At 38.8% G+C, this 982,277-nt stretch overlaps 1 protein-coding gene across 2 annotated transcripts; it reads left to right on the plus strand.

Annotated features, from left to right (window-relative positions):
- The first annotated feature begins 380,211 nt into the window (after nucleotides 1-380,211).
- On the plus strand, nucleotides 380,212-929,690 carry NLGN1 (neuroligin 1). 2 transcript variants are annotated; one of them, XM_087933470.1, is made up of 7 exons: nucleotides 380,212-380,882; nucleotides 423,428-424,232; nucleotides 597,296-597,355; nucleotides 619,337-619,489; nucleotides 916,790-917,002; nucleotides 925,403-926,192; nucleotides 928,523-929,690. In XM_087933470.1, the coding sequence occupies exons 2-7, from the start codon at nucleotides 423,719-423,721 to the stop codon at nucleotides 929,337-929,339; spliced, it is 2,547 nt and encodes an 848-aa protein (XP_087789596.1). In that variant the 5' UTR covers nucleotides 380,212-380,882; nucleotides 423,428-423,718; the 3' UTR covers nucleotides 929,340-929,690. The 2 variants fall into 2 exon arrangements, with proteins under 2 accessions (XP_087789596.1, XP_087789597.1); XM_087933471.1 differs by lacking the exon at nucleotides 597,296-597,355 and having other exon boundaries at nucleotides 380,213-380,882.
- The last annotated feature ends 52,587 nt before the right edge of the window (nucleotides 929,691-982,277 follow it).

Below are 982,277 nucleotides of genomic sequence, written 5' to 3' on the forward strand. Positions count from 1 at the left end.
GAACAAAAAATTGCTTTCCCATATTTTAATGACAGGTTTTTTTTTGTGCCTGGACTTCTTTATCTATATCTATATTTATTTATTTAGCGTATGTGTCAGAGTGTTTACAGTGTGACTACTATTGTGAGACAACCCAGGAGCAAAATAGAGGACACAGAAGCTTTGTCTTTTAACAGTGGTTTGTATACAAGACTACTATATAGATACATACACGTGTTAGGCAAATACCAGGCAATCAATCAATCTTCAACTCTACACAGAGAACTACAATGGAGATAGAACATGAGGAGAAGAGAGAGAGGTGACATGGCCTCCCTTATACAGACAGCTTAAAGTGACAGTACCCTACTGACTTATCCTCAGTCCATCATCCTGGCTTACAGCCTTACAGCAGCTGGTCAGCTATTAAATCTTCATTACCTTAACAGTATGGCATACATTCGCCAGGGATCACCGAGGTGGCTGACTGCCTCTGAAAGGATTTTTTTTTTAGGCAGTGTTATCTTTACTGTGGGACACCTGAAGGCCAGTAGCCTTTCTTGTCCCTGCACAGTTTATTCACACACGGGAATCGAACTGCCGAGCTGCTAGCCTCAACAATGCACAGGCCCAGCATCTTATCACATGAGCCACCACAGCCTCTCTCATAACTATAATTGGGTAGACACATGGATGATATATTGCAGGCAATTCAAAACAATTGTGATAAAACTACATTGCCACTTTTCATTATTAGCTATCAGAATTAAATCTATTATCGTTTTTCTTAGGGGGAAAAAATTCACGCTGAATTCAAGAGGAATCTATCATAGCAGCAATGGGCAAGTAATTGAGAAAGCTTATTAAGATTAATTGACCTAAATAGGGCAACCATCACTGCATACATCTTAATATTTATTTTGGGAAGATACATTGGAATAAAAGTATATTGAGGAAACTGTATATCCGAGAAAACAGCAATCAAAATATGCAGTAGAAATAGTTGATAAACCAAAATTCGTTTATCCAGACAGCTTTATAAAGGGTCAACAGGGAAAGATGTCTGTAAAGGTATTAGTAACAGGGAGTTTGATTTTTAGAAAATTGGCAGAAAATGTAATAGAATGCACTAATAGTTCAATAATACCACATAGATAGAAGCCAGAGCTAAAGTGATTACTTAAAGTGAGAGTCAGACCTATCAAACATTCATTGTCTGTTTCTTTGTTGAATGCCAAGATTTGAGCAGCTGTTGCTATGCCTTGAAAAAAATCTCTCTACTGTATTGCCAGAATTGCTTTATTTCATTTATTCTGAATTTCATAATTGATTTTTTATTTTATTTCTTTCACTGAGGAAGAAGTCTTAGAATAGAACAGCTGCCTGTATATTTTACCCTAATATATGTTTGAATGCATATGGAATGTCAAAACAACACTGCAAAATTCAAAGAACCAAAAAAAACACCAAACAAACCAGAAAGATAACAGCCAATGAATTCACTCTACTTATACATATTTATCTAACAAGTAGCAAACTAAATAAAATTCTTTGGTTTGAATGAACAGAGCAAATCAAACCCTTTTAATTTGTACTTCTTGACTTGGAAATCAGCCTTGAGACCTCTATGTTCAAAATGTAATAATCCTACTTCATTAGGCCAGAGATTTTTTAATTCCAACTCTTTGTGGCTCACAGTGGTCAACAAATATTTATTGACTGTGAAAATTGATATAAACTGGGAGTAATGACTACAAAAGGATAGCACAAAAGATTTGTAACCAACTGACACACTGTATGTATATGAAATGGAAGATGGTTTTATGTTTTTTTGTTTTGTTTGTATATGTTTGTCTTAAAAAATAAAAACTTTTTATAAAAAAAAGCAAATATTTCTGGACCGATTGCCTACGAAGAAGGGAGGCATAATTACTGTATCTCCTGCTGTTGATCCTCTGAAATTGGTATTTTGAGGCATGCTGCTCCCAATCTGAAATTACTCTGGAGTTTTCAAGACCAGTAGCTCTTGATAGACGTATTCTAAACAACAGATTAACACAGGGGTCTGCGACTTAAACACTCAAAGTGCCTTTTGGACCTATTTCCCACAGAAAAGAAAAAACCCGGGAGCCAATAATTTAACAACCGGTGTAACTGAGTGGGTGTGGCCAACTCCATGTCACTCACTCCCACCCAGTCACCTCCTGCTCTGGAATATGGACTGAGTCTCCATCCCCCACCATCACTCTTACCTTCTCAGGCCAGGCAAGGAGTGGTGGGGAGGGGAAGGGCCAGCCAGTGGTGGGATCAGCTGCAGCAAAGGACCAAAAGAGCTGCATGTGGCTCTAGAGCCACAGGTTGCAGACCCCTAGACTAACAGAATAACAGAGTTGGGAGGTACCTTGGAGGTCTTCTAGTCTAACCCCCTGCTCAACCTGGAAACCCTATACCATTTCAGACAAATGGTTGTCCAATCTCTTCTTAAAAACTCCAGTGATGGAGCACCCACAACTTCTGAAAACAAGCCATCCCACTGTTCTCACAGTCAGGAAATTTCTCCTTAGCTCCAGATTGCTTCTCTCCTTGATTAATTTCCAACCATTGCTTCTTGTCCTGCTTTCAGGTACAGGTCATCAAAAAGTAGGACATTTTCTAGTTCTATGCCATTGAGCCAGGTCCGAGTGACATATTTTTGCAATTCTACATTTAGATTCTCAAAGCAGGTGACATTGGACCCAATGGTTTGTTGCAGGGGAGTTTCTCAAAACATCCTAGAATTTCTTCTTTACTTATCTCAATTTGCTTTACTTGTTTCTTTCCTGGGAAGCCAATATAGACTCGGGATCTAGTCCATTTGGGTAAGCGCAGATGCAAAGAGTTCATTCAATGTTATTCTCCATACAGTTTCCAAAACAAGTACCTTTAACAATGCAAATTTCTAAAGATTTCTATTCTTTAGAACACAATTGATTTGTAGGCATATCCTTTCTTCTTCTACAAAGGCAAGCCTATGACTTCCAGCAGGGTAAATTACTCAGTAAAACAACTGCCTTCCATTTGAAGTTAAGTAGAAAGGGTAGAATCCTAGCAGTCTCTGGCCATAAGGAAGAAAAGGAAAGAAATTTTGCTTACTCAGGTTTGTAGAGTGATATATTTTGGGGCCAACACTTGGATCTGGCTCAATGGCATTGATGAATGACCCAACCTTGACTTCCTGGATGGTTTTCTGCTTTAAATATATTGAAAGATCTTCCAGTTTATGTATTTCTCTTTTGCATTCCTCATATTCTTCTTTTTTGTATTATTTATGATCATTTACAGATTTTTCTGCTAGTTTATTTTTTATTCTCCTCATTAGAATAGGCTTCCTAATTCCTGAAAGGGACCATTTTATTTTTTTTATACATTTCTAGATACTATAAAAAAATGGTGAGAGCAGCACCCTTTATTTGCTTGACCTTAAATCACAGAATACATCTTAACTGGGCATCCATTGCTGTGGTTTTAGATAACCTCCAGACCTTGTGAAGATAAGCCTTGGTGTTTGTTTTCAGTTTTCCCTTTTTCAAATGGCATCATACTGGATCTTTTCAGCAGTTTTTGTATTTGTATGTACAGCAAATGCACTAGCATTTGCGTGAAAGGATTTTACTAACAGGCTAGTTTTAGACTCTTTCTTAAAATTGAGGGGATATTCTATATATACACTGAAAGAGGTGGAAAGCATCAACAGATTGTTGCTCGGTTTCTCTGGAATGAAACATATAATTTCAGAAGAAATCAAAACCCCAATTCTTGTGAGGTCCAACACTTGCAGAGAAAAAATTACCCTGCAACAGACAGGCTGTGCATCACCCTCCCCAATATTTCTACACTCAGATGACAGAATTAAGCCACTGTCTGTCAGGTTAACTGTACAGAATGCCAGGGTGTTATTCCCAATGCTATTTGTCTGGAAGCTTCTGCTCAGTTGATCCATAAAGGTAGCATTGGAATTATTCTGCTCCACTGCCTAATAGGAATTTGAGTGATAACCAGTAGGAGGGCAATGAAGCATTCATACATTGAACATCATTTGATGCACACCCAAATCCTGGAATTTCCCAGTGGCATGAAAAAGTATAACTCCTCCCATTAACTTTCAAAACTCATCATCTTCAAGTTATCACCTTCAATCTACTTGGGAGCAAGCAACTATGCAAGCTGTATAGTAGGTCTGTGGGGTTATCTCTTTTATTTTCTAACATTCTGTTGTACTTTGGTATGACTAGTCAAGATAACTAATATACTGTAGTTTGAAAAACATTAGATAGATGTACATGTAGATGTAGACTTGAAATTTGAACTTTCACTCAGAAGGAAGTTTGTCAGGACAAAACATATGTGCATGTATTATGTGTCCATGTGAAATAATTCCTGTATATAACCATGAGATTTGAGCCTATGAAAATTAGCTAGGCAATGGCAAATCACTTCTGAAATCTTGAAAATCTATATATATATAAAAGAGAAATACCACTCATGCATCATCACAAATCTCCAGAACTGTAAAGCCTACAAACTTGAAATTTGGCACGTATGTTCCTCTTGGCTTCTAGGTGCTCACTAAGAAAGGATTTTTTGAAATGACCATCAGAGCATTAGCATTTCTATATATTATTATTAACCTGCTCTGATGCTAAAGAGCTCTACTCCTCCTCTCCACCTGAAAAGAAATATGTTCCAAATGCAAAACACAAGCAGAGGAGTTTCAGTTTTAGTTTCACAGCAGCAACCAGCTATAGTATAGAACAGTTGAGCTAAGCCATGCCCAGGCTCCTTGCTGTCTCCTTCTTGCTAGCTAGATGAATACCGATGGATGCTGGTAGGCAGAGGCAGAATTTCCCCCCCTTATTTTCCTCCCCCTAAACTAAGCCGACTACATAATTTTGTAGCAAAGCATGGGTAATGAGCTAATATATATGTATAATAAATTAATATGTATTATATATATGTATTAATAAATATATAGGGTATTTCTGCCAGCAGTTCGGCAGTTTGATTCTCAACGGCTCAAGGTTGACTCAGCCTTCCATCCTTCTGAGGTGGGTAAAATGAGGACCCAGATTGTTGGGGGCAATACGCTGACTCTGTAACACACTTAGAGAGGGCTGTAAAACAATGTGAAGCAGCATATAAATCTAAATGCTATTGCTATTGTTTGGGCAGTTGCCAGAAGTCAGCACTGACTTGAAGGCACAAAAACAAAGTTTTATCAACCACTAATACTAGCTGCATGTAAACAGAAGACAAAACTAGGAAGAAGGTTTCCAATATTGTTTTTTTAAAAAAGCAACCAGACAGGTACCGGTTACTACTGGTTCTTTTTTTTTTTTAAAGGATTTTTTGGTCAATTTTAGTAGTGCTAATTTTATAAGTGTGGTCAACAGCACCTCTATCAACTCTCCTTCAATTATTTGGAAAATAATTTGTCTCCAGACACAGATGGTCGCTTAAGTATTCTTTCTCCTTAGACCTTCCCCTTCTTTCATGTCCTACAGACAGCTGGAAGGATGCCAGCGGTGTCCCAGACTGATGTTTCTGCATTATCCCATGATTTTGCATCCTTTAAGTTAGCATGCAAGAATGCTTCATTTTATGACCTTCCTTCAAAAAAATTAACAAAGCTCAAAGGGCAGAGAATGTCGTCATTCGAATTTCTCACTGCAAGGTGACCGAAACTTCTGTCTCTGCAGCTTCTATGTGATACCTGCCTTTTTTTATTAGTTTATATTACAACGTACAAAAATACAAAAGAAAATAGGCAAATAGGGGAGGGAGAAAGGAAGGGAAGGGAAAAGTGTAGACAAAAGAGGAAAAAGAAAGAAAAGGCACTGGTTTCCGACTCCTTTTGGTGCAGTAGAATAAGATAGTAACATCAAACCTCAACTTTTTTACTCTTACATAATTGTATAAACTAGTCACTTCTATAACAACAAACCTATCTAATTGGAAAACCCAAAATCAAAGTTTCATTTTTTCCCACCTCAAGCACAAAGTCCAGAAGGGATTTCCAAGGAGAAACAAAAGTAATTGTGTTTTTTTTCTTTAATCAAAGCAGACAATTTAGCCATCTCTGCTAACTCCTTTAATATCTCAACTACCCTTCTGAAGGACTATGGAATCAATGTTCTCCTTGCCAAAGATCTCCAAGAAGTTCTCTTTAAGCCTGTTGCTTTATCCTATACCTTAGTAGAATCTCTGCTGCATCCATTTGAGCTTTGCTCTGAAAGATGAATTACAATGGACCACACAATGGGAATGTGGTAGAAGTACCAACGGGATGAGTACAACATTTGTGTTTTAATTATGAGGAAAACCAACAACACTGCATATTAGTAACAAGAGTAATTGACTTATGTTGAGCTGTAACATTCTGGAAAAGATCTCTTCTGGATCTTTCTGCCTTCAAAAACTATGCATGTCTTTTAACATCTGTTATTATCAATAAAATATCTTTTGGTTGATTATTTTTTGCTTTCTAAATAATTAATGGGCAATTGATGCATTACTTTGGGATTGCTCTATCATAGGAAGTCCCCCCTCCACCTCAAAAATTTAATGTTCTTATGGTTTAGGCAAGTAGGACAGTGAAGAAACAACACTTCTGGATTTTATGCTGTTTTTGATTTTCTTTCTTTTTTTAGAAGATAAGTGTGTGTCTCATTCATTGCAAGGTATCTTTTTTTTTTTTCATAGTCTGACTGAACGTGTTGTCCGAGAACTGGGATGACTTAACAATCCAAAGATTCATATCATCTCCCTGCATTTCTGATTGATTTTACATTATCTTTTATGATCCCCTTGTTTAGTGTATTCTTTGTTTCCACTTTAGAAGAAAAGCTAGACTTGGATACTGGTAAACATAATAAAAGCAGCATCTGATGTTAAATTCCCCACTCAAGAGTTCATCTCCAATCTGTCTCTTTGGAAAAGGAAAACCAACATTTCTTATGGCTTTGAGGAAGCTTATTCCAGGCACTATGAGATCATGGCCATCATAGACTCCACTGATTAAATTCAGTTGATTTGCGTGAGCCCCAAAGCCATCTACTGTAAATCTGGCTAGCATGCTGCTTCTCATTAACAGGTGTTCTGTTGATTTAAACATTAAACATTTTAAACCAGCATGGTCTGATCAGCCTATGATTTCATAGAGATAAACTCTGAAATAAAACAATTCTTCTGATAAATTTCCAGTATCATGATCAAAGAAGCCATTACCTTTACAGTACAGCATTAAAAAACCCCAAAGTTTTAATAGTCCATACTAAAATGCATGAGGGTTTAATTAGGAAAATAACATAATTCATTCCTTAATTCACAAAAAAGCTCTTTTTCTAATTCAAGACCAGACCCTGAGAAAAGATTTTATAATACAATATTGGACCAATATGATAGGGGATTTTCCCTCCTTCTAAACTAGATGACGATGAGTGGCAATGTTTTAAAATTGGTTGCTGTGTTAGAGTTAAATTTAATCAGAGGGGGGGAAAGTTACCTTCCTTCTCTCTGGCTATTATTTCTCTATAACTGTGGCTCAGTTAATTAGATATGTTACATATTATTAATTACCTGGGAGAAAATAATGAATTATAAAGTTGAAAATCAAAGTTCTGAGCATGGGGGAGAATAGAGAAATTTATTTCCATAGGAATTGGTCTGCAATTATTTTTATTTCTTGTCCATTTCTGGGATTGACTTGGACCCTATTCAGTGATGGGATTCAGTATTTTTTTACTACCAGTTCTGTGGGCATGGCTTGGTGGGCGTGGCAGGGGAAGAATACTATAAAATCTGGAGAATCAGAGGTGGTATTTGCTGGTTCTCCAAACTACTCAAAATTTCCGCTACCAGTTCTCCAGAACTGGTCAGAACCTGCTGAATACCATCTCTGATCCTATTGATAATTGATAAATAGTCAACCCAATGGGTGATATGTCTGCATCATTGAGCATGTCTTACTGAATACTTAGTTCCATCTTTGCATGCATGCAAACAGTGTACATCTGAACCACGTGGGATTCATTTAGCTAGCTCTCCTAATTGCCTCCGGATTATTGAAACAAAATTTAGACAAATGCCTAATTTTTAATTGCTTAGCAATTAAAAGAGAAACATTAGCATGTAGTAAACAAGGAAGTGACATGCATGTGCCACCTTGAGTAATAAGTAAATAATAAAAGTGTGATATCAATGAAAATTAATTAATTAATAAATAGACTCCATTGGATCATGGTCATTTGACCCACCAAGCAAAATGGATATATTTAATAAATTACCCACTTCGTTGGTTCATGTTTGGGATTTTGCTGTAGCATTGTCAGTCCCTGAATTGCCTTCAACATGCAGCAGGTGTTAGGTGTTGCAAGGTAATGAGTCACAAATTATCACAATGTAGATAATGAGCCAGTTCTATAAAAGTGGTTGGTTGGAAGCAGACAATCTCAGTCATAACTGGGGATATGTTGCAGGATGTCTGCACACACACACACACACACACACACACACACACACACACACACACACAGAAAGAGAGAGAGGTGGGGGGAGAAAATGGGGCAAATGTCAAACACAACAGAGTCATTTTACCAATAAGTCTCTTCCTAGAGTTTAAAGGAATTCTACATTTATGTGCCTGTTTAATGTGTCATGATATTTTAATCCTACCTTTTTTCAATGGATCTCAGAGCAGGGTTCAATATATTCTCTTTCTCATTCTAGTTACATTATAACTTCTGGCTAGATTATGAAAAATATGAGTGACTAAAATTTCCAAACATGTTTGGTGAATGAACAGGAGGGCCAAATTTGAAATTTTCTGTACAATTCACACTTTAAAGCCAGATCAACATTTTATATATGGATAGATGTAATAAGATAGGTAAGTAGTTAAATAAGCATTTTTTGGCTTAAAATATTACTTCTGTAACTGTGTTTGTTTATTCTCTGATAGTGTGCTCTGTAGAATCCAAAGTCCCAGAAAAAAAACATTTTATATTGGATATTTTTATATGAAAATTATCAGCTGTTTGGGGGACTTCTGGCCAAAAAACTAGGCTGCATTTCAGTTCAATAAAAGCCGTCATCCTTGCCAAGGTAAACTGTCAACTTTTACTCACCAGACAGGATTGACAGTCCCAGGGTAGAGTCCACAGCTCCTGGGTATCCCGTTCTTCCTCTGTCTTTTGAAATACAACTGGAACCGACTTTTTGTGCAGGGTAGAATGTTTGCAATGGTTTTGAAATGAAATGAAACATTCTACCAGCAACTGCCTACAATTCCTGGAGCACAAAAGGAAAAAGGAGATTTGGACACCCAGGTGGTTCATGCCATGAATAATAAGAAGTCCCATTTTTACATGGTTGCCGGAAGGTGCAAGGCATTCAGCATATGATGTGAAAGATACTTGGAATACTCAAAATTAGCCACTCCCAACCTGATCCTGTGTAGACGGGAACTGTGATTAAGTTCTAAGAAAACCCAATTGGCATAGCAGTAATGGCATATGAGAATGAGGCGCAAAGGGAAGAAAGGCTACCTAGGAAACAAAGAAATAAGAGAGGGAGGAGATACTAATGGCTTAATAGTTAAAGGAAGAAGGTTAGGAAGGACCCCTCCCAATTGTTTAGGCAATTAAAAATGTCAGTGGGAAGCTTGTACCTTCAGACCTGCAAGATTCTGTTAATGTAGCCTAACAATAAAGTAGAATTAGCTTATCTAGTTTTGTTTCCTGTCTGCATTACGTAGGAGGCCTAACATGAACCTAAAAAAACAACATTTTAGAATAGAATAGAATAGAATAACAGAGTTGGAAGAGACCTTGGAGGTCTTCTAGTCCAACCCTCAGCTAAGACAGGAAACCCTATACCATTTCAGACAAATCTTTTCTTAAAAACTTCCATTGTTGAAGCATTCACAAGTTCTGGAGGCAAGTCGTACCACTGATTAATTGTTCTAATTGTCAGGAAATTTCTCCTTAGTTGTAGGTTGCTTCTCTCCTTGATCACTTTCCACCCATTGCTTCTTGTCCTACCCTCAGGTGCTTTGGAGAATTTTTTAATACAAGGTTTATATAAAAATCACCGTAACAAGTAATCATACAAAGAAAAGATAGAAACTTTAGGTGAATTTGTAGGTGTCGAAGAGCTTGGCATAGTGGTTAAGGCACCATACTTAAAACTGGAAGACTAGTGAGTTCTAGTCCCACATTAGGGACCAGCTGGATGATTTTAGCTAGTCATTTTCTGTCAGCCCTGGGAAAGAGGTAATGACAAGCCACTATCCAAAAAAACTTGCCAAGAAAATTGGAGAGATTAGTCCAGGCAGTCAAGCAGGGAAGAAAAAATTGATTCAAAGGCACATTACACAGAATATACCTTTACATTTTTAGCTATCATATTGATCTTCTATTCTCATGTTCTTTTGTCATTTTTTTATTCTAGAATTTTACTTCTGCTTACACTCCTTTTAGTTTTCTTTATTTTTATTATTATAAGCTGCCTACTGTAGCCCCACAGTAAGCTTGTGGTGAATAGAAATTTAACAAATAAATAAAATAAATTATATGCTGTTGGCACTTTGTAATTTTTTTATATAAATGTTTCTAGTACAAACTGGAACTCTATTGAACTTCTGCACCGAAGAAAAATTCCTTGTGTGTCCAATTATATTTGGCCAATAAAGAATTCTTTGGAACTGTGGTTTCCAAAGATGTTTCACAGGTTGAGAAGACAATTGTTTTGCTACTGGGAACTTAATGCCTAGAAATAGGAAATTAAAGGGATACTTTGAAATAGGGGCTTCTGTACGCTATATAGATGCCATCCAACTCCTAGAGATTATGACAAAGAAAAAGAAGTTTGAAAGAGTGGAATTAGTCATTTCTAAAGTAGCTGAAGGCCTGTAGACAATCTCTCTCTCTCTCTCTCTCTCTCTCTCTCTCTCTCTCTCTCACACACACACACACACACACACACACACACACACACCTCAGGTATTCACCCCTTTCCTCAGAGCTGTATTCACAGGTATTCCAGCTGAACTCCAGCACACTTTGTCATTTTCAAGGATATGTCAACATCCAGAGGCAACCTCAGAGCACCCAGGCCCTTAGTTTACAAAATAAAATGCTAAATCAGAGGTGGGTGTGTAGGAGAAATAAAGAAAGCAACTAGCTTTTAAGTGAGTAAGTGGGAGGCAACCTCTGAAGATTAACAGTTATTAAAGGCAGGTCAGATGATTATCAGACAACTGCCAGGACTACAAGGTACAGCGAGCAGTATGTTCTGGTGGGAGTCCCGCCTGGAGCTTGGCCTGAAGCTCAGCTGGAGAGCTCAAAAAACAATCTTGCTGAAGAGCAGAGCTTGGACCTGGACCTTGGCAGCACCTAAAAGAGGAGCAACCACACTGAAACAGCACTTCCTCTCAACTAGTAGAAGACTTCTTGCTAAACCATACAATAAACAGTTGTGGGAACTACTGTAGATACACCTAGTCCAATGAAGGGAAGATCTAGGGATGAAATGATAATAGTGTTCCAATATTTCAAGGGCTGTCACAAAGAAGAGTGGGGTGGGGGGAAAAGGGTCAGCCTATTCTCCAGACCACTTGACGGCAGGACAAGTAGTTATGGATGGAAACTTTATGAAGGAGAGATTCAATCTAGAACTAAGGAGAAATTTCCTGGCACTGAGAACAACCAATCTGTGGAATGGCTTGCCTCCAGAAGTCTTCAAGAACATCACTGGAGGTTTTCTGGACAGCCACTTACCTGGAATAATATAGGGTATCCTGCTTGAGCAGGGGATTGGTTTAGAAGACTTCCAAGGTTCCTTCCAGCTCTGCTATTCTATATTCCAGAAAAAGGCAACAGTTGTATGCTACTTTATCGGCTTTGAGATTTTTGTGCAAGCTGAGTTTTAACAGACTGATGGTAAAAGACTGCCATATTTATATGGCAACATCACCTTGCAAAGTGTTTGAAGGGGAGAGGCGACCCAAAGTGTTGTTTTGTGGTTGGGAAAGGTGTGTGCTGAAATAAAGTATTGTGCACTGATTTGTTATGCTGTGATGTGTCTGGTCCTTGGGGAGAAAAGAGACTTCTCAGGGCAAAATGGTGCTTCACTCATGCTTGCCGAAGGCCTGGGCGAAGAGCCAATGTTTCCATGGTCTAGAAGCAACAGCAAGATAGGAGCCATTCAGATCTCAGAGGATGCACATTGCAGAGGTCAGGACCTGCTACGGAGAAGGTGTGCTTCTGCGTTCCTGATAGGTGGTATTGTTTAAATTGAAAGAACCTGGCCACAACCCTGCCAGATCAGATCGTCTGGGCAGATACAGGAGAGGCAGACATAAATATGCACCCCTTAACTAGAATATAGCAGCATATTGAAATCTGCACCTTCTCTGATAAAAAAAGAGTCCTTGTATAAATGCTTTTGTTATGGAAAAATACAATGGTATATGGCATGTAAATGCACATTACAGGGAAGGCAACATATAATCAATAGGGAGAATACACAATGGCATGCATATTTTAAAGAAAATCTGAAGAAATAATTTATGTAATTTTTTTTCTCCAGCAAGTTTCTAAATTGAGGTGGCAGCAGGATGAAATTAACCTACAAAAGAAAGAAAGAAAAAAAGAAAGAAAGAAAGAAAGAAAACAAACTGAACAAAACCAAGACTTACTATTCCCACGTGCTAAGATAGATATAACTTATCTATTGTACATATAAAGCTCCCTGAAATGATAATACTTGTCTTGTTGAAACTGTGTCAACCTGGCATTATTATTTTTTTATGAATTGGGATTTATGTAGTCATTGTAACTTATTCATTTCTTTTCCCTTCTGTACTATATCACTTTTGGTGGAATACTTGGTTTCTCACTCGCCAAGTTTCCTTGTTTTACACACACGCACACACACACACACACACACACACACACACAGAGAGAGAGAGAGAGAGAGAGAGAGAGAGATTACAACAATTTTTACAACCATCATTAAGCAAATCACATCATTAAATAATCACAGGGTGGTTAAGCTTCCCCAATGGCTATTTTGCTGGAAATCAAATTGTGATAAGCTGACCACAAGACATTGAAACTAGTTATAAATGTAAGCCAGTTGCTAAATGCTGGAACTGTGATTATGTACCACAAGAATGGTACAACGGTTGTAAGCAGTGGAGGGATTCAGCCGGTTTTCACCGGTTCAGGTGAACTGGTTGTTAAATTACCCACCTCCCTGCTATCAAAGTGGATCATGGGCACGGCGCAGCGCTGCAATGGAGAAATGGGCAATGGAGCGATGGAAGGAGAAGGCTGCTTTCCCTCTTTCTTCTCCTTCCCTCATGCCTGCCGCTCCATTGCCCATTTCTCCATTGCAACACAGGATCTACTTTGATAGTGGTGTGTGTGTGTGTGTAAATTAACAACCAGTCCACCCAGGGTCAGGGTGGCCACTGCAGGAGGCTCATCCCATATGTGCAGTGGAGCTGGAGGATGGGAATGGGCCATTCCTTCCATGATGGCCAACCTAATCCTGGGTGAACGATTATTAAATTATTTGAATCCCACCACTGGTTTTAAGTATGAGTACAGGACATAAGTCACTTTTTCTGAGGCTGTCATAACTTTTAACCAATGTTAAATGAATGATAATAAGTTGAGGGTTAACTTTATACCTTGCGGATGACCAATTTATTTTGACCAGAAAACTTGTCAGTAAATGATTTATTGAATGTTTGTGAATGAAACACCCACTTTATCTAATACCTGTGCTCTGACTGAAACTGCAACTTGAGCAATATCTTCTAATATGGAACAGTCACAAAAAGAGATCTGGATGATTGTAACTTATCTTCTGAGATTCCTGCTCCACCAAAAGAAATCTGTCTTTGATACAGATTTATTGCAGCATTTTATCCAGACTGCCCACCCTATTTTTTACTCTGCTAGAGCCTGATATTTAGATTTGTAGTCTGACCCAGCAGGGCTTAACTAATGTCCTCATGATGATGTTCTTACATCAAGACTGCTCTGGCATAGTCTTAAGTTACATTTTGACATGGTATGTTTATCAATTTTTCACCATATTTGCTGTATGGTCAGCTCAGTATTATTGCCAAATAAATGTGGCAGTAGCAAACTCTCTGCAATCATTTATAGGCCAATGTATACAGAGTGGGAAATTGATAGTGGTGTTATGGAACTGGGGAAGAGAAAGCAAGAACTGTGTTTTGGAGCCATCCCTATCTTGGTCTATTCTATTGTTCAATTTTTATTCTTTCAAACAGAATGTTGGAAAGAAGTTAGATAAAGAGACTTGGGACTTTCAGCCTAGCCACTTGTCTATCAAATAATCCATTGGCATTCATCAGCAGGGTAACTTCTGAAAACTGAGCAGCACAGGCCAGCATTCACTATGGGGACAGAATCCAACAAAGAAATGGCTGGCAAAACTCATGGAACAAGCAGAGAAGGCTAAAACTGAAAAGAAAAGAATACATCCTATTTTGTTTCTACCTGCAGACTGCTACTGGGTTTTGTGCTTGAGATGGAAAGAAAATGAAACTTTGACTTTGGGTTTTACTGATTAGATAAGTTTGTTGTTATATAATTGGCTAGTACAGTGTGTTAAGTTAACTATGTAAAAGTAAGTAAAAGTTGAGGCTATAATATTGCAATCTGAGTCTACTGCACTTAAGGGGCCACAAATCATTGCTTTTCTTTCTCTTTTGTCCTTTCCCCCATATTTCTTTCTCTTCCCTTTTTGTTCCCCCATTTTCCCCACTGTTTTATTTCTCTTTTGTATTTTTTATCTTGAGGAACTTAATGAAATTATTACCTAAAAAAAAAGAATCCAATGAAAAAAAGATCAAGTTTGAAAATGAGTCAGGTTTGGCCAAGGACTATGGAGGAAAAAATAACACAGGAAAAAGTCTCCCATTGTATCCCAACGGAGAAGGTAATTAGGTAGCATCTCTGGCTGTTGGCAACATCTTCATTCTAAGCTCTTTTCTTCCCTTTTCCTTCCATGAGGGATACATGATTCTTAGTACATGCAACTAACCTCTTGCTTCCCAGTGCATACATGGATACCTACTCAGAACAGAGCACAGCAAAGCAGAGCATTGGATATTTGTTTGTCTGGGATGGAATACAAACTCCTCTCCTAGGCAGGCAGTTGGAACAGAAGGCCTACAAGCTCCCTTCTAGCCCTATGAGTCTATGACTGTATGATTCCATGAGAAGAGCAGAAACACACACACATACATAAGGTGTTATTTTATTATTGACAAGAAAATAGAGGTACTTCTTCTGGCCATTGTTGATAAAGGAGTTGAAAGAAAGCTCTGCTTGCTTTCTCGGCCTGTTTCCATTGTATTTGATCAATTCCTGTTTGAAAAGGGAAAAAATCGGAGAGACAGTGCAGTATCCCACAACCAAACATGAAGGGGATTGATATTCAAAGTAAGCTTCAGAGTCCAGAATGATCAGTGAGCTCAAAGAAAATTCAACAGACAGTTGAATGTTTTCCATTCCAAACAGTAAAACTGATCAATTAACATATAATCTCAAGTAAAATTTCAGAATTTGTGGTTTTCTGGGGTGGCTGGAGGAACAATAAAAAAACAGCAACACAAGATGAAGAACAAGATGAAGTCTTAAAGAATAATGTATTCCTGGTCTATCAATCTGTTTGCATCATGAACCATTTACATTCATGCCATTTTTGGCAGGGCTAGTGTATATTTCAGGATGCACAGCAAAGTCACAGAGAAAAGGATGCTTGGCTATTTGTTTTGCACCTACATTTTGATAAAGGCACATGAAAAATGTGTTACTGTGAAACGGGTAAAGATTTGCCACTAGAGGGAGATATTGGAACAATAAAGATACATCCCATTCTTCGAACACCAATGGGATTGTGTTCACTCTTTTGACCAGGTTTATTTGTTTCCTGGTTAGTTGACTATTTGGAGCTTGATAACTCAGAGCTGGCCCAGTCAGATGCAGTTCCTACCATCCAGTGAAAACCAGTTATCCAGAACCAGACCAAAGTTGGTAGAAAACAGATGACATCAGTTGCATAGTGAACCCTGATTTTTGCAGAGAGCTTTAGTCTGCCCTGACTCAACCCACCTTCTTTTATGTTGTAGAACCTGATAGTCTTCAAATGGTGACTGGACACCATCAAAGATGAGACAAGCTAGAGCATAGAACAACTCAAAGAAGTGCAAAACCAGAAGATGTGGAGAGACCTAGCCCATAGACTTGCCAATTGTTGGATACAACTGAATAGATGATATCATCATCATCATCATCATCATCATCATCATCATCATCATCATCATTTGAGGAACTTCCAATCATCCCAAAACACACAGATACATTGAATAACACACTTATAAATTCTGCTATGACTGTTGCATGAAACAGATAGACACCACTAAGAGGGGAGACAGAGAGTTTTGAAGAGAGAGAGAGAGTGTGTGTTTCACATCTCTTTAATATTTAACCTCTCACATTTGCAGTAAATGTCTCCATAAGGCTAAAGTTGTGAGGTTATTTTATTCTGAGACAGCACAGTCTCCACCCTGGGTAGGAAGGCAAAAGAAAAAAAAATCTAAAAATCAGAATGCCTCATCTCTATTTCCAATGTATAGCAGGTCTCCTGGTTTCAGTAAAGCCTGAAGGCAGCTCATCCAAACAAGATTAAAATAACAAATGATAGTATCGCCATTTCATAAAGTTAGCAAAGCATATATCAAAATCATCAGAAACAAACTCAATAGCAATAAAATTCCTCCAGCATTTGCCTCCAGCCTTGCTTAGAAATGGAATCAAGGTTGCTGCCACCTAAAGATAGGCAGATTGGAGCTTTCTAAGGCGTTCTGAAAGAGAAGCACAAGAATTGTTTGTTTTTTATGGTGAGCCTTGCACAGCACACCGGCTGTAATAGAATGTGTGAATAACCTTGGAGAAAGAGTGGAAGAGAGGCTGCCCAGGAATCAATCATACAAAAGAAGAAGGTACCCCCAGTGGCTTAAAAAAATTAGAGGAAGAAACTTAGGAAAGGTCTGCCCTAATGAAAGAAGCAGTTAAAAGCAGAGGTGGAAAGGTTGCGCTTTACAACAAAGTTTGTAGCCTTAAATAAAAGTAGAATTCACCTTATCCTAACCTAATTCATCAAACCCTATCTGGTTCACTGAAGAGGGTTGATACAGGCCACCCAAAGATGTATATACCTATTTGGGTGCTTTCTTTTGGTTTCTTTTTTTCCCCCTAGTGTTGGAAGAAATATCCATTTGGGTTCAGTTCCAAGTGCGAAGAAAAACACTGGAAACACGGAGTGCTTCGAAAGATGGTTTAATGGTAGACAGGACCACATTGAGGTCCTGGGGGAAAAAAAAGAGCACATGGGTGAGAGAGGGAGAGAGATTTATACCATCTGTTGGCTTTGAACTTGCTTCCCGTTCCTGTGGCAAGAAATGTATCCTGACTGGTGGTCAGACTCCCATGTGACCATGCAGAGGTAACTTTGCAGGTTGTGTTGAGTCCCAAGCTTGGTTGAAACTTGCTGGGTGATGCAATCTTCCCAGGTGCCATGTGGTGAAGTGGGTAGAGGGCTAATCCTATCATGTCCTGAGGCCCATGTCTAAATTCCATCACCCTGGAGCTGAAGGGAGGGCAGGGAGCCGCAGGGAGCTGCTTTGTCTTTAAAAACATCTTCTTTTTTCATCCAGGGAAATATAATATTCTGCCTTTTTAATATTTCCTAGAATATTTCACTCTTCTGGGAGAGGGGTGGGTGCTAACTTTCTACACTAGATATACCTTCTCTTCTTTTAATGTTCTTTTTGTAAGTTGCACAGAGTTGTCATAGAATAGAGTCAGGCAACCATGAAATGAGAGGGAGAGGAGAGGGAGCAGGGGAGAGGCAAGAGGAGGGAGAATGGGAGAGAGGAAGGGTTAGGAAAGGAATGTAGGGTTAGGAAAGGAATGTAGGGTTAGGGAAGGAAGAAAGGGTTAGGGAAGGAAGGAAGGAAGGAAGGAGGGAGGGAGGGAGGGAGGGAGGGAAGGAAGTAGTGATGGGATTCAACATTTTTACTACCAGTTCTGTGGGCATGGCTTTGTGGGAATGGCGTGACTTTGTGGACATAGCTTGGTGAGCGTGGCAGGGGAAAGATACTGTAAAATCTTCATTCCCTCCCCACCCCTCTAACCTGCTTTCCAGCTCCATTGTTCCTGTGCAAGACAACAAAAAAAGACCCAGCCGATCAGCTGGGACTCAGGAGGCAGAGAATAGATGGGGGCTAGGCTAGTCAGAGGTGGTATTGACTGGTTCTCCAAACTACTCAAAATTTCCATTACCGGTTCTCCAGAACCAGTCCGAACCTGCTAAATACCACCTCTGGAAGGAAGTATGGCAGGAAGGAAGGAATCTTAGGAAAGAAACTAGTCATTTAAGTGTCTGTGGAGAAGACCCAAGATGTAATAGTTCCCCTTTGCTGGAAATATTTAAGATGGAATTAGAAAATTATAACAAAGATATTTAGCAATATCTTCAACTTAATATCCAGCACTGAACAGGGATTAAATTAGTTGATTTTGAAGCTTCTCCTAACTCCATGATACTATTCTATTTTATTATGAATTTGTGCTTAAAATTGACCAGCCGTATCAAATTTCCCCTTAAGATTGACAGAGATTCTTCTCTGCTGCTTCCAAAATGGTGCAATACATTCTCTAGTAAGTATCCCGATTTTCTTACTATCCTTGACTTTCTTTCATTGAAGAGGGATAGTATTAAAGATTTCTTCCAAATAATATTGAATTCTTATTTAAAATTACTTTGATCTTACTTTTCCGTTCTGTAAGTGACAGGTTGAACACTAAGAGGTTGAACACTATTTTTTAAACAGGGCTTGACAACTTATTCTAAATCAGCTGAGCTCTCACACTTGCAGAATCTGATTCAGCAAGAGTTTATAATTCTTATACAAAAAGTCCTTGATTTACAGTAGTTCATTTACTGACCTTTCAAAGTTACAATGTCACTGAAAAAAGTGACTTTTGAGCAGGGGTGGCCTTCAAAAATCTCAGCAATGAGTTCTCTGCCTAGTTGTTGGGTGAGCGTGGCCATGGTGGGCGTGGCCTACTTGGCCTCCTGCACCACGGTGAGGTGGGGTCAGTTTTGCCCTCCCCAGGTTTGGAAAGCCCTCCGGAGGCTGGAAACAGGCCCATATCTGGACTTCTGGAACTTCCGGGAGGCCCGTTTTCCAGGGGTGGGATTCAAATTTCTTAACTACCAGTTCTGGGGGCATGGCCTAATTTGTGGATGTGGGTCATGTGACTGGGTGGGCTTGGCTTGCTGACTGGGCATGGCTTTGTGGTCATGTGACTGGGTGGGCACGGCTTGTATGTAAATATTATAAATATTTATGTAAATATTGAATTTTTTAATAAAAAAAGCAACTTTTACCCAAAATCAGGCAAAGCAGGCAGGCAGATTGAGTTGCTCACAGAATCATAGATTCACTTAGAGATCTACCATTCTGCACTCTGCTACTAGAGTTTGCACTGAAAAATAGAAGCTTCAGTCCTAAGGAAGGTTCAGCTCTGCTTTTAGATTAGCTAGAAAGCAAGAAATCCAATGAGTTCTTGCTTTCTAGCTAATCTAAATCTCCCAGCACAGCAGAACAGCTGATGGTCAGGGGTGGAGGAAAAAGGGAAAATAACAATTTACAAAATGCAGGCAAGTTAGATGGCATACATGCCAGGTAAGGAGTGAATGGATGGGGTGGAGCCAGCCAGTGGCGCGATTTCCCGGTTCTCCGAACTGTGCCGAATCATAACAACCGGTTCTACAGAACTGATATGACCATGTAGAATCCTACCCCTGCCATTTCCCCCCCTCCCTGAGACTCCACACAGACCCTGCACTTACCTCACATACGAAACGGGCCACGTGGAGGCTCCTGGGAGTGATGGGTGGGGTAGGAGGGTCAGAGTAAGGTGAGGTGGATGCGGCCAACCAGTGGTGGGATTTAGCGGTTCTCCAAACCAGCCAAAACATTAGCAACAGGTCCTCCCAAACCCAGGCAGACCTGTAGCAGCCCACCCCTGTAGCAGACCATTTTCACACTTATGACTGCGGCAGAATCCTCACATCACATGATCAAAATCCAGATGCTTGGCAAATGGTTCATATTAATGATGATTACAGCTTCCTGGATTCTTGTGATCCTCTTTTGTGACCTTTTGACCAGCAAAGTCAATGGGGTATTTATGAAACTGTAGGGAAACCAATCTATTTTGTAACAATATAATGATATTTTAAATCTTTATAAATCAGTCCTAATTATGCCCGATTTGCATGATCTCTCATCCTGAGATGGGATGATTAAGAACTAAGTACCTAGTCAGGTATTGGTGACACAGACTAAGTGTGTGTGTCATGATAAACCAGTTTGTTTTACCATCGTTTATGGAATAAGCACATAAGGCCATAAATCACAGTTTACAAATAATCATTTATTGATAGCCATCTTTATCATGTTTATTCTTCTTCCTTCCAATGCTAAAAACAGAAAAATCACACATTGTTCTGTTTTTGTATTTGGTTTTTTAAAAATGTATTGTACATTGTTTTTCAATGTTTTAACAATTGCAAGCTGCCCAGAATTGCTGGGAGTCATATAAATTATGACAGTGATAGGATCAGATTGTCTTAAAGGGTGTGCAAATTTTGCCTATTTTAAAGATGTTGAAACAATGACTTTCCAGATGTTATTAGAATAGAACTTCCATGCTGACTGAGATTGTAGTTTTCAATTCTACTCTCTTTGTTTCAGACTTAGTTTAGGGATTAACTCTTGGTATTACAGAATTGCAACTTCCTGCCTGTTTATGGAGTCTCAGTCATCTGGTCATGGCTGTCCCAAAGCAGAGGTGGTATTCATCAGGTAGTAGAAATTTTGAGTAGTTCAGAGAACCAACAAACACCACCTCTGACTGGAAATTTTACACTATCCTTCCCCTGCCGTGCCCACCACGCCATGCCCACAGAACTGGTACTAAAAAAAAATTGAATCCCAAGACTGTCCCAAAGGTGCATTTTTTTCAAAGGCCACTGAACTTTCTTTGTTTTTCCATGAAGATGTTTTGCTTTTCATCAGAACTGACTAAGCTTCTTAGGTGAGAAACAAACATCTTCAAGGAAAAATAAGAAAGTCCACCTGCCTTTTGAAAAAAGCACCTTTGAGACATCTTTCCACATCTTACTCTACTAGCCATATTTAGTGGTCCCATTAAAAGAATGACCTTACTACAGTAGTCTTGGATAAATACAAAACCTTGGACATTAGTGTAGTGTGTTTATTAGAATGCTTCTTCCCAAATTTGCTGCCACCTCGAGTAAGTAGCCATTTTTAACCTAAGCTGCCAACTGCTTAATCTTCCATCTTTCTATTGTTAAGTTTATTCTTCCTTTCATTTTTTCAGACCCGCACTTCCAATATTTATTTATTCAATTTCTAGAGTCACCCATCTCAACTAAGTTTCCCATTATGACAAATCTTCAGCATTTTGTATTTCCAGATCTTTGTAGTAGAAGTTTTCTTATCTCTTTAATTACTTACAACAATGTTGTATGTTGTAACTTACAACTACACACACTTGGTGAGGCCACATTTGGATTACAGTGTCCAATTCCGGTCAGCATGAAACAAAAAAAGATGTTATTGTGAAAGTGTGCAGAGAAGAACAACAAAGATGATAAAGAATCTGGAGGCTAAACCATATGGTGAAGTCTAAGGCAACTAGTAGCTTTAGCCTAACAAAGAGAAGGCTTATGAGTGACATGATAGCCATCTTCCAATACTTGAAAGACTCCCACAGGGAGAAAGGGTTGATTTATTCTCCAAAGCACCTGAGGACAGGACAAATAACAATGGATGGAAACTCATCTGAGGGAGATACCACTTGGAATTAAACAGAAATTTCCTGACAGTGAGAGCAATCAATTAATGGAACAACTTGCCTTCTGGATTAGCGGGTGCCCTGTCACTGGAAGTTTTCTGAACAATGGTGGTCCAGAATGGAATAAGGACTCCTACCCCGGGCAGGGAGTTGGACTAGAAGACCTCCAAGATCCCTTCCAACCCTATGATTCTGTATAGATTTTGCTTCTGCATAATAGATTTATGACAGCTTCAGTAATATCACTTTCTATTTTATCATTCAGGTTATTCAGAAGACACATTTCAGGGTCGCTAGATTTCTCATGCACTCTGATGTATTTAATTAATCACCTAATTATCTGTGTCCAATTAATCCTGGAACAAACCTACCAAAACTGAATGAAATCCAGTTAATTTTACATTACATCTCCAATATACTGAACTGCATGGTCTAACTCAGTGTAAATCCACTATGCATAGATTTATAGATGTTGCTGATTTTCAAGACCTTAGCTGGCATAGCCAAGTGTTAAAATGAATTAACATTTGGAAGGCTGCATGTTACTTGCTACTGGTGTAACCTACCAGCTTGGAGTGGGGTGGGAAACCTAGAAGCCAGTGAATATAATTTTTCATCCTATGCCTCTAGTCTCACGTGTAAACAGGTGTTGGAATTCATTGTTGGAATGTATTTTTATGCAACAGCTACAGTAGTATTTAACCAGTAGATGGCAGTATTTATAAATTTGGATCTATGCTATATACCCTATGCTCTTTTGTTCTAAGTAGAGTTTCCTGTTTCCTGTTACAAAGGTATAGCTGAGCAGTAACACACATGGTGACTGTGCTCTTTGTTTGCTCTCTAACAACAGGTAGTCTTCAACTTATAGCTGGTCATTTTGCTATGAAGTACCGACAACCTCATTGGAGGTATTTAAAATTCAGCTTCAAAGTTCCAATGGCTACCTCCTCCCCCCCCATAATCACGTGATCATATTTTGGGTGCTTGGCAACCGCCCTTCATTTACTGCCATTTGTGATTGTGTTCTGTGATGGTTTTTTGGGGAGGTCTGGAAACTGGTATTTACTTCCAATTTCCAGGAAAAAATGTTCATTGGGTATAGTGAGTTCATTTAACAACAGCTGAATTCACTTAACAACAGCTTCAAAAATTGTCATAAAATTGGGCATGCCACTAAACAACCACCAAGACTAATGACTGTAATTCTGGGTTCAATTATTGTTATAAGTTGAGGACTATATGTACAGAAAGGAATAATGGATGGAAACTGAACAAGGAGAGATATAACCTGGGAATAAGGAAAAACTTTCTGACAATGAGAACAATCAACCTTGCCCTTGGAAGTTGTGGGAGTGCCATCACTTGAGACTTTCAAGAAGAAATTGGACTGCCATTTGTCAGGGTGTTTGGACTAGATGACCTACAAGGTCCCTTCCAACTCTGATTATCTGTTATCTGTATGGCCAACTCTGTCTGGTGAGTAGACTGATTCCTTGGAACCTCTCTATATAAGGAGTAGATAGGAGATTATCCACATGTACTCCAGGTAGCTTTTTTTTGCAATTAGACCACAACACAGTTTTCTGCAGGGTTTGAGCACCCGGGGATGATGGGATTAATCATATTTTTTGCAGCTTCAGTGCAGGCTTATTAAGGACACTTAAGTTCACTAACCTCACTTTCTAATCACTTTTGGAAATTGCCCATTAACTATTCTAAAACTATTAGAGAGCTTCGGAACAATAGATTGAAAAGTGAGTGAGTCTTCAACTTGAACCAAAAAAAAAAAAATAGTTGTAAGCTTAAGAATTTGATATATGTAAAAAAGAACCTGTTCCTCTTTTTCTTAAAGATAAAATATATATGTTTCCTTTGTCAGGAGAAATTTGTTTTATAAAGTAGATGAAGGAAAGGCTACAGCACTGGATTGTGATTATCCACATAATCACAGATCACCTTATTTTCTGTATTTTTCTACTGGTTGTCTGGAGTTTTGCAGACAAGACCATCTTAAAAGAGAAACAGCTATTTGATAAAAAAAAAGGAATCAGATCTTTCTGAGGTGAAATAGTATTTAAATATGCATATATTTAAGGACAGAACATTTGCAATTAAATGTTGAATGTCTCGGCTACAACACAGGGGTCTGATTACATAAAGGATGAATATTGCTATGACTCAATTTAAGTCTCACAGCACAATCCCTTCCTGGTCTGTTAAATTAGGGGGCAAAATCTGTGAACACAACAAAACAAGTATAGATTCACAGTTTCTTAAATTCATCTGTTTGGTTGCTTTAGAAAACATGTTTGTTGCCCTCTAACTAAAATTCCCAGGGCAACGTGTGTATTGAAAATCACAGTCAGTAATACCCATTAGAAGAACTTAATTTTAAAACTATAAAATTAAGGCGGGGGGGTTGGACTAGATGACCTACAAGGTCCCTTCCAACTCTGATTATCTGCTATCTGAAGATTCTTATCTATGCATACCTGTGTTTTCCCTGTGTCTTATATTTTAAAGGTTTAACTCATTCTTTTGTGTATTCCATGGCACTTTTTCCTATTAGGATTTCTGCATTATTAATTTGAAAAAAGTGTTCATTATGTTGCCCTTATTCCTCCTTCCCCCACAAAAAAAATGCAAAATCATCTTTTCTGGTTCACATTAAAAGTCCGGCATGCTATATTTGACACGATTTTTTCTCAGAAACACAGGAGGAAAAAAAGGAAGGCTTCATATAAATAATCCAATGTTGCTGAAGCAGGTTTTTAAAAATTCAAATAGAAAACATGTTCAGCCAAACATGTTCATTGTTTTAAAAAATAAAATAAGAAATAAAAATAAAAAATTATCCTCCAGTCCCACTGAGGATTTGGTGGAAGAGACTTGGGAAAGGATGCTAGCCTGACAGTTGGCTAGTAGAGTTAGTTCTTGCTTTATAACTGTTTGTTTAATGACCAGAGTGGTCAATGTTTGGAATACTCTGCCTGACTCTGTAATTTCTTCTCGAAACCCCCAAAACTTTAACCTTAGACTGTCTACTAATGACCTCACCCCTTTCCTAAGAGGTCTGTAGGGGGCATGTATAAGCGCACCAATGTGCCTACCGTCCCTGTCCTATTGTTTATTTTTTTTATATGTATCCATTTCATGTATTCATAACTATGTTGATATTTATACCTGTTATCTAGTATGCAATTGACAAATCAAATCAAATCAAATAAATAAATAAATAAATGTTGTTTAGTGAAGCAAGTTCTGGTATAAATTATGATCATAAGTTGAGAACTGCCTGTAAGTTTTCCAGAATGAGTTCTTCTGTTGAGAAACCACTTCTTCCCTTCCTGAAAAATAAATTCTGTATGCAATTATTTTATATCCCTAAATGCAACAGAGAAAATTTGCTTTTCAAAGGAGAAACAGATGGGGCATCAGGCTGGGTATGTGCCTTTCTCTCTGTCTATGTGTGTTTGTGTGTTTCACAATCACTTGGAAGCTCACAGCCTGCGCTGACTGCCTTCTCAATATTTTTTTGTCACGAGTGCAGAAGAGATAGAGGAACCTTTGCCCGTGCGGGAACGAATGCAGCCAAGCTGAGCGGAGAAATTCTGGATTTTATTTATCTTTGCCACCAGACTTTCTTTTAGTTTGATGACAGAGAATTTGTGTTTTTTTAAAAATTCTTTCAAAGGAGAAGAGAATTGGGGTGGAATATTTTTGTGGCTGGCAACAGACAATGTTTAAATCTAAAGCAATTTTCAAAGATGATGAAGAATAAAAACAAGAGCATGCAAATGTGCCATTCAGTGCAAATAAGGAGAAGGGTAACAGTTCTTGCTCTCTAAAAGCCCCCCAGAATAGCTCAGTTTTCAACCGTTTCTGAAATGCCAGCTCTGAGGGTGCCAGACTAGCTTCCCAGAAGAAGCCATTTTATAAGCTGGAGCTGTAGTTGAAAAGCATCCTTGGTGGGAACCACACTCTTCCCCTCATACCTGTGTGTTCCCGAAAATATGATCTACCCTGAAAGTAAGTCCTAGTTTGATTTTTACACATGCCCTACCTCCAAATTAAGCCCTAATTAAGACCTTGCCCACTTCAGGGTGCCCTGGTAAAAATTAAGTGAGGGTGGGGATGGGGCAGTGGAGCTGCCCTACTACTTACCTTCGGACAGTTGTAGCCAGGTCTGAGACACCCCAACACCTTGACACCTGTCTTGCCGGCCCATTTCTTCTGTGGCATGACCTGTATGAAGCCGATTCTGAGACACATAATTCATGTAGTTATAATCTTTGCAAGATAAGAATGGAATGCACATTCAGTTCCAAACTGCTGCACTGCTCTTTCAAATTTCTCCCCACCCCCTTCTTTTCATGGCAACTCTAAAACAGGCATAGAAAAGTTTTATGAGTTGACATTCAGCTCCCCTCACTTCTTGAAGGTGATCTGTACATCACAAAAAGAAAAACAAATTGAGTGCAGTTATAGAACTTAGGGTTGCGAACCCCTCGCCCAAGTCTTGGTTGGATTTTTTGCATGGAACCTTGCTATAAGGCAATCAGCTTGGATGTTCTTACTCTTTACCCAAGATGCCTCTATTACAGGGGCAAGTTCCATCTTATTCAGAAAGATCACCAGAGCAGAGATCCATTTTGCATAAACCACAACTGTCTTCTGATGTTCAGTTTTGTTCTCAGTAATCTCCAGATATCAGATTAAGACTTCTACACCAGAGGCAAGAGTATCATCAACCTACTGATACTTTTTCATCCAAAACTGACAGATGACCTGTTTTAACACTTGGAAGTTAAACAGCAGGGCAAAAATAATTGAGCCAGGAAAATTCCATGATTGATGGTCTCAAAAGTCATCAAGAGATCCAAGAAGACCCAGAGCGGTGCCCGTCCTTCAGCAAAGTCCCAATGAAAGTCAATAACCAGAATTATTAATATTGTAATATTCAATATAATGTATTATTATTACATAGTATTATTCAATATAAAATTATTTTTTATTCCATTCAATCATGTTCTATTCTTGGAGATTGCATGGACAAGTCTTTTCAGTTTTCTTGGCAAAGCTTTTCAGGAGTGGTTTGTCATTGCCTCCTTCTTAGGGCTGAGAGAGAGTGACTGGTTCAAGGTCACACAGCTGGCTTTGTGCCCAGTTCAGGAGCATAACTTATATTCTCTGATTTCCAGCCTGATGCCTTAACCATAACACCAAAGTGACCCTCTATTTTATTTATTTAATGTATTACAATATTACCTATTAATATATTATTATTATAATGGAGGTAGTTATATATCCTTATGAACAATATATACAGATGAATAAACTCATGAAGGATAAATCTATTAAGGGCCAATACACTTAAAAGCAGCAATAGCATTCAAGTTTAGATACTGCTCGTCTACCACTTTAAAGCACTCTCCAGATGATTTACAATGTAGAAGCATTATTTGCAAATTGCCCCCAACAATCTGGGCCCTCATTTTACCGACCTCAGAAGAATGGAAGTCTCAGTCAACCTTAAGTCTATCAGGATTGAATTCCAGGCTGTGGGCAGAGTTTGTCCGCAATTCTGCATTGTAACCACTACACCAGCACGGCTCCTTCAAACATAATGTTATCTCTGTATTGGGGAAACCATACAAACACTACTTACACAGAGCCATGATAGGAGCAATGAATGTTTCCATCTTCTACTTAGTTGTTTTGGATTAAATTTTAATTGAGTACAATAATTCTAAAATTTAATGTGCTCCTTCCATCTTCCTTAAAGTTGCTCCAGTTTCAAACTTTAGTATCTTTCAGAAAAACTGGAAAATTACAAGCAACACAGTTATAGTTATAAGTGGGAAGAGATAGGCACTAAGAAGAATGAGAGGAATAATAGTAATGCAGTCTTAGTAAATAAGTTGACACTGTTGTAGGAATTAATTGTTTAGCAGAGTGATGGCCTTCAGGGGAAAAACTGTCCTTGTGTCTAGTTGTTCTGGTGTGCAGCGCCTTATAGCATCGTTTTGAGGAAAGAAGTTGAAACAATTTATGTCCAGGATGTGACGGGTCTGTAGATATTTTCACAGCCTTCTTTGGTGCAAGTGTCTGTCCAGGACGTTCAGTTAGCTAATGCAATCATGCTCCAAATGAACTTATCTTGATGTTCAGCATGACTCCGTTCAACCTGCATTGTTCTTTTAAGTGTCAGTGCACTGCAGAGAATCTCACAGGCTTTTCTGAGTTAGAAACCCAGCACAAAATTGTGCTGAGAAAGGTAGTTCTTAAGGAAAAGCATTTCAGCTGCATTAATTATCCCAGAATCAGTCCATTGGGAAACACTAGGCAATTAGCTCAGCTGGCATTATCTTCAATCACACTTGAGATTAAGAATATTATTCTAGGCATAGCAATACAACCATTACTTCTGTCCCAAAAAGACATGTCACGAGTTACATATTTGACTAACTTGGAATCAAACTTTTGCTTTGGGTCTTTGCAAAGATATTGAAGAAAACTTACCAAGAAAACTGTAGGAACTTTCCCAGCTTGTCTCCAAGCAAAGCACCCCAGAGAGGTCAAAGGCCCTGGCATTTTAGATTCGGGATGAGAAATCTCTTGTTGATTCATTAAATGTCTGAGCCTGTAGTGCTGTTTGATAAGAAACCTCTTTTGAAAATTAATTCACCTTTGTGTATTCCAGCAAAAATGATTAGAAACACGCCAGTTGCCAGGAGCTGGGATGGGAGGGTAGGGGGATCTTAAAACAGTTATGCAAAATGCATAATAAAACAAGATATATATATATTGCTCTGAAGAATTGTAATAATTGTCTTGTATTAAGAACAACACATCTACAAGCGAGCCCTTTTTTAAAAAAATTCTGCCACCATCAAGGTGCTACTGAAGTTTGGCAAGAACTGGTAGGCAGTAAGAATTTATTCAGCTCATTGTATTGAAATGTCCTTCAAGGCATGCAACCTTATTTCTTTCAACATGATCTTCTGTTCACCAAAACTAGAATAAACCAGAGGCAACTCTGTTATAAGGAAAGGTTCATTCATCTTTGCTGAAACCTCCATACCTCCAAAAAGAGAGTAAAAAGGAAAGCTTGCTATGGACCGTGTCAGTTAAGGAATTCTGGCAAGTGAGGTCCAGGAGAAGTGTTCTTTCTGCTGTGCTCCCACCCTCTGGAACATTGAGGACCATCAAAATGAGATCTGTCCACATCAGGGGTGGGCTTCAAAAATTTTAGCAACAGGTTCTCTGCCCGGTTGCTGGGTCGGTGTGGCCATGGTGGGTGTGGCCTAGTCATCCTCCTGCTCCCCAGGCTCCAGAGCCTATGGGAGGGCAAAACAGGATTCTAGAACTTCCAGGAGACCCATTTTTCACCCTCCCTGAGCCTCCACATGGGCTCTTCACTTACCTCAGATCCAAAATGGGCTGCATGGAAACTCCTGGGTGGGGAAGGGTGGAAGGGCAGGACGGGCTGGGAGTGGCCAGCCCGGGGTGGGATATGGTGGTTCTACAAACCAGCCATAACATTAGCTATGGGTTTTTCCGAACCCAGCCAAACTTGTAGCAGCCCACTCTGGTCTATGCTCTCTTGGCCTTTCAGAAGGACCTTAAAATTTGACTCCACACAGGATCTTGATGGAGGCTTTCCATGCTGGAGGTGGGGTATGGTTTAAATGAAGGCCCCACTCCCACCCTGTTGTATCTGATTCCTATCTTAATTCATTTTTGTTAATTGTATTACTTATCATTTTAATTTTTATATTGTTTTTATGATGCTGTAAGCCGCCAAGAGTTGCTTATAGCCAGATAAAATTAATACTATAAATTTAATAAATAAAAATAAGGCAGCGGAAGTGTTTCGAATTATGCATAGGACAGAGAATTAGTCAAAGCCAGGAGCATTGTTCACTGAATGACATGAAGTTGCATAGGATTCTGGATAAAAGAAGACAAGATTATTTTTTTTGACATGGTGTGTAGCTAAATTAGGATTCACTGCCACTAAGTATATTGATGTCCATCAAGTTGAATAGCCTTAAAAAGGGATTAGACAAATGTGTGGAAGGATTAATGGCTTTTGGTCAATGTGGCTGTGTATCACTCCACTTATGCTTCCAAATTCCACTTGCTATAAAACATAATTTTCCCATAGTGAATTGATAGGCAACAGATGGGAACTGATGGATTGGCTTTTGGCCTTATTTAATATGAGCTTTCCTTCCTTCCTTCCTTAATTCCTTCCTCCCTCCCTCCTGCTCCCTCTGACTAGTTCATATCTATATTCCACAAATAAAAGCTTGGAAAAGCATTTGATATTCTGATATTCTAGGAATTCTTTTGGTTGGTTTTTTTTGCCCTTTTACTAGTAATTCCTTCAGGTTTTGAGAAGCCAAGTGAAGCCAAAATATTACACATAGTTTGTGGGTAGATAGCAAAATTCCAAAAGTTGGGAAAACCTTACCCTTGTGAACAACGAATCTCTCATTTCTAAAAATCAACTCATGTGTTATGATTAATTTGAGGACTTTTTAAAAAAAGAAAAGTAAAGTAGTTTGCAAGGGTGTTACATAAATACACAAAATAAGCGATTACGGTCTCTAAGTGGCGCCATGGTGGCTCTGTAAAGAAGTGAATCTATTTAGAATGATTATGCTCTTGGAAAAAAGATTAATTTGGAACACGTGGCCAAATTATTATTGTTTCAATAATTAGAATCTCAAATTAAGTTGTAGACTTTTGCTTTAATCAATGACTAAAGGACCTAAATCTTTAATAGATTTCCAAATGAGAACTAGCAAATTATCAATGACCAGAACCCTACACCATCAGGCTGAAAGTTTGTTTACCAGCAAAGATGGAAAAGAAAAAGAATTAAACATGTCAAGGAAGCCCTCAGAACTTGTGGCTATCCCAACTGGGTCTCCACCAAATCCTGCCCCCCCCCCACACACAAAAAAAGACCCAGCAGGTACTCCTCCATAAGAGACAAAGAAGAGAACAACAAACAAAGTAACATTGTCATTCCATATGTTGCAGGGATATCTGAAAAGCCTAGGAGGATTTTCAACCAACACAATATACACACACACTTTAAACCCAAAAATAGACTAAGGCAGAAGCTTGTCTCCCCTCCCCCCCAGGATAAAACACCTAGACACAAACTGAACCAATGCAGTGAGACATGTACAGATCTGTACGTTGGAGAAACAAAACAACCACTTCACAAACGCATAGCACAGCACAGGATAACAAACCCTTCAGGACAAGATTCAATAATCCATCTGCATTTCAAAGACAAAGGTCACTTTTTTGGAAGACAGCAAAATGCACATTTTGGACACTTGGACAAGAGCACATTCTGGACAAGACTGCTGTGTTGAAAAGGGTCAAAGAGACTATCTACATTAAGATGGAACAGCTCTATCTCAAGGGGGGGATACAATACCAGCTATCTCCTGTATACAACACAGTTGTCATGCCCCTGTTGAAATCTGATTCAGAGGGGGAGGCCGAGCAGCTGACAGGGAGTGGGAGTATGGCTCTGTTGGTTGTGAAAGAAACTGGGGAAGGGCAAAGGCCGGCTGGGAAGAGCAGGGGAGAGATAGAGCAAGGGGCAGGGAATTCAGAGGAAGACCTAGGCCCAACCCCTCTTCATCCTAGGGCACGCATGGAGGAATGCAGAAGAGAGCAATGTGGGTTGTGTGGCTTATGTGGGAGGAAAGGGCACTAATTCCCTTCATTAGCTGCAGCTGGGAACACAGTGTTTAAAAAGGGAAGCTGCGCACAGCAAAGTTGTTGGGAGAAAATTGTGAATTCTCTGGTATCTTCAAGTCTTATCTGGGTTTCTGGCATCTTCCTAACTATGTGTGTTTTGCTGGGCTTTCAAGTCTGCAATTCCTTCTCCTGCCCTGTCAAGTTAATTACCGCAGTGTGGTTTGTATGGATTTTTATTTACAGTTTGTATGTACTGTTGAGGTAATTCCCCGTTAGGAGAATGAGCGCATACAGGGAGACGTATTTGAGAGTAGTGTTTGAATAATACACACACAGCACACAGACACACTGTACAGTAAATGTAGGTTTTTTTTACTTTCAATAAAGGTTTAAGCAAAGTTCAAAATAGGCAGTCCAAAGTCATTCACATGTAAGATCAGTCAGTTTTCATCCAGGATAATCCAATAACAAATTCCAGTGTCAAAAACAGTTCAGTATCAGACTTACATCAAATCCAAGAATATCAGTCAATTAGGAGGAACGGCAATATTCTCCAACAGAAGAAAACAGAGACTGACTCACACTCTCTTCTGAGACTAAGACTAAAACAACCCAGGTTTCTGGCTCCATCTTATTGCCGTTTGAGAAACTACACCCAATTACATTTTTGTATTTTCTTAAAGATACAGTATTAAAATGTTTATCCTGGTTTATAAATTTTCAACCCAAATACCTGTTAGGTTACTTACATTCCTAACATGTACTTTGTTTTCGGACTGAATTTCCAAAAGACTGTTCTTGGGAGAGTTTTTTTCTCCAGCCAAAGGTAACCTGGACATTGGGAGCAAAAGCTGGAGGTACTAAAGGGACACTTCTTGCTTATTTGACTGTGTTGCCTTTGTGCCACACCCCGGGTCATCACAACAGTCTTTTCAACAGTTCCAAGAAGGCTCCATATCCATTTGAACTATTCAGGTGACCCTGAACGCACAGATAAATCTCCAAGTAGTTCCAAGGTCTCTTAGAAAGAGTGCTATCGACCAGATGGCTGCAAGGAATATAAATCCTTCTATTCTTCATCACTCAGAACTGAAGAAGTTTCTTGGATGAGAAGTGAAACGTTTTCAGGCAAAAACAAAGAAAAGTCCAGTTGCCCTTTGAAAAAGCACCTTTGGGGCTTTTTCCTTGACTTGGATGATTGAGAATCTCTGTGGAGAAATAATAAAGAATCTCTATAGGCAGGGAGGAGGTTGGACTAAAAGACCTTCAACGTTCCTTCCAACCCTATTATTCTATGTTCTATGCAAGAGAAAGAAATGTTTTTGAGTAAGTCTCAATTATTATTTTTTGCAACATTTCTTCTGCTTACACATTTCAAAGAAAGCCATGGTTGTGGTATCATCAAAGGAGGGATTTCCAATGTTTTGTTGAGGGGGAAGATCTAAGATTTTTTTAAAAGCAAAATATTCGTGTTAAGTGTAGAAGAATAGAAATGTACTCTTTTAATCATTGTATAAAAAAACATGAAAAACCATGCAACTGAAAACCAGCTTTATAATTTTGCTGGCGCAATTTTTAGAGTTTTATGTAGGATTCTCCCCAAAAATATGGCAATGGCTTACCAAAACCTGAAAGGAATTGCTATACTACATGCAAAGCACCTAGCTTTTACTGTATCATATAAAAATCAATGTTAGCCATTTAGTATTGATTCTAATTCTATCTGCAAAGCTGCAGTCTTCTTTAAAATTGAACTTTGAGTTTTGTGTCTTGCTTACATTATAGTATGAAAAAAGCCTCAGCAATCTGACTTTATATAAATAGACCAGATCAATATTTCTGATGCTGGTATCTTCTGTATGGATGGTTTGAAGCTCCTATCATGCCTGATTCTAGAAGGTATCAGCTTGGAGAAGACTAGTTATGACACAATTCAGTGTGCAGCAGCAGCCAAAAAAGCTAATACAATCCTGGGTTGTATAAACAGAGGCATAGCATCAAGATCACATGAAATATTAGTACTGCTTTATAAAAGTTTGGTTAAGACCACACCTGAAATACTGCAACCAATTTTGGTCACTACACTACAAAAAAGATGTTGAGACTTGGGGAAAAAGTTCAAAGAAGAGTATCTAAGATGGGTTTCGCTAGTCTAAAGAAAAGAAGAGTTAGGGGTGACATTATAGTAGTATTCCAGCATTTGAGGGTCTGCCACAAAGAAGAGGGGGTTAAATTATTCTCCAAAGCACCAGAGGGCAGGACAAGAAACAATGGATGGAAACTAATCAAAGTGAAAAGCAATCTGGAATTAAGGAGAGGCTTCCTAACAGTGAGGACCAGAGGTGGAATTCAGCAGGTTCTGACCAGTGCTGAAGAACCAGTAGCGGAAATTTTGAGTAGTTCGGAGAATTGGCAAATACACCCACCCACCCCACAACTGGAGATTTTACAGCATCCTTCCCCACCACGCCCACCAAGCCAAGCCCACAGAACCAGTAGTAAAAAAAAATTGAATCCCACCACTAGTGAGGACAATTACCCAGTGGAACAGCTTGCCTTCAGAATTCATGGGTGCTCCATCACTGGAGGTTTTTAAGAAGAGACTAGATATTCACTTGTCTGAAATGGTATAGGTTCTCCTGCTTGAGAGGGGGCTGGACTAGAAGACCTCCAAGGCCCTTTCCAGCTCTATTCCATTCCATTCTATTCTATTCATAACCAAAATGACTTCCTACAACTTTGGATTTTAATGATGAGCTTAACATTTTCAAATTTTAGAAACTGATACGTTTTTTTTCCTTTTTTTTTTAAAGGTAAGTCTTAATCTTGTTCCAGTAGATGAGGCAATCTGGTCAAATCAAATTGAGATTATTCCCAATCAGTTTGAAATGTATTATCCAGTATCAGAAGACATATTTTATACAAAATAGAAATTGTTTGATTTGATTTGGTTTTAATGATTTTTCAGATCATATAAGAGCTAGGAGAGATGATAGAGGAAACTATTTGTAGCTCAGGGTTGAAATGAGAGATCACGGGTGCTTCTGAGCTTGGTAGTTTTCTTGCAGATGTTTCATTACCAAACTAGGTAACATCATTGATGTTACCTGGATTGGTTATGAAATGTCTGCAAAAAGACCATCAAGTCTCCAAGAGCATCAAGGACCTCTTCGATAGAAATCAGACAATTTGGTATAACAGTTAAGGCATCAGATTAGAACCTGGGAGACGGTGAATTATAGTCTTGCCTTAAATCCAACCGATTGACCTTGAGCCAGTCATTCCACTCACTAGGAAGGAAGCAATGGCAAACCACCTCCAGAAATCCCAAAAGTGCTTTTTCAAAAGACAACTGGACTTTGTTTTTTTTCCTTGAAGATGGTTCACTTCTTGTCCAAGAAGCTTCTTCAAGGAAAAAATAAAACCCAGTTGCCTTTTGAAAAAGCACTTTTGGCACAACCGTGACCGGGATGAGTGAGACTCTTGATAGACACTTCCAACAATCTTGCCAAGAAAACTGTGTTGACAATACCAGGCAGTTGTCAGGAGTCAACACAGACTTGAGGACACCAGAAAGAAAAACAAAAATAGATAATGAGTCAGCATAATATCACTACAACATTATAATACTGGTAAATAGCTTTGAATTCAATTTCTACTTAACTTTCTGGTTGGTTTCACACATAATGCTTAATCATAAATGCATGCTAACACTATCCAGCATTTCCAGTCTAACCATATTGTGGATTAACATAATGGCCTTTTTCACAGAATAAAAGTTTAAGGTAATGACTGTTTTCACTCAATACACTAAACTGCAGATTATTTATCTTTATTTTAGCCTAGTTCAGCATGTTCTGAACTCACGTTTAAATTACTTTTGACTGGTAATTGCATTTTGCCTAATTATAAGCATGTGAGAAAGTAAAAGAAACATCAGTGTAGAATTTGTTGCAGGAAGAACAAATTAACAACCCAATAAGGAAAATAAGCATGCTATTTTATTTTATTGTTTTTATTTATTAAATATGCTATAAATACGCGATGTGGACTATCTGCCTTAAAACAGAGTGGGCAGGGACATCAGCTCTGAACCATTAACATACCATTACAGTCACCACGTTTGGAAACAATGAAAATGCATGTTATTGCAACAGATTACTGTTCTAGTATAGCTTAGCAGAGAACAAATAATTTGGTATCTCATGCCGAAAAATAAATGCAACCAAAACAAAATAATGTAACACAGTCTGAACTTAGAACTGTATTTATTCTCCCAAATAATAATGTCCAACCTTATTACTCAGAATTGCTGAAATTTCTCCCTCAGGAATCAACACTTCCACAGATCTTACTACGGTTTCATTTGATCCAATGTGTGAGTAGCCCTTGACTTATGACTGGTTGCTTAGAGACCATTTGGGCTTACATTACACCTTCCCCGAAGCTACTCACAATTCAGGTTTGGACATCAAATGGCTGCCACCCCCTTAGTTACATGATCCCAATTTTGGTCTCTTATCAGTCAGCCTGAACTTACCATACTTTTCAATGTCCCATAGTAACATAGCAGTGATTTATAGTAATAGCACTTAGACTTATATACCTCTTCATAGTGATTCATTGCCCTTTTTAAGCCATTTACAGGGTCAGCCTATTGCTCCCAACAATCTGGGGCCTCATTTTACTGACTTTGTAAGGATGGAAGGCTGAGTCAACCCTGTGCCAGTCAGAATCAAACTGCTGGCAGTTGGCAGAATTAGCCTGCAATACTGCATTCTAACCACTATACCACCATGGCTCTTTATGATGTTTTTTTTCTTTCTGGAAACCAACATTTGCTTCTAGCTTCCAGAAAAAATGCCCATGGTGGACAATGGATTCCCTTAATGACCACTGCAAAAACGGTAATAAAATTGGGTGCAGTCCAGTGGGATTCAGCCAGTTCGCCCCACTTTGGGAGAACCAGTTGTTGACTTTCTGAGCAGTTTGGTGAACTGGTTGTTGGAAGAAATCATTAGGGCAGAGAACCGGTTGTTAAATTATTTGAATCCCACCACTGGTACAGTCACATGGTGGAACTGCTTAACAACTGATATGACTTATGGCCATAATTCCCGGGTCAGTGACAGTCATAAATCCATGCTGATTTTTCTTGGGACAAAGATATTATTTAGTTCTATGGTGTTAGGAGCATATTTACATATTGCAATAGTTTAGCTCAAGGTGAAGGCGGGCAGATGTAGGAGGAAAATCACATTTGTCCAAATGATGGATCTAATTCTGCAGTCTCTATAGAAAGTTTTCCAGGACTTCAGTGAAGGCAATCTCCTTGTGCGAACCAGTCTTGCTTAGCAACTATTGAACTGGAGTTACTAATTCATCAAGTGCCTGGAGAATGGGATGACTGAACCCATCACTTAAAATGAAACATAGCTCCTTCTTTGTTTGTGAATGCATATATATTATGACCAGTGGAGAGTAGTGGTGGGGGAAAGAGGATAATATAGTAGACCACAATCTCTTCCAGGCTGAGGTCTCCACTTGGACAATGAGTTCTTTACTGTGGACTCACTTTCAAAAAATAGAGGGGGAGGGGAACCCAGCATGGATGGAATGGGTTTTCCTACTTGAGCAGGGGGATGGGCTAGAAGACCTTCAAAGCAGTGGTGGGATCAAAAAAAAAAATACTACCAGTTCCGTGGGCGTGGCTTGGTGGGCATGGCAGGGGAAGGATACTGTAAAATCTCCATTCCCTCCCCATCCCACTAACCTATCACTTTGAAACCTCCTTGAGTGGAACAGTGATTAGAATGCAGTACTGCAGACTAGCAGCAATTCAGCAGTTCAATTTTCACCAACTCAAGGTTGACTGATCCTTCCCAGGTTGGTAAAATGAGGACCCAGATTGTTGGGGGCAATATGCTGACTCTGTAAACCACTTAGAGAGGGCTGTAAAGTACTGTGAAGCAGCATATAAGTCTAAGTGCTATTGCTATTCCCTACATTTCCAATTAAAAAAAGGCCCCACAGAAGGAGTTTCTTCATTCGTTTCTTTTGGAAGGGACAAGGATAGCTGTGGAAATCACTATCAATACCCTTAATAGCAATAGCATTATTGCTAGGAGCTATGATGGTGCAATGGTTAGAGTGCAGTACTGCAGGCTACCATTGCTGTCTGCCGGCTGCCTGCAATTTGGCAGATCGAATCTCACCAGGCTCAAGGTTGACTCAACCTTCCATGGTCGGTAAAATGAGGACCCAGATAGTTGGGGGCAATATGCTCAAATTTGTAAACCGCTTAGAGCAGGCTGTAAAGTACTATGAGTCAGTATGTAAGGCTATTGCAAATAACCTTAATTTTGATTAATTATGTCAGTTATTAATAATGATCAATAACAATCAATTCATACAATCAATAAACATTTTAATTAATAATGAAGAATGAACTACGTGAAAGTGAAAATTCAGCATGTAACTAACAACAGCAAATGTTGCCTTTGTTGTGAAAAGTTTGAAAAAAATCAATCAGTTTTGGCTAGACCAAAATTACAAAAAACTGGCTCCTAGCAGAGTCACGCCCATGTTGCCAAAATTATTCACTGGAAATATTACCAGAGGTTTGGATTTGAATGTGTCAAGTATCATTGGGATTGTGATATTGAAAAAGTTTTGAAGGCGTGGGATTTTATATCTTATGGGAATTTAAGATATAAACAGATAGGCATCATTGTCTAACATGCCTGACAGAACAGTTACTGAAAAGAAGGAAGTCTGGTTCATTAATGTTGCTATTCTGAATGATTGAGGAAAACAATTGGAAAAAATGATGAAATGCTAGAAGTTGTAGATGGAAATGATATGCTTATGGAAAAAGACAATGAATAGAACCCTTGGAGCAGGGGGTCTTCAAACTTGACAGTTTTAAGACTTGTGGACTTCAACTCCCAGAATTCCTCTTCCAGTCATGTTAGCTCAGGAATTTTGGGAGTTGAAATCCATAAATCTGAAACTTGCCAAGTTTGAAGACCCTTGCCTTGGAGTAATAACTAAGCCATGGAGGTGCAGTGGTTAGAGTGCAGTATTGCAGGCTACCTCTGCTGCCTTCTGGCTGCCTGCAGTTTGGCAGTTCGAATCTCACCAGGCTCAAGGTTGACTCAGCCTTCCATCTGTCTGAGGTGAGTAAAATGAGGACCGAGATTGTTGACTCATTAAATCACTTATAAATGGCTCTAAAGCACTGTGAAGTGGTATATAAGTGCTATTGCTATCCAAAGGAGCCCTTCAATATTTGGAAATTTTGAATTTATGAGACCTGAATACCCTAATTTTACAGAAAAAACACCCCGCTAGGAACTGACTATATTATCAAACTCTCTTAAGTCTTAAGTTCTTGGTTAGGACTTGAATGATTAGCTTTCTACTATTCTTACACTGTGAATTAACTATAGATTAATATTTATTAATAATAATGCCACAATGAAACAGACTTTTCTCAAACATTCTTTGGCAACCTTGTCACTTAATAAGTGCAAGGACACTACATTTTCTCATAAAAACATCTCTTCTCTTTGAAAAAACTTTTCAAAAGCAAATTCTCTTTCATCAAACAGCAGATAGGAAGAAAATATAAGAGAATTTTCCAGCACTGCATTACTTTGAACATGATTTTCCCTTGGGTGTAAGTCCATATTCCTAAAGTGACTGTTTATCCTCATGAAATTGTTAATTTTCCTGCTTTTTTCCTTTCTTTTGGAAAGATTTCTTTCTGTCCAAATCAGAAATCAAAGCAGATAGCAACCACCACAGAAGTCTGTGTTGCTGGAGCTTTCTTTCTTGTTTGACAAGGTCATAATCATCAGTTTATTATTTACTTACTTAGGTTTAAAGGCTGTTTTAATCATCTTAAGATGCTCATATCACTAATTTCCTTCAAAACAATATATGGGATATCAAGAAGATACTCACTTCATGCTATATCAAGAAACCAAGAACACAATATAACTATAGAAGGGATTTAGTCCCATCTGTTCCCAAAGGATTTCTGGAAAAGCAGGTGCCCAGGTGCCCTTTAAGGAGAACTATCTTTGGAGATATCATGGAGAAAACCATCTATGTGGTTGCTAGGAGTTGAAAATGACATATAATCAATCAAATGATCCTTAGAGACTGTGAAGAAGAAAATGAAGACCTTCATAGAAGGTTCAAGTCACATCCACTAATCATCAATTGGCCTAACCTTCTACTTGAACGTATTGTTTCAGATCACACTAATTGTCTTTTTCTTTGCAGTTACTTAGGTTGCATGACAAGAGACGTTTGCTCACAGAAAGCAAAGTAGACTTATCAGTGATTCCCTATTTCTGTGAAGTACATGGAGTGAAGTCTCCTTAGTCCTACACTTCATCCTATACCATGGAATAACCTCTCACTGTGGAATTGTCAACCTTTCTAGGTGACCCAGGCAAGAAACACCACCAGATGAGCTATTTCTACTTTAGTGTAAGGCTATAGTAATAGTATCTTGGAAGTCTGAAAAAGCAAATCTCCTGTTCTTCCCTCAAGCTTGAAAAATAGAGAGGCTCCCTTCTGAGTCTCTTTTTCCACCCATTACTGTGAGCTGTATGCCTCTCTTATCTGACTGTTCTGTGGGCAGTATTTCTTCTCACTGTCTCTCAAGCCCTTTCTCATACTGTAGTGTATACTATTACAGAAATCACAATCATGTTTCCTTTACGGTCTTGAATTTATTCTGGAGGGCCTTCACAAATGACAGGATAGTCAGGCTCAACAGATTCTATAGTAGTTGTTTTTTTTAAATTCCTGAGATTAGCATTTGACTTTTTGTTTTATTTTAGCTTTTACCCTATGAAGTTTAAATACTATTTGTTGTTGTGCAAATGATTGAGGGTCTATTTTGATTTTTTGCAGCAGCTATAAACTAGATGGATGATAAATAGACAAACAGATAGATAGACAGACAGACCGATAGAGACAGACAGATGATAGACAGACAGACAGACAGACAGATAGATAGACAGACAGACAGACAGACATAGACAGATGATAGATAAGTAGATATAGAAAGAAAGAAAGAAAGAAAGAAAGAAAGAAAGAAAGAAAGAAAGAAAGAAAGAAAGAAAGAAAGAAAGAAAGAAAGAAAGAAAGAAAGATGGATGGATGGATAGCTAGGTAGACAAACAGACAGACAGGTACCATGTTAGTGAATAAATACATATGTATTTAAATTTTATCTTCTTGTTCTTGCCTTTTCTCCTCCATTTATTTAATTTTAAAATCTTTATCTATTAACTGTGAATTGTGTCGGGCATGTTTTCCATACAGAAATTGGCATATATATGCAGATAGATCATATTACTACTACTTTTGCTACTGCTACCATTAGTATTAACAGTAGTATTACTAATAATATAGAGAGGGATTCTCTTTCTTGCCTCCTTATTTGCAAAGAGCATCTCATTTTGCCCCTTTCATTGCTTGTAAAAATCAAGCCCATGTAAATGTCCCCTGCTCCAGCAAGGTGTGACCTAACCCGTCCCATCCTTTAAATTACTGGCATAAATGATTATTCCAATTGAGCCACAACAAATGTTCTTGATGCTTTGCAGCTGGAACTGCAATGGGTTATGGCAAGCCACTTTTCTCTTTTCAAAGAAATCTAAAAAGGCTGAGATGAAAATCAGACAATAAGGACTTCAGTTATAACAGAATAACAGTGTTGGAAGGGACTTAATAGAATAGAATAGAATAGAATAGAATAGAATAGAATAGAATAGAATAGAATAGAATAGAATAGAATAGAATACTTTATTGGCAAAGTTTGATTGGACACACAAGGAATTTGCCTTGGTGTAAATACTCACAGTATACATAAAAGAAAAGATACATTCATCAGGAGTCAAGAATCACAAGGTACGACACTTAATGATAGTCATAGGGTACAATAAGCAATCAGCCATACTAGGAAACAATCAATTTTGGACTTTGGCAGTCTTCTAGTCCAACCCGCTGGTCAAGCAGAAAACCCTATATCATTTCAGAAAAAAATGGTTGTCCAATCTCCTCCCTTCCCTTCCCTTCCCTTCCCTTCCCTCCCCTTCTCTTCTCTCCCCTCCCCTTTCCTCCTCTCCTCTCCATTCCTCTCCTCTCATCTCCTCTCCTCTCTTTTCTTCTTCTCTTTCAGGACCCACAACCAAAGGAGGCAAGTCATTCCACCGATAAATTGTTCTGTCAGGAAATAAGTTCTAGGTTGCTTATCTCCTTGATTAGTTTCCAACTGTTGCTTTGGAGAATATCCTGACTGCCTCTTCTTTGTGGCAGCCCCTGAGATATTGAAACATTGCTATCGTGTCACCCTTAGTCCTTCTTTTCCTTAAACTAGACATACCCAATTCCTGCAACTGTTCTTCATATATTTTATCCTTCAAAATCAGATAATGCCAGAGCTGGTATTCAGCAGGTTCTGACCAGTTCTGGAGAACCGGTAGCAGAAATTTTGAGTAGTTCGGAGAACCGGCTAATACCACCTCTGATTGGCCCCGCCTCCATCTATTCGCTGCCTCCCGAGTCCCAGTTGAATGGCTGGGTTACTTCTTTTGTTGCTCTGCACAGGAGAACAGAGCTGGAAAGCTGGTTAGTGGGGTGGGGAGGGAATGGGATTTTGCAGTATCCTTCCCCTGCCATGCTTACCAAGCGATGCCCACCAAGCCATGCCACCCCTACCAAGCCATTCCCACAGAACCGGTAGTAAAAAATTTTTGAATCCCAGCACTGGATAATGCCTTTTCTGTGCAATTCTTCTCATGTCTTTCTTGTTGCCCTTGTCTGAAGATACGTCCGAATTGGTTCAAAAGTAGAAAATCCTGGGTTTGGTGCAGCCCGTATTTGTGCTCAGGAGAGCAAGATGGGTGACATATAAATTTAATAAAATAAATATGTTTCCTCTTCCAGTTCGGTTCTGTGGGTTTTACTTTCCAGCAACTGTAGGGAAAACTGAAATATTTGGCAGTACCAGACTATGAAGATCTCTAGTCCAGCTTAGATATGTATTCAGTTCGGGCATTTTATTAGACAAGAAACATTTGTGAGCTTGAATTGTATATAAAACCTCTTGAGTAGAATACAGCATTCAGTGAAAGTTGAGAAATGATATAAATATATTTTTCCTCTGCTTGACCTGAGCAGAGGAGGAAAACAAAGGCACCATTCTTCTTTTAATATTACTGGCATTACATAAATGTGACTATACTTATATTTGATTTATATGCATCTCAGATGAGAAACCTAGCCTAAACTCATTCTTAGCCATGCAATTTCAAAAGACAAGTGAAATTTTGTTTACGGCTTCTTGTCAGATGCAATAAGAATTTAATAGAAAACTGGAAGTTAAAATACTTTGTAAATTTAATAGTCGAACCAGCCCAAATGGACTTCCTGTTTATTCATTGCTATATAGAAACTCTGGAATATGAACCCAACAATATTAACCCAAGCTATGGTATGCATGTATCTGGCTTACCTCCTGATTGGGGTTTTTTCTCAGCCATGCCAGGGGCTGGTCACAATTGGTATCATTTCCATGCAGTGTCAGGTTCTGCTACCACAAACAGAGAATAAACCCAATTAGGTTTAGTGCAGGGGTCTTTAAACTTGACATCTTTAAGACTTGTGGACTTCAACTCCCAGAATTCCTCCTCCAGTCATGTTAGCTTGGGAATTCTGGGAGTTGATGTCCACAAGTCTTACATTTGTCAAGTTTGAAAACCCTTGATCTAGTGGTTAAGGTACCAGACTAGAAGCCAACAGACTGTAGTTTTAGTCTTGCCTTAGTCTTGAAAGCCAGCTGGGGCTTTGGACTATTCCTCTCTTTCAGCCTAACCTTGACCATAGGATTGTTATGGGTAAAAATAGGAGGAAGATGGTGTGTTGGATATGTTCGCCACCTTGAGTTATTTGTGAAAATAAAAGCAAGATATAAATAAACAAAGAAATAAAGTAGGGTTCCCCCCAATGAGATAGCCATTGCACCTAAGGGCTTCTGGTATACATTTCACCTTCCCTTGTTACAGTATACAGAATCACTCCATATATGCATGGTACATGGTACTGTCTATTCATTAAAATGAACTGGGAATACACAATGGGTAGAAAATGTTATACTTGCACTTCAACTATATTCTATTTAATTAGTTAACTTCATTGAGTTCTTCACAGAAATACTTTCTCAGAACTTTCAGTTCCTGGGAAAAGAAAGTTTACAATAAATGTAATATTTGGCTATAATTGGAAGGATCCAATCAAGACAATGATTGCACATGCAATCAAGAAATAAACATAATTAATCAACCTTCTACTTAGCAACAGAGGAGGCAATGTCCTATGTGAGAATTATGGTACATTTAGGGATTATCTTTTTTATATTGTCTATTTGGGCCTATGTAAACTCAAAACAATTTGTGTTTTTCTTTTCCTTCCTTCCTTCCCCCCACCCTCCTCCTCCTATCTAGCTTTCAAGCATAGAGAATAAAAGTGGAGAAATAAGCACAGATTTTTTTGATAGCCTCATGCCGATTACTACAAAGATATATGTATTAATTATTATAATCAGGTGTTAAACTATGAAGAAGCTTGCTAAAATGGTGGCATGGAAAACCTCACCTTGTTCTAATCTAGGGCATATGCTTAGGACTTAGTAGGGTTGCTTAATTCACTTGAAAGAAGTGCTTCATAAGATTAGGAGTGCAGCTGAAGAGACGTTTAGAAGTAGTTCTTCAAAAAGAAAAATGCTTTTATGATTCAAAGGGGAGTATTGTTTGTCAAGCATCCCTTTCAAAGGTTTGGTACGGCCCTAGTTTCCAGCACTTTTAAGCAAGCTAAGAGTGTTCTTTTATGGCCTTAAAGATGTCTTCTTCCCTCAGAATATGCTCTATCTCTTTACAGACAAGAACACCTTATCTGGTTCTCTGAACAGAACAATTCAGCCAGCTATTTAGAAGAGGCAGAAAACATTAGGAGAAGATGAGGGGGCATCAGAAAGAAAATGGATCTTCTCAAGCACTTTGGACCTTGTCCCCACCTACTGCTTCTTTCACTCTCATTGTATATTTCCCTTAGCAAATTACCCTAAGGGACAGTTAATTCATGAGATAGGAAATCCATTTTTCCTCCTTCTTTGAAAAAGGCAAAAGGAAATAATGCATGTTTGGAAGGGAGTAAATTATTTCTTAAAAGCAAAGGGCAGGATTCCACATGGCACCAGTTTTATCTATTTCATTTTTTTTTTTTTTTTTGGTCAGGCTGTGGTTACAGAAATATTGTTCTCAGTCTTGTTACTCGGAGAACATTTTATTTGCTTTCAGCCAGCCTGCAAGGGGCTCAGAACAAAGGCTCCAACCAAGGGCTCAAGACTCTATGGTGCCTGTAGGCCTCATTGACTGATATTGCCACCTCCACCAATGCAAAGATTTGCATTTTTAGAATGATTCAGAAACAGGGGAAGTTGGCACTCCCCAATTTTTCATGCTCTAGGCCAGGCCTGTCAAACTGGTGGCCCACAGGCCGGATGCGTCATGCCCAGGCCACACCCACCCTGGCTCTGCAAAGACAAAACCCATCACAATACTTCATGATATGTCACCCGATGTGATCAAGTTTGATAGCCGTGCTCTAGGCCTTAGCTTTGAGACAGCTCTGGCTTCAATTATCCTTATGCTACTGATATTATCAATCACAGAGATCTCCTTCGTGTCTTCAAAATCTCATACATTCAATAAGATTTAACAGAATGACAGAATAGTGTTGGAAGGGACCTTGGAGATCTTCTAGTCCAAACCCCTGCTCAAGCAGGAGGCTCTATACCAGTTTTAGACAACTGGTTGTCCAGTGCCTTCTGAAAAACTCCAGTGTTGGGCCATTCATGGCTTCTGAATGTAAGTTGTTCCACTAGTTGATTGTTTTTACTATCAGGAAATTTCTCCTTAGTTCTAGGTTGCTTCTCTCCTTCATTAGTTTCCATCCATTGTTTCTTGTCTTGTCCCATCTTCTTTTTTAGATATTTTCTCTCCCCTCTCTCCCCTCATTTGGTGACAAACACACCTTTCTTTCAATGCCATTTGAAATAATCCATTTGGAAAGTGGAAAAAGAATGTGGCTGGAATCCAGTTCTTGTATGCTGCCTCTCTGTCTTGCAGAACCATTTTCAGAAAGGCAAGGTAGAAAGTGTGTGTGTGAGAGAGAGAGACAGACAGATAGACAGAGACAGAGAAAGACAAAGACAAACACAAAGAAACAGAAAGAGACAAAGAGAAGGACAGAGAGACAGAGAGAAGGTTGGTCTTGTTAGTTAATAAGATATACAATTGGGAAACAAATTTGTTAATCTTTTGTCCCTTCTGTTTCACCTCCAGACTCAATGAATGAATTAAAAAAGGAAATGGAAAAATTTGGCACAGTATGGGATAAAACTATTCCAGCCACTTTATATCAAGGGCCAGAGCTTCATTTCTACCCGGGGACAGCAAAGAAGCTTCATGAACATGCAATTGTATCCGCTCCTGCCTTAAAAAACAATCAAACATGATTGAGCAAAGGCATTTTCTACAATAAATGAAGGGGAGCTTAAATCCTTTTTTCATTAGGTGGCTGGCAGGAGTTCCAGAGTGTTGCATGCCTTCCCAGATCTGGCTAAAGCTCCCACCCTCAATAAAACAGGCAGATGGGAACAGTCTTTTTTTAAAAATCCCATCCCATTTTTACGGAGGCTTGGCAGCCAGAATAGTTTTGTGAGGTCCAGTGGAATTCGCAGTGACAGGGAAAGTTTGTTTTCTTCCTGGGACATAAATCCCATTAATTTACAATTGACACATTTCCACAGAGATAAATTCTTCTGCATTACCAAATTCTGTGAAAGGAGGAAAATATTTGTACATTCTGCTAATCTAAAGTTATAATATACACACACGCTCTTCCAATTTTTGTACACATCCCACACCGATTCATTCATTCATTCATTCATTCATTCATTCATTCATTCATTCATTCATTCATTCATTCCAAAGGTGCTTTTTTTTTCCAAAAGGCACCACTTAGGTGACTTTGAGGACACAGATAAAACACCAGGTGACCTCAATGACTCTCTAAAAGAATGAAAATGACCAGCTGTCTGCAAGGAGTATAAACCCTTCCATTCCCTACCATCCAGTCAGAACTGAAGAAACTTCTTGGATGAGCAGCAAAATGTCTTCAAAGAAAAACCAGAAAGTCCAATTGCCTCTTGAAAAAAGCACCTTTAGGACAACCTTGACTTGGATGACTGAAAATCTCCATAGACATTCATTCATTCATTCATTCATTCATTCATTCATTCATCCATTCAGACAAAGGGTTATATCCAGTGGCACACCAGTAAATGTTATGTTTCCAGTGGAAAAAGAGTTAAGAGTGGATGAAGTTTTTAAATTCCCTAAAAAGTGCCCTCTAAAACTATAGCGGCATATATAAAGAAGGAGAAAAATGGAAACCAGCAGAAGACACGAAACCTAATGAAGTTGTCAAAACTCAAACAACAATAGAAGGTCACACATATTACTGATAGAAAGAAAAGCAAGTGCATATGGAAAAGTTCATGGCAATACCTTGTAACTGTACAGAGGACATCAGAAAGTTAAAGCTCAGAATGAATTTAGGTTGGGAAAGGAGTTTCAGACCATAAGGAGAGCTTCTTTAAATAGGTTACTATATAACAGAAAACACAAAGAATATGTTTTTCAGCTGGTGGAAAGAAGCTGGAACAGGCGAACTGGTAATAAAATAAGAGCGAAGCAACTCAGCTTCTATTAGGTTCAATGATTTTTCAGGAAGAATATAGGTGTTCCATCAGGAAATTGTGAAAAGCAGGATGAAAATGGTAGGTTTTCTTGACATTAATAAAATATTGGCAAGTTTAAATCTCTGCATTGGCTTCTTTGCCCACAGAAGAAACCAAAGGATGGTCTGGTTGAATTCATATTCATTGTTTTTGAGGAATCTTGAAGAAGCCCAATATGACGAAAAGCAAATATTTTCCCTATGCTCAAAAACAGGAAAACCACACTTGGAATACTGCACCCAGTTTTGGTCACCACAATATAAAAAGATGTTGAGAATTTAGAAAGAGTGCAGAGAAGAGCAACAAAGCTACAAAGATGATTGGGGGATTGGAGGGTAAACCATGCAAAATGGTTGCAGGAATTGCGTATGTCTAATCTAATGAAAAGAAGGACTAGCGGTGACATGATAGCAGTGTTCCAATATTTGAGGGGCTGCCACAAAGAATAGGGGGGCTCAATCTATTCTCCAAAGCACCTGAAGGCAGGGCAAGAAGCAATGGATGAAAACTAATCAAGGAGAAAACCAAACTTGAACTAAGGAGAAATTTCCTAACAGTTAGAACAATTAGTCAGTGGAACTACTTGCCTCCAAAAGTTCAACACTGGAGGCTTTTAAGAAGAGATTGAACAACCATTTGTCTGAAATGGTATAAGATTTCCTGCTTGAGCATAGGATTGGACTACTAGAAGACCTCCAAAATCCTGTCCATCTGTGCTATTCTGAAAAGGGATTTTATGGAAAACTGCTCCTATATAGATATATAGTTATAGAAATGTGTAAATAAAATGTATATGGAAATAAAGCAAAGCACAAAACAAATAATGTATAATTATTTTGCAAATGCATTTTCAATTATTTTGAAAACAATGTAAATATCACTTTGGATTTGTCAGCAACAGGTATTGGCAAGCTGACCTTATTCCATTTTTTTAATTTCAACAAAACAGTTGACAAAAGTACCTAAGAACATCTTAATTAGCAAGCTAATTGAGTGCAGGCTGGGTGACATAACAATTAAGCAGATACATAGCTAGTTCAAAAAGTGGTATCGAAAGAGTTCTCATTAATAGCACCTCATTAAAAGTTCATTCTTTGGTACTATATCCTTCAACATTTTCATTAACAACTTGAATAACAAGTTGGAAGATATGTTGATGTCACATCATTGAGTGGCATTGCTAGTAGGTCAAGAATCAGGAGGGAAAAAAATCAGATCAAGTTACTGATTTTTTTTTTCAGGAAAGCAGTCTCATTTCATCTGATAGTTCAGACTATTTTAAAATCTAATTCTTGAATCCAATTGCTTCAACTGATATATCTTGATTTCGGGGGTGGGGGGGAGGAGCTCTTCATACATATAAACAGAAATATCTGAAGATTTTCAAAGGATTCAAAGATATCCAATTGAACTTGATTATTTGAATGAATGTTTTTATGCAATTAAGAAAATCAATTTGATTTCACGCTCAAACTGACCCCCTTTCAAACTCAGATCTACGTATTTGCATAGACCTAATAGCTTATACTATGGAAGACAGAAATAATGATTTGTCTGAGAGGTAGAAGGAACACTTATCAATTTTGCAGGTAACACCAAATTGGAGAAGATAGAAAAAGCCTTAGAGCACAGGAATGAAATTCAAAATTATCTTGATAGGATGGAGAAATAGACTGAAAATAAAAGTGTGACATCTCACAGAAACAATGCCGAGAATTTCATCAAGGAATCAGAGATCAAATTGCAGAAATGTTCATTGTGTGAGGGAAGGGGTGTGTGTGTAACTGGTAGGAATAACATATCTGAAAAAGAAATTGGACTATTATTTCAAAGTAAATATGAGTCATATATGTGGTATATTGCTGCATAAATGTCAAGTGCAACCATAGTTTGCATCATTCTCATCCCAACTCACCTTACAGGGTTGTTATTGTAGAGAAAATATGAGGAGGAAGGAGTATGGTGTGACTTCCCTGCCTTGAATTACTTATCAGTAAAAAATCTAATAAATAAAATAAATAAAAGGTGCTGAGATTTACCTTCTGAGCAAATTCATTCCAAAGTGTATTCTCATGCACGTGCACAAAATAGATCCATGGAAGTGGTCCTGAGGAAAAGGTATGAAGTGCGCTCATTGTCAAGGGCTGCTCAAGAATACAATACCAAGATATCTTCAAAATGCAGCAACAGGAGGCCTCTGTTCTATTATCATACATATATGTGGGAAAAAAAGAATTGGTTAGTAGTATGTCATCCTCACACAAGGATATGTCAGGATGCTTCTAAGAAATACAATCAAGCTAGCGAAAATGGAGATGGAGAATGACAGTTTGGCAAATAAGAAGTGGATAGGCATTAGCAAATGGGTAGGACAGAGAATGGAAGCTTTTGTGCGGTGGGGAAGTTTTACATTTTAGGACAAGGATAGTGAAATGGGTATATTTAATTATCACAAATGAAGGCAAATATACATATCCCAGGATAATGGACGAGATGATGAGATAAGATAAGATAAGATAAGATAAGATAAGATAAGATAAGATAAGATGGGATGGGAAGAATAGGATAGGACATGATAGTTTAGGATAGGATAGGATAGGATAGGACAGAACAGCATAACTTTTGTTGTCATTTTTTTTTTACTGTGAGCACAACTGGCCCACATTAAAAATGAAATTCCATTGCCTGCTCTTGAATAGAAAGTGTATATGTACCGTAACACATACATAACATACATATACCCATGCTATAAACATACATAAATATATATCTGCACACACACACCCACTCACACATTTTATGAGCTTTCAGTCTCATCCCTCCTCTTGTCCTGCTGATTGACCCAGATTACATCTTGCAATATTTAATTGTTTTTGAGAAAGGGAAGTTCAATTTAGTTTTCAAGTATCCACACTTGCTTGGGCATTTGCATAAGGGAGCACAAGACTTAGCTTGTCTCCACACTTTTTTAAAAAAAAATAAATGGCATTGTGCTGTGTAGTCCTTGCTTAAAAGAAGTGAAAATCACAGAGTCTTCTATTACATAGAGCTGAAAATTAACACATATATCAGGTACATCCAAACCAGAGGTGGTATTCAGCAGGTTCTGACCTGTTCTTGAGAACCAGTAGCAGAAATTTTGAGTAGTTCAGAGAACTAGCAGATACAACCTCTGATTGGATATTTTACAGTATCCTTCCCCTGCCACACCCACCAAGCCACGTCCACAGAACCAGTAGTAAAAAAATTTGAATGCCACCACTGATCCAAACTGTTGGATTATTAAATGCAGTGGACCTCCTTTGACCCCTTGTGGTGAATTCTCTTTCAAAATGGCTGCCCAAATGGGAGGAGACAAAGTTTGTTAGAAAGGTATCACTTGTTTACTTACAGCCCCAAGTAAGACATTTTCTATTATCTCTGGGCAGATGGAGAGAGAAAAAAAGTGGTTCATTCATTTTTACTTGAACTGTCAAGACCAGGTGTGTCAAACTCGATTTCATTGAGGGCCACATCAGGGTTGTGTATGACCTCAGGGAAGGTGGAGTGGGTGTGGCAGGGTGGGCGTGGCCACCTTGATATCACTCGTGTTGGGTGTGTCTGTGGTGGCTGAGCGCTCTGCCAGAGAAAACAGGCTCCCAAGCTCTGTTTTCAGCTGTGATGGCCTCCTGCAATCCTCTGCCAGCAAAAACGAAGCTCAGGAGGACCATATGCAGCCCTCCCCAGCTCAATTTTTGCTGGCAGAGGCATCATGGGTCAGTCCTTCACTGTTTTGAGGGTGGGCCCACGGGCCAGATCTAAGCACGCCATGGGCCAGATCTGACCCCCAGGCCTTGAGTTGACACCCTTGGTCAAGACTATTGATGTGTTCCCATTCCCACAAGGATGACTTCAACACGGCACATTTAGTGTGATTGACACCCTTGGTTTAATGTAGGAGTCAGGACTCCCAACTTTCCATAGAGGACTGAAAATTCCATTTCTCCAGGTTTGTATTTTCACTTACTAGATAAAAGGGTTTCCGTGGACACCTGCTATTTGACTGCGGTCTATGTTTGCCCGCTCCCACACCCTCCAGAAATTGACACATCCATTTAGAATGATTTAATTGGGATTCCTGCACCGAACAGGAGATTAGATTCAATAGCTAAATGTCTCTTTCACCTGAATGACTCTACAAGCCCGTGATTTAAGATTTGAAATTACTAATTCAATTTCAAGGATAGAAGAATTTGAGAAAATGATATCAGATCTGGTTCTTAAGAAACTAAAGATGAAATGGAACCCAAGGAGCAGAAAGAATAAAAGAGTGAAATATCCTGTATTGGCAGAATAATGGGAGGACCTGGTTTAGAAATTTAAGAAAAGAATATAATTGTTGGCTGGTCATTAGGGCAAAATTATAATACAATGCATGAATAATATTATTCTTCCTTGGCTAAAGGTGCTGAGACCATTCAAACTTGAGATGCTGCATCAAGAATAGCAAACTGCTTTAACTCTCTCTCTCTCTCTCTCTCTCTCTCCGCCCTCTCTCTTTCTCTTCCTGCCTCCTTCCCTCCCTCCCTCTCCCCCCCACTCACCTCTGTTTCACCCAAAATCTTAGTCACATATTCTCTCAAATGCTGAAGACTGCTAATCCAGCAGCCTTTGTCCAATGATAAAACAACCTCCAGGTCAGCTCAATTTAGTACAGGAAAAGGCCATGGATTCTCTCAGATGTTTTAGTCCTCTATATATTTCTTCTCCTCTTTTGTGTTTTTAAAAGTCTCTTTATTTCTGTGATATTGTCAGATCGTGTAACACCTGGTTTCACCTTTATCTTTAACTGATCCATCCGTGACATCGCAATGCAGTTTATGCGAATTTGGCATTTTCTCATCTGTTTTTATTGAGACTTATTATCTTGAGGATGTCAAAGGATTTTCAGAAGCATTTTTTCCCCAACAGTCCAAGGATTGTTGTGGTGACTATTTTTGTTGGTGTTGTTATGTTTACTTTATGTTCTGTTGAATAGGTGAATTCCTAGTGGGAATGGGAGGGTGCAGTCCAGATCTCTTCCCCTAACTGTTGCCATCATATGGGATCTTGGAAGTGCATCTCTTGGGTGGCTGCCCTAGACCTTTAGAACAGCCTCTCACCTGAGATCAGAGATATTTTCTACCTGAAGGTACTTTTCCCTACTTTCCAGAGGACTATAGCCTTCCAGAGGGCTATTGCCCAAACACTGAGTTAGGATGGGGGTTGACTTGTGAGGAAGTTGGGTCTGAAACCTGGGAGGGATGGTACCTTTCTTTTTAGCTATGTTTTATGGATAATTGTGAGCCATCTAGAGTCATTGTATGAGATAGGCAGCCATATAAGCTGTATAAATAAAAAAAAATCCACCTAAACCATTTTCTAGAGGATTCAAAACCATGATCACTTGTGCAGTAGCCAAATTCGATGAAAAGCTAACGTAGTGGAATTTCCGCATCTTCAATATGCCTTAATTTTTCATTAAATGATTTTTAACCTCCATTCTAATCTGTCGAGTTCATGACCACTTGCTTTGGATACAACTCTGAAATTTTACTAGCATCATATTGTGTAATTTGTATTGTCCAATTTCTTTGCAATTGAGGATCACAGCAGATCTTAGAGTGACATGCCAAAAAATCAAAAAATGGGTATGGCTTGGGGAAAAAAGTCAGCGAGACAGGAATAAACATTTGAATCGGATTGCAACTTAATTAAATTGTACCAGGAAAAGACCGTTAACATGATTATACCTTTATTCAGGTAATAATCCTCTCCTATGCCAATTTTTAAAAAAATGCAATTCAGCAGCAAAGTTTGAGAGCAAAAGGTTATATTTTGGCTTCATGGCAAATCTGCTACCAGCCATGCCATGTTAGCAGGATAGCTTCATAAGAGCATAAAGGATTCACTAAAGCAGCGGTCACCAACTGGTGGGCTGCGAGAAAATTTTGGTGGGCCACAGAAAAATCTCACCCACAGAGCACCCCCCAAGCAATTAATCCAGGCTGTGCAGAAACACAAAGCTGCGCCGCCCACCTGGCCCATGGGAATCCTCCCCGCCCACTCACTCCTTACCCGGTAAACTTGTCTGTTAAATTTATATTTTTCCTTTTTCCGACCATCATCTGTTCTGCTATGCCAGGAGATTTAAGATTAGCTAGGAAGCAGAAAATGGTTGGATTTCTTTCTTTCTTTCTTTCTAAAGCTAGTCTTTAGATCTTCAGCTCTGCTTTTAAGTACAGCCAAACCTTCCTTAGGACTGAAGGTTTGCTTACAAGCAAATTCAGTGCAGACTCACGGCAAGCAAATTTGAGAGACTGAGCTAGCTGATGGCAGATAGATAGATCACTGAAAGATTCTGTGAGCAACTCAATCTGCCTGCTTTGCCTGATTTTGGGTAAAAGTTGCTCTTTTTTATATATATAAAAAAATCAATATTTACATACATGGTGTGTTGTGAGTTAATTTTGTGAGTTTGCTTGTTAGCAAATTTTATGAGTTTGCTTGCAAGCAAATTTTATGTGACAGTCTGAGCTAGCTGATGGCAAATAGATAGATCACTGAATGAATCTGTGATTCTGTGAGCAACTCAATCTGCCTGCCTGCTTTGCCTGATTTTGGGTAAAAGTTGCTCTTTTTTATATAAAAAATCAATATTTATATACATATTTATAATATTTACATACAAGCCATGCCCAGCCAGTCACATGACCACCAAGCCACACCCACAAATTTGGCCACACCCACAGAACCAGTTAGTAGTCCCTGGGATCTAAAATTATGAGTTTGGTGGTCCCTGAGATCCAAAAGATTGGCGACCCCTGCACAATAAAAGTCCTCTAGAATCCAACTAAGGGCTTCTTAGCTCAATGTTCAGGATCTCACAAAGCCAACCACATAGGCTTTGTTCACTGTAGTTCATAAACTTTGACAGAAAGTAATAAAGTTCTACCACTGTTGTTCCTTAGCAATGGGCAACAGGCATTTAAGTTGGGTTGCCTCTAACTCAGGACTGTCAAACTTGTGGCCTGTGGGCCGGATGCATCACACATTGGCCATACCCATGCCCAGTTTCTCGAAGGGAAAAAAGGTCATGCTACATCATATGATGATGCCATGACGATGCAAGTTCAACACCCCTGCTCTAACTGAAGCCTAATATAGGTAGTCCTCAACTTATAATCATATCCGAGCCCAACATTTTGTTGCTAAGGGAGACAGCTGTTAAGTGGGTTCTGCCCCATTTAAGACCTTTCTTGTAGCCTCACCTTTTGGGCTTTTCTATCTCGGAGACAGTCTTCACTTCTGATGGCACTGAATTCAAGTTTCGTTAGGTATACTCTGTAAACTCCTCCACTTGAACCAGGCAACGACTGGGATCTGCTGAATGCAACCTACTCATAGCAGATGAAATAAAGTTCGGTATGATTAATATATTACATGCAAGAAAAAAAAAGAGTAAATCTCTAGGAGAAAATGGCAGGATGTGGGTGGTGTGCTACTGCCAGTTGCCTAGCAATAGTGTGTGTGCACAGGATGAGACTGACAGATATCACCCACTCAAGATTGCTGGATGCCGACCTTCATCACAGTCTTGTCACAGGCAAGGAACCAAAGAAAAAGAAAAGAATAAAATTTTAGAGAAGTAAAATCATGGGATCTCCCACACTTCAGCCTCCCAACAGCAGCCGTGAAGGCCATCTTTAGAACAAGCTGCAAAATAATTCCTTGTCCCTCTTTCCATTTTCCTCAATGTATGTAAATAGAAACATGTATTTTTTTTAAAAAAATATGACTCCTAGTCATATCTCTATGGACTTTTGCAAGTTGAGATAATAATATCCAAGAATTAAAACAGCAAATTAGTTTCATAATTTTAATGACTCATATTGCATTAATTCTAGGTACGATGAATAGAAAATTCTCAGGCATTATAACTAATTATGAGGAGATTATAGTATTATTGATCACATAAGCTAATATTAAGATGTATCCCAGTCATTTTACCTTTTTTTTAAAAAAAACCCACACCTGTCTCACTATTTCCATATATTCAACTTCTTGTCCTTGATCAGAATATACCTAGGCAGAATAGCAAAAAGCAAAAAGTGTTCTTAACTTTGGTAACCGTTCAGCAGTTCACATATGGTCCACAGGAAGAAACAAATGGGTCAATAGAAGCAGCAGTGGCAGAGGAGGCAGCCAATTCAGAAAGGGAATCTCATGGAGAGCATCTGGCCAGAGATCCTCTGAAGTCTATATTTCATTGATTTATCAAGCAGGCTTGATCAAAACATTTTCCTAAAAATCAGGAAATTCATATGCTGCTGGGCCAAAGTGTAGGACAAGAAAAGGCAGAACCTGGGGGCAGAGTCAAGAGAGAACTTAGCCTAGAAGTGTTACATGTTCACAAATGTTCCAAACCCAGGCCCCTTTGAATTCGATCAACTCTTTATCTAGTGACAATTTAGGGCTGACCATTAGTTGACTATTAGTGTAAGCAGGAATGGGATTCAATTTTTTTTACTACCGCTTGTGTGGGGCGTGGCAGGAGAAGGATACTGTAAATTCTCCAGCCAGAGGTGGGATTTGCCGGTTCTCTGAACTACTCAAAATTTCTACTACCTGTTTTCCAGAAGTGGTCAGAACCTGCTGAATACCACCTCTGGTGTATAAGTCTCAGCAAGTTGTTTATGCTGAAATCTTATCAATGGTCCTGATTCTTTGTGTCTAATACAGAGGTTTTCATTACTGCTGACTTAGTTATCCCTAAAATCCTGTCTGTGCCTGAATAAAATGGTAGGACATCGATAAACTCCTGGAAGACTGTTTCCACTGAGACTTCCATAAAATGCCTGAGAAGTGGTTTGGATTTCTAACTGGGCTGAGGTTTTTTAAATAGCTTTTGTATGTGTTCTGCTTGCTGCCTAGAGTTTAAGATGAGCAGCTGTCCAGGTAGTCCTCAACTTACACCATAATGTAAAGTTATAATGACACTGAAAAGCTAGTGATTTGCAATCAGTCCTTGCTCTAAAATTGTTGCAGGTCATGTGATCAGAATTTGGGTAATTGGAAACCAGCATGTACTTACTATAGCTGTACCATCTCAGGATCATGTGACTTTCTTAGTTGGCTTCCAACTCAGTCAATGAAGGAAACACTTAACAATCATGTGATTCACTTAAGAGCTGCAGTGATCACTTAACAACTGTGGCAAAAAGGTCATGAAATCAGGCACGACTCCCTTAACAACTGGTTTGCTTAGCAATGAAAATTCTGGTCCAATTGTGGACGTAAGTCAAGGACTACCTGTACAAATGTGTCCAAACAAACAAGCGCACAGTGGGCTTATTTCCCCAATCAAAGTAGGTGAAGTTATCCACCTGCAGGGGTGGGATTCAACCGGTGTAACAACCAGTTCAGTGAGCGTGTGCTTTGTGCATGCACAGAGCATTTGAAAACTCAGCATTTAAGCTCTAATACTTACATTCTACTGCAACCCCAGTGAGTAAAACAGCTGAGGCGCGGCAATCCATTGTGCTGTGTGAATCAGCTGAGCTGTAAAACATGGAAATAAAGGAGAGATGAGGGCAGGGACCCACGGGTGGGGCCAAATGATTGCCGGAACTACCAATTCACTCGAACCGGTATGAACTGGTAGAATCCCATCTCTGTCTACCTGCCTGTTTAAAAAGGTACAGGTAAAGTTTAAAAACATATCTTTTTAAAAGGTGCCACAGTGCTAAAATACTGTTTAGTATTTTGGCATACAGTTGTTATAAGCCAGGACAAAAACCTGCCTTTTCTGTATGTAGAGTTACATACATTTTTATGACATATATTGGATTATTTTTGGTGGTTTTTTTTTAAACTAGACTACTGGTTATTTAGGGTGCTGTAAAGAATACAGTGGCTGAGAACTTTAGCATAAGTGAGAGAATTCAATAGCATCAGAAAGACAATTTTTTATAAGCAGCAATATTTCTTTAATTAAAAACAGCACAGAAACATTAGCAATCCCAATAAAAAGGAACAACCAAAGAAATAAAGGAGACCAGTTAGGCATCAGGCTAGATTCTAGGAGACTGGGAATTCTAGTCCCATTTTAGGCAGAAAGCCAGCTGGATGACCTTGGATCCATCACTTTTTTGCAGGCCCTAGGAAGGAGGCAATAGCAATCTACTTCTGAAAAACCAAAAGGCTGTACGGACAAGTCCAGGAAGTTGGCAGGCCTGCCTTGAAGACACACATAATCAAAGTCAAGTTTTTGTTCACCTGTTTTCAGTTCACCTGTCCAAAAATGTCTCAGTTGTTAAACGGATGAGTGTTGAATAAATCTTTTCTAACTCAGTGCCACCACTATCCTGCATCCAAAACATGGCAATATCTTCCAGTATATGATATGGAAGCTTAGTTTGGTCTAGTGATTAAGACACCAGGCTGGAAAGGAGGAGACTGTGAGTTCTAGATCTGCCCTAGCCATAAAAGCCAGCTGGATGACTTTGGACCAGTCAGTCTCTCTCAGCCCAATCCATCTCACAGGATTGCTATAGTGGGGGAAATAGGACAATGAAGTTGTGTTGGATACATTTACCATCTTGAGTTATTTGTAAAAATAACAAAGGTGGGATACAAGTAAAATAAAAATAAAGATGAGATAAGAGAAGCTAGATGAGATATGATAAGATAAATATGGGCACCACAGATAGAATTACTGCACAGAAATTTCATCAGCTGACTGATGGGTTTCAGCTGGATTTCACCCAGTATTGATGGGTAATAGTGACCAAACTTTGAAATTTCAATTGGAATTTGGAAGATAGATAATTGGAACAAATGTCCTTATTCATTTCTCTATCAGTTCTGATTCCCGTTCTTTTGCTCCATCCATGCAAAGATACGGACAGCCAATAGCTTAGATAATGGGACATTAGACAATCATCTCAGTAGCCAAGTTTGGTAGCAAAGTTTTAGGGCAGTGATTCTGAAGTCAAAAGGCAGAAAAATTAACTTCCCTGCTCTTTAATTCCACATTAAGCAAACCTTAGTTACTGTAGCTGCAGCTCAGCAAATATACATTTACATATCCTTCAGCCAAGGCAGACAATTAAAGCTGTGAATTAATGGAAATGTGTGGAGTAAATGAGGTTGGGAAGCTTATTGATACTTTAGTTAGGACACAAATGATGGTAATGCCACTACCATTAATCAGGAATGTGATGAACTGATTTCTTCTTCCATGCCAGAAAGTTACAAAGACATGCACAACTAAGAATCACTGACAGTAGGGCCATAAATTACCAACTACTAGTAGTGTATTCTTCTTGAATCCAATACATTTCCCAACACCTGTGTGCCTCTTAGAAATCACACCTGCCTGGCTCTAAATTATTTCTTTCTTCCTTTTTTATTTTCCATTTTTGGCAGGAATGTATTTTAAGATATTCATTTCTGAGATTTCATTTTAGTTTAGTTTTTATATTTTATTTTAAGTTGAGTGGAAGAAAAAGAACAAATGAGTGGCTACATGGGCACTTTTTAAAAGGTAATTGTTAATTCTATTCACACACTATTGAGCCATGAAATGGGAATATGCAGAAATGTTAATTTGGTTTAGCAAAAGCAAATGACAGCACATCATCATATACAACCCTAAAAATGTGGATCTCATTCAAGATCATAATGTTTCCTAATTTTCTGTTCTAATTCAGACCCAGCAACCTTTCTTCATTGATATGGCTGGGGATGATGGATAGTGTAATCTGGATGGCAACAGATTAGGATGGACTGTGTGAAAGTATAAAACAATATGACTTTTTTCCCAGCACTAAAGGAATCCTTGTTTAATACAAAGGTAAAAGATAAAGTCCACTCATTTCTGGCTTTAGGGGGTAGTGCTTATCTCCATTTCTTAGCTGAAGGGTCCAGCATTGTCCAAAGGCATTTCTGTGGTCATGTAGCCAGCATGACTAAACACAGAAGGTGCACAGAATGCTGTTACCTTCCCACTGAAGTGGTACCTATTTATCTACTTGCATTTGCATGCTTTCAATCTGTAAAATGGGCAGGAGCTGAGGCAAGTAATGGGAGCTCATCCTATTGTGCAGTGCTCGGGCCTCAAACCCAGGATGTTAGCTCTCCAGCTGACAAACTCAGTATCTTTAGCCACTGACCCATCCAAAATCAGATATGCACATTTCAAAATTAATAAAATTTTTAAAACATTTCCTTGCCAAAATAAATTATGAGCAAATATACTGTCTGATGTATACGGTTGTATAACTATCCAGGTAGCAATGACACAACTATTTTTTTTACAATGTGTATATATTTATTTTCTATTTGTACCAAAGCAATCCCAAGATGGAAAAATAAATGTGAATAAAGAAAATAGAGGACAAATAATATGTTTAAAAAGATTGTGTCAGAGTGAGTACAGCTTTACTACGTGAGACATCCCAGGAGCAATAACAGCAAACACAAGTTTGTAATAAATAGCGATTTTATCTACAAAACAATATATACTATACATACAGTACTATAGGCAGAAGTCAGACAATCAGCAAATTACATCAGGGAAGAGCATATGGAGAGAGGGGGAGATACCCTAATAGGGCCTCAGGCTCTTAAAGGGATAGCAGCCAAAAATCTCTCTGTCTCATTCCCATCATTACATCAGTGTATCCTTGCATCATCGTAGTAGCTGGTCAGCTCTGAAATCAATATCCTGACAGATTATTTGTTTACTTTTTATATTTTGTATACATATATGTTTAATTTTGTATACCTTCTGTGACATTGTTTTTTGTCCTGAAGAAGGAAAGGAGGCCCAAATCTCTATTATGTCTCTAATGTTGGAAACCTGGAGAGATTGGCATTATTGACTTTTGTCAAATATTTTCCTTTTAAACTTTTAATTAGTAGATGGGCAGCGGAGCTGTGGGAGATGTTTCTGTGGGGATGATGAGCAGTAGCAGAAAGAACAACCAAGCCACTACCCAATGTAAAGATAAAAAAATATCTAGAAACTTCTGGACTATGCCGTTTGGAAACCTCAGTCTTCCAGTTTGCAGATTTAGAAATCTACTTCATTTGCATTCAACCTGTTTTGTGGGTTTTAAGGTAAAAGGACAAGGAAAATTGCTGAATCTATGAGGAATTAAACATGACAAATAATCGTATCGGTTTGTAGCCATAAGTTTGAAGCATTTTGTCAGTAGATTCCTATCTCAGTATTTAGGTCAGCATCCCAAAGTGGGAATTTGATGCCACTGATTATCTGCAGTATTTTTTTTTTAACTTTCTACCTGCCATTTGTAGTAGCTACAAGAAAGGAACAGAACAAACATTTGGAGACAAGAAAGAACCTATGAATAATAGTGAAGTGAAATCCCGAGAAAGGATGGAAGATTCCCCCCTTCCCTTTCCTGAGTATAATCAAATTGAATGGTCTCTATGATTTCTTTGCCTGTAAAAACGTTATATAATGTTGGGAGCACAGCAATACCCTGAATAGATTTTCATTCAATTCAGGTTTGTTTATGGCTGATCAGTTCTTAGGGGGCCAGTGTGAGTCATATGGAATTAAGGGAAGTCCCTGAGGGAGGGAAAATAATAGTGATGGTAGTGTAAAAGATCCTGCAGGGACATTTAGGGCTGTAGTGGTTATTAGTAATCCTAGTTATACAGCAGCAACCAGCCTTCCCCCAAGTCTCATTGAAAGGCAGCGAAGGGTTATAATGAGAAAATATTCGTCCAAGAATAAGACAAAGGAGCCCATGTCTAATAGTTTTGCCATTTGCTTTTTAACTCACTCCCAAATGTCAGACAGAGTCTTTTGATCTGGGCCAGAATGGAAGAAGTCCACGTGTATCTTTCATGGTACATAAGCCTGAAATGGACTTTTTCCATTGATGTAGAGTAGAGAGATGAAAAGGAAAATGGTGGTGCTCCAGGGGTGAGCTGCTATGGGTTCAGGCCAAAATTCTATGCGGTTTGGCAAACCAGTAAATCCCACCCTTGGCTGGCCCTGCCCACGCTGCCCTTCCCAGGAGTATCCACACAGCCTGCTTTGGATGCCACATGGAGGCTCGGAGAGGGTGAAAAACGGGCCCTCCGAAGGACCTCTAGAGCCAAGGGGAGGCCATTTTCGCCCTCCCGGAGGCTCGAAGAAAGCCCCCAGAGCCCAGAGAGGGCAAAAACATCCCCCAGCAACCATGGTGCAGGAGGCCAACTAGACCATACCCATCATGGCCACGCCCACCCAACCACCGGGCAGAGAACCAGTTCCTGAAATTTTTGAAGCCCACCCCTGTGGTGCTCTATGTAACAGGAACAGATTGGATTGGGACTGTTGGCGAACTCTCAGCCAGCCAGCCAGGCATGTAGGCAGGGTCAAGTAAGGAACTAGTCTTGAGTTCTTGTGCAGCTTCAAAAACATAAGCATGACTCTCCCTAAGTTCCATGAGACCTTGTCTGTTTGTTTCCAAGGGAAGGCAAGCAGTCTGGGGAGCCTGTAATACAGGTAGGACACAATAAAGTTGCTGACTTGGACTTTTCATGAATGGATCCAACTGCTTGCACCTGAGAGGAACAATTTGAAGCAATCTCTCAGGGATCTCTTATACCAGTTTCTTTTGGAAGTCATCAGAATATGAGATTTGAGTGATCTCACCTCTGAGAGTTTGCATGAAGTGATATGAGGCATTCTGAGGAATCTCACTATACATTTGCATTTACTCACTTTGTAGAACCTGGGAATGCTATCTAATAATATAGAAGATTTTGAAATAATAGAAAATATTTGTAGCTCAGGCTTTATATTTTGTAAGTGGTTTGCTCTCCAAGCTTGTTTCAATTTATTTTCTGAACATTTTGTTACTAGACTAGGGTTAACATCAACAGCAGGATTGTCATCTTGTCCTATTCTCCATTGCTTATAAATGTCTTGTGTGCCAATGTGGTCAGTTGGTCATTTGGTTGTTTGGTTGTTTGGAGCTATATCTAAAGTCTGAGCAGCTGATCGGTTCTTTTGTTGATTGTATTTTTTTACATCAACAAAATCAGTTACTCAGAATTTAAATATAGTTCCAAATGAACAACCAACCATACAACCAACTGACCACACTGGCACACAAGCCATTTATAAGCTATGGAGAATAGTACAAGATGACAATATATAGAAAATTCTTTGACATCTGCAGATGTCATGCTACTGAATACCAAGCAGAATTTTGTAGGTGAAAAACAGGCTCTCTGTAGGAAGATTAATAATACACACACACACACACACACACACACACACACACACACACACATACAGTGAAATACCACTCACACATCATCACAACATCTTTGGAACTGTAAAGCCTACAAACTTGAAATTTGGCATGTATGTTCCTCTTGGCTTTTAGGTGCTCACTAAGAAAGGATTTTTTGAAATAACCATCAGAGCATTAGTATTTTGTATATTATTATTAACATGCTCTGATGCTAAGGAGTTCTACTCCCCCTCCGCACTGAAAAGAAATCTGTTCCAAATGCAAAATACAAACAGTAGAGAAGAGTTTCAGTTTCACAGCACCAAGCAGCTTTAGTTTTATCATCAGTTGAGCTAAGCCATACCCAGGCTCCTTGCTGTCTCCTTCTTGCTCACACAGCAAATACTGTTTCAGTTTCCATGTTTCAGTTTCCAAACAGCCCTCAACTCTCTCATACACTGACAGGATGCTAGCCAGATGAATACCGATGGATGTTGGTAGGCAGAGACACAATTTTCCCCACCCCCCCTTATTTTCCTCCCCCAAAACTAAACCTGATCACATAGTTTCGTAGTGAAGCATGGGTATAGAGATAATAATAACAATAACAATAAACAATCACAATAAAACATCAAATGATCATATCTTAGAAATGGCTACAAAGATGGATGATTAAAAGGAAGATCCTGATGAACAATGGACAATCATGTAATAAAAGTTTCAAGTAACCAAGGTTTTCAGAGCACGACATCTGAGAATTGGGTTTGTAAGATGGAAATTTCCCCATGTTTTCCTGTGGTTAGCCAATACCTACATTTAAAAAGAAACCCTCCCAGAGGTTCACTTTTTTTCACACCAGCATGACCCAAATAAATCTCTTGGGCACCATTTATTTAGTTGATACACTCTCAAGAAAACAGTGTTAGAACCTTTCCTGACCTTGCGGTTTATAATCAAAGTCCAGAATATTGGCCAAGCTAAGAAGAAACAATTTAATACTACTGACTTGCTAAATTCCTTAGTTTAAGGCCTGTCTTCTGCTTATAAAATCTGGAAATCCCATTGTAGCCAAGTCTGAAATTTTTGGGGTTACCAAATAGGTTGAGGCTAAAGGAAGCAATTGGTACAAACTCATTTTCTCTGTGGCAGCCTTTTTGTCTTTTTATAATTTTCCCCACTCTTTCTCCCAAACAACCGTCTGCGGGGAAGAAATGGGCTGCTCTTATGAGGAATCTGATGAATAGACCTGAATAGAATTGTAGTATTAAATTATTTTGATTGATTGGAAATGTGGCTAGTTAATTGAATCACAGTTTTAAAAAGAAAAAAAAAGAAAAAGAAGAGGAATTTCTTGCCTCAGAGACTGCCACTTTGGGAAATCTTTAAAATCTTAAACTGATTTAATTTGAACATTTATAGCCGAGGGAAATTGGAATCCAGAAAGAAGTAGATCAGTGTTTTTCAATTGATATGTGTTACACAATTAGAGAATTGTGTGGATTTCAATTCCCACAATTCCCAAACCAGCAGTCTGGGAGATTGAAGTCCACACATCTTAAAGTTCGCAAGGTTGAGATATCTGATCTCGAGGATTACGGCTTCCTTTCTTCTAGATCAATATTGCTAGGAAATTCTGGGAATTGAAATCCACATATGTTGAAAACTGCCACACAGGAACTGTGAATGAGGGAAAGGAAAATGCTAGACTTGTAGAAATCACTGTTTCTTTGATGTGAGTTGGACAGTCAAAATTTGATGGGATTCCAGTTTGCAGTTTCAGAATTCAAGCTTATTTGACTCAAGCTGCTTTGAGATTTAATTTGAAAAATAGATTTGTCCATAAATTATAAGGAAGAATTCAATGAAAGGAAGGATCAAAACACCTATCGGTCCTTTATTTATTTATTTAGCAGATGATGGTGGAAATAGTAGAGGTGGTAGATTCTTTAGATGATATTTATGTAAACAAATGTCAATTGGGTAAACTTCTGGAATACATTTTCCCCCACTATAAATAATTTTGGAAATATTCCTCCAGTTTTTCCATAAGTCAGAAACAGTAAGGCTGAGGAAAGACAATGGAGCAGTCTTCTGATTCTCTTAAGTCTCTAAGTCCACTAAGAAGTTCTGTGGAAGCATTACAGAAAGTTCTTACTCAATTTTAAGTTTAAAATTTTTGAAGTTATATTTTTTAGATAAGCCCTAACTTTTCTGTTTGCTTATTTAGGCTATCAGACTTGATATGGCCCTGCAGGTTGACAGAGTTGATTGATCGTCTCTAATTTTCAGTATGGTGACAAACTGGTGAAGATTGGTCTTTGGAGAAGACTTTGAAGAATGAGCATTGATTTGCTTTGGAAGGTAGTAAAATTTGCTGATTTAGTCCCTTGCTTTTTGGAGTCCTGGGAAATTTAGTCTACTTGCTGGGCAAGTTTGGCCCTTTCTAAGGAGGACTCCTCATTGCTGGCTTTGATAGTGATGCCATGGCAGGTAGAACATGCTGGCAAATCTTGGCTTCTCCTGAAGAACCTTTGGAAGACTAACCATGACTTGCCTATTTGAATTGGGATTTGTATATGGGCCAACATCTATGGATATTAGGTTGGCTCCTTTACTTCTTACTGAGGAATTTACCCTGTCCCAATCACGCATATGTTAATTATAAAATGTAACACAAGAGTGGATATTGCATGTGTCAACTCTGAACTGATGTTCATAGTGATGAAAACTAAATTGGTGCTTTTCATTACTAGAAGAAATAGCAGGACCGAAGTTTGAGGTTGGCTACAAGCTTGAGTTGAGAAAGTCAAACCAATGTTAACATTGCTGCCCCCCAAAAGTTCCAAGTAGGTGAGATGATAAAATTTCTTGGCTGGCCCACCTTGTCAATGTCAGAGAGCCCATCACACTGCTCAATACACACTTCTCTATATATGAAAATGAACTTGCTTCATTGTATAGCATCCATACTGACGCTACTGAAGCAGGAGAAAAGCCATTAAATGTGCCAAGCTCTTTGCCAGGCTACCAAACCCTTTGTAGTCACCTGAAGTGATTTGCTGTGTTGAAGCCACCTCTGCCTTGATTCACAAATCAGCTTGGATGGGTTGATCTGGTTGAAGGTTCATTAATTCCAAACACTCCTTTGAAGCTTTGCACAGCCTAGATAAATGCTGTTTCTGCATTTTTCCTTTCTGCTACCCCTTCATTGCTTTAAGAGCTGTTTTTTTTCCTGATATTTCCATATGCAGATTTAAAACAGATGCCAATCAATAATGTCTCAATCAGTGTAATGTTTTATGCCTCTAATTCAGAAGGAAACTCAGCTGCCAGTTCTATGGAGTTCGTTCCCGATTGCAGTCTAAAATTCTTGCAATTGATTGGCTATTTACTTCTTTCTTTGGGTGATAACCTTTGGGTGATAGACTTTAACAAAGCAGTTTAAATCTGACAGTGCAGAATACTGAACAACTCTAAAGAGAAAAGAATGCAGAGTCAGGATGATACCTTATTCCTGTTGGAGGTGTAAATCTAAGGCACTCCGGCACTACACCTAAGAGATCTTTAGGGCCTAGAAAAAGACTTGAAGTCTTTCTCAACCTTTGCAACGTTACGACGCATACATTTCAACTCTCAGATTTCCCTAGTTAGAATTGGATGAGGAATTCTAAGAATTGAAGTCCATCCATCATAAAATTGTCAAGATTGAAAAACACTGAGATAGAGGGATGAGGATTTATTTTTTGCCCTTTCTTTGTCACTCTGCCCATTCTTTGTCTAAGAAATTGTTGATTTGAGTTCCAAGTCTTCTACTTTCCAGGCACACGTGCACAAAGTATATCTGTTTGACTCTTTTTCTGCTGGGTTAGTGAACTAGATGCCAGTACAGTAATGACAAATCTCTGACATGTGTGTCAAAGGTGACATGCCACAATGTTTTGAGGCACGTCACATATCAGCATTCATGACATTGGACTACTATTCTTGAAAGCACACCCTATTCTCATATATTTTTTGGAGGCTGCAGAACAGAGGTGGTATTCAGAAGGTTCTGACCAGTCTGGAGAACTGGTAGTGGGAATTTTGAGTAGTTCGGAGAACTGGCAAATGCCACCTCTGATTGGCCCTGCCCCATCTATTCATTGCCTCCCAAGTCCCAGTTGATCATTCTTTTGTTGCCCTTCACAGGAGAATGGAGCTAGAAAGCAGGTTAGTGGGGTGGGGAGGGAATGGGATTTTGCAGTAACCTTCCCCCAGGAGTGGGGAGGGAATGGGGATTTTGCAATAACCTTCCTCTGGAGTATGGTAGAAATGCAGTATTCTTTCCCTGCCACGCCACCAAACCACACCCACCAAGCCACACCCACAGAACTGGTAGTAAAAATGCTGTGTGAGAATGGTGTCTGCTCTTGCGTGGCCTCCAGACTCCGGAATTTGTCAGACAGGATTGTGCTCTCGGTCCATCTCTAGAAATTCGTAAAATCGTGTGGGAATGTAGCTTGCTTTATTGTGGTTTTTTGAGGCTGCAGAGGCAGAGGAAGAACATTGTCCAAAGCTGCTTCAGTTCTGGGGTAACTTGGAGCTGCCTCAGGTAGGCCTCAGGAGCCTGTCAAGAGAAGGAGAACAGTGGTAAGTGGAGCATGGCAGATACTGATGATCATACACATGATTAGGCTGTATTCTTTTTTTAAATAAATGAATATATAAATCATACTGGGGTGTGTGTGGCATGCCAGCAGAGTCCAGTTAGGCATTTTCCAAATTTTTAACGTGCTGAGCCCAAAAGGCTTTGCCTATCACTAAAATGATGGAGGGGAAGGAGTGGCAGAAAGAGAGATCAGCCTAGAATCCCTATGTAGCCACAAGTGGACTAAGTCCAACAACAACAACACACACACACGAATTCCAATGACCCTTATCTAACCCTTAGCAAGTACTAACCATTAGGTGAGAAGATTCCTGTACATAAGCTGTTTAACAATAAATTAATTTAACTGGTCCTTCATGTATGAACTTGATCTTTTATGCCTGACATATATGTATGTGTGCGTGTGTGTGTCTATGTGTGTGTGTGTGTGTGTGTGTGTGTTTTCTTATGTTTTCACGGGTATTTATATGTATGGTATTCAGCTTTGTTCAGGTATTTTCCCACATCTTTATAGCCGAAACGTTGCTACAACTCTAAAAGCACAACTATACAGATGTGGGAAAACACCCGAACAAAGTTGAATACCATATGGTGTGTGTGTGCGTGTGTGTGTGCGTGTGTGTGTATGTGTGTGTGTGTATACAATGATGTGGGAAAATACCCGAACAAAGCTGAATGCCATACATGTAAGTACCCGCGAAAACTTAAGAAAACACACACTGCTCAAAAAAATAAGGGGAATACAAAAATAAGACATCAAAGATCTGAATGAATGAAATATTCTTATTAAATACTTCATTCATTACATAGTTGAATGTGCTGACAACAAAATCACACAAAAATTATTAATGGAAATCAAATTTAGCAACCCATGGAGGTCTGGATTTGGAGTTACACTCAAAATTAAAGTGGAGAAAAAAACTACAGGCTGATCCAACTTTGATGTAATGTCTTTAAAACAAGTCAAAATGAGGCTCCATTTAGCCTCCATGTGCCTGTATGACCTCCCTATGATGCCTAGGCATGCTCCTGATCAGGTGGCAGAGGTCTCCTGAGGGATCTCCTCCCACACCTGGACTAAAGCATCCCCCAACTCCTGGACAGTCGGTGATGCAACGTGGTATTGGTGGATGGAGCGAGACATGAAGTCCCAGTTTGCTCAATTGGATTCAGGAATGGACGGGCCAGTCCATAGCACCAATGCCTTCATCTTGCAGGAACTGTTGACACACTCCAGCCACATGAGGTCTGGCATTGTCGTGCATTAGGAGGAACCCAGGGCCAAACGCACCAGCATATAGTTTAACAAGGGGTCTGAGGATCTCAACTCGGTACCTAATGGCAGTCAGGCTACCTCTGGCGAGCACATGGAGGGCTCTTACGGCCTCCTCCACATCTCCTGCTGTACTGGCCTGTCTCCTGGTAGTGCCTCCATGCTCTGGACACCATGCTGACAGACACAGCAAACCTTCTTGCCACAGCTCGCATTGATGTGCCATCCTGGATGAACTGCACTACCTGAGCCACTTGTGTGGGTTGTAGACTCCCTCTCACGCTACCACTAGAGTGAAAGCACCGCCAGCATTAAAAAGTGATCAAACCATCATCCAGAAAGCATAGGGACTGAGAAGTGGTCTGTGGTCACCACCTGCAGAACCACTCCTTTATTGGGGATGTCTTGCTAACTGCCTATGCTTTCTACCTGTTGTCTATTCCATTTGCACAACAGCATGTGAAATTGATTGTCAATCCGTGTTGCTACCTAAGTGGACAGTTTGATTTCACAGAAGTGTGATTGACTTGGAGTTACATTGTGTTGTTTAAGTGTTCCTTTTATTTTTTTGAGCAGTGTATATATACATATATATGTATATATATATATCTCCAGTATATGAGTATCTTTTCTGTTACAGTTATCAAACCTGCTTCATCAATTGTTGCTTAGTTTAGAACCTGCTCTCCAGAATGCTCACAACACTTCAACTTCCATCCATTTCCACATTAAATAATTTGTAACTGGCTTTGGTTGCGGAACAGGTGGTATTTCTGATGCAGAAAAAAAATCATTTTGATTGCATTTATATCATCTATCTGTGCCATCTTTGAAAGAGAGGCTAGCAGATGCCATACCTGTCAATTTTTTAAAAAAGGATTTCAGCATTATACGTTAAAAGAGAAAAAAAGTTGTACATCCAAATGAAAAAGCCCAATTGTTGAACACAAATATTGCTGTACAAGATTATGATTGTGGGCATACTCTGTGTGTGTGTGTGTGTGTGTGTGTGTGTGTGTGTGTGTGTGTACACACACTTGCATCATTCTCTCTCGCACAAATTGTTTTCTTTAACAGAGGTTAAGTATAAATATGTACTTGTACATTTATATAGCATCATCATCATGTTAGCCATTGTCTATCCACTGCAGGATGAAGGCCTCTTCCTCATGTTTCCAACCAATACAGTTCTGAGCTTTGTTTTGCCAATGAGACCTACAATATTTGCTGATTTCATTGTTCCATCTTGTTTTTAGGTCTCTTTTTGCATGCTTTTTATCAAGTGGTATCCATTCTCTGACTGCCTTGGTCACCCTGCCATCATTCTTCTTCCTATGTAATCAACCTATTTCCATTTCCAGTTTTTTACACTCTGTTTCGGTCTCTGTCTGTCTCTGTCTCTCTTTCTCTTTCTCTCTCTTTCTCTCTCTCTCTCTCTCTCTCTCTCTCTGTGTGTGTGTGTATACAGTTATGACCTTTGCAGCATCCCCATGATCCTGTGATCAAAATTCAGATGCTTGGCAACTGTGTCCCAAAGTCTTGTGATCAGCTTTTTGCAACCTTCTGACAAGCAAAGACAATGGGTAAGCCAGATTCACTTAACAACCAGGTTACTAACTGCAGTGATTCACTTAACAGCTGTGGCAAGAAAGTTCATAAAATGGAGCAAACTCATTTAAAAAGGTCTCACTTAGCAATAAACATTTTGGGCACAATTGGGGTTGAAAGTAGAGGACTACCTACAGTGTGTGTGTGTGTATCTGTATTATTATCTCTGTCTGTATATCTATCTATCTATCTATCTATCTATCTATCTATCTATCTATCTATCTATCTATCTATCTATCTATCTATCTATCATCTCACAGTCAGAATCATGACTGTATATGTATATATACCACAATCAGAAATGACAAGCAGAACAGATTTTTAACGGAGATGTTCTTTTCTATCTGGAATTGTGTTTCCTTTTGCTCACCAGCAGTGCCAGCAAAGGGGGGGGCGGAATTCTGTAGATCACATCAAACAAGTCCACGTACAAACTTAAATCAGACTTAGAAGATAAAGTTATGGTACATCAGTATATTGTTGTGATTGATTAAAAAAAAAGTCGGTGAAGTGAAGTCACCCAGGTTGGCATAAATATTCCTGAAATTTATAAAGAAGGGGATATGGAATGAGTTTTTGGAAGAAAACAGAAAACAACTTTCTCAAAAAAGTTGATATACTACAGCAAAGCAGGATTAAAGTTTTTATGGTGAAGGAACATACTTAAAAAGCGATTGCAAGGATTGATGATGCAATATCATTGGAGTGCTTCAGAAGACAAAGCAAGAAGCAATGAGTGGAAACTAAATAAGGAGAGAAGCAACCTAAAACTAAGGAAGAATTTCCTAATGATGAGAACAAATAACAAGTAGAGAGGAAGGGGTCAATCTATTTTCCAGAGCACCTGAAGGCCAGACAAGGAATAATGGATGGAAGCTGATCAAGGTAGAAAAAAGTGGGATAGATAGCATCACCATCAAATGAATTTGTAACTGGCTGACAAATTGAACTCAACAAGTAGTCCTTAATGGTACTATATCTACATGGAGGGAAGTAAGCAATGGGGTACCACAAAGTTCTTCATCTTCATAAATGACTTAAGTGAGGGAATAGAAGGGAAACTTATCAAATTTACGGATGATACTAAACTGGCAGGAATAGCCAACATCATAGATGATAGGCTCAAAATCCAGATGGAACTTGACAGACTTGAACACTGGGCCCTATGAAAATGAAATTTAATGTAGAGAAAAGTAAAGTCTTACACTTAGGCAAGAAAAGCAAAAAGTACACATATAGACAGGATGCAACCAAGCTTAATAGCAGTAATTGTGAGAGGGATCTCGGAGTCTTAGTGGACAACCAATTAAATATGAGCCAATGGTTGCAGCCAAAAAAGCCAATGTATTCCTAAATTGCGTTAAAAGAGGGATACAATCAAAATCAAAGGAGATACTAATACCACTCTATAAAGCTTTAGTAAGACCACACCTAGAATACTGCATCCAGTTTTGGTCACCACGCTATAAAAAAGATGCTGAGACTCTAGAAAGAGTGCAGAGAAGTGCAATCAAGATGATTAGGGGACTGGAGGCTAAAAGACATGATGAACAGTTGCAAGAACTAGGCATGGCTAGTCTACTGAAGAGAAGGACCAGGGCAGGCATGATAGCAGTGTTCCAATATTTGAGGGGCTGACACAGAAAGGAAGAGGATGAAGAAAACTAGCATGCTGTTCCTGTCTTGGTATTCCCAATGATGGACAGAGCCCCATCCCATTTGTTACTTTCATTGATGTAATATACTTCAAGGAAAATGCTACATATTGGAAAAAAACACACTTTACAAACCTCATTTGTGGAAAAAGTATAACAGGGAACATGGAGCTCCATCAAAGGTTTGAGAACCCTTCTAAAAAGGATTCTCAAAGAAAAACAAGAAAGTCCAATTGCCTCTTGAAAAAGCATCTTTGGGACAACCATGACTTGGATGATTGAGAATCTCCGTAGACATCAACCCTTTTAAAAGCTGCTGTCAGTTTCTAATTTTAATGTATCATCACCATCAGCATCACCATCTATAAAAGCATCAGTTGATAAATATAAAGTATACAATTAGATAAAATTGATATAAAAATTAGGATTAGCCAGGTTGATAAATGGGTGGATAAACAGCCCCATTTAGGAACATTTTAGTCCTTAAGCATCTTTTTTCCAGGACTGTGCATCAAGTGTGGGAAGCCTCTATGAGAGTTCAGAAAAGGCTATAGCTGCTTTAAGATCTTTCCAATAGAGCTTACCTGCATGCTTACAGGTGTTTGCTCTTCGAATCCAAATTGCCAGGAGAAAAAATAATTGCCGAACATTCCCATAAAAAAAGCGTGATGGATCTTCAAGAAACATCTAAAATACATGACAATAGAGTCGGTGCCTCAATAACACACCTGCCTGTAATTTCAGAGCCAGAATACATACATAACAGTGAAAGTTGTCTATTAGGCACTCTGGGTCCAAGTTGTTTGGGAAATTTAACATCCTACATAAAATCCAGTTCCTACTTTAGTAACTAATTAGTCACCAGCTAATAAATCAATTAATAGTTAAATACATAGGTGGGGAGCAAGCTTATTAACTGAAATCAAATTGAACTTTGTCCTGAGCTCTTGATTAATCCCTTATGTTTTTAGAGTGTTTCTCCTATTTTCATTCAAGGAAGGCATCCCAAATCCTGCAGCCTTTGACTCCAAATTGAGTCACAGTGAGGAGGTATAAAATCAAAAAGGGGAATGTATACATTTGTGTGTCTGTACACATACAGCATATTAGTGCTTTCAACCTCTTGTTTTTGGAAGGTTTTTTTTTCCTACTGAAACAGTTAGTCTAAATGTTGAGGCAGGGGGAGCAAAATAGTAACAACACAACAAGGAATGAGATTGGTAATGAAAGATAAACATGAATCAAGAAGTGGATGTTTGGATCATGAAAGGCAATCTTTCCAAGCATTGTCTCAGCTTTCTGCTCTATCTCATAGGTGACAAAGAAAAATTTAAAAACAAGATTCAAAATAATTTTCTCATTTACATATTTAATACTTAAATTTTAAAAATTCTAAATGGCATGTATGAGCTTCGATGTAAGCTGTAAGGAAAACCGCGGCGGTGTAGCTGTGGTTGTCAGTCCAAGCTGGCAAAGCTCCGTCGCAGAAGTTAAGCGCCTCACAGAACGACTGATGATAATCGTCAGTAGCGACCAGAGGCAGCGCCTACACATCTTGTCTGCCTACGCCCCTCAGACCGGATGTCACGAGGAGGAGAAGGATACCTTCTGGGAACTGCTCGACATCCAACTCAGGCAGATCCCACACGAAGACGACATCATCATCTCGGGCGACCTGAATGGTCATGTAGGGCGGGACAAAAACGGACACCAGTGCCACGGTGGGCACGGCACAGGCGATACGAATGAGAATGGCCAGAGGATCCTGGACTTTGCCGACTCCCATGATATGACCATCACGAATACCTGCTTCATTAGGCGAGAATCTCAACTCCTCACCTACCATAGCAGAAACGGGAGCCACCACACACAGATCGACTACATCATCGTACGACGAAGAGCCGCTAAAAACGTGCTCAACGCCAAGGTGTACCCGTGCAAATCGAGCAGTCAGCACAGGCCGCTGATGGCGAAGATCAGGATCAGCAAGCCCAAGACCAGGATTGACAAAAGGAATGCAGACCAGCCACGAATCAAGTGGTGGAACCAGAAGAAGATGGCGGGACCCCTCATCAAACCGGAGCAGTTCCGCAGATGGTCGACGGGCCACAGGAAGCGTGGTCCATGCTGAAGAGCACTGTTCACACTGCCGGCTGCCAACAGCTTGGTTGCACCAAGCCAGGACGGAGACGATCGAATGAGATACATGGCTCTGGACACCGGAAGTACAAGATGCCGTACACCTGAAGAAACGGCTCTACAAGGCCTTTCTTCAGGACAAGACCAGCGAGAAGCTCTGCGAATACAAGGCGGCCAAAAAGGCAGCCAAGAAAGCAGTAGCGACAGCCAGAAGCTCCCACTACGATGACATCTACGAGAAGCTGAACACGCGAGAAGGCGAGAATGAGATCTACCGCCTAGCCAAACACAGACACAGGAAGACCCTGGACATTGACCAGTTCCATGGGATCAACGACGAAAGGGGAAATTTGATCGTCAACCCCAGAGACGCTGCGGAGAGGTGGCGGCAATACTTCGAGAAGATCTCCACCGAGGAGTTCCCACACCCACGAACCCCGCGAGGTGACCCAGTTGAAGGCCCAGTCTCAGGCATTTATGCCAGCGAGGTCGCCGACGCCATCAAGGCCATGAAAAGCGGTAAGGCAACAGGACCAGACGACATCCCTGCCGACTTCTGGAAAAAGGCACTACCGGGCTCGGCATTGTGGCTGTGCGAGCTGTTCAACAACATCGTCTCCACGGGAAAAGTGCCACACGACTGGTACCGCAGCACCACTGTTCCGATCTGGAAGGGAAAGGGCAGCCCAGCGGACTGCTCCAACTACAGACCGGTCAGGTTACTGTCACACACTATGAAGATCTTTGAACGCGTCCTTGATAAGCGCATTCGGGACATCGCCGACATCAGCGTCAACCAGGCTGGATTCATCAAGAACTGCGGCACCACCGACGCCATCTTCGGTGTGCGGATGCTGATGGAGGCTCACAGAGAGAAGAAAATCCCGCTCCACACCGCCTTCCTAGACTTGGAAAAGGCCTTCGACCGAGTCCCGCACGATCTCATCTGGTACGCACTGCGAGATCACGGCGTGCCTGAGCTGCTCGTACAATGGGTCCAACTCCTATACAGATGTCACAAAAGCCGTGTAAAAGCGGCAGCTGGGATATCAGAGGAGTTTAATATTACCGTCGGCGTACACCAGGGCTCTGCTCTCTCACCACTGCTGTTCATTCTGGTGATGGACACAATTACACACGACCTGTACACGCCCGCCCCATGGACGCTGCTCTACGCCGATGATGTGTTCCTGGCCAACCTGTGCAAGGCTGAACTCGAGCACCGAGTCCAACAGTGGCACGACCGCCTCGAGCAGTTCGGGCTCCGGCTGAACCTAAAGAAGTCCGAATACCTGACCACTGATAATGAAATGACAGGCTCCATCCACGTGAACGGGCAGGAGCTACCGCGCGCCTCCACCTTCAAGTACCTGGGAACTACTCTTGGGGAAGAAGGCCTACTACAAACTGAGGTGGCAGTCAGGATCAATGCAGCGTGGGGCAAATGGAAGTCCGTCACGGGCGTCCTCTGTGACAAGAAGATGCCAATGCGCCTGAAGGCGAAAGTCTATAACTCTGTGGTGCGCCCCGTGGCCATATACGGCGCAGAGTGCTGGCCGACGACCAAAGAAGCCGAAAGCAGACTCCAGATAATGGAGATGCGAATGCTCCGATGGTCGGTAGGCCTCACCCTACTCGATCGCGTCAGGAACGAAGAAGTGCGCAGACGGTTCAACGTCGTGCCCATCCCCACGGTCATGAGGCAGTCCCGGCCACGATGGTTCGGCCACGTGAGCCGCGCCAAGGAAGAATCCATCATCAAATCTGTAATGAAGGTGACTGTCGGAGGAGCGAGACCGCGTGGTAGACCTAAACAACGCTGGATGGACACGATCAAGGCCGATCTAGAGATCGCGAAGGCAGACCCGACACACGTGGCAGACAGAGAGGTGTGGAAGCAGTACTCAAGGACATTAGCGGACCTCGCCCGAGCGCGAGACAAACGCTGAAGAAAAAGAAGAAGAAGAATGTATGAGCTTCGATGAGGATACAGGAAGCTTGCAGATTTGATTATTTTGCAAGTTTGGGCTTTTTTGGCATGTCTGTCTATCTAACTATCTGTCTGACTGACTGTCTGACTTTCTATCATTATCTATCTATCTATCTATCTATCTATCTATCTATCTATCTATCTATCTATCATCTATCTATAATCTGCCCTGGTGGGGGCAGTGGTTAGAATGCAGTATTACAGGCTAATTCTGCTGATTGCCAGTAGTTTAATCCAGATAGTTCAAGGTTGACTCAGCCCCGCATCCTTCTGATGTCAGGACCCAGATTGTTGGGGACAATATGCTGACTCTGTAAACCACTTTGAGAGGGCTGTAAAAAACTATGAAGCAGTATATAAATCTAAGTGCTATCTATCTATCTATCTATCTATCTATCTATCTATCTATCTATCTATCTATCTATCTATCATCTATCTATCTATCATCTATCTTCTATTTGATCTTTTGTTACAACCCCCAGTTTAAATACATATAAAACTGAGCTGAGCATCTCACTCTGATAAAGTGGGCAAATCTGGCATGATGAATATCTGCTATTATTTGTGACATGCCCCTCAAAGTCAAATCTGGTCTTAGAACAGGGAACAGAAAGCTTCAGTGAAGCATCGCACACCTGCAAAATCAGCAATCCACTTCTAAGGACGAGAAAGACAAGGCAATTTGATGCTCATTTCAAAGAAGAAAGATGCACATTTTAAAGCTATGCTTCCACTCAATTGAGGCATTAAACCTCAAAAATAGACTTTGCCAAATTACCCAAAACTATGCGAGATGCTGCAGCGATATGGTCAATCAACAGCACACACCAGCATAAAAATCAATCTTTGTGTACAAACCACAAACCTAAAGGAAATCAGAAAGAAGACCAACCAAGAAAGTGCAAGAAAAAAGCACTGGATAATTTTGAATGCCTGGATAGGGAAAATGCTTGCATGATAATAATGATGCCCAGGACTGATATCTAATGTTATCAACTGATAGTAACACAGCAGCTACCATTTGGTTTTCTAAACTCTCAAGAAGAAGTAGGTGCTGAGCATAATCATTTGACATCAGACAAGCTTGTAACTGATCAAATCATTCTGAGATTCTTTTTCAGTTCTTCAGCTTTTCAAAATGTGTGGCCACTCAGAGAATTAATTCTAAACCACTTTACATCTGAAATGTCTCCAGTTTCACATTAGAATGACATTTTACTCTATATCTGAAATTTGTATGTTCATACTACAACCCCAATGAATAAACAATGAAGGAAAATATTTTGGGACCAGCAAAGCTAACTTTTCATATTCCTGGATGTGTACCTGTTCACACTTCATACCAGAACTGCTTCTAAAACCTATTTTAATATTTTAAAACCTATTTTAATATTTTAAAAACTAATAAGGTGACACGATGGTGGAAGATTCAGATCAGATAAAAATAAACTGTTCTACTTCTTCATATAGTATTTGGTTGAATTAGCTACATGCTATGATGCTGGTCACTAACCAGAACATGTTTAAAGAGGAGTGAGATCTAAACCTTCATTGTACCTGAGTTCTTAGGCTACTAGATTTTGTCTTTGCAACATATTCGTGAATTTGGGGAGGGAGAAGATTATTATCACTGCTATATCCCCATATAAGAACATAAACGTGAAGATCTTCACAATGATAGCCAGTTTGGTCTAGTGGTTAAGGCACCAGGCTACAAAGCAAGAGACTGTAAAGTTCTGAAGTCTGCCTTAGCCATGAAAGACTGCTGGCTGACTTTTGGCAAGTCCCTCTATCAGCCCAACCCACTTCACAGGATTGTTGTTGAGGGGAAAATAAGATGAAGAAGATATATTAGATATGTTCTCCACCTTGCATCATTTGTAAGAATAATAGACAGAAGGTTGGATGGACGGATGGATGGAAGAATAGATAAATTCTGTGACCATCAAGAAAGAAGCAGCTGTTCTAAAAGTTTTTCCACGTGGGATTCGGCCTCTTATTCCATGTGTTTGTAGTGTCATAGATCATGAACACTACCTATGTGTAGACAAAGTTGAACAAGATTTTTATATCCTTGGTGAGCATAGATGACGGAAGTGAAACATACATGTTTCAGGATCCATGAATTCCCAGTTACCCTGTTTTAATTACAATGTTTATTCTGAAGACTCTTGGAGTATGAACTGGTCTAGGTATGGAGGATCTGGCCTTTTCTTTCACTTACTGTAACTGGAAAGGTTTACCATTCTATCTTAGGTCCCATTTACACATGCATCACGTAATTGCATGGCACCTGATCCACCTGAATTGCGTAATTGGTCATGCCCATGAAGGGATTATGATAATAATGAACATCTGCTAAAATGCTCATTGTAAACCTAAACATTTTCTATAATTATCTTTTAAAAAAACATGTTAACATCTCTCCTTCTGTTTCATAAAACAATTTAATCAAGTTTTCCTGTCTTTCTTACTTGATACATTAGCATATTAATGTCCTACTACACACACATAGACACTTATGAGAAAGAGAGAGAGAATGATTAGGTAAAGCTGAACCAGAATGGCAATTGACCGGGCTCAAATCCTAGCTTCACCTTCTCATTTGGCATAAATTACTTAGCAGATGGGAAGATAATCCAGGTTCATCACACATTCTGTTTTGGGGGATGATCCCTTGTTGCTTGAAACATTATCTTTGCAACAGAATGAATTGTAGTCTATTCCATTGGTAAAAAGAGATAAAGCCAGGAAGCTAAATGTTATGATGACGGTTATTGCAAGAATTGATCTCATGCCCATATCAAACACTGATCAGTGCCAGTGAATGGCACAGAATGATGAGGGAAGCATAGAAGTGATTCATTTGGAGAACTTCATTGCCAGGCAGTGATTGACAACAATGCTTTTTATTTTTTCCTACTTATTTGGGCTTACTACCAGATTTGGCCAGGGCTGTTTTCAGGAGTTTTAGACTCTTTAGCAAAATACTCCTAAATCTCCATTGATGTATCACTACCTCTTCCAAATACTACATCGTCTAAAAAGAAGACAAACATGTATCTTCAGTAGGTCTGGATTCAGAGCTAGCAAATACTGGATTTAATGATAATTATTTTAGTCAAGAGGTACTGACATTGCTCTAAATATGAGTAGTCTGGATCCAATCTTAATTTAAATAGAAAGATACGAGGTTTATCCATAATAAGAAGATGATAAGTAGACATTTAGCATGAATACTAAATTTGTTGCAGCCAGTCTGAGCACTGGTGGGATTCAAAAATTTTTTTTACTACTGGTTATGTGGGCAGGGCTTGGTGGGCATGTCAGGGGAAGGATACTGTAAAATCTCTATTCCCTCCCCACTCCTGGGGGAAGGTTACTGAAAAATCCCATTCCCTCCCCACTTCAGTAACCTGCTTTCCAGCTCCTTTCTCCTATGCAGGGCAACAAAAGAAGACCCAGCCAATCAGCTGGGACTCGGGAGGCAGAGAATAGATGGGGGCGGGGCCAGTCAGAGGTGGCATTTGCTGGTTCTCCAAAGTACTCAAAATTTCCTCTACTGGTTCTTTAGAACTTTTCAGAACATGCTAAATACCACCTCTAAGTCTGAGCCTAAGAATTAATGTTCTGTCTTTATTTATTGTTTTATGAAAGATTTGGTTGGATAGATCTTCAGATAGAAAAACCTTCAGACAGTGGTCCATTTGAAAGCCTCTGAAAGAGAAAATAGTCTATGTCAGTGTTTCTCAACTTTGGCAGATTGAAGATGTGTGGACTTCAATTCCCAAGGAGATGTTTGGACTTCAATTCTGGAAGTGAAGTTCACATATCATCAAGTTGCCAAGGTTGAGAAACACTGATCTATGGTAAAGACAGGCCCAAGGACTTATTAATAATAATTCTCATCTGGGGAGAAGACATGGAACAGGGACACCAATTATGTGATTTATCATGGCAATAACAATCAGTTAAAAATGACCTGTTGACATGTAAAAAGCAAACATCTGCAAATACTCCTTTAAATTTATTGTACCAGCAGCATAAAAAAGACAAGTTAACCATTTATGAATACTTGTTGAAATCCACTGGTATTGTTTCTGAACCAACCAGATCTTTATCATATAATTTTAAAATGTAGCATTGCTCAGAACTTGCAATAATTGTTTTTATATTGCTATATAATGTAATGTATTTTTTATTTCAGTCTTGTTGGATATTAATGTCCTTTTGTATTTTTTAAAAAAATTGGATAGCATTTAGCCTCTATAAGTTCCTTCTTCAGTACATTCAAAGCTTTTGCTAAGGCATCAGGACTAAACAAGAAATATAACAAATTCTTTAATGATATATATATCGCCTTGAGTTTTTCCAGTAATTGTGCAGGAAATCCGGATAATGTTTGAACTGAACTGTGATTGTCATAATATTGATCCAACCATGTACCTTCCAGCACTTATGGATTTCCTAGGGTAAGGCAGTTTTAAATTTGTTAATACAACTCATGACTAAATATTGCCTATGATCAAATATATACCACAACTTTCTAAAGCCCTCCAGGTGGGCTCCAATTGCTACATTTCAAATCTTTTGCTGCCTGAAAATGCTATAAAATTGAAATCCAGCACACCTAGAGGATTCAGGACGGATGAGAGCAGATTTACAGTAATTTTTATTCTTTTTAATAACATGCCTAGATTCTGGAAAACAACATTTTTATTATTTTTTATTTTTACATGTTTATCATAATTCGTAGAAGTAACTGAATTTTGTTTTGGTATTGAGTTTTCATTGTACACGTAATCCTTGTTTTACATCCGTTCTTTTAGTGATTATTTAAATTTACAACAGCATTGAAAAAAGTGACTTAAAATTGTCTATGGAGATTCTCTGTCATCCAGGTCATGGCTGTCCGAAAGGTGCTTTTTCGAAAGGGAAATGGACTTTCTTTGTTTTTCCTTGAAGATGTTTTCCATGAACTGAAGAACCTTCTTGGATGAGAAGCAGAAAATCTTCAAGGAAAAACAAGGAAAGTCCAGTTGTCTTTTGAAAAAAGCACCCGTGGGGTGACTTAAAATTGATTCTCACACTTACGACTGTCACAACATCCCCATAGTCACATAATCAAAATTTAGGTGCTTAGCAATGGTTGCAGTATACCTGGGTTATGTGATCTCCATGTGCAACCTTTTCACCTGGTTTCAATCAAGCAAAGTCAATGAGAGAAGTCTATTGAGTTTCTTTTTTTTTTAATAAATTTTTATTGGTTTTTTTAAATAAACATAAACAAACAAAACATAAAAACATCAAATCATCTTCCATATATGTACATACAGTGTGCCGGTTGGTTTACAAATTGTTTTGTGCTTCCATTTCATAGTCTTCAATTATAATTACATTGTATATAATCTTGTATTTTCAGTCCATATATTAAATACATTAATATCATTATTAATCAATCATTTGACTATACTTTTATTCATTCATGTTTTCCAAAATGATCATATTTTACTTAATTTGTTTTATGACAATTCATATTAATATCCCAGATCTATCCTAGAATCATTTTGTAGATATAATAAGAAAAGAATACATCTTTATATATTTATTATTTTCTAAAAGTCTACATATTTCATTACTATATTTTATCGTCTAACCATTGATAGAATAGATTCCAAATTTTATAAAATTGTTTATCATCTTGTTCTCTAATTTCAAATGTCAATCTACTCATTTCAGCACATTCCAATATTTTCTTAATGATTTCCTCCTGTGATGGTATTTTCTCATTTTTCCAGTTTTTAGCAAATACAATCCTAGCCGCTGTTAATACATTTACAATCAGGTATTTCAAGTCTTTACTATATATTTCAGGTAAAATTCCCAATAAAAATATTTCTGGTTTCAAATCTATATGTTTTTTTGTCATTTTTTCCAACCACGTGTGGATTTTAGTCCAGTATTTTTTAGCATCCGCACAAGTCCACCACATATGGTAATATGAGCCAGGTATCTGATGACATTTCCAACGTATTTCGGATTTATTCTTGAACATTCTTGCTATTCTTGTCAGGGGAAAGTGCCACCTGTAAAACATCTTATACAAATTTTCTTTATATGCTGTTGACATTGTCATTTTATAATTTTGAGACCACAATTTTTGCCATTTCTCTAGATCAATCCCATATCCAAAATTCTTCCCCCAAGCAATCCTAGTTTCTTTAACTTGTTCTTCTAGTTTAATTTCTAATAAATATCCATACAATTTTTAATCACTTTTTCATCAGTAACTGTCAAAATCTTACCTAAATCGTTCAGTTTATCATAGAAACCTTCTGTTTTAGAATCTTTATCATACCTTGAATGTATTTGCGCATATGAAAACCAATTCATCATTATACCTTGTTCGTCTAGTTTTTGTATAGATTTAAGTTCACCCTTTTCATTCAATATTTCACCATATCTAACTGTTTGTTCCTTTTTGTATATTATAGGATAAGAAAATGCTTCAATAGTCGATAGCCAGACTGGAATTTTCAAATAACGTTGTCTTTTAATTTTCTCCCAGTTTAACCACAGAGTCTCCCGTATATAATGTCTTCTAAAGTACCCCTGTGTTTTAGTTCCTTTATACCATAAGAAAGCATGCCACCCCAACAACAGATCATGTCCTTCTAATGTCAACCATCTAGTATTTCTTAATGTTATCCATTCCTTGACCCACATCAAATTTGTAGCTTGGTAATACAACTCCCAATTAGGCAAACCAAATCCTCCTCTTATTCTAGCATCTTGCAAAAGTTTTAACTTTATTCTTGCTTTCTTACATTGCCATATATATTTCAACACAATTTTATTTAAATCTTCAAAATAGTCTTTTCCAAGACTAACGGGAATTGTTTGAAACAAATATAAAATTCTGGGTAATATATTCATCTTGATTGTTGATATTCTCCCTATTAATGACGGTTGTAAATTTTCCCATTTTGCCAAATCTAGTGCTATCTGCTATTTAAGTTTGATATAATTATTCTCTTTTAGGGTACTTCATCTTGCTGTCAAGTATATCCCCAAGTACTTGATCTTATTCATGACCTGAATTTTCAATAGGTCTGCCAATTCTTCCTTTTGTCTGATAGCACATTCTTTGTCAAGATCTTTGTCTTATCTTTATTTATTTTAGAAGATATTTAAAAAATAACTAAAAGGGAGTCTGTGGCTTAAAATATTATAAAATCAAAAAGGAGAGAAGAATATATAAAAAGAAGAAAAAAAACAGTCCAGTTTCAAAATATAAGATCATGTGTAAAAAATCCAGCAATGAGGAAAAAAAATATTACTTTGACATTCCTGTTTAAAATCGTTGCTTAATCACTTCTGTCAAAACTTTTACAGATTCTTTCTTTCCCTCAGGGTGTCCTTTCAAGTCTTAAAATAAAGAAAAAGTTCTCACCAAACTGGCACACTCTCTCTTTCCGTTCTCTTTCGTTTTGGAGCTCTCCCAACTTCAGCAGCTTTAATGGCTGCCTCTTTGCCACTGGCAAAAAGAGCTTCTCCTGGATCTTCCAGGGACTTTGCGATACCCCTGGGATCGACAGGATGCACTCTTCACTTTCACAGTCTCTTCAGGATGGTTTAGATCCACTTGGACCGTCCAGGAGCAAAGATATCGGCTGCGATCTCAGATCTCCAAGATCGCATGCTGTATCATTGTGACGCCAACTCCGCCTCCTCAAGAGAAGTCTTATGAGTTTCTTAATGACTAAATAATTCACTTAACTACTGTGACAAAAAAAGGTTATAAAGGCATGACTCACCTAACAACCCAACTGAGATCATAATTCAAGGATTGCCCATATTTTTAAAAATTGTTTGATGTACTTTATTACAAATGTGTAGCTTAAAACTTTGAGTTAGGTTCAGCTGATAAGAGAATCATGTTCAGTTGTGTGGCTTAGCTTTGAGACCAATATTTCAGGACCAAGGACAGCAGCTTGTAATGTTCAGGAAACAGGTCTGTAAAGTGAAAAAATAATAATTGATATTGGTTACAAGGCTTTTGCTAATAAGATTTCCAGTTCAAATGCATACACATTAACCTTTCACTAATGAACACAGCACATGAGGATCCATCCATAGGAACATCTGATCATTACAGTTATGAAGACATTGTATGTTTGAGCATGAATTCCCCATATCAAAGCAAATGGCTTGAAATGTAAAAAATGTATCTTGAAACCACTTATTTCATATCACTTTAGGAAGTATATTTGTTCATCCATAAATGGTTCTTCGGAAATATGGTATTATTACATCCAATCCGATTGCAAACCCAGTACTAATTGGTTGACTCAAAAGATTTGAAAAATATTCAAATCGAAGTGTGGATCTTCTGAAACAGGCAAAATCCAAACTTCCACCAAATGCAGAAAGATCCAGTGTAATTACAAAATTGATACCTTTCTCCCCCAAACTGCCCCGTGAAAGAAAACAGAGAGGCCATACTTTAGTAATTGACCAATCTGACCATTACTCTCAAGAAATGATTTTAGCATTTATTTTTTCAAATTGCAACTTGTTCAAGAGGACATATTTTTAAAGGTGTTCATTGGTTAGTTGCTTCAAAAATGCTGGAAGTGCCAGCTATTCATTATCTACAATTTTGCATTCATCAGTCATTTCTGTGCGATTTCATTTTAAATAACCTGAGAACTAAAACCAGAAAAAATAACAAACTTTCATTATTTTCATTTGGCTCCCATGAGTGCCTTCTCTAAGTTTTGCATCTGTCCTTTTGAGGCTATATATTTTTATATCACCTGAACAATTAAAAAAAATCACAGGTGTAAAATCAAGGAGGTAAAAGATGACGCAATCACACACACCATTTAAAGACTTTCCTCACACAGCACTCATTGGTTCTGAGTTTCTGAAATTATGGCAATGGGTCCAGGGTATCTGAAGTGACCTGCTCCATTCACTCCAGAAGAAGGGGCTTACTACTGACTCTGTTTGCCAGAATTTTAGCTGGCATGGTTCAGGAGAAGATCCTTTTCTGCAGTGGCTCTTGCCCCGTGGAACATTTTGCTGCCAAAGATGAGAATTACCCCTCATCCTTTTGGCCTTTTGGAAGGGCCTTAAAAACTGGTTGTTTCAGTTGGCTTAGGGCATTGATGGGGGCACTCTTTGAGGGAGGTGGGTAAGGGGGTAAGAGGGAAGATCCCCGCTCTCATGCCATCCCTCCCCTCAATTTTTAGCCTTTATTTAAGTTTTATTGATTTTAACATTTTTATATTTATCTTTTTGTCATTTTCTAAGCCATCCAGAATCACTCTAATAGTGAGATGCAGCATATTAATTTAATGATAAATAAATAAGAAAGAGTAAAACCTTATATTTAGTGTACCAAAGGTGCTTTTTCAAAAGGCAACTGGATTTTCTTTGTTTTTCATTGAAGATGTTCCGCTTCTCATTCAAGAAGCTTCTTCAGTTTTGACAGAATGGGAAGGATTTCAATTCCTTGAAGTCATCTGGTTGTTAGTACTCTTTCTGAGAGTCATTCGTGCCACTTGGAGGTTTATCTGTGCCCTCAGAATCATCTGAATAATGCCAATGGGTGTGGAACCTTGGAACTTTTCATTCAACTGGCTTTAATGACTCTCAGAAAAAGTGCTAATAATCAGATGACTGCAAGTAATATAAATCCTTTCTATTCTCCACCATTCAGTCAAACTTCTTGAATAAGAAGTGAAATATCTCCAAGGAAAAACAAAGTCCAGCTGCCCACAGGGGAAAAAAATCACAATAAAGGTTATCTTAAGATCTAATAGGTTTTGTATAGTTTTGCCTTTTTAACATTATAAGCTGCCCAGAGTTAGCCCATGTATCAGCTTTGGAAGCCATATTTTACTCAGAGGTTTTCAAGCTGCCACATCTTAGTGCCTGGGAATTTGGGAGGGGGGATTTCATGAAGAGGTGGAAGATTAGACATAGCAACATTCTTCTCATAAAGTCAAGGACAAGACACTCTGCACCTGCAAAGGAAAGATTGGAGGAATGTTTCCAGTTGGGATGATGGTTGATTGGGCCATGTGATGGTTTGGTGGGTGCAGGGGAGGGATTTTGAACTTTCAATTGGGAAGGGAAAATCCAGAATTTTCAGATTCGGGTTTTCCCAGATGTGCCAGTATGACTTCCTTATTAAATTCTTATTTGGATGAACTTTGTTTCTGAGTGTTGAATAAAATGGGGAGTTTCATTGGAACACTGACACAATGGTAAGACAGGCAACCAATAACTTTAATTAAAAAAATAAAAATAAATAACTAAATTTTTTTCTGTCATGGAACTGATATATTCTTTTCACATCTTTCCTCCTCTGCTGTTGATGGAGAGCAGGTTCTGTATTTCTATCAATCTCACATTTTGATAAGGAGTGGTCTAAAATAGCTTGAGTTTGATGCCACCCAAAATAAATTTTTGTGCAAGGTGCATCTTATCTGCAAATAATTTTATTTGGCTACACAGTATTATATTTAATGCTCTTTGCAGATAAACACTGGAATCTTGATACACTCCTAGATGCCATCTTTCACTTGAACTGTGAATAATTGACTAAAGGCCAGAACCACTTTTGTTATGCTCTGTGTCTGTGTGATGCTGAGTTCATCTGACAAGTATACAGAAGTAGTGTAAATATTTTCAATATTATAAAGACAATAAAGCTATGATCTTTGGGACTTGAGGAGGTTAATTCCACCACCTGTCTTCTCACACCTTTCTTTTCCCTGCAGTTAATCTGTTCTGAATAAGTAGACTGTATGCACAGCTCTGCTGATTCAACATTATTCCAAAGGCCAAAAGGATCAACTTATTATCTTGAAAGGACAGCACATCTGGATGGGACACTGTTAAGGAGCAAAAATAATCAAGACAAACTGGCATGAAACAAAGATCAATTCAATACAGAAAGGGACTAGTAGAACAAAAAGTTATATGTAGCGCACTAACACAAAGCACTTAAACAAAATGGTTTTTGTTGATTTCTCACATCCTCAAGAAACTACTTACACTACTTCAGAGGTGGGCTGGTTGTGAGCATGCGCATGCTTTGGGGCTGAAACGCAGCTTCAAAAAGGCAGCTAATTGACTCAGACAGCTCCGGTGAGTATAGCAGGGTGGCATGGAACTCATCTGGGCAGCATGGGTGGGGGAAAAGTTAGTTATTTAGGGAAAGCATAGCACAAGGGCTACCGACCACCCAGCAGCTCACCACTGCACTACTTGTGCAATTGTCTAGAAAGGATGGGGCTAGTGACAAGTCAGTGACTTGCATTACTGCAAGCAGAAGTATTTTGGATTACGGTTATTTTATATTAAAGTCATTTATTTTCCTTAGCATCATTCCCTAAGAACCCAATACTCTTTGCAAGAGGTAGTTTCTATGGTCAAGGCCCAATTTCTGAATTTAGCTATGCAATGTATTTATTTATTTTATTTAGGAAATTTATGTTGCTGCCTATTCGCACATGACTACTCAAGACTTTGGGATGTACGTCTTGTTCAATAAGCTTTATCTATCTAGGATCTAAGGTTTCTCTCTTTTACAGCAGCTCCAATGAGAACATGTGCATCCTATGTAAGAGTTCAGTAGATAAGTTGGATCACGACAGATTCTTCTATGCTTTATAGGATTAAAAAACTCTTTACTCTGACCGAACATCAGCAGAGTGCTTATTATGTCTAAAACCAAAAAAGACCGTTCGCATTGAACTTAGGAATCTCAACGTTCAAGGAATAATTACCAAACCTTTTCTCTAATTTAACCTACCTATGTGAGGTTGAAGTATTATAAAACGTATTATTAATGTATTTATTTTGATTGGGCTTGATATAGAGCAGGATTTTTCAAATGCCATGGAACTCTGTGAGAAATTGGTGGCATTCTATAAGAGACTAAAGGCATAATCAGCAACAAAGGCTCATTCTTCAAGTACGGACAATTTTCTATTATTAGAAAATGCCTCTTGACCAGGGTCTGTTTTTTATTTTATTTTAATTAACACCATGAAAAAAAACCCATTAAACTCTGAATATAGAAGGCTGACTGATTACAGCCGATTCAAGGTAGCATAAAACAAGTTGACAAACACATAATCATCACCATTGTCATCATCAACAACAATAATAATAACATCTGAAAGAACTATAAGAAATACCATTTGCCTGCAATCAAGAATTGGTAGAACCATAAAATAGACAAAATAATAGAAAATGAAGAAGCTAAAGTGCTATGGGACTTTAGAATCCAAACAGATAAGCACTTGTCAATAAGAAAGACAAAAACTCTGGATAGTAAGTGGCAATACCTGAGACAGAAGAAGAGAGGAGAAAGAACTGGAGAAAATAACAAAATACAAAGATCTGCAAGTAGAAATAGAACAACCATAGAAAAAGAAAACATAGCACCAATAGTAATAGGCACCTTGGGTGCAAATCCTAAACATCTGGAATATTGTTGACATTGGCAAAAATTACCATCAGTCAATTGCAAAAGGCAGCTATACACCATCAAGTAGCAACATTTATAGAATAACAGATTATTGGAAAGGACCTTGGAGGTCTTCTAATCTAAACTCCTGCTCAAGTAGAAGACCTTATACCATTCTAGGCAACTATCTGTACCTATCCTAGATCCTTGGGAAGGACTTGAAAGGTCCATCAAAATACTAAATAGAACCTAAACATCTGACTATGTCACAAACCATACTATCACACTGGGAAATGCAGAATATTGAACAATTGCCATTTATTTATATATTATTTATAACCAACTTCAATCCAGAGAATTCTAGATAGCGTACAAAGGCAGCAACCAGCAAAATATAACAAAATTAAAGTGCAATATAATCAGAGCATAACCTTGGTAACATGCAGTCAACCATATATCGTGAAAGTTACTAACAGTTTGTACAACTTATTTTGGTTTGGTTGAATTTATTAGCCACATCATGCTTGAATTTTCTAATGGGTATGTTGGAGTTACTATGTTAAAAACAAAATTCTACCCTGTTTTTTATCTTCTTTGACCTTATCACTGGAAATCCCACTGTGAGTTACAACTGTCACTCCCTATTAGGGGCAAAAGTGTTTAAAATATTGAAGATACATTTCTGATGTAAGTACTGTCCTGGAATTGATTGTCCATTGCAACCTCAATGAAAAGGACACTGAAAGAAGAGACTTTGAATTTACCTAGAGAATCTTATAACTAAAGATGCGGGAAAGTATTTTTAGATGAGTGATTTAAACAGGCTCAACTCCTTTTCAAAGCTATTCCCAGTGGTGGTAAAAACCAAAAACCAAAACAAAACTAACAACCAAACAAACAAAAATAAGGCCTTTCAGGTCACCATTCTAAAGTTCCATTTGCTGGTAAACCTATCCCATTGTTATATGTTAAATAGAGAGCAGTGTTAGGGTTTGGGTATTTGGGAAAAAGGAAACTGTCCTGTGGGTTGAAGATACATGGACTAAAAGGGGCACATGAAGGAAAGAGGATCCTCACAGTCACAAGAGTAGCAATTGGGGTGTCTAAAGTATTGTGAAAAATATGAAAGAAAGGGCAGGAGCCACTCTAAGAGACTTTTCAGGGGCTGCTTGTTGTTTTGAGTTTTGAAACTGTGCATCCATTATTTAAGATATCCAATGCATCTACCAATAATATCCCTTATTATTTAATCTAGAAGAGGTCCGATCATACATTCCAGACCAGAAGTGGGTAATGATGGGCCCTTTATAACCTGTGGACTTCAACTCACAGAATTCCAAGCCCAGTTACAACAGCATGGCTGGCTCAGGAATTCTGGGATTTGAAGCCCACAGATTGTAAAGGGGCCTACCTGTTCCAGATTGTCAATGGTGATTAACATGTTGTGTGCTATTTGTGCCTTTTTCGGGATCGGGAATCCTTGTGCTCAGTCACTTACCCTAGCCATCTCTCAATTCACCTGGGGTGAATAGAGCAAGTCCAGAATCACCTTGACTAACTGCCACCTAGAATTCATTATACAGGAGAACAACACACATGGACTCAACAATTGCTGATGCCTTGAAAGTAATAAGAGATGATATACTGTAAGCATAAAGGATGATGCAATTTGGGCAATAAAGAGACCCTGACTGCTGTCAATGAGTGAATGAACCTGCAGAAGATGCTATCAGGGAGTACACCAGATACATCAGCAGGAAACTAAGAACAGAATCCCAATGGGACCCAGGAGAATTAACTTGGCACTTTGCTTGCTGCCTCCATGAGGCAAAGCTCTGCTTTGCTCAAATATGCCATTGCTCAACTAGGAGGAACTTAGCAAACTGTTTTAAATATGAGCCAACAAGTTGTTATGAAACAGCAAACCAACCATGTTCCTCTTTTATTTATTTTTTTGAGGGAGAGAGAAAGAGAAAGTGCACACGAGGTCAGTACATGAAGCAATTAATATAAATTACATGAGAGGTTCAAACTATGCCATTATCCAGTCCTTTAAATATAGGCAGACTTAGTACATACAAGCAGGTTCAGGAAGAGTTCAGCTTGCAATTTGGCACTACCTTGAACTTCAAAACCTCCCAGGCTGTTGGAAATAAATGTAATAGCAATCTCTCTCCATAGACCATAATATCTACTTCTTAATTGCAATCCACCCACCTCCAACTCTTTCACCTTCATTCTGTGCAATCCTAACATTTCTTCTATCGAGACAAGCTAACCGTCAGCAGAAAAAAACAGAGGCAACGCCCCTAATTGCAAAGGAATGAAACAGCTTGAGCTTATGTCCGGTACAGGATGTTCTTCATACCTGTCAGACTAATTGATGAAGTTTTTCTTTTGTTTCCCCCTCCCCCCCCACCCCCCAGGATCAAAGTTCTCTGTTTAATTACATTAAAATGTGCACTTTTTCCTTTTACGGATGTTGATTTGGCTGACATTTATCGCTTATTGCAAGTGAGATCATTTTCCATTAAGGACAGCTGTGTTAGGTTTGAACAGCTTACTCAGTATTTTTTTTTTTTTTTTTTTGCACACAAAAATAGTACTTCAGGAGGAGAAATTGGGGCCCACAGCAATGTGAAGCAACTATGGTGTGAACAGCCTATCATAGAAGATGAATGACAGCTGGATCTGCTGATGTCCCTTCAAGGGATGGTCTGACTCTGCACAAAGGCTGGTGGACAGATAGAACTTGAGCTCCTATTGCTCCATGGAATTCCCATTCACATCCAACCTTCCTTCCTTCCCTCCTCCCTCCCTCCCTCTCTTCCATTTGGTTTGGCCTCTGCATTTTCTTACTTATATCAGAACCCAGAAGTCCTCTGAGCTATCAATAGGCCAGGTTATAACTGCAGCTCCATTCCACAAGGCACCCACACTTTCTAAGGAAGGCAACAAGTTTGCCAAGAAGGAAAACAACTCTCTTTGTTGATGGCTAAGGAAAAGAAAAGTAAATGAACAGGAAAAGGAGGAGGAGAAAAGAGCAAAAGAATAGGGAAAAGCCAAGGGGTACTATAGCCAAGGGGCTATAGTATTGACTCTCAACTAAGGGGCACACTGGGAAGATCCGTGTTCAAAACAAAACGAACCAAATTTCAGTGGAGCAAGTTTTTGCCTCAGAAATGCTAAACCGAAATGAAAATAGATGCTAAAAACCTTTGACTTCTTTATTTTATTTTTTATTCATTTATTTTTATTTATCATTCTCAACTTCTTCCATTCCCTCAAAAATGGACTGAAAGATTTTGGCCAGCTCCTCTTATCATGTTGTGATACCATCAGGAAGGTTTGCAGGCAAAGGATTTTTAAAAAGAACACGGGAAGAAGGTGGTAGCCCCATCTCAAGGAGAATCTGATCCAAGGCCAACATCACCCATAAGGAGCAACTAAGATCTGACTTGAATCAAGCATTCACTGGTGAGAATCAACTTCATTCTGAAGCCCGCTGAGTCCAAACCAAACCTAGCATGTTCATAGTGGAGTAGACGATATTCGATTAGGCTAGATATAGCCAGTCTACTTTTATCCTTAAACCAGTGGCATAATTTCCTCTCACATTATGTCAATACCCAGATTAAGAAAATAGAGGCAAGCAAGTTTCAGTCTACCATATCTGCTCTTATTTTGCTCATTTGGCATCATTGCCATCCTAAATCATAAATCTCCAATTTCTCACCTTTTTCAATTCCTCATCTTTTCCAATTTCTCACTTTTTCTTCATTAAATGAAGGCCACTAATCTTTAATTCAGAGAACTAAAGAGAGCAGTTTGGTGGAGTGGGTGAAGCATCAGGTTAGATCACCAGGGGACTGTTATTTCTAGACTCACAATTGGGTGATCTTCAGCCAATCTCTCTGTCTCAGACCTAGGAAGTAGGCAATGATAAACTGTTTCTGAAATCTTGGCAAGAAAACTGCTGGGATTAGTTCAGGCGATTGCCAGAAGTCAAAAACGGATTCAACGGCACACACAAATACATACTAACTCTTAAAGATTGAACATTCCTGAGCCCAGTACAGCACAGTATGAGTCAATATAAGACATTAATAGAAGCTGAAGGATTTGTTTCAAATGCATTTTAGCAAGGATCTAAATTTCACTGAAAGAAGTGAATGGATCAGCATAAATGTTCCATAGTCCCTTCTGGTGCCTTCTCACTCATTTCTAAATGGAAAAAAAAAAAGAATGAGGAACCAGACCAGGCCATTACACAAAAATGCATATCTACTTGCAATGCTTTGTTTTATGGTTTTAAAGGCCTTATTTTGTTTGAAAGCAGAAATAATTGCTTTAAAAAAAACCCAACCTTTTCAGGATTTCATCAACTGCTAATTAATTGTTTGCCAAACCCTCAGATTTCTTCACCAATGTTAGATTTTTGCTCAGCATGGAAAGCATGGCTGAGAAGGTGCAGAAGCTCGCCAGCTTCAAGGAGACAATGTTCACTCCTTGAATCTGAATGATTCTGCAGATTTGCTTAAGAAGTGAAGCACAATATAGAGACACTGAGAGTTATCTCTGAACTTTTTATTTTTTTAAAAAAAGCACCAAAGGATCACAGTTGTTAGAGCCCAGTCATCTGTTCAAGAAATAATGATGGTGAAATTGCCATGCCAATATAATAATGACCAGGAGAAATCAAAGCTCCTAAATAAGTAATGGAATCTTCACGTCACCAGGTAAGACAGTTAGGGGTATACATATTGAATAGCAATCTGAGATTATAAATGAGTAGGATCAATGAGATAATCGTGATTTAGATATGTGCTAAAATCTATCTTCTGCTGTCTTCCTCCTTTCTGACAAAGGCACCTGCTTTTCCATCTCATTTTCAAGATACAGATAGTCCTCAATTTACAACAACTCATTTAGTGACTGTTCAAAGTTACAACCTGAAAAAAAAGCGACATGATAGTTTTTCACAGTTACAACCTTTGCCGCATTCCCATGATCATGTGATCAAAATTGTAACATGCAAACCTCTCTTGTCACATGGCTGCGACAATGCGAAGACAACCCAAGACAAACAACTTTTTCCAGATAACAGACACTGCAAGTAAGACTAGCCCCTTATTGGAATGTAGACATACACATAGATGAAGACGTAGATATAGAGATATACATACACATTCATATACATGCTTGTGTGTAATCATATATATAACAAAGGCTTCTTTTCTCAGCATTGATTTTTTTTTATTTACTCTACAGTCCTATATTTTTGGTTTACAAAGTGTTTTGTGCTTCCATTTCGTAGTCTTCAATTACAATTACATTGTATATGATCTGTATTTTCAATCTAATATTAAATACATTGGTATCATTATTAATCAATCATTTGACTATACTTTTATTCATTCATGCTTTAGGAAATAATCATATTTTACTTAATTTGTTTTGTGACAATTCATATTATCATCCCAAATCTATCCTAAAATCATTTTGTAGATATAATAAGGAAAGAATACATCTTTATATATTTAGTATTTTCTAAAAGTCTACACATTTCGTTACTATACTTTATTGTCTAACCATTGATAGAATAGATCCCAAACTTTGTAAAATTGTTTATCATCCTGTTCTCTAATTTCAAATGCCAATCTGCTCATTTCAGCACATTCCAATATTTTCTTAATGATTTCCTCCTGTGATGGTATTTTCTCATTTTTCCAGTTTTTAGCAAATACAATCCTAGCCGCTGTTAATATATTTACAATCAGGTATTTCAAGTCTTTACTATATATTTCAGGTAAAATTCCCAATAAAAATATCTCTGGTTTCAAATCTATATGTTTTTTTGTCATTTTTTCCAACCACGTGTGGATTTTAGTCCAGTATTTTTTAGCATCCGCACAAGTCTACCACATATGGTAAAATGTCTGATGACATTTCCAACATTTTTCAGATTTGTTCTTGAACATTCTTGCTATTCTTGTTGGGGGAAAATGCCACCTGTAAAACATCTTATACAAATTTTCTTTATATGCTGTTGACATTGTCATTTTATAATTTTGAGACCACAATTTTTTCCATTTCTCTAGATCAATCCCATATCCAAAATTCTTCCCCCAAGCAATCATTGTTTTTTTAACTTGTTCTTCTTCTAGTTTAATTTCTAATAAATATCCATACAATTTTTTAATCATCTTTTCATCAGTATCTGTTAAAATCTTATCTAAATCAGTCAGTTTATCATAGAAACCTTCTGTTTTAGAGTCTTTATCATACCTTGAATGTATTTGCGCATATGAAAACCAATTCATCTTTATACCTTGTTCCTCTAGTTTTTGTATAGATTTAAGTTCACCCATTTCATTCAATATTTCACCATATCTAACTGTTTGTTCCTTTTTGTCTATTATAGGATAAGAAAATGCTTCAATAGTCAATAGCCAGACTAGAATTTTCAAATAACGTTGTCTTTTAATCTTCTCCCAGTTTAACCACAGAGTCTCCCATGTATAATGTCTTCTAAAGTACCCCTGTGTTTTAGTTCCTTTATACCATAAAAAAGCATGCCACCCCAACAACAGATCATGTCCTTCTAATGTCAACCATCTAGTATTTCTTAATGTTATCCATTCCTTGACCCACATCAAATTTGTAGCTTGGTAATACAACTCCCAATTAGGCAAACCAAATCCTCCTCTAATTCTAGCATCTTGCAAAAGTTTTAACTTTTTATTCTTGCTTTCTTACCTTGCCATATATATTTCAACACAATTTTATTTAAATCTTCAAAATAGTCCTTTCCAAGCCTAACTGGAATTGTTTGAAACAAATATAAAATTCTGGGTAATATATTCATCTTGATTGTTGATATTCTCCCTATTAATGACAGTTGTAAATTTTCCCATTTCACCAAATCTAGTGCTATCTGCTGTTTAAGTTTGATATAATTATTCTCTTTTAGTGTACTGCATCTTGCTGTCAAGTATATCCCCAAGTACTTAATCTTATTTGTGACCTGAATTTTCAAATGGTCTTCCAGGTCTTCCTTTTGTCTCAATAGCATATTCTTTGTCAAGATCTTTGTCTTATCTTTGTTTATTTTCAAACCAGCCACCTTTCCATATGTCTCTATCTTTTCTATCAATTTTGATGCTGTTTCTAGTGGGTCTTCTAAAATAAAAACCAGATCATCTGCAAATGCTTGCAACTTAAATTCTTCCTTTTTAATTTTCATCCTTTTTATATTCTTTTCATCTCTAATATTTCTATTTAGCACTTCCAAAGTTAACACAAACAACAGAGGTGATAGTGGGCACCCTTGTCTTGTTCCTTTTCTTATATCAGTAGAGTCTGTCAGTTCTCCCTATGTCATTACCTTTGCCGTTTGCTTATGATATATAGCTTCTATTGCTTGAACAAATTTTTTAGCAAAGCCCATCTGTTCCACCAGTAACAACATGAATCGCCAATTCACATTATCAAATGCCTTCTGTGCATCTACAAATATCAAAGCCATTTGTTTTTCAGGATGTGCTTTGTAGTATTCCAAAGTGTCCAAGATTACTCTCATATTGTCTTTAATTTGTCTCTTTGGCAGAAATCCATTTTGATCAGGATGGATAAAATTATTTAAGTATTTTTTAAGTCTTTCTGCCAATATTGAAGCAAAAATTTTATAATCTGCGTTTAGTGGGGAAATGGGTCCATAGTTCTTGATTTGTAATGGATCGGCCTCCTCTTTTGGAACAAGTGTAATATAAGCTTCTGACCATGATTTAGGTATCCTCTTCTTTAACATAACTTCATTCATAACTTCTAGCAATAGAAGATTCAACGATTCTTGTAATGTTTTGTAACATTCTGCTGGAAGTCCATCTGGGCCTGGTGCCTTTCCATTATTTTGCTTCTTGAGTGCTTCAGTTAACTCCATCATCGTTATATTGCTTTCTAACATTGTTTCAATCTCTTTAGGTATCTGGGGAACTTAGCATTCTGTAGGTACTGTTTGACTCTTTCCTCATCAATTTCTCTTGTGTGTAGTTTCCCATAATAGTCTCGAACAATTTCCTTCTTCTCTTTACTACTATAGCAAACTTGGCCTTGATCATCTATTAACTGCAATATTTCCCTTGATTCTTTCTCCTTTCTCAATTTATATGCTAACCATCTACCTGGTTTATTTACATCTTCAAAGTAATTCTGTTTAGCACCTCTAATTTTCTGTGCTAATTCTTCTTTTTCTATTAGACCCATTTTATGTTTGGTTATATCCATTTTTAACTTAATGTCCTTTCTCTGTGGCATTTTCTGTAGCCCCTTTTCAAGTCCTTTATACTCATCCTCTAATGCCTTAGAGGCTAATCTTTTCATGGTATTTGTTTTCCTTGTATAATCTATTATCTCTTTCATATAAATTTTATTGAATTTACAATTAAAAAAATAACATAACAACATTACATAAGAAACAGGGAGAAAAAGAAGAAAGGAAGAAGAGAAAGAGAGAGGAAAAAAAAAAAAAACGCTCGGTCTTGCGACCAAAAAAGGAGAAGAAGAAGTATAAAAGAGGGAAAAAACAAAAAAACAAAGAGACGGAAGAAAAAAGAAAATACGTTAAAACCAGACAAATATTCTTTTTGACAATCTACAAGATCCAATTCTCCTACCTTACTTTAAATATACACATCTTATCGCTATTTATGGATATTTATGCTTATTTATGCTCATTGAACAGTTTATCTCTGATATAACCAATTATACCATGCATTCCAATTATTATCAAATGCTGAAGACTCTTTATTTTTAAGAGCTATGGTTAAATTGTCCATTTCTGCGCAGTCACATATTTTCTGAATGACCAATTGATCTGTAGGTAAACGGGATGATTTCCAGCACTGGGCAAATGCTAGTATAATCTATTATCAAGCCTCTGGCATATGCCTTCATTGTATCCTATACATTCTGGATTGATGTATCTTTTTTTTTATTTTCTCTAAAGAAAAAAGGCAGTTCTTTCTCCATCCACTGTATGAAGTCTTTTTCCTTTAAAATAGTATTATTTAGCATCCATCTAGATCTTCTTCTTTGTCCTTTCCATTTAATTGTCATTGGATTGTAATCTGCCCAAGTATTTGTTTCAATATTTATTTCTTGAATATTAATTAACAATTCTGTTGACATCCATATCATATCTATTCTGGACCATGATAAGTGTCTGTTTGAGTAGAAGCTGTATTGTTTAGTTTTAGCATTTCTTTCTCTCCATGTATCTTTTAAGTTTATTTCATCTACCATTTTAAAAAAAGATTTAGGGAGAGTCTTTCTGTTTTGCTTTATTGTTTTCTGTGCTGTATAGTCCAGCTTGTTGTCTACAATTCCATTAAAATCTCTGTATCTCTGTTCTTGCCATGTGAACATTAAGCCTTCTGGAATCAGCCATCTATAATTCACCTCTTTTTTAAGTAGCAATTTGGTCAAGTATCGGTATTCTCTTCTCATCTCTCTCACTCTTCTGGGTACTTGTTTCAAAACCACAATCTCCTTATCTTTATATTTCAATGTTTTCTCTCTTGCCACTTGCAATATTTGTGTTTTAATGGCTTTCTTTGTAAATCTGATGTGAACTTCTCTTGGTAGGCTATTTCTCATTGCGTATCTTGTGAAGACTTGATAAACCTCATCTATTCTATCCATCATCTTCTCTTCAGTTATTTCCAAAGCTTCAGCCAATATTTCTATCATTATCTCAGCTAGATTTTGTCCTTTTTCTTCCTCTATGTTTTGGAATCTAAGATAAAATTCTGATCTGTCCATCTCCCATCTTAGCATACCACTTTTATCTTGTTCAACCACAGTTAATCTGTTATCAATGTCTCCATTCTTCTTATCTCTTTGTTTATCTTCTTCAATTTTTAGTAGCCTCTCATCATACTTCATCATCATTTGTTGGATGTTCTCGACTTTTTCATCGGTTTTCCCTGTTCTTTGTTCAATGTTCCCTGTTCTTTGTTCAGTGTTCTCTATTCTCTTTTCAATATTCTCTGGTCTTGTTTGAATGTTTTGAATTCCTTGCATAATCATCTGCAGGGTCACTTTTTCTTTCTTTTTTTCTTGTTCGTTCTCTTGCCTTAACATTGTCTGTATTGAATGTTGTCCTCCAGATGGTGGAGAGGAGGAAGTAGAAGTTGAAGAACCAGGAGATGTTAATTTCCTACTCATTTCAAACAGTTCAAAATCTTCAGGTTCTTCTAGGACTTAATCCAATTGTGAAGGAACCAATTGTGATTCCAAATAAAAATAGTAGGGAAAAAAGAAGCCAAATAGTAATAATAATAAAAAAGAAAAAAGAATTTTTTCAGGTTCTTGAATGCCTTAATCCACATCGATTAGTTAGATAACAATGAAAATTTAAAAAATGAAGGAAAAAACCATAAACATATACAAAAGAGAAAAAGTTGTAAAATCCTAAAAAAGATGGAAAAGTGAGGAATAAAAAGCTAAAGAAAACAGAAAAACTCTTCAGGTTCTTCAACACCTTAATCCAATTAAAAAGTCTCAAATATAAAAGACTGCATAAGAGAAAAAGAAAAAAAAGCCAGGAAGATAAAAAGAAAGAAAAAACCAGTACTGGAGGTAGATAGAAAGGCAAAAAGAGAAAAAGGAAAAAAGGCTACTCCCTTAAAAAGAAAAGAAAAGGAATCATTAATACTAAAACTTTTCTTTTGGAATAAAAAGCAAACGTAAAAAATTAACTTCCAAAGACAAGCATAAAAAAAAAAGCAAAGACAAGTTCCAAAGAACTAAAAATCCAAATTGCTATTTCAAAAAGTAAACTGTTGAGGAGAGGTAGCACAGCTTAGGAAAAATCAAGAAAATATACTGCACCTTGTTTAGTTATCCAAGGCTCTTGTTATAACACTCTTCTCCAGAAACTTATCACCTTTTCTTTTCCTATAAACTTCAACACCAGACTCCAGCTGTTGATAGAAACCCAGAAGAGCACCTGCAATAATACTCTCCCATGCTCTTTCCTCTATCTTATCAAATAGCAATGTCCTTGAAAAAAAAAAAGTCTCAGTTCTTTCTTTCTCAGCTTTGTCTGGTCACAAGAGAAATAGAATATTTCTGAGCCTCTAGTTGGCAGTGTTACAAAGTTTCTTTGCTTTCACTTTCCCCCTCCTTCTCCAAGCAAAATGTAATAAGAATTAATTAAAAAGAAGAAGAAAAAGAAAAACATATTTTAAAAAAAGAAATAACTAAAAGGGAGTCTCTAGCCTAAAATGTTACAAAATCAAAAAGGAGAAAAAAATAGATGGAAAAAAAAACAGTCCAGTTTCAAAATATAAGATCATGTATAGAAAATCCAGTAATGAGAAAAAAACATTACTTTGACATTCCTGTTTAAAATCGCCGCTTAGTCACTTCTGTCAAAACGTTTACAGATTCTTTCTTTTCCTTAGGGTGTCCTTTCAGATCTTAGAATAAAGTTCTCACCAAACCGGCACACTCTCTCTTTCTGTTCTCTTTCGTTTTGGAGCTGTCCCAACTTTAGCAGCTTTAAGGGCTGCCTCTTTGCTGCTGGCAAGAAGAGCTTCTCCTGGATCTACCAGGGACTTTGCAGTGTCCCTGGGATCGACAGGATGTGCTCTTCACTTTCACCATCTCTTTGGGATGGTTTAGATCAGATAGGACTGTTCAGGAGCAAAGATATCGGCAGCCATCTCAGACCTCTAAGACTGCATGCATCGCGACGCCAGCTCCTCCCTCCTAGTCCTATATTTTTGAATGCTCCCCCTCCACAATGGAATGTTGCTTTTTAAAACCTATATAACAAGAATCATTTCTCACTTCGGTATCAGCCGATAGATGCTCAGAATTTCCTGAAATATGAGCAACAAAGGTCTCATTGATAGAATGGAATGATACACTTTTATCCAATAATTCCATTGGTAACCACACCAAATGAGCCAGCAGGGGTAAAACTGGAATGCCCCACCAAAGACCTTTTAAAATATCAGTTTCAGAATGGGCATGAATTTTCTTTTCAACTGAGATGTGTACATCCTGACAGTTTTATTGTCACATAATATTTCATTGCTAAAGTAGTAGATTTTTTTGGCTAGCAAAATGCTGAGTGGCCGATCACAGGGTGTAAACATAATATAAAGTTTGATCTAATGGATTTGCAGTTCGATGGTAAGGTAAAGGTAAAGGTTCCCCTCGCACATATGTGCTAGTCATTCCCAACTCTAGGGGCCAGTGCTCATCTCTGTTTCAAAGCCAGCACTGTCCAAAGATGTCTCCATGGTCATATGGCCTGCATGACTAAATGCCAAAGGCACATGGAACACTGTTACCTTCCCACCAAAGGTGGTCCCTATTTTTCTACTTGCATTTTTATTTGCTTTTGAACTTCTAGGTTGGCAGAAGCTGGGATAAGTAACAGGAGCTCATTCTGTTATGTGGTGCTAGAGATTCGAACCGCTGAACTGCCAGCCTTTTCATTGACAAGCTCAGCATCTTAGCCACTGAGCCACTGCATCATTGAATGGTACGTCCCAGTATTTAGTACAGTGATGAAACAGTGAACCTGGCCGGAAAGAGAACATATGTTGATCTGCTGTTTTATTATAGCTTAGTTGTGAAGTGCTGTATAAAAATGCTTGCAAATAACTAAGAAACTATATAGTTGTGTGTGTTTCTGCAGAAACCAGTGCTATCTGGAGATACTTCACGACAGCATTGTCAAACAGCTAATGTTACTCCTCCAAAAATATTGAACTCTAAAATGCCATGTAAAATTTAAAAGGTACCTTTTCTTTATGTATACTGAGAGTATGTACACCAAGACAAATTCCTTGTGTGTCCAATCGCACCTGGCCAATAAAGTATTCTATTCTATTCTATTCTATTCTATTCTATTCTATTCTATTCTATTCTATTCTATTCTATTCTATTCTATTCTAATGCCACATTTAGCCAAACACCAATATGTCTTTAAGAAGGTATGGGGAAACTGTGACCATCTAATCTAGATTCTCCTGAACTGGACCTCCAGTTCCAGCAAGTTGATAAAGAAAGATCCAGGAGATCTAATATAACACCACCAAGAGGGTTACAGGTTCTATTCCTCTGCTAGCTATTTTGATAAACTGTGAAACAGCATTATTATTTTTTTCATGACTACCAAGCATGCGACTTGACCTTTGAATTCCTCCAGTTCCTCATCACTCAAGGATTTCTAACAATCGTTTATCACCAACTGCACCAGTTAGCTTGCTGTTACCTACCATGAATAGTGCTGTAGAGAGTATTGTTTTGAGAGTGGTGTTCCTCTGTTCACAAGGTCTTGAGACCTCTTCTTGCCTGCCTGTGACTCCCCCCAACCCCCCATGGATACAGCATTTGGAGTCAGAGAGAGGAAGGCCTTTCTCATCAGGATTTTTAACCGTTCAAACAGTTTTAAATTGTTTCCTGTTTTCCTGCCCTTGGAGGAATGATCAAGAGGGAAATCTTAAAATCCCGGATGATGGAAAGGAAGTTGGTGCTTCAAATCTCATATTTTGATAGACATGATATGTAAAGCCCTATTTAGATTTTTGTTGGTGCTAGGAATGCATATTTATGTTGTTGCAATAATAATCCAGATGTTTAGAATTATAAAGATGTTTGTTTCCTAAATCTGTTCCCCAATAACTATACACACAAGAAAATATTAATAATATCTTACATATATTTCATTGAGAGAGATATGAACTTTGATTTTACTGTTGCTGTTTCTCTCTCTCTCTCTCTCTCTCTCTCTCTCTCTCTCTAACTTGCAGCCAGTTCAAAGGGCCTATGCACATTTTGTATATGTGGAAAACAAAGCCATGGTATTTCGCTCATAGAAGTCTCTTCTAAATTAAAGTTTAGAAGGTAGGGAACTTTATTTCTAGGTGAGACAGGGGACTTGTCAATCAGGGAAGAGTTCCAGAAGAAAGAAATGTTGCTGCCCAACAAGAAGCTTGGGAGTTGTGAAAGGAATTACAGCAATTGGAAGAATTGTTGCATCAGCACATCAACCACAAAACAACTGCAGTTCCATCGCTTCGTGGAACTCTTGCAGATTTTGATCAAATTCACTTGTCACTGTATGCTGAATTGGGACTTGCTTCATCCAACAATAGAAAACTAAATAAAACCATACTGCCTCAGGAAACACACCCCACTAGAAATGTAAGAGCTCTAGTTTATTGATCTATGTTACATTGACAGAATTATGCAATATTTTTCCTTCCCTCCCTGTTACAACCCAGACAATCAAAGTATGATAATCTTGAATTTATTTCTCATGCTTTCCTGTTTTCCAGGGCTAAACATATGTTTCACTAATGGCCACTACATATTTTCTCTGAGATCATTTCTATAATCCAGTGTACCAAGATCTCTCTCTCTCTCTCTCTCTCTCTCTGTGTGTGTGTAGTGGGATTGAAAAATGTTTACTACTGGTTCTGTGGGTGTGGCTTGGTGGGTGTGGCTTGGTATGTGTGGCAGGGGGCAGGATACTGCAAAATCTCCATTTTCACCCCACTCCAGAGGAAGCATACTGTAAAATCCCCATTCCTGAGGGAAGGTTACTGCAAAATTCCATTCTCTCCCCACCCCACTAACCTGCTTTCCAGCTCCGTTCTCCTGTGCAGGACAACCAAAAAAGACACAGCTGATCAGCTGGGACTTGGGAGGCAAAAAATATATATTTCCTTCAGAACCCCTTACTCTTATGTTTCCCCAAACAACAATTCCATTAGGCAATTGTCAACTTCGAATCAAACCTGACAGCAGCCATTTTTCTGTTCCTAATATATAAATATGACTGGCCCAAAGCCACTTGAAGAATTTGAACCTAAGTCTCCTTATTTCTTACCTAACACCTTAAGTCTTATACTATATTTACTAAAAGGGATCTTGCTAACAGTAAAATTCCTCCATTTGCTTATTATGGTGATTTCAGCTTAGCCTCTTTGATTCTTATTTCATTGCCCAGAGCAGTGCTCCAAATTTATGTTTTTAGATTACTGGTGATCCACAAGGATACTTTAGATGAATTGGAGGTGGGGGAGAAATGGAACAACAGTAACACAAGGCAAATATAATCCCAACTGCCTCTTTCATACAAAAAACAGTGATAAATTATTAATGTAATTTCTTTCAGAAACAGCATTTTGCAGTGTAATATTCTTTATATTAAAACAGGGGGCCCTTTGTGAAACATCAAGAAGAAACCAATGTATTTAATGCAGTTGGCAATGAAAATGAGGGAATTCAAAACTGGTGTTGGAAGAAGTGTTCATCTGGGTTCAGTTCCAAGTGGGGAGAAAGACATTGGGTACATAGAGGCTGCTTGGAAGGATGGTTTAATGGTGAACAGGATCACATAGGTTTGAAGTCCTGGGTAGCTGCTCACATGGAATGGAGAGTGAGTGTTATTTATACCCTCTCTTGGGCTTTGAACTTGCGCTTCCTGTTCCTGTGGCAAGGGCATGTATTCTATTGGTTACTGTAGGGATCATGTGCAAATCCTAGGAGTTTGTCTGAGATAAGTTTGGTTGAACTGTGCTGAGTGATGTAATGTAAGGGCTTGGTTGTGCCGTGTGGTGAGCACTGCTGATAGATAATCCTATTATGTTCTGGAGGGACATGACTTAATCCCATCACCCTGGAGCTGGAGGCCTTTTGTTTTGTAGTTAGGCTGGCCCAGTCTTTTGTCCTGTAGATAGGCTGGCACCAAATATCTGCTGGGAGCAAGGAGCTGGGGTTGAGCTTCTGTCTCCAAGAGCGTGCTTTTCAATTTCTCATCCAGGGAAATATAATATTCTGCCTTTATAATATTTCCTAAAATATTTCATTCTTCTAAGAGGGGTGGGTACTAACTTTCTTCACTGGATAAGTGAATTTCAACAGACACGTTGAAGTGAGAATGTGTCAAAGCAGTATATTCATGGTCTACATACCATAAGTTTCTGAAGATGAGGTCATGGACCTGCAAAAATGGGGAGGTTGGGAACCATTGACCTGGCGTTACTACCTCAGCAAAATTCTTGGGAAATGTAACATGTAAAAATAAGTTTCATATATGCTGATTCTTTTTGATATGGTGATTTGTATAATAACAAAACAGTTATTTTTTCCTTGTCTGATGGATGGATCATTTTAAAGCTCTATGTCAGGGTTCCAATGGGTGCCCTAATTAAACCATGAGCCTCGAGCCAAGTTTCAAAAGAAATCCAGTTATTTATTAGGAGCATCATGTCGGCACGTATTCAAATAAAGTCAGCTCTGCCTGACATAATTTACGGCCCACCTATGATCCTATTTCCCCTCTCCCCCTAGGGTGTGTCATAAATCACATTTTCCAATGGAGCACTTTTGCAGGTTGTGCAGATCACGCCTCTCCAGTTGGTCCCAGTAGCCTGGGATGCAGCCTTGAAGAAGGTATATCTGAAATATGCTTCTGGTTGTGGCTGCCATTCTGCTCCATCAGTTTTCCCCCACTCCCGCCTATGGCAACTTGAGAGCAGGCTAGGAATGCTTTATGAGTTGACACTCTGTTGAACTCATGAAAAAGGAAAAAAAATATATATTAAGATAGATATGTGGGCACAAAACAGGAATGAACACACACCATGCATTTATGGTTAACCAAATGACTTCATGATCATTCATTACTACAAATTGGAACATTTTTCACTAAGCATCTTATTTCCTAGATCTGGTTAATCAGGATATTTCCAATTTGCATGGATGAAAGAAAGACAAATATAGATTAATGTTTCCTTATTAAATATCTCTGTCTGGTATTTGGTGTTTGTAATTCATAAACAGTGTTAAATTTAATAAAGCAAAGAAATATAATTTGCCCCAGTATTTGTAATTTTTGTTCTGATTTCTTTATAAATTTGAGATGTGAAAGAACTTAGCAGAAGACAGAGTTTTAGGGAGGAAAGGAGTGTCGGTTTCTTCAAACTAAATCCAGACATCTGATCACGGGATGAGTTGAGAACAATGTTCATATCGAAGAGAACATCTGTAGCTCAGGGCTAACTGTGGAGTCTTTGATGCTTTCTGAGCTTGTTGTTTTCTTGCAGAGGTTTTATTATCCAGCTAGGTAGCGCTGTCACTGTGGGTAGTACTAGCACTGAAGATGTTATTTGGTTGGGTAATGAAATGTCTGCAACAACCAAGCTCAGAGAGCACTAAGGACAGGGGTTGGTTTCTACCAGGTCGGCTGAACTGGTTCGCTCCAACAATCAGCTCTTGGGCCCACCCACCCACCCCAGCTCTAGTCTGTACTTTATTTCTGGGTTTTCCAGCTCAGCTGATTTGCACAGCACAGAGGATTGCCGTACGTCAGCTATTTTACACACAGTGCTTGCAGCAGAAGGTGAGTTGCAAACACACCGAACCAGTTGTTACACGGGTTGAATCCCACCCCAACTATGTTCCTGTTAGCTAGATGTCTTTCACAACCTTGCTCATAGTCCTTATCTTCCCAGACGGAAGGAAGCAGAATAAACAGTGGTCTTCTCTTTCAGAATTTGTATGAGATTCAACTCTGTGAAAAGTACTGAGAGCTAAGAGTCTTGTTCCCTTTTATTTCCTCTCATGTCTTTATCTGGACAGGCTCAAGTTGACTGGCAATTATTGACTACCTTAAAAAGGACATTTTATAATCTCAGCTAGCCTTTATGACCACCAAGGATGGAACTGCCCTGTCCCAAGTAGCAATAAAAACAGAGTTAGACTTATATACCACTTTACAGTGCTTTACAGCCCTCTCTAAGAGGTTTATAGAATCAGCATATTGCCCCCAACAATCTCATTTTACCCACCTTGGAAGGATGGAAGGCTGAGTCAACCTTGAGCCTGGTGAGATTCGAACTGCCAAATTGAAGGCAGTTGGCAGAAGTAGCCTGCAGTACTGCATTCTAACAACAGCACAAGTAACTAAGGGACTGGGCACCAGCTTCTGATTTTGAAGTTTATTGAGAAGTCTTGTTAACAATTCTTTAGTTTTTAAGAAAGGATTCATTTTTTTCTGGACCATATTACTGTGAAGGTTAATTGTAATGAAACATTAGATAAATGTTTCTGTTGAGAACCTTAGTTGCTTGCAAAAGCTGACTTTGCAGCAGTGAAACACATAAGAAAGTACATGTCTATTTCTCTGCTTTTTTTGTAATGGTGAAAATGCATTTTAAGGGAAAACCCTTTTAGCCCCAAATGAATGCTTTAATTTTTTCCCCATTGATCTCAGGATTAAGAGCCATGACTTTTCCAAGATTGTAATATTACTTCTGCTAGTAGAGTTGTACTGTGCCATTTTCTTTAAAGAACAATTGTCTGAAAGGACGCTAAATGCGAGCTTTGAAAGGCTTAGATGAACTACCTTGTTGTTCTTCCTGCCACTGTATGACCAAATTGCTGAAGGGCTGCGCCAAAATAATTTCCACCCAACATAATGAAAGCTATTGATCCTTAGATCTTCACAAGAAAAATCTGAGGTAGACTGTACTTTGGACAGATAATGCACATTGGTTTTTGCTATGAGAAAATTCAAAGGTTTAAGGCTTATCAACAGCAATCCACCTGAAATTTGTACAAATAGAATATAAGCCACACATCATTCTGAGTCATGGCTTTCTTAAACATGGTTTATTAATAAAACTATATTGGGCATTAGGCTATGCTAAATATTGCTTAGCCACTATTCACTGCATAAAAACAATGGGCTGAGTCCACACAGTGTACAAAGCTTTGAACCAAGGTTTACTAATGGTTAATTTTACAGAATGTATCAAGCCCTTATAAATCCCAATATAGCATTACAACGTTGTATGAATTGATTGATTTTTGTTGTTATTGTTAATAGTGGAAGCAGAACATTAGCATGGTGTTAAAAGGTATCCAAATTTTATCAATTAATCTAAAAAAAACTACCATAATGATATTAAATTTACTGAATAATTTTTTGGCTATTTTCTGATTTTTAATTGAACTGCAGGATGTAATGTTAGCCCCTTCTCTGCTTGCCTCAGATATAATAGATTACAATTCACATTATCAACATTTGGTCTGTGACAGGAATGATGGAAGTCGTTTAATATCTGAAAAACAATGCTAGGTTAAAGAGGCCTATATTAAATATTTTCTACAGAAAATATAGTTCTGCTGATATATTCCACATTTTTCTTCAATTATTATCTCAGTCTGGGAAAACTTGAATTTGATATTTCTTACTTTGAAAACTCTCACACTATTTCAATGCAGACCTGAGTTTCGTTAAGTCTGAGATTGGCTCAGAATAAGTTTTGGTCTTAGCTTAACATCCTTATTGTCTGTTTAGACCATACCATTACCTGTGACTCCCCATCTTCATCAAGTCAGGCAGAACACATCTTTAGAGAAATGTTTCCCACACTGGAATCTTTTTTTAAAAAAGTTATTTATTATAAACCATCATCAGATGGAATACACACAAATATACATTATTGGTAAGGAAAATGGAAGGGCTCTGTTATAGCAATAAAGATATAACCATGAGCTGATTACATCAGATACTATGTCCTTGCTTAATTAGGGTCAAAATAATATGTTGAGCTTATAAATCTTAACACTTATATTTTCCATGGAGAAGATTCCCAACTTTTTGGAAAAAAAGAAGAACATTTCTGTTGTCAGGCCTAAGCCTAAAGATGACACAGTGTGATTCAATCATATCCAGTTCTTTATTAGCTTACACCTATTAGACAAAATCTTGCCAGGCTAAAGCTTTAACTTATAATATTCTAGAGTATGGCTTCCTTGAAGCTCTTTCTCCCTTCTCCATCCAATTTGGGACTGAGCAGTCTCTTATTGTATACTTCTCTTTAGAACGTGCTGCCTTTTCCATCGGAATCCACAGTGCTTTTGCTGAGACACCAAGATTCCCCTTTCCCAACACATTCCTTCTCTAGATGCACATTCTTGCTATATACATCTGTCTATTTTGCATAAGTGAGTGTGCGTTAAATAGAATGTTCTCAATATTTCCAGGAATATTTATTTGTTTAAAACATTTATATTATGTATTAAGGAATGAGAGACCAAACCAGAGCATTCTCAAGTAAAGGCTTTATTCAACAGAATAAAGGGCTGTCGCGTCTGCATACTAACAAGCAGACATGCTCCAGCGAACAGCAACTGGCTCGACCTAGCAGCCGGCTTTTATAGCCAACTGTCGAAGGGAGCCAGCCAATGGGAGCTGTAAACATCCCCGCAATATAGATGGACTTGATTGGGAACTTTGGTCAGTTCCAAGGACATAACACCCCTTCCCCCCAGATGCGAACATGAATAGTCCTTTAAATATGCTGGGGGTCTGTGTGAGCGCCCGGACCGGCGCAGTTCGGGTGAGTCACTGAGTGGATCAGAGTTCCGGGAATCAGGACTGGAGGGTGCTGGAGAGCGGGGTTGCTCTGGAACCTGATCAGGCGTCTGTGAATAGTCTCTGCCTCCGGGTTGGGTTGTAGTATAGTCATTGTCCTTCAACCCGGTGGCATCGCTGGCCAGCAAAGCTGGCGTCTCCGACGGACGGTCCCGGTCTACCGTCCGTTCCCCTCGTTCGGTCTGTGGCGACAGACCACTCGGATGGTCCCCGATCGGATTCTGGTGTGGTGACTGGGGCTCTACAGTAGTCCATGGTTCAGCATTGGCATGCCCACTCTGGCGCTTCCTGATCTGGTCCAGATGTCTGCGCCAGACTCGCCCGTCCTCCAGTTGAACTTGGTACGACCTCGGACCGGTGATGGCCACGACTCTCCCAGGTACCCATAGCGGATCGCCGGCGTAGTTCCTGACAAACACTGGGTCCTGCAACACAAAATCTCTGACCCTGCTGTCAGACCCAATAGGAGTGTCAGGGCAATAATGGGGATGCAGCCTGTCTAACACTGTTCTCAGGCGTCTGCCCATTAGGAGCTCGGCAGGCGACTTGTTTGTAACTGGACAGGGGGTCGTGTGTTGGCTCAAGAGAAAGCGGGAGAGCCTAGAGTGCCAGTCCTCTTGATTGAATCTGGCCAACGCCTCCTTTGTTGACCTAACGGCTCTCTCTGCCAACCCGTTGCTGGCAGGATGAAAGGGGGCCGTTAAGATGTGCCGGATGCCCAGGTTGGTGACATACCAGCTGAACTCTGTAGACGTAAATTGGGGGCCATTGTCCGAGACTAAAGTGTCAGGCAGCCCGTGTGTTACAAATAAACGGGTCAGGGCTTGGGCAACTGCCCGGGTGGTGGTCGTGGGTAGAAGGGCCACATCGATCCACTTGGAAAACAAATCCACGACCACCAAGAAGGTCTTGCCGTGCATTGGCCCGGCCAAGTCAATGTGCAGCCGTGACCATGGTGCGTTGGCACTCTCCCACTTGGTTGGGGTGGTAACTGGTGGTGCTGGCCTGGATTCCTGACAGGGTCGGCAAGAGCTTACCCATTTGGCGATCTCGTCGTCCATGCCCGGCCACCAGACGTAACTTCGAGCCAACGCCTTCATCCGGACGATGCCTGGGTGACCCTCATGCAGCGCCTTCAGGACAGGTGTGCGCAGGGAGCTTGGGATGACGACTCTGGTTCCCCACAACAGGCAGCCCTGTAAACTGGAAAACTCTAGCTGGCGGGTTTTAAATGGTGTGAATTCGGTTGTGAAATTAGTGACCGGCCACCCCCTCCGTACCCAGTCCAGAACCTGGGCGATTGTTTTGTCTTTTTTGGAGTGGAAGGCAATGTCGCCTGAGGTGACAGGTAGGTTGAGCTCGCTGACATCGAAGATGGCGTGAACTGGAGCCGGGTCCCCTACCGGGGTTGGCAGCGGGCAGCGGCTGAGGGCGTCGGCGTGGCTGAGGTTTTTACCCGGCCGGTGAACGAGTGTGTACGAGTAGGCTGCCAGGAATAAGGTCCACCTTGTCATCCTGGGTGACAAGACTTGGGGTGTTTGTTTGTCCCCCGATAGTAGCCCCAGAAGTGGCTTGTGGTCAGTGACGAGTTCGAATTTATGACCAAAAAGAAATTCATGGAATTTTTTAACCGCAGCAACTGCGGCTAGAGCCTCTTTATCAATTTGGCTGTAGTTACGCTCGGTTCTGGAAAAGAAGGTGATTGGTGCCTCGGAGCCATTGGGTAGTCTGTGGCTTAAGACAGCCCCGATCCCGAAGGGGGATGCATCTGCTGCTAAGACTAAAGGGAGGCGCTGGTCGAATTGGATTAGGACAGCATCTGAGGTGAGCAGCGATTTGACCGCTTTAAAGGCATAGTCCTCTTTGGGTCCCCAATGCCATGGTGCGTTTTTGTCTAGAAGTCTGTGTAACGGTTCGGCTACTGACGCTTTGTGGGGTAAGAACGAAGCGTAGAAATTTAATAAGCCTAGGAAGGCCTGTAATTCAGCCTTTGTGGAAGGCGTGGGCGCCTCGTGAATTGCTTTGACTTTAGATTCTACCGGGTGGATGCCAGAGGCATCTATTCTATACCCAAGAAAGTCCACCTGTTTAGTGGCGATGGCACACTTCTCTCTTTTTAGTTTGAGGCCATGCTGTCTGAACTTGTCTAAAACTGCTCTGACTCTTTGGAAAAGTTGGGGCCTGTCCCTGGCTGAGACCAATATGTCATCAAAATAAGGAACCACGCCAGGGAGGCCTTGGAGTATACGTTCCATTAATGATTGAAAAATGCCTGGGGCAACACTAACGCCAAACTGGAGATGCCTGCACCTGAATGCCCCTCTGTGAGTGAGAATAGTTTGTAAATCGGCCGTTTGACTGTCAACAGGAAACTGCTGATAAGCCTGAGACATATCCAATTTGGTGAAAATGGTGCCAGGCTCAAATGTGTGGAGTAAGTGCTGGATTACGGGGACTGGGTAAGCGCTAACCTGTAGGTAGCGGTTAATTGTGGTCTTATAATCAGAACAAATTCTTAAACTGCCATCCTTCTTAAGGGGTGTGACAATTGGGGTTTCCCATTTAGCAAAATCCGTGGGCTCAATCACCCCCTGTTTAAGTAATTTGTCCAGTTCCGCGTCCAGTTTAGGGCGTAGCGCAAATGGTACTCTACGCGGTTTTAAACGGACGGGAACTGCTTGGGGATCCACTGAAAAAGAAATGGGTGTGCCATTGTAACACCCTAATTCGTTGCTGAACACATCAGCGTAGTCTGCAAATAGGGAGTCGATGTCTGAAGTTGAGACAGCATGGACTCCCGTTAAGCTAAGACCGAGATAGGGGAACCAATCCAACCCCAACAGACTAGGGAGGGCACCGTCAACAACCACTAAAGGCAGATGGCCTTTAAAGGATTTGAATTTAACGAGGAACTTGCCTTTTCCGAGTACTGGAATATTCTTCCCCTGATAGTCCCTCAAGGTGAGGCGGCTCTTCTGGAGCTGGTTCCTAGATAGGCTGGGCCGGATTTTCTTAAGAGTGTTCCACGAGATGATCGAGAGCGCTGACCTGGTATCGACCTCCATGAGACAAGGTTTACCTTCTAAATGAATAGAAAGTGTGATTTTATTAGGTGTCAGGAAAGTGTGATTAGCTTGATAGCAAGTATAACAGTTTTCTACTTGCCTTGGTGGCTCCGGAGGAGAGTAAGAGGACGCAGACCTTTATGATGCCACGTGTGCCGCCTGGCAGGCTCTGGCGAGTTGTTGCAGGTAGCGTTTCTGAATCTGCACGCCGTCCGGGCATGGGGACCCCCGCAGGACAGGCATAACAGGATGTGCTTTGGTGCGATGCTGTTCCCGTGCTTTGCCCCTACCTGTGATTTCCTCAAGGGTTTGAGACGATGAACTTCCGAATGTTCAATGGGGTCTTCTTCACTCACCGCTTCTTCGGAGTGAACAGTGGCAGAGCTGGGTTTGGGAGTAGTCCCTTGGATTTCAGCGGCTGACTGGGTTGCTAGTTCCGCTGCTAAGGCTTCTTCAACCGCTTGGGAGAGGTTGAGATCTTTTCTGGCTAGTAAACGCCTCTGTAGTTTTAAGTCTTTGACCCCACATACAAGTTGATCGAGTAACATGTCGTCCAGGTAATTTTTGAACTCTCAGTGGAGAGCTGCTGTCCTCAGGGCGGCTAAGTATTGATTTATGGATTCCCCATCAGCTTGCTTCCTCATCCGGAAGGCAAAACGCCTCGCGATCTGCGAAGGTTTTGGGGAGTAATGATTTGAGAGCGTTTCCAGCAGCTCTGGCCATGGAACGGTCTTGATTTCTCGGAGGGCTGTTGCGGTATCGAAAACTGCTGCTCCGCAGTAGCTGAGGAAATATGACTTAATTCGGTGTTCCGCTGCATCAGCCAGACCGATGGCATCTATATAGTGATTGAACCGGCTTCTGTAAGAGTCCCACTTCTCTTCATCCGGTTTAAAAGGCGGAAATACTGGGTTAGCGTTCATATTGGCGCCTCAGACAAGGGAAGACTGCCCTCTCTCTCTGGGTATACGAGGCCCAATACGTGCTCACGTGAGTGCAGGCGGCTGTGGCTGCAGCGGTTCACCTGGCTCAATGATTTCAGCTCTTTGTTAGTGAGCGTTAGAGGCTCTGGCTGTAACGCTGTGACTATCAGCAATCTTTTTTGAATCTCGCGCTCCCGGAAACGTTGGCGGATGCACTGACAGAGATTCAAATTTCGCGCTCTCAGGGCGTGTGGGCGGCTGCGGACACAGCGCTGGGCTTCGCTTTGGTTTCGAATTCAAATGACAGCAGTTTGAATTCCGCGCTCTTTTCCGAGCAGGGCGGCTGTAGCTTCAGCGCCTGACTTCACTCTCTCTCTCTCTGTAGCTTTCAGTGCGAGCGGCTACAGACGCTTCACTTTCACTCAGCTAACTAGCGAACTGTCCGAGCTCTCTGCTTCGCGGCTGCGGTTCAGTTGCTATCGTGATTTCAGCACAACGGAATGCTTCTGGTTAGTCGGATCCCATCCTCGTCGCCACTATTATGTATTAAGGAACCAGAGCATTCTCAAGTAAAGGCTTTATTCAACAGAATAAAGGGCTGTCGCGTCTGCATACTAACAAGCAGACATGCTCCAGCGAACAGCGACTGGCTCGACCTAGCAGCCGGCTTTTATAGCCGACTGTCGAAGGGAGCCAGCCAATGGGAGCTGTAAACGCCCCCACAATATAGATGGACTTGATTGGGAACTTTGGTCAGTTCCAAGGACATAACAATTTATATAGCCATCTATCTTATATAGAATTCTGGTTGGCTCCCAATAAACAATCAAAGAAACATCAATAAAAACAGCATAATACATACTATGAGACCATATCATATTTCCTGCACAGTTATTGCCTTCTGTAGACGATCAAGAAAAGCAATACATGCCATTGATTTGCTACTTGGAGAAGTGTTAATGGCTACCTTTACGTAGTGCTTCATATTATAGTTGGGGGCAAACACTGATAGAAGGGAATATGTGTAGCTCAGGGTCAAACTGTAGGACTTCTGATGCTCTCTGAGTTTGGTAGTTTTCTTGCAGACAAGTCATTACCAAACTAGGTAATATTATCAGGGTTGGGGCATTCATACAATGTGGTGATGCTAATTAATTGCTGAGATTCTATGGAATGCTTTAGAAATGTGCAAATCTCCTTTCTTGTTTCCAGGACTGAAAACCACATATTAAACCCTTGAAGGGTTTACTCATCCCAATGTTAAATGTTAAGCAGATAAACCCTACTTTTTAAGAGGTACCATCTGCAGCAAACCAGGGAGTTGTTTCAAAGCCTTGCTTTTTTTTTTTTTTTTAACTGTACACATGTAAATAGTTCAAGAGGTCGAAGTAGGCAATCAGGCCAAAGGCATGTAAAATATTCCCCCATCACAATTATTAATCTAGTATCTCAGCAACAACTTGACAACAGAAGTAAAATGCTCCCTAAGAGACTGGGGGGATATGAGAGGGGAAGGGGAAAAAAGATTATTCCCCACCCTTATTCCTTTATCTCCAGTAAAGATGTTTAACATTCAAATCCATTCCTTGCCAAAATTAATTGGCAGTTAGATAAGCAGGGCTTGTGCATGTATATTTTGCGTTTGTATCAATGGGCTTCAAGAGTGTTAACTATTCAGGAGAACAACTCAGGTTAATAGGGTATGTGCTCTAGGATCAGCAATGGCTTTTCTCATTTATGTTGTGTACTGAATCTCCCAAGATAAATTGAGCCTGTAAATGGATGTCTAATAATGTGTTCTGATGCATTAATTCACTCAAAATCATAATCCATACTTGACATTCAAGCATGTGGCAAGGTCTCAAAAGATATTGTCTACTTCCTAGCTCCATTGTAGTGCTTGCATTTAGTTAAGTCTGAATCTTTGGGAAATAGGGACAAGTTGTATTTCATTTGGATGTCAAGAAACCTTGTAATGGTTTATGAGAAAGACCTTGGGAGACAGGAGGAAAAACAATGTCAGCCTAAACAGTGCCTGGTCCATCCTGTACAACAGGTATAAAAGGATATTATTCAGGGATGGGCTGATGCAGGGTCGCACAGGTTCAGGCGATCCTCTAGCTATGGTGTTGCACAGTTTGACAAACCCGCAAATCCCACCCCTGGCTGGCCCCGGCCACCCCGCCCTTCTCAGGAGTCTCCACATAGCCTGTTTTGGATGCCAGGTAAGTACAGGCCCCCAGGCAGAGGCTTGGGGATGGCAAAAAACAGGCCTCCCGGAAGTTCTGGAAGGTCGGGAAACGGGTCTGTTTCCGGCCTCCAGAAGGCCTCCAGAACGCCACCAGAGCCCAGGGGAAGCCATTTTCACCTTCCTGGAGGCTCAAAGAAAGCCACGCCCACCCAGAAACTGGACAGAGAACCTGTTGCTAAAATTTTCAAAGCGCACCCCTGATGCCATTATGTGGCTCAGGAGAGGTAGAGACTGTGGGTCACATGCTCCTTAGATGTTCCTTTTACATAGTCTGCCAATAAATGATATCCTGCCCACCCCAATGCTTCCTATCTTCGGTGGCTGCTTAAGGATGAACAGTCCTTAACTACAGCGCAGATGGCCAGATTCTATGCAGCAGCACTGGGGATTCATCACAAACACTTGTCTTCTCCACCATAGTTATGTTATATAACAAATGCAGCAAACCCTTTGCACTTTTCCCTTTTAGTGTTGAACCTACAAATGGCCACATAGTTTATGGATTGTAATTTTAATATAGCTAAAGGTAAAAGTAAAGTTTCCTCTCGCACATACATGCTAGTCATTTCTGGCCTAGGGGCCGATGCTCATCTCCATTACAAAGCCAAAGAGTCAGTGCTGTCCAAAGACATCTCCATGGTCATGTGTCCAGCATGACTAAATGCCGAAGATGCCCAGAATGCTGTTACCTTCCCATCAAAGTGGTCCCTATTTTTCTACTTGCATTTTTACAAACTTTCGAACTGCTAGATTGGCAGAACCTGGGACAAGTAATGGGAGCTCACTCCGTTATATGATGCTAGGGATTCAAACTGCCAAACTGCCAACCTTTCTGATCAACAAACTCTGTGTCTTAGCCACTGAGCCATCATGTCCCTTTTAGTATTGTTAGTATAATTATTTAGTATAGGCAGTATAGTTAGTATAGTTAGACCATGTATAATTGTCAGACTGGATTTTATTATAGATTTTAGTTGTTATTTATTATTTTATAGTAGAATTTTTAATTGTATATTTACTGAGCATTTTTATTTGTTCTGGTTTCTGGTCTGAGACTATAATAAACTGATTGATTGATTACAATGTCTGGTAAATGAAATCTGATTTCCAAAGGAGGGGTGGAAAAAGCAACTCACAAAGAACCTTCCCTAATTTTGGGGATAGTCAAAATAAAAGAGGGAAAAGATACCTTAGACTTGAAAATTTCTGTTATTTCAATCTTACAATAAAAGTAGTGTTATTACCTACAGTTGGTGTTTCTTGTCTGGAATACTTGAAAGGCTGACAAATCTGTAGGAGAAATTCTGCTCAAGATCAATTATCCTTTCATATACACATCATATTTATTTTTAATTTTATTCTTTATTAAATTTATTTGCTGCATGCTGTCCTGAAGCTTTGGGCAGCTTACAATAAAACAATATTATAAGAGATTAAAACAGTAGGATACAGTTAAAAAATTCAGTTAAGAAATTGCAAGAATAGTGGAGAGAAGAGATATACAGTAGAGTGGAGATGGGAATCTATTAATCATGTAACCACCTTCAGATGGTTCATATCATATTGAATCAATCTTTTGGGTCAATTTTTGCAAAGAAATTGGAGTGTACTGAGGGAATAGTCATAAAAATCTAGAGAGCAGTCACAACCATGTGATACAAGCTACCTTCTTTTTCTCTGTGTACCTCATGGGTGTGCCCACCATTTTTTGTCTACTCTGTAAAGACCCAAAACTGGTTAAGGAGAAAGGGTGAAAATATAATCTCCTCAAATTGTAACTTTCTCATCCTTGCCCACTTATCTTTTGTGCTAACAGTGTGGAATGCATCTGGAAATACTGTGGCATTTTTCTTTTCTGTAGTGGAAATAATGTCTCTTTTCACATACTGGTAGAGAAGAAGGAAATACCTCTTTTCCCGTTTGCAGTTTTGGAGTGTAAATAATGGACCATCCAAGAATGTCAGGCACAAAGGATTAAAACCATTAGTTAAGTTAGTTAACTAAATCATTAGTTAAGATTTATTGCTCTAGTCAACTAAAGTTATGTACTAATTTGGCACGAGATAAGGGTCAATGGAATTCAAGAGAAGTTGGTCTTGGACCATTTGTGGGAACATAATGACTCTAAGCTTATGACGCATTTAACTCTGCTCACAATTATCCCTGTTCTTCTCCTACGGAGTGTTTAAATGTTAGAAGCAATTTTTTCATATATCTTAGCTCTCGCTGCCTTGTGATTTTTCCACCACTAAACATTTAGCTTGTGGCAAATTCACTGTTTCTAATTTCCATAAAAACATAATTAGCACTCATAACAACTGTTTGATTTTTTCTTAGTCTCTTATTATTCAAAAAAATTCAATGATATTAATTGAAAATGAAATATGTAGATGATATGTAATTAAGAAAAAATAAGTTAGAATTTATTTTAAAAGTTGTAAAATTAACAAAATCAAATCTGAACATGGCATTGCAACTAAAGTGCAACATTTTAACAATGTCTGTAGAGATCCAGGTTCACATTCATTCAGGTCATGGTTGTCCCCAAAGCGTTTTTTCAGGAGGCAATTGGACTTTTTTGTTTTTTTCTTTTGAAGATATTTCGCTTCTCATCCAAGAAGCTTCTTCAACTGTGACAGGATAATGGGGAACGGAAGGATTTATATTGCTTGCAGACAGCTGGTCATTTGCATCATTGTAGAGGGTCATTGAAGCCCTTGGAGAGGTTTATCTGTGTCCTCAGGGTCACCTGAGTAGTGCTCCTGATTCCTGTAGTCTACATTTTTTCTCTGGAAATCCATTCCTACTCCCACACCATTCAAAGGTGTTCAATTTTTAACAATATGAAAAGACTGCTAATAACAAAATAGTTATAACCATTTGCTGAAAGTGTGACAGTGAGTTAATTGTCTTTCTCTTGGGAGTGAATTTGGCAGACTCTTGCAAGACAAATAGAAGACAACAATGTGCTTCTTACAGTACATGATGAGGGATTCAATGTTGTAGGTTGTTGCCATCATTATTGGCTTTTATGGCTCTAAATGTAGAATAAATTCAACCCACAGAAGAAATTCATAAATAGACAGCTTGCTTATCAGCTGACTGAAAGAATATTCATGCCTTATCTGCTTCCTGTCTTCTGGGGGGTTAATTTATATATTCCCCCCCCTGGATTTGTATTTAAAATTGTAGGGGGGAAACAGTTGATTGTTTAAGATATGAGAGGATGGGCTTGCCTTTTAAAATGTGCAATGTGCATCTTCATTTGATGTTGTTAAACTGTAAGAAAAAACTCCTATAAACTCTAAATTGCACCATAGTTTTTTTTAAATCACTCCAATCTTTTGTGGTTTCTGCTAGACTAGAACTTTAGATGGCGATATCTATCTTTAGATTAGTGTAGCATAGTTAAATTATGTTTTTCAACAAATATAAACTATATTTGTTCTTTAAATTTTATTAACTGACTTGAGTGCATCAGAATACACCTTGAGTGTACCAATTTGCTCCCTTCAGAGCCAATAAGAAGATAGAGAGATCAAAGAAATATGTTTATTGGCATTCATTCCAATATGTATCTGCCAGGGATAAAATACCCAATTGTTTTCATACAAACATAGCCCTCTGCATTAAGACATCTTCTGTTTTAATAATTTCTTTATTTAACTTTTGTAGCCGGCCATCTCATGAGAAATGCACAGATCTAGGTTAAAAACAAAGAACTTCTAAGAAGGGAAAAGTGCAGTCTTAAGTTCCCTATAGGTACATTTTACTTTACTTCAAATTATAGAGTTTTTGTCTTTCCCAAATGAGCATTTAACACCTATAAATAAGCCCATTATATGGATATTTCTGTTCTTGTTTGCTTATTCCTTGGTGATACATAAGTGGTCCACTTTAAATAATAGTTGTTTCCCAGATACAGTTTCTTTCTTTCTTTCTGTCTTTTTTTTTTTTTGACATATTGCTTCACAAGTAGGGAGAGAGGAGATGAGAAAGTGAGAATGAAAGAGAATTATAAGCTGGCTTTATAAACCCAGGAAAATCAGCACGCAAGTGGGAAGTGTATCTGGGCTGATTTCAAAAAACATTTAAAACAAGATGCTTCTGTAATACCAGGGCTTTCTCACCTATATACTCAATTTATCACCCATTTCTTGGAGCTATTCCATCTGAAAGGAACAAAGTGAAGTTATATCCTTGCAGAAGGGAAGAAGAAATGAGCCCATTCAGCTTATTTGCACTGAACTGTCTCTCTTCATCTACTCTCCTTAACATCATTGCAACTGCCTTAACGTTTCCAGTTATGGCACAGATTGGCCAGTGCTTAGCTTGACATTTCGTTCCTTCAATTTCATCAAACCATTTCCCATCCACCTGAGCTGAAGGGGTGGTCTGAGATGTTTATGCTGATGCAAAGAAAGAGTCACCCTCCAGCTCTCTTCCCATGTATATTTTGCTCGTAATTGAAGCATTGTCTCTGGCTTTCTTCAACTATATGTTATTTTCCAATGCCTTTCAATATCCTTTGCTTAACACTGAAGGCTTTATATTGCCCTTTAGGATGGATGATAAAACAGAACAAAATTATTAAAATGTACTGATGCGGATGAAGTAACATAATGGTTGGTGTAGTGACGAAGATAGTGTAGATAGTGTTGTAGTTAGGATATAGTATAGCCATTGGTGTAGTGATGCTGTAATATAGCAGTTGATAAAGTAGTTAAGAGGCAATGGCAAGCCATTTCTGAAACCTTGCCAGGAAACTCCATGGACTTGTCATTAGGACTCAACATTTTAACTTAATACCATTTTATAATGCCTTGGTAAGGCCACACTTGGAATACTGCATTCAGTTTTGGTTGCCATGATGTAAAAAAGATGTTGAGACTCTAGAAAGAGTGGAGAGAAGAGCAACAAAGATGATTAGGGGACTGGAGGCTAAAACATATAAAGAACAGTTGCTGGAACGGGGTACATTTAGTCTGATGAAAAGAAGGACTAGGGGAGACGTGATAGCAGTCTTCCAATATCTAAGGGGCTGCCACAAAGAAGGGGGAGTCAAGCTATTCTCCAAAGCACCTGAGGGCAGGACAATGGGTGGAAACTAATCAGGGAGAAAAGCAACTTAGATCTAAGGAGAAATTTCCTGACAGTTAGAACAATCAATCAGTGGAACAACTTGCCTCCAGAAGTTGTGAATTCTCCAACACTTGAAGTTTAAAAAAAGATGTTAGATAACCATTTGTCTGAAGTGGTGTAGGGTTTCCTGCCTAGGCAGGGGGTTGGACTAGAAGACCTCCAAATTCCCTTCCAACTCTGTTATTCTATTCTATTCTAAAACTGACTTGAAGATGCAGACACACGTCCAATAGTGACAATGATAATGATGGGCTACCAGGTTACAAACCTTCTATAAAATAATATAAAATATTGAAGTTTTGTGGAAAATAAGACATCATTGGATGTCCAAAAGATGATAAGCTATCAAACAAATATCTAGGGTGTGATGGGCTCCTTGGATGATGGCTCAGCTGAGGAATTAATCCCAGAGACATCCAGAGGTGTATATGGGGAGCAACTCAAGGGAGCCCAGGCCTGGAATGCTGGGGGTGGCCGAGCAGAGCAAAATGACACAGGAGGCCAGAGGTGGTATTCAGCAGGTTCTGATTAGTCCTGTACAACCAATAGCAGAAATTTTAAGTAGTTCGGAGAACCAGCAAATACTGACTAGAGATTTTATAGTATCCTTCCCCTGCCATGCCCACCAAGCCACGCCCACAGAACCGGTAGTAAAAAAATTTGAATCCCACCACTGCAGGAGGCCCTGGAGATGTGTGGGCCAATGCCACTGGATGAACAGCAGCACAAACAGACTGGACAGGAGATGCAGCTACAGCACTGACAAGGAGGATTTGCTGCCCCCACCTGATCTAAGGGCTGAGTGGAAGGAGACACTGAGGTTATTCGTGAGGTTATTCGTGAGGAGACAACCTTGTGCTTCATAATGAGGCACGCCAGGCAGCGCCTATTTAAGCGGGCTTGAGGGATTAGCCAGTGTTGGAAACAACCATCTGAAATCTGATTGGTCAATTCTGCTCCTAGGGCCTTCATTGTTTCTCACATGCCTTTAATCCAGTGGTGCTCTGGTTGCCTTCGTCAGGCCTGTATCTTCCATGCCTGACTATGGGTTCTCATTGTTGTTGTGCTGCTTCTTGTCTTGTCCCACTCCTCCTCAATTTGTCCAGCTGTCTTGCTCTTCCCAATGTAAAAAGGACCGCAACTTGCCTTGATTCGATTCTGGTCATCTGGACTTGCTACCACTAGCTTGAGGCCTTGGTAGAAAATCTTGCTAAGTTGCCAAAAAATTGGGACTTACCGCAAGCACATGCTGTGAGATCCTGAGGAATCACCATCATCATCATCTTTTAATGACCCCATAATCCCTTGTGGGGTGGAGTCTGGGCAACTGGATGGAACTGAGTGTTTACTGGCCGGATGCCCTTCCTGTTACCAATGCAGAGTTTTGTTCAGCAGATACATTCTCATTGTGCCCAGAGAGAAATATCTACCTCTACCTAGGATCAAACTCACAGCCTCCTGATTGTGAGGTGACAGTGGAGCCACTGCACCTCTCCTGCAAGATCCTGAGGAATTCTGGGGATTAATTGTGCCAAATAAAACAGTTAATATCCTATGTGCTATGCCTGTGGCCTGGAACAGGACATAAGGTATACACAAACTTTGCATTTAATGTTAGAACTTGACTTTCTTGTTTGCAGATGTAAGACTTGGACAGGTTGGAGAAATCATAGTATAATTATACTAGAATAAGAAAAGTTTATCATAAAACTCTCAACTTGTAGGAATTTTCAGAGGAGTTCTTTCAGGTTGAGACTGATTGTAATATATTTACTAGTGAGTATCTACAACTCATGTTAACAGTTGAAACTGTGGATCTAACAGTTTTTACATATCTATGCCAATTCTTCCCCAAAATGGAGAATGGGAATTAGATTCTGTCATACTTGCTTCACATATTTTAAAATGTGCATCAACAAAAATCAAAAGCTGATTCATGGAAATTAGTGGGATTACACTAACATAGGATATATGTGCCTCAAAAATCAAGCTTTTTAGTTTTTTTACTTTGAAATGGCAAAATAAATCAGAGCTATTTTAACAGGACAGATGTTAGTTTTTCTTCTACATTTACTGTTGGAAGTCATCCCATTTTAGGAGTGACTTCAAAAAAAATATGTAGAAACTACATTGACATATTCACATGGTTTTGTTGGCAATAATTACCACTCTATTTTTCTAATAATTTACCACTCTATTTTTCCATTATTATTTTTCAACTTCCCAGTCCAATCGACATCTTCCTGATGTTCTACCCATGAAGGACTAATCAGGTTTTAATGGTACTTAAGTATGTATCTCTCTCTGTCTTTCAAGATAAGCCAAATTCAGAAGTCTATTTCATAGTATCTTTATATAAGATACTGGATAGTTAAATAGGTTAAATAGAGACTAATATAACATTAAAGCCTAAAGAAGACTAAGATTTGACTTCATTAAAAAAATATATCAACAGATATCATTATTGAATAATGACTGTTAAGTTATATATAGTGAAAATCAATGCAATTTTTTACCCTCAAAAGAGTTAATTATTAGAAATGTATTGGGCGTTTGGAATACATAATGAAAAAGAAGGTGCATTGATGAAGCAGTGATGAAACAACTGATGAAGCTGCTTGGATGAGAAGTGAAAATGTCTTCTTCTTCCTCAAAGAACAATTCAGTTGCCTTTTTTTGGGGGGGGGGGGGAGAGCACCTTTGAGACAACTATGACCTGGATGACTGAGAATCTCCACAGAAGTTGCATTGATCTTTCTAGATGCAGAAAAAGCATCTGACAATTTGAATTAAATTTTCTTGTTTTAAAACGTAGAAGCTATGGACTTCGGTATTTTATTAAATAGGTAAAATGTATACTTCAAAATAGGCACTGATAATCATACAAAACATTTTTGTATACAAAACATAAGCCTGGTGAGATACAGAAGAGCTTAACAAGGATGCTCCTTGTTCCATTGATATTCCTCTTAGCTTTGGAAGTATTGAATAGAGACAATACTTAATGGGAAAAACTAAAGGATTGATTTCCATGTGTTAACTGGATTTAAAATAAAAAAAATCAGTAAACAAAGTTGTTAACAAAAATCACGAGGGTGGAAGAACAACATAATTATTGGGGGAAAACTGGTCTTAAGATTAAGAAAAAAGGTGAAATGCTTGGGTGTCAATATGACTAAAATGAATTGTATGTCATTTCAGAACAATTATGTTAAGTCATGGAATGAAATTAAGAAGGACAATGCTAAGATGGGAAAAATTACAACTGTCAGTGTTGAAAAAAAATTGTGATAAAATGAATGCATTAGCAAAAACTATGAAATTTTTGTTTTAAACAATTTCTATTTTGACAAATGATGTTCCATTTAAGCAATGGCAGAATGATATATCTAGGTTTGTATAGCAAGAGAAACATCCAATGGTTAAAAATCATTCAAAATGCAAAGTTATGAAGAAGATTGGGATTGCCTGATTTAAAAAATGTATTTTGCAACCTGCTATTTAGCCTGGATGAAAGATCTGGGAAATAAAAGGATCCTAGAAATAGAAGCTTATAATTCAACTTCAGGTTTGGATGACATAGCCTTTTATGGTACGATAAAGTAAAGAGCTGGATTAGTGCAGTGTATATGGTCCTGGTCCAGAAATCAGGAGACTGTGAATTCTAGTCCCACCTTAGGCACAAAGCCAGCTTGATGACCTTGGGCCAGTGACTTTCAGCCTGTTGTGGAGTCAGATGAGTCAGAGGAGATGGAGTGGGTGCCTGGGTTACCATCAGAGCCTGTGGAAGGCTCTCAGGACAGGAGGTCTCAGAGCCAGATGCAGAACAGGGGGCCATATACTCACACTTAGCCAGAGAGTCAGCTGTTTTGGGGTCCTGAGTTGATCGAGGGGGATGAACAGCTAGGGCCTGTTCCAGATGTGTGTATGCATAGAGAAGTGCAGAGAGGAGAGCAATGCAGGACTGAGGGCCAGTTATCCGGGAAAAGAAGGAGACGTTAACAAGCCCTTCCTCAGCTGGGATATAAAAAAGAGGGGTGTGGGAGGCAGTTGTCAGAGACAAGCATTCATGCTCTAGAAGAGTTCCCAGGTTTTCTAGATTGTTCAGGATTCTTTGTGTTGGGATTAAAGTGCTAATTGAGGCTCCCTGTAGGGAACTCAGACACTGCCATGGCTTGCAAATCACCTAAGGATGTGTGACCTGGAGCTTTGTCAGTGAATGCATGTATTCCTGCCTTTCTAAATAAAAAAGGGTTTCTCCTCATGAGTAGGCTGTTCAGTGGGGCTTGTGAAGGCTGGATCAGAACACAGCCCTAGGAAGGAGGCAATGGAAAACCATTTCTAAAAAACATTGCCAATAAAACTGCAGGAACTTGTCCAAGCAGTGTATAAGAATTGGACCAGGTTAAGCAGAAGAGAAGAAAAGTTAAGGTTGATGTAGCTTTTAAAAATCAGTATATTAGAAGTGCCATATTGAGAATATGGAGCAGATATAAACCCAGACTGTGCCTGAAAATGCCTTTATGAGTTTCAGCACAAGAAGCATTTTATAGAAAAGAAGCAGCAGGCAAAGTGAGATGGTTAACATATTGAGAGCTGTTGGAACAAGACCACAGAGAATATAAGATGAAACCAAGAGAGCGATTGACTGAAGAGTGGAGTTAGTTTTCAGTGATTTTCATATGCACAATTAAGAGAAAGATTCAAGGTAGGTAGCAGGACATTTGAAATTGAACAGCATAAGACCGAATTAGAAACTGGATTATGTAATTGCTAAATGCATAAACTTTTGTTGGAATTTGAAACGGAAGAATAGCAAGTCAGACCGTACGCATGATAAAATCAGCCAAGAAGTATGAATATAATAGGAACAATGGGAAAATAAGTGGTTAGACGGAACAAATTTTAATTATGTTATTACTTAAAAGGACTTTTATAAAATGATGTACCATTGGTATACTGTATGACTCCAGAAAAATTATCAAGAATATATAAAAGTACCTCAAAACTATGCTGACATGTGGACTGCGTGAAGAGTCATTTTATCATGCCTGGTGGGTTTGTCAAGAAGCCAGGAAATTTTGGGTTCAGAATCAGATACAGTAACACAAAGAATTTCAAAGATAAACATTCAACCGAAGCCAGTGCTTTCCTTGCTGGGACTGATCAATAGTCAATTAGAAAACTGCTATGGAACACTGCTTTTGTATGTGATAACTGCTGTGAGACTATTGTATGAACAAAAATGGAAAGATTCTAAAACACCCACAATAGAGAAACATTAGAGAGGATGATAGAATTAGCAGAGATGGCAAAATGGACTTGTCCGTTTAGAGAAAGGACAATAACCTCATTTATCAGTGACTGAAAAGCACTAATGGGATTTTTGCTGAAGAAACAAAAAATATGAATTTGTTATTTATGGATTTGATAGTTAGAAAGGATAGATTATGGAAAGAAGAAAATTATAATGTAATCTTAGAAGAAGAAGGTAAAATATAAATCCATTTTAAAGCATTGTTAAGAAAATTGGAAGTTCCTTTCTCTCCTCCCCTCCCCTCCCTTCTTCTTCTCTCCTCTCCTCTTCCTCTTTTCAATTTCATATTTCCATTGTTATATATTTCCTTTTTTTCTTTTGTTCTTTGCTAAAAAGTATTTTTACTTTGTTAAAAATTTCACACACACATAAGATGACAACTAATGGTCAAAGCATCCTACATCCTAAAAGCAAGAAGCTTATGTAAGATAGGACCATTCTTCCGTATTTCAGGAAGGGGGGCACAAATAAAAGCTCTTTCTCAAGATTTTGGCAGAATCAAAGAGGCATTTTAGGAGAACAAAGGCAGGAGGATCGAAAGTCAATCCTAAATTAAATTACTGCTGTGTACATTTACAGAATTTTCAGAAGAATTTTTATCTTATTTGTTCTTGTAATGGGCTGTGAGAATAACCTTGGGAGACAGGAGGAAGAGCCACAGCCAGGGCAATAGTCGGAGAAGAGACATCTCAGCCTCAGAAGGAATAGAAGTAAAGAAAACATCCCAGAAAGGTGTCTCCCAAGTTCTCTGAAAAGTAAAAACATGGCAAGGCAAGACAAAGGAGAATGGCTTTCAGACTTGTAAGCAGTTCTGTTACTGTAACTTTACAATAAAGGCAGTGCCGGTTTTCATGGTTCTGGTTTCCTGTCAGGACTATTAGAAGAGTTGTCAGCTGCTCTGATTTGAATTCAATTAATTATCAGATCTATTTCTGGGTACCAAATGTAAAAAGGATATTGATTATATTGTATAAAAAAGACAGCACTCCTAAGAAAAACCAAAAAGCTGATAGGCCTAAAGTGTTCACATGAATCTTAGAGTAGGAGAAGACCTTTTCTATTAAGAGATAAGGTAGGACACACTTGAGACTTTTCCAGTAACCTCAGTGAATTATTATTAAAAGGCATAGAATGTTACTTTTGGCATCCTGGTTTCAGATATCATATAAATGTAATTGTACCCTAAAATGAATTGGTAACCTTTAGAACTGTCACAACCATTCCAAACTATTCTGCTAAATTATAGTTCTTTACTTTTGTGTTTTGTTTAAAATTCAATTGCCTATTCAAATAAGTACCTGCATACTGTTCATTCTTTGAGACACTTCCTTTCTTTCTAAACAATTCAGATGAAACTAGTTTCATAACTCCTCATTATAGCTGCAGAAAAACTTCGTTTTGGCCATGCTTTTTCTTCTTGACAAAGTGAAGGACTGTTGGCCTTCATGTGAGTAAAAGCTGTATTTTATTGAGTGTTTGATTCAGTTTCACATACCTCCAACTCTGTAGTCTCTTAGCTGACATTAAAAGAATATGAAAATAAAAAGAATACACACACACACATATATATACATATAGTTTTATATATATAAAACTAACTAACAATTAAAAGGAGAATGAAGTAGAACAAATGAAAGTAATAGTTTCAGGTGACAATCACCACCCAAAAGCTTTTACACTCTTTAACAAGTGAATGAAGATTCAACGTTCTCTCATCAAAACTGTACACATTGCATTGCAAAAAATTGTGGTGGCAAAGAATACCTAATGCTGCCAGATGGCCTCATAGCAACAGTAGATGATACTCAATAGACAATCTGAGTAAGTTCAAACATTCTCCCAGAGGACATAGCTATCCTTAAGCTATGTAGAATTTCAAAGGATAAAGACCAACATTTTACATTTTGACTGGAAATGATTTACCAGCAGTATATTGTTTCAAGCATGGATGTGACTTGCTTGTATCTGAATTGAAACATCAAATGTCAATGTTTGAAAAATGTCACTTTTTATGCAACATTTATGCCAGTTTCAAACATCTCTACTGCCTAACTTTCATTTAATTGTCATTTCTGCAAACTGAATTTGAAAAATGTATCTCTGCAAGGAAAGAAATCTACTTTAAAATAAACCTATAGTGGATTAAATATTTCAAGTGGCAGATGGTTGAAAGAATAATTCTTACAGAATGTGATTTTCTTGGTGTCATAATAGAACATACATTGCTGTACTTCCTGGAAACAATCATGGGAATGGGTTCTTGGAATGCCATGGGAATATCTGAAGTTGTAGTAGTTAAGTTTAAATGTCACTTCATCAATGACAGTCCTGTCGCTGAACATAGAACATAGAATAATACAGTTGGAAAGGACCTTGGAAGTCTTCTAGTTCAATCCTCTACTTGAGCAGGAGACACTATACAATTTTCAGATAAACGATAGTCCAGTCTCTTTTTGGAAAGAGTTTTTGAAAACCCACAACTTTTGAAGGCAAGTTGTTCCATTGGTTGATTGTTCTCACTGTTAGGAAATTTCTCCTTAGTTCTAGATTGCTTCTCTCCTTGGTTAGTTTCCATCTATTGCTTCTCATCTTGCCTTTTGGTGCTTTGGAAAATAATTTGACCCCCTCATCTTTGTAAGAGCACCCCAAATATTGAGAATCCAATGTTATGAAATTATAGTCTTCCTTTCTTCCTTCCTTCCTTCCTTCCTTCCTTCCTTCCTTCCTTCCTTCCTTCCTTCCTTCCTTCCTTCCTTCCTTCCTTCCTTCCTTCTTTTTCTCCTTCATTCCACATTGCGCAACTCATTCCACAATCACTGGAAAGGATGAAAACCCATGTTTTGACATTACTGAAGGTTAACATAGATTTCAAACACCTGATTGCAGATTTCATACACCTCAATACATGATGTTAAAAGAACATAACTTGCAAGAGTTGATTCTCAAATCAATAAAAATGGCAGCCACTATTACATAAACAACCAACTGCAGACAACCCCATAATCACTGAAAAGAATTTCCTCCTTTCTGGTGTATTGTAAGGCTTTGAGAAAGAGATTCAGAAAGAGACTCTGCCCTTATGTATGGAAATATACTTATTCCAAATTTTTAAAAAATCAGTTCACTTGCTGAAATTCTTGTGTTATGTTTTCATTTTTAATAAATCTTGCTTTTAAAAAAATACTTCTGTGAACTCATGCCTAGGGAAAATCACTTTCAGTTCACTCACTCCAATATTTTGTTAGAAAAAGAATACCTAGAGAATGTTTGTAGTAGGGCCGAGTCACACCCAACATTTGGACAGTGACTGTTCAACCATGTGGATATAAGAATATCAGTATCACATCAAAATTCATAGGATTGTATAGAAGAAAGGCAATTTTCTTTCCCACATAAAAAAACCTGCAAATCTGTTGTCCATTGTGGGTTATGATTAATGTAGTCCTCGACATACAACAGTTCATTTAGTGAAACTTCAAAATTACTATATCACTGAAAAAAGTGATTTATGACCTTATGACCATTACAGCATCCCCATGGTCATGTGATCAAAATTCAAATGCTTGCAATTCACTCATATTTATGACAGCTGCAGTGTCCCAGGGTCATATGACCACCATTTGCAATCTTTTCACAAGCAAACTCAAAGAGGAATTCAGATTCATTTAACAATGGTGCTACTAAATTTTAACGAGTGCAGTGATCCACTTAAACAACTGTAACAAGGCAGGTTGTAAAATTGGGAAAAATTCACTTAGCAAATGTCTCACTTAGCAACAAAAAATTTGGTCGTTAGTTGAAAGCTACCCATATACATTTGTTTGGAGATAACAGTGGATTAAACATTCATCTTCCCTTGCTTTCTGTAGGAGGCATAAGGAACAGTGTCAGCATTCCAGAAAACCTCCACTCCAACAAATAACTCCAAGACAGACATCCTCTCAAGAGTTCTTTTTTTATTTTATTTTTGTTCTTTTTTTATTTGGGTAGTAAACTGGCACATCTGGAAAACCTGAATCTGAAAGTTCCAGGTTTCCTCAAGTAAAAAAATTACAAATCCACCCCCTGCACTCATCATTGCATCACATGCCCCAATCACCATCCCTTCCAGCTTAAGACATCCTCTCAACCAGGTGCAGAAATAATATGACTTTGACTTAGAAGAAGAATTATGTCTAAACTCATACACTCCAAGAAATTCCCCCCTCCCATTTTCCCAGTCACATGAATGTGGCAGTGTAGAAGCGTCTGGTGCTAATATGGCTTCCAAAGCTGACAAACGGCCTCAAGGGACAAGGGGGCAGCCACAATTAAAGCAACAGCCAGGTAAATATGACTTGAACCCAGGACAAGAAAATAATGTGAGACAATTTTTCAGACAAACCCCTCCTCCCTCCTTCACATGAAAATCAAGGAAGAGGAAAACAGTCAGATATACAAGATCCTGTTACTATAACTGTTGCAATAAAAATACAGTGAAACCTCAGGTCGCGACCGTAATCCATTCCAGGACTACTGACGCAACCCAATTTGGTTGTAACTGGAAGCACAACTGTCTGCGCATGCACAGACCACAAAACAAAAAACAAAACAAAAATGGCACTGAAGGAAAAATCACCACAGTGATTTTTGGGTTTACTTGGTCGACACCCGAAGATCTGTTCATGACCAGAAACAAAACAGAAGCAAAAATTCTGGTCATCACCTGATTTGGTCGCGAACAGAAGCATTCGTGACATGAGGTTCCACTGTAGTCCAGGCTGACAGGGTGTTTTTCAGTCTCTTTTGCTGGGGCTGACACTTTAAGAATGGTTGAGTCCTTAATGCTCTCTGAGCTTGGTAGTTTGCCAACTTTCAGAGTTAAAGAATGAAGTCCTCAAGGACTCTGAAATCAGAAACTACTTTTGTAATGGAAGCATGCGCATGTTGAATGATCCTTCATAGAAGATAGTGGTTCCCAAACTTTTTCAGTCCACCACCCCCTTGGTGCTACAAACCCATCCCAGGGGTGGGATTCAAATTTCTGTGGGCGTGGCCTAATTTGAAGGTATGGCTTGCTGGTCACATGACTGGGTGGGCATGGCTTTCTGGCTGGGCGTGGTCACATGACTGTTTGGGGGGGTTGGTGGTCATGTGACTGGGTGGGCATGGCCAGGTGACTGGAAAACCAAATACAAGCGGTCCTCACTTAATGGCCGGTTGCTTAGCAAGAGTTCTAATTTATAACTGTCCTCCCCAGACCTACTTGACCTGTTTTTGGAGTTTTGACAGCCATGCACACACACACACACACACACACACACACACACACACACTCCCTTCTAACCCTGTTGGAGCAGGTCATTGGACTAGAATTGGCAAAGAATCTCTGATTAGATTCTTGTAGTGAACAGAATCTAATCAGAGATGCTTTGCCGATTCTTTTTGATTTGTTTTATTTGTATTTCTTTATTTCATGTTGCTGAATTGCATTGACATGTGTATCCCTTCTTGTGCACAGCCCAGAAGCTTTTGTGATTCTTTGCAGCAAAAATTACTAACCTCTGGCTTTGCTCTACTTTTCAAAGGTGCCGCTACTGCCATGTTCTAGGTGCCAGCCCTGCAGGTCTACCCCATTGAGCCTGCTGCACCAGAGGGACTAGCCCAAGTAAATCTGAGCAGATTGGCAGGGAAAGGGTGCAAGCCATTTCCCCCTCCACCCATGCCACCTAACCCCAATTCCACCTTCATGCATGCTACAGAAGGCTGCCAGAGCTGCACAACCTCTACTGCTTCCTGGATGAGGACTGGCTGAAAGCCAAACACCTGGCCCACTGTTGGCAGCTCTTTGAGCATCACATGATGCAAGTCCTGTGTGACAAGGTGGCTGGCTGCCTGCACAAGCTGCACAGCTTGGAAGGGCTGCTCACCCGATTGAACTCCTTGCATTGCTCCAGTGCAACAGTCAATGGGGTGAGCCTGAGAGAGGGAAAGAGAGAGAGAGAACTGGTAGAATCCCACGCCTGAATTGCACCCTGCCCTCACCTCCAGTGCCCTCCTGCCACCTCTTAGCACCCCTTGCCCCTTAGCACCCCTAAGGCATTACACCCACCCCCCAGCGGGCAGTACCGCCCACTTTGGGAACTACTGATCTAAGGCCACTTTCTCAAAGGAATAAACTGCTATCAACCAAACTCCAAAGGAGAGAAAAAAAAATGTCAGACTTGCCAATTCCCAGGTATTCCATACAGGAAATTCCTCATGGTCTTGGAGCTTACTTTTTAATACTTATTTTATTTATACATACATATATGTACATATGTATCATACATACATATATACATACATACATATATGTTCTTTGTATATTCCTTAATAAAGCAAATAATTTTCTTTGTCAGATTCTGTTTTACTTTGTCCATGTCTTGTGGAGGACGTCTTATACCAAATTACAAATTACATCTAGTGCAGTGGTGGGATTCAAAATTTTTTACTACGGGCTTGATGGGCATGGCTTGGCTTGGTGGGCATGGCTTGGTGGGCGTGGCAGGGGAAGGATACTGTAAAATCTCCATTCCCTCCTCACACCTGGCAGAAGGTTACTGCAAAATCCCATTCCCTCCCCACTTCAGTAACCTGCTTTCCAGCTCCGTTCTCCTGTGCAGGGCAACAAAAGAAGACCCAGCCAATCAACTGGGACTCGGGAGGCAGAGAATAGATGGGGGCAGGGCCAGTCAGAGGGGATATTTACCACAGTAGTTCTCCGAATTACCTTCTTGCCACAGTTGCTAAGTGAATCAATGCAATTGTTGAGTTAGTAACAAGGTTGCTATGTGAACCTTGCTTCCCCGTTTTTGCTTTTCAGAAGGTTCCCAAAAGGTGATCCCATGACCCCAAGACACTGCAACCATCCTAAATATGAGTCAGCTCCTATTTTCACCCATCTGAATATTGATCATGTGATCATGGGGATGCTGAAATGGTCATAAGTGTGAAAAAACAGTCATAAATAATTTTTTCAGTGCCATTGTAACTGGTCATTAAATGAACATTTAATGTTCATTAAATGAACTGTTGTAAGTTGTAAATATCTTTATTGGTCTTCCAGTATTGGTCCCTGCTAGAGGATATTCTGTGATATTCTGGCTGATTCCAAAAGCAGTATAAAGCCACAGAGACTGTAAAATTACATTGACTGATACAATTCTTGGTCTACTTGAATTTATATCTGGGATTTTCTAAAAAAATAGTAATCCCATTTCTGATTAAGATCACTTTTCTGGGAAATAGGTTTATCTCTCTATTTCCTGCCTGCTGAAAACTGAACAATCTGACACTATTGTAACCACCTTCTATTTTCCCAAACAAAACTGTGGCACTGGTTTTTTTTTTTCATCCAGCCCATTTTCTACTTTTTCATAATGACATTCATATTTTTCAAGGCAAATACAGTATGATGCCAACAGATATACCCAGCAATTCTCTTATTCTGTGTAATACACTAGACATTTTGTTAAGCCAAAAAGTACCTTGTTGTCTTTGTGAGGGCATTCTCCTGACTATAACTCCTGACAGTTGTGGTATCTTTTCTTGGGGTTATGTGGTTTTCCTGAAGCTACACTGTAATCCCTGGAATAGATGCATTTACACTAGCCATGGTCATCCCAATCTTCAAACAGGGAGACCCCAGCCTATTTGAAAATTACAGACCAGTATCTTTATGTTGCATCACTTGTAAAGTCATGGGATCAATTATTAACCAATTCATTATCCTCCACTAAGAGACAAACAACCTACTCACTAACAAACAATTTGGTTTCAGAAAATTTTTTTCCTCTAATCTGCAACTCCTACACTGCAAAAACATATGGACTACACAACTTGATCAGGGCAAAGCAATTGACACTATTTACATAGACTTCTGTAATGCCTTTGATTCAGTGGCACACAACAAACCACTCCTAAAATTAAAGTCTTATGGCATCCCCGGACACCTGCATAACTGGATAGATGTATCCCTGTCAAACAGGCAACAAATGGTCAAAATAGGGAACACCCTATCAAATCCCGTACCTATCAACAGTGGTATCCCCCAAGGCAGCATTCTAGGACCAGCTCTCTTTATACTTTACATAAATGACTTCTGTGATCATATTAAGAGCAACCACATTTTTTTCACTGATGATGTAAAGCTATTCAACACCACTGACAATATTGCTACCCTTCAAAATAACCTCAACTATGTATCAGAATGGTCAAACAAATGGCATCTTCAAATCTCAACAAATAAATGCTCTGTCTTACATATCGGCAAAAAAATCAGAAAATAAAATACAAGCTGAATAATCAAGACATTGTTGATGACTCCAACTATGACAAGGACCTTGGAGTACTTATCTCTAATGATCTAAGTGCTGGTGCCCACTGTAACTACATAGCTAAAAAGGCGTTAAGAGTTGTTAACCTAATCCTGTGTAGTTTTTTTTTTCTCCAGTAATATCACACTACTAACTAGAGCATACAAAACATTTGCTAGACCAATACTTGAATAAAAATTCATCAGTCTGGAATCTGCATTACATATCGGATATTAATAGAGTTGAGAAAGTCCAGAAATATTTCACAAGAAGAGTTCTCCACTCCTCTACTCATAGCAGAATACATGTCAGACTTGAAATTTTAGACCTAGACAGTCTAGAACCGTACCACCTTCAGTCCAATCTAAGTATAGTACATAAAATTATCTGCTGCAATGTCCTACCTGTCAATGAATACTTCAGCTTCAACCAGAACAATACAAGAGCACACAATAGACACAAACTCAAGGTAAACTGCACCAAACTTGATTGCAGGAAATACGACTTTAGCAACAGAGTGGTCAATGTCTGGAATACTCTACCTGACTCTGTGGTTTCTTCCCCAAACCCCAAAAACTTTAACCTTAGACTGTCTACTGCTGACCTCACCCCTTTCCTAAGAGATCTGTGGGGAGCATGCATAAGTGCACCAATGTGCCTACCGTCCCTGTCCTGTTGTTTCTTTTTTATTCATATCAATTTCATGTATTCATAACCATGCTTATACTTATACCTGTTATCTAATACTTGCTTGACAAATAAATAAATAAATAAATATGCATAGGTGCCCTTTGCCTATTATTCCAAAACACTTCTCCTCTTTAAATCCTAAGCGCTGCACAGCCCTAATTGATACACATTTTATATCAAGATAGAAGTACTTTGCCTCTTAAAATGATCTTAAACTCCTCGCTATCTACTTTATCCCTTTTGTTCACTGCTGTAAATTCTGGACACGTTAGTTTATGCATGATCTGTTTTCTGGAGCTTTATCAAGGATTTCCTGAAATGTGCAGATAAATTACATTGCATCTTCTGTCCATATTAATTAATCTGCTGTCGGATAATTAATTATCTTAGTCCAGAGCTAAAACCCATTTTTGGCTGTATGCTTACCTGTGCATACAAAAATGAAATTGCAAAAAGAGCTTGTGCAACTGGGATTAGTAACTCTAGTCACTTGCACTCCCTATGGAGCAGGTAAGTAAAGGTCTTTCTGTTTCTGAGGTTCTTCTTTTTGTGACATAAAATAGGTTGCAGATATACCTAGAAATGCATGTCCCAATTATGGATGTCATGCATTAGTGTAGCTGCCAGTATATTTTTGGTACTTTCACGCACTTCCTTGGTACCCACCCTAATTTTCTTATAAGTTATTTTATGATTTGAAAAAGAAAAAAAAAGTGTGTGTGTGTGTGTGTGTGTGTATTGTACAGGCTCATCTTCTTTTTCTAATAAAACCTATATCTATATCATCATCTATATCTATATCATCATCTATAATCATCTATATCTATATCTGCTGTATATCTATATCTACAGCATATATTATTTATTGATATAAAAGCATATATATATATATATATATATATATATATATATATATATATATATATATATATATTTTCTTAAGTTTTCTCGGTACTTACATGTATGGTATTCAGCTTTGTTCGAGTATTTTCCCACGTCATTATAGTTGTGCTTTTAAAGTTGTAGCAACGTTTCGGCAGAATCTCATCTGCCATCAACAGGCTTCTGTATTGTGTTCATCAGGGATGCGGTGGCTCAGTGGCTTGTCAATCAGAAAGGTCAGCAGTTCAGTGGTTCGAATCCCTAGCACCGCATAACAGAGTGAGCTCCTGTTACTTGCCCCAGGTTCTGACAACCTAGTTGTTCGAAAGCATGTAAAAGTGCAAGTAGAAAAATAGGGACCACTTTGGTGGGAAGGTAACACCGTTCCATGCACCTTCGGCATTTAGTCATGCCAGCCATATGGAGATGCCTTTGTTCAGCGCTGGCTCTTCGGCTTTGTAACAGCACTGATGAGCACTGCCCTCGAGAGCTGGAAATGACTAGCATATATGTGTGAGGGGAACCATTACCTTTTATACACACACATACACACACCACAGATGTGTGTTTGTATGTGTGGTGCGTGTATGCCCTTCTCTCTTTCTCTAGATAAGAGAGTAAGAGAGCAGGGGGTGGGGGAGAGCAAGTACAATTCAGGAGTTCATTTGCAGGTATGAATACCTACCAACTTCAAGGTAAATTGAAATTGCCAAGAAAATTCTCAGCTAAGTATAAGCGATGGAAAAGATTTAGGGAGCCACTTCATCAATCAGTCTTCTGGTAAACATGTTCTATAACAGGCCTGGCCCATCAAAACAACTTTTGACATGCTTTTAAAATTACAAATTTGTCTCCAAAACTCCACCCACCCAAGTCATATCTTCTGATGCCCTAGCAACACCTGTTATAAATCATATGCCATTAATACACTTCGGCTGTTAGATGAAATTTATAGCAATAGTAATAGCACTTAGACTTACATAACACTTTATAGTGCTTTGCAGCCCTCTCTAAGTGGTTTACAAGTCAGCCTATTGCCCCCAATAATCTGAGTCCTCATTTTACCCACCTCAGAAGGATGGAAGGCCTTGAGCCTGGTGAGATTTGATCTGCCAAATTGCAGGCAATCAGCAGTCAGCAGAAATAGCTTGCAGTACTGCACTCTAACCACTGCACCACCAAGGCTCTCTTATACACTATTACCTGTCTTTTTCTCATGAAACACTGCTTACTCAGAATTTTGAAAAGGTGATCATACTTTGCTAAGCTGAGAATTTAAGGTCAGTTCTTAGGATGCCAGTATGAGAGCACCGATACCACAAAATAGATACGATAAACACCTTGCTGGAATCCTCATGAATATTATTTGCTCCTGTTATGGAGAAAATGTGTTTCACAAAGCTATGATGTAGATTCTGACACTAAGAATCACAACATGATCAAGGCCTATAAGGAGAAATATATAGGCTATCAGTAGGAGTAGTTGAAAACTTAAAAGCAGAAGAATAAGTCTATACCCCAAATATGGAACATCTGAAATGACAGATGTGCCTCATGTATGCTTTGGAAGTCAGTCTCATGATTAAAGAATATTATGTATAATTATGCATATGTCTCACACACACAAAATGTTGTTGCTTCCAAATTCTACATAATTTGCAATCTACTTCCAATTTGTGGCTAGTGTATTTGTGCTCTGCAGCAAGTATGACAAATTGCCATCATAGGAGAAGGGTAGACATTTTGAGCCCACACACTTTAATGTGTGTGTGGTTATGAGAGAGAGAGAGAGAGAGACAGAGAGACAGAAAGACAGACAGACAGAGATCATCCAAAACTATCAAAAAAATTTCACTGTCATAAATTAATCTTTTGCCACTGAAATTCAATATTGAGCAAATCCTCAACTGAAAATCAGGGGTATCTACAGGGAGGTGGTCCAAAAAGCCAAGATGGTAGTACAACATGCAATAAAAGCCCAACTCTTTTAGGTCTAAAATGATCTCCATAAAAAAGAACGGGATTTCAATTCTATGGTTGCGCATGCCATCTTAACTTGTTTGAACCCTTCCCTGTAGACACCATTTATAAAATCAATATAAGATTTATGTGAGGCCCAGAGGCTGTCCATAGCAACTGTGCTGTCGTTAGCATATAATCTGTGATTCAGAGATGGTATTCATTAGGTTCTGACCAGTTCTAGAGAACCAGTAGCAGAAATTTTGAGTAGTTCAGAGAACTGGCATATACCTTTGACTGGAGATTTTACAGTATCCTTCCCCTGCCATGGCAACCAAGCCACACCCTTAGAACCAGTAGTAAAAAAAAATTTGAATTCCACCACTGCTGCGATTGTACCACCTAGAACACATCGTGTAAAGCTGGCAAGTAGTGAATTATAAGCAATAGTTTATTAAAACATTGCAGAATTCCAGACAATATATGTCACTTTGTCACAGAAAATTGGAATCTAATGTCCTTAAAACATCCAAGTGCCCACTGAAAAATATCAGCCGATTCTTAGCTTTTATAAAGCACACAGCAGTCTCTTTCATGAGTCATTATAGAATATCTTGAAATGTCATGGTGTGCCAACAAAAATAATTAACATCATTAAAGCATTTTAAATAAATGCAGTTTACCAACCAAAAATGAAAGAAGGAAATGACTCTGGGCTGCCACTGTTGGCATCAATCATGGAGGACTCTTTCATGAACTTTGCCATCAACAGTTGCATGGAAAGAAAATCAATATAAGCAGGGGTGGAATTCAAATTTTTTAACAGCCAGATCTGTAGGCGTGGCTTAGTTGGTAGGCATGGTTTGGTGGTCATGTGACTGGGTTGACATGGCCAATTTGACATCACTCACATCGAGTGATGGTGTCTCGTGACTGTGGGGATGCTGCAATTGCCGTAAGCATGAAAAACGGTAATAAGTAACTTTTTTCAGTGCCATTGTAACTTTGGTCACTAAATGAACTATTGTAAGTCAAGGATTACCTGTACAAAAATACAAAAGGCTTCTTTGCTTGCAAAAAGCTGTCCTAAATATCAATTATTAGATTAAAAACACCTGCAAGGTGGAGTTACCTTAAGGAATGAAAATAGTTAAAATGCAGTAATTATCAGCAGCCAACTCTTGCTCATAAAGTGAAACCCTTTAGCAGAGAGGTTATTTCAGCTCTCCAGAAAGAGCACACCCAGGAGAAGCAATCCTTAGATCCATTTGCACCATTTAAAGATAACAGCTGGTCTCACCTCACAAGATATCCTAAGGAAATCATCCAGATTTAAGGAAAGGTCATATGCCCCCAGAAAGATAGTAAAAAAATCAGTGCCAATCTTGCATCCTGCCTCTTGGAAGTACACCCCAAAAGGACAGTGCCAGATACCACTAAAGCAGTGAAGAAAGACCCGCTCCCAAGATAGAAAAAGAAACCATGAGGCAGGAAAAAATTCAAACACAATAGAAATAATTAAATCACAATAGTAGCTGTTGTTTGTTAAACCGATTATCAGAACAAATAGACACAGGAACTAGCCAACCCAGTTTCTTTTCAGGAACAGAGATTAACCTTTCTCCTTCCAAACAAAGCTGAATAGAGAAAATTATCCCATCAATAAACACAGGATTAAACGTCACCAAGCACAGAATTAAACTTCACCAAAAACCAGTTTTAGACCAAAACTCAGAAAGGGTATGTAAACTCATGTTTGAATGTCAATCTTTCTAGCTAGCCAAGAAGCCTTGCTGAATGTCACTCATCTTGGTTCCTTGTCATTAAAAGCTTCTTTCTGGCAGCTCTGCTTCATTATTCAATTTCTTCAAAGTGCTAACTCCAACAGGGGAGTATTTCCACCCAACAGCAGTGTAAAAAGCTGAAAACAATCCTTCCCCTTTAAGAAAATCAAGGTTTCAGATTTCCAAATGAAATGGCTACACATATGTCAATTTCAGGCTTTACACAAGCAAAGGAAAAAAAAAATCCAGAGAAGCTCCGGAAACAGGAAGTCTAGTCCTGCCAAGAATATAATACGGGTTAATGGAGGGGCACTTTTTGTAAGCAACAACACCAGGGTTTGTAAAGTGGAAAAAGAAAAAGGAGATTTCTTCTAACAACTGGTTCTCCAAACTGCTTAAAAAGTTAACAACCGGTTCTAGCAAATAGGTGTGAACTGGTAAAATTCCACCCCTGAATATAAGGATTTCTCAGGTGGCTTCCTGAGAAATCTAGGAGAGAATCATGAAAAATCACAAGGCTTGCATCCAAACTTTCTCACTGTCCAGAAAATATAATGCATTCTGATTCATGTTGAATCCTGAAGAGCCCTGGTGGTGCAGTGGTTAAATTACATTATTGCAGGCAAACCAACCACAGTCTGGAGTTTGATCCTGAGGTGACTCATGGTTGACTCAGCCTTCCATCCTTCTGAAGTTAGTGAAATAAGAAGCCAAATTGCTGAGGGCAAATGTGCAAATAATGCCACCCCATCCCACAGAACATTATAAACCATAAAGAGTTCTGTGAGATGGCGTGTAAGCCTAAATGCTACTGCTATTGCAATTCAGGATGAGAGTCAAAATAGAAAATGTACTAAGCTCTGTTAGGTTGTCCAGAAAATTTGAACCAGTGCCTGAGTGTGATCTTGAGCCAATAAATTGTGATTCACTTTAGTGAACCAGTTGGCTCCAGTGAATGGCATATAGACTCTTCTGAAATGAGTTGCAGTCTTCCGAAAGGTGAAGATTAATAGTCTGCCTGGGGGACTTTGAAGTCAAGATTGCTAATACCGTTTGGAACAATACAAACGATCTCAGAACAATTTTAAATCCATCAGGTCAGCTCACCAATCATAGGTTACAGTCTCATATGTGACCTGTAAGCTTAGAAATCTGCTGTTTGAGACCCACTTGGATTTGCAAAGACGTGAAATTGTCAGGGTTTCTGGAGGTTTCAGTACACAACATGAAGATCACAATTCAGTTTGTGGATATTAACTGCAGATTTGTCATGGTAATATATTATATGGTTATATCAAATGAAAACACATTTAATAGAGGAGAATATTTGTAAGCTCAGGGATGAAATGAAGGATCCTTGATGCTTCTGAGCTTGGTTGTTTTCTTGCAGACATTTCATTACCCAAACAGGGTAACATTATAGATGCTAGGAGGGAGCGGGATTTCCTTTCCTTGCATATTCTAGTGCAGTGATGGCAAACCTTTTCAGCACCAAGGGCCTAAACTGGAATACATGCATGCATGCACATGTACATGTGCACTGGAGTGCCAGAAACTGAAGACCAGATCACCAGTGCACATGTGCATGCTGGCCAGCTGGTCTTCATGCATTCCTAAGTGCTGGAAACCTGAAGACTGTCAGAATATTCATGAACTGGCAATGGCATGGTAACAAGGTTAGCCAATGAATAGGCATAGCAACTAAGTCAGCCAGTGAGGACTGTTTGGATAATGAAACCGGAAGGAGCCTGGGTGTGGCTCTGCATTAAGCTTTGAGCTTTGAAGCTGCAAACTTGTCTGCAACTCAGAATCAAAACTGAAACTGTTCTCTGCTGTTCTTTCCTCTGCTTGTGTTTTTGCCTGTAACTGCTAGCATGTTGGAAGAATCTGCTGTTGGTATTGTAAATTTACTTCATGTGTTATTATGTATATAAAGAAGTTAATGAATCCTGCTGAATCAGTTATCTGTGTGTGCTTTCTGGATGTGATTTCTGGAACATACTCTGACAAAGATCAGATGGCCGGTGCGCCTGCACTTGCCAGGCAGCTAGTCTTCCCGCATGCTGGAAACTGAAGATCAACTGGCTGGTGTGTTTGCGCACACTGGAAACCAGAAGAGCAGCTGGTGATGGCCTGCATACCCACAGAGAGTGCTCTGTGTGCCACCTCTGGTACTCGTGGCATAGGTTCACCATCACAGTTCTAGTGGCTTCCTGTCATTTTTGGTGGGAGTGATCTTGGTGGTTCTTTGGGTGAGCTGTTTAGCTGTTAACTTGTTAAGCAATTCTTTGATTTACTTTTTATTTGTTGGGCTGATGTTAACTTTGGTGTAAATCTCTGCTCATCTCAATGTTGATTATTGATGGGAAGGTGATTTTCCATGTTGATTGTCTCCTTTGAATGTTATGTAAATGTTGTTTATGTCTATGTGCTTGTTGATGGCTGATTTGTCAGAGTTCCAAGCTTCCAGGAATTCTCTAGCATTTTTAGCCTGGCTTAGTCTAGGATGGTCACAGTTTCCACAGTTTCCCAGACTACAGTTTAGTCTGCTCATGTGTTGTGAAATTAAGGAGTTTTCATCATGTCTTCTGACTGCAAGTTGGTGTTCATGGATGTGCTCTATGAGTCTCTTGCCTGTTTGTCTTATATAGTGCCTTTTGCAGTCCTTACACTGTGTGTTGTCAATGACTCCTGTTTTTTCTTCTGGGGTTGCTGGGTCTTCTGGTTTACTTAAAATGTTTTGGAGGGCTTTAATTAGTATGTGTGCTACACTGATGCCATATGGTTGCAATAGTCTGTCGGTGATTTCTGAGGTGTTCTTGATGAATGGAAGTGCTATCCTTTTCATAGCTTTTAGTTGAGTGGCCAGACACTTTTTGATGAAGTTGTGCAAATATCCATTTTGTTGGATAATGTTGTGTGCAGATGAGGTATTTCCTATCTCCGATGTTCAGGTTTGCTGCAGTGTGTTTGTGCTTGTACAAACAACTTCTCTCATAGGAGGTTGGGTTGATACAGTGAGTTTCAGCACTGATTATGAAGAATCTGGTTCTCCCACCTTATTAATATTATACTGCTGTTCACTTTTACCCCATGCTGAGGTGGAGGTAGGCAGTTATCATTACTGAAAAGACTATGATCATTGAAAATCATTACAACTGCCTGGCTAACCTTCAGGTTCAGGTACGCTTAAAACTGACCTGTAGGAATAATGGATAATTAGCATCCCACCCCATCCCACCAGCAGTTCTTATACATATTCAACAAAATATGACTAATTGAAGGCTCAGAGAAAAGTCTAAGTGACAGGTGTAGGTGGGGATTCCAATCACACAGAGAAATGTCTGACAGCTTGTGTGATTTCAAAGCGGTTCAGTTTCTCATAAGGAAGAGCAAATAATTCAGCATTTAACTTCATACACTGTGAGTTACAAGGATTGAGGCAGTGAGGAAAGTGTTTATCTTAATTCATTGGCTCCCTACCCCCACCCCATCTTTTAGTTTAATAGCTTGGTATTCTACTTTGTCAGGGAGTCTGCTGTCCAAGCAAGGGGAAAAAATGATGTAGGAAGAGTTGATAGAAGGAAGCTTAGGATGTGAAAGTCTAAGATCCTAAGTATGTGGCTCAGGTTTGGTTTCTTGGAAGTTCAGGACCATGAAAAATAGCCCTTGCTGTAACTTGTGGCTCTTTCAAAGTAGGGAGTGAATGTTTATGGAATGGGGAAGTGAAATCCATTTCACAGAGCAACTCAAAAAGAGGGCTGTGAAAATATTTACAGACCCCTCACATCCTGGACATAAACTGTTTCAACTCCTATTCTCAAAATGACACTACAGAGCACTGCACACCAGAACAACTAGACACAAGGACAGGTTTTTCCCGAATGCCATTACTCTGCTAAACAAATAATTCCCTCAACGCTCTAACTATTTACAAAGTCTGCATTACTATTACTATTAATCTTCTCATCACTCCTTATCACCCATCCCCTTTTCTGATCCAAGCCTCGTTCATATCAAATAAACACAAAGTATATATAAAATGTATCTCTGTGAATTTTTTTTCATTCATAACAAAGAGTCATTAAAACTAATTGTTCCAGATAAGAGCAAGGCTCCCAAGAAGACAAGATTAATTGCAGGGTAATATCCAAAACCAAAAGTCTCCAAAAACAAACTAGAATAGACACGATTTCCACAAGAACTTGGAGTTGAAAGAACTTCTTTGCTTCCTGCAAAGAATCCAACCCTTGAGGGATAGCTTTTATCCCTTATGGAAGGGGCCATTACCTTGCAGCCTTACTTCCAAGTCGCCCATGCTACTGCATCTGCTCTTTCCTTCGAGCAGCCCTGCATGCATGTGCACTGGGCACAGGCTCCTCAGGGTCCTCTGCATCATTGCTACCAGACTCCACAAACTCCCAAGGCAGCACCCCACTCTCCAATAGTTCTGGCCCCATCCCTGCATCACACATAGGCTCCTCACTCTCAGAGACACAGCCGTCTGCACCTGCTGCCGGCTAACCACAACATCCCCTCCCACTTGTGACTGTATGACAGTAACTTTGTCGCTTGCATCCTTATGATTTATATTGACTGTTTCCTAGTATGATTTGATTGCTTATTGTACCCTATGACTAATATTAAGTGTTGTACCTTATGATTCTTGACTCTTGACAAATGTACTTTTTCTTTTATGTACACTGAGAGCATTTGCACCAAGACAAATTCCTTGTGTATCCAATCACGCTTGGCCAATAAAGAATTCTATTCTATTCTATTCCAATAAGATAGAATTCTCTTCCTCCCGGAGGTGAGGAAAGCCCCCATTCTCCTGGTATTCCAAAAAGGAATCAAACATGGCTATGCTCCCCTTGGGGAGCACAGAGGAGCACACAGTCATGGGGTTGGCTGGTACCCTGACGCCTTCCCTTCTCCTTTTAATTTTAACAATGTTTAATTATCCTTGCCTTCCTCTAAAATTTTATTTTTTATAGCTTCTTCTTCTTCTTGCTGTGCCTTATCCATCATTGGACATTGGAGTTCATATTGGTGATCCCATTTCTTTTATTTTTAAAAATAATTTTTATTAAACATTTTTCTTATATACATCATTTCCATTCCTTGCAACACTTTCATGATGGTATAGATAAATAAATCTTTTAGATAAATCTTAACTATCTATACTGTGTACATACATTTACATAAATCTTAACTATCTATATACTTGTCTATGTTGCTTAATCTATCTTTGTCCACTATATCTTTTACCTTATTATCTTATTGTCTTCTTCTCTATTCAACTCTATATCTATTATTTAGCCAATCACACAGTACATTCCATGTCAAATAATAATCTGTTTCTTCTCTTTCCTTTATCTCCATGGTCAACTTATCCATCTTGGTACACTCTAGTATTTTTCTTATCACATTTTCCTCTGGTGGCATACTATCATTTTTCCATTTCTTCTGTACATACGTTATAAGTTATTTTTGCTGCCATTAATAAAGGTAGCATTAAATACTCTGTTTTCTTATCATATTTTCCCATTATTATGCCTAATAGAAAAGTTTTCAGTCTTAATTCAATTACCTGTTTAATTATTTCTTCTATCCATTTTTTTTGTCCTTATCCAATATCTTTTCACTACAGGGCATGTCCACCACTCATGGTAATATGTTCCTTGCTTTTGTTTGCAGTTCCAACATTTGGATGATCTGTTTGGGAACATTTTTGCTAATCTAGCAGGTGGTAAGTACCAATCCTATTTCTATTAACAGCCGCACAAAAATGTGCTGTTGTGTTTTGTCCAAACTAGTCCCTTAGATTTTGAAGCCATGGTGTTCTTCTTCTGCCTGGACCTCGTTTGCCTTCAGTCTTTCCCTGGAGGATTAAGTGAAGTAGGCTGTATTTTTTTCAGGTGTTGCATCACATGTCCAAAATATTCAAACGTTTGCTTTTTAATGGTTTTGATGATTTCCCTTGGCTTTCCCAGGCAGCTTATCACCTCCTCATTTCTGATTTTGACAACTCAACATAACAGCCACCTGTAAATCCACATTTCAAATGCTTCTAGTCTCTTCAAGTGGCTTTCTATCAGAGACTAACACTCCACTCCATAGACCAGGCTAGAAAAGATGTAGCATCTGACAAGCCTGATTTTTAATCTTAGGCTTATGTTGTGTCTGCAGAAGACATTTTAAAGACCTTTTGAAGATATTTTGATCATTTTGACAAATTTTATATACTGTTTTTATGTTAATGCTTTTTGTACATTGCCCATCTTGGAGTGAGATGGCTGGTTTAAAAATGTGTAAACTAAACTAAACTAAACTAAACTAAACTAAACTAAACTAAACTAAACTAAACTAAACTAAACTAAACTAAACTAAAGCTTCTCTAAGCTGCGTGGACATCAATTCCCAGAACCCAGAACCATGCTGGCTGTGGAATTCTGGGATTTGAAGTCCACACCGCTTAAAGTTGCTGAGGTTGAAAAACACTGCAATAGAGCAGCACCATCTCTTTAGAATATGTGGAATAAGCTGAAGGGTCCTAAGTAAAAAATCCCTACTTCAGAATGAACAGGGATGAATTCTACTTTCTCCTGAAAGCTGTTTCCAGGAATTCTTGATTCAATCAATCAATCAATCAATCAATCAGAATAGAGTTGGAAGGGATCTTGAAAGTCTACTAATATAACCCCTTATTCAAGCAGGAGACCCTATACCATTTCAGTTTTTCCATCTTTCCTAACACAGACAAACACTGTATTTGTACATTTCTGGCTATAAAGTTTTTATTTCAGGTTCTTAGGTTCTGAGGATCAGGTTCTTAACATCTTTTGGTGGAAACCAAGGAAGAATTTTATTCAAGGTCTTGTATGACTATTGTTTATCAGAAGCCAACAATACTGAATAAATCATCCTGGACAGTCTCTCTGCTTACCAAGTAAAGAAATTCCACAAGGTGAATATTTGAAAATGTAAATTCTTTGTTATTTTGCAATCTAAGAATGATGAAAATACCAGGAGTCCTAAGACATTGTATATAGTTTTCATGAAAAGAGATAAAGCAGACCTTCATTAAATTGGGAATTCTTTCTCACTTCAGCACAAGTCACATGTTCAGTTAAGACTGTATGGTTTTCTGTACAGTGGGAAAGGAGATTTTCAAGTTTCCATTCCTATGTTGCAGCTTATTTTGCTTCATCTAGAATTCTTCTTTTTAGTTTTGATTTTTCAACACAGAGAGATATTTACTGCTAGGTTCTTATGTCTTAATTTGAGCAGTATATGGAGTAAGGGGAATTACTGCTATTGCTAAACAGTATGGAGCCAGATATAATTGATTATGACTGAAAATCATTAAGAAATCTATTTTCTGCCATCCAGTCATACCATTCAGAAAGAATTATTTAGCCTTAGCCTGGGGAAGGATTCACACAACCCTCCACATATATTGGAAGAATGATGAGGTTGCAGGGTTTGGCTGCACAACCACATAGGTTGTCTAATAACCTATCACCAGCAGCTTGAGGCTGTGTAGCATAATTCTAGCACACTTCACACTTTGCTAACTCATAACAAAGTTCAAATTGAACTTGCTGCCTCCAGAATGCTCTTTTCTGATCGGCCTGTCCCTTCTCTGGAGTAGGTGGACACAGTTCCAAACACAGCACTGGTTGAAACTATCCATCACTGTGACTTTCTTTTTTTTAAAAAAATCTATGAAATCCACCCAACATCAAAAGGCACTTTTGAAAAGAGAGTATGTGGGAGGCTAGAATGTTTCTTTGGCACAATCGTGTCATATTTTTTAAATTAAAAAATGGGTTAATGTAAAAAAAAAATAGAAGCCTTAGGAAGCCAGAAGGGGACCTAAAGAGCTGTTTGTAGGCACATCAATGTTTCTGGTTCTTGAAACCAACAGTGAAAAAGTTTACTGGGGAACTACACCAAGATTGTAGGCAAGCTTAGCGAACTCTGTGCAGTGTTTGCAGCAGTGGTGGGATTCAATTTTTTTTTTTTTTACTATTGGTTCTGTGGGTGTGGCTTGGTGGGCCTGGCAGGGGAAAGATACTGTAAAATCTCCATTCCCACCCCACTCCAGGGGAAGGTTACTGCAAAATCCCATTCCCCTCTACCCCACTAACCTGCTTTGCAGCTCAGTTCTCCTGTGCAGGGCAACAATAGAAGACCCAGTCGATCAACTGGGACTCAGGAGGCAGAGACTAGATGAGAGCAGGCCAGTCAGAGGTGCTATTTGCTGGTTCTCGAAACTACTCAAAATTTCCACTACCGGTTCTCCAGAACTGGTCAGAACCTACTGAATACCACCTCTGGTTTGCAGCCTTGAGGTTTTTGCTGGATTCATAGTGTTACTTTTTGAATTTGTTATTTTCATTCTTTCTGGAGGTTAGAGTATGGACTCAGGCATCAAGCAAAAAATCCTTAGAGAAGGAATTCAGAACTACCTAAGAATTCTCAGAAAAGGATCCAATCTGTCTTGGTTTCAGCATATTTTAGGATCGACAGGAGACCTCTTTTATCTTCTGCAGTTGTCCCACCTAATCTACATTAAAAAATATCTGACACTATATGGCATTTTCAAGACTAGGATGCCAAGAACCATATCCTGTAATGCATGTAAATGGCCAATGTGATGACACTCAGTACTTTTAACTAGGTCAGTTACAAACTTAGCAGCAATATTCAAACAATCTGCCTCCTAAATTAGATTTAATATTAATTCTTTATTCAAATTAGATGGCTACTTGGTTAATTTATCATTCGATGTACTACACTGAGAACATTCAGAAACCAGGATAAGTATGCTGATTAATTTATTTGTTTTTGTTTTTTTATGGGGGGGGAGAGTTCTCTGAAAATTTCAATTGAAAAGAGACAGTATCCTTCTTTAACAGGTTAAATCAATATATGACAACAAGAAGAATAATGGCAATTTTTCACATATAGCACAGGTAGCTGTGCTTCCAAAGATCCACATGTAACTCATCAGTTTGAAACATAACTTGCTCATTCCCTCAAGACAAAAGATAGATTTAAAAAGTACAGCTACTTATCTTTGCTATCTCTGGGATTATTTTTGTTTTGAAAAGTATACAATTCACAGAGCATTTAAAGGGGTAGAAGCACAATGGCCAGGCTTGAAATTCTAGCATTACAAGATTATCTGGAAGGTTCTGACCAAAAGAGCTTTTCTTATCTAGAAATATATCCGATTGAACTTAAAATTCTTTCTAACTTAATTAATGGCGCTAAGAGCAACTCTTTATTTTTTCCCTACCAGTTCTCATGCAATTTAATGCAAGAGAAAATATGGGAACAGTTTTAGACTTAGAAAGATGCATAACATAAAGCAATTTATATATTTATTTCCCACTTTTATTATTGTTAAGTAGGTGTGCTGAAGGAAGAGGCAGGACCATAGGATTGCAGGAAAACAGTTTATTTTAGGTTTGGAACAGAAAAGTGGCTAGCTGCAACAGACACCAGCTTTTATAGCTGGTGCTATCCAACATTTCAACCACCTACTGAGCTTTATTATTCCTGCCAGTGGCTAGGCCAATGACATCAGACTCCAATCTACATATTATGCACATGAATATTAATGAGGCATCATTGAATATTTAACAATTATTTTTACAAATAACTCAAGGCAGCAAACCTACTGTATCCAACATACTTTTTTCCTCCTATTTTCCTCACAACACCAATTCTGTCAGGTGGCTTGGACTGAAAGACAATGAAAGTCCAGCTGCTTTTCATGGCTAAAGCAGGATTTGAACTCGTGGTCTTCCAATTTCTAGCCTGGTGCCTTAACCACAAAATTAAACTGACTCATTGTCTATTCTACAAATCAGAGACATTGATATGCCTACAAATAGCTCCCTTGGTACACTCCTGGCTTTCCAAGGCTTCTAACTTTTTACATTAAATACATTAAATATGTTTTTACATTAAATATATTTTGATTTTAAAAATATGAGAAGACCATATGTACCCTCCCCTACTTCCCACAATAACATAAATTTTAAAAAGACAGCAGCAAGAGAAATTAAAAAGAAATTCTCAAGCAACCTGATAATAAGGCAACAAAAGAGAAATTGCATGCAAACACCAGAAAAATGTCAAGGGACATTTCGTTACAACATCAAGAGTCACTATGGAATCACAGTATTGGAAGCAGGCTTTTCAATAAAGGAGAATATTTGTAGCTCAGGGTTAACATGAGGGGTCGTTGATGCTCTCTGAGCTTGGTTGTTTTCTTGCAGACATTTCATCACCCCAAACTAGCAGGAAAATGGAAATTGCATGCAAACACCAGTAAAATTTCAAGGCACATTTTGGTGCAACATTCTCTGAGCTTGCTTGTTTTCTCACAGACATTTCACTAACCCCAAACTAACCAACGTCATCAATTCTAGTCATCAAGTAACATCACCAGATAACTAAGTAACATCATCAGACTAGCACTGATAATATTACCTAGTTTGGGAAGTGAAACATCTGCAAGAAAGCAACCAAGCTCAGAGAGCACCAAGGATCCCTCATTTCAACCCTGGGCTACAAATATTTTCCTTTTCAGTCATCACATTTAACTCTCTGCTGAATGCAGGGATCTACATTACTAATCCTTGACAGGTGTCTATCTAAGACATTGCTTGAATATAACCAAGAAAGGGTGCCCTTCCCACTGGAACGCCCCCCCCCTTTTTTTTTTTTTACTAATCAAAGGCTTTTCCTCCCATTTAACTGGAATCTGTGTTCCTGTAACTTAAAAGCATAATTTCATACCCTGCATACCGAGATAATGGTGAAAAGGTTGTAGCACTGAATTACCCTGAAGATCTGATGGGGTAGGATTGCAGGAAAACAGTTTATTTTAGGTTTGGAACAGAAAAGTGGCTAGCTGCAACAGACACCAACTTTTATAGCTGGTGCTGTCCAACATTTCAACCACTGACTGATCTTTATTATGATGGCGGGGGGAGCAAGGATTGGAAGGCATTAAAGCAAAGAACAAACTGATGCCTCATTTCAGCTCAGTTACCACTTGGTGACACAATGACTATTAGCTGAGTTCAGGTTTTGACTTGAACTTCTCAGTTTAATATAGCCTAAAATCTGTTACAAGTATTAAGCTGCCTGTTCAGATTTCATAGAAGATCCATCATGCGCTTGGAATCCTGGAAGAAGAGAAGTGGAGTTGTTTCATTTCTTGACTTCTTGTTCCCTGGCACCTTTTCTCATCAATTTAAGTCTGCTTGAGCTGGAAGGCCAGAGTGGAAGGATGTCACTTGGTTTTACTGGGAGAATGTTTTCCACATTTTCTTTCCATTTATTAGCATTCCAGCAAATGGAAGACTTAATGAATGAATTCTGGTTGGATTGCAAGCACTCCAATATTGCTGGGTGAATGTTTCCAATAATAGATTGTGAAATGACATAATCACTTCTTGTGATGACCCAAAGGGGTGTGGCACAAAGGCAACACAGTCAAATAAGCAAGAAGTGTCCCTTTAGTATCTTCAACTTTGCTCCCAATATCCAGGTTACCTTCGGCTGGAGAAAAAAACTCTCCCCAAAACAGTCTTTAAGTGGAGGAAATTCAGTCCGAAAACAAAGTACATACAAATTGTAAAGAAAAATCCACACAAACCACATTGCAGTAATTAACTTGACAGGGCAGGAGAAGGAATTGCACACTTGAAACCCCAGCAAAACACACACAATTGGGAAAGACGCCAGGAACCCAGATAAGCCTCGATGATACCAGATAATTCATGAGTTGCTCCCAACAAATTTGCTATGCACAGCTTCCCTTTTTAAACACGGTGTTCCCAGCTGTAGCTAATGAAGGGAATTGGGGCCCTTTCCTTCCCTGCAAGCCACGCAACTCACGTTGCTCCCTTCTCCATTCCTCCCTGCATGCCCTAGGATGAAGAGGGTGTGGGCCTGGGTCTTCCTCAGAATTCCATCTCCCTTGCGGTACCTCTCCCCTGCTCTGCCCAGCCGACCTTTGCCCTTCAGTTTCTTCCACAGCCAACGGAGCTACACTCCTAATCCCTGTCAGCTGCTCGGCCTTCCCCTCCGAATCAGATTCCGGCAGGGGCATGACACTTCTGCATAGTAGGTTTGAATGAGGTTTGATATTAGATAGATGTCATCCAAGAGAAATGATAATTTAAGATAACCTCCTCCAGTGCTCGACGTACAACTACAATTGAGCCCAAAAATTCTGTGGCCAAGTGAAACATTTGTTAAGTGAATATTGCCTCATTTTATCACCTTTCTTGCCACTGTTTTAAATGAATCACTGTAACACGGTTGTTAAGTGAATCTGGCTGCTCCCTTGACTTTGCTTGTTAAGATCATATAAGGTTAGGGTTACTGCAGCCGTCATAAATCTGAGTCAGTTGCCAAGTGTCTGAATTTGATCCCATAATCAGGAGGCTACTGCAATGGTCATAAGTGTGAAAACCATTCACAAGTCCCTTTTTTCCCAGTGGTGTTGTAACTTTGAAGAGTCATTAAATGAACTGTTTGTAAGTCAAGGACTACCTGTATAACAGATCTGAAGTGCAGTGGTGGGATTCAAATTTTTTTACTACTGTTTTGGTGGGCGTGGCTTGGTGGGCGTGGAAGGGGAAGGGGAAGGATAACTGTAAAATCTCCAGTCACAGGTGGTATTTGCCAGTTCTTTGAACTACTAAAAATTTCCACTACTAGTTCTGCAGAACTGGTTGGAACCTGCGAATACCACCTCTGCTAAAGTGGTATTTTATATTTTGTATTTTTATAGTTCTTGTAGTATTTCATTTACATATATTTACTTTTTAACATTCTAAGCTGCCCAGAATTACCCCAGAGTACATTGGGCAGCCAATAAATTTGATAAATAAAACTAAATAAGTTTATAATGGCCTTTCCTTCATTATGATGCAGCTGTTTATTCAGCAGCTTTGTTTTCTAGGCCCGTTCTATAAAATATGCATGGAAAAAGTCTATCTGGCCACTAACATTTGACACTGATCTGATGGTAATAATTAATCTTTAAAACATGTATGCACACAGAGGTTTATGAAATAGGGTTGGTTAACTTGGCAAAAATTGTCAAGAGTGAAGGGCCCGCTTATTTAAGAATTATTGCATCGGGCCAAGTTACATTTAATACAGTGCCGCTGCAATCTTCCTTTCTCAGCAGATAATGAGAAAACTTAGAAGGAAACTTAGAAGCAAACCATGCTGCAAACGCTATTTCTATTTTGAAGTTCAGGGTCTGTTAATCACTTTCAGCTCCAGTGACAGATCAACCTTTGGGTATATTTCTTTCTTTTCAATGTCTTCTCTGGCAGCATGAGCAGGTAAGGAGTTACTTACCATTACATATCATTTGTAAACTGTATTTATATTTGCAAAAATGGGATCTAAAGTCTTTCTCATTTCAAAAGCACAGATACACACACTGTACATGCAGCAAACTAGTGAAGGTATGAATCACATATTAATTTTGCATCTGGATTTCTGAAATTTATCATCAGCAAGTATGCCAAGCTGCACTTGTTTCTTCTCCTCGCTTACTGTGGTTAACATAAATTCTTGCAATCCAAATTACTGGATTCATCTCACCTTACTTTACCTTAACCTTACCTTTAAAAAAAGAAAAGCTGGGAATGTTGGGAGCTGAAGTCCACACAAGTTGCCAGGTTTCAAAAACACTGCTTTAAAATATTGGGTGTCTGTAAAAGGATTATGTGTCAATCTCTCTACTATATATTTTTTGTGGGGCTGAATTGCCTTGCCAGCTAATTCTAGACTAAACACAGAGCAGTATAATAAATGCAAGTTCTTTTCCATACTAACTGATAAGTCGTGGGAATGAGACTCAGGACAACAGCATGATTCCAATCTGTTTTACTTCCATATAGGACTGAGCACCAAAAAAACTGCGGCAGCCCTTGTTATAGTCGGGCTGCTCGCGGCTGTGGCCAGTGACAGCTCTTCAAAATTCCCACCACCACGGACTGACCAATTGGAGGTAAGTATGCTAATACGTAACACCCCTCCCCAACTGGTCCAGTCCAACCAATCTGAGCCTTGCCTACCATACGTAATCACTAGGTAGGTGGGGCTTTTATGGATACGACTGGACCTGTGCAACTCTGGATTGTTCAGACGGATGTGTTGTTCCTTCCCTCCATCTTCTTGGAAGCTCCTGGTAGGTTCAGTTGGCCATGACGCTCCCACCAAGAATTTCCTGGCTGGTTGAGTTGGTTCAGCCGCTCCCGCCAGGGACTGCTTCCCAGCTGTCTTTCTGGACTTGTTCCTGTCTCCCCGGCCTGCCTTCTTCCCTGGCCTCAGGAATGTGTTTGCATTTCCCAACCAGGGCTAGTGTTAGTAGTGGTTGAGTAGTTGTCAGGGCTTGTTCTGTTATTTCTCTTGTTTGTGGAGGGTCTCCCCTCCCTTTTTATTTGTGTTTTGTCTGTTTGAGGGGTCTCCCCCCTCTTCTCTGGTTGTGTTTTGTTTGCTTGAGGGGTCTCCCCCCTCTTCCCTGTGTTTGTTTTGTTTGCTTGAGGGGTCTCCCCCCTCTTCCGTGGGTCTGTTTAGGTTTCCTTTTGTGGCTCTAGCTCTGAGCTGGTCTATGTGTCTCCTCCAGCTTCTCCCATCCTTGGTGTCTACCCTGTATGAACGGGGTCTGGTTATCTAGGTCACTTTTGCTGGTATCCACCGTGGTTCCCCCGTGAGGTTTTTTGCATATACTGGGTCCCCTGTTTGAAATGTGCGGCAATTATTGGAGGAGTCTGCTGGTTTTTCTGGGCTATATGTGGGGTGTTGTCTGTCTAGGGGATGGGTGTTGTCCTCATTAGTAACTCTGCTGGACCTTTATTTGTTGTGGCACTGGGTGTCATGTGCTAGATGCTTACTAGCTTATTTGTCTTTTCTTGTGTGTCCCCAGGCCCCAGCTTTTGTAATGTTTCCTTCGTGTAACATATCATGCATTCTGCCTGTCTGTTCGCGGTTGGGTGTCCACGTGCTGTCAGTGCGTGCCTTATCCCATGTTGTGCTAAAAACTCCTCAAATGTTGTTGCCGTGAATTGTGGCCCATTGTCAGATACAATTAGATCTGGCAATCTATGTGTTGCAAAAAGTTTCCTGAGGTGTCTAATGACGGCTTCTGTTGTGGTGGAGTGCATGATGCTTATCTCTAGCCATTTGGAGTAAGCGTCTACAACTATTAAAAATGTATGTCCTTTGGTTGGGCTTGCAAAATCAATGTGTAGCCTTGACCATGGTCCCCTTGGTGTTTCCCATTCGTGTGTTGGTGCTGTGGGGGGTGTTGGCCTTGATTCGTGGCGGTGTTTACACATTGCCACCCAGTCCCCTATTTCCTTATCCTTCCTTGGCCACCATGCATAACTTCTTGCCAGGGATTTCATTTTTACAATACCCGGGTGTCCCTCATGTAACAATTCAAGTATGCGTTTCCTTAAAACATCCAGTATGACCACCCAATCCTCCCATAGTATGCACCCCTTTAGCATTGAGAGTTTTGTTTGTCTATTCTAGAATGGTTTGGCGGTCTTGTTGCTCTCAGTTTCTGGCCATCCTTTTCCTACCCAATTTAAAATCCACGCCATGGTTTTGTCCCTAGCTGTTTCTCTAGCAATGTCTGCTGCCGTCACAGGTAGGTTTTCTAATGTCTCTATTTGTAGTGTCAATGTGGTTGGTTCTGGATCATCTTCTATGTCAGGTAGAGGGCAATGGCTAAGGCGGTCATCATGATTTATGTCTTTTCCATGTCGGTAGGTCAGTTTGTAGTTATAGGCAGCCAGGAATTCCAACCACCTTGTCATTCATGGTGATAATATATTGGGTGTAGCTTTGTTTCCTGTGATTATGCCCAGGAGTGGCTTGTGGTATGTGATTAGTGTGAAGGTTGTCCCATAGATATATTCATGAAAACATTTTATTTTGGTGACAGTGGCCAATGCCTCTTTGTCTGGTTGACTGAAGTTCTGCTCTGGCTTTGACAGAGTCTTTGAATAGAAGTCTATGGGTGCTTCTTTCCCATCAGGCAGTACATGGCTGAGTACAGCGCTGATGACAAGAGGTGATGCATTGCAGGTTAGTATTATTGGAAGTGTTTCGCTGTATTGTATTAGTACGTGGTCTGATGTGATCAAGTTTTTTATATCCTGGAATGCCGTTTCTTCTCATTGCCCCAAGGATCAGGTTGCTTTCTTGTCAAGCACCCTGTGTAGTGGTTCCACAATGGTTGCTTTCTGCAGTAGGAATATATTATAAAAGTTAATGAGTCCTAAGAAAGCTTGTAGATAGGTTTTATTTGTGGGTCTGGGGGCTTCCTTGATTGCTCTGACTTTATTTTCAGTGGGGTGGATTTCTTCACTGTCTATAAGGTATCCTAGGAATTCAACTTTGCTGGCAGTTAATTGGCACTTCTTTTTTAACTTTTAGTCCTGCCTCCTTGAATTTGCCTAGGACTTCCCTTAGGTGGTCACGTAGTTGTTCTTTGTTCCTGGTGGATACCAGGACATCATCAAAGTATGGTACCACCCATTTTATCCCTTGCAATAGGTGCTCCATTAAGCTTTGGAACAACCCTGGGGCGACACTGACACCAAATTGTAGTCTGTTGCATTTGAATACCCCCCTGTGTATCACAATGGTCTGGGCTTCTGCTGTTTTGGAGTCAATGGGAAACTGTTGATATGCCTGTGCGAGGTCTAGTTTCACGAAGATCCCCCCCTGTTAGGAATATAAGTTACCTAACAGGTATTTGGGTTAGAAATATATAAACCAGGATAAACATTTTAAAACTGTATCTTTAAGAAAATGGAAAACTTTAATTAGGTCCGGTTTCTCAAATGGCCATAAGATGGAGCCAGAAACCTGGGTTGTTTAGCCTTAGTTTCAGAAGAGAGTGTGAGTGTATCTCTGTTTCCTTTTGTTGGAAAATATTGCCGTTCCTCCATTTTTCCTAATTGACTGCTATTTCTGGATTTAATGTAAGTTTAATACTGTTTTTGACACTGGACTTTCTAATTGGATTATCCCTGGATTGAAAAGCTGACTGATTTAACCTGTGAATAACTTTGGACTGCCTATTTTGAACTTTGCTTAAACTTTCTGGAAGTAAAAACCTACATTTACTATACAGTGTATCTGTGTACTGTATGTGCATTATTCAAACACTTCTCTCAAAATACTGTATGCTCTCATTCTCCTAATGGGGAATTACCTCAACACCTCCCCCCAGGGAATGTAATAGATGCTGTACCACTGGAACTGGTTATGCCTTTGTTGGAGTGCGTGGTTAAGGATTGCTTTGTAGTCCCTGCAGATGCACACCGATTTATCCAGTTTAACTGGTGTAACAATTAGGGTTTCCCATTTAGCGTGGTCAATTGGTTCTAAAACCCCTTGGGCAATGAGTTTATCCAATTGCTCATTGATTTTTGGTTTTAATGCAAAAGGAACCCACCTCGCTTTTAGTCTTATGTGGGCTATATTTGGGTTTAGACTAAAGGAAATTGGGGACCCTTGGTACTTGCCCAGTTCTCTGTCAAATACGTCCCGGAATTCTTCCATCAGGTCATCTTCCCACTCTGTTTCGGTTACGCTGTTTATCCCCGTGACCTTGATTCCTAATGGTGCAAACCATTTGAGTCCCAATAGGCTGGGTTGATTCTGGTCGACTATGGTTAATGGAAGAATTTTGGTGTATTTTTTTTTATGTTACCTTGAATTTTCTGGTACCTACTATGGGGATTTTGTTCCCCTGGTAGTCTTTCAGTGTTAGTGTTTGTTTTTCTAGTTCTTCCCGGCTCATGTCTGGTATCAGTCTTTTTATAGTGTCCCACAATACCATTGACAATTATGAGCCTGAATCCACTTTCATCTGGCATGGTTGGTCTTCTATGGTGACCTGGACATATACTTTCTTGGCATTTGTCGTGTTGGAGTGTCCAGTGGTCACCATCTGCTGTGTTTCTTCCTTTCTGTTGTTTGTTTCTTTCCCTCGCCTGCTTCTGTTGTCTTGGTTCCAACGGCTCCCTGTTTGTCTTTCTCTCTCTCTGGGGGTTGTTCCATCTTTGTCTAGGGATGAAGTTCTTTCTTGCTTGGCATGTTCTAGCAATATGTCCCCCCCTTTCACAGTGTTTCAAGATGGCATCTAGGAAATGGCACTCAGAATGTGGATGGTTCCCCTCACAACTGGCACAATGAAATTCTCTCCTTTTTCCATTCTGATCCTTTCTGCCCTATTCTGCCCAGAGTTGATTTACCCCTTCTTCTTTCTCATTGTCTTCCAATGGGGACAATGTCCTTGTGGTGGGTTGTGGTGGCATTTGGGGGGGTCTCTGGTGTCACTTTGTTCATCTTCTGCATGGCAGCTGCTGATTTCTGCATTCCTTCTGCTACGGTAGCTTCCTCTATTGCTTCTTTTAGCATTATTTTGGGTTTTGCTAATAATCAGCCCTGGAGTGTAAGGACTCTCAGTCCCAGGAACACTTGGTCCCTCATGGCTTCATCCAAGTTTAGGAATTCACCTGCTCTGGTGATGTCCCACAGCATTGCAATGAAATCACCAATGCTCTCACCTTCTTTTTGGTCATGTCAATAAAATTCATGTCTTTTGATTAGGCAGGAAATGGTTGGTGTGTAGTGAGCCCTCTAATTTTTCCAGGTCCGGCCAGGCCATCATTTTCAAGTCGGTGGGTGCCGTTAATGCTTTGGCCATCTTAAATACTGCTGGACTGCCATGGATTAGGAATATGGGTCTCATCCTGTTTTTGGATACATTATGGAGGTCGCTTCCTTCGAGGAACATGAGGAATTGGTCAATGTACAATTCCCAGTCTTCGGTTGCTGGGTTGAATGGTGTGGGTGGCGTGTTGTTTCCGGCCATGTCACCCCGATGCGTTGCCGGTGTTCATCAATCGCCACGTGCTCGCTGGTTCCCTTTGTCTCAGTATCACATCCTCGTCGCAAGTGTTATGTCACAGGAATGAGACTCAGGACACCAGCATGATTCCAATCTGTTTTACTTCCATATAGGACTGAGCACTGAAGAAACTGCGGCAGCCCTTGTTATAGTCGGGCTGCTCGCGGCTGTGGCCAGTGACGGCTCTTCAAAATTCCTGCCGCCATAGACCAACCAATTGCAGGTAAGTATGCTAATACATAACACTAACACTATCAATAACTACTGTAGTATGCTTATGGAGAAGATAGGGAATATTGTTTAGCGTTTTTTAAAATAAGTTGCCAAAAAATTGCACACTATTACATACTTGTGAGACAATGAAATAAATTTGAAATTATAACCATGGAAGCAAGAGAACATGAAATGAGTTTGTCCACCCTATATTCAAATATATGAACCAGAGTTTACAAAAATCAGAGCACCTATTTATTATTTAAAATGTTCTTTTTCTTCACTGCTTTTCCTTTGCAAATAATTTCCAGGGTTTTTTTTTCCTCGCAAAATTGCAAACATGATGTGTGGAAAAGTATCTTAGTTGTTCCTAACACCTCGCTCTTCTGGGATATGTAGGAGCCATTTTCCCAGCCTAGAAATCACAGACCGTGGGGCTCCTACTTTACTTTCCATATCAAGGGTGTCAAACTCAAGGCCTGGCGGCTGAATTCAGCCCATGGGGTGCTTAGATCTGACTTGCGGGGCCACCCTGGAAAAGGCTCATGGTCCCTTTGCCAGCAAAACTGTGGCTCGGGAGGGCTGTACCTGGCCTTCTCAAGGAGTTTGTTGTAGCCGAAAACAGACCTCAGGAGCCCGGTTTCTCTGGCAGAGCACCCAGGCCATCACAGGCACCCCTGATATGAGTGATGTTGAGCTGGCCATGCCCATCTTGGCTACACCCCCTCTGTCCCCCCGAGTGGCCCTCAATTAAATCAAGTTTAACACCCCTGTTCCATATGCTATCTAGTTCCTCCTTCAGGTCCTGGTACTTCTCCAGTTTCTCATGCACCTGTTTCCTGAAGTTGCTGTCACTTAACCGAACTATATCTATCACCATCGCTGTCTTCTTGTCCCTGTCTACTATCGGAATGTCTGATTGATTAACTAGTATCTGCCTGTCCATCTGGATCTAGAAGTCCCACAAGTTCCTAGCTCTGTTATGCTCCACCACATTCAATAAAATTTCCCATCAGGACTTCAGAAGGTCTAGCCCATGCACTGTCCAGATGTTGCTGTGCACAATGCCAGCTACTTGGTTGTGTTGTTCATTGTATGCTACTCCTGTATACATCTTAATATCCTTCCACAATGTATAGGGTGGTCTTAGGGGCCTCTCTGCATAGTCTGCATCTTGGATCCTGTATGCCACATTGTGGCATGATGTAAGGTGTAGACAGTGCATGGGCTGGACCTTCTGAAGTTCCTATGGAAGATTTTATAGAACATGTGAATGTTCTATAACAGGCTATGCAATTTGAGGAACATCAGAAAATAACAGAAGCTGTACCTAGATGAAATTCAAAGCAAATTGATATGAAAAAGTCTGAGGTTTAAATTATGCTTGTTATTATCAGTGTGAGCCATGGCAAGTTGCAGCTATATATTTAGAAAATGGTTAGACAGTGTAGTCCAGGAGTGTCACACTCAAGGCCTGTGGGCCAGATGTGGCCCACGGGGTACTTACATCTGGCCTGTGGGTCACCCTGGAAACAGCAAAAGACCAGCCAACAGTGCCTCTCCCAGTAAAAAAGGAGCTTGGGGGCCTCCCGAGCTCCATTTTTGTTGGCAGAGGGTTGCAGGAGGCTGTTGTAACCAAAAACAGAGCTTGGGAGCCCATTTTCATTGGCAGAGCAATCGGGCCACCACCTGTGCCCATACCCACCCTGGCCATGCCCCCGGCCATGCCCATCATGGACTCCCAAGGTCAAATGCAACCCTAACGCAGCCCTCAATGAAATTGAGTTTGACACCCCTGGTGTAGTGGTTCAACCACCACCTTTGACATCGGAGACTAGAGCTTGAATCCTGACTGGTACCTAAACCTTACTAGCATGGTCCTCAGGCAAACAGCCTCTAACACTTCACCTGCCTATCTCAAATGTGAGAATGGCATGAAATGGAAGAGTTATGCTGCCTGACATCACCCAGATTAACCAAGTCAATATGGAGTATTGGGGAACCAGGACAATGTGAAATACATGAAACATATGTGTGATGGACCCCTACTTCTATGAATCTGGTGCTTAGTGTGTATTCTTGTGCTTCCTTAGTGCTGTATTTTAGTCCAGTTCTTTTCAGCCAGTGGTAGGATTTTCCAATGTTGGCCACCTCAGCTGTTGATGGTACATCCCAAGCAGGATCTTCTTGTCACGGTATGCCTTCATGTGTTTCACGTATTTCCTCTCATTAAGTCAACTGTTGCAGTAGCTTTCCATTAATTTGAGGTTCTTCTGTCTTATCCATACGTGGTTTGTTCCAGTAGCCCACTTATTTCAGATTGTCCTGGTTCCCCAATATTTCACATGGACTTTGTTAATCTGGGTGATGTTGGGCAGCATAATTCTTCTACTTCATGTCATTTCAAATTTGAGATAGGCAGGTGAAGTATTAGAGGCTCTTTGCCTGTGGATTCTAGTGATGAGGTAGATACCAGTCAGGATTCAAGCTCTAGTCTCCTGTGTCAAAGGTGGTGTTTGAATCACTACACTGTCCATTGCCCAACCACTTTCTAAGTATATAGCTGAGACTTGCTGTGGCTCACAATGATTATAACAAGCATAATTTAAACCTCAGACTTTTTCCTATTAATTTGCTTCGATTTCATCTAGGTAATGTTATTTTATCTGTTATTTTTTGATGTTCCTCAAATTGCATAGCTTGTTTTAAATAATCTATTATTTTGTGGGTGCAACTGTATTTGCTGCTTTGTCTTCTCTGTTCATTATTGGACTTGATGTAAAGAAATAAACAATTTATTTTTTAAGAAACTGGGAATCTTAATTAAATATCACTGGCACATGTGCTATCTGTTGCCAAGGCAGTATTGTTTTGAAATCTATAGAGTTGCAATTGCATTCATTTTCTCTTGAGCACTCCACTTTGTCTCCTGAATCTGCACCTGCTTAGCAACAACAGCAATAACACCCCTTCCTCCCAAAAAAATGTTATCTGGGCTCAGACAAGTCTATGTGTTAAGTTTGAGCAATGAGAGGCTGAACCAGAGCATGAGTGCAACAATACTTTATTAAATAATAAAGGGCTGACCGTGCTTGCCAAGCCTGGAACTGGCTCGCAGCAATCAGCGACTGGTTGGACCCCGCAGCCTGCTTTTATAGCTGGCTGCTGGGGAGAACCAACCAATGAGGAAAGGGGGAAGAACGCCCACTCAAAGTGAGTGGACCTGAGTGAGAACTCCTGGAGTTCTCAGGACATAACACCCCTACCCCCCAGCTGTGAACATGCATAGTCTTTGAGGTAGGCAGGAGGTTTATGTTGGCGCCCGGAACGGCGTAGTTCTGGAACATTGTCTGTCCGTCCGGGGTCTGCCTGGGCAGGCAGAGGCGGCAAAGTGTCACCAGTGTGCCCCTCGGGTTGGGCCTGCCCTGAGCTCGTAGGGTTGCTCACTGGGGATGTGCTCTCGAAGGCTGGATCGGGCTGGTCAACTGTCTGGGCGCTGCTGTCCGTGCTCGGGCTTTCGGAACCGGTTGTAGGTGTAAACTGATCGCCGGGCGTGATGTGGATGTGAGGCTGAGGATGAAGCCTCCCCTCGTCTAGGGTCTCTGGGTCCCTGCTGGCGATGGTGCTGAGGCGTCTGCGCAGTTGGTCTATGTGCCTTCTCCAGACGCGGCCATCCTCCAGTCTGACCCGATATGACCGCGGCCCGGTGATGGCTATGATCTCGCCCGGGATCCACAGGGGGTCTCCAGCGAAGTTCCTCGCAAAAACTGGCTCCTGTAAGATAAAATGTCTGACCCCCGATGAGGAAGCGAGGGGAGAGTCAGGGCAGTATTGTGGGTGTAGTCTGTCCAATACAGTCCTCAGGCGCCTGCCCATCAGGAGCTCAGCTGGGGACTTATTGGTGACTGAACAAGGAGTTGAGTGCTGGCTCATCAGGAACCGCGAGAGTTTGTGGTGCCAGTCATCTTTGTTGAACCTTGCCAGGGCTTCTTTAGTGGTCCTGACGGCCCTTTCAGCCAGCCCGTTACTGGCAGGGTGAAATGGGGCTGTGAAAATGTGGCGGATACCCAGGTTGGCAGCGAAGCGGCTGAACTCAGTCGATGCGAACTGTGGGCCATTATCGGAGACGATGGAGTCGGGTAGCCCGTGCGTAACGAACAGGCGTGTCAATACGTTGGTGATTGCTAGTGTGGTGGTCGTGGATAGCTGTGCTACGTCAATCCACTTGGAATAAGCGTCCACGACCACCAGGAACATCTTCCCATGCAGAGGGCCCGCTAGGTCGATGTGGATTCTAGACCAAGGAGCGCTGGCATTTTCCCATCTAGCAGGGGTGGCAATGGGGGGAGCAGGACGTGATTCCTGGCAAATGTTGCAGGAACTTACCCAATTGACAATGTCCTCGTCTAGACCCGGCCACCACACGTAGCTGCGTGCTAACGCTTTCATTCTCACGATGCCAGGATGTCCCTCGTGCAACGCTTCCAGAATTCGGGTACGCAGTGAGGCCGGGATGACCACTCGAGTGCCCCATAGTAGACAGCCCTGCAGACTTGACAATTCCTGCATGCGAGTCTTAAATGGTGTGAATTTGTTATCAACATTGCCACCCAGCCACCCCCTCCTCACCCAGTCGAGCACCTGGGCGAGTGTTCGGTCTGTGTTGGTTTTAGCAGCAATGTCCATGGCCGTGATGGGTAGGTCCAACTGGGTGATTTCGAAAATAGCGTGGACAGGAGCAGGGTCTTCAGCCGGGGCCGGCAAGGGGCAGCGACTGAGGGCGTCAGCGTGGGACAGTGTTTTGCCCGGGCGGTGTACCAGTCTGTAGGAGTAGGCTGCTAGGAAGAGAGTCCACCTTGTCATCCTAGGGGAGAGGACTTGAGGGGTCTGCTTGTCCCCGGCTAGGAGACCCAGGAGGGGTTTGTGGTCAGTGACCAGCTCAAAAAAATGGCCGAAAAGGAATTCGTGAAATTTTTTCACGGCTGCAACAGCTGCTAGGGCTTCCTTATCAATCTGGCTATAATTGCGCTCCGTGGTAGAGAGCGTCCTTGAGAAAAAGGCGATAGGAGCTTCGGCGCCATTGGGAAGCCTGTGACTTAGTACCGCCCCGATTCCAAAAGGGGAGGCGTCAGCTGCCAGTACTAAAGGGAGGCTAGGGTCGAATTGAATAAGTACCGCCTCTGACGTGATTAGTGATTTGACGGCGTTAAAGGCATGGTCTTCCTTGTCCCCCCAGTGCCATGGTGACTTTTTATCCAGTAATCTGTGTAGGGGTTCAGCTACTGATGCTTTATGGGGCAAAAAGGATGCGTAAAAGTTCAATAGCCCCAAGAACGCCTGCAGTTCTGTTATGGAGGTTGGAGTGGGTGCCTCGTGGATTGCCTTAACCTTGGACTCCAGGGGATGAATGCCAGAGGCGTCAATTTTATAACCCAGAAAGTCCACCTGTCTAGTGGCAATGGTACATTTTTCTTTTTTCAACTTGAGGCCACGCTGTCTGAACCTCTCTAACACAGCTCGAACTCTTTGGAAGAGTTGGGGTCTGTCCGTGGCCGAGACTAAGATGTCGTCGAAGTAGGGTACTACACCAGGGAGGCCCTGCAAAATCCGCTCCATGAGGGATTGAAAAATACCCGGGGCCACACTTACGCCAAATTGGAGACGCTTGCATCGGAAGGCACCCCTGTGAGTGACAATTGTCTGGAGTTCTGCTGTTTGGTTATCTACAGGGAACTGCTGATATGCTTGAGACATGTCCAATTTAGCAAAAATGGTGCCTGGTTCGAATGTGTGTAATAAGTGTTGGATGACGGGCACAGGATAAGCGCTAACTTGCAGAAATTTATTGATTGTCGTCTTGTAGTCCGAGCAAATTCTCAGGCTACCGTCTTTTTGAGGGTGTGACAATGGGCGTCTCCCACTTGGCGAAATCTGTTGGCTCAATGACCCCTTGTTTTAATAGTTTATCCAATTCTGCATCTAGTTTTGGCCGAATAGCGAATGGGACCCTCACGCGGTTTTAGTCTGATTGGGACTGCTTGGGGTCAACCGAGAATGAGATGGGGGTACCATTATAACACCCCAGCTCTTCGCTGAATACGTCTGAGTAATCAGCGAATAAAGGAGTCAGTGTCTGAGGTTGAGACAGCATGGGACTCCTGTTAGCCCTAGGCCGAGATGGGGAAACCAATCGAGCCCCAATAAGGTGGGTAGATTGCCGTTAACTACCACTAGAGGTAGGTGGCCTTTAAAAGCTTTAAAACTAACAAGGAACTTGCCTCTGCCGATTACAGGAATGGTCTTCCCTGGTAGTCCTTCAGGCCAAACTGGCATCTCTGGAGCCGGCTAGTGGATAGGCTTGGTTGGAGCCTCTTAAGGGTGTTCCACGAGATAATTGAGAGCACTGACCCTGTGTCAACCTCCATGAGGCACGGTTTACCTTCTAGGGAAACGGAGAGAGAAATTTTACTAACAGTGTGGCACGTGTGTTTGGCAAGGTGGTGCGTGCGACAGTTCAGTACTTGCCTCTGTGGTCCCAAGTGCGAGGGAGGGTGCCTTTGTGCTGCGCTTTGGGGGGCTTGGCAGACTCTCGCGATGTGTCCCCTTTTATGGCAGTTATTGCAGGTGGCTCCTTTAAACTTGCAGGTGGCCCTCTGATGAGATCCCCCACAGGCTAGGCACAGGGTGATGTGCTTGGGAGGACCACTGTTTTCTTGTCTGGCTCCTACCTGCGGCCGTCTGTCATTGGATAGGCGGTGGACTTTGTTTTCATCACTTATGGGTTCCTCTGCTACCACCTCCTCGGAGTGGACTGGGAGTGATGTCAGCTTGGCGCTAGGGCCCTGGATTTCGGTGGTTGATGTTGTTGCCAACTCGGCTGCCAAGGCTTCCTCGACTGCTTGTGCGAGGTTGAGGTCTTTCTTTGCGAGAAGTCGCCTTTGCAGGTGGAGGTCCTTGACCCCGCAGACTAATTGATCGAGGAGCATGTCCTCCAGGTAGGTTCCAAACCCACAATGCAGTGCTGCTGTTCTGAGAGCGGCCATATATTGATTTATGGTCTCCTTGCTCGATTGCTTCCTCATACGGAAGGTGAATCTTCTGGCAATCTGTGAGGGCCTGGGGGAATAGTGGTTAGTGAGAATTTCAAGTAACTCTGACCACGGAACGTTTTTCAACTCACGAGGGGCCACGAGCGCTGCGGCCATATCGTAGACGGTGGCCCCGCAGTAGATTAGGAAATACGATTTTTTCCGATGCTCCCCCGCATCCGCCAGGCCAACTGCATGGATATAATGATTGAAGCGGTTCTTATACGATTCCCACTTCTCCTCATCTGGTTTAAATGCCGGGAAGACTGGATTGGAACTCATGGTGCTGAGACCGGTTGAACAACCTGAGGAAAAAATCTCTCTGGGGCAGCAGACAATGTTTTAGGGCCTGTGGTGGGCAAGTGATTTCAGCTCGGGAGAGGCTGTTTTAAATCCTCTCTTTCTCTCTGGGTTAACCACGTTAGACTGTTAGCCGTTGATGGCGTTTGGGTTCGCGCCTGAGTGGGCGTCAGTGACTGGCTACAGTGCTGTGCTGTACCTTTTATGGTTTGAAATTCAAATGACAACCGTTTGAATTTCGCGCCTGATACAGAGCGGCTGCGGCTCGCAGCGCTTCACTTTCCCTGTAGCTGGGCTAACAAACGGCTACAGACGCTTCTAACTTTCGATTCTGACCGCTCTCTCTGGCTGCGGATCAGCGTTTGCTCTTTTTGTTTGCTCTTTTTGTTGGCTGACCGCTCTCTCTGGCTGCGGATCAGCGTTCCCTTATCGCCGGCCGATCGCTCTCTCTGGGCTGCGGATCGGCGGCTAGTGACTCAGCGGTTGCATGGTGCTACTGGTAGCCATCCCATCCTCGTCGCCAGTGTTAAGAGAGGCTGAACCAGAGCATGAGTGCAACAATACTTTATTAAATAATAAAGGGCTGACCGTGCTTGCCAAGCCTGGAACTGGCTCGCAGCAATCAGCGACTGGTTGGACCCCGCAGCCTGCTTTTATAGCTGGCTGCTGGGGAGAACCAACCAATGAGGAAAGGGGGAAGAACGCCCACTCAAAGTGAGTGGACCTGAGTGAGAACTCCTGGAGTTCTCAGGACATAACACTATGCTCAAATAAAAAAATGACCTGTGATGCAATTGAAGCTATTTCAAAAAGAGTTGACAAGATATTTGGTAGGTTGATGCAAATTTTCCCTATGCAGTGAAATTTTGGGAGAATTATAGCATGGAAAACACAACATTACTAACCTGAGCACTTAAAATAATCTAAAGCTTTTATTATTACATTTGAAGTTTTTATTTATTATTATTATGAGCCATGGTGGCACAGTGGTTAGAGTACAGTACTACAGGCTACTTCTGCTGACTGACTGCAATAAGGCAGTTCGAATCTCAGCAGGCTCAAGTTTGACTCAGGCTTCCATCCTTCCGACGTGGGTAAAATGAGGACCCAAATTTGTTGGTGGCAATATGCTGACTTTGTAAACTGCTTAGAGAAGGCTGTAAAGCACTGTAAAAGAGTATATAAGTCTAGGTATAAGAATTGCTATTATTAAAGAAAAAATATAGGAATCTCTTTTATGTTGAATTGGTTCATTAGTAATCCAGCTTGGTATTAGCTACACTAGTCTCCAAAACTTCGGGCTGGTATTCTTCCAGAATTAAGTAGAAAATTTGATACCTGAGGATTCAAACCACTGGGCTCCACTTCCCTTTTTTGAATGGAGTTCATGTTTCTTTTACAAAAAGTAAATTTCATAGCCAAAGCTTTGTTGATTAATTGTAATAATGTTATACCCGATACCATTTCAGACAAATGGTTGCCCAATCTCTTCTTAAAAGCGTTCAGTATTGGAGCATTGATAATGTCTGGAGGCAAGTTGTTCCACTAATTAATTGTTCTAACTGTCAGGAAATTTTTCTTTAGTTCTAGATTCCATTTCTCCTTGATTAGGTCCATCCATTGGTTTTTGTCCTGCCCTCATGTATTTTGGAGAATGGCTTGACTCCCTCTTCTTTGTGGCAACACCTGAGATATTGGAATGCTGCTATCATGTCACCCCTAGTCCTCCTTTTCATTAAACTAGATGTACCCAATTCCAGCAACTGTTCTTTATACATTTTAGCCTCCAGTCCCCTAATCATCATTGTTGCTTTTCTCTGCATTCTTTCTAGAGTCTCAACATCTTTTTTACATTGTGGGCACCAATATTGGATGCAGTATTCCAAGTGTGGTCTTACCAAGGCATTATAAAGTGGCATTAACACTTCACATGATCTTGATTCTATCCCTCTGTTAATGAGGCCTAGGTCTGCTTTGGCTTTTATGACAACTGCAGCACACTGCTTGCTCATATTTAAGTGATGGTCCACTAGGACTCGAAGATCCATCTCACAGTTACTACCGTCGAGTGATATACCACCTAAACTGTACCTGTGCATTTGGTTTTTCTTGCCTAAATGTAGAACCTTACTTTTTTCACCATTGAATTTCATCTTATTAGATTGTACCCAAAGTTCAAGTCTGTCAAGATCCTTCTGTATCATAAGTCTATCTTCTGCTGGTATTCCAGCTCCCAGAATTCTGGGAGAATGCTAGCTGAAGAATTTGGGGAATTGAAGTCCACCCTTCGTAAAGTTGCCAAGTTTGAGAAACACTGATTTAAGGAGATCAGCATGGTTATTATGGGCATTGCAGAGAACTACATTACTCCCTGTACATAAATAAAGTGTGTTTTATTCTCAGCTAACATACATGATGAGGTTGGTAGAAATATATCCATTGTTAGCTGCATCACCTCAGGTGCTTATTATGTACTTGAAAGTTACAGAATGATGGATATTTTTTTTTTGGTACTCAAAACCAAATGGTAGCCAAATGAGATTCCATATCAAATTGAAATATAAATTGAATTAACAGGTAAAAGTGAGGACAACTGTCTTTTTGTCCCATTTGTGGATTATTGGGCAGCCTACAACATAGCAAAGAAGTAGATGGATAGTTGTAGCATTGTTTGCTCAACAATAACACACAAAGAGGAAAAACGTTAGATGAACCATCTGAACAAAAATACTCTCAGAACAAATATGTTGTTTAGTACAGGGAAATTCTTTTTCTTTTGTTGGTGAACGGCTCCCATCTGCTTCTCCTTAATGTCAGCTGCCAAGCATCAAAATGCATGGACAGAAGCACAAAGAATATACTTCTCTTCTACCTTTCTTTCCACTGCTGAGTTCACTTCCCTGTATTGGGAGTCTGGAGTTTTCTTTTTAAATTATTATTATTTCCTTGAATTCTGCTCAGATGGGAAAGGTAAGTTTTAAATTCACAGTGACAACATTTTGAAAATTGTAATTCAATAGTTATATATATTTTTTTAAAGCCTGGACAAATCCTTCCTACTTGTGAAAGAGTTGGTTCCACCCCTCACCCCCCCTTTCTCTCTTTCACTATGAGTGGAAAAAATACTTTAAAATTGTAAATGGGAAGAGTGGCCCGATTACTTTACTTTGCTAGCTCTGCTGAAAGGAGAATGCATTTATTCTTTGTTTTTCTTCTACTTCTCCTTTCCCTTTTGTTAACATTAAAAAATAGACCTCTGTGCATACTTGCACCGTTGCATCTTAAAGGAGCAAGTTTGGGAATGAATCAGATGATTATGGAACATAGCCCAGTCATCTGATTTCTTGAAGGTAAAAAAGTGAAAACTGCAAGCAAATGATTTCTTGAGAAATGTAAAGACAGGAAAAGGCAGTTTGATCACGTAAGACGACCTCTTCCCATCTTCTACACACACTATTTTGGAAAGGAATTCCCATATCTCCCTCCTAAGGAGAATAAATATTTAACATACTATTAATTATTTAACAGAATAACAGAGTTGGAAGGGCCTTGGAGGTTTTCTAATTCAACCCCCTGCTCAAGCAGAAGATCCTATACCATACCATTCCAGACAAATGCCTGTCCAATCTCCTCTTGAAAACCTCCAGTGATGGAGTACCCACAATTTCTGAAGCTAAAGTGATAAGTGGTTAGTTGTTCTCACTGTCAAGAAATTTCTTCTTAGTTCTAGTTGGTTCTCTCCTTGATTAGTTTCCATCCATTACTTTTTATTTACATGTACTTATCCAGTCGTGGGATTCAAAATTTTTTATTACCAGTTCTATGGGCATGGCTTGGTGGGTGTGGTGTAGCTTGGAGGGTGTGGCTTGGTCAGTGTGGCTTGGTGGGCGTGGCAGGGGAAGGATACAAAATCTCCATCCCCACCCCACTCCGGGAGGAAGGTTACTGCAAAATCCCATTCCCTCCCCACCCCACTAACCTGCTTTTCAGCTCCATTCTCCTGTGCAGGGCAACAAAGAAGACCCAGCCAATCAGCTGGGACTTGGGAGGCATAGACTAGTTGGGGGCAGGGCCAGTCAGAGGTGGTATCCAAACTACTCAAAATTTCCACTACTGGTTCTCCAGAACTGGTCAGAACCTGCTGAATACCACCTCTGCTTATGCCCTTTAGAATACACTGTTCAATGGGCAAGTGCAAACAGAATGGATAGTACTTACTGTATGAATGCTTCCCAGAATCACCTTATAGGAAAGATGGCAGGCATAAACACTTAAATACATGATGTAGAACCATTGGAAATGTTGATGATACCTTCCACCCCAGCTTGTGCCCTGATAGCCAGTATAGTACAAAGGAACCTACTGTTATGGACTTATGTGAGGAAGACTACTGAAAACAGGAAGAAGGTTCAGGCATACTAAAAAAAATTATGCCATGTGGCTTTTCTGGAATTTGACTTCTCTTCACAGCCCATAGACCAGGCCTGTCAAACTGGAAGCCAACAGTCCAGATGCATCATGTGTAGTCTATGCCCACCCCGGCTTCGCAAAGGCAAAAAACATCATGACACCTCACAATATGTCACATGACACGATCAAGTTTGACACGTTTGCCATTGACTAAAACCATGGAATGCTGGATTTAATTTGGTGATTCATAAATTCTGCCCCTAGGCTAGGCTGACCTGCATTCTGTAATATACTCCAATTATAAGTCATGTTAAGCAAAAGAGGTTGGGATAACTGAATTGTTGTATCACCCAATGATACTGGGTAAATTTTGGAAACCTTTTAGCTGAAAACACAAAATCCATGCATCTGTTAGAGCTGTTATCCTGTCACAACTCATAAAGGGAACAGAAGTTAACTCATGGTGAAGCTTGCTGGGTCTTTGCGTACAACACTGAGATCTCAAAAAGAATTTCTACTCCCATTATTCCAATTAGAACAACCAGTGGGCAGAATTTTCTGTCTTTCTTTAACACATACAGGAAAAGCCAAGGAAATACAATAAGATATATTCAGGTCTTGCAGAATCACTGGATGCTCCTGTGTTGAGTAGGGAGACCAAAACTCTAGTCTTCCATTTAAAAAAAAACACACACACAATTATTACTCACATACTTTCAGACATTCTCTAAATAGTGCTTCTTAACACTAAGATGTATGGACTTCAGCTCCTAGAATTCCCCAGCCAGCATGCTGGGAGTTCAAGCCCACACATCTTAAAGCTGCTAATGTTGAGGAGCACTGTTCTATATGTTCAAAGCTTTTCCCTGAATCATTTCTCCTGAAAGAGATGAAAACAGTACAAATTCACTGAAGATGAGTACAAAACATGAATAATAATGTCAGGCAGAGTCTAAGGACAGCCAGAAAGCTCCCCTTTGCATTTTGTCAGTCTCGAATTTTCAGATATGGAAATAAGAAATGTGATAATGTGAAAATATTTCAGAGGAAGTGTCAGAATTTTCTCTGTCAGGAATGTACCTCTATTTAAGACCTCTATTTAATCTGGGTTTGAATCCTTTTTTTACTAATTGTATAGATCAGAATCTCCTTTTAAAAGGTGGTTACGTATGTGAATTGCTGTGTCGGTGCAACAATTGTCAGACTGCTTTGATATCCTAAGAGTGCAAAAGTGTGGGGGTTTTTGTGAATAATTTAAATTATTATAATAGGGGCGGGAACATTATCTTTTCTGACAGGCTTTTTATGATTGATTAAAACCGAATAAGGATGAGGGAGTGAAAATTGTGAGTTTCTTTTTTTAAAAAAACCTTCTCCATCACTTCCATAACTGAAGAAATGTTCTCCGATGCCTTTCCTAAACATTTGGCTTCCAGATTTGATGAGTTACAGCTCATCCAATCCTCAAGCAGCATGGTCATGATTATACTTGCTGAATATTAGGGAAGCATAAATCTTAATTATTTGGAAGGCTCCGAGTCAGACAGGGCTGTTCTATTTGCAGTATTGTCACAATTATACTATACATAATCATTGTAAGTATGATAATGATCTATGACATATTATTTGCTGTTTATGTACATTGTGAGCTTATGCACTGGAGACAAATTCTTTGTGTGTCCAATCACACTTGGCCAATAAAGAATTCTATCTATCTGTCTGTCTGTCCGTCCGTCCGTCCATCCATCCACTACCTATCCATCATCTATCTATCCATCTATCATCTATCCATCCATCTATCCCTCCCTCCCTCCCACTCTCTTTCTCATAGGTTCTTGTCACCATTATTCCTTGAATACTTTATATTCTATTGTTTCTGAGTCTTCATGAACTTTGGACATCATGTTACCAGGGCTGTCTGTCAGTAACTGCACCTTTAGGTTTTGGAAGCTGATAGATTGCATCGGTAGTCCTGAACTTACAACTCTTCATTTACTGACCATTTGAAGTTGCAACAGCACTGCAAAAAGTGACTTATTACCATTTTTCACACTTGTGTCCATTGCAGCATCCACATGGTTACCTGATCAAAATCCAGATAATTGGCAGCTGGTTCATATTTATGATGGTTGCTCATGCAATCCCCTTTTTGTGACTTGCTGACAAGCAAAGTCAATGAGGAAGCCAGATTCATTTAACAACCATGTTACTAACCAGGGCAAGAAAGTTCATAAAATGGTTGTAAATGTCACTTAACAGCTGTCTCACTTAGCAGCAGAAAATGTGGGCTGAATTGAGGACCACCTGAATGCAGTCATCTTGTTTTTGGTTGGTCTCTTTCCCAGTTGCCTTCCATTTTTCCCACCAGCAAGGTCTTCTACTCTGACTTGTGCCTTTACTTTGCGTGTCTAAAATACTGCGCTAAGTTTTAGCTTCCATATAAGAACTTCCATATAAGTGAACTTTCTGGGTTTACTTCATCTAGCTGTTAACAAATTGTGCTTCTTGTAATCCAAGCTATTTTCAACTTCCTCCAGTGCTGCATTTTATATGCATCAATTTTCCTTTGTTCAGCCTTTCTTTGGTTCACCCTTCACAACCATATGCTCCTACTAGGGAGAAAAAAATAGCATGGCTTTGACAATACTGTTAGTGTCTCTGCATATTAACTTTTATCCATAGTCTTTCTCCTAAGCAGCAGCCAACTCTTGATTTCCTTGCCACTCACACTAACCTTGTGAAGTTTTGAACTAAGCTAAGTTGGTCTGTATTTCCTGTTCATCCCGATGCAGGATGGGCCATGTCAGGAGAGCAAAATGCATAACGATGATGGATGATGTTATCCTCAGCTTGCTTCTTGCCTGTCTTCTGCAAAGGTTTTCTCTGTCCAAAATGGTGTTTTTCTTTCTCTCCTGACACACTCAGGGCAACATATATTTGTATCTGTATACACATGCACGTACTTATATAAAATTTGGAAATAGAGCAAGAAAGAAATAAAAAATAAAGAAGGCATTGAAAACAATCTATACCAAAGATAAAGAAAGAAAACTTCCTATCTACTTTACAGTAATTATAAATATATTTAAAACTGTTTTCCCTCTTCTAAATTACTTAACATGGCTCCCTTCTCCTCATATTCAACCCTATTAGTTGGTAAATCCAGAAAAAATCTAGTTCATTTTTATCCATTTTCAGGAAAAAGTCATAAAAGGCTTCTAATCTTTTATAAAAATAGGCTTATTTCCTCCTTAATTAAAAATTGTAGTTTATCTATTTCTGCAAATTCTGCCATCTTCCCAAATCTCTGCCTATTTTATATCACACTCTGGGCAGGTTCCAATCAAAATAACATCTTTATAAATATCCTTTATTTTGGGATATCTTAAAAAATCATCTATATATTTAGTCCATCTTTTTTCTACAATATCTTTGCTTTCTTTGCTTTTTTCTTGCTTATCTCTTAATAAAAAAGTCTTTTGTCCTTCCTGTAATAAATTTGAAATTATCCTCAATTTATTTCAATTACTTGCTTAGATATGGCTCCATGTCTTTTGTTCGTCTCTGGAATTCACTGTTTAATTAGCTGTACATTTCCCTTTTTCTCTGTTATCTTTTCCTTTCTCATTTCTTCATAATTTTCAGTGTGTCAGAAAAACAGCCATTTTGATTTCTGTTGCTTTTTGCATTTTGAGGTATTTGTGTTTGCGTCATCTTTAATAATGTCATGAGTTTCAGTCCAGAGTTCTTCAAGCACTCTATCGATCAAATCAGTCACTCTATTTATCAAATCAATTCTAGACTGTACACATAGAACATATTAAATGCTAAACTGTGATGAACCAAAAATCATTGTCTTCATTTCATGTGTTATTATGCCCCAAATGAATCCTACAATATTACAGCTAACTGCAAAAGTCCAGTTCATACATGACAGTAAAATAATATGTAAGTTATTATCGTGGGATAAAATCCAAACAATTCAATAACCTTTTACTCTGGGCTACCACGTTATGTAAATCCAACCTCACATCTGCTTTGCATTAGAGTCATTCTCCAAAACTTTGTAAATCAATGGATCCAGTTGTTAAAACAGCAGGATGCCTACAACCAAAGTTCAAGGTTCCAGTTTAAGCTTACTTGTCAAGAAAGGAGATGCAAAAACGAGTAGAGGTGAATCTTTTACTCTCTACATTAAAGTAAATTTCATTCCTGGCCTTCCAAAATGGCCTGAAGATCTCACTCTGCTAGCTGGTCTAGGGCCCAATGGGGATGCATCACTCTGGAGGTGGGCTAATGGACTAAGACAGGGGTGTCAAACTCAGGGCTCACAGGGTGCTTAGATCTGGCTCATGGGGCTATCCTGGACACACCAAAGGACTGGTCTGCAGTGCCTCTGCCATTGAAAACAGAGCTTGGGGGGCCACGCGCAGCCCCCATGAGTTCCATTTTTAGCCATGATGGCCTCCTGCAGCCCTCTGCAGCCCAATGCCCCTGAGGTCAAACAGAACCCTGATGCAGCCCTCAATGAAATCAAGTTTGACACCTGGACTAATATAAGACTCCCACCTCCTCCCCATGTTCATCTTGCTCCCTTCTTTCCCAACTTTGTCAATTTTAAATTAATGTTAGTGTTGTTATTTATTGTTTCAATGCTTTAATGTTTCATATTATTCTCTTTATTTATTGTAAGCCACGTAAGAGTGCTGATGGAGTAGTGATTAGAATGCATTATTGCAGGCTAGCTCTGCCTAGAGTCTGGAGTTTGATCCCGAAGGGTTCAAGGTTGACTTAGCCTTCTATCCTTCTGAGGTTGGTAAAATGAGGACCCAGACTGTTGGGGGAAATATGCTGACATTGTAAAGTGTATGGGGTAGTATATGGGGAAGTGCTATTGCTATTGCTAGATTTGCCCCTAGGCAAATGGGCAGCATATAATTTTAATAAATATTTAAAAAAACAGAAAGGCACATGTAAAACCAATTTACAACATTTACTATGGTATGGTATGGTATGGTATGGTATGGCATGCAATGGCATGCAATGTCATATAGTATGGAATTATTTTACTTCTCCATAATTTTCTATTTTTGTAAAATTATTCTTGTTTCCATATCCCACCAGAAATATTTTTTGCTTTTTAAAACCTCTCACTTCTCTCTTTCTGAAGATTTTATCACCATCTTCTGTTGTGGCTCCAATTCCTGAGCCTGTGCTGTCAGAGGAAGAGGACCTGGAAGGACCGACACAAGGTGGAGGTCCGGACGGACCATCGGAATTGTCAACGGCAAGAAAGTTGAACCAGCAGCAGATCCGGTGGTCGTTGTTTTTTGCCCGGTTCAACTTTTCTGTGACCTATATCCCCAGTGGTCACAATCGGAGGGTGGATGCCTTGTCCTGCAAACCCAAGTACCTTTACCCTGAGGACCCCCTTCCTCCATGGACGGTGCTGCCAGCAGAATCCTTGGCCGCAGTCCAGGAACCAGTGGACTTGAGGACTCAGGTGCGGGAGGCGCAGCGCCTAGACACTTGGTCGCAGCAGAGGATGGGGGAGATTGGACCCAAATCCCCATGGACTTTGGAGGAGGGTTTACTCAAGCATCAGGGCCGGTTGTATGTACCCATGGGGCCACTTCGAGCTCTTATTATGACTCAGTGTCACGACAACCCTGCAGCCAGCCATTTTGGGTTTTTTAAGACCCTCCATCTTGTAACACAGACTTTTTGGTGGCCTCGAGTACGTCATGATGTCCACGCCTATGCCACATCCTGTGTACTGTGCAGGCAAGCAAAAACTGCGACGGGTGCACCTCCTGGTCTCCTCCAACCTCTGCTGACTCCAGACAGACCATTGGGGAGTGATTTCCATGGAGTTCTTGACTCATTTACCGCTGTCCTCTGGATTTACAACTGTGCTGGTGGTGGTCGACATGTTGACAAAAATGGCCCACTTCATTCCGTGTCGTAAATTGCCAACAGCCCATACAACTGCCCGTTTGTTTTTGCAGCATGTTTTTCATCTCCATGGTCTGCCAGACAGGGTAGTTTCTGACCGTGGTGTACAATTTACAGCCCAATTTTGGAAAAGCCTGATGACCGCGTTACAAGTGCAGGTGTGCTTGTCATCGGCGCACCATCCAGAGACTGATGGGGGGACAGAGAAGATCATTGGCATTCTCAAGCAATACTTGCGTTGTTTTGTAAACCAACAGCAGAACAACTGGGCTGATTATCTCCCTCTGGTGGAGTTTGCATTCAACAACTCCCAGCACACCTCCACCCAAATGACACCATTTTATGCAAATGTGGGGTACCATCCACGGTTCTCCCCTTTGACACTATTAGATTCCCCTGTTACCGAGACCCAGGAATTCCTTTCAGAACTTCACTCAGTTCAGCAGTTAGATCGGCAGCAACTGATACAGGCCAAAGAAGATTACAAGCAGTTCGCAGATCGCTCTTGACAGGCAACGCCTCCGCTGGCTGTAGGAAACTGTGTGTGGCTATCCACAAAACATCTTCAGGTTGACCGCCCGATAAAGAAGCTGGACCATTGGCTCATTGGCCCATTTCCCATCGAGGCGGTCATTAACTCCATAGCCTATCGACTGACTCTACTGCGCTCTATGTGAATTCAGCCAGTCTTCCACCATTCCCTTTTGGTCCCTGACACCCCTTCGTGTTATCTCCAATGTCCTGCAGCTGTTGATCCACCACCTGTGCCTGCTGAAGATAGCACAGTAGAAGGCAAGGTGGCCAGCATTAGGGATTCCCGCTGGCTGAAGGGGCAGTTCCAGTATTTGATCGAGAGGCAGGGGGATGGGCTGGAGGCCCTCTCCTGGGTGGATGCTTCCACGATCCACGCCCCAGACCTTATATGGATGTTCCATGACCATTTCCCCTTGCGACCACATCCTGACCATCAGACTCGGGGGAAGGGCCCTGCGGTGGGGGATAGTGTTGTGGTCCTGATTCCTGAGCCTATGCTGTCAGAGGAAGAGGACCTGCAAGATGAGGAGGAGGAACTGGGAATGCCTTCCTCCCCAGGACCTTCCTCCCTAAGGAAGTTTCCATTGGACAACCAGGAGGAACAGCCTGAGATTAGTCAGGAGGAAGGCATATTGGAGCAGCCCCTGACAGGGAGTAAAGAGGAAGAGTGTTGGCTCGATCCTAAGCAGCGTCGTAGGGAGAAACATGAGCAGCAACGTAGGAGGCGTGGGAGGGTCAGAGAGTGAGCTGAATCATTGAGCCACACCCCACAGGGGATAAAAGTGGTTGTGTTTTCTCCTGAAACTTTGTACGGGAAAAAGTTTAACATTACTTCAGATTTTCTTCATGAATGACTATTTTTGTGGACTGCCTTGTGATTTTCTGTGAGTAAAACTTTATCAGTTTGGACTTGGCAGGCAGGACATGTGGGAATGCCAAGAATATTATCAGTTCCAAAGAATTAACTCTGTGAAGTCTGAGCCAGCTTGCCTGCCTGTGTTGGTGTGAGTTTGTACTCTTTCATATTTTGGGAAAGAGGAAAGGCGAGACAGAACAATCTTCCATCCATGACTTTCTCAAGTTTGCTCTTCCTTTCAATCTATTTTCTCAGTATGCTGCTGCACACACCTCACTCAGGCTCATTTTCATGGTGTCACTATCAGGGTATGCACATCTGTCCCTTTTCATTTTGTTCAGTTTCTTTCTTGTTTTTAGCTGCTAATTTTTTCCCAATATAATCCATTTTTGTGCAACTTTGTGTGCATGAAAAATTTTCGAATTATGAACCATGAAACTATATTCTGTAAATGTCAGACTTTAGAATATCTTGTCCTTTTTGGTTCTTCTAAAGTAGAAATTTGGGCCAAATGAATTTGTCATTTCTCCCTAATTAGAAGCATTTTATTTGTGTGCAGTTAATAGCATACCAGAGTCATATGATTTATTTTAGAACACTGCTTTTTTCACTATCAAACTGCCTTCCAAATTTTAATTACCATTGGAACCCATCTGGACTATCATTTTTTCTAGCTCTGTTCTCAAAAGGAAAGAAAAATATTGATATTTCTTAAATACAATATCACTAGAAAAGTACTTCCTTTCATACATGCACATTATCTCATATCATGAGTTCATTTAGTCATTTAATGTATTGTTTCTTCCTATTTCACGAGCTAAAACATGCACATAGTGCTTTTAATTACGAAATAGCGTCTGCATGATAAATTGTTATCTATCTATCTGACAAAAACTATGACAAAAAGTTACATGTAGAATGGAATGGAATGGAATGGAATGGAATGGAATGGAATAGAATAGAATAGAATAGAATAGAATAGAATAGAATAGAATAGTTGGAAGGGACCTTGGAGGTCTTCTAGTCCAACCCCCTGCTTAGGCAAGAAACCCTACACCATTTCAGACAAATGGTTATCCAATCTCTTCTTAAAAACTTCCAGTGTTGGAGCATTAATAGCTTCAGGAGGTAAGTTGTTCCACTGATTAATTGTTCTAACTGTCAGGAAATGTATCCTTTATTCTAGGTTGCTTCTCTCCTTGATTAGTTTCCACTCATTCCTTCTTCTCCTGCCCTCCGGTGCTTTGGAAAATAGCTTGACTTCCTCCTCTCTGTGGCAATCCCTGAGACATTGTAACACTGCTATCATGTCACCCCTAGTCCTTCTTTTCATCCAACTAGACATACCCAATTCTTTATATGTTTTAGCCTCCGGTCCCCTAATAATCTATGTTGCTCTTCTCTGCACTCTTTCTGTAGTCTCAACATCTTTTTACATCGTGGCGACCAAAACTGAATGCAGTTGTAAGTTCCAAGCTTACAAAAGGTTATAAAATAAAGCATGATTCACTTAATTGCTTTGCTTAGCAATGGAAATTCTGATCCTAATTGTGGTTGTAAGTTGAGGACTACCCGTACTGCATCTCTCTCCAAGAAGGTTGACTTGAAAACTTCTTTAACTGAGTGTATTGCTAGATGGCAGCACCTATTTGATCTGGGGTGACCTACAAAACCTGAATACCATTGAACCAAATTAATATCTGCATAGGAGGCTTAAGAGAATTGTATATGGTTGGCTGTAGATTGAACTGAAGTCGAGACAACAATCTCCTAGAAGAAGCAATGGCTTGAAAGCATATGCAAATTTCAGTGTAACATGGCATCACAGTTTTTAGAAAACAAAACCAAGGTTCAAACATCATAACATTCCAGGCATAAGATGTTAATATGTTTAAGAACATAGGAGCATATGCAGAAAGAAGGAAGATCGTGGGAAGCGACAAATATTGGCAAGCATTGGGGAGGAAAGAGAAATCTTTATGAGGGAGAAATAATAAATTGGCAGTTAAAGGCACAAGATCAAAGACAGCAGGAAGGAAATATTAAGCATTTATGTCTATAGTATGAGAGGCCTGCCTTAATTAGATATGATGAGAAGTCTATTCAATATTTCTCAATTTTTTTCTTTTAAGAACCCTGTAATCCCTTGCGTCAGGGTGGAGTTGGGGTGATTGAATGGAGCTCAAGTGTTTACTGGCCGGAAGCCGTTCCTGATGCCTATGCAGAGTATGCAGTAGACAATTACTCATTGCACCCAGAGAGAGAAATAGCTGCTGCTACCTAGGATTGAACTCACAGCCTCCTGATTTTGGGGTGAGAGCTCCATCTCTAGGCTACTGCACCACTCATTTCTCCATTAGTTTTCTAAAAATTTTATCGTGTATACATTTGACACACATTAAACAGGAGATAATTGCTACTTGCATTCTCAATTCTGTACTTGTGACATTTGGAGGCTAACCATTAACCAGATACCAATGATCAAAGCCTTATCTCTTGAGAAAATATAGATCTGATTTTAATTTTGGAAGCTAGAATCTTAAAAAAAAAAAAAAAATTCCGGGCAGTCCCCATCCTCTCTACCCCATTATTCTGCAGAGTCCCAATTACTGTTAAATTGAGAAGACCCACAGGAAGGGCCATTTCAAGTAGGCATGAAATGTATGTAAAACATCAATGCACAAATCATGAGTCACTTTTGAAGTTAGTTTGCCATGAGCAGAAATGGTAGCTGTGACAGCTTGTGTGCAGCCAAGGCTTCCTGCTTGTTGTTCATGTATTTACAGAGAAACCCAAACAAATGCTGTGTGCTAGTTTTTGCTGATAAAGTAGCACAGGAATCTACAATCCTAGGAAGCTTCTGCATTTATTTATTTATTTATTTATTTATTTATTTATTTATTTATTTATTTATTTATATATTTATATATTTGTCAGTTGCATAACACACACACACACACAGAGGGAGGGAGGCAGGGAGGGGGAGGGAGGGGAAGAGAGAAAGAGAGAGAGGGAGGGAGGCACAGAGAAAGAGAGAGAAAGAGAAGCTATTTACAGATGCTAGCCAGCATAGACTCAGAGGTAAAATTTTACCCTCTCAAAAGAACACTAGGAAGAAGGACTGACAATTATAATGGACCTAGACAGTTCTGACCATTGAAGATTTATGGTTTAATAAAGAAACATTAGCAAACCTGAGTTGGATTGAGTAATGCTGAAGGCTTGTTATTTGTTGACTATAATGGAGCAGCTTGCCTTCGGAAGTTGTGGGAGCTTCATCACTGGAGGCTTTCAAGAAGAGATTGGGCTGCCATTTGTCAGAAATGGTGTAGGGTCTTCTGCTTGGGCAGGGGGTTGGACTAGATGACCAAAAATGTCCCTTCCAATTCTGTTGATCTGATGTTACATCTGTTGTTGACCTGAACTCCATAATATACAACAGAAAACAGTGCTCTAGAAGAAGATGAGATGTGTGTGTTGTCCACTCAACACAAAAGATGAGATTGAAATGCAATAATTTTATCAAACAGAACCCCCCCTTCATTTGCTAAGTTCACTCACATAGGGGGAATTGTTTAAATAGGGGTCTTCAAACTTGACAGCCTTAAGACTTGTGGACAACTCCCAGAATTCCTCTTCCAGTCATGTTAGCTCAGCAATTCTGGGAGTTGAAGTCCACAACTCTTAAACTTGCCAAGTTTGAAGACCCTTGGTCTAAATTCAGAAATAGGCAAGGTGTAGAAATAAATAAACCTATCCAGGTAGCTCTTGGTAAACAGCCACTCATTTACTGATCGTTCAAAGTTACAAAAGAGCCCAATGAACTTATAACCAGTCCTTGAAGTCCTCAGTATTCCCACAATCATGTGATGTCATCTAGTTGTTTCTGGAACTGGCTTGCACTTATAAGGGTTGCAGTGTCCCAGTCATATCATCACCATTTGCAACCTGCCCTCCCAACTTCCCACGAGCAAAGTCAATGGGGAAGTCAACCGCGAAGGTCACAATTCACTCTGGTCTGTTACTTGCACCCTTTTGGTCTGGCAGCAGCCACCTGTGGCCTGGCTACATTAATACTGAGCTGTGGTGGCCATCTATGCATAGTCTTCTAGCAAGCTGCTGACCTGGAACTTGTGATTTCCTACTGGTTTTTACTTGTGGGAAACTGGCAGGAACTTGTGAGATCCTTATTCAATGACCCATGATTCTTGCTTAACAATGACAATGGGGTCTCCTGAAATTGCCATTGCCATTGCTAACACAATGGTCACATGACATTGCACTTTACTTACTTAGCAACAGAAATTCCAGGTCCCAATTATGCAATATTATCTCATGTTACAGAGGACACATATGTAGTCTAACAGAAAATACTTCTGCTAGTTCATTTTCAAGTTCAGTCACTCTACAGTTTAGAACAGGGCTGTCAAACTCATGGCTGGATGTGTCAGGTGCTGGCCATGCCCCCGCCCGGTTTAGCAAAGCAGAAAAAAGTCCCGATACGTCATGTGAGGCTGTGAGTTTGACACTCTTGGTTTAGAATCACAAGAACGCCATGTCCTGAAATGGAGAAAAGAGATAACTTGGCTTCTTTAGCCATAAATAATCTTGCTGGTTCTGCTAAGGACTATGACTGGAAAATCAAAACCAGATACTATTTAAAAAAAAAAATCTGAAGTGATATTTTGTACTGTAAGTCTATCAAAACCTGTGAACCACAGAAAGCTCTGATCACAGTCACCCTGTTCTACAGCTGAAAACATTTTGAATTATGCAAATGTTAACAGATATTTTGAACTGCCACATTTTTCAATTTTCATTAACTGAGCTCATCACTTAAACTGATATATGACTGTACTGTGGGACAGAAGGAAAAGGAGATGAAATTAATGCAGGAAGAAGAGAAAAAACATGTTTAAGAACATGTGTGCTGTCACTTAGCAACAAACAGGAATTCTGATTTTCTTTAGAGTTCGGGGACTTAATTCATGGGTGGGGAAAATGTATAGAAAGTAACTGTTTGTTTAGAAGGAAGTCTCATTATGTATGATTGACCTTACTGAACCTCAAAGGTCTAGTTTATTGCTTATATTATCCTACCCTCTCCGTATTTAAAAAAGCAATTGCTTTCTAGAAGTTTAAATACACAAATAAGCCAAAGCCAAAGCTCATCTAAATATAACTGCCCACTTTAAGTTTTCTAAATTTTCAGAAGGTACATATCTCTCTATAATAGTCTGAGTTGCAAAGAACATCCAACTTCTTTTTGATCAATCACAATAAAAAGGCAATGTCATTAGAATACTTAATATTCCATTACTCCACAAATTGATGGCATTGTGTGTGAAAGAGAGAAAGAGATTGAAAGAACATATTTTTTTTCAGTTGATCTAGATTTCTCCATTTTTTGACTTATGAGAATTGAGATAATGATTGTAATGAACTTTCTTTCTCTGCATTCCTCAGATATGAAAATGGGCAATTATTTTTCATTATTCTTCCTGAATTTAAGTGAGATTTTTTTTTCCCCTGATTCAGAATTAAGTGACTTGGAAAGATTCATAGATCAAAGCAAAGAATGGTGATTCCTGGCAAAAGTCCTGACTTGTATCTGTGGTTTAAATAATTTCTCGTTGCCCTTTGTAAATAATTTCTGAGATTGCATTTTTATTTAAGAGGGGAGAGTGCCTTATGAGTCCAGTGCTATCTCTTCTGTGAGAAAAAAAAAAAGGTTCTCATAGGTTTCAAACAACAGAAGTCAAAGCTTTTAACACAAAAAGTCTTACCTTAATTGACACCCTTAGAGCTAGGAGATACTTTGTATCTATACAATCCACTGTTCAGAAGTGCCCTATCATTTATTTACATATTTAAAATATTTATAGAGCTACCTACCTATGACCAACTCTGGCTGGCTCTCCTAACATGTTAAATTTTCTACTATTCTTCTTCCAGAATGCTTGACAGATATTCCAGTTCTCCGTGTGAAATTTATCATGGTGTAAGCATGCTTTTCATCAGCAAATGAACTAAAAAGTCATCAACATTTGGTCCCCAGAGTTGCCCAAGAATTCCATCATTTCTTCTCCCTGTAGGACAGTTGAACCAGTTATGTACTCTCTGTGTTTATAACTTCATATGAACCTAGTAAGGAAGGTTAGATTGAGAAGGTTATTGACTTGGAGCTTGAGTAGTCTGAATCTATATTTTCTTTGGTTAATGCCTTTGGTTTATCTGTAGATCCTACAACATCATTTTAGGATCAAATCAATCCCCTTACTCAAGAAAATGGAATGTCTGATTCTGTTTTCAAAGAAATTACAAACTGGCACTTAAAGAAGAAAAATCCTATCCAAACTCCTCATCTTTCTCTGATGTTAAATGAAAAAGTTATCTGGCAGTCTTATAATCACCATAATTTTGATTTGCTCAGCCAGTTCTTTTTTTTTTTTTTTTGGTTAAGAAAAGCTGATGTCACCTGTACTGTGGACTTAATAAAAACTGCATTAAAGAGAAAACCCCGGTTTGCAAGGCTTCGGCAGCGGCAGGGATTCGCAATACGGCGCGATCCCTGCTGTGCTCGCTGCCAAGGTGCCCCCGATCCGTTTGGATTTGGGGGATATAGCTGCCCCATAGAGGCAGCTTAAGACAGGGGGGATCTGGATAGGGGTTTGGGGGTGTCTCAGACCCCCTCCCCAACCGGCAAAACCCCCTTTTCCCAAGATGGAGGAACAGCAGTCAGTAATCACCACCACAAAGAAACCTGCAGCTGGACAAGATTGTGCAGGAGAAAGAAAGTCGGAAGAGTCATGAAAGTGGTTTCTGACCAGGATAAAGCAAGAGAAAGTACCCTGGAATTGGAAAGTTGCCAAAGATAAATTGTTTCCAGAAAGAGTTACAAGCGGCGAATGGAATTCTAAAAGGGAAAGTTTTTTTTCTTTCTTTTCACTCTCCTTCCTAACGTGACAGCGGATGGAACTGTAAGAGAAATCAGAAAGCCTGCATTGGAGGTAATTAAATGCTGAAGGGATAAGGATTTCTGAACATTTAAAAAAAAACCTTTTTTGCTGTGAGTGGGAAAGGAGAGGAAAAAAAATTGGAGCAGAATTTGAAAATAAGGAGAAGATTGCCTAGAATTTCAGAGTTATTAAACATTAATAAGACTTCTAAAAATATATATTTTAAATGGAACTTTGTGACTAAATACTAACCCCAGAAAGAGAAAGTGAAGAAGGAGAAAGTACTTAAAAGAAACAGCTTATTTGGATTGCTTGGTGATTTTGGAACTTCTGAGAACTATCTTTGATTAAAAGTACTTGGGTGGTTGTTTGGAAAAACTTTTTCTCTATATAATGGCATCACTTGTGGATGAATTGAAACTTGAATACCAAAAATATAAAAAAGAAGAAGGGAAGGATTCTCTTGGCACTCTTTTTCAATTTTTAGAAATGGCGGTTTGTACTTATGAAAAGCTGACTGCGCAACAGGATGACTGGGACAAAGAAAAAGCCATTTTTGATGAACAAGTGACTTTAGTTGGGGAAGGAAAGGAGAAAGAGGAAGAGGAAAAGGGAACTTTAAGATCTGGAAAAACAACCAAAAAAGAGAAGAATAAGGTGAAAAGTGGATACTATGTTAGAAAACAACAGAAAGGAGGAAAGCAGAAGAACAAAAGGGAGGTGGAGAGACAAGGGGGTAAAGAGGGCAAGGAGAAGAATAAGCAAGGGAGAAAGGAAGGGATGAGAAGCCTCAATGGTGGGGAGCAAGATGCAAAGAAACAAAAGTCTTTTAGAGATAATGGGTAAACTTTATTGAAAAAGAGATTCTGGAAAGTTACATAAGATTGTATTTTTATGTTTGTATTTAGAAATAATCTTAGAAAATTGGAAACAATATGTAATTTAAAATGTGATAAAATATTTAGTGTAACTTAGTGAAATTTTTGTCAAGAAAGAGAAAGCAATGAAATAAATGGGAGAATTGGAGTAGGAGAAGGGGGAACATTTCAACGAAACAATGATTTAAAATATGTGATGTGGGTGGGGGGGGAAATAACTATGGAAAGCATAGTGTTCCCATAAAGGCATGATATTTAATTGAAATGGGTAAAGTGTTTAAGATATAAATGAATATTAATATTAATGATTAGATTGTGTTATCCCAGTGAATTTTTTTGTGAAGAAAAAGAAGGCAATGAACTAAATGAGAGATTTGAAGTAGGAGAAGGGGGAACATTCTAATGAAATGATGATTTAAAATATGTGATGTGGGGGGGAAATAACTATGGAAAATAGGTGTTCCCATAAAAGTATGATATTTAACTGAAAAGTAATGTGTTAAGTGTTTAAGATATGAATATTAATATTAACGAATAGATTTGTATTGGCATTGATAATATTGTATAATTTTAGAATGTACCAAACAGAATCCCAATGTAAGCTATGTATTTTATATTAAGTATTATAAATGTAGGGGAAAGAGATAAAGGCGTCATACTCCAATTAGTGTACAGGAGAAGTTTTGTTTAAAGAAGATAGATAAATGGATAGCTGGAAACAGAACAGACAAAGAATAATAAATATTATGATTTGAATTGAGATGAGATAAATAAAATAAAACTAAGAAAATTTAAAAGAGATGAGAAGCTATATAGAAAATTGAAAATGGTAATAAGATATGGAATGGTATACAAAATGAATATGAATTTGAATTTGTGTCTGTACGAAGAGTTGTAACCCGGGACTAAGCAACTTTCAGAAAAGATGTTTTTTATGTTTCTATGTTTTGTGTTTTGTGTGTTTATGTTTGATTGAGTTAATAAAACCTTGGAGGAATGTTAGAAGAGGATAATTGAGAATAAAAGATAGAAGAGAATAAAGCAAGTCAGAAGAAAAAATAAGTATAGTGAATAAAAACATATAAAACAGATAAATATAGAAAAGAAATACAATTGAATAAAAATAAAGGGAGAAATAATGATAAACTTGAAAGGATATGTATGTGTTTATAAGGAGATGTGTCAATGGTGTATAAAATGTTTTATTCGTTTTGTTAAAATTTACAATTAACTTTCAGGAAAGAGGTTTTATGTTCTTATGTTTTATGTTTTGTATGTCTTTAAAAATTAATAAAATATGTTTAAAAAAGAAACTGCATTAAAGTGTGATCACTTTTAAAGTTGCCATACAATTGCTAGGTTGAGCTATATAATACATATTTCAAAGAATATAATGTTCCATTCCAGCTATTCATTTTCTTACAACAGTTTGGACTAATTTGTCTTGATATCTTTGTGTTAGGAGTGAAAAGTAATTTTGGATGGTGCTTACATTTACACACAAAGTGGATGGACTTAGTTACAGTGGTGATAGGTGCACCCGGAAGACCTGAAAGACCAGAATGGTACATATTGTTAGGAATAACAAGGTTACCTAATGTAGTTTGGGTAAAATAATATATATAAACTATGATTGTGAGTTTAAGTGTGTGTCACTTTAAAACTGCAAAGCATGTAATTTTGGGTGTGGTGTGAAACCACCATAAGAGGGAGCAAGAGGACCTGATTGATTGCTGGCAATTACTGACAATTACTGGATTGCATGGTTTGTTAGCTGCGTGTTTTCCCTCTACTGCTGAGTTGCTGAAAGAAGAGAGGAGTTTTTTGAGCTCTTCATATCTCTACTGCGAGGAGATTATATCAATGGACTGACATTTGTAAGTTTACTGACCTCTCTTTTTCGACACTGGAATTTGCAACGGAATAATCCCTGGATGGACTGAACTAGTGAATGATATATGGACTGTTTTTGACTATGATATAAATCTTACTGGAATAAACTATTTAATTAGCACTGTGTATCTGTTTTACTGAGTGTAAACTACAAAAACGTTTATCTCACATATTTTGCCTGCCTGCCTGACTGCCCTGCAGATCCTGCTAGGGTGTATCCCTAACACATATCATCATAGAGAACTAAGAGTTAACATGGCAATCAGTCAATCAATCAATCAACTAACCAACCAACCAATCAATCAATCATATTTATACATTGGGATTATTTCACTAATTTACATAGTTTTGTATGCTGCCTACTATAACAATTCCAGTAGCATAGTTTATACTAAATACTATCCTAACACTAACACTAAACTATACTATACAATACTATACTACAATTTGTTGTCCAAATTGTTTATTAAGATCCAACTTGTAGGCTACAAAAGTCTTGAAGATTGTTTTTGTTGTTCAAATACAACAGACTCAAGGATTCCCATTCCATTAACCATCAGGTTTCATTGGGCAATTACACAAAGATCATTATACAGAGCCAGAAATTAATGACATTTTAGCCAGTTTTTTTTATGCAAACACAATCCATATAATCAATTTAGAATTTTAATTTGCTTGCAGATTTTCCTCATACATTAACTATGATGGCTGTGAATGAAGTGTTAATCTGAAGGACACACATCTGGACAAGACTACTGAAACAGGAGTTCAGTAAATAAACATTGTTGCTGCAAAACTGAATCTTGAAAACAGGGATAAAAACCTGATATACTTCAGATATTTCAGTAAAACCCCATATTTCTTACCACCGGTTGTGAAGGCTAAGAGTGATTTGAGTACTACCTCAATACTTATCAGTAATTCATTCCAGAAGATGTGACCAATACCAAGAAAACCACGTGACTTACCATATGACCCACTATTTCAGTTGGAAGAAATAGCAAGTCACAGGCAGCTGAAGAAAATTAGTTCTTCTTTGCACATTAACTATCAGAGACAGATGAGTGCTGGGACATGATTTCTGCTTCAAAACATGTTGAATACCAAATTCGACAAATTTTGAAGCAGTCAAGTGCCAAGGTATAGTTAAAGAAAATGCAAGTGTAGCAGTGATTAAGGTGTTGAAGTAGGACTGGCAACACATAGATTTGGAAGTTAACTGACTTTAGGCCAGTCATGATCTCATAGTTCATGTTATCTATCATGAGTCTTGGTGGTACAGTGGTTAAAGTGAAGCATTGCAGATTCTGCCCACAGCCTGGAGTTCAATCTTCACGGGACTCAAGGTTGACTTAGCCTTCCATCTTTCTGAAGTTGGTGAAATGAGGATCAGATTGTTGGGGGCCATGTGTAAATAATGCTTCTACATTGTCAACAACCCAGAGAGTGCTGTAATTAGGTCTAATTGCTATAGCTACTGATTATATGAAGAAAAATTAGAGGACATGCTAGCTTGTGAGCTTGCAGAATAAAAGTGAAGTATACAGAACTTTCTAATAAATAAGTTAAATAAGATGATGTGAGATGATCTAGGAAGGCCCAGAGAGTAGGAAAGGTTCTATATAGAAACATTCCAAATATCAGCAGAAGGATGCTTCATGCCTAGATGGAGAGACATGAAGAGAATGGCCCTAAGAAGAAGCAAATAATCCTTGCATTTTATCATTCTTGGCTAGAAAGTGGTATTTAAGGTGCTTCCTACATTCATTAGTGCTCCAGGACAGTTGGTAACTTTAATCTAAACCTTAGGAGGTTCATTCTGGAACCAACAAGCACATTAGAAGAAAAAACAACATTTTCCCAGGAGGTCTTCTTTGAAGTATCAAACCAGAAAATTAAAAACCCATCTTCATGCTGTAATCCATTTTAGGGGGCCTAAAATGGATTACAGATGGATTAAAAAAATGGATTTTTTTATTACTCTATACTGGAATGTTTAACTTTTTATTATACTGATTTTCTTACCTGCAGCTATAACTAATCAATTCTCAAAAACTATGAATGCTTCAAAACTTAATAAAACTGGAACTGATGTACACACAAGCAAGCACATCCATACACACTCCATAATCTACCCTTTTCTTTTGTTTATTAAATATAACTTTAAAAAGAACCTTTGTAAATCATATATGTATGCTCTTTTAGCTCACAATGGAACTCTGAGAAATGCCAATCTAAGGAAATAGTTTTCCAATTGTGTTCTCATACCCCAATTCTCTGAGCAATTAGATCTGAAGAAAGATGAAGATGCCCTGAAGTCATGCTTGACTTCTAGTGACTATATCTGTACAGTTTCCTTGGTAGTGTTATAGAAGTGATTTGAAGTACTGTCTTTTTCCAGAATGATTTTAAAACTCCCCAGTCTAGCTAATAGTTCTGGAATTCCTGGTAGTCTCCCATACAGGTACCAACCACAGAAGAATCTGCTTGTCTTCCAAGATCATATCACTTGTTTATAGTATGTGTTGCCACCTGCTCAGGTAAGTGAAAGCTAAAGAAGAGTAATACATGGAATAAACTCACTAATATTATCTAATAGTGTTAGAGCATAGAATAATAGAGTTGGAAGGGACCTTAGAGGTCTTCTCATCCAACCCCCTTTCAAGTAGGAGACTCAACCATTTCAGTCAAATGGTTGTCCAGTCTCTTTTTGAAAGCCTCAAGTGATGGAGCACACACAGCTTCTAAAGGCAAGCTATTCCATGGGTTGATGGCTCTCCCCTGTAGGAATGTTCTCCTTAGTTCTAGATTGCTTCTATCCTTGGTTAGTTACCATCCATTGTTTCTTTTTGGTGCTTTGGAATCCCCTTGCCTCTATTATTTATTTATTTATTAAATGTATATGCCAGCCATCTCACCATCAAGAGACTCTGGGCAGTTTACAACAATATAAAATGATAAGAATATTGTAAATGTTCAGGATTAAGAATTTAAACATTAAAATTAAACAACAACAAGGTAAAATGCACCATTATGAAAATGGGTAGAGTTGGGACCTTCTCCTGATATATTTACCACCTCCAAAGTGGGACATTCCCATTGGCACCCCAAACCAGTTGGCAGAGCCAGATTTTTAGACCCTTTAGGAAGGCCAAGAGCGTGGAGGCAGATCTCATCTTGAGAAGCATAATGTTCCAAAGTGAGAGAGCAATGGCAGAAAAGATTCTTCTTCTGGTTCTACCAGGCAAAATTATTTGACCAATAGGTCTGCAGTATATATATCCTCTGCTAAAATGAGTTGAGTCAGCCCATCTCATTGGGATTAGATGGCTATTATGCATACATTTGCAATCTTAACATTTTTATTGTTATTTATTAGACACAGGTTTATTTATTATTTGAATTTAATAGCAGCCCAACTCCAATAGATGGGGTTATCATAGATGGCAACTCACACCTTTAAATGGATAGTAGTTTCCCACTAACTTTCAGAAGGGCAGATTTCGTGCTCTAAAACTGTTTTCAAAACACAATTTGACTCACTTAATTTTTCAGGGTGGTCATTCGAAAACTCTGCCACAATGGCAACTCACTTAGTTTGATAATCTGTTTTATTTCTATCACATTGGTAGAATATGGATATGGGAAAGAAATCCAGCTGAGTCACTTTACTGGCTTTGGCTCACTCACAATGGTAGAATTGATATTCTTAAATTCAGTAAGTAGCTATGCCTATGCAAAAGAGGGTGGATTTTTATTGACTGATTTATGCATTGAGATTGCATTCATGAGATCCACAATACCACAAACTAATCACCCATATATTAACATCATAAGCTGTGTAAACCTTGCTCAATTGTCATTTCAGTTCACGTTTCAATGCATTGTGATCAGTCAGATCATGATCAGTGCATTGAATCTAGACATTAATTATGATCTAAAGTCCGATGGCTACCACTGGCCAATAAAGTCTAGCTGGGTGATGTATTATGTTGAAATGTAATTTTAGTCACATATGGGTTAATGTATTATATTCTGGTTGGCATAGGAGTGCATAGTCATTTTGGCAGAGATGTCCAGAATGCATAAGAATGCAAATGCAGAAACTTATTAAAGTACCTACATTGTTTTTCCCTGTATGTAGCAATTTATGAACTTAAAAAAGACATGGGTGCTTTAATAAGTCACAGGTACACAGCCATTTCTATAACAATGAATCTATCCAATCAGTAAAACCCTGTTGGAAGAACTGGAGAACTGGTAGCAGAAATTTTGAATAGTTTGGAGAACTGGCAAATACCACCTCTGACTGGGTCTGCCCCCATCTATTCTCTGCCTCCCAAGTCCCAGCTGATTGGCTGAGTCTTCTTTTGTTGCTCTGCACAGGAGAATGAATCTGGAAAGCAGGTTAGTGGGGTGGGGAGGGAATGTGGATTTTACAGAATTCTTTCCCTGCCATGCCCACCAAGCCACACCCACAAGCCAAGCCAAGCCAAGCCCACCAAGCCATCCCAAAGAACCAGTAGTAAAACTGGCTAACTCCATCAACTTTCGAAGCCATTCGTCCATTGTAAGGATCAAAATGTCTATCCATTTTTGAATTTTACTTTGAGTGGCATATTAAGGTCTGCATCCCCAAAAGTAGGCAAGTTCAGAAGAAGTAGATGGTGCCAGGGCAAAAACTGGATTTAATTAATTTTTTTCTTAAAGACTATTCACTTCTTTTTTTAATAAAGGGTTTAATTTTAAGTGTTGACATTAATTTAAACAGAATATCAGCTATGGTGTTGCTGAGGAATGTGGGAACTACATAAAAAGAATTAGGGGAAGACCAAGTTGTATATTCAAGTTCTATAAATTATTTCCCCATTTTCAGCTCCAAATATCATTTGTATGGAACAAAAGCAAATAAAATCAAACATGTCTGACTTATTTCTGTCCAGAACTTCTTAAAGAACATTAGGAAGCAATCTTTTTCTGTTTCATTCTGTTGATCTACAATATAATTTATGATTTCAATAACTTGATGACTTAAATCAGTTCTTGTACTGGGTTCACTCATTGTTGAATTATAACTCAACCATAGGCATACATTTACTAATCAAGATTAAAATAAGCCTAGCATGCTGTGGGAATATAAATGCTAGGTTTTAATTAACTTAGTTTACTGTGAACTAAATAAATGTTAAGTATTACTAGCAAAAATTATGGCCTTCCACAGCTTGGTTGCCTCTGATCCTGTTGTAGATTTTAACTTAGCACAGGGGAGAAGTGAAATGCAATTGATAGAAAGTTTGGGGGAAATATGATCTACAGCTATACATATCACACGATTTCCCTTTTGGGATCAGTAACATAGAGAATAAGGAGTATGATATAGTAGGACAAAGAAATTGTAGATCTGAAGTAAAAGGAAAGGAAAAGGAAAGCTATAAAAGACAAATCTGGTTGACACCAGCACCATTCACTAATCTTGGCTAAACATTTCTATTTTTGCAAACCCTTTTTGCTTCCAACACATCCATCTATCATTGCATGTTTTTTGCTCTTTCAATTGTCCCTCCCCTCCTCATTCTCTCTCTTGATTTTACTCCATCTACTCCATCTAGCCTTGGCCTCCCTCCCTTCCTTGTGATTTAGTTCTCATCCATTCTTTCTAGATGCTTGAACTGCCACAACTTATAGGTCACTCAGGTTTCTGTTCAATCCAAATTTGTTCAGCTTCCATTCTTCTTTCTCTTTTATTTTTTACTTATTTCTTAAGTTCTCCATTACCACTGTATTTAATTTACTTTTATGTTCTTTTGACCTATCTACCTCCCACTTCCCAAGAATGGGCAAACGTACCCTCTTAATCGAAGTATTTTCACTTATTTCAGCAAACTTATTTCACTCATCTTTCTACCAATGATTGCAGATCTTAATTTTCTTTCATAATTTTCCTCTATATTTAATAAACATTGTACCAAGGTGTACACATACATCTATTTGATTTAATTTCTGCCATGTATGCATAACATTCAATTGTTCAATCCATTTTCTTTGTCAAACTCCACTGTTTTGGTTTTAGGTATATTATTCTTACATCCTTGTTCCTTCTTACATCATATTTAATGTTTGCTACAAATCATTTAGATATTTAGCCTCCTCCTTCATGGAGCCTCAGTGGTGCAGTGGTTAGAGTGCAGTACTGCAAGCTACTCCCACTGCAATTTGACAGATCGAATCTCATCAGGTTCAAGGTTGACTCAGCCTTCCATCCTTCCGAGGTGGGTAAAATAAGAACGCAGATTGTTGGGAGCAATATGCTGACTCTGTAAACAGCTTTGAGAAGGCTGCAATGCACTGTAAAGTGATATATAAGTCTAAGTGTTGTTGCTATATACCATTTATTCTCACACATAATTCATGTTCATCATATACTGCTCTTAGCAACCAATTTTCTGCTGTATATTTTCTCAATCCCTTTCATAATTCAAGCTCTTTCATTTTATCACATGATTTCCCCAAATAAAGAGATGCAGGACCTGAAACAGAAGCACGCAATGATACTTTGAGTCAGGTGAGGATATTCTCATATTATTTGTCAAACACAGCTTGGCTTCCACTGTAGCTGCCTAGCAGGCATTGAAAGGTTCCCATAATGGCCTGTTTAACAAATGTTCTTAATTGTAATCCTCTGCTGGTGGACCTGATTTTAGCCCTTTCTCCCAGTCCCAAGCAATTTGTTAATACTTTTAGAAATAATATTTTTCCTAATTCTCTCAACTTTGTTGCTTCCTTTAATACAGGCTTGTCCAACCCACGGCCCGCGGGCCGCATGTGGCCCAGGTCGCCTCGTAATGCGGCCCAGTGCCCACCCCAACCTTCATGCCAGAGCCAGCGAGGAGGAGGAGAGGCAGGCGCGAGGCGGGGCGAGGCGAGCGCCAGGCCAAGCAGCAATAGAAAAGGTGGGCGCCGTCAGATCGCCACCTCCTGCTGTTGCCGCCACCGCCGCCGCTTCTGCCCCCGCTGCCGCTTCTGCCTCCGCCCCCGCTGCTGCTTCTGCCGCCGCTGCCCCCACCGCCGCTTCTGCCCCCGCTGCTGCCGCTGCTGCTCCTTCCCCCACCACCGCTGCTGCTTCTGTCCCCGCCGCCGCCCCCGCCGCCACTGCTGCTTCTGCCTTCCAGTCCTGCCTCATCCAGCCGGGCCATTTGCAGGAGGAAAGGTAGGTGCAAGGTGGGCGAGCTTTCTCCCCCCCCCTGCAAAATTTGGCCAGAAAATAAACCGTGATAAAAAAACCATGATTAAAACACCGTGATAAAAAATAAATAATTTTTAATAAATAATTTTTAATAAATAATTAATAATAAATAAAAACATCTCACTAACTTCATTTCCAAATAAATTTAATATGTTAACTATGTTTTCTATGGTTTTTTTGGATGATCAAGTATCGTTAGTGTTATTTTATTTTATGTGCGGCCCAAACCAAATTTTCATCTTCTAATGTGGCCCAGGGAAGGTGAAAGGTTGGACACCCCTGCTTTAATACATTACTTGCAGTTAACCTTTTGCTCCGTAGAATTTTACACCATCTCTTTTTTATGATATTTTTTTTTGCAGCATTGGTTCTTTTGTATGTTTTTTTTCCTGCATCCACAGTCTCTTTTACTTCATCATTCTACCAAGCATCTTCTTTATGGCTACCATTACTGTATCTCTCTAAATGATCCTAATTTACTCTGTAACATAGTGTTAAATTTTTATTTACTGAAAGATTAGTATAGATCTAGACTAGCATAGCTCTATTTCAAGCTATTTAGCTCTTGTCAGTTAGTCATACCCTTCTGGGATTCAAACCCTGGCTATTTACATGTTAGGTGGATGTATTAACCTCTAAACCACAGGCTCTCCTTGCTTGGTCAAATATACCAGGGAAGAGATTGTTTTTTTTATCAGGGCAACCTAGTTCTACCCAAATATGGGATGGAGCATTTTGTAACACAGTGTTTCCACTCTGTTCCTTTCTGTTTCTAAATCTTCTTCCTCACTTTCATTTTGTATTTATTTTCTTGATCTGCTTTCTAATAGTTTTTCACACAGGACTTGTATTTTATTTTTCTTCAGTTATTTGGCTCTCATTCTAGGGTCTATAGCACTTCTCTCGTTCTTCTATGTTTTTAATTTCCTAAGATTCACTTTTGCAATGTGCCATCATACATGCTGGAGTCACGTGCCAAGGGGCTGGACACTACTTTAGCATTGTGTACTGTGTGAACCCAGCTAAAACGCTCAATTAATGCTTCAGCATGTATCATGTGAACCTAGAACATTGGACATGGGCCAGTTATCCACCTGGGGGGGGGTCAGTCGAGTATAAGCACTTTGTGCAAATCCATCTTTCAGACACAAATTAAAGCAAGTCAAAATTTGGTTACACATCGATAACTAACCACCGAACAATGAAAAATTCCTCAATTATAGGCAGTCCTCAACTTATGACAATTGAGCCCAAAATTTATGTCTCTATGTGAGAAATTTGCTAAGTGAGTTTTGCCCCATTTGACAACTTTTCTCCTCACATTTTCTCCTTAAGTGAATCCCTGCAGTTCTTCATTTAGTAACACCATTGTTAAGAGAATCTGGTTTCCCCATTGACTTTGCTTGTCAGAAAGTCGCAAAAGGAGACCGCGTGATTCTGGGACCCTGCAACCGTCATAAATGTGAGTCAGTTGTCAAGCACCCAAATTCTGATCACGTGACCATGTGGATGCTGTAATGGTCGCAAGTGTGAAAAGTGGTCATAAATCACTCTTTTTTCAGTGCCGCTGTAACTTCGACTGGGCATTAAATGAACTGAGGTACACCGAGGACTACTTGTAGTTTGGATTCCCCCTCCCCCCATTTTTATGCCCGTTTTTTAACCCTTCTCTCTTTAGAAAGAGACGTTTCCCCAGACTAAATTCATGCTGCATTTAAGCCATGGGTTACCCCAAAGCTGGTATCCCCTACATAGGGGAAGACTTTGCGGAGTAGTTTTTGGAGAAGAGAGGAATGGTGTGTGTGTGTGTGTGTGTGTGTGGGGTGAACAGAGGAAGTCTCCGGAGGAAACTTCCAGTTTCCCCTTCCCCACTTCTCTGCCACCGTTCCCTCTCCACATCTGGGCAGATTTTGACACTCCGTCTAACGTCACAGGTGACGTTGGGGCTTTTCCCACCCGCGCTTCCCCCCCCCCCCCACAACTCTGTGTGTGTGTGAGTGTGTGTATATGTGTGTGTGTGTGTGAAAGAGAAAGAGAAAGGCGGGAGCGTCGGCGGCAGGATGGACGGACGGGTGCGCGTGCACAGCCGCTGTCACCCCCCCACACACACACATCCCCCCGCCCCATCCCCGAGACAGATTCTCACTTCTCAGCCGGACTGAAAGGAGCGCCCTGCCTTTCTGACCCTAAAACGGGAGGCTAGAGAAAAGCTCGAGGAGGAGGAGGAAGAGACTGTTCTGGTGTCCGCTCTGCCTGCCGCTGTGTGTGTGTGTGTGGGGGGAGAAGTAAAAGGGGGAGCGCGCGCTTCGTCCAGCTGCGAGGTTGGTCGGTCGCCGTGCGGGTAGCCGGGGCGCGCGCGCCCGCGCCTCACTCCGCGCCCGCGCCTCGCTCTTATGTCTACAGGTAGCAGAAGCAGCAGAAGCAGCAGCCGAGGCGGGGTTAGGGGTGGCTGGAGGAGGCAGTCCGGTCGCAGAAGGCTTTTTAAAATATATATATATATATATATATTTGCTCGGCGTCCCGTTTATCCGTCCGGATGTACATCTGGGGAAGCCGTTCTCCTCTGACCAGAATCGCGGCTGCCTTTTTCACCCCTGGGATCTTTTCTCCCCCGCCTCCTTCCCTTCCACTAGCTTCTGGTGTCCCTTTCCCTCCTTCCTTAAGCCTCCTCTGCCGTTCCCTCCGTGGACCCAAGTGTGTTTGTGCTGGGTGCCTGTGTGTTTTACACGCGGCCACGCACAGGTGCACCGGCCGTCGCCAACAGTTGCCTGCTCCCTCGCGAAGCCACTTTTAATTTTTCTTCCGCCCGACTTGGAAATCCCTGGATTCGTTCGGCTTGCCAAGTTTTTGCAGCGAGACGCGCCTTCTGAAATTTCTATCTCCCGCTCCCCCCCTCCCCCCCCCTTTAAGGGTGTGCATGTGTGTGCATGGCGGGGTGGGTGGAAGAGGTGTGCTGTATTGATCCCAGCAGCTGTTTTTGTAGGCAGAGGCACAGGTTTCGATTTTTTTTCCTCCTCCTCCTCCCCCTGCTCTCAAATTCCCCCTCCCTCCTTCCCTTTCAAGACACTAGAAATCCTGCAGGGACCTACTGGATTCTAAGAGATCAATCTTCCACGGTCTTCTGGCGAAGATACATAACGCGTTTGCTTTAAAAAAAAAAAAACCAAAAGAAAAAAAAAGCCCTCCCAAATAGTTGAAAGATCTCTGGCTTCCTCGTTTCCAAATATTGCAGATCAGATTCTAAGGAAGAGTAATTGGTTAAGGTAAGGATCTCTGTTTCTTATCCTTTCCGATTTCGGCTTACAATGCATCTCAGATTTCCCATAAACTTCTGTTTTTCTCCAGCTGAATTCTTACTACCCCAAATAAATGTTTTTCTAGTCCTCCTCTTGGGTCAGTTGATCCCTGAATTGTGTCCCTCCCCCTCCAATCTTAAACCATCCGCTTCTTTATTTCCCTCCCTGATTTAGAAGTCGTATCTCTTTGATGTTTATTCAGTCTTGAGTAGAAATCCACCAATATTACCCTATTCAAATACAAAACATCTCCAGGATTATCCTGTTAAATAAAACAGCCTTTCCTTTTCCCTCTTTTCTGAGGTGCACTTCCTGGTCCCAAACAGTTTAGAAAAAAATATTGCAATCCTGAGGTCCGTGCAAAATCATAGGCAGTGATGATAAAGAGGATGATTAGCTCTTGTCCCAGGGAATTCGAGTTTTTGCAGTTCTGCAGTTATTGTAAGTAAATTTCAGCACTGTGAGAAGAGAAAAGCAGGTTGTGTGTACTATATCTGTAGACAGAGAATAAGTCTCTTGTGCTTCTTTTTTTAAAATGCTAGAGGCCACTGTCTGGTTTCCAACAACGCACTTTGTCCCTTTTATTATGCCTCTTTGGTTTTAAAATGCATGATTTCTCCTTTCCTAAGGTTTATTCTTTCTGTAATATACTTTGCAACCTTTAGATTTCTTAGTGGATCAGCTTCAAAATAAAGTGCAGTAAACATGTGCAGTGAGGATTGTGTTGGTAGAGGAACAAGTGTTTCTGGGAGCAAGAAGGCGTATCTCTGAGAAGGGCAGAGGAAAAAAAATATCAGGAGATTGTGGCCACGTCCACACAACATGCTTAACCAGGTCAAAGAAAGAGTCAAAACTTATATGTGCAAAACATCCTCATGCTTGGTTACCGCTCACCTTTATAGAGGGTTTTTTTTTTTGGGGGGGGGGTGGCTTCATTTTTTAACATATTGTATGAATGCAGAACTACATTAATTCTCAATGACCAGGTTAAAACCATCAATGCTTATGAGACCTAATATTACCCACTGGAAGATGTCTAAGAGTAACAGGGGGAAAAAAAGAGAGAAATGAAAGAAAATGAAAATGAAAATAAGAGGAATTGGGTAAATAAATTGAGGCAAAGGTTCAGTAAAGATGCTGTTGCCTTAGGTAAAAAATAATCTGCAGGGTTTACAACTTTGAAGGTTCTTTATTAGGCATAACTGTTGGGATTTTTGTTTTGTTTAATCCTATGAGTCTGCTCAAAACAGTTGAACAGTAGCATAGTGTGTGCTTGCATAAATGTGCACTAGTTCAAAAGCAAGCTTTGGAGAGACACTATCAGATTAACATACTCATAGGAAGAAACTGGAGTCATTCAATTAATTTTGGACCAGGCACCAGTCCAGTGCAGGCTCTTCTTCAAAAGAACATTAATTCCTCTCATCAGGTTTCTCTGAAGGATTTCAACCCAGTTTAGTTTATGTACTATTACAGAACTGGGGAATGTTCTATAGAGGTTCTTTGTCTTGCAAGGGGAAGAAGTGGGAGAGAGAAATATTGTTGACATTGCAAGAAATCTTTGAATTGGAATGAACTTTCCCTCAGCTGGAATGACAGGAAAGTATAAGAGAGGAAGGAGGGAGGGAGAGGAAGGAAGGAAGGAAGGAAGGAAGGAAGGAAGGAAGGAAGGAAGGAAGGAAGATAGATAGATAGATAGATAGATAGATAGATAGATAGATAGATAGATAGATAGATAGATAGATAGATAGATTTAGGTTTGGTCTTTCAACTATATAGATGCTAGGTTCCCTAAACAATATGCTGTCTTTTATATCCCAGAAACTGATACTGGAAATAGCAAAGCTATTTGCAAGCAGCTCATGGCAAGACATTTTAAGGAATTTAATTGCCATTTTAAAAAAATCTCTGAGCTAATAAAGCTCTATCTTTCAAAACTGATTTGTGCTACTCCAAAGGTAAATGTTAACCTTTTTAAATCTCAGTAATAAAGGGTTTCTCAAGAAAAGGTAAATGGCATTTGACCATACATCTTTAGCTGTGATTTACACACAAACACACATGCCACCTGGTTCTGTATCATTAGACAACCTCAGGGAACTGAGAACACTTTAGATGTAAAGATACGATGCTTAATAGAAGGAGGACTGTCAGCTTATGCATCAACAGACAGTACAATGTCCTTGGCTTGGACAGGAGAGTTAAATCACCTGAAAAACTGCACAAAACAAGTGGGAAGCACTGTTTAAACTGTCTGATTTTACATTTTGATTAAAAGAGGAACTGTAAGAGGCTGTTGAATGCCTGATACAAACTGGATTATTTGCAGTCCTCTTAAATAAAAACAGGCTGTAGCATTCAGTTTTTCATTATAATATATTGAAAGCTCCTGCAATACTAAAAAAAAAAAGAAGTATAGGTGGTAGCCTGTATTCCTTCATTATGTTCCATTCTAGCTACCTTTGTTGGATTCTTCATTACTGAGGTTTGTTGATTTTTTCTCTTCCTTCCCTCTTACTTGTATTTACAATGAACAACCCAAAGATGATTCTTAGAAACATCCGAATGACCTTCCTCTGATAAATCAGGAAAGCAACAGTTCCTCCTGAGATATTTTCTAATTTTTGTTCCAAAGAGCCCATCAAAAGATTCTATATTTACCTAAGTTTTTCCTTCCTCTTGCTTCTTTAAAGCATTCTGTAGCCAATGCGTGAGATGTTTATGTATCTGATTACATATGGTCATTTGTTTTAAATACATCATGTCATTTTTTCAGTTGGAGTTCCATTTAACACTATCGACAAATCATTCATTGTAGGAAAACACCATTAGCAATGTATACTTCATACATTACATGAGTCTCTAGGCCTCCTGAGTATTGAATATGATTAATCAATGGAACTAATTTCTTAACTAGAAATTTTTCTTGTAGATTTTCTTGAAATATTTATGTATAATAGCCCAGAAAGATGATTATGAGATGCTTCATCATCTCTATGAAATTGTACATATAGAAACCTACAGGAATTAGTTTGCAGATATTGAAATTCTGTCATTATCATTCTAAGGCATGCCTCAGTCTATGGACCCAGAAGTTCTAATTTCAGATCTTATTTTTATCTTGCTTGCTTCTTAGCAAGCTATTATTTCTGTCATGCTTAACCAGCAATGTTTGTCATTCCAATCCAATATTTTACAATATTCTGGCTCTAGAAGTTCATACTGGGGAGAATACATGTTCTTGCTCCCTCATTATCACCCCTTAACTTGCTTTTTTGCTACATCTGTTTTAATTTTTGCGTAATCTTGGATGGTTGTTTGCTATTTGGTAATTCTACTCTTATTGTATTGTTGTTAAATTGTTATTAAATTGTCTTGCATGCAGCTTTGAGTTCTTTGACAACTGGGTGGCCTTACATATCCAATCAGTCAGTTAATCTATATTCTCACCAGATGGGAAAGGATTTTTCATATTTGTTATGGCTGAAGTAGGGAAGGGTTTTGACTTAATTAAAGCCAAATGTGTATTATGAGATATTGGATAAAGGCCTGTCCAACACACAACACCTCTTACTTCAGTCCACTAGGCTTTTTATGAATTTCTTTTCAAATTACACAGAAAAAAACCTGCTGGGGAAGTGAAAAATAACTTAAACTAGATTTTCCATGCTTGGTTCATTATGGGAAGGAGACATTTCATACCAACCGATGACAGTCAATGGTCATTACTTACTTTAGCTTATTTTTGGTGCTGCTTCCTTCTCTTCAAGTTTCAGTATTTAATTTTGTATGTTTATGTTACCTATTCCACGTCATGCATGGTTAAGCCTTGTCAGACCATATGATAGATCAGTCACTTTTGAGTCAGTGTTGACTTCTGGTGATTGCCTAGAGAAGTCCCTGCAGTTTTCTTGGCAATATTTTCAGAAGTATTTACCATTGCATCCTTCCTAGGGCTGATAGAGAGTGACTACCCCAAGGTCATCTAGCTGGTTCCATGCCTAAGATGGAACTAGAAATCATGCATTTCTGGTTTCTAGGCCTTAACCACTACACCAAACTTGTTATCTTTCATGAGAGACAGCTATTAGGAGTTGTACCCTGTATCCCTTCTGTATAAATTGTTTTGGACTACATATTTGAATACTGAATGTGTAAGCATCCAGGATCCCCACTTCTCATTCCTTCTTTAACTTCCAGTTATTCACCAGATTGGACTATCATAATACTACAACAGCTACATTTTGAGCAGGGAGACTACGATTTCACACTTTAGGGATCAAACTGAAAAGGTATCATTAATTTTCATTTATTTCATTCATTCCTTGTTTCAACATTTCAAAACCAGTGGATTTTTCAGATTAGCAAGATTTAGGACCAGGTTAAGAATATAAAATGATTCTTAGTGGAACAGGTAAGATTAATATTGCAGCTCTATTCCCTTTTCCAACCAGTCATCTATGGCAGATTTGGAAAACTTGGAAGAATAATATTTATCAGCTGTTCTTCATAAATCTCATTGTATGAGAGGATGCATGGAGGATTCTTTCAATAATCTAGATTTTATCAGTCTGATGCCCTCCAGATATATGGAGGAAGAAATTTTTCAGATTTCAGTTTCAGTTCCAACATATTTGGGTGGTGCCAAGTTGCAAAAAGTTGAATGAATTGAATAGATAGATGTAGCAGTAATATGTGGTGTGGTTCAAATATATGTGATTGGCATGGAATTACACAGTCCTGAAATAAAATTAATTAGCCTAACTGCCATCTGGTTAAGGTCTGAGGTCTACATTCACAAGAAATGTCAGTCCTTACACTGGTGGAAATATGATTTAATATTTTGAAGTATTTGATATCAAATCTGAGTAGAAGCCCAGATTCCAACTACAGCTATGCTATAAAGCAAGAGATAACCTGCAGAGCAGGACTCTCAAACAAAGTAAAGTAATTTGAGGTTTTGTTTTGTTCTTGACTTATATGAATGCACATAAAGTGACAGAAACATCTAATTTAAATTCAGGAAAATTGGGGCTGATTAGTCTGAAGGACCAAAGATGAAATCATATTACAACTCAAAACATGTGGAAAAAGTTAATTCAAGCAATCCATTAAGCAAGACTTTCTCTTTAGCTTTCTCGAACACGACAAAATGTCCTTAGGTTGAGATTGTCTTCCTTTAATATCTTATTTATAACTGGGATAGCTGTAGTTCCTTTCCCTTTATTCCCTACCCCAGCATGAATGTGTGAATTATGCATGGTGTGATGTATGATTCTAGCTATTTTGCTTTATAAATAATGATGGTATTGTATTGTATTTGAATCATACATTGTACAGCATATCTTGGTCAAAATAAAACCAGTGAACCCAATGGCTGAGTTATCCCATTATACTAAGGGATAATGTGATTTATTTTTGGCTCAGAATAGGATGTGAACCCATCTTTTATGACTCACAAGTTAAAATAGGACTTGGCCTGATATATAAACTCACACAGTGGCAGACAGTTAATTCCGTGTCTGTGGTTTAAACATTTTCAGGCAGGCAGTGGCCATTCTGGGAGAGCTTTCTTGGAAGTAAATATTACGTGATTTTGTAAGGATATTTTCCCAATGCTCAACCACTGAGCATTGTGGTATAGTACCAAATAGTGATGGCTGGACCATTTGCAAGAAGATCTGAACTTGAGAGAAACATCCAAGAATATCTGTAGTAGACCAGCTCTAGTAGACCAGCCAACAAATACAGTTCTTCAGTCTTCCTGCTTCTCATACAACTCCTACAGCTTAATTTGGTTAATGGAATATGCTGTGTTACTCAACTGTGACCTAGTATGAAGATATTGGGATATTGTAATGGCATTGGGGAGTTCTTGGTTCTTTTCTACCCTTAGCCAGAGAAATTTACTGGGTGACTTGGGGCCCTCTCTCTGAACCAAATCTACTTCACGGGATTGTTACCATGATGAAGAATACAAGGAAGAAGTTTTTGAGCTCGTGAAGAAAAAAAGTCAGAATGTAACTCTTAACAAAGTCAAAAGAAACAAGAAAAACAATAAAACCAACCAAATGTGGCAGGTATAAATGCAGCTGCTTGCTCTTTTTCTGAGCTGGTTAATCATAGTATGCAAATTCAGCTTAAGTTGCTAAATTGGCAGGTAGTGGAACAGAGCCTTTTTTTCCTTACTGGTGACCTATGCGATTGTCCTTTCCAAGGAAAAATGCAACATTCTCCCATTTTGTTCAGGTTTAGGAGAGATTTCAAAACAGTTTTATTTCCATGTCAGTATTTGTAAACATTAAAATGTTTAATGAAACATATTTTCAAAATATGCATTTATTATGAAATATTATACAATGGTTTAGAGAGAGTAGTACTCCCTAAAGGTGGTTTAAATATATGTCAAGACACAAAAAAGATACTCTTCAGTTGCTAAACTATTTCCTCATGGTATTTCTGCTGCATGGCCCTGAGTTTACAGTTTGTTCCAGCCTTTGCCAGTCTGGTGCTTTCCAGATTTTCTGAGGCTAGAATCTCATGGAATTCCCAACACATCTGAAGGGGACCAGATTGACAAAGGCTGGTCCCTCAGTAATAATCCCTCAATGGTAACTTATCTGATCTTTCTATAAGGAGAAAAATACATCAAGAGAGAAGAGAAAGACAGCTAGTCTAGTAGGAGACTAAAACAACCATTCTGAATTTACCCATGAAATAGCATCACTGATACTGTACCAAGAACAATACAACAGGGGTTTGCATTGTTCTTCTGAACACAGTCAGGTTCACTGTGTTTAACAGAAATGGTTTTATCCTTAGGTTATTAGGAGACCTTCTAGTGCACCCAGAGGGCAGTAATAAGAAATCCCTCAGTGCAGGGGTGTCAATCTAGGGGGGGAGGAGATGAGATGGACAGCTTCCTGTAGCACCCGTGGCCCCCTGCATTCTGTTTTCAGCCTGGGTGGCCTCCTGCAGCACCCAGCCAAATCAGGGTGCAGGGGGGGGCACAGGCACCCCATTTTGGCCTGCGAGGTGGTGCAGGAGGACATCCAGACTGATTATGGGGTACAGGGAGACGGCCCATGGCCCTCCTATGCACCGTTTTCGCTAGCAGAGGTACTGTGGGCTGGACCTTTGCTATTTCCAGGCTGGCCCTACAGGCCAGATCTAAGCACCCTGCAGGCCAGATCCAGCCCATGGGCCCTGCCTTAGTGTAATAACTTCAAGAAAAATGGTAAAGTTCTCAATAATTCACTATTGATTCTGAACATTAAGGATCTAGCTGCATGTTAATGTAAACCTTGTATGGATAATTTTTGCTACCAATAAAGGAGAATAATGGTAGCTCTAGGTTGAAATGAGGAGGTCCTACCATAAGTGCTCCCTGAGTTTGGTTGTTTTCTTGCAGATGTTGTCAACTCATAAAACATTTTGTATACATGTTTTATAGTTGTCAACAGAAAGAAGGGGGTGGTTTCAAAGATCAAGCAGCTGTGTGGAATCGAAAGTACATTCCATTCATATTTTCTTCCGAGACTGATTAGATGATTGAAGCTTCTGCTGTGCAAAAATCTAATTGGAGAGCATGATTGATGACTCTTGGCTATGGTCGTGTTTCATTGGATGATACACCCAGAGGGGTGGGTGGAAAAGCAGGGTCAAGGGTGACAGTGAATTACATATCTCTGAATTGGCTATGTCCAGGCAAATGCCGGCATGTTAACTTCTAATAAATTATTTGAAGTTTTGGGAGTGTGGCTCGAGGCTCATGATTTAATTGGAGTAACTGCCGGAATCCTGACAGATGTTTCATTACTCAAATTAGGTAATATCATCAGTGGTGATGGACCTCAGTGCAACTTCCTCCCGATCACATGCTGAAATTCAGGGATAAAACAAAAACCAAGTAACACATTTTTTGTTCTTTCCTGCCTCCAAGAAATATAGGTTTATTAACCTAGCAGTGGGCTTAACACAATTACTTTTCTTTTTTTTTAAAAAAAAAACCCTGTCCTAAACTGAAAATGAGTGGGATGTGGTGGCTCAGTGGCTAAGATGCTGAGCTTGTCAATCAGAAGGTCAGCAGTTCAAATTCCTAGCGCCGCGTAACAGAGGGAGCTCCTGTTACTTGTCCCAGCTTCGGCAAACCTAGGAGTTCGAAAGCATGTAAAAATGCAAGTAGAAAAATAGGGACCACTTTGGTGGGAAGGTAACAGCATTCTGTGTGCCTTTGGCTTTAGTCATGCCAGCCACATGACCATGGACATGTCTTTGGACAGCGCTGGTTCTTTGGCTTTGTAATGGAGATGAGCACCGTCCCCTAGAGCCGGAAACAACTAGCACATATGTGCAAGGGAACCTTTACCTTTACCTTAAACTGAAAATACAGGGGGGAAAAACAAATTGAAAAATTTGGCCCTTTCTATTCTGTTTCATCATTGCTCATGTGCCCCTGCAGCCTCAGTCTAACTTTTGATTAAAAGTGTAGCTCCCGGGCACAAGATAGATGCTTTTTCCTGTAATCTCAGCACAGCGGGTATTTCCAATTCTAGGGGAATATCATTTCTCACACTTTAACAAATGTGCTCTGTATTAGCCATTATTTTAATAAGATTTTTGTTTAGGTGTGTATGTTTCCATTGATTAATCATTTGTGATTAATCAATGAAAAGTTATTTCATAAACAAAAATGCAGCCTGATTAATCAGTTCAACACCTTTAAAAAAATCACGCAGTACAAGAGTGGCATATTTCTTGTAAAATTATGAATCCAGCAACCATAAAAAACTTATTTTTCCCATTTAAAGCCATTTTAATTGCAAACCAAATTATGCTCATGTTATCAATTGAAACACTTCTTGATTTCTCCATTTGGTTATTTTTATAGCAAGGCAGGAAAAAAGATAGAGAGTACAAAAATGAAATATTGAAAGAAAATGAAGTAATAAAGACAATAAATGACTGAAAGAAAGAAAACATGCAGGTGTCCATCAGAATTTTGGAACTGGGTTATCCTTGGGGAGGAGTGTTGGTCGCAGCTCTGACCAGTCGCTAAAGGACTATCTGTACTCTATATGTAGAGAACAACTACTCCTGTGTGTTGGTCTAACAGTACCACATGTTCTAATAACACTTTCATTTGTGAGCGTGGCAATCTTGACCAGACATTAAGGACTTGCAGCTGAATGCATCTGATGGCCACCTAGTTAAAGGAACCCAGGCCTTACATATTAGCTAAGATTAATTTCAAATCAAAGTTAAAGTAACTCTACCCTGAAAATAAACTCTATACTTTTTGATTATAAGACAATCTTCCTATAGATTAGGCCTTTGTCACTGAAAAAATATTATGTTTTAAATTGCTTTCCTAAAAATCAGTTTTGTTTTATAGTATGTTCCTGCATGATGTTTGCAATAATCGTGCAGGGTGGCAGCTCTTAAGCTATAAAGTACTACAAGTTTCTCTTCCTCTTAAGATTTAGGATTTGACGTGCCATGTTCTTCACAGTGTCCATTTTGGCTTCAGCTGATAATGAAATATATTGGTGGTACTTATTTTCCCTTCACACAGGTGCTGGAGTTACCTGTCTTCTTAATGACTTACCTTGATGTTTTTGTCACTAAGTGCTTTATGAGGCCTTCAGGTTAAACACCTAATTAACTCACACCCATTAAAACTCCTGGTGGTATAACAACTGTGCTCCTTAGTTGGATTCGGCTCAAATTCTCTTATTTGTGGTAAATGTAAACCAGCTTTTTTTTTGCTGACCCTGGGATGGATCTTTTATTCTTTATTTTAGATGCCAATCCAGAAATCATGGCAGCAGCTACATAGATTCCAAGTAGTCTAGTGGATTAATAAAGTAGATATATGATTATTATTAATAGTATATAATGTTATTGTCATTGTGGCCATATTCCTGTTGGTGAATGCATATTCTTGCCTATACTATTGATCACTTCCTTAGACTGAATAACAGAGTTGGAAGGGACCTTGGAAGGATTTCTAGTCCAATCCTCTCCTCAAGCAGGAGACCTTTACTATTTCAGAGAAATGGCTGTCCATTCTCTTCTTGGAAACCTTGAGTGATGGAGTATTCATAACTTCCAAAGGCAACTCGTTCCATTGATTAAATTGTTCTAACCGTCAGAAAATTTCTCCTTAGTTCTAGGTTAGTTCTCTCCTTGATTAGTTTGGAATAATTAATTAATCAATGGATGAGCTGATTAAACTGGATCAATTCTACATTGAAAAAAGTTTGTGTTTCTTCATATTTAAGTAGCTTCCCATAGCTATGATTAAGAGACTTGAAGAAGGGGAAAATAACATTTTGGAATTATCAGCCTTGATGGCGCAGTGGTTAGAATGCAATACTGCAGGCCGCTGGCTGCCTACAATTTGACAGTCCGAATCTCACCAGGCTCAAGGTTGACTCAGCTTTCCATCCTTCCAAGGTGAGTAAAATGAGGATCAAGATTGTTGGGGGCAACATGCCAAGTCTGTAGACCACTTAGAGCTGTAAAGCACTGTAAAGCAGTATGTAAGTCTAAGTGCTATTGCTATTACTGGCAATATCTTGTTTACTCCTTGGCCAGGTTTAGATGGCATGGCTTTCTTTATTCCTAATGCTTGAAATAATAGGCAAAACATCTTCAGTCATAACTGAGAAGAACTAGAATCAGGATTGAAGAGCATCACTAATCAATAGATCAACTTTGGTTACCAAAATGTCTAACATTTCAAAATCTACCGTGTTTCTTCAACAATACGACCTCCCCCAATAGGAAGACCCAGCATGTTTTCTAGGCATAAAATCAAATTAAGCCCCTCCCCCCAAATTTAGGCCTATTTTAAAACATGCAAAATGGGGGGAAGGGCGGGGGGACTTGCCATTAGGAGCGCCCCACGGGCAGCTATTCCTTTCCACCAGCTGCTCCTAATGGGCTATCATGGTAAAGTGCAGAGAGGTCCCTACTCCTGCCAAGCACCTTTGCGGCAGACCCAAGACCTTCAGTGCCCCCCACTGTTGATTTCCCTTCTGCCCATGCCACTGCGGCGTTTGGAGCTGCCACTTCCACGTTTGGAGCACCACTGCTGTTTGGAGCTTCGCTGCTGTTTGGAGCTGCCGCTTCTGCATTTGGAGCTGCCACTGTGTTTGGAGCTGCCGCTTCTGCAGTTGGAGCTGGCGCTGCGTTTGGAGCTACTGCTTCCACGTTTGGAGTGCTGCCACTGTTTGGAGCACTTCTGCTGTTTGGAGCTGCCGCTTCCACATTTGGAGCTGCCGCCACATTTGGAGCTGCCACTTCCGCATTTGGAACCCCACCGCTGTTTGGAGCACTGCCACTGTTTGGAGTTGCCATGTCCGCATTTGGAGCTGCCGCTGCCACTGTTTGGAGCTGCTGCTTCTGCGTTTGGAGCACTGCCACTGTTTGGAGCACCACCGCCATTTGGAGTGTCGCCACCACTCCAAACACAGCGGCAGCTCCAAACGCGGAAGTGGCAGCTCCAAACATGATGGCAGTGCTCCAAATGGCGGTGGCACTCCAAATGGCAGCGGCACTCCAAACACGGAAGTGGCAGTTCCAAACGTGGTGGTGGAATGGGCAGAAGGGAAAGCAACAGCGGCGGGTGCCAAAGGTCTTGGGTCTGCAGCAAAGGTGTTTGGTGGGAGTAGGGAGCTCTCTGCACTTCACCATGATCACCCGTTAGGAGCAGCTGGTGGCGAGGCTGCCCGTGGGGTGCTCTAGATTAGGATGCAAGGGGGGGAATTAAGTCACCCCTGAAAAGACAGCCTAGCCATTTTTTCGAGGCTCAAAAAAAATTAAGGCCCGGCCTTATTATGTGAGAAACACGGTATAATTTACTGTAAATTATACAGCTTTCCTGCTTAATTCTTCAGCTGCCAGATAATACTAGGACTGTGCTTGCTGGCTAGGCCCCAGAAACTCTCCCCTCCCCCAACATCCACCCCTGACTGTGTCTTGGCTAGCCAAGTATTTAGCAATAATGTGAAAGGGCCCTATTTATGATGCATGTGTACTCCTAGGTTGTTCTCTTGGAAACCCTGATTAAGCTACAGAAGACATCAAAATACTGAAGTCATCTGTGTGTGTGTGTTCAGTCGTAGAAATGTGGGACGTTCAGCAATGCTTTTATAAGATGCCTCATGAGATGCTATATTCAGGAGATATTAATCACTTATAAAGTTATGGAAGATTCTGAGTTTCTGTGTTAATTCTGAAATCCCATGTTAATTATTGCATTTTTCTCATTACAATTATTCTGTTGTGCTGAAATTTGGCATGTTTGTGGGACTTTGATTTCTGGCATTATTTTCTCCCTTTCAAGAAAAAAATGCTTTCCATTATACTCTTATGCAGTATTTGGCTTCAACCTATGCTAGAGATCAGAGACATGCTTCTTTAAATTTAAATTCAAATTTCCCTTAACGCTGTCAAACGATTTACTAAGTCTGCATTACTATTACTATTACTATTCATCTTCTCATCCTTTCTTTCACCCATCTCTTCCCATTTATGACTGCATGAATGTAACTTTGTTGTTTGTGTACTTATGATTTCTTTACTGACTGTTTACTAGTATGGTTTGATTTAATCAATTATTATTATGATTCCTAATATGATTTGTCTGCTTATTTGTATCCTTTGACTACTATTAAGTGTTATACTTATGATTCATGATGACTGTACTTTTTTTCTTTTTATGAACACTGAGAGCATATGCACCAAAACAAATTCCTTGTGTATTCAATCATACTTGGCTATAAAAAATTCTATTCTAAAAATTCTATTCTATTCTGTTCTGTTCTGTTCTAAATTGTACCCAAACACATAAGAGAAATATCCACAATCTCATAAACTCCCTAAACAGATATTTTTCTTCAATTCTTTTTCAAGTCTGTATGCCAAGTTTGAATACATTAATCAAAAAAAATTATACAATATCATCTAAATTAATGTAGAAGTTTTGGCTGTCTTATTAAGATTCCATTGTGTTAACTTCTATCACTCAGTAGATTTAAAAATTCAGATAAAAATATAATGCAATTATACTCTTTAAGGACCCTTCAGTAGTTGGTGGCATTTGAAGTCTGACTACTTGTTTCATATTTTCTCTTTGTGCCCGGCGTTTTCTTCTGCAAAATTAATTTACCTTTCTGTTTTTAATTTAGTGTCACCTCCAGCTGAGAAACATTTGACTTAAAAAAAAAAAGACTTTGGGGGAGAGCCCTCTGTGTTACTAATAAAGCATATTTAATAGAAAATGGAAGTTAAAAGAGGCTTCAGTGGATGAAAGTAAATTGAATTCCATAGCTGACTGACAATTTATATTGTTAAATGGGCGGGATATTGAAATGAAAATTCACTGTTAGGAAATAAGAGGTTTTAGATCTGTTCAGCAGAGCTGATTGTTGGTTATTTTTTCATGTTCCAGGGGCCCTTAGAAGCCTCTCTAAAACTCTTCAACTCACTGGACTAAGCTGTGTTACAAATATGTAATGCAAGCTTCTTTCCTGAAGAGGTGCCTCACAAACTAAAGTGTACAAAGGAAGTCTATGATGAATTTTTGCTCAAATTCAGAGTAATGTAGGAGTAAGGCTGTGCCAAATAGAAGTCTATTTCAGTTTAGGGATATGTAAAAATTATCCCTTCAAAACAGGTAATCTTAAAAACCTTGGTTTTCGGTTTGTATGGGTAGTCTTTGACTTAACGATTGGTCACTTAGTGAATGTTTAAAGTTATAACAGACCTGTTGATGATCAACTTTTTGTGCAGCAGCAACCACAGTCTCCCAGAAACTGACTGTTCAGAGATGTGTACTGTTTTCCTTCACCATAAATCTCCCATTTAAGAAGGGTCCACAAGTTCTCAATAGGGTTTACATCAGATGAGAAAGGGGGCATGTCATTACTCTTTCATCTTTAAGGCCTTTACTGGCTAACCATGCAGTAGAGTACTTTGATGCATGCAATGGAGCATTGTCCTGCACAAAAACCATGGTCTTCTTGAAAGATGCAGACTTTTTCATGTACCACTGCTTGAAGAAAGGAATTGATTTTGAGTCCATCTTCAACCCCAAAAGGTCCAACTAGCTCATCTTTCATAATACCAGGCCATACCACTATCCCACTTCCACCTTGCTGGGGTCTGAGTCAAAGTGGAGCTCTGTGCCTGTTACTGATCCAGCCATGGGCCCATCCATTTGGTCCATCAAGAGTCACTCTCATCTCATCAGTCCATAAAACCTTTGAAAAATCTGTCTTCAGATATTTCTTGAACCAGTCTTGCCATTTCAACTTATGTGTCTTGTTCAGTGGTGGTGTCAGGATTCCAACAATTGCTCTAATTTAATCACGATTCTCAAGCCAATCTTCAAAAGACTTCAAAGGATTTATTGGAGACGACATACTGGCACTGCCCTTTATGAAGCCAACTCTGGCATACGTAATTTACAATCACCTGTGACCCTGTTTTCCCCCTCCCCCCTGGGTGTCTCATAAACCAGATTCTCCAATTGAGCATGTTCACGGGCTGGGTGTCATCAGTCATATTCTCCAATTAAATATAATCAGGGGCAAAAGCTGTGGTACTTCTATTACAATCTTTTAAAGATAAGAGTTGGAATGTACTTTCGCTTTCAAACTGCTGCACTGCTCTTCTGGATATCCTTCCCCCACCCTTTTTTATGGCAACTACTAAAACAGGCGTAGGAATGTTTCATGAGTTGACAGGTGGTTAGATTTCAGCCTTCCTTACTTTGGCCATCAGTCTTTGAACACTGAACACCATGTACTTCTGGGCACTCCAGGTATGTTGCAGTTCTGAAATTTGACAGCACTGGAGGATAATGGGTTCCTGGTAGCTTCATGTTTGATTCTTCTCAAATCTTTGGCAGTTAAGGTGCATCTTTTTTTTTAACACGTAATGACCCTGTTAAATATTTGCAACAAAATGCATGTGATATTTGTGATCACACCCCAATATCTTACCAATTTCAAGAGTGCTACATCCTTCTGAAAGACTTTTTACAATCTTTAAGTTAAATCAGTTAAATCTCTTTCTTTAGCCCATTTTGCCTAAGGAAAAGAAGCTGCCTAATAATTATGCACACCTTGATACAGGGTGTTGATCTCCTTAGAGCACACCTTCCCACATTACACAAATACACATCACCTGATCAGCTTATATCCATTAAGCATTTCAGTTTATACAGCTTGGAGGTGGAAAATATGCATACAAAGGATAATATGGTCAAAATACTCACTTGCCTAATAATTGTACACATGGTGTGGGTGATGCTTGTAAAAAGCTACAATGTTCCATGCCAACATTGTGCAAGGGACAATGTCATAATTGCATCATGGCATCTGCATTTGTGTGATGATGGCGATAATGTCATGGTGCAGAGGTGATCGTTTATTCCACACTTCACTTCTCTTATAGACCCTATGAATATAGCTTTGGCCTTTATAACCAGCCATCATTTCTGACAGTGCTAGTGGAGTTCTGCTTTCTGATAATTTTTAGTAAGGGTTTTTTTTCCCCTTTCTTTTTTCTCTTAAAAAAATAACAATATTCTGGAGCTGTTGGCACTGAATTGAAAGATTTATACTTTGTTTCATATAAAAATAACTCAATGTATTTTATTGTCTATGGTTTGCCTTTTAACAATGAGCATAAATTGTATAAATTCAGTAAATTTTGTTGTCTATTTATTGATGTTATCTTTTCTGAAAATATACTTTTGTTTTAAATTAATAAACATTTAAGAAGGGAAAATAAAAATCCATTTAAAACCAAATATAAACTCTAAACTAGATTAATTTTTTTCAATGGATTGTAAAATATGGAAAATTCAACTATATTATTCTTTCATGCCACCAGTTGTAAAGTTGTGGGTTTATCCTGCTTTTCTTTAGTGAAAGAAAAAGAAGAAAAAAAGAGTAGATTAGTGATTTCCTTGTCTTTTCTTCAAAAGAATCAGCTGGTCTCTACTTCAGCAGTTCAAATCCCAGCACTGTGTGACGGAGTGAGCTCCCCTCACTTGCCTTAGTTTCTGCCTACCTAGCAGTTTGAAAGCATGCTATATGTAAGTAGATAAATAGGGACCACTTCTGTGCTGACCCTGCCCAAATTCAATGCTGCGAGGTGATATCGGTGGTGAGAGAAGGCCACGGATGATGCTACAGGATGCTGCTTGTCTTTCTAGTACAGAGCTAGTTCGCCTCCTCTGCTGCACCATGGATAATCATGTCAGCATGAACTACATGGACTAGCACTCTTCGGCAACGAAATAACTACTATATACTAACATTGTTCTCTTCTCACAAGACCCAGAAGAACTACAAAGACACAAAGAGCTGCACAATTTGACTTAAAAATAAACCTGAAAATGAGCCAGGTTATGTTTAACAAATTCACCAAAGGAAGAAATATATATATATATATAGAAGAACTGGACATAGCTGACCACTACATATACCTTGGCCAACAGAAGGTGATACAATAAAGGAAATTGAATGGTGTGTTAAATGTGGTTGGCAGACATTCAGCAAGCTTAGTATAATTTTCAAGAACAACTTCCTCCTATGCCAGAAGAGAAAACTTTTCAATCAGTGTGTACTACCTGCGCTAACATATGCCAGTGAAACGTGGACAATAACCTCACAGTCAGTGGCACGAAGATCCAAGGAAAGATACATGCTCGGCATCATAAGACAAGATAGAAAGACTTGCAAATGGATTAGAGAACAAATGGAAGTATACAATATCATCAAGAGAGTAAAAGAATTGAAATGGAAATGGGCTGATCACATAGCAAGAAGAACTGATGGCAGATGGACAAAGGCAGTTATAGAATGGATCCCATTTGATAAAAAGAATCCATGAAAGAGACCTAAAGCAAGATGGATCAATGGCATCAGCAAATATGCTCAGGACCGTATTGGTTGGAAACATGCAGAAGAGGCCTTCATCTTAATGGCTAAAATGATGATGATGATGATGATGATGATGATGATGATGATGATGATGATGACAACGACAACAACTAACATGGTAGTTTCCTGGATAATTGTAACATCGCAATTCACTAAATAAATAAACCTTACAGGCTTGCTGTTGTAGAGAGAAAATGAAAATGAACCCTTCTTGTAAACTTGTAAAGAGTCTTGAACTCTTAGAGCAATAATGGGATATCAGTCTAATTCTTTTTCTGGAATCCCCAGATGGTGCCTAATTTTGAACTTACTTTTTCAATATCATATTTAATTCTATCAGAACTTCAGATATCTCAATACCATCTCTTTCTCTCTCCCTGATTTACATAGCCATTATAGAGCCATTGATTGAGATGGGCAGCTATAGAAATTGAATGGATGAAGGACTGAATGAACAAATAAATAAATGACAGATACTGGGAAGGCATGAGGTGCTATTGCAAATAGAAAGAAAAACAGAAAGAAAAATAAAACCATTTCAAAATTTCCTGGCATCTTCCAAAATTATCCCTGCCTCCATTAACAAACAAGTGTATTGGATTCCAGCCTCCAACTCAATCTTTCATGTCCCTTATTATTTATTTTAGCTTTCTTATTATTTAAGCATCTACTCATTTCTTATTCAGAACACCAGAAGCGCAGCCTCAGTATTTACAAATTTTTAGTCCACTGCTGTCCATTTGACCTGTCCAGATGAAATATGGAGATATGAATAAAGTTAGGTGAATTTTTTTCCCCTTTTTCCTGAGAACATTCATTTAACACCTCTCCTACTTTCTGGAATTTCTTGTCTAGCACCGTTGGGCCACATAGGGAATTTCCTTGACACTCCCTATTTTTTAAAGATTATTTTAATTTGAAATCCATTCAAAAGGAAGACGACATGTTGCAAAGTCAAATGAACTAGAATAATATTGTTTTCATTAATAGTTTCGATTCTCCATTTTCCATACAATCACTGTTAGACAATAAATAGTATAATAAATAATATTGTGTTGTGTAATAGATGTGGATATATGCATATTCATTGATTCATTCATTCTGTCATAGTTATGTAGTGTATATTGGAAGTGGTAACCCTTTGAGAACTGTATGCAATAAAATTTGATTTTAATGTATGCTAAATAGTATACATTTAAAATGACAATAAAGTTACTCTAAGTCTAAGTTTAAGTTCTAAGTATCTTAACCCAGTTCTGAGTACAGAGAAAACTCAGATAGAAATATCAATTTGGTTTCAAGTAGATGGATATTCTGTGAATATCCATGATCACTGAGTGCCAGTATGATATAGTGATTAAGGAAGGGGTGGGATTCTACAGGTTCGCACCTATTCGCTGGAACCGGTTGTTAACATTCTAAGCAGTTTGGAGAACCAGTTGTTAGAAGAAATTATTGGCCTAATCCTGTAAGAAAGGCAGGAAGGAAACTGGTGTTGCTTACAGAAACTGCCTCTCCATTAACCCTTATTACATTCTTGGCAGGACTAGACTTTCTGTCTCTGGAATGTCTCTGGAGTTTTTTTCCCCTCCTTTGCTGGTACTTTGCTTGTGTGGAGTGACCGTTCAAAGTTACAATGGCACTGAAAAAGTGACTTATGACCATTTTGAACACTTACAACTGTTGCAGCATCCCCACAGTCATGAGAGGCCAGGAGATGAGATATTGAGTTGGCCACATCCAATCAATAACATGACCACCAAGCCATGACCACCCAGTCACATGAACACCAAGCCACACCCACCACCTAAGCCATGCCCACAGAACCGGTTGTTAAAAAATTTGAATCCCACCCCTGGGTTAAGGCAACAGTCTAGAAACTGGGTTCCAGTCCTGTGTTAGCCATAATGTCAGCTGGACTTTTTATGTGACAGTGACAAAAAACACATCTAAAATACTTTTTAAAGAAAACTGCAAAGACATATCCATGTTCACTAGGTTAACCATTTTACATTTTTTTTTAATGGAAACCATGTTTTTTGAGTACCAAAATATGCTTTCAAAATACCTTTAGAATTTCAAAAGATTTAGGATGTTCTGTTCTTCAAAATGCTCAGGTTATGGTGCCAGCAACATAGATCCTCGCCAATAGGATGTGTCCTAGGTTCTTTCTATTCATCGGTACCGATAAATAAATGGCAAGTTAAATAAAGTCAGAACTTTAGGCAACACAGAGCCACAGTTGAGGTAATGCTGACACTTGTACACTAAGCCTTTCCCTTTGCAAGTATGTTAACTTCAAGCATGTCATAAAAGCACATTCATATTCATACACATAATGTCACTTCCACAACATTCTGCAAGTGATAGCTTAGATTAGAACATTTTGGATTTCACTTGAAAGATAACAAACCAAGTTGTTCTAAGTTTCTTGCTATCTTGATCCCAATCATTTGGGAACATGGTGGACTCAGTGTCATGAGAGCATATATTTGAGATCATAATATCAACCGATGAAAATGAATATTCGTAATTCATCAGGATGCAGTTGCTTTCATACATACAGTGCTTCTTTTCCATTCACAGAAATGGAGAAGCAAAAGGAAGCTGCTAGTATTGTTAAGGATGTCACCCAATTTGAAGTTGTTTTACCAGCAATAAGTCCTGTATTTTTTACATGGTTGTATTTACAGTGTAAATCAAAACATAGTGAGAAGTTTAAATGATAGCACATTAAGAAAAACAACCGGAACTGATTATTTTCCAGTTAAGTCCAGTGTTAAATACCCATATAATATTTATTTTGCATGATTACAAATGATATACTCGTTTGTTTTGTTTAATCAAGGCAGGTTTACAAGTTCACTGTTGCCTTTCCTAGATTAATCTGTGGAATGATGCAGTTGTACCATAAGCATGTTTAAGAAAGATAGTTGGAAGAATAAAAAATCTGTGAAGTTGATAGAGATTTCAGCACCAGAGGGAGCCACTTGCATACATCTTGTTAGAATTTATTTATTTATTTTGAGTAAATAACTTGTAAACAATAAACAACAAACTATTACATAGGACTTTCTTTATGCTTTGTTTCTAAGTCTAAATTTGGTGGCAAAGAAGCTGAATACTTAATATTTCAGTAGGCAAATAATGGTAATTAAATAGAAGAGGACTTAGACTCCTGAACCTAGTTACTGCAGTTATTGTTTTATATCAGGCACAAGCAAGGCAGCATTTTAATTTGTTTAAAAAAAACAGTGCGGGAAGAACCCCTTTGTGTTTTAAGATGACCTAACCTCTATTAGAAGAGATGTGCTATCTACTAAAATCAAAATCAATAAAGGTCCTAAATATATGTGGCACAAATATGATAAAAAAGCATTGTAACATATATAGCTGACTGGCTTTAAGAGTGATAAAGAGTCAAATGCATCTTTAGGAAATGTTATGTAGCAAAAAAAAAACAAGTAATGAAATTTGTCTAGGATCGTGTTCTCTAATCTGCAGATAGAAGATTGGATGTTGGAGTTGCTGTATCTTACAGTATCTTACCTGTTTAAAAAAAAAAAACACCTTTCACGTAGCAAAACAGATACAGGATTCTTTGTTTATGGAATACTATTTTCCTGTCCATAAGCAAATTTTTTCTGTGCACACAACTACAGTCCAAGCCAGGTTTTTACTTTTGCTTGTTAAAATTGTCCTTTATAGATTTGGAATAGGGAGAGAAAAAACGTGGTGGAACATCAAGTTTTGGTCTGAGTGATAGTACTGAGAAAAAAAAAAAAACAGAAGCAAGCAACTCCACACCAGTCTTCTATGTGTTACAACAGGGGTATCAAACTTGATTTCATTGTGTGTGTTGTTCCCCCGGTTCTGTTTTTGCTCTCTGGGGGGATGCAGGAGGCCATCAAGGCCAAAAACGGGGCTCCATTTTTGCTGGCAGGCTGGTTCTTCATTATTTTCAGGGCAACCACATGGGCCAGATTTAAGCACCAAAATAAAATGGGCATGGAGGAATTTGTAGCATGGAGAAAAATCCTAGGGAGTGTGGTGGGTGGATATGTCTACTGTAGCAGCCTAGAGTAGTGAGTAGAGATTGGGAAGTCATCAAGTCCATGATATTTATTTATTTATTTATTTATTTATTTATTTATTTGTCAATTGCTTACAAGATAATAGGTATAAGTAAAAACATGAACACATGGATACATATAAGAAAAATAATATATATATATAAAAGAAACAATAGGACAGGGATGGTAGGCACATTGGTGTGCTTATGCACACCCCCTACAGACCTCTTAGGAAAGGGGTGAGGTCAATAGTAGACAGTCTAAGGTTAAAGTTTTTGGGGTTTGGGGAAAAAACCACAGAGTCAGGTAGAGTATTCCAGACATTGACCACTCTGTTGCTGAAGTCGTATTTCCTGCAATCAAGTTTGGTGCAATTAACCTTGAGTTTGTATCTATTGTTGGTCTTGTGCTGTTATGGTATTCATTCACTGGTAGGACATTGCAATGTATGATTTTATATACTATACTTAGATCGTTCTAGGTTTTCTAGGTCTAGAATTTCAAATCTGGTGGCATAAGGTATTCTGCAACGAGTAGAGAAGTGGAGAACTCTTCTTGTGAAATATTTTTGGACTTTCTCAACTGTGTTAATATCAGATACGTAATGTGGGTTCCAGACTGATGAGCTGTATTCGAGTATTGGTCTAGCAAATGTTTTATATGCTCTAGTTATTAGTGTAATATTACTAGAGAAAAAGCTACATAAGAATAGGTTAACAACTCTTAACGCCTTTTTGGCTATGTAGTTACAGCGGACTCTAGCACTTAGGTCATTTGAGATGAGTACTTCAAGATCCTTGACAGAGTTTGGATCATCAACAAGGTCTTGACTATTCAGCCTGTATTTTATTTTCTGATTTTTTTTTTGCCAATATGTAGGACAGAGCATTTATTTGTTGAGATTTGAAGTTGCCATTTGTTTGACCATTCTGATACATAGTCAAGGTCTTTTGGGAGGGTAGTAGTATTGTCTGTGGTGTTGAATAGCTTTTCATCATCAGCGAAGAGAACACAGTTGCTCTTGATATGATCACAGAGGTCATTTATGTAGAGTATGAAAAGAGTTGGTCCTAGAACACTGTCTTGGGGGAGACCACTGTTGACAGGTACAGAATTTGATAGGACGCTCCCAATTTTGACCATTTGTTGTCTGTTTGACAGGAATGCTTCTATCCAGTTATGTAGGTGTCCAGAGATACTGCAAGATTTTAGTTTTAGTAGTAGTTTGTCGTGTACCACTGAATCAAAGGCTTTACAGAAGTCTATCTAGATTGCATCTATTGCTTTGCCCTGATCAAGTTGTGTAGTCCATATGTTTTTGCAGTGTAAGAGTTGCAGATTACATGAGAGTTTTTTCCTAAAACCAAATTGTTTATTAGAGAGTAGTTTGTTTGTTCCTAAGTGGAGGATGATGGATTCGTTAATAATTGACTCCATGACATTACAGGTGACACAGCATAAACAGATTGGTCTGTACTTTTCAACTAGGCTGGGGTCTCCCTTTTTGAAGATGGGGATGACTGTGGCTTGTGACCATAGTTTTGGCAAGGATCTGGTCCTGAAAGATTTTTCAAAGATTATGCTTAGAGGTTCGGCTATGGCAGTGGGTAGCTTTTTTAAGAAGTAGGCACATATTCCATCTGGTCCAATAGATAGAGATGGTTTTAGATTGCGTAGTGTTTTTTCAACATTGTCCTCTGTAAAATCGATATGTATTAGATCCTCGTAGTTGTCTGTGGTTCGACTAGGAAATACTGGGGTTGATCCATTGCTGTTTACAAATACTGAGCCAAAGAATGTGTTAAAGAGGTTGGCTTTAATAATGTCATCATTGCAGTCTTTATCATTAGGTCCTTTTAGGGGTGGGATGGACCTTGAGTCTTTTAGTTTGTTGTTTACAAAATTGTAGAAAGCGCGGGTGGAATTGGTGTGTAGAAGGTTTTCTTTTTGTTTAATATGATAATTGGTGCATTCAGTTTTTATCTGGTGGCATAAATGTTTGTATCGGCTTTTAAAATTGGCAACGTGACCAGATTTGTTTTCCCGCTAAAGTGATTTCTTTTTGGATTGCAGCTTCCTTATTGTTTTGGGTAATTTGTTTTTTCTGGTTTTGGGAGTTGTTAATGGTACATATAGTTTGATGACTGTTTTGACTTCAAGTAAAAATATGATATAAGCATGTGGGCAGGATGCTGCCCATGTTAGTAGTATATTTAGCTTGTTTGCATTTCAATGTCATAATCAGGGGCTTTGTAACATAGTAAGAACCGAAATGTGATATTTAAGGACAGTTCACAGATGATGTTCAAGATACAAGATTCTTGAGTTGTTTTCCCCTTTAGGATTTTCATCCATGGAATCTTTCCCAAGATCTGTCTGAGTTTATTGAAATCAGCTCTTTTAAAATTCAAGACTCTGGTGTCATTATGTTCTGCTGCTTGTGTTTGTGTTATGTTGAATTCTAGTATGACATGGTCACTCTCACCCAAGGTTCCTGCAGTTTCAACTCCCTCTATCACTTCTCTGTTTTGTAAGAATTAAGTCCAGTATGGCTGTCCCTCTAGTTTCACCCTCTACCTTTTGGACAACAAAATTGTCAGCTAGGTTGGTTAGGAACTTATTTGATTTCTCACTAGGTGCAGAATTAGTTTTCCAATTGATATCAAGATAATTGAAGTCTCCCATTACTATTGTTGTATATTTCCTGCATATGTTTGTTAGTTGGTTGGCAAAAAGGACATCTATATTTTCTGCTTGATTGGGTGGCCTATAATATACATAATTTCTTTTATATTGACCCATATGCATTCTAGGAGATTTTCATCTTTGGTTTCATGCATTTCTGTAGCAATATAGTGGTCCTTTACATACAGTGCAACTCCACCTCCTCTTTTATGGGATCTGGTTTTTTTGAATAGTTTGTACCCTTCTACCAGTATGTTCCAATCATGGGTTTCATTCCACCAAGTTTATGTTATTCCAACTATATCATATTTACCTTCATGTATTCGTAGTTCGAGTTCACCTTGTTTGTTCCCCAGACTTTGTGCATTTGTATATAGGCACTTGAGATCTTTATGTCTGACACTGTGTTTACTTTCTACATAACCTGTGTTGTGCCTGCCTGCCCCTACTTTCTTGCCACCTGTTTGATTAGTGCACATGGTATGGCACTCACTATTAAATGCTTGGTTTTTGTTGGCATCAAGGTTGATAATCATACCTGCACAAACATCTATTTTTCATGCACTGGTATCCTTATTAGTTTTAGGTTGCTGGAGACAGAAATGTTCTGAATCTATTAATTCTCTGTCCCTGCAGTTCAGTTTAAATGTTTATCCAGGAAATTTGTGAGTTTAATGCCAAGTAACTCAGTCCCCGAAAAATAAAAAACTTATTAAAAACATTGTCACTGAGATGTTGTAGAATCACTCCTTCAGCAAAACTTGTGTTGGGATTAGCAGCTGAGTAGCTGAGGATGTCTTTGCAGTGGGTTGAGGATGAGATGAAGGTAAGGTCATGACAATATGTCCTTTAAAACAGGGGTCACCAACCTTTTGTACCTCAGGGACCACCAGACTCATAATTTTAAATCCTGTGGACCAGGGACCCTGGTAAAATCCCCCCAAAAGTCTGCAGGAAAACACCCCACCCCATTTTCCTACAGATCGGTCATTCTTTATTTGGGATCACAGGATACCGCCTCCAGCTCTGTTCTCTGTGGGGTGGGGAATTGAGAGAGAGAGAGAGAGAGACTTTTGGCTTCATGCAAGGAAAACAGCAGAAGCAGCAGAAATCTTTTTTTTCTCTCCCCCAAACTCCACCAGAATTGAGTCTTTGCCAGTGTAGCCTCTTGGAGCAGGATGCCTTGCAGGGTCCCAAAGACTCATTTCTGGTGGAGTTTGGGGGAAAGAAAGAAAGACTTTAGCTGCTTTCCTTGTGTGTGGCCAAAAGGAGAAGAAGGAAAAAGCAGAAAGAAGCAGCCCAGTGGCCAGGCCAGGTGCATGGGGCGAGTGGGACAAGTTCCTCCCCTCCACCCTTTCCCTCCTCCCCTTACTACCTCATGTTGTTCGCAATGCAAGCAACACAAGCCTTGTGTTGCCACAGGCCATATGGGTGGCGCAGCCTTGTGTTCCTGTGCAGCCTGGGTTAAATGCTTTGGAGGATGCTTTGGGAGTAACATTTGTCTGCGGACTACCAAAATTTTCTCATGGACTGCCAGTGGTCCCTAGCCCACTGGTTGGCGACCACTGCTTAAAAATGCTTAGTAGGGGGATCTTCATGATGCAGTTAGCAGGATGTGAGGATGGGCCCTTAAAAGGGGACTGGCCACATTCACAGAAGATCAGGCCAGTCTTGATGCTTGTTTGTTGCAAGCAGCCAACCTTAAATACCAATTAATACATAATAATAGTAGAGTACAATATCAGTTCTCATCTATGGTTGAGGGTTAGCTAAATCTGTGAGATTGGCCATTGTGTCACTTAGAATAAGGGTTTAAGTGGGTTTTATTTTAATTCAGCTCTTTGATTTGATTGAGTTCTTAAGTCAATAGAGTTTTAGAATAGGAAGGAGACTTAAATTAACTGAGGTTTAGCATTACATTTATTGTGATTTAAATGTAGCTTCCTTCTAAAAACATGGCTACAATTAACTGAGTTTTCCAGCATTGGGCATTGACTAATCTGAAAATGATATAAAAGTTTCCAACTCCTTCCTAGCCCACTGGAGATGGGCTAGGAAGGGGAAATATGGTAAAACATGGTTTAGTGATACCTTTAGATAACCTTATTTCTAGAAACATTTCCCTTTAAGTTTCTCTGCTGGAGATGCTAATCAATTCACACTATTCAGGAAGACTTCTGTAGCATTTACTGGTTTAATTGCTTTTCAGTGTTTCCAAACCAATGTCAACATAAGGAGAGGGGTCAGCTGCAAATTGAGTTGAAGGAATTTTAGCAGAAGTAAGCTATTTGTACTTTGCCTTAAATCAGAAAGACTGCATTACACCCACTGTATTCTAGGAAGATACAAAATGGACTTTCCAGTTACTAGGTTGGAACAGTGATGGCAAACCTATGAAGCACATGTCAAAAGTTACACCCCATTATGCATTGGGTGACATATGAGTTTTTACCTATACCTAACAAAAACTATTCTTGAAAGCATGCCCTATTCTCACACAATTTTTGGAGGCTGTGGAGGCCACATGAGAATAGAGTATGTTCTTGTGCAGCCTTTGGACTCTCCAAAAATGAGTTTGTTTTACTTGTATTTTGTTTTTGTAATTATTTGGCATTTCTTTATATAAAATACAAAGCACTATGCATGATTAAACTGCTTTTTTAAAAAAAAATGAATTTGCAAAGAATTGTTTCTCTTTTGTTCTGGAGCAGTCATGATAAAACACAGAATGACAGAGTTGGAAGGGACCTTGGAGGTCTTCTAGTCCAACCCCCTGCTAAAGCAGAAGACCCTATACCATTCCAGAGAAGAGGCTGTCCAGTCTCTTCTTAAAAACTTCCAGTGATGGGGTACCCACAACTAATGAAGGCAAGGCACTTTACTGGTTGATTGTTCTCACTGTTAGGAAATTTCTCCTTAGGTCTAGGTTGCTTCTGTCCTTGATTGGTTTCCATCCATTGTTTTTTGTCTTGCCTTCCGGTGCTTTGTAAAATAGATTTGACCCCCTCTTCTTTGTGGTAGCCCCTCAAACATTGGAACACTGTTATCATGTCTCCCCTAGTCCTTCTGGTGACACTCCAGCTGAGTAAAGTTAGGCCTTTTGCAAATTTTTGACACAATGAGCCCAAATTTATTTTTATTACTTTATTTGTTTATTTTGTCAAAAACTTACAATACAAGAGAAATAAGAATAAACATAAATTTAAATATAAGAAATAGGAACTAAAATTGGGGACAATAGGACAGGGACACTAGGCATGCTTGTGCACTTACGCACGCCCCTTACAGACCTCTTAGGAATGGGGTGAGGTCAATAGAGGTTAGTTTGAGGGTAAAGGAGTGGGGGTTTGAGCAGGTGACAACAGAATTAGGTAGTGAGTTCCAGACATTGACCACTCTGTTGCCAAAATCGTACTTCCTGCAATCAAGTTTGGAGTGGTTTACATTAAGTTTATATCTGTTGTGTGCTCTTGTGTTGTTGTGGTTAAAGCTGAAATATTCATTAACTGGTAAGATGTTGCAACATATGATTTTATGTACTATGCTTAAGTCCAATCTTAGCCGGCATAGTTCAAAGTTGTCTAAGCCTAGAATCTCAAGTCTGGTGGTGTAGGGTATTCTGTTGTGAACAGAGGAATGTAGTACTCTTCTGGTAAAATACTTCTAGACTCACTCAATTGTATTTATGTCTGTGGATTCCAGACAGCAGTGCTGAATTCAAGTATTGGTCTAGCAAAGTTTTTGAATGCCCTAGTTTGCAAATTAGTATTACCAGAGGAAAAGCTTCGTAAAATTAAATTTACAACTCTTAAAGCCTTTTTGGCAATCCTGTTTCAGTGAGCTTTGGCGCTTAGGTCATTTGATATGAGAACTCCAAGGTCCTTGACAGAGTGAGGGTCATCAACAAGGGTATATCCACCTAGCTTGTATTTGGTATATAGATTTCACCATTGCTGAATTAGTCTTTCACAACTGAAGATTTCTGCATGTAAATAAACTACAGTTGCAATAGTCAACTTTCCTATAATGGCAGTTAATAATCCTTGATGGGAATTGCTCCTTCGAGGCTTGGTTCTATCATTTGATGCTCTTCCTTCTAGCACTCATTCACCTGAAAATTCCTTTTCAAAGCAAATAGATGAGGCATTTTATTTGAGGATTGGGGTGTTTGATCTTCCTCACCTGAATTATGCAGTTTTAGATGCAGTTATGTTGCGACCTAATATAGCTGTGCTGTCAATGTTCACTCTATTTATAGAGGACATGGACAGAATTTCTATGTATGGTCTTCTCTTTGCTTTTCTCTCTTCTAACCCTTTACTATTCGTCCGTTCAATAGCATAACTGATGCCTAGCTTAAATAATCCAGCATTCTTCAAGCATCCTGGTTATGCTATTTTTGGTAAGAGAAATCACAATAGCATAATTTATTTTCTGCAGCAAGGTTGGAAATGGGCAGACATGCTTGCCAGTTCCATATATTTGGGATAAATCAAGTATGAAATGTATTGCTTCCCCAAGTTATCCAAGTAGCGCTGCCAGATGTCAGTAAATGGGGTTGCAATCCTGTATCTGCTTACCAAGGATGGGACTATTTAACTAGCTCCATAATTATTTCTATTCTATTTCTTATAAAATAGAATAACAGAGTTGGAAGGGAGCATTGAGGTCTTCTAGCCCAACTCTCTGCTTAGGCAGGAAACCCTATGCCATTTCAGACAAATGGTTATCCAATCTCTTCTTAAAAACTTCCAGTACTGCAGCATTTACAACTTCTGCAGGCAAGTTGTTCCACTGATGAATTGTTCTAACTGTCAGGAAATTTCTCCTTAGTTCTAAGTTGCTTCTCTCCTTGATTGGTTTCCACCATGCTTCTTGTCCCCTGCTCAGGTGCTTTGGAGAATAATCTGACTCCCTCTTCTTTGTGGCAGCCCTTGAGATATTGGAACACTGCTATCATGTCTCCCCTAGTCCTTCTTTTCATTAGACTAGACATACTCAATTCCAGCAACTATTTTTTATGTTTTAGCCTGCAGCCCCCTAATCATCTTTGTTGCTCTTCTCTGCACTCTTTCTAGAGTCTCAACATCTTTTTATGTCATGGCAACCCAAACTGGATTATTATTTTTTATTTGACTTGTTTTTAATATTTAAAATGGCAAACTCTTGAACTGCCAAAAAAAAAAAAAGGTAATGTAACATCTCTAATTTGACCTATATCAGTACCCACTCTGTAATTTATTCCATTTGTATATTAATCTACTCAAATCAAAGAAACTTCACGAGTTGAGTGCAGCAGATGAAAAAAATAGTGTTTAAAAATATATACAGTATATTTAATAGAATAACAGAATAGCAGGAAGCAAGGGGGGGATTCTATCTGGTTGGACCAGTTCTATAGAACTGGTTGTTACAATTCTGCACAGTTCGGAGAACCAGCAAATCGTGCCATTGGCTGGCCCCTCCCCTCCCCACCCACTCAATCATTACTTGGCATGCACACCATCAAACTTGCCTACGTTTAGTAAGTTTCTATTTTTCCTTTTTTCCCCCCCGACCATCAGCTGTTCTGCTGTGCCGGGAAATTTAGATTAGCTAGAAAGCAGGAAATCATTGGGTTTCTTGCTTTCTAGCTAACTTAAAAGCAGAGCTGAACCTTCCTTAGGACTGAAGCTTCTATTTTTCAGTGCAGACTCTGGTAGCAGATTGCAGAAAGATCTCTGAGTGAATCTGTGATTTTGTGAGCAACTCAATCTGCCTGCCTGCTTTGCCTGATTTGGGGTAAAAGTTGCTCTTTTTTAATAAAAAAAATCAATATTTACATACATGATGTGTTGTAAGTTAATTTTGTGAGTTTGCTTGCTAGCAAATTTTATGTGACAGACTCAGGTAGCAGATTGCAGAAAGATAGATCTCTGAGTGAACCTATGATTCTGCAAGCAACTCAATCTGCCTGCCTACTTTGCCTGATTTGGGGTAAAAGTTCCTTTTTTAAATAAAAAATTCAATATTTACATAAATATTTATAATATTTACATACAAGCCATGCCTACCCAGTCACATGACCACCAAGCTTTGCCCACAAATTTGGCCATGCCCACAAAACTGGTTGTTAAAAAATTTGGATCCTACCCCTGGCAGGAAGGGACTTTGGAGGTCTTCTAGTCTAACTCCTTGCTCATGCAGGAGACCCTATTCCATTTCAGACAAATGATTGTCCAATCTCTCCTTCAAAACCTCCAATGTTAGAGCACCCACAACTTCTGGAGGCAAGTTGTTCCACTGATTATTTGTTTTAACTGTCAGGAAATTTCTCTTTAGTTATAGGTTGGTTCTTTCTTTTCAATAACCTTTCAATAATATGCACCATATTTCTTCTCTCCTTGATTAGTTTCCATCCATTGTTTGTTGTCCTGCCCTCTGCTGCTTTGGAGAATAGCTTGGCCCATTCTTCTTTGTGGCAACCCCTGAGATATTGGAACACTGCTATCATGTCATCCCAGTCATTTTTTGTATTAAACTAGACATACCAGTTCCAGCAACGATTCTTTATATGTTTATACACATGTTCTTATTTATGTATATACACACAAACACACATGCACACATATGCTAAAATCTATAAATAAAAACCAATTGTATTTAATACTCCACATTGCTATTTTCCGGTCACCATTAAAACTTGGGATACTTTTTGAGATAAAGCTGATTACTTTATTTAAAGTTTAAACTTTAAATTTTATTGCTTTTTAAAGAGAAAGCAAGCTAAACATAAACATTATAATTGTGGAGACGCATACATTATTAAAGAGAAGAGGAAAATCAGAACACATTAAAAAGTGCGAATCATACTATGCCTTTCTTGTCATACTTTTTCACTTTTTTTTGTTAAAGCAATTTTTATGGCTCAATTGAAACTTAAAAAGATAAATAGAATTTATCACCTGTGCTTTCAATGCATTACTCATACTGCTTTAATTTAAAATCAAGGTTATCCATTCTTATACGACCACTGCAGCTGGGAACATGGTTTAAGAATCAGTGCTGAAATTGTTCCATTCCATTCTGCAGAATATGCTAGCAAGTCTTTACTCTTTTGGCAGTGTCCATACTACCAAATCAACTATTTTGTGTGCAGGTAGTCTTTGATGTATGATTACAATTGGGACCAGGATTTCCATTGCTAATCAAGACAGTTGTTAAGTGAGGCATGCCCAATTTTATGACATTTTTTGCCCCAGTTCAGAGGTGATATTCAACAGGTTCTGACCAGTTGTGGAGAACTGGTAGTGGAAATGTTTAGTAGTTTGGAGAACTGGCAAATACCACCTCTGACTGGAGATTTTACAGTATCCTTCCCTGTCACGCCCACCAAGCCATACCCACAGAACTGGTAGTAAAAAAAAAAATTGAATCCCACCACTGTGCCCGTTGTTAAGTGAACCAGGCAGTGGTTAAGCAAATCTGGCCTCCTCCATTGACTTTGCTTGTTGGAAGCCATCTGGCAAGGTCACAAATAGTGATCACATAACTCTGGGAGGCTGCAACTGTTTTGTCTGAGAGTGTATGTGTGTATGTACATATACATGAAAAAGAAAGCTCAGGACCCTATAGGTTGGAAATATGAGGAATTCATCCTGCAGTGGATAGAAAATGGCTAAAATGATGATTTTATATGTATGTATGTATGTAGATGTATGTATGTATGTGCATGTATGCAGATGTGTATGTATATATAAGTGTGTGTGTGTGTGTTTGTTTGTGTATGTATACACACACACACACACACACACACACACACACACACACACATAAATACTGTATATGCACACACATACATACCCCAACTGTATATACAGCTCCTGAATTTTAATCACATGACTGTGGGAATGCTTCAACACATGTAAGTCTGAGGACAAGTTGTAAATGACTTTTTCAGTGCCATTGTAAATTCAAATGGTCACTAAAATGAATGGTTATAAATTGAGGATTGCTCATATTACTCCCCATATACACTTTCTCTGTATTCCCCACTCCTTGCCTAGTCAGAACCCAAATACTGGACGGATCACTCGGAGGCTGATTTTTTTTTTTTTAGTAATACATTTGACTTCAGAATCTACACCTTGCTTAGGTTTATTTTCAGAACTATTATTTATTTATTTAGCATATGGCAATATTACATTAGTCCAGAGACCACAGTGTTAGTACAAAGTAGTTTTTAGCTGCTGCTGATTGCTAGTTCATTCAGATCACACCCATGTGCTATCCATCATGCAAAGTGTTAAGTTTGGGAAAAGAGAGGCTGAACCAGAGCATGAGTGCAACAATACTTTATTATAACAATAAAGGGCTGACCGTGCTTGCCAAGCCGGGAACTGGCTCGCAGCGATCAGCAACTGGTTGGACCCCGCAGCCTGCTTTTATAGCTGGCTGCTGGGGAGAACCAACCAATGAGTGAAGGGGAAGAACGCCCCCGCAAAGTGAATGGACCTGAGTGAGAACTCCTAGGGTTCTCAGAACATAACACCCCTTCCCCCAGATGCGAACACGCATAGTCTTTGAGGTAGGCAGGAGGTTTATGCTGGCGCCCGGAACGGCACAGTTCTGGAACGCTGTCTGTCCGTTCAGGGTCTGCCTGGGAAGGCAGAGCTGGTAAAGTGTCACCAACATGCCCCTCGGTTCGGGCAGGTCCGGGACTCGTAGGGTTGGTCACTGGGGACGTGCTCCCATAGACTGGATCGGACTGGTCAGCCGTCTGGGCGCCGCTGTCCGTGTTCGGGCTTTCTGGAATGGCTGCCGGTGTAAACTGGTCGCCGGGAAGGATGTGGATGTGGGGTTGATGTTGAGGCCTCCCTTCGTTTTGTAATTCTGGGTCTCTGCTAGCGAGGGTGCTGAGACGCCTACGCAGCTGGTCCAGGTGCCTTCTCCAGACACGACCGTCCTCCAGCCTGACTCGATACGACCTGGGTCCGGTGATGGCCACGATCTCGCCCGGGATCCACAGGGGGTCTCCAGCGAAGTTCCTCGCGAATACTGGCTCCTGTAAGATAAAATGTCTAACCCCCGATGTGGAAGCGAGGGGAGAGTCAGGGCAGTATTGTGGGTGCAGTCTGTCCAATACAGTCCTCAGGCGCCTGCCCATCAGGAGCTCAGCTGGGGACTTATTGGTGACTGAACATGGAGTTGAGTGCTGGCTCATCAGGAAGCGCGCGAGTTTGTGGTGCCAATCATCCCTGCTGAACCTCGCCAGGGCTTCTTTAGTGGTCCTGACGGCCCTTTCAGCCAATGCGTTACTGGCAGGATGAAATGGGGCTGTGAAAATGTGGCGGATACCCAGGTTGGCAGCAAAACGGCTGAACTCGGTTGATGCGAACTGTGGGCCATTATCGGAGACAATGGAGTCGGGTAGCCCGTGCGTTACAAACAGGCGAGTTAATACTTTGGTAATTGCTTGTGTGGTGGTCGTGGATAGCTGTGCTACGTCAATCCATTTAGAATAGGAGTCCACGACCACTAGGAACATTTTCCCATGCAAAGGGCCAGCCAGGTCGATGTGAATTCTGGACCACGGAGCGCTGGCGCTCTCCCATTTAGTAGGGGTGGCAATAGGAGGAGCTGGACGGGATTCCTGGCAGGGGTTGCAGGAGCTTACCCATCTTGCGATGTCCTCGTCGAGGCCCTGCCACCATACGTAGCTGCGTGCTAATGCCTTCATTCTAACGATGCCAGGGTGTCCCTCGTGCAATGCCTCCAGAACTCGGGTACGCAGGGAGGTCGGGATGACCACTCGAGTGCCCCACAGTAGACAGCCCTGCAAACTGGACAATTCCTGCATGCGGGTCTTGAAAGGTGTGAATTTGTTGTCAACATTACAACCCGGCCACCCCCTCCTCACCCAGTCGAGCACCTGGGCGAGCGTTTTGTCTGCCTTGGTTTTAGCAGCAATGTCAAGGGCAGTGATGGGGAGGTCCAGTTGGGTGACCTCAAAAATAGCGTGGACAGGAGCAGGGTCTTCAGCTGGAGCCGGCAAGGGACAGCGGCTGAGAGCGTCAGCGTGGGACAATGTTTTACCTGGGCGGTGTATGAGTCTGTAGGAGTAGGCTGCAAGGAAGAGGGTCCATCTCGTCATTCTAGGAGAAAGGACCTGAGGGGTCTGTTTGTCCCCAGCTAGTAGGCCCAGGAGGGGCTTGTGGTCCGTGACCAGCTCGAAAAAATGGCCAAAGAGAAACTCGTGAAATTTTTTCACTGCTGCAACAGCTGCTAGAGCTTCCTTATCGATCTGGCTGTAATTGCGCTCTGTTGTAGAGAGCGTCCTGGAGAAAAAAGCAATGGGAGCCTCGGCGCCATTGGGAGGCCTGTGACTTAATACTGCCCCGATTCCAAAGGGAGATGCGTCTGCTGCCAGCACTAATGGAAGGTTGGGGTCGAATTGAATAAGTACCGCCTCCGACGTGAGTATTGATTTGACAGCGTGAAAAGCAGCGTCTTCTTTGTGCCCCCAGTGCCAAGGTGATTTTTTATCCAGTAATCTGTGTAGGGGTTCAGCTACTGATGCTTTATGGGGCAAGAAGGAGGCGTAAAAGTTCAATAGCCCCAAGAAGGCCTGTAGTTCAGTTTTGGAGGTTGGAGTGGGTGCCTCGTGAATTGCCTTAACCTTGGACTCCAGGGGGTGAATGCCTGAGGCGTCAATTTTATAACCCAGAAAGTCCACCTGTCTAGTGGCAATGGCGCATTTTTCTTTTTTCAATTTGAGGCCATGCTGTCTGAACCTCTCTAACACTGCTCTGACTCTCTGGAAGAGTTGGGGTCTGTCCCTGGCCAAGACTAAGATGTCGTCGAAGTAGGGTACTACACCAGGGAGGCCCTGCAAAATCCGCTCCATGAGGGATTGAAAAATACCTGGGGCAACACTTACGCCAAATTGGAGACGCTTGCATCGGAAAGCACCCCTGTGAGTGACGATGGTCTGGAGTTCCGCTGTTTGGTTATCAACAGGGAACTGTTGATACGCTTGAGACATGTCCAATTTGGCAAAAATGCTGCCGGGTTCAAAAGTGTGTAATAAATGCTGAATGACGGGCACTGGGTAAGCACTGACTTGTAGAAACTTATTGATTGTGGTCTTGTAGTCCGAGCAAATTCTCAGGCTACCGTCTTTTTTGAGGGGTGTGACAATGGGCGTCTCCCATTTGGCGAAATCTGTTGGCTCAATGACCCCTTGTTTTAACAGTTTATCCAATTCCGCATCTAGTTTTGGCCGAATAGCGAATGGGACCCTCCGCGGTTTTAGTCTGATTGGGACTGCCTGGGGGTCGACTGAGAATGAGATAGGGGTACCGTTATAACACCCCAGCTCATCGCTGAATACATCTGAGTAATCAGCGAATAAGGAGTCAGTTTCAGAGGTTGAGACAGCATGGACTCCTGTTAGCCCTAGGCCGAGATGGGGAAACCAATCGAGCCCCAATAAAGTAGGGAGATTGCCGTTAACTACCACTAGAGGTAGGTGACCTTTAAAAGCTCTAAAATTGACAAGGAACTTGCCTCTGCCGATTACAGGAATGGTCCTCCCTGGTAGTCCTTCAGGCTAAACTGGCACTTCTGGAGCCGGCTAGTTGATAGGCTGGGCTGGAGCCTCTTGAGGGTGTTCCACGAGATAATTGAGAGCGCTGACCCTGTGTCAACCTCCATGCGGCACGGTTTACCTTCTAAGTAAACGGAGAGAGAGATTTTACTAACAGTGTGGCAAGTGTGCTTGGCATGGTGGTGAGTGCGACAGTTCAATACTTGCCTCTGCGGTCCAGAGTGTGAGAAGGGGGGGTGCCTTTGTGCTGAGTTTTGCGGGGCTTGGCAGACTCTCGCGATGTGCCCCCTTTTATGGCAGTTATTGCAGGTGGCTCCTTTGAACTTGCAGGTGGCCCTCAGATGAGATCCACCACAGGCTAGGCACAGGGTGATGTGCTTGGGCGGACCGATGTTTTCTTGTTTGGCTCCTACCTGCGACCGTCTGGCGTTGGAGAGGCGGTGGACGTCGTTTTCATCACTTGGGGCTTCCTCTGCTACCACCTCCTCGGAGTGGACTGGAACTGTCGTTAGCTTTGCAGTCGGGCCATGGATTTCGGTGGCTGAGTGCGCTGCCAGTTCTGCTGCCAAGGCCTCCTCGACGGCTTGTGCTAGGTTGAGGTCCTTTTAGCGAGAAGGCGCTCTGAAGGTGGAGGTCCTTGACCCCGCAGACTAGTTGATCGAGGAGCATGTCCTCCAGGTAGGTTCCAAACCCACAATGCAGTGCTGCTGTTCTGAGGGCGGCCATGTACTGATTGATGGTCTCCTTGTCCGATTGCTTCCTCATACGGAAGGTGAATCTCCTGGCAATCTGTGAGGGCCTGGGAGAATAGTGGTTAGTGAGGATTTCAAGTAGTTCAGACCAAGGAACGTTTTTCAACTCACGTGGAGCCACGAGGGCTGTGGCAGTATCGAAAACGATGGCTCCACAGTAGATCAGGAAATACGATTTTTTCCGATGCTCCCCAGCATCAGCCAGCCCGATTGCATCGATATAATGGTTGAAGCGGTTCTTGTATGATTCCCACTTCTCCTCATCCGGTTTGAATGCTGGGAAGACTGGATTGGAATTCATGGTGATGGGACCGGTGGAACAACCTGTGGACAAAATCTCTCTGGGGCAGCGGCAAAAGGTTCTAGTGCCTGTGGTAGGCAAGTGATTTCAGCTCTGGAGAGGCTTTTCGCAATCCTCTCTCTCTCTCTGGGCTAGCACACGGTTTGGCTATCAGCCGTTGGCAGCGTTTGAATTCGCGCCTGTGTGGGCGTCAGTGACTTGACTACAGCACCGCGCTGTACCTTTTAGGTTTGAAATTCAAATGACAGCCGTTTGAATTTCGCGCCTAAACAAACGAGCGGCTGCGGCTCGCAGCGCTTCACTTTCCCTGTAGCTGGGCTAACAAGCGGCTACAGACGCTTCTAACTTTCGATTCTGACCGCTCTCTCTGGCTGCGGATCAGCGTTCGCTTCTTAGTGCTTGCTGACCGCTTTCTCTGTCTGCGGATCAGCGTTCGCTCTTTTTGCTTGCTGACCGCTCTATCTGGCTGCGGATCAGCGTTTGCTCTTATCGCCGGCCGATCGCTCTCTCTCTGGCTGCGGATCGGCGGCTAGTGACTCAGCGGTTGCATGGTGCTTCTGGTAGCCATCCCATCCTCGTCGCCAGTGTTATGTTTGGGAAAAGAGAGGCTGAACCAGAGCATGAGTGCAACAATACTTTATTATAACAATAAAGGGCTGACCGTGCTTGCCAAGCCGGGAACTGGCTCGCAGCGATCAGCAGCTGGTTGGACCCCGCAGCCTGCTTTTATAGCTGGCTGCTGGGGAGAACCAACCAATGAGTGAAGGGGAAGAACGCCCCCGCAAAGTGAATGGACCTGAGTGAGAACTCCTAGGGTTCTCAGAACATAACACAAAGGGTGCACACTCATGTACTATCCATCGTGCTAGTCCACAAAGGGTCGACTAGCTGCACACTCACAAAGGTTCAAGGGCAATCTGCAGTGTCATCTGGGCTTCTCCCTCTACTGAGGTCACCTTGCACTCAGGCTTCACTTTGAGGAAGATCTGACATTGGCTGGAGTTACACTTTCACACAAAGCACCGATCTTCCCAACAAAATGGTAGCTATTTATCAACTTTTGCATGTAGCATGCTTTTGAACTGCTAGGTTGGCAGAAGCTGAGGCAAGTGATGGGAGCTCACTCTGCCAAGTGATGCTAGGACTCCAACCGCCCGAGTATGGACCTTTTCCAGCATCATTAAGTTACTGAGCCACTGTATCTCTATAGAACTATTATTCCATATTATAAAGAAATAGGGGGTGATCTGAGAGAAGGTCTTAAAAAGCCATTGGAGGGAGGGAGGGAGGGAGGGAGGGAAGGAAGGAAGGAAGGAAGGAAGGAAGGAAGGAAGGAAGGAAGGAAGGAAGGAAGGAAGGAAGGAAGGAAGGAAGGAGCCATTAAAGAGAACAGAAGGAAATTGCATAGTCATTAGAGGGCATCGTGAGAATTTAACTCAAAAATCCTGTCTTGGTTTTGTTCAACAGTATATGGGATAGAGAACAAATTGTCAGGCTTTCAAGATTCTGGTTTTTTTTACTTCAGTACAATAAACAGCATTCTGGAAATCTGTATGCCTGTGTCTTGACCTGGTCACTTTGGAGAGCTGATACAGTGCATCAGCATGGACAGAGATACATAGACACTTAATAATTAAATGTCTTAAAATGCTACTAGTCTTAAGTGAATGGTTGCATGGAGGAAAAAAAGCAGCTTTAATTACAAGAAATGTACAAACACTTCTGGAAAGCATGCATTATAAAACTTCCAGTGGGTGGATTTTAGGTAAAACAATTTGAATTCAAATTTTAAAAGAGTTTCAATGACATGAGCAAAATATATCATCATTTCCCTAGTGTCAACAGTACAGATCTGCAGAAATTTCAAATTCAAGATGTTCTGAGTTTGAAAGAACTGTTCGAATTTAGCCAGTGTCTGAATTCTGACCTTAACTTGCAACATTGTGCAGTGGTCAAAGTAGCATTGTAACCTTTTCAAAAAAGCTCAGTATTTTTCATACCACTGGGAAGCAGCATTAAGTATTTCTAAGATATTATTGCAGGTTTCCTCTTGTAAATGTGATTAGATGGTTCCGATAAAACTTTTGAATCTATTTTTCTTTTATGGGAACCTTGGAGAGCCTCCCTCCCTTCGTTCCTTCCTCTCCATCCATCCATCCATCCATCCATCCATCCATCCATCCCAGATTAATCAGAAAGAACACAGACAGATACACAAAACCCATCACTCAGGCAAATAGGAATCAGCATCAGATAAAAATAATAAGAGAAGAAACAATACATCACCCTAAAACAAGCAAGAAACCACACCCCAATCAAAGCTGGTAGGACAAATTGCCATATCTAAACAGTTAGGAAACTCTTCTTCCACATGCACTAACCCGGAAGAGAAACAATGTGGAGAACACCAAGAAACAAGGTCCTTTTGAATGCAGAAAAGCAGTTCTGAATATTTGGACTATGGTTAGTTCCATTTGGATTGCTTGGGATAATGTAGGTTGCTTCATCTACAATATGTATCATTTTTATATTATGTAAATAAATTATTGAATGAGGTCCCAAGTTCCAAAATAGATGTAGGAAGAATTGCTTTATTATAGTAGTTTCTTTTGACTTCAAAAGACAATATTTAACAAACTTCTCCAGATTTGTTTTTTTACAGTACTTATTCTTGATACCCTAGTATCAAACTTCTTGATACCCTAGTATCAAACTTCTGTTCACCAAATCAGGATAGTTGCAATACTTGTGCATGAAAGGAAGATCACAGAAGACATGCTTCTAAAACCACAAGCATGGAATCATTACAAACAGGACCTTCTTCTAAAACATCTCCCTATTGCTGATATTGGCAGGATATAGCAGAAATTTGGAAAATGTTGGATAACTGACATGTTCATCAGCAGCTGACCTATGCTCAGTCACTCTATGACTTCATCTGGCTCAGGGTCATCTTCTCTGGAGCCAGGACAGTAATAGTCTAGGTAGTACTATTTGAGAACCTTTATGTTAGGAGGCATTGACTTTTTGTAGACAAAGGTCTGCCCTTGATTTTTGTGTGTCATTCAAAGGTGCGTTAGTTCCCAATAAGCAGTGAGTTGGGTCTGGAGGACAGCTGAATTCTCATTTCCTTTGACATGAACTGTATTTCATTTTAATGCCATAAGGTCCTTTTGAATGCAGAAAAGCAGTTCTTGTGATCATCTCCAATTATGTGCTTTTAATTGTTTCTCTTTCTTCCAAAATTACAATATAATGAGCATGGAGGTTTCAGAGAATCATACCCCAAGCTGGGAGCCCCCATGTGTCACATATAGGTGCAGGTGGCAACTTCTGATCTATTACCTAATCCATTTAATTGGTCATAGGGGATTTTTTGAAATTGAAAAATTAAATTAAATTCAATGATATGCATGTACTCCATTGTTGGAATATCGCACTTCTCCCTAACGGGGTATTAGTTCTCCTACAGGAGCTAGTTGGTGGCTGATGTTCTTAAAATCAGTAATGTATCTAAATTAGCCCTGAGACAAAATGCTAGCAGTGCAGTCCTTGCAGAGATACAATAATTCTGAAAACTCAAGAAAGGAAGGTGTTAATAAGCACTTCTTAATAGGCTGCTGCCTTAGTGAGAAAAACGGTGGGGCTCTGAATCATTTCTTCTTTCTGCTCCAGACAACTGAAATTGTAATGGCTATGGGAATGTAACACTCAAGAGGAATAAAAAAGCGAGTGAATAGTTCTTTAAAATATATTGATTTCACAGATCTGCTTCTCTGATGACAAGTTCATGGATTTTAAACAAATTGTATTCAATCAGCTCACCACTGAAATTTGGTTATGAGCTGTTCAAGTGCTTGCTACAAGCCATTGTGTTCCGAGTGAAACCCTATATGTTATAGTTATGAGTGTTTGAGGGATGTTTAATAGGGAAAGATAAAAGGCTAGAGAGAAAGAGACAGCAAATCCCCAAGGTAAGAAAAACTATGCAGGAAAGAGCTGAATTCACCTTGTACAAATGTAGGGGTCTTCAAACTTGACAGCTTTAAGACTTGTGGACTTCAACTCTCGCAATTCCTCCTCAGTCATGTTAGCTCAGGGATTCTGGGAGTAGAAGTCCACAAGTCTTAAACTTTCCAAGTTTAAGTTTGAAGACCTTTGCACAAATGGGTGCATGGTTGAAGGCCCTGGCATTCACTGATGGTCTCTGTTCCAAGTACCAAGGAGACCTGAATCCAGTTATCTTCTTAATACAGACAAGATCAGCTATATTATGGCATCCTCTGATTAAAAAATTAGACTGTTTTAATTAAATGGAATTAAATGGAAAGTTGACATTCCATAAAAGCAAGGTAGGGTGAGCTGCAAAAAATCAGGGAACCAGTAGATGTCATCAGTGACAGAAAATAGAATCAAATCCTTCTCTGCTATCTAGCGCTCATCCAGACTTTTGCAGTACATGTACAGTAGTCCCCATCCTCCAGCACTATCGTTTCTAATAATACATCTAGATTGTACAATGATCCTTAGAGATTCTTGGAAAATCAAAAAAATGAGTAGTTGCAATCTAGTGCTTTGGTACTATGGCTGACCAAACTAACAATCTCAAGGGATAGGTTTGAGTAATGGGAATTTGCTTAGAAAATTGCTAGTTATGGGCCTGGCCATGCCTAACAGGGTGGCATTCTATGAATGGTTAAGGCACTAGGCTAGAAAGCAGGAGACCACAACTTTTATTTCTACCTTAACCATTAAAGCTGGCTGGGTGTTTTGGGGCCAATCACCAGGAGATTGTGAGTTCTAGTCCCACCTTAGGCATGGAAGCCAATTGAGTGACTTTGGGCCAATCTTTCTCAGCCCAACTCAGCTCATAAGTTTGTAGGTAAAATAGGAGGAGGATGGTGGTTGGATATGTTCACTGCCTTGAGTTATTTGTAAAAATAATAAAGGCAGGACACAAATAAATAAAAATAAATGTTAGAAAATGGGCAAGGGTCATGATGGAAGCTATCTGATGATAGCTGGGCCCAGAGCATGTTCTAACATTCAGAATATGTCTATTTATACATAAAATATTGAAGATTCTGCTTAGTGTTATAATAATTTGTTCTGGTTATTTTAGACATGAAGTTATATAACATAATATTTCCCTTTCTAGTTCTATGAAATGAGCCATGGTGGGGCAGTGGTTAGAGTGCAGTATTGCAGGCTACTTCTGCTGACTTCCGGCTGCCTGCAATTTGGCAGTTCAAATCTCACCAGGCTCAAGGTTGACTTAACCTTCCATCCTTCCGAGGTCAGTAAAATGAGGACTCAGATTGTTGCGGGCAATAGGCTGACTCTGTAAACCGCTTAAAGAGGGCTGTAAAGCGCTGTAAAGTGGTTTATAAGTCTAAGTGCTATTGCTATTTGAAATTCTAATCTTTTAAAAAAATAAATAAATTCTGTCCTTTCCCCTGAAACCAATTCAAAAGCTACGTTCCCTCTACCAGATTACTTACTTATTTTTCTATCTCATCAACTTTGGAACAAAAACTGGAAGAAAAATAATTAAAAATTGGACGATGTTATAAATAGCACAAAAGTGTTTACATGCTTCCTGTGCAAAAAAATTAAACTATTAATACACGGTAATAGCTTTTTGATTAACTCCTTGGCATCAGGAGTAAGATTTTACATGGTTGCAAAATTCTCTTTCCAGAAATAAAAATACCCCAAACCACATGTCTGAGTGTAATTAAATTTAGTTATCTTCACTGAACATGTTTTTGTTGTGATATGTCCTGATTGGATTGATCCCTAAAATGGGCAGAAGAAAGAAAGGTTAAAAGCAATTTCTCTGGTTGTCTTGTAAAAAAAATCCATCATAAATCCAAAATCTGGAGGTTGATAAACTTCAGAGTATTGTGTAGTATGAATAACATGAGATTCCCAACTTGTACACTAACTCTTTCTCACCATGGTCCACCAAGTTATCTTTATGAACTTTACGCACATTGCTTAAAAATATAAATTGTAGCTCTCCTGCAGTTCTTAGCTGAAGGATTAAGGTTATGAAATATTACCAAATGAATTTTAGCAATAGATAGATAAGAAATTGTTCAGTTTGGGATTTAGGAAATGGGAAAATCGATTTAGGAAATGGGAGAATTGATTTTCAAACATGAGAAGATACAAGATCATGTTACAGCAGCAGCAGCATGTCTGTCTGTCTGTCTGTCTATCATCTATCTATCTATCACCCTATGTATATCTATCATTTCTCTTGCATCTCTCTCTCTCTCTCTCTCACTCTCTCTCTCTCTCTCTCTCGTTTCTTGTCTGCCTGCTTGCCTGCCTGCCTGCCTGCCTGCCTGCCTATCTATCTATCTATCCATCCATCCATCCATCCATCCATCCATCCATCCATCTATCTATCTATCTAATTTGTATGCCTCGAGATGTCCAACAAATCTGGACTTGCATGGTATGTTAAAGCAATACAAGAAAGTTATAAGTTTATGTTTCAGGAAATTTGCAATCTAAATTTACAGTCACAGATAATAAATCAGTAGAGAGAACAGAGGAAATAATGAAACAATAAATGTTGAAAAGTGTATGGATTTTGTATAAGTTAAGCTATAATGAAAGATAGATTCAAAGCCTGTTTGAAACACCAGCTTGAAAGAAAGTGATATGAAGGCAAGTAGCTCACAGGATGGGCTCTTGGCCAGGAGTTTGGCATGAGTTCAGGAGTTGTTTTGAAATGGGGGCTTATTTATTATCCATTTTCTAAAGATGTTTACATCATTCAGATCCACCTAAAGAGCAAAACAGAAATATTGTAATGCAAAAAAGCACAACAAAGAATGTTCTTTCTGCGCCAACTCAGGAAGCTCAGACTGCCCGAGGAGCTGCTGATACAGTTCTACAGAGGAATTACTGAGTCTATCATCTGCATCTCTATAACTGTCTGGTTTGGTTCTGCAACCCAACAGGACAGAAACAGACTTCAGAGGATAATTTGGACTACAGAAAAAACAATTACTACCCACCTGCCTTCAATCGAGGGCTTGTATATTGCACGAGTTAAAAAGAGGGCTGTGAAAATATTAACAGACTCCTCTCATCCCAGACATAAACTGTTTCAATTCCTTCCCTCAAAACGACGCTATAGAGCACTGCACATCAGAACAAATAGACACAAGAACAGTTTTTCCCCGAAAGCCATCACTCTGCTAAACAAATAATTCCCTCAACACTGTTTTAGTGTTGCACTATTGCAAATAGTGTCTGCACTATTACTGTTAATCTTCTCATCACTCCTTTTCACCCATCCCCTCCCACTTGTGATTGTAGGACTGAACCTTATGATTTATATTGACTGTTTCCTAGTATGATTTGATTGCTGATTGTACCCTATGACTATCATTAAGTGCTGTATGTTATGATTCTTGATTCTTTTCTTTATGTATACTGAGGATATTTATACCAAGACAAATTCCTTGTGTGTCAAATCACTCTTGGCCAATAAAGAATTCTATTCTATTCTATTCTATTCTATTCTATTCTATTCTATTCTATTCTATTCTATTCTATTCTATTCTATTATTTGTCAAATTTTGTTCAATCCCCCTGTAAGACAAGTAGACCTGATTCCCAGACTAACCTATGGATTTGAGGCAGTAGAATTGTTTTCTAAATTTTGGTACAAGTAATTCTCAATGTGTGACCATTCATTTAGTGACAATTTGAAGTTACAATAGTGCTGAAAAAAGTGACTTACAACCAGACCTCACCCTTACCACCATTGCAGCATTCCCATGACACAATCAAAATTCAGCAACTAATTTTCTTGGCATATATATGATAGCTGCGACCACCATTCATGACTTTCCAGCTGGCTTCTGATAAGCAAAGTCAATGGGGAAAACTGCATTTGCTTAACAGCCATGTGTTTCACTGAATGATTTCATCAAGAGCTTGTAAAATCAGGCATGATTCACTTAGTAACCTCACTTAAAACACTTCTGGTCTCAGTGGTGTTTGTAAGTCGGAGACAACTTCTACTCAGCTTTTGGCTCAAAAAAAAAAAAAAGTAGAAGCAAATCTACTGCATTCCAACCATTGTGCCATGATGATGCAGTGGTTAGAATGTGGTACTGCAGACTAACTCACTGCTCACTCTAGGAGTTTGATTTTGACCAGCTCAAGGTTGACAGCCTTCCATCCTTCTGAGGTCAGTAAAAGAAACCAGATTGTTGGGGGCAATATGCTGACTCTGTAAACAACTTAGGACTGTAAAACACTGTGGAGCAGTATACAAGTCTAAGCTCTATTGCTATTTCAAAATAAAGAACTTTACAGATAGGGTACTTTCTAAAAAAAAAAAGCTCATGTAGATTATAAAAAAAAAATCACACACACACACACACACACACACAGAGGCACCCTCTATTGTTTACAGCAATAGTTGTAGCACTTAGATTTATATATTGCTTCATAGTACTTTATAGTCCTCTCCAAGCAGTTTACAACACATTGTCTCCAACAATCTGGGTCTTCATTTTATTGACCTTGGAAGGATGGAAGGCCGAGTCTACCTTGAGCTGATCAGGATCAAACTCCTGGCAGTGAACAGAGTCAGCCTGCAATACTGCATTCTAACCACTATGCCACCAAAGCTCCATGGTTAGTATTCTAGATTAGATTTTCCTCTTTTCCTCGCTACTGGGATCCTGGTTTGTTGGATTTGCCAGGGCTTTTCTTCCTGAGGAACATGAATTGATACTTCAGCATTTTCACTTTAACAAAAAGCTACAGGTAGTGGTTCGAAGGCAACAAGTATAGTGTAATATATAGTGTAATATATTGCAATCATTCATTTAGCAAACGTTCAAAGTTACAACAGCATTGAAAAAAGTGACTTATGATCCTCACACTTATGATCGTCACGGCATCCACACAGTCATGTGATAAAAATTTGGGTCAACCGACATGTGTTTACAGTGGTTGCAGCATCCCAGTGATGGCCATTTGCAACCTTTTTAGCCAGCAAAAGTTTTAAAATTGGGCACAACTCGCTTAATTACCGCCTTGCTTTGCAACTAAAATCCTGATCCCAACTGTGGTCACAAGTCAGGGACTGCCTTTATTGTTCACTCCCCAAGATAGATTCCACAAGGTGGAATTACTTCATCTTCAACCATAACAACACAAGAGCACACAATAGATACAAACTCATGGTTAACTGCACCAAACTTGTTTGCCTGAAATACAACTTCAGCAACAGAGTGGTCAATGTCTGGAATACTCTACCTGACCCTGTGGTTTCTTCCCCAAACTCCAAAAACTTTAACCTTAGACTGTCTACTATTGACCTCACCCCTTTCCTAAGAGGTCTGTGGGGGGCGTGCATAAGCGCACCAATGCGGTAGGTCCCTGTCCTATTGTTTCTTTTATTTTTCTTATATGTATCCATGTATTCATAACTATGTTTATGCTTATACCTATTATCTTGTAAGCAATTGACAAACCAAATAAAATAAATAATTTTTTAAAAAAAGGAATTAAGTTTCTCCCTGATGGTAATCAGGATTTGCAGTCAGTGGGCCTACTGCCTTCATGGCAGCAAAGACTTGGCCTGAGATCCTTGCAGGAATGATCTCTTGGTTTTGCATAATCTGTCCCAGCGGCAGACATGCCGGGACATCCATCTTTTAGGGAAGAAAACTAGCAAGCGTCAAGACTAGAGTCTGGCAGCCCTTAGGCCAGTTGCATTGGTGGCAGAGTGATAAAAGATTTTGGCTGCAGTTCATTTGCTTGTGATGGACACTGCCTAAAGACCTCTCCACCCCCACCCACAAACTTGCATCCTATTTTTATGTGTACCCGTCCAAAATCAATCATGTTGTTGGTCTGTAAAGTTGTCAGCAGAGATGAGGTTTTGTGTCCCCGGTTAGTGATCTGCCTGATTGATTGCTTTATGGAAATGTGGAGTTCCAATCTCAATGCCACAAAGAATCTAACCATCAGCCATGACGATCGGTTCTTCATAACTCGGCAAGGTCTGAAACACCTGATAAAAGCTTACACCAGCCAGTTTTGAGATAACCAATCTGTGCCATTTAATCTTCAACTAGCATTTCTAAACCTTTGGAATCCATCATTTACTTAATTGATATTTTTTAACTAATTAGCAGCACAACTCTACCATTGTTGCTGTAATTATTAACGACCAATTAAAGCAATGTAGGATTCTTTCAGTAGGAACACAAAGAAAATTAAACTCTCTCTAGCATGAAGATATAATGAATTTTGAGAACTCTTGGTTGCCATGGCTACTTGATTTGCTCATTCCCAAACCTTTGGTTGTCCTTAAAATAAACAAACAAATCCAAAACTGGGGAGGTGCTAGACATCCCCATTACATATGAGCTGTGAATTTCAGAAGATGACTTAAGTTTTAATCCTATCGATATATGGGTTTCTCTCCCTCTCCAGCTCTCCCTCTCTCCCTCCCTCCCACCCTCCCTCCCTTTCTCTTTCTCTTTCTGGTCCATTCTTTCTGATCCTGTTAAGACAATTGTACCATGATGGATGATACATCATGACTAATTAAATAATGTGGGTTGTAGGCACTAATAGACACAATGCATCTTTAAGATTAGTGGCTTTTCTAAAAGGGACAGTATGCACACCGATGCAACAAAGCAATTCATTTCACATTCATTCGATTTGCAAGTCATCATTCAAGTGAAATTGAAGGAAGGTGTATGACATGCCAATTAACATTAAGAACGCTAAAGCTTCATTTCTTATTTACCCATGCCACCACTACTGCATAATGATAATACAGCAGTTTTGAATCCAAGTGGTGGGGGAGGGCAATAGGTAATTGTATTGTTAGAAGTGGAAGATGCAACCTTCTCTATTTGTACTGCTGTAATACTATGTGAAGGGGCACGGTGGCTCAGTGGCTAAGACACTGAGCTTGTCAATTAGAAAGGTTGGCAGTTTGAATCCCTAGCACCGTATAATGGAGTGAGCTCCCATTACTTGTCCCAGCTTCTGTCAACCTAGCAATTCAAAAGCACATAAAATGCATGTAGAAAAATAGGGACCACTTTGGTGAGAAGGTAATAGCGTTCCATGCGCCTTCGGCAGTTAGTCGTACTGGCCACATGACCATGAAGTCGTCTTTGGACAGCGCTGGCTCTTTGTCTTTGTAACGGAGATGAACATCACCCACTAGAGCCAGAAATGACTAGCACATATGTGTGAGGGGAACCTTTACCTTTACCTTAATACTATGTGGCAAGATTGGGTGAATGGTCAGATAAGAAAGGGCATAGCCCACAGGTGAATTCTGAGCAGGACAAGAGCCTCAGAAGGGATTCTCCCCAAGTTCTTAGGCCGTAAAGAAGACAGTGGGAGTCCCAAAGATGCTTTTTTCAAAAGGCAACTGGACTTTCTGGTTTTTCTTTGAAGACATTTCACTTCTCATCCAAGAAGGTTCTTCATCCAAGAGAGCTGAAGAAGCTTCTTGGATGAGAAGTGAAACATCTTTAAAGAAAAACTGGAAAGTCCAGTTGCCTCTTGAAAAAAGCATTTTTGGGACAACCAAGACCTGGATGAGAATCTCCATAGACAAGACAGTGGGAAAATTGCACTTTCAGACTCACAACCTAATTAGGTAGACTACTCAGGAAATGCAACCAGATGAGCTCATTCTACTTCTATTGTAAAGCTACAACAACAAAATTCTGTAAGTCTGAAAGTATAATTCTCCTGCTGTCTCCTTTGCCGCCTGAGAAACTTGGAAGGGTCTCTTCTCCACTATCCAACTGCAGGGTCTTATCTGACCATTCCCCAGGCAATGTCTCTTTACCTTTGCCTCTCAAGGTCCTTCCCATATATTATTACAATTGTCAAACTCCAACAATTAATTATCCAAACCTAAATATAGACAGCTCAGCTGGTTAATTGCAAAAAAAAAAAAAGGATGAAGACAACCAAATTCATTCAGGGACAAAATCAGAACTCTTCCAGTGGGTTGAAAGGAACTGTGAAAAAATATATTAATTCTCTCTGGCATTGATTCTGTGATTACAACCCTAGGGAATAGAAGAAGGGGATTAGTTCCCTGCTGCTGACTGGAAGATAAGTATTGGGATTTTGAAAAAATAGCAAAGGAAAAGAATGATTAAACTAAAACCTTTGATATTGTTCAACGTTTGTGATCTTTGTAGGATTGGAGGGGGCTTAGAATTGAGCATAACAGTATTAACAAGTAGCCTGAAGTTGAACTGTAGATTAAAAAAAAAACACCGTAATTTAATTTTTAATTAAATTAAAAATGGTGGTAAAACTGATGTCTTGCAGCATCGGCTAAATCTGTACTGTGTGGTGCTGCTGTACAGGACAATACCTTCCCCATCAGGTTCTTGTCTTGGGAATGTCACAAATCTTTCTTTTTCCTTCTGTCATGAAATCAGGTTCTGACAGCCTCTTTTTCAGGATTTCTCAGCTGGTCTCAGAGAAATGCATGCGGCATTTTCCACAGCTGATACGGGGGTAAGAGACTAATAACACACTGTTCCCTCTATTGAGGTGGCAGCCTTCCTATTTTCAGACAATTAGGAATTTCAGTTTGTAGTAATCACTGCCCCAGCAAAGCTGCTCCCCTATCTCTGTCTCCCACTAGCTCCTAGATTAAAACTACTGCCTTAGTTCCTAGGTCAAACTTAAATTCTAGTCCCAGATACCATGATCAAAATAACTGAAAGAGGCTGCTTATACTTACTATAAAGCAAATAATATTCAACTGCTTTAAGCCACTTCCAGAAAGACAGAAAGCTGAATTATCTTTTAAAAGGTCTGTTGGTGCTAACTTTCGATCTAATTCTGCAGTATTTAAAAAACAATCCTGGGATTTCCTTTCAAGTGAGGGAAGACCCCACCTCTCCTAGAAGAATGAAATTGTTTGAGAAATATTACCGTGTTTCTCACAAAATAAGGCCAGGCCTTATTTTTTTTTTTGAGCCCCCCAAAAATGGCTAGGCCATCTTTTGTGGGATGATTTAATTCCCCCCCCCTTGCATCCTTGGGCGGGCAGGTGGCAAAGGCTTGGATGTTGACCTCGGTGTTCATGGGGCACTTCGTATCAGGAAACCTTCCGCCACGGTTGCTTTCTCTTCTCCCCATGCTGCTGCAGCATTCAGAGTAAAGTCACGGCATTTGGCACAGCCATGCATGGCCAGCCAGGGCTCCTCCCTGCAACCAGAGCCCAGTGGAGACACTTGGCTTCAGGTGTTCCTGTTGCCGCCTTCCTTTTGCCTTCAAAGGCAAAGCCAATTCTTTTAAAAACGACTCCCTACTACCAGTACGACAAAGCCTCCTCTGCCCAAGAGGGCAGCCCAACCCATTGTGGGGAGGTGAATCTCCCAGGGCCGCAGCACAGGATTGGCCCACCCCAGGAGAAGCACCCAGCTGCCAACCCTGCCTGGCGCCGGGCAGAGCATGAAGAGCTTTGCCTGGGGTGCCCAGCGCAGCTGACAGGCAGGCCCTCCTGCCCGGTGGCAGAGCTCTTACCAAGGCAGTGAGCACCTCTCCTCCAGGCCCTCCTCATCACACCATGGCTGCGCTAGAACCGTGCGGGCTGGGCAGAGCCAGGAAAGTGAGCCATGGATGCGCGGCAGCCTGCCAAGCAAAAGAGCTGGGCCAACCTGAGCTTGGCTTCCTTCCCAAGTCCCTCCAGCCTGAACTCGAAGGGGAGAGGCTGCCTGAGGCAGTGATAGTGCCCACCCATCTGTGGACAGGGAGGCAAGGCGACAGCCTGCGCCACGTCCTTCTCCGAGCTGAGCCCCGTTGAGTGAGCGCCTCTGCCCAATGCCCATGCCACTGCAGCATTTGGAGCTGCTAGCACGTTTGGAGTTGCAAGGGGATGGGAACGGGCTGGACCCACCGGCCAGGGAAGCAGCACTGCTGTCGCCTTGCCTCCATGTCTGTGGATGGGTGGGCACTATCACTGCCTTGGGCAGCCTGTCCCGGTGGCCCCCTCACCAAACAACTCCAGCCCTATACAGAATCCATCACCTCACATGTACAAAACTCCTTCCACTTCATAGAAACAATAAAGAAACAAAACCTACAACCCAGCGACCTACTCGTGAGCTTCGATGTCATATTCCTCTTCACCCAAGTACCCATTAAAGAAGCCTTGACAGCCATCCAAAATAAATACAACCCCCCCAAGCACATCCTAGATCTGACCAACCACTGCCTAACCAACACATACTTCATCCACAATGGACAAAGATACAAATAGATAGAAGGAGCACCCATGGGATCACCCCTCTCACCTGTCATCACTAACCTATACATGGAACACTTTGAAACCAACTCTCTGGACAAATCCAAACACAAACCGAAACTCTGGCTCAGATATGTAAATGACACTTTCACAATTTGGTCACACGGGAAAGAAAAACTGGACAACTTCCTCACACATCTTAACAACCTATACCCCAAAATACAATTCACCATGAAAACAGAAACCAACAACCAACTTCCCTTCCTGGACATCCTAATTTACAAAAAGCCCAATGGCTCCCTGGGACACACCATCTACTGGAAAAGAACAAACACCAACCGCTACCTAAATGCACAATCCCATCACCACCCTGCACAGATCAACTCCGTAGCCAAGACCCTCATCTCCAGAACCAAACACCTAGCTGACAAAGACCACCTGAGAACAGAACTACATATCCTCACGCACGTATTAATTTCCAACGGATTCCAAAATAACACTATCACCAACCTAATCCAAAAAGAGATACCCCCCAAAAAACCAAGACACAGAATAAGACAACGGTATCACACTCTTCCCCTACATCAAAGGCATCACAGAAAAAATCAGCAAAATTCTCCACAAACACAATATCAGGACAGCCTTCAGCACTGACCAAAAAATAGCCAACATCCTAAGAAACCACAAAGACAAGATCCAGCTAGAAAACCAAGGAGTTTATGAAATACCATGCAACAATTGCCCAGCCACATACATTGGACAAACCAACAGGAGAATAAATGCAGGCATTGCAGAACACAAAAATGCAGTTAGAAGAGAAGAAAATACTTCCTCCCTCTTCCAGCACCTTAAAGCCACAGGACATGAAATTAATTAAGAAGGAACCAAATTAATATCCAACACTGAACACTCCAGCAAGAGAATAATCAGGGAAGCCATTGAGATAGAGAAACACCCCCATAACATGAATAAACGGGATGATACCTCCCACCTACCAGACATCTGGAAGCTAGCCCTCACCAACAAATGAGTCCCAGCCACGAAAACCAACACCAGACCCAAAACAACCCAGGACACCACCACCAAGCCCCCTCATCAGTCCCAGGCCCAAGCCCATCCTATAAACAAAGGACAACCACCATCCAGAAAACAGACCACGGCTGCTTCACCAGCTGTCGCACCCCCCAACCCCAAAACCAAACAAGCTGACACACGCCAAGAACACAGACCCAGACCCCAAACTCGAAGCCAGACCAAAACCCCGAATGCTACATCACAGCCACCCTCTCAGGATATCACATCAGAAAACTTAGGAAATTACACCACAAGAACTCAAGAAGTTGCAACACAGCAAAAGATCCAGGATATCACAGCACAAGACCAAGGATACCACAGCAATAAATCTCACAAGGTCATCACACAACTCATTACCCAAGCCATTACTACACAGGAGGCTAGTGGAAAAGAGATCAAAAGACAAATGACCTAGGAGATTACAACGAAGGACCCAGGATACCACAACAAAAGAACTCGCAAGCCCATCATACAACCCATTACCCAAGCCATTAAAACACGAGAGGCTAATGGAAAAAAGATCACTATAAAACAAATGACCCAGGAGATTACAGCACAAGATCCAGGATATCTCCACAACAAAATTCACAAGGCCATCACACAGCCCATTATAACAACAACAACTCCATCAACCAATCAAGAGGCAGCAGTGCAGCCAACCAGCACAGCACACCAGCCCCCCACCCCCTGTATTTATAGAGAGATGGCAGCTCCAATCACACACTGCTTGCACTGGCACGAAGCCGAAAGCACCAGCCTGAGGATGACGAGTGGGACCTCGCCGAAACATTGCCAAGATACTCTTAATCTTACATGGGAAAAGATCCGGACACACCTAGACCTATATATAGCCCCAAACTATACGGCCTCCCAAAAATACACAAAGAATGCATACCTCTCAGACCCATAGTCAGCTCCAGAGGAGCACCACTACAAAACCTAGCCAAATACCTAGCAAAGCAGCTACAGCCCCATGCTGAAGCAGCAGCTTCACATGTACAAAACTCATACCACCACTTGGAAATGATCAAAGATCTACACATGGAACAAAAAGATCTGCTTGTAAGTTTCGATGTGGTTTCACTATTCACTCAAGTCCTGATAAAAGAAATTCTCAAAATCATCAAAAATAAATACCAACCACCCAAACACCTCATGGAACTTACAGAACACTGCTTAACCAACAAATATTTCATATACAAAGGACAAAGATACAAGCAAATTGAAGGAGCCCCGATGGGATCACCACTGTCACCCATCATGGTAAACCTGTTCATGGAAGAATTCAAATCCAGAGCCTTAGCCAATGCCACACACAAACCCAAACTATGGTGAAGATACATTGATGACACATTTGTTATTTGGCCCCATGGAAAAGAAAACCTAAAACAATTTCCTAACACACCTAAACAGCACATACCCCAAAATCAAATTCACTATGGAAACGGAAACAAACAACTACCATTCCTAGATGTACTAATCTACAAAAAAAGAGATAGCACACTAGGACACACCATATACCAGAAGAAAACACACACCAACCGCTACCTCAATGCCCAATCCCACCACCACCCAGCACAGATAAACTCTGTGGCCAAAACACTAATTGCCAGAACCAAACGCCTGGCAGACAAGACACACATAAAGACTGAACTATGCACCCTGACTAAAGTACTGACAGCCAATGGCTTCCACAAAAGCAAAATCACCGGCTTGATCCACAAAAACACACTGAGACATAATTGAGACCTAGAAGATGAACAGACCTTGGAACAGCTGTCCTGCCCTACATAAGAGGTACTACAGACAAAATCAGTAAGATACTACACAGGCATCACATCAAGACTGCCTTCAAAACAGACAGAAAAACAGTAGCCATCCTAAGAAACCCCAAAGATAAAATTGACCTGGAAAACCAAGGCATATATGAAGTCCCCTGTGCATCATGCCCTGCCACATACATTGGACAGACCAATAGAAGAATGAGTACCCGCCTAGATGAACACAAAAATGCAGTAAAAAAGCTGGAACACACTTCCTCGCTAGTCCAACACATGAAAGCCACAGGTCATAGCATCAACTTCAATGGCACCAAAACCCTAGCCACTATAGAAAACCCCAGCTACAGAATTATCAGAGAAGCCATAGAGATTGAAAAAAGACCTGAAAGCATGAATAGAAGAGATGACTCCACCAGACTGTCAATTATCTGAAAGCCTGCACCCTCAAACAAAAAGTTCTCCACACCACAAGCCAGGCAAACACCTGGGCACAAACAGACTCCCCCTGATACCTCCAGCTCAAAAACCCCAACCAGGCACCCAGATAAAACCTAGCTTCCTAATAAATGATGGCTGTCCATTTACTTGGAGCCAAGCCACACTAAAGGCCTCCAATAAAGTAACACAATGTTGCCAGCCAATCAAGATACAAAAAGAGCCAAAAAACAGACAGAAGATATTAGAAACACCAATCAAGCAGAACACAGCAAACTCCAAGACCAATAAACACAGACCAAGACTCCCAACCAATCAGGATGAAGAAAAAACCATTCTGGCACAGCATAGGCTAGTAACAAATTTAAAACAGAAATGGCTGTGAAAGTGACTTACAGACGAACACTATACAGAAGCCTGATGATGGCAGATGAGATTCTGCTGAAACGTTGCTACAACTTTAAAAGCACAACTATAGTGACGTGGGAAAATACCAGAACAAAGCTGGATACCATAGATAGATAGATAGATAGATAGATAGATAGATAGATAGATAGATAGACAGACAGACAGACAGACAGACAGACAGACAGACAGACACAATCCCCAAAAGTTCCCATAATGGCTTATAAAGATAAAAAATGTGAAAAGAAATGAGACATAAGATAAAATGAAAAGGAAAGAGGAGAGAGGAGGAAAACACACAAACACCCCCACACACCCCCACACACAAAATCCACATGAAAGCAGTGTCGAAAAGCTTCAGGGGAATACATAAAACACCACCTTGGATCTTTATTTAGATCAATAGATTTATTCATTACACTAACCTTTCACTTTATTGAAAGTAGAGCTTGATGAGTGATTACAGTGAAAAATAAAGATGCCTTGTATAAAAACATTTAATGCAATGCTCCTGGTTGGCTTAGCTCTCCTAGATCTTAATTGTACTAGAGCATGTCTTTTAAAGTAAATATGCACTTCTCAACCATGTGCAAAGAATATGTTGTAATAGTTAGCAGACACAAGAGTCCTTGGTGCTGTCTGAGTTTGCTTATTTTCTTGCAGACGTTTCACTACCCAAACTAGGTAACATCATCAGTGACAATCACTGGGTAATGAAACATCTGTAAGAATAGAATAGAATAGAATAGAATAGAATAGAATAGAATAGAATAGAATAGAATAGAATAGAATAACAAGAGTTGGAAGGGACCTTGGAGGTCTTCTAGTACAGTGGTCGCAGTTTTGGTGGTCCGCAGAGAAATGTCACCCCCAAAGCACCCCCCAAAGCAATTAATGCAGGCTGCACGGGAACACAAAGCTTGCATCATTTGCATTGCGAACAACACAAAGTAGTGAGGGGAGGGGGGAAAGGGCGGAGAGAGGAGAACTTGCCCCACTCGCCCTGCCTGACCACTGGGCTGCTTCTTTCTTCTTCTGCTTTTGGCTACATGCAAGGAAAGCAGCAAAAGTCTTTCTCTCTCTCTCCCAAACTCCGCCAGGAATGAGTCTTTGGGATCCTGCATGGCATCCTGCTCCAAGAGACTGCGCTGGTGCGACAAGTCTCATAAAGGCTCATTTCTGGCGGAGTTTGGGGGAGAGAAAGGAAGATTTCTGCTGCTTCTGCTGCTTTCCTTGCATGAAGCCAAAAGTCTCTCTTTCTCTCTCTGCCCCTAAGAACAAAGCTGGAGACGGTATCCTGCAATCCCAAATAAAGAATGATCAATTGCTAGGAAAATGGGGTGGTGACTTTTCCTGCAGACCTTTTGGGGGATTTTCCCAGGGTCTCTGGTCTGCAGGATTTAAAAGTATGGGTTTGGTGGTCCCTGAGGTCCAAAAGGTTGGTGACCCCTGTTCTAGTCCAACCCCCTGCCTAGGCAGGAAACCCTACACTACTTCAGACCAATGGTTATCCGGAGCACCAAAGACCCCTCATGTTAACCCTAAGCTACAGATATTTTCCTTTATTAGCACTTAGCAGAATACTTAGATTTTAAGATGGGAAAAATGCATAGTAAAAAATGGTTCGTTTTATTCCATGAAGACAAAAGGGTGTATTGTTCAAACTATTGTTTGAACTATTGTTCAGATTTGGTGAGTCAGCTTTTATTGGTTCCTTTGAAGAAATTCAGTACTGGATTCCCAAAGGAATAAGACTTCCCCAGCAAAAAAAGGAGAATGTGCTACTTTCTTTACTTATATGGAGAAATTTTGGTACACAGCTGGCTATGTGTGCAAAAGATGGTGAGTTCAGTTGCAAGTATTTTTGAGTAATACAAGTAGTCCTCACCTTACAACCACAACTGGGACCCGAATTTCTGTGGCTAAGCAAAGCGGCTGTTAAAGTGAGTCATGCCTGATTTTATGACTTGTGCCATGATTGTTAAGCAAATTGTGGCAGTTGTTAAATGAATCCTGCAGTCGATAAGCAAAAACTGGCAAAAAAAACCCATTGACTTTGCTTGTCAGAAGCCAGTTGGGAAGGTCCCAAATAGTGACCACATAGCCTTGGACACTTCAACAACCATTGTAAATACACGCCAGATGCCAAGCACCATATTTTGATCAGGTGGCCATGGGGATGCTTACGACTGTCATAAACGTGAGGGTTGGCTGCAAGTTACTGCTTTCAGCACCATTGTAACTTCAAACAGTCCCTAAATAAATGGTTGCAAATCAAGGAGTGTCTGCAACTACAAAAGCTGTGGTTCTAATACATTGAAAAGCAGTTTCCATGTACACGAGGCAATATTGAACATATTGGGAATAATCTAATCCCATGATTTGATGTGGTGTAAGGCAGGAGTGTCAAACTCAAGGCCCGCAGGCCAGATCTGACCCGTGGGGTGCTTACATCTGGCCCATGGGACCAACCTGGAAACAGCATGATGCCCATTGTGCCTCTGCCCCCCCGGGCTCCATTTTCAGTCGCAACAGTCTCTTGCAGCCCTCTGCCACCGAAAACCTGAGCTCTGTTTTTACTGGCAGAGGGCTAGCGAAACAAAGTAAAGCAAAACAAAACAAAAGGAGAAATGTTTCTCCTTTTGCATTTTAGCTTCCAAGAAGGGACAGGAAAGGAGAAAGAGACAGAGGAAAGACAAAAATGAAGGAAAGATGGGAAGAGAGAAGAAAGGAAAAATAAGGAAAGAGGGGAAAGAAGAAGAAACAAGCATGAAGAGGGAGGGAGGGAAGGAAGGAAGGAAGGAGGGAGGGAGGGAGGGAGGGAAGGAAGGAAGGAAGGAAGGAAGGAAGGAAGGAAGGAAGGAAGGAAGGAAGGAAGGAAGATTATAATGAGATGGAGGGAGAGTCTGAGGGAAGTCCCGCCATAGCACTTGGCCACCACAGGTGCCCTGAACATGAATGATGTTGAGCTGGCCACACACATCCTGCCCCCCTAAGTCAAATACGACCCTGATGCAGCCCTCGGTGAAATTGAGTTTGACACCCCTGGTCTAAGGCATTTGAGTATGTTTTTCCATTCTCTTGCAGTGAGTCCACATTTCACCTTGAATTGTAATATACTACATGCATAGGCCATACAGGAAAGATAGATGTGGAATTAATAGCACTTGCGCTCAGTACTCTTGTGTTCCATCATGAAATGTTCTGTTGTTCTGAAGGATAATTCATTTTTGTCTTGAAATGCACCAGGGATGGTGGTTCATGGTGTTTCAATTGAGGATTCGTTTCTAGAAAACTTCAGACATCCTTTCAATAGTTGTCATGGTGGAGCCCAGAAAAGAGGAACATCTGAATGTTTTGTGACAGGAGCACAGAATTTTGCAGACTTCTATTACAGAAGCAGTTCAGAAATTCAGTATTAATAAGCCATAATGAGGGCATTGCCTAATTGATCTAATAGCATTACTGGCCATTGCAGTACAAAAATAAATTCTGATACACAGATGAATTGAAATGGCTTGATTATTTGCTGCTTCAGAGTCCCTCTGACCAAAAAAAGAGTAACTTTGTTTTCTTCAAAGGAATGTTAATTTATTTATTTTTCTTACGATTTAAAAATGGAGTATATGTTTTGTTTCTTTTTTCTCTTGCAGTAATTTATGAGGGCTTCTACCTGAGACTTTGGCCTTGGGATAGAGGAGAAAATGCAATCTGGTTAGAAATGTAAAATGATTTTCTATAATGTAGATTTCTTAAACAAATGCATGAAGTGAATCAGATATTCAGGATTGTTTTTTTTTTTAGTTTCTCTGACACAGTTCCCTGATAAAAGTGATTGCAATAGAAGTATGAATAGAAATGTGCATGGAAAATATGTACTCTGTGTGTGTGTGTGTATTTATTTATTTCTTAAGTTTTCGTGGGTACTTACATGTATGGCATTCAGCTTTGTTCGGGTATTTTCCCACGTCATTGTAGTTGTGCTTTTAAAGTTGTAGCAACGTTTCGGCAGAATCTCATCTGATGAACACTATACAGAAGCCTGATGATGGCAGATGAGATTCTGCTGAAATGTTGCTACAACTTTAAAAGCACAACTACAATGACGTGGGAAAATACCTGAACAAAGCTGAATGCCATACATGTAAGTACCTGTGAAAACTTAAGAAGAATATATATATAGTTATTCAGGTTTTCTCCTGCATAAAATTGGAAGTATCTTGGCGATGTTTTGACGAAGTCTCATTCGTCATCTTCAGGCTTGTGTCTTCAGCTATTGAGCTAGTAGATTAATAATCTAGCTGTCCACTATGTTTTGCAAAGCAAAACACAGCAGATGCTATCCAGAGTTGAAAAGAAGCCATTGGTACTGCAGAGAAGAAATTGAGCCAAAGCTGGTTTAAATTTTCCAAGCAAAATTATCTTGTATAAACCTCTTCTCAAATTTAATCAATCCTCACTTCCAGCATAGAATACAGCTTCAAGTTGTATGCAGGAAGTTTACATGACATTATGTTGCATACAATTCCATCACAACTTCAAGACAATTAAAAATATGTGATTAAAGAGATCATGACCACCACCACCCTCCTTTGTTGCTACCTTCTTTGAAGGAAAGAACTTGCTGATAAACTTCTGACTGAGGGAAGAAGAGCACTTTATAGCAAGATTGCCACAAAAAAGAAGGGCCTTTTTTGCGTATTGCACAGCATGCTTCTTAAAAATATGTAATCTTAAATTTGAGTCTCCTCTCTTTAATTAACCTGAAGAAAATCACTTCATCAAATATTGGAATCCTAAGGCATTCATTACCTTAAAAGTCTTCAATGAATGTTTTCGGTACCACATAGTGCACCCAGTTGCAAACTTCCTGAAGATCTCATTCAGGCTGCTTCATGTAGATCTAACAATGAAGATTCCAGAATGGGCCCCTGCAAAATACACATAGTCCTTGAATTATGATATAATGGAGCATGCCAATTATGATCATAACTTGTAACAGCTGTAAACAGCTTGTAAAATATGACTGCCTGATTTTATAATGATCTGAGCTGTAAGTCCCACTTTTCAGATAGGTTATAACTTTAAATGTTTGATAAATGACCATTTGTAAGTAAAAGATTACTTGCACTACATCCCGTAAGGCTATAGGGCCAAGCAAAATAATCCATATCCATTCTCTTAGCCAATCCTGAAGATAGCAAGTAATACTAGTGAAGAATGCTTCCTACAGCCATTCCAAATAACCAGGATGATACCATGACCAGGAATACAAAAAGATACTGAGAGTCATATACCTTTAGCAGGATAATTCAGAAGCTATTGCTGTCACTCTATTGTGCAGAACATCTTTTATCCTTTCAGGGAAGATTTGCCGTCACAAATCTAAAGATCATGCAACCAATTTTTTCTCCAATACCAAGACCTCTATGTTATTTTAAATAAACACTCCATAATGTAATCTGCCAAATCTGTCAGATTGATAATACAGTAATAATCATGAAATCTTGAGCTATCCCAATCGGGGCCCAGAATGAATACTGAAGTCCCTTAGGAGCACCAATCTGACTTTCCCAACATCTCTGAGATTATAACCACCTTGTCACCAGGAAGTTACTAGAAGCACTAGTACTAACTGGTGATAGATCAGAAGCATATTCCCAAGGATGCTAGAACCAATAAGGATGATGGTCTTAGCAGCTCCAATGATGTCATGAAACTGGCCAGGCTCATGTATTCTTTGAAGTTCAACAGCCACCACAAAAACCTGACCTTGCAAGGAAGAAGTGTTGGCTACAAGGAGCATTTGGCTACAAAGTTTTCATCCATCTTTACTACATGATGTATAAGATATCCAATGATAAATATATCAACAGTAATATATCCTACTTACTTTTGCAGTTCTATGTTGGCACATGATCAAGATGACATTGTGTTAAAACTTTTAGATTTAGAACTTTAATTATTTCTTGGAATAGTGAGGAATTTACCAAGGCAAATGAAAAAAAAACAATTAAGAGCTGTATTTAGTGCTTTTCCATTTCTTCTTTCATAAGCGTTAAACTTCAAGGCAATTTCCTTTTTTATTTGAGAGAGCATATTGTACTTCCGAAACAAAAGGAAATAAAAGGAATGTGGTGTTATTCATCATCAAATCTTTCAGCCTATTTGTAATCTCAACAAAATAATGTTTTTAATTTGCTTCCTTTACAATTTTCTTTCAAGTTGTGGGAAGAAGTTTGTGCCTCTTGAACTTCATCATTAAATGCTTTGTTTTGTCAAAGAGGCTGCATTGATTTCTGATACTGTTCTTATAAGTGATGCAATTAATTAAACTAGGTTGCATTAAATGACAGTTATTACATTTATATTTTGGTATTAGCTATTAGAGAGCCAGTTTGGTATATTGGTTAAGCCATTATTTTAGAAACTTTGAGACCATTTCTAGACTTGCCTTATGGCAAGCTATGTGAACTTGGCCAGTCATTTTCTCTCAGCTCTAGGAAGGAAGCAATGGCAAACTACTTCCCAAAAACCCTTGCCCAAAAAACTGCAGGAACTTATCTCTGAGAATCTGACTGAATGGGAAAAATGTTATTATCCATACAGCCACACATCTCATGCTATTGCAGCCCTTCCCAGATAGTGCTTATAGTAAGTATCCCTATAAATAGTTAATTGCAGCATAATAAAACTTCAGTTGGCTAGGGTTAGCTGTTATAGCCTTGCACAAACTAGTTATTTGAGAGTAGGAGGTGTTTTTCCCCCTCTTTTTTTTACTGTAGAATAAAATACAGTTCCCTGTTATATATGTAGAATGAACTTGGGAAGCCATGGATCAAAGCAAGTTTTATCCTGGATTGTAAATTAACTACGGTTAGAATAGATAGCAATTTATTACATAGGAGTTAGGATTTCTTTGAATTTAAATTGGATTTTTTTTGGGGGCTCTTATGCAGGAGATGAAAACTTAACAGGACTTCCCTGTTATTATTTTATGCCCATTTTTTGCAGTAATTCAGTTCTTCAAGATCATTAACTTAGAACCCTGAAATTACTTTGGACCCAAGCAGCCTTTCATCTGAACTAGCAGTAGGCAACCTTTTAATGGTAAGGGACCACAGCGGGAAGGATAATCATTTAGGTAAGAATTGGGAAGAATTTTACCTTTATAAGGCTTATTATAGAACTTGTGCTATAGTTGATGTGTTCCCTGCCTCAAAACGGGGAGAAATTGGGCCAGACGTTTTCAGAAACATAATGATCAAAATAGTTTCTGGAAGATGGGAATAAGGGGCTCTGGAGCTGTAATTCGTTTAAAAGGTACAGTATAAATTGTCCACAAGTGAAGAATTAATCACCCTCCCTGGCATTTCACATCACACATATTTAACCAGGTATCATAGCCTGCATAAACCGTGAGGAGCTTTTTCTGCTCATAGCCAAACCTGATCTTCACACACATCCATCCAGCACAGGGGTGTCAAACTTGCAGCCTGCGGGTTGGATGCGTCTTGCACTGGCCACTCCCACCCCCATTTTAGCAAAGGGGAAAAAGTTGTGATACGACACGTGATGACAACATGATGATACGACTTTGACACTCCTGATTTAGCATTACCATGAACTTCGTCACCATTTGAACTAGTGGTGGGATTCAACTGGTTCACACCACAAACCGTTTGTTAAATTGCTAGCAGGCCCCTCCCCTCCCTGCCCCTCCCAAGAGTCTACATGTGGTGCGGCCCTCATTGCGGCCCATTTTTGCTCCCAGGGGGCTTCGGGGAGGCCTACTAGGCCCCAAATGGGGCACAGGTGGTGTGGTGTGGCCCACCCACGGACTGTTTTTTTCTCCCAGGAGGCTTCAAAGCGGCCTACGAGGACCAAAATGAGGCGCAGGGGAGTAGTGCCCTCCTGGCAGCATGTTTTTGCTCCCAGGGGGGTGCAGAAAGGCCTGTAACACCCCCTGGCCATGCCCATCCAGCTGGTCATTAGGGCAGGAAACGGGTTGTTAAATTATTTGAATTTCACCACTGATTTGAACTGTTAGGTAGTCCTGTAGTAAATAAAGCCACCAGCCAATAGAACAACTTGTCTTCAGAAGTTGTGTGTGCTCCATCATTGGGGGCTTTCCAAAAGATTTTCTTCCTGCTAACCATTGCTAGGACAAAGATTCTTCTCCTGGGTTGAAAGTCCCATCTTATAGTACACAAAGGTTGAGGATTCTTTCCCCCAGAAAATACTTCCGTTTGGATCTAAGTTAGTAAAAACAGAGGATTTTTTTTTTTCACCCAATCACCAAACAACCAGCACCTGCCTCTTCTGTAATATTTTTTGTAGTTGTTCTTTTTCCATTTTTTCCTTGCACTCAACAGATGCAATTATTATTATTTTAAAAAATAGTTGTCTAGATTTAGCATTAGAATAAATTTCAAGTCCATTTTGTTGTTTAGGTTTTAGATCTTTCTCTTAGCAATCAGGCAACCCGCAGAGGTAAATATCTCTTTTTCCCCTTGGGAAAAAAAAAACACACCTCCACCCTAAGTGCTATTTGGCTTTAGCAATTACATACTTGACTGCCCAACCATGGAAATCTTTTTTATACTTTTATATCCTACTGTACAGCAAGTAAGTGTATCAAACAGGGAAGGAACACTGTCATGCTTTTGAACAAATTTTATTGTATGCTTCTTTCTGTCTTTTTCTGTATATAATGCAGTCTTTGAAGTGGAAAAATTTTTTTAGTGACTCCTCCATTCTTTTTTCTTTTAATTTGACAGTTATTATTTAACTTTTCAACAGAGCTCAAAAAACGATCATCAGCTTTTGTCGACACATTTAACTTTGTTTGGATACAAAGAATTACAATTATTGCTTCTCCCCCTTGCCCAGTGGATGATCCTCCTCTTCCCCCTCCTCCTTTTCCATCCTCCTTCTTCTCCTCCTCTGCCATTCTCTGCTGCTGGACACCTTCATGGGGCTATCTGCCACTGTTCCCTTTTTGGTAGGTTGCTCTGGAAGGAGTCTATTTGGGAGGTCATATGGTCTACTATACAGATCTACTTTTTGGTGGCCTTACTGCATTACTTATAACTACAGGTCCTCGAGCTAGAGTTAGGATTGCTTTTGGTCTATCCAATCCTTTGGTTGTTGAGCTTCTTCGAAAGCATAGTATTGCTGAAATATGACCGGGTTTTCACAAGGTCTTCCTGTCCTGACAGGAATGACAAGCTCAGCTAGGAAAGCAAAGTTTTCTCCACTGTTAATATGCACCAGTCAACCCATAACTTGTTAAGTCATCTGTTGGCAGAGATTGCATGAGGGAGGGAGACTTACCCGAGCAACTTTTGACCTTCCCTGCAAGGTTCCCCATTGGTTTTTCCTTGCAAGCTTTACAGGAAGAAAATTGCAAGTCCAAACTTTCCGGCACCTCCAGCTGTCAGCCAGTCATTTTTACATTTTTTACATTTTATTTGGTTTGTCAATCGCTTAGAAGTTTTGAATACATGAGATAGATACTTATAAGAAAAATAAAAAAAAAACAATAGGACAGGGATGGTAGGCACGATTGGTGCGCTTATGCACGCCCCCTACAGGCCTCTTAGGAAGGGGCTGAGGTCTATAGTAGACAGTCTAAGGTTAAAGTTTTTGGGGTTTGGGGAAGAAACCACAGAGTCAGGTAGAGTATTCCAAACATTGACCACTCTGTTGCTGAAGTTTTATTTTCTGCAGTCAAGTTTGGTCTGGTTAACCTTGAGTTTGTATCTATTGTGTGCTCTTGTGTTGTTATGGTTGAAGCTGAAGTATTCATTTGCAGGTAGGACATTGCAATGTATGATTTTATATACTATATTTAGATCGGACCGGAAGCAGCGTAGTTCTAGGTTTTCTAGGTCTAGAGTTTCAAGTCTGGTGGCATAAGGTATTCTGCAATGAGTAGAGGAGTGGAGAACTCTTCTTGTGAAATATTTCTGGACTTTCTCTACTGTGTTAATATCAGATATGTAATGTGGGTTCCAGACTGATGAGCTGTATTCAAGTATAGGTCTAGCAAATGTTTTGTATGCTCTAGTTAGTAGTGTGATTGTGATGACCCATAGTCTCTCAAAATAAACCCAAACCCAAAATATATATCAAAGTCTGGTAAGGCCTTCAACTTAACTTCACTGTTTTATTAGGCACAGTTTAAAGTTACAAAAGTAGATAATGAGGCTAACAGAAAACCAAAACAAACCACATTGATGAGAGTTCTGAAGCAAGCCGAGATAACTAATCATAAACTCCAGGCAAATAACTGAGAAAAGTCCATGGGAAGAACACCAACCTAAAGATAAACATCTTTCAAGGTAAACACTAATTGACTCCAGCAATTCTAACTACGTAGCTGAAAAACTTATATACATAGCTCCCACCTGCAAGCCACAAGGAGGCTCATGGTAATCTTCTCTTGAGTAGACCTTGCTTTTCCCTGATCCTCTCCTCCCTGCATGACCTAGGATGTATAGGGGATGGGCCTGGATCCTCCTCTGACTGCTCAGCTGGACTCTGCCCTTCCCCAGCCTCCTCCACCACCTCTGGAGCCACACTCCCACTCCCTGTTGGCTGTTCCTCCTCTTCCTCAGAGTCAGACTCCACCAGGGGCATGACAGTGATATTACCAGAGAAGAAGCTATGTAGGATTAGATTAACAACTCTTAATGCCTTTTTGGCTATGTAGTTACAGTGGGCTCTAGCACTTAGTTCATTTGAGATGACAAAGTTGGATCCTTGACAAAGTTTGGATCCTCAGCAAGGTCTTGACTATTTAGCTTGTATTTCATTTTCTGATTCTTTTTCTGACAATATGTAAGACACCATTTATTTGTTGAGATTTGAAGTTGCCATTTGTTTGACCATTCTGATACATAGTCAAGGTTTTTTTGGAGGGTAGTAGTATTGTCTGTGGTGTTGAATAGCTTTACATCATCAGCAAAGAGAATGCAGTTGCTCTTAATATGATCACAGAGGTCATTTATGAAGAGTAGGATGAGAGTTGGTCCTAATACACTGCCTTGGGGACACCACTGTTGACAGGTACAGAATTTGATAGGATGCTCCCAATGTTGACCATTTGTTGTCTGTTTGACAGGAATGCTTCTATCCAGTTATGTAGGTGTCCAGAGATACCGCAAGATTTTAGTTTTAGGAGTAGTTTGTCATGTACTACTGAATCAAAGGCTTTACAGAAGTCTATCTCGATTGCATCTATTGCTTTGCCATGATCGAATTGTGTAGTCCATGTGTTTTTGCAGTGTAAGAGTTGCAGATTACAGGATAGGTTTTTCCTAAAACCAAATTTTTTTATTAGAGTGTAGGTTGTTTGTCTCTAAGTGGAGGATAATGGATTGGTTAATAATTGATTCCATGACTTTACAGGTGACGCAGCATAAGGAGATTGGTCTGTAATTTTCTACTAGACTGGGGTCTCCCTTTTTGAAGATGGGGATGACCCTGGCTTGTGACCATAGTTTTGGCAAGGAACTGGTCCTGAAAGATTTTTCAAAGATTATGCTTAAAGGTTCGGCTATGGCGGTGGATAGCTTTTTTAAGAAGTAGGCACATATTCCGTCCGGTCCAATAGATAGGGATGATTTTAGATTGTGCAGTGCTTTTTCAACAATGTCTTCTGTAAAATCGATATGTATTAGGTCATTGTAGTTGTCTGTAGTTCCACTAGGAAATACTGGGCATGATCCATTGCTGTATACAAATACTGAGCCAAAGAATGTATTAAAGAGGTTTGCTTTGATGGTGTTGTCGTTGCAATCTTTGCCATTAGGTCCTTTCAGGGGTGGGATGGACCTTGAGTCTTTTAGTTTGTTGTTTACAAATTTGTAGAAAGTATGGGTGGAATTTGTGTGTAGAAGGTTTTCCTCTTGTTTAATGTGATAAGTAGTGCATTCAGTTTTTATCTGGTGGCATAGATTTTTGTATCTGCTTTTGAAATTGGCAACGTGACCAGATTCATTTTTCCACCAAAGTGGAAATTGAAGCTTTTTGGATTGAAGCTTCTTATTGTTATGGGTAATCTGTTTTTCCTGGTATTGGGAGTTGTTATTGGTACATATAGTTTGATGGCTGTTTTGATTTCTAGTAAGACTATGTTGTAATGGTCTTCAACAGTATTGCATCCAGTGAATAGAAATTGCCAATCGAGGGAAGAGAGGTAGTTGATTATAAGATCATAGTTGCCTTTTTTGAAGTTATTATTGGGGATTTTGTCATTATGATGATTATTGTGTGGATGTATGTTGAGACAAAAGTCAATCATGTTGTGGTCACTGTTGGAAAAGAGTTCTTTAATTTGTATTCTGTAAATTGAATTCAAACTATTGCAAAAGATGAGATTGAAGCAGTTGTTAAGCCTAGTATTGTTGGTTACTAGTTGTTCCAGTCCCAGGTTTGTTACAGTATTGTAGAAGGTTGCATGTATGGTTCAGTTGTACATTCATTTCGGGTCCAGTTAATATGAGGTAGATTGAAGTCACCAAGAAAGATAAAAGTGTGTGGGCAGGATGTTGCCCATGTTAGTAATGTATTTAGTTTGTTTGCATGTTCGATGTCATAATCAGGGGCTCTGTAATATAGTAAGAACTGAAATGTGATATTTAAGGTCAGTTCACAGATAATGGTCTCAGGAAGAGCAAGCTCTTGGATAACTTGGATGTTTTTTAGATATAAGGACTTTTTATAGAAGATAGCAACACCACCTCCTCTACAGATTTCACAATTGGATCGGTCTCTTACTAAGGTAATGGAGACAGGGAGAGATGCATTGAGCCATGTTTCACAGACAAATATGATGTTGAATTTAGCCGTACTTAGTAAGAGGAGAAATTCAGGTATTTTATTTACAAGGCTTCTTGCACTGAGTAGCTTGCATTTAAGGCCAGTTGTAGTTTGAATTGAGGTAGTTGGGGGTGTGCGTGCCTAGTCTTGGGTGATGGTGGATTGGTTGAAGAAGGTTTGGATGCTGAGTTGTGGGTTGTGTGACTTTCTTTTGATACAGTCTGCACGGTAATCAATGTACATGTCCTTCTCTCCATTGTCTAGATGATTTTTGAGTTCTGTGTGTAGTATACGGGAGCAGGCACGTTGCTGTAAGGTTATGTCAGGATGAGTCACATGACCCCCACTGACTTTCTACTGTAAGTTTCTCAAGTTTCCCCATTGACTTGTGGGAAGGTGTCAGGGACATTGGGTCCTAGCATTCTGTAAGTTAATCTATTTGAGGTAACCTCAGTGGTGGGGTGGTTACTGCAAAATACCCATTCGCTCCCCACCCCACTAACCTGCTTTCCAGCTCTGCTTTCCAATGAAGGGCAACAAAGAAGTCCCAGCTGATCAACTAGGATTTAGGAGGCAGAGGATAGATGGGTGTGGGGCCAGTCAGGGGTGGTATTTGCTGGTTCTCCTAACTACTCAAAATTTCTGCTACAGGTTCTCCAGAACTGGTCAGAACCTGCTGAATCCCACCTCTGGTAACCTGGTTGAAAAGGTTTTGCCCTGTGATGCCCTGTTTCACCCAGCTAAAGAAAAGTAAAAGAAGTGTATTTTATGAAGTTACAATTGCAGTGAAGATATAATATGTGAAAATTTCAAGAATCACAGTAACATTAACCATGAGGGTTAAAATACTGTTTCTTGTAGAAATATGTTTTAAGTTCCATTCTTTATTGTTGCTAGGAAGATAACATATGCTTGATTAGTATACATTTGTGCAAAGTAAAAAAATGTCAAGTTATAAACTGCTGTCATCCAAGGATTAAGATCTGTTTTACTAGAAGTATATTTATTCTTCAAGTTATCTTGATTAAAAGCTTTTCGATTGTATTTTTCTTTTTTCATTGCTAACTTTTGATTTACCATGGGTGAAAGTTATGTACTTTTACCTTATTATTCGTTGATTTTATTGTTTCTGTTGGTATCTTTTCTAAAGAAAAGGAATTTAAATATAATATTTGTTCCATTTTAATTTTTCATTTAGTCAAAAGATAAGTAAAAATGTCTACCTAGGCATAGAAATTGTAATTGAACCTTTTGTATGCAACATGAAAACTAACAATAAGGATGTACAAAATCTAGTGAGGGGACAATTATTATCTTCTGTTCTGAAAAGATAACAATCAGATGGTTTAATCTTGTAAATAGAAGTTTCTTCTTCAAGATACAGGAATTCTCTAGAAACCTTAACTATGTTTTGACTATTTACTGGCTACTACTTCAATTGCATTTTATTATTAATCTCCTTCTTGTTCATCACAAATGTGCACCAACAGGTAGGTAGATAACACAAAATATACCAGAAGGCAATAATTTGGCAATAACCATGCCTGTGTAGTCTTTAAAAAATGGCATATATGTACTTCTAGAGGGAAAGAAAACTAAAACAGGAAATCATAATTGCTTGAAGTTCAGGCTGTGACCTCCAGTTATTTTATTTTATTTTTTAATTTTAATTAGGATCTGGAGCGAGGATGGGAGTTCACCCTCATTATATGACACTTGGGTCTCGAACCTGGGCTGCTGGCTTTCTAGCTGAGAAGCCCAGCATCTTACACACTTTTGCTATTGTGCCACCCATTTAACAAAAGGAAAATTCCTATTTTCAAGGACTATTGTTGAAGAAGCAGCTAAGTTTTACTCTCTCAATTATTGGTCAACAGCCAACTAAGAAGCTATAAAACTATAGTTATGGAGAGGTTGAAGAATAATGGAGCAGGGAGATTTCCTTGTTTTATTTCTTGAGTTATAGAAATTGAATCAGATAATTGGCCATGGGAATCATATCAAACTTTTATGCCAGTGTTACTATAGAGTGTATATATCAGTGGTAAGAATTCTTGATTTCTAGTAGTGGCCATCAATTTCCCTCTGAACACTGAATCAAAGACTGATTTCACATCTATAAAGGTTCTATGAAATAGAATTTTAAAGCCATAGTTTATATTTCTCTACTGAGTGATACAAAATTATTGCTTGAGCCACTGAAGTTCTACCTAGCCTAAATCTTGCTTGCTGCACTGCTAAAATATTACCCTTTATTCAGTCTTACAGTTTCTCATGTAAATGCTTGGCATTCATTAGGAGCCTCTTTTTAAAAAATATTTGAATAAATTGGGACAAAGATAGCCATATTTTTTTCTGAATGTAAACAATATTTTCAATATAAGTAAACAGAGCTGCCAGTACAGGTGCCCACAAATTACCATTATTTTTGAAGATATTGGCAGTACAATATCTTTACTAGGGGCTTTATGGATTTTCATTTGGTTTATTAGTTGCCTTATGTGTCTAATAACTACTGTTGGCCAACTTGTTCACATTTTTGTGTTTAGATCTGGTAGAACATAGGCATAATCAGTCTGTGATTATAATGGTTAGAAATAAGCTACTTAGGCCACTACAGAATACACGGTGGTCTAAATTTCTTGACAGGTTTTTCATTATCTTCTGCCAAATGGTATGAGAGTCATTAGATTTTATATTCATAATTAATTGTTTTAGTTTGGTTAACTTTTTCTCCTTAGAATTGGTTCTTTATATTGACACCTTTCTGACAATAAATTTTGAGAATTTCTATTACATGGGTTGTACTAGGCATAGCTACTCATAAAGACTTGCTTGTATATATTCATGGTTGAATCATGGTTTAGATCTTTGGAAATTGGACCCTTATTATTCCCATTGCTTGCTAAAAATCAAATGAATTTGTTGGAGTGCAACAATTTATCCACATTTCCTCCAAAACAGTTCTTTCACATTTAGTTAAATAATCTACAAGTGTAACATTGTATATTTCTTATTATTCTGATCAAAGATGTTCCAAGATACAAGTTATAAAGAACTCTATGAGACCAAATCTCATTCTGACTGGTCTTCTATTCTCTTTCTGTATCTTTAAGATCTTGTTAGGATTGATTGACCTGGGATGCTTTATCTACTCGATAACTGAGTTAATTTGGGAGTTTAGCATAAGGATAGCCTTTTGGAATTGGGTTAATTGCAATGCCAGAATTTCACAAGAACCATGTGGCTTTTCCTTTCCCTAGTACAAAGATGAAGGGAAAATACCTCCAATCTGATCCACAGGCTCTCTGTAGATATAAGCTAGTTTTGCCAGATTGCCAGACTATTTGCAAGTAAAGTTAATTTAGAAAATTAATCGAAGTGGGGATCATTGACAAGCAGCAACACAAGGCTTGATTCCATTTGATTCAAATAATTGTTGGAATTGAGGGTTTGGAGTGGCTTATAGGATAAATAAACCAGTTTTTAAAAACTTCATTTCAACTCTACATTCCTATTCAAATATAGATGGATCAAAGCTTTAGTCTCTGATAATTTAATGGATGGTGGCAGAGTTTATTGATATAATCAGCTGCAAAGTTTGAGGAATCTAGATCTATCAGAGGTTCTGCTACAGTATGTCTATTTAAACTCATCAGGCCATCTCAAAATCTCAGAGAAAACCTTAAAAGAATGGCTAGAAATTATCAGTAAATCTGTATGGAGTAAGAAAAGACCTGTAGTTAAATTAAGAAGTCAACAGGCTTCAAAAGACAGAGATGAACTTGCTCTTCCAAAATTTAAATTGCATCCTCAAAACAAATGGTGCACAGAGTGGATAAAATTCCAAATCGTAAAATGACAATAATGGCAGAAACTGGTCTAGATGTCAATAGATTCCATGGATATGGTATAATAAATATACAAGAGAACAAAAATTTTAAAGGATATATTATTAGATCAAGTTTGATAGAAGTATGAAATTCCATAAGCCCAACAAATTTCACTGTTAACATCTCCTCTAAGTGCTTCCCATTTTAGAGATAATTACATTAAGAAAAATTGAGTTTTTATATGCAGATATGGTTCATCCAAGCTCTATGAATACATTATAGACATAAGAATTATTCAGTGAAGGTCAGAATACAGTATGGTTGATGTACTCAACAATTGTTGGAAGGATAAGAATGAGGGAGAAACAATAACAAAAATGACAATTTAAAATCTATACAAAATCAATGCTATCTGTTAGGATGCATATATAAGTTCCCATTCAGATATGATACAAGGGCAGATCAAATTAAAACTACATAATAAAATGGATGCAAAACAGTCACCACACCACAATGGGAAGAATGATGGACCAAATCTAAAAAAAAAAATGTACTCAAAAGTTGTAATTGAAAACTGGTATAAAATGTTTAACAGATGGTACACAAGTCAATAATTTAGAAGACAGACAAATCATACAGTAACAAATGATGAAAATGCCATGAAACAGAAGGAACATTTTATCACGCGTAGTGGGTATGGTAAAAAAAAAATCCCTCAAAAAATTTAAAAAGACATGTAGCATTATCCAGAAAACTTAAATTTGAAGTTAAATCACATTTTTACTCGATACAAACCCAGAATACATTAACAGAAACACTATAATTTACTGAGACACACGCTCATGACTGTGAGAATTAACTTTGTCTAACAGAAAGTTGAAAAAACCAATATTTGCTTGCAATTTAATTTGGAGAATCTACAGCAATGGTAAAACAAACAGCACATATACACAATATAAGTTTTCATCACCTGGCAAGGCAAATGCAAATACCTACTGTGTGTTCTTTAAGGTTAGTAAAAGTAATCTGAAAAGTAGTCAGATTATAAAGAAAGCTGCTTTTCCGAAGCAGCTCTTTTTTTCCATTTTCTCTCTCTCTTAAAATTTATAAATGATACAGTAGAGGTTTGAATATTAAGTTTTAACCTCAAAGATCGAAACATTTGTCAAGAAATAATGCAGAGCTTTTTATACCCATTTATAACCATTTGTCATCCTTAGCAATAATTGTACATTTTAAGCAACTTTATGTTCATTACATTTTAACATTGGTACCAACTTTTTTTCCTCATCTTTAAACGTTTATCTAAATTATCACAGTGTTAACAATTTCCAGTTCCTATTTTATAAATGCCACTGTACTCAGTTGCTATCTGTATTCCATAATGCCTTATTTGCATTTTATGAGCCAATAAAATAATTAATTTGAGGGGAAAAATGGTCTTTCACAAATCTCTTCTAGTTTTACAGTCTAGCAAAACTTGGAAGGAGTTAAAAAGTCCAGCTTCCTATCCCTCATTTGTATTCATTGCTTTACCAAGGCCGTCAGCAACATCAGACTGCAGGTGTCATGTTGCTTTTAATTCTAAAAGAGCCCAGCTCAACTTGTGCTGGGACATTAAAAAGACAGCTTACTTTTTCATTATGAAAAACCTTCTTTGGACAAATTTGAAATGTGTGTAGAAAAAGCTTCATGTTCAGCAACATGTGCTTAACAAGCAGTAAAATTCTCCTGCTCCCTTTTGGACTTGGCAGTCATTCAGTTATGTATGTGTCAGTCAAGAAGGGATGGCATTGAAGGAATGGTCTCAGGGAAAAGCATATGGTTTCTTGGAGTTTGGTGGCTGATATTCTCCATGCAACGTCATTGTTTCAGAGTATATGGTTGTGCTTGGCTGGTCCCTGTTCTTTCATGGTGCAAATTATTGAAAGGAAAGAAACAAACTAGAACTAAGGAGAACATTTCTTGACAGTTAGAGCAATTAATCAGTGGAACGATTTGCATCTAGAAGTTGTGGTTGCTCCAACACTGGAGGTTTTAAAGAAGAGATTGGATAAGTATATGATGTAATGGTATAAGGTTTCCTGCTTGAGCAGGGGTTTGGTCTAGAAGACCTCTAAAGTCCCTTCTAATTCTGTTATTCTGTTATTTTGGTAACTTTGGTAAATGTACACTAATACAGAGTTCAAGACTAAACAACCATTTGACCAGGATGGTCTTGGGTTCTAGGCAGGGGTGGAATACGAGAAGGTTAACTACTGGTTCAGGATTTACGAGCTTCCCTGCAAGCACGCCTCTAAGCACGCCTCTAAATCGTCATCAGCATACTGTGTGCAGAGACGCAGCCTTTGAAACAGCCCTCTTTTCCTGCTTTTTTAACTGCAGCTGTGCCTCGTTCGGCAGCTGAAGTTGAAAAATCAGGAAATAATGATCAGGTAAGAGCCCAGGTGGATGGGTGGGCAAAAACATCCGCAGACATAGAACCGGTTCTATGTCTGCTGCTCTTCAGAGCTACCGGTTCTACAAAGGTGGACAGAACCGGTAGAAACCCACCCCTGATTCTAGGTTATTGTATATATATGAATGTCTTTCTTAGTGGGATACTATTTATTATTTATTTATACATTTATTTTCCACATACCTGGATTCGAGGTCACTCTGAGCGGCTTACAGTATTAAAAGCTATGAAACCATAAAACATAAATATTTCAACAGACACTAGAACCCAATTACAACCAAGAGTAAAATTATAGTTGAAAGACAGTGATGGAGGGAATATGTTGTTGTAGAGGAGGGAGGGGAGATTTTCTCTTAAAATCTGTCAACCACCTCCAGTGTGACATTGTCCCATTGAGGCACCAGGCCAACTGTAGAGCTGGGTCTTTAGGCTCTTATGGAAGGTCAGAAGAATGTGAACAGATCTCATATCAAGGAGGGGTTTGATAGTCTAAAGGATAGGAACCATGGCAGAAAAAAGGGACCCCACCAGCTATAATTCCTTGACTGGCAGGTCTTGCAAGATGCCTCTTCCTCTGGCATGGGTAGGGCAGGTCAGCCCCATTGGGATGAGATAGTTCCTCAAGAAACCTGTATCCATGCCATGCAGAGCTTTAAAGGTCCATGTGCAGGGGTGGGCTTCAAATTTTTTTTAGCAAGGGGTTCTCTGCCTGGTTGCTGGGTGGGTGTGGCCATGGTGGGTGTGTCCTAGTCAGCCTCCTGCACCATGGCAGGGGGAGGGGCATTTTTGCAATCCCTGGACTCTGGAGGCTTTCCTCAAGACTCCAGGAGGGCAAAAATAGCTTCCCAGGGCTCCAGAGGCTCTCTGGAAGCTGGAAATGGGCCTGTTTCCAGCCTTCCCAAACTTCTAGGAGGCCCTTTTTTCATCCTCCCTGAGCTTCCACGTGCACCCTGCACTTACCTGCATCTAAAACGGGCCCCATGGGGACTCCTGGGGAAGGGGACGGGCAGGATGGGTGGGGCCATCCAGGAGTGGGATTTAGGGATTCTCCGAATTGTGCAGAATCTTAACTAGGGAGTTCCCCCAAACCCCTGCGAACCCCCAGCAGACCACCTCTGTCCATGTGCATTGTTAACAGCATTGAGGCAACTGTTTTTGGATGAAACTATCAAAGGTGGTTTTTTAGGGAACAGAAAGAGAAATCTTGGCCAGTCAATGGCACATATTCAGCAGCAACTGAAAGACGGGGAAAAGGGATCATAACCATCAGAAATCAGTAGATGAAGTAATATTTATTCTGGTCTATGATAATATATGTTAATGTCACAATGAAACCAGAATTATTCATCTTGGGTTTTATGGAACTAGAAAAGAAATATGGGAAATTTCTGTTATATATGGTAATTGCAGCAAGAATGTTATGTACACAAAGTTAGAAAAGCAGTGAAATACCTATAGTGGAAAACTGGATTAGAAAAGCAATTGAACTTGCCAAAATGATGAATCTGGCTAGTCTACCCAGAAGGTGGGGGCAGGGGGAAATGACCCATTTTTTTCTGAAAGACTGGAAACTTTAATGGGCTTTTTATGATGATGTATTTATTTGGAGATTATAACCAAAGAGGATTGGGAAAATAATAAAATGATAATTACTTAATAAAAGAGGGGCAGAAGTTATTTTTTTCTTTTCATTTTTCTCTTTTTTACTATCTTTGTGTTTTCTTAACTGTGCTGGATTGATAAATATACCGTATATAAACTTGTAAGGTGCAATCATATGTTGGGCTAAATACTACTAATCAAGGGTTGGCTTGTAACTCATAATAAGATAAATCAATACCGGTGTCTAATATACCTACTGGAAATCTCCGAAATAATTGCACTCAACGCCCCTTTTCTGTTTAATCACAGAGTTCCTTATCTGATGCTTTGAGCTCTTTAGACAAGTCTTGACTGTTTAGCAATGTAGCTTTGGATAATGAACAATCACACTGCCAGATTCTGTGCTGCTTCATTAATGTTCCGTTTAGGAGAAAGGCTAAACAAAATCAATTCGGTATTAAATACTGGAAGTCCTCAACTTAAAGCCATTATTGAGATCAGAATTTTGTTTGTTGGGAAAAACGGCCATTAAATGAGATGCCCAAATGACTGCTCTGCTCAGTGATCACAATCCCAACTCTTCCAGTTGTGGTCATTCAAGAAATGGAGTGAAAGATCTGCCTACTGAAGGGGCACAGGGAACTCAATGTGCAGAAGGGAGGTCCTGGGCTGGAGAAAGAAATAGAGGTGGTATTCAGCCAGTTCTGGCAGGTTCTGGAGAACCAATAGCGGACATTTTGAGTAGTTCAGAGAACCAGTAGATACCACCTCTGATTGGCCACACCCGCATCTATTCTCTGCCTCCCAAGTCCCAGCTGATTGGCTGGGTGTTCTTTTGTGGCCCTGCACAGGAGAACGGAGCTGGAAAGCAGGTTAGCGGGGTGGGGAGGGAATGGAGATTTTGCAGTATCCTTCCCTTGCCATGCCCACCAATCCACTAAGCCACACCACGTCCACCAAACCACACCATGCCCACCAAACCACACCATGCCCACCAAGCCACACCATGTCCACCAAGCCACACCATGCCCACCAAGGCACGCCCACGGAACTGGTAGTAAAAAAATTTATACCAACCCTGGAAAGGAAGCTTGGATCATGAAGATCCGAGTTTCTTTTTCCAGCCTGCTGCAGAAGTCCTACCTCACTGTGCATGGAGTGATGGGGAAATCCTTGGGCAAGATTTAAGAACAGAAAACTTGATTTAATGGAAAGGATGGGTATCCATTAAATCCAAATGGCATTTTATATTCTTATTTTATGCATGTGTAAATTGGCAATTGCACAAAAATGTCCATACATAGAAACTTACAGAGTACAGACCCATTTTCTCCACTACACTGAGGTCCACTAAATTAGAATTTACAGGAAAATAATAAGTGTATCATTTAAAGGATAATCAACCTGCCTGGTAGTCTGGATGTGTAAACTTTGATCAGTTAACCATATATATATAGTCTTTCACTATCATATTTTGCCTGGGTTCAAAATATTTCCACCTTATAAGAAGTCATCTGAGTGTGTGTAATTGGAGGTTCACCATCGTATTAATTTTGGCTCTACATACTGTCATGTAAATGTGCAATAATTTTCCATTTTAATTCAGTTTTTATGATCTTCTTAAAGATAGTACGTTGTCAAATTTCCTCATTTATGATTTGAATTCAGAGCAAGATCTTTAGCATTTGGCTGACAGTTCTTTTGTTTTTTCATTTGATTTCAATAGATTGCACACTCCACAAAACTATGCCGTTGCTTTGGGCTCTGTTGAATAATTGCTTTTATCCAATTTAAAGCTGAGCTATACTGCTGTCTTGCAAAATATATTGGTCAATTCATGTATGCTTTGGCCAAGATAGATATAAGAATAGAAGACTTGCATTAAGAAAATGTAAATACGGTATATGCAGTTGTACAGGTAAAATGCTAATGGTTGGTTCCAGTTCTCTGCGCAGCTGAGTTTTTCAGAGATTGATTGATAGGGTTGATTTTAGCATACTATCTTTATGGGATGTTGAGGCATTAGGGCATTTGTCATTAACAGTTACACAGACTGAGTAGAGAGGCTCACTTCAACAGATAGATTTCTAGCTTATATTATGAAATTTCATTTGGTTCAAAGTCTGTAAAATGCCTAGCCAGCTTCAGAGCAACCCAAAATTGTAGAAAGCTGGATACAATGAAATCTTAGCATCAAGAATCCTTGAGCAGGAAGGAATCCTTAGCACTCATCTTGTTTCATTTCCATTCCCCTTATAATAAATTTTATTATTTCTACATACCAAACTTAAAATCCATACCAAACACAGCTCTTCATGAATGGAGGCTGCCTACCTAAGAGTGCAAATATATGATAGGACCTGAGATATCATACTGCTCGTTGACTATACTGCTTGTTGGACATGCTGTTTTCCTAATTTTGGGCCCCAAAGTATAATATAGGCCCCGTCCCAAATTGGGACAAGTAAATATAGCTCCAATTCTTTTTGTATGTGTGTAATATATATGCATATGTACATGCACATGTATGTCTCTTTCTGTGTGTATACACATACATGCATATGTGAGTGTGTATACATACCATATGTATATGCATATATATGCATGAGTGTGTTTGTGTATGTGTGTGTGTGTAATGTTTTGAGTGGCATGGTAGCCTAGTGGTGAAGATGCTGGCCTCCCACTCGGAAGGTTGAGAGTTTGATCGTAATTAGCAGATATTTCTCTCTTAAGGCTAAAAAAAGAAATCTGCTGAGAACTCCACATGGTGTCAGGAAGGGCATCCGGCCAGTAAATGCTCAGTTCCATTCAGTTACCCCGACTCTTGTTTTGCCTTGGGGTTTTAGTAAAATAAATGTTTTAAGTCTCAGTACACCTGTTTTATTGCATTTTTAAAGGGAAAAATGGTACTTTCCATTGTTAATGGTTTACTGCTAATGTTATTGGAGCATGATCTGGAAGATGGAATCTGTGCTCTTGTGTAAAGTACTGTTCAAATTACTCATCATCCATTTGTTCCAAACAAATACTGGAAAGTCAATTATCTTTTTTTAAGATGATATTTTCAATCATTCATTGGCTTTTGTTTATTAGTTTTATTAAATTTATATCCTGGCTTTCATTTATTTATTTCATTTATTAATTTATTTATCCCCACCTATATGGATACCACTTTTCTACAGCAACTCTGAGCAACCCACAAAGTTTAAACAGAAATCACAGTATCAAACCTTAAAACCTGCAAGGTTAGATGTCGAATCAAAACAAAACTTTCCGCCAAGAGTGAAAAGCTATGTCATAAAATAGTACCCATCCAGGCATTATTTTAAGAGTTCTAAATAGCATACATGGCTCTTCTCCTAAGTTTTATCTACAAAAACAATAACTCATTGAGGTAAAGTTGAAAGATAGTGAGACACTCAGGAACATCCAGTGCATTCCATAACAGGGGGGAAAACCCTCACAATTCTGGGTCTCTCTACTCTAGGCCTCCATTTTGGTTGCTATACCATGTTACTTTGTAGCAGGGGTGGAATTTATTTATTTATTTATTTGTTTGTTTACTATAACTGAAGGTGGCTGCTATGTCTTTTCCTTCTCCTATTGTCCCCACAATGACCCCTTGAGTTGAGTTGGGCTGAGAAAAACTGACTGGACCAAAGTCACCTTGCCAGATTTCCTGGCTGAGGTGGGACTAGAACTCACAGTCTCCTTTTGACTGAACCAGCTGGCGTTCAAGCTTGAAGCTGGGCTAGAAGTTATTGTCTTTTGGTGATTGGAGCAAAGTCACCTATTTGCAAAGGAAAAGAACAGTCCAAACTGGAAGGCAGAATTACACATTTAATCAGTTTGGAGTCATTTCATTGCCACAAAAGACCCAAGTCAAGCCCCCTGCATGAATTCCATTGACCCTTATCTAGCACCAATTTAGTTTTGACCATCAGTTGATTAGATTCTGGTGCATAAGTAGAAATAATACATTCTTATGTGCTTTGAAATAAATGAATGCTCTTGGTTATTTGCACCTGCCACTCAGCTGGTTTTCATGCCTAAGGCAGGACTAGAACTCATAGTCTCCTGCTGGTTGGCTCAAAGTCATCCAGCCAGCTTTCATGTTGGAGGTAGAACTTGAACTCACAGTCTCCTGATTTGTAGCCTGTAGTTTAACCGCTAGATCAAACTGGCCAGTTCGGGTAGCCTTTGTTTAGTCATCTTTTATTACACCTGAAACCTGGACAAATCAAAACAATCCAAATTTGGGTTTGGTTGAACGGTGATAATTCAGTCTGCTCTGCCAAAACTTTTAAAAATGGGGTGGTTTGAAACCAAACATTTCTTTCCATTTCATGCATATTCTTCTTTAATATCTTTGAATAGCTCTGGAAGCTACAGCCTTCTTCTTCATTCATGCCCAGCTGCACAATCCATCTTTTTCTACCTGTCTTACTTGACACCGTGTTTCTTTTGAAATTAATCTTAACTCTGACTCTTTAAGGGACAGGAGCTGTACCCACTGACCTTTTCTAACATACCAGGTTTATGTGAATTTGACTTGTAGCAGGGAAGACATTTGAGGGGGGAATGGAAAAGGTTGGTGATCACAGGGCTTCTTCCATCCTAACTCCCTTGTATGTCAAAACATTGAAGGCAGGTAGCATAATGGAGTTAGCAGCACTCTCAGATACATTTTGATTTGTCTGCTCTGCCTTCAGGAGGGAAAGCATGGCTTGGAGGGATCTACAGGCTTGTTCATACCATCTACCCAATCACAAGTTGCTCTGTTACTTCAGAATGAGAGAATCCCAGGGAGACTCAGGAGAGGCCAAAGGGAAAACTAACACGTTGTGTCTTAATTCTGGACTGCCACTTTCAGGAAAAAAAAATGGAGTCTTCTATCTTAAACCAGCCATTTTTAAGCAGTGGCTTAGGATACAGGTCTTTGTGCCAGTAAGTTGAAGAACAGCCAAGGGTCAATCAGCTGGACTGGGGCCAAGGTTATTCATGATACGCTCCTGTCACTCGAAAGATCAAAGGTGCTCTTTTTCTGTCTGTAAAGATGTCAGAAAAGAAGAAAAGAAAAGTGGTGCGCCAGGCATTTTGGTTGTGTAAATCAGCAAAGCAGATGAAGGAATGTTATAGCAACATTGCATCTGTGTACCTTTGGGAGACTGACAGATACAAGACTGTTTTTGTGGGCAACCTGCCAACTGTCTTTATCTCAGGGTGTGAAATATTCATATTTTTCCACAGTATGCAAAACGGACCGACGGCGGCCTGGGTGAAATCTTTCTACGTTTATTTCTACTTTCCTCGGTGCTTATAGTGTCATGTTTGGGACACCCACCATGATGAAATTAATTTGTGATTTTGGCAATGAATCATACCTGATTTGAACAGGCAACCTGTTGAGGTAATTCCCCATTAGGAGAATGAGCGCATATAGGGAGATGTAGTGAGAGTAGTGAAGAATAATACACAAATAGCACACAGATATACTGTACAGTAAATGCAGGGTTTTTTTTTTACTTCCAATAAACGTTTAAGCACAGTCCAAGATAAGCAGTCCAAGTCATTCACAGGTAAAGCAGTCAATTTTCAGTTAAGAGATAATCCAAATATCAAAGTCCAGTATCAAAAAACAGTTCAATAACAGACTTACATCAACAATCAGTAACAGTCATTAGTAGGAACGGCAAAACTCTCCAACAGAAAAGCAGAGACTCACTGAGACTGAACAACCCAGGTATCTGGCTCCATCTTATGACCGTTTGAGAAAGCACACCCAATTACAGTTTTAGCATTTTCTTAAAGACATAGTATTAAAATGTCTATCCTAGTTTATATATTTCCAACCCAAATAACTGTTAGGTGACTTACATTCCTAACATTCTCCCCTTTGGGTAGGACAATATATACAACCTTACATTCGAAGTCTAGTCACGGCTAGCCTTATGCTTTATAGAGCCTTGGGCCTTTGTAAAATGATCTGCTATATTGTTTTCTGACATACGGTATTCTAGCTTAATCATTTTACTTTGCACACATTGTCTCACATTTAAATATCTTAAATCTGTGTGTTTCATTCTTGTTTTAACAGCAATATTTGAAGCTATCTGTATTGCTGATTGGTTATTTTCATGGAATCTGTTACATCAATTCCCATACCAATCAATAGTTGCTTATACAAAACTAAATCTGTACATAATAAAGACAAACATGAGAAGTCAGCCTCCATTCCTGACAAACTTAGATGTTTCTGTCTAATAGACCTCCATCCAATCAACACTTTCCCCAATAATATTACAGTACCTGATGTAGATGTACGTGTATTTATGTCTGTAGCAAAACTTGCATCAGCATATGCAGTTAAACTCAGTTCATCCTTAGGCTCCAAATACAATGCATAATGCATTGTTTGTTTCAGATATCTTAACACACGTTTAGCAGCTTGCCAATGCCTTTCAGTTGGCTCAGTATTAAATCTCGCTAATCAATTACCATAGTATGCTATATCTGGCCTTGACCAATTATTGATATAAGATAAACTACCAATCAAGGACTGATAAATGTTCTTATCCAAAATAGGACTTTGAACATCACTATGACTAAACTCCTGGCTCATCAGTGTTTTAGCTGGTTTCTCTGCAAACCTTAGCCAATTAAAGAAATGTTGGAATGTTTCTATTTTGTTTTTCATGAGATAGCAGAAACTGTATCATGAGTAATGGTCCATAATACTCAAAATATAGCAGGCACCTCCTAAACTAGGTTTCTTAGGACCAATTATGTCAGCAAAAACAACCTCTAAAGGTTCTTTGGTCTTAAACCCATTTTGTCTGTTTGCAGGAGTAACTTTACTTTTCTCTTGGCTACAAGCATTACAGTTTAAATACTTGCTACAGGGTTTTAATTTTACTCCCTCTGATAATTTGACAGTTTGTTTCAACATTTTGAAATGAATGTGCCCCAGACATCTATGTAGTAAATGTATACATTCATCATGTGGCTTAACATTGTTATAAACCAAGTTAGCCATCTTCAACTGGGCATCATGTGTCACATATACATCATTCTCTAAAGTAGCAGTAACACTTTTACCCTCTTTCTCTATTATACAATTATCTCCCCTAAAGGTTACTACATAACCAATATTAACTAAAGCCCTTACTGATAACAAATTAAATTTTAGTTTAGGTACATAAAGCATAGTTAAATGTTCATTTACACAAGAACAATATGCAGTACCAGGAGCAGAAGCCTTCATCTTCCATCTATTTGCCAGTGATACATGTTGTTTACTTGTAGACATCGTTACAAACCTCTCTCTATTTCTAGTAATGCACTGCAATGCTCCACTATCAACAACTCACAAATCATGGTTTACAGTTGAATTGCTAAACATAGCTAAACTAACAAACTTCTTGGCCTTCTGGTGATTACCAGTATTCTGTTGTTTTCCCTTCTTACAGAATCTAGTCACCTAACACAACCATCATGTTCACAACACCAAAATCTTCAGAGTTCTGACTCAGAAGCATGACTCCCCCGCCCCCCGCTTAAAGATCTTACTGTTTTCATGCCTTCTGTGTTGATTTTGCTTCATGACACCTAATAATTATTAATACTAAGCATCTGTAATTGCAGCAGCTTTGAGCAACTGATTCAATAGCAGGCCTTATTATGTGGACTACCTGTAACCTTTCTTTTCATGAATTCAATAAGATTGCTTGTTTATTATTTAAATTTTTATATCTACTTATAGAACTTAAATCTTTACTTATTCCTCTTTTCCACCACTTGTTTGTGCAGTGAATGTGACATTTTTATTCTAGCAACAACAACCAAAAAAAGACAGATTGTTTAGGTGGCCAATTAATAATGAAGTGTCACTTTTCAGACATCCAATCAATTTTGATCTGAAATGAATGGTGCAGTTACCAATACTCCTCAATTTATAACTGCAATTGGGTCTGGAATTTCCATTCCGGTTGTTAAAGGAGTCTCATCTAATTTTATGAAGTTTTTTTTTAAAACACAGTTGTTAAGCAAATTGTTTCAGTGTTAAGTGAATTGGGCAGCCGTTCAGCAAATCCAGCTTCCCCCATTGACTTTGCTTGTCAGATGTCAGCTGGAAAAGTCACAAACGGCAATCACATGACCCAGGGATGTGGCAACATTGTAAGTACATGCAAGTTGCCAAGAACCTAATTTTGGTCACATGACTGTAGAGAGCGCTGCAACAGTTGTAAGTGCGAGGAATTGTTGTAAGTCACTTTTTTGCGACTCCTTCATACCTTTGGATGGTCACTAAACCAAGGTCAGAGACTACCTGAACTACCAATTCATTACACTGTTAGTTCCCAGAAACGGGAGAATAAAAGTTGTTAAATTTTGCAGTCTTTGCAACAGCAAATGTTTCTGATACCATTGTGTAATGGTCACACAAATTACTCACACACCACACTCCAAAACATGTGGGAATTATCGGAGTATTGTCAGCCTCTGAAGTTACTTTCGCATGAGTCTAACCCTTAGGGATTTTATTTTATTTTTTATTTATTTATATTTTATTTATATTTTATTTTATTATTTTGTTTTATTGTATTTCCTGCTATTATTATTTTTAGAAATAACTCAAGGCAGCAACACATATTCTATACATCTTTCTCCTCCTACTTTGCCCATAGCAACCACTTTGTCAGCTGGGTTGGGCTGAAAGACAGTAACTGCCTCAAAGTCACACAGCTGGCTTTCATGGCTAAGGCGGGAACTCATGGTCTCCTGACATCTTAACCACTATACCAAACTGACTCAAATGATTTTCACATTCATAGACACATAAACATTAACAATGTCTATAGACTATGCAAAACCAGCCTAAAAGAAAAAAAGACTCCAGCAGTTCTCCACCAGTAATCAGTACTCAGATCAGCATAGATTAACTCTATAGGACTGGAGACTAAAACATATGAAGAACGGTTGCAGGAACTGGGAATGGCTAGTCTAATGAAGAGAAGGGCCAGGGGAGACAGGATAGCAGTCTTCCAATATTTGAGGGGCTGCCAGAGAGAGGAAGGGGTCAAGCTATTTTCTAAAGCACCCAAAAGCCAGACAAGGAATAATGGATGGAAACTGAACAAGGAGAGATTTAACCTGGAAATAAGGAGAAACTTTCTGACAGTGAGAACAATCAACCAATAGAACAGCTTGCCCTTGGAAGTTATGGGAGTGCCATCAGTTGAGACTTTCAAGAAGAGATTGGACTGTCATTTGTCAGAAATGGTGTAGAGTCTCCTGCTTGGGCGGGGGGTTGGACTTGATGACCTACAAGGTCCCTTCCAACTCTGATTATCTGTTATCTGTTAACTCCAAGGTCAACTTCAGACCAACAATCAAGTAAGCAAAACCCCGATCAAGAAATTGCCAAAGAAGCCATCAGTAAAACAGCCCAACCAAAGAATCTTTAAGACCATCCCCACCCCACAGACAAGCAAATCTCCGGAACTGACAGCAAACAGAACTCCTTACTAGCACTGATGATGTTACTTTGTTAGGGTAATGAAACATCTGCAAGAAAACAAGCAAGCTCAGAGAGCAGCTATTCATACTATTCATAGGCAGAAGCTAAAGCAGTGCAGAATTTGACATTTTTTTTCCCTTTGGGGGCTTGGCTGTAATACTCTGGGAATTGTACTTGATGTGAAAATGCCGTATTAATAAATGATTGACATTTATTAAAATTGCTGCCTGGTGTTTCCTGTCATAAAACTAAGGGTCTTTAGATATATCAGTATGCCACTGAAAAAAACATGAATAGCCTTTTCCTCAGAATGCACTGAAACATCCAGTAACTCAAATGGGAGGTCATATGCTTGCCATATAATCCTGCATCAGACCTGACCCATTAGTCAAAGGCCAGGTAATGCACACCACTCTTCCAAAGTGATGTTATAGAACGTCAATTGCTATGAGAGCAGCTAAAAGCTGCAAATTGTGGTTGAAAAGCAAAGCTGGAAATAAAACAGCTTCTGCTGTGTTTGCTGTCAGTATTTTCAATAATAATAAAAAAGACCAAAAAAAACAACCCCAGCAATGTTGTTTTGTCCCATCGTGTTCAATAAAATCCTTCACATCCTCAGAAATACCCTGTGACACTAGTCATAAGTTGTCAGGACTATTTAATGTTATTTCATTGTCATATAACTCACTGGGCATAGAAATCAGGTTTTGTTTTGTTTTTTAACACCGCAGGTCAGTTGCATTGATTACTCAAGTCTTTTCTAAGCTCAGCGTAAGTACCCTAAATGTGTAAAATCAGGAATGGTTTGGAACAGCTTATTTGAAGGGCTGTTTCATAAATCTGTCCAGGCTTAAGCTCGGCTTCAGAGGTTTTATTTCTGGCCCATCACTAAAGTAGTTGATATTAGGAATGCAGCCTTTCCAATGGGCGATCCCAACCCTCGTGAAATATCTTGTGCCAAAAACTCAAGCAGCTTTGTGCAACGGTGATATATTCTCAACCTTCCAGAGATACCAGTTGTTGGAGATGTTTGCCATACACCCAAACCACAGCAGTGCTAAATCACATTCACAGAAATCCTCCAGGAGATGATTTTGTTAGAATGCAACATGTGTGCTTTTATCTTTTGGCTTTCGCTTTAGCCATTCTGTATGTTTAATCCCAGTTCAATGTCATGGTGGAATTTTTCCTTATATTAAATGAGCATTAAATGAGCTAAGAGAGGCATATGTGAATTCTTCCCCCACTTTGAATTCCTCTAGATTAATGTCTGTGGACCTATTTCATGGCCATCAATTCCAAAACACCAGCACTTACTTGCCTCAATAATAACTTCTATTAAAATGACTATGAGAGCAATACAGATAAAGCTTTCATAACCTTTCTACCCAAGCTGGAAAACTGAAAATGGGATATTACTTTAACCCCTGAAGCAATGTATGTTTATATATACTTTTTGAATTTTCATTTGGAAAGTTGGCATTTTGTGGGTCAGTCAGAAACTTTAGTGGTGACTGGTATAAAAATAAAAATCAATTAGAAAATGATTGCATTTCATATTAAGGTCTTGCGGGTTTTCAGAAATCAGAAGTTGGCCTTGTGCTATGAAAAATACACTGTGTTGTATGAAATGTAGGTCAGATGATCAGCAGAACCTGGGGATAGAGTCAAGAGAGGAACCAACTTGGAATCCTTATATTTCCACTAGTGGTTAAAGTCTAACCCCTCTTGAATTCTGTTAACTCTTATCTATGACTGTTAGTTGACTAGATTCTTGTGTATAGGCATAAGCAGTAGGGTGGATAAAAATCAATGATTAGATTTTTTTATATTTAAATTGGGATTTTTTTAAAATTGGATTTTTTATCTTTATCAAATTTATTTTAATAAACTGCTTTTGGAGTAAAAATCTATTTAAAGATAGTTTCCTAATTAAGATACATTAATAATTTAGTTTATTCGGCATGAAATGGAGCTTAGTTATGTAGCATGAGGCGCTATATTCTGCAATATTGGGACCATCAGTGAGTCAACAGCAGGTCAGAGGAGGAGCTGCTGCGGGACAGAGATGACAGTTGCTCTTTAAAAATTACGATTTAACTTGAGTTGATTTAAATCAAGCCTTTTTACTGGTGATTTAAATCAACTTGATTTAAATCAAATCCACCCTGATGAGCAATAAATCTGATTACCTGGAACTTAACATATATTCCCGATTCTTCATACCTGACAGGAAATCTTTGACTTATGACCACAGTTGAGCCCAGAATTATGGCTATAAATCAATCCCATCTTCAAGTGAGACATCCAGATGATCACCTCACTTAACAACCCTAAATTCTGTCTCTCCCCGTTGTGGTCTTTAAGTGGAGCACAGGATGGCTCAGGAAGTGTGCCTATACTGCAGAACCTGCCCAGCTCAGATGAGGCCTATGCCAAACCTCCCAGGGCCTCCTCCACTCCCCTTACATAGCTTCTAGCCCCACTGGGTCTCATAGTCTTGGGTCTGTCCCCCAGTCCACCTTGCTCTAATTGTCTCTTCTGAATGATAATTTTCCCCCCCAAAAGAGCACCCAGCTGATGTGATCCCATGGCCTTCCTGCAGAAGCCACCTCATGTCATTTTGGAGACATGTACCATTTCTACCATCTCTCAGAAGGCCACCCAATTTGAAAAATCACATCCCTCTGAGAGATTGGGAAAATAGTGGGCTGCTTCCAGAGATGGCTTCTGTAAAAGACCATGTGTGGCATGGCCTGGGCACTCTTTCTGAAAGGCAATCTTTAAAAGAATAAATAGAGGCATGATGGGTCAGGGAGGAGGCCCAAGGCTGTGAAATTAAGTTGGGTGAGAAGTGGGTCAAAGGCCTGTGAGATTCACCTGGGCAAGAAGTAGGACCAAGGGAGGCAGCAGAGAAAGATGGGCAGGCAGGCAGTGGTGGGATTCAATTTTTTTTTACTACTGGCTCTGTGGATGTGGCTTGGTGGACGTGTCTTGGTGGGCATGGCAGGGGAAGGATAGTGTAGAATCTCCATTCCCACCCCACTCCCGGGGGAAGGCTACTGCAAAATCCCATTCCCTCCCCACACTACTAACCTGCTTTCCAGCTCCGTTCTCCTGTGCAGGGCAACAAAAGAAGACCCAGACGATCAGCTGTGACTCAGGAGACAGAGAACAGATGGGGATGGGGCCAGTCAGAGGTGGTATTTGCAGGTTCTCTGAACTACTCAGAATTTCCACTACCAGTTCTCCAGAACTGGTCAGAACTTGCTGAATACCACCTCTGCAGGAAGGGCAGTAGAAGCATCCTTGCGATTGCAAAGTGTCTAAATTGTGATCACATGACTGTAGGGGTGCTAAAGTAACTAACTTAGAGTACAGTTGGAAGTCAGCACCATTGTAATTTTGAACATCCACTAATGAATTATTGCAAGTTGAGGACTGCCAGTAAACTTATTCTCCCCTTCATTAAAAAAAAGTCATTTGTTTCAGCTGATTTTGTTTGGTTATAGAAAGTTTACAAATTGAAGCATTCCTGACTATAACAAATCTCTGAGCGAAATCAAAATTGCTTTTCATTATTACCAGCATCTTTGTACTGTACTTGATTGTTATTCCATTTTCATGAAGATCTCTTGAGTTTTCAGGAATAAGGAGAGCGAAATAAACATGCTGCAATATTTAGAGGTATAGATCTCACTTCATTGTTTTAAATTAAGTAATGCATAAAAATTAAGTGCTGATTTGCTTTTGATAAAGTTAACCTACTATCTTGTGTGATGTGCCTGTCGCTTCATTAGATTCCTGAAAATGACATACGCTAAGCAAACCACCTTGGACAAGATTGATCTTCTGTGATATATTTAGCTAATTGTTTCATTTCTCCCCACTTTAAAATATAATTAAGAGAGCAAATGTTGATAAATACAATAACCAATGAGCACAAGGAGACTATACTACAAGAAATTGAAGTGAGCCAGGGATGACAATCAACAGTCTATTTTCTATTTTACAGCTCTAGGCTCCATAACATCACACAACCAAAATTTTCAGGAAATCAATGTCTGCTGGTAACACAAATTTTCATTCTTAAACAGACTGGAGGCTAAAACTTATGAAAAACAGTTGCAGGAATTGGATTCATCTAGTTTAATGAAAAAGGGACTGGGGTGGCATGATATCAGTGTTCCAATATTTCAGGGGCTGCCACAAAGAAGAGGGAGTCAAGCTATTCTCCAAAGCATGTGAGGGCAGGACAAGAAGCAATGGATGGAAACTAATCAAGGAGAGAACCAACCTAGAACTAAGGAGAAATTTTCTGACAGAGCAATTAATCAGTGGAATGACTTGCCTTCAGAAGTTATGGTGCTCCATTATTGGAGTTTTTAAAGAAGAGATTGGTTAACCATTTGTTTGAAATGGTATAGGGTCACCTGCTTAAGCAGGGGATTGGGCTAAAAGACCTCCAATGTCCCTTCAAACTCTGTTATTCTGTTTTTATCTAGACATTACAACTTGTTAGTTAACCTCATCATTCCGTGTTAATAAAAGCAACAAATGAAAACATTAGCCTTTTCTTTCTCTTGTAATATTGCTTCATTGTAATTCCACTCTGGTAGTCTTTAAATGCCAAATATGAACAGAGAAGCTCAAGATATTTCAAGGGAAATTTTCACCATTTGGAGATGGTGAAAATAATGGTTAAATGCTCCTTATTATTTGGTGAGGAATAGCTCTGAAAAGAGAAAGAAACAGACATTGTAATTGGACTTTGTAATAAGTTTAGTTACGACCCAGAACCTCCGTCAACATCAGATTCTCCACCCACATCATAAAAAGAAGATGCAAGAGGGAGTAAATCTTTTTTCTTGTCAACTGCAAAAGAAATTTTTTTTGCCACCTCTTGGAAAGCTAATAGGGCTATGTTAATCAGGATATTTTTATTGAAAAAATCCTCAGCAATCTTAGTGATCAATAAGAGATACTCACCTGCCTATTCCATACAATTGGCATTGTCATGCTAATTATGTTTGTGTGCTTGTATGTGTTTTTTATGGAGTAATAAATGGAGGAGCTACTGTTCTTGACCTCGTTACTATCTCTGGCAAGACAGATGATTTTAGCCATGTCAGAAAGTTTAAAGTTCATTTCTAGAATTCAAAAATATAGTCCTTGGGCTTCAAAGAACACTTCACTGCTTATAAGAAAGGAAGATGAGATATTCATTTCCAAGGAAGGAGAATGGAAATTAAATTTGGACTCACTTGGCGAATTTTCTCCTCTGCCATTTGAAAGCTAATGATAATAAGATTTCGTGCACAGCATCTCATGCATGTCCTTGGAATTGTAGGTACCCAGTAGAGCTTTAAATATAGATCTCTTTCTCTCTCTCCCTCCCTCCCTCCCTCCCTCTGGTTTGTTTTTAAAATAGATATACCTCCCAGAAGAAAGACAAGGAAAAAAAGAATATCTTTTAAAACAATGTAATTAACACTACAGAGAGAGGGCACTTAGGCAGGAAAGAGAATATATACAGAATAATTCAATAATATCACCATCAACCACAAAATATTTGTCAGGAAGAAGGCAGCAAAATGTACCCCGCTTGGATGAAAATCCCAAGGAAGGACTGTCTCCTATATCTACATTGTACAATTGAAAGTCTAAGTTACAATTTGTATTCAATTGGTGTATAATTTAAATAATCTAAGACTTCATTCAACAAGTCATCATTAAAACAATCCATGGCTGAATACAGTATATGGATCCAGTTAAAATGTTAGCGATTTTCTACTGGGGACAAACTGCAGCTTCAATCTTTAATTGGCTATCTCACAGATAATATACGTCAGTGATCCTTCCAGAGGTTATCAGTATAGATAATTGTAGTCAGCTATAGGTGGTGCCCCGGTCTTAAAAGTGAATGGTGTTATCTGTCATGGCAAGTTGGAATTATGGAAGCACTACAGACCCCAATATAGTATGCTTTTATTGGATTTGACCCCAAAAAGGGGGCATTTTACATTTTGCTGTGAATTAAAATTTGAGGTCAATAAGAATTTTCTATCTTTCCTTCTACTCTCACCCCAATCTGCAAATCATCCATGGTCAGCGGAAAAATATACTATCCCAATAAATGGAAGGCATTTAATTCTATAGAAGAAAATGAAAGGAAGGATTGAATTTTTCCTGTTTATTAAATATAAGTACATCCCAAATAACAATGCTACTCAATGTTTCTGACTCAACCAGTACTACTACTACTACTACTACTACTACTCCTTCTTCCTCCTCTTCCTCTTCTTCTTCCTCCTCTTCCTCCTCCCCCTCCTCCTCCTCTTCCGTCATGAAATGTAGAGAATTATCTTTCATACTTACAGCTGTAGGACAGAATATCCCTATGGTATTGGTGACAGTTTGTCAGCTATACAAATCAAGACTCTAAAATAAAAGAAAAAGAAACATCAGTGCTTGTCAAAAATTTAATCTTAGAAGTGGAAACTGTCTCTTGAAATGTATGATAGGATTGTAGCATTATGTTCTTCCACCCCTTATCCCTTAAGAGTTAAGCATGATATCTTCATTGTTCGTCTCCCTGTGTATCTTTTCTCAGTCAGGTTTCAGGACTGATTTATTTTCTTAAAAAAATACTGTGTAACTATAGTTCAAGATACTGTCCAAATATTAATCATAACTTGAAAAACTCCTGAATAACTTAATGCCAGAGCTGTGCATAGGAAGCAGACTCCATGCATCCTGAGAGTTGTGACTTCAAAGTCAACAACTAACTTTGGGGAAATCAGGAAAATTAAAACCACAATCATCATAATGAAGACATAGCTTTTAATAAAGAGATTTAATCACAAGGGGATCCCGATTTTCAACCTCAATCATTAACTGGAATGGAAGTAATACTGGACACAGATTGTTCTGGATCCTTCTCTAATAGCTAAGATCTTCCCATCTGCAGAAGTCCTTTGTACAATATTAATAGCAATTGGGTTTCTTTTCTTCATTGAAAATGGTTAGGCATACTTGGAACTTTTGAGGTGAAAGGTTTACACTTAGTTTTTTCTTTTCTTCTTTCTTTCCATGAGAAATTGACATTTTGGAGTGATTCTAACTTAAAAATGTCTGTTAGTTGTTTTACAATTTCTCACTGTTTTTCTTTCTGTGAAAGAAGCTGTTTTCCACTTTATTCTCTAGCCACTTATTGAAAAAGTTTGCATCCAGAAATATCCTAGTTATTTAATCAGAAATCATAGACGCAAATCATTGAAAACAAATGCAAAAAAGCTGTCATCTTTGCCCAACACTGAGAAGAATAGGAACTGTGACATAAATGATTAAAATTAAACATATTAAATTCTATTTTCAGTCATGGATGGTCAGAGGTATTTTTCATAGAAAAACTTTATAGTACTTTTTGCTTCTGGGAAAAAAGTTTATTTTAACAACTTAATATTTTTTTAAAAAGACAACAGATTATACACTATTCTCTAAAACTGTGATGATGAACCTATGGCACCTGTGCCACAGGTGGCATGCAGAGCCATTTGTGCGGGCATGCAAGCCCCAGTCAAATTTACCTGCACTGCACGTGAGTGCACCTCCCAGCTGATTTTTGGCCCATTTGAGGCTGCTTTTGCCCTTCCGGAGGCTCGAGGGAATCCTCTGCAGCCCCAGGAGGCCGAAAAATGGGCCTTCCAGAAATACCAGAAGTTCCCATTTCCAGCCTCCGGAGGGCCTCTGGAGCCTGGGGGATGCCGTTTTTGCCTTCCTGGAGGCTCGAGGAAAACCACTGCAGCCTTTGGTGGCTGAAAAATGGGCCCGTTTTGCCACTTCTGGTATTTCCACACACACGCTTTCGGCACACCCCAACAAAAAGGTTTGCCATCACTACTCTATTATTATGCTACAAATGTCTGCATAATTTGAATAAAAATATGTGATAAAATAAACCAGAAAATAAGCCTAACCCTACCAAAAAAAAGAAAACAAGTACAGATAGTTCTCAACTTACAGCCACATCAGAGCCCAAAATTTCTGTTACTAAGTGAGAGTTTTGCCCAATTTTACCACCTTTCTGGCCACAATTGTTAAGTGAATCACTGCAGTTGTTAAGTTAAGTAACATGTTTTTAAGTGAATCTGGCTTCCCCATTGACTTTGCATGTCAGAAGGTTTCATAGGTGATGACATGACCCCAGGATTCTGCACCTATGTCACAAATATGAACTAGTTGCCAAGCTCCTGAATTTTGATCACATGACCATGGGGATGCTAGGCAATGGTCATAAGTGAGAAAAGTGAGTCACTTTTTTTAATACCGTTTCAATACCATTCTAATATTGAACAGTCACTAAACAAACTGTTGTTAGTTAAGGACTACCTGCATGAACAATATGCCCAGAACAATTATAGAAAGAGAGGAAGGTTTACTGACTCCAAAAACTGGGGTCTGAAGACAGGTATGAGGGAAATAAAAATGAGGGCATCTAAACATGGACAACCACATTTTTGTTGTTGAGTGCTAAGTCATGTCTGATGCTTCGTGACCCCATGGACCATAGAACACCAAATACCCGAGGCCTCAACTGTCTCTCAGAGTTTGCTCAAAGGACAAATATTTCTCCATAATTTACCTTCCAGTATACAGTATTTAAATCACTTCTTTTTCCTTTGGTTTATATTAAATATGAAAGAATAAACAATAAGTTTTAAAGTCTTTTTAGTTCCCAGAGCAGATGGTCCTCTGTCTTTAGACCTGTGCTAGATCCTTTCCATAAACAACAACAACAACAACATGTTACTACCTCGAATTTATGGTTTCAATTGAACTAGTCTTCATACCTAATGTACTCTAAGTTACTATTTGTCTTGAAGGTTTTGTGTTGGATATCAAGCATGAAATCTTACCCATAGTTGGTTTAGAATGATAATTCCACCAACAATCTTAATAGACTTGGGAATTTCTCATTTTTAGTTAAAGATATTGATTATTTTACCAAATAAGAAGTCTTTGGTGAGTTTTAAAACTGGGACATAGGTACCCCTTTGGGTTCCGCTTCTACCCACATAGCTGTAAATGTCCAATCCACTAATGAATGATGCCCCAAGTATTCTCATTAGTGCTTATGTACCAGATGGTGCTATATACATTATTGGTCAACAGAGCAGGATTACAATGAAGACAAATTGAGCTAATAAAGTAGAACACACTAGTGAATTCCAAATAAGACTGCACATTCAGTTGGAGCCCCAATACAAACCTATATTGTTACACAGAGAGTGGAGAAAGAACCTCATAAAATCCTGACAGGAGAGCAATCGGCTATGTTAATCAATGTAAGCAAAGCCTTGGAGTTCATAACCAGCAAAAGATAACTCAGATTAGATTATTTGAAAACAAACAACTGAAACAGTAACCGTGTTCAGAATGCTAATAGTGACTCAATTGCCTGTTTTCTCCAGCTGTGAATCTGGAATATGGCAGGAAATTTAGAGCCGGCTGGTATAATGGAGCATTTGAGTTGCAATTAATTTTAATTTGACAATTACAAAAGTAATTGATTTAGGAACATAAGAGCGACCCCAGAGACTCTAGATGATGCCGAACTACTTCTCTAGTTCTTAAAGATGGTTTGTAATATGGGAAATATTTGAATCAGCAAATTGATTGAAGAGGATTGTTCATTTCCCGTGAAGTTTGGAGGAAGGGAAAATCTGAGTAAGGACAGGGTTTGACCAGTTTTGTCTGCCTTTGCTAGCCAATGAACTTGCTTCCTGCTTTCCAGAAGCAAAGGAATTGTCAGGAAACTCTAAGGGATTCCTGTGCAAAAATCAAAACATAGCTATTCTCTATGTATAAGTCTTCACTGTTTGAATAGTTCCAATATCTCTTCAGAAAGAGGTTCCTTTGTATCTGATGCTCAGCTACTTTAGAGAGAAGTTTGCAATTCTCTCCCATTAGCTCGATGGTGTCTATCTTGTGAAGCACGTTCTCTAATTCCCTATGTGGTTAACTATTTCTTCTTCTATAACTGTTAATTTTGTTCCTTCACCATAATCAGTAATACTTCGTCTACTGAAAAACAGCCTATTTTTTACTTTGTCCTACTATTTGCCAGAATTAAAACTGTACCAACTGAGCCTGGTCTCGGAATTACTTAGTTCCAAGTTATTGCCCTTTCTCAATGCCAATACTGCACTGCGGTAACCCTAAGTAGTAGATTGAACTTGGGACATTAATGGTACAATAGCAATAGCACTTATATACCGCTTCACAGTGCTTTACAGCCCTCTCTAAGTGGTTTATAGAGTCAGCATATTGCCCCCGGCAATCTGGGCCCTCATTTTACTGACCTTGAAAGATGGAAGGCTGAGTCAACCTTGAGCCTGGTAAGATTCAAACTGCCAAATTGCTGACAGACAGCAGTTAGCAGAAATAGCCTGCCGTACTGCACTGTAACCACTGCACCACCATGGCTCTTAAGCCAACTAAATCATCTTCTAAAGCTTGAAGCCTAAGCCTTTAAGGCAGATGCTTAAATTTGTCTTGTATTTGGAGGCTAAGACTAGACTTTCAGAGTATCCTAGCCTTAATTTGTTAGGAAGATGCTAATAAGAACAAAATATTTTTTTAAAAATAGCATTTATAAAAAAAACAGTTGTGACTGATCATTTGATCAAAGATTAAAGAGATTTGAATTCGCCCATGCACAAAAGTACCAATAGAGATGCTACATGTAGTTGAACTGTGGAGTCCTTAGTGCTCTCTGAACTTGGTTGTTTTTTTGCAGATGTTTCATTCAGTGCTACAAGGGAGCAGGCTTTGCCTCTATTTATATATGTAGACTGTTCTGTCAATGTTGGTGAGGGTATTGTTTTCTCTTTGGTAGTTCCTTGATTTGGCGGTTGTTTGTCTAAGTTGCTCTTAATGTTAAATTTTGCTTTTTTGGGTGTTCGTTACTGATGAGGAGGTGTTCTGGTCCTTTTGTTTTCTTGTTAGCTTTCTTATTGTCTCTCTATATAAATGCTGTTTATCTCTGTGTGTCTGTTGATGGCTGATTTGTCTGAATGCCAGGTTTTCAGCAATTCCCTAACATTTTTGGAATTAGCTTGATCTAGGATACTCACAGTTTCCCAGTTGAAAGTATAGCTAGTCTGTCCATTTGTTATTAAGGAATTGTCATCATATCTTCTGACTACTAGTTGTTTGATGGGTACATTCTCTTCACCTTCTCCTTTTGCTTTATGTAGTGTCTGTTGCAGTCCTTACACTATATGACACCTGTTTTTCTTCTTCTGGGGCTGCTTGGTCTTTTGGTTTACTTATGATTTATTTATTTTTATTTTATTTATTTGATTTGTCAGTTGCTTACAAGATAACAGGTAAAAGTATAAACATGAGTAAGAATGCATGAAATAGGTACGAATAATGGGGACAATAGGATAGGGATGATGGCACGATGGTGCACTTATGCACGCCCCTTACAGACCTCTTAGGAATGGGGTGAAGTCAATAGTGGATAGTTTGAGATTAAAGGAGTGGAGGTTAGAGGATATAACAACAGAGTCAGGTAGTGCATTCCAGGCATTGACCACTCTGTTGCTGAAGTTGTACTTTCTGCAATCGAGTTTGAAGCAGTTTACATTGAGTTTGTATCTGTTGTGTGCTCTTGTATTGGTCTGGTTGAAGCTGAAGTAGTCATTGACTGGTAGGACATTGTAGCAGATAATTTTGTGTGCTACACTTAAGTCTAACCGTAGGTGGCATAGTTCAAGGTTGTCCAAGCCCCAAATCCCAAGCCTGGGGATATAGGGTATTCTGTTGCGAGCAGGGGTTTTGGAGGATTTTGATACCATGTAATTGTAATAGTTTGTTGGTAGTTTCTGAGGTATTTTTGATGTATGGCATTGCTCTCCTTTTCATAGTTTGTGTTGGTTGTGCTATACTGGATTAAGTGGTCAGGCACTTTTTGATTAAGTTGTGTGGGTAACAATTTCATTGGAAGATGTCTGACAGATGACAGTCTGTTCCTTTTTCTGGTGTTCTGGACCACTGCAGCGTGGTTGGGCTTGACTAAATAGTATTCTTACACAGCTTCTCTTGTGGGAAGTTAGATTATAACTTTGACAGTGGAGTACTTGTTTAGCGTGGGTGGTTTTTCAATAGATTTTGCTGCCATTTCCTCTACTGATGTGAATATCAAGTGTAAAGTTGTATGTCGTTATTTTCTTCTTCCCTTGTGAAAATGCTAGGGAATTCCTGGAAGCTTGGCATTCAGACAAATCAGCTATCAACAGGCACTTAGAGATAAACAACATTTACACATCATTCAAAAGAGACAAGCTTTAAAAAGACCAGAACACCTCTTCACAATTAATCAGTGCATGTAGGGATTAACATCAGGAGCAACAACCACACAAACAATCAAGCAGTAATCAACAACCCAAACAAGGAACAAACAAAGAGAAAACAACAACCTCTACCAACACTGACAGGGCAAGCAATTTGTATGTATACAGAGAGCAAACCAGTGGTGGGATTCAGCCGGTTTGCACCAGTTGGGGAGAACAAGTTGTTAACTTTCTGAGCTGTTCCAACTGGTTGTTGGAAGAAATCATTAGGGCAGAGAATGGGTTATTAAATTATTTCAATCCCACCACTGGAGCAAACCCCACTACCTTTAGCACTGACAATGTTAACTAGAAGGGTAATAAAATGTCTGCAAGAAAATAACCAAGCTCAGAGAGCAAGGACTGCACCACAAAAGTGCTTCCAGATAAAGAGGTATCAACATTTCCAAATAAATAGATTTCATTTATAGATTTTATTTGGTGAATCTTTGCAAGCCAAGATGGATGAGTCAGACTTGTAGGAAAAAAAACAGGGCTTGATAAACTCTAATGAGTTCTCCATCTGCAGATATAAGTGACAGATGGCACTTTTACAAACTTTAGCTGTTTCAAATGTTGTGAATGGACCTATCGTCTGGCAGCTGATTGGTACTGTGGGACTTGACAAAAGAGTTTAATGCTCCTTAATGGATGGAACCTCCTCTCCATCCTTTGAGAATGTATTAGCTTTCAGCCAGAAGTAAATAAATAAATAAATAAGTGGGGCAGAAATTGTGATGGTGTGTATGTGGAAGAAGTCCAAGAGAAGAGTAATAAATTAAACCAGCCATGGTAAACATATTTCCTGAATAAAGAAGGTAATGTATTGAGAACAGTTGACAAAGATAGTATCAATGTAATTGAAGGAAACTTCCAAGAAACCTCTCCAGTTAATCCAGCAGAGAGTTTGGAAAGGTCAGGGGCGATAGTGTACCAGATGTTAACAATGCCAAAAACGTATTCATGGAATCAGATGGATCAATTTGAACATCGGTATTTATGATATAGCAAAAAAAAAAAGAAAGAGTCAGCACTCTTTTAACTAACATTTCCAAACCTAGTGTTTTCCAGTTATGCTGGGTTTAAAATGCTCCCTAGATATTCACTTGCTTTGAATGAATTTGGAGTTGTCCCAACATGTAAGGAGAAATGTGGTTGGAAAATATCGCTCTAGACTTTCCTTCTGTGCTGAATTTAACAACAGCATTTAAGAACAATGGAAATAAAATATTTTAGGTTGCTGTGATATTAAAGAACTGTCAATCCTGAAGCGAACCTGGCTGAGGCCATCTTGGAGGCTTCAGGATTGTCACAAGGAAGAAGAAGGGGGAGGAATAGATAGCTGGGGTTTTTTGAGTGCATTACTTGGATTGCTGACAAGAACAGAATCAGGCATGCTGTCTACAGGCTGTAAGTTTGGAGTCTCAGTCCTTTGGTGGTGGTGGTGTTATTGGAGCTACTGCCTCACCTCATGGAGATATTCTCCACTATCTCATCAGTCTCAGACAGTTAAGCACAGCTTTTTCCATCTATCCAAGAAGATGGATTCTGCATCATTAGATGGCTCCTCCACACTATAAGGGTTGAAGTCTAGTCCCTGTAATTTCAAGGAGATGGATGTAGATCATGTAGGTGAATTAGGACAGCTGCCAATAAGAAGCAATGCAGGGGCGAAGAAATGATTTATAGCTTGGTACTTGGATTTCTAAGGATGCTATAATATTCTAATTATGGAGCTGGGGCTGTGCATTATAACCTCAAATATTCTACTCCGTGGTTGTTGGACTAGGCCTGAAGAAAGGCTATAATCACTTTTGGCTGAATATTTTTATGCACATTTGTGCAATAAGATAGCAGTCTACACCTTTCTGACTTTGAGGACCAGCGGGGGGGGGGGGGGGGGGATATGCACGCTGCTCCACCACTTTTGCGGCCTGCTTCTGAGTGGCCCATGGCCCACGGTTTGGGGACCCCTGAAATAAAGTACCTAGCACAGTGTTTCCTGTTTACATGAAGCATTGTAACTATGTTCAGCAGAATTTTTATTTATTTATTATTTGTACCTCACCTTTTGTGATTTTTTTACAAATAACTCCAGGTGGTGAATGTGTCCAGCAAACTTTCCTCCTTCTGTTTCCCTACAACAACAACCCTCTGAGGTGGGTTGGGCCCAGAGACAGGGACTGGCCCAAGGTCACCCAGCTGGCTTTCATGGCTAAGGCAGAACCTGAAGTGTACTTATCACCTTTATTTATGCTTAATACAATTTTCCCTTTTTGTCATGGTTAGAATTTTATAATAGAATAAAATAATTTCAACTCTTACCCTCAAAACAACGCTATAGAGCACACTGCACACCAGAACAACTAGACACAAGAACAGCTTTTTCGCAAATGCCATCACTCTGCTGAACAAATAATTCCCTCAACACTGTCAAACTATTTACTAAGTCTGCATTACTATTACTATTAATCTTCCCATCCTTCCTTTCACCGATCTCCTCCCACTTATGACTGTATGGCTGTAACCTTGTCACTTGTATTCTAACAATTTTTATTGACTGTTTCCTAGTATAATTTGATTGCTTATTGTACCCTATGACTATTATTAAGTGTTGTACCTTATGACTCTTGACTCTTGACAAATGTATCTTTTCTTTTATGTAAACTGAGAGCATATGCACCAAGACAAGTTCCTTGTGTGTCCAATCACACTTGGTCAATAAAGAATTCTATTCTATTCTATTCTATTCTATTCTATTCTATTCTATTCTATTCTATTCTATTCTATAATTTTATAATGATTAAGGGGGAATAGAAAGCATGTATAATTTGAAAGCTTGGAGATAACCTATAGATGAAATGTGAAGGTTTTCCGGCACAGCCTGAAAGTCCTAGTAATTAAAATCAAAACTTGTCCAACATTTTTCTCACATCAGCTGTAATGGTTTCTTGGGCTATGTTATTTTTTCTTTCTTTCTAATTTGTATGGTAGATTCTTTTTATAACTGTTGTTTTTTCTTGTTTTGGATTAGGCTAATTTTAAGGTTCAATGTAACATTTATTGATTTGATTTTCAATTTATGTTTCAATGCGTGAAATACATAAGTGAATGTAACTTCCACTTCTTAGAACTAAATTTTGGGTCCGTGAAATGTCCCCAATACAGAATCTTTTACTTTGTGACTTGGGTCAGTCTTGTAAAACTGCACAATAAGAAGTGATTTAATAGAGTGAGTGCCTGCAAACGGTTGAAAAGAAACTCATGTAGAGAAAGGATGGATCTTGCCTTGAGGGTGGGTATTCCAAAGGGTGGGTACTTCAGCAGAAAATGCTCCTAGATCCTTTTGGATGAGGTTTCTTTGTCGATGAGACTCAGAACTTTCCTTTTCTGCCAGATCTGATCTCTTGGGCTGATGTGATAGGGCTGTGGTGATCCCCTGGTTCCATTTGCCCTGGTTCCATTTGTCATTAAATGGCCATGATTGGTTCATTTTACCCAGGTGGCTAGGCGATACCAAGCTTAAGGATTCTGTAAACATGATTTTAGCCATCCAAATTTGGGGCAGGTACTCCTTCCAAGCACTGAGAATATTCAAAGGCCAGAAATCCACGCTTCTACTAATTGAAGTGTGTTTATACTGTTGGAAGGAAAATCCATCTGGTTCAGTTCCAAGCTGGGAGAAAGATGCTGTAAACAACATGGAGGCTGGTTGGAAAGAAAGTTTATTGAACAGAATTGCAAAGACAGTGATTCTGGGTCAGCTGAACAAATGGTTGAATGAGTGGATGGGTCTTTATAGCTTTCTGTGACTTTAAAGTTAGAACTGTTCTGGGGGTTGTGCAGTGAAGGAGCTTGTGTTCTGACAAGGTGTCGGGCAATTCTTATTGTGGCTAATGGGTTTTGTTCTGTGTTGGATCTTGGGTGAGGAGCCACATGTTCTAATCCTACCCTTCTATCTTGGTTAACTGTCAAACTTTGCTGTAAGGAGTTCCAAAATATCTTGTCCTGAACGGATTTCTGCCTGCAGTATTAGCTTTGCTTATGAATACAGCTATCTAAATAGTTGTCTTCCTCTTTCAATAAGCTCATTATCTCTTAAATGCGGGCATTTTAGGGGGCTTCTTTTTGCCTCTAGATTTGGGGGCTGCTATTTGCCTCTAAAAACATGTTTCTCCATTTTTCCTTTAGGGAAATATAATATTCTGCCTTTTTTCATTCTTCTGAGGTAGATGGCTTCCAACAATACCATTGCTAAAGTAGAGATAGATTTCATTACTTTTAAATCTCTTGCTCAGAAAACTGTAGAAGAGGAGGAGGAAGAGCAAGGGGGAATTAAACATGACAGCATTTTCTGAAGAATTTTATCAGAGTGCACAAAAGAGACTGAATTTAGGTGAAAGAATTCATATTCCTTGCTCAGTATTGCTCATTTTCAGAATCAGTTTGCAGGCTGTGCTTTTCCAGTTGTCTTTGATGCAATTTACACTGAATTTGTAGCAAACAAAGAGTCTAGGGATAGGGTGGCAATATTTACAATCTTTTACAAGGAATCATAATATCCCAAGCAGGTATTGGTTTCTTTGTAATTCACATTCTGCAAAGTGAAGTCATTCTACACAGTAACAGTCTCCTTGCTGTAACATCATGGATGCTACAGTGTGTTTGAATATAAATTGAGTTGCACTCCGGCCAGCTAAGATGGTATATCACAAATGGTTTAGTTTATCTAAAAAAAATGTTGGTGTCAGCGCTGTATCCTGGCAAGCAACTTTCTTTAATGATTTCCATGTATGCAGCTGCAAAGCATTTATTCATTTTCACTAAATAAGAACAATGAATGTTTTCTTCTGGCCAGCATTTGTTCAGTACAGCGAGTTAATAATAATAATAATGGCATTTTCCAAAGCCAATCCTTTTAAAACGTAGTGTTCCTCTCTTCTTTTAACTAAGGCAGATAGCAAAGCCAAAACTATATTTCAGTTCTTAATTACCTAGGTTTGCCTTCCATTCTAGATAAGACCGCTGCCATCATGTCTAGCCTATTTAATATAGTGTAATATTTCTTTCTTTTTTTTTTCTGGCCTCAAAATGGGGAAAAATATTGGATTACTTTAAAAACTCAAGTTTGAAGCTTGCCTTTCCATAAAAACAGAAGACCTTTCAGTTGATAGTTGCCATAGATACATCTCCCATACTTCAGCTGACTTCAGATGAATTATAGGACACTGTAAACCGACATACTAACAGAGGTAATATTATCACCTTGTTCAGAATTGAGTATCTTTTATCAAAACGACACATGATATGTGAAACTTTCAGATACAAGAAGCTTCTTGGATGAGAAGCTTAATGTCTTCAAGGAAAAAAACAAATTCCAGTTGCTGATTGGAAAAAAGCACTTTTGGGACAACGATGAATTAGATGACTGAGAATCTCCATAGACACTTCTAGGTCAATGTTTCTCAGGTGTGACATCTTTTACTTCAACTCCCAGAATTCCCCAGCCAGCTGTTGGCTTGGGAATTCGGGAGATGAAGTCCATACATCTTAAAAGTTGCTGAGATTGGGAAAGACTAGAAACCAACAGACACCGAGTTCTTGTCTTGCCTTAGATACAAAGGAAACTGAGTGAGTCTCTTGGACTTAGGAAAAAGGCAACACAAACCATTTCTGGAACAAAAAACCCCCAAAACTTGTCAAGAGTCTTGTCTAGTAGAGGAAAATATTAGGAATCAGGTACAAAAAACACCTAAAGGACGTAAGTCCTTTGGAATGCTAATACTAATGTTGTGCACCATTCATACTCACCAGGGGTGGGATTCAAATTTTGTAACAACCGGTTCTGTGGGCGTGGTTTAATTTGTGGGTATGGCTTGGTGGTTATGTGACTGGGTGGTCATGGCTTAGTAGTCATGTGACTGGGTAGATGTTGTTTGGTGATCACATGATCGGATGGGTGTGGCTTGGTGGCCATGTCTGTGTGTGGCCAGGTGGCCATGTGACTGGCAATGGATGGCCCTGGCAGCTAAGTAAGCCAGACAGGGATAGGGGGCAGCTAGCTAGGCCACAAATGCTGAGGGCAGTAGTAGCATGGTGGTGGCAGCCTAGGCCAGACCAGGAGTTGGGACCCAACCAGGGCTTGTGGTGGCAGTGGTGAAAAGGGCGGTGGCAGTAGCGGTAGCACAGTGGTGGCAGCCTCGGCTGGCCCAGGAGTCAGGACTCAACTGGGGCTGGCAGCAGCAGCAGCATGTAGGCGACCAAGGCTTACAGAGCCTCACTCACCTAGGGAGATCATGGTATAAGGCAGATAGGGATGGCTGACCGGCAGGCGAAGGCAGATGGCAGGCATCGATGGTGCATGGCCGAGATAAGGAGGGGCGGGGCGGGCAGGGTTAGAATGCAGTCAGCTTGTTGCGTGTGCACACAATGTTGTGCATGTGTGATAAGGATTGACTGTGAGGGAGCAGAGAAATGGGCGGAGAGGGGTGGGGCCATCCATGGACCTGTTTTACTGGTTCTCCGAACTATCGGTAACAACCAGTTCTATAGAACTGTGCCAAACTGATAGAATCCCACTCCTGATACTCACTAATAACACAACCAAATCTCTCCCTTTCCTTCTAATTTTCCTGCTTCTCTCTTCTCTCCATCTACGTCCTATATTTCTCTACATGTGTTGTCCTTTTCCTCCTTTTAGGCTTCCCATTCTTGTGAAACAGTGGAAGTGGTTATAGTCTTCAGAAGATTAATTGCTGCGCAGGCAACAGCTTGAAGTTAGCTGGTGTTTTCCTACAGTGACATCTGAGTATTCCACTTTATAATAATACTCTATTAGTACAAATGAAGGCTTTGTAACAACGCGGAGGGGGATGCTGCACAATGTTAATCTTCTACTGATTTGTTTACAGTTGCTATTTTCCATCCTCTCAAGTTTCCGAGCAGTCAGTTGGATGTCTTTATGTCAGCTTGAACACTCCTGCTGAATCTACCATCTTAGAGCTTTGTGGAGCTGCAGGTTTAGAGAGAAGAATGGAGACATTCAGCAGGGCTTCTTTTCTTGGTTGTTGATCAGCTCAAAGCTTCTTGGTTTCCAGTGGAAATAGGGCTGTATGTGTAATCCCATTCTTCTTCAGGATACCTTATCTCTCTAGACACCGATGCTACTGGTTGGCCAAAGTTTCAGTGGAAGCTATAAATACATGCCTTCTGAATTGACCCTTGGAAAATCCATCTGGATTTTAACATACTTACCTGAAAGATGTCATTTTCATTTGCAGACCAGAAGAAAGCTTTCAGAAAGGAGTAGCTTTAGCTTTGGCTTTTTTGAGAATCTGTGAAAATATGTGCTTTCCATGGAAGGAAGGCTCTAAAGGACACATCCATACATCGTATTTTCCACAGGGTGAAGACATTCACCTATCATTTCTTGATGACCTATCCAGTGACAGAGGCTCCATTTCATTATCAGGCTGATGCTAATCTAAGCTGTAGTGTTTTCTCGGGCATTGCAGTAGATCTCACAATTGGACAATGCATGACACATAGAAGAGGATCTTTCAGAAATTAATGATCTGCTGAGTTCCAATCTGTTGATTACTCCTCCCATCTGGCCACAGGGCTATGTGTCTGCTTGGCTACATGCTGTGCTGTGCCTCAACAATTCTTCTGAATAGCTGCTTTCTTCTTTTTGTGTACATGATTTGGCCAAGGGAATATCAACCTCAAACACCAAATGCAAGTCTCCCACAAGGGATATTCCCATAGGTAAGTTGAAAGCAAAAACTCATCCAGCAACATTTTTCCCCTAGGAAAAAAAAGTGGTTTCAGAGCATGTCTTCTTTTTGAATGCTTATCTTCCACCTAGGGCAGAAAAAAACTAAAATCACTGGACAGAAGATGTCTTCACTGCAAATTTAGATAGCTCACAATCTTTTTAATAAATACCACAAGTGAACATCAATTTTCTCTTGAGCTTTCAGTGTAGAAGAGAAGAAATTCAACTCCCGATTTAAGTTTTCCAGGGACAAACAGAAGTGTTCTTCCTAAATGCACCATTTCTCCAATGATTAGTAATTATTAACCAAGCTAGTGGATCACAGCAATCTTTAACAAGTCTGCCAGATCCTTTCCTGTCCAATTCTCAATCTTGGCCCTCACAAGGTGTAACCAATTGAAACTGCCACCTGTTTTAATTGTGTGAGAGCATTAACATTGCCAGCCTCATTGTTGAGGCATAATGAAATGTAGCCTGTGAAGGGACCATTTTTTATATCAACATGCTTTCTTCCTGACTTAATCATGAGAACAAAGTATATTAAGGCCGCTGCATGGTTGAACCCCTGAAGTCTTCAGTCTTAGTGAGACTGGAGATATGACAGTGACTTTTTCACCTCTGCTATTCCATTGCAAATTCTCTTTTCTTTCTTTCACTCGTTTGTGTAGTTAGCTTTTCTCACCTGTCTTGTATTCCTCTTCTTCACTTATTTATTTCAGTTGGAAGAAGGGAGGGAGGGAGACATCTGAGAGTTTGTGTATTCTTATATTCTTATACATAATGTGTATGTGTGTAAAAGGGTAGGTTCAATTTGGTGTGAGTTTGTATATATTGATGGAGAGCCATTAACTTCACAAATAAATGCCTTATTTGAGCTGCAGTGGCACAGTGGTTAGAATGCAGTACTGCAGGCTACTTCTGCTGACTGCTGGTTGCCAGAAGTTTGGCAATTCGAATCTCACCAGGTTCAAGGTTGATTCAGCCTTCTATCTTTCTGAGGTCTGTAAAATGAGTATCCAGATTGTTGGGGGCAATATGCTGACTCTGTAAATCACTTAGAAAGGGCTAAGCACTGAGAAGCAATGTATAAGTCTAAGTGCGATTGCTATTGCTTATTTTACAGCTAATTTGTTTTAACCAGTGTTCATTCAACCAATGATTAATTTATTACACCTTTTTTGGTTTTGTACGTATGGTTTCTGACTGATCTATACAAACATGCGCATAGGCACATACATTTTTCTTTATTCTTTATTGGCCAAGTGTGATTGGACACACAGGGAATTTATCTTTGGTGCATAAGCTCTCATTATGCATACAAGCAACAAAGTGATAAATCATAAATCATAAAGTATAGTCATAAGATATCAATGGGAGTAGGCAATAAGAAAGATGAAAAGGATAATAGTAATACAGCCCTATTACGTGATTAGATATCCTTAGGTATAAAACAGTGCTGTGGGGAAGATATATACATATGTGCAAAGCTATCTGAGTCACAAAAATATAGATAAGCATGTGGTGGCATCAAAAGAGATATAAACATCCTATTTTTTTTCTTGCCATATTTTGGTCATGGATACCAAATTTGTGTGGCTTGGGAGACAAGCAATGTTTTAATTTATCCACTGCATTTGTTTTGGATTTTGAATCTTCTTCCTTCATTGAACCCAGATGTCAATAACTATGAATCGTGTGTATGTGTGTGTGTGTGTGTGTGTAAAATTTAATAGCATGACCTTAATAGCATTTGTCTTCTTCAGCCTGTTGCTCTTCAGATAGGTTGAGATCACATATGTCAAAATTATTGCATACACTGACTCTGGCATCTGGAACTTTGATATTGGCAATCATGTCTCTGAAAGCTTATCCTGCTTCAGGTTTCCGAGAATAGACTGCCTTTTCTGTAATTTGTTGAGTGATGGTCTGTATTTTTTTCTGATTATTATTTATCAGAGAAGTGGTAATAAAAACTGAATTAATAATAATACTAGGTGTGATGAGGGTGCAAACAGAAATATAAAGCAACTGAAACAAAGTCATAGCATGCAATGGGCAAATTTGTAGGTCATGTTACCGTTGCCATCACAAAGACATTTGAGAATGAAATAAATAATTGATGATGAATGGTCACTTTGTCCCAAACATGCAACGGACAATGAAACTTGAAATTAACCAAGGGTACTGCTGTGTATTTTTTTAAAAAAAAAAATTGTAGAAAAAGCTCTGGCTTCAGTTAGCAGTAATCTCTCTCTCCCCCCCCCATTTTCTTTGCCTTAGCCTTTGAGAGGTTATAGAATGTTGCCATGGTCACAATTATTGAAAAGTGAATTCACTAACCTTTATATCTTTGGGATCAATCAAAATAAATAAAATCAGGATGTGAGCGGAAAGTTCATGTGCAGCATAGATCCACAGTAACCATGCTTTGGATTTACAAAACTTTCTGAAAGTATCTAGTTCTGGGATCAACAACTTTCTTTGAAATGGGGGCACTTTTCAGATTTTGAAACCACGTTGTCATAATTTGTCAAATTTCTGAGGTATTTCCACACAAGAAGCCCAACAAGGGATATTACAACATCTTTATTATCTACATTAATTGATCCTTGCAAATATGAAAGTGCACCTATCAAAGTCAAGTTTGGAAGAGGGAATATGGAAAATATTAAGGCATGTGCTAATCACTCTGGGTAACCCTTATTTAAGCAAAGACAGGCCTTAAATTGGTTTTTTTAATATTAATTAGTTACTGGAATGACATTTCCAACTTTGCAGTCCAACCATTTCAGTCATTTTACAGACCTGGCATGAATGTAAGCATCAGAATAACAGAATGATAGAGTTGGAAGGGGCCTTGGGGGTCTTCTAATCCAACTCCCTGCTCAGGCAGAAAACCCTATACCATTTCAGACAAATGGTTGTCCAATCTCTTCTTAAAAACTTCCAGTGTTGGAGCATTCACAACTTCTGAAGGCAAGTTGTTCCACTGATTAATTGTTCTAACTGTCAGGAAATTTCTCCTTAGACAATTAGACCCTCTAGTGATGATAATGAGGAGGAGGATGCATCCAGTGGTTTATTGTGATTCTTCTTCAATGAATGCTGAGTGGCCCCAAGGAGTTGGGAAACTAGTTTTAATTTCCCAGAAAAATCCAGATAAAGCACCACCATTCCTCCCTCCATAGACAAGAATAGATACATAGCAGGCTTATGAAGTTAGGTTGCTTTTTAAAGTATTGTTTCTGTTTTTTGTTAAAGAACAGAGGTGAGTCAAGTGACTAATTTTGATATTTATGTTAACTTGTAGCTTTGTGACTGCCAAGCAAGCAAAGAAATACGACAGCCAAGTTGCTTTTTCTCATCAATGGCAAGAGTTGGCTTTGGCCACTGGAATGAGACTTCCTCCCAACTCATGCCTGAGCTTGGTACTTGGAGAATTACAAGTTATATAGTTATCAAGATTGGTAGAAAGTAAATCAGAAAGAGGCTGGTAGCATTCCAGTTGTTTTTTTTTACCAGTATCATCTAACATGGCTCTTATCCTACACTGTAAAGATAGGGACACTGAATAAGTATTGCTAATACCATTGCTTATTTTCAGAATAAATGTATTGTAATGTGAAGATGCTCAATTTGTGAAGGCAGCATTTTTTTTCTTTAGGATGCTATAAATCACTTCTCCATTTCCCCCAGCTGTCACTGTGACTTGCTATACAAATTCAAACTCTCAGTTCTTTTTTGGTCTTCTCCATCATTTTGGTTGCTACTATAGAAAATAACATGGTTCATTGCATAGTTACCACATTGAAAAGATTTTAATGCCTGAAAAGTATATAATTTATAGAATTTAAGTGTAGGTGTTAGTCTAGATTTTAAGAGGGCAGCAGTTGTGGGAAATTTAAATTTGTCTCTTAACAAACAGAGGAGAAAATAACCTTTGTGAAGAATAATAATAAGTTAAACATAGACAAGTGGTTGAGTAACAGTTGACAAGGGTTTATGGGTACTGCTAATTAATGTTTCAATCCATTTCTTTCAATTTCTCTTGTTTTATTATCGTGCACTATTGTTCCTTTTCAAGATGCATTTAAAATTTGTTATTTGTTTTTATGGAGTAATGCTATGAAATTCAAGACTGTGATCATGAGTTAACTTAAGATATTAATTCTAAAGGAACTTATTCAATCTGAATAGATCATGATCTAGTCTCAGGGATTTTAAAAATAATGTGTTTAGAAAAGCAGTATATTAGCTCCATTATATATTAATGAAATAAATATAGTATATTTTAGCAAGTATATTTTAGCAAGTTGCTATCAACACCTAATGCATGCAATACTTCATTTCATCAATTTATTTAATAAAAACTATATATTTGTTACTCTGAAGCATTTTAGATGTTAAAGTTTATTTTCCCATATCCTTGAGCTTTCAGAAACTGGTGGCCAACTATAGGAATCTCCAAGCCAAGAACTCATAGTAAAAATCAAATCAAGGAAGTAAATAAGTTTGGCAGTAGCAGTTTGAGGCTTGTTCTGGTACTTACCTCAATAGTCTAAATAAGCTTTTCAAGCTTTAGCTGTGACTATTCCTTGTGTAGTCTCTGTTTACTTCCTTCTCTCTAAGGTTTTCTATCTTAAGGAACTAGTTCTATTATCTCTGTCATCCTGGGCAATGAGCAAGGACCAAGCCATGTGTAGGGATGAGGGAGTTAGTTAGTACAGGGCTAATAAGGCCAATTCCAGCAGGCTTCTCTTTGTTGTCTTCTGGCATATACTATCACTTTCATTCTACTTCTCCAACATCCATATCTGCGGTTTCTTCAGAACAGCCTTTATGTTTAGTAAGTACTGAGACTGTATGGTGTTTTTCCAAAAGACAACTGGACTTTCAGTGAAAATGTTTCACTTCTCATCCAATAAGCTTTTTCAGTTCTGAAGAACTTGCATGAGAAGCTAAACATTTTAAGGAAAAAGCAAAGTTGCCTTTTGGAAAAGCAACTTTGAGATAACCATGACCATGATGACTGATCATCTCCATAGAGATTGAGTTTGTAGGCACATATAGTCTGGAGCTATGGTTTACTAATAGTTAGTCTCATGTTTTTCCTTCACTACAATTGCCAAGGAAATAAATGGACTACAGAACAAACTAATGTCTTCACTCAAGATACAAATGAATATTCCCAAATTATAATATTTGGCTCATATTACATGAAGACAGCTTCCTTAAGTCCAGAGTGCTAGGAAAGGTAGAAGGGAAGAGACATGAAAAAACAGCACAAGATGGATGGAATTGATTGGCATAGCAATGAGTGCAGCAATGGAAGATCTAAAGGGTCAAATTGAGGTCCGATAATTCTGGAGAAGATCTATCACTGCAGTCACAAATAGTCAACACTGACATGATGGCACGTAGTCATCAATAATTTATACCTTGTCTTTCTTCTGTATGCTGTATTCTTCTCCATGCATACATGGAGGTCTCCAGAGGTGGTATTCAGCAGGTTCTGACCAGTTCTGGAGAACTGGTAGTGGAAATTTTGAGTAGTTCGGAGAACTGGCAAATACAACCTCTGACTGGAGATTTTACAGTATTCTTCCCTTGCCATGCCTACCAAGCCACATCCACAGAAATGGTAGTAAAAACATTTGAATCCCACCATTGGAGGTCTCCCCAAATTTTATGTCTTTATTACAAGATATGTTAGGATGAGACAATATAAATGATGTAGCTTCAAATCGTGAACTGAGTTCTATGGCTAAGGTGGATTTTGAGTCTAGTCATCCCACTTCAGTGTTTCTCTTTCATGGGATCCTCCAATTAAAGATTTTCTAAACATACTTTGAGTTTCTGAAAATTCTCAGGTCTGTCTGCACTCGGTTATTTTTGGGGCCACATAAACAATAGCAACAACCTAAACAAAGGAGATAAAAACAACATTTAAGATCTACAGCAAAATTTTATGGAGTAGAGTGCTGGTTGTCCAATTATTTGGCCACTTTGTGATTAAGGGTAGGGAAAATAAATTCATTTGATCAACATTTTAATAATATTAATGCAGGTGTAGAGATGCGCGTACCTGTGCTTTGCACAAAATTGTATCTAAGTCACAGAGCGCACTCTACAAACTGTAGCATTCAGGCCCTCAAAAAAATGCTAATATCATGTAGTGAATATTTTGAAATGTACCTCCTATATATTTAGTTATGCTGGTTGAATTGATTAAAATTGTCATCCAGACAATTTAAAGGGCTCCAGGTTAGGGAAGGTCTAATTTAGTTAAGATACAGCAGCTGAGAGTGCTTATTGATTTCACTCAGACTATTTTCTTAGGGAAAAAAGAAAAACTATCATGCATCTTTTTACTATTTTTTTTCCCTTACCTCTTTTGCGCAAACCCACCTGGTTAGCTGTTGTCCTTTTGCAAAAAGAATCAATTAGACCTGAGTGTTCGTATCAGTTCTCTTATCCATGGGGCAAGCTTGGTACCCATTTTGACAAAGGAGTTCTTTGTGAACTACTGCAGAGAGCATAAGGAGACACTTTTAAATTTCAGGAGCTAATCCCTTTGAAGTGCAGGTAAGCAACCTGATAATTTGTATGCTGCTAGATGATTTAGCCCAGTGACACAACAGAAAGTACAAAGGATCCCTGATGGGAAAAAGATAAGCAATATGTCTTAAGTACCATCTTCTCACAAGGCCTTTAGTTTTAATAGGATATTTTGTAAGAATCTCATTAGACTGTAACTAAAATTAACATATTGAACCAGAATGGAGCTTGGTCTTCCTTGAAGGAAGAAAGAGATAGGCTCAGTTGACTCCTTGCACATATAAAATACTCCGTGCAAGTTATTTTTATTTTTGCAGATTAGCTGTGGTAACCCTTCTCTCCACAGCTTCTCTCATATCCCATTGATTCTCAGGGCTGACTGGAATATTCTATCTGTGCATGGAGAATATATCTCTGTTCTGGGATTGATATTTCTGCCTGAAATGTGAAGCCTATTCTTAAGAAATCATTGTAGTGGAATAAAAAAAAGTTGAGGATAGTTTGGTCTGGAGTGGATAAGGCACCAGGCTAGAAACCAAGAGACTGTGAGTTCTAATTCCATTTTAGGAATAAAAGCCAGGTGAATTACTTTGGGCCAATCACCAGGTGACTGTGAGTTCTAGTCCCACCTTATGAAAGTGGATTGGATGACTTTGGACCAGTTGCCAGGGAATTGTGAGTCTAGTACGCCTTAGACATGAAAGCCGCCATCTCTCAACCCAACTCACCTCAAAGGATTATTTTTGTGAGGAAAAGAGAATGACCCTTTTGAGTTATTTATAAATACAATAAAGATAGAACAAAGCATATTTTTTATAAGGTTGTATTTTTAATTATGAGAAAAAGAAAAAAATATGTCTGCATGTGGCCAATTTTGCCTTGAACATTCTGATTTTTGTTTTAATTTTGACAATAATGTAGTTGCTAAGTCTTGTCACAGGAAGACTATGGTTGATTCTATAATTCTTTATCCATTTGATTTATATTACAACCTGTCTAAAATTCATGGGGGTGGGGGGCTAAGAATAATTAAAATAATTAAATAATTAAAAGCAGGATTAAAAGGGAAAAAATGGGAACATGGACATAAGCTAGAGCTGAGGTGAAAACAACACAAATCAACACACTCGTTCCTTGTTCAAATATGCCCCTACATCTCCAAGCCAAATAACAGAACTATTAGCTCCCAGATTATTGGAAGTACAAATCTTAGATTTCCCCTTAGAATTTTATTATTTTATTTTATTATTTATTTCCACCTTTGAAATTTTTTTTCTAGAAGAAGATAGTACATGTAATGCTTCCTCTTTGTTTCCCACTCCGAAAACCAGGCGGTGGGTTTTACTGAGAGAGAATGAGTGGTCCAAAGTCATCCACCTGGACCCTATACCTAAAGGAGGACTAGAACTCACCTCTTCCAAATTCTAATCCAGCACCTTAATCATTACACCAATTTGGCTCTTTAGGGCAGCAAAAAGGGAAACCACTGAGATACTACTATGGCACATTCTAAACATACTGATCATGTTCATCCTTACTTGAACAATTCAACACCATTTTTATGCAACTCTATCGCTGTGTATCGAAGCAACAGACCTTCATACATTGTGCAAACTGTGTTTTGAAATATGCAGGTTTTATTTAAGAAAAACCCAGTACAAATGGGATAGAATTGATATGCATGCCTACATGGAACTGGCATGTAAAACTTTACAAAAGGTGTAAGGCAAATAAACCACAGTTCTTTTCTACTTAAAATATCAATTAAGCCAAGATTGCTGTAAAGCTTTTTTGAACAGTCTGAAGAAATTTTAATAGTTGGTAAGATTCTTCAAAGAGAATACTCATAATTTGTGCCTAGAAATGCCAAGCTGACAAATGACAGTAAGTATGCTTCCTATTGCAATCATATTAAGAAAAATCACTATTACTTTTTGGATGTCTCTGGATTATAATTTCCATGTTGATGGAGCATTCTGGCAATTTTAATTTCAGTTTTTCCTGAGAGCAATAGGGGAGGAGGAAGCTTTTTGACACTGCTGAGCTGAGGGACTTCTTGCCTATTTCTTTTGGCAGGAAGCAATATGTGTGCAAGACATTTGCTATCCCTGTTGTCCTTCCTTGCTTGTGTTCCCCATCATTGCCAGGCAGGTGACAAATCTTACAGATTTTGTTCACCTTGAAACTTGGAGAGTGTTGGGATAAGGGGAAAATGTTATTTTAACACTAAGACAGTTGAAGATGGCTTAAAGATGTCTCACTCATGGGCTGGGGACAAGATAAGTGCAGTTTGATGGAGACAAAGGAGAAAATAAGTACGTATTGCCTGGATATTACTGTGGTGTAGTTACAAGCAAATGGGGAAACTTCTGTGCACTATGCCTGCTGTCCTGTAAGTGGTTTGCTGTCCCATTGGTCTTCTAAGTAAGCCCTTCAGTGTCAAACTTTTACTTCTGTCTGCAAATGTCCACACCAAGAACATAAGATTGTCTGTTTTGTTGGTCTGCTTTCAAAGCATTGGATATTTATATTGTGCAATGTTTTCTGAACTTCAATTTTAATGCTGCTCTCACATTTCACAGTAGGATTGTTTTGCTCCTGTCTTGATTTGACTACAAGGAGGACCACTGTGTGTTCTATTGGTCAACCGTTCTCAATTTATGTTCAGAGTCTGTGTTTTATAACATTAATAAAATAAACAGATAATGGGGTGGTTGTGGAAGCTGGATGCAGTCCTCTGACAATGTCTGGGAGAAAGCATCACTGAACAAAATTGAATTTACATCAATGTAAAAATCATAATTGTCTCAAAGGTTCTTTTTCAAGAGGCAACTGGCCTTTCTATGTTTTTCCTTGAAGATATTTCACTTCTCATCCAAGAAGATTCTTCAGCTTGAAAAAGTACCTTTGGGACAACCACGACCTGGATGACTGAGAATCTCCACAGACCTAAAAATCCTAGGATAACACTGTCAAGTGGCAATAATCAATATATGCAACATATTCAGAAAAAAAAAAAAATCCTACTGGACATTGTTAAATTTTCTTCTGGGTAAATACTAGTGCTTTGGAGAACTTTTAAGAAATGTCTTATAGATATTTGATTGATTATGTTCTGCTAAGTCAAGACTTTATGGAAGGACCTTTTCCAGGGTCATTTGTCCATAACCTGGCCCTTCAGTTCTTCTAGTGGTGCACCCATTGCTACTATAATAGAATCCATCCATCTTGCTAATGGTTGTCCTTTTCATCTCCTTCTATCTTTCCCAGCATAATGGACTTCTCAAAGGTGTTGGATCTTTGAGTAGTGTGCTCCAAAGTAATAATTTGAACCTGAGCATTTGTGCTTCAAGTAAGAACTCAAGATTGATTTTTGCTAATTTTGCAGGAGAATTTTAATAGCTGTGCTTTGACATGCAATCGTTTTGACTTCCATATTTTTTTTTAATAGCCTTCTATTGAAAAGATACCTACATAAATTTTACAAATTAAATGGTGCCATTAAAAAATATTCTTTCTTTACTGTGAAAAAATGTGGAAGCATAAGATGAAAATTCAGGTAAAAAAAACCTGAGTTACAAGAGGAGATTTTGCATATAAGAAATATACTTCTTGCTTAATACATGCCTGTTTAGCAAATGGGGAATTGATTTCATAACTACATCTCCAACGGTGCTCAGGGTTCCTGAACCATCAAACTTATTGAACATCAGACTTTTGTTTCCTTGTAGGTTTACAAATCAATTGTGCTGAAAGAACAAAGCATTTGTTCCTTTTATTTTCCTGTCTGCTATAGAAGTTATGCTCATTAAATCCTGGGTTAAGATGGAAAAATGATTGAATTTCAATATGCATTCCTTTGGTTTTCAAACACTGGGATAAAGTAGCTATCTAAAATGATAAATGAATCTGTGTGAACATTCCTGCCCTTTCATAACAGTAATGATTTCATTGGGGCCAGTACTAGGCAAGAAATGAATACGCAACTTACCAAAAGATTTGTACCTTTCACAATATATTCTTAATTTCATCTTTTATCAGCACTGCCAGAAGATTGATTGTGTCTAGTTTTTCTGTTGCCACCCAATAATCCCCTTTTTATATTGGAAGATTAGAAGTTTGAAATAATGGATACAAATACTATACTTCAAACATACTATTTTACAGTGCCTCCTGACTAACATATAGTAGTACATGCCAGGCTAAAAGTCATCAGCCAGAAGGAAATTAATTCACCATTCACAATAATACTGTACTGACATTGGTGGTTGGTTTTGACAGGTGACTGGACCAATTTACCCATCTCTCAAATGTTACTCTGGCCTTTGATTCTTGCTTTGTCAATGCTGATGTTTTTCAAACTTAGCAAGTTTGATCTATGCGGACTTCCAATTCCCAGAATTCCCCAGCCAGCATTTTGGAAGCTGAAGCCCATACATCTTAAAGTTGTCACATTTCTTTTTTTATCTATTTGTTAAATGTTTATGCTGTCCATCTTCCCTGTAAAGCAACCCTGGCAGTTTGCAGATTATAAAACAAATAGAAAAAGAATCAAAATATATTAAACTATTAAAACTATGCAAAAAACAGAACTAATAAATGGATGACATGCTGTCCATCTCTTAGTTCTGTTTTTGTTTTTTGTTTTTTTTTAAAAAAACACACTTGTGGGAAGAAATATCCACCTGGTTCATTTCCAAGCTGGGAGAAAGACATGGGGGCTGACTGTAAATATGATTTAATGATGAACAGAACCACAAGCATTTGTGGTTCTGGTGCAGCTGACCCAATGAAGTTGAGAGGGGGGCTTATACTTCTTTTGGGCTTTGCACTTGAGTTTCCTGTTCCTGTGCAAGAACACGTCCTTTAATATTTTATTAGCTGTTGCCAGATTCCTATGGGGTCATGGCTGGCTCTATAAGCAAAAGGAGAAATGCAAATCCTAGGTACTTATCTCAGCTAATTTTGTCAACTTTTTGTTTTTACTTATCTGAGTTTCTGTCTTGACCCAGTCTTTCTGAATGGATTACCAAATCTGCATTTCTAAAAGGTGACCTTCTCAGTTTCTGCTTGGGGCTATTGAGAACTGGGGCTGGTTTTCTGAAAAAGCTGGACCAATCTTTTTTAATGGGCACAAAATATCTGCTGGGGGGTATTGAAAAAGATGGAGTGGGCTTTCTATTTTGAAGAGCACCTTTCTCCATTTCTCCTTTAGGGAAATATAATATTCTGCCTTTTTAATATTTCCCAAAATACTTAATTCTTCTGAGGGCTAGGTACTGACTTTCTACACACTATTTGAAAAACACTGGTCTGTGCAGACCTTCGATGGCCTTATCCACACAAATGCAAACACGTTTTGACAGGATTCTTACTCTGCTGAGTAATCATACATTGCAATGTCCTACCTGTCAATAAATACTTCAGCTTCAACACTAACAATACAAGAGCAAACAATAGATACAAACTAAAGGTTAATCATAACAAACTTGATTGCAGGAAATATGACTTCAGCAACAGAGTGGTCAATGTCTGGAATACTCTACCTGACTCTGTGGTTTCTTCCCCAAACCCCAAAAACTTTAACCTTAGAGTTTCTACTATTGACCTTACCCCTTTCCTAAGAGGTCTGTAGGGGGCATGCATAAGTGCACCAAAGTGCCTACCATCCCTGTCCTATTGTTTCTTTTATTTTTCTTATATGTATCCATGTATTCATAACTATGTTTTTACTTATACCTATTATCTTGTAAGCAGTTGACAAACCAAATAAATAGGTAGGTAGGTAGGTATGTAGATAGGTAGGTAGGTAGATAGATAGATAGATAGATAGATAGATAGATAGATAGATAGATAGATAGATAGATAGATAGATCTTGATCTGCTTTACAAAAAAAAGTGATCCCTCTCTAAGTTGCTTGTGTCAGCCTCGGGAGACATATTTTACTTGGAAGTTTTGAGGCTGCCACATTTAGTGCCTGGGAATTTGGGAGTGGAGAGTTCTTAGTGAGTAGAAGAGTAGATTCAGCAACATTCTTTCTTAAAAGTCAAGGAGAAGTTACCCTGTACCTGGAGAGGAGTGTCTGGAGGAATGGCTCCAGTTGGGATACGTTTGATTGGGCCATGTAATGGATTGATGGGTGCAGGGGATGGATCTTTGAATTTCTCTTGGGGAAGGGAAAACCCAGAACTCTCACATTTGGGTTTTCCCAGATGTGCTAATATGACAACTCTAATAGATTCTTACTTGGATGGACTTTGTTTCTGAGTGCTGAATGATTGTGGGAGAGTTTTGCTGGAATGCTGAAAGCTTGTAAACCCTGACTCCTATATAAAATTGTTATGGGCTTTGTTTTGTTTTTTTCTACATTCAGTATTTCTCTTTCTTTAAATCCTTCCAAGGTTAGGCTGTTTTGAAAATTTAAACTTTTACAATAGTGCAACCCATTCCCCACAAAATATACTGCATCTGATAAATGTCCTTTGCAAATTTAACCAACGTTGAGTGAATCTTATAGCCAAAATATTTACGCATAGTATTTCAGTCTTAAACATGTGTTTTAGACAAAATTTCAGTACTCACCAATTTGGAATTAAATGCCATCACTTACTCCCTTATTCATTAGCATGGATTCCTGTGAACACCACTAGTTTTATTGCATTTTATTCCTTTGCATGACTGGTAGAATTAGAAAAATGAGATCTCTCTCTCCCATCCACACACACACAAACACTTTAAAATGAAAAAGTAAAATAAAAAGTAGTTTTGCTCAGGTAAATGATGAAAGAAGGTCTCACCAATAGAAAGTGATTTGGGAAGGAATACTATCCCATTGTCCAACATTACAAGAAGTTGCATACATTATATTCAGATTCTCGGTGGACTCTTGTCATTTCTACATTAGCAACTTGTAGCATCTTCATAACATCACCCCACCATTGTTGAAAGGATATAAAGCCCGTGTTTATGATTCTTAAATTGGAATAACAATCTGTGGATGACTTTAGAAGACACTTGTAACTCAGAAAAGCAGAAATGACCTAAGATAGATATGATAAATCAATGGATCTGTATATAAACTGCTTAAATGGATAAAAGGAGTCCCTGCAGGTTTTACTCTGTTAATCATACTAGAGTTTAGGGGTGGTGCTCATCTCTGTTTCTTTAAGCTATTGAACCAGTGCTGTCCAAAGATGTTCCCACGGTCATGTGCCCAGCATGACATCCCACTGCAGTGCAAAACATACAGCAAAACATACAGCAAAACATGGAACACTGTTACCTTCCCACCAAGATGATACCTATTTATCTATTTGCAGATACATGCTTTCAAACTGTGAGGGTGGGGTGTCAGGAGCTGAGGCGAGTGATGGGACTCCACTGTGCTGTGGTAAGAACTCGAACTGATCTACTGACCTTCTCCACTATTTTTTAAGCCACTGAGCCACTGCACCTCTTAAATGGATAGGAGTGTCAAAAACTCCCATTTGTGATGACCCGTGAGGGTGAATCTTGCCAGTTGGGGTACATTCTGGGTGCAGTAGGCCAGTGTTAGCCTATTCATATTCACAATATTTTTAATAAAGATACTCATAAAGGAAAATATCACTTCAGAGACATGTAAATCCTTTTAAATTAATTGAATAAGGATTTATGGGAACATGTTCCACATTTCATAGGATTAAATATCTATATTACAGTGGGTACTCTAAAGTGTTTGTAACAGAAAGATCTTCATTTGCTTCCAGGCATGTGAGCTACAGGAAGAGAGAGAACAGGTGGTGGAATTCTTGTGTAAAATAGACCATTTCCAACCCATTATACTAAGATGTGGTAATGAAATATTGTAAAAGAAAAGTAAGTCCTGGATGGTATCCAGGCATCTGTTTTAAAAGCCTTATTAATTTCCCCAGTTGATTCCATTTTAGCTTTAATAAGGATGAGTCAAATCAGAATACATATGTATAAATCATTGTGCATTAATGCAGTGACAGAAATGGCCCCATGTAGTCATATATTGCTTTCTTTATCAGTTTTCAAGGAGGGGAAAAAGTGTTTTTATGATGCAAACAGCCAGACATCTTTTCTGCAGTAAATCTGCCAAAGGACTGAGTTGCTATCTTAACCTTTTGTGTGCATGTTATGTGGGTGTGTGTTTGTGTCTGTGAGATTTTATTTTTTAAAAAAATAAACCATTGACTGATTTGTTACAATTTGCACATCACTATCACATAGGATGTAAGCATACTTAAAAGATAGCACAGTCCTAAATTTAAAAGAAAATTGGATACTAGGACTTGGGTGATAATAAATCACAATAAGGATGTTGATATTGCAATGACATAGTAAGTGTCATTGTTATATATTGTCTTGGTGTCATTGTTACATATTCTTTCCTATACTTTTTTTTTTAAAGGATAGACCTTTCTGTATGGCCTTATTGTTCAAGAAAAATGGTTGGCACTATTGTGTTATTTTATTTATGTGGTGCGATATTTGAAAATTAATCTTTTGTAATTTTTTTAGGGTGACCCTATCTGGGCTACAAAAATGCTGATGATTGCTGGGTAGTTGAAAAGAGCTCCATTTTCTGTATCTCTTTTCTGCCATTCATATTTTTTACAGCCATAATATGTTGGTCTTTTTTTAAAAAAAATAGATTGATGCTTTTATTGGAGTACTCAGGTTGAAAAATGGTGTGCAATTCTTTGAGATCTCCAGATTATTTTTTGTCATGTAGGATGGTAAATAAGCAAGAAAAAATATAATAAAGCTAAATAAAGGGTAAAGGGGTTAGCTGAAATAATGAAATAACAGCAGGCATTCAAACTATCAAATATGTAGTTAGTTACAAGCTCAAGATGGAATTTAGAGGTAAATTGTAAATATTCAAATTTGGTTTTGTTAGCTTGATAGAAGGCTTCATGTATCATTTGACACTATTGTTATAGCATCTTACCCAGCCATCATTAATGGAAATTCAAAAAAACCTTTCTTTATTACTGATATATTAGCACAGCAATAATTTAAGCAACAGTAAAAATCACTGTTGAGGACATGATTTTGGACTGTCTAAATTGTTAGGTTAAAGAAACTGATCAGATAAATCCTAAAGACCTTTTGAGGGAAATGATCTTCAATAATTGATATGAAGGTCAGAAAAATATTTCCAAGGATACATGAGTAAATATACTGAAGCAATTCACAAATATAGAAAGCTTTGTAAACAGCAGAAAAAAATCTACAAAATCATTTGAAATCTTTGTGTTAAAGTACTGGTAGTCTTTGAAGGAGAAAAACGATCAGTTTCTTTCCAGAACTTCTTTATATGTTTATATTTATAAATAACATTAACAAAGATTGGCTTTAGATTTCTTCAAGAATGGTTGGATGATGCTATTAACACACTATACACCACTATTTGTAGGAGAAGAGTTAAGAGAGGTAGACTCAAGAGAGGAACTAGCCTGGAATCATTATATTCCCATAAGCAAGTTAAGTCTGACTCCTGCTGAATTCTGTTAATTCTTACTGCATCTACCACCAATTTAATGCTGAGCATTAGTTGACTATATTTTTGGATGTAGGCATGAGCAATAAATAAGCTTAAATGAAACTTATTGTACAGCCTTTATTTTTCACACCTGACTTTGGTAGAAAGGCATAGGGGAACTTACAGGTGTAATATTTTAATTTCATGCTATCATGACAATTGTTGAGAGTTCCTTGCAGATAGATTACTTCTTTCCTTCCTTCCTTCCTTCCTTCCTTCCTTCCTTCCTTCCTTCCTTCCTTCCTTCCTCCCTCCCTCCCTCCCTCCCTCCCTCCCTTCCTCCCTCCCATACACCCACCCATCTCTCTCTCTCTCTCTATCTATCTATCTATCTATCTATCTATCTATCTATCTATCTATCTATCTATCTACAGTATCTATCTATCTAAATAGCTAAATAGATGATGATAGATAAATATAGATATTAATTTTTTTTTGCTGCCCATTTCACTACCTAAAGATGTCCCTGCTAAGAAGATCATGCTTTGGAGACATGCTTCAAAAAGTTGAAAGGATGTAACACAAAAGAAAAAGGCTTATTCTACATTATCACAGAGAGAAAGATGAAAAATTATGTCCCTAAGTTACAGGAAGGCAATGTTGATTAAATGGTAAGGGAAAAACAAAATAGCAAACAACAGAATATGTTCTTATGTCTACCAAGTGGACTCTCTTGCAAACTTAGTAGCTTTTAAAATTGAATCTTCTAAGCACTAAGAAATAACAGCTGCTCTGTTCTGCCAATTTGGGAGCCTTAGGCTGTTGTCTGGGAGGTTTGGTGTTCGAGAGGTACAAATTTTAATCTTATTTGAACTTACTTGAACTTGAACTTATGATTCTCTTTCCAATGTGCTCTTTGCTCTCCCAATCTAGTATAAAACCTGAGACTGATTAGAATGTAATGAACTCAGGGAATTCTGGAATTCCAAATTAGATTGAAGAATTGATCTTTTACAAACAGTATTGTGTTCATCAGAATCATTGCAGCTGGATAAGCATACAATTAAATTTTGCTTAGGTTTAGCAGGTGGCTGAATTCTGCTAGGATATGATTCACTGCTGTAATTGCGGTTTGAGAAGAATGTTCTTCTTAGTTATACACAACAGAAAATTTAGACAGTTGTTATTGAGCTAAATTGAAAACCGGGAAAAACAAGTGATGTCATATTGTAGGAACAGGAAAGATTCATGAGGATGGTCAGCTACAAAACAATGCAAATTGACATATTATGGGTAAAGGCAGAATTTGCTGTTTTCTCGCTCATTAGCTTTGTGACCTCATCACATCGACAAATATAATTAGCTACAAGATGATATGATAATCCCTGAGTGGTAGCTGACATTCTCCGGAGGAATTTTCTAAGTTTAGCACCCACACTCCATATATACCTATATATAGACTAGGAAGTACAAGCCTAGTACTTCCTAGTCGAACCACAGACAACTACAATGATCTAATACATATCAATTTTACAGAAGACATTGTTGAAAAAGCACTGCACAATCTAAAATCATCCCTATCTATTGGACCGGATGGAATATGTTCCTACTTCTTAAAAAAGCTATCCACTGCTATATCTCTAAGCATAATCTTTGAAAAATCTTTTAGGACCAGCTCCTTGCCAAAACTATGGTCACAAGCCACGGTCATCCCCATCTTCAAAAAGGGAGACCCCAGCCTAGTTGAAAATTACAGACCAATCTCTTTATGCTGCGTCACCTGTAAAGTCATGGAATCAATTATTAACCAATCCATTATCCTCCACTTAGAGACAAACAACCTACTGTCTAATAAACAATTTGGTTTCAGAAAAAAACTATCCTGAAATCTGCAACTCTTACACTGCAAAAACATATGGACTATACAACTCGATCAGGGCAAAGCAATAGACGCAATCTACATAGACTTCTGTAAAGCCTTTGGTTCAATGGTACACGATAAACTACTCCTAAAACTAAAATCTTGCGGTATCTCTGGACACCTACATAACTGGATAGAAGCATTCCTGTCAAACAGACAACAAATGGTCAACATTGGGAGCATCCTATCAAATTCTGTACCTGTCAACAGTGGGTCCCCCAAGGCAGTGTTTTAAGACCAACTCTCTTCATACTCTACAGTCCACAGAGCCAATGTATGAGGATTGATTGTTGGATAGCAGTTACATAGATAAATATTCTCTCCATAGTCCTTAACCTGGTCTTTCTGATTTTCCAACTGTGTTGCCATTATAACCGAGTCTATCCATCTCGCTGCTAGTCATCCTCATCTTTCCTTCTGCCTTTCCCAGGATAACAGCCTTCTCCAGAAAGCTAGGTCTTTTCATAATGTGTCTGAAGTAGGATAATTTGAACCTGCCCATTTGTGCCTCAAGTGAAAACAAATATCTGGTGATACTTACTAGGGTTATCACATGGTAAGATGGGTGGCCAATAAATTTGATGAATAAAACAAATAAATAAACTTGTTTCTTTACTTGCTTGTCTATGGCACTCTCAGCAGTCTCTCCAACACCAAAGTTCAAAGCATCAATATTCTTTCTATCCTGCTTCTTCAAAATCCAACCTTAACTTCCATAAATTGTCACAGGGAATACCACAATTTGTATACTTTTGATCCTTGTAGGTATAGAGGCACCAGGGTATTTGAATGTCTTTTCCAAGGTTTTCGTGGCTGCTGTACCAAATTTGCAGCATATTTCTCGACTGCCTGTTCATTTACTTTTGGCGGTTAATTCTAAAATGCCAAAGCTATCCACCACTTCAATAACTTCATTGCTATTTCTAAGCCTAGTTCTATCCTTTGTCGTTAGTTTGGACTTTATATTAGTCCCATTTTTTCCCATTGTTCTTCTTTATTTTTATTACTAGAGCTTGCAGATCCTTTGCATTTTTGCCAATCAGAGTATAGCATAGATTATTGATATTTCTTTTTCCAATTTTAAAACCATACTCATCTTCTTTCAATCCAGCTTCCCTTAATATATATTCAGCATATAGATTGAATAAATGAGTAATTAATCTTGGCATAATCCCTTAACAAACTGGAGGCAGGATATTTCACCATGTTTTGTCAAAACTAGTATCGACATGTATGTTTCTCATAAGGACAATGAGATTCTTTGGGATTCCCATTTTTTGGGGAAAATATGCTATAGCTTGATATGATCAACACAATCAAAGGCCTTTATATATTCAATGAAGAAGATAGCGACTTCCTTTTTGATATTCATTGGCTTTCTCAATTATCCAGTGTGCATCAGCAATTATGTCTCTTTTCTAAAGCCAGCTTGAACATCTGGCATCTCTTTTTCCACATAAAGCTCTAATCTGTGTTGGATGATCCTAAGTATTATTTTGCTAGCATGTAAAAATAAGGACATGGTAGGATAGTTTGCACACTCTGTCAAGTCTTCAGTTTTTGATATTGGAATGTAAATTAACCTCTTCTGATCTGTCGGCCACTGTGTTGTTCTCCATATTTGCTGGTATATCTTTAAGGTTTTTTTTATGACCTTGACTGATTCTTCTTCTGTTGCTTGTCATATTTCAGTGAGTGTCGAAGAGAGACTGGCTAATCCAGGGTGAGAAGTGAAATAAGGAATTAGTTTGGAATCCCTACATGAATAAGAAGATAAGATCTGGCCCACCCCACCTGCTTGAATGCCATTAAACCTTAACCAGTCTGACCCAGATGCAAACCACCAATCTGAGAAGATTCCTGTGTTATAGGCATGAGCAATAAAACACCTGGTTGAATCCTTTGTGTTTGGGTCTAATTGTTTGCACCTGACAGGGAGTATTGCACCAGTTCCTGTAGCCTTTTGATTTCATAATAACCAGAGCGATGATCTGATTTCAACTTCTAGTTTAGAGGTGGTCTAGTCTAGTTTGAATATCTTCTAAGGTATCTTGGATGTTGATGCCTTTAGTTTATAATGAGGGGTTCTTGGTGCTCTCTGAATTGGTGGTTTTCTTACAGACACTTTGTTACCCAAACTAGGTAACAATATCATGGTATTTGATCACAATTTATGTTGTAGAGCGGCGGAGGAACGAGGCTGAACCAGAGTGAAACGTAAAAGGCTTTATTGCAATGAATAAAGGGTTGCCGTGTCTGCCTTCTCGCTAGGCAGGCTAGCTGGCGGCAACGGAGCTGGCACTGCTCGACAGCCGCCTTTTATAGCTGGCTGTCAAACGGTGCCAGCCAATGGGAGTGGCTGGTGCTCCCGCTCAAACAGCAGACCTGGTTGGGGACTCCAACCAGTCCCAAAGACATAACACTCCTTTCCCCCAGCTGGGAGCATGCGTAGTCCTGCAGGTAAGTTGGTTGTCTACGCTGGCGGCCAGAATGTCGCAACCCAGGCAAGCTGCTGGCTGGCGTCAAGTCCTTGCCCCCGGGAATTGTCTCGGAGGTTGTTGGGAAGTGGGTTCGGTCAGGTGTGGTGCTCTGTGAATTAGGTAAGTCCCCATGTTCGGGCTGACCTTGGCGAGTCGCTTGGTCCGGCTGGCAGACAGGTTCGCTTGGCTGTTGGTTTGGTGTCCCTTCTTGACAGCTCGGGCCCTCCAGCAAACTCTCCTGGTCGATGGGGTAGATCGGATCCTGCAGGGAGCTCCCGACTGGGTAGGCTGGTACCGGCAGGGAGTCCTCGGTGCTAGGAGGTTGGGCTGGGTTGGTATCAGTTGTGCTTCTCCATCGCCTTCTGAGCTGGTCCACATGCCTACGCCACAGGCGCCCATCTTCCAGGAGGACCCTGTAGGATCTAGGACCTGTGACTGACACAACTTGACCTGGTACCCACAGAGGATCCCCTGCATAATTCCTGGCGTACACCAGGTCATGCAAGGCAAAGTCCCTGACCAAACTGTCAGATCCTAAAGGGGTGTCCGGGCAGTAGTGGGGGTGCAACCTGTCCAGGGTGGTCCTAAGGCGTCTCCCCATCAAGAGCTCAGCAGGGGATTTATTTGTAGCGGTGCACGGCGTCGTATGTTGGCTCAGGAGGTAACGTGACAGTTTGGAATGCCAGTTTTCCTGGCCAAACCTGGCAAGTGCCTCTTTTGCTGACCTGACTGCCCTCTCAGCCATCCCATTACTAGCGGGGTGAAAGGGGCTGTAAGGATGTGTCTGATGCCCAAGTTGGCAACGTACATGCTAAACTCACATGACGTGAACTGGGGGCCATTGTCAGACACCAGTGTGTCAGGGAGCCCATGGGTAACGAAGAAGCGGGTCAGGGCCTTAACAATTGCTTGAGTGGTTGTTGAGGGTAGTAGGGCCAAGTCTATCCATTTGGAATAAGAGTCTACTACAACCAAGAAGGTCCTGCCATGTACTGGTCCAGCCAGGTCGATGTGCAGGCGAGACCAAGGACCACTAGCACTCTCCCACTTGGTAGGCGTGGCTGCTGGTGGGGCAGCCCTGGTTTCTTGGCAAGGTTGGCATGAGCTTACCCAGTTGGAGATTTGGGCATCCATGCCGGGCCACCAAACGTAGCTGTGGGCCAAAGCCTTCATCCTTACGATGCCCGGGGGCCCTCGTGAAGTACCTTCAGGATGGGTACACGAAGAGTGGCTGGGATGACTACCCTTGTCCCCCACAACAGACATCCTTGTAGTTTCGACAATTCCTGCTTACGGGTTTTGAAAGGAGCAAAGTCAGCGGTGTATTGTGTTTCCGCCACCCTTCCAACCCAGTCCATAACTTGACAATTATTCTGTCTTTTTGAGTGCGCAGCAATGTCCTCGGCTGTAACCGCAATTTAAGTTCGTTAACTTCAAAAATGGCATGAACAGGTGCTGGGTCTTCGACTGGGACTGGTAGGGGGCAGCGACTAAGGGCATCGGCGTGATTCAAGTTTTTTCCAGGGCGATGCACCAACTTGAATGAATAAGCGGCCAGGAACAAAGTCCACCTGGTCATTCTAGGTGATAGTACCTGTGGGGTTTGCTTATCCCCTGATAACAGCCCCAGGAGTGGTTTGTGGTCAGTTATAAGTTCAAAATGGTGCCCAAACAAAAATTCATGAAACTTTTTACTGAAGCTACTGCAGCCAAGGCCTCCTTATCAATTTGGCTGTAGTTCCTTTCTGCAGTAGAGAAGGTCCTAGAGAAGAAAGCGATTGGTGCCTCGGAACCGTTGAGAAGCCTGTGGCTCAGAACATCCCCAATCCCAAAGGGGGATGCATCAGCAGCTAGGACCAGGGGAAGTCGTTGATCAAATTGGATTAAGACTGCATCAGATGTGAGTAAGGATTTGACTGACTTGAAGGCATGGGCTTCTTTGGGTCCCCAATGCCAGGGGGATTCTTTGTCTAACAGTCTGTGTAAGGGTTCAGCAATAGATGCTTTGTGCGGGAGAAATGAGGCGTAAAAGTTTAGTAGCCCCAGAAAGGCTTGGAGCTCCGTCTTGTTAGTTGGTGTAGGCGCCTCATGGATAGCCTTTACTTTGGATTTGACTGGGTGAATGCCAGAGGCATCTATCCTATACCCCAGAAAGTCCACTTGCCTAGTGGCGATGGCGCACTTCTCCCTTTTAAGTTTGAGGCCATGCTGCCTAAACTTCTCTAGGACTGCTCTGACCCTCTGTATGAGCTGAGGTCGGTCAATTGCTGAGACTAAAATGTCATTGAAGTAAGGGACAACCCCTGGGAGACCTTGGAGAATCCTTTCCATGAGGGATTGGAATATACCCGGGCTACACTTACGCCGAATTGGAGGCGTTTGCACTTGAATGCCCCTCTATGTGTGACTATGGTTTGTAACTCAGCTGTCTGATCATCCACAGGGAACTGTTGGTATGCCTGGGACATATCTAATTTGGCAAAGATGGTGCCGGGTTCGAAGGTGTGTAACAGGTGTTGAATAACAGGGACAGGGTAGGCGCTGACCTGTAGATAACGATTGAGGGTGGTCTTATAGTCTGCGCAGATTCTTAAACTGCCATCTTTCTTGAGTGGGGTGACTATGGGGGTTTCCGATTTGGCAAAGTCAGTTGGTTCTAACACCCCTTGCTTTAGTAACTTATCTAATTCTAAATCTAACTTGGGATGGATGGTGAAAGGCACTCTTCGTGGCTTAAGGCGAAGAGGAATTGCCTGGGGGTCCACAGAGAAGGAGATGGGGGTGCCAGAATGACAACCCAGCTCGCTGCTAAAAACATCAGAGTAATCTGAGAATAGGGCGTCTACGTCAGAAGTTGAGACAGCATGGATCCCAGTTACACTAAGGCCGAGGGAGGGGAACCAATCTAGCCCCAACAGACTGGGGAGGGCACCATTAACAACCACCAAAGGCAAACGGCCTTTAAAGGCTTGGAATTGAACTAAAACTTGCCTTTCCCAAGGACAGGAATGTTCTTGCCCTGGTAGTCCCGCAGTGTCAGGTGGCATCTCTGCAGCTTCTTCTTCGCAAACCTGGGATGAATCTTCTTTAGGGTTTCCCAGGAGATGATTGAAAGTGCAGATCCCGTGTCTACTTCCATCCTGCAGGGCTTACCTTCTAAAGAAACAGAAATACTGATTTTATTAGGAGTCTGGGAAGTTTGGTTAGCGTGGTAGCAGGTATAGCAGTCCTCCACTTGCCTTTGGAAAGTATTAGGTGGTGGAGGTCTTTGAGGAAAGGTTCGCCCTGCTTGGCAGAATCTAGCGAGGTGGCCTTTCTTTTGACAATTCAGGCAGATGGTGTTCTTAAACCTGCAGGATGCCCTAGAGTGGGAGCCCCCACAAGCTAGGCAAATGGGAGGTTGCTTGGGGGCGAAGTTGTTTCTCTGTCCTGCTCCTACCTGTGAAGGCTTTTGTTGCTTAAGGCGGTTAATGTCTGTTGAGTCTATGGGGTCTTCTTCAAGGAAAACTTCCTCTGAATGGATGGTGGAACTGCTGGGTTTTACAGGAGTTCCTTGAATTTCAGCTGCTGATTGGGCAGAGAGCTCAGCAGCTTGGGCTTCCTCCACGGCTAAAGCTAGGTTTAAGTCCTTTTTTGCTAGCAAACGTCTTTGAAGCCTAAGGTCTCTAACCCCACAGACGATCTGGTCTAATAACATGTCTTCTAGGTAGTCTCTGAAACCACACTGTAAGGCAGCTGTCCTCAGAGCTGCCACATACTCATTAATTGACTCTCCCTCAGCCTGTTTTCTGGTTCGGAAAGCATATCTCCTGGCTATCTGGGATGGCTTAGGTGAGTAGTGGTTGGAGAGGATCTCTTGGAGTTCATCCCACGGAATGCTCCTGATAGCGCGAGGAGCAACTAGTGCTGTAGCGGTGTCAAAAACCGCAGCCCCACAGTAGCTGAGGAAATAGGATTTTTTCCTGTGCTCAGCAGCATCTGCTAAACCGATGGCATTGAGGAAGTAGCTGAAACGGTTTTTGTATGAGTCCCACGTTTCCTCGGCTGGCTTGAATGGCGGGAATGTCGGATTGGCATTCATTTTGGAAATGGCAGGGCTCATCCCTTCAGTCTAGATTCAAAATTCGCGCTCTTAGAAGAGCGCTTGCGGCTGCGCTTATCAGGCGGTGTCTGTCTCTCCGGCTACGGAGGCTTTTTGAATTTCACGCCCTTTGTGAGCGCCGGCGGCTGCGGCTTCAGCGCCCGTGACTTCGCTCTAGTGACTACAGCTCAACCCGGAGGCTTTTTGAATTTCGCGCTCTTTGTGAGCATCGGCGGCTTCAGCGACCGTGGCTCGCTCTATGTGGCTTCAGCTCTTCGGAATCGCACTACTGGTAGCCTCTGATCGCATCCCACCCTCGTCGCCAGTGTTGTAGAGTGGCGGAGGAACGAGGCTGAACCAGAGTGAAACGTAAAAGGCTTTATTGCAATGAATAAAGGGTTGCCGCGTCTGCCTTCTCGCTAGGCAGGCTAGCTGGCGGCAACGGAGCTGGCACTGCTCGACAGCTGCCTTTTATAGCCGGCTGTCAAACGGTGCCAGCCAATGGGAGCGGCTGGTGCTCCCGCTCAAACAGCGGACCTGGTTGGGGACTCCAACCAGTCCCAAAGACATAACAATTTATATTCTAGTTACTTGCCCTGTCAGTGTTGGTAGGGAGTGGTCTTAGAGGTTCTTTGGGCTGTTTCCTTACAAAGAACCTCTAAGACCACTCCCACCAACACTAACATGGCAAGCAACTAGAATATAAATTAGAGCAGGGGTGGTGTTCAAATTTTTAACAACCGGTTCTGAGGCGTGGCTTAGGTGGTGGGTGTGGCTTGGTGGTCATGTGACTGGGTGGACATGGCTTGGTAGTCATGTGATTGGGTGGACATGGCTTAGTGGTCATGGCTGGTCATGGCTGGGCGTGGCCAACTCAACATCACTCACATCGAGGCACGCATCTCTTCACCTGGCCTCTCGTAACTGTGGGGATGCTGCAACAGTCATAAGTGTGAAAAACAGTCATAAGTCACTTTTTTCAGTGCCATTGTAATGTTGAATGGTCACTCCACAGAAGCAAAGTACTAGAAAGGGAGGGGAAAAAAACTCCAGAGAAGTTCCAGAGACAGGAAGTCTAGTCCTGCCAAGAATGTAATAAGGGTTAGCGGAAAGGCAGTTTCTGTAAGCAACACCAGAATGTTTCCTTCCTGCCTTCCTTACAGGATTAGGCCAGTACTTTCTTTTTACAACTGGTTCTCTGAACTGCTTAGAATGTTAACAACCGGTTCTAGCGAATAGGTGCAAACTGGTAGAATCCCACCCCTGAATTAGAGGATGGGCTTTCTTTTTCATTCTTTGTCTCCAGCTTTTCTTTAATCAATTGCCTGAGTTCAGGTATTCATAACATCATAGAATGTAAACAATGGAAGGGACTTGATCCAGTGTTTCTCAAGTTTTGCAATGGGTTTAAAGTGGACTTTAAAGCTACCAGAATTCCTAAGTCAACATGGAAGTTGAAATCCATATGGTTGAAAAACACTGATCTGATCTAATTTAATTATTTCCTAATACATCCCCAACAGCAAGGCCATCTACCCTCTGTTTAAATTCCTCCAGTGAAAGGTATTTTAATAAGGCAACCTGTTTCATTAGGAAATTCTTCCTGATGTCCACTAAAGATCCTAATTCTTTACCCATTGTTTCTTGTCGTTTCTTTTGAAGCAACTCTGAACTATTTTGCCCTGCTTTATAGTGCAGATCTTGTTACCTGAATAGATATTTGTGTCTTCTTATAATCTTATCAATGTCTCCTTATAAATATTTCTCCCGGGGCCTCTATCATCTTGGCTGCTTTCCTCTGGATATGTTCAGTGGTGGGACAGTGCTGAGATTCAATTTTTTTACTACTGGTTCTGTGGGCGTGGCTTAATTTGTGGGTGTGTCTTTGTGGGCATGTGACTGGGTGGGCATGGCTTGGTGGTCACAAGCTGGGTGTGGTTTGGTGGTCATGTGACTGGGTAGGTGTGGCCAGGTGGCCAGGTGACTGGCAAATCAAAGACAAGTGGTCCTTGCTTAATGGCCAGTTGCTTAGCAAGAGTTCTAATTTATGACTGACCTCCCCAGAGCTACTTGACCTGTTTTTGGATTTTTGACAGCCATGGACACACACACACACACACACACACACACACACACACACACACTTCTAACCCTGCTGGAGCAGGGGGTTGGACTAGAAGATGACCTCCAAGATTCCTTGCAGGCCAGCCCTAGATTGCTGTGCTGTTTCAAAGGGTCTTCTGAAGCCAGGGTTTTTCTCCTTTCTTCCTTCTTTTTATCTCTCCCTCCCTCCCTCTTTCCAAGTATCTATCTATCCATTCATATATCTCATTCTCTTTCTTTCTTCCTTCCTTCCTTCCTTCCTTCCTTCCTTCCTTCCTTCCTTCCTTCCTTCCTTCCTTCCTTCCTTTCTCTTTCTTTCAGTCCCTTCCTTCCATCCCCCTCTTTCTTTGTCTGTCCCTTTTCTTTCTTTCTCTTCCTTTCTCTCTCCCTTTTTCTTTCTTTCCCTTTTCTCTCTTTTCTTTCCTTCTCTCTTTCTCTCTCTCTCTCTCCTTCCCTCCATATCCCATTCACTTTCTCCTCCCTCCCTCTTTCATTCTTTCCCTTTCTTTTCTCTCTCTTTTCCTCTCTCTTTCCCCTCTCTCTTTCTGTCACTTCCTTCCATCCTCTTCTTTGTCTATCCCATTTCTTCCTTTCTCTTCCTTTCTCTCTCCCCTTTTCTTTCTTTCCCTTTTATTTTTTACTTTCTTGTCTGTCCCTTCTCTTTCTCTCTCTCTCTCCCCTCTCTTTTTCTCTTTCTCTCCCTCCCTCTATATCCCATTCACTTTCTCCTCCCTCCCTTTCCTTCTTTCCCTGTCTTTCCCTCTTTCTTTTCTCTCTCCCTCTCTCTTTCTGTCCCTTCCTTCCATCCTCCCTTTTCTTCTTTTCTCTTCCTTTCTCTTTCCCCTTTTCTTTCTTTCCCTTTTCTTTTACTTTCTTGTCTGTTCCTTCTTTTTCTCTCTTTACCTCTTTTTCTCTCTTTCCCTCTCTCTTTTTCTCTCTCTTTCTCTTCCCTCTCTCTCTCTCCCTCACTTCCCCCTCTCTTTCCCTCTTTCTGTCTCTCTTTTTCCTTCTCTTTCTTTCTCTTCCTCTCTTCCTCTTTCTCTCTCTCTTTCTATCCCTTTCCTTCCTCCTTCCCTCTCTCCTTCTAAAGCGAGGATACCCACCTAAAACAAACACAAACACAAACACAAACACACACAAACACACAAACACACACACACACACACACACACACACACACACACACACACACACATGCCTTCAAGCACTGGCAGCATCACTCATTATGAGGTTATTCCCAGCCAGTTTCTTATCCCACGTTGCCCGAAAAAGCCAGCAGGCAAGGCTTCCGGTTCCAATAAAGGGGCTGCAGGTGCGACTTCCTCCCCTCCCACTTTTGAGGAAAGTTAAGGGCTGGGAAATTCAAGCACGTGCTGTGCACATTAAGTTAATGCTATGCACGAAAGTTAAGGGCTGGGAAATGCAGCTGTGCTGCAGCCTCACTTTGCCACCCCACCCAGCAGCAGCTCTGGGCTAGGCAGCTTGTTTTTGGCTTTCCTGACTGCCTGAAACCTTACCTTCCTCTTGCTCTTGTCATGAGATGCCTGTAGCTGCCATGTCTTTTTTTTCCATGCAGCTGGACTCTGGGAGCAGCGGCTGGAGGATTCTCCTGCCAGCAAAGAGGTAGTGCTTGGAGGATTCTTGGCAAGGGGATGGGGACATGGCGAGACTCAGAAGGCAGCTCCTGTGCCCTGCCTGTCCCGTTTTGGTCCCTCCCTCTGCATCAAAATATCTTAAAGGGACAGGCTGGGGCAGCTGCCTTCTGAGAAGCAGCAGTGTGAAGTGAAGAGAGTCAGAAAAGTTCACCCAAGTCTTCTCCTCCTTCTCAGGCATGCACAGAACAATGCATCTCACGGTGACACAGGGACTCGCCCATGTGCCATCTCCTCACAGAAGGTCCCAGTCCCGGGATCTTCTGCTAGGAAGTGGCGCATGGGCTACTAGCTGAGTTCTGGCTGGGAAAGAAGCAGCAGCTAGGACTTATCTCCCTGTTCTTTGCACTAGGGCGCACTTTACTGTCTGCTGGACCAGAGTGGAAGTGCGGGCTGGCAGGGAGCCCAGTGGCTCTCAGCCCTGGCTTGCCTTCCCTGATGCTATGCTGCCCAGGCAATGTGGGCCCAGGTGGTATAGCATTGTCCTCCCTGGTTACTCCCCTACCCTCGCTCCTAGCAGGCAAGACCCAGCAGCTGCAGAGAATCCAGGCGGGACCCAAGGGGCAACAGGTCAGCCCTGGCTCGCCTTCCACTTGGCCACCAGCAAGCCAGGTAAATGGGGGGGAAGCTTGCTAGGTCACAAGTGCCACATGGAGCCATGGCGCTGGTGGCTAAGCAAGCCAGGAAAGGGCGGGGGGGAAGCTTGCTAGGATGGGAGTGCTGAGGGCTGGCGGCATGGCAATGGCAGCCTAGGCCGGACCGGGAGTCAGGACTCAGCTGGGGCTTGTGGCGGCGGTGGTGGCAAGAGCAAGAGTGGCAGCGATGGAAACAGACTGGCAGCAGCAGCGGCATGTAGGCGACCGGGGCTTGTAGAGCCTCACTCACCTAGAGGGATTAGAGGGTGGAAGGCTGGCTGGCTGCTGCTACTGGAAGTAATGGCGGCAGGTGGGAAAATGTGGGAAGCGATGTAGCACACATACGCTATAAGGAGTGACTGGGTGGGGTGGGGCTGTCAGTGATTGTCATGCAAGCACGTGATGTTGCACATATGCAATAAGGACTGACTGGATAGGGAACGGAAGAGCGGGCGGAAAGGGGTGGGGCCAGCCAGGGGCCTGTTTTACTGGTTCTCCAAACTATCGGGAATGGTAACAACCAGTTCTACCGAACTGGTGCGAGCCAGTAGAATCCCACCCCTATCCCCAATGAAATTCTTCATGCTGATTTCAGCCAATTGTCAAAGCATGTCAGAATCTCCTGAACCTTGATGAACTCCTCCAAAGTTTTTCCTGTGCCCAGTGGTGGGATTCCGTAAGTTCGCACCCCTTTGGAAGAACTAGTTGTTAAGTTTCTAAGCAGTTTTGTGAACTGGTTATTGGAAGAACTCATTAGGGCAGAGAACCAGTTGTTAAATCATTTGAATCCCACCACTGCCTGTGCCCCATATCATTGTGTCTTCTACAAAGTTGGTAATATTCTATGTACTGCTCAATGAGAAAGACCTCCTCCTATGAGATCTGAGCGTATGGTTTCTGCAGCAACCATTTTCTCTGAGAATAGCAGTGGCCCAGAGAATCATAAGCAAACTAGTAACTGGAATTCTGAGCAAAAGTTTGTATGCATTCTGCTCTTTGAACTGTGGATTTCAGCCCCTCCTTTTCTTCCATTCTTCATTCATATCTCTGCCTGTTGCATCTTTGAAGCAAAAAACAAAACAAAACAAAAAAAACAGCTGCCCTGTTTCCTTTTCAAAGACGGGTGCAAAAGTAATTGCTAAAAAGAGCCTTCCTATTCTTTTATACTGCATTGCTTTCCTTTCTCAGTTGTTCGGTATATAATTATGCCTAAAATGTTCTTTGGTATTAACTCAAATCCTCAGTGCTATTTGATGCTCATTTTTCAATTTGGTTTTCTCAAGTATTTTTCATTGCCTTTGGGCTCTTGTCATCATTTACATATTCCTTCTGTTTCCTAGATCTATGCTTTTTAAGACTCTCATTTTTTATTCTTGATATAGTTTTCTTCCTTTCTCATTCTCCTGTTATTGACTTTTCTTTTCCTGCATGATGACAAATACTGCAGGCATTTTATTGGGACAAGGAGATATTGCAAAATCTTCTTTCATAATGGTTGGCTTTTAAGACTGTGATTATTGCATGTACATTTTCTCAGCCTAATTTCTTGGGAAGGGGAGTGAAAAGACAATTTATTTGAAATGGTAGTAAGAACACTATTTTAATCTGAAAACGTTTGGCAACGGTTGTATCAGGCATAATGTCATATATTCCTAAATTTATAGTAGCTACTACAGATATGTGGCTATTTGCTTGGATATCAGACAAAACAAAATGGTAATTATATTAAAAAGGTAGTTTATTGCCTTGTGTTTAGCATTCTGGAGATTGGCTGGTTTGGGATTTGCTGTTTGATTCTTAGCTTAGCTTTAATGTTTTTCCAGGAATGACTGTTGGCAACAAATATCATCAGTTGAGTTAAGTGAAAGAAAAGTTTTGGTATCTAGTTGTAAGTGTATTTTTAGCTCAAATGGGAAGCATATAGGACTTTCAGGCAGATGTTGATTTGAAAAAAAAACTGATTTTTTAAAATAAATCTGATGAGATGAAGCCAGCTAGGGATCAAATATTTCCAAGTTGAAGGTCATCACAATGGACCATTGTTTATTTAGCTCATTTATAGAGAAGAGACAAATGACTGTCAGCTAATCCATCTTCCTCATCTCAAAGCCTTTAAGCTAGTCATGTATGCATGTACAAAAAAAAATAAAAGCACTCTTTTGCATGAGAATTACAATAAAATCTGTGTATACAAAGTTTCAAGTGAAAAGCTAATGCAATCTACTCCAGTCATAAAAAAAACACGAACCTCTGCTTGCATTTGGGACAATTCGAACAAAGGGACTTTCTTGTCCAACATTTTGTTCCTAAAAGCTGGCAAGCAGATAACATAAGAGACTCGCAAGCAGAGTAAAGAAGCTCTGCCAGAACTGTTACATACCCGTGTCACATATCCTTCTCATTTTTTTAAAAAAATATTCAGATAGAATTGCTCTCAGGCTGGAAACTGAACTGGGCTGCAAGAAGGAGGAGGAGAATAAGTACTGAACACATGTGAAAGACTGAATTTTTATGTCATTGGTTTATTTGGAAACTGCTTTGCTTTTCTGTCTCAGTGCTTAATTAAATATCCACTGGAACAGTAACTTGAAGTTCTTGCATACTACAGTCTTTGACTGAATCACTTTGGCTCCCTTCCTCACAGTTTCATCCACTGCAGAATATGCTTATTACCCAAAGCTGATGGCTGCCTTCCATGAGCTATAATATTTACTGGTGTTTCAGAAGTCTTTGTACCATAGCTTAAGATCAGTAAATACTGGATAAAATTCAAGGGATTCAAGGGATTGTTAAGCTGTTATTGCTGGCTACAGGAAAGTCACCCTCTTTGATTTATTTTCATTTCTCATTTGACCCAAGAGGCTAACCGCTACTTGGAGATCGATGGACATGACTTAGCTGCACAAGGATCTCTGATATCTGATGAATGGGGCAAGTAAAATAGATTTAGAGCAGCAATGGTTGGGGAATACACAGCTGTGGAATCAGAACAGCCGTAGAAAAGCTTTACAGAACCAAGGGAAAGACCACAAAATCAAGGGAAGATCTAAGAGGATGCAGTGGATTAGTGAGTTCTGTTAGAACTCAATGAGCATAATAGATACAGTTTTAATTTTGAAATAGGACAATTAAACGTGTTCAGAATGATAGATGAGAAACTAGATTCTAGCTTGTTAGGCAGCCAGTGTCCAGAGTGAGATCTTGCTGCTTTTCCTCATTTAATTATTGATTTATTGAAACGATTTATATGGCTGCCCATATTAAGCGACTCTTGGAGACTCATAACAACAACAAAAAAAAACCCAATAAATAAAACAATAATAAAAAACAGTAAAATAATAAACCAAAAAAACACACTCTGTCATCATTCCCCTTAGGTTAAGGGGAGGTTAAACTGCTGTCTTTCCATACCTTCTACTCATACAATCCCAGAGCCTCAGTAAAAAAGTGAGGTCTTAATGGCCCTTTGAAAGGCTAGAAGGGAAGTGGCTCATCCAATTACCAGTGGGAAAGTGTTTCACAAAGGAGGGGAAGTCATGAAAAAAGGCACATTTCCAAGGTCCCCCTAGCTGACAAAATCCCAGGGAACAGGCCTGGAACATACACTCCCTACCAGAATATTCTTAGTTAGAGGTGGTCTTGCAAATAACCTGGTCTTGTGCCATGTACAGTTTCAAAGGCAATAACTAACACCTTGAATTGCACCTATAAGAAAACCAGGAACAAGTGTGACTAGCACAACACACTCATGGCTGTATTTGCACATTTTAACAATACATTCATTAAAATGAATCTCCTGACAGTGAGATTGGTGGGCATATAAATTAAACAAATGCTGGATATTGGTTAGTAGATGAAATGAAAATGGATTCTGCTTTGAACAGTGATCTCTAAAGGAGTATCTCTTTCCAGATCTATTTACTTGAATTTATATAATTTTGGCTGAGCTTTGATTGAAATCAGTTTATTCTTAGATATCCAACCAGTCTCCCCATCAAATGAGGGGAGACATTGGGCACAGGAAAAAAGGCATATTCAGTAGTAACATGTTGTCTGTTGTTAGAGAAGTGTTATTTCTAAACATCTTTTCAACATTTATTTGTTTACCATATTACTAGAACTCTGATTTCAGCTTTGTGGTGGTTTGCAAACCTGCAAGATCTATGGAAACATAAAATTGAAACATTTCCCCATCCCTGGAAAGCCTTGGCATTTAATTTACCCAGGATTTTTAAGATCGTGTTAGATTCTTAGCATCTTTTGTTCTTGTTGCTTGTTTTAATTGCAGCTTTATTTTATGACACATTATTTTATCTCTCTGCTTCTGGATTATCGCACACTGTTTTATTTCTATAACTGTCTTGCTATCTTGGTTTTGTTCTGTTTTTAAAATCTCTGCACTATCTAGGACTCTTCAGTTATTCAGTGCTCTAAAAATGTAATAAATAATTAGGTAATCCAAGATCAGGCTGTTTCCAAGTCAGAATGTCTACAGAGCTGAAGTTAATGTTGCTCTGTTGAATTTTTTGATTGTTCTCAGATTAGTCTTGTGTGTTTTAATATATATCTTGCTCTTTACTTTTTATTGTATATTCTTCTGGCAGCTTTGCAGACAGCCCAGATCTGGGTTTTTTTTAAAATACATTTTAGATACCGCACAGATCTGGGTGAATTTGTTTAGATATATGTAATAAAATGAATAAAGTGACCTTGAATTGCCCAGGGTGCCCTAGCAGTTTAGAAACATGTTGTACTTTTTTAGCTGCCACTGTGCTGGTATCTGGGGAAAAGATTTTTCTATTTATCAAGGGTTGGCTTCAGTCCTTCTGTGGAGTATTGGAAGCCTTGTGATTATTTCTTGACATTTTCTTTTAATGTCCAAGGAATCTTTGATCGATAGATGATTGCTTCCATACTCAGAACCGGATATGAATATGTAAGATCAATTTTTATAACTTCCATGGTGATGTGGAGAAGAGGTCCAAATATGTAACCCAGGGTTTCATTCAGATCCTCATATACCCTATCTAGTAATTTTCTGTGGCTGCAGCAATATTAAACCCACATAGGAAATACTCAGGAAAAGTATTTTTGTTGTTTTAAATTCTGATTGTTTTTATTGCTTTTATTCTGTTTTAATGGCGAGCTGCCCAGAATCATCTATGGATACTCCTCAATTTATAACAATTTATTTAGTAACCATTCAAAGCAGTGGTGGGATTCAAAAAAATTTACTACTGGTTCTGTGGGCGTGGCTTGGTGGATGTGGCAGGGGAAGGATACTGCAAAATCCCCATTCCCTCTCCACCCCACTAACCTGCTTTCCAGCTCCGTTCTCCTGTGCAGGGCAACAAAAGAAGACCCAGCTGATCAGCTGGGACTTGGGAGGTAGCGAATAGATGGGGGCAGGGACAGTCAGAGGTGGTATTTTCTGGTTCTCTGAACTACTCAAAATTTCCACTATTGGTTCTCCAGTACTGGTCAGAATCTGCTGAATACCACATCTGATTCAAATTTACAATGGCATTGAAAAAAAGTGATTTATAACAGGTCTTCACTCTTACAGCCATTGCTGAATCTCCAGAGTCACATGATCAAAATATGGGTGCTTAACAACCGGCATGTATTTATGATGGTTGCTGCATCCCAGGGTCACATGACCATTTGCAATCTTCCCAGCTGATTTTCAACAAGCAAAGTCAATGGAGGAAACAAGATTTGCTTAGCAATGGCATGATTCAGTTAACAACAACTGTGGCTAAAAATGTTGTAAAATTCAATGTGACTCACTTAACAACTGGCTTGCTTAGCAGCCAAAATTCAGATTTCAATTCTGCTAATCAGTCAAAGACAAAATGTCTATGTAAATTCTCAGGTCATGGTTGTCCCAAAGGTGCTTTTTCAAGAGGCCACTGGACTTTCTGATTTTCCTTTCAAGACATTTCACTTCCCATCCGAGAGAGCTGAAGAAGTTTCTTGGGTGAGAAGCAAAATGTTTTGTTTTTTTTAAACCTCAGAAAGTCCAGTGACCTCTTCAAAAAGCACCTTTGCGACAGTCAAGGACTTACTTTATAGGAGTTGCTGTTGTTAGTTATGAAGTCATGTCCGACTCATCACGACCCCATGAACAAGGTTCCTCCAGGCCTTCCTGTTCACTACCATCTTCTGGAGTCTACTTAAGCTCACGCCTGCTGCTTCAGTGACTCTATCCAGCCACCTCATTCTCTGTCATCCCCTTCTTCTATTGCCCTCAATCTTTCCCAGCATTAGGGTCTTCTCCAGTGAGTCCTTCCTTCTCATTAGGTGGCCAAAGTATTTGAGTTTCATCTACAGGATCTGGCCTTCCAAAGAACAGTCAGGGTTGATCTCTTCTAGGACTGACCCGTTTGATTGCCTTGCTGTCCAAGGGACCCACAGGAGTCTTCTCCAGCACCATAATTCAAAGGCCTCAATTCTTTGGCACTCAGCCTTTTTTGGGGTCCAACTTTCACACCCATACATTGCAACTGGGAAAACCATAGCCTTCACTATATGCACTCGATGAAGAGAACAGCCTGGTGGCCCCCACAGTTCATAGCTTGATCTTGTGAGCCAGATTTTTAAAAGAATGGGCAGAGCTTAGACAGCACCATCACAGTTGCCATCTTGGCTTTGGCATACCATATCCAGCATATATCCCAGGATGTGTCATGCCCTTGGTAGAGTTGGACTCTGAGAGAGAGGAGGAACAGCCGACAGGGAGTGGAGGTGTGGCTCTGGAGGTTGTGGAGGTGGCTGGGGAAGGGCAGAGGCTGGCTGGGCAGTCAGAGGAAGAACCAGGCCCATCCCCTCTGCATCCTAGGACATGCAGGGAGGAACGGAGGAGGCAACAACTTGGCTTACGATAGAGGAAGCAGCCATGATCCTCCTCATTGGTTACAGCTGGGGAGACTAGTATGTAAGAGAGACGATTACAACAACACAGTGTTGCCAGAAGCAAAGCATGTTTTATTTTGGGCTGAAGTTACCGTGGTTGGCATCCTTCCAACAGACTGTGCCTTGTTATCTCTTTGAATTTGGTAATTACTTATCCTGGTCGGTTGTGGAAATTTTGTCATTGTAGTTTGTTTGATTTTTTTTATTTCACTTTATCTGCTCATTAAGTTCGGACTGTATTGCTTTCTTTTGAAGACTATTTTTGAGTATGTTTTATCTCCAACTGAGAATTATTTCACAGTGGGGCCAAGTTGGAGGACATTTATTTAGGTTTTGGATTTTGTTACGTTTGTGTTACCCTCCGTGTCATCACAGGATGTCTCCTGGCAACAGCACATTGTGACTGACCAAGATATATGATCAACTTCCCAGGGCATCCCACTCTGATCAATAATATTCTGGGTATTCCCATCTATTTTTATGTTCCATGCTAAAGAAATACAGACAGCCCTGAATCTTGGAATAGGGTTTTTTTTTTTAGTCTATTGAACTAAACTCATCGACTTTTTGTCTAATAGATCATGGAAATAGACATAAAGTAGCTATTTCAGTTGCTCTTCGGCTTCATTCATCCATTAATTGTTTCACAAGTGTATATAATGCCCCAGACTCAGATATGGCAGCTTGCTGGTATGAAAATAATATCATTGAATCATCAAACTATATAATCATGGCTGAATTTACATTAAGTGGAGCTACATACGATAGCACAGTTCCAGCATTATTTCCTTAAAAAAGAAAGAAAGAAATAAAGAAAGATGATTACTTGGATTATTTAGAAAAAAAGAAGAGTTCACCGATATTCTTGTCACCCCAAATTTTCAGAAAGGCTTACAATAAAAATGTAGCAGAATTTCACTGTGTTATGCCTATTTTAGTGCACTGGGCAATATAGTCCATTGATTAGTGATAATTAGGTATAGGGGTGATAAGGCATAGCCCCAGTTGTATCTGAAGCTAATTGACAGTGACTTAGTCTGTTCTGTAAATGGCTCCAAAGTATGACATCATAAGTTTAAGTCTACAAAATTGCTCCTCAGATCAGTGGCTCCAGCCTGATCCTGATGAGAGTAAAATTCCATATCTACCAGGCCTCATTATACTCCTTTTACCAGATGTTGCTTTTTAAAGCAGGGACAATTGCATTTATTTATTTTTTTATCAAGTTTTTATCCTGCCTTTATTACTTTATAGGTAACTCAAGGTGTTGAATATACCTAATACTCTTTCCTCTACTGATTTGCTCCCACCACGACAATGCTGTGAGGTAGACTGGACTGAGAGACAATGACTGGCCCAAATGGCCTTCATGCCTAAGAAGGGACTAGAACTCACAGTCTCCTGTTGATTGGCCCAAGTCACACAGCCAGCTTTCATATCTAAGGTGGGGCTAGAACTCACCAACTCCTGGTTTCCACCAGCACCTTAACCACTATATCAAACTGGCTGGATAATGTCCGTTCCTTGAAGCATAATCTCTCCTCAGGGTAGTCAAGGTTGAAATAAGGAATGACTAAGCCCAGAAGACACAGTGATAGGAGAGGATCGCTTTTGGGGGATACATACTAATAGTTATCCATTCATTTTTTATCTCTCTCTGGTCTTTTTTCTCATGCTTCATTTTTATTGTCCCTCTCTCCCTTTCTTTAAAGCAGCAAGCTTGAAAAGAAAGAGAGTGTGGATCTTACCATAAGTCTACACTAATCTTTTGCAGAGTGCTTTTAAATTGGTCTGAGTATCATATAAAGCTAAGCTAAAACCTGTTGGTTACCTATCTCTGTCTTAGGGAATTTTTTCTTTAGGAAAGAAGTTGCTAGGATTCAGCTGGATTTGTAAAGCCGGTGGAAAACTGACATTATCTAGAATGCTAATTCGTTTTTCAGATCTCTCCTTTTTATTTCCATGAACACAATTATCATGCACTAACATCTAAGATGAGAGAGGCTCAAAGGCAATTTAAACCCTTCATAAAAAAAATGTTCTCAGTGAATTTCTGCCATCTGTGGATTCCGTTGTTACTGTTCCTGGAATGTCTCCAGAGATTAAATAGACAACTGCTTCTGTTTCATCTTCACTGACTCCTAGAGGGACATCTGGAATAGAACAAAAGTTCTGCAGCTGGGTGGACAGAAGTTGGTTGACTTCTATTCCTTGAGTTCACAACTGGGAAAGTAGACTTACAACCACAATTAAGCTGAAAATTTCTGTTGATAAGTGAGACAGTTGTTAAGTGAATGTTGCCCCATTTTACAACTTACAACCATTTTACAACTGTTAAGTGAATCACTGCAGTTGTTAATTTAATAACCTGGTTGTTAAATGAATCTGGCTTCCCCATTGACTTGGCTTGCCAGAAGGTCACAAAAGGGAATGATGTGACTCGGCAACTGTCATAAATATGAACCAGTTGTCAAATGTCAGAATTTTGATCATGTGACTATGGGTATGCTGCAATGGTCAAATGTGTGAAAAATTGTCACTTTTTTCAGTGCCATTGTAACTTTGAATGGTCACTAAATAAATTGTTGTAAATAGATGACTTCTTTTTCTCCTGGTTTGTTACCTATTTGATTTTCAAAAAAGGAATATTATCAAGGGCTAGGCAGCTACAGTACATGATAGGTGGATTGTATTTATTGACATTCATATTTTATTCTTCCTTCCTTCCTTCCTTTCTTCCATCTCTCCCTCCCTCCCTCCATTTTGACTCTTGGTGATTGCCTGGAGAAGACACTGAAAAGTGGTGTGCCATTGCCTGTTTCCTAGGGCTGAAGGAGAGTGACCAGCCCATGATCACCAAGCTGGCTTCATGCCTAGGGAAGGATCAGAAACTCATCCCCTCCTGGTTTGCAGCCTATTAGTAAATGAGCAAAGATTTTTGCATAAAAATTGCATGTGCTGATTTATATACAAATAGGTTCTACAAGTTAAACCTACAGAATAGAATAGAATAGAATAGAATAGAATAGAATAGAATAGAATAGAATAGAATAGCTTTATCGGCCAAGTGTGATTGGACACACAAGGAATTTGTCTTGGTGTAAATACTCTCAGTATACATAAAAGAAAAAATACATTCGTCCAGAGTCGAGAATCATAAGGCATGTCACTTAATGATAGTCATAGGGTACAATAAGCAATCAAATCATACTAGGAAAGAGTCAATATAAATCATAAGGATACAAGCAACTAAGTTGCAGTCATATAGTCACAAGTGGGAGGGGATGGGTGATAAGGAGTGATGAGAAGGTTAACAGTATATTGAAGACCCTTCAAATTATCATGCAGGAGCTAGCCAGATGGATGGTTATAACCATTGTCCACTTTCAACTGAAAGTGATAACTTTCCAGGAAAGACTATTTGCTTCAGTTCTGGGCCATACCATGTCTGATGGAAAGCACTGGCAAAGTCTAATCCTGGTTTGTTGGGATATCCACTATTCTGGATGTCCCAACAAACTATATACCATGTCTGATGGAAAGCACTGGCAAAGTCTAATCCTGGTTTGTTGGGACATCCACTACTCTTGACTGCAGTAAAATTGGAGTTATTCTTACAAACAATCCTCATAGAGCTAGAGAAAAGCATAGAGTTCTTCCAGGCCAGCCCTCTTCTCAAGCAGGAGATCCACACCAGTCCAGTCAAAGGGCTGTCCAATTTCTTCCTACAAATGATAGAACAGCCACAACTTCAGGAGTCAAGCTGTTCCACCGATTAATCATTCTCAATGCCAGGAAATTCCTTCTTATTTTCAGGTTGATCTCCCTCTGACAGCTTCCACCCGTTGCTTCTTGTCCTGCCTTTAGGTGCTTTGGAGAATAAACTCCCTCTTTTCTGTGACAACTTCTCAAGTACTGGAAGACTGCTACCATCACCCCAGTCTTTCTCCGCATTAAGGTAGCTAGACTATTTTGCAAATAAGTGGGAGAAATGTAATCCTTAGTACACCATGAGACTTTCAAATTTGGATAAGAATTCACATCAAGCCTTTGGATAGAGAGAAACAAAATAGGATGCATAAAAGCATGGTTCCATTGTTATTATTGTTAAAAGTAAAATTAAGAGCTCCAAAGTTTTCTGTCACTGATTTAACAAATTTGACAATTTCTCTCTCCCTCTCCCCCCACCTCTTTCTCTCTCTCTTTTCTCCCTCTCCCTCTCTCTCTCTCTGTGTGTTTGTGTCTGGGTGTATCTATATCGATATAGAGATAGATAGATGGATGAATGGATAGATAGATAGAAATAGAGAGAGAAATAGAGAGATATGTAAAAATACTGTGGTGTAACCTTTGGTAAGAGGCACAGCACACTATTTATTACACAGACGTTGCTGCATTGATCGTTGTCTCATTGTCTGAGTGCACAGCATGTTTAAGCTCCCCAGCCCACCCTTTTAAAATGTGCTTTTAAAAAAGCCTGTCATTAGTTCTAAGAAATAAATTACATGGAAATACATGACACTATGGAGGAGCGCTGCTGAGTTGCCGCCAGATGACCGGCCTGATATGTATAATGTAACGCAGTGAATGAATACAAATGGCTGAGGAATTAATTTCTTCAAAGTGTCCCTTTCGTTACCTCAGGGATATTAAACACATTGAAATCTGTTATCATTAGGACAGAAATAAGTTGTGTTGACGCCTTGCATACCTGGAGATATTATCCTGTCAATGGTTTGGTACTTTAAATTCCAGTGGAGCAATCTGATTTATAGAATATTGTGTGAGTAGACTGTGAAGAGGGAAGTAATTTAATGAGTTCATATTTTAAAGTAGAGTCACCTGATCTGCAATACCTTCAGGTTGGATATAGGCCTACGCAGGGTTTATTACTTCCTCCTCCTTCTCTTCTATTTCTTTCTCCTTGCTGAAAACTGTTCAGCCCTTATTACTGACTATTCAGCATGAATAATAACTCCCAGGATCATTTACATTCCCATAGTAAAGAAGCAACTTTTATTCAGGCCCACAATCTGATCTCTCCAAGTACAGAAGGTAGCAAACCTTCCCAGGAATACAACAGAAAAATTCAAAACTTTTTTCCCATATAGATTTCTTCTTATTTCTCTCCCCCCACTCCTATTTATATGGAAAAGGGATAACAATGTTGCCCTATTGGGGAGCTGACCAGCATATAAATTAAATAAATAAACAAACAAACAAAAAAATAAACAAACAAATAGATAAATAAATGGCCCTGATAGTATACCAAAGAAAGGCAAAATGTGACAATTTAAATCCTCTTTATAAACCAGTTCGTTTTAAAGCTTCAATTTTTTTCTGACATTTTTATTCAGCAATGCAGCGGTCTCTCTCTCTCTCTTTCTCTCTCTCTCTCTCTCTCTCACACACACACACAACTGTTTCTGTTGTGTAATTAATCTTACCAACAACAGTGGTTTCCACTTTCCTTGGCAACAAGATACCTAATTATTGTAGTATTTTCTTTTTTTTCACCCTCTCCTCTGATCGTATCTTTTATATTTGGAATATTTTTAGAACAGATGTTGAGAAAGTACATCATGTAAGGAAGCCTGGATACAGCGGTGGGCTCCTGGATGGTTGGTGGGGTTTGGGCGAATGCCTAGCTGTGATCTCTGGCTGGGCCTGCCCACCTTGTGCTATGCATTCCCCAAATAACTAACTTTTCCCCTGCCCAGGTTGGCCAGATGAGTTCCACGCCACCCTGAGTTGATTAGCTTCCTGTGTGAAGCTGCGTTTCAGCCCTGTGTACACTCATGACCAGCGAACCCCTTGTCAACAAAAGTGCAGCCCATCTCTGCCTGTCTCCTTATGAAAATGGGACTGGACATTCCTTTCCCAATCTCCAGCCCTGATGTTGCCCACATTTTTCTGCTTTTAAACTCCACTATTGGTATTCTGAAGAAGTGGGACAAGCATTTTGAGTGGTAGCTTTTCCTCTCCAGGGAAATGTCTATAGAAATTCCTTTTCTTAAGCTCCTGGACTTTCAGTTGAAGGATGCTTTGCAAAATCTGGAAATTGAATTTTGAAAAATGATGGTAAAGATAAAGGTTCCCTACGCATGTACATGCTAGTTTTTTCCGGCTCTAGTGGGCGGTGCTCATCTCCGTTACAAAGCCGAAGACATCTCCATGGTCATGTGGCGGGCATGATTAAATGTCGAAGGCACACGGAATGCTGTTACCTTCCCACCAAAGTGGTTCCTATTTTTCTACTTACATTTTTACATACTTTCAAACTGCTAGTTTGGCCAAAGCTGGGACAAGTAATGGGAGCTTACTTCGTTACACGGTACTAGGGATTCGAATCGCCAAAATGCCAACCTTTCTGATCAAAAATGAAAAAAATGATACTACAGAACAAAGAAAACAACAAAACAAAACTATCTTCTCTTTTTAAATTTGTGGTCATTGGAATTGATTAAAGTAAATTTGCTTTAAAGACTCCTTGGGAGTACTAACAACTCAAATTCAGGGTTCAGACAGCTGCCTCCCCATGATCACCTAACTCCATTTGGGATGCTTGGCATTCAGGCCACATTTATGCAGGGGTGGAATTCAAATGTTTTAACAACCGGTTCTGTGGGCATGGCTTAGTTGGTGGGCGTGTGGTTTAGTTGGTGGTCATGTGACTGGCTGGACATGGCCAAGTCAACATCACACACATTGAGGCACGCAGCTCCTCACCTGGCCTCTCATGACTGTGGGGATGCTGCAACAGTCATAAGTGTGAAAAATGGTCATAAGTCACTTTTTTCAGTGCCATTGTAACTTTGAATGGTCATTCCACACAAGCAAAATAACAGCAAAGGAGGAAAAAAAAAACTCCGGAGAATTTCCAGAGACAGGAAGTCTAGTCCTGCCAAGAATGTAATAAGGGTTAACGGAAAGGCAGTTTCTGTAAGCAACACCAGAATGTTTCCTTCCTACCTTCCTTACAGGATTAGGTCAGTAATTTCTTCTGACAACGGGTTCTCTGAACTGCTTAGAACGTTAACAGCCAGTTCTAGCGAATAGGTGTGAACCTGTAGAATCCCATCCCTTCATTTATGGCTGTTTGTAACATCCCACTCCTACCCATAATCAATTTTTGGCAATGGGTTTGCCAAAAAATGGTTTTTACTTCTGATTTTCAACAAAATTTAATCAATTTCTTATCAACTACTATAAGAAAGAGTTGTAAAATTGGGTCAGCCATGTAGGTGACCCAACTTACAACTGTCATAGGTTATGACCGTGAGGGCAGAAACTATAAGGAAATTCCAGCTCCTACAATGTTATCACTATAAAACGATTAGAACTGTGTTAACATTTTGACACCACTACTCTGACTTGCTTGTTTCTAAGAGTAATGAAAAGTCAATAAATCTCAACATGGTGTATGTTGAGATTACCAATTTACAGTTTGATTAGCCTTACTTTATAGCAGATTAAGTGGGGGAGGTATGATTTACAACAAATCCTTTCAGAGGTAGGTCTCTTGAAAATATATAGGTTGATGTAGGAAAAGAGGACGAGGCTGGGGTCAAAAAAGGAATCAATCTGGAGTTACCATGAACTAACAAGCAATCCAAATCCAGCCTTCCTTGAATTAACTCTTATCTAATACCAATTTAGTGCTGACCATTAGTTGACTAGATTCTTATGTAAAGTCTTGAGCAATAAATCTTCTTAATTGGAATTTAACATGTGGTTCTGATTGTTCCCGTTAACAGCTCAATGTTCCTAATGTTTGTAAAGCCATGAAAAAGTAGATTTTTTGGTAGGGTATAATTCTTGTGGCATGGGTCAAGTTAACTCTTAATTTTTTAAAATTATGTTTTGTTTTTTAAAAAATCTTGGTGGTTATCTTTCTCTATTAATTGCCTGAAGTAATAGGAACTTGGTGGGCTATCAATTTTAATGAAATCAGTCAATCTAAGAATTTATTGATATCTAAGTTTCAGAAAATAAAAGATTACATATGCAAGCTTACATATTTAAAAAACACCTATGGCAGGAAATCCAGCTGAGTTTCTAATTTTCGTTCCCCGTTTTCACTCCAGTTATTTTTGCATGAAATCTCAATTAGCATTCTGATCAAATGTCAATAAAAGAAGCTGTGTGCTTAATTAGACCTGCCACATTATTTGATCTTGGTCATCCAGCTGTAAAATGTTTTTCCCCTTTTAGCCTTCAGCTGGGCAGTAAAATTCAGAGAAACCCTCCATTCAGTCCTTGTCTTCCTGAGGTTTTAGATTTTAAACTAAAATCTAAATGGATTTTGTAATATTCGGCACAGGTTTTGAAGGCATGACTTTTCTAGATAATACTGTGATAATACTGATCCTTTGGGAAGGCTCTTCTATTCCCATGCCCCAAAGTGTAATATTGGACATTTGAAAGGTTTTAATCTCAATAAGTGGAAAAATTCATCAAGCAATAAAAATTAGAATTTCAACCAATTTGATCAGTTATTTTCAAAAGAGACATTGAATGATAATAGGCTTTCCTGCATGATCACTTTCTTCTGCTTAGAAATTACATGGATAGGGATCAGGTGAGGTAGAAAGATCAAGATAAATAATTTACACCAGCCATCTAAGGTGTAAGTGCCACCCACTACTAACCAAAAATTTGGAGCTAATTTTTTGATAGGGCAGAAGTGGAAGATACAGAATAATTGCCCTATAATTCAGTTAATCGATTGAATTGAATTAATGTAATTACATTTTAACATAAGCACTAATTAAAGTGGTTTTTTTTTTAATAGTTTACCCAGTTCTTTGGAGTGTGTCAGATAAGTGCCATCAAATATTTTTAGCTTTGATCATATCGTACCCATTCTTTTGTTGTGTGTGCCTTTAAGTCGATCTTGACTCTTGATGACAGCATTTTGGGCTAAGAGAGATGGAGGCACCCAATGTCCTCCAGCTGACTTTGTGCCTAAGGCAGAACTAAAATTCAAGGTCTCTCTGCTTTTAGCTTGTTGTTTATAACCACTACATCAAACAGGCTCTTGATTCCACTTACTACCTTCAGTAGATCAAGGAGCTGTGGCTCTTAATATATAAAAAAAATGCCTTCACATTCCTGGTCCTGCATATTCTCTCTCTCCCTCTCCCCACCTCTCTCTATAAATTCTCTTTAAATTGAGAAGTAGCTTTTACAGTATGTTTAGTCTTTCCTGTTATCCAGAAACTTAAATTGTTCTAGAACAGAGTAGCATGTATAGTTATGGGCACAGCTTGTTCTCTCCATGGAAAACATCAACTTTATGAGGTGTACTGATTCTCAGCAGATTTATTGGTGTGATCAGAGATGATGATCCAACATGGCATAGGATACATTAATTGTGTGACTGCCTTCTTGCAACCTGCCCTCCTCCACTACAATAATAAAAGATTCGCTCTTCTAAACTCTAGGGGCCTACAGTAAGTAGCATGCTTTGGGGGAAAGCTTCCGTGTTCTAGAACAATCTCTCTCTTCCCCATTCCCCTGACAATACATGATAGTCCCCAACTTTAGAAAAACCAAAGTTGGGAAAGTCCTAACTTTCCCCCAAGTATTTGCTCCACTTGTGTAGATTCACCTTTAGGTTGTTGTTGTTGTTGTTTTAGTTTGCAGCAGAAATTCAAGACCAGAAAGTACAGAGATGACTGGCTCAGCAGGATTCATTAAACTTCTTTTTATATAGAATAAGTGAATGTACAATACCAGTAGTCTCTTCCAACGTGGAAAGGTTACAAGCAAATCCAAACATAAGCAGACACGTTACAGCTCCAGTTGAGAGCAGAGCTCAGTTTCAGCAAGCAAGCAAGTCTAGTTTTTATTTCACTTTAGAGTTGAGAACAGAACAGAGATAAACCAGACTCAGATTCTCTCTTTAAGTTTCAGCCCCCAGTTCAGTTCTTATTGGCTGACCTTGTTACTAAGCTCTATTCTGGTTCATAAATATATTCTTGACAGTTTTTGTGTTTTCTTACTGTGATCACCATTTTATAATTTGTGTATGTATGTGTCTGTTTGTTTGTATGTATGTATGTTGTGTTTCAATGTTATGTGCTTTTCTATTTGATTTGTTGTTGTTGTTGTTGCTGTTGTTAGGTACATGACCCAGAGTCAGTCTTTAAGGTGGGTAACTCTATAAATCTACTAAATTAAATGAATATACCAAACAGTTATTGATACCTATAAGCCATGCCTAAACTAAACATTGTGCATATAAGAATTAATATCTGCAACTGAATATTAAAATAGGATTGTTCACTTGAAATTTAAAACTGTACAAATTGTTCACTATGTTTTGTATGGTAGGAAAAGGGAAACAAAAACCTGCATATTAACAAAATGAATAACAATGTATATATGCTGGGTATATTAAAAATATCAATCATTTTGAAAACAGTGACATACAAAATAATAGAAATATGAGGTTAGTAACACCAAGTTTTGGAAGCTCTCAGAAACCATGAAAATAAAATTTGCTTGGTTCGATATCAGTTGTAACTCAAAATTAACTGTTTTGTATGTGATATTTTCTTTATCAAAGCAATGATATCTTCCTTCTACCTTGAATGGCTGCAGGCTTTAAAACTTGATAACTCTTACCTGGTAAAATAAATGGTATGATTTTCCTTTCTCCAGCTGTTAGGGGATGCTTGCTTTATGGTAACTAGCACCGCAGCCGTTAAAACTTGACAATAATGATACTAGATGGCCAATGGACTGTGGTCAAAAAGGAACCATCACAATGACAGAAGTATCTTTATGATGATGAATAGCTTGTGAAAGATGGTAGCTTTAGATAGATCATTCCTAATGACTGATGTTCCAAGGGGAAACTTATAAGCCATACAGCAAGGTGATTTATCAGGTCACCATATGAAGCTCCTCTTAGCCTGCAAATTGCACTGACAATCACTCTCTTCTGAAGGTCTTTTCTGCCACTAGCGAGGAGGACCTGACATAAGTCTCCATTCCTTGGCTGATAAATGATGATTGAACCCTTACCTATTTCAATCTATAATATTTGGAGGCATTTAGAGCAAAGGCATCTATCCATTACAAGCCACCAGGCAATGGATCATAGACTACTGAGAGAGGTCTAGGAGATGGCTAGTCCAATATGACATCAAGCAAGCAATAAACAATACCCCAATCAAGGAACTACCAATTCAAACATACAAGCTAAGAGTAAACAGCAGCCTAATCAAGGAGCCACCAAGAATACTCACTCCAACACTTTATTTATTTATTTATTTTGTCAAACAATTATTAGATAACAGGTATAAGTATAAACATGGTTATAAATACATGAAATGGATACGAATAAGAAAAAAAGAAACAATAGGACAGGGATGGTAGGCACGTTTTGGTGCGCTTATGCACACCCCTACAACCCTGATACAACCCTGATAGGACACGCTATTAATCTCTAAAAAGAGAGCAAACCCCACTCCCTTCTAGCACTGATGATGTTACCTAGTTGGATAATGGAACATCTGCAAGGTATCAATCAAGCTCTGAGAACACCAAGGACCTCATATCAAGCCATGCACCTTTCCTGATTTGTATGTTTAGATGTATTCACAGATACAGTTCTTATCAATGGAAACCTAAAAATGTTTTTACAAGAGGCAACTGGACTTTCTGGTTTTGCTTTGAAGATGTTTCACTTCTTATCCAAGAAACTTCTTGAGCTCACCTAAGAAGCTTTTTCAGAGGTGAAGAAGCTTCTTGGATGAGATGCGAAATGTCTTCAAAGAAAAACCTGAAAGCCCAGTTGCCTCTTGAAAAAGCACCTTTGTGACAACCATGACCTGGATGACTGAGAACCCCCATAGACATTAAGCTATGAACCTTTCAATAGGAACCTAGTTTGTTGCAGCTTCTCTTAATTTCCACAATTCACCTTGCATATGTTTTACAGTGTCAGTAATTTCTTTGAAGATTTCAATAAAAGGAAAAATAGGCAAACCATTATTGCACATATCAAAGATATGCTCCAAAAATATAAGCTACAGTTCACTGTTTTTCCATTTATTACATTAGGAATCAATATCTTCTTTGAAGGATAGTAGGGTAGTGTGCTTAATCTCTATTTTATTTCATCATAGTTCCTGAAAGCTAAGGAAAGGGTAAAATACAAACGATTTGCCCAAAATCACACTGAGAATGTCATGGCTGAATTAAGATTCCAACCAGGATTTTCCCTGTCAAAATCCAGCAGTTGAATCACTATGCCAGAGTTAAGCAACTTTGGTGATCAAAACAGAAGTGGGGGGTTGATGGATAACAAAATGGAACTTTACCTTCTTTGAATATAGGAGAAGGGGCTAATTCCACCACTCAAAAAAATCCACATTCTAAGTGTATTAAGTTTATTTATGGATTACATACCAGCTTTTAAAAAAGTTTCTTATTTTTTTTAAAAAATACAGAAAGTTATGTTTTTCTTATTGGCCAATTTGCCACTTTGGGGGTGGGGGAGGGTCACTATCTCAGGTAGTACCTATGATTAGGGCCACATAGAGTTCATGAGAATGGGTATGGCCTTTGTGGGAACAGAATGGCACAATTAAACCCAGACTGCCATTTTGTCAAATGTGGAAGAAGTACAAGCTATACTTGCAACTGATAAACCTAATTGGGAAAAATTCCAAAGATGGAAGAGATCCCTCACTCTATCCTGCCCAGATTTCCTAAGGGAGAAGAGAATTCAAAGATCAACATTCTGCTAGTCTTGAAGGGTTGCCAACTAACTTTGTCTGAAGTTCTTGATCAATTGATGTTCACTATAGCAGCATACATAATAATAACTTAGATCGCAGTGTCAAACTCACATCATCACGGCTGTGTCACGTGACATATCGGGACATTTTCCCCCTTCGCTAAACTGAGCATGGGTGTGGCCAGCGCATGATGCATCTGGCCCGTGGGCCAGGAGTTTGGCAGCCCTGGTATAGATTATGGGTGTGTTAGCTTGCCTAAGTCGCATTGAGTAAAGAGGAATTGTCTTAGGCCACATGTAAAATATATAGTATAGTTAATAAATATAAGTACACAATAGTAAAAGTTTTTCTATTTTGTACAGCCACATTACTAGCTGTCCAGGGCCACATGCAACCCATGAGCTGTGGGTTTGACACACTTGTTTTAGATACATGCACTTCTGGGGGTGGGGGGGGACTTTGCAGGCAGGAAAATACTTAATTGCTGAGCAGTTGCAATCATAAAGTGGATTCCTGTTTTTATTGCATTCCAACATTTTTATGGCAGACAACAGAAGGGAGGGAGATCTGAAGCGGTTTGTTTATTTGCTTTAGCTGGATGCCACTTGCAGAGCTATCTAGCTGTGAAAGTAAAACTCTCAGAGAAACTGACATTTTTCTATCCTACAGGGCTACAAATAAGGGGAGGAAATGATATGCTTTACGAGTTCTGTGTGCTGCTTGTTTCAAGAACCTCTTCTGTACACCCCATGACATTTACCCTAAATATTGGTTCTATGATTAAGTATGGTGATATCTCGGATATCTTTCACAGAGGATATTGCAAACTTCTTCTGTACAGATTGCAACCCGAGTTAGAGAATCCTTGCTTATGCACAATTTGTAATTTTATAATCAGAATATAGCTAGAAGGTACCTTGGAGGTCTTCTAGCCCAGCCCACTGCTCAAGCAGGATATCACATTTTCTCTGCAATTAACAATGCCACTGTTACCATAGGATGTAGGTCCTGACCACTAAAAAGGTGCTCATCTCTGTTATCTGGAACATCTCCATGTATTCTCCAACACTGGAAATTTTGAAGAAGAGATTGGATAACCATTTGTCTGAAATGCTGTAGGGTTTCCTACCTAAGTAGGGGTTGGACTAAAAGACTTCCAAGGTTCTATTCTATTCTATTCTATTCTATTCTATTCTATTCTATTCTATTCTATTCTATTCTATTCCATTCCATTCCATTCCATTCCATTCCATTCCAATAAGCAATAGTTCCCAAACACTTAATCATTCCTATTCTGCTGGATATAGCAGAAATTAAATTTAGACTTTAGGGCCCAGAAAAATAACAAACATCACTACATCTTTTTATGTCGTATAATATTCATTAAAAAAAATACTATCTGCCCTTTTGATATTCTCAAGTTACTTATATAAATTATAAATAATTGCGGTTAAAATAATTAATTGCTTTTCATCTATGCACTTCCTCTTAACTTAGTTTCCTTTTTGAAATCCAGAGATTGTTATGGAATGGAATAATGAAGGGAAAGGAAAAAAAAATCACTAGGTTGGTATGAATTATCTTCCTTGGTGCTCTGGGGAGCCTTCTGGAACTTTTGTTCAAAATATTTATGACAATGCAGGATTGTAAAAAAAAAAAAAGTGGGGGGGAAGACACATGCTGAGCTTTCTTTGAAAGAGCTGTTGAAAGCAAGAAATGTACTGTAGAGGCAGCCTCTGCCAAAAAAAAGAAGAGCTGACAATTTAAATGAGAGTGACAGGAAACAGGCAGATGCCCTGAGAAATCCAGAAGAAGAAGAAAATACGCGTGAGAGTTCTTCCATTATTAATATTGTGGGCTCATAGAAACTCTGGAAAGGTTCCCTGTCAGATAATCTTTTGTCATTATCTTTCCTTCCATCTCCTGGGGGAATGGGGAGTGGTATTTGCCTTAGTCAACTGGCAATCCCAATTAAAAGACTAAATAAAAGCAAGCTGATAATAGGGATTGAGAAAGAAGAAGCAAGATAGCTCACAAAGAAGAGTAGGTTTGATATTGTGGCTGGCTTATTTCTTGTTACAGGTGGTCCTCGACTTACAACAGTTCATTTAGTGACCATTGGGAAGTTACAACGTGCACTGAAAAAGTAGCTTATGACAATTTTCCATACTTATGACCATTGCAGCATCCTTATGAACATGTGATCAAAATTCAGATGCTTGACAACTGACTCATATTTATGACAGTTGTAGTGTCCTGGCTGTCATGTGATCATCTCTTGTGATCTTCTGACAAGCAAAGTCAGTGGGGAAGCCAGATTCACTTAAGAACCATGTTACTAACTTAATAACTACACTGGTTCATTTAACAACCATGGCAAAAAAGTTGTCAAATGGGGCAAAATGCACTTAACAATAGAAGTTTTGTGTCAGGATAATGATTTAAAAGCTGACCAGCTGCTACAATGATATAATACTGGGAATGAGTCAGCAAGGTTTTGGGGCTGATATCACTTTAAGAGCCTGTAACAAGAAGAGGCCCTGTTGGGGCATATCTCTCTCTCCGTGTTTGCTTCCATGCTGTATTTGCTGATTGCTGTTTGTTTGAGGTCTGACTAAAGTACGTGTATGCATATATTCTTTGTAGATAAAACCAGGGGTGGGATTCAAATTTTTTAACAACCAGTTCTATGGGTATGGCTTAGTTGGTGGGCATGGCTTGGTGGTCATGTGACTGGCTGGACATGGCCAACTCAACATCACTCACATCGAGACATCTCCGCACCTGGCCTCTCATGACTGTGGGGATGCTGCAACAGTTGTAAGTGTGAAAAACAGTCATAAGTCACTTTTTTCAATGGTCACTCCATACAAGCAAAGTACCAGCAAAGAAGGGGAAAAAAACTCCAGAGAAGTTCCAGAGACAGGAAGTCTAGTCCTGCCAAGAATGTAATAAGGGTTAACAGAGAGGCAGTTTCTGTAAGCAACACCAGAATGTTTCCTTCCTGCATTCCTTACAGGATTAGGCCAGTAATTTCATCTAACAACCAGTTCTCCGAACTGCTTAGAATGTTAACAACCGGTTCTAGCAAATAGGTGCGAACTGGTGGAATCCTACCCCTGGATAAAACCACTATTTAAATACATTAGAGGAGTCTTCACACAGTGAAGGAAAGCATCAGGAATCACCTTCAAAATAAATATCATAAGGAAGGAGGAAGTTGAAAATACTCAAGCTTCATTTGGTTACTTCTATCCTTTCTGGCATGTTTTCGATCACTTCCTTTATTCTCCTTGTAAGTGTCTGAAGAAATGGATTTCCAGCATTCCTTTGAGACATTATTACACTGAATAACTGATCTCGTTACAGGAAGGCTTTGCTCATAAACAACAAGAAATTGCCTATTGAGTTATTTATTTTTCCTTTTCTACTAGTCATATCCTAAATTACCTCCTGTCTTTTGGTGTTCTCACCTTCTTGAATATCACTGATGAGCATTCTTTTGCAGTACCCCATTTGCTTGACTAAATTTTACTCCTTGTAAAATTGTCTACTTTGAAAACATGCAGCATGGGGAGGAGAGGGGAAAATTGACTAAAATAGACAAGGGAGCCAAAAAAATATGGAGAAAGAGAGTTGGAGAAAAACCCATACAGCAATAATTCTGGACTTGTAGTATAACAAGAGAAAGAATGAAATAAAGATGATCGAGGGGACAGAAAATGGATTATAGGCTGTTATAATGCTCTACCAAGTTCAAAGCAACATAAAAACCTTTATAAAATCAATAAAATAGCATAAACATTTTACAGCCTTAGTAATTCTTGGTTTTGCTAACTGATGCTATAATTTATTTTTATTTATTTATTTGTCACATTTATAACTCACTTAGTCCCAATAAAAACAAACTCATGGTGGTTTTATAATAAATATAAAGCAAAACCTTAGCAGCAAGATCCTATCGTTAACTACAAAAATAAAGCAGACACCCCAAACCTAATATAAAAATAATACTATTTCCAAGAGGTCAAAGTTCAGAAGCCATTCACTACAATACTTATAGTCCTTGACGTATGACCAGGATCCCCAAATTTCTGTTGTTAAGTGAGGCATTTGTTAAATGAGTTTTGCCCCACTTTATGACCTTTCTTGCCACAGTTGTTAAGTGAATCACTGCAGTTGATAAGTTAGTAACCGGTTGTTAAGTAAATCTGGTCTCCCCATTGATTTTGCTTGGGAAAAGGTTTCAAAAGATGATCACATGATCTTGGGACATAGCCAAGGGTCATAAATATAAACCAGTTGCCAAGCACCTCAATTTGGATCATATGACCAGGGGGGATACTGCAAAGATCGTAACTGTGAAAAAAGATCATAAATCACCTTTTTCAGTGCTGTTGTAACTTTGAACAGTCACTAAAAGAACTGTTGTAAGTCAAGGACTACCTATACATAATCCTTAAAAAAAAAAAATCAGGGTATAGACATGGAATTTTAGATTCTTCCTGAAGCAAGATTAAGGAGAGGTCATGCTTCAAGGGTGGCAAATGGAAGCATTTATATTACCCAGGAAGACTGCCAAGCTGTTGTAAGTTTGATGTCTCCAGCATCTTCTTTACATACAGGTAGGGTTTGAATTATGACTGTAATGGAGCCTGCCCACATGGTTGAAACTTGTAATGCTGTAAACGAGTCAGTCACGTGACTAACAACCTTTTATTTTTAAATGAGCACTAGGGTCTGTAAGCAAACGGATGGTTCCCTATGGAACTGTTTTGCGAGAAACTGGAAATAAATGCAACTTGTCAGTAAAACTATCATAAAATGAAGTCACATGGGTAGCATGACCAAGGAAACTTAGATTTTAGGTTGTTTTTATCATGGCTTTGTAAATTTAGCAATGCCTGTTTTGCAATGTAATCAAATCCCTACATTAAGATGTGATCAATAGAGTCTATTTTAAAGCATTATTATTCATATTTATGCTTATTTGGAAGAACAGTATGCCAATATATGATAGACAGATAGATGAATATAGTCAACTGGTCAATCAATCAGACTTTCCCAGCATCTGCTTCCTTCATAGAAGAGGAAAAATCCTTTGGTATAATTTTTTTTTTAAAAAAAAATTAAAGCAATGGGTTCGCTTATAAACTTATACGTTAAAGGTGTGTAATGTTTGATAAATGAAAATAAGTGCCCGGGTTTTATGTTTAATGAACAGACTGCACACAAAAGAAGAATTAACAAGCTGAAATAGCTTCCATAGAATCTGGCAATACATGCTAAGAACTTTTGAAATATTAACTTGTACTATATTTACATTTACTTACCATGCACGCTACATATTTTCATGTTTACAGCATTATTTTTGTTTATCACAGCAATTTCACTCTAAACTGATATTATTTGGTGCAAATATAAAGATATACAACGTAAAGATAAATGTAGAAATGTAACGCAAATATACATGCTTCTTCCCTTTTCTTTTGGCTTACAAGATTTTCTATCTTTCTCTGGTCTTGTTTTCCTATCTTTCTCTGCCTATCTCTCTGATAGATGGAGATAATGTGAACTAAAATAATTTCTTACCTTAGCACAGTGTTGGGGAAAGTATGAGGGTGCCCACTCTGCAGGCCTGTCAAAGATGGATTCATAGGAGAAATGGTCCTTTTATACAATTCAAATGCACCATTAAGCCAGAAGATGGCCTTCTCATGAAGAGTAGCTTAAATAGAAAGTAGCATATAAAGGGCAAAAGCTAGAGAAACTCTTTGACCTGGACTGCAGATTGTTTTAAGTCATAATGTGATTTGTTAGTTTCAGAGTTGCAAGTTATGTGACTCAGCCAACTGTATTTGAGAATTTATGTCTACCCAGGCAATTGTGCTTCATTGGGTAAACCATAGCTAAATCAAGCATAAATTAATACACTGAATCTAAGCCTTCTCTGTTTCCGGTCAGAAAGAGAAGATTGTTTGTTTGTTTGTTTGTTTGCTTGCTTGCTTGCTTGCTTATTTGATTTGTCAATCGCTTACAAGATAATAGGTATAAGTATAAACATGAGTAAGAATACAGGAAATAGGTATGGATAAATGGGGACAATAGGACAGGGATGGTAGGCACGATTGGGCACTTATGCAAACCCCTTACAGACCTCTTAGGAATTGAGTGAGGTCAATAGTGGATTGACCTATAGTAGATAGGTTCTAGGAACAAAGTCGGATTTTGTTCTTTTACTATATAATACAAAACGATATTCTTTATTGACCACATGTGATTGGACACACAAGGAATTTGACTCTGGTGCATAAGCTGTCAGTGTAACTACAAACATACTGAGACCATCATGCTTTACAAAATGAAGATGTGGCTTTCCCTCTTATATATTTCTTCTTTCCACAGAGCAATTAAAAATAGAAGAGTACTTATTAAACCTACGAGATTGCAACTATAACAACAACTTAGATAAGGATCAGCCTTACAAATTTCAGGTGTCATCCTTTCTCAATATATTGGGTTTCATTGCTCATTGGAGACCTCTGCAATTCAGATGGTTAGTGAAATTTCTTATTGATGGCTCAGTATGTATACTGTCTGTTTAGTTGGACTTTGAACTGGACATCTCGGGAACTGCTTCATCCTAATTAGTTCCCCAAACTTTTATTTGGGTAAACTTATTCATGAGACTGTCATGAAAGCTTGGAGTCATTATCTACCTAATAAATGAATCCCTTGCTTAAAGAAGAGAGCTTTCCAGAGGCATTTTATGCTATTTTGCCTTTGCCTGGGCAGACATAAATTCTCAAATACAGTTGGCTGAGTCACATAACTTGCAACTCTGAAACTAACAAATCACATTATGACTTAATACGATCTGCAGTCCAGGTCAAAGAGTTTCTTTATCTTTTGCCCTTTATATGCTTCCTGTCATTTAGTCAACTTGTACTCCAGAATTAAATTTTCTGTTCTGTGATATTCAGCCCAAACTTCTAGGCTGAGTAATAGCAGTTCAGTAAAAGTGGAGCTTCCGTTTGTTTGTCTTGACACATTTAAGATTTCACCAAATTCTTTCTTCTGACTCATTAATTTTTTTATTAAATTTATATCCTGCCCATTTCACTGTTCAGAGTGACTCTGAGCAGCTTATGTTTCCTCTACTAATGAGCATATCTACCTGCTCCTGTTTTTATGTCCAAAATTATGGTGTCTCATTTTCTCATCAATGACTCATTTATTTTATTAAGCTGAAAAAAGCCTGATTAATTATCTTAAACAATAATGTGTGATTAAAAAGCACATTGTGTGTTCTTTCACCTATTATATATTATGTAAAACATGCATCAGAATCTGACAATTTTCCTAATTAATAAGTAATAAGAGAACTAATACTTTGCACCCCATTCCCACTACAGACATACAAATATGCAGAATATAGAATCTAACCTTTTATTAAAGATTTAAATAAATCCAAGAATTGAGATAAAAATCTTTAGCCAGCTATGAAAAGAGTAGATATACATTACATTATATTAAAGTACTGAATATGGTTGGTGAGTTTATGTTTCATTATTATCCTCAATGTTCTAACTTGACTTATAAATGGAAACTCACAATTTGGACTCTGAGAATTTATTTTATTTATCATTGCTGATGCTTTTCAGGCAAGTCTTTTCAGAGATCTTTCAAAAGGTAATAAATTACAGAGGATTCAATATTGCTTATACGTCTGGAATAGTGTAGTTTCACACACTTTCAAAGACATTTGCAGTGTTCTAAATCAGAATGATCTTCTGGTTTAGATCTTCTAGATCAGGGGTGTCAAACTCGTCGCATCACATTGTCGTCATGTAACATATTGTGACTTTTCTCCCTTTGCTAAAATGAGTGTGGGCATGGCCAGCGTGTGACACATCTGGCCTGTGGGTCACAAGTTTGATACCCCTGTTCTATATCTTCTGGATCTTCTAGAACCCTGGTGATGCAGTGGTTAGAATGTAGTATTGCAGGCAAACTGTACTCACAAACTTGGCACAGTATACAAGTCTAAGTGCTATTGCTACCTTCTTACATATGTACTTGTGATCTATTGTTGCTATTTCAAGCTTCCTGTTTTCATGACAGCCCTTTCTGACTTTATATTCTTCAGTGTGTTGGGATTACAATCCCAGATTTCCCTATGTGTTCTTTGTTGATATTGAAAATTGAAGATTAGGAAAAGTTGCTGTATTTGTTCCCCAAGCCTTCACTCTGCCGGTTTTATTTTACTCCCTGGATGCTCTCATATTTTAATGAAGAGAAGAGCTTGGATTTTAGATCGACATTCTCCAGAATGTGTTGGACAAGACTGTTTATTTTTTTTGCCTGCAGACAGCATTGTTAATAATAGTGGAGAAAATTAAAGTTGTAGATCACCAAATCTGGAAGATGCATGTGTCAACTTTCCATTGTACAATCACCTTTCATACTTACATGATATAGTAATTTAGGCTATGAAGCTAAATCTATATTTATCTATCTATATTTAGATAGCAGATTAATTAAATTAATCTATGTATAGTGAGGAAGTAGTGCCCATAGCAGAGGTGGGAGAAACTCTTAAATATCATAGCGTTTTACCTCTATCTTTAATAGCCTTAATTCTTGCCTATAATTCCTGATTAAATGAAACAAGTATCTTTGTAGTTCATATTCAAATGTATTATTCCATCATTATGTTTCTCAATGCATTACCTTTGGCAAGTTGATTAAGTTTTCTCAATCTCTGGCATTCAGCTGAAGATAGAGATTTTGTAGACAACATCAATAGGTTCCCATAACATGTTAGACTAGGCAGAGTTGAGAATATAATAATTCACAATGCTGTGAGAGACCAGCCCTTGTCCTAACATGCAGCATGAATGAGGCCACTATAATCAGTCATAATTTGTCATAGTGTGCTAGGTAAGTGTGAGCTGAGTTTTGCCAACCTGGATTTAACATGCTATATGAATCCAATCTTAGGATACTAGTTGTAAGTGGATATAGCCTTCATGATTTTTATCCAATCTCTTTAACAACCACAACCACACAGTGTGAGAACTCTTTAGGTATTGTGTTTTCTCCATCCCTTTCTATGGGTACTGTGGATTGCTTCAGAAGTACCTTTGTGTATGCAAAATGTGTGGTTTGTCTCCTATAACATACTATTCCATAAATACATCTTGTGCTTTTCTGCAAATGTTAAGGCTCAGCTTTACTCATTAAATTCAGAAGCCTTGATACAGCTTGCAACTGGTCAAACACATTTTATTTATTTCCCAAAGGATCCAATTTATAATCCAGAGCCAGCTTTACCATAAGAAAAAGTGACTCCTAACCTGCCTCAGACAGTATATTCTTTAAGTACTATAAAAGACACCCAATGGTCAAATCCAGCCCTTTAGACTTTCTCTCTGAAGCTTCGAAAATGTCTTGGACAATCTCTATTTTTCTCTATAGATTTATCAGATAAAGATTTATTTAAGTACTTACTTTTATTTAAGTACTGAGGGACTGTTCTGGTCTGTGTGAGTTGTAACATATGCGGCACCATTACAAACCATTTGCAAATCATAGAAGTTTTGTACTCATACCTCCAATTTGAAATGTTAAATCAAAATGACACATTTTTAAGAGAGAGAAAAAACTGCTTATCCTTCAGAGAAACATTGGCTGTCGTACATAAAGTTTTGTGAAATAAGTATATCATCAATAAAAGCTCTTTAAAGTAAGAAGAGTAGGTTGTGGAGTTGCAGGGATTGTAGGAATACACAAACTCTTGATAGTTTCCATTTCTTTTTTTTCTCATTTTTTCCAATCTTAAATTAGTTTCATCTCTTTCTGGCATCCATTGGCAAATTTGTCTTTCAAGCTTGCACAAAATTAGTATGCATTTTCAGGTACATGACTCCCAATGTACACATTACCTTCCCTAATATGCACATATTTTTGCAAACACTTTTTCCCTAAAGTAATATCCTTTTGCATTTGATTTTCACTGAAGTCCCTATTTTTCTGCATGCTTACTCCAATACATGCATTTTCGTACGCATAACTTTTAACTGGATAACTGCAGGACAAAATGCAGAGAATCAGTGGCAGAATGGTTTGTAGGCAGCTTGGAAAAGGCAAATTGATACATAACCTGAGCAAATTTTTCCTTTTTCCTTTGGTCATTACATACTTTGCCTGAAGGAGTTTCGCTGTATGATTCCCTAAAGAATCCATGGGGTGAAAAGAGTTCTGTCTGTAGCAGTCTTTTAGAGTGAATCCATATTCTTGAAATGTACTGGGTTTAAAGCTCCAAGCTCTGAGCTCCAACCTCTGATCCACAGTCTTTTGCCATATACCTACCAATCAAGGTATTAGAGCATTCTCTTCTCTCATGACCAAATAACAATTGCTAAGCTGCAGTTTATTTTACTGTGATTTGTTAAATGATAAATAAAAGCCACCAGGGAATTGACATTATGTGGCAAGGCTAAATGAGGAAAATCCATATTTTATCTTGGCACAATGAACAAAAGTTTTCATTCTTTGAAGTCCACAAGATTTACTCATTTGTTCCCAGATAATTCAGTATTGCAAAATCTGTTAATCAATCAATCAAAGAACCTTCATCTAGAGACAAAATTTTAATGAGAGAAAATTGCCTGCATTTGAAATAGATAGATAGATAGATAGATAGATAGATAGATAGATAGATAGATAATCTTTTAGTCTCTCACAGAACCTTATCATGTATTAGAAGAATCCTAGATTTTGTGCCACACAGTTTGAAAAACCTTAAGAGCACACTATAGTTCAAAGTCATTGTCAGGCACAACTTAGCAAACCACATCCAGTGGTGGGATTCAAATTTTTTTTACTACAGGTTCTGTGGGCATGGCTTGGTGGGCATGGCAGGAGAAGGATACTGTAAAATCTCCAGTCAGAGGTGGTATTTGCCGGTTCTCTGAACTACTCAAAATTTCCGCTACCGGTTCTCCAGAACTGGTTAGAACCTGCTGAATACCCACCTCTGATCCATATGTGTAAAGTTCAACAATTAACTACTTTATTATATTCTGCCTATTATACAGGAATCTCCCTCGACTGCCAGCCTTTGCCGAGGAATAGGTACTTTAGGCTCTGTGGAATTTAAAGGGATCTCTTGAGGCTGAGCAAGGATTTGACGCTAATTCCACACTTGAGGACTCCCCATTGCCTGTCTGGGTGCTTCCCAAGTGTAATCAAAGGATTGGAAATGGTCTCCAGATGCTTCATAATCCTACACCATCAGTTATAATGAGATGTAATAGGAGTCATAATTTAAAATGTCACCTGATTCTGGTGTTAAAGGACTCAGGTTCATCTGTATGTATATTTCAAGCATACTGTAGGTAGACAGCTATGAAATCTATTCAATTATAGGCAAATGTGTAAATATATCAGTGTCATACTCAGACATACTCCAACCACATTGGCATTTAGAAAGGCATTGAAACATGGCTCTTCTCCAAGGTTTTGAAGCCAGGGTGATAGGAGATCCTGTCTTGTGAGGTAAAATGTAATTGAAGGTCCTCAATCATCTCTTACTTGTTTTAATGGTAACTGAACTTTTGAATTTTTTCAGTTGATGTATGCTGCCCAGAGTCACATTAATACCAGGTGGCTAAATAAATTTCCCAAGTAAATATATAAAGTTAAAACAAGATGGGCTTCCAAAAAGGCCATACTTTTAAAGAATTTTATGTGCCTCAGCTGATGTGCCCTGGCTGATGGAGGCATATGGACTCCATTTACATGTATCGAAATATGCATTATCTAAATGTAAGATAATTGCTGTTAAGTTTGTACATAGGATATGGGGGGGAGTTTTAGGCAGAGATTAATTTAATATGTTCTAAAAAACAGCAGTGTTTTGTTTATTATCTTAATGTGGTTTATAGATGGGCATATATAGTACATGGAATGAGGAAATACACATTATATGTGAGGATAATGTGAATATTTGATTCAATGGAAATACGAATGTTTTGGTGGAATAGAAATTGCTTCAGGAATGAATAGAATCATTCTATCCAAGGTCACTCAACATTATTACATATTAGTTCCTTCTTCTAGATATTTCTATGGTATTTTTTTAACCCAATTTCCAACATGGTTAATAATATAAATTCAAAAGGATAATCTTTCTTAATTGCAAGGCCTGCAATTAACATATGGTTAGCTTAACAGATGTTGCTCAATTCTCAGAAGCTCCAGAGGCACAGTCAGGGTTAATAGAAGCTGGGAACTATAGTTCAGTACTTATGTCCACATAATTTCAATCCCAATAAAATACCCAAAGCATAGGAAGAAGTCAACTCCATAACAAGGAATGTTCACTTGAGAAAAAACAAATGATCTTCATTTTTTTCCAAAAAAGGCATTTTTACCTCATCTTAAAAAAATAAAGCATCAGGAATATATTCTTAATTTTAATTCCAGTCCCAGTGCTTTCCCACTCTGATTTGCCTCCATCTACAACTTGCCCTTCTGGCTTACAAACATGCTGTCAGGTTTCCAAGTGATGAAATCCATTTAAAAAGAAAAGAGCAAAGTCCATCTTCCAAGACAATTTCTTCTATTTAGGAAAGTATCAAATTGGCAAAGTCCATGGTAATTCTGGATCTGACACAACCCGGAATTACCCCACAATATTAGAAGTTAAAAACAACCCCCCAAAGTTACATTCTGCAATAGAAGTAATGAAATATTTCTTGATGTCATAAATCTCCACCTCAAGGGGCCTCAGACTGGTCAGCTCTTGTTCCCATGGGAAGAAGAATCACCTAGCCTAAACAACTCTCTCTATCTCCACTCCTCCCTTCTTAGGAATGTGGCAAGGCCAAAACCCTTCCCCCATAACCACCAAAGAGAAAGTAAGAAAAAAATATATATACTAAGCCTAACTAAAATGGCTACACATATGTCAACTTCGGGCCTGACACATGCATTGCATATGTGTAGAAGTCCCATTTATTGATGGAGTAAAGCAGCAAAACTGCTGCACTCAAGCACTTAGAAGTCAGAGAATGACTTCAGTTTGTTGAAGCCTTTCAAAAGGGCACTTTCATGTAAGATTTATTGAGGTGAAATAGCCCTTTGAAGAACCAATAGCTCCGTAAAGCAGCAAAGTGTTTTGAAGGAGATCTTATGAAAAGAATACTTAAACCTGGAGGCTATCCAAAAAAACTAATCCTCTTTTTAGGGATGGGGGCCATGGAAATACCAGCCAAAGGTCAGGTGAGGTCCTCAGAACTACAGATATGTCCACAGGGAAGCAAGCTTCATTGCTAATCCTCTTGGCCAGGTTTCCCTAACCATGGTAATTTTTCAGGTATATGGAATTCAACTCCTACGTTTTTCATTGATTCTACCTATGGAATTCTGGGAGTTGAAGTCTACACACCTTGACATTGTAAAATTGAGAAACAATGCTCCAGACTCAGCACTGAATTCTTTTAGCTTATTCTGCAGGCAGTTTATTTCTATAGACTATATTTTTATGCAATTGCTGTAAGAGTTGAACTAAGTTGTTTCAGAAGACATCCAATAGCTTGAACTTTAGAACTTTTTTTTCCATTCCTTCCTCGGCTGATTATTTTGGACATGTTTCCTTCTTATGTTTCCACAAAGTCCTGGAATAACATGAGCATTACAAATGGAATAACACGAGCATGACAAGTGGATATAGAATAATGCAGGCTGTAGAATATAGCAGAATGAAAGACCAAGCACTGAAGGTGAATATGGGAAGTCCTGAAAGTTGTTAAAAAAAAAAAAACACACTTTACTTTCACAATTTGATTCAGCTCCCCAGTTTGGTATTGATAGCTGTGATGAGGGCTGAGGATGCAAATGACTTCAAAGAATTGTATAAATACATGGAACTTAGAACTATAAGTGATTATCAGTATGTTTACTCAAACACATGCAATTTAATCTTTAATGTAGCTATATATTAGTTACTAAAACAATGTAATATCAATTGTTAAGAAGCAACAATAGAAGAGAGTTCGTCCCTCCTTTTTATGGATTTCTGAATCCATCTTATAAAATTTTGAGTGACATAAGCTTTTGATAAAGCTATGTATGCTATACTGTTTCTATCCTGGGAGTTGCAAAATGGAGTTTCTCCATCAGTGCAAGAGTTTTGCCTTGGGAAAAAACAAAGTATACTCTTCCGAAAGCGGAATAGCAATAGCACTTAGACTTATATATCACTTCACAGTACTTTACAGCCCTCTCTAAGTGATTTACAGAGTCAGCATACCCAACAATCTGGGTCCTCATTTTACTGACCTCGGAAGGATGGAAGTCTGAGCCAACCTTGAGCCTGTAAGGATCGAACTCCAGGCTATGAACAGAGTTTACCCTGCAATACTACATTCTAACCACTGCACCACCAGGGTTCCTTGACCAGCTCCTGAAATAACAATAGCAGTAGCACTTACTTATATACCCCTTAAAAGTGTATTACAGCCCTCTCTAAGTGGTTTAGAGAGTCAGCATATCGCCCCCAACAATCTTGATCCTCATTTTACTGACCTCAAAAGGATGGAAGGCTGAGTCAACTATGACAATAATCTATTCCATGTATTCAGAAAATGTCTATTTCACACGGTTGCCAACCATTAAAAGGGTAAAGGCTGCTTTGCTTTGTTCAACTGTCTTTTTGCCTTGTTAAGGTTTTCTGTTTTTATAATAGCAAGAATAATGGTCTAGCTAGAACATTAGGAGAATACAGAATATTGGTTAGAATAGCCGCACTGATGCTTATATAGGTAGTTCTCGACTTAAGACCATAATTGAACCCAAAATTTCCATTGCTAAGCAAGACAATTGTTAAAAGTGACTGGTGCCCCATTTTATGACCTTGTTGTCACAGTTGTTAAGAGAACCACCACTGCCAATGTTAAGCGAATCATAAGCAAATCTGAATTCCCCCCATTGACTTTGCTTGTCAGAAGCCAACTGGGAAGGTTCCAAATGGTGATCACGGGACAATGCGACACAAATCAGCTGCCAAGTGGCTTCATTTTGGTCATGGGGATGTTGCAACAGCTTTAAGTCTGTTTTTTTCTTCCAGTGCCATTTAACTTTGAACGTTCATTATATAAATGGTTACAAGTTGAGAACTATTTGTGTACGCTGTCATGGAGGTGTGCAGGACTCTTTCAAAACCACCACTAGGCCTAGTCAGGGGTGGAATTCAACTGGTGTTACTACTGGTTCAGTGACTACTGGTTCAGTTGTGCCACCTGGACAGCTGAAAAGTGCTGCGTGTGGGTGCGCAGCATTTGAAAAGCCACTTTTTCCTGCTGTGCCGCGCAAAGCAGATGAGGTTGAAAGAGAAGGAAGTAAAGGACAGGTAAGAGCCCGGGTGGGCGGGTGGGCCAAACAGCAGGAAACACAGAACCGTTTTGGTGTCTGCTGCTTTTCAGAACTAATGGTTCTATAGAGCCGAGCAGAACTGGTAGCATCCCACCCCTGGGCCTAGTTAAATGAACGTGAGCTGCTTACACATGTGTCTTTAATGATACATTCCATTATCAAAGCTGCCTTTCTAAAGATTTCAGTGTGAGGTAATCTATCGAGATGTTCCAGGAAGTAGAATCTCCTTAACTACTTAATAGCTGGCCCTTGCTAAACCATCATTTGTTTAGCGACTATTCAAAGTTACAGTGACGCTAAAAAAAAATGACTTACGACAAATCCTTACACTTATGATTGTCATAGCTTGTTTCTTGTCATGGGATCACTTCCTAGGTCAGGGGTGTCAAACTCAAGGCCCTTGGGCAGGATCTGGCCTGTGGGCTACTTAGATCTGGTCCACAGGGCTGTCCTGGAAACAGTGAAGGACTGGCCCAAGGTGCCTCTGCTAGTAAAAACAGGGCTCAGGAGGGCCGCGCATGGCTCTCCCAAGCTCCATTTTTGCTAGCAGAGGGTTGCAGGAGGTCATCACAGCTGAAAACAGAGCTCACCAGGGCCGTGTGTCGCCATCCCAAAGAGGCTGTTGCAGCTGAAAACAGAGCTTGGGAGCCTGTTTTCTCTGGCAGAGTGCTCAGGCCACCACAGGTGCCCCCAACACCAGTGACATTGAGCTGGTAATACCCTGGCCATCCCCACTACCACCTTCCCAAAGTCAAACTCAACCCTAATGCAGCCATCAATGAGATCAAGTTTGACACCTCTGCTCTAGGTGCTTTGCAACCAGTTGTAGTTAACAAAAGTTGCATTTTGTAGTAATGGGATCGCCATTTCTGATCTTTCCAGCCTCATTGTAAGATGAGGACTACCTTATATACAGCAGAAGTCCCCAACCTGTGGGCTGCAGCCCATTACCGATCCATGGTCTATTTGCAAATGGGCTGTAGCTTATTCACAATTGCATCGCAGATGATCGGGGCTCCACATGTGTAAGCACTATGGGTGCTCAGGGCCTCCCTTGTGCAAGCGTCATGGTGTTCAGTGCCCCATTCACGTGCCTAGACCTCTCACAAAACCATCCCCACTTCCCCCCCTCCTGCTCCAGGCCTCCAATCTGCAAATTTTGGGGGACTCTGCTGTACATTGTAGTATATTCAGAATATTATATAGTATAAGCCTGCTATATCAATCACAAAGCATTCTTGCTAGTTTGATTAAGAATCAGCCTGCTCCTAAAGGCATAACAAAGGGGAACAATATTTAGTCTGAAAAGTATCTGTTATTGATGCAGCAATCTGGTTATATCAGATGTGAAATAATATAGGTTGGTATATACATATATACATATCAAGTTGGTCATCAACTTGAAAACATTTCACTAGGCTGTTTTAGAAACTTGCCATTCCTTTTATTTTTTCTCCCCTTCCCTATGTTTTAATGTAATGAACTCTGTGCATGGATAAAAGACACCAAAGGAAATTCTTACTTGCTGTGGATTTTTAGTTTGTTTGTCTGCCTTTGAATCAGTATTGAAACCTGACAACTGCCTGGAGTAATTGTAGTTTGAGGGTGGGGTCAAATGTGTCATCAGTTTGGAGTCACAAGAGATCTACATTCAGTCCACAATGAATTCTGTTGATTCTAATCTAGCACAAATTTGCTTTGACTTTTAGTAGTCTAAACTCTTGTGTATAGATAGGAGGAAATAAAGTCATAATACTTTCCTATAATATTCTAGTTCCTGGTTTCTTGTACCTGACAGTAATCCCTGAAGTTTTCTAGGTGAGATTTTCAGAAGTGTTTTGGTATTGCCTCCTTCCTAGGGCTGAAACAGAGTGACTGGTCCAAGCTCACCCAGTTGGTTTTGTGCTTAAGAAGATACTGGAACTCACAATATTCCAGTTCCTAACCCAGTGCCTTAACCACCTCACCAGATTGGCTTTCTTTGCATGGATTACACAGATACATATTGCCAGTCAGGGTTGTAACAAAAATCTGATAATTAATGTTCAAGAATATTGGAACAAGCTTTATCCTAAATTAGACCATTTGGTTTAACAAGAATGCTGTGTCACATTAGATTTTGGGTTTCCCAGATTTTAGGTAGAGCATTTGGCAGCTCTCTTTTTTCCTCTGTATTAAAATGTGGAATTACTGAGATTCAGTAATTACAATGCAAAGTTCAATTATACACAATACCCTGGCAACAGATGTGATGATGGCTACCAGTTGGTACTGTTTTCAAAAGAGATTAAGCAAATTCATGGGCGAATGGGTGATCAGTGGCTATAAATCTTAATAGCTGTTTATGTCCTCTAAAAATGAAAGGTACAGGTAGTCCTCGACTTGCGACCACAGTTGAGCCCAACATTTTTGTTGCTAAGTGAGATGTTTGTTAAGTAAAGCTTGCCTCATTTTTGACCTTTCTTACCACAGTTACTAAGTGAATCACTGCAGTTCTTAGTGACATGGTTGTTAAGTGAATCTGGCTTCCCCACTGTCGGATGTTCGCAAAAGGGGATCACTTGACCCCAGGACCCTGTAACGGTCATAAATATGAACCAATTGTCAAGCATCCAAATGTACATCATGTGACCATGGAGAAGCTGCAATGTCATAAGAGTGAAAAATGGTCATAAGTCACTTCTTTCAGTGCCATTGTAACTTTGAATGGTCACTAAATAAACTGTTGTATGTCGAGGACTTACCTATAATGTGTTTTAAGTGCCTGTTGTTAGGGAGCAACTGTGGAAGATGCCAGTCATTTTTATGGCCTCCTTGCTACTGTCAGACGCCAACAGAGACAGAGATGGAAACTATATGCTTTTTTTTTTACATTCTAGGAAACTGTAGTACTATTAGACAGTCATATTTCAAAACTTTTATATTTGCTTCCAGTGATGTAAGAAGATGAGACTCAGTTTCCTTCTCACCTCCAAGCTTCATAATATTAATTGATAATGAATATTTGTTTATATTCTTTGTATTCCTGTGGCCCCAGTCAGATAAGCTTTGATCAAAAGTGATTAATGGAAGAATTGACTTCCGGAGGGAGAGAAAAAAAAAGATCCAGACACAGAATAGCACTGAGAGGTCTTGGAGATGAGAGCTTTTTTCTGTGTTACATTTTCAATCAGCTATGCCAGTCACACACAAAGTCAAGAATGAAAGAAAAGCACCTGGCCTTAAGGAACAGCATTTATAATGGGAGGAACAGTAAGTAGAAAAAGGGGGAAAGGAAAAAAAAAAGTTATTTTTCTTCCTTCCACTATTTCACTTTTGTTATGAAGTTCTCTTTACTTAAATGGTTGGTTACATTATTTGCTTAAAAGAAGAATCTATCCAGAGGTATTTTTTTTTTAAAGAAACCTTAATAAGTTTCACCAATGAGGAAAATGGGTTCTTTGTCTAATTAGGATTATTTTATTTATTTATATTTTATATTTCTTAATCACCCATCTCCCTCAGATTATTATGCAACCGTGTTTGTCCCAGCACATATCACTGGAATCTTGAGAACATGTTATGAGTGTCCCCATAAAATGGCATCTGAATAATTATGACTCATCTCACTTCTCTACTCCGAAGCTTCCTAAGGCGGAAAAAAAACATAGAGGGGGAGAGGGGTTTGGGAAGATTTCCTCACAGTGGTGGGATTCAATTTTATTTTACTACTGGTTCTAAGGGTGTGGCTTGGTTGCCATGGCAGGGGAAGGATACTGTAAAATCTCCAGTCAGAGGTATATGCCAGTTCTCTGAATTACTCAAAATTTCCTCTACCAGTTCTCCAGAACTGGTCAGAACCTGCTGAATGCCACCTCTGTTCCCTCAATATGTCTTCTGTAGGATTGAAATGAAATGACCAAAGCCAGGAACCCTCCAGATCAGGTCTGTCAAACTTACAGCCCATGGGGGCAGATGCGTCATGCGCTGGTCATGCCCACCCCCATTTTAGCAAAGGAGAAAAAAGTTGCAATACATCACATGGTGACAATGTGTTATAACGAGTTTGACACGCCTGCTCCAGACCATTGGTGGAATGGTTGTTCAATGGAGAGCAGGACTTTAAAAAAAAACAATCTTAAGAAAAGTATATATAAAACTAATTCTCAGTTATCAGAGCTGAATGAAAATTGGTGGAAAATAAGTGAAAGCTAATTTTCCTTCAATTTTTTTTTTTAGATTGTGTGATTAATGGACAAATTCTTATTGATGTCTCCCTAACAAAAGTGACAATTCACTCTGAAGAGAGGTTAGTCTTCCTGCTGGAACATGGTCCAGATAGGGTGGCCCTTAAACCATTTCAACAACTTCTATTAGTATAAAATGAATTGTGATGTGGACGACCAAGATGCCCAGTAGGACTATCCTTGTGATCCTTTTATATCACTCTAGCTTTTGTACCCATAAAACACTCATTTCCCTAAAAAGAGGTCTTTTGGGTAAGCCATATATTATACAGAGGTAGGATGGCTCAGCGGTTAAAGACATTGAGCTTGTCAGCTGGAAAGATGATAGCTTGAGTTCAAGATCTGAGCACTGCACAATGGGATGAGCTCCCATTACTTGCTCCAGCTCCTACCCATCTAGCAGTTCAAATGCACACAAATGCAAGTAGATAAATAGGTATCACTTTAGTGGAAAGGTAATAATATTACGTGCACCTTGTTGTACAGTCATGCTGGCCACATGACTACAGTAATGTTTTCTGACAATGCTGACTCCCTCAACTAAGAAATGAAGATGTGCACTGCCCCCTAGAGTCAGACATGACTTGACAGGGGAAATCTTTTCTGATATATATTATAATACAATTATTATACAATTAAATGTATCCATTCACAGGCACAGGAATTGATGTACGTACTAAAGAGACAAAAGGATGCTGAAACAGAGCTTTCAATTAGATCCAGTTTGAAATGCCAATTTGGCCTTGCATTGTTGTTCTTTTACTCATACATGTGAAAAATGATCATTAAAAAAATATGGGAAGAAATAAACTGCAGGAGATGGTCCCATTGGATTGGAATTAAAAGTCCCTTGATCTATAGAAAATCTGAGATAAGAAGCAAATCTCAATTTTTGAGCCATTGTAATCTGTTTATTCTTGAGTGTGTTTTGGGTTGGAGTGAGATATAAGTTAATGACCTTATAAAATTATACATGTGTGCATGAATGTGTCACATATTTTTTCTCTCTCCGTGTCCCTCCCTCCCTCCCTCTCTCTCTCTGTCTTTCTCCCTCTCCCTCTCTTCTTTAATTCTGCAGAATTCTGAGTTCTGCAAGCTCAGCCTACTTTTGGTTCACACTTCACCCACTAGCAAATTTGTCTTCTTCTGTTTCTGGCTGCATTCCCCAGTTGTCTTCTCCACCCTGGGTTTCAGCTTTTAGCAGCAGTAATTACCCAGTTAACTCACTCAGTCAACTAAATCAAACAAACAAGCAACCCTTGATCAATTACTGAAGTTAGTCCAATTAAACAGATAAGCGATTTTTCAAAAAAAAAAAGTCATTTTAAATAGAAGTGTTTACAAAGCTGAGAAGTAATGAGCACCATGATAAAAGAAGCTGTGCTTTATTCCCCTCACCAGGGGTGCCTGACTAGCATGTACAAAGCTTCCATAATGCAGCTGTACAGATAAAGAAGCTAAGGAAGGTTATGAAATGTATACTATTCCAATATTATAAATATTAATATTTGATTAATCTGCCAAAGATTATGGAGACAACTTCATGTGATGCCCATCAAATTATACAGCTCTGTTCTCATATACAGCACAGTGACTGTTAGTAACCATGAAATCTATCAGGATTTCCTGAATATTTCGTGCCCTGAGATTTTCATCCTGCTTGACCCTCAGTACACTCCAATTACTTAGAGCTTCATCTTTTATTAAGCAGCTTATTGATGTTGCATAGCTGATTCTTCCTATTAAAAATCATCTATGCATCCAAGGCAATTTATTACCCAGCCATGTGATATTTACACATCTTTGAATACTAAGAACCCCAAAGGCATTCCAAAATTATGCTTGATGGAGTATCGGAGTTTTAGAGTTTGCTCCACACCTAAGAAGAAAAAGTACATTAAGGTAGACTGTCAGCGTCCCAAGTAACAACCTCCACGAACAAAGACTCCTAGGCTAGCATTTCCTCAAAGTTCCGTTTTATTAGAGATGTCATATTGGCACACCTGGGAAAACCCGAATCTGAGAGTTCTGGGTTTTCCCCCACCCAAAAGAAAGTCAAGAATTCACCCCCTACACCCACAAGTCCATTACATGGTCCAATCATATCTTCATACCAACTGGAGACTACCTCCCCAGTCATTCCCCTCCAGGTACAGGGCAATCATCCTTGACTCCCAGAGAAAGAAATTTTGTTGTGGCTAATCTTCCAACGCTCCTTGCAATCCCCCCTCCCACTTTCCCAAGCACTAAATGTGGCAGCCTTGAAGCTCCAAAGAAAAAAAAAATGGCTTCCAAGACTGATATAGACACTTTGAAATGCCCATGTAATGAAGCAAGTTGCACATAGTGTTATCAGGTCCAAGAAGCAATGGACAGGAAATAATCAAAGAAAGAACCAAACTAGAAATAAGGAGAAATTTCCTGATGGTTAGAACAATTAATCAGTGAAATCACTTGCCTTTAGAAGTTGTGGGTGCTCCATCACTGGAGATTTTAAAGAAGAGATTGGATAATCATTTTTCTGAAACGGTATAGGGGCGCCTGCTTGAATAGGGTGTTGGATTATAAGGTATTTTCCAACTTTGTTATTCTAAAGATGTAAAATAAGTAAACAAAATAATCAAGCAGTTAGATAGCCTTCTCTAAGAGGTGACAAGCTTGAGAAAAGCTACGCTGCCCATTCTCATATTCAGCCTCTGAGAGCTACAGTGGCATTTGCAGCGATAGCATGAGAAGGAGCTATAGTAAAATGTTTGTGCTCATTTTCCCTGTTGGGGAATATTTATTCCTTTAAAATAAGGCAGTAGTGGTAGAAGTGGAAAAAACAAATATGTCTCGAGTTACCCATCCCTGCCTAAAGAAACAGAATAAAGCTGCATTATTTCAGTTGGGAAAAAAACAAAAATGAGTAACGAGCACAAAAGAGATGGCTAGAGAATAAAACAATTCTAGGTTCCTTCTTCACAGAGGACAGTCTTATATATCAAGGAGTAAATAACCTGCAGTCTTTGAGAGACTCTAAAACCTGCTTTTAGACCCAAGAATCTTCCCATAGTAGATTGGGCTTATCTGTCTGGTCTGGTCTCATCTCAAACTCCTCTCAAACTCAACTCTTCTCTTATCTCTTATCATATCTTATGTCTTATCCTATCCTATCTTTTTATTATTTATTTTATTTTATTTGTACAGCTTTCAAATACCATTTTACTCAACCTTCCAAAGCAAGCAGTTGTTTAAAGGGCTTTAAAACACTTGCAAACTCAAAAATAAAATTGAATATTTGCCCGTATCCAGTTATGTCATTATGTTATAAACCTTTGTCCCCTGGAGGTCAATTAGACCAAGAAAATAGCTTACTCAACTATCTCTAAAAATGTCCTCTACTTGAAGGACTATCCTATCTCAGCCTGGTCTAAAAAGAATGAACTGCAGGTGGGAAAACTCAATCCTTCACTATTCCTATTGGCTCTTAGTACTGGGACAACACTGGGACAACAGACTAAACAGGATTTAGATCAGTTTACTACATTCTGTTTTGGTGCAATAGGGAAGAGCAATTCCCACCCCACACCCCTGAGCTCAAGCTGCATAGATGTATTTGCAACTCCCTAAATTTCCCAGTCAGAATAACATTATGCATAGTACTACAAGAGAATATGGATCCTGAACTGTGAATAATGAAACTGAGGTTTCAAGTTATGTATACAGGTAGTCTCCAAGTTATGACCATGATTGAGCTTTTTCCATGATGATTGTAACTTGTAATGATTGTAAGTATTCCCCAGGTAGGTCTGTCAAAACTTCAAATAGTTGCTAAGTGACCGGTCATAAATTGAGGACTACTTGTATACAGAAAACCCTACCTCTAAATCTCCAAGGTGCTCTTGCACTTCTTAAACCCTGTGGTTCCCGATATGAGATAGAAGGATAACCAACTTAACTTGGGGAGGAAGACGAAAGTTGCAATAGGCAACATGAGGAAGGAAAGTGGATTGGACATCCATGGTGTTCTGTGTCTACGGAGATTCTCAATTATCCAGGTCATGGTTGTCCCAAAAGAGCTTTTCCCAAAGGCAACTGGACTTTCTTTGTTTTCCTAGAAGATGTTTTCCTTCTCATCCAAAAAGCTTTTTCAGTTCATGCTGGCAACTGAAGAAGCTTCTTGGATCAGAAGCAAAACATCTTCAAGCAAAACCTTTGTCCTTTGATTTCTTGGTTGTTTATGGAAGCATGTGAGATTTTCCTTGGGATTTTGAAAAATCGATTGTTATGATTAATTTCTGGATTATACTACTTTTTTCAACTGTTCCTTTCCTTTGAAGATACAGTAAACCGGTTGTCAATTTTCATAGCTATGATTTAAGGGTTTTTTGCATCCTCACAAAAGAGAGGAGTTTGGAGTGCCTGACATTAGCCAATAGAAAGTGTGTGTGTGTGTGTGTGTGTGTGTGTGTGTGTGTGTGTGTGTGTGTGTGTGAATGGTTTCTTATGAATGATCTCTTTCACCATCAGTGCAGGTTCCTACTGCATCACATTTTATTGAAGCTGTAGATGCAATTTAAATTTAAAAGAAATATCTGGCATGTTGATTTTGATATTTCAGGTAGACTAGGCAAACTTTGTACAAAATTATCCTGTCACCACTACAAACATTAGTCTACGCTTGTCTGCCACCAAACCTCAGGAGCAGAATTTTTTTTATCAAATTTCCTGACAGGTTTAAACCTTGCCTGGAGTTCTCTATACGCTGGACTTGTGAATGCATTTGGGATGCCCTGCTGAACATGAGTACTTTGAAGCTGACACTGTTTAGTCACATGAGAGGGGGATGTAACTTAACATTGTGTAAGCAGAAAAAGGAGACTCCTGTTGAATGAGTATGATATATGAGCAGTTTCCTAGGAAAAAGATATTGAATATTTACTTTCTAGCATGCCACTAGTTCTATGAGGAAAATAGCTTTTGGAAATGGACAGAGGAATTCATAGAGATGTCAAACAGTGGCTAAATCTATCAGGTTGCTGGAAATAACATTCATGAGTGGAGACAGTATATTTTTGGATGTCAGATATTTGAAGCAAAACAGGGAAGGGTTTTAGCTTTGTAGGAAGAATTTCTAAAGAATCTAAGTTTGGTGTTAAAAGTGAAGGATGACGATGATCCACCAGGGCTCCTTTATTAACCTGAAAGTTTTTGAGGGATCCTAGGTTCTCTCTGAACTTGGTGGTTTTCTTGGATCTTGGAGTTAATCTCTGCTCATAGATGTTGATTTCTGATGTTGATGAGTTTTTGGTCTTCTTGTTTCCTTTTGGACTTTCTGTTTGCCTCTTTTGAGTGGCATGTAGATGTTTTTTTTTTAAAATCTCTATGTGCCTGAAAAGTTTTTCTTTCTTTCTTTTCTTTGTTAGATTATTTCAAATCAACTTTTAAATTAGGTTTAATTATGCTTAGAAGAGACTCTTTGTCATCTATGTAACTTAAGGTAGACATGCGGAATTGAAATCTTTATGAGTTGTCAATGTGTCTACTCTAAGTAGAACTTCAACCCAGAATATACTGTATATAGAATTTAAAGAAAACACAACATACATGAATTGGTAATTGGTGAGATGGGCAGCTGTATAAACTGACCAACAAATTAATTGCACACATTGATTAAAATATGTTTCTGCTGTTATCTCTAGCCAGCATCTTAAAAAGCCCCACTGGAAATATAAATCTAGCCAATGTAAAAGCTGCCAGTTAGCCAGGCTTTCACTGTTTTCTCCAGCGGCTTACCATGTCTCCAGCTCTGTCATCAATGAGTTTCATCAGAGAGGCAGTTGGAAAAAGTTTGGCACGTCATGGATTTTTTTCCTTTATTTCTGTTTCATCACCATCAATATTTTCTAGAGTTGCCATATTCCATATCCAGTTTCAATATTTAGAAGTCTCCAGTCACAAATCCTATCTCTTTCAATACTTCAATTTTGTCTTCATATACACAGTATATGAAGTATATATAATGTATTTTGTAATTCTATCCATCCATCCATCCATCCATCCATCCATCCATCCATCCATCCATCCATCCATCCATCCATCCATCCATCCATCCATCCATCCATCCATCCATCTATCTATCTATCTATCTATCTATCTATCTATCTATCTATCTATCTATCTATCTATCTTCTAAGAACAATTATCTTTGTGGATTCTCTTGAATCATACAATTCCTGACTGATTTTATCATTTCATAGTGACCTAGGAGTTGAGAGAACCACGGTAAGACACTGATGTAGGTGATGAGCATCAGGATAGATATAAAACTACACTTGGATAAACCATCTAGTAAAGATCCAAATGCCTGGAGCCCATATTTTCTGTAAAGAAGATTGTACTGAGCACAAAATTCCTTTTAGGGAAGAGAATATGTTGCAAGTAGAGACTTCTGCAGCCTCAGAGGCATTTGTCAAAATGAAGGAAGCTCTTCCCTTCTCAATCGCAACCTACTTACAGAAGGAGTGGTGCTTGCATCTTGACACACAATGCTGCTTCCACCTTTTGGTCTTTTTTGACCTCTGATGGATGCTTCTGGTTGCAACGTTTGCTTATGGGGCTCGTTGTGCATTTTTATGTATTCAGCAGTCTGAACCGATACATTTTTCCCCTTGCTGGGCCATAGCACTGTAAAACGTGCCGGAAGAAAAGGGATCCATGCTGAAAGGCATGTTCATTTTAGAAACACATTTTTTAAAAAAGCACAAGAAAAAAAAATCCTGCTCTATCTATAAACTCAATCTAGAGAAGCTTCTGGTTTCAGTTAGGTCTGATTAGAGATTCAGACTTTGATTTAATGATGATAAAGCAATAATGTATTATATTTTTTTACATATTGACCAACAGATTTTGAGAACATCCTTAGCTGGCTATTCCACCTGGGTGGACAGGTAAATATTTTTTTGGGGGGGGTGTAATTGACTGAAAATAGGCAGTGTATTTCCTGTGGTGTCCTTGGTGTTCTCTGAGCTTGGTTGTTCATTTGCAGATGTAGGTAACATCATCAGTGCTGACAACAACATGGTGTTAACAAACATCAGTGATGATATTACCTAGTTGGGCAATGAAAGAGAACGACCAGTGAAAGAGAACAACCAGTTGGCGTGTAAGAGAACGACCAAGCTCAGAAAGCACCAAGGATTCAACAGTTCAAACCCATCTACATATATATTTTCCTCTGTTGAAATGTACTTTCTGACTCTACCTCCACATATGGATATTATGTAGGTATTAAAATTAACTTAGTCATGATCAAGGTTAGTCTGGTCACCTTAGTGATGTGATGGCGAGCCTATGGCACGCGTGCCAGTAGTGGCATGCACAGCCATCTCTCCAGCCGTCGCCTGTTGCTCTTCCAGTTTCTGACAAATGCATGTGCGCTGGTGTGATGACGCAAGGTGGGATACAAAACAAACAGAGTCACAGAAAACAGGTGAAGCTTTATTCCTTCCAAACTCCGAATACCCTCGACGGAAGACAAAAAACTCCCACACAAACAGTTACAAGAAGAAAGGGAAAAGCAACACAAACCAGGCAAGATAATGGCTGGAGGACGTCCACAGATAACACACTGGAAAGGGTGCCAAACTCAGAGAGAAACCATAAAATAGAGATATTTCCACGCTTTGTTTCCAGCACTGGCCCATACGCATGTCTGTCCTTTTAACCAGTTCTCACAGCTGCAGCCCATGAAGAGGATCAAGGGCCTTTCCTCCCCCATAGACTACGCCATTCCCATCTCTCCATTATCCTCTCCTCCCTGTGTGCCCTAGGATGGATAGGGGATGGGCCTGGGTCCTCCTCTGACTGCTCCGCCGGCCTCTGCCTTTCCCCAGCCTCCTTCAGAACCTCCTCCTCTCCCTTAGAGTCAGTGTCCACCAGGGGCATGACAGCTAGTCAGCTGGTCTTCATGCATGCATGCATGCCAGAAACCAGAAGCTCAGCACGCAGGGGAACTGCTCTTCTGGTTTCCGGTGCTCCCGCATGTGTGCATTGGGGAGCTGTTCTTCTGGTTTCTGACACTCTATCGCACACATGTGCACAATCCCATTTTGGCACTTAGTGGTAAAAAGGTTCACCGACACTGCCTTAGTGTATCTCTCCCTGAAAAGAGAGAGGAAGAATATGGAATGTTGAGAATGGTTGGGATAGGACCATTCAAATAATAGTTTGGGAAGAAGCCATGGTCAGTATCATAAAATAGGGGTGACAGGGTACAGGTTACCCTTCACTTAAAACCACACTTGGGGCCTGAGTTTCCATTGCTAAACAAGGCAATTGTTAAGTGAGTCACTCGTGATTTTATGACCTTTTTTTTTTGCCCTGTTTTTTGCCCTGTTTGTTAAGTGAATCACACAGTGAACCCTAATCCTGGTTCCCCCATTAATTGGCTTAGATTGGAAGCTGGCAAGGAAGGTTGCATATGGTGTACACACGATGCCAGGACGGCTGCAGTCATCATAAATATATGACAGTTGTCAAATACTTGGATTTTGGATCATGTGGGATACTGCAACAGCTGTAAGTGTGAGAATCAGTTGTAAGTCTCTTTTCTCAGCACGCTTGAACAGACGCTAAATGCAAGTTGCAAGCTGACGATTACCTACATTCAGATGCTGATTTAGTATAAGTCCTTGCCTTCATCTGTAAAATGGGATTTGTTTGACCTACAATCAGTAGAAGATGGAAGGGGATAGTTGTAGCTCAGGGTTGAACCTCGGGATCCTTGGTGCTTGCCGAGTAGCAAAGAGGGACGTCTAAAATTCTCATTCCTTTATGTCGGATGACCCCAGAATTTATTCTTTCCATATAGAGCTAATTAAGAAGGCAGAATAGGCTCCTTACAGTAAATGCTCTAAAACAGATGAGTTGCCTTGAAAGGCAAAGAAAGCGAGGGAGGGAGACAAGGAATAAAAGCTCCTGTTATTCCCCTCTTGGCCACTAGGGGTACCTTTGTACCATTTTTCACCCAGCAGCAATTTGGGAGTTGAGAACCGTAATAGAGGAAAAGCAACGTTTTCTCGGTATTCTTTCTCTCTCTCTTTTTTCCTTTTGGCGAGCACTATGCATCCAGGAGAGAGAGAGAAGGAGAAAGGGAGAGCGAGCGAGATTAAACTACCCATACAGAGAGAAAATTCTTCTGACGCGGTGTGTGGTGCGAAATCACCTCACTGGACCTCAAGCAAAGGGACTTCCATTTAGAGGGCAATTTCAGATCGAGGCAAAAATCTATCGGATTTAGACGGATTATCTGGGTGGCATCCGAAAAAAAAAGAAAGAAAGAAAGAAAGAAAGAAAGAAAAAAGAAGAAGAAGTAGCGTTTCGATCCTTTCCTAGGTCTTGCCTTGATGGTGGATTTAAATGGAGGTGGCGGCGGCTTGGTTCAGAAGCTCGACGCCGATGAATTCCGGATGGGATAGTGGGGTTTTGTCCCCTTTTCATTTCGCAGTCTTGGGAAGAGGACGGAGGGGGAGAAATTCTATGAACCGCTGCGATTTGGAAGCGTCCAGGGGGATAATTTAAGAACCGCCTCGCGGCTACAGCTTCGGGGAAAGGTGGATAAACGCTTGGGATCCGAATGAATCACGCTTTTTTTAAGCGGTGGACTTTGCGTGAAAAAGAAAGAAAGAAAAAAAAGGCAGCCTTTGTGAATCGGTAAATACTTTCCTTCCTTTTCTCTTCCCCCTTTTTCCACCCTCGGTTCTCAATTAACCAAAAGGCTTCCCAACACCCTCTCTTTTTTTGTTGTTGTTGTTGTTGGGTTGCTGGTTTGATTTTTTTTTTTTTGTTTTCTTTCTTTCTTTATCAAGTGAAAAATGCTCCGCTTAGAGAGGTGGGTGCAAACCCCTTCTAATCGGGATCAGATCTGGGGAATCAGATCTTAGCTGGGGAAAATCTTAGCTAATCAGATCTTAGCTGGGGAAGGCACCTTTATGGCTTCTTTTCTAAAGAATAAGGGGCTTTTTTTTTTTTTTGCCAGGAGGCCAAAACGGGGAGGGGGGGTGGGGGTAGAGAGAAGGGAAGATGCTTCAGGAGGGCGGCGGTGGGGGTGGGTGGGTTAGAAACTCGACCGGCGCTTGCCTTCTTTCTCGGCCAGGGGTTGGCGGGGCGAACGCATACCGAGGGGGCCGCCGAAGTAGCGGCAGCCGACGGTGAGTGTCTCTTCACCCCCACCCCCCCACCCCCGCGATCGGCGGATCCTTTGCTGGGACGCGGAGCCTCGGCTGAGGCCGGGGGTGGAGTGAGGGGGTGAGGAGTGGGAAAAGAGCTCCCGTCTCCCCCCAACTTTGCGGGGTCGTAAGTCAGCCGCGCTACTTACGTGCCAGAGTGCAGCTGATCGGGGAACGAGTGAAAAATAAATAAATAGATAAATAAAGCGTTGCGCGTGTGAAATAGACCCCTGGATCGAGGGATGCGAGTTTACTCCAGCCTCATTTGGAGGGGGGCATCCTGTCGATTCGCGGTTGGGGAAAAAAAAAAATCTTTGCAAGCGCCCGATCCCTTGCAGGGGCAACCGGGGATGGGGTTGCTTCGTTAGGAGAACCGAGCCTAAACCTACCCCCCTCCTCCTCCCTGTTCCTGATCGTGGCTTCTTCTCCTTGGGTTGCGGCTGCAGCGAAACTTTGCGGCCAATAAGTCTGGGCGGCAGTAGTAGCGGCAGCAGCTGGCTGCCAGTGCTGGGTCCAAGGCCCGTCCGCCCTCTCGCCCTTCCATCGGACGAGGTCCGAGACGCGGAGCCTCCACTGCAATCTGTTTTGCCTTGCGTTCGGAGGTGTGGGTGGCTTGCAAAGGAGGTTGGAGGTGCGCGTGTGAAATCCATCTCGTTTTTACACACACAGACACACAGACACACACACACCCCATGCCCCTTGACAACAACGGGGCCTGGGTTTCACCGTGTCAGCGGCAGGCGGGTGGGGGGGCGTTTTTTGAGCAGCTGGCATTCTCGCCTCTAGGCGTGAGCCTGGCCCAGTGAGTTGCAACTTGCTTCTTGCGACCCTGATGATCCCGGGGGTAATAATAATAATAATAATAATAATAATAATAATAATAATAATAATAATAATAATAATAATAATAATTGCATTGACAGGAGATTCGATTTATCTAGCCCAGCCCCTTCATCTTCATCCCATCTTCGGGGAGCTTGGTCACCCTGGAGTAGAACGAAGGGCTGGGAAACGCTGGCCAACCTCTTCGGAGTTCCATTCCCGTTGCAATCCCAGAAGAGCCGGGCATGTGATTCTTGGATGTGTCCCCTAGGAGCGCTGTTTGAAGGCTCAGAAAAGAGCGAATGGGGGTTGGGGAGAAGGGGGAATGTCACTTGTGCCATCGTGGGAAAGGGGTAGAGTGGAAGGTGTGGCCATGGGAAAATATTTGTGGGTTTTTGTTGGAAACTCGTGGGTTTTCATTAAGGCACCCAATTAGATGTGGGATGGATATAGGTCTTGAAGATTACCCGGAATTGTATCCAGGACTTTGGGGTGGTAGGTAGGATTGGAGCATGGGTTGCTATTCATCATAGGTTTCCATGACACCAAAGGAGATTCGTCTACAAGTTGAAAAGACTCCCGTGATGACAGCTTTGAAATGTTCATATCTGGGAGATGTTTCAGAAATTATGCGACTGGGAATAAGAATGCTTATTGCAGTTCTCTTCTAGCCTCCAATTTATGAAATCTGCCTCAAAGTTATAACTTCAGAATTGCTCAGTATGGGTTGCTGATCTGCAGGGATGTGGGATTTGGCTTTTCCACTTCAGATCAGGAAGATTTAAATTAACCCTCTGAAAATCATCTTTGATCACATGGCTGACTGGGGGAAAAAAAAATATTTAGAGCTGTGATGGCCTGAGCATTTTCATACGAGGAAGGAAATCCTTTTGAACAAGGTGGATCTACTCCTTTGTAAGCATGCGTAGGTTTGAGCTGCTAGATTGTAACGTTTTGACATTATTTACATTATTAATAATTCCTGCTAAAATTTTAATGCTTAGCTGTATAGAAGCAGGAAAAATTGGGCTTGGAATGGAATTGCATGATTACTGAGCTGCATTCATGTGCATATTGAACTTACAGCAACCATAATCTCGTTTAAGCTTTACAAGGAGGCACAGGAAAATAAATTGGGTAAATAAATTATTCTTAAAATATTGTCACGTGTCTGCATTTTCATCTATTGACAATTTCACCTACCTTAGTATTATTTCAGAGCTTAAGACTCACCTTAGGGGGAAAAAACCAATAAGTAGTTTATTAGTTTATATTGTAGATAAAGAATAGAAGGAAAAGGAAGGAAATTAATAGCCATGCATGATTTTTTTTTCTTTTCCATTGGACTGAATTAGAAATTTACCTCAGCATGAGAGGAGCAAAACCAATCTTCAGCCTATTTAATTAATGTTATATTACTTACTATTAATTGACTGTTAATGAAAGCTAGAAGTTACTTGGGAATCTGGAGAACGATCTCATTTTGAATCATTTTAAGGAATCATATGGCAGTAATTAAGTTAAAACATTTTATGAATATAAGCAGCTTGGTTTTAATGACCATAAATCTTGCTTCGGGAAATCTCATCTTTATAAGCTACCACAAGCACTCCTCGAGCTTTTTTTTTTTTTTTAAGCAATCTTTTTAAAAGATTAAAACAAAATAATAATTAAAAAACCCTGGCTTGCTTTAGATTTTGGAGCCCAATCTTTAATGTAATGCAGTTGTTGTCCAAATGCTTATACTCCTTTGTGGTTATTTTCAATATCAAAAAAGAATCTTTAGCGTGTTTGAGGTTTCTTTAAAAAATATTAAGATGAAATACTTACCTGAGACATTTGGGGAATATTTTTCAAGCAATTCTGTTCTTTTCAAGAAGCTCTTCTTGCATTTGTACAGCTGCTTGTTCCTTGTCAATAAACAATATGTAATTCACACTAGAAAACATTTATTCATGAACAGATTGCAAACTGCAATCTAAGCCTTTTGTGCATCTGGCTGGGCCATTTATTTATACTGAATTTATTTTATATGGCTGTGCCCAGCAACTCCAGGAGGTTGTCATTGTAGCAACTTGGGTCAACAGATAGAGAACATTCATGTGGAAAAATCTGGGGATTCAGACATTTCTTCATAATGTATTCAATTCTGATTCCCATTAAAGAAAAACTTCTGTGCATTTCAAATATTAAGAGTAAGAAAAACTATAGGAAAACTGCAAAGGAAAGTTTCTAAGCAGTAGTTAGACCCTCATCAGAATAATTTAGAATAACAATTCAGAATGTTTAGAATTACAAGAACCAATGAGTTAAGAATAACTTGCCCTCTCTTAATTCATATTTTAGTCTAGATCCTCACTGAAGTCTTAGTGGATGATCACTTAAAACATGACTCAGCAGTGTGCGGCACCAGCCAAAAAGCCAATACAATCCTTGGTTGTATAAACAGAGGCGTAGAATAAAATCACGTGAAGTATTAGTACTGCTTTATAAAGCCTTAGTAAGACCACACCTGGAATACTGCATCCAGTTTTGGTCACCACATTACAAAACAGATGTTGAGACTTTGGGAAAAGTGCAAAGAAGAGCAACTAAGATGATTAAAGGCCTGGAGATTAAAACATAGGACAAACGGTTGCAGGATTTGGGTTTGGCTAGTCTAGAGAAAAGAAGGACTTGAGGGGACATGACAGAAGTATTCCAGTATTTTAGAGGCTGCCACAAAGAGGAGGGGGTCAGCTTACTTGTCAAAGCACCAGAGCGCAGGACAAGAAACAATGGATGGAAACTAATCAAGGAGAGAAGCAACCTGGATTAAGGAGAAATTTCCTAACAGTGAGGACAATTAACCAGTAGAACAATTTGCCTTCAGATGTTGAGGGTATTTCACAAGAAGAGACGGGACAGTCACTTGTCTGAAATGATATAGGATCTTATTGAGCAGGGGTTGGACTAGAAGACCTCCAAGTTTCCTTCTTGCTCTATTCTGTTGAAAGTTCTGATGAATAGACTGAATAGAACCGAAGTATTTCTATTTGTAAATTTGTAGCCCTGGGAGAGAAATGTGTCTGGCATCTTAGTGCCACAAGGACAAATTAAATAGATCCTTCTATAATAGGGATGTGGAAATGGGAGTTGAGGATTCAGATTTTTGAAGTTTTGGATTATTTTAATATTTCAATTGTCGTCATTTTTCTCTGGAATGGTTGTACTCAAGAAAGTAACAGAGGCACTTTTTGATCTACAGCTATTTTGTTTGGTGACTGTTTGAAGCTATAATGGCACTGGAAAAAGTGACTTAAGATTATTTTTAACACTTACAACCCTTGCAGTATTCCTCCATGTCACCTGATCAAAATTTGGGCACTTAGCAACTGGCATGTATTTATGACAGTTTCACTGTCCCAGGGTCATGCATTTGTAACCTTCCCAATTGGCTTCTGACAAGCAAAGTCAGAAAGCGGGAAGCCCAATTCACTTAATCACCACATGATCCACTTAATAATTGCCGTGATTTATTTACCCATCGTGGCAAAAAAAAGTCATAAAATGAGATGCAACTCACTTAACAGCTTTCTCACTTAGCAGTGGAAATTTGGGGCTCAACCAGGTGTGGGATACAACAGGGTTAACTACCGGTTCGGGATTTACGAGCTTCTCACAGCTGTAAATTGTCATCAGCATGCTGTGTGCAGAGACACAGCCTTTGAAACAGCCCTCTTTTCCTGCTTTTTTAACTGCAGCTGTGCCTTGTTCGGCAGCTGAAGTTGAAAAATCAGGAAATAAAGATCAGGTAAGAGCCCAGGTGGGCGGGTCAGCAAAAACATTAGCAGACATAGAACCGGTTCTATGTCTGCTACTCTTCAGAGCTACCGGTTCTACAGAGGTAGACAGAACCGGTAGAAACCCACCCCTGGGCTCAACTGTGGTCATAAGTCAAGGATTCCCTGTATGTCCTCCCCCTTCTAGTGTTTTTTCTTGAGGCTATTTTAGTTGATTTACTGGTTAATGGACTCCAATCTAAAGGTTGGAAGATCTTTGCTCCATAAAGAATCACTCTTCCACTAGGAAATTAGACCATATACAGTCAACATAATGGATAGAGTTGAAATCCAATTTTGCCAGCTGTACATTGTAATGTTTAGGATATTTGACTGCAACCTGGGAGAAGAAGGTTCAACAATGCAGCTCAGTGTTTGACTCAGTATCAGCCTGGGTTTATGGCACAAAGTGCTGCTTTCAACTCCCAATGAAAAAGCAGGATACAAATATTAAAAAATAAAAAATAAAAAAGAGGATTGCATCTCTGCTTATCTTTCCATCTGGACCATTGTATCTGAAGTCAGGATGAGAATCGTGTGAAAAAGATGCGAAGGCTTTCTGTACTCCAGAAGCTTCAAACTTCCAATCCAGGGGTGGGCTTTAAAAATTTTATCAAAGGGTTCTCTGCCCAGTTGGGTGGGTGGAGCCTACTCGGCCTCCTGCACCATGGCTGGGGGGGGGGGCATTTTTGTCCACCTTGGGCTCCGGAGACTTTCTTCTAGCCTCCGGGAGGGCAAAAATGGCCTCCCATGGACCCATTTCCACCCTTCCTGAACTTCTGGGGGGCCATTTTTTTGATCTCCCCATGCTTCTGTGCAGGCCCTGCACTCAAAAACGGGCCATTTCGACTCCTGGGAATGGAGGGGTGGGCGAGGCGGGGCCAGCCAGGAGTGGGATTTGGGGGTTCTCCGAACTGCACAGAATCTTAGCTAGGGGCTCTCCCAAACCCCTGCGAACCCCCAGCAGCCCACCCCTGTTCCCATCCCACATGAACTAGTATACACACTCCTGTTCTAATGACAATGATGTCATAGTTCTGTACTCAATGTATCTGAGAATAAGACTTGTGAATAAACATATATACTGTAAAATTATACCAAGGTTCAGTACAATAATTTCACACACATTTGTCTGATGTTCTCAAACATGCTGAACACTTCTTCTCTGATTATGGTCTTTTATCACCTCAGTGGGATAAATCAATCCTATTAAGTAGACCAGACCAAGATATCAACTCCACAGTAAGGCTATTATTGAAATAAGTAGTCTTTCAAATCTGTTTGTGTTGTACCTTCTTCTCCTTCTCATAGTTCAGTGAAGTAGGGAGTTTTCTGAACTCCTTCTGAAACTTATCTGGACATTCTGGGCTGAAACAATGTTTTTTTTAACCCCTCTTGCCTTGGCAAGGAAAGTTAAACTGGAGCTCCAATGGTAAAACAGCAATGGGGCCCTGCTGGAGAAATAGCACAGTGGAGGTTGCTGATTGAGTAACAACAGATCCCACTTCCTCCCACTCCTCTCCCAACCTCCCCTTAGATTTTAATGTTTGATTTTAATTTTTTAAAAATATTTTAATGTATATGCATATATAGTACATAGTTTAATGAAAGCGGCCCACAGTCACCCTATGGTAAGATGGGTGGCCAATGAATTTTACAAACAAATGAATGAATGAATGAATGAATGAAATGAATGAATGAATGAATGTCTCTGACAAAGGTACAGTTAGGATTCCCTTAATTCTCTCACTCTCTACAGGTTCTGTTTTAAAATGGAAGTCTGTAATACTGGATGTGTTATGGTGTGTTCTCTTGCATTAGAAATGTTTGCTTAGTGTTGTAAAAGCGAGAATATGTATGTATGTATGTATGTATGTATATTCTTAAGTTTTCATGGGTACTTACATGTATGGTATTCAGCTTTGTTTGGGTATTTTCCCACATCATTATAGTTGTGCTTTTAAAGTTGTAGCAACGTTTTGGCAGAATCTCATCTGCCATCATCAGGTTTCTGTATTGTGTTCGTCTGTGTTCGACCCACACCCACAAGGGCAACACAAGATGCTACCACCACATTTCCACGTAGAAAGCAGACTCACACCCACACAGAAGATGAGACACGACCATGGACCGGAAGCTGTACCGCAGCTGCATCACTATCCGCTTCAAACCCCTCCGACCCATACATGAAGCAAACTGATGCCCACCATGAAGATGTGGCATGAACACGACCACAAAGCCAAACAACAGGATCATAGCTCACCAGCTCAAATCCCCCAGCAACTAAAACTAACCTGAACACAACCAAGCCCCCACCTGAACAGAACACACCCCCAGCCAATCAGAACACGACCAGCCCCCCAACCAATCAGAACACAGCCAAGCCCCCACCCAATCAAGTCACACCCCCACTAGCAGTTAAAAGGAAGAAGCAGCTGCAATCTCACATCACTCTGAGAAGCACAAAGCCAAAGACGCAAGCCTGAAGATGATGAATGAGATTTCATCGAAACGTCGCCTAGATACTTCCAATTTTACGTGAGAGAAAACCCGAATAACAAAGATCCATATATATACTCACAGATGAACACTATACAGAAGCCTGATGATGGCAGATGAGATTCTGCCGAAAAGTTGCTACAACTTTAAAAGCACAACTACAATGACATGGAAAATACCCGAAGCAAAGCATATATATATATGTATGTATGTATGTATATATATATATATATATATATATACACACACACACACACACACACATACACACACATATACACATATATACACATATATACACACACACACACACACACACACACATACATACATACATACATACATACAAAATGCAGGCTGGCTTGATATAATCAAACAGATGCCAGAAACACCAGCTAAATATATGTGTTATGAAAAGACCTTTAATACCTAGCAAAGTTTTTTAAAAATTGAAAATAACTGCAGTCCACTTATGAGTGTTGTTTTGATCCGTTTAGCCCAGATTTTTACAGAATAGTTTTAGGTTTGTGCATCTCAGAGGATGCTGTTCAAAACCTCTGTAAAAACATCATAATGGAAATTGAAAACATATGGCTTACCAACAACTGAGATATAGCAATTGAGTAAAATGCTTTTTTTTCCTTTTCCAAAACAATTTTTGTAACCTCCTTAGATTACATAAAGATTATATTGCTGTAATTGGGTTTTTTGCAAGGGATACACATTTCTGCAGTTGTAGTAAAGACTCCCTGGAGCGGAGCTTGAGTTCAGATGAATAGCAGAACATATACAATAGTTTGCTTGCCATCATCATGGTGGTGCGATGTCATTGCCTTCTCCCAATGTATGTTTTTCTCTTCTCCCTCTAACCTGCCATGCTGAGATTCCCTACTGATCTTTCATTAAAGTACAAAACTCTACTATCCTTCCGAGGATGCTAAGTGTTGAACTCGCATTCTGCACTACTGTATATAAAATAACTTTGCCTGAACTTGGAAGACAATAAAATATCTCTTCTATTTGCAGTATTAAGTGTTAACCACATTCATGAAATTGAGTAGAAGAAAAGACAGCATGGCTTCTATAGGTACACAAGTATCCACAACCAGTCTTTGTGAGCCTAAAACAACCAGTCTTTGTTCTGTTGAACAGTGTAGTGTTCAATAGCAACAGTTCCATCATCGTTATTTCCACAAATGTTGTTGAGATCTACCAATGTCCTTTAAGTACTTTTGGAAGTTAAGAATCTGTTTGCATTCCCATTCTGAATTTTCTCCATCCTTTACCTACACTCACATGTACATAAACATTGTAGGAATAAAAAACAAACATACAAACAGCAACAATAGCAATAAAGGATATGGATGATTTGCATTGGATGCTTCATAATAGAATGGATCCATCAAGTATGAGAAATCAGGAAACCCAGGCAGTTCAAATGAATATAAAGGTTTATTGCAAGCTTAAGCTCTCTACAAGAATCTGAACTACTAATGTAGTCCAGCCAAATTGGCAATAAATAAGGGTCAATGGAATTCAAGGTGGGTTGGATTTAGATCACTTGTGAGGACAAAGGGACTCAAGACTCATAACGCATTTTATCCCTCCCTCAGGCTATGTCTGGTCATCTACAGGATCATATTTTATGGACTTGGTTTTTGCTGGTCTTAAACTATATTTACAATTAAAAATAGGCAATTATAACTTTGCAATTAAATTCTTTCCCCCTTCTCTCATGTTAACATTTGGCATTTAATGATTTTTGGAAGTTTTCTGGGAGACAATCCTAAAGATTGCAGGGACTTTTTTATTTCTAGAGGACTGAACATTTCTGTTTTCGATGATGGTGAAGTGGCACTTATTTCCCTCTTTCAACTTGAAAAAGAAATATCTGACACATTTATAGCAGGTTGAAATTCTTTAAAGGAACTAATTCTTTTGTTCCACTGTTTCCAAGAACACGTTATGGTTTCAGGGAATGTTGGAATAAAATAGTATTCTCAAAAGAATTTTGACATTGCTATAAGTATGCCAGCATTTTTAAATGCTTTTCAAAAGAAATAGTACTTGTCAGCTGCTTTCCCTCCTAACTTGATCTGCTTTTTTTCCAAAAATTTAGGCTGGAATAATCTCAAAAATTAGTAGTAAAAACAAATAGATTTATTCTGATGTCTTAATTCTTAATAGACATTTTTGCAGGTGTTGGGGGTAACAACACATTCTTAACATTTCAAATCTAGTTTGAAAAGTTTTTCCTAACCATAGGAAAAAAGGACAAGATTAATTTCATTGTAATTATATTAAATGTGCTTGAGTTGAACTTTTGGCTGAACGTATCTAATTCTGAGGTTTACCCAAAACAAAGAAAAACAAAAAGGCTAGGAAGATAAACCATTAAATAGAGAGGTGGATGGGTGAGTGGGTGTGTTTAAATTGGGAAATGATACATTTCTTCAGTCATATTGTTATTACAATATCTGCAAAATTCTACATTCAAAACTGTGCCGTGGTGGCGCAGAGGTTAGTAATCCAAGCTGATTCTGCTAACTGCCAGCAGTTCGATTCTGACCACCTCAAGGTTGACTCAGCTTTCCATCCTTGGTAAAATGAGGATCCAGATTGTTGGGGACAATATGCTGACTCTAAACCACCCAGAGAAGCACTAAGCTATTGCCATTGAAATAAGCCTTTTTTGGGGGTGGTAGTGGTGGTGGTTTAGTTTATTTTTATTTATTTATTTCAAAATTAAAGTGTAATCTCATTAACCTAGGGATGCCTCTTAATAATTTATTTCAATAATGTTTTGCTGATTTGTGAGGAAGAGCCTATATTAGCATGCATTGATTGACAGGTCCATTAGCTAGACATCACATACTCCCCAATTTGATTATTTTCAGACACCCATTGCCCTGCTAACTATAAATGATAAGTGCAACATCTTTAAAATGCACCATTTGGAAAGTCTAGATTGTTGAAGCAACTATGAAATACTCGAAATACTCTTCTCAATAGATGAAAATATTTGTAGCTCAGGGTTGAATTGTAGGGTCCTTGGTGCTTTCTGAGCTAGTTCATTAGCGCTAGTAGGGTTGGCTCTCTATTTCTGAACAGTAGCTTACCCTGTCAGTGTTGGTAGGAAAGTTATTAGTAGTTCCTTGATTAGGGTATTGTTTACTGTTTGATTGGTGACCTGGTATTAATGAAGGGTACTCCTGATGTTAATCTGTGCTTATCTGGTTGCTGACTGCTGTTGAGGATATGTCTGTCTCTTTTCTTCTTTTTAACTTTTTGATTGTCTCTTTTAAATGGCATGTAGAGCTTGTTTGTCTCTGCGTGCCTGTTGATGGCCTGTTTTGCCTAAGTGCCAGGCTTTCAGAAATTCTCCAGTGCTAGATATCTGGAAGAGAGAGAGAGCCTGTTGAAAGTCTGCTCCTACCACACTACAGTAGGCAGTGAGAGAAGAACCATTGGTGGGTGGTCTCTTCAGCTTGTTTGTCAAGATGAAGATGTTCTCATGTACATGGCCTTCTGAAGCTTGTGAAAATTTGGGGGCTTTGGGAGAAGACATTTGGAGGCTGAAAAATATGGAATTATTGGCAGATATATTAGTATTATCATTAAGTATTACCGGTGTAAGATAATGTTGCTTACATAAGTTGGATTTTGACTATATTTGATTATATTGACTAAGTTCTATGTGAGATAAAATGATTGCATATAAATAAATGGTTTTTCATCATTACATAATTATCCAGCTGTAATACTCTATGTTAGCCAACAATGTTCCTTTATACTCTGCATGGTTTTTATTGCAATTGTCCAGCTTCATTTGAATAATTTGTTGAACGCTTTATTGATTGGGTTTTCTAGCACAGATAAAGAGAAAACTCTTAATGCTGAATAAGAGGGAGGATCAGCATGATGTGTTGAGTCACTGAAGTGGCAGCAATAGATAACCATGGGTTCATTAGTAAATGTGATAAGGGGAAAATCCTCTTTTAAAACAACAACAACCCTATACAAATGCAATTTATTTTTCAGCCTGCCAGCAATACATTCAACAATCTAAAATTGTAACTCTCTCTTGTTGTTAAAAACAAACAAGCTCAAGGAAAATTTAGTAAAGGATTAAGGAGCCTTTCTCCTTATAGAGACATATAGAAATATATTGATTTCTGTTTTTTTCCCAAAGGAAAAATGAGTGATGCAGTTTAAAGAAGGATTGTGCAGCAGAAAAGGAAAAAGAGTTAGAGAAAAAGAGATGTTATGGTCTGGGTAAGCTGTATATGCATAAACCAGCTTACATATATATAAAGAGATTCATCGGTGCATAAATGAGTGACCCATGAGCATAAATAAAATGTGTTTTTAAATAAAGTTGCAGGGCTAAATCATGCTAGCTACATAGTAAACCTCGTCGAATGCTGTATTCCTACACATAAGGACGCCCAACATTACAAATTCTAGTAGGTGAAGAATCATTTCTGCTGCATATTTTTTCCTACAACTCTTTTATGTTAAATGGGTCGTGCTTTTTCAAAACTGGACCAATGGATGCATCATGTCACCAGAAAACACTTCCCCAATCCAGGGAAATCCCTCCCCTCCCTCCCCACTTTCCGTAGAGAGTAAATCCCCTTTGACAACCGAGTGTGAAATTACTAGCATTGAGAAGAAATCAGGCTCATTTTTCCGTGATTCAGCTTTGCTCCTTACACCTGGCTTTAAAGATCTACATGTTTTCCCAACACGCATTGGTTTTTTTTTTTCCTCATAATTACTGACTTCATAGTTAATGCTGTGCCAGGCCGCTAATCTTCAAGCTGCAGTTGGAAACAGATCAGGATGACTTTGAACGGAAGCTCTTTGTTCCAGTTTTTAGAGAAAAGAAATGTCCTGCCCCATAACTTTCTCAGCTCATCAACCCATTCTGCCTCCCCTCTCCCACCAAAACCAACCAGCGAAGGGTCCAAGAACAGTATTGTCCCCAGGGCATTTTTCAAGAGAAAATTGAGTTATTAGGGAAGACAGCTTGCCTTAGAAGGCACCCGTTTCCACTTTCTTAGCAGCCTTTGAATAACACTTGAATAACCACTTGTCAAGCAATATTATAGAAGGGTATTTAATAACTTTTCTGGGGAAATCAGGTGTGGGACATGCAATTTTAACAAGCTGCCCAAGATTGGGGGAATTATTGCTTTCTACCATACATGTTTCTCTATGGTCCATCTCTACCATTTTTCTTTTGAAAACTTCCTCTCAGCCAATGCATCTAACTGAATTTAAAACAATTCAGAAATCCTGCATTTGAACCTTGAAAGGATATTGTAAAAAGTATGTGTGAGAAAAAAAATGATTTTTCCAGTATTCAGGATAAGAGAGTTCTAAAGTACTGGAGTGGTTTTGTAAATAACCTATTATTTTCCTTCCTTCCTTCCTTCCTTCCTTCCTTCCTTCCTTCCTTCCTTCCTTCCTTCCTTCCTTCCTTCCTCCCTCCCTCCGTCCCTCCCTCCTCTCCCCTTCCTTCCTCCCTCCCTTTTTTATTTATTTATATTTTCAACAGTTGTTGGGTGACTGGATTAGGACTTCTCTAGATGAATTTGAGAAATAAGAGAGTACAAGACTAATTTTTGGTACCTAATGAACAAATACCAGCTTGTGGATTTCTGAAAACTGAAAGATGGTTGCTGTAATTGCCAATAGCCTGGATTTATATTTTGCATACCTTTTTGTGATATGTTTTGAAATGATGCCCCCCCCCCCTCACCCATAGCAATCTGTAAATTGTCTTTAATCTCCACAACTAGGGGACCTTAACTGGACTACTTCTCTAGGTAGCCCAGGACTATGGCTGTCCTCAACTTACAATGATGTTAATGTTAGAATGGCACTGAAAAAAAAATGACAATTTAAATTATAATCTATACTAAAATTGTGTCAGAATATTGGATAGAGACAACAATTCAAGTCCATAAAAAACCTATTATATATCATTTTTATTCTGATATAAACTAACATGTATAGTATTAATAGCTTTCTTTACTCTTTGAACTAAGCTTTATTTTTTGTGGTTGTTATACTTCGTTAAAATATTGATATTTTCTTTTATTGTATTGTGTATTTTTTCTTTTATAAATTTATTGTTGCTATATTATTTATCCTTTTTGGGAAAGTGGGCTGGAAATTTTGGTTTTTTTCATAATCGATCAAGAATATGAATTAATCTATCTGTGTCCAATAGCCAGTGGTGGGATTCAACTAATTTAACAACCTTTTCTTCCTAAAGACCGGATGGGTTGCGTGGCTGTGTGTGTGTGTGTGTGTGTCATATGACTGAATGGGCATGGCCAACTCAATGTTACTCACAGCAAGGTGGGGCATCACAGGTGGGCCGAAGCAGCCATGGCGATGGCTGGAGCCTTAGTGCGAGAGCAAAGCGCCCTTCTACTTACCTTTGTGCATCAACAGCAATAGTGGAGAGAAACAGCCAGGGTTGATTCTCTGGTGCCTCATCTCTTGCTGAGTCTTGCTGCCTGACAGTCAGGATTTAAAAAAGATTTTTGCAATAGGAAATGGCAGACGACTACTTCTGGCATTTGTTGGGGCAACTGGGCATGACTCCACCCTGAGACACTGGCCTGATGAGGCTGCAGCCACTTAATTGTTGTCCCGAATGGCCTGCCACCATGACCGCCTCAATGCTGGCCCAAATGGCCTGCCTTGCCTTGCCGCTGCCTCATTGCCATCCCAGACTGTTTGCTGCCGCCACCACCGCTGGCCCTCTGGTTTGAACCATGTTGTGGCCGACGGTGCTTCTGTTGCTGAGGTGAGCCCACATTGTGGCTTTGTGTCACAATGGGCTCCAGGAGGAAGAGGGTACTCCGTCTCTTTCATTGTGTAGCGTGCTCAATTTCACGGTGCTGAGCAAGGCATTGCGCAGGCCACTTCGGCCATGAGGTGACAACAGTAGATGTGGCAGCAGTAGGTGGCTTGGGATGGTAATGTGTTGGTGACGGTAGACAGTTTGGAACGGTAATGAGATGGTGGAGGCAGGCAGTTCAGGCTGGCAATGAGGCAGGAGGCAGCAGAGAATGGTGAAGGAAGGCTCACCAGGCAAGCAGGGAACTGGGTCACATGGGAGGCTGGGGCAAAGGCAGGTAAGTAGGCCGGGCTGCGTGGGCCATGTGGTAGAGGGAAGCCAGTTAGCGAGCCAGAGAACCAGAGAACAGCAGCACCTATGCCACTGATATGACTCTAGGCACTGACCAAGTGGGCGAGGTGAGATAAGGAGTGGCTGGGACTCCTGGGAGGAGCAGGATGGGGTGGGGCAGGGCCAGCCAATGGTGGGATTAGCCAGTTCTCCAAACTGTGCAGAACCTTCTGCACAGTTTGGGAAGGGATGGAAGAGGGAAGTAAGCAGTGGGGTGCCACAAGGTTCCGTCTTAGGCCCAGTACTCTTCAATATCTTCATTAATGATTTAGGTGAGGGAATAGAAGGGGAACTTACCGAATTTGCAGATGATACTAAGCTGGCAGCAATAGCTAACACCCAAGAAGATAGGCTCAAGATCCAGATGGATCTTTTTTTAAAAAACAAATTTTATTGATGCCCTTTTTACCCCCTTGTCTCTCCACCTCCATTTCCCTCTTCCGTATTCCCCTTTTCTGTTGCTTTCTAACATTATATCCACTTTTCACCTTATTTTTCCCTTTTGGGGTTGTTTTTTTAAGATCTTAAAGTCTCCATTTTCTTTTCCTCCTTTCCCCTTTCTTCCCCAAGTAAAGTTACTTGTTCGTTAAAGATGGCTTCTTTTTTGTCCCAATCCTCCTGTTGCGCAGACCTTTCTTGTAGTTTCTCATAGGTACAAATCGCCATTTCTAAGAATTGAAAAAGAGAACCAAGAGAGCCCTTCCCTTCTTGTTCCTCTTCTTTGTATTTCTTAAATTCCATTTTCAGTTCCACAAGTAATGCCATTGTAAAAAGAAGATGTTTTCAAACAATCACCCAAGTGTTTTTAGTCATTCAAATACAATTTCCAGAAGTCCCAAAGTCACCAAACAATTCAAATACACACAAGCTGTTTCTTTTGACATTTTCTTCTTTTTTCACTTTCTCTTTGCAGGGTTACTGTTTAGTTACAAAATTCCAGTTAAAGTTTATCTTTTAAAAGTCTTGTTAGTATGTAATCAGATTCTTTTAAGTTCTAGGCAGTCTCCTCCTTCTGAATCCTGCTCCAATTCTTTTCCTCTCCCTTCCCACTTACAGCAAAGATTTTTGTGTGTGTGTGTTCAGAAATCCTTATTATCCCCTTGACATTTAATTATCCAGTTTAATTACCTATTGATGCCAAAGTGGGTTTTTACGATTTCTCATTCATTTCTGTTCATTGTCAATGTTAGGAAGGAGAGTGAAAAAAAAACTTTCCCCTTTTACTTTCATTCACCGCTTCCGAGTCTTCTTTGGGAACGATGTATCTTTTGCAAAATTTAAATTCCAGGGTACCTTAGTTGTTGCTTTTTGTCCCGGTCAGCCAAAACCTTTCACATTTTAACTTCCTCCTGAACTTTCTTTTCCAGCTAAGTGCTTCTTTGAGGCGGCCATTTCTGACCGCCGCTCTTACCGCTTTCAGAAAAGGGAGTTTAGCCGGCTGGGGAGGAGAGGTGCGATTCCCCTCGACCCTGCCAGATCTCCCCTGTCTTCACCACCTCTATGGGGTGGCTTAGCCCCGAAGCCAGCTGGCTCTGGGCACTCCAGCGGCGAGCGCAGGCAGAAACCGTGCACAATTGCAGATTCTTGCCTGCCCCGAAGCGCTACAAACCAGAACTCCGATCCAGATGGATCTTGACAGACTAGAACACTGGGCTATATCTAATAAAATGAAATTCAATATAGAGAAAAGTAGTCCTACACTTAGGCAAGAAAAACCAAAAGTACACATATAGACTGGGTGAAACCAGGCTCAATAGCAGTAACTGTGAGAGGGATCTTGGAGTCTTAGTGGACAACCAGCTATATATGAGCCAGCAGTGTGCAGCAGCCACCAAAAAAGCTAATGTAATCCTAAGTTTTATTAACAGAGGGATACAGTCAAGATCAAGGGAAGTACTAATACCACTCTATAAAGCCTTAGTAAGACCACACCTAGAGTACTGCATCCAGTTTTGGTCACCACATTATAAAAAAGATGTTGAGACTCTAGAAAAAGTACAGAGAAGAGCAACCAGGTTGATCAGGGGACTGGAGGCTAAAACATACAATGAACGGTTGCAGGAACTGGGCTTGGCTAGTCTAGTAAAGAGAAGGACCAGGGGAGACATGATAGTGGTCTTCCAATATTTGAGGGGTCAAGCTGTTTTCTAAAGTGCCTGTAGGCCAGACAAGGAATAATGGACAGAAACTGAACAAGGAGAGATTTAACCTGGAAATAAGGAGAAACTTTCTGACAGTGAGAACAATCAACCAATGGAGCAGCTTGCCCTCCAAAGTTGTGGGAGCCCATCACTTGAGACTTTCAAGAAGAGATTGGACTGCCATTTGTCAGAAATGGTGTAGGGTCTCCCGCTTGGGTGGGGGGGTTGGACTAGATGACCTACAAGGTCCCTTCCAACTCTGATTATCTGTATCTGTAACTAGTTCGCACAAACTGGCTGAATCCCACCTCTGCCTATAGCTGTTACTCCCTATAGTGTACTGTATATAGATGTAGTATGATCACTTTTCTTACTGAGTTAACATTACCTAGCAAACCAGATCATGCTTTTGACTAATGTATGAAAGTAAGCTTAGATTAAAGTAAATTAAAATAAATATGTAGTAAGAATACATATTAGCTACAATGTGTATACAAAATACATAAGCTGATTGAATGAAGGAAGAAACTGATGTATGGGAATTAGTTTTCAGTTTCTTACATTAAAAGCATTGGAATTACTTTGCCAGAAGTGATTTAAAAATCAGTCAGGTTAGTACTCTTGAGTTCAATCCATCTCTACATTTTTCTTCATATACAGCTTAATAAATGTGAAATTATATAAATGTGAACAGCTACTGGCTAATCATGAACTAAAGCCAATGAATAATCACTGTCTAGCACAATCATGTTCTATTTATGATTTTGTGTAGTATTTAGACATTATTAAATGCCAAGTATAGTAGACAAAATATCTTGTAATTGATCAGACCAAATTTTTGTGATAGTCATCCTTCAGTTCACATTGGGTCAAGCAAATACAACTTGGAAGTCTATTAAATGGACAGAAATATAAGAGCACTCTCTCAGTTCTGCCTGTGGTACTGGAAATAAAGATATATAAATCTTTTTAACACCTTAAATAATTGGTTGTCATGAGCAATCTTGTTCCTTTCACTACTTATTCCTATACCAGGTAAAAATGCACTCAGATTTTTGTTGACTCTTGTTTACACCTTTGACCAGGTCCCTCCTTCTTTAATTAATCGTGGATATATATGTAATCTTCTGTCATTTTGTAAAATGTAAGTTAGTTAATAAAATATTTAGTGAAGAATTTTGCCAAATGTCCTTTGAAAATATAAGTTATCTGGCTAGGATCATATTTAAATTTTTATTCATATTTTCAAGAATTCTAAAGTACAATAAGATGGGTTTTACCTTGTCTCACAGTATATTAATACTTTTATCTGTAATGATGCTCTATGCCAGATTTCTGATAATAGTCATTAACTTAAACCAACCTATAATTTCCTACATATTCCCCAAATCCTTTTTTTAATGATTGAAGTTACATTGACCTTACATTAAGTTGGTAATAATATGGTCAATGCTTCACCTCTTGTAATTGTTTCTTGCCCTGCTTCTCAGTTTAGATGTTGATATCCATCCAAAGTGTTGAGAATGAACACAGCCCAAAGAATTTGTTCAACTAATATCATCAGATGGTTTGCTTGCCTCCAAACTGCATTTCCAATTGATCCATGCATTTTTAAACTATGTACTGGTGTTAACATTGTGTTCTTCTCTTAAGAATTAAATGTAATGTTTAATTTATGTTCCATTTTGGTCTTGTTTTTATTTAAGGAAGGCCCTGCTTTGCTTTTCGTTCTTAAAAACTGAAGTCTGCATCCATTTTTACGATGGCTCTCACATCATAAAGGGAAACTGGAGAGGTTTGAACCTGTGGGGTTTTGAGTGACATGTTTTGTTTGCTACATTTTCAATGTATTTAATTTTTAATGCCACATTTGAAAAATATCTTCTGGGACCAAAGATTTAAGCAGAAAACAAAACTTGTTTAGGCTATGTAAGAGAATAAGAGGAATCAAAATAACATGGAGAAGACCAAACAACTTGTTCTTGGTTGCCAGAGAGAATAGAACTTGATTGGATAGATTTATTTCGCAGTGCTTGAACTGAGAGAGAAACAATCTGATCAGTTGTCAATGGAAATTCTGTTATCCAGGTCATGGTTGTCCCAAAAGTGCTTTTTCAAGAATTGAAAAAGAGAGAGTGCCCTCTCTCAACAGAAAGGGAGTGAAATGACATCATCTATCTCCAGTCTACAACACAGTCCTTTCAACAGTTCCAAGAACGCTCCACACCCATTTGCACTACTCAGGTGACCCTGATGACACAGATAAACCTCCAGGTGGCCTTAATGACTTGCTTAAAAGAATGCAAATGACCAGCTATCTGCAAGGAGTATAAATTTTTCTATTCCCCCCATTAAGCCAGAGCAGAAGTTGTTTCTTGGATGTTTCTTCAAAGAAAAACCAGGAAGTCCAGTTGCCTCTTGAAAAAGCACCTTTGGGACAATCTGATTAGTTATTAAGAAACTGTGCATCCATCTGTTTGGTCATGAAGGAGGTGAGATTAGACAATTTCCCAAATTTTCCTTTAACATAGTGATTAGAGAAGAATTTAATTTGTCTCTATGTTATCAGCTTATTGTTATTTTCAACTTTTGAATAATCAAATGTAGGTGAAATGTTGTTTCCACACTTACAATCAAAGAGTGATTTGAATTCACTTGGTGTAACTCTTTAACTTACTGTTGAAGTTTTCTTAACAGTTAATTTTAGATAGATGGATTTAGTAGTCCTCCATTTACAAGACTTTGGTTAGTGACCGTTCAAAGTTACAACAGGACTGAAAAAAGTTACTTAGACCATTTGCCACATGTATAACATTTGCAGCTTCCCTGTGGTGACATGATTTACATTCAGATGCTTGACAACTGGTTCATATCTGTGACAGTTTCAGCATCCTGGGGTCATGTGATCACCTTTTCGTGACCTTCTGACAAGCAAAATCAATGAGGAAGCCATGTTACTAATTTAATAACTGCAGTTATTCACTTAACAACTGGGGCAAGAAAAGTTGTAAAATGGGCAAAACTCACATGAGACAAATGTCTCACGTAACAACAGAAATTTTGGGCTCAATTGCGATCGTAAGTTGAGGACTACCTGTATATGAAGTCTCAAATTGTTGGGGGCAATGTGCTGGTTCTGTAAACCACTTAGAGAGGGCTGTGAAGCACTGTAAAGTGGTATATCAGTCTAAGTGCTGCTGCTGTTTCCTTAACAACTCATGATCATCATTTCACAATAGGAGAAAGTGCTTCAGGAATTACTCTTTGCTAAGTGGTAAAGTCCAATGGCATCATGTTTATGACCAAATCACTTTATGACCAAATCACTTATGACCACATCACTGGAAATTCCAGGCCCAATTGTAGTTATAACTTAAGGACTACCTGCAGAAAGATTTTGAGGAAATGGATTTTTTAAAAAAAGAGGAAAAGAGAAGTGGAAGTAAAGACTAAAGGAGTGAGGTAATTCTGAAAAGAATATAAGATTTGAGAATGACAGTGACATCTTTAAAGAAATGAAGGCTATCAGTGTTTGTGCAAGAAAAAAAAAGAGATGAAAAAGTCACAAAGGCTGTATGAATATTTAAAAAAGGCTAGGCCTGCAGGTGTAGAAAGCATTACCGAGAAGTTTTTAAATATGGAAATTGTTCAATCATACAGTGAGAGGTTTGTTTAATCTGCGTGCAAAGACTGTAAGCGGTGATTGATGATGGGAATCGTGTTAATATTGTCCCTACATACAAAATGAAAATACAAAAAGTGAATACAGAAACTATAGGGAAATTATTCTAGCAAACATACAGTATATTGTGAAATGTCTTTTGAATTTCTGATTGAAAAGGTAGAAGATATGACAATAAACAAAATTAGGAAGTGGCTCACAGTTTTGTGTTAGGCCAGGGGTGTCAAACTCAATTTCATTGAGGGCTGCATCATCAGGGTTGTGTCTGACCTGGAGGGCTGGAGGGGTGGGCATGGCTGGGATGGGCATGGCCAGGGTAGACATGGCCAACTCGACATCACTTGTTGAGGCTCCGTTTTTGGCCATGTCAGCCTCCTGCAGTCCTCTGCCAGTGAAAATGCAGCCTCCCCGAGCTGCGTCATAGCTGAAAACAGAACCCAGGCAGGCCATGCGTGATCCCCCTGACTTCTGTTTTTGCTGGGAGAGGGCTGCAGGAAGCCGTCACAGCCTAAAATGGAGCCTGGGAGAACTATGCATAGCTCTCCCCACCTCCATTTTCCCTGGCAGAGGCACTGTGGGCCAGTCTTTCACTGTTTCCAGGGCAGCCCCGTGGACCAGATCTAAGCATCCCATGGGCCGAATCTGGCCCGTGGGCCTTGAGTTTTGTTAGGAAAGGGGGCAACGATGTTTGTAAGATATGGTAAAATAAATAAATCAGAATTGTGGCTGTGGTTGCCTCTGTCTGAGTTTTATGCGTATCACACACATGCTACATACCAAAACCAGGCAGGACTTTGACTGCAACATCATGGCTACTGTCTTCATGTTTTGACCATACACTGCGGATGCTGAAAAGCAATATGAAGATTTTTTTCTTCTCTTTAGCATGTCGCTGTGAGGTGAGGAGAAAGAATGTTTTTAATATGTTTGTTGATAAAGACAATATATATGATGAATTGTTTTGGGTGAATTCAGAGTTGAGGGATTGTTGCTGAAGGTGATAAGAATCGTAGGGGATTAAAGTAAAATAAGCATGAGAATAAGTGAGTATGCTAGAAGATCAGAGTATTTTTGCTAATGTGATAGCAAATAATTGTTGTATAGCTTCCAGGCAGCACAATACAAGAAATACTGTAAACAACTACTGTTTTAAAAAATTATGGAGCACAAACAGTCCACGGGTGAAGAAGGTCTCACTTAAGAAGAACATCTCGATACTAATGGGTTACCTATTACTAAAAATGGCAAATAGTGTTCTCTTTCATTGAGCCAACAAAGCACTAAATCTCCACAATGCTTTCAGGAAGTCTTGAAAACCCCTGAAAACAGGCTATGTATGTTAATAATGTGTGGCTTCTGCAGTTCCTTTGTAAGTACACATTCTGGTTTAAATACAAATTCATAGCAGAGAATGAAACTCTGTCTGTATTCACTCTTATGCAGCCATCTCCAGCTATCTTTGAGAAATAATAGAAGAATGTTTTGATCAATAAAAGACTTGTCCATAGTCACCATGCCCCATATTCTGTAGGGATATTGATAGAGTTCACTGAATCTTGAGACCATCCCTTCCTCCTATGAAAGCAACCCTGGTTTCTCTAAATGCATATATGCTTGCAGATAATTGTTCTAAATGCTACATAGGAAGTAATAAAATTTTATTTGGCAGTGTGCCGAATATGGCACCACTATACAGAGGAACACAAGGTCTGCTGCGGTAAGAATGATTGGATTATATATTGCTTTTTATGGACTTTTAAATATTTGACATTGGCCTGTGATTCTAATAATAATGTGATAGACTGATTGATAAATAGGGTTATAATTTAAATATTTTAATGTCTTAATAGCTTATTAATTTAGCATTTTGACATTCTAAGAGCTGACTAAATTAATATTTTATTTACTTAGTAATGTGGCAATTTACTAATTTGAATAAATCTGAGCTTTACGACTCCCTAATGAATTGTACTCTGTACACAGATTGTATGATACTGAAGGATTATGGTTCCAAAAATGAATGTATCAAAGATTAAAGTAGGGATTATCACTGGGAAAATGGTGTGAGCAGTTGCAAATTATTCATACATAGTAAACCACTTGAGCAAGTAAATATGTTGGTGTACTGAGGTAAAGGTGAAAATGGACAGGAAATTTCTGAAATATACAAAAGGTAATAGATAAGTAGCGGACAATATAAGTTCTATTGCAAAGAGAAAATGACTGTAAATTCTTAACCATTTTATACAAAACCAAGTGCTAGGTAATATCAGAAGAAATGCCTTCTTCATGATAATCCTTGTAACATTTTGCTAAAGTTTTTAGGGATACTTCATGTTTCATATTCAGTAATAAAAAAACACTCTCCTTCAGACATTGATGTGTGAATGTAGCACTGATCTGAAACTATTTAAAATAACAGTATCCATTTTTTAGGATCACATGGACAACACAGAAGACAGCTGTGCAATTCCAAGAAAAATGCAGCTACTTGGAAAAGTTGCATTAGAATATCTGATGCGCTTTATATTTTAGATTTATTGGTTACCTGATATTTGTTGGCTATTCACCCTGACAGATTTATTGCTTAAATTGATTGATGGTGATGTCTACTGCCTGCCTTTTACAGTCTTTAAAATTGTATTCATATTTTATCTTTTCAGCTTGGGAATCATAATATCTAGCTTATAAAAAACATATTTTATGATTAAAAAGTCAGAAAGAGAAATTGCTATGTTTGTACTGCCCATGCTTTCCAAATGCATTTTTGATGTAAATTTGAATGGTTGAAATCCCCTTCAAATTATTTCCTCTGTTGCAGACAGGGAGATTAAGACTGAACTAGAACACCTTGCCCGGAGCCACTTCATACTTTTAAAACAGTGCTGTGATTTAAATTGGATATTGTCTGAATCACAGCCACGTTTTTGCCGCTGTGCTAAATAACATGGGAGCATGGTATTTACCATAGATTCTATCACTAAATGGAATTCTATCACGAGATGCTATCATAAATGGCAGTCAGCCATTTAATACTTCTGTCTTTGCTGATACACTGCAATTTTCCAAGAGTTCGGAAGTCCCAACCTGTGTTTTGCCCAGTTCTGAATTCATGTAATTTAGTGCGATATTGCCTAGCAACGACTATGTAATGAGATTTAGTGCAACTGCCTAGAACCATAACATATTCCTTTCCCATCTCACATTTTTAAATTTTATAATGGGTTCTTTATTAACGGTGATATTTGCATAAAATTTTGTTCCCTAATTTGCTCAAGTAACCTAGTTTTGGAGGTTCATCCCTTGAATAGTGTTTGGATAGTGTTAGCAATACATAGTAGATTAAAGTACACTTGGCAAGCTTGTGATTTTGTGTAGCACTGGTCAATCCATGACTTTTTCAGAGATATTTTCTTACCTAAACAGAGGAAAAAAATGACCAAGTGGGTGAGCAAAAAATCAGGGGGGACAGGAGTAATGTCTGACTTCTTGCTTGAGGTTTTTTTTGAGGGGGGGGAATTTGGCAGGAACAGTTATAAACTTCTCTCCCTTTGTGACAGATAAGTAGCTGTTGCAAATGGGATGAGCTGAGGGAGCAAGGGATTGCTAGACTGGCTAGGAAACTGTCATGGAACATTGAAAATGAAAATCATATGATTGCAACAACAGTCCAGCAGTGCAGCTATAGCTAGTAGCCACGAAACAGCCACAGCTCCCCCAAATTTCATTCCCTTGGGAACCACGAGTCCCAGATTTTGGATACTTAGCCCATTTACTGTAACTTGGTTCAAAAATTGTTGCCCTCTAATGCACTGTTTTGCCCAGATAAAGGTCATGACAATGAGAGTTTTAGTTCATAAATAGATATCAATTTAGCTAGTGGCAAGGTCCAGATACTTTGCAAATTAATAATGCAACTTGCTCATGTGTTATTCTGATGTGCAAGTTGTGTTGATGGGATAAATGAATAAATCATACTCTATTTTAAGTCAGAAAACCCATCTTGAATCCTTTGCCCGATACTCATTTATTGATTGTAAGCATGGCTTTGCAAAATATAGAATTTACATGGTTGGTTTATGAAAATCTCTCAACAACTCATTGAGCTAGAGATAAGAATGCTTAAAATGGAGGGGAAAGGAAGCAACAAATCAAAAAGCAAGTGAAAGAAACATGTTACTTTGTGTGCCTGTATACTTGTTTGGGTTTGTTAAACAAACTGTAGTTAAAACTTTGCATAACATAATGAATTTAGCTCTCTGGAAGAAGTTTATCTGTCATCGTGGAAAGAAAGATGAAACAAAAGCTATCAAAAACTCATTGTTGATATCAAGTTACTGAAAACCTCTATCTGGAGTTTTGTAGCTCATATCTGGTAACCTTAGTTCCTACTGTTTGTGAAAGAGTTAAATGAATAGCACATCCTATTCAGTACAACAATTCTCAGAATACCCTTATCTAGCAGGACATCAAGCAGAATGGGAAATAATGAGAAGAGCAACAAAGATGATTAGGGGACTGAAGGTTAAGATGTATGAACAATTGCAGGAATTGGATATGTATAATTTAATGAAAAAAGGACTAGGGGTGACATGACAGCAGTGTTCCAATATCTGAGGAGCTGTCACAAAGAAGAGGGGGCGAGGTCAGCCTGTTCTCCAGAGCAACTGAAGGCAGGATAAGAAGCAATGGATGGAGACTAATCAAGGAGAGGTAATCTAGAACTAACAAAAAATTCCTGACAGACAATTAATCACTGGAACAAGTTGTTTTCAAAAGTTGTGAGTGCTCCAACTAGAGGTTTTTAAGAGGAGATTGGACAACCATTTGTCTGAAATGGTATAAGCAGGAGTGGGATTCTACCAGTTCGCACCTATTTGCTAAAACGGTTGTTAATATTCTAAGCAGTTCGGAGAATCAGTTGTTAGAAGAAATTACTGGCCTAATCCTGTAAGGAAGGCAGGAAGGAAACATTCTGGTGTTGCTTACAGAAACTGCCTCTCCATTAACCCTTATTACATTCTTGGCAGGACTAGACTTCCTGTCTCAGGAACGTCTCTGGAGTTTTTTACCCTCCTTTGCTGGTACTTTGCTTCTGTGGAGTGACCATTCAAAGTTACAATGGCACTGAAAAAAGTGACTTATGACTATTTTTCACACTTACGACTGTTGCAGCATCCCTACGGTCATGAGAGGCCAGGTGAGGAGATGCGTGCCTCAATGTGAGTGATATTGAGTTGGCCACGCCCAGCCAATAACATCACCACCAAGCCATGTCCACCCAGTCACATGACCACCAAACCACACCCACCACCTAAGCCACACCCACAGAACCAGTTGTTAAAAAATTGAATCCCATCCCTGGGTATAAGGTTGAAATGTGTTTGAATATCAGTAGGGTTGGTTGTCAGGTAGTTTGGGCTTCAAACTTGGCAATTTGGTTGCAAATGTTTCATCAGCATTTGAGGAGACATTTTAGTCTGGGTTCTCTTTATGCTATAGGGCATGGTGGCTAACCTTTTTCGGCTCCCATGCTGATAATTGAGCGCGTGCTTGCTTGCGCACATTCATGTGCCAGCACCCAGAAAGAAATGCGTGCTGCCCCTCCCACTTCCCCTGCGCATGTGTACATAAAATCCCCTTGCACGCTGCGCATCTGGGCATGCGTGTACGATTCTGCCTTCTGCACCATGCCTCTTTGCACATGCACACGCGCCTCCCTCATGAACGGTGCATCTGTGCATGTGTGCGCTTTTCCTCGTTGCATGCACATCTGATTCCCTTGCATGCACGTGCATCTCCCGCACACACACCTCCGCCCCTTGTACATGTGCACCAGATACCTGACAGTCAGCTGTTGGGCGGTGGCATGCGCGTGCATGCACAGTAGGGCTCTTCCAGGAGACCTCTCGCATGCCGGGGGAAATGGCTCTGCGTGCCATTTCTGGCACACGTGGCATAAGTTCACCAACACGGGTATAGGGTTTCTCGCCTGAGTAGGGAGTTGGACTAGAAGACCTTTAAGGTCCATTTCCAACTCTGTTATTCTGTGTTAGGACAAAAAGCCCACATTTTAAGCTCTTGTGCCAGACGTTAGGACAGAAATATGTAAAGGCTGACTTTCTGTTTCAAGTCACCATATTTTCATGTTGTCATTCTGATATCATCTTAATTTGTACAAATTCTTATAGACATGGATTTTGGATGCCCAGAGATGTGTCAAATCAGGGAGTGTGTCCAAAGTCAAGAAGATGACCTTAATTGTTTGATCAAAACTTTGCTCTTCCTTTTTTTTTTTACATGTGTTGTGATGGTTATAAGAAATGGCAAGATTTTGATTGCATAGTTACAATCACTATTATGACTTTAATTCCTTCTTCCTGCAGACACTACTGTGGATGACTCGAAATTAGGTTGTTGGGTTTTTTTGCAGGTTAAATAGGGGATATTTGCCACAGAAAAACACTAAAGGAATTGGAAAACAAGAAAGTTATCAAATAATAAGATCTTAGCATGAATTCAAGCAAAAAAAATAAAATAAATCATTGTAGGCATTCTATAGAATTTTATGAGAAATTTTGATTTTTTTTCTCCCTTTGTAATAACAAATTTGTTCTCTACTACATCTATTTTTATTTTCCTGTGTGTAAAACATTTCTGTGGCACTATTTTACTGCTGTCATTACCATAGACTTTATAGATCTGAGAGGTGTCAGCATGTTACCTTTAGCCATATTGCTTTTCTGTCTGAAACCTTACAGGACTTTCTCATTCTAAAAGCTCATAAAAACAATCTTGCCTCCCTGTTTATTATTTAATTTCCTCTCTCTATAAAGCAGTTGTGAAGAAATACAAACACACACACACACACACACCTGCATATACTGACTTGTTCTCACACAAATGCATTCAAAGCTAGCAATGACAGATAAGTAGGCATGGGGCTAATTAGTCTTAATTATGCCTTACAGGTGCCAATGAGGAAGTTTTAATTAAGAATAAAACAAGGCAATTATGAAATTGAGCTTTGGAACACACAAGTGATGCGATAACCGCAGATGTACAAGAGAAACTCAACGCTAGTTCAGTGTCAGAGTTTATAAGTGCTCTGAGAGAGAATCATTTTGACTTAGGCCCCAAGATCCTAATTTGGTCACTTCCCAAAGGGTTGATGGTCTTGCTGAAGAATGTTTGGATGGAGAAAATATGTGAATGAATGGCTGGGTGAGCATAGTCCTAGGAGGGAGGAAATAGAAGCAGGGTTGTGATTCAACCAGTATAACAACCATTTCGGTGAGTGTGCGCAAACCGTTCTGCCGCACGAATCAGCTGTGCTCTAACAAAAAGACATAAAGCACAGGAAAGAGTGGGGGCCTGGACCATATGTTCATCGGAGCGAACCAGTTTGGAGCAAGCTGATCATGGGAACAAGGGATGCGCCTGAATGGGTCCGAACCGGGAGAATCCCACCCCTGTATGGAAGGCATATGGAGAATCCTATCAGCCAAAGAATTGCAACTGGTGGGATCAAGGAAGAGAGTCTATTCTGCCATTGCCCCCATAGGTGAGGTGGGCCATCACTCTCCTAGTCTTCTGGAAAGGCATGAAAACATGGCTTCGTGGTCTTGCTTGGAGTGCACAGGGGAGCATGCAGACAGCCTTCCCTGTCATGCCCCTGTTGGAGTCTGACTCCAAGGGAGAACTGGAACAGCTGACAGGGAGTGTGAGTGTGGCTCCGGTGGTTGTGGAGGAAACTGGGGAAGGGCAGAGGTCGGATGGGCATTCAGAGGAAGACCCAGGCTCATCCCCTCTTCATCCTAGGGCATGCAGGGGGAGGAGCAGATAAGGGAGAAACATGAGTGGCATGGTCTACAGGAGAGGAAGGGGCCCAGCTACAGCTGGCAGGACTGGTTAAAAGGACAAACTGTGCATGGCAAAGTTGCTGGAAGCAAAACATGCATTCTTGTCGAAGCTTAACTGTGTTTTGGCTTCCTCCCAACTGTGGTTGCTGCGTTATCTGGTAGAAGTCTGAAATTAATTATCCTTGCCGGCTATAGTAATTCCTTCAGTATGGTGTGTTGGGTTTTTTGATTTCGAATTAACTTTACTTTGGGTGAAAACTCCATCTACTCCCTCAGTAAACTCTTTTCTTTAAGAGTTTGATATCTTGCCAAGGATAATCGGATATTGGGGCCAAGTTGGAAGCATTAAAGAGACATTCTTCTATTTTTGTGACTTGGTTATTTTTGTGTCATGCCCCAGGTCATCACATTCCCTCTCCTTTTTAATTAACTTCCAACTTTGTCTCTTCCAAATGTTATATACTGTTTTTATACATTCTTTCATTCATTAGATTTATACCGTTTTATTTTCAGATACCGAAGGTAACTTACATAGCGAGAAAATAATGTACATTTAATCTCTGCAAAAATCATGTGTGGTAGGGTAAAATGACAGAAAGTGTCAGGTATGAATGATGAAGGTCACAGATAAGTTCTAATTCAGAAGATTTATTGTTGAAGCCTGTACACAAGAATCTAGTCAACTGTCAGCACTAAATTGGTGCTAGATAAGGATCAAAAGAATTTGATCATTCATGGCAACGTAAGGACTCTAGGCTGCTGACATGTTTAACTCTACCTCCCAGCTCTGTCTGCTCTTCTAGAGAAAGTAGGCATACCATCTTTCTGTGAGAGCCAGAAAAAGATACAGAAAGCTTTTCTGTCATGCAGTAGAGTTTTGAAATTTAGTAGTTCAAATGCAGTATATAGTGTGAGTTTCCATGGCTCCACACTACATTGGCTTTAGTTGGGGTGTGGCTCAGTAGTTATGCAGCTGCTGAGACAAGCTAGAGTAAGTAAGTAAATAAAGAAAATTGGGGTGACAGGCAGGTCAGAGAAATGAGCTCTTTCTAACCATCAGTCTGTTATTGTGAGGTCAAGATTCTTAATGGCCTTTTGTTCTACTGTATGTTGGAGGGAGACGCAACAAGCAAATAGCTTACAGTATGTTATGTGTTTCCTTCCTATTAAAATGCTAAATGGGACAAGGGAGGGAATGAAGCTACCCTGCTTGGCAGGTTTCCTAATGTGAAAGCTTTGATAGATTTGCTAAACACCAAATTAGAAGGTCAAATCTTATTTATGTCATTCCATGACTAGTCCTAGATTACTAAATTTAGCGCAAATTATTACAAATTAATTCTTCATTGAACCAAGACTAATATGTCTAGCAACTTTAAGGGTTGTTCTTTTTCAAATTTCATTACTCAAGAAAAGGAAGCACGCTTGCTAGCCAAACAAGAGAAGAGATTAATATTTTTCAGGGAAATGCATACAACATATACATCCATGGACACATGGGATTTTAATATTTCAGAATTATTCTTAGCTGGTTTATGTTTTCATTAAGTAAAAAGAAAATGATAACTTTTCACAATCCAGAAGTTCACTCCTACATGCAGATAAGGAAATGGCAAATGGTACAGAACTAACTCTTCATACAGTAACTTCCTCTTATTTGTTAGATGCGTGTAATAATATAAGCTCATGTGTTGTAGGTTCTTTAGAACTAAGTTTTCTGTGTGGGTTAATTCATGTGCGCTATTCATTTTAGAGCCAGTTTGATGTAGGGGTTGATGCTGTGTGATTTGGATTATCACTGTCTCTCAGACCAATCTTTCCCAAAATGTTGTTGAAGAAATAGGAAGGATGCAGCATACATCACTTTGAGCTTCTGAAAGCAAGCTCCCTCTCCTCTACCTTGTTCCATTTGCCAGCAAGGGACAAGTCTCAAGATCTGAGGACTGGTGAATACTTTTATAGGAGAGAGGTTTGTATTCACAGTCTTAAAGAAGTTTGTGGTACAACATCTTCTGAAGATGTCCTCCCTCAGTTCATAGGTTATGGACACTTCCATCTGGGTTCAAAACTCTCCTTCTCGAGAGGGTTGAGAAAAGGGAAGCAAGGTATTAATCTGGATTCCTTCCAGTCAGTTTTTAGACATAGGCATGAGATTGAAACAACAGTAGACATTATTGTGGATGACCTATATTAAAGCTTGAATGGAGGGAATTTGTGAATGAAAATAAGTAATGAAGGAGGTGGACTCTTCTGACTCTGCTAGACCTCTTAGCAGCATTCCATAGCATTGATCATGCCATCTTTTGAGTTGCATACAAGATATTTTGATTGGAGGCCCTGTGTGGTAGCTGTCCCCAATCAATTGTAATGGGGAATAATAGGGTGAGACTTTGGCAACTCCAGTATCCAGTATGAGGTGCCCCAAGGCTTGGTCCTCCCCCATTTTATTCAATGTCTACACAAAACCCCTGAGACATTGACTGCCTGCCTGCCTGCCTGCCTACCTACCTACCTACCTACCTACCTACCTACCTACCTACCTACTTATCCACCTATCTGTCCGTCCATCCATCCATCCATCCATCCATCCATCCATCCATCCATCCATCTATCTATCTATCTATCTATCTATCTATCTATCTATCTATCTATCTATCGATCATATCTATCTGGTATGGGGTAGTCCTTGATTAAGGATGGCCAGTTCCAATTCATCAGATTAATGCTTCTCTTGTGAGAGGTGCTTTGGCTAGCTGTAGGTTTTGGAGTATGATTGGAAGTACTGGTTATTTCAAGAATTTCTCCTAGACTTATGGCTCCCATTGGAAGAGCATGTGGCAATTATGACCAGGGAGTCTTTGCACAAATTTATCTTATGTGACATGTGTACAAGAGATTAATCAAGAGATTTGCTCACTAGGCATGCATAAGTGCACAGTCGTGCCTACCGATTGTGCCTACTGACTATATATAAATAATATATATATAAAATAGTCACTTTCTGATTAGATTTCTCTTCTGCAGTGTGCCCTGCATGGGCTTCCAGGTCATCTGGAAGCTACAATTGATCCAGAAGGCAGCAATGTGTGCAAAGTTTCCGAGTGTCAGGTGGATTTGAATGGGAGAAAAAATACCAATGCTATGAAGTCCTTACTCCCCTCCCAGTTGCATATTTACAAATCGGCAAATTGACTGAAGTATTCACACAGTGTAAGAGTTAACTACAAATTGCTAAAAGGAATAAACATTCACTTCAGTACCCATTATATTCCAAGCCAGCACAACTGTCATTTTAAATTTAATTCTGTATTACTTAGCTGTCTAAAACTTTGCATGTAAGTGACAAGAGTTATCCCCCGCCCCCTTTTCCTTTTTGTTATGGGGAAAATCACTTTTTTTTGCCTCCTACACACGGGATAAAATGTCATAGTTCTGCTCTGCATTAAGAAGTATGGAAAATAAATAACTGTTATTGGTTGTTTTTTTTAAATCTTCCATTAAAGTGTAGACATAGTTTAAGAAAGAGAGAAAGGGGAAAAAACATTTTAATGCAACTTTGATTATACATCCAAATTAACATGATAATAAAGTGAAGTGAATTGTCAGAGTTAAAAATCAGTTTGTTTTTATTAAAATAATAACAGTGATTAATTCAAGCCCATCATCCTTTGGAACTAAAGGATAGAAATAACATATAGTTCTCACTTAGATATAATAATTGGGACTGCCAATTCTGTTGCCAAGTGCCACATGCATAAAGTACAACATGATGTGATTTTGCCAACTTATGACAACAGCTGGGGCAGTCCCAGTTCTCTTTGTTAGGTGAATCCTGTGCCATCCCAGCATCCTGTGGTTGTGTGATTACCATCTGTGACCTCCAGCTAACTTCCCCATTGACTTTGTTTGTCAGAAGTGAGCAGGGAAGATTGCAAATGGTGACCACTGAACATGGATTGCTGCCATGTCATAACTGTGAGTCAGTTGCCAAGCATGCAAATCATGATCATATGGCTATGGGGAAACTACAGTGGCTACAACTGTGAGGACCCATTGTAAATTTGTTGAGCACGGTTGTGATTTTGAATCATTGCTGAATTGTTTAGTGAAGACTACCTATAGTGCAGGGGTGCAGGGGTGTCAAACTCAAGGCTTGCTGGCTGGATATGTCCCATGGGGTGCTTAGATCTGGCCTATGGGGCCACCCTGGAAACAGCAAAGGATCAGCTTGTGGTACCTCTGACAGAGAAAATGGGCTTCCGAGCTCCATTTTAGGCTGCAAAAGCCTCCTGCAACCCTATGCCAGCAAAAATGGAGCAACCCTCCTGAGCTCCATTTTCGGTGGCAGAAGGTTGCAGGAGGCCATTGCAGCTGAAAATGGAGCTCTGGAGCCTGTTTTCACTGGCAGAGCACTCGGGCCACCACAGGCACCCCTCGACATGAATGATGTCAAGCTGGCCATGCCCCCCTGGCCACGCTCCCCCAGGTCAAACACAGCCCTGATGCAGCCCTCAATGAAATTGGGTTTGAAACGCCCATCAAAATTCATACGCAGATGGTTGTTGCTATCTCTCATACCATTTGGCCTGCATGCTTTTCATTTTTGTTAAACTAAAATTTATGCTTGGCAACTGAATGTGATGAGTATACCTTCAAGGATTTCATACTACTGGAAAACAAGGAAAGTTTGTGCTTGTTGATTTTGACACTGTGAGAAGTGCAACATATAATGAATTTGGAATATAGATCTCTAAACAAATTTTAGCAGTGTCGCACTCTGGTATTTATCATATTCTTCCAAATGTGTTTGCTTCACTCTTCTATTTATTACCATAATAAATCTGAAATTTCATAAGGCTATCGCTTTAGCCAAGTTCTATAAATTGCCTTCCACAGTCTTCAGTTTTATGAGTTTTCCTATGTACCAATAAAGGTACATAGGAATATTTGTAGCTCATGGCCTAAATGAAGACTCTTTGCTGCTCTCTAAGTTTGGTTGTTTGCTTGCAGACATTTGATTAGATAACATCATCAATGCTAGTAACAAGCAGAGTTTGTCATCAGTTTCTATTCCAGTGGCTTGCCCTGTCAGTGTTGATGGGGGGTACTCCTATGTATGTTCAATTATGGACCACCAGAAACTCAACTGTATCTGGCCATAGGGCTACAATAAACTGATGTTTAATTTTTATTTCCTTGTTTGTATTTGCATTTACTGGCACAAATCTGAATCCCATAAGGTTTCAGGTTCAAATATCCTGCATACAGTCCAATATTTTTTTTCCAGGCATTGAATAAAAATAAGGAATGCTTTTTGAATAACTAGGATATACTTGTAATAAAGAGAATAGAAACTTATTTAATAATGTCCTGATTTTTTTTATTTTACCTTATTTGTTTTTCAATGCATTTTGGCGCCAGTTAGTTGGTTTTATATATAAATCTTGTTTTTCCATTAACGAGGGACTTACCATTAAGCAAATCAGCATGACATTACAGTAATGAATGATGTCCTTTTAATGGATGGGTCGTTAATTTTAATAAATTCTTTGTGCAAAAAGTTGAATAAATTATATATTCACTAACAACAGAACAAGATTTATGTATTGAGGTTCTGGGAATTAGCCTCAGGAATTATTTTTTTTAAAGCATGATTCCTAAATTTATGTTTTCAAAAATAAAAGCCAAATTTTTATTTGTTAGGAAAAAAAGTCTTTGTATTGTGTGTTCTATGCAACCTTATCAAGTATGTTGCAATAATGTCTTCGCTGGAGGAATCTTATGTGTCAGTGAACTTTCATTACAATGTACAGCTATAGGGCAAGTTATGTCAGTTTTTTTATGTACGTTCCAGTGTGGAAATAAAACTAAACAAGGCTGGTGTCAGTACATTATTCAGTGCATGGCTTAGAGTATTTCACACCTTTCTGTGCAATGCATGAAGGTTCAGTGATGCAGCATGAAGAGATTCTTCCAACAGATCTGTTGAAGTGAAAAATTGTCTGGGCCTAAAGTTTTGGAACGAAGTTGTTCAAGTGAAGATACAACTCAATGCAAGCATAGAATACTATACTATTACATTATACAGATTCAGAAATATAGATACAGAGAAGGAATTTATTTTTTTCTCAGCTTGTTAGAATTTCTATTCAACTTTCATAAGTAATGAAAGGCAGATTCAGAAAGCATATCTTTGCATAACATAAATTCTGTTATTATGTATACAACTTGTGGCAGTAGCATGGATGGTTTTAATATAAAAAAGATTGAAGAAATGAATTGAGTACAAGTAGTTCTTGAGTTACGACCATTTAGAGCATATACACCAAGACAAATTCCTTGTGTGTCCAATCACACTTGGCCAATAAAGAATTCTATTCTGTTCTGTTCTATTCTGTTGTTTTGTTCTGTTAGTGACCATTTGAAGTTACAATGGAACCCCTAAAAAAGTGACCCAATTCTGAAGTTCTGATAAAGACCCTTTATCCTGTCTTGATAACCATCAAATGGGAAGAAGTGGTAGCAGCTGTCTTTGCCATTATAACTCTGCCAGTTTGCAAAATTCCATTAAAATCTTACAATAGGAACTCAGTCAGTCTAGAAATTTCATCTATTTGTTTATTTACATTAAAATAGCTGCCCATATTATAATAACAACTTTGGATGATGCACAAAGAACAGTAAACTTCCAACTATAAAATAAAAATCAATAAAAACTCAAGTGATATGAAAACCTTACAAACAGATAACTATATAGATTAATAAGTACTAAGTAAACATGAAACATCTTTTAATGATCCCATAATCCCTTTCAGTGGAGTCTGGGCAACTGAATGGAGCTGAGTGTTTACTGGCCAGATGCCCTTCCTGTCATCAGTGCTGAGTTATATTCAGCAGATATAATCTCAACGTGCCCAGAGAGAGAAATATCTGCCTCTACCCAGGATTGAACTCAGTCTCAAAACTGTGAGGTGAGACCTCCACCACTAGGCCACCTACCTATTTGTTTCAAGTAAACATGAAACAAATGCAGATATACATATAATATATGTATATGTATATTTGCCTATATCTGTAAATAAGTATATGTCTTATATATCCATACTTATAAGCACAATAGTGAGTACTGTTCTTATTATCTTTGAAATTTGAATCTTTATAAAAAAATAATAATTATCCTTTAAGAAGTATCTGTCAAGGTATTTTGAATAGATGTTGAATTTAAGTATTTGCAGTATTCCAGAAAAGAGAAAGAGGAAAAGAAAGATTATCTCTAATTCTCTACATTCCAGACAAATCTTCTGATCCCTTGTGGAGAAGGATGGATATACGCCTGCCTTAATGCAGTTTTGCAAAAAAACTGTATTAATGCAGTTAATTAAAACAGTTTTACAGAAAACATGTTATTAAAATTAGAAAAGAGATGATAATGCATGAGTGAAATAGTCCAAAATCTCCTTTTATTGCTTTATTGCCTTTGGAGAAAAAATGTTCAAAAATACTAAAATATGCATTTCTCCCTGCTATTCTATGCCGCTTTTATAATCTCCTTTGTAAAATAAGTTAAATGCTAAAGCAGATGGGCTTTTAAGCAGATTCGCCTTTTGAATTTGCTCTGCAAAATTATGTAAGGCGTTGATAAAATATATTCTCATTAGAAACTGCTAATTCTCCTTTTAATAATAATAAAAAAAACAGTCTCTCTCCGTAAAGGTGAACTGTATTTTCTTGTATATTTCTTTTATAGGTAATAAAATGCACTGGGAGGGAAAAAACAAAAGGAATATGACTCTTAATGAACAATGTTTTTCAAAGAACTCCATGTTGCTTGTATTACAGTGGAAAAAAATAGGAAAAAATGTGGAATTTTAGCACATTGAATGGCAAGCTAGAAAGTTACTCAGATAAGATATAGTGCCCAGGGTTGGGATTCTACCAGTTCGCACCTATTAGCTAGAACTGGTTGTTAATATTCTAAGCAGTTCGGAGAACCGGTTGTTAGAAGAAATTACTGGCCTAATCCTGTAAGGAAGGCAGGAAGGAAACATTCTGGTGTTGCTTACAGAAACTGCCTCTCCAGTAACCCTTATTACATTCTTGGCAGGACTAGACTTTCTGTCTCAGGAACTTCTCTGGAGTTTTTCCCCACTCCTTTGCTGGTACTTTCTTTGTGTGGAGTGACCATTCAAAGTTACAATGGCACTGAACAAAGTGACTTATGACCATTTTTCACCCTTACGACTGTTGCAGCATCCCTACAGTCATGAGTGGCCAGGTGAGGAGATGCGTGCCTCAATGTGAGTGATATTGAGTTGGCCACACCCAGCCAATAACATGACCACCAAGCCATGCCCACCAATTTAGCCACGCCCACAGAACTAGTTGTTAAAAAGTTTGAATCCCACCCTAACCCTAACCCTGGGTATAGTGTCCCCAAAACATGCTAGAATATAGAATAACAGAGTTGGAAAGGACCTTGGAGGTCTTCTAGTCCAAGCCCCTACTCAGGCAGGAAACCCTATATGATTTCAGACGAATGATTGTCCTCTCCCATCTCTTCTTCAAAATTTCCAGTGATGGAGCATTCACAACTTCTGGAAGAAAGTTGTTCCGCTCATGAATATCTTTGGAGAATAGCTTGACTCCCTCTTCTTTGTGGCTAGGATTTTTCTGCTGATGTTTTATATTCTATTAGGCTCCTATTTCAAAAGTAGGTTTGATCTGAGCCAAAAGTCTATTTCATTATTTAAAACAGGACAGGAACTGCTGAGATGACTTTGGAGGAAGAGTTGTTTAGAAGCTTGCTCTTTTCCTAGTTTTGTCAAGTGCAACTGTGTGTACCTTCACAATCACCTGCTACTTGTGTTGCATGCTTACCATTTGTGCAGCCTGGTTCCTGCAGATTGGGGACCCTTGTTCTAGTAGTGTCTTGCCCTGTTGGTAGGAGTGGAAGTTAGTTCTTTGTTAAAAGTTCTTTGGTTGACTGTTTACTGTTGGCTTGTTTGGCAATACCTTGATTGGAATATTGTTACTTGATTGTTGGTCTGATGTTAATGTTGGAGTTATTCTATGCTCATTTGGGTGCTGATTACTGGTGGGGAGGAGCTTTTGGTCTTTGTTCCCTTTCTAGCTTGTTGGCTATCTCTTTTGCATAGTAGGTAGATATTGCTTGTGTCTATGTGTCTATTGATAGCTAATATGCCAAAGTGGCTTCTAGAAATCCCCTAGGTTTTTGGTCTTGGCTTCATCTAGAAAGGTCACAGTATCCAAACTGAAACTATTATTAAGTCTGTCCATATGATATGAAATTAAAAAAGTTTTCATCGTGTCTTCTGACTGCTAGTTGGTGAATATGGTTTCATTCTGTTGTCCGTCTTCTGCTTAGTTGTTCTATGTAATAGCTTTTTTGCATCCCTTACACTGTATGTTGTAGATGATTCCTGTTTTTCATCTCCTGGGGCTTTTGAGTCTTTTGGTTTACTTAGGATGTTTTGATGTGCTTTAGTTGGAAGGAAGGAAAGAAGTCTAATAATCATAAGAACGTTACACTTGACCTGGCAATCAAATATCTCCAATCCTTCTTCTTAAAATTGTTATCTGCATAATTATCTCACATATAAGGATTTAGGAATCAGGAAGACAGAAAGTTTTTAAAAGTCTCTGTTTGGCTTTGACTTCTTTAGGAAAATGACAGAGAAAGAGGGAACTACACTTGGGATGTCCTCCTGATTGTTTGTGTGGTGTGTTTGAAGATGTTTTTGGAGGCATTTACCTGGGTGGAGTGGACTATTGGAGATTAGAGTGCACCATCTTGGAAGATCGCCATTCCTGTTGATCTATGGCATTTTGCGAGCCACACCTGCTACACCATCCTTGGCTGGCTGCACTGTCCTTGTTATGGACTTGGCAGCAGGTTTCTGGACCTGGTGTCAGCATTTGGACTGTTGTTCTGGAGAGCAATTTGGGCGGCACTGAACACTGCTATGCTGACTGCCTCTGGTGACTGCTGCTGCTTTTTTGCTTCTACTGATGCTTTCTGGATGCTGGGGCTTCTGATTCTGGTCATTTGTTTTACTGAGTGATCTCTTCTATCTACTCATCTGGAGCTTTGAAGCAGAGGTGATATTCAGCAGGTTCTGACCAGTTCTAGAGAACCATTAGCGGAAATTTTGAGTAGTTTGGAAAACTGGGAAATTCCACCTCTGACTGGAGAGTTTACAGTATCCTTCCCCTGCCAGACCCACCAAGACATGCCCCACAGAACCGGTAGTAAGAAAATTTGAATCCCACCACTGCTTTGAAGGTGTGAGTGGTGAGACAGACAGACAGACAGATTGGAGTGGAGTGGAGTATCAGTCTACTATGGACCCTTTTCCCCCATGAAGGCAAGTGATAGGGGAATGAAGGAGGCCTCTACAACTTGTGGAAGTAGCAGAGGGAGAGAGAGAGAGAGAAAGAGACAGAGAGAGAGAGAGAGAGAGATTGATTGTTTCTGTGCACAAATATGTTGTAGCATAGGTGAGATCTTGTATTATGCAGGGAGATGGTGCCTGGGTGAGGCTGCTTAGAGATAGTTTAGCTAAAGTTCTTTGAAGTGCTCAGCATCTCTTCCAAGGGGTTGATTGGAAAAGGCAGTGGAAGGTGTCATTGGAAAAGTGGAGGTGGGCTATAGTAGTGGTTGCCAACCAGTGGGCCAGGGACCACCGGTGGTCTGCAAGAAAATTTTGGTGGTCCGCAGAGAAATGCCACCCACAAAGCACCCCCCAAAGCAATTAATCCAGGCTGTGTGGGAACACAAGGCTGCACCACCCACATGGCCCATGGGAACACAAGGCTTGCATCACTTGCATTGTGAGCAACATGAGGTATGAGGGAAGGGGGGAAACAGCGGAGGGGAGGAACTTGCCCCACTCGCCCCACTTGCCTTGCCTGGCCACTGGGCTGCTTCTTTCTTCTTCTGCTTTTGGCTGCACACAAGGAAAGCAGCAAAAGTCTTTCTTTTTCTCCCCCAAACTCCGCCAGAAATGAATCTTTGTGGCCCTGCAAGGCATCCTGCTCCAAGAGGCTGTGCCGCAAAGACTCATTTCTGGTGGAGTTTGGGGGAGAGAAAGAAAGACTTCTGCTGCTTCTGCTGCTTTCCTTGCATGAAGCCAATAGTCTCTCTCTCTCTCTCTCTCTCTCCCTCTCCCTCTCCCTCTCCCTCCCTCCCTCCGTCCCCCTGAGAACGGAGCTGGAGACAATATCCTGCAATCCCAAATAAAGAATGATCAATCAGTAGGAAAACAGGGTGGGGAATTTTCCTGCAGACTTTTGTTGGGATTTTCCCAGGGTCCCTGGTCCACGGGATTTAAAATTATGAGTTTGGTGGTCCCTTAAATCCAAAAGGTTGGCAACTCCTGGGCTGTAGTAATACTGTTAATGGGCATGGCAAGATCTGGTGGGAGACAAAGAAGAGACCACTCTTGGGGAATGTGGGACTGTTATCTTACACCAGATATGCATTTGGGTTCCTTGGTTTCAATCCCAGAATTCTTTCAGTGGCCCCAGTAATATTCTACAGTGGCTTCATGAATGCAGTAGATGTTTACTCTCTCCTTTACATTTCGTTTTATATTTTAATAATAATTAGTTTTATATTTTTAATAATGAGTGTTTTAAATATATTTATTGTTTTACTTATTGTTGCATTCCAGCCTTGGGCAGCCATATAAATTTGATGAATGAATGAATAAAGTCTGCTCTCATCTTCATAGCTTAATTTGGCTATGTAGCTTATGTCACAGAAGGCACTCTTGTAATTGAAAGCATTATGTACTGATCTGAATAACTGCTCATTTCCAGCTTCATTTAAAGAGGAAGAAAGTAAAATCAAATAAAAGGCTTTGACTCAGGAGAAAAGTCTAACACAAAATGAGGCACCGAGGTGATTCTGAGTATCTTCTGAGTTTAGGAACTCATGTTGAATTCTGAGGTCCATACTACAGGCTATATGTTTTCTGTATGTGGTGAATAGAACTGTAATGTGCTTTATGTTACACTGTCCTTGAAAATACAACTTCCAGAAATAGTTCACAGAGATCTGAGAACATCAGGGTTGAAAGAGCTGTAATGATCACCTGTTTGTTTCCAGCCAAATTCAAGATACTGGTAAGCAAAGGATCCAGGGAGATATAGAAACACTTCTCATTGTTTTGGTCTAAGAACATTCTGAGATTTAAAGAACACTTGTTTTTTCCCTACAGTTCCCACTATATCTGTGTCGGTAAACCTTTGGCATATGTGCCGGAAGTGGCACGCAGAACCATTTCTCCGGGCACACCAGCCATCACCCATTGCCAGCTGGTCTTTGCATGTGTGGGAGTGCCAGAAACTGGAGTGCATGTGCGTCGGGAAGCTGAGTTTCTTATTTCCAGTGTGCACATGCATGCTGAGAGGCTGGCCTCCTTGAGCGCATGCATGCTGGAAACAGGGAGACCAGGTGGCCAGTGTGCATGCATGCATCGGAAAGAAGAAGCTCGGGTTCCCGGTGTGCACAAGCACCGGGGAGCTGCTCTTTCAGTTTCCGGCACTCCCACGCACACACGCTCCCATTTCGGCACTTAGCACTGCAAAGGTTCGCCAACACTGCTCAATATAGTGACATATTAGACACATGTCTTTATGGGGACATGAATGGACAATATATTCCTGTAAGAAATGCCTCAGATTTATTTAAGAGCTGGATGTATTCATCAGTCATTGACTGCCAAGAGATAGTATCTGTATTTTTTGGAGTTTAATTTGTTTTGGGTCTAATTAATCTGTTATCGTTCCTGTTGATTGAGAGCTATTGTTGCTTTAATTTTGATGAGTTAGCTTGTTATGTTAAGGATGGGTTATCCTCCCAAATACTTAAAAGCATGTACAGGAAGTCCTTGACTTACAACAATTCATTTAGTGACTGTTCAAAGTTACAACAGCACTGGAAAAAATGACATATGACCGTTTCCCACACTTATGACCGTTCCAGCATCTCCATGGATACGTGATCAAAATTCAGACACTTTGGCATCTGACTCATAGTTATGACGGTTGCAGTGTCCTGAGGTCATGTGCTTCCCTTTTGTGACCTTCTGACCAGCAAAGTCAATGGGGAAGCCAGATTCACTTAATAACCGTGTTACTAGCCTATCAACTGCAGTGATTCACTTAACAACCAGGGCAGAACTCACTTAACAAATGTCTCACTTGACAACAGAAATTGTGCTCATAAGTCAAGGACTACCTGCACTGTAAATCTTCCTTGCTTCACAAGGTGATGAGGCATTTGCTATCTATTCTAAGTGATTTTTGTTGCTATTTTTAATGTATTGCAAGTCAAAAACTTTTTCAGAACTAAACCACGATTCAGAAATCTGGTTGTGAGTTTTTCTTTAAGTTATTCAACAATGCAGGATGATTTCATAAGGAAATAATATGTTTTCATATGTGAGGATGACTGAAGGGGCCTCAGAAGAAAGAATTAGGCTCTTCGGATCAAACCATATTTTCAGAAGTTACTTCAAAACTAGTGTATTGGAAAAACGGAGGTTCTCTGTAGAAGTTTCATACCATCTTAGTGTTTACTGCCTCTCTCAGAGTTGTATAAAATTATAATTGATTTGTGGTTCCAAATTGCCTAATATTAATCAGCTTGAAATTGATCGCAAGCCTCTTTGTTAGTTAAAGAATGTGGCATTACAAACTGCATGCACATTTATTCCAGCCCTTAAATCCATGTGTCCAGTTTTAGAAAAGTGAAATTAAATGCAAAAATTCAGCAAATGATATCATAAATATCCGGTTAATCAGTATTTTACCTGCCATCTTGGGAAACTATAAATTACTTGTGTATTTTTTTTTTACATGTCTCTGGCAACTATTAATATATGCACAGTAACTTTTAAAACATGTAGTTATTATTCTGCCTATATTAATTCTTTCATACTAATGATTTATTTTTCATTTTCTCCAGGCTATAGACCTGAAGTTAACTGGAATTGATTTATAAGTGGGGAATCTGTATTAAATGGATGCTCTCTTCATCTTGCTACAGTGGAAAACTGAATTGTCAATCGAATGTAGCCTGATAAATAGGACTCAGAAGATGCTGTATCAGCAAGAATGAAATCACTGGAAGATATCATACAAAGAGCCTTTTGGGTATTCTCAGACTTATTTGATTTTTGATTTTTCTGGTTTCTGTGGGAGTGGGAAAACCTCCTTTCTGCCTTGCTGGATACAAATCACCTTGTTTTAACCATAGATGTACAACTCATGTGGGACCATGGCTTTCCCAATATCTGTATGGCTGAACTGTGTGTGGAGGGCAACACAAGCTCGCTTGTTGCACATGGGATTGGATGTCACATTTACTTTTTGTGTACTTGGATTCTTGATTCACACGGCCGCTGTGTCATCCCAAAAGTTGGATGATATTGACCCTGTGGTGACCACCAATTTTGGAAAGCTGAGGGGGATGAAGAAGGAATTGAACAATGAAATTTTGGGGCCAGTGATCGAGTTTCTTGGAGTTCCTTATGCTGCCCCACCTATTGGAGAACACCGATTTCAACCGCCTGAGCCACCTATTCCATGGCCAGACATAAAAAATGCAACACAATTTGCACCAGTATGTCCTCAAAACATCATCGAGGGAAGATTACCAGAAGTCATGCTTCCTGTTTGGTTTACGAATAACTTGGATATAGTTTCTACTTTCGTACAGGATCAGAATGAAGACTGCCTCTATTTGAATATATATGTCCCAACTGAAGATGGTGAGTTACTTACTTAAGGAGCAGGGGAAACTTTTGTTTACTTTTCTGTTTGATATTTCTTTAAATGATGAAACCATGTGTATTGGTAGCCAGCACGCCTTTTTCTGTCTGCATGCCAATTTCTTTCCCTTGGTTTTTTTTTTTTTTTAACCTGTGTGCATGTGGCTTTTCTATGTATGCATCAGTACCTAGCCAGTGCTATCCTTATTCTTCTCTTAGTCTAGACTCCTTTTCAGCACGCTTATCCTTAGGTCAAAGTTGGTACCTAATTCTCATTCCCATTGACTCCTGAGAAAGATGCATCAACATCTCGATCCATTGCATGGATAGGCAAGAAGGAGATTCTTCTGCACTCAAACGATACATATAATAAGCAGCCCATATCGAAGCTAATGGTATTGCATGCTCCTACTGTCTATCATTGGAGCTCCATGTTATTTTCTAGTCTTCTATTCATTTTTCAGTCAAAAGAATATCCAAGGAATGTGCCAGAAAACCCGGCAAGAAAATTTGTAGAAAAGGAGGTATGTATAAAAGTGGACACAAATGAATCCTGGGTTGGAAAAACAAAACAAAACAAAAACTAAACTGTTCAAAACCATAGGGAGGAACATCACCATCTTAAAAGACAATTAGGTTGTTGCTGTTGATGGTGGTGGTACAGAAAGAAGAAATTGTTCATAATTAATAGGGTTGGAAACCAGTGAAATAGGACAAATATTTTAAAAACAAGAGAATTAAACAAAATTTCCTTTCACCTTCTGAAACATTAATGCATAGGGTATTGGAGAGTTGTTTGCATGTAATCATCCGATAAAGAAGTAGAGTTCAGTGGTAATGTGTGTTTTTCACATGTAGAGACAGTGACTTAGTAGAGAGTTTAATGAGCTGAAGCTTTTATAGCCTTGATTCCCTTGAATGCAACAGAGACGATTTTTGTAGTTGCTTTATAAAATTACTCTCTTTTTCCCCCTCCTGGGTATCTGATTAAAAGACTGAATGCTGTTTCCAAAGAGATAGAATTATAGTTACTTTCTTCTGGCAGAAGACAAAGTATGGATTGCAAAGTAATTATTTTGTTTACAAGGTTTATTATTTCATATCATTTTACTGAAAGTGTACATCACACCTCATATTGGTTTTATATTTCTAGTAACACACAGTTTTGTATTGGATATCGCAAATGGAGATATATTGGACTATCATCAATTGACAAATGTTTTCAGATTAGGTGGGGTTTTTTTTTTTTTTTTGAGGCATTATAGTGAAGATTCTGAATTTGTTTTCCCTTGTATTTTCCATTTTGTTTAGCTTTGCAGTCCTAATTGTTTACCAAAACAAAGTATTCTGACAATCAGTTAGAAACCTGAGCATTCAGTTAAAACTTTATGGCAATATCACATTCTTCAACTATCACCAATACAATCATACCTTTGACAAGGATCATTTGACGAGCCATTGACATAATTTGCTATTTTGTGATCATTTTTTTCTTTGCTTTGCAAATCTATTCAGTGAAAAACAAAATGATGTAATTCAATTTTATTTCTTCAATCAATAGTTTTGGAAACACTCATAGCTTTTGCTATTTTACTTTTAATTTCACAAATGTTAAAAATGGAACCTGTCAACATTTGAGTTGAACTGAAAGAAAATTCATGAGTTTTCCATTTGTATTGATAGGGTTTAGGTGATTGTTTGGTTTATGAAGCTGGGAATAACTTTGGGAGGAAAATACTCTTCCTTAATTCCTTTTTATCATGAATTGCATCCAGTAAGAAAATCCTGGCTTATATTAATAAGATTGCTTGTTTGTAGTTTTTTAACCATCACTAAACTAAAGTTTGAAGTAGGATATAATGCTACATAATACCACAATTAATTAATGGTAGTTTACTATCCAAGGTAGATGAATGCATAGATTCACTACTTCATAAGCTTATAACACCCCAAATAATTTCAGTAAATTTTACTTTATGCATAAGATGTAGAAATTTGAGGTGAATTAAAGAAGAGCGCTGTAGAATATAATTACACAGACACTGCATTAAAAAAACAATTATAACCATGTTAAATGCCAGTCAAGCACCATAATACATTCTGTATTCTGTGAAATTTGAAAGAGTTGTTCCAACATTAAGACCTAAGAGAGTTTGCTTGTTTACTGATTAAAATCAAACATTGTAACAATGATGCAACATTAGATTAATATGATTACCTTTGGATTGTGCACTTAATTTTTTTTCAGAAAACAGAAGGGAAAAATATTCTATATTTGTTTCAAAGACCCTTCCCATCCGCTGCTTCAAAATTGTTCTTCCATTAAGATTTTTTTTTAAAAAAAATGGATCTAGAAATGAGAATGGAGGTTGATTATTCCTCTCATTCTTTCAGTGTTGCTAAAGTTGTAGACTTTACCTTAATTTGCACTTTCTTTCTTAACTAGTAGAGTCTACAGAGAGCTATATCAGACACAATATACCATTAACCTATTAACTTGAATTAGCTTATTTTCTAGGTTTATACAGTACATTGAATCATATACTAACTATACAGGCTGGACATTGCAATGGGCTAAGTCATAAAAAAACAAGCTGTGGTTAAAACTTTCTAAGAGATTAGCACGTTTATCTAAATTTTGTGCAATGTTTAGCAATTTAAACCAGCTGTTTTGATATCCTTATCCTGAATGAATAAGTAGACACATCCCTAATCTTCTTTAGAAGACTGATCAGAATCCTGTGGACATGGATTCCCAGGAGAGTAAAGGATGCATTCTATAGGAGTAAGATGCAACTCTGTCAAAGTATTATGTGTGAGAGAAAGAAGGTGAAGACAGACCCTTCCTAACAATTCATAGACTGTATTGTAGATGCAGATAGTAGAACCTTCAGTCTGCAAGACTGATCTCAGGCACCAAACCAAGTGCGACATATGCCTTTTCTTCCAAATTGAGTTATTTATTACTTCATACCTATACTTATAATCTTGCGTGGGAATGTACCTCCTTTCTGCATTTCATCATGCATACAGATCATCAATGTGCAGGAAAAACTGACTGAGTTGAGATCCTTTTCCTGCAGAAATGACCTCTCTATATTGCTACAAACACTGGTTGACTTTTCATATAGAATTAATATATAGACAGGGATTGTCAAACTCAATTTCATTGAGGGCCACATCAGGGTTATGGTTGACCTCGGGGGACTGGGCAGGCATGGACAACTGGGTGGGCATGACCAGCTTGATGCCACTCATTGGGCGTGGCCAATTGGGTGGGCATGGCCAGCTTGACGCCACTCCCCAAACTGCTGGCATGTTTCCTCTTTGCATTGGGTAGACCAGGCCAAAGCTATGCTGGCCTGATAGCATTGGGTAGACTCAGGAGTGGGATTCAATTGGTGTTGCTACCAGTTGATACCAGTTCAACTGTTCAGTGATTACATTTTGTGCACGTGTACTACAACTTAAGCTGATAAGCACTGTGCACAGGTCTGCAGCATTTGAAAAGCCTCTTTTCCTCTGCTTTTTCAACCTCAGCTGTGCCGCACAAAGCAACTGCGGTTGAAAAAGCAGGAAATAAAGGTCAGGTAAGAGCCCAGGTGGGGTGGGTGGGCCAAACAGCAGCAGACACAGAACCATTTCTGTATCTGCTGCTCTTCAGAGCTACCGGTTCTATAGAGCCAGGAAGAACCGGTAGCATCCCACCCCTGGGTAGACCGGGATGAAGCCACATGGGTAGATCAGGCCGGCCTCATAGGCAGGATCCAATCACATCGCAGGCCAGATCCAGCTCCGATCCTTGAGTTTGACACCCATGATATAGACAGTTGATGTATAAGTACATTACATAGTGAGATGATTCCATATTGTCTTCCTTGCTCTCTTACTCAGACCTGGAAGCTACTATAGGGGTAAATGTCACCATTCAGATGTGGAACCTATGGGGAGATGTCAGTAGAACCCCCTCTCTGGTTTAAAACAGTGATGCTAAAGGTCCGTTAGTGTCTGTGGCAAAAAGTTCAATTGATAAATGACATTTTAGTTATTCCAGAGTCTCCCACTTCTGTTGCATTGTGTTGTGTTCTAAAGGGCTGCCAAAATGGAGGAACTGTCTTACTAGCTTACAGTGACCATACATTCTTTAATATGAAGGAGAACTGTGGATTCGGATTTATCTGTGTTTTGAAACCTCATTTTGTCCTCAATTTACGACCAGAATTGAGCGAAAGTTGCTAAGTGAGACAATTGTTAAGTGAATTTTGCCTGATTGATGACCTTTCTTGCCACAGTTGTTAAGCGAATCTCTTCCGTTGTTCAGTTAGTAACACGGTTGTTAAATGAATCTGGCTTCCCCATTCTTTCCTTGTCAGAAAGTTACAAAAGATGATCACATGATCTCGGAATACTGCAACTGTCATCAATAGGAACCACTTGCCAAGCATCTGAATTTTGATCATGTGACTATGGGGATGCTTCAATGGTCATAAGTGTAAAAAAGTCAGCTACTTCTGCTGACTGCCAGCTGCCTGTAAATTGGCAGTTCGAATCTCACCAGGGCCAAGGTTGACTCAGCTTTCCATCCTTCCGAGGTGGGTAAAATGAGGACCTAAATTGTTGGGGGCAATAATGCTGATTCTGTAAACCACTTTGAGAGGGCTGTAAAGCACTGTGAAGTGGTATATAAGTCTAAGTGTTATTGCTGTAAGTCACATTTTTCAATGCCATTGCAAATTCACTCACTAAATGAACTGTTGTAAGTAGAGAACCATTTGTATTTTGATCATTTAACTTTTATTGTACAAATGGTACCACAAAATACAGTCTTTCACATTCATGTGAAAAATAGAGAATTTGAATCTTTTTAAAAAAATAAATAAATGTACATGTTCTATTTTACATTAGGTACTGCATTTTATCAGAATATGCATTTTTGTAACTTTTTTTTTGGCTTTGCTCTTGAATTTACTTTTGTAAAGCAAACCTATAAACAATTAAGATTTTTTATTCTTACGAACTCTTTCAGATTTGACTTTTTTCAGGTTTGTCCTTTATTTTTTCCAAGAGAAGTGGTCACAGTAAGCTAACTACAAAAGGAGTTATTATTCTAAAATATTTGATATGTGATCGGCCAGCCATTATCTGATATAGTTTTTAAATTAGTTTGTGCTAGTTTTATATCTATTGTATTCTAGAGGATAGCTTAATGCTAAAAGTATTACATTCTTCAGAATAACTCTGGTGTCAATGTTACATTCTTAGTGTGATAATATCCTATAATCCTCCTTCATTTTTCCACTTGAGCTGTGTTTGTTCTGGGATTATAGCTTTGTACTTTCTATTTGTCCATCTATTTACTCCGTGCTGGTCATTGACTGAATAAAGGTTACTAGACTTAAGCATTTCCTACCACCTTACTTAGGGTGTATGACAATTTGCTGCAGCCAACTGGCCATGGCCAACTTGCAGGACAAGTTATTAGAGGACAAGAGTTACACTAATATCAAAGAAATGGTGGAATAGAATAATTAAAGAAAGGATGGAAAAGGAGGTACAGAATGAAATGTGAATGACAAAAAATAAAATAATTTTGTATGAATTTTAAATAATTAAATTGAATTGTTAAATTCTCCCACGGTGAGTTGGCTATGGCAACCAGTTGGTCACAGCGAGTTAGCTGCGGCAAGTTGTCCCATTTCATTTGGTATTTATTACATGATTAATATCATTTGCAGATACAGCAAAATATTAATAACATCTTTTTCAACATTTTTTACAAAATTTAAGAATGGGAAAGAGAGCAGGAAGTAGTCTTCTCCTATTTTCATTGGTGTCCCCTAATTGATCTCAATCCTCACCTAACTGAATAGGTTAGGATTGAGAGTACTATGGTAGGCTTCCCATCACTTTCAATAACAGCCCGATATTTATTTATTTATTTATTTGAATTTATATTGCTGCCTGTTAAGAATGTAAGTCACCTAACAGTTGGGTTGGAAAATATATAAACCAGGATTGACATTTAATACTGTCTCTTTAAGGGAATGCTAAAATTGTAATTGGGTGTAGTTCCTCAAATGGCCATAAGATGGAGCCAGAAACCTGGGTTGTTCTCTCCTATTGTTGAGAATATTGCTGTTCCTGCATTTCCCTATTGAGTATTGCTGATCAGAGTTCTTCTTGGATTTGATGTAAGTCTGTTACTGAACTGTTTATGATACTGGACTTTGTTATTGGATTATCTCTGGACTGAAAACTGACTGCTGTAATCATGTATGACTTGGACTGCTTGATGGCCTTTGCTTAACCGTTTACTGGAAGTAAAAACCTACATTTTACTATACAGTGTATCTGTGTGCTGGTTGTGTGTTATTCTTCACCACTCTCACTACATCTCCCTGTGTGCGCTCATTCTTCTAATGGGGAATTACCTCAACACTGCTATTCACCAATGGTGACTCGAGGCGGCTTACACAATATAAAACCATATTTAACATAAAAAAATAAAATACAATAAAAAAAACAATAAAAACTAACAAAAAGAATCAAATAAATTTATAAAGTACAATAAAACAAAATCTGGAAAAAATAGAAAAAAAATAAAAATTACCCCCAACTCCCATCCACCCCGCCCTGACAACAGCAGATCACATGAGCCATTTGATGGGCTCCATCCCACTCTGGGTTCCCCAGGCCCACTGACAGAACCAGGTCTTCAGTGTCTTCCGGAAGAGTGCTAGAGTAGGAGACATTCTAATCTCTGGGAGGGGATGATGTTCCAGAGAGAGGGAGCCACCACAGAGAAGGCCCTTAGATGACTTATCCTTAGATGACTTTCTGAATTTCTGTGTAGATTCAGAGATGGCATTGTTTGATGTCTCTAACATTCCCTACTTTTCATTATTTATTTATTTTTATTATAAAAATACAACACAGTGCATCTGTTCTGACATTACAATTGTTATGCATATTTAAATTTTACTTCACCATTTACAATCCTCTTGTTTGATACATTATTTACTAATTATTATAGAATAGAATAGAATAGAATAGAATAGAATAGAATAGAATTCTTTTTTTATTGGCCAAGTGTGATTGGACACACAAGGAATTTGTCTTGGTGCAAATGCTCTCTGTGTACATAAAAGAAAAGATACATTCATCAAGAGTGAAGAATCCTCAGGTACAACACTTAATGATAATCATAATAGCTACTTATGTTCTGACCTTGCCTTCTTTTATGCAACCACTGATATAATTTTTTGTGTGCTGAACAACGGAGACCCAATACTGGAGATTTTTAAGAAGAGATTGGACAACCATTTGTCTGAAATCGTATAGAATTTCATCAGGGGGTTAGATTAGAAGACCTTCAAGATCCCTTCCAATTCTGTTATTCTGTTATATTAATCTGTTCTGGTAATACTGTACATTTCATGTTGCCATGGCTTTAATTTCTGACATATGGCATAATTATTCTCTCATTGGGTTTCTAAAATAGACATAATGTATACAGCTATTCTGAAGTAAGTTCTAAGTTCAAAGGTGAACCTTCATTATGAGAAACCTTCAGATGAATTTAGAAGTTATCGTAGGGGTCTTCAAACTTGACAGCTTTAAGACTTATGGACTTCAATTCCCAGAATTCCTCTTCCAGTCATGTTAGCTCAGGAAAAGTTGAAGTCCACAAGTCTTAAAGCTGTCAAGTTTGAAGACCCTTGAGTTATTGGCTGTACAAAAGCAATAATTGCAATCTCGTAAAAGGAAAATGTACGGCTCCATCTGTTCAATGGACTGAAGACCTAATTACATTTGTCAGTTATGAGCAGATTGTCTATCGATGTAGATTTTGTATAGACAAGTACAAGTAGTCCTTCACTTATGACCACATTTGGGATCATAATTTCTGTTACTAAGCAAGGCAGTTAAGGGTTTTTTTTTGTTTTTCTTTTTAACTTTGCTTTAATTAAAGCACTCTCTGTGTGCTTTTCCCCCACTTGGACAATGTGTATGTTACCATGACTATTATTTTTTTGCGTGTGTTTTCCTTTTTCCTTTTTATGTATATTAGCATTTAATGAAATGCAATAAAAATATTTTTTTTTAAAAAAAAAACCCTGCAGCCTTGTAGGTATCCTGCAACTGCTATTTGCCCACCTTCCACATAGCATAAGCTATTTTAGACTCATGAATAAAATGTTTAGAGAAAGTTGTGGCTACCCTGAGGTTTTCTGACTATATTAATAAATTTTAAAATACCGTCCTTATAAAAATGGCCGGTTGTAGCTTCAGAGGCACTATAGAGAATGCTGGCCAAGCTCTAGCAGCTTCTCCAAGGATAATAAGTTCCATTCATTTCTGGGAGACTTAATTTTCCTGCAGCCCTTTCTTTGTACGTGGGATTATGAAGATGCCATTTACTGCCTTTGAGGTTTGCAGATGACCAGAACAATGTGTGTCCAGGGAAATCAGGAGGCTCTTTGGAACAATACCCACTCTGCACTGCTCTATCCACTTTGAATGAAAAGGACTGCAGCAATTTACATGCCTCAGCTAATGTGCATTGCAGCCGAGTTCTTCTTAGCTGTTGTGCTGTTTATCAAGCATGTGTAATTAGCTGAGTGACTTTTGCCTCCTATTACTAAGCATTGATTTCACATAGTCATAAATAAAGAGGTGAGGCTTTATCATTTTTAAAGGTACAAAAGCCAATCAGACTATATTTTTTAATGCCCCAGAGATATCAGCATGTTGATAAAGAGGTATCAACCTATAGGTGCAGAGATGGCCAAATTAACCGCTTTAATCAAAGAAAAGAACACATTCAATTTTGTTTCTTACTCAGAAGCTGCTTTTAGATTTTGTGCTTGAGACAGAAAAAAGTGAAATTCTGATTGGGGATTTGTTGAGTAGATAAGCTTGTTATAGAAATGTCTATCCTAAGCAAAAGTAAAAAAGTTGAGACTGCAATGTTAATAACTTTATTCCACTGTGCTGAAAAAACTTGGAAGTTAACGTATTTTATTCTGTTTTTCTCTTCATCCCACACGTTTCTGTTCTCCTTTCCCCCAATCTTTATTTTTACTTGTATTTTTTATTTTGATCACATACACACACATATACACAAAGAGATATCTGTTGTTTAGTCACTGGTGAATTTGGACTGTGGAGCAATGAAGAAGTTTGACTTCTAAATGATCTTCTAACTTTCTTGAGTCCATTTAATGCTATGTTGAATATTTGCTACTGACCTTTGATTCATTGAACGGTGTGGGGGAATAAAATGTGCTGTCTATTTTAAGACTTAGGCAAGAATAATCGCATTTATGGCATGATAGCATGAAATTCCATCTTCATTCAGGTTGCTTCACCTAGAATCCATTTTGTGTGTGTGTGTGTGTGTGTGTGTGTGTGTGTGTGTGTGTGTGTGCTTTAATGAAGAAAAAATAAATAAAAAATAAGAACTGTAATTAGATTCCTGGAGTAATAAGTGTGAAACATGTTTCATCTTGGTTTTGGATGAAAGTATACATAGGAAATTTCATAATTTCCAAGAAATTAATACCTTATTGTTAAATTATGACAGCGATTGGAGGTGTTTAGACAGTGCTCTGTATATTGGCTCTTTCTAGGCTGCATTCAATGATTCTTATGGAAATTATATGTATAGCAGCAGCTGGCAGGAATTTTCTGCATGCCATCATTGTAACATACATGCTTATATCAAAAGAAATCCATCCTGCTTTCTAAAAGGAAAGAACACAGAAGAGGTTTATATGGGTATATTGTATATACTATAAACAGAAGATAGGATATAAATCCATTAAATACTTCATCGCATCCAGATTAGACTGTTAATTAAGTGTGGAACTGGATAGTTATGACAATTAGGTAGGTTTTTTGTTTTTTGCCAATTGTCAAGGCTGTGATCAGGTGCCCAAGCAATTGGTTATTTTGGATCAAAAGACAATAAGCACATCAGTGAATAATGGGATTTTAAGCTTTATTATTAGCTGAAGGAAAGCATAACATAGAAAGCATAAATACCAGGCAAAATGATACTCAAATCCCTTACAAGCTGTCAGGAGCTCTTTAATAATGACAACTGAGTTATTTAAGTGGCTAGTTTCCACAATACCCAATTCTAGATTCTGTGCTGAAGCTCCTGGCTTAAAGGCTAGTCCTGAGGATTTTATTAAAATATGCCACCCTGACTTCATGGCCCTGCTTCTGTGGTCATAAGATTGCAAGTCACTGATCCTGATTTTGCATTGGGAATTGAAAATTTGAGATTTTCACAGATTTACAGCTATTTGAAGTTTCCCACTCCCTTCTCTCTTATTCAGTAAACTAGAGTAAAAAGACAAGCAGGTTAGCCCAGAATGAATTGCATACTTCTAAGCTTTTCTTAACAAGGACGAGACATTTAGATATATAATTAAAACTCCTTGAAATTATGAAGTCTTCTGCATTGCCACTGCAGATAGCTACAGCTGGCTCAAAAATTATAATCAAATTTAAAATTTAATCAGCATAGAATATGTGCCTACTTCTTCAAAAAGGTATCCACTGCCATAGCCGAACCTTTAAGCATAATCTTTGAAAAATCTTTCAGGACCAGCTCCTTGCCAAGCCTATGGTCACAAGCCACGGTCATCCCCATCTTCAAAAAGGGAGACCCCAGTCTAGTTGAAAATTACAGACCAATCTCCTTATGCTGCGTCACCTGTAAAGTCATGGAATCAATTATTAACCAATCCATTATCCTCCATTTAGAGACAAACAGCCTACTCTCTAACGAACAATATGGTTTCAGAAAAAAACTATCCTGTAATCTGCAACTCTTACACTGCAAAAACATATGGACTACACAACCCGATCAGGGCAAAGCAATAGATGCAATCTACATAGACTTCTGTAAAGCCTTTGATTCAGTGATACACGACAAACTACTCCTAAAACTAAAATCTTATCGTATCTCTGGACACCTGCATAACTGGATAGAAGCATTCCTGTCAAACAGACAACAAATGGTCAACACTGGGAGCATTCTATCAAATTCTGTACCTGTCAACAGTGGGTCCCCCAATGCAGTATTTTAAGACCAACTCTCTTCATATTCTACATAAATGACCTCTGTGATGATATTAAGAGCAACTGCATGCTTTTCACTGATGATGTAAAGCTATTCAACACCACAGACAATACTGCTACCCTTCAAAAAGACCTCAACTATGTTTCAGAATGGTCAAACAAATGGCAACTTCAAATCTCAACAAATAAATGCTCTGTCTTACATATTGGCAAAAAAAATCAGAAAATAAATTACAAGATGAATAGTCAAGACTTTGTTGATGATCCAACTCCATCAAGAAGCTTGGAATACTCATCTCTAATGAGCTAGAGCCCACTGTAACTACATAGCCAAAAAGGCATTAAGAGTTGTTAACCTAATCCTATGTAGCTTTTTCTCTGGCAATATCAAACTACTAACTAGGGCATACAAAACATTTGCTAGACCAATACTCGAATACGGCTCATCAGTCTGGAACCCACATCATATATCTGATATTAACAAAGTTGAGAAAGTCCAGAAATATTTCACAAGAAGAGTTCTACACTCCTCTACTCATTGCAGAATACCTTATGCCACCAGACTTGAAATTCTCGACCTAGAAAAACTAGAACTACACTACCTTTGGTCTGATCTAAGTATACTATATAAAATCATACATTGCAATGTCCTACTGGTCAATGAATGGTCCAGTTTCAATCATAACAATACAAGAGCACACAATAGATGCAAACTCAAGGTTAACTGCACCAAACTTGACTGCAGAAAATACAACTTCAGCAACAGAGTGGTCAATGTCTGGAATACTCTACCTGACTCTGTGGTTTCTTCCCCAAACCCCCAAAGCTTTAATCTTAGACTGTCTACTATTGACCTCACCCCTTTCCTAAGAGGTCTTTAGGGGGCGTGCATAAGCACACCAATCGTGCCTACCATCCCTTTCTTATTGTTTCTTTTATTTTTCTTATATGTATTCATTTCATGTATTCATAACTATGTTTATCCTTATACTTATTATCTTAATAAAATAAATAAAAGTAGTTTTTTTCCCCTCAAACTAACCCATCTGGAAGAAACCAAAAAGTGTGAAGATTAGTACTGAATTTAGGAATGGCTTAAAAAAAATCTTTCTCTCATATGTGATATTCTGAATTGGATGCTGATAAATGCTGGCATAATAAATTGAATAGCTGTGTTTGCACAACACACCTAGTTTGTTTTTTGTACATTTTTTTGGAATGTGTATAATGTATTGAACCAAACAGACTTGTGTTTTTTTTTAACATCAAGGCAAGTCTCCCCAAATTAATCAAAAACAACAGACACCAAACATACCAGGATGTGTGAAAGCAACTACTAGGTCATTACCTGGCCTTAGGAAATACATTGTGTGAACTCAACCAATTATTAATCTAAGGAGACCTGGTTTTCCAAGCTTAGGGACCTTGAGGCAATCACTTTCTTGAATTTCTGCACTGTTTTGTTGTTGAGTATAAAAGGGAGAATATACTTTAGTAGTTTTTGAAGGATAAGCAAAGTTATAATGGCAACCCTGTGTTGTCAGAATAATAATTTGGGGTTTCAATTTGAGTGAGGGTTACACAAGAATAAATACAAATGAGATCCACAGAGCTGTGAGGAAAGAAGAAATATTTATTCCTAAAAGCAAAACAGTTCGCTTTTTCTTGTAGCAAGGTCAACGGGGAAGCTGGAAAGAAGTTGCAATCAAGTGAGATATGAGTTAATTGACCCTTGAGGTCTTCAGTTAGCAAGGGGAACTGGAATTGCCAAAACCACCATTGCTAAGTGACTATGGAGATTCTCAGTCATCCAGGTCATGGATGTCTTAAAGGTGGTTTTTCAAGAGCCAACTGGACTTTCTAGTTTTTCTTTGAAGACATTTCTTTTCTCATCCAAGAAGCTTCTTCAGCTCTGACCGGTTGGTGGGGAATGTCTCCTTGCAGACATCTGGTCATTTGCATTCTTTTAGCGAGTCGTTAAGGTCACTTGGACATTGGAGAAACAAAACAACCACTTCATAAGCGCATGGCACAACATAGGAGAACAACCATATCAGGACTAGATTCAGCAGTCCACCTGCATTTAAAAGACACAGGCCACATTTTGGACAGAGAAGACCATTGGTTTGAAAGAGGGGTCAAAGAAGCCATCTATGTCAAAATTGAACAGCCTGCACTTAACAAAGGGGGAGGAATACAACAAACAAAGGGGGAGGGATACGACATTTATCTCCAATACACGACACAGTCCTTTCAACAGTTCCAAAAAGGCTTCATGCCCATTTGCACCACTCAGGTGACCCTAATGACATAGATTAACCTCCAGGTGACCTTAATGACTCACTAAAAGAATGCAAATGACCAGCTGTCTCCAAGGTTAATAAATCCTTTCATTCTGCAACATCTGGTCAGAGCTGAAGAAGCTTCTTGGATGAGAAGCGAAATGTCTTCAAAGAAAATCCAGAAAATCCAGTTGCCTCTTGAAAAAAGCACTTTTGGACATTTGCACTTTATGATCATGGTGCTTAATGATGACAGTTCCCAACTCAATTACTGTCATTAACTGAGGACTACCTGTACACAATAGATGGTTATATGTTTTTCAGCCCTGAAACCAAATTCATTTTGGAAGGTCATTTAAAATAATTTGACCTCATAACCTATACCAGTGCTGCCTCAAAGGATCAAGCACTATCATTTGCATTTACTCAGTTTCAGATAATTTTGTCAGGTCTTTCTTTTTCTTTCCTTATACTATTTAAAGGCCTTTCCTTTTTCCTATGCAGCTTTTCATAATAATACACCCAGTCAGATAATGAACCAAACATTATCTAGTGTAGAACTTTAGATCCTTTTGTAATCTAAAGCTGTTAGTATCACTAGCTTTTTCCAAACAATATGAGAACACTTACATTTAACATAAAATGTTCCCCACCACCATCCATTTGGTGATCTTGTAAAAGTAACACTTGTTGGGTTGGCCACATGTGAAAAGTCATCCCTCTTTTCTTCCTGCACTACATTCCTATTTAAGAATGAAGGCTTAAGAATGAATATGTGCTTTGCTTTGTTGGCTTCATAACTTCATTCTGACTTCTGTCAAAACTGCAATCTCATTCCTCCCAGAAAGGGGAGTCCTTGAGAAATAAGAATGTTTATGTGTTTGTGTGTGAGAGAAAGGGCAGGCAGGCAGGCAGGCAGGCAGGCAGGCAGGCAGGCAGGCAGGCAGGAAGGAAGGAAGGAAGGAACGAAGGAAGATGAAGAGACAAGGCTGGGATACAATCTGGATCCTTGAATATATCAATTGCCTTCATTCAGGGAAAAAGCTAGATTTAGACTAAAGAAAATTCATTGCAGAATAGAGTACTCCAGGTAGGAGGCACCACTAGCCAATCTCAGCAGATCTTGAAAAAAACAAGCAAGTTTAGATTGCTGAGCTGTTGATTGCACAGGAATATTTAAATAAAATCAAGGTGCCACTGGGAAGCCACCCCCATATAGTTGCCAAGAAACTACAAAAGCATGTCCATAAAGTTTTCAGAACTCAAATTGAATTCAAATAAAAAAAATTAAATTTCAAATAGAATAATAGAAACAAAGTCATCTTGCCACTCTTAAGCCCCAATAATTTTGATGGATCTATTTTATTGTGTCTCTGACAGTTGGACGAAAAGATAATATTCTACTTGTGGGTGCTGTTCCATGAGTGGAACATTTTATTAATAGCCCCGCTTCTTCAATGTCCTTGGAACACACTGGAAGACAACGTGTGCTTTCGAAGCAGGAACACAAATTCTTACCTGGAGATGTATGCTTAGGTGGATTGGATATAATCCTTTGTCTACCTCACCATATATTTTTAAACCAGCTGGTTTTCTTACATAACAATCTCCTTCTCAATTGGCTTGCTGTGAACTGCCCATGCTCACAGCAAGAAAAGACCCAAGCATTATTTTAAGAATTCAGAAACCACAAATCAGTTGTAGAATGTTAATTGATACTCCTATGCAAATAAGAAGTTCCTTTGTATTAGGGAAGTGTCTGGCATTCTTGTGGTATCTTTTCCTATATATGTAAGGGTGCAGGAAAGCACAACCAAGATAATTAGGAGCCTAAAACATATGAAGAATGGTTGAAGGAATTGGATTTGTTTAGTCTGGTGAAAACAAGGACTGGGCTGACTAGCTAGCAGTGTTCCAATATTCGAGAGGCTGCCACAAAGAACAAGGGGTCCACCTATTTTCCAAAGCATCAGAAGGCAAGGCAAGAAATGATGGATGCAAACTAATTAAGGAGAGAAGCAAACTAGAACTAAGGAGAAATTTCCTGGCAGTTAGAACAATTAATCAGTGGAACAACTTGCCTTCAGAAGTTGAGGGTGCTCCATCATTGTAGGTCTTTTAAGAAGAGACTGGACAGCCACTTATCTGGAATGGTATAGGGTCTCATTCTTGTGCAGGGGACTGGACTAGAAGACCGCCAAGGTCCTTTCCTACTCTGTTATTCTATTCTGAGTCTATCATTTAGGACAATGTTTGTCAATCTTGGCAACTTTAAGATCGCAACTCCCAAAATTCCCCAGCCAGTATTTGCAGGGGTTATGATTTATTTTTTATGAGTTTTGCTTTGCAGGCTTATTATTAAGCATCTGAAAATACTGTATTTTTATTCTTGAAATGTCTTTTTCTGGAATTGCTATTTAATGCCTGTTTTTGATTCAAAGTTGGGATGAATTCATATGACACTGTTAACTATAAATATGGCTTATCAGCAAATTTAACCTGGCAATGTCCCACTTATCTTTCTTTATTTCTCTCCTGAGAAATGGGAATGGTGTTGTTGTGGCCTGTTGGTCGCCGGCACCTCCAGCAGCTGAATCAGATAAGGAGGAGGCATGCGATTCAGGTCAGCATCAAGGCAACCTGGAGCTCTGAGAGGGAAGTGGGAATGGAGCTGGCAGAGAGAGAGCAACAGAGGCAGAGGCTGGGCCATCCGTCAGTCCTCAGATGGAGAGTCAACAGCCCCCAGGCCTGGAGGTGGCTGATGGAGAAGTGGAGGAACAGCTGGGTCCAGTGCCTGATGTGCGCAGAAGGCAGAGGAGAGGAGAGCAGTGGAAATCCTTGGGCCGATCCTTGGGATGGAAGAGTCACCACTGCTAGTGAAGCCCCACCCTAGCTCTAGGGATAAAAGGAAGGAGGTGGAGATGAATAGATGTGGCAGACATTAGTTCATCTCCCTGCTGGATAGACTTGCTAGCCTGCAGTGAGAGAGAAACTTTTTGCCAAGTTTGCTGGTGTTCCTAATAAAGGAATCTTTGAGTTAAATTCAGAGGGTTTTGTCATGTTTGGGTAGCTGGGTCAGAACAGGTGTGGATTTTAAACCGCTATATATACTGTATTATATAAACATTAAACATGCTATCCAAATGTAGACTGTCCTATCTATGATTGCTGCAAATCATAAGATAGAGCCATGGTTTGTTATGGTTTTGAACTATACATTCTATGTTGAAAAGACTTCGCCAATAAGAAAGCACATAGTTTTGAACATTGTTAACACACCAGTCATTTTGTGCAAGAACATGTAAGCACCACCAGCAGATTGGCTACATTATTTTATGATTAAATTAAGCCTGCCAGTGTGGCTGATGTCTATATCCAATCATTCTTCATTTTTATTTATGTACATCTAACCTTTATTTTATGTCCCATGCCAATAAAACAGTGTCAAATTTTAATTTATTCAAGTCTGGCCATTGAGCAAAGCACTGAGTAATTTCAATATGCTGAGGAATATGGCTTGGATATTATAACCATCCATTTATCTGAGAATGTTTCAATTATTAAAATGTTAATAATCTACTAAGTGCCTTTCTTTATGAATAAATAGCATTTGGCTAGCCCTCTTCAATGTAGGTTTCAGATTTCTGTTTTCAAGGGGCTTCCTCTCTCTTCTCAGTTTCTTTCATATTTACATATTACAATATTAACAGATACTGCATAAAGAGAGGGGAGTTAGTCTATAATAGCCAAAAATCAAAAATATGTCTGGTGGCATATTGTCAGATTTATTCCTTCTAATAAAACCGGTTAACCTTAAAAAGTGCTAGAAGGCTCTTCCTGTTTTCCAGTACTATTAGTTATATAGATAGTCTACCACCATTCATTTAAAAACAGTTGAAATGTATGATAGCTTCTGAAAAAAACAACCTAATGCCTGTCCTCAAAGCTATTACTGTTATGCCACCACCCCCAATCACATGATTGCAATTTGGGCACTTAGTAACTGGTTTGCATTTACAACAGTTGCAGTATTTTACAGTCATATGATCACAATTTGCAGACTTCCAAGCCAAATTCTGATGGGCAAAGTCAATGGTCAGTAATTTGCAACAGGCTGAACCAGGGGTGGGATTTTAAACAACCGGTTCTGTGGGTGTGGCTAAGTTGGTGGACATGGCTTGGTGGTCATGTTATTGGCTGGGCATGGCCAACTCAATATTACTCACATCGAGGCACGCATCTCCTTGCCTGGCCTCTCATGACTGTGGGGATGCTGCAACAGTCGTAAGTGTGAAAAATGGTCATAAGTCACTTTTTTCAGTGCCACTGTAACTTTGAATGGTCATTCCACACAAGCAAAGTACCAGCAAAGGAAGGAAAAAAAACTCCAGAGAATTTCCTGAGACAGGAAGTCTAGTCCTGCCGAGAATGTAATAAGGGTTAACAGAGAGGCAGGCAACACCAGAATGTTTCCTTCCTGCCTTCCTTACAGGATTAGGTCAGTAATTTCTTCTAACAACCGGTTCTCCGAACTGCTTAGAATATTAACAACTGGTTCTAGCGAATAGGCGCAAACTGGTAGAATCCCACCCCTGGCAAGGCTGAAATTCCTTTCCCTGGTGATGAGGTTCTCATGTAAACAAAAGAAAGGAAGTTTGTAGGTTTTTTTTCTCCATACCTGCATATGGGAAGGTATGTGTGTGTGTTTGTGTGTTTGTGTGTTTGTGTGTGTGTGTGTGTGTGTGTGTCTCATTGACAAGTCTGTGGCAAATGATGGGATAGCAGTGTTCCAATATTTGAGGGACTGCCACAAAGAAGAGGGGTTCAATCTATTTTCTAAAGCACCCAAAAGCAGGACAAGAAGCAATGGATGAAACTAATCAAGGAGAGAACTGATCTAGAACTAAGGAAAGATTTCCTGAAAGCTAGAACAATTAATCAGTGGAACAACTTGCCTTCAGAAGTTGTGGGTGCCCCAAACACAGGAGGTTTTTGAGAAGAGATTGGACAGTTATTTGTCTGAAATGTTATAGAGTTTCCTGCTTGAGGAGGGGTTGGGCTAGAAGATTTCCAAGGTCCCTTCGAATTGCGTTATTCTGTTAAATTTCCCAGATACTGAGTTCAGCATGGCTTACTAAGGTTCTAGGCTTGTGCTTAGGAATTGAATGTTTCCTGAATCACTCGGGGAATATGCCATTGTATAAATTAAGGCCATTATTCTGTGCTCTGAACTTTTTTAGATCGCAGTAAACAGGACATGTTCTTCTGGAGGATTCATAATGTCTCCACTGTGTTCTCTGCTTTTATTTTGGGACACCATTTCCAATCCCCTTGACTATTCTTTGCACCTGTTCCAATTTGTTTGAAATCTTCCTTTAAAATGTAGCAGAGCCCAGAATACTTGAAGTAGGATCTGCCTAATGTAGCATAAAATGGAATAATTACTTCCCATGTTTTGGAAATCGTATTTCTTTGATGCAGTCTAAAATTATATCCACCCTTTTGCAGCTTTCCTATTAAGCTTATGATCAACCACAATTCAAAGATTTCTTTCATATACCCGGCAAGCAATTTTCCATCTCCTATTCTTTGGCATTTGATGCCATTTCCCCATGTCCCTATTAAATCTCACGCGGTGTTATTTCCAGCCACTTCTCCATCTTATCAAGCATGTTTTTAATATTGCTTTTGTCTTTTAGAACATTAATTATCTCATTTGGCATTATGTCATCTGAAGTTCCCTCCATTAGCATCTGAGGGGAAGGTTGGTACTGATTATGGTGGAAGACAGTAATAATGGAGATGGATTTTTACCTTTATGGATGTTGTCTGAAAGAATATGCATGAAGTATAAAAAGATGTAATACATGTCTTTTGGGTAAAGGATCGCAGAGCTAATAGGTAGAGAACAGATGGTAACAGTTTTAAAGTACTGCTGTTACCATGGATTTTACGGTATTTCCCATGTAATGCTTTTTATTCCAGAAGGCTCTCTGACACTGACTTGATACGTTTATCAGGAAGCTTGACTGGAACTAAGTAGGAATTAGGATGCTCACATATTACTGGCTGAAAAGTGCATGGGAAACCTTCTTTTCCTCATGTTAGTGTGGAGAATCTGTTGTAATAATATGCCTGGGGTATCTGTTCCGTACAGGCATTGCTGGACTATTTGGGAAATCCTTACATTACTATGGAATACACAGCGTATTAGCTATGCTGCTTGATAGTAAGATGGGTGGCATATAAATTTAAGAAATAAAATAAAAAATTAAACTGAAATAGGACTTGTAAAGACTATAACATGACTCAGCCACCTTATCCTGAAAGTGCCTTTTCAAAAGGCAGCTGGACTTTGTTTTTCCTTGAAGATGTTTCACTTCTCATCCAAGAAGCTTCTTCAGAACTCTTTTCAGAACTGAAGAAGCTTCTTGGATAAAGCGAAACATCTTCAAAAAGTCCTCTTAGAAAAGCACCTTCGGGACAATGATGACCTGGATGATTGAGAATCTCCATAGATTACATAGACATTCAGCCACCTTATGTTTTAAGCAGTGGAGACAGGAAAATAAAATCAGATGTAGAATGTATTCACCACCTTGAGATATTTGTGATAAAGTAATGAAGTAAGGAAACAACAAAAAAATAAGCAAGCAAGTAGCACCAACACAGAAGATTTGAGGCATCTTGCAGAAGAACAAGAAGAGAGTTGGTGCATGGTTTTCAGGTTTATAGAAAAGACAATTGGCTGAGAATGAGTTGTTGTGAAAATCAAGATGGTGGTACTAGTGTCTCATATTAGAATTTGGGAAATCCCCAAGTCCCTACTGAATGGACGGCACTTACAGTGACATTCTGTTGTGCTTAGCTATAGTAGAGTTTGTTTAGCTTCTGCCTGTCCTGTCATGAAAATCCAATCATTTGTCAATGGTGATTTATGATGTGGGATGATGCATGAAACCAGCCAATTATGGTATATTCAGTAAACCATGGTTAAGCAAACTGCTTTACACTGTGCAAATCCAGTCAGTGTGGTTGATTTATGGTGTGAACCCAGCCAGTTTAACTAATTCAATAGTCCATGATTAAGAAAATCAGGATTTTGCCATAATAAGTGAAAATGTCCTGCTTTTAATGCCTCACCTAATTTATAGAGTTGCTCTGAGAATAGATGGAGTTGGATCAAATGAGTTTGGCTCTAGATGTGCAATTCTGATAGGCATAAAATTGAGGTGCTGAGAAATTAATTGCTATCTGATTTCAGGAACAGGGTATTTTCTTTGAAAGTGAGTTGGGAAGGGGAAGATATGTAAGAAATTTAATAGGAAGTAATCATATGTCATATAAATGCACAGCATTCTATGACTGAGAAACTTCTGTAGATGACATTTTACCCATTTTAAGAGGCTTCTTACAAGTAAGTGTTCACTGAAAATCAGGTATTTATACAATTACCATAATTATATCTATGCATCTGCTGTGTGTACCTATAATTATTTCATTAAAAACTGTAATTATAACATAATTGCAGGTGAAAATGAAGTGTTTGGAGCACATTGCAGAAATCCTTAATATGGGTGAACTCAGAATCAATTTACAGCTATGCACTTTATTTTCATGGAAATATCAGAAGTATTACCATAGCTAGTGAACTGGCTGCAAATATTATGCCAAAATCATAATTTTTTTTTTCTTCTCTCCTGGAAGAAAACTTCAAATTCAAACTAACAGCTGTGCCAGGATGTTTTTTCCCCCTCCCACTGTGGCAGCTATTTATGTAGAATACTTTAGAAAAGATGAAAAAAAAATAACGTTAACCCTTACAGAAAATCAGAAAAGAAATAGCACATCCCTGGAAAAAAGAGATAAATAGGGACACCAAGTAGCATTAATTAATGCTAATTTATACGCATGTATGGATTCACACGTACAAAAATTGTCATGAAAAGGTGGTATGTGGGGATGACTTTAGGAGAGAGGAGGGAGAGCTGTAGATTAGACAACAATCAGACAAAAGGCAGCTAAGCCTGCAGAAGGAATAGGAGCATGGCAAATATTTCATAAGGAACCCTCGCTAGTTTCCTAATCTGTAAAAGGGAGGGAGTAGAACTTTCAAGCTTTCTGTCAATGTAATAATTGTGGTAGACTGAGTATTTCTGGTTATGTTTCTGTCTGCACTACTCATAAGTGTGACACCTTTAAATAAAGGGCTGACTTCTCTAAAACAGGCATTTCTTAGCAATCCTTTGGGAAAAACAAATGCTACTACATTGTTAACTTCAGCAAGCATTCTGAAACAATGCATTCAATAAATTTTGCAATCAACTATATTTGCCTTTCGAACCTATTAGAATATTCCACAGCAAGATGACTATTACATACATTCTTAGGGTGGAATCCAAAATAAGGCTTATTTATATAAATAATAGAAATGGCTGCAGTGACAGCAGAATTCCTATCCTGTCTCCACTCCTTGCTGAAAATGTGTTTTTTATTGTTTCCACTTGGAATATATTAAGTTTGTGGTGACAAAGTGCTTCAGATTTAAAAACCTGCGCTGGAGGATGAGACCATTTGCAATAATTTAATTTAAAATCATGATCTTATGATCTTAACCAAGAAAATGGTATGTAATTTTAATGGACAAATGTGAGAAAGTAAAGTTTTATTTTTCTTTTGTTTATCATAAAACAAATCTGGTTACCTTTCTACCATCTTCATTGAACTTGATTTCTTCCATACAAGTAAACAGTCATAATTTTGTGTTCCTATGTAAAATGAGGGCCCAGATTGTTGGGGGCAATATGCTGATTCTGTAAACTGCTTAGAGAGGCTTGTAAAGCACTATGACACAGTATACAAGTCTAAGTGCTATTGATATGTATAGCATTTTTATAGTTGGGCAAAAATATCTCCTGAAGGAATTATGTTTTAGTTTTATTATTGAATAGATTTCCCCCTCCTCTCATCCTGGAATATGTCAGATCATGCTAAAATCTGATGACATTTTTTTGTGTGCTTTCTACGCAGCTTACAATACTTACTCACTAATCCAAGCTTGACCCTTTTCAAATCTTTGTCCAATTGGTTGTCCTTGGATTAATGAGGAGAGAATAAGAGAATAAGAGAAAAAACAGGTTTTTTTTTAAATTAGTCAACAGTAGTGAACTTCAAGTACATATCTATTTCTCTTGAAATGTAGGGCTTCAGCCAGTGGAAGAGGTAAAATCTTTAAGTCAGTTGTAGCTCTTGATAACTTTACATCATGGGTGTCCAACCTTTAAGACTTGTGGATTTCAACTCCATGAATTCTACATCTAACCATGGAGTTGAAGTCCACAAGTCTTAAAGTTGTCAAGGTTGATCTAAAATCATGTAGATGGCTTGACGTGGCTTTTTTCTGTTTTTTTTTTGCCCCCAGCCTAAAGTTTGGTACTCTCTTGAAGTTTCCCATCTAAGTACTGACCAGGCCCAAACTTGCATAGTGTCCAAACCCAGATAAGCTTGGCTAGTTGCTTTCAACTAATGCTTTGAAAATTACTCAGAATGTGGTTGTTGGTTTGTTTTAGCAACTGCAAAAAGGATGGATTCATTCAGTTGTATTATAAATCCTTTATAATCCATGCTTACCTTTTTTTTCTTAGCGTGTGAGGGAGATATTACACGACTCTCATTGCCTCTGAGAACTGCTTCCTTGAAGTATATTATGAAATTGTTTCAGCATCCTGAGTCCTAACCCTACCAGTACAAGTTCCCAAAATAACTAATGAATTGCTTTCCTCAAAACTCCAGAGAAATTAGGAGTCAGTCAAGGAAGAATGAAAAGAGAAAGGACTATAAATAAATGGAATGCATCAACCTAGTATAACTACCAGTATTTTTTTCTACATTTGCTTTTTCCCTTCTGATTTTCAGACTCCTTCTGCTAACTGTCTTGCTGTCCATCATCATGTAGGCATATCCTCTTCATTATTAGGTTTTAAATCAAGATAAGTAACACAATATTAAAAATCTGCTGTCTGCCATAGTGTTGTAGTGTTTAAACAGTAGATCTAAAATCCTAGGATTAGAAGCATTATCACAAAATGTGGGGCTTGCTTTGAAAAAAAAGTCGATTGAGTTGAATGGCTATTTTATTTAGCTTAATGATAGATCCAATTCCTGGTACACTTATACATTGTTCCTTTAAAATAAATGGGATCTTTTTTTATACCTACTTACTGAGAAATAAATTGAACCTGACAGGAATTTCTTCTTAATACATTGGTATGAATCATTTGATTTTTTTCAGCAGTTTCAGAGTTATAAATGGTCCTCCATAACTTTGTTCTATCCTGTTTCCATAGCAAGATCTAAATAAATTTATGTTTATGTGCAATTTCATGAAATTCATGCCTACTTTGTCTGCATTTTCCCCTCAGATATAGTTATACAGAGGTTTTGAACAAAAAATGGATAGTTCTTTTATGCTTCAGTAAATTCAGACAAAAAAAATTGCACCCCCAAATCTAGCAAGATTACATTCCAAAGGCAAATTAGTCTGGAAAGAAAGGTAGTTGCTTAAAAATGTGGCCTAAATAAATACTTTCTCCATTGTGGAGGTCTGCATAAAATGGCTTTATTTAAATTTGAAAAATACAAATCTACATAAACTTGGAGAAAGTAAATTTGTGGAAATAGCTGGATTTGCTCTGTTTTTTAACTGGGCATTTTAAAAGTTAAAATTCGAACAGTGAATTTTAAGCTATCAGCAAATTCAGACAGTGCAGTTTACTTATGTTGTGTGCAAACAGCCAGTATGTATTTGAAATACATCTTGATAGATCTAGCCATTTATCTATCAGGTAAAAAATCCATCTTTGTTTAACTGCATAGACTACCCTGAAAAGTTTAAAACAGGCAGCCTCTATGGAGACCCAATTCAAACAGGAATGAGGACTTAACAGGAAATTCCATGGGGCATTTCCCTTACTGTCTACAGTTAGGGCAGGGGTTGCAGCTCTGGAGCCACATGTGGCTCTTTCATATCTCTGCTGCGGCTCCCTGTTGTCGGTCAGCGCCACAATTTTGGGAGGAGCTTCCGTTTGGGTGGGGGAAGCACAGTGTGCCGGGGGGGACTCTATAGGTTTTCCAGTCGGCTGCACAATTGATAGGGCTTTTGGTTAAGACAGGTAGAGGAAAAAGTATGCCAAGCTAGGAGGAGACTCTATGGCGGGGGAACCATACTTCTGGTTGGCTCCAGAATTGAATGGGGGATTTCCGGTTAGGACCTTTGTGGCTCTTTGAGTGTTTAAGGTTGCCGACCCAGAGGTCATTGGAAAGGAGGCCATTGCCGACAGAGGCCATTGGAAAGGAGGATACACACTGTTTAACTTTCTTGGCATCTGCTACAAAAATTATAGAGAAAAAGTACAGAACAAAACAAAGCAAAAATTCTACATTCAATATACATAAAGCACCCGAAGGCCAGACAAGGAATAATGGATGGAAACTGAACAAGGAGAGATTTAACCTGGAAATAAGGAGAAACTTTCTGACAGTAAGAACAATCAACCAATGGAACAGCTTGCCTTCATAAGCTGTGGGAGCTTCATCACTGAAGGCTTTCAAGAAGAGATTGGACTCCCATCTGTCAGAAAATGTGTAGGGTCTCCTGCTTGGACAGGGGGTTAGACTAGATGACTTACAAGTTCCCTTCCAACTCTGATTATCTGTTATCTATTAGTTAAACTTCCTAGCATCAGAAAAAACTAGTTTTGTTATGACGTAGAAGCCGTCATTCGTATAACTTGTCAATTGTCAATGATCTTGTCAATTTCAGGAAGCAATAAAAACTGGCAGGGGGTATCACAGCTAATCCTCTACCTACCAGAATTTCTACTGCTAAGCAAGGGCTTGTTAATTGAGTCACACTTATTTTACAACCTCTTTGCCACGGTTGTTAAGCGAATCACGGTGATCGTTAAATGAAACACATCGTAATTAAGCAAATGTGGATTTCCCCATTGACTTTGCTTCTCAGAAGACAGCTGGAAAGATCACAGATGATGATTATGTGACCCTGGGATGTTGCAACCCTCACAAGTTCATGCTGGTTGCCAAGAACCTGAATTTTGATCTGTGACGATGCAGCAACAGTTGCAGGTGTGATTATCAGTCATTAGTCACTTTTTCTGCAGCATTGTAACATTGTATGGTCACTAAATGGATGGTTGTAAGTCAAGGACCATCTATTATCAACTAATTAACGTAATAGAGCAGAGCTTGTTAACATGCAGTTAGTACTTATTAGGGAAACCCTACTTTGTGAAAAACACCTTTTGGGAAGAGAAAACATGTTTGGTACTCAAATGGTTGTACAATATTTGATTTTAAGGTCATCCCTACCAGATAACATGAGAACAAAAAGGAGGATAGGTCTTCCTTTTGCTGGACATCTGGTAACCCTGATTAGGGTTTCACATCTCTGCATGTAATCCTTCTATTTCTTCAAAATTATTTATTACTGGTGGCTTTAGGCTCACCGTGATATCTAACATATTCATTGTCTTCCATGTTCTTGATAATATGATGCCTGTGTAGCATTAGGAGCCCTATATACCTCCTGCCTTCATATCATCTTTACAGGTTTCCTAAATAATCCTGGAACTGTCATGCTGATACCATCTCAGCAACTCAACTCAAGCGCTAAATTTGGTATTGAGATGGCTGATCGTAGGAGGATTTTCTTCTTCTTTAAATGTGGATAGAACTAGGAAGTGGGAGCCTTTATGAAGCACACTATTTCTGGTTCTACCCTTAACCTAGTCACCCTATCCAAAATCAAACTTTCAAATTTAGGTGCTGATTTTCAGTACCTTAATTTTGATGTTGGGAGTGGAGGTTGGAAATAGGATAATTTTGCCTCCAAGGCTACATTTGCTCCCCTTCTTATCCTTATATATCCAATTTGGTTTTTTAAAATGTTTTTTTTTAAATATAGAAATATTTTCTGTAATGCTATCACTCTTATGGTGCATTGGGAAAATTGCTGGCAATGTCAACATAGTCTGTAAACATGGCCAATCTTTGTGTCATGCTATTTGTGGAATTCAAAGTCAGAAAAATCTGCGGTGGAGGAAGAATCATAACATTTCGAAGTTGGTTGGATTTATTTAAGCAAACCAGAAATGGGAAGGCAGCTTATATTGTTTTTATGTTTATTTCATATAGTTTTGTAAAATAATTTTGCATCTCATTAGCTGCAGGTTTAATTTTTTTTCCCATCAGCACTGTTCCAGGGTGGGCCAAGAAAACTGGGAACAAATTTCTCCCTTGATTAGATTCTATTCTCTTCAAATACTTCCAAGTGCCTCCCTGAATTTTATTTTATTTTTTATAAAATCAACTCCATTATTGCAGCTCCATGACTCCACCTATTGCTGGTTTGTACAGACTTCAAGGGACATTTTTATTGAAAGGAGCAATATATATATAAATTGAGAGGAGCAATTTGTATATATATATATATATATATATATATATATATATATATATATATATATATATATATATATATAAAATTTGGTTGTGGTCAGAAGCATTTGTGACCTGAGGTTCCACTGTGTGTGTGTGTGTGTGTGTGTTTGTCTATATGTTATCTGAGGTATTTGAGCATATAAAATTTTATATATATATAAAATTTATATATATAAATTTCCCTGAACAGGGCAACAGATTAGGTAGACCCATGCACATAAAGAAAGCTTGCAAATTGTAGTTTGCCATTTCTCACATGAAAGGGAGTAAGGTTCATTTCCAACTGCTGATAGCGTCTTTAAGACATTTTCTCCCCGTGTCCATATCCTCTTTAGTTTCAGATCACAGGTGCGCAGGCAATTTCAGAATAAAAGAGAACTCATCAGTGCATTATAGCAAAGGAATTGGGTTTGCAAAGAGTTTAGATAGCTAGAAGTGAAAGGTTTTAAAAATATCTCAGGTCGATCTCTATGATCCTGAAGGGTACAAATTTGCCCTGCAGCTGAGGTATGAATGATAGTAGATAGAGTTGATTTAATTTTCCCCAGCACTTAGACTTGAGAGCTTTAATTGTTCAGCTATAAGACTTGCACTTGAAGCTTCATAAGTATCAGGTAAACAGATAAACAAGACAACACAATGACTAGATTCTCACTGTGGTAAGCCAATTTGTTGGCAAAGCTACAGTTCTCCAAGCATACTAAGGTACATCAAGTCAAAACCGAACTTAAACCAATCATATTTTTCCATAATACAGAGAGTAACCCATCCATGAAAATAGTATTTGTGTTTAAGCTTGATTTTGGCATCATAGAAAAATTAGGTTTCCGTAATAGTAACCTCATTATCTTTTTTCTCCCCCTATTCATTACTTAAATTTGGCATATTTGAATTCTTTGGGTATTAGGACAATGCTATGGCTCACTAAAGCATTCTCATGATGGTTCATGATGTTATGGTTTAAGAAAGTCCTCTAGTATGCTGAACTAATAGAGTGACAAAAGATTTCTACCATAGGACTGAATAGCTGCTATAGAGTAGAACCAACAGTTCTTGTAATAGAGTAGCTACATACTGGGTTGCAAAAATATAAATGCCCACAACATGGCAGTCAAAAGAAGCAGAAGCATCTAATAGCACTAGCACAAAGTCTGTAGAGATTCTCAGTCATCCAGGTCTCCAAACTTGGCAACTTTAAGGCTTGTGGACTTCAACTCCCAGTGTTCCTCAGCCAGCAAAGCTGAGGAGTTGAAGCCCACAAGTCTTAAAGTTGCCAAGGTTGGAGACCCCTGATCCAGGTCATGGTTGTCCCAAAGGTACTTTTTCAGGAGACAACTGGACTTTCTTGCTTTTTCTTTTGAAGACGTTTCACTTCTCATCCAAGAAGCTTCTTCAGCTCTGACAGGATAGTGCAATAGCACTTAGATTTGTATACCACTAATAGCAATAGCACTTAGATTTATATATCACTTCACAGTGTTTACAGCCCTCTCTAAGCTGTAAGAGTCAGCATGTTGCCCCCAACAATCTGGGTCCTCATTTTATCGACTTTGGAAGGATGGAAATTAACCTTGAGCCAGTGAGACTTGAACTGCCAAACTGCAGGCAGCTGGCAATCAGCAGAAGTAGCCTGCTGTACTGCATTCTAACCACTGTGGCTCGTCTAATGCTGGGGTAATGCTGGGGTAGGCAATTAATTTTCACACGGGTACATATTAGAAACGGATTGTTGTGGAGGGCTCTGAAAGTCCATAAACATGCAAACACCCACATATTTTTTTTAAAAAATAGCAGACACCATTTTCAAAATAAAAGGAATATATGTGGGCCATAGAGGAACAGCCAAAAGGCTGGACGTGATCTGGTCCATAAAATGCCCAGGTCTGATTTTAGATTTAGCTGATGACTAGTGGTCATCTACAATATAGTTACACTGTTGTTTTGCAGCTGAAAATGGCCACATTTTCCCATACTATTTTTGTGCTGAGGAGGACCAGAATGTTCTGCTTTCTTTCCTTATCTGTGAGTTTTTAGTTCATACCAAGCTTCCAAGGATTTAACACACTTTTATTGGGTTTTTTCCCCCCTCATCAAACATTGGTGGGAATTTTTATTACATCTATAAGCCATAGAAAAACATTCAACGATATGCATGTCCTAGCACTATGCTAGATGGGGTCTCCTTTCTATATTTTTCTAAGGAATAATCAGGCAAACTAACCTTTTAGTGATGTTGCTAACAGCATGCTTCTGACTTCTGAAGTAATTATGTACAAAATATTGGTTTCTATGGAAATAGTTGGTGATGAGTCCATCTTACAAATGATTTTTTTTTAAAGATCACCTGAGCTTTTATATAAATCCATCGTGATGATAGAAAACATTCAGAGTCTTTAGTTCAATGCATCTGTGTTAGAAAATCCATCCATTGTCTCCAACTTTGGAACAAAATTACCTTTTAATTGAAGGAGTGAATGACAGCGCAAAAGCTCCGATTCTCCTTCCACAATTGTATTTTATTCTTCTTCTTCATCATCATCATCTTTGAGAGAAAATTTGCTTCTATTTGAAAGTCACAACTTCCTGTAACTTCAATTTAGAAACACCAAACAATCTTGTCTTGTTCAGTTTGTTATTCATGATACATGCAAGTATCCATAATTCTTTTGGATCTGCTTGCTTTCAATGAGCAAGTTCCATTTATTTAGAACTTGTCTTCTGTCGCCATTGGCAATTTTTCAATTAAACCCCGAAGCTCTGTCTTTTCACAGTAGCTTGATTTGTAGCAATTAATTATCAGTCAATATTGTTTATCACGATGACATCTGCTGGTCAATGCTAATTGTACAGTTCAAGCAGTAGCTCCGGGAGCTAAAAATTGTCAGCCCTTTTTTTTTCTAGATGAGTCTTCTATAACTTGAACCACTTCATGAAAGACAGATGTTCCACAGGGGTCTTGGGCATGGTTGTATCCCCTTGCTAAAAGGTGAAGTCTTCAAATTTCAACTCAAGGTGCAACATTAATGGTGTAGAATCCTAATTGGAGGAAGAAAAATGTGTGAAGCTCATCTGAAAGTCAACAATGAATACTATATTCTTCTCACTAATTGTAGGTATCAAAATTGATCTTGCTCTTTATTCCACATAAGTATGTTAGAGCTTGAAGTGTTCCTTCCCTGGGAAGCTGACTCATGTTTATATATAGAATACACAAGTAAACCCTTTAATCCCAGTAATTTAAACTCTTTAGAAAACAAGAAAATTGTCCAAAATTTCAGGACTTCAGTACTTCATGCATCTGGGCATTCACAAATTTGCATATCATTCTGCAAAATGTAGCAGTGTGAGTTCAAATACAGCTAGCTGGAAACCAGACTGAGGGAGTTTAATTCAGATATATCTTATCACAATCTCTAGACCAGCTGATCGACACAGTTGGCAGCTAACAGTTGATCAATGTTATGGGTGCTTATAGTACTGTTTTCAGTAGTTAGTTGCAGTCCATCTATCACTCTTTTGATTGAAATCTTAGCAGCTGTTAAAAGAGGGGGAAAATGGCATGCAGACTGATTTACAAAACATGTCTATGGAGATTCTCAGTCATCCAGGTAATTGGTTCTTCCAAAGGTGATTTTTCAGGAGGCAACTGGATTTTCCTTGGAGAAGCAAAATGTCTTCAAAGAAAAACAAGAAAGTCCAGTTGCCTGCTGAAAAAGCACCCTTGGGACACTCCCAAAATATGTTTCTGTGTTCCAGTTTCACTGCAATATTTCAGATTTTATCCTACCTGTCTTCTGAAATATAGTTATAGCTAATATGCCATCTTAAATGTGTACTTAGCATACCTTTGCTATATGAATACATAAAATAAAAGTGGAAATGATCCTTGTTAGATGACATATAGATTAAAGCTTCACAGGCTTCAAAAAAAATTACTTGAAAGAACTGTTTCAGAGCTCACCTAATTGCTGTACCTCTTGCTATACATTGAAGTATAGACATCCTTTTTCATGTGAGCTTCAAAATGTGAACCTTGTGTGAGCCTCAAAAAATCTATTACTGCTGTAAGAGCTGTATTAAAGACCCACTGGCTAATTATTTGACTCACCTACATAGTAATATCTTTAAGTTGGTTTTAAGTTCTTTTCATGTGTCCATATGCAGAAATGTGCAGTTTGTCATCCCATCAAAAATGAACAAGGACATCTTTGTTGAAAAGGAAGTACCTAACATATCAGGTGTTGGCAAACATTGTTCAGCTCTCCCAAGTAGAGATACTCACAAATGTTCATCAAAGGTTTTTAAGGGCTCAGCTCGGATAGGCATTTTTTTTTCTCTTGCCTCCATTTTAAAATTAAGTTTAATCTATTCCATTTTTTGTAATAATGTCACTCAACCTACTAGTTTCTTTACTGATCAGACATTTGTTCTATTTTCTCTTTGAATTCTGTTGCGTTCAGCAGGATTCTAAATGTTCTGTGCACCCAATCATAAATGGATGGATGAGTGACAGAATGAAAGTTGAAAATAAAGGAAAGTTTTCTGTTTGATTAGTGTTAGCTCCAAGAAAAGAGGTTCATAACTACATATACATAGCTACAGAAAACACTTCCAAGTGCTAAATATATTCTTTAAACCAGGAGCTCTGGTGGTGCAGTAGTTAGAATAGAGTATTATAGACTAACTCTGCCCACAGTCTGCAGTTCGATCCTATTAGAGTTTGAAGGTAACTCAGCTTTCTATCATTCTAAGTTTGGTAAAATGAGGACTCAGATTGTTGGTAGCAATATTCTGACTGTGTAAACCACTTAGAGAGGGTTGTAAAGCACCATGGAGCAATATATAAGCCTAAATGTTTTTTTTATTGCTGTTAGAGTTTTGATATGATGAATGCTATTGACCGATCTGAATCCCTGAGAAATCTGGCTTATATGAACTGCCAAGAACACTAGCTGGATTAGACCCCTTTTCAGTATTTATTGTAGGAGGTGCCAAAAACTTTAAAGAGGACAGTGATTTGCCTGTTTCTCAAGGAATTGTTCTCTAACCCAGGGGTGTCAAACTCAAGGCCCATGGGCTAGATCCAGCCAATGGGTGCTTAGAAGTGGCCTGTGGGGCTACCCTGGAAGTAGTGAAGGACCGGCCCATGGTACCTCTGCCAGCAAAAATGGAGTTCAGGAGGCTGTGTGTGGGCTCCAGCTCCATTTTCAGTGACAGAGGGAGGCAGGAGGCCATTGTGGCCAAAACCACAGGCCCCCTTAGCTTAGTTTTTGCTGGCAGAGGGCTGCAGAAGGCTGTTCAAGCTGAAAATGGAGCTCCGGAGCCAGTTTTCACTTGGCAGAGCACTCAAGCCATCACAGATGCCTCCAACACGAGTGATATCAATATTGACATGGCCACCCTGGCCACCCACCCTAGCCCCCAATGTAAAAACAACCCTGATGTGGCCCGCAATGAAATCGAGTTTGACACCCCTGCTCTAAACTTTGGGCAATTATAATAAGCTATTGAAGAAGCAGATTATCTGATCCACTGCAATAAGGATTCAAACCTGCACTTGAGACATAAAACCATATTGGTTGCTCTCATTAATGACCTCAGTTGGGACTTAGAAGGGCTGGTGCAGGGCTGTCAAACTCCCAGCCCGTTGGCCGGATGCATCAGGTGCTGACACGCCCATGCCCAGTTTAGCAAAGGGGGAAAAAGTCCCAATATGTCATGTGACACTGCCGTGACAATGTGAGTTTGACACTCCTGGGCTAGTGCATCTCTACTGACCTTCCAAGATTGCCCTTCGGAAAAAAATGACTATGGAACCTTTTTGAACTGCCTATAAAAACTGGGGATTGGAGAGAGCATTTTATGGGAATTCTAATCCTTCCAGAATGGGTGGTTCTATTTAGTTTGTATGTGGGAGAGAAGAGACTGGACCTTTGGATAGTCCAATAAGAAATGCTCCAGGACATGACTCCCCTACACTCTAACTCATTCAATGTTTACATAAAATTGTTGGTCGTTTAATGGTTTGAGTTATACTTATTCATCCCAGTGTAAATACAGTGATACAATACAAATACTGAAACATTTGATAGTTTCACTTGAAAATCAAGAAATGACTCCATACACAAGTAGATGTTAAGCTGTTCTCTAAAAGGACAAAGTGTCTTCAGCTACTGGTCCATTAGAAAAGGCCCATGATGTAGCAACTTGTTATATGGGTGGAATCATCATCAAGCGATCCATAGTAGATATTGTATAGCAGTGTGGTCAGTACTGGGTATCAATTATCCAAGTTCAAAGGCCTTTATATGACAGTACTAGCATTCTAAATTAGGTCCTGGCATTCTATCCAATCCAGAACCCATGAAGCAGGAGTAACATCTTCCTGTGATTCAAGTCCACAATACTACCCTGGTTCCAATATTCTATACCAGCTATGATCTCCACATCTTCTTAAAGACCAGTCCCTCCCCTCCCCCTATAGAACATGTTATAGTCAGGGGGTTACCAATATATGCACTACCCTCTACTCAAAAATTATTAAAAAAGCTATGCACAAGGTCACTTTGTAATGATTTTAATGAGATTTCCAATCTAGTCTGGGTTTGTCTCCAAGTACTAGTAATATGATTCATAGCCTTCATAAATCAAAAAAGATTAATTTATTTTCTTCAGAGTTTTCATGAAAACTCATCTCATCCAGGTAGCAACATACGATTCATTAACATTTTAGATGCTAGAAAAAAATCATAGAAATCTGGTTGATATAATATCTTGGTTCATGGAACTCTTAGGATATTAGGACATTTTTTTAAAATAATAGTTGCATCTTCTTCCTGGTTTTCACACATCTAATATTGTCTTTTGATATTCTGATTTGATTGATCTGGTTGTGCTGCAGTTTTGTTATAGCGTAAACTTCTGGCATAATTTATCTTTCTTATATTTAATGAGGGTACTACAGGTTTTTCCAATTCATAAAGCCACTAAATACAGCCATTATTAATGGAAAGGACTAGGCCTATATCAGGGACAAAAATCATTTTTGTTTTTGTTTTTAGGAAGGGGAAGTTTTTTTTTTTTCTCTTATGACAGTTTGTTTGCAAATCATTATATAAACTTAATTCTAATGATAGTCTCTGATGCTAATCCTGTATTGGAACAGGCCCACCTGCTGCAAAATTTTGTGTTAAATGTCATAAAGAAGCTCTTTTGAATATTTCCCTTAATACAGGTAGTAGTGAACTTACTAGCACAATTTGGATAGGATTTCCATTGCTAAGTGACCTGGTTGTTAAATGAACCATGCTCAATTTTAGCGCTGTTTTGCTGTGTTTGTTAAGCAAATCACCGTGAACATTAAGCAAATCATGCTGAGAACAAAGAAATATTAACACAAGCTACCCAGTTAGCATTCCTTTATACATTGATTATGCAATTTGAATTAGTTTTCCTTTACACTAAAATATATTTCACACTTTTGAACATTTTTCACAAGAGGAGGAGAAGAAAAAGGTGGCAATTAGAAGAGAGGCAAGGAACTCTTCCTGAAGAATCACCACGATGCCACATGCTTAATCTTTTTCTTGCTCCTGAGATTATGCCACTTTAAAATGACTAATTCAGAAAAATCTACATTACGTTTTCCATCTAGCGTGCATCCTTTTAAATATTAGATATAAGCTTTTCAAATAGGTTGACACACAGTTGCTTTCTTTTGAGAATTTTGTTATTAGCCCCAAATTAAAGAAAGTAAGGTTAACGATGGGCTTTTTCCCCCCTTAGGTTTGCATGTCATAAGTTTATCCTACTTTAAATTAAACTAGAAATACCTAGTTGAAAATCAAAGGACATATTTAATGGTATTAAGCATCTGAGGAACTTAATGCCCCTATTTTTACTTTTATCAATTTCCTCATTACATTTCTGGATACATCTGCTCAAGCTCATGTCAGGTTTCATGAGCTACCCTTGGTCTCAGAAGATTTTAAATTACAGCAACATCTGGAGTTGACCAAAGCAGAGGAGGAGACTCAAAGCTTTCAAGACTCCCTAAGATTATCTCAGTGCTAGACATCCAAATTCAGTGCCATTGACCCTTTATTTCATAACATATTGACCACAAAGGCTATAGAGAGCTGAGGATTTACTCTGTGCCCCTTCTTTGTTTACTATTATACTAACTTCTTGCCTGAGAGATTGATAATCTGAGTCATTTTCTTCTATCTTTCTGCCAGGCATAAAACACTTGAAATTTATCTCTAATAGGATCTAATTAGTTAGTTAATGCATTTTCTATAAATAAAACCATCTCCTTTATCATTATAGAATTCTTAAGTTCATATTTCTAATCTCATTTATAAATGCACGCACATCCACACGCAGAACATATACATATAGCTGCCAACATCTTCCGGAGAGGCTAACATTGTAACGTGAATTGGAATTAAAAAATGTGGAAAGAATGAACATGCACTTTTCCGAAACCAAGTTTCTAAATATGGAGAGAACCTGCTCTCTCCTTTAGAACCGAATCACTAGTGACCGGAAGAAATGGGAGATACGGCCTTGCTCTATTCTGCTATTGTTGGGAATGGAGCTTTAATTGATAAAATTTGTTTGTGAATATTCAGATAAATATTAGGGCTGTTCTTCCTTTGTATCCATAAAGGCAAACAACAGGACATCAACATCAGTTTTTCATATCCAATACTCAAGGAGATTCCCTAAAGAATTATTTTTTTAAGACGAAAAAAGTATAATTGAAATATTGACATTTGAAGAGGGAAAATAACCTAAACAATAAATAAATAATTAAAAAAAAAACAGTCTGAAGCTGGTCAGACTGGCTTTGACAAAGACTATCTCATGCTGTCCCTTTTGTGTGTCACCAAAAGGGACAATCAGATTATCAGTTTGGAGGCATTTAGTGGATACTGCTAAGAGGTTACACCAAAGCAAGCAGCTTGCAAGATACAAGCCCGAAAGACAATGCAAAAATTAAATTTTGCTCCTGCTTTTGTGGGCACAAAATTGTAGCCTGTCGATATTGTTTATTTCCTGGCTGAGCCAGAACACTTTCTTTCTTGGAAGCCTAAAGAAAACTCAGTATACAAATTTAAGATGGAAACTGTCAAGGTATTCAATTAGCTCTTGCAGCATTTCACTTCTTTTTAAGTATTTTTCTTTGTTTGGGAAGAGACATAAAAGACAAAAACATCTAATTTTGTCACTGTTCCTTGTTCTTGCTATAAGTATGTCAACATCACAATGGTGTTCATACATCACATGAATCATGACAAAACTCTGTTATTCCTTTACTTTCCTGCAGTAAAAAAAATAAAGCAGCTAAATGAATTGTGGAAATGCTTGTTCTGGTTTGTTTAGCAAGACATGCAAATTGTGAATGGTGACTTCTTCCTGGACTGGAAACCAGAAGTGAAACATGATTGTCAACTCTGACTTTTTGATTGTAAATGGGGAACTCACCTTCCAAGGCAAAACATTGTAATATATAACCATCTTCACATACTTTAATGCAAACAGGCTTAAAAATAGCTTTGTTTGTATTATTTACTTATGCCACTTCAATCTGAATGCTTTATAGTTTCAACATAAATAGTTTTAGATAATTTTAGATTTTCATAGTGTTTTTTCATTTTTAACAATTACTTTTATAATATTATTTTTATATATGTCTACAGTAGATCATTTAGCGACTATTCAAAGTAACAATGGCGCTGAAAAAAAATGATTTATGATTTCACACTTAAGACCTTTGGAGCATTCCCATGGTTATGTAATGTTCTGACCCAAGCCTTGTTCAAATCAAACAAACACAAAGTATGAAAAAAGCAAACCTTTTTAATGTGGCACTGTGAATTCTGTGCATTCACAGCCAAGAGTCATTCAAAACTAATCATCCCAGATAAGAGCAAGCCCTTTAAAGGTTGCAAAAGGCTGCCAAGAACAAAAGACTAATTGTAGATAAATATTGAAAGCCAGAAGTTTCAAAAAACAAACCGAAGTAAGCAAAGCTTCAACAAGGACTCCGAGTAGAAAGAACTTCCTTGCTTCCTGCAAAGAAGCCAACCCCGAAAGCTGGCTTTTATCCCTTATGGGAAGGGCCATCACTGTCCAGCCTTATTCCCGAATCATCTATGTGCTTCAGCTGCTCTTTCCTTTGGGCAGTCCTACGTGCACGCGCACTGAGCACAAGCTCCCCAGGATCCTCTTTGTCACTGCTGCCAGACTCCATGACCTCTGAAGGCAGCACCCCACTGTCTGATAGTCCTGGCCCCATCCCTGCATCACATGCAGGCCCCTCATCCGAGTCCTTGCTATCAGAGACTACTGCCGTCTGCAGCTGCTACCGGCGAACCACAACACATAATCAAAAGTCATATGATTGGCAACTGATTCATATTTATGACCATTGCAGTATCCCAGGGTCATGTTTTTGTGACCTTCTGACAAGCAAAATCATGGGGAAGCCAGATTCACTTAACAATTCTGGATAATCAGACTATACAATCCCAGCTTGTTTGTTTAAGAGAGAGATGAAATTCAACATTCTTGTATGGGAAACAATGATGCAGTGTTGTGGTCACAGCCTGAAGACTTCACATGAGGAAGCTCCTTATTTAATGTTCAGTATCTCTGCTTTAGGAGTGTAAAGTAGTAGAGAATAAGAAAAACTAAAATCTCCAAGATGTGTTGGCTGACATATTATACACTATTGTGATAAGCTGGGGTAAGACAGTTTCCAGTGTACCAATTTTATTTATTTTTATTTATTTTATTTTGTCAAGTGATTATAAGATAACAGGTATAAGTATAAACATAGTTATGAATACATGAAATAGATACATATAAGAAAAATAAAAAGAAACAATGGGACAGGGACAGTAGGCACATTGGTACACTTATGCATGCCCCCTACAGACCTCTTAGGAAAGGGGTGAGGTCAATAGTAGACAGTCTAAGGTTAAAGTTTTTGGGGTTTGGGAAAGAAACCACAGAGTCAGGAAGAGTATTCCAGACATTGACCACTCTGTTGCTGAAGTCGTATTTCCTGCAATCAAGTTTGGTGTGATTAACCTTGAGTTTGTATCTATTGTTTGCTCTTGTATTGTTATGAAGCTGAAGTATTCACTGACAGGTAGGACATTGCAATGTATAATTCTATGTACTATACTTAGATCAGGCTGAAGGCATCGTAGTTCTAGATTTACTAGGTCTTGAATTTCAAGTCTGGTGTCATAAGGTAAAGAAGAATATTTGTAGTTGAAATGAGGAGTCCTTGTTGCTCTCTGAGCTTGGTTGTTTTCTTGCATTACCCAAACCAGGTAACAATATCATGCTCCAGTGCAATGCAGTGCAATGATTTGTTATGGTATGAAATATCTGCAAGAAAACAACCTTGCAACAAGGACCCATCAGTTTCCAGTGTGGAGTTTCTAGTTGGTGTGCCTTCAGCGTTGTTACATGAGGACTGCTTGAATAAGTGCCTGCAGTTTTCTTGGCCAGATTTTTCAGAAGTGGTTTGTCATTGCTTACTTCCTAGAGCTGATACAGAGGAACTGGCCCAAGATAACCCACTGGCTTTCTGCCTAAGGCAGGACTAGAAATCATACTCTCTGAGTTTCTAGCCTGGTGCCTTACCCACTACACCAAACTGTCTTTAAGATTTCTAATACTCATCCTTTATTTCTCCCTGTATATGTTACTGTTACCATTGAGAGTGAATAGTATAAAAGGTAAATATACAGCCTGCAGAAAATAATATTGTAGATAAATATACAAGCACCTTTGTGGTGAGATGGGCTGCAAATAAATTTAATAAATAAATCAAAATAAAATACAGCAGTGAGTTAAGTGCATAAAGGTTTATGGTAAATATAACCACGGAGTGGATAGCAACCACATCGTTACAGAGAAATACATCTCTATAAATGTCGGGTGGAATGTGTTCCAATGACAATTCTGATTTTTCAAAATCTAATATGGGAACTGATTGTATACAATAGAGCAGTGGACTTTTAGAAGAGATTGTCTGCTATTTTGTTTTATGGCACCCCCTAAGCCCTTGACAAGTGACTAAATCAGATACTGTAAGGTTTCTTCTTCCTCTTCCCTCACTTTTCAAATTCCACAGCTTGCTTTTAAAGAGGAGAAAAAGAAAAGTAATAGGATGAATATGAACTCTGACCTACTTATTACATTTAGTGGGTTGTCTTGGTGATTGGAGCATTGTTTATATATGTATGTATGTATGTATGTATGTATGTATGTATGTATGTATGTTTATGAGCATGGCCTGAATGGAAAAAAAAAACTTGTTTTCTTATGAGGCTCCATTTGCTTGCAACAAAAGCCTGTTCTTAGAAGTTAGAGCTGTAAACAGCCCTTCTTTTCTTTTTTTCCATATGAAGATGAAGATGTCCATAGGTGCCTGTTGGTGATCAACATTTAGCCATTCTTCTAATATCATGGGAGCTACACCTGGTGACTCATGACAAGCCCTATCAGTCTTTTTGTTCAGAGGAAAGGCAATCTGAAGCTATTTTCCAATTTATAGTGAATCATTCTGTAAGTCTACGTTGGTGCTGCTGCACTGCAGTTAGAAGAAGCCACTTATCTAGCAAGGGCAGATTGCGGCCATCTTGGCTGAAGGATGACCTTTCCATTTGTCAGGCCACAGACAAAATATTTTTAGTAACTTCCATGCCAAAACAGAAATGCCTCGGGAGTTATTTCTTCTTTAGAGAATCATGAGGCAAAAGCTGTAACTCTGTAAAAGATTCAACTGCCATGTGAAAAACTACCCCATTAGCTCTGGTGGTATATATTATCTAGAAATCGTATGGAAATCATATGGAAACTGTACAGATTGAACATATCTAGGTGTAAACTTTTCAAAAACTCCATTATGAGGTTGCTATGGAGCCCCTCTTTCCTTTCTCTCTCCTTGTACTTTGCAAGGCCTAAAATAATAATTCACAACCACATTATTTCTGTGTTAAGGAACAGAATATGGATCAAAATAACCTAAGATCAAATCCCCAACCACTGCAAAACACTATGGGTAATTGTGGAGCCTCATTCTTCCTCAGCCCAACATAGAAGACCCCCAATTACCCACTGATCATCCACTAATGACCAGATGTTTCCAAGAAATATAACTTTTTCCCTTCTCCACCGTTCAATCAGAACTGAGGAAATTCCTTGGATGAGAAGTCTCCCCCTCCCCCCCAAAAAAAAAACAATAACAAAAGAAAGTCCAATTGTGTCTTGAAAAAAGCACATTTGGGATACCCAGCATTGCTTTTGTGGAAGTAAAAAGAGAAAGACACCGATGCATACTGCTTTAAGCTTCCAGAGAAAAAAAGGTGGATATAGATGAAAGAAATAATAAAGTACAATTCAGACCAATCTTTCCTCAAACTGTTTCCTTCCAGATCGGTAAACTCTCAAGTAAACTGCCCACTAGCTTCAAAATTCCAGGTGAGACTGTCCAAAACAAATCCAGAAAAGACACCTGATTACTGGAATGGTAGCATCCCTTGAATCTTCACACAATCCAAAAAGGTTAGATTCTCACATGTGTTATTAAAAAAATGTGGAAAATAAAAAGGTGTGAGGTTATAGAATCTTAGAAACCCTATGAGTCTATTTTAGTACTCCCATTTATCAGTAATGTATTTAAGGTACAGATTTCTTGTTCTGGTTCCCTTTAATATAGAGAAATAATTGTTAAACACTTCTCTTATACAGGAGGAACAATCCAGCTGTGTAACATTTTTCAAACTACTATCTACTTTCCCTGGCTCTGAGAAATCCACTACAGATAATGATTGATCCTAGGCCCGCAATAGATAAAAACTCATAGGGAATGCCTTTGATGATCAAAAATATATCATCAGTTTCAAATACTTCCAAATCATTAAATAAATAAATTAATAGGAAGAATACCTGATGGGGTGATAATCCTAATTCATTTCTTTTGGTCCAGCAGCTAAATAGATTAACTCAATTGATGTGAAGAGTCTAATTTCCAAAGCCTAAAAGCTAGAAGAGTGCCATGTTGATTTGATATAAGGATCATTCATTCTACTTTATGTATTTTATTTGAATGTTGAAATACTGTACTTACAGAGTATTATATATTCAAAATTTGAGTGTAAAGCCATTTTTATAAACATTGTAAAAATCAGTAATATAAATAAAGTTAAAAACTCAAACACACCACCCTATGATTATTTAGATATATTAAGAATTAAGTTTTTCCTTATTGACTTCATCCACAAAATACATAATTTTGAAATACCTCAAAAATATGACCAATTATTCATCTCCTTTCTAGACTAAAAAATCTCCAAAGCTATAATATTCTGCTTTGGAAAGGAATGGCTCAGAGAAATTTCTGAATAGGAATTGGGATCAAAGCAGGCATGTGATGAAGTAGACAGCATGCAGAATTTGCTCTGCTATAGAATCCACATAGGGCAATGAAAGAATGCAGCATTGGTCCTGTTTTGTAATAGATAGAAGGAATGACTTTGAGGAACAGAAGGAAGACCTTATGCCAAAAACACAGCCAGATAAAGAAACTTGAGTCCAGAACAGAGCTGTAATCTAAAGAAGTATTTCAAGCAAGACATTCTCTAGTTCTGTAGGGGGCTACCCTGTAGGGGGCGTGGTAGCACAGTGCACAATAATGCAGACTGACTCTGCCCACAGCCAGGATTCAAGGTTTGGCTCAAGGTTTCCTCAACTTTTCATCCTTCTGAGGTCAGTAAAATGAAGATCCAGATTGTTGGGGGCAATATACTGCTTCTGTAAACCACGTAGAGAATACTGTAAAGTACTTTGGAGTGATATATAAATCTAAGTGCTATTGCTATTGTTAGTTCTCACAAAGATAAATAAAAGGAGGAAGGTGAAAAGAGCATTCTGACTTGCAAGAGACTATTAAAATCTGTTTGTCAGCTTGGAAGCAATTTTTCTTTGTGGCTTCTGGGCTGCCACATTCAGTGCCTGGGAATTTGGGAGGGGGACTGTTGAGGTAATTCCCCGTAAGGAGAATGAGCGCACACAGGGAGATGTAGTGAGAGTAGTGAGGAATAACACACAACCAGCACACAGATACACTGTATAGTAAAATGTAGGTTTTTACTTCCAGTAAATGGTTAAGCAAAGTCCAACGAACAGTTGAAGTCATACACGGTTAAGGCAGTCAGTATTCAGTCCTGGGATAATCCAAAAACAAAGTCCAGTATCATAAACAGTTCAGTAATAGACTCACATCAATCCAAGAATAATGGTGATCAGCAACAGTCAATAGGGAAAAATGCAAACCAGCCAACATCAAACATTAGAACATCGAGCAACAACAGGACTAACAACCCAGGTTTCTGGGTCCATCTTATGGCTGTTTGAGGAACCACACCTAATTTCAATTTTAGCATTCCCTTAAAGAGACAGTATTAAATGTCTATCTTGGTTTATATATTTCCAACTCAACTTTTAGGTGACTTACATTCCTAACAAGGACTTCAAGGAGCGGTGGAAAATTAACCACAACAACATTCCTTCCTCAGAGAGTCAAGGACATGTTACTCTGCATCTGGAGAGGACTGACTAGGAATAGTCTCCAATTGGAACGAAGTAATGATTGGACCATATGATGAACTATTGGGTGCAGGGGTTGGATTTTTGATTCTCTTTGGGTTAAGGAAAACTCAGAAATCTCAGTTTCGGGTTTTCCTCAGATGCGTCAATATGACATCTCTAATAAAATGGATCTTTGAGAAGATGACAGTCTCAGAGTCTTTTAATTTGGAGGTTGTTACTTGGAATGCTGACACTGTTAATAAAAATAGGCTAAGCCTGGATGACTTTGGTATCCTAGTCTGGTGTACCCTGAATGGCTAAAACTTACTCCATCTCTAGCTGCACCCTTTGTTCAGCTGATAATCAGCCACAACTATCTAGAATTAAACATGTGAGCTGTGGAAAATAATATCATGCATCCCCCCCACCGCCCCCAAACACAGATAAGTACAGGACGGTAATCCTTTCATAATAGTAGAAAGTGCATAAGAGCTGGATTTGAAAGAACTAATATAATTATCCAGAACACTTATCTATTATCCAAAGAGACTGTCACTCTTTTAATAATTTTCCTCATATGATATTTCCCTGTTCACTATTGGCAGTTCATTGATATCATGATCTGGATTCAGTACTTCTCTTTCATTTGAATCTTCTAAGAGGTACATGTTGTCATAACAATTATACATCTATGGTCTAGTGTTTTCAACTCCAGCAATTCTAAGATGTGTGGACTTTAACTTGCAGAATTTTGAGTTGCAGTCCATACATCTTAAAGTCACAAAGATTGCTACAAAGGTGCTCAAAGGTGCTTTTCCAAAAGGCAACTGGACTGATATTTTTTTCCCCTTTAGGAAGGAGCACAAAACATTTTGTTTCTCATCCAAGAAACTGCATCAGTTGTTCTCGTCCAAGTTCATCCAGTGATAGAGTTTCTTGGATGAGAAACGAAATGTTTTGTGCTTCTTCCTTAAGGGGAAAACAAAAAACAAAAAAAACCCAGTCCAGTTGCCTTTTGAAAGAGCATCTTTGAGACAACTGTGACCAGAATGACTGAGAATCTCCACAGACATTGCTACGGATGATTAAAGATTAGGGGAAAAGCTGAACAGTTGTTGCAATGATTCCCTTGATGTGGTCTCCTTCCCTGAAGTACTGAACTTCTGCTCTTGATTGTAAGAGATGGTTAACATAAAATTGGCATGTGGCCAGTTTTATCTGGAGTAAAGGGCATAATAAATGCCAGAAGCATATGATTATGGTTTACTTCTCTCCTAATTAGATATGATCAGCTTTCTGTTAATTAAATTCTACTGGGGCTTGATTGCTAAAGGCATAAAGCTGTCAGGACTTAAGTAAATTTTCCAACTCATGGTTTCCCACCCCCTATCCTCTTTGCCATGCATTGTTGCAAAACACATTCTGTGGATTGGACTAAAATTCTTTTCTTTTAGAATTTCATGCCTCCCATGAATAAGATAATCTTATAATTGAAATACATATTTTTTCAACTGGGAGTGATGACATCAGGAGAACTCAGGGACTCTCTCTTGCTCGCATGCATTTTATTGATTTATAATGTTTGTAGACTTGCTCATGGAATCATGGGGCTTGAAGGCATTTAAGACAGGGGTGTCAAACTCAAGGCCCCAGGGCCCAGATCTGGCCCATGGGATGCTTAGATCTGGCCAGTAGGTCCGCGCTGGAAACAGCCAAGGACTGGCCCATGGTGTCTCTGCCAGCAGAAAAAGGGCTCAGGACACTGCCCTCCTGGGCTCCATTTTGGGCCACATCAGCCTCCTGAAATTCTCTGCCAGCAAAAATGGAGCTCGGGGAGGCCCTCCACAAATTCTGTTTTCCCTGGCAGAGAGCTGCAGGAGGATGTCATGGCCGAAAACAAAGCCCAGAAGGGCCAGCAAGGCTGAAAATGGGGCCAAATGATGAGTGACATTGAGCTGGCCATGCTCCCCCCCTCGGTCACACACACATCCTGGCCCACTGAGGTCAACACAACCCTAAGGCAGCTCTTAATGAAATTGAGTTTGACACCCCTAATCTAAGAGATCATGATGTCCTACACCCTATACACTGCATGATTGACATCAGAATATCTGATGGAGAATTATCTAGAGTAAGTTTTAAAACCTCCTGCAAAGGGAAGAAATCAATCCAGGAAGTAATCTAGCACACTTCCCTGGAGCCACATGTTCCTAATCATTATGAGGAGAGAATAGGAGAGAAAGCATAATATTTTCATTTGAGGGATTTCAGAGAAACATAATGAGTAATTCCTAGTTCTAGCCATTGTTACCATCAAACTTACCATCAAACTTTATCTAGGATGAATTACCTTGATGAATATCTATTACTGATTGATTGATAATAATCCCTCTATAATCTGTTGCCCAGATAAATTGAGAAAAGAATCTGAAGAATATTAACTAGCAGTCATGCTAGCTGCAAAGTCAAAAATTCTCAGCCCTCAAACATCTGGAAAGGTCAAGTTGGGAAAATACTTTTTTAAAAGATACAAGTTGAGAAAGAAACTGAATGGAAGTTGTGAGGTATATTCTTGAAACTGTTAAATCCTAGATTTAAATAAATAGGAAGGTCAAGGATTATGCCAGGTTAAGTTACTTTAAACAATCTATTCATCAATGATTAATTGTATTTCATTGAAACAATTAAGGGAATAATTAATCTATTACACAAAACATGATACCACATAAACACGTATAAAACATAATTCATGGGTATTTTCTTTTATTTTTCACTCCCCAGTGAATCTATTAGTTTAAAGCATTCATAAATGAATAGCAGCAGTTAGGATTAATTGCCAACTATAGACACAATAAAAATAATATTCCTACAGCAAGCAAACTAGATTTGATAAAATAATACTTTACACTCTAGCCCAGCATTTTAATTTTTAGATAATGCAGTGCTAATGCCAGTGATGGACTGTTTTAGTGATACATTTAAAATCTCTCTGTGTGTCTCTCCCTCTCCCTCCCTATATCCATTCCCCTCCTTCAGATCTGTTTAGTTTGCAGTTTGAAAAGTTTAAATTGAAAGCTAGGGAGAAGAGCCTTCGATCTGTATCACCTCTAAATATAAACAACATTGCGGTTCAAAGTGAAACCTACCATTCTATATGAATAATATTCCATACAATAACTCACGTCATTTTATAAAACTCAGAGAAAATAGACTATTATCTGAAAGTGTCAACTTTGATCTACATCATTTCCTTATTACAAATTTTATTGTGCCTAAACTTTCTGCTTAAATGGTAAATGGCTTATTTTTCTCTTGCAAAAGCTGAGGACTCACCCCCCAGCCCCCATTTTTTTTCCTCCCTATGAGGAGAGTTTATAATGCTAATCTCTTTTGATCTTTCCTACTTCACATAGAATATTAGTTTATGTCTTAAAATAACAAGATGAAGCTCCCATGGAGATTGTCAAAACAGCTCCAAACATTAGAGTAATGGCATTGTTTCATAACTATTATGGTTAAATTCTGCCCTAATATGCATTTTAAGTAGACAGAAATATAGCAGCATGAGTATATCTAATGAGTTAGTTCCCAGATTTAGAAACACATAGATGGGTGTAGACATAATGGACAGAGATATGTTGTCTTTGAAATGGAAATAATACATTTCAGGGTTGGCTGCAGCGTGCACCATAATATATAAGCTCTGGTGAATTCCATAGTTTGAACACATTTAGATATATCTGAATAAATGCAGAAATTACTTCAAATGAAAATAAATGCAGAAGAAGCACTGGTTGTTATAACCAGAACCATCTAAAGGCACTCTAAAATCCATTTGCATCTGCCATGGGAATATTGGTAAATGTGGTATTCCATCCAAGCTGAAATTTTGTCCTTCTCACAAGAACCTAAAGCAGTGAACATCATATGTGCTCGCTCTCTTTTCCCTTTATTGCCCTCTATTTTTAATTCTCCTAATATTCCTTTGAAACAGATAAATCTGGAATGATGTTATCATTACAATTGCTATTATGCCTTGAGCATGACTTGATGGAAAGACAACATGGAAATTAAATAAATACATACATGATGGAACCAAAGCCATCCGGTACAGAGTTGTTGTTCCTCGAGTTATTTTATAATCCAAGCCTGATTCTAATCACCAAACATTATGGTATGCCATAGTACAGGGGTATCAAACTCAATTTAATTGAGGGCCGCATCAGGGTTGTGTTTGACCTTGGGGGGCCAGGATGGGTGTGGCCAGGGTGGGTGTAGCCAGCTCAACATCACTTGTGTTGTGGGCACCTATGGTGACCTGCATGCTCTGCTAGTGAAAACTGGCTCCTGAGCTTCATTTTCAGCTGCAACAGCCTCCTGCAACCCTCGCCAGTGAAAATGAGCTCCATTTTCATTAGCAGAGGCACCAAGGGCTGATCCTTTTCTGTTTCCACGGCAGTCCTGTGGACCAGATCTAAGCACCTCGTAGGCTGGATCTGGTCCCTGGGCCTTGAGTTTGACACCCCTGCCATAGTATATCTGAACTGAAGATATCCTGCAAAAGCCTGTAATGAAACTAGGCTGTAGGAGAACAGCAGGCAGACCTGGAGGGTGGAGTTAAATATGTCATCAGTTTTGCATTGCCACAAGACATCCAAATCCAGCTCCCTGGTCAATTCCATTGACCTTTATCTAGCAGTAATTTAGTACTGACTGTCCATTGACCAGATTCTTGTGTATGGAATTGAATAAATCTTCTATGCTGCAACTTTATGGATGGTTTTTGTGACTTTTTGTGCCTGACATAGGCATTTAGTCTACAAAAGGTAGCCTTGGCAGACTATTGTTTGAAATAAAGTAGTTTCTACCTCACATTTCTCTTCTCCAAGCCTCCTTTTAAGATTCCAAGGGGGTGGGGGGAAGAGATCAAGACCTTGGTTACCTTCAGTAAAAGGCAAATATATTTATTTAACCAGGCACTAAAATTCCTTTGGTATCTCTCAAAACAGACCTATATATCCTTTTTTAACTGTGCTATAAAACTGTCTCTTGAATCCATTATGGATTCCTCCTTCAATTGTATGTTCAGAAGTTCCCTTTCACACTAACAGTACATGCAGGTGTATTATGATATTGAGCATAGACATATGATGGTATTTTATTTTCTCCTTTTTGTAGAATCAGAATTAGAGAGTTGGTTGGGGTCATACTGGTCATTGAATTCAGCCACCCGAACTTCAGGGCAGGAATTCAGAATAAAGGGCTCGTGAAAATCATGCTTGGCTTGAATATGTCCAGTGCAGGAAACCTATAACCAACTCTTGTGAATTTATGCCGCTATAGAGAAACTTGATTCAGAAGTGCTTTCTCTACCATTCTTCTGTAATCTGTTTTTCTGTACCTTAAACTTGCTTACTCCATCTTGGGACACTGAGATGAAAGACAACTGATCTTGATGTTCTTCTTTATGATACAATTTCATATATTCAAAAAGTTATAGGGTACACGTGCTATGTAATTCAGAACTGCTGGGGTTTAGGTCTGTTCGTCTGAATTGTGAGCAGGAGCTCTTGAGTTTAATTTCGAATGTAGTTTTCCTCAGTCAAATTCCCATATTGCCATTGGAGTCATAGTCACAACATCAATGGAGGCCAAATGTCTATGGAGATTCTGAAAGGACTGTGTCACAGTCATAGTCACAATGGAGGCCAAATGTCTATGGAGATTCTCAGTCATCCACGTCACGGTTGCCCCAAAGGTGCTTTTTCAAGAGGCAATTGGACTTTACTTTTTCTTTAAAGATATTTCACTTCTCATCCAAGAAGCTTCTTCAGCTCTGATTGGATGGTGGGGAATGGCCTTTGAAAGAGGGGTCAAAGAGGCCATCTACATCAAAACACTCCCCTTGCAACAGAGGGGGAGAGATATAGCATTATCTATCTCCACTCTACAACACAGTCCTTTCAGTAGTTTGAAGAAGACTCCACAGCCATTTGCACTACTCAGGTGACCTGAAGACACATATAAACCTCCAAGTGGCCTCAACAACTCTCTAAAAGAATGCAAATAACCAGTTGTCTGCAAGAACTATAAATTCTTCCATTCCTCACCACCATGTAGTCAGAGCTGAAGAAGCTTCTTGGATGAGAAATGAAATATCTTCAAAGTAAAACAAGAAAGTCTAGTTGGCTTTTGAAGTGCACCTCAAGATAAAAGTGTATACTGTGTATATACGTACAATGAAAATAAAGCATTGTTGTTGTTGTTGGAGGACATTCAGCAGGGAAAGCCTGCATAAAGTAGTTTTAAACAAACTACCCTTTTAATTTTACCTCTCAACTAGTATTTGCAATGTGGAGTGTTTATAATCCTAGTCTATTTTAGATGTCAGGATGTCCAAGACTCAAAGAGCAAGGGCCATGAATGTTCAAATGAAAATATTATAGTCCACTAAAATGCAGCTAGTTATTTCTGGATTAAGGGATGTTAATGTATAAGGGAATAAATCAGATCAGATTTCCAGATCTCCATCAGATTAGATCAGATCTCCATCAGATTAGAGCCTGAAAGCTACTGTCCCTGAGAGATAGCAGTCTAGGCTTTGTTTGAACCCAAGCAACAATGGGGGAATTCATGACTTCTCTGAACAATTAGTCCCACTTTGTGTTCTGGCTAACTATTAAAAGATTCAACTGGAATATGCTTTTCTATAATTGAAATCATGATTCTATGACCTATATAATGTGGAACACACTTTGGTGAGTCATGGACATAGGGATGAGTGTGCTAGCTCACTGTCTTCCTTCTATAGAGGAAATTATTGTGCTATGGAGAATCTGTTCCATTTATAGACACTTTATTTCAGAGCTGGTCTACCATTAGGTACAATGATAGTAGCCTCAGGAGAGTAATGTTACAAAGATGACCATTAAGTTAGGGCCAATAAGTACCACATGACCTGGCTTCTGTTGTCTAAACTAACTTCTGTCTTCAGGTGCAAAACAGAATGACCCATTACCAGAGCCAGTGCATGACAAAAATGAAACATGGTACAAATTTTTAAGAAAAGACAATAGTGGTTCTTGGAAAGCAGAAAAATATATTACTGCTAAAAATACCTAAAGGTAATAGTTGCATTTGTCCATTCTGGAAGATTTGGGGTGTCAAAAAATCTTCATATGGCAAACTGATTAGAAGGAAAATAAAGAAGGACTGTTTTTGAGCTACATCTGTATTAGGCACCAGTGTTAGCTGGACTGATATGATAATGCACTAATGTGATAATACAGGTAGTGACTGATGTCAGATTATAGAGCAGAGTTCTCCCAAAGCGTATTATAAAGAAGCAGCTGGCAAATTCTCAATTTTGAAAAAGTAATCCTGCTATTAAAGTCAGGATTGTTTCCAATTTATGAAAGTTACTTGGTTCCGTTGCCTGATAGACAAAGAAGAGACAAATTTTATATTAAAAAATCTGAGATGTTGATTTAGAATAAGTTGACATGGTCTAGTTTGCATGAACCTTTCTCCTAATTTTCAGACCCCTATAGTTGGAATAGCCCAGTTCTGAATTAGATTGTGTAATGTAGAAGAGTAACACTGAGGGCCAAATTAGGCATGCTCCCCATCTCAAATTACTCTTTTTGATGTTTGATGACCAAGAGTCTGTAAGTCTCAGAGTTTCAAAACATTGATGATGCTTCATTTGATACTGCACTACAGACCCGTTGATGGTCAAGGGCTTAATGACTAGGTGGGATTACATTGACAATCTCTCTGTTTAAGGTGAAGAAGCTTTGTTAATGCTGAGGAAATATTTTGCTAAGCATTTACAAACTTGGAAACTTAATGATGTGTAGAATTCAGAATAAGAGAGTTGGAAAGGATCTTAGAGATCTTCTAGTCCAGGGGTCTTCAAACTTGACAGCTTTAAGACTTGTTGACTTCAACTCCTTCTCCAGTCATGTTAGCTCAAGAATTCTGGGAGTTGAAAGCCACAAGTCTTAAAGCTGTCAAGTTTGAAGACCCTTGTTCTAGTCCAATCCCATGCTCAATCAGGACACTCTATATTGTTTCAGACAAATGGTTGTCCAGCCTCTCTTCTTAAAAACCTCCAGTGTTGGAGCACCCACAACTTCTGAAGGGAAATTGTTCCACTGTCCATTAATTGTTCTAACTGTCAGGAAATTTCTCCTTAGTTCTAGGTTGGTTCTCTCTTAGGTTAGTTTCCATCATTGCTTCTTGTCCTGCCTTCAAGTGCTTTGGAGAATAGCTTGACCCGCTCTTCTTTGTGGCAGCCATGTAGAAATTTTGGATTGCTTTGCTCTTTACATTCTGTTCCATTTTGGACACTGCTTTGGGTTTTGACCATGCTAACAACAGCTTTGTGTTATAGAATAGAGAGAACATGTGGCAGACAGCAGCCTAATGTATGAAGACTTGTGCAGTTCACAGTTCTATAGACTGTAAAGTGCATAGAAAGCATTGATGAGTTGGGAGGCATCAAACATCAAAGGTTTACTCTTCAAATTCTGGTGGGCTGCAGAAGAAGGGGAAATGATCCAACCATCTGCTAGATCAGGGGTCACCAACCTTTTGGACCTCGGGGACCACCAAACTCATAATTTTAGATCCCAGGGACCACTAATCAGTTCTGTGGGCATGGCCTAATTTGTGGTGTGGCTTGGTGGTCACGTGACTGCCTGGGCATGGCTTGTATGTAAATATTATAAATATTTATATAAATATTGAATTTTTTATAAAAAAGAGCAACTTTTACCCAAAATCAGGCAAAGCAGGCAGATTGAGTTGCTCACAGAATCACAGATTCATTCAGAGATCTATCTATCTGCCATTAGCTAGCTCAGTCAGTCACATAAAATTTGCTTGCAAGCAAACTCATAAAATTAACTCACAACACACCATGCATGTAAATATTGATATATATTTTTTATAAAAAAGAGCAACTTTTACCCAAAATCAGGCAAAGCAGGCAGATTGAGTTGCTCACAGAATCATTCAATGATCTATCTGTCTGCCATTGGCTAGCTCAGTCTCTCAAATTTGCTTGCCATGAGTCTGCACTTAGTTTGCTTGCAAGCAAACCTTCAGTCCTAAGGGAGTTTCAGCTGTGCTGAGCCGAAGATCTAAAGACTAGTTAGAAAGCAAGAAATTCAACCATTTCCTGCTTCCTAGCTAATCTAAATCTCCCAGCACAGCAGAACAGATGATGGTTGGAAAAAGGAAAAATAGCAATTTAGCAGGCAAGTTTACCGGGTAAGAAGTGAGTGGGCGGGAAAGGTTCCCGCGGGCTTGTGGGTGGCAGAGCCTTGTGTTCCTGCGCAGCCTGGATTAATTGTTTGAGGGGGTGCTCTGGGGGTGAGATTTCTCTGCAACCCACCGAAATTTTCTCATGGCCCACCAGTGGGCCACGGCGCACCGGTTGGTGACCGCTGTATTAGTTCCTGTATTTCCCAAAAAGTTAAATAATGCCAGATTCAGTTAGAAGTTCAGACTATTGACCTAGAAAAGGTCCTTTAAAAGTCAAGATATATTCTTAGTAAATGTAGGTAGCTCTAGGTAATGATCTGACTCAACAGAAGTATTCTTTTTAAAAAAAAGACAAAATAAAGCAAGAACATCTGTTGTCTACTTGGACTTTTAGATTCCATTTCATTGTGCTAATTAAATAAGATGAAAAATATGTACACTTTTTGGAAATTCTCAAATCCATGGGGAAAGGTTTTTCCATGAACTGGAGGGAGCATGGTTTTGCATGTTGCCTGCATCCCATGGATGAAGCTTTTCTTGTTTGTGTGGCCTGGTTGCTGTCATGCCATGTACCAGTGCTGGTCCATGGACCAGGGATTGGACTCTCCTGCTCTAATAAGTATTTTGTACTCTGCATCAACACTAGATGTTGCTGTCAGCATTCTAAGTAATGCACCCAAAGGAAGCAGAACTCTGAGGCAGGTAGATTCCTCAAGAGATAATTTATTGGATACTTCATATTGGCAGAACTGGTGAAAACCAACTCTGAAGATTCCCATGGTTTTCATCTAACTTAAAAGTAAAAGTTCCCCCTTTCCCCAAGTTATCAGTCACATTGTCCAATCAAAATGCTGGCTCGTTGCTTGGTTAGTTCATTCCTCCACTCTGTTAGAATTTGCAGCAGAAATTCAAATCCAGAAAGCACACATAGATGACTGATTCAGTAGGATTCATTAACTTCTTTATATACACAATAACATATAAAGTAAAGTTTACAATACCAATAGTAGATTCTTCCAACGTGGTAAAGTTACAATCAAAATGCAAGTAGCAGCTTCAGCGCTTAGAACAGAGAGGTTTCAGTTTAAAGCTGAGAGCACAGACCAGAGCCACACCCAGGCTACTTCTAGTTTCACTTTTCAATTCAGCTCCCATTGGGCAGTTTGTGACATGCCTCTCCATTGGCTGACTTTGGTACTAAGTTCTATTCCAGTTCATGACACTCTCCCCAGCCACCTATTGGAATGTCCTTGGTTCCCACAGGAAAACGTTTTTGCTTTGACTACAAAACCCCAGCTATTTATTTTCCCCCTCCCTGTCCCTTCTTCTTCCTTGTGGCAACCCTGAAGCTTCCAAGATGGCCTCAGCCGTCTGGGTCACTTCAGGGTTGCTTTATCTCACTAAATTTACAACTTGAGTGTACAACGTGCTTTATACTCACTAAACTTGATATAGCAAGTTACTTTTTTCATTTGCCCAATTGTAAACTATAATGATTCAAAGAAATTACTTAGCATGAGGCTTTATTTGACATAGACTTCTTTCCGCTCTTCTAAGCTAAAAGATTAGGAAATTCTTTTTTGATATGCCAGAGTTTTGTTTTTTTGTTTTTAATGGCAAGAAAATAAATGAAAACACCAGGCGGTGGCTCATGGCAAGGTGATATAAAATGTCTTTATGACCTTCCTTTCAAGTTTTAAAATGAGAATTGAGGAAGACTGATGTCTTGATGGATAATTGGCACTTAACTTTCTCCCTAACTTGAAATATCTTCTAAAATGCAGGAAGAGATTTATAATGGTGTTATTGTAGGTATCATTCTAAACAATATATTTGGAGATTGGATTCTGATAAACAAAGTAAGTACTATATATTTTTTTTAATCTCACCTTGACACATCATCTTACTCAGAGATCTGGTTATTCGAGTTAAAAATGATTTTGGTTGATCAGTAAAATCAAGAATCTGCTCTTAGTAAACTCAAGGCAGTTTTTTTTTAGATATTTCACAGAGATGCTGCATACATTCTGAACTTTCCCAAGATCTTGACATTCCAGATGATTTGGATTTATTCCTGGTATGGAGCCAATACCGTTCTTGAATGTCTGTTTTTAATTACGAATGAAAATTCGTGTGTACAGGTAAATCTGAACTCACGATCACAATTGAACCCAACATTTCTGTTGCTAAAAGAGACATTTATTAAGTGAAATTTGTCCCATTTTATGACCTTTCTTGCTACAGTTGTTAAGAGAACCACTGCAGTTATTAAATTAGTAACACAGTTATTAAGTGAATCTGGCTTCCCCATTGACTTTGACAATGTGATTACATGATCCCAGGACTCTGTAATCATCATAAATATGAACTAGTTGCTAAACATCCAAATTTTGATGACATGACCATGGGAATGCTGCAATGCTGTACGTGTAAAAAATGGTCATAAGTCACTTTCTTCATTTCTGTTGTAACATTGAATGGTCACTAAATGAATTGTTGTAAGTTGAGAACTACCACATGATTCTGCAGATGTAATTTTCTTCATCTTCTGTAGTATATTGGACCATAAAAGAAACAAATGTATTGGGTTCATATAGCACACTAAGCCACAGAATGCATCTTGAGGTGGAGTTTTACAATTCAAATACCTCCCAAAACACACATATGCACACCAACCTTGCCTCCCATTTAAGACTAACAAAGCTAGGGTTTTGATCAGCCAATATAACATAGTGATTAAGAACTTGAACTAAGGCTGAAGGTTCAGTGGGTTCAGATCTACTCTCAGTCATGGATAATATTGGGCCAATTGTTTTCTCTCAGTTCAACCTGCCTTGTGGGACAAATATGGAGGATAGACAGCTTCCTCAAGCTTCTGGAGAAAATATGAAATATAAAGCTAACCTGTAAAGAAATCAATAAACATATCATATTGTTCTGAACCTACTTAATTGCCTTGTGTACACACAGCACTTAGATAATTAGAAACGCATCTGATTTGTCTTAGATATTCAGTATTCCATTAACAATGGGTAGAAATTAAAAACAGTATTTGGAGTGTTCACAAGGTGTGGTAAAAATATCAAGTTGGTAGTCCCAATGGTGTAATTGAAATTCCACCCATTTTTATTCAGTGCTTCACTTATTTTTCTATATCTTATGAAGACTCCTGGAATGTAAAATGATACAAACCTATTTTAAAATAAAGGCTTCTATAGATCAGCTGTTCTAGGAACAATTACATTAGTGGGCTATTTTTCTGTATTCTTCTACAACTGTATTTTCACCTGTACAGTATTATTTTATTTCGTGTATTTCGTAGATGGCAATGCTGCTGGTTAATCTAAGTTCTGATTAATTCAGGAGAGAGTGGACTAGATCAGTTTATATTGCCATTTGCTATGATTGCATTCTTTATACAATGCTGACCGTATCCAATTACATTAAATCGTTTCACTGTTTCCATGGTATATGACTCTTCAGACAATATTGTGGAAAGAAAAAATGACAATTAAATGCTGACAACACTGGAGGCCTGTACAAGGTTATTTGAAGAAGTAGAATGGATTAGGATGTTCCTAGCCCTTGTGTCATTCAAAGGCTTAGAGTACCAGTTCTCTGATCAAGCTAAGTCTTCCTGTGATCATCTTGTCATCAAAAAGGACCTAGGACATTCAAATATACAACTAAATCACATATTTGCCAAAGGAAAGAGCGAGGGTAAAGAAAACAGGAAAATTTGATCAGTGCCATAACTGAGAAGACTGAGAAGACTTTTTCCTTACAAGAATGAGGTCATAGATGTTTACAAATATTTGCCATAATGATGGAAAAATATAGTGTACATTCCTGGTGACATCACAGCATAAACCCTGGCTTATATACTCTTGTTCTGATGTGGGGGCAGATATATAAGTCATGGATTTCATGATGTATGTTTTATACATGCCCATGAAAGCCTATGAATGGAGCCAAAACAATGCTTCCTTCCTACAGAATCCAAGGTCAATATCTTTTTCTCCTTCTCTATCAATTGGGAAGAGACCAAGATGTGAGTGACTGTAAGCAAGGACTCTTGGTCCACAAATTGGCACAATTAGCACACAAGATAAATCTGTGCAAATAAAAAGAGATTTGTCATTATGAAATTCAAACAAGTTGGGAAATGCATCCATTTACCAGACAATAGAAGAGCATTGATTGTCTAAGATAATTTGCTGGTCCTCCATTAGCCAACAATTGACAACAGGGTTGACTCCTGGTTCTCTGGCAGCTCTGGAAAATTGCTGGTTTATTCCCACTGTATCATCATCAATTATTTCATCAGAACAACCTTCTGACACTATAGCTCCTTGTGAATGACAGAAAGATTGGTTGGCTGGAAGTGACCCTTCACTAGCATTTTATTAGATGAATGTGTGGATTCATTTTTATTAATTGGTGGAAGAGCAATCTTATTTTATTTTGATGAACTGTGCTTGCATTTTATCTTGAATTATCTTTTTAAAAATACGTTTTATCTCACATTCAATTTTAATGATCGATAGTCCTCTTTTGTTTTGTTCAAAAAAAGGAAAGGAAAAATGAATCTCTTGGGTCAATCATTCTGAAGCTTCTACTTAGCTTCAACTGAACAACAAGGTGAGAACTATTATCACTCACCAGACCCCAAACAAAGAGATCTTTGAGAAGTTCCTTTTCACTTCTCACTGTGTCAGTATTGATAAATCCTTTGATGTACATATATATCAAGTGTCTAGGCCACTTTGAAGAGTAATCTGACAATCATCATTTTCCTGTGAGAATTAGAAAGTAGACTAGGTTTCCCTCCAAAAAATTGAGATATAAGAATGTTTGCCATTCCAATTTACTCATAAACCTCCATCTACAGATCTCTAAACTGGTAGCAGCTATGTTGGAGAATGTCAGCATATTCCTTAATTCATTTAATGTGTTATATATGTAGTCCTTGTTTAATGACCATGCAATCAATGTACACCCAATCTTGCAATAGCACTTAATGAGTGATAGTTATGACCAGTTTTTGGAGCTCCGGCCATTGCAATGACCCTGTGCCATATTGGCATGATCCAGGCAATCCACAATCACATGATGGCAATTTCAGTCATTCCCAGCTGGCTTCCCACAAGCAAAGTCAGCGGGGAAGCCAGCAGAAAGTCAGAGATTGTAGTGTCATGATATCTTTGTTTAACAATTGCAACTGAGACATTGCTAACCAGCATGGTCACATGACATTACACTTTATGAGGACTACTTCTAATCTGTAAATAATGATAGCAATGCCTTGCAAAATTCAGAATATTTTTATGACTTTGAAACTTGGCTAAAGTTATTTTATGCTTTTCTGTTAAATATATAGAGATAGCTGCCTTAACTAGCTGTAGTGGTGCAGTGGTTAGAATGTAGTACTGCAGGCTACTTCTGCTGAGTGCTGACTGCCAGCAGTTCAGCAGTTTAATTCTCATCGGCTCAAGATTGACTCAGCCTTCCATCTTTCCCAGGTTGGTAAAATGAGGACCCAGATTGTTGGGGCCATATGCTGACTCTGTAAACCACTTAGAGAGGGCTATAAAGCACTGTGAAGTGGTATATAAGTCTAAGTGATATTGCTATTGCCTTTTCACCAGTCATTACTTAACCATTGTGCAGTAATAGCATTTTAAACAGTGAGATATTATTCTTTACATTTGCTTTGGATCTATCCCAGTTTGTACCTTTTTGTTTTGTTTTGTCAAAATAAGATAATTTGCTTTAAATGCTTTATTTTAGTTTTTATTTTAGTTTTAATTCCATGTGGCTTTATTTTTTCCATACTAATGAAGTGTCCGTAAAATTAACAATGAAATACAATTGCAAAGTCAGTCACTTCTGCCCTCCGTCCACATTTAAGAAAACGAAGACTTCAGATGAGATTTTAATTTATGGGAACCGGTTCTGCATTAAACACTGGAACAGAACACATTAATGGGAGGTAAAACAAAGTAGACCATACCGCCTTGGCACAATCGAATATGTCATTGAAAATCGTGTTCCAAAAATGTGCAGTCACAGAAAGAACTATTTCTTGGATTATTTAGCTGGCTACTAAATAATGAGCCACAGTGGTGCAGTGGTTAGAGTGCTGGCCACTTCTGTTGACTGCCGGCTGTCTGCAATTTGGCAGATCGAATCTCACCAAGCTCAAGGTTGACTCAGCCTTCCATCCTTCTGAGGTGGGTAAAATCCAAATTGTTGGGGTAATATGCTGACTCTGTAAACTACTTAAAGAGGGCTGTAAAGCACTGTAAAGTGGTATATATGTCTAAGTGCTATGGCTACTACTTTGATCTTCCAATGCTTCGTTCCTTTTCTTTATTAAAGAAAGCATGAAAGCAACTGTTGCCTGGAGCAGCAATTTTTCCACTTAGGGCCTTCCAGGAAAAAAACAAAAAACTACCCATAATTCCAAGGCAAACATTAACTGCACTGGCATGGAATTTTTGGAGCTGTTGGCTTAACACATCTGGAGGATCTCAAATTAAGGCAAATTATGATTGATTTATGACCACAACAGAGCTCAAAATTTCTGTTCGTAAGACATTTATTAAGTGAATTTTGCCCCATTTTGTGACTGTTCTTGCCATAGTTGTTAAATGAATCACTGCTTTAAGTTAGTCTCATGGTTATTAAGTGAATCTGGCTTCCCCATTGACTTTGCTTATATAGAGGCATTGTGCAGACTCGGTCAGTCAAGGATTTTTTTGCTGGGGTTGTCCAGGAGATGGGTCTTCTCTGCCCTGGTGTCCATACTCTAGAATACCATATAACTGCCACCCCATGATGTAATCTGCTTTTATCCTTTTAACCTTTCATAAAGGCCTCAAAATATGGTTCTTCAAATTAGCCTAGGCCCCACATGGGGCCATGCATTTCCTGGAAGTAGTTACTGCATTAGAAGATCCCTCTGTTGTGGTTTGCCAGCAGCCTGTGCAGACGGCAGCAGAATCAGACAGTGGGGAAGAACAGGGACCAGTGAGGACTCTGAGGAGGACTTGGACAAGGATCCTGGGTTGGAAACAGAGAATCACCTGGGAATTATGTATTGACTTTGGAGCTTCCAGAATCTGGCAGCAGCGAGGCAAAGGAACAAGGAGAGCCTGTTCCCAGTGCGCATGTGCGCAGAGCTTCCAGAAGGCAAGAGCAGCTAAGACAAAAAGGGAGTAAGTGTTGAGGTGATTGCCCCTCCCATAAGGTATAAAGGAAGTGCAAAGGTAGGAAAATCTTTGCAGGAAGCAACGTTGTTCGCTCTGATCGGTTTGGACTCTGAAAGCTCCATGCTTAATTTGTTCTTTGTTTTGGTTTTGAAAGACTAATTGGGACTTTTGTCATTGGCAGCACTTCAAGTCAGATAAGGTACCTTCTTATCAGAAGTTTTTCTAAGAACTTTGGCAGACGTTCCTGGGACTATTTATAACTGGTTAAACTCATTACAGGCTGTGAATGACGATAATTCACAGCCATTGAACTAAAATAAAAGGGTTTGGGATTTTAAGTGTGTTTGTTGGTGTCTCAGGAAGCCTTGGTCAGAACACCCTCTTCCACTCTATTGTATACCCTAATGCCGCCATTTTAGCTACTCCTTTGTTAATTTGAATGTATTTATTACCTTATTGCTTTAATTTTTTACAATATTACTTTATTGTAAGCTGCCCCAGAGTCTCAGGACAGCAAGATGAGTGGTGAATAAATTAAAATCAGTAAGTAAGTAAGTAATACTTGGACTTCAGGACTCTAACAATTGCTAGTAAGAAGAAGTCTTTGAAAAAATAGAAATCAGTGGGAAGTTCAAATGGGTAGGAGGTATAGAAGTTTTCAGCCACTGAAATGATGAATTTGTTTGTTGCTTAGACTGAGTTTCTCTTATTGTTCCTATTGTCCCCATTACATTTTAAAAGCTTTTTTAATGGCAAAATCATTATGTGATATTTTTTTGTTAGTCCTTTTGGGCATAACTTGGTGTTGATTGATCAACTGATAAAATTGATGTAACTCTGGTACTCTTAGTTTTTGTTGTTGTAGCATATCTTTTTACTTCTTTGTATAATAAAGGACACTATATCCTTATATTTTTGTTGTTTCAGTATGCAGATGTTCTTTGATGTTACTTGAAATTGCTTTGTATATAAACTTTATTAAAATTCTACACATAAAGTAGACATAAAAACACAAAACATAAAACTAAACATCTAACTTTATGTCTATGTTCCACTACAGCCTTCACTTTCCTCATGGATCCATTAACTATTTCTTATTCTTTTTATACCATTGTAAATTTTCTTTTATTTCCCCTTATAGCCATATAACCCTTTATCATCAAGGAATTTCTTTATTACTATTTAGAATTCCTTACATATTATATTCTGCAAATTCTGATTTTATAGATTTCATTTTGTGAAATCATTACAGAATTGCATATTATTTCTGATTTTATAGGTACTGTATGCAGTTACTGTAGGTAGAAAGATATTGATTGATTTTCATGGAACATTCCTGTGAGGTGAGACAAGTTGCCCCAAAATCTCAGAGTAAGTTTCCATGGCTGTGGGGTAGACTTGAACCAGTGTTTTCCTGTGTTTCTTCATCATTCCAGCTATTGCATTCTGGAATGGCCCTAGCTCTGTGCTAGTCTACTGTTTATCAGGACATGTCTGGATCCCTCTGTCTGTATCTTCCCACATAAAATAGCCTGAGGAAGACTTAAGGTGCTGCATTCTAAAATGATATTTGTCCTAATATCCTAACTTAAGATCCTATGTGCTAGCAATACAGGGTACATTGATATATACCAGTGGTGGCTAACCTTTTTGGACTCTTGTGCCGAAAATTGTGCATGTGCTTGCTCGCGTGCCAGCACCCAGAAGGCAATACACTGAGGGGCCCATGCCCACTGTGCATGTGTGTGCAACACCCTCCAAATGCGCTGTGCATCTATGCATATGCATGCATGATCCCCTCATGCGCCATGCACCTCTGTGCGCATGCACATGCATAGTGCCATGCATATCTATGTGCATGCATGCACATCTGCCATGCTCCCTGCCTCCCGCACATGTATGCCAGATACCCGACAATCAGCTGGTGGGCGGGCGGCGGTGCACATGTGCAGTGGGGCTCTTCCGGTAGACCTCTCATGTGCCAGCAGAAGTGGCTCTAGGTGCCACTTCTGGCAAGCATGCCATAGGTTCGCCATCACTGATGGAGAGACAGCTGAAATCTGTCCTTTTGCTGTCAGATTGGCTAGCATTGTGCTAGCACTTTGAAGCCCATTTCCAATTTAATACATGTAATTGAAAGTATATGTAGGAGATGACTAGGCTGACTGAGGGAGGGGTCAAACATGTTGTCAGTCATGAGTCCCAGAGTGTTCATCATAGTGGTGGGATTAATTTTGTCTTACTACCGGTTCTGTGGGTGTGGCCTGGTGGGCCTGGTGTGGCTTAGTGGGCATGGCTTGGTGGGCGTGGCAGGAGAAGGATACTGCAAAATCCCCATTCCCTCCCTACCCCACTAACCTGCTTTCCAGCTCCATTCTCCTGTGCAGGGCAACAAAAGAAGACCCAGCCAATCAACTGGGACTCGGGAGGCAGAGAACAGATGGGGGCAGGGCCAGTCAGAGGTGGTATTTGCTGGTTCTCCGAACTACTCAAAATTTCCTCTACCGGTTCTCCAGCACTGGTCAGAACCTGCTGAATACCCACTTCTGGTACATCAGAGATCGAAGTCCAGCCCACCTTGAATGCCTTTCTTAGCTCCTGCTAATTTCCCTTGACTGTTAGTAGCTCAGATTCTTGTGGAGAGCTTAAGCTTGAATAAATCTTTGTACTCCTTTGAACTGTCTAAATCTACCCCTAAATCTTCCCCTTTACTTGACAGTATATTTGAAAGAACTGGATTTTTTTTTGTGTTTTGGCAGTGTGCCAAGTAGGAAATTTCCTTTTTAGTTGCTCCTGTACCCAGAGAAGCCCTGCCCCATCATTACTTCTCCTCACATTATGGCCTGAGAATTGATTACAGTTTCGACAGTAATCTCAACAACTAATCAGATGATCGCGTATAACACGACACAGGCGTATAACACGCATCTTCATTTTAAGAGGGAAATTTCAGGAAAAAAATGCGGCTTGTGATAATATAGGCGGGCGGGCGCAGCGCTGACATCACGTCATGACGCTGCGCCGCCGCTAGGCACTATTGGGAACGGGATCCCTTAAAGAGGATTCCGTCCTTGACATCGCGTATAACACGCATACATCATTTGCCCCCTATTTTCAGGGGAAAAGTGCGTGTTATACGCCGATAACTACGGGTAAGTCCTTTCCTCAAATATATACTGATAGCCTCCCTGTCACTTAACCATTCTCTGCTCCTTGGCGGCACAAAGGCAGAACACTATTAGATGACAACCCAGAGTTATAAAACCACTAACACTTTGCTGCCACCCAGTGAGCAGTAGGACATGCAACCAAAGGATTGATCCTACATTTGAAAAGTTTTTTTTTTTAAAAAAACAAAAAATCAATTGATGGACAGTTTGACAGGAAAGAAAAATAATGGATTAATCAAGGTGTTGTACCTGCCAATTGGTGCAGGCTTTTAATGTGTTGAATGGGATGGGGCAGGCTAAGATTTCCAACCACCAATCAGGTCCTTAGAATGTTATGCATAACAATAGGGTGCATGGCAGAGGTGGTACTCAGCAGGTTCTTAGCAGTTCTGGAGAACCGGTAGCAGAAATTTTGAGTAGTTTGGAGAACCGGCCCCACCCTCATCTATTCTCTGCCTCCTGAATCCCAGCTGATTGGCTGGATCTTCTTTTGTTGCCCTGCACAGGAGAATGGAGCTGGAAAGCAGGTTAGTGGTGTTGGGAGGTAATGGGATTTTGCAGTAACCTTGCCCCAGGAGTGGGGAGGGAATGGGGATTTTACAGTACCCTTCCCCTGCCACACCCACCATGTCATGCCCACCAAGCCACGGCCACAGTACTGGTAGTAAAAAAAATTGAATCCCACCACTGATGGATGAGCACACAGTACAGCCCTGTTCTGCATACATGAAGCAGCACGATTTAGGGAGCATGATTTCTTGTTGGTTCTGGAATTGGGAAAAAGCACAGCCAAGGAGCTGCATTACATATATAAATTCAAAGAGAATTTCAAATCTGCTATCCCTTATGGGGACTCTCAGGGAGACAGTAGGTAGTCGTAAACAACATCTCACAACTGTTCCAATGGGTCATTCTGTTCTCAGATGATTATATAATAAACTAACAACGGGCTTGCAAACTCTTTTCTCAACAGAAAATCAATGCCGAAATTGCAGTGTGTAACACAATAGATGGAGCATCAAGTGAGCTGCATTAGACAGTTTCTTAAATACCACAGAAACAAAAACACTGCAGGGCCATTCTCTTTCGAAAATATTCCTTTCGTACCATGGATCCATCAAGCTCCATAGCTTCTCTTCTGACAAGGAACAGCTCTCTAAGGTCACAGGGTAGGCAACAATTTCTATCTGACAGGGATTGAACTCTGGACTTTGTGAAGCAAAGCATGTGATTTAGGGAGGGAGCTTTGACTCACCCTTCACATTCTGCATTAATGGAAACAGTTGATGATACAAGAAAGAGGCATGAAATGAAATGAGTAAACCCCTCAATAATGTGGACTTAAAACTCTTTTACTGCACAAAGAGCATCAGTTCCTGGCTTCAGTGAGCAAAGAAGGTGAATTGACCAGTAATTTCAATGTTTGATAAACCATTGCTGGTTTGAAAAAAAATAAAAAAGCAAACTTCTTCAGTCACTATGTTGACCGTGGGTCAATGTTTCCATCTATTCTTTTTTTTAAAAAAATAACCCTGCTCTGCACTTAATTTTTACAACAAAGAATTCCACCAAGATCCTCATCTTGTCCATTAAACAGAAATGGAAGCGGGATGCTTAACCACTTTAGAATTGCAACTTTGTTCTGGTACAATAAAAAAGAGTAAGTTGTGAGGAAAATGGGTCAGTATAAAGATGCCGCACCGGGATGGATAATGGAACCCATTAGAACTCATCTTCTAAATGGTTTAGTGAAATCCTGGGTTTGTGATGAGACAAAAGGCTGTGATCAGAAGGGGACAGGATCGAACAGCCATGGTAGTGCAATGGTTAGAATGCCGGATTGCAGGCTAATTCTGCCAATTGCTAGCAGTTCGATCCTGACCAGCTTAAGGTTGATTCAGCCTTCCATCCCTCCAAGGTCGATAAAATGAGGACCCAGATTGTTGGGGGCCATATGCTGACTCCTGTAAAACTGCTTAGAGAGGGCTGTAAAGCGCTGTGAGACACTATCTAAGTCTAAGTGCAGGGTCACACATTACTTAATGATATGTGCTTTGCTGGAAACAAAACAGGAACGAGCCCAGTGTTTTTCAAACTTGTTATTTTTAAGAGTATGGGTGTTAACTTCCAGAATTCCCCAGCTAGCACGCTAAAGTCTATGTTGAAGTCCACACATCTTAAAATTCCCAAGATTGGGAAACACCAGCTGAGAATATCTACCTCTATCATTTCTACATGTACAAGTCACAGCACAGAAATTGAAAAAGAGACTGTTTATCATGAAAAAAGAGATGAGTATATTCAGTTCAAAATGTATATTACTTCTGTGATCTGTCAGAACCCGCTCTGCGATTTCTCCAAAAATATTTCACCTGTCATGAAAGAAGATTTTTTTTTTTAATCTACCCTTCCTCAGTGAATGTAATTCACTGTCACCCTTGATCCTGTTTCTCCACCCCACCCCTCTGGGTGTATCATCCAATGAAATACGTCCATAGCCAAGAGTCATCAATCATGCTCTCCAATTAGATTTTTGTGGGGCAGAAGCTTCAGTCATCTATCGGTCTCTGAGAAACTATGAATGGAATGTACTTTCAGTTCCACACTGCTGCCTGCTCTTTGAAACTCCTCCCCTTCATTCTGTTGACAACTATAAAAAGTGTATGCAAAATGTTTTATGAGTTGACAGATAGCTTATATTGCTCCAATCTGAGCCACGTACAGCAAAATATATAAATAAATAAAATAAAAAGAAATATAATAATCCACACAAAACTCAAAGGCCATTGAAACAGAGTCATCTTAAGGACATTTCAGAATAATAGCAGTATTAGCACCAAATGGAAATTCCAAGAGTTACCACTGAGAAGGACCTCCTTCATCTAGCATTTAAAACAATTGACCTGAATGTTAATCAGGATGTCTTGCATGTCTTAGAAATATGTTAAGATTGAACAAGAGCTGCTTTGAGCTCAAAATACTTCCACACTGATTGGAGCAACCCATTTTAGGTTCAAAACAGTTATTTTGCACTCAAAACAGCCATGCTAAACTCACGACAGAGCATCTGGAATGCAAAACAGGATGTTTTGAATTTGGAAAGCTCATGTTGGAAATATGATACATTCAATCTTACAAAGCATGTTTGGAATTGAGAAAAGCAATCATGCCATGAAAAATCATGCCTTTTGTTCCCTAATAAAATCAAAATCAAGTTGTCTTTCATTGAAACCAATGAGAATTGCAGAAAATTTTTTTTCAGAGGGACTGGATCACCTTAACTTCATAAATGCAGCTAGCCCCTTTCATAGATGTTTAGCAGGGCTCAGCCAAACATTTGAAAGAAGTTCTTCATCAGGAAGTTGGAGTATGTATGAGGTATCTCTACTTATATCCTGAAAAGCAAGTGAATCTTTCAAAGGAACATATAACCGATTTTGTGATTTTAGCCCCTTCATGCATATTTATGTACAACTTCAAACAAACAATCAAATTTTTATTGCAGGTTGTAGACCAGCCTAAATTTACAACCTCATTTTTCAACATTCCCATTTCACCTCCCGTACTTATCTTTTTCAAATGCTTCACACAATTTTTAAAACAACAACACTGCACAATCTCATTATTTAGAATAGGGTTCTTCAAACGTGGCAAATTTAAGACTTGTGGACTTTAATTCCCAGAATTCCTCAGCCACAAGTCCACAAGTCTTAAAGTTGCCAAATTTGGAGATTCCTGATTTAGAGAAACAAATATTGTACATAATAAGGTGGGCTTATGCTTTTACATCAAAAACGGATTGATAAAAATGGTTGACAGGAATCTTGCACCTCCATTGAAGGAGGAAATTTCAATAAGAAGTTATGTATCTTCCATCTGGGAAATCATTCACTGGCACCTTTGCTTCAGAAGGGTTAGAAAGCAAACATTCTAAACAATAATAATAATAAGCCTTGAATTTTCAGCAACTATGAATAGATAATACCGGCATATTGATAAAATAATCTTTTGGAAGACATTGAGTTTTGTACATGTGAATGCTAAAGTTGTGATGAGTTATATTTCCACAGATTTTTACACTTTGAATGTCAGGACATTGAGAGGAGAAGTATGCCATCTTTGCAACTGTCTCCAACTTTAGGAAGATTTCCAAAACAGACAGATTTTTGAATATATTCAAGTGAAATGTATTTACAACCCCCTGCCCCATGGAAGGCTCTCATTGCCAAATTGCACTTCTAACTTGAATCTACAACAGAACATCCTCAGAAGGTTTACATTTTTATCTGGTAAGGCCTGCTTTCTTACACATATAAGGATGTCATGTCCCTAACAGCAGAGTATAATACAAAAAGAATGATTCATAATGAGTCTGTTAGTTAGGCTTATTGTCAACAAGGCAAAGAGTTAGCATATAGAATCTTGGCAACTGAATTAAACCCACACTATCATTGGTTAAAGGGTGGGAGTGATATGCTCTTTCTAGAAGGCTGTGCTGTTAAGGCTAGCCATCTTTTTCTCAGATACGATTAATCTGAAAGATCTATTTGCTCATCATTAATTATGTTTTGAGATATTCCTGTTTCTTCCAAGCTCCAGAGACTCTCTTACAAGAATTTCTTGTATTACAGATGGCCTGGATAGGAGCTGCATCATAATTGCACTAAGTACATGAAAAACAGGTCACCAGTGGCCATCATGTAAATAAGTTTTGTCAGCTTTGATCCTTCAGGTATTGGCTAAGATTTCTGGGAGGTGGAGTCCTCTGGAGAGTACAAGGTTAAAGAAGGGAGTTGTAGTCAGACATCTTACAAGAAAAAGTTGTTTGCTTGGCTCATCGCTTGACTGTTTGGTTCCAAGCAGGAGAATATTTGTCAGAAAGGGAAGATCGTGACTAAAGCTGCTTACTGAATCCAAAAGTAAATGGAGAAAAAAATATTGTGACAGTTGTAAACTTCTACAGTACTTTGATTTGATAAGCAGATCTGTGACTTTCAGATTAGGCATGGTGTTCCTGTCATCCCAATGCAAAATAGATTTGACTATCTTAGCATGTACATTTCTTTGGGATAGTGGTGAAAAGACTAGAATTGTATTTCAATGGATTGCAGTAGAGGGCAGAAATAATGGCTGTATGATACAATGTGCCTAATTTCAATTCTCCTGTGCAAAAAGATGTTAGATTCATACCAAACCATGTCACTGAAAAATTAGCATCCCCATGGGACATTATATGTTTACATGATAGGAAAGTTAAAAAAAAAAAGGCACATTGAAATTAATTAATACATTTAAAATTTAGGATGTGGTTTCTTACTTTTCCAGAATGGTTCATTCTTATATATTTACTTGTTTGTTTTAGGAAGCAAATTCATTTTTACAATTATAATTACTATAGGAATCATTCAGTATTATTTATTTCTTTATGACATCATGCCCAGAATACATCTAATTAAATGTCAGTCCTTCCATCTGTAAATTGGGAATAATTAATTCCACTCTCTCTTAAAATCATGGAAGAAAAGTCTGTATGAATGAATTATAGTAAACTGCTTCAAACACAGCAGTTAAACCTATTATGAACATGTTTGTAACATTTTATGATGGACCCCAGATATATTTTTAATATGCCACAAAATTCCTACAGTATGGACTTTAAAGGGACATTTTTCTTAACAATTGGTTTATAACATCTCCTAATTTAACAGGCCATTTCACTTAATATAGCATTTTGCTAATATGCACATTTTTATCAATAATATCCATTAAATAGGTATAAAAATAAATACTCTTTAAAATTAAGATCAAATTCTGATGAATATATTCCCTTTGTTCTTTTTACAATAATGCATTACCTTCTTCTACTATGAATTTTTGATTTCCCTAGTACTACAACATTTGAAAACTGCAGATTTTGAACAGGTATTCCACTTCATATATTAATGTATTGATCTGTAGAATTTAGTAAGTTGATTACAAATATTATAATTAATATTAAGGTGTTGCTGTAATCTTAAGAAGGTGCACTGTGTTGTTGATTTGCACAATGCCAGGTCTCCTGGAAGATGTCATGACAACTGGACTAATCCCAGCAGAGATTATACTACCTAAGACTTCTCAGAAAACAACAACTGAATGAAAAACTGCTGGTGACCTTCTACCGCTGCACCACAGAGAGCATTTTAACATATTATACCTCTGTATAGTTTGCCAATTGCACAGTGTCAGATAGGAAAGCATTCCAGAGGGTTAACGTCATTGCCCAGAAGATCATGGGTTGCCCTCTCCCCTCTTTGGAAGAGCTTTATAGCTCCTGCTGCCTTAAGAAATTTCAAAACCTTCTCAAAGATCCATCGCATCCTGGGAACCTTTTTCTTTTTTAACTATTAGCATCTGGCAGATGGTACAGAATAATAAAAACAAGGATAAATAGGCTGAAAAACAACTTTTATCCCAGGGCAGTAGCTCTGTTGAATTCTACTGTATAGTGCAGTGTTGGTACGTTTTCAATTCAATGTGTGGTGTATGAAGAATGTGTGTTTGTGTTTATTTTCATGGTCATGGTGTGCACTGAAGATGGTGTTTGATTTCGTTGTATGCGGTGCAATGACAATAAAGTAAACTAAACATAGTTCAAAATACTTCACTGCTAATCCAAATAAGCTTCTTCAGTCAGAGCAAGTTGGTTAGGAGAACCTCATATGGTAGTGCACAAAGTGTTCTTTCCCCTCTTTTTCCTCTCATCAACTTCCATCTTGTGTGAGAGAAGGATAACCCCAAAGTTCCCCAATTATTAGCCCTATGAGATAGTCCAGTCAAGGAGCCCAACCAGGGTTAGTGGCTCTATCTTTATTCCTAGATTAGATTAACAAAATCTTGCAAGACTGGAATATACTAGGAGGGCTATTTCTGAAATGTGTCCTATGTCATACCTCTGTGGACTGAGAATATTTTATGTACCAGTTGTCCCATCTGTGACTTTTCTATCTCCCAAGGTCCTTTCCACATACATTACACCAGTGAAATTCTGTACTTGAGGGTGGATTAAAATTTGGGTCTTTTTGTTGCCAGTATAGCACTGAAACCATTATACCGTGCTGACTTTCATTTTCCCACTATCTGAAATCTGGTCAGTATGGGATCTCCATAAGGATCATATTGTCTCGCATTGGTATGTCCCTGATTCTTTAAATGCAAATATTTCCACTGTCTCCTGCAGTCTACAGAACAGGTATAGTAACTTGCACTTCTGGGGCAAATATATCCACTCCTGCCAGTGGTGGCATTCAAATCTTTTTACTACCGGTTCTGTGGCATTGCTAGGGGGCATGGCTAGGGGGCATGGCTAGGTGGCATGGCCAGGTGACTAGGTGGGTGTGGCTTTTTTTGCTTTTTGCAGTGACCCCCCATTTTGGGGGCTTTTGGGGCCTCAGGCAAGCCTTCTGGGTTTTTGCTTACAGAAGGTGTCCCTAGGGCTCTGGAAGGCAGAAAACTGAGCCTGGGGTGTGTGCACAGCATCTCTCACACTTCGTTATGGGGCCTCCCTGGGGGAGGAGGGGAGGGGACTTTTTTGCCTTCCAAGGCCTCAGGGAAGCCTCCTGGGCAAAGCAGTAAGTAAGCGAGAGGAATCCCGGCACAGCTGATTGTAGAAACAGCTGATTGTCGGGAGGGGGAAAAAAGAAATAACTTAAAGGTTATTCAGGGTTATACATACCTATTTCAATCAACACCCAATAAGAGACTCATTGATTACAATTTGGAAAATAATCAAAGGTAAACACTATACAGAAATCCCATGATGGCCGTCAACCATGGAAGCCATAATACATCCAAATAGATTAGACCTATGGAAAATGGTAAGCTATGAAGAACTATTAGATAGTCAAGGGAAATTAAAATCAAACCAAGAACTGAAGGAAAATGGAATTATAACTGATTGATGGACATATTTGCAAATTCAAAATAAATATAAAAAAAACTCAAAAGATTTTGGATTTGACAAAGGGCAGAACCAACTAGATAAAATATTAATGGGACCATAACAAAAATTTATAATTAAAATATATAAATATTTATTAGATTTTAAAATGGAAGAAGAAATAGTCTAAAGTACAATGATTGCATGGGCACAGAATTTTGGAGACACTATAGAATTAGAGGAATGGGAGAAAATATGGAATATAAATTATAAATTAACGGCATCTGCAGCATACAAAGAAAACATATATAAAATGTTTTATAGATGGTATTTAGCTACAACAAGATTGGCAAAAATCTACTCCAACATGAGTCCTAAATGTTGGAAGTGAAAAAAAGTTGATGGTACATTTTATCACATGTGGTAGATGTGCCCCGAGGCCAGGACATACTGGATTCAAATTAAAAATTGGTTAAAAGAGATCACTGGCTATCAGATTGAGCTCAGACCGGAATCCTTCCTATTAGGAATCATTAAAGAAAGAGTACCAAAAGAAGTAAAATACCTAGTGTTACATATTATAACTGCCGCCAGAATAGCCTTTGCGCAGGTATGGAAAACACCAAATACCCCCAATGAAGAACTAATAATACACAAAGTAACAGAAAGTGCTGAGATGAATATGCTAACAATGAAATTGAAAGAAAAAGACGACTCTGAATTCTTTACAATTTGGAACAATTGGTATAAATGGCTAACAAACAGAACCAAGAAGTGAGACAAAAATGTTAATTGAAATAACCCTTAAGAAAGTAAAATAAAATTTTGTAAACTATATAAAGATATAAGAATAGTAATTATAGCTAAAGATATTATTTACTAGTAGATAAACACAATATAATGTATTATGATATTTAAATCAAAATCTTGTATAGATGCCAAAAATGTTGTTGATACCATGAAGTTTTACGATGTAAAAAAAAAAAAAATTAATAAAAATATATATTTTTAAAAAAGAAATAACTTAAGGAGTGACTGGGCAGGCTAGCATCAGGTGGACGGGATGAGTGAGCATTGGGCAGGTGTCAGCGTTCCAGTAAATCTCCATCCCAATCAGTAACTCCAAGACAAATATAATCTCAAAACTACCTTTTTAGAATAGCACCTGGCACATCTGTGGAATCTCGAAACTAAGTTTCCCGGACTTCCCACAATGTCCCAAACTACAATCCATCCCCTTTTTCACCATCATCACATCACATGGACCAATCACGATCCATCCCAGTGTAAGATCCTTTTTCTGTGCTGCGCCACATTTAATAACCTTGAACTAAGAAAAGAATTTTATTTTGTCTACTTAGAACTACTCAACTGAAATCACCCCCTCCCACTTTCTCAGGCTATGTGGCAGCATGGAATATGGCTTCAAAAGCTGACAGTGGGTGGAGCAAGTGAGCAAGCGGCGATTGGGTAACCGGCCAGAAATTGCTACCAGTTCGGTGACCGATGCCAAATCCTTGCTACCGGTTTGTGTGAACCAGCTGAATACCACCACTGACTCCTGCTCATAGTGGTGAAGCAGAAGAGATTGTGGAAGATCTGTAGATCTCTTTAATGTGGTTTGATACAAACAAATGAAAACAAATGAAATCACCAATGAATGGAGACAACTTGGATTAGGACCAAGTTGTTGAGAGAAGGAGGGACACTCTTCTCATTTGGAGAGTCCCCTCTTCCAAGCTACTTTTGGAAGTTTACTGTTATGTTGTACTGTGCTATAAAACACGTTTTCCCCATCAGCCTATTTTGTGTTTAGAAATGTGAGTACCTACATTGAGCCACTGTACTCCATATTGACAGCTGAAGAAGTCTTAGCTTTTGGGTTCCTTGGTGCTTTTTGAGCTTAGTGGTTTTATTGCAGAGGTTTCATTACTCAACCAAATAAAATCATTGGTGCTAGAAAAAAAAAGTGGGGTTTGCTTGCTCTTTATATAAAAGTAGATAGCCCCACCAGTGTTGGTGGGTGTCTTCTTGATAGTTCCTTGATTAGGCTGTTGGTAGTTGGTCTGCATCAGTAGTTCCTTGATTGTGTTATTTGTTTACTTGATTTATTTATTCTATTTATTAAATTTGTTTGCTGCCCATCTCATTGCAAGGTGGCTCTTGGTGGCTTACAACATCAAAATAAAACCATAAATAATGATTGTTGGTCTAGTGTTCATGTGGATATTGATTGCTGGTGAGAACGTTCTTTTGGTCCTTTTGATTTCTTCGGGAAGCTTTAATTGTTTCTTTTGAGTGATATGTAGACATTGTTTTTCTCTGCCTGCCTGCTTATGGCCAATCTGAATGAGTGTCAGGCCTTCAGGAATTATCTGGCATTTTTGGATTTGGCTTGATCACAGTTTCCCCGATGAAACTATACTTGTCCATGTGTTGTGAAATTAAGGCATTTTAAACACTTGTTCACCAATAGTCTTAGCTTCTTTGGTGTTTTCTCCCATTGTGCACCTAGCAGAAAAAAGAGAAAAGTCAAATACACCTCTTTCCTCGATGGTGTCAGACAAGCTCTTTCTCACCAAGGCTGCAGCTATTTATATCCATAGCCCAAAGGCAGGAAGGCCTATGTACCCGTAGTGCTGTTTTTGCTCTCCAGTGACTCGCATTATTGCTACTACATTAACTGGAGATAACTATGTCAATAACTCTTGCTGTCCCACCAAAGACACACACACACACACACAGTCAAGTACTAATAAATACAATTAACACAAAGACCTGCAGTGAAAGTCCTTGGATTTCTTTTGAAGGGAGATTATCAAGGGAATAATAATAATTGAAAAAAGTCTGCAGAACAACCTGTTGTGAACTGCAAGGCTTTTTATATATTTACAGATAAGATGCTTAACCTGATTACTGAATGAATCCATTTTCTGGGTTTTCACAAAACATTGAATCATAACCTACTGTCCTTGTGCAAGCACATTGCCCACAGTATGCAAAACCACACACATAGGGAATGCACACATACACACACAACACAACCAACCAGGGTTTGTAATCTGAGAGTAGGCTTAAAGAATTAGAAACAACACTAGACTACATTTTGTTGAATTCTGCAAACATTATCCTCAGCGGTTACAGTAGGGAAATTTAAATTTCAAAATACATATAGCAATCACTCTATTAAAATTGATGCAAATGAAGCTCAGTTAGCAATTACAATAGCATTATTCATCAGCTTTCCCCCCAACTCTTGATGAATTGAGGAGAAGTTTAAAATGAATTCACAGTAAACTACATTAGCTCTCATTGCCTCCCTCAAAGTCCTATGGATTTTTTTCCCCTCAACCAGGATTACAAAAACTAAACCTCACAGTTTTGCCTAGACAATGTGCTGGCGCAATAGTTAGAATGCCGTATTGCAGGCTAACTCTGCTCACTGCCAGGAGTTTGATCCTAACTGGCTCGAGGTTGACTCAGTCTTCCATCCTTCCAAGATCAGTAAGACGAGGCCCAGATTGTTTGGGGCAATCATTCAGTTGATCAGTCCCTAGTCATCTCACGACTGGATTACTGTAATGCACTCTACATGGGGCAATCCTTGAAGTACAATTGGAAGCTATAGAAGATGGGCAGTTTTGAATAATAATAATAATAATAATAATAATAATAATAATAATAATAATAATAATAATAATAATAATAATAATAATGGTCCCACTGCTCTGGGAACTGCATTGGTTACCAGTCTGCTATGAGGTGCAATTCAAGGTCCAGGTGATCCCTTTTAAAGCCCTTAATGGGATGGATCCAGGACTGTCTCACCCACTGGGATTGACCAGTACCACTTGTTCCAGCAGAGGAATGCTGTGGATTTCATCACCCCAAGTAGTCCAGTTGGCAGGGTCCAGGAGGAGAACCCACTCTGCTGGAACATCTTGCCTCCTGATATGAGGTTGGCCCCAACCCTCCCATCTTGTCATAAAAACCTCAAGACCAGTGGTGGGATTCAGCTGGTTTGCACTGGTTCAGCACAACTAATTGTTAAATTACCACCACCACCACCACCCCTGCTATCAAAGTGTATCCTGGGTGCTGTGCTGCAGTGGAGAAACAGATGAAGGAGTGGCTGGTATGAGGGAAGGAGAAGGCCATTTTCCCTCTTCTCCCTGCTCCTCCTTCCCTTGTGCCAGCTGCTCCATTTCCCATTTCTTCATCTTTGATAGCGGGGGTGGTAATTAAACAACTGGTTCACTCAGGGTCAGGTTGCCCATCACTGGAGGCTTGTCCCACATGTACAGTGGAGCTGAGGATGGGGATCGGCCATGAGGATCTCCCATAACAGCCAGCTTGACCCTAGGTGAACCAGTTGTTAAATTATTTGAATCCATCCACTGCTCAGGACCTTGTTCTACCAATTGGCCTGAAACCCCAGTGGGGCAACAATGCAATAGAGGTGATTGATTGAGTAAATAACATAAACCACCTTCCCTCTGACTCCGTCCCCACCCTCCCCATGGGTCTTTGGTTTTAATGTTTTTAACTTTTTATGTTTTAGCTTAGATGTAACTGTAAGCTTCACAGAGTTACCCTATGGTGAGATAATAAATTTTATAAAATAAATATGTAAATACAAAGATATGTAGATATGTACATAATAATAAGTATGCTGACTCTGTAAACCACTTAGAGAGCATGTAAAGTCCCGTTAAGTGATATATAAATCTAAGAGCTATTTTTTTTAAAAAAAAAAAACATTTGGAAATGTGGAGTGACCATAGTTCATTAGGCTTGCACAAGAATGCGAAATCCTAGGGAAAATACTCCAGGGCAGCGGTCACCAACCGGTGTGCTGCGGCCCACTGGTGGGCCGTAAGAAAATGTTGGCCGGCTGGAGAGAAATCTCACTCCCAGAGTACTCCCCAAAGCAATTAATCCAGGCTGAACAGAAACACAAGGCTGTGCCGCCCACATGGAAACCCTTCCTGCCCACTCACTCCTTACCCAGCAAATCTGCCTGCTAAACTGCTATTTTTCCTTTTTCCGACCATCAGCTGTTCTGCTGTGCCAGGAGATTTAGATTAGCTAGGAAGCAGGAAATGGATGGATTTCTTGCTTTCTAGCTCTGCTTTTAAGCACAGCTGAGCTTCCCTTAGGACTGAAGGTTCTATTATTCAGTGCAGACTCATGACAAGGAAATTTTATGACAGACTGAGCTAGCTGATGGTAGATAGATAAATCACTGAATGATTCTGTGAACAACTCAATCTGCCTGCCTGCTTTGCCTGATTTTGGGTAAAAGTTGCTCTTTTTATATAAAAAAATCAATATTTACATACATGGTGTGTTATGAGTTTGCTTGCAAGCAAATTTGATGCGACAGACTGAGCTAACCGATGGCAGATAGATATCTGAATAAATCTGTGATTCTGCGAGCAACTCAATCTGCCTGCCTGCTTTGCCTGATTTTGGGTAAAAGTTGTTCTTTTTATTAAAAAAATAAATATATATATAAATATTTATACAGGCCATGCCCAGCCACCAAGCCACACCCACATATTAGGCCATGCCCACAGAATCGTTTTGTGGTCCCTGGGATTTAAAATTATGAGTTTGGTGGTCCCTGAGGTTCAAAAGGTTGATGACCCCTGCTCCAGGGGATTTCTTTCTATCTCTTAGTTTACTTTTGCTGAATTTCAACAAATGCTTTTCCCAAATGGGAATTTTGAAATGTAGCCAAACACATGCAAAAAAAGGATATACAAACATGAATTTTGAATGAATATAACCACGCTTATTAAAGAAATTAATTTAGTTAAATTCATTTTAAAATTTAGTTGATTGCTCAACCATTTAATTGTTTTTTCCCTTGTCATCTTTTCCCTTGTCATCTTAAAAAATAACCAATTACCAAAAGATTTGCATGACTTCTAAAGCTACCTCAAGACTTTAGCTATAGGGCACTATGGCCCCTTGGTTGATGGACTGTGCATCTCTGCTTTAAACAAAACTGATTTCCTGTAGTTGCACTGTTTCCTCTCTATAATAGCTGTGCATTGATTTTTAGAGCAATGATTATAAAGCTTTCAAAGCATCTTCTCCTAATAAATGTTTCTCACTTTCATTTGATTGGGTTCTCTTAGATCCCAGGGTACCCTTTGCTTCCCATTTCTTCTGGCCAGCTTAACTAGCTCACGGTGGTTTATTCCAAATCTCTGTAAAGCTGCAAAAATGTTCCGTTGCATCTGACTGATGTGACAGAACACAACAGGAAATCCCACAATAAAACAAATTGTACTTTTAGAGAAGGGTGGAACTGACTGAAAACAATAGGAATCCTGGGGACAAGGAGGAAAACAGAGAAGGCTTTTGTGAGCAGTGGTATTTCGTTTGATTGCTCTCGCACTCCCCCTTCCTATTTTGAAAAAAAAAATACAAAAACTATCGAGTTCAGTGGGATTTCTCTGAAGTAAGTACTACAGGACTATTTCCAAAATTCCATTCTTATCCATTTCCTAGAGACGAGAGCCTATTAAAAGAATAGAACTGAATTCTAAGTAGATTCAGTATTACTATTGTACATGTAATCTATGGAAAAAGACTTAGTTAATTCCAGTGAAAACTCTATTGCCATATTAGGGCCTTATTAGAACCTCTGTTGTTTTCCTTTCCTTTCCTCTCCTCTCCTTTCATTCTCACTTACAAATTAAACTGTAATGCCTTCCTTCAATATGAATAAATAGCTTTGTATGCTCAAATGCTTTTTGGTGGATAACACACTCTTTCCGATGGCTTCCTGGAGAAGAGGGATTGTGCATTCTTGCAATTTTTCACCATGCTCATAAACCACTCAGGCAACAAATAAAAATAAAGCAGGGCATCTGATAAAAATAAAGAAGGGCACCTGTTTGTGCTATTTGGCAGCTGAGAGCAAGAAATATCAGGTTAAGAATGTAGGTAATCCTGGGCAACATTTTCCTAGTTAGGGGGGAAAAATCAGAAAGCATTGTATGGATAATAGCTTTCATATTAGATTTGATGTACAGAAAACGTTAATTTCCTTCACCCAAATGGTTATTCATATAAAATAGTTGCATCTGCTTCAGAAAGAAGAAAAAAGTGGCATATTGGAGATCTAGCTGCAGTTATATATGCAGTTATATATCGATATAATGATTATTATTCTCTCCAAAGCACCTGAAGACAGGACAAGAAACAATGGATAGAAACTAATCAAGGAGAGATTCAGTCTAGAACTATAGAGAAATTTCCTGACAATCTATGGAGATTCTCAGGCTTCCAGGTCATGATTGTCTAAAAAGTGCTTTTTCAAGAGGCAACTGGCCTTTCTGGTTTTTCTTTGAAGATGTTTTTCTTTGAAGCTTCTTCAGCATTGATTGGATGGTGGGGAATAGAAGGATTTATACTCCTTACAGACATCTGGTCATTTGCATTCTTTTAGTGAATCGTTAAGGCCACCTGGAGCTTTATCTGTGCCATCAGGGTCACCTGAGTGGTGTAAATGGGTGTGGAAGTGAGAACAATTAATCAGTGGAACGACTTGCCTTCAGAAGTTGTAGATGCTGCAACACTGGAAGTTTGTAGGAAGAGATTGGACAACCATTTGTCTGAAATGGTATGGGGTTTCCTGGTTGAGAAGAGGGTTCCAAGGTTCCCCCCCAACTCTGTTATTCTGTTTCTCCACCACCAGCTCCACTTGACTAGAACATTTTTTTGTGTCTGTCATGAAATCATTTGACTCTATAAACATTGCAAAAGATCCATAAACGGGTGTTACTATCTGAAGTTTGCTTCAAAACCTTCGATATTCACTGCAGAGGTGGAGACTGAAACTGGTCAGGTCTTGCTTCCCTAATCTGCTTTTATCTTCCCTCCCTTGCTTTCTGCATGTTCAGATAGCAGAGCAGTCTTTAGAACTTTAGATAGAAATGCACATTATTGCATAAAGCATCCTAGTGTAGAAAGTTAGCACCCACCCCTGTCCTAGAAGAATGAAATATTCTAAGAAATATTTAAAAAAGACAGAATCTTATACCTCCCTGGATGAGAAAAGGAGAAACATGTTCTTGGGAAGTAGCTCCTGCCTTTTTTAATAGTCCCAGAAAGACTGGGCCATCCTATCTACAAGACAACAGGTCTTCAGCTCCAGGGTGATAGGATTAGCTCTCACTCAAAATCCAAACCAGGAGAAAGCCATTAAGCCATAATAGGAATTGCCCAACACCCCTTCAGAACACAACCCTCTTCATTACATCATCACCCAGCAAGATTCAACTAAGCCTGAGGCTACAAGTTTAGCTGGACCTTCACACAGCCTTCTGGGAATCTGACAACCAATAAGATACATTTCTTGCAAGGCCCAAGAGAGGGTATAAATATATCTCACCAGTGGTGCATTTCAAAAATGTTTACCACCAGTTTGGTGGGCGTGGTTTGGTGGGTGTGCTTTGCTCATGCACACACTTTGAGCATGCGTATGCGCCAAATGCACACTTTGCACAGGCACAGAGGCTTTCCTACTCACCTCCTGCACTCCTGCACTCTCCCTGTCACTTCAGCAGCTGACATGCGGCAATCTGCTGTGCCGCACAAAGCAGCTCCCAAAAGCAGCTACATAAAGGTCAGTATAGGAGTCTGGTGGGTGGTTCCAACAGCAGAGCATCTTAGAGAACGGGTTCCGTCTCCACTGCTCTTCGGCATTACTGGTACACCAGAATAGGGCCAAACCGGTAGAATACCACCACTGTATCTCACTTTCCACTCCATGTGGTCATCTATCCAGAATCAAATGTGCTTGGTGGTTCTGCTTCACCATTAAACCATCCTTCCAAGCAGCCTCCATTTTTCCAATGTCTTTCTTCCCACTCAACCCAGATGGACATTTCTTCCAACACTAGCAACTGATTCATTGTTAATTTATTTACTTTTCACAATGCTATCAGTGTGTGGGCAAAAGACAATTGGGTCTAGTGGTTAAAGCATCAGACTAAAAACTAGGAATTTGGGAGTTCTAGTGCTGCTTTAGGAATGAAGTTACCTGGGTAATCTTGGTCCAGTCCCCCTCTCTCTCCCTCCCTCCCTCCCCCTTCTTTCTCCACTGTTTTGCACAGGAATTTCTGAGATTTATCCAGAACATCTAAAATATTCTTCTTTTTTGCCTGAATGTTGCCCTACTAATGGTGATGTGAATAGTAAATGAGGTGCTGGATATGCCTTCACATAGTTCTGAATAAAGGAAAAAGATTATTTTTTCTCAGCTGAGTGCCATCTGTATTCATGAGTAGCAGTTCTCTAAAAGTCTTAGAAAAGGGTCTTTCTTGATGCTGCAGTTGTTGCAGTAATAAATTTGGAAGCTCCTCTGGAAGCTAACACACATCTGGACTATTCTGTTACATAGCCTCAGTCCATCAAACAATCAAAATTTCCTGAATGGAAGAAAAAATAATAAATGGTTCACATAGTGATAAATAATAAATCATTTTGTAAATGAATAAATGAAATAAAACAAACCTGGCAATAAATCCAGTTAAATCCAGTCATTTACTTTTGACTGAGCGAGTTCAAATTGTAAAAACATGAATTTTAGCAAGAGATCTTTAGCCGTTTTTTGCCTTTTAATTAGAAATTCAACAACCTTAATAGAGAAAAGGTTACCCTGGGGAGCTCGCAAAGAGAAAACAGGAACCACTTCAAAGAGAAGGAAGGAATTATCCAAATTTTTGCTTGGCTGTTTTTCTTAATGAATCATTGCATATATGAAATCTGAAAACTGGAGTCTCAACCTGTTTGGAACAGCAACCTCTGACAGAATACATTGGGCTCTGAATGGCAAAAAGACCATTTTGGTTGCACCAGTTTGAATAATTGCTAGTTTCTCAACTTTGTCACCTCCCCATATGATTCCCCCCTCCCCGTCATCTTTTATCGAGGGATCATTTTGTAGTACTTTGGTTAAAGTGCAGAATTGCAGCCAAACTCTGCCCATAGCCTGGATTTCACTCCTGACAGAACTCAAGGTTGACTCAGCCTTCTGCTCTTCTGAGTTGGTAAAATGAGGATCCAGATTGTTGTGGGCAATATGCAAAGAATGCTTCTACATTGTAAATGCTGCGGTGGCACAGTGGTTAGAATGCAGTACTGCAGGCTACTTCTGCTGTCTGCCGGCTGCCTGCAATTTAGCAGTTCGAATCTCACCAGGCTCAAGGTTGACTCAGCCTTCCATCCTTCCAAGGTGGGTAAAATGAGGACCCAGATTGTTGGGTGCAATATGCTGACTCTGTAAACTGCTTAGAGAGGGCTGTAAAACACTGTGAAGAGGTATATAAATCTAAGTGCTATTGCTATTACTAAACCATCCAAAGAGTGCTATAAAGCCCTATGGGGCAGTATAGAAGCCCAAATGCTATTGCTCTTGTAACATGACTATTAACCAGGAACCTGAGATCTTTATGGAACATCAATTATCAGAACCCTTCTGCTGATCTGAAAGTTGGATTGGCAAGAAGCCTTGAATGTCAATACTTCCCAAGTACGATTGCCCCACAGAGACCTAAGATCAAATGTTAAATGCTAACAGTGAATATATAGAGATGGCTGTCATTTTTGTAACCAACTACGTGGAGGACTCTTTCCTCACATAATCATTATAGATTTTGTAATTAAATTTAGACGTTGCTTTCTTTTTTTGCAAAAGAGAAACAATCTGAGCAGAAGAAGAATTGCTACTGGCATGGTTATATTGCTCACAGCTATATTTTTTATATCTTTATTGAATTTCAATATCAAACATTAAAATACAAACTAACATAAAGCTAAAAGGAAATAACAAAAACAAATTAAAAGTGTCAAAAATTATGCATCAAACAAATATTACAAAAATGACCTCCAACATTTTTAGTACAGAGATAATAATAATAATAATAACACCTCTCTCTAAGTTTAAACAAATAACACCAACTGTAAAATCTATTAAAATACTGCTAATCAACATACTGAAAACCTGTATTCATGGAATGGAATAGAATGGAATAGAATAGAATAGAATAGAATAGAATAACAGAGTTGGAAGGGACTATGGAGGTTGCTTATGCAGGAAACCCTGTACCATTTCAGACAAAAATCCAAAAAGTCCAAAATTTTTGTTCTCCTAATTCCATTTAAAATATAGTAAATTGTCAAATGTGAATAACCTTTTTTTTTAAAGCTACAATATGTCTCTAGCCAGATACAGTGTGATCTCCAAATGCCAAAAATCAAGCTCAGGGCTTTATTTTTAAGTGGAATGGCTTGCTTTGTGAGAAAGAATTGGGTTTTGTAGTCTTACCTGCATTTAGCCTTTTGTTGACCTGCCTTATGGTTTCTCCAATTCAAATCCTAATAGCAATTAGTAGCTACTAACATCTCACGCACATTGTGCCACCACTTTCAAAGAGCTCTTTTCTCTTTCTACCATTTCATGTACACTTCGTCTCTCTGTCTTGCTTTCTTTCAAGGCAGCAGTGGCCAATATAGGATTTTCAGTTCTCTTTGAATGTTTCTCAATAAAATTACTAAAAGAAGAACCTCGGCAGTTGTACAATGGTGTGGGATAATAGGACATAGCTCCCGTGGTTTAATGAATTATTTGCAGCCCAGTTCAATAAAAGATAAAATGTCAAGTGTGCAATTCTTCCTTTTTTAAATTCTTTCCTGCTGACAATGAGCAAATCCAAAATTGCCCACGAGATACCTTTTGCTATATCTTCCCATTGCAGCCCTTTAAAATTCCTAAATCCCCTCAAGAGTTTTCCCCAACTTTCACAAGCATTTTGCTTTTGAGGAATGGATGTCAATTAGTTTTAGGCATTATTTCTTTATCACAACCTTCCCCAGTTTGATACACTCCAGAACTGCTGAATTGCCAGGTTCCCGTTGAAAATTCTGGGAGTTGAAGTCCCCATGCATCCAGAAGGCACCGGCTTAGAGAAAGTTGCTTTAGAGGAATTAAACTTTTTTTCTCTCCTCTCTTTAATCATAATGAGAGTTTGTTTGAGCCTGAATGTTGTAGGAAAGCATATCCCTTGGGTACTGCAGAATTGGTGTAAACAAATGCACATCTAGAAACCCTCACAGTGAATCGAGAACACACATAGAAAAAAAGACGAAAAATATCTCTGTAAAAATCTTCCGCTTTTTAAATATGTATGTTTAATCCAATATGGAATTTCACTAAATCTGAATCTTCTTAAAAAGATTCAGAGACATTTGATTTTTAAAAAAAAAAAGATTAAAAAAAAATTCCACAGTATACCGGATGTCAGTACAGATTCAAAGAGAATTCAGAACTGCTTTTCATTGGAATTCACATATGGGTGATGCATGTTTTGTGACTGTGATATGCAAATATCCAGCTAGAGAACTGGAGAAAGAGGTTGAAGCAGTTTGTTTTTAATATTTTGTAGTGATAGAGTTGGATGGGAATAGATAGATCTGGTTTGAAATATTAAGGGCTGTGATACCTACCTGCCCTCTGAGTAACCTGTGTTCTAGAACCACACATAACTGCCTGCATGAACATTCATCACTGAAGCTTCTGGATATTCTTCAAGGACAACCCCATGTAGTATATTACATAATTATAGTAACCAGGAGGTGACTAGGAGATGAGTAATTGTGAATAATGTCCCTTGAACTAGGAACAGATGCAACTGATGCACAACACAAAGTTGAACCAAGGGCCTCCCAGCCACGACTGTCACCTGCTCCATGAGAAGGAGTTGTGAGTCTCCAATTGTGCAGAGAACAGAATGGAATGGAATGGAATAGAATAGAATTCTTTATTAGTCAAGTGTGATTGGACATACAAGGAATTTGTCTTGGTGCAAATGCTTTCGGTGTACATAAAAGAAAAGATACATTAATCAAGAGTCAAGAATCATAAGGTACAACACTTAATAGTCATAGGGTACGATAAGCAATCAAATTATACTAGGAAATGGTCAATATAAATACAAGGATACAAGTGACAAAGCTAGTCAAGTGGGAGGAGATGGGTGATAAGGAGTGATGAGAAGATTAATAGTGATAGAAGTGCAGACTTTGTAAATAATTGGACAGTGTTGAGGGAATTATTTGTTTAGCAGAGTGATGGTGTTCAGGAAAAAAACTGTTCTTGTGTCTAGTTGTTCTGGTGTGCAGTGCTCTATAGCGTCGTTTTGAGGGTAGAAGTTGAAACAGTTTATGTCCGGGAAGTGAGGGATCTGTAAATATTTTCACGTGCAGTATACAGGTCCTCAATTGAAGGCAGGTTGGTAGTAATTGTTTTTTTCTGCGGTCCTAATTACTCTCTGAAGTCTGTGTCTGATCTGTTGGGTTGCAGAACCAAACCAGGCAGTTATAGAAGTTCAGATGACAGACTCAATAATTCTTCTGTAGAACTGTATCAGCAGCTCCTTGGGCAGTTTGAGATTTCTGAGTTGGTGCAGAAAGAACATTCTTTGTTGTGCTTTTTTGATGATGTTTTTGATATTAGGTGTCCAGAGAGCTTGTTTGGGACAGTACAATCCCATCCATCACCAAACACCGTATAGTCATAGAATTGGTTGGCCTCAGAACCCAAAGTCACTCAGACTGGGCAGGACTCAGCTGTACTCCATCCATACCCTCACAGCCTTCAGGAATTAGTTTAAGTCATCCACAGCATTGCTTAATTTGCCAGGGGCAGATATGTACAATATAATTGGGTATCATCAGCATACTGATGCTACGTCACCACATGGTGATAGATAAACTCACCCAGTGGCCTCAAGTAGATGTTGAATAGAAGTGGAGAGAGCACTGACTCCTGTCAGGAGGGACTGAGGGCAGCGTAATAAGCAGCTAGTCATTGGCTACCATGATTCTTAGAATGGGCTCATTGTATACAAACAATACTCTCTCAACCATATGAAGGAAACATTAAATTAATGGATAAACCAAAAAAGCAACCCACAAAATTACAGTGAGCTGGCTGACAATACTAAAGCCAATGACTTGTGAGAAAATTTTAGAACAGGGATACCAACATTGTCCCCTCCTGGTTGAATTTTACCATGGTTTGTTTTCCTAGTTTGGGTAATAATATAATTCTGAAATCATGCTTTATGAATCAAAACTATGTTTTTAAAGGTGTAGCTTTTACAACAATACATGGTTTATTTACATTAACCAAAGACAAGTTTAATAAATATTTGACAGATTAAAATCAGGGGTGGGATTCAAATTTATTAACATGGCTTAGGTGGTCGGCGTGGCTTGGTGCTCATGTGACTGGGTGGTCATGGCTTGGTGGTCATGTTATTGGCTGGATGTAGTCAAGTCAATATCACTCACATCGAGGCATGCATCTCCTCACCTGGCCTCTCCTGACTGTGGGGATGCTGCAACAGTCGTAAGTATGAAAAATGGTCATAAGTCACTTTTTTCAGTGCCACTATAACTTTGAATGGTCACTCCACACAAGCAAATTACCAGCAAAGGAGGGGGAAAAAACTGCAGAGACGTTCCTGAAACAGGAAGTCTAGTCCTGCCAAGAATATATTAAGGGGGTTAATGGAGAGGCAGTTTCCGTAAGCAACAACACCAGAATGTTTCTTCCTGCCTTCCTTACAGGATTAGGCCAGTAATTTCTTCTAACAACCGGTTCTCCAAACTGCTTAGAATGTTAACAACCGGTTCTAGCAAATAGGTGCGAACTGGTAGAATCCCACCCCTGATTAAAATGGTTTGAATATAATATATTTATTTATTTATTTATTTATTTAGTTAGTTAGTTAGTTAGTTAGTTAGTTAGTTAGTCAAACAATTATTAGATAACAGGTATAAGTATAAACATGGTTATAAATATATGAAATGGATATGAATAAGAAAAAAAAAGAAGCAATAGGACAGGGACAGTAAGCATGTTTTGGTGTGCTTATGCACGCCCCCTACAAACCACTTAGGAAAGGGGTGAGGTCAATAGTAGACAATCTAATGTTGAAGATTTTGGGGTTTGGGGAAGAAACCACAGAGTCAGGTAGAGTATTCCAGACATTGACTACTCTGTTGCTGAAGTCATATTTCCTGCAATCAAGTTTGGTGTGGTTTATCTTTAGTTTGTATCTATTTAGTGCTCTTGTATTGTTTTGGTTGAAGCTGAAGTATTCATTGATAGGTAGGACATTGTAATATATAATTTTATATACTATACTTAGATCGAAGTGAACATGGCATAGTTCTAGGTTGTCTAGGTCTAAAATTTCAAGTCTGGTGGCATAAGGTATTCTGCTACGAGTAGAGGAGTGGAGGATTCTTCTTGTAAAATATTTCTGGACTTTCTCAATTGTATTAATATCAGATATGTAATGCAGGTTCCGGACTGATGAGCTGTATTCAAGTATTGGTCTAGCAAATGTTTTATATGTTCTAGTTAGTAGAGTGATATTACCGGAGAAAAAGCTATGCAGGATTAGGCTAACAATTCTTCATGCCTTTTTGGCTATGTAGTTACAGTGGGCTCTAGCACTTAGATCATTTGAGATGAGTACTCCAAGGTCCTTGACAAGTTTGGATCATCAACAAGTTCTTGACTATTTAGCTTGGTTTTTTTTTTTTGCCAATATGTAAGATAGAGCATTTATTTGTTGAGATTAGAAGTTGCCATTTGTTTGACCATTCTGACACATAGTCGAGGTCTTTTTGAAGGGCAGCAGCATTGTCAGTGGTGTTGAATAGCTTTACATCATCAGTGAAAAGAATACCGTTGCTCTTAAAATTAGGTCATTAATATAGAGTATGAAGAGAGTTGGTCCTAGAATACTGCCTGGGGGTACACCATTGTTGACATGTACAGGATTTGATAGGACGCTCCCAATTTTGACCATTTGTTGCCTGTTTGACAGGAATGCTTCTATCCAGTTATGCAGGTTTCCAGAGATACCATAAGACCTTAGTTTTAGGAGTAGTTTGTCGTGTACCACTGAATCAAAGGCTTTACAGAAGTCTATGTAAATTGTGTCAATTGCTTTGCCCTGATCAAGTTTTGTAGTCCATATGTCTTTACAGTGCAAGAGTTGCAGGTTACAAGACAGTTTCCTTCTGAAACCAAACTGTTTGTTAGAGAGTAGGTTGTTTGTCTCTAAGCGGAGGATAATGGATTGGTTAATAATTGATTCCATGACTTTACAGGTGATGCAGCATAAAGAGATTGGTCTGTAATTTTCAACTAGGCTGGGGTCTCCCTTTTTGAAGATGGGAATGACTATGGCTAGTGACCATAGATTTGACAAGGAGCTGGTGCTGAAATATTTTTCAAAGATTATGCTTAGAGGTTCAGCTGTGGCAGTGGATAGCTTTTTAAAGAAGTAGGCACAAACTTCATCCGGTCCAATAGATAAAGATGGTTTTAGATTGCATAGTGCTTTTTCAACATTGTCTTCTGTAAAATCGATATGTATTAGATCATTGTAGTTGTCTGTGGTTCAACTAGGAAATATTGGGCATAATCCATTGCTGTTTACAAATACTGAGCCAAAGAATGTGTTAAAGAGGTTGACTTTAATGGTGTCATCGTTACAGTCTTTATCATTTGGTTCTTTTAGGGGTGGGATGGACCTTGAGTCTTTTAGTTTGTTGTTTACAAAATTGTAGAAAGCATGGGTGGAATTGGTGCATAGAAGGTTTTCCTCTTGTTTAGTGTGATAATTGATACATTCAGTCTTTATCTGGTGGCATAAATTTTTGTATCGGCTTTTAAAATTGGCAACATGACCAGATTTGTTTTTCTGCCAAAGGGATTTCTTTTTGGATTGGAGCTTCCTTATTGTTATGGGTAATTTGTTTTTCTGGTTTTGGGAGTTGTTATTGGTACATATAGTTTGATGACTCTTTTGACTTCAAGTAAAAATATGTTGTATTGGTCTTCAACAATATTTCATCCAGTGAATAGAATTTGCCAATCAAGAGATGAGAGATCATTGTCTATAAAACCATAGTTGCCTTTTTTGAAGTTATAATTGGGGATCCTGTCATTATGGTGATTTTTGTGAGGACATATGTTGAGACAAAAGTCAATCATGCTGTGGTCACTGTTGGAAAAGGGTTCATTAATTTGTATTCCATAAATTGAATTCAAACTGTTGCAGAAGATGAGATCAAGGCAGTTGTTAAGTCTAGTATTGTTGGTTACTAGATGTTCCAGTCCCAGTGTGGTAACGGCATTGTACAGGGTTGTAATAATGGGTTCAGATGTACATTCATTTAGTGTCCAATTTATAACAGGGAAGTTGAGGTCACCAAGAAAAATGAGAGGGTGTGGGCAGGAGGCAGCCCTTGTCAGTAGTGAAGTTAGCTTGTTTGAATGAATTATATCATAGTCAGGGGCATGATAGCAAAGTAAGAAGCGGATTGAGATGTTTAAGGACAGTTCACAGATGATGGTCTCGGGAAGAGCAAGCTCTTGTATAATTTGGATCTTTTTTAGATTTAGAGACTTTTTATAGAATATAGCAACTCCACCACCTCTACGGATTTTGCTATCTGACTGAATAACTTGATATTCTCTTGTAGTGGTAATGGAGTCTGGGAAAGATGCATTTAACCATGTCTCACAGACAAATATAATGTCAAATGTGGTGGAGTTTAGAAGGATGAGGAATTCATGCATTTTATTTGTGAGGCTTCTTGCATTAAGTAGTTTGCATTTAAGATATGAAGTAGTGGGTCTGGAGGAAGTAAGGGGTTTGCATCCCTAACATTGGATGTTTGGGTGATGGATATTGTGACGTGGGTTGAGGCTCTTGCTTTTGATACAGTCAGCACGGTAATCAGTGTATAGATTTGCATTACCTAATTCATGTATTCTTTTGAGCTCAGAACGTAGCTCCTGGGATTGTACATGTTGCTGTAAGGTTAGATCAGGGCGAGAACAAAGGTTCTTATGGTTGTTGTTCTTTGTGAGTGATTTTATTGAGAAAATGAATTTGTGTTTGCTTATTTTGTTTCTGCAAACAACCCTTCAGAGGCGTGGGATCATCAAGCCGTCTTTGTTTTTAAGCTCAGGACCAACGTGGGAAATATCAAGTATTTCTTCAGGGGAGATAGTTGATGCTTGATTTTCTCTGATGATGTTTCAAATATTAGAGATGTCATCATTGTCATTGACCTCTAGATCAAATAAGGTGGCATTTGGTAGCTTCCGTTCATGCTCAACAGCTTCTTTGATGAGGATGGGGATATCAATACTTATAGGATTTGTTGTTTTTTGTGGACTGGGTTTTGGTTGCGGTTGTTGAGTAGAGATATGGTCTGTAGATGTTTGATGTTCATTTTTTAGTGCTGTCTCTTTTTTTTTTCAAGGTTTGCCAATCTAGTTTGTATAGTGTCCAGGGATGCTACAATGGTGTCAAGGGATGTTATACTTGTTTCAATGGTATCGACTCTTTCAAACAGGGTAATGTATTTTTCTAGTTTGGGTCAGAAATATGGAAAAGCATTGGAAGATGTTTTTAGGAATAGAGCCATTTGCTTGGGTAATCCTAAGCAATTATGGTGAGCGTAGTTGTTACAAAGAGAACATTTCATTCTTCATTCTCCTTTAAAGATTCCTTACAAATAAGACAAGAGCAAGAGTCTTGTGGTTCTTTAGTAGGGGTTTCTTTCTTTTTAGGTTGAGGTTTGACATTGGATGGTTTTCCTGGCATGGTGGGTTTGTTGAGATGGTTTGTTGATTAGTTGTTCAATCAAACAAGGTATTGTGGTAATCAATAAAGTAATATTGTGCCAGTCTATTATACTAATCACACTAGTCAAATTAATTTAACTAATCAATAATCACCCTAATAATTCATTACACTAATCAATAAACACACTAGACAATTAATTGTCCTAATCATTAATTTGCACTAAACATACTAATCATACTAATATTCAAAATAGTTAACCAAACTAATCAATAACCACTAGTCTATGATAATTTATAATAATATATTACTCATTAATGATAAATAATTGTAAAAATTAATTAATCATTTAGTAAGATCAGTTAATCAATTAAACGTAGTTATATTGGGAAAAAATAGGGCAGGAAGAGAATAATGGGAGGAAGAGAAGATTTAGTTTCAATGGTCCTGGAGGGGTATAGGAAGAGGGCATATATTAGGTTGGAAGTATAGATGAAAGTCTTTTGGCAGAAGGTTACTCTTTACTTCTTTCTTCAGATCTTCAGTTAGTGGTTTTTGGGAACCAGATCTTTCTTCACACGGATCTTCTTGTCATCGGACATATATTAGGCTGAAGGTAACTATGAAAGTCTTTTGGCAGAAGGTTAATCTTCACTTGTTACTTCAGATCATCAGCTAGCAATCTTAGGGATTAGGTCTGTCTTCTCACGGATTTCCCTTGTCTTTGGTCAGCAATCTTAGAAATTAGGCTACTGTGCTCTGAGATCAGGACCTCTGATGTGGGATTTGATGATTGCAGGTGATCGATGATGTAGGCGGCCGTTTGGGCAGCAGTTTTACTCAGTTTAATTATTACAGACCATTTAACGTAACTTATTATGTCTTTCTAGGTGGTCCTCCACTTACAAACCATTTGTTTAATGACCATTCAAACTTAAGAATGGCACTGAAAAAAATGACTTATTGACATTTTTCACACTTATAACCCTCTTCACAGTCACATAATCAAAATTCAGATGCTTGGCAATTGATCACATTTATGACAATTGCAGTGTCATGTTATATTTTTGTGACCTTCTGACAAGCGAAGTCATTGGGGAAGCCAGATTCACTTAACAGTGATTCACTTAACAACCATGGCAAGAAAGACTGTAAAATGGAGTAAAACTCACTTAACAACTGTCTCACCTTAGCAATGTAAATTTGGGTCGTAAATCGAGGATTACCTGTACCATAGCAATACAGTATATTCATTATTTATTCTTTAAATTCCTCACTGCTTTCTTTTTGAGAATCTCATGAACTCCTTTCTGACACAACTTTCCTGATCATTTTCTTATCCTAAATGGTCATTAACTTTTTTTTTTCTGATTTCTTCCTTTCTGCATTACCAAACAACTTCAATGAACTTCTTTCTTAACCTCTAACTTTGTGTTTGAGTTCATGTTCATTCAGCACCCCTGAGCCTTTCTCCGATTTTATTACACATATACTGTAAATAATATCTCACACATAAATACATTATACCAATATTTCTTAACCTTGGCAGCTTTAAGATGGGCAGACTTCAATTGTCAAAATTCTGGAAGTTAAGTCTATCCATCTTAAAACTGCTAATGTTAAGAAACACTGCACTATACTTTTACATTTCTCTTAGCACACTCAGCCCTTGTATTCATCCAGTGAAATTGGCAAAGACAGACTTATTCACAGCCAGTTTTACTTCTTTTGACAAAGATTGATTTTTTTTGCAACAAGCCAAGTGCTATCCACCACCTTTCTACAGGTATTTGTAGTGATTCAATCATTTCTATCCCTGTTCCAATCTTTAGTAAACATTCTAGCAAATGTATCAAATTGTTTTACTTTTTCTCTGTTTATGTATAACTTGCAATCATTTACTTCCATTTTCCTGTCAGATGTTGCATTTGGTCTTTGGTACATTGATTTTCATATCCACCCTCTTGGTTGCCTCATAAAACTGTCTTAACATTTGCTGTAGATCATTAGGAGTCTTAGAAAACATCCCTAGAGGCTGAATTCACACAACAAACTGATCTTCATTTCAACCATTTACTTAACAGTGTGCTGTTCAAATTCACTCATTGAGAGTGTAATTAGGTATGAGTGGAACTCAGATATGATCAAACTCTGAAAGAGGTCATGCCTAGGGAAATGTTGTGTTGTTTTCTTGTGCAAGACAAAAAGCAAGCCCTGGAAGGTATAATAACTTTTTTTAAAAAACCAGCAAAATATCTTATATTATAAGACTTAATCAAAAGGAGTTTCATAGCGCTTTGATAGGTCCATCGGCTTCAGCCAATGTGGAAATCAGAAGCATGTTTCATTTGACTTGGAATAAAGGGTCTACAACTGGGGTCTTCAACCTTGACAGCTTGAAGACTGCCAGAATTCCTAAACCAACAATGTTGGCTGGAGAATTCTGGAATTTGAAGTCTACAAATCTTAAATTTACCAAGGTTGGAGACTCCTGGTCTACAAGTAAGTTATCATGACCAAGGCTGCTTCAATACCAACAATACCAACAGCTAAGGAAGAAAATGGGAAGGTACCAATTAAAAAAAAAATCTACCAGGGTTATTTAGATCCATCTCATAATATGATTACATGGACAGAGGCCTTCAATGAAACAAAAATTACCCCTGAAGGAACTTGTTTAAATGCCACTGCTTACTTCAGGGTACCTTTTCCTATTTCACATCTAATTCTGCAGTATAGCAAGCAAGGCTTTTTGCTGAAGGACAGTTCAATGCTACAGTCTTTTATCTATTTCCTACATGGAATTAAAGAATCTACTTCAGTAGACGATTGTATAGTGGTGTGAAGCATATGCTAGCTTCAAGTAAGACAGTGTTTTAAAATCAGAGATTGTGTCTATCATCAATTTAGCACATCATCAGTTGATGTCAGTAGTGGACATGCAGTTACTAAGTTTAATTTGGGAAGTGTTCAGTTTGGTTTATTTGTTTGTTTTGCTTTGGTGTACATATACGAATGAGAGAGGAAGTAAAATGTAATTCTGTCAATAAATTTTACCATTAAACTTGCCAATTTGCCAATTTATTTTTTAAAATACAATTTTCGTCCTTGTACAGCTAAGAGGTTTAGAAAAAATACAGATTTGGGAATATTTTAAGATTTCAGGTTAGTCTGGGCTTCTCTTGTTGGCAATCTTCTGATTCCAGCTGTAAAATTGGAATTTACATCGGAATGTAAAATCAACTCAGTTAAAAGAATGTTCTTTAGTGAAGTCTTCGCTGTGTGTTTATTCTGATTTTCCCCTGGACTAGAGCAAAAACATCTGGTGGCAGGCTTTAAGAAACAATCCCACACTTATTTTACTCCATGTGTAGCCTACCCACTATTTAATTTACCACTTCTGTTCGTTCTTCTTTCCCAAACTCTATACTTTTCTCGCCCACTCTCTCTCACACACACAGGTCCATGGTAAAACTGTCTTCCATGAAACCAGTCCCTAGTGCCAGAAAGGTTGGGAACCTCTGAATTAGACCATGCAGGGTCCCTACAGGAGAGCCCTTTTAAGTATTATATATTAATAGAAAAGCAAGTAATTTAACTCTGATCCTAAATGCTAAAGCTGCTGCACATAAAAAACAGGAACTCTGATCAACTATCACAGCCACATTTTGGATCTGAGTGGAGGGACTGGGAAAGGTGTCAGAATAATAGAATAACACTTAGAAGAGACTTTGGGAGGGACCCTATACCATTTCAGAAAAAAACTGTCCAGTCTTTTTTTAAAATACCTCCAGTGTTGGAGCACCCAGAACTTCTGGAGACAAGCAGTTCCACTGGTTAATTGTTCTCACTGTCAGGAAATTTCTCCTTAGTTTTAGGTTGCTTCTCTTGTTGTTCAGTTTCCATCCATTGCTTCTTGTTTTGCCTTCTGCTTCTTTGAAAAATACATTGCTACCCCTTCTTTGTGGCAGCCCCTTAAAAGCCTGTTGCCTATCACACTCTTGGGCAAAGCATGTGAGTCATTTCCTCCTTTCAGTGATCCATGAAAATACATCAGTAGTATGTAGATAATAAAGTCAAAAAAAAGGTGAACCACATTTTTTCAGGACTATAGATATGTGGAGGCTGGGTATGACGAGGAATGGCTGGGAGGGGAGGGGCCAGGACTTCAACTCCCAGAATTGCTGAGCTAACATGACTGGAGGAGGTATTCTGGGAGTTGAAGTCCACAAGTCTTAAAGCTGTCAAGTTTGAAGACCCCTGTGTTAGACAATATTGAAGCCATAGTTTAATCAGTCATATTATCTGCTTTGTATGAACACCAGAAACTAGGTTTACAAAATACATTCACAATACGTCAAGTTCATGTGTTGGTAGATCCACCAGATGTTTTTCTGGCAGTTATGACCTTACATGAGAATTTCAGTTGACCAGCTGAAACTCTGATTGTATATCCCTGACATAATTTTAACCTAGTACATTGGGGAAAGTCCATGGGGTTAATTTACAGTTCAGTGTGCCATACGAATCCAGAAAATCAGGTTGAGTAAGTCTTAGTTAAGTGTATCATGGAGAAGCATAGTGGCTGAACAGAATTTTATTTGATGTCATAAACACTGTTCAAATCTGTATACTGCTAAAACTGTCCAGTCTGTAGCCTTTAACTGGGTGAAATGGTGTATCACAGGGCAAAATATTTTGAACCGAAACACTTCAAATGGGCTATTTTACAAAATGTGTCTAAAATCCAAGACCCGTGATTCCTGTGGAATTGAAATTTGGCAAAATTTATAAAACATTTTACAACATAAAAATGATCATAAAACTTATGGCACACTACATCATGTCATAAAACATTTCCTCTGGTCAAATCCTGATGTTTGATGGTGCTGTTTAGTTCAACATGGGCTACTTCCATGACAGATAGATCCCTGTATTTTTAGGAACTTTTCAAATGCTTTAGAAGCTCTGTCATTGTGGAGGGTATTGAAGAATCTGACAAGGAAATATCTTTGAAATGATGACCCAAGGGGTCATGGGTTGTCTAGTTCTATTTATGAATCTTGCTTTGGCTTTCATTTTTTGTTTTCTTCATACTGGCAAATTTTTTGAAGCTCAGCTTTTCTTATCTTAATTATAGTTTAATCATTTAACATGCCTTCTTCATCTAGAACAATACATTTACCTCAGGGTCCTCTTGAAATAAAAGGCCATGAGTAGAAAAGTACTATTGTATAATGTCATCCATTGTTAAAAATGATTTTGAAAAGTGTTACAGAGAGCAGGACCTCTCTGCTTTTTAATAGAGTGGTCTGGAGAAGCTTGCAGAATGACTTAAATAATCCATTCGTTGAAATTTAACTCGATTCTTAAAACTCAACAGCTTCTTTCAGACTCACATTGAAGTCTAACCATTGTTCAGATACTTTAATGAATGGCCGAGAGGAGTTGCAACAACATGAGGTCCACCACACTTTTTCCAAACTTTTGAAATGGGTCAAACTTGGATACTAAATTAGAGCTGGAATGTCTTTGCCAGCTCTGGGTGTGCATGCTGTCTACTTGCTTCCTTAGGTTATAGAGAGTTCTGACTTCACAGGCACCACACGTGGAACCATTACTTAGGAGCATAGGAAGGGCAGAAGTGTATACATTTAAGAATCAGGGAGCAGGTCTTTCTGAGTATTGGGCTACATCTGTACAAAGCTTTCCCACTAGAACCATTGTACTGCAAACTGATTGTCGGCAATTGAGTCTTTAGACTCATAGATCATCAGAGCTTTCAATTCAAGGTGCTGATTGCTAACACTTGCTTTGATCATTGCCAGCCCTTTATTCGTTGACATTGCCAAAATGTATTTCCATTCCACAAAGTCAGGTGCTTCTCTTTGTGCACGAGTTGGCCTTTGCTTTCGCTTGTAAGGAACAGCTTCGTTCGACTGAAGACAAGCTGTTTCTGTGAATGATACTGGTGCAGTCAATAAACATGCAGTAATCCTGATAGCTGAATAATCCAGTTTATTGTATTGTAAGAGAATTCAATCTACCAACTATACGGCTACAAATATCTATGAGTTCTGGGTAGAGAATACTACTGTTAATACTGACCACTTGAATTATGAGAGAGATGGAAATAAAACATGCCATTAGAGATGAGACAGTAGGTGACAGTCATGTGACTGGGCTAGCAATATTTCAAAATTTGGATGAGAAAAGAACCCACATCACAACAATTTGAGGACTGGGCAGCCACCCAGCATCCTTCTGTACCTGTCTTTTAATCTAGAGCAGGGGTGTCAACCTCAAAGCGTCCTGCAAGGTGCTTGCGGGGCCTGCGGGGCCACCCTGGAAACAACAAAGGATCGACCCGTGTGCCTGTGCCACCAAAAATGGGCTCCCGAGCTCCATTTTCAGCTGTAATAGCCTCCTACAACCCTCTGTCAGTGAAAACAGAGCTCGGGAAGGTGGAGCTCAGAAGAGCTGCGTTTTCACTGGCAGATGGTTGCAGAAGTTTGTTGCAGCTGAAAATGGAGCTTGGGAGCCCATTTTCACTGGCACTTGGGCCATCACAGGCAGCTCTGACACAAGTGATGCCAAACTGGTCATGTCCACCCTGACCACACCCACTCTGCCCCCTCAAGGTCAAACGCAACCCTGATGTGGCCCTCAGTGAAATCAAGTTTTGACACCCCTGATCTAGAGATAAAGAAAAATGCATCATTACAAACCAGCTCTGCATATCTTTTACAATTATAATGGTGCTCACATAAATGGAAGGTTTGACTCCCAACCCCATGGCCAATTCCCTATAAATGGGACCAGAAGCAGTCTCTCCACCTAACAGCTTTATGAGCTTTGGAGTCTGTCAGTGTGCGGTTATTTGCTTTGCCCTGAAGAATGGCTAGATCAATGGAATAGATTTGAGCAACCTCTATGCTGTTTAAGGTGCTTCTCAGTTTAAGTCCTACAAAGGTATCCAGTAACTCAATTCATTTACAGTTTTATAGTGTTTATATATCATGTGCATTTTATTTTCTTTAAAAAGCAACAGTTGCAAAAAAAAACACAAAAGTGCATATATTTTACAGAAAGGGCTTTAAAATAGCTTTTCTTATGGAATATGTTACAAGTCCATGGAATATTAATGTCGTAGTGAAGTTATTCTATTAAGAGTCTCTTTTGTGTTGCTTCTTCCCTTCTTTTGCTCTTCATATATATATCACACTTCGTTAAAGGTTACAGCGTTTGTAATTTGCGCCTGGCAATTTTGTAGCAACTCTTCTTTAATTGAAAATGCAGTGGTTGTTTAGTTAATTGGTAACATTTTAAAATAAAGAGTTCCTGTTTATAAATTATGTATTAACATGCAGTTTATGGATAATAGATATGGCGCTGCTATTCTTTAGCTCAGTGGAAATTGTGCTAAAATTCTAGTGGTGATGCAGAACTCTGATAGTTCACACTACAATTCACAGGATGTTGATACAGATTTTCAGGTGTGTCTGTTGTTTTTTTTTCCTACAGCAGGCTTGAGAATCTATAATGCACTCACAGAATATTGTGGAACTGTAATTCCAGGATGATAGTGAAGATGGCAAGGATTTGCGGTTCATCATCTAAAGGAGGCCTTGATTTCAGGAATTATGGATTTTAGCGTAAGTGTAGGTCAGAGAAGAGAGGGGGTGAGGTTTAAGAGCTGTTGTTGGACAGCATGATCAGCACCAAGAAAATAGTTGGTAATCTTGGATGGATTAGTCTTGGTCTTTATCCCAGAAAGTGCATGAATGATGTTTGTCTTCTGGGGTTACTGGATGGTGCACAAATTTAGGTAGAGCGGAAGACGTGGCTTAACTCCCTGAATGGTTTTGTAATATTTATCCTCTGTAAGTCAACACCTGGGAAAGCCAGGGGAAATCATCAAAGCCATAAAAAAGTGAAAGTTGGAATATTTTGGACAGGTGATGCGACGCCCAGAAAAATACAGCATACTTCATTTAATCCTCCAAGGAAAGATTGAAGGCAAACAAGGTCCAGGCAGAAGAAGAACATTGTGGCTTCAAAATCTAAGGGACTGGTTTGGACAAAACTCAACTTTTTCTTGCAGCTATTGATAAAAATAGGATTGCCAACATGATCGCCAATGTCTGATGACGGATATGGCACAAGAAGTCAGTGGTGGTGACCTTGGGAAGCAGGGGTTCTGTCATGGAATAATACAATTAATCACATTATTCCCGCAACTATTTCCCCTTTTCTCACATTCAGCTTACAATTCAGTGACGTTGCTGAAGTTTGGATAACTGGTTTAGAAAGCTTTAATTTTAGTTTTTGCATCACAGATTTGAAAAAAAAAAGTTTTCTGTGTTCCAATGCCATATCACAGTTTAAAATTGGGGATATGGTTAATTTAACACGGTGAATGAAATCTTCTGATCCTAGAGCTCCTACTGAGTTGAAGAGCAGTTACTTATTTATATGGCAAGAGACTATATCTTCTTGTTATTTAGAAACCGAGTTCCTACCCGACTTTGTAACAAGCGTATATTAATATTCACACATCTTTTAATGTCATCAAATTATTCTTTGTTGGGAAACTGAGTTGCTATAGTGCAGAAATAAATTCTCAAATGGCTACATTTCCTGTGACTAATTTTATTGGAGGGCATAACTTTAATTTGATGCCCATCTGAAACTGTATATTTTCTTAAGAAGCTGATGAGAAGATTCTGTCGTAGAAGCAATTTACCAATGTAAAAAAAAGTTGTGTATATAATTTACAGGGCTGCTGTTTGGATTTTCTTTTCTCTTTTCACAAATTATAGTGAGAGTCATGAATGCACAAATTTCTATTCTTTTTTGGAGCAAATCGTTGCATCTGTCTCAGATGGGGAAAGACTTCCTACTGAAATATAAGGATACGTATAGTCTGAAGGCAAAGGTCTCAGTATAATGTTGCTGGATCCAAGCTGGGTTGGTCATCGGAACCAGGGGCCTAGTCTTCCGAGCTGTCGGACTCATGCTGAATAGGCAGGGAAGTGATTGAAGCCTGGGAAACAGGCCCCTTGTCAGTCAACAGGAGTGCTGATTTATCACCAGCTTATCAGTTAAGAGGCAAGGGCATGGCAGCACAACAGCTAATGACTTAATATTTCTATCAGCTGTATCAATATCAACACTCAAATCAACAACTGCAGAAAGCCACACACAACCAGGCACCATATAAACACAACACACAGAATAGCTCAAAGCACACATTAGACCCATGCCTATTCCATGCGTGCCAGAAGTGGTACGCAGACCCATTTTCCCTGGCACATGAGAAGCTGCCCAAAAGAGCTGTACTGCACATGCACGTGCGCGCCACCTCCCGACAGCTAATTGTTGGGTATCTGGCATGCAGGTGGAGGAGGGGTGCATGGGAGACGTGTGCGCATGCACAGGGATGTGCTGCGTGTGAGGGAGAATTGCACATATATGTACAAAAATGCACGATGCGTGAGGGGGAATCTTGCACATGCGCAGATGCGCAACACACGGCGGGAAATTGTGCACACATGTGCAGAGACATGCGGCACACGAGGGGGGGAATTGTGCACGCATGCACAGATGCGCAGCGGGCAAGAGGGGTTGTGTACGCATGCACAGGTGACATGGGAGGGCAGCATGCATTGCCTTCTGGGTGCTGGCATGCGAGCGTGCGCAAGCGAGTAAGCACGAAATTTTCGGCACGGGAGCCAAAAACGGTTAGCCACCACTGCATTAGAACATAGAACATAGAATAACAGAGTTGGAAGGGACCTTGGAGGTCTTCCAGTCCAACCCCCTGCTTAGGCAAGAAACCCTATACCATTTCAGAGAAATGGTTATCCAATCTCTTCTTAAAAGCTTCCATTGTTGGAGAATCCACAACTTCTGGAGGCAAGTTGTTCCACTGATTAATTGTTCTAACTGTGAGGAAATTTCTCTTTAGTTCTAAGTAGTTTCCACCCATTGCTTCTTGTCTCACCTTCAGGTGCTTTGGAGAATAGTTTGACTCCCTTTTCTTTTCTTTGTGGCAGCCTCTGAAATAGGCTATCATATCATATCATATCACCCCTAGTCTTTCTTTTCATTAGACCAGACATACCCAATTCCTGCAGCCATTCTTCATATGTTTTAGCCTCCAGTCCCCTAATCATCTTTGTTGCTCTTCTCTGCACTCTTTCTAGAGTCCCAACATCTTTTGTACATCGTGGTGACCAAAACTGAATGCAGCATTCCAAGTGTGGCCTTACCAAGGCATTATAAATTGGTGTTAACACTTCACGTGATCTTGATTTTATCCCTCTGATTCTATCCCTCTCTACTACTTTCCAGTAGAGAGAAGTTCCACGAGGATGTTTCACTTAACAACATAAGTTTTGGGCTCGATTGTAGGCATAAGTAGGCATAAGACTGTATTGCGTTTTGCATTTTTGTAGTACTTTATTTTTTCAGTTTTATCTTTTTAATATTGTAAGCTGCCCAGAGTTACCCTGTGGTAGGATGGGTAACCAATAAATGTAAACAAACAAATAAATAAAAGTTTCCAAGAAAGGAAAAGCACAGAAATATATAAGTCAAGACCCAAAATAAGGTAAGATTTTTTTTTTAAAAAAAATACACTTCAAAATTCAGAAAGTCTAATTTGGCTACCCCAATGTAGAGTTGTGTGTGGTTTCCTTTTTGTATCCTGCTTTAGCCTAAATGGCTTAAATGTGTCTCATAGGAGTGAACGTCCCCAGACAGCCTTCATTTCATCCGTAGAACCATGGAGTAAAATGTGCATAGGAACGTCCTGAAGGTGAAATGATTTGTTGATGCCTTTTTAAAGGAATCTTCCATTCCCTTCGGTAACTTGTGATGGCGTCTTCATGAATAATTGCTGTGCCATTCACAGCCTATTGTTGCTGTACAAGATGAAAAAGGCAATAAATGGAAAGGGCCATAACTGAGCAGTTGGCTCTGATGGGCACTAATGAACTGCCAGTTCAATTTGCTGGTGTGAATTCATTTCTAGTGTTTGATTTCCCCTCTAGCTACCACTGCAAGTTACTTTCTGTTAAATGACTGCTGACAAACAGATGGCTTTAACTTCTTATTTAGGCTCTTGCACAGTGTTATTCCACAGGGATGGCAGTCTTCCCTTACTTAGGGGCCTCAGGATAAGTAGATCGAAGGAAGTTGGCCTCTTCTTTTCTTGCATATTTATTAGAGTACTTTTGTGTTTCTGAGTATCTGTGATGAACTTACTTCATTAACAGAACTAGTAGTTGCCTGGTGTGATTGTCTGCTTTGATCTCCAGACTTTTTAAACAGCTTTTGGTAAATAAATGTTTTTTAAAAAAGAAATGATAGAGGTAACAAAGACTAGAGAAATAAACACACTGTTTCTTCTTCCACGAATTTATGATAAAATACAAGCATTTTAACAATAACCTACCTTTCTTTATAATTTATTTGAGGTCCTCATAGATTAGTTCTCCTAACCCTAGTGTCCTTGGAAACCTTTATCACCAAGTAGTTAGACTATACAAGATCAGTGGTGGTATTCAGCAGATTCTGACCAATTCTGGAGAACCGGTAGTGGAAATTTTGGGTACTTCAGAGAATTGGCAAATACAACCTCTGACTGGAGATTTTACAGTATCCTTCCCCTGCCACACCACTCCCACAGAACCAGTAGTAAAAAAAAAAAAAAATGAATCCCACCACTGTACAGGATGCTTTATTTATGCCTGCCTTTAAAGTGACTTGGAAGCAAAACTGATACACCTCAACTCCTACCATAATTGAACCTGGCACAACAGTAGTAAATTGTGATGGCATCTCACACTCGCCTTATTCTTTGCTTTGGTGCCAGTCTGCTATGAGCTACAGGGGGGATGGAAACCAAATGGGATGCGGGAGGATGCCATTGTTCACTGTGCCAACCAGAGGCACAAATTCAAGGACACACACAGGAATGTAGCTATGTATCAAGGATGACCGTTCCAACAACATTTAGTTTCAACATGATGATGTCAACCTTTTTTACTTGGAAGCTTCAAGGCTGCCATATTCAATGCCTGGGAATTTGGGAGGGGGGATTTCATAGTGGGATAGAAGACTAGACACAACAACGTTCTTTCTCAGAGAGTCAAGGACAAGTTGCCCTGCACCTGGAGTGGAGTGACTGGGGAATATGTCTCCAGTTGGGATGAAGATTTGATTGGGCCATGTGATGGACTGATGGGTACAGAGGATGGATCTTTGATTTCTCTTTTGGGAAGGGAAAACCTGGAACTCTCAGATTTGGGTTTTCCCAGGTATGCCAGTATGACAACTCTAATAAAATGGAGCTTTGGGGAATTGTTTGTTTTGGAGTTTATTGGTTTGGAGTTGGTTAGTTGGAACGCTGACAGATGGTGCAATTGAGGGCTAATGGCAGGGAGGAAATTGGAAGGGGGGAATTTGGCATGGGAACCTTAGATCTGGCCTTGCCTTACAGTACTTCACTTGATCTTTAGTAAAATATATCTTTCTCATAAAAGGGAGCCATGGATCGTTCTTGCCTAAGGTTCAGGTTGAGGCAGGTGTGACAGTTGATCCTGAAGTGAGTCACTGCATGACTAGACTCCTTTTTGTGACTTTTTGTTTTGCATCAGTTGTTCATCATTAGAATTTTTTATTGGCCAAATGTGATTGGACACACAAGGAATATGTCTTTGGTGCATAAGCTCTCAGTGTACATACAAATACATGAATCAAGAATCGTAAGATACAACACTTAGTGATAGTCATAGGATACTAAGTAAGCAACACAAACAATACTAGGAAACTAAATAAAACAATATAAATCATAAAGATACAACCCACAAGGTTATAGTCATAAATAGAAAGGAGATAGGTAGTAGGAAGGATGAGAAGAAAAATAGTAATACAGATTTAGTAAATAGTTTGACAGTGTTGTGGGAATTAGTTGTTTAGCAGAGTGATGCCTTGCAGGGGAAAAAAACTGTCCTTATGTCTAGTTGTTCTGATGTGCAATGCTCTATAATGTCATTTTGAGGGTAGAAACTGAAACAATTTATGTCCAGGATGTGAGGGCTCTGTAGATATTTTCACAGCCCTCTTTTTGACTTGTGCAGTATAAATAAGTTAAGCAGAAACTGTGGTTGTTAAGTGAACCCATTATTTGCTATGGCCAGGTTTTGCTAGAAACTCGAAGTAAACACCAGTTTCCATCAAAACTGTTGCAAGTCGTGGTCTGGGGGGCACTGTGAATAACTGGACCAGATGATGACTGTCCAAAACGAGAATGTGTGATATCAGAACTTTAAAACTGGGTTATAAGTAGTTTTTTTGGGGGGTCCATTGTAACTATAAACAGTTAATAAGTAACTGGTTATAGGTTGAGGATTCCCTGTACAGAAACTAATGGCGGGACAGGGAATACTTGCCTTTCCAGAGTAATTCTTATTTTTTATGGTTGCTACACTGGTTGATAGCTTCCAATGCTTAGGAATTATCATGTACAAAAAGAGCCAAACCTGTTAGTTCACCGTAGACAAATTCTTAGTTCACTATAGATATTTTTTTAAAAAAAATCTCCATATACTACTATGAGAGCTAAATAATACAGAAGTTAAAAGCATTGGATTGCAAGTAGGGAAAGTGTGCTTAGTCCTTCCTGTCACAGACACAAGAACATTTAGATGACTTTGAACCAATGGCTCTCTCTCAACTTTAGGAAGAAGGCAAGAGCAAAACATTTGCAAAAAGATAAGAAACCCCAATGTCATGAAAACTGCAGGGACTTGTAGTTGCCAGTAGACAAGATGGACTGTGTTTTGAAATTGCTACTTGAGATTCTTATATATTGCCCCTAGAGTTGTAAAGGTGGCATAGAACTTAGGTTAATGATAAAATGGGCTCCTTCAACAACCAATTAAATATTTTATGTGAACGCAGCCACATATTCCCACAAGTCATTGTGGGAAATTCATATAGCCGTACACTAACATGCATCAGCTAGGAGCATCGAGCAAAACACATTAGGGGTGTGAATATTTGATTTTGCCCTCTTTTAAGTGCTCTCTAAGCAGATTTCCAGGTGATGTTTCTCTGTGTTAGGCTTGGATGCAAAACAAAAAAAGCTGACCTTCAGTATACCCCAGAGTCTTTTGTGCTTTAGAACAAAGTTTAAGCTTGCGAAGAATTCATTTCTTCTCTTTGCTTGCTCTCAGGAGCAAAAAATGCTCCCTTTTCTCCCCTTTGTTCTCTGCACATATTCTGCCTTAAACTTATTTACTAATGGATGAAAGCATTGAAGAGCAGTAGTGAGAAACACAAGAGCTTCCCCCACCCCTTCTTCTGTTTTCCCAAACACAACTGTGATCGGATACTGCAGCTGTGAGAATCTGCAGTGGAGGTGGAGGTGGAGGCAGCAAGGGAAAAAGTGTGCATCCAGATGCAAGCTGCACTCTTTCACACCCACGTCAAGAAAGGGTGGAGTTTGTGTTGTGGCGTCATAATGTGTCATCATTTGGGCACCATCAAATGCCAAAACACTTTTAACTTCAGTTTAAGGACCAGAAGTGTAGATTTTCCTTGATGCTTGATGTTGGATGGACTATCAAATTCCTGGCTCACAGGCTGTATGTGTCACGTGCTGGCCACGCTCATACCTGGATTAACGAAGGGGGAAAAAGTCCCGATACATCATGTGACACTGCCTTGATGGGTGAGATTGACACCCCTGGGCTAGAGGTAATTTTCCCTGTCCATCTTTTTTTTTAAGGTCTTTTTTCTCTTAGCATTTTCCCATTAGTCCGTTTTTGGGGGGCGGGTGAGGGAAGGTGTTGCTTAAGGTGAGGCTACAACTCACAGTCTCCTGGTTTTTAGCCTGGTGCCTTTATTACTAGACTAAACTAAGTTCTGAGCAAAATGTATTCTTCCAAAATGGAAAGGAATTTGCATAAAATTCATCTTGACCTCTGGACTATTTGGAATGGGTTTATTTCAAAGCGAGATCATTTGGAACAGCCCATTTCCAATGTGGATTTGCGAATGGAATGTTAAATGTGTGCACTTGAAAGAAGAATTTCCAGTGCTTCAGTGCCATTTTATTTCCTCCTCCTCCTCCTCCTCCTCCTCTTCCTGCTCTTCCACATTTGCTTTGAACCATGTGCTATTTCTATATGGATCCAAATTTCAAACAGTACTGGAGTATCTAGCAAGCGATCCTTCTTTGATTTTTTTTTTTTAAGTCCAAGGATGACATTGAACAATTTAGCCAGAATTCAGTACTTTCTTTGGTTACACACAGAAGGCAGAATCTTGCCAGACTAAACCCTTACTACTGCTGGCCTGATACATATACCCTGAGAGATTTTTAGGCAGTGGTTATTCTATCTCTCTTCCTTTGTCTCCTATCCCATTCTGGGCTGTGTGCTGCCTCTTGTCTCCCTCCACTTTCTAAAATGTGTTCCTTCCTTCCTAGGAAACTTGCCATTTCATGGCAGTCCATCATCCCAATTCCCCTCCACAGGCACCGTTTCTCACCTTTGCACCTCTTTGTAACTGTTTCAGGTTTTGTCAAAGTATCAAGTTGTGCAGGACTTAGGAACTGTCCCATAATTCTGTAGTTCTATTCTCCTCATCCATACTGTGCTGCCAATGATAAAAGTTCGTTAAGCTAAATGTGGCCCCACCCACCTAATTAATCACCTCTGGCCTTCAAATAATATGCAGCCATATTGCTTAACCTACAGTTGTGCTTAGAAGTGGGAAGAGAGCTGCCCTTATTTCTTTCAGCACCTAGACCTGTATTAAAAATGGTATTAGCGCTGCACGTTTTGTGGGAAAGAACAGTTTTAGTGCTGCCTTTATCACCTACAAAATGCATAGAAACTTTAAAATTAATAGTAACCAATGTACAGTAGCGGAGCAGAAAATAAAAGGATATGTTCATTGCAAAGAAGCATCTGCCTCACTTTCTCTGTCAGAGAGTAGGGAGCAGAGAAGCAACCAGGCCTTTACATAAAATAAAGTGTTTCTCCATTGCCCCCTTGCAGAGTAAAGCTTCTTCTTCTCTTCTTCACTCAGCATTGGGAAAAGAGAGAGAGAGAGAGACATTGGGAAAATAATGTCTAATTTTAGTTTGGAAAAACAAAGCTAATTTTGGCTGAAATGGCAAAAGAAGTGTTTTTAAGAAAATATGCCTTACTCTATGGACCAAGGTAAAGTGCTTTTCATATTCCTCTATGCTGTTCTCTCCAGATTATGATAAAGTCTCCCACAAATGGACTTTGCTTTCTTGTAAGTTCATGGAGAGGCATCCATATACAGGTAGTTCTCAACTTACAAACACAACTGAACCCAACATTTTTTTTTTGTTAAGTAAGACATTTGTTGAGTTTTATCCCATTTTACAACCTTCCTTGCCACAGTTGTTAAATAAATTACATTCACTTAACAACTGCACCACTAACTTAACAACTCAATGATTCACTTAACAACTGGAGTAAAAAAGGTCATAAAATGGGATAAAATTCACTTAACAAATGTCTCACTTAGCAACGTAAATTTGGTCTCAATTGTGGTCCTATAGAAATTTCGTAGTGCCTCCTCAAAAGAATCCAAATAATTTGCAGAGAATAGTAGATAACCCATGCAATGCAACATGGCATATGGACCTGAAATTTAATTTCTTGAACACAAGATTGATGTGTTTGACATGAAACACGGAGTAAATCTTTACCAGTTATACAGAAATGATGAAAAAAAATAATAGATGAATGTTGCGTTCCCTGGTAGAAAGTTTACTAAGGGTGGAAAACTTTAAAGACAAATGTTTGCTGTAGAAAGGTTACGTGGTCCATTGTAAAGAAAAAATATTTATTGAAAGAAGTGAAAATGGATGTGATATAAGAACTCATGTTTTACCCTCTTGGTTATTTGAAATTGGGAACTAGCTATCAGCGTTCCAAGTAACAACCTCCAAAAAAGAAGACTCTGAGGCTAGCATTTCCTCAAAGTTCCATCTGGGAAAATCCAAATCTGAGAGTTCTGGGTTTTCCCCCACCCAAAAGAAAGTCAAAAATCCACCCCCCACAGCAGAGCTGGTATTCAGCAGATTCTGACCAGTTCTGGAGAACTGGTAGCAGAAATTTTGAGTAGTTTGGAATACCACCTCTGACTGGCCCTGCCCCCCATCTATTCTCTGCCTCCTGAGTCCCAGCTGATCGGCTGGGTCTTTTTTGTTGTTGTTGTTGTTGCCCTGCACAGGAGAACAGAGCTGGAAAGCAGGTGAGTGGGGTGGGGAGGGAATGGGGATTTTACAGTATCCTTCCCCTGCCATGCCCACCAAGCCATGCCACGCCATGCCCACAGAACCGGTGGTAAAAAATTTTTGAATCCCATCACTGCCCTGCACCCACAAGTCCATCACATGGTCCAATCATATCTTCAGCCAGTGGAAGATAAAAAAAATTTTTTTTCAAATGGAGCTAACACGATTCTCTAAAAGAGGGAGATGAAAAAAATTAAAAAGTCAAAGGGCATGTGCAAAACAGTTGATGGATGGGGTGGCAACAATCATGTTTTGCAAAGTTAGAATGCAGAGTTTAGTTTGCTTTACTCTACTTTTCTGTGTTTTATCCCAAAAGGGAGAAATGTGATGTGTGTGTGTATTTGTATATGTATTTTATATGTATTTTTAAATACACACACACTTATGTACAGCAATGTATTTATGTACTTTGGGGTCCAACTTAATTAATTGCATATGTTTCTGCTTGTGCTGTTAGTAGCAATACCAATAGCAGTAAGTCTTATATACCACTTCATAGTGCTTTACAGCCCTCTCTAAGTGGTTTACAGTCAGCATATGGCCCCCAACAATCTGTGTCCTCATTTTAACAACTTTAGAAGGATGGAAGGCTCAACCTTCAGCCTGGTGAGATTTGAACTGCCAAATTATAGGCAGACGGTAGTCAGCAGAAGTAGCCTGCATTACTACACTTTAACCACTGCATCACCAAGGCTGTTAACGTTGTTAACATTACTCCTGAATCCTACTGTTTTGTTACAATTCCCTCTTGTCACACCCAGATTGGCCTCCCCATTCCTTACTATGCAAGGCAAGAGTTATAGTTTGGGGGAGAATTCTCAGTGCCAGCCTGTAGTCTTTGCTGTATCTTGTTTTAAAGAAGGATAAATTGGCAAAAGTCTCACTTCCTATAGAGTTCATAAACATCTTAATCTGGCAACAAAATAACAGGTAATCTCTCTGGAAGATATTCCACAGCTAAGATGCCCAGTGAACAAAGCCTCACTCAATAGCTATCATGAGAGTCAGTTTCTTCTAGTGGTTAAGGAACAAGGCTAGGAAAAGAAGACCATGATTTCCAGTCCCACCTTAGGCACAAAGCCAACTGGCTGTCCTTGGGCCAGTCATGCTATCTAAGCCCTAGGAAGCAGGCAATGGCAAAGCACTTCCAAAAATCTTCCCAAGAAACACACTGGGCTTATCCAGGCAGTCTCCAGGAGTCAACAAGCAAACACAACCATGCAGTACCTATACAGTGGAGCACCCTAGAGCTGCTTAAACATGAAAACTAAATAGCTCCTGAAAACAAGTGGATCAAGGCAAATTGGCACTGTTGTGAAGCTTATGGAAGTAGAGAAACTCACATCCACATGTGTGCCATGTCAAGGGTGAGGGATGAAACCATGTGAAAGTGCTTCATCCTGACAGATCATTTACACGGCCTTTTGGTTTAGTTACTACCTAGCCAACATGCTGAGAGGGTCCTTTTTTTTTCCAACGTACCACAATCCTGTCTCAAGTGATGCACACACTCCTTGGCATCTCCATTTTCATGAATGCCCAAGGAAAAGCAAGAGCAAGGACCTTGTCTCTCTGAGCCATTTTGGTTGCACTATTATCAGAACTAAATGAGAATTTTGCATTGAGTGAGTTCTTTCTTCCATAAACTTGGGGAAAATCTACTCAGTTTCATTGTCCCTAAATTTGGGGTAATATTAATGTGGTCCACACAATGTGGACAGAGTTGAGCTTTTAAAACCAAACACTTTTTCTAATGGTTATGGCGCAGTTATTTTCAACAAGCTTTTTTTTTCCTTTGAGTTGCAGTTGCTTTTTTAAACTCTTTAAATTGTTCTAGCAAACAGCATAAGCTGTGTAGGTGTAGCAGACTTGAGAATTGGACTGTGTTATAAAAGCAATCCACATGCTGTTTGAAATTTGCTAATAGGCCTTGCTTTCTGCTGTGTTTGTGATGCCAATGCAAATACATTTGGCAATTCTGATTTGTGCTGTTTGTGACAGATGCACATCAATACATTCACCTCCCCCCCCCCCCTTTTATCCTTCTTTAACTCACATGTGGGGAAAAAACAGGTTTTTTACACCTTTAATTGGGCTAATTAAACATGAGTGAAGGCTTCAATTATGACTATGTGCATGATTTTTTTAAAGACAAACTTAGAAATTGGGTAGGAGAAAAACTCTGTACCTGAACATTTTAACAAATGAGCACCATTTGTGATTTGCATGAGATTGTCAGCTGCATCAAATTTAGAAGCAATTCAAATGATTACTGTGAAATTTGTAACTAGCAACTTTTTTTCCATTTTTTTCCATTTCAAAATGAAAGTGTTGAAATAGCACCAAAGGATGAAGTCAATGCAGGGAGTTCTCAATCACAATTGGGACCAGAATTTCTGTTGCTAAACAAGAAGGTTGTTAATTGAGTCCACCTGATTTTATGACCTTTTTTACATAGTTGTTAAGAAAATCACTCCAGTTTTTAAGTGAATTGCTTGACCATTAACAAATCTGACTTCCCCCATTGACTTTGCTTGTCGGAAACAGGCTGGGAAGGTTGAAAATGACAATGGTATGTTTTTGGGTCACTGCAACCATCATAAATACCTACTGGTTGTCAAGTACCCAATAGTGGGATGCAGTGACAGTTGTGTGAGGGGCAGTTTATTTATTTATTTGATTTGTCAGTTGTTTACAAGATAATAAGTATAAGTGTATACATAGTTATGAATACATGAAATGGGTACATATAAGAAAAATAAAAGAAACAGTAGGACAGGGATGGTAGGCACGTTGGTGCGCTTATGCACACCCCCTAGAGACCTCTTAGGAAAGGGGTGAAGTCAATAGTAGAAAGTCTAAGGTTAACGTTTTTGGGGTTTGGGGAAGAAACTACAGAGTCGGGTAGAGTATTCCAGACATTGACCATTCTCTTGCTGAAGTCGTATTTCCTGCAATCAAGTTTGGTGCGGTTAACCTTGAGTGTATATCTATTGTGTACTCTTGTGTTGTTATGGTTGAAGCTGAAGTATTCATTGACAGGTAGGACATTGCAATATATGATTTTATATTCTTAGATCAGACCGAAGACGGCGTAATTCAAGGTTTTCTAGTTCTAGAATTTCAAGTCTGGTGGCATAAGGTATTCTACAATGAGTAGAGGAGTGGAAAACTCTTCTTGTGAAATAGTTGTAAGTCGCTTCTTTCAGTACTGTTATAACTTCAGATTTTTACAAAGTTGAAGACTAGCAGTAAATATGTTTATAAATCTATGTTCATTTTTGAGCCTCCTAGGCCTCAGGGAAGCCTCCCGGGCTGGGGGGGGGGCGTTCCGCTCCCAGGAATCTTCCTGAGGCCCAGGAAGGCAAAAAATGAAGTACAGGGGGGCACACAGCAACACCCCCCCCCCATGGACCCTATTTGCCTTCTGGGCCTCAGGGAAGACTCCTGGGCAAAGCAGTAAGAAAGTGAGTGGGAGCCCGGCACAGCTGATCATTGGAACAGATGATTGTTTCGAGATAAAAAAAATACCTTAAGGAGTGACTGGGAGGGGGAGAATGCAGTCAGCGGTGTTGGGCATGTGCACAATGTCACACATGCATGAGCAGGGAAGGGAGGAAGGGGAGCGAGGGCAGGGGAGTGGTGGGCAGAGTGAGCCAGCCAGGGGCACAATTTGCTGGTTCTCCGAACTCTGCATGTCTACAACATATTCTTAATGTAGGAGAATCAGCCACAAGCACATTTCCATTTTGCTATCTCAAGGATATTTTATCACATTTACCTGGATTTGGTGATTCTAATACATATAGTAGTTGGCTATAGTAACTGAGATAATTGGGTAGAAGTATTGTTTTGGTAGCTTTAGAGCAATTCTGTCTGGTGCAAGAAATCAAGAACCAAGGTTGTTCAAATGAGTACAAGTTTATACCATGTTATCTCTAAGCAAGAATCTGAACTACTAATAGTGAAAGCAAATTGGCGGTAGATAAAGTGTCAATGGAATTCAAGAAGGGCTTGAATTCAAGATATCTTGTGGGCACAAAGGGACTCCAAACTAATGGCGCATTTGATCCCTCCCCTGGGCTCAGCCTGCTCATCTCTAGTACTTCAGTACTGGAGCCTAGGAGATATTCAGTGCTTGGTTGCAAGGAAAAGGGTGGAAAGAGACATATTGCCTCCCTGTTTGTGGATGTGTTGGATAGCCACAAGAGTTTGAATCCAGTATATGCACCACCCCTTCCAACATAACCTCTGGCCAACCTCTGCAATGGTCTTAGAATTTCTGCCATCAGAAAGCAATTGCTCTGGAACCTATGGGAGGGATATTGAAGTGGGTTTCACTTTTTGAATCTCTCTCTGATGTCTGAATAATCCTATGATCCTTAGCACCAAAGTACAGTTGAAACATTGTCCCTTGTAGGCAGTAGTTGTACACCCTGTAGAGAAAGTCTTTCTATTTTTTGAATATTTTGTATATTACATAACAATAAGAAAACAGGTATAGCTCTATTAAAAGAAATATGCAGGTGTGTTGTTTTTTTCCACAAGAATAGATACTTGCCACCTGGCATGTTCAGATATAAATATATGTTCTTAATAGAAATAAGTATCATTAGCAGGTTGAATTGTGGGTGACAACTTTAACTATTACAGAAACAAAGATAATGAACTGGAAAGGATAAGAATCTTTCTGGAACCTGTCATCTAAATTAGTTTTGCTTTTTGATCTTCACATGCAGTTCTGGGGGAAAAAAGGGTCAATACATATATGATTGGCTGAGATGGTGCAGCCCAGGGGTGTCAAACTCATATCGTCATGGCAGTGTCACATGATATATCGGGATTTTTTTCCCCTTTGCTGAATCGGGTGGAGGTGCGGTCAGCACATGACACATCTGGCCTGTAGGCCAGGAGTTTGTCAGCCCTGCTGCAGGCCATTTTAAGAGCATCCCTTCTTACCCAAAAGGGACATGGTAGCTCAGTGGTTAGGACACTAAGTCGTAGACCATTAAAGGCCAACAGCTTGGCAGTTTGAGACCTGAGGGCCACAAGATAGAGTGAGTTCCAGTCACTTATCCCAGCTTTTGCCAACCTAGCAATTTGAAAGCAGTACAATGAAGGCAAGTAGATGAATAGGTACCATGTACAAGCATGTAACAAGGTAACAGCATTCCATGTTTTGCCGTACGCTCTGTGCTGCAGTATGATATCATGCTGGCCACATAACTACATAAATGTCTCCAGACAATGCTGGTTCTTTAGCTTAAGAAACAGAGATGAGCACCATGTCTTAAAGTTGGTCATGATTAGTGGAGTAAAACCTACAGGGACCCCTTTACCCTTCACCTCTTTATCTAAGCATTGGCAGTTGTTGGGCTGCACAGCAGTACATTCTTAAGCGGCCCCAGTCTTGTGTTCATACTGGCTTGTCTTTAAAATGTCTCAATAATATCCTGTCTTGAGTGAGACACTTAGGAACAGCTTGCAAATTATTCAGTTCAAGCTGCAGGTTACAACATCCTCCACTTCACTGCTGCATCCTCTCCCTTGCTTCAGGAACCAATTACCAATCACTTTCGTTAAACCTCCCAAATGCACATATAAGTAGCTTTGAAGCAGTGCACCAGTGAACTTTCTTAAAGCGGGGCGGGGGGGAGCTAAGAGGGAAAGTAGATGCATCATGGAAATAAAACAGTATTTTTATTTTTATTTTTTTAAAAAGGAGGTTTCCAGGTTTTAAATTGGAGATGTTCTTCAGGTCAGGCATGTGTTAAACTATCATGCTAGTGAGAAGCCTTTGCTGTAAAAGACTTTTCAGGAGAAGTTGGAAAAATGAGGCTGGGGGCATTCTTTTCTCCATAAAGCAGCCAATCGAACCAAAGAGGCCTTCTTAAAGAAAGTGAAATGAACCAAGCAAAACCAAGAGCAGCTCTTCAGCCAACAGAAATAGGAAAAATACCCACCTTGAAAACACAGAAGAAGAAAGCTTGCCCAGAGATTCTGTTTGTGGTGAGCAAGTTGCAGTATTGAGAGAATACAGAAAAATTAGGAGCAACTCTCTCCTACCGATGCATGCTGGACTTTCCCCACTTGGAAGGCTCAAATCTAGGAAGCCTCCAGGGGAATTTATACAACACCTGTTCAACAGCATTGTTTCCCTAGTGGAAATCTAAATGGATTGCTGAATACCCAGACTCAGGAAGATATATATATGAACCTACGCAAAAGCTGCCAGATTTTTGAACTATCTTGCCAAAAATGTACCATAATGAATATTGTCACACAGTATTTGCCAGGAGTCACTGTATTTAATAGATTTAACAGATTAACAGAGTTGGAAGGGACTTTGTAGGTCATTTTAGCCCAATCCCCCATCCAAGCAGGAGATTCTACACCATTTCTGAAAATGGCAGTCCAATCTCTTCTTGAGGCCTCCAGTGATCAAGCTCCCACAACTTCTGAAGGGAAGGTATTCCATAGGTTGATTATTCTCAGTATCAGAAACTTTCTCCTTATTTCTAGGTTGAATCTCTCCTTGATTAGTTTCCATCCATTATTCCTTATCTGGCCTTTCAGTGCCTTGGAAAATAGCCCCTCAAATATTGGAAGACTGCTATCATGTCTCCCCTAGTCCATCTCTTCACTAGACTAGCCATGCACAGTTCCTGTAACTGTTCTTCATATGTTTTAGTCTCCAGTCCCCTAATCATCCTGGCTGCTCTTCTCTGTACTCTTTCCATAGACTGAACATCTTTTTTATAGTGTGGTGACCAAAACTGGATGTAGTATTCTAGGTGTCGTCTTACTAAGGCTTTATAGAGTGGCATTTGTACTTCCCTTGATCTTGATTGTGTCTCTCCGTTAATGCAATTTAAGGGTATAAATGGGGTATAGCATCCCTGCAGTCACACTGAGAGTCCCATATCAAACTGTAGATCACATCGTGACTGGCTGTAAACTGAAGGCATACCCAGTTAAACCTCAACCTACAATGGTCCACTTAGTGTTCGTTCAAAGTTACAACAGCATTGAAAAAAGTGACTTATGACCATTTTTCACACTTGTGACCTTTGGAGCAGCCCCATGATCATGTGATCAAAATCCAGATGCTTGGCAATTAGTTCATACTTATGACAGTTGCAGTAGGTCATGTGATCCCCTTTTTCGACCTTCTGATAAGCAAAGTCAACAGGGGAACCAGATTCACTTAACATCTATGTTTCTCACTTATCATTACTCACTTATCAACTGCAGTGATTCACTTAACAACCAGGGGTGGGATTCTACCACTTCGCACCTATTCTCTAGAACTGGTTGTTAACATTCTAAGCAGTTTGGAGAACCAGTTGTTAGAAGAAATTACTGGCCTAATCCTGTAAGGAAGGCAGGAAGGAAACATTCTGGTGTTGGTTACAGAAACTGCCTCTCCATTAACCTTTATTACATTCTTGGCAGGACTGGATTTCCTGTCTCAGGAACATCTCTGGAGTTTTTTTTTTCCTTCCTTTGCTGGTACTTTGCTTGTGTGGAGTGACCATTCAAAGTTACAATGGCACTGAAAAAAGTGACTTATGACTTTTTCACCCTTACGACTGTTGCAGCATCCCCACAGTCATGAGAGGCCAGGCGAGGAGATGCATGCCTCGATGTGAGTGATGTTGAGTTGGCCACACCCAGCTGATAACATGACCACCAAGCCAAGTTATCAGCTGGGTGTGGCCAACTCAACATCACTCACATCAAGCCATGTCCACCCAGTCACATGACCACCAAGCCACACCCACCAACTAAGTCATGCCCACAGAACCAGTTGTTAAAACATTTGAATCCCACCCCTGTTAATAACTGTGGCAAAGAACGTTGTAAAATGGGACAAAACATAACATGTCACTCTTAACAACATACATTTTGGTTGTAAGTCAAGGACTGCCTGTACTGGTCGAGTTCCTGATTTTTTTAAAAAAAATATAAATAGTGCTGCACTTCAATGGCGAGATGGCCTAGATCCGTGATGGTGAACCTTTTCCATGTTGCGCGCCAAAAGTGCGTTTGCGTGCCTGCACCCCTGATGCAATGCACCTGCGACCCCTTGCGTGTGCACCGTGTGCACCGTGTGCCACTCCCCACATGCCACATGCCTCTGTGCATGTGCTTGCATCTCCCATGCGTGCGTCTTCCCCCCGTGCATGCATGGCAGATACCTGACAATCAGCTGGTTGGCTGGGGGTACATGCATATGCACAGTGGGGTTTTTCCGGGTGACCTCTTGCATGCCGGCAGAAGTGGCTCTGCGTGCCACTTCTGGCATGTGTGTCATAGGTTCGCCATCACAGAACTAGACACTGTATCCGAACATAGATTTTTCTAATGTTCCTATTATACTGTTATAAATTTAGGTGAAATGTTAATGTACATTATAAGTCCATGTTCATTATGCCATATGCTAAATAAATTGTGGTGAGTCAGAGAAAAAAATGGTGATTGCCCTGTCCTGGCAATGGGACAACCTGGAAATGTGGATAACCACTTTCTACCAGGGATTGCTTGCTCCTTTGCTATTCAACCCAGGATTTCTCTCTTTTCGGCTTTGATAAAGAATTTGTCCACAATTCAAATTTTTCTTCTCAGATTTTAAGATTTTTTCATCTTAATGATTATTGCATTTCAGACAATCAAATGTTGTGCCACAACATGTTGTGGTTAGCCGGCAGCAGGTGCAGATTGCTGAGGAGAGCAAAGACACTCCAGGACCACCAGGAGTGGACTGCTACCTTCAGAGATTGTGGGGACTGGCAGCAGTGACAAGGAGGTTCCCGAAGAGCCTGTGCCAACTTCAGAGTTAACAAGTTGAACTTCAGAGCTTCTTTGCTGTCTGCAAAGAATGTTTTTCCAAACCTGGCTTTTATCCTCTTGAGGAACGGGCCATTACCTCTGAGTAATCCTTCGTGCATGTGCTCTTGGCACAGGCTCCTCGGGAACCTCCTTGTCACTGCTGCCAGCCCCCACAATCTCTGCAGGTAGCAGTCCACTCCCTGGTGTGTTCTGACCCAACCAGGTTCCCAAAGTTGAAGGAAAACAGATACATCCAAAACTCGTGTTTGGAGAATTTTGTAAATTAGTTCTTATCTCTGGGTTTTTGGCAGCCTTGACAAACAACCTAGCAAGGCTCTTTCTTGTTGGAGCTAATTAGAGGAAAGCAGCCTTCAGAACAGAATTCATTATTAAACCTTAAAAGGTGGGAGCTGCTGCCTTTGTCTGTGTTTGCTCTTTGGGAACCCGGTTGGGTCAGAACACAACATTTGAGTGCCGCCTATTCTATGCCCAGTTATTCTATTACAGTTATTTCACATATTGCTTCTATACATCCTTAACACATATACAGGTAGTCCTCAACTTCTAATCACAACTGAACCCAAAATTTATGTTGTTATCTGAGTCATTTATTAAATGAATTTTGCCCTATGTTGTGATCTTTCTTACCACTGTTGTTATGTGAATCACTGCAGTTATTAAATGAATGGATGAATGAAGCCGAAGTTTTTTAAATTAATAACATAATTGTTAGATGAATCTGGCTTTACCATTGACTTTGCTTATACTCACATGACACCCAGGACACTGCAATATGAGCCAGTTGCCAAGCGTCCAAATTTTGATCACGTGACCATGGGGATGCTGCAATGGTTGTAAGTGTGAAAATTAGTCACTTTTTCCACTGTTGTTGGTCACTAACTGTTTTAAGTCAAGGACTAGCTGCAATTAAATGCTATCAGTTATATTTACATTGATAATGTATGCCAACAAATTATGTTCATACAATAAGCACACATAAATATTCTGTCCTCTACTCTACCACCCTAATAGTTAACAATTTACTAGCACGCATTGACAGCATATAGATCAGAGAACTAAATGTTTTAGCAAATGGCTAACATTCTCCTTCTGGAATTAATTTTAGTAATTTTAGCTAAACTGGAATTAACAAGCACTAGAATAACGGTCAGAACAAACTAGATGAATCAAATTATTTCTAATCGGTGTCACTGTTGCCTAGAGAATAAATCAGATCCAATTTCCATATGAATATGTAATTTGCTAAAAAAAAAAAATGCTGGTGTAGAATTGAACATTGAACTCCATTTAGTATAAGAACTGCCATATCAGATGAATTGGAATTGGCAAAGGTGAAACTTTTCTTAGAACAAATCACTTCTAAAATTTAGTTCTTCTTTTGACTTGGGAACTGATGCTTTTAAATAATTAATCTAAAGTAAATGTGAAGCAAAAAACATCCAACAGCTTTTTTATTTATTTTTGGCCCATTCAAATTATTTTTTAAAAATAATTGCTGAAGGAAAAAGAATTTGTGAAACTTTGTATTAATACAAATATAGAAAGAGCCTTTTTAAAGTGAAAAGAGATATCAGTCCTTAAGGAAAGTTGTCTTCTCTCTTTCCCTATGAATTCTGAATTTCTGTTCACACTTCACTGAATTTGACGGTACTCCTTCGCAAATGGGAAGCAAAGCTCAACATATCATATTTTACCCAAAATAAGACCCTGTCTTATTTATTTTTTTGCCACCAAAAAAAAAGGTCTTATTTTGGGGGGAGGTCATCCACTGACTAACCTCACTTGTGCATGTTGCCCCTGGACTCCTTTTCGCTGTCAGAGGCCTTCGGAAACTTATTTTTTTTGTGGCCGGCTAGGCTTTCTTGAAGGCCTCTTCAGCCAATAACAGAGCTCGGATCAATCCGGAGCTTTGTTATCAGCTACAGAGGCCTTCAGGAAAGCCTTGCCAGCCTTGTCAGCTGCAGAAGAAATGGACCAGCAAGTCAGGTGTCGGAGTGTGAGGCCTGGCTACAACTGTCTGAAGGTAAGTAGTAGGGCAGGTCCATCCCGCCTATTCCTACCCTGGCTTAATTTTTACCCATTCACTATGGAGTGGGTGGAGTCTCAATTAGGGCTTATAATAGGCACATGTGTAAAAATCAAGCTAGGACTTACTTTCAGGGTAGGTCTTATTTTTAGGGAAACAGGGTACATGTACACACACAAGCATATGTTAAATGTGCCTTCATTTCACTCTGTGACACCTGTTTGATACACGTCCTTCCCCATACACTTGCTAATGCTAATTTTAAAAGCCAAATGTAGAAAAGTAAGAACATTTAAGAGTAACTGTAAGTCAGTTGCTTATTCATTGTAATTCACTGGCTATTGTGTACCATATGTGAAAACGTGGAAGAGCTAAAACTGATGTAGAAGAGAACTAGAAATTATGAACAACAGTCAGAGGAGCTCAGCATGCTTAGCCTGCAAAGGGGAATATATCAGCACCCTATAATTATCTAATAGGCTCACATGCAAGAGAGGGAAAATCTGTTCTCTGCTGAAAATGGGGGTACTCTATCTATACCAAGGATTAATGGTTCAGTTTGTAAGAAAAGAAGAGTAAAGCTGAAAATTAAGATCTGTTAAGCAATGGGGCCATCTAATAATGTGTTTTATTTTGCTGGAGTTTTGAAACGTGGGCTGGAGATAATCAGTCATAGCCAATTTATGGATTCTCATTCTGAGTGGCAAGTTGGACTGGGTTAATTAAAAGGTCTTCTTTAATGATGATGTGATCTAGCTTGTTAACACATCTGAGAGGAAAAGCTAGCTCAAAACTAAAGAAACCCATCAATTCAGCCTTGAGCTACCTATATTTTTCAGGTCTTTCAAATCAGACATTCTGTGACTGTACAGAAAGTGTCGATGACATCCAATCTATGTTAGAAGGGGACCAAATAAAATCCTTAATCATCCTTTGCCCAGGTATCTGGAACAATTTGATGTTCCCCTGTTGTACTTCCTCAAAGGATTTGATTCAGGATTTGACTGAATACCTTGCTGGAAATGTATTGCCTTCCACTTGGTTGCTTAGTGATTAGTTTGATATATGCTTAAGTACTTCATAATCCTGTTGTATGCCTCATGCAATCTTCTGATCTGAGTGAGTCTATCCATCACAAAGCTTGAGGAAGTGTGGCTGTTTGAAATAATCAACTAGAGGTTATTATTCTTATTCGTGCATATGAGCTCCTTCGTGGTTGCCTGCTTCATTTTGTGAAAGGTTATGTGTAGGTTCAGTTTCTGTGCTTTTAAGAAGCTTGGATTTATTATTATTTATTATACTTATAGTTGTAAAAGTGGCTCCCAGAATGAAGACAACATCAGAATGTATCCCGAAATGCACGAAAACAGTTATAATTGTTTTGAAATCAGGAATTATAATCAGGTATATGTTTTAAAAGCAGCCAGTTCCAAATCTGATTATCAATGCAAAGGAATCGTAATGCTAATATTAGGATGATTCACAATTTGAGATTTGGGATCCTCTCAGAATTCCAGGTGTTTCCTTTATGCACCAGTCGATGTTTTCAAATATTTTTAATAGGTAGAGTATTTTGCAATAAATCTAACCTAGTTGTGATCAAGTCATGTGTATAGTAAGATAATCTTACCTTTTCCTGGCAAGTATTGCTGGAAACTGAGTAAAGGTACCCTCTAACACAGCTGCTTTTTAACCTTCCAGAAATTGCATGCCTGAAAGTCAGCACAGAGATTGCTGACATTCAGATTGTCCCCAAGCTTCCTACACTGGACTGTCATTCTACTAATTTGCAATTTTTTTTAAAGAGATGGGCCGAAACACTTTTGGAAGAAGGATGAGGTTCCAAGAAGTTGCGAGAATACTTAACCAGAGTGAAAAAAAGAACAGCTATGATAATATATATTGAAATACTCACCCTGGAGAGACATTTTGTCCTGAAAGGAAGCCCTTCTGATTACTTTCCACATCACATTTGTAAGAAAAACTGTGGTATTTTAGCCATTGCTTGGTTGCCTAGGATACGCAGGCTATGTAGGTCTCAGATGCTTCTGGCAGACACACTTTCAGGCCATGGTTCTAAGGGCTGCGAGTAGCTGGTTGCTGTTTGAAGATGGAGGAAATGCTGTTGAACTAGAAACAAAGGGGTTTCTTGAAGACATTTGTTATTTTGCTAACAAACTGTGGAGAGCAACTTAATTATATAGCTTGGAATAGTGCTGCTTATGAAACACCAGTTTTCCCATGCTTATAGAGAAGGTGCGTGGCAAATACGATTCTCTATTGATCTGTGAATACAGTAAATTGAATGTAAGTGCTAGAAAAAAGTTGTGAGATCTCCAGCAGTGTAGAAACAGAACAGTGTCTTACTGTAGAGTGGCAAGAAGTTGTAAGATTGGATGCTCTTGCACTTTAGGTTCCAAAACTTCCCTCAAGCTTTGACTTGGGTATGATCTAAATTCGTTTTTGATGCAATGGTTGCCTGTTCCATGGGCAAACTTTTTAATGGCTTTTTGTCAGGCTCCAAAAACCCAAGAAAGATAAGCTAAGAATCTTATAAGTAGTTTCCTTTATTGTTTCTTAACTATAGGCAGAAATCTTGCCAAACTAAAGCAGATTACTTGCATCGTAAATCATGTACATAAGGGAACTATTAGGGAGCAGCTGTCTTCACCCTCTTTCTCCCACACAAACTGCACTGTCTCTTGCTACTCTGGAATGCAGCCCCTCCCTCCTTGGAATCCAGACAATCATCACATTTTTTTCATCAATAAGGTGCTGTTTTATTGATGATTTGCCTTCCAGAATCACATGCTGATTGGGTGGCCATATACATGTATTAAATAAATAAAGACAGTCATGCCTGAAAAGAAGTTATAACAACAAATGTACTAGAGGGAATCTCCAGCAAATTCATGTTGCTTGCTGGTTCACTGAACAATTGTTGTACCCAGGTGCACAGCTGTTTATCTGTACAGAATGGTTTATATAGTACAGCCAAATCTGTTTCGCTCAAGTTACCTCCATGCTTCTCTGCGCAAATTCAGACCTGGTAAAGTCATTTGTGTATCTGGCTGCTACAAAACAACAACAAAAAAGAAACCCCACCACATGCTACTTCCTAAGAATCAGTTAAACTTTTGGATGAGCTTTGTTTATTATAGTAGCAATAGCAATAGCACTTAGGCTTATATACCGCTTTACAGCCCTCTCAAAACAGTTTACAGAGTCAGCATATTCCCCCAACCATTTGGGTCCTCATTTTACCCACTTCGGAAGGATGGAAGGCTGAGTCTAACTTGAGTCTGGTGGGATTCGATCTGCCAAATTGCAGTAAGAATAGCTTGCAGTACTGCACTCTAACCACTGCACCACCAAGGTTCCTTTAATACTTGTAATGTGGATATATTTTCTTGAAAAATAGATATTTCTGAAGACATTATTGCTAAAAGTCACTTGTGATACTTCTAAGCTGAGAGAGAGAGACAAAACAAAAAAAATAAGTGGAAAATCGAAAAGACAGCAGAGTTACAACTTGCACATTAGTCTGATTTCCAATATAGACTGAATAAAATCTTGGAACATATTAATTGTCAAGCTCTATTAGAAAAAATAATTGAAGATCCATATATGTCTATTAGCCATTTTTCATCCTGAGTTTAATATTTTAGGGGTGCTAGTAGATACAACATTAACATTACTAATAACTTAATTTCAAGACCTTGAATGGTTTAGCTGATTAGCTACAGGTTTTTTTTTGTTTCCCAATTGTCTGTGTGTAAAGAAAAGGAAAATATTCTAAATTGTTCTGTGTTAAGTGCCATTTTTGTTTTGTTCTCATCATGGCCCAGCAGCAGCTAAATGACACAATAAAGATAATTACAGTATAGAATTAAGGATTTGCAGCATGCTGAACAAGTCATATTGCCTCTTATTAATTGTCATTACAAGAAAAGAATGGGACAGTAGTTTCCTGCACATAGCTAAATGCATGAGTTATTCATTCAACACTAACCCATTTTATATCTATTTTGCTCCTGAGATTTCTGGCTTTGGGTAAACCATGGCATTTCAATAGCTAGCAGAATATATTATTTCTCATTTCCAAATTCAGATCTCAGGCAAAGGAGGGGTAGGAAAAATGAAAGATAGAACTACCCATTTCTTATCCAGATCCCAGAGAAATTTATTCTCAAATAATTTAAGTGCGCGTACATCCCATCACACTTACTTTTATACTGTATATACTCTATATGAGAATTGCATTATTTTAGCTCTTTATTCTGCCTTGCTCACTCCTGCAAGATAGTTGGTGTGAAAGAATTAATTCAGTAAAAAATATATATCTGGCAGATAGAAATAGGTCTTTCTCATGGAGAGCCAGTTTGGTTTAGTGTTTAAGTGCTGGCCCAGAAACCAGGAGACTGTGAGTTATAGTGCTGTCTTGGGCATGAAAGCCAGCTAGGTGCAGTACTTCAGGCTACTTCTGCTAATCATCGTTTGCCAGCAGTTTAGCAGTTCGGGTCTCACTGGCTCAACTTTCCATCTTCCGAGGTCGGTAAAATGAGGACCCAGATTGTTGGGGGCAATATGCTGACTCTGTAAATCACTTAGAGAGGGATATAAAGCACTGTAAAGCGGTATATAAGTCTAAGTGCTAGTGCTAGGTGATTTGGGACAAGTCACTCTGTCTCAGGCCAACCCACCCTAGAGGTTTGTTGTTATGGGCAAAATAGAAGGACAAAGGACAAAGGTATTCAAATCAATAAATATAAGGCTGATCCATTAAGGGCAGGAATGAGAAACAGGCACAGAAGGATTTGAATTTTGTTTCTATAGTGAGAGTTTGCTCTTGAATGAAGGCGGTCCTAATTTTCTTTTATTATGGCATCTAGGCTTCAAAAAATGTTTTGTATCAGATGTTCTTAGATTTTTCTGAGTTTGCTTAACTGGGTCCAGTCATTGCCTATTGGGTAAAGCTCGAAAGACAAGACTGCACCAAAAAGCTAAAAAAACAACAAGAGTTGAACAGGTATTGGAATAATAGGTGTAGAAGAATCTCAGTTTCAGTACTGGGCCTGACCCATTTAATCAGAATGCCTGTAGGGATGTGGCAGTTAATTGCTTCCACTGTATTTCCTTACTACTAACTCCACTTTCTCCTCTCAAATAGGAAATCTATTTAATACTGCACAATAAAAAGTGCACTTTCAGCCAAGTATGTTGGTAGATATTCAAGAGACTCAGATTGACTATGACATGTGGCCAGATTGCAATCCCTAGACACAAAATTGGCAGCAGAAAGTTCTTTATTCCTTTAGTTCCGGTAGAGTCTGTTGTTTATTTATTTTGGTATTATTGAGAGTTTATTTAAGATGCATATTGGCAAAGGGAAACAAAAACAGGTGCATGGAAAACATGGGAAAAAGGCTTATAGCAGGCCAGTGTTTTTCAATCTCAACCACTTTAAGATTTGTGGTCTAGGGAATTCTGGGAGTTGAAATCTGCACATCTTAATGTAGGAATAACAAAATAACAGTGCTGGAAGGAACTTTGGAGGTCTTCTAATACAACCTCCTGCTTAAGCAGGAAAAAACCTATATCATTTCAGACAAATCGTTCAGTGGTGGTATTCTACCAGTTCAGCCCGGTCCTGCTGAGCTGCTAGTGGCGACAGGTTCTCTCTGCTGCTCTAAGCAGGAGAGCAACAGGTTCTCTCGGCCACTCCGCTGTTGGGCCCACCCGCCTGGGCTCCCATACTCACCTTTATCCCCTGCTTTTGAAGCGCAGCTGCTTTGCATGGCACAGCAGAGTGTTGCGCAAGGCAGCTGCTGAAGCGACCGAAGAGTGAAGGCTTGCAGGAAGTAGAATGCCTCTGCGCCTGTGCAAAGTGCGTGTTTGGCATGCACATGTGAAGTGTGTGCACAAATGCAAAACATGCCCACCAAGACATGCTCACCGAACCGATGGTAAAACGTTTTGAATCCTACCACCAAAATCATTGTCCGATCTCTTCTTAAAAACCTCTAGTGATAGAGCACCCACAAATTCTGGAGGCAGGTTGTTCCACTGGTTAATTGTTCTAACTGTTGGGAAATCTCTCCTTAGTTCTAGATCGGTGAGGTTGAGAACAGGGGTGGGATTTAAATTTTTTAACAACCGGTTCTGTGGGTGTGGCTTGGTTGGTGGGCGTGGCTTGGTGGTTATGTGACTGGGTGGGCATGGCTTGGTGTTCATGTTATTGGCTGGGTGTGGCCAACTCAATATCACTCACATCTAGGCACACATCTCCTCTCCTGGCCTCTCATGACTGTGGGGATCCTGCAACAGTCGTAAGTGTGAAAAATGGTCATAAGTCACTTTTTTCAGTGCCATTGTAACTTGGAATGGTCACTCCACTCAAGCAAAGGAGGGAAAAAACCCCCAGAGAAGTTCCAGAGACAGGAAGTCTAGTACTGCCAAGAATGTAATAAGAGTTAATGGAGAGGCAGTTTCTATAAGGAACACCAGAATGTTTCCTTCCAGCCTTCCTTACAGGATTAGGCCAGTAATTTCTTCTAACAACAGGTTCTCCAAACTGCTTAGAATGTTAACAACCGGTTCTAGAGAATAGGTGCAAACTGGTAGTATCCCACCCCGGTTGTTGAGCAACATTGGAGTAGGGAAAGAAAAATAGAAAGAACTCCAATTACTTAATGCATCTAAAATCCTACTACTTTATATTTCTCTTTCTAAATATCAGAAGACTGCGATCTCCTATGGGCTTTTCTTCTTTCTCCTTTCCCAGAACTAAGCTGTTCCTTTTCTGAAAAGGTTGAAAGAAAATAATTCTTTTATCAAGCATTTTCCTGTTCTTTAAACTTGGGGGAGGGAAGTAGTGTTGCTCATTAGCCTTCCTTAACTTCAGTACTGAAGTTTAAGAAGAGATTATATTAAGAGTAAACAGTGTGTGGTTTTTGATTAAACACTGGATTCTGGAGCTCGCCTTGCCAGAGGTCCTCATTATATAAACAAATAGATGAGAAATCATAGACAAACAAGCTAGGAAATTATTAACACATAATAAATGAATTATGAAATGGTGATTCAAGTGAAGTGAAGCAATTGCAGTGTCACTCTCCAAACTCAATCAATGGCAAATCCTAGATTAAATGAGGCATAATCAGTAATAAAAGGTGTACTAATTAATTTCCTACACTTACTAGTCCCATTTGTAGTGTAATCATACTGAAGCATTTTAAATATTTAAGCTGAAAGGAAAACCTAGCTACTTAAGCAGAGGCTTAAGATTTTGAAGTCAGTTTTCAGGCTGAGAGAAAGTGTCAAGAATACAGAGACAAGTTGTAAAAATTAGCAAAGACATTCTGAAAAAGATAACTCTATAGAGTCACATCCATAAGATAGGCGGCTGTATAAATTTGATAAATATGTAAAATAGCAGCTAAAGAAAATACAGTAATTTAACACTGCTTGTCCATTGTGCAAAAGGCTAAAGCTTGACTTAAAATTATACTTGGAAATATACAGGTAGTTGTCGATCACAATTGAACTCAAATTTTTTGTTGCTAAGCGAGACGCTTGTTAAGTGAATTTTGCCCCAATTGTGGACAATTGAAGATCAATTAAAAATCATTTTTTCTGATTTTGGTTTTAAACCTATTTTAATATTTAAAATCATAATATCTAACAAGATTATGAATAAATAGCATACATGTTTGCTTGATTTAGTACTCCAGAGACAAATACTGGCATACTCTCTTATCTTTGGTTTCTTTTGTGAACCTGTGTTTAGTTTCTGTCACTGAAAAGCAAAGGTGGACTAACTGTACCATTGTTCAGTTGCCTTCATTGCTTAAATATTCCCTGCAGGTAATTGTATGTCAACACTTGATTAAAGACTTAGTTATGTTGGAATAACAGGCAAAAACAATTTCAACTGTAACATAGCAAAATGCTTTTCTGTTTGGCTGGGTGGCCTTGATGCCAGACCTTGGCAAGAAGTACAGTAAAAATTCAGTTGATTAAAATGCTGTGCTTCCAAGAAATTAAGGAAGGGGAAAAAATGAAAGAGGAACAATACATGAAGGGGTAAAGAGCAGTAAAAAGCAAAATTGGCAAGTAAGCAGGACATAAAACATAGAACAATACCAGAGTTATAAGGGTCCTTAGAGGTCTTCTAGTCCAACCCCCTGCTCAAGCAGGAGACCCTATACCATTTCATACATACGGTTGTCCGGTGTCTTTTTGAAAACCTCCACTTTGCATGATCTTGATTCTGTTTCTCTATTTAGGTTTGCATTGCCTTTTTTTTAACTGTTGCCACACACTGTTGGCTCATATTTAAGTGATTGTCCTCTAGGACTACAAGATCCCTCTCACAGATACTGGTATGAAGTCAAGTCTCACCTAGCCTATAACTATACATTTGTTTTTTCCTGCCAAAGTGTAAAACCTTACTTTTATCTACTTTTAATTTCATTTTGTTAGATAGGATCTAGAGTTCAAGTATATCAACATCTTTTTGGATCTTGAGCTTGTCTTCTGGGATGTTGGCTATTCTTATCAGCTTAGTGTCATCTGCAAATTTAATGAGTTCCCCTTCAGTTCTGTCGTCTAGATCGTTTATGAAGATATTGAATGGGACCTTGGGGTATTCCATGGCTTACTTCCCTTCATGTGGATGTAGTTCAGTTGAGGACTACACATTGTCCTCAGGGTGTAGTCTCAACTGAAGGACTACACATTGTATAGTCCTTCTATACAAGGACTATACATTTATCAACCAGTTACAAACCCACTTGGTAGGTGGTGCTGTCTATTCCACATTTTACTAGCTTGCCAAGAATTAGATTGTGGTCAAATGCTTTACTGAAATCTAAGTATGCTATTTCCACATCATTTCACTGATTTGGTCACTTTATATCTAGCTAACTTCCCTGACTAGACCTCACAAAAGGCTTAATCAGAATAGGAATTATTTAGCATTCAGATGGGAGAACGGATGAGGGTGTTGAAGCTATACTGAAAAATTAGAAAAACATCCCAAAAGAAAGGCATGGTAAATATCTGCATTGTCAATGAAAGCTATTCGGAAATATCCAGATAACCAATAGGACTTGAGAAGTATTTAAGGAGAAGAAGGAGTAGTTATTTTCAGGTGTCATGAGGGGAAATTGTATTTTAAGGTGGGCCTATGTGATTTTGCATGTAAACTGAAGCTATTATCCTTTGAAATGGGTTTCTTGAACTTTTACAGTGTAGCTCTCTAATCAGGAGATTAGATTAGATTATTAGATTAGATTAATTAGATTATTACTTTATACATATTTTTAATGATTAGATGTGCAGTTAGGGAAATAAAAGAGAGCCAATTTGATGTCGTGGTTAAGATCAATCAAACCAGACATCAAAAGTCTGTGAGTTCTAGTTCCACCTTAGGCACAAAGCCATCTGGATGACTTTGGGCCAGCACTGTGGGCCTTTACTGTTTCCAGGATGGCCCCTTGGGCCAGATTTAAGTATCCCGTGCACCGGATCCAGCCCACAGGCCTTAAGTTTGACACCCCTCTTCTAGAAATAAGACCTCTGATATTTGGAAATCAGATGATTGGAAACTGGGAAGCTGATTGACAATTTCATCCCTTCCTGTTTTATGTACTTTTATATTCCTGTAGTAATCCTTTCCTAAATAACAGCTTTCCTAGTTCTAATTCATTGCTTTAGATGACTGCGGAAAAAACACATTTTAAAAAAAGGCATTCTAAGGTACATGCCTGAGGACATGTAATGTCTGTATAGGAGACTCTGATTTTATAGTAGAAAGAGGTCAGCAGAGAAACACGCCAGATAAATAAAGCAAGAAGCATTTCTGCTTCATCTACACAAATGTTACCTTTGCACACATATTGCTTCCAGCGTTACAGTGCAGACTCTAACTTGGGTTTTCTCATTTAAACAAGCCTTATATACTCTTTCATTTCATCGAGGCCCATGGGAAGATTGACAGTTTGTACAGGAAGGAACACTGAAATAACAGGAATCACACTGCCGGGTTCTATGAATTAGAAAGATGAAAGACTGGTTTATTATTATTGATTATAGATTTCCTTTGTAGCTTGAAATAACTTCCATTACTGGGTATTTTCATAAGATGTCAAAAAGGCTGTAAAAATGAAGAAACATTGAAAATAATAATACAAATATCAAGTATACTTCTTAGAAGAAAGTGGAGTAGGTATCCTCAACCAGTAATAATTTAGATTAAAGGAAACATTTCATGAGTACAAGGTGAAATATTTCAATCACTCTCTTGGTGGGCCTGGAAAAGACTACTGAAATCCTGATAAGCACCACTGCTTATCAGTGAATCTTTAAATGAAGCTGCTTGAGCTAAACCATTCTGGCTTAGTGTCTGGAACCATCCATTGTGGCTTATTAATAAAGTTTTAAAAGATCTGGTGAAGTGCAGAGTGTCTAAGGAGATTCTCAAACATCCAGGTCACAGTTGTTGCAGAGGTGTTTTTCCAAAAGACAACTGGACTTCCTTGTTTGTTTGTTTTTCTTTGAAAATGTTTTGCTTCTCATCCAAGTTAGAACTGAAGAAGCTTCTTGGATGAGAAGTGAAACATGAGAAGAGCTGTGGTGGTGCAGTGGCTAGAATGCAGTGTTGCAGACTGACTCTGCCCACTGGCAGGAGTTTGATCCTGACCAACTCAAGGTTGACTCAGCTTTCCGTCCTTTCAAGGTCAGTAAAATGAGGACATGGATTGTTATGGACAATATGCCAATATTTGTAAATGCATAGAGTGCTGTTAAGTACTATACAAAAGTGTAAGTGTTCTTGCTAGTTTCAAAGAAAAAAAAAAACCAAGAAAATCCAATTGGTTTTTGGCAGGCACTTTTGGGTTAAGCGCAGTATGTTAACTTAAGTATGCTATGTTAACAATTGGTCATGCGCAGCTTCTTCAGAGAACGAACCAAGCTACTCTTAGGATAGGAGTAGCAGTGGGTCATGATAGGTGAGAGGAAGAGCCATAATTTTCCTAGTCATGATTCCTAGTCTCTTGCAAAGAAAAGCCAATGTCGACTGAGAATAGAAATAGAAATAATTAAAATAGAAATTGAGCTGGAGGGGACCTTGGAGGTCTTCTAGTCCAGCCTCCTGCTCAAGCAGGAGAACCTATACTATTTCAGATAAGTGATTGTCTAGTTTCTTCTTAAGAAAGAAATGACGATTTCTGAAGGCAAGCTGTTCCACTGGTTAATTGTCCTCGCTGATAGGAGGTTTCTCCTTAACTCCCGGTTGCTTCTCTCTTTGGTTAATTTCTAACCATTGTTTCTTGTCCTGCCCTCTGGTGCTTTGGACCCCCTCTTTGTGGGAAATACTGCTATCATGTTTTTTTTTTTTACGATTTGCCTTTCCAACCCATTTGTGGGGGCAGGTGCTTCTTACAAAGGGAAGACCAATAGAGATAGGCATAAAAAGGTACTGATCTAGTAATATGGCCAGTTATATCAGACATTTCTTTAACCTAAAGGTCTAGCAGGGGTGGGCTGCTGCGGGTTCTAGCTGAGATTCTGCACAGTTCGGAGAACCCCCAAATTCCACTCCTGGCTGCCCCCTCCCCTCCCAATAGTCCCCATGCATCCCCAGGTCATGCAGAAAGGCTCAGGGATGGCAAAAAACTGGCCTCCTGGAAATTTGGGAAGGCTGAAAATGGGCCAGTTTCCAGCTTCTAGAGAGTCTCTGGAGTCCTGGGACACCATTTTTGCCCTCCCAGAGGCTTGAGGAAAGCCTCTGGAGCCCAGGGAGGGCAAAAATGCCCCCCTCCGCCATAGTGCAGGAGACCGACTAGGCCACGCCCACCATGGCCATGCCTACCCAGCAACTGGGCAGAGAACCCATTGCTAACATTTTTAAAGCCCACTCCTGAGGTCTAGCCCTTACAATGGTTCAGACTCAGAACCATGTCCTGCTTCAAACTGGTCTGTTCTGCACTGTCACAAAATTACAGTGGAGCCAGTATCCACAACTCCATTTTGCAGACTGACTTAGTGTGTTTGTAGCAGTGGTTCTTCATCAGTTAGGAAAACGCCAATAAATTTCCCCAGGTTGCCTGTTCCCTCCAGAAAACACCATATAAATCTCCCCGGGTCTCTTGTCCAGTGACTGAAGACTCTATAAATCTTGCCATATCTCCTGTCTTCACCATCAAAGCATCTCTGGCTCTCTTCATGCCACCTGTCCCAATTCAGTGAGTTGAAGGACAAAGATTTATATATCTAGTTCTCTGCATAATAAATCTTTGTATCTTAATTCATTACATTGTGGACAGATGGCATATGGGTGAGTGGGTGAGTTTACAGCCACACTCTCACTCTCTCTCTCTCTCTCTCTCTCACACACACACACACACACACACACACACACACACACACACACACAGAGAGAGAGAGAGAGAGAGAGAGAGAGAGATGTGATTTTTGATGGCAAAAACTGAGACAGGGATTCAGGCCAATAAAATGTTTGCGGTAAGTTCATTCCTAGCCCTCTTTCCCATAAAACCTTTCTAAATGGCAATTAAGCTATAAATTCCCAAACTTTGAATCCCTGGTTAATTTTTGCTAGACAGTTGTATGGACAGATCTACTGCTTTCTTTTGTTTCTTCCTTCCTTCCTGAAATTTACTAACCTTGACATCAGAGATATGCCATTCATTTCCTTTTCTAATTAACGGAGTAGAGGAGATGATCAGACTTTAATCAGTGCTGTGATATATGTGGGAAGTAGGATGGCTGAGGATTGCAGCAAAATTTTCTTCTGAAAGCTAAGCAGAAGGAGCTTTTTGTTAAGCTATTTCTCCCTGATAGGGATTCATCTGAGCTATTTCACTGTTCAAGCAGGAGCTCACCCAACTCAAAGTTTTTACTACTACTGAGGATAGGTGTCACAACATTTGCTAGACCAATACTCGAATACAGCTCATCAGTCTGGAACCCACATTACATATCTGATATTAAAACAGTTGAGAAAGTCCAGAAATATTTCACAAGAAGAGTTCTCCACTCCTCTACTCGTTGCAGAATACCTTATGCTACCAGACTCGAAATTCTAGACCAAGAAAACCTAGAACTATGCCGCCTTTGGTTCGATCTATGTATTCATAGCTATGTTTTTACTTATACCTATTATCTTGTAAGCAATTGACAAAAATAAATAAATAAATAAATAAATAATAAACATCCTAATCCCTTATTCCTAGAAAACTAGCATCATCTTCTTTTATCTTCTTTTAATGACCCCATAAACCCTTGAGGGTGGAGTCTGGGCAACTACATGGAGCCCAGTGTTTACTGGCTGGACGCCCTTCCTTGTCATCAATGTGGAGCTTTGTTCAGCAGCTATATTATCATTGTGCCCAGAGAGAGAACTATCTGCATCTACCTAGGATCAAACTCACAGCCTCCTGATTGTGAGGCGAAAACTCCACCTTTAGGCCTCTGCACCACTCATTTATAAAAAGCTAGCATATAATAAAAAAAAACCTTTTTGTTAAAAAATGAAAAAGAAAACTAGTATATAAGGAAGAAATGGTGCCATCTGGTTTTTCCTCGATATAATGCTTTCTAATGGTCAGAAAATTCATTCTGAGCAATGGATTATTTGTTCATTTTTTGCTTGTATTATCAGCAGATTGAATTAAAGGGTAGCTGCTCCTTTTTGTATAGTATATATGATTACCAACATGGTTGGAACCTTCCAAAAAGTTAATGTGTTTTCTTTGAGGATCAGGGAAATTCAGTTAGAAACATATTTGGCTATATTATTATGAAAATGGTATCTCCAGTAAGGTATATATCTTTGATGCTTCAGAAAAGAAATCTCAGATTAAGTTGGTTTCTCATCCTCTTGGATGAAAGTCTTTTAAGATATATGTTCCCTCAGTGGATAAGAAGATGCTCCAGAGGGTTATAAACACAGCACAAAAAAATCAATCTCTTTCTTCTTTGGAAGAGTTTGCGAAGACCAGACTCCTCTCTAGAACACTAAAAATCTCCACAGACCATTCTCACCTTGGACATTCATATTTCGAACTGTTACCATTAGGGAGGCGTTATATGTGTCTTAAAATGAGGACTAATAGATTGAGAAACAGTTTCTTTTCCAAGGCAGTAATTGTCTTGAATCAAACAGTACATTTATGATTTAGTATTATTATTATTATTATTATTATTATTATTATTATTATTATTATTATTATTATTATTATTATTATTATTTTAATTTTTAAATACTCTGTAGTATGATTGTGATGTGTTGTTTGGGGCACTGTGCTGGAGTAGCTTTCAAATTTCATTGTATTTGTGGAATGCAATGACAATAAAGGTATTCTAAGACTTTTTACAGGTCTGTAAAAGTCTGACTCACAGATGAACACAATACAGAAGCCTGATGATGGCAGATGAGATTCTGTTGAAACGTTGCTACAACTTTAAAAGCACAACTACAATGACGTGGGAAAATACCCGAACAAAGCTGAATGCCATATATATATATATAGAGAGAGAGAGAGAGAAAGATATATAAGATATATATATCTTTGCTGATTCAGAAAAAAGCTTATGTCTGTGGTCCAAAATTTGAGGAGGTGGGGAAGAGAAAAAGATCTTTGTATTTTGATCTTTTCTCTTCTTTGTTAGAAGGCTTTTTTTATTACAACATCATCTTGAAATTGGAACATTTTTCACTTTTTAATGAACAAAGGGGAGGAAATACATGGATCCTTTTTTCTGTACTCCTTAAAGTTGTTTTATATATAATAAACATCAGTAGGAAGATGATTTTATTAGTGCAAACTTATATCATACATAGATAGACAGTGAATCTTTCTATCACTGGGTAATTGAGGTTTTTATTATTATGGTTTCTGTTCTGAGACTGGCAACCACTTTAAGATTTGAAACAATTTTCTTGCTATTTCAGAGATGCCAAGATAGGATTTATGCATTTTATCAACAGAGTATACAGCTGGCAGTTTAGTTGGGTTGGCCAACGGACCTAGTCATTCCATAAACTATTTCTAAAAATTATAACAGGCAATAGAAACAGAAGTGGTCCTGCAGTTGATACAGAATCCATGACAATAGACTGAATTAGTCACATCATATGGAATCAGTGATTAAAGAGTTTTTGTCCATTAGTATTGCTTTGGGGTTTTTTGTGCAGTGTGTCTTTTGAAGGAAGAGATTATGATGGCTGAATTCTAGTAGCTGCTTCTTTTAAAGTTGTACAGTGGAGATCTGCAACCAATAGTTTTCAAGGTTAGGATTAGAAAAAGCACTTCATATTCTCTGTAAACAAAAATTGCTAAATTAAAAAATAAAGAGCTCAGTGAAAAGCTAGCTTGAACTGGGTATTAAAAAAGTGGAACAAAAGCATGCATGCTATCAGTCAAAGAAATAGGGACATAAATCCGTAGTGTCATTGTGAGCTCAGGTTATGAAAGAGATGCAATATGTTTTAATGCGTCCATGTTAAATTGAGGAGGCAGAAGATTTTGCAATTGCACCTCTTGTATCAACAAGAAGAGAATAAACCTTTTTCTCCTAACAATAAATGCTCAAGCGCCATTCAGTCACCCCAACTCCACCCTGGTGCGAGGGTTATAGGGTTATTAAAAGAAAAAAATGTAGGACAACTCACTGCAGCCAATTCGCAGTGGGACAATTCATCATGGCCAACTCACCATGGGAGAATTTGCCATGGAACAAGAGTTAATACTGATATTGAAGAAATGGTTGAATATAATAATTAAAGAAAGGATGCCAAAGGAGGGACAAAATGAAATACGAATTGAATTTTTGAATTGTTCCACAGTGAGTTGTCCTATGGCGAGTTAGCCATGGCAAATTGGCAATTTGCCGAGTTGGCAATGGTGAGAGTTGTTCCATTCTGAATTAACCATATTGTTGGGGAAAAAAAGTACAATTTGTGCAATCATTCAGCCCAGCCTTCTAGTACAGCTGTTCAGATCACAGTATCTTTACAAATTTAAGATTGTTTACATAGGTACATAGCTATAGAGTAAAAATCAAAATACCTGTGTAATATCCTTTGACTGCTACCACTAGACAAACCATCCAAATGACCTCCCACATACTTAGCAATATTGTTTACTGTACTCCATACCTTAATTTTACTACCAGAAAGTAGTAGTCAACCACTTCTGAAATGTTGCCAGGGAGACTGCATGGACTGTCTATCAGACACTAGGAATTCCAGCTGAATTTGAAGATCCCTTGGGCGGTATAAGGGATCTCAATGTCTTGCCCAACTTCTGCAACCGTATCTTGAGGTAGATGAAAAAATAAAGGCATAACTGTTTAGGAAAGACAAAGGGGTAGGGGTGTGGAAGGCTGAAAGTATGGAGTCAGGTTTAACCAGTGGAACAACTTGCTTGCAGAAGTTGTGGGTGCTCCATCACTGGAGGCTTTTAAGAAGAGATTGGACATCTCCTGCTAGAGTCGGGGGTTGGACTAGAAGATCCATGAGATCCCTTCCAACTCTGTTATACTGTACCCATAAGAACAGCATCGTTGTCAATTTTATACATCTTTTTTAAAAATTCCCGAAGAGACAGAGAACTCACAAATAAATTCCCTGCAGAAATCAGAAGGAGTTCATTTGGTTTGATAAAAATGTTGATTGAACTCTTACCATCTACAGCCATTTCTCTCTGCTATAGTTTTTGGAGAAACAGAACAGACATCTCTAAGAACAGAACAATGACATCTCTAAATCACTATGCTTTGGGTGCGCAAACAAAAACCCTGGTATGTTGCTTTGTAATGTTGAAAGGTTGAAGTAGGAATCCAACATGTTCCCTGTGAATTAAGATGAAGGCACCAACAGGAAGAAGAGACAGAATTAAAAGCAAAAATCATAACATCAAACACGACTCAGGATGGTCCCATCCTTAGCAAATGATATAAAAGGAAAGAGATCGCTTCCAAGGTTATCTACATTTTGAAGTTCCTTTTCTTTTCTTAGGGAGGACAGCAAGTTTAAAACAGTAGGCTCATCAGCACAAGGTTTATATCATTAAACACCAACAGGTCCTTGATGAAATAAGGACAATCTGACCCCCAAACTGAATTGGTTAGGATACAAAGTAAGGGCAGATTCTTCTGGCTTTGTAGCTATTTTTGGATCTCATACATTACTTCATTATAAGTTGGGCACTTCTGCCCAAGAAGACACAGATTAGCATAAAATTTCATATGCTAATAGACATGTCTAAATGCAAATTTAGACCTAGTGATTATAATTTAAATAAATAGTATAATCTCCATCACTTTGAACTGAACTCCCAGTGACTACATGGTCATATCCATGAAGTTTTCTTCACAACAGTGCAGAAATTATTTGTTTGCTATTGCTGTCTTTGGTATTTATTGGTTTGTCAATTTTTTTTTATACTGCTCGACTCCCAAACAACTTTGGGCAATTTCACAAGATTAAAAAGAAAACATTCTATAGAAAAAGAACATACAACATCATAAAGGATTGCAGTAATAATCTGAGGGAACAACGTAACACGTTTGCTGTTTGGCCTACGGTCCTGGGATTTGTTGATGGTCTACATCCAATTAAGATGAATTTATTTTATTAACCAAATTTATGTAGTCACCCATCTACAGAACAATTTTTGTGTTACCCTGGTTAGTTTCTAAGAGGAGATCACTTTAACCAAATGCTGCCACATGCTGAGACATTGTTTGAGTAGAGAGATTTTGTCACACTTACCCACACAGTATTGGACAAACTGCCCCAAATGTCTGATGAAATTGTTCTTGAAATTCTGGCTGCAAGATCTCTTTTCTCACTTTTTACAAGTGGGAAATGCTTCAAGTACAAGACTGATTGCAATAGAAGAGAATATTTGTAACTCAATTGAACTGTGGGGTCCTTGTTGCTCTCTGAACTGTTTTTTTTTTCTTTTTTGTAGACATTTCATTACCCAACTAGATAACATCATCAGTGCTATAAGGGAGCAGGGTTTGGTCTCTGTTTGTATACAAGCGGCTTCTCAGTGTTGGTGGGAGTGTTCTTTTCTTCTTGGCAATTCCTTAATTCAGTTTTTGTTTGCTGTTTGATCATTTGAGTTGGTAGTTCCTTGACTGAGGTATTGTTTATTGCTTGGTTGTTGGTCTAGTATTAATGAATATTAAGAACTAACACTGAGAGGGCAAGCCATTTCTATATAAACAGAAACCAAAATCCACTCCCTTTTAGCACTAATGATGTTACTAGTTAAAAAATGAAACATTTTCAAGAAAGCAACCAAGCTCAGAGAGCAACAAGGATTCAAGATTGATTATTTATCTATGTATTTTGTATCTCTCTCTCTCTTTCATCTACCAAGGAAAACATGGGACCAATCCTTGATTTTTCTTTTATCCTACCAACAAGAGATAGCTTGAACTAAAAGATAGTGACTGGTCTCCCACCAATGTCAATTCTTTGGTTAGGAATCTGAATTGAAACTAATCTCCCCTCTTCCTATTTTTTTCGAAGTGTGAACCTCACAACTTTCTCTTTATTGGGTTTTATAAAGATGAAAAGGAGTTCTGGTACAAGATTTACAGGGAATGAACATCATTTTCAATTTAGGATCAATATATCAATTGAATTACTATATAGAAATGAGACTTTCTGAGCAGCCCCCCCCCCCCCCAATGGCTTGGTTGTTACTGGCTGTTCTCAAAATGATCATTTAACCATTCATCAGTCCAAGAAGAAATTGTTCCAATATCTCAGGGGCTGCCACAAAGAAGAGGGAGTCAATTTATTCTCCAAAGCACCTGAGGGCAGGACAAGAAGCAATAGATGGAAGCTAATCAAGGAGAGAAGCAACTTAGAACTAAGGAGATATTTCCTGACAGTTAGAACAATTAATCAATGGAACAACTTGCCTACAGAAGTTGTGAATGCTCCAACACTAGAAGTTTTTAAAAAGATGTTGGATAACCATTTGTCTAAAGTGGTGTAAGGTTTTCTGCCTAGGCAGGGGGTTGGACAAGAAGTCCTTTAAGGTTCCTTCCAACTCTGTTATTCTATTCTGTTCTGTTCTGTTCTATTCTAAATTTTCTGCAGTTGAATGAAAACTTGAATCTTCCTGATGCTGGTCTGAGACTCTGATTACTACTCTACACTAGGTATCTGAAGAATAGGATACAGAATAACAGACTTGGAAGAGACGTTGAAGGTCTTCGAATCCAAAACCTTCCTCAAGCAGAGACTCTACACCAAGGGTGTCAAATTCAAGGCCTGGGGGCTGGATCTGGCCCCAGGTTAGATCTGGTCCGCAAGGCCGCCCTAGAAATATCGAAGGATATTTCCTTTTGTTGACAGTGCCTCTGTCAGCAAAACAGAGCTAGGGAGGGTTGCATGCAGCTCTCCTGAGCTCCGTCTTTGCTGGCAGAGGATAGCAGGAGGCTAATGCAGCCGAAAATAGAGCTTGCAAGGGTCACAGGCAGCACTCCCAAGCTCCGTCTTCCCTGGCAAAGGGTTGCATGAAGCTGTCAGAGCAGAAAACAAGCTCAGGAGCCCATTTTCGTGGGTAGAGTGCTCAGACCACCACAGTGCCCCAACACGAGTGATGTCAAGCTGGCCATGGCCATCCTGGCCCTCCAAGGTCAAACACCACCAGGCTACAGCCCCCAATTAAATTGAGTTTAACACTTTTGCTTGTTGTGGTTAGCCGGCAGCAGGTGCAGATGGCTGAGGAGAGCGAGAACTCAGATGAGGGGCCAGGACCATTGGGGAGTGGACTGCTGCCTTCAGAGATTGTGGGGGCTGTCAACAGCAATGAGGAGGTTTCTAAGGAGCCTGTGCCAAGTGCATGTGCACGCAGGGCTGCTCGCAGGAAAAGAGCAGCTGCAGCAGCATGGGCGATTCGGGAGTAAGGCTGAAAGCTAATGGCCCCTCCTTCAACAAGATAAAAGGCAGCTGTGAAGCAAATGTTCTTTGCAGGAAGCAAAGACGTTTTGAAACTCAGCCTCGTGGACATCACAGTATCTTAAGTTGGTGTTTGAAGACTCTTGTGTTGTAAAATATTTCTTATCTGTGATTCTTGACAGTCTCGTACAGTTTTGGCAAGGTTTGTGCTTATCAAAGTTAATTATTTTGCAGCAGCCTTTTAACCGGGGATTCGCAAGACTCATTAAAAGGTTTCTGTTCCCTTTGGTTATTGTTTATCTTATTGGAAAAGAGTTTGGGTCAGAACATTGCCCAATATCATTTCAAACAAATGGCTATCCATCTCTTTTGAAAAACCTCCAGTGATGGAGAGCATCCACAACTTCTGAAGACAAGCTATTCCAATAAATTAATTGTTCTGTCAATAAATTTCTCCTTATTTCTTGGTTGGTTCCTCTCTTCTCTGTGTTAGCCTTTCAAATATTGAAATAAAACACTTTATTATAGAGTAAGAAGTAAAGCAAGATAACCAGAAAATTGATGAATGTTTTATGTCCATTGTCAGGACCAACCTAACTTCTGGGGGTTAGGAAATTTCAGCAGTAGAGAGTAATATAATATACCCTTCAAAAATCCTAGCTGTGCTCTAAATGATATCTGTTGATGGAAAACTGTTGAGTTAGGGAGAAGACTAAGGAGGCTATTTCCCACCAAACTCTTAGTAGGATCCAATTGGGGCAAAAATCAATCATATAGAATTAGATTTCTTGCCAAGCTGCAATTAAATCTGCAAGTTTCCGTTGGAGGGAGCAAAATGAAACTTGAGACGATTATTCCAGTGTTCCTTTCATTTGAATTCTCAATTGTTTCCCACTTATTTCAATATCTCACAATGTGAATATTTGATTAATTGAGGCAAAAGGTAACCAAACAAAACATTTTCAAATATACATGACCAGGACATAAATGAGGCAAAAATAACCCCTTTGATCAAGATATTAAATTAGATTTATAGCTTGCTTTATTGAAAAGCAGAGAATGTGCTGTTTTCATGTTATCATTGTTTCACATGTGCCAGTGTGTCAGACACCTTCAGTTACTGAATATGCCAACTTCATTGAGTAGACCACAATTGTTTTTGCAGACTCAACTATCCAATCCTCCTATTATCTGTTCCCATAGAATACTATCACATAGTGTTAACAAGCTGTTTGAGGGTATCTGCCCATCCCATTAAATCAGATAGGGTGGTCACGCTACAGGTCCCTTCCCTAAAATATTCCCTAAAATATTGTCATCTAGTGGGACATAGGAAGCTTGGCTTTCCCTACCTTATAGATTACCTTGATCATCCAAGCAGGCCATGTCCCTTTCAGCTTCTGAAGATTGAAGTCCATATATCTGGAAATGTTGGCATACCCTGAAATATTGTCACTGATATTTTTGCACAGACTTATGTTCTATGGTTTGATTGAACTCTACTGTATAGCACAATATTAATGTAATATCAGGGATTTTCAATTCAGCATATAGAATGTGAAGGATGTGTGTTTGTGTTTATTTTCATAGTCATAATGTACATTGAAGATGGTATTTAATTTCATTGTAAGAGGTGCAATGACAATAAAGGAAACTAATTGGATTTTTATCACAGCTCTGCAATTTTGCTCTTCTGCAAACAGGGGACTGTAACTTAATAGTAGAGCATGATCTTTTTATGCAGAAGGCACCAGGTGCAATCCTTTGCAGTCAAAAGGCTGATGGGAAAGTTCACGCTCTCTTGAAGAACCTAGAGAACTGCTGCCAGTACTGGACAACTAGATTAGTCAAAGTTGAGTTAGATGACCAAAATTAATCTTTTACTTCAACTGTGCCTGGCCAAATGCATTGAAGTTGAGAAATCAAAGGGCTACAAACATACCAATTTGCATAAAATGTGTTTTTTCTGTTTCCTTTTTTTAAAGTATATCACTAAATTTTCTTTTCTATTTTTGTAATCCAAGTATTTTAATTCAAAAGTAATACAACCTTACCAACTGCAGCATCCTTTCCTTCAGAATGAGAGATTTTTTTTTACTTCACTACATCTTACTGGTTTCATAAAATTCATATTGCTTTGGAGATGTCAGTAATAATGAAGAATCGGGCTTTATAATAAAACCTTGTAGTACAGTTTTCTTTTTTCTTTTGCTTCAGGATAAAAAAAAAGGGAGAAAGGTTCAGGATCTCTTCATGGTTAAAGGAAAATGTGATAGAAAATTTTAAATGTTGGGTTTTTTTTTTTTGCAGTATTGCAGTAGGTTTGGTTATTGTTGTTCTGCTATTATTCCAATTATGTGTGCGTCACTTCTTAGGAGCAAAAAGTTGTTTAAATTAGACAGACATTGATTGTCACCTATGAATCAAACCAGGGGTGGGATTCAAAAATCCCAACAACCAATTCTCTGCTGGGTTGCTGGGTGGGCAGGGCCATGGTGGGCGTGGCCTACTGGAACTTCTGGGGGGGCTGTTTTTCATCTTCCCCAGAGTCCGGAGGCTTCCCTTGGGCCTCTGAGAGCGCAAAAACAGCCTCCCCTGGGCTCCAGAGGGCATCTGGAAGCCGGAATCAGGCCCATTTCCAGACTTCCAGAACTTCCAGGAGGAGCATTATTTATCCTCCCAGCGCCTCCACGCAGACCCAATTTACCTGTATCCAAAATGGGCTGCCTGGAGATTCCTAGGAGGGAAGGGGCATGGTGGGTGGGGCCAGCCATTCAGTTCAACTACCGGTTTGGCGAACCAGATATAAATTTAACATCCGGTTCGCACAAACTGGCCCGAACCAGCTGAATTCCACCCCTGAATCTAGCACCAAGTGCAATATCTTGTTTTGTTTTTACTTTATTTTTATTTGTGTTTTAAATTGTAACCCTAGTCTGTAGCTAACAAAAATAGTCTATTTCTCTCTTTCTCTCTCTCTCTCTCTCTCACACACACACACCCCTTAGAAATTATTACAAATAAATAATATTTCCTCTTTTAAAAAAAAATCTGTATACAGTGCTTCTCCTAATTCAACTGGTGAGATTTCATAACTGTGTAGGTTTGAGTATGATCACCCAATGGAAAATGAATACAGATGGAGGAGAGATTGGTACTATGCAATAGCTTTCTTGCCTCAAGTTAGCTTTAGTCTGAAGTGATCCGTGTTTGCTGAAAACTTCTGTTAGCATCCACCTCTCTCCCTCCCTCCCTCCTTCCCTGCCCCCCCCCCCTCTCTTTTGGTGTATACCAAATATTTCACTACTTTCTGTGCCTCTAAAGCTTAGATGCTAGTTTTAGAACAGTTTCATTCCAATTTAGATTTCTACCCCTGAGTCACTTGAGTTGACATTTGTTGTACATTTTCAGGCTCTGCAATATGCTTCTGATAATCCGCCTGCCAAAACTGCAAACAGGGTTTCAAATATGATCTCGTTAGCTATTTAAAAAAAAAAAAACATGCAAAAGGTCTCCTAAACTTTGCAAGTGTTAAAGCTACTGTTCTTGTCAAAATGCCACAAGAAGACAAGAGACCTTCTTGCAAAGTGGCTAAGCGTGAGTAACATCCTTTTATGGCATTTCTTGACTTGTTTTGATTGTGATCTCAGATTCTCCCCCTCTCCCCCCGAAAAAAAAAGACAAAGATGAAGATGAAGAAGAAGAACAGAAATTTTGGGCATTAGATCTGAAGATCTGGGTATATTTTGAAGCCCCCAGCCAAATAGTCCATCCAGCATGCATGCAGGCAAGATGCTTTTTAAACCTCATCTAAGTAAGCTTTAAAATCAGGACATTTTCTTAGATGCACAGAAGTTGTTTTCTCTAGCCTATAAAACAGCAACTTAGTTAAACAAATTGTCTGTCTAGATATGTATTGTCCAGATTGACAGGTAAAAGCTGCCAAAATTTCAGCAGGAGTCCTTCTCATCCTTGCCCACCAGGAGCTGTGGGCAGTTGTAATTTGGGCCATCTGCAGACAGAATACAAACTTCTGTCATATAAGCTGGATGATCCCTTTCATTCTGACTCTATGTTGTTGAAGCTAAAGCTGAAATACTATTTTCAAAGATTAAAAAGTTGGAAGATCTAGAAAGTATAAATGACAGATGTCTGTAGAGATTCTCAGTCATGCAGATTATGGCTGTCCCAAAGGTGCTTTTTCAGGAGGCATGTGGACTTTCTTGTTTTTTTTTTCTTTTGAAGATGTTTTGCTTCTCATCAAAGAAGCTTCTTCAGCTCTGGCTGGATGGTGTGGAATGGAAAGATTTATGTTCCTTGCAGACAGTTGGTCATTTGCATCCTTTTAGAGGATTGTTGAAGCACTTGGAGGTTTTTCTGTGTCCTCAGGGACACCTGAGTGTTGCTAATGATTCCTGTAGTCTGCAATTTTTTTTCTGGAAATCCATTCATACTCCCACACCATTCGAAGAGTGTTCATCCCAAATTGCATGGCTAAAAGTCTATAAATAGCAGGAAACTTCCAAAAAATCCAAAAATTAAGAAAATACATTTCTTAGAATAGAATAGAATAGAATAGAATAGAATAGAATAGAATACTTTATTGGCCAAGTGTGATTGGACACACAAGGAATTTGTCTTGGTGCAAATGTTCTCGGTGTGCATAGAAGAAAAGATACATTCGTCAAGAGTCAAGAATCATAAGGTACAACACTTAATGATAGTCATAGGGTACAATAAGCAATCAAATCATACTAGGAAACAGTCACTAAAATCATTAGGATACAAGCAACAAGGTTACATTATTGGCCAAGTGTGTGATTGGAACACACAAGGAATTTGTCTTTGGTGCATTAAATGTCTTCAAATGTATGCTTCTGTTTCTACTAATTGCCATTTCAATGGGTGTCAGAATATTGGTTTCTCTGTGTATTATGGCCATGGTTTCCTGCTGCCTGTACCAACCAGCCCTATGAAGTAACCTAAGAAGACTTAAGTTACAAATGCCTATAGCTAGTAGGCCTATAGCTACTTTAGTGGAACATCTAGTGACAGAATCTTGCAAGTCTGAGTGAGCTTCCCCCTCCCTCGCTTAATTTTCACATGAATCGGGGAAGAGCTTGCCTGGATATTTTTTTTTTCAAATTAATTGGTTAAAACGGACTCAAGTTCTGCTTGTCTGACTGTTGCCTTGATAGTGACTGATCTTCTCCTTCCAAACCAGTCCCTGTGTCCTCTATAGTTCCTTCCAACTGCCTTCTCTGGAATGTAGTAAGATAGTCCTCAACTAACAACAGTTCATTTAGTAACTGTTCAAAGTTACAATGGCACCCAAAAAAGTGGCTTATGACCGTATTTCACACTTACGACTGTTGCAGCATACCCGTGATCAAAATTCAGATCCTTGGCAAACTCATATTTATGACAGTGGCAACTGTCATGACCTCCCAGGGTCATGGGATCCCCTTTCTGACAAGTAAGTCAATGGGGAAGGCAGGTTCACTTAACAAATGCATTACTAACTTAACAGCTACTATGATTCATTTAACAACTGTGGCAAGAAAAGGTGTAAAATGGGGCAAAATTCACTCAACAAACGTCTTGCTTGTTGGGCTCAACTGTGGCCATAAGTCACCTATACTATGTAAGTTATATTGGACTTATGTCTCCAAAGTTGTGGGACAACCTATTGACTATAATCCCCTTCAAGTCACACCACTATTTCCCCCTGCCAGGATCAATAGTAATTGAGATTTAGCAACATCAAGAGGGCTACCCTTCATTCCCTTCTGATTAGCTGATACCTCACCATTCTTAATTTTAGATACTCCTGTTATAGTCCTGAACATATTTAGACCAATTTTGTTTTGTAAGGTGATAGCTAATAGTAAATATCTTAGACCAAGGATAAAGAATGCAAGATTATACAGTGAGCAATATCCTCACCTTCCATCCTGACTGACTGCTGAAAATAGCAGTTGCATTTTAGACTTATATGCCGCTTCACAGTGCTTTACAGCCCTCTCTAAGCAGTTTACAGAGTCAGCATAGGGCCACGAACAATCTGGGCCCTCATTTTACTGACTTCAGAAGGATGGAAGACTGGGTCAACCTAGAGCCTGGTGAGATTCGAACTGCGAAACTACTGGCAGCTGGCAGTCAGCAGAAGTAGCCTGCACTACTGCAGTCTAACCAGTGTGCCACTGAGACTCCTCTGTGGAACATCTGTAAGGAGGATTTTGCTTTAGACCAGAGGTTTTCAAACTTGACAGCTTTAAGACTTGTGGACTTCAACTCCCAGAATTCCTCCTCCAGTCATGTTAGCTCAGGAATTCTGGGAGCTGAAGTCCACAAGTCTTCAACTTGCCAAGTTTGAAGACCCTTGCTTTAGACCAAGAGAGGACAATATAATATTTTCAATGTTTGTCATGACTAGCTAGCATGGATAATAATGAGAGATGATCACAAAGGATGATCCGAAAGCTTCTCACTGACAGACATCAGAATCTCTGTCTTGGTGAGATTGCTTTACTTCCTGCCATCATACTGTACAAGGACTTTGCAAAGACATTTCAATCCTGTGTGAGTATACGTGTGAGTGAAAAAGCAAGTATAGAATAGCGAATAACGTCTAGAACTCAAGGTTAAACTCTTATTGGGTAATGGAGCTTCCAGGATGAGTTTGAGTCAGTCATTTTCTCTCAACCCGTCCATTTCATAGGAATATGAAATTATGCCATTCATTCTTTTTTTTTTACTAGCAAGAACCTTTTGACTGCAAAATGTGAAAAATAAATACATGAAATAAACCTGAACATTTTACAGGAAGGTTAAAATCATAATGTGCTTGTCATTCAAGTGTTATTCAGATGTTCCAAAAGGGGATCTATGAAAAGACTGCGTAGAACTTCATCAGAGTCCTATTTCTCTGCCTTAGGCCTTCCTATGGTGGTACAGAGTCATGGTGGTTTAGTGGTTAGAATGCAGTACAGGTAGTCCTTGACTTACGACCACAACTGAGCCCAAGTCAGCACAATTGTGGCGAAGTGAAAAATGTGTTAACTGAGTTTGTCCCATTTTATGACTTTTCTTGCCACATTTGTTAAGTGAATCTCTGCAGTTGTTAAATGAGTAACACAGTTGTTAAGCGAACCTGGCTTTCTCACTGATTTTGCTTATTGGAAGGTCACAAAAGGGGATCACGTTTTGTCATAAATGTGAATCAGTTGTTGATCATCTGTATGTAAATCACGTCATCATGGAGATGCTGCGATGGTCACAAGGGTGAAAAATGGTCATAAGTCACCTTTTTCAGTCACTAAGCGAACTGTTGTAAGTCAAGGACCACCTGTATCACAGGCTAATTCTGCCCACAGCCTGGAGTTTGATCCTGATGGACTCAAGGTTGACTCAGCCCCAAGGTTGGTAAAACGAGTACCCAGATTGTTGGGGGCAATAGGCTGACTGTGTAAACCACTTAGAAAGGACTGTAAGCATTATGATGCAGTATATAAGTCTAAGTCAGGGGTGTCAAACTCAATTTCATTGAGGGCCGCATCAGGATTGTGTTTGACCTTAGGGGGAAGGTGGGCATGGTCAGTGTGGGCATGGTCAGCTCAACGTCACTCGTGTCAGGGGGGTCTGAGCACCCTGCCAGCAAAAATGGGCTTCCGAGCGCCATTTTTGGCTATGATGGCCTCCTGCAACCTTCTGCCAGTGAAAACACAAGCGGTCCTCCCGAGCTCTGTTTTTGCTGGCAGAGGCATAATGGGCTTCACAGTCCTTCACTGTTTCCAGGGCAGCCCTGCATGCCAGATTTAAGCTCCCCATGGGCCAGATCCAGCCCGCGGGCCTTGAGTTTAACATCCCTGGTCTAAGTGCTATTGCTATTGCCATGTTCTTTTGGAAAATCTGCAGTGAGAACATTAGTGCTTTGAAATGAACATGACTGCAAGCTGTGATCAGAAACCTCTGCAGATTCCAGACCACACAGAGATCATAAGGTTCTGCCAGAGTGGACTATAATCCCACTCCAAACCTTCACAATCAGTACACAGCACTGGTTGTATATAAAGGTAGAATCAAAAGAAATCTTCTGAGGTTTACTGTTTGGAATTCCCTGAAAAAGTCTAAATGCACACAGCAAATTACCATTTTCTATTGCAAGGAAATATGATCCAAGTACTAAAATGCTGAAGGGTAAAAAAGAAAAACAATTGAGCTACATGATAATTTAGTGGCATTATACCACTAACTGCCTTTTTTTGCTTGTGGTTTTTTTTTTTTAATTTGACCAGAGGACAAATGAGTATAACCTCATAAAAATTCTATATTTCTCTTTCATGAATAGATCAATCATTACTATTGGCCAGCACAGAAACAAAATCCATAACACATTTTTATTAGTCACCTTAATGCCACTTGGAATGATTAAAAAGAGGAAAAAAGAACAGATTTCAAAATGTTGGAAAGGCTCCAGTTTTCCTTATACCGATGCTAATTAAGCTGCTGACTAATTTACTTGCTGCTTAGCCACAAAAATAACGAGGCAGAGAAGGAGGGATGGGGTGTTAGAACAGGTTGTAGCATTTGTTACCACGATACTTATATTCCTCAAGCTGCACTGTTTTTTTTTTTCCTGTTTGTTATGCTTTCTCTCATTGCAGGAAAAGAATGGGAACACAATCCAGCCACATTTTTAAATTCCATTTATTTTAGATGTAGACAAGATGCCAGCAAATGCTCCATTTTCTTTCTTGTGTCTTTAAAACTAAGTGGTTAGCATTATTTATTGTTTTTCCCAATTTTGAATCCTAAGCTCTGGTGTGTTTCTTTAATTGCCAGTATTATAATTACTATTCCATAATATTAACATATATGTCATTAATGTAGTGGATCAGGATTGGTTAGAGTTAGGTTCCAGTTTATTCTCAGCCACGAAAACTCATGCTTTTAGGCAAGTCACTCTCTCCAACCTACTTCAAGGGTTGCACTTGTGGAGAGAAACTGGAAAAAAATTGGAGGAAAATATATATTATGGTGTTCTCCTTATAAGTCATGCTTACATCACTTTAGGTAGGATTTGAAGGGACCTAACTTTTTCCAGGTGGAGGAAATGTGGGAAAAAAATGCTATGAAAAATGTTGCAGCTATGCATTCTCTTAAGATTCAGTATGTCTGAAATAAAGTTTAAAATAGAAAGAGTGGTGACCTTCATAAATCATAGGGAATAAGAAATAGGAATCTAAAGTTGGGGCAAAACTAGCATCAGGAATAGTTTTATTTTATTTTATTTATTCTATTTTATTTGTCAATAGCTTACAAGATAGTAAACGTAAGTACAGGAAATGGGTACAAATAATTGGAGACAATAGGACAGGGATGGTAGGCATGATTGTGCGCTTATGCAATAGTAGAGAAAAGCCAATAAGTTATGGTCATGGAAACAGAAGGAACTTGTAAATGACCTTATGGTGTCCTCTCAAGCATTAATCAGGTCTTATGTAGCTTTCTGTGATCAGTCAAGTCTGCTTAGGTGCTTCTATTTAGTCAGGCAATTGACTATAAAAAGCTTCCAATTTTAAAGAACCTGTGCCAAAGCATATATATTGTTCAATATTATGATGCAAAAAAACTGTGATCACACTTAAGTAAGCTTTGCTTGTAGGAATTTGATTTTTACACAAATAATTTATTTGCTGAGTCATAATGCACAACAATGCATATTATTGGAATTCAGCATATCAAATCATTCTTTTCAATGTTGCAAATTGCACCAAATTTTCATTGAGTACGCTTACCAAAGAACAGGGATATCAAAATCTATTTATTTTTGCTAATTTATTTATTTTTGATAATTTGAACACTTAATCTCATGAAAACATACCCTAAATATTCTCATTTTAAAACCCTTCTTCATTAGGGTTCTGTGAATTTGGGTTGACATTTGTATTTTTGATTAATGAAATCTTCAAGCAGCATTGCACAATAAGTCCGATTTTAAAGCAGTATTGACCTGCTGGTATCTAATGTCAATCAGGGTGTTTTGACTTTCATACTTTTCAGATGAACACAATTCTCTATCATCTCTTTGTACTTTTATTTATTTATGTATTGCTGGAATGCAGTGTTCAAAATGTAGCAACTGGGGTGCCATTCATGGGCATGACAGAAAAATAGAATTTAGTTGTTGCGATTTAACATTCATGTTCTCAGTATAGAATTTCTCTGAATTGAGGATGGTCTTTAATTATGCTATTTGTCAATATTTCATTGCTGCCTTGCTTGTCACTGTTATCCTCCTAATCATGTCTCATTTGAACTGATCACATTATTCATAAAATAGCATCACAACCCGGCCTTTGAATACATGACTTCGCTTCTTCAAAGATTTATTTCATTTCCTCTGCTGTTTTCCAATTTGTAAAGACTTCTCTTTGCATAAGTCTTCTTTTTCCCCTTTTTTTGTATTTATTTGTTTCCGTCCTTTAATTCAACATTAAATGATATAACATAACCAGCATATCTTCCTCCTCCCATTTTCCCCATAACAGCAACCTTGTAGGTGGGTTGGGCTGAGAGACAGTAACTGACCAAAAGTCACCCACCTGGTTTTCATGGCTAAGGTGGGACTAGAACACAGTCTTCCACATTCTATACTCATGGCTTAAACACTAGACCAAACTGCCTGATGTGTCCATGTGTATGTATGTATGTAAGTAAGTATGTGCCTCCAAGTCAGTCTTGAGTCCTGGCAACTGCTCAAGACTGTCAGGTTTCCAAGTGATGAAATCCAATCCACCCTGAAATTGACTAAGACTTTATTTGAGGAATTTATCTTGTCAGAATAACCTAGTTGGAAGAGACCATGGAGGTCTTCTAGTGCTCACAGGCTTTTAAGAAGAGATGGGGCAGCCATTTGTCTGACATGGTATAGGTTTTCCTGCTTGAGCAGAAGGTTGGATTATAAGACCTCTGAAGTTGCTTCCAACTCTGTTATTCTGTTATTCCTATTTTAAGATGTGCGGACTTCAACTTCCCGAATTCCCCCAGTCCACAAATCTTCATAAGCGATCTAGGTGAGGGAACTGAAGGGGAACTCATTAAATTTGCAGATGACAGGAATAGCCAACATCCCAGAAGACAAGCTCAAGATCCAAAAAGATCTTGACATACTTGAACTCTGGGTCCTATCTAATAAAATGAAATTCAGTGTAAAGAAAAATAAGCCTTTTACACTTAGGCTTAGATGTGGCTTTGTGTTTTAATAGCTTCAGTTAAAACATATTCAGGATTCTGAATAAAGCCGTATTAAATTTTCTGTGAATCTTTTGCATTTCTTGCAAAGCCCTGGAGGAATAATACTTTTAAATACATATCTCAGAGAAATTTAAAGAACAACAACAATTGTTGATTGGGTTATGTATGAAACAGGAGATATCCCAATGCTCTTCTTGGCACCTTTTTGCAAGACAGGTGGTTATTAATGATGTGGTTAATGCTTTTATGTCTGCAGTTATTACAGAATGCAATTCTTTTTACCCCATAATGTGTTAATATAGTTTTTGTTATTGCAGGGACACTTCAGCAGATCATATTTCCACTCTTAGATGGAGCAGTTAATGCTTCTTTAATCAAATCAGCTTCTTGCTGGGGTAGAACAAAAGGACTGAGCCATCCATCCAGCAGAGGAACCATTGTTAAAAGATTGAGCAGAAAGATAGAAATTCACTGTCATGTTCTTAAAAAGAAAAGAAAAATCTTTCTTTTAGCAGTTGGTGGCTATGAGCATATGCCATCCTAGCTTGATCAGGGTAGGAATATGCTGTGTCTCTGGTTTGATTCTTTGTCACTCAAGTCAAGTAGCATCTGCTCTGATTGACCCTGGTTTCCAAGGTATTTAGAATGACAGATTTCATATCACCTGCTTTTTAGTTCTATTAGCTGGAAATACCAGGTTTTATCTTGGATCCTGCTGAAGGTATAATGTATATTATGCCACTGAGACAGAGCTACTCTCATTCACTGGCAAAAAGTAGTGAAATTGAAAATGCTATTTAGCCTCACTGAATAATTTCAAAGTTAAGGTAATTGCTAGGGCTGAGATTTCCAACATGATGCCCATCAGGATTGACTTGTATGCCTGCTGGCATCTTGCTTAGTGTCTGCTTCGTGCCTACCAGGCTACAAGCTTAACATGTGTTCAGATATTCAATGTCTCTAACAATGCTTCTGTACCAGGCATCAATACAGAATCTCCACAGCATCATTTAGTTGCCCCAGGGTGGAGACATCACCAGCATATTGATGGACATCACCAGCATATTGATGGACATCACCAGCATATTGATGATACCTAATCCTGAGCTGTTGGATTAATTGTATAAAGTGAATCACCCAGAAGCTTACTGTATGTAGGTGTTTAAACAGGAGAGGAGAAAATAGTGAATCATTGGTAGAAAGCAGGGGCTGAGGGTGGGACCTCTCCCCTCTCATCAACACCAACTAAAACTGATCCTAAGGAGGGAAGAGAACCAGTACATCACAGTGCATCCTACAACCAACCCCTGAATCCCATGGTTAAAGATATTGAAAGCCCCTGAGAATTCAAGAAGAGCAAAGATTGATGCACTATTGCCATTCCACTCCTACCAGAGGACCTCCACAAGGGTGACCAAAGCTGTTTCAATCCTATACTTAGATACAAATCCAGACTGCAAGAGGTCCAGATAATCCACTACATCCAGGATCCTCTGAGGCTATTGGGAGACCACCTTCCACACCAGTGGTGGGACTGAAACATTTTTACTACTGGTTCTGTGAGCATGGCATGGCTTGGTGGGTGTGACAGGGAAAGGATACTGCAAAATCTCCACTCCTTCCCCACGCCACTAACCTGCTTTCCAGCTCTGTTCTCCTGTGCAGGGCAACAAAAGAAGACCCAGCCAATCAACTGGGAGTTGGGAGGCAGAGAATAGATGGGGGCAGGGCCAATCAGAGGTGATATTTGCTGGTTCTCCAAACTATTCAAAATGTCCACAATGGTTCTCCAGTACTGGTCAGAACCTGTTGAATACCACCTCTGTCTGCACTGCATAAAAATTGTATGGAACTGTATGGGTCTAGTGGTGGCTTTTTGAGGAGGGAAGAAACTCCATCTCTTTGTTAAACATACCCTAAATTATTTCTCTACTGGTAGAAGCCAAAAATAGTTGCCTGCATTGCAGTGACTTGAATTGAAGAAAGACAAATAAAGATGAAAAGAAATGTTTCCAGTGTTCAAACATTAATATCTTGAAATATACTCCTGAAATAATGAAATGTCAGTACCTTAATTCTGAACCTCATCTGTACTCTTTTAGCAGTGATTTGAATTAAGCACTTTCCTATTTTTCCTGCTTGAAAACATTTGAGACTTTCAGGTGACCCAAGAATTATGAAATGATGCAGTGGAGAAGGCATGTATAGCCAACACCCTGTTCTTTCAAAACCACAGCTCCTCCTAGTCTGTACTGATCTTGAAATTCCAATAAAGAGGTTAAAATTATTGAGAGGAATACTGCTTTTAAATGACACTTTCATCCAAAGGATGAAATTGTTATTTTATTTTAACTTTCCAGGTCTAGTAAGTTTTGGAACAAGTAATGTTTTCTTTTCCTATCTGTCAATGCCATGCTTGGGGCAAAAATAATAATCCAAACATAATTAGAATAGCTCTTCAGTTCTGTGTATGTGTTAGGGTTTAATAACATTATCCAAGAATGAAGTATTTACAGCCATGTATGCATTTAATGCAACCATTAACGCAGCCATGTTGTTTAAACACAACATAAGGTCATATAATTATGTCCTTGCTCTATGTTAAATAGAAGTTTTGGGACAGGACAGAAAGAGAAAATCAAGTTTGTAAGACCTTTTCTAACAATTTGGTCAAAGCTTCTTACTGAAGAAAATCATTATTTTGCCTTCACCCGGCATCAGTTTAACCTTTTCAGTCCCTTTTATGTAAACTAAAAGATCATAAATGTGAGTTTTCTACTCTGCAAAAAGCATTGTAAAGGTGTCTCTTCTTAGTTTGGGCAAGTTTCTATTGACTATTTATAATTGTTCTTTGAGCAAATAAATACTTACTGACAATGAGCATGCAAAACAGATGCATACAGTTATTTTTAATGCTTATTGATGATACCCATTTGTGCAGTTTCTTACGCTCCCTTCTTTGAATTTAATTCCCTTTCAACAGAGTTGTTTTAAATTTATATTTAGAAAAAACAAATGGCAGTTGTGTTTGTGTGTTTAAATTTTAACTGAGCGATATGCTTTGATTTGTGGGGGGTGCTTAAACACTAGGGGAAAAAAATGAAAATCAGCCTGGATAGACAGTCCCACCTATCTATCTATTAAATTAATATCCTCCTCTTTTTCCCTTCAGCTGATTCCAAACAATATGATGATTCAAATGTTTCTCAAACCAATTTCAGATGCTGCTGACGGCTTTGTTTCTAATACTTCATCCTTTGGAGTTCTTAGAATTGTCTCTGGCATAATAGCTGGCCTTTAAAAAAAAAAAGAGTCAAAGCCAGTTAAATACTGTGGTTCATAGATAAGAGTTTGTTGCTAGAGTCATCATTTTAAGGTTTAAGAAATCTGGTGCTAGATTTGAATAGAAGAGAATATCTGTACTTTCACCTACATGTATACTCAGAACACTGCATCCAGTTTTGGTCACCATATTATAAAAAAAAATTAGATACTCTGGAAAGAATGCAAAAGTAGGATGAAGGGAGCAGAGGTGGTATTCAACAGGTTCTGATCAGTTCTGAAGAACTGGTAGCAGAAATTTTGAGTAGTTCAGAGAACCAGAAAATACCACCTCTGACTGGAGATTTTACAATATCCTTCCCCTGTCACGCCCATCAAGCCATGGCCACACAACCAGTAATAAAAAGAATTTGAATCCCAAGGGAGACATGAGAGCAGATTTCCAATTTTTGAGGGGCTGCCACAAAGAAGAGGGGGCCCACCTATTCTCCAAAGGACCTGAAGGCAGGACAAGAAGCAGGACAAGAAGTTTCCTAGTATGATCTGATTGCTTATTGTACCCTATGACTATCATTAAGTGTAGTACTTATGATTCTTGACTCTTGATGAATGTATCTTTTCTTTTATGTACACTGAGAGCATTTGCTCCAAGACAAATTCCTTGTGTGTCCAATCACACTTGGCCAATAAAGAATTATTTCTATCTATCTATCTATGGATGGAAACTAACCAAGGAGAGAAGAACTAGAGTTAGAAATTTGCTAACAGTGAGAACAATTAACTATGGAATCGCTTGCTTTCAGAAGTTATGGATGCTCCATCAATCGGGGCTTTTAAGAATGGTATAGGATCACTTGCTTGAGCAGGGGATTGGACTGGAAGACCTTCAAGGTCCCTTCCAACTCTGTTATTCTGTAACATCTGTAAATTAGAACCTGAAAAACTTTACCAAAGGCATTAAAAATAAGCTCATCTACTGTTTGAAGAGATAAAGCAAAAAACTAACTACTAGATGTATAGGAATATGATTGTAATAGGGACCCCAGTGCAGAAACAAATGTTTGGCCTTTTCTGTCTCACCATACTATCTATCAATGGGATGAATATTGAGTCTCTAGAAAGAGTGCAGTGAAGGGCAACAAAGATGATTAGGAGACTGGAGGCTAAAATATATAAGGAGTACTTCTGGAATTGGATATGTTTAATTCAATGAAAAAGAAGGAGTAGGGGTGACATGATAGCAGTGTTCCAATATTTGAGGGACTGTCACAAAGAAGAGGGAGTCAAGCTCTTCTCCAAAATACCAGAAGGCAGAACAAGAAGCAGTGGGTGGAAACTAATCAAGGAAAGGAGCAACCTTGAAATAGGGAGAAATTTCCTGACAGTTAGAACAATGAATCAGAGGAACAACTTGCCTCCAGAAGTTTTGAATGCTCCAACACTGCAAGTTTTTAAGAGAAGATTGGAGAACATTTGTCTGAAATGGTATAGGGATGTGATGGCAAAACTATGGCATATGTGCCATAGGTGGCACACAGAGCCTTCCCTGTTGGCATGTGAGCCATTGCCCCAGCTCAGTTCTGCTGTGCATGTGCATGTACCATCCACTGGCCAACTGGTCTTCGGGTCTCTGCTGTACATGCATGGGGTGGGGCACATATGCAGGAGTGCATGTGGGGGTGTATGCGTGGGGTGGGGATGTCCGTGCACATGCACACTTTGGGCACTTGATGCCAAAAAGGTTAGTCGTCTCTGGTATAGGGTTTCCTGCCTCAGCAGGGGGGTTGAACTAGAAGACCTCCAAGGTCCCTCCCAACTCTTCTGTAATTCTGTGCCTCATATTTTACTCTCCCTGCCTTATTGTTTTGTTAGTCCTATTTAATGGAAACCACCTTTTGTGTACTCTGCTTTGTGCCATTTAAAAAGAAATGAAAAACCCCAATTTTCTATCTACTTGCCTCCTCTTTTCTGCTAACAAGAACAAATGGCATGTTTAATATATCATTCTTTGAAGAAACTTAAATACCAGTGACAGACACGTGATGCCTTTTCCAGAATTGGCAAGAAAAGTTGATCCTAGCTAAGAATAATATGCTAGCAGGAAATGATAGAAAACTTTATTCTATAACTTCAGCCTAGGTAATCCTGGATAGTTATTTTATTCTCTGGAAGTGGAACTTTTTGGAAAATGGGAATTGGGGGATTCTCAGCCTCTAGTTATCTGTAGGAGTTGCAGATTATTAATAGGATTATTAATTAAATCTGACATTCTCACTTAGGTAACAATTAAACACTCTACAGAATTTAACTGGGTCATTCTGCTCTCAGAAAGGAAGTCTATCCTAGTGGAGCATAGATTGGGCTAATAATATGGGAATTTGTTGCATATAAATATTTTATTAGAGAAGTAGGCAGTACTTGTTATATGTGTTAGTCGAATCCAGAGTTTAGGTTAATGTAAAAGGCTTTGCTTGGTTCCAGAATCCTTTATTTGGGGCAATCTCAGTCAGCTTTGGGTAAAAGTGAATGGGAAAGTTAATTCCAAAAAAATTAGAGAGACATGAGATTGTTAAGGGATGGCAGCAGTGGGAAGTAGCAAGAACCTGCATCAGGCTGTGTATTTCATTCATTCATTCATTCATTCATTCATCCATTCATTCATTCATTCTCAAGGAATTTCATTCCCGTACTCAAAGCAAACCATTGAATAGATTAAGACTTGACTATATATTGAGTGAAAGCTTATTTAAAAACCATGGATTTCAGTGGTTTTGTTTCATGTGTGTTAAATCTCAATCAAACTGACCTTTAGTCTTGATAGACTCCAAAACCTTCAATCAGTCATAAGCACAGGTATTATGTGTGAAAGGTAAGTTGGGAAAGATTCATGTCCAAAAGCTTAAAGCACCATAACTGATCATGCTGAGTGTGATGATCCTGTGAAATGTCCTTCTTCGTTATAACACTGCTTTTAACAATGAGCTCCATTTTCCAGGAAAGGTCTTGAGAAATGAAGATATTTTTTTTCACCTTAGATACTTGGGAAACGTCGAAGTAACTAGTTATTCTGTTTCACAATGAAGTGTGTTGACAGCACAGGTTATACATCTCTTGTACTGCAAAATACACACATGCCATCATTCATGTTTTAGACTCTTGTTATTTCATGAACTGATCATGTGTCCCTGTGTCTGCTTGCTGTGTTAAAATAACACACACACACACACACACCTGTCTCTGTGGTGGGTGTGTATGTATGTAAACTTGGAGTGGAATAAGCATAGTAAAATAATGCTATTACAGTGAGCAATTAGTTTAATTAGCTCTGATTAGGGGTTGGAATTCTCAGGCAAGTGGGAGGGAACGGTAGTAACTTAGAGAGCTAAATTCATTTGCAAATTTAACTCTCTCTGCAGAGCTGCCACCTGCATAAAGTTATGTATAACCCATCTCAGTAATAAAGCAAGACATTAGAAAAAGGAAAATTAACATAAGTGCCCTTAAGACATATAAAAATTACTTTTTTAGCACCATGCAATAGTTGTTTGTGTGTTTCTTTTAAATAAGATTGCCAAATTCTCATTATATAGTGGATCTTCTTATCACACACTGAATACTTAATATGCACAAGATAACACCTGTGTATAAATGACTAGGATAGCCCAATCAAGAAACTACCAATTCAGATAAACAATCCAACTGTTAACTACAGTCTAATCAAGGAACCACCAAAAACACTTCCACTAATAGTGACTGGGGAAGCCACTTGCATATAAATAAAATAGAAAACCCCATTCCCTTTTAACACTGATGATGTAATGTAAATTGGGTAATGAAACACCTGCAAGAAACAATCAAGGTTCCAAAACATCAGGGCTCCCACAGAATATGATATGGTTCGAAAAATCAGAAATACTGCATGCTTATGCAGGCAGGCAGAGACACACAGAGAGAAATGTTTACAACAGAGTGGCAGAAGAAAATAAAATACCTTCATCTGAGCTCAATTTTCAGTCAATTCATGGCCACCTCAGTATTGTTTGAACATATTTTGCCATTATTTCTTAATAAATGCCGATTTCCTTTGGTGGAAGAGCCTTCTGATTTTCCATCTCTTCTATACTGTGTTTAAGAATGTATTTGTATGCATTGACTTCACATATTGTCATCTTTACTGAAAAACTCTATAGAAATTTAGCAGTGTAGAACTTCTATGTATCCTAAATGTAGCACTGCGCTGCATATGTCTTGTTAGGTAGATATGCACTACAAAATGTTGGCTTATCAGGCAGACTCTAATTTAGAAATCCTAGCTAATGTAGAATAGAAGCAGCACGTTTGTGATAAAATTGGGCTTTGGTTATGCTTGTGACATGAAGAATTACATATTTCTTTACTATTCTTTACTATTATGAAGAGCTGTTCAATAGACCATGGATACAACTAAGGCTGGTAATATAGTATAAACTATTCTTTCTAAAGAGCATTAAATTACTGTTTCATTTGAGCAAAGCCAAAGTTTAAATTTCATGGAGTTATTTGTTGAAGACCATGGCATATGGAAGATTGTGCTTTGTAATGTAAAGAACACAAATGAAGTGATGAAAGAAGGAAAGAAAGGACACAGAGAGAGAGAGAGAGAGAAAGAAAGAAAGAAAGAAAGAAAGAAAGAAAGAAAGAAAGAAAGAAAGAAAGAAAGAAAGAAAGAAAGAAAGAAAGACTATGAAACTGAGAGACAGGAAAAGGGTCTAAATATATTTGTTTGAATGTGGTTTTATATTATGGAATGGAATTGATGAATGCATACAGAAAATCTTAGTTTAATGAAAAAGCAAAACAAATATATGCCAAAGGTATAAAGTTGTGATATTAATACTATTATGGTGGTATATGAAACTAAGAATTCATGGGTTGGTAATAGTTGCATATTATAATCCATGGTGATGATAACAAAAAAAAAACCCAACCCACTAGGAAAGAGTTTCGAGAAGAAATGTATTCCAATAAATGCAGTTCAAGGAAAAAAGTTACTTCGCTAAGGGACATGAAAGGATAAGTGAGTATAAGATGAAAGAAAAAGTGTTTGGGCCATTCAGAGACCAAAGAATAAAAAAAATATATATGGAGAAAGTTTATATGCATTATTTGTTTTTTTTTAAAGATCAGCCAAGTTGTTTAAACTTATCTATCCATGCATACACATGGCAAATGGAAGTACATATTTAAAAGTCACAGTTTTTGATGAAGGATTAAAATAATTAGAAATGGATATAAGGATTTCAAGAGATCCTGAATGTGAGGTAGACATAATGTCAAGAGGAGATATCAATCCAAAACAGGGCAATTATGGGATAAACCTATGCCATTCAAATAAGTATCTCCTAACCCACTTTACATTTCCAACGTAATCAGCTAACACTTTTTAAGACATTCTCTGGAGTGTCCAAAACATAAAGAAAAAAAATGTTGGGTTGAATCAATTTAATCTTAGATCAAAAGAAATAAATTTATTGGTCTTTAAAGCTGTAATCGTTAATCTGTTAATATGGGATGTTTTAACTCATTATTCAGAGTTCTTATAACTGCTTAATAATCACTTTACAATGCTCTTTAATTGTTTATAAAGAATGCTGCAGCCTTACATATAACCAAAACAGGTGGAAATATTGACTACATTGGGAGGCATAGACATGGCTTGTGGAACAAATTGTGTAACCAAAAGATGTATGTTGGGTATAACAATGATACACCAACTAAGTTTGGGTGAATAAATATATAAACCAAGGTTTGGGTGTTTGTAACTTGTAGCTTTAAGCACCAAACTGCTTGTAATTAACTAATTAAGGGTGCGGTTACAAACGGCAATAAAAGGCAGTAAGAGAAACGTAATCTCTCTGCTTGATCCCTGCTTGTTTTGTCTGCTTGCTACTGTTTGTTTGCTACTGTTTGCTACAACTGTTTGAATACCTGAACGAAAGGACTATTTCATTGATGTGCTGATATCCTGTGAATACTCAGCGTTGTCTTCAAAAGGAAAGGTATCAGAGGAGAAGATATCTTTACAAGCAGATAAGGATATAGAACTGACTAGTGAATGGACTAAGTTACTGAATGGATATATTTGTGAATGACATATGGACTGATTGACAATGTTTAAACTCGAATTGGATTAAACAACTATTTAAACTACAAAAACAGTGTTTATCATCAGTGTGTAAACTCTAGGGCCCTTCCTCTCTCATTTGGCTGCCTGGCTTGACTGCTGCTGCACATTCTGTTTGGGGGTTTGTCCCCAATCACTAACATTGGTTATGGGCCCAGTGAGCACAGTCTAACTAACCATGATATAGCAGTGAGAGTTGGTGTGAGTTGCACATTACTGTAAAAACAAACTGTTTTTTCATTGATTTTTAAATAGTTGTTTACCTGAAGAAAAATGGCACAAGTAAATTTGCCTAATCTGTCCATGATATCCAGACTAGATGGAACAAACTATGTTTCATGGTCAATGAAATGTAGTTTACTTCTACGAAGAGAAGGTTTGTGGGACATAATAACAAACCCACCAGATGTGACTAATTTAGATCCTAATGTTGAGGAGGATGACAAAAAGATACAAGACTATAAACGAAAGAATGAGCAGGCTTTATGCATCATAGGACTGTCTCTCTCTGACCAGCAACTTATCCATATCCGTGGAGAGGAAAACGCTGCGAACTGCTGGGAGAACCTCAGGAAGATATATGTTCGGGACAGTGTAGGAGCTCATATATATCTTACATGCAAACTATTTCGAACACATCTTCAGAAGAATGGAGACATGTTAACTCATTTAAATTGTATGAAGAGCATTTTTCAGGAATTACAAGAAAAAGAGCTTATATTTAATGAGTTGCAACAAGTATACATCATACTGTCTTCATTAGATCCAAGTTATGATGATTATGTGACTGCTTTAGAAGTATTGCCAAAAGATAGTTTATCATTAACCGAGATTACCGGCAGGCTATTAGAAGAAGCCAGAAGAAGGTGTGAACGTGACCAGCTGAGAGAAGATAAACCTAATAAAGAAGAGAAATTATCTTCAAAGCTTGAAAGAAACCAACTAAGTAAATTAAAGCACCGGAAGAAGAGAATTTATCTTCGACGGCATACACAATTAAAAGGTGTTTTAATTGTGGAGGCAGAGGACATTTGGCAAGATTCTGCAGAAAAGAAAAAAGCCAGAATGTAAAAAAAGCCAAAGAAATCTTTTGAACTAGCCATGTTTAGCAACTGTGATGTGAAGAATGATTTATGGGTGGTGGACAGTGGTGCATCCCACTGCATCACGAGAGATAAGACAAAATTTATAAAAATGTCTACAAGCTCTCAACATATATCACTTGCTAATGGCTGGAACCTCAAGGCCAAGGGAGAAGGTATTGCATACTGTCCATGCTTAAACCAGGATATAAAAATGTTGTATGTACCACAGTTAAAGGTGAACTTGCTTTCTGTAAGGGTATTAGACAAACTAGGTTATGTAATTACATTTAAGGATAATAATTGCATAATTGAAAAAGATAACAAAAGGTAACTGCAGCTTTAAATGGAACATTGTATGTATTACATGATAGTAAGAAAGGGGAGGCACAGACTGTATTTAACAATATAAAGCCTCATAATGAATGTATCCATTTATTGCATAGGCGTTTGGGGCATGTAAATTTTAAAATGCTAAAACGTACAGTAGAGTTATCTGATGGAATAAGGTTAAAACCGTGTGATAAATATTTGCGTTGTAATGTCTGCTGTGAAGATAAGAGTAAAATATTGCCTGCAAATAGGCTAAATGGTTTCAAAACTAAAGAACCTTTAGAAGTAGTATTTGCAGACATTATAAGTCCAAAGAAACCCAGTATGGGGGTGCTCGATATATACTGAGCATTATGGACCATTATTCTAGATATGGGTTTTGCTACCTAATGAAAAGCAAAACTGAAACATATCAACATTTCTTCGACTGGTTAAAATTTGCAGAAAGAAAGACTAAATGGCAATTGATAACCCTAGTGACAGATAATGGTACGGAATTTGTTAACAGCAAATTCCAGAATAGATTAAAGGTAGCTGGAATAGAGCACAAGAAATCTGCACCATACAGACCACAACACAACGCATTTATTGAGAGAAGAGGCCAAACACTACAGGCAATGGTTAGAACAATGTTAACTGATTCTGGATTACCTGATTCTTTGTGGGGGGAGGCCACAATGTGTGCTAATAACATATTGAACAACGTTGTTAACACAACTGCTGGTGAAATACCATTCACCATGTGGCATGGCAGGAAGCCTGATCTGAGTTACCTGCACACATTTGGTGCACCAGCATGGGTGCATATCCCTACACAACTCAGGCGTAAAGGGCAACACAGAGCTAAACAATTATTCTTCGTTGGTTACCAAGCAAACCATAGGGCATATAGATTTTGGGAGAAAGGCACATCTAAGGTGTTATGCAGTGCCAATGCCCAATTTCTAGAGCACGTAGGATGGGATAAGTTAGAACAGGATAACAATAAAGAAGTAATGATTGAATCCTATAGAAATCCCATTAATTATCCCTGTAACTTTAAGAATAAAGTAAAGAGAGAAATACAGGCAGAGATAGAGCCCATAAAGGAAGAAATAGTACCAATAGCTGAGCAAGCTGAGGAACATGAACAGGTAGTAATTCAAAAAGTCCTCATACAAGCCCTGTAATTCCCAGAAGAACTACACGAATATCTAGACCGCCTGATAGATACCAGGCTAACACAGTGTGCCAGATTAATAAAGTTCCATATACTGTAGATGAAATAAAAATGTATCCTACTAAAGATAAGGAAAGTTGGTATGCAGCAATGAATAGGGAATTGAAATCCTTAAAGGATATGAAAGTATATGAAAATGCGAGATTACCTGTTGATATAAAACCCATTGGCTGCAAATGGATTTTAAGATAAAAACTGAAAAAGATGGTAATATAATCTATAAGGCACGATTAGTAGCCCAAGGCTTTAGACAAAATGCCAATGACTATGACGAGGTATTTGCACCTAGCCTTAAAGCAGCAACATTAAGGGCAGCTTTAGTGTGGGCAGCAAGTAAGAAATATATAGTCAACCATCTAGATGTAGAAACTGCTTACTTGCACGCTCCACTAAGACATACTGTATACATGAAAAACCTATTGGATTTAAAGGTGAAAATAATAATGATTATTGGTTGTTAAAAAAGAGCCTCTATGGTCTTAAACAATCAGGCTATGAATGGAACCAGTATATTGTAAAGGAACTAAACAATATAGGGTTTAAAGCTGGTTTAGCCGATCCATGTCTATTTAAAAGGGAGACAAATGGGAAAATATCATTATTACTATTATTTACAGATGATATTGCTTTGATTACAGAAACTAATGATGAAGCCAATAAAATAATAGCATCATTAGCTAAGAAAATAAAAATCAAGCAATTAGGGGAGATAAAGAAATATCTAGGTTTGAATATACTGAAAACACAGAAAGGTTTTAAGATATCTCAGGAGGATAAGATATCTAAATTGCTAATAGATTATAAGATGGAACTTTGTAAGACTGCAAAGACTCCAATGAGTCAGGATATTTGCAAAATGGATGCTCAAAGATCCCAAGTTTGATAAGGTAATATATCAATCTTTGATTGGTAGCTTATCATACATTAGCAATTGGTCAAGGCCAGATATAGCTTATGGTGTTAATCAACTGGCACGACATAATAATGATCCACTACAATGTCATTGGAAAGCATTAAAGAGAATTTTGAGATATCTTAAAGGAACATTACACCATGCACTGTATCTAGAACCAAAAGGTAATCTAATACTAAGTGCTTATGCAGATGCTAGTTTTGCATCAGAAAGAGACACAAGAAAGTCGACTTGGGAACAGCCATAATGCTGGGTAAAACATTAATAGGTTGGAAGTCAATAAGACAACAGCATATAAGTTTGTCCACTATGGAAGCAGAATTCTCCTGTTTGTCGTTATTATGTACTGAATTAATCATGTATAAGCAGATGATGAGTGACATGGGATTAACTGTAAATTATCCTATAATTGTACATGAAGATAATCAGGCAGCAATTCAAATGGCCACAAATATTGCAGTAAAAACTAGGAGCAAGCATACAGATTTAAGGTACTTAAACATTAGACAATCTGTAAAAAGTAATCTGATACAGCTGGAGTACTGTATGTCGGAGGACAATATAGCTGATAACTTTACTAAAGCCCAAGGTGCCATTAAGCACCAAGAGAGTTGTGTAAAGTATGGTTTTAGATTGTAAGGTATTATATATTTATATCACCCAAAAGGGGAGAATGTTGGGTATAACAATGATACACCAACTAAGTTTGGGTGAATAAATATATAAACCAAGGTTTGGTGTTTGTAACTTGTAGCTTTAAGCACCAAACTGCTTGTAATTAACTAATTAAGGGTGCGGTTACAAACGGCAATAAAAGGCAGTAAGAGAAACGTAATCTCTCTGCTTGATCCCTGCTTGTTTTGTCTGCTTGCTACTGTTTGTTTGCTACTGTTTGCTACAACTGTTTGAATACCTGAACGAAAGGACTATTTCATTGATGTGCTGATATCCTGTGAATACTCAGCGTTGTCTTCAAAAGGAAAGGTATCAGAGGAGAAGATATCTTTACAAGCAGATAAGGATATAGAACTGACTAGTGAATGGACTAAGTTACTGAATGGATATATTTGTGAATGACATATGGACTGATTGACAATGTTTAAACTCGAATTGGATTAAACAACTATTTAAACTACAAAAACAGTGTTTGTCATCAGTGTGTGTAAACTCTAGGGCCCTTCCTCTCTCATTTGGCTGCCTGGCTTGACTGCTGCTGCACATTCTGTTTGGGGGTTTGTCCCCAATCACTAACAATGTTTTAATATACTGACATTCTGCAGATATACAAAGTTAAATTTGATGCTGTAGTAATTCAATTAGTATAAAAACTTCATTAGCAATAAGTTCAGTATTAATACTTCTGATAATCCATGACTTCCAAACACAAATTTACCTGCAGTTTCCAGATAAGCATTATATGACTATTTTATGCATAGATTATAATTTATCTCCCATTTTAACAACTTGTAACTGTCTACCGTATATAAAAAAAGAAATGGAGCTAAACCATGCCATGTTATCAGAAAGATCACACAATAGCAGTCTAATAATCCCTATTTGTTTTTGTTTTTTAAATTTGATTGCTTGCACACAACAAAAAACAAGAAGGGGCTGCAAAGATAAAACTGAAAGGAAAGATAGACTGTTGAGTTCCCTGAAATATTGCGTTAGAAGTAATTATTTATAATAATCCTGTGAGGGATTTGGAATACACACAACCCAATTAATGAACAAAATAGGAAAATGATAAAGTCTGTGGCTCCCGGAATACTTTCTGAACCATGATACATAACTCTGCTCTAGATGTTATATTGGGAAGAAAGTGGAAGACTTATAAAGAAGGAGTGAGCGAAATTTTGAACTGCTGTCCATCTAGAGATGCATTTGCGGATTTTTAATGACTCCCTTTTCTCTGCAGAAATAGGATATGGTGGACTCTCTGGCTAGATTGGAGGGAGAGTTAAGAGGGGCATGAGTTTAGAAACTTTGCACTGCAGTGAGTGTCACAGGCTAGAATCCTTAAAGGTTTATTTTGCCATTCCCCAGAAATTCAGACAATATGGTGAGATGCTTGCAAAATACAGTAGTTGACCAGCAATGAAACTATTGTTGAGAGTCTTCATGAGTAGTTCTGGTTGCTTTTGCCTGACACTGGCCCTATGCAGTCCATTTTTTAACCCAGTCTTTCATTTTTTTAAATTTTGTTTTGCAAGGTTCTGTCCTGAAACAAAATTCAGCCCTATTGTGCTTTGCTTTCAGATAGTTATCCTGCTAAAGGGTAAAGTCCTAAGGCTCTTTTTTGTGATTTGTTTACAAAATCCTATGCAGTTGGCCAAGACTTTGTTCAAAAATTCCCACAGCACCAGATCAAATGATATTTCTATATGTAAGATCAATACCACGTGTTTAGATTTTTCTGAAGGAATATCCAGATTATCTATCTGGTGCCTGTGCCAATCTTTATGAAGCCAGGTAATCAAAGAAAGCATCTTGTAATCACTGCTGATAATTTAGCATCAACTTTTAACAAGGAAATAGGGCACAATCAGCAGACTTTTAACCTGTCTTCAAACTCAAAAACGGAAACCTCACATTCGAGAAAACTTTGTTGAATAAGCATTTTACATTTCTCATACAATCTTTCTTCTCTCTCTCTTCAAACTCATGACTAGTTTTGGGTTTTTTTTTTTAAAGGTGGACCCCTTTAATTTAAATACAATCTTGAATAAATAGGATAACTCTTCCATATGAACCATGTAGCAATAGGGCATACATTAAATTCACATAACCAGTCAATTAATGATCAATATATTAAAATGTAAGCAAGATAAGCATATGCAATTGATAAATAAAATAATAAAATAGGCAATTGAAACTTGTTTGATATGGAATTGAAAGAACATTTGTTCATGTTGAGAAGGGCTTAAGGCTGCAGTGACCAAGTTAAACTTTATTATATAATCGTCTTATAATTTCTATGTGTAATAATTAAATTTCAGTGGAACAGTATGGTAGCTTAATGAAGGATGTAAAACATGTTGTCTAATCAGAATCATACAATCCCAGCCAAAGCAAATACTTGTTCAAAACACCTCAGTAGTCAATAGGCTCAAAATTAATAAAATATATTTATTAAAATGACATTTAAAATATTTTGAATATCTTATTTTATGTTCCATGATAATTTTTGAATAGTTGCTATGTTCTAATAGTTGGCTAGAAGTACGTTCTCTGAGGATGGGCTCCAGCATGAGTCTGAAAACTCAGAAAATTAAGCTGCTGGTCCCAGTGACTGACCCAGATTGGATCCTGCAACATCTGGGTCACATATATTCACCTTCATTCATGAATAGTTGTTAATCAAAATGGCTAAATCCTAAGACCGTGATGGCGAACCTATGGCATGCGTGCCACCTGTGCACAAAGCCATTTGTGCTAGCACGCGAGCCTCAGGCAAACTTACCTCACTGTGGATGCACACACCTCACAACTGATTTTCGGCCTCCCAGAGGCTTGAGGACAGCTTCTGCAGCCTTTGCAGGCCGAAAAATAGACCCATTTCATCACTTCCTGTAATACCGAAAGTGATGAAACGGGCCTATTTTTTTGGCCTGCAAATGCTGCAGAAGCTGTCCTCAAGCTTCTGGGAGGCCAAAAAAAAAAGCCTTAAACAGGCCAAAAATCAGCTGGGAGGCGCAGTGCCAATAAGGGGGCAGTGAGGGGAATTGTGTGCGCATGCGCAGGGGGCGTGGGGAGCACACATTGCCTTCTGGATGCTGGCACATGAGTGTGCATGCACAGTTTTTGGCACAGGAGCCCAAAAAGGTTAGCCACCACTGCCCTAAGATATGTTTTTATTTCCACTAATATATACTTAACAGACCCATCTCTTATTGCAGCTTTCTTTCTCTTGTGGATGAAATGGAATTTCCTTTTTTAAAAAATAAAGGCAGCTTGATATTTTAAACCACCCAATTTAATAGGTATCTGTCTGAGAAGAACATCAAAGTCGCCCTTTTACATTCTACAGATCTAACAAAGACATCTTACTGAACTGAAAAGGGAAAAATGTACAATATTTTTGTAGGTCAAAGACAAAAGAAAAAAGTGGAAAATGAAATAGACGAATGCAGGGAAAAAGTATTTTAGTAGTTTGTCTGGGAAAGATTCTAATATGTGGTAAAATTGAACTATATTTTAGATGATATAGGCCAAGAAAAAATGAAGAAAATAAAGTCATAAATGTATTGTTGAGGTATGGTAAAGCTGCAAGTAAAAATGTAGACACAGAAAATGTTATGTTATGGTATGAAATATGTCAGAGATTCAGTGTAGGACGTGAACTTGTAGAAAAAAATCTTAAATTGAAATATTAAGCAAAACACAAATATACACATTTTCATTGTATAGATAAAATATTATAGAATACACTAAAATTTATCTAAAATGACATAACTTTTAAAGATAAGTTTTGACATATTTAATTGCTAGAAATAACTCAAAATCTCCAGCTGGTATAAAAGCAGTGGCTACAGTAGTGTTTCATTGGTGAATTATCTTTACAGAGTTTTTTAATGTGAGTGTGAGAACTGTATTTAACCCTGATGATTGAAAGGAACCTATTTTTATTCCCTTTGGCCAAGGGAAAAACTGCAGGGAATTGGTTTATTCAGTATGTCTAGAAAACTGCTTGACAGTATTCTAGTAGAGAAATTGATACCAAATAGTGGCATGAATAGAATGGAATTTGGAATGGAATTTGACAGTATACTGATTGAAAAGGTAGAGGAAATGATACCAAAGAATGGAGTGGAATTTGGAATGACATGGCATGCTCTTAAACCAACATAAACAATAAATTAAATTTGGGAAGTTTAGTTCAGCTTTATGCAGATGAGACAGTATGCAACATGGGTTTTTGCTCTTTTCTCGACAAGTTATTGAAAAATGTACAATGAGAGAAGGAAAATGTATTGTGCATTTGTTGTCTTAAAATGTATGATAAAATGAATAACTTATGATTTTGAAATGTTTCTACAAATATGTAGCTGAAGATCAATTGCTGAATGCGATAAAAACTAGTGTATATGGAAGCAAAGTGCATATTACCATAAAGCTCAGTGAACTGTTCAGCTTTGAACAAAGAATAAAGCAAGGATACATGATGCCTGATATCTGATGAGTTATTTTATGTATGTATAGATGGATGTGTGAAGAATGTTCGTTACAATGTTTGAACTGTGTAGTTGAGAAAAATAATGTATGTGTATCTTTATATGCATAGGATGTCATGTCATTGGCCAAGATCCTGAATTACCCAAAGTAAATGTTAGATAGATGTATGAAGCAACAAGCAATATATAGATTTGAGAATTAATCTATCAAGTATTTGTGTTTGACAAGAAAAATAAGTGTGCATTGCTTTCAGGTTGTATATAAATAGTGGATTAGAGTAAATAGATAACATTTTGTATTTTGGTAGACTATTAACTAAAGAAGGGGAAATGGATAAGTAAATGTTTAAATGATGTCAGTGAAAGATAGTGGATAGCATGCCATCTATTGTGAGGAATCTATTTTTATTAAAATGATTAAAATGGCTGCAAAGGAACATATGCTTCTGATTGTTTTGTGATATAAAAGTAAAACTTAAGACCATCAGAAGAAACAGTAACCAAAGTAAGTTTGATGCAGTATGAATGGGGACTCAAGAAGCCCTCCACTGTAATTAAATAAAACGAGAGCTGAAAAGAACAGAAGGCAATATATGCATCCTGTATGTCAAGGGTAGCTTGTAAGTATAGAAAGATATGGAGTCAGTGAAACTGTTGTTAAATAGTTTGTGTTGGATGTCCCAAAGGTGCTTTTTCAGAAACATTCTTCTTTTTTCCTTGAAGATGTTACGCTTCTCATCCAAGAAGCTTTGTCAGTTGTGGCTGAATGATGAAGAAGGGAAGGATTTATATTCCTTGCAGTCATCTGGCCTTTCACACTCTCTCTAGCTCTAATGACAGATGAGTTGCAAGGAATATAAATCCTTCCATTTTCCAACATTCAGTCACAACTGAAGAAACTTCTTGGATGAGAAGTGAAACTCTTTTGGGACAACCATATCTTGGTGGACTGAGAATTTTCATAGACATTGTGTTAGATGTTTCTCCTTAGTTCCTACCCTCGATTTCTTTTGCTACCTACTTCTTTTTTGCCTTACTCTCGTTCACCCTGAAAGGACATTACTTGGACATTGCTAAAAAAAAGAAATTCAAAAAAACTTGAGTAAGAGTTATTAAGGACCAAATCTGCTTTCTTTGGTGATGGCCTGAGGAACTATCCAAGAAACCGGAAGTCGTATTTCGGCCTATATTAATGCTATTCACAGCTTCTGATTAGTTGGTCATACTAATTTTTACAGTTGCCCTAGTCATTTGTTATAAAACATTTTTAAAAAATTGCAAGCTTCTACAGTTAATTTTGCAGTTTCCTGAATAAAAATATAAGGTCTTTGGATGGGATTTATCTATCTGTACTTTATATCAGAGAAACATAGGACAGTTTAGATTTTTATACCGGTAGTCCTTGACTTTTTACCACGATTGAGCCCTAATTTTCTGTTGCTAAGTGAGACAGTTGTTAAGGAAATTTTGCCCCATTTTATGATATTTCTTGCCACAGGTATTAAGTGAATCACTGCAGCAGTTAGTAACATTTGTTAAGTGAACCTGCCTTCCCCATTGACTTTGCTCATCAGAAGGTCACAAAAGGGTATCACATGCCCCCGGGACACTGCTTCCATCATAAATAAGAGTCAGTTCCTAAGCATCTGAATTTTGATCAAAGGACTAGGCTGCAATGGTCGTAAGTGTGAAAAACAGTCATAAATCCCTTTTTCAGTTCTGTTGTAGCTTTGCATGGTCACTAAATGAACTGTTGTAAACCAAGGACTATCTGTGTTTATTTGGCCCATGAAAAATTGATTGAAACACTCTACTTGTTTAATTGTTTTATAGTTCTAATTTGGCACCACTGGAAGACTACTTTTCTCTCTGACTATTGTTCCCCACCACTCCTTCTAGTTAGTATTCATGGCATCTTTGGATGCAGAAATGAACTGATTTTCTTGGTTTCCAGTTACGTTTGTGGGTCTGGTTACTGTAAATTTTAACATTCTTTTTATATGAGATACTGGAACTGTTGGAAGTGTAAGCAGAATGATTAAAATAGCTCTTGCTCCTGCGTGTATCTGGTGTACCAGTCAGGGTTTATGGTCTTTTAACTCCCCCCACCCCCACCCTATGGTTATGCTTTAATCCCTTTTAAATGAATAAATGTTATCTGCTTTGGTATCTCATTAACTGGAGAAGAATTACATGCTCCATAATAATTAAGCACCAATCATATTGGTATGTCAGTGCCTTGATCACATGCCTTATAGACATTCACATATCTTCCTTCGGGCACACAATCTCATTCGGAAAAGATACAAGATGATGTATTTTCCCCTTTAAAGCTGGTTACTTTAAACCTGGTAGGTCTCTGAGGAGCAGGCTGAGTTATATTTTTAGTAGAAAATGAGACCAGGGAGCAAATGTAAATGAAATGAGTTCAGAAGGAGCTTCCCTATTTCACATACAGCAGTTTTCTTATTTCTGCCACCCAGCCATTAATTGTTATTACGAGATGCCATAATTCCTTTTGCTCCTTGCATTGCACTCCGGGGTCACTGACCTATGGTCCATTTTCCCATTAGTACTAATAATTATCATGAGATAGTTGTGGCAGGAGTCAAATGTAAGATGACTCTGCAACTTGATCAACGTGATAGCAATCAAGGGACTTTCTTTTACAAATGGTTTAGTTCATTTGCTAAGCAGACTATGAGATATTATATACAGTCAAAACAAAAACAAAAAACCCACCACCACCACAAGTCATGACACTAGTTACATTTGTTGGGGTTAGGTAGTTATAATTCAGTGTCTCCGTTTTTTTGAGGTGGTTGATTTAATTATGGCTTGATATTGCGCTAAATTGATATTGAGAATACAGATTCTACAAGACTCACTGGTTGGATTAAGCTTTACAGTTTACAGTAGGGTAAACCATTAAATAAGCAATTGTATTTTAGAGCAGGGATCTCCAACCTTTGGACTGCAACCCAATACTGGTCCACAGCCTGTTAGGAACTGGGCCATCCAAGCAGCAAGCAAGTGAAGCTTGATCTGCACATGTGCAGGATCTAGGTTGCGGGAAAAACCATCCCTCCCATGCCTGGCCCATAGAAGACTCCCCCACTGAAACTGGTGCCAGAAAGGTTGGGGACTGCTCTATTTTAGACAATTGTATTGTATGCAGTCAGCCTTTATGTGTCCTTAAAAAAAACACAAATTGAGTCAAGTAACTGTGGTTCTATTTATGTTGTTGAAACGTGTCAAGAAAACGCTTGCGTGGCTCAGTTCCTAACAAGCTGGTTTACTACAGTGTGTGAATTACATCAGTGGATGAACACGTAATATGTATGAGGATATGCCAGCATCAATCCCTGTGTTCCTGTCCTAGAGTATTGGATAAAAATCACAAGCCTGAAGCCTCTCACAATTCTGGCTATCAGAATACACTTCTTTGGCTGTGCTTGCTTAAACATAGCTTACTATTAATCATGATGAAAGCAAATCATCCTGTGGCAAGTAATAACAGGCTTAAGGATGCCATCGCTATCCTTTGGAATCAGAAGTTTGTCATTGATGGTTACCGGTATTCCCTACAATTTTGGTGGGACAAGCATCAACAACAAACTGAATGGTGTCCATGGCAACATTGAAACCATAGGATGGAGCGAAAATAAATCTTTCTCTCTTCTTCCTCTTTCTAATCTCTACATGTTTGGAGGTCAAAAACTAAAAATGAAGCAAAAGAGATGTTATTCTGTCTTGCACTATCCTGCTTTTTCCAAGAGGAGTAAATACTAACCAACTAGTCGCCTAACTATTAGTCCAGATTTAGGCAATATGCTGACACACATGTATTGATCTAAAAATATTTTCTGCCATTTTCAACTAAAATATCACCAACAGAGCTGCACAAAGGGCCATTTTACCCACCCTTCAAGATGGAAAGTTTCTTTACTTGTGTTATTATTAGTTTGAGATAAGTTGAGCTGAAGGACACACAAAGAAGGGAAATGGATATAATAGTTGAAGGTGAGCAGCTTGAATCTGCCTTTCAGAATGCCATTTGATGCCTTTAATGGCTGCAAAGTAGATATGAATTCAACAAGTACAGCCTTTCTTAACATGACAATGCAATAAAAAGGAGAAATTTATCTCCTGGGTTCTTGTCAGTTATACACCAGTCAAAAATTACTATTTTAGTTTCCATTTAGAAGGAGAATCACATTTTTAGATACAGTTCAAATACTATAGAACTCAATACCTCCCTTACACCACAATGTATCTGTTGCCTCCACTCGTGTGTGGAGTCAGAACAGTTGTCATTTTAAAATACACTTCTGTGTTTGGTTTTGCATTTCTAGTTTCAGTGGTAGTGGTAGTTATTGTTTTTCTGACACAATGAGAGCCTGTGTTGTGGCCTGTCAGCAACCATCCCCTCCAGAAGCCAAATCAGATGAGGAGGAGGCATGGGAGTCAAGATCAGCATAATGTCTGTCAGCCCTCAGATGGAGAGTATAGGCCCCAGGTCTGGAGGTGGCTGATGAGGAAGAGGAGGAACAGGTGGGTTGAGTGCCTGATGCATTGATGCGCAGAAAGCAGAGGAGAGGAGAGCAGTGGAAATCTGTGGGCTGATCCTTGGGATGGAAGAGGCACTGCTGGTAACGAAACCACCCTAGCTCTGGGGATAAAAGGCAGGGGGCAGAGATGAATAGATGTTGCAGACAACTATTCATCTCTGCGCCGGACAAACCTGTTAGCCTGCTGTGAGAGAGAGGCTTTTTGCCAGGGCTGCTAGCGCTCCTAATAAAGGAATCATTGATTGATTACAGAGGGTTTGTCACATATGGGAAGTTGGGTCAGAACAGCCTGGACATTGTCCTACCGCATTGTCCATTTGTTCATAGTTAACATGATGTTTGAAGTGTGCGAAGAATTTTAGTTTTTGATGCCAATGGGTATGGATTTGAGTAAGCCATAACTCAAAAAGTGAGGCAAGAAAGGACACCATCTTTAACTATTGAAGATGTTCTTCTGGGTGTGTAGTTTGATGATCACTATCTCCATCTCTAACAGCATGATTTATTGCAAGGTTATAGGAATCGGGTGAAGATTTGTGGAACTAAATATGGTCCTTATTTCTCTGCCCAGCAACACTGAATTGTGACGCTGGGTCTGCATCTGAAATGAACATGGAAAGAGATGTTACTCTTTGCCTCAGGCAACAAACATTTTTTTTTGGGGTGGGTGGGAATCCTACGAGTGCATTTGATTGTATTTCTCAGTCTTCTTTTCCACTGACAGTACTTTATAATTTTCCATGGGTTTTTTTTTCTCCTCACATTGCCAATTTCTAATCAGTTTACTATTTTATAGTCATATGAAAAAAAAAATGATGAAAAAAGAATATTTGATGCATAAATCTTTTAATGTTTCTTTGGACTGCTGTGCGCTTCTTGCCTATCCATGTTCTGGTGACTATCGTTCCCTTTTGATTTTTCTTTTGTCCTTACTTTCCTTCAATTGTCATCATTTTATGCATGAGATTTGTATTCTTTCTTTTTAACTTTGTGCTTGGCTGCTTTTTAAAAAACCTGAATGTTCTATGGTTCTACTGTATATCAGCAGGGAGAAATATCCCCCTGTGATGCATGCAAGTGACAGAATTATGTTAGCACGAAAAAAGAGTAAAATAAATGTGGTGTTGAATTTTAGTTGTTTTGGTGTGTGCTTTCAAATTATAAAAAGATGTGGTATATACAAATAGTGTTTTCATGGCATTTGAGTTTTCTTGAAGCAATCAGAAGAAGAAAAACACAGAACACAGAATGCTTGAGGAAAACAGTAGCCATTTTCATTTGCAAAATGTGATTAATCTTGCACTGGTTAATGGTATTTTTGTCTCCTGACACTGAATGTTTTTAAGTCTTAATTCTTTTATTCTTATGAATCAGTTCGCAATGCCTTGACCTGCTAAGACGGTAATGAATTTTGTGAAAGAAACCCTTCCAATGTTTGCTTTTTGATCCCTATTTTGGTATCTCTCATTTTTAACGAGAATGTCAGCAGGTATTCTAAAGTTCAAAGGGATTTTTATGTTCAGAACTGCATTTAAATTATATACACTGGGATGGAAAAAAAACACCATTGGAAATTGTTAATTACTGTGGCTGGATTTATGAAATTCAATTTACGTGTGTTAGACTGTTTGTTTTAAAACAAATTCCTTTTTAAAAACCTTTATCTTGCTTTTTCAATTTGGAATCTTTGTAATGCAGACCAAAAGCAAAACGGTTGTTCCCTGAAATGTATATGTTTCAGTGCTTATAAATAAATTTGTCAATTCAGCAGATGAAAACATTCCTTGGCTGTTATTTTGTATATAATGGGTATTTTATTATTATTTTTTCCTATTAAAAATATTCATATTCAGGTTTAATATAATATCTGGACCGCTTATTTGCTTTTTACATAGAAGTTGATTAAAAAGCATCTCAATATACCCATTGAGAGATATTTCACTGGAAAACACATTTTCAAGATAATAAGATAATAATCTCTTTCCTGGAGAATTTTTCTTGAAACATCTTTGGAAGTTTAACATTGACTTTTTTTCTTTAGTCTTGTATATTCTTGAATTGTCTTTTTCCTCCATTTTCTCCATTCTCAATCCTAGGTCCCCTAACAAAGAAACAGACAGATGATTTAGGTGCTAACGAAGGTGCAGAAGATGAAGGTATATTTTTTCCCCCTGCCAAACTGATTTGCATGACAAGGATCCCCTTTGAAAAACTTTTTTCTCCCTTCTTTTTTTTTCTTCTTGTCTTCTTTTGAAGATGTGTTTTCTTTTTTAAATTCCCATTTTTGATGTGTTTTGTCTTCTTGCTTGTTGTTACATATTTTATTTTTTTAAAGAAAGAATGTTGTTAAGTTCTTTAAATAACAGTGTTTTTTTTTTAAAAAAGGAGGGTGTTTTATTTTTCTTTGCTTGGGACCAACTTTTGGTGTGTTGCATCCCAACTGAATTTTGTCCGTGATAACTAACACACTCTGGAAACACACTCTGTAAACCTTCTTGCATGTTTTCTAACCTCTGTTTTGATCGATTTCACTCAATATCAAGGCGATGTGTTTTGTTTCTTTTTGTCACCCACTTATTTCCATTTTTAGAGAAATGTGTTTGAAAGTGTGATAAATGCTGTTATAAAAATGTTTCCTAAGCAACCATATTGTTCCAATGCTTCACATCTCAGTATCCTCAATGCAGTTTTACTGTTGTGGAAAAAGGGAGATTGCAGAATACTTTCTGCTAATTGGAGAATATACACGAAATCTTAGACATCTGTCTGTCTGTCTGTCTGTCTGTCTGTCTATGCATATATGTATCTACCTATCTACTTACCTATCAGTGGGCTGCAACTGATTTAACAACCAGTTCTGTGAGTTCACACTTTGCGTATGCATGCAGCATTCAATAAACACCAATTTGAACTTCTCAACTCACCTTCTAGCCTTCCCCGGTAAGTAGAACAGCTGAGGCACGGTAATCCACTTTGTCACACAAATCAGCTGAGCTGCAAAAGAAGGAAATATAAGACAGGATACAGCGGGGACTAGTGGATGAGGCCAGATGATTGTCATTTGTACCAGTTCACTAGAACCAGTCCAAACCGGAAGCAGCCCACCACTGCATTTATCTATCTATCTATCTATCTATCGGTATTTATTATTTTTACAAATAACTCAGGGCGGCAGATATATCAACACACCTTCCTCCTCTTCTTTTCCCTATAACAACAGCTCTGTGAGGTCAATTGGAATGAGAGAGTGACTGGCCCAAGGTCACCTAGCTGGTTTTGGGGCTAAAGCGGGGCTTGAACTCATGATTTCTATCTTTCTAGCTGGTTCCTTAACCACTGGCTAGGCCAAACTGGCTACACATTAACAAAAAGTATATTATTCTTGTTCTTAATGATATAAAGACAATTTTGAAGGAAAGGGTGACTCCTGGTGACTACATGGTTATAACTGATGAATTTTCTTGACAAAAAAACATGGAAGTGGTTTCCTTTGACTTCTGGAATGTTTCTTCTAGTTCCAGTCTAACTAGCCTCTAGTATTCCTTCTTAAACTAATCAAACTTGACCTGGTGAGTTTCCAAGTCTAGACAAGATGAATAAGGTCCTGTTACCCATACTGAGACCATAGGAACGGTAGAGCTAGTCAACCGTTGAAATAAATAAATGATTGATTTGGTTTCATTTGAAAACTCTTCTGAGACATTTTACTTTTACTAGCACCTTTGTATTATGCCTCTTCATTCCCTTCCTTACTTTCTGGAATCCTAGAACAGACCAGCTGTGTGTTTCTTCTCTGATACTCAAAACTATTTAATTATATGTTAAGTATGTGTGTGTGTATGTGTGTTGTTGTTGTTGTTTCTATTTCTACTTTGAATTAAATAAAATACAAGGAAAAATGCTTAACTGAGATATTGTAATATATTCTGCAACCTAGAATATATTTTGCTACCTAAATATTGCCCCCCCACAAAAAAATAATAATCTTGCTCTCTTAACATAGTTAATTTGTAAAACCTGGCTTTTCCCTGCTTTCGAGAGCCCTCCCATGCACCCATGAACTCCCAAATTCCACTGTGTCATTAATTCAAAGGTTGACTGAAGAAGCTGAATTATTTAACACTTTAAATAAAAAGAATAAACTGAAAATTGGGGGGTCAAAGGGAGAGAATTAATTAGAAAAGTGAGTTAATTTTCCCATTGGTGCAACCACTAGAACCAAATTCATCTTAACCCTCTCTCATTCAGATCAGACTTTAATATGCTCACTTCAAACTTCTATCTCTAAGTCTGAGGCTCTTTAAAAGGTCATAAGTTTTGCAAGAATCTTCCATTCAAAGTGCGGGCTTAGGATATCAGCATTCCAGGTATGGGTACTTAATTCTTAGCCTCTACAAAAGCTTTAGGGTTGTGTTTTTCTGATGTTCAAGAAAGAAAATTGTACTTTTTGCAATGTTTCCAAGATGTACATACAGAAATAGAACAAAAGTTGGACTGTCCATGATTTGAAATTATTCAGGTATGTGTAGATGCCTAAGATCTCCTGTAATTATTAATTGATGGGTGGTGAGAAAGTTGTGCACGCCTCCTACAGAATCCTTAGGAGAGGGGTGAGGTCAATAGTAGACAGTCTAAGGTTAAAGTTTTTGGGTTTGGGGGAAGAAACCACAGAGTCAGGTAGAATATTCCAGACATTGACCCCTCTGTTGCTGAAGTCGTATTTCCTGCAATCAAGTTTGGTGCAGTTAACCTTGAGTTTGTATCTATTGTGTGCTCTTGTGTTGTTATGGTTGAAGCTGAAGTATTCATTGACAGGTAGGACATTGCAATGTATGATTTTATATACCATACTTAGATCAGACCGAAGACCGCGTAATTCAAGGTTTTCTAGGTCTAGAATTTCAAGTCTGGTGGCATAAGGTTGTCTTGTGTTACACGGAGTTACCATATCTCAGCTTCTAGATAACTTTACCTGGATGACAGAGAATCTTCATCTTCCTAGAAAGATATTAAGTCTGAAATAAAATGATTTATTATTTCCATGCATATTTTTTATTTTATTTGTTTGTCAAACATGTACAAGGTAACAAATATAGATATAAACATAAACATGAACAAAGGAAATAAATACAGATAAATGGGGACAGTAACTGTAAGATTCTGCACCGTTTTGTCCACAGAATACTCAAGATGTCAAATAATTTAAAATAAAATAATTTAAGAAATCCTTCAAACCACAGTTAATTTGTTTATTAGTATAGCTGAGAAAGCCAGGCTGAAATGAAAGCAGAACAAGTGGGGCTAAATCTTACTGTTCTCAGAGTGAATTTGGAGTGATGATGATTATGAAAACCATGTGACTGTACTCTTCCAAAGTCACACTTGAGTCCTTTAGATTTCACAGCAGTTTCCACGTGTCCCTTTGAGCAAGAAGTTTCTCTGGCAAAATAAACCATTGAATTTTTATCATTCCCCCTTTTCAAACAATGCTCTTCTGCAGACCACCACAAATGGTGACCCACTAAGGTTTATGAAATGGATTGGTTCAGTTATTTAAAAGATTTACAAGCCACAGGGTAAATGTTTATTAGATTGTTGAAAACACTCGTGTTCTTACAGTCTCACATGAATAGCAAAATAAAGAAGTTAATCTGTTCCAGACTGGCAATCATAATTAGATGGTGATTAGATTAGCTTTGTAAATTAGAAGCTTCACAGACCTATCCTAAGGTGATGTCTTTTCAGGTAGGAAAATACCTTCGGGATCCAACTCACACATTTAAAATTATGTTCTCTGTTGCTTTTTGCCCACAGTCACACTTTCTTACACTTTCTATGACAAGTTGTTAGTTATTTCCATAACCCTATTAACATTCAAAACTTTGAGAGCAATTCCCCCATTAACACTGGCCTTTCCTATACAATCAAAAATTAATAAATGGATATTGTGTGATATTAAGAGGTTCCTAGTCCTAGTTTTTATTTGGCTCACATTTTGGGAAAGGCTGTGCTGTTTACAGATCTTGTTGAGAAATTACTTCAAAGATCAGCTCTTCACCCTTCAGACTGTTGTGGCTTTTCTAATTTGTTGCATAATTGTGGGGCAGGCACTAACAGCTAAAACATCCGTCAAATTAATCAGTACCTTTCACTCTTTGGGGAAAAAAATGTAAGAACATCTCTGTGCAAAATAAACTTAGCTAGCAGTGACAGGAGAACTATCAGAAGTAACTCAGTTCTTTTTATGAAATTGATTGGGTGGCACCTCTTCTATTAGTAACAGATGACTACTGAAGTTAGTAATAGTGAAGTTCTCTGAAGTTGTGACAAATTATCTTTAGAGGTTCCAGAGTCTTTTTTTAAACTTTGAGAAATGGAGCAGAATATTCATTTCCCCTTTCAGAATATTATTTCACTGACTCTTGTATCAGTATTTTTTTTTTCAGTTGTCTTTTGCCTAAGCAATAGAACTTCCTTAGGTTAATTCTGATGCAAGTAGTCTCAATTGAGAGACCATTTACAATTACATTAGTGATGAAAAAGGACAGGTCCTTATACTTACAACTGTCATAGTATCCCTGCAGTTGTGTGTTTGAGATTAAGGTACTTCACAATTGGTGGGTGATTATAACCATTGCATCATCCTTCAGTCATGTGACCGTCCTTTGCATACTTCACAGCCAGTGCCTTTTTTGTATATAATTCTTATTAAAACTTTTACATAAGAGTAGTCAATAGAAAAGTAAAATCGCCAGTGTGTGGTCATGTCATGCCTTGGCACAAGTGAGGTCATAACTCCATTGGGGTCGTGCGATTTCTCACTTAATGATTGCATTGCTTAATAATGGAGTTGATCGTTTAATTTGGGGATCATTATCTTTAGAGTGTGTGCAGTTCTAATTTCTGGATTACTAGGAAAACAACTAGGAGATCATTCTGAGCAAATTGTGCTACCCTGACTTTTCTAAACCTATAGTTTCTCATTATTTTCTGAATGAACTTGCAAATCATTTGGAAAAAAGATTGTAAAATTATAATTGAGAACAGTGACCCAAGCTGACAATCTGGGCAGCTATGATGTCTCATCATCTGTAGAGATATCTAGAATGTTTATCTTTCGTTGCACTTAAGTATTTATTTTGGCCAAAATAAAGAAAGGAATTAAAAGTTATAAGAGACATAGATGAGCTCACTTGGGTTACCTGGATTTGAGCTGAACAATGGACATATTTTCTATCTTGTCCAACCATCCTATCTTCCTCTCCTAGTCCTGTGACCAGTGGTGGGATTCAAATATGTTAACAACTGGTTCTCTGTCCTAATAATTTCTCCCAACAACCAGTTCACGAAACTGCTCAGAAAGTTAACAACCAGTTCTTCCAAGGTGATGCGAACTGGCTGAATCCCACCACTGCCTGCGACACACAAAACACACAAGAGAAGCATTGATCAAACCACCACGACCAGTTTCTACCATTCACTAGGGACATCCCTGCCTGAGATCCCTTTGTCCCTTCCACAAATTATTGCCATTGTTCGGAAGTTCTACTGGAAATTCTAAAAAACTTTTTGATTTGGGGGCCGCACACATAATGTGACATTTCTCCAAATGGTCTCATAGTTGGAAGAGAAAACACAATGATGACTCTTCCATTTCCCCCTACCTTTTAATTTTATAGAAGGGAAATGAAAGTAAGGCTCTTGTCTTTTTGACTGTTAACTTTTGCCACTTAGCACACCCTATGTTGCATGGACTGATTGAAAAGCAGAATAACTTCCAAAGGAGAAATGAGACACAGAGCAAATAAATCCTAATAAAATATGACAGCAAGGAAGCTAACTAAATCTGCTTGCTCAATTCAAGATGTATAAATTCATATTCTGTATTAAAAAGTCATATCAGTGGATCAGTCAGACATCATATCTTTCCCCCATTTTGGAAAACTGCTTTACTGTATTTAAACCAATTCTTTAAGAAGAGGTGAGCTGTTTTTCCTTTCATTGTTCCTTTGCTTCTGTTCCTTCTTTTTTAAAAATGCTGATATTTCTACATCCAAAGAGTATCAAGGAAAGCTTTGAACTGTTCCCTGAACCCAGTTTTAATCAGACATACCGTATTTCCCCATGTATAAGCCACCCCTTTTTTCCAAAATTTTCAAGCCCAAAAAGTAGGGGTGGCATATACAAAGCAATTACACTTTTTATACGTGAAAAATGCATAAAATAATAAAGTAGGAATAAACTGGTTTTCCAGCAGTATGCTATACTTTTTGTAAAAATTGTACGTGATGATACGATTACGAGTGCGAGTACGTGATAGAAATGCATACGCTAGGCATCGGCCTGAATGCTTCGTTCCTACTCTCGTTCGATCGTAGATTGCTAGCGTCGCCCTTGCACCGCTTTCGGCGTCATGACCGAGTTGTAGATCTAGGCGTCGAATTTTGTTTCTTTGTAAATTTTCTTTCTTCATAACTTGTTTCTCTAATAAAATATTTTTCAAAACTTCACAGTCCAAAAATTGGGGGTGGCTTATACAAGGGGGTGCTTATACATGGGGAAATACGGGTATATCTCAATTTTAGGAGGGGCTCTTTCAACGTTCTTGCTAAGCTGACATATAGTTGACATTTACTGATCCCCAAAATTGTGCTAGGATCTGAATATTAACTCGGATAGGAGGACATCTGGAAATCTCGGGTTCAAAGAACAAATGGGAAAATCTCCCTTTCTCCCTCCCTCCCTCCATCCCCCTCTCTTTATGTGTATGTGTGTACAAACGGATAACAAACCATTTGTGAAGAAAACTAAACGGGCATGTCATGAAGTCACCAGAAATCAAGATCAACACATAGAAGAGTTTATATTCATCTTCACAAAATATTATAGTACAGTATTTCTTCACCTTGGCAACTTTAAGATCTGGATTTCAACTCCCAGAATTCCACAGCCAGCAAGACTGGCTGATGAATTCTGTAAGTTGAAGTCCAGACATCTTAAAGTTGCTAAATTTGCCTCCAGAAGTTGTGAATGCTCCAATACTGGAAGTTTTTTAAAAGATGTTGGATAACCATTTGTCTAAAGTGGTATAGGATTCCCTGCCTAGGTAGTGGGATGGACTAGAAGACCTCCAAGGTCCCTTCCAACTCTGTTATTCTATTCTATTCTATTCTATTCTATTCTATTCTATTCTATTCTATTCTATTCTATTCTTTGCAAGTTGAGAAACGCTAATATAGTACACACATTTCAGGTTAGTGATCTGTTTTGTAACTACCTTCCAGAAAGAGTATTAGAAAGAACATATAAAATTAATTAGTTAATATTAAGTAGTTAATATTGGGTAGTATGTTTTCTATCAGAATTGCTAGCAGGACAATTTCATGGAACAAAGTGCGCTTTGAGAGCATACCTTATTTATTTATTTGTTTGTTTGTTTGTTTTTGTCAATTTCTTACAAGATAATAGGTATAAGTAAAAAAAACATAGTTATGAATACATATAAGAAAAATAAAAAAAATAAAAAACAGTAGGACAGGGACGCTGGCACATTGGTGCGCTTATGCACGCCCCCTACAGACTTCTTAGGAGAGGAGTAAGGTCAATAGTAGACAGTCTAAGCTTAAAGTTTTTGGGGTTTGGGGAAGAAACCACAGAGTCAGGTAGAGTATTCCAGATGTATTCCAATGTATTCCAGACATTGACCACTCTGTTGCTGAAGTTGTATTTCCTGCAATCAAGTTTGGTACGATTAACCTTGAGTTTGTATCTGTTGTTTGCTCTTGTGTTGTTATGGTTGAAGCTGAAGTATTCATTGACAGGTAGGACATTGCAATGTATGATTTTATATACTAGACTTAGATCGGACCGAAGGTGGCATAGTTCTAGGTTTTCTAGGTCTAGAATTTCAAGTCTGGTGGCCTAAGGTATTCTGCAAGGAGTAGAGGAGTAGAGAACTCTTCTTGTGAAATATTTCTGGACTTTCTCAACTGTGTTAATATCACATATGCAATATGGGTTCCAGACTGATGAGCTGTATTCAAATATTGGTCTAGCAAATGTTTTGTATGCTCTAATTATTAGTGTAATATTACCAGAGAAAACGCTATGTTAGATTAGGTTAACAACTCTTAATGTCTTTTTGGCTATGTAGTTACAGTGGGCTCTAGCACTGTCTTAGATCATTAGAGATGAGTACTCCAAGATCCTTGACAGAGTTTGGATCATCAACAAGGTCTTGACTATTCAGCCTGTATTTTATTTTCTGATTTTTTTGCCAATATGTTGGACAGAGTATTTATTTGTTGAGATTTGAAGTTGCCATTTGTTTGACCATTCTGATACATAATCAAGATCTTTTTGAAGGGTAGCAGTATTCTCTGTGGTATTGAACAGCTTTACATCATCAGCGAAGAGAACCCAGTTGCTCTTAATATGATCACAGAGGTCATTTATGTAGAGTATGAAGAGAGTTGGTCCTAAAACATTGCCTTGGGGGCACCATTGTTGGCAGGTACAGAATTTGAAAGATGCTCCCAATTTTGACCATTTGTTGTCTGTTTGACAGGAATGCTTCTATCCAGTTATGCAGGTTCCCAGAGATACCATAAGATTTTAGTTTTAGGAGTGGTTTTTCATGTACCACTGAATCAAAGGCTTTACAGAAGTCTATGTAGATTGTGTTTATTGCTTTGCCTTGATGAAGTTGTGTAGTTCATATGTTTTTGCAGTTAGTTGCAGATTACATAATGGTCTTTTCCTAAAACCAAATTGTTTATTAGAGAGTAGGTTGTTTGTTTCTAAGTGGAGGATGATGGATTGGTTAATAATTGATTCCATGACTTTACAGGTGACGCAGCATAAAGCGATTGGTCTGTAATTTTCAACTAGGCTGGGGTCTCCCTTTTTGAAGATGGGGATGATCATGGCTTGTGACCATAGTTTTGGCAAGGAGCTGGTCCTGAAAGATTTTTCAAAGATTATGCTTAGAGGTTCGGCTATGGTGGTGGATAGCTTTTTTAAGAAGTATGCACATACTCCATCTGGTCCAATAGATAGAGATGGTTTTAGATTGTGTAGTGCTTTTAATTTGATTCTCCTGAAGCAAGGCCCCTAGGGGTTGGCATGGGAAAATGAGAATAATAGTATTTTTGGAAACTTCTAAACAGAATTGTGTGGGGAACTATGTGTATTAATCTGAGGTACTCTGTCAATTCTATGCTTCAGGATTCAAGTGTACTTTTATACTGCATGAATGGATGATACAAAAAGCCTTAAATCTCTTTTTAAATCCATGAAAATATCCCAAGTTAAAATTTCACATTATTTGAGTTTTCATTTTGCTATTGTTTTACATTTCCCTCCTTAGGGAAGTTTGCACTGCATTATCAGTGTATTACATATTGCATTAATAATACTTGAAGATATGGGAATAATAACTACTGACAATACATTCACGAATGAAGCTCCCATATAAATTTTAGCAATGAAGAGACTTTCAGCATTTCTATTGTTTGGTAGTGCATAATGTGAAGTCTTCTCTTAGTTTAATTACTGTTTTTCTTTCCAGAAAATGCATTTTAACCCTTCTAAACCCTTCTATTGCATATTTCAATATTTATATTTATTCTAGCTGTTGTTCTTCAATCATCAGCTTGAAAGTGGGCTTAGCATAAATAGCACCATGACCCATGTATTTGTGGAGTCCTTGGTGCTCTCTGGGCTTGGTGATCTTCTTGCAGACTTTTCATTACCAAACTAGGTAACATCATAGCACTGATTTTTACCTAGTTTCATAATGAAATATTTGCAAGAAAGCCATCAATCTCAGAGAGCACCAAGGTTCTAACATAGATGGAAGGTACTACCTGACTAATAGAAACACAATTGGTTCAAACAAGAAGACAGAATTTCTCTCTTCCATGAACCAGAGGTCTTGAACTAATTTGACTAATTTCCAATGGCCCATAATGAATCTCTCACTATTTTAAAGTGGCCACCTTGGATTTAATTAATTTTCATTGGCATCATTGGTCGAAGGACACTGTAATTCATATATGGAACAGACAGTAGCAAAAGACTGATTGGTTACATAGCAGAGTAACCATTAAATCATTCAGGAAGCTCTGGGCATAGATTTGAAAGTTTGTGTTTTCAATATTTTATTAACTTCTCTTTCTGGACTAATCAGATATACTGTATATCAAATCTTGCAATTCAGGGTTGTTTGCCTCCATTTCTGCAAGGTCTCTCTCTCTCTCTCCCCCACTCTCTTTCTCTAAATAGTAGTCCATCTTATATTCGTCACCCTGCATGTCTTAGAATTAAAACATTTAAGGACCTCTTCCCTGTGGCTCTTAACAACAGCAGAAAATTTTGACACAAACCACTCTTGTGACATCATCACTACACTTTTCCTTTGAGGTTGAAAAAAATAAAACAAAAATTGTCCATCCACGATTTAATTTATTTGTCTGGGTTGTCTTCCTGAAAAATAATTATCTCTTGTGTCTGTACTAGATTTGCTTTTCCTAAAGTAGCTCTTATTTTATGGATAAAGGTGGTGGCACGATGGTTAGAACTCTGCCCACTGTCAGCAGTTCAATCCTGACTAGCTCAAAGTTGACTCAGACTTTTACCCTTCCATGATTGGTAAAATGAGGACCCAGATTGTTGGGGCCAATATGATGACTCTGTAAAGTGCTTAGAGAAGACTGTAAAGCACTATGGAGCAGTATATAAGTCTACATGCAAGTGCTAGTGCTAAAGATCTGTCGTCATCATTATCATCAGCAAATTTTGCCTCTCTTTAAGTTGTTAGATTTTCCTGATAGTTCAGTTATTCAACCACCTTTAGTAGCATGTTTATGTAGCTATTAGACCTTGTTTATTTGCAGCCTAGTGCCAGTAGAACACAGGTAGAAAAGTAAAAAAAAATACAGAAATGCAATAATGAGGCAAGTACAAATGTCTGCAATACAGGCAACTGATGAAGCACATGCTCTGTTCTTTCTGTGTGTCCAGAGTCATGGAGGCATTGTTTCTCCAGTTAGGTAAACCTTACTGTATCACCCTTCAAAGGACAGGAAGGGCATGACATCATGCCAGAGCAAATGCCCTCCAGTGGTTAGGTACTTTGGATTTAGTGAAATACGTCATAGAGGAGACAGTGGTTAATTGAAGTTTTCAGAACTGAATCTGCTCTGGCTACTCAAATGAAAAGGAAATATCAAGAGCCTTGTGGACCTTTGCTAATATATAATCTCATAGGAAGAATCTGCCATTGTTACCTCTTTGCAGGCATCTGCATCCTAATTACATGAAGTACTGTGGAAATATATTTTCAAATGTCAAGAGCAGTAATGGCACAAATAGATTTATGAGCAGCTTCTTCCTATTATGAATTCTTTTAAAGTTATTCCTTCTGACATAGCAATGAAAGAGAGGAGAAAACCAAGCTTGCTTTAAAGGTAAAGGTTCCCCTCGCACATACATGCTAGTCGTTTCTGGCTCTAGGGGGCGGTGTTCATCTCTGTTACAAAGCCGAAGAGCCAGCGCTGTCCAAAGACGTCTCCGTGGTCATGTGGCTGGCATGACTAAATGCCGAAGGTGCACAGAACGCTGTTACCTTCCCACCAAAGTGGTCCCTATTTTTCTATTTGCATTTTTATATGCTTTCGAACTGCTAGGTTGCCAGAAGCTGGGATAAGTAACGGGAGCTCACTCCATTACTCAGTGCTGACCTTTCTGATCAACAAGCTCAGCGTCTTAGCCACTGAGCCACCGCGTCTCCTTAAAGAAAATTTAAGGAGTTGTTTAGAAAGTTTGAATGAACATAGATTTTCATCTTTAACAAGAATTTGCTTTTAGAGAGGGATTAGTCCAGATCTGTACCTCCCCCTGCCCTTTTTTTAAAAAAAAGTCTGTGGAAAAACAGAAAACAATGTTGTCCCATCCTCAGTATTCGTTTTCCTTCAGATCTCTGAAGATTTTTCCTGTGCTTCTCTTCAGTCTAAACATAGAAAACTTGTTCAAATGTTGCTCTTTATGTAGTTTTGGGAGCACAAGAAAGATTTTACATATATTTTGCTTCTTTACTGTAGTCAGATTCTACTCATGGATGACTCATTAATCTCACAGTGAATATCCACATTCCACCATTGAGTTGTTCTTTTTCCATACTCATGCTAGCTTGATTCTAAGTCTGTTTAAAATGTCCTGTCAGGACTGAGACACTGTTATAAAGTAACAACCCAGTAAGAGTGGATTCTCTTTGTGTCTCTTTGCTCCATGTATGCCATCTTCAGGGACAGTGAAAACAAACCTTTTCAATTGTGCTCCACTTCTATGAACTAGCTTCCTCAGCCATTCAAATGGCCCCTTCCCTATTGGTTTAGTGGTCTTGTAAACTGTAATTATGTGAATCTTTTCTCTCTGACAATACAAGATTTCTTTTTGGCTTGACTAATTGATTAATTTGATGGATATTCCTGGTGCTACTTTTATGTGATTTTAATAGGCTTTGTGTTGATTGCATTGTTTTAAAACTCACTTAGAGAAGTCAGAATGTATGCTGTTCAGAATTAGTCTGACCTTTAAACATGATGATGATGAAGATGATGATGATGATGATGATGATGATGATGATGATGATGATGATGATGATAATAATAATAATAATAATAATAATAATAATAATAATAATAATAATAATAAACCTTTGACAACAATTTGCTGAGATTTCAATCCAAAATGAACTACCACATCTCCCCCTTTGGACCATTAAATAAATGAAAATAAATTAAATTAAATTAAATTAAATAAATGAAATCTATCCATACCAAAACAAGTAGCACATTTTCTTCAGGTCTTCTGATATATCTGTTCATCAGACACATGCATTAACATGCATTGATGTTCTAGTTACCATTTTCTGCTGTTGACTTACATTTTGCTTGTAGTTTACAAAACTTCCTAAATTTTTGGCATACACAGAGAGAGAGAGAGAGAGAGAGAGAGAGAGAGAGAGAGCACCTCTAAGACTTTGTTTCTAAAAATAATTACAGGATTCAATCTGAGTCGATCCCCAGGATCAGAGATTTAGTCTTCCAAATTTTGGACTCATGCTGGAGTCCAAAACTGCTATCTAACAGTCTGCAAGAAGTTCCCCGAGCATGGGCTCCAGCATGAGTCCAAAACAGTGGTGGGATTCAAAGAAATGTACTACTGATTCTGTGGGCGTGGCTTGGTGGGCATTACTTGATGGTCGTGACAGGGGAAGGAAAATCTCCATTCCCTCCCCACTCCAGGGGAACAATACTGCAAAATCTCCATTCCCTCCCCACCCCACTAACCTGCTTTCCAGCTCCATTCTCCTATGCAGGGCAACAAAAGAAGACCCAGCCAATCAGCTGGGACTTGGGAGGCAGAGAACAGATGGGGCGGGGCCAGACAGAGTGGTATTTGCTGGTTCTCCAAACTACTCAGAATTTCTGCTACCAGTTCTCCAGAACTGGTCAGAACGTGCTGAATACTACCTCTGGTCCAAAAGCTTGGAAGGCTAAACTTCTGATCCTGGTGATTGACCCAGATTAGATCCTGCAACTTTATCCTTGAACACCTATATTCACCTTCATTCACTACAAATAATTCTTTGTGCCTAAATGTAGACATCTACTTCTGTTGAAATTGGTTTTAATACCCAATTCTTTTATATAAGCTGAAGGGGATGAAGATATATCTACAACATTTCAGAGGTACTGTCAGAGCTTTCAGAACTCTGGAAAAAATTGAATCCTCTCAATTCCTTTTTCCTTATGTCCTTTCTGAGTGGAAAGAACCATATTGCTTCATAGAGGTGGATTTCTTGTAGGTCAGCAGTGATATTTTTGACAGTGTAGCATGCAGAAAATTTATTTCATCTCTATTCTTATCTGCTATGGCATGTGGATAAATTGAGAGAAGTTTGCAGTACTGCATGTCCTTAACCTTTTGGAGCATAATATTCAAAAGGAAGTCATAAAAAAAGCATTATGGAGGTTGAATTTATTCACAGAGCTCTTTATAACTTGAACTTGATTTCTTGCTAGAATACAAGGTTCAGGAAATAGATGTGGCTGTTTCTACAAAGACAGTTATTCTATTTGCCCCATTTGCCCAGATAAACCAAATGGTGCTACCAAGACTTCATTACTATTCACAGTCAGTGCTCTGTAATTCAATGTAATTTTAATTAAAGATGAATTCTTAAACAATCTCCTGCACTACCTACAAGCATACAATTAGCTGCTTACAGCTTCTGCTGTGAGCAGTCATTTAGTGGTTCTCAAATTAATAATTTATTTTTGGTCCCTACATTTTACATTCATGGTAGGAAAATAAGAAGCCAATGCTATGGGTAAAAAAGCCATCATGGAGGAAAATGTGGAGGAAGTGGGAAATATCCTTAGGTATTCTAATTAATGTTGAAACACATCAAATAGGTGATTCCACAGGCAAAACTAAATGTCATTTCCACCTGTAGTTTAATGCACAAATTGCCAGTGTCACCTCTCTAAAAGAGAAATGATAGAAAGATGTGCAGATATACATAACATAAACCAAAAGGCAAGTTTAAAGACATTCCAGAGTAGTTGTTAGCTTACAAATACATGGGTAAACAGGTGAAACTTCACTTGTTTATTTATTTATATCCTGCCTTTATTATTTTTTTGTAAATAATTCAAGGCAGCGAACATACTTAATAATCCTCCTACTCCTATTTTCACAACAGAAACCCCGTGAGGCGGTTTGGCTGACAGAGAGTGATTGGCTTAAGGTCACCCAGCTGACTTTCTTGTCTGAGGTGGGACTAGAACTCATAGTCTCCAGGTGATTGACCCCAAGGTCACCTAGGCTTTCATGCCTAAAGCAGGATTAGAACTCACAATCTTCTGGGAGTTGGCTGAAAGTCACCCAGCTGGTTTTCATGCTAAGGCAGGACTAGAACTCACAGTCTCCCAGATTTTAACCTGGTGCCTTAATCACAAAGCCAAACTGGCTTTTAGAATCTAAAAGTGATGATTTCATGGCTGGCCTCACTTTTCTTTGGGGGGGTGGGGAGGTGGGGTGGGGGGAAATTCCACAACTGGAATGCTATCATTAATAGCCTTTCTCCTGGCTGCTGAATGAAACCAACTGGTAGAATCTCTGATCTCTGATCTCTGATCTTGCCCTGAAAGGCATCCAAATTAAGAAATATTCATGATATTCCTCTAAAATGAAGACTGTCACCTAGTGAACAAAACATCCTATTTATTCTTCTGTCTAGGGCACTCTATTCTATAAGCTGACTAAACCTGTTATTTAGTCAGCTTATATTCTTTATTAATCCCTGCAGAACATCTGCATGGCAATAAAATACCATAGGGTGTCGATAGACATTCCATGGAATTTTATGACTTTTATCAGCTGTCCAAATGTAAACAATAAGAGAGCCTGTGTGTAACCTGTGTAAGATTTTATTCAATCCCCACCAATCATAGTTCTTTAAGAGAAATATGAACTAGGAAGTGACGCGGTGGCTTAGTGGCTTAGTGGCTAAGACACTGACCTTGTCAATCAGAAAGGTCAGCAGTTCGGTGGTTTGAATCGCTAGCACTGCATAACAGAGTGAGCTCCCGTTACATGTCCCAGCTTCTGCCAACCTAGCAGTTCAAAAGCCTGTAAAAAATGCAAGTAGAAAAATAGAGACCATTTTGGTGGGAAGGTAACAGCGTTCCGTGCACCTTTGGCATTTAGTCATGCCGGCCACATGACCACGGAGATGTCTTTGGACAGCTCTGGCTCTTCAGCTTTGTAACAGAGATGAACACTGCCCCCTAGAGCTGGAAACGGTTAGCACATATGTGTGAGGGGAGCCTTTATCTTACTTTAAAAGCAATTTGGTTAATGAATACCCTGTACTTCAATTGTTTAGGACTGTATTGAATGGCGCTCAGTCACAAGAAGCAAACTAATAAGGCTGTTTCCAAGATTGTTACTAGGAGGTAACCTACAGTTTGTTCCCTTTAACTGACAAGCCAAGTTAGCTATCTCATTCGGCTTAATAACAGGGCCAACCCTGCTTTCTGCTCCTGTATCAATCAGGCTTCCTGTTGATATTTAGATTCTAAACTTCTCATGGTAGAGTTTTAGCTTTCTTTCTTTTTTTTTTCTGCAAGGCACCATTAATATTGACCTATATAACCATTAATATATGATCATCACAGTGGCTTTAGTTCACTAAGGAGAAGTTTGGAAATGTCAGGGCAATTGCTTAAGTTTAAGCTTTGGTTTTGCTGCTGATTATAGTCTCTCTGTGTTTTGTCAAATAGGGGCTCTGTATTTCATCAAGAAGAGCTTATCCCACTCCTCCTTTCTTCTCCAACTAAATTAGCTCTTTTCTTTTCTTTGTTTAAAACCAATCAGCCAGGCTTCCAACCAATCAAAACTCAAGTAAGAAAAAACAACCAGCTCTCTTTCTCAAATTTATTCGGATATTAAGTTGGCCTAATAACAATCACTGAAGACATTGGGTGATCTAGATTTTAAGGGGAATAGCAGATTCAGAGCAGATGTGGGTGTGCACTGTGTATCTGCCAACACCTTCTTAAATCAAATGTGCTTTCGTTTTTTTTTTCCTAGGCAGTCGTGCGAGTCCAGGAAAAGACAAAGTTTCTTTAAGGAGTTGTTGACAGTGTGACGTCCACTTCCACTGTGCTTCAAATCAGCCTTTTCCCTTAAGATCCAGATAATTACATAACCTTAACATACCTTGCCCCATATATATATATATCCCAGCAATTAAGCCCAGAACCACAATCTAAATAGGAAGGCATGATTTATTTTGAAATAAATCACAACTCCATAAATATATAAGATATTGTTCTAATACAAATCTTTTCCTCTCTTTTCAGTTCTCCTTAGAATCAGTTGGATGATAAAATTAATGCATTTTTCCTATGCTAATGGATTAACAGTGGCAAGGGAAAGCTTTGTTGATCCTGAATATTTTATCATGACCAATTTAGTGATAAAAGTTCCATGCTGAACTGATTAAAGCTCCCTTTATTGTGCTTATTCCTATTTAAAAAAAACCTTACTAGTAGTCCTCAACTTATGACTACAATTGGGACCAGAATGTCTGTTGCTAAAAAGTGAAATGAGTTGCCCCTGATTTTATGACTGTTTTTGCCATGCCTGTTAAGAGAACCACTGCAGTTGTTATATGAAGCATGTGGTCATTAAGTGAATCTGGATTCCCCCATTGACTTGGCTTGTCAGAAGCTGGCTGGGAAGGTCACAGAGGCTGATCACGTGACCCCAGGATGCTGCAACCATTGTAAATACATGCTGGTTGCCAAGTGCTCAAATTTTGATCATTGTAATTGTGTGGATACTGTAACAGTTGTAGTGCAAGGATTGGAGGTCATGTTTTTCACTGCTGTTGTAACTTCAGATAGGCACTAAAAAAATGGTTGTAAGTCAGGAACAATCTCTAAAGGGACTCGTTCCACCCCCTCCCCACCCCCCTGCCAAATCAAACCATCCATCTTTTTTTTAGATCCTTCAAAGTTTAGATGTTTTTTTCTAAATCTAAGAATTTTATGCTGGTCTCAGCCCTACAACTTTCTTGCCTGATTTGTAAGGACCTCCATCCCTTTCAAAGATTACTTGTAGACTAAGATTCTGCCATCTCTTCTCCTTACAGATGGCTGTAATTAGAAATTTATGGCAACATTAGAAGGAAACAACTAGCTGGAAGGGTAGCCTTGCAGGCATACACTGTTTCCTCACTCATCTCCCAAGCTTTTCTTGCAAAGAGTTAGATGTGTCTGCACCCATACCTTGCATAGATAGTAAGAGAGGCAAACATCGGGATAGTTGATCAAGGTTGTCCAATATCCTAATCTGGACAAAATAAACTATGGAAACTGATGAGGAGGATGTTGATACAAAGCAATCATCAAAAGCAATTATTGCTTTTCAATCTGCTATGAATTCAGGATAGTGCATGAAGAAATCTCTTCAGAAAGATCTAGTGTCTCCAAAGCCATTCCCGACTTTCGTGGTCAATTTTAAACATATTTTTTTTATCTAGAATGCCAAAAATCTAGCTCATTTGTAGGATAACCTTCTCAGCTGAACCAGTCTGCTCAGTCTGCATCCTGAAGATGTTTCTATCACACCTACATTCTGATTGTAACTGTAACCTAATTAGTTGTCTCGAGTGCTACTTTCCAGTTTATGCAGAGTCTAGGAATAACAACAACGAGGCTCCAGACAGGTAGACAAACATCTAAAACAGTGATTCTCAGACCCACCCAATTACCATAGCATAGGAGTGTCAAACTCAAGGGGGCGGATCCAGCCCACAGGGTGCTTAGATCTGGCCCCTGGGGCCACCCTCGAAAAAGCAAAGGACTGGCCTGCAGTGCCTCTGCCAGCGAAAACAGAGCCCAGGAGTGCCGCTGGCAGAGAGTTGCAGGAGGCCGTCACAGCCAGAAATGGAGATCAGGAGCATGTTTTCACTGGCAGAGCACCACATATCCCCTCCCTGGACATGAGAGACGTTGAGCTGGCCACTCCTACCCTGTTCCCCCCCCCCCCAAGGTTAAACACAACCCTGATGTGGCCCTCAATGAAATCAAGTTTGGCGCCCCTGTCATAGCACACTCCGGGATGGTAGATTCTGTTGGAATTCTGGATTCCTTGACATAACTTGTGATCTCAGGGAAGCTATATTATTGTTGAGGAAGGAGTTCATTTTCAGGCTCATAGACTGAAAGTCTGGCATCTAAATCCATTTAAAAAAAAAAATCTTAATCAGCTTTCTGGGTACCAGTGCCAGCATTATGGAACAGCATCCCTCCCACGATCCAGATGTCTCCAAACCAGTTAGCCTTTTGTAAAGCCTTAAAAGAATTTGCTATTCCCCCATCTTTTTGATCCAGATGGTCAGGCAATCTCTGCTGGTTAATGTTGCCTTTTAAGAGTCAAATTTGTGTTTGTGACTTTTAAGTGCTAATGTTGGTCCCTTAAATTATTGCTTTTAAACGTCAGTTTTCTAAGATCAGTGGCTGCATAAATTATACACATACAAACAGTGGTGGAATTAAAAAAAAAATTACTACCGGGGGTGTGGCATGACGTGGTGAGCATGGCGGGCCTGGCAGGAGAAGGATACTATAAAATTTCCATTCTCTCCCCACTCCAGGGGAAGGACACTGCAAATTTCCATACCCTCCCCACCCTGCTTTCCAGCTTCGTTCTCCTGTGCAGGGCAACAAAGGAAGACCCAGCCAATCAGGGAGGCAGAGAATATATGAGGGTGGGGCCAGTCAGAGGTGGTATTTGCCAGTTCTCAGAACTACTCAAAATTTCAGCTACCAGTTCTCCAGAACTGGTCAGAACATGCTGAATACCATCTCTGCATACTTTTTATTTTTATTTATTTTCTTTTTATGTATTTATTTATTTATTTTTGTCAATTGCTTACAAGATAATAGGTATAATTAAAACATAGTTATGAATACATGGATACATATAAGAAAAATATAATAAAAAATAAAAAAAATGAAAGAGACAATAGAACAGGGACGGTAGGCACATTGGTGTACTTATGCATGCCCCTACAGACCTCTTAGGAAAGGGGTGAGGTCAATAGTAGACAGTCTAAGGTTAAAGTTTTTGGGGTGTGAGGAAGAAACCACAGAGTCAGGTAGAGTATTCCAGACATTGACCACTCTGTTGCTGAAGTCATATTTCCTGCAATCAAGTTTGGTGCGATTAACCTTGGGTTTGTATCTATTGTTTGCTCTTGTGTTGTAATGGTTGAAACTGAAGTATTCATTGACAGGTAGGACATTGCAATGTATGATTTTATATACTATACTTAGATCAGACTGAAGGCGGTGTAGTTCTAGCTTTTTTAGGTCTAGAATTTCGAGTCTGGAGGCATAAGGTATTCTGCAAGGAGTAGATGAGTGGAGAACTTTTCTTGTGAAATATTTCTGGACTTTCTCAATTGTGTTAATATCAGATAGGTAATGTGGGTTCCAGACTGATGAGCTGTATTTGAGTATTGGTCTAGCAAATGTTTTGTATGCTCTAGTTATTAGTGTAATATTACCAGAAAAAAAGCTACATAAGATTAGGTTAACAACTCTTAAACGCCTTTTTGGCTATGTAGTTACAGCGGGCTGTAGCACTTAGATCATTAGAGATAAGTACTCCAAGATCCTTGACAGAGTTTGGATCATCAACAAGGTCTTGACTATTCAGCCTGTATTTTATTTTCTGATTATTATTTTTTTGCCAATAAGTAGGACAGAACATTTATTTGTTGAGATTTGAAGTTGCCATTTGTTTGACCATTCTGAAAGGTAGCCAAGGTCTTTTTGAGGGGTAGCAGTATTGTCTGTGGTGTTGAATAGCTTTACATCATCAGCGAAGAGAATGCAGTAGCTCTTAATATGATCACAGAGGTCATTTATATAGAGTATGAAGAGAGTTGGTCCTAGAACACTACCTTGGGGGACACCACTGTTGACAGGTACAGAATTTGATAGGACGCTCCCAAGTTTGACCATTTGTCTGTTTGACAGGAATGCTTCTATGCAGTTATGCAGGTGTCCAGAGATACCATAAGATTTTAGTTTTAGGAGTAGTTTGTCATGTACCACTGAATCAAAGGCTTTACAGAAGTCTATGTAGATTACGTCTATTGCTTTGCCCTGATCGAGTTGTGTAGTCCATATGTTTTTGCAGTGTAAGAGTTGCAGATTACATGATAATTTTTTTCCTGAAACCAAATTGTTTATCAGAGAGTAGGTTGTTTGTTTCTAAGTGGAGGATGATGGATTGGTTAATAATTGATTCCATGACTTTACAGGTGATGCAGCATAAAGCGATTGGTCTGTAATTTTCAACTAGGCTGGGGTCTCCCTTGAAGATGGGGATGATCATGGCTTGTGACCATAGTTTTGGCAAGGAGCTGGTGGTGAAAGATTTTTCAAAGATTATGCTTAGAGGTTTGGCTATGGCAGTGGATAGCTTAATCATGTTGTGGTCACTATTGGAAAAGGGTTCTTTAATTTGTATTCCGTAAAATGAATTCAAACTATTGCAGAAGATGAGATCGAGGCAGTTGTTACGTTTAGTGTTGTTGGTTACTAGTTGTTCTAGTCCCAGATTTGTTACTGCATTGTAGAAGGTTGCATGTGTGGGTTCAGTTGTACATTCATTAAGGGTCCAGTTAATGTGAGGTAGATTGAAGTCATCAAGAAAGATAAAAGCGTGTGGGCAGGATGCTGCCCATGTTAGTAGTGTATTTAGCTTGTTTGCATGTTCGATGTCATAATCAGAGGCTCTGTAACATAGTAAGAACCAAAATGTGATATTTAAGGACAGTTCACAGATGATGGTCTCAGGAATAGCAAGCTCCTGGGTAACTTGGATGTTTTTTAGATGTAGGGACTTTTTATAGAAGATAGCAACACCACCTCCTCCACGTTTAGTTTAGATTGTTTAAGCAACTGACATTTATCATTCTGAATTTTCAGTGTAGAGGTATTCTGGAGGGAAAGAGTTCTGTAGGATGTTTCCTAAATTCAGATGATGAAAGTAGAAGCAGGGAAAACTGAACACATCCAATATACATTAATTCTTAATTTCCATTTTTGAACATTCAAGCTTAGGCTTCATAATATCATCAAAATGTCGTGATCTGATGCTCATTAAAAGAAAGCACCATAATAGCTATTAAAGTTCAGTAAATGAAAAGGTAAACTTGCTTGAAAATTGTTTAAATGTTTTTAAAAAGTGGTTTGCCGTTGCCTTTTTCAAGGTTTGTTTGTCTTCGTACTCTAGCCTAGAGACCTGTGATTTCTCCATCCAAGTACTAACAAAATCCTACAATACTTACCTTCCCAAGATCTTCCAAGTTTGAATAGATGTTACCTACCTCAGACAACAGCAGATAAAGTTGTAATGATTTATATATGTTGCTTGGGAAACATTAAAAAAAACAGCTTGGGAAAAAAAGGAAAACAACTTAAGATGTCTATGCACATTATAACATTCTTGAGATATCATGTTTCTTAATATTTTTCTTGCAGACATTCGAGATAGTGGGGGACCTAAACCAGTTATGGTGTATATTCACGGAGGGTCTTACATGGAAGGCACTGGAAATTTATACGATGGCAGTGTGCTCGCAAGTTATGGCAACGTGATAGTTATCACTGTCAACTACCGACTTGGGGTACTTGGTAAGCAAGATTTTACTTTAATACTTGCCTTGTGTGGTTCTCTTTCTCTTGATTAGAAGGTTGTAGATATAGATGTAGACATGGATTTAGATGTAGACGTCAAGAGAACGTGGTTCTTCTCTTTAAATGTTGCTCTATATTCAAGGATATATTTTGATTTGGTTGATTTGAATTTATCATTGTGTAAAGTCACCTGCCGTTGCATTCTGTTCTGATGGCCGAGATTTTTTTTTTAAAAAAACATCTTTTGGAATTATATGTGGTTGCTGCCTAAGAGTCATTAGTTGTACATATTGTCAAGTAATTTAAAGCGAATGGCAAATGCAAGATGAGGTGCGATTGTTTCTGTTTGCCAGGAGACAAAAATATGAATTCTGTTCTGACAGGTTCATTATGTATTTCTGTATAATAAGAATATTTGAGAAATGTTAATCACTGCCAATGTCAGCTTTTATATTTAGCATGGCACCTTAAAGCAGAAATGAAATTACTACAGCTTAAGAGCATTTCAGACAGAAGAAGCTATTTCAAAGGGACAATATTTTGTAGCTTTAGTTATGGAAAAGTACATTGAGCCTGTGTTGTTTACATGAATACAATCAAATTGGAAAGTCTGTTTCTTAGTCACAGTGTAGGTTTAAGAATCAGCCTTCCTCAAACTAGCCATAGCTGGAAAAATTAAAATTTCTTTCAAATCAGTTGCAGTTTCTGGTGACTTCATGGATACATTGATGTAGTTTTCTTGAAGAGAGGTCTGCTGGAATTGACTCTTGCACAATGTGGTAACTGCATGTATTTGTATTTTTTTTTAATTATTATTATCCAGTCTAGGGCATTAGATTGCAGAAGGCTTAGATTAGTAGCTGTAAATGCTTCTAAATAATGAATTTGATCTTTTGTTTTCTGAGTTCCTCTGAAGCACATTGTAAGATGAATTTAATACTACTGGCAGTTATCAACAATTTTAGAAGTGTATGTAATATAGAGTGAGAAAGTAATTTGTGATTTATAAACTCTGGTTTTCCTTAAACCGAAGGGAGATTGCTTGGTCATGTGGTTTAACTTTAGATTGTTTCTTTACCACTCAACTTGGGCTTGTGGTTTCCTGCTGTTGGCTCTTCTGTGGAAATCATCTCTTGGCTTTTATTTGATGGTTACAGAAGGATGCACTGTCTTAAAGATTTTTAAAAATGAGATTTCACTTCTCTTGGTGTTGGCTTTGAATGAAATAAATCTTCAGTTCATGAAATGTGAGAAAGCTACATATTTTTTCACCTGGGAATCCTTCCCTTTTTGCTGGAAAATGAACAATGCAATTTAATAGTTGTGTGTAACACAAAGTTCAGTATCCAGACCTTTGCTTTGATTTGTATCACATATATTTTCATGACTACTTAATGTATTCTTCACTTCCTCAATGCATTTAAATATTGACTCAAAATCTCTAGAGCTATGTTATGCATTAATATAAAACTCTGTGTGTGGTCAGCTTGCAAAATCATCTTTCTGTTTAGCATACATTTTTTGTTTCTGTTTTGTGTGCTTCTGGGTACAGGATGTAGGATAGCTCTACTTACATTTTAAATCTATAAACTAAAGTATAAATGATAGGAGGGTGGGTAGATATATTATCTAGATTAGAACAATATAATTATAAATTTGGAGACACTTTCTACTTAACAGAACAAAAGTAATGATATGCAATAGGTGGTAAAATACAATCTGGTCACACATTTTTTAATCTAACTGATCACCCTTAGTTTCTTCTTCCTTAGTGGAACAGCCATGTGGTAATAACACTACAAAGCTTTGAAAAGAGGCAGAGAAGATTATGTTAGTCAAATTTCTCCTGAGCTCATTACAAGCTGAACATACAGCTCTATCGAAATATAAACCCAGGTAATCATGGATTCACTGACTGCATTTCATTCTTGCTTTCATTTCTCCATATTTTTTTTCTCTAATATATATTTGTGAGGAAATGAGGTATTAGGGAAGGATTGGTGGAAGAAGACTGATAGTTCACTCCTTCTGAATGGTAATCCCTCAGGTATCCTGGTCCCAAACCATATGTTGTGCCTTCCAAAGCAATAGATATACAGGGATATCTCTTGCTTTGGAAAGCACAACATATGGTTTGGGACCAGAATACCCAAAGGACCATCTTTTTGCAAGAGGATCCAACAGGACCAGCAAATGAACATGCTACACATCCCTAGTCAAATAATGTCAGCTGGCGGATACCATAAGATAAGCTTTTTCCTCAGTGGCCCCTGCTCTTCGAAATACCAGCCCTTCAGAGATTGCACTGGCCCCAACCCTGTTAGGCCCTAAAATCCCTGAGCTCTGGGTGCTAAATGTGGCAATGACCTCATTACTGGCCAAGTATCTAGCTCCTAAGTATATTTAATTTGGATGGTTTTAGCATTTTTGTTTGTTTTACTGTTTCTATTGTTTTAAATATTTTTTAATATTTTAATAGTAACATACATATTGAATCACTTTGCCATGAAATGCCTGATTAGTACATTGTGAGGTAAATAGGACAAAGGATAACTAGGTATGTTTTCTGCCTTGAGTTATTTATAAAAAATAATAAAGGTAGCATAAAAATAATGTAAAATATAAAATATATGTTTAAATGGGGACCAGCTATTTTAATTACTAATTGGAGAATTTGATCAACACATTCAGAGTGATGAAACTGAGATGGGTGACCATATAAAATGAATGAATAAATAAATTTAGCATAGCCCCATTAATGAAATAGGAAATAAGTTAATTTCCAGGCACTGGATAATCCACATATTCACAGATATCCAATCGCAATAGACTTCCCTCTTACTATTTATTTTCCCAATTTTGTATATGTAATATACTTGGTAAAACTTAGAGATTAGCAAGTTTTCTGAACTTCTTTGGGAAGTCTTAATTTAAACTACTATAAGTATTCTATAAGAAAGTCCTGAAAAGTCTAGTTAAAGAAAAGGAACCAATTCCCCCTTAAATTGTTGAAAAATGGCTATTTAGTTTGAAATCTGAAGCTTCCATTTTTAATTATTATTATTATTTGTTGTCATTGTCTATATAAGTATCTTGATCAAATTCTCTGATTAATAATTAAAATATCTGGTCCCCATTTAAACAAATATATTATTTTTATCTCACCTTTTTATAGATTTTATAAATAACTCATCATATCTAATCTTCCTTCATCTTCCTATTTCCCTGATAATATACTATTAATCATAAATTTCATGGCAAAAGTGATTCTTAGTTAGAGGACTATGTATCCTTGCTCTGTTTAGAATCCAGGGTGTTGAACCTAGGAATTTTCAACACAGAGTACAATGACATTGCCTTTCTTATCTAGCCTTTTTTTTCTGAAAGAAATTGGGAGGCTTCTGTCCAGATCTTTTAATATTTCCTTGAATTGGCACTTCATTAAAATATGGGGATATGTTTTTTGAATCATTCATTGCAATGACATATAATTTGTGAAAGAATGTAGACCAAGCTTGGCAGGAATGGTTGAATTGTTACAGGAAGAGTTTTAGAAATGATTATCCAGTCCTGAGAAAGTATGAGAAAGAAATGCAAAATAATCCTACCTGAATTTTGTTTGGAATAAGATAATGTGGATAAACTATGGTAGGCTTTTGAGATTGTTATGTTATGTTTTCACAATAACAGCATTCCTTATTTTCCTGCTATCACTATTTCTTGACTTCGTCTACCCCAAAGGTTTAATACAAATTGCCTTTCTGGGCAAGAATTTTCCAAAACAGCTTACAAGTACTGTAGAAATTGCAAATAATTCTACAATGAATATTGTAGAAAACCAACTGAGCAGTTGGGTGTGATTATTCCGTGAAATAAGCTTCTGTGTGATTCTGTTTCAAAATTGTATTTGTCTAATTAGGACACATTTCCACACACTGAAGTTATTAATGAAAAAAAAATAACTATCTAGCAAATTGGAAATATTGTGTCCCTGGGTTTGAGGAAGAGACTGATTTTCTTATTCCAACTTTTTGCACAAACTATTACTGATTTCCTGTTCTGTGCCTTAGAATTAATCCTCCTGATATTTTTTTATCATGACAAATTTTGAATTCGTGATCAGTTCTAAAGTTTGATGATTCAAGAAGTGACACTGTTGTTTTTCCTTATGATCTTGGAAGATATTTTTAAGGACTTCAAGGTTTTGAATTATGTTTGCTGTCCTGAACTGAAGCAATATAATTTTGAATGATTGCTGAAACTACTGGTATACCAAGGCATTAAGAAAGAAGAAAGATGTGCTTTTTAAAATAAATAATATTGAAATATTTTAAATACTGCCGATTTGAGCTGCTACATCACTTCCAATGCTTCTATTTTCTTCTAACAAAAGCTTGGGAAGGCAGGTGACAGTGCCAATATGAGATAGTTTAGAGCTAGCTTGAATTCAACTGTGATACATCTGTTCATCATGAGGGTACAATCTCTTACAAGCTCCCCAAATCAACCGTTTGTGACTTTTCTAACCACTGCATTATTTTGGGGAATTAGACAATATATAAATGAGGCCTAACTCTACAGCTTCTTAACATATATTTGTCCATATACTACGGAACAGGTGACATGTGGGTGCATGAGGGTAATGCTTGATTCAGAGAATATGCTCTGGATAAAGAAATCAGCCATATATTTTGGATGTGTGCTGCATGCTATTGAAGACCAAGTGCACAATCTGAACTGCATCCTAAGCTCTATTTATACATTTCCCTGTAGTAGAATCATAGTACTGAACTTCCTTTCACTTACTGCAAAGATACAAAATGTATCTGATGGTGCTTCTTGTGAGAAGAGATAGCAACATCCTCATGTCTAGCCATGGCCCGAAGAATGTGCATACTCAACAGCTCTTCTGAGAGCTTCCTAACCTTTAGAAGCTTTTTCTTCCCTTCCCTTCGATTTCCTACCCTTTCCAACAGTTGGGAATAATGTTGATGTAACCTACCACCTTCCCTAGTATCTAGCAACGTCCCTACCTGAGTTGCTGGATTCCATTGGCAGGTTAGTAGTGGACTGCCTGAGGCTGATTGTCCTTGAAGACTTTAATCTGCCACTGGCAATAAAGTTCCTGGGTCAGCTCAGGAGTTTGGCCTTTATAATAACCACAGACCTCTCCTATATGAGAGAAGGCCCAACATTCACTAGAGGCTGGTTGTTAGATCTTGAGAACTTTTGTCTCAGGGCAGTTGCAGTGTGATTTGGTATTAGAGGATTTTACCATCAATCTGTTTTCCTAGACAGGCCACACTTTCATTGCTCTCCAACTCATTGGGATCAACCACGTCAATAAGGAAAAAGGGACTGTTAGCTTGGCTTGTCCATTGATAGTGTCTATTGGCTTCCAGAGGGAGTTTGAGATTCTTCCCAAGGAGAAGTCAGTCTGAACCAGACTGCATCTAGGAACTGTCTGTGCAAATCTTATAAACATTTTTACTTTGTTTCTGCTATCTACTATGATTGAAGTATGTGTGTGTGATAATATATATATGAGTGTGTGTGTGTGTGTGATAATATACAGTATATATGAGCCTCAGTGGCGCTGTGGTTAGAGTGCAGTACTGCAATTTGGCAGTTCAAATCCCACCAGGTTCAAGGTTGACTAAGCCTTCTATCCTTCCAAGGTTGGGAAAATGAGAACCCCAAATTGTTGCGGGCTATATGCTGACTCTGTAAACTGCTTAGAGAGAACTATAAAGCACTGTGGAGTGGTATTGCTTCACACACATACATACATACATACATACATACATACATACACACCATATATACACCATGCCATGTATATGTATATGTATATATGTATGCATGCATGCATGATCTAGGACTAAATACAATTTTCTAAATCTTTATTCCATTTATTCAATTAAGTTTTCATAAGGTTAGCAGCATTTTATTAAAAAAAAGAAATAGGGTTTTATTGCAGTAGTGTTTATTATCATCAGATTTAATAGTCAAAATGTAGTAGATTAGACTGAAAATGCCTCAGTTTAAATTGAGATGTCAGTTGATGCTGTAATTGGCAGTGCTGCCACTAGGCTGCACTCATGAGATTTATTGGTTGGGGAGGGGGGGATATTAAAATCTCACCAGACCTCAACATTCCTGCATGAGAACTTTGTGTGATTGAGTTCTCTGAGACTAGAAATGAAAATGTTTTGAAAATATTACAGAAAAAGAACAGATGGTCATTTTTTTTTGTCATATCAAATAAGCAACTAGCATCCTTTCCATTAAACTAAGACTCAATAATAGGATCAGGTACATACAAAGGGGAGAGATGTGCAAAAAGAAAATATCAGAGCAAGAAAATAATGGCTTACCAAACTGCATGGTTTAAACCAGGGGTGTCAAACTTGATTTAATTGAGGGCTGTATTGGGGTTGTGTTTGACCTTGGGGGGGGGACATGGCAAGGCTGGGGTGGGTGTGGCCCTCTGCCAGAGAAAATGGAGCTGGGAGGGGGACTGTGCTTGGCCCCCTGGGACCCTGTTTTCAGCCAGGACGGTCTCCTGCAATTCTCTGTCAGAGAAAATGGAGCTCAGGGAGGCCAAACTCCATTTTACCTAGCAGAGGGCTGCAGGAGCCCATCCCTGAAAATGGAGCCTGGGAAAGCTGTGCATCACCCTCCTGAGCTCTGTTTTTGTTGGCAGAGGCACTGTGGGCCTTTCCTTTGCTGTTTCCAGGGTGGCCTTGCAGGCCAGATCTAAGCACCCCGAGAGCCAGATCTGGCCTGTGGGTTTGACACCCCTAGTCTAGACTCTGGGAGAAGTGCAGGTAAAAATGCATAAGGTGGAAGAGCTGTGTAAGAAATGGCATGTGGAAAAAAAATAAATCAATCCAGAAAATGACAGGAATAAACCTGGGGTGTGAAGAACAAGGAAGTGTAGAAAATCAAATAGGACAATGTTGCATCTTCTCTGCGGTGTCCCATGGCTCATCCATTCCACAACATCTTTTAGTGCTGAACTTGCTGTTCTGGAAATGTCATGCAAAAGAAATGTTTTTTGTTTAATTCATGTATTAAACTTACGTCCTCCTACAAGCTGACAATTCTGGGAAGCTTACAGAGTATCCAATATACAAAAGTTAAAGTATTCCCAGCGTGATTAAAATGAGTAACACCATAAAAGTGCTCCAAGAACAAAAATTGCGCTATAGAAGTTATAATATTTTTTTTACAGAACTGGATAACTGGAGGAGGAAAAAAAAAGCCATTATCGTCAGACCAATGATGGGACCAGAAGGTTAATTTCTAGGCCCATTTGAGGGAACTAGCTATCTCATGCCTCTGTCCCCAGCACTTATACTGTATGTCTATTTATTGATGTGCTTAGACAATGGCTTATAAAGCCACACAATAATAAATCTAACCCTGTAAGCTTGTGATATTTGAAGAGCAGGCACTTTCATTATGAGGCCTCTGTCGACGCTTCATTCACATCTAGCATTGTGATTATTCCTTACCCCTAGCAAATAAAATAAAAATAATATTTTTAATGAAAAATCTTTTTTGTCTCTGTGCTATGATTTTGAAATACAAATCCTGTGCAACTTGTCCATTTTCATAACAGGATGCATTGAATTCTCATATTTCTAAAGGTAATTTAAGATTAAGTAGCAAATTAGTTCTTAAAACTATTGAAACTGACAAAGGGGCATCTATGCAAACATTGAAAAATACTGGTATTTAACTGCTTTAAGCCCTTTAAATTGTTATTTCAGACTTCTGCTTCACTAGACAGAATTTTTAGAGTTTGAGGATTTTGCCTCCCTCCCTCCTTTCCTCTCTTCAAATTATTTCAGCAAGGAAAATAGAATAGCACTTAGCAATAGCACTTAGACTTATATACTGCTTTACAGTGCTTTACAGCCCTTTCTAAGTGGTTTACATAGTCAGCCTATTGCCCCCAACAATCTGGATCCTCATTTTGCCCACTTCAGAAGGATGGAAGGCTGAGTCAATGTTGAGCCTGGTGAGATTTGAACTGCCAAATTGCAGTCAGCCAGCAGTAAGCAGAAGTAGCTGCCGGTACTGCACTCTAACCACTGCACCACTGTGGCTCAAGATATTGTGATGATATCATTACCGGTGCTGGGATGGATTGGCCAAAGCCAACATGTCTTTCTCTTCCTCTCTCTGCCAGTTCTGTATCATCCTTTTCTCTCTTAATTTCTCCCCACCTAACTGGCTGATCTAAGGGACTTATTTATAAATGAAATTGTTACTACACAGATAGCCGAATGTGGTGATAAAGTTACAGATTGCCAACTAACCATAAAAAGACATACTCAGTTCTTGGCCATAGACAACCTGAAAATAATGCTGGAGATAAGTCAGGAACAATGGAATAATTTCCCCTTTCCTTCTTTTCTTTAAAACATTTTCCCTCTTTTTCCTCTGATGCTAATGACACCTTCTGCAGTCTCATTTCTCACAGCGCAGTATTTACTACAAAGTCTTGGGGACTTGAATGGATCAAGAAATTGCATGAACTTCACCCAATACAATGCACAATTTTATTACAGGCATAATCCAGTAATTATTTTTTAAAAAAAGAACCTAAAATAAGTAAAAACAATTGTACATAAAGCTGAAAAGAAAAGAAATTCACATGAATTTTCAGACCTGAAAAAAGGAGATCAGGCACCAAGAGGTACAGAATTTGAAAACCCTTAAAAGTAAATATAAACACTAGTCAAGCAGAAGAACAAGTGACGAATATAAGTCATACCCTCTATTTCTTCTATACTGTAGGAGGATATAGCTGAAAGAGTCTGAGTCATCCCAACAATATACAGTACATTGATGAAAGGTAATATTTTTGTAATTCCACAGTAGGATAGTAGAAAACAATTCATCCAGTTTGGCCAAAGGGAAAGCCCAGTAGAATTTTCTTGCCCCGTTTTTGGCCTCAACGCACTCTGTTTTTGGCCTCCATGTGCCCCATTTTCTGCCGTCACGCACCCCATAGGATGCATGGAGGCCCAAAATTGGGGTGCTTGGAGGCAGTGATAGGTGGTGGCAATCCCTGTAGACTGGAACAGTGGATTGTTTGTATTGTGGGAGGCAGATCCAACTGATGATCAGCTGCTCATGCTAAATCGGGCTCTGCTGAACCTGATCAGGCTGTTTGCTGTTTGCTGCAAGGAGGCAAATTGCTGGGAAGCAGAGGCAGATTTTTTTTTCTTGTTTTCTTCTCCCAAAACTAGGTGCATCTTATAGTTTGGAGCATCTTATAATCTGAAGAATATGGCAAATAATGTACCTAATCAACTTTAGCTGATTTCAAAAAGCTAAATAGTATCAGACTTAGGGTTTGGATGAACCATTGCAAATAAATGGCAGAGCTGTAAATTAAATCAGGAAGTTGAAAAATCAGCCAAAATGACGGCCAATGGCAAATGAGTTTTAGGTGCCCCATCTATTGAATTAGGTAGTTATCTAAATTCTACCATCTATCTAAAATCATGAGTGAGGTGTGTCAAAAGATGACATCTTTTAAGAGACATTCTGAACATATTATTGCATCAGATTTTCTGAAATGTCTTTATATACTTTTCACAGTCTTTTCATGTTTGATAAAATGAAAAAAACTGCTTTAATTTTCTGTAAGCCACCTTCAGAGCCCTTGAGGGCTGGCTGGTTAATAAGGAATGAATGGGTAGTAATGAAGTCACCACTTCATGGCATGTATTTGTGAAATGTTTGTTGCCTGCAGCTGCTATGATTTATTTTGTTAATGTTTTTCCTGGAACCAGTCAATCAATCAAACTGTTACATTCAAAGTAGGTCACCCTTTAATGTTACCTTTGTTAAAGGAAGTCAACAAGTTCACTGTGGTTAAGCCATTGCACTGGGTGGATCATATCCCTTTTCTTTTTATGGGTACTTGAATTTTTTTTCTAATTCTTATATGAATATTCAGTGCTCTTTTGCATTAATGTGTTTGCAAGGTCATATACGGTATAACTGTACACATGTGCATATTATAGGAGTAGAAAAATCCATGTTTGCCCTGATCTCAGCAAAGCAAGGGAGGAGCTGTCCAGCAGTTCAGCAATAAAAAGACATTAGATTGACTACTGGGCTAACTGTCCAGAAGATTGCTTCATCAGATGCAAATCAATGGAAGCTGTGCCATCAGTCATTTCCAGGAAAAAATATGAGAGTAATATTGGTTTCATTGATTTATTTATTTTCTGATATTTATTTCATTGATGTTAGTAATAATGTAATTGTATTCAGTTGAGCGAGATGACTGGCAATAATTAAAATGAAGAACATCAAGTAGAAAATATAAACATAAATTAAAAAATAGTTCACAAATTAATTTATATTTACAAGGCCGATGAAATATTTGAACCTTGTCTGCTCTTCTAACGGCAGAGAGACTGAGAACCGCTTTTCAAGGGAGAACATTTCAAACTTGGGAATGACCTAGAAAACTCTTTCCTATATGTTAAACAAACAGTAATTGGCATTTCAGGCATCTGCAGATCTCTTACAGATCTTATGTTAGACAGGCGAAATGGTCCCTTTTATACGGTCCTAAGTTATTTAAGGCTTTAGAACTGAACACTATTAAATTATATATGGGTGCAGTTGACAATCAGTGAAAATTATTAAAATCAGCCATTACAGATAGATTCAACCTGCAACCACTATGTGATAACCCGGGGCATGGCATAAAGGCAACACAGTCACATAAGTAAGAAGAGTCCCTTTAATACCTCCAACTTTGCCCCCAATGTCCAGGTTACCTTCAGCTGGAGAAAAAAACTCTCCCAAGAACAGTCTTTAAGTGGAGGAAATTCAGTCCGAAAACAAAGTACATACAAACTGTAAATAAAAATCCACACAAACCACACTGCAGTAATTAACTTGACAGGGCAGGAGAAGGAATTCCAGATTTGAAAGGCCAGCAAAACACACAATTGGGAAGATGCCAGGAATCCAGATAAGCCTCGACAATAATTCACAATTTGCTTCCAACAAGTTTGCTGTGCACAGCTTTCCTTTTTAAACACTGTGTTCCCAGCTGCAGCTAATGAAGGGAATCAGGGTCCTTTCCTTCCCCATAAGCCACGCAACTCATGTTGCTCCCTTTTCCATTCCTCCCTCCCTCCAGGTGGGCCTGGATTTTCCTCTGAATTCCCTCTGCCTTGGTCTACCACTCCCCTGTTCTGCCCAGCCGGATTTTGCCCTTCCCCAGTTTCTTCCACAGCCAACGGAGCCACACTCCCACTCCCCGTCAACTGCTTGGCCTCCCCCTCGGAATCAGATTTTGATAGGAGCATGACACATTACTTATTTGTATAAGGTAATGAAGTATATGAACCCAGCAAAAATATTATATTGTTATTAATTTATATATGAAATGAAAATAAGAGGGAAAATATAATTTGTGTAAAAGTGATGAAGTTAGAGGGAAGGGTGTGCATGAAATATATAGATATACATAACAGTGGCAAAAGTAATATTAAAAAGGGAATAAAATATTGGATAATATAAATCAAGATGAATTTGTGAATGGAATGATATGATTTGATAAAATTTGCAAATATGATGAATATAAGAATATATGACTAATGAATATAGAGAATGAATAAATATCAATAAAGAGATTGATATATAAAGTAATGTATGAAATTATAAAAAAGAAAATTGTTAATAAATAATTATGTGAAATTAGATAAGAAAGCTGTATCGGTGTTTATGGTCATGTTTGTTTTAAAATGTAAAAAGTCTGGAACCACACTGTTCACCTAAAGACGTTTTTAAAGAAATAAAAATAAAAAATTGCAAAAACAAAACAAAGCCCTGCAACCATTTATTTAGAGTGACTGTTAAAAGTTACAATGGCAGTGAAAAAAATGACCACTTTTCACTTATGACCATTGCAGCATCCCTGTGGTCACGTGATCAAAATTTGGATGATTGGCAACTGGTTCATATTGATGACCATCTGACAAGCAAAGTCGATGGGGGAAGCCAAGCTCACTTAACAACCACATTTCATTAACTACTGCAGTGATTCACTTAACAACTGTGGCAAGAAAGGTTGTAAAATGGGGCAAAAGTCACTTAACAACTGTCTCTCTTAGCAACATAAATGTTGGGCTCAATTTTGGTTGTAAGTCAAGGACTACCTGTATACCATCCCTGCCATTTGCACCGAATAGTAGCCAATTGCAATTTCTACAATTTTAAAAAGTAGACCCATAAGATTGTATTGAGGTAATCAAGACTGGGCAAAGCATGGATGATTGTTGCTAATCTATCCCAAAGAGGCTTTTTCAAGAGGCAACTGGACTTCCTGGTTTTTCTTTGAAGACATTTTGTGTCTCATTAGAGCTGAAGAAGCTCCTTGGATGAGAAGCAAAATGTCTTGAAAGAAAAACCAAAAAGTCCAGTTGCCTCCGGTAAAAGGACTTTTGGGACAACCATGACCTGGATGACTGAGAATCTCCATAGACATGGGAAATATCACAATTGGCATAGTACTTATAGTTATTCAAAAGTTGCATTGCTCTCATATGTAAATCCAGTAACAGCTGAATTTATGGAGGTAAAGCTTTTTTTTTTTTTCAGGCCAGGGCAATGCCATGCAGAAAAAGTTAGATTGCTAACAAAATTCTAAGTTCACTTTTCTGTTTATCCTGATAAACCACTACAGCTTTGGTACTGATTTAATTGTGACCATTTCTCCTAAATAGGACCCTGACACAAAGATGTCTTTGCTGTTTGGACTGTGGTTCAATACAAGTAATCCTCAACTTATGACCACAATAGAGCCCAAAATTTATGTTGCTAAGCAAGGCAGTTCAGTGAGTTGTGCCTCATTTTGTCACCTTTGTTCCACATTGTCAAGTGAATAACTACAGTTAAGTAAATCATTTAGTCGTTCAGTAAAATCTGGATTCCCCCATTGAATCTGGTTGTCCAAAGCTGGCTGGGAAGGTTGCAAATGATAATCACATGACCCAAAGAATTTACTGTCATAATTTCCAATAGATTGCATTTATTCTGTTAAATGCATGCCAATTGCCAAGCACCTGAATTTTGATCATGTGACCATGGGGATTCTGCAATGGAAGTAAGTGTGAAAAACAGTCATAAGTCACTTTTTTTGGCATTGTAACTTTGAACAGTCACTAAATAAATTGATGACCACTGTAACAACTCTGGAGGAAATCCAAAGATGGAGAGTTGGCCCTTTAGAAGAGCATTCAACAACTTAATTCTGGGCTTCGTATAAACAGATATTATTACTGATAGACTGTAGTACATGGTAGAATTCTTTTTCAGAAGGGCTTTAGGGAAAGACTTGCCTAATTGGGTAAGAATGGATTGTAGCCTAATCTGTGTAAAACTTACAAATCGCTGTTAAGTTTTCTATTTAATGGTACAGTAAAAATACTTTATGAACATAGTTACTTTATGTCTTCTATTAGGGCCTAAATTTAGATAGCAGAATTAGATAGGAGAGACAGTTTAGCATAGCGGTTGTCAGCTTTGGAAGCCATATTAGAACTAGAAGCTTCCTCGCTGCCACATTCCTGTGCCTGGGAAAGTAGGAGGGGGGATTTTAGAGTGTTGGTAGTTAGACATAATAGCATTCTTCTTTTCTGTCAAGGTCATGTTATTTCTGCACCTCGAGGAAGAATAGTTGAAGGGATGTCTCAAGTTGGGACGGTTGGTGATTGGACCTTGTGATGGACTGATGGGTGCAAGGGTTGGGTTTTGACTTTTGAATTATTAAGAGAAAACCCGGAATTCTCAGATTCAGGTTTTCCCAGATGTACCAGTATATCTACTCTAATAAAAGGAAACTTTGAGAAAATGCCTGCCTCAGAGTTTTTAATTGGAGTTGGGTTTTTCTGGAACCCTGACAGCGGTGAATTCATCAGATTAGAAGACTGGGAGAATATGAGTTCTAGTCCTGTGTTAGGCACAGAGCATTGATCTTGGGCCAATCCCTCTCTCTCAACCTAGGAACCAGGCAATGGCAAATCACTTCTGAATATCTGCCAAGAAAAATGAAGGCTTGTTGAACTAATTCCCAGGAGTCAAGACTGACTCAAGCCATACACACACAGACAGACACACAGACACAGATACACACACACAAATTATTAATGTATTGGACGGATGGAATGATAGGATAGGATAGGATAGGATAGGATAGGATAGGATAGGATAGGATAGATAGATAGATAGATAGATAGATAGATAGATAGATAGATAGATAGATAGATGATGGATAGATGGATGGATAGATACATAGATAAATAGATAGATAAATGGATGGATAGGATAGATAATAATAGATAGATAAATCTAAAATATCACAGATGCAAGGGTGCATTTTTTTAAAGTATAAATCATGAACTTTTGAAGAATGAATTTCTGTGGGTTGTTTTTTTTGAAGGATAACCTGCTGTATCCAATATTAAGTTATTTTTCTGATAACATCTTTATCTACTATCCAACATTGTCTTAGAGTCTTCTTATTTTTTACAGCTCATATTATATTATGAAGTAAAACTTAAGAAAATGTTAAATCATTAGCATATGAGTGACTGGCATATCTATTATCTTTTATGACACATTAAAAGGGCTGTCAAGAACTGGCATTTTATTTAGTCTGCTTCTTCAGTGCCACCTCAAGCTCCCAACCCGCTCCCCAGCCCAAGCAGAAGTTATAAATGATAGATGAAGGGAAGATTATATATTATTGCCTAATTAAATGTACATTAATGTGTAATCAAAGATGAGAAATTAATAGCAAAACACATCAATGCAGCAGTAATAGAAACTGACTTATTTGAGTCTCCTGCATTTTAAGAGCAACAACGATTGCAGTGACTGGCTAGGATCCTTTAACAATGGCATTCGACAGCTTTTCTTGCACACTGGCCAAATTGTGTGACCTACTTCACTGAAAACAGTTATTCTGAAATGTAAGCGGTATTCACAGAATCAATTCTTGGCTTGTTTGTGATGCATTCCATGTCATTGCTATGCAAGCCTGTGCACGGCTACATATTAAGGTGCAGACAATCACCCTGATACTGTCTAGCGAAACAACATGCCATTTCAATAGGTCTGGCATTTTCCATTCCTCCTACAGATTAGTGGCTGCTTGGCTTAGGGAAATTAGTGAAATAGGTGAAGGCATGGATATGGATATGGATATGGATACGGATACGGATACGGATAGGGATACGGATACGGATACGGGATACGGATACGGATACGGATACGGATATGGATATGGATATGGATACGGATACGGATGGATATGGATACACACACACATACATACATGTAAACATACATACATACATACATACACACACATATGCACACACACACACATACACACACAAACGTGTGTGTGTGTGTGTAATATATATAACTGTGTAATGCTATGCTTTGCTTCTGGCTAGAGTTAGGACAATTGAATGGAGCTGAATGTTTACTGACCAGATACCCTTCATGACACCTATGTAGAGTTCACAGCAAATATTTTCTCTTTGCGCCTTGATAGAGAAACATCTGTTGCTGTCTAGGATTGACTTCTCAACCTTCTGAGTGGGATGTGAGCATCTTCACCACTAGGCCACCACACTGCTTATGTATATGTGTGTATGTATTTATATACAATGTAAATATACATAATCTTTAAAAACTTCCCCTCTCATGCAGCAATTCTGGGCAGTGTACAAAAAAACATGCTCTAGTGAAATCTTGTACATGGAAGTAACTCCTGTTCCATTTAAAGGATTTTCTTTCCTGATAGATTTACAAACTTAATTAGGCTTGGGTAGCAGATGATCTATTAAGTCAATTTAGCTCAGTTCATCAGCTCTATACAAATCGCCTGTTACCTGCATGACAATCCTTTTCTTCTAATTCTCACATTTGCACGCAAACTGAACAACTTTACTTCCTGTTAAAAAAAAAACTAAGTTCCTGGTGAATTGGGATCAATACCCTGGATTATATAATTTTGAAGTTCCTGGTCAGGAACTTTTCAAACTCCTTGGGTTAAAAAAACCATCTCCTCTAGTTCTTTTGTTGTGTTCATAGTTGCATTTGCTCTTTTCTCATTTGCCTCTAATTTGCAGGGGGAAATGCTTTATCTTCAAATTCTCAGTAAGTGACTAAATACTTTCAATAAATTCAGGAAAGTGAGGAGCAGTTAATTGTGGCGAGAACTTTCTATTAGTGGAATATTTTCCTTTTCTCCACAACACTCTTATCCTTGGTCCAGCTTCCTCTGTGTCACTGTGGAGTCGTTACCTTTGCTTGTACTTTCATAATCAAATATGCTACTTGTTTTGATTGCAAATGAATTATTAAACATCTGAGTCTGTCCTGTTTAATGCAGTGTAATATTGGGCAGAAGAAAGAAGGGGATAACCTCTTACTTTGCTTGCAAATTGTTTCGCATAGCTTGTTTCTTAGCATCATCATTTTCCCCCTGTTGTACCAGGTAAAAGGAAATGAATATAATTCATGGATGGGAGGAAAAAGTCATGCCATCTATAGGTTTTATTCTAACACAGGGGTGTCAAACTCAATTTCATTGAGGGACCCATCAGGGTTGTGCTTGACCTCAGGGGCCATGGGGTGGGCGTGGTCAGGGTGAGCATGGCCAGCTCGATGTCACTCGTGTCGGGGACACCTGAGATGGTCAAGTGCTAAGGCAGGATTTCCCTCAGACCATCCCTCCCTCTCATTATAATCTCATTCCTTCCTTCCTTCCTCCCTCTCTCCCTTCTTTTTCTTCTTTTTTCTTCCATCGTCATTCTTCTTTCTTCTTCCTTTCCTTCTATTTCCTTCCTTGCTCTCTTCCCATTTTTCCTTCTTTTTCTTTGTCTTTTCTCCTTTCCTGTCCCTTCTTGGATGCAAAAGGGGAAACATTTCTCCTTTTGTGTTGCTTTTAGTTTGTTTTACTAGCCCTTCACCAGCAGGAACTCAGCTCAGGGTGCCACATGCGCACCCCCAAGCCCCATTTTTGGCTGTGAGGGCCTCCTGCACCCCTCTGACAGAGAAAAATGGAGCTCAGGGGCCTCTCGAGCTCCATCATTGCTGGCAGAGGGCTGCAGGAGGTCATCACGACTGAAAATGGAGCCTGGGAGGTACAGATTCCATTTTTGCTGGCAGAGGCACCGCAGGCTGGTCTTTTGCTTTCCAGGGCAACCCCAGGGGCCAGATCTAAGCACCTCATGGGCCAGAACAGGCCCAAGGGCCTTGAGTTTGACATCCCTCTTCTAAAGCATAACTGTTATCTCAGCTTTATACAAGGGTGGTTATTGCCAATTCAAAAGTTCATTTTTCTCACCGTCAGAGTTTTAGGATTTAGAATTTGAACAAATTATAAGCAAGATATAAAAGTACATATTTTTCCTTCCCATGCCTATGAGTGATGTCATGTTGGCCACATAAATGCAGAAACTGCTTCGGACAGCGCCAGTTCATTGGCCTTGAAATGGAGATCCACATTGTCCCTTATATTTGCTTACGACTAGCAAAATAAAATCTGCAGGAACTCCTTTCCTTCCTTTCCATCCTTATGGATAGTTTGTGTCTTCCTCAGTGATTCACTTAACAAATGTGGCAAGAAAAGTCATAAAATGGGGCAAATCACACTTAACAAATGTCTCACTTAACAACATAACTTTTGGACTCAGCTGTTGTCGTCAATCAAAGGCAACCTGTTTATTTACATTCCATTGCAATGGCTGCTAGGACTGATCTCTGGCTAGACGTTCAAGTGATCATTTGCCTGCTGTAAGAGTATTTTTCTGCAGGAAGCTTTTATGAATGAATATATTCTTCGTTCTTTTTTCTTTTGGCAATGTCACTTTTTGTAAGACATTCCGAACAAGCATATCACTGAATATGGATTTATTTGCAAAGTTGTTTAGGGAAAAAGCAGGGACCTTCTGACAAAGGATAAAAGCCCAGAACTTAGTACTGACCTGCAGTATGGGAAAACCAGCATGAGGTGAAAATTGTATTTAATCTGCAGTGTAAAGGCTGAATAGGAGCTGGATGCACATGGACTCTTCTCTAAGCTGCCAGCTGGCTGATCCTAAAAAAATGTGCCTATAGTTGGCAGGTGTTCCCTTTTTAGTTCTTCTGTCTAGCTGCTTATTTGAGATTCTGCTCTTAAGTTAGGGGCTCCTAGAAAATCCTGAGCACAGATGTACACCCTTACATTCTTTAATGTAATATTCAACCTCAGAATAAGCCAGATGATGAGGAATTTCAACCACTCTTGCGCTTGGATTTACAATGCCTCAATTTCATTGGGTGCTTAATAGGATTAGCATTTGGTTTTTCAGGCCGCTTGGATTTATGGCGTTGAAATGGCTCTTTGAAAGGACTTGGAAGAAGACAGGGAGAAGAGTGCCACGCTTGAATCTGTACCATCAAAATGACAAAACAACAGTACAGTCAACAGTAGCTTAGCGATGAGAGATGTTTAAGTGGACAACTGCTGAGCACTGCAGGATGAATACATGAGATGGGCATCCTGAATTGATTATGTGCTGAGACAAAAATTATTTTCCCCTAACATTCCTAATCTGTGCTTGCCCTTCTCCACCTTCTAGATATAATGGTATTGAGGTTCAGTGTACAGTGTACTGTTTTCATAATCTACTACTTTTCCTAGCATAGCAACAAAAGAGTTATAAGCACATTTTGCCCAGTTCTCACAATGTAAAAAGAGATATATGTACCATTATGGGCTGCAGAGCGTACTGGGGACATTATCTATGAGGTATGATCAGCCCTGGTGTGAGCAGTGCGGTGGCCTAGAGGTGGAACTCTCACCTCACCATCAAGAGGCTGTGAGTTTGATCTTAAGTAGAAGAAAATATTTCTCTCTGGGCACAATGAGAATTTATCTGCCGAATAAAATTCCGCATTGGTGACAGGAAGGGCACCTGGGCAGTAGACACTCTGCTCCATTCAGTTGCCCAGACTCCACCCCACAAGGGATTATGGGGTCATAAAAAAAGAGGCGATGATGATGATCAGCCTTGCGGTTAGAATAGAGAACAAGATTTCAAGCTTTCTTGAAACTTCAGCTTTTGATGGAGCGAATCTTATACAGGTAGTCCTTGACTTACGACCACAATTGAGCCCAACGTTATGTCACTAAATGAGACATTTGTGAAGTGAGTTTTGCCCGATTTTACAACTTTTCTTGCCACAGTTGTTAAATGAATTACTGCAGTTGATAAGTTAGTAACCTGCTCGTGAAGCGAATGTGGCTTCCCCATTGACTTTGCTTGTCAGAAGGTCGCCAAAGGTGACTGCACATGACCTTGGGACACAGCATTGGTCAAAAGTATGAACCAGTTGCTAAGCATCTCAATTACAGTCACATGATTATGGGGATGCTGCAAAGGTTGTAACTATGAAAAACAGTCATCAGTCACATTTTTAGTGCTGGTGTAACTTTGAACGGTCCCTAATTGAGCTGTTGTAAGTCGAGAACTAAACCAATGGATTGTCATTTGCCTTTTGCTTGAAGATTTTTAGTGTGGGAGAGCCCACCACTGTTCTAGGTAATTGGTTCCATTGTCAATCTGCTCTTACCATCAAGACATTTCTTCTTCTGCCAACTGAAATCTATTACCCTTTAACACAACCCCATGAAACATAATTCTGCCCTTTAACCTCTTTTATCATTTACTCTGGGTTAATCTTCCGGATAGTGAAAGATTGCTATCACATCCTATTCAGTGTTCTGTGTTTTGTGCAAAATTGCTCACTTCCTTCAGCTCCAGAGTAGTAAGCAGATCATCTTTCAGAAAACGTAGATATTATCGAAGAATCCTCCGTAAGCTGATAGGGGACATCCTCATCCCATCAGGCAGCTTTAAAGCCAATTAGCCAAATGGTTGTGAGAATAATCACTGTTATTTTCTTCTAACTCAGTTTCAGAGGGGAATTCTTTTCCAGGTGTCCACAGCATGTGATTTTGATTGTTTGGCTGAGCTGCTGTTTTCAGAGCCATTGGCAGGGCTTACAGAAGAAGCAAGGACTTGCGACAGCCACTGGTTTGTCTCCTTGCTAAGACTGTCCCCTATCATGCGGTATCAGTGCAAATGGTGGCTCAGGTATGCTGAAGGTAATTATTTGCTGCAACCTGTTCAGCAGAAATGGACAACCTCTAGACCAGCGGTCTCCAACTTTTCTGGCTTGGCGGATGGAGGGAGAAGGGATGGTTTTGCACACATGCTGCTTTCAACAAATGCAGCTTTGGGACACCTGTTCTAGCTGATGAAGGGATATACTTACATTGAAGGTCAGGGTAAAGATTCATAAGTTTCAAGATGCCAAATTCTTGATAAGGCTGAGGTCAAAACAGAACCCTGATTTATTTCCTGGATTTTGATGGGCGGTCTCTGGGTAACTGCTTTCCCTAAAAGCCAAAGGTAGGAAATCGTGCAGTGTAATGGAACAATTTGCATTAAACTCCAATGGAGAATAAATAAGCCGGCAATTTTTTTGACATACCTTGTTCTTAACCTACATCTCTCAAATTCCTGCCAAGGAAATCATATACCTTTTGCTTTGAAATGACCTTAAATGTGTAATTATGTGACAAGCTGTTCAAATACCAAGGAGTTTATTTGAACTGAGGAATAAACTACAGGTGGATATTTTCAAGAGTCCTTCCTGTACATGTTGTGAAAATTGATTAAGGACTTATGTATATATTAAGAACTAATACCTCATTCTGATGTATTAAAGGATGCCTGGCATATTAGTTCTATAAGTGGCAGGCTAAAGCAAGTTTATTTATTTTTTTAGGAAAAAAACTTTAGGCACAAAAGTCAGTTAGGTGACCTTGGTCCAGAATAGTAGAGTTGGAAGGAACCTTGGAGGTCTTCTAGTCTAACCCCCTCAGGAAACTCTATACTATTTCATACAAGTGGCTGCCCAATCTAGTGGCTTCTCTCCTTGATTAGTTTTCATCCTTTGCTTCTTGTCTTATCTATCTTCATGTGCTTTGGAGAATAGGCTGAATCCTTCTTCACACCCAGTCACACCTTCTCAGCTGATACTGGCATTAGTCTTTGTGACAAGACATGGAATTCTTTATTGGCCAAGTGTGATTGGACACACAAGGAATTTGTCTTGGTGAAAATGCTCTCAGTGTACATAAAAGAAAAGATACATTTGTCAAGAATCATAAGGTACAACACAATAATAGTCATAGGATACAATAAGCAATCAAATCATGCCAGGAAACACTAAAAAAAATGTTAAAATACAAGTGATAAAGTTAAGGTCAAACAGCCATAAGTGGGAGGAGATGGGTGAAAGGGAGGGTGAATTAATTATAGCAGTAATAGTAATGCAGACTTAACAGTTTGACAATGTTGAGGGAATTATTTATTTAGCAGAGTGATGGCGTTCGGGAAAACCAGATAATAAACAAAAATGCTTTGATAGCTTGGCTTTCAGAATTAGTTGAACAAAGTACAAAACACAAATCTGAACAAACACTACAACAGACACCTTAGCAAAATGAGTCAATTACAATTGTCAGTCTATCCCATTCTCATGTTTTATAGGCAAAGGATTACTCAAAAGATTTCAGAATGGAAACACTGAATTCGGGTGAGCTTCCAGATTAAAATAGGAGTAATCAACATTTTTTTAAATAATCTGATTACCCCAATGAGCACATCTAATGTTGAAGGGATGTGTCCAAAGGGATGTATCGAAAATAGATCCCTTTGATATTTAGCAATCTAGCTTTCTACCAATGGACACAGGTAGTCCTTGACTTATGACCACAATAGAGTCCAACATTTCTGTTGGCAAGCAAAACATTTGTTAAGTGAATTTTGCCCCATTTTACAACCTTTCTTGCCACCATTGTTAAGTGAATCAGTACAGCTGTTAAGCTAGTAGCATGATCATTAAATGAATCTGGCTTCCCCATTGACTTTGCTTGTCAGAAGGTCGCAAAAGGTGATCACAGAACCCCTGGACTGTCGTAAATATGAGTCTATTGCCAAGCGTCCAAATTTTGATCATGTGACCATGCAGATGCTACAAAGGTCATAAGCATGAAAAGTGGTCATAAGTCACTTTTTTTAGTGCTGTTGTAACTTTGAACAGTCGCTAAATGAACAGCTGTAAGTTGAGGACTGAATATATTAGCAGCTGAGTTGTTTATACAATAGTAGCAACCTCAGTTCTCAAGACATTCCATTCCATGCCCAATCAAACTCCTAAATGGTACAAGATGGCGGACATTTTTCTGAGACCTCAGAAAAGAGAAATGATTGCTGAGTCCATGGATTTTGTCTTAAAGTTATTGTTTTCATTATTGGCCCTATATGTCAGGACTCCGAGGAGAGTGAATGAAAATATGGCGAGAAAGCATTCTTTTTCCGAGCAATTTTCATCCCATGCAAAATATATATATATATCTTACTGATACACAAATAGCTTTCCCCACTGTGTGTTTCTATCACCTGTAGCAAGTTTGACTGCCCAAATTCATTTGAAATTCAGCAAACAGAAATTGTTATTCCCTTCTTTATTTCTCCTTCTCACGCCTTTCAACAATGCTTACTGTGAAGAATTTCATATTACCAAGGTTACACAGAAGTGCCCTGTTAACTGATAAACAAATATATATATATATATATATATATATATATATATATATATATATATATATATATATGTATGTATGTATGTATGTATGTATATGTATATATGTATATATGTATATATGTATATATATATATATATTTATTTACTGGAACAGCTTCATTGTAGGACACAGATGGGAAATGCTAGCAGAAGATAAAAGAAACAGAGGAGGAAGTGGTACCATGTTCAGTCCATGAAAGGTGGGGTAATATAGTCTCGCCTAAACATAAATCCTGATTTAGATGGAAGAAGTGGGGTGGGGTGGGGGGTTATGACCAAAGAGCATTGCTTTAAGTACTTGAAGACTTCTTTCCTGGGCTTGGTTTCTGGCACTAATATTTTACAAATCAGAAAGGACCATGCCTTGTACAGGGGGGTCCTTGACTTTACAGCTTCTAATTATTAGGGGTTCACAACTCTTTTGTTGGATAACAAGGGATCAAACATCTTAAGGAAAAAAAATCTTTCCATAACCTTGCCTTGATGCCATCCTAGTAAAGAATCTAGAAGGAGAAGGACATTGTGCTTGGATTTTAATAGCATTTATAAGAAATTAAGTGCATGGCAATACTCGTGAAGTTGTGGGAATAGTGATCTTAGCCCTAACAATTGCTTCCATAAGGATGTACTTGTGCATAAAACTGAATGTATGGGCTTGATGTTGGATTTCAAGTAGACCCGTCTTAAGAAGGAAGCATGACTTGGCCAGAGAATGTGGCAATTGGAATTAAAAACAAAATAACTTCTCTTGAAACAATCCTAAAGAAATTTGATTTGCATAATTAATTTAATTTCACTGGCTTGATTCTGTGTTACTACATCTGGATTAAATCCATGGTCTCTACTTGGACAGAATTTGAAGAAAGGTAGCCCTGGCTCTTGGGAATTAGGAAGAATTAATAGAACCGTTGAATTTTCAGACAAAGAGTACTCGACCCTAAGGAATGGGAAAGAGTGAGAAAGGAACTCAAAATAATCTTACATTGACTTTGTTTGGTATAAGGTGGGGCAAAGAGAAATTGTCAGGATTTCAAGTTCCTATTAACCTATTGCAAGACAATAACAAACATTCCTGGAAATTGCCATACCTCTTCTCTGGCCTTGCTCTATCTCAAACTAAAAATGCCTAGAAAATGTTCATCATAACTGAAAGCACTGAGATTTTAAAACATGATATATTTATTAAGGGATGAGAACATTATTGGGTATACTTTGCAGGTACATTAACCCACGCCTTATGTGTGTGGTGAAACGTAAGGCCAAAGGCTATGTATTTTCAACTGTTCACACACTGCAGTAATAATGCTGTTTAAAATACCCTGAAGTCTCTTAATGCTATTATAATAAGGACTTCTACTATTATACAGTGCAGGGTTTTGAACAGAGAAATAAGAAACCTTCTCTTTTTTATACTTTGCATTGCTTTTAATGAAATAAACAAGAGAAATCTCATTAAAGAAAGGATGGGAAAAATACCTTAGAAGAATTAAAATCCAGCCGTATTACTATACAATAATACAAACATGAATAGTGATGCCTGAATCCATCTTTTGTATGGCCCATGCATTTTCCCCGCTAATTATATTTGTCCCATTTTTTTTTGCCCTAATGTGTGATTTCACTTGTTTTTAACCACATTATCTAAACATGCAACTGCTTAAGTGTATTTACATATGTTTGGGTGCTGTGATTTGTATGTCTTGGTTATTTTGGTATATATTTTATATATAGATTCTGTTTCCTGGATCATTTTGGGAGATGCATAGCAGTGCATTGGAGATTCATGTTGCAGCACAATTTAGTTGACCCTGTAGCACCAAGAAGTTGTCCTTTTGAAATGGCAAAACGAATGGTCAAACTTCAATTAAGGAAGAGGGTATTGATTTGCTACTAGAGTAATAAAAGTTCCTTAAATGCCTTATGGCACTTTTAAGATCCATAAAAGTGCATTTTAGCATACTTCTTAATTTCTAAATACGCTTTTAACCTCTTTCTGGTGCTAAAGAGGAAAACAACAGTAGCATTTTTTAACATGTGTCCCCAGATCTTTTAAAGACTTGGAATAACTTTATTGTCACTTTGAATGTACACTAATTGGCATACATTAAAATGAAATTTCGTTGCATACAGCTCCCAAGCGGTCGCCACCTCCAAAATACACTACATAAATATGACAAAATAAACAAAGAAAAAAAAACATTATGCATATACCCACATGTATTATATGACACAGAGAAACAATACAGTCTAGTTCAGATGTACATAGTGAGAAACACAAATTTTGCATGTTACCAGATGGATGGCCTAGGGAGCAAAGCTGTTACAGAAACTTGTAGTCCTGCTAGAAATATTTTGAAACCTCTTCCCAGAGGAGAACAACAGAATCAGACTATGAAATGGATGTGTGGGGTCTCTAACAATGCTTTGAGCTCTAAGCAAATAGCGCTTATAAGCAGTAGCCTGACTACCAGGAAGTGAGCTTCCTATAATCTTATCAGCTGTCCTCACCATCCTCTGAATGGACTGTCTCTCTGAGGCACTGCAGCCACCAAATCAAATAGTAATGTAGTTTGTTAAAATGCTCTCAATTGTGCCTCTGCAAAAAGTGGCTGGACAGAAGGAGAAAGATACGTTCTCCTCATCCAATGCAGGAAATGCAGATGCTGGTTTGCATGCTTCACTAAGAATGACATGTGGAGAGTGGTTCAGATTGTTAATTATCTGTGACCCCAGATACTTAATATGGTCTCCCTCTTGTAGACTATCTCCTGTTCTAAGGACTAAAGCCAACTTTTCTGTCTATGACTCTACCAAATAGTTTAAGATACAACCAGAAGGAGAAAGGTAAAGAAGGAAGTATAAATGCACGGAGAAAATAGATGCATTCTCATTAATTGCACCATAAGTTTGGAACTGCTCAAATATTTTGGATCTCTCCACACTCAATTATTTATCACAACTCAACACACCAAACAATGTCATAACTAATTGTTCTCCATTCTTGACCAGCTGTAGCTTTCCATGTTTTCAGGCATTCTTCACTAAGAATGACATTCTTTTTCCATTTGTGTTGAGTTAGGGTTTTAATTATGAGATGCCACTGTTGGAAACTTTGCCCATGGATATCCAAAACATGTTTATTAATGAGTTTTAGAATGTTCTGTAGTGGGATACTTCAAGAGGAAGAGCATCTTACCAAATAAATTGGGGTTGGGTTATTTTATTTTGAAGGGCAAATGATAGATTTTTTAGAATGTGCACCACTAATGAATCATTATCTTTCTGGATTGGTCTTTTGCAGTATTTTGTTCTAGCAGTCATTTTTATTTGGATCTGTATCTACAGCCATATCTAGCCCACTCCTGTTATGACCATGTCATGATTCTGTTATGTAAATCATGACATAATTAATAGAACTGTTCAGTGTTTGGGATTCAAAGGAGAAAAGGAGCATCAGAGTCTTAATTCAAAGCTATGAACAACCCTAATCATTAATATTACATTATTCACTGTCAGGAGCCGGACTCTGAGCATGGCTGTAAATTCTGCTTGAGACATTTAGATTCACATTCCTGAGTTGAGTAGAAAATTCAAGCATGAGGCTTGGATATTGCAGTGCTGATAACAATTAATACCAAGTGTTAGGGGACTAAACATTCAAGGTCTCTCTATAAGTACATCCCAAAATATAAATGCAAATCCTATTTTTGTTTTGTTCTATCCTTTTGTTGTAATAGACTGCCTGGTACCTGACTCTCATGCTAATCTTTTGATGGAACCTGGATTCCATTTATAAAACAGTGTGGCCTGATGAGAGGGCATAGGGAATGACTTTGAAGGACAGGAGGACAGCCAATACGGGGGGCTTGAGCCTAGGCCAAGAAAATACTGTGGAAAACACCTCAATCAAATCCATCCCTGGTTCATATAACTATAAAGGGGAAAAACTAATTTGGATTTGCAAGATTCTGTTACCACAGCTGTTACAATATAAGTAATTCTGACTTATATAGCAGAGATTCCTAACCCCCAGGTTGCAACTCTGTACCGGACTGTGGCTCATTCAGGTCGCAATAACAGCAGCTCTACTGTCATGAGTGGTGGGCAAGCCTGCACAGATTCATTTGTGTGAGCAGTGGGCATGCATGCTTGCCAGTTGAACCAATGGAGTTTCATGCACATGTCTGCTCCCCCGCCACTTGCCCCCCTGTCAGCCCACAAAGCTAGAAAGATTAGGAATAGCATTGTTACATAGCGTTGGTTTTGTAATATGGACTACCTTGTTGGGCTTGAACCTGGACTGACAGTGGGTTCAGGTTCTTAAGGTGCTAATAGTGATAATGTATGCCTACTAATATATACATGCATACTGGCGTACTGACATACAGGCATATGGGATGGTGTGCTGGCTCAGAGCTTAAAGACGCTAAGCTTGTCAGCTGGAAAGCTGACAGCCTGGGTTCAACACCTGAGCACCATGTAATGGGATGAGCTCCTGTGACTTACCCCAGTTCCTGCCAACCTAGTAGTCTGAAGGCATGTAAATGCAAATAGATAAATAGGTACCACTTCAGTGGGAATATAACAGTGTTCTTTGCACCTCAGCATAAAGTCATGCTGGCCACATGACTATGTAAGTGTCTTCCGATAATGTGGCTAAGAAATGGAGATGAGCACTGCCTCAAGAGTCTGACAGGACTTGACAGAGGAAATTTTAATTTTATGCCTACTAATAGGCTGCTCTAACTAATATAATCTAATCTAGACTTCCCTAACCTTATTTCCTACAGATATCTGCTGGGAATATTGAGATTTTTAGTTTTAGCTTATTTAAAGTACTCAAGGTTCAAAAATCTTACCAGAAAAAAAATCAACAGGGAGGGGAGTGACAAGAGAAATTTTATGTGCTGAGCTGTATGGGGTGAAGAAGCCATCTCCTGAATAGCTGCAGATTGCAAGGGTGATATCATGATTGTTACTGATTGCCCATTATGAGTGACTGCTTCCTGCTGAGTAAGCAGAGTCTGTTACAGGCATGTAAGACAGCCAAGTTCCAGAGTGTGGTTGAATAAGAAAAATTAGCAAAGGTTTGGCAGGAAAGTCCAGCATGAGATTTTAATGGGGAATCTGTAATAAATTTTCCCTCAATCAAGAACTTGGCTGACCTAGAAACCTTCAAAGAGAAAAAAGAAGAAATAAAATTCTTTCTGTTGGTAGTGCTCTAAGGTGATGAAAAGAAGCAGACAGAATTGTGCAAGTCGTGAACTGTTACATATTTCTACAACTGCAATCTTGTTGTGGTTCTTGAAGAAAACAAAATATTGAAATAATTATTGTAAATAAGGATTCTGTGCCCAATGAGTAGTGGAGACCAACAAGTAAAATTTATTCATTAACCAACAGGTAAACTTAATTCATTTACTTACAGATGCAGATTTCAGACATGGTGGGGCAGTGGTTAGAATGCAGTATTGCAGGCTACTCCTGCTGACTGCCGGCTGACTGCAATTTGGCAGTTCAAATCTCAACAGGCTCAAGGTTGACTCAGCCTTCCATCCTTCCGAGGTGGGTAAAATGAGGACCCAGACTGTTGAGGGCAATATGCTGACTCTGTAAACTGCTTAGAGAGGGCTGTAAAGTGCTGTAAAGTGGTATATAAGTGTTAGTGCTATTGCTGTTGCTATTGTAGTAGCTACAAAATTGTGCCAGGGATCAACCCAGATTGGATCATACCTCACAGAGTTTGGTCCCTTTCCCATTGGTTCAAAGTATGCTTTTGCCTTACCTGATTAAACTTTACAGTTTTGCATATACAAAGGCACTTTGTAACCTTTTTATGGTGTTTAAAATGCTGAGCTGGTCTCTTCTCTACACTAGAATATTTTGACCTTTGTACTGATTTGTTACTATGGTTCCCTTGTACATGAGCTGTCTGTTTAGCGATAATGGAGAAGGTCTTTATTTGTCTCTACACAATGAATGACCATACTTCAGCTGATAAGAATAGGTGAAGATTTATTGTCCGAAGAAGAGTTCTACTGACAGTAGAAGCAACTCTGAATAAAGAAGACAAACAGAAAAGCAAGCTCTCTGGATGAGCATAACAACAAGAGCAAGAGACATAGGTGATATTCTGCACCATTGGGACACTCAGGAAAAGATTCCAGGCCTTTCTGGATAAAATTCTCTTGATCAGCCAGGAAAAATAAAAGAAAGGTAGGACAGAATACAGAAAAACAGAGTTGGAAGGGACCTTATTCTAACCTACTTAGGCAGGTAGTTTAGAATTGTTGTTGTTGTTAGTTGCAAAGTTGTGTCTGACCCATCAAAACCCCATGTACAATGTTCCTCCAGGCCTTCCTGTCTTCTACCATCTTCCGAAGTCCATTTAAGCTCACACCTACTGCTTCAATGAGTCCATCCAGCCACCTCATTCTCTGTTGTCCCCTTCTTCTTTTGCCCTCAATCTTTCCCAGCATTAGGCTCTTCTCCAGTGAGTCCTTCCTTCTCATGAGGTGGCCAAAGTATTTGAGTTCCATCTTCAGGATCTGGCCTTCTAAAGAGCAGTCAGGGTTGATCTCCCCTACGACTGACCGGTTTGATCGCCTTCCAGTCCAAGGGACTCCCGGAATAATATACTATTATTCTATATTAAAATATATTATTCTGGACAAATGGCTGACCAATCTCTTCTTAAAAAGTGCCAGTGGTAGAGCACTCACAACTTTGAATGCAACTCATTCCACTGGATAATTGTTCTCACTGTCAGGAAATTTTTCCTTAATTCCAGATTGCTTCTCTCTTTGATAATTTTCCATCCATTACTTTTTGTTCTGCCTTCAGATGTTTTGGAGAATAGGTCAGCCCCCTGGGGAAATAGCATGGTAGACTTCCAAAGATCAGAAAGGACAGAAGAGTTGTACTAATAGATGACTCACTATATTAGAAATCAATACAAATATCTACTGGTGTGAGTAATGGCACTTGTGAAAAAGACTTCAGGATACTGGGTGATTGGAAACTAAAGATGAGCCAGCAATGTAATGGGGCTGCCCAAAAAGTCAAAGGCAGGAAGAAGAAGAAGAAAAAGAAAGAAACAACAACATCTGAATGGAGATAAAATACCACACTTTGAATATCTGTAAAAATATCTCATAGATATCATAAAAAGTCAGAATCTTTTCCCTCTCCTTCCAGAGGGCAGAATATGGAATAACAGATTAAAGTTATCGGAAGGCAAGTATGGATAGAGTGTTATAGAGCAACCCCTGGTCCATGGACCAACCTCGTTCCATGGCATGCCAGAAACTGGGCCGTGCAAACAAGCAAAGCCCCATCCGTGGGATGCAGGCAGCATGCGAAACCACTCTGTGGTCCATGGAAAAGCCTCTCTCCACGGAACCGGTCCCTGGTGCTGAAAAGATTAGGGGCTACTGTTATTTATTATTTATTTGTTTGTTTGTCAAATATGTACAAGATGGCAAGTATAAGTATGAACATAAACAAGAACAAAGGTAGTAAATACAGATAAATGGGGACAGTAAGACAGGGATGGTAGGGCACACTGGTGCGCTTATGCATTTAAGGACCTCTTACGAATGGGTGAGGTCTATGGTAGACAGTTTGAGATGGAAGCTATGAGGGTTTGAGGCTGTAACAACGGAGTCAGGTAGAGCATTCCAGGTGTTGGCTACTCTGTTGTTGAAATCGTATTTTCTGCAGTCGAGTTTGGAGCAGTTTACCTTAAATTTGTATCAATTGTTTGCCCATGTATTATTGTGGTTGAAGTTGAAGAAGTTGTTGACTGGCAGGATGTTATAGCAGACAATTTTTTGAAGTATGCTTAGATCAGATTGCAGGTGGCTCAGATCCAGATTGTCCAAGCCCAAAATTTCAAGCCCGGAAGCATAGGGAATTCTATTGTGAGTAGAGGATAGCGACTGTTATAGAGACTTCTTAACAGTAAAAGCAGCATGACAGAGAAACCAAAAAAAGGTGATGGATCTTTATTGTTCAAATGGAAAGAAGACAGACCGTAACCTTATAGGACATACTTTGATTTGGATTCTTCCCCTGAGTAAGATACCAATTAAGTGGTCTCAATGACCCCAATCTTATTTCTAAGATCTTTATCCCAAATGAAACTTTTATTCATGATTTATAGACATAACTCACTTTTGTTTAAAACATGCTGTTTATATTTATAATATTTGTACTCTGAAAAAAAAAAACAGTAAGTGGTGTTGGAAGTAATCTTGAATACTTTTCAATGACCTTTTCCAGAATTTGGAGGCATTTTTGGCTGACTTGATTGTTTTGTTGTTGATCCTGATTATAATTGTCTTCTGTTTGCTTGTCACTTTTTATTTTACATAGCATGTAAAATATTTTGTACCTAGTTTGTTGTTGACGATGTTTGATAAACGAAATAGTTTCTTGGGTGGATTTGCTCCAAAAGGTAAGCCATGAAATCCTTATACCTTTGATTTCTGAGAACTTTTTTTAAAAAAAATCATGTTAGGTTTTATGTGACTTTGATTCCAGGCATTCCTTATTTAAAAAGAAAAAGACATGAATTATTCTGCTGGTGATGCTATTGTTGCTGCATTGCTATATGCAGTTGTTAATATTACTATTTCTAAAACTAAGTAATGACTTGTTGAATACGTAACAGAATTGAGAATATCCAGATAATTTTATACTACAAGAAATTGATTGCCAGCTTACCATTATATTAAAAACATGCCCAACAAATCATTGCCCCTGTCTTTTAGGAACCACATAACACTGTAGAACCTTGTATGCTGTTAGGGATGTAGGAAAGGAGATAGTATTTTCTCCTAATTATTGCTGGGATTAAGATTGAATTTTAATACTGAGTATTGAATTGGATTAGAGAATTGTGCTGCTGTTAATATTTCTGCAAGGTCCTTCTTTTCTTTTTCATTCTATTTTGGAGGTTTTGCAAGTTAATTATTTTGGCCTTAGCTTAGGGTTGGTAAAATGATAGTACATTTCAGCTGCAATTTGCTGAGTCCATCAGAAAGCATTTATGTTAGTAAAAGTCAAAATCCTTTGCAACGTGTATTAGTGATGTCAAAGATGTCACTCAACAGACACATAAGTGAGGACCAGAGAGGAATTACATTGGACAGGTAGAGTTGATAACATTTGGAAAATGATGTTTATGAAACAGATTTTGAATAGTTCATTTGGAGAGTAAGATTGGAACGGGATATCTAGGGACACAAAACAACTAGAGAAATCAAATTAAAAATAAGAACCTGTGACGATCTGGTTGCCCAGCTACATGCCACAATTAGGGCATGAATGAAATTGCAACCTTCCACTTAGCAAATATTACTCCATGATATACTGACCTTGCATCTTGTAATTACATAGAACTGTCATGGCTAATAACTAACGATATCCATTTTAATTCCACTAAAATGTTGTCAAATAGGGTTTTCATATATTATCTTGAGAGTGGATTACTGCTAGTACATGCAGATTGAATCACTGAGCCACATTTCGTTGCTGTACCAACATTGCTAAGTTATATTTAGATATTACAGCTAGTCCTTGACTTACAACAGTTCTGTTATTGACCGTTTGAAGCTACAGTGGCACTGAAAAAAAGCGATTTCTGACCATTTTTCACACTTATGACTGTTGCAGCATCCCCATGGTCACGTGATCAAAATTCAGCCACTTGGCAACTGACTCATATTTATGATGATCGTATGTGAGGGTTATGTGATCACCTTTTTTGATCTACACGGGTATGTATAGGGGGTGTGGGGAGCACACATTGCCTTCTGAGTGACAAAGGCAACCAGTAAGAAGACTTTGTAATTGGATATTCTTTGGACTGTTAAACGTATATGACCTGGACCGTTTATTGGACTGTGCTATTTCTTAAAGTAAACTTTAACTCAATTTAGTGTATCTGTGTGTGGCTGAATAATTATTCATAACTACTCTCATAAACGTTTCCATGTGCATATCCTTGTTACTCAAGAGTTATTCTGTACATATCATCACCACTGCCTTATACCATTTCAGACAAGTGGTTCTCCAGTCTCTTTTAGAACGCCTCCAGGGTAGGGTCACCCACCTGTCAGGATTCTGGCAGTTACTCCAATTAAATCATGAGCCTCAAGCCACACTCATAAAATATTTCTATACATGTTTTATAGTGGACACCATCACTGGTACAAAGGTACAAAGACACAAATTTCTGGTTCTGACATGTACCATCCTTCCAGTTGGCAAAAGGACTACAATATGCAATATGCTGACTTTGTAAACTGTTTAGACAGGACTTTAAAGCACTGTGAAGTGGTATAACAGATAATCAGAGTTGGAAGGGACTTTATAGGTCATCTAGTCCAACTCCCCCACCCTACACCATTTCTGACAAATGGCAGTCCAATCTCTTCTTGAAGGTCTCAAATGATGGTGCTCCCACAACTTCTGAGGGCAAGCTGTTCCATTGGTTGATTGTTCTCATTGTCAGAAAGTTTCTCCTTATTTCCAGGTTAAATCTCTCCTTGTTCAGTTTCCATCCATTATTCCTTGTCTGGCCTACAAATGCTTTAGAAAATAGATTGACCCCTTCCTCTATGCGGCAGTCCCTCAAATATTGGAAGACCGCTATCATGTCTCCCTGGTCCTTCTCTTCAATAGGCTAACAAGCCCAGTCCCTGTAACCGTTCTTCATACGCCTTAGTCTCCAGTCCCCTAATCATCCTGGTTGCTCTTCTCTGTACTTTTTCTAGAGTCTCAACATCTTTTTTATAATGTGGTGACCAAAACTGGATGCAGTACTCTAGGTGTGGTCTTACTAAGGCTTTATAGAGTGGTATTAGTACCTCACTTGATCTCGATTGTATCCCTCTGTTAATGCAATTTAGGATTATATTAGCTTTTTTGGCTGCTGCTGCACACTGCTGGCTCATATTTAGCTGTTTGTCCACTAAGACTCCAAGATCCCTCTCACTGTTACTGCTCTTGAGCCTGGTTTCACCCAGTCTCTATGTGTCCTTTTGGTTTTTCTTGCCTAAGTGTAGGACTTTACTTTTCTCTAGATTGAATATGGTATATATAAGTCTCAGTGCCATTGCTATTTACAGCCGTTTTCAGTGACCCACATTTATGTGACCATGATTTATGCTATTTTCTGTCCCCAAACCCCAGTGTTTATTTCTGATTTTCAGGAAAAAAAAAGTCATAAATCATAGTCATGTGCGTGTAAGATCCTGAAAATGACCATAAATATGGACTGATTGCTGAGCATCCAAAATGGAATCATATGCCTATGAGAGAAGCAAGTGTTGGAATTTCAAATCTTGGTTGTAAGTATTTTGTTTAGGTCTGCTATAAGTTTGAATGGCTATTAAGCAACTGGTTGTAAGTTGAGGACTACCTGTACAAATCAGACTGCCAAGCAGTCTATTGTAACTTTTTTGGTATTTACTATAGTGACCACTAAACGACCAAGGTAATGATTTTGTCTGGCGTTCTTCTCAAAAACCTTGGCATGTTAAAGAAATAAAGGCCAGTCCATACGAACCTTACTGGCCAGTAAAACTGCTCCTGCATACTGGAGCTCAGAAAATCAATTCCATTCCTTTTGGGGAGCTAGATCATTTTCTCAAGGTATAAAAGAAAATTAAACTTATTTGGAAAAAGAAAAGAAAGAGAGAAAAGGTCATTTTTATTTTTCATTCTTAAGTTTAAAAACTCAAGTGCAAAGCCCTTAGTGGTGGAGCAGATAAAAACAGAAAGCTGTGAACATCCTGGACAGCATCTCAAAAGCATCTCCAGTGGGAAAAAGACAGAAGAAAGGTTACAATTCTAAGCTGACCATAACATGGTCATTCTATTAACAAAGACAGAGAATCTGTCAAACCGCATTCTGCTTGCCACCTCAAGAAAGCAAGAATTGCAAAGGTCTCAGAAAGGTAGGTTGAAAGCTAGAATCTGGCAAATAAATAATTTTAGAAATTGTAAGAGGAAATTACCCAGCCTTATTCATACAGCTTCATTAATGCAGAAACTCTTCCCAGGTTTCTGGCCACCTTGTCAGTCATCCTTATGAGACAACCTGTCAACTGACTTACCTGCTATGTCTTGATTGTTTATGTCTCCGTTCCTTCATTCCTCTCCCTGCTGCCCCATAATCTCTCACAGTCACTGAACCTAAGGAAATATACATCAGAGACAAGAGTTATCAGAGACACTAAACTTTAAATAGCTAGACACCTGCCAGCATATAAGTAATCTTATACAATATTTCTAGTTCAAACTTTGCTATTTCTTTCTTAAACGGATCACTACAAGATTTATGTTGGCTTCCTTGGATCTTCCAGATATGACTAGATTTTGACCTTGAATCTGAAGCTTTGGATTGGAAAAATTGGCTCTTGAAGTTTTTTAAAAAAACATTTTCCTTTATAAAACAAAGGGATCTCTGGGGTGGGATCTCCTTTTTGTTCAAGAGGATCCTACTTGAAATTGAGACTATTATTAGGAAAGACTGTACAGTCTACATGACAAAGCAGGTTGGCTTCATCACAGTGGTCAAGAGAAACTAAAGATACTCAAGAACTACTTTTGAAAACATCCCAAGATCAAGAATTTTTTTTAGATATAAAGCTCACCCAGTGGTAGGTTTAAAATGAGACACTGTGGCTTGTGTATAGGTTTCCCTCTTGGTCTATATATAATTTGAAGACCTAGAGGAAAAAAATGGCCACACATTAAGATATATCAGCCACCTTGCTGTTAGGTGCAGGATGATATTGATGTGATCTATTCAGTTGTGTCCAACACTTGGTGATTTGATGGGCCAGGTCTCTCCACATCTTCTACTCTGGCTCTACTTCTTTCAGTTTTTCAATGATCTGTATCAGCTTGAATGGTAGAATATAAATTTAATTAAGTACTTAAATTATTAATTCATCTGAGGTGTTGGTTTGAAGATATTGCAGTGGAATGGAATGGAATAGAATAGAATAACTTTATTGTCACTTTGAATGTACACTAATCGGCATACATTAAAATGAAATTACATTGCATAGAGCTATCAGGGTCTCCACCTCTAATATAAACATAAACATGACAAGATAAATAAATAAATAAATAAATAAATAATGCATGTACCCACATATATTATATGACATGGAGAAACAACATAGTCTAGTTCAGATGCATACATGTACATGGCAAGAAAAAACAAATCTTGCAAATTTACCAGACGGATCATGGCATAGGGAACAAAACTGTTACAGAATCTGGTAGTCCTGCTGTAAATACTTTGAAACTTCCTCCCAGAGGGGAGCAACAGAAACAGACCGTAAAGTGGGTGTGTAGGGTTTCTAACAATGCTTTGAGCTCTGAGAACATAGTGCTTATAAGCAATATCCTGAATGACAGGAAGTGAGCTTCCTATAATCTTCTATGCTGTCCTTACCACTCTCAGAATGGACTTTCTATCTGAGGCACTGCTGCCACCAAACTAGTGATGCAGTTTATTTTAAAAAAATCATTTTTACAGGATGTAAAATCACACCCTGTAATTCATAAATGCTGCTTTTTATTTGCAGAACATCCCTTGATTGTCACAAAATTGACAACTCAAAATGAGATCCAATAATAATAATCTCACACAAGGTCTCTTCAGTACTCTTACCTACCATTGCTTATACTTGTTAAAAATCTGAAATGTGTCTTATTCATTTCACAAAGAAGTGGATGTTATGGAGAACAGCAACTCTGTTATTACAAATACAGGGGAACTGGATCAATCCATAGAGGAATATGCAGGTCTTGTAGTTTTGATCCTCAGCATTATTTCCATATTGGGGCAGCATGTTCACCAGAAGTTAACTGCAGGGTGCGGGGAAACAGTGTGAAGATGATGGACCTTCAACTCCTGTTTGCAACCAACACAGAATCTACTGTACTTGATCACTATGAGAAAGATTGTTGGAGTAATCATAAAACAGCCCCACTTTAATTTTTTAGAGCTGTTCTTTTGTTCTTAATGCCACCATTCCAAGTGATATACCCATAGAAAGCAGAACTCTGAGGCAGGCAAATTCCTCAAAGAACAATATTTTGGATACATCATATTGGCACAACTGGTGAAAACCATCTCTGAAAGTTCCCGTGCCTTTCACCTAATTAAAAAATAAAAGTTACCCCTTCCCCCCAAGTCACTGATCACGCTGTCCAATCAAGGCACTGGCTGGTTGCTTTGTTATTTCATTCCTCCTCTGGCCAGCCACCTGTGAAAATGTCCTTGGTTCCCACAGGAAAACTTTCTTGTTTTGGCTACAAAACCCCATTTAGCTATTTCCCCCCTCCCTCTGTTGTGTGGCAACCCTGAAGCCTCCAAGATGGCCTCAGCCAGGTTCATTTCAGGGTTGACACTTAAATAAAATCTGGTTGTGATCCCCTAGTTTGGCTTCTTTGGAGGCCTCATTTTCCCTTTTTTTCCTAAAATAAATTAAAAAACATAACATTAAGGGGAGCTGGAAAAAAAAACCTAACAGAAAAATACCACTTTGGGGTGTTAAAGGTGTGCAATATACAGTTAAGCATTTGTACTAATGGGTACAAACTTACAGGTGTTGACAAACTGAATGAAATGAACCTAACAAAAATGTAGTTTCCATCTTTTCACCCAAATTCGCTCTGCCTATTAAGTTGTTTATTCTATGGGAAGGTTAAATTGGTATCATTAAGTCTGAATGAAATTGCCCAATTTGAATTTTTGCAAAGATGATCTTAGAAGGCTTTCATAAATATTTTTGTGTTATATTTCTAGATGCATTTTAAAATGGATAAAAGGATAAAACAGTTATGCACCAAAGCATTCATACAGTTTTGCTGAGGAATGTTTTTATATAGTTCTTTAAGAAAGTCATCTTGAGTTGGATGCATAATTTAAGAAACATAATCATTCAGTCTAAAAAAAATTACATTTCTCTTATGGGGAAAAAAAAACTTCAAAGTACCAAATTGCTCAATTAATTTAGAATATAACCAAAAGTAGGAACCTGATTTCTAAAGGAAATCAACCCTGTGTCAGGGTTCCAAGTAATACACATGTAGCAAACAGAACTCTGAGGCAAGTAGGGTCTTCAAAGAACAATTTTATTGGAAATACCATATTGGCACAGGCTGGTGAAATCTGACTCTGAATGTTCCTACAGTTTTCACCTAATTAAAAGTAAATATTCCCCCTTCCCCAATCAGTCGGTCACATAAAGGTACCATCTGGTTGCCTGGTAACTTCACTCCTCCTCTCTCCGACCACTTGTGGGAATCTCCTTAGTTCCCAAGGGAAAGTATTTTGTTTTGACTACAAAACCCCAGCTTCTATATTCCCCCCTCCCTATCCCTCAGCTTCAGTCTGGCAACACTGAAGCTCCAAAATGGCCTCGGTCAGGTCAGCTTCAGGGTTGACACCCTGACTGTTCTTTGAAAGATCAGGTACTGAAGCTGAAGCTCAAATACTTTGGCCACAAATGTGAAGAGAGGACTTATTGGAAAAGACCCCGATGTTGGGAAAGAGTAAAGACAAAACCAGAAGGTGATATCAAAGTGAGACGGTAAGATAGTGTCATTGATCAATGAATATAAATGTGGTCAAATTTCAGGAGACAGAAGAGCCTAGTGTGCTATGGTACTGTGTTGCCCCACTCACTCACACTCATACATCAGTGTAGTTTATGGAGGGTTTTTTTTTGTCTTCCCCCAACATTTCTCTTCACCTGGCTTTAGAACTGTCCCAACCAAAGCCAGCCACGAGAAAGCCCGGATTAATTCTCCAGACAATGGCCAATTAGTCCAGAACACAAATAGCAAGCTGCTCAAATAGTAAGTCCAAGAAACGAACTTAAAGCCCCCAGGCAAAACTTAAAATACATTCATGTTAGCTCACGGGTTATAGAAATTCAGAGTCTCAGGAAACACAGAAGACCACATAGCCATGACCCACATACGTCGTTTCCCGAAACGTCTGCCTGCCATACTAAATAGCTCCTGGTACAGCCCACCTTGAGGGGTGGGGCCTTTTCCCAAGCAATTTGGCAGACCTCTATTTCTCTGCCTTGCATACTCTGAGATCCACCACAGCCAGCAGCTCCTCCCCCTCTTCACTGGCCCACAAGCTGATCCCAGCCAAAGCAGGCTTCTGCTGTAAGTTTAGGGTCAGTAATTCCTGATGTGCCAGGAATGATCTCATTCTCCCTCGAGTCAGCCCCTGAAGAAGAGTTGGAGGACTTGTCCAAAGGAGATATCACAGGTCCATGGATTTACAAAGAGTCAGGCATGACCAACAACAACAAATAGGGACCTGGTAAAAAAAATCAGGGTCTGAAAATTGGGACTTTAATAGCAATAGTACTTAGACTTTACAGTGCTTTATAGCTCTCTCTAAGTGGTTTACAGATCAGCGTATTGCCCCCAACAATTTGGGTCCTCATCTTACCCACCTCAGAAGGATGGAAGGCTGGCTCAACCTACAACCTACAACCTACAATAGGTAATTGGCCATTGTTAGCATCATTAATATTGTCATTGTGGCAATTCAGTGGTGGGATTCAATTTCTTTTGCCACTGGTTCTGTGGTCGTGGCTTGGTGGGTGTGGCAGGTGAAGGATACTATAAAATCTCCAGTCAGAGGTGGTATGTGCTTGTTCTCTGAACTACTCAAAATTTCCACTACGGTTCTCCCGAACTGGTCAGAATCTGCTGAATACCACCTCTGCTGTAATTAGACTAGTTCATTAGATAAAGTCTTCTTTGAGTTGAGCAGGACTTCTGATCATCTTGTGGGGATATCTGTGTATGTTTATTGGTCGGGTTTCATACTCTACAGCAGAATGTCATAACCTGGACAGCTTTAACCTGTGTTCTGGTTGGAGAATACTGAGAGTTGAGGTCCATGCATCTTAAAACTACAAGAGTTGAGAGATGCTGTTCTAGTCTACTGCTTTAGTTTCCCATTGATCAGATCTAACATGGTTTATTTTTTTCTGAGATCAACCAGATTGATTATATATGGATTTTGCAAGAAACAGTCTACTACTATAGAAAAATACATACTTTTTAGGAGTCACTCTCATTCGGTTTGATGGCTGGTTCTTATTTTAAAATACAAAAAGAATTGCTGGAATCCCCATGGGTAGAATGAGTGTTTCTTACACTTCCCTTGGTCATAAAATTGATAAGAAACATACATGGCCATTGAATATTATTCACTATAACATTACTTCTTTTTAAAAAATATATATATTGAATTTTACACAATTAAAAACAACACAAATATAAAAGAACACAACACAAATACAATTTTTACAATGTTGTGACATCTACTTTCCTTGTTTTTTTTAACTATCTACCTATATATGTATATGTATATTTGTTTATTTATACTATTTTTCTTTTGTTCTTACTATCCTATCATCAAACCAATCGTACCATTTTTTCCAAACTGTATAGTATTCCTTCTCTTCCCTTTCTTGTAATTGAAACATGAGTTTCACCATCTCCGCACAATCCATAATTTTCTTTAAAATCATATTGTCTCTAGGGATACTATCTAGTTTCCAACTTAGAGCATAAATTATTCTTGCTGTTGTTAGGATGTGTACAATGAGGTATTCAATTTCTTTTTTTGAATGTTCCTCTTATTATCCCTAGCAAAAACATTTCAGGCTTACATTCTGTTTGGGATCTAATAATTTATTGTAGCCGTGTTCTAATTTTGTTCCAATATTCTTTTGCTTTAGGGCAGGATCACCATGTGTGAAAGAAGGTAGGAGTCACTCTCGTTCGGTTTGACGGGAGGTTCTTATTTTAAAATAGAAATTTTTTTGGCTGGAATTCCCATGGGTAGAATGAGTATTTCTGACACTTCCCTTGAACATAAAGTTGACATGGACGTTGGATATCATTCACTATAACATTACTTCCAGTGGTAGGATTCAAATTTATTTACTACCAGTTCTGTGGCCGTGGCTTGGTGGAAGTGGCAGGGGAAGGATACTGTAAAATCTCCAGTCAGAGGTATTTGCCGGTTCTCTGAACTACTCAAAATTTCCACTACCAGTTCTCTAGAACTGGTCAGAACCTGCTGAATACCAACTCTGATTACTTCTTAATGGCCTATAGCAGGGTTGTCAAACTGATGGCCTGTGGGCTGGATGCATCGCACACTGGCCACGCCCATCCCCAATTTAGAAAAAAATGCCCTGATATGTCACGTAACAATGACATGATGATGTGAGTTTGACACTCCTGGTCCGCAGTGTCACAAGCTTCCAGTGTTGCAATTACTGGAAAGATAACTTGAGGGAAAATGCCTTCTATGTAGCTTTTTGTTTTTCAGATCAGAATTAGTCAGGCGAAAAATATTGTGTCAAAGAAAACTAACAGAAAAGGGCCTTTTCTTCTGACAATGAAATAAACTCATAACAGTAACAAAAGAAATTTAAGTGTAGGAAAATGTTTTCTTTTTTTTTCTTCTTGGAAGCTAAACTTCCAAGAAGTTAGAAGGCAGATTTTGAAATGTTATTAATGTGGACACACCAAAAACAAGTAAGATTTCCCTATTTTTATTGACCTTTATGATTCATCTCCCAAGAAAACTAGTTCCCTCCTTTTCTTCAGTAAAAATATGGTCATACAAATCTATTGCAATTGTGAAATCCTTAAGTAAAATTTTCGATGCACGGCTAATATATAAAAAATATTTGAAGCAACAAAGGTGGATTTTTAAATCTTAGCCAAGAAATATTGGTAAACAGCTCAGAGAAAGAAATGATGGATAGAAAAAAATGTTGTGTTCATTTTCCCGGGTTGTTTCAGCAAAACTAAATGTCACTGCACATTTTTGAGCAAGTGTTTTTTAATGATGCTTTCATAACTAGTGACCTTCAGTTTTATTATGTTCTTTTTAAAAAAAAAATGTGTGTGAAAACCAGAAAAACGAAGTTAAAATCTCATTAATTTGCTTTCCAGAGTATGAGATATGGGTTATTGTAAAATCTTCTGTGTCTTTTTATCTACGCTTCATATTGTTTTGGTTTCTGGTGACAAATTAGAACAAGGTTTCTCACCCTTTTAAGACAAGAAGGATACTTGGGATTTTGAAACCTGCAATGACTCACTTGCAAAATTCCTGCTCCTGATGTCAAAAGTATATTCCATTGAGACAGCAGCAGTTATAAATATTGATTTACCAAATAATCACCTGCCACATCACAACTTCCCTTTTCTCATGTTTACTGTTTAATGTAAAAAGTTAAATAGGGCAGGAAGCTTTGTAAACACCAAGGAAAGTTCCATTGGCTTACAATAAGCTAATAATTTAATGATAGGTAAAACTATAGCATGCCAAAATCAGTTCTGATTACAGATTAACAGAATTAGAGGATTCCTAGTAGGCCATCTAGTCCAACCCTCCACACAAACAGGAGACCCTACACCATTTCTGACAAATGGCAGTCCAATCACTTCTTGAAAGTCTCAAGTGATGAAGCTCCCACAACTTCCTTTAAATTTTTCTTTAAGACGGTCACTTAAAGCTCTGTTGTATCTGGCTCTAGTCTATTAGATATGTTGTTACTCCTCCCAGTTACCTTAGCCAGTTGGAGATGAAGTACCGGAAAGCATTGTCACCTGTACTGTGCCATGTGCTTCCATTGTCCGTCCTGCACAGCAAGTATAAAACGATACCATTGACTGAAAGACTCTGTTTCTGTGGTTCAGGAGTGGTGGAGATCCTTAAACACATTCTCCTTCAATGATCTTTTTATAAAGATATTTGAAAGAAAAAAAAAAGTATCCTCACAATAATTGTTAAGTCTCCTAGCCTTTCTGACATTGCTTATTTCCAGTGGCTGATTAAGGACAAACAGACTGTGATTACAGTGCAGGTGGCTAGATTCTGTGCCAGAAATAGCTGTGATGGATTAATCAGAAACATGTGATTAATCCATCACAGCTATTTTATACAACTAATGCAGCAAACTTTTTTGCATTACTACTTTTTTGCATTTTAGTACTTAATGACTATGGGCCTTACAGGTTAAGGATTGATATTGTGGTATAGTTGGGCCATGCTGCATTTTGCACTTGTGTAACTGACAGATTGGATGCCAAATTGTGATTTTAATATAGATTTTATCTGTTATATATTATTTTGTTCTAGGACTTTTAACTGGATATTCCGTGAGTGTTCTGGTCTTTGACTTAACTTTTGGGGCACCAGGGACCAGTTCCGTAGAGGCAGATTTTTCCATGGACTGGGGACCAGAGTGGTTTCATGTGCAGCCTGCATCCCGTGGATGGGGCTTTGCTTGTTTACGTGGCTCAGTTTCTGGCATGCCACAGACTGGTGGTGGGGAGCCCCGAGATAGAATGAAGACATTATTTTGTCCTTTATTGAAGACAGAGTGGTGTATTTTCCTATTTGACGAATGTTCTGTGAAAGGAACAGTGGTGGGATTCAAATATGATTCTTGATTCTTAACAAATGTATCTTTTCTTTATGTATACTGAGAGTATTTACACCAAGACAAATTCCTTGTGTGTCCAATCACATTTGGCCAATAAACCTATTCTATTCTATTCTATTCTATTCTATTCTATTCTATTCTATTCTATTCTATTCTATTCTATTCTATTCTATTCTATTCTATTCTATTCTATTATTTTACCACTGGTTCAATGGGCATGGCTTGGTGGGCATGCTTTGCCTTACACTGGTGGGCAGCTTTCCCCACACCAGCTGAGACCTGCAGCGCTAATCAGCTTAGAGGATAAAGAAGAGAAATGCCCAGAGGCAGGTGGGAGGGCGTATCCTGCGCTTTTTTCTTCTTTTTCCTCTCAGCTGATTGGATCTTGTTCCTCCTCTCAGCTGATGGTTGGCTTTTTTTACTACCAGTTCGGCCAAACCAGGCCAAACCAGTAGCATACCATCATTGAAAAGGAGTTTGATAGTTGTCCCATGGAAAATTATGAGAAATGAATCATAAGAACTAAATGTGGAATCACCCAAACATTTCTATTACAGTAGCTTTTTCAATGGTGGGATTAACTTTATTTATGAAGTCTTGTTTTCTCAAAATTCAGTCCGGTACTTTTTCCAAATCTATATTTTGAATCAGGATTTTCCAGCTAGGGATGGTACATAAATTGGAGCAAATTTCTTCCTCTGAATTTTATTTGTAGTAATATTTTTTTCTTTTTACATATATCTGATTTTAGTCTCAGCATGAAACAATGTAACATAGCAAAATATTTTCAAAATATTACATTAATGCTATTTCTTATATGTATTCACCAGAGGCCTGATATACTATATATTATTTAATGAAGAAAGTGAGCTAGCAGCAGTAAAACATATTGGGGTTGAACTAAGATGCAGTCCTTTACCTTAAAGAACATTTATAACTGGAGAACCATAAGAACCTATATCTGCTTTTCAATAAGGCTTTTTTATGGTGTTCTGTTGCAGTTTAGAAAAAATGTAATCCTTTGTAAATATATCTCATGTACTGATTTATCAGAGAACAAATATGTTTCAGCAGAAAGAGCACAGGTTTCAAAATCTTAGTCTGTAGAATCTCCCCTCCATCTCTCTCACACACACGTAGCTATCAGATCCTTTAAAATTATACTGTCTTTTTGATTCTTGTAATGACCTGTAAAACTAAATTATCCTTAGCTAGAGAGTAGGGTCTAGCCCAGGGGTGTCAAACTCAATTTCATTGAGGGCCGCATCAGGGCTGTGGTTGACCTCGGCAGGGGGCAGGCATGGGTGACTAGGTGGGCATGGCTAGCTTGATGCCACTCACTGAGTTAGGGTTGTTTTCTCTTCCAATTGGGTAGACCAGGCCGAAGCAATGCAGGTAGGAAGGCTGAAGCCATGCTGACCCAATGTTTTCTTTTCCCATTGGGTAGACCGGGCCGAAGCCACACTAACCTGATGTTTCCTCTTCGCATGGGGTAGGCCAGGCCGAAGTGATGCAAGCCATCCCCTTACATTTTCCAGGATGGCCCTGGAATCACATCATGGCCTGAATCCTGCTTGAGGGCCTTGAGTTTGACACTCCTGGTCTAGCCAATATATCTTTTGCAATAGTGGTGAATATCTGTAGTTCGGGTATACTATGAGGATAGAGGTTCGTTCTCAGACCTTGTGGGCTAGTTTCTGAACATTTTGTTACCAGGCAAGGTAATATCTTCAGTGGAATTTAGGGGATGTCAGTGTTGGTGTTCTTTTGCTTATCAGATCTTTGGTCAGGCTTTTTAATAATAAATCCTGCTGTTGCATCTTTTATTTTTTGTTTTGCTGCTTAGATGTTCCACTCTAGTTTTCATTTTCTTGATTTCAATTTCTATTTTATCACATGTTTTGTTTTTAGCTATAATTGTAACATTTGAGCATAAAGTGCTTCAAGGTTTCTTCTTATGGCAAGTGGGGAGAAATGGTTTTTAATATAAATACACAATAAAAAAAGAACACCTGCTTTTATTCCTTACAGTGTTATCGAATGGAATGGAATAGAATAAGAGAGTTAGAAGAGATTATTTCTCTTTTGTTTTTCATGTTTTTATATATACATACTGTAGATCTTAGAAATGATCTATGCCAATAATATTTTGATATTTGGTTTAGGATAGACCTTAAATTAAAACACCCCAGGCAACCTCAGGAAAGTATAGCATTAAGGTAAACTTGCCAACGTGAAATATGTTATCAACCATACAATTGGACTCTAATAAAATATTTAAGAAGGAAAAAACTGGTCTAGTTTGTTCCAATTTAATGCGGTTTTCTTTTTTCTACCCTGCTAGTTCTATTACAGACATTTATGAAGCTAATGGTGGATATAAAAAAAAGAGAAGGAATTAGATTTCTGTTTGAATTAATAGCTGTTATGCACAACACGATACAGTGAAAGACTCTGAATCCAGATTTCATCTCAGACACAATTACACCCAAAAGGGGTTTCAGTGCATTTGCACTGGTGATATTTTGAATTAAAAATAAAAATCTGAGGTGGAAGTCTAGAAATATTTGTTTATTTGTTTGTTTGTAAAATTTGTTGGCTACCCATCTTATTACAGAGTAGCTCTGGGTGGTATATAATGTTAAAAGATTACTAAGCAAAGACTAAAAAGACATAAATATCCAAATAAGATCAACTGTTAGGTATTTCAGCAGCCCAGCACCATTAAGAGGATGAGCAGCTTAAAATGAATGAATAGAAGGAGGGAGGGATGATGAATTGCATAAATTTATTAATGGTTGCTGATGCAGACTTTATGCAGACTTTAGGATTGATTTGGTCATTGGTTTTTAGGTGTGTACTGAAGATATTTTAAGTGTTTCCTTGAAAATATGACATGGGAACAAGTATAAGTAAACCTTGCTTTGGAAATGTATTTCATGTAGGTTAGATGTATCAAGAAATATAGCTATAGCTGTAGATGTAGATGACAGATCTGCTTCAAAATTTGTATTTTCAAAATCAATTTGAAAATGCACTCCAGTAATAGTTTCGTTTAAGCTATTTCAGTGTAAATCAACGAAGAGCAAAGTTTGGCTATGGGGTTGGCATACAAACTCCAAGACTTAGATTTGACAATTGCTGGGGGCCTTACCAACCATGGTTTAAGATAATCTACTATATAATTTTCTTCTCTCCCTCTAATTTTTCGAGTTCCACCTGTATAACGGGATAATGAATATAATAGTTCTTACTGACCATTATAAATTTAACAGGTACACATATCAAATATAGCAAAGCTGCTAATCATCTCCTCTGAAACTTACAAGGAATTTCAGAGCAGAGAGAAATTGTGATTCAAAGAAGCATTTGAAATGGTTGATGGTTTATCTATAGAATGTATTTGACTGTTCAGTCAAACATTTGACATTCCAGAAATATTTATCAAGAGGGTTTTAGTATGACAGAGCTGGTCTGATTTTAAATTTGGCACAAGGGAATTGAAGTAGCAAAGATAAGAACAGCTGTCTGAATATTACTTAAGTTGTACAACCTGTAAAAGCAAAGTGCTGAATATTGAGCTTGGGGCCCGGTGTAATCATAATATATGTTTCAATTTGTATCTTGAAAAGTGATAGGCTTTTTCATTCTAAATTGCATGATAAATATGTGAATAGGAAGATAGATATGGATGCAAAAGACCATACATCTATCGCTCATTTAAGAATAAACACACTGATTCTTTAAACAAATGCTCCAAAGGAGGGTTTGTGCAGCATATCATGTCTTCTTGACCAGTGGTGAGATTCAAAAAATTGTACTAATGGTTCTGTGGGTGCGGCTTGGTAGGCATGGCATGGCTTGGTGGGTGTGATAGGGGAAGGATACTGCAAAATCTCCATTCCCATCCCACTCCAGGGGAAGGGTACTGCAAAATCCCCATTCTCTTCCCACCCCACCAACCTGCTTTCCAGCTCCATTCTCCTGTGCAGGGCAACAAAAGAAGACCCAGCCGATCAGGAGGTAGAGAATAGATGGGGGCAGGGCCAGTCAGAGGTAGCATTTGCCAGTTCTCCGGACTACTCAAAATTTCCACTACCGGTTCTTCAGAACTGGTCAGAACCTGCTGAATACCCACCTCTGTTCTTGACCTGTTTTGCGGAGCTCAATTAACAAGCACTACATTTTTATCCCTAGCATAGTGATAGACAACTCTTGCTGAGCTGATGGGGGCCACCAGCCTTAAAGGGTATTTGGAGGTACACAGTCAAAGGGACCAGAAGCATGTGGAAGGAAGGGAGGGAGGGAGGGAGAGAGGGAAGGAAGGAAGGAAGGAAGGAAGGAAGGAAGGAAGGAAGGAAGGAAGGAAGGAAGGAAGGAAGGAGAGGGAAGGAAGGAAGGAAGGGAGGGAGGGAGGGAGGGAGGGAAAGAAGGAAGGAGAGGGAAGGAAGAAAGGAAGGAAGGAAAATTTCTCTGTGTGTAAATGTATGTGCGTGTCTTTTATTAAAAGTTTTAAAGAAAATATAAAAAGTAACACAAATTAATATGAAATAAAGCAGAGATGTCAAACTCCCGGCCTGCGGGCTGGATGCGTCATGTGCTGGCCAAGCCCATGTCCAGTTTAGCGAAGGGAGAATAAGTCCCAATACATCACGTTGCCATGATGACGGAGTTTAACACCCCGGAATAAAGAAAACAAAGAGAAAAGAGAGAAAAGGAAAATGACAAACATGTTGAAAGAAAAGATTAAAACAAAAACAAAAAGCTTCTGATTTCCCATTCGGCAAATATAAATATGTGTACAAAGTTATCTTTTACTCTGTTTTGAAGTAAAATACAGTTCACATTTTTCAGAGTAGTACTCAAGAGTAGAAAAGTTTACCTTTTCCTCAATCTTAAAACCCATTTTCTTCATCCTGTTTAATCTTCCCATGAAAATGAACGTTGATCTGAATGAATTAAATATTAATATTTATTGCTACTTTTTACTACTTTTAATTCATGGAATCGCATTCAAAATTTTAATACACGCAGGCACATCTTTGCAATTCCCATCCTACAAATCCCACATTATTTCTAGGTTTAAAATAAGTGGAGAGGCAAATGAACAAAATTCATAGATATTCACACATTCAAGATAGAAGGCAGAAAGAGGTAAGCATGACATGACAATTTATTGCAGATAGAAATCAGAAAAGTATATATGTGTGATGGACCTAGCCCGGTAGTGAGTCACAGACTGCACCTCTACATCCTACTGCATTTTTTGTTGACAAGTCTATATAAATAGTCTCATATTTACTATCAGTTCACTTAGGAATAGAATCAGCTCCTACCCAAATGCTAGGCATAAAAGTGAATGATTTCTATTCATTACTGTAAAGAACAATAAACCAATGTGGACTACCTTATCACCGCCTTTTATTGTTTCCCTTTTCTCAACTCTTAATACGGAAGGAGATACCATTATCCATTATATAAAGAATCATGGTTCCTTTGTGTTCTCTGTGTAGGACTATCAATCTTGAGAAACCCTTCTTGCTTCTAAACTACTGTTGACTCTTGGTCAAAGAGAAAGCCGTAAAATTCATGGCTAGCTTTTAAGAAGAGAAAGAGCTTGTTCGTCTCTCAATTAGACAGGTTGTATAAGTAAAGTTCTCCCAGTTCTGCCTACAATTTATGAGATTCAACCTTAGTTCTGGCTGGCCATAATACTCAGCTAAGTTTGAATACAGACTAACATATAATGAAGCACTAAATCAAGTTCTTCTTGTTCTTTCTAAACTGTGTAGGAAAAGTTTGTGGCAATAATGTAAATGCACAAACCTAACAAGTAATGCATATATAAGGAAATTGGTATTTCCAGAAATATATGTTGAGGCATTTCCTCCCTCCTTCCCTCCCCCCCTCTCTTTCTCTGTCCCCCCTCCCTCCCTCCCCACCTCTCATGTGTGTGTCCAAAGGTGCTTTTTCAAGAAATAACTGGACTTTCTGGTTTTTCTTTGAAGATGTTTTGCTTCTCATTTGCTTTTCATCCAGAGCTTCTTCCTCTCTGACTGGATGGTGGAGAATGGATGAATCCAGTCAGACTGGAAGGATCCAGTCATCATCTAGTCAGAGCTGCAGAAGCTTCTTGGATGAGAAGTGAAATATCTTCAAAGAAAAACCAGAAAGTCCAGTTGCCTCTTGAAAAGCACCCTTGACCTGGATGGTTGACCTGAAATCTCCATAGATATTTAGCTATGCGCTTCCTCTCCCTCTTTCTCTCCCTCTCTCTTTCTCTCCCCCTCTCTCTCTCCCTCTCCCTCCCCCCTCTCTCCCTCCCCGCCTCTCTCTGTGTGTAAAATCAATGCAATACTGGGGTGAGTACTTACTTTAGCATGCTTGTTAGCTTTCTTCTTCAAACATTTCATCCTGGGTTAACTACTACTACTAACACAGAGTGATAATGTTCTGTTCCAATCAGAGTCCTATCTACATTTTTTTAATTCCATGAAGCTTCTAGATTTATCTTTCAGTTGCACAAGGAATGCATTGAGTGATCTGCACTACTCAGGAGATAAATTGTGGAAAAAGGTTGCACTTCATAACCATGTGACCCCAGTATGCTGCAAGTGGTCTTAAATGTGAACCAGTTGCTAAGGTCCCCAATTGCAATTGTGTGACTTGCAGGGACGATGCAACAGTCATAAGTGCAAGTACAGGTAATCAATCACTTTTTCCATCATATCTTTGTACTGTAAGGATGGCTGTTAATTGAGGATTACCTATATACAATGACAATACCTTTAACTATTATTAAAAATGTGTATTTATTTATCTAAGTGATACAGCCATCCATCTCATCAAAAGCAACTCTGAGTAGCATACATCAAAGCTAAGATACTTTTCATTAATTATTTAAAAAAACATTTACAAACTATAAAAAGGTAAAAGTAAGGTTTTCCATTGCCCAGTCATGTCTGACTCTAGGGAGGTGCTCAACTCTGTTTCCTAGCTGAGTGAGCCAAAGTAGTCTGAAGACATTTCTGTGGTCATGTGGCCAGCATGATTACATGCTGTCGCCTTTCCACCAAAGTGGTACCTATTTATCTACTCGCCTTTGCATATTTTCAAACTGCTAGGTTGGTAGGAGCTGGGTCAAGTAATGGGAGCTCACCCTGCCACGCGGCACTCTGGTCTTCAACCCAGGTTGTCAGTTTTCCAACTTACAAGCTCAGCATCTTTAATCGCTGAGCCATTGCGCCCTGACAAACTATAAAAATAGAACAAATAAGAAATAACAAAGGGAATTAATAATGCTTAACCACCTCAAAATTTCACCCATGCCCTGAACAAACCAGACTTGCCAACATATCCAGGTCTTAAGAGACTGTAAGAAGTCATGAGTTCATTTCTACTTATCTTAGATCCTTAGGGAGGATGCATAAGTCAAAAGTATCAAGTCCAGTCAAAACTAATAACAAGCTTACAAAAATTAGCCTGGCCCAATTCCATTCCTATTATCCTCTCAAACATGATATGAAAGCCCAATCATTGTGAGGCCCAACGATGAGCTTTCTTATATGTTGCTGAAGCCCAAAACAAATCAAACACACAATTGACAGATAAACTAGATAAAAAGAGAACAGTAACTCTCTTTTCACTGAACAAGTTATCTTAATCAAAATCTGATTAGGAAGTTTTCCAACCAAATTGAAGAACTGAATACAAGATTACTTAGCCTCCTATCCCCATCTTCTTGTTTAATACAGAGAATCAGCTATTTGATTTTGGACTATATTTCTAAATGAAGACAGTGAACATTCTGCCTGGGGTTGATGAGCCACATTGCTATACACTAAATTGATGGCCCGATTGTGTTTAGATTTATCTGAATGCTTTCTTTTTTTTCTTCCATATAATAGTTAGCCTGCCGTGTTCCGGGATAGAGCCAGGGGTGGGATTCAAATTTTTTAACAACCAATTCTGTGGCCGTGGCTTAGTTGGTGGGGTGGCTTGGTGGTCATGTGACTGTGTGGACATGGATTGGTGGTCATGTTACTGGCTGGCCGTGGCCAACTCAACATCACTCACATCAAGGCACGTATCTCCTCGCTTAGCCTCTCATAACTGTGGGGATGCTGCAACAGTCGTAAGTGTGAAAAATGGTCATAAGTCACTTTTTTCAATGGTCACTCCACACAAGCAAAGTACCAGCAAAGGAGGGGGAAAAAAACTCCAGAGAAGTTCTAGAGACAGGAAGTCTAGTCCTGCCAAGAATGTAATAAGGGTTAACTGAGAGGCAGTTTCTGTAAGCAACACCAGAATGTTTCCTTCCTGCCTTCCTTACAGGATTAGGCCAGTAATTTCTTCTAACAACCAGTTCTCTGTACTGCTTAGAATGTTAACAACCAGTTCTAGCGAAAAGGTGTGAACTGGTAGAATCCCACACCTGGATGGAGCATATCTTAATATATAACTAACGTTTTTCGTCCCTACTTTCTTTGCCCTCTTTATTCTCAATCTGAACAAAGGTAGATTGTTACCTGCTGATATAAAAACAATTTGTCCTAAAAATAGGCATTAATAAAATAATCGCCTGCTGTTGCTTTTCTTTTGCAGAAACTGCTTTTTAAATTTTAATGCAGAGTAATGCAGTAATACGTATCATCAGATCACTTCTGCACCTAATGCTGTAAGCCACCCAGTGTTTATGTGTGAGCCACTCAAAGTTGTTTAATACAAGATGGGCAGCAAATAAACATCATAATAAATAAATATTGCCAAACAGTGAAGAACTAGGGAGTGGAACCAACGTGGCATTGAAATGATCCAAGACAAACAGTGAGCAGCACAGTGCTTAGTTCTTAGCAACTAGCTCGTGGTGGTGGCAGTGTCCCACAATCACATGTTCACCATTTGCAGCCTTCCCTCCTGGTTTCCCATAAGCAAAGTCATTGGGGAAAACAGCAGGAAATCACAAGACCTATTCCTGCTGGGGAGTAAGTACTCTGAAATAGCCATCTTCTCTTAGGAAGTATCACCTATTGCACTTTCCTACACTCTGTAGCACTTACATGTGACACCCACCTACCTATACTCCATAATGCCCATCTGCAACAATCCATGGCAACTATCTTCCCTCACCTGCTCTTGGCACCCACTTGCCTGCACTCAGTAGAGCCTGCTTATGGTGCCTACCCAACCATATTCCATAGCATCTTACTGCTCGTATTTTGTAACACCCACCTGCAGCACCTGCCTGCCTGCTCATAGCTCTCACCCGTTGTATTGCTTGCCTGGCTTATGGTTTCAGTGTTTTTTCTCACATAATAGTCACATGAGGTCCTTGCTTAACAACCTGTGCAGCCCTTGCTTAATATGGCAATAGGGACTGCTGGATTCGTTGTTGCTAAACAAGGCTATCAGACGACATCACACTTTACACCAGCATCACTTAGTGACAGAAATTCCAGCTGCATTTACAGTCCTAATTCAAGGACTGTCTGTGTGGTAATCTCATTCTATTAAAAAATCAGCTTGGCAACTTTTTCAGTCTTGAGGTCTAAATCAACCTGTCTACATAAATTAAGCTTCATACATTTCTGAATTTCTTCTCTCTCTACATCTTACAATAGGGTCAAGAAGCCTTGACATCTGCTAGAGATCTATAGCTAGTAGTCTGTTTCAATTTTTGTTAGAAAAAAATATGGTAGACATATTTCTCAATCTACTTGGTTTTTTTTTCCTTTTCCAAGCTGGTTGTCAGAGTTGCTATTATGAAAAGAAAGGGGGAGATGGAAATTGTTGGTATCTATTAATGCAGTCTGAATTTTATTCCATAGTGTATTGTCAGAGTAGAATGTTAATGGAGGAGTAGTTGGTGTGATCAAATGTCAATGGCAGCTGGGTAAACTCAACAAGCTTTCTGCACAAATATTCATATGAAGTTTTGTTTTTTGGATTTTCTAGTATTTTTCTCCTAATTTTCACAAACAAATTTGTAGTGAAGTTACCTAGGCTGAGGAACTGGAAATGCTTCATTGGAACAGTCCAAATCAGTTGTATTTTGTTGGAACAAACCTTGGTATAGTTTGAATGTTTTGTTCCATCCTCAGAACATAACATTTTGTGTCTGCTTTGAAACACTCAGAACTGTCCATTTGTTATCTTCTATGACTAGGAACACCAATATTATTGCCATATGGAATGGCCAAGTTGGGTCTTCAGATTCATTTTTTTCCAATGTTGGGAAAAAAATCTCTGAGAACACATGTGTTTTGCTTCCAGTCTGGAAACCTCTACTATAAGCACACCTCCATTGAAAAGCAATAATGTTGACCTGCAAGCTATATCACTGACATGGATTGGCAAGAATTTTCTAGGGCAGCTTCCTCCATTGTAGCAGCAGAACTTCCAAAATTTTAACACAGTGCATTCTGATTGGGAGTCCTGAAATTGTGGTCACAAAACTCCTTGAAATGGGAGGATAGTGAAACAGGTTTGAGAAAGCTGACCTGTGATTTCAGATCTTTCCAAGCCTACATGGCAGGGATGTCAAACTTGATTTCATTGAGGGCTGCATCAGGGTAGTGCTTGACCTTGGGGGGCTGAGGGCGCATGTCCAGGTGGGTGTGGCCAGGATGGATGTGGCCAGCTCAATGTCACTCATGTTGGGACACCTGTGGTGACCCAGGCAGGGCTGTGGGGGGACCCACTTTTGCTAGTAGTTTGTTTTGCTAGCACTCTGCCAGTGAAAACAGAGCTCGGGAGGCTGTGCACACGCACCCAGGCTCCTTCTGCACACACACACACACCCCGCTGCCTCCACTTTCAGCTGTGACAGCTCCTGTAGCCTTCTGCCAAGGAAAATGGAGCTCAGGGAGGGGGTGCATGCAGCCCTCCCGAGGTCCGTTTTTGCTGGCAGAGGCACTACAGACCAGTCCTTCATTGTTTTCAAAGGGCCCCTGCAGGCCAGATCTGGCCCATGGGCCTTGAGTTTGATACCCCTGCTATATGGCAATAGCAGAAATTGTTTGTGTGGAGTTGCCGGAAGCTACAGTATAGCCTATGAATTTCAATATAGAAATCCTTTCTCTCTGTGCATGCAAATATGCAAATACATGTATTTTTTTTTAATCCTAATAATATATTTCAGAAAAGAGCAATGGAAAGTGGTAAGATTGAAGGAGATCCAATGGCCAACCCATCTATCTAAGGGTTAGCTTGTTCTGTACTTGCATTTAGCCATTATAAAAGTGCTTTAATATCTGATGCTCCGTGTTTTAATGTTCCATACATGTACACAATGAGCCATTCTCATTTTCACTGAAAAAGCCATTCATTCCATTAATGAACAGGAGCTGGTGAAGTAGAAAGCAGTCCTACTTTTATCGTTCATTTTCCTCTTCTTGCCTAAAAAGTTGACCTGGATTTCTGTGTTTTCTGAATGTTCTCCATTGTCTTCTGTCATATAGTATGACAAATTGCCTTTGTCTTATTTGTGGAAATGAGACTTAAGCAACGTTGGGAAAATTTGTTGCAGTTCGTTGCCATGACAGCTAATAGATGTACAGATTGGCAATTTGCTTAGTAGATTATCATTTACTGTCACATTTTTAATTAAAATGTGATTGTCCATTGTCTTTAATCTATTTGCATCATGTATGACAAATTTCCTCTCCTTAGGCACTGTATTTTTCTCATTGCCGGATGATTTTTTACCCCACCCATTACACACTTTAAAAGGGAAACCCCATCACTGTAAGCAGTTGACTTTTATTCACTTGGGAGCTGTAACAGATTTTAAGAGGTTGATTTATCATTCTTTCCAGGGCACTGGTTGTTCCAGCAGTTCTAACCTTGTGTAGCCATTACAAAATATAAGTCATGGTCCTTGGCTGTTTTGAATCTTCTGATCTCTCCCTTAGTCTGTTCAGACCAAGCTGCTTTGTTACTTACTGGTCCATAACTGGAAACAAGCTAAAAATAAGAATGAAGTTTTTGAAAGAAACTAATAGTTTCTACGCACAATAATTTATCTTGCTTTGTTTACAGTTGTGTTTCATTGATGAAAAGATTAATTAAAAGCTGGATCTATTTGGAATTGAGGAAAGATGGAAAAATGGAAAAATGCCAGCATGATAATGAATACTAATCTATGAAAAGCATATGTATAAGTGCTTTAAAGTATGGTTATACACAAACCATCACCTTACCACATCTGAAGATGTGATCTAGAGTTTCAGAAATATTTTACTTCAGTGTGAGCCGAATAGCACATTTAGCATCCAAGCTTCAATGCAATTTCAGTTCTCCCTTCATTTCCTATCTTATTATCCTAAAGTAAAAAAATCTTACGTTCATTGTTGTACATGTTTAATCTGTAATTAAGTTTCATTTCTCCCCTTTTTAACAAGTGTATTTCCATAATATTTTAAAATGATAATACCATCCTACAGATATTTCTTTGGAAATAAATTCCATTAAGTTCAGTGGTGATTCCTTCTGGGTAAATGTCTTAGAATTACAGCCTAAAAGTACATTCTCTTAAACTTCACATTCTAATTACGATTGTCTCTCAGAGCAAACTTGGTAAATGTACTTTTTCTCTTGAGAGTATCTATGCTAATGATATTTTATCTGAAAATGCTTAGTATGAGCTTTGTGTGTTTATTTTGCCTGTAGTCTTGTTTATTTTTTTAGTAATGTCAAATGCTTTGATGAGGAAATAGTATCACCAAATCACCAAATATTACCGGTATCAATTTACTTAGTGACCATTCAAAGTTACAACAGCACTGAAAAAAACTGACATAGCACTAGCACTAGCACTTAGACTTATATACCACTTCACAGTGCTTTTAAAGCCCTCTCTAAGCAGTTTACAGGGTCAGCATATTGCCCCCAACAATTTAAGTCTTCATTTTACCCAGTTCAGAAGGACAGAAGGCTGAGTCAACCTTAAGCTTGGTGAGATTTGAACTGCCAAATTGCAGGCAGCCAGCAATCAGCAGAAGTACCCTACACTCTAACCACTGTGCCTGCCACTGCGGCTTATGAGAATTATGACGATAGCAGTGGCCCAGGATCATGAATGAAGGAGCTGTGGTGGCACAATAGTTTAGAATGCAGTGTTGCAGGCTAATTCTGCTGACTGCCAGCAGTTTGATTCTGACCGGCTCAAGGTTGATTCAGCTTTCCATCCTTCCGAGGTCAGTAAAATGAGGACCCAGATTATTGGGGGAAATATGCTGACTGTCAACTAAAAAATACTTCTTTGGTCTTTTTAGTTGTCAGTGGAAAGGGAGTGGGGAAAAGTAGTGCATTCCTGAAATGCTTCAAATAATTGCTAGGCAGCTGAAGCTGTTGGCGTGCAAGATTATTACTGGAGAGTATGATTGATGACTCTTGGCTATGGATGTGTCCCATTGGAGAATATACATCCAGGAGGTGGGGGGAAGACCAGGGTCAAAGGGGAAATGAATGATGTGTCTTAGTGTCGGTTGCACCCAGGTAACACTGACATGGTCACTCCTAATAAATCTTTTTTTTTTTAGTCTGAGAGATGCGGCTAGAGACTTATGATTTGAATGGGGGTGGATTTGTCAGAGCCCTGACACTGACTCTGCAAACCTCTTAGAGGGGGCTGTAAAGCACTGTAAAGTGGTGTATAAATCTAAGTGCTATTGCTGTTATCAAGTGAACCCTTTTTGCAACCTTCTGACAAGCAAAGTCAATGGAGAAACCAGATTTCATTTAACTACCCATATTACTGATTGAACAACCGCAGTGATTCACTTAACAAATGTGTCAAGAGAAGTCATGAAATGGGGCAAAACTCACTTAACAAATTTCTTACTTAGCAACATAAATTTGGGGCTCAGTTGTGGTCGTAGGTTGAGGAGTACCTGTATTCAGATATTTCTTCAGTACATTTTATTGAACAAAACATGGAATATAAAGTGTTGCTAAGTGATAGTAGCAGCCTCTCTTCCTTCTTCCCTCTTTGCCCCTTTCCTCCTGTTTTCTATCCAGCTACTGTTTTCTTTTTCTTTACAGTTAGGTTTAAGGGTGGCTGCAGAAGTAGCAGGGCCATTCTGCAATAAATTATGGGATTTGTTGGGAAACAACTTTACATAAGGACACTATTTTGAAAAAAAAAAAGTGGTTTGGTTGTCCTGGCCAAATTGGAGTGGTTAAGAGGTATGGACAGGCAATAAATAAATATTTTAAAGAGACAAACAAATCTTTTTTTTTTTTTTAATGGGGATGTTGAGAATCTTGAAAATATAAGCTGAATAGCCCATTTTGTCTGATGGCCATTTTTTCTCAAGAGTGTAATTCTGCTTTTAAGCAGAGAAGTGATGAATTTTAAATGCTTAATTCATTCTATAGACTTCTTCAGTTTGCCATTAAGCTTCTGAAATGCAGCTTGCTTACTTTGTGGAAATTTGCAGCCGTTAAAAGCGTCAATAGCTGATGAGAAACAATAAAGCAAGGGAAATGGACAGAAAGTGAAGTATCTGTCACTTCAACCATGAAAAGTGAGAGTTGGCAACATACAAATCTACCCATAATTTTGTTGAATAATACTTGTGTTTTCATAAATTTTCCTCATTTAATTACACCAACGTTATGAAGGCTTTTAGCCACAATATTGAATCATTGTCAAAAACTAAAACTCTAGTCTTAAGGCAAGAATAATCTCAAAAGAGAAGCACAAGAAATGTGGGATTCTTCTGGGTTTTATGTAGAGTGGAGTGCTTACACAAAGTATGTGGGTCCCCAGATATTGTTAAAACTATCAGACTGTCATCCCAGACCATTGACCCTGATTGGATAGCTGATTTCAACTCCAAATGGTTTGATAATAATTTAAGAAAAAGGTTTTTTTTAGTTCATTATTATTGACAGGGACAGGGGAAGAGGGCAGGGGAGGAGGCGGGGAGGGGAGAGGAGAGGAAGGAAGGAAGGAAGGAAAGAGAAAGAAGGAAGGAGAGAGAAAGAAAGAAAGAAAGAAAGAAAGAAAGAAAGAAAGAAAGAAAGAAAGAAAGAAAGAAAGAAAGAAAGAAAGAAAGAAAGAGAAAAAAAATATTCTAGAATTGAAAATTTGCTCAAAAGCATACTAGCAATTCTGTGGTCACCTTCTTGAAATTTTATGCTATAACTCACTCTTGGGGAATCTTTCTTAAGCTTATAATAAAAAATTATGTAAATGTCTCCAAGCTAAAAATCTTTTGCTCCTGGTCAAATGGGTGAGAAGAAAATATCAAAAAGTGTGCACCTTGGGTTGTGGAAAACACTGTGCAGGCACAACAGTTTAAAAGGCATTTGAGGGAATGGTTTGTGATTTATGAAATCTTATTCTGCAGTCTATGGCCCTTTATTCCTTGCTCCTAACAATGGGTCAAACATTCCCTACAGAACTTTATTTCCTGAGTGTCACCATAGTGTTGCTTTTGTCTTATTCTCAGCCCATGAGTGGAATAACCATAACTGACTATACAGACCAGGCTTAGCCCATAGAGGCAGGATAGACATCAGTAATTGGGAAAGCAAATACAGTAACCTGCTTTATTTTCTGTGAGCTCAAAGATGAAATGGAAGACTCTTCAACTTACCAGTGGAGAAAGTCATTCTTGAGCCATGGTGGGGCAGTGGTTAGAGTGCAGTACTGCAGGCTACTTCTGCTGACTGCCAGTTGCCTGCAATTTGGTAGTTCAAATCTCACCAGGCTCAAGGTTGACTCAGCCTTCCATCCTTCTGAGGTGAGTCAAATGAGGACCCAGATTGTTGCGGTCAATATGCTGACTCTGTAAATTGGTTAGAGATACCGCTTATATATACCGCTTTATATACCTTATATACCGCTTATATACTGCTTATATATACCGCTTTATATACCTTATTTACAGGGCTGTAAAGCGGTATATAAATCTAAGTGTTATTGCTATTGCCAGATGGGACAATATTCTGTGTTGCTTCTTCTGTAGCAGACTAGAAGAGCAGGAATGTCCATTCTACTACTGATTGGTATTTGTTAAGCTATCTGCTATTGTGCATCTATCTTCCACACCATTGAAAGTTTAGATTATCTACTCATTTAGTTAAATTAATATTCCTGCGGGCCCTTGCATTGTCTCCTGACCAGGGTCATAGAATCACGGGGAAATAAAAGATATTACTCTTTCCACATTTGAGCTCCACTCACAGCATCCATTGATGAGTAACCTTCTTTATGAAGATGAATATAGCCTCAGTTAATAGTTTATTTCTTGCAAAGTCTTTCTAACAACGTTTAAGAAATCTCTTCATATTCTTCTGCAAGAAACTATGGAGTATGTACTTTCTGAAGGCCATCATTGTTAACCTTGTAAGGATACGATAGAAACATTCTCGGTGCCTTAACCAACCAAAACAATCCTACTTCACAAATACACATTGCATGACCTTAAGAAGGTTTTTTTAGCCTTTTCTCTACAGCCAGAGGTTCTGCAAGAAAAGGTTTCATAATCTCTTCTCAGCAAACAATATTTGAAGCTAAAGTCAACTTCAATTATCAAGATAGTAGACCTTGTTTGCTTGACTTGAAATTCGTCATACTGTAAAAAAAGGAGTCTTGTTACACCTTCAAATGAACAGATTTATTAGGGTATAAAGCTTTGCAATCTTCAGAACATCACTTCTGACAAAGTAGTATTTTTTTTTTACACAGTCCCATGACCCAAATAATTTCTTGGGTATTCTAGCATGTTAAAGATTTATTTTATTTTTACTAGAACAGAAGATCACGCCTAGACCACTTGCAATAAAAATCAGCTGGTAAATCTTTCTTCCAGGTTGACTAGACATTTTAACTTCAGGATAAAGCATAGGCCTGATTGACTGTGATCAAAGAAATCCATTCAGGATAGTAATTGAGGTTACACCTTCAGCTAGAATCTTGCCCCTTTGCCCCTATCTGTTCATATTCAATAGCAAATCACTTATTCTTAGTCCCATGAGAGAATGTGCATGGAAATGATATGGATGTAGAATGCAAACATTTAAAAGTAAGCTCAATATTGTGCTGAAATGAGTAGATTGACATTTGAAATTAGAGAACAAGAAGATAAACAATTTTATGAAGTTTGGGATCTTTTTTATCAATGGTTAGATAATAAAACATAATAATAGAATATTTAGAAACTTAGGATATAATGAATATATACTTTCTTTTCCTTTTTTCTTTGATACTATTTTTATAAAATTTTATTAAGATAGATTTGGTATGATTTTATGATTTGTTATAAAATAAATTAAGTAAATTATAGCTATCTCGTTAAAGTATGAATTAATAAAATTATAGTCAAATGATTGTTCAGTAATGATACTAGGTTATACAATTGTTGATTGATAATATGAGTTATTATGTAATATAACTATAATGGTGACTAGGAAATGGATGCACAAAAATAGTGGTAAACCAACTGATACACTGTAAATCTATGAAGGAGGAGGATGTTTTTATGTTTTATGTCTTATGTTTTATGTGTTTTTGTTTGTTGTTAAAATCAATAAAACTTTTTTTTTTAAAAGTAAGCTCAATATGGAAGTTAAAAGTTTCATCCTTTTACTATAATTTTTCTATAAGGAAAAGAGCCTTCTCTGATGTGACCCCTGCCCTTTGGAACACCTTGCCACCAGAAGTGAGATCTTTTCTGCAACCTTGTGGCCTTTGTGAAGGACCTTAAAACCAGGCTCTGGCAGTTAACTTGGATCCCTGATGGGGGAGTACTATGCTGGAGGTGATTGGTTGAGTAAGAAAGACAAACCACCCTCATAGCATCTGTGCCTTGTGGTTTTTTTAACCTTTACTTGATCATTTTAATGCTTTTTGTGTTTTTATATTTACATTTTTTGTGCCATTGTAGGCCACCCAGACTCATTTTGGATAGTGAGGCGGGTAGCATATAAATTTAATAAATACATAATCATCCTTCCTTTCCCCACCCCTCTGTATACAATATGGATGATATTAAAGATTGCTTAGATTGCATTTATCTGCTATTAAGAACTGGGGGTGAGCACCAAATGTATTGGAGCCCAAACAGGTGAACAAGACAAAACTTGATTGAGAGACTTGATTTGCAGATGTCTCTATCTCTGTCTGTCTGTCTCGGTCTCGGTCTCAGTCTCTGTCTGTCTGTCTCTGTCTCTGTCTTTGTCTCTGTCTCTGTCTCTCTCTCTCTCTCTCTCTCTCTCTCTCTCACACACACACACACGAAAAAAAGGATTCAAGGAAAAAAGAGGGGGAAATGAAATAGAATCATAATATTACGTCAATGTATATTTGTAGAAGGACTGGCAGAGCCTAGGGGTAGTGTGAAAAGGGGATTCATCCTAGAATCATTAAGTAGCCACAAGCGAACTAAGTCCAACTCACCCATGAGTGCCATTGGCCCTTGCCCAAGTCTAATCAAGTGTTGACTGTTAGTTGAGAAAATTACTATGCATAGACTTCAGCATTTAGCAATAAATCCATTTAGCTGAACTTAAATGTATGGTTCTGGTCTTTTGGGCCTGACAATACTCTGAAGATATAAATACTCACAATCATTGGATAAAATGAAAGAGAACAATGGGGGAAAAAATCAGACACATTTACTTCTTTCACGGAAGGCTGCTGCAAATTTCTTGCCTTATTTTCACTCTGCATTCAGTTCTCACCATTCTTACTCCATCTGTTATGCGCAATGTACACATTGTGTGGAGTGGGAGGAGTTTGATTTTTATCTCCCCGTTCAACTTCACAAATTCAGTGATAGCTCGATGTGCTACTTTATTCCTTTCCTAAGTCTTACCTTTACTTTAAATTTATGTGAACTGTGGTTCAGGACTGTGTTGTTAACTAAAGCAGTTTGTGCAACACAAATAAAGATAATTTATTCACTTTCCTTCAGAAGCAAAGGAACAAAGGGAAGATGTTAATCAATGTGACAGAATGGCATACTTGTGAAGAGCAGAAACTATATCTACATTTCTGTTTAATTGTTAACTATTCTTGACTGGGCACACTTGTGAGTTTTTTTAAAAATAGAATAACTTTTATCTGGCAACAGGGTGTGTGTGTGTGTGTGTGTGTATGTGTGTGTGTGTGTATGTGTGTGTATTTCATATATATTGAATATAATATTCTTTATTGGCCAAGTGTGATTGGACACACAAGGAATTTGTCTCTGGTGCATAAGCTCACAGTGTACATACAAACAGCAAAGTAATATTATCCTAAGATAACAATAGTAGAAGGTAAAAAGAAAGATAAGAAGGATAATAGTAATAAAGCCCTATTACATGGGCAAATATATTTAGACATAAGACAGTGCTATGGATATGTATATGCATATGTACGAATATGCACATCTCTGTGTGTATGTGTGTGTGTGTGTCAATGACTGTATGAGAGAGAGTGGGGGAGAGGGAGAGAAAGAGAGAGAGAGAGAGAAAGAGAAATCAAACATAAATCATGCATAACACAAGGTGTAGTAAAGTCCATGAAAACTTTATGAGCACTGAACAACAGGATAAGGTGTAATCTTTATAAATGATGTTTTAAGACCCTTGGCCACTTTGATGGGTGATTTGTCACACAAAAGCAGCCCTGCAGATACTGTTGTAATTGTTGACTGTGTTATTATAAGAACTGGTTTCTAGGCTGATAAAGATTCAAGGGTCCATTATGTAAACAGCCCCTTTGCATGATTCCCATATCAATAAAACCTCCCACCTTTCTCCTGGGTTCACTGGTTCTCAAGGAGAACCAGAAAGCTAAATATCAGGAGATATATTATACTTAGGGAATAGACTTGTAGATTCAAAGAATTGTGTTGCTACGGCTGTATTTCCCCTCTCCCTTTCTGAAAGTAGTATAGGTAGTATAGCTATAATTGAAACCAGAATTTATGTTGCTAAGTAAGGTGGTTGTTCAGTGAATCACTGCCAGGTGCAAGAAATCAGAAACCATGGTTGTTCAAATGAGTACAAGTTTATATCGTGCTACCTCTAAACAAGAATCTGAACAACTAACAGTCAAGGCAAATTGGTGGTAAATAAGAGTCAATGGAATTCCAGAAGAACTGGATTTAGATCTTTTGTGAGCATGAAGGAACTCCAAACTTATGATGCACTTGACCCCACCCTTGGGCTCATCTTGATAATCTCCTACTAAGTTACACCCTATTTTATGACATTTTTCCATAGTTGTTAAAAGAATCACTGCAGTTGTTAAGTGAGTCACACAGTCTTTAAGTGAATCTGGCTTCCACCATTGATTTTGCTTGTCAGAAGCTGATTGGGAAGTTTGCAAATGACAATCACATGACCCTGGGACACTACAACCATCGTAAATACATGTTTTTCACTAAGGACCCAAGTTTTGATCCCTTGGCTGTGAGGATGCTATGACAGTTGTAAGTGCAAGGACCCTGGATCACTTTTTTCACTGTTGTAACTTTGAATGGTTACCAAATGAATGGTTGTAAGTCAAGGAATACCTCTACTGGACAACTTCTGTTTGTCAGCTTAAGAATTGTCCTTTGGAGCTGCAAAAGATTGTGTGAAATTGTATGAAATTTCTGGGAAGATCTATGCACTGATTTGAACTCACTAACATCGGTGTGCTGATGATATTCTACTATACTTTTATGGTTCCAGGCTGTAATGGATTGAATATTTGAGAATAAGATGAACTCAAGACAAGGTGACACTCAACCAATGAACTGGACTTCAGAACTTGGGAGCCATACCTGTTCTTAAGAGACATAACTTCTGATTATGCAACAGGTTTATAGTTTGAGGTGCTTCTGAATCCAATACTGGTCCTAGATAGTCATATAAAAAAATCCCTCACGGGTGGGGAGGCGCTTTTATCTCTTTCAGTGTTGGTCTTATTTACTGCATTAATAAGTTATTTTATATCTACTCTGTATTTTATATCTGTCATTCTTTTAATATTACTTTAGTTGTATCTTTGTAAGGTTCCTGGAGCCATTAGCAGAATATAGGTCAAATATGATTTTTTTAAAGAACCATACAATAATAAAAGGTTAGACAAAAGCATAAAAGGTAAAGGCATACAGAATTTTGATAAGATGCTGCAGTTTCAATAAATTGTGGCCCACATTTCTGTGAGAGACAGAAAGGGCTACTTGCAATTTGTTTTTTCCTCTTTTTGTATGGTTTGCAACACTTTTTACCATCAAATTTAATGATTTGTTTATATAGAAGATTTCTGAATTTAGTAGTAAAAACTCAGTACAAATTTGTTTAGCACCTGTTCAAAGTTATAATGGCACACACACAAAAAAAAAAAACTTACAACCACTCCTCATACTTATAACTCCTCATACTTATAACTGTTGCCAGGGGTGGTATTCAACTGGTGTACTACCAGTTCTGTGATTAAGTTTTGCTGCGTGCATGTGTAAAACATTGTAACCTGTGCTGCCCGGACAGCTGAAAAGTGCTGCACATAGGTGCACGGTGTTTGAAAAGGCAGTTTTTAACCACTTTTTCAACCTCAGCTGTGCTGCACTAAGCAGCTGAGGTTGAAAAAGCAGGAAATAAAGGACAGCCAAGAGCCCGGGCAGGCGGGTGGGCCAAACAGCAGCAGACCCAGAACCAGTTCAGTGTCTGCTGCTCTTCAGAGCTACTGGTTCTATAGAGCCAGGCAGAACCAGTAGCATCCCACCCCTGACTGTTGCAACATCACCATGGCCATGTGGTCAAAACTTGGATCTGGCATGTATTTACAATGGTTGTGACATCCCAAAATCTTGTGATTTCTGTTTGTGACTTTTGTAGCTGGCTTCCAACAAGCAAAATCAATAGGAAAATGGGATTCATTTAATGACCACCTGATTCACTTAACAACTGCAATGGTTCACTTAACAACTTGACAGAAAAGTTCACAAAATCAGCCATGATTCATTTTACACTTTATCACCTTGCTTAACGATGGAAATTCTGGCCCCAGTTGTGATTGTAAGACAAGGACTAACGATAAGTAAATCTTCTCAAGTATTGTAAGGAAAGCATCAGATATAAGTTACAAAACTCCAGAAAGTTGTCCGTTTCTCCTTGCTGTTATCCAATGTTTATCCAGCTTTGATCTGATACCCTATGGTTGATGAACACACCTAGGTAATTCGTTTCCCATAATGTTTTACAATTCACAAAAATATACTGTGCTGTACAATTGGCAGACCGTTCTGAAGCAAAATAAACTTCTGGCGTTGCCAAGAGAGATATTTGATATTACTTTATCTGGAAGAGAAAAAGAAAAGAAACCTGCCACTAATTTTGTTCTGTACAAGGGTATACCAGATTGAAATTATGAAAGGGCTGAGACATCAGCTGTCATCCAATATTAATTTCCCCAAACCATCAACTGGTGAAAAGAAATTTTTTTCTTAATGAAGTGCTTAATTTGATTAAAGAGGCTGCTTATTATGGGCACTTTAAGCTGTTCTATTCTGTAGATTAGCCATACTTTCCAAAAAGGTCCTGTTAATGCAAACAGAGCTATGCAAAAGAGCAACTAGCTTGGTAGCAAAAAGGAACATTTAGGGGCTTTAAAGAACTAATTAGCTAAACGAATTAACACCCGGGTCACTGGAGCAGGTGAAGATGGCATCTGTTCCTGCCATGTTGCTGCTGCTGCTAAGGATGCAGTTTGATATCTCTGGTAGCTTTTCATGATTTAGAAGTAGAAGGAAAACAACACATCATGGAAAACATCTTATATTCTTGGTTTGAGCAAGGCTTCCACTGTGTGTGATCTTTCTTTTTCATCCTATTAGCAAAGAGACCACAGAGTGCTTGAATGTGAAATAGAATATTGCATGGGGCAACAGAGTGATTTAATTCATCATTTTTTAAAAAATATTTTTCCAGCTGTTGCAAGGCAGGATAGCATCAATAGGCAATTGTGTTGAGCTACAGTAAGCCAGCAAGTTAAAGAAAGAATTTAAGCACTATTAAAAAAGTCAATCAGAAAAGAACTGGAAGTGACCTTGGAGGTCTTCTAGTCTAATCCCCTGCTCAAGCAGGACACCCCATACCATTTTAGACAAGTGGCTGTCCAGTCTTTTCTTTAAAATGATCCACTGATAAAGCACCCACAACTTCTGAAAGCAAGCTGTTCCAGTCAGGGTTCCATTTAATAGTCTCATAGCAAGCAAAACTCTGAAACAGGTGGATTCCTCAAAGAATAGCTTTATTGGATACGTCATATTGGCATAGATCTGATGAAAACCCACTCTGAAGGTTCCTGTGGTTTTCACCTAATTAAAAGTTTGTCACCTTCTCAAAACAATCAGTCACATGGTCCAATCACAGCACTGTCTAGTTGCCTGGTGACGTCACTTCTCCTTCCTCTGATCAGGTGTGAGAATGTCCTTGGTTCCCAAGAGAAAGTATTTTGTTTTGGCTACAAAATCCCAGCTATCTCAAATCTCCCCTCCCTATCCTTCAGCTCTAGTGTGGCAGTACTGAAGCTGTCAAGATGGCTTCAGCCAGGTCAGCTTCAAGGTTGACATTTCCACTGGTTAATTGTTCTCTCTGTTAGGAAGCTTCTCCTTAATTCCAGGTTGCTCCTCTCCTTGATTAGTTTCCATCCATTGTTTCTTGTCTTGCCTTCTGGTGCTTTTTTAAAAAAAGTAATCCACTTATTTCAGGTATAATGGCAAACTTGGGTTGACAAGTGTATCTAATTGGTTTCTTTTGCACTGAGTTTTCTGGGGTGCCCAGAATCTTGGTATATAGACAGTTGTCAAACTTGGGACACTCCTTATTACTGGCATTAGGGGGTGCCAGGGTGGGCAGAACATGTGGCAAAGCTTGATATGGGAAGGATTTGGAAGAACGAACTTTGGCTTACTTATGAAGGATGCTGCAGTTTTGCTGCTTTTATTACTACCTTTGTAAATTGCTAGAATAGTTTAGAATAGTGGGCATGCTTGGTCTTTCCTGGGAAGAGTTCCATTATCATTGACAGGAACTGGATCCAGCAGGGTTAGTAGTCTCATAACCAGCAAAAACAGGCTGACACAGATTCAGTGTCACAGAGATAGGCAAGGTACTGTTCCTACTTGAAGGTAGACTAGATTATAAAGCCAATGTAGGTTCTACTTTTATTGAATAAAATTACAGAGTTGGAAGGGACCTTGGAGGACTTCTAGTCCAAACCCCTGCTTAGGCAGGAAACCCTACACCATTTCAGACAAATGGTTATCCAACATCTTTTTAAAAACTTCTAGTGTTGGAGCATTCACAACTACTGGAGGAGAAGTTGTTCCACTGATTAATTGTTCTAACTGTCAGGAAATTTCTCCTTAGTTCTAAGTTGCTTCTCTCCTTGATTAGTTTCCACCCATTGGTTCTTGTTCTACCCTCCAAGATCCCTTCCAACTCTGTTATTCTATTCTATTCCATTCCATTCCATTCTATGTGCAGTTCCATCATTGAAAAGCTATAATAACAGAATCTTCCTTCTGAACTTCAAGGCCATTCACAATTTCTGCAGGCAGAAGGAAAGAGAAAAAGGTGCACCCCATTCTTAAAATCAATCAGGCCATCTTAAAACTATTCACCCCTATCAAGAGATTTCCTATCACTTAAGAAGTCAGATTGGGTCCAAGATGTGTATTGGATTGGTCAGCCTTGAAGTGATATTCAAGATGTTGAGAGCTGCAATGAACTCTCACTTGAGTTGGCAGGATGAGTCCATGCAGTAGAAGTGTGTCATCCCATTAGTTTAAGGCAGGGGACTCCAAACTTGGCAACTTTAAGACTTGTGGGCTTTAGCTCCCATGGCTGGCTGAGGATTTCTGGGAATTGGCATTCACAAGTCTTAAAGCTGCCAAGTTTGGATACCACTGGTTTAAGGGAATGAAGGTAAGGTTAATGCCTGGCCGCAGTGAAGAATATGTGAGCTGAAAGGTAGTTTAGCTTCTCAAAAGGGGTTTGAGAGGCAGACTTTCATTAGATGATAAAACTCATTGGCCAGTATTCATGTAAAGATGAAAGAGTCCATCATGCTTCTCAACTGCCTCTCTGCATAGAAGTCAGAGCATTGTCTGTAACAACCTCAGAAGTAGCAAAAAGGCCAGTGAATGTACAAAGGCTTTCAAAAGATTGTAATGTGCTTTGAAGCCACCTGCCTCAATTTGCCACTTTGATTTGCAATTCTGCTTCAGTCTGCTAATGTGAACGAAGTCTCACTAAAGAGAAGCCATTCTGAAAAAGCTTTGCACAGCCCTCCCAAACAGCACATTTATGAAGCTTCATTAGGGCCCCAGACACAAATGTTAATTCAACTTAAAACAGAACTGTATAATATTTAAAGTATTGTTAAATGGGTGGAGACCCATCCTTTAGTTTTGGTTCAATTCTAGTAGGTGGCATCTTATTTTTTATGCTAATAAAGAACACTCCTGAATATTGCTTTCACTTGCAATGATTCTAAATACAACTCCTCTGCAGTATAAGCTACGTTGGATAAGACAGTCTGGATGATTACAATCGAGAATGAAAATACTGAATGCTGTTCAGGCCATTAAAAGATGGATGCAACAAGCAATAGAGAAAATGGTTTCCAGGAAATAGTTAAATACAGGTAATCATTAACCTACAACTACAATTTTGATTGCTAAATTATGTGGCCATGAAGCAAGCTTTCACATGGCCAGAGCCAATTTCACTATGATTTTTACTGCAGTTGTTACATGAAACAAGTCATCATTAAGTGAATTTGGTGTCTCTTCTTGGCTTTGTTTGTCAGAAGCCAGCTAGGAAAGTTGCAAATCATAATTATGCGGCAGCAGGATGCTATAACCCAGGGATCCCCAAACTTAGCAACTTTAAGATTTGTGGACTTCAACTCCCAGAATTCTCCAGCTGGAGAATTCTGGGAGTTTAAGTCTACAAGCCTTAAAGTTGCCAAGTTTGGAGACTTCTGCTGTAACCATTGTAAGTCTGAGCTGGTTGCCAAGTGTGCAAATCATGATTATGTGATCAGGGGAGGATGTTATGATGTTTGTAAGGTCAAAGATGTTTCATATGTCACTTTTTCAGTGCAGTTGTAACTTTAAATCATCATTAAACAAATGGTCCTAAGTCAAGGATTACCAGTATCTTTATTTTGTAAAATAAGAGCAGATTTAGGGCATTTTTCATGGGATTTGTTTGTTCTCGGGGCATCCCTAACCCCCAGTCACAATTGCTACTGAAGGATATTGAACCATGAGTTCCAACTGTACTGATTCTCTTGACCTTATTTAAGAATACATACTACTGCAATGGATTCGAATACCTCAAGAACTGAACTATGTTTCATCTCTGTTTGCTTTGGTACTTTTGCAAGGGGTAGCAGGCATCTCCCAGCCCTGATACAATTGCCCTTCTCTCTGACCTATGAAAATTCCCTTTTGTGTTCTATCTTCCTGGGTTTTTCTTCCCTTTTCCTCTGATCACACTTCTTTATATTTGCTCTTCCTGCGTTTTTATAGCTGCTCTTTCTTCCCCATATAAACTGGTCCATTTTTTTTCCCTCTGTTGGGCAACCTTCATTCTCTGTTCTGCATCAAAGGACAACTGTTGCTGTGTGAACTGACTTCATGTACCATTATCCTTCCCCTTTCAACTGTGAAGATGGCTTGTGAATTAGTACAGATGTCACTCGTAACAAGAGTGGCCTCCTATCCATGGAAAAGTGCAAAACACGGCTTAAAAATACATGCTGCAAGCAGATTAAAATGTATATCTAGCAGCAACCTTTCTGCTTTAAAAAGCTGGCTAGGCATTATGATCTACATAACGGTCCTTTCTGAAGACGCTTCCATTCTCCAAGTCCTGTATTTTCAGGACATGCAGGAGAGTTTTCAGTGTTGCTCCCAGCCATGAAATATTCACCCATGGTAATTCTATTTAGCCTTTGTCTCAGAAGTAGAACCAAGATGCACATTATTGGGCTGATTTCTTAACAGCTGATTAATGTTTGCATTTCATTTTAATTTACTTTTAAAATTCCATTTTGCCTTCTATATTTTAAGTACTTGCAGCAGCTCTCAGTTGAATAGAAAATTAGAGAATTCAGCAAATAAGAAAACATTGTGCAAAGGGAGATCTTAGCAGGGAGACTTTTAAATCTGTGGAGCTTCTCCGTGTAGCTAAATGTCTTTATTCTCCAAGGCTGTCAAGGACTTGGAAATCAATATGACAGATGAGCACCTTAGACCCATGAACAGTAGAAATGTTGAGGATAGGATTGATGTAGAATGATTACAGGAATTGAGTATGTCTAGTCTAATGAAAAGAAGGCTAGGCGAAACATGACAACAACGTTCCAATATTTGAAGGGCTCCTACAAAGACGAGGGGGGGTCAAGCTATTTCCAAAGCACCAAAAGGCAAGGCAAGAAACAATGGATGAGAACTAATCAAGGAGAGAAGCAATCTAAAACTAATGAATAATTTCCTAAGGGTGAGAGCAACCAACCAATGGACAGCTTGCCTTCAGAGGTTGTGGGTGCTCCATCACTGGAGGCTTTCAAAAAGGGACTGGCCAGCCATTTATCTGAAATGGTATTGGGTCTCCTACTTGAACAGGGGGTTGGACTTGCAGACCTCCAAGGTCCCTTCCAACTCTATTAGTCTATGTTCTGTATCATGATAATTTCCTGAATCCACTGGATATATCTATTCTATTCCTGCTTTACTAATATCCAAAGGGGTATACATTATAATAATGAAAGTGCTATTGTTTTGCATTTAGAATGGTTCACTTACTTTGCACATTTTCAGAAAATGACAGGGCAAGAAAATCAATCTAGTGCCCACTTATTAATGTAGAAAGCTGGAATCCATAACCAAATACTGAAATGCAAATCAAAACAGTTATCTTTTTAACATTGCCAAAGAATTCTTGGCCATTAAACTTTCCAGGTTCTGTTAGATTAGTATCCATGTCCACTATCCCAAGGAACAAAAATGGCACACCCTGCTTATTGCTTTTGGAAAATAGTCTGTCATTATGTTAAAGAGACAAAAATGAGAATTTATTATGGTAAGCATGGCGGTGAGTGGAGTGTTTCACTTGATATGTTCCAGAAGTCTCACAGGAAAAGCTATAGAATCCAATAATCACAGTGTTCTCTTTACCCTTCTTTTTGTTTTGAAGTTCAACTGAGGAAAGCATTAGCTCTTCAGGTTGTCTTCTTTTATCAAGGCAGGAGAGTCCAGGGTGGGTGGCACAGATAAATACAAACAGAAAGAGAGAGAGAGAGAGAGAGAGAGAGAGAGATGTGCACAGAGGCATACTGTACATACAGAGAAAATACTTAGCATTCTTTTATTGGGAGTTTTCCATGTTAGCCCATGTTGTGTTGGGCTACCCAAGATTATCTCTGTACTTCTTCTTTCGGCTTTTTTCCCCCCTTTTTCTCTTCATCTGACTTTCCTTTTGTAATTCTCCATTCTGCCAACCATTTTTCTTTCTTTCTTCCTGCAATTTCTATATTGTTACTGCAGGAATTGAACTGGTGTTATTGAGTGACTTCTGAATGACTTCTCAATAATTATGCATATGTTTTTGTTGTCATTTGCTTCAACAAATTGGAGGCTGCTAAAAGGCATCACTGCAGCCAGGAATGCCTACAGCCTGGAGTTTGATCCTGACCAGCTCAAGGTTGACTCAGCCTTCCAAGGTCAGTAAAATGAGGATGTAGAAAATATGCTGACTCTGTAAATCGTTTAGAAAGGGCTGTAAAGCACTGTGAAACGGTATAGGAGTCTAAGTGTTTTTGCTATTGCTCTCTTTTCTTTTGCTTTCTTTTTCATAATCATGTGTATTTTCTAAATGTTAAAAATACATTCCAAATACAACACAATGAATGTTCCATCTAATGCTATCTTTTCTAAAAGGGCTTGTTATAAAGTATTATCAGGGCCTCATGTCACCTTGGTGCACCATTCTGAGTTGTCTACTTGGGTTTAGTTTCAAATCCAGAGATACAGTTAAGGAATGTCTTACATTTAATGAAAAGTACAGATTTTAGTAAACAACATTTTCCCCAAAAAACATAATCTCCTGTTTGATGGTTTTATTGCAGAAATGGAAAATAACTGTAACAAAGAAAAGCATCTTAGTAACATGTAGACTTCCTATTGAAAATTAAAACTTCCATTAAAAAAAAATTGTTATAACGAAACCATTTATTTTTCAGTTTATGAGGCACAAACATCAGGAGAGGAACTATCATTATTATTAAGAGGATGACAGCTGTAAACTGCTTCAATAACACAGTAGTCAAATAGTTTCCACTGAAAATCTCTGCCTCGATTTGTTGATAACATTTACTGCTAACAAAAACACACCTGTGGGGACTACAATATGGTCGATGTTCAGTTTGCTGAAGTTATTAAGAAACGCTGAGCCGTGATTTATTAGCATTCCATGGCTAAACAATTGGAGCACAGCCAAAAGAACCTTGCTTATTGACTTAATTATTTAAAAAAAATTAAAAAACAACCAAAGGAAGAGAAAATTGTACATCATCCTAACATTTCTAAGGCCCAATAAAATATAAAATGATCTCGCCATGTAAGCAGAGAACAATGAATATTCTCAAAGGAAAGGCATATTTTTGTTTCTTTAGGGGTAGGGAGGCAGGAAGGAGGGAGAGGAGGGAGGGAGGAAAGGAAGGAAGGAAGGAGGGAAGGAAGGAAGGAAGGAAGGAAGGAAGGAAGGAAGGAAGGAGAGAAGAGGGAGGGATGGACAGAGAAAGGAAGGAAGGAGAGAAGAAGGACAAAGGATTATTTAGTGTATGGAAAGGTAGGAAGGAGAAATTATGGAAGACATCACTGTTGGGGCCACCTATAATATGTTTAAAGACACCACACTGGGGACTTTAAGACTATGGTAATTATAAAAAAATAAGGATGCCCTTCATCTCACATCTTCCTCACCCTCCACACCAGAGTCGGGCAAAAATCACCTTGTTTGATTTTTATAGAACCATGTATTCCTCCTACAGGGAATAGGCAGCTTTAAATTTTAGTCAGTATTTTATTATTTTGCTTTATTGATTTCATCTTTTTTCAAAAATAAACTTCTGGGTGTCTCATAGCATTCTGCTCTCTGCCCATATTTTCTAGGAGAGAATGCAGTGAGTGTGAAAAAGCGGAACACAAGTTCCTACTGCATCTTATACTCAATGAACGTGATCATGAATAGTGTGGTACCTCATCCGAGTCCGATTTAGAAGTGGTGAGGCTCTAGCGCAGGGGTCTCCAACCTGGGCAACTTTAAGACTTGTGGACTTCAACTCCCAGAGTTCCTCAGCCAGCAAGCTGGCTGAGGAACTCTGGGAGTTGAAGTCCACAAGTCTTAAAGTTGCCCAGGTTGGAGACCCCTGCTCTAGCGCATGTTTCTTAACTTCAACAACTTTACAATGGGTGGACTTCCGTTAGATTTTGCAGCAGAAATTCAAATCCAGAAAACACACACAGATGACTGATTCAGCAGGATTGATTAACTTCTTTATATACATAATAACATTTTGAAGTAAAGTTTACAATACCAGTAGTTTCTTCCAACGTGGAAAAGGTTATAAGCAAAAACACAAGCAGCAGTTTCAAGCAGAGATCAGTTTCTGTTTCGCTTTAGAGCTGAGAGCACAGAGCTAAGCCACGCCCAGATTCCTTCCACTCTCAGCCTGCAATTAAGCTCCCATTGGCTGACCTTGTTAATCATGTCTCTGCCAGTTCATGAATACTCTGACAACTTCAACTCCCACAATTCCCCAGCTCAGTGTGGAATTCTGGAAGGTAAAATCCATTTACCTTAAAGTTGCCAAGATTGAGAACTCCTCCTCTAGAGGTTCTACTTGACAAATGCTAATGAAGAGTAAGATTGGGTAGTAGAGATAATCCTCAACTTACAACAGTTCATTTAGTGACCATTTGGAGTTACAACAGTACTGAAAAATCACAATTTTCCCACTTATGACCATTGGCAGCACCCCCATGGTCATGTGATCAAAATTCAGATGCTTGGCAACTAACCCATATTTATGATGGTTGCAGTGCCTCCGGATTATGTGATCCCCTTTTGCGACCTTCCCACAAGCAAAATCAATGGAGAAGCCGGATTCATTTAACAACTATGTTACTAATTTAACAAGTGCAGCGATCCACTAAGCAAGCCTGGCGAGAAAAGGTTGTACAATGGGGCAAAATGTACTTAAATGAATGTCTCTCTTAGCAAAATAAATTTTGGGCTGAATTGTGATCATAAGTCAAGGATTACCTGTAGTTGAACATAGCAGAAATGCCACCAAGATGCGGAACAAGTCCGTGATGGGGTGAGGAAGATCCTATTTGAACAGAAGGTGTAAATGCAGGCAGAGTCATTGACAAGAGACAGGTGGCTAGACAAACTCAATAAATAAGATCAATAAAACCAGTTAATGGGGATCTTTTCAGCCATGCAGAGGGCTTTAATTGATGAGGTCTTTCAGTTTTGGATTTATAATAAATTTCTTACTAATGGGGAAAAAAAATCTAAATTTTTTGAGTGGTCCTTCAAAGTATGAGCCTTAACCTATAACTTGTTAAGCTTATCCCAAAGGGGCTTTTTTAGGAGGCAGCTGGATTTCCTTGTTTTCTCTTTGAAGACGCTTCACTTCTCATTCAAGAAACTCATCTTTTTTAGAGGATGCAAATGACCACCTGTCTGCAAGGAATATAAATCTTTCCATTTCCCACTGTCCTGTCAGAGCTGAAGAAGCTTCTCGGATGAGAAGCGAAACATTTTCAAAGAAAAAACAAGAAAGTCCAGTTGCCTCCTGAAAAAGCACCTTTGGGACAACCGTGACCTGGATGACTGAGAATCTCTACAGGCTTGTTCAGCTTACAAGTCTCCCTTGATTGGGTCATGTTTACTATAATCAGCGGTGTCTTCCCTTTCGGTTACCACGTTGACTTAATTAAATGTTAACATTTCCTTTCTGAGCCAAGGAAATTTATGAAGAGGTTTTTTTTTTTCCCCACCTCCTATAGATGGCTGTTCTAAATGATTGGCCAGCTCAAATCCTCACACTTTTGAGATTCATAACCTTACATCGTTATGCCTTCTGCTGGTGAAAAGGGGAAAAGATCTGAGAGAAAATTTGACAGAAAGTGAGGAAAGCTCAGCGCTGATCTCAAGTTTTCAGTAGGCCAACTGGCTTTCCTTACAGCCTGTGTTTCTAGTCCTTACTTAGCTGATCGCACCGACTTTGTGTTTTAAATCCTATTACTGAAGCTTATAAATGAATAATGCGATCCCTAGCCTGTTGATACAGCCTTTGCCTGAACTGTACCAGTCTGGCAAGCTCAAGATACTGCAGGAAGAAGGAAGAGAGTTCTGGTCTCATCAGTTCTTTTATTCTTGCAGATATTTTCTTTGTTTTGGGGTCCTTGCAGGGGTTGTCATGCCCCTGGTGGAGAGACTGATTCTGAGGGAGAGGAGGAACAGCCAACAGGGAGTGGAAGTGTGGCTCTGGATGTTGTGGAGGAGGCTGGGGAAGGGCAGAGGCCGCCTGAGCAGTTGGAAGACACAGGCCCATCCATCCTAGGGCACGCAGGGAGGACAGGATAAGGGAGAGATGTGGTCTACTTGGGAGGAGAGGGCCTTGATCCTCTTCATGGGCTGCAGCTGTGACAACCGAAAGAGGACGGACATGCATATGGGCGAACGCTGGAAACAAAATGTGGAAATACGTCTAGTTTATGGTTCCTCTCTGAGTTTGGAATCCTTCCCAGTGTGTGTTCTGTTATCTGTGGATGTCCTCCAGCCCTTATCTTGCTTGGTTTGTGTTGTTTTTCCCCTCCTTCTTATAAATGCTTGTGTGGGAGTTTTTTTGTCTTCCGTCAAGGATATTTGGAGTTTGGAAGCAAAGTGAAGGAATAAAAGGGGCTTCACCTGTTTTTTATGACTGTGTTTATTTTGTATTCCCCCCCCCCCGGTCATCACAGGGGTGGGCTTCAAAAATTTTTAACAAAGGATTCTCTGCCCTGTTGCTGGGTAGGCGTGGCCATGGTAGGCATAACCTAGTCGGCCTCCTGCACCACAGCAGGGCGGAAGGGGCATTTTTGCCCTCCCGGACTCTTTCCTTGAGCCTCCAGGATGGTGAAAACAGCCTCCCTGGGCTCCAGAGGCTCTCTAGAAGCCAGAAATGGGCCCACTTCTGGCTTTCCCGAACTTCCTGGAGGCCCGTTTTTAGCCTCCCTGAGCCTCCACGCACACCCTGCACTTACCTGCATCCAAAACGGACCACATGGGTACTCCTGGGAGGGGAGGGGTGGGCAGGGCCAGCCAGGAATGGGATTTGGGGATTCTCCAAACTGCACAGAATCTTCACTAGGGGCTCTCCTGAACCCCCAGCATCCCTCCCCTGGGTCTTTGAATGTAAATAATGATCTCCCTTCCTATTGTTTAAAAGGCGGTATATTTTTCAATTCTAAAGGCTCCTTATTTTTGAATCAATATAGTGGCCACCTTTGCAGATATTCTCTGCTGTCACTTCCAGAAGCATGTTGTGTATCATCTCTGAAGCTTTGACCATCAGTTTTTCTTTGCTTGTATTATATACAAACGCTTGCCACAACTATGACTTTCTTATGAGATGCATCATTCAGCTATGTATTTAACTGCAGGTTTATAAAGGAGAGATTCCTGCAGAACTCCCAAATGCCATTTCTGAATTAGCCAGCAGGGGACATCAAAGAGAAATGTAGCCTGTGTTTTACAATCTTGAGAGCCAGGCCTTAAACTGCTCTCCCTTTTCTGGCACAATATATATATTTTGAAGGCCTCAGCACTATTTGCAAGCTTTTAAGTTTTCATTTTGGTATATCATGACATTATCCACAAAGCAAATGATAACAAAGCTAATTGAACTGGGCATGCAATTCCACATTTAATTGTAAAAACAAAATAAAAGAATTGTAGAGGGGAAGGTGTTTGGCCATCCATGTTCAGAAATCCTGCAGTTTTGAGCTTTTTCATTGAAGCAAAGCAGAACTGAACTGAAGGTTTGATCAAATAGGTTGGGGGAGACCGACAGATTTCAGAGAATGAAATTTTAAGAGAAGAAATTGGGGAAAATCAGGGAGGGAGAGAGGGAGGAAGTGTTGGAAGAAATATCCATCTGGTTCAGTTCCAAGCCAGGAGAAAAGCACTGGAGACAAAATGGAGGCTGGAGGGTCCATTTATTGATGAAGCAGAACCACGAAGCATGTGTGATTCTGGGCAGCTGACCACATGGAGTTCAGAGTGAGAGGTTTTTATACTTTCTGTTGGGCTTTGCACTTGAACTTCCTGTTCCTGTGCAAGAACATGTATTCTATTGGTGGTTGTCAGACTCCCATGGTGACATGTAGGGGTCAGTTTGTCTAAGCTAAGTTTGGTTGAAGTTTGCCGGGGGTGATGCAATATCCTTAGGAGATTATGCAATGTAGTGAGCTCTGTGTCTTAGTGGATCAATCCTATTATGTCCTGAAGGGTCATGTCTTAATCCCTTCACCCTGGAGCTGAAGGTATTTTGTTTTGTAGATAGGCAGGGCCAGTCTTTCTTAATGGACACAAAATATCTACTAAGGGGAGGGAGACTGAGTCTGCTTTCTGTCTTTTTTTAGAACATGTTTCTCTATTTCTTATTTAGGAAAATATAAGATTCCGCCTTTTAAAAGATATTTCTCAAAATAGTTCATTGTTCTGGGAGAGGGGTGGGTGCTAACTTTCTATGGATGGATGGATGGATGGATGGATGGATGGATGGATGGATGGATGGAAGGAAGGAAAGGAAGGAAGGAAGAAAAGAAGGAAGGAAGGAAGGAAGGAAGGAAGGAAGGAAGGAAGGAAGGAAGGAAGGAAGGACAGATATGTGGGATCAAGGAAAAAATGACATGTCATCATATGCTTGACTAGATATGGAAAGCTAAGCAGTTGGATTTATTATTCCTCTAAGAGATTACCACAAAATTCCAGGATTGTACACTAAACTGAAAAATCAGATAACAATTAAGGAGGGCATGGAAAAACACTTCCATGCAGTTCCAGAGAAAAGAATATGGATGTGCCTATGTCAGTGGCTCCCAACTTTTTGGGCACCTGGGACCAGTTCTGTGGAGAGAGATTTTTCCATGGCCCGGAGGACCCGGCGTGCTGTCTGCATCCCATGAATGGGGCTTCACTTGTTGGGGACCCCTGGGCTATGTGGTCACCAGGATTCATAAGATTTGAATGTACTTTTATGGATAGATCATCATCCAGAAAATATATCTATGTAGTCACTCAGAGTTGATGGCACATACCAATCAATCAGTCTTAGAAACATGGGACATTCATGAGTGGATGTATCATTTGCAACAGAAGCATGCCACCAAGATTATGTTTCTGCAGGCAAAGCCATGAGAGCAGATGCTTAGCTGACATGAGGAAGTGTGTCCTCTTGGCATCTGGGTCAACTGTCTCTGCATCCCTCCTTTGCTTTAACAGAGAAAACGGCTGCTGTTGTTGTTTTAATTCAACCTTAGGTGATCTTTTTGGAAAGCTTGACAAACAGGAGCAGGAGGCAAAGCAGAAAGGTCAAACTAGATACCCCAAGAGGTTCTAGCTCTATGATGTAGCAGCAAAAATAAAATAAAAATATATGTATTCTTCCCAAGACACTTTTTTCTTGACCAGAAAATAAGAGGCAACTTTCTATTTGGAAAGTTGTTTCAGTTTATTATTTGCAAAGCATAAACCTACACTAGCATAATAAATTTAAGAATGTATTCTCTCTTGCAGAAGATCTGGAATCCTACAACTGGGCAAAGCCATTTTAGGGTCATCAGGAACCTTTCTGCTGAGGATAGGAATCCAAATTAAAGTGTCCCTGATCTTAAATTAAAGAAAAGAAGTGCCCAAGAATTATTATGATTATGCACTGGATAATGAATTTAGAAAAAAAAGGAAGTCTTAAAAGACTGCAAAAGACTCTATTGAACTCTTTCTTTATCTATATTTATCATCACCACCATTTGCTACAAATTTCAGCTAACAATAAGGAAGCTTCTTAGTCATCATAAAAGAACTCCACATTTTCTCTCTTCCACAAGGTCCCAACAGTCCTTTCTACTTCTTCGTTTGAGTTAAAAAAGAGGCCCATGAAGGCATTCCTTCAATTCGAATAACAGACTTTAGGGTTTAGGATATAGAAAGTAGGGATAGGGATAGGGATAGGGATAGGGATAGGGACAGAAAGAATAGAATAGAATAGAATAGAATAGAATAGAATAGAATAGAATAGAATAGAATAGAATAGAATAGAATAGAATAGAATAGAATAGAAATTCATAGTTCCATGTCTGAACTGTGTCTAGATGAAGATGAGATAGTGTGATATACAAGTTTACAGGACCTCTTGAGGGGTCTAGCATTATTACATTGTAGCAAACAAATGCTTCCAAACTCTGTTTAATCATTTCAAATCAAGTATATGGCAATGTAATGTTCTATGATAGTGTGAAAATAATACCATCTGTGTCCCTCAAAATATGTTACCCCAAGTCTTCCTGCCAAAGCCTGTGTATTTATTTTTTTCCCCCACCAATAAAACTTTGTGATGATATTCCGTGGACTGACATTTCATTTCTAGGTCATAATGATGAGCCAATGTTTTGTCACTTATCACAATGCTGCGAAGAAATTCCTCACCTTCATTTTTGTAGTGTGACAACAATTGTTGGCAAATTTCAGCTCTTGAAGCTTTCATCTCTCCTGTCAGCATGTAAAGAACTCAACATGCACAAACTTCCAATATTGAACAATATCAGTAAAATACCCACATGCCCCTGTGAAATGCCAAGTTTGTCAAATCAATTTCTTGTTGAATAATTTGCTGATACTGCTTAATCTGTTCATCAACCTGTCTTAAGTAAAACTTGTTGAATGCTATTACAGGCTCTTAATCACACAAAGCAGCTCATCTTGGTTTACCATCTTTAGATTATTATTTTTTGACCCAACACTACGCAGTGCTCATGTTAGCATAGTTATCACCATAGTCAACCTGCACATCATGATGAATTTCAGTTGGAAGCACTTTTTCAGCTGTCGAAAGTACAACCAGGATGCATTGCTAAAAGGTCACTGACAAATACTCACTGCAGGCATCCATACTAAGAATCCAACATTTTCTCATAGCATCTTCTTTCCAAAAAAGATGAAAGAAAGAGATGCTAAAAACATCTCACAGCTTCTACTCTGTCTGTATTATCATTTGTTGATATCTTATTATATTGGAGATACTACTTTTCATTCAATTCTCATAAAATGCTAGTATTTAATTTCCTCTGTCTCCCTGCCCCCCCCCCACCTTATTTATTATTTTATCTTTCAAGGGATGTCTTTTCAAGTTTTCAGGCACTTATATTAAGTCTCTGGTTTGGAATGATCTCCCAGGGTGACTTCTGCAGTAAAACCTGGTTTTCCAAAAGGACCACCTCAATTCTCACCCTCAGTCATTTCATGATTTATTTAACTATGTAACCCTGGTAAAACTGTCCATACATTATTTGCTGATACACACTGCTGGATATTATGATAAAGATTAAGCCATCATCTTTATGCTCTCTCAGTGATGGAGATACAATCTGGCTGTTTGTTTTTCTTCAGCATGCATGAGAAGAGTCGGTATGAGAAAGAAAGAAAAGATGGGTGAGAAGACGCACTAACATCGTGCTTTTTTTTTAATTCAGTTTCTTTTCATTTTTATTTTGTACACATCTCTTCACGTGAGCAACGTGATTCCAAATTACAATATTTATACATAGTCATAGTTACACTTTCAACTTTCTTAATTAATATGACTAAAAGTTATTATCCATTCGACTAATCTTTAGATAAATTTACCTTTCATATTTCAATTCATTAATTCAATATCAAAATCATTTCATCCTCACATATATTTTCAATTCTTTATCCGCTATTATTTCCATTTTCAGCTTGCCACCTATTTTATGTTACTTTATCTATTGTTATCATCTATAACTTTCTCAAGACCAATATATAATTAGACAGTCAATGAAAGAAAAAACGAGTAAAAGTAAAGTAAGATTAATACATAGAGGATCCACATGGTATATCCCCTCATCTAGAATATATCTTATATCTATTCCAGAGATATTCATATAATCATTACATATTTTGTCTTTGTTTCCAAAATTTACCTATATAATTTTAATAAATTTTCAATCCCCTTCTTTTGATTATAATATAAATTCATTCATTATAAATATTTTACATTCCCACATAATCCCTTCTAGTTGATTATATTTTCTATTTTCTCATATCCTTTGTATAATCAATTGTATTTTCTATTTCATATATACCACAAAGAAAAAAATAAAATAAAAACAGAGTTAATTTCCCCTTTTACTTCCCTTTGACCAATTTCAACCTATAACATTTATATAATCCTAATTCACACTTTTTGAACATAATACCAGATTTTCACCCAAGTCATCATATTCTCTGTTTTCCTAATATCATATAAATAGCCATTAGCATATTTTAGAATATATGTTTGTATTTATATGTGTGTGTATATATGTATATGTGTGTGTGTGTGTGTGTGTGTGTGTGTGTGTGTGTGTATTTGTTTTCTTAAGTTTTCGCGGGTACTTACATGTATGTTATTCAGCTTTGTTCGGGTATTTTCATATATGTGTGGCATTCAGCTTTGTTCGGGTATTTTCCCACGTCATTGTAGTTGTGCTTTTAAAGTAGTAGCAACGTTTCAGCAGAATCTCATCTGCTATCATCAGGCTTCTGTATAGTGTTCATCTGTGAGTCAGACTTTTACAGTGGTTTCAGATTTAAATTTGGGGCAGCCTATTGCTGTGCCAGAATGGTTTTTTCTTCATCCTGATTGGTTGGGAGTCTTGGTCTGTGTTTATTGGTCTTGGAGTTTGCTGTGTTCTGCTTGATTGGTGTTTCTAATATCTTCTGTCTGTTTTGTGGCTTTTTTTGTATCTTGATTGGCTGGCAACATTGTGTTACTTTATTGGAGGCCTTTAGTGCAGCTTGGCTCCAGGTAAATGGATGGCTATCATTAGTTAGGAAGCTAGGTTTCATCTGGGTGCCTGGTTGGGGTGTATTTGAGCTGGAGGTATCAGGGGGGATCTGTTTGTGTTTGCCTGGCTTGTGGTGTGGAGATTTTTTTGTTTGTGAGTGCAGGCTTCCAAATGATTGACAGTCTGGTGGAATCATCTCTTCTATTCATGCTTTCTGGTCTTTTTTCAATCTCTATGGCTTCTCTGATGATTCTGTGGCTGGGGTTTTCTATAGTGGCTAGGGTTTTGGTGCCATTGAAGTTGATGCTATGACCTGTGGCTTCCATGTGTTGGACTAGTGAGGAAGTGTGTTCCAGCTTTTTGACTGCATTTTTGTGTTCATCCATACTTTTCTCCATTCTCTAGCACTTCCCCTTTAATTACAAATTTTAGTGCTTTCTAGTTGTCTGTAGCATCCAGCCTTCAAAGTCTCCTCTTATCATGTTTTTCTCTAATCCACACGATTTCCCATGGGAAGATTTTTATATTTGGATGCAAAATCTTCATATACTTTAATAGGATTTCAAACAACCCTAAGGAAGGATTCTTATAATTAATTTCAAAATCTTATTTCCAATCCATCTGGCCTCTTGGTCCATTTGTATCTTTCTAAAATCAACATTTTAATCACCCTTTTTCTGTTTCGTTCAGAATATTTTTTAAAATAAGTTATTAAAGTTACATGAAACTTTTTTTTTTCCTGTGGATTGAAGGAGAATTACCTGGCATGATGAAAATTCACAAGAGATTTCTGTAAATGATTAAGAAAGGAAGTGGGCAAACACAATATCCTTTTGAAGGTTCTGAATAGGGACTTGGGCAAATCTGACTCTTTCTTGGCTCCCAGAATTCTAAAACCCGCTAGAGACTACTATTGTATGATCATCTGGTAAGAAACCTGTATTTGGAGTACAGAGGAATTATTGTGTCTGTCATCTGCACCTCTATAACTGTCTGGTTTGGTTCTGCAACCCAACAAGACAGACACAGACTAAAGAGAGTAATTAGGACTGCAGGAAAAACAATTACTACCAACCTGCCTTCAGTCGAGGACCTGTATACTGCACAAGTCAAAAAGAGGGCTGTGAAAATATTTACAGATCTCTCTAATCCTGAACATAAACCGTTTCAACTCCTTCCCTCAAAACGACGCTATAGAGCACTGTACACCAGAACAACTAGACACAAGGACAGTTTTTTCCTGAACACCATCACTCTGCTAAACAAATAATTCCCTCAACACTGTCCAACTATTTACAAAGTCTGCACTCCTATTACTATTAACCTTCCCATAACTCCTTATCACCCCCCCCCACCCCCCACTTATGACTGTATGACTGTAACTTTGTCACTTGTATCCTTACGATTTATATGGACTGTTTCCTAGTATGATTGCTTATTGTACCCTATGACTATTATTAATTCCAATTCCAAGTCCTCCCCATTATCTGCTTGCCAGTCTGTTGTTCTGACATGGTTGTGTCATTTATTTTTGCTTCCCTGAAAGTCCAGGAATGAAACAAAGACATATGCTGCTATAGCAATAGCACTGCCTCTCAGTGCTTTCAGCCCTTTCTAAGCAGTTTATAGAATCAGCATATTGCCCCCATTTTACCAATTTCAGAAAGATGAAAGGCTGAGTCAACTTTGAGCTGGTCAGCGATAATGAAATAATGGTGGCCACAGCTTAGGTCAAATGGCATCTTATTGAAGTCAACTGCACATTTACTTTTTCCCCCTTGATGTTTTAATTATTTTTTAATAAAAGTTTTATTTAAGTTTTAACAAAACATACAAATACAAATAAAGTATCTTTTTTTGAGAACTGTGGCCCCGGGTTATCACTTCTCTGTACAGTTATAAACTCAATACATATTTATCTTATACATTCTAATCCATATCTTATAACAATCACACTTTTTTTTAATAGCTTTTCCCTTTCTTTACTTCCTATAGGCTTATTTTAAATTATCTCATTCCTTTCTTAATTCAATTACATATCTTTTTCTAATTTTTAAAATCTTTCTAATCAATGTTTTTATACTTTTGTCTGTCCTGTTTACAATTTCGTATTATCTTTTCTCATAAAACAAATTTTCCCCTGTAATTACTAGACTGGAGTGTAACACCTTTATATCTTTTTTCAAATCTTATTTAAAAATTTAAGTTACATCTTTACAGTTATAACATTCATTTTCTAACCTCTATTTTATAACACATACCTACTTTCAATCGAATTCTGCTTGATACATTCCCTTAAAATACACACTAAATTCTTAAAAGAAAAAAGTATATATGTATGTGTATGTATATGTGTGTGTGTGTGTGTGTGTGTGTATGTATAACAATAATAAATGGAATAATTATTCTATTCAAGTACAGCTCTGCCATTAATATTAATAACAATCTTTTACATTTCTATTTCTTTTAACAAACATTACCTAGTAATAGCAGTTGTCTTTCACTTTAATCATCTATATTTCATATTTTATTTATTACTGTCTTTAAATAAAAAACCAAACAATAGTTATTAACAGTAGTCAATAAAGTTATTATTCTTATTCAAGTTCATCTTATCAACTGATAAAAATCTTCCATGTTTCTTTTCAGTTTTTTTTAAACATTCTTTTTAAATCATTGAGAGCCTTATTCTCTTTACAAACAAATATTCCACTACACATCAATAGAATTTTTTTCTATCACTTTAATCATCTAACATATTATATAACAATGCTATCCCATGCACCTTTGCAGAATCCTCTCCTTTAACATATTATATAACAATGCTATCCCATGCACCTTTGCAGAATCCTCTCAAGTTAATTTTTAACCATTGTCTCTGTGTCTTTTAAATAGGTTTATACCTTTAATTCTTGTATGTTTTTCCTGTACCTCTATATCTTGTTTCTGTCTTTTGTAGCTTATTTTCTTTTCCTTCTTCCCTCTCTTCTTCTCCCTCCCCTTTTTATTCCCTTTTCTATCTGATTCTCCCTTCTGTGATCCTCCCTTCTGCTTCTTCCTGATATTATGATTACTTTTCAAATTATTCTTTTTTTGGTTGTTGCTTCAGTGCTTAAGTTTTTAACTCCCTTCCCCCCTTTCACTTTTTTACCCCACTTAAAATTGCTTGGTCATTAAAGATGGCTTCTTTGTTGTCCCACCCTTCTTGTTCTGCCAGCATTTCTTGTTGTTTTTCATAGTTCAAGATCTCCATTTCTAAAAATTGAAATACGAAGCCAAAAGATCCTCTTCCATCTTGTGCTTCTTCTTTTTGTTCTTTAAGTCTCATTTTCACTCTTCAAGGAGTGAAGCCATTTTAAAAAAATTTAAACAACCCCCAATTGATTTTATTTTATTTCATTAGGATCCTCCATCCAAAGTTCCAGGAATCATCCAATAATCCAAAACTGTTTCTTGCTTCTTTTCTCACTTTCTTTTTCCAGGGGCTTTGTTCTCTTGTAACAAAGTTTCAACTACAGTGTATCTTTTGCAAGCCTTGTTAAAATTCCACTATCAATGTTTTTTTTTAAAGTTCCAGGTGATCTCCTCCATTTTCCAGATTCCACCCTCTTTTTTCCTTTTTCCCTCCGCTGCTTTCTTTCTTTTTTAAAGAAAGTTTTTAAATTATCCAAGAATCTTTATCCCTTTGACACTTTATTTTCAGCTAGAAATAGCCTATTAATGTCAAAGTGGATTAGTATCAATTTCTTATTCAAATCTCCTTCTTAATGTTCCAAGTCATTTAAAACTGTTGATGTTAGAGGGGGAAAAAGCCAATTCTGTTTCCTTTCCCTTTCTCTTTCTCAGCTTAAAATCTTTTTTAGGAATAGTATTAGTCTTTAAAATCCCCTTGATGTTTTAGACTAACATTTCAGTTCGTCCCTGGATAAGCAGCAGCTTGCTTTGCTTTGCTTTGCTTTGCTTTGCTTTGCTTTGCTTTGCTTTGCTTTGCTTTGCTTTGCTTTGCTTTGCTTTGCTTTGCTTTGCTTTGCTTCCTTTTTCTCTTTCCTTTCCTTGCTTCTTGGCTGAAATTCAAGAATATTATTAAGAATGAGATAAAACAAGAAACCAAAGAAAATGTCCTTCTAGTAGAGTCATCTACATGAGAAACATAAAATTCTGCAAAACAAGTTCATGAAACCACTCAGAACATGCTATGTAAAGGAAATGCTGTCAGCACCATAACAAAAGAGAAAGAAAAACTGGCTCTTTTGTAATAAACTTTCAATTCAATACTTTTTGTACATGAGTTTCATTGTCATTTCATGTCTAGGGTGACTTTCTCTTGTAGATTTTTTTAATAGCTATTCTTTAAGCTTTTGATTAGAGAGTTGGACACTATCTTAAATGGATTACCTTGATGATGCCCTCAGCATAGAGCTGTGGTGGTGCAGTGGTTAGAATGCATTACCGCAAGCTACTTATGCTGACTGCCATGTGCCTGCAGTTCGGCAGTTCGAATCTCACTAGGCTCAAGGTTGACTTAGCCTTCTATCCTTCTGAGGTCAGTAAAATGAGGACCCAGATTGTTGGGGACAATATGCTGACTCTGTAAACCACTTAAAGAGTGCTGGAAAGCACTGTGAAATGGTATATAAGTCTAAGTGCTATTGCTATTGCTTTAGGCATTCAAGGCCAATGCATGAGGAGATTATTATAAATGCAAACAAGGTAAAGTTAAAATATGCAGTTCAAACTGTTTTCAATTTCTTCTGATTATTCAACATGAACAGTCAACCAGCAGTGGGGTATAGTAGACAACTCTGTGACCCATTGGGTCATCCTTGGAGAGACAATGTGATGTGGCCAGAATGAACATTAAATTTTAGGCTCACCATGTTTTTTTACCCCAATGCTGGATGGTCCCATTATCATCCAAGAGTATACATTATAAATAGGGAATAACTATAGTCAAACACGCTTCAGTAATAAGTCCATATTTAGTCACCCAAAAATTTAAACAGAAAGACTGCTGGTGGACAAAAAAGAAGTGGACAGGGGAGTGACTTCTGACATCCTGCTGGCTTCCCCATTGAGTTATCTTGTGGGAGGCTGGCAGAAAGTCTTGGAAATCACAGTCATGTAGCCAGTTGGGGATCCTGAATAATCACAACTTTGTGATTGCAACTGCTCTGAACTTCCCAGAAATTTTAATTCTATAAGAGTAAGGGGTCATGGATTGTGTAAATTAAGAAGATTTTAAATACCTTGGTTCAAAAATTGTTATGCTATAATGCACTCTTTGAGCTAACTTGAGGATACAAATGGATAAACACAATGAGAATTTCAGTATATATAGATTGCCTTTATAGCAGATTGTTCTTAGTTGTTTCCACTACTCAGCAAGATCTTCACGACCTCTGATATTCCTATGATTTTGTTTATGTTATTTCTGGTAGTGTACTCAAATAGTTTTAGACTCTTCAGGAATTATTTTCCTTGGGGGAGGGGGAATGTGGACATAATAGTTCTTTGATAGATGTGTTCAGCTTATCATTTATTTTATTTCACTAAATTTATTATCACCATCCACTCCAGCAAACTCTGGGCAGCTTACAAAATCTAATTAAAACAAAACATAAAATAGACAAGACTGGACTAAAACAACCACTATTTAGTCTGGACTAAAACAGCCACTTTAAAACATATCATCTCCATCTTATTAACCCAAGGTCTGAGACCAAAGTCAAATCTTAAGAGGCTTCCAGAACTCCAAGAAAGTGGTCACCCTCCATATCTCTGCCTTTATGTATTTGACAGGTAAAAATAATGTAAAATTGTCCTCAGATGTTTTGCAGAGCTCCATAATGCATACTGGAAAGGGGTGCTTTGCAAAGCATGTTGACTCAACCAAATCATACTTAAAGCTGTGAGACCACGATATGTTCCAGAAGGTTTAACTTGATGCAGTTGCTTGAAGTATGTTCCCAGCTTGCATTTATATGCATTTGTACACAGAGACAACACCTCTGCTGAAACTATTAATAGAGTAAGACCATTATGCTGGTCTACCCATATGAAGACGACGGGAAAGCATTTGAAGCAGCCATGCTGAATCTCTTGGCAATACAGCAGGGTGGAGTGCTTTGTTAAGAGCACGTAGTTTGCCAAGTATCTCTTTAAATGCTTTGGATGGTCTTGTGGTTCCCACTGTCATAAATTTGAGCCATTTAGGTAATTGAGTGGAAACACCTGTTCATTCTGGAATTAGTGAGAAAGTATCCCCAACAAATGATATAGCCAGTGAACCCTACATAATTGGTTCCACTGCTGAATTGTGAGATTCAGGTATCAAATGTAGTCATCTTCGTTAATAGGTTAAAGTATAACATGCAATATCTACATTTTACAAGACAGTACATTTTCCAGTCAAATGATATGTAGAGTGGGTTGTTTTTTTTAATAAAATCATTCGTTCATTGTTTTTTATTTAACACAGCGGTGTGAATTCCTCCTTTGGGGGTATTTAATAATAAAAAAATATGAGGGCTCATTTTTGGTGGAGTTGAAGGAAGGAATTGGTGATTTTGTTGTCTAATATAGATAAGGAAGACACCCATTCATTTTCTGTTCCAAATTATTTTTTTCTCAATTTATTCCCCAGATTTGATTTCTCAATCTCTTTTCCCCAATATTATTAGTACCTTGATCAACAAGCTAAAAAGAAAGGTCAAGATTTTGTATCAGAAGTCTGAGATGATCTCATGCAGAGGATTTTTTTTTTAAATGCAGTGAGATCACTTTTGATTAAAAGCCATTCTGTGTTTAATATAAAAGTGTCATGTCTGGAAGAAGCAAATAACAGCGGTTCTTTAAGTATATATTGGTCTGGTTCTTGGAGGGAAGACTTAAAAGAATGTCTGTGCTAAAAGCATGACATTGATGAAAGTATTTCTTATGATGAGTGGGAAGAATAGAAGTGCAAATGGAAGAAGAAGTGACATTTTGGATTGCTGCTATCATTTCCCCGCACCTTCCACACCCTTAAAGTTTAGCTATGCAACTCTGTGAAGGAAGTTGTCAAGGAACACAGAATTACAGTAGGAAGTTCCTACAGTATCTATCTGCAAAAGAAATGATCCAATTGGGCTCAGACAAATATTTCAGTAAACTGAAGCAAGAACCTAGATATAAACCACTCTTTGATCTCTCCCTCTCCCCCCCTCTCTCCCTCCCTCTCTCTCTCTCTCTCTCTCTCCCCAGGCTAGATTTTTTTCAAATTCTTAGAATCATAGGGATGGAAGGCAGACTAATATGTCTATGGAGATTCTCAGTCATCCAGGTAATGGTTGACAGAAGTGTTAATATCCTCCCAGACAAATGGTTGTCCAATCTTTTCTTGAAAACCTCCAATGACGGAGCTCACACAAGTCCAGGAGGCAAGCTATGTTCCATTGATTAATCATTCCCATTGTCAGGAAATTCCTCCTTATTTCCAGATTGCACCTCCTTCTGACATGCTTCCTCCCATTGCTCCTTGTTCTACCCACAAGTGTTATGGAGAATAAATCAACACTTTCTTCCCTGTGACAGCCCTTTGAATATTGGAAGACTGCTATTAAGTCTCTCCTAACCCTTCTCCCTCCCTGCATCTCTCTCTCTCTCTCTCTCTCTCTCTCTCTCTCTCTCTCCCCTCCTTCTCCCTCCCTCCCTCCCTCCCCACTTCTCTTATATTAAAAAAACATCATTTCAATTCATTTAACCCCTTTTCAAATCCTCTTTGATCCTGGTAATATAATCTCATCACATTCTCCTGAGTACAGAATGCACCAATATTAATTAGTATTTTTATTTAAGCAACATTTGGAAGATGGGCACCAAAATGTGTGAAAGATGCTTTCTTGGTTCTCCTTTCAAATCTTTCCCAGGGCAAAAGACAATTTATATCCACTGGTATGTTGCTTTTTGTGGTCAAAGTGGCCAGAACATTATTTTCTGATCCTTTGGAACTTTGGCCATCTTTGACACCTAGGACTTTGTCAGAAATTCAACCTTTCACCTGAAAAAAAAATGTCACAAATACCCCAGTGCTGTGGCTTTTTCTGTTTTGATCAGGCTTAGTGCAGCTGGATAAATCAGCTCAGATAAATATTTTAAAGGGTTTTTTTAATTAAATAATTAGTTGTGCTTATCCTTTAACATTTAGCTGAATGTTTAATCATTTTAACCCTAACAATCATCTTTTTTTACTGCCTTGTTCTTTTGCCTTCACTCCTTAAAGAAAAAAATTCAAGATTATAGAATTATTTTAAAAATTGTTTAACCCAATAATACCACTGGTTGTCTGAGGTGGTTGAGGCTCTAGAAAAAGTGCAGAGAAGAGCAACCAAGATAATTAGGGGACTGGAACATACAAAAACATACAATGAACAGTCACAGGAACTGGGTATGACTAGTCTAGTGAAGAGAAGGACCCGAGGAGACATGATAGCTGCCAGATTTCCAAGTGATGAAATCCATTTAAAAAGAAAAGAATAAAGTCCATCTTCCAAAACAATTTATTTTATTTAGGAAAGCATCAAAAAAGCATTGGCAAAATCCATGATAATTCCGGATCTGACACAACCCAGAATTACCCCACAATATTACAAGTTAGAAACAACCCCCAAAAGTCACATTTTCCAATAGAAGTAATTCAAAGTTGCTTGATGTCATAAATCTCCACCTCAAGGGCCCCAAGCACGACAGCTCATTTCCCATGGGAAGAAAGATCACCTAGTCAAAACACTCTCTTTATCTCCACTCCTCCCCCCTTAGGAATGTGGCGAGCCCGAAACCTTTTCCCCATGACTGCCACAGAGAAAGTAAGGAAAAGAATATATACTAAGCCTAACTAAAATGGCTACACATATGTCAATTTCAGGCTTGACAATAGCAGTATTCCAATATTTGAAGGGCTATCACAGAGAAGAGTGGGTCAATCTATTTTCCAAAGAACCTGAAGGCCAGATAAGGAATGATGGATAAGGAATAATAATAATAATCAAGGAGAGATTCAGTCTAGAAATAAGGAGAAATGTTCTGACAGTGAGAACAACCCATGGGCAGAACTTGCCTTCAGAAGTTGTGGGAGCTTCACCACTGGAAGCTTTCAAGAAGGGACTGGACTGCCATCTGTCAGAAATGGTGTACGGTCTCCTACTTGGGCGAGGTGGTTGGACTAGATGGCCTACAAGGTTACTTCCATTATTCTCTTCTGTTCTGAAATGTGGAAGAGATTTCAAAACACACTGCGAATAATCTAGAAAAACAGAGCCATATTTTATAGGGATAGGTATATTTTGGGTAAAGTTATGAGGCAGATTTCATCACATTGGTAGTTTTTCTTTCACAGTGACTCACAGAGCAGGAGATTTACAAATCAATTGGGAGGAATTAATTCCAAGGATATGACCAAGCAGAATTGGGTACAGCGAGAGAGAAAAAAATCCTGTCTTTGCCAAGACATTCTTCATACTAGGAGTGAGTAGAAGGGGAAAAGGTAGAAAATAATGCTGCCAAAGTTGCCAGGTTTTTTTTTTTTTTTTTGAATGTACAGTTGCTGGATGCTTTTGAGTGTGCAAAATGGGATCAGAGATTTAGAGACAGGGGCCTGCATTGGGGAGATTGTAAAAAAATATCAAGGTTGAGGCTCTAGAACGGGTGTGAAACTCAAGGGCTGGGGGCCAGATCCGTCCTCTGGGTATTTAGATCTGGCATGTGGGGCCACCCTGGAAACAGTGAAGGCGTGGCCCTCCCAAGGTCAATTTTTGCTGGCAAAGAGTTGCAGAGACTGTCACAACAGAAAACAAAATTCAGCCCATTTTCACTGGCAGATCGCTCAGACCACCACAGGCAACCCCAACACGAGTGATGTCATACTGGCCATGCCCACCTGGCCCCAACCACCCTAGCCCCCCAAGGTCAGACCTGATGTGGCCCTCAATAAAATTGAGTTTGGTCTAGAAAGTCAATTTTGACTTATTAATCAAAACCCTGCCACTTTTTTTAAAAAAAATAGGAGTTTCATATGCTTGTGAGCTGTGAATTTCTTCAGGAAGTATCCTACTGTTATTGTAATTCTGTGCCTTATTATTCTTTCTTCTGCATCTATTAACCTGCTGCTTCCTTCGGTAGTGTGTGTGTGTGTGTGTTGCAGATCCATGAAATCTGCTCTTTTTCTTTCTGTGTCATAACCCATGATAGCTGTGAGGTGCAAAGTAAGTAACATAACTGCAGAAGGAGAAAATGAAAATATTCCAAATACCAATATTAATGCAGATCTTAACCCAGGAAGCAGGCTTAATTTGTTCTTGCATGACTTAAAGCAATGTGTGAATCCAATCATGCAAGCAATTAAGCACCTTACTGGAAAGTTTCTTCCCCATTCTGTGAAGGAATCTATTTGAATAAAGACAGTTTGTTTAAATAAGGCTTGCTCTACTTTAGGATAAAGTCCTAGATTTGACTAAAATAATAAAACTTTATTTTTAGCGACCAGTGTGCAAATGTCAAGGTTATTGTTATTAAAATACTTTAATTAAGAGAAGCTTTCCATATTTAACTTCATTCTGGCCCTAGAAAAGGATGTCTTGGATTCTGTTTCATGCCATAGAGCAAGTTGAAAGTACCTTAGGAAGGCATTAAGAGAGTTCTAGGGACTTCCCCCGCCCCCCCAAAATGCAGGAAGTTCAAGTTGTCATGTTCATATAAAAAGAAAAGTAAGAGAACAGGGGTGGGGTCAACCTATTATCCAAAGCACCTGAGGTCAGGATTAAAAAATAACAGGTAGAAGATCATTAAAGAGAAATCCAACCTAGAACTACGGAGAAATTTTCTAGCATCTTGATTAATCACCAAGTCAAACTATCTGCCATTGGAGTTTTGTTTCATTTTGTTTTTTAAATCAAAACCACAGTGTCCATTTCTAGTCCAATCATTTCACTCTTTTAAAATGGAAGAGTTTGAAGAAAAAATTTCCAGTGTTTTAATTTGGATGGGTTAGTATATCAAAGTTTACTAATTCCTTGAATCATGTGAATTGAACCCCATGAAAATTACTCAGTAATTTTAACAGTGACATTTTTTTTCTAGATTCTTCCACTACAGTAAAATTATAAATTAACTAAATAGGAAGGATTGTGACCACATACGAAGCCATAAACAACTAACTTAAAGTCTGTCAGGCTTAGCATGTTTTACAAATACATTTTAATATATTTATATATTTAAATATACATTATTTAAATATATTTATATATTTAACTGTAGTTAGGTTCTTAGCTAATCTCAGTCAGCTGATGTCAACCAATGTAACATTAAACAATATCCATTTTTACTGGTTGAGCTGCCTATAAGTCAGATTTTAAAAAAGTACTGGACCTTTTCATCCACCACTAGTGTTACAGATACAGATAATCAGAGTTGGAAGGGACCTTGTAGGTCATCTAGTCCAACCTCCCTGCCCAAGCAGGAGACCCTACACCATTTCTGACAAATGCCAGTCCAATCTCTTCTTGAAAGTCTCAACTGATGGCACTCCCACAACTTCCGAGAGCAAGGTGTTCCATTGGTTGATTGTTCTCACTGTCAGAAAGTTTCTCCTTGTTTCCAGGTTAAATCTCTCCTTGTTCAATTTCCATCCATTCTTCCTTGTCTGGCTTACAGGCACTTTAGAAAATAGCTTGACCCCTTCCTCTATGTGGCAGTTCCTCAAATATTGGAAGACTGCTATCATGTCTCCCCTGGTCCTTTTCTTCACTAGACTAGCCATGCCCCGTTCCTGTAACCGTTCTTCATATGTTTTAGTCTCCAGTCCCCTAATCATCCTGGTTGCTCTTCTCTGTACTTTTTCTAGAGTCTCAACATCTGTTTTATAGTGTGGTGACCAAAACTGGATGCAGTACTCTAGGTGTGGTCTTACTAAGGCTTTATAGAGTGGTATTAGTACCTCATTTGATCTCAATTGTATCCCTCTGTTAATACAATTTAGGATTGCATAGCTTTTGGGGCTGCTGCTGCACACTGCTGGCTCATATTTAGCTGGTTGTCCACTAAGACTCCAAGATCCCTCTCACAGTTACTGCTATTGAGCCTGGTTTCACCCAGTCTATATGTGTATTTTTTCTTGCCTAAGTGTAGGACTTTACTTTTCTCTAGATTGAATATGGTATATATAAGTCTCAGTGCCATTGCTATTTACAGCCGTTTTCAGTGACCCACATTTATGTGACCATGATTTATGCTATTTTCTGAATTTCATTTTATTAGATATGTCCCAGTGTTCTAATCTGTCAAGATCCATCTGGATCTTGGGGCTATCTTCTTGGGTATTAGCTATTCCTGCCAGCTTAGTATCATCTGCAAATTTGGTAAGTTCCCCTTCTATTCCCTCATCTAAGTCGTAAATGAAGATATTGAAGAGTACTGGGCCTAAGACGGAACCTTGTTGCACCCCTCTGCTTACTTCCCTCCATGTAGATTTAGACCCATTAAGGACTACTCATTGAGTATGGTTTGCCAGCAGTTGCTAATCTATCTAGTGGTGGTGCTATCTATTCCACTTTTTTCTAGCTTACTAAGAAGTAGGTTGTGGTCTACTTTATTGAATGCCTTGCTGAAATCTAAATATATTATGTCCACAGTATTTTGCTGGTCTACTAATCTAAAATATCATGTTCATAAACATTTGGCCCATCACAGGTCCAACTGTGATAACTTTATTGAGATTACAGCATATATTTCCAGAGGTAGTTGTCAACTGCTGATCAACAGTCCTAACTCATTTGGTATATGTGTGTGTGTGTTGGGGGGGAATTCAAGCTAGCCAAATTAAATGGATATATTGCCAATTGGTGCATGAAATTCATGATGGGCAAAAAAGGAACAAGAGTCAAATCTTGTCTAAACGTAGTATATAATTCTTACCTTACAGGTCAAACATTGCTGGTTCAAAAGCCAAAATAAACTTTTATTGTTATTTAGTTTCCAAGTTTTCTTTTTTTTTTTTATATATAAATTTTTATTATTTTTTTAACATAAAAAACACAACAACAAAGCATAAAAGTATCAGCTCCCCCATATTTTTGTACACACCGTAAGTCGGTTGGTCCATCGGTTTTGTGCATTCACCTCATAGTCACAATTACAGTTACTTTATATAATACTCTTATCAATACAAATTTATAAATCCTAGTATCTCTATTAAAAAAAAAAAAAAAAAAAGAAAAATTTGACTAAACTTTTATTCGGTCATGCCTTTATGAGATAACTATATTTTAAATATTTTATTCTAAAACAAATCTTATAATCATACCAATTCTATCCCAAATATGAAAAAGAAAGAAACAAAGAAAGCTATTATATAAATATAGTATCAAAAACCAATAAAAGGAAAGGGAAAATAAAGTCATTATTATTCCTTATTATCTAACTTTTATATTTTAATATTTCATCATTCAACCATTGATAGAAAAGATCCCAAACTAAATAAAATTGTTTATCTTCTTGCTCTCTAATTTCAAAAGTCAATCTACTCATCTCAGCACATTCCAAAATTTTCTTTACAACTTCTTCTTGCAATGGAATTTTCTCATTTTTCCAATTTTTTGCAAATACAATCCTAGCAGCAGTCAATACATTTACAATCAAATATTTCAACTCTTTACTATAAGTATCTGGTAGTATTCCCAATAGAAAAAACTCCGGTTTCAAGTCTATATGCTTCTTTGTCATTTTTTCCAGCCACATGTGGATTTTAGTCCAATATTTTCTAGCATCCTCACAAGTCCACCACATGTGATAGTATGAACCAGGTTTCTGATGACATTTCCAGCATTTTTCGGATTTGTTCTTAAACATTCTTGCTATCCTTGTCGGGGAAAATGCCACCTGTAAAACATCTTATACAAGTTTTCTTTATAGGCTGTAGACATTGTCATTTTATAATTTTACGACCATAATTTCTGCCATTTCTCTAAATCAATCCCATATCCAAAATTCCTCCCCCACGCAATCATAGTTTCTTTAACTTGTTCTTCCTCAAGCTTAATTTGCAATAAATAACCATACAATTTTTTAATCACCTTTTCATCAGTACCCATCAAAATCTTATCCAAGTCAGTTTGCTTATCATAAAATCCCTCTGCTTTGGAATCCTCATGGTACTTTGAATATATTTGCAAATATGAAAACCAATTCATCCGTATACCTTGTTCTTCCAATTTTGCATCGATTTAAGTTCACCCTTTTCATCTAATAATTCCCCATAGTTAACTGTTTGTTCCTTTTTATAGATTATAGGATAAGAAAACGCTTCTATCGTCGATAACCAAACTGGAATTTTCAAATAACACTGTTTTTTTATCTTCTCCCAATTCAACCACAGAGACTCCCGTATATAATGCCTTCTAAAATACCCCTGTGTTTTAGTTCCCTTGTACCATAAAAAAGCATGCCAGCCCAACAATAAATCATGACCTTCTAATGTCAACAATCTGGTTTTCCTTAATGTTATCCATTCTTTAACCCACGTCAAGTTTGCAGCTTGGTAGTACAACTCCCAATTAGGCAGTCCAAACCCTCCTCTAAATCTAGCATCCTGTAAAAGCTTTAACTTTATTCTTGCTTTCTTACCTTGCCATATATACTTCAAAACAATTTTATTTAAATCCTCAAAATATTCTTTTCCAAGCCTAATTGGTATTGTTTGAAACAAAAATAAGACTCTGGGTAAAGTGTTCATCTTAATTGTTGAAATCCTTCCTATTAATGACAATTGTAAGTTCTCCCATTTTTTCAAGTCTTGAGCTATCTGTTGTTTAAGTTTAATATAATTATTCTCCTTCAGTGTACTACATCTTGATGTCAAATATATCCCCAGATACTTAACCTTGTTTGTAACTTGAATTTTTAACAGTTCTGCCAACTCTTCCCTTTGTTTCAGCAACATATTCTTTGACAAAATCTTTGTTTTATCTCTATTTATTTTCAAACCAGCCACCTCCCCATAGACCTCTATCTTTTCCAACAGTTTCGAGGCTGTTTCTATAGGGTCTTCCAAGATAAAGACTAGGTCATCTGCAAAGGCTTGTAGTTTAAATTCTTCCTTTTAATTTTCATTCCTTTTATAGTTTTATCTTCTCTGATATTTCTATTCAACACTTCCAAAGTCAATACAAATATCAAGGGAGAAAGAGGACAACCTTGTCTTGTGCCTTTTCTTATATTAATAGGATCTGTAAATTCTCCCTCCATCATTACCTTAGCTGTTTGTTCATTATAAATTGCTTCTATTGCCTGAATAAATCTTCTAGCAAAGCCCATCTGTTCCATTAAAAGTAACATAAATCTCCAATTCACGTTATCAAATGCCTTTTGAGCATCTAAAAATATCAAAGCCATTTGCTTTTCAGGATGTGCCTCATAGTATTCCAGGGTGTCCAGAATTACTCTCATATTGTCTCTGATTTGTCGCTTTGGCAAAAACCCATTTTGGTCTGAGTGGATAAAGTTATTCAAGTACTTTTTAAGTCTTTCTGCTAATATTGAAGCAAAAAATTTTATAATCTGCATTTAGTAAAGAAATCGGTCTATAATTCTTGATTTGCAGTAGGTCCGCCTCCTCTTTTGGAATAAGTGTAATGTAAGCCTCTTTCAAGAATCACTGTGTATTCCACTGTTAGAAGTTATGAATGAAGTTATGTTAAAAAAGATGATACCTAAAACATGGAGTTTCCAAGTTTTCTATTACTCCCTTTGCTTTGCTCTAGTTTCTTTTAATAAGCGCAGATCCACCATTTTACCCTTTTCCCATCACCCCAAAAATTACCCTTCCAGCTCCAAAATAGGACATTGGTTTGTAAGGAAAGTTAAGTGAATTAGTCAGCTTTCCCTCTTCATTTGGTTCTTATGTAGAAATAAGAATGTTTGGGACTCCAGCTTAATTGTTTAAGCTGTTACAAACTACATTAAATCTGTTAGGCACTTCATGTATTTTCAAAAATTACACAATTTGAATTCTGTAGACTTGTGTGGGTTTTTTATTCACTACAGTGAAATGCTTCAAGAAACAGAAACTGACTGGGTGGATATGGTCAAGTGAGAAAATCAATAACATTTCTAGTCTATAAGCTGATTGGGTGACTTCGGGCTTATCATTCTCAATCCTGGACTGACATGGTTGAGTAATTATGGTCCATAGCCTTAAATGAAGAGGGCCACATGCTGCAGTGCTTTGACTTGGGTTGATAATATACATAGCTAACATATTCAAAATGTTATATTCAAACAGGTGGGTTTTTTTTTAAGTCATAAATCTTCTTCTTCTTTCCCCTGACCTTTCAGTTTCCTAAAATTTGGCATTTGTCTCAGTTATTAACAAATAGAAAAAGAGTAAGGCATGAAATAAATCCAGCTTGGAATAGCTTGTTTTAAAAGAAAAGAAAAAAGAATCTAGTTCTCACCATTAGTGCTATAATGAAGCCAAAACAGCTATCCTTCTACACTTCTGCGATTGAAGCAGCATGAACTCACTGATCCTATCATGGCCAACCAAGAATAATGTATATTTGTGTTGTCTTAGTATCAACAAATCTTCTAAGTAAGTTTAATTGGGTGAGAAAGGGAAGAAAGGAGGGGGAGAGAGAGAGAGACAGAGAGAGAGAGAGAGAGGGAGAGGGAGGGAGGGATGCAACACCTTTAAAGTCATCTAGGCAAACAGAATGCTTAGCAGAAACAGGACTAATTTATCATAGTGTGGTCACCATAGCAACAACAGTTCTTGCTGATCATGTGACCAATGACAGTTTCTGTTGACTGGTTCTGTCTCAGTATCATTTCAGCAAAGCTTCCTCTGTTTATCAAGTGAAAGGAAAGGCTCTTGCATTGATACTGGTAGAAAAGGCAGAAAATTGTAGCATGTGAAAGCATCTCTTTGTCTTGGCTGGGTTTGCTTCTGTTAAACTTCAAGGGCTGCTTTCCCATAAAGGGCCCTCATTTATTCACCCTCCCAAAATGTGTTTCTGCTGCCGACTGGGAACGAATGTCAACTATGATGGTGATGCCACAAATCCTGTTGGTATAAAAACCTTCTGGTCTATTATTGAAAACTTTCATACCTTCAGGGCATAGTTCCAACAGTTCTGCCCACAGTTCAAAGCTCCTGTAGCACAGGAGAACTACCAGAGGACTGGAAAAGAGCTGATGTGGTTTCAGTGATTAAAAAAAAAGGAGAGGGGATGGAGTTAGGAAATTATAGGCCAATCAATTGGACATCAATACCTGGGAAAATCTCAGAAAAGATAATCAAACAGAGGATTTGTGAGCACCTAGAAATGAACAAGATGATTATTAGAAGCAAGCATGGGCTTATTAAAAACAGATCATGCCAATCAAACCTTACTGCCTTCTTGGATAAAGTGACAAAATTAGTGGGTCAGAGAAAAGCTGTGGACATATTATACTTGGACTTCAGTGAGGCATTTGACAAAGTAGTTTACAGCCTATTTCTTGATAAGAAACAACACAGTGGGATAGACAGTATCACCATCAGATGGTTTTGCAATTGGCTGATCTACTGCACCCAATGTCTAATCCTCAGTGTTGTGTATATAATTAACTTTTTTGTATTTTTATTAAACATATATAAACAAACATAAAAAGACAAGAACAAGAAGGGAAAGGACTTAAAAGGAAAATACCAATGAATACACAAGAGATTTAAAATGTCATGGTGATTATAATTTTCCAATAAAACATGAATTAGTGTAAGTAACGGAATGTATTACACCACTTGAACGGACTAAAATCACTATTAAACTCTATGCTAAAAATGAATATTGAGAACCAAAGTCAACTTAGTATACATATTGAGCAAAATTGTAGGTTGTAATAAATCCAATCTATATTGTTAAGAATCTGTTGTGTTTTAAATATCATATGAAATTAAAATATAGACTTTACATGTAGCAAGCCAAATTTTGGTTGTGCTACAAATCCATGTGTTAAGTTGCAGTCTAGGAATTTATTGTAGAGATGTTTTGTGTCAGACACAAGTACAAAATTAAACTAGACATTGAAGCATTCTCCCATAATTTAGTTAACTATTCTTCCATTTAGGGAATCAGATGACCTTTCAGTAAAACATGTATAATATCTTTGCTGCATTTAATTTATACAGAGCTAATTCAGGGGGACTGGGCTACTGTGACATAGGAGTTTCTTAAGATTTTATCTTGCTTCTGGTTTGAGTTCCTTCGGCGACAGACAGAAATCCACAATTGTGCGCGGTTTCGTTCTGGGCTCCCCGCTGGAGCGCCCTGAGCTGGCTGGTTTCGGGGCTAAGCCACCCCATAGAGGTGGTGAAGAGGGGGGAGACTGCCAGCAGGGTTGAGGAAAGCTGCATCTCTCCTCCTCAGCTGGCCATTACTCCCTTTCCCAAAGGCGGTTGCAGCGGTGGTCAGAAATGGCCACCTCAAAGAAGAACTCGACCAGAAAAGAATGTGTAGGAGGAAGATAAGAAGTTAAAGTTTTAGAAGAGAGAAGAAATCTGAGCTTATCATTTTTCTATATTTATCCCAGACATGTAAGTACACTGCTACTTATTACATGATTTCTTATACATTGCTTCTTATTTCTATTGACCCAAAGATATTTATGTAGACCATCTGAAAGTCCTACTCATTCCACAGAGGTAGTCAGGTCATAAGGGGATATTGTCCAGTCTAAAATCCATGTTAAACAAATAACATTAAAACACAATTCAAAATTTAGAACTGTTAGTTTATCTTTCTGTTTTGATTTGGGTAAAATCATTATTTTAATGTACTTATTCTCATATTAGACCAGATATACTTGATTTTTTTAATCTACACTAGTCATTAATATTTTATTTTCAGTAGATATTGGGATCATTTGAAAAAGAAATCTGAGTTTTAGTAATTAATTTTAATTGCTGCAATTCTTCTTAACCAAGACAAGTTTAGTTTTTTTTTCTCCCCAGTCCAGAAATACTTGCTATTATTCCTTTCCAACTCAATAGGAACTGTATTTAAAGGTTAAATACTTAAGAATCTGTGGATGAAATATAAGGATTTATTTATAAATAATAACTTACTATTTATAAATAAATCCTTATATTTTGCCCATAGATTCTTAGGTATTATTTAGCCTTTAAATACTTTAACTAACTGTCTATACAGCAACTAAACAGGACAGGTCAACAGTATCCGTTGACTTCAACAGATAGTTAGAACTGCAGAAAAACAAGTGCAACCACCCCACCTTCCATTGAAGATCTGTATATTATGAAGATAAGGAGGACTGAGAAATTATCTATAAATCTCTCACATCCTGGACATAAACTGTTTCAAGTCCTCTCCTCAGGATGCCCCTATAGTGCATAACATGCCAAAATAACTAAACACGGAGACAATTTTTTCCGCTTGTGCTATCATTCCGTTGAACACCTAATAGTAATAGCACTTAGACTTATATATCACTTTACAGTGCTTTACAGCCCTCTCTAAGCTGTTTTACAGATCTTCAATGGAAGGTGGGGTGGTTGCACTTGTTTTTCTGCAGTTTAGTTGCTGTACAGACAGTTAGTTAAAGTATTTAAAGGTCAGCATGTTACAGAGTCAGCATATTGGCCCTAATAATTTGGGTCCTCACTTTACCGACTTTGGAAGGATGGAAGGCTGAGTCAACCTTGAGCCGGGTGAGATTTGAACTGCCACATCCCAGGCAGCCGGTAGTCAGCAGAAGTACGCTGCAGCACTGCAGTCTAGCCACTGCGGCTCAATCCTCATATTGTTTTATGTCTAAGTATATTGGCCCATGTTGTATGGATGTAATATTATTATTATCCTTCTTATTTTCTTTACTACTCCCTTTTATTGGTATCATATTATGATTATTGTTACTCTGTTGCTTTGCATGTGCATTGTGAGTTTCTGTACCAAAGACAGTCTAATAATGCTTGGTCAAATCAAGTATTCTATTCTATTCTATTCTATTCTATTCTATTCTATTCTATTCTATTCTATTCTATTCTATTCCATTCAATTCCATTCAATTCCATTCTATTCTTTACAGTTTTAGTATGATAAATCTCATAACTAAGTGTATGTTTTTTTTACCTTTTGGCTAAAATCAAGTGTAACACTTTACACCATTTTTCTTGTGGAAAAATGATAGCTAATAAATCTGATTTCATGACTCTTGATGGGATTTCTTGTGTCCAGTAGAGATTATGAAGCAGAAGAAAATGAAGCTATGTTCAAAATCTTTTAAACTGAAATCATAGACTATTCTCTGCTTCTAGTAAAACACTATCCCAAATATTGATGCCACTCCTAGCTGTAAACCTGGAATTGGGAAATTCTGAATAATTTGTAGAAACTCACAGTTTATAGTCTCTTTCTCCATTCTCAAGAAATCTATATATCTTATTGGCTTCATGTGTGGAACTTGATAGTTTGAGAGGTCTATGCCTCTTCGATTGTTCTGTTCTTTTATTTGATGTCCAGACAATGTCAATATGTCTTGGCTCTCTTTAAGAAAGTAACCCAATATAGGACTAAACAAAGGAGCCATGAGTAATTAATGTATGACACTATGTCAAGTCTCTTTCTGTTGATATCTCAAGGAAAACTCTCTGTGCTTTTTATAAAAAAAAATAGTGACTTGACTTTACTCATTTTCTGTTGTGAAAACTGGGACTGGAAAATTGAGACAGTGCCAAAAATGAAAAGTAAGATATAGCCAGTGGACCTATACAAAATTTTGTAACATGATTTTTTTTCTAAGTTAAATTCTTTATTAGGAGATTAATGTATGAAACAATTAGCACTAAGTCAAGAATACAGTATTGTCTTTTTTATGAATGGACTTAGAAAGATGCCATGTTACATTAAATCTTACCCCAATGGCAGGATTCTAGTTCATTTCCATGACCACAGATTGGTAGTGCCTTTAGACCTGACAGTGGGCTGGACTAAACATCTCCTTTATTTTGAAAGCAATGGAAGAAAAGCCCTATACAAATGCAGAAAAGAACCAAAAAAAAAATGACACCTTGTTTTCATCCCACCAGTTTACAGTGCAAGTGAACAGAGAGAAAAGTAGAATTATTATGTTTTAATATTGTTAACCTCATGTATTTGAGACAGGTGGCCAGACAAATCTAATAAATACATATACAAAGCTGATTTGAGATTTGCAGGCTTTGAGTGAGACACTGCAGGAGTATATTTCTCTGCCAGTAGATGTAAGATTACAGATTGTTGATCAGCTGACTCCAAATTCTGCTTACACATCCACAAGGATGTCACTTTGCTCAGTCTAGTAAAGTCCAGTATTATATGGCATGTAATATTATACAAGCTGATGGCACCCTCAATAGATGTAGTGGATTTCATTTCTTTTCTATGCCATGAGATCAAGGAGGGGAAATAGTGTTGCTTGATCAAAGCTCACCAAGCACTATCATTTTTAATTAATTTCAGTGCCAAACATTTTCCAGTTTTCATCTGTTCTATCAAGTTCACTAAATAAGAGTTAGGTTCTAAGAGCCAATAAAGAAAAGTGAAGGTTAAAATGTCCCTCTAAAGACAAAATCCTCTTGTTTTTATATGAATATGCCTCCTATTTATCTGAAGATATGTGAGAATCCCATTTACGTTTTCTACCATATAAATGACCTATTACCATTTAACACAGAGTTGGAAGGGACCTTGTAGGTCATCTAGTCCACCACCACCCCATCCAAGCATTATTTCTGAAAAATGGCAACCCAGTCTCTTCTTGAAAGCCTCCAGTGATGACGCTCCCACAATTTCTGAAGGCAAGCTATTCCATTGGTTGATTGTTCTCAGTGTCAGAAAACTTTTCCTTATTTCTAGGTTGAATCTCTCCTTGATAAGTATCCATCCATTATTCCTTGTGTGGCCTTCAGGTGCCTTGGAAAATAGCTTGACCTCTTCCTCTCTATGTCAGCCCCTCAGATATTGGAACACTGAACATCCTGAAGCATCCTCACCCTGAACAACCTATCATGCTATCATTTGCCAGGGGTAGCAGAAATATGAGCTTTGGAGGTTGAATAAATTGCTGCTAGACATGCCTTTTCTTGCTTGTGAAGTACTAGAACCCATTTCTTGTATCTGCAAAATGATATTGTGCTGTGGCAGCATTCTAACAGTTTATTTTATCAAATTTTTATAGCTGCCCATCTTACCTTAAGGTGACTCTGGCTGGCACACAATACTTACCTCAGACTGAAGCTTGGGTTTGTGTCAGCCCTGTGGCCATTTTCTCCTTGGCACTTCAGGGCTGCCACAGCGGAGCTGAGTCAAGCTGTGGGAACAGGAGTGGGGAGGAAGAGATAGCTGGGGGATATCTAGTCATAACAAAATTCTTTCTTCTGAGAACCAAGGACTTTCCCACCAGGTGCAAGGAGGTGGGATCTGAGACCAAGTGACCCTTGGACTGTGACCTGATTGGACCATGTGGCAGACTACATGGGCAGGCAAAAGAAAGCTTTACTTTCAACTAGTGGGATTTAGAGTTGGGTTTCCCCAGATGTGTCAATATGACATGCCTAATAAATTTATACTTTGAGGAATATACCTGCCTTGGAGTTTTGATTCTGTTGGGTGTGTTATTTGGAACCCTGACAGTTTGTTTGTTTTGGCCCCTAAAACTGAAATACTGGATAATTCTCATCATAGTTATCTCAAAAGTGCTTTTTCAAAAGGCAACTGGACTGGTTTTTTTCCTTGAGGAAGAAGAAGAAAATGTTTCACTTCTCATTCAAGAAGCTTCATCAGCTCTGATGGTGGGGAAATGGAAGGATAGGTGCCGAGAGTTGGGAATGGATGGTGGCAAGATGGAACGGTTGATTCTGATAGGATGGGGGGATACTTAAATACTTGGTGATTGCTGCTGTTTTTCCAGCTGAAGTATTCTGAAACCTGCAGTGTCCCCATGCCTACTGTATATGCTGATTATATATGTTTTCTTTAACAAAATAGAGTGGTGCTTCTCAGGATCCCAGAGATTCCCATATATGGTGCCCTCCATATAAGTTGAGACCAGAGTCCCCAAAAGCTCTAGTACAAGGGTGTCAAACTCAAGGCCTGGGGGGGCTGATCTGGCCCACTGGGTGCTTAGATGTGGCCCATGGGGGTCACCCTGGAAACAGCGAGGGACCAGCCCACAGTGCCTCTGCCAGAGAAAACAGAGCTTGGGAGGGCCATAGGCAGCCCTTGCAAGCTCTGTCTCGCTGGCAGAAGGTTGCAGGAGGCCGTTGCAGCAAAAATGGAGCTTAGGAGCCTGTTTTTGCTGGTAGAGCACTCAGGTAACCACAGGTGCCCCCAATCCAAGTGATGTTGAATTGGCCATGCCCCCCCATTCCCCCACCCCGAGATCAAACACAAACCTGATGTGGCCCTCAATGAAATCAAGTTTGATACCCCTGCTCTAGTATATTGCTCTAGTATTTCTAGTCCAAACTCTTTAGCATGAAAATTGGGACAGTTTGTTCTAATCAATTCCTTTGTTCACTGTTCTGATCTTTCTTCTGGCCTCAAGGTATACTGACGATAACGAGGAAGAGGAGAAGTCACCAGGATAATGAATGTATATCGTTCTTCATTGCTCAGAATACAAACCTGACTTTGAATCTCTAGTGGAAAGGAATCTCTAATTAGAAATTATAGTTTGGTAAACTTGAGTCTATTACTTCAAGTATGTATTCAAGCAGTGATATTAATTGTCCATCAGTCCTGGTTGGTCAAATTTATAGTTTTCTGCTTTAATCAGACCTCAGGATCAGTGGGTTATTAATTCACTGCTTTTACACTGTCATTTCCATTTTTGCTACCAACCAAAATTCTGATGCTCACAAGAAAGGGGAGGTGGGGAAAACAGTTCCCCTGACTATTCATTCTTTTTTGAGAATGAATAATATCCATCTCTGTATTTTTCCAGGATGGGGAGTAAAATACCATTTGTCTTTCTAGCAAGATGATAAAAATTTTGCAGTGAGATTGGCAGCCTGCCTCTAGTCTCTGTGCTTACTGGGGAGAAAAAAACCCTCAAATGGCATTATTTAGTTTCTGTTTGTATATAACTTTTGATAAATAATTCAACAGGGATAAAGTTTTTTAAGGATTCACCTGGCTAGGCATATGTGGGAATTGGGACGTGGTTCAGTTCTTATTTTAGCAAAAACATAAACTCCAAGCAATTCCTATCACTTAAAGTTATATGGGAAGGGCGGGGGGAAAGAGGTTGTGTGTGTGTATGTGTGTGTGCTTAAGTGTGTGCTTTGAGTCTCCAAGATGCATAGAAGTGTGTGAGTAAAGGACTCAAAGGTATTTCAGGGTAGTTGTCAGGTAGGAAATATGACTCTGCAACACAAATAATGTTTGCATATTGTGCACAAGAGAAATCACAGGCTTGGAAGATAGATGCTTAGTAACTCAGTTTAATAGAGTAATCCATTAAATCAAATGTCTCGAGGGCAATGTTCTGAAAAGGAATTTTTGCCTTATCTCAACAAGATGCTTTATGCAGCCTCGCTGACAGTAAGTGCTTAAAATTAACTTTTCCCTCTCTCCCCTGGAATATTTAACATGTTTCAATGATCCTGATTAAGCAATGAAAGTCATTTCATTGTTTCTGGCAGCAACATGATTTCTTCTGCTTTCTGTTTTAGAATAGGCAGCCATCTTTCTATTACTCTGTGAAGACGACAACATCTGGATTGCAGAAATCCAGAGGGCCTCCTGAGGGGGCAGCAAGGAGCTACTGAAAATTCTAAACTCTGCAGCTCCCAGGTTTATGCACTGCAAATATGGTCATAATTTGTCCTTTCAGATGTAGCTGTGAATCTGGTTGATCATGGGAAAATGCTTAACTAGACTGGTGGGAAGCCATAATGAGTTAAACTCTGAAAAAATCTGTCCTAAAATAAAATTAGTCTGCAAGTATGTGGCCTCTATCAAAATTTTATATGGTAGCAAGAAGTTGCTATTACTAAGAAAAACCCAAATAAGGTAATGGCATTCTGATGTTTTTGCTAGCTCTTTATCACCGGCAATGGGATGGCCTTTTAATTTTTTTAAAAAAAATAAAATAATCAGAGGTTTAACATGGTTTCTTTACTGATTATTTTAATAAAAACAAAAAATCATGCTAGCCTAATTGTATAAAGTGCTGCTGAAATTTAACTACACAATCTTGAACCGCAATCTCTGCATACCACCCTGTGGTCCAAAAATCACTGAGGTAAGGAAATTCTGGCCCCAGATTTATTTCTCTTAGAGATCAGACTTGTACCAGCTTTTTATAGCTAGTCCAGAAATAAATACCATTGATCAAATTAATAGGAGCAAAGCATGGCTGACTTTGGTTATTTAATCTAGATAACAAAGCATGCATGTGAAGGAAGTAATACTCCAATTCCATCTTTAGAAGTTACCCTGAAAAATGGGTTTTTATTTAAAGACAGGCTGATGAAAAATTTCCCAAATTAGAAACAGGAACAGTGGAGGAACAGCATGAAGCCAAAACTATACAGAATTCCCTTTAAAGAAAGAAAAGTAAAGGAGGCCAATGCTCAAGGATAGAGATGGGGAGGAGAGAGTCTAGAACTAACCTTAAAGCTAGGTGAAGAAGAAGACAAGGACTTACAAAATGCTTCCTATAATTGGGTATGGTTGCCCAATATGCTTCACCTGATTTAGCAAATTAATTCATTTTCTAGGTATCCAGAATGCATTTGGTCTCTAGGAGGACAATCCAAATGATCAGTGGCCCTAAACACCTTTCCTATGAGAAAAAAAATGGAAAGGGATACTACCTTCAAAAAAAATGAAGATGCCATCATCAAGATATATATAAAAAAATATGGATGGTTTGAATAAAATAGGAAAACCAAGAGTCAATCAATGAAACTGATTAGAAAAAAAAATTAAAATAGACAAAGGGAATAGCAATAGCACTTAGACTTATATACCGCTTCACAGTGCTTTTACAGCCCTGTCTAAGCAGTTTACAGAGTCAGCATATTGCCCCCAACAATCTAGGTCTTCAATTTACCCACCCCGGAAGGATGGAAGGCTGCGTCAACCTGGAACCTGGTAAGATTTGAGCTTGCCAAATTGCAGGCAGCTGGCAGTCAGCAGAAGTAGCCTGTAGTACTGCACTCTAACCACTGCACCATCAGGGGTGGGATGCTGCTCGTATAACAACCGGTTCAGTGATCACATGATTTGCGTATGCATGCGCATGAACAGTTTTCTAAAAACACTTGCCTGCTATGTTACTACTGGGGGGTAACACAGCTGAGAAACGGCAATCTGCTCTGCAGCACAAATCAGCTGAGGGGATATAGGTAAGTACAGCGCAGGGGCAAGTGGGAGGGCTCTGGTTCACTGCCAGCTGATTGTCAGAGCTAGGGGTTCGCCTGAACCAGTCTGAACTGGTAGAATCCCACCCCGTGCACCATCCATTACTGTAAGACATTGTTAGGAATTGATAGTCACCTAACAGTTGGGTTGGAAATATATAAACCAGGATAGACATTTAATACTGTCTCTTTAAGGGAATGCTAAAATTGTAATTGTAATCCTCAAATGGCCATAAGATGGAGCCAGAAACCTGGGTTGTTTAGTCCTGTTGTTGATAGTTGCTAGTTGGTCGATGTTCTAATGTTCGGTGTTTTTTGGTTCCTGAATTTTTCCCTAGTTACTGTTGCTGATCATCGTTCTTCTTGGATTGCTGTAAGTTTGTTACTGAACTGTTTATGATACTGGACTTTGATATTTGGATTATCCCTGGACTGAAAAACTGACTGCTTTAACTGTGTATGACTTGGACTGCTTGTTGGACTATACTTAACCGTTTACTAGAAGTAAAACCTACATTTTACTATACAGTGTATCTGTGTGCTGGTTGTGTGTTATTCCTCACCACACTTTCACTACATCTCCCTGTCTGTACTCATTCTCCTAACGGGGAATTACCTCAACAGACATGGTTATGGCTGCTGGCTTGGATAGAGTTGAAGGGATTCAGATTATGGACACTCAAGGAAGGGAACAAGAGGAACAAATGGAATATGTGTAAACTTTATCTCTTCTGTATTTATATGCTAAGTTGCAACACCAGAATGTTGGAACTTGTAACGCAACCCTGAATGCTTTGTCATTTTGGCATTATAGGCTGTCCTTGACTTATGACCAAAATTGAGCCCAAAACTTCTGTTGCTAAGAAGGTGATCACAGAAGGTGACTCCAGGGTACTGCAACCATAATAAATACATACCAGTTGCCAAGCATCTGAATTTTGTTTATGTGACCACGGGGATATTGCAAAGGTCATAAGTGTGAAAAATGGTGATAGGCGACTTTTTTCAATGCTATTTTAAATTCAAACGGTCACTATATGAATGGTTCTAAATCAAGGACTACCTGTATTATGGTTAAAGGAACAGATACAAATGTATCTGGTGAGGAACAGATATAAATTAGAAGTATGCACAGATGGGTCTATTAAGAGTTATTAGTCTTCCAAAATTGGAGTTACTTCTGAATTGGGCGCACAAAATGCCTGTTACAAGGGTTTAAGAGAGGGTGATATGCTTGTGTTTCATTTTCTTCTTGTAGGTGATATTGACCAACCATTATGAGCAAAGAAGTTATGGACTAAAATGGGCTAGGTTCATCTCTCATGCACAGTAAACTAAACTAATCACACTGTCTAAATGTGTGAATCACCCTCAAAGATTAAGATTAAAGCAAACTAAAATTAAAAATTATCAAGTTCTGTCATTTATAATTTTGACCTGATTGAGTTTTATGAACACAACACTGAATCCTCTGAGAAGAAGATAAAGAGGCAGACAAACAAATAAACCATATTAAATAAATTTATTCACTCAAGTCTATAGCTCTATTAGGCACTTATTCTTTGGTATGTGCAAGCCAAAGCAGACTGAATGATATTATGACATCTTGAAATATGAAACGGGTTCCCACAGAACAATTACTCTGTTCTCCGCCGATCAAAATTTTTCTAAGCTTTTTGGGTGTTGCCACATTAAAGGTCTTTGGCTGTTAGATTTATTTGTAAAGCATTTGCTAATATTCAATCAAAGAGAGGAGGTGACACTTCAAAGAATCTAGGCACATTCTATAAGTGAAGCCATAAAGAAATTTGTTTGAAGATTCACAGACGAATGGAAGTAGTTTGGAACTGTTGTGAGATAGAAGACAAAGTGAGTTACTGATTTTAATTTGGTACAGAGGGTCTCACAGTGGTCTCATTAGCAAGCTGCTGAAATGTAGCTCCACGTGGGATGACTTTGTTTCAAAGAAGTTATTTCCTTCTAAATGGATTGTTCATCTTTTTTTTGCATTTCAAAAATCAGAAAGAGACAGAACTGTACTGATTGCCTCTATTGTCCCTAGGATGAAAGATAACTTCCTGTACAATAAGATATCAGAAACCTATTTTTATGTAATTCTCTTGGCTCATTTAAAAATTAAGTTGTAGCATTTTTCATACTTAGTGAATATTGAGATTCGGTGGGTCAAAACAATAATTAAATAAACTGTCTTTTAAAATCTGTTTTGTTTTTCGGTTTAATTTATGTTATCTGTTAAATATCAGGGCTGGATAAGTTTGGATGTGGGAAACCTCTCATAATTTTAAACCTGCCTTTAAAAAATAAAGATAAAGGCACCTCAATATTTGAAAAGCATTATCATGCTGGCAAAGAGAGTTTAAATTTGCCTTTTGTGAATTTACTACCATACTGCACATTTTGTGCCTTTTGCTAAAGAGTCCCCTGATTGTATTGATTACCTTTAGGAAACAAAGAGCTTCTACAGCCCTTAATAACTTGGACCTGAAAGTCCAAAGTTTTTCATAGATACTGAGTAGCTCAATATTTAGTTGACACTATAAACAGAAAAACAGGTTCAAGGGAATCTGCAAGCATTAAAGCTTTGGACCTAAGTCATAATTCTTTTTTTTTAAATAAAGAAATCACCATGAAATGCTATTTACTTGCAAAAGTAATAATGTTTCTAAGGACATATCCATGACACAATTACAAGTAAAATTTCCTAACTGTGACTATGATCCGTGATAAACTCATGCAGGCTTGATTTAACAAGATTATTTCCAAGATTTCATGTACTAGTCTTTTTTTGTTCCCTAAAATAGTTCTTTTCCTCAAACACTAGAGGACGTTTCAGCACTCATTTATTAGACTTATATCCTACTTTTATTCCAGTAGCATACCTCTGTATTTAACGCAAGATGAAAATCCTGGTTGTTGACCTATTGCCTGAGCAAAATAACATGCTTAGTTTCTATGGTTAAAGGAAGAATTGGAACGGATGTCTTCCAGGTCCAAGTTCAATCCATTTCTGATTCTCAAATGTTGCATATAACATGTGTTCCAAATATATTTATTGCCATGAAATGTTCTCCAAACAAATTTGAATTTGTAAAATAATTTCCTGTCAGCAGTGCTTATCATAGTTAATGTCAATCTCATGATCAGCCATAGAACACCAGAGGAAGGACAAATGGTATGCAGGTTTTGTAATGTCAGCACAGATATGGCAATAGGTTTTAAAAGCTTAATGTATGCTTATAGCTAAGCAGGCTACAGTTTAAAAGAATGTAATGCGTACTCATAACTAAGCATAAGCACATTACAAATAAATGCACAGTATCAATCAGTATCAACAGTAATCAGAACAATGCAAGTCTTTTCCTAATATCAGCATAACCATTATGTGATTAATTGTCATCCTACTTTTAAATCTAATTTATTTGTTTGTGATGGGTAGGACATCTCATATTGTGACTGATCATTAGTTTTCTTTGAATTTTCTGATTAACCTTGGCAGCCTGTCTTTGTTGACATCATCCACTATGCAACTAATAAAAATAAATATTTCTAAAAGTAAGCACATTCACTATGGCAAAAGTGAGTGTCTTCTTAAACAAAATATGTAAGTAGTTTTGTCTGCATAAAATGAGAGGAAGCACATTAAAATGAGTTAAATGTCTATCTATCATGTCTTTCTGTCTATATCTATCTATCCATCTATTTCTACCTATCTATCCTCTATCTATCTATCATCTGTCCATCCATCTTCCATCCATCTTGGGTATTCAACACCAGCAAAGCCTAAACCACTGGCAAAATGGGAGTAAGGAATGAAAGAGGCATGAATAGTTGATTTTATTTGTATAATATATAATATATTCCAGAGTAAGTGGAAACCATATGGGGGTATTATTATGGGCAATTCCAAAGAGTTGGCTTTAGATAACTCTTTCTTTAATCCCTTTATATACTTAGCAGTACAAAAGGAGAGGTCGGATTTAGGCTATCAAATGATACCTTCTCTATTCTGCATGAAGAAGGTAACAAGTTGGTTGGATAGTTTGTTAGGGAAAATAATTTGATTAAATTTCTCATGACTTGGAGACACTGGTAGATTTCTTACAAGATAAAGAGAAAAATCAATTTTTGACTTTGAGATTTGATGATTAGGTCTGATTTGAAATATTTGGTTTTTCCAATGTATGGGTATCCATGTTTGGCAATTTATTGTGTGTTGGATTAAAATTAAGACAAGAATATAAAAACAAACATTGTTTTTTAGAGTGTTGATTGTTAGTATTTTAATATATTTCAAACATTAGTATCATTAATTTAAACTTATGGGAAGGTTATTGTGTCATATTATTATCTCTGTACTGAAAAAAAAATTGAGATCACTTTTGTTATGTATTTGTTCGATGCAATTTTTGGTCACTTTTTAAATGTCACCTACTACTTATTTTAATGTTTATTTTTGAACTTTAATAGTTTTTAAAAAGGAATCAAGTTGGTGGCAGGAAAAGTGTGTATCCAACAGACCTGAGATAAAAACAATAAGATACAAACATGGATTTGCTTCATCATATACAGAAGTGAGCAAGTGTGAGGTAAACAGCAGGGTACAAATGCAGACTTTCAAAATGATGACTGTGAAATCTCTTGTGCCTAAAGTTCTTTGAGGTATCCCCCTACTCTTTGATTGAATATTAGAAAATGCTGGAGGTGGTTAGTTCACAAGGAAGAAGATTCCCCCCCACCCTCCCAATCCCCGTTACATTCTAGTTTTTAAACTTTTTTCATTTGAATAATTAATGTTTTGTATGTTGGATTTTATGATGTTGTAGCTACCCAGAGTTACTTGACAGTGAGATAAACAGCATATGGATTTAATAATTAATTAAAATAAAAATATTAAAAGAATGTGTGTTGATATGTTTCAGGCTGTCCATCTGTATTTTGGAAAATGAACAGAAAGAGTTTAGAAAGACTAAATATACAAAAATATGCCTAACTTCTTATCTTTAACTCTTGCAATATCTACTCATAATATGGAAGGATTTTCACAATTCACTTTTTTCTCAGAAATGTTATTTTTTTAATGTATCTTTATCAAAGGAAGGTAGCATTTAATTATATATAAAGTTGTTTTTTTTTCACATGAGGTTTTTTTTTCTATCCTTCCTGTCTCAACTAGTTGAAGAACTTTATTCCTGAAATTTGAGAACTTTAGGAAATAATTATATATATATATATGGTGTGTGTATGTATGTGTGTGTATATATATGTATATGTATATGTATATGTGTGTGTATATATGTATATGTATATGTATGTATATATGTATATATGTATGTGTATGTGTATATGGATATGTATATATGGTATTCAGCTTTGTTTGTGTATTTTCCCACGTCATTATAGTTGTGCTTTTAAAGTTGTAGCAACGTTTCGGCAGAATCTCATCTGCGATTATCAGGCTTCCGTATTGTGTTGGTCAAAAACAATACAGAACACAACACGAACACAATACAGTAGCCTGATGATGGCAGATGAGATTCTGCCAAAATGTTGCTACAACTTTAAAAGCACAACTATAATGACGTGGGAAAATACCCAAACAAAGCTGAATCCCCCCCCCCCACCAGACACACACACAGTATATATAAATGTAAAGAGATGGAAATCCCTTCAGCGCTTCTTAGATCACTTTTTGTTGTGTTTTATAGGATGCAGTTGAGAAGTAAATTTTTTTGAGTAACTGGGATGTTTTAAAAGTAAAATGTCTCACATTTTAAAGTGTAATCTGGGTTGTGCTTCCAGCCCTGAAGCGTTGTGATGCATGAAACTGTTCTGACGAAAGTGTTAAATTTACAGGAGAAGCTATTATTTTCTTATTTTCTTCATTGTGACATCGATTTGTATGGCTAACATTTTAGTAATAAAAGGCATAATGTAAAGTTACAGCCCGCTGCGAGGGGGAAATCTACACATTGAATGAACACTGCAGGACCTATTCATAAATATTCATTAAGGCCTGCTTCATTGAAAATGAAATTTAAGTACTTAGGATAATGGAAGAAAAGTACATGGAATTGCTTTCACATAAGCTGAGAAAAGAGGGCTCAGAATGAGACAAACCGAAAAAAGAGGGTGGGTGGTGGGGATGATAACTAGAATTTAATATTATTACAGGATTAAAACACTGGGAAAAGTATGTAATTCTGAAACGGGAATGCCTTCTTGCCTTGGGGTAAATAAATAAGTCAATTTGGTTTGCATTGTATGGAAGGGCTGTCAGCTTCAGAGGTTCTAACCCAGGGGTGTCAAACTCATGTCACCATGGCGGTGTCACGTGATATATTAAGACTTTTTCCCCCTTCACTGAACTGGGTGTGGGTGTGTCCAATGCATGATGCATCCAGCCCATGGGCCACGAGTTTGACAGCCCTATCCTAACCAATATGCCCATTGGTAGTCTATAGCAGATTAATATACCAGGACTCTGTCACATAAGACCATTAAGAGCTCAACATTTCTGTTGCTAAGCAAGTGAGTTTTGCCCCCATTTTACAACACAGTGTCAGATAAATCACTGCAGTTGTGAAGTTAGTAACAAGGTTGTGAAGTGAACTTGGTCACAAAAGATAATTGCATAACCCTGAGACATTGTAAACATCATAAATATGAACCGGTTGCCAACCATCCAAATTTTGATCATGTGACCATAGGGATACTGCAACAGTCATAAGTGTAAAAATAGACATAAGTCACTTTTTCAGTGCAGTGGTAACTTGGAATGGTCACTAAATGAATGGCTGTAAGTCAAGGACTATCTGTAGCATTGAGTGATTGATAATCCTTGACTTACAGCACAATTGGGACCAGAATTTCCTTTGCTAAACAAGATGACTGATAGAGGAGTCGATACCTGATTTTATCGCCTTCTTGCTTAACAGTTGTTAAGTAAATCATTGCAATTTTTAAGTGAACCATGCAGTGTCAAGATTCCAAGTAATAAATCCATAGCAAGCAAAACTCTGAGGCAGGTAGATTCCTCAAAGAATACTTTTTTTTTACTTTTTTTTAAAATTGGAATTATCATATTGGCACATATCTGGTGAAAACCAACTCTGAAGTTTCCCATGGTTTTCACCTAATTAAAAGTAAAAGTTTTTCTACTTTTTCAAAACACTCAGTCACATGGTCCAATCAGGGTGTGGACTGGCAGCCGAATAGAATCATTCTGCCTTCCTCTGATCTGAGAAAATACGTTGCTTTGGCTACAGATTCCCCTCTATCACAATTCCCTCCTCCCTGATTCTCAGCTCCAGTGTGACAACACTGAAACTGTCAGAAATGGTTGCAGTCAGGTCAGCTTCAGGGTTGACATGCAGTTGTTAAACAGATCTGGCTTCCCTTATTGACTGTGTGTATTGGAAGCCACCTGGAGAAGTTACAAATGGTGATCATATGACCCTGGGATGCTGCAAACATTATAAATAACTGTCAGTTGCCAAGTGTCTAGATTCTGATCACATGGCCAGGGGGAGGCTGCAACTGTCATAAGCGTAAAGGCCAGTTGTAAGTCACTTTTTTTCAGTGTAACTTTGAATGGTTGCTAAATGACTTGTTGTAAGTGGAAGATTACCTGTATCTGGTAATTCCTGCAGTAATCTTAACTAGGATGACCTGAAACATCTGGCAATTCCTGCTTTGTGTGATGGAGTGTTTTTCTTAAAAAAAAAAGAAAAGGAAAAACTACCCCTATCTTTTTAAAAAGATGGATTCATGGATTTAAAGATCCTGCATAGTGTTTACTCCTGCCTTGTTAATCTCTCATTTGGACTGTTGTTTCACACTGCATTCACCTTTGAAGACTGTTCAGAAACTTCAATTGGTAGAATATGGTGTTATCCATGCTTCTAGTTTCACCTTAATTTACCCATGTAAGATCACTTCACAGACTGGACTGGTTTCTTATAGGCTGGGTGATATTTCTGGATGCAATTCAACTTGATGGTTATCACCCACCTATAAAGCCCTTTATGGCATAAGGCTAAATTAGAACTTAGAACTAAGGAGAAATTTCCTGACAGTTAGAATCATTAATCAGTAGAACAACTTGCTTCCAGAAGTTGTAAATGCTCTAACACTGGAAGTTTTTAAGAAGAAATTGGATAACCATTTGTCTGAAGTGGTGTAGGGTTTCCTACCTAGGCAGGGGGTTGGACTAGAAGACCTCCAACGTCCTTTCCAGCTCTGTTATTTTATTCTAAGTTAGTTGTGACACTGCCTATCTCTGATTACCAGTATATCTGCCTAACTTACAAGAGCCAACAGAATGGGGAGGTTTCAGATTCCCTCTATGAGACAAAGTCATATGGTGGAATACAGGAGATATGCCTTCTGTGTTGGATTAATTTTCTGTATCTCCTGAGATTCAGAGGCTGTTGGCTTTCCATAAGGCCCTTAAAAACCTGGTTTTTTTTTCCTCCAGGCATCAAACCAGTAGTTGGTCGACCCCATCAAGTAAATGATTTGAGGGCTGATTGTATTGTGTTTTGGCTTCAGTATCAGATGTTTATGTATTGTTTTGCAGTTTTAATCTTTATTGTTTATCTTTGCAATTTAATTCTGTGTTTAATTCTATGTTAAGTATGACAAAGATACAAATTGAAAGTTTGCACAATAAGTTACTTAGCTAACTAAGCTATAGCACGCTCTTCACAAGTTGTAAAGGCCAGAAGCTGTTAGGTTGTGCTGGATAAAACAAGGCCAATGGTGGTTTGCCATGGCAGTAGAAGCACTGTTTTCATGGAGAGCAAGAGTGGTATTGGACAAAGTTGTGCTGCTTTCAAAAATATAGCTTTACTTTTCAAATTCCCTAAAAAGGGAAAAACAGGCACCACAAATCTGAGGAGACTACACTATAACAAAAATAGACATTAAAACAACACCTAAGGCAAGCATTAAATAAACTGATCAAACAATTGCTAATTAAATTAAAGTAATCAGTGGTCAGCAAAACAACAGCAGCAACAACAGAAAGCCTTAAGGTACCATAAAGAATAATAGATTTATTGTCACAAAATACATGAAATGCTATATTCCATAGAGAAAAAAAAAAGGAAAAAAATGTAGACATCAAAGTAGTGTAGACTATGGCTGTTCTCGTAAAGCTCAAAAGGAGTCATTTGAAATAATAGTGACTGCTAATTATTCAATCATCCCACATTTTTGTTGTTAGTTTTGGGTTATAGCAAGATAAAAAACCATTTTCTTTAATTTAAACCCTTAGGAGAAGAATGAAGATTCTTGATTACCTCTAATGTACCAGAGCAGCCCCTAAGACAAGAGATCATTTCATATCTAATGCCCTCCCACCCCCATCCCAAACACTGCCTGAAATTACTTGCTTGGCAAATCAGTAGACAAGGGATAGAGTAACTTATGGGATGTTCCAAAACAATGGTACCGTATCTGGAATGGCTCTCCATTATGTTTACACCAGAAAATAAATGTGATGTGGCTTTCCCCATATTTTCCATAGCTTAGGAAAACTAGAAGTTGCCTTACATGATGATGTCAAGTCAATTTCAGTATTATCTGACAAGTTGGGACAGAATCTGGAAGCTCTTTGTGCATTTTTTAAAATTTATTTATTTTTATTCAGTCACTAAGTCACATCTGACTCTTCATAGACCTATGGACCAATGGACCCAGATTGTTGGGGGCAATGTGCTGACTCTGTAAAACCGCTTAGAGAGGGCTGTAAAAGCACCGTGAAGCAGTATATAAGTCTAAGTGCTATTGCTACAACAGACACCCTGACCTCCATCGTCTCCTGCAATTTGCCCAAATTCATGTTGACATTATCTAACCATCTCATCTTCTGCCATCTCCTTCCTTTCTGCCTTCAATCTGTCCACAGGTGTATTAACCATTAAGCAAATTAAACACATGCTTAGGGCACCAGACCCAAAGGGGGCACCACAAAGTTAAAAATATGGCTTCGTTTGTACAGTACATACAAAGGAGGGAGGCACCAAGATTTGTCAGTGCTTAGGGTACCAGTGAGCCTTAATCCACCACTGAATCTTTCCCAACATCAGGATGTTTCTACTGAATCTTTCCCTTTCCATCAGGGTGTTTCCAATCCAGAGTGCCCTCTATTCTCATTCAGTGGCCAAAGTATTTGAGCTTCAGCTTCAGTATCTTCCAGAAAACAATCAGGATTGATTTCTTTCAGGATGGACTGATTTGATCTCCTTGCAGCCCAAGGGACTCTCAAGAGTCTTCTCCAACACCGCAATTTGAAAGCCCCAGTTCTTTGGCACTCCTTATGGTCCAACTCTCACATCCATACATTATTACTTGTATCTGTGCAAATAGTAAGCCCTAAAAGCATATTAAGGCTCTTCCAAAACTACAGTTCTTTGGTTTTTGTAATAGTGATGGAATTGCCAAATTTTGCTCCAAAAACAATAATTGTAACTTGGCCATCCCACTAGACATAAAGCTGCTGACATCATTGCTGCTTCCTTTTCCTACATCATCATGATCATGATCATTGTCATCATCATCATCATCATCATCTGCCGTCAATTCCTATGTGACTCCTAGTGACTACTTAAACAGATTTTTCCTTGACAATCTATGCCTTCCAATGGTGAACTCACCAACACTGTAACTATGTTCCCCCGCCTTGCTGTTGGTTATCCTTTTCTTCTAATTTCTTCCACCTTTCCCAGCATTAGAACCTTTTCTAGAGTCTGTACGTGATGTGTCTGAAGTAGGATAACTTGAGCTCTAGGTTGATCTCAATAATAATAATAACAACAACAATAACAATAAAAAGGATTAGGGTGACATGATAGCAGTATTCCAGTATTTGAGATACTGCCGCAAGGAAGAAGGTGGGTCAACTTATTTTCCAAAGCACCAGAAGGGCAGGAGAAGAAACAATGGATGGAAACTAATCAAGGAGAGAAGCAACCTGGAATTAAGAAACTTCCTAATAGTGAGAACAATTAGCCAGCTTGCCTTCAGAAGTTGTGGGTGCTCCATCACTGGAGCTTTTTAAGAAGACTGGAGAGCCCACCTCTCTGAAATTGTATAGGGTCCACCGTCTTCTGCTTGAGTAGGGAGTTGGACTACAAGACTTCCAAGTCCCTCCCAGCTCTATTCTGATTGATTGAAAACCAGATAAGACATATTCATGTATAGACATCCTCATAACCCCATGGCCGATGCATCAGATGGTGTGATAGCCATCTGTTCAGTTCAGCTCATGATTTTCATATAGAATAATAAATCTTATCTGTCTAAATATAATCCTTAAAAGTATTTTCTGCAATTCATCAAAGAATTATGAGCTTTCGGCTCTTTTTTAATCATAAATTGCAAGCTTGGCTCAGATTCAATAAGCCTATTCTTCATCACATGCCAACAGGAAACTAATACTCACTGTGCCATTCCATATGGGTTTTTTCCCCTAGAGCAGTGGCATCCTCAGCAGAGAATTGCATGGCATACCAGAGTGGAAAATTGTAAGTCAAGTTTATGTTAAATAAAAAATGTGGACGAAGCATAGGCTACTGAAAGCGTAGATATGGCTTTATTCCTAAAATCAAACACTTGCAGGCAATCTGCTGATTTTGATAGAGACTAAGGCAACATCCAGATATTTTGGAGACTCTACAGACATTGTTTGAATCCTAAGTTAATTTAAGCAAATTCATGGCACAAATATCTTCTGTTTTCTGTTTTATTTATTTATTTTTATCTCCAATCCCATCCAGCTGGTTCCCATCCCTATTTTCTCTGGCTTATTCCACATGGTTCAGGAGAGTTTTCTTCAGTGGAACTATCCTTGATAAATTGTAACAGTTAAGCAAATGCAAATATTTTTCCTCATTTTGCAATAGAAAATAGGTTGACGTGATCTGGTCAGTTGCCTCAACATTGAAGAATGGTACATCACTCTGAACAAACATTTTGGTGGAATACATTCCAGCATTAACTAGTATTTTACAAATTTTCCAGAAATTTGGGACTGAAGTTCTCAGGTACCATTGCCTTTGGCCAGTCTGGGTAGGAATTTAGGATAGAAGTTGAAGAGCTGCACTTTAGATAAGATTGAAAAATCCACTGGATGAAATGGTACTGACTGAAGCAGCCATTTGTTCACCTATTTATTTACTAATTAAGCACATAGAGCCATCCCATATACTAGAACAAAGGTGTCAAACTTTATTTCATTGAGGGCTGCATCAGGGGTGTGTTTGACCTGGGGTGGAGTTTGTGTGGCCAGGGGTCATGGCCAACTCAGTGTCATTTGTTGAGGCTCTGTTTTCAGCCATGACAGCATCCTGCAGCCCTCTGCCATTGAAAATGGAGCCCGGGGGCACTGTGCAGGGCTCGCATGGGCTCCATTTTTGACACAACAGCCCCCTGCAGCCCTCTGCCAGCAGAAACAGAGCTCCCCGAAGAAGAGGAAGTCATCACAGCCAAAAACAGAGTGCGGCTCTCCCAAACTCCCTTTTCACAGGCAGGCACCACCTTCACTGTTTCCAGGGCATACCTGCGGGCCAGATCTAAGCACCTCATGGGCTGGATTCAGTCCATGGGCCTTGAGTTTGACACCCCTGTACTATAAGCTTTTGAGTTCCCATCTGAGCACCTTAAACACAACCAATCCTTTGAAGATATCTCATTGTCCTCAAGAAAGAATGTCATAGGAATCACCAGCATCTTCACTTTTCAAGAGCCCTGCACTGCAACTCAAAACCTTAGCAAAATAGCAGTGGGTTTTGGTATCTACCCAGGGGCCCATACATGCTGCACATTTCTTTGTACTAGTGAGGCTCAACAGAAACAGAATGAAGAAAGAACTATAAAACAGGAGAGGATGATATTAAAACCACACTAAGGGAGCATCACAAAATCTCCTTTGTCCCCTGGGACTCCCAGGCCAGATAACAAAGCCAAGTCTTGAGGGATGTGTGGAATGTTGAAACTAATGTCACATCCCGATACAAAAGATTTCCCAAGATGGGTGCTGCAGCAGAGAAGGATCACTTCTTCGGATCCACCAGATCGAACCCACAGCCTGCCTCCTCTGTGGTCCTGATGTAATTGGGGAGAGGTAGTCCCTCAGATAGGGACGCAGAAGCTTAGTGGCTAAGATGCTGAACTTGTCAGTCAGAAAGGTTGACAGTTCGGCAGTTCAAATACCTAGCGCCACGTAATGGAGCGAGCTCCTGTTACTTGTCCCAGCTTCTGCCAACCTAGCAGTTCAAAAGCATGTAAAAATGCAAGCAGAAAAATAGGGACCACTTTGGTGGGAAGGTAACAGTGTTCCATGCACCTTTGGCATTCAGTCATGCTGGCCACATGACCATGGAGACATCTTCGGACAGCACTGGCTCTTCAGCTTAGAAACAGAGATGAGCACCGTCCCTAGAGCTGAAAATGACTAGCACATATGTGTGAGGGAAACCTTTACCTTTACCTTTAGTTCATCAGATAACCTAAACCCATGCCATGTTATAGTATATGCCTACTTTATGTGATTTGAAACCTTGGATTTTCTAATTAGAATCACATGGGAATCAAAGAGTAGCTGTTGTCATGTTCATGCAGATGTCATCACTGGTGCAACTTGTTCAGGAAAGTACAATTTCCAAATGTTTGCATCATCATATTCAACCTCTCCTGGTTCAATTCCCCATTCCTGATCTGCAAGATTGGATCAGCTCTTCCATTGGGTACCTTATGATTAAGCAAAATATCATTCTCCTCACATTCATTAAATCTTTCATTCTAATACAGATTAGACTTGGAAATTTGAAGGCAGTCTTTGAATGAGGAATTAACTAGATGAATGGATAAGTGGAAAGTAGAATTCATATGTCAAATATCATAATGATTTAAGAGCTTCTCAGTCCTCATTTCTTAGCTTTTTAAATTTGGGTTTATAGATGACACAAGCTTAAGGCATGGCTTTTATTGCGTCACTTTTCTCATAATTAATCTCTCCAGACTTTTTCTTCTTCATGGGAGGCCTTCTCTTTAATTACTTCTAAACAGTGGGATGGAATTTTGATTGGCTCCAAGTCTCTCTGCTCTTAGAAAGGATGTCAAAATGCATCTCTTTAATTTAGCTTCCATACTGCCTTTAGTGATGAGGCTTATGAGTGTTTCATTTTGTTAAGTTATTCTTGAAACTAGGCTTTCATTTACAATTCTAGTAATCAACCTTGATGAAGAATTTAAATGTTTTATCTTGCCGGGGTCTACATGTGTATGTCTTTGTTGCAGCTGAGGATGTTCCACAAGATTAAAGAAATGACCTTTATGTTGCAATAACATTCTTTAGGCATCAGGAATTAGCATTTTTCATTTATCATTCTTGTAGGCCTTTTAAAGTTTGTGAACATTCTGTTATGTTATTCCTGTAATGATGCTATTGCCTTAAGTGAAGCTGTGTTCTCCTCAGTGCAATTATAGACCAGAAAACGGTACTCTCCTTACTGCATTCTACTATTATCAACACATTTTATGAAACAAAACAAAAATTAAATTAGAAAAAGGAAAATATTGTAATCATTTTATGGGCTGAAAAATCTAAGCCTGTTCTCAAATCTCAGCAGAGAGATTGCTTCAGTTGTGCAAATGTTTTAAGCAAAAAAAAAAAAAAAAGAGTGGTGTGCTCTTGAAACTTAGTTGGTTTCTTGTAGGCATTTCATTACCTAACTAGGTAACATCAGTGCTAGAAGGGAGTGTGGTTTGCTATCTGTTTATATATAAGTGGCTTGCTTTTTCAGTATTGATGGGGCAGTTCTTGATTAGGCTGTTGCTTACTGTTTAATTCTTTGTCTGAGTACTTCATTTATTGGAGTAATGTTCACTAGGTGAATGTTGGCCTAGTATTAATCTATATGGGAAAAGAAAGTATTCCAGTTTTATAAATACTTACACTATCTAGTAAGCATTGTACAACTGTTTAATATTTTAAATGTTTAAATATTTAACCCATACATTACCATAATATTGTGCTGTCATGATGGAAGTAATTTAACTGGGCTAAATTCCCCTTGGTGGCTATTTGTTAAGGTGAACATTTCAACAGTTCTTTCTCTCATGATTTTATCCTTTTGCGGGTTCTTTGTAGTTCTATCTCCCTCCCTCTCCCTCTCCCTCTCCATTCAATCAATCATTATCAGAGCAAAGAAGTTGCATATTTTATTTATTTCTAAAGATTTATTTGGGTATACTATAATCATACTCAACCAGACAACCTATGAGGGATGTAGGTAATAAATATAGACTATTCAATATAAATATTTAAATATGCAACCTAAAGTCAGAAGGAAACAAACAGCTCAGAGCACCTTCTATCAACCAATGTTTAGATAAGCAAGGAACCAGGACCAGATAAACAATCAAGGATAAAATAATTGTTTCATTTCCTAATCAAAGAACAAGTCGCATCCCAATCAAATCTCCAATCTCCCATGTACCAATAATAGTGCTCTTAACCTGATAATGGAGCCTCTGCAAGAAATTAATCAAGTTCAGCAAACTTTAAAAGCTCAGTGATCTCAACGCTAAATAATATGTATTCTTTATAATTGTTTTAAAAATATTGCTCCTAGAATTGAACCTTAAAATATTGCAAAAATTATCTAAATGTCCAAATAAACACTTTGAGATTTATTGAAGTTGTTTTGTTAACTGGGTTAATTATCATATTTCAAGCTGGACTGATGATTAAATAGGCAAATATATTTTGAAGTTAGGACCAGCTGGTCTTCCCATTTAATGCACATTTTAAAACTTTCAGTGTAGAAGTTAATAAAAGAATAATTTATTTACCAACCTCCCATTAATTCAAGAAAATGTTTTTATTTGCTTGGATTGAAATACTGTATGTATTCAGGAAAACAAATAATGGTTTTGTTAAATATATTTCTGCTATATATTTAGCAGAGTTTATTTCATGTGCTACTTGGATCACAATCTGATTACATTTTATTTTATTATCATAATTAAACTTTAGGTGTTATTAGAAGGTGTTTTATTTGGGCTTGTAAAGCATAAGGTGCGCTACTGACTTGAAGTATTTACTATGTTAAAAATGTTAACATTCCCAAAGGAACTAAGCGTTGTACTGCATTTTTTGCTTTGGTGGCAGCTGTCAGAATTTGTTGGCCTAGTAAAAGTTAGAAAGGATATTAATATGAAGCAGTTTTTGCTAAAAGCATCTCAGAAAAGAAAATGCTAGACTGGTCGTTCCACAAAAGCTTCTGCCTGGCAGACTGCAAAAAATATTCAAGTTCCTCACCATTGCCTGAACTGTGAGAAGGGTGGCAAATAAATTTGTGAAATAAATAAAAATTGATAAATAAAAATGTAAGTTATAAGAAACTATGATTGCAGAATATCTCCTTAGTATGTATGTATGTATGTATGTATGTATGTATGTATGTATGTATATACATACATACATACATTCATATTCTGAGGTTCTCGTGGGTATTTGTATGTGGATCTTTGGTTATTTGGGTTTTCTCCCTCATAAGATTGGAAGTATCTAGACATCGTTTCGATGAAGTCTCATTCATGATCTTCAGGCTTCTGTCTTCGGCTCTGTGCTTCTCAGAGTAATTATGAATTACTGAGAAGCACAGAGCCGAAGACACAAGCCTGAAGATGATGAATGAGACTTCATCAAAACGTTGCCTAGATACTTCCAATCTTACGCGGGAGAAAACCCAAATAACCAAAGATCCATACACACACACACACACACACACACACACACACCCTCTGTGTGTATGTCTCTCACACATATGTAGTGTGTGCGTATGTGATATATATGGTATTCAGCTTTGTTTGGGTATTTTCCCAGGTCATTATAGTTGTGCTTTTAAAGTTGTAGCGACATTTTGGCAGAATCTCATCTGCCATCATCAGACTTGTGTATTGGGTTCATCTGTGTGTCAGGCTTTGCAGCCATTTCTGTTTTAAATTTGGTGCTAGCCTCATGCTCGTCAATCCTGATGTATATGTATACATATACAGTATATACATAAACAAATTATTGTTAGCACATTTTCTAACTTTTCCTCTTCTTCCTCATTTCCTATTGATGTGATTCTGTGACTACTACTGGTGGGCTGCTACCAGTAGTTCCGCTGCCCACCAGCCCCTGCCCTTTTCTGTCCTATATTTCTCTGTTTTTTAGCTCAGTTGATTCCCGCGGCACAGCGGATTGCTGCGCCTCAGCTCTTTTACTCACTAGTGCTGACGTAAGTTTTTAAGCTTAAAATGGGTGGTTTTTGAATGCTGTGCGCACTCACCAAACCAGTTGTTAAACCGGTTGCAGCCCACCACTGGTGACTATCCCTGTCTCTTAATTTGATCTGGTTACTTAGTTTCCCACAGATATGATGATTTGTGCTGTACTGTTAAAGTCATAAAGACACAAAATGTCCCATCCTCCCTGCTATATTTTATTGATATTATTCTCTGATTTGATATTCTGTTTGCTTAATAGAAAGCCAGCATGACATAGTGGATAATATGTTGGACTACAATATTTGGGATCAATTTTTTCAAGTGAACAACTCTTGATAACAATGATTTAACCAGCATCCCTCAGCTTAGCCTTCAGATTGCTGTCAGGTTAGGCAACATGTGTAGAGTGAAAGCATAGAGTTAAGGTCATTTAATTTCAATCCTTCTGGTCCATTAATGTTCTCCCAGGCAGATAGGGGGAGCATATATATTTGTGTTTACAGCAGTGGTGGGATTCAAAAAAAAATTACTACCGGTTCTGTGGCTTGGTGGGCATGGCAGGTAAAGGATACTATAAAATCTCCAGTCAGAGGTGGTATTTGCCGGTTCTCCAAACTACTCAAAATGTCCGCTACCGATTCTCCAGAACTGGTCAGAACCTGCTGAATACCACCTCTAGTTTGATTGACTGATGCTTTTAAAGAAACCTTTTTTCAGTTTATCTGTACAGTAGATAGGTTGAGATAGGTTGGGCTGAAAGAGAATAAACCCAGATGAACTCAGTGATTTGAATCTGGGTCTCTTTCATTCTCATCCAGTACTTTAACAGCTACACCAGGTTGGTTGTCACTCTGTCATATAGTAATAAAGCAACACCCCTGCAAATTGCTGGAATGAAACACAGTACAAATGTATTTACAATAATTAAAAAAGATGCAGCTTCACAAACCAATACAAATAATAAGCAATTAGTAAAGAAGACAGCTATAAAATAGATATATTAACATAGGATCAATGTGGTGAAATAACAGAAAAACAAAAGTTTTCTTTAAAAAAAAACGTTTGTATAGTATCTCTCTGTATTAGTTTCAGAGTCTGTCAATCATACTTGTTTTAATGAGGATTCAGGACGATGATTTTAATGAGGGATCTTCAGAGCATTAAAAACAGGACATAAATGCTTGCATTGTAGACCATAATATAGGTTGTCATTGACTTATGAACAGTCACTTAGCAACCATTCGAAGTTACCATGGATCCATCAGGCACATGAAACCAGGAGCAGAACAGAGTTCAAAATCATTGTGAGTTTATTCCAGGCAACTTATACAAGAATCTGATTTACTGATGATCAAGGGAAATTGGTGGCAGATGGGAGTCAATGGACATCAAGGGGAACTGGACTGAGGTCTCTTTTAGGGGATGTAGAGACACCAGACTGATGAGGTGTTTGACACTACCCTCGGGCTCAGTCTTGTCCTCTGCTATAGCAGGGGACAGCTGGCCCATGTCACTTCAGCTGGCCCATGTCACTTCAGCCTGGTTTACCCAATGCAAAGAGGAAGCATCAGACATCAAGCATGACTTCAGCCTGGTCTACCCAGTGCGAAGAGGAAACATGGCAGCAGTTTAGGGAGTGGCTTCAAGTTGGCCACGCTCACCCAGATGGCCACACCCAGTGAGTGGTGACAAGCTGGCCACACCCACTTAGTGCAGCCACACCCACCCAGCCCCCCAAGATCAACCACAGCCCTGATGTGGCCCTCAATGAAATTGAGTTTGACACTCGCTGTCCTACAGGATCTACTTCAGGGAGCAACCCAGATTTCAACATGTTGGCCTCCCCTTTTGTGAGGTGATGTGACTGCAGTTTAGACACTCAGTAACCATGCTGCTTTTATGGCCGTTTGTCATGGTCCCATGACTTCATTTTATGATGGTTTTGCCAAAATCTGGCCTTTACTTCCAGTTTTTGGCAAAACTTGCCCATAACGAACATGGGAACTTCTAACAACCACCTTAAAAAAGGTTGTAAAACCATTATAACTTATGACAGTGCTGAGCAGACTCCATTATGGCCATAACTCAAGGACTACCTATAATATGAATCCTCAGCTACCTTAGACTTCACAGTTCACGCACCAAAAAGCAGATCTTGGGCAAAGCTTTATAATTGTGAGGAGAACTCCAAAGCTGTTTTTCTTCAGCCTTAATAATCACAAACTAACCCTCCAAGCTATATTGATTCATTGTGGAGTTTTATTTTTCTGCCTTTAATGGCAAACAATCCCCCTTTGAGGCACTACAGGGAAGGAAATCTAAGAAGCCTTTTGCATGAATGTTCATGTTTGCTTACATCTTTGTCGGCTAAAATAATCCATTGATCACTAATCACTATGGTTGTTTGCACACAACGGCTTCCCTATATTGCACTAAACTGTCCTGAGGCTGCAAAGTGCCACAGGAAGCAATCGATAATAAAGTCTCATGAAGTTTTTAATGATAAAACATTGAAAGGCTTTCTCCCTCTTCTGATTCTCTCTCTCTCTCTTTTGAAGAGATTGAAAGGCAGGGAGAAAAAAACCCTTTGCTGGCCAGTGAACTCTCTTCTTTCAGAAGCTTGGCACAAAAAGCCTTTTGGAAATCCTTATCAAATTTGCGGGCAGAAAAAAATAATAATGGGTAGGATTTATAAGTACAGGTAGTCCTCCACTTGCAACCATAATTGAGTGGCAAATTTCTGTTGCTAAGGAAGACAGTTGTTAAGTGAGTTTTGCCCCATTTTTCAGCCTTTCTTGTCGCAGTCGTTAAGCGAATCACTGCAATTGTTAAGTTGATCACATGGTTGTTAAGTGAATCTGGCTTCCCCATTAACTTTGCTTGACAGACGTCGCAAATGGTGATCACATGACCTCGAGACACTCCCAACTATCATAAATACATGCCGGTTGCCAAGCGTTTGAATTTTGATCACCTGACCATGGGGATGCGGCAATGGTTGAAATGTGAGACATGGGCGTAAGTGACTTTTTTCAATGCCGTTATAACTTTGAACAGTCACTAAATGAATGGTTCCACATCAGGGACTACCTGTATTTCCAGATAAAAAAAATAGTTGGCCAAGGTGATAGTAGACCAGCAAGAGTTACCTCATGATATCTTTCTTCAGGACAGAAAAATTAATAGACCAGTTAATTAATTAATTAATACATTCCCTTTGGCCATCTCAGAATGAAATAAGTAATGGAGGAGCACATTCTACTTCACTCACTAACATTTCTACAAACCTTTTTCTTTTTTTGATTGAATTTCTCAAGCAAATTATCTTTGACATTTCATAGGAAAAAAATAGGGAAATGATTAATATTTTTCCAATCTCTCTGTTCCATCTAAAGTAGAAATCAAATCTGCCCTTTTCTTGATCACTGGAACTTTGTCCCTTCCTGTAAAAGTGTCTCCCTTTACAAGTTTTGTCAGTTTTAAACATAAAATAAAATATATCCTTTCATTTCTTGCTTTCAAAATAAATTTATAACTCCCCCACCCCAAACAACATAAAAAACATCCCTGAGGAACAGGGATAGTGGTTAGCAGTTTGTCCAAATATTATTATGAAATAATTTCAGCTTCTTCATTGTCTTGAGAATGGTCCACCAGCAGAGTCTGAATTGGAACAAGATGCTTTTACAATCAGAGCACTGTATTGTCATTGTAGTGTGACCAAGTTTTTATCATTTTTTTTAAAATATACATTTATTTATTTAGCATATGGTATACAACATGGGTGTCAAACTCAATGCCTGAGGGGTGCTTAGATTCAGTCTGCAGGGCCAGTCTGGAAATAGCTGTTCTGACCCAAGCCTTGTTCAAATTAAACAAACATAAACTGTGTAAAAAAGCAAAGCTTTTTTAATGCAGCGCTGGGAATTCTGCATTCCCAGCCAAGAGTCAGTTAAAGCTAATTGTCTGATATTAAAAGCAAGCCCTTTCAAGGTTGCGAAAGGCTGCCAAGAACAGAAGACTAATTACTGATTAAATATCCACCAACAGAAGTTTCAAAAACAAACAGGAGTAAGCAGGGCTTTGACAGTTTAAAGAAATTCTTTGCTTCCTGCAAAGAACACATCCCCGAGGGCTGGTTTTTATCCCTTATGGGAGGGGCCATCACCTTCCAGCCTTACTCCCAAGTCTCCCTTGCTGCTTAAGCTGCTCTTTCCTTCGAGCAGCCCTGCACACATGTGCACTGGGCACAGGCTCCCCGGGGTCCTCTGAGTCACTGCTGCCAGACTCCACAAGCCCTGAAGACAGCTCCCCACTCTCAGATAGTCCTGGCCCCATTCCTGCATCACGCACAGACCCCTCATCCAAGTCCTCACTATCAGAGATCTCTGCCATCTGCACCTGCTTCCAATGAACCACAGCAATAGCAAAGGACCAGCCCGTGGTGCCTCTGCTAGCAAAATGTGGCACAGGGGGGCTGTGGGCACCCCCTTGTCCTATTTTGGCCAGCAGGGTGCTGCAGGAGACTGTCCAGGCCAAAAATGGGCTGCGTGGGAGCTATCCGTGCCACAATTTGAATGACAGAGTGCTGGAAGAAGGCATCTGTCCCATCCCCACTCGCCGGCCTGCGGAGGACAACTACAATGCTGATCCAGCCCTCCAAAAAAATCCAGTTTGACACTGGTATACAATGTTGGAGAAATCTACAAGTGCTAGACACAATGCAGTTGTGACAGTCTAAATTGCTTGTTCATTCTGTTTGGTGCTTGCGTGCCTAACCTTGGTGCACCATGGGGACAAACTAGGTCTACACCAGCTATAAACTTTCAATTTCCAAACATTAGGGGGTCCTTAAAATTTGTGACATGCTTTGAGGATTGTAAAGATATTTTGGTTAGTTTAATATAATTTAGATGTTCTTGGTAAGCAGCTACATAAATAGAATAACTTTTTAAGATTTTGTATTATTATATCATATATTATTTTATATTATAATATATCATATTATGTTAACACTACCTACACTATACTATACTATTATATTAATCATCTGTCTATCCAGTCTAATCTGTTTAATCTATCGACCTATCTATCCGGTAATATTATATGATGCTGTATATAAATTAAAAGCCTTCCAAAACCCCATATTTCTCAAGGCGCAATCCACTGATATTTCCATTATTACAAATATATTCAGTTTATTTATCTGTATAAATATCATTACCATACTAAAGAATTACCAGATGACTATTTCAGAAACATGATGTTTCTGGCATCAGAAATATGTCACATAATGGGACAGAAGATAAATTCCAGACTCAGATATTGCAAATTTGAACATTTTTTCTCTCAAAGCTATCACTCCATTTGTTCTAAGTAACAGTGCAAAAATCATGTTCATTGTTGATGATTATAAATTGGTTTGGCTTAGTTTCCATAAAGTTGGTTTATTGTTCACAATAGCATTAACAATAATTGCAACTCCAACTAATTTGATTTTAGGCAGGGCTATTAAAATCATTTTTATGAATTTCAGTGTGAATTAAAATCATTTTTATGAATTTAATTATTTATTTGTCAAACATATACAAGATAACAAACATAAACAAGAACAAAGGGAGTAAATACAGATAAATAGGGACAGTAAGACAGGGACGGTAGGCATGCTGGTGCGTTTATGCACGCCCCCTTTAAGGACCTCTTAGGAATGGGGTGAGGTCCATGGTAGACAGTTTGAGGTTGAAACTATGAGGATTTAAGGCAGGGGTGGGATTCAAATTTCATAACAACCAGTTCTGTGGGCGTGGCCTAATTTGTGGGTGTGGCTTGGTGGTCATGTGACTGGTGTGGGAGTGGCTTGCTGATTGGGCATGGATACGTGGTCACGTGACTGGGATGGGCATGGCCATGTGGCTGGCAACCCAAATTTAAGTGGTCCTCACTTAATGACCAGGTGCTCGCTTAGTGGCCAATTGTTTAGCAAGTGCTTTTTGCCAGTTTCCAAGGCCTGGGAAGGCCCAGGCAAGGCCCAGGCAGGTGGCCATGTGACTGGCAACCCAAATTTAAGTGGTCCTCACTTAATGACCAGGTGCTCACTTAGTGGCCAATTGCTTAGCATGAGATAAGGATAAATGCAAATTGGAAAGGAAAGACTGCAGAAATTGTGCACAAGTTATTTGTGCCAACCAACACACTATGTAACTGAAGATGGTTTATGTTTTTGTTTATGTTTTTAAAAAATAAACACTTTTATTTAAAAAAAATCATTTATGTGTCCATGCAACTTCTTGTTACATTGATGTTGCTATATATTGATTTAAGCAGAAACAGATAATGTATAACATCACTGTAACAAGAAATTGCCTGTCTCCCTTTTGGTAAGTTGCTTTTCTTTATTTATGGATTTATTTATTTTTTTACTCTCTGTTTTTGTTTTTATTAATCATAAAAACAAAACAGATACTAAAGAAATAAATAAACAGATAAATAAAAATTATTTTACTATTCATCTTGATGTTTCTTTAAGCAAAGAGGAAACATCAAGATGAATAGTAAAATGATTTTTATTTATATGTTTATTTATTTCTTTTTTATTATTATTAAAGTTTTATTTGCGTTTTCAGCTTTCACACGCAAAATACAAGTAAAACATCTTTTTTGAAAATAGCATGGTCCCGGGTTGCACTTCTTTATACAGACACAAACTCAATTTCATGCTCATTTTTGTTTTCTATTCCATATCTTATTACTATTTTACATTTTCTATATAGTTTTTCCCCCTCTTTTAATTTTCTCACTTTTATTTTGATTATCTCATCTCAATTCAAATCATTATATTTATACTTTTGTCTGTTCTGTTTCACTTTCATATTATCTTTTCTCATTAAACAGATTTTCTCCTGTAGTTACTAATTGGAGTATGACACCTTTATATCTTTTAATTTTATCCATTCAACTCTTATTTAAACTTCGATATATACCTTAAGGTTGTGACATTCAATATAATACATAATACATAACTTCCAATCGAATTCTGCTTGGTACATTCTAATAATACACACTATATTCTTTTAAAAAAGGATTATAAATATATGTAATTAAAACCCTCATTCCATTCCAATTCAGTTCTATCATTAATATTCATTAAAGTCTTAACATCTTTAACATTTCTTTTCAATTAAGTATCATACTTCCTTAAAGACACGTATAATCTCCATAATTAATTTTTCCCTTATTTCTCTTCACATATCTTTTATAAATCATTAAATATTCATTTTGTTACATTTATTTATTAACAAACATCCCATTAAATTACAATAACTATTGTATCAAACATTTTAATCATACATTGTTTCATATTTTCTGAAATTATTTCTATTTCTAATATAACAATACTATCTTATGGACTTTGCAGAATCCCTTTTTCAATTAGATTTTTCACCCATTATTTCTAAATAGGCCCTGTTTCTATATATTTTTTTTCTGTCATTTATAACTTCTTTTCCTTTCTTTCTTCCCTCTCTTCTTCTCCCTCCCCTTTTTACCCCCTTGTCTCTCTACTTCTAATTCTCTCTTCTGCATTTCCGTCTTCTGTTGCTTTCTGATTTTATACTTATTTTTCAATCTATTCTTTTTTGGGGTTGTTTTTCCCAGTCTTAAACTTTCCATTCTCTTTCCCCCCTTTCCTTTTTTTTCCGCACCTAAGATTACTTGTTCATTAAAGATGGCTTCTTCTTTATCCCAATCTTCTTGTTCTGCAGGCATTTTTTGTTGTTTCTCATAGTTCCAAATCTCCATTTCTAAGAACTGAAATACGAAGCCAAAAGAACCTCTCCCTTCTTATGCAACTTCTTTGTACTTTTTAAGTTCGACTTTCAGTTCTTCTAAGAGTGGAGCCATTTTAAACACTTTTAAACAACCACCGGATTGATTTTAGTCATTCAAATGCAGTAACCAAGAATCCAGAGATCACCAAGTAATCCAAATACTCCCAAGCTGTTTCTTCTTATTTCTTTTTTCACTTTCTCCTCCTGGGGTTTTACTATTTTGTTGCCATGTTTCAGTTAAGATGTATCTTTTAGAAGGCTTGTTGAGATTTTACTGTAAGTTCTTTTTAATTCCAGGCAGTCTCCTCCCTTCCAGGTCCTGCCCTTTTATTCTTTTTCTCACCTTTCCTGTTTTCAAAAGCTTTTAATTATCCAGAAATCTTTATTATCCCTTTCACTTTTTATTTTCAGCATTAAATGCCTATTAATGTCAAAGTTGATTTTTTTTCCAATTTCTTGCTTAAGTCTCTTAGCTGTCAGTATAGGAAAAGGAGAAAAAAAAACCCAAATCTTTTCCCTTTTCTCTCTCCTTCGCAGCTTAAAAATCTTCTTAGGAAACAATGTTATTTTTTTTAATAGTTTAAATTCCAGGGTACCTTATTTGTTGCTTTTGCTATTTGACTCGGTCAACCAAAACTTTCTCTTCTTATTTTCCTCCTGCACATTCTTTTCCGGTCGAGTTCTTCTTTGTGGTGGCCATTTCTGACCACCTCTACAACCCCCTTCAGGAAAGGTAGTAATGGCCAGCTGAGAGGAGATGCGGCTCTCCTCAACCCTGCAGGCAGTCTCCACCACCTCTACGGTGTGGCTTAGCCCCGAAACCAGCCATCAAGAACAGATCGAAACCGCGCAGAGTCGCTGTTTCGGTCTGTCGCTGAAGAACCTCAAACTGGAAGTCATGTTTATTTATTTCTTTAATATCTGTTTTGTTTTTATGATTAATAAAAACAGAAACAGATAGTAAAAAAATAAATAAATACATAAATATAAAAAAGCAACTTACCAAAAAGTTGGCTAGCCAACTATGCCGAGGTCCTCCTCAGTCTTCTGGCTTGCTGTGGCAAGGCCAGGTGGCCCAGGAGTCAGCTCTCAACCAGGCTGGCAGTGGCAATGGCAGGAGGATGTAGGGGACCATCCCAGCAGGACTTGCTGCTTTGCCTCCTCACTACGAATCGGTGGTGGGAAGGGAAGGCAGCAACCCCCGGGCCACAGCAGGCAAGGGAAGGTGGCAGGCCTGCATCAGTGGTCTAGCTAAGATGGCAGCCACCATGTGGGCAAGGCAGCGGTACCGGGTCTGGGAGTCAGCTGGCGCTGTCGGCGGCAGGAGGAAGTAGGGGACTGGCCCAGCAGGAGCTGTTGCTTTGCCTCCTCACTACCAATCGCTGGTGGGAAGGCAAGGCAGCAACCCTTGGGCTGCGGCGTGAGAGGCAGTGGCATCAGGCTTGAAAGACAACTGGCAGTGGTGGTGGCAGGAGGAGATGGGGGACCGGGCCAGCAGGAGCTGTTGCTTTGCCTCCTCACTACCAATCGGTGGTGGGAAGGGAAGGCAGCAACCCTTGGGCTGTGGCGGGCGAGGCAGTGGTGCCGGGCCTGGGAGTCAGCTGGCGGCGGTGGCGGCAAGAGTGGGTAGGGAACCGGGCCAGCAGGAACTGCTGCTTTGCTTCCTACCAATCAGTGGTGGGAAGGCAAGGCAGAAACAATGGAGGGCCGCGGGTGAGAGAAGATGGGGGCGGGCGATCGAGACTGGCAGTGGTAGGTAGATGAACAGGTTGGAAGATCGTACTTACCGATCTGCATCTTTGGAGGTGGGAGGTGGGGTAGGCAGTCTGGGTGGGTGAGGATGGCTAGCGGCGCTGGTGGGAAGCAGGCAGGGCAAGGCAAGCCAGCCAGGCAAGGACTGTTAGCAGCAGTGGTGACCAGGGCTCGCAGCTTGCCCTCACTCAGCAGGGTGGCAGAAGGCAGGCAGGGACGGACAGCCAGCTGGTTGGTTCGGTGGCTGCTGCTGCTGCTGTGAACAATGGCACCATGCGGGCAAATTTTTGTAATTAGCGCACATGTGCTATAAGTAGGGGTGGGGGAGGGTGGGGAGAATGAGAAAGGGATTTTTGTGCTTGCGCAGTAAAAAAACCATTTTTTAAAAAAACTTTTTTAACTTTGGAGCAGCGGATGGGGCGGTGGCCGGGCAGAGAAGGGAGGGGCAGGCGGGGGAGAATGCAGAAGGGATTTTTGTGCGTGTGCAGTAGAGAAACCCATTTTTTTAAAAAAAATGTGTTTTTTTTTGAAAAAACTGTTTTTTTACTTTGGAGCAGCAGATAGGGGTGGGGGCCGGGGCAGCGAAGGGAGGGGTGGGTGGGGAAGAATGAGGAAGGGATTTTCACCCATGCGCAGTAATAAAAACTGGTTTTTGGCCAGTAGGAGTGGCGGAGAGAGGCGGGGCCAAGCAGGGTTCAGTTTTACCCATTTTAGAACTACCGGTGACATTAACAAACTGTTCTATAGAACCGGTGCGAACCGGTAGAAACCCACCCCTGGTTTGAGGCTGTAACAACTGATTTTTGGGTAGAGTATTCCAGGCATTGACCACTCTGTTGCTGAAGTTGTATTTTCTGCAATCGAGTTTGAAATGGTTTACTTTAAATTTGTAACAATTAATTCACTTGGAGACCTAGTATTACAAATACACTGAAATATGTTATCTCCTCTGTTGGTACATTAAAATACACACACACACACACTTGTGGGCACATATTTTTGCAAAATCAAGTTTTTCATATTTTTTTCATTTCATGGCTGGCAGGGGAATTCTGGGAGTTTTAGTCCATACATCTGTAAATTGCTAAAGATGAGAAATACTGGTTTAACCTGTTGTCTATCACTATGTGATTGATGAACTCTCAAAGCTTCAAAACCTAAGCTTATGATTATCTCATCCTTTCATCTGTTTTAAATTATTCATGGGAAGGTAGAGGAAGCTTTAATGGTGGGTAAGCATCTGGAGACCATTTCCACATTTATTTTCAATCTCAACTTAATGGCCTATTCCAAAATATTACAGAATTCTTCTCATCATACAGATTCAGACAGTGGGTGTCAGTTAGCATTTGCATACTACATAGTTCAGTATGGCACTCCAATTATTCAATGCTCAATCATGGTGTGTAATCATGATTTGTTCACCAAACTACCCAGACCTCAAAGAGCAATGCCTGAAATTAAATCTCTGCTGCTTGCATTCAGCTTATGAAAAATTGAAGGGCAGCCCATTTCCACAAAATGTGATAAGCACAAAACAAATTACAAATTAATTTTAAGTCCTCCTAACAGCACTTTATCAAGTCAAGGAAACTTTTGTTTGATTCAAAGCAGCCATCCAGATTCATGTCTTTAATTAGCAACACACATGTCTAAATGGTTGCTGACTGACCATCAACATCATCCTATGTCCTAATTTTGGACTCACAATAATTCAGGTTGGAGTTAAGAAATCACAATATGTATAAATGGCATCTGCCCATTTAATCTGCAAACTCAACATGTATTAGTAGTCAAACTTGCCTATTCCTCCCCCCCAGACTGATGCATAAAATTAAGAATAATTATGAAACTGGTTGCTATGGTGATTAACTTGAATCTGCCTAATCCTAGTTCATCACCTTGTCAACCTACCTCATTGGCTTCCATGCAGAATTATAAGAACTTATAGAAGAGAGGTCAGCAAAAGGCCATAGTTATGATGGCAACCATACCCCAGAAAACTTACTGTTTCTGGGCTTCTGATGGGCTGATATTTGAAACAAGTATGAACTTTCAGGCTGACCTACCTCCTGGTAGCCTAAAAGCCATAGCAAAGCTAATTATTCTAAAGCATTGATTTAATTCTTCCAAACTTCTTGAGTTTATTGAAACTTTAAACTCCATTGCCAAAACTGTTTATATGTTCATTCAGTTTGTACAGCTGCCCATCACAACAAGTGACTCTGGGCAGTGGTGGGATTCACCTTTTTTTCTACCAGTTCTATGGGCATGGCATGGTGGGTGTGGCATGGCTTGGTGGTTGTGGCAGAGGAAGGATACTGTAAAATCTCCATTCTCTCCCCACTCCTGGGAGAAGGTTACTGAAAAATCCCATTCCCTCCCCACCCCACTAACCTGCTTTCCAGTTCCGTTCTCCTGTGCAAGGCAATAAAAGAAGACCCGGCCAATCAACTGGGACTCAGGAGGCAGAGGATAGATAGGGGCAGGGCCAATCAGAGGTGGTATTTTCCAGTTCTCCAAACTACTAAAAATTTTCTGCTACCAGTTCTCCAGAACTGGTCAGAACCTGCTGAATACCCACCTCTGACTCTAGGCAATGAGCTGCAAGAATTCTGGTACTGTTTTGAAACAATTGTTAAATATTATAAATTGCACTCAAATCAACTTAGTTTTCTATGGGTTCAACTTTTTAAAATGAAATATAAGTCTTCCTCCCTAATGTTTGATCTGGCATAATTCAACATCCTCAGGTGAGCTAGACATCTGGTGTCTCTATAGAAATATCTGTGTAACCCTACTGGCAATAGCATTGTTTTTACTGGCCATTTTTCATCTTCCCAAGATCTATTACAGCCCTGGTGAGGTTCCCAAGTCCTGCATAGTTTCTGAACACAAACAAGATGGACCTGGTCACTGGGTTGAGTCTTTGAAATAAGAAACATTATATTTGAAGATAACTTTACATAAATGTCCTCCTTTACACTTTGCTACTCACTTTGTATTTCTCCTCCCCCAGTTGCTTCTTTCCATCATCATCATCATCCATCATCATCATCATCATCATCATCATCATCATCATCATCATCATCATCTCATGAATCCATATGTAAGGTTTCCCTTCCTTCCTTCCTTCCTTCCTTCCTTCCTTCTGTCCTCTAATCCTACCACTTAATTGATTCCACTTAATACATAATACTGGAAGCCAGAAATGACACCCCTCCACATTTTCTTAGTTTCTAAACATAGATATGAGATCTGTTTGTTTTGATATTCATTTATTGTTTATATTTATATACTGGCCATCTTACTGTTTGAGGAGACTCGAAAAGAGACTACTGAATGAAGTATTGAAACAAATCACTTCATATGTATGCAAAAGAAAATAGTAAGCAAAGGAGTAATGAAATAACCTCTGCAATCTGTAAACGTGCATACAAAAAATTAGCAGAGGTAGTCCCATTAATAATGAGTTATATTACTCCATCAATTACCTGTCTCAGTTTGCCACTGAAGAATGGAGTGTAATAAATTCTATTTCCTACTGTTCTAAAACGTTCATCATTCATTCACATTTAATTTACATGAATGTGAAACTACATTGGATCCAATGTTTATTAAAGAAAAGGCAATGGTAGAAACAGATTTTTTTTTAAACAACTTCAGGCAAATAATCATAAAAATCAATATCAAGAGTTGTCCTTGATCCTTGAAATGTTGATTTTTTTTTAGATTAGCAGGTTCCAAGGAGCAATTATATACAGCATGAAACAAAAAATGGCTATGCACTTTAACTGCAAGTTGTTAGGTGTACTTTTCCCCAAGTTCTTTTTGAAGGCAGCAGACTACAATAAACCTTTATGAAAAAGAGTCCTTCCTTCAATAAAAAGTTTATTTTTCATAGTAACTCTTGCATCGTTTGATAGATGTAAATAATGCACGAGAAATGTCATGGTTTGTCCCACATCACATGAAAACAATAGTAAAACATGGGTGATTTACACTTGTCTATCATTCTTCACTTCCATCAACTTTAATGAATGAAAAAAAATATAACATGAGATGCTTTGATTTTCACGGGCATCTGTTGGGAAGGACAAGGAAGGGGAAATGTGTTGAAAGGCACTGATTCAAGCTTCTTTGCACAAAAAGCATTGCCCTATTTCTATGTGTGTTGTGACACTGTACACACAAATGCAAGGGGTAGATATTGGACAATGGTGTAATGCTTATTTCATAACTCTCATGAATTCTCAGACTCTGGAAATGTCTCTTAGTTTTGACACTGATGAGGAGAACAGATAACAGATAATCAGAGTTGGAAGGGATTTTGTAGGTCATCCAGTCCAATCTCCCTGCCCAAGCAGGAGACCCTACACCATTTCTGACAGATGGGAGTCCAATCTCTTCTTGAAAGTCTCAAATGATGATGCTCCCACAATTTCCGAGGGCAAGCTGTTCCATTGGTTGATTGTTCTCACTGTCAGAAAGTTTCTCCTTATTTCCAGGTCAAATCTCTCCTTGTTCAGTTTCCATCCATTATTCCTTGTCTGCCCTTTGGGTGCTTTAGAAAGTAGCTTGATCCCCTCCTCCTCTCTGTGGCAGCCCCTCAAATATTGGAACACTGCTATCATGCCTCCCCTGGTCCTTTTCTTCACTAGCCATGCCCCATTCCTGTAACCGTTCTTCATATGTTTTAGTCTCCAGTCCCCTAATCATCCTGGTTGCTCTTCTCAGTACTTTTTCTAGAGTCTCAACATCTGTTTTATAGTGTGGTGACCAAAACTGGATGCAGTACTCTAGGTGTGGTCTTACTAAGGCTTTATAGAGTGGTATTAGTACCTCATTTGATCTCGATTGTATCCCTCTGTTAATACAATTTAGGATTGCATAGCTTTTGGGGCTGCTGCTGCACACTGCTGGCTCATATTTAGCTGGTTGTCCACTAAGATTCCAACATGGACCAAACATAAGGTCTTTGACATTGTCCTTCTGACAAGTTTTATATAAATAGGGCAGGAAACTATATACACCCACATCCACAACTTCCTTTAATTTGGGCAAATTTAGTTCCTGTACTAATTTCTCCATTGAAATGCATCCTTTTAAACTTGTATAGCAGTTATATGGAATTCCATTCTATTGTGCCCCAAACAACTCAAATTAAATTAAATTTGAGATAAGTATCTTTTCACTCCACCATAAAAATCACACATGCTAAACAGCAGGAAGTTTTCATATCCCAAATTCCTGAAACCTCTTGAACTCAGCAGGGGAGAAGATTGAGTTCAACATTAATGAAATTTTGTTTTCGTCTAATGTCCATAATAGCCATTCCACTTTTAATAATCCTGAGAACTTCCTTTGATTTTTCACTGTTACTGTTCCATAAATTTCTGCTATTTGATGCCATATAAAAATACATTGATGGATACATAGTGATGCTAAAGAAAACTAGCACAGATTAATTTACAAGTGAATGTATCATCTATCAGAATGCAATCTCTCAAGGTCAGAATTTCAATGTTTATAAATATTAGTTCCATGGAAATGACAACCATAAAAAATCAATTCATAATAAAAAAAAACCTCCTCTTCCTTCTTCTCTTCCTCCTCCTCCTCCTCCATTACAACTATTGTTACATAATTGTTCTAATTAATGCTACTTAATTCAGGATTTAGTGCAGAGATGGTATGCAGCAGGTTCTGACCAGGTCTGGAGAACCAGTAGCGGAAATTTTGAGTAGTTTGGAAAATCGGCAAATACCATCTCTGACTGGAGATTTTACAGTATCCTTCCCCTGCCATGCCCACCAAGCCACATCCACAGAACTGGTAGTAAACAATTTGAATCCCACCACTGATTTAGTGTAATGCCAGAGTATAGGAAGAGACCTGCCTGATCTTGGCTGAGTCATCATAAAAAGTTGTCTTAAGGCTAGGGATTGAAATTCAAACAAAACAAAGCTATGTTATAGACAAATTTGATAAGTAGACTATTGCTTTCCATATTCCTCAGCTTAATGGGTTTTCCTCTCACCAAGGTGTAGGGGCATCTAGCTTGATGCTACATTTCTAGGTTCTTGATTCTTAGCATGAAGAATCAAGACCTGGTATTTAGTCAACAGGGATATAACAAAGTATACTTGTGGTTCTACTTTTTATCTGCAGTGTTGGACAAAACACTTTGATACCCTAGTGTGCATATAGGTTCACTTTCAAATAAAATACCAAACTCTATTTATTTTTTAGTTATGCCTGTGAGCCAATAATGCATTCTTACTCCCTTCCTCCCTCCCTCGAATCTGGCAGTTACCATAACAAGTGTCTATGGGCCCTTTCATACTCTTGATCATCATATTGCCTATCCTGAATAAAAATATCCAATTAGATGTTTAAATCTAAGAGCTATGGTGGCACAGTGGTTAGAATGCATTATTCCAGGCTAACTCTGCCTACTGCCAGGAGTTCGATCCTGACTGGCTCAAGGTTAACTCGGTCTTTCATCCTTCTGAGATCAATAAAATGAGGACCAGATAGTTGGGGGTAATATGCTGACTCTTTAAACCACTTAGAGAGGGCTGAAGAGCATTATGGAGTGATATACAAGTCTAAGGGCCATTGCTATTGCTAACTCTAGAGTTAAGAGCATCAAAATGAACAACTATTTATTCACATGAAGCAGGAATTTAGTTCTTGCTGAACCATAAATCATGCCTAATTTTTCTTCAATACATGTTAGCAGAATTTTCTCTTCAGGAGAAATATATACTTTTCTGTTTTATGATGTGCAATGTGAAAAGAAGAGATAAAGAAAATCTTTTAGTTAGTTCTCAGTTGTATATAAAGCTTTCTCCATTAAAAAAAACACCATTTTTTTTTAAAAAACAGTCTGTAGCTACCAGTACCTTGCTATTTATTTACTGGTCATGCCTAGCTAGGGTGCTCCATTGCACATTGCTTATATTTCACACATAGTCCAAAGTAAGAATGACAGCAAAGCACTTCTAATTCCCTGTTATATCCCAAGCTGCCCATCAAATATGCTGCAAAGAACACGTTTAGAGGGTACCTAACTGAATTCAGTCTTTTAAGCTATGGACCTTGAGGCAGAAAACCCATATTGTAAAAAGAGGTTACCATGTGTTGGACATATTGTTGTCCCTCAAGGGAAGAGAAAGCTGTGTAGAGGTAGAGGATTCCTGTTGTGGCCTGTCAGCCACCTGCCCCTCCGTCAGACGAATCAGATGAGAAGATGGCATGGGAATCAGGGCAACCTTGGAGCTCTGAGGGTTGGGAGAAGGAATGGAACTGTCAGAGATAGAGACAGAGGCGAAGCCTGGGTCATCCATCAGCCCTCAGATGGAGAGTCAACAACCCCCAGGTCTGGAGGTAGCTGATGAGGAAGAAGAGTAACAGCTGGGTACAGTGCCTGACTTGTGGATGTGCAGGAGGCAGAGGAGAGGACAACAGTGGAAATCTATGGGCTGATCCTTGGGACAGAAGAGCCGCTGCTGCTAGTGAAGCCCTACCCTAGCTCTGAGGATAAAAGGCAGGAGGCGAAGATGAATAGGTATGGCAGACAGGGCTGCTGGCACTCCTAATAAATGGAACATTTTACTAGAGAGGGTTTATCGTGTTTGGGAGCCAGCCCTCCCCGCTGGATTCAGGGACACGAGCCAGACACCCCCCCCTCCTTAATTTTTAAGGAGAAGTTGGCATTCTATTAAATGCTAGCTTCCAACATCATCTTTTTTCCCCAGGTATATTTTTGGCCCTCTATGTGCCTTATCAACTTTTAAAGAAAGAAGGAGTGGTAGTTGGGTGCAATCTATTATCCAGATAGGTAATATGCCCATTGTCGAGCAAAAGGATTAAGGGAAGACAGTAGATAGAAGGAAGCAGAGCGAGATCATATGTGAAATGGATCAGCAAGAAAGACTGGCTGATAGCTTTCTGATAAAGTGGCATTTTTAGCTCTTTATGATCATTATAGCTGTCATCTTGGAAATGGTAGCCCTCAACAAGCCACCCAAGTGCCCACAATTTGAAATATGCCAGATAATTCCCAGATGTGCTCACAAGTCCAGAATAGACATTCTGGATAGCCCTACCAAGCTATTAATTATTTATCAATTAAAAAGGGGGCACATTAGAGGGTTATCCCCTCCCCTTTGCTTTATTTGAAATTTCACACATCTTCACATAGGGTTATCCCATTGCATATGTTGAGATTCAAACAACATACACCAGCAGGAAGGAAATGTGTATATGGAATTAGGAAAGAGCTAAGAGTAAAGAGATTTTGTAGAGTTTAATTTCACTAAGCTTTTTCACTTTTGTGTATTTCAAAAGTGCTAGTCTCTATATGATTTTTCCCCTCTAAAAAGATTTTGGTATGTACTTTTCCTAAATATGTCAATAGGGTACATTTAAGAAAAAAAATGCAAATCACTTTTAAATTATTGGAAAACTGCAGACTATGCCACTCATCTTCCTTCTGTTTCTCCACTGCGTTTGAAGGATGCTTCGTATAAATATTCAGATATCATAAATTTTACATCAATTTCTAACAGCAGTGAGGGGTAAAAAAAAAAAAGGACAATGATATTTTCTACATCAAGCTGGATCTTAGGAAGCTAAATTTTGTTCAAAGAAGTGCTGTTTCAAGATTTGCAGTTGATGGTCTTCCATTGCTCGTGCATCGTGCTATATCTTGAACCTTCAAATGTTGCTGAACTTCAATACGGTCTCTTCTGCTGACTAGACACTTATACAAAAAACCCAGAAGTTTCAATTGCACCATTGTGGCTTCCATTTTGCCTTTAAAAAAAAATATATTTTACAGATACCCCTGACATGTGGTCTCTAAAGAGCACCAAGTCTACAATGTAAGATTGCCTGGCTATTTCACTGCTGATAAACATAATTCAAGGAGGAAGACGTCAGCTACCATATTCTTTAAATGGGGCAATTAAATGGGACTACATAACACCAATCTGGAAATTCCTACCCTCCAACTCAAGGAGTTAATTCCACGATATATTAAAATCTTAATTTAGCAGATGTCAATACAATGGTATGTTGCACTCAATGGATCAGATCTCCATCCAGATTTCCACACATCCTGTGATGACATCATTAGGCAGATAATATAAAACATGTCATATAAGCCAACTGACTTGATTGTGGAGTGGCAGAAATAATGTTCCATGTGTAAAGATGTAAACATGGGTCAAGACGTTATCGTGCAAATGATGTTGAATGATGTCAGTTGATGCAAAGGATGGAAGTTGCATCATTTGCAGAATGATGTCGTTGTGTGAAGGACATACATTACACCAATGATCTATAAATAACCAACACCACCTGTCCGCATTTAGACAAGGCTTCACTTCATGTAAAACATCAAACAATGTAGGACTCAATAGTCAAAATGATGCTTCCCCAATTCCTTATTAAGATCTGTAGCTAAAAAATTTTTTGCTTGTGATCCCATTTGGAATATAGGTCCTAAGGACAACCCCCCGCATCCCCCGAATGGTCCCTTCATTTCTGAAATGTTCTAGTTATGACTCTTATATTCAGTGGTGGGATTCAAAAAATTTTACTACTGGTTCTGTGAGCATGGCTTGTTGGGCGTGGCTTGGTGGGCATGACAGGGGAAGCATACTGCAAAATCTCCATTCCCTCCCCACTCCAGGGTAAGGTTACTGCAAAATCCCCATTCCCTCCCCACCCCACTAACCTGCTTTCCAGCTCCATTCTCCTGTGCAGGGCAACAAAAGAAGATCCAGCCGATCAGCTGGCACTCAGTAGGCAGAGAATAGATGGGGGCAGGGCCAGTCAGAGGTTATTTTCTGGTTCTCCCAACTACTAAAACTTTCCACTACTGGTTCTCTGTAACTGATCAGAACCTGCTGAATACCACCTCTGCTTTTATTTATTTGTTTCAGCTTAATTGATGCTCTTGGTGTGTTTTTTTTCCTGTCATTTTACATCATCTCACATCATCATCTTCCTTTGTTGAATTTTAAATGATTCCCATTTTTGTTTGATTTTAACAGTCAAATGAAGGCTATTATACAAATGAATCTTTCTGGTACACATACCGCTTCTCTGCCTTGCAAATCATATCAAAGGGCCAATCCATGACAGTGCTTCCGTTTTCTACTACTACAGCAGTGGAAAGCATGCAGGATGGTTTGCAACAATTTGCCTCGGGGAAAAAAAAAATAGTTTCTTTCTTTGAGATGCGAATTTAAGGTACCCTGAATTTGAGAAAGGAAGGCGGGGTGCCAATGTTTTATGCATGGGGATTATGCCTTTTGCTTCTAGCACCTGGCAAGGAAAGCCTCAGAATGAAAAGCCACAGGAAGTGCTTTTGCTTCAGCAATTCCCATGTAAGCTTATGAATTTCACAATTTTTTTTTCCTCCTAACATCAGACTCGCATACTGAGCCCTGTCAAATTTACACGGAGGCATGTTTTATTCAGCATGATGACCTAGAAATTCTTCTATTATTTCTAACACCAAATGCAGAGTTGGAAAAACTTTTTGTCATTTTTTTTTTTGGAGGGGGGGAGAGAATGTGTGTCTGTGTGTGTTTGTGCATGTATAAAGAGAGAGAGGGAGAGGGAGAAAGAGGGAGAAGGAGGCAGGGAAGAGAGAAGGATGGAGGGAGGGGGAGGGGAGAGAGAGAGAGAGAGAGAGAGAGCAACCTCTCTGTTGTTGGCATTGCTGTGCTGCTATAATTGCTGTAATCATTGTTATTGCCTCTTCTATTCTCGTAGAAATATTCCTGGCCTGTAAATAAACATTGGAGCAGTTACTGTTCTATACTCTAAATCCAACCTGCATATTTTGAAAACGTAAACAAATCCATTGCTGTTTAATGTCACTGCTGCCCCTGTTCTACCCTTTTTCACAGCCTCAAAGACACACTACCAAGGACTACTACTGCTCCATCGCTTTCACTACACTCTGCCACTAACTACTAAACATCTGATGGCACACAAGCAAATTCTTTGTAGCCCACAAATATTTTTAAGGTTTTATTTGACCCTTGCACCCTATGGGTTGCACAATTCTGCAGTCTAACCTTTAGCAACCCTGAGCAACAATATTGATTGGGGATGAATAGAACTGTAATTCAACATCATCCAAGTTTTACCTACTCCTATGCCATGTTCTAAATCAGTAGCGGGCAAACATTTGATTGACAAGGAACACTCTTCAAATTTGAGGTGGGGGGTGGGAAGTGCAAACAGGGTGGAAATGTCTTACATGTGAGAAAGATCGGTATTGTGCAGAGATATTTTTCACTGATCTATCTATTTTAGAGCTTCGGTTGTAGTTTCAATTCTCTTTCCACCCCCTCACCTCATCAAAATATGAAAAATAGGCTGTCAATGTTCCATAGTCATAGTTAGTGGGGAATTTGAAGCCTGTCCCCTCACCCCCCAAAATCCCAGGCTTTACAAGTTCTTCTACCTCCACAGGTTGCCCACCTCTGTTTTAAATTATTCTAATTCTGAGAGATTTGGGGAAAGTTAGAAAAGTGATCTTAGACATAAGCAACAACAAATGGGACAGGAGATCATTAGGAGGGGATCTCGTAACACGAGCTCAGTCTGTGCTGCCCAAAGCCCAGGAATAAATGTTTCAGTTGTACAAAAATACTCCATCTTAATGAGCTCACTAATAAATTGAGCCGTGAATTCCTATTTCATTTTCCAAGATCCTGTACTTTAAGTTCTACTCCTTGCATTAAAAATACATTAAAGAAGTCTGTGTAATTCTTCCTCCCTTCCGTGTTCGTGCTCTGATTTAAGGAGCTTCACTCTAAGAAGCACTTGAAAATTTATTATAGCTGAAGTTATTGACCTTTGTAATAAGCCCTGATTATTCATTCATTCATTTATTTACTACATTTATATGCTGTTCATTCCACTAGCAAGTGACTGTGGGATGTTTACAAGATAAAAACAACAATGTAAAACATTAAAATGATAAACATTAACATTAAAATTGACAAAAATTGACAAAAATTACTTAAGGAAGAAACCAATGTAGGGTGCAGGAGGGAGTCTTCTTTTGATTCACTACACACTTCCAGTATGCAATGCCCCCATTAGAGTCCCAGGCCAATTTTAAAGTCTTCTCCTGAACCCTACCATCTAGAATTCATTGACCAATTGAGTCCATGGCATGCCCCTTCTCCCAACATGAATAGGTCAATAAAAGGGTCAATCCCAATGAGGTTATATGGTCTTCAATCAGCATGGACCAATGCCACAAGTGACTTTAAAGGTGATAACCAGCACCTTGAATTGGATCCCAAAACAAACTGACATCCAATGCAGCTCACACAAACAGAGTTGTTATATGGGCAGCCCTAGGGGCCCTTAGAACTGTCTGCACAGCTGTATTTTATGTCACCTGTAGCTTCCAAACAGTCTTCAAGAATAGCCTCATGTAGAGTGAGTTGCAGTAGTTCAATTGTGAGATGACCAGGCCTGAGTAACTCAGAGTAGGAGCTCACAGTCCAGGAAAAGACACAACCTGATTATATCAAAGATGGTCAGTCTTTCTCGGCCTTAGGAAGGATACAATGGCAAATCACTTTTTAAAAACCTTGCCAAGGAAATTGCAGGGGCTTATCCAGGGAGTTGCCAGGAGTCAAAAGTCAACTCAAAGCCAAGCTCCCCAAAGGTATCTCTGCTTTACTTATAAAACCCTATTGATTATCCACACTATTTTCCCTTTTGAAGACCTTGTGGATTGTGATCACTTACTCATTAGTAATAGATATTTCACATAACTGTTGGAAATATCTCATGGCTGAGTGCCATCTCAACATTGACTATGATAATGTTATGCATTCAGTCATGCCTGATCCTTGCCAATTCTATGGGCTAGGTTTCTCCATATCTTCTGATCTTGCACTACTACTTTGAGTTGTTCTATACTTTGGTTAATGTCAACTTTGACGATGTGCAGCCATTGTGTTCTTTGACAGCCTACTTTCATTTTATCGCTAACTCTTCCAAAACACATTTGCTTTTTCTGGTGAATTCCCCCATATGACATGGCCAAAATAATTTTCTAATCTTAACTTGAAATCATGTGTAATGGTGGCTATGTCAGCACTTGCAGTTTCCCATGATTTTACATTTATTTGCTGGTCCAGCAAATCTTAGCTTAGTTGGGTTATATAAAACAATTAAAGGATATAGCCGTAGTATTTTGTGTTATCTATATTTTTTTATCTCTAACAACCAGTGAAAATCTGCAGTTATCTTAATTATGCTCTGGTATAAATATTGCTTGAAATAACTTGATAGAGACACAAATATTTTGACTATTCTTATTACACACAAATGTGTGTTGATGTTGTAACATATGCAAATTGGAACTGTTAAAGTAAAGAGAGGAGTGGACTTAAAAGCAAAAATAAAGAGTTAAAAGAAACAAAACAAAAACTGTAAAATTAAATCATTCCAGTAGTTGCATGCATTCAAAATCAACACACATCCTTAGTATATGGCTCTTTGATCCCTGGGATAGCTATAATAAAACATTCAAGCACAAATTTGACAATTTTTAATAAGCTACTATTAAGACGTATTCTATATTGTAAGAGATGGCTCCCACAGAGGGGGAGCTGGTACAATGAATTACAGTGCAGCAGTGGTTTCCCGGAAAGGAAGAAGTATATTCCAGAAAGGGGTGCGAGACAAGAGACAGCATAGCCTGGAGCTGGATAGCAGACAGGAAGACAGTTTAGATAGCCGCTCCCTAGAATCTGCCAGGGTATATCCATTAGGCTAGCAAATGTTTAGTTTGGCAAGATACTGTCCCCCCCTCCCCCCAAAAAATGACAAAAAGATTCTGTAAACAATTAAGAGCTCAAATCTGGATTATTTGTTTATATTATTCTAGTGCTTAGTCTGTGTAGTAGAAGAGCAGTCAGAACTGGGGGGGGGGGGAGGCGGAATTAAACATGTCATCAGCTTAGAGTTATTAAGTTCCCACAAACAGTCTAAGTCCATCCTCTCTTGAATTCTGCTATTTAGTGTCAATTTAGCAGTGAAATTTGGTTTACTAGATTCTTTTTTTTTAAATAAAGTTTTATTTGGGTTTTCACTTTATAATACAAGTAAAACATCTTTTCTGAAAATAGCATGGTCCCGGGTTGCACTTCTTTATACAGACACAAAACTCAATTTCATGCTCCTTTTTGTATTCTATTCCATATCTTATACTATTTTACATTTTCTATATAGTTTTTCCCCTCTTTTAATTTTCTCAATTTTATTTTGATTATCTCATCTCAATTCAAATCATTATATTTATACTTTTGTCTGTTCTGTTTCAATTTCATATTATCTTTTCTCATTAAACAAATTTTCTCCTGTAAGTTACTAATTGGAGTACGACACCTTTATATCTTTTAATTTTATCCATTCAACTCTTATTTAAACTTCAATATATACCTTAAGGTTGTGACATTCAATATAATACATAATGCATAACTTCCAATCGAATTCTGCTTGGCACATTCTTATAATACACACTATATACTTTTTTTTTTTTTTAAAGAAGATTGTAAATATATGTAATTATAAACTCTCGTTCCATTCCAGTTCATTTCTGTCATTAATAATCATTAAAACCATAACATCTTTAACACTTCTTTTCAATTAAATATCATACTTCTTTAAAAACACATATAATCTCCGTAATTAATTTTTCCCTTATCTGTCTTCACATATGTTTTATAAATCATTAAATATACCTTTTGTTACATTTATTTATTGACAAGCATTCCACTGAATTACGATAGCTATTTTATCAGACATTTTAATCATACATTGTTTCATATTTTCTAAAATTATTTCTGCTTCTAATATAACCATACTATCTTATGTACCTTTGCAGAATCCCCTTTTCCATTAAGTTTTCACCCATTATCTCTAAATAGGCCCTGTTTCTCTATATTTTGCTTCTGTCCTTTATAACTTCTTTTCCTTTCTTTCTTCCCTCTCATCTTCTCTCTCCCCCTTTTACCCCCTTGTCTCTCTAGTTCTAATTCTCTCTTCTGCATTTCCCTCTTCTGTTGCTTTCTGATTTTATACTTATTTTTCACTCTATTTTTTTTGGAGTTGTTTTTCCCAATCTTAAACTTTCCATTCTCTTTTCCCCCTTTCCTTTTTTCCCCCATCTAAGATTCCTTGTTCATTAAAGATGGCTTCTTCTTTGTCGCATTCTTCTTGTTCTGTTTACTAGATTCTTGTATATAAGCAATAAATCTTCTTAATGCATTGTCCCAAGACTTTGCACCTGACAGCCTGGTTAAATAATAATTACTCTTGAAAATATATTCTGTAAACTTAGTAATGCATTCAACCCTTCCTTCCTGTTTGTGTAAACTTTGGCAGTAAATCCTAAATAATTTAATCTAGTAATTCAATTTTGAGTATTCAGGTTTTGAATACTCAAAGCCTATCTGTTTTCTGTCTGCCTATATCTGCTGTATATCTATCCATTCATTTCATGGATAGGCACTCCAAAAGTTTCTAGGATATAACAGTGATTATTATGAATAACCACTGACCATGATGGGTGATGTTGGTGAGAGTTAGAAATCTGCTGCACTGGGAGGCCTAGGCTTCCTTAGTGCAGGGGTGAGCAACCTGCAGCTCTGGAGCTGCATGTGGTTCTTTCATCTCTCTGCTGTGGCTCCCTGTTGCCGGTTGGCTTCACAATTGATAGGGCTTTTGATTAAGACAGGTAAAGGAAAAAGGATACCCTGCTAGGAGGAGTCTCTATGGTGAGGGAACCACCATAGAGTCTGATCATCTCCAGAATTGAATGGGGGGCTTCAGGTTAGGACCTTTGTGGCTCTTTGATTGTGTAAGGCTGCCAACCCTTGCCTTAGTGTATGTGCATAGAAGTTATGTTTCATTATCATCAGGAGATGATGGGAATTTACAGGGTTCCAACAATGCAATAGTCCGATGTCTTAAATACTACAGTGAAAGTAGGAAGAAGCAGTGTTCGCTATCCTAAGATATATGTTCCTTTGAGTGCTCCTGTTATTCTGATGGGCATATGTCAGGAACTTGGCAGGTGGTTAAGAGACCATCACTTATATTGAAAATTCCTCTTGTCCTGTCTATGATAAACCCTCATCATAAAATTTCAATAAATGCTGGCAGGGAGACAAGGTTCAAATAAAGATAAATATTTCTCTTTCAGAAATTACATTTCTGCCATAAAAGGAGGACATCCTAGGAACCTTGAAATCTTCCTCTTTGACAATTAAGACTGTTGCCTTAGTTTTGTATGTATCTTAGAAAGCACTGCAGGAAATAAATAAAAATGTAAAACAGATTACATATTTTGCTATTATTATTTTTTTATTGGATGGCATAACTATTACTTCAGAGTGATAAGAAAGTGAGGACTCAAAAAATGTAGCTCAGATATTGACATGTAATTTACCATGTTTGTTGGTACAGAAAATTCAGGAATAAAGTTAGTTAGCTAATATTTTGTACTATGTGGTTTCTGAGAATCATCTAGTTAGTTGCTAGCACATATATTATGAACATATAAATTTAATGGCACAATATTGGTTTCAGTTTTTGTGTCACCATGAGCTTTTTTTTGTTAACCGCAGCCACATAACTGGTAGCTTTGAAAGGTGCTAGCTTTTCTGATTGTGTTGATGGATATGCTGAATTTTCACAAAAAATTTGGCACCAAGTAGGGAAAAAATACGGTTGTTCAATGCAACCCCATTCATGAGTGTCTGCATGTTCGGTTTCTTAACTTTGTATGTGAGATTACTCTCGTAACAGTGCAGAGAGGATGATCAAATAGCAAGCTGGACAGTGAGAGACAGTAAAATACTCTTGCAGAAACACTTGTATCAAAAAGTGATTAAAATTGTCTTGAACCTTCAGTATCAAGAAATTCCATATTGCACACAAGAGCACTTTCCCACAGGTGGGAAAGCAGAAGTGAAGGTTAATATATATATAAGGTGGTGGTTCCCAGTGGCAGGCTTTAAAGATAGGGAGGCAAAGCATTCTGAAATATTAGCTAGAAACATGATTTTGAGCAAACACTGTGGCCTTGATATTATGAAATTCACAGCCCTTACGAAATTCACAGCACTTGGCTTTTTCACTTTTTCCAGGCTCATACTGGTACACATCACTGTTTTTGAATCCTGAGAAGATTATCTCTGCTAGGGAGCGTTGCTTAGGGTTCACAGAGTGAGGAACAGAGGTGAGACCTGTAAAATACAAAGATATTAGAGGAGATACTTCTGCTTAAGCCTCCACTATATCTTCTCCTCTGAGGAAGAAGGCATGAAGAAGAAAAAATTGAGGCCAACATGATAGTAACTTACCCCTATCCGACACTATATTAGGACTGATCATGAAATCAATGGTAGTTTCATTTTATTTATTATTTAGATTTACAGGCCCTACAAAATAAATTTGAAACAAACCAGCCAGCTATTATATTCAGCTGAAAATGCATCAACATCTTTCTTTTAAAATAGCTGTTCCTTTCCCTTAAATGCTCTTGATCTCATTAATGATGCTGTTTATTTTCCAGGCAAGTAAATCATCAAAATTAAGGACTCGAACAAGAGACGCTTTCTAATTGGTTGGTTGCTTGAGCTTGCAGAATAATTAATTGGCATCGCAATCACTTATGTACACCGAGAAGTAACAGAGTCAGGTTAAGCAAAGCATATGGTAATTATGCAGTTGTGTGTGTTGCCCTACCAGTTAAATCTAGAAAGGAGTCTGAGGTTTAAAAAGTAACTAATTTGATGTGTTAGATCAGGGGTGTCAAACTCATGTCATCACAATGGTGTCACATGATGTATCTGGACTTTTTTCCCCTTCGCTAAACTGGGTGTGGGCGTGGCCAGTGCATGACGCATCCAGCCTGCGGGCTGGGAGTTTGACAGCCCTGTGTTAGATGGTAACCTTAGTTACAGGTAGTCCTTGACTTATGACCACAACTGAACCCCAAATTTCTATTGCTAAATGAGACATTTATTAAATCAATTTTGCTCTAATTTATACTTTTTTGGGCATAGTTATTTCAGTGAATCACTTCAGGTATTAAGTTAGTAACACATTTGTTAAATGACTCTAGCTTCCCCCTTGACTTTGCTTTTCAGAAGATTGCAAAAGGGCCTTAGGACACTGCAACCGTCGTAAAAATGAGTCAGTTGTCAACTGTCTGAATTTTGATCAGATGGATGGATGATGGGGATGCTGAAATGGTCGTAAGGGTGGGAAAAGTTGTAAGTCACTCTTTTCAGTGCTGCTTGTAACTTTGAACAGTCACTAAACGAACCATTGTAAATTGAGGACTACCTATACTGTATTACTAATTCTTGATTTACCTTTCCTGATTTGCTGCATCATCACTGTTCAATACAGAGATAAGATAAATGGCTTTTGAAAGCAAATTGTATGTAATGCAAAAAGGCATGATGTCATAGTAATGGAAACTTTAGTTACCTTGATATCTATTGCAAGATAAATTCTGGCTAGCTAGGTCTTCTCTGCAAATTGTTGATGTGTTGCTGACATCCATTCACTTATGGTACAAGATGATCAGCTACCCTTGAGCAAACTGATCAATAAGGAAAAAGTTGAGGAATTAGAAATAATAAGAGCAACAGGGAGACATGACTATGTAATGAGGGAGCTATATATGTTAATATAATTTCATGTTAGCATAAAGACCAGCATGGTGGCCTAGGGGTGAGGATGTTTGCCTCCCACTCAGAAGGTTTTGAGTTCAATCCTAGGTAGTGGCAGATATTTCTTTCCGAGGGTGCAAAGAAAAAAATGTATCTGCTGCAAACTCCATGTGGCATCAGGAAGGGAATTTGGCCATTAAATGCTCAGCTCCATCCAGTCACACTGACTTCTAAGACAAATTAAGGGATTACAGGATTGTAAAAAGGGAGTTTTAATTCATATTAGCATAGTTCTGGACTTCAGAAACATAGGTTGTAAGGAATTAAAACCAATAGGCACTAATGCGTGGCAGGATGAGCTAACTGGTAGGATGAGCTAAGTTCAAGGAGATATTAAATGCAGAAGTTTAAAATTCCAACCAAAAAAAAATTAAGGATAGAGCAGAAGGAACCATTATGCTTATACAGTAGATCATGAGAATGTTGAAAACATATTTTCAGCTATGAATTTGACAAAGTATCTTGTTGATTAGCAAGATAATTAAAGAGGGTGTGGGTGACATGATAATTAAGTGGATGTAATGGGCTCAAAACTATTTACTGAATGTTCAATGTTTTCTTCATCAAAAGGGGAATTAAATTGGACCTTGAACCTAAATTTTCTACTCTTCAATAGCTTAGATGAAAAGATGGAGAAAATGCATATTTGCCTTTGCAGTTTATACAATACCAGCTCTATACCGTGCTTCACTATGAAACTATGTAATCAGGATTAGTTTTGGGGGAGGAAAATAAGGGGGAAAAAATGTGCCTCTGTCTATCAGCATCCATCAGTACTCATCTGGCTAGTGTCCTGTCAATGTGTGAGAGAGTTGAGGGCTGTTTAAAAACTAAAACAGTATTTGGTATGTGAGCAAGAAGGAGAGAACAAGAAGCCTGGCCATGGCTTTGCTCAACTGTTCTGTACTAAAGCTGGTTGCTGCTGTGAAACTAAAACTGAAATTCCTCCTTTGCTTGTGTTTTGCATTTGGAAGAGATTTCTTTTCAGGTGGGGAGGGGGAGTAGAACTCATTAGCATCAGAGCATGTTAATAATAATAATATACAAACTACTAATGCTCTGATTGTCATTTCAAAAAATCCTTTCTTAGTGAGCACCTAGAAGCCAAGAGGAACATACGTGCCAAATTTCAAGTTTGTAGGCTTTATAGTTCTGGAGATTTTGCGATGATGTGTGAATGGTATTTTGCTTTTATGTATATAGATTGAGTGATATAGTTAGTATCATAGAAAAAAAATAAAATTCAAAATGTTTTTAGTAATTTAGGGAAATGGACTGAAAATAACAAAGTGAAAGACAATCACAAAGAATTTCACTTAGGAAATGAAAATCAAAGGAAGAAATGCTGAAATCATGATATTTGATCACAATAGTGTGATCTTAAAGCAAAAAAAGACAAAAATAGCCTTTAAGCTACATAAGTATAATTTCATAATTTCTTGAAACAATCTAACAAGAAAAATGGTTTAACAATGCACCAGTTGTTCAGAGCAATCATTGATTCCTCTTTACTGAATATATTCAAGAAGATACTAGCCATCAGTTCACTGTTACTGTTCAGCTGCTCCTATACTTTACAGTCTGGTGAATATAATGTTGCCAGGATCATCTGTTAATAAGTGGTACGTGGAATTCTATTCAGCTCTTAGTTGTATTACCAGTGATAATATCAGTCTATCTTTTCTTCCATGAATATCTTTTCTGATTGCAGTAGAAGTTTTCAGGCCACAGGTTCTTCTAAACTCTTTTGTTTTATCTCTCCACAATATTCAATAGTTTTCAAAAGTCTTAGTATTTCTGAATTGAGCCTTCTATCCACATTAAGTATTTTTAGACCTCACTGAACTGTTCTGGATTCCTTTAAAATTATTTTCTTCAATATACTGTATATTGTTCAACTAATAGCTTTATTGAACATACCTCCAATTTAACATTTGAACAATGTCATTTAGGGGGATGAAACTCTTCAATTGAAGAATTGGGCTGTTTTGTTTAAGAAAGTGGCCTGAATTTTAAGAAAACCATTCCTTTCTATCTATGAATATGAATTGTAATAACACGTTGATTCAGTGCCCAGTTAAAAGTTCTGATCTACCTTATTATCAGACCTTAATTTACTTAGAAACATAATTTTATCATGCCTGACTATATTTAAAACTAAAATACCTTATCAAAAATACATGTAAGAACTGTGAAACATCAATGGAAAACTCTCTTTCCTATGGCTCATGAGCATAGCATAGAGCATGGAATTTCTTAAAAATAATAACACACTTTGTAGGTACTCTGTGGCCATTCTAATCCAAGCAGGAGACCCTATGCCATTTCTGACAGATGGCAGTCCAGTTTCTTCTTGAAAGCTTCCAGTGATGAAGCTTCCACAATTTCTGAAGCCAAGGTATGTTCCATTGATTGCTTGTTCTCACTGTCAGAAAATGTCTCCTTAGTTCTAGGTGGAATCTCTCCTTGATCAGTTTCCATCCATTGTTCCTTGTCTGGCCTTCAGGTGCTTTGGAAAATAGATTGACCCTCTCCTCTCTGGAACAGCCCCTGAAATATTGAAACACTATTATCATGTCACCTCTGGTCCTTCTCTTCCGTAGATTAGCCATGCCCAGTTCTTGTAACTATTTTAGCCTCCAGTCCCCTAATCACCTTTGTTGCTCTTCTCTGCACTCTTTCTAGAGTCTCAACATCTTTTTTTATCATGTGGTGACCAAAACTGGATGCAGTATTCTAGGTGTGGTCTTACTAAGGCTTTATAGAGTGATATTAGTACCTCACATGATTTTGGCAACAATATGTGGTTGACATTGTCATCTCCCAAGACTTTTATTTTCAATCTGGTCTAGATCTAGTGGTTTCCCCACTTAGGTATGGCCTTTTCTGAGATTAACTAAGATCAATGAGATTCTTTCACTAGATGGGCATTTTATATATGGCATCATTGAAAAACTATTTTCTTGTTAGCTATTCAGTTTCTAGAGAATGATACGTTGTCCTTTCACTTTCCATAAAAGTGAAGTTTTAGAAAGGTAGTGGTTGTGTCATTAATCCTACAGTGAACCATCAGAGACAGTTTTCTGACAATCTTGGATATTTTTGTGTATTTCTTCCTTTGAAGAAGGATGCACAAAGATAGATCTATGTATGAATATAGTGAATGAGTTATGTCAGTAACACTTTATCTTGGTTGTCAACCATAGATTGATGTTATAGGTGTGGAGCAATTGTCTATGCAATTGTCAAGTTGATTAATCGCACAACTCGGGATAGATATAACAATATAGAAGACTTCTTGAGATAATGGCATTTTGATTTGAAACAGACATTAGTAAACATTCCATAGCTGCACCAGCTGCAAAATGAATTTGTAATCTTGACTATTTCATATAGCAAGTTTTTATTAATTTCACTACGTGGCAAGGAGCAAACCAAACACATTTTGTAGATAAATGTTTAGCAAATCACACAGTGTGCTTCTGGCACATGCCTTTGTATCTTGTTCAGGATATATACCTTTGAGGTTAAATCCGATACTCAGTTGGAAGAAACTGCCATGGATCCGAATATATGTGCATAGGAATGTTGCTTTCTCATAGAATAACACTGTTCTTTTTCCCCTCTCAAAAATATTTAGCATGATTTCCAACAATTGAAACATTATTTAGGCCATGGATTGTCCCTTCCGTTCTCCCCCCTCCTCTCCCTCCCTTCTTCCCATCCTCTCCTGTTCACTTCCTTCATTTCCCCTCCCCTCCCCTCCCCTCTATTCTTGCTTTACCCTATTTGATACACTTCAGCATATGGTGGACATTGTAAACATTTTGCTTCTCCCAAATCTTTTCTAGGGTGTCCAATCTTGGATTAAGCATTCAGAAAAATGAACACATACTTAGGGCACCAAAGCAAGGGGGTGCTACAGTTTCTCCCCCAAACACACACACTATTATCAATTCTGATTTTAGTTGATTTTTGCCCTTTTTGGTAATTGTACTTATCTGCTATCTTTCAACAGAGTTAAAAAAAAGTCTGTTGCCAATAAAAGAGAATATTTATAGGTACGATTTAAAATGAGAGGGCTTTGGTGTTCTCTGAGTTTGGTTGTTATTTTTATTTATTTATTTATTTTATTTGGTTTGTCAATTGCTTACAAGATAATAGGTATAAGTAAAAACATAGTTATGAATACATGGATACCTATAAGAAAAATAAAAGAAACAATAGGACAGGGATGGTAGGCACACTGGTGCACTTATGCACGCCCCTACAGACCTCTTAGGAAAGGGATGAGGTCAATAGTAGAAAGTCTAAGGTTAAAGTTTTGGGGGTTTGGGGAAGAAACCACAGAGTCAGGTAAAGTATTCCAGACATTGACCACTCTGTTGCTGAAGTCATATTTCCTGCAGTCAAGTTTGGTGCGATTAACCTTGAGTTTGTATCTATTGTTTGCTCTTGTATTGTTTTGGTTGAAGCTGAAGTATTCATTGACAGGTAGGACATTGCAATGTATGATTTTATATACTATACTTAGATCGGACCGAAGGCGACATAGTTCTAGGTTTTCTAGGTCTAGAATTTCAAGTCTGGTGGCATAAGGTATTCTGTAACAAGTAGAGAAGAAGTATTTTTGTGAAATATTTCTGGACTTTCTCAACTGTGTTAATATCAGATACATAATGTGGGTTCCAGACTGATGAGCTATATTCAAGTATTGGTCTAGCAAATGTTTTGTATGCTCTAGTTATTAGTGTAATATTACCAGAGAAAAAGCTACATAAGATTAGGTTAACAACTCTCAATGCCTTTTTGGCTATGTTACAGTGGGCTCTAGCAGTTAGATCATTAGAGATGAGTACTCCAAGATCCTTGACAGAGTTTGGATCATCAATAAGGTCTTGACTATTCAGCCTATATTTTATTTTCTGATATATATATTTTTTGCCAATACGTAAGACAGAACATTTATTTGTTGAGATTTGAAGTTGCCATTTGTTTGACCATTCTGATACATAGTCAAGGTCTTTTTGAAGAGTAGCAGTATTGTCTGTGGTGTTGAATAGCTTTACATCATCAGCAAAGAAAACATAGTTGCTCTTAATATGATCACAGAGGTCATAAATGTAGAGTATGAAGAGAGTTGGTCCTAGAACACTACCTTGGGGGACACCACTGTTGACAGGTACAGAATTTGATAGGACACTCCCAATTTTGACCATTTGTTGTCTGTTTGACAGGAATGCTTCTATCCAGTAATGCAGGTGTCCAGAGATATTGTAAGATTTTAGTTTTAGGAGTAGTTTGTCATGTACCACTGAATCAAAGGCTTTACAGAAGTCTCTGTAGATTGTGTCTATTGCTTTGCCCTGATCGAGTTGTGTAGTCCATATGTTTTTGAAGTGTAAGAGTTGCAGATTACAAGATAGCTTTTTTCTGAAACCAAATTGTTTATTAGAGAGTAGGTTGTTTGTCTCTAAGTGGAGGACAATGGATTGGTTAATAATTGATTCCATGACTTTACAGGTGACGCAGCATTTCGTTACCCGAACTAGATGATCATCATCATTGCTAGTAGGAAGTAGGGTTTGCTTTCAATTTATATTCTAGTGTCCTGCCCCTTTCAGTTTTGGTGAGGGTGATCTTGGGAGTTCTTCAGTTGGGATGTTTAGGTTGTTTGCCAGTTCCTTGATTTCAGTATTGTTTGCTTCTTGGTTGTTAGTCTGGTGTTAATCTTGGTGTTAATCTATGCTCATTGGGATATTGATTGCTGGTGGGGAGGTGTTTTGGTCTTTCTGTTGCCTTTTGGGCTTGTTGATTGTCTCTTTTGTAAAGTGTGTAGATCATGTTTGTGTCTATGTGTCTATTGATTGACAATTTATCAGACTACCAGGCTTCCAGGAAGTCTGTAGAATTTTTGGACTCATATTAGTCTACGATGGTCACAGTTTCCCAGTTGAAACTGCCCATAGGTTGTGAAATTGAACAGTTTTCATCATTTTTTCTGGCTGCTAGTTGGTGTTCATGGATATGTTCTTTTAATTGTAAAAAGATAATATTGCCATACATCAAAAGCTATGCATCTCAGAAACCACCAACAGTCTGCTACAGCCACATGGAATCAGCATAGAACACAAACCAACTAAAGTTCTCCCAAATAAACCAAAAGATCCAGCAGCTTCAGAAGAAGAAAAACAGGAGTCATCTACAACATACAGTGTAAAAATTGAAACAGACATGATGTAAGATAAATGGGCAGAAGACTAGCAACACATCCATGAATGCTAACTAACAATCACTAACTTATATAGCATGATAGTTTCGTTTTCATTGAGGAATAATTTGTTGGACTGTATTTAGAGCATAAATTGCCTTAATCCAGCAATGATAATAACTCAGTCACCCAAATTTAGATAACTACTTCATTTTGCCATAGTCTTACTTCCATATGCACCAAGTCCTCAGGTCATAAGATGCAGTCTGCATGAAGATACAGAATGCAGTGCGTAGTCTTGTTTTTCTGTAAAGCAGAGATACTCACTTAATTTAAGCTCTCATGCTCCTTCTCAATTCTACTCACCCAAGGCTTCAACGGATTGCAAAATGAATGATGGAACAGAAAGGAACAAGGTAGCAATTTCAGTCCCCAAGACAGGTTCTGAATGAGGTGTTAAAATGGGTTTTTGCCAACTTGCTCAGCCGAATTCATGGAAGCAGTTCTGAACTAATATACAGCATAAATGCGTTGTATGTACGTGTACGTGTACATGTACAAATAAATGCATTGTATGTACGTGTACGTGTACGAATAAATGCATTGTATGTACGTGTACGTGTACGAATAAAAAACAAAACAAGAGACAAGCTTTAACAACTAAGGATGGGATCCAACTGGTATAACTACCGGTTCTGTTGCTCTGCATCACGTGCGCATACGCACTTTGTGCAAGTCACGCGAGTGCAATTTATGACCTGCTGAGCTGCCCGGACAGCTGAGCAGCACTGCGTGCAAGTGTGCAGCAGTTGGAAAGGCCCTTTTTTCCTGCTTTTTCAACCGCAGCTATGTCAGCCAAAGCAGCTGCAGTTAAAAAAGCAGGAAATAAAGGTCAAGTAAGAGCAGGCGGGTGGGCAGGCAGGTGGGCCAAAACAGCAGCAGACATAGAACTAGTTCTATGTATGCTCTCTGTCTGCTGCTCTTCAGAACTACTGGTTCAACGGAGGTGGACAGAACCGGGAGACTCCCACCCCTATTAACAAACCCTTGCAGAATAAATATAGACAACTCAAGTTCTTAAGATTCTTCTTTTTCCATTTCTACTTGACCAAGCACAAATTATAATTACTTTAACTATTCTTATTAAATCCCTCTTTATTCAACCAGTTCATTTCCATAATATCCCTTCACATTCTCTCTTAAGCATGCAAATGCTTGTTTGTAACCCGAGCTGCATCACATATTCATGATTCAATTGAGTTACACACACATACAAATTCTTATCTTTCTTGATAAGTCACTCTCCAGGTTTATAATTATGTTAATTGCTCTTCTCATCTTATCTACAATTTATGAAACACTTTATAGCATTAAAATAAGCAGAAATAAGCAGATGCAATTACATACTCTTTATTAAGAGGGACTATCGCTTTCCCAAATCTGTAATATAATAATTGCATTTTAAAACAATTGCAAGACAATGAACGTAAACAGAAAATATCAACAGCGTTCAACTAAATTTTGTTCTCAAAGTCTATTTATGTTACTCTTCTCCGCAAGGGCTGTTTCCTTCATGTTTGTGACCAAAGAGAGGCAATTAAAATTAATGGTGATACAGTTTAATGGGACAAAAGCATCTCTAATCCCTGTGGATAAATGATTTCTCGATGCAATTTATTTTCCCGCATGTTTCTTGTTAAAATATGTAAAGAAGCACAGAACACCCTGCAGTCATTTTCATTAGCGTTTCTAGTGTCACTGGAAATATGTTAGCATTGGGATGATGAGTGACCCTCGTGAGGTGTAGAGGTAGCCCGGTGATAATTGTGCTCTGAAAACTATGGTGGTTGCTGTAGCAGTAGGTCAATTCATCGGCAAATAAATGTTGTTATTCTCCCACTAATTTAAGGAAGGCAAATGTTTAATGGGAGCATCTTTGAATATAAAGGCTATACTTCATACCTGCTGTCCAGGGTGTGCTATAACTGAATATTAAGAAAAGGCAATTTAGGTGGGTTTATATGTCAGTTTGTGAAAGCAATCATTTTTTTCATTATAAAGGTAAAGGTTCCCCTCACACATACGTGCTAGTCATTTCTGGCTCTAGGGGGCAGTGTTCATCTCCGTTACAAAGCCGATGAGCCAGCGCTGTCCAAAGACATATCCATGGTCATATGGCCCACATGACTAAATGCCAAAGGCACACAGAACACTCTTACTTTCCCACCAAAGTGGTCCCTATTTTTCTACTTGCATTTTTTACATGCTTTCGAACTGCTAGGTTGGCAGGAGCTGGGACAAGTAATGAGCGCTCACTCCATTATGCGGAGTTAGGGATTCGAACTGTCGAACTGCTGACCCACCAAGGCCATGCCCCACCCCCATCCCTCCAAGATCAAACACAACCCTGATGCGGCCCTCAATGAAATCGAGTTTGATACCCCTGCTTTAGAACAATACAAGTCCATTTGGACGGACGGTCTTTTGGAATCCAGTCAATGACCTCCCCTAATACTCTACTCTTCTTTGTGCAGGTAATCCCCGATTTACAACAGTTCATTTAGTAACCATTCAGAGTTACAATGACACTGGGAAGAGTGACTTATGACCATTTTTCAAAGTTACAACCTTTGCAGCATCCCCACGATCGTGTGATCAAAATTCAGATGCTTGGCAACTGGTTTATACTTATGACCGTTGCTGTGTCCCAAGGTCAGGTGATTACCTTTTGCGACCTTCTGTCAAGCAATGTCAGCAGGGAAGCCCGATTTACTTAACAACCAAGTTACTAACTTATCAACTGCAGTGATTCGCTTAACAACTTTTTTACAACATGTTCTCCATAAAACCAGCAAAACAATGATTTCCCCCAAGACGGACTATTCAGTGGTGTCAAAATTAAAGGGGGGAAATCCTGAATATTTATCAACAAGAATGTCTTTAGCATGCAGGAAGATGCTGTAACTTAATAATTGCTAACTTCACAATTGCTGAGTAACAAAACATAAACAATCTTCTCTGTGAGATTTTCCCTTCCTTGCGTTCATCTACTTTTTAGAGTAAGAAATGGTCCGGTGTGTTAGCATAGAGTAGATGAATTATTTTAAGCCCATCAAGCTTCTGATAACTTGGACTGATCCAACTATATAAATGTTTTGCTTAGTGCACTGTAATGAAAAATACTCTGGAAAGATGCTTGTTCGGCACTGCCTGCTTGATTAAATCTTAAGTACATGAAAAGGCTTATGTTAATCTTTAACATGAAATCAAGAGCTAGCAAGTCAGTCTAGTAATTAACAGCCAAACACATCAATTAGTATCTACTAAAACTCAGCTTCTTTACTGTTTTAATTACGTGTTGCCCATGTCTCTGCTTTCTTTTTGTATTAAAGATGCTCCCATTACTTATCCTGAAATCTGGGATGATACAATGCAAGCTTATTTAAGTCATAATATATCCTAAGATAACATCTCTTGCCCTCATTTCAACCTTTGATCTGTTTGCACATTCACAGGGATAAGTGTGAAGTTGACATGAACAGGAAGGGAATTACAGTTTAGAATTTAAAATGTAGACTTCCTTTCATCCATGTAGACGTTATCACAAAAAACTATGACAGGCTCTTATCTGTAGTGACATTTCTGTTTCTCGGGAGAAGCAAGGTGTTTGGTGAAGTCTTCAGGCTGATCTGCTGTGTCATTGAAACACTTGAGAATCTTTTGTTCCTGGCCACAAAGGAAGTGTTGCTAATTTAGGACAATGACCACAAGATTACATTACACTTGTACTATGCATTACTCCCGAGCATAACTATTCAGAGTGAACTCCATCTGGAATGATTGGGTTCATACTACTACAAAAAGACTAAAAAGAATTACAGTGCCGCAGTATAAATCTTATTGAATTTAACTGATTATTCACCACTAATGGAAAATCTTGAGGCAGGCATTTCCTTGCATAACCTTGCAGTCTAAGGCATTGGTTTTTCTTTGAAATTTTGAATATCTGATATCTATCTTCCCCAATTTGACTTGATTTCCTTTATTTTAGTTTTGGATTAGTCTACATCCCCCTCCTTTTTTGGTGGGGCAGTAGGATTTCAAGGGTATTCAGTGAATAAAATTAAGGCAACTAAATTAAGGTTGCAACTTCAGATTCTATGCCCAAATGCCCATAATCTACAGCATGAGTAGGTAAACTGATGTTTTCCAGATGTTGGAACAATATTTCTAACAATGCCTTTGGATTTAGTGGAGACTATAGTTTACAGTCTTTTGACTGAACACAAAAACATCTAGAAGACCTATTGAAAATTCAGGTCACGAATAAGATCAAGTACTTGGGGATATATTTGACAGCAAGATGTAGTACACTAAAAGAGAATAATTATATCAAACTTAAACAACAGAAAGCTCTAGATCTGGAGAAATGGGAAAACTTACAACTCTCACTAATAGGGAGAATTTCAACAATCAAGATGAATATATTACCCAGAATTTTATATTTGTTTCAAACAATTCCAATTAGGCTTGGAAAAGATTACTTTGAAGATTTAAATAAAATTGTGTTGAAATATATATGGCAAGGTAAGAAAGCGAGAATAAAGTTAAAACTTTTGCAAGATGCTAGAATTAGAGGAGGATTTGGTTTGCCTAATTGGGAGTTGTATTATCAAGCTACAAATCTGATGTGGGTTAAGGAATGGATAACACTAAGAAATACTAGATTTTTGACATTAGAAGGACTTGATCTGTTGTTGGGCTGGCATGCTTTTTTATGGTATAAAGGAACTAAAGCACAGGGGTATTTTAGAAGACATTATATACGGGAGACTCTGTGGTTAAACTGGGAGAAAATTAAAAGACAATGCTATTTGAAAATTCCAGTCTGGCTATCGACTATTGAAGCATTTTCTTATCCTATAATATACAAAAAGGAACAAACAGTTAGATATGGTGAAATATTGAATGAAAAGGGTGAACTCAAATCTATACAAAAACTAGAGGAACAAGGTATAAAGATGAATTGGTTTTCATATGTGCAAATACATTCAAGGTATGATAAAGATTCTAAAATGGAAGGTTTCTATGATAAATTGACTGATTTACATAAGATTTTGACAGATACTGATGAAAAGGTGATTAAAAAATTGTATGGATATTTATTAGAAATTAAACTAGAAGAAGAACAAGTTAAAGAAACTATGATTGCTTGGGGAAAGAATTTTGGATATGGGATTGATTTAGAGAAATGGCAAAATTGTGGTCTCAAAATTATAAAATGACAATGTCAACAGCATATAAAGAAAATTTGTATAAGTTGTTTTACAGGTGGCATTTTCCCCCAACAAGAATAGCAAGAATGTTCAAGAATAAATCCGAAAAATGTTGGAAATGTCATCAGACACCTGGCTCATATTACCATATGTGGTGGACTTGTGCAGATGCTAAAAAATACTGGACTAACCACATGTGGTTGGAAAAAATGACAAAAAAACATATAGATTTGAAACCAGAGATATTTTTATTGGGAATTTTACCTGAAATATATAGTAAAGACTTGAAATATCTGATTGTAAATGTATTAACAGCGGCTAGGATTGTATTTGCCAAAAACTGGAAAAATGAGACAACACCTTCACAGGAGGAAATCATTAACAAAATATTGGAATGTGCTGAAATGAGTAGATTGACATTTGAAATTAGAGAACAAGAGGATAAACAATTTTATAAAATTGGGGATCTATTCTATCAATGGTTAGACAATAAAATACAGTAATGAAATATGTAGACTTTTAGAAAATAATAAATATATAAAGATGTACTTCTTTCTTATTATATCTACAAAACGATTTTAGGATAGATTTGGGATGATAATATGAACTGTTATAAAACAAACTAAGTAAATTATGATTATCTTGTAAAACCTGAATGAATAAAAGTGTAGTCAAATGATTGATTAATAATGATACTAAGGTATTTAATTTTTGATTGAAAATATGAGATTATATGCAATGTAATTGTAATTGAAGACTACGAAATGGAAGCACAAAACAATTTGTAAACCAACCGGCACGCTGTATGTATACATATGGAAGATGGCTTGATGTTTTTATGTTTTGTTTGTTTATATTTGTTTTTAAAAACCAATAAAAACTTCAACAACAACAACAAAAAAAACATCTAGAAGACACCAGAATACCAGAATTGAACTATTGATTTTCTGAGAAAGTAAGAATTCCAGATGCCCAACTGTAGATAGTTTTGATCAGTCTACAAAAAATAGCAACTAAATAAATAACACATCGCAGTTATTTAATCTACCAATTTATTTAATCTACAATTAAGAATCTCAGGGAAAAATTATATGTATTAAGCTCAGGGCTAAATAGTAGCTAAACTACCATAGAAAAAAGAAGTATTAGATTGTTGATGTCAAATATCCAGGGAGGGACCTAAAAATGCTAACTTGTTAATTTCATAAAATCCTGTGAAAATCTGTTGGTAAATGTTATTTGTATACCATATTAAACATTTGAAGACACTTTGCAGCTAGTGCAGCTGTTTCAGCAATCTGCCATATTCTGGGAAAACTGCAAGGCACATGTAAATACAGTCACATAAGCAGGGACAGTAGTAGCTTTTGATTGATAGATAGATATCTAACTTTGATAGATTAATGGATATGTACAGACTTTCAATCCAATTTATTCATTGAAGACCAAGATGTTTAAACAGTAAGCCTGAGAGTGATATAATGATAACCCTCAATGGGTTGGTTTGGGATTTTCTTGTGGTTCAATGTCCACACTGCAATTTTTGATTAGTTTATAGTGCAATGTGTGGTGTAACCCAACAATGGGATGATTCAATAATTATTTAATCATGTTGTACAAACATGACCACTATCTCTTTGGCTTTGGGGGAAGTGGGGGAGAAAGAATATAGAGGCTAGCAGTGGAATTGAGAACATTAATCATTCCCAAGCATTTATTGAATCCTTTTATTTAAAAGGGGGAATGGAATGCAACAAGTTATTTTGAAGATCTGGAGAAGTGACTATAACTTGACTTGATCTCCTTTCTTTCTGCTGTTTTTATTGGTCCTTATGAACTTCTTTCTTGTCTGTCATTCTGAACTTTGTGCATCTTCCTCTTTCTTTGAATTGTTTAGAAGAAATCACTGACAACAGCTGGGTCATTTGCTTGCAGACATTTCATTGCCCAATTTGGTAAAATCACTCAAAGAGCACCAAGAATTTCAATTTGCAAGGAATGTAGCATGATTGTAATGGTAGACCACTGAACTAGAGCCTGGACTTGGACTAGAAGATGATATTGAAGATATTTCAGCTCTTATAGCTATGGCAGTGGTGAATTCCACACCTAATAAACAAAATACCTTATTGTTCAGGCCTTGGCAATTCCAGGTAACCGTACACAGTTGCTGTCGCTTAATGTGAACTATGAAGTATAGGCAGAGGTGAAATTCTATTGGTTTGGACCTTGTTTTCTTGTTTTGGAGTACAGCTGATTCGCGAGGAAGAGCAGTTTTGCTGTGCCTCAGCTGTTTTACTCGCTAAGGCTGCAGTAGAAGGTAAGTGTTATAGCTAAAAATGGGGTTTTTTTAAATGGTAAAAGTGCATTTGGTGCATGTGCGCGCAAAGCATGCGATCACCGAACTGGTTGTTACACACTGGTTGAATCGCACCACTGAGTATAAGCCTCTGAATTAGCACAAGGCAGTTTTCAAAGTTGGAATGTTAACCTTATTATCATTTATTCATGAAAAAGTTGCTTGAATTTCACAAAAGCATTATGTTTTCTTGTTATTTTTTCTTTTTTAAAAATAGTTGGTAGTTGGAATGCTTCTGAAACTCAAATCAATATAAGCTCCTTAATAAAGTAGGAGTGAGCTGGCCACTTTGATTTATCACAATGAATATTATTATATATACTCTTATACCTATTAGCTTTTGAAATCATGGACCTCTAGAAATGAAAACTGATTTATTGGATATCTGTTCCCAAGAAATCATTCTGCTTTTTGATTACTAGGTATCTGTTTCAATTTTTTTCAGCAAAAAGTCATAAAAGGTTTCAGTTCCTTATAAAACATATTTATCATCTTATCTCTGACCAAGCGGGTCAGTTTTTTCATCTTTGCTAGTTCTACTATCTTCATAATCAATTTCTCCATTATGAATATTTCAGTATTCCTCCAACTTTGTGCTCCTAATAATCTTGCTGCAGTTGCAATATGTAAAATAAATCTTCCATAAGTCTTTTCCAATTGATGATCCATAAGTTCCAATAAAAAGAGTTCTGGTTTTATCTCAGGGTTCATCTTCACAATTCTTTGATTCTTTGATTCATCATATATATTTATTTCCTTTTTTCTGTTGCTTTTCTTTACAAGTTCACCATGCATGGTGAACTGTCCTTTCATGTTTTTCACATCTCCAGAAAATATTTCAGAACTATTTGGGAATAACAGAGTTGGAAGTTACCTTGGGGGGTCTTCTAGTCCACTCCCCTGTTAAAAAAGGAGAGCTTGGTTCATTAACATCAACATTGATTAGAAATATTTTAGATAATTTATCTGATGACATATGTCAGTCGTACATAATTTTGTTAGACTTCTCGAACAAACAAATATATACATACAGGTCCGAAACAAATATGTGTTTGGTCTGACTATACTTCTTTAAGAGGAGTACATATAACTAGAAGGCCATCAATGAAAATCATTTTTCCTAAGTTACATAGCTTATATCTAACAATGAAAGCACCTAGAGGAAGGTCTTACTCAAAGCTTTGAAAGCATAGCCTTGCTCAGAAAGAGGCACTGACTTAAATAATTGATACCAAAACATTTAAGAGTTTAAGCTTTAAATATCATCCCTTTCATTTAGCTAATATGTAATAAGCAAATTTTGGTAGACTTCTGTTATATATGTGTATCAAAAAATAATTGAATATCAATATGAGGTCTAGCTGCCTAATCAAGAATCCGGGCTGAAAGTTTTTGCAATCTGCCAGTTTTATTTTGATTAAAATTGGCAGATTACAAAAGCTTTCAGCCCAGATTCTTGATTAGCCATTCTTAAGTTGTGACTTGACTCGGCTAAGGTTACTGTACAATGCAGCTAATGATAACACAGACATTAAACAATGAGTAGCAATTTTAGTGTGAGAACCAAAGGCCAGCTTGCTGGTGGGAAAGATCTAAGCCCCTAAAGACAAGGACAATGGATGAAGAGATGAAAGACTTAAAATAACAAGAAAGAATAATGGTTTAGAGTAGACTATCAATAGCCATGTAAGGCTTACTGAGAGAAACATCAGGTTCTTAGGAATGTAGAAATCATCTAGCGGACAACAAAGGACACCAACCAGAAGCAAAAGGACATGCAGTAGATGAATATATAAAGGAATAAGTTAAGACTGTTACGATAGATATAAGAAATAATGGCTTATAAAGAAATTGTGTTTATTGTTATATTGATAAGAAAAGTATTAACTACAATTATTAGCAAAAAATATATGTACCCAGTCGACACACTGTATGAATGAAAGATGGAATTCTTGTAAATATAAAAAAAAAAAAAATAGAAGAAGAAGCAAAAGGACATACATGGATGTACCATAATCTTGTTATGGAGGATCAGCGATAGAGATGGTATGCCCAGATGAAGAGGGAGAATGGAGAAACCAACTCAGAGTGTTATGAGGGAAGGAAACAACCAATAAAAGAAAGCGCGCAGGTGTGTATCAAAATCACAATCTCACCTGAACAGTTCACACAAAAACAGCAAGATGGCAAAGAACATAATTTATTGCCTACTTCAGTCTATGTGATTAGTCTGATATACAAAATTGACATATAAATGATAAAGTATAAACTTTAATAACATAGATACAGGGGTAGATACATGTAAACTTAACTAAAATAATATTAATAATTACTAATATGTTAACATGTGTAATATGTGTAATTTAGCAAGGCATGGTTCATCTCACAGTCAGCCAGATGTTCAGGCCAGATTTGGGATTTTTATTCATCTATCAAGTATTTCCCAAGGATCTGGGATAGGCAGATGTTGATGTTTTATGGTATTAAAATGTATCATTTCAGGATGTAAACTGTTCTGAGTAAGACAATTTTTTTTTTTTTTGCAATTCACTGATGGTGAATTTGTACAATGCCAATGGTGTACAAGTGGTGCTCCAGGTGTTTGAAGCTTGCACTGAAGGCACCTGTTAGAGTTGGTACTACCTTTGCTTTCTTTTGTCACAGTCATTCTATTTCTATGGTATTGCAAGTATGGATTTTATCTATTTAATTTACTTTAGGAATTTATCTTCTAGCATTATAAGAGCTGTGTTAAATTGGTACAAAAATGAAGTGTGTGGTAGCATCTTTTCCAATTAACATATTTGGTTAGAAGACTTAAGCTTTCTTGACTACATCTCAGTTTCTTCAGATACATGGAATGGTGAGGTTTAGTACATATCCTAAGTAATGTTTTATCATTGTCATCATCATCATCATCTTAGCCATTGTCTACCCACTGCAGGATGAAGGCCTCTTCCACATGTTTCCAACCAATACAGTCCTGAGCTTTCTTTTGCCAGCTGGGCCTGCAATACTTGCTGATGTTGTTGATCCATCTTGTTTTTATGTCTTTTTGTGGATGCTTTTTATCAAGTGGGATCCATTCTATGACTGCCTTGGTTCATCTGCCATCAGTTCTTCTAACAATATGACCAGCCTGTTTCCATTTCAATTCTTTTACTCTCTTGATGATATTGTATATTTTCCTTTGTGCTCTCATCCATGTGCGGGTCTTTCTATCTTGTCTTCTGATGCCGAGCATATATCTTTCTATGGTTGTTTGCTCATAGCTTTTGTATAAATTGTGAGGCTAGTGTCCATGTTTCACTGGCCTATGTTAGAGCAGGTAGCATATCCTGATAGAAAGCTTTTCTCTTCAGGCATAGGGGGAAGTTATTCTTGAAAATTATGCTTAGCTCACCAAATCCCTTAGAACCACATTTAACATGCCATTCAATTTCTGGTATTGTATCACCTTCCATTGAGATTTGTTGGCCAAGGTACATGTACTGTGTCTAGTTCTTCTCCAGAGATAGAGAGATAGATGGATGGAGGGAGGGAGAGGGAAAGAGAGAAACACAATCTGGTTCTTTTTCAGGTTTATTTTTAAGCCAAATGCCTCAAGCACTGTATCATACAGTTACATCACAACTAGTGTCACTTTGCTGTTTGACTTTCTTCACCCTCTTCATGTGATTCCACTAGACCCATCTTGTTTACCCTGGTTATTTAAGGAATACAGTCTGTTAAATAAAGCTGTGTTCTTTTCACAAGCTTCATTATACTAGGCCATCTGTTGGTCACCCTAGACTGCAATACAAAAGACAGCCCAAATGTCCTCTTTTGCAAGCAATTGCTTTTCGCTTTCTCCCCATTTCTCTCTCTCCCTCCACCCGCACCCACCAGTATTCACACAACTTGCAACAAGCAGTGTGTTTAAACATTACCAAGTACAGAAGCAAATGAGATCCACTGGGAGATACTAAAGAAGCACTTAAAAATTCAGGGAATTAGCAGATAGAGATGGTGAGAGACCAGCTCTATTCATTTCAGTTAGTACAAGTTTAAACAATTTTTAGCTTTTTTCTTTCAACTTATGCTGAGAAATAATTTCAGTTGATTGGATTTATCCTACAGTGTGAACCACCTGCAAAGAACAATGTTGCACTATCCTGTCAGCAAGCATAAATTCTTTATTAGAAATAATTTTTCAAAATGAAGTGAAGTTGCAGCTTATGAAGCTCATTGCTGTTGGGAGAAATACCGTATGAAACCAAGGAGTAGATAGTAGTAATAACCTTTCCAGAAACTATGGTTTACTGATTCTGATGAGCCATTGAGGTGCTCTCCCACAACTTTGTCTTGTACCAACAGAGCATTGAAGTAGGTATTGGAGGAACAGCTCAAAAATATAGCACCATCACCAAAAAGGTGTTACAGAGGTGGTATTCAGCAGGTTCTGACCAGTTCTGGAGAAGTGGTAGTGGAAATTTTGAATAGTTCGGAGAACCGGCAAATACCACAACTGACTGGAGATTTTACAGTATCCTTCCCCTGCCATGCCCACCAAGCCACACTCACAGAACCAGTAGTACAAAAATTTTGAATCCCACCACTGAGGTGTTAGATATTTGGAGTAGGCCAGACTAAAAAGCAAATGCCAGGTGTGCCTAAAACTACTTTTGTTAAGATTGTCTTTAGTAACAAAATCTTCTAAATCTGAATATGATTTTCTTTCTTTCTTCTTTCTTTCTTTCTTTCTTTCTTTCTTTCTTTCTTTCTTTCTTTCTTTCTTTCTTTCTTTCTTTCTTTCTTTCTCTCCCCCCCTCTCTCCCTCCCCTCTCTCTCCCTCCCCTCTCTCTCCCTCTTCCTTTCCTTTCCTTTATTTTTATGTGAAGTTTTAGCAACTGGCATTTTTTTTGATTCCTCATTTGGGCGTCTATAGTGCTTATTTCCTCATTGCCCTAAGAATGAATATTCCCACTCTCTGACAAGGTCATCCTCTTTCTGAATAAGGGGATGGATCATGTCCACAACTGAATGGTTTTCATGCTGGATCTAAGCTTCTATTTCAACTATCTGTAGACTGTGTTTTTTTTTTCATTTTGGCAAATTTAAGGACTTCAACTGGCTATTTATCTGGTGAATTCTAGAAACTGAAGTCCTAAAGTTGCCAAGGTTGAGAAACACTGATTTGGGAAAACCTCAATCTGAAATCCTACAGAGAAACAAACTCTGAAAACTTTTCTAATAGACAAGAAAAACTGGATCCATAAATAATGTGAATAACTGTATTCCAAAACCATCCTTCATGCTCACTCTATTCCTGACCTTTTGATTTCTTGCATACAAAAAAATAAGAATAGAAATATGAAACTATCATTCTATGAAATAAACTGCCTCTGCAAATGTGTCCATATTTTTTAGAAAAGAACTTAATTTGCATTTTCAACCCGTCATGCATTTAATTAAGAAATACACCCATATATCTTGGGAAGGACAAAAGTAAGATGTAATAATAACTTTTTCCCAATGGGAAAGAAAGCAGGTAGATCAATTTGCATTCTGGTTGTTGATTATGACTCATAATGGCATCCTTTATTTGAATGGGAAAGCCCTTCTCCCTGGCAGCCATTTTGTTAGAGAACTCACACTATGCTCTCAATATTCAAAAATTTGCATCAGTTAGATAAAACCAAAACCACATTGTTGGTTACATTAAGCTGATGACACAATATTCTCCTTTATTCAAGGGTAGAATGTGATCAGAGGCCATATAAAGTTGAACATTGGAGATGGAATTAAATGCACATGGTTACAGTAGATATTCTTGACAGAAGGCTGGGTTGACTGGTAAGAATACTTCATCTTACACCATCTTGATGCAATTCTCTCTTGCATACTACCATTATCCTTTCCATCCTTGCTTTTATAATTTAATTCATAGAATATAGAATAACAGAGTAGAAAAGGATCTTGGAGGTCTTCTAGTCTAACCCTCTGCTCAAGAAGGAGACCCTGTACCATTTCAGACAAATGGTTGTCCAGTCTCTTTTTGATAGCCTCCAGGTGATGGAGCATCCACAACTTCTGAAGGCAAGCTATTCCATTGGTTGATTGCTCTCATCATTCAGAATATATTCAGAATGGAAGAAACTAGAACTAAAAGTGTAAGAGGGAGGACTGAGAAATACTGTGTCAAAGGATTTAAGAAATGGGACAGGGTTCAGCTTCTTCATCATTTTTCATTTTTATACCCAAACAATATCGAGTTTAATTACTTTCCTCTCCCCATCCCTTGAAGATAGCAATCTACTATGCATCTAGGTAGGAGTATATGTGCTGCCAAAGCGAGCATGCATCTAGGTAGGAGTAAATCCTTTTTAAAAGGAGCAGAATTATTTATGTGTACAGTATTGTGCTATTAGTTCTAGGTGACTTAAATTATCATGATGGCGAGTCCCTTGAGAGTAGAAATGTGCAGTGTCAGTGGCAAAACCTGTTCTAATCCTCTGGGATAGAACAGCCTGCAAATTGAATTAAACTATTCAAATAATTGAATCAACCATTCAAATGTATTTTGGATATACAATTTAATTCTTCTGTTATGAGTTTATAAAGCTTTTAGATGTAGGTGTTTTTATTTTGTTTTTCCTATTTGGCCTGGATTAAAATAGCTGATTTCCCATGTAGGGTTGCAAAACTGGACACAAGGAAGGTTGAGTGCTAAAGAATTGACTCTTTCAAATTGTGGAATTGTAGGAGACTCTTGAGAATCCCTTGGACCGAAAGGAGATCAAAGTCAATCCTAAAAGAAATCAACCCTGGAACTTCCTTCGAAGGACAGATACTGAGCTGAAGCTCAAATGCTTTGGCCACCAAATGAGAATAGAGAACTTGGTGGAAGAGATCCCAGTGTTGGGAAAGATTGAAGGCAAAAGAAGGGGATGGCTGAGGATGTGATGGTTAGATAGTGTCATCAATGCAATGAACATGAATTTGGGCAAATTCTGGGAGACAGTAGAGGACAGAGCAGCCTAGTGTGTTGTGGTCCATGAGGTAGGAAAGAGTCGGACATGACTTAGTGGACTGAATAACAGTAACAACAAAAACAGAAATAGCAGAGGTATGATAAGCAGGAAATTGGGAAAACATGGTATTCACTAGGGCTGCTATCTTTTAATCACAGTCAGGCTTTTGAGACCATCCCCTGAAATTCAGTATGCATATTTTGATCTGATGGCTTGGCTCTGCTCGCTTTCATTTGTGCATTGATTTTTTGTGCACAAGTGTTAAGGATAGTTATATGTGCCTAGACCCTGTCTGTACAGACAGAAAACCTGTTATATATGTTCCTTGGAATATATGTTGCTAAGAGAGAACACATAGAAGTTGGTATTTTTCCACAGTTTAATTCTGTAATGGTATGTGCGAATGACCTTGGGTTAGTGGGAGTGAAGTGATGCTTCCTAGGGGAAGATCAGATAAGAGAGGATAATAGCTACAGAGTGGGCAAGAAGGAAATTCAGAAGGGAACTTTTCTAAGTTCCATGATAACTTCTGCCATAAAAAAAGATGGTGGGAGATTTGTACTATTAGACTTGCAAGCTTTGAACATCTTGTTACAGCCTATTGTTTACACAGTAATAGCAGCAGCAATCAGAGCAATAAATTCCTCTCACCCAGTCTATCACAGCTGCTAGTAAAACAAACAACCCTTTCCTTGCAGACTCTCAATACTACCTCGTTACTTTAATCAAACATTGATTAATTCATTACCTCAAAACTTACAACTTTTCTACCTCATCACCTATATCAATGATTAGATAATCAATTTCTATAAAATATTTCATTAATGGTTTAATTGATTTATTGTTTTAATTGATTAGTGTGATTAGAGTGTTTAGTGCAAACAGTGTGATTACTGATTAGTTTAAAAGATCATGATTCATGTAATTTAATTGATTAGTAAAATCAGTGATTTAGTGAATTTAATTGAACAGTGTGATTAATGATTAGTTTAATTAATTGATTAGCAATTAGTGTAATTAATTGATTAGGGTGATTGTTGCTTAGGAAAATTATTTGACTAGAGAGATTACTGCAATTGATTGATTGGTGTGATATTGGCTATATTGGTAACCCAAAATTGTTCCATTAATTTATTTAATCAACATACCATCTTAACAAACCTACCATGCCAAGAAAAAGAATCCAATGCCAAACCACAACCTAAAGAGAAAATAATCCCCACCAATGAACCACAAGACTCCTGCACATGCCTTAAATGCTACAAAACTCTAAAGTATAATGAAAACTCCATCAAATGTTCTCTATGTAACAAATACGCTCATCATGACTGCTTGGGATTACCCGAGCAAATGATTCAATACCTAGAATCATCCAATGAGTTTCCATATCTCTGCAAATCATGCAGACCCAAACTGGATCTGTTGGAAAGAGTTGATACCATTGAAACACAAATAACATCCCTTGACACCATAGTAGCATCCCTGGATGCCTTAAAAGAAAGATTATCCAACCTTGAAAAAAACGACACAATGCAAAAACCCGAATATCCAATAGCTACAAACCACATCTCTACCCAACAACCACAACCCAATCCACAAAAAAACATAAGCCAGACAAATAATGATATCCCAAGCCTCATCAGAGAAGCTATTGAGCATGAACAGAAACATCCAAACGCCTTCTTATTTGGTCTAGAGGACATCAATGATAACTATGACATCACAACTGTCTGAAACATCATCAGTGATTATCAAGCATCAACCACCTCCCCTGATGAAATACTTGACATTTCCCGCATTGGCCGAGAGCTCAAAAACAGAGACAGCTCTGTGACCCCACGCTTCTGCAGGGTCATTTGCTAAAATGAATCAAGCAAACGTAAATTCATTTACACTATAAATTCACTCGCCAAAACCAACACCAACCATAAGAACCTCCATTGTCACCCTGACCTAACCATACAGCAACATGCCCACTCCCATGTACTCCGCACTGAACTCAAAAAATGTCTAGACAATGGAGAGAAGGACCTATACATTGACTACCATGCTGACTGTATCAAAAGTAAGTCACACAATCTGCAACTCAGCTTTAACCTTCAACCACAACCTACCTCAACCAATCCACCATCACCCAAGACTAGGCACGCATGCCCCTAACTACCTCAATTCCAACTACTGCTGGCCTTTAATGCAAGCTACTCAATGCAAGAAGCCTTGCGAATAAAATACCTGAATTTCTCCTCTTACTAAATATGGCTAAATTTGACATCATATTTGTCTGTGAAACATGGCTCAATGCATCTCTCCCTATTATCACAGTGAGAGACTATCATGTTTACCAATCAGATTGTGAAATTCGTAGAGGAGGTGGTGTTGCTATTGTCTATAAAATGTCCTTACATCTAAAAAACATCCAAGTTACTCAGGGGCTTGCTATTTCTGAGACCATCATCTGTGAACTATCCTTAAATATCACATTTAGATTCTTACTATGTTACAGAGCGCCTGATGATGACATCAAACATGTAAACAAGCTAAATACACTACTAACATGGGCAGCATCCTGCCCACACGCTTTTATCTTTCTTGGTGACTTCAATCTACCTCATATTGACTGGACCCTAAATCAATGTACAACTGAAACCATACATGCAACCTTCTACAATGATGTTACAAATCTGGGACTGGAACAACTAGTAACCAACAACACTAGACTAAACAACTGCCTCGATCTCATCTTCTGCAATAGTTTGAATTTAATTCATGGAATACAAACTAAAGAACCCTTTTCCAGCAGTGACCACAATATGATTGACTTTTGTCTCAACATACGCCTGCACAAAAATCATCACAATGATGTAATCCCCAATTATAACTTCAAAAAAGGCAACTATGATCTTATAGACAACGATCTCTCATCCCTTGATGGGCAATCTCTATTCACTGGATGCAATACTGTTGAAGACCATTACAACATATTTTTACTTGAAGTCAAAAGAGTCACCAAACTATATGTACCAACAACAACTCCCAAAACAAACAAACAAACAAAAACAGATTACCCATAACAATAAGGAAACTTCAATCCAAAAAGAGATCACTCTGGCAGAAAAACAAATCTGGTCAAATTGCCAATTTCAAAAGCTGATACAAAAATTTATGCCACCAGATAAAGACTGAATGCACCAATTATCACATTAAACAAGAGGAAAACCTTGTACGCACCAATTCCACCTGCGCTTTTTACAATTTTGTAAACAACAAACTAAAAGACTCAAGGTCCATCCCACCCCTAATAGGACCTAATGGTAAAGACTGCAATGATAACACCATTAAAGCCAACATCTTTAACACATTCTTTGGCTCAGTATTTGTAAACAGCAATGGATCATGCCCAGTATTTCCTAGCCAAACCACAGACAACTACAATGATCTAATACATATTGATTTTACAGAAGACAATGTTGAAAAAGCACAACGCAATCTAAAACCATCTCAATCTATTGGACCGGATGGAATATGTGCCTACTTCTTAAAAAAGCTATCCACTGCCATAGCCGAACCTCTAAGCATAATCTTTGAAACATCTTTCAGGACCAGCTCCTTGCCTAACCTATGGTCACAAGCCACGGTCATCCCCACCTTCAAAAAGGGAGACCCCAGCCTAGTTGAAAATTACAGACCAATATCCTTATGTTGTGTCACCTGTAAAGTCATGGAATCAATTATTAACCAATCCATCATCCTCCACTTAGAGACAAGCAACATACTCTCCAATAAACAATTTGGTTTCAGGAAAAAACTATCCTGTAATCTGCAACTCTTACACTGCAAAAACATATGGACTACACAACTCGATCAGGGCAAAGCAATAGACGCAATCTACATAGACTTCTGTAAAGCCTTTGATTCAGTGGTAAATGACAAACTACTCCTAAAATTAAAATCTTACAATATCTCTGGACACCTGCATTACTGGATAGAAGCATTCCTGTCAAACAGACAACAGATGGTCAAAATTGGGAGCATCCTATCAAATTCTGTACCTGTCAATAGTGGTGTCCCCCAAGGCAGTGATCTAGGACCAACTCCCGTCATACTCTACATAAATGACCTCTGTGATCATATTAAGAGCAACTGCGTTCTTTTCACTGATGATGTAAAGCTGTTCCAAACCACAGACAATACTTCTACCCTTCAAAAAGACCTCGACTATGTATCAGAATGGTCAAACAAATGGCAACTTCAAATCTCAACAAATAAATGTTCTGTCTTACATATTGGCAAAAAAAAATCAGAAAATAAAATACAAGCTGAATAGTCAAGATCTTGTTGATGACCCAAGCTCTGTAAAGGACCTTGGAATACTCATCTCTAATGATCTAAGTGCTAGAGCCTACTGTAACATAGCCAAAAAGGCATTAAGAGTTGTTAACTTAATCCTACGTAGCTTTTTCTCTGGTAATATCACACTACTAACTAGAGCATACAAAACATTTGCTAGACCAATACTTGAATACAGCTCATCAGTCTGGGACCCACATTACGTATCTGATATTAGCACAATTGAAAAAGTCCAGAAATATTTCACAAGAAGAGTTCTCTACTCCTCTACTCGTAGAAAACTTATGCCACCAGACTTGAAATTCTAGACCTAGAAAACCTTGAATTACGCCGTCTTCGGTCTGATCTAAGTATGGTATATAAAATCATACATTGCAATGTCCTACCTGTCAATGAATACTTCAGCTTCAACCATAACAACACAAGAGCACACAATAGATACAAACTCAAGGTTAACCGCACCAAACTTGATTGCAGGAAATACGACTTCAGCAACATAGTGGTCAATGTCTGGAATACTCTACCTGACTCTGTAGTTTCTTCCCCAAACCCCAAAAACTTTAACCTTAGACTGTCTACTATTGACCTCACCCCTTTCCTAAGAGGTCTGTAGGGGGCGTGCATAAGCGCACCAATGTGCCTACCGTCCCTGTCCTATTGTTTCTTTTATTTTTCTTATATGTACCCATTTCATGTATTCATAACTATGTATATACTTATACCTATTATCTTGTAAGCAATTGACAATCAAATAAATAAATAAAAATGAATAAATAAATATTCTGTAACTGTAGCCTTATAATAAAGTAGAGTTAGCTCATCTGTCTGATCTATCTGGGAAAGTGGACATGTACAAATCTCCTGCCATCTTTTTTTTACAGCCTGAGAATGGAAGAAAAGTTCCCTTCCAAGTTTCTTTCTTTGCCCATTAGGCAACTGTGGGCTATCTCCTCTCTTATCTGATTGTGCCCTATGCAGCATCACTTCCTATGTGTCTCCCAGGATAGGTCCCACATAGCATTACACATTCTCAATTGTCTGTATACATTTTGTCCATGGGAACATGGTTCCTAACATAGTTTATACCACATCTTTCCTTGAGGAAACAACATCGGATAACATCTATGAATTAGGTTGGATTAATATCATGCTACAAACATGGGCAATTCAAAAATTCATCTGAAATCTAATTAGTAAGCCATTTGCCCACTCTGTTCTTTTACCAAGATATATTTTGATGTGAACTTCTGTATTCATCATTTCTTTCCGGTAGCAGACCAGTTTTACATCTTGTTAAACATATATTAATTTCTAAATATTGGAGACAGAAATTTCAACCCATGAAATCTGTATTTTTGAGATATCTATTTCAGCTGACTATGCTTTCAAATTAAAAAGCCATTACTTGTTATTTGAATAAATTAACAGTTTTATAGATGGTAATTAACTTTATTGTTAATTTATTCCTCATGAACAAAATATTAAGAGCAAATATGCACTTAAAGTGCTAGAAAAACACACAATTTTAAATGTATGTGTATTGTAACAGTGGGTTTCCTATAAAAATACTTTTTATTGGCAGAAGCAACAACTGAAAAGATTTCACAATCTGTTTGAAAATCTTCAGCACCCTTATTAAATCATATTTATGTATGTAGTATTTCTAAAAATAAACAAATCCTGTCTTCAAATGATTATCTAAAAACAATGACAAAGTTGAATGAGAAAAGAACTAAACAGATACAAATTTTATAAAAGGTCTGATGTGCAGAAGGATATTTTTAATGAACTTCAGCCCAAAATGTGTGTGAGAGAGCATTCTAAAACTGAGATTTAATTTGGATGTAGAAGAGCATAGCAGCAATTCATTCTCAAGATATTCTAAAGATAGTAATACTGCACATAATATTGCCTTATATGTCAATGATAAATGCAATAAAATTTATAACTACTTGTTTTCCTTACTCTCTGTAAGATACATTTTACATCTTTATGTTTGTTTAATTTTTCTTTTAAAAATAGGCTTTTCATACTTCGGTAAAAGTAGCTCATTATTCAGTGAACACAAATAGATAAGCAAGCTTATTTCTAAATCATCTGGGGAAATTATATACATAGGTTCTGGTTCTGGTTATGATGAAGACAGACAGACAGATAGACAGACAGATGATATATATAGGTGGATGGATGGATGGATGGATGGATGGATGGATAGATGATAGATAGATAGATAGATAGATAGATAGATAGATAGATAGATAGATAGATAGATAGATAGATAGATGGATGTGTGAGTGGATGGATGTACAGAGATGGATGATAGATAGATAGAAGATAGATAGATAGATAGATAGATAGATAGATAGATAGATAGATAGATAGACAGACAGACTGATGATAGATAGATGTGTGTGAGACAGACAGACAGACAGATAGATATTATATTGTAGTGATTTGCAAAAGTTTGATTTGAGAATGCCAAATGTTAGACAATTTCTAAACCCAGTTCCACATTTACTTACACTGCCTTATGCCAAGAAAAACATGTTTGATTAATTTGCTTTAAGCCTGGAATGAGTATTTTATTTTTAGAAGTGACATGATTTAAGGATGAGTGATAACTTTGTTTGTTTCTTTTTTAGAAGTCCCCATCAAATGTCTGTAAATAACAAATGGCTTGCAAATGTCTAAATAGGAAGGAAAGAACATGAAGAGGTTTTTTTTTTACCTCTCTTAATGGAGTGGGAGAAAGTAAAAGTGACGAATCAATCCATTCCTATGGGGGCCTCTAAATGTTTAGCCCCTAAAGTATGGGTTAATCCCTGTGCAATTAGAATTCAGTCATAACTGCTGTATAGAATTAGATTTTCCTCTTTTTTTTATACTAACAACTACATTGCAAGCAGTAGAACATAGTCCTATCTGTAGAGCAAATGGCTGCAGTTAATGAATCTGACTGGTATGCATGAATGGGAATTACAGTTCTTAAAAAAAAGCAAAACAAGCAAAAATCCTTGGCAGACTTTAGATATTTATTATATAAATGGGATGGAGAGAAACAAACAAGCAAGAATGTGGGAGAGAAAGTGAAACTAATAGGTTTAGCTCTTTTGCATGCTTTAAACTTATCTGTGCCTTATGCCCCGCATACGTTTCTGTGTGCAACAAAAGCATTTTTGCTGCTATCATAGAAGAGCAATAATAAATACTGCACTTTGTACTAGTATTTATGTCTTTGGGGGATATAAGTACAAATAAATATTGCAATTTAGCTGCTGTTCAGTTCTCTTCCCAGAGGTTTAGAAGTCGTTGTATGGCAGAGAAGGGTGGTCTCTAAATATGATTTGAGAGAGCCGGTTTGAGAGAGCCAGTCTAATGGCTAAGACAGGAGTGTGAATGTTGCGGCATCACTTTGGCATCACATGATGTATCGCGACTTTCCCCTTTGCTAATGTGGGGGTAGACGTGGCCATTGTGTGATGCCTCCAGCCTGCGGGCTGCAAGTTTGACACCCCTGGGATAAGGCATTAAGCTAGGAATTGGGAAACTGTGAGTTCTAGTCCGGCCATAGTCTCACCCAGTAGTTGGGTGACCTTAGGCCAATCAATCTCTCTCAGCAAACTCTCCTCACAGGATTGTTGTGGGGACAATAGGACTCGAGAGAAGAGGAATTTATACAATAGGGACTAGAAGCTAGTAATACTATAATGATTATTTTTTTCAAACTAGAAAAATATATCAAATATAATTTCTGAGATATACACGGAAGGGACTTGCTTAAACTGTACAGCTGATACTGAATAAAACATTGATAAGAAGTTGCAAAGAATTAGCTGATCAATCCTTGCTAATTGATCTGAATTTCTGCCATTTTTCAATTTGATATCAGAAAGTGGCATATTGTTACCATTTCTTCCCTCACCAGCAAGGTTAATAAAATAACAGATTCTAGCAAAGAGATTAAATACATTTGCCTAACAACAAACATTTGGTCCTAATTACTTCATTAGAAAACTTCCAACAATTAGTCATTCAACTGTAAAAATAGCAATAGCAAAAGGACTTAGACTTATATACCACTTTATAGTGCTTTACAGCCCTCTACGGGGCTCATCATATTGTCTGGATCCTCATTTACTGACCTTGGAAGGATGGAAGTCTGAGTCAACCTTGAGTCAGTCAGGATTAAACTGCTGCACCATAACAGCCCCTGCTTAACATATTATAAGGTTGGCATAGTCTTGCTATATAAAACTTTGATTTCAAATTGTTCAAAACACACAAACTTTTAGAAACAGACGAGCTGATAGTGGAATTTAATATTTAGAAAGAAATATACAGTAACTACCTAAATCGTAAGAAAGTACATAAAAATGTTCTTAGCACAAATGTTAATTTTTGAAGAGTTAAGTTTCTGAATTTCCATTTGATTGCAGGAAGGTTTGGGAGAATGCAGTATGTTTGGACAACAAAATAGACTGATTTTCTCTTGGTTTCTGTTTTCCAGAGCTCCAAGATATTCAGACACATTAAAATAAATGATACAATTAAAGTTAAGTAGCTGATGCTATTTATTTTCAGCAGATTTGTTATTCAGAAGGATTTCTAGTCAGATAGAAATTGCACGGATTTTTCTCTTTTATTAATGTAATATATTATTTTCTTAATTATTGTTATGAAAATATTTGAAGGTGTTGAAAACTCACAACACAATCCTTACATCATAAGGATTGTTTTTCTCAGTAGAGTCTGCTAACAGAACGTTGCCAAAGGTAACCTGGAAAAAAATCAACTAATTCTGGTCAGCATGCCTGAATAAATGTTAGAGACTTGTTGCTTTTTATTATGCTTTAGCCAGCATACAGATAGTCCTTGACTTATAACTTCAGTTGAGCCCCCAAATTTCCATTGCTAAGCAAGACTGTTGTTGAGTTTTGCCCCATTTTATAACCTTTTTTGCCACAGTTGTTAAGTGAATCACTGCAGTTGCTAAGTCAGTAACCCAATCCCTAAGTGAATCCAGTTTTCCCATTGATGTTGCTTGTCAGAAAATCCATCTGGTTCAGTTCCAAGGCTGAGAGAAAAATGCTGGAAGCAACATGGAAGCTGATTGGAAAGATGCTTTAATGATGAACAGAACCAACAGTAGTCCTGGGTCAGCTAACTAATTGGTTTGATGTGTACATGGATATTTATAAGTTTCAGAGATACTAGGGGGTTAGGGGGCTTGTGCAATGTCTGAAATGCACATAGATAGGCTGGTCCAGTCTTTCTTAGACTGAGTATGCTTTCTGTCTTTTAAGAGTGTGTTTCTTCATTTTTCCCTTTGGAGTAAATATAATATTCTGCCTTTTTAATATTTCCTAAAATATTTCATTCTTCTGGGGGGAAGGAGGCCTTCCCACAATTGCAAAAGATAATCACATGACTCTGGCCTGGAATACTGTAACTGTAATAAAATGTAATAAATATGCCAATTGCCAATCATCCAAATTTTTATCAGGTGACCATAGGGATGTTGCATCGTTGTAACTTAGAACAGTCTCTAACAAATGCCTGTAAGTGAAGGTCTACATGTAGAATCTCCCTTGGTGTAATCTTAACACTTTGTGGCGATATGAATGCTTCCAAGCAGGTCTTTTTTGTAATGTGCAAGAAAATAGTTGTGGTCTTCTGGCATATATTTATGTATGTGTTTTACTTTCCAGGTTAATCTGTGACAAGAGTTGACTCTTCTTAGCTTTTTGGAGATCAGTGCTTAGCTAGGTGATGCCACCTGTCATGAGAAACTGCTGTGGACTGATATTTTAATTTAACCCAGTTTACTCCAGTAGTAAAAATTTATTTGACTCCTGTTCCATAATAAGCTGTTTTCTTTCCACCATCGGAAAGGCATTTCTTGTTCAGAGAACTACATCAAAAAATCTGTAAAAGGTTAAAAATTGAGAGGTTAATCTGAATGGAGGGAAGAGGGTTTTTTTTTTCTTTAATGGGAAAAACACCATAAAATGAATAAGAGCAATTTTTTTTGTTGGCATTTAGCATATGGGAAATGCATTTTTTAGAATATGGTGTTTTGACACTGCTAAACATCCTGTCAAATGATAGGGTAGCACAGCTGAACATCAATGCATCATTCTGGGCATGAGATAAAAAGCTGGTTAGTGACCAGTTTGTAAAAAGGAATAGAAAAGATGTGCAACGTGATTTCTGAAATTCTTTCCTAGCCCTTATTAACATCTCTACTCTGGATCACATGACCAGAAAGAAAAAGGTGGTGTGGCTTATAACAGATGAGATCACAGCATCCCACAACTCTGCCCAGCAGTCTCTCTAGTTATAGAAATGCATTGGATTTTTTTTTTATTTTTTGATAGATAGATAGATGCTAGATAGATGCTAGATAGATAGATAAGGACAGCTACAGTAGATGGATAATGGATGGGTGGGTGAATGGATGATAGATGGTAGGTAGATAGGTAGATAGATAAATGTAGATATATAGACATATAGATATAGATATTTCTTTGTAACCGCCTAGCCAGATTCAGCGCATTTTTGAACCCAGTCCTTTTCCACTTTTCCCTCCAAACCAATTGTTGTCTAGATCTGTTTCATTTTCGGAATATTATTTTTGCCAAAGGGTAAAAAGACAGACAGATGGTCAGAACAAGACTAATCTCCTTTAGGTAATTTATTTTTAATGTTCTTTTGAGCTGGAAAGAATAAAAAGGGGTGGGGAATTCCATAGTAACATGAGACCAGTGGCAACATCCTCACTCTCAATAATGTTGTATTTTGCCTGAAGGCTGTCACAAGTATTACGAACAAGTTTCTAAATTGTGGTCTTATTTCATAAGCTTTATCAGGTGGCTATTTTCAGCCTGAAATTTATACCATTTGCTTCAATCACCTGCTGCGTACGTTTCAGACAACCACACACACACACACACACACACACACACACACACACACACACACACACACACACACACACACACAAACGTTCCTTACTCTGTGTCATTGAAACATAGTTTCCCATTCCTTGAATTGAATACAGAAACAGTTTTGTAATAGTAGTGATCTGTTAATTCATTCCCATATTAATAAAGCCTTGTGGCTTATTAAGCACGGAGAAAGAAGTCTCAAGTTCAAGATTATATATAATACACTATATCTAGTTTGGAATTTTTATAATTTTAGATTATTGAACATGGTCCAACCTTTGTCTTCCAGTTTGTATCAGAGCGCCTTCTAAATATCAGAGGGGACTATCATGCTCCTGTTGGAGACTGACTCTGAGGGAGAGGAGGAACAGCCAACAGGGAGTGGAAGTGTGGCTCTGGAGGTTGTGGAGGAAGCTAGGGAAGGACACAGGCTGGCTGGGCATGCAGGGAGGAGAGGATAAGGGAGAAATGTTAATGGCGTGGTCTACAGGGGAGGAAAGGGCCTTGATCCCCTTCATGGGCTGCACCTGTGAGAACTGTTAAAAGGACGGACTGCGCATGAGCCAGTGCTGGAAACAAAAGGTGAAAATATTTCTAGTCTGTCCATTCTTATCTGAGTTTGGTGTCCTTCCCTGTGTGTATTCCAATATCTGTGGACGTCTTCAAGCCCTTATCTTGCCTGGTTCCCTTAATTGCTTCAGTATGGTTTATGTTCTTTTTTTCTATTTATAATTTATAGGTATTTTTAGTTTAAACGGCATTTCCTCCTTTTTTGCAACAGTTTGTGGGGGAATTCTTTTGTCTCCAATCAAAGATATTTGGAGCTTTGAAGCCAAATTGAAGGAATTAAACTTTCACCTGTTTTTGTGACTTTGTTTATTTTGTATTCCACCCTGGGTCATCACAGGGGACCAATAAAAAATTGTGGTGGCACAGTGGTTAGAATGCAGTATTGCAGTTTGACTCTGCCCACTGACAGGAGCTCGATCCTGACCAGCTCAAGATTGACTCAGCCTTCCATTCTTCTGAGATCGGTAAAATGAGGACCCAGATTGTTGGGGGCAATATCCTGACTCTGTAAACTGCTTAGAAAGGGTTTTAAAGCACTATGAAGTGGTATATAAGTTTAAATGTTAATGCTATTAAGATAATATTGGCATGCAGTCGTGTAGCTTCATATCATAGGATCTCATGCTCTTAAATGAGAATAGTAAATAGCCACACTGGCCCAAGTCATTACCTTGATGTGAATTATCCTACTAATAGCTCATTGGTATTATATGCATAGACTTTCTTGTTCTAATCAGAGCAGCTTTTTGTTATTTATCTATTAGCATGAACTCTGGTTGAATCACAGGCACCTTAATGTTTTTTTTTTACTTGCAACTCTATAAACTGATTGAGATATTATATAGCTGATTAAAGAACATTGCTGTTTGGCTCACTGTAGTCAAAACAATCATTTATAACAAAGTAGGACAGAATTTTTCCAACATAGAAAATTTGTCACAGTGCTGAAACACATAGAGCAGAATGATTTCTCTCCCTGTGCTTTAGAATTTCACAATACCATCTGCAGGCTTAATTAGAGGGTCCATGATTTGGTTTATTCGTTTGTTTAGCAAACTAAGATGGTTTTATATTTTAACATGGAAAGGGTGCAAACTTTGAAGGAAGCAAAAGAAAATATAATCAGTCAATGATGTGAAGAAAGTAAGTGAATGAATACACTTCTTCTTATTCCTTATTATTTCCTTTTTGGAAAAAGAAAGAGGTAAAATAGAAGCATGGTATCAATTTATTGCTCCTATAGTTGAAGACAAGTGTTTCTCTGCAGGAGATCTCAGCACTATCATAGGTGGAACAGACAGAACATGACCCCATATGCATTACCCCATGATGTCTTTTATGGATGGTAGTGTTATTTGCAATGAACTACCACGGGGTATCACTCGTTTTACACTATGAGAACTACCAGGAGCTGCAGAAATTCTTCCTTTGCACCCATTATTCATTATTATGTTAGCTAAGAACGGAATATATTACTCCTTCTTTTATTTTTCCCCTATGGTAGCAAAGTTGGTGGGGCTAAAAGTGAGCAATTTGTCCAGAGTCATACAAAGGTGCTCTTGAACCAGAGGTGGTGTTTAGCCAGTTTGGACTGGTTCTGGTGTACCAGTAGTAGAAATTTGGAATTATTCAGAGAACCGGTAAATACGACTTCTGGCTGGCCCTGCCCTCCCACCCCTGCATTCCCTGTCCTATATTCCCTTGTTTTCTAGCTCAGCTGATTTGCACGGCAAAGCAGATTGCTGTGCCTCAGCTGAGCTAAAAAACAGCACAGCTCATCAGCACTGACACCGGGGAGGTCTTTGAGTGCTGCACTTGCGCACAAAGCGCTCTCTCATAGAACCGGTAGGAAAAGATTTGGAATCTTACCACTGACTTGAACTTGAACTTTCGCCACCCTAAGTCCATTACTTATAACCATCTTCCTCACTGTACCTTCTCACTGTAATAGTCTGGAGATGGCTGATAATTGTTAGAAATTTTTTTGTTATAGTTAGAGGAACATTATCTGTTTCATTCTTCACATGAGACACAGCCAACTTAATAAAGCTATTCTTAGCCATTTTGTAGATTTTGAGGGCTTCATTGAGAAGTCATCGGTAGGGATCACCCTTGCATGAATCTGCTTATGCAGTACACAACTTCTAACAAGTAACAAGGGTTTCCACTACTTTAGAGACCAACGAGGGAAGCATACTACAATGAAGACGCTGTCCAATAAGCTAAAGAATTATTTATCATCGGTGTACAGATAGTCCTCAACTTCCAACAGTTCACTTAGCAATGGTTCAAAGTTACAACAGTACTGAAAAGAGTGACTTACAATGGGTACTCACAACCATCGTAGGATCCCCACAGTCCAGTGACCGAAATTCAAGTGCTTTGCAATTCACATGTATTGACAATGGTTACAGTGTCCTGGATCACTAATTGCAACCTTCCTAGACAGTTTCTGACAAGCAAAGTCAATGGAGGAAGCTGGATTTACTTAACAACTGCATGATTCACTTAACAACAGTGGCCAAAAATCTTGTAAAATCGGGCATCTTCTTTTAATGATCCCATAATCCCTCGCAAGGTGCAGCCTGGGCAACTGAATGGAGTTGAGTGTTTATTGGCCGGATGCCTTTCCTGTCACCAATGCAAAGTTTTTTTCAGCAGATATATTCTCATTGTGTCCAGAGAGAGAAATATCTGCCTCTATCTATGGTAGGATCGAACTCATAGTCTGTTGATTATAAAACGAGAGCTCCACCGCGAGGCCACCATTGTAAAATCGAGCATGAATCACACTTAATATCACTTTGCTTTAACAATAGAAATTCCAATCCTAATTGTGGTCAAAAGTCAAGGACTACCCATAGGCAGTGTTGGATCTTACTGACTAGTGATCTGACACAACATCAAGCAGGTTTTATATGTAGTACAAAATGGGCATAATACTTCTGCCCATTGCAGAGAATCTGGAATCATTTTAGAGCAGAGTTTCTCAATCCTGACCTCTTCAAGAGGGGTGGACTTCAACTCCCAAAATTCTGGCTAAGGAATTCTGGGAGTTGAAGTCCATCCCTCTTCAACTGCAAAAGTTGAGACCACCTCAAGTGAGGTTTGACCAATCCTTATCGAGTTTCAGTCATGCATTACATGAATAGCTTGGATCTTGGAGAGGAGGAGTTATCTATGAGCCAATAAATCTCTCATGCTGGACAGTGTCTTGACATATTTTTAAAATCCCAACACTGACTTTAAAAATGACTTGTGAGATCATTGATCATTCCACTCTTCAGGAGTCTGTAAACATGCATTTTTAATAGATTAAATTATTGTTATTTTAAATATGAAAACAGTGCCATTACTTAATTGCTGGCCATTTTAACTAGCTCCCTTTCCCCATTTTTTTTTTTGCTTAACTATGCTTAATCACTTCATTATTATTCTGTAATTTCATTATTATTCTATAATTTCAAACCCTACCAAATGGATTGGGGTAGGCTAATGTTCTGCAGTTTGCTTGCTCTTTGTGCATATACGCATAAACACACATGCACACACACATAGGCCTCAGTTGCTATCTTGTGTTTATTAGTGTTTGAAAGAAAACTTACCAGAACATAATTGGTTTTAAATTGGTTTTAAATTGTAATTAGAAGTGAAGTAAGTCATAACTCATGTGTTTTGTATTTTTTAATCACAACAAAATTAAGTAGACTTGATTTGACATTTAGTAATAACTCCTAGATTGGCTGAGCTGTGATCTATCGAGGGAGAGAATACTAAATGTAGAAAGTCAGGAACAGAAACGACATCATCACATTTGCTACGTTTTGACCAAGAAATGTATAGACCTATTTAATGAGCATAACCTTGCTCACCATATAAACAGAATCATCCAGCGTTTTCTTCCATTCTCTTGAAAGTTATCTTTGCATTTAACACCTGCACAATAAATCTTTTAGTCTTTTCCCATTTTTGCACATCTTCGCTGTAGTTCATTATTAATATAGTACAATCAGGAATAGAATACTGGGGATTGTAAGAACCAGCAAGTTGCTAAATTTTAGTTATTTAGTTAATTTATTTAATTTATTTATTTAATTTATATTGCCGCCTATTCACCCATGGCGACTCGAGGCGGCTTACACAATGTAAAACCATATTTAAAACAAAAAATAAAAATAAAAAACAATAAAAACTAACAAAAAGAATCAAATAAATTAGTAAAGTACAATAGAACAAAGTTTGGGAAAACAAAAAACAAAACAAAAAACAGCTCCCACCCACCCCCACCCCAACGACAGCAGATCACACTAGCCATTTGATGGGCTCCATTCCTCTCTGGGTTTCCCAGGCCCGCTGGCAAAACTGGGTCAATGAAATGTCACTGAAAAGACAAAACTTCCTTGGTTGGTAGAACTGTATACTTAAGGAGGCTCAATGCCTCATTGTCACTTCTTTCTAAGAATGATCTGAGATGAAACTAAACTGAGGGAATGTTGGAAGAAATATTTTAAAAATTTATGTGGGGACACTAGTGCTACATCAATGAACAAAAATTGTGTGTGTGTGTGTGTGTATGTGCACACACACACACACACACACACACACACATTATAAGTATTAGTTTCCAAAAAGCAAACCATGAAATAGAAATCATAAATGCTGGAAGAATACTGAAAGTTTGCAGATGTAGGTGATTAAAATATGGATGATCTTTACTTATGGTTTAGTTCTATAACTTATTAAAGAGAGTGCATCTGTTTCTGATGATAGGAAGAATATGATTATTTTTACCTCATACAAAAGGAAAGGTAGCAAGAGTAAATGCAAAAACTATAGCAGAATTAGTTTGTTAGATGTGCGTGGGAAACTGATAGAATTCTGATCAAGAGAGTTACAAATGATTATGGTGAGCAAAATTTGTCCATGCATCTACTTTTGTATGTTAATAATGCTATTTAATTGGCTGAGAATCTGAAGGATTTGCAGCCTGTGTTGAACAGATTGTACGATGTGGCAGAGTACATGGATCCAAAAATTAATATTTTAAAGACCAGTGGTTGAAATGGAAAGTTAAGCTATACAGAAATGGTGATAAACTACAGCAGTTAGAAGAACGGAATTAGTAGAATTTGCGTACAGCACTTCCTAAGGATGGGAAGAAGAAATGTTAGAACAGAATGATAGAATAACAGAATTGGAAGAGACCTTGGAGGATTTCTAGTCCAACCTCCTACTCAAGAATGAGACCCTATACCATATTAGACAAATAGTTGTCCAATCACTAAATTCAAATGTCAATCTACTCATTTCAGCACATTCCAATATTTTCTTAATAATTTCTTCCTGCGATGGTATTTTCTCATTTTTCCAGTTTTTAGCAAATACAATCCTAGCCGCTGTTAATACATTTACAATCAGGTATTTCAAATCTTTACAATTTAAAACAATTTTATAAAATTTGGGACCTTTTCTACCAATGGTTAGATAATAAAATACAATAATAGAATATCTAGAATTCTAGGAAATAATGAATATATAAAGATATATTTCTTTTTTTGATATCATATCTATAATAATGTTTTTAGGATAGATTTGGTGTGATTATATGATTTGTTATAAAATAAATTAAGTAAATTATAGTTATCTCACAAAGTATGAATGAATAAAATTATAGTCAAATGATTGTTTAATAGTGATACTAGGGTATTTAATCTCTGATTGATAATATGAGTTATTATGTAATGTAACTGTAATTGAGACTACAAAATGGATTCACAAAAAACTGGTAAACCAACCGACACACTGCTTGTATATTTATGAAAGAAAGCTGGATATTTTTATGTTTTGTTTGTTTTGTTTGTCTTTAAAACCAATAAAATTGTTTTCAAAAAAAAAAAAATAGTTGTCCAATCACTTCTTAAAAGTTTCCAGTGTCAGAGTACCCACAACTTCTGAAGGCAAGTTGTGTTCCATTTGTTGATTGTTCTTACTATGAAGAAATTTCTCCTTAGTTCTACGTTGCTTCTCTCTTTGTTCAGTTTCCATCCATTGCTTCTTATCCTGCCCTCGGGTGCTTTCAATAGGTTGACCTCCTCTTCTTTTTTCTTATCACACATGTTCTATGTGTGTAAAGATGCACACAGATGTATCAATGTGTGTTTTAAGTTGCACACATGTTGGTAGAAAGGTAGTGAGTAGTATATGAACTACAGCAGTGTATCAGTATGAATATGTGACAAATGAAGCAAAAATGGCTGTGTGTAAGAGCATGTTTCTACCAATCCTTTGTGGAAGTAAGAACTGGAAATGTCAAGAGAAATATAAATACTGAACACATTGTGCTTTGAGTACTTAGGCTACATGCAAAGCAAAACAAAAAACAATAGCATCAACAATTAATGGGTGGATATAATTATTTGCCATCAAGTCATTGTCTTAGTAACTCCTAGCAACCACATAAATAGATTTTCTTCATGATGATCCAAACCTGGTCCTTCAACTCTTGCAGTTGTAAAATCATTATGGAGTATAAAAGTGATCATCCACTGTGAAAGAAATACCAGTGGTCTTGTCAAATAAAAATATGAGCTGTTGTAGTTGAACAGAAAGAATGAATGTGAATTAAATCTTAAAACAAATATATGAAGGAAAAATAACTGAGTCTAGAGGAGAGAAACGTTGATCAAGAAAGTTGCTGTTGGGTGGAATTGATGAGATCTTATAAAAGTAAGAAGTGAGTCTTTAGAGCACAAACTTCAGTGTATGAATATGGGTACAAAAGTATTGTAAGTATGGTTGGCTTGCAAAGATAGACATATATGGAAGCTTGCAGCGAATGGATCATGATAACCTTTACATTTTTCAACCAAAAAAGAAATGTGTCTTGGTTACACACCCCAGATTTTTGCAATGCAATTTTCAGAATAAAATAAGGCACTGAAAATTGAAATGACTCACGTGTTGAAAAAGTCTGTAAAAAAGGATTATATGAGAAAATGCTCAAGAAGCATTTTCTGGATTAAAATATGCATATTAGTATAAGTTGACATAACACACATGGACATTTTTTATGTTGGCTTTAAAAAAAATACAGATGGATACAGATTGGGAAAAAAAGGAAATAAGAGAAAGCTAATTTAGTAAATTCTCCCTTCCCTGACATTGAAAGTGGATTTTATAGATGACTGTAGGGAAGAAAGGAATTGAGTCTATGAGCAGTCTTCCACTCATATAACCTTTAGATAAAACTCATAAGGATGAGATATAAATGAAACACATAAAGTGTAAATCAATATGGAGTAGGTCATCATATTTTGGAATGCCAAGATAACATAATGATATTCAGCTAATCACATAAATGAAAATACATTTAAAATAAACTTTTAAATTGCAAAGATATCTCCTATCTAATATGATATTTTTAATATAGGATAATGTATCATACCTTTCTATTATCCCTCCTATTCTACCACCTCTTACAATAGTAGACAACACACTATCCAAATAGAGCCCTTCAAGTTTCCACATTCTATAATATTTCAAGACTTAAAATGGACACCTAGCATAAAAAATCTCATCAAAAAAGCACAAGAAAAAATGTTCTTCCTGCACCAACTCAGAAAGCTCCGACTGTCCAAAGAACTGCTAAGACAGTTCTATAAAGGAATTAATGAGTCTGTAATTTGCACTTCTATAACTGTCTGGTTTGGTACTGCAACCAAACAAGACAGACACAGACTTCAACTGATAGAACTGCAGAAAAAAACAATTGCTACCAGCCAACCGTCTGTTGAGGATCTGTTTATTGCATGAGCCAGAAAGAGGGCTGTGAAAATCTCTAAAGACCCTTCACATCCTGGACCTAAACTGTTTCAACTTCTTCCCTTAAGATGAAGCTATAGGGCATTGAACTCCAAAACAACTAGACGCCAGGATACTTTTTTCCCCCATGCCATCACTCTGCTAAACAACTAATTCCTACAACATTGTCAACTACTCAGTAGAGCTGTATTACTATTATCCTTCTCATCTTATGATCTATATTAATTGTTTTATTTTGTATTCTAGTATGGTTTATGTTGATTGCTTATTTAGTGTCATATGACACTAAGTATTGTATCTTATGTTTTATGATGAATGTATTATTTTATTATCATTATGATCATGATTTATCACTTATTGCATGTATGTATGCTGAGAACTTATGCACTGAAGACAAATTCTTTGTGTGCCCAATCACACTTGGACAATAAAGAATTATGTTCTATTCTATTCTAATTATGATGATTAGAGGACTCATTCAAGTTATATAGAATTGGGGCTTCAATCTTTATTTTTTAAAATATTTGATCTTCAGTTCAGTGAATCTACCAGAATCCCATGCAGTTTTTATGAGTCTGAACAAAATAAACACGATTGTGTGTTTTTTCACATGCATATTGTTTGGGACAGCGACAGACGGATGGACGAAGACTTATTACATAGAGAACTAAGCAATAAAATATGGTTTAAAAATAACATTTTATTCTGGGCCCCCAAAATCCATTTCAAATCAGTGAATGTTATTAAACATGAATCATAGAGCCCAGCCACCAAGTAATTATTTTAGCCTCAGCCTAGTCTTTTCTTCCTGTCCTCATCAAACTTAACTTGTAATCATGACTGTAAAATGAAGGAAATGTAATGCAAACTTAAGTACCTAACATATTCATTTGTATGTCCATTGATTTGAATGTTCCCATCCAAGCTCTATTATCTTTCTGTCATTCAGGCAATTCTCTTAGATTGTATTGCAAGTGCATCATTAACTCTTTATATATATGACATCCTAAAAATTCCCATTTTCCCTAGTCTCCTATTTTGCACGAATGGCTATGGGGATCATTTGCTAATGCAACAGTTTTATTCTTCCACCCAGCTGTGATACGTCGTTAAATGAAGTCCCACTGCTGTTTTACTAATGCTTCAAAAGTTCTCGCCTTAGATCTGCTGTGACCTTGGTGTTGTGTGCCATTTGTGCATCATTAAAAGGTGGTAATGAAGTTCTGCTGCACGCAGATTGTAAAAGGTCAAGCAGAAAGTAGGGAGCCAATGAGGATGGGAAGAAAAATTGTGCTGGAGGCAGAGGTTGAAGGATTCATTATACTGATGTGGTGGGGTTTTCAGGAGAGTAATAACTGGCCTAGCAGAAGAATGTAAATCTTCCCCGCTTCTTGGTCAAGACTCTGCTTCCTTTTGATTTGTGAGGATATATTTTTACATAGCGTACAGGAAAATTCACTATATTCTGTAGGAAATTCCCTGGAAGTTGTTAGTGGGAGAAATGTTTCTTGATGATAGTCAGCACTGGTAGCTTCCTCAGAGTGAGCAGTATTTGGGTATTTATTTATTTAGCTGATTTAGCTGACTCTGGGCAATGTATTTTATTTCAAACCATAATTCTTCCAAATGATGAATTAACATAGGTGAACAACATGGTCATACTAACATGCCAGTGACCCATAGCTTTTATTTCACCACTCCACCTACTGGAAGTAGCTAAACAAAAAAGAATCTACTGAACATACTGAAATGTATTTCCTGATAAATTTGGAGGGAAACTTTTAATTAATCTGAATTAAAAAAAAAACAATATAACCAAATACTAGGCTGTATTCCATGTCCTTGATAAAAAAATATTTTTATAGTGTTATTTTGAGCAGGAAACAATGCCCTTTCTGACAGCAACCATCAGAGTCATTCTTCTAAATATAAATATTCGCTAAGCAAATATCTCCTTTCATAACAAGATCTTCTGTCAACTACCATCCAACGTTATATCTTCCTACTCACCTCTGGATTACTATATCAATTAAAACTAAGATATGTTATCTATGTTATGATGTTACTAAATTGTTTTGACACTCTGTAAGATGTAAAAAAAAACCTGGGTCAAGATCACCCATGAGGTAAGAAGATCTCTTTCTTCCAATGCTTAAAAAAGTGGATTCTTACATTAAACAAGGAAATTAAGCAAGATAAATCTGAAGGGCATTTTACAATTTTAGAAAAGATTTACATCATGCCTATTTACCAATTAGGTTTTTATATCAAAGTAGCACTGACATCTATAGATGAAATTCTGAAGATAGTTTGGCGATTAGTTTGGAAAGATAATTTTTTTACAAAAAAAAAACAAAACAGAATTGTGTTACTGGAGTGTGGTGCTCTTTTATTTATTTAATTATCCACTAATCCAAACAAGATATAATTATCTGCCTTTTTATTGCACAATTTTATCTGCATCTTCACATGCTTCCATGATATCCCAATGGAAGACATCATGAGATAATTTCTCCCATGATGCTTTGCAGAAAGAAGCTAATACGACCCGGACTGCATAAAACTAATTTGGAAATATCATTTGGATACAATTGTATCTTATAACAAAATGGGTATGAATTTGGGAAATATAAATGGCTTTTAAATCACGGCTCTTTGATATCCACCAAATTTGCAACATATAGACAGATTACAATCAAAGATCAGGCCAAGTCCAAAATGCCAGGGAATGTCTAGAATCCCTGCATTCTGACAAATCAGCCATCATAGACACATAGACATTATCTACATCTATAGACTATGCCAAAGAGACAATCAACCAGCCCCAAAGAGCAAAGGACTCCAGAACCTCTCCACCAGTAGTCAGCACTCAGACCAGCATAGATGAACTCCAAGGTTAACTTCATACCAACAATCAAATAAGCAATACCCCAATCAAGAAACTGTCTAAGATCCATCAATAAACAACCCAACCAAAGAATCCCTAAGACCTCCCCCACTCTCACAGACAGGCAAGTCACCAGAACATAAACTGACAGCAAACAGAAGTCCTTACTAGCACTGATGATGTTGTCTAGTTCGGGTAATGAAATGCTTGCAAGAAAACAAATAAGCTCAGAGAGCACCAAGGTCCCCTCATATCCACCAAAGTTCTGAACATCAACTCCAAGAAGCCTTCAGTCCCAATACCAAAGGGTGAGTCCTGAATGTATGAGTGATACCTCACTGAGGATGACTTGCATAGATCATAGACTATTTTTTTAAAACAATTCTGCCAATTAACGTCAGAGATGCCCAATGAGCTCCCTGCCACTATGTATAATAAACACCGCAAGTGCTGCAATGATTGGCCTACTCTTTATGAGAAATGTAGAATATACATAGCAAAAGAAATTAAAACTTTGAAGACACTGTCAAACTTATAAATCTGCATATGGAACACATTTGTCTACATTACATTTATAGCCTCTATTTTCCCTTGAGAGTCAAACCAGGTTATATGACGTTTTCCTCTTATTTTATACTTACAGCACAAAATCTGAAAAGCAGACTGGGAAACAAGAGGAAGAAACCCCTTTCTCAAAGACACATAGTTAAGTTCTGTGGTTCAGTGGGGAACTGACTCAAAGTTTCCCAGTCTAAGGCCAACTCCTTATTACTACATTATTCTGAATGACTTATAATGCAGTTACGGTAGTCATTGCATTCTGAATGATTCTAAAACTGATGATTAGGTTGGTAAGTATTATGTATTCAGTGGTAGGATTCAAATAATGTAACAGCAGGTTCTCTGCCCTAATGATTTCTTCCAACAAGCAGTTCATCAAACTGCTCAGAAAGTTAACAACCGGTTCTCCCAAACTGGAGCGAACTGGCTGAATCCCACCTCTGTGTGTATTCCTACAAACATCTGTACAGGTGCAGGGGAAATTTTTACCTTGCAGGATTTTGTTGCACACACCAATAAATAAGGCAATTCAGCTCCTCTAAGACTGCTCAGCTAGACAGCATATTAATATCAAGGAATTAGTGCTTGTAATGCAAAGTGACACACTCTTAAAATGGCTTTCAAGTATAAATACATCACAGCTGCTCTTCCAATGACAAAATATCTATACCCATCACTCAAATCCTGGCACTTAACACACAAAGGACCCATGTGTACAGCGAAGGCCTGAAGATATCAAAGAGAAAGCTTGCAAGAAGAACCTCATTTGCAGTGCTTGAGGCACTCTCAAAGGGATGACACTTGTGTGTTTCCATGACTGACAGTACTCAGAAAGGCAGCTACAGACATTTCTATAAAAGCATATAAACAAAGATGGTACAGCTGTTCACTTAACAGGTGTCCAATTACATAAAACTTGAGAACATACAAAAGTCAGTTGAGGCTTCAAACCTGGCAGGAAGATGACCCAGAATAAAACAGGTTATTATTTTTTTTCCCACAGAAGCCTTCAAAAAAAAAAGGGTGGTGGTGGTGGTGGTTAGAGTCAGATTTCTTTGATAAAACTTTTCAGTAGTAGCAAAATGTTTTAATATATGCCATTTGTCAGTGTAAGTCATAGCAGATCAAAGTGATTGTCTTATGATAGTTGATTAACATAGTGTCAAGCTCTGCCAGGAACTGAGTACTTCGTGCAATAAACCAAGTTACTCATGCTTATTTCTGTGTAATACTGTAGTTTATTATTGTATTCACAATCACACATAATGTAACAACAACGGATGTCCATGTAAAGTCAGTGTTGGGAGCGGCTACCTCCCATCGCTGTATTTATCCACCCCTACCAATTAGCCTGACATTCGCCCATTTCCTAATCCTCCGCACCTCCACCCCATGCCTAATTACCCACACCTACCTATTATCCGTCCTCCTCCCCCTTATCCATATATCCATTTCCCCAACATATTCCACCCATTTCCCCAACACTGCATCATTAACATTAACACAATCAATCAATCGGTCTCTGCAATCCCACACAATTGCAAACGAGCCACCCACAACCCCTGCCAATCCCGCAACCATCCTAAGGCACTATGCCAGTAAGAACGCTGACGTCAGAGGATTCCCTTTCCACCGAGTCAGGAAAAGCTGATGCTCGATGACGAGCTGACACCGCCATCCTGGGCTCAATGGAATCTCCAGCCAGTGTGTTGGGATCTGAAATCCCCATCGCTGCAACCCGCAATCCTCTAACAAGCTCTGTGAGACTGCCAGCTGCAAGGTCATGCTCCAATGTTTGGGTAGGTTGTTGAGCCCAACACATAGTATTTTCTGTAAGAGGCATGGCTAATCAGCTATGGAGGTAATCAGGGGTGAGATACGACAGGGTTAACTATGGGTTTCAGGATTTACGAGCTTTCCTGCCCGCTGTGAGCTGCGCGCCTGTAAATCGTCATTAGCACGCTGCGTGCCGAGAAGCAGCCTTTGAAACAGCCCTCTTTTCTTGTTTTTTTAACTGCAGCTGTGTCTTGTTCGGCAGCTGAAGTTGAAAAATCAGGAAATAAAGATCAGGTAAGAGGCTGGGTGGGCGGGTGGGCAAAAACATCAGCAGACATAGAACCGGTTCTATGTCTGCTGCTCTTCAGAGCTACCGGTTCTACAGAGGTAGACAGAACCAGTAGAAACCCACCCCTGGAAGTAACTATGCTGTAATACTAAAACAGTTTTGATTGGAGTAAATCTCAGTTTTATGGCTTTACTCAAGGATATTGATAGGTAGACTTTAGTCAACTTTTGATCTAATTCAATTAAAGTAATGTGTTACATATACACAAACATATGTGCATATGTTTTGGGGAATTTAGGATTAGGGCCCCTTGTCAGAGATGTGCCTTTTGAAATTTTAGATGTGACATTAACCACAGTTTAGAGTGGCGTAGTGCAATCCTAGGTAGAGGCAGATATTTCTTTCTCTGGACACACTGAGAATATCTGCTGAAAAAAAAACTCTGCATTGGTACCAGGAAGGGCATCTGGCCAGTAAACATTCAGCTCCATTCAGTTGCCCAGGCTCCACCCCATAAGGGATTATGGGATCATTAAAAGAGGGTGATGATTAGCTACAGTTTCAGGGTGGGGGGGGGATGATTGTCATTCATAAGTTTGTCTTGAATCTCTTGGGGAGCAGGTTTGATAGCACCAATCATTATAGCCTATGAACTGTCTTTGGGATTTGGAAATAGGGGACACTGTTTTTCAGTGGTTTGCCTCCTTCCTCTGTGGCTGGTTCAAGAGGGAAATCAAGTAGCAGGCCCTTTTAATGTGGAGTGCCTCAGACTTGGCTCTCTCACCCCATACCTAATATCTATGGGACCTTATGGTTCTGTAGATCGTCATATGGGATGCTGTATAATCAGTACACAGGTGATACTCAGTTTTTATCCATGGTTGATCGAGGAATTATATCTCTGTGTTGACCCAGTTCCTGGAGGTTGTAAGTCCTAGATGGAGAAGAACTTGTTCTAATTAACTCTAGTAAAATAGTGTTGCTCTGGATTTTTGATCCTCCTGGATCTGGTAAGGCTTTATCTCTGACTTTTCCCAAGAGAACACTCCCACAGGCAACAGTGATGTGCACCTGGACTTATAACTCCTTCTTAAGGAGTAGATGGCTGCAATGGCTAGCAACTCTTTGCACAGATTGATTTTGTAGTCCAATTATGCATGGTCTATGATTGGAAAACTCTGCTTGCAGTTACTCAAGCCTTGGTTACTTCCCTGTTGGACTATTGTAACATACTCTTAGTTTTCAGGAAAGCCTTAAAAGCTTCATGCAGCATTTGGATAGAATGAGGCTGGAGCCCATTAAAGTTCACTGCTAGTATGTGTTGCATCACCCTTTGGTGTGCCAAGAGTTTTTGTTGTGTTTTTATGGCTTTTTCCAATTTTTATCATTGTTTTGTCAGCCAGACAGGTTTATGCTTCCTAAGATAACCATGTAAGTTTTGAAATAAATAAGAGGAAATTAAATCTGCCATAGCAAATGGGTGTTTGCCTTTACAGGAGCACACTCTTTCAATAAAATAACATCGAGAGTCATAACTGTAAGTTTCAGGTCAAATGGATTCCTGATATCTGTTAGTCCTTCAAAGTAAGTCTGGTTTCTATAAGGTAAGACACTTCACTGTATGAGGGTTTATACTTAGTTTTACTATTGGGATGAGGACCACTTCATACATATCCTGCTTTAATAAGAATGCTACAATGATAAAACCATTGTTTTCTGACCCAGTTAAGAATGAGAAAGCTCTTCCCTATATTAGACATTAAGTACTTGTGATGGAAAATTTTGCTCACATAAGACTTTGTAAATGCCTCTCATAGGCATATGTTTGTGTGGGATTTAATTTATCGGAAGCAAAACATAGCACTTGCAAGTGCTTTAATAGTTCTCATTGAAAGGAAAATTACTGGTCCGACACAAGTGTTCATCATGTTTGTAAACTTGGCTTTTAGAGGTCTCAAGTGCCATTAGACCTAATGACATAAACAGAATAATTCAGATAATTGGGATAGTAAAGAAATAAGCCCATGCAACTAATTTAAAACTTGTTATTTCCCTGAAAATTAAAAAAAAAATCCCCACTTGTCTTTTCTAAAGACCCAGTTCTTCAGATATATCTTCTTCTGCATGTAGTGGCTTTGTGCTTACCAGTGCTTCTTGTTCTCTTAACATGGAACAGTTAATGTCTGTCTGTAGACATTAATTACTAGTTTTGCAGCTGCACAACTTTGAAAATATCTTTAGGCCATCAATAAATTGAGGTTGGTCCTACAGTAACTTGTTTTTCTTGTATTGAGGGGAAGTAGCGACTTTTATTTTCAAAGTCTGTTAAATTTTTACAGTTGAAGAGGATGGGAATTGGCTAAGAAGTAATACAAGAGACAGAAAATTTATCTAGTTGTGGTTGAACTTCTCCAACAACAAAAAAAGGATCTCCTCTCAACTGTATTTGTTGACCTTTACTACCCATTAGAGCCAATTGTGCTGAAAAACAAGAATTTTGAATCAATCCATCAGAACAAGAAGAATATATGTAGTTTTATCTCCATTGATTACTCTAGCTATCTGGTGTTATTTCCCCCCTCCCTGCTTATTTAGAAAAGATTGAATATTTGAATAGTAACAACATTCTAGAACAGAAGTGGGCAACTATGACCCCTTTATGACTTGTGGACTTCAACTCCCAAAATTCCTGAGCTAGCATGGCTTGCTCAGGAATTCTGGGAGTTGAAGTCCACAATTCATTAAAGGGCCATAGCTGCCAACCCCTATTCTAGAATAACAGAGTTGGAAGGGAGTTTGTAGGTCTTCTACTCCAATCCTCTGCTCAAGGAGGAGACCATTTCACACTCTTCTTAAAAGCCGCCAGTGTTGGAACATCCACAATTTCTGGAGGCAAGCTGTTCCACTGATTAATTGTTTTCACTGTTAGGAACTTTCTCCTTAGTTATCTTGTTTGGTTCTATCCTTGATTAGTTTCCCTTCTTGTCCTTCTCTCAGGTGCTTTGAGAATAGATTGGCTTCCTCTTCTGTGTGCCCCTCAAATACTGAATACTGTGATCATTAGAGGAAGTTTAGTAGATATCAAGAATCATGGCCTACCATTCATCATTAAGTTCTCAACCACATGTTTAAAGACACTGGAATTCATAGACATAAATTCAATATACAAACAACAACAAGTACTCATCTCTAATGACCTAAGTGCGAGAGCCCACTGTAACTACATACCCAAAAAGGTGATAAGAGTTGTTAACCTAATCTTACATAGCTTTTTCTCTAGTAATATTACACTAATAACTAGAGCATACAAAACATTTGCTAGACCAATACTTGAATACAGCTCATCAGTCTGGAACCCACATTACGTATCTGATATTAACACAGTTGAGAAAGTCAGAAATATTTCACAAGAAGAGTTCTCCACTCCTCTACTCATTGCAGAATACCTTATGCCACCAGACTCGAAATTCTAGACCTAGAAAACCTAGAACTATGCTGCCTTCAGTCCGATCTAAGTATAGCATATAAAATTATACATTGCAATGTCCTACCTGTCAATGAATACTTCAGCTTCAACCATAACAACACAAGAGTAAATAATAGATACAAACTCAAGGTTAATCACACCAAACTTGATTGCAGGAAATAGGACTTCAGCAACAGAATGGTCAATGTCTAGAATACTCTACCTGATTCTGTGGTTTCTTCCCCAAACCCCCAAAATTTTAACCTTAGACTGTCTACTATTGACCTCACCCCCTTCCTAAGAGGTCTGTAGGGGGCGTGCATAAGTGCACCAGTGTGCCTACCATCCCTGTCCTATTGTTTCTTTTCTTTTCTGTTTATTTTTCTTATATGTATCCATGTATTCATAACTATGTTTTTACTTATATCTATTATCTTGTAAGCAATTGACAAAAATAAATAAATAAATAAAAATACAAATAAATAAATAAATAAATAAATGAGTAGGTTTATGCTCTGAATTAACTTTATTAATATAATTTTTATATAATAAATTTATGTGTATTAAAACATAAAATAAGTAAATCTCTTGTGAAGGTATGTATCAATCAATCTAACTGCCAGGGTTGAATGCATTTTTAAACATTCTAATTTTCCATTTTCTACGAGTTTTGAGCTCTTAATGATTCTTGTCATTAGCACAAAGCATACATTGTTTGGAAAACAATTTCCCTGATCTGTGATTTCTGAAAAACAAGCTTTACATGAATAATAGTTCAGCTGCACTGGGATCCTGAATCTTTATATTTACACTCTTCAAGCCAAACCAGAAAATGATTAATGTATTGTTCCAAACAAACTTTTCCTTTTCTCTCTGCTGTGTTTTGGAAGCACAGATAATGATGTTGGACAACTCAGCATCTTTTGTCCTAGGATGGTTCTTATCCTCCAGACTCTACCAAGCTCATTGTAGTGAGAGTTGTTTTCCATTGCTTTCTGGGGATTAATTTGTAACTTTTCTTCAACGCAAAGCTCTCCCAGATGCTTTTAAAGAGTTTCCCTTCACAGCGCTATTCTGCCGAGATTATTTTATATCTGATTCATTGCACGTTGTGCTGGTGTTGAGCCACTATCTTGGATAAATCCAGCTCAGTGAAGACTTCAACTACAGTCGGTCCCTGAAGGACCTTTCAAGCTTTCCTGTCACAAATCTCTTATGTGAAGAGTTGTTCAAAATTCACAAAATGTTGGATTGATCATTTTACCTCTGACCTATTTCCCCCAGCAATCTAGAACATTCTTTAAGAAACATCCATTCTTCCTCCCTATTTCTCTTTCATTTTTTTAAAAAATGATGGGCTCAACCTCCACTAACATTTACTCAAGTACTTATGATTGTCAGAGGTAAAAGAAGAATAAGAATACAGGTAACCCTCAACTTATGACCACAAGTGAGCCTTGGATTTCCGTGGCTAAGCAAGAGAGTTGTTAGGTGAGTTTTGCCCCATTTTATGACCTTTCTTGACACAGTTGTTAAGTGAATCACTGCAATGGTTAAGTTGCTGGTATGGTTGTTAAGTGAATCTATCTTCTGCATTGCTTGTCCCCAGGACAGTGCAACCATCATAAATACAATGTCCTACCTGTCAATGACTACTTCAGCTTCAACCACAACAACACACGAGCACACAACAGATACAAACTTAAGGTAAACCGCTCCAAACTCGATTGCCTGGAATGCACTACCTGACTCTGTGGTCCCTTCCCTAAACCCCGAAACTTTAACCTTAGACTGTCTACTGTTGACTTCACCCTATTCCTAAGAGGTCTGTAAGGGGTGTGCATAAGAGCACCAACATTCCTACTGTCCCTGTTCTAATGTCCCCTGTTATTTGTACCCATTTTGTGTACTCTTAATCATCTTTCCAGTTATATCTGTTATCTAAAACATGCGTGACAAAATAAATAAATAAATAAAATAAAACCTACCAGTTGCCAAGTACCTGAAATTTGATCTTGTGACCATGAGGATGCTGCAACAAGTCATTGCAAATCAAGGACAACTGGTGGTACCTAATTCATACAAATGTAAAAGTGTCAGGGCTCCAACAAATCCACCTCCATTCAAATCATAAGTCTCTAGTCACATATCTCAGTGTAAAAAAATGATTTATTAGGAGTGACCATGTCAGCATTAGCTGGGTACACCTGACACTAAAATACATCATTCATTTCCCCCTTGACCCTGGTCTTCCCCCCACCCCCTGGATCTATATTCTCCAATGGGACACATCCATAGCCAAGAGTCATCAATCATACTCTCCAGTAATATTCTTGCGTGCCAACAGCTTTGGGCTGCCTAGCAATTATCTGAAGCATTTCAGGAATGCACTACTTTCCCCCACTCCCTTTCTGCTGGCAATTAAAAAGACCAAATAAGTATTTTTAGTTGACAGTAAGATTTTGATGAGGCTTCCCAGAGTTACCTTTTCTTGGCAGTCTTCCATTCCATCTCTAGCTTTCAGCTTTCCCTGCTGCCTAGCAAATAAATTTCAATCTTTGCCAGCTCCCTGTCTCTATCTCTATCTCTTCTTCTTCTTCCATTCTCTTTCCAAAATTTCATCTTTTAACAGCTAATCAAACTAATCAATCCATCACATTCATTTGCATTTTTCTACTTTCTGTCTCCCACTGTCAACTTTCCCTGATGTACTCTAGTGTTTATCATGAATGATTGATTGATTGGTTTTATTTATTTATTAAGTTTATTGACTGCCCATCTGATTACAAAGTAACTCTGAAAGGTTTAGAATATTGAAAAGATAAAATTTTACAAAGTCTATGTACAATAGGAATTAAATAATAATAATAATTAAAAAAACACACACCCTAAGTAAAAGATTATAATTTTCCTGTCACCATTTTAAAAATAAATCGATGGATTGTCATGTTATCAGAGTATTTATTTTATTTTATTTAGTTTGAGGCTAGATTTGAATTAATTGCTTTCTGTGCTGTCTTCTTTGTTGTATTACTGTATATTGCTCTAGGTCATATTAGCTGGCTCTTCCTTCCTTCCTTCCCTCCCTCCCTCCCTTCCTCCGTCTCCTTCTCTCTCCCCCTCTCTCTTTTTCTTTCTTACCATCTATCTTGGGGTAAATAGCAATAGCACTTAGACTTATATACCACTTTACAATGATTTACAGCCCTCTCTAAGCACTTTACAGAGTCAGCATCTGGGTCTGTGTTTTACCCACCTTGGAAGGATGGAAGGCTGAGTCAACCTTGAATCTGGTGAGATTTGAACTGCCAAATTGCAGCAGACAGCAGTCAGCAGAAGTAGCCTGTAGTACTGCACTCTAACCACTGTGCCACTACAGTACAATACATGTGAATGAATATATTAAGAAAATGCAAAAGGGCAAATTGCTCTGTCCATCACAAATAAGCTTAAATCTCTGTGTCCTGAATTACAAATTGGCATTTCCATCACTTTTGCCTTAGATGAGATATTTTTAACTGATAATATTATGGTAAACCATGTGATTTGCTGTTGAATCAGAGCATCTTTCCATTCTTCTGTTTAGCTTAATGTCATAAGGCTAAGAAAGTCACTATAATATGATTATCCATGAAGTTAACAACTGAGCTTTCCATTTCAAAATAATTTATTTTTATTTATTCAGAAGTACTTTATGTTTTCATGTTAAGGATTCAGCAATTTGTTATTTGTTTGCTTTGCTTGCCTTTTTAAGCATTGTAATTGCTTTCACAAAAGAGTCTCAAATCTCATGCCAGTTCAAGATTTATTTCCAGCAAGATTTAATTAATCTAAGAACAGCAAATGAAATCATCTTGTAGTATTTTGAACTATCTTTTGGGAAACAAATGATTGAAAAGGGTTTTTTTTTCCAGGAAATCAAAATGCTTTTGCAATCTGTCTTTTGATTTCTATAGCCCATTTAATTTAATATCTATACCATTAAAATCAAAACAAGATAACCTAATTCATCCCATCCCTATAAAACCCAAATCTTCAGTACCGTTTACAGACATTTTAAAGCATTTTATTGATCTGAATATCCTTATTCAAAACTGATTTCAATAACTTTATTGAAAACTCAAAGTGTGCTTTTAGTTTCTTTCATTTAGTCTTTGTTTTCTGATCTTTAATTAAAACAATCCCTGAAGAAGCTTCTTTTATTAAAATAATGAATTAAATATCTTCAATAATATCTTCCTTTTGGATGTTCATTGTGTTGGTTGTCACCCATCTAGCTCCCCTTAGCTTAGAGTAAATACTCCATAGAGTATTCAGGGGGTTACCTTCTCCCCAAAACCTGCAATCTATCTAGCTCCTTACCCTTCAAGAAATCCAGCTCACAGGAGCATCATTGCCCCTTCCTCTGGAGTAGTTCTCCACTTTCCTAGAGATCACATTGTGTCCTGTATTTTTGGCTTTACACTCTAATTATTTCAACAAATCTTTGGGGCTTAGTGGAAGGGATGGTTTCTTTCTTATTGTTGTCAAGAAACCAGAATAACTCTGTGACTAGATGAAAGTAGTTTCTTTATTGTTGATTTACAAGATTCTTACTAGACTAACTGCAGTCTCTTGGGAACAGACAGACAAAGGCTTCAAAAATCTAGCCTCTGCTTAGGGGTGGACTGCTGGGGATTTGCAGGGGTTCGGGAGAGCCCCTAGCTAAGATTCTGTGCAGTTTGGAGAATCCCCAAATCCCACTCCTGGCTGGCCCTACCTACCCCTCCCAGGAGTTGCTACACAGCCCATTTTGGATGCAGGTAAGTGCAGGGCATGCATTGAGGTTCGGGGAGGGTGAAAACCTCCCTGGAGTTTGGAAAGGCCGGAAATAAGCCCATTTCCAGCTTCCAGGGAGCCTCTGGAGCCTGGACAGACCATTTTCACCCTCCCAGAGGCTCGAGGAAATCCTCCAGAGCCCAGGGAGGGCAAAATGGTCCCCCCGCAGTGGTGTAGGAAGCCGACTAGGCCCCACCGACCATGGTCACGCCCATTCAGCAACCAGGCAGAGAACCCTTTGTTAAATTTTTTGAAGACCACCCCTGCCTCTACTGCTTTCTCTCTTGTAGAGATCCTAAGCTAGACCACCTGTTTAGTCTCCCTGTACATTAGCTGGTGATTCCAATACAGCTAGTTAAGCCATTGCTTTTTGTTGTACTTGATCATAGTTTGTTACAGTTATTGTGTCTGTATTAAAATTTAATCACCTAATAGAGTACATGAGGTGCTTTGAGTTACTTAGGTGATTTGAATGACACATCAACTAAGTAAGTTAAAAATAAACAAAAAATGCACAATCCTATTATTAGTTAGGGTTATGGTTAGGATTAGGGCTAGAGTTAGAATTTTTTTTGAGAAGGAAATGATGGTGTTTTTATGCACAACACAAATATATACTTTTTAATTGGGGGAGATGTTTTTCCATGTATTTTAGCCACAATGGAGAAGAGGAGAAATGACAAAAGGATGTTGTTTTTCTATAGCATATACACATTCCAGCCTTTCCATTTTTTTGTATTTATCATTAAAAAAATATGTTGACCATGTTACTCTGTATTTTCATTATCTGTATTTTCATTATCTTTCTTTACTAAGAAATTCAAAAGAAAGAGACAAGAGGACTTTAAAAATATTGTATTATCATCATGGTCATTCTTATGTCAAATCAAGCCAACTTCTTTAGTGAGATTAGCAAGGGCTGAGGTGTCATTCTAAATAAATGCATCGGCTTCTGTTAAAAGAAGAAAAAAGAATAAAAAGATGCAATTATGGGCATAGGCTATACATTGCATCTTGGTGTATAGTGTACTTTCTGAATTTTTAATATAAATGTATAGCATTCTGTTCCCAGACCATGAGTGACATCCATTTAACTTTAGACTATAAAACAGAAAAAGTTTAGTGTTCTGCAATAAAATAAATAATTTGACTTTAAGAGCTGCTATGCAACAAAGATTTCTTCAGTCCTTATTTACTCATCTCTGGACATAAATATATAACATCTATTCCAGCATATAGGAAGCTTAATTGGAAGAAAGAGGACACTCCTAAGATTTAATCATTATCCCTAAGGACTGTTTTGTTTTTTTCCTGTCACTGTATCCAACAAGCACAACTATGTTGAAAACAAGTAACTTCATTTAGAAGCTCACTGCACTGTGCATAACTTCATTTCTAGTCTTCGTTTGGTTCTACTGAACTTCCCAAAGATATTTTATAAGGTATCAGGAGACAACTGCAAAATTTGAACCAATCTGGCCCTTTTCTACTACTACTGTACAATTACTACAGCTGCTGCTGCTGCTGCTGCCACTACTACTATTAACTATGATAATAGTTTGCTCCCCTTTCAAATTAGAAATTAGGCTGTTAAACTTTCTGATTTGTGACTCAGGTATAGTACTCTTTAGTACTGTACTTGTATTTTCATCAGGGTTCTTGAAATACAAAACTTAATTCAAATTTCACTTTGAACCACTTTATTTTTAAAAAAAATTTTTTTTATTAAGTTTCCAAATTTTAAAAAACAATGCGCAAAAGGCATTTGACAATGTTAATTGGCAGTTCATAATACAACAATTAAAAAGCATGCAATTTGGCAATAAATTTATTAAATTGATTTTGACAATTTATACGACACAGATGGCCATTGTAATAATGAATGGTGGCACTTTGAACCACTTTCACCTGACTCCAATAAAAGGATTCAAACTGAAGGAGGGAATCAAATCAAATACGCCCAATCATAAGCAAGTCCCTAAAATCTGATCAGCAAAGTGATATATAATGACACACTCCTTCAATAGCCAGGTTATCATTACACCTGCAGAAAATTTAGAAGAGCAGGTGAAAAGATAGACCTTTCAACAATAGGTGGAAAAGTACTGCTTTATTCCCTACAAACTGAAAGGCAGGGGATAGGGAGATGTAGGATATTAATATACAGGTTGATCAATGGATGACATTAGCCTTTTCTTTTTTTAGCAAAAGGTGCCAATAGCAGCTTTAAGAAGCACTCAAATAGACCATGACATTAAAGACAAATTAATCTTAAAATTATTGGCACAAATCCTAAGGGGAAGTCATGAAGGATCTTTGGAGGTGATCAAGTGCATACACGGTCATCTTAAAACTAAGAAGGATAAGCTAAAATTGCCAAGACTAGCCAAAGCCATGCCAACTAATTAGGGGTCTAAACCAGAATCTCTGAAGGGAACACTACAAATAGCTTATGGTAGCCGGAAACTAGGGCCTGCAAATAAGAAGCATAATTTCTAACAGTAGAAAGATAGCCATTTTCCTTGCAGTTAAATTAAAAGCAAAACTACCTATGTAGAAATAAAAAAATATTTTAACCAAAAGTGAAGTGACCATTTCTTTTCTTTTCTTTTTAAGGGGAGAGTTGAGATTTCTTCCTGAGATTTTTATATGGTGAAATATTTACTATTTCATTATGTAAAGAAGATTCAGTCCTGGCTACCTAAATGGATTAAATCATAGGATAAAAAGGAGACTTGATACTGTCACAGACTTCTGTCTTATCCTGTGTTTTATTAAGGGCACTTACATTTGACTCAATGAGCCAGCCGACTTGAAATTGCAGCAAATTGTGCAGAGTTAAACAAAATACCTAGAGAAATACATGCATACATATATGTACAGTCAGAAAACCTGAAGATTGATGCCTTGTTACAAACAAGCTCAGGTCATTCAGAATCACAGACCAGAGAGAAATCACATGCAGGGAAAATTTTCTCTCTAAAGACATGGTGGAAATAAAAGAGATGATCTCTATGGAGGCTTTTAGCCTCCAACCTGTTATCTAAGTGAGTTGGCAGATTTTCTGCTGTTCATAATAATAGGGGGAGAAGAATCAGGCCTATTTTCTTGCAGCGACCTTCATAATCTTATGAGCTATGAGTTTCTGAAATCGAAATAACATTCTTGTCTACCATATCTAATGGCATGATTAATTTACAATTAATTTACAAGATGTTTATTTATTTATTTGCTTTATTCATCAAACAAAAATTACGATTTCAAACAAACAAAATGAAATAAATCAATAAATAAAATGTGACAGGGACAATATGCACCTTAGTGCACCTACACATGACCCCCCCCCCCTTAGGAACCTCTTAAATATGGATGATGAGGTCCACAGAGGTTCAGTTAGAATTAAAACTATAGAAGTTATTAGCTGATACAACTGAATCAGGGAAGATATTCCAGACTTTGACAATTCTGTTAGGAAAAAATATTTTGTTTTGTTTTTACAACCAAGCTTAAAGCGGTTTTACATTAAGTTTAAAAGCGGTTTTTCATGTGCATTACATTATGATTAAAACTTTTAAAAAGTCATTTATGGGTAAAACGTACAATTTTGTATACAATACCTAAATCTGACCTCAAGTGTCACAGTTCTAAACTATCCAGACCAAGAATTTCAACCCCAATAGCATATTATGAACAGAAGACTCCCTATTGTATGTAATCTAATTTTTTAATGAAAGTATCAAGTATGCAAGACATAAATTTCCAAATAGTACCTACTTACCATTTTTTATAAAAAGGGGACACACACGGACGCACACACACACACACACACACACACACACCATCCACACACAAGAATGAACAGGCATTATAAATACTTCTCTCTAAAATCCATTCAAATCATGGAAATAATTTGCTCTTTCCTCTCCGAATCCCAAATACTTTCTATACATGGAACAGCTATGCATTTTAAGAGATGTTGGGGCTACTATGAAAGGAGACGCAATAAAGATAACAAAGAGTGTGATTTTGTGGGATAGAACAGGTTTCCATGAGGTTTTGAAAACACCACCTCTAAGAGAATGGCACTAGAATGGAAGATAATATTTCAGGGTTCAGGATGGAGACATATGTCATGTTACATAAAAGTTCAACTTAAATACACTCTATATTCAGGTAATGTTGTACAGAGGGGTCCTTGGTATACTCTGAGCTTGGTGTCGCAAAGGTGCTTTTTCAGGAGGCAACAGGACTTTCTTGTTTTTCTTTTTGAAGACATTTCACTTCTCATCCAATAAGCTTCTTTTTGGGACAACCATGACCTGAATGACTGAAAATCTTTACAGATGTTTAGCTATATAATTTGGGATGAACACCCTTTGAATGGTGTGGGAATAGGAATGGATTTCCAGATAAAAATCACAGGCTACAGGAACCAGGAGCACTACTCAGGTGACCCTTAGGACACAGATAAACCTGCGAGGAATATAAATCCTTCCATTCCCCACTGTCCTGTCAGAGCTGAAGGTGCTTTGGATAAGAAGCAAAATGTCTTCAAAAAGAAAAACAAGAAAGCCCAGTTGCCTCATGAAAAAGCAGCTTTTGGACAACCATGACCTGGATGACTGAGAATCTCTACAGACTTCTGAGTTTGGTGGTTTTCTTGCAGACATTTCATCACCAAACTAGGTAACATCATTAGTTCAGTCTAAACTGTTTAGTTCTCAGATTAGCCAATCACAGATAAAAAAAACAAGGGCAAAATTAGAAAAAAAGCAACACAACATACACTAAAAAATATCAACTTAATTTAAAGTAACAAGAAAACAAGTTCCACATTCTGGGTCCCATCAGAGAGAAAACTCTTTAGTGATGGTCATCAATTGGACTCAAAATAAGAGAATACATGAAGAAATCTCCTCCTGGAATTTCTTAGAGAGCTCATGTGGATGTTAAATAAATCTTTTATGCCAGTGTGAAACCAACTCAAGTCAATAAGGGTGCTGCCAGTCAAAAGCACACTCTCAGTTTGGACATAGGATGAACCTCCAAACGGTGTTTTCCAGCCTTGCAATTTTAAGATGCGTGGACTTCAACTCCCAGAATTCCCCAGCCAAGATGCAACATTAAAATTGCCAAGGTTGAGCAACACTGCTTTTGTGGATCAAATGACATCAAGTGGGTTTGCACTTGTGCAAAATCTCAACAACTCCTGCTATTTCTATGGATGGGAAACTTTCAACTGTTTCTTTCTGAACTTAAGAAGCCCTGAAAAAAAAAATCTCAAAAAAGAAAAGAAAAGAAAAAGCAATCTGGTGATTTCCGAAGTGGCTAATCTTTTCTGTTACTAGTCTGAAAGAAGGCAGGCAGTTCCAGCTGGTTTATTGCTAATTAATTCTATTAATTTCAGTTCTATTCATTTGCCTGGGTTAAGGTACAATTCAGTATGTTTATTTAGAAACTCAAGTAGAAGAGAGAGAAATACTCTGTCGCTCTTTAGAACTAAACAAAACATAGACTTTGGTATTTTACATCTATCAGGGTTTTAATTATGCAAACCTATCAGGAATCTTACCCTCTGAGGATATTTGCAGTTGTTGTTTCTGTGTTTAAATGTATTATAGCCAACCACTCCATTAGACTCTGGGCAGCTTACAAAATACACAAAAACAGTTAAATGGATGCATTTTTATTCATTTATTTGTTATCTTTTTGCACAACTGATTTCAGCGTCTATGAGACCTACTGTATTTCTTCCATTTAAATCTATATTATTTATATTTAAAAATGCTCTCTCTCTCTCTCTCTCTCACGCACACACACACACACACACACACAAACACACACATGGTATAGCCAAAATTAATAAAGAACTTTCTACAACACGTTGAATTTGTTTGATTTGACAGACACCAAATGTTTCTGATATCATCTTAATTCCAAATACTACAGGTATAGAAAAGAGGCAGTAATGGCTTTGCACAAAATTATGCCTTGCCAACTGATAACCCAATCCAACTTTCAATCACAAGCATATATATCCTTTCAAGTGTAGTTGTTAAGAAATGAAAGGGCTTTTCAGATGCTAAACGTGGAGAAAAATGAAAGTACCAAGAGAACTTTCGTGGGAGAGGCAGAGTATACCCTATACACACACACACACACACACACACACACATACACACACATATAGGAGAGGGTGGTATAAATCACCTTTCTTAAGATTTTCACAGAGCGAAAGAAGATAATTGCAGTTATTAACTGTATCTCGATCGGCTCATTGGACAGTTTAAGTGATGCAAGGAATTCAAGATAATGGAACAGCTAAATTGATGATTGAAGAGTGAAGGGGAAATCTGATCTCTTTAGGGATTGAAAATCAACATTCTATTACATTTATAGGAAGACCCAAAAGAGAAAGCAGCAGATTTCTTTGTACTACTGAGGCTGCATTAATTAAACACTGCTTTTAAGATTGAGGACTGCCTGGAGAATTGTAATAGTAATGAGATTCTCTGTTTCGAAATAAATGTAGCAACCCCACCATAAGGTATGCTGACAGACAATTAAATCTCTTTATCAATCCAGCTTTTTCTGTGAAATGAAATCTCATATGGCTGCCATAAAATAAACTTAGATGAGGAAGCATAAATCTTATATCCTGGTATTGTCAGTTCAACACCCAGATTACAAAAAGCAAAGTTCTCAATATGGATATTTGCATTTGTTTTAAAGAGGCATTCTAAGGGTGTCAGTAAACTGCCAGGTAATCTTTCAATAAGACATCCAAAGGTGCATATAATATCATGACAGGGATGGGAGGACACTTGAGGCATATTGACTCAGTAGGAATAAGAAACATTTTTAACGTAGCATTATGGTTATAAATAATTTTGTTATACCACTCTATAAAGCCTTAGTAAAACCACACCTAGAATTCTGCATCCAGTTTTGCTCACCACACACTATAAAAAGATGTTGAGTCCCTAGAAAAAATGCAGAGAAGAGCAACAAAGGTAATTAGGGGCCCGGAGGCTAAAACCGATGAAGAACAGTTATGTCAAGACTGAATTTAATTTAGTTTAACTATACAAAAGAAATGAAGAAATTGAGAAGGTACAAGTTACAAGAACTGGACATGGATAGTCTATTGAAGAGAAGGACTGGGGTGACATGATAGCAGTGTTCCAATATTTGAGTAACTGTCACAAAGAAAAGGGGGACAATCTATTTTCCAAAGCACCTAAGGCAAGACAAGGAACAATGGATGGAAACTGATCAATGAGAGATTCCAGCTAGAAATAAGGAGAAATTTTCTGATAGTGAGAACAATCAACCAATGGAACAGAAGTTTCCTTCAGAAGTGGTGGGTGCTTCATCACTGGAGGCTTTCAAGAAGAGACTGAACAGACTCTTGTTAGAAATGGCATAGGGTCTCCTGCTTGGGTGAAAGGTTGGACTGGATGACCTAAACGGTCCCTTCCAACTCTGGTATTCTGTATTCTATTCTATATTCTGTATACTTATAGTGTCTTCTTATTTATAAAATAAATTAAGAATCACAATACTCTATTATGCCTCTTTTTAGTATGTCTAGTTAATTAATGAGCTGTGTGATGACCTAGTGAAGAAAATGCTCACCACCCACTTGGAAGGTTGAGAGTTCAATCCTAGGTACTGAGAGATGTTTTTCTCCTAGGGTGCAAAGAAAAAATATCTGTTGCGAACTCCATGTGCAAAGGTGGTATTCAGTAGGTTCGGACAAGCTCGGTAGCAGAAATTTGGAGTAGTTCAGAGAACTGGCAAATACAACCTCTGATTGGCCACACCCCCATCTCTTCTGTGCCTCCCATTGAGTCGCAGCTGATCAGCTGAGTCTTCTTTTGTTGCCCAGCACAGAAGAACAGAGCTGGAAAGCAGGTTAGTGGAGTGGGGAGGGAATGGGGATTTTGCATTAACCTTCCCCCAGGAGTAGGCTGGGAATGGAGATTTTACAGTATCCTTCCCCTGCCACGCCCATCAAGTCACACCCACCAAGCCACACCCGCAGAACCAGAAATAAAAAAAATTGAATCCCAGCATGTGGCATCAGGAAGGGCATCCAGCCAGTAAATGCTCAGCTCCATTCAGTGATCCCAACTCTACCCCGAATTAAGGGATTACAGGGTCATAAAAAGGGAGTTACTTAGTTAATGGAAGAATTTGCATGGCTGCCAAACACTGAAACTGGGCATGAATTGCCTCTAACACTGAAACTGAGCAATGAATTGCCCGCAAAACAGAACAAGCTAAACAATTAAAAATCCAAATAAGCGTAGAAATCAGGAACTCTGGTTCATATCATTCTATCCCCATCCTCTTGAGACAAGAATACCATTCATCCTGTCCCAGTAATTTGAAGGCCGATAGGGTTGGGGCTAACAGTATGTGGAAAAGATCACTGATTATATTAATTTGCTTTACATGGATAGTCATCGCTGGACATTTCTTTTTTTCCCTGGACATATAAATATTGGTCAGATAAATTTGCATGATCGTCTTAATGCTGCTTTCTTTGAAGTCACAAATACTGTCTCAGATGGTTTATCTGTACTTGAAGTTTTCCTGTATTTTGAAGTTATTAAATTCAATTCCACTGAGTATTGCATTTTCCTGGAGTTTATATCTAGAATTTCATCTTTTCTTTATTAAAAAAAAACCCCACTTACAATGTATAATCTGTTCTGGTACGTGCTTCCACTTCAGGCTGTAGTTCAAGCCGGCCTATATTAAAAGAGGTTAAAACTTGATTTGAGGTTTACTTCAAGTTTGTCTCTCTGCTCCTCACGGGTGTGTTAACCCTGACTCTTTTCCTTGCAGAATTTGTCATTTTATATTACACAGGGAAACAGTTCAGATAAGCCAATAAACCTAGGACACCCATTCTTAGTCTCTAAGGATACCAACCCTTGGCCTATAGCTACCTTTGATGATTCTTCATAGCTACAAAACAGGAGAAAATTTGAGCAAACATATTTTCCCATCAGATTTCTGAACATTTCCCAGTCAGTGTAGTATAATGGATTAGGAAGACATTAATTCAACTTAACTTCACTTATACTGCAGAGTTTACAGGGTGATATAAGGCCAGTCAATCTCTCTCAATGCAATTTACCTCACACAGTTGTTGTTGTGGTATCCTTAGAGAAAAGAACATAAACACAATGATATTGGGATAAATACTTGTCTTAGCTACCTTTGGCTTTATTGTTCAAGACTACATATTCACCACAAATGTCATTTTTTATCAAACCAATTGAATTCTGAAGAATCAGGACCAGAGGTTTATGCAGTAGATAAATAGCAGTGAGGGGGTTAGCTATAATTTATTTATTAAAATGTTTGAAGGAATTGAATAAATACATAAAATAAAAAGAGGCAGAGTGGATAAAAAGTACATAAGATTTAATTTTAAATGTTATTTAATAAAATTAACATTCTTCCCCCTTTCCTCATCTATCCTCAAATAATAACTGTAGGAGTAAGATATAGGTTTGCTTTCACTTCTAAACACATATACTCAGAAATCACTATTTAATTTTAAACAGATAATATATGTGAAAAATCAAAATGAAACATTTGTTACATTTAAGGATGATTGCTCCCTACCAAAGAAGAAAGAGAGGGAGGAACTTTGCTAATTCCAGTTAATCAAACCAGCTCCTATTTTAAATTAGGCCTTTTTCTGCCATTATTACCATCATCAACTGCTTTCTGGGCTAGGAGAACTTGGATTTATTTCTAAGTAATTCTGTCCAGAAGGGTATAATTACAATTAATTCATTATAGTGAAGATATATGCTCAACATTCTATTTTAAGAGCTATGGTGGCACAGTGGTTGGAATGCAGTATGGCAGGCTAATTCTGCTGACTGCCAGCAGTTCAATTCTCACCTGCTCAAGGCTGACTCAGCCTTCCATCCTTCCAAAGTCTGTAAAATGATGAGCCAGGTTATTAGGGGCAATATGTTGATTCTGTAAACTGCTTAGAATGGGCTATAAAGCCCCATTAAGCGGTATATAAGTCTGCTATTGCTGTTGTATGATTGCAGCATTTTCAAATATTAATTCATTTCAACAGGGCAGGAATATCGTGTCAACAGATATTTCAGTCCTTAAATTTAGGTTATATTCCAGTTGGAGTTCTTAAGTTCAAAAGGAAGCAGGAAAGAAAGAGGGGAATGAATTTCTTGACAGCTCAACAAAACCAGCTATATAATTTTCAAGACTTCACCAATTTGCATATAGAGAGTAATAAATTCCATCTCATTATGCTTATCGAAATGCATGTAGCACTGAATGCCATCTATTGTGCTATGCATCAAACAAGGAGGGGCAGTGTATTGAGCTAAATCTTTGGAAGTTCTTTGTAGATAAAGCTTAATGAAATTCCTTTTATTAGAGCTGTGGCATGTGCAGCATTCTTGAACACTGGCAGCAATCCAGATCCATTCTGGAGAGATTTCTTTTCTTCTTCTGCCCTTGAATTTCACTTCCGGATAATACATTTGAAGAGACCGAAGGCAAGCAACGCCATGAGAATCATATATTTCTTAATGGCAAATACTGTTTTAATGTCTTTTTTGCTAAGCTTTTTAAAAGCTCGTAAAATTTCACGGCGGGTGAGTGGTTCAGCTCCGTTATTTTGGTTACTCTTTTCCCCCAAAGGACATCACACAATAGATTGTTTCATTCCCTGAACTGGACTTGGTACGCTGCCATCTTCTTTTCTTAGCTCTGCCAAGCCAAGTAATAGATTTGGTGGTATAGAGAAAGATTTGAAATTCACCGTCTGCTTTCCCATTTCTGCCTCATTCAACACGGTCCCCAAAAGAGAAAACTGGGAATTGCTTTTTAGATGCATTGCCCTCATCTTCTCCCAATCCAGCCAAATAGTGTGTTGGGTGAGATATCAGAAAAATTGTAGCCTTTTACAATTGCAGCATTCAATCCAGCTCTCTAAAGAGGTATTGGGAAATGGCTCGTTAGGTACATACAAATGGGGCCTTCAACTTAATGTTATATTACCTCCTTCCTTTTACCATCCCATTCCTCCCTCTGATTTTTATTTTTCTAAATGATTCTTAATTTCCTGGGACTACTGTATTAGAATGTATCATCTACGTCTTATGTAACTAGCTAAACCTAAACATATAATGACAAAACACATCACTTATCTGTTTATATTGCTTGTCATTCCCAAATAAACAACACAATTATAACTGAATATGAGAGAGGGGGGAGGGAGTGAGAAAGAGAGAGAAGGAATGAGAGAAGGAGAAGGAAGGAGACAGAAGGAGAGAGAGAGAGAGAGAAGTAAAGAGACAAGAGGAGAGAGAGGGACACAAAGAGAAAGTGAAAGGGGGGGCAGAGAGAGAGAGTGTGTGTGAAAGGGAGAGAGGAAAGGAGAGATTACATATAAAAGATATAAGTGCCTTGAAGGGCAAAATATTCAAAAAGATCAAACAAACAAAGCAGGTAAAAGGATGAAAGTGGTGCCACAATGACCCTCTCCCCATCCTTCAGTACTTTCCTGGATGACATAAGGTTTGAATTGCACCAATTTCTGGAGGGAGATAATTCCAGAGGGTAGGTGTTGCAATTTAATAAAGACATTATATTTCCTAGGTTCTGCATTCTTTAACTGGATTTGGAACAAGTGGTAGCAGATATCTCCTATTTGTGGTTGTGCACAGCACTTTGGCCCAATCAATTATCCGGACAGATAAATAAATTAAGATTTCAATACCCCCATATTTTTTTTCTTGAGAGATTCCTTGTGATTTGTAGTAGATCTCTCTTTTCCTGGAGGAAAAAGAGATACTGTAACCAAAACTAAAATAATACTAATTATCAATTAAAATTAAAATTTATATCCTATAAGTTATAATCTTATCACTTTTTTAATAGATTAAAAGGAATATACCTCAACTTGGATTGAATCTGATCACAGTTTCAGAGAAAATTAAAATGGTTGTGTGTGTGTTTATTAAAAAAAAAAATCCCTTTTCTTCTTTGGGGATGAAACTGCTGTCAATCACACCATAGATTTCATTTTGAACGTTTTCCAGTCCGATGTACAGTGTATGTGATTTGTTTGATGTCATCTGCATTAGCATTCTGATAAATATGCTGAATATCAAGTATCAAGAATGATTTGAAGTCCTCATGCTACATGGCTGTCTGCTTTATATTAAATTCTAAAAAAAAAAAATAGGATGTCAAAGAAAAAGAGACTGTGCCTAGTTTCCAGAAACTAAAAAATTTCAAAGTTCTGTTAATGAGGTGTTATTCACTTAAGACTAATACTTAGACCCCAATTAAGGTTTAATGATATTAAATATTTAAAATTCTTCAAATATCTGCTGCGATTGTAATCAACAAGAAGGGACATTTGAGTATGTTATGGACATGTAAAAGAGGCAAAAAAAAATTGGACTTAATTACATACAATAATATATAAGATTTTAAAGAGTTGTATACAATTGAAACCAGGGACCTTTCTTTTGAGATAACCAGCTGAAAAGAATTATGGAATTTTGTTTTTATATATGACGACTGCAGTGAGACTATCATATGCACAAAAGTGAAAACATTCAATTTTATTCATAACGGAGGAATGGATAGTGGAGATGATGGAACTTGCTGAGATGCTAAATTGGCTGCTTTAATTAGACATAGGACATTGTCTAAGTTTCAAGATGATATGGAACCACTTTATGCCTCCCCCAAAAAATCAGGAAAAAAAATGATGCTATGATAAACAAGGTTCTCTCTCGATGATAGCAATAGCACTTAGACTTATATATCACTTTACAATGCTTTACAGCTCTCTCTAAGTGGTTTACAGAGTCAGCCCCGAACAATTTGGGTTCTCATTTTACCTACCTCAGAAGGATGGAAGGCTGAGTCAACCTTGAGGCTGGTGAGATTTGAACTGGTAAATTGCAGGCAGCTGGCTGCAGCAGAAGTAGCTTGCAGTACTGCACTCTAATCACTGTGCCACCAAGGCTGTGTGATCCTGTGGCATGCAAATAAAATAAAATAATAAAATAAAAGGTTTTGAAGCTTAAAATAAAAACAATTAATGGTAGAGAAAATGTAAACAATGGTAGTTCTAGCTGTATCTGACTCTAGGGAGTGATGTTCACCTTTATTTCCTAGCCAAGGGAGCCAGTGTTGTTCAAAGATGTTTCCATGGTCATTTGTCTGGGATGACTAAATGCCGAAGCATATGGACAATGCTACCTTCCTACTGAAGTGGTACCTATTTATCTACTTTTATTTGCATGCTTTTGAATTGCTAGGTTGGCAGGAGCTGGGACAAGAACAGCAGCTAACCCCATCGCACAATACTCAGGTCTCGAACTGCCAGACTTCCAGTCAACAAGCTCCGCATCTTAACTGCTAGGCTACCGTGGCCTTGAAATAATATACAGTATTTTAAAATGACACTCTCGACCTCACCAAATTACAGCAGAGATTGATCTGCTTACTATTTGACTCATCAGAAAATACCAAAACATTCAGCCAGACTGAACAAAGAGTAAATCCCAGAAGAACTCCTTGGTTTCCATGTTGTTGCATCCCATTTAGAAAATGGTCAAATGTGAAAATAACTTTGTTGTGATCGCTTGAAAAAAATGTGGATTAACTCATCTCATATCACAATATGGAAACACTTGAGAAAATTAAAAAAAACTCTCATTTTTTGTTGCTCATTTCAATTTTTGCTATTCAATTATTTTTCTGGATTTGGCTAATCACAAGGGATCTACAGGCTTTCCAAGTTCACTTCCAAATGTCCCACAGCGGCTTCAGAAGTATAATCTCAACAATCATATGCTGATATTAGTTTTATTTGGGCCTCTTTGAGGATGTTTAACTGTCACAACACCACTAGCCAACTCTATCAAGAAAGAGGTCAAGTCCTAAATGTTGTTCTAACTTCACTACCTTGTGAGAAATTAAGGTAAACTCTAGTTCTTCGGGTGGCTGCTAAAGTAGTGGAGAGCATCAATCAACCTTGTAAAAAATAAACTGATCGACACTAAAGCCTGTCAGGTGTCTAATAGAGGAACTAGCAAATAAGAACCTTAAGGACATTTTGAGAAGTCCTGAGAATTAAATCCAAATTCTCTCCTTTTAAGATAAATTCAGCCAACCCTGAAATCTGCCCCATGGGTTAAGTGAAAAGTCAGTCTGCTAAAGGCTGTTTTATTAAATGCCAGATCATGGCAGAGAAACATAAAAATAATATTCTCTGCTATTTCCAAAGATTCCAAAATTGATGAGATTATTTTATTCTTGTTTTCATAATAATTCTTATTACAGTTTACTAATGCAAAGTTTTTAAAAAACTTAACACAAACTAAATATATATATATATATATAAAGTACAAAACATGAAAAAATATGTGGTGAGGAAAAAAAGGAAAACAAAGAAATGATTTCTCCCTTCAAGGCATTTGCAAATAATTTTAATAATTTATCACCTCTACTACAACAAAGGATCTCTTATTCCCATATCTCATCTCATTCAATCACCAAATTCTTAAATTCCAAAAATTCCAATCAGCAAAAATCCATTAAGTTACCAGAAAGATCGATATACAAGTATTCCTTGACTTATGATGACAAATGAGCTCTACATTACTGTTGCTAAACAAAACATTTGTTACATGAATTTTGCTCCACTTTACAAATTCTGCTTTTGAAGCGCAGCTGCTTTGCACGGCACAACAGCTTCTGAAGTAACCGGGAGAGTGCAGGTTTGCAGGAGGTGAGTTGGAATGCCTCTTCACCTGAGCAAAGTGTGCATTTGGCATGCACATGCATGCAAAGTGCATGCATGCATGCCAAGTGCGCCCACCAAGCCACACCCACCGAACCGGTGGTAAAACATTTTGAATCCCACCACTGGTCTGTACATACATACATTAACCTTAAAGTAAACCCTCAAGTAAACCAATATTATATTCCTTTATTTTTAATATAATTATTTATCACTTTCTCTAAAAATATATCAAAATCTCTTCTTCCAGTATCTCTTATTTGTAAAAAAAAATCTTTGAAGCCTTGTCATTTGGCCCTGTTAGCAAAAATTAAGAGATACGAGAAACAATAATGTAGGTATTTAACACTTGATCAAATAACTCCACTTTATACATTTCACCTCTGCTTTTAATAATCTTCATTTTTATTTCCTTTAAATAATGTACCAGCCCTTGATTTCTTTTCATTTTCTCTTAGTCTCTTCTCAAAAACTCCTTCAAAACGTTAATAAGTTTCATGTATAAAACTAAAACAAACAAATCATCCTTCTGGTTTGTTATTTGTATATCCCTTTTAAATTATTAATACATGAACTGCTTTCATTTCTAAGTCCAGTGTAACATCTTGTTCCACATCATCCTTACAGACTGTTATTTTATATCCACATTTAAATCAGCATCAGTCTCAGTTTTGACCAATGAAATATGTTCCTCTTCTATAATCTCTTTAAGTCCCACTTTTATAGTAGCAGGCAATATTGAGAGAAACATCTGTCTGCATTGTTTTCAACAGATATTTCAAAATATCTTTGAAGCTTTTAACAGAGTATTTTGTTTCAATCCATATTAATGTTCTTTTCTCCTTTAATAATAATCTTTAGTTCTTTCTGGTTCCCCCAAGAGTCCAACCTTCAAAATCCCCTCTTATCATGTTTTTTCTCTAATCAACTCTTTCCCATGGGAAGGCTTCTTATAATTGATTTCAAAGTCTTCATTTTTAAAATATAAAATTCAAAACAATCCACAAGAAGAATTCTTGTAATTAATTTCAAAGTCTTATCTGGCCCCTTAATCTGTTTATAATTTTCCAAAATCAATGTTCTAATCACACTTTTGCTGTTTATTCCAAAATAAATATCTTTTAAGTCCTCAAAACTTTCAGAAAACATTTTTCATCAAGGATTGAAGGAAACCCACTTGCTGCGATGAAACATGCCTTTCAGAATAGAATAGAATAGAATAGAATAGAATAGAATAGAATTCTTTTATTGGCCAAGTGTGATTGGACACACAAGGAATTTGTCTTGATGCAAATGCTCTCTGTATACATAAAGAAAAGATACATTCATCGAGAGTCAAGAATCATAAGGTACAATACTTAATAATAGTTATAGGATACAATAAGCAATCAAATCATACTAGGAAACAGTCCATATAAATTGTAAGGATACAAGAAACAAAGTTACAGTCATACAGTCACAAATGGGAGGGGATGGGTGATAAGGAGTGATGAGAAGATTAATAGTAATAGTAGTGCAGACTTCGTAAATAGTTAGACAGTGTTGAGGGAATTATTGGTTTAGCAGAGTGATGGCGTTTGGGAAAAAACTGTTCTTGTGTCTAGTGAAGTTTCCTAATATAAAAATAAACATTACCAAGCAATTTCCAGAAGTGATTGAGAGAGAAGTATGCAAACGTAATGTGTTTTTGAGAGCTCCAACCACATCTTGAGCAAGAAGTGATTTCTTAGCTCCTACCATTATAAACTTCTGGAGACAATTGCTTTACAATTGTCTCCTCATGGGAGCTGATATATGGAATGTGATTCTCTTACTTGTCCATAGAGGAATTTCAATACAATTGCTGACTCCTTGTTCTGCTGCAGTCACCAGTTCTGTTCTCCATGGAGCAGTCTTTAGTTTGCCATTGCTTTTCTGGAACTCCATTAACACTATCTTGTCCTAATGTAGTTGTATGAGAAGTGAGGGGAAAAAAAGAGATTAATTATTTTTCACAAATGAAAGTGAATATACATGTTCCATTAATATACATTTATTATTTATTATTTATTTATTTTTATTAAGTCATAGGGTATTATGAAATACAAAATACAAAAGTAAATAGAAAAACAGTGAGAGGGGAGGGGAAAGGGGGAAGTGAAGTGAGGAAAGTTGTGGGGAGGGGAAAAAAATAAGCATTGACTTCTGACTCTCTCTGTTGCAGTAAAATAAGGCATTAACATCAAATCACAACTTTTTGCTTTTCCATAACAGTAGCAAGAAGTCATTTCTATATACAATCTAATCTGTAAAAACCAAAAGTCAGAGTTACATTCTTTTTTTCCACATCAAGAAAGAAATTCAGAAGAGGTTTACATGTGGAAACAAAAGTAGTTACATTTATTAATTTTACCGAATGCCTAATTTCTGTGTTTTAGACTTTCCACAGTGATGAGCTTTACAAAAAGTAGCAAGTAGAATTCTTCTGCTTCTGTCAAATCCCTGTCTTTGCTTGGAATTTGACATCAAGATAACACAATTACCAATATAACTGTTTATTTGCATATGACAATTTCTCTGACCTTCATGAGTACTTTGATAAGGAGGAAATAATTGGAGATTTTAGACAGTCTTCAGAGACTAATTTATTTCAGATGGGCTAAAACACCCCTTAAAATATTTTTTTAGCTGGAAGTTGACATTGAATTTGAGAGTTGACCTTTCACCATCCAAAGAAAGTAACACTGGGAAAAAAACAATGGTTGGGACCGTGTAAAACTAAACAAGATTTGAAATGTATTGAAACTGGATGGATTCAATAAAATTAGTGCAATCCCCCTGTTGATTTAAGTTTTATTATGTGGATTCTGAAAGCTGTACTTTTGCTACTACCTGGAATCAAGGTGAACTCTGGTGTAAACACCTGTCCTAGTGGTTTTTGTAGATTCACCATTAACCACTTGTGGAGCATCATAGATGTTTAGAGGAAACTTTTTTACCATTGACATTAGATTCGCTGATGACACTTTTAGAACTTGAATATCAGGATCAACAGCTGCATTTTAATAATAAGAACAAAAGCAGTGATAGTGAAGGGGTAAAGCTAGTAAGAGAAGATGTGGTGGTAAAGGCTTGGGGAGACCAGATTTGAATGTACCGCCACCATGCAAACTCACTGGATGATTTTGGGGCAAACACTTCAACATATTACAGTATGTAAGCTAGATACTACTTGCCAGTTAACAAATTGTTGGGGGTATATTTACATCCTAACTTGGGGGTAAACACACAATTCATTATAATCAGATACCTTATATCCACTAAAAACCTTTCAGTAGATGCACCCACTTTCCTGAAATTAGTCCCTATTGCTCACAATATATATATATATATATATTTCTCTGCAGATAGTCCTCAATGTAAGACTGTAATGGAGCCTGGTCATTATGGTTGTATGTCGAAATGGTCCTGTGACTAACCCAATTTGATGACTTTTGGGTGTGGTTGTTAAGCAAACAAATTGGTCCTAAAATGTGATGATCTGGGGTGTGGTACAAAGGCAACACAGTCAGATAATCAGTAGGAGTCCCTTTATTAGCTCCAACTTTGCCCCCAATGTCCCGATTACCTTCTGGCTGGAGAAAAACTCCCAGGAACAGTCTTTGGCTGCAGAGAATCAAGTCCAAAATGTGGTCAACAAAAACTCTAAGTTCAATCAAGGCAAAATGAGGTAATTAGTCCGGCAGGGCAGGAGCAAGAATTCCAGATGTGAAGGCACAGCAATAACTCAATGCGGTTGGGAGGATGTAACTTCTGTGTTTTTTTTTTTTTTTTACATTTCTTATGGACAATCATTAATGTTCATGAAGAAAGGCAAGGATAGGTTTTATCAGCTGTCCTTGCTCAGTAAATGACCTAAATAGTTTAAGAGAACAGTTTTGCTTCTTCAGCTAAAAGTAACACTTTTACATAATATATTCAGCATGCAAATGTTGCAAGGGGTTTTCAACTTACCTTAATGAAAACAAGAACTAATCAAATTGCAGAATGGAAACAAAATAGAGCTGATATTAAATAGGTAATGTAAAATTAAATACAATATACAAACTAAGGAGTGAAATTGAAAATGTCAGAGGATTGCCTATCAGGAATAACACAAAATAGCAATTAATCTGTTAATCTGTTCTTGTTATCTGGTTATCCTATTACAAGAACTATTGGTAAAACTACTTCTAAATCTGTTTTTTATAAATAGTCTATTTTTTTTTATATCAATGTACTTTGAAATTTATTAGGTTGTTTCTCTATTATTAATTGATTTGAGGAATACCCCATCTACTCCAACGAATACTTCTTAAAGAAAATAGAATGTATATACAGATAGATAGATATAGTTATAACCATACATTGAAATTAATACTAAAATTATATTAAAATTAACACATTGGATCCTAGAAAAGAGGTGTATTTTTACAGGCAGTGTTAGAGAAGTCCTTTTCGCCTGCTCCTCTTATGGTTCTTTATTCCTTGGGGCATCTTCAGAACATTCCTGAAGATCTTAATGGGATTGTAATAAAAGAAGCAATCTCTTTGATAATACAATCCTAATTCATTCAAGTCAATATGATTTTGCCCAATAAGCAACCAAAACTCATTGTAGTTCTTTCAAGATAGGTATCATATAATTCTTGTAACTTGGCAAATGTTACTCATTAAGCTGCAGTTTTTTTCACAATTGCAGGTTTTGGAGCAGTTTTCAAGCCAACATAGATCTACAAGGAGTACTTTTCAGTTGTGCAAATGAGATATAACTATGGCAGGAACACTTGTCACTAAATATGACTGGTTTATGAACAGCCACAACTGAAATAAAACTGTAGGAGAGAGGCTGGCTGAGCCAGAGGGAAGAGTTGAGGAGGGAATTAGTCTGGAATAGCTATGCAGGCACAAAACAATGGTGGTATTCTACTGGTTCGGCCCAGTTCTGCCAAGCAGTAGCGGCGATGAGCAGTGGAGACCGAACCGGTTTGCTGCGACAACCATCATCTGTTTGGTCATCTGTTTGGCCCACCCACCCACCTGGGCTCTTGGTTGTCCTTTATTTCCTGCTTTTTCAACTTCAGCTGCTTTGTGCGGTACAGCTAAGGTTGAAAAAGCAGAAAAGAAGAGGATTTTCAAACGCTGCACATCTGCGCACGGCACTTGTCAGCTATCCTGGTGGCACAGCTAATGTTTTTTTGCAAATGCTGTATATGCGCGCGCAAAACGCACTCTCACCAAACCGGTAGTAACACCGATTGAATCCCACCCCTGTGACAAAGGCATGGTTATCGAAGTATTTTTGCCATAGCTGACAAATATGAATCCGGTGATAACTGTGGATCAGACAGTACTTCTAAACTATGTTTTGCCATCTTCATGGGTGTGCAATCTTTGGAAAACATAATGACTTTACATACAGGTTGCCTATTTTCCAACTGCTTCTCTGTCTTGCCTGAATTTAATTTCATCTTGTTCTCCATCGTACCATTATTGAATTTCAGCAGGATTCATGGAACACCCATTGCTTTCTTGGAGTTGAATGGTACGAAGTATAGAGATTAGTGTAATCATGATATTGATGATATCCCACCTTCACACTCCATTTATTCACTCCTGCAGTTTCATATAGATTTTGAACAGCATGGATGGCAAAGAGGAAACCTTGTGGGCTGTTGTCAACAGCCGACAGCAGAGCTCTCAAAGTCTCATCCTGTAGGACAATGCCATTGTTTATGTTACTGCAAGCAAGTCCAGGAGAACTAACTAGACAATTTTTCCCCACAAACACTTTTAAAGGGAACCAGATGTTAAGCACAAAAGACCAGGACCACACACGAAGTTCCAATTAAACTGATTTATTACTACTCATGCATGGCATAGGAATCTACTCAAATAATGGTTAGCACTATTTCAGTGCTAGATAAGGTCTAATGGAATTCAAGAATAACAGAATAGAAGAATTGGAAGGGATGGAACAAACCCTTGTTCAAGCAGGAGACTTTATACCATTTCAAACAAATCTTTGCCCCCTTCTTAAAAAATCTCGTATTGCAGCACCCACAACTTCAGGAGGCAAGCTGTTCCACTGATTAATTGTTGTAATTGTTAGGAAATTTCTCTTTAGTTCTAGGTTGTTTCTCTTCTTGTTTAGTTTCCATCCATTGCTTCTTAATTTGCCCTCAGGTGATTTGGTGAATAAGTTTACCTCCTCTTCTTTGTGGCAGCCACTCAAATATTGGTACACTGTATTATATCACTCCTGGGCCTTCTTTTCATTGAACTAGACATAGCAATAGTTATAGCAATTAGACTTATATATACAGTATCTTGCTTCATAGTGGTTTACAGCCCTTTGTAAGCAGTTTACAAAGTCAGCACATTGCCCCCAACAATCTGGGTCCTCATTTTACCAACCTTGGAAGGATGAAAGGCTGAGTCAACCTTGAGCCAGTGAGAATTGAACTGCTGGCAGTCAGCAAAATTAGCCTGCAATATTGCATTCTAACCACTGCACCATACCCAATTCCTGCAATTCTTCATCATATGTTTTAGACTCCAGCCCTCCAATCATCTTTGTTACCCTTCTCTGCACTCTTTCCAGAGTCTCAGCATCTTTTTTATATTGTTGCAATCAAAACTGGATGCAGTATTCCTGCTTATCAAGGCATTATAAAGAAGACGTGGACTTAATACATTTGTGACTACATAGCAATTCTAGGCTGATTCCTCTTTTGATTGCATTCCCAGATTCTGTCACACCTTATCCTATACCAGAACAGTTACTATTTAATTAATTAATTAATTGAATTTATATGCCATCCAACCCTCTTTGACTCTTGGAACTTTTTAGTACCATATACCACTTGAAATGCCAATTGCAATGTGTCTAGATAGTCCAAATCATTCAGATGTATCTGAAATTTTTCCTTGTGAATTTTCTGAATATTTTTGAGTCTTAGAGTTGGTGGAGAATGCTACTGAAATTTATTTTATTTTATTTATTGCGTTTATTATCCTATATTCTATAAGCCCTTAATGGGAGGACTTATCTTAAAATATTTTCCCTTGGGATTTAATTGAGGTGTGAGGATTCAAGGAAATTATATGAGTGTTAAAGATTAGATAGTATTACAGACAAATGGGATTTAAATTAATTCTTTTCCAACAAGGTGATTCTTAAACAGATTCTGTCTTCTAAACAGGTGGAACAAGGGAGAAATAATTTAAATTTATAATCATATTTCCTGCTCAATATCTATTTAGTTTTATTAGGTATGGATCTTCAAAATTCAGAAAAACACCATATGTTGGCCATTCTCTATTAACAAGGCAAAATACTGCAAGCATGTATTTATCATCAGACAAAGGCTTTCTAGATTTATAATAGCTACACTATGGGGTCATTATGAAGTTATTCTGCAAATTGCTGGGTATCAAATATAAGCAGTTTATACTGAGTCAATTTCATTTTCTTTACTTCTTTTTCCTACCTGTTCTACATGAAGGGTTAGAAGCAATTGTCTTTTGAATGGAAGATACATTTTCCTCTGTTCTTTGTTTTGATAACCAACCTCCTAGCTGGTTATTTATTTTTGATTGTGTAAGATACTTTTATTCCCGTCTTCTTTGTCATTTTTAGATAGAACATGGATGAAATTTTGGGAGGCATTAGAGATAGTTGTGCTTTTTGTCAAATCCAATGGGACTGTTCTGACCCAGTTCCCCAAACACAACAAACCTCCTGACATGAACTCAAAAGATTCTTTTATCAGGAATCCGGCAGTCCCAGCAAAATGTTTCTCTTGCAGGTTAACAAGTTCATCCAGTTGGAAGATGTATAGTTGTCTGCCACACTTATTCCTCTCTGCCCCCTTCCTTTTATCTCCAGAGCTAGGGTGGGGCCTCGCTAGCAGTGGTGGCCCTTCCTTTCCCAGGATCAGCCCATGGCTCTCAATTGTTCTCCTCTTCTCTGCCTTCTGCGCAGCTGTGTATCAGGCACTGTTCCTCCTCTACTTCGCCAACCACCTCCAGTGCTGGGGGCTGTTGACTCTCCAAATGAGGGCTGACGGATTGCCCAGGCTTCACTTCTGCCTCTCTCTCTCTGCCAGCTTCATTCCCTCTTCCCCCTTCAGAGCTCCAAGGTTGCCTTGAGGCTGACCCTGACTCCCATGCCGCCTCCTCCACCTCTTATTCAGTTGCTGGACAGCCGGCGGCCAATGGGCCACAACAACTGTCTCTATCTATCTATCATCTCTATCTATCTATCTATCTATCTATCTATCTATCTATCTATCTATCTATCTATCTAATCATTATTTCTAAGGTGACCAACTTTTTTACAATGAAAAGGAGGACACAAATAAATTGAAGAAAAAAAATAAAGCCACTTGTGTGAGGCGCACTCTTGTGTGCGGCACACTCTTGCAGGCGGCGCACTCTTGCATGCGGCGCACTCGAGTACGGCACACTCTTGTGCACAGTGCACTCTTGCATGTGACACACTTTCTCAAAACAATTCTCCTGTGTGGAGCGCATGCGTCTCATAATCGCGTCTTGCCGCACTGTACCGAGCCTTGATAAATCATCATGTCAAATACAAATATGTCACATCACAAACAATGGATCAGATCGGCATCGATCAAATACGGAGATTAACACATTAGTCTTCAAATATCAAAAAGGAGGACATGTAGGAGGACACTTTTCGAGAGGACAGAACTTACAAAAGGAGGACTGTCTTCCCTAAAGGAGGATGGTTGGCTTATTATTTCTGTAGACAGAAGCAACATTTCATTACATTAGTGATATTTTGTGGCTGAGTGTCCTGCTTATAGAACAATTCATTCTTTCAAGTGCCGCCCATGCTAGCATGATGTATCTGAATCCAACAATTTAAAAACTGTAAATTTTGTTTGGTTTAAAGAAATATTGTCCCAAAAAATAATACAAAGGAGGAGAATGATTTTAATATAGGATTTTTTGGTTGTGTGATGGTAGATTGGGAATGGACTGAAAATAACATTGAACACAGTCTATGGAGATTCTCAGTCATCCAGGTCATGGTCATCCCAAAGGTGCTTTTTCAAGAGATAACTGGACTTTCAGGTTTTTCTTTGAAGAGGTTTCTGAAGAAGAAGCTCTGAAGAAGCTTCTTGGATAAGAAGCAAAAGTCTTCAAAGAAAAACCAGAAAGTCCACTTGCCTCTTGAAAAAAGCTCAAATAATAGCAGGAGAAGATAATATACAGCAGATAGCTCAGGGTTAAATTGTGGAGTTCTTGGTGCTTTCTGAGCTTGGTTGTTTTCTTGCAGATGTTTCATTGCCTAACAAGGTAAGAAATGCCCACAATCATATAATAGAGTACATTTTCCAAGAAAAGAATGTTTAAATTTATTCTTGACTGTACCTGCCACTGGTAATATGGAATCAGAATGCTTTATCTTTTCCATAATAATATAACCCTTGTCAAAATTACCATTTGGAGAAGAGTTTTCTAGCACATGAACATTTTATGCAAATTATGTCCACATTTATCTTCTTTCCTGGTAATGGCCATCTACATCTGATTTAACGCAAGATGCTGGTTTTAATTGTTATAAGATTCACAGAGATCAGACCCTCCAGAAAGAAAGAAAAAGGTGGTTTTCCACCCTCTATTCCACCTTTTTTTTTTTTTTAGCAATGTTCTTCCCATTGCTAGATCCTAAACACTTAAAATATCCCTTTTGAGTTTGGTGCACTGAGAAGAGGCGGAGGCAATATAAATCTTAACAGGCTTTATACTGCTAATTTGTAACTCAGCCGCGGCTTGCGGCAGCAGCTGAGAGAGAGAGACAGCTGATTCCATTTGACAGCTCCTTTTATACGGAGCTGTCAATCGGCTCAGCCAATCAGAGGCTTCTCCAGCTCCCACTTAAACAGCAGATCAGAGTGTGGACTTGCTGGTCACAACTCTCCTTTCCCCTGGAACTGCACAAGCATAATTGTCCAGATAGGCAGGGCGATGCCTCACTCACCCTGAACGCCTTAGTCCCACAGTTGGCAGTGATGGGGACAGACCTGTTGCCGGACTGGCACCCTCTTCTCGGAATGGTATCATCGCTCTTGTCCGGGTGATCTCGGCTGGTCATGGAAGGGACTCTGGTGTCATTGGGGCCTCTACGGGCATTGGTGACCAGGCTCTGGTTGTCAGTCGCGGCTTCCCCAGGTAAGTCCTTAGCGAGAGATTGCTGGTCAGTAGTTGGTCTGCTAGAGGGGCCTTGGTATTGCCCCACTTGGTGTCCATGGTCTCGGCTTCCCTCTGGACGGGACCTGTTGGGGCACTCCAATGGCTCCTTAGCTGGTCCACATGTCGGCGCCATAGTCTTCCATAAGTCAACCTTACCCTGTATGATTTGGGGTCTGTTTTCTGCTCAACCCACCCAGGCAACCATAGGGGATTTCCTGCGTAATTGCGGAAGTAGACCGGGTCCCAGGCTTAAAATCTCTTGCCCTGCTGGATGAGTCAAGGGGAGCATAATTAGGGTGCAGCCTGTCGAGGGATATGTGAAGTCTTCTTCCCATTAATAATTCAGCAGGGGTGAGGTTGGTGGCTGCACTCGGGGTGGTGTGTTGGGTAAGTAGGTACTGGGCTACCCTGGTAGACCAGTCCCCTTCCGCCATTCTTCCCAGGGTTTCTTTAGCTGATCTTACAGCTCTCTCCACAAGGCCATTGGAAGCTGGGTGAAAAGGGGAAACTAGGGCATGTCCGATCCCTCTTTGGGCCAGGAATAGTTCAAAAGGGGTTGAGGTGAATTGGGCCCATTATCTGATACCAGACTGTCTGGGTACGCATAGGAAGTGAAAATTTTGTCTAACTCCTCACTCCGGTCTGCTGTTTCTTATGGAAGTCTGGTAACAGGTTCTTCAGTGTCTTCCAGGAGATGAGGGATAGAGATGATCCAGTGTCCACCTCCATTTGACAGGGGCTGCCTTCTAGAAGATCAACATTAATTTTATTAACATTAAAAGAATAAGTCAGTGACTCCGCTCTTGGGAATGCTTTGTTGATGGCATAGCATTCCTCTTTGGATTTGAGAGTTTTTGGCTGGTTCAGATGTTGAGATGGCAGGTTTGTGTTTCTTGGTGCCTGACAAATTCTAGCTAGGTGGCCTTTCTTCTGGCACTTTAGGCAGACTGCATTTCTAAAACGGCAAGTGACTCTCGAATGGTTTCCCCCACAGCTGAGGCAAATCAGCTGTGGTGTCAGTTGTCTTCTGTTGGCTGGAAAACTTTTTCTCTGCATTGGCTGAGCTGTTCGGAGGCAATTTATTGCTTCTTCCTCTTTGAAGTCTTCATCTTCAAAGTAGGTGTCTTCATAGTGGACAGCAGTGCTGGGTTTTCCCCCGGGGAGACCGCTTGCCTTTTGTATTTTGGCTTGGATAAATTGGATAGTTCGGCGGCTTGAGCCTCTTCGATCATTTGCTTCAAGTTGAGGTCAGCTTTTGCCAGCAGCCGACATTGTAGCCGAAGGTCTCTCACCCCACAGATGAGCTGGTTCAGCAGCATATCATCTAGTTGATCTCGGAACCCGCATTGAAGGGCGGCTGAACGAAGAGACACCATGTATTCACCTAGGGACTCATCCTCTGCTTGGCTTCTTCACCTGAAGGCATGGCGGTGGGCGATAGGTGATGTCTTCGGGGCATAGTGGTTACCGAGCACCTCCTGTAGTTCTTCCCAGGTAACAGCCTTAACCGTCTGAGGAGCCAGCAGTACAGTGGCAGTGTCGAAAATGGTGGCCCCACAGAAACTCATAGGCTTTTTTTCCTGTTAGGAGGAATGTCGGACAGGTTTGCGGCATCCATGATACATTCAAACCTGTTGATATATGATGTCCAGATCTTGGTGGCCATCCGAAAGGGCGGAAAGCTTGGCAGTGCCATCATATCTTCACTCGACAGTGACTGCTCTAGTGACAGCTCTTTTTGTAGTGACTTCAGCCATTTGGTGCTGTCTCTCTTTGCCTCAGGAATTGCCTCAGTTCATCAGCGATCCCATCCTGCCAGTTTTGAGTTTGGCGGCCTGAGAAGAAGAGGTGGAGGTAATATAAAGCTTAACAGTCTTTATTGCTAACTTGTAACTCAGCTGCGGCTTGCGGCAGCAGCTGAGAGAGAAAGACAGCTGATTCCGTTTGACAGCTCCTTTTAAACAGCTCAGCCAATCAGAGGCTTCTCCAGCTCCCACTTAAACAGCGGACCAGAGTGAGGACTTGCTCGTTGCAACAATCCCCATCTTCAACACCCACAAAATCTGAAGCTGTTAAGAATCCTTGAGAATTTGATGATACTTCATCAAAAATACCATTTAGCCTGTAGATTAAGTCAGAGGTTATGTTAGTTATATTTATTTATTTATTTATTTATTTATTTATTTATTTAAAGGTTTCAGACCCCCTCCAACCCCCTCCCCCCACACACAAAGGCAGTGTTTAAAACCAAACCTAAAACAATCAGTAATGGGTTAAGGCAATTGAGCAGGTAACTGGTTCATGTTTTTACCAGTTAGCTCAACTCATAGCATATTTATTATTATGAGACACCATTTATTTATTTCATTTTATCTTGGCATAAATATGACTGGCATCTATGATTTTAATTTCAGGTAGAAGCTTAAGAGATGATTATTCACCCAGTTATTTACTCAATGAAATATTGACAAGACCAAACCACTGCAACTAGACTTGTGTCTCTGTGTGTTTTACACACGAAACATTTCATATGTAACTTCATTAGGTTTTTAACATATTTCATGGTATGATTGTATACATATCTGTGTTGCTCTGCTCTCTCTGGGAATAGCTTGTTCTGAAGAACGGGGCTATTATTTACTATAATAATAATAGTAAATAATAGATAGATAGATGATAGATAGATAGATAGATAGATAGATAGATAGATAGATAGATAGATAGATAGATAGATAGATAGACAGATAGATAATACCATTCTGTAAAAGCTTCTTCATACCATCTCAGCCAACATCGTCAATGTGCATTTTGTGTATCAGGGAAGGGAATGACATCTCTTCAAGCATGTAGAGTATTGGTGCACATGCGTGCAGACCAGACTTGGCAGGAATGATCAAATTTAAGGTCTATAAAAGATATTCCCGTGATTTCCTGATGACCGCAAGCACTGCACTAATCCTATTATCTGCATTCCAGCTTATGGATTCCAGCCAACATTCAAAAATTCATGAAAAAAGAGTTACATTGAAAAACAGCCCAGCATCTAATTTTAAAACCTAAATTATTGAACTCTTCAAACCCTGCTATGGATAAACAAAACTGCTTTCATTTGAGAGCCTGTGATGTTATTCTCTTGCCAAAGTCACTCTTCTATTTTCTTATAAGTTTTCATCCCTTTGAAAGAGACTTTAAGATTAGTGTGTTTTGTTCTTTGTGTGCATTTCAAAAAATTCATCCACTGATTTTTAAGTTGACACACATCTGGGAAGATGGTAGAGACACCCTCCCCATTTCCAACTCTTTCTCTGGCCTTCTATAACTGTCCCGTGTTTTTTTTTTTCATGGTCTGAAAATACCTGTGGGATGACTTACTTTATCTAAGGATGAAAGCCTGTCAATTTTGTTCTTTGCTACCAATGCTTTAAAAGAAAAATACTTCAAGTTTATTTTATCTCACTGTTGGAAAAAAATGTGAATGTTGATAAAGTTACCTAAGGAAAAAAAAGTACGAATTCTTTCCACTAAAATAAATGGGGAATATATCTGGGCATAAACTCGGACTGCATCCTTGAGATTATGAAGGGAATTAACAATTTAGAAAGTTGTTATAGAAGTTTACAGTTAGTCCTTGACTTACGACCACGATTGAGTCCAAAATTACAACCATGATTGAATCCAAAATTTCTGTTGCTAAGCGAAACAGTTGTTAACTGAGTTTTGCCCCATTTTTACAAACCTTTCCTACCACCATTGTTAAGTGAATCACTGCAGATGTTAAATTAGTAATATGGTTGTTAAGTGAATCTGGCTTCCTCATTGACTTTGCTTGTCAGAAGGATGCAAAAGGGGTTCGCATGACCCCCTGCAAGCATCATAAATATGAGTCAGTTGCCTAACACTAACTCCAAACACTCACTAAACAAACTGTTGTAAACTGAGGACTTCCTGTATTTTATATTATTTATAATTAGAGCAGTAGTAAGAATATTACTTTTCTGTGCAATGCAAATCTTTTAACAATCCTATTAATTTAGTTGAACAAAAGATGAATGGTGCAAAGCATAGAAAAGTAAGGCTGGAATCTTCAGCTCCCTCTTTATAGCTGGGTAACACCCTCATTTTGTGCATGTCCCTGGGTGAGACTGAAAGAATACCACTTATGCAGGTGAAGCAAAAAAAGATCTAAAACAAATTGTGGGATAAAGCTTATTTTGGTTCGGTATAGTTTACTTTCAGCTTCTTTCCACATGGGAGAATAGCTTTGATACAAAAAATGGCACACCAAATCCTTGCATTGAGATTGTTTATTTATTTAGCACATGGCATACAATGTCAGGGAAACCTACAAATTCGAGACACAGTGCAGTCCTGACAGCCTAAATTGCTAGTTCATCCTGTTCAGCAGTTGCGTGCCTACCCTTGGTGCACTGCAAGGGGCGAGCTAGCTTACTAGTGGTGCTCGGATTGCTGGCTCTTCAATACTCTTCCACCAGTCTCTCCTCACTTTCCTTGTGTTGTGTTGCCTCGCATCAGTCCAGGTCCACTATCAGCTTCCACTCTCCACATACACAGACACAGCCAGGGTTTTCCCACCAAAGTGGTACCCATTTATATTGCATGCTTTCAAACTGCCGGGTGAGCGGGAGCCAGGGACCAAGTGATGGGAGCTCACCCCATCTCACAAAGCTGGGCTCAAACTATTCGAGTGTAGACCATTTCTGGCCGGTAGTTCCAGTATCATTAAGCCACTGCTTCACCACGTTCCTCTTGCATTGAAAAAGTTCATAGATAGTAGGCCATAAGTGACTGAAGCGCCTATGTATTGCAAAATGTATAACAAAATTCAATGAAATGTATATTTGGACAACCACAATAGAAATACATTTGCCCTACATTTCTAGGTTAAGCTCTCTTTGTCCAAATGTTGCCTTTGGATAATTCTTATGGGAAACCAACAAAATCTTTGGATATGTCTGTATTATAAATTTAAAGCACTTCAAATATCAGACTTTCTTTCTCCAGGGTTTTTCAGCTGCAGTTCTGTAGTAGAATGGTAGAAATCTTTAAAAGCAATGACACCAAATTCCAATTAAGAGAAGTGGTTGGCAGTAAACCCCTCTTTCTTTTGGTGTGTGAGGCTGGTATGTTTGTAGCATTCTCAGAATGAGTGAATGCTGCATCTGATGATTTAATTTGGCCCCGTCAACTGGCATTGATCCCAGCAACATTATTTTCTAAGTTCCAGTTGTCCCTATTTACCCTGCTCAAGAATATTTTTTATGTCTTTCCTTAAGGGAATCATTGTACTGGTAAAGAATTGTGTTCTTGTCATTTTAATGTAAGTATTCACTGTGCTAGTGTTCACTGTGCTGGTACTGGGTTTCTATATTAAACTAGGCCACTCCTGGATATTATGGAAAGTGGTAGGAATATAAACATTAAACACCTATTGTGTGTTGGCTTTCCCCAGTGCAGGGACTATCTACTTAAAAAAGAACTTTCAACTTAAATTGAGCTTAAAAGTAGGGAAGTAGTTTGTCTCTGACATCGGTTGGAATGTGATTTTTCAACTTCCTGCCCTAATCTACAGCCTTGTCTGCATATTTCTTTCTATTTTGTACTAAATAGGTGCAATTCTTAGCTTTTTCCAGAACATGAGCACTGTCATTTATTTTTTTAAAAAAAAGCATTCAATATCATTCAGATTTTTTAAAAAAGCATTCAGGCTTCAACTATGACTACCTTCTGAAAGCAGATAAAATCTTGGATGGGTTTTAAGAAGATTTTATTTATATAATTTCTGGTTTATGCTTATTTATTTAACCTATGGGTTTTCAAAGTTGCACCTAGATACTGTGTATTGTGTATTTTACTTTTCCAAATTTCCAAGAGTCGTTTGAGATTATGGCAGTCTCTAAATATGATTTATTAATTAATTAACATTACAGATTCTCCTCAGGATATAATCAGTTGCCTAACAACCATCTGAAGTTACGATGGACTTCCTCAGATCTATGTACAACATAATTTTTGGAATTATGATGGGGACATCCACACACCCACACACACAGAGAGAGAGAGAGAGAGAGAGAGAGAGTCACATGATCATATTTTGGTTGGTGTTGGCAACCAGCTTACCTTGTGGTCACATAACTGTTTTTTCTGGTGTTTTTTGCTGGTTTCCTGTCAAAAACACCCATTGGGGAAAATGGATTTGCTTAACAACCATGGGATTTGCTTAATGACCACTATGGGCATTTAACAAATGCTGTGTTCACTTAACTACTATCACAAAAACTTACAAAAAGATTTGTAACTTTGAATCCAGTCATGTGCTGCGCTCCTTTCTCATGGAGAATATTTCTTGACATAGCATATAATTAACTTGTATGATTCATTATTTAATGGCCACCTGCTTGGATGACTTTGAAAAAGTATTTGAGGAAATACATGGAAGATAAGTCTATAAAGGGCTGCTTTCCTCCATTTATTTCTAGGTGGGTATAATTTGTCATCCAGATAACCAAATTCTGCTTGTGGCCACTCAAGGTACTGGGTTAGTCCCATGAGAAACTATATGCTAGATTAAAAAGGATTTTTCCAAGAACCAGCGGAGTTTTTGTAAACATTAGAAGGTCCTAAAACTTAGAAAATCCCTCTCTTTTTATCATCATTATCATCTACATTAGTAGGTGTCAGTGTAAAATCTAGGTTTTCTTCTAGACCTTAAAAACATGCATAAACATTTCATAACTGTTTATATTTTTGTAATGTTTTGTCAAATCAAATTCAAATCAAGCTGTGAATAGCAACGTGTTGGTAAAAAGACATGTTTCCCATTTTTAAAAAAGTGTTTTCAGCAGGAATAATTTTGATGGCTGAGGTAGAGGGACGTATATGCTTGTCAGTGTTTTTAATCTGCTAGAAAGCCCTGAAATGTCCACATTTCATCATTTTCTCTGGAACGACCATCAAAATGATGCCTCGTCATGAGGTACCATTATCTTTTATTCAGGAGGGCAGATTTTGGCAGGAATTAAAAATGGGCTGTGGTAGAAGCAGTAACCATGAAGGAACAGTCCCTTCCTTCACACATAAATAATCAGATCTACTTTCTTGGCCTCTGAATGAGATCCTGAAAATGTGTATTTTCAGGGTTTTTTCTAGCTTTTAATTCATCTCTTCTACAAGGCCACTGAGAGAAGCAAGGAAAATAATGATGAACACCATTTCTATAATATGGTTTTCTGTACTAAAGACTGGCTTATGTACTTTAGTCTAGTAATCTTTTCAAGAGGATTTTGAGTTATTCCCATGTTAAAAGTGTTGGACTGATACAGAGAGACTAGCTTGCTGTAGGCTACCAAAATAAGTTGATGCAAGATTTTCCAACATTTTTTAAATTCTATGTTTTGTAGCCATTTGAGGGTCTCAACATATAGTCCCCAGTGCTAAGGGCTGAGCAACAAGTTCTAAAGGTTTTTTTCTTAAAGTTCATTTAGAATATAAGCCTAAAATTGCGAATCCCATTAGATTATTATCCTTCGCAAGTGCTTCTCTTAGTTTGACTTTTTTTTTCTATTTCTTGTGCTTGTATTATGTTGAATTTCAATATTTCATCGTCACTCCCTCCCTCCTGTAACTTCAACCACTTCTATCATTTCATCTCTGTTGATGATAATTAAGTCCAATATGGCCGACCCTCTAGTTCCCTTGTCTAACTTTTGGAAGACAAAGTTGTTTGCTAGGTTTGTCAGGAATCTGTTTGATCTTCCACTAGATACAGAGTTTCTCTCCCAGTTGATGTCAGGGTAGTTAAAATCCCCCATTATTATTGAGCTGTGCTTCCTACATGCCTTAGTTAACTGATTATCTAAATGTTAATCTATTTCCTCTGTTTGCTTGGGCAGCTTATAGTATATACTTATGACAATGTCCTTTTTTTTTTCTTTTATATTGGATAACCACTTGTCTGAAATGATATAGTCTACTGCTTGAGCAGGGGGTTGGAGTAGAAGACCTCCAAAGTCCCTTCAGCGTGTTATTCTATTATTATTATGAAATGGGAAAGCAGTCAAAAATATGCACAGCATTCCTTCCAGAGAGCCAGTATCAATGGACAACCATCTCCCTCAGTTTTCTTAAATCACAGGAAGCTTCCTAATATTTTGATTTAATTGAAACCCTGAGAACTGAACCATTGGACTATACTTGCTATCAAAGGATAAACATCATCTGTAAGGATGTTGGAGAGGGATGTGGGGAACATTTATGTATTTGAACTGGCCTACCTTCTTTCCTTCCCTCCTTTTATTTTTGACAAAAGAAACAGAGGAAGAATTATTTCTAGTTGGTCAATTATTAGTAATGTTTCTTTCAATCTTAGCTTTTCTTTCCACTTGGCAACTTAACATGGAACAACATGGTTGTTGAAGAAGATTCCTTGATACTCTAATTTTAGTTCCAGCTTTCTTGTGCTTCCCACCTTGGTTCTTATCCCTCTTACATCTCCAACAGAAGCGTTTTATCTAACTTAATTAAGATAATTCCAGCCAGGAATTCCATTCAGGGAATTGTTATTAGTATTGTGGTGAGCCCTACTCAAAACATCTTTTTGAGTAGAACTATACATTATTAAATGCCCTGATTAATCATAGAAGATACTTATTTAGTCATTTTCATTATGAAAAGGCAATTTAATGCTCTACTGAAATTAAGATTATCTATGTTTATCCCAAATGTTATTATATTGCCTACCGTTTTTATTGGTTGACATAATGCTGGCTTTCTTGATAATTCTCATCAAGTGGAGGAAATTGGCCATTTATTCGATCATATTTTATGTTCATTTTATACAAAGAGGCTGTTTCATAGTTTGCTTCCCGTGGTAACCCATCACAAGTGTTGATTGGTTTTAGATTGCACAGGATTGCAGGTTGTCTCTGAAAATCTTACTATTTTTCCTCTGTGAATTTAGCTTAAAGTTCAACTACCCTGAGTAATGAGCTCCTTTTTTCCATTGTCCTATAAGAAATTTTTAAAACAAGAACATTATTCACATCCCTTAAGTAATAATACCACTTCTGTTTAAGCTGCATTAGTGACCAGTGTGTTTCTGGATGCAATTACCTTTGAAGCCCTTCATAAAACTGCAATACCTTTTAGGAATAGGATATTTTATTGTCACTTTGAATGTACACTAATCAGCATACATTAAAATGAAATTACGTTGCATAAAGCTCTCAGGGTCTCCACCTCTAAACATAAACATGACAAGATAAATAAATAAATACAAAATTATGCATATACCCATGTAGTTCTGCTAAAGATACTTCAAAACCTCCTCCCAGAGGGGAGCAACAGAAGCAGACCATGAAGTGGGTGTGTGGGGTCTCTAACAATGCTTTGAGCTCTAAGCACATAGCGCTTATTAGTTAACTTGCTCTTGTGTGTGGATGTTACATACACAAGAGCAAGTGGATGTTTTTAGTGTTTTTCTTGTCTTAAAATATTTTAGTATTTTTAACTGTAGTACACACAAACAGCTAAAGTCATTGACCGAGATGAATGCAGAAGTGGTATTCAGCAGGTTCTGACCAGTTATGGAGAACCAGTAGCGGAAATTTTGAGTAGTTCAAAAAACTGGAGATTTTACAGTCCCTTCCCCTACCACACCCACCAAGCCACACCCACAGAACCTGTAGTAAAAAAAAAATTGAATCCCACCACTGGATGGCTGGCTGTAGAATTTAAAAGAGGAGGAGGAGGAGGAGGAGAAGAAAAAGAAGAAAGAAGCCTTGAAAGCTTGCTGTGGTTTCTCTCTGTCCCATCTATGCTAAACAAAATCAAGGTGAAATTATTTCCAGATTTTTTTTCACACTTGCTTCAGTTTCTGGACTTCATAAAATTATATCCAAGGTTCTCCTTAATGTTCCAATCCTTCCTTTCCCACTTAATGATTGTCTCATATCTCCTCCAAGGTGAACCTGCATCTCTTTACATGTTATAAGCTTTATATTTTAAGTTAGCATTATGCTGCTGATACTTTGTATCAAAAATGAATTGGGTGGGATCTTTAACTTTAAATGAATTGGGTGGGGTCTTGGGTAAACAAATCATCAACAGAAAATCAAAAATTTCATATCAACACTCTGTGCAACAGGCTTGTTTAAATATGCTTGTATTTAAGGGAAAGAAAAAAAATGAAACAATATGTTCCTGGTGGCTGGGCAGAAGACTTTTCCCCACCCCCAATTCAGTCTTAGCTTCAACAATTATATTTATACATGTTGAAGAATAATGACCGTATTTCATTTCCCTTGGTGTGAATTAGAACAACTCATATGAAGTTTATGAAATGGCTGGAGATTTATGTTGGTGTCATTAAAAGCACAACTGGCCCATTATGGTTTCATTATGGGGACTCCTGTGGTGTTGTAGAAGACTCAATTAAAAACCATCTCTGCTTATTGGTTAAAAAGACAAATGTTTTAAAGATTTTCCTGTTCTGCACCGAGGTCTATGATACACATGGAAATTGGTAAGCTTTGTATTGTCCTTCGAGATTGTTGTTATTCCTTTTATTCTACAGTGGCCAGATTTGTGCAAAGTATTAGGGAAAGGTACATTTGATGAAATCTGCAGTGAGGCTTACAGAGGAAAAATAATGGAAAATGTTAGCCAAAGTTACTCCATTGAGAACTTGAAGTTTATGCTTTCAAAAGATGTTCAGATATTTCATAAGCTTAATAAAAAGCCAGCTGCCCTTGATATTCTCTGGAAAAGTAGACAGGTCATAACTTTGTTGTGATCAATACATACAGCATATAGTCCTGTTCAGATGCTTCTATATTTTATGTTTGAAAGTGGTTCAGCTAGGTGTCAGTAGGAAAATAAATGGAGAAATTTCTCAACGCATTCACCTCTCCTCATTTCTATTTAATGACACTATTAGTTGGCAGCAAACTGATAAACTGAAATAAAAAGTAGAAAGAAAGTTTGTAGAATGTTAGTAGTAGCATCAAATAATAATTTATTGTAAACTACAAGAAAGGCAGAAAATTAACTGGAGACATTCAAGGGCCTGGAAAAGCCCCTTTTTCTTGGTTTTGCTCTTAAGTTTTCCTTTGTGAAGCAAAATTATAAACACAAACAAAAATATAGTCACTATAGATATGCTCCATCATTTTCAGGAAAAGATAGAGAGCATTTGTAAGCAGTCAGTTCAGTTATCTGGGAGACTGAAGAGTGTGGATAACCAATAATAGTTAACTTCATCATTTGGGCTAAACTATTTCAAATGAAGGTTTTGTTTCTACGGGTCATACATATTTCTGCTTTTGGTTTTAATTTTTAATGGAAATTAAATTAAATTAAATTTATTATGGATCTCTTTTCAAACCTTACATCTTATCTTTAAAAAAAAAATCTCATTGGGAAGTTCCTAATCATTTTAGTTTCCCTTTTGTGAACTTTGTCCTGTTTTTGTAATAATCCTTATAACAGTAATATCACTATTATTGGCAGTTTTATATTCAGCATCTTTTCTAATAGTTTCTTCTCCTTTACATTAGTTTCCTGCTTTTTAAAAGATGCTTGGAGAGAAAGAAACACTAAAAATAGACAATATACTTTTTATTCAAATAGACACTCATCATGGTCTAGAATAGATATGATATCGATGTCAACGGAACTGATTTCTAATAAAAAGGAAATTGATATAGAAACAGGTACTTGGGCAGACCATAATCCAATGAAAATTAAATGGAAAGGACAAAGGAAAAGATCTAGATGGACTTTAAACAACACCATGCTAAAAGCAAAGGACTTCTTACAGAAAATACATTAGTTTCCTCCTTCAGTTTCTTTCTTTTTCACAGCTGTGACAAAATATTAACCAAATGGATAATCTTAATTCCTTGAAGTATCCATCCAAATTCCAACTTTTCTGGACTGATGATAGTTTATACCTCAGTTTCTGAGCCTGGATCTACTGTATGTAAATATTTTCAATCATCCAAGTCACGGTTATCCCAAAGGTGCTTTCTTTTCTAAAAACAACTGGACTCTAAGAGAAGAAGCTTCTTGGACGAGAAGAAAAATATTTTCAAAGAAAAAAAAAAACCCAAGAAACTCCAGTTGCCTTTAGAGGAAAAAAAAGGGAGGAAAAACGGGTGGGATTCAAAAATCCCAGTAACCGGTTCATTGCCCAGTTGCTGGGTAGGTGTGGCCACAGTGGGTGTGGCCTACCAGTACTTCTGGTAACGCTATTTTCACCTTCCCAAGGGTCCAGAGGCTTCCCTTGAGCCTCTGGGAGGCAAAAATGGCCTCCTCCTCCAGGCTCTTAAGGAGCTCCGGAAGTAGAAACAGGCCTGCTTTGCAACTTCCAGTACTTCCGGTAGGGCTGTTTTTCACCTTCCTAAGGGTCCAGAAACTTCCCTTGGGCCACTGGGAGGGCAAAAATAGGCTCCTCCGGTCTTTGGAGGCCCTCCAGAAGCCAGAAACAGGCCCATTTTTCAATTTCCGGTACTTCCTGGAGTCATTTTTCACCTTCCTAAGAGTCTAGAGACTTCCCTCTGGCTTCTAGGAGGGGGAAAACGGCCTCCCCCAAGTTCTGGAAGCCCTCTGGAAGGCAGAAACAAACCTGTTTCTGGACTTCCAGAAGGCCCATTTTCCCCTCTCCCAGAGCTCCTGCGCTTGCGATGCACTTACCTGCATCGAAAATGGGACGCATTGAGATTCTATGGAGGAGAGGGGAGGGGAGGGGTGGGCGGGTTCAAATACCAGTTTGGTCAACCAGTTGCAAAGTTAACATCCAGTTTGCCCAAATAGGTCCGAACCGGTAGAATCCTACCCCTGGGAAAAAAACCACCTTTTGGACATACATATAACAGCCATGGTGGCACAACGGTTAAATTGCAGTATTGCAGGCTAACCTTGACGACTGCCAACAGTTTGATCCTGACTGACTCAAGCCTTCCATCCAAGGTCGGTAAAATGAGGACTCAGACTGTTGGGGGTAATATGCTGACTCTGTAAACTGCTTAGAGAAAGCACTAAGAAGCAGTATATGTCTAAATATTATTGCTATAGTGTATATGAGGTTTGTTTCTTTGCTCTTGTGAATTTGCAAGCATTTGCTTGCCTTTGACTGCATTTGCCACCTTAATGCTCATTGAGTCACTCTGTAGGAGTATACTTCACAAGCCATTTTTAGTTTTACTATCCTGAATAATGTGTCTTTATGCCACTGTGAAACTTGTGCACTTATTTCTGATTTCTATTTCATATTCTTTCACTAGTTTCTCTATTTTTACCCTAGGATTAATAATTTTAAAAAAGTAAGCAGTATCAGCCTTGGATGGTATTTTAGACAGAGCATCTTCTGTAAAATTCAGGACTATAATTTCAAATATCAAGTAAAATTCCAGAAAAAAAGGCAATTGCAAAGCAATTCTGCATTTGGAAGTGTACAATTGCTAACCTTTCTTAGTTCCTCTTCATAGGATTTAGTTTTCAGTCCTAAAATCATTTTTGTTACCCGTCTTTAAATCTATTCTCTGAACTTTGTCTGAAACCTTCTTAAAATGCAGTGTCCAGAATTGGGCACAATACTAGACATTTGACTAACCAACAGAAAGAAATATCAGAATAAAAAATGAAAGATTAAGGGATAAAACTATATTTATTCTTATACCTGTATCTTGTAAGTAATTGACAAATCAAATAAAATGTAAAAAATAAAATGTAAATAAATAAAAAAACACACAAGGGAAAGGACAATCTGTGCAAGATAAAAGAGGACAGAATGATATATACTCAAAACCAGCAGCCTCATATTTGGCTGCAAATGCCTAGGAATCAGAACAATTAAGTAAAAATAGATCTAAGCAACTCTAGGGAGTGTTCCTGTTATTTGACTTCATCTTTTCTCTTGACTGTCTCCACGACTGTTTAAAGGTGTGTCTCAGAGAATGTGATTCATTCTAAGCCCATAGTCCAATTTACTGTCATTCAGTAAAGCTCAGTGTCAGTCCAAGATCTGGCTTTGCCATAAAAAGAAACTGAAATAGTTATGTAAAAATTGTTACTACATCTTTCCTCCTAGATATTTTCTCTGCAAAGCTGAAATGCTAACATGTTGACAAGAGTCTTACATTCTTACTTCTAATATTTTTTTTAAAAAAGAAGTTATTTTATTTGTGCTTGGAATTAATTACATAACATTAATTATACACAACACCATTGCATGGAAACGCACACATTTATGTAAAAATTCAGGCATAGGTTAATTTAATTTCATTTGCTTGCTTTATTTATAGCTATCATGTTTTTATATGTCATAAAAACTTCCAAATATAAATAGAGCAAAGGAATAAAGAGAAACAAACAACTATAGAAAAAATGTAAAAGGAAAGTGATTTTCAACTTCTTTTACAAAAGTTACAAGTAAAGCTTAAATTCAACCATTAGTTTAAAACTATAGTATCCATTTTTCAAATGCTCAGTAATTTTTACCAATCATCCAATTCATGTCAATTTATTTTTTTCCATTTCTTGCAAAAAGACCACAAGGACTTTTGTTCAGTTAAATTTTATCAATGTCTTTTCACTAATGAGAGCCGATAATTGTGCCATGTCTGCCATTTCCATCACCTGTTTGTTTTATCTCACTGATAAGACAATTCTATCTGCCGACATCTGTTTATTTTGTAGTGAATGAGAAAATGGGCATGTTTTTCTCCATGCATCTTACTGTCAAAATACATTGTTTATATGCAATTGATCTTAAAATATTGCACGTTTTTATTAGCATGCATTTTAGCATAAAATACTTATTTTATATTTACACCATGTTTTATATTTTATACAAATTTGGTATATCTTTAAAAGTAGAAAGTACAGGTGAAACTCAAAAAATTAGAATATCATGCAAAAGTTCATTTATTTCAGTAATGCAACTTAAAAGGTGAAAAATTAATATATGAGAGACTCATTACATGCAAAGCAAGATAGTTCAAGCTGTGATGTGTCATAATTTAGATGATTATGGCTCACAGCTCATGAAAACCCCACATCCACAATCTCAGAAAATTAGAATATTGTGAAAAGGTTCAATATTCTAGGTTCAAAGTGTCCCACTCTAATCAGCTAATTAACCATAACACCTGCAAAGGCTTCCTGAGCCTTTAAATGGTCTCTCAGTCTGGTTCAGTTGTAATCACAATCATGGGAAAGACTGCTGACCTGACAGTTGTGCAGAAAACCACCATTGACACCCTCCATAAGGAGGGAAAGCCTCAAAAGGTAATTGCAAAAGAAGTTGGATGTTCCCAAAGTGCTATATCAAAGCACATTAATAGAAAGTTATGTGGAAGGGAAAATTGTGGAAGAAAAAGGTACACAAGCAGCAGGGATGACCGCAGCCTGGAGAGGATTGTCAGGAAAAGGCCATTCAAAAGTGTTTGGGACTTTCACAAGGAGTGACTGAGCCTGGAATCAGTACATCAAGAGCCACCACACACAAACGGATCCTGGACATGGGCTTCAAATGTCGTATTCCTCTCGTCAAGCCACTCCTGAACAACAAACAACATCAGAAGCATCTTACCAGGGCTAAAGAAAAACAGAACTGGTCTGTTGCTCAGTGGTCCAAAGTCCTCTTTTCTGATGACAGCAACTTTTGCATCCCATTTGGAAACCAAGGACCCAGAGTCTGGAGGAAGAATGGAGAGGCACACACTGCTTGATGCTTGAAGTCCAGTGTGAAGTTTCTACAGTCTGTGTTGATTTGGGGAGCCATGTCATCTGCTGGTGTTGGTCCACTGTGCTCCATTAAGTCCAGGGTCAACGCAGCCATCTACCAGGAGATTTTGGAGCACTTCATGCTTCTTTCCTCAGACAAGTTGTATGGGGATGCTGACTTCATTTTCCAGCAGGACTTGGCACCTGCCCACACTGGCAAAAGCACCAAAAACTGTTTCAATGATGGTGGGATTATTGTGCTTGATTGGCCAGCAAACTCGCCTGACCTGAACCCCGTAGAGAATCTATGGGGCATTGCCAAGAGAAAAATGAGAGACATGAGACCGAACAATGCAGAAGAGCTGAAGGCCACTATTGAAGCATCCTGGTCTTCCATAACACCTCAGCAGTGCCACAGGCTGATAGCTTCCATGCCATGCCGCATTGAGGCAGTAATTGCTGCAAAAGGGGCCCAAACCAAGTAATGAGTACATATGCATGCTTATACTTTCAGAGGTCCAATATTGTTCTATGTACAATCCTTGCTTTATTGATTGCATATAATATTCTAATTTTCTGAGATTGTGGATTTGAGGTTTTCATGAGCTGTAAGCCATAATCATCTCAATTATGACAAATCACAGCTTGAACTATCTTGCTTTGCATGTAATGAGTCTATCTCATATATTAGTTTCATCTTTTAAGTTGCATTATAATAAATGAACTGTTAAGTTTGAGCAATGAGAGGCTGAACCAGAGCATGAGTGCAACAGTACTTTATTTTACAAATAAAGGGCTGACCGTGCTTGCCAAGCCTGGAACTGGCTCGCAGCAATCAGCAACCAGTTGGACCCCTCAGCCTGCTTTTATAGCTGGCTGCTGGGGAGAACCAACCAATGGGAATGGGGGAATATCGCCCACACAAAGTGAGTGGACCTGAGTGAGAACTCCTTGAGTCCTCAGGACATAACACCCCTTCCCCCCAGATGCGAACACGCATAGTCCTTGAGGTAGACGGGGGGTCTGTGTTGGCGCCCGGAACGGCGCAACTCGGGAACATTGTCTGTCTGTTCGGTATCAGTCTGTGACGGTTGAGCTGGCATAGTGTCGCCAACACTCTCTCTGGACTGGGCATCCTCGAAACCTCCGGGTTGGTTTCTGGGGTCGAGCTCTCGTGGGTTGGATCAGGTTGGTCAACTCTCTGGGCGCTGCTGTCCGAGTTTGGGCTGACTGGAACGACCGCTGGCGCAGACTGGTCGCTGGGTGCAGTGTGGCTGGGCGGCGGATGAGACGGTTCCCCTTCGACTGGAGACTCCAGATTCTTGTTTGTGAGGTTGCTGAGGCGCCTTCTGAGTTGGTCTATGTGTCTCCTCCAGACGCGACCATCCTCCAGCCTGACTCTATACGATCTCGGCCCGGGCAGCGATGACCTCGCCCGGAATCCAGAGTGGGTCCCCAGCGAAATTCCTTGCGAATACCGGCTCCTGTAACATAAAATGTCTAACCCCGAAGTGGAAGCGAGGGGAGAGTCAGGGCAGTATTGTGGGTGCAGTCTATCTAATACAGTCCTCAGGCGCCGCCCATCAGAAGTTCCGCTGGGGACTTATTGGTGACTGCACAGGGGTTGAGTGCTGGCTCATCAGGAACCGTGAGAGTTTGTGGTGCCAGTCATCTCTGCCAAACCTAGCGAAGGCCTCTTTGGTGGTCCTGACGGCCCTTTCAGCCAACCCATTACTCGCAGGGTGAAATGGGGCTGTGAAAATGTGGCGAATGCCTAGGTTGGCTGCAAAACGGCTGAATTCTACTGATGCGAACTGTGGGCCATTATCGGAGACCAAGGAGTCGGGTAGTCCATGTGTAATCGAACAGGCGCGTTAACACGTTGGTGATTGCTAGTGTGGTGGTCGTGGATAGCTGTGCCACGCCTATCCATTTGGAATAAGCGTCCACGACCACTAGGAACATCTTTCCATGCACGGGCCGGCCAGATCTATATGGATTCTAGACCAAGGGGCGCTGGCGCTCTCCCATCTGGTAGGGGTGGCGATGGGGGAGCAGGACGGGATTCCTGGCAAATGCTGCAGGAACTTACCCAATTGACAATGTCCTCGCCTAGACCCGGCCACCACACGTAGCTGCGTGCCAACGCCTTCATTCTCACAATGCCGGGTGTCCCTCGTGCAACGCCTCCAGGACTCGGGTACGCAGCGAGGTCGGAATGACCACTCGAGTGCCCCACAGTAGACAACCCTGCAAACTGGACAGCCCTGCATGCGAGTCTTAAAGGGTGCGAATTTGTTATCAACGTTGCCTCCCGGCCACCCCCTCCTCACCCAGTCGAGCACCTGGGCGAGCGTTTGGTCTGCCTTGGTTTTGGCGGCGATGTCAAGGGCGGTGATGGGCAGGTCCAACTGAGTGATTTCAAAAATGGCATTGACAGGAGCTGGGTCTTCAGCCGGAGCGGGTAAGGGCAGCGACTGAGCGCGTCAGCGTGATAGAGTTTTGCCCGGGCGGTGGATAAGTTTGTATGAGTAGGCCGCTAGGAAAAGTGTCCACCTTGTCATACGAGGGAGAGGACTTGAGGTGTCTGTTTGTCGCCGGCCAGTAGGCCCAGGAGGGGCTTATGGTCGGTGACCAGTTCGAAGAAATGGCCAAAAAGGAATTCATGAAACTTTTTCACGGCTGCAACAGCTGCTAGGGCTTCCTTGTCTATTTGGCTGTAATTTCGCCTCCGTGGCCGAGAGCGTCCTGGAGAAAAAGGCGATGGGGGCCTCGGTGCCATTGGCGAGTCGGTGACTAAGGACCGCCCCAATTCCAAAAGGGGATGCGTCTCTGCTGCCAGTACTAAAGGAAGGTTGGGGTCGAATTGGATGAGCACTGCCTCTGACGTAAGTAGTGATTTGACGGCGTTAAACGCCTGGTCTTCTTTGTGCCCCAGTGCCACGGCGACTTTTTGTCTAGTAATCTGTGTAGGGGTTCGGCTACTGAGGCTTTATGGGGCAAGAAGGATGCATAAAAGTTTAGGAGCCCCAAGAAAGCTTGTAGCTCCGTTTTGGAGGTCGGTGTGGGAGCTTCGTGGATCACCCTAACCTTGGACTCCAGGGGGTGAATGCTAGAGGCGTCAATTTTATAACCCAGAAAGTCCACCTGTCTAGTGGCAATGGCGCATTTTTCTTTTTTTTAACTTGAGGCCATGCTGTCTGAACCTCTCTAACACTGCTCGCACTCTCTGGAAGAGTTGGGGTCTGTCCCTGGCGAGACCAAGATGTCGTCAAGTAGGGTACTACACCAGGGAGGCCCTGTAAAATCCGCTCCATGAGGGACTGAAAAATACCCGGGCAACACTTACGCCAAATTGGAGACGCTTGCATCGGAAGGCACCCTGTGCGTGACGATGGTCTGAAGTTCGCTTGTTTGGTTATCAACAGGGAACTGTTGATATGCTTGAGACATGTCCAATTTAGCAAAAATATTGCCCGGTTCGAATGTGTGCAATAAGTGCTGAATGACGGGCACAGGGTAGGCGCTAACTTGTAAATATTTATTGATTGTTGTCTTGTAGTCCGAGCAAATTCTCAGGCTACCATCTTTTTGAGGGGTGTGACAATGGGCGTCTCCCACTTGGCGAAATCTGTTGGCTCAATGACCCCTTGTTTTAGTAGTTTATCCAATTCAGCGTCTAGTTTTGGTCAATAGCAAATGGAACTCTACGTGGTTTTAATCTGATTGGGACTGCCTGGGGTCAACGGTGAACGAGATGGGGGTTCCATTATAACACCCCAGCTCCTCGCTGAACACATCTGCGTAGTCAGCGAATAAGGAGTCAGTGTCTGAGGTTGAGACAGCATGGACTCCTGTTAACCCTAGGCCGAGGTGGGGAAACCAATCGAGCCCCAATAAGGTGGGTAGATTGCCGTTAACTACCACTAGAGGTAGGTGGCCTTTAAAAGCTCTAAAACTGACAAAGAACTTGCCTCTGCCGATCACGGAATGGCCTTCCCCTGGTAGTCCTTCAGACCGAACTGGCATCTCTGAAGCCGGGTAGTAGATAGGCTGGGGTGGAGTCTCTTGAGGGTGTTCCACGAGATTATTGAGAGCGCTGACCCTGTGTCAACCTCCATGTGGCACGGTTTACCTTCTAGGGAAACGGAGAGAGAAATTTTACTAACAGTGTGGCCAGTACGCCTGGCAAGGTGGTGCGTGCGACAGTTTAATACTTGCCTCTGTGGTCCCGAGTGCGAGGACGGAGGTCTGTGTGCAGCGCTTTGGGGGCTTGGCAGACTCTCGCAATGTGCCCTCTTATGGCAGTTGTTGCAAACGGCTCCTTTAAACTTGCAGGTGGCCCTTTGATGTGATCCCCACAGGCTAGGCACAGCGTGATGTGCTTGGGTGGACCGGTGTATTCTTGTTTGGCCCCTACCTGTGACCGTCTGTCATTGGTGAGGCGATGGACATCGCTCTCATCGTTGTGGGCTTCCTCCGCTTCCACCTCTTCGGAATGGACTGGGAACGATGCTAGCTTGGCACTTGGGCCCTGAATTTCGGTGGCTGAGTTCGTTGCTAGCTCGGCTGCTAGGGCCTCCTCTACCGCTTGCGCAAGGTTGAGGTCTTTTTAGCTAGCAGTCGCCTCTGTAGGTTGAGATCCTTGACCCCACAAACTAATTGATCGAGGAGCATGTCCTCCAGGTATGTTCCAAACCCGCAGTGCAGGGCTGCTGTTCTGAGGGTGGCCATATATTGATTGATGGTCTCCTTACTTGATTGCTTCCTCATACGGAACGTGAACCTCCTGGCGATTTGAGAAGGTCTGGGAGCGTAGTGGTTAGTGAGGACCTCAAGCAACTCGGACCACGGAACGTTTTTAATTCTCTCGGGCGCTACGAGTGCTGCGGCGGTATCAGTAAACGGTGGCTCCGCAGTAGATTAGGAAATAGGATTTTTCCGATGCTCTCCCGCATCCGCCAGGCCGACCGCATCGATGTAATGATTGAAACAGTTCTTATCGACTCCCACTTCTCTTCGTCTGGCTTAAACGCTGGGAATACTGGGTTGGAACTCATGGTGCTGGAAACGGCTGGGCTACCTGGAAAAAATCTCTCTGGGACTACGAGCGCTCGTGAGTTACCAGTGATATCAGCTCTGGAGAGGTTTTTTGCTAACCTCTCTTTCTCTCTCTGGGTTACCATGTTGGCTGCTAGCCGTTGGAGGTGTCTAGATTCGCGCCAAAAAAAAGTAGGCGTTAGTGACTCTCTACAGCGCTGTGCTGTGATTCCTACTGGCTCAAAATTCAAATGACACCCGTTTGAATTTCGCGCCAAATGCAGAGCGGCTGCGCGGCTCGCAGCGCTTCACTTTCCCCGTAGCGGGGCTAACAAGCGGCTACGGACGCTTCTAACTTTTTGACTCAGACCGCTTTCTCTGGCTGCGGATCTGGCGTTTGCTCTTTTGATCGCTCGTTTTGTTAGCTGACCGCTCTCTCTGGCTGCAGATCAGCGTTTCCCTTATCGCCAGCCGATCGCTCTCTCTGGGCTGCGGATCGGTGGCTAGTGACTCAGCGGTTGCAAGGTGCATCTGGTAGCCATCCCATCCTCGTCGCCAGTGTTAAGTTTGAGCAATGAGAGGCTGAACCAGAGCATGAGTGCAACAGTACTTTATTTTACAAATAAAGGGCTGACCGTGCTTGCCAAGCCTGGAACTGGCTCGCAGCAATCAGCAACCAGTTGGACCCCGCAGCCTGCTTTTATAGCTGGCTGCTGGGGAGAACCAACCAATGGGAATGGGGGAATATCGCCCACACAAAGTGAGTGGACCTGAGTGAGAACTCCTTGAGTCCTCAGGACATAACATGAACTTTTGCACGATATTCTAATTTTTCGAGTTTCACCTGTAGCATTGTAGAATTCAGGGAAAAAATGAATGCATTCCAATCAGAATATTCAGTTAGATTATACAAATCAATCAAGTAGATTTGAATAAAAAGAAAGCATAATAAAATTGTTGAGCATCTGTAGGAATGTAGTAATACAGATTTTTAAATTTCAGTGATCCAGCACTGTAGAAAACAAGAGCTGGTCCATTTCTAGATCCTGTAAAATTCTGTAAACCGTCAGATTTAATTCTTGTTTTCATTGTCACCTGGTAAACTGAAACAATTGTCATTCATGGTTATTTATAGCACTCTTCATCATACTATAATTTAGACCATTTCCTGTAAAACCTCAGTCCCAGACTTGTGGTTGAATTTAGTTTGTTTATTTGACTTTTCCCACAGCTGCATCCCCCAGATATGTTGACTATATGTTGAATTTTAACATGCATATATAGAAATCCACAAATTGATGATCATTGATGATTACATTTCAGTGAATAGAAAAAGCAAGGAATGAGTTGAAGTAAAAACTGATTTAGGGCAAAATATTCTTCTAAGTTATATGAATGATAGGTGAATGATAAGAAAAAGTGATCGGGCTGTTTAGCCCAAATTTTAGCTCAAAAATTAACTTTAAAAATATACTTCGGTGAATTTCTTATTATGAAAAAGTCTGCTTGTTTTAATGAATTAATTTAGAAAAAATATTTATTACTAATACATGATTTTTAGTTACACAGGAAAAAATAATTAATATAAATCTAAATTCATGATTGGTTACTGATGACAAATACATCTGATTGCTGATTAATGTGATGAAAAATTGAGAAAATTAGTGAAATATGCCAGGGTAATAAAAGGTTCCATTTTGGTGATGTCAGCAGTGAAGCTTCAGAAAAGGGATGTGAAAGGGGAGAAAAGGTATTTATGGGGCCAAACATCTTGAATATCGCCCAAACCATGTTTCAGTAAAGGCAATATGATGGAACACAAGTGGAATAACAGAACTTTTCAAAAAGAAAACAGGAAATCAGCCTCTGCCATCTTTCTCCCCTTTCTTCATTTACAAAACTTCTTTCCATCTTCTATGTCCCTTTTCATAATTTATGAAAATATCTGCAAAGTTGGGTGTACTTTTGCATGAATTCCAATTTTGGTTATTCTTGTCTTTTACATGCTTTCCCATCTCTATATAGGGAGACTTAACGTTAGGTAATGTTAATGTTAAAAGGGACAGGGAGGCTCAGTGGCTAAGATACTGAGCTTTTCAATCAGGAAGGTTAGCAGTCTGGCAGTTCAAATCCCTAGCGCTGCATAATGGAGTGAGCTCTTGTTACTTGTCCCAGCTTCTGCCAACCTAGCAGTTTGAAAGCATGTAAAAATGCAAGTAGAAAAATAGGGACCACTTTGGTGTGAAGGTACGCATTCTGTGTGCCTGGCATTTAGTCATGCTGGCCACAAGACCACGGAGATGTCTTCCGACAGTGCTGGCTCTTCGGCTTTGTAACTGAGATGAGCACTGCCCCCTAGAGCCAGAAACGACTAGCATGTATGTGCGAGGGGAACTTTTACCTTTTACCGTTTAACATTAGGTATACAAGCATCCTGTTGATCCTACTAATAAATAAATAAATATAAATACAGGTATTTAAACATAGTTTAAACAATCAAATGCTTAAATTATTCTTGATGCTACAGGATCCAATTGGGTCGGTCACCTGGACCAGAGGTTTAGTCTTCCAAACTTTCAGTCTCATGCTGGAGCCTATCCTCAGGGAACTTCTCTCTAGCACAGGAGTGTCAAACTCGCAGCCTGCTGGCTGGATGCATCACACTCTGGCCACGCCCACCCCCATTTTAGCAAAGGGGAAAAAAATGTCCCGGTGACAATATGACCCTGCGAATTTGACACCCCTGCTCTAGCAGAATGTGTGCTTGGGCTATTCTATGTGTAGTATTTATGCGATGCCTGGTTGTGTGTAGCTTTTAGTTTTTGAGTGGGCTGTTGATGACTGGCTATTAAGTTATTGGTGTTATTTCCTATTCTTGATACTTTGCAGAGTTGGTGAAGTTGATAAGGTTTTTTGGACGGCCCTAACCATTGAACAATATGATGTGTGTGTTAATGTTGGTTTTCAAACATATGCTTAGTTTTCTTAAAGTTTCTTTTAATCTCAGCCTTCTGAGAGGAAATCAAAAGCATTATCTACTGAGGATAGAATTATTCTGCTGTGAAAAATCTTTCTTTCTTTGCATTTGATCCCGCTCACCCCCTGTGGAAAGACACATTCACAAGTTTCTCTACTAAACTGGAAAAAAAGAAAAACCAAACAGCAATGTAAAAAAAAAAAAGGCTAACACCAAAGCATTATGTTTGTCTCCACTGCTTTATATTTTTAGCTGGAAGATACTAAACTGGGTAAGTGTAGATGTTGCCCTTAAATTCGTTTATTGTGCATTGGATTGGAAAGGTTTAAGAAATGTAATACGTTTTTTCTCACAAAGGGCCAGCTTTCTGAATTGTGCATTTTATTTCACTCCTACCAGTTTCATTAAACCAAGACATGTTTCTGAAGGGATGGGGGAAGGTGTTTCTTCTAGTTCCTTTCAGAAATGTATTATATCAGTGCCTCCATAAAAGCTTTGTAGTGTTGCCAGTCTTATCTGGCAACACTACAAACTCTCTGCAATATAAGCTAAATCCGTGAACTCCTAAATGCATCTAGTGAGTGTCAAACGTTGAGGCTGTGGACTGAATTTTCTGGCCTTATCTTTGCTAGCTAATCCTTTGTTGTGGAATTCAGTATGAGTGATGTCATCTGGTTGGGTAATAAAACAACTACAAGCAATCAAATAAGCCCAACGTGCATTAAGAAATCCACTCTGAACTACATGTATTCTCTTCTATTGATCGGTCATTCTTCTGGTAGTGTCCAGGGACTGTTGATAAGTCTTTCTCTGGATATGAGTCCTCAGTTCAGTCAGGCAAGAGAGGGTTTCTTAATGATGGTGCTTCATTTGGGATCTCCCTCCATAATCAATTGCAGCTGGTACCAACTCCTGCACAATTTCAGCATTGGCCAAAAAGTCATCTTTCCATCTGGACTCTCAGTTCATCTTGTGCTTTTCTTTCATTGTTCTTGCTCGCCATTTTTTCTTCTTTTATCATTTTCTTCAAGACTGGACCTGGTTTTATTGTGTTTTATTTTTTAGATGATTTTATCTGTTTTTATCTGTTTTACTGTTTTATCAAGAGACTCTTGATAATGAACATAGAAACTAAATAGGATAGATAGATAGATGATAGATAAATAGATAGATAGATAGATAGATAGATAGATAGATAGATAGATAGACAGATATAATGAACATAATGAAAATAATGTGTTGCAATGGACAGAATTTTCCTAGGTTCTGTTCTTGGATGTAGTCCATTCAAACTTTGGTTCAATATTTTAAAAGAGTAAATAGATCCATATTTGTCATTCAAGGAGTCAATAAAATAAGTCAGTTAACATATAAAAAACAGCATGTCCCCCATATATGCTTGTTTACTGGGCCAATTACTTCAAACATGAAAAAAGAGAAAATATTGACATAAGAAGTTATATTAAAGGGGTGATGATGGTACAAGCAGCACGCTGCCACCTGATCTATTTGAATTTTAAAAAGTTCTGATTGAATCCCTGATTCTGACTGAAGCCCTACAAAAATCATTGTCATCATTATCATCGAGCTGTGGTGGAGCAGTGGTTAGAATGTAGTATTGCAAGTTAATTCTGCTGACTGCTCACAGTTCAATCTTCACTGGCTCAAGGTTCACCCAGCTTTCCATCCTTCCAAGGGTAAAATGAAGACCCAGATTGTTGGGAGCAATATGCTGACTCTGTAAACCACTTAGAGAGGGCTGTAAAATGCTAAGGAGCAGTATATAAGCCTGCTTTGCTATTGCTGTCATCTTCATTGTCATTGTCTTCATCACCATACTCCTCTTCATGGAGGCCTAAAATTATTCCATTTCCCAATTTTTCAAAAACATCCCAATTCTTTTCTTTAAAGCAGCCTGGTAAAAGTTAATCCTGCTTTCAGAAGGTATAAAGAGCTGTAACATTCATAGTCCTAAAGGTCTGCGCAAGTGAATACACACCATTCAAAGCAATGGACAACTCCTGGGTAAAGAGGAGAAAATGAAGCAACTATTGTGTTCACTTCAATACCAGACCAAACATCCTTTAACCCAGTACCATGCATAAGAAGGAACCTTCATTTCTTTTCATGAAGGAATAAGATTTGTCTGCTTGGATTAGATTTGAACTCAAGGGAATTCTAAGCGTAGCTGAATGAAAATGAAGTTGGCTTTTACTTTGGGAGGAGGGCAAGCCCTAATCAAACATGACTGAAGATGCTTAAAGCAGATTGCTAGAGGGTTTTCTTCAGTTCTCTAGAAAACAAGTTTTCTAGAATCCCCAACCTTTTTGATTTTTTGGACCAGTGGCGGAAGCTTTGGTGCATTTTGACCGAGTTGTTGTGGCCTGCCAGCAGCTGACAGAGCTGGCAGCAGAGTTGGACAGTGAGGAGGTTGGGAAGGAACCTAGGCAAGTCCTGGAGGCTGAGGAAGGCTCGGATGAGGGCTCTGCATCAGAGGCAGAGATGGGGCCAGGGCAGGCTGGCAATCATCAGCTGCCTTTGGACTTGGATAGCAATGAGGCAGGGGAGCTTCTGGAACCAGTTCCCAGCCTGTGTATAAGCAGAGCTGCCAAAAGGAAGGAGCAATTAAGAACTCAGGGTCGATGTGGGAGTAAGGCCACAGGTGGATGATGAATGGCCCCTCCTATAAGGATTAAAAGAGGAGCAAAAGGGGAGGGGGCTTTTGCAGGAAACAATTCATTTGTTTGTTCGTTCATTTCAGCCTTGTGAAGATTTGTCTGTATAACCTAGAGACTCTGTGTCCAGCCCTTCCCTGTCAGCACTGTGTGTGGAAATATTTACCAGGCCGATTTCCAAGCTAGATAAGGTCTGAGCTAATAATTATACCTTTGCAAGAATGTTTGCCAGGCTGTTGACTGAATGTGAATGCAATAAATTCACATTCATTTAATAAAAGAAGTTTTGCAGGGACTCAGAGTTTACTTAACACTTTTGGGGGAAGCCTAGGACACAACACAGAGATGGGCGTGGCTTCACACTCACAACCTAAACCGTCCACATGTGCAAATGAAGCTTCGTGCATTAGCCCACTGCTTCAGTGGCCTGGTTCCCAACAGACCGTAGTCTGGTAGTAGTCTGCAGCCCAAGTGTTAGGGACCTCTGGTCTAGAACATGCAAGGAACTAGCTACCTAATAGCTTTGTCAGATGATGATGATGATGATGATGATGATGATGATGATGATGATGATGATGATACAAAAATCCTCAAGTCCAGAACAGAAAGGAAAGCAGATAAAAATATTTTATTATTTTTACAAAATAATACAGTAGATTGTTTGGAAATCCACTATTCCTTGTTCAATTTCTATGGGAATGACCCTTTTGTTTATTTGCCTTTTGGTGTGTGCTTGCATTATACCCTTCCCCCAACCAAAATTTATTTCCTCTAGGGAGGCTGGTACAATTCTACTTTGAGAAGACATTTGACAGCTCCATCCAGGTGATGTTACTGATCTTTTAAAGACTTTATTCCTCGCAGTATAAGTTTTTACTAAAGCTAGATTCCTATGGCCAATTTAATGGGAAATATGTTTTCATGTACATTACATGCACTTATTTGTGTATGTACGTCAACACACCTGCCTTTTCCTATCAATGTATATTTTCCCTATAATGAAGACCATTAAGAAGGACTTTTTCCTGCTCTCAGCTATCTTCCTAAGCAAGGGAATGATAGTATAATGGTAATATTTCTGGTTATTTAATTGAGATAATTTTAAATGTGGAAGCTTGTTTTAATAATTAGTAATATTTAAAATATATTACTCCTTTGTATCTAGCCCAAAGGACTATCTAAGCAGCTGAAAAATGCAATTTCTTTCCAGTGGGCTTGTAAAATCTGCCTTCAATTATGTACTTTCCTGCTCTTTCCGATTAGGAGTATCCCTCTAGTTTATGCTAAGAAACACCTATTAATAACACTCAGAGGACAACATCTGTTATTTGAACTCACATGCTGGTCAAGCAAATCCTTGACAAGATAACACAGGGAACATGTACTGCAGAGAACACAGCTGCTTTGAAGATCTATAACAAAGCTTCATCATCAAGTTCCTTGGCCTGGAATAATCTATTGCCTTATTGACAGGGGCTGATAAACAGAGATGAGCATCTGGTAGACTGTTTGGGAGTATTTTCAAAGAAAGGGAAACTGCTGTGTATTGATGTCAATGTCATGAAAAAAAATTCAGAAATTGGGAACAGAGTCTTTAATAAGATAAAAAAGGCATTCAAGGCAAAAGTCTACTCCAAGAGAAATATGATTAATTTTGTCCATTATGATTTGTATCAATTGCTTTTTCTAAAATTCAGTAGTCATGTTTAATAGGCTGTATTATTAAGACAATGCTCCAGAATTTTCTTCATAGGTCCAGGGAGTTGGTCCCTCAGTTACTTTCTGTTTTGTTTATGAAATTGTTTAGATCAGGGGTGTCAAACTCATGGCCCGCAGGCTGGATGCATCACATGCTGGCCCCGCCCCCACCCAGTTTAGTGAAGGGGAGGGAAGTCCCCATACGTCATGTGACACCACCATGATGACCCCGAGTTTGAATCCCTGGTTTAGACAGAGTGCCTTTACCTGAAAGCTTACCTAAGTGATTTAAGTAAGGATTTGCTTTCAGAAAAATGTGCTTGTTTGGTTTTTGTTTTCTTTGGTCTGCTTTGTTTTACTTAAAAAAATATGGATGCGCAGTAGAAATAAATTACCAAACAAGATTTATTTATTGCAACATTCAAAGGATTTAGTCAAAAACATTCTCCTTGCCACAGCTCCGGTATGCTTGTTTTATAAAATGTCCTCATAGAGGTACCCATATTTTGGAACTAACTTTATGCTAAGTTAGAGCAATTAGAGCATGAGTTGTGGTGGTGCAGTGGCTAGAATGCAGCATAATTGGCTGTCATAATTTCTTACAGTAAGGCAAGAAATTAATCCTTAAATTTGCACAATCCCTGAACAATTTTATTACATACTATACATGAATGCATGCTTACTGCTCAACACATTGTTCCCTTTTGCCTTAAGCAATATTATGCAGGGTGCTGAAAAGAAAAAAGAGTTACCCAAATACTGTATAAGTAGTCCTTGAACCCAAAATTTCTATTGCTAAGTGACACATTTGTTAAGTGAGTTTTGCTCCATTTTACAATTTTTCTTGCCACAGTTGTTAAGTGCAGTTAAGTCAGTAACATGGTTTTGATCATGTGACTAGGAGGATGTTGCAATGGTCATAAGTGTGAAAAATGGCTGTAAGTCACTTTTTTCAGTGTCATCTTAACTTCAAACTGTCACTAAATGAACTTTTGTAAGAACTATCTGTAACTAAAAGTCATGAAATAAGAAAAGGCTACAACTACAACTGATACCAACACCATCACAATACATTTCCATGCTTTTCAATCATGACCAACATCTAACCAATGCTCTATTATTAATTGTCTTTTGCTTTTTATATTTCCCCCCCCCCCCTTTTTTTTTATCCATTCATTCTTCCTTCCTCCAGATTGCAAGCAGTAGTATGCCTGGTCAAATTTGGTGTTCCATTTAATCCACAAGGAAGCAGAAGCTGGCACAACCTTAACACGTTACCAAGTTAAATGAAGAACCTTCTTATAGTTCTAAATGTGTAGAATATTACAAATTCAAAAAAAGAAATTTAATACGAATAGAGCTATATTGGTCTTGCAGTCTGTGCCTCTTTCATTTTTTCATATCAGCAAACCAGCTCAGCATGCTCTTTTAATACTTACTGGTCTCTCACTTTTATATCTAATCACATCCATTCATTCTCCATCAATTTTTGATCTTATTTTCTTTGATAGGAGCATGTATAATTTTAGGTGTTTTTTTTCTTTCCTACTTCAAGGTTACTGTAAAATCTCCATTCCCTCCCCACCCCACTAACCTGCTTTCTAGCTCCATTCTCTTTTGCAGGGCAACAAAAGAAGACCCAGCCAATCAGCTAGGGAAGCAGCAAATAGATGAGGGTGGGGCCACCCAGAGGTGTTAATTACCATTTCTCAGAACTACTCAAAATTTCCACTACCAGTTCTCCAGAACCTGTCAGAACTGGCTGAATACCACCTCTGCAGGGCTTATTCCCCCGCTCTACCAATAGCCATTTTACTTTCTTTCTCATTTTTTCCCCACATCTTTCCTTTATTCCATGTTCATTTTTTCCAAAATCTCTTCTTGTTCAAAAATTGTTCATCTCCAATTTCGAACTCTTCATTATCTATATATTCTTCACTGGTTCTTTGTCTTTCATCATAAACAATCAAACCACATTTTAAATATATACAGATTCTTTTTCTGTGTGTATATAAGTCTTATGCTTAAACTATGTATTTGAAACAGACCTTTTTTCCTAAGCAGATACCCATCAGTCACCACTGATATTCATTTTTGAATTTCAAAATGGCCCAAACATTTTTGTTGCCTTATCTTGTTCCTCCTATATATTCATGGTATTCAGCAGAACGTTTCTTTTCTCATAAATCACACGCTTTCACCAGCACCCCCAATTCTTCTCTGGATCTTCCATTATCACCATTCTCAGGAAGATAACATGCAACCATCACTGAAATACGGATTCCTGTTTTCATATACACTAATTCATAATTTTTGACATACATTCGAGCCCTTCCATTCATTGTTAAGAATATAGATTCACATTCCTGTAGATTTCCATCAATCCCACAACATCCAGAATCAGCCTCCTTCAGATTTATCATATCCTTAGCCTTTCTTGGTTTCATAACAACATGCAATATTTTCTGATTTTCATTATTTATTTCATCCATTAATTCATGCTCTTTCCATTTACCCCTCTTACCATCTGAGCTTCAATCTTTAATATGCCAAGTCTGACAGCTATTAATCTCCACTGTACATCATGGCTTTGATCAATTGAAGCTTTCACAAAATTGTATTTAATAAGATAGAGAATATGTGGACTAGTTCCCAGCAGAAGTTATAACGGTGCCAAATGCAGCAGTACATCTTTAATTGGAAGTATGTTACATGTGTAACTACAGTATGTTTTTCCCGCATACATGTTCACCCCATCCTATATAAACCAGGATCTCCAATCCAGAGACTTCCTTGCAATCCAGTATATTGCCTCCATACTGTCGACAGTACAATATGCATTATACTCCAAATGGATTTTGCCCCATTGCTTCTCTGTTCTATAGTTCTCCAATTCCAATTCCAACATGGGTCAGAATTGAAGTCTATGAAACATATACTTAGCCCTTGAGACAGACTAGACAGAATTTATATAAGTGCAATCATTAAGAAATTCCTTTACAAAACTGTTTAAGCTTCTGTCAGAATACATAACTGTTAGTCAATTGCAGGAACCTATCCTATGTTCCATGACAATTGACACATCTCATTATAATTATAAAAGTTCAACCAATTGCCAGCTGCCACTAAACTAAAAAAAGGTAAGTAAAAAGGAGACATTCCTTTATCATATGTATGAAAAGAGAGTATCTGAAAGATGTCACATATACTACACAATAAAAAAAAAAAACATTTGTATGTTTTCAGTTATGTAAATTATAGTATTTGCCAATTGGCACTGTTTTGATGAAGAGGTACATCTTTAGTTTTCTTTTATTTACACATTTTATTTACACATTTTCAAATATAATGGAGCTTTTCAAGGTGGTTCACTTTCAACTTTAAAAAAACTTTCTGAATTTTCAAGTCTGTATTTCTTTTCTTTTTTTTAAACTATTAAAATTCAAATTAGCTCCCAGCATATTTAACCTGAATACTAACTTCAAATTTATTCATTCCTGCATCTGGATACAGTTTCTAAACTTGTAGTGATTGATCCAGAAAGGATCTCAATATGTTAAGGAGAAAAGGCCACTAAGATATTATTTGAAAATCATTGTTGTGATTACATTGATCCTGTAGTATTGTTTTAAATTCTTATGGTATTGTAGGAAATGACCAGGCTGATCCCAAAGGAGAGGTCAAGTGTGTTATTAGTTTGGAGTCTACGGATATCTAAGTCCAGCCTACCTTGAATTGGTTGATCTGCCAATTCGCCTTGATCATTAGTAGTTCTGATTCTTTTAGAGAGACAGCATGGATGGAATAAACTTGTATCATTTGAGCAACCTTAGTTCCTGATTTCTTGTGCCTGCCAGATCAGTCTGATTCTGGAAAGTGTGAGTGCTTCATTGTTGGAGGTTTTCAACAAAAAGGGGTCTGGCATTTCTTTGGGATGGTATATGTAGTCCTCATTTTTGAACCTGTCAGTTTTGACAGCTTCCATCCATGCAATCACATGACAGCATTTTAGGTGCTCAGAACTAGCCACATGACTGCAATTTATGTCATTTTTGCCAAAAAAAATGTGTTTACTTTCAGTTTTCAGTAAAATTGCCCTATAGTAAACAATGGATTTCCTTAATGATTGCAACTTTTGCTTAACAACTGGAGTGATTCTGTTAATATTTTCTGTAAAAAAATTACAATATGGGTGACCCACCATCACACTTATGACCATAATGGGCAAGTTCCATTATGATTACATGTTGGGGACTAACTGCATGGAGATTTCTCCCTCGGAATTGAATTAAAAAGACCTCAAGTTCCCTTCCAACTTCATGGACCAATGAAAGTTTTTTTTACACAATCAATACCTCATCTTCCTAAATGTTCTGTTCAGGGCACTACTAAAATATAAATATCATAACGCTTAAAATTTATCATCTACCGGTAAAAAAAAATGAGGTATTTTCTTGAAATGGGAGATCAGAGATGCCAACTTGAATGTTATTATATTTATTAAGATATTTTCATACAACAAAAAACAAACAAAAGTAACAAGGAAAGGAGGAAAAAAGAAATGGAAAAAGTGGAAGAAAAGAAAAAGGGAAAAAAATAAAGAAATTATCTTTTTTCAGCAAATATAGAAATTTTTCATTGAATTTTCATTTTTTGAATTGTTTCATTCAATTTTCATTCATCTGTGGCCCATTTCAAAATTCTGTTAGGCTGAAGATGGAACTAAACATCTCTCCTTCCTTTGACCCTAGTTTTCATTTTCAAATAGGAACAAAAGAAATATTTAGTATTATATCACTGAGTGTTGTGTTACCACTAGTTCTGACTATGGAGATTTCCAGGTAACACAACGTGATGAGAGGGGTGTTGAACTTGACCATGCCGATGAATTTGTCCAATTGCTTTGAGCCAGATTTGAAGACATGGACTCCAAAAATGAGACAACTGCTTCCCCCGAGCCAGTTGTAGTACAAGAAGAAACTCATTATGAGGTGAAAAAACTTTTGGATTCTAAGTTGTATAGAGGCAAGTTGCTCTATAGTATCTAATTCAGTATCCAAAGCTGACAATCCATTTCGTTGTCACCCCCTCCTTTTCTTCCTGCTTGCCTTTGTTCTTTGTTATTGTGGGGGTTTTTTGCCTGTGTTTCAAATGAGTTATTGATCTGTGCAGTGCTCTATATGTGAGATTTTAAACCCAGATGGTCAGGGTACACAGGCAGAGAAAGCTGGAATACTTAGTGGTTGAACTATTCCGTTGGTTTTAGATTCAGTCCCTGAATTTTCAAGTCAGGTTGATTATTGTGAGTTCAGTTTTGTTCAGCGTCTCGTATTGTCAATCTAAGTTCATTCTCTCTTGTTTCCCTACCAGCTTGTGATTTTAAATGTAATAAACTCTGCCATAAAATGTATGCATTTCATGTCGTATTTCTCAGGAAGATCTCAATCTTTCCTCAATTACCCATAATATACTTTTTTCATACACAGTCTTCTTAATATATCCAATTTTGTAAGCAATTTTATCTTTTTTTTTTTTCCTAATACAAAATCCAGGGGAAAATATGCAATTTTTGTATAGGCCTATGTTTTATCTGAGCAAATTTATCCAAATGTGATTTACATTAAACTGCAAAATAAATAAATGATTCTCCCCAGGTAGTTATCAAGTCTCTCCCCCCCCCCTTTTTTTTTCCCCTTTTTTGCAACATGATTGATGAAAACTGACAGCACAGTTTTACTCCAGTCTGACATGGGGAGCAGATTAAAATAGCTGTTGTAGCTTTAAAATGCACGTTTCACAAAAGAGAAAAAAGCTAGGGAAATCTAAAAACATCTCTGTCCCAACTCAGTGTTATCTGTTGGTATGATTTGATTTGGCAGCCTCAAGGGGATCAGGGGTAGGAATATTAAATCCTTTACCCTTAGTCTAATGACTTTTGAACTATAGAATATGAATCTTGATACAGTCAGGATTTAGCTCCAGTAATCTTTTACAGTCTGCTTCATTGATTTAGCTCTACCAAGGCTATCTACTTCATTGTTTATTATCTTAAAAACAGGTTCCCTTCAAGGTAGAACATATCAGTTTAATTGAGCCCCATTCATTCAGTCTTGGGGGTGGGAGTTTTATTAACATGTTTTTAAACTATCTTTTCTCCCTCATAGTGCTTCTAAGTTCCTGCTCCATAAGAACACAGAATTGGACTAACTAAAAGCCATTTGCCATTCCAGAATTTATTCTGAACAGTCAGTCTAAGCGTGCGTAGTACTGGTCTATCATATTTTAATAACCACATAATTCCTTGCGGGTTGGACTCTGGGCAACCGAATAGAGCTGAGTGATTATAGGCCGGATGCCCTGCCTATTGTCAATGCGGAGTTATATTCTGTAGAAATATTCTCATCATGCCCAGAGAGAAATATCTGCCTCTATCCAGGATCGAACTCACAGCCTCCTGATTGTGAGGCAAGAGCTCTACCTCTAGGCCACCACACCATGTGTAGTACTGGTCTATAAGCTTACTTAAATCATAACCCCATAATAATAGTAACAGTAAAAGTGGAGCTGCCTTCCACTATCTTGATGCTGATATACTGAGTTGGGAATAGAAGCCATTTTGTTGCACTAGAAGGGGATAATGTATATATTTAAAATAAAGTGTGTAGATATATAGATGTTTGGCTGCTTGCAGGATTGGTTCTACTAAGGTCTGAAGAAGTAGGATGTTCTTAAACTGTTTTTGTTGCTCTTTGGGGGGTCATTTTGAGTGCTGAGTCCCAAAGCTTTAGCCTTGAAATCCAACCCTAAACACTCTCACTGTCTTCCTGATTGTCATTTATTCTCCATGTCTATGCTTCTTATGGCACATGGGCAACCATTTCACTACCTTCGTAATAGAAGTAAAGTCAACACCAAAAAAATGTCAATGAAGAATACGTGTTATATATTTTGTTATTTGTACAGCCCTGGTCCCATGTACACTATTAACCTCTTGGGTATAAATACAGATCTCACAATAAAGCACTCCTCAGTGTCCTGTTGAACCTTTTGGTGGCTTTTGGATCCCATCAACCATAGTAGTTGGGGATTAATTGTTCAAATTTAACCTTTGACAAAACTGTTTTTTGTTAATTAATACACAATCTTTTAGCACAAAGAGTAGGAAAGGAAAGGAAAAAATTAACCAGAACTAAATGTTTTGATTTACTGTATTTCAGCTTATATTCAACAAGTACTTAGTAACCAAAACTTCATTTGAAATGCTACTTCTCCATCCAGGTGCTTTTTATTTAGCTCTAAAATAATCTGAAAGCCTATTATCTTAAGATTTGGGTCTTCCTTAAATAAGACCCTTATTTAAATATTTTAAATAAGCTTCCTCAAGAGTCTTATTTAAAATATTTCTACAATCCAAGATTTGGGATATAATTTTTTTTAAAAAAAATATCATCCTTGAGAATGCCAATATACTTTGTAAAATCATGTTCTAAACCTTATTATGTCTAACTTCTAACATATTGGGGGATTTTTATTCCTATGGTAGCTTGTATTTCTAGGGAACATAATAGATGTAATATAAAAGGATGTGTGGATGAAAGCATTCATTTTTATTTAGTTAATACCAAAGGCCACTATTACAAATATTTAAAAATGGGTGAAGCAGACCATTGCCTTGATGAATTCATCACCTTTGTAGCACCTCTGCATAATTTGATGCCATAAACACGTGCAGGAAGATTGAATTGGAAATAATAAATGATTTATTTCCAAACAAGCACCCACTTCTCCTTAAACCTTTAAACCCGCTGAAATGAAATACTGAAGGATTTTAGTACAAAATGTATAGAAAAAATATTTATGGAACAATTTAATAAAATTACAATGGATCCCAAGTGAAGAGGTTTTGTTCCTTTTATGTTACATGGATGTTCTCAACTATGAGGCTTTGTTTTATGCTAAGTGCCACGAAGAATAACTCATACAATCAGTTTCAGCAATAGCAAATTTGTGATAGGTTTTTTTTTTTACAAAAAAATACAAAATCACTTGTTGCCAAAATTAACTAGCCCATATATTGAGGTCAAATGTTATTAATCCAACATTTCTGAATTGTGTTTCAAACATTTGAGCCACTCTAAAATATTTTATAGTTGGTAATTTGACCAGATCCTGCTGTGATGACCCGGGGTGTCGCACAAAGGCCAGAATAATAAGTAGGGGTCTCTTTATTAGCTCCAACTTTGCCCCCAATGTCCTGGTTACCTTCGGTCTGGAGAAAAACTTTCCTAGGAACCTGCAACAGCCTTTGACTACAGATATTCCAGTCCAAAATATTATAAACAGAAAACATTAAACTATGAATTCAGCAAAACAAGACAAGGTAATAAATCCAGCAGGGCAAGGTAAGAAGGTCCAGAAGTGAAGTAACACGGCAGTAAATCAAATCAGGTGGGAGATGCCAGGAACTCACATAACAGCAGCCAACATGAGATAAACTCAATGTTTCCGACAAACACTCCTTCCAAACTGCCTCTCCTTTAAACTCTATCCCCAGGCCTGCCTTGTGAAGGAAATCAGGGCCCTTTCCTCCCTCATAAGCCACACAACCCACATTGTTCTCTTCTCTGTTCTTCCCTGTGTCCCCTAGGAAGAAGAGGGAAGGGCCTTGGTCTTCCTCTGAACCTCCTCTCCCTTGTTCTACCTCTCCCCTGTTCTGGACAGCCCTTCCCCAGTTTTTCTCCCACTCCCTGTCAACTGTTTGTCATCCTCCTCAGATCCAGACTCCAATGGTGGGTGGGGGTGGGGGGTGGGGGCATGACACTTGCATCCTGACAATAGCACACCATCAGAGCCAGCTTGTGAAACTCAGTTTATTTCATTTTGTATGGGAATCCAACAAGTTACAAGTAAAACTCCATCCTTTGTCAACCTCACCCCTTTCAAGTTAATCTAACCAGTGATTAAGGATACCTTAAACCAGGAACTAGAATTAGCAGCAGTGATACCAAAATTCATCTTCCTTGCAGTGAATATGCTGTATACAGAAAAATCTCAAGCAAAAAACTTAACCTTGAATTGACGAAGTCTGGAATATTGGAAAATACCTTATATATTGAATGTGATGATAGATTTATCTGGTTTAACACTCTTTACTCTGAATGACCAAGTTTCAAACTTCAGTTTTCAAACTATAATTTTTCTTAGCTCTGATGGTGTCAAGGATTGAACACCAAACATTCTGCATTTAAAGTCCCTGCCTTCTCTGAGAAAGTTTTTGTTCTTTTCTTTTAAAGAACTTGATTAAATATACATATAAATTTAACTCCTACAGTATATGTTACATTGTTTTATCAGCACCTATATCTATATGATTTGCCACCTAGCTTTTTCTGGGATTTTTCTTTTCAATTTCCCACTTTAATCTAGAGTCTAGTACTCTACAATCTTTTATTCAATGTTGGATAAGACATTGAATAAGGTCCAAATTGCTTAATCTTTAGAGGTTAGCCTCTAAAGTTGAAAAATTGGCTAGAATTTAATCCCCTGCTCCATAACTAAGATGTACAAGTTTTAGGAACAGACTTTAGGTTAAATGATATAATTCAAAGAGATCTCCAGCAGTGTGTCTACCATAAGCTGAATCTTTGGTTCCACGAAAGGTTAGCCTAATGAGGCCAACAAATGTCAGGCTGGCAAGGTGTGATTAATTTGAGATTGGTGAATTAATTCCAGACCAAATTGCTTATCTCCTTCCAAAATGAAATTTTGAAATGTACTTCACAATAGTTCTCAGTGAATTACCAGAAAAGTAACAAAATGCTTCGCCAAATGCACAGATCTGCAGATTTGTGTGCCATATTTTGAGAGAAAATATATTTTAAATTATTATGGTTATTTAATTCTGGGTAGTTAGATGGTTAGCTTCCTTAGATATCACAGCCCATTGCAATTTTATGGCTCCATATTATTTACATTATGGTCTTATTTTAATTTAATATTTTATTATTGTATTGTATTGCATTGTCTATCTATCTATCTATCTATCTATCTATCTATCTATCTATCTATCTATCTATCTATCTATCTATCATCTATCTATCATGCATTAACAGAGGGATACAATCAAGGTCAAATGAGGTACTAATATCACTCTATAAAGCCTTAGTAAGACCACACCTAGAGTACTGCATCCAGTTTTGGTTACCACACTATAAAAAAGAAGTTGAGACTCTAGAAAGAGTGCAGAGAAGAGCAACCAGGATGATTAGGGGATTGGAGGTTAAAACATACAATAAACGGATGCAGGAACTGGGCATAGCTAGTCTAGTGAAGAGAAGGACCAGGGGAGATAGGATAGCAGTGTTCCAATATTTGAGGGGCTACTACAGAGAGGAAGGGGTCAAGCTATTTTCTAAAACACCTGTAGGCCAAACAAGGAATAATGGATAGAAACTGAACAAGGAGAGATTTAACCTGGAAATATGGAGAAATTTTCTGACAGTGAGAACAATCAACCAATGGAACAGCTTTGCCTTTAGAGCTTCATCACTTGAGACTTTCAAGAAGAGATTGGACTGCCATTTGTCAGAAATGGTGTGGGGTCTCCTGCTTGGGCTAGATGACCTAAAAGGTTCCTTCCAACTCTGTTAATCTAACTAACTATATGCCGATGCCAGACTGGTCTACCCGGTAGGCTGATATTAATACTCTGCATAATTTGTCAAACGACAACTTCAAATGGTTTTTATTTCAGACAATAAGCTTCATGTCTTGCCTTAAGAAGAATACAAAACAATAATTATTTTAAAACTGGAATGCATTTAGCCGCCATTTGCATCATCTCAGCTCTCAGGGGTTTTCCCCCTTTTAACTGATGCAGAGAACATCAGTTTTAGATGAGAGGCCAAGAGTATTATTATTATATTCCTTATTATAAGAGTATTATTATTATATTCCTTATTATAAGGTTTTACTGACAGGCATAATTAAAATAAATATGTTATATAGCATATTTTATATATGTTATAAAAATCTACCAAGGTTAAGGTCTATCCACAGTTAAATATATATAAGTAATTTTTAAAAAATAGGAGAGTGACACTAGATATTATTGGCAGTTATTATTTATTGGGTGCTTAGATACAAGTCACAAGTTGGAGTTTCCTAGGAAACCTGAGGCTTTTTTGCCAAAGAATTTCACAAGATAAAACCGTATTTCTACATTATTTATCAGTGGCAAAATGTGTTGTCTATCAATACTAAGGCGAAGATAATACATGAAGTTGTATGAAGGACACTCTGCTTGAACTTTGCAGAAAATATTCTAATAGAGCAGATGGACAGGGAGCCTATGATTGCAGTTCTTTTGGAGGATGTCTTCCCCACAGACTGTCCTCCCTTTTCTCTCCCTCCCTTTCCCTCTCCCTCTCCCTCCCTTTCTCTCTCCCTCCCTCTGTGTGTGTGGTGGAATTCGATTTTTTTTTTACTAACGGTTCTATGTGGCATGGCTTGATGGGTGTGGCAGGCAAAGGATATTGTAAAAATCTCCATTCCCTCCCCACTCCTGGGGAAAGGATACTCCAAAATCCCCTTCCCTTCCCTTCCCACCCCACTAACCTACTTTCCAGCTCTGTTCTCCTGTGCAGGGCAACAAAAGAAGACACAGCCAATCAGCTGGGACTCAGGAAGCAGAGAATAGAGAGGGGTGGGGCCAGTCAGAGGTGATATTTACCAATTCTCCGAACTATTCAGAATTTCTACTATCGGTTCTCCAGAAATGGTTAGAACCGCTGAATACTACCTCAGACGCGCACACACATGTGCGCACATCACACACATCTTACTTTTACAGCACCTTTCTCCCTTAGAGTGGTCAGAAAGATCAGTCATCCTTAAGTGAATGTTAAGGAAATTTTAGTATAGGAAATCAAAAGAGCACAAGACTGGGTTAAGGTGACTGGGATTTCAAGGACACTTAAACTGAATATAATCAAATGTGTGTTGGTATTATTAACCTAAGTCAGTGCTTTTGTAAAGATATCAGATAGGTACACAGAAGATAACTCTAAACAATCATGTAATCCTAAAAATCAATACAAAATGTAGCAAACAGTTTAAATGGCAATAAAATAAAAACTATCCAGTTTGTAAAATGGAATGCTTGTGCAATGAAATATTACTGTATTTTCGTTGTCAGTAATCACTAACAAATAGTACTCCTATTTCATTCTCATATGCAGCATCCAGTACACTTACCTTTCATTGGCAATTTAGGGTTTCAGTCTTAGCTGGCTGTACTCTCGATGGTCTGAGATATATGACTGATTGCTTTACTTGTTGACAATTAAACGGTTAGATTACCAGTTCGGGATTATGCTTTTTGTTTCCTTGTTTGAATCAAAGAAATGCCTAACTAACACCTATTTGGAAAACAGATGGTATATAGTGCAGGCCGCTTAATGTTTCTATGAGAATTGGAAAGTTGCCTCAGAGGATGTAGATAAGAAAAGAATAAAATAGGAAAGGAAACAATTGCAATGACATCCTTCCGAAATTACTTGCTAGTACTCCAGAGGCCTACTTTGAGTTAACTGGTAATTTTTCATAGGCGAGATCTAATCTATGAGTATAAATTACTTTTTATGACTATTATTCCTTAATTGAAGGGCACCAATGTGTAATTCGCACACATGTAGCTGGAATTATTCTAACTTCAATTAACTGGAATGGAACTGAAACCTTTCTCAGTCCCACTTCTCTCTCATTTTCTCTCCCTTCCTCTCTGAATATGGGAGTACTGTTTGACATCTTCTACTTGCTTAAATTATTGTGGAGAATTAGAAAGGAAATGAAAGAGAGAGGAAATTGGTTTCAACAGAGTGTTTTAGAACAGCATTCTCAATAGGAGAAAGGTATAACAATAGCAGTTGAAACAGCAGAAGACACATCTAGAACACCATGGAAGAAAAATAGTGAATTCAGGGCTGCTGTGAAGAATAGCAATAGCACTTAGACTTATATACCACTTCACAGTGTTTTACAGCCTTCTCTAAATGGTTTACAGAGTCAGCCTATTGCCCCCAACAATCAGGGTCCTCATTTTACTTATCTTGGAAGGATAGAAGCAGGGGTGGGATCTGGCAGGGTTAACTACTGGTTCGGTGATTTACGAGGTTCAGTGATTTACAATGTGCTTCCCTGCACACTGCGCGAGCACCTGTAAATCGTCATCAGCTTGCTGCCTAGACAGCTGAGCAGTGCTGCGTGCAGAGAAGCAGTGTTTGAAACAGCACTTTTTTCCTGCTTTTTCAACTGCAGCTGTGCCTTGCACAGCAGCTGAGGTCGAAAAAGCAGGAAATAAAGGTCAGGCAAGAGCCCAGGTGAGCGGGTGGGCCAAAACATCAGCAGACATAGAACCGGTTCTATGTCTGCTGCTCTTCAGAGCTACCGGTTCTACAGAGCCAGACAGAACTGGTAGAATCCCACCCCTGGATGGAAGGGTGTTAAGTTCGGAGGAATGAGAGACTTAACCAGGGCATTTCAAACAACGAATACTTTATTATCAGAAATAAAGGGCTGATTGAGCTCGCCAGCCTGGAACGGGCTCGCAACAACCAGCAGCTAACCGAACCCCGCAGCCTGCTTATATAGCCGGCTGCTGGGGTGGTCAGCCAATGGGGAGGCAGTAATGCCCCCCACAACTTGAGCGGACCTGAGTGGGGACTGTGGAGAGTCCCAGGGACATAACACCCCTTCCCCCCAGATGTGAACATGAGTAATCGTTCAAATAAGCCGGAGGTCTGTGCTGGCGCTCTGAGCGACGTAGCTCGGGTGCGTTGACCACTGGCCCAGAACCCGAGGGAGATGGTTGAACTGGTGAGGAAACGCGGGCGTGCTCAGCGGACTGCGTTGGTCTGGGGGTAGAACAGCCGACTGGTAACGGTGTGTCCTCGTCCGTTGGTTCGGGTGACATACCCTCTGCGTGGTCTCTGTCAGACTCCTCGCTCAGTGACTCACGTGGAGGTGGTGAGTATCTTCCGGGCTGAAGTTGAAGGGAGTCTGGCTTGGTGCCTGTGTGCTGGGCTGTGCCCGTGGCTCTGCGCAGGGCGTAGTGACTAGGGCGCTTACGAAGCTGGTCCAGGTGTCTCTTCCAGATGCGGCCGTCATCTAACTGGACTTTGTATGACCTGGGACCGGTGATGGCAATGACCACTCCAGGGATCCAAAGTGGGTCTCCCGCATAGTTTCTCGCGAAGACACTCTCCTGCAAAACAAAACCTCTGTTCCCTGCTGAAGAAGCGAGGGGTGAGTCAGGGCAGTAATTAGGGTGAAGTCTATCTAACACAGTTCTTAGGCGTCTGCCCATCAGTAGTTCGGCTGGGGATTTATTAGTGACTGTGCACGGGGTTGCGTGTTGACCCAGCAAGAAACGGGATAGTCTATGGTGCCAGTCTTCTTTGCCGAATCTGGCCAATGCTTCCTTCGTGGTTCTAACGGCTCTCTCCGCCAACCCGTTGCTGGCGGGGTGAAAGGGAGCCGTGAAGATGTGACAGATGCCCAGGTTTGCGGCGAAACGGCTGAACTCTGTTGAGGCAAACTGGGGGCCGTTGTCAGAAACTATGGAGTCTGGAAGCCCGTGGGTCACGAACAGGCGGGTCAATACCTTGGTGACTGCTTGAGTGGTGGTGGTGGATAGTTGGGCCACATCAATCCACTTAGAGTATGAGTCCACCACCACCAAGAACATTCTGCCGTGAACTGGACCCACTAAGTCAATGTGCAGTCTGGACCAGGGTGCGTTGGCGCTTTCCCACTTTGTGGGGGTGGTGATTGGAGGGGATGGTCTAGACTCCTGGCAGGGTTGACACGAGCTTACCCATTTGTTGATGTCGTCATCGAGGCCAGGCCACCACACGTAGCTTCGTGCCAACGCCTTCATCCTGACGATGCCAGGGTGGCCCTCGTGTAGTGCTTCCAAGACTCGGGTGCGCAGTTGGGCCGGGATGACCACTCTGGTGCCCCACAGCAAACAGCCCTGCAAACTAGATAATTCTTGTTGGTGTATTTTAAAGGGTGTGAATTCGTTAGAAATACTCGTGCCCGGCCACCCCCTTCTCACCCAGTCCAGTACCTGGGCAACCGTTTTGTCCTTTTTGGATTTGGTGGCGATGTCGAGAGCAGTGACAGGAAGGTCGAGCTGGGTGACCTTAAAGATAGCGTGGACTGGGGCCGGGTCTTCAGCTGGAGCAGGCAGGGGCAGCGGCTGAGAGCGTCTGCGTGGCTTAAGGTTTTTCCTGGGCGGTGTATGAGTTTATACGAATAGGCTGCCAAGAATAGGGTCCACCTCATCATTCTTGGGGACAACACTTGTGGGGTTTGTTTGTTGCCGGCCAGGAGACCCAGGAGAGGCTTATGATCCGTGACTAGTTCGAAAGAGTGGCCGAACAGGAATTCATGAAATTTCTTAACTGCTGCTAAGGCAGCTAAAGCCTCCTTGTCTATCTGGCTATAGTTCCGCTCTGTTGACGAGAGGGTTCTAGAAAAGAAGGCGATTGGTGCCTCGGAGCCATTTGGTAGTCTGTGGCTTAAAACAGCTCCAATCCCGAAGGGGATGCGTCAGCTGCCAACACTAGTGGAAGATGGGGTCAAACTGAATAAGTACTGCGTTAGAAGTGAGTAACGATTTGACTGCGTGAAAAGCAGTGTCTTCCTTGTGACCCCAGTGCCAAGGAGAGTTTTTATCTAAGAGCCTGTGGAGAGGCTCAGCTACTGAAGCTTTATGGGGCAGGAATGATGCGTAAAAGTTCAATAACCCTAAGAAGGCTTGTAACTCTGCTTTGGTTGATGGTGTGGGTGCTTCATGGATTGCCTTAACCTTGGACTCCAGGGGGTGAATACCTGAGGCGTCAATTTTATAGCCCAGAAAGTCCACCTGTCTAGTGGCAATGGCACATTTCTCCCTTTTTAATTTGAGCCCATGCTGTCTAAACCTATCTAACACTGCTCGAACTCTCTGGAAGAGTTGGGGTCTGTCCCTGGCCGAGATTAAAATGTCGTCGAAGTAGGGTACTACGCCAGGGAGGCCCTGAAGTATGCGCTCCATGAGGGATTGGAAAATGCCCGGGGCAACGCTCACGCCAAATTGGAGAAGCTTGCAGCGGAAGGCACCCCTGTGGGTGACGATGGTTTGCAGTTCGGCTGTTTGATTGTCAACAGGGAACTGCTGATACGCTTGAGACATGTCCAACTTGGCGAAAATGTTGCCGGGTTCAAAAGTGTGTAATAGATGCTGAATGACAGGGACTGGGTAAGCGCTAACTTGTAAAAATTTGTTGATTGTGGTTTTATAGTCCGAGCAAATTCTCAGACTGCCATCCTTCTTGAGGGGGTGACGATTGGCGTCTCCCACTTGGCGAAGTCTGTTGGTTCAATGACCCCTTGCTTCAATAACTTGTCCAGCTCCGCATCCAGTTTAGGCCGGATGGCAAATGGGACTCTGCGGGGTTTAGTCTAATTGGAACTGCCTGGGGTCTACTGAGAATGAGATGGGGGTACCGTTATAGCATCCCAGCTCATTGCTGAATACGTCTGAGTAGTCAGCGAATAAGGAGTCAGTGTCAGAGGTGGAGACAGCATGGACTCCTGTTAACCCTAGGCCGAGATGGGGAAATCAATCAAGCCCCAATAGAGAGGGGAGATTGCCGCTAACTACCACTAGAGGCAGGTAACCTTTGAAAGCTTTAAAATTAACGTGGAACTTGCCTTTGCCGAGCACCGGAATGTCCTTCCCCTGGTAGTCCCTCAAGGAGAGTTGGCACTTCTGGAGTTGGTTCCTGGATAGCTTGGGCTGTAGCTTCTTGAGGGTGTTCCAAGAAATAATTGAGAGCGCTGACCCCGTGTCAACTTCCATACGACATGGTTTACCTTCTAATAGGACAGAGAGTGAGATTTTACTAATGGCATTGCAGGTATGTTTAGCAAAATGGCGAGTGCGACAGTTTAGTACTTGCCTTTGTGGACCAGATTGTGAAAAGGAGGAGGGGCCCCCGTGCGTGGGACAGCGAGCAGCTTGGCAGACTCTGGCGATGTGCCCCTTTTTGTGGCAATTGTTGCAGGTGGCTCCCTTGAACTTGCAGGTGGCCCTTGGATGAGATCCGCCACAGGACAGGCACAGGGTGATGTGCTTAGGCGGATGGCTGCTTTCTTGCCTGGCTCCTACCTGTGGTTGTCTGGCCTGAGCAAGGCGGTGGATGTCAGCCTGGTCGCTGGAATCCTCTGTGTTGACCACCTCTTCTGAATGGATGGTGGCAGCGGGTTGTTTGTGCACGGGGCCTTGGATTTCCGTGGCTGATTGGGTAGCCAACTCTGTTGCCAAGGCTTCCTCGACGGCTTGGGCGAGGTTGAGGTCCTTCTTGGCCAATAGACGTCTTTGGAGATGGAGGTCTTTGACCCCGCATACGAGCTGATCGAGGAGCATGTCATCAAGGTAGCTCCCGAACCCGCAATGGAGTGCTGCAGTCCTCAAGGCAGCCATGTATTGGTTGATAGACTCTTTTTCAGTCTGCTTCCTCATGCGGAAGGTGAACCTCCTGGCAATCTGTGAGGGTCTAGGAGAATAATGGTTAGTGAGGATTTCTAATAGTTCGGTCCAGGGGACGTTTTTTAACTCACGTGGAGCTACCAGGGCTGTGGCAGTGTCGAAGACGATGGCCCCGCAATAGCTCAGAAAAAATGATTTTTTCCGGTGCTCCCCAGCATCAGCCAGCCCTATGGCGTCGATGTAATGGTTAAAACGATTCTTATATGACTCCCACTTCTCCTCATCCGGTTTGAACGATGGGAAGGCTGGGTGGGAGTTCATGACAAAATCCTCGTTAGATGACCTGTTGAGAAAATCTCTCTGGGTAGCAGCAGGAAGGTTTTTTGTGTCAGCGATAGGCAAGTGACTTCAGCTCTGGAGAGGTGTTTTTACAACTCTCAATTCTCTCTCTGGGACTGCTGGTGTTTTGGCTGCAACGGCCGTTGGCAGCGTTTTTGAATTTCGCGCCTGTGTGGGCATTAGTGATTTCAGCATACAGCACCGCGCTGTTACTTGACGGGAAATTCAACTGACAGCCGTTTGAATTTCGCGCCTTTTAGAATGAGCGGCTGCGGCTCGCAGCGCTACACTTCCTTCTGTAGCAGGCTAGCAAAACGGCTACAGGCGTTTCTCTCACTTTCATTAGTTCGCTGACCGCTTTCTCTCTGGCTGCGGCTCAGCGTTCGCTGCAGGCTAGCAAAATGGCTACAGGCGTTTCTCTCACTTTCACTAGTTCGCTTTCGTTGCCGGCTGATCGCTCTCTCTCTCTAGCTGGGGATCAGCGGCTAGTGACTCAGCGGTCGCGTTATGCCTCTGGAAACGATCCCATCCTCGTCGCCAGTGTTAAGTTCGGAGGAATGAGAGACTTAACCAGGGCATTTCAAACAACGAATACTTTATTATCAGAAATAAAGGGCTGATTGAGCTCGCCAGCCTGGAACGGGCTCGCAACAACCAGCAGCTAACCGAACCCCGCAGCCTGCTTATATAGCCGGCTGCTGGGGTGGTCAGCCAATGGGGAGGCAGTAACGCCCCCCACAACTTGAGTGGACCTGAGTGGGGACTGTGGAGAGTCCCAGGGACATAACAAAGGGTGAGTCAACCTTAAGCCTGGTGAGATTTGAACTGCCCAATTGCAGGCAGTCAGCAGAAGTAGCCTGCAGTACTACACTGTTAACTATTGCAACACCAAGAATACAATATTCTTGGTATCACATAAAATTGCTCAGACAGATCACTCAGCATTTGGACTCTGACTATACAAATCTAGTTAAGGTGACTGAGAGTCTATCTTAGGGCCCATTTTGCTCACTTATTAGGAAGTGTTTTTTCCTTTCATTCTGAAATAAGTAGAGGGGATCCTTCACTCTACTGCCCAATCAACTGTTGCTTATTCTTTCATATCCATGTGGTAAGGGCCAATTTTGCCAATTCCTGGACCAAGATGCACTTCTAGAAGTCAGTCATGGTCCACAACACCTCAGTGCAAGCTGTAATGGGTAAGCCATGCCATGGGATATCCATGTAATATCCCTGCTTTGCCAACTTCACTCATATCAGGAAGCTCTGGGATATGTAGTTCAAGGTGCTGGTTATCACCTACAAAATAATACACGGCTTTGCACTTAATTATTGCAGATTATCTCCCTCTCTTTGTTTTTACATGTCATGTTCAGTAGTGACACGCTCCAGGCCTTACCTATTAAAGAATGTCATCTGATGAGATCCAAGAAGCATTTGCCTTCATGGGATTTGAATAGCCCCAATCTTACTCTCCTTGAACCAAAACAGTGGACTGGCTTACTCTGGAAGTTGTGGGTGCTCCATTGGTGAAGATTTTCAAGAAGAGACTGGATAGCTATTTGTCCAGAAAGGTATAGGGTCTCCTTTGGGGGAAAATGTTGGATTAGAAAACCCTCATGTTCTCTTCCAACTTTGTTATTCTTGTTGTAGTTGAGCAATGAGAGGCTGAACCAGGGCATGGATGCAACAATACTTTATTAGGATAATAAAGGACTGAACGTGCTTGCCAAGCCTGGAACTGGCTCGCAGCGATCAGCGACTGGTTGAACCCCGCAGCCTGCTTTTATAGCCGGCTGCTGGGGGAAACCAGCCAATGAGGGACAGCAAACGCCCCCGCAGCGTGAGCGGACCTGGGTGGGAACTCTTGCAAGTTCCAGGGACATAACACCCCTTCCCCCCAGATGCGAACACGCATAGTCATTTAAATAAGCGGGTGGTCTGTGCTGGCGCCCTGAACGGCGCAATTCAGGTGGGTTGTCAGGTAACTCAGAGTCTGTAACGGAAGGTTGGACCGGTGGGGAATCGCGAACTTGCTCATCGGTCTGCGTTGGTTCGGGAGTCGTAGAGCTGGTCGATGGAGATGCGTCTTCGTCTGCTGATTCGGGTTGGTCGGTCATCAGACGGTCACGGACCATGTCCAGACTCCCCGACTCGGCTGGAGGTGGTAACGGGTCACCGGTGCTGGTGTTGATGTATGGTTGATGCATCGGCCGTGGACTGATCTGCGCCCAAGCGTCAACGTTGGCGAAGGTACCGTGGCGCCTCCGTAGCTGGTCCAGGTGCCTTTTCCAGATGCGGCCATCCTCCAGTCTGACTTGGTACGACCTGGGGCCAGTGATGGCCACGACCTCTCCTGGGATCCACAAGGGGTCTCCAGCGTAGTTTCTTGCGAACACAGGTTCCTGTAAGACAAAATGTCTAACCCCCGACGTTGAAGCGAGGGGAGAGTCAGGGCAGTAATTAGGGTGAAGCCTGTCCAGCACTGTTCGCAGGCGTCTACCCATCAGGAGTTCAGCCGGTGATTTATTGGTGACTGTGCACGGGGTTGAGTGCTGGCTCAGCAAGAAACGGGAGAGTCTGTGGTGCCAGTCTTCCTTGCTGAACCTTGCTAATGCTTCTTTAGTGGTCCTAACGGCTCTCTCTGCCAAACCGTTGCTGGCAGGATGAAAGGGAGCCGTGAAGATGTGGCGGATGCCCAGGTTAGCGGCGAAACGGCTGAACTCGGCTGAGGCAAACTGGGGGCCATTGTCGGAAACAATAGAGTCTGGTAACCCGTGTGTTACGAACAGGCGGGTCAACACCTTAGTAACTGCTTGTGTGGTGGTCGTGGATAGTTGGGCCACATCAATCCACTTTGAGTAAGAATCCACGACCACCAAGAACATTTTGCCGTGAATCGGGCCCGCCAAGTCAATGTGAATCCTGGACCAAGGTGCGCTGGCGCTTTCCCACTTTGTGGGGAGGCGATTGAGGGGATGGTCGGGATTCTTGGCAGGGACGGCAAGAGCTTACCCATCTGATGATGTCATCGCCGAGGCCTGGCCACCAGACGTAGCTGCGTGCCAACGCCTTCATCCTGGACGATGCCAGGGTGGCCCTTGTGTAATGCCTCCAAGACTCGGGTGCGGTGAGGTCGGGATGACCACTGGTGCCCCACAGCAAACAGCCCTGCAAGCTCGATAACTCCTGTTGACGGGTCTTAAAAGGCGTGAATTTGGTTTCAATGTTATTACCCGGCCACCCCCTCCCCACCCAGTCCAGTACCTGGGCGATCGTTTTGTCTGCCTTGGATTTGGAGGCGATGTCAAGGGCAGTGATGGGAAGGTCAAGCTGGGTGACCTCGAAGATAGCGTGGACCGGGCAGGGTCTTCAGCTGGAGCAGGCAGGGGGCAGCGGCTGAGGCGTCTGCGTGGGATAATGTTTTTCCTGGACGATGTATGAGTTTATACGAGTACGCTGCTAGGAAAAGGTCCACCTCGTCATCCTGGGGGACAGCACTTGGGGAGTCTGTTTGTCTCCTGCTAGGAGACCCAGGAGAGGCTTGTGATCCGTGACTAGCTCGAAAAAGTGGCCAAAAAGAAATTCATGAAATTTCTTCACTGCTGCGACAGCTGCTAAAGCTTCCTTATCGATTTGACTGTAATTGCGCTCTGTTGCAGAGAGCGTCCTGGAAAAGAAGGCAATGGGGGCCTCGGAGCCATTGGGGAGCCTGTGGCTTAACACTGCCCCAATTCCAAAAGGGGATGCGTCAGCTGCCAGTACTAATGGAAGGTTAGGGTCAAATTGAATAAGGACTGCATCTGAAGTGAGTAGTGACTTGACTGCTGCAAAGCGGTGTCTTCCTTGTGTCCCCAGTGCCAAGATGATTTTTATCCAAAAGTCTGTGCAGGGGTTCTGCCACTGATGCTTTGTGGGGCAGAAATGATGCGTAAAAATTCAATAATCCCAAAAAAGGCCTGCAGTTCTGCTTTGGAGGTTGGTGTGGGTGCCTCGTGAATTGCCTTAACCTTGGACTCCAGGGGGTGAATGCCTGAGGCGTCAATTTTATAACCCAGAAAGTCCACCTGTCTAGTGGCAATGGCACATTTTTCCCTTTTTAACTTGAGGCCATGCTGTCTGAACCTCTCTAGCACTGCTCGAACTCTCTGGAAGAGTTGGGGTCTGTCCCTGGCCGAGACCAAAATGTCGTCGAAGTAGGGTACTACACCAGGGAGGCCCTGCAATATCCGCTCCATGAGGGATTGGAAAATGCCTGGAGCAACACTTACGCCAAATTGGAGACGCTTGCACCAGAAAGCACCCCTGTGGGTGACAATGGTTTGAAGTTCGGCTGTTTGATTGTCAACAGGAAACTGTTGATACGCTTGTGACATGTCCAATTTGGCAAAAATGTTGCCAGGTTCAAAAGTGTGCAATAAATGTTGAATGACGGGTACTGGGTAAGCGCTAACTTGTAAAAAACGGTTAATTGTGGTTTTGTAGTCTGAACAAATTCTCAGGCTACCGTCTTTTTTGAGGGGTGTGACAATGGGCGTCTCCCATTTGGCGAAATCTGTTGGCTCAATGACCCCTTGTTTTAATAATTTATCCAGTTCCGCATCCAATTTAGGCCGAATAGCGAATGGAACTCTACGAGGTTTCAACCGGATTGGGACTGCTTGGGGGTCGACTGAGAATGAGATAGGGGTACCGTTATAACACCCCAGCTCATTGCTGAATACGTCTGAGTAGTCAGCGAATAAGGAGTCAGTGTCAGAGGTTGAGACAGCATGGACTCCTGTTAACCCTAGGCTGAGGTGGGGGAACCAATCAAGCCCCAAGAGTGTAGGGAGGTTGCCGTTAACTACCACTAGAGGTAGGTGGCCTTTGAAAGTTTTAAAATTAACAAGAAACTTGCCTCTGCCGATTATAGGAATGTCCTTCCCCTGGTAGTCCTTCAGGCTAAGCTGGCACTTCTGGAGCCGGTTTCTGGATAGACTGGGCTGTAGTTTCTTGAGGGTGCTCCAAGAGATAATTGAGAGCGCTGACCCCGTGTCAACCTCCATGCGACAAGGTTTACCTTCTAATAAAACGGAGAGAGAGATTTTACTAATGGCATGGCAAGCGTGCTTAGCATGGTGGCGAGTGCGACAGTTCAATACTTGCCTTTGGGGTCCAGAATGTGAAAAGGAAGGGACCCTTTGTGCCGAGTTTTGAGCGGCTTGACAGACTCTGGCGATGTGCCCCTTTTTGTGGCAACTGTTGCAGGTGGCTCCCTTGAATTTGCAGGTGGCCCTCAGGTGAGATCCACCACAGGATAGGCACAGGGTGATGTGCTTGGGTGGACTGATGCTTTCTTGCTTGGCTCCTACCTGCGGGTGTCTGGTGTGGGCGAGGCGGTGGATGTCGGCCGCATCACTGGGATCCTCCTCGATGACCACCTCTTCAGAGTGGACGGAAACTGCAATTTGTTTGGAAACAGGACCTTGGATCTCGGTGGCTGAGTGTGCTGCCAGCTCCGCTGCCAGGGCTTCCTCGGCGGCTTGAGCGAGGTTGAGGTCCTTCCTAGCGAGTAGGCGCCTTTGGAGGTGAAGATCCTTGACCCCGCAGACTAGCTGATCGAGGAGCATGTCATCCAGGTAGCTCCCAAACCCACAATGGAGTGCTGCAGTCCTGAGGGCAGCCATGTACTGGTTGATAGTCTCTTTGTCTGATTGCTTCCTCATTTGGAAGGTGAACCGTCTGGCAATCTGTGAGGGTCTAGGAGAATAGTGGTTAGTAAGGATTTCTAACAGTTCTGTCCAGGGGACGTTTTTTAACTCACGTGGAGCCACGAGTGCTGTGGCAGTATCAAAGACGATGGCTCCGCAGTAGATCAGGAAATATGATTTTTTTCGGTGCTCCCCTGCATCAGCCAGCCCAATGGCGTCGATGTAGTGGTTAAAACGATTCTTGTATGACTCCCATTTCTCCTCATCCGGCTTGAACGATGGGAAGGCTGGGTTGGAGTTCATGTTGAGAATTTAGTGGCTAACTGCTATGGAATCTCTCTGGGACAACAATGGAGGAAAGAAAAAAAAAAACTCTTGTGCCTAGGCAGGCAAGTGATTACAGCTCTGGGGAGGCTCCGCGCCTCCCGTTCTCTCTCTGGGTTTACACGCGGTAAGCGGCAACGGCTGTTTGGCACCGCTTTGAATTTGGCGCCTGCGTAGGCGTCAGTGATTTCAAAAGAAACACAGCACCGCGCTGTGTTCTGTAAGGAAATTCAAACGACAGCCGTTTGAATTTCGCGCCTTTGTTTTGAGCGGCTGCGGCTCGCAGCGCTACACTTTCCCTGTAGCTTGCTACCAAAAGCGGCTACAGACGCTTCTCACTTTCGCTTGTCTGCCGACCGAGCTCTCTGACTGCGCGGCTGCGGATCAGCGGGTTAGTGATTCAGCTGTTGCGGTTTGCCTCTGGTAGCCATCCCATCCTCGTCGCCAGTGTTGTAGTTGAGCAATGAGAGGCTGAACCAGGGCATGGATGCAACAATACTTTATTAGGATAATAAAGGACTGAACGTGCTTGCCAAGCCTGGAACTGGCTCGCAGCGATCAGCGACTGGTTGAACCCCGCAGCCTGCTTTTATAGCCGGCTGCTGGGGGAAACCAGCCAATGAGGGACAGCAAACGCCCCCGCAGCGTGAGCAGACCTGGGTGGGAACTCTTGCAAGTTCCAGGGACATAACAATTCTGCATTCTCTTCTGTATTTTGGAGCATGCACAGCTTTATTTGTAAACATATTTAGGAGGACATCACAGAATTTACCACAGGGGGAACGTTAGAGAACATTGTTTCCATCAGAAAGGATGGAAGGTATCTGTGTCTCTAGGCAAGTTATTTATGATTTGTGGACCATCAGAGAAAAGGCATCTCATAAACTGGGGAGGACCATGAAGGAGAAACAAATACCAATGGAGGAGAAGCCAAAAAAGCCAAGTTGCAACCTTCAGAATTAAAACCCTGGGATTTTTTTTTAACATGCATGTTCATGTTCAATGCACATTTTAAAAGATGAGGCTCCACTCATATGGTTGCATGCAACAGCTTGAATTTTTGGGGGGGACACCACTCCCTGGAAGGAGGTTTTTAAGGACATATGCAGATCCATTCATTTGAGATCAGATATTTTTTCGTGCTACTACTATCTTTCTTTGCTAGCAACAGGGATGAGCAGCATGATTTCAATCCATTGCACACTTCTTTTAAATCTTTTTTTTTTTTACAATAAAGCTCTATCTCTGTGATTTTTTTTAAAAAATGAGAGAGGTTGAAATTGAATCAATGCTTTATCTACTCCCCTGCTTTATGAAAAGTGATTCCCATTCTCTTTAAGTGAAAATTGAGCAACCACCAACACGGCAAGATTTTTGATAAAAGACAAATTTGTTGCCAAGTTTCTTTAAAGTGTGTGTATGGGGGTGGGGGTGGGGGTAGAGCTCCTGCATTTTATCCACAGAGACAGAAATATTGCTATGGACCACATCTGAAGAATTGCTCAGTGGAACAGGGTAATTTTTTTTTACTCTTATGTATTCATTCATTATGGTGCAATATCTTTCAGAGGGCTCTGGGAAAACCTATATAAGTCAGCATGAATGACTTATATCCAAAAATACTCTAGGAGTTGAACACAATTGAACTAGGTACATGAATTTACATTTGCAATCTGCCTCTTTTCTAAAGCAGCTGTTTAAATACAAACTAAAAGGCTGTAACTGGACAAAAGAAGACTACAATACATCATTGCTCCCCAAGTGATTTTGCCACTGTTGTGAGAACAGAATGGATGTGAATTTAATAGGCCACATCTCTCTCTCATACACACACAACACACACACAAACACAACAATCCAAACCCAGTGACTGGAATCTGTAACAGAGATGGGCAGTTAAGAAGTGTGGAATATCCATCAATAAATCAAACAGTTTGAATTTCCTAACTCTGATTTGGTAGATATCAGCCAATGGTGCAGTTTATGGGATACATCTGTCCCAAATATGCTTTTCCAAGCGGCAATTGGACTTTCTTGGTTACCAAGAAAATACAGTTGCTGTTTGGAAAAGCACCTTTGATTTTAGTTTACTTTATTGTCATTGCACCTCGTACAATGAAATCAAACACCATCTTTAGTACACCTCATGACCATGAAAATAAGCACAAACACACATTCTTCATACTCCACACATTGAATTGAAAACCCCTGACACCATACCAACACTGCACTATACAGTAGAATTCAACAGAGCTACTGCCCTGGGATAAAAGCTGTTTTTCAGCCTATTTGTCCTTGTTTTTATTATCCTGTACTGTCTGCCAGATAGTAATAGTTTTTTTTAAAAAAAGGGTGCCCAAGATAAGATGGATCTTTGAGAATGTTTTGAACTTTCTAAAGGCAGCAGGAGCTATAAAGCTCTTCCAAAGAGGGTAGAGGGCAACCAATGATCTTCTGGGCAATGACATTAACCCTCTGGAGTGCTGTCCTATCTGCCACTGTGCAATTGGCAAACCATACAGAGATGCAGTAAGTTAAGATACTCCCTACAGTGCAGCGGTAAAAGGTCACCAGCAGTTTTTCATCCAGTTGTTGTTTTCTGATAAGTCTCAGGTAGTATAATCTCTGCTGGGCCCTTTTGACCAGTGCTGCAATGTGAGCACCCCAGGTGAGGTCCACATGCAAATCAGCTGAGCTAAAAAAACAAGGTAATATAAGAGAGGTAATGGAGGTGGGCGGGGCCAGCCAGAGGTGGCATTTGCCAGTTCTCCGAACTACTCAAAATTTCCACTAACGGTATGCCAGAACCAGTCCGAACCGGCTGAATACCACCTCTGCAACTGTACATGTAGAAGCCTTGATGGGGTCTGGAAACCTTGCTGGGTCTACAAATGGCAACATTTGCATTCTGCTTCTTAGAGGCATGGAGGAAAGGAGTTGATCCTGGATGACAGAGGGGAAGATTGGTTCAAAGGTTCATATTTTGAGACTTAATCCTCACTTATGCCACATACTGTCAGTCAAAATCTTGGCTTTTAGCCTCAAAAGATTGCCTTCTTTGAAATCATAAATACTTCATTATCATGTTGGCTTCTTTTTGATCCAGCTTTGGAAATGACTGTAGTTCTGTTGAGAAAGATATATTATTGACCTCAACCTAATATAGCATCAACATTATCAACCTATGATGCTTGTAAGGTAGGTGTGTTCCTGTGGAAAGGACTGTTCTAGAAGCTCATGAAGACAGAAAGTGTGAAAGAGAAAGAAAAAGAGAGAGACCCAGACAGATAACAGCTGGAGGAAGAAAGGTATAATTTGCCCCTTTCTGAACCTATTCTTCAAAAACAGTTGTATCAGATAATATCCTCTAGTGCAGGGGTGTCAAACTGGATTTCTTCAAGGGCCAGATCAGCATTGCAGTTCTGCTCTGCGGGTCAGCAGTGAGGGGGAGGGAGGGGGCATCAGGAGGTGTCAAGGGTGTGTGATGGATGCCTCCTGTAGCACACTGCCAGCCCCATGGCCTGGTTTTCAGCCCGGTTTCGGGCCCGGTTTCGGCAGACAAAGTGTTGCAGGAGGCCATGGAGGGTGAAAACGAGATGCAGGGGGCCCACCTGTGGCCCTTTTTAGCCACCAGAGGCACCGCCAGCCAGTCCCTTCATATTTCCAGGCCAGATTTAAGCACCCTGTAGGCCAAATCCAGCCCATGGGCCTTGAGATTGGCACCCCTGCTCTAGTGCAATATTATTTATTTGATTTTATGTGCAGCTTCTTTGAGTCTATTATTTGCCAACGTAGGATTTCAGGACCCGATAGAACTGCCAACAAATTCAAGCAAATGCCATCTTTTCTACCCATCCTCTCCCAGATCTCCTTTTTTTTGTTTTGTTTTTTTGTCCTCTATCTTGGCAGTGAGGAATCTTTCTGCCCAAGCAATTCATGGAAAGCCCTTAAGAAAAGAGAAACAGCTTGTTCAGAAAGCTCAGCAACCGGTCCTCTGGGAAATGAGTTTGGCCAATGTTAAACGAAGGCGAGGTTGTTTCTCCTAGGTTACTTTTGCAGCTGAATCCAGGGAGGTTGATATAATTGATGTAGGTTGTACTGGGACACAAGATCCGTACAAGGAGGTTGGAAATGGTGTGTCTACATCGCTATTTGGCTGCACAGAGGGCACGTTAGATCCGAGGATCCGAAGGTCTTCAATAAGAAAAGTTTCAAAGGCCACCCTCAGGATAGACCTTTGGGCTTTTACGCTCTACAAAATGAAAGGGACTGAAGCATGAGATTCTCCTGAAAAAAAAAAATTGTATTCAAGTTGCAGAGTTTTCAGCGTCAAAGGAGCATAGGGGTCCTCCATCAAGCAGGTTCTTGTTCACCTAAATTACTTAAGAGAAGCGGGGTCTTGGGAGAGGCTTAAGAGAAATGGAGGCACTGGAGAGGCTCTTTGTTCAGAATAATATACAACCAAACTTAAGTGCTGTTTGGGCCTTTAAGGTTATAAGGAATGTACTTCAATGAAGTTTACAGGTATCTGTACATAGTGTTGAATTTACAGTGCTCTTACATTTGTACAGAATCCCTCTACAGTCTGATCCAGGATGGTTTCTTGAGATGTTTTCCTCTCAAAATGCTAAGCAGAAATGCAATGTGCTTCTTTTCTGGTACAGAAGTCTTATTTCAAAGCAATAATGGCTGAGGCTGTAATCCTAAATCTACTTAACTGGAAGGGGAAAAACGCTCATTGTATAAGTATGTTGTTCAAAGCTTCTGGGTGATGTTCTATTTGTAGCTGGACTGGGGGAGAAATGGGAACCAGAATCCAGATGTATTCAGGAGTACATTGCATTTACAAAATTTCAAAATCACTTCTGACAATTCCTCTTCATTTAGTTGCCTGGTTTCCTCCTGAAGTAATGGGTGAAAAAACCTTGAAGCAGCAACAGCCCAGTAGCAGAATGAGGGAAGAATACTGGTTTAACCCTGGTAGAGCTAAAGCTGTTCATTCTAGACTGGTGTGAAAAACCATGGGGGTAGTAAGAAAAGTATGTTTGCTAGGATTTGTTGAGGTTGTGATTGAATACAAAGTGAGGGAAATGCCTTGGGACCTCTTTCCACTGTTGAGCTGAAGTGTTCCTGATCAACCTTATAGCAACCCTAGTGGCACAGTGGTAAGAATACAGTATCCCAGGCTACCTCTGCCCACAGCCTGGAGTTCAATCCTGATGGAGCTTGAAGTTCACTTAACCTTCCATCCTTCCAAGGTTGGTAAAATGAGGACCCAGATTATTGGGGGTAATATGCTGACATTGTAAACCACTCTTAGGGTGCTGTAAAGCACTATGGAATGGTATATATGTCTAAGTGTTCTTGCTCTTGCTATTATTATCAGAGGGTCATAAAAGGAGATCACATGAACCCAGGACACTGTAAATATGTCATAAATATGAGTTAGTTGCTAAGCATCTGAATTTTGATCATGTGATTGGGCAATCGTCATAAGTGTGAAAACTGGCCATAAGTCACTTTTTACAGCGCTGCTGTAACTTGGTTACTAAACAAACTGTTGTAAGTTGAGAATGACCCATACTTGGAATACCTTTCTATAACACTAAGTGTTATAGTCTATTCACTTGGAAATTACTGCATTTGAGTACATCCCTGTCAAGTAACTGTGAGAAGGATCTTGGAGTCTTAGTGGACAAGCAGCTAGCAGTGTGCAGCAGCAGCCCAAAAAGCTAATACAATCCTAAATTGCATTAATAGAGGGATACAACTGAGATCAAGTGAGGCACTAAAACCACTCTATAAAGCTTTAGTAAGACCACACCTGGAGTACTGCAATCTGTTTTGGTCACCACATTATAAAAAAATGTTGAGACTCTAGAAAAAGTACAGAGAAGAGCAACCAGGATGATTAGGGGACTGGAGGCTAAAACATATAAAGAACGGTTACAGGAACTGGGCATGGCTAGTCTAGTGAAGAAAAGGACCAGGGGAGACATGATAGCAGTCTTCCAATATTTGAGGAGCTGCCACAGACAGGAGAAAGGGGTCAGGCTATTTTCTAAAGCACCTGTAGACCAGACAAGGAATAATGGATGGAAACTGAACAAGGAGATTCAACCTAGAAATAAGGAGAAACTTTCTAACAATGAGAACTATCAACCAATGGAAAAGCTTGCCCTTGAAAGTTGTGGGAGCACCATCACTTGAGACTTTCAAGAAGAGACTGGAGTCCCATCTGTCAGAAATGGTGTAGGGTCTCCAGGACTTCCGGTTGTCGGCTTTGCTAACAGCAGGGATTCGCCTTCTCTGCGATTCCTGCTGTGCTAGCCGCCTTGGTGCCTCCGATCCTGATGGATTTGGAGGCTAAGGCTGCCCTGTTGGGGCAGCTGAAGAGAGGTGGGATCCGGATGGGAGTGAGGGCATCACAACCCCCCAGCCGGCAATAACCCCCTTTTCTCAAGACGGTTCCAGCGGTGGTCTTTTATGGCCACCATAAAGAAGCCGGCAATTGGATAATAAAGAATGCGCAGGAGGAGAAGGAGTTTTCTTTTTTTTTTTTTTTTAAAGAAAGTTTTTCTTGGTTGAACTGGGACCTTAAGGATATATTTAACACCTGGGAAAGTAATGACTTGGAAGCTATTGTTCCCGATTGATGTTTTTAGCTGCGAAGAAAAGTGACGAAAAGGGGAAGTTACTCTCCCTCCCTTATGGAATTAACAAATGGAAAAGGGAAACCAGCCTTTTAGTAGAAGGTAAAACCTAAACTTCTTTGTTATAAGTGGGAAGGGAGAGGCTTGGGAAAACAAATTTTTACTCTAAGATTTTGCTGGAGGAGATGCCTTGAAGATAAAGAGAATTTTCTTTCCCTAATTTGACTTCACCCCTAGAAGAGAAACTGTAAAAAGAAGAAGCTTCTACTCTGCCTGGACTGTTTGATGACTGTGGGACTTTGGGACGTTTGGGAACTGTTTTAAGCCTTGAAATAACTGATTGGTTTAAGAAGAGGATACAGAAAGAGAAGAAGAAACTTTAAAATGGCTCTATCTCTTGATGAACTAAAAAAACAATATCTAAAAACAAAGAAAGAAGGCAAAGACGTTATGGGAGAAGCCCTTTGTTTCCTAGATATGGCGCTTGCTATGTGTCAGCAAATTAAACAACAGCTGGAAGAAATCAAGGAAGAAGAAGCCATTTTTAATGAACTAAACGGTGTGACTAAGAAAGAAAGGAGAAAGAGAGGAGCGAGAAGGAAGGACTTAAGAAATAAAAAAATATTTATGAAAGAGAAAAAGAAGATGCAAAAACAACAGAATGCTAGAAAGCAAAAGGAAAGAGGAATGCAGAAAGGGAAATTAAGAAGACAGAGGTTTTGAGAGGAGGGGTAAAAAGTTTAGGCGGGCTAAGAAGGAAAGGAAAAGGGGAAAAAAGTTACAAAGATATAAGACAAGATGGAGATAAGGAAATTTTTTTCAGGGATAATGGGTAATATATGGGGTTTTTTAAAAAGGGGGATTCTGCAAAGTACACATGAGTATTGTAATAGTGGTATTTGTATTATAAGTAGATAACCAGAACTTTTAAGATCTAATAAAAGGCTAAAATATCAAGGTTTAACTTTAAAAGGTTTAATAATGAATGATAATAAGTTTTAATAAAATACTAAAGGGAATGTTTAAAATATTAGTTTGAATATAGAGTTTAATGGATTAATGTGTTGATTGTTATGGATTTATTATTTTAGTATTGGTTTTTGAAATAGTAGAATGTACTAAGCAGAATCTGATTGGGATTTAGGTGTTATTTTAAATTTTAACTTAGGGGAATGATAGAAAGGCATCATACTCCGATTAGTGATTCCAGGGGAAACTATTCTTTCTTAAATTGGAAATGAGACAGATGTAAATGGAGAAATGGACAAAAGATATAAAAATATTTTTTTAAAAAAAGCAAGATTAAATATATAAAACAGAATTAAGATGAGGCAAAAGTGGAGAGGAGTTATATAATAGATATAGAATGGTAAATAAGATGGGTAATGGTATATAAGAAAAGCGTGAATACAACTGAGTCCATACAAAAAGAGAGGTAATCTGGGGCCAAGTTACTTTCTAGAAGAAAGCTTTATGTTTTTATGTCTGTGTTTTATGTGTGTGTGTTTAATTAAGAATTAAATAATAAAATCTCGGAAGAAGACTAGATGAGAATAATTATAAACAAGCCAGAGGGAAATATAAAGTTGATGACTGGATAGCAGATAAATCAGAAAGGAAATATGATTGAATAATGATTAAAGAGAAACAATGTGGAATTTGGTAAAGGGAATTTACGTGTTTATATGGAAATGGGATAAATTATAAGTATGTGATATAAAGCAATATGTTACCTGCCTTGTAAGGATCTACAATGGAAAGAGGTTTTATGTTTTTAATGTTTAATGATGTTTTGTCTTGTTTGTTTGTTTGTAAAATCAATAAAACTTGTTTAAAAAAAAAAAAGAAATGGTGTAGGGTCTCCCGAGTTGGACTAGATGACCTACAAGGTCCCTTCCAACTCTGATTATCTGTTATCTGTTATCTGACATCCTACGCAGAGTAGATTGTTGAACACCTTTTTTGTAACTGAATTATAAATGCATGGATAAAGCCAAGGGCTACTTTATGCCACCAATCTCATTTATTCCTTCAACAAAGGTGAGCTTCCAAAATAAAATCCTGCAAGTCTAAAAGGCCATTTGCTGGATAATTATTTCCTATGATTTTTTTCCCCCAGCAGATTGTTAAGACTTCTGTAAAAAGTTTATTTCATTCCTTTTATTGAAGCTTATCTTACTCTTGATGGGCATTAAACCTTTGCTGTGTATTTCTTTATACATCTGTCATCTCTGCACGGGATAAGCAAAATAATGATTGTGGGGTTGTCCTTAGGACATCTTTCAGAGTGCTCCAGATGGAGCCGGAGGAAGAAGGTTAACTGATGGGCCTCTAGAGGCAGGCAGTATAAGACAAGTGCAGATGCTGTATTCAATGCACACCCAGCTGCGAAAGAGCCTACACGGCTTTGTATCTGAATATCCTTTCATGTTCTGATATTGTGGGTTCTTCTTAGTGTGTTACCTGGGCAATATGCTAAACAGTGTTGTTGTTTAAATGGTACAGTCCCTCTTATTGAGGTATACCACTGTCTATGTATCAGAGGTGGTATTCAACAGGTTCTGAGCAGTTCTGGAGAACCGGTAGTGGAAATTTTGAGTAGTTCAGAGAACCAGCAAATACCACTTCTGATTGGCCCTGCCTCCATCTATTTTCTGCCTCCCGAGTCCCAGCTGATTGGCTGGGTCTTCTTTTGTTGTCCTGCACAGGAGAACAGAGCTGGAAAGCAGGTTAGTGGGACAGGGTGGGGGTGAGCGACTGGGCGACTGCGTTGGGGGTGTGGCCAGCCAGGGATTGCCACCGGTTCAGCGACCCATGCCAAATAACTGCTACCAGTTCGCCTGAATAGGTGCGAACCGGTTGAATAGCACCTCCAAGTCCAATGAAATAAAACAAAATAGAAGTTTTATTTTTTTCAACAAAACAACTGGAACAGCCTTTAGGCAATTCAGCCCAAGTCATTTCTGACTTTTGGTGTAGAGTTTCCTGCCTGAGCAGGGGGTTGGACCAGAAGACCTCCAAGGTCCCTTCCAACTCTGTTATTCTTCAGAGAGAGATTTAGAGACAATTGAAAGTTCTGCTGTCTGCAGAGGGGCACCTCATAATCTTGGTGTTGTTACTTTCTTACGCTTAAATTCTATGTTGTTATTTGTCAGTCACTCCGATAATTCCGAAATGGAGTGACATATAAGACAGCCCAACAAATAAATGGTAAATAAAAATTATGGGAGATGAAATTATCTCTCAGGATTTGAGCCATCAAAAAAACATACTTCGCTTACTAAAGAACATCTTGGAAAGTAAACATCAATGTTTGTTCATCAGTGAGTCTTGTGATATCTCCAAATATTTCTCAGATGTCACGTGTGTGAAAATAAGTTTTTTTGGGAGACATTCAAAACCATGAAATGAATTCCTTCTCTTCGACTGAAGGTTTTATCAGCAATACATGCTTGTTTACTTGCAATGCTATATACCATTTTGATATAAAACAAACTTTACCAAAGTGTTCCGATGCTTAGGGCCAGTAGACTGTAATTATGTGTCATTGAAGTTCTTAAGTTATTAGAGCAATTTTCTTCCCTAAGCCCAAGAACATAGAAAAGCCCTAAAATACCTCATTTTTCCTCTTTTATTATAGTTATTAATAAGGTATCATTCTTATCACCCATTATGCAAAGGGCATTATAGATATGCCAACTCGTTTTTTTAATAAAGAATTAAATGTTTTTTTTTCTTCATCTCATAATTAAAGGTTGTTTCCCCAGTTTCTTTAATTAAACCCCGTTATGAACAGAAATATGCTATTTGAAAGTGGAAAAAAAATCTTAATGAAAGGTTTATGGAGTCTTGTACTTTATAAAGCAACTTGTGAACTTTTGCCCCTGGAAAAATGGAAGGATTTAATCCCAGTTCTCTGCTTTGAGTGATGAACTGTAAGGTTAAAGATTAGTATTTGCAATTTTCTGTGCCTCTTAAACAAAGTTTGCTAATGGCATCAGTTGAAGCCTTTAAATTACAGAAAGCCACACAATTTGGGAAAGAGAAAAAATGGCTAGGGAGCTGGAGCTGAATCCAGCATGTTGTATGAACCAACAGGGGTTGGTTCCCTGGCTGGAAACTGAAGAAGAAAATTTGTGTCAGGAATTGAAAGGAATTTCTGTACGTGATACACTCTGCTCCTCCAGCTCTTTCCCCTTATTATCTTAAAGGTAAATAAATAAATAACTAAAACAACCTCAGCCAGACAAGTCTTCTCAGTGTCCCCTCAATGGGAAATGTAAATAATACCTAATGAGCTTCAATTTACGGCCTCCCTGAGCTGTAAAACAAATTGCAAAGGAAGTGTCAGTTAGTGTGCCATTCTGTATTGAAATCAGCCTGTCTTCTTCAAAAACGCCTGCAGTCATTTATAATACATAGCGTTATTACAATAAATACCCAAGGATTTGTAGTGGGAATGATGAGTCACTTGTAAATGGTTGCAAATTGGGTAAAGAACAAAGTGTATTTACATAGCGCTTTACTCCTGATACATTTGAAAGTAGTTGGCCTGATGAAAAAAACACAGCCATAATCTGAAAAATACATTATTATTATTGTTGTTGTTGTAATGTTTTTCCCCCCTTTCTTCTCTTTTGACTTGCAGGTTTCTTGAGCACTGGGGATCAAGCAGCTAAAGGGAATTATGGCCTTCTTGATCTCATTCAGGCCTTGAGATGGACTAGTGAAAATATTGGGTTCTTTGGAGGCGACCCACTGAGAATAACTGTTTTTGGATCTGGCGCCGGTGGTTCATGTGTCAATCTCTTGACTTTATCCCATTATTCTGAAGGTAACCGTTGGAGCAATTCAACCAAAGGTATTATTGCAGGTTGCAAATTTTGATGATTTTGGTGTCTGCATGCCACCATGATGCCTACTCTGTGATGCTCTTGCATATATGTTCTTGATGTATCTAAATAATACCCCCCCCCCCAAAAAAAAATAAGTCCACTTTTGATTTGAGGTTATGTACCTACACTTTATGCAAACTGAATTTCTATGTATTTCTTCTGCCGTAAGTTTTTTTCTCTCCTATACATGTACATATGTTTGTCTCTGTGTAATAGATTTACTTTAGTTGGTTTGTTTAGTTTAGCTAGTCTAGTTTAGTTAGGCTTCAGGAAAGTGTATAATAATTATGGTTACAAATTCTTTCACAAGCACAATAAGGGGGCATTGATAATTAAAACAAAAAACAAACCTGCAATAGCAATAGCACTTAGACTCCACTTTACAGTACTTTACAGCCCTCTCTAAGTGGTTTACAGCATGTTGCCCCCAACAATCTGGGTCCTCATTTTACCCACCCGGAAGGATGGAAGGGTGAGTCAACCTTGAGCCTGGTGAGATTTGAACTGCCAAACTGCAGGCAGCCAGCAGTCAACAAAAGTAGTCTGCAATACTGCACTCTAACCACTGCGCCACCATGACTCAATCATACTTCCAGAAGGGGTGTGAACTGAATAGTTCAGATGCAAATTAATAAGTAAGATTTTTTAAATTAATTAATTAATCAATTTGTTTATTTGTTTATTTATTTAATGCATTGCTTTTCTGCAGCAAAACGCATTTCACATATGCAGTAAATAAATAACAATTTGTAAAAAATTATTTGATGCCGTAATAATTGCCAGTTATTCATAAACTATGTTAATATTTTCCCATTAGTGAACAATAATTTGGAAAATTATCAGTTGTGATCCACGATATAGACTAACTACACTGAGCTATTTGAGTATTTATTTAATGAAGGAAAGTTTGATGGTATTGAAGACTCTGAATCCTTCATGCTAGTTGCTTTTCCAGTTTGGGTCTTCTTTTCATGATTAAATTATGTACTTGGTATAACAAAAAAATTGTGTTTTCTAATTCCATCCCATCTTGAAACCCACCATTATCTAATGAAACAGTGTGGTGGAATTCAAAGGAGATATTCTTCCATTTGGCAGTGTTTTACACAATGATGTGGTGTCGTGAATGGTCACCAGGGCAGATGGCCAGAAATGAGGATTAGATGAAATCATGGCTGTTGATGCCTACTAATCATACTTGGAAGATGTATCCAGTTGTTTCTTGGAAGAAGCCTACTCTTAAAGTCAAGGTTGTGAGCTTTGCAAAGTATTTCAAAAGCACTTGAGATTCCATTAAAACTGTGAATTTGAAAAGATATGCCTTCAGTTTGATCCCTCAATGCTTTCTAAAGTTTTTAAACACATGTTGGAACATTTTTTTCCCGATGAAATTCGATGAAAACACAAGTACAGTTCATGCTAGCAAAACTTTTTCTTTTTTTTTTAAACAATTTTTATTAATTTTCAAAGACAATACAAGACAAAACATAAAACATAAGAACATAGAACATCTTTTCTAAGAACTGCTTAACAAAACAAATAAAACATCTTATAAGTACAGCATAATTCTAAATTATCACATTTCCATACAAACACAATTTAATATGCATCTTATGTATTCAGCTTCATATCTTATTACTCTTTTTCCAACTTCTCACTGTTTCTTCCTTTACTTCTGTTCAATTTTATTCATTAAACTTATACTTTCATCTATTTCATATTACTATATTTCATATTATTACTGTTTCATATGTTCTTATCCAACATTATTAATTCTCAATAAACAAACATAAACAAACAAAATACATAACATAAAGACATAAAACTTCTTTTTAGAAAGCGGCTTAACCCCGGGTTACAACTTTTTGTACAGACATAAATCAAATTCATGCTCACCTTATATACTATTTCATATCTTATTTAGCATTCTATATTTTCCATATGTCTTCTCCCCTCTTTTCACTCTCTTAATTCTATTTTATTTATTTAATCTCAATTTAAATAATTATACTTGTATCCTTTGTCCGTTCTTTTTCAATTATCTATTTATCTTTTCTCTTTAATACAAACTTTTTCCTGTAATCACTGGTTGAAGTATGACACCTTTCTATCTTTCCCCCAAATTTAACACTTAAAATAATACATAGTTTCCATTCTGATTCTGCTTAGGACATTCTACATAACATCTTAAAATAAAAAACATAATGAGCTTATAGTATGGTAAAAACAATGTTCCATAACAAATTAATTAATTAAACTCTATTAGTTAAATCTTAGACATTTTACACATTCCTTATAATGTTCTATTAACATATATGTTATTCCAATTTTCTAACTCTGTTTCAAATACAAATACTACAATACAATCTTATGTACTTTTGCAGAATCTCTTTTTAGATTTTATTTTACCCCTTGTCTCTGGGAAAAAAAAACCTGTTTTTTAACATGTTTTAAGCCTTTATAACTTCTCTTCACTTTTTCCCTTCCTTACCACCCCATCTCAGTCTCCAGCCTTTTAGTCTCCCCTCTCTGTTGTATTCCTCTTTTCTGTTGCTTTCTGACATTATATCGATTTTTCCCCTTATTATTCCCTTTCTTGGTTGTTTTTTTAGAACTTAAATTCTCCATTTTCTTTTCCTTTTTACCCTTTTCTTCCTCAATTAAAGTTATATGTCCATTAAAGATGGCTTCTTCTTCTTCATCCCAACCTTCTTTTTTTGCATTTCCTGATAAGTAGAAATCGCCATTTCTAAGAAGCGAAAAATAGATCCAAAAGAGCCCTTGCCTTCTTCTTCCTCTTCTTTTAACTTTTCAAATTCCATTTTCAATTCTTCAACAGATACCATTGTGAAATTTTTTTTAAACAATCCAAATGTTTTTTTAGTCTTTCAAAAGATAGTTTACAAAAGTCCCAAAGTCATCAAGCAATCAAAATCAGCACAAACTGTTTCATTTAGCACTTTCTTCTTTTAATACTTTCTCTTCCTGGGGTAGAATTCAATTATACAATTCCAAGTTAATTTTTGGAAGTTTTATCGCAATTTAATCTCTGATCTTATAAGGTCCAAGCAGTCTCCTTCAACAAATCTTGGTATAAATCATTTACCTCTCTTCCTTTCCACTTATAGCAAAAAGATTTTAATTTTTAAATGTCAGTGTTTAGAAATCTAATGTCCCCTTGGCTTTAATTTTCAAAATTAGTACCTTCTGCTGCCAAAGCGGGTATTTCTGATTTCCATCTGCTGTCTCCATAGGGAAGGAAAGTGAGGAGAAAAAAAAAAAAGCTTTCCCTTTCACTTTCAACCACAGCTTTACGATCTTCTTGGGAAACAATGTATCACTTAAACAGCCAAAGTTCCAGGGTATTCAGATGTTGCTTGTCGTCCCGGTTCAGTCAAAAGCTTTCATTTTCTCAACTTCCTCCTGCACAAAATTTGTCCAGCTGAGAGGTTCTTTGTGGCGGCCATTGCTAACCGCCGCTCCACCACCTTTGGAAAAGGGAGTTAAGCTGGCTGGGAAGGGGGTTGCGATGCCCCCAGACCCCTGCCTGGATCTCCCCTCTCTTCAGTTATCCCTACAGGATAACTATAGCCTCCCAATCCAACTGGATTGAAGGCACTCTGGCAGCAAGTGCGGCAGGGATCGTGCACAAATGCCAATTCCTGCCGCCTCTGAAGCGTGACAACTTTTTCTTGTGAGAAAGTGGGTATATATTTATTTCCATTTTTACATCTATGTCTATCAAGATATTGAATGAGGAACATTTTCTGGAGAGAGAATTAGTGACATTTGCACCATTCAAAATCTGGTTTGTGATCAGAGGCACAATTAATAGTAGGAGTATGACAAATTCATTAAGTTTAAGTCACTCCTTCCAGCTTATCTTCATGGAATAAAATCTTTTTCTTCTCTGGAAGTATCAAAGACTTGTAGTCCTTTCTTTTTAGCACAAAACCCTCAACCTTGCTAATGTCCTTAAAGAAAAAAAAATCTCAAATTTGTCTTTTTCCTCGACACTCTTCTTTCAGTTATGTTGAGAGGTTTATATTTGAACCATAGTAGTGAGTATATAAGTCTAAGTGCTATTGCTATTGTTATTTTGAAATGCACCTGGCATTTCCAGATGAATGTTCTCTTAGAAACAATTGTTTCCAAATCCACTGCATCTATTTGGGAACCACTGCCATAGTAGATTTCAAGCATGAATCCATTCACTCTTTCGCTATTTAATTTTTTTAATTGCTTAGTACTTTGCAAGCGCCCTGTCAGGTTAGAAGCAGATGGTCATTTTTAAGAGAAAATGAAAGAAGCCAGCAGAACCTATACAGATACTCCTTGACTTACAACTGGTTCACTTAATAACCATTTGAAATTATAGTAGTTAGAATGCAGTACTGGAAAGCTAACTCATTGCTCAATCCATCAGTTCTCTCCTGACCGGCTCAAGATTGATTCAGCCTTCCATCCTTCTAAGGTTGGTAAAATGAGGACCCAGATTGTTGGGGGCAATATGATGACTCTGTCAACTGCTTAGAGAGGGCTGTAAACAGGGGTGAGATTTTACCGGTTTGGACCAGTTTGGGCGAACCACATGTTAAAGTTACATCTGGCTTGCCGAACTGGTATTTCAACCAACCAGCTGGCTCCACCTCTCCCGCCCTGCTCCTCCCAGGAGTCAGAAATCTTTTGAACCCGCCAATCACCATCATACAATCCTGCATAATGCCCAGCTGCAAATTACCCAAATTCATGAGATCAGCAAATCTTGTAAGATTTCTGCATCCTCGTCCTGAAATATTCCAAGATCTCATGTGAGAAAATAGAAAAAAAATATGTGTGTTCTCTCTGGTGAGATTACAAGCGATTTTGTAAGGTGCTGAGCTTTCAGGAGCCCTCAGGAGAACTGACAAGACTTCAGAGTTTTGCCAATATTTAATAACGTCCAAGTCTCTGTAGTGTGAGATCTGCTCATGTGTCAGTCTTTTCAGTGTCATAATCATTGCAACTTCAAATAGTAGTTAAATGAATGGTTGTAATTCAAGGATCACCTGTACTTGCATCAGGTCTTTTGGAACTTTTAAACTTTCCACTGCCCTTAAATGATGCTGAGAACTATTAAATTGCATGGCCCTGTGTTTCCAGACAGGGAGATCATTCCCTTATTTCAGAGAAGGATTCTTATTTTCTAATTTATTTTTTTTATTTCAGCTGTCAGGTTCTTGAAGTCGCATTCATTCAATTAAAATACCTTATTTTACTGACCTCCACCATTAATTGACTGACCTCCACCATTAATTGCTCATGCTGCTCTAATCCTTCAAGAGAAGTGCTTCCAAATCTATGGGGCCATTCAAAACACTCATATCTTTTAATCAATAAAGCAGTCAGATCTTTCTCTAGCTCCACAAAATTAATTCTTAATTTACTCCAGGTTGCTTTTGAGGTTTCACCTTTGAACCATGGGTATGTAAGAGAAAAAAATTTGATTCCTCCGAAATGCCTCTGAAAAAGAAATGTGTAGCAAACCTATTGTGATATAACAAATCCATTTCCTGGTAGATTCAATAGCAAGTTAGAAATTATCTAAACACACACACAGAGAGACCAGAGGTGGTATTCAGCAGGTTCTAACCAGTTCTGGAGAACTGGTAGCAGAAATCTTGAATAGTTCAGAGAACCAACAATTACCACCTCTGACTTGTCCCGACCCCATCTATCCTCCACCTCCTGAGTCCCAGCTGATTGGCTGGGTCTTCTTTTGTCACCCTGCACAGGAGAACGGAGCTGGAAAGCAAGTTAGCGGGGTGGGGTGGGAATGGAGATTTTACAGTATCCTTCCCCTGTCATGCCCACCAAGCCATGCCAACCAAGCCATGCCCACAGAACCGGTAGTAAAAAAAATTGAATCCCACCACTGACAGAGACATATACACACACACCAAGGAAGTGAGAATTGTTTACATTTTTTTGTTTGTGCAGACATGAGCTTCCTTATTTTGAACAGGTAATACTTCTATTGAAGCCTGTTCTAGTCCCATCAGACACAAAGCCAGCTGGGTGACCTTGGCCAATCTCAGCCCTAGGAAGGAGGCAATGGTGAACCATTTTAATGCAGGGGTGGGATTCAATTTTTTTAACAAGTAGTTTCTGTGGGCGTGGCTTAGTTGGTGGGCGTGGCTTGCTGATCATATGACTGGGTGGGCATGGCCAACTCAACGTCACTCACATCAAGAGGCACTTCTCCTCGCCTGATCTCTCATGACAGTGGGGATGCTGCAATGGTCGTAAATGTGAAAAATAGTCATAAGTCACTTTTTTCAGTGCCACAGTAATTTTGAATGGTCACCAGTTTTAGACCAAAACTCAAAAAGGGTATGTCAATCTTCCTAGCTAGACAAGAAGCCTTGCTGAATGTCACTCATCTTGATTCCTTGTCGTTAAAAGCTTCTTTCTGGCAGCTCTGCTTCATTATTCAATTATTTCTTCAAAGTGCTAACTCCAACAGGGGAGTATTTCCTCCTAACAGCAGTGTAAAAAGCTTAGAGCAACCCTTCCCCTTTAAGAAAGTACCAGCAAAGAAAAAAAAAAAAACACCTCCTTCCGACATTAAGTCTAGGCATACTGCCAAGAATGTAAGAAGGGTAGAGAAAAACAAAAGGAGATTTTTTCCAACAACCGGTTCTCTGAACTGGTTAGAAAGTTAACAACTGGTTCTAGAGAATGGGTGAGAACCTATAGAATCCCACCCCTGCTTTAATAGCACTGAAAAGAGTGACTTACAAACTTTTTTTCACATGATCATTGCAGATTCCTGTGGTTACATGACCAGAATTGGTGCTCGAAATCACTGTCCTGTATTTATGATGGTTGCAGTGTCCCAGGGACATGTGATCCCCTTTTGCCACCTTCTGACAAGCAAGGTCAATAGGAAAGCCAGATTTACTCAACAGCCATGGTGCAGACTTAACAGCTTCAGTGATTCAGTTAATAACTTCAACGAGAAAGATTGTACAATGGGGCAAAATTCACGTAACGATTGTTTCGCCTATCGCTTATCAACAGAAATGTTGGAATCAATGTTGTCATAAGTCAAAGACCACCTGTGATATTCCTTACACAGAGTGATAGAATAAGATTTTGAACAGAGTGATAGAAAAATATTTTTAAACCAGTTCAACTTTTGGCTTAATCCAAACTTGGGAAACATGAGAAAAGACTTCACTGAATGGTTTTCTATGGTTTATATTAAATTCCATGGTGTAAGTAACCAACAGAGAAGCAATAAATAAAATAAATTAAGCAGAGATTCATGAGGCTTTCTGGTTTAAAAAAAAATACTTCCTGTAGCATTTCATGTCGCGATGTTTCAAAATGTGGCATATTCTTCCTGAATTATACCTTGAAAGAGAGCAACAAATCGTTTGGCATTAATCTTTTCCAACACTGTTTCAACCTGCACTAAATTCTGAAGGCCCTTTGCAAAAATCTAGAATAACACTGTGCAATCAATTGTGCCCCATTTCATGTATTTATTTTCTTTCTTTTCTTCGCTTAAATATCTCAGAATTGGCAGTTAACTACTGCACATAGATGGACTGAAACTGTGTTAAATATTTCTGTGATTTAAAAAAAATGAACTTGCAAAAAATGAACTGAGATTCTATTCCTTGTCACACATAGCTTATTACCATAACTGTAGTTTATCCTATTTTTTTCCTTATTCAGTCTTCTGGAATCTGGGATTGAAGCCTTTTCAAAAAATATGAATCCCCATTTTTGGAGATTTGAAATAGAGGCTCCTTCAAATTGGATATAAAGTGTGCCACAAAGCTTGGTTAAATGCATAATCGGGATTAAAAATCAGTGTGTTTGTAGTTGCTAATAGTTCTTTTCAAAGTTTTATATGGAAGCAGCCTTCCAATAGATTTTGCTCTTTTTCATTATTATTTTACAATAATTATGTGTAACTCATATTTGGATATAAGTATGTCACGTAATTTAGTTGCCCATTTTTCAACCACTCGAGCCTTTCCTCTTCCTACTTTCTCTTCCTTGTCCTTCTCTATATTTCTTCTTTCTTAATTACTCATAGAAAGAGTGGATATTAGAGGAGCTGTGACAACTACTCCCGCCATACACAATCTCAGTACATGTCTTGAGAGGTTCATTGGATTATTAATACCACATTATACAAAGTGTCCCTTATCTGCCCAGTCTTCTTCGGCTGTATGGTGGTAGTACTTGCTGCCAGTGCTACTAATTATTTTGTAATGCTGAAATCTTAATTCAGATACTTTAAGCATGTAATCTACTATCCTCATCAAGTAACATTTTCCCCTAACCTTATCCTCTATTTTATCACGCAGGACTTTTCCAAAGAGCAATAGCTCAAAGTGGAACAGCTCTTTCCAGCTGGGCAGTCAGTTTTCAGCCTGCCAAATATGCCAGGATGTTGGCAACAAAAGTTGGTTGCAATGTATCTGACACCATAGAATTAGTAGAATGTCTACAGAAGAAGCCGTATAGAGAACTTGTCGATCAGGATATCCAACCGGCCCGATACCACATAGCTTTTGGTCCAGTTATTGATGGGGATGTGATACCAGATGACCCCCAGATACTGATGGAACAAGGAGAATTTCTCAATTATGACATTATGTTGGGGGTTAACCAAGGAGAAGGGCTCAAATTTGTGGAAAACATTGTTGATAGTGAAGACGGCATATCTGCTAGTGATTTTGACTTTGCTGTCTCAAACTTTGTCGATAACTTATATGGGTACCCAGAAGGCAAAGACATCCTGAGAGAAACTATTAAATTTATGTATACAGACTGGGCAGATAGACACAATCCTGAAACAAGAAGAAAAACACTCTTGGCTTTATTTACTGATCACCAGTGGGTTGCACCAGCAGTGGCTACCGCTGACCTTCATTCAAACTTTGGATCGCCTACATATTTTTATGCCTTCTATCACCATTGCCAAACAGATCAGGTTCCTGCATGGGCAGATGCTGCTCATGGAGATGAAGTTCCATATGTATTAGGAATTCCCATGATTGGTCCCACTGAATTGTTTCCGTGTAATTTTTCAAAAAATGACATCATGCTAAGTGCGGTGGTGATGACATATTGGACAAACTTTGCAAAGACTGGGTAAGTCCTGGAAGAGTACCTAGATGTTAAGGTAGATCAAGAACTAATTGACAAAATGACAGTTCCCCATCATACCATACAACATTGCAGAGAATATATATATATACAGGAAGTCCCCGACTTACAACAGTTCTTTTAGTGACTGTTCAAAATTACGATGACACTGAAAAAAGTTACCCATGACCAGAGGTGGTATTCACTCAGTTCTGACAGGTTCTAAGAACTGGTAGTGGAAATTTTGAGTAGTTTGGAGAACTTGTAAACACCACTTCTGGTTGGTCCTGCCCCCATCTAATCGCTGCCTCCTGAATCCCAGCTAATAAGAGTCTCAGCTGATTGGCTGGATCTTCTTTTGTTGCCCTGTACAGGAGAATGGAGCTGGAAAGCAGGTTAGTGGGGTGGGGAGGGAATGGAGATTTTACAGTATCCTTCACCTGGAGTGGGGTGGAAATGGGGATTTTACAGTATCCTTCCCCTGCCACACCCACCAAGCTATGCCCACCAAGCCACATCATGGCCACCAAGCCACACCCACAGAACTGGTAATAAAAAAAAATTGAATCCCACTACTGCCCGTGACCATTTGCACTCTTACGAATATTGTAGCATCTCCATGGTCACATGATAAAAATTAAAACACTTGGCAACCGGCATGTATTTATGATGGTTGCAGTGTCCCGGGGTCATGTGATCACTTTTTGTGACCTTTTGACCAGCAAGTCAATGGGGAAACCAGATTCCCTTAACAACCCAGTTACTAATGTAACAACTGTTACAGGAAAGGTCATAAAATGGGGCAAAACTCAGCAAATGTCTTGTTTAGCATCATTTTGGGCTCAGTTGTAGTTGTAAGTCAAGGACTATCTGTACATGTAGGTTGTTAAAGAAAGACAGTGTGGAAATTGAAGCATGGACATTTTAAAAATAGTTTCGGGGAAATTATAATGAACCAGGGCAACTCTCAAAATCTAAGGCGGATATTTCTACAAGCACTAACACACTCTGGAAAAAAAAAACTATTTCTGATGAAGCATTATTAAAATTTACAGATGATTGAATTTTAATGCTCTGACCATTTTCTCTCATATAGAAAAACTCCTTGTTTTTCTGCTTCAGGCAGAAAGGAGTAAGAGACAGATGTTTGAGAAAGGTGGGTAGATCTCATTTGAAGGAAATCTAGCAAGATCTGATGGTAAATAATTTTCAGCCCATGTACCAGTGAATATAAAGGGACAAATTGCATTGAATTGATTAATGCATAGATAATATATCTGCAGCAGCACTGAGACAAGTGAGCAAATAACCCAGCATTAGAAGGTCATCATCACAGGGATTACAGCGTGTTCAAAATAAATTCAGAATGTTGGAATATTCTAAAAATTTTTCTTGCAGTTATGATGTTGCTAGCAGGTGGCATGAAAATAATTGGCTGATTTATGGCTGCCAACCCATCCATTGCTACTGCACTAAATATAACATTATTTAAAATGTTTTTTAAAAAGTGCATTAGACAGATTATTGATGAAAGATTGGATAAGGAAAATCTTCACCTTCAAAACTATTATCTTCATCAAAATTAGCTCCAGGAAAGAAAGAAAAATGAACAAACAAGCCAAAGATGGGAATTGGCTTGACAGTATACCTTGCTAAACCAGAGATATGAAAGAACTCTAGCTTGGAGTGATGCATATATTTGGAGATTTTTTACAAACACACAAATATAATTTTTGCATAAAAAATATACAGATGGCTTAAAACATATGGTAAGCAGGTAATAACAACTGCAGAATTTTTGTTAAATAACTTGAATAAAAATGGTCAGACTTGGTTCATACACAATGGGTATTGTAGACTGGATTTAGACCGAACTAAATTTCCACTAGAGATACCTAGCTAGATATTTTAGGAAAATCATTCTGAACTTGTTTCAACCTTGATTTTGCTAATTCAATATTATATTATTGCACTCTTATATTATTGTTGTGAAGCTAATAATAATGATAATGTTAATGTTGATGAACATGATATAATGAAATCTGAACTGAGCATTTCATTATAATTTGCTCTATGCTTAGGAAAAATTGGATATAGATTTAAAATACTTAAGAAATATATATTCCAACTAATGAGCTTTAATTTAGCAGTAAATTTAGTTCCATTAATTTCATGGAGTCTATTCTTAATATGGCTAAGGCTAAATGTTAGTCATATTCTTTATTCGTCCTAATTTAAGGCTGTGTTTTGTGAAATGTTCTGCTAAGCAGGTAAAAATACTTTTAAAAGAAATACCAATTTTCAAAAAAGTTTGACATTTCCTGTTTTCCTCCTAGGGATCCCAATCAACCAGTTCCACAAGATACTAAGTTCATTCACACAAAACCTAATCGTTTTGAGGAGGTAGCATGGACCAGATACTCTCAGAAAGATCAACTGTATCTTCACATTGGATTAAAACCACGAGTGAAGGAACATTACAGAGCTAACAAGGTGAACCTGTGGTTGGAACTAGTACCTCACCTGCACAATCTTAATGACATTTCACAGTATACCTCTACAACAACTAAAGTGCCATCAACTGATATTACTTTCAGGCCAACCCGGAAAAATTTGGTACCTGTTACGTCAGCTTTTCCTACAGCCAAGCAAGACGATCCCAAACAACCACCGAGTCTAATTTCAGGAGATCAAAGAGACTACTCCACGGAATTGAGTGTCACCATTGCTGTTGGAGCATCCTTGCTGTTCTTGAACATTTTAGCCTTTGCAGCATTATACTACAAAAAGGACAAGCGGAGACATGATGTCCATCGGAGATGTAGCCCGCAGCGTACAACTGCCAATGATCTCACCCACGCACAAGAAGAGGAAATAATGTCCCTCCAAATGAAGCACAGTGACTTGGGACATGAATGCGAATCCATTCATCCACACGAGGTGGTTCTTAGGACCGCCTGCCCCCCAGACTACACACTAGCTATGAGAAGGTCACCTGATGATATTCCTTTAATGACCCCCAACACGATTACAATGATTCCAAACACTATACCTGGGATTCAACCCTTACACACATTTAATACTTTTACTGGTGGACAGAACAACACGCTGCCCCATCCACATCCTCATTCACATTCAACAACTAGGGTATAGCCAAACAAGAGGATATGAACTTTTATTTTTGGGGTGGATTCCAGTGGGTTATAATTGCTGAAGACTTATCTTGGCTTTCAACCCTACAAGACTCTTATTATTTAAATTTGGAGGAATATTATGTGAATATACATATCGAGAACTTGAGGGAATTGTGGGAAAAATGAATTGTACATATATACAAATGAACTTTAAAAAAAGAGAGAAAGCATAACTTTAGCAATTGCTTGAAGCAATTGTCTTGAATGGTACTTTTTACATTCACACTCTTATTAATTTTTTTGAGGGTTTAAGTTACATGATGGAATTAGGCACGTGCAACACAGGAGTGGGAGAGAAACTACAACTGAATTTTTTTTTAAAAAAGTTCTATAAATATGCACAAGGGACACATTGATGGAATGTCACATCATTTGCACCGGTTTTTATTTGGAACTGTTTTCCTGTGTAGACCATATTTATACCTTTGAATCGGTATCCAAAGCATCAGAGCTGTTCAAGGCCTTAGACACAGGCTCATGTGCTGAGATCTGCCAGTTTTTTTTCTTTTTTAAAGAAAGTAATCATGTTCTGGAAATCTGGCAGCTTCCACATTACCACACAAGTGCTGTTGGTATAAACATTGTGGGAATCAAGGAACTGAATATTTTTTTTCACACAATGTGCATGATAATTTATTATGCTTGGTGGGTGTGCTGCTAATTAAGCTGTCATTAAAATCTTTTCTCATGCCATTGGAGTGTCCAACAGAAACTTATTTCCTTGATTGGCCTAATTGAAGGAAGGTTTGTTTTCTAGGGGAAAAAAAGGAAATTGCAAGTATACCCCTGCCTTCCAGTAATGGAGGTCTCTGCAGTAGCTTCTAGAGAGACTTGATGGGACAAGTCAGTTTTTCCCAACTTAATGTCCTCCAGATGCATTATTTTGGTGGAAAATTTTGGTGAAGTCTAAGAAATCTGATGGGCAACATGTTGAGAAAATCTCCTCTTAAGCGTTCAGCGGTGAACTAATGTAAAACTTAAATGCAACGGTAAATAAGAATAATCTCTCCCTACTCCATCACCACCATGCTCTTAAATTACAACATTTAATAGGGCATCTTTAGATGAAGTAAGCCCCATTTAGGACTAGTTTCATTACAATCTCTTCCACGTACATCAGTAATAGTTCAAGGAATAAGAACCACAATATCAAAAGAACAAGGAAGGTTCCGAGATTTATCTGCTAGGAATATGTTGCCAGAGGTAAAAGTGACCTTGCCGAAAATGATCACAACAAATACAACTTTCACTTATTCATATGGCCAATGATATTGCATGAGGACAAATTCCCTTATACAATTTCCAAGTTACTCCCTTTTTTCTTTGTATAGCAAAGTCAGTGAAACACAGAGTGTACAAGAAAGGAGATTCCTGTACTTTATTAGATACTACAATTGGAATAATAACATGGAATAATCTGGAAATGTTTAATTCTGCATCTTGTTTAATATTGTCTGGATCTGAAAACAAAAGTAGGCTAAAATGACAGGATGTCTCTGCCCCTTAACCTCCCAGTTATTTTTCAATTTTTTAAAAAAACGGTCTGTCGTGGTCATTAAAAAAAAGTTTGTATGTGTAATCATACATTTATATATTTTAAAAAAAGAGGAAAAAATTAAGATGGACTAAAGAGCACAGCCCTGGTGATTACAGTTTCTCTTTTCCTGTATTATATTTCTATTAGAGTACAGTTATGTGATTTTTATTTTATTTTGCATTTTTTCAAATGACTAGCAATTTTGATAGTTTGTAAGATAACGCGCAGAACTTTCTCTGACAAACTAACTGCAGTAACAGAAAATGTTTCTTTTCAGTTACTCTTTTTCAAGATTGAAAGCTTATTACACATACAACAAATTGTATACAACTTGATGGGGAAAATTATTTGTACTTCTGGGCCACTAACGCTGGCTCTACTGAGTGAAAAATAAAAAGCTAATCTGAATAATGAACATTATAATTATTCCAATGCTAAGAGACCTGGTTATCTGCTCATTAAAGAGCCGAAGTGTTTATTGCTGTTTTGTCATTTTTTAAAAAATGAAGTAATGGTAACTGTCTCAGAATAAAGAGTTATTTCTTGAGATCAATCTGGCTTTTGAAGACTTTTGTATGCTTCTATGAGATCAGATATATTTGTATAGACCTCAGCCTATATTTGGATCAAGTTCTCTTTGGGAAATGTTCAGGTTATGAATACATAAATCATTAGCTGTGATCCATTGCATACTTACAGGGTAGGATCTGTCACCAAACTTTTATAGTGTATAGGATTAGAGTTCTTAATTTCCCAATAAAATTTCCAAATATTGGCCAAAAAACCAAAGGTGTTTGTAAATTATTTCACACAGAGAGACACACACGAGAGGGTTTCAAATCATATTTTACTACTACCACCACAAAAAAAAAAACATTTTTCTAAAAAAAGAAAACATATGATCAAGCATAAACATTACCAGCAAACCTGGCAAATACAGGTAGTCCTTGACTTATGACCACAATTGAGCCCCAAATTTCTGTTGTTAAGTGATTTTTGCGCCATTTTACAACCTTTCTTTGTCCCGGTTGTTACATGAATCACTGCAGTTGTAAAATTAGTTACATGGTTGTTAAGTAAATCTGGATTCCCCTTTGACTTTGCTAGTCAGAAGGTCAGAAAAAGTGATCACGTGACTTTGGGACACTGCCACCATCATAAATAAGAGTCAGTGGCCTAGCGTTAAATGTTTCAACTTCCAATTTCTAAACATTAAGGGTGCTCAAAAGTTGCAACATGCCTTAGGGATCGTAAATATATTTTGGTTACTTTAATATAATTCAGATGTGCTTGGTCAGTATCATAAATAAATATCATAACTTTTTAGCATTTTGTTTGTTTTGTTTGAATGCTTAAGGCTGGGGTCAGGTGTCAAACTCAAGGGCAAGGGCCCAGATCCAGCCTGGGGGGTGCTTAGATCTGGTCTGTGGGGATGCCCAGGAAACAGCAAAAGACTGGCCCGTGATACCTTGCCAGCAAAGACGGAGCTCGTGAGAGCTGTGGTCAGTGGCCCTTTTCTCTGGCAGAAGGCTGCAGGAGGCCATCATAGCAGGAAATGGAGGCCAGGGGAACCCCCAAGCTCCATTTTTGCTGGCAGAGTGCAAGCAAAACAAAGTAATAGCAAAAGTGGATCCCTCCAGCCCCATCCGGGCCACCACAGGTGCCCCGACATGAGTGACATCGAGCTGGCCATACCCACCATTGCCATGCCTACTGCCCCCCCCCCAAGGTCAAATATAACCCTGATGTGGCCCTCAATGAAATTGAATTTGACACCCCTGGCCTAGGGTCTCAATTTTGATCTGTGGAGATCCTGCAACAGTTGTTAAGTGTGAAAAATGGTCACGGGTCACTTTTCTTAGTGTAACTTTGGTCACTAAATGAACTGTTGTAAGTCAAGGACTACCTGTAGATATTTTTTTTTAAAAAAAAATTCCAAATATTTCCTTTAGCTGTATTTAAAATTAATACAGATTAAAATTGATGATCTTGGTGATCCAAATGAATCACCTTTTCAGCTGCCTGTTTACCACCCCCAATAGAAGTTAAAACAGGGAAAGTCTTCAAAATTCAGGGTGGTCTATTTGCAATTTCTGCCTGATGTGGTTGTGACTGTGACCTGCCAAATGTAAACCAATAAAAAACTGTTTGCCATTGGAAAACTATTGTTGAATTGGAAGGTTGTATTTTGAAATGTGATCAGTGGGAGCCACTGATCAGTGGTCAGTGGGAGTACATATATCTCTCTATAGATAAAGATGGCCATTAGCTAGAACGACACCTTGAAATACATCAGAAAGCATTTGGATGTGGACTTCTTAGCATTATTAGTGCCAAATAAATGTCTATGCTAAGTTCATGCCAGACACATATCTCTTTAGAGACTTTAGAAAGAGTACAGATAAGAGCAAAAAAAAGAGGATTAGGGAACTGGAGGCTAAAACATATAAGCAACAGTTGCTGGAATTGGGTATGTCTAGCTCAGAGGTCAGCAACCCGTGGCTCTGGAGCAGCATGTGGCTCTTTAATCCTTTTGCTGAGGCTCCCTGTCGCCAGTCAGCAACACAATTTTGAGAGGAGCTTCTGGTTGGGGGGGAGGGGGAAGCATGGTGGGCCAGGAGGAGATGCTATGGCAAGGGGTGGGTTTTCTGGTTGGTTCCACAAATGATAGAGCTTTCAGTTAGGACAGGCAGAGGAAAAAGGATGCCATGCTAGGAGGTGAACTGGATTTCCGGTCAGCTCCAGAATTGTATGGGGGGCTTCCAGTTAGGACCTTTGTGGCTCTTTGAGTGTTTAAGATGGCCAACCCCTGGTCTAGTTTAAAGAAAAGAACTAGGGGTGACATAATAGCAGTGTTCCAATATCTAAGGGGTTGTCACAAAGAACAGGGAGTTGAACTCTCCAAAGCACCCGGTGGCAAGACAAGAAGCAACCCAGAACTAAGGAGAAATTTATTGACAGTTAGAACAATTAATCAGTGGAACAACTTGCCCCAGAAGTTGTGGGTGCTCCATTGCTGGAGGTTTTAAGAAGAGACTGGACAGCCACTTGTCTGGAATGATATATGGTTACCTGCCTGAGCAAGGGGTTGGACTAGAAGACCTCCAAGGTCCCTCCCAAATCTGTTATTATGTTCTGTTTTGTTTTCTTCTTTTCTATTTATTCTATTCTAGTCTGTTTATAGCTTTTTCTATATATGCAGTCCCTGGTTTAATTAAAAGTGATAAATCTGAGTATGATGCCATACTCCACCCTATGATTTGGGTGGAGAATCTTATCAATCATTCATTGCATTATAACAGAATCCTGGAAATACTCAAGTCTGAATTATGCCTGAGAATTTACTGCTTAATAGTAACAAAAGAGAACATGATTGAAAACACTGGGGTGTTTTCAATGAGTGTTTTTAATCTCCACTTTCTACCAGTGTTTCCGAATCCTGTGTGATTGCTACAGTCTCCCACCCCACTTTGATTTCAGCTTTTAATAAGTTTTTAGCATTTTTTGTTGAAATAATGAAAACAACAACAACTTGTAAGATTTTATACTTTATTTATAACAAATAAACCCTGTATTACAGATGTCCTAAAAAAAAATACACAGCATACTTTCCAAAAGAAAAGAAAACATGGGGCATAATGTCATTAAGTTATTTTCAATTAAATATAATTAGACTTGTTTCCTGTGAGTACTGCTCAGTTCTCTGCATTGTCTCCTCCCAAATCCCAGGATAAAGTTCCCAGCAAGTCTGTCAAAAGCTGAGTGTGTTCTTGAACCGCATCCCTGCAACACGCAAAGTTATACACATCAGTTTGATAGCTTTTGTTATTCTTTTCACAAAATCAGGGCCACAGTTTCTCATTCCAATCCTGCATAGTTGGCGGCAGAAGTCAATAATATTTCAGATGGAGATGCTCAGTTTGGAATCCCATTCTAATATATAACTAGACACGTTGATAAAATGATTTTGATGAAGAGAATATTTATCTCACAGATCTACAAAGTAATGTGGCATGCGAAAACCATTGTGAACAAAAGAAGGAACACCACTGTGAATATGCAAAGTTGTAGAAACTACCAGATCAAATGCTTGTGTGCAACAGGAGAACTGCACCACATAGAACAGAAATTAAAGCCATCACACTTCCCTAGAAAACCCATGACAGTATTTATTTGTTATTTCATTTATATATGTGTGTGTGTGTGTGTGTGTATTTATATATGTATATGTGTGCGTGTGTATAATTGATATGATTTCACCATCCAAAGTGACTCTTGTTAGTTACTATTCCCATTGATTCAAAAGAGTAGAATGTCTTACATAAAGTATACAGCTTTGAAACTTCTAAACTAGCATTTAACAATAAATCAACTTGAAACATAAACAGGTAAGAAATAGTTCAAAAAATGTAACACAGGAGATATTTGGATATGATTTCCCCCTTCCTTTTCAAAACCTAGATATTCAGAAAATTAAACTGAAAGTGATACCATTTTTTCATGCATATTTCTACAATCAAGGTTTGAAAAGGATCAAATAAAATTTACAGTTAGCATTTCATGTCGTATTTATTTCCTTTATATGCCTATGCACACATACAATTTTGCACTTATTGAAGAGGGAAAAATAGTGCACCTGCATGAGAAAAATAATGCTGTGGACAGATTCCTCATACTGTACATTATCCATTTCCTAATGCATCTTGAAAATGTAGACCATTCAGAGAATACACCTGCAAGACATTTGATGGAATACAACTCAAGGAAAGAAAATAGCTCTACTTCTTACTTCTGATGACAGGTATCTCAGGTGTCTGCCAAACTAGAGCAAGTCAATATTGTCAATGCAATGTGGAGTCTTAAAGACTAGAACTCTCCATTCTGCCTTTCAAATGCTCATTGGATTCTATTTCTCCCCATCCAATTATAAATTCAAATTAAATCACTTGACCTATATTGTTTTGTGCATAGTGTGCATTAAATAAAGGATTAAGGCAGAGCTATAATTTTAAATATGGTGGAAACACTAGCATCTTTTCTGGTCTATATGTTTTGCTGTTATGGGACAAGTTCTAATGTTCTGAAATTATTTGCTTGAAAACAATGGGCTAGCCATTTATGCAATTGCTATGGTGGATGCATGCTGCGGATGGAAACAACAATACTGGGTTCCCTAAAGCTGAATGTGTGATTGAGTAGTGCTGTTTTCTGAAAAGTAACATGTTGCTGAAATTGCTTTTGAAGGCGCCCTGGTGGCACAGTGGTTAGAGTGCAGTATTGCAAGCAAACTCTGCCCTGGAGTTCAATCCTGATAGATCTCAAGGTTGACTCAGCCTTCCATCCTTCTGAAGTCAGTAAAATGAGGACCTGGATTGTTGGGGGCAATAGGCTGGGATTGTAAACAATCCAGGGAGTTCTATAAATTACTATGGGGTGGTATATACATCTAAATGCTATTGCAATTTCTGTGCTAACATTAAAATTCTAGAAAGTGAATGAGCCTAACACATTTTCTTCTCAGAAGATTGTTTTGCTTGGCATATTAAGACATAACATTGTTAGCCACATTTTAATCCAATGCATTGGGTGAGCCAACCTGTGTTTATTATCTAATGTGTTGTATGAAATTGGTTGATTCCATAAACCATCAAGGAATTAACTCTGGCTATGTCATGGAAACAAAACTATGGTACTACAGCTTTGGGTTATTTGACGAATTTTAATAGGTCAAGCGATATGACTAAAAACAGAAAGCCTGATACATCTGAACCAGTGGTGGCATTCAAATTATTTTACTACTGGTTCTGTGAGCATGGCTTGGTGGGCGTGGTGTGGCTTGGTGTGGATGGTGTGGCTTGGTCATCATGGCAGGAAAGGATACCGTAAAATCTCCATTTCTACCCCACTCCTGGGGGAAGGTTATTGCAAAATCTCATTGTCTCCCCACCCCACTCACCTGCTTTCCAGGTCCATTCTCCTGTGAAGGGCAACAACAGAAGACCCAGCCGATCAGCTGGGACTCGGGAGGCAGCAAATAGATGTGGGTGGGGTCAACCAAAGGTGGTATTTATTGGTTCTCCGAACTATTCAAAATTTCCGCTACTGGTTCTCCAGAACCTGTAAAAATTGGCTGAATACTACCTCGGATCTGAACTGATGTCTTTTAACTTGGGCAGGTTTAAAAGAGATTGAGATCAATTTATCAGAAATGTAGCTATTAATAGCTAACATTCACAATAGCTTTTATGCTTTAATGGGAGGTTGCTTGACATCTAGATAAATAAAGACTAGTCAAAAAATAGACAGTTTGATATGAATCTGCATCGTACATCTTAACCATTAATGACTATCTCTTTTTTTCTAATATTGTACTGGAAAGCCAGATGAAGGAATAAGGAGGCATAATACAACACAGCAGTCAGAGACTCCGTAAAAAAGCCCTAGATTTATATTGCAGACAAAGTCTTGCAAAATAAATTTTAAAAGCTTTGTCATCTAAATGAATTATCTAGAAAAGTTGAAATCAAAATTAAAGATACTATCTAGAAGAAACATTGCAATATAAAAGACACCATGCAATGAAACTCCATTTAGAAACTTGACCTGCCAGCCTGATTTATTTTGTTTTACCCTAGCCTGTTTCATCCAGACTTTCTGTTTGGGAGCCCAATGCACCTCTGCATCCTAAAACCCTTTAAAACTGGCTCAGGCAAATCCCACCATTTGAAGAATGGAATATTCTGGAGAACAATGGAATATTCCCTTTCTTTTCTAAGCCACACTGATCCAGACATTTGGGGATGTGATAGTGGTTTTCTGGAAGTTAGTCTTCTGAATAATGATTCCCAATATGCCAACATGGTATTTTGAAAGTAGACCATAGCTCTCAATATCTGATGGCTTATATGAAACCATCAGAAGTATTACCAGTGTCTATTTGATGAAGAAAGCACTATATTTCTTGCTATCCAACAATTGCGCATATTTGGCTTTGTCTTTAAAAAAAAACTGATATGGATTTATTTTAATGTAATTTTGGAAAGTGAAGCCCTTTTTCCTATTGAGTCTGCCCAACTAAGATCATATTTGGCATTGAAAATCTTAAGAATATATGCTTGTTTGAAATTGAGGTCATTTTCTGTGATAGCTTTGAAATCCTATTTGAGGATGGCTTCCATGCCAACACTGCTCTTAAATATCAATGAAGGGGGGAAAGCTCTCTATCTCCCTGAAGCCTTCCCCAAACTGGTTCAGTTTGGCCTCTCATCCAGGCCACCCTTTCTGCCTTTAGCTCAGCTGAGGAAAACAGCAAAGATAATCTGTCTTCTCAGCAGGAAAACCACATAACAGCTTATGTTGCATTTCTCTTAAAGTGCTCTTACAAGGCCCCAACAAGGCCCTACTATCCTGACAGGAAAAAAAATTAAGAGCAGGATAGAAACCCAATTTTCCAGCTGCAGAAAGAAAGAAAGAAAGAAAGAAAGAAAGAAAGAAAGAAAGAAAGAAAGAAAGAAAGAAAGAAAGAAAGAAAGAAATGCATATATGACGCACACATAAAAGGTATTTTTTTTCCCCTGTCCAGTCATGGCTGACTCTAGGGGATGGTGCTCATTATTGTTTCTTAGCCGTGGTAGTAACCAGAAAAATCAGAACTAGTTGTTTCCCTGTTTGTTTGCTATCTGTTTCTCTGACCAAAAAAGAAAGTTTATAACAATAAGGTTAATCAAGTAGCCTTCCCTGTCATTACTCTCAAAAAATATGTCTGCAAGTATGTAAGGGAATGTTTATTGTGAGATTGTGGAAAGTATGAGCCATGGTGGTGAGTGATTAAAATGCAGTATTACAGGATAACTCTGCCAACTGCCAGCAGTACAATCACTCAAAGATGACTCAGCCTTCCATCCTTCCAAGGTTGGTAAAATGAGGACCAAGATTGTTGGGGGCAAGAGGCTGACTCTGTAAACCGCTTAGAGACTCTGTAAAGTTCTATGATGTGGTATATAAGTCATAAGTCATATAATTGCCATTGCTATTGTGAACAGAACTAGAGTTACTTCCAATAGTTCTATGTCACCATGTGTAAAATTGAGTTCACATCATCAGTTAAAATGAAAGGCATAGTAAGTGCTGTTGCATGCAGAAAAGATGATTAAACATTAATGAATAATCCTCACTGATGAACTGAGAAATCAAGTGCAATATGGTTCAGTAGATACCACCTCATTTGACTCTTGCCTTATAGTTCAGTTGAATTGGTTTTGGCCAATGCTCCACTCAGTGCTCCAGTCAGTGACCAAACCAAACACTTTCAAAATTACATCCAATCTGTAACCTGGCTTCTAGCACAAGGGAAAAACACAGAATATGAAGGCTTCCTGATTTTTACATTCAGAGAACTAGTATTTGGTGTCTAGGCTTATAAAGAAAACAAATATCTACAGATGCTGCCCTCACTTCCCACTTGGAAGACTGTCAGTTCAATGTTAAGCAGTGGCAGAAGTTTCTCTATCAGGGTGGAAAGAAAAAATATCTGCTGTGGTCTCCACATAGGAATCAGGAAGGGCATCCAGCCAGTAAATGCTCAGCTCCATTCAGTTGGCACAACTCCACAGGATCATAAAAACAAAAAGAAAATCATTTAGCTATTAAGTAGCATGGTTATATATAAACATGAAATTTCAGGTAAACATGCTTGATTTGCCTCTGGGTAAACTGTATTTTAGAAATTTTAAGCAAACTTACATTTTAATAGCATTAGTTCTCCTGCAAGGGTGGATGGGATGGGGGTACCCTGGAATATCTAATTGTCCATAAAGTTATTCAGAAATAGAATCTTTGCAATTGCTTTTTGTAGTGTGTATGTTATTCAGCATCACCCACCCACCCACCTGCAGCCCCTTTACCTGCACTGCACCTCACAGCTGATTTTTGGCTGGTTTCAGGCCTTTTTTGGCCTCCCAGAGGCTTGAGGAAGGCTTCTGCAGGCTTTGCAGGCCAAAACTAGCCCCATTTCGTGACTTCTGGTATTTCTGGAAAAACAGGAAGTGATGAAACAGGGCTAGTTTTTGGCTTGCAAAGCCTGCAGAAGCCTGCAAAAGCCTTTCTCAAGTCTTTGGGAGGCCGAAAAAGGCCTCAAACTGGCCAAAAATCAGCTGTGAGGCACGTGCATGCACAGTGAGGCAAATTTGCCTGCAGCTCATGTGCTGGCACAAATGGTTCAGTGTGCCATCTGTGGCATGGGTGACATGGGTTCACTATCACAGAGGTAGACAGACAGACAGATACAGTCTTTGAATAAAAGGTTTATTCAATGTATTTAAAGAGTTTTAAATAAACTGCAACAGAGACAATCCTTTGATTCAACATGCCATTTTATCATAAGTATTTTGATAAGGAGAAGGATTCTCCTTATCCAAAGATGTCCACAAGTGTTGTGGTTTAAATTTTCATATTCTGTAAATCCTTTTTTCCTGTTCAAAATATTAGCCTTTAGTTGGTTACTTGTGAATATTATGGCATCATAGATATTTGCAATCCAATGTAGGTACACATTTGATTATCTGTGTGAAACCAGCTGTTCCAAAATAAATGTTAAAAGTGTGGAAACTTCCTAACTGAGCTTGTGTATAGTGTAAGGTTGCATGTGTTAATCTTATTCTTTCTGCTAGCTTGTCAAGACTCATGCTGCAAATGTGGGAGAGAATTGTGTTTCTTCTTTCCCTTTAAATTAAAAATATCATTTAGTTCTCCATCTGTGGTCTCCAAAGACATTTTTCTTCCTTGAAACATAGATCATTGAAACTGATTTTTTCCCTGATTGGATTCAATTCTCCTATAGTGCCAATCAATAATGGATTCCATAATCATCTACGGTGTACTTGACAAGTGCTGTAGCTCACCAACATATTACAAAGAGCCAGAGATAAACAGAATAACAAAGTTGGAAGGGACCTTGAAGGTCCTCTAGTCCAAACCCCTGCTCAGGCAGGAATCCCTGTATCATTTCAGACAAATGGTTGTCCTCTCCAATTTCTTCTTAAAAACCTCCAGTGTTGGAGCACCCACAATTTCTGGAGGAAAGTTGTTCCACTGGTTAATTGTTCTGTCAGAAAATTTGTCCTTGTTTCTCTCTCCTTGATTACAGTAGTTTCCACCCATTGCTTCTTGTCCTGCCTTCAGGTGTTTTGGAGAATAGTTTGACCCGCCTCTTCTCTGTGATAGCCCCATTAATATTGGAAGACTGTTATCATGTCACCCCTAGTCCTTCTTTTCATTAAATTAGACATACCCAATTCCAGCAACTATTCTCTGTATGTTTTAGCCTCCAGTCCCCCAATCATATGCTATGCCTGGTAAGCTTTTCCTGCATTGGGTATTTGTTAATGCTAGCATGTAATGTATATTATTTATTTATTTGCAGCATCTGAGACTGTATGTGGTGTGATCTGAATAGAATATTGTACGTAAAGCTGATACAAGAAAAAAATAATATGGAAAATCACTCAGAAATTGGAGTTGGGGTTTTGATTATGCAAACATTACCTTGACTTTTCTGACCAACCCCCATCCACATCTCTGGGTGGTCCATTAACAAATAACAGCAAGTATTAAAGATCTAACCATAGTATTTTTGAAATGGTCAAAACACACATGAGAAGCTGAGGCCCATGTGCACATTTTCTCATCAGAAGCGAAGATGTTCTGTTCTGCTCCAAAACCGTTGCCCTGTTGTACTATTGTCTTCCATTATACATGTTGCATGATTAATATTGATATGGGCCTTGTTTGCCGGATATCTTACTGTTCTCCATTAGGATGTCTCTTATTCATGACTGCAAAGTTGTTTCAAGAGGACAGAATAGATTATCGGGGTTCCAGATGGGCCAGACAATTGTGCCAAGTATTATATAGATAGTTACTCAGAAATGTACAAACTGCTTTTTTTCCTAAAAGTCAAAGCCAAGGTTATGCTGAAAGCAGGCAGAAATAGAAAAGCACTTCAAAGCACATTAAGCCTTAAAAAAAAGTTAATTTGAATCCTGCGCTGCTGTAAGGCTTTTTTCTAAATATACAAGAAGTCTGAATAAACTGTTTAAAACTGAAGTGGCTCAGAATAACACCAAGACTATTGCGACAAAACAGCTGAGAAAGCTCTTGCTTTCCTTAAAACATGGCAGAGCCCTTCTTGAAGACCTCGGAAATTTGGACAATTTGTAATAAAGCATTTTCCCCTCGCAGAGCTCCTGTTAAAATATTCAGGGAGAAGGGAAAGGCTGTTCTCTCATTATAAAAGTTGCTTTAGGCAAGACAGATGGTAAGACTCTTTTGGTGTGCTTCTTTGGAAGCATTCTGCTTTATTTTGCATCTCTGCTAATAACATCCCCCAAATGTTATTAGGCTCAGATACACACTTAAGACATCTCCTGTCATGATGGAATCAGATAATAATTAGAGATGAGCTGGAACCTATTTATTCTCATGTCCATTTTTCATGTCATTTAGGATCAACCCTGAATGTGTAGAGGCAGAAGCAGCAGGTCCTTATTATATTCTCCTTCTCTTCTCCCCCACCAACCCACAGTTAGTTCTGCCTTGACTTTTCCCCTAAAAAATAATGACTTGACAATGGGAGCACTGTAGAAAATTAATGCAGCATCTGCCCAGCACAGATTGGAGGTAGGCCATACATAGCTTCGAGACATTCCTAAGTCTATTGTCCCCTTCTGTTTCTCCATAAAATCCATAATGATTTCATGAGGAGATTTCTACTCATCTTCATAGCTGGGTGGTAAGCTTGCTGTATTCATAAAACCATGGGCTGCTCCATAGTAAGGTTTCTCACACTGTCTTCATTTATTAGAAGTTGCCCAGAGTCATGTCTGTGAGAAGGGTAGCTATGTAAATCTGATAGACAAATAATTAAAAGGGAGGAGGATAAAGAAAGCCCTGCATATTGTACTCCACTAGTCGTTGCTGACTCTAAGGAATGGTGCTCATCTCCCTTTAAAGGCCATTGAACCAGCACTAACTGAAGACATTTCTGTGGTCATATGGCCAGCATGATATCACAAAGCATTGTTACCTCCCCACTGAGGTAGTAGTACCTATTTAGAATAGAATAGAATAGAATAGAATAGAATAGAATAGAATAGAATAGAATAGAATAGAATAGAACCAAGATGGCGAACCTATGGCACATATGCCAGAGGTGACATGCAGAGCCCTCTCTCTGGGCACACGAGCCATCACCCCAGCTCAGCTCTGCTGCACATGCACACATGTGTGCCTCCCATCACACATGTACAGAGGTGGGCACGCACAGGAGTTGTGCATGAATATGGGGGGTAGGGGGTGGGATGCACATGCGGGAGTCATGCGTGGGGTGGGACACATGTGCAGGAGTCACACGCTCATGCATGGGAGGCAGGGGGCTTGAGTGCGCAGGGGGCTCAGGAGGTCATGCGCACATGCTCAGGCAGGAAACCCTGTACTATTTCAGACGAATGGTTGTCCAATCTCTTCTTTAAAACCTTCCAGTGTTGGACACTTCACAACTTCTGGAGGCAAGTTGTTCCACTGGTTAATTGTTCTAACTGTCAGGAAATTTCTTCTTAGTTCTAGGTTTCTTCTCTCATTGATTAGTTTCCACTCATGACTTCTTGTCCTGCCCTCCAGTGCTTTGGAGAATAAATTGACTCCCTCTTCTTTGTGGCAACCCCTGAGATATTGAAATACTGCTATCATGTCACCCGCTAGTCCTTCTATTCATTAAATCAGACATACCCAATTCCAGAAACTGTTCTTTATATGTTTTAGCCTAATCATCTTTGTTGCTCTTCTCAGAACTCTTTCTAGAGTGTCAACATCTTTTTTACATTGTGGTGACCAAAATTGGTTGCAGTATTCAAAGTATGGACTTACCAAGGCATTATAAAGTAGTATTAACACTTTATGTGATTTATCTACTTGCATTTACATGCTTTCGAACTACTAGGTTGGCAGGAGGGTGAGGATGGGAGCTCCTGGTCTCGAGCTTAGGCTGCCAGCTTTCCAAATAAATAAAATATAAAATAAGTAAATCTCCCTGACTGGATAGTTGTGGTGCTTCCACAACCTCTCTTGCTCATACTACAAGTGAAATAGGGTATGAACATTTCTCTGGGCAGCAAATGTTCCTTGCTTCCATTTTATTAATTCTGCAGCAAAACATCTATTCATTTTTGGTTGAGTAACAAAGCTTCCCTGAGATCTATTAATATGTCAGATGGTATTATTTCTCATCATTGTTTGATGTAGTTTAATCTTACCTCATCACTACATTGTCCTCAGAGAAGCTCCACTGTGTTTTACATTTTATTTGCCATCAGTGGTAAATAAATGATGATGCCCTTTCAAATATCAGCATTACCTGAATTCTTATTACCTGGGTTTTACTTGTTGCACCTGAAACAACAAGTAAGAAAATCGAGGAAGCTAAAAGCATCTAAAGAGGTGCTGCACCTCTTCAGCTTCTAGGATGTGTAACTAGAATAGATAGCATAATTTACCTCAGAATTTGAAAAATATGATTTGATCTACTATCATCTAAATTGGCCTTTAAAAAGCTCTCTCCTATTGTCCACATATGGATCTCTCAAGGTTTACTAATAAAGGCCATGGGTTTCTTATAGCAGTCCACCATCTTTTTCTGGTCCCTATCAACATGGTAGAAAGAAAATAAAAATGCTGGTTAAGACTTTTTCTTAAGTGCTTATTTTGTGAATGTTAGTGCTGGGGAAGGAAGGGCTATAAATTAATCCTCTGCTCCTCTCATGCTGTGATCTCTCCGGAATTCATCTAATGATGTAGCAATTGGATTTAAAACAGAAAGCCTCTCCCATCTTCCCAGTGGGAAATTTTAAAATCTTAATGCTGTGGAGGATAGATCATTTATATATGAAAATGTGTGAAGTGACACCACAGGAGAGTGGCAAAGAGGTTTAGTGGGCTGCATCTCTAAAGATGCTTCTATACATAAAAGCGTTTTGAAGATTTCTCTCTACCCTTAGAAATAGACTTTTCTTTTTAGTTGTCACTAAGATACTGGATTTGTTGACTGGAAAGTTGGCAGTTTGAGATCCAAGTACCCCATGACGGGAGAGCTTCTGTTCCTGCTTCAGCTCCTGTCAGCTCAGCAATTTGAAAGCATGCAAGTGCAAGTAGAATAATAGGTACCACTTCAGTGGGAAGGTAATGGCATTCTGTGAGCCTTGGCCTATAGACATATTGGCTACATGACCACAGAAGCATCTTCAGACAATGCTGGCTCCCTTGGCTAGGAAACAGATGACCATTACCCTCTACAGTCAGACACAACTGGACAGAGAAAACTGTTACCTTTTTTAAAAGAATCTGCTTAGTAAAACTTGATGCACCTCAAGGGTGCATCTCATGGATGACCACCTGGAGAGAAGGCAACTATGGCCTCTTTACAATCTGTGGACTTCAACTCCCAGAATTTCTGAGCCAACATGGAATTCTAGGAGTTAAAGTCAACAGGTCGTAAAGGGCCATAGTTGTCCACCTTTGAACTGGAGAATGAGGAATAAACAAATGCAAGCCCGGGAAAGCATTTCTAGTTGAAATGTCCTTCATTCCTGCTCAAGTGATAAAAATATATGAGTTTTAAGCTTATCACCCAATTATTATTACATGTAGTGAATGAGTAGTGAAAAGTAAAATCTTAACAAGAAACCATAGCATTGGTGAGCCTAACTATAGAGTTGGCACCTGGGAAGGTGCTGCACCCAGGCCAGCTTCAGGGTCTGCTATCATTTCTGGGGTTTCTTGAGCTGGCCAAGGATGAAGTTTGCTTTGTTTATTACTGTTATCATTTTTCAGTTTACCTTTTCTCCACTTGCATTGCCTGTGAATCCCAGATTTTATGAGTTCCCAGCTGGAAAAACAATGTGCATGTATAAGAAAATAATATGTGTGCAAATAAGCCCGACGTGGGGCCTCTTTGAAGAGTATAAATGGAGTGAGTTCTGCCTTGAGTTATTTATAAAAATAATAAAGGCAACATACAAATAAATAAATAAATATTTGCAGAGGGATGATTACTTGAATGATATTAAAAGCATGCTCCCTTCTTTCAGAATTCCCTTTCTTTCTCATACAGTACTTTATATACATTGCATACTTTATATACATTGCATATGAACAGCTGACACTCAGTACTGTCTTTAGTAACATGTCCTATACATGAGTCTGGGGCATTATGGCTCAGTGGTTAAGGATGCCAAATTGTCAGCTGGAAAGCTAACAGCCTGGGTTTGAGACCCGAGTGCTGCACAACAGGGCAAGCTCCCAGCTCCTGCCCTCCAAGTAGTTCAGAAGCATGCAAATGCAAGTAGTAGATCAATAGGTACCACTTCGGTGGGAAGGTAATAGCATTCCTTGTGCCTTTGCCATATAGGCATGAAAAATGTATTTGGACAATGCTGACTCCCTCAGCCAAGAAAGAGAGATGAGCACTGTGCCCTAGAGTCGGACATGACTGGGACAGAACAGCCTTTACCTTTACCTATACATAAGCAAGACTCTGATTTTCACTTTTCCCCTCTGGGTTATGGAGGACTTTTGGAGAAAGCATCCTTCTGACTCAGTTCTGTAAAAAGTTAACACTCACCCCTCTCTTAGAAGAATGAAATATTTTAGGAAATATTAAAAAGGCAGAATATCATATTTCCCTAAAGGGAGAAATACACTCTTGAAGACAGAAAGCAGCCCCCACATTTCTTAATAACCCTCAGCAGATGTCAGCACTTAAGAGATAAAAAGATAGATAGCTCTATTCATAAGCAAATACCTTCACCCAAGATTCAACAAAGGTATGATTAGCCCTCAGCCACAATAGGAATAGCCCAATGCTCCTTCATTGCATCACCCTCAGAAACTTCAACCAAACCTGGGACTTCAGACAACATACAGAGCCAGCTATGACCCCCACCACATAATCCCTACATGGCCCCTTGGGAATCTGACAACAGCCAATAGAATACATGTTCTTGCACAGGAACAGGAAGTTCAAGTGCAAAGTCCCAGAGAAAGCATAAAAATCACCTATTCTCATTTCCATGTGGTCAGCTGCATCAGAACCAGGTGTTTAGTCGTTCTGTTTCATCATTAAACCATCTTTCCAATCAGCCTCCATCCTCCATTTTGTCTCCAGTGCCTTTCTCCTGGCTTGGAACTGAACCAGAGGGATATTTCTTTCAACATTTAAAAAACAAAAACAAATCTCTAAGCCTATATTCAGGGTCACAATGCAGTTTTCATGCATTTTGTGCTGGTCAGAGACAAGCAGTTCCAATCCCTAACTTTCCACAATAGTCTTACGGGGAGAGAAGCTCTCCATAACGATGCTCAATAGCCATTGTCCCTCTGTGCTCTCCGTTTCTGTGTCTTCTGCCTCAAAATGCCAGAAAAACCGCTTTACCAATTTTGGCAATGTGCATCTGTGAGGTATCAAATGATGCTTGCAATTCATCTCCACAGCTGGAATTGTTTAGGAGAAAAGTTACAGAGTTGAGCCCTGGGTAGATGAATGACAAAGGGCAAGTGGCAGGTACTGAAAATTCAAAGACAACCAAGAAGGGAAAGAGGGAGGGGGAGGAGGAGGATAAAAGAGAACTGGAAAGAGAAAGTGGAAAAAGAAGCAGTAAAGGGAAAGCAATTGTAAGTTGAGCTAGGCAGGGAAGCCGAGAACTGAAGACCTGTGAAGTTGAAACCTTTCCAGTGAGATTTGAAAAGGGAATTAGTTCTGCCCTCAGTTAAGATGACAACAATTACGAGAGTATTTCAGCTGCATATAAAGTGGAGAGTGAGAGAGATTTATACCCTCTGTTGGGCTGTGAACTTGCTTCCTGTGGCAAGAAATGTATCCTGATTGGTTGTCAACCTCCATGGGGCCATGCAAGAGTAACTTTGTAGGCTGTCTTGAGTCCCAAGCTTTGTTGAATCTTGCTGGGTGATGTAATGAAGGGCCTTTGGGCAATTCCTACTATGACTTAATGGCTTTGTCCAGCTTTGGATTTGAGTGAGGGCTAATCCTATCACGTCCTGAGGGCCATGTCTTAATCCCATCACCATATCTTTATCCCATCACTCTAGAGCTGAAGCGGGGGACAGGGAGCTGTAGGAAGCTGCTTTGTCTTTAAAAATATGTTTCTCCTTTTCTCATCCAGGAAAATATAATATTCTGCTTTTTTAAATATATCCTAGAATATTTCATTCTTCTAGGAGAGGGGTGGGTGCTAATGTTCTACACACATTTTTATCCACGCAAGAAATCTTGACAGATGCAATGAACTAAGAGGAACTAGCTTGAAGCTACCCAGTCAATTTTTATGACCAAAGGAATCTTCAATCTGAATCTCCTTTGTTATGTTCTGCTCTTTGCTATGTTATGTTTTGAATTTAGAGATTGCAAATAAAAAGTACATTGTGTGTAAACTTCAAATAGTCTACTTTTAGGAAAAGAAGCTTCTGATATAATCTAGATTACAGACTCCAGTATGAACAACTAAAATAAGCTTAAAATCAGAGCTGATTGACAGATCAGCTTAATTGGCAGATAACATTTTTTTAAAAAATTAACTGTTTGCTAATTTTCCATTTCATTCAAGAACTTGGATGAAAGTAAGATCACATAAGTGGCTCCTTACTTTTAATTTAGTTGTTCTGCTTAATTTCTCTGGCTATTCCTTAGCATTACCATTAACTTTTCATCATTTTTTTCTTGATTCTGCCTTTCATATTCACCTAGAAAACAATAATTCTTTTGCGTATACAATTGAGATAATTAGCCACTTGCCTGTTTGGAGAGAGAACAATTGGTTTTGCTAGGAATAAACAACTAGTGTAAGTAGGAAATTTTTTTAGAAAGTTTTTATAATTGCCTTTTGGGGACAAAGTGCGAATGTGCAATTTAACAGAGCAAGTACATTACTTAAAAACCTTAGTTTGACTGAACCAGGGGGTAGAGGTTGACTGAAAATTGCATCTTGTGATAAAACATTATTCACTTCATCACACATATGATTTTCAATTTTGCTCCTGAAGTGAAGAAAGGTTTTCTTTTTTCTTGATTTTTCATTTGTTCTCTCTCACATCAGGTCCATCCCACTAACACACAAAAACCTTTGATATATACAATTATATAGTACTGTATCTTCAGGGTCAATATGCATTTATTTTGGCTCTGCTATTGATATGAATTAAGAACATTAACAACTCTTTTCACAGAATTGCCTTCGTCACAAAATCAAAATCAAGCAATGTTTACTCAATCACACATTAGCTTCAGTTATGAGAACTTACTGTTAATCTGCTTGAAGACAAAACTTGTATTTAATAAGAATTTGTTTTTTATTTATTTATTTGTCAAGCGATTATAACAGGTATAAGTATAAACATAGTTATGAATACATGAAATTGATACATATAAGAAAAATAAAAAACAATAGGACAGGGACGGTAGGCACGTTGGTGCACTTATGCACGCTCCCTACAGACCTCTTAGGAAAGGGTTGAGGTCAATAGTAGACAGTCTAAGGTTAAAGTTTTGGGGGTTTGGGGAAGAAACCACAGAGTCAGGTAGAGTATTCCAGATATTGACCACTCTGTTGCTGAAGTTGTATTTCCTGCAATCAAGTTTGGTGGGGTTTACCTTGAGTTTGTATCTATTGTTTGCTCTTGTGTTGTTATGATTGAAGCTGAAGTATTCATTGACAGGTAGGACATTGCAATGTATGATTTTATATACTATACTTAGATCGGACCGAAGGCAGCATAGTTCTAGGTAGGTCTAGAATTTCAAGTCTGGTGGCATAAGGTATTCTGCAATGAGTAGAGGAGTGGAGAACTCTTCTTGTGAAATATTTCTCTTTCTCAACTGTATTAATATCAGAAACATAATGTGGGTTCCAGATTGATGAACTGTATTCAAGTATTGGTCTAGCAAATGTTTTGTATGCTCTAATTAGTAGTAGCAGTTAGTAGTAGTGTAGAACCATCTTATTTTTGCATCAGGAAAACGTATTACTCCAAACTTTAGAGGGCTACACAAATGAAGTTTTAAGAACATCTGAAGTTAATGTAATTATCACTTGGCAGAAGAGTTCTCAAATACCATAAGGTACAATGAGCTCACAGGAAGGAAAATGAGTGGATATTTGATAGTGTTACAGATATTATTGCAGGATGTAAGCTATTTCAAGTAAAGTTGTTTTTTGCAACTGACTTGATGGTGAATTTGTCAATGCTGATGGTATTCAAGTGGTGCTTCAGTTTAAATATCTTTTACAAGATCTACATTGACCTCCTACCAATCTACATACTATAGAGTGCGCTGCATGACCATTGATATGGAGTGACATATAATTCTTTTAAAAGCAGGCATGCATTTTTAGTATTTCTCTGGCTTTCACTTTGCAAGAGAATATCTCTAGTATTGGCTGGGTGGTATAAATAGGCTGCTAAGAAAATTTCAGGCACCTGTGCTATCCTCCTTGTCTCCTATTTCAGCCAAGTTCAGCATAGCAGAGTGGTCTGTAAAAGCTGCAACCCTGAAACAGGTGTGGGAGGAGAAAGAAGGTATGGGAAGCCACCCTCCATTTCCTAGCAGAAACATTTGGTTCAGTTCCAAGCCAGGAGAAAGACACTGGAAACATGGAGGCTGATTGGAAAGATGGTTTAATGATGAAACAGAACCATCAAGAACATGGTTATGGTGCAACTGACCACACAGAGTTGAGAGTGAGGGGGTTTTATACCTTCTCTCAGGCTTTGCAATTGAGCCTCCTGTTCCTATGCAAGAACATTCTATTGGCTGTTGTAGAATAGAATTGTCAGGCTCCCATGTGGCCATATAGGGGTTATGTAGGGGTCTGCAGGTTGTCTGAGCTCAGTATGGCTGAATTTATTGAGGGTGGTGAAATGCCCTTAGGAGATTGTGCAATGTAGCGAACTCTGTGTTTTAGTGGGTTAATCCTATTATGTCCTGAAGGGTCATGTCTTAATCCCTTTACCCTGGATATGAAGGTCTTTTTGGTTTTTTTTTGTAGATAGGCTGGCCCAGTCTTTCTTAAGTGGCACAAAATATCTGCTGGGGGCAGGAAGCTGGGGCTCTGAGTTTCTGTCTCCCTAAATTTTTTTTTTTATTTCTGTTTTAGGGAAAATATTTTATCCTGCCTTTTAAAAATATTTCTCAAAATATCTCACTTTTCTAGTAGATGGGTGGTGGTGGCTTCCCAGAGTATGTTTTCATCGACACATGTGCATGCAGTAAACACACGGAGAAACATCCTTCCAAATAGCATTTCTTCGCTTGATCAGTTCCTGTATCTGCAGCTGGTGACTTGGAGGATACAATCCAGTACCCAGAATTGTTTGCACATTGATCAACATTAGGGTTGATACTTACACATATCCCTTAGCAACTGACTCAATGGTGGCAGCTGCTCACACAAGCTATGGCTCTTCTTACAAGTGTTCTCGTTCCAGCCAACCTAATGGTAATGTAGGCAATTGTCTGCCAGCAACCATTTTCACAATGCCAACTCAAAGCAATATGAGAAATCTAGCATGTTGTACAAACTCATTCAGGATCCCAGTTATTGCCGCTGCTGCTGTTTTAAATAATCTTTTTAATTGCACCAGTCATTGATCAGAGTTTTTGTCTGAATTCTAAAAAAGCAATGAAATCTGAAGAAACACCAAGTGTTCAGTAGCAGGTCTTTTTCTTCCACAGTTGCATGTTTTTCTTCCAGAACTGGAATGTATAATTTTGCTATATAAAATAGTTTCGGGTTCATCCTGGTCAGTACTGTCTATAGTAGTGCTACAAAATAGCACCAGGCTAGTTCTCCTATATTTCCAGAGGGGTATCCAACTCAGATCTACCTAAAAATTATGGAGCCTGAGTACAAGACCTCATTCACATAAATAGCATCAAGAGAACCAGTTTGGTCTAGTGGTTAAGACACCAGACTGGAAGCCAGGACACTGTAAGTTCTAGTGCCACCCTAAGCATGAAAGCTACCTGGGTAACTTTAGGCCAATTACCAGGATGCTGTGAATTCTAGTTCCTTTTTAGGCATAAAAACTGGCTGGATGATTTTGGGCTAATCACCAGGTGACTGTGAGTTCTAACCCTGTCCTAGGCATGAAAACTGGCTGAGTGATTGAGAGCCAGTCACTCTCTCTCTCAGCCCAATTCATCTTACAGGGCTGTTATTTTGGAGAATAGGAGGAAACAGGAGTTTTCTGTGTGATTGCTGCCTTATTTATAACAATAATTTTTAAAAAGGCAGTATATTAATTAATTAAAATTTCCCATTATTGGGAAATGTTATTGGAAGATGGCAAAAAAGACTCTGCTATTCTTTGGATTATACAGTCATAGTATCCAGTCCACAAATAGTTCTCTGTAGGAGTATTACATGAAATAATAATCTCTGCATTATAAGAAATAACAGAACTCTTGCAAATTGAGAAGTCTACATTAACCAAGGATTGAGTTTAGATCTCCTTTTTTTTCCCCCTAACAAGAAAACAAAAAAAGTACAAACATCTGAAGATAGTCACATAGCAGAGTTTTTATGATATTAACCTGGAAATAAGGAGAAACTTTCTGACAGTGAGAACAGTCAACCAATGGAACAGCGTGCCTTTGGAAGTTGTGGGAGCGTCATCACTTGAGACTTTCAAGAAGAGATTGGACGGCCATTTGTCAGAAATGGTGTAGGGTCTCCCTCTTGGGCGGGGGGTTGGACTAGATGGCCTACAAGGCCCCTTCCAATTCTGATTATCTGTTATCCATTATATTGTTATCTTACTGTGATTTCAAAACCCATTTAATAAATAAATAAAAGCTGCATGGGACATTTTTTGTAGAACTATTCCCAAGTGTTCAGCCAGAAGTTGAATATAGTTTAGAGAACTGGCAGCAAAGAGCAAAAGACAGACATATTATTCTTGATGTTGTTGCTGTTAAAATAATGCCAACATACCGTGATGATTGAAAAGCAATAATATGGATGTTATTTCTACTCACTAATCTGACACTATTGGTTCACCGGTCTGTTTCTATGCATAGACCATTGTTAACTGCAGAAACAAGGGAATTTTCTATACAGGAGGAATCTTTTGAATATATAACAGGCCAAAATTCATGGCATGAAAAAAGACATCAGTATGGCAACAACTATCTCTGCTGCAAATTACAGCAAGGCCAGACATGTTCTATATTCAGTGATTCCTCAACTAATTCTGATTTGCTGAAAAAAAAAAAGCCAGATGACACCTTCTCTCATTTAACACGTTTGAGATTGAAGTCAGGAAACTAAACAAACAAATGGAATTGGCTCTGCTTTATCATACAGAGTTCATATATTCCATTATCTGATATGGAAAATTATTCTAAATCTCCCAATCATCCCCTCCTTGGCAGACAGCCAACTTTCTGCAAGCAGTGGGCAATTTAAAATGTGTTGGTTGGATTCTTATTAGATTTATAGTTTATTGTGTCAGTGCAGCTCACCATTTGAAATAATGGTTAACAACTTAATAGATACACTGCAAAGGCCGAAGGAGAGGCAGAAGTAAAGGAGAGAATTATGGGCACATTCAAGCATCATGAGCCTTGGCTAAAGAGGAGCCAAGCATAAGCTCATCCAAGGGATTCAGTCAAGGGGTGTCTAAACTTTTCCCCCCAGCTAAGGTAGTTCTCGACTTACAATATTTCATTTAGTGACTGTTCAAAGTTACAATGGCACTGAAAAAAATGACTTATGACCGTTTTCACACTTGCAGTAAGCAGCCTCATGATCAAAATTCAGGTGTTTGGCAAGCGGTTCCTATATTTATGATGGTTGTAGGGATCATGAGATGACCTTTTATGACTTTCTGATGAGCAAAGTCAATGGGGAAGCCAGATTCACTCAACAGCCATGTTACTAATTTAAGAACTGCAGTGATTCACTCAACAACTATGGCAAGAAAAGTCATAAAATGGGACAAAACTCTCTTAGCAATGTAAACTTTGAGCTCAATTGTGGTTGTAAGTCAAGGACTACCTGTAGTTATTCTTTACTATTCCTATACCTTTCCTATTTCTTTACTATTCTATTCCCTCATATATAGGGGATGTGCATAAGCGCACCAATCATGCCTACCACCCCTGTCCTATTGTTTTTTATTTTTCTTATAAGTATCTATCTCATGTATTCAAAACTATATTTATTCTTATACCTGCACCTTGTAAGCGATTGACAAATCAAATAAATACTAAAAATACTAAATCTACTGTATGTTAGAGATATAAGGCACTTTGGATTTCAAAAGACACAAAGATGACTTGGAATGAGTTGGAGTAGGAATGTAGCTCAGTGGTGGGATTCAAAATATTTTTACTACTGGTTCTGTGGGTGTGGTGTGGCTTGGTGGGCGTGGCTTAGCGGGTATGGCAGGGGAAAGATACCATTCCCTCCCCACTCCTGGAGGAAGGTTACTGCAAAATCCCCACTCCCTCCCCATCCCTGTAACCTGCTTTCCAGCTCCGTTCTCCTGTGCAGGGCAACCAAAGAACACCCAGCCAATCAGCTGGGACTTAGGAGGCAGAGAATAGATAGGAGTGGGGCCAGTCAGAGCTGGTATTGGCCGATTCTCCAAACTACTCAAAATTTCCGCTACCGATTCTCTAGAACTGGTCAGAACCTGCTGAATACCACTTCTGTAGCAGCTGCCTCTAAATCCTTAAGCCAAGTTCAGCTTTTTTTTCTCTAGAATTAGGATGCAGCTTTAGAAGACAGTTAGATAAACCCAGGAAAAGATACAACTCTTTTAAGGAAGTACTGGCAGATGCTTTAAGCCCACACTCACGTGTGCCAAATCACCTTTTTGCTTTTGACCCCCAAGCAATACACAACTCAAATCTTGCTGACCTAATGACAGAATTTTAGCCCTTGCGATTGTTCTGCATAGCAACCAAAGATCTTGTCTACAGTATATTGGTGCAGTGGATATGAATACTGAAGATGAAGGTTTATAGACAGTCAATGGCATGTATTTTATGTAATGCCTCCCAAGATATAAATATGTCCCTTATGGAATTCTACAGTAGACAATCAAAGTGGATCTTGTCACATTAACACAACTTGCTGAGAGTTTGGAAAAAGTGTAATAAAGTCTATATGCCATGACTCAGTAGTAGCTTAAGGGGGGAAGTAGGTGTCAAAGCAGTGAAATAAGAAAGATAAGGTTCCAAAGGTACTTTTCAAAGAGGCAACTAGACTTTCTGGTTTTTCTTTGAAGACATTCTGCTTCTCACCCAAGAAGCTTCTTCAACTCTGAGAGTTTTCAAAAATGAGGGTTCAAGTCTCATTTATTAGATTGTTGTTTTGGAAATGGATCTTCTCTCTGTAAGGCCATCCTCCAAACTCTTTGCCCCTATTTTCCCTCTCTCTGCATATAAATTAATTTATACTAAACAGTTATTATGATAGTACTATATAAGACTCCTTCGATCAGAACAGGTACAGATCCAGACAATTATGTTAGAATTTATTGTTTGAATGTATTTTTATGCAATAACTACAGTAGTATTTAGACAGTAGATGGCAGGGTTTACAAGTTTGGATCTATGGTATATATTCTATGCTCTTTTGTTCTGAGTAGAGATTCCTGTTTCCTGTTAGTTATATAGTTGAGCAGTAAAGTACATGGTGACTGTACTGTTTGTTTGTTCTGTGGTGCTTTATATAAACAGAATTTCTAACAATATATTTCCAAAAAATATACGATTCAAATATATTTATTGATTGATTTATATTTTAACATATTTCAAACCTACAATATTTAATAAACATTTTACAAACATGCACCACTAAAACCTATTCACCCTTCCATAAGTATTTATTTAAAACATTTAAATAACTGCCTAAGTCAGACAGTGATGCATAAAGAAAAAGAAAGTAAAAACTTGCAGACACAAACCAAATTAAATCATGTCACTAGAACCAAGCAGCAATCAATGGGAAAAATGGCTGAAATATACCATAACCCCTTCTTCTCTGTTGCAACAAATAGGATGAGCTGATACCTTTGGGAACTTTCAGTCACATTAGATAGACCAGACCATAAAAATCAACCCCACAGGAAGACTAAAAGTTTATTTTATCATGATAGTCACAATAACAAAACCTTACAAGTCTTGTTGGAAAAAATATCCATCTTGTTTCAATTCCATGTGGGAAGAAAAATCCTGGAAACATGGCCATTGCTTGGAAGGATGGTTTAATTGTAGGCAGGATCACATGGTTTTGAGATCCTGGGCAAAATGAGCACATGAAAGAGGGAGAGAGATTTATGCCCTCTGTTGGGCTTTGAACTTACTTCCTGTTCCTATAGCAAGAAATATATTCTGATTGGTTGTCAGACTCCCATGGGGCCATGCAGAGGTAACTTCGTAGGTAGTCTTGAGTCCCAGGCTTGATTGAATCTTTCTAGGTGATGTAATGAGGGTGCTTTGGGCAATTCCTATTATGGCTTAATGGCTTTGTCCTGGTTTGGATCTGAGTGAGGGCTAATCCTATCATGTCCTGAGGGTGAAGATCTTTTTGTTGTAGATAAGCTGGCCCAGCCCTTATCTGTCCTGCAGATAAGTTGGTACCAAAATATCTGCAAGGGCTGAGTTTCTGTGTCCTTTAAGATTTCTATTTCTCTTTTAGGGGAAAATATTCTGCATTTTTAATATTTTTTAGAATATTTTATTCTTCTAGGAGAGGGGTGGATGCTAACTTTCTACAGCCTCATTGTACTATATGTTTCTTACACCCCAGTAAATCAGGGACATGTTTACATGAATCTCTTCAGAATATTACTTTCCTTCCCAGGACTTAAAGAATATTTTTAACTTGCTTTATCTGGATGAATCTTGCCTATTTCTGGCAATGTCATCCCCCTTATTCTACAAGAACAAGAATCTGTTCTTCATACAGCCTAGTTCTACACCATGTGGAGTTTTATAGGTGATAAGCAGCACCTTCAATTACACCTGGAAGATTACTGTAAATCCATGCAGCTTAAAGCAATGAAGGGGACATCCATTAGAGCTTGTGATTTCGCATTCTGGGCCAATTGTTGCTGTTCAAGGACACTTTACACAAGACACATTGGCCTAGTACAATTGGGAGGTGACTTAGGCACAAAAAAGCATGAGCAGAGCCTCACAATCTACTAATTATTGATATGCTACTTAAATTTCAAAGAGATGCCACATTTCAGTGCAATATACTAAGCCTTCATTAGAAGCCTCTAATAAGATTTTAAACATCTTCACTTCCTTATTTTTTCAAGGTTTCGGTTGGTAAGATGAACTATGCTGCAAAGTTTCACTACCTTTTACTAACTTTCTTGCTTACTAAACCTGTGACCTTTGCAGATCGGAACCACTCCTCATCTTGATGTTTGTCTTCATGCTATCCAAGGTAACTTGTCTAAAAATATTCCCTTCATTGGAAAAACATCCTCTAATGATTATGTTATTCTAATGAAGTGATTAGGTCTTCTTATTCCTGCTGTGGATGCTATTAAACCAAGTACAAATGTTTAGCCTGCTGGGGCTACTCTCTAGGCAAAACTCAAATGACCCTCTTGTGAGTCTAACTATTATTATTTGACTTTCTTTGCCCTTGGTAATTTCTCAGCTGTTTGGAAAGTATGCATGCACTGCACAAGATCTACTAGAACAAACATAGCTCAATAATAGAGAATATTTGTAGCTCAGGGGTTGAACTGTGAATCCTTGGTGCTCACTTGTTTTAATGCAGACATTTCATTACTTAACCAGGTAACATCATCGGTGGAGTTTCCTCTTTGTTTATATACAAGTAGTCTGCCCTGTCAGTGTTGATTGGGAGTGTTCTTGGGCTTTTGGTTACTGAGTAGGTAGACTCCTTGATTTGACTATAGTTTACTGCTTTGTGTTAATTTCTAGTTATCAGGTTGATTGCTGGCAGATGTTGTGATATCTTCACTTTTTGATTGTCTCTTTTGAATGGTATGTCGATGTTGTTACTGATATGTGTCTGTTGATGGCTGAGTTGTCTGTGCACTAGACTACTCTGCTGTTTTAGACTTAGCTTGGTATAGGATGCTCACCATCTCTGAGTTGAAACTATGGAGAAGTTTGACTGTATATTGTGCAATCAAATTTTCATCATGTCTTCTGACAGCTAGTTGGTGTTCATGGGTGTACTCTGATAGTTTTCTCCCTGTTTGTGCCAAATAATGGCTCTTGGACACTTTAAACTATAATTGTAGATTTCTCCTTTTTTCTAAAGCTACTGGGTTTTGCAGGATAGGTCACTTATATATAAACAAACTATAGTCCCTTATAGTGCTAATGGTGTTACCTTGTTGAGAAAACAACAACCAAGCTCAGAGAGCATCAAGCACCCCACATTAGTTTATTTGCTTCGAGTATAAGGCTTATATTGTTTTCTTAATTGCTACGCAGAGGTGGTTTTCAGCAGGTTCTGACCAGTTCTGGAGAAATGGTAGCAAAAATTTTGAGCACTTCAGAGAACCAGTGGTAACTTTCCCCCAGGAGTGGGGTGGGAATGGAAATTTTACAGTATCCTTTCCCTTCCATGCCCACCAAGCCACACCCACCAAGCCATGCCACACCCACAGAACCGGTAGTAAAAAATTTTGAATCCCACTACTGTTGCTATGTGATACATGTCTAAGAATATGTGCTAATTACTGAATGGACCACAAGAAGCAACTAGTGTAATGATATTATTTCATAACTCACAAGTGTGCAGGCCTATTCTACAAGCTATATTATATTTTCTCTCTCAGTATGACATTCATTGGAGATTATTTTTGAATGTATTTTGTGGAATGAGCCATTCCTTCAAAAGTCATTGACATAATTTAGAAGTCTCTAATTGTGAAAAGAGGATGGTATAGAAGAACTTAAGTAATATGTTTCCAAAATGTTACTGAGGCTCTGAAAAGAAAATTGTTCAAAATTAGTTCAAAAATAGCTAATCAAAAGTTCAAAAATTACTAGTGTGTGTGTGTGGATATAATATGTGTGTATAATATACACTGCTCAAAAAAATAAAGGGAACACAAAAATAAGACATCCCAGATCTGAATGAATGAAATATTATTATTAAATACTTTGTTCATTACACAGTTGAATGTGCTGACAACAAAATCATACAAAAATTATCAATGGAAATCAAATTTAGCAACCCATGGAGGTCTGGATTTGGAGTTACACTTAACATTAAAGTGGAAAAAAAAAACACTACAGGCTGATCCAACTTTGATGTAATGTCCTTAAAACAAGTCAAAATGAGGCTCAGTAGTGCATGTGGCCTCCATGTGCCTGTATGACATCCCTACAATGCCTGGGCATGCTCCTGATGAGGTGGCGGATGGTCTCCTGAGGGATCTCCTCCCACACCTGGACTAAAGCATCCCCCAACTTCTGGACAGTCTGTGGTGCAACGTGGAGTTGGTGGATGGAGCAAGACATGATGTCCCAGATGTACTCAATTGGATTCAGGTCTGGGGAACAAATGGGCCAGTCCATAGCATCAATGCCTTCTTCTTGCAGGAACTGCTGACACACTCCAGCCACATGAGGTCAAGCATTGTCATGCATTAGGAGGAACCTAGGGCCAACCGCACCAGCATATGGTCTCACAAGGGGTCTGAGAATCTCATCTCGGTACCTAATGGCAGTCAGGCTACCTCTGGCGAGCACATGGAGAGCTGTGCGGCCCCCTAAAGAAATGCCACCCCACACCATTACTGACCCACTGCCAAACCAGTCATGTTGGAGGATGTTGCAGGCAGAAGAATGTTCTCCACGGCATCTCCAGACCCTGTCACGTCTGTCACATGTGCTCAGTGTGAACCTGCTTTCATCTGTGAAGAGCACAGGGTGCCAGTGGTAAATTTGCCAATCTTGGTGTTCTCTGGCAAATGCCAAATGTCCTGCACAGTGTTGGGCTGTAAGCACAACCCCCACCTGTGGATGTCGGGCCCTCATACCACCCTCATGGAGTCTGTTTCTGACTGTTTGAGCAGCCACATGCACATTTGTGGCCCACCAGAGGTCATTTTTCAGGGCTCTCGCGGTGTTCCTCCTGTCCCTTCTTGCACAAAGGCAGAGGTAGCGGTCCTGATGCTGGGTTGTTGCCCTCCTATGGCCTCCTCCAGGTCTCCTGATGTACTGGCCTGTCTCCGGGTAGCACCTCCATGCTCTGGACACTACGCTGACAGACACAGCAAACCTTCTCGCCACAGATCGCATTGATGTGCCATCCTGGATGAGCTGTAGTACCTGAGCCACCTGTGTGGGTTGTAGACTCCGTCTCATGCTACCACTAGAGTGAAAGCACCACCAGCATTCAAAAGTGACCAAACCATCAGCCAGAAAGCATAGGAACTGAGAAGTGATCTGTGGGGTTTCATATACTCCCTTGCACCGCCTGTCCCACCGCATACATCAGACAAACTTACAGAAGAATAAGTGCATGCATTGAAGAACACAAGAACTCAATCAAAAAAGAAGAACCGACCTCTTCCCTGGTCCAACACCTCAAAGCCACAGGACATGAGATTGACTTTAAAAATACCAGAACTATCGCCAAAACCGAACACTTCAACAACAGAATAATCAGAGAAGCCATAGAGATAGAAAAACGCCCACATAGAATGAATAAATGAGATGATACCTCCCTCCTACCAGCCATTTGGAAACCCGTCCTCATTAACAAATGAGTACCTAACATGAAGAATGACACCAGACCCACACCCATGAGGGCCACACAAGATGCTACCACCAAACTTCCATGTAGAAAGCAGACTCACACTCACACAGAAGATGAGACATGATCACGGACCAGAAGCCGTTCTGCAGCTGCATCACTACCCACTTCAAATCCCTCTGAGCCATACATGAAACGAACTGACGCCCACCATGAAGATGTGGCATGACCACGAACGCAAAGCCAAACAACGGGATCACAGCTCACCAGCTCAAATACACTGGCAACTAAGACTAACCTGAGCACAACCAAGTCCCCACCTGAACAGAACACACCCTCAGCCAATCAGAACACAGCCAAGCCCCCACCCAATCAAATCACACCGCCACTAGCAGTTAAAAAGAAGAAGCAACTGCAAGCTCACATTACTCCGAGAAGCACAAAGCTGAAGACACAAGCCTGAAGATGATGAATGAGACTTCATCGAAACGTCGCCTAGATACTTCCAATCTTACGCAGGAGAAAACCCGAATAACCAAAGATCCACATATATTTTCTTAAGTTCTCACGGGTACTTACATGTATGGTATTCAGCTTTGTTCGGGTATTTTCCCACGTCATTATAGTTGTGCTTTTAAGGTAGTAGCAACATTTCAGCAGAATCTCATCTGCCATCATCAGGCTTCTTTATTGTGTTCCTTCTGACTTCACCTCTTATTAAGCCAGCTGTCTCCTTGCTTTGCTTAAAAGATATTTACCTGCAAATATTGGAATAATAAAAAGCTACCACATAATGTTAGGTTAGATAAACAATGATTCAGCTTGGAATAAGGCAGCTTAATGGGATTTCTCTTTCTCTCTGAGATTGGCTCTTTCCTGCTGGTAGGGATATGCATGAAATGGAAGATGCAATTCAGCTGAGAGACTGGGGCATGGCCACATCAAATCTGAAATATTTTGTTGGGTCTGGATTTTGGACAAGAAAAACTCTGGGTAGTTAAAACAATACAAAAAAGATGCTAAGATCCTAGAAAGTGTGTAGAGAAGATGTTTAGAGGACTGGAGGCTAAATCATACAATGAATGGTTGAGAAAGCCAAGTATGTCTAGCCAACGGATGTCAAATCATGGCATGTTGCCATCACATGATGTTTCACAATGTTGTTTTTCTCTTTGTGGAGCTGGTGTGGCCTATATGTGATGCATCTGGACCGCAGTCTGCCAGTTTGACACCCTGGTATAGCTTATTTGAAGACAGGATTGAGGGGATACAATAGCAATCTTCCAGTACTTGGGTTGCTGTCAAAAAGAAAAGGGTGTCAAGTCAATCTATTCTTGAAATCACTTTCAGTGGGCAGGACAAGAAGTAACAGTGGAAGTTCATTAAACAGAGATCCAACCTACAAGTAAGGAGACATTTCCTTGCAGTGAGAAAATTTAACCAATGGAGCAACTTGGCTCCAGAAATTGTGGGTGCTCCATGACTGGAAGTCTTCAAGACAACCATAGGATGGTATAAGGCAGTGGTGGCTAACCTTTTTCAGCTCCCGTGCCGATAATTGCGTATGCGCTCGCTTATGCATGCTTGTGTGCCAGCACCCAGAAGGCAATGCAGGCTGGGCCCCCCATGCCCCCTGCACATGTGCATATGACCCCCCTTGGGTGCTGCACATCTGTGCATGCACACGTGATTCCCCCTCACACACCATGGCTCTGCGCATGTGTGTACGATTCTCACCTTCATGTGCCATGCACCTTTGTGCATGAGCAAATGACTTGCTCCTTGTGCACAGTGCATCCCCCCTGCGCATGCACACCAGATACCCAACAATCAACTGTCGGGCAGTGGCACACATGTGCATGCGCAGTGGGGCTCTTCCAGGCAACCTCTCACATGCCAGGGGAAGCGGCTCTACATGCCACTTCCGGCACACGTGGCATAGGTTCGCCAACATGGGTATAAGGTCTCCTGCCTTGGGCAGGAGGTTGGACAAGAAGACCTTTGAGGTCTCTTCTAGCCTTACAATTCTATGTCCTGGGTTCTATAACGTTCTATGTTCAGATACTTGAGATATGATCCATCCTCCTCCAAACTAGTTGCCTTCTATTGAGCATTCCTACCAGGGGTGGGCTTCAAGAATTTTAGCAACAGGTTCTCTGCCCAATTGCTGGGTGGGAGTGGCCATGGTGAGTGTGGCCTACTCAGCCTCCTGCACCACAGCAGGGGGGGCGTTTTTGCCTTCACCGGACTCCGGAGGTTTTTCTCAAGCCTCCGGGAGGGTGAAATGGCCTCCCCAGGCTCTTGAGGCTCTCTGGAAGCCAAAAACAGGCTTGTTTCCGGCCTTCCTGAACTTCCAGGAGGCCCATTTTTTCACCCTCCCTGAGCCTCTACATGTATCCTGCACTTCCCTACATCCAAAACCAGCCATGTGGGGACTCCTGGGAGGGGCAGGGTGGGGAGCGGGGCCAGCCAAGAGTGGGATTTGGGGTTCTCTGAACTGTGAAGAATCTTAGCTAGAGGGTCTCCCAAACCCCTGCAAACTCCCAGGAGCTCATCCCTGATTCTTACCCATTCCATAACTAAATCAAGTCACACAATGATCTTTTCACTATACAAATAACTCCTATAGGGATGCATAAATTCATAAGTATCATCTGTAGTTTAATGCATTGACACAACGAAGGAGCAAACTTTAATCAGCCCTACTTTTTGCTGTATCCCTGGAAGTAAAAACAAATCCTCCTACAAGTATTGTGATTCGAGGATGTGGGAAATTACTAAATGACCTTCATTAATCAACCAATATCAGATTTGAAGATGAGATGAATTCCCGATGGGATCTTATGAGAACCTCTGCTCCTCTGTTTTTCTCAGATCGTTTCCACATTTCATTTGCACCATCTGGAAACTCAGCATGTCTCCTGTTGCCAATCCCAATACTCTAAAAGGAAGAGGGAGAAGGGTATGTTTTAAAGCAGACATACCTTCTCCCAGCTCATCATCAGCTTGGAAGCAATTTATTATCTTGATGGTTTCCTACAGTAAGTTTTCTGCCAAGGCCAACACAAAAGAAATCAAGTGGGATTTGGACCCCAGCATCCTCATCTAAATAGCAATCACAGAAGTGTGTTTGAAATTATAAGGCTTTAATAAGAGCTCAATTGTTTTAGACTGCATCAGGATCACCGAGTCAGGCTAGAAACTCTTTGGGGGAAAGAAATCCCAACAGATTAAATTGACTAAACTGCCTTTTAATTTTGGCTGGTGAACAGAGTGAAATTGGGAAAGGGCAATGAAGGAATGGAGAAAATTGAGACTTGACATGAACAGATGCAAGTCTAATAAAGTTGACAAAATTGAAGTCACTTCCACCAGTTTGGCCTCTTCTTTTGCAAGAAGTGATTATGCATGCTATCGGAAAAGATGTAAATGCCAATATTTGTTGCTGAATGCATGCAAAGCATCTCTGACTGATGTTTAAAGAGAGTGACCTGAACCAGTCAATGCTCCCCAAGGAATCTGTTAACGCTTATGCTGAAGTTCAGTCCTTGTAAATTATATATACAAAAAGAGAAAACAAAAGACAAAGACCAAGGTGAAGATTGCTATTAGGCTAGAACAAAATTCACACATGAGATGAGAGGTGGGAAGACCTCTATATGGGTCATAGTCTAGAACAGGGGTGTCAAACTCAAGGCCTGTGGACTGGATCTGGTCCTCCCAAGCTCTGTTTTTGCTGGCAGAAAGTTGCAGGAAGCCATTGCATCTGAAAATGGAGCTCAGGAGCCACCACAGGCATCCCCGACATGAGTGATGTCAAGTTGGCCACACCCACCCTTGTCACACCCAAGGTCAAGCACAACCCTGAGATGGTCCTCAGTGAAATCGAGATCCTGGTCTAGGATATATGTTCTTCTTCAGAGGTGCAATACAGCCCTCAACGTACCACAGTTCATTGGGTGACCATTCAAAGTAACAATGGCACTGAAAAAAGTGACAGGACCATTTTTCACACTTACAACCATTGTAGCATTCCCATGGTCACACGATCAAAATTCATGTACTTGGCAACTGACTCACATTTATGGCAGTTGCAGTGTCCAATGTGATCCTCCTTTTTGCAACCTTCTGACAAGCAAAGTCAGTGGGGAAGCCAAGTTCACTTAACGACCGTGTTATCAAATTAACAACTTCAGTGATTCACTTACCAAATGTGGCAAAAAAATGACTTAATTTTTGGAGCAAAATTCACTTAACCAATGTCTGATTTAGCAACAGAAGTTTTTAGGCACCATTGTGGTTGCAAGTCAAGGACTATCTGTAATATGTCATCTTTTTCCGTACAATGTTCTCAGGTAAGTTGTGTTTTTAATTTCCATCTGTTCAAATTAACATAGTTGCATATATGATCTAAAATGAGGCTGGAAAAAAATGACATACCAAATCTGAGTCTATTTAATCCTGCTTGCTGATGAAGGACATACAAGTTGAGTATATCCACAAATCAAAAAAGCTTACGTTTTAAAAACATGTTGTTTCCATTACATATATTGGATGGGTGGTCAGTATGTCATATCTTATATTTGTATAGAAACAAAAGCAACTTGGGGACTGAGAAACCCATGAGTGTATTTTTTACAACATATGGCATTGATTTTTTTTAAAAAAATATTTAAAAATATTTTTAAAATAATATTTTTAAATATTATTCCAAAATAAATATTTGCCTTCCTTCCATACACAGCATGGCATCAGACTAAGCTGGTTTGCTAATTATAATTTTACAAACTTATAAATGTTCAATGGAAGTAATAGGTGTTACTAATAATAGGTGTTAATCCAGATTATTTGTTGGGGTTTATTTTTAAGTTGCTGTTAGGCTATGATTCAGAAAGTCAGCTATCAAAAACTTTACGAATAAATAGATGAATTCAAATATATATTGACATGCAACAGTGAGAAAATCAGTGAACAATAAAGATAAAATTTACAGTTAATTACATTTAGAGAAAATTGGCATTTGACTGATGATTTATTGCTCCAATATTGATTACAAAAACAGATAATTCATTTCCTTGAAATTGTTGGAAATATAGCAATCAAGTTTGATCAGTTTTTGATATTGGTGGCAAGCTCAGCAATATTGGAAATCAATTTATAACAGACTGGAACCTATTGTAAAAATGGATTTCTCTTTCAGAGTGTTATTTTCTTATTAAATGTTACTAAACCGTATTTTTTTATGTTGATTACAGAACTGGCATAGTATTAGTAACAGCTACTTGGGCTTTTTGTCTTTTCTTCTTGGAAATTATGAACAATTTCTTCTCAGTAAAACGACAAATTATGAAATATGCATCAGCGATAAAACTACCTGATAAAAATAATCTGATAAAAAAATTAATAATGAAGAAACAATTTTTGAATGATAGTCTTACCATGTTTCTATTATAAACAAAATTTCATTTTTTCCTAAATTAAGATTACAGTACAATATTCTGTTTTTAAAATAATCTGCAAAATTTACACAACTTTCTAGACTAGATATAAATTGCTGCAATTCTTTTATCTCAGATTATAGCATATTTTATGTTATAACTTATTTTTTGTATAATAACTTTATTATTGCCTTACTTTTGTACTGACTTAAACTTTAAGCCAATATGATGTCTTAATATGCAGATTTCAATCACTGCTATTCTGAAAATTTTCAGTGAATTTTATGGTTTATTTATTTGGTATTTATTCATTAGATTTTTATCCTGTCTTTACTGCTTTTATAAATAATTCAAGGCAGTGAATATATCTAATATTCCTTCTTCCTCTATTTTCCCCCTGTAAAAAACTTTGTGAGGTGGATGTCCAGCATTCCAGAAAATCTCAACTCCAATAAATAACTCCGAGACAGACATCTTCGCAAAGTTTCCTTTTATTAGAGTAGTAAACTGGCACACCTGGGAAACCCCAAAGCTGAAAGTTCCGGGTTTCCCTCCAATAAATAAAACATTACAAATCCACCCCCTGCACCCCACCCATCATTCCATCATATGCCCCAATCACCATCCGTCCCAACTTGAGACATCTCCTCAACCACTCCTCAGCCAGATGGAGGAATAACATGATCTTGACTTTAAAGAAGAATGCTATTATGTCTAACCACATCACTCCTCGCAATTCCCCCCTCCCATTTTCTCAAGCTCAAGAATGTAGTAGCATGGAAGCTTCTGGTGCTAATATGGTTTCCAAAGTTGACAGTGGATTGGACTGAAAAGAGTGATTAATCCAAAGTTACCAGCCAGCTCTCATGCCTAAGAAGGGACTAGAACTCACAGACTCCTGGTTTCAGAAGTGATCTTCACCACTAAAATAAACTGGCTTTTTGATGCTAGTAAATTTCTTTCAATCTTTTTTTTTTAACTTTTTCCCCCTTTCATCCAATTCAAAATTTCTTCTTTCATCTTTCCTTTAATAGCATCTGGAGAATTAATAAATAGCAAATAATAAAAATTTTATGTACAATTAGCTGACCGTCACCACCTCCCCTGAGTTATCTGCTCTCCTGACCATCTTTCCAATCATAATGTTGTATTTTCATTATTTATTTTCATTTTTATTGTTTTATTTTTATGTTTACATTTTTATCATTACAACCACCCCCCACCCGCCCATTTTTACTGTTGTAAGCTGCCCAGAGTAGACCCACAGCAAGCTGGGCAGCAAATAAATTTAACAAATAAATAAACATGCTTTCAAAAAATGTAAAATGGACCCAGTATTCCAAAAGGTTGCTTACAGCACTTCAACACAAAGTCATAATACTATATGTTTCTGTTGTATATATTTAGCCATTGGGGCTTGCAAAATGTGTTTTAGGGCATGGTGTTATGAGTCAATTAGATTTGCTCAACCAGCCATAGCCAACTCAAGCCATGGTTTATAATGTATGATTCTGGCTATTCAATTCATATGCTTCTTCAGAGGCATTCCAATCTAGTAAAGGATAATTCACAGATATTCTCTACAATATCTGTGATATATTCCCAGCTAAATTTACCCAGTCATATTATACTACTATATTTTCTTATTATCTCCAAAACATGAACAGGCTTTATGCTTCACACTGAGCAACAATTTGTTATAAATCCTGTTTGTTAAATAAGCCAGAATCCATGGTTTACAGGAAGCCATAAACCATTGTTTATGAACTACACTGACTAAAGTCCTAGAATCTGATGAGTCAGAAGTACAAAGCACAGCGTATGAGCTCTGTGAAAAGAATTGGAAGGGACTTTGAGACCTAATTTACTTCAAATCAATTTTTTATTGAAAGCAACATTTTTTTGTGCAATAAGTTGCACAAAAATCAATAATTCATCTTTTTATTAGGCCCTCGGAACAATACATTTTGCAAGTTGTAGACAAGGATGATTTTAGTGCAATTTGCTAACTCCATCACTAAAGTATGTGTATATTTGACCATGTGCTTGAATGGGAACATAGGAAGCATCACGAGATATTCCAGTAACTGGAACTTCATCCTAAGGTTTAAATTCTAATGCACCAGATATGTGAAATTAGACAGGTCAAGAAGTGTGGCATTAAACTCCAGCCAGACCAAAATGAACGGAGATTAAATGCTGCACTTTCTGTGATTAAGTTTACACAGCCCACATGGCCTAAGCCTTGAAGATTTGCCGCATTTTAATTCTACAGATATACTTTAATTCCTTCTGTTCCTGCACATGGCTCATTTTGCAATTTTCAATGACACTACCAAAAGCATATTCAAAAGACATATACCATTTTTTTTAGCATTAACTGCTCCCTGTGTACTGAATGTCCTTCAACTTTGTCCTTTCTCCAGTCTTTATTCTCTCCCCCAATCGTCAGATCATTTCCAATTAGAAATATCTGTTTGATTATCTTTTCCTGTATCAATGAAACCCAAATTGGATCATTACATCAGTGAAACAATAGCATTGAGCAATAGATTTTCAAGTTTAGTGTTCAAGTAAATTGGAAGTGGGGATGACACAGGTATGTTCACATCTCTTTACTAGAGAAGGTTGTATGCCCTCTTATTATTTATTTAACTGGACTGCAGAACGTATCATCAAAAATGCTGGAATACAAGAAATAGAAAATGGATTTAAATTGCCAGGAGAAATATCACCAACTTCCAAGATGCTGGTGGGTAATGATGAAGACATAGGGAATCTTTGTGCCTAAAATCTTAAAATTACATAATGGTAGTAGACTGTCTTTTTCTAGGCTTACAAATTCACAAGGATAGTGACAGCAATCATAAGCTAAAGATAAATTTCTTTTTTGAGAGAATGAGTCTGATAGATCTACACAAAATAGTAAAGTACAAAAGCCTCTCACTGACAACTTAGATGCAAGGCCTAGATTTTTCAATTGAGCAAATTATTGTAAAATAATTATTGGTCCCTTGAGTATCTTATTCACTTTGTTTTTATTTTATTTTTATATGGTACATTCTTTACATAATTATTTGGAGCTCCTTTTCCAAGGAACTAATCTGTAACATTCATAAACTCATTTTAGGTCAGCTTCAGAACAAATCTGTGAGGTAAATTTCCCAAAATTTAAGCGGTGGCTCATTGGGAATTAGAATTTCAGTCTTTCAGATTTAAGTCCAAAAATACTTATTGGGGGAGTTGCTTTCTCTAGTCTAAGGAATTATTTTCTTCTGGAGACACCTCATAACAGAAATGATTTAATGATTCCTCATCATTCTAATTTCCTTCTTTGATGTTATTGTTACCACATAGTGTATGTGTGTATATGTGTGTGTGTGTGTGTGTGTGCGTGTGTGCGTGTGTGTGTATCAGGATATCACATCAGAAAACTCAGGAAATTATACCACAAGAACTCAAGAAGTTGCAACACAGCAAATGACCCAGGATATCACAGCACAAGACCAAGGATACCACAGCAATAAGTCTCACAAGGTCATCACACAACCCATTACCCAAGCCATTACAACACAGGAGGCTAATGGAAAAGAGATCAAAACACAAACGACCCAGGAGATTACAATGCAGGACCCAGGATATCTCCACAACAAAACTCACAAGGCCATCACACAGACCATTATACCAACATCAACTCCATCAACCAATCAAGAGGCAGCAGAGCAGCCAACCAGCCCAGCACACCAGCCCCCCACCTCCCCAGTATTTATAGAGAAATGGCAGCTCCGATCACACATTGCTTGCACCGGCACGAAGCCGAAAGCACCAGCCTGAGGATGGCGAGTGGGACCTCGCTGAAACGTCGCCAAGATACTCTTAACCTTACATGGGAAAAGACCCAAACACACCTAGACCTACATACCTGTACCCGTGAAAATCTACGAACACACACACACACACACACACACACACACACACACATATACATATACATATACATATACATATACATATATATATCTTCACCAGATGAACACTATACAGAAGCCTGATGATGGCAGATGAGATTCTGCTGAAACGTTGCTGCAACTTTAAAAGCACAACTACAATGACGTGGGAAAATACCTGAGCAAAGCGAATGCCATATATATATATATATATATATATATATATATATATATATATATATATATTATATTTATATTTATATTTATATTTATATTTATATTTATATTTATATTTATATTTATATTTATATTTATATTTATATTTATATATACACACCATGTTTCTCACAAAATAAGGCCTTTTTTTTTTTTTTTGACCCCTGGAAAAATGGCTAGGTTGTCTTTTCGGGGGTGACTTAATTTCCTCCCCCACCTAGAGCGGTCCATACACACATACCTCGCCGCGAGGCCGCTTTTATCAGCCGACAAAAGCTCCTTGAAGGCAGAGTCCCCAGCCGCTTCAGGGTGTGGCATGGCTGCCTGTGTCCCCTTGCCGTTAGGCAGTCTCTTTTGGGCAATGGAACCTCCCTGAGTGCAGTCACCAGCCACTTTGATCGGCAGGTAGAAGTGGCCTCAGGGTGAGCGCACACACACACTTGCTGGGAGGCCGCTTCTACCAGCCAATCAAAGTGGCTGGTGACTACACTTGGGGAGCTTCATCACCAGAAAGAGACTGCCTAAAGGTGAAGGGACATGGGCAGCCATGCCACGCCCTGAAGCGGCTGGGGACTCTGCCTTCGGGGAGCTTCTATCAGCTATCGGGGTATTCTAGCCTAGACTACCTGCAGGGCACTTCTAAAGGCAAGTTTTCTCCCCACCCCCCGCCCTTCCCCCCCATTTCTCTTCACCTCATGTAGTTCTAATGAACGATGTGAGAAATGGCAGGGAAATAGACCTAAATTTTGGGGGTGGGGCTTAATTTCATCTCATGCCTAGAAATCATTCTGGGCCTTCCTATTGGTGGAGGCTGTATTGTTGGAGAAACATTATATATATCTGATGAACACTATACATTATATATATCTGATGAACACTATACAGAAGCCTGATGATGGCAGATGAGATTCTGCTAAAATGTTGCTACAACTTTAAAAGCACAACTACAATGACATGGGAAAATAGCCGAACAAAGCTGAATGCCATACATATATGTGTGTGTGTGTGTGTGTGTTTGTGTGTGTGTGTGAAGGTATATGTATACATACACATATATACATATACATATAGATACATACTGTTCTTTCTTTTTTCTTTTTTCCAAATCTATGGCTTAATTTGGGTAGTTGCTTTGTGATTGTATATTATAGTATATTGCTACCTACTCAAAGACCTTAGAAAGATGGGATGAACATCTGTTTCTAAAATTTAGCCATATGTAACCATGATTTACTTGCAGTTAATATGTCACCCCTTGATATTTATGAGTTTGTATTCCAAACTCATAAATTCCCTTACCTTATTACACTTCTGTGACAAAATTGGATGGTTCGTTGGAATTGCTACATTTGTGATATATGGCAAGAGGCAATCAATTAGGAGACAAGTTTTAGCTTAGTGATATACAATGCAATGAGGTAGATACCTTGAGTGTCTTGGTAGTTTGTCAATAAATGTTGCCTTCCTATAGAGGTAATTCTACACGTTGTATGCACATGAGTAGAACCGATAAGGAATAAACTCCCGCATCAGAATCCTTAAATTCTGCATGCAATGATGGCAATCAATCAGCAACAAGAATATCCAACCACCCAAGACTCTATGGATTATGTATGGTTTCATGATGCTATAAAATGCTACGTGCTTCATTGTTGAACAGGAATTCCCTTAATGTCAGTATATAAAATGTGATCTTGAATCTAACAAACCCTATTATAGCATGCTCCATTTGCATGAAAAGAATTTCCTCAAGGCAGATTAATGAAAGCATTTTGTCATTCACTCCGGACTGTGTCTGCACTTCTAGTATTTGAACTGAATGTGTAAGATAGAGTTCAGCAGCCTCTATGAATGAAAATGAAAGCTGTTTCTTTTCTTTCTATCCAGAGAGGTTAGCTAAGAATTATTTAACTGTAAAGAAGTGATGCTGCAGAAATGACATTAAAAAATAGGATTTGCAGAACAAGGTGCAAATGGTTTTGTTTTTATCTAAAATAATCAACCATGCCCCAGAAACAACAAATGAAGATTAGTAATAAGATAGACCATATCTTTGCAGCTCTATTATGCAAATTATAATATATAGGTGTTGAAGGGAGAAGAAAAAGAAAATGAGATGGAATCTTGCCCTCTCCATGAACAGAACTAAAGGTTACATTGGTGTTTACATTGTTTTTATGGTGTGTTATATGTATTTATTTTGTTGCACTTTTTAATAAGTTTTAATTGGTTAGTCACCTGTCTTTGGTACTCCATTTTCACTTATCTCCAAAGGTAAGTGGGGTCAACTCTGATTATTATTAGGTAGGAGACTACCAGAAGACTCTACACTGGGATTAAAATTTAAACTGTCAAATAAACATCCTCAAAGAAGTTAGTGTCAACCTATTTCTATAATGGTGATTGGTGCGGTGCTGATGCACCCATTAGAAAACCTGTCCAAATCAAGGGCAACTTTAGTTTGATAAAAAAATCAGTAATTTGCAGATATAACAAAAACAATCTATTATTTGGTGCTAGTCAGAGTTACATTAGGAACTAGAGTTTCCCAGGCCAGATATGGAGAGAGTATAAATTAGTGACTGTCATTCATAAATGATTATGGGAAATGCAAAATGGGATATTTGTAGTTCAGTGCAAATTTAAGTCAGAAGGATATAAAGAGAAGCTTCAGCCTTAAATTTCTGATGCCATCAACTATTGTAAATGGTATTCAGTTCTGATGTTATTACAAAGATTCAGTTAAAGCTCGACTGGTACTGGAAAGCTTCTAATCATCTAGAACAGGGTTATCAAACTTGCAACCCATGGGCCGGATGCATTAGGCACTGACCATACCCATGTCCAGTTTAGTGAAGGGGAAAAAATCACGGTATGTTATGTGACGCCACCATTATGATGTGAGTTTGCCACCCCTGATCTAGAAAGTCTAATAGTATTTTTCAAATGAGACATAATGTCCCAGCCAGCAGGTCTTTGCGCATAGCAATTATAGTTATTGAAATGGAAGCCCAACTCATCTAAAGTATCCCAGATTGGAAAAGGCCGTGCAGTAATGGGTCTGCTTTCCATTGTTTGTTTTTCCTTTTCTCAAGTTTCTAACTCGAATCTTCCTACTTATGGTAAGGGGTATGGTCCTCTCTAATTAAATGTATATATTAAGCTACTGTGTGAGGTTATCAGATAACAGATAATTAGATTTGGAAGGGACCTTGTAGGTTATCTAGTCCAACTCCCCACCTAAGCGGGAGACCCTACACCAGTCCAATCCCTTCTTGAAAGTTTCAAGTGATGGTGCTCCCACAACTTCTGAGCGCAAGGTGTTTCATTAGTTGATTGTTCTCACTGTCAAAAAGTTTCTCCTTATTTCCAGGTTAAATCTCTCCTTGTTCAGTTTCCATCCATTATTCCTTGTCTGGCCTACAGGCACTTTAGAAAATAGATTGACCCCTTCCTCTCTGTGGCAGCCCCTCAAATATTGAAACACTGCTATCATGCCTTTCCAGGTCTTTCTCTTCACTAGACTAGCCATGCCCAGTTCCTGTAACCGTTCTTCGTATGTTTTAGTCTCCAGTCCCTTAATTATCTTGGTTGCTCTTCTCTGTCCTTTTTCTAGAATCTCAACATCTTTTTTATAATGTGGTGACCAAAACTGGATGCAGTACTCTAGGTATGGTCTTACTAAGACTTTATAGAGTGGTATTAGTACCTCACTTGATCTTGATTATATCCCTCCATTAATGCAATTTAGGATTACATTAGCTTTTTGGGCTGCTGCTGCACACTGCTGGCTCATATTTAGTTCATTGTCCACTAAGATTCCAAGATCCCTCTCACAGTTACTGCTATTGAGCCTGGCTTCACCCAGTCTATATGTGTACTTTTAGGTTTTCTTGCCTAAGTGTAGGACTTTACTTTTCTCTACATTGAATTTCATTTTGTTAGATATGGCCCAGTGTTCTAGTCTGTCAAAATCCATCTGGATCATGAGCCTATCTTCTTGGATGTTAGCTATTCCTGCCAGCTTAGTATCATCTGCAAATTTGGTAAGTTCCCCTTCTATTCCCTCATCTTGAAGGGTACTGGGCCTAAGACGGAACCTTGTGGCACCCCACTGCTTACTTCCCTTCATGTAGACTTAGACCCATTAAGGACTATTTGTTGAGTATGGTTTGTCAGCCAGTTGTGAGTCCATCTGGTGGTGGTGCTATCTATTCCACTTTTTTTTGTAGCTTACCAAGAAGTAGGTTGTGGTCTACTTTATCAAATGCCTTGCTGAAATCTAAATCTATTATGTCCACAGTATTTTGCTCGTCTACTAATTTAGTCACTGTGTTAAAGAATGAAATAAGATTGGTTTGGCATGATCTGTTTTTAACAAACCCATGCTGACTGCTAGTTATTCTTTACTTGTTTCTAGATGTTAGCAGATATGTTTTTTTATTATTATCTTTTCCAATATCTTCCCAAGTATTGATGTTAGGCTGATTGGTCTAGTTTCCTGGGTCTGTTCCCCCCTCCCTTTTTTTTGAAGATGATCCAGAACGAATTGGCCTCATTCTGACAACAGATAGACAACACAACCAGCAGGACTACTTTTACTTTATTGTAAAACAGAATCTTGCTCATCTGAAAGTATAATCCCCTCCCCACCTGTTGTACAGCCTGAGAAACTTGGGAGGGTCTCTTCTGAGTATCTTGGCCTATACTGTCTATACTGTCTTTTACCAGACTGTTTCCTTGTTAGTATCTCTTTGGCCAGCCTCCTAATGTTATTCCAGCATACTGTTATATTATGGAGATTGATATCCTGCTTTATATCTCTACCTTAGACTATTTGATGATTCCAAGGAGGTCTTATCTCAGTATCTGGAGACCATGGTGATGTAGAACAAAAGGCTTCAGCCCAATCCTAGCAAAACTAAATGGCTGTGGATTTTAGATCTCCTCAGATTCTGGGTACCTGGCTTTGGGTTTTAGATGCCTAGGATCAAGGGAACGTCCATTTCTTGTTCTGGTTAGGATGCTATGAGTTACCGAATAATATCTGTGGGCAATTTGAGAGTCTCCTTGGACTCATGGCTCCTGCTCAAACAGCAGATGGTAGCCATGGTAGGAGGGCCTTTGCATACCTGTATATTGTATGCAAATTATACCTATGCCTGGACCAGGAAAAGGTGCCCACAGTCATTCATGCAATGATTATTCCACAATTAGACTTTTGCAACAGTGTCTGTGGGGCTGCCCTTGAAGACTATTCTGAAGCTTCAGCTGGTACTAAATGCAGATAGTTTTGGATGCACATTTTGTTTGGTGTGCATTACACCATTGGTCTGCAAACTGCATTCATTGTCAGTATGCTTCTTTGTTCATTCAAGGCATGGTAGTGAGCTTAAAGCCCTACATGGCATGGGACTTGTTTTCTTGGAGAAATGTCTCACCTGAGCTATACCTCCCCATCATGTGAGATCTAGCAGGAGAGATGTTACAGAGCCTGTCCATTAGGGAACGTGAACTGGCAGGTTCAACAAAAGCTCAGTCATAGTGCCTGCCCTAGGGAATAAGAGATTAGACCTGACCTAAATCTACAGGCCTGCTGTACAATCTTAAGATTGGATTTCATTGCTGAGCCTAGGGCAAAGGTTGTATGGTTGAGCCTCTATTTGATTATGTTAACTAAGTTGTTAGTTTTAGGTCAGCTTTTATATTTGTTGTTTATTTTGTTTTCACTGTGATGGTTTTATCATATTGTTTTAATCTCGGTTAGCAGCCCAAAGTCATATGTGTCATATATCTCTATGCCAAGAGGTGCACGGGCCATGTAAACTGAATAAATAAATACATAAATAAATAAAATTCATGCTAATAGTTAATAAATATACTGCAGGGAGGGTTGCTATGAGCATTATAGTGTTTGCTTCTAAGTCTTGTCTACCCTTGGTGACAATTGATTAATGAGTAATTGATTCCAAATGAAGAAAGAAACACCACATTTTCTGTCGGCCTTCAAAGCCACTGAAGGGATTTTAATATTTCTTAGCTCGACTAAGATTTCTGAAAGCTTCTCTCCAGCTGTTTGGGCCTAAGAAGTGATAAATACTGCAGACATGCGAGTTACGTTATTGTAACATTGCTTTCTTTCAGCAACAGTTGTCAGAGTGGATATTAGGTTTTAGAAAGCCATTAAGGGCTCAGTTGGAATGAAGGTTCTGCTTCCCTGTAAGTCTCAGATAACAAAACACCATCTTTGTAACTGTGCCATCAATTATTGATATTGCAATTACTATCTTTTGTACATTTGCACTTTGTAAAAACAAAGCAAAACAAAAAACCCTTCCCAGACGTATCATTTACACATGAAGCTTCGTTACAACAAAGCAGATCATAGATTCATCAAGTTCAGTTTTGTTCATAATCTCTGGTACTTCCAGTCTGCCATAGAAACTTATGCTAGCAAAGCTTGTGTTCTGTCACTGTGTTTCATAACAGAATAACAGAGTTGAAAGGAATCTTGAGGGTCTTCTACTCCAACCCCCCTGCTCACATAGGAAATCCTATACCCATGATCGCGAACCTATGCCACGCATGCTGGAAGTGGCATGCAGAACCATCTCTCTGGGCATGCCAGCTGCTGCCCATTGCTCTTCCGGTTCCGGTACACGTATGCATGCCAGCCAGCTGGACTTTGCGTGCACATGAGTGCCAACCAGCTGGTCTTCTTGCATGTGGGAGTGCTGGAAACCAGAAGAGCAGCTCCCCGGAGCACCTGTGTGCACCAGCCATCTGGTCTTCACACATGCATGTATGTTAGAAATTGGAAGACCAGGTGGGCAGTACACATGCACACTCCGGAAGCTAAGCTTCTGGTTTTCGGTGCTCCTGCAGGCATGCATCGGGGAGTTGCTCCTCCAGTTTCTGGCACCCATACACACACGCTCTCATTTCAGCAGTTGGTGTCAAAATGGTTAACCACCACTGTCATATACCATTTTATTTATTTGTTTGTCAAACATGTACAAGATAACAAGTATGAACATAAACAAGAACAAAGGGAGTAAATAGAGATAAATGGGGACAGTAAGGCAGGGACGGTAGGCATGCTGGTGCGCTTATGCAGGCCCTCTTTAAGTAGACAGTTTGAGGTTGAAGCTGTGAGGGGCTGAGGCTGTAACAATAGAGTCAAGTAGGGCATTCTAGGTGTTGACCACTCTGTTGCTGAAGCCGTATTTTCTGCAATTGAGTTTGGAACAGTTTCCTTGAGTTTGTATCAGTTGTCTGCCCATGTATTATTGTGATTGAGGCTGGAGAAGTCATTGACAGGTAAGATGTTATAACAGACAATTTTGTGTACTATGCTTAGATTGGACCACAGGCTGCACTGTTCTAGATTGTCCAGGCCCCAAATGACAAATGATTGTCCAATCTCTTCTTTAAAATCTCCAGTGAAGGAGTACCCACAGCCTCTGAAGGCAAATCTTTCCACTGATGAATTGTTCCAACTGTCAATAAATTTCTCCTTACTTTTAGGTTGGTTCTCTCCTTGATTAGCTTCCATCCATTGCTTCTTGTCCTGCCTTTAGAGGCTTTGAAGAATAGGATGATAGCCTTCTTCTTTGTAGCAGTCCCTAAGTTATGGGAATACTGCTATCACGTCAGCCCAGTCCTTCTTTTCATTACCCTAGAATATCCAATTCCTGCAACTATTCTTTGTGTTTTAGCCTCCAATTCCCTAATCATCTTTATTGCTACTCTCTGCAGTCTTTCTAGAATTTCAACATCTTTTTTATATCATGGTGACCAAAACTGGTTCATGGTAATAGGCTTAGGGGTGGCTTTTGGATCCTACTGTTCAAATTCTACTTCTGTACCTATCACATGGAACTTAGGACTGCAGTCCATATAAATGGCAAAAAAAATATTACCAAATAAATTATATTTAAATAACTTCACAGACAATGGGAGGTGTTTACTTTGTTGGTAGTGTCTAGTATCTTGGAATTACCTTCAGGTAGACTTCAATGTATAGCTATAATTGGGACTGGAACTTCTGCCACTAGGTGATGTGGTCATGAAGTGAGTCAGAACAGATTTTACAAGGGTTTTTTTTTGCCATGGTTATTAAGCAAATCATATAGTCATTAAGTGAATCAAACTTTACCCATTGATTTGCTTGTCAGAAATTCCCTGGGAAGGATGCAAATAGTGATCACAATCTAGGACACTGCAACCATTGTTCATCACACCATCCAGATGTTCCCAACCATCTTGCACTTCAAAGCATCCAAATTTTGATTGGGGACATTGCAAAGTCTGTAAGTAGGAAGACTCATTATAAGTCATTTTTTCAGCATCATTGTAACTTCAAACGGTTGTTAAATTAAAGGTTGTAAATTGAGAACTACTTGTAAACTGTAATAATCTCTTGTATCTCATAATATATTAGCATCTAGATTGAACTAACAAGGGAGATGAAAATGTGGTTCAAAAGGCAATTTCTTTGGGTCCAGCCTTTATCCCGACAAATTTGACTGTTTGCTGTTATGTTTGGATGTTTGGAATAGGATATATCAGTGTTACATCTGTTCCCTTTATACAATAATCTTTTTTTCGAAGTCAGCTTGGATGATTTCTGTCATCACTCTGCACGAACTTAAACTTCTTATTTTGTGGGATTTCAAAGAGCAGATAGAGTCAGGACTATCCAAGAAAACATGATTTCCTTATGTTTATTAATTTCAATCTTTAGCCCTTTTCTTTAAAATTTAATTCTTATTAGGAGCATGTGTGCTTTTCTCAGGGTTAAATAAGAGGACTTCCTGCTTTTCTTTGCAATTTCTTAGCATCTTTCTCTTTTACTTAGCAGCTGATATACTCACGATTTCTCTTCTTTTTGTACCTCAGCTCATTTGAAATTTTAGCTTTTCAAACACCATCTGTACAATTCCAGGCTACTCATCTACTTCTTGTTGGAGATCCCACTTTACATTACTTATACCTTTTTTTTCATTTTCAGAATTTTAATAAATGTGTTTGTGGTGCCATTGGTTTCTTCTACTACTTTCCAACAAACTTCACTGAGAGAATTTAAAATTTTGCTTTTAAGTGTTTTCTTTTTAAGTAATTCCTTTCCAAGTTCAGTGGTTTTCTTTCCTTCAATTTCTTTCCCATATAATCTTCTTTATGATTGCTTTGAGTCTCTTGAACTCTAAAACATGTATTTAGCTACACTCAGTTTTACTTTTCTTTAAAACTCATTGACTTAAGGAAAGCTGAAATATTTTCCTTCACTTCGTGAAAGAAAAAGTTTGTTGGCAAGAAAAGAATTTATTGAAGATCTCCTGGCAGGGGTCCCACTATACTCTGTTTAAAATATATAGGCACTTCTATATTATTAACATGAAGTTTATGTATAATGTTAACAATTATTTTGTAGCTTTGTAGATATTGAAGTGACAGTTTTATACCTTTGTATTAATAATTCTCATATTTAGCTTTTTTTCTATTTTTTATTTAACCTTTTTTTTTTTACTATTTTAGTACCGATTCCAATATCTTATATTGTGATAAACTTGGCTCTGCCAATTGTCTTGGGACCCAGTGCTTGGAGTGGCTGATGGGTTAGAGAGATCTCTACCCCGGTGTCAATTGTTTTCTTAGGTTTTTTTCTTAATTTTTATTTTTTTTGTATTATCTTTTTATTATGCTATAAACCACCTGGAGTCATTGTTACAATGATAAGAATGGCATATAAACCATCATCATCATCAACAATGACAATGAATCATGCCCTTCATCCTCTCAGTGACATTGGCAGACTGTATCTACCAAGGCAAATAGGTGGGCATGGAATGTTGCAAGTACATCAGAAGGTTGAAGAAGAAAAAATGACTTTGGAAGAATATCTGAAGGACAATGATGAAGATGCACTGAAGTTAGTATATCCGGAAAGCTTACTGACTCCTGAAAAGACCAAACTGGCCTACAAGAAAGACCAAATGAAGAACAGAATGGAGGCATGGGAAGACAAAGCACTACAGGCCCAACATACATTGAAAAAAAAAATAGCAAGAAAAGCAGATAATAACAAGACCTGGCAAGGACTAAAAGAAGGAAAGTTGAAGAAAGAGACTGAGAGAGTAATTCTGGCTGTACAAGACCACGCCTTAAGGATAAATGTGTAGAAAGTCAGAATGGAGAACACAGCAACTGACAGTAAGTGCCACCTATGGAAAGAAGCTGAGGAAACAGTTAAGCTGCTGCAAGATCACACAGACTGACTACAACCAGAGGCATGACAAAGTAGCAGCAATGGTGCATTGGAAAATCTGCAAGAAATATCATTTGCCTGAAAGCAGGAACTGGTGGGACCATAAAATAGGGGAAGTCATAGAAAATGAGTTAAATTGCTCTGGGACTTTCGAATTCAAACAGACAGGCACCTGCTACAGAACACCCCGGACTTAACAATTATCGATAAAAAAGACAAAAAGGGTTTGATAGTGGATGTGGCAGTGCCTGGAGACAGCAAAAGAGAAGAGAAAGAATTGGAGAAGATAACAAAATACAAAGACCTACAAATAGAAATAGATCGACCATGGCAAAGGCAAGCAAAGGTAGTACCACTAATAAATGGCACCTTGGGTGCCATTCCAAAACAACTGGAGCACCACTTAAACATCATTGGCATTGACAAATTTGCCATCAGTCAATTGCAGAAGGCGGCTTGGAACAGCTTCCATCCTGCGGTGAAATCTGTAACACCATCAAACATCCAAATCTGCCTAATCCAGGTCCTTGGTAAGGAATCGAGAGGTACACAAAAATGGCAAACCGAGTCTCAATATCTGGCTGACAGATAATACTATGATGATTAACAGATTCTTCATTTAAAATCCCCTAGCAAACTCCTATTAATATTCTCACTTCAATTGTTCCTTTGAAACGAACTTTCTTATAGGCTTACAGCAGCCTTTCCTTGCTAAGCTGCTCCACAATTGAGAATATGATAGGGAGGACAATCAACAACTCACCAGTAAAGGATATTTTCAGTTCTCACAGTGAGCACATCATGTAGTCCCTAAAAATATACTTCTTTTTCTGGTCACACGTCTGCCTTTTCCATTTATTGAATTCCATTGTCCAACTCCACTGTTCAATCTCATTGTTCCTTCACTCCCTAAGAACTTCCTACTTCTTCTCAAAAGAGCATGAATTCCAGAGGATACAACACACTGTGACATACAGTGATTAGGCAGCCAGTTGTTTTCCCAGACAAGAAAGAATATACTGATTCCTTGGAGGCAGGAAGGGGACTAGACCAATTAATTTTTCAAAGAATGCCTTATTTTAGCATGAGGTGGGAAATTAATCTGATTCCCTGAAATCAATGTATACAGGTAGATTTTTTTAAAACAAATATTGATTTATTATATAGCTATTTATTTTACTTAAAATAGCTATTTATTTTACTTAAATGTGCCCCATTATGTCACTCAAAATTTCAGGTAGTGTTGGAAGAAATATCCTTCTGGGTTCAATTCCAAAGTGGGGGAAAAGACACTGGAATCATGGAAGTTGCTTGGAAAGAAGGTTTATTGATGAACAGGATCACATGCCTTGGAGCTCCTGGGCGAAAAGGGAAGAGATGCTGAGAGTGCCTGGGTTTTATGCCCTTTGTTGGGCTTTCAATTTGAGCTTGCGTTCTGATTGGTTGTCAGACTCCTGTGGGGCCACGCAGGGATAACTTTGTAGGTTGTCTTTTGAGTCTCGGGCTTGGTTGACTCTTGCTGGGTGATGATGTAATGAAAGGGCTTTGGCAATTTCTATTATGGCTCTGCCTGAAGTAGATCTTTGTTATATAGAATAGAGTAGCCCAGGCCTTAATGGCCCATTAACAAAGATAGGTGGGCTGAGTTTCTGCTT

The sequence above is a fragment of the Pseudonaja textilis genome, chromosome 4, assembly GCF_049901715.1.
Source record: "Pseudonaja textilis isolate UNSWEBS1 chromosome 4, rPseTex1.2, whole genome shotgun sequence".
Lineage (NCBI taxonomy): Eukaryota > Metazoa > Chordata > Lepidosauria > Squamata > Elapidae > Pseudonaja > Pseudonaja textilis.

Coding starts and splice junctions, on each gene's coding strand:
- NLGN1 (XM_087933470.1), top strand. CDS start 423,719: ATGTACAACTCATGTGGGACCATGGCTTTCCCAATATCTGTATGGCTG. Junction 424,233..597,295: donor ATATGTCCCAACTGAAGATG/GTGAGTTACTTA, acceptor TCTCAATCCTAG/GTCCCCTAACAAAGAAACAG. Junction 619,490..916,789: donor CTACCGACTTGGGGTACTTG/GTAAGCAAGATT, acceptor TTTGACTTGCAG/GTTTCTTGAGCACTGGGGAT.